A 1,018,907-nucleotide genomic window follows, 5' to 3' on the forward strand; every position below is an offset into this window, starting at 1 on the left:
AGACAGATCGACAGGTAGAAATATAGATACATATGAACAAATGCAACGAACTCAAAGGAAATAATTTCTGAAATCTATAAAGAAACTGAGCTTTCAGTTCCTGGGCATGTAAAGTATGTAACTACAAAATTGATTTCCTTAAAAGCGTGTTTGAATTACCTTTTTCTACAATCTTTCCACACAATAAAGAAAACATGTCATGCCACAAACTACTGCCAAACAATCACAGTGGTCAAATACTCAAAATGCCCCTTCAACAAATTTTATGACCAAAGCTCAAGAGTTTAACGACCAACTCCTTTAGATAACCTGAATATTTTAAAAGATAGTATTAAACGTTTTGTAAAAGTGTCCCTGCATTTATAGAAGTTAACTGCTCTTTTAAGCAAGATTTACTTTTTTCTTTTTACTGCTCATTTAGCTGTTTAGAAAAAAAATATCAGCTCAAAGAGATTTCTGCATAATTGGCCATCTGTTTCAAGGTAATGATCACAGACTGCACCCTGAAAGTGATTCACAGCTTAGATTCATAGTTTCCTTAGCTTCCTCCTTCAGGGACCTTGAAATACGTGAAATCCAAATTAGAATCACCACAGTATTTTTTCTTTTTTTTTCTTTCTTCTTTCTTTTTTTTTTTTTAACCACAGTATTTTTTTGAGGCAATATTTCTGTGGTGGGGTCTGAGGCTTTCATTGAAAAGACCCTGTTTAAAAAAAAAAAAAAGTTTTTCTGGGTTTGTATTTGAAGTTTGAATGCAGTTACCAAGAACCTCTTAGCTGCTATGTAATGGCCATGGAACCAGGAACCCTGTATTCAAATCCTGTCTCTGCCCAATTCCAGCTCAGTGACCCTGAGCAAGCTGCTTAACTTCTCAGAGCCTCACTTAGCTTTATAAAATGAAAAGAACCCTTACCTAAGTGCTCCGGTGAGGCTGGAACACCGCGCTAGATGGACTGACTTACATGCCCAGCACAGCCATGGGCACATTATGAGCTCCCACTAAATCTGCCACACCTGAAATCAGGTCAGGCCAAGTCCTTCCCTCCCCCTCCCCTTAGTAAAGGAAGTTCAACTCTTCATGCTGAGCTATTTATAACCTTTATAGCCACCTCTCTATAAAAAAAAAAAGGCAGGGCTTCTGAGCTAACGATCTATTGAACCTATTAAGGGAGAGGATGGGATTTTTCTTTTGCTCCCACTGACAGCTCACAATTCCCTTTGCTGGGCGAGTGAGACTAGAAATGGGATCTCACCACAGTGCATTTTAATAAGTTACTTGTTTCAAAATTAACTACTGAGATACTCAGGACATACTCTACTATGATGACCAATACTTTATCCTGGATATACTTAACTATTTTTTTTAAAGATTTTATTTATTTATTCATGAGAGACACAGAGGCAGAGACACAGGCAGAGAGAGAAGCAGGCTCCCTGCGGGGAGCCCGATTCGAGACTCGATCCCAGGACCCCGGGGATCACCACCTGAGCTAAAGGCAGCCGCTCAACCACTGAGCCACCCAGGAGTCCCAACTATTCTTAATCCAAAGAGAAAACTCACATTAATGTTGGGTATATGCATAAGTAAACAGATATATATGTTTGGAGTTATAAAAAATACATGAACCTTGATACAGCAGGATTATGTTATCTTGGAATTTCTATCTCCTAATTCAGTGTGTTGGAAACTGAAAACACTGACAATGGCTGCCAAAGGTATCACAGACACCCTGGAAAACTTGGGAAGCAACACAAAATAGAAGTTCATGGAATTTGGAGTCAGGGAAAGCAAAAAAATACATAAATAAATAAACAAATACACCTGGGTTTAAACCAGGCTCTGCTACTCACTATGTAATTTTGAAAAGTTTGTGAACCTCAAAGCCCATTTCCTCTCTGAAGCAGTGATATCAATAATATTTTTTCAGGAATTAAGTGGATTGAATAAAGTCCCACACGCCATGGCTTCAGAATGAGGAAAGCTATTAATGCAAAGCATCTAAATCTGGAGCCGTTGGTTACAGGAGAAACATTTCAAGTTGTCAGTTAAGTATGCTAACAAACTCCCTTAGCTTAGAAACCAGAAGATCCAAGTTTAAATAACATCCCAGATTTTTTCTTGCTAGTTATGTGACCTTGGCCAAGGCCCAATCCCTTTGTGCCTCAGCTCCTCACTTAACTGTTAGATATTAGTAATACAAGTTACAATTTGTGAGGCAGGACCATGTACCATGCAATCTGATAAGTTTATATATGAACTCCAGTCTTCACAACCCTTCAAGGTAGATGTTCTCGTCTGGGTTCGTTTTTGTTTTGTTTTGTTTTGTTTGTTTCTTGAAGATTTGTATTTTCATGGAAAACCCACATCCAATATGGGTCTCGAACTCGCCACCCTGAAATCAAGAGTCACAGGCTCTACCAACTGAGCCAGCCAGGCACCCCCTTTCTTGTCCGTTTTATATTTGTCTGAAAATGAGGGAAGTTAAACTTGTTCAAGACCCCACAGCCAGTGGGTAGAACCTGGACTCCCATCCAGGCTTAAGCGTCTCCAAATGCTTTCCTTAGGTCCCCAATGAACTACACACCACCTGCCTCTCCTAGAGGAAAGGACGTTATTCCTGTGAAAGTGCTTTTTGAATCGAAACGTCCATATGAACGCGAATTATTGTTACTTCTCTAGGTCAATATAAATAATTCACAAAATGCGGTTGTGCTTTGCTCCTCAGTGCCTGGGAACCCTGAAAGAACAAAAGGTTACGCTTCAGGCTCTCGTTCATCTCCCCTTGGAATTTTGCCGTGACCTCAATTTTACTTGAACAGGCCTGAAAAACAACATTAAAGATCAGAAACCCAAAGGCAGCTCTGTGCCCTCCCCGCAGTCCAGGGCAGCATCTCCTGCTTTTCCTTGAAAGGTGGACAAAATATTTCCTCGGGCCAACTTCTCTTAGGCTGGCAGGTCGCGGGGGGAAAGCGTAGATGGAGCAGCCCCATAAACAGCCATAAAACTAGCGCTTTCCAGACCGCACCGCGCAGGCACGCAGGCAGCCAATCTAATGAGAAGTTCAGCCCCTTTTGACAGGAAAGGGGGTAAAACTCAGAGCCGATTTTCCCCCTGAAAGTTTTGTCAGCGAATCCCACGGTGCTAGCTCTACCTCTCTCCAGTCTTAGTCCTGCCCCCGCGGTGTAGACAACTTCCCGGGAACTCAACCAAAGGGATGCTGGAGCTCGGCGCGGACAAGCCACCTGCGGGGCTACGGACTCGGACTCCGCGATCCCGGCCTAAATCCCGGAGATGCTCGCCCCCCACCCCCCCAACCCCCCGCTGAGGAGGGAGAGTAAAGTCCAGGAGAAGTGGCGGCTGCTACGAGCCCCGCCGGGTCCCCACTCCCGGGAGGCGCTCCGGCCCGGAAGGCACACGCGTGTGCAGGAGGAAGAAAGGCCGCCCCCGGCTCCCCGGAGGACAGGCCCAGGGAACGCGGCTCCCGGTCCCGGGCTCAGCCTTCCGCTCCCCCGAGGCCTCCCGCTCCCCCCGGGCGCCGTGGGCGGGCTCCGCGCGCCAGCACCCCTGCGCCTCGGCCCGTGGTAGCGCCGCCCGTGGGAGAGGAGGGGGGCGCGCCAGAGGGGAGGGGAGGAGGGGGGGGAGGGGGGGAGCGGGCACGGAGGGGAGAGGAGGGAGGGGAAAGGAGGGGAGGGGAGACGAGGGAGAGGAGGGGAGGGAGGGGAGGGGAGGCAGGGGAGAGAGAGGAGGGGGGAGGGGAGGGGGCGCCGGGAAGAGGGGGCCGGGAGGGGAGAGGAGGGAAGGGGAGGGAGGGGAGGGGAGGGGGCGCGGGCACGAAGGGGCGCGCGTCGAAGCGAAGGGGAACGGAGGGGTGCGCATGGGGGGAGGGGGCACGGGAACGGAGGGGCGCGAGCCGGAGGGGAGGGGAGGGGAGAGGAGGGGAGGCAGGGGAGGGAGAGGAGGGGGGAGGGGAGGGAGGGAGAGAGGAGGGGAGGGGAGAGGAAAGGAGAGGGGGAGGGGGAGAGTAGGGGAGGGAGGGGAGAGGAAAGGAGAGGGGGAGGGGGGAGAGTAGGGGAGGCAGGGGAGAGAGAGGAGGGGGAGGGGAGGGAGGGGGAGAGGAGGGAAGGAAGAGGAGAGGAGGGAGAGAGGAGGGGAGGGGAGAGGAAAGGAGAGGGGGAGGGGGAGAGTAGGGGAGGGAGGGGAGGCAGGGGAGAGAGAGGAGGGGAGGGGGCGCGGGGTGGGGGTGCCGGGAGGGGAGGAGAGAGGAGGGGAGGGAGAGGAGACGAGCGAGAGGGGAGAGAAGGGGAGGGGAAGGAGAGGAGGGAGGGGAGGGGGGGAGAGGAGGGGAGGGGAGAGGAAGGGAGGAGGGGAGAGGAGGGGGCCCCGGGAGGGGAAGGGAGAAGAGGGGAGAGAGAGGAGGGGAGGGGAGGGAGAGGAGGGGAGAGAGAGGAGGGGAGGGAGGGGAGGGGGTGCGGGGAGGGGGCGCCGGGAGGGGAGAGGAGGGGAGGGGAGGGAGAGGAGGGGAGGGGAGAGAAGGGGAAGGGGCGCGGGCACGGAGGGGAGAGCAGGGGAGTGGAGGGGAGGGAGGGAGGGGGCGCGGGCACGGAGGGGCGCGCGCCGGAGGGGAGGGGAGGGGCGGGAGGGGCGCGCGGGGCTGGGGCGGCGCACCTGGCGCTCACCTCGGCGGCGGCGATGTCGAACACGGCGGCGATCTTGGCGTAGAGCTCCTGGATGTTGGCGAAGTCCTCCACGCGGCCCGTGGGGCTGCCGTGGGCCAGCTGCGTGTGGAAGACCAGCCTGCGCGGGGCGGCCGGGGGCGCCGGGGGGGCGGGGGGGCCGAGGGGCCGCCGCCGCCGCCCGCGCCCACCGGCTCGACCTTCACGAGCCGGGCGGCCTCCTTGGGCTTATTGCCCCGCAGCCTCCGCCGCAGCCCCAGGGGCATCTCGCCGGGCCGAGGGGGCCACCTGCGCGCCCGCCGCCGCCTCTGCCGCTGCCGCCGCGGACTTTGCGCTGGGCCGGGGCTCGGGCAGGTGACAGCCGCCGCTCGGCCAATGGAGAGGTGCCCCCCCCCCCCCCCCCCCCCCCCCCCGGGAGCGGCACCTGCAGCGCCGCGGCCACCTGCCTCCGGGAGCGCGGCGGGGCGGGAGGCTGGGCCCGTTCCAGCCTCCAGCTCCCGGGCTCCCCTCCCCACTTTTTTTTTTTTTTAATGGCCCGATTTCCGTCGGAGCCCTGAGATGCTGAAGCTGCCGAACCACACGTCTTCGAATCCAAGCACCCCGGCCCCTCCGGTGCTTTTCACGCGCCGAGGAAGGCGCCCCGGGGCCGGGCCCTGGGGACGGGATCCAAGGGGAGGCCCGGGGCTCGGCCTCCCCGCGGCGCGCAGGGCCCCGTTGGAAGGGGAAGGGGAAGGGGCTGGTGCGCGCTCAGGCCACAGCCAAACGCTCTAAGCCTCGGGGACCCTGCTTACTTCGTCCCTGGGCACTGTTGGCCCCCGGAGGCTCAGTGCTCTCCCCAAGTCCTGCGCGCCACCCGCGCCCACCTGGGCCCCTGCCGGGGACTCTCCTGCCCCTTAACCTACGGAGCAGATTGAAGCCCTTCTGTGCCAGGTGTCAGTTCCCCCCAATTCCCCGCCCCTCCGAGTAACTCCACTCCCCTCTGGTCTCCAAACTCCTAAGAAATCTCTTCCTTATATTTTTGACCCTTGCACTTGATCTCTGCGCCCTTCTGCGAACTTTTTTTTTTTTTTCCAATTCCAGTATAATTAACGTATAGTGTTATGTGTCAGGTACAACATGGTGATTGAACGACTCTTAGGATCTCTATTTCTAAGCTACTTGCTAAGTCCTGTCCTGCTCTCCATTCTGTGCCACTCACTGGTGGTCGGAAGCCCAAGTCCTTTCCACGGTTTCCAAGGCCTACCTTTGCAGTAGCCTGGAGCTAGCTACATCCTCACAACAAAGCAAAAATAATCTCGACTGCTAGGTTGCTTTTCCTCACTTTCCCCTTAGCTCTTAAGACTGCCCGTGATCAGACTTTGCCCCCACACGCCACTGAAATTGCTTGTACTCTGATCACTTCTTAAACATCAGATATGATTAACTCTTTTCAATCTTTATCTTACTTGACCTTTTAGAGTATCGACTGCACATTGACCATCTTATTCTTAAAACATGCCTCTGTTTTGACTTACCTCTCACGCTCCTTGCTAACTGCTACTTTCCAGGAACTGTTTGCTCTAAGGCTGTTATTTTTCTTGGCCATCTTTTTTTACTCTCCGTGCTTTCCCTGAATGACCACATCTGTTCTCTTGGTTTCATAGATATTGTTGACCTCCAAATTTATATCTGCAGCTCAGTCTACCACAAAGGGAAGCAGGAGCCTCAAAGTGGGATTTTACAAACTCATCCTTTAACTCAAAGCATCTTTTTTTTTAACTCTTGATTTCAGAAAATAGGATAATGTACTCAGTAACACAAACCAGACATCCTTGACTCATCACACCAAACTTTTTTTCCTTTTCCCCCATTCTCACATCAGTTCAGTTCTGAAAATCCATGTTTCTCAAATTAAGGTTAGCAGATGTCCTGAAGGAGAGAGGGGATCTATTAATTCTTTAGGTTAATTTTAATATTTTTGTTTTATGTTTTGTTCTATGGCTGAAAATTTAGTATAAACATATTCCAGTTCATGTGGGCTTTAGAAATTAATATAAACGTAGTCTATTTCATACTCCCTGAAAATGGAATATTGCTACATGATCTCAGGACCTGAATTTGCCTCTGTGTTTATGATTGCTATAGCAACAAATAATATTACTTTCTTTTATGCTGGGAAAAGAGTGGAGAAAACCTAGTGTGTAAGGATGCATTCCCATCAAGTGAAAACCAAATAACTTCGTAATATGTTGTATGAATAGAGAGCTCACGGAAGTTTGATTAAAGAAAAGTAGGAAGAGAAGTGAGTCACCATGGGATATATGGCCAGTCCATTCTCCATATCCAAGCACTGTGTGGGAAAACAAGAGGGTGTGATATTAAGAAAAGCTTCACAGAATGCTTTTAAGCCATTTCAAATAAAATATCAAGCAGAGCAAAAGTGTTGGATAGGAAGGTTGGGTTCTACAGCCTTTGAGTTCCCTTTAATTTCTAAATCCATCTTTGCCTAGAAAGAGGCCTACATTAACTTCACCTTCATGTAGAATCTCACTTAAGGAACCAGCTATATTAGCCAGAGTCCCAGGAGAAAACAGATGGTACACTCAAATTAAGAATATTTGGTGATGGTATGACAAAGGGACTGTGCAGGTGGTGGTCAAGATATACTCATGACACATAGTATTGTATCCCAGGGCCATTTCTATCCCAAAGTCCAAAGTGGTGAGGAATGAAAAAGTTCCATAGACAAAAACATCTTGAGAGGACCTGTGACATTTGTTTGAAGGAAGCCTCTAAACAGAGGCAATCTAGAAGAAAAACAGCTGAGGAAATGAATAGCCCGACCCAGTATCCTTAGATCAGTGCTCCAGCCCTCCTTCAGTTGCACAAAACCATACAAGGTACGGAGTCCACAGAGTCAAGGAGCCATGGCCACCTAGAACTCACCCTGTCCCTTGTGGACCATGCTCTGGATACCCAGGATCCTGGATTTCTCTGCCAAAGTGGCCCCAAGGCTCCTTGCAGGAACTATGTAGGCTTTCCTAGGGTACAGGCAGTCCTCATTGCTGGTGGGCAACAACTCTTGCCTGAGGATAGTCAAGGAGCAGCTCTTTGCTGAGAAAAGTCAGTGGGAGGAGGCAAAACTAGGTAAGAATATAATAGGTAGCCTGCAGGCAGAGACCTGTTTCTCCCCACGTTCCTACTTTCTAGTATAGAACTCTGATGAACGAGGAACTCTAAATTTATACTTCACCTTTCAAATCATTATGAAAATATATTGATTAAAATAGATGGACAATGGGATGCCTGGGTGGTGCAGTCAGTTAAGTGTCCAACTCTTGGTTTCAGCCCAGGTCATGATCTCAGGGTCACGGGATTGAGCCCCACATAGGGCTCCACACTCAGCATGGAGTCTGCTTGAGATTCTCTCTCCCTCTCCCTGCCCTTTCTTATTGTGCTCACTCTCTCTAAAATAAATAAGTAGATCTTTTTTAAAAAATAAAAGGATAGAACATATATTATTTGGCAATTTGTTTTTTAAGCAATTAGTTTTCAATGATTAAGACATAGTATCCTGGCCTCCATTTATACTCTTGCCCTAGGCCCCACATATGTGCCTTCCCTGACCTCATTCTCCTCCTTCCTTCAGATCACCTTTTCAGGGTCAACACTAAACCAGATCCCAGAGGGAAAAAAGACTCTGTTGATAGGCCTAGGCTGCAAATGCCACCAGGAAAAACTAAAAAAGATAAAAGCCAATCTCAAGAGACTGGCACTTCAGCCCACCTAATCCCTCATTTTCCTGAATTCCTAAAGTACAATCTAATGTTCTAGAAATAGTTCTTTACAGGGGAGTTTTATATTTGCATATATGCTTTTTCACATATGGTAAATTGTCTACCTACCACACAGTTCCTTGATGGTAGAAACCATGTTTCATATTCCTCTTTAGTATCCTCTCCAGATTCTTACATATTGTTATGTATATAATAGATATGAGTAAATATGACTGATAAAAGAAATTGACCTTTCTTACTACCTAAAATAAATGAATTAACTTCAATTACTCAATTGTATAAAGTCTGCGCTTTACAGCTAGGCTTACCGTTCAACCCAGGGTATTGATCAAGGTATTTCCACTCAGTAGCACTTGGCATTTCTCACAGCTTGAAAGTATCAACTATAAAATCAAATATGAATGAGTCATTAAAAAATTCTAAGATTAAATTAATGCAACCTTCAATGTCTGCCAAAAGCAATAATATTAATTTGTTTATAAGAAAACACGTAGTCATCAAATGAATCATAAGATAAATTTACTAAATTGTTTTTCTCAGCAAATATAGCTTCTAACTGCAACGTGTACGATTAGGTATGCTGAGGAAATATACGCTGTCCACCCCTCCCCCAACAACTTCCCCTCCCCCATCCTAGTTATCTATGTATCCAGTAAGCAAATACTTGAGAGAAAATAAACATAGGATTTGTTAAGCCATATGCAGTTTTCCCTGGAACTAAAGATAGCATGTTTTATAGTTGCATGGCAACAATGAACAACTGAAGATGACAAATGGGCCAGGAAATAACTCTTATTTAGCTGAAATTCAAGTAAATTTTGTTAGGAATAATTGGAAACAGAGAATTAGAAAGTGGGAAGAGGAAAAAGAGGTAAAGTGATATAGTGGGAAGAATAAAGTTAGTAATCAATAATAAAGTAAGTGTTCACTGAGCACCTACTGTGTGTCTGGCTTAATGCTCTGTATTTTTTTATGAAGGGAAGTTGGTCATATATTTTTCTAGTGATTGTTAGTTGTTTCTCATACATTAACTTGGAACTCACAAACTGGTTAAATAAGTTAATGTCAATTAATACCTTAAGTAAACACCGTGTCCTGAGACCCACAGAATAAGACTCAGAGTTCAAATATACATATATTTCACTTCTCTCAGAGCCACCTCAAAACAATGAGAAGGAAATCAGCGGTCTCAGTGAATTTATGAAAGATAAATACTGGGGCACCTGGTGGCTCAGTCATTTACGCATCTCCCTTGGGCTCAGGTCATGATCTCAGGGTCCTGAGATCAAGCCCCCTACTGGGCTCCTTGCTCAGCTCCTGGAGCCTGCTTCTCCCTCTCCCTCTGCCCCTCCCTCCCACTCATGTGTGCACACTCTCTCTCAAATAAATAAAATCTTTTTAAAAAATTAAATTAATCGGGGATCCCTGGGTAGCTCAGCAGTTCAGTGCCTGCCTTTGGCCCAGGGCATGATCCTGGAGTCCTGGGATTGAGTCCTGCAACAGGCTCCCTGCATGGAGCCTGCTTCTCCCTCTGCCCATCTCTCTGCCTCTCTCTCTCTCTCTCTCTATGTCTATCATGAATAAATAAATAAAATCTTAAAAAAAAATAAATTAAAAGAAAGATAAATGCCTGAGGGATTCACAGGAGGAGTTAATATCCTTAAAGGGGCTTTAAGAATATCAGTAGGACTAACCACAGTGGGTACTTAGTATGCATATGAATTATGAGTGAAGGAGGAGTTATCTAAAATGCAAATGTCCAGGGGGTCCCTGGGTGGCTCAGTGGTTTAGCTCCTGCCTTCGGCCCAGGGTGTGATCATGGAGACCATGGAGACCCCCGGGATCAAGTCCCACGTCGGGCTCCCTGCATGGAGCCTGCTTCTCCCTCTACCTGTGTCTCTGCCTCTCTCTCTCTCTTTGTGTGTTTTCCTCATGAATAAATGGATAAAATCTTTTTAAAAAATAAAAATAAAAAATAAATTAAATAAAATGCAAATGTCCAGCCCCATCCTAAGATATTCTGATTCATCTGGGATAGGCTCTAGCAATCCATATTTTCTTATATCCACCCCCAGGTAATTCTGATACAGGTAATCTGCAGAGCATATTCTATGAGTAGTTGGCAGTAGACATTACACCCTGGACAAACTGGGCAACATAAAGGAGTATAAAGATAAGGCCATTCTAGGTGGGTACGTGATTATAAATTCTTTCAGTATGGTCATGTTTCCTATATGTGATCAAACATAATTCTTTGTTTAGAGGCCTTTATTGATTTTTACTATTTCGCAGTAAGGTTTCCTTACACAAGTACGATGATGAACGAGAATGTGCACTCAGTAGCTCAGTATTTTACATACAGTATCTCACCCAGGGATACTTGGAAGAAGCCCTATGGCATGGAGTCCAAATTACTCTGCATCACCAAGGTTATGATAAATAAAACAGTAAAAAAAAAAAAAAAAGCAAGAACAGATGTGAACGGTAAGCTAACTTAACAAATTCTATAATAACATACATATGGAAGAGCTGCATGGAGCTTAGAAAGCAGCCACATTCAAAAGTCATGTATTTTACTCATTTGAGAACTGTATACAAAACTGAAAATAGTGGGAGTAATTAGCTGACATACAAGCCTCTGATGACTCGGAGTTGGGCAAATAAGTTCCTTCATACAAACCCAAAATAGTAGATAGAGTAAAACATTTTCAGAATGTTTTAGGCAATAACCTAAATAATCTTTTGAAAATTATCACAGTAATTTTAAGGTCGAGAGATAGTAAAGACAAAAGATATAACTTCCCTAAGGAAGAATATCTCACATAAGGGTAGAAATTCTGGAATAATTGTATTACATATCAAAAATATGAATGCTACAATCCATTCGCTGGTGGAAAATGTGAAAGGTTGTCAGCACCTGAGAGTCATTAGCTGATGATGAGATAATTGTCTCCAACTGTTCCATTTTAAACTTACACATGTAAGTGATAGTTTCTCAAACATGGCCAAGCATTTTTCATTTTGTTCTTTGGTTTTATTGGAAAAATTATACTAGTAAGTATTAGCCAAATATTTTGCCGCATTTGTTCGTTAAACTTAGAACAGTGAATTTACCCAGAAAGTTTTTTAAATTAAGAATTTGATCTGTAAACTAATCATTATAACTTCAGTAGTTTAAGATAACATGATTCAGGTTTTGCTATACATTTTAGTAGACACAGGGCTGAATTTTATGTCTGCCACACAGAATGCAGAGAATGTTGATTAGTATAGCATAGATATAACCTGAAAATCCTAGTGGAATGTTTAAGTGGGCATCCTGTTTTCCATTTTCCTTTCAAAAGTCAAGTAAACAAAAATGGTGAGTTTGTGTTTTTAAAATGAACAAGATCAGCCATAAGGGGACATCCTACGGAGATGATATAATGTCCTATACTTTCCACAACTGTTATAAATCAGGGAAGCTGTTCAGAATGCCAATTAAGTGCATGAGTTTTGCATTAAGAGAACTGATTGAAGTCAATGCTATTCTATAATAGTGGTTGACAATCATTTGGGGCAAATCTTTTCATCTCTCGGCTAAATTTTCAAGCTTAAAGATATTATTCCTTAAAAAAAAAAGATATTATTCCTTAAGGTAAATAAGAGGGTTACACGAAATAACATCTATAGATGAAGTAGCATTGTACTCAGCACATAGTAAATAATCAAGAAAGTTATTATTACACGAAAGATATTCATAATGAAAAAGAATGACATACTGTAAGATCTTGTAGTATCTTCTGAATTAAATGTGTTCTGTGTTTGGTAAGTTTTCATATGCCATATTTCATTGCAGTCAGACTTTGAAAATAGGCTATCTGAACATGGTGTATTTAATTTATTCAAAATAATCAGAACATTTCATTCCAAACATTTTGTATTAAAAGTTGCTTGAAATTGTGAAGTTATAAGAGAAACATTTAAAACACTTGCAATTCAGTCATTTTAAAGTGTAATAGGAAATTACACATTTGCTGATCAGTTTTATCTGCTCATTAAATCAAATCCTGAACATTTACTTAGCAAATGAGTATTTCAGATTATAAACTATGCCAGAAAGTAACCAAATGATCTATCTTTGTGATATGTTTAATATTTAATTCAAAATAGTCTGCTTCTGGAGTGCCTGGCTGGCTCAGTTGGAAGAGCGTGGGACTCTTGATCTCAGGGTCATAAGTTCAAGCTCCTCGTTGGGTGTAGAGATTATTTAAATAAATATTTAAAAAAAATAGTCTACTTCTTCCAAATTACTTCTAGAATAAATAAACGTAATTTATCCTGTTTAAAAACATTTTGCATTATTTGCCTTCTTGGGCATCTTTTTAAAATAAAAATATTAATAAATTTTATAAAATGTTTACTATTGAGTCCCACCTCCCTGGGATAGAAACCCCCATGTGGCTCCCTGCTCAGCAGGGGTTGGGGGGGGAGCCTGCTACTTCCTCTCCCCCTGTCTCCCTATCCTTCTGCCTCCTGCTCCCCCTGCTTGTGCTCTCTCTGTCAAGTAAAATCTTTAAGAAAAAAGAAAAGAAAAAGATCGATTCCAGATTATATATGGTCTTGAGTAGGAGGAAGAAGTTGGAATTTTGTGAGCAACTGATAACAAGCAATAATGTGGTTAATGCAGAACACCAGACCAGCAGCAAGGAAACCGAGTCTAAGCTCTACCACTAATTAGTTTGTGGGCATCCCATTTAACAGCTGTGGACACCACTTTCCTCATTGGTGTTTTTGTTTTTAAACAGAACTGAGGGGCACCTGGGTGGCTCAGTTGGTTAAGCATCTGCCTCTGGCTCAGGTCATGAGCTTGGAGTCCTGGGATGAAGCCCCACATTGGGCTCTCTGCTCAGCAGGGAGGGTGCTTTTCCTTCTCCCTTTGCTCCTTCCCTCTCACTCTGTTCCTCCCCAGCTCATGCTCACTCATTCTCTCTCTCAAATAAAGAAATAAAATCTTAAAAATAAAACAGAACTGAGAGTTGGATGGAACCACCTTAGATTCCTTTAAATAAAAAAGTTATATAATTCTAAAAATAAATGATATAATTCTATGATTCAATATAAAACTATGGGACTGCTTTAACTTTTTATCAGTCTGCATCATTTAAAAGGTGAAAATGTATTATTCCTACTTAAACAGAAAATTTGAAAATTTACCATCCTTGTGGTCATTAAAACGATGATTCAGTTTTGTCAATATGTTTCAAGTCTGTAACGGACTTCTTTTCTGGGAATTAAATACATTCCCCCAAAGAAAGTTTATCCCATCCTCTGCCATGATAGCACTTTCTTCTCTGCCAGGATCTCAAATGCTTTGAAAAGGTCCAGCGTGCCATAAGAATTCAAGGCAAAATGTTTAGGCATAGTATCTGGCATTTTTTTAAAATAAGTTTTTGAAATTATTTTCTCCTTCCTTCCCATTTCTATTGCTAACTTTAACTCAAGCCCTCATAATCTCAACACAATTTTTTTGATTTGTCTTCCACCTGGTCTCATTTCTCCTGTGCTGTATCTTTCTTATCCATCTCCCATACCTCTTGATATGCCATGATCTTAGCAAACTTAAATCTGATTGTATTACTTTCCTGCTTAAAACTGTTTCTTTTCTGTTGCTAATAGGAGTAGTTCTCAAAGTGCGGTCTCCAGACCGAGACTATGAGCATCACCTAGGAACTTTTTATACATGCAGATTCTCGGGTCCCTTTCCAAAACCACCATCCATGGTTTAACAAGCTCTCCAGGTGACTCTGATTCACCCTAACTTTGGGAACCACTGACTTACAGGATAAAATACAACTATCTTAGGCCAGTTCCCCCCCACCTATCCCCCTGCCTATCCCAAATCAAAACCTGTATTTTAGGTCTGTTAGAGCACTGGCAGCTTCCTAAATACTACTGCCCTTTGCTCATGGTAGTCTTAGAAAGCTCTTTCCCAACATGACAGCCTGAAAAATTCCCTTTTCAAAATTCAGCTTCAAACTACAATGGAATATTGTAGCAGATATAGAAAGATGGAGCCTCTGATAAATCCCAATAGGAGAATCATAGGCAAAGCCCTATGATTTTAGAGTAAAGGCATGCTCTCTGCTGCCAACAACCATTTTATCTTTGAAAAGCAACTTCTGACCTACTGACAGAAGCTGATAGAGACTCATCACCTGATTGTGGGACACCAGGTGATTATGCAACCTGAGCTACTCCTCATGCATTGAATGTTACTTGGTCAACCAAGTCATAAAGTTGAATCATGTACTTCATTAAGGGAATTAATAGAATGATGCATTCCATTAAGTATAAATGACATGGCAAGACTGGGGCCAAGTAAAGACTAGTTATAAAGCAGGAAAACACACAGGCCTGGATCTGCACAGTACGCTGGCACCAGCCAGAAGTGGAGAGCTACAACATTACAACCTACTCAGGATGGCCCTGAAAGACGTGGTGAAGGGAAATCCACTCCCCACCCCTTCCGTGTGAAGAACTTTGGACAGTTTGGTTGTCCACTTTGTTTTTTTGTGTTTTTTTTTCTTAAAGATTTTATTTATTCATGAGAGACACAGAGAGAGAGAAAGAGAGAGGCTGCATGGAGCCTGATGTGGGACTCGATTCCTGGACTCCAGGATCACGCCCTGGGCCAAAGGCAGGCGCTAAACCGCTGAGCCACCCAGGGATCCCTGGTTGTCCACTTTGAATGGAAAGAAAATTGTCTGGCCTCTATTTACTTTGGCCACATTCCCCTAGTTACTCCAGCTGATAACGTAAATTGACAAAGGGCCTACAACCAGGGCCCCAGTTCAATGAGTTTAAGGACTTGGGAGGAGCCTAAAGGCACAGAACCCTAGGCACTGCGTACATGCTATTATTGATCATTCTGGTTTGCTGCTTATCCATTAGGCAACTCCTTTGTCAGAGTTTTACCTTTAAATTCTTAGTAAGAAGCACATTGGGAGAAGTAATTCACCAGCCCAAAGGCTTTGAAGGGAAGGAGAAAAAGCAATGGCTACCCAAGGACTACCAGTCTACATTTGTTTTCATCAACATCTCTTGACACGAAGGCTTTGCCTTGTCCTGGTAACACTGCAATGATCAGTGTCTGCAACCTGGGCTGTTGCCTCCAATTTTGGGTGTAAAGCTGTGAGTGATGTCTGTTACAGGGTAATGCTGGAGAAAAGCAAGAGCAGACTTGAGAAACTTTCCTCCAATGAGTGCTCTCACTGTTGCCTCACCAGCCTGCCATCTCTTAACCCCGACAAATGAGTTAGTTCAGCACAGCCTAACTAGCTCTAGATTTCCTCTAGGGTTGATTAGCAGCTCTTGCTGCTTTCCTGTCCTGGCCAAGAAATAGAAACCTCTCAAATCCTCGTGAATTTAATGCCTGGCATAGTTTGCTCTTAAATGTTTAATATTGAATGAATAAATCCTGGCACTAAGGCCTGAAATAAGGATTTTAAGTCCACTTTTAAATGAAAAGATGCTATGACTAATAATAGCTAATATTTGCTATTGAGCCAGATAGGTTATTTCTTTAAATGAGGTAATATATGTAATAAATGAAACAATTATGATTTCCTTTTGTGTTGAGTGGGGAAATAAGCATTCCTCTTTACAATAATAACATGTAATTTAAGTGCTCACTATGTGCGATAGTTTTGTGTCAGCAGCTTGACTGGCCTAAGGGGTGCCTACATAGCTAGTAAAACATTTTTCCTGGGTGTGTCTGTGAAGGAATTTTTGAAAGAGATTAGCATTTGATTCAGTCAGCTAAATAGAGATCTGCCCTCACCAGTGTGGGTGGGCATCATCCAATCTGTTCAGGGCAACAATGGAACAAAAGGCAAAGGAAGGGCAAATTGCTGTCTCTCTAAGCTGAGATATCCATCTTTTCCTGCTCTGGGGGTCATCAGAACTCTTGGTTCTAGAGCTTTCAGACTCTAGGACTTATACCAGCAGCCCCCCGGCTGTGTTCTCAGACCTTTGGAGTTAAACTGAATTACATCACTGGCTTTCCTGGTTCTTCAGCTTAATAAATTTATCTATCTATCTATCTACCTATGTAAACATTTTAAAAAATTTATTCATGAGAGACACAGAAAGAGAGACAAAGACATAAGCAGAGGGAGAAGCAGGCTCCCTCTGGGGAGCCCAATGTGGGACTGGATCCCAGGACCCCGGGATCACACCCTGTGCCAAAGGCAGATGGTCAACCACTGAGCCACCCAGACATCCCTATCTCTGTATTCTTGTTGTTCTCTGGAGAGCCCTAACACACTATGTATAAGAATTTACCTAACAAGGCTAATATCTTCCAAATATACTTAATGAGCTAATAAATACTCGTTTTTTTTTTTTCTGGGAAAAGATTTTTGTTTTTCTAAAAATATTTTTTCATGACTTTGGAAATTATATATACACATACACACCACTTAATGCAAATTAATTTTCTGATCATTTCTAATATTTTTAAAGAATGGTTATTAGACAATTTCTTGGCTGCTGCTTTAAAGTTATATGTATGTGGCCCATTTATTTATATCCCAGAAGCACACCCTGAACTGAAATAGCAGTAATAAAGAGGACACTTACCCAAAGGTCTATGAACTCCAACAGCCTACAAGTAAAAACTATGTATAACCTCCTCAAACATCGAGATTACATTTAATGCTTACAAATGAAAACCACTGAATACAACAACTTGGGAAACATTTCCCTACATTATTTTTGTGGTCACTGATGATTATTACCCTAAAATTGTGAAAATAGAATTCAATCAGACACACGTAATGGTATTTTATTTTCTCATATACAGTCCTGAAATGGTTGTGATGCTGGCAAACAGAATGGAATTTTAAATTCGCTTTTAAAGTTTAAAGCAAATTTTAAAAAAATTTAAATAAAATTGTGCTCCATTTATCTTCCTTTAATCAGAGCAAAGCAACACACCAGGATTAAGCTCATTCAAATCTGTTCTGAACTAATATTATAAATATATTCAATGAGAAATTTAAGACATTTCCATTTCTTACTAAAATCTGTTTCTTATACCTGTCTACATGTAAGATTTTTATAATAAAGTCTTCGGTTGGAGTGCCTGGGTGGCTCAGTCAGTTAAGCATGCCTTCAGCTCAGGTCACGATCCTCTAGGGCTCCCTACTTAGGAAGCCTGCTTCTCCTTCTCCCACTCCGCTGCTTGTGCTCTCTCTTTCTCTCTGTGTCAAACAAATAAATCTTTTAAAAAATAAATTAAATAAAGTCTTTGGTTTTTAGATTTAATTTTTTAAAATGTTACGAACTAATAAAATGTATTACCAAAATAATGTATAAGCAGAATTCGAAGGAAATCTGAATGTCGTCATAGCTGATATGGGCCTTTAATATAATAAATTAATAGAAATTACATTGCTATCTGTATAATTATCTTAAGATCTCAGGGAGGGAAGAGAATGAACTCTGTAAGTTAATTAAAATAAGGATGCCTGGGTGGCTCAGCAGTTGAGGGCCTTTAGCTCAGGGTGTGATTCCGGGGTCAGGGATCCAGTCCCACATCAGGCTCCCTGCATGGAGCCTGCTTCTCACTCTGCCTATGTCTCTGTGTCTCTCTCTGTGTCTCTCATGATTAAATAAATAAAATCTTTTTTAAAAATAAGTTAATTAAAATAAATAGTGGTCTTTTATTTTGTCTCATGATCAAGAAAAGACAATATTTACTACTATTTCAACAATTAAGTAATGAGTAAAAACCTTCCAGTCAATAGTTTAAAAGTGAATTTAATAAAAATAGGGGGTCTAGCTGGCTCAGTCAGTAGAGCATAAGACTCTTGATCTCAGGGTCATGAATCTGAGCCCCAAGTTGGATGGGGAGACTACTTATATAAATAAAAAAATAAAATAATTAAATAAATTTAAGTAAAAATAAAAGTGAATTTAAACAATCTGACAAGTTTAAATTTTGGCAATCATTTATACCCTTAGAAGTATACCTAGGAGTGCTTTTCAAACTGTTATTTCACAAATGTAAATAATGAAATAAATGTATTGGGGTACTATAAAAAATTTTAAGGAACTAGAATAAAATAGAAAATCTGGGTCATTCCATCTAGATAGGGTAGATGATGTTTTATGAAACTTTGTATATGTATATGAAATTATTTTTATAGGTCAAAAGTCAGCTGATATATTGCTATTTTTAGAGATCAAAAAATTGAATATAACTTCATATGGTTCAAACTAATACACACAAAAATTCACACCAAATGCAAGCAATGTATATTTGCTGGCAAAGAGTAAAAAATAAAATGATACTATACATTACATAGTTCTAGAAAATAGCCTAGTATTTGAGAATTTTTATTTCCTTTGAATTAGTTTTATTTATGAAATTTTTTATTTATTGTTTTTATTTTTTTAATATTTTATTTATTTATTCATGAGAGACACACAGAGAGAGAGGCAGAGGGACAAGCAGGCTCCATGCAGGGAGCCTGAGGTGGGAATCGATCTTGGGTCTCCAGGATCATGCCCTGGACTGAAGGCAGTGCTAAACCGCTGAGCCACCCAGGCTGCCCTATTTTTTTTTTTTCCTATTCATTTTTTTAAAATTTTTATTTATTTATGATAGTCACAGAGAGAGAGAGAGGGGCAGAGACACAGGCAGAGGGAGAAGCAGGCTCCATGAACCAGGAGCCCGATGTGGGATTCGATCCCAGGTCTCCAGGATCGTGCCCTGGGCCAAAGGCAGGCGCCAAACCGCTGCGCCACCCAGGGATCCCTCCTATTCATTTTTTTAAATATGTTATAATGTGGGTTGATATTTGAAAATGAATTCTAACAAGCTTATTAATAGATATTTTAAAGTTTCTAAACTACTATGATTATTATTCGTAGTAACAACTTTGAGAAAAAAATGGGGTTAAGTGAAGAATAATCAAGAGGTGGGCAAACTAATTTTCTAATTTTGTTCCCTGTGAAATTCTTTAAAACCATATTAATCCTATAAATAGTTTAAATTTTGAGCATAATGAAACAATAAATTACCTAATTTAAATTCTCTGCATCATATACTGTGATTTGTTAAAATTATAAAGGGCATACATTATTCTTTTCCATCCTAACACTCTAACTAGTACTAGTCCTAGGATTAGTACCAGTACTTTATTCTTTTAGGAAACTTGCAGGACCTTCTAAGGTTGTCAACGATACAAATGAACTTCTGTCCCATGAGTTAAAAGAAAAAAATACTAGATTCTAGTGAATTACATCTATGATATAATCACTTAAGGCAGTTTCATCTGCAAGAGGATAGACCTCATCTAGTGTCGTCATCTAACAACAGTCATCAAAATCACAACTTTGATGACTTTTTTAATCTGTGATTTAAAAAAAATCACACATTTTTTCATTTAAAAAATTAAAAAAAAATTTTAAGTCACAATTAATACAATACTTTAAACAAGGGTCACTGTAAACACTTTATGGCTATAAATACAGTATGTGCTCCTTGGAGAAAATATTCTAAATTTGAAAATGAAGATACAAGCAATAGTTACCCTTAACCCTAGTATCTTGAGAACATTGCTTTTAAATGTTTTGGTTTGTTTTCTTCCAGCCTCTTTTCTATAGATACATCATAATGTAAAAAAATTAAATTAAAAAAAAGTATTTCTAATTTTAAAATTTCGACTCCCTGTAAAATAAATAAGCAGTTTTTTAAATTTGTTTCAGAGGTAGAATTTAGTGATTCATCAGTTTCATATAACATCTAGTGCTCATTACATCAAGCGCTCTCCATAAATATGCAACTTTAGGGCAGCCCGAGTGGCTCAGTGTGGTTTAGTGCTACCTTCAGCCCAGGGCCTGATCCTGGAGACCTGGGATTGAGTCCCATGTCAGGCTCCCTGCATGGAGCCTGCTTCTCCCTCTGCCTGTGTCTCTGTGTCTCTATGAATAAATAAATAAAATCTTTAAAAAAATATGCAACTTTAAAATAAAATTTAGAAGTCATCGTTCCTTAATATTCCTTGCTTGGAATACAATATTTTCAAGTTACCTAAGACTTAGAAAGCATTTTGTTTTGTTTTGTTTAAGATTTTTATTCATGAGAGACAGACAGGCAGAGACACAGGCAGAGGGAGAAGCAGGCTCCATGCAGGGAACCCAATGTGGGACTCGATCCCAGGTCTCCAGGATCAGGCCCTGGGCTGAAGGTGGCACTAAACGACTGAGCCACCCTGGCTGCCCCAAACGCATCTTATTATTTTATTTATTTTTAAAATTTTAAGCAGGATCCATGCCCAACATGGGACTTGAACTAATGACTCTCAGAGAATCACATGCTCTACCAGCTGAGCCAGTGAGGCGTCCCTAGAGATCATCTTATTAAACTTTTTAATTTTACCAATAGGAAAAAGCTAAGGCAATAAAGTTAAACCACCTGACCAAGGTCATAAATGTTAGTTATTGGTAAAACCTGATGCCTAGTAGTATTCTTTCCAATCTTACTTTGCCTTCAATCTTAAGTGGGTCATATTTTAAATAGGCCACCCTCTAGTACTGTATTATTATGTACTTTAATTATTTCAGCTTATACTTCAAGAGTGAGCAAAACATTACTCATAAAAAAGGAATGAAGATACATTGATCTTCTTTCTCCAAAATCATTTGTTAAAACACATTGGTAGTAGTTTAGGCATTTTGATAATTGCACAAATATGAACAACTAAAAAATACTAGAAGCAATATATCTATCACCCATGCAAGAAACAATTTTTTTTAATCTGTCAAGGTTTAAACTGTGTGAGGCACAACTATGAGACAGCATGAGAAGTTATGCAGACTACTCCCCAGTGAAACTAATGAAAAAAAAATTAACGCCTATTCAAAGTCTCTGGAAATGATTCTAAAGGCATACAACAAATGAGAAGGATGTATTCAATAAAATCTATTAAATTCTCACAGTGAGAATCTGTGGTGTTTGGCCAAGACGCAATCTATCCTCCTTTCTATCTCAGGGAGATGGAAACTCCACTAGAGATTGCCACAGCCAAAGATATCCCTGTTTCTCCAATCTGAAGAATTACAATCCACTCAAAGGATTATTTTCCTGGGAAGGGCAGGACCTCAGCATTTCTGATCCAGCCCCAGCTACCTGCTGCTAGTCTAAATTCTAGTGAATGTGAAGGAGAGTTGGGGGACTCCCTTCTTCCACCATCATGCCCCCCTTCTTGGGACAGAGGATCTACCTTGTGGACAGCATTACTGAAAATACTGGAGCCCTCAGTGCCCTTAAACTGACTCAAGGGGCAGGGTTTCCATGCTGGGAGAGACAAACTGAAGAGACATGGGGCTACTCCCAAATTGCCCTCCTTCCATTCCAGGACTCAACTTCTAAACCAGAGGTGTCACTCAAAAAAAGCATCATTGTTCCTACCCTTTCCCCAACCCCAGCACAGTTTGCCAGAGAAAGAAGAGGAAAAAGACAAATGGGAGGAGCCCTCCAGGGGTCAGAACATATCTGAAACAAAATTTCAGAACTATCCCTTCAAAGGAGCCCTACTTTGATTTAATCAGTTTGTGGAGCAATATATGACCCAAGGGCATTGTTGAAAACAATAGAATATCAGTCAGCAATTAGTGTAGTTTAACAGCTGGGTGTGGTCAGGGAAAGAGAGCGAACCTTGCCAAAAACACTGTTATCCCAGGGTACTGTGGGCATACCCAAGCCTGCCCTCTGAAGAGCAACATCAGAGGCTTCACTTTATGGAGGAAATCAACTTCGCTGAAATAATTCAGCCAGTGACCAAACAAGTAAATAACAAGTCCTAGAGGAGGGTGGGAACTAATACCCAGAGTTGCTATATTATCTAAAACACGTAATACTCAACAACAAAATCACAAGACATGCAAAGAAATGGAAAGTATGACCCACACATCAAGGAAAAAAGAGGGCAAAAGAAACTGCCTCTGAAGAAACCAGATGTTGGATTAAATAGACAAAAACTTGGAAGTTCAAAGAACAACAACAAAAAAGGAAACCATGATTAAGGGAAAATATGATGACAATGTCTCATCAAATAAAGAGTATCAATAAAGAGAAATTATAAGAAAGAACCAAATGGGAAGTTCTAGAGCTGAAAGGACAATAAGTGAAATGATAGATTGATGAAATTATGCAAATCCAAAGAATTGAGAGAAAAAGAATGAAGAAAAATGAACAGAACCTCAGAGAATAGTGGAACACCAGTAAGCATACCAATATATGCGAAACTGGAGTACCAAAAAGAGGAGAGAGAAAAAAAGCAGCAGAAAAAATATTTGAAGAAATAATGGCTGGAAACTTCCCAAATTAATTGAAAAACATTAAATATCAACAAACTCAATATAGGTAAGTTCAGAGTTCAGAATACAAATGCTAAAAGCCAGGGCAGCCTGGGGTGTGGGCTCAGCATTTTAGCGCCGCCTTCAGCCCAGGGCGTGATCCTGGAGACCTGGGATCAAAGCCCACATCAGGCTCCTACATGGAGCCTGCTTCTCCTTCTGCCTGTGTCTCTGCCTCTCTCTCTCTCTCTCTGTGTCTCTTATGAATAAATAAAATCTTTAAAAAAAAATTGCTAAAAGCCAAAGACAAGGGGATAATTTTGAAAGTAGCAGGAGATAAATGACTAATTATTATTTACAAAGGAACCCCAATAAAACTGGCTAACTTATAACCTGAAATAATGAAGCCAGAGACAGTGGGATAACATATTCAAAGTGCTCAAAGAAAAAAATCTGGCAACCAAGAAACTTGAATCTAGGAAGGCTATCTTTCAAAAATGAAGGCAAAATAAAGATATTCCCAGATAAACAAAATCCAAATGAATTCATTAAGCAGACTCACCTTACAATAAATACTGTTAGAAGTTCTTCAGGCTGTAAGCAAGTAGCCCAGGTTAGTAATTCAAATCCACAAGAGCAAACAAAGAGTGCTGGCAAAGGTAATTATGTAAAAGATAAAAGATATAAAAGATAGTCTAAATGCAGATTTCTTCTTCTTAACTGATTTAAAAAGCAATTGTATAAAACAAGGTATATGTAATGTACTTTGTGACTATCACACATAGAAATACACTATTTGCAAGAACACTACAAAGGAGGTGAGTGAGAATAATGATGTATTAGAGAAATTATAAATACTAAACCAACCTTGCACATCTAGAGTAAATCCCATTTGGTCATTATGTATACTCTTTTCAAATTTCATGAGAATACATTTATATAACCCAACAATTAATCTTTAAATAATACTAAGGCCCCATTATCAGTTCAGGGTTCAAATTTCAACTTCTAAAAGTCTCCTCCAAAACTTACACATTGGATACTCTGGAAAAGATATAGAACTATTCCTTTTTGTTAAGTAGCCCCAACTTGGGGATCAAACTCTCGACCTTGAGATCAAGACCTGAGCTGAGATCAAGAGTCAGACACTTCATGAGTGAGTCACCCAGGTGCCCCTAAACCAATTCCTGCTGTGTAATTAATCCTCTAAAGTTGGCTGTGCCTATTTTCATGATTGCTTTAATAACTAAGGGAGAGTAATTTATAAAAACCACAGTAAAATAGAATTTCTCCTTCTTGAGAGGGTTGTTTCTGAAACCATTGTGGAAGGGAAAGGATTAGCTGAGGAATTTAAGTCGTTGTGGGAAAAAAAATACTTTTACGCACAACCCTAAGAAGGTAGTTCTTAGGTTCACTAAAATTAAGATTGTCTTAAATAAGGAGAAGGGCACCTGGGTCGTTCAGTCAGTTGAGCATCTGACTTTGGCTCAGGTCATGATCTTGGAGTCCTTGGATCCCACCCCAAGTTGGGCTCTGTGCTCAGTGGGGAGTCTGCTTTTCCCTCGCTCTGCCCCTCCTCCCACTTGTGCACACACACACTCTCAAATAAATAAAATCTTTTTTTAAATGAATAAAATAGAGAGTAATAGCCTATATATTTAATGAGCAATAAATATATGGTTTACCATTCCTTGCTCATTAGAAACCTTTCAGAATCTTCCACTTCCATTTTACATTTGTTTTTGCTCTGTTAGACCTACTAGGCACATTAAGAAGACAAGAAGAAAAGAAGCCTAACCTCATTCTAAATGTTTAATACTTTTCACCGTTTTCTGATTCTTAGTTAAATCCCATCTCTTGAACCCAGTCCAAGAGATGTAAAATATATAGTTGGTTTAAAATATTGTGTAACATTTAACTTATTTAAAAATGTAATTAAGTATTTCCCAACCTCTTCTCTAATACAGAACTTCCTATTATGACTTAATACTACTTTCTGTCCAATTTTTTATATTCATCTCAGCATCATCCCTTTAACAGAAACAGGAAAGCAGTTCTTTGTTTCTGGTTTTATTTCTCATCTTTAAGGCTGTATCCAAAATTTCTTACTTTCCTCTGCCCTTTCCTCTCCCTTTTTTTTCTCCAATCTCCAGTTTCTTCTTTTTAAAATTATCTCTATATAAGACAGGAGGCCTGGCTGGGCTTAGTCAGTAAAGCTTGCAACTCTTGATCTTGGGGTCATAAGTTAGAGCCCCATGTATGGCACAGAGTTTACTTAAAATAAGAAAAAACAATTAAAAACCATTCTCCCTATAAGAATAGCTCAAGAACTGCATTCATACAAACCAAAAAGTTCTAAAAGCTACAAAGATGTACCTATCAATGTTTAGTTTGGGAGGGATTACTATATCTGCAAATGATTGTAGAGCTTCTATACATACTGTACTCATTACAAATTTTTCTCAATGAAGTTTTTTTCTTCCTCCCTTCCTCTTCCTCCTTTCAATACCTCTCTCCCCTCTCTCTCTCTTTACAATGACATAATATCACATATAATGGATAGTAATGTTTTTACCTGGAAAAATATTAGTTTAATTTATATTATTTATCTAAAAGCTCAGATGTGGCCTTGAAGTATTTTGAGAATAACACTGGCATGCATTTTTTTAAAAATTAATGATGGATACATTTCAATTCTGAGCTCTGAATTCTCTACTTAAAAAAATAAGTTTTCTTATTTAATCTTTCAAGTTTTCTAATTAACACCATCAAATTATAGGTTTATATTCCATGCTTATAAATGACTCAAAATATTTCAATGTGCTGAATTATACAGACTACACAAAGAAGGAGGTAAATGTATTTTAACAGAATTTGACCTAGCCTTGGAAATTTAAGGACGGGCAACACCATATCACATTGGTAGGAACTGTTACCGAGAATAAGAAACAAGGTATCTCAGAATTCCCTTACAAGCTTGCTTTTTAGCTACAGGCAAGTCACTTAGCATTTCTGGGTTTACTTCCTTATCTAGAAAGTGCGATCTCTAATAAAATTCTTCCAAAAAAAAAAAAAATTCTTTCCAGCTCCAAAACTTCTGTGAATTTTATTAATTAAAAATATCACAGAAAAAAAATGATAAAAAGGTTGAAATATTCAACCTCTAAAACTTGTCTATTCAAATAAATATTGATTAAACTATAATTTAAAAGTAAAACAAATCACATTTCTTTCTATAATTCTCCATAAAAGGGGGAATATATATATATATATATTTTTCATATATACATATATGAAAGCCAGGTAGATAGGCAGTTGTTGGATAAACATTGTGTTATTACATTATGGGTAGATGTTTTTGTTTTGTTTTTTTTGTTTTGTTTGTTTTTTTATGGGTAGAGTTTAACCCTAATTCTGTGAGGTTAAGTGAATAGTCCTTGAAATATGAGGATACAGTAATTCTAAGTCATTTAACTGAATCCAATCATATATTAATTTCATTTTATTCATCATAACTAGTCAAAGTAGAGTTTTTTTCTTAAAAATAATCAAAATATTTTCAGTTCCTTGCCTCCAAGAAAGGCTAATAACAGGCAGGAGTGATGAGCTGAAAGGTAAAGGGTCACAAACTCAGATGCTTTCAGAGGCAGAGAAGCAAATGAATTAAATGTGTGAACTGGCTTTATGCAACACAATTAAGATTGGTAGGTCATGGACAAGAGAAGAGTGCACACCTTACCTAAAAACATCTTGATTATAAAGCATAAGTGATCCGGTTTTTCTTGTAGAAAAGATAAACATCTCTATCAATTAGCTTACTGGCATCTACAGTATTTCAAAAACTATTTCAGGTATCCAAGTACGTGGCTGAATTTGAAGAGAACATTTGAAAATAAAAAGTATAAAATAAATAAAATCAAAAGTACTTCACAATTTACATAAATAAGAAAACTTTAAGTTCTACTTTTACATTAATTCAACACTCAACAAAGAAAAAGTGAGCACTAACTATATGCTAAGGCTTTATCAGTATCCTTTAAAGCAAGAAAGATGCTGGCATACTGTTTCAATCTAGCAATAAAAATTAATTTTACTACTAGAACAACAATTCTGTACTTTCAAGAAAATATTTTTTAATCCAAAGATTATCCATCTACTTAATCTCTCAGTCCTTTCTTTAATTTGAGAGAATATGCTTAATTAAGAAAATTACAATAACTGACAATGGGTTTAATATGGAAATCACGTCCACCACTCTGACATGCTTTTCACCTCTCTCTTTAGACCTGTGAGAAAATTTCTATGATGCTTATACTTCCCTAAGGAGGTTGTTTTGTTTAGTTTAATATTTTATTTATTTATTCATGAGACACAGAGAGAGACAGGCAGAGACACAGGCAGAGGGAAAAGCAGGCTTCCTGTGGGGAGCCAGAAGCAGGACTCCATCCCAGGATCCCGGGGGTCACAACCTGAGCCAAAGGCAGATGTTAAACCACTGAGCCACCCGGTGTCCCTCCCTAAGGAGTTTTAACTGTTGTTCAGAGAGCCAATTATTTATGAATTAGGTGGAATAGTAAGTACGATTAGCTGAATCCTCTGGCACTTTCAACCATTTTTTTTTAAGATTTTATTTTTAAGTAGCCTCTATACCCAACATGGGACTCAAACTCACAAACCCAAGATCAAGACTCATATACTCTACCAACTGAGCCTGCCAGGTTCCATCTGCAACTAAAGCATGTGATTATTCCCAGCAAGATAGACACCAAAGAAAATGGAAGTTATGTACACAAAAACTCGTACAAAACTGTTCCTAGCAGCATTATTCACAATAGCGAAAAAGTGGAAATAACCTAAATGCCCATCAGCTAACAGATAAACAAAATGTGTTATCTCCACAAAATGGAACATTATTTGGGCATAAAAAGGACAAAGTACTGATACATGATGCAACATGGATATATCTTGAAAACATCACACTAAGCTGAAGCAACTAAGTGAAAAAAGCCACATATTCTTTGATCCTATTTGTACCAAATGCCCAGAATAGACAAATCTGTACAGACAGGAAAATTTGTACTCATCAGGCACTGAAGAATAGAAAGTGAGTGCTAGTAGATAAGGAGTTTCTTTTTCAGGTGATGAAAATGTTCTGGACTTAGTGGTTAAACAACTCTGTGAATATACTAACCACTGAACTATATAGATTTTTTTGTTTTAGATTTTTATTTATTTGAGAGAGAGTGAGAGCGAGAGAGATCACAGAGAGAGAGGGAAAAGCAGACTCCTCGCCGAGCAGGAAGCCTGATGCCAGGCTCAATCCCAGGACCCTGGGATCATAACCTGAGCTGAAGGCAGATGCTTAACCAAGTGAGCCACCCAGGCACCCCATGACCTATGTTCTTTTAGAAGGGTAAGCTTTACAGCACGTCAATTACAATGCAGTAAGTGATAAAGTATGTAGTGATTGCAACTTATTCACTGAATTTCTAAAAGAACACTTGTACTCTGCTAAACAGTGATAGGATCCATGTATACCTTGTACATAGATTAATCTTCCTGAAAGCTACTTTTGAACCAAAAACTTTGTTTCAAGACATTACTCTTACTATGGTTAAAAAAAAAAAAAAAAAGAAAACAAAATAATTTTTTAAATGTAAATATATTTAAAAAATTAAAACACCTAAGAAATGCAATCTATACATATGAAAAAGTAAAATATTTATATGCATAACAAGTAGTAGCGTCATTCATAAGCAGCAGTTAGTGTTTATTTTCCCCATATTTTGGTTTAACACCATAATGGTAGTTTATTCTTTATAGGGAAATTGCATAAGATACATATAGCATATGATGAGTAAGTTATAGAAGACTGTGTAATTGGAAAATTAATTCCAAGTAACAATATTTCCTCTAAAAACATATTTATTATTAAACAAATTATTTTAAACTAGTGGACAGTAAAAGTGCCTATAATTTATTAAGTCCAAGATATATAGTCAACTTGCATAAAATTACATATGGCATTTTAAAAACAGCCTATTTCTAAAATATCAGTAATTCAGGCAATTGGGATTTCCACAGGAGATAAATTTGCCATTAATGTCCTTTTTATGATGAAAAGGTCTGCCTTAAGAACATTACAACCGTGTTATCAAGAAATGCTACAGCATACTTTAAAAATCAAAATGGTAAAACATATGCATTAGGATATTTTTTTATGGGTCCCAGCCCTATAGCAGCATTTCAGATGGAGATTTAAATCTAGTTAGCCACATTTCCAAATGACTTGGGTTTTTATTTTCTAGAAATACAGATCACATGTGTAGGTTAGTTAAGAACTTAAATTTCCATTATAAATGAGAACTATTATGCTGACAATGTAAAGATAAGAGAAATAAAGTACTTGGATAGTCTAGTACTTTATTAGGAATATATCCTCTAACTCCACAAAAACAAATTTTACACATAAGCAAAATACTAAAACTTTCTGACTTGGGAGAAATGAAATAAAATACAGTGAATGTTTTTTCTTCATCTCTAACTGTAAAAATCCCTTTTGCCTATTTATTTGACCCGTCTCTATTCATGCAATTTAATGAATCCTCAAAATAATTTACACATCTTTATACAGAATTCACATCTACATCAGTAAACTGCCAGTCCTTTTATATTTTCAGTGCCTTATCAAAATATGGGTAACAAAGTTTTTCATTCTATGAGGCAGGAAGATGTTTCCTAAGTACTTCTTTGGATGATGAGGATATAGTATCTGGGAAGGACACATCAAATTCTATAAGTAGGTCACCACGCTGGTCAGGATTTTTTGGAAATGGCAGCCCATATCCAATAATTCTTCTCCTCATTCCAGGTTTCACAATATCATTTATTGACATAGGTATGGTTCTTCCATCCATTGTTGGCACATTAACTGAGCAGCCACACAATGCCTGAAATAGACCAAGTAAAATTAACAAACTTCAGAACTTCAAACAACAACCACAAAAAAACTGGGTGTGAACGATGAAACCACTAAGGTAAAATTTTGACCTCCAAAAAAATATCAATAACTATAAGACTTTTTCCCTATTAAAAAATTCCTTTAGGACATGCATGATCAAAATACAACAAAAGAAGGAAAAGAAAAGGAAAGAGAAGAAAGGATGTCTTCCATATTGCCTTGAAATGAAATGGAATATTTCAGGTTGCCATTATAACATTCAGGATGCAGGGATGGAGTTGGACAAGAAAAGAGGGAGAAATTTAGGAGTGAGAACAGAAAAAAGAGCAACTACCTACTTCTCTGGAAGAAATAATGTTAGGATAAGAAATACATTTATTAGGTTAGTCAACAAATGTTTACTGAGTGCCTATATATGCCATACCTCCCTGCTAGATGCTGAACTTAGGGACTGTGAACAGAGACACCTCAGGGAATGCACTAGGAACTCAGAAGCAAACCAGTAATAATAAAACATATAACATTAGCACAGAAGTGCAGAAGTCTTTTGTGAGACTAAAATTGTGAGATTTTAGTACCCGGCTTATTAACCCCCTTAGCTTCTGAGAGTATATAGAATGCTTCACCTAAACATTGGACCAGTAGCAGGTTTTGAGGCAGAGTGAGGAGCAACAGTGTTCCATAGATGAAAGCTCAGATGATGACATAAATGTATGTAAGATAATAATAGAGCAAACTTAGGGAAATGCATAAACATTGATGGGTAGAAATCAGATTTAAAATGACCTTTTAAGCTAAAAAGTCTGAAAAAAAAAAAAAAAGTCTGGACCTTTATGGTAGATGCTGTGTGGAATCATTTAAGAATTTTAAGCAGTGAACTGACATGGCTATATCTACAAGATTATAATCCAATTTGAAAAATGGTGTCTAAAAATAGAACAAATAAGGACTCATATTAAAGCAGTACCCTTATAAATTATTTTAAATAAACTCTTTTCTTATAATAATTATTACTCCAAATAACAATTTGGAAAAAAATCGAATACACAGACTATAATTATAATGCATATCTCATAAATCATACCTATAAAAACTGGGTAGAGATAAGCCAGTGTTAGGCTTCATACTACATATCTGGTTAGCACTTAAAGTTGGCATTTAAATAGTTAGTATAGCTAACTAAACTTAGAAAACATTATCTTATCCATAAAAGAGGTATAATAGTAGTACTACCTCTGGAGGGTTCCTTTTTTTTTCTTAGATTTTATTTGAGAAAGAGAGAGAGCACAAGCAGGGGCAGCAGCAGAGGGAGAGGGAGAAGCAGAGCAGACTCCCCGTTGAGTAGGAGCCCAACGTGGGGTTTGATCCCAGGACCCTGAGGATCATGACCTGAGCCAAAGGCAGATGTTTAAACGACTGAGCCACCCAGGTACCCCTCTAGAGGGTTCTTATGAGAATTTAAAAAATAATGTGTAGTAAATATTTAATAAATATTATCTATTAGTTAGATAAGCTCTCTAAGATCAGACACATAATTCTGTTTGGTTTCAGAATTCCAGGTCCTACTAACTTACCTCTCGTAAACTAATTTTAGCAGTGTAAATTATATTTGATCCATCTCTTTTAAATTTTGGGTGATCTTTATCTTTAATGATAAAAACAATGTCTGCTGGAATACTAGTTGGTGTTTCATCTCCTTCCCTTGGAAAAGTAATTTTGGTGCCTTCTTTCCACCCTTTTTTAATCTCGATGGTGAGAATTTTGTCCTCAGATCTGTAACTCCTTCCATCAGGATTCAATCTTTTCCGAGAAATCTTCATCCGTTTGGTACAACCATTATATATTTCTTCAAGTGATACTCTAAGTTCATGAATAACTGGAGGATCTTGTTTGATGCGGGATGGCCCCACAGAATTTCTGTCTCTTGGATATCCATTCATGCTGAATCCAAAGGCACTAAAAGGATCTCCATCTACTTCCATTTCATCAGAATCTCTACCACCACCCATCCGTCTTCCAAAGAAAATTTCAAAGGGGTTGGAACCTCCAAAAAATGCTGCAAATGTGGCATGAGGATCGCCATGAAAGGTGTACCGGAAGGTACCTCCTTGCCCATCAGTGCCTCCTGCTCCTCCTTTCAACCCTAAATGAACAGATAAACATGATTAGAAAAAAGCTTGCAACTCTTGAAAGTTAAACTTGCAAAAATTGTATTATTAATAAGCTTTGGCCAACTTAGGTTACAATCTATTAATATTGGCCAGACATGCTGTTATTACTAAATACAGAACAGCTACCTAACTTTTGACCATTCATTCCAACCTGAGTTAAATTTTTAGCTTTCAAGTTCTTCCTCCAAATCCCCACCTTTATGACAACTTATTCCTGAATTTTTGTTCCATAGATAAATAAGAAAATAAAAGCAGGAACCTCTTACCTCATAAGCTACTGGCTTGACAAACTGAAGCATATAAATGTGAGTTTTCAAAAGAAGTCAATTGAAATAGGTCTTTGGTAATCAGTGCAAAATGCATAAATCTTTAAGTGCCATTTTAACCAGTGAGCATTATCAATAATATAAAATACCATATTCATACTGACTAGCTTTATTTCAGGTCAGCTTTTACTGTTTAAGAATAAATTAAAAAAAAAAAGAATAAATTAAAATACATCTCTTTCTGTGGCAGGAAGCGGAAAAAGAAACAATAGGACCACCTATGAAAAATGTTTTTTTAGACTCTAAAATTATTATCCTTATTATATCTGACAAAATTGCTTATCTAGGCACACCACGTGATAGCATTAATTTCAACAGCATGTAGAAAGAAAACTAAAATCAAGTGCTGTAAACCTTATTGACACGTAAGTTCTTTGGACTGGTTATTTCTGTCTATTATGGACAACCGTTCTGCAAGGTGCACCTAAATATGTAGCTCACCAGCGACCACAAATGTTTGAAGCAGCATTTTCTGTTATATATCAAAGAAAGTTTCTATTAAAAAACAAAAACATTAGATAGTGATCTTTTAAGGGATCAATACTGACAAGGATTTGTATCATTACAATAGTAGCAAAGTTTCTGAATGAGTCTTACGGACATTCCTGACCAAGGAAATAAGCAGGAAGAGAATCTAAAAAATGTTAAAACTGTGATAAATCCATTAGACTAAACTAAGAGATTCTAATACTTTCAAACAGTAATTTGAGGGCAGGAAATACATTTTATTCATTTTTGCATTGCTCATGTATACAGGGCTGAAAATGATAGATGCTAGTGTTTATTGAATACAGAATGAACTAGTTCTTAAAGTCTATTTAAACTTTAAAAGGTATCTTGAGTGTCAGGATAGGCAAAAGCAAGCAATATAAAGTATAGTCATACACATACACACACATATGAGATTTAATAAAAAAAATTATACTCAGCATGCTTTCAGAGATTTAGTTTTGCATGTTTTATTCTATTTGGCTTCCTCCATTAAAAAGCACACATATATCCTATTTCAGCCAACAGTTCAGCTGATGTTTACATATTTTTTTAAGATTTTATTTATTCTTGAGAGACACAGAGAGAGAAAGAGGCAGAGACACAGGCAGAGGGAGAAGCAGGCCCCATGCAGGCAGCTGGAATCGGGACCTGATCCCAGGTCTCCAGGATCACACCCTGGACTGAAGGCAGAGCTAAACCGCTGAGCCACCTGGACTGCCCTGGTGTTTACATTTTTAACTTCATCCATGAATAGAAATCTGGAGAGACCAAGAAAAGTCTAATAACCTGAACACTATCAAAATATGTATTGAATGATATATCCAAAGAGCAGTTAGGATAGGCCTTATAGAGACAGAATGATAAGTATAAGTTGAACAAGGACTTTTAACATGCAGCTCATACAAAACTTCTTTTTTATATGTAAACTTTAGTGGTACAGTCATAACTCCAAATGTTAAAAAAAAAACTAGTGATAGATTTTTATAAATGACAGGTTAAGGATATAACTCAAGGTCATGACCAATGTGACTAAACCAATGCTGAAATTACTTCAACCATTTCATCTCACATCCCACAAATATAATAGAATATAATAGTTTAATAGAGAGTTAATAATATAAATTGAGTAAGTTTGAGTTAATTATATAAATTAAGTAAGTTAGCTTGCCCAATCTAACTCTCTACAAGACAAGATCTAAATGTTTTAGACTCATAGTAAATCCATGAAAAGAAGGAATAACATTTTAAGTTATTACATTATGGGTTTGGCTTTTCCCTAAAACCTCTTCCTCCTCTGCCAAAAATCCTAACTCAATCAGGATTACAGAGTCCCTGAGAAGACTGACACAGTCTGAAGTGACATTTATCAAAGCTGACAAAAAGCCACCAATGAAGCTTTGAGGTCTTCCTTGACATTAAACAGTCAAGTACATAGCTTTGATAAAAGACAAAGCTACTCTAACGACTATGGAAATCCTACCAAAATTCACAACAATATAATATGAATTATTATGCAAGTATCGCTTGCATCGCCCAGCACTTGAATTATAATAGGCGTGTTATCAACTATACAGTCAATGCTCTATTACATACATTTTGACTGCTTATGGAAAACGTTATTATTCAACTGCATTCCCTCTGGTCTCCAAGATACTTTCTAGACACCATCATCACTTTGTGTGATCAAGGAATATGTTCAAGAATCAACATTTGCCTATGCTGTAGCAAGATTACTATTATTTAAAACCAACCAACCCACCAACCAATTTGCAATCCAAAAATAAATATGTGTTCAGTATACTATCTATAACCAGATTTCCACTAGTTGAAAGTTTGTCAAAAGAAGCAGCATTGGAGAAGAATTAGGATTTCAAAGAAAAAATTATAGGACTTTAATAACTCTCACTTTAGAAAGATCTGATATGTAAAAATCTAGATTTAGAGCAAGACTTACAGAATTACTAGCATAATGAGATCCTTTAAGCAGTTTTGACTCACAAAAATCCAACTTATTTTTAAAAATAAAAAGATCCAGTTGATTAAATACATAAACTAAAGAACTGAAGGAACAAGCTGGTATAAAGATTAATATACTAAACACAAGTTTGATCATATAAATACTACCTTTCAGTAGTTAAAGTTATTGAGTAAACTACAAACCAAAAAAGGCTTAAAGAAAAAGAAATCCTAGTTAGAGAACTAGGATACTGTAAGGATGTGTTACTGGAAGTCTTTTTTTTTCCTTTTAGTCTTTTACAGAAACTTCGGTTGACATCCACTGAGCAAATCAGAACTAAACCTAAAACTTTTTGGAGAAGACATGTTCAAAACCCAATTTTAAATTTCTGTAGTTGTGGTTTTTTTGTTTTCAAATGATTCAACTATGGAAAACATGTCTCTATTTAAAAAAATAGGTTTACTTATTATACACTATAAAATTAATCCATTGAAAATATATAATTCAGTGATTTTAGTAAAGTTGTAGAATTGTGCAGCCATCATCACAGTCCAGTTATAGATCATTTCTACTAACCCAACGGGTTCTCTAGTTTCTATCTACAGCTAACTCCTGCTCCCACTTCTAACAGTAGGTAACTCACTGATCTGCTTTCTTTCTCTATAAATGTGCCTTTTCCATGCATTTCATGTAAATGGAACCATAGAATATGTAGCCTTTGACATCTGACTTCTTTTATTTAGCATAGTTTTTGAGGTTCATCCATGTTGTAGAATGTTTCATTAAATCAATCTTTTTAATTGCTAGCAGTATTCATGTGTGTGTGTGTGTACACATACAAATACATATACACCACATTTTGTTTATCCATTCACTTAATGATAGTACTTTTTAATTGTTCCCAGTTTGGGGCCATTACAAATAATGCTGCTATGAACATTCACATACATGTCTTTTTGTGGACCCATGTTTTCATTTCTCTTTTATAGATTCCTATGAGTGGAACTGCTGGGTCATATGGTAAATTTAAAACATCTCTATTTTTATCCAAATATTTTAAAACCCAGCCTTTAAAATTGTGGCTATTAGAGATTTTCAAAACATGAATAAACTGGATCACTGGTTCTCTTAGTTTCTAAATATATAAATTCAGCATGTTCAATTCATACACTTCTCAGTTCATGGTTCCTGTTCCCACTGTCCCAGGCCTTGAAAGAGAGTGTAATAATGGGGGTGGGGGGGGTATGTATATAACATAAATTAACTAACAGCTCCACAGTCCTAAAATTCAGTGTTTTGTTACTACTGGAGAATCACATTAAGGCTACGGAGCCAGGCCTGCAGACACAAACTGACCAGTGAAAGGCAAGAGAAAAAAATGTTTTCCCACATTTAAACAGTATACCCAAAAGGGATTTTGTCAAAGAATAAATGAGTTATTCTGAATAAAGAGCAAGTAAATATAGTGCTTTTCTGTAAAGGAAGAATAATTTCTAAAAAGTAATCAAATAATTTTAACCTAGCTATCTTTTTAAGTAACTAATAACTAGACAATGATATTTCTAAATAAATTTCAATGCTTTAAAAAACTTACTCCCCTATTACCTCTATTGCTTATATCAATTATCTAAATGAAGAAAAGAAAAGATTCATGACACATAGATGATACTGCTTTCATTTTTAAAAAATTCATTAACTGATAATGATCAGTAAAACTGAAACTAGAGAAACAGCATTCCAGAAAAACACTATTGAGAGATAATGTCATGTATCCTTTGATGATGTGAATATTCTGAAGACAAATATCCTTAGAAAACACTAAATCCTATGGCTTAGTAATAAACAAACTGGAGGCTATCGGTGAGATGTGGTGTAAGCAGGGGTATCCGCTTTTTAATGGGAATGTATAGTGTTACTCTACGTTTATAGATTTCTTTACAAAATTACAAATAGCTTCTTTAGAAAGAGTATATTGTAGTATCTCCGAATCCTGCTTCGCTTTTGAGATGAACCAAATCACAGTATTTTGATTACTATGGGCCGTAAGGAATAAGCAGGATTCCACTGGCCACTATTTGCCTTTTTCATTTTTTCAATATTTACTTTGCAGGAACCTGACACTGCAGGTCCTAATCACACCAAAACCAAGAGCAGAAACTGCAATTTTTGGTAACTCGATCAAAAAGAAAAATGAAACAAAAAAGAAAAGAAAAGAAAAGAAAAAACAAAACCCTCTACACAATCACCCTACTTACAAAAATTTAATTTTTTAACTCAAAATAAGTAGTTACTACTTCACTGTATTTTAGGATATATTTCTAATTAGGAAAATTTTATGTGAAATGCAGTAAAGGAGGCAAAGAGATAAAGTTTTCATGACCACAATGATTTAAAAGAGAATATTTTGAGAGAAAAAAATAATAATGAAATAACTTAGCCCTGATTCAAAATGTTGAAAATCCCAGAATCATCTGTAGAGATTAAAGTGTTTTTGTTGTTGCTGTTAATTAGCAATTTAAAATAGTCTTATTTTATATCTACATTTACATGGAGGTGATGGGACAAAATGTAAAATTCAGAATGATAAAAGGATAATCTTAATAACCCCCATTTACTGTATTCAACTAGTTTCTATTTCACAATGCAAGAAACAAAAAGTATGGCAGGGAGAGGAAAGGGAAGTTGTCATGCTTTCCTTTATACCTAGATAGTAAAATTTCAAAAGAAAGAAATAATGTTACCTAAAAGTAAATCAATAATTGTTCTAACTAGGTGGCCATTTTAGGTCAAAAATTGTATTTCTGAGATCTCATTTTCTTGGCACACAATTACTGTTTACAATTAAGCTAAAAACTTGTTCTGGTATTTTATGACATCAGGAAAATTCTTTCCTCTCCAGGCGGAATGCCAAAAACAACTAGAGCTAAATGCCTGGGCCTTCTGCTTCTCAGAGAGACGATTCTATCTTGTTCAATCTAAATTAAATTGCTATCAGAAAGGCAAAAAACTTCCTTTGTTTTTGTGAATAAAACATGAACTACTCAGAATTTGAACTGCCGATCTTAAAATTTTAAATGACAGAAGGACCTTTATTGGTTCTGGCAGAAAATTCATTAGAAAACAAAACAGGTTGCATAAGACTTTTGACACAATTCATTAATGGGTAGGGGAATTTAAGGTTTCTTTTCAAATATACAATGTTAACATTATAAATCTAATGGCAGATTACTACAAGATGTCAAAATAAAAAAAGGCAAACAGGTACATTTCATTCACAGCTGTGTCATAATATTCATTCAGATGATCAAAGGTGAAATCTTGTTTTCATCCATTATTTGTCTTTTTACTTTTGATGTCTGAGAATTTAACTTAACAATAACCAGAAGGCTGAAAAAGAAGGGGGGGGAAGAGAGTGAGACAGCCGGAGAGACCAAAGGAGATACACAGAATACTTACCTTCCTCCCCAAACTGATCATATATTTCTCTCTTTTTAGGATCACTCAATACTTCATAAGCTTCTGCGACCTCTTTAAATTTTTCCTCTGCTTGAGGAGATTTGTTCTTGTCCGGATGAAATTTGAGGGCTTGTTTGCGGTAAGCCTTTTTAATATCTTCATCTGAAGCTCCTTTTTCAATTCCCAAAATGCAATAATAGTCTTTCCCCATTTCGAATGCCTTGAAATGAACTTAGATTTTCCTTTGTGAAAGAAAACAGCGTCCCCAGTCTTAGCAATACAACAATTCCAAGAAAAATAAACCAAGCTGGGTATTTTAAAAGTTAAAGCAAATCAGCAATTCAGCTTCGCTGTCCTAAAGCAGCAAGCAAACAGCGTCTCTGTATTTAATTCCTTCCCCAAAGGCTCACTTACAGATAAATATACACTACACGGGAGACGGCCTCCTTCTAGATCCTCCCATTTTCACTACGTGTCTCTGTACTTTCTAGAACAGCAAATGCTACAGGACGTCACTTCCCCAGCTGCCTCTAGTCAAAGTACTGAGCTAGGTTTTCTCCTCCTCCACGATTAACTATTCATTTTCCTTCTGGCTCTCCTATTTTTATTTCTTTTTTAAGAAGCTAAGTGGATTAAGAAAACAATATTTTAGCATAGAAGGTCATAACTACATATTTATTTACTCTATCGTAGGTGAAAAAAACAACAAAAATAATTATAGCCATTAAGCATCCTATGTTAAAATAAAGGTATTATACAACTAAAGGTACCCTTGAACTTAGTTTACGTATTTTAAGTTATCCAAATGTAAGATATACAATAGTAAAATATGGTTGTTTAAATTAAAATTTTCAGATAATTTGTGTCATTTTTTAGAATTCCTGGGGTCTATCAATCAGAAATGCCAGGAAGTCAATATGCCAATTTCACATTGTAAAAGGTTATATACATATTATAAACATCAAAAGCAATAAGGGGCTTAAATGTTATTCTAGTTAGTGGTTTTAACTAGTTTTTTGTAGTATACAAGAGTTAATAGTTCTGGCAAACTAATTATTTGTGAAAGCTTCATATCTGATTTTAGTTACTTCAGCAAAAACAGAATGAGATCCCACTTTTCCCTCCCTCCCGGCCTCCGCCCAATTCCTAGGGTCACTATTTAAAGAATTTTTGTGCTGCAGGAAAGATAGAAGACAAGTATCAGGTTACAGACAGTAAATACTCATGTTTCTTATAAGACCTTGACTGGATCATCTTAAAATCTGGATAGGCTATTTATGGGGCAGTGATATGAGAATATTTTTTCCTTTTAAATACACATTTCCTAATTACAAATAGCAATACTCGTAGCTGAAGATTTTGGAAAACACAGAAATAAAAAAGAAGAAAAAAATATAAAATAAAAACCTATCATACCACTTTAGGAAATCCCTGCTAAATGTTAGTATATTTCCTTTTAGTCCTTTTTTTCTAATATTTATATTTATTTGTTGTAGTTTTGTATTTTTTTCTTAATAAAGTTTGTCATATCATTTACATACCCTTTTGATGTCTGTGTGTATTATATAATATATAACATATATTATATAATACGCACACACAGGATATAGGATATATAGGATACTTATGAGAAATATTTTCAATATATATTACTCATCTTTTATCTGCTGTATTGTCATCTTTTCAAAAATATTCCCATTACTAATATAATGGAAAGATGGACTAATAAGAAAATGTCAAAAGAATTGCACAGAGCCCTATAAAATACCTTACATCTGTAAACTTAAAAACAGAACATGTAAAGGAAAAGTAAATGTACATATATGTTTAGAGTATGATGAAAAGGTAATGATCACATGTTAACCTTTAAAGATATGGGAACATCTACTCTATATCCCGAGCAGCTTTACATTCATGATTCAGCAATTCTTTCAGAATGTTCATCTTTGTACATTTGACAGCTAGGATTTCCTATTTTTCAAAACTCTCTCCTTTAAAAATACTTTGGTATCAGAAATGTATAGCATCTGTCTAGCCTATTTACCGGTTACAGATGTTTGTCAGTTGGCAATTCAAGCTAATTTTTTAGTCTCACAGATACTCAATGTCAAAAGGTTAACCATTCAAATCCAAAAAAAACTTAGGGAAAATTGATGATATCCAAAGTCATCATAAAACTCCTAGTTAAAAAAAAAAAAAAAAAAGCAAGTTGAAGTCCAGTGCAATGATCAGCATCTAGAGTATAGTAAAAATGTAATAAAAATCACTTTTTCTAGAATTAATTGCTCCTTTAAATATTTACTACCAAAGGAACACTGACATTACTATCTATGAAAAGTTTGAATTGTTCTGGTGGGTAATGCTGGGAGAAAAAAAAAAAGATTCTTATGTGATTCAATCATTTTCAGATAGCTAGAAATATTATCAGGACTTGACATATTAAAGGACTTTAGAACCCAAAGGCTAGGGCAGCCCTAGTGGCACAGCGGTTTAGCGCTGCCTTCAGCCTGGGGTGTGATCCTGGAGACCTGGGATCGAGTCCCACATCAGGCTCCCTGCATGGCGCCTGCTTCTCCCTCTGCCTGTGTCTCTGCCTCTCTCTCCCCCTATGTCTATCATGAATAAATAAATAAAATCTTTAAAAAAAAAAATCTAGAACCCAAAGGCTAGATCTTTCACATTTCCAAGAAATGCATTATAGCTTAACAAATGGAAACAAATCTGACTTTCCACATATAGAGAAGGATGATAAAGGATTTTCATATTTCTTCAAGTATCATACACACAAAAAAGAATCACAGTGCTAAATTTGAAAAGCAAGAATTCACCTCAACTTTGAAATTTCAAGTTAATAAAGAAGCAATTATAATTTGAAGACTTTAAATAATTTAAAAAATCTAGCTAGTTTTTGATCAAATGAGTAAATAATTCTTTCAGACATTTGGAAACAATGCCAACAGACACATGAAAAAATGCAAATCAAAACTACAATGAGATACTACTTCACACCAGTCAGAATGGCTAATATCAAAAAGACAGGAAAAAACAAATGTTGGTGAGGATGTGGAGAAAAGGGAACCCTTGTGCACTATTGGTAGGAATGTATATTGGTGCAGCCACTGTAGAAAACAGTATGGAGCTTCCTCAAAAATTTAAAAATAGAAATGCCACACAACCCAGTAATTCCACTACTGGGTATTTATTCAAAGGAAACAAAACACGAATTCAAAAAGATATATGCACCCACAAGTTCATTACAGCATTATTTTACAATAGCCAAGATATGGAAGCAACCTAGGTGTCCATTCATAGATGAATGGTTAAGGAAGATATTATATGTATGGAATGAATAAATCACAAAGATGAAAGTTAAACACAGAGAATACAGTTGATGGTATTATAATAGCATTGTATAGTAACAGATAATAGCTACACTTGTGGTGAACATAACTATAGAGTTGCTGAATCATCATGTTGTAGACCTGAAACTAATGCAACATTGTATGTCAACTATACTTCAATAAAGAAAATAAATGTAGCAGTATCAGGAGGAGGTTGGGGGCGATCAAGGCCAACTCATACCCAGAGCCCAGTGAACCTGACAACCCCTCCACTGCCCTTCTATGTCAAGTGAACAGAAAAGCAACATGCAGCCCAGGAAACAAGGTAGGCCCAGGAAAAAAGGACAGTACATTCAGGCTACCAAAGGAAAACATTCTTTTTTTTTTTTTTTTTTTTAAGAGCTAAAATTCATTGGGCACCTAGACGGCTCAGTTGGCTATGTATCCAACTTTTTTTTTTTTTTAAGATTTTATTTATTTATTCATGAGACATACACAGAGAGGGGCAGAGACATAGGCAGAGGGAGAAGCAGGCTTCCTGTGGGGAGCCTGATGCAGGACTCAATCCCAGGACTGTGGATCACGACCTGAGTCGAACACAGACTTTCAACCATGGAGCCACCCAGGCACCCCAAGTGTCCAACTCTTAATCTCAGCTCAGATCTTGATCTCAGGGTTGGGAGTTCAGGCCCTAAGTTGGTCTCCATGATGAGTGTGGAGCCTACTTAAAAATTAAAAAATAAAAATAAAATAAAATCCACTACATTTTTATTTTAAAAGGATGAGAGACACTCAAATAAGCAGAAAAGTTATACCTGAAATGTGTAGATCTATATATATTACTCTCCTAGGATTATCTCTCAGAGCCTTTGAAAGGAGCATGGCTCTACCCATATCTTGGTTTAGCTGCCAGAAGTGTGAGAATCAATTTCTGTTGTTTTAAGATGTCTCCTTTGTGACAATTTGTTTTAGCAGCCCTAGGAAACTAATACAGTGAGATATACAGATACACAAAAAAAGTATATGTGATGTAAACTGATAGTTCAAAATGGGTAATAATGAAATAAATACCCATTTATCCATTAAAAATAAATAAATAATAAAATAAACAATATAAATATAAAAAATAATAAAAATAATTTTAAAACTATTTGGGAACATGTTTTCCTCTTTTAAGTAGGCTCCAGTGTAGAGCCAACACCAGGCTTGAACTCATGACCCTGTGCTCAATACCTGAGCTGAGATCAAGAGTCAGACACTTAACCAACGGAGTCATCCAGGAGACCCTGGGAAAAATTATTCAAAATGATTTTAAAATCTCTGTAAATACCATACCTGGAAATATGTCCCTAGAAATAATGCAAAGAAAAAAACTATCAAATATACCATTATACTCCTTGCAATTCGATGCAATAGGGTAGTGGATAGATATAATTACTAAACTACATAGTACTTTAGAGAAATTTTACTCTTACATTTTCTTTTTCAAACTGAGCTGTCTCCTCTACCACTTAGGGGTTAAAAATCCATTACACAATCACTTTACACTAAATTTTTTTCATCTAAGAGTGTAGTGTTATTTTTTTTTAAAGGCTGTTGTTTTTTTTTTAATTTATTTATTCATAGAGACACAGCTAGAGAGAGAGGCAGAGACACAGGCAGAGGGAGAAGCAGGCTCCATGCAGGGGGCCCGATGTAGGATTCGATTCCGGGTCTCCAGGATCACGCCCTGGGCTGCAGGCGGTGCTAAACCGCTGCGCCACGGGGGCTGCCCGTGTTATTTTTTTTTTTTTAATGTGGGTGTCTGATAATTTCATCCCTATAAATAATTATAATGACAAAAATAGAGTATGTAAATGGAAAAAAGTAGCGACAGTTTTTAGGGAAAATGGAGTTGAGATATAAACAAGTCTCATTTAATATTTTTAAAAGTAAAAAAAACAAAAACAAAACAAAACAAAAAAAAACAAAGCCAAGAAGACTACATAATAGTCTATTTGAAATACCGTTTAAAAATCACATAAGTCCTGCTTATATGATTTTATAGGTATAGGTATTTTTTATATATATGGCTGGCTCAGTTGGCACATGTGACTCTTGATCTTGGGGTCATGAGTTTAAGCCCCACATTGAGTGTAGAGCTTACTTTAAAAATAAATAAATAAATAAATAAATAAATAAATAAATAAATAAATAAATAAATAAATAAAAGAAAAGAAAGAGAAATAAAAGAAAGAATTACAAATAGGTTTTTCATCTTAATATTTACAATTTACAAGGTCAAGTTCTCATGCTGGGGTAGGGGTGACTCATCTGTAAATGAAGGTAAGAGATTTTAATTTTTCAACTAAATCAGAAAACTTAAGGACATTTATTATTTTGCTTATCAAAGTTTTTTTTACTTAATAGAGTTTAACAGTTTTTGTGCCCAATAATATATTTGGAGGAAGTGTGTCACTATCTTATGGAGACATGGGCCAGAATTAAGTAAAAATTCTTTTTTTTTTTTTAAATTTATTTATGATAGAGAGAGAGAGAGAGAGAGGCAGACACACAGGCAGAGGGAGAAGCAGGCTCCATGCACCGGGAGCCCGATGTGGGATTCGATCCCGAGTCTCGGATCACGCCCTGGGCCAAAGGCAGGCGCTAAAACGCTGCGCCACCCAGGGATCCCTAGAATTAAGTAAAAATCCTAATGACATATTTTTTCCAATAACTTTAACAAAGCTTCCTTATTTGCAGTATGATGCTTCCACGGTAAGTGTAGATAAGTTATTTTTACAGAAGTATGAGTCCTTTTCAATTGTATAATCACAATTTAAAATATTAAATATGTTTAGAGAATAAGAGCTAAAAATAAGTACTTTATCATACACAAAAAAAATCTTAAAAGTATGTAACTAGTCATTCAACTGATGCCATCCATCTTCACTTTCTACTTTGGCTTTATTAACAGACAATTTCAAAAGGTTTTTTTTCTCCAATTCACAAATCATTTCTCAGTTTATAATACATTAGCACAAAGAAAGACACAGTATGCCTTCCAGAGTCTCAAAAGAAATCACCATTAAAATTCAGATCATCACTTAAATACTTAAAAACAAATGACTTCTAATATTTTACCAATGCTCCTGTTGGAAGCTTTATCTGTCAATATTTAATTCTTTTTTTTTAATTTAATTCTTAAATAGGTACATTTAGTTCAGAAATTTCTCAAGTGATTAATTTTAGTAAGTTGTGACTTCTATTCCCCAATACTTCTTATCCAAGAATAAATAAACTGAGGCTCTTTTACATCTTGTTCTCACAGTGCTTCAGATAGCTGAATAATGGTTATAAAATTTGCTAAGGTGGCACCAGGGAATACTGATAGCAGAGTCGTTAAAAAACACAGGTTTTAGAGCCAGACAGCCTGGGTTAGAGTCCTGACAACATCACTTAATAGCTGTGTGGCCTTGAACTTAACTTTTCTGAGCCTCAGTTTCCTCATATGTCAAATGAGATTAGTGTTAATATATACTTCATAGGGCTGTTGTGAGGATTAAATGAGATACACTTAAATGAGACTGGCACACAGTGAGGGCTATGGAAGTGTTAGCTACTATTGTGATGATGATAATCTCATCATACGAACTAGAATAACTTTTTTCTAGAAAAAAATTTACTTATAAGCATATACGTCCATACACAACAGCGGTCCAACTAAGAATAAATGGCTTTTTCCAATTACTCCAGTTAATATTTGCTACTTACTCATCTTGACTCTGTTAACATTTAAAACCATTAAACTTTCATATAGATAGGATTCATTGCATTTCAAATGCAAATCTCAAATACATGGACTATTTCAAACAAAGTAATCAAGACTGTGATATTGGTTAAAAAACAGTCAAATAGACCAATCGAACAGAATAGAGAACTCAGAAATAGAGACATGTATAAATACAGTCAACTTATCTTTGACAAAAGAGCAAAGGCAATATATTGAAGAAAAAGTAGTCTTTTCAACAAATAGTGCTGGAACAACGGGATATCTACTTGCAAAGAAATGAATCTAGACACAGACCTTAAACCTTTCACAAGAATTAACTCAAAATGGGGACGCCTGGGTGACTCAGGGGTTTGGTGCCTGCCTTTTCCCCCCCGGGGTGTGATCCTGGAGACCCAGGATTCAGTCCCACGTGGGGCACCCTGCATGGAGCCTGCTTCTCTCTCTGCCTCTATGTCTCTCATGAATAAATAAAATCTTTAAGAAAAAAAGAAAGAATTAACTCAAAATGGATCACAGACCTAAGTATAAAATGCAAAACTATAAAAATCTTAGTTCCCATGACCTTGGGTTTGGCAATGATTTTTAAATATACTACCAAAGGAACAGTTCAGGAAAGAGAGAATTGATAAGCTGGGCTGCACTAAAATCACAATTTTCTGCTGAGAAAGGCTTTGTCAAGAGAACGAGAAAACAAGCCACAGATTGGGAGAAAATATTTCAAAAGACATCTGAATTTGCAACAATGTGGATGGAACTAGAGTGTATTATGCTAAGCAAAATAAGTCAATCAGAAAAGACAAATACCATATGATTTCACTTTTCTGAATTTAAGAAACAAAACAGATGAACAAAGGGGAAGGGAAGGAAAAATGAAATAAGATAAAAACAGAGAGGGAAAAAAAAAAAACAGAGAGGGAGGCAAACCATAAGAGACTCTTAAGTCTAGAGAACAAACTGAGGGTTGCTGGAGGAAAGGTGGGTAGAGGGGATGGGCTACATGGGTGACAGGCATTTAAGGAGATCCACTTGCTGGGATGAGCACTGAGTTTTATATATAAGTGTGATGAATCACCAAATCCTACTCCTGAAACCAATACTACACTATATGTCAACTAACCTGTTTAGAGTTTAAGTAAAATCTTGAGAGAGGAAAAAAGGAAGACATATCTGATAAAGGACTATTATCCAAAATACATAAAGAACTCTTAAAACTCAACAATAAGAAAACAAACAATCCAATTTAAAAATGGGCCAAACACCTTAACAGAAACCTCACCAAAAAAGATACAGATGGCACATGAAAAGATGCTCCATATCAAATGTCGTCAGTGAAATGCAAATAAAGACAAAGATACCACAACATAGCTATTAGAATGGCCAAAATCCAGAACACTGGCAACACCAAATGCTAGCAAAGCTGTAGAGCAATAGGAATTCTCACTCACTGTTGATGGGAATGCAAAATGGTACACTTTGGAAGATAATTTGGTGGTTTCTTAGAAAAACTACACTTATCATAGATCCTAAACACAATCATGTTTCTTGGTATTTACTCAAAGGAATTAAAAACCTAGGTCTACACAAAAACTTGCACATGGATGTTTATAGCAGCCTCATTCATAATTGCCCAAACTTGGAAGCTTGGGAGTAACCAAGATGTCTTCTAGTAGGTGAATGAATGTGATAAACTATGGTCTTTCAGACAATAAAGTATTATTCAGTACGAAAAAGAAATGAGTTAGCAAGCCAGGAAAAGACACTGGAGGGACTGTAAATGCATATTACTAAGTGAAAGAAACTAGTCTGAAAAGGCCATATACTGTATGACATTCTGGAAAAGGTAAAACTATGGAGACAGTAAAAAAAAAAAAAAAGTAGGGGTTGTCAGGGGTTACTGGGAAGGGATGGGTAAATAGGTAGAGTACAGAGGATTTTTAGGGGAGTGAAACTAATCTGTATGATACTGAAATTGTGGGTACATGTCATCATACATTTGTCCAAAATAATAAAATGTACAACACCAAAAGTGTACCATAATGTAAATTACAGACTCTGGGTGATAATGATGTATCAATATAAGTTCATTAGTTGTAAATAAATGTTCCATCTAGTGGAAGATATTGATAATGGGGTGGGGTGGATGTTTATGGGAAAACTCTACGTTCTACTCAATTTTTGCTACTTAAAGCTGCTCTAAAAAAATACATCTACTTAAAAATTTAAAAGTAAAAGGGAAAAATGTATTCTCAAAATTTTGTTTTGTTGTTTTTTGAGTAACTTTACACCCAACGAGGAGCTTGAACTTACGACCTGGAGTCGCATCAGGAGTCACATGGTCTACTGACTGAGCCTGTCAGCTGCTCCTTAATATATGTATCTTTGATTTTAGAGTCAGACCTTTCCAGCCTTAGTTCCTGTTGCTGCAGTTTCTGTTGTAAGTTTGGAACTCAAGAGGCTAAATTTTCATTCCTGTGGAAAGATCTCAGACTTTGAGTGTAAGTTACAATACCTAAAAATGTCATCATTTCAAATACAAATTTATCATTAGGTAAATAAAATAGAAAAATATTGAAGAGATTCTTTTCTTACTCGATATCTAGGTTATAAGAGAATAAGTAAACTTAAGGCAAGTGTCTTTAGACATTAAACCCTATTTAAATTGCTCTAGAAATCTTTTTTCTTAACTATAAGGTGTCCTTCAGGTAATTGCAGTTAATTTGGACTCATATTTAGAATAGGCAGTTGTATAGTATTTGGTGAGTACTATAAAACTTGTTTTTTTTTTAAGGTTTTATTTATTTATTCATGAGAGACACACAGGGAGAGGCACAGGCAGAGGGAGAAACAGGCTCCTCACAGGGAGCCGGATGGGACTTGATCCTGGATCCTGGGATCACGCCCTGAGCTGAGGGCAGATGCTCAACCGCTGAGCCACCCAGGCGTCCCTAAAACTTGTTTTAAAGGATGGATGTTATCATAGTGAACATTCCCCATGAATGAAGTGTCTCATTCAGCAAATACTTACTGAGTGCTTACTATGTGCTATAAACTAGATAGATAGCATTCTTACTTTCATTCAACTCATATTCCAGTGGGCGAAGATAATCAAGATCAAGTTAATAGGGCAGACTGGGTGGCTCAGCGGTTTAGTGCCTGCTTTCGGCCCAGGGCATGATCCTGGAGACCTGGAATTGGGTCCCATATCAGGCTCCCTGCATGGAGCCTGCTTCTCCCTCTGCCTGTGTCTCTGCCTCTCTCCCTCTCTGTCTCTCATGAATAAATAAATAAAATCTTTAAAAATTTTTAGAAATGTTTCTAAGAAAATTATTATTTTTTAAAATTTATTTATTTATGATAGACATAGAGAGAGAGAGGCAAAGACACAGGAGGAGGGAGAAGCAGGCTCCATGCCGGGAGCCCAACATGGGACTCGATCCCGGGTCTCCAGGATCGTGCCCTGGGCCAAAGGCAGGCGCCAAACCACTGAGCCATCCAGGGATCCCACTCTAAGAAAATTTTTAAATGTTTCTAAGACAGGGATTTGATGGAGAGGAGTTACTTTAGCCAGGATGGTCAGGGAAGACCTGGATGTTTAGCTTTGCTTTAAGAATTATACTAAAATTTTGGGGACACCTGGGTGGCTCAGTGGTTGAGTATCTGCCTTGGGCCCAGGGGGTGATCCCGGAGTCCTGGGATTGAGTCCTGCATTGGGCTCCCTTCATGGAGTCCACTTCTCTCTCTGCCTATGTCTCTGCCTCTCTGTCTCTCATTAATAAATAAAATAAAATAAAAAAGAATTATACTAAAAATTTGGCACTAAGGTAGAGGAAAAGGAGTAAGTCTAGGTATCAGTTTTAAAAAGGTATCATGCGGGGATCCCTGGGTGGCTCAGCAGTTTAGCGCCTGCCTTTGGCCAAGGGCGCGATCCTGGAGTCCCAGGATCGAGTCCCGCGTCCGGCTCCCTGCATGGAGCCTGCTTCTCCCTCCTCCTGTGTCTCTGCCTCTCTCTTTCTCTCTATGTCTATCATAAATAAATAAATCTTAAAAAAAAAAAAAAGGTACCACGCTTTCAGAAAAGCAAATGGACTGGTAAAGAACTCTTAATGACCTCTTTTATTCTATTATCAAGAAATGTATTCAGCTCTCTTGACCTTTTGCATTTATTCCCTTTCTCATGTACAATCTGTACATATCCCTTTTCAAGCCTGCAGCTAACAATCCAGTTAAATAGTTTGATACAAATAGAGTAAAAAATTAATAGCTTTAAGTAAGGGTGTTATGCAACTGTTACAGGATTTAAAGAACCATTCAGCCACGGAGAAAAGATGGTGAAACTCAGAATAAGAGGAGTTGGTTCTAACATTCTTAGCTTTGCAATTTAGTAATCTCTATGAAGTTCTGGAAAAAGGACTATTTATCTGAGGCTCGGTTCCCTGATTCTATAAAACATCATCTATATCTATAAAGAATGAGAAAATATGCGAAAGCGTTTACAAAAAGAAAATATATAAAAACATTAATTATATGCTCATCTTGAGCTGGAGTAGTGGGTATAGGAAAGTTTTATAAGGGATCCCTGTGTGGCGCAGCGGTTAGCGCCTGCCTTTGGCCCAGGGCGCGATCCTGGAGACCTGGGATCGAATCCCACGTCGGGCTCCCAGTGCATGGAGCCTGCTTCTCCCTCTGCCTATGTCTCTGCCTTTCTCTCTCTGTGTGTGACTATCATAAATTTAAAAAAAAAAAAAAAAGGAAAGTTTTATAAAAGAAAAATATGAGCAGGGTCTTGAAGGATTGATAGAATTTAGAAAGAGAGAGGAGCATGGGGAGGGTTTTCAATCTGGATCAAGACAGAGCCCAGAGGAAAAGAACATAAAATGTATGTGAGATATAAAACAAAAAACAAAACAAAACAAAACAAAACGGGTCAGATTAAAGCATAGGATCTAGGAAGGCTCATATTAGGGAGCTGACAAAAAAACTTACAGTCAGATTGTTAAGTTTTGAATGCCATTTTTTTTAAAGACTTTATTAATTCATTCATAGAGACAGAGAGAGAGAGAGAGAGAGGCAGAGACACAGGCAGAGGGAGAAGCAGGCTCCATGCAGGAAGCCCAATGTGGGACTCGATCCCAGGTTTCCAGGATCACGCCCTGGGCTGAGGGTGGCGCTAAACCGCTGAGCCACCAGGGCTGCCCCTGAATGTCATTTTTTAACTTGATTACTTCTCTTCTTTCATGTTCTTTAAAAAGGGCTAATTCATTAGGTCTTTGAAACAATCTTAATTTTTATTTTTATTTATTTTTATTTATTTATTTATTTATGATAGAGAGAGAGAGAGAGGCAGAGACATAGGCAGAGGGAGAAGCAGGCTCCATGCACCGGGAGCCCGATGTGGGATTCGATTCCGGGTCTCCAGGATCGCGCCCTGGGCCAAAGGCAGGCGCCAAACCGCTGCGCCACCCAGGGATCCCAACAATCTTAATTTTTAAAGTAAACTCTGTCCAATGTGGGGATCAAACTCACAACCCCAAAATCAAGTCACATTCTCTACCAACTAGATTGTCCAGGTGCCCCCCAAACAAACTTTCTTTTAAAATGTATTTGATATTCCTTAAGTGTCAGTTTACTTTGAAGCTAGTGAAATTATTTTCTTGTTTCTAAGGACAGTGTTCTTGACAAAGTTTCATTGGTATTTGTAAGCTTCAAGAGCAACAGTAGAAGATATCAAACTACAATAAAAAGAACAAGAGTTTTTATCAGTCATCATTCTCCTTGGACTATTGTCTGTACCACTGGAATTTCCCAGCACTTTATCACTATAGTTATATTGGTAACTCCCCAAGTTTCAATACTGCATCATTGCTTGATCTTATAATACATTCCCTGCAGAAAGCACTGTAATAGAATATACACATATAATTTTATTGATTTAATAGTCTTTACAAAAGAAAAGGTTTACAACAAAATTTAAAAGTACAGGAGCACCTAGCTGGCTCAGTCTGTGGAGTGTGCAACTCTTGACCTTGGGTTTTTTTTTTTTAAGATTTTATTTATTTATTAATGAGAGACAGAGAGAGAGAGAGAAAGAGAGAGAGAGAGACTGAGAGGCAGAGACACAGGCAGAGGGAGAAGCAGGCTCCATGCAGGGAGCCCGATTTAAGACTTGATCCCGGGACTCCAGGATCATGCCCTGGGCTGAAGGCAGGTACTAAACCGCTGAGCCACCCAGGGATCCCTTAACCTTGGGGTTTTGTGTTCAAAACCCAAGTTGGGTTTAGAGATTACTTAATAAGTAAAAACTTAAAAAATAAATTCTTTTTTGGGGAGTGTAGAACTGATTTTATTCTGTGATGATATTAAAATGCATCTTGGAGCGCCTAGCTGGCTCAGTTGGTAAGCATGTGATTCTTGATCTCAGGGTCAGGAGTTCAAACCCATGTTGTACGCGCATGGGGCCAACTCAAGAAAAAAAACAAGAGAGAGAAAGAGAGAAAAAGAAAAAAAATATTTCCTTCCCACAAGGTTTTCCTTGTTAAAAAAAAAAAAAAGCATCCTAATAAAATAGCCCAGTAACAACTTGCCCTTCTTTCTACCCTCTTTTATAAGAAGTCATTGAAAAGCTTACTAGAGGACTGGTGAACATATAATGAGCTAATCTCATACTTTCCTAGCATTTTGGAATTAGTTAAAATAAAATGTTTTCTACATTACTTTTTGTTTATTTTTTAGGATTTTATTCATTCATAAGAAACACACAGAGAGAGAGGCAGAGACATAGGCAGAGGGAGGAGCAGGCTCCAGGCAGGGAGCCTGATGTGGGACTTGATTCCGTATCCTAGATCATACCCCTAGCCAAAGGCAGATGCTCAACCACTGAGCCACCCAGGAGTCCCTCTACATTACTTTATAATACTGAATAAGAGAGCCAAAAAAATCTATAGAATACTAGGTTATTTTTTTTTTCCTTTTTTGAAGATTTTACTTATTCATTTGAGACAGAGAGATACCAAGAGATAGAACTGTGAGCAAGGGGAGGAGCAGGAGAGGGAGAAGCTGACTCCCAACCAGCAGGGAGCCTGATATGGCTCCATCCCAGGACTCCGGGATCATGACCTGAGCGGAAGGCAGATGCTTAACCATCTGAGCCACCCAGGTGCCCTTCTAGGTCATTTTAAATGGGTCTTATAAACTGATATTTGATTATAACAGTCTACATTGAAAAATCATATAATCTAGAGCAACTTTGTCCAACAGAAATATAAAGTGAGCCACATATGTCATGTAGAGATTTCTAGAATCCACATTTTAATAAAAGTAAAAAGGAAAGTAAAATTAATTTTAATAATGTATTTTATTTAACCCAATAAATCCAAGATATTATCATCACAACATGTAATCAATATAAAGATAAGATCTTTTACACTCTTTTTGGTACTAAGTCTTCAGAATCCAGTGCGAATTTTACACTTACACATCTCAATTCAGATAGCCACATTTCAGGCCCTTAGCTTTCATGTGGCTAGTGGCCACTCTATTAGCCAGTGTAGATATAGAGGTTCCTATTAATCACCAGTGCTATGATCCAATTTTTCAGAAACCTCAACCTATGAACTTTAGTATATCACACATATACATCTCTCACATGTACATTTAGGGGAAATAAAATCTTAACAGATGCACACTAAAGAAAAGTCCATTTTTGCATATAAAATAGCATCCTAGTGTTCACTTCAGCACACTAAAGAAAAGTCCATTTTTGCATATAAAATAGCATCCTAGTGTTCACTTCAGCAACACATATACTATAAATGGAATAACACTAAAATATGAGCAAGGCCCCTGGGCAAGAATGACATGCAAATTCGTGAAGCATTTACTATCTTAAAAAAAAAAAAAGGTAAATATGTGAGGTGATGGATGTGAATTAACTAAAGGGGAGGAATTTTTTTACAATGCATACATATATCAAATTTATCAGTGTGTGATATTTAAATATTTTACAATTTTGTCAATTTTACCTCAATCATGTTGAAAAATAGCATTCCATTTTTTAAGAAAAAGACACTTGTATTTTTTGAAATGATACTTTACATTTAAAGTAGTAGGAATAGCTCCACACAAAATGGCTCCATGTTCACTTAGTATATGTTTTCACAGTGTTAAAAGTAAAAGCAACACTAGGAAATGAGGAATTAAAAAAAAAAAAAAAAAGGAAATGAGGAATTTATGTGGTTTTCTTTATTCTAAAGTTTCTCCTCTCTCCTCTCGTAAGTAGTGAGAGAAGGCATCAGAATCCCTTGGAAGTAGTCTGTGGCTACAGTCAAACCAACAGTTCCTCAGAACAAGACCAGGACTACAAAGAAAAAAAATGTAGCGCAGAGGAGAGGCAGGAAAGAAGAACACAGGCTATTTCACTGAATTGTTAGAATCTTAGCCAAAACTGCAATAAACTGATTATCTAGCAAGTTTAGCTCTCCAACTGTTTTATTTAATTCAAATCAGTACCTTATCCAAACTATCAAATATCTTTATAGTACAATGCGTTCATAAAGTCCTAATAATTAAACCACTGCTACGGTGATTTAACTATGATTCAAAGACTGTATTGCAACCTATCAAACGTTAGGTATTAGGAAATGTATAAAACAAGCCAACATGTTCTTATAGTAATCATCGACTACTATAAAGTAAGGCCATTGACTGCCTAATTCCAAATACAATGAGCCCAAACTACTGTAATTGCTTAAAGGAGGACATTTAAAGATAAGAGAAAAAAAAAAAAAGGATTCAAGAATAATTTAATGTTATTATCTTTTTTAAGATTTACCTATTTATTTGAGAGAGAGGGAGACTGTGAGTGGCAGCAGAGGGAGAGAAATGCTAGCTGACTCCTCAATGAGCAGGGAGCCCCACAGGACTTGGGGCTTGATCCCAGGACCCTGAGATAATGATCTGAGCTGAAATCAAGAGGTGGTGGCTTAACTGACTGAGCCGTCTAGGTGCCCCAAGAATAATTTAATTTTAAATAGGTGGTTTTTAATGTTTGACTTTTAAATATTTTAAAATCTAGCCTTTTTATTCTCTAAGCTAAATCAAGAAGTCAAGGCAACAGTTATCGAGACTCTACTGTGTTATATGCCATAAAAGATAAAACAGTATCAGAGTTTATAATACAAATGTATAAAATAGTACCTAGTATCTATCACCACTTTCACCATACAGTGAAAGAGCAGAGTAGAAGGATTGCAGCATATGGCCCACAAAACCTAAACATTTACTGTCCGGCCTTTAACAAAAATGTTTGCCAACCTTTGTTTTATACAAGCTATTCTTGACTAGAAGGAGAGGGAAATCTAAGCATGCACTATAATAAATTTTATTGTATCTACTTAACTTTTAAAAAACCATAGTTTTCACTATTAAATGCAGCTTTCACCATAAAACATCAGCTCAGAGGCACCAGGTGGGGCTCAGTGGTTGAGCTTCTGCTTTCAGCTCAGGTTGTGATCCCGGGGTCCTAGGATGGAGCCTGCTTCTCCCTCTGCCTAGGTCTCTATGTCTCTCATGAATAAATAAAATAAAAATCTTTTAAATAAAAAATAAAAATATAAATAAATAAATAAATAAATACTTTTAAAAAATAAATAAAACAAAACATCAGCTAGGCTGATGGTAAAATAAAACATGTGCACTAATTTTCAACCTGGGCAGCTCTGCTAAGGGGACTATACTAGAATATTTAGGGTGGTGAGTAAGCTATTTGTTTATTACAAGGGTGGAATATGTTTTATTTATTCATTTATTTAGGAATATGTTTTAAAAGGTTGACAAAGGGGAATATCCCCTGGGTGGCTCAGCGGTTTAGCCTTCAGCCCAGAGCGTGATCCCAGTATCTGGGATCGAGTCCCACATCAGGCTCCCTGCATGGAGCCTGCTTCTCCCTCTGCCTGTGTCTCTGCCTCTCTCTCTCTGTGTGTGTGTGTCTCTCATGAACAAATAAATAAAATCTTTAAAAGAAAAAATAGAAGGTTGACAAAGACTTTAATAATCATACCTCTATATTGTCCAGCTTAACCATTCTCATCTAACCCATCCCTCCTGGCCATTTTTGGCTATTTCCAAAAATCAAATTTATCCACAAAATAGTCGATTCTTATTATTTTCTTTTTTTTTTTTTAATTTTTATTTATTTATGATAGTCACAGAGAGATTGAGAGAGAGGCAGAGACACAGGCAGAGGGAGAAGCAGGCTCCATGCACCGGGAGCCCGACAGTGGGATTCGATCCCGGGTCTCCGGGATCGCGCCCTGGGCCGAAGGCAGGCGCCAAACCGCTGCGCCACCCAGGGATCCCGATTCTTATTATTTTCAATAGTTATGTTCTATGAAGTTGCTGTGGATGATGAATTACCAAATAATTACCAAATAATTCATCATCCCCTAAAGGAACCACTGCCCCTAAGGGAAATGGCAGGGTTAAGTCAAGTCATCAATACATATTCTTGTTTTATGTGTGTTTCTGCTTCAAGACAACTCATTTAACATCGAACAACTCAAGGCGCTAGGAACACTAGACAGCAATTCAGCCCTAAGTTGAATCATTTCTTTGAACATTGAAGTCACCAACAAAAAGCATACAAATGCAAAAATTGTAAAAATGCACTAAATAGATCACAAAGGCTTGTTATGAGAGCTAAAATAAGGAGTCTAAGCACTGCCTTCCTTGTTGGACCTCAGCTGGGAACACTGGATTAGCTTTTTTTTTTTTCAGCTTTGCCTCTTCATTTGCATATGCCTATAAATGACTGAGAAAACACCCCAAATACTGATTTCAGGATTATAAATAAATTTTAGTAGGGCAAAAAAAAAAAAAATTTTTTTAGTAGGGCAAATATGAAAGTACAGAATTGGTGAATGATGAAGGATCAACTAACTGTATAATGATATACTACTACTGGTAATCTTCTAAATTAATGGTGGTCAGTTAAAAAACTGTTTTTGAGCAACAGCGATATTAAGTACAGCCACCCAAAGTAATGTTCCTGAAGTGATATATCATTGGTATGTATAAAGGAAATGGTGGGGGTGTATTCCACTCTTTCCCCTCTGCATGGAGCTTACTACCACTTAGAGACTCAGCCTCTAGTTGGGCAAATCTGAGTGCCAGCTTGGATTAGGTTCCCTTGACCTTGAGTTCCTATATTTTCCCCAGTTCTCCACTCTATCACTTATCACAACTACATAACCATCAATTTGCTTATGTCTTACTCACAGGATTGTACCATCCGTGAGAGATCCAGTTTGGGGGTTTTTTTCTACAATTTTTTTTTTCTAGTACAAAGCCTTATAATACATTGCTATTTAAATGACTTTTACTGAGTAAATAAGTCAATGAAATGAGAAATTACAGGGACCTAAAGTGTGACTATGATATAAAAAGACAAATTGGTAATTAATTTAAGTAATAAAAGAGGCAGAATGTGTAAAACTTGCCAACCAACTGTATCTGGGGATTTTGAAGGATTTTAGATTCCCCTGGTTTCTAGACTGAACAAAGGTGTGCTAAGTTGGGTTACTAATGACAGTATAGAATATAGCATATAGGAAGAGTACATTTGAAGGGCAATAGGAGATCCACCAGAACATGTCTACCACTCTATTAATCACCCATTCATCTATATTACTTCTATACTTGGTAAATGTTATTGCTTGCTAAGATTGCATTCCTACTTACTATCATTTAACAACTCATTTCTCTAATTCCCCAACTATAATGTAAGATCATATATGGCAAAGGTTTATTTGACTCCCAAAAACCTAGTACAACAATAATTAATTGAATTGAATGTGCATAAAGGTGTCCAGGAAAGAGTTGGATATTCTGAATTGGGACTTAGGAAAAAAGTCTTAGATAAAATAAAGCTTTAGAAAATATGGTAACACAAGTGGTGGGTGGCTCAATGGTTGAGCATCTGCCTTTGGCTCAGGTCATGATCCTGGAGTCCCAGGATTGAGTCCCACATTGGGCTCTCCATGGGGAGCCTGCTTCTCCCTCTACCAGTGTGTCTGCCTCTCTCTCTCTCTGTCTGTCATGTATAAATACATAAAAACTAAAAAAAAAAAAAAAAAAGTGAAAAAGTAGAGTGTAAGAGAGGAATAATTTTTGAAAGAATCAAAGACAGAACGTTAGGATGCCCAGCATTTAAGGGACATATCAATCAAGAGAAGACAATGAAAAACACTGAAAAGGAACAGAGACCAAGTGACAATGGAATGGGAGATACTACTGATTATGAACCAAACAACCATTCCTATCTTCTTTCTAGCTTAACAGATATCTAATTTCTTCCAAAATAATGAACTCAAGGAAGGTGGAGCATCCCCAGTCCCTGGGGAATGATTCATGGTTAGTTTAAATCTTTCATAGTAATCACATTTCCTCTTACCAGTGATTGATGTAAGGGATGGTCGATGGGAGGTGAGGGAAATGCTCTGGGGAACTTTAGGCAGACTGTCCTCCCCATAAAGAAATACCTACCCAGGAGAAACCCCAATCCCAGAACTGCCTTTCTGCTTTTGGATAATGAAAACACGATGCCTGTTATCTTACAACCCTGAAGGTAAACATCTGTGACACAGTGAGAATGGTAGAGGGTAGAGAGCAAGAGCTTGGTTTCTCAATAGCATTGTTGCATCTCTCAATCAATCCTGGAACCTCTCATCATTGGACTTCCTGTTTGAGAGATTCTGTTACTTGAAGGTGAAAGCATCCTGATACCACTGGTGTCCCAAAATTAAGAGGAACATTTCATGAAGGAGATAGTAAAGACAAGAAAGATAATAGAAGAGTACTCACAAGGGTGATCTTGGTTTCAAGAGTTACTGGTAATCATGGTAAACACTTAAAAAAACATTAACTATGTGCAAGCACTACTCTAAAAACTTAACACATATAAACTCATTTAATTTCTCACAAAAAAAAAATTTCTCACAACAATCCTACGAAGTAAATGTAACTGTAGGCAATGAAAAGCAAAAGCCAGAATCCAATGAATTGAATAAGAGGGATATGAAAATGCAGTAGTAAATTCAAACATTTCAAGAAAGTCATCTGAAGGAAAGAAGGGAGGGAGGTTTTAAAATGGTCAAGAGAAGAAAACAATGTAGAGGAAGATGAGATATATAAGAATGAGATATAAAAAAAATACTTAAGAAATTATTGCTTAGATAAGGTTCAGAGAAGATTGGATGATTTGGTACCAAGAGTACAAGTAGATAAAATTTGAACAAAATGAGAAGTGGGCTCTGAGATTAACCAATTTAAAATATGAAGGAAAGAGGATGAGCTTGGAAGAACAAGTTCATAGATGCTATCAATGTTCTTTTTTTTTTTTAAGATTTATTGATTTATTTATGATAGACATAGAGAGAGAGAGAGGCAGAGACACAGGCAGAGGGAGAAGCAGGCTCCACGCTGGGAGCCCGACGCAGAACTCGATCCCGGGACACCAGGATCCTGCCCTGGGCCAAAGGCAGGCGCGAAACCACTGAGCCACCCAGGGATCCCCGATGCTATCAATGTTCTTTAAAATTTTTTTTTTCTTTAAAATTTTTTTAAAAAAGAACATCCACTACTAAAGAGCTAAGAATAAATGTAGGGTATCTAACAGGAATGGCGATCGTCTGGCATAGCAGTTATGGGAAACAGGAAGGAGATTCATCAGAAACAAGTAAGATTACTAAATTGGACCCAGCTGAAACCAAAAAATCATGATGAACAGACATTAATTTCTTCACAAACATTTTAAGGACCTTCCCATATGCCATGGCACCTTTCTAGCTACAGGGATACGTATGAACAAAAATTCCTGCCTCATGTACTTTACTTTCTAATGGGGAAGATATAATTTTTTTTTAAAGACCTTTTTATTTGAGGGACAGAGAGAGAAGAGAGAAAACAGGTGTGTATGAGCAGGGGGGGAGGCAGAGGGGGAGGGAGAGGGAAAGAGAGAAACTCTAACAGACTCTGTTGAGCAAGGAGTCTCATGTGGGGCTCCATCCCAGGACCCTGAGATCATGACCTGAGACAAAATCAAGAGTCAGCTGCTTAACCAACTGAGCCATCCAGGCACTCCTATACAAATTTCTTAATAATTAAAAATATTTTAAAAATACTACTATATGGAATGTAAATGAAAATAAGAATGCTGGGATCCCTGGGTGGCGCAGCGGTTTGGCGCCTGCCTTTGGCCCAGGGCGTGATCCTGGAGACCCTGGATCGAATCCCACGTCAGGCTCCCGGTGCATGGAGCCTGCTTCTCCCTCTGCCTGTGTCTCTGCCTCTCTCTCTCTCTCTGTGACTATCATAAATAAATAAAAATTAAAAAAAAAAAAAAAAGAAAATAAGAATGCTAAAGAAAGGGACATCTGGGTGGCTCAGTGGTTGAGCGTCTGCCTCGAGCTCAGGGTGATCCCTCCTGGGAGGAGTCCTGCATTGGGGCTCCCTGCGAGAAGCCTGCTTCTCCCTCTGCCTGTGTCTCTGCCTCTATGTGTCTCTCATGAATAAATAAAATATTTTAAAAATGCTAAGGAAAATTAAAATTAAAATTTTAGATGGGGTGAGAAGTGGCTTCACAGAGAAAATGACATTTGTTCAGTGACTTGAAAGAGGAAAGGGAGAAAACTATGTATATATGTGGGGGTTGATAACAGATAGAGGGAAAAATCAACTATAAAAAGAGGTGAGAGAATATTAGGCAACTTCAAGGTACAGCTGTGTCAGAATGATGGGGTGGGGGACAGTCAGAGAAATAAGTGGCTAGGTGGTGTAGAGTCTTGTAGGCCACTAAAAGGCTTTGACTTGTATTTGGGGGGGGAAGATGAGAAGCCATTGGAGTTTTATTCAGAATGACAGGTTGCTTGGTTTCTATATTAAGAGTAGGAAAGGATGGTAGGCAATGATGGAAGACCAGTAAGAATGTATTGCAATAATTCAGGTGGTTTGGACAATAATGTAGCAGTGGAGATATTAATTCATTTTAAAGGTAGAGTCAATAGGGCTTCCTAATGAATCAGATGTGGAATGTGAGAGAAATCAGTAACTACGAGGTTTTTAAGCTTCAGAAAACTGGAAGAACAAAATTGCTGTTGACTAATATAGGAGCATAGAAGAGCTGAGGGGTGGGGAATTGGGGAGTTCAATATTGGATGTACCGAGTTTAAGATGCTTATTAAACTTACAAATGGTAGTATCTAAAAGGCAGTTGGATATGAGTCTACTATTCATAAGACACAGTCCAGACAGAAGATAAAAAATTAGGAGTAGAGGTGATCTTAAAATCTTGAGGCTAAAGGAGATTATACTAGAGTGAATGTAGATGGGGGGCGGGGGGGGGGGAGGTCCATGGCCAGAGTCCTAAGATTCACAAATGCAGTAGTAATAAAAACTTTCCTAGGAAGGTGGGGGCCTCTCCCTTATCCCCAGGAGATGAATCTTAATTATTCAAAACCAAGTATGTTACTTGCTAGAGTAAGCCTGTGATTCAGCTTTGGTCACCACAAGGTTAGTCCGATTGGCATCCAGGGGAAGAGAGTAGTAGAAAGGTTTCCTTGCTTTAAAAGAAAAACTTTCTTCTTCCACTTTAGTTATGACTGCGTAACACTGGGAACCATGGCAACCCTTATGCAATCATTAGGAGCATTAAGCCACATGCTGAGGATGGCAGAGGACAAAGATGAAAAAAAAATGGGTATCTCATTGCTGAGCTGCTAAATCAACCAGGCCTAGGGCGACCACTCTATGCCTGGATTTTTTAAAATTTATTATTTAATATGGGTTTTCATTACTTATAGGAAATAGCATCTGGTTAAAATATCTCATTTTTAATTTTCATAGCCATGCTTAGGGTATCAAACAACAAATTGAAACTCAGGGGGAGCCTGGATGGCTCAGTCAGTAGAGCATGTGACCCTTGATCTTGGGATTGGGAGTCTGAGCCCCACATTGGGCATAAAATTTAATTTAAAAATAAAACAGATTTAGATACAAATGAACAAACTGAAACTCAAAAAGGTTAAACCTGGCAAGGTTAAATAACCTAGCACTTAAGTAACAAATGGTGAACTGAAGCTCATTTAAATCCAATGTCTATTTTAAGTGATTAAGAGTTGTGGATTTAGAGTAGGCACTATTGAAAGATGGGAATGGGAGTTGGAATTCTTGAAGTGACTAGCGAACTAAGGTCAGGAAGTAATAGAGATTCAAAAAAAGGGAAATGTCAGAAAAATAGAATATATTAATAAATAAGATAAAGTGAAAAAACCTCTTCTTGAGAGAATATTAGAATTGAAGATTTTTATTTTTTGAGTAATTGAAGACTAGATGTAGGTTGTACCGATGTGGGGGAATTAACTGCATTTTGAGTGCTCAGGGACTGATTGCTTAATATTTACTAACAAACACTTACTATGTGGCACATTATTTTATTTACTTGGGATTCAGTGCTAACCAAAATCCACAAGATGCTCTGTGGAGTTCATGCTCTGGTGTGAAGAAGAGACAATAAACAAACAACTAGAACTTTAGTGGATATGGAGTTTCTGGCCAGCATAGTCAGCAGCATTCAGTAGTGTTATGATTTGAGATGAAGTTCCCTGGTTGTGGCTTGGCTGGCAACTGAGGCCTTTACTCAAAAGTTGGAAACAGAACACAAGTGAATGAAAATCAGAATGACAATAAATGGCAACTATGTGACTATTTCAAATATTTCATAACATATGCACACTAGGAAGTAAATGTTTAATTAATGATCTGATCAAGTTTTCTTTTTTCCATTCCAACTCTTCAACCCATTGCTTAATAAACTACAGATTATATTTTAAAGATTTTATTTTTAAGTAATCTCTACACCCAACATGGGGCTCGAACTCATAACTCCTGATTCTTTTTTTTTTTTTTTTAAGATTTAAAAAATTTATTTACTCACAAGAGACACACAGAGAGAGAGAGGCAGAGATACAGGCAGAGGAAGAAGGCTCCATGCAGGGAGCCCAACGTGGGACTTGATCCCAGGAATCTAGGACCACACCCTGGGCCAAAGGCAGGCGCTATACGTCTGAACCACCCAGGGATCCCCCTTGATTATTCTTTTTTAGACTGATGCAAAGATCTGAAAACAAAGGTGGGAGTCTTCACAGTGATTCATGGTTTCATTCAACATTCACTCCCCCGGATAAACTTCATGAGGGTAAGCATATTTGTCTATTTTGTTTATTTATTGTATCTCCAGCATCTGGAACAATGGCCAGTATTTTTGTTGAATTGAATAAATAAGCACCTACTGGATTACAGGTATTATGTTAATCACAAAGGTAAATAAAACAGTTCCTTAAGGAGTTTACCATTTTAAAGGCTCAAAAAAAATCTCTTGGTCTTCACCTACATCAAGTACATCCTTAAAGAACAGGGTTGTTAAGAATCTAATAGTATTATCTGTCCTGGATAAACAAAATTTATTGTAGGCTTCATATGATTTTAAATTTCAAAAATAAATTACCATTCTATCTCGAAAAATTAGTATTTGCATCAGTAGGTACTACAATTAGATGACCTATTATGAACAATGATTATGGTAAATCACAGAAAAATAACAATTTCAGATGTTTCTTTTAAAAATTTTAATTCCTTCTTTTCATTTGCAAGTCCTTTCAAATATATTTTAACAAAAATGAAGTGAGAATATCAGTTAATATGAAGCAACATAAAAGAACAAACAGAATCAGAAGGCAAATTCCAAAGAGATCACTGCTATAAATAGAGACATGGAAATGTCAGGACAGAGAAGCAAAGTTCCACTAAAAAACAACAACAAAACTGTATGCCAAGTGGGCTTTAGATCTCATACCCACCCATCTTCAGTTAAGGATTTCATTGGCAAAAATCCTTTCAGTAATCTATTTCAAAACATAAATGTTAAGTAAAGGTAAATGTCCTGATTACAAAAATCAAGATGTTTTTGGTTCTGCAGATTCTTTTTCCCCTTGTACCTAAGAAGCAAAAAACCTCCAACTGAAACTTAACCCAATCACTGCTGCTTCCGTTCTTTGATGAAATAAAGAGCACTGGATTAGGAGTCTAGTCTTGGCTCTGTAATTAATCTGCATGGCTCTCATGCAATCTGGGTCATAATTAACTCCATCATAAAATGACAAACAGACGAGATGATCTTCAAGGTCTTTCCAAGTCTGCTATTCTAAGAAAAGTTGAGTGAAACTTCTCTTCCATGCTTTATAGTCTCAAAAGTCAATATTCATACATTCACATATTTAATAATTTGAACTCTGCTTTTGCTGGGAAGTGTTAACTATAACAATTCAATTTTATATTAAGACTTTAGGAAAACAACAACAACAAAAGGTTTTACCAACATAAAAGCACTACACCATACTGGGCAAACCAAAGAGTAAGATCCAGTCCTCAACCAGCTCTCTTATACAGAGAGAAAAAAGGGGAGAGAACAAGATCTCTGTTTTCAGAACATGTACTAGTCTGGCTGGACAAACAAAATTTAAGCTAAATTCTGCATTTATTAAACTTTTTTGCAAAAGAGGGCAGTTTTCAAACTGATAAGCCTAAGAATCAACTAAGAAGCCTGTTTTTTTAAAATAAGATTTCCTAAAAACATGTTTCATTCGGTGCAGGTGGGACCCAAGTATCTACATTTTTAAAAAATACCCCAGATAATGCACGGGGTTTCTCAAACATACCCTTAAGAAACACTGCCCTAGCCTAGATAAATTTTTTTTAAAGATTTTTATTTATTTATGAGAGACAGAAAGAGAGGCAGAGACACAGGCAGAGGGAGAAGCAGGCTCCACGCAGGGAGCCCGATGTGGGACTCGGGCCTAGGACTCCAGGATCCCACCCTGGGATGAAGGCAGGCGCTAAACCACTGAGCCACCCAGGGATCCCCTAGATCAAGAGAAAATTGATAGAGTTCAAAAACAGGAAATGCTTCTAGGTCTTGAGTTCTCCAGACTATATGCCCGTAACAACTAGAGAACAAACTATAAGGCATCAAAAATTAGCAAAAGTCTGATGGAGCACGTAGGCTTCAGTTATATTTCAGTGGTTCTCAAATGTGGGTTGAACTTTTAAGTATCAACCTAGGAAGTTGTTACACATACAGATATAGACCAATTAAATCAGTCTCTGGGAAAGGGAATTGAGGCTCAGTTTTAATATCTTAAAAAAGTTCCCTGTAACCAATGCACTGAATTAAGTAAAAGATCAATGGAACTGGTTAGTCAGGTTAAGGTCATCATTAAATCATTAAAAGATGATTTTTAATTTTGACCTTCATTTGGCTAAAAGTTTAATGTAAAAGATAACTGTAACAGAAGTGAAAGGAACTGACATATAAATACATGATTTAAGCACGGAGAGAAAAAATAAACATGTTTTGACTATAAAATAAGGGGAAAATAACAGTAAAAATATAAATTTATTTTAGATATTTTGTTTTATTTATTTTTAAATTTTTATTTATTCATGATAGTCACACACAGAGAGAGAGAGAGAGAGAGAGAGAGAGAGAGGCAGAGAGACAGGCAGAGGGAGAAGCAGGCTCCATGCCGGGAGCCCAATGTGGGACTCGATCCCGAGTCTCCAGGATCGCGCCCTGGGCCAAAGGCAGGCGCCAAACCGCTGCGCCACCCAGGGATCCCTGTGCTTTTTTATTTTTAAATTTTATTTATTTATTCATGAGAGACACACAGAGAGAGGAAGAGGCACAGGCAGAGGGAGAAGCAGGCTCCATCCAGGGAGCCCGACGTGGGACTCAATCCCGGGTCTCCAGGATCAGGCCCTGGGCCGAAGGCGGTGCTAAACCACTGAGCCACCCAGGCTGCCCCCTTGTGTCCTTTTTATAAAAGGACTTTATGGGGATCCCTGGGTGGCTCAGCGGTTTGGCGCCTGCCTTTGGCCCAGGGCGCTATCCTGGAGACCTGGGATCGAGTCCCACATTGGGCTCCTGGCATGGAGCCTGCTTCTCTCTCTGCCTGTGTCTCTGCCTCTCTCTGTCTATCGTAAATAATTAAAAAAAAAAAAAAAAAAAAAAGAAAAGGGACACCTAGGTGGCTCAGCGGTTGAGCGTCTGCCTTTGGCCCAGGGCATGATCCCAGGATCCAGGATCAAGTCCCACATCAGGCTCCTTGTGGAGAGCCTGCTTCTCTCTCCGTGTCTCTGCCTCTCTCTGTGTGTCTGTCAATTTAAAATAAAAAAAAAAAAAAGGATTTTACTTATTTGAGAAAGAGAGAGAAGAGGGAGATAACGAGCATGAGTAAGGAGGAGAGCTCCAGCAGGCTCCCTGCTGAGTAGGGAGCTGGGTCAATGATGTAGGACTCTGGGCTCAATCATGACCTGAGCTGAAGGCAGCCACCCAGAGCAGAATGGGCCACCCAGACACCCCGACATTCTGGTTTTGAGGCAACACACAAAAGGAGTCTTGGAGATAGGTTTGGAAATACATCTAGGGAATAAATACAGGACTAAATCAGAGTAAATTAAGAAAACTTATATAACACTGTATGTTAATATACTGGAATTAAAAATTTTTTGAACTTTCACAGGCCTAAAAAAATGATTATATCAGGGCAGCCGGGTGGCTCCACCGTATAGTGCCACCTTCAGCCCAGGGCGTGATCCTGGAGACCCAGGATTGAGTCCCACGTCAGGCTCCCTGCATGGAGCCTGCTTCTCCCTCTGCCTGTGTCTCTGCTTCTGTCTCTCATGAATAAATAAAATCTTTTTAAAAATTATTAAATCATATATATTACATATATTCTGTAGTTTCATTATATATTATATTCCGCATCATTATATACCACTTTTATTATAAATTATTGGAATGTATGCTATAGAATTAACTGAAATCACTCAGGAAGGAACTGAGAGGTAAAGGCCAGTTTTTTGAGACAGATGCTGTCAAGAATATCATATTTTCAACTTAGCATTATTCCTATAGTAAGGGGAAGCTTGAGAGAGTTATGGCTTATCAGTAAGGGCAGGCAGCTCTAAAATTTTTTCATTAAATACTGATATCCAATTTCCTATATATTCTATGACACTATGCTGTATCTCCCATGATCCTGGTCAAAGGACAGATCCTGCTTATATGCAGGTTGCCAACAAATGTGAGCAACCAGCCAAATGCAATATATATTCAAAGAGGCCTTGTGTACAATACAGTAAGAATGGTCCTTCTCTCATTAAATTTGAAGAATCTAGTAATGTTAGGAATGGCACCTAAGCAAGCCCCTCCCTCTTCCCCCATATATACCTTCTGCCTTCACTGAAGGGCAAAGAAAATTTATTTCACAAAGAACCCTTGTCTGTAAAAAATTTTACTTTTAATTTTCAGAAGACTGATTTAAAAACTCTTGGTATGTTTCTTTTGGGAGGTGGGCTATTTTATAAAGGAAACCAATATGCAACCAGCATAAATACTATAATAGATGTTGTGTGATGATACAGAGGAAAAACAAAAATTAAGCAATCCTATTCTTTTTGTCTTTTTAAAGATTTTATTTATTTATTAGAGACACAGAGAATGACAGAGAGAGAGAGAGACAAAGACACAGGCAGAGGGAGAAGCAGGCTCTATGCAGGGAGCCCAACGTGGGACTCGATCCCAGGTCTCCAGGATCACACCCTGGGCTGAAGGCGGCGCTAAACCGCTAAGCCACCGGGGCTGTCCAATCCTATTCTTTTCTTGAAGAGGCTTACAATTACGTTAGTGATGTGTATTACAAACCCAAAAGCCCCCTGAAAATACATTTGAAAAATAACACTAATCATACCAAATATATTTACCACATTTACGCTCTCTCTCACACACACATCACATCCTATATATACTTTAGTAAGGCATGTTACTAATCCAGCCAATGCAATTAACACAGAAAAACAAACTTCTTTCATATTATACGACACAAGGGTTCTTTAATTTTGTATGTAATATTTTTGTTACCTTACATTAAAAACTGCCTTCTTACGAAGAACTTTGGCATGTATCTTGATAAAAATGCAAGTATTTTAAAATCCAAGTAAGAAATGCTAAGTTGTAAACCACATCACAGATATTACAAAGAGATACATTTCATTACTTGACTTTTTATAGATTCTGCTTGATTCAACTCAGGTTGCTTGGGTTCAGATCACTGACATGGACACATGACCTTGGGCATCGCTTCTCAGCCTTTTGGCTAAGATCAAGTGTGACCTTGGGCATATTAGTTAACTTACCTATATCCCAGAAAATAGAGATTTTAATAGCACCTCTTAGAGCCATTGTAAGAATAAATGAATTAAACACAGGTAAAGCACTTAGGTAATAAAATATAGGCAAAACCCAGTATGGAGCACTAGCCACTATTAGCTATTGCTATGAATGTGCTATGCAGTGAAGACACAGAGAAAGACACAGCCCCTATCGTCACAGACTTTACAATTTGGTGGTTAACTCCAAACAAACAATAAGTGATATTATGCTATTATTGCCATGATGTAGTACATGACAACAAATAGGAATCCCTAAATTTTAGAGTTCTGGACAAGCTTTCTGGAAAAATGGAAATTACCAGGCAACAGTAAAATAAAAGAGGTGGGAAGTGTACCGGACAGAAAGGGAGCTCTGTAGTTATGGATAAAGGACAATGACAAGGATGATAAAAGGCTGGATTTAGGGCAAATCAATGATATTGAGCAATACCCTAGTATTTTTCAGTCTTCTTACAGCCCTTCAACCAGGGTACATTAACAAATTTGGCAACCAAATCAGAGAAATTTCAAACAACTGAAGAGTGAGATGATAGTATTGTAGCTTCCAAAAGGGAAAACAGAAATTACAGTGTAAAAATATTAGACTTTTTATTATCTCTTACTATTGGCTATTTTTCAGAAACAGATTAAAATGCCCTCTCTTTGGTATGCTGGTAACAGGAAGAAGTTGTGTGATTACCAAAGAGCATATTGATTATACTTGAATGCAGGTCCTCTTGGACCAAGTCCAGAATCCTTTCCATATCTAAGGCTGCCTCCAGTTTCAGACACTGGTCAAAATGTCGTCCTCCAAAATACTCCAAAGTTAATTTGTGTTAATAACTTTGTCCTCTAAAATGTTAACATATTCTGCTTCCATTCACACCTTAGTCTGAAATAGAATTCTAGAAACTCAGAAGGGATGTAAAGGTCATTAAACCAATAACCAACCTAATGATCAAATACCCTAACAATATCCTGGACCATTTACTTTAATTTGAAGTGGCCACTTTCCTCCTCAAATCTAACCTGAATCTGTTGTGACTGTGTACTGAGGAAATACTGGCCTGGTTTAAATGACACAGAGTATAGCATGAAGTTATGAGATCCTTTTGGCTAAGACTGGTTAGGAGGTAGGTGATTGGTATAAAGTTGAGCCAGGAAGCCTGTACAATTTTGTCATTCTAAAATGCCTGTTAAGGGGTGCCTGGGTGGCACAGTCAGTTATGCATCCCACTCTTGGTTTCAGCTTAGGTCACGATCTCAAGGTGATGAGATTGAACTTTTTTTTTTTTTTTTTGAGATCGAACCCCTTGTTGGGCTATGCACACACCAGTCTGTTTGGGACTCTCTCTTCTCTCTTCTTTCGCTCACTCTCCTCCCCCCAACCTCTCTCAAATAAATAAATCTTAAAAAAAAAAAAAAAAAAAGCCCGTTAAAAAGCCATAATGGATTAGGAGGAGGAAAAAAAAGCCATAATGGACTATTTTTCTCCAGGTTAAAAATAAGAGTCTATTATATTTCATAGATTTAACACATCCAAAAGTGAAAAGTGCAAAGAAAAAAATCACAGTCATTTGGTAAACAATAAATCAGAAGGTAAATGAAGAAAACTTGCCGGTACATTTAATAACCCCACATTTATTACATTTGCTAATCTTTTCACTCTGTTATTTGGTAAATCTAGATGCTCCCTGCTAGACTTCTGGAAGTTCAAAAACACTGACTTTAGCTTCATCCTCAGGATGCAATATGAAATATTAATTTCTGTGGTAAGAATCTATAAAATATAATCCAGCCAAATATTCAGCCAATCTCTCAAAGCACAATTAGCCAATTTTAGACCATTAGCTATGATACATCCACTTTTAAGAAAATTTATATTGCAAAAGGGAATATAGCCAAGAAAAGCCTGATTTCATCAATTACAATGAAATTATCTACAGTAACCAGCAAAGTACAAATGGCTTTGAGAAGATCAAATGGACTGAGAACTCACATAGCCTAATCAAAAGTCACTGGTTGGTTTTCCCACAATTCAGTTGCTCTTGCAGGATCCTGTTTTTTTTTTTTTTTTAAGGTTTTATTTATTCATTCATGAGAGACACAGAGAGAGGCAGAGACACAGGCAGAGGGAGAAGCAGGCTTCTGAGGGGAGCCTGATGTGGGACTTGATCCGGACCCTGGGATCACACCCTGAGCCCAAGGCAGATACTCAACTGCTGAGCCACTCATGGATCCTGGATTTATCAAACCTAAGATTTGAACATAGCTGCAATCCAAAATATGTACATAGGTTATCCTTTTTTAATTATAAAATGCCAGAAGCCAAATTACACATTTAAAACTAGTTTCCATTTGCACAGTACTTTCTGGTTTCTAAAGAGCTCTCAGATACCTCATTTGAGGAGAGTAAAGCAAGTTATTATCACTAACATAGATGAGAAATCTCAGACAGACACTAAGCTACTTGCCCAAGTTCACAAAACCAACTCAAACGTAGAGGCAGATTTTTTTCAATATGCATCCATTCAACAAACATCTAGAACGCAGATTATGCATTAGGGACTAGTCAATGGTAGGCAGTCCTGGTTCTCCAGTTTATATTCTAAAGGAAAAGAAGCAATAAACAAATACATAGAACATAATTTCAGATAAATGCTATAAACATTTGCAGGTATTGCAGAATGCCACAACTAGAGGTCAGAGATGGCCTAATGAGGTGACATTTGAACTGAGCCTCAAATGATGAGGACACATCTATCATCCGTGTGAAAGTCTTTAAGAGCATCCAGGCCAGAAAGAAGAAAGAGCAAATATAAAATCCCAAAGGCAGAAAGTATCTTGGACAGCAAGGTGAGTGAAGAATGAGAGAGGAGTGTTTAGAGACAGTGGTCCAATCTTAGGGAACCCCTACACCACTTCAGGAGATAGGATTTAGGGGATCCCTGGGTGGCGCAGCGGTTTGGCGCCTGCCTTTGGCCCAGGGCGCGATCCTGGAGACCCGGGATCGAATCCCACATCGGGCTCCCGGTGCATGGAGCCTGCTTCTCCCTCTGCCTGTGTCTCTGCCTCTCTCTCTCTGTAACTATCATAAATAAATAAAAAAAAAAAAAAAAAAAAAATTAAAAAAAAAAAAAAAAAAAAAGGAGATAGGATTTACAGGGCAATACTTGGGGCACCTGGGTGTCTCAGTTGGTTAAGTGGGTTAAGTGTTTGACTCTTGGCTCCAGCTCACATCATGACCTCAGGGTCGTGAGATCCAACCCAGCCTAGTGTTGGGCTCCCCAGTCAGTAGGGAGCCGTCTCTCTCCTTCTCCCTCTGCCCTTATCCCAACCTGCACCATGCGCACACTCTCTCTGAAATAAATAAATCTTAAAAAAAAAAAAGTGCAGTAAGAAGACAAAGGTGAGATGATCTGATTTGTTTTAAATAAATCATTCAAGCTGCTATATGAAAACAATTGTTATACAATCAGGTAGAGGCTTGAGCTTCAAAAGTACTGGTAACAGGTGCTTGTTACTTTTGAGACCTTGCGTGTCTATTACCTATAACTTCATACTTTGAAAAAGCAAATCGTGGAGATTTAAGAGTAGAAGCAGAAAAATCAAGTAGAACACTATTATAATCCAAGATTGAAGTGATGATAACTTGGGCAGAGTTTAAATGGAAATTAATAGAATTTGCAACATTACCACGAAAGTATGGTAAATGGGTCTTTCCAATGGAGAGGAAGGGGCAGGAATGAAAGCTGATGACCAGTGGTTAAGGTGGGATGATTTTGCCTACCAGGGGACATCAGCCAAGTCTGGAGACATTTCCGGCTGTCACAATTGAGCGTGTGGTGGTATGTGGGGGGAGGGGGTGTTATGTTACTGGCATCTAGGTAGAGGCTAAGGATGCTGCTAAACCTATTACAGCACAAAGAATCACCTGGTTAAACGTGTCGATAGTGTTGAAGTCAAGAAATCCTGACCTAAACCAATCCCAACTGGTTCCCACCCTGGTTCCAGGAGAGCCTACAAATAAACTACAGACGAAGATCCTTCCTTTCACTATTTTTTTTTAATTTATTTTTTCCTTTCATTATTTAGAGACAACTAAAGTTGTCTGAAATAAAGCTAATTTGTGTGGAGAAGTAAATTCTATCACTCTGTGGTCAACTCTGCATTGGTCAGGACTGACTGGTAGAGGTCTAATTGATAAAATGCGAAAAACCAATTGATCAACAAGTATCATTTGTTGGACAGACTTTCTCAAAACACAACTGAAAAAATTTTTGTCCAGCAATACGCCCCAACCATGCTTTTAGTCTTTTTTTTCTCTTTTTTTAGCCAGTTCTCTTTCCATCCGTAGTCCAATACATTTACTGCTTTAATACGAATCCGCCCCCCTCCAAATCTAAGGAGATAGATAATGGAAGCTGTAGATGGCTAAGATGGTAGGAAGGGTTTCACTGGTGGACAGTCCACCCCAAAGACCCCGAACACTCGCAATGGGAAACGTGCTATTTTTTTTTTTGACCCGAGTCACCAAACACAAAACTGCCAGAGTTGGTAAAGTTCGTTTTACTCCAGTCTTTGTTACCAAAAAAGAAAGGCATTGGGGGTGGGGGAGGGGGTGGAGCGGCATCACTTCGATCGACGCCTAAAGCATCTCAACGAGTCTGCAACTACTGATTTCTAGTAAAGCAGTAAAGGTCCTGCCACCAAACGCTCCGGACGGTCTCAAACTACTCGGTAACCGAAGTAGGGGAACCGGAAGTACGTACCGGAAGTCAGTCCCGGGAGGACCACCGGGAACGGCGTCCTACGGTAAACAGGGTTCTCCTGGGCCCCGGGGCTGGGGCACACTATTTTTAAAAAGACACAAAGTCGATTTTAGTCCAGAAAACGGATGTTGGGGGAAATAAAAAAGAAAGAAAGAAAAAAAAGAAAAATAAAGAAAACGGATGTTGTTGTTAATCCTACGGTGACCTCCGTTAAACTGGCCCCCGGACACACACAACACTAGGTTACCACGCGTGGTGACGAGATTTTAGGAACAATCACGTTTTTTAAGAAGGGAAACGGCGGTCTCCGTTCCACAGCCTCATCCACACCGCAACGAAGCATCCACATCAGCCCGAGGCATAAGGCGGCCTCCAGCCTGACTTCATGCCCACCTGGCGATAAAACACACCTGTCCACCTAGAAGCAAGGCACAGGGACCCTCGGCTACCCTGAGAGTCAGGTCGAGGTGCCGCCGGGCCGGGAGGGCGGCTTCGCGAGCATCTCCGCGCGGCGTCCCGGGCGCGGCGCTCTCCAGACGCGGCCGCGTCGTCCTTACGCCTGCCGACGTTACCCCCCTTTCCCACGGATACACAGAATGACCCCCGGCGGAAAATTCACCCCCCAGTCCCTCCCCGAGGCCGCAACCAATAAAAAACAGCGACTCTTTTCTTCCGAGCTTCGGAAACTCCGGCAAGCAGGGTCACCGCGCGTGCCTCCCGCGCCACCCCGGAAGTACTAGCCGCACGGCCGCGGCAAGAGAATACGCGTAGAGGAGGCGCCAAAGAAACCCCGTGTCTCGCGAGACCTTAAACACAAGCCTCGCGACATCCCTCTGACTTTCCCTAGGTTTTTTTTTTTTTTTTTTTTTCTTCCAGCCCTACCTTCCCACACACACGCACCCACACCGGTTCGTTGCTTCAAAACATCGCGAGACTTTCTCCTTTCAGTCTCCGCCCCTTTACGGCACGATGGTCGCACAAGAATGTGATACAGCCTCGACGGCCGCCATTTTCTTTCTTTCTTAGCAGTTGGCTGAGGGAAGGTCTCTGCGAGGCAGCGGCAGCGGCCACTGTAGCGTAGACATGGCAGACTACTCAACAGTGCCTCCGCCTTCTTCTGGCTCAGCTGGTGGTGGAGGCGGCGGCGGCGGCGGCGGCGGCGTTAACGATGCGTTCAAAGATGCGCTGCAGAGAGCACGGCAGGTAAGTCCGGTCCGCGCGGCGGGATCGCGACCGCTCGCGGTAATTGGCCGCCGGCTGAGTAGGCCGCTAGTTCTGGGCGCATGAGGAAGAGGGAAGAAGTGCCCTTCCGGCCTCTGAAATGCGACGAGACTCGTGCTTCCCCACGCCGGTGGTAGTTGGGCGCCTGGAACTCGGGTTTTGTGCTCGTTGGGGTTTTAAGCCACTTGGAACCCGCGACGCGCGTTTCGCGCAGATGGCTCTCGGGCTCGCTCGCTCGCTCGCTTCTGCGGCAGTCGCGCCGCCTTCTCAGGAGTTAGCTTGGCGTTTCCTTTTTTTTTTTTTTTTTCTTTCTTTCTTTCTTTCTTTTCCCCCCTCAGAGCGAACGTCGTCCTCCGTGGGATCGAGCGCGCGTAGTTCTCACACAATAACGCGGAAGGTTCTGGCAATGAGTCTGGGAGAGGACTAGGGTCTGCCCTCAGGAGCCATGGCCGGGGGGGATTGTGTCAGGAGAGCCGCCTTGCCAGCTTGCCGCCCGTTGGGGCTCTCGAGGTGAAGCTCACGCCGACCAGGAAGAGGCTTAGTAAGGCGGCGCTGGGATCCCGACGTGGACTCCGTCCTCAGGCAGGGTTTGCGTGTCAGTGGGTTGGCTCCACCGGCCCTTTCGCCCGTTTATTTCTCAAAATGGCTTCGGGCCCATTATACCCGAAGTTTCAATTTGAATCTGCCTCTCACTTCAGAGTCGTAAACTGACCAGACCTCTTTGTATTACGTAGGTTGCGTACATTTGCCCCGAAGGCAGTTCTTCCCTAAACGGAAGCTGTTTTTTTTTTTTTTTTTAAAGAAAGAAAGAAGGAAAAAAAAAAAAGATTTACTTCAGGAAATTCGAAGACTTCTTGATTTGAACTTTTAGATAGTCCTTTACAGTGACTGGGACTTAAAATGTCTGTTGTTGGTATGCCTGGAATTGTATGCAGGGAAAGCGACTTTATTTTCTTCGTTACGACATTTTCTCCTGTTAGGGGCTAGATTTGGAGGACAGTGTTAGGCCCACGGCAGTCAGACTCATTTGGTGGTCTGTTTTCTGTGTGCGTTGGGAGGTAACTTCGTTAACTTTTTTTTTTTTTTCCCACCGTCCAGTTCTATTACAGGATCGTTGGAGTCAAAGCTGCATAAGATCTGTAATAATGTAACAAAAGCGCTGGCTTTTTTTTATCATGGGAACACATTATAAGTAACTTGCCTGTACTTGGTTATAATCAGATGTAGTCAACAAAAAGTCACCATTAATACCGATTGTGCAACTCTTTCGCCTGAATTTGATTACTTCTGAACGCTTTTAGAATAGCGACCGAAACATTTGTATAGTGGTAGAAACCGTTAGCGGGTTTTTAGTAGACTGGGTTGGAAGACTCACCTGAATTATTTTTTGTGCAACCAGTGTATTGAATTAATCTGTGCTACACACTGTACTTAGGTCCTAAGAGATCTTTTTACTGTGTGAATTGTAGTTCTGCCTTCTAGGAAGTGATAATGTAGTCAAGGAACCAAACGCAAACGGATAGTACTATCTGATTAATACTTTCAGAGAGGAGTAGACAAAAGCGGCACCGTTAATTTATCCACTTATTCTGTAAACATTTATAGAGTTCCAGCTGTGAGTCAGGCACTGTATACAACACCAAAGAGTGGGGTGCTTAACTGCCAAAGGACTGATATTTTAAGCAAGGCATTAAAGAATGAGTGAAAGTTTGAGCAGTGGAAAAAGAAGCAGCATGTGCAAAGGTATGGGGTTTTTTGGAATGACAGGAACCCAGGAAATGAAGTCGCTGGAGGATAATGTTGGTTGGGGGAAAGAGGGTGGAAATAGAGGTGAGTACAGTTGGATACAACTTCTGAAAGACTTTGGGTTACCATGCTTTAATTAAAAACTGGACCTCGTTATTTGGCTAAGCTGTAATTTCCCAATTGTGTTAGATGGTTTTTTTAAATATAGAAATTGTCTTCAAGCTGGATTTCTTGTACTCTTTTTATGCCAATAGGTCACTTGCCTCAATGTTTTTGCTGTAATGATAATGATTCTTTACAGATGTCTTGCTGTAATAACTTATTTATTTTTTTCAGAATTGATCTTTAGCCTGAGATGCTTAAATTTAGCTTTTGAGTTGAATTTCCCCTTTTGATTACAGTTGAAGATGCTTATGTCAGTTGTAGCTGCTTGTCTGAGAGATAGAAATGGAATACAGGGAGGAATACTTGGAACAAGAGAACAAGTTAGGTTAATATCCGAACTTTTACCTAAAGTATATTAAAAGCATCAGATTGTATTTCCCAAATCCCCATCTAATCTTAAGTTTCTTTTTTTTGTCCAGCATGTTATGCTGTTCTTGGAAGGAAGAGGTCTAAGAACAGCTTCTTGCCCTCAGAGAACCGAGTACTAAAAGAGATGCTACTGGCTTTTTTAACTGGACAGTTCTTCATTAATGCAGGACAAGTGATTAGGGTCCCTGGTCCCTACCTAGCTCACTTTGCCATCTGGTAATTTAGACCAAATGGCCCAATCATTTTTCCAGAGAATCCCAGTGACTTATTTTTTTAATGTGAAATTTCCAGATTTTTAAATACTCTCTGAGCTAAATTCAGCACCGGGGCACCAGATTGCTACTCTAGTTCAGGGTTTCCAGCCGGTACACTTTAGAGATTTATATTTGTGTATTTCAAGCTGTAACTCAAAAGGATGGGGTTGGGATTCTTTGGTGATCACACTTAAATAACCACTTACCAGTTCTGTCTCCAAAACATTGGAAAATCAAAATGTATGTTTCTACCTTTTTTTTCCCCTTGACATTATGGGAAGATAGAAGTGAATCAAACTAGGAATCCATATTTGGTAGAGCACAAATTAAACAAGAATATCAGGCCTGATTCTTTAGCCTCTAAACAGCTATTAGTTTTTAAATTCTCATGTATTCTTGAAATCTCTTCCTTGATTGTAAAAGTGATTCAGACTGCATTATGTTGTTTGAATGCAATGAAAATTTTATAAAATACAATTGTTGACTTTTCAGTTACCATTAATCTCTGCTGAAAAGTAGTGCTTGAGTAGGGTTTGATTTATTAGAGAATATGGGGGAGGGGAGCAGAGCAGCAGTGAGGGTCAGAGGGAGAGGGACAAGCAGACTCCAGGTTCAGTAGGATGCCCATCTCGGGGCTCTATCCTCAGACCCTGGGACTGACCCTCAGACCTGAGTTGAAAGCAGACGCTTAACGGACTGAGCAACCCAGGTGCCTGTTTATACATTTTGTGACAGGATAGCAAAGCTTGATTGTGATTTTTTTTTAGTTTCTCTATTGTAGGAGAGGACAATATTGTTATAAAAATGGTTAATGTTTTTATTAAGAGCTCTTCTCTAATGTTTTTGTATTGTTTCTGAATTTTTGAAATGGTGTTAATTCTTCTGAGTGAACAAAGTATCAACATTTCATTTTCATTTGAATAGTTCTAGAACTATTCAGTGAATAATAGGGAGGTATAAGTAAGTATCCTTTCTCTAATGCAGAAGTTCCTTGGAGTTCAAGGAGTGCTGCTCTGCAAACTCCTGCAGCATTTGTAAAAGCCAACTGCAGAAGGTATTCACAGCTTAAACCATTTTCCGATCATCAGTAGTTACTATCTTCTCTGGCCTAAAATTCTTTCTAAAGTCAACGCCAGGCAGTGTATTTAAGTTCTAAGGAACAATCCAAATGTTAGGCCTTTTAAAACTTAAGGATGGAAAAGCAGTTGTTTTCAGCTGTGATGAAGAAACCTTTCAGAAAATAAGATTTTAGTTAGATACTCAGACACAAAACAGGCTTTTGAGAAAGTGAAAGGATGATTACGGGAGGTTAGATTGACCAAAGCTTTTTTAAGTTTTTTTCTTTTTTTAAGTAATCTCTACACCCAACTTGGGGCTCGAACTCATGACCCTGAGGTCAAAAGTTGCATGCTCTTCTGAGACAATCAGGTGCCACTCCCAAAGCCTTTTTTAAGTCAAGCATCTTAATATTTACTCCTGATATGCTTTGTAAGAAAGAGAGAAATCTAGAAACCATAAGAAGTACAGTTGGCATATGGGAACTGATATATATACATATATATATGTATATATATTCAATTTTAAGTGATAGATTCGTAAGTGGTTTTTAAGACTCGAGTTGTTGAATATACTTATCCTCTCCAGTTTTGTAATTATAATGAAGCATGGAACAGTTGGTTTAGTTCCATATCAGGATCCCTTTAGGGGAATTCTAGGCACCAGAAGTTTGATTTTTCTGTGTAATTTTTTACCATGGAAAATTTCAGATATAAAATTAACAGAATAATGAACACTAATGAACCTATCACTCACCTTCGGTGACTACTCCCTTGTAGTAATTAGCATTGAGCTATGTAGAAATTGGGACATCATCACTGACTTACTATGTAACCCATGTTAAGTTACCTCTTGAGATTTTTTTCTATTGTAAAATGGATCTCTGTCTTACTAGGATTGTTGTGATGATTCAGTGACAAAATGAGTGTAAAATATATAGTATGAAGTTTAGTCTATTGCTGGCACTCAGCAACATTAGTTCATTTCTCCTTTCATAGAAAAATGGAGAAAACATCCACTGGTTGTGTCCTACCTTGTGACTTGAGGCTACAATTTTTTACGTAATGTTGTTTATAGTTAAGCGCAAGTGATTATTTGCCCTACTCTAAAAAGTCTTTAACCATGATATATGATTTATGGTTTTGTAGCTGAGACTTTTCTTAGAGATATAGCTTCCCAGGCTTTTCCCCCACCACCCTCCCATGTTTCCATAGCACAGGATTGTCTGATAGAAATATAATGCAAGTCCCATATCTTATTTAATGCAACATACCCAAAATATTACCATTTTGACTTGTGTGCAATGTGAAAAAAACTGAGATGCTTTCCATTCATTATGTTTGATTCAAGTTTTCAGTATCCTAATACATACATTTCAATTCGGACTGGCCAGTTTTTAAGTACTCCGTAACCATGTGTGGCTAGCATCCACCTTATTAGAAAACACAGCCTTAGAATCTCATAGGGTGTTTGCATTCTCTTGCAATCAAAACCTACCACACAGTTTTTTGAAGAGTGATGGGAGAGAGCCATGGAAAAGATAGAATTAGGACCCAGATTTTCCTCAAAGCTATTTATTTGGTCAGTTGATTCTGAAGATTCCTGATTGACTACTTTATTTGTTCTTAGAAATCAGAAGCTTAATTCCAAATGATTATTTTAACTCTTTGAAGTTATTAATGGTATTCATGGTAGTAATAACATTGATCTGCAATTTTTGTTTTTCTTTCAAATTCTATTTATAGTATACGTATGTTTAATATATATATGTATGAGGAAATTTAACACTGAATAGTGTATAGCAGTTATGATTTTATCGTTAATGATGGTGTCCCTTTGTTTTTTAAGATTGCAGCAAAAATTGGAGGTGATGCTGGTACATCACTGAATTCAAATGACTATGGTTATGGGGGACAAAAAAGACCTTTGGAAGACGGAGGTAAGTTATAGTCATAAGTATTTTAATTGTTTTATACACAGGTTTAGGTGAAGGTGATTTTTCAGTATTTTTCAAATGTTCTTTTATTGAAGCATTCATTACTTTTATAATAAGGTTTCTAAAATTGTAAGGTTTATATTGGCCTCAGAAGGAAAGGGGGGAAAAAAAGACCTTAGACAAGGTAGGTAAAATTTTGAGTCAATCAGCCAGTTTTGCCTTAGACAACATTTTGTCTCTTTTAGGATTGTGCCAGATTGACAGTTTGCACAGACATCTTGTTAATATACTGAAAAGAACAAAATTATAAAATGTTTAGAAGACATTTCACTGGTTTTTCTCATCATACATGAATTAATCTTTATATACTATGTTTTCATTGTTTTGCTATTTTCAGATTTCACTTTAAAGGTTGATGTTGCTATAGTTTGCTACTCTAGTGTGTTGTAGGTTATACCTTTTTTATGTTACTTTTTTTGTTTTAGTACCTTGTTTTGTGTTTCAGGTTTAACTCAAAATGTGGCTTAAAACAGATTTACAGTGCTTTGTATTTAAAAAAAAAACGTAATTGTTGAAGCTTCTGAACTTAGAAGTCTGCAAGTATTTTTTTGTTTTAGATTTGATGTATGAACTTTGATACTTTTTTTTGACCTATTATTTATTTAATATTTTTTTAAGGAGGATTCTGAATGAGCCTATAGAATGTATTTGTAGCTTTTGACCAGGTGTACTTGGTTTCCTTTTATTTAAGTGTCTTTCACATTAATAGTGAGGTTTTAATATACAAAAAAATGAGCTAATGATGCTTCAGATGTTGTATGTAATGTATTCTTTTTATTTTATGTGTAGATGGCTCTTGGACAAGTCCGAGCAGTACAACACACTGGGAGGGAATGCCCTCTCCTTTTAAAGGCAGGAATTTTTATTTATTACCTGTGTTTAGTATGTAAACGTGAAATAAACCAGTGGATTCTTAAATGGACACAAATATTTCTTGGATTATGTGTCTGAATTTTTGCTGCACAACATTCTGATGTTTAATCATTTAAGTTTGAAGGGGGGAGGAAAATGTAGTACTTTCAGATGTAGGTTGTCTATTCTAAGGTATGCATTGTATTCATCTGTGTAAAGGATGTAGATGAAGGTAGTCATGTAGTTGCTTTGAGTTTTTCTGCTGAAGTGTATGCTGTGAAATGCTTGGTTAGGAACAATAGAATAGTTTAGATTGAGATTGCCTTGTAATGTGATTTTTTTATTTATTTATTTTGCATAGCCTTGTGGTCACTGTCAGATACACTCAACTTTTGATATGTCAAATTTTCACATTTTGATAGGTTCTGTTTTTCTTCCAGTCTTCAGTTTCTACAGTGGGAAGCATCATTAGCCTTTAGCATGTGATATTTTGCTAGTAATGGACCTAAATACTTTGTCTTGTATCATTCTAAAGTGCTTAACATACTTAAAGGTCAGTGATTTGATACAGTGAAAAATAATTTTTAAAAATGTCTGTGCATCTTTTAAACATGAAAAGAATGAAAGAAATGTAATGTTTCTATTGATTACTAAGAGTTTGGGATAAGTTTTGGCACTTTTGGTTCAAATAATAAAGTTATCCTCAGCTATTTTGATTAAGTGTTTACATTGATATTTATTCTTGCTTGGGCACGGGTTAGCTAAGTCTTTTATTTGTACTTATTGGCAAAAAGTTAAAAGGCTCTTAATTTTGCAGATCAACCAGATGCTAAGAAAGTTGCTCCTCAGAATGACTGTAAGTATTTTAAATGAGTTAAAAGCTAAAGTAACTGAATTTTAGTATCAGAGTTTTGTTCCTGGTTTTTGTTGGGTGTCTTTGGAGTTATTTGAAAGCCATGAGTATTTTAGAATGTCTTCGTAATCTCCCACTTCATTTATGGCCAGGTATATATTAATAAGGTTTGTTTACTAAATTATTTTTATATCCAATTTATTTTATAATTCCAAATTTTAACCTAAGCTTGCAAAGAAAGCACAATTTCTTTGTTTCATTGCTAATGATACCTGCCATTTCACTGACTTTCTTGCCCACTGTCAATGTTGATTTAAGTATTCTGCATAAAATTTTACTCTCAAAGGTGGTGTCTGTGTGTTCAGGAAAAATTTTAGTATTGCTTGATATGATTGATTGTTAAATATGTGTGAACTTAAATTTTAATTTTTATTTTTGATTTTTTGGTAGCTTTTGGAACACAGTTACCACCGATGCACCAGCAACAAAGGTATAGTGAAATGCTTTTTAAAGAGTATTTGCAAGTTTTAGTTGAACTGTCCCTAAAAATACAACCAAGTTGGTGTATAGTGAATATGTGTCTTCAGTTTTTTGTTTGTTTTTTTCCGGTATATTTATTTCCCTCCACTTCCTTTGGATATACATTTGTAATTTGGAAGGATGAGTAGAATTAGCTACATATTAGAAGAATTAAAGTGAATGAAAATGATTAAGAAAACAGTTCCTTAACTCCACCCCAAACCCTCTGTAGCTCATTTCTTCAGATTGTTCATCTACCATACCCTCCTCATTTGATATGTGTCCCCTTAATTCAGATTTTGACATGAACTACTCAAGGTATATTTTGACTACGAATATGTGCCTGAAAATCTGGTTTAAGCCATTAGACTTCAATATCTATCAGATTACCTGTTATATGTAAACAAATTCTCTGTATTTGAAGGAAAATGTTAGTTTTTGTTATTTGTTAGCAGGTCTGTAATGACAGAAGAATACAAAGTTCCAGATGGAATGGTTGGATTTAGTAAGTCACCTACTTTCTAAAGTTTTTGAAAACAATCAAAACATACTTTATAGTCTTTTAGCAAATAATTTTTTTCTTTTCTTTCTTTTTTTTTAATTAGTAATTGGCAGAGGTGGTGAACAGATCTCACGCATACAACAGGAATCTGGATGCAAAATACAGATAGCTCCTGGTAATGTTATTCTCTTGCTGTTTTCAAAGTGACTAGAAAACTAGCATAATTTTTTAAGTCACTAGTGAAAATAATGTGTCAGTCTTCTCTTGACCTAAGATTTTTTTTTTTGTTTGTTTGTTTTTTTGTGTGTGTGTTTTTAATTGCAGATAGTGGTGGCCTTCCAGAAAGGTCTTGTATGTTAACTGGAACACCTGAATCTGTCCAGTAAGTACGAAATCCTATGCCTGAAGCCAGCCCCTCTTTCCTGTTGAAGGACATTGCCCTTACAGTTGAACTGATTTTCTCCTGCACTATTAATTTTCCCATTTTTCTAGATCATTTCTAACAACATATAAATATGTTTGAAAATCCTTCCATCTTGACAAAAACTGTCCTTGAACCTCACATTTCTTTTTCTTTGCCTCCTTACATAAGAAAACTCCTTAAAAGAGGTGACCGTTTGTAATATCATTTGCCTGTTTTCATTTTGTCTTGAATTTATATGAATCTGGCTTTTATTCCCATCATTCCACTGAAATCGCTCTTTCCAAGTTCACAATGGCCTTTGCTTTATTCCACTCATCAGCATTGTTTGACACAGTGTGAATGGCTTTCCTAGAGATACCCACCTCCCTGGCTGCTCTTTCTCGGTCAGTCTTGGTGTCCTGCTTTATCTTCCTGACCTTTCAGAATGAAAGTGCTATGAAATTCAATCCTTTTACAGTATTGTCTCCGTGTACTCCTTAGATGACTTCATTTACTATATTAAACTTTATTTAGTATATAGTTTTATATATTGTAAGTTTTATATAGTCCTAAATTTTATCTTCCTCCTTTTTCTAAATTCTAGATTCCTATCAAGCTGCTCACTTAGTGTCTCCACTTGAATGTCTACTAGACATCTCAAACTTTAGATTGTCAATAATTGTTTTCCACCCCATTCTCAGCCTGCTTTGTCTTTTACTCATCTTAGTGTATGGCAACTCTTCTTTTTCTTGGGGCACCTGGATGGTGCAATCGGTTAAGCATTCAACTCTTGGCTCAGGGTCATGAGATAGGGCTCCGTACTCAGAGCAGAGTCAGCTTGAGACTATCCCTCCTTCTGCCATTCCCCCCACCCCTGTGCATGGGTGCTCTCTTCTCTCTGAAATAAAACTTTTTTAGAAATACTTTTATTTTTTTATTCCTCGTTTATTCATAGGCAACTCTTTGGTCATTTTTCTTCATACTTTATTTGGAATCCAGCCTCTTCCTGCTACCTTCTATACTACTACCACCTTGTCTGTGACACAGTTTGTCTATATTTCAACGTGTTTCCATTCTTTTTAGTCTTGTCAGTGGTAGTCTATTGTTAAAATACTATAGCCATGGTGATCTTTTTAAATTGTGAATCATTTCATATTATTACTTTGCTCACATCTTCTAATGCCTCACCACTTAGAGTAAAAGGCCTAACTCACCTGCCACCTTTCTCACTTGTTTTTTTTTTTTTTTTAACCACTCCTCTGAACACACTGTTTAAGCCCCATTTAGTTTTTGTTCTTTCAGCACACCAAGTATACTTCTCACTTGAGTCCTTTGCAATGTCTTTTTCTTCTCTGGAACATTTTCTGTGATACTTTCACTCATATTTTCATAGTTACTCCCCCTCTTCCGTTACATCTTAGTTCGAATGTGGTCTCCTTAACGGTAAGTGGTCTCGTATGTGTGCTTTGCATAAAGTAGCATACCTTTATTCACACACATTCTATCCCCCTTATACTTTTGATTTTGTATATAGCAATTAACCAAATATGCTGTTTTTAGTTATTTAATCAAAGTAAGCTATACCAGCAGGAAACATGTCTGTTTTGTTCAGTGTTACTAGTGTATTATATAGAATAAGTACTTGGTATGTGGTTGACATGTCATAAGTATTTTTGAATTAATTAATTTTAATGTGCAAGTGACTGAAGTGATGTTTTAAAATTGGGAATTCATCAATTATTGGCAAAATAGCTTAATTCTGAAGTAACTTTAGAAGTAGAGTGCTACTTGGGTCACCCAGGTAGCACAGTCAATTGAGCATACAACTCGCATACAACTCTTGATTTCAGCTCAGGTCGTGATCACTGGAATGGTAAGATTGAGCCCTTGCATTAGGCTCCACGCTTAGCAGGGAGTCTGGTTCAGGATTCTTCCTCCCACTGGCCCACCCTCTTGCACGTTCTCTCTCTAAAATATGTAACTCTTGAAAAGGAGGGGTGGCGCTTGATGGCTCAGTCGGTTAAGCATCAACCTGCGGCTCAAGTTATAATCCTGAAGTCTGGGGGTCGAGTCTCACGTTAGGCTCCCAGCTCTTGGGTAGTCTGCTGCTCTATCTACCCCTCACTCCACTCATGCTTTCACTCTCACTCTTTTTCAAATAAATAAAATCTTAATAAAAGACTCCTTCTTCCTCTGCCTTCCCCCCCTCATATACACATGCACACACACACACTCTCTCTAATAAATCCTTTTTTTTTTTTTTTTTTTTTTTTTTTAAGAAAAAAGTGCTACATGGAAATTTAGGGCTATTCTCAAAAATACTGAAAATTTTATCTAGAAAATTTATTGCATAGTTTCATTCTTTCTGTCTGATGGCATTTTCTCTTAATTAAAATTGTTAAATTAGTTTTATTCCCCCTAAACCTGAATTGGGATGGGAGAAGTACCTGATTTTATTGTTTTGTATTCTCTATTTGGATATGCTGTAACTTACTGTTTGACTCCTAATGTGTTGACAGATCAGCAAAACGGTTACTGGACCAGATTGTTGAAAAAGGAAGACCAGCTCCAGGCTTTCACCATGGTGATGGACCGGGAAATGCAGTTCAAGAAATCATGATTCCAGCTAGCAAGGCAGGATTAGTTATTGGAAAGGGAGGAGAAACTATTAAACAACTTCAGGTATTGCTTTGTCTTTTCACCTGTTTTGAAGCCAGTTTCCTTCCACTCCCTTTCAGTTAATAAATTTGATTTTTGTGATTAATAGGAGCGGGCTGGAGTTAAAATGGTTATGATTCAAGATGGGCCTCAGAACACTGGTGCTGACAAACCTCTTAGGATTACAGGAGACCCATACAAAGTTCAGGTAGACTTAAGTTTATATTTTACATAGAAGGATTTGGGGGCAGAATGGGCAAAACATGCACATGTTTTGAGACATGCTTTCTAAATTGGAAGGTTTGTGTTTTTTTTTGTTTGTACTTCAGCAAGCCAAGGAAATGGTGTTAGAGTTAATTCGTGATCAAGGTGGCTTCCGAGAAGTTCGAAATGAGTATGGGTCAAGAATAGGAGGAAATGAAGGGATAGATGTAAGTAAAAATACCCGTTCAGAAATGGTTGTATACTGATTCATAAATATATGTGTTTTTATTGTTCTGTGTTACATAGCCTTTTCTAACATTGTATTCCCTGTCCCTCAGAACACCCCCACAACTTACGCCTTAGAGTACAAAATATATATCTTGTACCCTATTTGATGAAAGCACAGTGCTGTATAAACTTCTGTGACTTGAGATAGATTAACTTTCAGGAAATGGTTTAATACTTAGTCTTCTTTGTGTAAGGTCCCTATTCCAAGATTTGCTGTTGGCATTGTAATAGGAAGAAATGGAGAAATGATTAAAAAAATACAAAATGATGCTGGTGTTCGAATTCAGTTTAAGCCAGGTGAGTACATACATATTTAATTATGTGTTGGTAGGAATTATTTTTTTGACATATTTGGTGCTAATTTCAATTTGTTTGTTTTGAAGATGATGGAACAACACCTGATAGAATAGCACAAATAACAGGACCTCCAGACCGATGTCAACATGCTGCAGAAATTATTACAGACCTTCTTCGAAGTGTTCAGGTTTGACAGATGTTAATATTTTCATTGTTTTCATTTAAAAAATATTTTCCTTCAAGTCTGAAAGTGTCCCACCTCTTTAGTTTTATAACAGAATCTGACAGTACTTTGATAATAGCTAAAAAGTTTAAGTTGTTTAGAATTAGACATCTTGGAGCAGGAAGGCCGCTACATAAGTGCACTGTCTTAATCCCAGTATAAAAAGAACAAATGGTGGGTATTGTTTGGTGATTATTTGGGCCAAGTCCTCTAGCCTCTTTATTTTTTTTTTAGTTTATTTTTTATTGGTGTTCAATTTACTAACATACAGAATAACCCCCAGTGCCCGTCACCCATTCACTCCCACCCCCCGCCCTTCTCCCCTTCCACCACCCCTAGTTCATTTCCCAGAGTTAGCAGTCTTTACGTTCTGTCTCCCTTTCTGATATTTCCCACACATTTCTTCTCCCTTCCCTTATATTCCCTTTCACTATTATTTATATTCCCCAAATGAATGAGAACATATAATGTTTGTCCTTCACCGACTGACTTACTTCACTCAGCATAATACCCTCCAGTTCCATCCACGTTGAAGCAAATGGTGGGTATTTGTCATTTCTAATAGCTGAGTAATATTCCATTGTATACATAAACCACATCTTCTTTATCCATTCATCTTTCGTTGGACACCGAGGCTCCTTCCACAGTTTGGCTATCGTGGCCATTGCTGCTATAAACATCGGGGTGCAGGTGTCCCGGCGTTTCACTGCATCTGTATCTTTGGGGTAAATCCCCAACAGTGCAATTGCTGGGTCGTAGGGCAGGTCTATTTTTAACTGTTTGAGGAACCTCCACACAGTTTCCAGAGTGGCTGCACCAGTTCACATTCCCACCAACAGTGCAAGAGGGTTCCCTTTTCTCCGCATCCTCTCCAACATTTGTGGTTTCCTGCCTTGTTAATTTTCCCCATTCTCACTGGTGTGAGGTGGTATCTCATTGTGGTTTTGATTTGTATTTCCCTGATGGCAAGTGATGCAGAGCATTTTCTCATATGCATGTTGGCCATGTCTATGTCTTCCTCTGTGAGATTTCTTTTCATGTCTTTTGCCCATTTCATGATTGGATTGTTTGTTTCTTTGGTGTTGAGTTTAATAAGTTCTTTATAGATCTTGGAAACTAGCCCTTTATCTGATATGTCATTTGCAAATATCTTCTCCCATTCTGTAGGTTGTCTTTGAGTTTTGTTCACTGTATCCTTTGCTGTGCAAAAGCTTCTTATCTTGATGAAGTCCCAATAGTTCATTTTTGCTTTTGTTTCTTTTGTCCTTCGTGGATGTATCTTGCAAGAAGTTACTATGGCCGAGTTCAAAAAGGGTGTTGCCTGTGTTCTTCCTCTAGGATTTTGATGGAATCTTGTCTCACATTTAGATCTTTCAACCATTTTGAGTATATCTTTGTATGTGGTGAAAGAGAAGTGGTCTAGTTTCATTCTTCTGCATGTGGATGTCCAATTTTCCCAGCACCATTTATTGAAGAGACTGTCTTTCTTCCATGGAGAGTCTTCCTGCCTTTATCGAATATTAGTTGACCATAAAGTTCAGGGTCCACTTCCTGGATTCTCTATTCTGTTCCACTGATCTATGCGTCTGTTTTTGTGCCAGGACCACACTGTCTTGATGACCACAGCTTTGTAGTACAACCTGAAATCTGGCATTGTGATGCCCCCAGATATGGTTTTCTTTTTTAAAATTCCCCTGGCTATTCGGGGTCTTTGCTGATTCCACACAAATCTTAAAATAATTTGTTCTAACTCTCTGAAGAAAGTCCATGGTATTTTGATAGGGATTGCATTAAACGTGTATATTGCCCTGGGTAACATTGACATTTTCACAATATTAATTCTGCCAATCCATGAGCATGGAATATTTTTCCATCTCTTTGGGTCTTCCTCAATTTCTTTCAGAAGTGTTCTATAGTTTTGAGGGTATAGATCCTTTACATCTTTGGTGAGGTTTATTCCTAGGTATCTTATGCTTTTGGGTGCAATTGTAAATGGGATTGACTCCTTAATTTCTCTTTCTTCAGTCTCATTGTTAGTGTATAGAAATGCCATTGATTTCTGGACGTTGATTTTGTATCCTGCCACGCTACCGAATTGCTATATGAGTTCTAGCAATCTTGGGGTGGAGACTTTTGGGTTTTCTATGTAGAGTATCATGTCATCGGCGAAGAGGGAGAGTTTGACTTCTTCTTTGCCAATTTGAATGCCTTTAATGTCTTTTTGTTGTCTGATTGCTGAGGCTAGGACTTCCAGTACTATGTTGAACAGCAGTGGTGAGAGTGGACATCCCTGTCTTGTTCCTGATCTTAGGGGAAAGGCTCCCAGTGCTTCCCCATTGAGAATGATATTTGCTGTGGGCTTTTCATAGATGGCTTTTAAGATGTCGAGGAATGTTCCCTCTATCCCTACACTCTGAAGAGTTTTGATCAGGAATGGATGCTGTATTTTGTCAAATGCTTTCTCTGCATCTAATGAGAGGATCATATGGTTCTTGGTTTTTCTCCTGCTGATATGATGAATCACATTGATTGTTTTACGGGTGTTGAACCAGCCTTGTGTCCCAGGGATAAATCCTACTTGGTCGTGGTGAATAATTTTCTTAATGTACTGTTGGATCCTATTGGCCAGTATCTTGTTGAGAATTTTTGCATCCATGTTCATCAGGGATATTGGTCTGTAATTCTCCTTTTTGGTGGGGTCTTTGTCTGGTTTTGGAATTAAGGTGATGCTGGCCTCATAGAACGAATTTGGAAGTACTCCATCTCTATCTTTCCAAACAGCTTTAGGAGAATAGGTATGGTTTCTTCTTTAAACGTTTGATAAAATTCCCCAGGGAAGCCATCTGGCCCTGGACTCTTGTGTCTTGGGAGGTTTTTGATGACTGCTTCAATTTCCTCCCTGGTTATTGGCCTGTTAAGGTTTTCTATTTCTTCCTGTTCCAGTTTTGGTAGTTTGTGGCTTTCCAGGAATGCATCCATTTCTTCTAGATTGCCTAATTTATTGGCGTATAGCTGTTCATAATATGTTTTTAAAATCGTTTGTATTTTTTGGTGTTGGTAGTGATCTCTCCTTTCTCATTCATGATTTTATTAATTTGAGTCTTCTCTCTCTTCTTTTTAATAAGGCTGGCTAATGGTTTATCTATCTTATTAATTCTTTCAAAGAACCAACTCCTGGTTCTGTTGATCTGTTCCACAGTTCTTCTGGTCTCGATTTCGTTGAGTTCTGCTCGAATCTTTATTAACTCCCTTCTTCTCTTGGGTGTAGGATCTATTTGCTGTTTTTTCTCTAGCTCCTTTATGTGTAAGGTTAGCTTTTGTATTTGAGTTCTTTCCAGTTTTTGAATGGATGCTTGTATTGCGATGTATTTCCCCCTTAGGACTGCTTTTGCTGCATCCCAAAGATTTTGGATGGTTGTATTTTCATTCTCATTAGTTTCCATGAATGTTTTTAATTCTTCCTTAATTTCCTGGTTGACCCTTTCATCTTTTAGCAGGATGGTCCTTAACCTCCACGTGTTTGAGGTCCTTCCAAACTTCTTGTTGTGATTTAGTTCTAATTTCAAGGCATTATGGTCTGAGAATATGCAGGGGATGATCCCAATCTTTTGGTATCGGTTCAGACCCGATTTGTGACCCAATATGTGGTCTGTTCTGGAGAAAGTTCCATGTGCACTTGAGAAGAATGTGTATTCAGTTGAGTTTGGATGTAAAGTTCTGTAGATATCTGTGAAATCCATCTGGTCCAGTGTATCATTTAAAGCTCTCGTTTCTTTGGAGATGTTGTGCTTAGAAGACCTATCGAGTATAGAAAGAGCTAGATTGAAGTCACCAAGTATAAGTGTGTTATTATCTAAGTATTTCTTCACTTTGGTTAATAATTGATTGATATATTTGGCAGCTCCCACATTCGGGGCATATATATTGAGGATTGTTAAGTCCTCTTGTTGAATAGATCCTTTAAGTATGATATAGTGTCCCTCTTCATCTCTCACTACAGTCTTTGGGGTAAATTTTAGTTTATCTGATATAAGGATGGCTACTCCTGCTTTCTTTTGAGGACCATTTGAATGGTAAATGGTTCTCCAACCTTTTATTTTCAGGCTGTAGGTGTCCTTCTGTCTAAAATGAGTCTCTTGTAGACAGCAAATAGATGGGTCCTGCTTTTTTATCCAGTCTGAAACCCTGCGCCTTTTGATGGGGTCATTAAGCCCGTTCACATTCAGAGTTACTATTGAGAGATACGAATTTAGTGTCATCATGATAACTATTCAGTCCTTGTTTTTGTGGAATGTTCCACTGAACTACTTCTTAAAGGGGAATTTTAAGAGTCCCCCTTAAAATTTCTTGCAGAGCTGGTTTAGAGGTCACATATTCTTTTAGTTGCTGCCTGTCTTGGAAGCTCTTTATCTCTCCTTCCATTTTGAATGAGAGCCTTGCTGGATAAAGTATTCTTGGTTGCATGTTCTTCTCATTTAGGACCCTGAATATATCCTGCCAGCCCTTTCTGGCCTGCCAGGTCTCTGTGGAGAGGTCTGCTGTTACCCTAATACTCCTCCCCATAAAAGTCAGGGATTTCTTGTCTCTTGCTGCTTTAAGGATCTTCTCTTTATCTTTGGAATTTGCAAGCTTCACTATTAAATGTCGAGGTGTTGAACGTTTTTTATTGATTTTAGGGGGGGATCTCTCTATTTCCTGGATCTGAATGCCTGTTTCCCTTCCCAGATTAGGAAAGTTTTCAGCTAGAATTTGTTCAAATACATATTCTGGCCCTCTGTCCCTTTCGGCACCCTCGGGAACACCAATTAAACGTAGGTTTTTCTTCCTCAGGCTGTCGTTTATTTCCCTTATTCTATCTTCATGGTCTTTTAATTGTTTGTCTCTTTTTTCCTCAGTTTCCCTCTTTGCTATCAACTTGTCTTCTATGTCACTCACTCGTTCTTCCACCTCGTTCACCCTCGTCGTTAGGACTTCTAGTTTGGATTGCATCTCATTCAATTGATTTTTAATTTCTGCCTGATTAGCTCTAAATTCTGCAGTCATGAAGTCTCTTGAGTCCTTTATGCTTTTTTCTAGAGCCACCAGTAGCTGTATAATAGTGCTTCTGAATTGGCTTTCTGACATTGAATTGTAATCCAGATTTTGTAACTCTGTGGGAGAGAGGACTGTTTCTGATTCTTTCTTTTGAGGTGAGGTTTTCCTTCTAGTCGTTTTGCTCAGTGCAGAGTGGCCAAAAGCAAGTTGTACTGGGAAAAGGAGAAAAAGAGGAGAGAAAGAAGGAAAGAAAAGAGAAAGAGAAAAAAAAGGAAGAAAAAAAACGAAAAAAAAAAGGAAGAAAAAGAGAAAGAAAAAGAAAGGAGAAAAAGGGGTGGGGGAAGGAAACAAATCAAAAAGCAAAACAAAAAAAAAGAAAAGAAAAAAAGAAAGAACCATGGGGGAGTATCTTCTGATTCTGTGTACTTTAAGTCCCTTGGCTTCCCCTGGAAGTTGTCAGTCTAGCTGGTCTTCTGGGGGAGGGGCCTGTTGTGCTGATTTTCAGGTGTGAGCACTTGGGGGAGCTGCTCTGCCCCCTGCCTGGTGCAGGGCTCAGTGGGGGTTGTTTACCCCGTGAGGCCCCAGGAGCAACAGCCCTAGTGGCGGGGCCAGCTCTGGAAACCTGGATTCAGCCCCCGCAGGAACTCTGGAGCTCTCCGTCTGCAGGGCCTGGAGGCTCCGGGGCGGGGCCGCTGATCTGCTCAGCTGGGGCAGGAGCGTCCTTGCTGTCCTGGGCCCTTCCGTCCTCTGCCTGTCCCGGGGGAGGCCGGATCCTGGGCTGTGTCCCGGCGCCCTGTGCTCCGGAGCCTGCGCTGTTGGATTCACGCTCCCGGGCCGCGCAACCCCCTCCACGGAGCCGCCGCCCGAGCCCCCCCGAGCTGCTCCTGGAACTGCGCAGCCCCCTCCGCACGGAGCCTCTTTCTCTGCCCGAGCCCCTCCGAGCTGCTCCCGGGGCCGCGGAGCCACCGCCCGAGCCCCTCCAGCTGCTCCGGGTCCCGCCGTGCGCGCTGCAGCTCTTAGGGAGCTCGGCTCACTCTCCTGGGTGCGCAGTTGCTGTTACTGTCCCGGGGAGCCCGAGGGCATTTCCGCCCGGGAAGGTTGGTGCAGCTCCTGCTTCTCCGGGACGGGGCTCTCCTGTCCTGGGGACTCTCGCCCCGGCCTTAGCCCGGCTCCTCGCGGGGCCCCTCCCCCTTGGAGGCCTTTGTTTCTTTATTTCTTTTTTCCCCGTCTTCCTACCTTGAGAGAAGCGCGAACTCTTCTCACTGTTGCATTCCAGGTGTTTTCTCTTTAATTCTCAGGCCGAATTCATAGATTTTCAGGATAATTTGAAGGTTTTCTAGGTAATTTGGTGGAGACAGGTGATTTGGAGACCCTACTCCTCCGCCATCTTGCCCCTCCCTCCCTCTAGCCTCTTTAAACTTCTGGTTTGAAAAAGTGAAAGTTGAGGAAAATAGACATTTAATGACCTTATTATGGAAAGAAGAGTATACTTCCGTACTGATTTTCTTTCTTTTCTTCTTGTCTTTCCCTTCTTTAGGCTGGTAATCCTGGTGGTCCTGGACCTGGTGGTCGAGGAAGAGGTAGAGGTCAAGGCAACTGGAACATGGGACCACCTGGTGGACTACAGGAATTTAATTTCATTGTACCAACTGGGAAAACTGGACTAATAATTGGAAAAGGCAATGTATTTTAAACTCTTAATGTTTTAATGTATGGGTAAAAAATTAACACATGACCTGATTTTTCTGGATGCTATTTCTGTTGTATTATGAACCAGTAGCAATGATTTTTCTTTGGTATCTTATGATGATTTATAACAAAACCATAAATGAAAGACCTTATATATAAATAAAAATTAGATTTGAATCACATTGGCCTCTAGAGAGGGGGACAACAGCTTAATTATTAGTGTGAGAAACTTTTGTTTGACCCAAAAAGTAGTTTGGATGTTTGTTTTTTCTTGACTCACATCCTCTTAAAATTCAGAATTTTTTAATAAGTGGGTTTATATTACTTGAAAAGCAATTTATTTGAATCAAATATTTTGATAAGTTACTTTTTTGTTATAATTCATTTTAACGTTGGGTACAGACACACTGATGTCTTAAAGCTTGAATGTATTTTAGGAGAATCATGAAATGCTTTATATAATTTAAGTGTAGAATAAATGGAAAATCGTAAAAGAATATTGGCAGGTGGAATATTCCTCAAAACTTTGTAATGGCCCTTTAATCGTGACCATTTTCTTTTGAATATTCCTTTTGTATTCTTTAAATCTTTTTTTTTTAAAGGTTTACTTATTTATTTATGGTAGAGAGAGAGAGAGAGAGAGAGGCAGAGACACAGGAGGAGGGAGAAGCAGGCTCCATGCCGGGAGCCTGACGTGGGACTCGATCCCGGGACTCCAGTATTGCGCCCTGGGCCAAAGGCAGGCGCTAAACCGCTGAGCCACCCAGGGATCCTCTGTATTCTTTAAATCTTTAGAGAAATTACTATGTTTTGATTTTGATTTTAGGAGGTGAAACCATAAAAAGCATAAGCCAACAGTCTGGTGCAAGAATAGAACTTCAGAGAAATCCTCCACCTAATGCAGATCCTAATATGAAATTATTTACAATTCGTGGCACTCCACAGCAAATAGACTATGCGCGGCAACTTATAGAAGAAAAGATTGGTGTGAGTATGCTTTAAACTTGAATTTATAGGGGTGAATGACTGGGTCAGTTAGTAGAGCATGTGACTCTTGATCTCTAGGTTGTGATTTCAAGGTCCACATTAAGCAAAGAGCATGCTTAAAAAATAATTAGATAAATAGATAACTAACCTTGATTTATACATAGATCCTCTTAGTTAAATAAGATACTAATTTACATGTTCCTATAATTGTTACACAGAAAAAATCAATTTCTAGTCTAAGATTATAGATCCATCACATAATGGATACGTATAATACAGAAAAGATAATCCAGCAATGAAAAATAACCCAATTAAATAAACATTTATAAGTGTTCAGACCTTGTATTTGGGTGTAGGTAAGTAAGAAATGAATAGCATTACTTGAAGATATGATGTTCAGGTTGATGGAGGGTTATAAAACATACGTGAAGGAAGTAGTTAACTGGAATTCAGTACTTAATAAGGGCTTACTGTGCTCAACCCTAGTGAGGTAAATATGAATAATACGCATCCTCCTGTTGTAGAGTAGAAATTTACAAATCCAACTCTTATACTGACAATCATTTTGGGAGTTTTAAAATGTACACTACTTAGAATGCTTTCCACTTTACACATAAGACACAGTTCTGATTCAGAATGTCTGGAACAGGGCCCAGCGTCTAATTTTAGAAAGATGTTTCAGGTGATTCTGATTCATGGCCAAATTTGGAAATTTTTCCTTTTAGAACACTTTCCTGGTAGTAGTACAAAAAATGTAGAGTCCTGATTGTGCTTTCTTGTAAATGAGGAACCCGTGCTTTACTGTGTTCTTTTACTATAGACCATAAGGGAGCTTCTTAAATAACTACTACTAATTAGAATTTCTTAGGAAAATTCTCCTCGATGTTTGCCATGCTGTGAATGGGATACAAAAGAAGTTTGACAACTGTTTCTGTCTATGAGGAAAGACAAATAGGAGTATAAAAGATACTTAAGGTCTCATAGGGGTTCCTGGCTGGTTCAGTCAGTAGAGCATGCAACTAGTGCTATTAGGTTGGAGTTCCAGCTCCACATTGGATGTAGAGATTACTTTTAAAAATAAAGTATTATTATAAGAATATATACAAACTTTGTAAGTTCTGTGGTGTGGACATAAGTGTTCAAAAACTTGAAGTAAATAATTGTGGACTCCGTAATTGCAGAGATTAATGCTAGTAAAATGAATACATCTTGGTTTTGGATTTTACTATCCTTAGCATGAATGGATGAAAGATTCTTCTGGATTGATGGGCAAACATATATAAGGTTATTGTAGAGAATCAGGTTTTTGTTTTTGTTTTTTTTTAAGATTTAATTTATTTATTTTTGAGAGACACAGAGAGAGGCAGAGGCACAGGCAGAGGAAAGAAGCAGGCTCCATGCAGGGAGCCCAATGTGGGACTTGATCCCAGGACTCCAGGATCACACCCTGAACCAAAGGCTGGTAGATGCTCATCTGCTGAGCCACCCAAGCGTCCTGAGAATCAGTTTAGTATGGTGGTTATGAGCATGGATCCTGGAGTCCCATTGTTAGGGTTCAGAATAGTCTTGAGTCATTTACTGACTTTGTGACCTTGGAGTGAGCTATTTATATTCTGGTTTACCTCCCATTTCTTTCTCTGTAATTGAGGGTAAAAGTAGCTACTTTACTGCGTTGCCGGGATTAAGCAAAGTGTGTGTGTCACTTAAAAGAGTATCTGGCACATAGCCCTATAAAAATGTTGGTATTTTTTCAGTAATCCTTTTTTTTACTTTCTGGGAAGGACTGGTTATGGATAGTGGAAAGTGAGGGATAATGACATGTTAGAAACTTACAGAGATAAATCATAAAAAAGACTTTAAAATCATGACATTTGGCTTCTTTATAGTGAGAAAATAACTAGATGTCATTTAAGTAATTTCTCTAGAATGTCACGTGATTCGTATTAACTGCACAAATGCTGTGTTTATTTAGGAGAGTTAAACCTGGTCTATTGGTCTTTACAAGTTGGATTATGAAAAGGAAAATCAACTAAGCATTATTAATTATTGATATAAGTGGGGTTTGGTGACACAAAGGTTGTGAAGAGGAGTTTAGTTTTTTGAGTGAGAACTAATTGTTACTTTTTTGGTAAATACCCAGTAGACAATTCATGATATAAGTAAGATCTTAAGTAATATGGAGAATATATCGTCAAGGTGGTTTTCTGATAGGAAAATAGATGTAGGATGGATGCAGAAAAAGAAAAGTTAGAGACAGTATGATATTTGATATGCTTCTGTGATTAAGATGATAAAGAAGTAGTAAAAGTAAGAATTCTAAAAAGGAATGGGAAAGAGTGGAAAAGGGAATTGTCTGAAAGGAATAGAATGGAAGGTAAATGAGATATTTCGATTCTTCGTTGATGCTGTTGATTTTAATGAACTTACTGTATCATTAATATGGTAGAATTAAGCAACATGAATGAGGAAATGAAGGAAAATCTAAAGTATGTTACTTAAGGAAGGTTCAAAGGTTTGACCTTTGAACTGTTCAGCCATTACCATTTTCTGATTTTTTTTTTTTGTACATCTTTCTGCTTTTTTATAGGGCCCAGTAAATCCTTTAGGGCCACCTGTACCCCATGGGCCCCATGGTGTCCCAGGCCCCCATGGGCCTCCTGGGCCTCCAGGGCCTGGAACTCCAATGGGACCATACAACCCTGCACCTTACAATCCAGGACCACCTGGCCCTGCTCCTCAGTAAGTATTGAGTTTGGTTCTGGGGTTTTCCAAAAAAATTCTAGCTTCTGGTAAATTGTATTTTGATTTTGATTTTTATCTTTTCAGTGGTCCTCCGGCTCCTTATGCTCCCCAGGGGTGGGGAAATGCATATCCACACTGGCAGCAACAGGCCCCTCCTGATCCAGGTAAAAGACATTTGTCATTCCTGTTGACACACTTAAATCTTTTGTGTCATTTCTACCTTGTGTGGCTTTTTCTGCTCTTGTTTTACTCTTTCAGCAGGAGTCTTTAGTTTCTGGTTTTACCACAGTGTATAAGACTGGTGTGAATGTGGTCTGTTTTCATGGAGCTGTTTTCTACTCACATTTGGCTTTCTGTCCTTTCAAAGTGATAAAGAGCAGAGTGCTAAAAGCCAAAAGCTGTAAGAAGTAGTACGATGTCTTAGTTTTAAGTATCAGTGCCATCAAATGTATAATGTGTTTTGTTATGATGTTATTCATGAAAGAATAGTGTATGTTTATTTATAGAATTATGTGAGTCTAATGGAGTGTTTAATGCTCGAGTATTAAACTTCCAAGTTCTCAAATAAGATAAGCTGTTTCCATATTCTATTCTTGATATGGTAACTTCACATATTAGTAAAAATCAGGACCGTGTTTAATGTCTGCATGTTAGAATGCAAAAATACATTTAGTTTGTTTTCTCTGTTCAGATCTGGATCTTATATATACATTTTATTCTGTTACTACATCTCCCATCCTCTAGTTTTTTTTCCATGATGGTCAAAGGGGCATTCATTGAAACCAATTAACATTTATTTATGATCCTTCTTTCTCACCTACTACCTATCTTTTAGGCCTCTTTCACTGGAGTAGTTTCAAGGAAGGTACTGAATTATGGATTCCTTTCCACACTAGTGTATTTATTTCTTAAAAGAACCTAAGTAATTGATTTAAATGAAATTGTTTTAGTGAATTTGATTAAATGTTGTTATTTAAATGTGGCCCTATATTACAACATACTTTAATCTCATAGGAAGTGTACTCTTTGGAATAGGATGATACAATATGACTGTAACCAAAAAGCCACAACTTGGACTCATTCAAGAAATAGCTTGAGTATGCTAGGATGTGGGCATGCAAAGATTAGTTTGTTTTATAGCAAAAACGTGCACTCTTTAGTGTTAGCAATGCTGTAATGGACTGAAAGGGTTAAGTATTTAGTGTATAATAGTTTGAACATCCATCTCTTAAGAATGGAAAGATTTATTATCTTTTATAAGCTAATCGGGATGGTATGATTAGGCAGAAAGATCACTTGATTTAAGAGATTAAAGAGTTTGAGCAAGTTAAGGGGTGAATCTATATTGGGAAACTTGGATCTGTAGGATTGCACCTTCTGAGCACTGTTTGGATCAGTAACATGATTAAGAAAAATGTTGGGAATCAGAAGTAGTCTCAGTCTCGTTTTCCCACTAGGAGTAGTAATGAAATCACGTACAAGAATTGGTTGATGAATACGGCTTGCACCATTGCTTTTGGAAAAGAAGCAACACATTTAGCTAAAAGATAGCAGCTCGGATTAGATATTATTTATATTTTAGACTTAATGTTAGGTAAAAAAACAAAATAATTTAGATGAAATTTTTAGTGAATTCTATTAGCATTCTGATATTTAAATGTGGCCCCATGTTGACAAAGTCCATAATCTCTGAACTAAAATCTATTTCTATAAAAACTTCATGGGCTGTTAAGGATTTATGCAGTAATCAAGAACTTCTATTTCAGAGTGAAACAGACCCAGCTATGTCCTAGTCCTACAACTTTTGTAATTGTGGGATAGTAAGCAAGTTTTTTAACCCTTCTATATTTATTTTTCTAACCTATAAAATGATAAATGAAAGATAATTATTTTGAATGAATAATTAGTAAACTCTAAGTATTAGTTATATGTAACTATGAGACTGGTTCTGTTATACCTTCTACACATTCAGGAGTACAAGTATCATTTTCTAAAGTGTTTTATATGATGATGTCAAGTAGGATATTTGTATTTGTATACACGTAGTAACCCAATTAAGACATAAACATCTAACTTAGAAAAGCAATACATTTATTACTTGAAGGTTCGGAGGGTAGATAATGCCTTAAAATTTTATTACCTTAAAAATTGTATCCCTCTAGAAATCTTGTTCCATTTTTCTAAAATTCTATTAAGCATTGAGACTTGCTGCCCATTTGGGATAAAGGCTAAACAGATTTCGTATAGATATAGACTCTGGCTAAGGAAATTGCATTTTTCTTGGTAATAACAAAGTAATAAAGATATGTCTATAGTGTCGTATGATATTGTTGGTATAAGGGACCAGAATCAAGAGGATTTGTTTCTGATGGAGAGGTCTCAAACGCTTACTGCATGACTTGATTTTTATGAAGTTTAAAATGAGGGTGCAAGTGCAGAGGAAGCATAACATGGTGTACAGCCAGATAATGTGTTAACTTCTGAAAAGTATGAGCAATTTACTGTGACCAGAACTTGAGTGTTGGGAAAATACTGACAAATGAGGGAAGATACGGCTAGAATGGAAAAGATAAGCCAAGGGGGTTCAGATCATTAAAGATACTGGGTGATGATGTTGCACTTAAAAGCTTTGATAGCCCTGAAGACTCTCTAGAATAAGTGAAGAATTTCAAGTAGGGCAGTGACTGACATCAAGTATATGTTCTAGGATAATTACTCTGAAATAGGAGATGAAATATGATATAAGATTTTTTTATGTTGTCTCTACATTGAAAATGACAGGATAGAATTCATAGCTGTAAAACAATTATTTCTTGTACAGGTTAGTTTCTAGAAGTCCTTTTCTTTAGTCATCTACCATGGTAGAACTGCTGTGCTTGAGGGAAAACCAGTTTAAGAAAAAACCCAAGGGACAGGATGGTATGAGGCAAAGCATTGGATTTGGAGACAGAATATCTTTATTCCTATCCTAATTCTGCCACTCAGCTAGTTTTCGAGGAACATCATTTAATCTCTGCACCTCACTTTTCTTCATTTAAAGCTAATGATGACAATTAAAATAATAGAATCGAAAACTTCTCATTTACCATTTATTTTTTGAGGTCCAGTTAATTTTGGGGTCTGTTTATTTATTATAGAATCGAAAACTTCTCATTTACCATTTATTTTTGACGTCCAGTTAATTTTGGGGTCTGTTTATTTACCAAAGGATGTCTGTGTGAGAGAGGTTACGGACTTCAGATGCAAACCTTGAACTTGTGTTTATTCTAGCTAAGGCAGGAACGGATCCAAATTCAGCAGCTTGGGCTGCCTATTATGCTCACTATTATCAACAGCAAGCACAGCCACCACCTGCAGCTCCTGCTGGTGCACCAACTACAACCCAAACCAATGGACAAGGTAACTATGGTAATTAAAGAATTTATTTTGTATGTAGAAGTAGAAACTTGTGTTTGGAATTATATATGAAATACATGAATGTATAATGCCTAAAATTTCCAGTATTTATCAGTGAGCAGACTTTCCTTTTGAAATAATTACAGACTTTCATAAAAGTTTGTTATAAGACACATGACAGAACACCCAGAGATCATAGCTGTTAATATTTTATCCCTTACCTCCCATTTGTTCCATTATTTTGTTATACATGTCCATATTCCATTACCAGTAGTCTTTTAGAACCATCTTAAAACCAAGCTGTACACATGATGTCCCAGTAACCTTAAATAATACCCTTTCTGTATTACTCCAAAAATACATTACCATTATTCAGTTCTTTAAAACAGTAAGTCAGCATTGATACATCATTACTGTTCTAGTGTAGAACCCTTCCTTAGATTTCACCAATTGTCCCATCAGCTTCTCTATTCTGATCCAGGATCCCATCTGGCAAAAAAGTACAGACCTTTTGTTGTGTTAGGTGATAATCAAATCAACGTAAATTCCTTCACCTTTTTCTCACAAAGATGAGATCATGATTATGAGGTTCTATTTGGGGTTTGGCAGTACCTTAGAAATAGTGCTCTGCTCTTCTTAAATCATTACATCATGGGGTCATGTAATGTTGACCTACTTCATCCTTGGAGATGGTAACTGTAGTCACTTAGTCATATTAGTGTTCACCAAGTTTCTGTACCATGAAATTGTATTTTTCTCTTTGAAATTAGTAAATGTTTTTTGGAGAATTATACTGAGATTATGTGACTGTTCTGTTCCTCATAGCAGCTTTTTTGGAAACACATGCCAGATTGAGCTATAGCTATCATGATAATTTCTATTTATATCATTAATTTTATATGTATTGGTATTGTGCTGTAAGGAAGAAGTTTTCTTTTCCTCCTATTTGTATCAATATGGACTTCTGTTTTATTCAATTTGTTGTATTTTAAACTGTCTTTGCTATTTTGATTATCAGATTGCCCTAGCTTTGGCCAATCAGGAGTACCTTCAAGATGGCTCCTGTATCCTTTTGATAAGTCATTCTTAAAGCACATCCTTACATTGTTGCACAATAAGATGTTTATTTTGTGGTTTCTGGGCTTAAGCCCTACAATCAGCCATTTTTCCAAGTAGCCCTGATTCCTTTTAGTAGATGTTAGTATTTAAGAAACCAGACTCAGTGTGTTCATTTCTACCAGGGTGTCATTGCTTCTGGATCTTTTCAGCTAGGAAATTTACCTGCATGTTTGTCTGCCTACACATATATGAAACAACACAAGTATCTATATATGTATATATTTCTAAGACTTGTATCAACTGCAATTCCATTGTAACACTTCAGGGTTCTTTTTATAGCTTTTTCACTTTTCATGCTTATTAATGGTGAAAGACCTGTTAACTTCAGTGTGTTTCCTTATTTGACCAGTGAATTTACTTATATGCTCAGTGTGACTTCTCTTCCATGTATATAGACAAATTTTCTCTGTTGACTGCCTCTATATCTCCTGTGTCCTATGTCCTTGGCCCCAGCCAAGGATCCCACTACCACACAGCATCCTCACTCCCTATGGCAGGCCACTCCCAATTTCTCCACTCAAGGAACAGAAGGAAAGGGCTAAGATCATCTTTTCAAATCTTCAATCTTATTTTTTTGTGTTTTTCTTGAACAAGGAGATCAGCAGAATCCAGCTCCAGCTGGACAGGTTGATTATACCAAGGCTTGGGAAGAGTATTACAAGAAAATGGGTATGTTCTACATTTCTTTTTATACATTTAATTAAATTGAAATCGAAGCACTTAGGAAATATCACACTAGAAAGATTAAGGTTGTGATAAAACATGTTTGTATCATGTTTTTGTTACCGGGATTTATTTATTTGTTTGTTTGTTTATTTATTTATTCTTATATTTTTACCTTTTAAAATCTGGAAGTGTAGAATAATTGATTGCATTCTAAAAATCATTGAACTTTAGGCTTATCACAAACACTTAAGTTTATGGTCACATAACAAGGAAGTCTCTTTATTTCTAAATGCATTTGTCAACCACGTAATAATTGAAACTAGAAATTGCCCCATTGGCACATATGACATTGAACATTACTTATGCTTTTGTCAAAGATAGTTGTTTATATTATATATTAGTAGCTTCACTGACATAGGTTAAGTTTCAGTTTTGTGTGGTATTTTCTGCTGCAAAATAAAACTTACAGTGACATAGGACATTAATTACTTAAATAACATTTGCATATATGAAAAGGGAAAAAGTCACCTAGAAAGGCCATTTCCATTCAGTAACTTGTAGAGTACATACTACATGCCAAACCATAGTGTTAAAGCTGAGATTGTGGGCATAATAGCTAGGAGCCCTTGCCCTTCTGGTTATATTCTCATGAAGGATACGACTGTTAATCAGGTATTTTGCCAGTTACATTACTATAAACTGTTATGAATGAAAACTATTTCCACAACAGGTCACATGTATAGCTACTAAGTGGTAAAACCAGAATATGAACTTCCAAGAGGGCATAAATCCCAAACCTCTCTCCCAAACTTGTCTTCCTGGGACCACTTGGAACCTGATATCCTACAGTTGACCTTTGATCAACAGTATAGGTTTGAACTTCATGGGACTACTTACAAGTGGATTTTTTTTTTAGTATTTTTTTCTCTAGCTTTTTTGTAGAATACAATATATAATACACAAGATATGTGTTAATTGACTTATCTAAGACTTCTGGTCAACAGAAGACTATTAGTAGTTAAGTTTTGGGGGAGTCAGTTATATGTGGGTTTTCTTTCTTTTCTTTCTTTTCTTTCTTTCATTTTATTTATTTATTCATGAGAGACAGAGAGAGAAGCAGAAACATAGGCAGAGAGAGAAGCAGGCTCCATGCAGGGAGCCTGATGCAGGACTTGATCCTGGGACCCCAGGATCATGCCCTGGGCTGAAGGCAGGTGCTAAACCACTGAGCCACCCAGGGATTCCCCCCAACTGTACAGGTTGGCGCCCATAACCCCCGAGTTATTCAAAGGTCATCTGTATTTCTGAACAAATGGTTCTTGTTTTTTTAGAAGCTAATGGTATTAGTCATTTAAAATTAACACATGTACACCACAGCCACTGGGCACAAATGAAAGTTAAAAGATAAACTTATTCGTCCTTCACTGACATAGAATCTATAGGTGGTAGAATTTTCTCATAAGATATAGTCTAATTAAAATTCTCTCGATGTAAATTTCAGTGTTTTCTTTGCCCATGGCTGTTTTGTCATCTTGCACAGAAGGAAAAAATTTCCAGAAGGGTAGCTACATTACTCTTTTTTGTGTGAGATACATGTACCTAGTGATAATGTTTTACACAGCTTGATTTCTGTTTAAAGAAAGAAAGAAAGTGTTTTTCTCGAAACAGTATACTCTAATTAGGATGGTCACATAATTGTCCAAATGAGGATAGTTTTGAGACTATAACTGAGGATGCTATTGATCTTTCTGTGATAGCATTAGTAATCAGTACTTATGGTTACTTTAACTTGCATGAAATAGTGTCACCATTTTAAAGATTTGAGCATTTGTAATTAAATTGTTGCAATTAAAAATCATTGGGTGTGGGGATGCCTGGGTGGCTCAGTGGTTGAGCCTCTGCCTATAGCTTAGGTCATGATCCTGGGGTCCTGGTATCCAGTTCCACATCTGCTTTCCACAGGGTGCCTGCTCCTCCCTCTGCCTGTGTCTCTGCCTCTCTCTCTCTGTCTCTCATGAATAAATAAAATCTTAAAAAAACAAAACAAATCTTATTAAAATCATTGAGTCTGACTTACAGTTTCACAGTGGCTGATATACCAGAAATGTACCCTACATTACAATTAAAAATGAATAAAAGCAGGCCTGTTTGTGAACCTAGATAATTATTGGGGAGGAATCAGTGTGACTTATGTTTTATTATATTTTATCATTTGTTTGCAGCTTGGCCAATAATAAATTTACTATTTAGCCTTTTTACATTTTACTTGCCTAAAAGTGAGAAGGTGTATTGAATGGAATCTGTGAGGTCTTAATACCATTCAGATTTTTAAGGGTAGTCTTCACCTTGACATTCTTTTATTTTTTACCTTTACTCTCTTGCCTAAAGTTTTAATTTTAGAGATAGTAGCCTGGACTCCCTTGAATCCTGTGTGGAGAAAAATATTATAGAAATAATTAAATAACACTATGTTTAACTTAATGTCCTCTTTAACCCCACCTTTTCTTTTTCTTCCCAGTTACAAGTTTTTCTGTAGCTTGACAGTGATTAGCTGTTAATTTATTGAGCAAAGGGGATCAGTTGAGTGATTGTCACATCTAAATCTTAAATAATGCTAAATTGTCAGGTCGTGAATGGTAGCTACATAGTCAATCTATTTTTTCTTTTAAAAGTTTTTTTGTTAAATGACTGGTTGCTTAACTACCTTAATTTCTCTTGGGTGTATTACTTAAGATCTTTTTAAACAACCGCGCATAAGCAACCCTAAAGCATAAAACTAATATAGTTAGTTTTCTAGATTGATTTCTGTGTATGTATGTAAAGTAACCTATATACTCAATGTGAGGCTTGAACTCCACCCCAAGATCGAGTCACATGCTTTAGCTTTACTGACTGAGATAGCTTTAAAAAATTTTTACTGTTTAAGATTTATTTATTTTAGAGTGTGCATGAGCAAGGGGAGAGGGAGAGAAGCAGACTCTGCTAAGTGTGGAGCCCAGCTCAGGACTTGATTCCCTTGACCCTGAGATCACAACCAGAGCCGAAATAAAGAGTTGGATGCCTGACTGAGCCATCCAGATGCCCTCAAGATTTTTAAAAAGGAAAAGAAAGTAAAAAAAAAAAAAAAAAAAAAATTAGGTGCAAATGTTTATTTCCAGATACCAACTCCCTTATTTGGAGAGGCCAAGTTTGAACTCTTCCAGGCAGGGCTAGGATTTTTTTTAGGATTCTGGACATCCTAATTCCCAATCCAGTGCCCTCTTTACCAAACTAGGCAGGCTATCCCAGCTTTTGAAGCTAGATGTCAGCTTTTCCCATTAAGAACAGAAAATACCCAATACTAACACTATAAATTTGTTATTTCTGTATAGGTAAATAAACCTCTGGAAATGGAGTATTTATTTATTCATGAGAAACAGAGAGAGAGAGGCAGAGACACAGGCAGAGGAAGAAGCAAGCTCCATGCAGGGAGCCCAATGTGGGACTCGATCCTGGGTCTCCAGGATCACACCCTGGGCTGAAGGTGGTGCTAAACTGCTGAGCCACCCAGGCTGCCTGAAACAGGAGTTTTTAAGTTAGTTTTCTGGGAATAATTTAAAATTTCCTAAGATTAATACCAACAGAATTAATCAATTTAAGGATTTTATTGATTCATGAGAGAGACACACAGAAGGGGGCAGAGACATAGGAAGAAGCAGGCTCCCTGTGGAGAGCCTGATGTGGGACTCCAGCCCAGGACCCCGGGATCATGACCTGAGCCAAAGACAGATGCCCAACCACTGAGCCACCAAGGCTCCCTACCAACGGAATTTAGGAAAGAAATTCATAAAGATGAGACTATAGAGGGTTAATGAAGAAAATTTTAAGTCTTAATAAGGAATGGCAGCACATATGGAAGAGTAGGTACTTTTGAAGCTAGAATGACTTTGTAATAAACATCCTAAAGAGATCAGACAGGATTTCAGAGTAGAGACCAGCAATTGCCCTTTGAAAGAGGGCTAGTGAAGGCATTTTTTGAAAAGTTGGAAGTTGAGAAAGGCCCTTACGATGTTAAGCACTGATATGGTGGGTGGTAGAGAGTAAGTGGTTGTGGGAAAGATAGGTGTTTAGAGAGATAACTTAGAGTGAAATTGATTCAATCAGGTTTGGGTTTTGGGGTGTAATAATAGAATGTTACATATGAACTCTAGAGCAAGTCTTAACTCTTAAATGAAATGAAAGTAAAACCTTACATACTATAAACCTGTATGTAAATACTAAGTAATGTTCTAAAGTATAAACTATCTGACCTCAAAACAGTTTTTGAACCAAGAATAAAGGGAGCAAGCTAATTATGAAAAGGGCAGAGAGGCATAAAAGGCTAGAGGAGAGCCAAGTCTACGTTGATAGGAGTTCCTCCTTCACTTTGAGCAGGGCAAAATGAATCACCTCTGTCCCCCAGGTTGGAGGAATGAGTTGAGTTTTTCTTTGGACACCTCCAACATTGGAGCGTGAGGGGTTTTACACCTGAGTATTTGTTTCTCTTAGAGTCCAACATGTTTACCTTTCACTTCCCCCAGAAATATTTGAGTTAGGGGGGAGGGTGGGGAACATTTGAGTTTGATTAATTTTCTTAACGTGTCTCCTGTTTCTACCATCTTACAATGTCCTTTTGCCTCTGAAATGAATATCTCTTAAAATGATTAGTTCCTTTTTGTCAACCTGAAGTAGAAATTGTTGCTCTCTTAACCAAGTTTGGCTTCAAGTTAGCAGATTTTCAAATGTACAGTTTGTAAGAGACATAGTATGGTTTTATTACAATTGATACCTGGAATATGGCAGTTTGGCAGTTGTCTAAATACTGAAACCTGTTTCAGGTTTGCTTGAATTGTGTCTCAGAAAAAAAAAAATTTGTGTCCCAGGATCAAAATGTTAAACTCAACCTCAACTTTCTCTTTGAAAAGAATTAGGGAAAAAAAATAAGAGAATTTTGTTTATATTACATGGGATTTCTCTGCTGTTGCCTATATTTATAGAAGGGGGGTTTTCTTGGATTTTTAAAGTTACAAATGTTAAAATTTTATTAACTGAATTGGTTTTATTCAACCAATTATGTGATAGTGATAGACACTAATTTCTGCAACTGTATAAAGTTGCCTTGTTAAGGTAACATCCAACAAACATAACAGCTTTCTCTGTGTCTTTGCTTCAGTATTTTTTTAGCTAGCCATAATTCATCAGGTCAGGTAATTACAAGCTAAATAAAATTCTCAAAGGAGCTAAATAAGAAAACACCTGTTCTTTCTGCCCATCTTTTTATTTCAAAAACTTTTATACCTTCAAAAAATTGGAAAAATAGTACAGCAAACACCCATGTATTTATTGTGCCTGACCCTTTACAAAGTAAGTTGCAGACTGTTCTTAAATTATTTCAGTAATATTATCAATTATCAATAATATTCAGTTTCCCTGGTTGTCAAAAAAAGTTGTCTTTTATAGCTGTGTAGGTGGTGGTTTTGTTTGTTTTACTCCAGAGCCCATTTTATTTTTGTGCTTTGTATGTAGGTGGTTATGTCTTTTTATCTCTAAATTCAGAAAAGTTAACACTGTCTAGAAAAATAAAGCTGTTGAGTTTTGTTTTTCATTGGTCTTGTTACTTTGAACCTCTTCAGTAATTGGTTTTTATATCTTTTGTCAGGTTACTTTTAATATAGTTGTACTGTGATTTGAATCTTGTATTAAAACTTTCAACATCTGATAAAGGGTATGTTGAAGATTAGTCTTTGTACTTACAGTTTATAGGTTACTAATCAGGAAACAAAAATCTTGACCAGATCTTAAAATACAAAGTCTTAATAGCTTTAAGGTGAGTTTTGTGTTTCTCAAGAATGTTCTTTCTCTTCATCAAGGATTTATATTTTACTTTAAACCTCTAATGTAACATCCAAATGAATAAGACAAAAAAAAAAAAAAATGGTCTCCCTCCCCCATCCCTGCGCTCAACATCAGTACCAGGGTACCATAGATTGTTTACATGAAATACTTTACAAACTCCATTTAGAGCATTAATATTTACAAATTCTGTAATGAATCAAGATACCGAAATCTTTGCCTTTCTTAGTTAAAACTATATGAATGGTTTCGATTTTGCTTTTTATTAATAGTGATACTCTAGAACTAAAAGCTATGATTAATATAAGGCAAAAAGAAACAGCATTCTGATATTTTTTAATTATAAGAGTAGTTTTCTAATATTTAAAATAAAACAGGGCACTACTGAATATATAAAATAAATAAAACAGGAGCGATTCTGACCTTCTGTGCTTGTCTTTATAACCTGTACTTACAGTGGATATAATTTTGTATTAAAATTTAGGGGGTTTTTTTTAGGTCAACAAGGGCAGACACAAGATTATTCAAAAGCTTGGGAGGAATATTACAAGAAGCAAGGTATTGTTTTTATTAGAAATGAGATTCTTTTGGGCTTTTAGTTGTGGTTACAGCAACAAAGTTGTTCTGTTTTCTCAAAGGTCAAGCAGTTCCTGCTCCTACTGGTGCTCCACCAGGTGGTCAGCCAGATTATAGTGCAGCCTGGGCTGAGTACTATAGACAACAAGCAGCCTACTATGCCCAGACAAGTCCCCAGGGAATGCCACAGCATCCTCCAGCACCTCAGGTATACTAAACTTGCTAATGTATTGATTTCTACTCCAATCATGTTCTGCATGTTTACTGTTTTGTCTGTTTGGGATTATGTTTGCCTTTTTAATTTTTATCTGGCATAGCATAACTAAAGAAGTACTGTGGTGTACTGTTTGGGTTTTTTTGTTTGTTTTTTATAATGCTTTCTGGCATCTGAGTGCTGAATATTTCTACAATGCTTTTGATTTTAAAAATAAATTTTTTTCCCCCAGGGATTTGCAAATCATGCAAGAAGCCACCACCATTTATATTAACCAGTTTTTCTTTCTTAAAGGATTCACTCCTGAGTTAGCTCCATTTAAAGGATTTTCTTTAACTTTTTGTGTATTTCTTATGTATCTCTTCTGCACAGGGCCAATAATAAGAAGTGGACAATACAGTATTTGCTTCATTGTGTGGGGGAAAAAAACCTTTGTTAAATATATGGATGCAGACGACTTGATGAAGATCTTAATTTTGTTTTTGGTTTAAAATAGTGTTTTTTTTTTTTTTTTGAAAATGTACAAAATATCTATCACTACTGATAGGAGGTTAATATTTCTGTGTAGAAATGAAAATTGGTTTGTTTTTAGTATTTAGTGTAGATGTACACATTCCAGCAAATGTATTTGCAACTATTATGTGGTCAATGCTTTGTGATATAAATGTACTTTTTCAATGTATACTTTCACTTTTAAAATGCCTGTTTTGTGCTTTACAATAAATGATATGAAACCTCCTGTGTCGGTAAGTTGGATATGTGGGTATTTAAAGGTTCATAATTTCTTAGCAATGATAAATTAAGATACATATACACAAATATATAAGCTTTCCCCATGAAATATTAATTGAGTTTTTAAACACTGGCATGTTTTTTCCCCCTTGCAGTATAGTAGTAGATTGGAGGATCTTTTCCATTTATTGTATTTGGCTGTTTCAGCACAAGTAATCCTGATATCTTCATTTTTTTCCTTCTGTTTGATTAAAACCTGCATGTTTGTACAGTGATCTTTTGGCATACTTCCATTGCATTAACAGTGAAATTTCCTTTTATACATGACCACTGTTTCAGATCTGTACTGCTGCTATAACAGTTAACCTTTCTGTTCTTAATTTGATGATTACTTGATTTCCAAGACTGTTTCAGCATAACTAATTTTAAACAGTTTTCGGATAGTGAATATGAGTAGTTGAATAAGAAGTTTTTTCATGTAAAGAAACTTTCAATGTATACAATATTAGTGTGTTTCTTTTTAAATTTAGGGTAGAAAAGTAGTATGCAAAAAGTATAGCTACATGCATCTGCCATTGAAACATTATTGGGGTATGGAAATGTTCAAGCTTTTTTCTTTTTTTTTTTCTTTTTGCAGTATAGATAAGCTTTGTTTTGTAAATGCACAAGTCCAATCATTGAATCAACTTAATTTTTATGTACTTGAAATCACTTTATTACTCTATAACACTCATGCTGAAGTTCTGATATTTTGTTGAAATCCATTGTTTACTCTGCATATTTGTTGGCTCTTTGCATATTAATATATTAGACTACATGCAAATACAGTCTGTCTTGCCATTGTCTGTTGAAGTGCAGGTTTGATCCAGCCAGTATAGAACTAGCTCTGTAGGGGTGAGGAGGACTGTGCTGTGTATCATCCTTGATTGTGTTCCTTCAAGGAGCATTGCACTGTAAGTACATCAGAATGACAAATTGATGAACTGCAACAGTATCTTTTTGTCAATGTTCCACATAATGTAAATGCCATACTTTGTGTGAATATTATGTTGGAATACAGTGCTGATATCTTGGAAAACCATAACTGCTTCTTAATTTAATATAGAATAATACATAGATCTGTATTTTTTTTTTAAGTGAGCTTAATGGGTAAGTATTTTTGATATGCTTTAGCTATAGCTAAAGAAAACTGATCATTAAATTGAATAGTATTACTCATTGGTGCTCCTAAAATATATTGCTTTTCAGTGTACAGTATGCATATCTTCTATATTAATATGAAAGACTTGAAATGTATCAGACAGAAGTGGTTTTCAGTTTGCAAATATTAAGCAATGTAGCAGTTTAACACCATTTCATGAATATAGTAGTTCTTTCATTGGTGGGGAGCACCAATTGTTCTGAATATACTATTAAGGGAGATGTACAAGGAACATAAATGTTGAGATTACTTATAGGGTAGAAAATAGTTCAGTTCATTATAGATATTTTGAAATGTTTTTGATTGTTTTTATAGAACCTGGAGTGACTTCCCTTGCCCTTATTTAGATATGGATATATAGTTCTAGTTTGAAGTTTAATAGTTAAGGAGTTAGTTATGTGTTATCTTTAAGAGTAGGGCTATTGACATGAACAATTTCAGTATTTTGCATGATACTGTTTATAGATGACCTTTTAGGAAAGTGGTGCATTTATTAATTAAACTGAAGAAATAGTTCAGTTGGATTCAATATCATAACTCACAAATTGGAGGCTGTTGATTTTGATTCATTTAAGGTTTAAAATCTTTATTAATTGCAAACAGTGCAATTATTTATACTTCACAGTGCCTTCCCAGACCTTCCACCTTAGGTTCTGCTGCAAAAAGCAACAGGTAAGCACAACCTAAGGACATATATAAATAAATATTTCAGTACATTAATGTTGTCCCTGTGAGGTTTTTGTGGTTGTGTAATTCAAAAGCAATCTGCTACTGCTTCCCCAAAATGTATTTTGTTATTTATGCTACCATTTCAGTGGAAAGTCTGTAAGTTGTTCAAACAACTGTTTACATTTCTGGGTAATGGTTTTTGGGGGTTTTTTTTGGTTTTGGTTTTTGTTTTTTTATTAAAACAAAAAAGAAATGATGAGTAGATTGCTGCTGTAATTGAACTACATCCAAACTTTTTGTAATCTTTTCCCAACCATAGAAGGATTGTTCAAATTAAGAAAGGGCAATTACATACTTTTCTAGATTTAGGGTATCGCTTGGTTAGAAACTTTCAACAGCCTTCACAATCTTTTTAAGATTGACAGGACATTTTCTTTGCCCTCCAAAACTATGGAGTCTTTATTTTTTTTCTTGAAGTTTAATAATTCAGTAAGGACATTATGGGTCAGAGTTTTATTATGACTTTTTTTAGACCATTCAGTTTTCATAACTTTTATATACACTGAAAAAGGAAAAATTTATAAGGAATACTGGCAGTATGTTTTGATAAGGCATGTGCATCAGTGAAATGTTAACTGTATAGCAAATAACCTTTCATAATCTGTGTAGCAACCAATATTTTTCTGATTTATAATACTTTAATAACTGACGCTGCATTTTATTTTTGCCAGTTTAAAATGTTTGTGTTCTTATAGATGATTTTAACTGGTACCTATTTTGAGTTAAGATGAATGTATTAAAGCAGCATCATACCAGTTTTGTTTATTCAATTTCTAAAATGTGCTGATCCTTTTAAAAACTTCCTGCTTATCTCTACAACAAAGAAAAATATTCAAAAATACTGCCTTCATTTTCACACACAGTGCTGAAGATGCTGCAAGCACCAAATCATAGCTCATAAAATCAGGTCCTGAGATAGTTACCCATAAAGAGGAATCCTTTGAGTGTATGCCATTGGTGAGCCGATGAGCATGGACCATAGAAGGGCTCAATGTAGAAGGTAAAATTGGCAAATCATAATTGAGAAATATGAAATGTATTCCCATACATAATATGGTATAGGGTGTAATGTACCTGCTTTTGATCACTTTTCATTTTAAAGTGCTATTCGCTTAATCTTAAATGTTCCATGAACTGTTAAATTTTGTAAGTTAAGTAGTTGCTGCACCACATTTATGTGTGTGTATGTGTGTATTGTTTTAATGGTCAATGATAGGTATGTTAAGACTGATAAATATAAAGGAGCTCTTTGAATCTTTTAAGAGCCTGTCAAGTTTTGGTTAGTTGCAGTTTGCATTTTTATAAAATACAGATGAATGCTAATAGATATTGGGGCATTGTTTCTATCTTCAAGAGTTTTTTTATTCATTACCATAAGCCTTCACTGATACTGCATTTTTTTAAATGGCGCTAATTTTAACCTTGAAATAAATGGAAAGCAGAAAAGGTGAGCCAGTTGACTTGAATGCAATGGATGTTAGGAGTGGTAGAAACAATGTTTAGATTGAAATTGATTTATTTTACTTAGCACTTAAAAACTTGACGATGTGTTTTGTTTTTTAAAGATATTATAGTGTGGTCATACGTAGAATTCTTATGGTTTGATGTTTCTTTTAGAAATGAAAAGTATACTTTTATTTTTAATTAATGAAAATGGTTTTAATACTAAAACAAGTGATTTAATACTAGTTGTTTATAAACATTGTAAAATATTTCCTTAGACAAATACCTTGGTAGTTAATTCATAAGGGTGGGGTTTGGGTAGGAGTAGCAGAGTTACCTTAAGAGGGAAATAGGAATATATGCACAAATGATAACATTTGTTTGAATACTCTGCCAGGAAAACCAGTTCTATCTGCAGACATCTGTTGTCTAGAATAAGGATGTAGAAATGATCAATGAGGATGTCTTTTTATTTTCTGAAAATTCTGCCTCATTTAAAATGTATTTTAACAATACCTAAAGATGATTTTCACTCTGAAAATAACCTTATTTTTTGTTTAGTCACTTGAGTTTTCTTGCCACAGTATAAACTTCTGAGGGATTTTTTTAAATTGGTGCTTTTAAGAAGCAGATCCCAAGGTTTTATTTTCTTCAATGATAGCCCTATAGAAACTCTTAAATGTATTTGCGCATATATCTATATATTTTTTCTTATGCATGCTCGATGCATTTTCGTCCTGAGAAAAGTGTTCTCTACAGAAACTACCCGTGTGTAAAAAGAAGATTGGCTTAAAATGGCTACTGTGATGGGAACAGTGTCTTAGGGAGATGCAGCTTGGACTTGAGGTAAATTGAATACTTTACAAACTGTGGTTTAGAGTTTGCTTTAATGACATTGTATGTAAAAGGGCACATGATTGCTGTAATTTTGTATTGATTATGGTTTCTTCAATAAAAAAATAAATGTACATTGACAATTATTATAAAGGAGTGTTTTGTTTCTCAAATACTGAAAGCCTCTTTTTTAATACAGAAGTTATTACTTTATTATGGATTTACATTGTAAAATAAAGTTGTCCTCCAGAAAACTAAAATACAAAACAGCTTGGTAATAGAACAATTATTTATAGACCCAAAGACCAGATTTTAAAATTGAAGATTGTTCCTTTTTTTTTTTTTTTTTTTTTTGCCTCAGATCTTGGGTGTTTTTTCCTACATAAACTACTGATACAAAGTTTTCTCACTAAAATATAATTTGTTCAGGCAAGAGCACAACATAAATTGGCTTCGTAAGCTTGAATATATATTACACACATTTGAAAAGTAATGTTAATATTTTGTTCTTAACACTCAGAACCCTATTAGGTAGGCAGGCAGGCAGTGGTTTCCAGTAAATTTTCCCTAGTAATTGTTTAAGAGTCTTTTGTTCTCCATGCCCCCCCCCCCCTTTCCCCATCTGGTTCAGAAAGACGTATATTCAGGAAAACTCAAGTTGATAGACTACAAATTCATTAAGTCTCTGCTATTTCAGGCTAATTTTAGGTGTAAATAGCTCAAAAAAATGACATTCTTTCATGCAAAATAATGTATTTTATTTGAGTTTTAAAACATAATTGCTGTGAACTTAGAATAATGGAGTAAAATTTCCACATTACCCCCATTAAATACACATTAACTTCTACATAATATGGCGATGAATCTGGTGATCATTTGGAAAGGAAGAAGATATTCTTTAGATGGGCTTGTGTTTTGAAGACTATTATGAAAAGGAATAAAAAGTCAACCCAATGGCACTTCTGGTTTCCATTTTTGGCCCCGCCACAGAAAACATGGATGTAGTAAGAAAGTGGGGGGAGGAGGGGTAGAGAGAGAGAGTTCCAGGGAGAGGGAAGGGGAGCTAGTAGTCGTCAGCTAAAAAAGAGAAGAAGAAAAGTGATTTATTTTAAAAGGAAAAAAATTTTAAATAGAATAAAAGTTCTAGATTAAATGATTAATTCTTACTTTCAATTGTAAGAATACAGGTACTAGCCGCAGAGCCCTTGTTGTTGACTGCTTTACACATATACTCCCCCTCATCTTCTGGGAAGGTTTCTGGTAAATAAAGGCAGTAAGTTTCTCCTCTTTCAATATATTGATAGTCTTCTCCATCCTGCAGTATTTCTCCTTCAAACCACCAGGTGATTTCTGGTTTGGGTTCTCCTGTTACTTTAACAGTAAATCTAACGGGCTCACTGTCTACAACCGATGTGTTTTTTAGAGGCTTCTTGAACCATGGAGCTCCTGATCTCGTTTGCTCCTCATCTTCAGTAGTGGAGCCATTCATGATGCTACCACTGTCCTCCTCTTCTTCCTCTTCTCTTTTCTATATTAAAATAAGTGCATTCAAGTTGGCATTTAAAGTAGCATTTTCAGGACCATTGTTTAGTAATAGAATTTCATAGATAAGTGGGTTTTTGCTTCACAAAGAACATGTAAATATTACTACAACGTGTTCTTTATAAAACATTCCACTAACCTGAAACCTATTAAAATTTTTTTAATCAAAATTTTAAGAGCATATTTAAAAAATTAAAGATACGTAAGCCTGGTACCTTCTGTAGTGCTGCATCAATTTCCTTTTGTTCAAACTGCATCCGTAATAACTTTTGTTCTTCAATTCTTCTTTGTTCTTCTTCTTCTCGTGCCTTAGCCATTTGTTCAAATCTAGCTTTCATATTCACTTTATGAGTAAATGGGGCCTCACTTTTTTTTGCAGGCTTGACATCGACATCTTCTTCCTTTATGAAAGTGGGCCAAGAATAAAAATTGCTTGTTTTCTGGAAACCAACAAGAGCTAAAGCATTAATAGTTATGAAGTTTCATTTATAAGTACAAAAGAATCAACCATGTTTGGTTTAGATATTTGTGCTATACTTGGACATGGAGATTTTCACTATCTCCTAATTTGGGAAAGATGAAAGTTTTGGGAAACATTCTTCTGACAATTAGAACCCTTTTCTCCCAGTGTAAAGGTCATACAATAACACTGGAGTCCCCGTGTATTTGCTCAGCCAACTCTGCTAGCTGACAGTATTGAGTAGCAGAAAAGAGTGGGAATGTTATATATGGTAACAACTGTTAAAATACTCCCTTGTCACAATATTATCCATCACTCTTCACCGTCTATAATGCAGAGAATGGAATTTCTGTTACTTCCTGCTTCATGATTTCCTTCCTCACCCTTCGTAGCTAATAACTGTCCTGGGGATTAATTCCGTCCAGCAAAGTTTACTGATGGTGAAACGGCAGACAAGAATGTTTGCAGGCAGGATACATGGGAAGACAACTGTTGAAAGAGGCAATGGCTGGAGTTGGAAGTAGGTGGTTAGTCATCTATTTTAGGGTGTTGGAAAACATAAGGGGTTGAAGAGCAGAGTTTCAACTGTTAAGTGTTGAGTCTACAAAACTGGTGATGATGAGATCACTGGTGACTTGAGGGCAGTTTTAATAGAGGGGGACTATAGGTACTGTTAATTCAGGGTTTCTAAAGTACTTAAGTTGACTCTGGGTTTCTATACTTAGACTTTTATGGTTCTGTCTGGAAATCTCACCATTTATATTTCATACTACTATGAGGAAACTGCTTCAGGGATACCACATCCAACAAAAGGAAATTCTGAAACAAGCTCTGAAATAATTGCCTATATAAGAAAAATCTTGGTGCATGGATATTTTGTATCAGTTTAAGGTATTGTAGCTCAGTTCCAATGAATGTAGGAGAAGGAGAATAGTTTTTCTTCTCTTGAATCAGATTTTTATTTAAATGTTGGCAATTCCTAAAACATCAGATACAACCAAATACTTAATGGGTAAATTCTACTACTCATGCCATTAACACAAATATTTCAGTTTGAAATGATAAACCTCTAACGCCTGTTGAAAATGCCAGACTACAGTTAATTGCTCACGAATGATGTTGCTATGATTTTTTTTATTACTAAAAAGGTTAAAAGATACTACAGTTTTATTTCATTCTTTCTTTACCAAATGTTCAAAATACAGTGTTTCAGCGGGTAGGATAATTGCTATTGTGACTGGATCCCCTCCCAAGTTAACTTGCTTTCTGGATTTTAGGATAAAAAGTTTGCAAATTCCTGTTACTCCTTGAGCTACTTCAAACCTGCCTTTAGAAAATAGATTCAGTGAGAGAATTCCTCATAAACTGGGAGAAAGTTTACAGTCTTTGAATTATTAAATACGAGTGTTGCTTTTTCTTGAATCCTTGTAAAGGCAGGTTTAAAATGTTTCTGGGAAATGAATCTACCAAGAGTCGTGATAAATGGAATGATTTTTGTTCTCTAGGTGCATTCTTAGGGTATTGATACCTACACCACATGAATATCGAAGCATAGTGAAGTTCCAGCAGTGAACTTGAGATAACACTGAGCATTACAAATGTTTTTGGAGTATGCCTTATTGGAAAACTAGAAAGCCAAACACCATAAGGCAATAAAAGCAATTTAAATTCCAAGTGACGGGACAGCCCAGGGGGCTCAACGGTTTAGTGCTGCCTTCGGCCCAGGGCCTGATTCTGGAGACTCAGAATCAAGTCCCACATCAGGCTCCCTGCATGGAGCCTGCTTCTCCCTCTGCCTGTCTCTGCCTCTCTCCCTCTCTTCACTCATGAATAAATAAATCTTTAAGAAAGAAAAATAAATTTCAAGTGAGGGACACCTGAGTGGCTTACTGGTTGAGCGAGTATCAGCCTTGGGTTCAGGGTGTGATCCCCGGGGTCCTGGGATCGAGTCCCGCATTGGGCTCCCTGCATGGAGCCTGCTTCTCCATCTGCCTGTGTCTCTGCCTCTCTCTCTCTCTCTCTCTCTCTCTGAATAAATAAATAATAAATAAATAAAATCATTTTGAAAAATAACCAAGTGACTGGTATAGATTAAGGGCTACAGATTGCTGGGGTGGAATTCTTTGATCAGGAGAGGCTACGTGGATGAGGTAGACCTTGAAAGATGTCTGGAAGAGAAGAAGATACACTGAACATGGACATTTTTAAAGAAGAAACCAGATAATAACAGATTGCTGAGGGGGGAGGAAGTCCTCCAGAAGCTGATTCCACTCAATGCCCAAACTATGCTAACAAGTTTTGTGTTTTTTTAAAGGATTATTTATTCACGATAGAGACATGGGCAGAGGGAGGAGAAGCAGGCTCCATGCAGAGAGCCCAATGTGGGACTCGATCCCAGGACCCTGGGATCGCACCCCAGGCTAAAGGCAGACACTTAACCACTGAGTCACCCAGGTGTCCCTGTGCTAACAAGGTTTTTTTTTTTTTTTTTTAATTTTTATTTATTTATGATAGTCACACAGAGAGAGGGAGAGAGAGAGGCAGAGACACAGGCAGAGGGAGAAGCAGGCTCCATGCACCAGGAGCCCGACGTGGGATTCGATCCCGGGTCTCTAACAAGGTTTTAAAGGTGATCTCAGTGACCTTTAATCTAAAGAGAGGATAGGAAGGATCACATCCTTCACAGTCTCATGGGTTCCAGGAGATCATGCAGGGAAGCAAGAGCATGCTGACAACTTTTCTTTACCTTTTGTGATATATTTTTCTGAACTGATCTTATGATCCGACCATTAAATGTTGATGTTCTCCAGTTTTATCATTGACCTTCCAACTATTAACTCTTTGATAATTTTTAAGATTGATTTATTTTAGAGAGTGGGGTAGGGGTGGAGGGAGAGAATCTCAAGCAGATTCCCAGCTGAGCACAGACCTCATGACCCTCAGATCATGACCTCAACTGAGCCACCCAGCACCGTAGGCACCTAACTACTTTGATACATTTAAGTTCTATCCATAATAGTTACAATCTATAGTTCGAGCCTCTCACCTGAATTCAGTACCTATGCTCCAGAATGCCTGTATCTTATCCAAATATAGCTCAAACTTTATATGTACAAAACTATTCACCGGCCTCCAGATCTCCTGCATTCTCTGTAGTATCATCCAGTTTCCCTGGTAATCTTGGAAGTAATGTTGGGCTTCTCAGTAAGCACCTACCCATAAGCAGCCTGTTACCCAGTTTAGTTAAAAGTTGGGTCCATTTCTCTCCCTGGACCCTAACTTTATGCCTTATTCCTGTTTTTCAGTTCATTCTCCATGATCCCAGAATTCTTTAAAAATACAAGCTTTTTATTACTCTATCCAAAAACTAATTGTTAGCATTATTCCCAGATCATAGCCCTTGCAAGGTTCAAAACCCCCTATCATCCATTATACTATGAACCATGCCTTTGAGCAAAATTTCCATTCCCCAGATATATTTTTACAACCTTCATACAAAGGTTGTAAAGAGAGTCCCATTCGTTCGACATTATTTCTCCTAAGTTCTATTCAACCTTCACACTTAGCTTACGTCATTTTCTCTGCCCTGTTAAACCTTCCTAGGAATACTGACTCCATCCTATTTTTTAAAGATTTTCTTTATTCATTAGAGACACAAAGCAGCCAAGACGTAGGCAGGAGAAGCAGGTTCTCTGTGGGGAGCCTAATGCCAGTTCACAACCTGAACCAAAGGCAGATGATCAATCACTGAGCCACCCAGGTGCCCCCTGACTCCATCCTATTTGATCCTGTAGCATTAAATATATAACTCCTATTTTAGCACTCAATGCTAAAATTATTTTTCTATATTTCATCAGGCTGAACTTTTTGAGGGCATATTATATCACTTTCATGTACCCAAAACAACACAGGGCCCAACCTGGAAGATGTTAGCAATAGCATTTGCTTTAGGCAGTGACAAAAAAGTTTATTTCCAACCAGTCCAGGCTCTTAAGTCCTCAAGGTTTAGCGTATGTCACACAGAGTTCAAATGCATACCAACTTTGGGGCACCTGGGTGGCGCAGTTGGTTAAGCAACCAATTCTTGGTTTCATCTCAGGTCATGATCTCAGTTGTGGGGTCGAGCCCCACATCGGGCTCTCCGCACTCAGCACTGAGTCTGCTTAGGTTTATCTCCCTCTCCTGCCTCTCCTCCCACCTCTCACTCAAAAATAAATCATTTTTAAAAATGCATATCAACTGCGTTGATGAATATCTGATGTTCCACAGTATCTCCATTTGTCTAAAATACCTATGCTTTCTCTTCCTCCTGAGCTCTTTATTCCCATATTAACTATGTTCATGTATACCCATTTTAATTCCTTTCCCTCCCCTCGTCTCCACCACCATTCCCAAATCTTCTACATATTGGTTTTTTTTTTTTTTCCATTCCTAGTTCAAACCCTCATCAGGCCTTCTCTGACCATCCTGTACAAAATTGTACCCTACATCATTAATCTCCATAGCTTTTACTTACTACCCAATAGTTTTCCATCCTCTCTGTTAGATTCTAAACACTAGTGAACTACTACTATAAACAGAGTGAACTACTTAATGTTCACTATAGGAGCAAGGACTGCAGGTTTATTTACCAATGTATGTAGTCCCAGTGTCCAAAACAGTCCCTGGAACCTAGTAGGCATTCAAATAATTTTTTAATGCTTGAATCTAAAACCAGCTTCAGTATGATCTAGGTATAAAGGTGCCTATTTTATATTATCACTCCATGTTTTAAAAATCTCTTCAATGAGTAGTAGTAAAGCAGAGTTCCTTAACATGGCATTTAAGACCTTCCAGGACCATCTCTTGCTAGCATCTTCATCATTATCTTCTGCTGTTCTTACACGCTGCTTGCTTCAATAATAACGAACTGGTTACAGTTCCAAGAATTTGCATATAATTTCCTATTTCTTTTAACTCACAGCTTCCTCTGGAAGTCTGCCCAACTTCCCACACCTACTTTATTAGTTGAATATTTGATGAAAATTCATTGCTAGAAGAACATACGCTAAATGGTGTTGGGGATTACAAAATGGCAATTCAGGCAGAAAATATTTTCCAGATTCTATTTAAAGCAAGATTCATAATCATGGAACTAGACCTTAGGCTGGAAGGAACATTATAGGTCATCTAGTAATTGCCACCTTTTGAACATTTGGAGGTACTTCAAATTCATGTCATCTGAATTCTAATTTAGGCTCTGCCACTGAATTATTGGCATGACTTTGAGCAGATCATTAAGCTTTTACTGGCCTCATCCTTAAATAAGATAAGTATGAATAATCTCTGGAGTTTATTTTAACCTATAGGTACACTGGTTCTTATGATTCAAACTATTACTTGTGCCAATAAATATTTTTAAACTATATAAACTATTTTTTTCCAGAGTGAACTACTTAATGTTCACTATAGGCTTTAATTCTAATAAAAGCCATTTTGCAACAATGCTGGAGTGAGAAAATCTTTCAAAGTCTCTTAAGATCTTAATGTGCTTTTGCTCTTTGGCTCTCAGATTATTATATATAACATACCTATGGTTAACTAGAAGTACCAAAACTTATTTCACAGTCAATGTTAGGGATCCCTGGGTGGCTCAGTGGTTTGGTGCCTGCCTTTGGCCCAGGGCGTGATCCTGGAGTCCTGGGATCAAGTCCCATATTGGGCTCCCTGCATGGAGCCTGCGTTTCCCTCTGCCTATGTTTCTGCCTGCCCCCCCCTCCCCCGTGTCTCTCATGAATAAATAAATAAAATCTTAAAAAAAAAGTCAATGTTATATTTCTGTTAGATTCATCATAATTACTGTACCATAATTATTACATATAAAATAGTATACCTCATGAAAGTTTTCTGCTTCTCGCTCTTTAATTTCAAGGTCAATTGCTCTCCTTTTTGCTCGTTCTTCTTCTATCTTTTTCTGTATTTCTTTTTCAGACAATTGTCCAATCTTTTCAAACTTGCTTTTTAGATTTTTAGCTTGAATAGAGCCACTTCTTTTCAATTTGATTAATTCTTCATATTCCCTACTCAATTCAAAGGTTTCATGTTCTTCCTCTTCCTTCAAAAAAAGATTTTTATATATTAAATACCAGAAAATTAGTTTGTATAATAAACCATCCAAAAAGTGTTCATTTCTTATTTGAAGCCAAAAATAAAGCTTAAATAATAACCTCTTCCCTAAATACAATGTTGAAATTTACTGATTAAAAGAAAACACTACAAATTTAAGACTTTAGGTAACATCTTATTTTAAAATATTATTTTATCATGAAATATGGCTCAAAACTTCATTAAACATTCCATTAACCTTCTAAAACTAAAATATGCATATCAAATTAGCTTTTACTAGAAAATGTAGGAAAATCTGCGTTGACAGAAAGATGAAGAGCTATACTTGAATGAACACTGGGCTGGGGAGTCAGATACAAGTCTAGTTCTGATTCTGATACCATGTGGCCTTTTGCCTTGTTACTTAGCCCCCCTGGACATGATCTTTTTTTTTCTTTTTTCTTTTTTTTTTTTTTAATCTCTGTGTTGAGCCAGAGTATCCTAAAGTTCCTCCTGCCTTTGTTTTGATGATAGCCTAATGTTAAGTATCACTCTTAATACTCAGGTTAACTGAATGAAACCTTTGTATAATACAGTTTGGCAAAATCCCTACATTTTGATACATATCACTTCTATTCTCAATTTTATTCTTCCAAGAAAGACAGAAAAGGAGGCAACCAAAATTGGTTCCAATTCTTTAAACCATTTTATCTTAAATGTTCTTTATTCTGATTTCCGTTGGCTTTTCACGATTTATTGCTAGTTCTTTGTATACTTCTCATGCTAAACCCTAATCTCACTATATGAAGTGTCAAAAAAAATTTGCAGTTATCCCTGGTACACTTTTCCCGGAGAAGACCTAGAGTTTGGGGAAGGGGGGCTAGAGAGGTGGAATGAAGGTGTGGACGAGTGGGGTCACAGTGGATGACACGACAGGAGGTTAATTTCTTGGTTCAACTGTAGGGAAAACAGAACTTATTCCTTTATTCTGTCTTCACTTTTTAGTCTATGTGGGTGAAAACAGACAACTCCTAAAATAATAGAAACCCAACAAATTTGTTAAGTACCTCATATCACATTGGTTCCCAAATCATTTGGTCAAAATTAATGATTGAACTAATACAAATACAATTTAGAAGTTTTTCTAGACAATTCATTTTCGGGATCCTTTATAAAATAAATGCTATTACATTTAAAAAATTTTAAAGCTAGAGCTTGGAATATTTCCCTACAGCATATTCATTATATTTTGTTATTACCTATATATTTATGTAGTATTTGTAGTCTCTTGGTTGTCTGGGGCAAGGAAGTATAAATATCCCCACAGGCCCATTGCCCTGACCCATAACAAGAGAGGCAACTTGTAGGAGATTGCAACCTCTGCATAGGATCCCACTCGATTCCTAGATCAGGAGTTGGCAAGAAGTCCCCACCAAGTTGCCTGCCAAACATGCTATGTCACTGCCAGTTTGAGTCTGGGACAACCACTGCTCATTTCCCCCAAGTCACGAGGCTATGTGCTGATGATTCCCAACCCTGCTGCCAAGAGCTTCCCCCATCAGAGCTGATGCCCACCTTTCTTTCTCCCCTCTTCCACCTACACAATTGGCCATCCAGATGGAGGGTGGCAGCTGTGGGGAGGAAATGATTGGGGCCTTGGGGCATCAGGAGGTGGTAAAAGGCTTCCGAGAATGCACCATAGAGAGCAGGGGACAGCAGGAGGTTTGAGTGAGCTGGGGCTGTAAAACTCCAGCACATGCTCCATTGTCCAATCAGCTTTCACTTACAACACACAAAGGTAAAATTACAGAAGTTTTAATTAAATTTTGATTTTTAAATTTCACCTTAATTAAAATTTTAAATTAAAAATCAAGATGGCATCAAACCTGATGCACGGCCTGTCTGAGCATGGGTCCCTGTGAGGGCACGAATTGCATGCCCAAGAAGCTGACCTTGTACAATATATTTATGTAGATACATATTTATATATTTAATTCATTTCAATACTAGAGAAATCATAACTAAAATATTTATCATCAGAGTTCTTTTAATTTAGTAAAATAAAATGACTCGAAGACTGGCCAAACTGATGTTTCTATTAGTAGTATCAATGGTATTCTTGTAATTTTATTCTGATTAATCAGTTTATTTGTTTCAAGGAAAATAAATATAACTGGGCATATTAAGCACTCTAGGAAATAGTTCTCCATCACAATGTAACCCCACAATTGTTTACTCTGAGGCACTTAGTAAGTAAATATTTACTTAAGGTGCAACAGTAACATCTCGGTCACATGCAATCATATGTTTTAACCTAGTAAAGAAGGAGCAGACTTATTGCAGGCTTGAAAGTGCACATAACTATGCCACAACTTGGACTAAGTGCCTCGGAGTATACTGAGTGTCCTTTATGTGAATAATAATAATTAGAAAGTTACCATGAGATACTACATGTAAAATACTTACGTTAAGAACTATCTGGAGAATATAAATGAGTATTTCTTAAAATCTCACCTCTCCCATTTCTTGTCTCAGTTGTTCAAATTCCTGTTTTTCCATCTCTAGCTTATGCTTCCTTTCCTCCTCTGTTCGTCGTTTTTCTTCTTCCATTTTTTGTTTTAATAATTCCTCAAAATTAATTTCCAGTTTTCCCGGTGTAAGAGATTCTTGAGAAATTGTTTTATACATCTCTGGGAAGTCATCATCTACTACCTATTTAAAATAATTCTTTCAGTATTTTTTGCCAAAATTACATAAACTAAAAAGATTTTTTTTTTTATAGAAACTGTGATTACTTGAGTAGAAAGTTTTCACTCTGAACTAGATATCTGGAGACCCAAATCTTCAAAAGAATAGAACAATAAACAAGGGGGAGATTACTAGGAAATACAAGACTAAGGAATTTTGTGGTTAGAAAGGAAATGGTGACCATCTGTTCTCCACTCCAATAAACACAAAGAAATCCTCTGAATTTGTATAATGAGTAATTTGAATTAGGTATTAATATTTTTTGAACCTGAGAGCACTTTTAATTGAATTAAAATGAATTTCCATTCTGGTAATTAAAATAGAGCATTTCCGTTAAATCATGGTTTTGTCTGAATGAATTAGATAACCCATCATGATTCCTTCATAATCAGGTAAACATCACTTTTAGTGCTGTAATTTTTTTTTCACTAACTTACTGTCTGGCTAATTAAATAATAACAGTTAATACTTACTTAGAGCTGCCATGTAAAATCCAAGCACTTTACATATATTGACTTATCCAGTCCTATAACCCTATGAAGTAGATATTAACATCCCTCATTTTATAGATGAGAAACTGAGCCACTGAAAAGTACTTTTCCAAAGTCAACACAAATATTAAGAGGCAAAGGTGGGATTCAAAACTTCAAAAGTCTAATAAAATTGTAAATAGTGATTTAGACTATCTTTTTGTAATTTCATGAATTACATGTCTAATTGCCATTAAGTTGTGACCTTGGGCAAGTTACCCAGCCTCTGTGAGTTTCCCTATCTGTGACAAATTTCATATAGTTGTCATGAGAATCAAAGTTTGGAAACACTTAGCAGTGTGCCTGATACCCAATGGGAAGCTCCCAATGGCAGTTTTATTATTACATTATAATTCCCTGTAATAAAGGCAATCCCTAAATCACAAATAGGAACTTTGCTTTTAAATTCCTGATTTGTGGTACACGATACATTTTACTATGAAAACCAGTTACCCAATTCGGTTTTTCTGTCCCCTGAAAGTAGATACATAAACCTCTGGCTTGAATTATGACCCTATGGCTAAAGGAGACATAGGGGAATAAGAAGACAAAGGGTAGTTATTTGTTCCCAGTTTTATATATGATAGGCTTTACCAGAGAGTAAGTTCACCTCAGAAACAATGTTTATATGGTCTTACAATCCAAAGACTGCCAAAAATTTGTATTAATATATGAGTTAACTGAGCTGTAATACAAAATTAAAATATGGCCCTGGTTAAGAAAACATAAATCAAAGAAAAAGTTTCTCTTTCCTGATACAGAAATGCCTCTAGGAAACTAGAGTTTTGGTTTAATACAGTGTTCCTTCCCTGCACTTTTTCTGCTAGTGAATCATGGCAGTTTCAGCTTAAACAACTGCTCCTGGGACTAGCTCTCCTTATCTTCACAGCTACTGCTTGTCTATCACTTATGAACCTGCTTATTCTCCAAAATTTAAGTATAATTAAACTTCACCATTTTTATAGAGTTTCTGTGTAGAAATCATTTGTGAATCAAGGATTACCTAGTAATACACATAAGATAGTTTTAAGGGGCACTTAAAACTTCTGGCTGGCTCTGTCCGAAGAGCATGCAACTCTTGATCTTGGGCTTCTCAGTTCAAGCCCCACGTCAAGGGTAGAGTTTACTTAGCAAGTAAATAAGTCAATTGTTTTTTAAAGAGACAGTTTTAACACATCCCACAAACATTAATTAGGAAATCTGTTATGCTAGAATGCTTTGTGCCGTGTGCCTGACAGTCTCAGCCTCATGAGTGAGAACGACGGTTTGTAGGCAACATTACAGTGTGAGTGCTACGCCACAATAGTTATGAAATGCTATAGGAACTTGTGTTCCAACTGGTTTGGAACTCATGTTCTCAGAAAAGGCTTCCCAGAGGAAACAGAATATATGAATAGGAGACAGCAGAGCATAGGGAAAGGAAAGAGGGGCATGTTTCATTCAGCATTTATGAAAGTTCAGAGATAGACGAGAGCCCAGTATTTTGAAGAAATTGGGAGAAAGTATGTCTGGAACAAAGATGGCAGATTAATGAAGAATTAAGAAATTAAACTAGAAAAATCTACAACTGCAATATTACAAAGAAATTTGTTGGGGCGCCTGGATGGCTCAGTCAGTTAAGTGCCTTAGGCGCAGGTCATGATCCCAGGGATCAAGCCCCACATCGGGCTCCCTGCTCAGGAGAAAGAATGGATTATAGGCAAGAAAGCAAGTTAAATAGGAGCTGGTCTGAGACTAGGGATAACTGTGACCTGGCAAGGAAGGAATATCAATGGCAGTGGAAATGGGGGAAAAACTGATCAATTTTTAGAATGATTTGAAGGTAGAATGGATGAGACTTAGTGAATGATTGGACGTGAGGCATGAATGAGAAGATGGAAGTGTTTAAGGCCCCCAACTTACTTTCTTAAGATTTATTTATTTATCTATTTATTTGACAGAGGGATAGAGATGAGAGACAGCACAAGCAGGGGGATTAGGACGAAAGGGAGATGGAGAAGCAGGCTCCCCGCTGAGCAGAGAGCCTGCCGGGTTCCATCTCAGTACCCCAGGATCATGCCCCAAGCTGAAGGCAGATGCTTAACCAACTCAGCCACCCAGGCGCACCATAAAGCTCCCAACTTTCTGATTTGAGTATCTGGATGAGCCCCATAAACATGTGGATATATGTGCCTGAAGTCCCCCCAGACAGAAGAAGAAAACCAGGTCATAATATCAATGAAGCCAATTAAAATGTTTCAAGAAGGGGGGGAGGGCCTGGCTGGCTCAATCGGTAGAGCCTGCAACTCTAGATCTTCCGGTTGTGATTTGAAAGCCCATGCTGGGAGTAGAGCCTACTTAAACTGTCTCAAGAAGGGGATGCAGCATTTACAGGTCCACTTGCTTAAAAGTAGTGAGAAAATTGTACATTTTACAGACATTAAAATGGTATAAGTCATTTAACTTTGTGATGGAATTAAGTTTGGTAGCAGGGATGCCTGGGTGGCTCAGTGGTTAAGTGTCCGCCTTCGGCCCGGGGTGTGACCCTGGAGTCTCAGGATCGAGTCCCACATCGGGCTCCTCGCGTGGAGCCTGCTTCTCTCTCTGCCTCTCTCTGTGTCTCTCATGAATAAATAAATAAAATCTTCAAAATCAGTTTGGTAGCAATATCCAGAAGTGATGGGTGAGCACTTTAGAGAGTTAAATAATTGTGATTAAATGGCTTTGGTCATTTAATATGTACTAGATGGGATAGAAAGTGAAATGAAAGAAAGAAAAGCAGGAGGGAGGAAGGAAGGGAGGGAAGGAGAAAACGTGGGAAAGAAAAGAAGAATGGAGAGAATGGACGGAAAGACGGAGTAGGAAACTCCCTGCTTAGATACTTCTGGAAAACATGCCTTCCCAGAGAAGGAAGACAATATTCAATCCTCCATGCCAGGCATAGCAACTTAATCAGAATCTTCCCAACATTACACTGAAGCAAACACCTTTAATTGACTGGTGTTAATGCCACAGGAGACTTAAAAGCTTATTTGCTATCTCCACCTTTGACAGATTCTAGAAATAATATTCTCCAAAGTTTAATTATTTTTAACATATTCTATTTTTTATTTTTTTTAAATTAAAAAACCTTTTCTTGAGATTTGAGAGAGAGTGTGGGTGAGTACAGGGGGAAGGGAAAGAGGCAGAGGGAGAGAGTTTCAAGCAGACTCTGTACTGAGTGTGGAGCCTGACATGGGGCTTGATTTCAAGACCCCAAGATCACAATCTGAACTAAAAATTAAGAGTTGGACACTTAACCAACTGCGCCATCCAGGCATCTCAAATTTTAAAAAATTTTAAAAGTAATTGCTACACCCAACATGGGACTAGAACTCACAACTCCAAGAGTTGTGTACTCTACTGACTGAACCAGCCAGGTGCCCCCTCACATACTCTTAGAAAAGCTGAATCTTAAGTGAACTGGCATTCTCCAGTTACACTCTACCTTACCATGCTTCTCCTTGCTTCAGCAAATGCCTTCTTTTCTTCTTCTATTCTCCTCCTGGCTTCCTCTTCTGCTTTCCTTTTTTCATCTTCTCTCCTTTGTCTTTCTATTTCTTCAAAACTGAGTTTGAGTTTACCAGGGCGATATCCTTTTAAAATTTTTTCTGTGTCTTGGTTTTCCTCCTCTTCATTTACCTAACCAAGAAACAGGTCATTACTAAAAATTGAGATTCATCAAAGGCAGGAATGAATTACCAATCAAAAGACAGACACAGAATCAGCCATCTCATACATACATATTCCCTTCCTTTATCATGTCTTATATGGTAAAATGTTCAAATTAGGAAAATTCCTGAATATGTACTCAAGTGAATAAAATTCCCAGAAAGTTTTTATTTTTACTATATTTTAAAGATTTTATTTGAGAGTGAGCAAGCACAAGCAGGGGGAAGGAGCAGAGGGAGAGGGAGAAGCAGACTCCTCGAGGTGGGACTCAGTCCCAGAGTTCTGGGATCATGACCCCTGCGCAAAGGTAGCCTCTTAACTGACTGAATCACCCAAGCACTTGAAAGTCAAATTTTTATTTTTTTTTAGATTTTATTTATTTATTCATGACAGACAGACGGAGAGAGAGGCAGAGACACAGGCAGAGCGAGAAGCAGGCTCCACGCAGGGAGCCCGACGCAGGACTTGATCCTGGGTCTCCAGGATCCGGCTCTGGGCTGAAGACAGCACTAAACCGCTGAGCCACCCGGGCTGCCCAGAAAGTCAAATTTTTATTTTTATTTTTTTAAACTTTATTTATTTATTCATAGAGATACAGAGAGAGAGAGAGGCAGAGACACAGGCAGAGGGAGAAGCAGGTTCCATGCAGAGAGCCTGACTTGGGACTCGATCCAGGGTCTCCAGGATCACGCCCTGGGCTGCAGGTGGCGCTAAACCACTGCGCCACCGGGGCTACCCAAGTCAAATTTTTAAATAGATAAATGGAGTGTTTGAAAAAATTTAAGATGTAATTTAAAAGTTCTATTAAATATCAACTCTCCCAGAACATAAAACATGTATGTGTATACTTACTATATGGTTCAAGTATACCTATACAGAATCTCTTATAGTAAAAGTTCTCCTTTTGTAATTTTCATGGATTTTTTTATTTTTACTATGAACTATGGTACTTTTCTCTATACTAATCAGATAAAAGATTATCCAGAACTATTTTTTTATAAAATTCAAATTATATAAGTTTATAATTTAAATTCTATTTTATTATTTATTGAAGTTTATGATTTGATTAATGATTCTATTTCTTTTCACGAAATTGACCATCACTGATAGCTAAAATGTGTACATATTATGCAATTATAATTACCTAAGGGTAATAACATTTTGAAACAAATGTCTAGAGAATTTAACTTTTATAGATAATGAAAGTTGATCAAGAAATTGCATAACTTTGGGACGCCTGGGTGGCTCAAGGGTTGAGCATCTGCCTTCGGCTCAGGGTGTGATCCCCGGGTCCTGGGATGAAGTCCGGCAATGGCCTCCCCGCAGGGAGCCTGCTTCTCCCTCTGCCTATGTCTCTGCCTCTCTCTGTGTCTCTCATGAGTAAATAAATAAAATCTTTAAAAATTTTTCTTAAATTTAAAATCATAGATATTCCATTGAAATTTCTGAAATTTTTATTTTATTTTTAAAGAATTAATTTGACAGAAAGAGAGGGTACAAGCAGGGGAGCAGCACGCAGAGGGAGAAGGAAAAGCAGACTCTGTGCTGAGCAGGGAGCCTGATGCAGGGCTTGATCCCAGGACCCTGGGTTCACTACCTGAACCAAAGGCAGACACTTAACCGACTGAGCCACCCAGGTGCCCCCAAATTCTTCAAATTTTTATAATGAGATTTGGAATGAGTATTTTAATATTTCAACTTTATTTTTTATCAATATAGTTATTAATATAATAATAGTTAACATTTTTAAAAAAGATTTTATTTATTTATTCATAAGAGACACAGAGAGAGAGGCAGAGACACAGGCAGAGGGAGAAGCAGGCTCCACACAGGGAGCCCAATGCGGGCCTCGATCCCGGGATGTCCTGGATCACACCCTGGGCTAAAGACAGACGCCAAAAAGGCTGAGCCACCCAGGGATCCCAATAGTTAACACTTTTTAAAAAGATTTTTATTTATTTATTTGAGAGAGAGTGAGAATAAGAGATATCACAGAGTTCGAGGAAGAAGCAGACTCACCACTGAGCAGGGAGCTGAGATGCAGGACTCGACCCTAGGACCTTGAGATCACAACCCGAGCCAAAAGCAGACACTCAACAGACTGAGCCACCCAGGTGCCCCAATAATAGTTAACATTTTATAGATGCCAATAATAGTTAACATTTTACATGCCAGACATTACTTTATCTGCATTCTGTATTGACCCACTTAAACAATTTAAGAAGTAGTCACAATTATTTTCACCATTTTACGTATAAGGAAACTAAGACATAGAGCGGTTAAAAAGCTTGTCTCTGGTTACACAGTTGATAAATAGTAGATATGTGAATCCATGAAGTATGGTCCTAGAAGCCATGCTTTTTTAAAAAAAAAATTAAGGTTTTATTTATTTGACAGAGCACACAAGCAAGGGGAGCAGCAGAGGGAAAGGGAGGAGCAGACTCCCTGCTAAGCAGGGAGCCCAATATGGGCTCAATCCCAGGACCCTGGGACCATGACCTGAGCCAAAGGCAGACACTGAGTGAGCCACCCAGGCACCCCCGGAAGCCATACAGCCATATTCTTAACCACTACACTCTATACCCATGTATACACACACATACACACACACACACACCTACATATCTTATATGACAAACTGCATATTCCATAGTAAACTTATTTTGACATGTTCAAATATTTGAAAAACTGGACTAAGTGTACACTTATGATTAAACTTGAAAGTGTGCGTGTGCTGTACCCTGTCATTAAATATGCTGCAGGCTGAACTAACAGATAAAGAGAAAGTAGGTTCGTGGACTAATTATTTTACATATTTACAATAATTTATAACATGAAAATTAAAATTTAAAACATATTAGGTAAAATATCCCACAAAGGGAAACTAGAAAATAATACAGATGGATTTTATATATGAAATATGTACAGTTTCAAAATCAGATCTTTTTATATAGACAATCTCCTTGAATTTATAGGATTGAATTTTATCTAAAGCTAGCTTCCTTCCCTAATATTAAATGTTTTATATATAACATTTATATAATTTATATGTAAAATATAATTTATAGGTTATATATCATTATGTGTTATATATATTATAGGGGTGCCTGGCTGGCTCAGTTGTTGGAGCATGCAACTCCTGATTTCAGGGTGGTGGGTTGGAGCCCCACATTGAGTATAGAGATTACTTAAAAATAAAATCTTTATATATATAATATAAAAACATATAATATATAAATATATATCTAAACATATATATATGTTTGTTTTACCATCTGCCGCCTTGCTTCTTCGAAAGCACGCTTCTCTTCTTCTAAACGTTGTCTTGCTTCCTCTTCAGCCTGCCTCCTTCGGTTTTCTTGTCTTTGTCTTTCCAGTTCTTCAAAAGTTAGTTTCAATTTTCCAGGGGAAAGTGATTCTTTTTTGGTCTCGCTTTCTAGTTCATCATCCTAAAAAACATTGTGAAAACCCATCTGTTAATCATAAAAGGAAATGCTAACTTAACTGCTTTGATTTGTTCCTAAAAAAAAAAAAAATTACCATGACCAATGAAAGACATTTTGCTTCCTTGAGAGATCGACGTTGTTCTTCATATCTTATTCTTTTATCTTCTTCATACTTGACCTTTTCTTTTTCTTCTCGTTCTTTCTCTAGATCCTCAAAATTCTTTTTTATCTTTCCAGAAGCTTTGTATGATTTGACAGGTACCACTGTTACAAGTAGTGAATCGTCTCCTTCCTAATTTATAAAATAGATAATTAGCATATTTCTTCCTGACGAAAATTTAGGTTTCACGGGACTTTACCTCCATTATTGGTGAATTTCATTACATTGCCATGAATGTTATGAAAAACAAAAATTTATTTATATCTCTTACAGACTTCAATAGTTCTTTCAACAATTACAGATTCAATAGTTCTTTCTCTGAATTCATTGTACATGGAGTTAATCTTACTGAAATCCATTGCTGACAAGGTTCAAGGAACAGCTTCTTTCCTAGAAGGTGATGTTAATACAGCTGTTTGGATAAAACCATGTGACATTATCTGAATTTAGCTGTCCATGCACTAATTTCACAAAAGGTGATGTGCATGTGAGTGTACTCTAAATCAATTTGATGGTGGATAGATTCAGTTCACAAAAAGTCTCTCCATAGGACTTTTTTCTCTCTGCAAGTTTTTAAATACTAAACAAAACTATTATTTAGTGAGGAAACCAAACAGTATTTCCAAGTTGTTTATAAAATACTCATCGACAAAACTCACTGGCATTTGGTCCTAATAAAAGATTCCTAAATTTGTTTTTAAAGTTCATTTTAATTAGTTCTATTATGTAATCTATTGTTACCTCTGAACTTTTTTCAAAAATAAAGTGAGTTATAATATGTAACACATGCCCTTAAAATAAAATTGCTTCCAATTTATGTGGCTGTAGTTTTAGGCACACCATCAAATTGACTGATGTTTAACTTTCTGTTAGATAAAAAGGGATTAACTGAAATTTTTGTGGTTGTTGAACATTCCTTCATGGTTCTAGATACTGTACTTCCTACGAGTATGTGATAATCAAAACAAACCTATCAGGAACGCTGGGGAAAGAAGATGACAAATGATGGGGAAAAACCTGCTTTTTAAAAAATGTTAGCTTTCGACAATCTCGACTATTAGTAACAGTTCAAGAAACACAGTCTTGGCAGACTAGCTCAAACTGAGACTTGTGTCTCTAACCATGAAAGCAAAAACATACATTTTTCCTTCTTTCCATACTTTTAAGACACTAAGATATAGTGTTTGAAAGTGCAAAAGTATGATCTTGCTTTGCAAAATATTTTTGTCCTTTTTGTTGTTGCTATAATTATAGTAAAAATAAAAATGCTTTTAATTTTTTAATTAAAAGATTATTTGTGAATCAGATAGTTTTAGGTGAATGTTTCATTAAAGGAAATGTCCATTTACCTCTGATGCTGTTTCAGTTCCCGTATTGCTTATGTCCTCAATCTATTGAATGAGAATTTCATATCATTACATTACATTGAATTTCTGTTTTTTGCTTTTAAACATACAATTGAGAAGTAATTTACTTGTGACTTATGGTAAAATTTTCAAATTTATAATTTTTGAAATAGTTTTATGTTCCTCCAAATTGGCCTATTAGGTCCTTTTAAGTGGAGATTAAACCTTATATTAGTTTTTGTATTTTGACATCAAGTTCAATATCTAGGGAATAACATATTAAATTAAAATAAAGCCTACCTTTATAATTCTGGAATTTGAATAATGGACCAAAGTCTTTTGACCTGCTGTAAGCTTACAAGCAGCAATTATTAATTAAATTAGCAATTTAAACTGAGATACAGAAACATTTCTCCAGTCTGTCTTTGCCCCAGCCAAAGTAAAACCTATCATTAGTAATCCAATAATCATGGCTATATCTTAAAATATAAATTCATGGCAAAAAATAACTGACACAATCACACAGTGCAGTGCACTAGCTTTCGCATGGCTAGTTTAGAAGGGAAAAGAATTCTGGTAGGTATAATTGTTTATATTTTGACCACGTCTAGGAAGGAAGGTCCCTCATTCAATAGAAGGGGTCTCAACTTGAACATTATTCATAAGAAGCACCATCAGGACAACTTGAGGGGCAGGCTTTTACAAGTACCAAACAGAAAGGAGAAGAAGATAGGTGAGTTAAATAAGGCAATGTTTGAGATCTTAGGGAAAGGAAACAGAAGCAATGGGAAAATGGGAGAAGTTAGAAAGTAAACATTCATACTGTTTCTTGTTTTGACATGATTTTTAACATCAGGGAAAGAGTCTGGATGTAGTCTGTTGCTTATGCAGTCTAAGGGAATTCTGTTGTACCTTGGCTCATAGTAGGAACTGGACTGGCTAAGTCCCTGTTCTTCATCATTCCACTTTCCTTTTCTATATTCTCTGTCACGGGAGAATTAATACATTTTATTAAGATACCAATTTTTTTTGAAAAATAAATTATGAATGTGTAATTTTTTTAAAAATCTATTTTATGTTTTAACAATTATTATTAAGTTTTGTTCAGAATCATTTGTCTTGCATAATTATATATTACACTAATTTGCTATGTAAATGGTGATGGTTTTATTGAGTGATGTATTATACTAAGAAAAAATTTAATCTATAATAAAACAATTAGAAAATTATTTTTCTTCAGAGGCACCTGGCTGGCTCTGTTGGAAGAGCACAAGACACTTGATCTTGGGGTTGTGAGTTCATGCCCCACACTGGATGTAGAGAATACTTTAATAAACTTAAAAAAAAAGTATTTCCCTTCAAAAGAATGCTAGGAATTCAACAAATCACATTTGTCTCTCAATAAAAAGTTCTAGGAGATATGGTGAGAAGCCAGACTTTGAGAGTATAGGGAAGATAAATTTTAAATTTCTTAACCCCAAATTTCTTTCAGTTGCTGAAACCTTTTCAGATTTTTATTAGCTTTTGGTAAGATAGTAAATTATATTGGAATGGTTTTTGCTTTGTTGTTGTATGCTTTCTTCTTTGCTCATTTTAAGCCATTATCAAAACTTTAATAGAAAACCTTTTTTTTCCATCGGGTTTCAATAAACAAAAGAAAAGATAAATTTATCCAAGTGGCCATGGTGTCAGTATATTCACAGAGAACTGAGATATTCAGTTTTGTTATAGTGTTAGCTCTCCAAAGCTACCACCGAAGAGCTACTTCCCAGCTACTTCTTTTGATTATGAAAAGGAAACTCCTGTTACTTCTTCCCAAACCAATGTCCTTTTCTCCCCTTTATTTTCGACATCCCAGTCCCCTATCAATAAATTCTTTTTCTAAGTTGATAGATGTCAACCTTGCCCATCAAAGTATCCTCAAAGATAACCAGATTATACTAAATTAAGATTCTCCCTCAAATTCTATTGGTCTTTGATTCTAACATCCAATATACGAAGTACATCCATTTTTAATTCATCATAAAAGCCTAGAATCTGAGTTATCCTCCTGACTCAAGAATTCCTTCTAAAGGATTCTCAAATATGGACTTGTACAGTGGATTTTTCAAATTAACCTTCTTTTTTCAAGCCCCAATGTGGGTCTTGAACTGATGACTCCAAGATCAAGAGTCACATGCTCCACCAACTGAGCCAGGCCCCCCAACATTAAGAATTTTTGATTACCTATGTCATACTTCTTAAATTCAAAGACAGATTCAACTTTATTTGACTTGAGCAGAAGATGTACTTAAATTTTAAAATCGGACTTTCCATATTTATAAGATAAAATTACTATTAGTAGTTTATTTTGCTCTACCTACATATTCTCAAATAACAAAAATTGTCACAGCACCCTGCCATGTAGTTTTCTGGAGTTACTATCATGAAAAAGAAGTGTTTCTTTTTTATGATACTTTATTTCCTTTAGTATCCCATGTCTTCATCATATTTAAATTCACCTCTTGAACACACACTGAGAAACCATTGCTTAAATATTCAGTTCTTGGGGCTGTAGTGGGTCTTAAAGTCTAGTTAGTCTAGTCAGTGCTTTCTGAAAGAGTATATAAGACTTAAAATAAGTAGGGGGTGCCTGAGTGGCTCAGTCAGTTAAGTGCCTTTGGCTCAGGTCATGATGATTCCAGGGTTCTGGGATCGTGCCCGGGATTGGGCTCCCTGCTCATCAAGGAGTCTGCTTGTCCCTCTGTCCCCACCCCTGCTTGTGCTCTCTCTCAAATAAATAAATATTTTTAAAAAGTAATTAAAAAATAAGAAAAAGACTTAAAAAATAAGTAGACTAACTCCATATATATACCCACTATTTGCTGTCAAATACCTTATATTTTAATCATATACTTTTTCTTATTACTTTATAATTTATATCATAAATGTAATTACATATGTTGATATATTTATATTTACAATATATAATCTATAATACTATTATATCTGTACTGCTGGGTGACATTTCATTGCAAAATGAATTCTCATCTTTGATGACGACATGGAAGAGGTTAAGTATATGCCATCCTTTCTTTAATAAATAGGTACAGGGCAGCCTCCGTGGCTCAGTGGTTTAGCGCCACCTTCAGCATGATCCTGGGGACCTGGGATGGAGTCCCATGTCAGGCTCCCTGCATGGAGCCTGCTTCTCCCTCTGCCTGTGTCTCTGCCCCCCTCTCTCTCTGTGTCTCTCATGAATAAATAAATAAATAAATAGGTACAAAGTGATAAAATATAGGAATTCCAATTCTTTTCTATAATTCATCTGGCATATGTCATCATATGCCACTATATAAGTGGCTATTTGTGCCACAGAAAGTGGTTATTTGCAAAGTCAGGGTAAATAAATTTCTTTGACATGCAGGTGTGGCATATACTTTGCCTTCTTTGTCATTTTTCTTTTGGGGAAGGTAGGAAACTAGAAGGAGCATAACAAATAGATTTAAGGCACTTAAACAGTAGGCAAAAAAGAGCCAAGTATATTTTAAAAAAAAAGAACCAAGTACAATTTCACAATAAAAATGGTTTTATACTGTGAAGACTATGTTAATTTGTTACCAATGAAAGATGGAGAGGCTAAAATGGTTTCATGACATTTTATCTCTATGTATGATTATTTAAGTGAAGCATTATTTATAGCCTACTTACTGTGTACCAGGGACTGTTTTAAGTGTTTTGCATTTATTAATATAATCTTTTATTTTTTTAAAATATTTATTTATTTGAGAGAGAGACCATGCCTGAGCAGGATGAGGACACAGGGAGTGAGAGAAGGGAAGCAGACTCCCTGCTGAGTGCAGAGCCCCATGTGGGGCTTGATCCCAAGACCCTGAGATCATGACCAAGGCTAAAACCAAGAGTCAGACACATAACCGACTAAGCCACCCAGGTGCCCCCTCATATGATCTTAACAAGTCTAGGAGATAAGTACCATCTCATTAAGCTCAATACACTGATCATCTCTTGTGATCTTAACAATATAGATGATGTTAAGTACATCAACAATATAACTGTCATCTTTTCAAGTCTATGATTACAGATAATTTATAATGTAAAACATATCAATGCCTTAAAAAATTTTGTGAACTGACCAATTCTTTACTTAGTGAAATTATGACAAAACCTCAAGTTTCTATGTCATTATAATCATTAATCATTTTGAGATTAGCTTTTTCTGGAAATTAGATCAGATTCTTGAGCATTTTAAAAATACTTACCAACTTCTTAGTTCTCACGCTCTAAGCTTATACAGGAATTCTAAATTCATTAAAGAAACTGTATAAAATCATAGTAATTCTTTTCTCCCCTCTAATTTGTCCCTTGTGGCTATGGGCATCAGTAACGGCTATCTGAAGGAAATGACTATCACACATTTCTCCTATCTCCTACCGCACCATCCCCAACTTTAAAAAAAGTTAATGAGCTAGCTAATAATACCATTATTAAATAAACTGTGATTTATTTCAGACTCTTGAGTAGGAAGGGTATCCCAATTATGCTTTAGTGTGTAATAATAACCAACAAGTATTTATTGATTGCTATTGAAAGCCCAGCATACTGTGGATACTTCATGTGAAACTGCCTTACATCTTTGTAAAGCCCTCTAACATGTCAGGAAAAACAGGAAGTGTGGACAGTGTAAGGAATGACACGAGGGTACATAACAAGTTATCTCAGCATTCAACCTTAAAGTAAGCATATTCTGCCCTTCTTCTAGGTATTTGATAATAAGAATTTGTACTTAACATCTTGTTTTTAAGTTAGCTATTTAATAGGTCTATGTTATATTAAACTATTTTAGTTAGGCAATGCACTGATGAGTTTTACTCTGTACAATTAGTTTCTGAAGCAAATACCAATATTTAGTATATACCTGCTCAGCCCTTTTTGCTAATTCACGTTGTATCTTCCTCTTCTCTAACATGTCCTGCTCAATCCTGCGTCTTCGTTCCTCCTCTGTCCTCTTTCTTTGTTCCTCTTGTCTTTGTTTCTCCATTTCAGCAAATCTACCTTTAACAGTTCCTAAGAACATATGAAACATGTCTGATATTTTGCCACATTTCCGTTTTTTGCAATTTCATTTACGATTTACTCCTCAAGCTTCTTACCTGTTAGCTTTGGGACATAAGCCTTTTCTACTTTAGAAGATACCTCTTCCTCATCATCAGAAGCAAGCATTTCTTTAATCTAAGTGGTTAAATAAATTAATATGAGCATGTCCAAAATTTAGACTAAATTATACACAAAGAGATCGAAGTTAACTTATAAATACAGAAAATTATTTCACTTAAGATTAAAATATGGTTAATGTGAATAAAGCTTAAATTAAAAAGACAAAAATGAATTTTGCACAAGAATAAAATAAAATAAGATAACCTCCTGCTTTCTCCTGTTCCATTCTCTCTCTCTAATATATTGTTCTTTTCTTCTTTGTTTTTCATCTCTAGATCTCCTTTGATTTCTTTCTTCCCTGGCTCTCTGCATGGCTTCAAACTTATCCTTTACATCGCCCTTGCCAAGTTTTGGCACATAGGTTTTTGGGACAGGTTTAGATGAAGAAAGCAGAATCTTCGTTAGAAGAAAATAAAGAGAAGACAGTTAAAAAAAAAGTAAGGAAGAAATCAGGTAAAGATAGATTAGAATAAGCAATATAAGAAATATTTATTGAAACAGAAAACAGAAATGAGTTTGAAACATTTGTACAATCATAATCAGATTACTTTCTAAAGTCTAAGTATAAAACTTAGAAAAAACGAATAAAAACTATACTAATATAAAGAAGTTCCATTTTGTACGTGTGTTCCACTGAAGCCAAAGGCTTGTAAAATATAAAAATTGAATATCAGATTCTAATTTAAAACAATATGTTTTCCTACACCATTATTAAAGATTCAGTTTTTACATCTCTAGACTTAAAAGATACCAGGACTAATTTCAATAAGTTAGGTGAAGGTGAAAAAAAAGCAAAAATGTAGGCCTTAAACCTTAAAGCCTAATTTATATACCAATGCTCTTGCTTATTTCCATATCAAATATGAGTAAAACTGAAGGGCAGTCCTTTATTTCCATGTGTGGCTGAGGTGGCCAGGGTCTTTGCATACAAGCAGTGATTTATACGTCGTTACTACTGCTGTACTGCCCATCTAGAACTTCTGTCAACCAACGTTAAAAATGGGTAAAAAGGCTGTATCATCACAAGTAGGCTGAACTCTAAGATGGCAAAAGAGCTTCCCAGGAAAGGAGGAATCTAGTAAAGACGGAGAAAAGATTCCCTCCACTCTAAAACCAGGAAAGCCAATTATTTTCATCATTTTGAAAATAAGGCTGATCCCTAAAATGTTCCAGTAAATAAAATGTCAGTGCCTTCAAAACACCAAACCCTTTTTTCCTAGTGATAATGGCAAATTACTTATTAATCTGTGGCATACCCAACCTCTATTTTATTATCATCTTATGGGGTCACTGGCCATTTAAGGTTTTTTTTTTTTAAACTTCAGTATGCTGGGGTTGTCAGCATGATGAGCTCTTCCTACTACACACAACTCTCAGAAACTACAGCCAAGAACCAGAAAAAAGCCAAGAGAAGTTTTACTGCAGCTGCTGTAAGAAGTAGCTAAGAAGGAGCCTCACCCGAGAGTGAATTACTGCTTTCCCCTAAGGATATATATCAAATCTTTTTTTTTCAAATCTGCTTTTTTAATACTAAAAAAATAACTTCTACGACTTATCAAGGTATTAAAATTCTACTTAAGATGCTAGCCATCACATCCACTTCACAATCATTTACAAATTTAATAATTATGTTTCCAAGATTAGAATCCAAGTGAAAATACTGGGCCCAAAAACAGCCTGTGAATTTTAGCTCTTACGTTTTCTATCCTGACACCATGTCATTATGAACTTCTAGCTATGACCTTTCCACCTAACAGATGCCCATTCAGCAGCTCTATAGTCAATCCTACGTTTCCTCCATTTTTTTTTTATTAAACATTTGAGACTTACCTCTGCTTTTTGGGAAATATCATTCATGTTTGCTATATGTGGTCTCAGGGTGATTTTGGAGCTTTGTAAATTTTTGCACCTGAAAAAAATATATTAGTATTAAGAATTTTTAATGACTTAATTTTTAATAAGCTATGTATTTTTGTAAACATGAACAGCATGTTAATTGCTTCTCAAAAAATATTGGCATAATCCGGGGAAGTAATAAACTGTAATAACTTTCAGCTCCTCTTCCCAAGATTCAGGGTATAGAAGGTATAAGGCACATGGTATTAAAAGATCCTTGTAGGGGCATCTGGATGGTTCAGTTAGTTGAGTGTCTGACTCTTGATTTCAGCTCAGGTCGTGATCTCAGGATCTTTGAGATCAAGCCCTGTGACAGGCTACACATTCAGCACGGAGTCTGCTTGAGTTTCCCTCCCTCTACCCCTCCCCCTGCCATGTTCGCTCCCTCTCTCTCTCTCTCTCTCTCTCAAATAAATAAATCTTTTTAAAAAATCCTTGTAAATTTATGGTTCAGAATAGTTTGGTGAATGTATCAAGTGCACTTGCAAAGGATTTGTATTCTGCAGTTATTGGTTGTAATATTCTATAAATATCAACTAGATCAAGGTAGTTGGTTATTTAGATATTCTGTGTCTTTACTAATTTTTTTTTATGGCCTAGCTCTTCTAAGTTTTCAACTATGTAGAATTGTCTATTTCTTCCTTTAATTCTGTCATCTTTTTCATGTAATTTCTAGCTCTTTTAAGTGCATATGCATTATAATCATGATATCTTCTTTTTTAATTGACTCATCAGTATGAGTCTCATTTTATCTCATTGTCTTGAACTTCTCTGATATTAAAATAGCTGCACCAATTTTCTTTAGTCTGCATGATATATATAATTTTCTAGCCATTTACATTCTTTTTTAAAAAAATTTTTTTAAAGATTTTATTTCCTTATTAGAGAGAGAGAAAGAGAGAAGCAGGCTCCCTGCTGAGCAGAGAACCTGACACAGGGCTCAATCCCAGGGCCCTAGGATCATAACCTGAGCTGAGGGTAGATGCTTAACCGACTGAGCCACCCAGGTGCCCAGCCATTTACTTTCAGCCTACATTTTTATATGTTGAGTACATCTCTTGGACATAGCATAAAATTGGACTTGCCTGTTTGAAAAATCAGTTCTAATAATATCTTTTAATTACAGCATTTAATCCATCAGCATTTAATGTAATTATATATATGAACGGACTTAAGTCTACCATTTCACCATTTGTTTGCCTCTTTTTTTCTTCCTCTATTATCCTTTCCCTGCCTACATCTGAATTGAGTAATTTTTAGAATTTTATCCATTGGTTTAAAAAAAATCAACAGCTTTACTAAGGTATAATTAACATACGATAAACTACACTTTTTAAAAAGTGCTCAATTTGATAAGTTGACATATGTATGTACCTGTGTCACTATCACCACAATCAATATATACATTACCCCCAAAAGTTTTCTCAGACCCCTGAACTCCTTTCTTTTCTTGCTTTTCCTACCCCCATCCTCAGGCAGGTACTCTTTTGATCACTGTAGATTAAATTTTCTATAAATGGAATCAAATAGTATGTACTCTTTTGTCAGGCTTCTTTACCCAGCACAATTATTTTGAGATTCATCCATGTTGTTACATATGTCAACAGTTCATTCCTTTTTAGTACTATTATTCCATTGTATGAATATACCACAATTTGTTACCCATTCATCTGCTGATGGACATTTGGGTTGTTTACAGCTACTATTACATAATGCTGCTGTGAATATTCATGTACAAGTCTTTGTATGAACATATGCTTTTTTAATTTCTCAATAAAGAATAATGGCTAGGCCTTATAGATGTTTAACATTTTAGAAATTGCCAAACTGTTTTCTAAATGGTTGTACCATTTTATCTTCCCACCAAGATACTTTCCACTTGGTATTAATTTTAGACATTCTAAAAGTGTGTAATGATATCACATTATGGTTTCAGTTTACATTTCCCTAATAACTAGTGCTATTGGACATCTTTTCATACATTTCTTTTCTACTGCTAAATATTCTTTGGTGGAAGTATCTGTTCAAATCTTTTGCCCATTTTGTTACTGAATTATTTTCCATTAAGTTTTCTTTTTTTTTTAGAGATCTACTTATTTTTTATTTTAGAGAGAGTGAGGAAGCCCAGGGGTGAGGAGGAGGGAAGGGTAGAGGGAGAGAGACTGAGAGAATCCCAAGCAGACTCCCTGCTGAATACGGGGCTCAATCTTACAACCCTGAGATTATGATCTGAGCTGAAATCGAGTCAGATGCTTCACCAATTGAGCTACCCAGGTGCCCCTATTTCCCATTAAGTTTTGAAAGTATACATTCTGGATACAAAAACCCAGATCAGATGTATAATTTGCAAAGATATTCTCCCAGTCTTTAGTTTCTTTTAATTTTCTTAACAATATCTTTGGAAGAGGAGAAGTTGTGCATTTTGATAAACTCTATTTTATCAATTTTTAAAAAATAATTTGTGTTTTTCTTGTTGTACTGGCCTAACCCACAATCACAAAGAACTTATTCTACATTTACTTCTAAGAGTTTTATAGTTTTAGGTTTTGCATTTCGGTTTTTGATCCATTTGGGGTTCATTTTTTGCATATGGCAAGAATTCACTTTTTTGCATATGGATAACAATTTTCCCAGGACCAGTTATTTAAAAAAATGTATCCTCTCTCCACTGAAATCCTTCTTGCACTTTCGTCAAAAATCCATTGACCATACATGAGTGGGTCTATTCCTGGACTCTGTTCCATCAGCCTGTCTTTCTTGATGTCAAGAAACAGTATTTTTCTTTCATTCTTTTTTTAAACTACAGTCGCTATGCCACATCTTGGTATCTTGATTAGAGTACTAGTTTTTTTTTTTTTAAAGATTTTATTAGATGGGGAGAGACCTTGAGTGGGAGGGAGGGGCAGGAGGAGAGGGAGAAAATCCCAAGCAGATGCCAAGCTGAGTGGAACCTGATGTGGGGCTCAATCCCAGGACCCTGAGATCATGACCTGAGCCGAAATCAAGAGTGAGATGCTTAACCATCTGAGCCACCCAAATAACCAATTAGTATACTTTATAATGAGCCTTGAAAAAGTTAGTGTAACTCTTTGTTCTTTTTTAAGCTTGTTTTGACTATCCTAAGTCCTTTGAACCTCACAAGTTTTAGAATCAAGTTGTCAATTTCTGTAAAAATGCCTGAGGTTTTGATTGGGATTGCACTGAATCTGTTGTGACATCTTGAGTCTTCTGATGCATGAATTCTCCATATTTTTACTCTTATCTATATAAATCCCCACTTACTTACATATTCTATAATTTTTTCTCAGAAATGTTCTGCAGTTTCCAATATGCAGGTCTTCCACATTTTCTGTGAGATTTATCTGTAAATCATTCCATATTTGTTGATGTTATTTTTATGATGTTATTTTTTATATTTAACTTGTTGATCATGTGTTGCTAGTAGACAGAAATATAATTTATTTTTGTATTCTGATCTTACATCATCCTGCCTGGCTAAAGTTCCATTGGTTTTTTTGTACCTTCCATTAGGTTTTCTACATATATGATTATATCTATGTACAGATGCCTGTACTGGCTATAGAACCTTCGATACAAAGTCAAATACAAGTAGGGGGAGTAAACATCTGCCTTGTTCCTGATCCTAGGATGAACATGTTTAGTCTTTTACTATTAAATATGATTTTAGTTACAGATTTTTCTTAGATGTCCTATTTGAGATGAAGTTTCTTTTTATTCCTGTTGTGCAATAGTAATCTCAGGAATGCAGAATTTAATGCTTTTTCTCTATCTATTGAGATAATTTTTATTTATTTTTATTATAGCATATTATTTTATTTTCAAATGTTAAATTGACTTTACATTCCTAGGATAAACTTCATTTGGTCATGATGCATTATCCTTTTAACATACCAATAAATTCAATTTGATAAAATTTTAGGTTTTGCATCCATGTTTATGGGAGATACTGGTCTGTAGTTTTCTTTTTTTGGAACATCTGTTTTTGTTAACAGAGTAATACTGGTCATATAGAATGAGTTGGGAAGTATTTCTTCTTTAATTTTCTGTAAGACCTCATGTAGAATTGATATCAACTTTTTCCTTAAATATTTCCAGTGAAGCCATTTTGGGTTAAAGTTTTCTCTCTGGGAGAAGACAGTATGATGGAGGTAGATGGGGGATTATTCCATGTAATTATTAATAAGGTCCTAACTTCTGCTGTTCAGTGGGCTTGTGGTTGCTTATTACATTATTAGCAATACTTTCCTAATAAAAGCAGGCCATGCGTGACTGTGTGTCATTACCAAGGTTTGTGAGTAATCTAATTCTGTGTGCCTGAAATAAATAAACAGCTCGAGTCCTGAGCTCTTACCTGAGTCATTCCATCATATCTAGAATTTCCTATTAAGTATTTATTATGTAACCAACAAAAACTTACCCTTCATTCTCATAGCTTCTCAAACCTCAGAGCTATTTCTGGTTCATTCTTCTTTTAGATCTCTTACATTATGATAGATTGTCAAGATTTGTGAATGTTTCTTTCAAATTTGTTCACATATATTACTTCACTATTTCCAATGCCTCCATAATAATACAGATGAGCCTTTATCACCTCACACTTTGATTATAACAATTTGATAATCAGACCTACATCCAAATTTAAATTTTGTGCTTCCTAGTTAGGATTAGATAACATATGTGAAAAATTCTAGAATAATACCTAACATTAGTAGCCACCTATAATTTTGATAATTTCATTATTCAAGTAGTCTCTCTCACTACCATTTTTATCCTCTTCAGTAAAAACTTATATTTCCTGGGGCACCAGGGTGGCTCAGTTGGTTAAGTGGCTGCCTTCTGCTCAGGTCCTCAAACAAGTCCTGGGATGCAGCCCCACATCCAATCAGGCTTCCTGCTCAGCGGGGAGTCTACTTCTCCCTCTCTCTCTCCCTCTGCCCCTCCCCACTGCTCATTCTCTTTCTCAAAAAAATAAAATCTAAAACAAAAACAAAACCTACATTTCCTGGCCAGTGAGCACATATTAATATATTTGTGTAATCTAAAATAGTAATACCAAAGGGTATGAGGAAACTTTAAGCAATCTTACATAGGATTATAGGGATTGATAAACTTAGCTGAATTGGCCAGAGGGAAATTCAAGTGCCCCCCCCCCACCTTTTTTTTTTTTTTTTTTTTTTTTTTGGTGATGAAATGAAAGAAAATTGTGTGGTTTGGTGATGGTGAAAAATTAGCCTGTCAAGAGTAGTCCTGGAGAATAAATGAATCAGCTACCTTCATTTAATTTTTAAAAAATCTTCAAATTATATCTTGACTTATTTATAGATTCAGAATAAGTTTAATTTTTAAATTTAGTAAGAGTAAAACCAGTTAAAATGGTTTTTTAAATGTCATTTCAGTATTCTGAGCTCTCATTTTGAAATTCTGAAAATTTGAATAAGTACTAACTTTAACTTTTTTGAATAAAATATAAGCAAGGAATTCTGAGTTTGCTCTGCTCTTCATTTTGAGGATAAAAAAGTTGTAGCAAAATAAGTTTATTGGTTTTTTTGTCTTACAGAACTGTCTTAATTAAGGTGTAGGTTACACACCAAACAGGACTCCTCTTAAATAGTTTTACGTTAGAGAAAAAAATTTCAAAATCAAGCCGGCAAATATCTACAAGATTCCTTTTTTAAAAAATTCTTTTTAAGGATTTTATTTTTTAGAGATAAGAGAGGGAGAGAGGAAGCACAAGCAGGGGTAGAGAGGGAAAAGTAGAATTCGCACTTAGCATAGAGCCCGATGCAGGGCTTGACCTCACAACCCTGAGATCACCACCTGAGCTGAAATCAACGGTCAGATGCTCAACCGACTGAGCCACCAGGCGCTCCAGGACTCCTTTATAATTTTTAAAAGGTGTGACTCTGCCTGGTAGAAACAACATATTCCAATTGCTAACACCAGTGTCTTTCTGTGCTAAAGTTAAAGGTATGAATTTGACAACATTTGGTTCATTAACTTCACATGAAATAATTCTATTCCACAGTCCTTGGTTGTATTGTCTTATCAAAATCACTCATATATCCTTTGATCACATATGAATAAAATGATGATGATAATAATCCAAGCTAACATTTATGGAGCCTTTACTGTGCAGGTAATCTGCCAAGTAGTTAACAAGGATTATTTCATCCATTCCCCTCAACAATCCTTTAAGGTAACTATTATCAAACCCTCTCTCAAAATTTCCAAGCCCCATAATTGTTAAAATTCTTAAAATATGGGCAACCTGGGTGGCTCAGTGGTTTAGTGTTGCCTTCAGCCTAGGGCGTGATCCTGAGGACCCGGGATAGAGTCCCATGTTGGGCTCCCTGCATGGAGCCTGCTTCTCCCTCTGCCTCTCTCTCTGTGTGTCTCTCATGAATAAATAAATAAAATCTTTTTTAAAAAAATTCTTAAAGTATTAAGGCAAGAAGAACGTCTTTGAGTTTATCTAATAGGTTTTAAGTCTGTAAATTGTTAAAGATGGGAAAACTGAGACTTAGAAAGTTAAGGAGCTTGCCCAAGAGGACACAAATAATGACTGGTGGACACGGGATAAAAACAGGCAGTTTGACTATAGAGTCTGCATTCTTACTGTGTTATGCTAATGCCAAAAAAAGCAATACAACTGGTGTGTCAGAGGGAGGGGAACACCAATTAGCTTATAAGGCTTAACCTACCAGTGTAATCAACAGAACCTTTAATCAAATCATTTGAGAACCATAATTCTGAGCAGTAGAAATATAGTGGAAGCTTAAAAGACATGTATTCTCTACATTTAATGAACCTGTAGTCTTTAACTGGCAACTGGCAGTACAACATGGTGCTGGTATTTTGCCCCATGTGAGCACACTTTTTATTTAAGCAAGTTTATTTCCTTTTAAATTGATTTGCACTAGCAGTTACTCTCTTAGAATTATTTGGACTTGGGGTGCTTGCTTGAATGGAGCAGTTGAGTGTCTGCCTTTGGCTCAGGTCATGATCTCACAGCCCTGGGATCAAGCTCCATGTTGAGCTTCCTGCTTAGAAGGGAGTCTGCTTCACCCTCTTCCTTCTCCCTCCCCTCCCCCTGCTCTTGTGCACATGTGTGGTTCTGTCTCTCTCTCTCAAAAAAAAAAAATTACTTGGAGTTAAGGAAATCACCAAGTTAGATTATTAAATGATTCTCAAGGAGTGAATGAAAAGAAGAGAACTCTGCTGGTTGTGGTTTAGAATTCATTTAGTGAATTCATTCACATGTGATTAAGTCAGGTACTGTTTTCTCTGATTTTAAAAGTGTCCAAGTCAGCAACATGCAATGTAGCATTCCTACTGTTGTAATTAATGATAGTGAAGAATCAAGTAACAGTATTCACATGTATGTCATTCTCTTAAGGAATGACCTACCATCATTCTGCTAAATTGCCAAGAGTATAGAAGGCTTCAGGATTATCTAACAGAACATTATTTAACAGTGTACTCCTATTGTAGCCAAATTCACTTTTAATTGTATAATGACAGAATTTTGGTTTTATGAGGGATTTTTAAAGTATATAGGATTCCAACAAAGTCATGACATGGATTCAGAAATGTTCAAAACTCATTTGAGTGTCATACATGTTAGTGAAGCTGAACACTGAACCATAAATTCATCAAAGAAGTTCCTGTGGGAGGGAATCCAACAGTATTGACATTTAGTCAAGGAATGGCTCATTATGCTTTCTAAACTGCAGCAGAAAAGTTTTCAGTTTCTTTAAATCCTCTCCTTTACATCTCCATCTTCACTCCACAATGCCCTGACTACTCAGGCCCTTCCTCCCAGAAAGGCACAATGACATGCAACTCAGCCCAAACTGCCTCACTCTCATATATCAACCAACTTGGGACCATTTTTGGACTAAATAATAGCTGCTTAATATGTAAATGATCATATTTTTTGTGGTGCAATGTGTATTTTGATTTAAAAATTCTAGACCATTAATATACAGAAATTTGTTGCATTTCTATTCACTAATAACAAAGTAGCAGAAAGAGAAATTAACCCCCCCCCCAAAAAAAGAAAACAACCCCATTTTCAACTGCACCAAAAAGAATAAATACCTAGGAATAAATTTAACGCAGGAAGTTAATTTTTGTGTATGCTGAAAACTGTAGGACACTGATAAAAGAAATTGAGGATAACACAAACAAATGGAAAGGTAGATAACGTTCATGGATTGGAAGAATGAATGTCATTAAAACATCCAATACATACTCAAAGCAATCTATAGATTCAATGTAATCTGTATCAAGATAGCAATAGCATTTTTAATAGAACTAGAACAAATAATTCTAAAATGTGTATGGAGCCACAGAAGACCTCAAATAGCCAAAGCTATTTGTTCTATTTCTTGAGAAAGAAGAACAGAGTTGGAGGAATCACAATCCCAGATTTCAAAACATATCACAAAGCTTAGAAATCAAAACAGTATGGTACTGACACAAAAAGAAAAACATATAACGATAGAACAGGATAGAGAGCCCAGGAATAAATCCACACCTATATGGCCCATTAATTTACAACAAAGAAGGCAAGATTATACAAGGGGGAAAATACAGTCTTTTTAATAAATGGTGTTGGGAAAACTGGACAGCTACATGCATAAGAATGAAACTTGTCTTTCTTATACCATACACAAAAGTATACTTGAAATGGATGAAAGACTGAAATGTGAGACCTGAAACTATAAAATTCTGGGAAGAAAACACAAGCAGAAATCTGTTGGAAATGGTCCTTAGCAACACATTTATGGATATGTCTTCTGAGGCAAGGGAAACCAAAACAAAAACAAACGATTGGGACTACACCTCCAGCAAAGGAAACCATCAACAAGACAAAAAGGCAAACTGCTGAATGGGAGAAGATATATGCAAATGATATATGCAATAAGGGGTTAATACGCAAAATATATAGAGTTTCTACAACTCAACACCAAAAAAACCCAAAACAAAACACAATCTGATTGAAAGATACACAGAAGACCCAAATAGACATTTTTTTCAAAGACGTACAGAAATTCAACAGATAGGAAAAGATGCTCAACATTACTAATCATCAGGGAAATGCAAATCAAAACCACAGTGAGATATGATCTCACCCATCAAAATGACTAAGTATCAGAAAGATAAGAAATAACAAGTATTGGTGATGTAGAGAAAACAACCCTAATTCACTGGTGGGAATTCAGTGGTGGGAATGCCACTGTGAAAAATGATATGGAGAGTCCAGTGCTTGTCATTCTAATTGTCATATGTAATTCAAAAAGATATGTGTACCCCTTTGGTTACTGTAGCATTATTTACAATAGTGTCCCTCAATGGGTGGATGGATAAAGAAAATGTGAAGATACACACACACACACACACACACACACTGGAATATTACTCAGACATTAAAAAAAAGAATGAGATCTTGCCATTTGGGACAACATAGATGGGTTTACAGAGCATTATGCTAAGTGAAATAGATAAGAGAAAGACAAATACCATATGATTTCACCTACACGTGGAATCTAAAAAACAAATGAATAAACCAACCCCATAAACTCTTAAAAACAAGAATAGTTGCCAGAGGGGAGATAGGTAGAGGGATGGGCCAAATATATAAAAGGAATCAGAAAGTACAAACTCCAGTTATAAAATAAATAAGTCACAGGAATGAAAAACACTGTATAGGGAACACAGTAAATAATACTGTGTAACATTGTATGGTGACAAATGGCAACTACACTCCTCCTGGTGAGCATCGAGTAATGAACAGAATTGCTGAATCAACATGTTGTTCACCTGAACCTAATAGAACACTGGTAATTACACTTCAATTTTTAAAATTGCATATACAGGTTCAATTCTGTCATAATTTTTCATAAAACCCCCTCTTACACAAAAATTTCCAAACTTACATATTTTTAAATTTGGCAAAAGGTCAATAAAAATATATTTTGAAGTCTTCCAAAATATTCCACTAGAGCTTTTGTTGCTTAAGGACCTTTGTTGCAAATGTTCAGAATTATATCCTGATGACACTTTCTCAGTAAACTGATGGTTTTTTTTTTTAATAAAGATTTTATTTGACAGAGAGCACAAGCAGGAGGAGTGGCAGGCAAAATGAGAGGGAGAAGCAGGGAGCCCAATGCAGAACTTGAATCCAGGACCCTGGGATCATGACCTGAGCTCAAGACAGACACTTAACTGACTGAGCCACCCAGGTGCCACCTGTTGACTTTCTAAACATGTGAAGACAACTGTGATGGTGGAGGAAGCACTGTAGTTAGAGCCAGAAAACTTGTATTAGGGTTTCTGTTTGGGTTATTAGATGCATGGTTTTAGACAAGCCAGTTTACTTCTGTGAACTTCAGTTCTATATATAAAATTAGGAACAATAATGCTTTTCTCATTACATTGCCCAAAAAACGCACAGTTCCCTCCTTCAGAACGTCAATACTGCATCTGACATTCTCAACCACTCCCTTCCTCTGAAATCTCACTCCTTGACTGCTCCCTCCTTGTTCTTCCCCCACCTCTGACCATTCCTTCCATTCTCCCCGAGGGCCCCTCTGGCTTTCTCACTTCTTGGATGTTGCATGCCCACGTTTCAGTCTCTGCCCGTTTCTTCTCACTCCACACTTTTCACTGAGTGATGTGATACATGCTGTAGTTTAAACTGCCTCTTTAGCCCCACACCTTCCTCCCCCTCGATTACCCACAGGGAAACACTGGCACACCTCAAGGACTTTGCACAGCTAGCTCCCTCGGCTTGAAGTTCTGCTCATTCCCTTATCTCTTCGCCGACTCCTACTCGTCCTTTAGGTCTTAGTCATTTTTCTCCAGGAAGTCTTCCTGGACTCCGCAAGACTGGACTATGTGCTTCTCCTGTGTGTCTCCGTAGCATTGCCATGCTTACCCCGACTCTGGCGTTCACCCCAATGTGTGGTAACGAACCACTTTCTTGATGACCTCCTCTATCAGAATGTGAGCTCTTTGAGAGCAGAGACTGTAGCTTTTGCACTACTGTATCTATACAGCCTGTGGCACATGCCTGGCATACAGAAGACACACAGAATAATTGTTTGCTGCATAAGTCAATCCTACCAACTTCAAGGTGAAGCACTTTATAAACAGTTAAGGACTGTCTGAATATAATGTATTACTATCATTATGATCTTCATTATGCAGCAATATGATATAAACAGAATATACCATTTATTACACAAATATTTATTAAGCATCTGCTGTGTGCCAGGCATTCTGCTAAGCATTGAGAAATACAGCATTAAATAGACTCCCTAGCCTCATGCTGTTAGCAGTCTCTTGGCCAAAACTCTCAACAAAAGCCTCAGAACAGGATTTTTAATGGTTCAGTCAGTTTTACTATCTGCAGACACAGGTAAGGTTCTTTTTTTTTCTTTTATTTAAGATTTTAATTTATTTATTCATGAGAAACAGAGACGCAGAGGGAGAAGCAGGCTCCATGCAGGGAGCCCAACACTGAGTCTCCAGGATCATGCCCTGGGCCGAAGGCGGTACTAAACCGCTGAGCCACCCAGGCTGCCCTCTAAGATTCAACTTTCTTTTTTTTTTTTAAATTAAGATTTACTTATTTATTCATGAGAGTCACAGAGAGAGAGAGAGAGAGGAGACACAGGCAGAGGGAGAAGCAGGCTCCGTGCAAGGAGTCCAACATGGGACTCGATCCTGGGACTCCAGGATCACGCCCTGGGCTGAAGGCAGATGCTTAACCACTGAGCCACCCAGGCGTCTTCTTTTTTTTTTTTTTAAAGATTTTATCTATTCATGACAGACACACAGAGAGAAGGAAAGAGACAGTAGAAGGAGAAGCAGGCTCCCTGTGGGGAGCCTGATGTAGAACTTGATCCCAGGACCCTGGGATCACGACCTGAGCCAAAGGCAGATGCTCAACCACTGAGCCCTCTAGCCATCCCTCGTCTCCCAGATTATAGAAAACTGGTTCCTTTCTAGTGCCTACCTCAATGCCTATTAAATAATAAATGATAATTTAAAATAAACCCCAAAAGCCATCATGGAAAGATTTTTAATATCCATGTAGTAATCATCAAAACTGAGATGTCTAAAAAATCTGATTCCTCTGGCCCAGCTTTTATTTCCTTAATGAATTGCCTGTACTTATTTTAAAATCTGCTATTGGACATTTATAGATTTTCAAATTAATCTTTTAGGAATATATTCTCGAAATCCAAAAATGCATTCAATCTTAGGCTAATTTTATCATTGCCTCCCACCTTCATGCTTTTCCATGTTATTAGTCAACATTTCACCTGCTAGTCTATAAACTCCTGTGGAATTTGCTGGTTTATTTGGAGCAGAGACCCCAGGCCTTCCTTCAATTTCATATAATTAGTTACCAGAAATACTCATGCATTTAGTATTCACATGTATTACTGTCATTTTGATTAATAAACCTACAAGATGAGAAGCTATATATAAAATTCAAAATATTCACTTTAACAGTTTTCTCTTCTTCAGAATCCTGATAAAAAGTCTTTGCAATAGGTTTCAGCATCCAAGTGTGGTAAGTACATAAAGCTGCCTCAGTTTCTATACAGAAGCTTTTCTTTTTTTAAGATTTTATTTATTTATTTGACAGCAAGATAAAACCAGCAGGAGGAGCAGCAAAGGGAGAAGGAGAAGCAGAGGGAGAGGGAGAAGCAGGCTCCCCGTTGAGCAGGGAGCCGGGTACAGGGCTCAATCCTAGGACCCTGGGACCACGACCTGAGCTGTAGGCAGACGCTTAACTGACTGAGCCACCCTGGTGCCCAGAAGCTGCTAATGCAGTTTCTTCAAAGTTCTTAACTCACACATATTGTCAGAATAATGATTTTAAATATGCATTATTAGTAAAATAAGGTTTTTAAAAGTTCCCTAGTAGCTTCTAGCCACAATCCCTTTGATTTCTAATAGGGTAACAATTCACTTTTTCTGTCTTCATCAGGTGCCCTTACTCAACTACTGCATCCCCTACCCCTCCATGCTCCCCAACTCTGGTCTCTCACTCCAGCTCTGAGGATATTAACTGCATGGTGCATCACGCATCACAATTAAAATTTTCATCTGGGCTTGTTAGGCCTTCTGCAGGCTCCCTCAGATCTGGTTTCCTTTACCTCTTCCCACTCCTTCAACCTCTCACCTAGCATACACATTCAGTAGCTCATTTCTACCTCCAAGAGGATTGTTTCTTTTTTTATTTCTATTTATTTGAGCAATCTCTATACTCATCATAGGGCTCAAGCTCCAGACTTTGAGATCAAGAGTCACAAGCTTCTCCATCTGAGCCAGGTGGCACCCCCTTCCAAGACATTTCTTAAGCCACTTTCTTATCAATGAAGTATTTTCCCAAACTAAGTTAATAGAAGTGGTGATTTTCTCCACTAAACCCTGAGCATGAATGTTCTCTCTCCTTCAGTCTCTGACATCTCTAAATGTGCTTAGGCCTCTAGGTATACCTGGCATAAACTTTTAAATTTTTTATATGGTTAAACATCCCAGACATATCAGTCTAGTCTATCTTCTTTAGCTTTTTATTATGGAAATTTCAGACATATACAATATTAGAGAGACTAATACAACATACCCTCATATACCAATCAAGAAGCTTCAACAATTACTTGCTTTTTCCATCACCTTCAACATTACAGGCCGTTTCACTTATTTTGTACATCTATTTCAGCATAAGGCCCCAGTACTCCACGGATGCCTTAAGTCCTACACAGCCTAAGTACCATGCAGTACATCCTCCTATTCCCTCGGAAATATGTGCAGAATCAAACTCCGAAATTCTTGCCTTTTATTCTCTCTTGGAAAGAATTTAAAGTAATACTCAAAGAAAATTGCTGAGTTCTCACTTGATGAAATCATTAATAAAATTAAGTTACATATGTAAATAAAATGTAGGGATTTTTTTTTTTTTAAAGCTACAGTACAGGAGGACCCCTGGGTGGCTCGGTGGTTTGGCGCTGGCCTTCCGCCCGGGGCGTGATCCTGGAGTCCCGGGATTGAGTCCCACATTGGGCTCCCTGCATGGAGCCTGCTTCTCCCTCTGCCTGTCTCTCTCTCTCTCTCTGTGCGTGTCTCTCATGAATAAATAAAATCTTTTTAAAAATTTAAAAAATAAAAAATAAAAATAAATAAAGCTACAGTACATCACAGGACAACCTGGAATCTCTATACTGAATAAAGGAGAAGAGTGGAAACTAACAACTGAGTCCCTAAAATGGGCCACACAGTAGGTGGTTTGCATGTTAGTCCACACATTTAGAGGTTAGGAGTATGAAAGAAGTAAAAATAAATGGGAAGAGATGAAATTAGCTAAAATGAATATTTATTCATTTAAGAAACTCACTGAACATCTTTCTACAATGTGCTAGACACAGTACAGTGTAAGGCACTAGCAAGATGACAAGATGAATAAAATCTTGTTTGTTTGTTTTTTTTTTAAGGGAGTATGTGGGAGGGGGAAGGGAGGGAGAAAATCTTAAGCAGGCTTCACGCCCAGCACAGAGGCCAGCACAGGGCTCAATCTCACAACCCTGAGATCATGACCTGAGCTGAAATCAAGAGTTGGATGCTAAACCAGCTGAGCCACCCAGGTGCCGCTAAAATATCTCTTTTTATGGAGCTCAGTCTAGATGGGATAAAAGATAATTACCAATATAATGAGGCTAACATTTTTAGTTAGAAAGTGATTCATTTAAATAACATCTGAAAATGTGAACACATATAAAAATAAGTTCTCTGTTAAAAATGCCTCTAGTAGAAGAAAGGCTATGAATTAGAGGAATGGTTATCAAACTTTATGAGCTCAGGGCTTAATGTCTGGACCATACTGAGAAGCCTTTGAGAACTTTTTAATAGATTATATCTACAGCTATTTGATATATTGTAAATTAAAACACTCTTTCCACTCTTCATCTTTACTTAGTATAGAGACTCCAGGTCTTTCCTGCAAAGCACTGCAGCTTTAAAAAAAAAAAAAAAAAACAACTCTTACATTAAAAAAAAAACCGTACATTTATATGTAATTTAATCTTATTAATGACCTCATCAAATAAGAACTTACTATTTTTTGAGTAGTTACTTTTAAAGTCTTCCGAAGAAGATAGTAACAAACCCATTGTATACTAACAAAAATATTTTATGAAAAATAATTTTCAAAATTAAAAAGAATAAGAGTGGCATTGTTTTATTTTTTTTTTTTGCACATCTCTCTAATTCTGGCTCAATAAAAGGCACATTCTCACACCTGCTTCTGCTTCAAACTATTGTGATATGTTGTTTTGACTGAAGTATTCAAAGATATGGCCTCATAAAGATACGTAATTAGGAAAGGAAGGACTTCATGGGCCCCTGGAGGGTCTTGGAGACTCCCAGGGTTTTGTTTTTTTTTTTATTCATGAGAGACACAAAGAGAGAGGCAGAGACACAGGCAGAGGGAGAAGCAGGCTCCCTGCAGGAGCCCTGATGCGGAACTTGATCCTGGGACCCCAGGATCACGACCTGAGCAGAAGGCAGAGGCTCAACCCCTGAGCCACCCAGGCATCCCAACTCCCAGGGATTCTAAAACCATATTCTGAGATTGGCTGAATTATAGGAAAGAAGATTGTATCAAATGTCAGTTCTCATTCAACAAAGGGAGTCATTGGACTGAGCACTGCCTCACTGTTTTAGAATGCTAAATGAAGTATTTGAATGACTTAATTCCTATAGTCGGTAACCTGAACGCCAAAGGATTTTATATGGGGAGGGAATCTCACAGTCTTTGCCTAAATCTAGTATTAAGTGGATTTCCCATCCGCTGCACAGGCGGGTGTGATGTCCTTGGCCACCTTCAGGGGGCAGCAGCAACACAACAATTGAGCCCCTTCGCACAGTTCCAAGGGTTTAAGACCACAGGAGAGCCAGATGAATTGTTATCAAGAATGAGAAAAAAAAAAAAAAAAAAGGAAAAAAAAAAAAGAAAAAAGAAAGAAAGAATGAGTAGAGAAAAAAATACCAAAGGATAAGGCTAAACACGTAGCTCATCAACAAGAGCTTGGTCATAATAAAGAAGGCTGGGATGATGAAGGGCTTTAACGGTTCCATTCTAACACAGCAATCATTCATGTCAAATGAAGACAACAGAGTACCCATCATAGGTTCCAGAAACTATACTGCAATATTACTATAGCCTATAGCATATTACCGTAGGATTTATTAAAGGTTGTATGTTTTTTCAAATTTGACACATTGGGTCTGTATTACAATACAGCATTTTTGTGAGGAGAACGTAGTTTGTACAGACATCATGCATGTCCACGGAATACAAAATGTATGAAATAGCCTTTGAAATCAAGTAGATTTGTTGGGAGAAAGAGATGGAACCACACATAATTATAACACAAAGTATGAGGCGCTATAATAGCATATATACAGGGCTATAGAAACATGGAAAAGTTGTGGAAAAGACAATGGTGGGGGGATCCCTGGGTGGCGCAGCAGGGTAGCGCCTGCCTTTGGCCCAGGGTGCGATCCTGGAGACCCGGGATCGAATCCCACATCGGGCTCTTGTTGCATGGAGCCTGCTTCTCCCTCTGCCTGTGTCTCTGCCTCTCTCTCTCTCGCTCTCTCTCTCTGACTACCATTAATAAATAAAAATTAAAAAAAAAAGACAATGGTGGGATGAAGGAGAGGGTTGGAGCTAGGAAAAGTTACCCAGAGATGGTGACATTTGATTTAGACCTTGAAAGATAAATAGGATTTAAGAAAAATAGGATTTCACCCATGGAGACAAAAGCAGTAACATGAACAAAAACACCAGTGCCTGATGACCCACTGCCAGTTTAGAGAGCTGTAAGCTGGCCAGCAAACCCCGGGGTAAAACCAGAAAGACAGGCTGGGCACGCAGACTGGGAAGATTCCTAAATGTTCTATTAAGAAAGTTTAGACTTGATCTTACAGGCAATGAGGATGCAGAGAAGGATTTTTTAAAAATAAGAATGTGAATCAGAGATGTATTCTTAGAAAGAAAAAGCACTCTGACAGGCGTACAGAAAACTGAAGTAAACAGGGGAAGATTACAGGCAAGAGGACAAGCAGAGTGCATCACGAATGAAAAGTTGGAAGAGACGTTTTCGAAGTGGAATTGACAGGACATGGCAACCCATTCACCCCCTGATTTAACAAGTGTCTATCAATAAGCCAGACGCTATCCTGGGCTGTGCAGGGATGGAAGTGAACCAAAAGGCAAAGGCCCTGCTTCCAGGGAACCTACCTGGTAGGGGGGTTACTACCGCAAGAGCTCCGGCCAATTAGATTTGGACAGGGAGAGGAGAGAAGAGGAATACCGTGAAGAATTAATTAACTCGACGGTTCTCATTTCAGCGAATAAGTTGGCAGTTACCATTGATTGTCATTAGGCTTGACAATGTGTTTGAAGGGTCAGAAAAGGAGTTTAGTTTTGAACAGGTTTTACTACCTGTCAGAATTACATCTGGGGTCTGTTCAGATGTGGGTAAGAATAGGATTTTGGGAGCTCATTATCTCAGGACCTTAAAGATCACTCAGTCTGGGGCGCCTGGGTGGTAGAGATACTTAAGTGTTGGAGTCTTGGTTTCAGCTCAGACCCATGATCTCATAGGTCTCGGGACTGAGTCCCGGTGTTGAGCTCTGAGCTCAGCAGGGAGTCAGCCTGAAGATTCTCTCCCTCTGCCCCTCCTCCCACAGGCGCGCGCGCGCGCGCGCGCGTGTGCACACACACTCTCTCTCTCAAATAAATCTTTAAAAAAAAGAAAAAAAAAAAAAGGATCATTTAGTCCAACCCCTTTACCATATGAACAGGAGGCACAAAGAGGTTTAGTGATTTATACAGGTTGGAAGCTGTTCAGAGAACAAGGAACTAGACTCCAAGTTTCTTGACTTACTCAACTACTCATTTCACTTTATCATTCACCATTTTTACCTAATTTAAGTACACAAGACATACATATATATATATATATATATACACACACACACACACACACACACAAAATATGCCCAATGATAATATTAATACTGGTATCCATAGGCATAGCAAATAGTAAAATAAGCTTCAAGAAGCTTTTGAGAATGACTTAACAGCCTGATAAAATGTGTTTTAAGAATAGAGTATAATTTGGGGCTGTTATAATCTCCAGGTTGAATATTAAGGTATTAAGCTCAAGCTGTGAGACAATATGTAAGTCTCATAGTAGGAGGTAACATTAAGTACGACAGATCTAAAACTATGCTAGTATTTCTGTTCTAGAATTTCACTGGATCTATTTTGACCTCTATATCTTCTAAATTTATTTTCCTTGACTTTTTAGACATGCAATTAAAATATTTCAAGATAACAACGCAGGCACCAAGAAAAGAATTTTTAAATCATAGCTATCATTTAAAATAGCTGTTTCATTGTGTTAATGTGTTATCTCCTTTCTCAAGGAATAGCACTGTCAAGCCTGACAGCTTTAAATCTGCAGTTCATTAAACTCAAGTAAATTCTTTGTCTCAACTTTTTTTTTTTTTTTTTTTTAAATTTTTATTTATTTATGATAGTCACAGAGAGAAAGAGAGAGGCGCAGAGACATAGGCAGAGGGAGAAGCAGGCTCCATGCACTGGGATCCTGATGTGGGATTCGATCCTGGGTCTCCAGGATCGCGCCCTGGGCCAAAGGCAGGCGCCAAACCGCTGCGCCACCCAGGGATCCCTGTCTCAACTTTTAAGATTTTATATTTTAAGTTTTACTTATTTGAGAGAGAGGGTGCATGAGAGAGCATGAACAGTGGGAGGGGCAGAGGAAGAGGGGAAGCAGACTCCCCACTGAGCAGGGCTTCCTGTGGGGCTCCAACCCAGGACGCCAGAATCATCACCTGAGCCAAAGGCTCAAAGCCACCCAGATGCCCCTTTAAGATTTTAGAACAGTTAACTATATGCTACAAGTAAATGTTAAGACCTATCTCTGGGGCGTCTAGTTGGCTCTGGGGCGCCTGGGTGGCTCACTTGGTTAAGTGTTTGCCTTTGGCTCAGGTCTGATACCCAGGTCCTGGGATCAAGCCCAACATGAAGCCCTGCTCAGCCGGGAGTCTGCTTCTCCTTCTTCCTCTCCCTCTGCTTATATTCTCTCCCACCCTCCCGCCTGCTCTCTTTCTCTCTCTCTCAAATAAATAAAGTCTTAAAAAACATACACCCTATCTCTTTAGTCTTTGGAACAAACACTGTTTTGAGCTTCATAAAATGTGAGCCTAAATTTTTATCACTTTTCACTATAGCAGAAATACACCCTTAAAAACAAAGTAAGTTCATTACATTTAGTTAATGAAAATTATAATCTTATACTTCAAAAATGTTATAAAACCAGTTATAAACTTGTCACAATTCAAAAATATTAAATTAGATCCTATTTCATCTATTTGAAATAGTGAGATGCTTTTTCGCACCAATAAACAACTCCTCACTGATGACCAAGAATCTCATTTTCAACCTGCTTTGCCATTCTCCTGTATTAATAACGTATAACACTTTACACTCGTACAACTGTATGTGACAATCTTCAAAGAACGTTCATCACACTATCAGCCCATTAAAAGAATGCTGCTCTTCTCTGTTCTTTTTTTTTTATTTTTTTAAATTTATTTATGATAAGCACACAGTGAGAGAGAGAGAGAGAGAGAGAGAGACAGAGAGAGACAGAGAGAGGCAGAGACACAGGCAGAAGGGAGAAGCAGGCTCCATGCACTGGGAGCCCGACGTGGGATTCGATCCTGGGTCTCCAGGATCACGCCCTGGGCCAAAGGCAGGCGCCAAACCGCTGCGCCACCCAGGGATCCCTCTTCTCTGTTCTTTATCCTTAGTGTCTCACACAACAAGGACACAGTACAAACTCAATTCATATTTGAGTGAGTGGATAACAATAACCTAACGGGAAAACTGATCCAGAGACAGTCCAAATAAAAGTCATGATTAACATTTCCAGGGACGCCTGGGTGGCTCAGCGATTGAGCATCTGCCTTTGGCTCAGGTCATGATCCCGGGGTCCTGGGATGGAGTTTAGCATCGAGTTCCTGCAGGGAGCCTGCTTCTCCCTCTGCCTGTGTCTCTGCCTCTCCCTGTGTGTCTCTCATGAATAAATAAAATCTTAAAAAAAAATTCTCCAAAAAGAGGGCTGATGATGAGGATGCATAAACGAATGAATAGAAAATAAAATGGAGTGGATTTACATTACACTAGGTCTCCTGAAAACCAGAAGCTGGTTTTCAAAGCACACGGACATGGTAGCATCTGGAGGAGGCTGGGCAAGTGGACACAGCCTTTCCCTGGAGGCCACAGCTGGGAATGGGCAGACCTGAGCCTCCAAACCAAGGACGGCTGTGGAGGCAGACAAGGACCAGGAGTTATTCCTCTTTATGGCCAATGTCTAGGGGTCAAAAAACTCTCCTCAACACTTCTAGGATGCAGAAAGTTGAGGATTATTTTAAGAGTTCCTAGGAAAGATTTCTTTCCCAGAAATACCTACCCAATGCTAAAATCCCAGCAGTCAAAATATTTTAGTTAGCCCTACGCAGTCTCTTCCAGCTCCAACTGACACTAGCAATTAGAGTCAATGAACGTTAACCTCTTCTTCTCATTCCCAGGATATTAAAAAAAAAAAAAAAACTATGTATTTGAGAGACAGTGAGACAGAGCATGAGATGGGGGAGGGTCAGGAGGAGACGCAGACTCTCTGCTGAGTGGGGAGGCCGATGTGGAGCTCGATCTGGGGGCTCAAGGATCATACCTGAGCCAAAGACAGATGCTTAACCGACTGAGGCCCCCAGGAGCCCTCCATGACCTAACTGGAATAGATCTACACCACTTAAAGTCCAGGTTCCAGGGGATCCCTGGGGGGCTCAGCAGTTGAGCTTTGCCTTTGGTTCAGGACATGATCCTGGGGTCCAGGGATCGAGTCCCACATAGGGCTCCCTGCATGGAGCCTGCTCCTCCCCCTGCCTATGTCCCTGCCTCTCTCTCTGTGTCTCTCTCATGAACAAATAAATAAAATCTTGAAGATAGATAGATAGATAGATAGATAGATAAATAAATAAATAAATAAATAAATAAATAAATAAAGTCCAGGTTCCTAATGCCGGGGCCATACTTGCCTCACACTCACACCAAGGGCCTGCATGCTCTAGAGTCCAGGGTCAGGTGAGTTAACGCAAGGTAGTGTCAGTGACAGGTGACAAAGTGAGTCGCAAGATAACGGGGGAGCGGAGACGGTGTCAAAGGGGTGTGTGCACCCTGACGGGGAGGCACCACTTAGTCCCAGGGTACTGTTGCTGTGCAGAAATGACCTAGTTCTTCAAGAGAGGCTGGAAATCCATATTTTTATCATAAAATGTACCAATTTTTAAAGTGGGGCTTTGTGGCTGAAGGTGGCTTTCTGGCCGCCAATCTGTGGCCCCTGATCAAAAGGAACAGGCGGCGCTGAGAAAAACGGAGAGACAAAGAGAGGCCTAGTTTGGCCTGAAAAGAAGGAGGCCACAGTCAAAGGGGAGGAAAGGACATGAAAGAGGCACAGAAAGGAAGATGGAAGTCAAATTTCACCAACTTCAAAATGTGGCCTAGGGAGCCGTAATCTGTCTTCTAATCTGACAGGAGAAGGAGAGAACAAGAAGGAAAAATCAAAGGGGTGGTGGGGGGGAAGAGGAGGTGCTGAGCACTTACTGGATGGCAGACACCGCACCAGGGACTTGTGGCCACGCAGTTCCGCTGAGGTTCGGCAATGCAAGGGACAAGATCCTGTGCCTGGAGGGAAGAAGAGGAACTACATCGAAACACTAACAGTATGCAGTGTTACCTTTTGGAAGCCCCCTTTTCCATTCTCGATCATTTGTGACCATACATTTATTATGGTTATGTTAACTTTAGAACAAAAAAACGTCCATTTTACGGGAAGCTAAATAAGTTGGATTTCAGGATAAAAATGCGCTCATCCTAGAGTGTATGTAGAAAGTATACGGCCCTAAGTCCAGCCAAACCATGCACTGAATATTAAAACAGAAGAGGAAAATACAACATTCCAAGTGTATGTAAATAACACGTAATTTTACAATCACAAAGCCAGAAGAGAACGTGAAAGGAACTCTGCAGGTGATACAGATCACAAGCTGATTAAATAAGAACAGAAATACGTGAAATTGTTAATGTTGTAGGTCGTTCTCCTAAATTATAAAGCTGACTGCCAGGATGTTGCTTGTGTGTAGATGGCCTACATATCATAAAATGTACTGACTCCTCTCGCCCATAAAACTTTTAGACATCTGCCTCTTCCGTACTTTCCAACATTTACTACTTTGTTTTCTTTCTTGCAGGCTTGTGTTTTCATTTAAACAATACCTTTATGTGCCTTTAGGGCAGTTCAAAAATAACAGGGTTTTTTCCCCCCCTCTAAATGAAGTATGTCATTTTAGGTCACTCTAAATCCCCAATTAATCTCTTCCAAATATACATACTCAGTTTTCATTTTGTTCATAAATGAAACCCTAACCTGAATACCTCAAGTGTAATTTCAGGGGAAAAATACTGTTCAAACGCCTAGATAACGCATTCCTTTGTTGATGCTAAATATAGCCACCTCAGGATGACATACATTTTGACAATGATGGGCCTTACATATCAAACTCTCAAAAATAGCACAGGTTCCATTGAAGGTGAGCAAGAAAAATTGCCGTTCACTACAGCTCAGCCTCAAGTGGATTCATAAGTGTGAATATTAACACTAATTACACCCACCCTGTACGGAGGGGAAGCTGGATTTGAAGGAATTGTGTCGGGGTCTCGCTTAGGGCTCCTTACAGGAGTCGTTGCACATAAACACACAGTTCCCCACGTTGCTCTTTGAATTACTCCACTCAAAACAGAAAACATCTTCCAAAACGGGGGGGCGGGGGCGCTAACTGCTGTGAGGAAGCATCTTGTTAACTAACCCGATTAAATAACCCGAGTCCACGAGTCCACGTGCCCTGAGCACCTCGCCCCTCCTTCCGGGTCATCAGGCCTGTCCCTAGCACACCTGCAACCCAGGCCCAGAGTATTTTGAGGTTGGTGGTGGTTTCCTACGCCCGTTGCTTGAGCTGTTCGAGGACTGGGGGGCCCAGGGGTCCCCTCGGCCACGCGTGGCATCACCAGCGCCACCCCATCCCGCCGTGCGTGGATCCGTGGACAAGGCGGGCTGAGCGCGGCGTGGAGCTGGCTCTTCCCGGAGCCCCGGTGCGCCCCCGCCGGACGCCCCCCCCACCCCGCCGGACCCCCCGCCGGGATGCGGCCCGCTCACTCTCCGGCCACCACCCCCCGCCCCCACCCCCACCCCTTGTTCGCGCTACGGTCCCTCCAAACACACACGGGGGCCGGGGGTCGGGGGGGGGGTCAGCGGCGGGGACCCCCTCCCGCGCCCGCACGTGTGCAGCGCTGCGCCACGCGTCGCGCTCCTGGAAAGCAGACGGCCGAGCGAGGTGCCCGGGGGTGACCGCGGTACGCGCTCCAGCTCCCGACCCCCCCCCAGGACAAAACCGCCTCCGGAAAAAGATGCCCTGGAGGTGGAGGGAGGGGCAGGCGCAGCCCCCGCGGGGCGGCCGGGCAGGACGGCTCTGCAGGCGGGGCGGGCCGACGGCACCCACACCTGCGGGCCCCCAGGTCCGCGCGCGCTCGTCCCCGCGGGGCTCGGGGTGGGGGGCGCCGCCGCCGAAGTCGCCCAAACTCGGGGCGCGGGCCGGGAGCGCAGCGCCCCCGCCCCGCCCCAGCCGCGGACACACGGCGGACGCGGGGTCCGGGGGCCGCGTCTCGCCCCGCAGCCCGCGCCCTGCCCCGCGGGGGCCCGACCCCTCCGCGTCCGCCCCCGCTCCCGCCCCACGCTCTCCGCCCCCCGCCCCCGCTCACCCGCCAGGACCCGGCGACCGGCGGGCGTCCTCGTGGCGCCCGGAGGGGCCGTGCGCGTCCTGCGCCCGCGTGTGGGCGGGGGTCCGGGGTGCTCGGGGTGCTGGGGTGCTCGGGGAGGTCCGGGAGCTCGGGGAGCTCGCGCCGCCGCCGCCCCGGCCGCTGGGAGCCCTCTGGCCGCCGCCGCCGCCGCCGCCGCCGCCTCCAGCAGCAAGTTTCCATAAAAGTCCTGGTGCGCAGCCCGCTCCCGCATTCCAGGCGGGCCCAGCGCCGGCTGCAGCTGTTCCAGCGCGCCGGGCCAGCTCCCAGCCCCCAGCCCCCAGCCCCCTCCGCCGTAGCGCCCGCGGGGGGGCCGCGCAGCCCGACTCGGGTCGCCGAGCCCGTCGCGGGGGGTCGGTGCCCGGCGGGGGGCGGGGGGCGGGGGGCGGCGGACTGGGGCCCCCGGGCAGGCCCCCCCAGCCCCCGGCTCCCCAGGCAGCACCCCGAGCCCAGCCGTTCGGCGGGGCCGTGAGGCCGGAGACCCTAGGGCGGCGGCGCGGGCCGCTCGGGCTGTCGGGGCTCGGGGCTCGTCTCTACCGCCAGGGGCCGGCGACTGAGGAGAGTGAGGGGGGGAGGGGGGTGCTACCTTCCTCTGGTGGGAGGCAAAGCCCACGGGGAGCACGGGGCCTGGTGGCGCCCCGACCTTTGCAGCCCCGCCCCCGCCCGTCCCTTGAACCACCTGAACTGACACCTGAACTGCTCATGCAGAGGGGGCACCTGTCCGCGGAGGGGACCCCCGCTCCCTGCACAAAATAAGTAAGACGGAAGAAGAGACCTCTTGGAAACCGCACTAAGCGTCCACACGCGCTTCCCGCCCCGAGGCTGTGCCCCGAGGGGACCCGCGCACGTTCACCAGACGGGCCGGGGGCAACCCCCCCCCCCTCCCCGCGCAGCTCTGGCGGCGCCTAGGCCGGGCCTGACTCCCGTCACGGTCACCCCCCCCCCCCCGTCACGGTCTCTCCACCCCTCCGTCACGGTCACTACCCCCCGTCACGGTCACTCCCCCCCCGTCACGGTCTCTCCCCCCCCGTCACGGTGTCTCCCTCCCCCGTCACGGTCTCTCCCCCCCCGTCACGGTCACTCTCCCCCCCGTCACGGTCTCTCCCCCCCGTCACGGTCTCTCCCCTCCCCGTCACGGTCTCTCCCCTCCCCGTCACGGTCTCTCCCCCCCCGTCACGGTCACCCCCCCCGTCACGGTCTCTCCCCCCCCGTCACGGTCACCCCCCCGTCACGGTCTCTCCCCCCGTAACGGTCTCCCCCCCCCGTCACGGTCTCCCCCCCCGTCACGGTGTCTCCCCCGCCATCACGGTCTGTCACCCCCCCCCCCCGTCACGGTCTGTCCCCTCCCCGTCACGGTCACTCCCCCCCCCCGTCACGGTCTCTTCCCCCCTGTCACGGTCTCTCTCCCCCCCCGTCACGGTCACTCCCCCCCTCCGTCACGGTCCACCGCCCCCCGTCACGGTCACTCCCCCCCCGTCACGGTCTCTCCCCCCCATCACGGTGTCTCCCTCCCCCGTCACGGTCTCTCCCTCCCCCGTCACGGTCACTCTCCCCCCCGTCACGGTCTCCCCCCGTCACGGTCTGTCCCCCCCCCCCCCCGTCACGGTCTGTCCCCTCCCCGTCACGGTCACTCCCCCCCCCGTCACGGTCTCTTCCCCCCTGTCACGGTCTCTCCCCCCCCGTCACGGTGTCTCCCTCCCCCGTCACGGTCTCTCCCCCCCCGTCACGGTCACTCTCCCCCCCGTCACGGTCTCTCCCCCCCGTCACGGTCTCTCCCCTCCCCGTCACGGTCTCTCCCCTCCCCGTCACGGTCTCTCCCCCCCCTCTCACGGTCACCCCCCCGTCACGGTCTCTCCCCCCCCGTCACGGTCACCCCCCCGTCACGGTCTCTCCCCCGTAACGGTCTCCCCCCCCCGTCACGGTCTCCCCCCCGTCACGGTGTCTCCCCGCCATCACGGTCTGTAACCCCCCCCCCGTCACGGTCTGTCCCCTCCCCGTCACGGTCACTCCCCCCCCCCGTCACGGTCTCTTCCCCCCCTGTCACGGTCTCTCTCCCCCCCCGTCACGGTCACTCCCCCCCTCCGTCACGGTCACCGCCCCCCGTCACGGTCACTCCCCCCCCGTCACGGTCTCTCCCCCCATCACGGTGTCTCCCCTCCCCCGTCACGGTCTCTCCCTCCCCCGTCACGGTCACTCTCCCCCCCGTCACGGTCTCCCCCCCGTCACGGTCTGTCCCCCCCCCCCGTCACGGTCTGTCCCCTCCCCGTCACGGTCACTCCCCCCCCCGTCACGGTCTCTTCCCCCCTGTCACGGTCTCTCCCTCCGTCACGGTCTCTCCCCCCACGTCACGGTCTCTCCACCCCCCCGTCACGGTCTCCCCCCCGTCACGGTGTCTCCCCCACCGTCACGGTCTGTCACCCCCCCCCCGTCACGGTCTGTCACCCCCCCCCCGTCACGGTCTGTCCCCCCCCCGTCACGGTCACTCCCCCCCCCCCCCGTCACGGTCTCTTCCCCCCTGTCACGGTCTCTCTCCCCCCCCGTCACGGTCTGTCACCTCCCCGTCACGGTCTCTCCCCCCCCCCCGTCACGGTCTCCCCCCCATCACGGTCTGTCCCCTCCCCGTCACGGTCACTCCCCCCCCCCCCGTCACGGTCTCTTCCCCCCTGTCACGGTCTCTCTCCCTCCGTCACGGTCTCTCCCCCCACGTCACGGTCTCTCCCCCCCACGTCACGGTCTCCCACCCCCGTCACGGTCCTCCCCCCCCCGTCACGGTCTCCCCCCCGTCACGGTCTACGGTCTCCCCCCCGTCACGGTCTCTCCCCCCCGTCACGGTCTCTCCCCCCGTCACGGTCTCTCCCCCCCCGTCACGGTCTCTCCACCCCCCCCGTCACGGTCTCCCACCCCCGTCACGGTCTCCCCCCCCCCGTCACGGTGTCTCCCCCGCCGTCACGGTCTGTCACCCCCCCCCCCGTCACGGTCTGTCACCCCCCCAGTCACGGTCTCTCCCCTCCCCGTCACGGTTTCTCCCCCCCGTCACGGTCTGTCCCCTCCCCGTCACGGTCACTCCCCCCCCCGTCACAGTCTCTCCACCCCCCCGTCACGGTCTCCCCCCCGTCACGGTCTGTCACCCCCCCCCCCCGTCACGGTCTGTCACCCCCCCCCGGTCACGGTCTGTCACCCCCCCCCGTCACGGTCTCTCCCCTCCCCGTCACGGTCTCCCCCCCCGTCACGCTCTGTCCCCTCCCCGTCACGGTCACTCCCCCCCCCCGTCACGGTCTCTTCCCCCCTGTCACGGCCTCTCCCCCCCCGTCACGGTCTCCCCCCCCGTCACGGCCTCTCCCCCCCCGTCACGGTCTCTCCCACCCCCCGTCACGGTCTCTCCCCCCCTGTCACGGTCCCTCCCCCCCGTCACGGTCCCTCCCCGTCACGGTCACTCCCCCGTCACGGTCACCCCCCCCCCAGGCGCGGGCGGGCCAGGCACTGAGGATCCAGGGGACAGCAGGGGGCGACATGGGGGCTCCCGCGGAAGGTGGCAGGTGCGCTCGGTCCACGTCTGCCCAGAACACGAGTCGGGCCCACAGCTGCCAACCTGGGTGCGGGGGGAGGAGGCGTGGCCCGGGGACCTCGGGGCGGCGGCGGCGGCGGCGGCGCGGGGACTTGTGGGGACGCGTGGCCGCGGGGGCCGAGGGGGGCGGGAGCGGCGCGGCAGGACGGAGCCGGACCGGGCGGACCAGGCGGTGCGCGCGAGGCGGGCGCTCGGCGCTTTCTGGCTCTCTTGGCACATTTTACGACGTGGACCCGGTGGTTGTGGCGGGCGAGCGAGCGTGTGCGGCGCGCGGCGCGGCGCGGCGCACGTTCCGGCCACGGGCCTGGGCCGCGGGGCCGCCTGCAGGCGGGGACCGGCCGGGCGCCAGGTCGGGCCCGGAGGCCGCGGCGCCCGTGGAAGCCGCCCCCGCCCCGCCCCGCCCGCTCGGCCCCGCTGTCCCGCGTGACGGGATGGCGGCCGCGGGCCACGGAGTCCTAGTTCTGTGAGCCTGGCGGAGAGCCTCGAGGCCGCGACAGAAGCAGGTTGCGAACATCACCACCGAGGACGAGCGGGGAGACCGAGGTCTAAAATCGAGGACAGAATTCTAAACACCAGGGGCAGCCGGCACTGCCCTCCTTGCCTGTGCATCCTTCCCCCTCGGAAGGAAGAGAAGCCGGAAGTCCCAGACGACGGTTCCCGGCGTGGTTTGTGCAAGGGGGTCCCGGAGCGCCGAGCGGACCCGCATTCCGGCAGGGGCCTGAGCCCACAGCGGCGCTGCCCGAAGGAAAAGGTCTTTTTTTTTTTTTTCTTTCTTTCTTTTTCTTTCTTTCTTTCTTTCTTTCTTTCTTTCTTTCTTTCTTTCTTTCTTTCTTTCTTTCTTTCTTTCTCTTTCTTTCTTCCTTTCTTTCCTTTCTTTCTTTTTTTCTTTTTTTTTTCTTTAAGGTTTTATTTATTTATTCATGAGAGACCCAGAGAGAGAGGCCGAGACGCAGGCAGAGGGAGGAGCAGGCCCCTGCGGGCCTCGACCCGGGGACCCCGGGGTCACGCCCTGGGCCCAAGGCAGGCCAACCGCGGAGCCCCGGGCGTCCCGAGAAAGGTCTGCCTTCACCTCAGGTGACGCGTGGCCCCCCTGCGGTGGTATCCAGCCGCCAAGGTGAGCCCAAGTGATCCCACCTTTTGACGTGCACACCCCGGTGTAAGGTCCCCCCACACTGCGTGAGACCGTCGCGGGACGACAGTGACGTGGCAGGCTGGCACCAGGGGGCGATGGCAGGTCACTCCCAGGCCTAGGCTGTAAAGGCGCTGTGGCTTCGGCCTCCGTACCTCTTGGGTCGCTCGCTTTGGGAGATGCTCGCAGTAGTTTTGAAGGCACTCGGGTGGCCCCGCGAGGCCCCAGGGCGAGGCCCGAACACCCGACGGACGGCAGCCGCGAGTAAGCAGGTCTTAGCAAACCCCCCCCGGCTCTGCTCAAACCTTCAAGTGGCTGCCAACAGACCCTGAGCCACAGTCGCCGGCCACCGCCTTTCCTGGACTCCTGGGCCTCGGAAACTGTGGGGCTGCTTGTCGCTTCAAACTGCTGAACTTGGGGTCACTTGTTAGGCGGCGGCAGGTGACAAACACAGCTGCTGCTCCAACCTACTTTTTCAGATGAGCCATCTCCTAACCAGACTAAAGAGCTAGCCCTTCCTAAAGCCTGTGGGCCTATCCTCTTACAGGGTTGGTAAATCCAAAGAAAAAAGAAAAATCCAAAGAAAAATTTAAAATAGCAGAGTTCATAAAGCAAAACAGAGCAGCAGGGTTCTGGAAATCACCGATGTGCAGCGCTTGCCAACGCCAGAGTGCCCTGGGTGACCGAGGTCTGTGGCCTCCTGTGCCACCAGCGGCTGTTGGAGGCCCCTGGCCGCCTGCATACACCTGTGCCTTGTGAAAGGCTTTCGTGACGCAGAGGCAGCTGAAAGCAAAGGCCTGAGGCGTCGCTGATGTACCAGTTGCTTTGCTGTGGCTTTTAAGTCAAGAGTCAAGTGTCGTAGAGGAAGCGCCGCTGTCCTCCCTGTGCCTGGATTCAGTCCTTCCCTGCACAGCCGAGGGTCAAAGGTTCTCGCTCCTCAGCCGCCGGGGGGGGGGGGGGGGGGGGGGGGGGGGCGGGGGGCGACCCCCCCACCCCCAGCACCTCAGCGGAATGCGCAGGAGAGGGGCCTGCAGGCCCGAGCGGGAAGACCACCGCCCAAGTCCAGTCAAAGGAGGCCGGTGAGGCCCCGAACGAGGTAACGGATGCCAGCAAAGCCCCAGCGCCGCTGTAGCAGGAAGACGCGGAGGCGCTCCCAGGGACAGGCCGGAACCACAGCTAGGAATCCAGCCGTGGTGGAAGCTTGTATTTTTTTCCATTTACTTAAGTAATCCCTCGGCTCAAAGTTCTGACCCGGAGGTCAAGGGTCGCGTGCTCCCCGCCCAGGCCACAGGGATGGGGCGGGGAGGCCCAAGGGGGACGCTGTGGAGGGAGGAGGCCAAGGAGGGAGGAGGTTGAGGAGGCGGCTGAGGAGGGAGGAGGCCGTGGAGGAGGCCGAGGATGGGGCCCAGGAGGGAGGGGGCCGAGGAAGGGGCCCAGGGCCGGTCCCCTCGCTGCGCCGCGTGGCCGTGTGTCGTCCCGGGCGGCCCCGCGGCCCCCAGTAGCCGCTGTACCTGGGCTCCGGCCACGAGCGAGGTGCGTGCGGCACATGGGCCCGACCCGCAAAACGCTTTTCTGGTGACGCCCCGGGGGCCTGGCTTCGCTCAGGACCGACCCCCCTGCTGGCGCTCTGTTATGAGGGAGACCAGGCGCCCCCCTACCGCCCCCCCCCCCCCGCCCCCCAGCCTCGCAGCCCTGCCTGGCTCTGCGACGGCTCGCGGCGTCCGGGGCGCCGGGATCCTGCAGACACGTAGGCGCTGGATAAAACGGCCGGTACATCAGGGACATGTGCCATCACTTTTTTATTTGGCAGCAGTAGAACTACATCCATGTTACAGCTTCTTTAGCTAAAGAGCCAGGGCTACTTGGTTTCTGCTCCGCTAGAGCTTCCCCTTTACAGGAATTAGTAAGTACGATCCTGGCGTTTAGGAAACAGACACACTTCCTAGTATGAGCCCAATCAAGACAATCCACGGTTGTTCCCCAACAAACCAAAACAGTAACATCATGTAATCGTTAACAATGAAGGAACAATGAATGCCCTTATGTCCATGAATCACAGATTATACAAATTCTTAAGTCTCACAGAGAAATTTCTAAATGGAATTAATCTAAGCATAAAACAAAAGATTTGAACTCAGCCTAATTCTTTTAATCACTTTGAAATATATATTCAAATAATTTCCTCATACGTATTCACATTAAAATAAAAGCAAATTATGTCATGAACATAATTTAAAATTTCTGATTATGAAGGGTCACAGAGAAGTATATTAATGTTCCTTTGGCATTCCTATCTCATAGTTTAAATTCTTTCGTGATGCAAATAATCACTCTTTAGGTAATCATTTAAGTAGAAAACATGACATCTTTTTTTTTAATTGAAGTATAGTTGACAATGTTACATCAGTTTCAGGTGTGAAAAGGTTACATCTTAAGGCAAGAAAAAGTTAGAATATTTTTTATAAAGTCAGGTAATTTAACAATAGAATCAAGATAAATCGATGTAAATAAACAGTACTTTTTTATGAGAAAGTTTTTTTGGAGCTGACTAAAACAGTATGAAAAACTTGGCTTCTTTTAAAAAAAAATCTCTAAAAAAATCTCATTTTGATGTTTAATAAACACACTGTAAGTCTTAAATGAAAAAACTAGAGCTTTAGAACAAAACTAAAGAAACCAAAATGGAAAAAAAAAAAAGTAAGTTACCAAACAAATCACCTGAACACAGATTTTTTTTTTTCTTCCAGAAAACAGGAGGAAAAAACCACTTTTTCAGGATGAATTCAAGGCCCTCTTGAATATTATAATGGACACAGGGTAATGGATGGTAGTGGGACTTGGTAGTGGCAATGGCAATTTTCTCATAGTCCTAGCATGATTAAGTGTCAAACAGGGTTTTTTTCCTAAAAGGTTCTAGACTAGTTTATTCATTTTTTATTACTTAAAACATTTCTTTAGTTGTTTAGCCCAATTTCAAGGCAACCTGAAATTGGTACATATGTCTTAAGTACTCTTCTGTGGTCAGAACCATTTTTAAGAGATGTTTCTTTTAAAAAGTTCAAGTTTCTTCCCTTACAATAGAGAGGTTTTTTCTGTACTTATTACCCTGAAGTTCTATTTGGTCACTCCTGTCTCTTTTGTCAAAGGCCACAAAGAAAGCATTTTGCTGAAGCAGCAGTTACATGACCAGAAACGAATCAAACTCAAACACTGAATTTGACAAACCAACCTCTTGAATATGGACTTTTTTTTTTTTTAAAGGTAAAATGTAAAAAAAACCCACTTTCTGGAAAGCCATTCATCTTATCTGATGAAATAAATTCCCCAGAGTTATGTAGTAGCAGCATTATTAAATAGTGCAATTCTTCAAAATAGATTTCAAACAATATCCTCCTCAAATAAAAATGTAATTAAGATTACTTATAGCTTTGTTTATAAAAGCACAGCTTAAAACATTTAGCCTAACCCAACAGGAAGATTAATATAAGCAATACCGGTCTTGCCTACATAATGATGGGAATGTGTGCATGCACACACACACGTGTGTGAATCATTCAAGGCTACTGGTACCTCAACAAGAAGCTAAAAATACAAGATATGAATTAAAAAATAAACACATAATGGAATTTTTTAAGCTTTGATAATTCTAATTTCATTCCTCCATCAATAATAAGAATTATGAACAGCTGATTGTTAAATTAAGAATCTATGTAAGAAACGTGAGGAGCTAAAAATATCAGAGCAACATTTCGTATTGCTTAATGCTATAACCTACACATTATGGGACATAGTACATGCAACAGCATAACGATTCTGAGACTCATATTTTTTTTCTGAGACTCATATTTTAACTAATACTACATAAATGTGGCACAAATGTAAATTTAAAACTTCAAAAGATTATGCTTTTCCTCCTCACTTTTCATTTTCTATTCATTAATCAGAAACTAGGCACTTTAATCTAAAACTTCATTTCTAAAAAATATATTTTAGGTTTTTCTGGGTAACTCCCTCCTAAAATAAATAAAGTCCACCTAGGAGCAAAATCAAGAATCCAATTCATTGATATGCTAAATGAGCCACTTTAAATACGTGGTATATGATTTACAAACAAAATTAACACAGCTCTGAATGTATCTAATACACTCTGAAGAACCAACCTACTCAAATGAACAACCCATTTGTTCATTTATTTATCATAAAGGACATGAAATCTATTTCCATGCCATTAAAAAATATTTTGTCCTATATTCAGGGGGGAAAAAAACCCTTTAAAACCTTATTAAGAGTCAAAGCATGAGTATTTTTAAAATATGGACATAATATGACAAATTCCCAGTGTGCTGTAAGTTCTACAGAAGGAAGGACAAATTACTTTACTATATCCAGATTAATTCCTTCAGATATGAGAAGACAGTTTCAAAACTGCACACAAAAAAATCTTAATTACCTCTCATAGTTAATAAATGTTATATTTTTAATAAATATTCAAGGGAAAACGCTCTAATCTATAAAAAGATGAAAAGAAATTTCTTCAGTTTCGTTATTCTAACTTACAGGACCAACAATAAGATATTCTGGAAACTGCAGTAAATCCAATATAAACTTTTAACTTGTAAACTTCTCAGTGTCAATTCACTTAAATGTTTTATGATGATACTTGACCATTACAATTTCTTTGATTCAAACATGAGCGGATGCACAAGCAATAATTTAAGTAGTATAGATTAAACACCACTACCACCTAAACTTGATTGAACAATAAATAACTTTACAATGAAAAATACATTTTCAGGCAAAGTTAAATTCGTTGACACTAGGAGTAAGATATTCTTACAGAAGGGGACCACAAAGGTCTTGGCTAAAGTGTCTATTTTCAAGGTGCAGAGCATAAAAACAGAGCATTCGAGAATGATACTGGACACCGCAGACAGCTGCGGGATGACAAATCAATGAACTCCCGAGTACTGGTTTCAATTCAAGCAATAGTTCTGTAAAATGCACAACATTTCATGACTTGAATTATTACCTAAAGACTAGAAAGCGCCACTTTGGGTACAGGACACAGGGATTCAATGACAGAACTTCTGCGTAGATACAGTACAATCACTCATTCTTGACCAGATTTGTTTTCCCTCCCTGAGTCCATATCCCCCAGTTCCTTGTGATACATGGTACAAAATCAATAGTTACCTTAAATATTTCATAGCACACTCAAACTATATGGTTTTAACGGTACTTATTGTACTTTGGCTTCCAAGAGGCCACTGGACATTACGTGAGCATGGCTACTTAGACAGCTGCTTGTGTGCCTCAGTGCATCAGCTCCAAGATAGGCCATGAGAAGTTCAGTGCGGCGAATAAGTAACTGCATGAGGTCTTCAGCCAAAGTCTCTATACTGGAATAGCGCACCTTCTCGAAGTCAAAAATGTCTTTGAGAAAGAAAAGAACTTGATTCTGGAAAATGAACAAAACAAATGGGCACTATCAGACCCAAATTATATCGATCTAAATAGTTACTAACATTGTGACAGGTATTGGAATAGTAGTCATTGGAAAAGTGACCTTGGATAAGTGATTAAACCTTTTCTAGGTCTTGTTTTCTTTTTCCTTAAAATATGGGATACTACTACTTATCCTTTTTACTATTCAGGGCTGATGTGATGATGAAAAAAAAAATCTATGGGAAATGTTTGTAAATCCCAAAGCACTGTATAAATGTACACAGCTATTATTATTTTTTTCTCAATGATTGATTTTGTGGTTGTTGCTTTAAAGATTTTATTTATTTATTCATCAGAGACACAGAGAGGCAGAGGGAGAAGTAGGCTCCTCATAGGAAGCCCAATGTGGGACTCCGTCTGGGACTCCGGAACCACGCCCTGAGCTGAAGGCAGACACTTACCTGCTGAGCCACCCAGGCGTCCCAACAATTGATGTTTTCAGTGGTATCTCTGAACACTGGTACTACCTTAAGACAGGAGGGTAAACTATTTCCAATTGTTGTAATTTTTAAGTTTTGTTTTCTAATTTGAGAGAGAGAGAAAGAGCACGAGGAGGGGAAGAAGCAGGTGGAGAGGGAGAGGCAGAGAATCTCAAGCAGACTCTGCACTTGATCCTATGACCCTGAGATCATGACCTGAGCCAAAACCAAGAGTCAGACATTTAACCGACTGAGCCACCCAGGTGCCCCTGTAACTTTTAAGTTTTAAGGGTATACTTTTCCATACCCCCAAAATTTAAGATACATGAAAAATAAAAATTTCAGGTCTCAAATCAGTGGAAGATCATGATGGATATTTCATTTCAGTAAATTAATGCTTGTACTGAAATTCATGTTTTTATTGAAGTACAGTTGAAATACAGTGTGGGGCAGCCCCGGTGGTGCAGTGGTTTAGCGTTGCCGGCAGCCTGGGGTGTGATCCTGGAGATCCGGGATCGAGTCCCACGTCAGGCTTCCTGCATGGAGCCTGCTTCTCCCTCTGCCTGTGTCTCTGCCTCTCTCTCGCTCTCTCTGAATAAATAAATAAATCTTAAAAAAAATAAAGAAATACAGTGTGGTATTAGTTTCAGGTGTACAACACAATGATTCAACAAGTCTATACGTGACTCAGTGCTCACCACGCTAAGTGTAGTTACCACCCCTCACCACACAACACTATTACAATATTATTGACTATATTCCCTATGTTGTACTTTCCATCCTCGTGACTTATAACTGGAAGTCTGTATCTTTTAGTCCTCTTCACCTACTTCGCCCATCCTTCCAATCCCCTCTCCTCTGGCAACCACCAGTTTGTTCTCTGTATTTATGATTCTATTTGGTTTCTTTGTTTGTTCACTTGCTTTGTTTTCTGGTTTCCACATGTAAGTGAAATCATATGGCATTTGCCAGTCTCTGTCTGACTTATTTCACTTAGCATAATACCCTCTAGGTCCATCCATGCTGTTGAAAATGGCAAAATCTTGGGACGCCTGGGTGGCTCAGCGGTTGAGCATCTGCCTTTGGCCCAGGGAGTGATCCTGGGGTCCTGGGATCGAGTCCCGCATCAGGCTTCCTGCAGGGAGCCTGCTTCTCCCTCTGCCTATGTCTCTGTCTCTCTCGCTGTGTCTCTCATGGATAAATAAATAAAATCTTAAAAAAAAAAAAAAAAGGAAAAGAAAATGGCAAAATCTCGTTCTTTATTCCTGAAACTCATTTTAAGCAAGTTGTATACTATTAAGTCACAGGCTGTTATGCCATGATGGAAAAAAAAAAGTAACTCCAAACAACAAAAACCAGAAATATTTCATTTCTCTCCCATGGAAATCAAATGTTTTTTTTTTTTTTTTTTTTTTGGAAATCAAATGTTAAGAAGTACTAAGAAGGCACACTTCATAGAACCACTGAACTCGGTATCTGGATGAGTCTTCAGCTATCAATCTGTCAAGCCTCCTCATTTTATAGATGAAGGAAAGAGGACAGAGCATGATTTGCCGAGAGTCAGGCTGCTCACTGATGACAAACCTAATTCCCAGTACAAATTGTTCCCACTAAGCATACACCTTACATTCTGGGAGGTTTTTTTTTTTTTTTTTTTTTTTTTAAGCCATAAATCGATCAGTTTCCAATGACAGTAAAATAAATATTTACTAGATATTCACAAAATGCTACATTTACAGCACATAAACATAATAATTTAATTTTTTAAATGAGCAGTAGAGTGAAACAACCAAACTGAAACATCAAAAACTTTCAGATTCATACTCGATTGTTTACTTTTATTTGCTCCTTGAAACACAGCCTAAACTCAAGATATGAAATAGTGAGACTTTTCTTGGTACTGTGCCAGGCAGAAAATTCTGCAAGGAGCTGTAATTTCTGTCTTAGCAAACTGCTGACATTGGGATACAACCTTAAACTCCCATGTTCTCTCTCACAACTGGAATTTTATCATTTTTGTTACCTTGAACCAGAACTTCCTTCTAAGTTGCCCACACGTGCAATAAAGACATATTATTTGTTTTATACATTTCAAAAGGGTCCAGAGGTGGAGAACCGTCTGCAGCAACTTGACTGTAACACAGTAATGCTACACAAAAGAGCACATCCATCAGAGAAGGAATGGATAAGGTGAATGGACTTGCTGAAGCTACTCCAGGATAAAGCACCCAATCTATATGATAATGTTCCGCTAGTATTTAAACACTGAATTTAGGTGACTTTTAAAACTTTACCTTTCATTCACGTTCTTTTTTATACAAAAGCAAAATCAAAACAGCTAAAACCTCATCTACTTTTCAATTCAGAAGAAAAAAGATGATTCAATGACTGAACATACCTTAAAGAAGCAACATAAGTCATAGAGAGAATTTCTAGGACCCAAAAAGCCCCAGGCAAGGACAGGGCTGATTTGCTCACAAATGGCATAAAAATGGGCAAAAAATCCATCTGGGATCTGTTGGGAAATGAAGGAGAATCAAGTTATTTTTACCTTCTTGAATTAGCTATCTCTAGTAAATTTAAATTGCTATCCATCATCTGATCAGCTCTTTTTGAGGACACACTAGGGGTTAACGATGAGCAAGCCTACTAAAGACGTGAATAAGCTTACAAGTCACTTTTAGAGTCACAGAATGTTTTACGTAATTTTCATATCCTAGCCAACAGTTTCAAAATGTGCTGAGGAACATTATTTCTTGAAGGCATTTTCACCTCATAAAAATACTTCATGAAAAAGTAATCATATTAGTGTTACAACCAAGCAATAACAAGAATGCTGTGGTGTTCCTGAGCAGTATGATTTTTAGGATGAATGAGATTACCATGGTTTCAGCTACTAAACAGTTCTATTCAATCACTTAATTAAAATATCTGAAGAAGACCTAAATTATTTTTAAATGCCTAAACATAAAAATATGCTTATTAGAATCATTTTAGTTGAGGAACCACGTATTACTGAAATACTTAATTGTATAATTACTACCTCTTCTTGTGCAATAGCAATCCATACAGTTATAATTCAGGAACCTCTCTAAGTTTATTAATAACTTTCCCTTGTTAAATAACATCCTGTGGGATTTGTCATACTGCATCAATTGGGGATAACTATGCCTTAAGATTCTGTCTCCTGGAGGGGTTATTTTCTATTTTATAGACTCCAAAATATCTTCTACTAAACCTCAATTAAAAAAATATATAATCTAGCAGCAATTACCATTTAATGAGTACTCATTATATTCCAGATAATGTGCTAGGTTCTATTTAATCTAATAAAATGTTCCTGAAAAAGTAGGTCATGTTAACATCATTTTAATAATGTAGAAAATGATTAAATGTCAGAGGATTTAAGTTAACCTGTCCTAAGTCGCACACAGCTAACCAGTGAAGACCAAAAATTTATGAAGGATCCACTGAAGTTATTACTTAGTCTGAGAGGTTCTGCATATATTAAAATTCTAAATCCCATAGACTCTAACTGTAGTCAAAGTTCAGACAGGTAAGGACATTAGCACGAGCTGATTCAAGAGACACGCTTCCCCAACTAATAACATAAGCCGAATTCAACCACAGGGAAGACATATTTAAATACAAAGGAAAGAGTATGGCATTCCAGGCATAGAAAATAGTTCCGCAAGAGGTGAGATATAAAGGTATTTGTGGATATGGACAGAAGACTAGCTTAAGGCACAAGATTTATGCTAAAAAGATATAAAGTTATATATGTTATTATTATCATGATTATTATGGAAACTACCACTTATTAAGCTCATTTTTATATTTACTTTTCATTTTATGTAAATGAAGCTGGTTGATAATCTCATTTCATCCTTACACCGACCCTATGAGATAGGCACCAATTCCATTCTGCAAATAGGAGAACTGGAGGTCCACTGATAGCCAGGAACTTGCCTAAGGTCATAATAGCTAGTGTGAGAATCAAGCCCAAATCTACAAAAGTCTGCTCCCTAGCCCCAAAACAGTGGTTCCCAAATGTTAGAATTTATAATCATTTGGAAAGCTTATTTAAAACACAGGGTCTCTGGAATCATTTTAAACGAGAATTATTCACATGCATGGTCCCCAGAATTACTTAAAAAATGCTATCAGAGCCATTTCTAATAACCCTAAACCTTCTCTCACATACTAGAAATACCATGCATGCCTCAGTATTTGCTCTACTGAACTGTATAGAATGTTAAGGAAGAGGAAGAAGGAAGTCAAAACAAGGGAAGCCACCCATCCAGCTTGAGGGACAGTCCCTATGAACTGCCATCCCCATTGGAGAAACAACTCGGCTGTTTATTGGACAGGAGCCTCAAATGACCCAAAAAAGAAGTCCAAGGCATAATGAAGTTTACCTTCATCTGTTGCCTTTTCTGTTTCAGCACTGACCAACAACTTGAAGCCACGGCCTAGATAAATGCAGAGGAGAAAAAGCAAGACTTACATTTATGACTATATAAACTTTGCATTAGGAGTGGTTTTTATTAGAAATTCATAGATTATGGGTTTAAGATGTTCAAAACATTAACCAGGTTCCTTCTATTGTTTGTGAGTAATAATGAAAAGGTATTTTGTTTTTATAAATTTTAAACTTAAATACAAAGCCACTGAAGGAAAAAGGCTAAGCTCTGGTACCAAGAAACTTGATTAGCTCTAATTTAACTCTCAGAGTTCTTCAATTCTATTACAATGGGAAAAGAGTGAAAATATGTGGACACAGATAAAAGTATACAACAGTTGTTTTATGTGTAATAATGACGAAGTAATACTTTTTTTCAAGAGTAGTATACTGCTGGAAATAGGTGTGGGTAGAGCTAACAGTTTTATTCCAATAAGGAACTAAGAAATACAACCTTAATGATAGGGAGTAAAACACCCAAGTAAATCTTACAGAAATCTGGCATGGCTCAACTTTGATCAAGGTCACGTCACCAAATCAGTAACAAAAACGGGAGAACATGCATGTACCTTTTATAGTTAAACAAAGTTTGAGGGAAAAAATAGATTTACTAAAGATGCTTTAAAATTTAGTATCAGGAATTTCCAAAATAATTGTGAAATAGGCAGCTGCAACTTTTTAAAAAGGCATTCTAATTGCAGCATGAATATGCATTCCACCTACTTCCTTCCAGGTACACACTTTAAGCACAACAAAACAATGTCAAATAGAGATCTGAATACAAAAAACAAGAGAAACTGAAAACATTCAAAGTATAGAGTACAGTTTAAAGCTGTTTTATTTTTGCATATGCTTATTTCTTTTATGCCTCTAGCTTCTTAATTTTTAAAAAATTTATTTTTAAGTACTCTCTATACTCAACATGGGGCTTGAGGGGCGCCTGGGTGGCTCAGCAGTTGAACATCTGCCTTTGGCTTAGGGTGTGACCCTGTGGTGGGGGAGGGGATTGGGAGGGATGGGACCAAGTCCCACATGGGGCTCCCCACGGGGAGCCTGCTTCTCCCTCTGCCTTTGTCTCTGCCTTTCTTTGCCTCTCATGAATAAAGAAATAAAGAAATCTTTAAAAAAACAAAAATGAAAACATGGGGTTTGAACTCACAACCTTGATATCAAGAATCACATTCTCTACCAACTGAGCCAGTAAGGGTGCCCTCCTTCCTCATCTAATTTTTCGTAGTATTTGAGAATATGAATCTCCATATTTTCCTTTAAAAAATACATATTGTCTTTTCACAACTGCTAGATTTCAGGTTAGTCACAGAGCCAGTTCAGTTGCGATTTTTGGTTAGGCCTAAAGTAGTCTGAAGCCCGAGTTTAAGATGGGAAGAAACACTTGGTCCTTCAGGTCAGTGCAGGGACAGATAGACGGAGCCAAAGGGGAGTTTCATCTGAAGAAGTTGTGGATCATACATATCTGATCCCAATATCAAAAATTGAGTCCAGTTTCCACACTAGTCATTTTATAGGCAGATATACAAGTAAATCTTATTGATCTTCCCAGCTCTGACCATTTCTCATCAAATCAATATGGTTGAGAAAAAGGTAAACCACCACTTACAGTTTCTTTGAAGGAGGAGTTTAGCCAGCGATTATTTACTACATTCTGTATGGATGTCGGTGGGTTTTCTAAATCTTCAAAGGAATCCATTAATATAAAATCCAGAACAACATCATAAAAATTTAGATTTTTCACCTGCATTAAATTATGAGTTAAAACACAAATTATTATTACACAGAGCTGAAATAAAGTCTGAGCCAGGGCTTCATACTCTATAATAGCAGGGTGTTATAGTTGAATCAGATTGTATCTCTGATGAAAAAAGAGGAAGAAACAAATATGAAAGCAACTCACCACCAGAAACTATAATTCACCTAACAGCTGTTCCTTCCTAGATCCCATCAGATGAAATTAATTTCTCCTTTACTGCATTCTAGGAGGCCTTTACTCATGCTTTTATTGTGGTATCTGCACTGCTCAATCTGCTGTTACTTAGTCCCTAGGATATGTGCCTATCTTCCCCACTGCACGGGGAGCCTCTTGCTCCTCCATTCATTCATGCATAGTGTTGTACTACATGCTGTACCAGGTGCTCAGACTTCGACAGCAACCGAATGAGATGCTTAGAATTTAGTGGGAAAAACAGCAACAAAGAATCCCACAAATACACAATTATAAACTGTGATAAACCCAGTAGAGGAAACAATACATGGTACTATGAGAACTTCTGATGGAGATTCTCATCTAGACTAGATGTCAGGGAGGGCCTTCTTTAGGGAGGGGGCATCCCAGGTACAGGAGGTACCTGTCAAAGTGTTTCAGGTAAGAAGAAAGATGTGATGTGAGCCATGTGTGTCACATCTGATGTGAGCCATGGTTCTCTTGAGCAGAGGGCACAGGGGCAAAGCAGCTGGAGACAGGACAAAGGGCTAGCTCCATGTCCATGATTTTGGATTTTATCCAGTGTTTTGGAGGAGCAGTGGTAGAGGGTAGATGGATGATCAGATTTGCATTTTTTAAAGGCTGTTTGGGACCCAGCATAGAAATTGGGATGCAGACGAGAAAGGGTGACTGCAAGGAGGCAAGGAGCCAGAGGGAATCTCAGAATGCAAAGACTCCAAGGTAGTCCAGGGAGAAGGAATAGTTACTCAGGCACAATGGCATTGGCAGGATTAGAGAGAAGTTGAAGAAACAAAAAAAAAAACCTGACAAAACTTAGATGTAAATATGATATAGTAGGCAAGAACCAGGAGGGGTAAAGGCTGAGTCCTGCACAACTGAATGGATGCCAATCCCTTCAGCAAGTGAGCAAACGCCAGAAAAAGAAAGATCATTTCTCTCTGTTTTCTCTGCCTCAAAAGCCGAAAGCTATTCAGCCCCTTGCAAACTTACTCTTTAAGCTTCTGTTACAACAAAGTGTTCCAGGCTCAACTACTGCCCCAAAGCACAAAGACTGTGGTTGCTGTTGTTTATGATTGCCATAACCACTGCAACATAATTGGTTTTACTGTCATTCAACAAGGACAAGATATCATATGAACATAAGGAAGAGGAATGAATATTACAAAAAATTGAAACTTACTCCTCTAGCAGCAAGTTCCATTTCAGTACTATCCCAGTGATCAGTCTGCTCTAAAAAATAGATCATTTCATCAAAAACATCTTCAAACTTCTTTGGGTTCTGCAGAAAAAAATACACTTTAATCCTAAACTCAACTTTATAACAAGGCTCAAACCTACAAAATAAATGAGTTAAGTCTTCAAGAATGTGTATTAGATCTTTATTCTGTTAAGTAATTGAATTAAAATATATTTTCAAGGTATGTCATATTCACTTGGTTTAATATTTTGTTGTCCCAACATTTGGCAGAACCCCAAAACGTGGTTACAGAAGATGCTATGTGATGCTTTTCATGCAGTTCTATTCCTCTTGGAGGAATTCTAGTTGAAATCACTGGGTTTAATCTATCACAAGAAGGTCAAGAAAGCAATGTAAGACTTAACTGGGAATTGCAAGTAGTTAAGATCACCTTACATTTATTTTGCACTTAAAATTTTTTTCTTTCCCACTTACTCATTTAATTAATTAAGAACCCTCTGACGCAGTATACCATAAATATAATTTTATTATTCAAATGAGGTAATTGCAGTGCAAAAGGATCAGAAAACCAGGTGTTTAAATGGATCAAGGAAGGCCCGTTTTACTTGATTTTTTTTCTCAACATCTGGACACACTGTACATAAAGGGAAGTGGTTCCTTAGAGTCTTAATGATGTTGTGATTGTTCTGCCTCATGCAGTCCCATGAATAAGAGTAACTTGTATTACTCTGCAGATTTCTGAGATCTACACTATTTCCTGGAAGCTCAGTGAACATGATTTGAGGGAGGTAAATGAAGAGGTCTTAGAAATAAAATAGTGGTGGTTGTAGTATCATGTATCATGATCCTCAAAATGACATTCACAACTTCACAGCGAACTGGGAATAATGTATGAGTAACAACTTGATCAAAATAGTGTAGACTTCATACATAGAAACAAATCCACCCAAGTAAAAATCAGGGCTCTTTATATAATTTATTTTTAATATGTGAACCTTTCCAACTATCTACAAAAACTTTTTCTTCTAGTAAAAATTCAATGTACTGGAATCTTCAGTTCAACAGAAACAACAACAGTAAAACACTTGTCAACAAAACAAGTTTACCTTTCGTGCTTTCACAATTAATGCTGATAAAATTTTCCTTCCACTCTCAGCAAGGAATATCCTGTTGGCTGTTTCCGAAAGTATTACCTGAAAAAATATCCAACCCCAAAGAAGAAGGAAACCTATAATTAATATGAATGGACATCTGACTCTATAGCACATCTACACATAAACAACCCTAATACAGTCAATGCATCATATGTGGCACTATTTCTGCAAGTAGACCACACAGAAAGTTGTAATTTACTAACGTAAAAAGAGCTCTTGAAACCTATAATCAAGAAAGTTTAAAGGGAAATAAATATGAATTTAAACTGTGTTCAATTTAATATTAGAAAATCCAAAATAAATGTTATATAGTCTCCAAAATATAGAAAAATAAAGATAATTTGTTATGTGATCTTATTTCATTTTAGGAAATCAATGATTTTACAACTGATTCAAATACAAAACAATCTGAGAAACATACTACTTGATAATGGGAGGATGTTTATTTTCAGCAGCCATCTGCACAGATCTCCAGTATCAGAATACCCTGTTTGACAAAGTGTGGTGGAGCTGGGAAGCCATGGCACAGGACAAAGACAAATGAAAGAGCAGGCAGGAAAAATAAACTTAGTAGATCTTATACTTGCCATTAAAAATAAGGATAACAAAGATCAAAGAGCTGTCCTGTTTATATTCAGCTGGACTCTATAGCATGGGGTGGGGGGCAGGAGAATGAGTGGCTAGGTGAAATCACTTAATGTTAAAAAAAATACCTGAAAAGCCTGCCGAATACAGTGAAGTTTGGCAAGAAAATCACTGTCTCCTAGGCACTCCAACATTTCAGTTCTATGTAATAAACAGGGAAGACAAATGTTAAACTGCATTCAAGATCAAGCCCACTACAAATTTGGATTCAAACAAGCCTTAACCTCAGGACCTTAATATAAAACACATGTCTTTTCAATACTGACAAAACAAGTAAAAAAACATTTTTGAGCCTAAAAAACCTTTCCCCCCATTCTCGTAAACATCCTTAATAAATATTACACAAACATTGCAACAGCACCCTAGTATTTTTCATTAACGAAAGCAAAACTGAAATGGTACCTAAGCACTCTTGAGTAGATTTTCCCTTCTTCAACTAAATGCATGGCTTCTTCATAAAAAGGGCAATGACACAAAGACTCTAGTCTGTAGGTATGCCGTACTTCTCTGTGCTCTGCAAGCTAAGAATGCAGTGGGTTACAACAGGATACACTGATAGAAGAAAAAAATTGTAAAAGATAGAAAATAGGATCTTGCTAAAATATCAAAACATTGATCTGATGAAACCATAAAAAGCATTCAGTAAGATTGTACAGCTAGTGAGCTCTAAATCCACTTTATTTCAAAACTCAGTTGTACAAATGACTGAAACTTTTAACAAGCTTTTGAATTTGTCAACTTAAGCCCATAGGATACATAGAAAGGCAGTATCCTACAGTTCGACAATAAGAATAACTGAGGATGAAATATTGAATAGAAGAGGGGAGGATTTAACACCCAAAGAATGCTTAAAAGTTTTAGAACTCACAAGTGTAAATGAAGTAAAACTTTCTACAAAAACACTGCAATCTCAGTTTGGCTATTCTAAGGAATTTTTTCTCAGAGCCAGCTCCAACTAACCTCTGTATAACTGAAAAACAGTCATGCACCTCTGGCCTCCCTAACAACTCTACATATGAAATTCTAGTCTTCTGACGATTAAACAGCAAACATGACAGAGCAGCCAACTAAGCAAGAAACCTTTGCAGTGATGTTAATTTTTCAGTACCAGGTGATCCATTTAAATAGCATGCTGTAGGGGTTTTTGGTTTTTTTGTTTTGTGAAGATTTTTTAAAAATTTTAAAGTAACCTCTACACTTAATGTCAGGCTTGAACTCACAACCCCGAGACCAAGAGTTGCATGCTGTACTGACTGAGCCAGCCAGGTGGCCCTGGATTTGTTTTTTTAAGTATCCAGAGAGAGAAAGAGTGTCCAGACCCACAGGCATGCTAGCACGCAAGTGGGTGTGCGGGGGTATTTGGGGACAAGCAAGTAGAATCTGTACTGGGCATAAGGCCAATGCAGGTGAACTCAATCTCACGACCCTGAGATCATGACCTGAGCCGAAATCAAGAGTGGGACGCTGAACCAACTGAGCCACCCAGCTGCCTGGTTTTTTAATAACAGCTTTATTAAGATATGATTCACATGCTATAAAATTCATCCTTTTAGTGTACAATTCAGGGGTTTTCAGTGGATTCACTGGATTTTGCAATTAGTGCCACCTTTTAGTTCCAGAATATTTTTACCATCCCAACGGGAATCCCCTTACCTTGGTCATCCCTGTTTCCCCTTCCCTCTAGCCCCTCTACTCTAATCTACTCTCAGTCTCTGGAGTTGCCTACTTTGGAAATTCCATGTAAATGGAACCAAACAATATGTGGCCTTTTGTGTTTCATTTCTTTCACTTAGCAAAATGTTTCCAAGGTTCATCTATGATGTAGCTGTTATCAGTACTTCATTCTTTTTTATGGCTGAATTGTACAGATATACCACTTTCTTTTTTTTATCCACTCCTCAATTGATAGACATTTAGGTCACTTCCACTTTTGGTTATCATGAATAAAGCTGCTTTGAACATTTGTGTAGAAGTTTTTAATGTTTTCAATTCTCCTCAGTACACACCTAAAAGAGGAAGGGTCAGATGGCTACTCTATGTTTAACTTATTTTTTACTTTTTTTTTTTTTTTTTTTTTTTTGAGAGGTAAGGAGGGAGAACGAGAGAATCTTAAGCAGGATCCACACCCAGTGTGGAGCCCAGTGTGGGACTCAATCTCCCAACCTTGAGATCATGATCTGAGCCAAAATCAAGAGTCAGACGCTTAACCAATTAAGCCACCCAAGCACCCAACTCTATGTTTAACTTTTTGAGGAACTGCTAAACTGCTTTGCAAAGAGATGACATCATGTTCCACTCCTACTAATGTACAATGATTTAGATTTTTCCACACCTTCACCAATAATTATTACTATACATTTTTAAAAAGATTATTCATTTATTTGAGAGAAAGAGAGGACATGCAGAAGCAGTGAGGAGGAGCAAAGAGAGAGGGAGAAGCAGACTTTCTGCTAAGCAAGAAGCCCATGAGATCCCAGGACTCTGAGATCATGACCTGAGTCAAAGGCAGATGCTTAACTGACTGAGACACCCAGGTGTCCCTATTATTATCTATCTTTTACATTATAGTCACTTCTGTGGGTGTAAAGTGGTTTAATTTCTCTAATGACAAACAATATTGAACATCTTTTATCTCCTCATTGGCCTTTATATATCTTCTTTGGAGGAATGTTTATTCAAATCCTTTGCCCATTTTTCAATTGGGTTATTTGTCCATCTACTGTTGAGTTGGCACCACTCAGTATATATTCTGGATATGTGTCTTTATAAGACACATGATTTACAAATATTTTTCCCAATCTGCCATTTCTTCACTTTTTTGTTTGTGTCCTGTGAAGCACAAAAGTTTTTACTTTTGATAAATTCCAATTAACGATCCCCCCTCCCTTTTTTTCTGCCTTAACTTTTACTCCCTGCTTATGCAGAACATCAAGGTCAGCCAGAGGTGAGGGGTTAGGGACTTCTAAAGTCTTTCCTGAACATACTCACGATCCTGCACATGCCTGTGGCCTTCTCGATCACCAGGAATATGTTGGAAATTTTCAAAGCCCCCTTTTAAAAATCTCATTGCTCAATTTTTCCTTTTAAGTTTTTTGGTCAGCCTCTTATTAGCCTTGACTGGTATCACCACCTCAGGGAACTATAATGTTAAACAATTGCCACTGATTGTTTTCAATAAAGGCCATAGGGATTGGACTTTCCTACAGAGCGAGCTCTAAGTCAGATCAAATATAGATAAGTCTTGAAGATGGCAGGGAGCTGCCATATAGGTCAAAACAGAATTTTGGGAAGATCCAAAGCCATTAAGTGTCTTTTAGTGGTTGCCAGGCCTGGTTTTTGCAGTTACCACGTTTGTGAAATTGTTGGTTTTCAAGACTATGGAAGAGAAGGGGATGGGAACAGATCAAGTTAAAAATCCACAAAGTTCACTGTTCTTATGGAGATTCATTTTTCTTTTCTTTTTTTTTTAAAAATGCCCCTTAAATTTCTGTAAGTCTTTCATTAATTTTCAGAGTTCTTAAAACTTTGAGTTTGACAATTCTTGCTAGTGTTTTCATTGCTTTGCAAAAGAGATTTTTGGAGATTGTTAATCTATTATTCCAGAAGTATTTCTTCATGCTGTAGTTTTGGCACTTCATATGTACCCAGTACTATGCTAAATGCATTAATTTCATAATCTGATTTCATCTTTATAATAACCCATAAAGTAGGTACTGTTATTTTCCACATTTACAGATAAAGAAACAGAGATTCACATTACCAGAACTTGTTCCAAGTCCCACAATCAAATGGTAGAATTTAAACACAAGCATTACTCTAGAGCTTATACTCTTAATTACCAAATTATATACTTCTATCAGCCTTATCCAAAAAGCCAAGAGGAAAGAAGTTTAAGCTTCAACAATACTTAAGACAGTATAAATATGGCTATTAGAGATCAGAGGCAAAAAAGAAAAGTAAGCAGAAATGACAATATCTCATATTATTTATATATTCTCCACTTTTAATATTTCCCTTCATATTTTAAGGACGATATAATATGCTAAAGGCAAAGTGCTTCTGAGGTTAAAAAACTAATAGGATTTAAAATAACTTAGAAATTCTTTATATATTAAATAGTTTAAAGTTTCGTACCACTATCAAAACAATTAAGATTTATGTTCACCTACCAGTAGATAAAAATCCCAAGGAAGAAAATGGGACTCTAATTAAACTTTCTACATAAAATAATTTATACTAATAAGAATGAATAAATCCAACAATAAGAGATTCCAGAATCAAGCCTTGATTTATTGGTCTACCTTGCTTATTGCTGGTTTCACTGAAGTGATCATTTAAACAAATCTCTCTTTTTTAAAAGACTTAGTTATTGGGCAACCCGGGTGGCTCAGCGGTTTAGTGCTGCCTTCAGCCCAGGTGTGATCCTGGAGACCCAGGATCGAGTCCCACGTCAGGCTCCCTGCATGGAGCCTGCTTCTCCTTCTGCCTGTGTCTCTGCCTCTCTCTCTCTCCTCTCTGTGTATTCTCATGAATAAATAAGATCTTTAAAAAAAATTAAAAAATAAAAGATTTATTTACTTACTTAAAAGACTTATTTAGGGGCACTGGAGTGGTTCAGTTGGTTGAGCATGGGTTGTGGGATTAAGCTCTGTGTAGGGGCTCTGCTCTGTGCTCACTGGAGAATCTGCTTCCGGATTCTTTACATACACATACCCCACACCCACATACAGCATGCATGCTTTCTCTCTCTTTTAAGTAAGTAAATAAATCTTTTATTTTTAAAAATTTTTTAAAAGATTTTATTTATTCATGAGAATACACAGAGAGGAGAGAGAGAGAGAGGCAGAGACACAGGCAGAGGGAGAAGCAGGCTCCATGCAGGGAGCCCGACGTGGGACTCGATCCCGGGTCTCCAGGATCAGGCCAGGGCTGAAGGCGGTGCTAAGCAACCGAGCTATCTGGGCTGCCCTAGGAAGAATTTTTTGACAAAATTACCAAAACCTTTTTTTTTTTTTTTTTTAAAGATTTTATTTATTCATTTGACAGATGGAGACACCACAGCAAGGGGAGCTGCAGGCAGAGGGAGAGGGAGAAACAGACTCCCCATTGAGCAGGGAACCCAATAAAGGACTCGATCCCCGGATCCTGAGATCACAATCCTAGCTGAAGGTAGATGCTTACCCAACTGAGCCACCCAGGGGCCCCGTCAAAAACGTTTTTAAAGTTTTAGAAAAAGATTAACATTTTACAATAGCTGAGGTGTTATTTCTGAGGCAGAAGTCAATAACACAATTTAATACCAGCATTTGGAAACGTGCAATTTACCATGAAAAAGGGTTTTGGGGTGGTTTTTGTTTTGGTTTGGTGTTTTGGCTAGCTGAAACTTGAAATGTCCTTTATTTCTAAATTATTCTTCCCTCAAAGGGCACATGTCAAAAACTTATTTTAATATTTTCAAAAGGAAAAGTAGTATTATATTGGTTTATACAAAGCACTATTCTACTTCATTAGTTATCTCCTATGATTCACAAAAACCATAAAAATGGCCATGTAAGAAATCAAGTAAGTCAATAACAACAGCAGCAACAATAAACAGAGACAAAAAAGACAAAACCCATAAATGAAGTAACATGAAAACAATGTTTTATCAGCTTCAGATTTCTAACATCTTAAAATTCTTTTTCTCTTGTTCTCCGTGAGGTGCAACAGGGACTCGGTTGGGCCTTATCTTCCTTGGCAAGCAATGTTTTTGCTGAATGTGAAGTAATATTTTTAAAAGCTTTAATATTTTTTCAAGGCTCTGAACAACCATGAAAGAAATGTCCAAAGTCCCAAAACTATAAGTTGGGTCATGAAATAGGCTAAGTTCCATTTTAATATGGACTATTTTTTATATGTTTACATTTTCCTTTCAAACCAACCATTTAAAATTACAAATAGGACTTACAGCTAAAGAAGGCAGGCTGACTATATCCCCTTATCTCCCTAAAAGAAAAGAAATTAAAAAGAAAATAAACCCACAATAATCATCCTCCAAAATGGCCCTCAATGACTTTCTCTTTCTGGTACTTATGCCTCATTCCACACTAAATAGGGCCAACCTGTGTAATCAACAGCAAAGTACAGAAATGATGAGTGTGAATTCTAAGGCTAGATCATAAAAGTCACTGCTTTCATCTCATTCTCCTTTTGATCACTTCCTCTGGGGGAGCCAGGTCCCATGCTGTGATGACACTTATGCAGTCTTATAGAGAAGTCTATGTGGTAAGTAACTTAGGTCTTCTGACAAAAGGTAATGGTTGGCTACACCAACATGCTGTAAGTAAACTATCCTGGGAAAAGATTTTCCAGCTCCAGTCAAATCTCCATATGTTTGGGATGCCTGGGTGGCTCAGTGGTTGAGCGTCTGCCTTCAGCTCAGGACGTGATCCTGGAGTTCCAGGATCAAGTCCCACACCGGGCTGCCTGCATGGAGTTTGCTTCTCCCTCTCCCTATGTCTCTGCCTCTGTGTGTGTGTCTCTCATGAATAAATAAATCTTTTAAAAAAAATCTTCATATGACTATAGCCCCAGCCAATGTACTTGACCACAACTTCACAAAAGACCTCAAGCCAGACCACCCAGATAAGTCACTTCCAAATTCCTAAGCCTCAAAAATGATGATGTAATAAATGTTAATTGTTCTTTTTCAATGGGAAAATAATTTTGTTTGGTGGAGTGGGCAGGTGTCCAGTCTCAAAATTCTGGAACTGCTTCCTGGTGCCAGTGGCTTTACTGACTTTGAGCACATTAAAGCATGACATCTTGTTCAAGGGCCAACATATGCCCATTGTAACTACATCACTGATCTCAATGTCTCCAAAGCCGGAAGACAGGTGCACAGACATATTCCTATGGCACTTCTCAAAGCAGCTGTATTCTGGGTACAGTAAAAGTAGTCTTGGCAGATGACAATTGTTCCCTGCATCTTCATCATCTTGGTCACCACAACAAACAGGATCTGCTCCTTTTACCAATAAAGGGGCATTTCTTATCAATATAGATGCCTTCAGTGGCCTCCCTGGCTATCTTGAAGCCCAGACCAACATTCTTAAAATTATTGTATTAAGGGAGCTTCTCCTTACTGATTTCTCCAAGCAGGACTCTTTTATTTTGAAAGATTGTTCAGCTGCTTTTGGTAGGCTTGCTTAGTCCAAAACACACTCCCTTATCTAATATATGCAGGTTCAGAATTAAATACCAAAACAAAAGATTCCCTGGATTAGCCCTTAGGACTCAATTCTCACTTCGAAAAAACCATCCCATAAAACCTGAATTTTAAGAAAAATAATTTCCAAAACACTTGAGCCTTCATTAGATCCCAAGTGTGGAACACCCAGGGTTTAGAAGGCTCTGACTACTAGATTAATGCAAAGATATGTACCCTCTGCCCAACATATTCCCTGGGAAATTAAGGACATCTAGAATTAACCACCAAATTGAGGCACATGCCCCTGAGGCCTGGAGGCGTCCTCATAGCTTCAGCCCTAGTCCTAAGTCCACACACGGAGTTTTATTGTTGTCAATAAATTCCAAGTAATTATTACACAGCAACAGATAACTAATATAATAGTGATAGCAATACTAACAGCAAAGAAAAGACAAATTTCCAAAAACTGAAAAGCAAATGGAAATGTGTGGATAGATGAAAATGATGAGGAACCCATAGTCCAGAATATATTTAACAAGGGATATAGTCAAAGGAGAGACATTTGCTAAGCAGAGCCTCAAAGAGCACCAGGCTTGGAGTAGGCAGGTATGTGACAAGAGTGAGAAGAGGGATTAAAAATGGGAGCTTACTTTTTCCTCTTCCGGGGACGGCGTCAGTAGGCGTTCAGAATGGTTCAGCGTTTGACATACCATCGTAGGCTGTCCTACAATACAGCCTCTAACAAAACTAGGCTGTCCCGAACCCCTGGCAATAGAATCGTTTACCTTTATACCAAGAAGGTTGGGAAAGTGCCAAAGTCTGCATGTGCTGTGTGCCCTGGCCGACTTCGAGGAGTTCGTGCTGTGAGACCTAAAGTCCTTACGAGATTGTCTAAAACGAAAAAACACGTCAGCAGGGCCTATGGTAGTTCCATGTGTGCTAAGTGTGTTCGTGACAGGATCAAGCGTGCTTTCCTTATTGAGGAGCAGAAAATCGTGAAAGTGTTGAAGGCACAAGCACAGAGTCAGAAAGCTAAATAAAAAAATGAGGATTTTTTTGAGTAATAAAAATCAAAGAGCTTGATATGTTAAAAAAAAGGGGGGGGGCTTAAATGAAAGTTTGTGTCTAAACAACTATCATAGTCCCACATGCTCTTTCCCTTTCATCCTTGACGAGGAGAACAGCTTGTAGTAACATTTCCCTTTAAAAATTATCTGAAGATGCCTGGGTAGCTCAGTCAGTTTAGTGACAAGACTCTTAATTTCAGCTCAGGTCATGACCATGACTGGTGGGATCAAGCCCCATGCTGGACTTTGTGCTGGGCATGGAGCCTGCTTGGGATTCTCTCTCTCCCTCTTCCTCTCCCCCGCCCCTCCACTTGCAAACTCTCTCTCTCAAAAAAGAAGAAAAGTATCAAATCTGTCTGGGGAAAGTAAGTCAGCTAGGTGAGAAATGGGCTTCCCTTTTCATTCTGTACGGAGGTGTACCCTGCATCTTCATCATCTTACAAAATCTTTAAGAAAAAAAGAAAGACAAATATTATAAAACACTGCAAATCCACACAATCAACCTATCAATCCTAGTCACCAATTAAGCTTTCAAATTTGAGAAGAAAACCATCAGTATAAGAATGAAAGCCCAAGATAGACAAAATTGACCCCAGAAGAAGACAATTCAAGAAACAGAAATATTAAATGGCAGACATAGCTCTCCCTTTTCAGATTATGATTATTCTAAATAGGGATGCCTCGGTGGCTCAGCGGTTGAGCATCTGCTTTCAGCTCAAGGAGTGATCCCTTGGTCCCAAGATTGAGTCCCACATCAGACTCCCTGCATGGAGCCTGCTTCTCCCTCTCTGCCTCTGTCTCTACCTCTCTCTCTCTGTGTCTCTCATGAATGAATAAATCAAATCTTTAAAAAAATGATTATTCTAAATATTTATCCTTGTCATTTTGTATATTATAGTTAGTGTATTATCTTGGGTTGATACAAGTGCTGTCAAATCAGAGAGGTGGGTACTAAAAAGCTTTCCAACAGATACATGGGTGTCTCAGCTGGTTGAGTGCTGGACTCTTGGTTTCTGATTGGGTCATGAGATCAACCCCTGCATCTGGCTCCAAGCTCAGTGAGGAGTCTGCTTGAGATTCTCTCTCTCCCTCTGCCCCTCCACCACCCCATGCTCTTGTGCTTGTTCACTCTCTCTCTTAAAGAAGATTTTTTTAAAGATTTTATTTATTTATTTATGAGAGACACAGAGAGAGAGAGAGAGGCAGAGACACAGGCAGAGGGAAAAGCAGGCTCCATGCATGGAGCCTGATGTGGGACTCAATCCTGGGACCACAGGATCACGCCCTGGGCCAAAGGCAGACGCTCAGCCACTGAGCTACCCAGGCATCCCAAATTTTTTCTTAAAGTAAAATTTTCAAGTTTCCATTTAGTGTATGAGTAGAGCTATCTGGATTATAAGAAACAAAATTTTCTTTTTCTTTCTTCTTTTTTTTTTTTTTGATATAAAATCTCAAGCAGATTCCCTGCCTAGTGTAGAGGCCAACGGGAACCCAATCTAATGACCTTGAGATCATGACCTGAACCTATAGCAAGAATCCAACACTTAGCCAACTCAGCCAATCAGATACCCCTAAAATTTTTTCTTTAATTAACACCTTATAATTTATATATTAAACACATGAATATGCTGCACAGTGTTACTTCTAAGTAAATCTGAATCCACAGCTGAAAATTACTCTTTGCCATATTAGTTTCTACCTATTAAATGACAATTTCTTTAACATAAGGGAGAGTTAGGACCACTCACTGCAGCAGTATCCTAACGTTAAAAAGACTTTTCAGAACTTGAAAACATTATGCTAAGTAAAAGAACATCAAAACGAAAGGTCACATATTGTATGATTCTATTTATATGAAATGTCCAGAATAGGCAAATCCATAGAGACAGAGGTAGATCAGTACTTGCCAAGGGCGGGGGTAGAAGAGAACAGGGAGTGATTACTAATAGGTGGGGTTTTGAGGGGAGGGGGGTGATAAAAATGTTCTGGAAGTAGGAAGCATTACTGGTAGCACAATTCTGTGAATACACTAAAATCCACTGAAGTGTACACTTTTAAAAAGTGAATTTTATAGTATGTCAGTTATTTCTCAGTAAAGCTATTATTTAAAAAAGACTTTTCAGAGAAAAAAGGCTGTAGTTCCAAACCAAAGTTTGGCAAAGCTTATATAGGAAAATCTTGTTAATCACTTTTACAAATGACTGGCCTAGCTTAGAGAAAAGCCTATGCCAGGATTTCTTTAATCTAAATAGGCATAAAATCTTTCTGGTAATTCTGAGTAAATCTTTCAAATCTTAATAAACTGTTTAAGTTTGTTAAGAGTTCAGATCTTATTTTCTTAATAACATTCTTCATTAAAATAGTTTTCCCTAATTTAAGTATCTGGCATATAATAAATGCAATTAAAAATAATTTAACAAATACTTCTCAGAAAAGAACTTATTTTGGAACATTCACATTCCAAGATCATATATTTATACCCTAGAAGCATTCCTAAGATGTTTCTTATATATGAGTCCTTCTTGTGGTTTTCATGTATTTTGTTTTCCAGAAGGATTCTTCTTATCAAACCTCTGTAACTTAAACAACAAAGTATAATGAACACTTAGCAAAGTATTTTTTAGAGTTGCATATTATAGAGAAACTTTGAAGCAATTAGGTACATCATTACTCACAGCAGAAAAATGCAAAATGAGTAGCAATTCTCCTTATATATTATCTAGGACAGTATCCACAGAACAGAAAGATAAAAAGTACTTGACAACAAAACACAATATCCTTTTATGTTAAAAACTCTCAACAAATTGGGTACAGGAAAAAATATACCTCAACAATATAAAGGCCATACATAACAAGCACAGTTAGTATCATACTCAACAGTAAAAGACTGAAAGCTTTTTCCCTAAGACCAAGATAAGAGTGTTCATTCTCACTACTCCTATTCAACATAGCACTGAAGTTCTAGCCAGAGCAATCAAGAAAGGAAAAGAAAGAAAAGGCATCCAGATTAGAAAGAAAAAAATAAAACTGTATCTGCACATGATATAATTCTATTTATAGAAAATCTTAAAAGACCACCAAAAAACTGTTAGAACTAATAAACAAATTTGATAAAGTTGCAGGATACGAAAGCAATGTATAAAAATTAACTGTATTTCTATACACTCACAACAATCGATCAGAAAGAAAAATTAAGAGGAACATGGCAGAGTAAGATAATGCAAAGATCACTTCGTCCCACAGATACAACTAAATAATACAGCAGTGTAAATAACCCAAAAACTGACTGAAGACTGGCAAACTCTCTGAAGTTAAAGGTAGAGAAGAAGCCACATCACAGTAGGTAGAAGAGCAGAGATGCAGTCAAGAGCTAAATGGACTCAGGGCTATTCATGAGGTAGAGACACCACCAGTACAGAGAGAGAAGATAAAAAGACCCTCATATCAAGCCACCTGAACCTTCAAAATAAGACAACCAGAAGCTCTGACCCAAATTTCACAAGTTCTTATAATTGGCAGAGCCTAACACTCAGAACTCCAAAAATCAGTAGGCTCAGCTCTGTATTAGCTGGAGGAAGACAGGAAACTGAGTCCTCACCCTTAAAGAGACACCACAATAAACAGCGCCACTGAGATACAGCATAGAAGCAGCAATCTGAAAAATACCTGGGCTATATAGGAGGGAGATTTGTTTACTAATCACAGAGCATGTACTGGAGGGCCAGGGATCTTTGGGAGAATTCTCCAGGAACAAAGGAGCTGGTGAACACAATTTCCTTTCCCCATCATCCAGCCTTGATACATGGATACCTGCAGTAACCAGTGAAGCACTAATATTTCACAAATAGCTTGCTAACAGTGCACTGTGCCCTGGTGTTCTCTTATGGGCACAACCGACTAGGCCTTCCTCCAAGTCTCCTCCCATAGCAGACGTGCACAAACGTTGCTAAAAAACACCACCTCTGCCCAATTTCTCTTGTGATCCTATCCCCTTCAATACACACCTGAATGGAGCCCAGCCAAAACAGTGCCGTAAGTCTGGCAGTCTGCAAGCAGCCCTGACAGGAGCCAGCACCACTCCAAAATGACTCCAGCCCTGGGGAGAAGGAAAAATAACTACATACAATAGTCCAAAAGTGGCTCCAGGAGTGGACTGGGGACAGACTCCTGCCCAAAAACGAAAGCTTCTTGAGGACAACATGGGAAAAACACCCTGAAGTTCAGTGCTACTGCATCTCTGACATACATCTGGTCTGACTCAACTCAAGCCCAAAGCAGCCCCAAACTGGCCCACTGTACACAAGGGACCACTCCCTGCCCACAACAGGCAGAGAGCCACTTCAGACAACTGGACTGAAGGCAACATGGTTTAGCCACATTAGCAGGGTACATGCAACACACAGAGGAGACACTCCTCAAACACCACGTTCTGGTGAACAAGGGACACTACACTGCAGGACACTAGACTTTTATTTCATAAGCCCACTACTTTCAAGAGCAGGTGATAGAGCTGACAAACATAGAAATATAGGGAGAGTTAGACAAAATGTGGATATAAAAGAATATGTCCCAAATGAAAGAACAAGACAAAAATCATAGCAAGTGAACTAAATGAAATGAAAATAAGTGATATGCCTAACAGAGAATTTAAAGTAATGGGCAATAAAGATATTCACTGGACTTGAGAAAGAGTGAAGAACCTCACTGAGACCCTCAACAAAGAGAGAGAAAACAAAAAAGAACCAGAATTAAAGAACTCAATAACTGAAAGTAAAAATAGAGTAGAAGGAATAAATATTAGACTAAAGAAAGCAAAAGAACAAATCCGTGATCTGGAAGACAGAATAATGGAAAGCCATCAAGCTGAAGAAGAAAAGAGAGATAATATGAAGAGAACTCAGCAACATCAAGTGTAATAATGTTTGCATTATAAGGATCCCAGAAGGAGAAGAGAGACAAAGGGGGTAAAAAATATATTAAAAGAAATAACAACTGAAAACTTCCTGAATCTAGAGAAGGAAACAGACGTTCAGATCCAAAAGACACAGACAGCTCCCAATAAAATCTTCCCAAGGAGGCCCACACTAAGATACATAGTAATTAAAATGACAAAAAGCAGAGATAAAGAGATTTTTTTTTTAAAGCAGCAAAAGAAAATCAAACAATTACATACAAAGGAAGCCCCATAAGGCTATCAGCTGATATTTCATCAGAAACTCTGCAGGCCATATGGAGTACCATGATATATTCAAAGTGCTAAAAGAAAAAAAACAAACAACCCTGGAACCATGAATACTCTACCCAGTATGGCTATCATTCAGAATAGGAGATAAAGAGTTCCCAGACAACAAAAGTTAAAAGAATTCATAACCACTAATCCAGCCCTGTAAGAACTATTAAAGGAGACTATGAGTAGAAAGACCATATGTAGGAATAGGGGAAGTAGGGAGCACAAAAGCAGTAAAAATAAATATATCTATAAAAATCAGTCAAGGGACTCACAAAATAAAAGGGTATAACCTTTGACTCCATATGCCTAAAATGTTGCGGGGGAGAGGAGTAAAAACTGGGTTCAAATTTTAGTGACCATCAACTAAATATAGACTACTATATGCATCATGTGATTACAAAACTAACAGTAGCCACAAATCAAAACCCAGTAATACATATGAAAAAATAAAGAGAATGGAATCCAAGTATATCACTAAATAAAACCAGCTATCTGTGAGAGAAAAGAAAGGAACAGAGAAGAACTACAAAAACAACCATAAAATAAGTTACAAAATGCCAATAAGTACATACCTACCATGAATTACTTTGAATATAAATGAACTAAACTCTTCACTCAAAAAATACAGGGTGATAGAATGGATAAAAAAGGGATCCCTGGGTGGCACAGCGGTTTGGCGCCTGCGGGATCGAATCCCACATCGGGCTCCCTGCATGGAGCCTGCTTCTCCCTCTGCCTGTGTCTCTGCCTCTCTGTTTCTCTCTGTGTGGCTATCATGAATAAATAAATAAAATCTTTAAAAAAAAAAAAAGAATGGATAAAAAAGCAAGACCCATCTATATGCTGCCTATAAAAGACTCATTTCATACCAAAAAATACATTCAGATTAAAAGTGAATGGATGGAGAAGCATTTATCATGCAAAGAGAAGTGGAAAAAAAAAAAAAAAACAGATGAGCAATACTTCCATTGGACAAAATAGACTTTATTTATTTTTTAAAATAAGTTACATGCCCAAAATGGGGCTTGAACTCATAATCCTGAAGTCAAGAGTCGCATGCTCTAAAGACTGAGAGAAAACATGATCAGAAGGGGCAGAGAGAGAGGGAGAGAAAATCTTAAGCAGACTCTTTGCTGAGTGTGAAGGCTGATGGGGGATTCAATCTCATGACTCTGAGATCACGACCTAAAGTAGAACCAGAGTCAGATGCTTAACCAATCTGCCACCCAGGTGCCCCAACAAAATAGACTTTAAAACAAAGACTGTAAGGAAAAAAAAAGGACACTATATAATCGTAAAGAGAATAATTCAAAAAGAAGATAATAGCAAATTTTTATGCACTCAACATGGAAGCACCCAGATACAAAAGCAGCTAATAACAAACACAAATGAAATGATGGACAGTAATACAATAATAGTAGGGGACTTTAGCACCTCACTTACATTAATGGATGATTATGCAAATTTTTATTATCTCAACATGGGAGCACCCAGATACAAAAGCAGCTAATAACAAACACAAATGAAATGATTGATAGTAATACGATAATAGTAGGAGACTTTAACACCTCACTTACATCAATGGATGGATGATCCAAAAAGAAAAGGAAAGTGCCTTTCAATGACACATTGGAACAGATGGATCTAACAGACATATTTAGAACATTCCATCCTAAAACAGCAGAATATATATTCTTTTCAAGTATACAGGAACATTCTCAGACCACAGATTAGGTCACAAAACAAGCCTCTCAAGAAACTGAAAAAAAAAAAACAAAAAACAAAAAACAAAGTCATACCATGCATCTTTTCCAACCACAAATGTTTTGAAACTAGAAATCAACAATAAGATAAAATCTAGAAACAACACAAAAAACATATGGAGGCTAAGAAACTTACTACTAAAAAAATGAATGGGTCACCAAGAAATCAAAGATAAAATTTTAAAAAATACATGGTAACAAATGAAAATGAAAACAAAAATGGGGGCAGCCCAGGTGGCTCAAGCAGTTTAGCACTGCCTTTGGCCCAGGGCCTGATCCTGGAGACCCAGAATCGAGTCCCACGTCAGGCTCCTTGCATGGCGCCTGCTTCTTCCTCTGCCTGTCTCTGCTTCTTTCTCTCCTCTCTGTGTATTCTCAGAAATAAATAAATAAAATCTTTAAAAAAAAAAAAAAAAAAGAAAAGAAAACACAAATGGTCCAAAATATTTGGGATGAAGCAAAAGCTGTTATGAGAGGGAAATCGATAGCAACATAGGCCTAATCCAAGAAGCAGTAAGATCTCAAATAAACAACCTAACCTTAATACCTAACAGAGCTAGGAAAAGAAGAACAAACAAAACCTAAAACCAGTAGAAGGAAGGAAATAATAAAGATTAGAACAAAAATAAATGAAATAGAAACTAAAAAAAACAACAGAACGGATTACTGAAACCAGGACACAGCTCTTTGAAAAGATCAACAAAATGGTTTAAACCTTCAGCCAGACCCATTAAAAAAGAAAAAGACTCAAACAAAATCAGAAATGAAAGAGGAGAGGGGAAAGTGGGTGGCTCAGTCAGTTATACATCTGCCTTCATCTCAGGTCATAGTCCCAGGGTTCTAGGGTCAAGCCCCACCATGTCAGGCTCTCTGCTCATAGAGGGCCTGCTTCTCCCTCTCCTCCCCACTCATGCTCTCTCTTGCTATCTCTCTCTCTCTCCCAAATAAATAAAATCTTAAAAAAAAAAAGAAAGAAAGGAAAGAGAAATGACAACCAATACCACAGAAATACAAAGGATTATAAGAGAATATTTTGAAAAATTATATGCCAACAAATTGGATAACCTGTAAGATATGGATAAATTCCTAAAAACATATAACCTTCCAAAACTAAATCAGAAAGAAACAGAAAATTTGAACAGATCAATTAACAGCAATGAAACGGAATCACTAATCAAAAAACTCCGAACCAACAGAAGTTTAGGACCAGATGGCTTCACAGGTGAATTCTATTAAGCATTTAAAGAAAAGGTAATGCCCATTTTTCTTAAAATATTCAAAAAAATAGAAGAGGAAGGAAAGTTTCCAAATTCATTTTATGAAGCTCACATTACCCTGATACCCAAACCAGATACTCACTACAAAAAAAGAAAACTACATGTCAATATCTGTAATGAACATAGATGCAAAAATCCCAAATATTTTTATTAGAAAAATGAATCCAACAATACGTTAAATCATTCACCATAATCAAATGGGATGTATTATTCCCAGGATGCAAGGGTAGTCCAATATTCACAAGTCAATCAAAAAAAGAAAGGATAAAACCATACGATCATTTCAGCAGATACAGAAAAAGCTTTTGACAAAGTAGAGTATGCATTCATGATAAAAACCCTCAACAAAGTAACATACTTTTTTATGGGGAACATACCTCAACATAATAAAGACTGTATATGAAAAATCAATAGCTAACATCATACTCAATACCAAAACTGAGAGCTTTTCCCCTAAGATCAAGAACTTTTCTAAGACAAAGGTGTTCACTCTCACCACTTTTACTCAAGAGTACTACTGCAAGTCCTAGCCATAGCAATCAGACAAGAAAAAGAAATAAAAGGCAATCAAGTTGGTAAGGAAAAAGCAAGACTGTCACTTTTTGCAGATGACATTATGCTATATATAAGACTCCACCAAAAAACTAGAACAGATAAGTGAATTCAGTAGGGTCACAGGATACAAAATCAATATACAGAAACCTGTTGCATTTCTATAAACTAATTATGAAGTAGCAGAAAGAGAAATGAACAAAACAGTCCTATTTACAATTGCATCAAAAACTAGCTTAAAGTGGACTAAAGACTTAAACATAAGGGGCACCTGGGTGGTTCAGCTGGTTAAGCCTCCCACTCTTTTTATTATTGATTTTTAAATTATTTATTTATTTATTCAAAGACACAGAGAGAGAGGCAGAGACACAGGCAGAGGGAGAAGCAGGCTCCATGCAGGGAGCCCGATGTGGGACTCGATCCTGGGTCTCCAGGATCACACCCCAGGCTGCAAGCAGTGCCAAACCGCTGCGCCACTGGGGCTGCCCTAAGCCTCCCACTCTTGATCTCAGCTCAGGTCTTGATCTCAGGGTTGTGTGTTCAAGTCCTGCACTGGGCTCCACATTGGGTGTGGAGCCTACTTAAAAAAAAAAAAAAAGATTTAACTTAAACATAAAACCTGAAACCATGTATCTCCTAAAAGACAACACAGGGAAAAAGATCTTTGATAGTGGTCTTAACAATGATATTCTGGATATAACACCAACATCACAAGCAACAAAGACAAAAATAATTAAGTGGGATTCTATCAAACTGAAAACTTTCCGTACAGAAAAAGAAACAACAAAATGAAAAGGTAACTTACTGAATGGGAGAAAATATCTATAAACTATCTGATTAAGGAGTTAATATCCAAAATATACAAGGAATCCATACAACTCAATAGGAGAAAGAAATCCAATTAAAAACTGACAGAAATAGCCAACAGACATATGAAAAGGCCCTCAACATCATTAATCATCAGGAAAATGCAAATCAAAACCACAATGAGATACCACCTCATATCTGTTAGAATGGCTTTGATACAAAAGACAAGAGATAGTGAATACTGGCAAGGGTAAGGATAATAGGGAAGCTCACATTACCCTGCACAGTTGATGGGAATGTAAATTGGTACAGCTACTATGGAAAATAATACAGAAGTTCCTCAAAAAATTAAAATAGAACTACCATATCATCTGAGCAACCCCACTTGTGGATATATATCCAAAGGAAATTAAATCACTATTTTGAGATATCTGCACTGCCGTATTCACTGCAGTATTATTCACAATAGCCAATACATGGAAATAACCTAAATGTCCAATGACACATAAATAAAGAAGATGTAAATGTGTGTATGTGTCTGTGTGTGTAAAGTATATTATTCACCCATGATAAAGAAGGAAATCTTGCCATTTGTGACAATATGGATGGACCTGAAGGCATTAGGCTAAGTGAAATAAGTCAGAGAAAGACAAATACTGTATTCTATCACTTACATGTGGAATCTGAAAAAGCTAAACCCATAGAAACAGAGAGTAGAATGGTGGTTGCCACAGGCTGGGGGGTGAGGGAAATAGGGAAATGGTGGTCAAAGGGTACAAACTTTCAAGGAGAAGATGAAGAAATCCTGGTGATTGACTGCACAGCATGACAACTACAGCTAGCAATGCTGTATTATATACTTGAAAGTTGCTGAGAGTAAATCTTAAACATTCTCAACCCCCCCCCCACACACACACACATAATCCTGTGAGGTGATGGATGTACTGATTAATCTTACTACGGTAATTACCTCACTATATATCTATATATCTATATATCTATATCTATATATCAAATCATCATACTGTATCTCTTAAGTTTATACATTATACATCAATTATATCTCAATAAAGCTGGGAAAAAATTTTTAAAAAAGAACAGGAGATAAGGCTGTCTATATCGAATAGTAAAAGGGAGGGATATATCTTTTCTATAAAGGAAGTAGATATATTTTATCTATTTCAAACTTACAAATATAAAAATATAAGGAAAAAATAATTCAGGAGATGCTACTGTAAGCAATAGCTAAAATACAAATAAATAAAAATCTTGAGAAGATTAAAGATTATGATCAGTACTGCTTTTAAAAAAAAGCAGAGGAGGGATCCCTGGGTGATGCAGTGGTTTAGCGCCTGCCTTTGGCCCACGGCACTATCCTGGAGACCCGGGATCGAATCCCACGTCGGGCTCCCGGTGCATGGAGCCTGCTTCTCCCTCTGCCTATGTCTCTGCCTCTCTCTCTCTCTCTCTCTGTGACTATCATAAATAAATAAAAATAAAATAAAAATAAAATAAAAAATAAAAAAAGCAGAGGAGCATCTGGGTGACTCATCTGGTTGAGCATCGGACTCTTGATTTTGGCTTGGGTCATGAACTCAGGGTCGTGAGATCGAGCCCCACACTGGGCACTGCACTCAGTGCAGAATCTACTTGGGATTCTCTCTCCCTTGGCCCCTCTCCCTGCTAGCTCTCTCTCTTGCTCTTGATCTCTAATAATTTTTTTTTAATCTTAAAAATAAATAAATAAAAATAAATTTAAAAGGCAGAATCAAGGCTTAGAGTACAGAATACTGGAATATCCAAAGCTTTCTACGCTACAGCATGAACTACAGATGTGTGATAATATTTATATGAAAAAAAGAGAGCACTAATATCCAAAATCTATCATTAAAATAAAGTTATTCTAAGATAAAATTGGGCATATGATTTTTAAAGTTGTTTTAAGCAGAAAAAATTATAAATAGACGAACACTCTGTAAGCATTCTCTTTTGATACAAAATTTAAATCTCAGTAGAAAACAAATTACCCATAAATTTATAATTCATTGATCACCACTGTTTACACACTAGTGTATTTATATCTAGACTTTTTTTCTGTACCTACTTATACAATATACTCCATATACATGTTTTTTAGTTTTTTATCACTAAATTACAATCATACTCTCTGTATAAAGTTTTACATACTACTCTTAACGAATGTTCCCATGTCATTTATTAAAAATAAATGGAAACATGTTTCTGGCACTACAATATTTCAAGTTATGTATGCACCATAATGCATTAGACTATTTCCAGTTTTCCATTATTGTTAAAATGCCATAGTGATTATTGTTATATATAAATCTTTGAATCTGATCACCTTCTTGAAAGAAGTATCTAGAATTGCCTAGGTGGCATAGCTGGTTGAGTGACCAACTCTTGGTTTCAGCTCAGCTTTTGATCTCAGGGTCATGAGATCCAGCCCGAAGTGGAGCTCTGCACTCAACCTAGAGTCGGCTTGCATTTCTCTCTCCCTCTCCTTCTGCCCTTCACTTCTGCATGCTCTCCCTCTCAAATAAAAATCTTCAAGAAAAATATCTAGAAGTATGATTTCTAAGCTAAGGAACCTAAACATTTTTAAGAGTCCTAATAGAAGATATTATTTTCCAATGAGAAAATTGTCTTACGTCTAATTATGTCTCACCCATAATCCACAGTATATGACAGTGCCCTTCTAAAGTATGTGTTTACATGTTTACCTCTCTAAAAAGACTATAAACTCTTGTGCAAACTCATGTTCATGTTATATTCATTTCTGTAACCTGGTATCGACCACATAGTAAACGCTACATAAATGGCAACTGAATTACAGCACAGTGGCAAGTGTACTTTTTATGTGAAAAATAATGAGAAATTCTCATTGGAAACATACTGTCCTACCTCTGCTGCTGAAGCAAAGGAATCAGTTGATGCAACGCTCAAGGTGTCTCGCAGGCCAAATTCATCCATATTCCCCTTCATGGTGGTATCTGTATCTTTATCTTAAAAGTAAAAGAAGAAAAGTTACGAAACTGATATTCTATAGTACATCTGTCCGTCTGTCTCTTTTGCTTCTGTCTTTTCGTCTTTCTTTCATCTTTATTTAGACTAGAATTTAAAAGAAAAACAATAAATAGAAACCAGTGGCATATCATCTGATAAGATTCTCAAAGTGTATTCATTATTGAACTAATTATGAAACACTGCCAGAGGAGAAAGTGCAACAAAGCAGACATCGTTACTTTAAAAAAGGATTAAACTTTTTTTTAAGATTTATTTATTCATGAGACACACACACACACACACACACACACACAGAGACAGAGACAGAGAGAGAGAGAGAGGCAGAGACACAGGCAGAGTGAGAAGCAGGCTCCCCATAGGGAGCCTGATGCAGGACTCCATCTAGGACCCCAGGATCACACCCTGAGCCAAAGGCAGAGCTCAACCACTGAGCCACCCAGGTGTCCCAAGGGATTAAACTTAATATCAGATTTTAAAAGCTTCTGAATATGTAATAATTTACACAGGTATATAACTAGAATTGGATTATATACCATACATTGTAAAATCAGCATATGCCAGAGAAGTATGAAACACAGCAAATTAGTTGTAAGTGACTTTGCCCAAATTATGAGAACTGGTAGGTTCATTCAAATTAAATGAATTATTAACATAAAATGTTGTCTGGCCAGTCACTTGTGATAAACTTATCAACTGAAAAACAATTCAAGAAGGTATCTAGGGAAAAAAAAAAAAAAAAGAAGATGAAGGTATCTAGGCCTGGGTGGCTCAGCTGGTTAAGTAGCTGATTGCTGGTTTCAGCTCCAGTCATGATCCTGGGATCCTGGAATCCAGTCCCAAGTCAGGCTTCACACTCGGCAGGGAGTCTGTCTGTAGATTCTCTCTCCCTTTCCCTCTGCACCTCCCCCTGGTCATTCTCTTTCTGATAGATAGATAGAATCTATCAGAATTCTCTTCTGGCTACCTGAAGGTCAAATATAATTGTCCCAATGATTATAAGAGCTGAAAAGTTTAAGTACATTGGCAAATGATTTATCTGGCCATGTCAAGACAGTCTATCTATTAACATATGCAACATTCTGAATGTGAGTTTCAAAATCTTCACATACTATCATCAGGAACCTGGTAACACTGGATTTTCAAATAAATATTAAACTTACTTATAGATGTGTCTACATTGTAGCAAACAAATGATATTAAAGTACAAAAAAGCAAAAAACAAAATATATACTGATTTTTCTTACTGATTCTCAATCTGCTAAATTTGTCAGATACTTTATCTTCTTTAAAAAGGAACCAGAAATCTCTCTGGCTTTCATTCATCCAAATTTCTATTCCATCATTTTTCCCAAAATAAAGTTCATTACCTTTACCAGAAATTTTCCAAGTCCTATTTAAAACCCTCAAATACCAGAAAACATTGACTTTTGTGATTCTGTATAGGAAATGTAGAGTTTTTTAAATGCAAACCATTAATTTAATTTAAACTCAGAAGTTTTACAACCAACTTCTATTCCAAACTGTAAACCAGCAGAAAAAGCAAATAAGCCATTATTGGCACAAGGTTCATTCCTCTTAGGTATTGGTTATTTTACCATACACATAGCATATTCTTTTTCCTACTTTATATTTAGTGAGCCCATATTTGACAATTTAACCTTTATCTTCCAAGTTTAAGGTATAATTGTTTTCAGATGAAGTTTACATCAATCTTTTTAAAGTACCCAACTTCACAGCTTAAAATCCTTCTACTGATAAATGACTATTTACAGAACAAAATCAGAAATTAATTATTTTCAAAAATATACACTCTTTTAGGAATTTAAATTTTACATTGAACTTGAGAACAAAACAACATAATTAGTTTTATGCTTATAAACAGTATAAGATGGGTATTTCTGGACATTCAATTACTCAGAAAAATTCCCATTATTTTCTTTTCAGAGTATATGGGATTTTAAAAAATGCACAAACTTTGGAATAAATCATTTATAAAACTGAACTGGCATTTACAACTTTCAAACCTTTATCTTCTTAGTTATTTTTCCTTTGTTAGTATTAGTGTGCAAAATGAAATCACAGTACAATTTTCATTATGCCAAACCTCTTTTAAAGCAGGATTAAGTTACAAGTCAATTAAGTTAAATCTTGGTTCCATATGACTTTTGCTATTTTCAGAGTGGAACACAGACATTTATCTTATGTCACTTTACCTTTCAGACATTACCCAGGGGCTGTTAAAAGTCTGTTTTACTTCACTCAACAGTAACCAGCTAGTACTTTACTCAAAAAAAAAAAAAAAAAAAAAAATCCTAACAAAGAAAAATGGCTGGAAGGAATTGGAAAGATTTATTCATTAAATCTAATTTCGTAAACCACAGACCATACCTCTCATTTCAGTAATTGTTATGATTCCTGGAATGGCAGCTTAAGTTATGAAGAGAAATAATACATCTGTTTTTTAGATAAGCCAATAAAAAGCATAAAGAAAGAATACTGAACAAGATTTCAAACTACCCACTTTCATGAATCAAGTTAAAATTTAAAATACTCTTTCCAAAAAGTATAAACTCTAGATTGTAGTACTGAAAGACAGGGACAGGATGGAAAACTGAAAACGAATGGCTTCATGTTAGTCAATATTTTCAGAAACATTTTATCAAATTTTTCTTAGCAGAAAAAAGTTGCAAACACCACATTATCATTACACATCTAATAGAATGATATAAATTGGAAAAAATGGCAAATTTGTTTGTTTGTTAAGGGTGTACAGGAATGGAAACTCACATACTCCTGATAGAAATGTCAACTGGTAGAACCACTTTGGAGAGTTTGGCAGCATTTCTGTAAGTTCAAGACTGCATTCTCTGTGGTTAGCAATTCTATCCTTAGGTGTTTTTTTTTTTTTTTTTTTTACACAGAAATCCATGTTTATATGCAAAAGAATGTAACACCACAGCTTATAACAATTCCAAATTAGAAAAAACCCACAATTGTCCATCAACCATAGAATACATGAATTGGGGTATATTCAAACAATGAAATACTGTACAACAATAGAGAATTGCTGCTATATGAAAGAACAAGGATGAATCTCACATGTTGAGTGAAGAATTATACGTACGATTTTATTCACATAAAATTCAAAAACAGCAAAATTAAACTACAGTGCTCAACATTTAGTTGGTCAAACTGTAAGAAAAGCCAGGAGGTAATGAGAATGAGCATCAGGACAGTGGTTAGTTTTAGGTGTATAAGGGAGGGCTGTTGACTGGGACTGGATACAAGGGGACCTTCTAGGGAGTTGTCAATGTTTTACTTTATTATTATTATTATTATTATTATTATTATTATTATTTGAGATTTTATTTTTTTAAAACAATCTCTACACTCAATGTGGGGCTCAAACTCAAACCTGAGATAAAAAGTCACATGCTCCACCAACTGAGCCAGCCAGGTCCCCTGGCAATGTTTTAATTTTTTTTTTTAATTTTTATTTATTTATGATAGTCACACAGAGAGAGAGAGAGAGGCAGAGACACAGGCAGAGGGAGGAGCAGGCTCCATGCACCGGGAACCCGATGTGGGACTCGATCCCGGGTCTCCAGGATCGCGCCCTGGGCCAAAGGCAGGCGCCAAACCGCTGCGCCACCCAGGGATCCCCAATGTTTTAATTTTTAAAGTTTTGTTTGTTTGTTTGTTTGTTTGTTTTAGATTTTATTTATATGAAAGAGAGAGAGATAGTTAGCAGGGGGAGAGGCAAAGGGAAAGGGAGAAAGAGACTCCCACTGAGCGGGAAACCCCATGTGGTGCTTAATCCCAGGCCCCCAAGATCAGACGTTTAACCCACTGAGCCACGCAGGCACCTCTGCAATGTTTTATTTTTTGATCTACATGATAGCTACACAAGAGAGTGGGATAAATCACTATGCTTTTTTGTTTTGTGTATTTTCCCCTAAGTGTTTACATAGAAGGAAGGAAAACAATGCATCTATATATCTTGCCCCCAAATGGCTGAAAGCAGAAAAGACAATGAAGTATTTCAGTGTTGACAGTAAAGCTATAAATTATTTAGACATGAGGGCGCCTGGGTGGCTCAGTAGGTCAACCATCTGATCCTGGGGTCCTGGAATGGAGCCTGCTTCTCACTCTCCCTCTGCCCCTCCCTTCCACTCATGTGCTCTCTCACTCTGGTCTCTCTCTCTCAAATAAATAAAATCTCTAAAAAATTATTAGACATGAGTTTTATTCTCTGATAGAGGAAGCACCTATAGTGATGCTAAGTTCAAAAAGTCAAAGGATCTGATGAGTCTGTAAGTATAATAGCAAATTGAAAATAATTTATCTGAAAAGAAAAAAGGAAAAAGTTTATCTGTATCCCATAGTAGAATACCAGTAGTTGTGGGAGACTCCAATGTCATGCAGGTACTACTTACAGCCTTCTTCCTCCTGGCTTATCAATATTTCTTTGCTATTTAGTAATTGGTGTAGAATTTTAAGCAGGAATGTTTTGGTGGGGATAATCACTATTTGCAGGAAGAAGACATAGAAACTAAGCTATGCTTGCTATTTAATGGCAGTAACAATGTGATGAAACCAATATACATTTATTTTACACTTACTATTTGCCAGAAACCAAGTTACATGCTTTACATACATTATCTCATAATTCTTAAACTAATCCTTTGAGTTAGCTACTATTCTTTTTTTCATTTTATATATCCAGAGGCTACCGTACAGAAATGTTAAGTGTTGATCCATACTCACACAGTTAAGAAATGGAATGGCAGGATTCAAAACAGGTCATCGGACACCAGATTCCATGCTATGAAACTATGGAGCTGTGGTGTCCAACATAATTGAGCACATGAAATGTAGCTAGTCAGAATTGAAATGTCCTTTAAGTGTAATATACACAATTCTGAAAGCTCTGTACCAAAAAAAAAATCTTATTACTATAAATCAGGTTTAAGAAAATGTATTAATTTCACCTCTTTAATTTTACTTTTTCATGTGCCTCCTGGAATATTTAAATTACCTTTGTCTCTTACATTGTATTTCTATTGGAGAGTACTGTTAGAGCATTCCTTTCTCATATCTTATCTCAGTGCAAAGAGTTTACAAGTCCTTTACAGCATTCAGACTCAACTCACATTTTCTGAGTGCCTAATAGTAGTGGCCATGGCATTCTGCTAAATGCTTTCACAGGCTCTTACATTTAGTATGTGTAACTGTTAGACAGGAATAGCCTAATTAGGTACAAGAATGCTTTATTGAAACTAAAACAAAAAAAGCCATTTTCCAATCAACAATCTTCAATGGCTCCTCATCTGGTTTTCAAAGCTTCCCATAATTTCTGCTCACCTTACCTAACCTTGTTCTCTATTAATTACTAAAAGACCTTTCAGCTTTGATTGTACTATATCCTGTACTATTATACTATATTATATACTATCATACTATATATTATATAATGTGTACTATATGCCATTTAGTATACTTTGTATTATACCAAATTATATATGGTACACATAGTACCATATATAATACTATACTAATACTAGTATACTATATTATAATACATAATATAGTAATATACTATAGTATACTATACTAATATTTTATACTATATTATACTAATACTATACTATTCACTATACCTCATAGGTAGAAATAAAATCCTACCTCATAGGATTAAATGAGTTAGTACGCATAAAGTAAGCATTCAATAAATATCAGCTATTCATATTACTGTGTAAAAGATAAGAATATGTACAATTTATTTTTTTAAAAGATTTTATTTATTTATTCATGAGAGAGAGAGAAAGAGGCAGAGACACAGGTAGAGGGAGAAGCAGGCTCCATGCAGGGAGCTCAATGTGGGACTTGATCACACCCTTGAGCCAAAGGCAGATGCTCAAACACTGAACCACCCAAGCATCCCAGTATATGTACAATTTAATACGCTATCTGAATTTTTTTTTTTTTTGAGAGAGAGAGAGAGTGTGGAAGCATGGAAAGTGGTTTAGGGCAGGTGGGGGCAGAGGGAGAAAGAGAATCTTAAGCAGGCTCCATATCCAGTGCAGAACCCAACATGGGGCTTCATCTCACAACCCTGAGATCACAACCGGAGCCAAAACCAAGAGTCAAGCGGTTAACCACTGAGGCACCCAGGCACCCCTCCACTACCTGAATTTTTACTTAACAATTGCCTGAATATATAGCCTGTCTGACCAGCTGAACTGAAACAACTATTTATGGACTTCCTCATCTTTCATCTTTTTTTTTCCTGATGGTTCCTACAGTTCTCAATAGAGCATTCAACAGATTGCAAATACTTCAATATTTGATATAAACTAAATAAAACTTGTTATTTGACCATCCCTAAGAAATGAAAATCCCTATTTTTTTCCTTTTTTTTTTTTTTAATTTTATTTATTTATGATAGTCACACAGAGAGAGAGAGAGAGAGAGAGAGGCAGAGACACAGGCAGAGGGAGAAGCAGGCTCCATGCACCGGGAGCCTGACGTGGGATTCGATCCCGGGCCTCCAGGATCGCGCCCTGGGCCAAAGGCAGGCGCCAAACCGCTGCGCCACCCAGGGATCCCCTATTTTTTTCCTTTTTAAAAAAAGTTATTTATTTATTCATGAGAGACACAGAAAGAGAGAGGCAGAGACACAGGCAGAGGGAGGAGGAGGCTCCCTGCAGGGAGCCCGATGTGGGACTTGATCCCAGGACCCCGGGATCACGCCCTAAGCCAAAGACAGATGCTCAATCACTGAGCCACCCAGGCATCTCTGAAAATCCCTATTTTAAAAAGCCTTTCCTGTATCTCCCCTGAATCATTTTGCCTATTACATTACTCTTACTTCTTTTCAGAGTCCTGTTAAAATTCTTTTCTCAGTACTCAGCTCTAAATTAAACTTATACTTTTTTGGAAACCTAAAATATATGATGTCAAATCTTTAACCTTAGAAGTGCCTAAAATAGTTTCCAAATAATTGGGGGATTGGGATCCCTGGGTGGCGCAGCGGTTTGGCGCCTGCCTTTGGCCCAGGGCGCGATCCTGGAGACCCGGGATCGAATCCCACATCAGGCTCCCGGTGCATGGAGCCTGCTTCTCCCTCTGCCTGTGTCTCTGCTTCTCTCTCTCTCTCTCTCTGTGTGACTATCATAAATAAATTAAAATTAAAAAAAAAAAACCAACAACAAATAATTGGGGGATTAAATATAAAAAATATACTATAAGTTATCACATTTTTATTTTTCTTTCTTCTTCTTCTTCTTCTTTTTTTTTTTTTTTAGTGATCTCTATGCCCAACCTGAGGCTTGAACTCATGTCCCTGAGATTAAGAGTAGCGTACTTTACCAACTGAGCCAGCCAGCCGCCCCAACCCTAAAACTTTTTAAAACATTGCTTTACCTATCTCAATCACTCGAACTTTTAAAACATTCATGCATAGACATATGCTATGTTCTTCTTTGGAAGGACACTAAAAGTATGTTTACTTTTAACTCGACAGTCACACATTTTAGGCCAAAAATCTGACTGGATTCAAGCCTTGTTCCTTCTTTCACAATCTCATAATTCACGTATTACTTAAGCCTTTTTCAAAGCAGAATTTGCTTGAAAGTTAAAAAAAAAAAAAGAGAAAGAAAGAAAAAAACTGAGAAGACACTTCAACCTTGGAACTTAGAACTTCAGGCCTACCTACATGTACTTCTTTAAACCAATCCAAATGGATTTTCTGCATGTCTCACTTTTGCCACCCCTAGGCACATTCTATCTTCTGTCGCTTAAGAAGCCATCAGGTCTATTTTAACCTCAGTAGATTCTAGTGGAGATTCCAAAGATGCCACTCTTTTAAAATCCAGGCTGTCCACTGTGGGTTTTATAACACCAGCAAAAAGAGGAAAGCTGCCAAATGTCTCAATGTCATCTGACTTCTATGTCAGCAGCTATTCCCCAGATGATTTTTAGCGACTTAAATAAGATTTGGAACCTTGTCTTTTCTATCGTTTAAGAAAAGTGGAAAAGTTCCTGCTGCCGACAAGACAAAGTTATTTTCCAGTCTGCTACAATCTGCTAAAATAATTAAGAAATCTTGAAAACTACTGCTGCTCTTTGTCCATCTATATGACTATGACTACCTGCCCCATGTATATACTATGGACAGCTGTTTAGTTAGTTTTAAAATGCTATAGTATTAGTTTTAGAAGGAAAAAAAAAGTTGGAATACAAAAAATTTAAAACAACATAATTTTAGGAAGTAAAAGAACAAAGAGAGCCAGGATATGGTATTTTCTTGATTTTTCCCTCTATGTATCTTAATATTGAAAAGAATAACAATGAAATCCACTGAAACCAAAGAAAAAACTCATCAGTTCTTGATGTGTTACAACTTATAGTTTTGACTATGTGAAATAACACATGTACAAAGCAGCCTGGTACTATTGATCTACCCAAAAGAGATTTCTAAAACAGTTGTCTCTGGCTTTCCCTATTTATCAAAACTTCTTATATGCCATGACTGCCCAATATAACAACTGTGATTCCTAACTGGGAAATACAGCTGCCAATGTAAAATGAGTAATAAAAGGAAAGAAAAAGGAATAACAGCATTTTCACCATTTTTTAGCAGAAAAAGAAAAGACTGGATAACCCAAAGTGGAACAAAGAGTAAGGTAAGGTCTGCAGTTATAGAGACTTGAACAGGGTCACTAGCGAGAGCTGGTCACTTTGTACACTACACAAAAGACACTGGCCAATGAGACAAGTCAGGGCAAAAATCCAGTCCATATCCTGGGCCTGCATCTTCTAGGATGAAGGTGAACCTTTTTCTTATCACAAAAGTGCCCTAAGGGGCTACATTGGCCTTTTTCTAGATCATACAATGGTCTCATGTTAGTCTATGACTTGGAAATCCAGGCTAATAAGATGTAACTTGAATACAAAAGAGGCAAAGGCAAACAGCAGGAATTTCTCTTGTTTCTGGCACCCCAACTATTTTCATTACAGTGTTTTCAGCTCTGACCCATTTTGACTTATATATAACAATAGTCTGTAGTATTATAAACACTTTGATATTAAGATGAACCATAAGACATAGGAGGACATTATTAAGCCAAATTTCTTAAATGTTCTGCAATTTGTACTCTGTATATTTAGAAGTCTGAGTATACAAATTAAGCCTGTAATTCATGTCACTCCCTAAAAATAAACCCTCAGGGAGTTTATGCTCCGACCACAGTGATTCTGCAGGAAAGGAAAAGGACAAGGTCTTGGAGGGTCAACTCTGGGTTGTCTGACATTTGATTCAAGATGATAGGTTGAGTTATTTCCTCTTGCTGCCAAGCTCTTTCAATATTACTAAATGTTCTATCTGGCTACTTATCAAAAGAGAAGAATAACGTCTCTCTAGTGGTCAGGAGGTCCCACTTTATAGTTTTTCTGTTCTCTGCCAGAGAATTTGTGCAGTCAGTACTAGTATGGAAAAACCTCTAATTTTCCCTTATAGGAGGCGTCACTCTCTCAATGAAATCCTTTGCATAAGAGAGCAGAAAGATGGATAAAATATTTAAACTTTACCAGTCAACACTTCCATAATCTCCCATAAACACATAAATTTGATTATGACTTCTTATAATTCTCAGTGGCTCCTTTTGCCTAAAGTTACAAAACAAGGACCTTCATTATGTATCTCCTGCTCACTTTCCTTGATTCACTTCTCACCACTTCCCTACATATTCTATATTCCCAAGAACTAACAGGCTTAACTCATTATTTGCTCTGCTTGAAATGCCCCTTTCTTAATTATCTTTCTGGTGGATGATCTTTCTTCAAGTGTCACACCTGTGAAGACTTCCTTGAGCCCCAAGATGAATAATATATGCTTTTCTTTGCTGTTTTTGTAGCACTTTCTAAAAGCATTATTATAGTACTTAGTCTACTGTGCTATACAATTTTTTAATGCCTACACAGCTCCAAAACTAGACTGTGCTGCTTAAACAAGGATGAAATCTTCATTCTTGTCTATCCAGTGCCCTATAATATAGTTGACATATATTAGGCAATCAAATGTTTGCTAAATAAATACTTGAGACCTAAGATCCTATGACTTCATTCTGTTCAAAAAATAGATTATAATGAGTCCTAAACATGTATCTGAAATATGCAAAGCAATACTGCAAAACTATAAAAATTTCTGGTTTGTTTTTAAGGGCTAAATTTGTTCCTACACATCAGTATGAAAGAATCTCAAAGTTCTTTGCTCAGCCAAAAAAACAATATTTATCAAACTTATGGCTTTGGATTTGCTTGCTAATACAGCTATTACAAATAACTACTCTTCATAGAAAATATAAGCAAACTATGAAGCCCAATTTATTTTAGAAGAAATCTAATTACAGTGTAGATTAACAAACTTGAACTTAATTTCCATAACCCTTATCAACTAGAGGCACTTGAGCAGCTCAATCAGTTAAGCATCTGACTTTGGCTCAGGTCATGATCTTGGGGTTCTAGGACTGAGCCCCACATGAGGCTCCCTGCTCAGCTGGGAGTTTGCATCTCCCTTTCCCTCTGATCCTCACTCCACTGTGCTCTCTTTCTCTCTCTCTCAAATAAATAAAATCTTTAACAAAAACAAAACAAAACAGCCTTTCAACTAAATCATGTCTCCAAGAAAATGCTAGCAAGCTTCATTTGTTGTTAATCAGGTTTATTTCCACACTGGTATTAAATTCAGCAATTTGGTCCAGCCCTAACAGCCTAAGCAAAGTGAGTAAAAAATAAACTTAATCCTGAATGTACTGTTACTGAAATAAACTATCAAACCATGTAATGATGCATACATTGCATGATACAATGATAACAGGAGTTTCCTGAAATATACATTATTTCTTGGTGTTAGGTTTTAACCTCATATTTAACTAATCTCTCACTAGTTATTGTGACCAACTAAAGCCTAATTTTTCCCAAAATAATTAAGATAATTTCTGTTTAACATGAAAGATAAATATTTTATTGTGCAATATTTGATATGTACAAAAATTATATATGTAGCATAGATGTGTATTTTGAATCAAAACAGTATAACAAACAAACATATGTGGGGTTTTTTAAAAGATTTATTTATTTTAGAGAGAGAGCAAGAGGGTGCACATGAATGGGGCAAGGGCAGAGGGAGAGAATCTCCAGCAGACTCTGCCCTGAGCATGGAACCAGATGAAGGGCTGATCCCATGACCTGTGAGATCATGACCTGATCCTAAACCAAGAGTCGGACACTCAACTGACTGAGCCACGCAGGTGCCCCACTACAACAAACATCTGTGACTCTACCATCCATTTACAGCCACTCTTCAAAATTTATAAAATTATTTACTTAAAAGGAAAAATAATATAGTCATGAAGTACTGTACATATCTTACCTGATATTCATGATATGTATACAGGTTTCCAAGTTAATTTAAAAGATATTCAAAATATTTCAGCAAAAAAATAGCAGCAGAGGGCAGCCCTGGTGGCGCAGTGGTTTAGCGCCGCCTAAAGCCCAGGGTGTGATCCTGGAGATCCGGGATCGAGTCTCACGTCAGGCTTCCTGCGTGGAGCCTGCTTCTCCCTCTGCCTGTGTCTCTGCCTCTCTCTCGCTCTCTCTGAATAAATAAATAAATAAATAAATCTTTAAAAAAAAATAGCAGCAGATAACAAAAGATAATCACATGTCCCAAACAAGATCTGGTTACTTTCCAGTTCTTATCTGAGGCTCTTAAACAGGCCGAGGGCATATCAGTTGGAAAGTACGGGAAAGAATGGAGGTAAGAAGGAAAAGTTAAAAGAAGGATCTCATGCTTTGGGGAAGGAGTTCTGAGTCTTATGAAATAGCTCAGTACTGAGGCATATACTAACCTATATGGCTTTCTAACTGCTTAGTAAAATTAAGTCTTAACTGTCCAATCACACTAGAGGCAATCTGAAGACAGGGACTTTAGCCCTTATTTCATCTGACTACCATTATATGTAAGGCAAAGTAAAGTTGAATAAATAGTACCAACTTGATTTTTAAGCAATCATTTGCCTTCACAGTCTTCATGAAACCCTGCCATCAACACTCCTGTACCTCACTGGGAGGTGACAGTAACAGAAACACAGTCTTTGATTCTGTGTGGTGGGACAGCTAACTTGTAGTCTTTCTACACGGCTCTCTTCAGATGTAAAAAGAACCAAAAAATCTACCCAAAGCAGTAAGATGGGGGCAGAATACAAAAGAAAAAGAAAAGAGAAAGCTTAAGTGTGGAAAAGAAAAGTAAAAATAAACATGCTATCATCCACAGGTATATGTTCCAGATAAAAATTCCAAAAGAAACTATAACAAGTTACTGGTGGTAGAAATAGTAAGAGGTCAGAAGGGTTTTGATAATTTTCAACTACAAATACCAGCAACATTTTAGATACTGACAACAAAAAATCAGCAAATATAAATTTAAAAATATATACCATGTACAATGACAACTAAACATAAGGGCCTTAATAAAAATACAGAACACCTTTATGAAGGAAATTATAAAAAGTCATGAAAAACATAAAAGACTTAAAGAAATGAAGAACCATACTATATCTCTAGATGGAAACATTAATATTATGAAGATTAAATTCTTCCACAGACTGACCTATAAATGCAATGTAATCAAAATCCCCAGAGGCTTTCATGAAACTTGACAAGGTGTCCTAAACTTCACACAGAAAAGCAAAGGGCTAAGAATAGCAAAGCAATTCTTAAAAAAGAACACAGTGAATGGACTCACCCTGCCAGGTGTCAAGACTCATAATAAAACTATATAAAGCTACAGTAATGAAGACACTATGAAACCAAGGCAGGAACAAACAGACTAACAGAACAGAGTCCACACATTTAACACAACCCGACACATGACAGGGGCATTTCAAATCAGTGAGAAAAAGATATATTAGACATTGAATGGTGCTGAGGAAACAACTTATTTACATGTTAAAAAAAAATGGCTCCTGGTAGATTAAACACCTAAATATAAAAAGCAAAACTTCAGAGAACCTCTGGAGAATATAGTGGAGTAGAAGGATCCTAGTAAGGATTCCACAAATGGGGATCCCTGGGTGGTGCAGCGGTTTGGCGCCTGCCTTTGGTCCAGGGCGCGATCCTGGAGACGTGGGATCGAATCCCACGTCGGGCTCCCGGTGCATGGAGCCTGCTTCTCCCTCTGCCTGTGTCTCTGCCTCTCTCTCTCTCTCTCTCTCTCTCTCTGACCATCATAAAAAAAATAAATAAATAAAAAGGATTCCACAAATGCCCCTAGATAACAACCACATCAACATAAATAACCCAGAACATGACCGAACACTGACATAATAGACCACAGCTAAATGTAGAGAAAAGGCCACACCAAAGACGGGAGAAGGGCAGAGACATGGTCAGGAACCAAAGAAACCCACAAATTATCCACGGGAGGGACACAGTGGGCACAAATAGGTGAAAGGGGGTAGATCCCCACACCAAGCACTCCAGGCACTAGAAAGACAATCTCAATTATGTTTGGTTTTGAAAACCAGAGGAGGCTAACTTTATGAGTTCTTAAAATCTGTGGGGCTTCACACCTGGAACTGAGGCATAGGAGACTGAGTTCCCACCCTTAAAGAGTTGACAACAAACAACCCCACTAAGATATAGCATAGAAGCAGCAGTGTGAAGAACACCTGGTGTATACGGGAAGAAGCATGTGCTGAAAGGGCAGGGATCTTTGGGAGACTTCTCTAAGAACAAAAAGTTGGCAGGTACCATTTCCCTCCCTTGCTCTACAGCCTAGATACAAGGACGTCCATGGGAACCAACGCAGCTGGAGCAAGCTCTAGCTAGCTTGCTAACAGTGCAACTTTCTCAGCACTCATCTGCAGATCTACTCCTCCAAAGCTGCCAGCCTGAACAGGAGTTTTTTGGGTTTCCTCCCAGGGCAGATCTTCATAAAACTTTCTAACACCCCATCCCCACCCCTATATTCTCTTGAGGACCTACACCCCATAACAGGCCCTTGGCCAGAGTCCATCCAAAGTCCATCCATGCCAAAAGCCTGCCGGTGTGAAAAGAGCCCCAAAAGGGGCCAGCACACCCCAAAGTTACTCCTGCCTTGGGAGAGGGGAAGATAACCATATGTGCCAATCTGACTGCTGCTCCAGACATAGGGTCTGACTGCAGGTCCCACCCAAAAACAAAAGCCTCTCAGAAAACAACACAGGGAAAGCACCCTGCAGTTTGGTGCTACTGCATCTCTGGCAAATGCCTGGTCTGACTCAATTCAAGCCTAAGGTGGCCCTGACCCACTAACAACACAGGGATCAAACCCTGCCCACAAAAGGCAAAGAGAGCTACTTCCGACACTGGATTGAAGGCAAAAGTGGCTCAGCCACAACAGCAGGGTACATGCAACACACATAGGAGATAACCCTGAAGTGCCAGGTTCTGGTGAACAGGGGACACTGCACTATAGAGCATTACAGGGCATCTTCTACATGAGGCCACTAATTTCAACAGCACGAGAAAGAGCTGATTTTCTTAACACACAGAAACAGACACAGAGTGTCAGACAAAATGAGGAGACAGAGGAATATGTCCCAAATCAAAGAACAAGACAAAATCACAGCAAATGAGCTAAATGAAATGGAGATAAGTAATATGCCTGAAAGAGAACTTAAAGTAATGGTCATAAAGATATTCACTGGACTTGAGAGAGAGATGTCACTGAGATCTCTAAGAGAGAGATAGAAAACACAGAAAGTAACCAGTCAGAGATGACGAACTCAATAACCGAAAGCTAAAGTATACTATGTGGAATAAATAGTAGACTAGAAGAGCAGATGAGCAACCGGAAGAACAGAATAATGCAAGGCCATCAAGTTGAAGAGGAGAGAGAAAAAAAAGTAATAAATGACAATAAGGGAACCACCAACCATAATAATATCAGCATTATACAGATCTGAGAAGGAGAATAGAGAAAAAAGGGAGTAGAAAATGTATCTGAAGAAATAATGGCTGAAAACTTCCTGAATCAGAGGGAGGAAACAGATATCCAGACCCAAGAGGTGCAGAGAGCCCCCAACCAGAACAACCCAAGGAGGTCCACACCAAGACACATAGTAACTCAAATGGCAAAAAGTAGACATAAAGAGAATTTTCTCTCTCTCAGCAAGAGAAAATAAAAGTTACATACAGGGAAACCCCATATGGCTATTAGCTGATTTTTCACCAGAAATTCTGTAGGCTAGAAATGGGAGTGCCACATTTTATATACAAAGTGCTAAATGGGAAAAATCTGCAGCCAAGAATACTCTATCCAGCAAGGCTATCATTCAGAATAGAAGGAGAGATAAAGAGTTTCCCAGACAAACAAAAGTTAAAGGAGTTCATGACCACTAAACCAGCCCTATAGGAAATGTTAAAGTGGACTTCTTGGGTGGAAAGGAAAAGCCATGAGTAGGAATAAGATAAGTAGAAAGCACAAAACAGTAAAATTAAGTGTGTCTATAAAAATCAGTCAAGGGACTCACAAAATAAAAGGATGTAAATTATGATACCATATACGCAGAATGTTGGGGAGATAGGAATAAAAAATGTGTTCAAACATAAACAATCATCAACTGAATACAGACTGCTATATGCATAAAATGTTATATATAAACCTAATGGTAACCACAAATAAAATCCAGAAATATATATGCAAAAAAATACAGAGAAAGGAATTCAAGTATGTCACTAAATAAAACCAGCAACCCATGAGAGAAAAGAGCAAGTGAAGAAAGGAACAGAGAAGAACTATTAAAAAAACAAAAGTGACAAAATGGCAATAAGGATATACCTATCAATAATTACTATGAATATAAATGGACAAACCCTCCAATCAAAAGATGTAGGATACAGAATGGATAAAAAGCAAGACCCACCTCTATGTTGCCTACAAGAGACTCATTTCAGACTCATTCAGATATTTCATGCTCATGGATTAGAAGAACAAATACTGTTAAAATGTCCATACTACCTAAAGCAAACTACAGATGTACTGGTGCAATTTCTAGCAAAATAACAATAGCATTTTTCACAGGCTAGAACAAACAATCCTAAAATTTGCATGGAACCACAAAGGACCTTGACTAGCTAAAGCAATCTTAAAAAAAGAACAAACCTGGAGATACACAAACTCAAATTTCAAAATTTACTACAAAGCCATAGTAATCAAAACAGTATGGTACTAGCACCAAAAGAGACCTACAGAACAGAATAGAAAATCCAAAATTAAAACTACAATTATATGGCCAGTTAATCTGTGACAAAGCAGGAAAGAATATCTAATGAAAAAAGACAGTGTCTTCAACAAATGGTGTTCAGAAAACGGGACAGCTATATGCAAAAGAATGAAACTGGACCACTTTCTTATATCATACACAAAAATAAACTCAAATGGATTAAGGACCTAAATGTAAGACATGAAACCATAAAAACCCTAGAAGAGAGTACAGGCAGTAGATTCTCTGACACAAGCCACAGCAACATTTTTCTGGAAATGTCTCCTGAGACAAGGAAAACAATAGCAAAAATAAACCACTGGGACTACATAAAAATAAAAAGCTTCTGCATCACTAAGAGAACAACCAACAAAACCAAAAACTACCTATTGAGTGGAAGAAGATATTTGCAAATGACATATCCAATAAAGGATTAGGATCCACAATATATAAAGAACTTATAGAACTCAACACCAAAATACATATGATCCAATTAAAGATGGGTAGAGATGTGAACAGACCATTCTCCAAAGATGACATCCAGATGGCCAAAAGACACACGAAGAGATGCTCAACATCACTCATTATCAAGGAAATGAAAATGAAAATCAAAATAAGATATCACCTCACACCTTTCAAAATGGCTAAGATCAAAAATACAAGAAACATCAAGTGTTGGCAAGGATGTGTAAAAAAAAGAATCCTTGTGCTCTGCTGGTGGGAATTCAAACTGGTACCACCACTGTGGAAAAACAAATAGAGGTTCCTCAAAAAATTAAAAATAGAACTACCCCATGATCCAGTAATTCTACTATTGGGTATTTACCCAAATAATATGAAAACTCTAATCTGAAAAGATATATACACCCCTATATTTAGTGCATTATTTATAATTGCCAAATTATGGAAGCAGACCAACTGTCCAGATGTGGTGTGTACACACACACACACACACACAGGAATATTACCCAACCATAAAAAGAGAAATCTTGCCATTTGCAACAAAAACATGGATGGATCTAGAGGGTATAATGCTAACTAAGTCAGTGAGAGAAAGACAAATACGTACAATTTCACTCACGTGTGGCATTTAAGAAACATACAAACAAAGAAAAAAAGAGACAAACCAAAAAACAGACTCTTAACTATAGAGAACTGATGGTTACCAAAGAACAAACAGATGGTTACCCAGAGGGGAGGTGGGTGGAGGGATGGATGAAACAGGTGAAGGGGATTAAGAGTACACTTATCATGATGACCACTGAGTCACGTACAGAAATGATTAATCACTATATTATACATCTGAAACTAATATAACACTGTATATGAAAATTTTTAAAATAAAACCTTTAAAACTTCCCAAAGAAAAAACAAAACAATTCTCTTTATATCTTCTGAACAATACACAAAAAAGTATGAACCATAAAGGAAAGACTGATAAATGTAAAATTAAAATTAATGATGTCTACCATTTATGTATTACTTGAAAGACCTCTTAAAGAGAAATGCATATGAGAATCATCTACTGAACTATGAAATATGAATGTATTTCACAATCCCAATCCCAAAGTTTCAAATTCAATAGTTCTGGAGCAAAGCCTAGGAATCCATGCTGTTGAAAAGCTACAGAGGTAATTCTGATAAACATTTTGTTAAGACCCTCAGACCACTGAGTATCTATACTACAGTGAAGCCACAGTATCAGGCATTGAAAAGGATAGAATTAAATACTCTACCTGCCCACAAGATTATGATCTAATCAAAAGCCTGGGATGTCTACATAAATAATTATTTACTGTCAAAAGTATTGAATTCCACAGAGAAAACCATTAAATGCCCCACAATTTTATATTTCATATGGGACTTCCATTCCCATCTTCTTCTGGGAAGCAGCTATACCAGATTAACACTTTAAATTACCCCTTCACCTCTTTATTTGCTCCTCCATATGGCAAGAACCTAAGTGCCATTAAGTAGAAGGAAATGGCACAAAGCCGTTTGTTTATGCATGGCTCTTGGTGTGCACGACCGTTCTCTTTTGAGTCTTCTAGAGAAAGGACTAAGTCTGCAAACCCATCACTTTGGTGCTGGGTCACATTCTCCTGAGCTGGACAGAGTTGGCAGGGATTGTAAGGCAGGAAGAGAATCTATATACAATTAGCTAAGTGTGCTAGGCATTTTCACTGCATTCACATCTTCTCTCCAGAGAATTTTTTTGAGGGGAAAGGAGGACAGTGTAGGAAGCCTTACCGTTATTTTCCAATCCAGACATTACCAAAAAAAGTTCCAAATAAAGTTAAAACTACTGTTTAATCCACATTAGGCTCTCTTTTCTCAATTTATTCAGAAATCAAAGTCAGAGGAGTTTTTAAATGGTACCACTAAGACCAACAAATATTATGGAATAGAGAAAGGTACAAGAGGTTCCCTCTGGCTTAAAAAAAAAAAAAAAAGAAAAGAATGCACAGAGGAAATAGTTTTGAACAGAGATATATTCCATAGGCAGAAAAAAAAAGTGCTTCAGATCATGTTGTGTTATGCAAAGGAACAGTATCAGAAAAAGAATGTAAAAAGAACAAGAAAAATTTACTAAAAACTTAGAGTTGATTATATGACTAAAATCTTAGAAAAGATTTTCAGTTCTGAAAGAGATTTTTTTGCTCAGTTTGGCTGGAGTATATGGGAGAGTAAAACTAATAGGTCAAAAAAGTAATTGAGAACTTGGGAGTGACAAGATGGGAGCTCTGCACCAAGAAGAGAACTCTAAAAACTAGGTATATGTGTACCAATGGGGAGAGAAACCAGAAGAAGGAACCTAATTAGGAGATTACTAAATTCAAGAAAAATTTAATGAGGGTACAGAGAAAAGAGAATGAATGAGAGCTACACTATGGAGGCAGAATCAAGAGAAGTTGCTAAATAATTATACATGATAGGAAAAAGGTATATCCATTATTGTTTTTTGTTTTCCTCCTATGCATATGTCAAGATCAGGAATCAAAGAAAGCCAGTAATCTTAGCTATATCTAAAATAAATACTTTTACAAAGTATTTGTCCTTCAGGATGACATTTTCTTTTCGAACACAAAGAAAAAGTATATTTACAAAGAATATCTTCTTTACTTTCTCAAATATATAACTTCATTTTTTTAAAGTTTACTTATTTAATTTTAGTAATCTCTACATTCAATGTGGGGCTCAAACTCAGAACCCTGAGATCAACAGTCTTGTGCTCTCCTGAGCCAGCCAGATGCCCCTCAAAGAAGTAACTGTATTTTATTTTTTTTAAAGATTTTATTTATTTATTCATGAGAGAGAGAGAGAGAGAGAGAGGCGCACAGACACAGGCAGAGGGAAAAGCAGGCTCCACGCAGGGAGCCCGATGTAGGACTTGATTCCAAGATCCCAGGATCACGCCCTGGGCCAAAGGCAGGCACTAAACCGCTGGACCACCCAGGGATCGCTCAAACAAGTAATTTTAAACAGGACTTAAATACCTTGTTTCAGGAAATACAAATTTAAATTACTGATATAACATGAGAAGGATCAAATTAATTCCCAGACACAATTAATGTTGTCTGGAGAAAATGACTGAACAATATCATTGTAAAACAAGTTATGAACATGTGACACCAATCTACCTGTAACCATGAAACTTTAAAATAACCTTAGAACAGGCCTCATAAAAATGCTAGACTATAACTATAATAGGATAGCAAGTGTTTACCATGTGCCTGTGTTAAAATGATACATGTTAAGAGAGGCAAACCAGAAAAGAGACTTTTAACTATAGAGAACAAACTGAGGGTCACTGAAGGGGAGGTGGGCGAGGGATGGGTTAAATGAATGATGGGGATAAATCACAAAAATTCCACTTGTGATGAGCACTGGGTGTTTGTTGTATGTAAGAAATAAATCACTAAATTCTACACCTGAAACTAATATTACACTGTGTATGAACTAATTGGAATTTAAATAAAAACTTGAAAAAGGAAAAAAATTAAAATAAAATGATACCTATCATCTCACTTAATCTTCACAATTCTATAAAGTTGATCCTAATGCAGTCCTCCATCTTACTTATGAAGAAGCTGAGTCTAAGAACAGTCAAGGTTTGCTTAGATTTCTTAGCTAAAAATCCTAGAGACAGGATCTGAATCCGTTTGCTTAATTCCAGAGCCTATGTTCTTAACCATTAAGCTATATACGTCTATAATTGAAATCATATTGAAATTTTTTGGTTTGAACCTTCAAAAATTATAATAACTAAATTATGACTTAACAATTCTCAGAAAAACTACATATACACAACCATTTACAGATACTGTTACCTAGAAGTTATACACTAATGGAAATTTACACTAATGTTATTTCCAGTCTGTGCATCATCTCCACACTCTCACTCTGAGTTACAGTAGCAGGTGTACACAAAACATGCCAGAAAAAAAATGTGGTGACCTAAATTTAACTTCCAGTGCTAGGAGCATCACAGAATGGCATTTATGAGTCATAGGCTTTTAATATGTAGATATAATGTGCTGCCCTCTAGTGATTTCAATACCTTGCATTTAACACTGAACAGTCTCAATAAGGAAAACATTTTTTTATTATTAGAGAATTCAGATCTTCATCTCATTTTACAGTAGGAGTAATAGAACAAATAATTATTAAGCTCCAAGTAAATTTTTGATATGTAAAAGCAAGTATAGAAATACAGTTGGCCCTTAAACAATGTGAAGGTTAGGGACACTAACCCTCTATGCAGTTGAAAATCTAGATATAACTTTTGACTCCCCCAAAACTTAACTACTTAAAGCCTACTGTTGACCAGAAACCTTACCGGTAATACAGAGTTGATGAACCCATATTTTGTTTTAAAGATTTTATTTATTTGATTAATACATATTTTATATATGTATTATATACTGTACTTTTGCAATAAAATAACCTAGAGAAAAGAAAATGTTAATAAGAAAATCATGAGGAGGGACACCTGGGTGGCTCAGTGGTTGAGCATCTGCCTTCAGCCCAGGATGTGATTCTGGAGACCCAGGATCAAGTCCCACATCGGGCTCCCAGCATGGAGCCTGCCTCTCTCTCTGCCTATGTCTCTGCCTCTCTCTCTGTGTCTCTCGTGAATAAATAAAAAAAAAAAAGAAAAGAAAAAGAAAAAAGAAAATCATAAGGAAGAGAAAATACATTTACAGTACTGTCCCATATTTATCAATACATTTACAGTACTCTCCCATATTTATCACTGTGTATAAGTGAACTTTTGTAGTTCAAACCTGTGTTGTTCAAGGGTCAACTGTACATCCAATAATGATATACTAATTCAGAATGGTTAAGGAAATACCAGTACAGAACACTGCAAAAGATGAATTAGAGAATAAAGAGTGGTTACATTTTATGCAAGGAACTCATGCCTTAAAACGCTGCCTAATTCAGTTATTTTCCTATAGAAAGAAATAGAGAGGTTGAAGTAGATTACAACTACTGTGTTGTATTTCTTTTTTCAAGCATAGTTTTAAAGCACAGTAAATGACTATAATAAAAACATTTTTGAAGAACGCTTTTAAAACGTTTATAGTATTTGTAGGAAATTTTTTTGTATCACTACCCCTTCCCAGATGTTAATAGTATTTCCTATTTTAACACAGATGATAGCTGGCTTAGGAGTACACTAGTGGTTATAATTTTATTTTATTTATTATTTTTTTAAGATTTTATTTTTTAACTTATTTTAGAGAGACAGAAAGCAGGGGGAGGAGCATAGGGAGAGGGAGAGAAAAATCTCAAGCAGACTCCAGGCTGAATGCAAAGCCTGAAGCAGGGTTTGACCCCATGACCCTGAGATCATGACGTGAGCTGAAACCAAGAGTTAGCCAGCTGCTTACCTGACTGAGCCACCAAGTGCCTCAATGGTTGGACTTTAGAACCAGGTTGCCAGTAGTTTTTAATTTTTAAAATAAAAGTGCTCTTGCTTTAATTCTGCTTTTATTTTTTTCAGCATTAGTGCCAGTATTTCCAACATGTGCAGTACTAAACAGCAAGAACATCAGCAGTTATTTGACCTTTTCAATACTTTTAAAATTTAATTTCATAACACTTGGATAACAATATTACAAAATATAAAAAGACTTTAAATTTAACAAAAGAAGTAAAAATAACAGCAGAATCACTAAAACCACCTGCAGAAGTTTCTGAGCATATAAAGGACAATATGGCTCACAGGACATTTATAAAGGATACTAAGTATTTCTAGTTACCAGGTGAAGTAGCACCACCTAAACAGTTTATAATTCACCAGCCCCAATGCTTTGAAACTAAGTGATTCTTGATGAATTTTTAAAAAGTTTTTAGCATTTGCATTATTTAAAATTTTTAGTATAATGTTTTACACTAACTCAAATTTATGAAAACTTGACTAAAATTAGCTTAACAACAATCATACTGTATTTTTTAACAACTCTACTGAAATATAATTTACATAACATAAATCTCCCCCTTTTAAATGTACAATGCAGGGGCACCCAGGTTGCTCAGTCAATTAAGTGCCCAACTCTTGGTTTCAGCTCAGGTCATGATCTCAGGGTCCTGGGATCGGGCCCTGCATTGAGTCTTTGTGCTCAGTGGGGAGTCGGCTTATCCCTCTGCCCCTCCTCCTGCCCCTTGTGCTCATGTGTGCACTCTCTCTCTCTCTCAAATATATAAAATCTTTAAATAAACAAATGTACAATTTAATGAGTCTTAGTAAATATATAGAGTTGTGCAACCATTACCATAATCCAGTGCTAGAATCATACTATCCGTTTTTTCAACTGTTTTTTTTTTTTTAAGAGTATTTATTTATTCATAAGAGACACAGAGAGAGAGGCAGAGACACAGGCAGAGGGAGAAGCAGGCTTCATGCAGGGAGCCTGATGCAGGACTCAATCCCGGGACCACGGGATCACACCCTGAGCCAAAGGCAGGCACTCAACCACTGAGCCACCTAGGTGTCCCTTTTCAACTGTTATTAATTTCACCTACCTAAAGGAACCAAAAAATTCATAATACCAACAACTCAAAAGTGTTTGGATCTGCTATTTAAAAAAAAAAAGAGAATAGATTTAACTTAGTTTAAATAAACACATTGTTATCTAAAAAGAGAAATGCTAAACATACTGAAAGAATCGTGCTGAGGAAGATTTAAACTGTCCTCATAATCCTGTTCAGTGTTAACTTGGCAGACTACTATAGATAGTACAGATGTAAAATTAAGTAGAGTCTCTGTTTATATTTTGAACTCCAAATTAGTGAAATATGTTTTGCTGAGGTTCTGACACGTGTAACTTCTAGATCTAAGATGATTTACAAGTGAGAATAAAACCAACTATGAATACTTGATGGCAAATACTTGCCTACAAAATAACTCAGTATCAGCAATATTTCCCAAAAAATGTGAATTGGTATTAGCCATTTTTTTTAAAGAGGAGTGGGGGCAGGGGTACACGGAGAGAGAAAGAGAATCTTAAGTAGGCTCAATGCTCAGCATGGAGCTCAGTCTCACAACCCTGAGATGACCTGAGCCAAAATCAGAAGCTGGATGTTCTGACCCTCCCCTCCACATGCATGCATGCATACTTGCTCTCTCAAATAAATAGATAAAATCTTTTTAATAAGTAAATAAATACCAGCACAAAAAATGTCTCCTTACTTTAGCATCTATGGGGTTTCCAAGATGCCTGCTTCAAGATTATACTTCCTAAAGGACACTTTGCCAGTAGGCATACTCTACTCAGTTCACAATCACCCATTCAAGGAAGGGGTATCTGTCTTATAAGGTGGTGAGGAAATTTTGCATGGTGTTCGGAATATGAACTCTGAAGTTAGCCTGCCTGAGTCGAAATTTGGGTTCTGTCATTTAATAGCTATGCAACTCTATGGAAGTTACTCACTATCCCCTATTCTCTCTTTCCCCATCTAAAAAATGAGGATGATAACTCTATCTTATAAAAGTTATTGTGAAGATTAAGTGGGATAATTTTCACTCAGTGTAGTACGGGAGGAAGAAAAGAAACAATAATGTATCTAAGTGCTCAGCAAAGGGTCCGACACATGGTAACATGGTAACATGGAAGCAATGGCGGTGTTAGTTATTAAGTACAGGGGTAGAGGGGAAAGGAGATATATCAGATGACTGCTGAGAAATCTTCCAAATTTGAAACCTATCCAATTCTTAAGAAAAAAATTTTAATTTTATCAAATGGGACAAAGAAAATTCCAAAACAGTGAAGTATCCACTCAAATCAGATCATTACTTGGTTTAAATTCACCCTCAAACCTCTGAAGGCATTTATTAACATCTTTATTTATGACTATTAGCTATAAGTTGCCTCCCAATAATATAAATTAAATGTGTAAAATGAATTTGTATTTAAAGAATGAGGAGAGTTAACTTACATCTAAGCAATTTTGATCAATATCAACTAACAGATATAAAGAGGTACTCCCCTACCAGAATTTTGACCACGGATTGAGTTCTTTCATTTCAGAAGTTCAAAAATGAAAACTTGCAATAAGAAAACAATTTCCAAAGAACTCAAGAAGGAACTATAACAGCTTCATGTTAACTGGAATCTCTAGGGTAATAACCAGTCAGCTTAGAAGCCAGTGACAGTGCAGGTTAAGACATGGGTTAGGTTGGGAATTTATTCCAAACCTAAGCTAACCAAATTTATGGATTGATTATGGGTTCCACTCTAGAAATCCTATCCATTTAGGGTTCCAAATTAGCAACAATTTACTCAGAAACAACGTGAAGTCTCCAGAAACGAAACCATGTACCTAGGGGACTTCTTGTCCAGAAGCAATGGAACTCAAAGCAGACCTTTTGGGGCAGCACCTAAGAAATCTTCATAACCTAATAACCTGAAAAAACCTTGAAGACAGACTTTGCGAACCTTTATGGTCAGTAGAAAAAAGAAACTTTGGGCTGCTAAACAGAGCTGAATCTGAGATGTACATTACATGAGTAAGAAGTGTAAGAAGCACACACCTGGGCAGCCCCAGTGGCTCAACGGTTTAGCGCCACCTTCAGCCTGGGGGTGGGATCCTGGAGACCCGGGATCGAGTCCCATGTCGGGCTCCCCGCATGGAGCCTGCTTCTCTCTCTCTCTCTTTCTATGTCTCTCATGCATGAATAAATAAAATTTCTTTAAAAAAATTTTTTTTTTTAAAAGCACACACCTCCATGATGCTCAGCATCACTGAGGCTGGAAAGAAAACTGCAGGTAGACAATTAGAACAGTGAGGGCAAAGCCTCCACTCCTAGAATAAAACATTAAGCCTTGTGGCTCTTTTCCTCTCTCTTCCTTATACTTATCATTTTTTCCTACTCCTTGATCTCTGTGGTTTTCCTTGCCATGTAACTATGTTCCTATCTTTTCTGGTTGTTCCATTCTGTTGTTACACTTGAATTCATTTAAAATTCCTTCTCTTTGTCCTTTCTGTCATTGTAAGAAGTTATGAAAGAAATTGTGTAGAAAGAGCGACGCCTGGGTGGCTCAGTGGTTTGGCGTCTGCCTTTGGCCCAGGGCGTGATCCTGGAGTTCTGGGATCGAGTCCCACATCGGGCTCCCTGCATGTAGCCTGCTTCTCTAGGTCTCTGCCTATGTCTCTACCTCTCTCTCTGAGTCTATCATAAACAAATATATAAAATCTTAAAAAAAAAAGAAAGGAAGAAATTGTGTAGAAAGAAACTGTAAGTATAAAAAAGAAGGCTTTGACAAATTCTATTTGTTGACATGAATATCACCCACTTCTTTTCTGGTCTGTAACCTCCACATGTCAAAACACTCTGCCAAGATAAGAGGAGAGAAACTACTAAAAAATACTCAAGCCTAATAAGTAATTTTGGTGACAATATGAAAAAGCAAAGAGCAAAATTAATACAAAGAGGCATCACATAACCCTAACATATAAACAGCAATTTTTTAAAGTTTATTTATTTTTTTTTAGTAACTTCTACACCCAATGTGAGGCTCGAACTCACAACCCAAGATGAAGAGTCACACATCCCTCCAACTGAGCCAGCTAGGTGCCCCTACATAGTAATTCTTAATTCTAATACGAAAGAAATCTTCACCGAAATTCAAAATACATAGATACATAAGCTTTCCTAAATGTAGACACTTGTAGTTTATATTCAGGAAAAAAAATGTGGAAGAACTTAACACTCCTTAGCTATTTTTATTTCTTATAATAAAATAACAATTCTCCTCAAACTTAAACAAATTTTTTTACCAAAAAGAGGTGCAATGTAATTTTGTATTACTTCATTCTTAGGAGCATTTACAGAATTCAAGGAAGCAATTTTAATCATTCATCCCTTTGAAAACATCACTTAAAATGACTTTTCAGGGACGCCTGGGTGGCGCAGCGGTTGAGCGTCTGCCTTTGGCTCAGGGCGTGATTCCGGGGTCCCTGGATCAAGTCCCACATCAGTCTCTCTCCATGGAGCCTGCTTCTTCTCCCTCTTCCTATGTCTCTGACTCTCTGTGTGTCTCTCATGGATAAATAAATAAAATCTTTAAAAAAAAAAAAATCCTCTTTAAAAAAAAAAAAAAAGACTTTTCAAGGGACGCCTGGGTGGCTCAGCGGTTGAGTGTCTGCCTTTGGCACAGGGCGTGATCCTGGAGTCCCAGGATCGAGTCCCACATCAGGCTCCCTGTGTGGAGCCTGCATCTCCCTCTGTCTCTGCCTCTCTCTGTGTTCCTCATTAATAAATAAATAAAATCTTAAAAAAAAAAAAAAGACTTTTCAAAGTTCTTTTCCCTTTAAAACAGGAAATAAGGGTAATGGTCTATAATAATGCATGTCCTGGCTACTGATATGAAAATCTAGCCTGCAATTAAAATGGGGTCCAAGAAATAAAATTTCTTAATTATTAATTCTTAATTATTCTTAACTATTTGAAGTGTATGCCATGAGCTACATGCACATTTTTGAGGTGTGTCTCTACCCCATTTTTATTTTATTTTCCTCCTCTCTCCAACACGTGGACTGGGATTCTTTCAATTAGAATATAATTTTAAAGTCACGATCCTACCTAGAGTAAGCACTTGACATTATATTTAAGGGCATTAAATTCACTCTAGAAAAATAAAACTGAAAGAAAATAATCAGTAAATATGATAGAACTTTTTTCTCTTGACTATTTTCTAAAAAATATGTAGCCCATATTAATATACTTAAACAAATGATTCCAAGAATATAAAAGAAAAAATTTACTTGTTTCATAAAATCTATATAAAATATCCAACTTACCAATATCATTAACCAGGGAATTAGAATCAGATGCCCCCAGGGTAGCTTCAAACTCCTCTTGGAGACGATATGCTCTTTGCAGCAGAGCTTCAAGTTTATGGATAAATTCAGTACTAATAATATCCTATGAGGAGAAAAAAGTACATACAGCAAATATTAGATTGTAATGTTAAAATCCTCAGTAACTTCCACTTTTTTTTTTAAAGACTTTATTTATTTATTTATTCATGAGACACATAGAAAGAGAGAGGCAGAGACATAGGCAGAGGGAGAACCAGGCTCTCTGTGGGGAGCCCGATGCAGGACTCAATTCCAGGACCCCGGGATCATGCCCTGAGCCAAAGGCAGACACTCAACCACTGAGCCACCAAGGTGTCCCAAGACCTTCCACTCTTAAATGAAAGGCAGAGAAAGTGTGGGATATGAGGAATAACTATTGGGTAGTGACAGCACTGGATTCTAGCTGAGCCTTTGGCAAGGTCACCTCAGTTCTTGGGGATTTAGCTTCTCTACCTGTAAATATAAGGTGTGGGACTAGATCAGGGCTTTTCAAAGTAAGATCCTGGAAGAGCAGCATCAGTATCATCTGAGAATTGCTAGAAATGCAAATTCTCAGGACCTAATCCACATACTGAATTAGAAACCCAAGTCTGTTTTAATAAGCCTTTCAGATGGTTCTGATGCATGCTCAAATTTAAGAATCACTAGCCAACAAGGTGCCTGGGTGGCTCAGTCAGCTAAGCTTAGTCTGCCTTCATCTTGGGTTATGATCCCATATCCTGGGATCTAGTCCCATGTGGGGCTCCCTACTCAGCTAGGAGTCTGCTTCTCCCTTACCCTCTATCCCTCCCCCCATTTGGGCACGTTCTCTCACTCTCTCAAATAAATAATATCTTAAGAAAAAAATCATTAGCCAAAATGATCAATATCAGTCTATTTAAAAGTCTATGTAACTTTTATGAATATAATACCATTTAATTAATCACAAAGTATAAAACAGACTTTTAAAAATCCCCTTAGAAATCTTATTAGCTTAATTCCATATATTCCTGGAAAATCAGGGAACTTGATATGAATTGCAAATTTGGGATTCAACAACTAACTGAACAGAAAAAGCCCAATAAGATAATAACCCTACATAATCCCAAGGGGAGCAAAAAAGCCAGTTTTATTAAATGCCATAAAAAGCAAGTACACTGAATCAACATTAAACATTGTTCAATTCTTCCAATTTTATAAAGGCCACTCTTAGATAAATCACCCTTACATCTACACTTTCTTCAGCAATGGCATCTCCTGCACCCAATTTAATAGAACCACAGGCTTCATCTTCAGCCTGTCTATTTCGAAAAGTGAGAGCTTGCTCCCATCGACGCAGCGCCTCTTCAAACAATTCCATACCTATGAATTAAGAACAGAATAATTGTAAGTAAGAAAAAGCAATAGCAAAATAAAATTATTTTAGGCTGAAGTCTTTTTCATATAGTTATCAACAATGGCACAGTCTGACTGTAACTTTGGCACTAAAGAATAATTTTATGTTCACCTCATTTCATAGCAGAATTTTAATTTCCCAACATATTCTAGGCCTATAATTCTAGTCAACCAAAAATCAGAGAAATGACCGATATATCTTCTTTTTTTAAATGTAACTCAAATTTATATCCTGCTTGGGATTTTTCTAGAACAGCGTCATGAGTTCATCAAAAGTCCAACAATGACTAATTTTTATATTCACACAACTATCTTTCAATATATCCTCCTAAATTAAAAACGTAGGTAAATAGAAGAAACTAGTTGATAAGAAGCTATCAGGTTTATAAGAGGTTGTCACAAGGAGAGAGTAAAGCTGAGAGGAAATAGGATAGTAAGGCTAAATAAAGGTTTTCCCAACTTTTTTTCCCCCACAGAATGTTCCTTAAACTACATGATTTGTAGTTGGATGGATAAATTGCTGGGTCAGTTGTGATTTGGATGGATAAATTGCTGGGTCAGTTGAAAATCTACAAGACTTCTGGAAAACCCATCAAGAGTTACAGTTCAGGTAGAAATTCTATATCTTCCCAGCTAGACAGCTTTATGGGGAAAAAAAGGTGAATATGTGATTCTTTTTCTCCAAGTTAAAAAAAAAAAAAAAAAAAAAAAGTCTTACCAAAATAATTATATACTTCAAACAAAACCAAAATATTCCAACATTCAAGACATATAAAATATTCCAATATTCTAGACATATTAATGAAAAAGATCTTTAAAAGCTACTTAATTTAGGGGTGCCTGGATGGCTCAGTTGGTAGAGCATATGACTCCTGATCTCAGGGTCGTAAGTTCAAGCCCTATGTTGGGCATGGAGCCTACTTAAAATAAAATAGGGGTGCCTGGTTGGCTCAGTTGGTTAGGCATCTGACTCTTGGTTTTGGCTCAGGTCATGATCTTAGGGTTGTGAGATCAAGCCCTGCACTAGGCTCTCTTCACTCAGCTCAGAATTTGCTTGAGATTCTCTCTCCCTATCCCTTTGCCCCTCCCCCTGCTTTCTCTCCCTCTCCCTCTCTCAAATAAATTAATCTTAAAAAAAAATCAACAAATCAGGTTAGATAAGTGTAACAGATTGAATAGTGGCCAAAAAAATGTCAGGTCCTAACCTCTGGAACCTGTAAACATTACTTTACAAAGAAAAGGGGTCTTTGCAGATGTGATTAAATTAAGGAATTTAACATGGGTGATTATCCTAGATTATTTGGTGGACCCTAAATCCAATCACAACTGTCCTAGTAAGAGGGTGAGGGAGATTTGGTGCGCACAGAGGAGGTACTGACTAGAGATTGCAGTCACATGGCCATAAGCCAGAACCTATCAAAAGCTGAGAGGGACAAGAAACAGTTACTCCCCTAAGCCTCCAGAGGAAGCACAGCTCTAATGATATCTTGATTTCAGCCCAGTGATAATGATTTCAGTCTTCTGGCTGCCAAAAGTCTGAAAGAATACATTTCTGCTATTTAAACAACTAAGTTTGTGGTAATTTGTTAGAGTATCCTCCAAAAACTAATATAGTAGGTTATGTTATGTACACTAGATTCAAAAGATATAAGAACATTTCAAAACTATGCTGTTTCCCTTAGAATAATTCATCATTCTTTAGTTTCACATTAAATGAGAGTATAATATCTTAAAACTTTATTATGGTATTCCTACCCATCAAGTATAAGTTCTCAGGAGTGGTCACAGGAATATTCACAAGTTTAATATCATCTTCATCTGCTTTGTCCCAGGAGTTAGAATTGCCGCAAGCACAGCTATGACAAGAATTGACACTCTGGACCTAAAATTAAGATCAACAGAGGTTACTTCAAAATGCCTTTTGTGATAGTATTTTGTAATCTTTTGTACTTACACATTATTTACATAACCTATTCCTGGTAAAACAACGCATATAATTCCTACCTGAAGAAACAAATCTAACTATAGTCAGTCAGGAGTCATACCTTAAATATTTTAAGCCTTTGTTTGTTCAAAAATACACAAATAGGAGAGTATTTCAAACAAAAACTAGTTATTTCTCTAAAAAAAAAAATCAGGTAGTTATTTTTATAGTTTACTGTTTTATTAAGTATTTACTTATTAATTTTATCCACACCTACTTTGGTTAGAGGTAACTAGCTTATTTCCTTTTCAGAATTTATTGGCAATGCTGATTCTCTGCTAAACAATAACTGAAACTGAAAAGCCTTTACCATCATCCCTTCTCTAGCAAGGTGCACTGGGCCAATCATTTCAGTCACCTCTATGCAAATGACTCCTAGTCTCTACTTCCAGTTCTGTCCTTTTAAAATAAACCTAGGGGCGCCTGGATGGTTCAGTCGGTTCAGGATCGGACTTAACGATTTCAGCTCAGGTCATGATCTGATGTGTCGTGAGATCGAGCCCCATGCTGGGCTCTGTGCTCAGCAGGGAGTCTGCTTGAGATTCTGTCTCTGCCCCTTTCCTCATGCACTCTCTCTTTTTCTCTCTCAAAACAAACTTTTTTTTAAAATTAAAAATAAAGAAATTTAGCCCATATTTCCATCTGCCTATTTGATTCTACTCAGCTCTTCTGCTGGCATCTTAAAACTGACTCTATCAAAAAGGAGCTCTGCATCTTCCCACAACAAAAATTTTTCCTTCTCCAGATTCACTAATAATACTTCCATCCCCATAATTTCCCAAACTTGAAAACAGAAAGCCATCTTTAACTTCTCTTCTCACACCTCTCATATGCAATTACCAAGTTTTGTGGACCCTGACCCCTCCTTTCCACATGTGTTGCCTTGTTTGGGCACTCAGTAAAAATGGCAGAAATCTGGGTTCCTAGTCCCAGCAGTGGAATGATGAGGTGAGCTGAAGCAAGTATAGTAAAGGCATTCCAGACTTTCTATCCACATTTATCATGAAACTCCCTTTTTCTACTTAGTAGTTAAGAACAACTGCTTCAACTCAGTTGAAAAATTTCAAAATAGAGGTATTCTCTGACACAGAGTAAATCCAGATTATAGAATGGGCATATATTTCATCATCCTGTTCAGTTTCAAAGAACAAATGAAAGCCTGCAGGCCTTTGATCTAGATGTTCCTACCACAGAATAGCCTTTAAAAATTTAGTATATTTTTAAGCACTTAAGAAAGGGGCAGCTATATATTCCAACAAAATACAGAAGCAGGGTACAGAACACGGTGTTCAATAAATTATTTAAAATAATGAATACAGGGACACCTGGGTGGCTCAACGGTTGAGCATCTGCCTTTGGCTCAGGGCGTGATCCCAGGGTCCCCAGATTGAGTCCCACATTGGGCTCCCTGCACGGAGCCTGCTTCTCCCTCTGCCTGTGTCTCTGCCTCTCTTTCTCTGTGTTTCTCATGAATAAATGAATAAAATCTTTTAAAAATATAAAAATAAAAAATAAAATTAAATAGTGAATATACATGATGGTAGAGGCATACTTTCCCAGAAGTATATATGTAAGAAATTATCAATGCTGTTTGTCTCCAAGGAGGGGAACCAGAAGGATCAGGAACACATTTATCACCATACATTTTCTTGCCTCTTCTTTATTTAGTAAAAAGCCTATTTAACAATCTACCTATTTAACAAATTTTTAAACTTTACTAAATTGCAACAAATACTAACTTTTTTTCTCCCCATCAATCAATACTATATCAATGCTCCAAAGAACAAGGTAAGGGAACTGCACACTTAGCTTCAGCAAGCCACACACTTTAAACCTATGGAGGCTCATTATTTTGTGACCTAGCATGAAGTCTGACTGTATCTTTCCAGCTTCTTTACAGAACATCTAGTTTTGAAACAACACTTCCACATCAACACTGTTCTACAGCCCTCATGTGTCCACATCACTTACTCAAGGAAAGCTGGAATGAAACTGGCTGGTTAGTCAGCAAAAGGAAAAGTTTACTTGCTTAAAGAAAACAGACACAACCAGATGATTTAAGGTTCTTTCCATACTAGGAGTTATCTATATGACATTTAAACAAAGAGATAACAATAGACACAAGGGCAAATCTATAAAACAGTAAGTTTTGTTCTTTACTTACGGAGGCTAAACTCTGTGCAGAACCTGAGTATTTACTGAAAAGTCCTCCATTAGCATAGTTACAAGACTGAGATCCTTTGTCTTTGGCAGAACTTAAAGATAACGTCAAATTCTGTCTACTACTGGAACAACTTGAACCTACCAAATACAATAATATCAATAATATTAGAGATATTATTAACTCCAATGATAAATTTAATGTAAATTTTCAAGGTTTACATTATATTCACTCAGAAAGCTAAGTTTAAAACACATTTCACTCAAATGTGTAAATTATTAAATGTACATCATTAAAATCCACATCTCTTTACAATTGTATTTAACACTGCTAAACTCTTGTTTCTTAAATGAAGAATAAAATATTCATCTAATTACAGCAGTATTTGAATGATCTGTTGTAATCAGTATAAAAAATCCTGACAACTAAGGGTGCCTGGTGAGTGAGCTGGTAGGGTATATAACTCTTGATCTTAAGTTTATAAGTCTGAGTCCCATGTTCGGTACAGAGAATAATTAAAAATAAAATAAAATAAAAACATACTGGTAACTATGAACCTTCAAGTTATAAATTTAACAAAATATAAGCACTTTCTTTCCTGAATTACATCTAAACCATATCATATTATACTATAATTAGTTTTTTATATTTCTGTCTCTCCTAATTATCTATTCATCTATGGCAGATGCTGTATCTTAGTTCATCTTTAATGCAACAGTTAAGACATTCTTCAATTCAATCCCTGGACTTATATGACCCTGTGCAAGTCCCTTAAGTTTTCCTTATCTCATTTTTTTTTCCTTATCTCATTCTTAAGTCTAAACAATAACTCAGGATATAGTCTGAATTCACAGGATTGCTATAAAGGTTAAATAATGCAGTGAATATACATTAGCATTACACCTGAGATCTAATAAAATCTCATTAAGTGAGAGCTACCATTACTGTAATGTTCACTGTACTTGGCACAAAAGTCATTCATTAATTATTTGCTAGACAAGTCAATCACAAAAGCATATGATACTCTAAATAAATTTAAATTAATTTTAAAAAATAAGAAATTCAGCATGCTCAAGAAATTATTGTTATTGATATACTTTGGCAATATGTACCACATCTCTAACTATAGATCCATAGATCTTTTAGAGACCAGCAATTCTATTCTACTTATATATTAAGAAAATAATCAGACAAATAAATGCAAAGCAAGAAAAGCATTCTAAAGGGACAACAAGGGACACCTGGGTGGCTCAGCAGTTAAGCGTCTGCCTTCGGCTCAGGGAGTGATCCCGGAGTTCTGGGATCGAGTCCCACATAGGGCTCCCTGCATGGAGCCTGCTTCTTCCTCTGCCTATGTCTCTGCCTCTCTCTCTGTGTCTCTCATGAATAAATAAAATCTTTAAATAAATAAATAAATAAATAAAGGGACAACAAGAAACTGCTTAAACAAATCAGGGTGTATGTTTACAAACTTAACATTAAGTACATACTAAATATGAAAGCATAGAAGTATATTTTTTGACCTAGAAAAACATTCTTATGTATTGTTAAGTATCTAACAAGCAGTCTACAAAGAGGTAATCATAATTTTCCTTAAACTAGATATATCATTTATATGTACATAATATAAAATGTTATGTTTTAATATATTTAAATGCAACTAGAAATGGATAGATATATGCCAAAGTATTATCAGTCATTACTTCTGGGTAGCACAGTATCAGGTGATTTTAATTTTTTGTTTGCTTATCTGTATGTTCTAATCTTTCTAAAATGAATCTGTAGATCTGTATTATTCTTAAAGGAACTCTGGAGACTAAAACACTGAAATCACTGCACATCAGTTATGATTTATATATAAAATTTCCTTTATAGATTTAATTCAGCTAGCTCCACTTACCTTTGTCTGATGCTGCTCTCTTAGCATATTCAAGTACAAGGTGCTCTGGTTCCCATGGTAATATTTTTCCTTTCTTCTTTCCACGTTTTCTTTTAAAATGATGGGCCAGAAAAATTACAGACACAGCACTCACTGCAGTTACCACAAACAACTTTTTTGCTACTGGTGAAAATTTTATCTGGAAAAGATGCAGGTAGGTTGAAAAAATTTCTTACATTTATTTGTTCACTTAAAATAAAGACATAAGAACAAAACTTATTCTTAAGCTAACCTAGTTCTAAGTAATGCCAAGAGAATATTATTTCACACTCTTTAGTGATAGGTAGCCCAATTTGAATTTTATTTATTTATTCATGAGAGAGACAGACTGAGAGAGAGAGGCAGAGACATAGGCAGAAGGAGAAGTAGGTTCCTCGCAGGGAGCCCAATGGTGGGACCTGATCCTGGGATCACGACCTGAGCCAAAGGCAGGCGCCCAACAACTGAGTCACCCAGGCGTCCCCCAATTTGAATTTTAAAAACAAGCAAACTATACTAATCTATTATTTTAAGTTCCTAGGTAACAAATCTACCAAAAAGTCAAAAGGAACACAAAATAATTCAACGTCATTAAAACCTGTTGAACCAATGATTTTCATGCAACTAAATATCTGAATCACAGCAAGATTTTAAATTATAGGAATGATTAATTCAGTTTCGCTTTGTTTTCTGTTTTTTAAAAGATTTTATTTATCCATTCATGAGAGACAGAGGGGGGCAGGCAGAGACATAGGCAGAGGGAGAAGCAGGCTCCATGCAGGGAGCCTGATGTGGGACTCGATCCCGGGTCTCCAGGATCATGCCCTGGGCTGAAGGCGGCACTAAACCACTGAGCTACCTGGGCTGCCCGATTGTTTTTGTTTAAGTAGGCTCCACACTCAGTGTAGAGCCCAACATGGGGCTTGAACTCACACACCTGAAATCAAGAAGTGAGCTGAGATCAAGAGCCAGACGCTTAACCAACTGAGCCACCCAGGAGCCCCATGTCAGAGTTTTAATTTTTTTTTAATTTGGACAATTTGGAAATTTGGACAAACATGAATTAACTCAATTTTTTTAAAGGTTTATTTGTTTGAGAGAGAGAGAGAGAGAGAGCACATGCACTCGAGGAAGAGGAGAGCAAAGGGAGGAAGAATTTCAAGCAGACTCTGTGCTGAATGTAGAGCCCAATGCATGGCTTGATCTCACGACCCTGAGATCAGGACCTGAGCCAAAACCAAGAGTCAGAAACTTAACTGACTGTGCCACCCAGATGCTCTGAATTAACTCAATTTGTAAATGTTATCTGAATAAGTCCTTTTATGCATGAATTATTCAACAAATATTTACTCAGCATTTTACAATGTACCACACTGTATTATGAAGATTAAAATTCTTACTGTAATTCTATTCAGCAAGCAAATATCAATGCCTTTCAATGATCGAGAAGCCCTGGTTATTGAGGCCACAGATCTTGCCTCCTTCAAGCAGTGTGCTAACAGTAGAGACAAATATATGGTCAGGTAATTACAGTATTGTGTGATAAATACAGTAATATAAGTATACACTATTAATATCAGAGCAAGAGGTAATTAACTTTGTCTTGGGGGACAGACACTATCAATCACCTAAAATACAGGAGATCTATAATATAAAGCCATAGTCTTGAGGTGTAGAGAGGTACAAAGAGTGTCACTTCCAAATTCTTTTTTTTTTTTTAAGATTTTATTTATTTATTCATGAGAGACACAGAGGAAGAGAGAGAGGCAGAGATACAGGCAGAGAGAGAGAAGCAGGCTCCATGCAGGGAGCCTGATGCACTTCCAAATTCTTAACAACAAAAAGCCAAGCAAATGGCAAGTTCTCATTTTTTCTTGAACTCATCACAATGCTGAGGTTGGAGGGCAATCTGCCGGCCCCAAAACTAAAGAGACACAGGCATCTGCACAAAGAGATAACTTATAAACTCTGGCACGCTGAGATAAAACACAAAAGGATATTTATGAGTTCAGCTAGTACGCGAGTAAATTGGTAGAGACAGTGTGCACTGGTGAGAGAGGGTAAAGTACCCCCTGGTAGCAGGGCTGCAAAGATAGGGGTAATCCATATTTTTTGCAGGTTTTATCTTCATGAATCCCACCAGTCACTACTCACATAAAAGAAAGCAAGAATCCTAAGTCTCCCTAATGGTGCAGAAGTGGGAGAGGGAAATAAAAAAAATACTTAGAGATAAATCTAAAAAAAAGAAATCAGTGCTAGTTAATAACAAAATACTGATGAAAAAAACAAAGATGAAAGGAGATACATCATGTTCATGGATTATAAAATGTTGTTTCTCTCCAATCTGATTTACAAAAACCAATAGAATTTTAATCAAAATCCCAGGAAAAAAGATTTTTTTGGACAGCCCCAGTGGCGCAGCGGTTTGGCACTGCCAGCAGCCCGGGGTGTGATCCTGGAAACCAAGGATCGAGTCCCACGTCGGGCTCCCTGCACGGAGCCTGCTTCTCCCTCTGCCTGTCTCTCTCTGAATGAATGAATGAATGAATGAATGAATGAATAAATCAATCTTAAAAAAAAAAAAAGGAAAAAAAAGATTTTTTTAAAGATCTTTATTTATTGGGGGTGGGGTGTACAAACGGGTGTGAAGGATGGAGGGAGAGGGAGAAGCAGACTCCCTGCTGAGTAGGGAGCCTGAAGTAGGGCTTGATCCCAGACCCTGAGATCATGACCTGAGCGAAAGGCAGACATTTAACTGACTGAGCCACCCAAGAGCCCCCAGGCAAAAATTTCTGTAGATTTTGGCAGATTACTAAAAAAAAAAAAAAAAAAGTTGAGGAAAGACAAAGGAACTAGAATAACCAAAGTAACTCTGAAAAAGAACACAGTTGGAGAACCTAATCTAGCCAATTTCAAAACTTAACTATAAAACTAGGATAATTAAAACAGGTGGTGGGATCCCTGGGTGGCGCAGCGGTTTGGCGCCTGCCTTTGGCCCGGGGCACGATCCTGGACACCTGGGATCGAATCCCACGTCGGGCTCCCGGTGCATGGAGCCTGCTTCTCCCTCTGCCTGTGTCTCTGCCTCTCTCTCTCTCTCTCTGTGACTATCATAAATAAATAAAAATTAAAAAAAAAAATTAAAACAGGTGGTACTGCAAAACAACAGACATAGAGATCAATGTAACAGAAATCAGAAATAAACCGTACATATACAGTCAAGCTATTTTTGTCAAAAGTAAAAAGGAAATTCAAGGAAGAAATTTCTAGAAGAAAACAAAATCCAAGACCCACAAACCACCTGCATGTTCCTCCACAGGTAAATGGATAAACTGTACATCCATACAATGGAATACTCAGCAATAAAAAGGGCCAGAATATTCAGACAGACAACAATGGAATGAATCTCAAATGCATTACGTTAAGAAAGATTATATACTGTATAATTTCATAAAATATAATAATTCACTATGGATCATAAACCTAAAACTAAGGAAACATAAAATCTAAAACTATAAAAGTTCTATATAAAATCTAAAACTATAAAACATAAATCTAAAACTATAAAATCTAAAACTATAAAAGTTCTAGAAGCAAGCACAGGAGAAAATCTTTGTGCCCTTTGGCTATACAAATATATCTTAGAGACGACACCAAGAACCTAATCCATTAAAAAAAAAAAAAAAAAAGTTGACAAATGGACTTCAGAATTAAAAATTTCTGGTCTGGGATCCCTGGGTGGCACAGTGGTTTAGCGTCTGCCTTTGGCCCAGAGCGCGATCCTGGAGACCCAGGATCGAATCCCACATTGGGCTCCCGGTGCATGGAGCCTGCTTCTCCCTCTGCCTGTGTCTCTGCCTCTCTCTCTCTCTCTCTCTCTCTCTCTCTCTGTGACTATCATAAATTTAAAAAAAAAAAATCAAAAAAATAAATAAATAAAAATAAAAATAAAAACTTCTGGTCTTTAAAAGGCACTGCTGGGGATCCCTGGGTGGCGCAGTGGTTTGGTGCCTGCCTTTGGCCCAGGGCGCGATCCTGGAGACCTGGGATCGAGTCCCACGTCGGGCTCCTGGTGCATGGAGCCTGCTTCTCCCTCTGCCTGTGTCTCTGCCTCTCTCTCTCTCTCTCTGTGACTATCATAAATAAAAAAATAAAAAAATAAAAAATAAAAAAAAAAGGCACTGCTTAGGTACCTGGGGGGCTTAGCTGGTTAGGCCTCTGGCTCACTTTCAGCTTAGGTCATGATCTCATGGGTTATAGGATCAAGCCTGCATTGGGCTCTGCACTGGAGGGAGGGGGGTTGTCTGAGACTGTCACCCTTCCCTTTGCCCCTCCCTCTGCTCACACATGAGCTCTCCTTCTAAAATAAATAAGTCGTTAAATAATAAATAAATAATAAATAATAATAAATAAATAGCACTTTTCAGAAGTTAAAAAGACAATCTATGGACTAGAAAAAAATTGTCGTAAATGATGTATCTGATAAAGGAATTGTACCCAAGGTACATAAAGAATTCTCAAAACTTAGTAAGAAAAACCAATTAAAGAATGGGCAAAAGGGCAGCCCAGGTGGCTCAGTGGTTTAGCACCGCCTTCAGCACACGGCCTGATCCTGGAGACCCAGTATCTTAGGCACTCCTAAGAGCCTGCTTCTCCCTCTCTCTGTGTCTCCCATGAATAAATAAATAAAATCTTAAAAACACAGAAATAAAAATAAAAAATAAATTAAATATATCCCTATCTTGCTTGTAGCCCGGCAGGGAGTCTGCTTCTCCCTCTCCTCCCCATTTGTTCCCTCTTGCTCTCTCTCTCTCAAATATATAGTCTTTGAAAAAAAAAACCCTTATTTTATGATTCAGCATTCCACTCCCAAGAAAAAGGAAAGCATATGTCCACACAAAGATTTGCATGGGAATGTTCTTAGCAGCTTTGGTTACAACTAAAAAATAAAAACAAGAAACAACCCAATGTCCACCAATAGATGCACAAGCAAACAAACTGTGGTATATCCATATAATGGAATACTACGCAGTGATAAAAAAGAATTACTATTGATATATGCAATGTATATATTTCAAAATCAGACTAAGTAAAAAAAGAGACAAAAGAAAATACATATTATATGATTCTGTCTAATATAAAACAGAAAATGCAAACAAATCTATAGTGACAAAAAGCAGATCAGTGGTTGCCTGGGGGAAAGTGAGGGAGGGGACCTGGAGAGAGAGATGCAAAGGGAGAAATTACAAAGGGGAATAAGAAACTTTTAGGGATCATGGATATGTTCATTACCCTGATTGTGCCAAGAATCTCATAGGTATAATATACACAAGTATACAAGTGTGTCAAAACTTAAATCATATACTTTAAATATGGACAGTGTAATGTGTGTCAATTATACCTTAATAAAGCTATTTTTAATTATTTATTTATTTTTAAGTAAAGCTATTTTTAAAATAACATCTGTGTTCTACACATAAAAATTGCTAATTTTCTGGAATACCAGAAATGATTTACTTCCATTTGTATGTGGCCTCAGTGGCCTCAGTAACTATGATCTAACAAAAAAGTTTAAACCATTCCTACTCTGGGATGTCCAGGTGGCTCAGTGGTTGTCTGCCTTTGGCTCAGGTCATGATCCCAAGGTCCTGGAATCCAGTCCCACATCAGGCTCCCCGCATGGAGCCTGCTTCTCCCTCTGCCTATGTCTCTGACTCTCTCTCTCTCTCTCTCTCTCTTATAAATAAATAAATAAATAAAATCTTAAAAAATATTATTCCTACTCTACTTTTATCCAAGTCTATTTAAATTCCTTCAAAACTACCAAGAAAAATTAGAACATCCCAATACCACCTCAAATTTTTTTCCCTTCACAAACTAAGAATTATTCTCTTGAACACCTGGGTGGCTCAAGTCAGTGGAGCATGGGACTCTTGATCTCAGGGTCATGAATTCAAGCCCCATGTTGGGTATAGAGATTACTTAAAAATAAAACCTTAAAAATTTTTTTGATTAAAAATAAAAATAGGGAGTGGCTCAGCAGTTGAGTGTCTGCCTTCAGCCCAGGACATGATCCTAGGGTCCCAGGACCAGTCCCACTATCAGGCTCTCTGTATGAAGCCTGCTTCTCTGCCTATGTCTCTGTCTCTCTTTCTCTGTCTCTTATGAATAAATAAAATATTTTAAAAAATAAAAATAGCACTATTATTAAGAACATCTTAATTTTCCATATATTTTATAAACTGCCATGACCTCATTATCAAAAAAATATTAATCTTAAAAAGTATTAATCTTATATCAAATGTAAAGACTAGTGTTTACTGCAAGAGTAAATATAAGGTATCAAAATTAAGACCTCCATTAAAGAAAATAATCTATTAATAAAGGCCCAGTCACAGCTAAGTGATCGTGACTGCTTAAATTGTCAGTTCTACTATATCCAAGGGCACTGAAGTAGAGAACTACTAGAAGATATAAATACAAAATTAAAACTACTCCATCAGACATATAATGTTCTTTACTAATATAAATTCAAACATAATAAAAATCGATCCACTTTTATTAAGATCCAAGTTCCGTTTATATGTTATGTATTATTTTTACTTAAAAGATTTATTGAAGTTTACAGTCATGATCTCATGAAAAAAATCTTTTCTATGACAAAAAAGTCACAAATTTCCCGAGAAAATGTTTATCCTAAGTAATCTAGACAGCACAGCATTTGAAAGTCTCTAATATTACTCCTATCACTTCTTGTTTTGTTTCGTTTTCCTCCACAGAGGAAAGTCAATTACTTCCTATAACATTGCCTTGAACCCAGGAAACACAGCATTTCAGAATCCCAAAGCTCAGAGGGGCTTTTTATGGTGATATGGTCCATTTCCTCACCTCCAGACAAATGAAAACTAGACACATGTCCTATTCCTTCAACATGAATTGAATATCCATTTATGGCCCGGACACTGAGAATACAAAGGAAAGGAACACTACTTCTTATGCTCAGATTTCACAATCTTTCCCACTTCATAACCTCAAGCTATTGTTTAAAGCTCTTGTCAAGTTTCCCCTGCTATCTAATATTCTCTGGAGACAGAGAATAGTCACACACAAGTCTCCTACTCCAATAACCTTATTTATTTCCTTTTACTCAGCATAAAGAATTCAGTTGATCTATTCCTCAAACACAGTACTTATAACACCTTTATATGGGGGAAAAGGGGTGGTTTCTACAAAATTGAGGTTCTAAGCTCAGTAAAGGCTGGAACTACGGTCTAGATCTTGCTCATCACTTTATATCTTGACGGAAACACAGGAGGGGCTTAATAGATATACTTTGAATGAATCTGATAACTAGAACACACTACAGACAAACTGTAAACTCTAAATAGGAATAACATCTCTTCCTCACAGAGTTGCTGTGAATAGATAATATACATAAAGTAATATCTGACACATAGCAGGCATTCAAAAATTGTGAGCTATTATTTAATGTTGACTTAATTTTTAAAAATTTTAAGTTTGAAATAATTTTATTGTTTTAAGATTTTATTTATTTATTTGAGAGAGTGCACAAGCAGGGAGAGGGGCAGAAGGAGAAGCAGACTTCTCGGTGAGCAGGGAGCCTGACTCGGAGTTCAATACCAGGAACTTAAGATCATGACCTGAGCCAAAGCCAGACACTTAACCGACTGAACCACTCAGGCATCCTGAAATAATTTTAGATTTACAGAAAACCTGCAAAGATAGTAGAGTCCTACTATACCCATCACTTAGGATCTTCATGATATTAACATTTATATAAACTCTTGTAAAACTAAAAACTTCATATTAAAAAAAACTTAAAAATTAACATTAGTACAATATTATTAACTAAACTATAGACTTCATTCTGATTTCACCAGTTTTTTCACTGATGTTCTTTTTCTATTCCAGGACCAATGCAGGATGCCACACTGCATTTAGACAAATTTTTATTTTTAAGCGCTCAGTTAATTCCTTGTCTTTGTCACTTAACACTGAATTTGGAGAATCAACTGAACTACTTACCTCTTCATGTTGTGGTTGCCAGCTGAAAAACAGAATCTGCTTGTATTAACATGATAAACAGTAATATACCAAAGTAATCCTTAAGAAAACCATACAAGAAAAAAAGACTCGGGGCACCTGGGTGGCTCAGTGGTTGAGCATCTGCCTTTGGCTCAGGTCGTGATCCCGGGGTCCTGGGATCGAGTTCCACATCTCCCTCTACCTATCTCTCTGCCTCTGTCTCTCATGAATAAATAAAATCTTTAAAACGATAAAGAGACAAGTATTTTGTTTAGAGTATGTATTCACTAAATAAAGAACAAATACTTGGAAAATATATTATTCCTTAAATAAACGACACAGGGAAATAAAATATATACAATATAAATATATGTAAACATAACATTTATTAGAGGGCTTGCTTATCTTTATTGTGTCAAACATGATAAATTGCCTTCAGAGAGGTTAAAGATCATACAATTTCTGTGGTGAAATATGAATCAAGATGCATCAGAGAAGGGCAGCCCCGGTGGTGCAGCGGTTTGGCGCCGCCGGCAGCCCAGGGCGTGATCCTGGAGACCCTGGATCGAGTCCCATGTCAGGCTCTCTGCGTGGAGCCTGCTCCTCCCTCTGCCTGTGTCTCTGCCTCTCTCTCTCTCTGCATTTCTATGAATAAATAAATAAATCTTAAAAAAAAAAAGATGCATCAGAGAAGGTATTTAAATCTATGCACGTCTTACATCATGTATTAAAATTACCTCAGTCACACTGATGACATATCTCAATTATGCAATTATATAACTAAATTGCATCCAACACGGCTTCTTAATTTTTAGAGGCTAAACTAATGAACAAAAAAGTCTTTCATGTTTTTTTTTTCATTTTAAAATAATCAATCCAATTCTAAAGTTACAGAACAAGAACTCTGCCCTTTCCTTGTCCTTGGTCCTTTGTGCTATTCAAACTACAACCTGCTGGATCCCTGGGTGGCGCAGCGGTTTAGCGCCTGCCTTTGGCCCAGGGCGCGATCCTGGAGACCCGGGATCGAATCCCACGTCAGGCTCCCGGTGCATGGAGCCTGCTTCTACCTCTGCCTGTGTCTCTGCCTCTCTCTCTCTCTCTCTCTCTGTGTGACTATCATAAATAAATAAAAATTAAAAACAAACTACAACCTGCTCTCTTAGTACAGGAATCAACAAACTTTCAGTATAGGCCAAGTAGTCAATATTTTAGGCTTGTGGAACATATGATCTCTACTGCAACCACTTAACTCTCTTGATGTCCTGCAAAAGCAGTCACAGATAATGCATTAACAAATGAATATGGCTATGTCCCAATAAGACTTTACTTGCAAAAACAAGTGGTAGTCTTGATTTCACTCAGAGGCTGTAGTTTGCTGACCTATCATAGAGCATTAATAGCATGGAATAAGGTTTTTTATTTTGTTTTTTGTTTGTTTGTTTTGTTTTTGTTTTTTGTTTTTGCATGGGATGAGTTTTGAATACTAAGTATCACGGCTGAGAATAGAGAACTTATCTTTAAGTTTACCTGCAATGACTCTATATTTTAAAGATTTTATTTATTTGAGAGAGAGAAACAGGGAGAGAACACAAGCAGGAGTTCGTGCTTCTCCCTCAAGAAGCAGGCTCCTCATTGAGCAGGGAGCCCGATATAGGGCTTGATCCCAGAACCTTGGGATCATGTTCTGAGCCAAAGGCAGATGCTTAACTGAGCCACCCAGGTGCCCCTTTATTATTTTTAAAAATATCTCATGGAACGAGTTGGGTAATACACCTGGCCTCAGAGAATTATTCTTACCATCGAAAAATAGGTGGTATAATAAAATCATATATGCAAAAGGTACAAAAGTAATTCCTAAAGAAGAAATACAAAATGCCAATGAACATTTTTAAAAAGTTAATACTCTGATTTTTAGGCTGTGAAAAAAGACATTATCCAATAATTATGATTAAGACACTGTGTTGGGGGCAGCCCTGGTGGCCCAGCGGTTTAGCACCACCTTTGGCCTGGGGTGTGAACCTGGGGACCTAGGATAGGGTCTCGCGTAGGGCTCCCTGCATGGAGCCTGCTTCTCCCTCTGCCTGTGTTTCTGCCTCTCTCTCTCTGTGTGTCTCTCATGAATAAATGGTAAGATTTAAAAAAAAAAAAAAAGATTTAAAAAAAAAGACACCGTGTTGGTATACTCAATCTTTTTTGGCGGTATACCCAATCTGAAAAGCAACTTTAGAATGACAAACAAAAGCCTTTAAAATGTTCATACTTAATACAAATTCCTCTTAAATCTATGAAAAGACTCTCAACATATAAAAGAGATATAAAATTAAAATCATGATGAAATACCATTCTTGGGGGCACCTGGGTGGCTCAGTGATTGAGCATGCCTTTTTCAGGTTGTGATCCTGGGGTCCTGGGATCAAGTCCCACATCGGACTCCTGAAAGGGAGCCTGCTTCTCCCTCTGCCCTGTCTCTCCCTCTCTCTCTGTGTCTCTCATGAATAAATGAATAAAATCTTAAAAAAAAAAACAAAAAACATTCTCACCTATCAGACTGGCAAAAAAAAAAAAAAAATGGGGGGAGTACAAAATAATACTGTTCCTACAGAAGGCAACTTAACAGTACCTACCAAATTCAAATACATTTATTCTTTGGCCTGGAAATCCAAAGTCTAAATATTTATCCTGTGCCTATACCTGTATCACATGCCTACACCTGTATGCATTGAGATATATCAAACTTACTCATTATAGCATTGTTTGTAACAGCACTAGATCAGAAATAACACAAATGTTCATGTATAGAAATATTATGTAGCAGTAGGAATAAAAAAAAAAGAAAAATATCCATACATATTAATACAGAAAGATCTCCAGGAAATAATCTAAGTGAAAAAACAAGAACATAGGTAGTATGCTCCCTTTTATAAGAAAGACAAGAAAATAAAGAGTATATAAGGGATCCCTGGGTGGCGCAGCGGTTTGGCGTCTGCCTTTGGCCCAGGGCGCGATCCTGGAGACCCGGGATCGAATCCCACGTCAGGCTCCCGGTGCATGGAGCCTGCTTCTCCCTCTGCCTGTGTCTCTGCCTCTCTCTCTCTCTCACTGTGTGCCTATCATAAAAAAAAAAAAAAAAAAAAAAGAGTATATAATTGCTTTTACTGATATCTGATTAAGGAAACTCTGATATTCAAGGAATCCAAATGGTTACCCATAGGGAATGGATGGAGATTGAGATAGCAAAACATCTTCATGTATGTATCTGTATATATGTGTGTGGTTTTGATCTGTGAACCGTATTACCTATTCAAATAATACATTTTTAAAAAGATCATTGTAAGGGCTAAATGAACTTGGAAACGTACCCAACAAAATGTGTAGCACAATGCTTTATACACGTCCTTCTGCTAGTCTTTGAAATGTCATCCAAATGGTATAACATATACAAATAAAAGAATACCAAACATTTAGACTTAATATTTTCACCTCTAGGAATCTACCTTAATAAAAATCTAAAAATTGGACAAAGATATATATAAATAATAAACTGTTGAAACAAACCAGAAACATAAAACCAGAAAAATATTCAATAAACTATAGTACATCTATAGTCATAAGGCATTTTTAATGATAGAAAATGTTCAAAATATAGAACTTTATAATCTCAAATGGGGGGAATAAGGTAGTGGGGGCAGGGAGAGGGGAGTGGAGGGCAGAGAGATATATACAAAAATAAAAGATCTAGAGAAAGTATAGCAAATAAGCTTTTATAGAGGAACTGTTGATTATTTTTATTTTCTCTTTAATTCTTTTCCATATTTGTCAAATTTTCTTTTAAGCATGTAGTCCTGAAAAAGGAAAGAAAGGAAATGAGAGAAAATGGATCTGGGGATCAAGGAGGTACAAGCTAAAATCTTATTATTTGCACTTTTTTTTTAAAGATTTTATTTATTTATCTGAGAGAGAGAGAGACAGAGATAGTGACACACAATACAAGGGAGGGCAGAGAGGGAGAAGTAGGCTCCTCTCTGAGCAGAGGGCCCAATGTGGGGCTCTACCCCAGAACCCTGGGAACATGACCTGAGCTGAAGGCAGACACTTAACCAACTGAGCCACCCAGGTGCCCCTATTACTTGCACTTTTAAAGTAGGCTCCATGCCCAGCTTGAACTCACAACCCTAAGATCAAGGTCTGTCTGATCAAGTGTCAGATGCTTGGGGCACCTGGGTGGTTCAGTCGGTTAAGTGACTGACTCTTGATTTCAGCTTAGGTCATGATCTCAGGGTTCTGAGATCAAGCCCCACATGGGGCTCTGTGCTCAGTGTAGAATCTGCTTATCTGTCTCCCTCCCCCTACTTGCATATTCTCCCTCTCAAATAAATTAATTTAAGAAAAAAATAAGAGTAGGCTCCTTAACCAACTGAGCCACCGAGGCATCTCTATTATTTGCCCTTTTAGACAAGTTACTGAAGCTCTTGAAGCTTCCAGATCTGTCAAATGGAGATGATTTCCAAATTCCAAGGTTACTTTGTAGATTAGACACATTTTATGTATAAAGGACATACATGTCTTAAATGTAGTGAACACTAGGTAGTAATTACTATTTGTATACATCTTATCTGTGCAACATCATTTCCTATGTACATATAAAGTTACACTGTATTTTACTCATCTGAGATACTATTCATTTTAATTGTAAGCAAGTTTTACAAATGTTGAAATGTCAAAAATGATCATCTTGGATTTGATGAAATTTGATGTAACTTTAGTGATAAATGCTACCTACCATAAGTACCTTTCCCTTTAGTACAATGAAGTACAAATTCCATTAGAAGCACTTGTTAAAAATCAAGGGACCATTCGCATGGAAGATATACAAGTGGATAATAAGTGCATGAAGAGATGCTCAACATCATTAGTCACTAGGGAAATGCAAATCACTAGGGAAACCACAATGAGATACCAACTCATACCCATCAGGGTGGCTACTATCAAAAAGCCATAAAATAACAGGTTTGGGTGAGAATGTTGAAAAACCGGAACCTTGGACCACTGCTGACAGAAGTGAAAAGTGGTGGAGCCACTATGGAAAACAACTTGCCAGTTTCTCAACAAATTAAACACAGAATCCTCATATGACCCAACAATTTCACTTCTTGGTAGATATCTGTAAGAACTGAAAGCAGGGACTTGAACAGATATTCATACAGTCATGTTTTATAGTACCATTATCCACAAGAGCCAAAAGATGGAAGTAACCTAAATGAACAGCAATGGATGAATGGATAAGCAAAATGCAGGGAATACATAAAATCAAATGTTATTCAACCTGGAAAAAGAAGGAAATTCTAACATGCTACAAAACGGATGAACCTTGAGGACATGCTAAGTAAAATAAGCCAGTCTCCCAAAAGACAAATATTATATGATTCCATTTATGAGGTATGAGACTCCCTGCTCAGCATGAAGTCTGTTTCTCCCTCTGCTTGTGCTCTCATGCTCTCTCTCTCGCTCTCTCTCAAGTGAATAAATCTTTTTTTTTAAAAGTAGGACTATTTTTTCTAAATTAATTTATTTAAGTAATCTGTACACCCAACATGGGGCTTAAACTCATGACCCTAAGATGATGAGTCACTTGCTCTTCCAACTTAGCCAGCCAGGCACCACAGGTCTATTTTTTAAAGTAATATGATCTCCTTTAAAAAGTTATGAATATAATAACAAAAAAAACATGAAATAAAAACCAAGTATTAAACTACCTTAATAAACATTTTGACTGAGCCATTTAAACCCTCAATTGAGGGGATCCCTGGGCGGCTCAGTGGTTTAGCGCCTGCCTTCAGCCCAGGGCGTGATCCTGGAGACCTGGGATCAAGTCCCACATCATGCCTGCTTCTCCCTCTGCCTTGTCTCTGCCTCTCTCTCTCTCTCTGTGTCTCTCATGAATAAATAAAATATTTTAAAAATAAAAAAATAAAACCTCAACTGAAATTTAAATACTGTAAACAAAATACTACGGTCAGAACAATAAACTTAGTAATTTCACATTTGTTTTTGCTTTTTTACCTGGGAGAGAGAATAGTACCAAGACACAGGAAGATCAAACACTCTTAGTACTGCTGTCTTCAAGGAAAACTGTGATTCCTTTACTGTTTCTTCTGACATGACTCCTCTTCTGATCTTCATTAAATGAAACATAAAAATATATGAGCCACCAAATGAAAGATACAAATTCAAAATTTATCTCTATCAGTTTTTTCTTTTTGCAGTTAATTATTCATGATATTCTTCCCTGAAGAAAATTATGAGCTAAATTTATCTGAACTACAGGTTTATTAATCACCAAAGCACCCAAAAAGAAAATGAGTTAGATTTGAACTATGAGTTCAGATAGCATATTTCCCTTAGAAAATTGCAAGTTCTAGATTCTCTCTTTTCTGGTTAAACATGTCAGCTTTTAAATGGTAATGTAAAATCAATTTCTTCCCACCTATTTCCTACAAGTAAATGGAGAGACAGGTGCTGAAGGGAATCTGATTGGAACCAGGACTCCTGGGGCCAGAAAGTAAGCTCAGTTCACTGAACTTCAGAACTCAGGCACTTATTTTCCAACTAGCACATTTTAAAGATCTTCAAAGAAAGGCCACATACATGCTATAAAATTTTAGTATTTCTTAATGCCTGTTTCTATTGAAACCAGAGAAAGAGAAGTCAGATGTCTACAGAGAAGGCAGCTATCTCTCAGAAGGGCCCTTAAAGATAGCAGAACCGTCACAGAAACACGATGGTTCCGGCTCTGGGTCTATGCTTTTCAAGGGCAGAAACTCCATTTTACCTGTGTACCTAGCTGGACGCATACTAAACAAAGTCACCTAATATTGATGTATAAATTAGCTTACAAATTTACTTATTTATAGTAAATATGCTATCTACTAAAAGAATGCCTATATATGTCATCAAAACATACCCTCCCTGAAATAAAAAACGGTAAGGAGCTAAATTAAAAAAAAAAAAAAAGTTATAAAGGCTCCCTGGTGAGCACAAAATGAATGGGTCCTGAAGAATATTTTATCTAGGCCAATTAAAAGCCTGAACCGGTCTCTGGTACACAAGAGAGTAGGCTTCTCCAGTAACCAGAATCTTTATGTCTACCAAATTTAACATTTCTTTTCCTCCATTAGGGCCACAGGAACATAACTAAAGAGAAAATAAAAATCATTAGCAATCTCTCTATAAAAGCTTATTGACTGGCTATACTTTAAGTCCTTTATTTCTGGGCAGCCTGGGTGGCTCAGTGGTTTAGCGCCGCCTTCAGCCCAGGGCGTGACCCTGGAGACCCTGGATCGAGTCCCACATCGGGCTCCCTGCATGGAGCCTGCTTCTCCTTCTGCCTCTCTCTCTCTCTCTCTGTGTCTCTCATGAATAAATAAATAAAATCTTAAAAAAAAAAAGGTCTTTATTTCTGCATATATTTCTCCTCTTTTTGTAAACTCCAGTAGATATCCATTTCGGTTAATATCCTTTCTTCAGACAAGTATCAAGTCCACTGATTAAGTAGTAGTTTCCTTTCAAATCAAACACAGTTAATACTTCTTAAGGTGGGTTACTGCTACTGACGCTAACCTTACTCCCTACTAGTGACACTCGCAGGGTATACAGTTAATCTCCCCTCAAACATATTCTGATTACAATGTTCAGGCTCAGTATAATTCTAATGGAAGTACATTTATTCCAACCAAAAAACTATGATATAAATATTTAACTGAGAAATACAAAGCAATCCATGAAGAAACAAACAAGAGAAAAATGGTCCTCTGGAGAACAAGGCTGGCATGAAAGAAAGGTTGGGCAAGGAATCATTACTTTTCATTATAAGTCTTCTCAAATATTTGATTTTTTAAGCACCTGTATTATTCTTTTAACGTTATACTAAAAAGAAAAATCTTAAAAAAAAGAAAGCACACTTATCCCCTCCGCCTCCCAAAATCCACGACTTCTTGAGGAGCATTTTTAGTAACTGAAGATTCTGGATCATTAAGCTATCTGTGCTACAGTTTAAAAAAAAAAAAACTGAATAATTCATCTAAAAGGACTTTCTCCATTATAGAGGGTTCCAATTTTTTAAGCAGAGGAGAAAGAAACATTTCAATCTAAGCTGCCGCGGCTTCCTTAAGAATTCTGACAATTTTTTTTTTTTTTTTGCATTCTCATTTACCTCATTCCATTTAAGTTAAAATCACTGAGGGTATGATTCCAAACTTAATAACTGAATAAGGTTAAAAATAAAAAATAACAATAAAAAACCAAGCGTGTCAGTTGTTTTCATAAGTATTAATTAAAATGCACACTAAAACAAATAAAATAAAATAAAATGCACACTAAGGCGGTTTAATTCTTATTCAACTTTGTAGAGTGCGTCTAAAACATCTCCCAAAATACTATATTATGTAATATTACTCGCTCCTCTCCAGCTAACCACTGCAGAGCTAAAAAAAAAAAAAAAGAAGAAGAAGAAGAAGAAAAAAAAATGTGTGATAAATAGTTTGTTTCCTAAATCTCCTAAAATTCTACTCTACACCTTGGACTTTAGAATTTAAGCAAGCAGGAAAGTCTGAACTACACACACACACACACACACACACACACCAAAAAAAAAAAAAAAATGAAGTGAGGCCTAAACCCATGCAACCTGTGAGAAAAACATAGCAAAAACGCTTCGTTGGCAATGCTGCTAAAACAGCAACGACGCAGGTCTGTGCAGAGCTCGGTCTCCGGGAGGCCTCCCTCCGGAACGCAGACGAGGAGCGACGCGGGTTAGAGGGTCCCGAGGCCGCAGTCCGCCGCGGCCGTCTTCACCGAGAGCACCTGCCGAGAAGGCCCCCGCCCCCCGCCCGCGCCCGCGCCCCCGGGTCAAGCCCCGTGCACGCCCCGCTCGCACCGCGGCCCCGCCGCCGCCCAGGCCCCGCGCCGCTCCCCTCGCCCGCCCCGCCCGGCCCCGCCCGGCCCGGCCCGGCCCCCGCCCGGCTCGGGGCAGTCCGGAGCCCAGCGGGACTCTGCGCGGCCCCGGCCCGCCCCCTCCTACCTGCGGCTGCCCCGGCCAGGTGCGGCTGGCCCACGCCCGCTTCCTCGCCGCAGCCCCGCGCTGAGCCGCCGCCTGGCCGCGGGGGCGGAGTCCTTCCGGGGTCAGGAGTGGGAAGGTGGAGAGAAGGTGGCGGGGGCCTTCTAGCCTTTCCGCGTGAGGGGCTACGTGGGAAGCCGCTCCCGCCATTTTTGTTGAGGGCAGAAGGTTTCCGCCTCGCCTGCTGCAGCTAGGGACCGCTTGGGAACAACTGCGGTTTGACGGTGCTGCCAACTGGCAACCGCATTACGTAGCCCTTTTTAGGGGCTCTGGGACTATTCGTTGAATCTAGTGAAAACTAGGAGACTTTACCCCCAGAAAAATGCACCTAGACACACTCATACATTGTTTTATTTTTGTTGTTGTTGTTCATACATTGCTTTTTATTTATTTTATTTTTTTCATATATCGTTTTAAAGGAAAAAATGCATACAGTGCATACAGGTTCAGACGCCCCAAGCCAACCCACGGAGCTCAGGTTGAGAACTTCTACTATAGAGCCGCAGCACTTAAGCGAATGCATGTTAAGAGGTATTCTAACCCTGTATTGAGGTTGGGTTTTTTTTTTTAAGATTTTATTTATTTATTCATGAGATATATATATACATAGAGAGAGAGAGAGAGAGAGATTGAGAGAGAGAGGGGCAGAGACACAGGCAGAGGGAGAAGCAGTCTTCTTGCAGGGAGCCTGATGTGGGACTCGATCCCAGGTCTCCAGGGTCACGCCCTGGGCTGAAGGCAGGGTCTAAACCGCTGAGCCACCCGGGCTGCCCTGTTGGAGGTTATTGATTTCAATTTCTGTTTAGTTTTTCTCCACATTTCCCACTGAATTAGAATATGTAAATGAGGCCATCCCTGAGTCATTAGGCACAGTATACACTGTTCTGAGGTCCTAACACACAGTAAACACATGGGCTGGGAGGGGGGATGTGGAGAACCACCGCACACACAAAAAGATGCTGTTTCTATGTGTAGTCTCAAGGCAAAACATTCCATCAACACTGCACATTTTTAACTTCCAATTGCTGAGCACATTTGTGGTGAAGTGTCAAAATAATTTTGTAAGGATAGCTGAAACATGACAGTAGTTGTTACTATTCCCACCTAAGGAGCAGGAATGAATAATCATTTCTGTTCGTTTCCAAAATTCCTTTTTTTTTTTTTTTTAGATTTTATTTATGTTTTGGAGAGAGAGAGTGAAGGAGTGAGAGAGAACATAAGTAGGGGACAGGCAGAGGGAGAGGGAGAAGCAGCCCCCTGCTGAGCGGGGAGCCCTATGCCTGGGGTGGATCTCAGGACCCCAGGATCACGACCTGACCCCAAGGCAGACGCTTAACTGACCGAGCCACTCAGGTGCCCCTTGTTTTAAAAATTCCCATACAGTCAAATGGGAAATAAGGAGAATGACCATACTGATGTATGACTTTGGTAGGTGAATAGTGACTGAAAGTGCACATAGTTCCATGTGAAAATGTTTTGCACTTGTAAAGTAAATGGTGCCATTGACATTGGAAGAACCTGGAATTTGTAAGGCTGTCTTTTGTTTATTCTCCCAATCTCCTTTCCGCTGCCCCCTCCCTACTTCCCACAATTTCTGAACATTCAGCATAATGGGAAGAGCAGTAGTAATAACTACCACTTAAAGCAACTTTACTGAGAACATTATCTCTTTTAATCTCACAATAAACATTATACTAGTACAAACTCTTTATGGATTTTACTCTTTAGCAAGGGAACGAGGAATGAAATATTTTTGTTACTTTTCTAAATCAATGTAATTTGCTCCAAGCCTCCCTTCTCCTGGGTTGGCAGAGTACATAATTGCTAAAATTAATGAAGGGAAACCTCACTAAAGTGGACTCAGGATGATGTAAGGAGGGGCTGGAAGGGAAAGCTGTACCATTCAATGTCAATTAGGGAAGGAATCGGCAGTCACAGGCTCCAACAGGAAAGCTATACATTGCATCTCCTACAAGAAATCAACTACTCCTGCAACTCAGCCAGTGAGAAACCATCATCATCCCAAACCCTTGCTTTTCTCCAAGGGAATTTTGTTCAAAACAACCCCTCCCATCTTTCTCCTTCTCCATAAAATAAGGTTCTTCTCCTGTGTTTGTTAGACTTGCCTATGGTTTTGCCATACCTTGCTTGTCCCAAATTGCAATTCTCTGTTATTCCCAAATAAACCCATTTTTGCTGGTAAAATAATTGAGTGTTTTATTTCTAAGGTTAACACACAATCTTAGTCATTAGTAGGTGTATCAATTAGGATGCTGTTAGTTACAAGCAAAAGAAAACCAAACAAATAGTGACTTAAACATAGGACAGGGTATTCCACATGGATGCAACATCAGGGAGGCACAGTCTCACATTTGGATATGATGTCTTTTTTTTAAGATTTTTTTTTTAATAATTTCTATACTCAACCAACGTTGGGCTCGAACTCATAACCAAGAGATCAAGAGTTGCATATTACTGGCTGAGCCAGACAGACATCCCTGGATATAATATCTTATGTTATCTTGGCCCAGGAGAAAAATGGGTTTTGGTTAATTCTAGAGGTCTGTCCCTCGCCCTAAGTGAGGAGAATTGTTAAACAACCATCAATGAATTTGGAAGATCCTATATGCATAGTATCAAAACAATGCTGTAGTTTTAGACTGTCCAAGTTCAAATCCTTTTTCTGCCTCTTACTAGGTGTGTGGTCTTGGGTCAAGTACTTAATTTTATTATATCTCCGTTTCCTCTTTGGGGTGTTAGGAAGATAACTGTAATAGTTCTTGAAAAGCATTAATATTCTTATGTAAGTTTTTAACTTGAGAAATAACTCCATTGGATCTGAGGATAAAACTTTATTTCCATATAATTGGTTTCCTTTGTAATCCTATACATTTTGTTTTATGCACATAGAAATGTTTCTTTGAGAAGAGGGTCCCTAAGCTCTACCAGAATGTCAAAGGCGTCCAAGATACCAAAAAATGGTTAAGAACTTAGAACAATTCTGACACACATTTCTGAGATGTAGGTCATATTCTATGGAACTTTTCCATGTCCTTTGGCAGAAGCACCAAAGCTAAAAGAAATAGATACCAGGGCACCTGAGTGGCTCAGTCGGCTAAGTGTCATGATCTCAGGGTACTGGGATCTGGACTGCTTTGGGCTCCTTGTTCATCGGGGAGTCTACTCCCTCTCCCTCTGCCCACTCCCAACTCATGCTCTCTCTTTCTTTCTCTCTCTCTCAAGTAAATAAAATCCTTAAAAAAAGAAAAAGAAATAGATGTCAAGTGCCCTAAGTATTCTTAAAAAGGATGCTAGGCCAACCACACAGGGCATGCTAGAACTAATGTGAAGCCCCTTTAGCAATCCTCGATTCTCACAAAGCTCCAGGGAATGATGCCGTAGAATTGATCAAAGAAGGCTGAAAAATGAAAATGCCTAAGAGACAGTTTTCTGGAGTGCTGTGTGTGAGGAGTAGGGAGAGTAGAGTTCATATTCCATCCTACCACTACCTCAAGCCAAGTGAAGGAACTTTTAGAAACTCAGACAATCTGACTTCTGTGCCCTATAATTTATGTTGCCTGAAAAATCTAAAGACAACAGACCATCCAAAGAGGCCTCTGATGGCAGAGCAAAGAAAGAGGGCTGTAGTGAAAGTGGCCTGTACTTGCAATTTTGCAAGAAACATTATCCTGTGGGCCATATGAATGCCACAGAAGGTAGCCAGGCTTGAACCAGGAACTTAGTGGAATATCCAAATGGTTAACCACAGATTCCCCTCCACCCCCAATGTTAGGAAATGATACAATGAGAAATCCCCAGCAAGAGGGGCAGTCATTGAGGAGCCCACAATAATAAGAAAAGAGCCCAGCATTTCGGAATGAGCCACACGCAGAAGGCACCCAAATCAGATTTAATGCACTGGTTGTGTGTAGCTGACATTTCATTTAGGATATTGAGGACCACTGCTCACTCTACCTGACACATTAACATATGGCCAATGAACTTCCTGAAATATTGGTGGAAACAGCACTTATCAAGTGAAAACATTAAGCCTGACCAAATTCTAGCAATTTAGTTAAAAACAATTACATCTCCTAAATAGATTAATTCTTTTAGGTAAATCATATATCCAATTACTTTTTCCATTAACTGCCAAAACCTAGCAGAGTCCCCTAAAATAATTTAGGCCCTCCTTTTTAATCTATATGATGCCAAAAAGCATATACTGGCCATTAAATCTTTGTTCTCATGACCCACCCAGAAGTGTTTGGCAGACTCCTGCACAAGTCAGAACCAAGCCAACAAAGGCATTCAGAACTCAGACTATGGCTCTACATGCTAATTTAGAATATGCATTCCTTCTACATCCAAATACTACAGATTCATTCAAGTTCCTCAAAATGTTAAACACAGTGATACCATGTGACCCAGCAAATTCGATTCCTAGATAATACACAAGAGAAAGTAGAAGATACATTTACATAAAAACTTTACATAAATGTGCATAGCAACATTATTCATAGTACCTAAAAAGTGACAACAACCCAAATATCCATCAACTAATGAGTGCATAAATAAAACCTAGTATGTCCACATGGTGGAGTATTATTTGACTACCAAAAAGCAATGGTGTACATGCTACAAAGTAAAAACATGCCAAAAAGCCTGTCATAAAAAAATACATTTTACGTGTTTCTCTTTATACAAAATGTCCAGTATAGGCATATCTCTAGAGACCAGAGGTAAATCAGTGCTTGATTGGGGCTGGAAAAAATGTGGGAAAATGAAGGTTGCTGTTAAAGAGTATGGAACTGCTCTTTTGGGGCAGTGAAATACTTTTACTTTTTAAAGATTTTATCTATCTATGTATCTATCTATCTATCTATCTATCTATCTATCATCTATCTATCTATCATCTATTTGAAGAGGGGGGATAGAGAGAGAGGGACAAGCCGACTCTACACCAAGCACAGAGTCCAATGCGACGCTCAATCTCATGACCCTGAGATCATGACTTGAGCTGAAATCAAGAGTCTGGTGCTTCACTAACTGAGCCACCCAGGCACCTATGGCAATGAAATGTTCTAAACTTAGATTGTGCTGGTTGTGCAAATCTGCGAATATACTAAAAACCTTTGAATTGTATATTTCAAATGTGTGAATTACATCTTAACAAAGCTATTAGCCTCAAAAAATTATTATTGTCATTTCTTAGATCAAAAACACTGAGGCTTAAAGAGATTATGTAAATGGTAAAAGCTAGAGATCTGATGTCAGAGAATAATTTAGAGCATGACTTCCCTGGACTGCCTTAGTATTTGTTAAAATGCCATGCTGCTCTAATAAGAATTATGTATTCTATGGAGGTATTTACATCAAACCATAAAATAGTAGAAAATACAGAGTCACCTAAGTAAGGGCTTAGGTAAATAAGTTTATTCCAGAGTTACTTTAAAACCAAAAACAGAAAAATTAAAATTAAACCCAAATGGAGGGCAGCCCAGTTTGCTCAGCGATTTAGTGCTGCCTTTGGCCCAGGGTGTGATTCTGGAGGCCTGGATCAAGCCCGGTGTTGGGCTCCCTGCTTGGGGCCTGCTTCTCCCTCTGCCTGTGTCTCTGCCTCTCTCTCTCTCTCTCTCTCTCTCTCTCTCTGTCTCTCATGAATAAATAAATAAAATCTTTAAAAAATAATAAATTAAAAAAATAAATAAACCTACATGGAAACAAGAGTTCCTATTTTGCACATTTAGAAACCTGGTAATATTTTAAAAGTCTAGAAAACCCTATATTATCTTTAAAATTCATAAAATTAAGAGCTGCATCTGTTATCTATATATTTAAACGATGACCATTTTGAAAAGCATAAGAAAATTACTATCTCCCCAGGTTAGAAAATATATTTTATGTTTCTTTCATATTTTCATAGTCACTCATCTTCAATAGTAGGTTTATTGATTTGTCCATTTCCTACATTGTACAATGTACTGTGCTGAATGCCAGATATACTAGGATAAGGGGCCGACAGTTTGGTTCAGGATATGGAAAAGTGAACAAATCATTGCAATGTATAATAATGACATTATAATGTATAGTTTATAACTAGTAGTATACTCATCACTAAAGAATATTCCATAAAAGGAAGGGTCCAAACAGCCTGAAGAAGTTGAAGATGACTTCTCCTAGGAGACAACTCTTGAAGGATGAGTGGAGTTCCCTTTTATTGTTTTTTAAAGATTTATTTATTTATTCATCCTGGCAGGGGAGGGGCAGGGAAAGGGGGAGAGAGAATCCCAAACAGATTCCCTGCTGAGCACAGACACACACACACACACACACACACACACACCGTAACATGGGGCTCAATCCCATAATCCTAAAATCATGAGGTGAGCTGAAATCAAGAGTTGGATGCCTAACCAACTGAGCCACCCAGGCACCCCAGGCAGAGTTCACGTCTAAGGAAAGGAGTAAAAGACAGAATAGGATTCTATACTTAGGTTTAAAGTTAGGGCTAAAGAAATCAGGATTAAATAAAAGAGGCATGAGCAAATGTTTTCCCCTTCAAAAGAATGAAATGTAGATTAGAAAAGCTTGAGGAGGTACCTGGATGGCTCAGTTGGTTAGGCATCCAACTCTTGATCTCAGCTCAGGTCTTGATCTCAGGGTCCTGAATTCAAGCCCTGCCTTGGGCATGGAGCCTATTTAAAACAAAACAAAACAAAACTACCTTAGAAGAGCTTGAGACCTACATGTTTGGTTGGGTGTAACAAAAGATGAGATAAAAGGAGTAAGTCTGGGTAAAACTGACTCCATGAAGGGACTAGAATGAGGCAAGCCAAGTGCTAAAGTACACAGATACTGTTTCAGACAAGTGCAAGGTTTTTAGGTGTTGCACCTTAGGCACCTTGGTTATATGTTAGGCCCTTGATGAGAAAAATAAAAAACCCTCTGGGGTGACAAAGTATCATTGAAGAGTTATGACTAGATTTATGTTTTAGAAAGGCTCGTGTTCAGAATAATGGCAACAGATTCGAGGAGAGACTAGAGTCAGAAAGACATAGAACTATCAAAATAATCTAGGCAAGAATGAAGAGAATCTGCACAGAGGAATCTTCCTAGGTTCCATCCCTCATGGAGTCAGTTGAACATCTATTGATTTTTATCTCCTTGGTGGCTCTCATGGCCATCTCCACTGCTAGGTCCTTACCCTCCCTGGTCTGTGTTCTACAAAATTCAGCCCCCATTTATGCCATTCACTGCTATCCAAGTAATCAATGTATAAATCTCATGATGTTACTTCCTTTCTTAAAGTTCTTCATGGATATCTAGAGGAAAAACTTTATTTAGCAGACAAGATCACTCATGATCTGCCTTCTCTGTCTAGCCTGTCCCTGATTCCTTGCCCTCAATCTCTGCTCTAGTAATACTGACCCCTAGGAGGTTCCCGCATCTGGCATACTATCTCTTGCTGATGTCCTTTTGCCTGTTTTGTTCCCTCTGTCTAAAAAAATCCTTCCTACACTGGCCTATAAGAAATCTTTTTGCTCAGCCTTTAAGCCAATATCAATTTTTTAAATAATATTTGGTTGACCTGGCTCCTTATTTTCTTTCTTGGAAATTTCCATTCCATCCATCCACATAATTGTCATTGGAGCTGCTGTTTTCTTCCATGACCCTGAACCTCCCTGGCTGAATGCTTCTAAGCAGCACTTAACCAAGGTGAAGACAATAATCTATTTTTTTAAACTAGGAATTCTGTTCTTGGGGAAAACTGTAAGATGGCAAATTCAAGAAATGACTAATGAAGAGATCATGGGGAATCCCAGTAATGTTCGAGTTCCCAGTTCAACTTAGCCTTCCTTGGATTTAAAGAGCCAATAAACCCTTTATTTTGCCTAAGAGCATCTCAAATGGTATACCCCAGCTCACTGATGTGCTTCAAGTGGCTTACAGATATGCCCACATAGTAATCCCTGCTGGAAGCCTCTAATTGTGAGCATTCCTGTCTACTGACCTAATTTTCTGAATGATCTGATTTGATTATCTGAAAAAAGTTTAAGAAGCACCAACCTAAATTAAAGCAGTAATTCCCAAGTGGGGGTGACTCTGTCACCAATGGGAGGAGGTGCTATTGGCATCTAGTGGATACTACAGATGCTGCTAGACCTCATACAATGCACCAGAACCATACCCCACAACAAATAATTATTCAGTCCAAGATGTCAGTGTTGTCTTTGAGAATCCCTGGGCTAGAGTAACTTGAACCCTTACCCTATTTATGAATAAACAAAACTTGATTTTCTTGGCAGAGGCCTCAAAAGTTAACGCCAAATATCTTCCCATCCAATTCAAGGTACTATACTGGGAGTAGAGAGGTAGATGCTTCCCTCTCATCTCAAGCTAGGTCTGAAGGGCTTTAAGAGGATCATTTTTTAAAGAGATTTTATTTCTTTATTCATGAAACACACACACACACACACACACATACACACACACAGGCAGAGACACAGGAAGAGGGAGAGGCAGGCTCTGTGGAGGGATCCTGATGCGGGACTCGATCCTAGGTCTCCAGGATCATACTCTGGGCCAAAGGCGGCGCTAAACCACCGACCCACCAGGGCTGCCCAAGAGGACCATTTTGGAAAGATGTGTCCTTTGGCATATTAGACAGGCAAGACTTGGTAACTGATTTTCATTTGAAAAGTCGTAAGTCAATTGGCTAAGACTGCCTCCAAGAAGATGAACACAGGCTGATGGGAATGGCCCACACTTCTGTGCAAGATATACATGTGCTTTTTTGTGGACCAAGTGAAGGATCCATGTAAGAGAACTGGATTGGATCATCTTGAAAGATGTTGTCCAATAGGACTGCCTGCATGAGAGGGATGATCCTAACCTTTGGATGAATCCCTGGAAACTAGAGCACTGAGGTATATGTCATAAGGTACACCAGAAGGTACACCACTGAGCCAAGAGATTGTAGATAAGTGATAATTCCAGAAGAGAAAGACCAGCCTCAGACCTCTGCTGTACCCAGAGAGCAATGACACCAGGCTAAAGCTGTTTTAGTTAGGAAAGAATCTTTCTGTACCTGTCTTTTTCAACCCAGGAGGGGACCAAAATGAAAAACCAGTTGGGGGAAGAATGGGGAGGGAATGGCAGATAATTTTTTGCCTGTATGGTTCTGGAATTTTTGACATTGCACTGGACAGAACTTTTTAATACCAGGGAAAAAAGATCATTTGTTTCTTACTAGAACATGACTGGAGGACTTTTTAATTACCTGGGAGTCACTGGAAAAGCAAAAGGCTTTGCCTAAGGTTTTGTCTTAGGAACAGAGAGGGTTGGATCTTCAGAGATTTTCGGAGACAATGATGAGAAACAATAAAATCAGTATCTGCCTGTCCCCCACCAAATCCATCTTGTTCATCACATTAGGAGCAACAGTTTAATTGGGTTTCTATTACTTATAACCAAAAACATATTATAAGGACTGTTTAAATTGGGATTTCTCAATAGTGTCACTAATGATGTTTTGGACTTTCCTGTCATGTCAATGCAAAGGAATGTAGCTAATTTCTCTTCCTCCCATCTTCTTCAGGAATACTGCCACATATCCACTATCCACCATGGGACCAAATACCCTCCACCCCCAGTTGAGAATCAATAAATATTTGAGTCTTTCAATGCTGGACTATGAGAATAATTATTTTTTTTAACATTTTAAAGATTTTACTTACTTATTCATGAGAGGCACACGGAGAGAGGCAGAGACATAGGCAGGGAGAGAAGCAGGCTCCCTGCGGGGAGCCCGATGTCGGACTTGATCCTAGGACCCCAGGATCATGACCTGAGGTGAAGGCAAACGCTAAAACACTGAGCCACCCAGGTGGACTATGAGTCCCGTGGACTATGAGAATATTATGAGCAAGATTAAAATCCTCGCTGCTCTCCCTGAGGTTTACAGTTCTGAAGATATAGGCAAAAAATTAAATATACACAAAAATCTTAACATAATTAAAATTTATAATAAATTCTCTGAAGGAAACAAAGGATGCAGAAATGAGGAATAACAGGGTAAAGAGTGCTGCTTTAAACAAGGAATATCCAAGGATGCCTGGGTAGCTTAGCTCAGTCAGTTAAGCCTCTGACTCCTTGATTTTGGCTTAGGATGTGATCTTGGGGTTGTGAGACCTGGCCCCATGTTGGGCTCTGTGTTCAGACCAGAAGCTGCTTGAGATTCTCTCTCTCTCCCTCTCTCTGCTCACACCTCTATTTTTATCACTCTCTCTAAAAAAAATAATAAAATCTTTAAGCAAGGAATTTCGGGGATAGAGTTAGCCAGATGAATGAAGAAGTTTGGAATATCTAGTGTAAGTGTATCTGATTAGAGAAATAGCATTTGCAAAAGCTTATTCAGTCCCAGGTATATGAACATCAAATATATGTTTTGTGCCATTTTCACTCGCCATTACTTAATCGCAAAAATAAGAAGGCAATTGTTTTTTTTTTTTTAAGATTTTATTTATTTATTCATGAGAGACACACACAGAGAGAGAAGCAAAGACACAGGCAGAGGGAGTCACAGGCTCCACGCAGGGAGCCCATCGTGGGACTCAATCCCTGGACTCCAGGATCACGCCCTGAGCCAAAGGCAGATGCTCAACCCTTGAGCCACCCAGGCGTCCCAAGATGGTAATTGTTTTGATGCGACTATTCAATTGTCTTCCTATCCCTATTTCTTTTCCTCTTTCTTCTTTTCATTTTTTCTCCCTACCATTTTTACTTTGATTAAATATTAAATGTACACTTAAAAATTTTTTTGCAAGTGGCATATTGATGAGAACCTCTTGCTACCACAACACTGTTAGAAAATTTAAAACACTGTCTTTTTTTCAAATAGATCTATGCAACTCTCCTTTACCTCCGGTATCAGAGAACAAGACATCTGAGAGCAAATGTTTTTCACGATCACTCTTATCTCTTAACAAAGAGGTAATATTTAAAACATTTAGATATTTGATTTTTTAAAATAAAATTAACCACATTGCTGACATCCTGTAGTATGTAAGCTGCAATATTGAAATATGTTGGAAAAAACAAAGGGAGGAGTGATAGTGCCATGGGCATCCTCCAAATTGTAACTTCCATTCTCTCTCGGTGAACCCCGGTAGGTGACCATTTGTGATGCAAACTGAGGCATTGGTGTTAATCTCTATACAGCTAGCAAAGGTTCATTGCCCCCCCCCCCACTTTTATCATAAAAATAGAAGTAGAAGCTCCCATATATTCTACTTGGTTCTGATGGAGATTGAGCACCTTGCATAGTCCTTGGCTACATGCTCCCATTTTGGAGACTGCAGAGTTAGAGATAATCAGATAGATTGAAACTGGCCATTTTAACAATAATTTTCATTAACTGAATTGCTTTTTTTTATTGTTTGCGTAGCAATTATCTGAACGAATTTTAAGTTGCATACGTTAGAGAAGGCCGGTCTCTTTTAGTGCTCAAGGCACTAAGCAGATACTAAGGTTTCAATAAATATTTCATTTGATCTTGATTTTGGCCTAGGGGAAAACGGCAGAGATGAATTCCTCCCTTGCAGATGTGGAAAAGGAAACGCAATTACTTTCAGAGACTCTAAGCCCTAAGAAGTTGGGAGAACAAAGAAGAGAGAGGAGTAAATTAAATGGTCTATTATTTCTTTGCATATAAGGTTAGAAACGCGAGGCCCTTCAGGGTCCAGCCTGAATGCAAGTTCTCTGATGCGCTGAGACGAGACCTGCTAGAGGTCGCGGAGTGTGAGTGTACAAGAGGGGCGGAACTCGTGTAGAAACGACGCGAGCCTCACGCCTAAAAGCGCTGCGCAAGCGCCGGGCGCCGGAGCGGGAGCGGGAGCGGGTCTCTAAGTCCCGGCGCCGAGGGCGGGCCGGGGTCTGCGCACCTGGGGCCGCGGCGGCCCCGCCCCCGCCCGCCTCGGCCCCGCCCCCGCGGCCCTCGGCCCCGCCCCCCGCCCCGCGGCCCCGCCCCCTCCCCGCCCGCCCGCCCGCGGCTCCGCCGAGACACCGGAAGGAGCTGCAGCCGCTGCGGGAAGTGGCCGGGGCGGGAGGCGGGGACCCCGCGGGCAGCGCTGCGGAGCGGCTTCCCGGCCCCCCGGACGCGGCGCCCGCCCTCTCGGAGCCCCGGGGAGGGAGAGAGCGCTGGGCGGCGGGGCGGCCGCGGGCCCCCGGCGGGCCGTGGAGGTGAGCGCGGCGCCCCGGGGCGGGGTGCGGGGCGCGGGGCGCGGGGTGCGGGGCGCGGGGTGCGGGGCCGGGCGCGGGGCCGGGCGCGGTTCCCGCGGGCGCGCTGGCCTGGGGGCGGGGGCGGGGGCGGGGGGCGCGCGGGCGAGCCGAGGCCTAGGTCTGCGCCCGCCTTACGGGGACACCCGCTGGCCGCCCCCGCGCGGATCCCGAGGGCGCGAGCCAGTCGGGGGCTTGAGGCACGGGCCCCGGGGGCGCTCCCCGGGGAAGCCACAGGCCGGGGGGTGGGGCGGATCGCTGACACGCGCGGGGTCCCCTCCGGGATGCCAGCCCCCCGCCCGTCTCCCCTTCCCCCTCCCCCGAGCCCCCTCCGGGCTGCCAGCCACGCTCGCCTCTTCTCCCCCTCCGCCCTCCCCCTGCCCCCTCCCGCGAGTGCTGTCTCTCCCTTTCCCCTCCTCCCTCCTCTCCCCCTCCCCCCCTCCCCCGGTCCCCTCGGGGTTGCCAGCCTCCCCTCCCCCCCCTCCCCGAGTCCCCTCGGGGTTGCCCGCCCCCCGCGGTGGGCGCAGCGCTTGGAAGCCCCGCGGCGCGCCGGCTCCTGGCTCCTGGCTTCGCCCTGCAGCGCCGTTGAGGTGATGGAACCTCTTCGTGCAGCCCCAAAGCCCCGTTATTCATTGTTACTAACGGGAAAATCCTAGGGTGTCCTCGTCCCAGGGATATTTCTTCGGCCTGTATGGGGTCCGTACTGCTGGAGAGGTTATCCCGTACCAGCCCGTCTGTCCTTTTTGCAGCTTTTGTTTGTGTCGGATTTCCATAGTGTGTGGTTTCCCAGACCTGTACTCAGATATACTTACCGGGTACAAAATGTTCTTCATTTAAATGGTCACAGGGTGCATGTTGGGCTATCATTTGAGCATCTGTTAGGTGTTTTGCACTCAACGTAAACATTTTTAGGGTTTACGTTTTCATGTAATTAGTGTTAGGCCTGGAAAATTGGGCCAGAGGGTAAAATCCTAGCAGGAGCATGCATAGGCTCTAAATAGAGGATGGATTTTACCACAAGGATCTCTAGACTCATTTTGCTTAATAGATGTGTAGAATTATGTAATTTTTAAGGTTTAATTAGATTATTTTTTTCTTTAAGGAAAAAACCTGTTTAAAAAAATAACGAGCCTGTCTTTGAACCATTTCTAGTTGAGGCTATTTTACTATTTGGGAAGGTCTGACCAAATTAGATAATATGCTTTCTGACTTGAACCTAATACAACTGTTGTTAATGAATTCATGCTGCTAATATAAATAAGGGGAACAGTAGGAATCTTATTGACAAACAATGCTAATTTTAAAAGAGGGTGATAGTTACATTAGGCTGCTGGGTTTGTGTTGTTTCATTTACTTTGGCGGGGTTGGAAGAAAAAGACCATACAAAAAATATTCCAGGAATAAAATATTTGACCTGCTGAATGCAAGAGGGTTTAGTCTACTTAAAATTGCATCTTATTTTTGATCTCATTTATTGCCAACTTTCACTTTTTTGTCTTTCATGAACTACCAATAACCAAGTAACAATGTAGTTTAATGGCATTAGATTGCAGTAAGTTCATTTTAAATATTTGAAATTCTGAGTTAAGGAGATAATTTTTAATTTTTGTGTATTGCTGTTAGAATTTTCAGTGACCTTTTACATGTGCAATCTTAGTTGAACCTCATGTCGGGTCTCTAAGTTAGGAATGCCAAGAAGTGAAGTCTTTTCCCATGACAGAAGCATTTGAAGATTGTGTAAGGATCAGAATTTCCTTAAAGCCTGAAATAATCTTACTGAAATAACCTTTGATAAAAATTAGAATTTGGATAGATATTAGGGCGCTGTGAATTATAAAATATGATAAACTGTGGACTCTGCTAGAAAATGAAGTACATAAATGGTGAAAGATTTTTGGTGAGAAATGTGAAATATAAACATCTTTTAAGGGCAGCCTGGGTGGCTCAGCAGTTTAGCGCCACTTTCAGCCCAGGGCATGATCCTGGAGTCCAGGGATCGAGTCCAATGTCAGGCTCCCTACATGGAGCCTGCTTCTCCCTCTGCCTGTGTCTCTGCCTCTCTCTCTCTCTCTCTGTCACTCATGAATAAATAAATAGAATCTTTAAAAAACAACAACAAAAAAGTCTTTTAAAAAGAAAGGAGTAACTGCTTTTTTTTTTTAAGTTTTAATTATTTAAATAATCTGTACACCCAACGTGGGGCTTGAACTCAACCCCCAGATCAAGACTGACCCAGTACACTCCAACTGGGCCAGCCTGGCGCCCCAGTAACAGCTCCTTCTTTAGTATAGTTTTTACACTTTTTTTTTCACATCTGCCTGTGATGGCAAGAGCATTTTGATAAATAAGACAGCGCCAAAGAGTCCAAGATAAATACAGCAGAATAGTCATCTATAAAAGATGAATTTTGAATAATGCATATATATGTATAGTGTGTGTATATATATATATATGTATATTTTTAAAGATTTTATTTATTCATGAGAGACACAGAGAGAGAGGCAGAGACACAGGCACGGGGAGAAGAACCAGGCTCCATGCAGGGAGCCCAATGTGGGACTTGATCCCTGGTCTCCAGGATCATGCCCTGGGCTGAAGGTGGCGCTAAACTAAACCGCTGAGCTACCCAGGCTACCGGTATAGTGTATATGTTAAGAGAACTTTATTATTATATTTTTAAAGTGAGCTCTGTACCCATCAGGGGGCTTGAACTCCTGGCTCTGAGATTGAGTTGTATGTGCTACTGGAGAACTCATATTTTAAAAAATTGTGCATGTATCAAAATAAAGTTATTTTAGAAGGTAAGTAAGTAAATATCTGTGAGTTTACCAGGGAAAACGAATTGCAAAATAAAAAGAATGAAACATGGTTTCTGCTTTCAAAGAACTTACAGTCAAACTTCTAGTCAAGTAGAATAGTTTTTTTTTCACTACTGTAAGTGCCTTATGAGTATTATAATCAGGAATTTAGATAAGGGAGACATTACTTGTGATTGTGTCATGGTAGAGATGGTGTGTGAAATGAGTGAGGTTTGGAAGGTTTTCAACATGAGGCTATTGTAGGACATTTCTAAAATAAAAAGATAGTTGGGTTCCTGGAAAGGTACAAGTTATAATTAAAAAAGGATCGTTCAGAACAATTTGGCTGATAGTAAGCCTGGGTTATGTAAGTGAATATAGGAGAGGAAAAAGACGAAATATGAAAGACTTCTTTAAAGGTGTTTGATAAAAAAAAAAAATAAAGGTGTTTGATTAAAAAAAAAAAAAAGGTGTTTGATCAGAAGAGGTATGTATTCCACGTGAATGAAGAATGAGCTGTAATTGGGAGAAGACAGACCAGGAGATTCCTTGGGCAGCTTTAGGTTAAGCTAGACGTCCATAGCACTACTTTTGTGCTCCTTGTGGTTTCTCAGAAGTGCTATCTTGAAAGCAGGCCTCGAGATAAAAACATGGGTGCAGGGGCGCCTGGCTGGCTCAGTGGGTAGAACATGTGAATCTTGATCTTGGAGTCATAAATTTGAGCCCCATGTTGGGCAGTAGAGCTTACATAAATTAAAAAGAAACCCCAAAAGGACATGGGTGCAGATGAGATTCTGAAAGCAGCAGTAAGGGAGCGGGTAAAGAGTTAGGGAAGGGAAAAAAAGCCAACGGATGGACATCTGGTTGGGGGGCGGTTTAATTCTGTGGAGATTTTTGTAGAACTGCCTCAGAATTGTCCTATCAAATGAAGGGAAGTTGAGTTTTTCCACCTGCTTCTGGATCTCTAATAGCTCAAATCATTGAAAATCTTCATCATTGATTGGGTTTAGTATTTCCTTCTCCATTACATAAAAAAAGAAAGGAACTGTCATATTTAAAAGAAAGGATCTTTATGTCCAAATAATTGGGAACACATATATCAAGTCCTCAACCTTTGTCTTCTGTCTAAACATTCATACTTTGAATTGTTTCCATAGTAGTTAGTATTTATGTATTGTTTACTATCTCACTCTGTTCAAAGCACTTTATTTTTTTATTTATTTATTTTTTTTATTTATGATAGTCACACAGAGAGAGAGAGAGAGGCAGAGACACAGGCAGAGGGAGAAGCAGGCTCCATGCACCGGGAGCCTGATGTGGGATTCGATCCCGGGTCTCCAGGATCGCACCCTGGGCCAAAGGCAGGCGCCAAACCGCTGCGCCACCCAGGGATCCCTTCAAAGCACTTTATATGTATTTTTTTTTAAAAGATGGATTTGAAAGAGTGTGTGCACAACCATGTGTGGAGAGGAGGGGAAGAGGGAGAGAATCTTCAAGCAGATTTCCTGCTGAGTGCAGAGCCCAAGGTGGCTAGATCTTATGACCTATGAGATTATGACCTGAGACGAAACCAACAGTCAGGTGCTTAACTGACTGCACCACCCAGGGGCCCCAGCACTTTATATGTACTTTATATATACGCCAGAACTCCATGAGGTACATATTTATGGTTATTTATCTGAGTTTTATAGATGACAGAATTGAGGCACAGAGAAATAACCTTGTTCACAAACCTAGGACATAATGGAACTTGTATTTGAACCCAAGTAACCTTGTAACCTTGCTCCAGAAACTATCCTTTTTTTTTTTTTTTTTTTTTAAGATTTTATTTACTTATATGAAAGAGCAAGCAAGAGAGAGAGAAAGAGCATGAGCACGAGCACGAGTGGGGTTAAGGACCAGAGGGAGAAGCAGACTTCCCATTTAGCAGGGAGCCTTATGCGAGGCCTGACCCTGGAACTCTGGGATCATGACCTGAGCTGAAAGCAGACACTTAACCAACTGAGTCACCCAGGTGCCATCCAGAAACTACTCTTAGCCACAATGTTGTCTTATAAATAGTTTTCAAAATATGTATTTCTAAGGATTTCTATGGAAAGTATTCTTTTTTTTTTTTTTTTATGGAAAGTATTCTTATTCAGTAGCTTTTAGTACTCTTTCTTTATAAGTAAAATATTCCACGCGTAATCTAGCTTATGAACATGATAAAACCAATTACTCTTTTTATTCTGAAACGTATTGATAAATTGAGTAAGAATTGAGTAAGAATTGCACTATTGTTGCATGCATCTCCTAGAGTCTAGATTCTAAATACTTGAAACCCTCTTTTTTAGTGTCATGTTAGACAGGTTCTTTGAACCCTCGTATAGAATATGGCATGACCATGACCATCTTTGTCAATTTTAGCTCATTTTTCTGAATAGTTTGTTTTTTCTTTAAAGACTATTATTTTCAGTTTAATTTATTTTTATTAAGTTTTAAATTTTAATTTCAGTATAGTTAACATACAATGGTATAGTAGTTTTGGGTGTACAATGTAGCGATTCAACACTTCTATACAGCAAACACTTTAATCTCTGTCACCTGTAAAAAACATATGTACAAGTTACATATAAATTTTTAATTTATTTTTTAAGTTTTATCTTTTTTTTTTTTTTTAAGTAAACTGCCCAATGTGGGTCTCAAACCCTGAAGTCAGGAGTCGCACACTCTACTGACTGAACCAGCCAGGCACCCCTAAAAAAACTTAACTTTTTATAATTTTATAACTAGATTTCACAAGCCTGCCTTCTGTGCCTTTATCCAGATTTTTGTTAAAAATACGAACAGTTCTGCCACCTGCTAGAAAAGACTTTCTGTATTCATATCAGTCTTCTCTATAACTGTTAAATTATTTACCAGTTTCCCTGACATAGATTTTTTTCCCTCATAGTTGCTTGAATCTGACTCTATAAATAGCTTTACCTTTTGAAATAGACTAGACAATGTTAATGCAGACAGTTTCTCAATATTAAAAGGTTCTTATTAGGTCACTATATTGTAGTGTATAACAAATATTAATAATACGGGTCCTTATGCTTTTCCAAAAATTTGTATATGTGCTCTTCTGTTATTTGGATGGTGAGGCTAGAATTTTGGGTATGAAACATAAAAGTATTCCTTCTTTCTCCCTGGTTAAAAGTTTCTTCAGAAACCATTTTGAATCTTCAGATGGACAATTGAGCTGTACATCATAGAGCATGAATTCAACCAGGAATATTTTTCATTTGGGGTTATTGCCAGAAGGTTATTGCTATCAGAAAATTTGGGGCTCCTGGGTGGCTCAGTCAGTTAAGCATCTGCCTTCAGCTCAGGTTGAAGGGTCCTGAGCCTTCAGCTCATGATCTCGGGGTCCTGAAGTCAAGCCCTGTGACAGGTTCTCTGGTCAGTGGGGAGTCTACTTCTCCCTCTCACTCTGCTTCTGTGCTCTCCCTCTCTCTCTGTAATAAAATCTTAAAAAAAAAAACTCAGAAAATTTCAAATTGTCTTGCTAGGGTAGATAGAGGAAAAGATGTAAGATCGCAAAGGTAAGGATAAACTGAGGTCAGTTGTTGAAAGCCTGAATTTCCATGCAGAATTTGGATTTTCTTGTGCTCCTTAGAGATTGCCATCCTGTGAATCACAAGCTTCTAGAGGAATCTCAGAGTTTTGTGGGATCTACATCTATATCTGAACAAATGGCATTTTCATATACATTTATTTTCCTTCTTCATGTTATGTATCTTTTCTAATGCCTAGTGACTTTCTTCCCTGGACAAACTGTCAGACCAGAGTGAAAGCATACATCTTCTTTTGGGGGGGGGGTATACACTGGAAAAGAGACTGAAGTAGCTTAGAATGCATGTTGTCTTACCCTCTTGTATCTAAATATCTTACTCTCAGTAAATCATTATCAAAAGAAGGAATAAAAGAATGATTTTGTTACCACAGTGAATTAAATAAAACTAGATAACTAGAATATTAAGGGCCTTCTATTTTGGCAGATGATTATTTTGTTATGATTAATTGTAAGGAATACTAAATTGTCTTGGTAGAAATTATTAGCTTTTGTTTACATGCACTAGTTCTCACTAATTGTTTAGTTACCAAAAAATTAATACCGGAAACCAGAATGAAGAGTACTTAATCTTCCCCAGTCCCCATTTGTTCGCTCTGAGCAAAAGAACACATAACCTTCAATAACTATATATTTTTATAGGATGTCTACATCCAGGTATAGTGTGCTGTAATGCAGGTTTAAAATTTTTACTTTGGTGGTTTCGTACAGTATGTATCATTCTGTATCTTCCTTTTTCCCAATCCAACATTATGTACTTTAGATCTATCCCTGTTGATAAACTTATCCTTCTGTTTCAATTGGTTAAACTGTTACGTAGCATTCAGTATGAATGTACCTTTTATGTATTCATTCTTCTAATGAACATAAAATATTGTAAAATCAAAAGTGAGATTAAGACTATCTAGAAAGCAATGAGAATATTTTCATTTAATTGGCAAACATTGGTATTTAGAGGAAAATGCATACTAATTAAATATTTTTATTAAATAAAAAAGAGAAGTTAGTACTCATATTTAAGGATTAAGAAAATAAAACTCAAACCAAGTAGGACATGGAAATTAAAGATAAAACTGTAATTAATGGAATTGAAAAAAACAGAACAAAAATAGTAGAAATGATAAATTGCTGAACTGGTTCTTTGCAAAGACCAATGAACTAGATAAAGCTGTTATAGAAGAAAAAAATTAAAGAAAAATTAAGAAAAAAGTAGAGATGCACAAGATTAGGAATGAAAAAGGAAAAAATATAGGAGAGATAATGGAATGTTATGCAAATTTTCTTGAGATTACTATATGCATGCTGTGATGCAAAATTGAAAATTGACGGGGCATGCATGATTTAATAGCAAAATATAAATTAGTAAATTTGATCTAAGAAGTGAAAAACTTTAATTGTCCCATTCCCACTAAAGGGTCAAAAGATGATTGAAGATATGTCCTGCAAAGAGGCAGCATAGCAGATAGTTTCATAGCTGAGTTTCATTTAATTTATAAAGAGTATACAATAATAATAATGATAATAATAAAACCTTTTCTACGGTATAGAAGATGCAGAGTTACTGAATGGATTCTGTGAAGCACATGTACTTTAAAATTTAAAAAAAAATTTTTTTTAGATTTTATTTATTAATGTGAGACACACACGGAGCGGGAGAGAGAGACAGAGACAGAGACACAGGCAGAGGGAGAAGCAGGCTCCATGCAGGGAGCCTGATGTGGGACTCGATCCCGGGTCTCCAGGACCATGCCCCAGGCTGCAGGTGGCACTAAACTGCTGCGCCACCAGGGCTGCCCTAAAATTTTTTTTTAAATTTAAATTCAGTTTGCCAACATACAACACCCAGTGCTCATTCCGTCAAGTGCCCTCCTTAGTGCCCATCACCCAGTCACCCCATCCCCCCACTTTCTTCCCCTTCTACTACCCTTTGTTTCCCAGAGTCCGGAGTCTCTCATGGTTTGTCTTCCTCTCTAATTTTTCCCCACTCAGTTCCCCTCCTTTCCCTTATAATCCCTTTCACTATTTCTTCTATTCCACATATGAGTGAAACCATATGATGATTATCTTTCTCTGATTGACTTATTTCACTCAGCATAATATCCTCCAGTTCCATCCATGTCGAAGCGAATGACAGATATTCATCCTGATGGCCAAGAAATATTCTATTATGTATATATATACACACATGCACCATGTCTTCTTTTATCCATTCATCTGTGGCTTCTTCTGTGGTTTGGCTATTATGGATGTTGCTGCTATGGGCATTGGGGTGTAGGTGTCCTGTCATTTCACTACATCTATATCTTTGGGGTAAATACCCAGTAGTGCAATTGCTGGGTCATAGGGTGGCTCTATTTTTAACTTCTTGAGGACCCTCCACACTGTTTTCCGGAGTGGCTGTACCAGTTTGCATTCCTACCAACAGTGCAGGAGGGTTCCCCTTTCTCCACATCCTCTCCAACATTTGTTGTTTCCTGTCTTGTTAATTTTAGCCATTCTCACTGGTGTGAGGTGGTAGCTCATTGTGGTTTTGATTTGTATTTCCCTGATGGCAAGTGATGTGGAGCATCATTTTCTCATGTGCTTGTTGGCCATGTGTATGTCTTCTTTGGAGAAATGTTTGTTCATGTCTTCTGCCCATTTCATGACTGGATTGTTTGTTTCTTGGGTGTTGAGTTTGATAAGTTCTTTTTTTTTTTTTTTTAAGATTTTTATTTATTTATTCATGAGAGACACAGAAAGAGGCAGAGACACAGGCAGAGGGAGGAGAAGCAGGCTCCATGCAAGGAGCCTGATGTGGGACTCAATGCTGGGAATCCAGGATCATGCCCTGAGCCAAAGGCAGATGCTCAATCGCTGAGCCACCCAGGCATCCCGAGTTTGATAAGTTCTTAATAAGTCTTGGATACTAGCCCTTTATCTGATAGGTTATTTGTGAATATCTGCTCCCATTCTGTAGATTGTCTTTTAGTTTTGTTGGTTGTTTCCTTTGCTGAAGCACATGTACTTTTATCCCTGATAAAAACGTTACCCAAAAGTTAATTTCACTTGCAAAATTTCTAAATGCAATATTAGCCAATAGAATCTAGATATAGGGGATCCCTGGGTGGCTCAGTGGTTTAGTGCCTGCCTTTGGCCCAGGACGTGATCCTGGAGTCCCGGGGTCAAGTCCCACATTGGGCTCCCTGCTTGGAGCCTGCTTCTCCCTCTGCCTGTGTCTCTGCTTCTCTCTCCCTCTCTGTATCTCTCATGAATAAATAAATAAAATCTTAAAAAAAAAAAGGATCTAGATACAAAGCAACAGACTAATACTACATTTAGACCCATAGAGTATATCAACGCAAGGATCATTTGTATCAAATCTGTTAATTGATTATATCAATGTTTGAAGTAAGGAATATCGTAAATCATCAATAGCTGCTAAGAAGACATTTAATAAAGTTCATTAAGTCTGTTTCTAATTAGGGGCTCCTTACTGGCTCAGTCACTAGAGCATATGACTCTTGATCTCAAGGTTGTGGGCCCAAGTCCTATGTTGGGCTTAGAGCTTTAAAAAAAAAATTCTAATTTAAAAAATCAAAGTAAATTAAGAATAGGAGTAAATTCTAGCAATATCCTAAGTGGCTAACCCATTAGGACCCAGACATGGATGCTTAAAACCACTTTTTTAAACATATTTAAGATTGCCTTAGAGATTCTAGTAAATGCATTAAAACAGTAAAGTTATTAGTTTTAATTTTGGAGAATGAGGTAAAACTATCATGTTTTCCAGTATATTCAGGGAATAGTCAGAGAAACTGAAAAGGAATAGTGAAGGAGGAATGTCTTAGAGCTATCAAAATTCTACATTCTGTGTATTCAGATTATATATGGTATTGGGGGATGCCTGGGTGGCTCAGTGGCTGCCTTCAGTTCAGGACCTGATCCTGGAGTTCTGGGATTGAGTCCCACATTGGGCTCCTTGCATGGATCCTGCTTCTCCCTCTGTCTCTGTCTCTGCCTCTCTGTGTCTCTCATGAATAAATAGATAAAATCTTTAAAAATATATAAATGAATAAATACATTAATATGGTATTGGCATAAGTAGCTTATTGGAACAAAATGGAGGATCCAGAAATATGTGCAAGTGTAATAAAGATAGTATTACAGTTCAGTGGGTAATGGGTAGATTGTGTAGTAAGTGGTGCTGGTACAACTGTCTGCCTGTCTGAAAGAAAATAAAATTGGGTTCTTGTCTTAAAATAAACCCCAGATGGATTAAAGCCTTGTTTAAAAAAATATTTAAGGTTATTTTACAGCTTTAGCTATATAGACTAGGGTGAGGGAATTTTAAGATTAGAAACTCAGAAGCTATTATAAGAGACATGTTTGGTTCTATAAAAATTAAAGCTTTTAATGATAAAGGAAACCATGAGTAAGTTACCAGTAACTATATTAAGACAGACATAACTAGTAGAATATGTAGAGCCCGTAAATAACCTTCGTATATGTGATCAGATGTTTTTTGACAAGAGTGTCAAGACTGTTCAAAGGGGAAAAAAGTCTTTTCAATGAAGAAATTGGGCAAATTATATACTCACATGCAAACCTATGCAGTTGGATGCTTATGTCACATAGAAAAATTGACTTGAATGGGTGAAAGGCCTAAGCATAAGAACTAAAACTCTTAGAAGAAAATGTTTGTGACATTGGATTTGGCAGTAATTCTTTGAATATGACACAAGTATAGACAAAAAAGGTAAATAGATAAATTTGACAATTTCACATTAAAAGCTGTGCATCAGAGGGCACAGTCAAGAGAGTGAAAAGGCAACCTATGGAATGGTTATAAATATATTGCAAATCATATGTCTGATAAGGGGGTAAATGCCCAAAATATGCAAAGGACTCCTACAACTCAACAAAAAGAAGTGAACAACCCAATTAAAAAACAGCAATTGAATAGACATTTCTCTAAAAAAGATATATAAATAAATGACTAATGAATACATGAAAAGATGTTCAAAATTACTAATCACTAGGGAAATGCAAATCAAAACCACAGTGAGATCACCTCATACCCATTAGGATAGCTACTATCAAAAAACCAGGGGGAAAACCCCCCAGAAAAGTAAGTGTTGGTGTGGATGTGGAGAAATTGGAACCCTTGGGCATGCAACTGGGAATGTAAAATGGTATAGCCACTATGGCTGGTGTTATATGTATGTGTAAGAATAGCATGGTGATTCCTCAGGAACTTAAAAATAGGATCACCATATGATCTAGCAATTTCTCCCCCCTCCCCCCGTTTAGTTATTTATTTAAATAACTGCACCGAACATGGGGCTCAAACTTACAACCCCAAGATCGAGTTGCATGCTCTACTAACTGAGCCAGCCAGGCACCCCTGATACAGCAATTTCACTTTTGGATATATACCCAAAAGAAGTAAAAACAAGGACTTGAAGAGATAGTTGTACAGCTGTATTCATGGCAGCATTATTCACAATAGCCAAAAAATGGAAGCAACCCAAGTGTCCAGTGATGGATTAACAAAATATGATATATACACACAACTGAATGTTACTCAGCCTGGAAAAGGAAGGAAATTCTGACATGCTTACAAAATGGATGAATCTTTAGGATAATATGCTAAATGAAATAATGCCATCAAAGACATACTTTATAATTCCACTGAAAACCTCTTTGGACCCCCAGACTAGTCAGGTTCATAGAGATAAAGTAGAATGGTGGTTTCCAGGGGCTGGCTGGTGGGAGGATGAACGGAGAGCTCCTATTGAATGGCTGTGGGGTTTCAGTTTTGCAAGATGAAAAGAATTTGGGAGATTGGTTGCACAACAATGTGAATGTACATAATGTTGCTGAGCTATATACTTAGAAATGGCTAAGATGATAAATTTATGTGTATTTCACCAAAATTAAAAATTTAATAAACAAATAGTTTGAAAAAATATTTGCTGTATAGGAGTTCTATTTGAATCCAGAAGACAGGATTAATTTTACAAGAGAGATTATGGTTCTACTAGTTAAAAAAAAAAAAAGACAAAAGATGTAAAGAAGCAGTTAAAAGAGCAAATCTAGAAGGCTGTAAAGCTAATGAAAAGACAAACTCACTGGTTGTCAAGTAATACAAATTAAAGTACTATTGAAATATAACAACGTGGGCAGCCCAGGTGGCTCAGCGATTTAGCACCACATTCAGCCCAGGACGTGATCCTGGAGACCCGGGATCGAATCCCACGTCAGGCTCCCTGCATGGAGCCTGCTTCTCCCTCTGCCTGTGTCTCTGCCTCTCTCTCTCTCTCTCTCTCTATCAGGAATAAATAAATAAAATTTTAAAAAAGGTAAAGATTAAAAAAAAACAATGTGCCTATTAAATGGTAAAAGTAAAAAAAAAAGTGATGTTTATTGCTAATAGAGAAAATGGTATTGCTGTGCAGAAAATAGTGTATTTCCTTAGACTGTTGAAATGTAAGTTGTATAATTTTTGGATTGTGATCTTGCAAAATCTGTTTTTTAAAGATTTTATTTATTTATTCATGAGAGAGGGAAAAGCAGGCTCCAGCCGGATGCAGGACTCAAGCCCAGGCCCCTGGTATCATGACCTGAGCCAAAGGCAGATGCTCAACCACTGCCCAGGTACCTCTCAAAATCTGTTTTTACATACCGGCCCATAGTAAGATTGTATGGATTCTTTTTTAAAGATTTATTTTTTTAAAAGTAATCTTTACATCTAGGTTAGGGCTCGAACTCACAGCCAGGATCAAGAGTCAAACCCTTTGCTGACTGAGCCAGCCAAGCATCCCAAGATTATTTGGATATTTTTAATGGCAGAATATGGAAACAAAGTGAATATTCATCAATAGAAGAACTAATTGAATATGCAGTGTATGATCATGACATATGTGTATGCAAGAAAAAGTTGAGAGAGAGAGGTATCTGTATTGTTGGGCAAGAAAGGCCATATAAATTTCTATTTCTTTTTTTTTTTTAAAGATTTTATTTATTTATTCATAGAAACACAGAGAGAGAATGAGAGGCAGAGACACAGGCAGAGGGAGAAGCAGGCTCCATGCAGAGAGCCTGACGGACTTGATCCAGGGTCTCCAGGATCATGCCCTGGGCTGCAGGCGGCGCTAAACCGCTGAGCCACCAGGGCTGCCCTAAATCTCTATTTCTATGTTTGATTATATGAGCCTGAAAAAAGTATTGAAGCATATATATAGATTTTATAGTACAGGTATGCTGATAATAAATTCTTTCAGTGTTTTTATAAGAGATGTTTAATTTGCCTTTGTTTTGAAAGCTGTTTTCCTAGGTATGGAATTCTAGGTTGACAGTGATCTTTCAGTACTCTACAGTTGTTGCTCCACTCTCTTCTGGCTTGCATTGTTTTCGGTATACATTATTCACCTTTCTTGGCTAAGGTGTTCTCTTTATTACTGTTTTTAAGCAACTTGTTTGTTTGTTTTAGCCATGCCTAACCTGCAAGGCAGCCCTATGGAGAGCATGGTAGGGAAACGAGGGGCCTGCACTGAACCCATTAAGCAACTTGTTTTTCATGTGCCATGGTGTAATTTGTTCATATGTTTTTCTCTTTCTTTCTTTCTTTCTTTCTTTCTTTCTTTCTTTCTTTCTTTCTTTCTTTCTTTCTTTTTTTTCTTTTTTTTCTTTTTTGCTTTGAGTTCATTGTGTTGCTTTAATTTGTAGGATTTTAGTTTTCATCAAATTTGGACTTTTCACCTAGCTAAGTGATAACTCTAATTTTCTCAATTTTTTTTTTTTTTTGTATTTCAATTTGGATAGTTTCTTTTACTACATCTTTAAGTTCATTATTCTTTAGAATTGTCTAATCTGCTATTCAGCTCATACACTGTATTTTCACCTCTGTTTTTTTTTTTTAAGACATTTACAGGGATCCCTGGGTGGCGCAGTGGTTTGGCGCCTGCCTTTGGCCCAGGGCGCGATCCTGGAGACCCAGGATCGAATCCCATGTCAGGCTCCCGGTGCATGGAGCCTGCTTCTCTCTCTGCCTGTGTCTCTGCCTCTCTTTCTCTCTCTCTGTGTGTGACTATCATAAAAAAAAAAAAAAAAGACATTTACAAACTTGATTTAGGTCTCTTTCCTCTATCTTTCATGTTTATCTTTAAAATGTGTATACTTGGGACACCTGGGTGGCTCAGGAGGTTGTGTGTCTTTGGCTCAGGGCATGATCCCGGGGTCCCAGGATTGAGTCCTACATCGGGCTCCCTGCTAGGAGCCTGCTTCTCTCTCTGCCTATGTCTCTGCCCCTCTCTCTGTCTCTAATAAATGAATGAATAAAGTCTTTAAAAAAATTAAATAAAATGTATATGTTTGGGAGTGTCTGAGTGGCTCAGTCGGTTGAGTGTTGACTCATGATCTCAGCTCAGGTCTTGATCTCAGGGTTGTGAGTTCAAGCCCTGTGTTGGGCTCCAGGTCCAGCGTGGAGCCCACTTAAAACAAATAATAAATAACAAAATGTATATCCTTTATTTTGCCAACTGTGTTATCTCTGGATCTCTTTTTTTCCCTTGCTGTGGATCTGATTTTTCTTCTTTGTATATGTCTTGTAATTTTGGATTGGATGCCAGGCATTGCCATTTAAAAGATCTTTTTTGGTGCTTTTTTTTTTTTTTTTTTTTTTCATTAAATATCTTTAGCTTTGTTCTGGGACACAGTTAAGTGCCTTGGGAATAGTTTGGCTCTGTAATACTTGTTTTGAGCTTTTTAAACGTAGAACAAAAGTAGTTTTCACTCTAGGAATACTTTTCTTCCTACTACTGAGGGAATACCCTCTGAGTACTTTATTCACTCCGTATTACGAAGGCTTTAAACTCTTGCTGATGGGAACACAGACCTGTGTTGGCTGTGAGGATTATTTACCTACTCCTTTCCAGTAGTTTTTTCCCTTGCTTAGGGTAATCATATGCACATGCTCATCAGTACTTGGCTGAAAACCGAATGGTAGAGCTCTACAAATCTCATGAGTTTATTTGCCCTGTGTTTAATTCTTTCCTCTCTGTTACTCTGCCTTGTGAATTATAGCCACCCTAGCCTCTCTGCATTTTCAGTTCTACATCTTCAACCCAAGGAGACTGCTAGACTCTGTTTGGGTTTTCTCCCAAGTATACTATGGCCTAAAAGTTCTTTCTAGGTAGTGAGGTAGGTAGTTATTGCCTATTGTCCGATGTCTGATAACCATTGTTTTATATTTTTTGTCTGGCTTTTTATTTATATAAAATGAGAGGATAAATCTGCTTCCTGTTTCTCCATCATGGCTGGCAGTAGAGGTAATTGGATGAGAGGGAAGAAATATCTAAGCACAAAGGGAAGTCAGAGGTGGGAAAAATTGCTAGACTCTTCCTAATACATAAATGAGAAATGGAAAATAGTAACAGTTACTTTAAGCTTAATTTCATGCATCTGAAAGTCTGGAACATGGCTGTTTAATCTTATGTAATAATGTAATGTTTAACAATATATTTATTATTTTAGAGGGAGAGAGAGCACATGTGTACATACACAAGCACAGGGAGGGATGGAGGGAAAGAATCTCAAGCTGACTTCCTTTTGAGTGCAGAGCCCAAAGCAGGGCTCAATCTTATAACCCTGAGATCATGACCTTAGCTGAAATCAAGTGTTGGTCACTTATGACTGTGCCACCCAGGCGTCCCTAATATTATGTTAATAAGGTAATGTTTAGGAATTACTATTTATTCACTATTAATCCCCAGGGTGATTTCCATTGGATTTTGTAGGTTGCAAGATAATATTGGACTCCTTTGAATTCACTGAAACTTTTTATTTAATGTTTTTACTAATGTGTTAATATTTTAGTACATTTATAAGTATTTATTCTTTCTTAGTGAGTTTCTTAATTTTTTTCCCCAAATAGTGTTCTCAAACCCCAAAAATAAACTAAGGGCATGAAAATCTTGTTATTAAGGATGTACATCCAAAGAAAATCTAGAAGTACTGAATTATACTTAAGATTTTTACTTGGAAATCACTCATTTTACTTGAACCTATTGTAAGATTTCTATGCATTGAATGCTGTATATCAATTAGTGCTATCATAAGATTTGCAATGGAGATAAATAAAATTTAGTGACATTATAGTATTCCTATCATTCTTTTTCTCATAAATTATATTTATAATATTGTGATATTTTGGAGGAAGTTAAGTGTATTGGGATTGCAAAACACTTTACCTTCTGTTTATTTTAATGGAATTGAGGAAAGTCCTGAAGAATATTAGGAAAATTGTAATTGATATGGGAAACTACCTGAGTCCTAAACTTGTGATCTCACAGGGAGCAGAGAGGTATGAAACCTTACTGGTCATATAAAAAATTATATATATATATTATGTATAATTTTTATATAATATATATAATTATATATTTAAGTACATATATAAATATATATATACATATTTATTGGATGCTGCAGAGTGCTAATAAAATTTTATATGCATGTGTATGTGTAGTATTATATGTGTGCATGTACACACTTGACATGTACTACCTCATTTAATCCTTAAAATAGTCCCATAAGTTAGTTAGGCCATTCTGCTCTTATAGGTATCCTTAATTCTGTGTGACTTCAGAATCTTGCTCTTATTGTAGGTAGATTGAAATCCTCATTCTGCCAAATGCTAATAATAGGAAGTCAGTCAGACTTGCCTCTTTTAACTTTATATGCAATGAAGCTAATAATGGTGCTCTGCCTCAGGGTTGTTGAAAGGATCTTGTGATAATGTGGTTTTCAACCTGGGATGATTTTGTCCCTTTTAGGACATAATTTTAAACTGTAGTTGTTAAAGTTCAGAACGGTGAGGGTGTTCTGGCATCTAATGGGTAGAAGCAAGAATGTTACTAATCACCTTACAATGCACAGGACAAACCCCCACAACAAAAATCTGGCCTCAAAGTGTCAGTGGTGCCAACGTTGAGAAATTCTGATCTGTGACCATCTTGATATTAATATACAAGACCATTTCATTTATATATCATCACTAGGGACTGCTGCTAGTGTGAAAAAATGTTTCCATTTGACTATTCTTTCCTTTTCATTGCTATTCCAGCCTATGGGTTAATCTTAAAAAAAAAAAAAAAAAGGATAAAAGTACTTAAATTGAATAACTTAAAATTTTCATTTTATTTATATTCTAAAACGTGAAAGGGGAAAGATAGCAAATAATACAGAAACAAATTTATGTTGATATATAGATGTCAATTTTATTTTATTTTGTAAAGATTTATTTATTTATTATTTATGATAGACACAGAGAGAGAGAGAGAGAGAGACAGAGACAGAGACAGAGACACAGACACAGGAGGAGGGAGAAGCAGACTCCATGCTGGGAGCCCAACTTGGGACTCGATCCCGGGACTCCAGGATCATGCCCTGAGACAAAGGCAGGTGCCAAAGCTACCCAGGGATCCCCTATAGGTGTCAATTTTATTTTATTTTATTTTTTTTAAGTTGTATTTATTTATGCAGGAGGAACACAGATAGGCAGAGACACAGGCAGAGGGAGGAGCAGGCTCCATGCAGGGAGCCCGATGTGGGACTCGATCCCAGGACCCCAGGATCACACCCCGGGCCAAAGGCAGGCGCTAAACTGTTGAGCCACCCAGGGATCCCTTAAGTGTCAATTTTAATGAAATGTTAATTTTGTAGAGAAATTGTCAAAGTGAATATTAAATTATTAAAGTAATCTAGGTATATTTGAATAACATTCTACTAAGATAGACTTGTAAATGCATATGCTTTTTCTTTTAGCCTTTATTTTATTTTTTAAGATTTTATTTATTAGAGTGTGCACACAAGTGGTGGGGGCGCAGAGGGGAGCCCATTGCAGGACTCAATCCCAGGACCTCAAGATCATGACCTGAGCGGAAGAGTTAACCAACTGAGCCACCCAGGCACCTAAAAAGTTAGCATTTTTTAATTAACATTTTTGGTTATTTGTCCTGTAGGTACTACCTCATTTGGAAATACTTGGGAGACAGGAAAAAATTTTAAACAGAATGTCAGCTTTTCGAAATCATTGTCCACATTTGGATTCAGTTGGTGAAATAACGAAAGAAGACTTAATACAAAAATCTCATGTAAGATACAGAGTTTTTCCTTCCTTAAAGAATTATTCATTTTTCTCCCAAATATGTATTTTTAAATAAATTACTCTCATAGTCTGTTCATGAGCTCCAGTTTTTTAATATAATATTACTAGTCAGTTGTATGTGTTTGGCTGTGTCAATATAATGATAATGTTATCTATATGTGATTTTTGTTTCATAGGGTACTTGTCAGGATTGTAAAGTCAGAGGACCAAATCTTTGGGCATGCCTCGAAGTATGTATATGTTTCTTTTCAAAAGTTTAGTATTATAAAAATTTATACCTGAATAAGGGTAAATCTAAGATTTTTTTTACACTTAAAGGATTTTACAAATGAATATACTTGAAAAAGATCATTACTGATAACACAAATTAAATTGTAAACTTTGATTTCTAACTTGCAGTGCTTTTGCAGAGTTTTAGTTTCTTAAAATATTTTATGCTTTCCTTTTATTAGAGGTGACATAACTTATAGCTTTGAAATATTCTCATTATTCTTCTGTTTTAACCTTTTGGTTAAGATAACAGACTATGGATAATCAGTCATTAAGTTAAAATGTGTGATCAGAACTTAATTATAAATGTAATTGCAATGTTATTGTACATTTACACATATTATAAATGCCTTCGCCTTATTTTTCTTTTTGTATAATTCTTTATAGAATAGATGTTCATATGTTGGTTGTGGTGAGTCACAAGTAGATCACAGCACTATACACTCTCAGGTATGATATTGAAATTTTTTTCTATTTATGTATTTATTTCCTTGCTTGCTTTTTTGAGTTTTTATTTTAATTCCAGTTAGTTAACATACAGTGTTATATTAGTTTCAGGTGTATAGTATAGTGATTCAACAATTCCATATATCACCCAGCGTGCAGAAAATTTTCATGCAATAAATATATATATATATCTAAAGATTTTATTTCTTTATTCATGAGAGACAGAGAGAGAGAGGCAGAGACATAGGCAGAGGGAGAAGCAGGCTCCCTGCAGGTAGTCTGATGTGAGGACTCCATCCCAGGACCCTGGGATCACGCCCTGAGCCAAAGGCAGACGCTCAACCGCTGTGCCACCCAGGTGTCCGTTCATGCAGTATATTTTTTTTTTAAGATTTTTTATTTATTTATTTATTCATAGACACAGAGAGAGAGAGGCAGAGACACAGGGAGAGGGAGAAGCAGGCTCCATGCAGGGAGCTCGATGCGGGACTTGATCCCGGGTCTCCAGGATCACACCCCAGGCTGCAGACGGCGCCAAACCACTGCGCCACCGGGGCTGCCCCCATGCAGTATATTTTTTAAAGAGAGTCTGAAGGAAGGGGAAAGCAAATACGACATTATTAATTCAAGTTTTAATTCAAAATTTTGCCCTTTTTCATATAAGAGGAGTTACATCTTAGCTTATACTTTCTAGAAGGTCGGGAGGGGAATTGCTAAAATCAATTATTAGATTGGGGTTGTAATTAACAGAGTAATGATATAAGAAGTGTGCCTCCACGGGGATCCCTGGGTGGCTCAGCGGTTTAGCGCCTGCCTTTGGCCCGGGGTGCGATCCTGGAGTCCCGGGATTGAGTTCCACGTCAGGCTCCCGGCATGGAGCCTGCTTCTCCCTCCTCCTGTGTCTCTGCCTCTCTCTTGCTCTCTATGTCTATCATGAATAAATAAATAAATAAATCTTTAAAAAAAAAAAAAGTGTGCCTCCTGATTTATGCAGATGATAGCCGGAATTTTAGGAGATGTGAAGATTGAAGTTAAGAGTGGATGCCTCTGCTTATGATAGGGCCTGGCTAACTTCAGGTCTCAACCCATAATACCTTCTGCACATTCTCTTAACCGGACTTCGCCTACTTTACTTTCATTGTTTGGTGCATGTGTGTACTTCTGGCATGGTTCTTTTATAGTATTAGTTAGAACTCCCATTCTAAACTAAGTTTCTTGAGAATGAACTGTCTTTTTCACATTGATACTTCTCTAGCATCAGTTGTTCTCAGTCAGGGTTCCTCAAGAGAATTAATTAAGCCTGAATATCCCCAAGGCCCCCAGGTATCATTGTGCATAATTTACTTGTCTTTTGTGCATCTAAAAGGCGATGCTATGTACCATTTTTAGGGGAATTGAGAAAATAGTTAATAAAATAATTTTCTGTAGGCCATAAATGATCTGAAAGAACCCTAGTTGAGAAAGGTTGGAGTTTTACATATCCAAGATCATACATTCACTATTACTTAAGCTGTATTTCGCTTTGATTCATGTGATTGATTGGGCTCATTGCTCTGCCACTCTGATCTTCTAGAGTAGTTACTGTGCCTTTGTCAATTATTTTCTTATATTTATTTGCTAACTTCAAAGTCGAGTCTTACCTCGTGTTTCTCTTCATGCTGAACAGTGGTAAGAAAATGACAATAGAATAATTTCTAGGTTAGTTTTAGATATTGTTACTATTCATTGTATTTTAGCAGTTTATCTGAAGAATGTGTTTTTAGTGTTCCAGTTTTAACTCTTCTCTTTTGAGTATATTGTTATTCAAAGGCCAGCGTCTTGTCTTACATTTTTTTTTATCAGCACTTTATTATTGTCACTCCATTTCCTTCCAGATTGCTTAGGTTTATATTTTGTTTGTATTTTTAAAGACTTTGAATAATCTCTACACCCAGCATAGGGCTTGAACCTACAACCCAAGGTCAAGAGTCGCACATTCCACCTACTGAGTAACCAGGTGCTCCCAGACTGTATATATATTTTTTTCTTTTAAAGTTTTTTTTTAATAAATTTATTTTTTATTGGTGTTCAATTTACCAACATACAGAATAACACCCAGTGCTCATCCCGTCAAGTGTCTCCCTCAGTGCCTGTCACCCATTCACCTCCACCCCCCGCCCTCCTCCCCTTCTACCACCCCTAGTTCGTTCCCCAGAGTTAGGAGTCTTTATGTTCTGTCTCCCTTTCTGATATTTCCCACACATTTCTTCTCCCTTCCCTTATATTCCCTTTCACTATTATTTATATTCCCCAAATGAATGAGAACATACACTGTTTGTCCTTCTCCGATTGACTTCCTTCACTCAGCATAATACCCTCCAGTTCCATCCACGTCAAAGCAAATGGTGGGTATTTGTCATTTCTAATGGCTGAGTAATATTCCATTGTATACATAAACCACATCTTCTTTATCCATTCATCTTTCGATGGACACCGAGGCTCCTTCCACAGTTTGGCTATTGTGGACATTGCTGCTCTAAACATCAGGGTGCAGGTGTCCCGGCGTTTCATTGCATCTGTATCTTTGGGGTAAATCCCCAACAGTGCAATTGCTGGGTCGTAGGGCAGGTCTATTTTTAACTCTTTGAGGAACCTCCACACAGTTTTCCAGAGTGGCTGCACCATTTCACATTCCCACCAACAGTGCAAGAGGGTTCCCTTTTCTCCACATCCTCTCCAACATTTGTGGTTTCCTGCCTTGTTAATTTTCCCCATTCTCACTGGTGTGAGGTGGTATCTCATTGTGGTTTTGATTTGTATTTCCCTGATGGCAAGTGATGCAGAGGATTTTCTCATGTGCATGTTGGCCATGTCTATCTTACATTATTTTTTAAAAAAATTTTTAAAGATTTTATTTATAACAGAGAACATAAGCAGGAGGAGTGGCAGAAAGAGGAAGAAGCAGGCTCCTTGCTGAGTAGGGAGCCCGATGCGGGGCTCAGTCTTATGACCCTGGGATCATGACCCAACCTACTGAGCTACCCAGGCGCCCCCTTATTTGAGTTTTTAAAAAGATTTATTTATTTATTAGCACTCAAGAGAGAGAGGAGGGGCAGACAGAGAGGGAGAGAAGCAGATTCCACTTAGCATAGAGCCCCATTTGGGGCTTGATCTCATGACCCCGAAATCATGACCTGAGCTGAAATCAAGAGTTGGAAGCTTAACCAACTGAGCTACCCAGGCACCCCTCTTACGTGATTTTTAAAAATTGATTTATTTTTTAAAAAATAATCTCTACACTCAACTTGGGGGTTGAACTCATGACCCCAAGATCAAGAGTCCCATGCTCTTCCAACTGAGCCAGTTAGGTGCCCCCATATATGATCTTTCAAAATGTTTTCAACTATATCTAATTTTGGTTCCTCTTCTCCCCATCCTGTGAAATTATATAGGAGACAAAGCATTATCTAACTGTGAACCTTACTACTCTCCGAGTATGGTGTTACGCTTGCAGCAAAGAAGTATTTTTGGATAGGAAATTAGGAACTCAGCCACCTTTGCCTCATGTAAGACCACTTCACCAAACACAAGAAAACAGTGTCCAGGTAATAATCTAACTTTATTTAATTAAAAGATACATTTTCAAGTAGTGATTTCAGAATTTGCTGTCTAGTTGAAATTTAAAACATACGTACCTACTTTGTACTTTTAATAATTTCTATAATGTACCCTTTTTTTCTTGGTTGAAACACTGAGGCTGGCCATTGTTCTTTTGTAGATTGATAGGTTGTGGTAAGATTGAAGCCCACTTGTCTGAAGCTGGAAAAGCACCTGTTGTGTTTTTAAAACATAAAAAACGGGTTTAAAAAGTATATCTTTAGCTTTCTAATTCTAGGAGAAGTGGCAGGCCTTCTTTGATAGGGTATCACAGATACTAAATCAGCCCCTTTTTCTTCCATTTCTCTCCCCTCTCCACTCGGATTTCTATTACTAAGAACATTTTACTAATTTATCAAAAACCAAATAGGATATATTAAAGCTTAGCATTAATCTTTGGTTCCAAAATATGTCTGGGGTTGCAAAAATTGATCATTTAATTTTGAGAATTTTCCAGTCATAAGAAATAGGAAAAAGGAAATGAAAAAATTAGAACCAATTTCTAACTTCCCCTACTCATTTCCTCTGTATGGTTTAATTAATACATTAGTGATCTTTTTCCTCGTGTGTCATAAAAATCACATTGTATTTCTATACTTTTCCTTGATACCAACTCTTCTATTTTTCTTTTGTGTTCGTATCACGTTTTAAGCTAATAAATTTGCTTGCCATATACATGATGTAACTAAACTATGTTTTAGATCAGGTGTAACTTCGTGCATTTCTAGTTTCACTGTTGAATGGCTCTCGTGAGTAAATCACATTACCATTACTGTTTATCTCATTGATATTTATTTATCATTCAGAAATTTTTGTCTTTTTTGAATGCCTTCATAGTTTGAAAGTAGATTTTTGTGAACATTTGCATTATTAACAGAAATCTGGTAAAGTTTAATCACATAAGGAGCTGCTAACAATTTATAAGGGTAATACTCAAAGATGGTTGAAAGAATAAGCGCAGATAGTTCACAAAAAAGAAATATAAATTAAAATACGTTGACAAAATAATCATCACTGACTAAAGAAAAGTTAGTTAAAACAGTTGTCTGTTGCCATTTCTGTCAGATTGCATTTTTTAAAAAGATTTCTTTTTTTATCTCAGAGAGAGGGAAAGAGAATCTGAAGCAGATTCTGTGCTGACTGCAGAGTCTGACTTGGGGCGCAGTCTCATGACCATGATGAGATCATGACCTGAGCTGAAACCAAGAGTTGGAAGGTCAACCTACTGTGCCACCCAGGCACCTCCAGATTTCATATTCTTAATGAATGCTGAATCTGGCTGAATAAATATACTGGTATTTTTCTGATGGCTTATAAATAGACTTTTCTAGTGAGTTATATATTTATAGCACATAGAAGGAATGAATTTAATTTCATGCAACTTCCTGATCCCATTGTTGAAGAAATTACTCAGAAGAAAAAAAGTTATTTATACAGGTATTTTTAGTATAAAATTTATATGCTATTTGAACCCAATTCATTTGAACATTAATTATAAAAATAAGAATATTGGAAACCATTCAAACGTCATTAATAAGATTTTTAAATAGAAATTTTTTCTGGGAGGTAAAATTTTAAATGATTTTTTAAAGTTTCTTTATACTTAAATGTAACTGAGAATATGGGGCTAACTCAAATGTTCAGTATCTACAGATACCAGGAAAGTAAAATAAATGTATAAGGTGCGTTGGTATAAAACTGCATGTGCATGCATTGTAGAGGTGGAATAAGGCTGTAATAAGTTGGAGAACCAGAGCACGTGCTAAGTGCATGCTGCTATGTAGTTTCCTCCTTTAACTGATTGTTGCTAAATGAGTTCACTGTAGTTCTATCTTCTGTTACAAGAGAACTTGCATAATCTGAGTTTTACATGAGCTCTCCCAATTTTAAAAATATTACATCAAAGTTTTTCTTTTGTTAGGTTTTGTCTTTTTTTTTTTTTAAGTATGGTCTAGCATTTGACCAACAGATTACCAGTTGTAAACTTTGAGTTAAGCCAATACTTAGAAATTAATTTTGGAATAATTTATTACTATTTCAAACAAGTCAGCTCTATCATATGCACAAAAGGATGCAAAGTAAGTATGGTAATAAGTATCAGGAGGATTGTAGAAGTCTACAGATAAGTCGATGTGTTTAGTATTTTTTTTCCTGTGAAAAGTTAGAAAAATCTGAAAAGACAGTGTAAAATATGTGCACTGAGATTTTTTTAGCTGTAATGTGATCTCACTGAATTGGATTAGAATTCACTGAATTGAGTTAATTGTGTTTAAATTCAGAAAAGTCACAAGTGGCTTTGTTATTCAAGTATGTATTTTAATATAGAGTGACATGGTCTTACCTAGTATAGATCCTTATTATTTTCAAGATATAATTAAATTTTATTCAGATTTGTGATATCAGAGTTTGTTCTTAATAGTTTTAAAATAACATCTCTTAATTTTTAGACTGTAGATATATAGGAGATACATAAAAAAACTTTTTTTAATGTAAAGGATTTTTTTTCAAGTCTGCTGTCTTTTCTGTTATCAAGGATTTTAAAATACCTAGTAATACAACATTAAAAACTCCTCTGGTTGCTGTATTTGATGATTTGGACATAGAAGTAGAAGAAGATGATGAACTTAAGGCAAGAGGTAAAATAATTCTCCTGTGTAAGGCTTCTTTGTATGGCACTGCCCATTTCTTTAGGAAACTGTATAATGTGAAAATTTTAAACTCGAGAAAATTTTAAAGGGACCTCTATAGATGTTGATGACCAAAAAAAGAAAAATCTAAAATTTGGCCTAATAAAATTGTATTTGCAAGGAAAGCAGATGGACAGCTTTGATGCTTGGTTTTTCTGACATCACTTTTCTGACACCGCAATTCTTTGTATAAACTATCTGTATATAATATAGTAGAAATTTTGTGTTTTGTAATTGATACAAGGGAATTTTAATGTTTTAAATGTATATTTAAATAATTACCTGAAAATTAACAGTGCAGTATAAGCCTGACCTCTGAGTTGTTATTTTGTATTTCCATAATGTTTTTAAAAAAATTTTTGAGTAATCTCTACATCCATTTTGGGGATCAAACTCACAACCCCAAGATCAAGAGTTGCACATTCTACTGATTAAGCCAGCCAGGCACTATTTTGTATTTTCTTAACATAGTTTGGGAACCATAATAAGTACCATATATTCAGTAAATGTTTATAAAATTAGGTCATTGGATTATTGAATGATGACATAATTTATGATTTTTCTTAATAGGCCTTACAGGTTTGAAAAATATTGGAAATACTTGTTATATGAATGCAGCTTTGCAGGCTCTTTCTAACTGGTAAGTATTAGAGAAATTAATTTTGTTTTGTATAGCTTTGTAAAGTCACTTTTTGAGGAAAAAAAAAAAGGAAGTCACTCTTAGCAGATGACCATGCTGCTAGTAGTTGGCCGTACCATCCTGAATGTGCCTGACCTCATCTGATCTCAGAAGCTAAAGCAGTTTGGGCCTGGTTAGTACTTGAATGGGAGGAAACCATGTGGCTATAGTGTGCTTAAAAAAAAAAAAAAAAAAAAAAAAAAAAAGATGAGTCAGAGGAGAAAAGAAAGAAATATACATTAATATAAATATGAAAAAGAGTTAGCAATTCTCTTTGATTTCCCTAGCCAACAGGATCCCATAAATCCTTGGCTGTACTTACTCCTTCACCCTACTTAATGCATTCCTCTCCTTCCCTCTTACTTTCTGAAATGATCCCATTTAGAAAATTATGTGGATTAACTAAAGTTGTGTAAATGTCCTGAAAAAGTTATTTTTTCTTTCTTATTAAGTAATCCTCAAAGTAGAGTAGGCAGGAATCTGGATTGGGACATAATCTATTGTTGTCCGAGTGGGGTTACTCTGTTCATGCCTGTAGTTTCCTGAGACCACTGGTTCTGGCTTAGACCCTAGGTAGTTGTATGTCTTTGAGCAAGTTATTTGTTTTTATATCTAAAAAATGAACTTGTACTAGTTTCTTGAATCACTTTTTGTTTAGAGATGCTATGAAAATATGCTTTTCTGTAGGTGGAAGAGTCTGTAATAAAGTATTCAGATTTTCTTTTTTACTTTTTTTTTTTTTTAAGATTTCATTTATTTGAGAGAGAGAACGAGTGATAGGGAGGGGCAGAGGGGAGAAAGAGGGAGAGAGTGAAGCAGACTCCCTGCTGAGCAGGAAGCCTGATGTGGGACTCAGTCCTAGGACCTGGAGATCATGACCTGAGCTGAAAGCAGACACTTAACTGAGCCAACCGAGGTGCCCCTCTTTTTTTCAGAAAGAACGAGAGAGGGATCCCTGGGTGGCGCAGCGGTTTGGTGCCTGCCTTTGGCCCAGGGCGCGATCCTGGAGACCCAGGATCAAATCCCACGTCGGGCTCCCGGTGCATGGAGCCTGCTTCTCCCTCTGCCTGTGTCTCTGCCTCTCTCTCTCTCTCTGTATGACTATCATAAAAAAAAAAAAAAAACGAGAGAGCACCCAAGTGGGAGTGGGGTTAAGGTGGGGGAGTGGCTGAGGGGGAGAGAGAGAATCTCAAGCAGCTCCATGCCCCAGCAGAACCTGGACACAGGGCTCAATCTCAGGGCCTTGAAATGGTGACCTGAGTGGAAATCAAGCTTAACCTACTAAGCCACCCAAGTGCGCCAGATTTTCTTTTTTCCTAATCATAGTTTTATAAAGTAGGTAGGGGCAGCATGGAATGCTCTGTAGACATCTGTTAAGTCCATTTGGTCTAACATGTAGTTTAAGTCCAGTGTTTCTTGATTTTCTGTCTGGAAGATCTATCCATGATTGAAGATCGGTATTGAAGTCCCCTACTGTTCCTGTATTGGTGTTTATTTCTCCCTTCAGATCTGTTAATACTTGCTATATATATTTAGCTGCCCCTGTGTTGGGTGCATAAATATTTAAAAATGTTATCCTCTTGATGAATTGATCCCTTTATCATTGTATAATGCTCTTCTTTATATCTTGTTACAGTTTTTTGAGTTAAAGTCTGCTTAGTGTAATATAAGTATAGCTACCCGTTCTCTTCATCTCCACTCACGTGGAGTATCTTTTTAGGATAGCTAGTTTGTTGCAGGTCAGGGCTTGGTCCTTTGTCCAGTCCATTTCCTGTAACAGTTTGAATAGATTCACTGAGGTTCCTTCCAGGTAAACATGCTCATAAAAGACAGTATTGCCTTTTAAATTGCTAACTTGAGCCACCAGATGGATAGTAGTATCACTTACAGAGATGTAGAAGCTTGGAGGAAGAATAGATTCATTCGAAAGTTAAATTTTTATCATGTTAAATTTGAGATGCTCATGACAGCCATCAGTTTGGGTATTTGATACAAATCTGGAGTTTAGATGAGACATTTGACTTTCATAAATTTGACTGACATGAGCATGAAAATTTAAGATCATCTCAGGAAAAGAGTATATAGAGAAGATAGGAAAAGTCATAGGATCAAGTGCTGAGGAACCTTAATATTTATGTGTCTGGTAAGAGCAGAAAGAACAATAAAGATGGAAAACAGTTGCCAGAGATGAAGAAAAGTAGAAAAGTTCATCGTTCAAGAGAAGGGTTGCTCAAGAATGAGGAGTGGGTTACCTGTAATAAATGCTGCTAAGGAGGAAGTGAGAGGTGTTGCCTGGACCTGGCAGCATGGAGGAGTCGGAGACGGTGGGGTCAGATTTGATTTGAATGGGTTGAACAAGATATATGAAGAAGTGAGTTGAAGCTATAAAAGGAAGCAGAATACTAATAGATATGGGGCTCTGTGTGCTGCCGGTTTGTTGACTGCCTGCAAGTCAGTATTGAGCTTTGAGTCCATTTTAACATTTTTCTTTCTTTTTTAAAATTAGCCCACCTTTGACACAGTTTTTTCTTGATTGTGGAGGACTAGCTCGAACAGATAAGAAACCAGCCATTTGTAAAAGTTATCTCAAACTGATGACAGAACTATGGCATAAAAGCAGGTGTGTGCTTAATGTATTGATTCTCTTTATTATGTTTTTAAATATCAAATACTAAAAGGATGCAGGTACACATATATAGTTGAGTTGTAGAAATTCTTTATATATTTTGTATATTAACCCCTTATTTGAGATATCATTTGCAATATCTTCTCACATTTACTAGGTTGCTTTTTTGTTTTGCTGATGGTTTCCCTTGCTGTGTGCAAGCTTTTTATTTTTGGGTATTCAGTAGTTTATTTCTGCTTTGGTTTCCTTTGCCTGAGGAGTCATATCCCTAAATACATTGCTAAGGGCAATGTCTAAGAGATTATTGGCTGTTTTGTTTTAGGTGTTTCATGGATTCAGGTCTCACATTTAGGTCTTTAATCCATTTTGAGTTTATTTTTTTGTAAAAAATAGAGGATGATTTTAATGAGTTCTTTTGAGATATGAAGTAGATGTCATTTATCTCTCTAATGTTGAAGAGCCAGGATTTTCCATTGTCATTTATCCCCATTGGGTGTTATGCAGTGCTTCTACAGCCTCGACTGTTTCTAAGTTCCTTTCTGCATAGCTAGAACTACCCCTTAACTGTGTGCTTTAAGCTTCTTTTGCTGAATCATTAAGGTATTCCTGAAAATTTACCAAACTTCAGAAGTGTCAGTATGGAATTCTAAAAGTGGTTAAATCTCATTATTTGGTTGACTTTCATTAAGGTATTCCTGAAAATTTACCAAACTTCAGAAGTGTCAGTATGGAATTCTAAAAGTGGTTAAATCTCATTATTTGGTTGGCTTTTCATTTTTTGTTTTCATCGTTACGTGATGCCTGGTTCTAAAATCTTACATCAACTATACTCAAAAAAATATAATTCGGAAAAATCTTATTTAATGTATAATAATGTACTAGGTACATTTATCTTAATTATCCTAGGAATTTTACATAATTAAAATTTTGTTTTAAGTAATTATAAATATTTTTGAAAAAAAAATAGAGCATTAGGGTGGAGAGCAATTAAATATATCTTGAGTATCATTAGTAAGCTGTTCTGATGAGCCTATAAAACATAATACTGGGCAATTTTTAATGATTTTTTTTAAATACTTTTAATTTGACAGCTTGAATTCTTGATTGCTGATTTCTAAAATAAAAAGTAAAAATCACAAATTTCTTATTAAAAATTTTTTTACTCAGGCCAGGATCTGTTGTGCCTACTACTCTGTTTCAAGGAATTAAAACAGTAAATCCAACATTTAGGGGCTATTCTCAGCAGGTAAGTCTTCATTCTTTTATTCTTTCTCATTCATAACATTATCTATTATTATATTATATTATTATAGTTTGCAAATTGCTATTATGCATTGTTGTTTTTGTGTAATCATTTGCATTTTTTCATTTATAGTTTATTTCTCCATTGTTTTAGGATATCACTTCTTGTGTATTTACCAAGAATAATGACCTATTATCATATTTTTAGTTTATATTTTTCCACCATGTAATTTTATATTTTTCTTGAAATTATTAAGTTTTGTGGTGAATAAATATTTCTCTTCTAGTGCTTTTAGCTTCAAAAAAGTTACACATCTAAAGATAAATTTTCACCTGTTTTATTTTCAAAATATTTAATTCTCTACATCTGTCATTTGTTTTGTTTTACAATCTAAATTTCATTTTTCACAAACAGCTAGCTAATTGTACCAAACTATAAATTTAAGAATTTTCTTATATGATTTTTAAAATTTCTTCTTTATTAGTTTTTATGCTTACATTAATATTTTATGGTATCTATTTCTGGGCTTTCTTTCTTTTTTTTTTTTTAAGATTTTATTTATTTATTCATCAGAGAGAGGCAGAGACACAGGCAGAGGGAGAAGCAGGCTCCATGCGGGGAGCCTGACGTGGGACTGGATTCCGGGTCTCCAGGATCACACCCTGGGCTGAAGGTGGCGCTAAACCGCTGAGCCACCGGGGCTTCCCTATTTCTGGGCTTTCTAATTCATTTCATTGACTTGTGTTTTTTTTTGGAGTAGTACCAATGGCAGCTTCAATTATTGTAACTTTATATATTTTCCTTTAATGTTAACACCTGGCTCTCACATATTTTTCCTTTTCAAAACAATACCTGTTCTGGTGCACTTTTTTTTTTTTTTTTTTTTTTTTCTGGTGCTCATTCCTGGATCACCAGACATTGATTTAGTAGATGCAAGTTGGGTCTACAAATTTGTATTTTTCTTTTTTTTAAATTGAAGTATAGTTAACACACAATGTTGCATTTGTTTTAGGTGTACAGCATAGTGATTCGACAGTTTTACTTGTCGTAATATGCTCATCCATCACCAATACAGCTACCATTTATCACCCTACAGCACTGTTATGATGCCATTGACTATATTCCCTGTGCTGTACATTTTATCCCTATGATTTATCCATTACATAAATGGAAGCCTATACCTTCCACTCCTCCTCACCCAATTTGCCTATCCCTGTACCCACAAATTTGTATTTTTAAGAAGCAAAGTTGATCAAGAATTTTTCTTTTAGATATAGTACAAGATTGGATGAAACTTTATTTTAAGCCAGAATTATAAATTATTTGAATTTAGGACGTCTCTGAATTCTGATTGTCCTATGAGGCAAATCCATGTTTTCTTTATGCTTTCTCCATTTTCTAAAAATAGCAATACCAAAAGCTGACCTCTAGATCATCTTCAGTTTTTAAATTATTTCTGTTTTATTTACATAATTTTTTAGAACTCACTGCTTCCCATCCCTTCAATGCCTGGTGTTTTTTTTTTTTTTTTTTTTTTTTAATTTTTTTTTTTAATTTATTTATGATAGTCACAGAGAGAGAGAGAGAGAGGCAGAGGGAGAAGCAGGCTCCATGCACCGGGAGCCCGATGTGGGATTCGATCCCGGGTCTCCAGGATCGCGCCCTGGGCCAAAGGCAGGCGCCAAACCGCTGCGCCACCCAGGGATCCCCAATGCCTGGTGTTTTAATGCTACACATTTAGAAATCAGTTGATAAGCACATTTTGTATATTTTTTCTTAAGTTTCTACAAGCATATATTTTTAATGAAATGGTAATACCTATGTTGCTTATGTATTAGGATGCTCAAGAATTCCTTCGATGTTTAATGGATCTGCTTCATGAAGAATTAAAAGAACAGGTCATGGAAGTTGAGGAAGATCCTCAAACTATAACAACTGAGGAAACCATGGAAGAAGACAAGAGCCAGTCAGATGTAGATTTTCAATCCTGTGAATCTTGTAGCAGCAGTGATAAAGCAGAAAATGAAAATGGCTCTAGAACCTTTTCTGAAGATAATAACGAAACAACAATGTTGATTCAGGATGATGAGAACAATTCCGAAATGTCAAAAGATTGGCAAAAAGAGAAGATGTGCAATAAAATTAATAAAGTAAATTCTGAAGGAGAATTAGATAAAGATAGAGACTCTTTGTCTGAAGCAGTCGACTTGAACAACCAGGAAACTGTCAAAGTACAGATACACAGCAGAGCTTCAGGTGACAATTTAATACCTTGAAAATGGTAGCGTTTCATCCGTAGACAATGTGTGCAAGTTAGCATAATTGTCTTTAAGATTATATTTGTAATTTCACATTTTCTGATTTTTTTTGGGGGAAAATTAGCATGGCATATGAGTAAAATAGAACACATTTCTAATTTACATGTTAATGTTCACAATCTGTAATTAGCATAATAAAAACAAAATAGACTAATGAATAACTTTAGCTTAATATTTTGTGTGCAGTATGTCACATATAAATCGCTTTTGAAGAAAGAAGGAATTAAATAGTTGTCACTTTTGGGCTTCAAGCTAGTAGAGTTAGCAATATTTGCATGTGAGTATTAATGTCATTTTATGCAGATGTCTCTTGAGATCCTGGGGAAAAAGGAAAATAACTCAAATTGCAATTTTGTAATCTTACATACTTTTCGATTTAGATTGCTGTCATTGGAATGATACCAGCTAAGAAATATTTGGCATATGTTTTGATGTAGGAATTTAACTATAATGAACTGTGTTGATAGATTATACCATAATACTAGTCAGTGTTTTGAAAAGAGCAAGTGGCCAGATTAAAGATAATTGAGTTAGATTGCTTTGCATTTTACTTTCATTTCTTCAAGACTTAATTTATCTGGCTTAATATGATATCTAGTTTTCTAAAGCACATAAAAAAAAAATGCCAGAAGTTTAAATTATCTGATCTTAAAGTAAGTGGCAGACAAGTAACAAAAAAATTTATCTTCTGTAATTTCTAAAGAATGAAACAACTAAACAATTTATTTAGGTATTTAATAAACCAAAAATCCTTGAGGAAAAGATATTTCCTTGAGTATGGGAATACTAGTGGTTCACCTGTGTACAGTGCATAAATGAGTTCTAATCAGGAAAACATGTTAGATTCCTTAATTATGGTAGCCTTATGTTTAGAAGTTTAGATGTGTTTAGAACTTGGTTAGTCAATAAGTATATGAAATGTCAGTATTGAAAGCATCAGCCTCAGCTGCTGTAGACTGCTGTTCAGGCCTTGCTTGTCAAAAGCCTGATTAAGGGACATAGTTCTTTATTTTTCCAAAGCAGGCTTGTTTTTATACATAGTGACTAAGTGATGACCTAGATCAGGGATCTAAGCTTTTACATGTTACAAAGACCTGATTTAAAAGTGTGACCAAGACCATCTATGGCATAAAAAACTTAAAATCACAGTCCCTTGCTCTGGAATCTCTTATATCCTAGGACTCTAACAGCAAACTCTCAAGATAGCTGTCATGAAGCTTTTATTTTCCTGATTCATAATTACCTTCTTAAAAAGGTCCTTTCCTGATAAAGAACTGTATTTCCTTTTATCACAGTAAGAATAAAATAATTTGTGATTACTTTATGCCTAAATTACTTCTTAGATTTTGATTATAATGTTAGTTTGAGAGAATAACCTTTTATTTTCTCCTACATGGTTTTAAAGTTTTTTAAAAAACTATTATAAATATTAAAAAATACTAAAATAGAACAAAAACAATCCTCTTTGGTTTTATGTTTTCCATGGCTCACTTCCTGAATTGCCTAGGGCAGTAATGTGTTACAGCATTATTCAGATTCCTAGGTGGAAAAATCACTGTTATTTTGCTTAGCAAGGACTTTGTCTATCAGATATTTCACTTGACAGTTATTAATGTGAATTGTGTTCGAAATCTCAAATGAAAAAAACCTTTAAATTAATATTATTTGATAAATGGGATCATTTTAATATTTAAGATAATAATACGAATTTTAAATATTACAGAATATATTACTGATGTCCATTTGAATGACCTGTCTACATCACAGATCTTACCATCAAATGAAGGTGTTAATCCACGATTATCAGCAAGCCCTCCTAAATCAGGCAATTTGTGGCCAGGATTGGCATCCACACACAAAAAAGGTAGAAGTTTCAGTTACTCAGGTTCCTTTGCTTTGATAATTTAAAGTGTTAATTATGAAATATTATTTAGTACTTTAAAATTGACAACATCATTTTATACAACCATGATTTGAAATTTTTGTGTGTGTTGCACAAATTTACATACAGTAGAATTCACTCTTTTGGTGTAGAGTTCTGAATTTTAATACATGCATAGACTATTGTTACCACCACCACAAACAGAATATAGAACAGTTTTTAACATCCCAAGAATTCCCTTATATTACCCTTTTGTAACCTCTCCCTAAACCTTAATTAACCCTTTTGATCTGTTCTCTATTACTATTGTTTTGCCTTTTCTAGAATGTCATATAAATGAAATTATATAGTCTTTTGGAAACAGGCCTTTTTCACTTAGTGTGATGCATTTAAGGTATAGTCATGTTGCACATCTGAATAGTTCCTTATTATTACGTAGTAGTATTTTATTATATGACTACTGTTTATTCATTCACTCTGAAGAACATTTGAATTGTTTCTAGTTTTTGGCAATTATGAATAATGCTGCCATAAACATTTTTGTACAGGTTTCTGTGTGAATATAAGTTTGTCTAGAGTAAACACCTAAAAATGGGGTTATTGGGTTTTACATTGGTTTATGTTTAAAGTTATGGAATTGTTTTCCAGAATAGCTACATAATTTCGCATTCCCACTTGGCTGTGAATGAGAATTCCAGTATTATAAAATGTAAAACTCTAAAACTCTTAGGAAAAAAACATAGGAAGGAGGAAATGTGTTGCTGACCTTGTGTTAGAAAGTTTTTTAAAGACAGTAAAAGCAATATTCTTAAAAGAGAAAATTAATTTCTTTGGCAAAAGATACTATTAAGAGATTGAAAAGACAAGATTGGGAGAAAATACTTGTAAATCGCATATCTGACAAAGGATTTATATCTAGAATATATAAAAAACTCTCAAAACTTAATTATAGAATCCATTCTTCAAATAAAACCTTACTTGGATCCAAAAACAAGTAAAAGCAAAATTAATCAGATTTAAGTCAAGCTAACAAGACTGAACACACCTATTTCATCTTGGTTTCTCTTAGGGATTTTTTTTTTTTAAAGTAATTCTCTGGAATGGTACTTGGACAAATTTTCATTAGCATAGTAAATTATATTGTTAAGGATTCCAGAGAAAAATGCTAAAGGAACTACCTTGATATTTGAAAAAAATGTTTTACACTTGTTTTTCAATCCTAGCTCAATCTGCATCATCTCCAAAGAGAAAAAAACAGCATAAGAAATACCGAAGTGTTATTTCAGACATTTTTGATGGAACAATTATTAGTTCAGTGCAGTGTCTGACTTGTGACAGGGTGAGTATGAGGGAGTTATAATACATAGGGAATTTCTGTCAAATAATCTTTTAAAACAAAAAAACCTGACGAATGGAATGAAAAGTTTAATATTTTCTCCTTGCTGCTGATGGTTATACATGTATTTCTTGTGTTTACATTAGTATAAATTAATTCTAGGAGTAAAATTTGTTTTTTTGGAGGCAATAGGCAATATCATTTTGAAAGGATGGATCTTGGCCTGTCATTAGACAGGCATGCATCTACAGCAAGAAATAACTCAGTTCTTCATCTCTGGTCAGATATAAAGGTGATGTGTTGCTCAGCAACAGTAAGTGATAACACATGCATATTCTCTCAAGGCTGGCAAAATTAATATGCTGGGAAACTGTTGCTATTCACAGCCATAAGGCTGTGAATGTATCTTCTACATTTGGTGGTATGGCTTATAAATATTTTCTTATGTTAAGATTAGTGCTCAGATAATGAAGGTAATGTCAGATTCATACACATGAGCATAAATTAAAACATGAGTTCTTTTATCATATCTCTAAATCTCAGAATTAAGGAATATACAATGACTTCTCTCAAAAAAACCCTCAAAAACAAGTTTTCAATTATTGTATTAGGTTCTTAAGTCGAATCACAGGGCTTTCAATAGGATCACTTTCATGTACGCTCTTTGGGTACCAAATATTTAAATGGGATCATCCTAAAATGTTTTCAGCTATTTAAAAATTACATGATAGGTTTTACATCTTTTTTGAAAAAATTTTAAAAACTATCATGAGAGATCATTTCCAAAAATAAATGCAGTAGTAGTGCTTAAGAGTCTGATACTGAGTCTATAGTGTCTGGATATATATCTCTATGCCACAGTGTCCTTGACTGATGGGGATGTTGGTAGTCACCTCATAAGGCTTCTGCAAAGATTAAATTTAGAACAGCACCTGGTACAGAGCAAGTACTTTTGCTATTGCCATTACTATGTTAATGAGTTTTTCATTTTTTGCCTATGAATTGCTTTGCACAGTCTAAGATTTGTTCTCATAAATGTTTGTGTTGAAGTATTTTCATTCCACTTTAAATATGAAACAATTTTAGGTATCTGTAACCCTCGAGACCTTTCAAGATCTGTCCTTGCCGATTCCTGGCAAGGAAGACCTTGCTAAGCTGCATTCATCCAGTCACCCAACTTCTATAGTCAAAGCAGGATCATGTGGCGAAGCATATGCTCCCCAAGGGTGGATAGCTTTTTTCATGGAATATGTGAAGAGGTACGTATGCATTTTCTTTGTATTAATCAATTGTTAAAACTGCTGTTTCTGCTCTACTGGCAGAACACTTGCTTTTTTTTTTTTCTGTCAATAATGTTTCAGGTTTGTTGTCTCATGTGTTCCTAGCTGGTTTTGGGGTCCAATAGTAACCTTGCAAGATTGTCTTGCTGCCTTCTTCGCCAGAGATGAACTAAAAGGTAAGAAATATGAAACAGTTTTCATCTATGGCTAAATTCTTGTGAGTGATCTAAAATACTAGTGGGACTAAATAGAAGACGTATTTATAAAAGCCAAGGTTTAAGGTGGCTTACACAGTACCTGCCTGTAACAGCATAGTTACCAGTATCTCCCATGGTAACGTAAGGAACATAAATCATATCCTGAAATAGTTTATACAGATTTCTGGAGTATAAGACAATATGGTAAGTGAGGTGCCTTAAAACTGCTCTGGGATTCAAAGAAGGGAAAATTCGACCCTTATAAAAGAATTGTATATGTGGAGTACTCTGCATTCCTCTATAATATTTAAGATATGCCAGTGTTTTTGTGTGTTCATCATCTTGCTAGGATATATAACAGTCAGTAAAGTTTGTTGAGTGAATAAATGCAAAGGATGGAATTTGAGGGGATCCCTGGGTGGCTCAGCGGTTTGGCACCTGCCTTTGGCCCAGGGCGCGATCCTGGAGACCCGGGATCGAGGTCCGCGTCGGGTTCCCGGCATGGAGCCTGCATCTCTCTCTGCCTGTATCTCTGCCTCTCTCTCTCTCTCTATCATGAATAAATAAATAAAATCTTAAAAAAAAAAAAAAGGATGGAATTTGAGATAGGCCTTCAAGACTGAAAAGAGAAAGAGGTGAGGATATTTTAGGCAAGGTAAACATCACGAGCTGACTCTTGAGCAGAAACTAAAAATGTGAGCCTTGTATTACTGTGCTGCAAAATCAGCATGTGGCAAACCCCAAGAATTGCAGAACCAAAAGAAAATAACTTACTTTTACTTGAGAGGAATGACTGGGTCTGTTCTATTTCCAGGTGACAATATGTACAGTTGTGAAAAATGCAAAAAGTAAGTGTCATTGACCATGTTTTGAATCATACATTTTGTATCATAAATGGTATTTTTCTCGGTTGTTTGAATTGGGTATGTGAAGCTAATTTTGCACCTTATTTAAAAAAATGAAGGCTAGTAAACTTTGTCCCTAGTAAAAATAGGTCGTCGTATAAAACAAATTTTAGGTAAAAGTTTGACAAATTTAACAGGCTTATCTAAGAAGTGAAAGTTTATATATGTATTTTGAGATATAAAATAACTGTAATTCTACATAAACATTTTCTAAATATGGTATAAAAGATATACTAGGGTGTATAACATATATTTTCATTATATAAGTTTTGCCATCATATAAGGTAGTGTTCTCTTCTGAATTACCGTGTTAACAGACTAGACCAGGAAGTCAAAGTGACCATAAAGGTACATAGTTTCAACTCTGTATAAAATTCAGAAAGGTTATAGCAACTTTGATGTTACCTGTTGTATGATGGGAGAATAGGTTAAGAAGAGGATAGTATTATTTCTTTGCATCTGCTAGATGCCTTTTAAATGTCTTATAATAAATTCAAGCTTTTAAGGCCTCTTGGTGGTAAGTTAGAAAAGAAAAATAGCTGGAGAATTGAAGGCAGATATGTTTGTGTGAACTGGGAAATTTTTCTGAATCTCTCTAGTAGAAAAATAATGGTGTCCTAATAACTAGAACCTTCATAATAACAAACATCTGTCTGGTTAGCAATAACTCCAGGAAAGGTTGATCTGTAACTATTGGTTCTCATAACAAAGAGGAATGGTATATTGTTTGGTCCATGAGGATGAAAAGTTATTTTGTACAAGAAAAAAACACCTCTAATAAATTGAGAAGTATTTATTTGTCCTGAGAGCTGTAGCTAATAGCTGAAGAGGGAGTTGGCCTGGAGGGGGAACTTTCCTTGAAAAGCAATATTAACTAGGAAAAAGATAATAGTGAAGATGGAAAAGAACCTTGCATCTGCCCCAAATCCACAGTATATATCTGTCAACTGTACATTAATACTGATCATTAAAAATAGCCATTCTTGAACTCAAGTTACGTGTTTCCACATACAAGAATAAGGGTTATTTTGCCAGAGTGGGAGTGAGGAGAGGGCGGAAGGGGTGAAGAGGGTCAAAAGGTACAGATTTCTAAGGTTGATGGAAAATAAACAGTTTCTAAAAAAAAAAAAAAAAAAGGGTACAGATTTCAGTTACAATCTAAGTCATGGAGATGTAATGTGCACCATAGTGACTATAGTTAATAATACTGTATTTCATATTTGAAAATTTTTAAGAGGGTAGATCTTAAAAGTTTTCATTCATTATAAGAAAAAAAATTTGTGGCTATGTATGGTGGTGATAACTAAAATTATTGTAGTGATCATTTTACAATGTATACAAATACTGAATCCTATTGTACACTTGAAAGTAATACAGTGTTACATGTTAATTATACCTCAATTAAAAATAATACTAAAATTTAAAGAATAAAGGTTATATATTTTTTAAAAAGAATAAAAGTTACAGGGGCACTCCGCTGGCTCAGTTGGTGGAGCATGCAACTCTTGACCTTGAGGTTGTGAATTCAGCCCCATGCTGGGTATAGAGATTACATAAAAACAACAACAACAACAAAATCTAAAAAAAAAGAAAAAGAAAAGAATAAATGTTATAATACACTGACCAGGACGGCCCACGTGGCTCAGTGGTTTAACACTGCCTTTAGCCCAGGGCCTGATCCTTGAGATCCAGGATCGAGTCCCACATCGGGCTCCCTACATGGAGCCTGCTTCTCCCTCTGCCTGTGTCTCTGCCTGTGTCTCTCTCTCTGTGTCTTTCATACATAAATAAAATCTTTAAAAAATATAATAATAATACACTGACCTGACCAAACAATTTATAAAATTGAGATTTTATTTTACCCAGTTTTACTTGATATCTGAATGTTATAAAGACACAGTCAGACCATAACAGCATTTTTTTTTAAGATTTTATTTATTTATTCATGAGAGACACAGAAAGAGGCAGAGACACAGGCAGAGGGAGAAGCAGCCTCCATGCAAGGATCCTGATGTGAGATCCAATCCCGGATCCTGGGATCACGCCCTGAGCCAAAGGCTGATGCTCAACCGCTGAGCCACCCAGGTGTCCCAGCATATTTGTTTAAAAAAAAGATTAAAAAAAATAATAATTTTTATCAAATAATTAACAACTCCCTAAATTTTTATTACTGATATCTTAGTTTAAATATATCTTTTTTAAAGTAAGGGGTTCCACTGTTTCATTAGTATATATTTTTAAATGGTAGCATATCATTTAGCAGTGAGCATTTTTTGTCCTTGTGTTTTCTAGAAGATTCTGCTACATACTTAAAAATACCAGGGGTGCCTGGGTGTCTCAAGTCGGTTGAGCATCTGGATCTTGAGGTCAGGGTCATGAGTTCAAGTCCTGCGTGGGGCTCCACACTGGGCATGGAGCCTACTTAAAAAAAAAAAAACTAAACTAAACTAAAACCTTTGTGGATTCATATGGGAAACGGGTTTACTTAAATTTGTTTTTTCTCTTTCTCCTCAGGTTAAGGAATGGAGTAAAGTTTTGTAAAGTACAAAAATTTCCTGAGGTATGGACTTTATTATTAATTGGGTTTATTTTGTGTTGTAGGAACAGGAAACAGTAACATAATACCTTGTTAGCATAGTTTTTTTTTTTTTTTCTTGTTAGCATAGTTGAAGAATGGAGTGATTCCATTGACCAGGGTCTGTGTTTATACCCTATTAGAATTATCCATTTTTAAGATACTAGGTTACATACCAACTAGGTACACTTATCTGTAAAACTGTTGAACACAGTTTAATCAGACATTGTAGGATCTTGAAGGTATAAAATATAAAATTAGAAAAGCTAGGAGTTGTGAACGTAGGAAGAATCAGGTTTTACCGTTTCTACACTTTAATGTCTCTGGAATCAGGTTATAATAATTGCATGGAATGTTTAACCTTGACACTTAATTCAATATCTAGATTTAATAGACTCCTTTATCTAGCATACAAAACAACAGAATTTTAAATTCTCTTTTAGATTTTATGCATACATCTTAAAAGATTCAGACATGAACTGATGTTTTCCACCAAAATCAGTACCCATGTTTCATTTCCGCTGGAAGGTCTGGATCTTCAGCCATTTCTTGCTAAAGATAGTCCAGCTCAAATTGTTACTTATGACCTTCTGTCAGTCATTTGTCATCATGGAACTGCAAGTAGTAAGTATATAGGTCTCACATATGTCTAGATGAAAAAAAAAAAGTAACTATCTGAATTGATTTCTTAAATAAAATTTGATTAAATAAAAATATAAAAATAGACATATTTAATTTTGGTTGTTAAAAACAGAAAATTTCGGGAAATTGAGTAATTTTGCTACAAAGTTGAAATATTGGAAATTATATTTTGTATAAAATTTAATAAGGATTTTAACACATTTTTTGCACTTTTAAAAAATTATATTTTTGTCCTTATTTTCATTTCAAGTGGTGGTGAGGATATACACTGGAAAAAAATATGAGCATAGTTCTCTGCTAGGAACTGAGGATTCAAAAAGTACTTTAATTCTTGGAGCACCTGGGTGGCTTATTCGTTTAGGCATCTGACTTTGGCTCAGGTCATGATCTCAGGGTCCTGAGATCGAGCCCCTTGTCAGGCTCCCCACTCAGTGGGAACTCTGCCCCTTCTCTGCTTGTGCTCTTTCTCTCCACCCTCTCTCCCAAATAAATAAATAAATAAAATCTTTAAAAATAAAGAAGTACTCTAATTCTTGTGTTTAACTTTGTGTTACTGAAATTATTTAAATTTTTTCAATTCAAATTCAGGTGGACACTATATTGCCTACTGCCGAAATAATTTAAATAATCTCTGGTATGAATTCGATGATCAAAGTGTTACTGAAGTTTCAGAATCTACTGTACAAAATGCAGAAGCTTATGTTCTTTTTTATAGGTAAGGAAGTAATTCTCACAGGCTAGTTTGACAAATACGGAAGAACATCTCAGTTTCGGGGTTATAACTTTTAAGACTTAAAAATGTATTGCTGAGTAAAGATTAGAAACTGTTTTACTCTCATTTTATTTTGTGAGTAAAGTGCAAGGTTGCATGCAGAATGATCTTTTCTTAGGAAAATGTTAAATCATTGAGTTGAAGGGCAAAGGAATAGATCTTGCTTTAGAAAAAAGATTGGTTTTGATAAATTAGGTGCTGGCAGTAGGAGTAAAGTGCCAGATTTTCTCCTAAAATAGCTAATAAAGAAGGTATTACTATACAAATGGATGTTTGATATTTTTCAGTATCTTGTAAAAGATTAAATACTAGCTACTGAAAGAAGAAAACATTATTTAGATCTTACTAGCAAATATTTGAGTGCCTACTGTGTACCCGTAGTTAGGTGGATACCAGTAGTTACCATACACGGTTGCTCTTTAGGGGTATATAATGTAATTAAGGGGTGATACAGCATTTATTTCTCTTAAATAATTCCCAGGCCTAATAAGATTCATAATGTTACATAGTCTGATGGAGTAAAATGCATATTAAGCTTAATGAATTGTTGTCCTTAACAGGAAAAGCAGTGAAGAGGCACAAAAAGAGAGACGAAGGATATCCAATTTATTGAACATAATGGAACCAAGTCTCCTTCAGTTTTATATTTCTCGACAGTGGCTAAATAAATTTAAGACCTTTGCTGAACCTGGCCCTATTTCAAATAATGATTTTCTCTGTATTCATGGAGGTAAGAAATTTTGTAATGGAAAGTAGTGGTAGGGGTTTGCTGTTAAAATAACTTCCACATTAGGAAGAGCCCAGAGTTTTTCTCTTCCCCTTATTTCTCTTTTCTTCATCTACAACAGTCTAACTAAATGTGTTTAATTTTATAGTTCCAGAAATTGGCTTTGTTTTGATTTATAGGCAGTCTGTAGCCTCTTCATAGAAGAGATATTCGTTGAGTACTTATTCCAAACCCTGTGCTAGGCCCCAAAAATACCAAAGATACTATTTCTGTTCTCTTAACTCTTAATTTCATAGTAAGACAGATATATACACAGCCAGTTATGGTACAGTGAGCACTTCTATAATGGATTATTTTTCTTGGCTGAGAGGCATTCAGCTGCCAACTATATCCATGATTCTTATCCGTTTGTCTAAATTAATAGGTGGCGCTTTCCCTAAGTAAGTAAATATACTTGGAATTTAACAAAAAAAAGCCTCATAGAGTTACTTGCTATATTTAACTTAAGCCTTTGGTGATCAGCTATGTCCATGTTTGTACACATGATAAATAACACCTTAGTGTAACACCTTGATTAAATTTCATGATTGAATACTCAGTATTCTTATAATGAACTATTTTTGTAGTGAAACCATATAAATAGTAGGAATATCCTGTAGTAGAGAAACCTAAACCTTGAAATGTTTCTGTAAGTGAATTTCTCTGTTTGCCCACTTGAACTACTAAAATAAGGCTCTTCCAGTTCTGAATCTCCCCATGAACTTTTAATGGTATTTATCTTGACTGCCTTTTATTATTGGTAGGTATATAAGTGCCTTATTTCTTTTGCTAGCTCAAGCTTCATGAAGGAAAGATTCTCTTATTTTTCTTTGATTTCTCTCACTACATAGTCAAACTTTAGTAAAGATTTACATAAGTTATTTGAAGATCTTGGTTAGGTGATTTTTCTCTGTTTCAAGAAATATGTTCATTTTTAGTAATGTAATCACCAGGGATGCCTGGGTGGCTCAGCGGTTGGGCATCTGCCTTCAGCTCAGGCTGTGATCCTGGAGTCCCAGGATCGAGTCCCACATCGGGCTCTCTGCATGGAGCCTGCTTCTCCCTCTGCCTGTGTCTCTGCCTCTCTCTCCCTGTCTCTGTGTCTCATGAATGAATATATAAAATCTTTAAAAAAAAAAAAAAAGAATGTAATCACCAGAAATGCTAATACTTAATTTTTAAGACTAATGATTTAAAAATGCCAGTGATTAATTAGTTTAAAAATGAGTTGAACCTTTGAAAGTTGTATAAGGCAGTTTAAGACTGAGACACACCCATCTGAACTTTTTTAGGTGTTCCTCCACGAAAAGCTGGTTATATTGAAGATCTGGTTTTGATGCTGCCTCAGAACATTTGGGATAACCTATATAGCAGGTTTGTTTTTTTAAATTAGACAATGTGGTATTGTGAAAATCAGTTGGTGAAACTCGTTAAAAAGGAATTGTATCATTTTATATATGTTCCTTGTGCTTTATGTTGCTTATGTAGAAAATCCTGTTTTCCATCGTGAAATTTGAAGAGGAAGACTTTGTAGTTAATGTGGCTCTAGTTTGGATAATGTAATTCTAACTTTTATGTTTCAGTTATCTGTATCTGGAAAAGCATATGGTGATATTTAACTCTGAAATTTTATAGTTTTAAATTTTATTTTAAAACATTTCATTTATAATTTCATTTATAATTACTCTGTTTTCTTAGTTAAATATTGAAAATAATTCATTCCATGAATTCTTGAGAGGCCAGGGAAAGCCTCTTTCTGATTAAAACTTATAATGACTATGGCTCCACTGAACTAAGATTTATATGTTGTACTGTACTTTTTGAAAGCCACTTCCTTTACTTTGTGTTGTTGCCTTTAACATATTTAGTAGCAGAAATAGCTGTAAGGGAAAGTTTAAATATAAAGCAAGTTAGTCAATAAATTGAGTCATTGACTCTGATAAACATAAATCAAGTTATAATCCTGCGATTTTTTTACATTAGTTTAATTATGACAGATTTTTTTGTGGGGATTTATTATTTACTAGCTATTTAGACATTGACTAAAAGTTGGAGACAAATTTCCTAGAACATCAGCTTTCTTCAACATTATCATAATTATTAAATTCTTCATGCTTTAGGTATGGAGGAGGACCAGCTGTCAACCATCTGTACATTTGTCACACTTGCCAAATTGAGGCGGAGAAAATTGAAAAAAGAAGAAAAACTGAATTGGAAATTTTTATTCGGGTAAAAGTGATGCTTTTTGAATTGTAAATATGATCTAGGATAAAGAACTTACAATTAGCAGAACTATTATTATGTTAACTCTATTAAGGAACTGGTTAGATGAAAGAGTTGTAATAGATTTTTTAAGTGTTCTGGATGTATAACAGGTCACAAATTCTAGTGAGTTAAGTTCTCCTTTTGTGGGGTTTTATTTTCATGGTTGGTAATAAATTTTGTTTTATGGATTGGCACTGGAAAGAAATCTCCTATTGAAATGGTAAAGTATAGGTTTCCTTTAGTTAGTGTTTTTCTTAAAGCATCTACCCAGACTGCATTCTGTACTTCCATCTTTTTGTGAAATATAATACTGTTTTGTGAGACTGTCTATACTTACAAATATACCCCTCAAAATGAGTATCTTGCATTCCTTGATTGCAAGCAATAGGCTGAAAGTGGTCACACAGTCAATAGGAAGAGCTAATAAACAACTAGGCTTTTCTTGTTTCTTTGCTGTTTTTTTGTTGTTTTTTTCTTTTTTTTTTTTTTTTTTTTAGAAATAAATCTATTTGATCTTTTTAAGGAAGGGTAAATTATATCTCTGCAGTTATCACATTAGTTACCAATACAACAGAATTAGCCTTTGACAGCTTTAAAATACATCAGATTATCTACTTTTTGAAGAGGATCAACATGCAAGTAAATTAAAAATCATTTAAATGTGGGGGAGTAGGAGATACAGGCTCTGGTTATGGAATGAGTAATTCGCAAGAATGAGAGGCACAGCATAAGGAATATAGACAATGATACTGTAATAGTGATGGATCAAGACAGATGGCAGCCACACTTGAGGTGAACACAGAATGATGTATAAATTCACAGAATTACTGTGTCCTACGCTTGAAGCTATGATATAATATTGTGTGCCAGTTCTACTCAGAATCATTTAAATGTGTATATGTTGACCAAATGACCTTCCATATATACAAATTCGTGGTTTTTCTTTGGGCTCAGAACTATTTGACGGTGTTAGGCTCTGATGTGTTTTTTTTTTAAATATTTTATTTATTTATTCATGAGAGACACACAGAGAGAGAGGCAGAGACACAGGCATAGGGAGAAGCAGGCTCCATGCAGGGAGCCCGACGTGGGATTCGATCCCGGGTCTCCAGGATCGCGCCCTGGGCCAAAGGCAGGCACTAAACCGCTGCGCCACCCAGGGATCCCCAATCCTGAGTGTTTACTCCAGAGAAATGAAAACTTACATTTATAAAACCTGTACACAGGGGGCACCTGGCTGGCTCAGTAAGTAGAACATTTGACTCTTGATCTTGGGGTCATGAGTTCAAGCCCCATGTTGGGCATAAAGCTTACTTTAAAAAAAAAAAAAAGTAAACGAGAAAAAAACCTTACACACAGATGTTCATAGCAGTATTGCTTATAACTGATCAAAACTGGAAACAATTGAAATGTTATCAGCTGGCAAATAGATGAACAAAATATGATAGCTCTGTAATGGAAAAGTACTGGCAATAAAAAAGATGAGACTATTGATGCGTGCAGCAACGTTGAACCTCAGAAACATTATGCCAAGTGAAAGAAGACAGATGTGAAGAGGCTATGTGATGTCAAATTCCATTTATGTGAAACATCTGAAAAATAGGAAACAATGAAGGCAATGTAAATCAGTGGTTTCCTGGGGCTAAGAGCAAGAGATGGGACCACAGAAACTGTAGAGTGGTGCAGGGGAACAATCTGGGGTGTCAGAAGTATTCTAAGCTGGCTTGTGGTGGTAGTTGCAAGACTATAAATTTACCCCCCTCTCCCCCTTTAACAACAAAACAATGTGTTAGTTATAAAACTTAACACTGGAGTACAAATATAGGTGCCCTTGGTAGACCGGGACTTAGGTAGAGTTTCTGAAAAATTGAAAAAGTAGATAGGATCAGACTGAAGAAACAAACCAAAGGCCACAGGAAATGACCTCACAGGTTTCAAGCTTGAAAGTGGCAAATACCAATAATAGCCTCAGCATTCTGCCCTTTGCACTGAACAAGGCAGCAAGCGTAAAGGTTTCTGCTTGGATAGAGCAGTAAATATGGAGACTTAGGTCAGTTGAAGAAGGAATTATCTTAGCTCCTAATACAGAGAATTGTAATATCTTAAATTATGCTTTAAAATACATAAATTAATCCTCAGGGAAATACATAAGGATATTACACCATAAAAACAAAACAGAACTCCATAGATGGATTGATTGGAAAGCAACATAAATATTGTTGGAGCGCAAATGAAAATGAAGTACATTTCCTAAAATGAAGCACAAAGAAAACAGATGGAAAGTTTTGAATATTGGGTAGACCTAGAATCCAGTGTTTTCCTAATAGGTATTTTAGAAGAGAATGGCAGGGGAGGGGAAGGGGCACAACTTTTAGGAAACCGGTGTAGAGAAATTTCCCAGAGCTAGGGAAAAACATGTATCTTTAAATTGATGAGGGGGATTGTAGTTAACTAAATATTTAAAAAGCCCCACCTAGACACTTAGGAAATATCCTGATGTCAGAGATGAAGTCCTAAAAATGTCCAAACCTGGTAATGCTATAAATTAAATGGATTCGTCTGGTAGGATCAGTCTGACACTACATTTCAAAAATCTCAGTTTTCTAGGGATAAGTTGTGCATCATGGAAAGTCCTAACTCTTAATTCTCTATTTTGAGACATACATGCTTTGATTTCTGTGTTAACCATCAAACAGCCACAGCATTTTTCATTGCCTTTCATTGTTCTACGGAAGCAACTACTGTGTATCCCAGAAGTATCCTTGCCCTCAAATAACTTACATTTAATAAATAAATAATATATATTAAAAGGTAATGAGTTCTTTGGAAAAGGAAAGAAAAACAAAAGAGGGATGACGAGTACAGTGATAAAGAGAGGTATCAGGTGTATTTTTAAATAGGGTGGTCAAGATAGGCCTTAGTGAGAAGGTGACATTTAAGTAAAGACTTGAAGGAGGCAAGGGAACTATTTAGATGTGTGAAAGGAAAGGATAGTCATGCAAAAGCTTTAAGAGGTAGGAAAGTAACTGCTTGGTTCTGGGAATAACAGGTCTGTATGACCGTGAGTGAATAAATGAGGAAAGTCTTAGAAGATGAAGTCAAATCATGGAGCCAGATCATGGAGGTACTTCTGTGCTATTATGAGGATCTTTGGTGACAACGGCAGGGTTTTATAAAATTTGATTATAAGAGAGACATGATCTGAACTTGGTTGTCTTTGTCCTCAGATAATATGTATTATAGGCATTTAGTTAGCCCCATAATGAAATATTTTTAGGAGTCTCACTGTCTTTCCACATTAGTACAGTGAGGTAGATTTCAGATACCCTTCATTTTCCTTAGGCTCCACCTTTCTTTCTGTATCAGTTATTCTATCCTTTGGGCTTCTTTAATCGAAAGCAGTAGAAACCACATTGGCTAACTTAAGCAAAAAAGAAATTTATCAAAAGGAAAAACTGAATAACCAGTTCTCCAGAATTTCAGGAACCACGCTGGCCCTGGGTATGTAGCTAACAAAGTTGACATTGGAGTGACTTCATTCTCACCATTAGATCACTCCTGAATATTTCCATTTCTGGTAGAGTATTGCCTCGTTGAGTCACATACCCATTTCTTTAGGCCTTAGAAGAGGAAGTGGAACATCTTTAGGGGCCTTAGTCTCGCCACATTAAGAATTTGTCCTGTACATATATGTATATTGCTTGTGAAACAACATGTACAAGATTATTCATTGCAGCATTGTGTTTGTGATAGCAACATGTCCACCAGTATCTTCAGTGAACAGAAGTAAAGGGTAGACCGTGGATATGGTATATTTAAATAAAATTTACACATTTGATTGTTAATAAGTATGTGGAGTATTTATTGTTTTGAAGACTTGCCTTGACCCATTTCGACTTATCCAGTGTCTTATTCTTCTTTTGTGTGTGCTTGTTTTGAGACATAACCTAGACTTACTTGTTCATTAATATGTATTACAGTGGTACTAAGATAACTTAGCATCAGTGTACATCTCATTCTTTAGGAGGAATTGGCCTTAGCAAATGCTAAAGTAGAATGGTTGTATTGTTCTGCTATAAGTTCTACATATTAGGTGACTGATTTTTTTCCTCCTTGTAGCTCAACAGAGCATTCCAAGAGGAGGATTCTCCAGCTACTTTTTATTGTATCAGTATGCAGTGGTTTAGAGAATGGGAAAGCTTTGTAAAGGGTAAAGATGGAGGTAAGTAGTTAACTGAAAAATGAAATTCTTTGCTGATTTTTTATTTGACAAATATTTTTTGAATATCTATATGCACTTGGGATTGTACCAGTGAAAAAAAGAGAAAAAGATCCCTGAGGGCAGGGCTTGTATTCTAGTTTGTTGTTTTAAACCTATTTCATGACTTACAGCATATTCATAGCAGGACTAAAGGAACTGAACAAAATTAGTCTGTAATTTTAATATTGAAAAGTCAAAAAAATCCACCCAACAGTAAGATTGGTTACATAATGGTTTAATTGTTACTGTGACATACTATGTGGACTTTAAAAATAATTTTTGTGACAGTGTGTAATAATTACAGAGATGTTGATATGTTGAAAAAGTTTGCAATACTGCATTCATAGTTTCAATTTTTTATGTTTAAAAAAATGGGAAACATATGCAAAAGAAAAAGACCACAAAGATACTGAAATTGCTTATCTTTCTGTAATGGGATGACAATATTTTTCTTTCTTATGCCTTTTTTTTTGCAGCTTTTTTTTTTTTTTTTTTTTTACAGCTTTTGATAATGAACATGCACTGTACTTTTGTATTCAAGGGGAAGCAGGTTTTTTTTTTTTTTTTCTTAAAAAAGGGATGTATTTTAACATTTCATTTTATGCTTTATTGTCTTCAGTTTAATGACAATTGGAAATAAATGAACAATTACATAATTTCTTTTTTAAATTATAAAAGAATTGTTCTTTTATAGCATTAAAAGTGCATCTTAACCTGTGATCTTTAAATGGATAATTAAGAGTGAGAATTTGGATGGTAGTGAGAGCCTTTCTCCCTTCTTTCTTGGTTCTGTTTTGGGGGGAACTAAGACCCAAAAAGAAAGACACTCAGAAGATAGTTAAAAATTGACTATAATAATCTGACAAAAAAAATCAATTTGATTATATTGTTACATCTCTCAATTATTTTAGGCACAGAAATACATTTCTTTGGTGCATTTCTTTGAAAAGTATGCATTTTAGTCATTTGTTTTTCCTTTTGACTTAGATCCTCCAGGTCCTATTGATAACACTAAAATTGCAGTCACTAAATGTGGCAGTGTGATACTCAGGCAAGGTAAGTTGACTGATATTTAAGCCATTTGACCCTGTTAATAATACATCTTTATTAGCCATCATTGCTAGTTTTTTACCCAGCTCAGTGGTAAAATTCATTCATGAAGTCAGACAAATAGTCGAAAAGCTGCCAGTGTTTGTTATCTGAGGAAAGGTTTTAAAGCTGTTGATAGGAGCTAGGAAAAAGTACTTCTTAAGAAACACTATAATGTTGCATAATGTTGCATTATAACAATATGGGCTGTTAGTTTGGAAATACATGTTCCCAAAGTTCTCGGTTATCCCTGGAGGATTCATGCTGGGGCAGGGGCTATGTAATGAAGGTTTTGCAATATGAATATGTAGGTTTGTAAATATTATTCTTTCTATTTGCACTTAATTCTAGGAGCAGATTCTGGTCAGATTTCTGAAGAAACATGGAATTTTCTACAGTCTATATATGGTGGAGGGCCTGAAGTTATCTTTCGACCTCCAGTTGTTCATGTTGACCCTGATATACTACAGTCAGAAGAAAAAATTGAAGTAGAAACTCGGTCTTTGTAATTTTGGGGGTGTAGAGAGTTCTAATGAGAAATCATTTTTATTTCCTCTCATATACACATGCAAAAACATTCCTAAAAGCATGTTTATTTTCTTGATTTTTAATATTTTATTCCTTCTTACTGGGCATTATGGAAGAATGTGTTAAAATGTGTCATATACTACAGGTTGGTATATTTAATGCTAGATAACTTACCATAAAGTCTTTCAGTGTAATATTTTTGAAAGAGAAGGGATAATAGTGATCATTTGGTAATCAGTAGGTTATCTTTGATCTTTATACTACATGCACATCCATAATCTCCTTTGTAGTTTTGTAAATACTTTTGCTTTGGAAACTTTTTCATTACCTTAAAACACCATAACTGTGACCAATCTTTTCAGTTCTCCAAAAACCTAATTTAATTGTATAGTTTTGACATGGCTTCATATAATAAAGAGCCTATTTTAAATTGAGAGTTGTAGTCAGAAAAATGTTAATTTCCTAAAGCTCAGGAAACATTAGGGTGTCACTTCTTTTGCACTGCAGCATATAAACTAGCATATTAATATTTACAATATGTCTTTTTGAATGTATCAAGGATGTATTTAGTTTGAGTGGAATTTGTGTCAGCAGATATCCGTAACTTATTGCCTCTTATATTGTAAAATGTTAAACTTTAATTCCTATAATCCTGGATAGTATTCATTAATATCAGTAAAAAACTTAGAGTTAGTTTTAGGGCACTTTTTATTTTGGGAGCATGAAGTATGGAATGTGTTGATGAGATTGTTGATAAAGCTGAAGCCACTTGCAAAATGATTTTTTTAATGAAATGCATAAAGTCTTTTTGGATAATATAGTATGCACCGCTGTTTGCTTGATTATGTGATGTCAAAAGTTTAACTATATTCCAAGTACAAAAAAAAAACAAACTGGATTACTTTGAGGATGTTCACTAGCATTCACAATGGGTTTGTTTTGGTGTGGGGCAGCTGCCACCAGCTAAAACAGTATTGTTAATAGTAATTCAATAAAAATGATTTTAAATGTATAACTTGGATGTTGAATTTATTTGATGGATATTAAGGGCGAAAGGTATAAAGTCTGTTAATATTATAATATCTTCCTGTTATTTCTTAATTAGAGGCATGCAAACTAAGTCACTTGGCATAGTATTTCAAGTTTTGATGTTTAATGAAATGATGAGCTTAATCAGCCATTAAGATGTGTTTCAATTTTTAAAAAATATATATAGTTTTTAGTTTTCTTCTGCCTCACAATTACAGTATGCTCCTCTTCATGGATTGAGTGATATTCCTGATCTATTTCTGAATCACCAGCGTTTACTGTAATTTTGGCATTAGGAGATATTCAAAAGTTTGTTTTTATTTTTTATTTATTTTTATATTTTATTTTATTTTATTTATTTTATTTTATTTTATTTTTTAAAAGTTTGTTTTTAATACTCCTTGCCATTTATTGGATATTTATGATGTTTCAGTCACCCTACTAAAGTGCTTTACTTATATTTAATCCTTATTACAACCTTATGTTAGGCCAAGTGGCTTGCCCCAAATCACACAGCAAAGAAATAGCAACTAGAGTCAATGTAACTTCATACCAGCGCTATTAATTAATCACCATTATATAATGTCTCCCAATGAATTCTTTTGAAACAGATTATAGGATTAGTCATATTTGGTAGCAGCATTACTATTAGAACAAACTTTGGAATATTATGTGTGGTTAACTGGATCAGAAAGAGGCAATTTCCCTGTATTTTGAAGCTATTCCCCTCTCTGAGAAGTTTGAGTATACTTGTTACCATTTTGAAGGGTTGCAGGTGAGGAGGATTAGGTAAAAAACTATTTCTTTAGGGGAAAAAAACTCAGGCTATTCAAGACTATTTTAATAACACAACTACTACTAATCACTAATGCTGAATTCTTAGCAAATGTTAGGCACTAGGCTAACCATATTTATAGATTCATATGCCCAAGCACACAAAACTAAGTGTCAGAATTCAAACTCAGATGTGTCTGATTCCAAAATCTGTGCTTCTCTCAGAAGTCACAAGTAAATTTCCAATTAGAAAATCCAATTACTGGGCAGCCCAGGTGGCTCAGCAGTTTAGCACTGAGCCCAGGGCCTGGTCCTGGTCCTGGAGACCTGGGATCGAGTCCCATGTCGGGCTCCCTGTGTGGAGCCTGCTTCTCCCTTTGCCTGTGTCTCTGCCTCTCTCTCTCTCTCTCTCTGTGTCTCTCATGAATAAATGAATAAAACCTTTAAAAAATCCAATTACTGTTTCTCAGTGACTGCTGTACCAGAAACTTCCCTCTTTATTTTTTTTTAAGATTTTATTTATTTATTCATGAGAGAGAAAGGCAGAGACAGGCAGAAGCAGGGTCCATGCAGGGAGCCCGACGTGGGAATCGATCCTGGGTCTCCAGGATCGCACCCTGGGCTGAAGGCAGCGCTAAACCGCTGAGCCACCAGGGCTGCCCAAAACTTCCCTCCTTAAACTTGTATGGTACTATTTTATCCATTTTTTTCCCTCTGCATATCTGCTTGTTTAGGGAGTTCATTCACTCCCTTGCTTCTAGATATCACTTTATTTTAAAAGTAATCTTTAGATACAATGTGGGGCTCGAACTTAAAACCCCAAGATCAAAAGTCACATGCTCCACTGACTGAGCCAGCCCGGTGCCCCTCAGCTGTCACTTTTTTTTTTTTTTTAAAGATTTTATTTATTTATTTGAGAAGGAGAAAGCAAGCGATCCCTGGACCCTGGGATCATGACCTGAGTGGAAGGCAGATGCTTAACTGACTGAGCCACCCAAGTGCCCCTAGCTGTCATCTGTAAAAATGATTCTCAAGTTTGTTTCACTACTTAATAATATCTCTTCTAAACTCTAGTCCCACATTAAGGAGAGCACTTTGATGTAATGAGCACTGGGTATTATATAATACTGATGAATCACTGCTCTCTACCTCTGAAACTAATACATTATATGTTAATTAATTGAATTTAAATTAGACCCAAAACCCTCTAGTCCCAAATTTCTAACTCCATGCCAAATATATCTGCTCATGTCAGTCACCTGAAACTCAACAATTTGGAAGAGCAGTATAGCTATTAATCCAGAGCCCAGTGTATTGGTTACTTTTGCTGCAATAATGCTATGTAACAACCACAAAAACTCAGTGGTATACAAAAACATTTATTTTCCAAGTTTGTGGAGTTCAGCCACTCAGGCCTTGGGTAATCTTGGCTGAGCTCACTCATGTATTTGCAGTCAGTTGGGAGTTGGCTAGGCAGGTCTTGTGACTTTGGCTGAGCTCACTCATTTGAGTGATCAAATGTATTTGACTGACTGTTGGCTGAGCCACATTTATCTCCATCAATCATTGTTGGGCTGTTTCTTGTGTCCTTCACCAGGCTAACCCAGGCATGTTCTCTTGGTCATAGCAGAGGAACAAGTTGTTTTCAAGCCTCTGTGTCCTACCTACTAATATCTCATTGGCCAAACCAAGTTATATGGTGCAACCTAGAAACAAGGGAGGCTGGAATAAAATCTACTTTTTAAAAAATTTTTGTTTATTCATGAGAGGGAGAGAGGCAGAGACATGGGCAGAGAGAAGCAGGCTCCTCGCAGGGAGCCCGATGCGGGGCTTGATCCCGGGACTCTGGGATCACACCCTGAGCCAAGGCCGATGCTCAACCGCTGAGCCACTCAGGCGTCCCTAAAATCTACTTTTAGTGAGAGGAACTGCAAAGTCACTTGGCAAAGGGTGTGGATGCAGAGAGATACGAACAATTAAAGCTACTAATGCAATCTACTGTAGTTAAGTTGCTCACGTTTGAATACCACTCTGCCACTTACTCGCTGTATAACCTTGACAAGTTCCCTGACCTTGGTCTCCTCCTCTGCAAGGCAGTTATCTGCCTTCTTTGGTTGTTGTGAAACAAAATGCTTTAAAACATACAAAGTACATAGTAAATGTCCCTCCCCAATTTTGGGGGCACGTAGTGTGGCTGACAGCACAGTCCACAGGGCTTTTTACCTGTCCCCAATGGCAGAAAGTCCAGGATCCCAGTCCACCCCCCTACGTGGCTTTAATCGCTAAGTGGATAATGACTTCAGTAACTCATGCTTGAAGTGTGTACATTTGGCAAAATTATGAAGGCATAATTTGGATAGCAACTATTTAGGTGTAGATTTATCAGATAGGTCCTTTGGGTTTAAGTTCATTCAATTTTCTTTCTCCGCTATGTGAACTGCTGCTGCGGGACCTGTGGACAATGAAGGGGGCACTGTTCATGAATATAGCAGCACGTGTAGTTCTCTAGCAGTAGTTCTGATGCTACTCAGGTTGAAGGCTATCTTTTGTAGGATAACAAAGCCCCCCAAACTTGCTTAAAACAAGGGTATATTATTTTTCGTGACTCTGTGGGTTGTCTGGAGTCTCTCATTGAGTTGGCAGATATGCTGCTGGACGGTCCCAAAGGTCCTGAACATAACTGGGGCCTCGGTGCTGACTGTCGGCTGAGCCACAACATTTATGTCCATCAAGGCCTCTCTATAGGACCTTGTCCTTGAGGACCTCTGCATGTGGCTTCTCCCTAGGATGGCCGGATTTTCCTTGATGAGACTTTAACCTACTTTCCTTGATCCACTATTTGATGGCAGTGGATTCCAAAAGGGTGAAAGAAAATGCTGCAGGCTTCTAAAAGGTTAGGACTGGAACTGACATTCCAGTGTCATTTCTGCTATCTCTGTTGGGAGAGAACTATGTGAGGGCCTGAATACCAGGAGGCAGTTTATTGGGAGACACCAATATAACCATCTAATACATTTCATCAGCTTGGTAAAGCAAGGGGAAGAAAGCAGGAGCGGGCCACACAGTATTTGGTTGTTTCACTTTTAATGATTACAAGGATTGAGCTGGGTTCAGATGGTTCCATTATAAACTTCTTCCATTATAAAGTTACTGATCAATTTTTCCACTAGTAGTTTTATCTACTGATGAGTACTATACCTCAATCCATGGTTTCATTACAAGTTGCAAAATGACGATTTTCTCATTCTTGGATTCCTTTTGAGGGACTTTCCCCAAAATCTTCACTCTGTAAGCGAATCGTAGAAAAAGGAAGGAAAGTGGTTCAGGATCTGTGATGTAACGAACGTTGAAACCAGTAAAAACTTGGTGCTCCTGGGGTTAGTTGGGATCCCATACTATCTATGGACTGTATCATTGATGGAGGATAAATGGAGGATCATCTGAAGACTCAATAATTCATTCATCATCCTTTTAAATATTTTCAAATCTTTCCTTGTGCTAAACAAAGAGTTTCATCCTGGGCTATGCTGTTTACCTCTTCCAAGTTTATAGAATAGCCTTCAGTCTAGGTGGAGAGATGTCATAAAGAGCCCCATAAAATTAGTTGTTGGATTTACTATAAAGATGCTGTTGAAGATGCAGTTCACTATATGACACAGTATTGTTTTGAGAAATTGTGGGACAAATTTATCTTTGGTCTTAGTACTGGGAATAGTACTCCTGAGCAATAGGTTTATTATCCTAGGGATACTGAGACTATCATAATTGATCTTGTTTTTCCTTGTTATAACGTCTACCAGAATTAAAGCAAGTGTTCAAGACCCTAGAATATGTATTTTTGTGCATTATTCTTCTGTTTTCTCGTTGCCCAAATTTTTCCATTTTAATTATTTTAAATTTTATTTTGCTTATTGCATTAGTTTTTTTGTAAGCCACATAAGTCTTTTTAGAAATAAGGTATTATTTTTAAAAATATGCCAAATATATTGGTCTTTTGGGTGGTGTACAACATCTTCCCCAATAGACAGTAAGCATCAAAAGGATTTGTCTTGTTCACTCCCAGTGCTTACCAGTGTGTGGCACAAAATAGGTGGTTGGTAAATTTCTCTAATAAATTAATGTTGACGACTCTTTTTCAAATTACCTCCTCCCCGGTTTGGGGGGGGACCATTCTATCCCAGTTTTTCTTTAACTGTTCTGATCCCTTGTTTCTCTTCTATAGTTGTCTCTTTTTTTTTTTTTCAGTGCTTCCGAATACTTGAATTTCTCTAGATTTTGTTCTACATTTTCGATTCTTCTCACTCTTTGTGCTCTCCCTGGATAACCTCATCTAAACCAAGGTTCCAGTTACTATTTGTAGGTTAAAGTCTCACAAATCTATACTTCCAGTTCTGACCTATGGCTTGCATCCCGGACACATAAATTCTGCTGACTCCTGGGCCTTCATTTGGCTGTATGAGCTACTCCAAATTCAGCATTCCATTGTCCCTAATGGCAGATATCATTTCCTCCCCTAAACCTGCTCCTACTTCATAGTATTTCCTATGGGCCTCAATGACGTTGCCATCTCCCTAGTCACACAACCCAGGAATCCTAGGCTTGCTTTTTAACATACCAACACATTCAATCAGCTACCCAAATCTTGGGAGATTTAGCCCCCCAAATATCTAGATACATATTTGAATATAAGGGCATTCATCAAACCAGTCATTTATGATAGCATAAAAGTAGGATAGCTTGAATACCCCCAAAGAGAAAAATGGTTAAATAAATTACATAATCATCTCTTGGGGTATCTGAACAATATGACATGGAAAACACGATCTAACAAAAGCAATTAGGATACATTATTTCATATCAGACTTCATATATATATCCGTAGAAAAAGCAGCTTATATTTGGTGGTAGTAGTAGTATTGGTAGTAAACAAGTAGTGGTAAGTTCCATTTTCATAAGGGCCTTTGCATCATCTCTCCTCTGTGTACTGTTTTTCCTACCCTCTGTCTGCCTAATTCCTAATGCACATTCTTACTTTAGGTCTCATTCAGCCTAAATGTTACTTCCTCAGGAAGTCCTCCCTTTTTCTTCTACCTAAAGACCTTAGAACATGTACTTTGGGGTATATGGACATATTCTCATAGTGACCTGTACTTTTCATTCATGCTGCTTACCAGTTTGAACTTATGTACAGTAGTTGTGTGATTATTTCTCGAATGTCAACCTCTCTCCCTAGACTATAGGATCTGTAAGAGTAGAGTCTATGCTTGCTTTGTTTAGTACTGTTTCTCCGGCACCTTGTATGGCTCCTAGCATGTTTATTAAAAAAGAAAAGAAAAAGAATGAACTACATCAATGGTTTTCTAAGCATGTTTTGAGGCAGTGCCCTTAAAGGCCACAATGAAGTGGTCTTTCCCCCTTACCTCTTCAGTGCGTGTTCCAAAGACCCCAAAACCCAGGCTCTTGGGGCTACTTGTAGTTTCCCTCTCACATCCCTTTGCAATCTCATTCACACAGTTCCCTCAGTTGACAAGTCTTTTTTCTCTGCTTTGCAAACTCATGCTGTAACTCGAATGCCAACCCTTGTAAAAAGCCTTTCCCAAACCTCCTCTGTTCCCACAATATTTATATCTTTACATAGAACCCCTGCAGTTCAAATTTGGGCAAATTACATAACCTCTCTAAGCCTGGGATCCCTGGGTGGCGCAGCGGTTTAGCGCCTGCCTTTGGCCCAGGGCGCGATCCTGGAGACCCGGGATCGAATCCCACATCGGGCTCTCGGTGCATGGAGCCTGCTTCTCCCTCTGCCTATGTCTCTGCCTCTCTCTCTCTCTGTGTGTTACCATCATAAATAAATAAAAATTAAAAAAAAAACAAAACAAAACAAAAAAAAAAACCTCTCTAAGCCTATTTTCTCATCAGGAAAATGTGAAGAAAGTCACAGGTTGGGTTCTCCAGGAAGCACTTGCATGAATAGTGTGCAGATTAATTAGGAAATACTCTTAGGATCATCATTTATGAGGTTAGGGGAGAACAGGGCAGAGGAAGAAGTCAGGCTGCAATGTAGTCTTAATGGGATGCATCAGCTGATGCAAGTTGTTCTGTAGCTAGGATGATGCACCAGAAGTGTCCCAAGTTGAGGTGAGAGGGCTAGTCCTCCCGACAATCCTGATACCACGAGTGGCCTTACACTGATCAGTCGTTGGATGTAGCCTCCTCAGGAAAAGGTGTGACACTGAACACCACCAGGAGGCTGACAGCTCATGGCTGTCTGTGGGCAACACTCCTGGCTGCTGGGATGGTAAGTCCTTCATTTCTGAAGGTTATCTGGCAAGTACCTTTTCGTGCCCAACATTAACACCATCTCAGGATTGTTGGAAGATTTAAAACAGAAGTGGTAAAAAGTACATAGCATATTGCCTGCCACATAGGACTCCAGAAGAGAGGACTGTTGGGGTTATTACACATAGAACGTGGCTCTGTAAGTGTCTTGTAAGAGCAAGATAGGGAAACCTTATTTATTTCTGTGACTCCAGTCCTAGAACAGGGCCTGGAGCCCATCAGTGAAGGCTTGTTGATGTGTTAATATCAACACAACAATATACCTGTCACTTTTTGTCTAGAAGCAGATGTTATTTTGAGTTGAACTCTCAACTAAAACAAAAAGTCAATGCAAACATTTAATAACTTAACATGAAAAAGAAAAGGAGGCACACATATATCCACTTGCCAAAAATAAATAAACAAATAATCCAAAGACAAGGAAACAAAAGCAGTGGAGCAGTACTTGACATAGGCAGAAGAGCTCCAGTTGAGATGCCTTCTATCAGTGGATTCTGTACTTTTGGAAGATAATTTTCTAGATAATTCTAGATAATTTTCTAATTTTGGGCAGGGAAGGAGATCTAGCGCACCTTTTCCACCGCTCATAAATGGGGAGACTGTCGGTGTAACCGCCAACCCAAAGGAGGTACCTATGTCCATCAGTGTTTATTGGGCTTTAATTCTCCAGCATGCCTAATAGTTTGTTGACATGTTTGCTTTTTTTGAAAAAGACTTTTTATTTATTCATGAGAGACACAGAGAGAGAGAGAGAGAGAGAGAGAGAGCGCGGCAGAGACAGGCAGAGGGAGCAGCAGGCTCCACGCAGGGAGCCCGGTGGGGGACTCGATCCCAGACCCCAGGGTCACGCCCGGGGCTGAAGGCGGCGCTAAACCGCTGCGCCACCCGGGCTGCCCCGTTGAACGTGTTTTATTACTAATTTAATTTTTAAAAGTTTATTTATCCAAGTCACGTCTATACGCCAACCCGGGCTTATACTCCACCTCAACCGCAGTACCAAGAGTTGCCTGCTCTTCCGACTCGGGCCAGCCACAAGCCCCTGCCGGCCTGTTTTATTTTATTTCATCGAATATTTTACTTATTTATTCTTTTCTTTTAAACATTTTTAAATTTTTTATTTATTTATGATAGTCACAGAGAGAGAGAGAGAGAGAGAGGCAGAGGGAGAAGCAGGCTCCATGCACCGGGAGCCCGACGTGGGATTCGATCCCGGGTCTCCAGGATCGCGCCCTGGGCCAAAGGCAGGCGCCAACCCGCTGCGCCACCCAGGGGTCCCTTATTTATTGATTCTTGAGAGACCCACATGCAGCGAGAGAGGCAGAGACCCAGGCCGAGGGCCGACGCGGGGCTCGATCCCGCATCCCGGGTCCCCGGGGCCGCCGCCGGCCTGCGGTAGACACTGGACCCCTCGGGCCGCCCCGCTGGGTGCCTGACACGGGCCCGGGGCCGCAGCAACGAGCAGGAGCCACGGAGTCCCCGCGTGGACGGAGCCCCCGTTCCTGGCGGCGGGGCGGGCGGGCGGGCGGGGGGGGGCACCGCCAGGGCCAGCCCGGGGGCCACGGCCGCGGGAGCCGGGGAGGGCGGGGCTGCGAGCGCGGCCTCCCGGGCACGGTGTCCGCGGAGCCGCAGCCCCGCGCCCTCCGGTCCGGCCCGAGCAGCGGCGACTCGGAGCCGCAGGAGCCCTCGGGCAGACGCAGCAGCGCGCGTGGACGGACGAGCCCGGGCGCCGCGGGAGCAGCCGCAAGGACAGGGCGGGGGCCGGCGCGGGGCAGCGGCCGGCCCCGCGCACCTGCGGGCGTGTGCGCCCCCGCCCCACCCCCGGCCCCGCCGCCCCCGCCGCCCCCGCCGCGCGCTGCACGGGCCGCGGCCGCCAGCAGGCGGTGCAGTGAGCGCGCCCGCCCGCCTTCGCCGCCCGCCGGCCCCAGCGCGGAGAGAGGAGGGGACCGGAAGGAGCCGCCGCGGCTGCGGGAAGTGGCAGGAGCGGGAGGCGGGGACCCACCTGGAAGCGCCGCGGCGCCGCGGCCGAGCTTCCTGCGGCGGCCCCCGAGCGACGGCCGTGGCGGCGGCGGCGGCGCCTCTGCGAGCGGCCCGCGGCGCCCGGCCCCGCGCGGAAGGTGAGCAGGCGCTCGGGGCACGTGGCGGCGGCGGCGGCGGCGGCGCGGGGCGGGGGGGGCGGACGCGGGGAAGGGAGGGCGCAGGAGGACGGAGCCCCGGGCGCCCTCGGCTCGGGGACCCGGATCGGCCGCCGAGCGCCGGGAGGGGGTGGGCTGGCGGCGGCGGCGGCGGCGGCGGCGGCAAAGCCCCCACGTGGGGCGGGGGTGCGCGCGCACGTGTGCGCGGGCGATAGGGGGGCGGGGAGGGCTCTCGGGAGGACGACCGGCGCGCGCTCGGCCAGCGGCGGCCCACGTGACGCGCACGCCGGGGGCCGCGTGCACGTGACCGGCCGGGAGGCAGGTCGAGGCGGCGGCGTGTGGTCGTCTCTGTGTGGCCCAACCGTAGTCAGTGGAGGCGTTAGGGCTCCGCTACCGCTCTCCTCCTCTGCTCGGGGGTGTAAGGAGGACACACAAAAGGCGGAAAAGGCTTTCTGGCATTTGCCCTGTTCTACACGTTCTCCAGTCCGCTGACGAAGCCCTTTTCCAGGTTCCGAAATGCCGATTTCCTCGTCCCGCCATGTTGGTTCTAGAGGGAACTCGCGAGAGGCTAGTGGGTTTGTATCGCGAGATCTGTCGATTCTCGCGGGACCTCGTTGGCAGAGCAGTTGTCCTGGATGGCGAAGCCCTGGGTTCCGGGGGCCTGGGACCCGCAACTCTTTCTGCAAGGCAAGTTGTCAGGGAGGGGCCGGGGGCGAGTGCCTCTTGGTGCCGGGAGACGCGCTAGGTCAGCCCCCCTGAGTCCTGAAGGGAGGACCGGGGCCCCGGTGGGGGCAGCGCCGTCCTCCCCATCCCCCTGCGGGCGCTCCGCCACCTGCCGAAGCGTCTGCGCCCCCAGCCCCGGCCCCCCCGGCCCCCTCGGCCCCCCCGCCCCCCGCCGCGCGCGGTGGTGGTTCCGCCTCCGTCCCGCTCCCGGGAAGCCCGGGGCCGTCGTCGCGCGGTCGGGACGACTCCCTGGGATCCCGCGGCTCCCACTTTGAAACGTTCATGTCAGTTTTTCCCCTCTTGTTGCCATTTTTTGCAAAGAATTCCAGACCTGTTAGCCGTTCTGTCGCTTGCTGCCGCCGCAGCGCCTTTCTCCGCGGGCCCTTCCCCGACGCTCGAAAACTCAGCAGCTTTGCCTTCTGGTTTTTTTTGTTGTTGTTTGTTTGTTTGTTTGGTTTTTTCCTCCCCCGCTCTCCGGGCATCGTTCGCTCCCGCTTCCTTGATCCCCGAGAACTTTCTCTTGACTCTTCCTCTGTATTTACGGTCACTTTTGACAGTATTTGGAAGGAGCCCTGCTGCCTCTGACAGCCCCTGACGTCAGAACTGACACCGTTCTTTTCTCCTCTTTCTGCGCGTGGCTGCTGACTCCTGATCCTCATCGATCGGGTCCCGGTCGCGGCCCCGGTTAGGGGGTTGCCATCTTTGATGCCCAGAGGCCGGGGGCTTGGGGTCGCGGGGTTTAGGGTGATCGTGGAATGTCTCAAGCCGAAATTTTGGTGGGAACCAAGCTTCTCTTCGTAAACTTCACCGAAAGTTTGCTCTTGGTTTTTCCTTTAAATGAGTTTGACATAAAATTAATTTTTCTCCAACCTTCAGTATCTTAACAATGAATGTACAGTGTACCCCCCCCCCCCCCCGTATTCTTGAGCAGTCTGGGGATTTATTCAGCGTTTGTAGTGTGGAGTTAATCACAAAAGGCATCAGATAATTGGGTCGTCCACTCATTAATTTCTCTCCAACTACAGAAGTGTTTAATTGTCTTCACACTACCACAGAGAAGTGTATATTCAGAATAAAAAGCTCCCTGTCATCTGCCAAGTTGCCTTACTCCGTCTTAAATCTCTGTGACCATTCTTAGCAATAGCTGTGTATTATTCCATGTGTTTTGTGGGTTTTTTTTTTTGTTTTTTTTTTTTGTTTTTTTTTTTTAAGGAAGACGAAGAAACGGAGTGGTGTTTTAAGTAATGCTGTCACAACATTAGTAACCAAAATTTTCTACCCAGCTAAATTTTCATTTAGTGATAATATGCGTATTGTCTTGACAAATATCTGCATATTTGCTTTTATTTATTTAACTTATTATTTTTTTCATATTTGGTTTTAAAAAAATTTGCCCACTTTTTTTTTTTTTTTTTTTTGGTGGTTCGGTTTTGTGAAAATATCTTGAGGGATAGCATTATTTCCGTCTTAGAGATTCAGTGTGCTGGTGATTTTGCACCAAAATGAAATCCATGTAAAATAGGATTTAAAAAGAAATATGTTATCGGTTGAGCTTTATATTTTTATGTTTAGTATCCTGTGTTATATATTTGAGCTTCCTTGTATTGATGCTTATGTTTTGCGATAATTACATATCCTGAGTTCTCACCCAAATATGTGTGTAGGAGTTTTTCAGAAGTTTTGAAAGTTATCAGAATTGTTCTGACTGCAATGTAATGAGCTCAGAAGGAGAGTGCTAGGTAGATCAGTAGTTAATACAAACAAACGTGCATACCCTCGGAAGTTGCTAAGCAGCACTTTGTGATTGTTTTTTGTATTTTTTTTCCCCAAAACTTACCAGCAGTATTATTTATCAGTCCCATCAGAGTGACTCCACTCTTCTTGGACAGTGTGGTTTTCTGCTGTAACAGTTCAAGTAGGAAAGTTGAGAAATGAAAGTGAGTGTTGAGAAGGGTGTGATGTGGGAAAGAGGAGGAGACATGGGGCTTTGTAGTTGGATATGGAGATGGAATTGGAGAGGTTGCACAGAAAAGACAGGATGGTGGAAGTTTGACAGAGCCAGGTCTAGACAGGTTCATGATGGTTGGAGGGCCAACTGAGTTGACCAGGATTTGGAATCTGTAATTTCAGGCAATTTTTTCCTCTTAAAAAGCTTTTTAAAAGGTTTTTAGTTAATCTCAGCAATTGGTTAATATCACTTGTCATAAAAAGTCAGCAGCTGAATTTAATTGAAATTTTGTGACTTCTTTAGGTAATGCTCTCTTGTTAAGTAATGTTGAGGACATTTTATTAATTTTAGAAGTTGGAAATTGTGAAAATGACAATGGACTCAAAGGTCACAGTTCTATAATGGCCTTTGCAAAGGTATCTACCAAGTTTTACTTGGTAGTTAGGCCTTAGGTAGTTTCCATGTGCATCTGATCCCTGTGATAGTTTCTTGCACCTTTGTTTTATAGTCTGTTTTTGGTAGTGGATTTTGGGGATTACCAGTTTTTTAGAGATTGGTACTTATCTTGAGGTGCTGGATGGAAATGTACTGAGAAAAATCTAAGAAGAGGCATGTATCTTAACATGATTTGAATTTGCTTGAGTAGAACTTAAATAACCAAGAAATTTTATTTTCCCTTTTCTCAATTATTAACTGTCGTAAAAGTGATCTGTGAGGGGATCCCTGGGTGGCGCAGCGGTTTAGCTTCTGCCTTTGGCCCAGGGCGCGATCCTGGAGATCCAGGATCGAATCCCACGTCAGGCTCCCGATGCATGGAGCCTGCTTCTCTCTCTCTCTCTCTCTCTCTCTCTCTCTGTGTGACTATCATAAATAAATAAAAAATTAAAAAAAAAAGTGATCTGTGAGAGCCGATGAACTTCAGTGATCAGAGGAAAATAACAGTGATAATTACAGTACTGATCTGTTCTCACTTGGATTTTTTCTTGGGATCTGACACAAAGCTAATTTCCAGTCCTATAATTTTGTAAAGTATATGGTGTGATACTTATGTTACGTTAGTGATATCAAGAATATAAATTTTGTTTCTCACCTTTTGAATCAGTGTCCAAGAGAGATTACAGGAAATTACTTGACTTAAAATATCAGTGAAAATATGTTGCAGGTGCGTTTTAAAAAGATCTAATTTCATGTGAAAATTCAGTCTATTTAACTGCAAGGAATATTTGCTGGAAGACTTTTTGATTTTTAAAGTAGTATTTAATATAAATGTGGTATACATTGTGGTACAAATTTCTGTAGCTAATACTCTGATAACCACTGTAATTATACTTTAAAAACACTGATCAGTATTTCCTACAGCCTGTAAGTGTTGACTTCTAACACCGTAGAAGTATAGACTTTGCTATTTTAACTTGTCTTTCTCACCTCTTTGTTTTTTTTTCTTTTCAGCTGTTCTCATTTAGGTAGGTAATTTTTGTCTTGTCAGAGACAATTGAGTTCAGTAACTTTCCCTGAGGAGATTATCACACTATTCAGTTACTATTATTTATAATATTATTAGGAACTCCATTATAAGTTATATTCGGTAATTCAACGGATATTTTTTGAGTGTAAATGATCTCAGCCATTTGAAACAGCAGGAAATCTGAGCCTTCACAATAACTGTAATCAAGTACCATAAGCCTATGCTCTTTCTTCAGAAACTCCTAAGTGGAGTAAATGCATTTTGCAGTGCCAACAGGGTTAGTTATCTGATTTTTTTAGCTCACAGATGATAATCCACAGGATTGGCCATTGAAGTTAGGCACACTGACGGCTGAAGTGTCATTTTTATTTCAAGGGGAAAGGAAGAAAAGCTTTTTAAAAATAGATGGAACTATAGAAGAATTGTGTTTTAAGGCCATTGCATAGAGACATACAGTCCTATTATTAACTTCTGAGGGAATCACAATATTGCAGAGCAGTATGGTACACGGTGTGTTTCACGATGACCTTAATCACAAATAGACTTTTATTCTATGTACTGTGTTTAAGGAAGTAAGGAATTGGTGTCTTTTTAAAAGATTGCTGTCTTTTTAAAAGATTGCTATGAGTAAATGTTTTCAAAGCTTTGTAAATTAATGCTTTTCAGTTTTCTGGAAAATTGACTTACAGAACTCATCTCGTAATACCAAATAAAAATGATGCTATTGTGTATGGCATTTCCTTTGTTTAATTTTATTGCTTTTCTCAATTTCCTTATTTATTATTCAAGGGATTACCTCCCAAATAAGGCTCTGTTATATTTAATATTTGATACCAGTGATAAGCAGTTGTGTAAAGACTAGCACCTTTATTAATAAAGGAATTTTCAAGCAAATCGTTAGAATTAGTCAATGACCTGTTTGTGTAATTCCATAATGAGTCTCCATCTTTAGCACTGATGAGTGTCCTGAGGTGAGAAATGTTTCATATTGTAGTGAATTTTCTTTATTGCTTTGCTTGCTTTTTGTCTTTTAATATGTTAATTTAAGCCATTTTCTCTATTCCTGGTAGAGTAATGGTAGATAGTATTTGATTTAAGTATAAACTATGTTGTGTGTGTTTTAATGACTTTAACGGCTGGCTTGAGGATTTTAAATCTAGGAATTACTATAACCATATTAACATTTTGATATATTTCTTACATTATTTAAAAGATACACCTTTTATATACTTGCAAATAAAACATTTAATACCATGTTCTACTTTGTAACCTAAGGTAACATTTTTCCATTCTCACAGTAAGTCTTCATAACCAAAATAACAAATGGTTGTGTGATGCTTATGTGTAGATATATCATTCCCCTTGCTAATTTTTTGCATATATAAATAACAGCATGAAGAATGTTTTTATACATAAGATATTATCTTGCATATAGTATTATCTTCTCATATATTGCCAACACCACAAATTCTTAGGTGTGTTTTTAAAGGCTTTTAGAACATATTTGTCACACTATTTACCAAAAGGATCAATTTATGTTCATGTTGAAGTGGCTGTTGCTCTATATCTCTTTAGTAAGTATTATTTATAAAAACTTCATAGGGTATAACTTATGCCACTTCTTTTTTTTAGATTACTCCTGAGGTGAAACATTATGTTTAATAGATGTATTTTGTTTGTGAATTTAGATAAACAATTTTGAAATTAATGTAATCAAATCTTTTGACCTAATTTTGTTCTATTGAACTTCTGAAATTCCTCCTCTGGAAATGTAATGAATAAACAATACTGATTTAATACTGTCTCCTTTAGTTTTTCTAAATTAGACCTAAATAAATTTAACTGTTTACCTCATCTGGTATTGGTGTGAAGTGAGAATATGAATGTTTTCCTCCAAATTGGTAATTGTCTCAACTATGTTAAGTAATCTTTTATTTTCTCATTGTTTTGTGTTTCATTTTTATATTTTAAATACTTTTTACTTTATTTTTATTACAATCTTTAAAATAATATTAGTATTGTTTTTTTTCGATTATTCCCTGCAGCACATCTGTCTTTTGACCTGGTGTCTTTTTATTGTGATACTTGTTTTGGTATTGATTTTTAAGAACACTACAAATTGAGGATAATAAAGCTCATTCTGTACAAAACACTGTTTTATAATTTGTTTTCTTGTCAGCCAAAATTCTAAATTCTTTTCCCATACCACAGAATTTAGTAGGATTAAATGAAGTAATTTCTCCTTTCTTTTTTTTCAAGATTTTATTTTTAAGCAATCTCCACATCCAGTGTGGGGCTTGAACTCTCAACCCTGACATCAAGAGTTGCATGCTCCTTAGACTGAGCCAGCCAGGTCCCCCTCTCCTTTCCTGAGTGGACAAAATAGAGTACAGTATTAGAGGCTACTTAAAGAGAAAAACTACTTCAGTAGATTTTTGTGTTATTAGAAACAAACTGCCAGGATCAACAGGTTAGGATGGTGTTTCGTTTATTAAATAGTGATGTATAGTTTAACATCATATCTCTCTAATCTATTTAATGAAGAAGTGCTGATTGGCAGTGCTAAGACTCTACTTACAGAATCACAATATCTTTCTTCAGCTGTTAAGAACAGTAGCGTCGTGCATGTACTGACATTTAATGATGAATAATTGAAGGAATTCCAGGTGAGCATTAGTGAGGCCATCCATGCCAAGAGCATTTTTAATATCAGAAGTTGGTATTGTTTATGGGAGTGTTTTTCTTCTTTGCGAAATAATTATTGAAGATCTTAAAATAATTTTTAAAAAACCATATTTTTACTTATTTACAGTTTAAAACTGTGAAAGTCCCAGAGGTATTTGCTAAATAATGACTAACATGTTCTGTTGTTTACAGATGTGTATGATTACATTAATGCTAGGAAGAAAAACCAGATTAACTTTGTGACTGTGAAATCATAATAAATATTTGAAAAAAATGTGTGTCTGTGCTTGGGGATCACATAAAGAGAATTGCAGGCGAAGAGCTTGATGGGATGGATTTCTTTCTACCTTGGATTAGAATGAGATTTAAAGGATTGGAACAAAATTTATACCTTTTATCACTACTGGAATTCTGCTTACTTCCTGAGGGATGAGTTGATCTTGGAAAATGGCATGAAGTGGTCCAGGAGATCATAATTGCTAATTGTATTCTGGCAGTTATTTATGCCTTTCTTACTAGTTTTTTTCTTTTTTAAAATTGATCAAAAGCTTAAGGAAAACATCCTGCAGTTCTTATACATGTCCCCATTAGAAAGCAGATCTATTGTGTTTCAGAAATAAGGTGAAATAGTCCTTTTTTTTAATTTGTTAGCTTGGCAGTTTTATAGAGGGCGGTGCCAAGATTTTTTTCTCCTGAGAAAGGTGTGTGTGTTTGTGAGATATATCTACTGATAGCCCTTGAGGAACTTTGCAATACTTCTATATCTTAACTGTACTCACACCAAACCTGTAATTCTTAATTTGAGCTGTCTACACTAAATATAAATTTTTAGTGTTTGTTTTTACACTAATGTTTCATTTTCTGAGGGAGAAATGTCCCTTAATTGCTCCCTGCTTTAAAAAAAAAGCAAATATGATTACAGTATAATACAGGAAGTTCTCATAAGTGTACAATTCAGTGAATTTTGCGATGTAAATATACCTGTGTAATCATTACTAAGAAGGAGAACAGTATCAAAATCTCAGAAACTGTTCTTGTGTCCTGTTGCCATTAACATTACCCCCCATCCCATGGGAAACCACTGTTCTGATGTCTAGTACCATAGAATAATTTTGTCTGCTTTTGAACCTTAGTTTTGTTTATCAGCATTACTGCATTTTTATCCTGCTTTAGAAATCCTAGAACTCAATGTAATTTATACCTGGAGATTTTAGCACTTTGACTTAGACATTTTTCCCATTGCATTCATGATTTTGAGAACTCTTGGAAGGGGACATCAAAGAAATTGTGTGGTAGACTCTGTGTTTTAGTGTTTTTTGGTCAAATGGGATACTTTTAATTTCTATCATTGATTGGCCTACAACAGTACTTCAGCCTCCCCCCCCTCCCCCACACACACTTAATAATTTTGTTTTGTACACTTTGGTACAGCATTCCTGACCAGCTAATGGCTTTTTGGACTTTTATCCTATGACTTGGCAGCTTTCTTTTCATTCTTTGAATTCCTTTCAAGCAGTGATTCCTATTCTAATTTTTATGACAGAAACCCTGTGGTATCCTCCTCTGTTATTTTAAAGAATATTGTGAGCATTCCTACCTCAAGGAAAAAGTCCCAGTTTGTTGAAACCATTTTACTTTTAAGGTGTTTATTTTATATTTATGAACAGTGTAACATTGTGGTGTGCATTTTATAAAATCAAGTTACAGGCTACAAAACAATGGAAAATCAGGTAAAAGCCTTACCTAGTTTATATACCCTTTCAGGCTGGCTTCAAATGAGTGCAACTTTCTTTTTTTTTTTTTTTTTTTTAAGATATTTTAAAAATTTATTTATTCATGAGAGACACAGAGAAAGAGAGAGAGGCAGAGACACAGGCAGAAGGAGAAGCAGGCTCCATGCAGGGAGCCTGATGTGGAACTCTATCCCGGGTCTCCAGGATCAGGCCCTGGGCTGAAGGCGGCGCTAAACCGCTGAGCAAATTCACCCCTTCTATTCTCTACCCCTCCATTTACTCTTTTACTTTTAAAGAAAGGCGTAATGAAAGATTTATTGTTGTGGTCCTTCACATAATTTTTCTTTCCATATATTGTTCATTTTATTTTTTTTATTTTATTTATTCATAGAGACACAGCTAGAGAGAGAGACGCAGAGACACAGTTAGAGGGAGAAGCAGGCTTCATGCAGGGAGCCTGACGTGGGACTCGATCCCAGGTCTCCAGGATCACACCCTGGACTGCAGGCGGCGCTTAACCGCTGCGCCACCGGGGCTGCCCGTCCATATATTGTTCAAGAATAAGAATAACATGCACCTATATTTTTGACTCCAGTGATTTTTTTTATTTGTTGAGCTTTTGTAGAAATTAAGTGTTACACAAAGTTTTAGCCTAATTTCTTAAGTTATCTTTTTTGCCCTGAGATTTAAAATGCCTGACTTCAAGGGAACATCATGATAACAGGAAAACATTATCTCATGAAGAATGAAGGAGAGAGTAACTGACTTTTATAACTGTTAAAGAGTTACCACTAAATTTGAATAAATGCTGTTCTTACTTGGCAAAGGAGTCAGGACATTTTCCAGTTTGACTTAAGCCACATATATAGGTAGATACTTTTCTTTCTTTTTAAAGATTTTATTTATTTGATAGAGCACAAGAAGGGGGAGTGGCAGGCAGAGGGAGAGCGAGAAGCAGGCTCCCTAGCTGAGCAGAGAGCCTGACGTAGGGCTCGATCCCAGGACCATGACCTGAGCAGAAGGCAGGCACGTGCTTAACTGACTGAGCCACCCAGGCGGGTCTTAGTCTTAGGGTTGTGGATCCCGAGTTCAAGCCCCACCTTGTGCTCCCCATAGAGCCCAGTTAAAAAATAGTTGGGGTGCCTGGCTGGCTCAAATGTAGATCTCAGGGTTGTTAAGTTCAAGGCCCACCTTGGGCATAGAGCTTACTTTCAAAAAAAAAAAAGTAATATAGGTTAAGAGTTACTGAACATTTTCTGTGTGCTAGATACATTAATATTCTGTATTCACTATTATTTAGTCTTTTCAACCACCTGATAAGGATAGTTTCTGTTACCCTCAATCCACAATGAGCAGGTTGAAGTAGAGGCTATATATCTTGACTGCCACAGGATGCCGGATGCCGTGATAAGAACCTGAGCATTCAAATTCTGCTTTTGGAGTGAAGTGTTATAGGACCATTTATGTGGGTTTATGTTTTCTTTCCTTGATCCAGTATCACAGTATGTATTATTTTATTTATTTGAGAAAGAGAGAGAAAGAGTGCGTGCAAGAGAGCACATGGCCAGGGTGGAGAGGGAGAAGCAGGCTCCCTGTAAGCAGGGGCATGGGGCTCGATCCCAGGGTTCTGGGATCATGATCTGAGCTGAAGGCAGCCACTTAAGCGACTGAGCCACCCAGGTGCCCCTAAAAATACAAGTCTCTTAAATTTATTCACCAGGGTGTTATTTATCCAAATTGTCCCCTTATACATTTTGTCCTTACGTATACTTTTAATAAGGCAGCTTTTTAAAAAATTTTTTAAAGATTATTTTATTCATGAGAGACAGAGGCAGAGGGAGAAGCAGGCTCCATGCAGGGAGCCTGACTTGGGATTCGATCCCAGGCTTCCAGGATCACGCCCTGGGACCGAAGGTGGTGCTAAACCTCTGAGCCACCGAAGCTGCTCATAATAAGGCAGTTTTTAGTGGTTTGTGTGTCAGGTGAAATTTTGCACAGTGACAAGTGTCCTACATTCAACAACCGTATTTATTAAAGAGGACCACAATGTATTTCAGAACCTAGAGGCCCCATTGTGTTAAAATTGAACTTTTTAGTTCAATTTCAAGTAAGAAATGAAGATTTGCAGAATACATCTAAATGGTGGTGTTAATTTCAAGGTAGTATAAGGAACATGCTGGTCTTCTTATAAATTATAGAGGATTTCTGAGTCATTGTTTTGAGTGTACGGTTCAGTAACTTTTAGTAAATTTACAGTGGTTTGCAATTAACTCCATAGTCCAGTTATAGGATATTTTCTTCAAAAGATTTATTTTGCCTATTTTAAGTCATTCTCACCTTTAGCCTATTATAGATTTTTTTAAAAATCAGCTGGTATATTTTATTTTTAAGTGTTTTTTAAAAATTTTTTTATTATTCATGAGAGACCAAGAAAGAGGGGCGGGGGGCGTGCAGAGAGGCAGAGACAGAAGCAGGCTTCGTGCAGGGAGCCTGATGTGGGACTCGATCCCAGGCCTCCAGGATCACACTCTGGGGTGAAGGCAGGTGCTAAACCGCTGAGCCACCCAGGCATCCCCAGCTGGTATATTTTAGCAGTCCTTCATTATAATACCAAACTACAGCATGGTAGTAAAAACCTGCTTATAGGGGCAGCCCAGGTGGCTCAGAGGTTTAGCGCCACCTTCGGTCCAGGGCCTGATCCTGGACATCTGGGATCGAGTCCCACGTCAGACTCCCTGCATGGAGCCTGCTTCTCCCTCTGCCTGTGTCTCTGCCTCTCCCTCTCTGTCTCTCTTGAATAAATAAATAAATAAAATCTTAAAAAAAAACCAACAAACCTGCTTATAAACCCTAATGCATAAGCCTTTCTTTTTTAACTTTTAAGAACCCCCCCAAAAATAAAATATTAAATATTTATTTAATAAATAAATAAATTTTTTCTATTTAAATAGAAATATTAGTATTTCTAACTGAATAGATTAAATCTCTTTTCCTGTAATACTTTTCTCATATATTTGCGTGGCTTGCTCCCATACTTAGAATCACATGTCATCTGGTGTAGAGAGGGTTTTTTCTGAAGAGGGAGTTTCCAAGAGGTATCATTTACATAGTCTTGTGTGGATGGTGCTGATGTTACCTTCATTATGCCGTATAACATAGCACCTCTTGCCTACAAATTCCCTGGTTTTATTTTTCTTTATAGTAATTATCATAACTGATATTTCTTATTAAAATATAAGATCCATGAAGATTGGAATTATGTTCACTGGTTTAGTTCTCAGAGTCTGGAATGATGCCTTGTTCATGGTGTATGCTCACGTGACTGTTGAATGAATGAATTTATACTGTAAAGTACTTGGAACAATGTTGGGCACTAGGAGAATGTTCTTTGAAAAAAAGTACTCTGAATTTTATCTGTTAGTACTACTGCTGCTTCATTATATTCTTCACATGTTTAACATACTGGATTTTATGTTTTAGCACTTCATATGCCTTATGGATTACTATAAAATTTCAACAAGCAGGACTTTCTCAAATACCTGAAACTTTTAAAGTTAATGAATACAACTTGTAAATATAGTGAGTCACAGGTTCTCTTAAAACATTCCAGTATTGCTTATTAACCAAACCAAATATACTCACACCTTTAAATTTGTTAGTTACCATTTTATTTATATGTTTTAGGGAGCAGGAGAGAGAGAGAGAGAGTGTGTGTGAGTCTGGGGAGGGCCAAAGGGAGAGGGAGAGAAAAAATCTCAGACCAGCTGAGCACAGAGCCCGACTTGGGGCTCGATCTCACAACCCTGAGATCATGACTGAGCTGAAACCAAAAGCCGATGATTAATTAGCCACTCAGGTGCCCTAGTCAGTTACCATTTTTGAAAAAAATTTATTTTTCATGAGAGACACAGAGAGAGACACAGGCAGAGGGAGAAGCAGGCTCCCTGTGGGGAGTCTGATGAAGGACTTGATCCCAGGACTCCAGGATCCTGACCTGAGACCAGGGCAGACGCTCAACCACTGAGCTATCTAGGTGCCCCCTGTCAGTTACCATTTTAAATTTAGAATCATAAGGCTATCAGATTCTATAGGGTTAAAATTCCTTAAACATTACAAAAATGTCAAAAAATATGTAGGATAGCTTTAAAACCTAACAGACATTAATATCGTGGGATTGACATACTTAATTTCAATATTTAGTTCTAGTTCATCTTGGAGGTTGGATAGTCATTTAGGGAAACAGTTTTGTTGTCTCAAGCAAGTTGAAATTTCTGTGACACAGTGTATGACCACAGATCAGTTACCATCTCTTGACAGGCTAATAATCAGCCCTGCATTGGCCTGTGGAGCTGCCTTTGTCCAGGTGGTTTTTCTTAAGCCACAGAGGGGTATATGGAACCTTTAACACTCGTCCCAAGTGATAACTGAGGCACTCCAAGACAGTGCCCTTTTGATTTCTTCTGAATTCTAAGGTTAAGGCCTTCTGTAAATTTTTTTGTGACTGCTTTTAACTGCATTGCCTGAACAAGTTCTGTAAACCCCATCCACGTTGCTTCACCACTTGATTAGATTCCAAGAATCTTCTACCTATCTGGCTGATGCTGCATAGATTTTAGATGATCTAAGTGACACAAGGAACTGAGAGGTGGTGATAGCTTTTGTTAATTTGTGGTGACTCAAAGTATGTGACAAGACTAGAAACAGACTTAAGATCTTATTTTTACAAAAGAAAATAGTGGTGGGACGCCTGGTGGGGATCCAACTCTTGGTTTTGGCTCAGGTCCTGATTTTCAGGGACCTGAGATTGAGCCCCACCTAGGGCTCCAAGTTCTACAGAGTCCGCTTGAGACTCTTCCTCTGCCCCTCCCTGCTGTGTGTGGATAAGTGCGTGCACTCTCTCTCTCTCTCTAAATAAATCTTGTAAAAGAACAAGAAAATAGTGGTTTTACAAATCACTTTCCATCCTTGGAGGTGAGGTAGAAAGATAGAGGCTTATCAGCCTCAGGAATACTACATTAAGAGGCATAAAATAACCTTTCTCAAAAAGGGGAGCGCCTGACTGGCTCGTTGGTGAGCATGTGGCATGATCTTGAGGTTGTAAATCCAAGCCCCACATTCGATGTGGAGATTGCTTAAAAAAACAACAACAATAACCAAAAAACCTTTAAATGTGTTAAAAAGGGATCAGTGTCAAATTTAGAGATATATCTAAGAAAAAGACTTTCTGTTCTTGTTCTTTTTAATATTTTATGCTTTGGATAAATACGCAGTTGTGTTATAAAATTTCAGAACAACTCACAAGGATAGATATAACTAAAGCAACTTTAAAAATTTTGCCTGAGGGATCCCTGGGTGGCGCAGCGGTTTGGCGCCTGCCTTTGGCCCAGGGCGCGATCCTGGAGACCCAGGATCGAATCCCACATCAGGCTCCCGGTGCATGGAGCCTGCTTCTCCCTCTGCCTGTGTCTCTGCCTCTCTCTCTCTCTCTCTGTGACTATCATAAATAAATAAAAATTTAAAAAAAAAAAAAAAAAAAAAAAAAATTTTGCCTGAAACTACAGGCAGGAACTTCCGGTGTAAGTTGCTTAAAAGTGAAGAATTTGCAAAAAAATACGGAATTCAGATTTTAAAAAATTGTATAAGCAGAATTCTCTCTTCAGTTCACCAATTTTAAGGCACTGTACCACGAGAATAAAAAATGAATTGCACTGCTTCTTTAAGGAGCCTATAATCAAGTAGGGAATATAGACATACAAAACTGCATTATAAATTCTGTGCTAGAAGAATTAAGCCTTACAGGAGCAAAAAAGAAGTTAGTTAATTCTGATGGGTCATGAATTGGGCTTTGAGGAAGAGTTTTCCATTGAAGATGGGGGGAAATCATTATCTTTTAAAGTTTTTTTAATTGGGAGACTGAAAAAATCAGAATGAGGGCTGGGTTTATTAAAACAGTTATATTGTGAACAGATAAAAGGATAGATGTAGGGGCACCTGGGTGGCTCAGTCAGGCATTTGCCTTTGGCTCTGGTCATGATCCAAGGGTCCTGTCCCCAACCACCCTGCTCAGCAGGGAGCCTGCTTCTTCTTCTTCCTCTCCCTCTACCTGCTGCTCCCTCTGCTTGTGCTCTCTCTAAATAAATAAATAAATAAATAAATAAATAAATCTTGAAATTAAAAAAAAAAGAATAGATTGTAATCACAGACTAATTAGACTGTTATTAAGATAGGGTGACAATGACCTGAACTGGAGCAGTAACAATGGGACAGAAAGAAAAGTTAGTTCTTTTCATGACATTTTAGAAGAATAATTTGTTGATCATATATTGTTGGGGAAAGAAAAGAGTTAAAATGTCTGAAAGCTTTTTGGCTTCAGTGATTAGATATTTTTTATTGAGATTCTTGAGTTAGAGAGGAGATAATATTTTGGGGGTAGGAAGAAAACGATTGAAGATTTGTACTTTTTGAACAAAGGGTACTTTTGGAACCTCTAGATTGGGAGCACAGGAAATGGTAGATTGAAGTTTGGGGTGGAGATTGGGTCTAGAGATATAAAAGTTTATAGGTTATTATAACTCAAATTATTTTAATGACTTTACCTGTGGAGAGGGGCTAAAAAAACGGATATCCACATTTTGGGGAGTGCAGAGGAGTCACAATGCCTGTGGAAATGGAGGGGAGAAAACTTGGAAAATTAATCTCAGAGATAGGAGGAAAACTAGAAGAAAATGGAAGTCAAAGATGGGAGATCCAAAGTAAGGAGGGAAGTGATGACTTGGTTAAAAGCTTCGAAGGGATTTAAATGGTATAGGGACTTTCCCCCAAACTTTTGTGTTGGGGGAATAACTAGTTGGATTTGGTAGAGACTTTTAGAGGAGTTGGATTTTGTATGATCTCAGAGATCAATGGTTTGTTGCTTTTTGAAGAAAAAAAAAAACAAAGGAATACCAGCTGTGTTGATTGGTCTCGATTGGTGTACCTCTGCTGTAAATGTAGTTTTCTGGCTTCTTGCTTGTACTACTCTTAGTTTCAGAATGTAATTAACTTTTAAAAACTTTTTTATTGACCTATAACACGTACATATGTAAACCATTATCATTATTAAATGTATAGCCCAGTGAGTTTTCAGAACCTTGAACGCTCCCCAGGTAGCCAGCATCAAGAGCAAGAAAGAACATGAGCAGCACCTTCTTCACTTTCTACTCCTCACCCTAGGGTGATCTTCATCCTGATTTTTGACAGCATAGTTTCTTTGACTTCAAACTTTATGGAAATGGTGTCATGTGTTAATTATTGAGAGATTTTAAACCTTAATATTTTTACTATTATGAAATTATAGAGTCCTAAAATTTTTATCATCAAAATTTAGATCATCTTGCTTGTGTGATTATTTTAATATGTGAGTCTGTACTGACTTTTTCATTGATTTGTAGAAAGTTCCATAGCTCTGTATGAAGAAATTGATGCAGAAATTACATTAATTCAGTGCTCACTTTGGTAGCACATATACTTAAAAAAACTGAACTGAAATTATATTTATTCTGGAAAAGAATAAAACCTTTTTTAGTGAAAAAATTTTAAAAAATCAAAAGTGTCTTAGAAAGGATTTAATTTAGAATATCCAATTTACATATCTTCTATAAGATTTTGGTGTTTTTATTTTCTGATGAATATACTGATTGGGAAAAGGGGTCTCGTAGAATGAAAGATCTAATGAGAGAAAGGACTCTAGTGGTATTTGGTATTAAAACCAGGGCAGCCCGGGTGGCTCAGCAGTTTAGCGCCGCCTTCGGCCCAGGGTGTGATCCTGGAGTCCTGGGATTGAGTCTCACATGGGGCTCCCTGCATGGAGCCTGCTTCTCCTTCTGCCTGTGTCTCTGCCTCTCTCTCATGAATAAAATTAAAAAAAAAAAAAAATCTCTTTCCCTGATAAGGGAAGAGAACAAAGAACTCTTACAGTAGGGAGGCTTGATGACACTTAGCATCTTTTTATGTCCTGTGTTCCTTGGTAAATAATGTTTTCCACTATGAGTTTTCTTACCATGGAAAGTTGGGCCATGCACTTAAAACAGTGGAATGAAGTGGCATTTTTGGCAATGTTTCCTAAGAGAGATGTTTAATCTGAAGTTCTTATAATCAGGTTTTGGAATTTGGCATCTGTGTATTTCTCTGCAAATAAATTTGGCATCTGTGTATTTCTCTGTATAATCAGGTTTTGGAATTTGGCATCTGTGTATTTCTCTGATTACTACGTCAAATATAAAATTACACTTTTTTTGATACAAAAATTTTCCTTAGGTGGAATTTTTTTCCTTAGATAAATTGAAATATCGGAGAATCCGCATTTATAACCCTTCTATAGCCTTGAGCGGAATATCTAAATTTACGTTGTTAGAGTTTCTAGAAAATGTCCCTTTTAACCTTTATTGATTTCTGCTATATTAATGATTTATGACTTACTGTCTTCAGGTTTAATTTTTTTTAAGGTCTAGCTTATTTTTAAAGATTTTATTTGGGATCCCTGGGTGGCGCAGCGGTTTGGCGCCTGCCTTTGGCCCAGGGCTCGATCCTGGAGACCCCGGATCGAATCCCACGTCAGGCTCCCGGTGCATGGAGCCTGCTTCTCCCTCTGCCTATGTCTCTGCCTCTCTCTCTCTCTCTCTCTATGTGACTATCATAAATAAATAAAATAAAAAAAATAAAGATTTTATTTATTTATTTGAGGGGGGGGTGGTAAGGGGAGGAGGAGTAGAGGGAGAGTGACAGGCTGACTCAGTGCTGGGGCATGGGGCATGATCTCACAACCCTGAGATCATGACCTGAGCCGAAATCAAGAGTCGGATGCTTAGCCAACTGAGGCACTCAGGTGCCTCAAATACAGCTTTATTTTAAAAGCAACCTGATGGTCTCCTACTAACTGAAATAACTAACATGCCTACCCAGGGTTCCCTCATTACTTGTTGATTCCATATTTATGAACTCACCCACTTTCTAAAATGTATTTGTTACTCCGGTGAATATTATTGGACCTTTTATGGTCAGTCATTCACAGACATGTTCAGAGTGATGAAAAGAGTCATCCAGGGAGCACACATTCCCAACTGAGATTGAACAGAGTTATGTTGTCTTCTTTTACTTTTCATACTATAAATTTTTTTCGCACGCTCTATTTAGTGCCGTATCTTTCACATTTTTGTGTGTGTTTTTTGGGGGGTGGGGGGGATGTGATTTTGCTGTTTAAAATGACCTACAAGGGGCAGCCCCGGTGGTGCAGCGGTTTAGCGCCGCCTGCAGCCCAGGGCGTGATCCTGGAGACCCTGGATCGGGTCCCACATCAGGCTCTCGGTATGATGCCTGCTTCTCCCTCTGCCTGTGTCTCTGCCTCTCTCTCTCTCTCTCTCTCTGACTCTATGAATAAATAAAATCTTAAAAAAAAAAAAAAGACCTACAGGGCTACTGGCTGGCTCAGTCAGTAGAGCATATGACTCTTGATCTTGGAGTTGTGAATTCAAGCTGCATGTTGGGCACAGAGTTTACATAAAATGACCTCCAAGGGTAGTACTGGAAGTGCTGTCTGGTTTTCCCAAGTGCAGTAATGTGATGAATCTTACGGAGAAAATACATGTGTTAGATAAGCTTTATTCAAGTATGAAGTACATTACTGTTGGCAGTGAATTCAGTGTTAATGAATTAACAATATATATTAAATAAGGTGTCTTTAAACCAAAACACAGGTAAAACATGATTACGTATTGATTGGTTGATAAAAATGTGACCAGAGGCTTACAGGAACTTAACTCTTAAGTTAAGTTAACTTAACTTACAGGAACTTAACTCTTAAGGAGAAATGGTTCAGTATTGGCTAATTCAGCATTTGTGGCAACTTTATAGAACATAACTACTGTGAATATCAAGAAGCAACTACTGTATAAGAGATTTGTTATGCCAGTTAAAGATATTTGAAATACTGAGACTAGCTGGGAACTCCTACTAATCTTCTCTATAGATTGCTTCTCCTTTTTTTTTTTTTTTTTTTTTTTTAAAGACTTTATTTGAGAAAGAGCAAGATAGTCTGAGGGGGTGCAGAGGGAGAGGGAGAAGCAGACTCCCCGCTGAGCAGGGAGCCTGACGTGGGGCTCCGTCCCAGGACCCTGGGATCATGACCTGGGCTGAAGGTAAAATGTCCTGAGTCATCTTGAATCTTTACCTTGGTTTGTCTCATCTTGATAATTTTCTCTTGAGACTTACTAGTCCATTTTTCTTGAATTTTTTTTTTTTTTTTTTTTTTTTTTTTTTTTTGGTGGTTGTTGTTGTTGACCAAGACCATTGAGAATTCTTAGGACAGGTGGAGCATGGCTTTTAGAGAGGGTTATGTGATAATTTATCACCTGTGACTGGGTTTTAAAGAAACTGACATTAAATTGAACTGATATTAAGTTAAACATCCTTAAAGATAAAAATCATTGAATAAAACGAATGGGAATTTAGGTTATTCCTCTAAATTTAACTAATTGACAAACTTATAACCACTCTAAATACAGCATTGCAAAATTTGAATTTAAAATTATTATAATTGTGGTACACTTAGGTGGCTCAGTCAGTTAAACATCTACCTTCAGCTCAGGTCATGATCCCAGGGTCCTGGGATCAAGGCCTATGTCAGGCTCCCTGGTTAGTAGAGAGTCTGCTACTGCTTCTGCTCCTCCCCTCCACTTGAGCTCTCTCTGGCTCTCTCTTTCTCTCTCTCTCTCAAATAAATAAAATCTTTAAAAAAATTATTATAATAAATGCAAGACTTGTCTTTAATATTTTAAAGCAAGCACTTAATCATAATTATTTATGCACATTTCCAAAATGTTATATATAATCAGCTATGAAAGGTAGCTTTAGTGAGGAAAACTACAAGTTGGTAAAATGAAACATTTTAAAAGTTGAAGATAATAGGGGCAGCTGGGTAGCTTAGTTGGTTAGGCATCTGCCTTTGGCTTGGGGCATGATCCCAGGGTCCTGGGACTGAGCCGAGTCGGGCTCCCTGCTCAGCAGTCTGCTTCTCTTTTTCCCTCTGCCTCTCTCCCTGCTCATGTGTACTCACTTGTACTTTATCTCACTCACTCACTCACTCTCAAAGTCTTAAAAAAATGAAGATAATAGAGGGATCTTTACATCAGATATTTCACATAGGCCTTGCTGAATTATTAATACATACTTAGATTACAAATGTCCATTAAAGATGAATGATCTTGCAGAGATGAGACTGTGTCTTAATAATGGTAAGTGCATACTATATAACATGTGCGCAGTTAATGTATATTGAAATGAATCAGCCCTTCTGGTCTAAGGCTCATTGCCAAGCTTTCAATTCTAAGAATAACCAGGCTCCTTGGCACCTCAGAATGATATATAGATACTTTTCTCATCTCATTGCTTCTAAGTCATCAGTCAACAAAAGGAATTTTTTTTTTGACTCGTAAAATTAAAAAGTTCAGGTTGTTATTCTCTGGCTTCAGGCAGAATTAAATCAGAGTATTTCAATGATGTCTTTTTAGGGCTACTGTTACCTTCTGTTGCTTGGCCACTGAGATTTCAGCCTTAAATTTTGCTGAAATTTGGGTTTGGCTGTCTGCTCATTAGCCATAGACCAGATCTTATGGAGGAGCTTGATTGTTGCTGCTTATGTCATACACTATGGGTATGATGTGTGTACACGTAGGTGGCCTCAGCCGTGCTTAAATTAACTGCATCATCACAAATTTATTCCATCATTCTCAAGTTGCATCTAAAGGTGATACAGGGCAGCCCCGGTGGCTCAGCAGTTTAGTGCCGGGGTGGGATCCTGGAGACCTGGGATCGAGTCCCACGTTGGGCTCCCTGCATGGAGCCCGCTTCTCCCTCTGCCTGTGTCTCTGCCTCTCTCTCTCTCTATGTCTCTCAGGAATAAATAAATAAAATCTTAAAAAAAAATAAAGGTGATACAGTATGCATTGCTTTGTGTCTCTTTGGCGAAACAGTATGCTTGTAGGCTTTATACTGTGGCATGAACTTTCAGCTTGTTTATTTCATGGCTGTGTATATACAGACTATCTATTGATGAACATTTGGGTAGTCACAATCGGTACTGCTATGAACATCCTTGTACATGTCTTTAGATGTACCTATGCATGGATTTTTTTTCCACATGTGTATATATTTCTATTGAGTATATACCTTGGATTGAAATGGTTGGGTTGGACAGTATGTTTCTATTAAACTGTAGATATTGACAAATACTTTCCCAAGGTGGTTGTATTAATTTATAATAGTGTATCAGAGTTCTGGTTGTTCACATTCTTGTCAATACTTGGTTTTATTTTTATTTTTTTTTAAAGATTTTATTCATTTATTCATGAGAGACACAGAGAAAGAGAGAGGCAGAGACGCAGGCTAGGGAGAAGCAGGCTCCATGCAGGGAGCCCAATGTGGGACTCGATCCCGGGACTCCAGGATCACGCCCTGGGCCAAAGGCAGGCGCTAAACCACTGAGCCACCCAGGGATCCCCTGGTCTTATCTTTTTTTAAAAAAGTCTTAGTCACTTTGATTTTGATTTCTGTTTCCTTCCCTGATGAGCAATAAAAGAGAGCATCATTTCATGTGTTTTTTTTTAAAATATTTATTTATTTATTTATGATAGACATAGAGAGAGAGAGAGAGAGAGAGGCAGAGACACAAGAGGAGGGAGAAGCAGGCTCCATGCTGGGAGCCCGATGTGGGACTCGATCCCGGGACTCCAGGATCGCGCCCTGGGCCAAAGGCAGGCGCTAAACCGCTGAGCCACCCAGGGATCCCCGCATTATTTCATGTTGATTGGCTAATTTAATCTTTTTTTGTGTGTGAAGTGTGTCTGGTCATTACCATTTAAAAAATACTAAGTTGTCTAGTTCTTACTGGTATATAAGAATTTTTAGAATATATTTTGGTCATGAGTCCTTTCTTTGATCAGAATATGCATTGCAAATATTTTTTTATCATTCCAGGTTACCTTCATATTCTCTTAATGGTGTTGCTGAACAAGGTTCTAAATTTTAATATCCAGTTGATCCATTTTTTTTTCGAGTAATGTTTGTGAATGGTTTAAGAAAATTTTTGCCTACTCCAAGATTATGAAGATGTTCTCTTGTCTCTAAAAAGTAATTCTTTACACTTCACATTTAGATCCTTTGCCTATGTAAGTTGATTTTTTGGTGTGTGACATGAGGTAATAGTCAAAACATTTTATTCCATATGGATATCCAGTTGACTCAGTATAATCTATTAAAGAAACCTTTCTTTTCCCACTGTACTGTATTTTAGCTTTGTCTTAAATCAAATTACTGTATTTGTTCATACTTCTGTTGGTTAAAAAAGAATGGACTTGTTCCTTTTAAACATTAAAAAATATTGTGATGACTAAAACTCAAAGGTAATTTTCTAATTTTGATCTTTAAAATGCTTTGCTTACATTGTATCCATATTATTTAATAACTATTTAAATGACTTGCTTTTCTTAAGTTTTCTAGGAGATAAGTCAAAAATAAATACAATGATGAGTACTTTCAGTATCAGACTTTTTGCACTGCCTTGGGTTTAGGCCTCACACCTCTCCATAGATGAATATCCTTTTCCTCTAAATGAATACAGAGAGGGAATGACTTCGTAGGAGAGATTGAATGATTTACAAAGAAATATTAAACTCTGTGTTAGATGTCATTCGTTCAACAAGAAACATACTACAGAAAACAATTAATAGACCTGTCAAAATATCTTCTGCTTTTGATCAGTAGTGGGCTATTCTCACAGATTTTGTATAAGTATTATAAAGTTGTTATGGATATCTTCTTTTTTTTGTTTGTTATGGATATTTTCAGGTAAATCTTTATCTTCTGGAAAACATGACTGTTGACTGCTATTCGAAGTATTAGCTTAAGATCATGTTACCTGTTTTTTTAGACATAACCCTGTTTTCTCCTGGAAAAAGTTTTTTATTCACAGTTTTGTAGAATTATTATCATAATGCAGAGAGCTACAGTCTCATGGATTGAATCCTAGTTTAGGCAGTAAGATCTAGGTTCAAGTTCTGACTCCATTAATTGTGTGATCATATGTATTCCTTGAATTTGTTGCCATATATAGAAATGAAGATGATGCCTAGCCTGTCTATCTTTGAGGTTTTTATGAAGGTATAATGAGAAAGTTCACAGAGTATCAATAAAGTGGTTTAGACTCTATGTCCTGCCACTTAGCTTTGTGATGTTTGGTATTTAACTTTTTTAAGCCTCAGTTTTCTTGTCTGTAAAATGGGAATGATAATAGTACCTACCTCCATAGGATTTTGAGAGTTCTTAGGATTTATTTTGGGGGTGGGGGTGGGAGAGGGAGGGAGAAAGCAGTTTCTTTGGTGAGCATGGAGCCCAATTCAAGACTCAATCCCAGGACCTTGAGATCATGACCTGAGCCGAAATCAAGAGTCTGATGTTTAATCAGGCATCCCAGGATTTTGAGAGTTTTAAGTGAGATAATGCAAATAAAGTATAGTGCCTGGCAAAATGGACATAATTAATGTTAACATTCATAATTCTATACATCTGTTGATGATGCACTATATATTAGGGATACTTTGTATAAATTATTTAATTCTCAGGACAAGTTGGAACACTTTTTCCCCCATTTCACAGAAGAGGACTGAGATTCAGAGGTTATTCACTCAAGGTCACATAATTATTAAGTTTAGTTTGGATGAAAATGTAAAACTTGTTTTTTCCCCCAATATACTCAGATGTGTTTCACATATATGCTATAGGTATGTCAACACTATAGACAGACAAATCACCTTTGATTCGTGTTTGCAGAATTTTTCCAAGACTGTTTTGTAGATATCCACTGTTTTCAAATATCTTCTATTCCAGTCTTCCTAGGTTTCTTTAATTTACTCAATAGGCCAGAACTTCTACTACAGAAATAAACATGCTTTGTGGATATATAATTAAGAACAGTTAATGGTTTGTTTACAAACCACTAGACTCTTGAGTGGCTCAGTTAGCTATTACAGAGTGACTTTAGATTTCACCTCTCGAAAGGGAAAAGTACTCTGAATTTATTCTTTATTTGTAAGAAGCTTTTCAAGGTGAAGTGCAAAACTCTAATGACTTTATAGCCAAGGGAAAAAGATCAGAAGATCCAGAAATGAACAAGTACCTCGCTTAAGTATTACTTTTTTTTTTTTTTAAAGATTTTATTTATTTATTCATTCATGATAGACAGAGAGAGAGGAGGCAGAGACATAGAGGGAGAAGCAGGCTCCGTGCCGGGAGCCCGATGCGGGACTCGATCCCGGGACTCCAGGATCACACCCTGGGCCAAAGGCAGGCGCTAAACCGCTGAGCCATGAGCCACCCAGGGATTCCCCCTCGCTTAAGTATTTCTGAGTGAAGCTTTGTTTTGTTTTAAGATTTTACTTATTAGAGAGAATGAGAGAGCATGAGCAGGGGAAGGGGCAGAAGGAGAAGCAGGCCCCCAAACCCCCATTGAGGGAGTACTCTGTGATCATGACCTGAGCCACCCAGGTGTCCCTGGGTGAAATTTCTTGACGCTGAGTCTGGGCAAATAAGAAATAGTCTTTATATTCAAAGGAAATTTGGAGATCTATTTTGAGGTTTTCTTTTCTTTTCTTTTTTTTTCTTTTTTTTTAAAATGAAGTCCATTTGAATTTGGAAAAATTAGTAGAGACCTTTAAAGTGTTCTTAGTCAAAATAACTCTTATATGATCTCCTTTCATAGTTCACTTTATTGTAAAATGGGCACCATTGAAATGAACTCTCTCTCTTATTGCTATATATTTATTTAAAATCCATTTTTAAAAGACCGTTTTCATGGAAACATTTGGGGCCAAAAGATTTTCTATTGACAGTTCATCTGTGAAGTTTAATTTATAAGTCAATGGGAAAATAAGATAGCATTTATGAATTTTATCAACCCTTTGGAATTTATCTTCTATATGGAGTTAGACATATATGAAAAATAATTTATATGTTTATAGTTTATAATACTGTCTTTCAAACTTGAATGCTTCTAACTTTATTGTATTTGTTGTATCTGGATATAATCCATATAATTCTTTAGACTTCTCTTTGACTTAACTTTTGCCTAGCCTCAATTAAAATATTTAATAAAATCATTGATGTCTTGCCTTTTTTCCTAATATTCCTTAAAATAAACAGTACCTTAATAAAATAAAAGTTTTTTTTTAACTGCCTGAAATTACTAGCATAGGAATAAATAATATATTTTGAGAAGTGTGGAATAAACTGAATTATCACATATAAATCAGCATATGACACTGAGATTCATAGGGGAAAAAAGTGGGAAATACTCTCATGGTTAATGAGTCTGTAGCTTATAGGAAAATTGTTTCTGATTGGGTTTTTATTTTTACTTATTTAAAAAACTTTTCTGAGTGGGTCTTTAGAATTCCTGTTTTTCTCCTTGGATTCACTTGTTTTTATATTTTTACTTTATTTAGTACTCTTTTAATCTAATATAAATAGGATCATTGATTAATATTTAGAAATGGATAATTCTTTTTAATATTTACCTTTTATATGATATAATATCAATGTAATTACAGCCTCAGTGATTCCAAGTTATTGTATTTAATTAACAAAAATTTAAAAAATTTATAGACCAGTACAGTATAATTTCCAGAAAATCTTTTGGGATCAATGTGGGGTGACCAACTTTTAATTTTGTTAAAAAATGACATTAGATAATTTACAGAAGAGTCCTTTCACACCAAAAAGGTAGAGTGGCATAGATTCAGAATAAAGGAATTCTTTAAATTGAGTAGATCTGGCTTTAATAGAAAATGAGGTATGTTTTCTCTATTTTACTCATTTCATTGAAGAGAAGTTTTTGGTACTTAGGGACACAAACATAGAGTTTGATTCTTTGTTACTCTTTTCAGGTTTTTGTCTTATCTCTCTGATGGTTTGTAAGTTTCTTAAATTATCTCTTCTTTTATACCGGACACATGGACATTGTTGCCTTCTGAGCTTTTGTCTGAAAACCTCTCCTATTTTTACCTGCCTTTGTTGACTTATGTTTCTTTCACAACTTCAGATGTGATTTATAAATTGTGCTTCTGTGGACTTTTCACGTTCTGAGAAAGCTTAAGGTTTTGTTTTCCTTCTAGAAAGAATACAGTCTTTGGCTGATGATTTTTATTCCCTTAGATTATTTTTGAACAAATATTAGAGCATTTACAAATCTGCTAAATTCTGTCAGAGAAAGCAAATTTAAATTCCTTACCCTTGTGCTGTGACATCATTAAAATCACATCCTGTCCAGCCCCCCTCCCCCCATATGATGAATGATTGAGTAATGCATATGGGTAGGTGTAGATTGGATGATTAGAGGAAATGGGAATTTAAAAGGTTACTCCTAGGGTTTCAGTTGGGTCAGTATATCTTGTAGTGTCATTCACTGAGTAAGTAATTCTGATGGAGGAACCAGGTATTGGTATTGGGGCTGGGAGAAAGATGATGAAGTCAGTTTTGAACAAGTAGAATTTGAGGTTTTTGTAGAGTCTAGCGGGCAGTTGGATATATGGAACTGAACCTCTGAAGGGAAATGCAGAAGCTGCCGTACAAATTTAAGAGTTATCAGCATTAATGAAGTTACTATGGAAGGATGAAAGAAGGCAGTAACAAAAGAGGGACTGGGACAACATTTTCAGGAGTACTCCCTGAGCAGAGGAATAACAGTTTAAGATTCTTTGACTTTTTCTTGACGCTGCACATCTATTGTATTAAAGAATTCTGTTGGACCTGCCTTCAAAAGCTGTATTGAAGTAGATAAATTCTTAACACTTTGACTGATAACTGCACCATTATTCCTCTAATAGCAGTAATAGTCTCCCAAACCATCCTCTATGTTTCTACTCTTGCTGTCTATAGTTTGTTCTGACATAGCTCTTCAAACGATCCTTTTAAATAAAAGTCAGATCATGTTCCTCCCTTGATCAAAATTCTCCAGTGGCTTTCATCTTATTCAGAATAAAATTCAAAGTTCTTAACTGTGGCCTACCAGGCCCTACTACCTACATGATTGGTATTTAAATGTTAGGTCATTAGACAATTCTTTCCTGACCACTCCACATCATTTTTCACTGTCTTACCTTGCTTTTTTTTTTGCCTTTTTTTTTTTTTTTTTTTTTGTAGTTTTGTCACCTGAAACAATTTATCTGTTGACCTGTTGATACAAAATATAAACTGTGAAAGCTGGTACTCTCCTTTACATCCCCAGTGTCCAGAACTAGGACTACAGTTGGTCTCAATGTTTGTTGAATGAATGAAAATTAGTGACAGCATTTGATGTTGTCACTTTTCTACTTAAACTTTGATTTATTCTTTTATTCCCTTTGATCACATTTATTGTTATACTCCTGGTCCGTTTCCATTATGCTCTTAAGTTCACATTCACTCAGCAGCCAGGATGATCTTTTAAAAATGTACATCAGATTATGTCAGTCCCCTCTTTAAAAATTTTCAATAGGGTAAATAATCCAAATTAAATTAAAAATAAAATTTAAAAAGTAAAAAAAAAAAAAAAAAGGATCAAATCTCTACTATGGCTTCCAAAGCCCTTCACAGTCTAGTGCTGTCTGCTTTAAAGCTTATTTCATGATGCTTACTAGCCAACTAGGGTCCAGCCTCATTGGCCTCATTCTAATTCCTCTGATATGCCTAGTCTTTTTCTATTTCAGTGCTGCTATAGGTGCAGTTCCCCTTTCCTCAAACCTTTTTCCCCCTTTCTTGACTTAGCCTCCATATTTACTCTGTTTGAATAATGTCCCAATAATAATGTTAAATGAAAGTTTTTTGGGTACCAGAGAAATGGAGAATAAGAGAGGCCTTCCTTGCTGTAAAATAGTTTGGGTGAATGAAACAGAACAAAGTAGATGGGTGTAACAAACTGTAATTTTTAATCTAGGGGGATAGTTCAAAGGGGGGTAGACAAGCTTTCTATTCTATCAATTTACTTGCTTTTAACTAGAGTAGTTTTACTTTGTTCTTTTTCTCTAGCATATAACTTAAGAGTTCTTGCCTTAAAAAACTTTGGATAGTGGGATGCCTGGGTGGCTCAAGGCGTGATCCTGGAGTTCTGGGATCGAGTCTCACATCGAGTTCCCTGTGAGGAGCCTGCTTCTCCCCCTGCCTATGTCTCTGCCTCTCTCTCTGTGTCTCTCATGAATAAATAAATAAAATCTTAAAAAAAAAAAACTTTGGAAAATATCCCATATGTTCAGTGGTATGAGCTTTGTACAGGGTTCCCTGAGAACACATAGCTTCTTGAAGGGAGGAGTTGGTTGCATTTGATCTGTGACTTGAAGGACCAGATAAATGTTAATTGAACAAAAAGGAAGATAAAAAGATGCTTGAGGTAGAGGTAGTAGTTTTAATCCTTTGCTGTTCATCAAGATAATCCTTGGAACTCTTTTTTTTTTTTTTTTTTTTTAAGATTTTATTTATTTATGAGAGACACAGGCAGAGGGAGAAGCAGGCTCCATGCAGGGAGCCCAACGTGGGACTCGATCCCGGGACTCCAGGATCACACCCTGGGCCGAAGGCAGGCGCCAAACCACTGAGCCACCCAGGGATCCCCCCATCCTTGGAATTCTTAAAAAAGTATATACCTCTTGGGATGTAACTGGCTTAGGTGGAGGAGCATGTGACTCTTGATCTTGGGGTCTTGAACCTCATGGTGGGTGTAGAGACTACTTAAAAATAAACTTTAAAAATATATACCTTTAAGCTTTGTAGTAATTTTTCAAGCTGTACATTTATAATTTGTGCCCTTCCTCTGTGTGTGTATGGTATTTCAATAGAAAAGTTAAAAATAGTAAAAATAAACTTTTTAAAAATTACCAAAAAATAGATTATAACTGGACTGAATTTCAGACCTACAGAATCAGAAACTCCTTTTTTTTCTTAAGTGCCACAGATGATTTTGTTTCCTAACCATGGTTGGAAACCTTTGTGACCAGAGATTGCAACTTAGATCAGGTTGGCAATTAGGGAAGTTTTAGAGTAGAGTTAGGTAGGGATGGAATAATCCAGATACAATTTGCATCTCCATTAAGAAACTAAGATTTTAACCTGTGTTCCTGGAAAGGTGTTTTACTTTGGGGACTTATTTTGGAATAGCTTTATTGAAGAATAATTTGCTGCACAATAATTTAAAATAGGCAATTTGATATGTTTTCATACATGTATACACTGTACAGCTGTTACTACAGTCAAGGTAATAAACATAGCCATCACCACTCAAAGTTTCTTCATGCCCTTTTGTAATTTGTAATCTCTTCCTGTTGTTTCTCCTTTTCCTCCCTTACTGTACCCTGGCAACCACTGATCCATCAGTATAGATAGGGATATGGATTGTTATCAAATGTCTTTTCTGTATTTGCATAGAAGATCTCATGGTTTTCTTTTTCAGTCTGTTAATATAGAATGAATTATATTGACCCAACTTACATACATGTAAATCACTTTTACATTTTGGGAGTAAACATCATTTGGTGTTTATACAGGCATACCTTGGCGATATTGCTGATTTGGTTCCAGAACACTATAATAAAGCAAATATCTCAATAAAGCTAGTCAAGTGAGTTTTTTTTTGTTTCCTAGTGCATATAAAAGTTATATTTACATTAATATATATTAATGTAATTAATTAATTAAATGTGTAATTAATTAAATGTGCAAAAGCATGAAGTCTACAAAAACAATGTATGTATGTATCTTAATTTAAAAATGCACAATTGATACTTACCTGGCAGGGGAGATACCATGATCACGAAGGTGGTTTTCCCAGGGCGAGGCTTATCCATTGCACTCCGGATGTGCTGACCCCTGCGATTTCCCCAGATGTGGGAAACTCGACTGCATAATTTGTGGTAGTGAGGGACTGCATTTGTGCTTTCCCCTAAAAAAAAAAAAAAAAGCACAATTGTTGGGACGCCTGGGTGGCTCAGCAGTTGAGCGTCTGCCTTCGGCTCAGGTCATGATCCTGGGATCGAGTTCCGCATTGGGCTCCCTTTAGGGAGCTTGCTTCTCCCTCTGCCTGTGTCTCTGCTTCTGTCTGTGTCTATCATGAATAAATAAAATCTTTAAAAAAAAATGCATTATTGCTAAAAGCTGCCCATCACCTTGCTTTCACCAAGTTATAATCACTTATTACAGATCATAACAAATAGAATAATAATGAAAAAGTTTGAAATATTAGAATTACCAAAATATGACACAGAGACAGAAAGTGAGCAAATGCTGTTGGAAAAATGGCACCAATAGATTTGCTTGAGGCAGGGTTGCTATACACCTTCAATTTGTGAAGTAAAGTATAATTATATGAAATATGCCTTTATATTGTTGGAATCAGTTAAAAAGTTGTTTACAGGGATCCCTGGGTGGCGCAGCGGTTTGGCGCCTGCCTTTGGCCCAGGGCGCGATCCTGGAGACCCGGGATCGAATCCCACGTCGGGCTCCCGGTGCATGGAGCCTGCTTCTCCCTCTGCCTGTGTCTCTGCCTCTCTCTCTCTCTCTGTGACTATCATAAATAAATAAAAATTAAAAAAAAAATTAAAAAAAAAAGTTGTTTACAATTTTGCATGTATGTTCATGAAGAATATGGGTTTATAGTTTTGTTTTCATACAATATCTGTGTCTAGTTTTGGTATCAGAGTAATGCTGGCCTCATTGAATGAGTCGAGAAAGTATTGCTCTTCTGGTTTTCTTAAAGAGTTTGAGTAGATCTTTCTTTAAATGTGTAATATATAGTGTAGTCAGAATTCACCAGGGAAGCCTTCAAGGCCTGGAGTCTACTTGTCAGTACTACAATTTCTTTAGGTATGTTTGATGTGTCCATTTCTCCTTGGGTGAGCTTTGGAAATTTTCGATCTTTCAAGGAATTTGTCTATTTCATCTGACTTATTTACTTTATTCACCTGAAATGATTTATAATAATTTATCTTTTAAAAATTTAGATATAGTATAAAAATTGAGATAGATTAGAATCCACCCTTTTAAAGTATACAATTTAATGATTTTTAATATATTCACAAAGTCATACAACCTTCACCAGTACCTAGTTGCAGAATACTTTCATCATTCTTAAAAGGAAACCCTCATATCCATTAGCAGTCATTTTCAACCATCTCCTCCCCACTTCTCTCCAGTCTCTGCAACCACTAATTTTTTGTCCCTATGAATTTGTTCTAGACCTTTTATATCAATGAGATCATACAATATGTGACCTTTTGTTAGTGGCTTTTTTTTAATTTAGCATAATGTTTTTAAGGTTCATCCATGTTGTAATATGTCTCAGCACCTCACTCCTTTTTATGGCTGAAGAATATTCCATTGTGTATATACTTACATTTTGCTTTATCATGCGACAGTTATGGGCATTTTGGTTATTCCACTGTTTGCTTATTATGAATAGTGTTACTATGGATTTTTGTGAACCTGTTTCCTTTTTCTTGTATATGTATTTGCAAGTGGAATTCCTGCGTCATAGGGTAATTTTACATTTAACTTAGGGAGGAACTGCCAAACTTTCCAAAGTAGCTGTACCATTTTATATTCCTCTCACCCATGTATGAGAGAAACAGTTTCACCAAATTCTTGCCGACACTTGCTATTGTCCATCTTTTTATTATATTTATCCTAGTGGGTATGAAGTGGTATCTCTATGTGGTCCTTATTTGTATTTTCCTGATGACTACTGATGTTGAGCATCTTTTCACGTGCTTATTGGCTATTTGTACATCTTCTTTGTAGAAATATGTTAAATTACTTTGTTTTTTAAATTAGATTGTCTTTGCATTACATTGTAAAGGTAGAAATTTATAGACAAATGATCAAATATTTTGTCTGATTTTTTGGCTTTTCTTTTCATGATCTTGGAGTTCTTAGCACCAAATGTTTTGATTTTGATGATTCTAGTTTATCTGCATTTTTCTTTGGTTACTTGTTCTTTTTTTATTTTTTAATTTTAAAATCCTTTAAAGATTTTATTTATTTGACAGAGAAGTAGGAGAGAGTGGGGGTGGTGGGCAGAGAGGGAGAAACAGACTCCCCACTGAGCAGGGATTCCAATTTGGGGCTTGATCCCAGGACTCTGAGAACATGACTTGAGCTGAAAGCAGGCATTTAACCCACTGAGCCTCCCAGGCACTTCTGATTTTAAATTTTTTATTGTTGTAGAATATATGTAACATAAAATCAACCATTTTAACCTCTTTCTATTTTTTTAAAATAGAACATGGATGAGTGGACAGTAAGGGGTGGGTAGAAGGAGAAGGAGAGAGAGAGACTTTTAAGCAGGCTCCATGCTAAGTCAGCAGCCCGCTGGTCTCAGGACTCAATCTGAGATCATGACCTGAGCCAAAATCAAGAGTCAGATGATTTAACCAGCTGAACCGATTTAACCAGCTGAACCACCCCAGCTCCCCTTTCCTACTTTGAGTACTCTACTTACCCATATCCTGGGATGCTTGGTGTTGCCCTACAGCACAAGTAAGTGCTTTTTTTCTTCAGTCTAGTGTCTATTGCTATGTCTTCATGTTCACTGACATATTTTCTTTGCAGTCTTATCTCCTATTAATCCCAACCACCGGTTTTTATTATTAAAACATCAAAAATTTAAAAAGTCTTTCAAATCTCTACCTAATATGCTTAATCTTTCCATCTACCTTTTTGAGCATATGAGCTACATTTATAATAACTGATTTAATGTTCTTATCTAGTAGACCTATCATGTATAGATCAATTTCTGTTTATTTTTCTCATTCTGAGTGGTATTTTCCTCTTTTCCATGTCTGTTAATATTTGATTGGATGCCAGGCATTGTCACTTTTACCTTGTTTGGTACTGAACTTTTTGTATTATTATGAATGTTCTTGAGCTTTGTTTGGGATGCAATTAAGTTCCTTGGAAATGGCTTTATTTAATTTAATTTAATTTTATTTTATTTTTTAAAGGCATGGTTTTAGTCTGCTAGGTGGAATTAGAGTAGTTTTTAGAGCTCATTTTGTCTCACTACTAAGGTGTTGCCCCTCTGAGCATTGTATTTGATGTCCCGTGAATTAGAAGCTTTTCTACTCTGGCTGGAAGGTGTACAGCCTATTGCTGACTTTGGGCGAACTGTGGACAGTGTGAGCCATGGGCAGTGGTGTGCTGGAGCTTGTGAGAGCTATTTGTTAAAATGCTAGGAAGTTTTTCAGCTGGTTTAATTCTTTTTTTTTTTTTTTTTTAAGATTTTTTTTAAAGCTATCTCTACATCCAACTTGGGGCCAAACCCAGAACACCAAGATCAAGAGTCACATGTTTCACTGACTGAGCCAGCCAGGAGCTCCTGAATTGGTTTAATTCTTAATAGAATTAAATTGTATAAGCTTATGATTAAATCAGTTATATTAAGAGCAAAGGTGATTCCTCAAATCTTATTACCTTTTATTATATTATTATATATTCTGATTTTTGTACACAGGTGGTAATTTACACCTATTGTATCTCTATGGGAGAAATACTATATAATGTTTGCTGTGGTACTATGTATCTCTAACATAGCACTCAGTGATGGTTAATAGCTTGAAATTGTCTGTGGGTAGGAATATACATACCCATTGGTAACCCTATAAACCAGGAACTACAAAACACTGATGGCCCCTGGTTGTTATACATTTTCCAGCATACTCCTGACTATGGATATCATTCTCTCTACTCCTTATAGATGGTGTTCCAGGCCTTGGACATGCACACTGATCAGTACTCAGCTCAAGACTTGAGGGGGATTTTTGTATATCTTCTGATGATCTGGGGACACTAGTTACTTAGGCCTCCCCACACTACTCAGTTCAACTTTTTAACTCAGGGAGACTGTTAAACTTTGCCTGGGATCAATCCCCCTCCACTCTCTGTAGGCTGGAAACTCCCATCAGTAAGCTGGGCAATTAAAAGCTTTGCCTCATTTGTTTCTTCTCTTTGATCATTGTCCTTTATTACATTGTCTGATTTCCAGTGTCTGGAAAACAAAAACAAAAATGTTTTCCAGAGATTTAGTTGGTTTGGTGGCAGCATAAATCTCCTTCCTGGGACGCCTGGGTGGCTCAGTGGTTGAGCATCTGCCTTCGGCTCAGGGCGTGATCCTAGAGTCCTGGAATCGAGTCCCACATCGGGCTCCCCCACATGGAGCCTGCTTCTCCCTCTGCCTGTGTCTCTGCCTGTCTCTCTCTCTGTGTCTCATGGATGAATAAATAAAATCTTTAAAAAAAAAAATCTCATTCCTGTTACTTTGTCTTGACTAAAAGTGGAAGTCCCTTGGAAGCATTTTAGGTAGGAGAGGGACATGGGTGTGTATTTTAGATCGCTCTGTAGAATATACACTTATAAGGGAAAAGACTTAAAGTAGAAACACTGATTACAAGACAAATGAGTTAGTTTAAGTGAATGATGAAAACCTAAGGTTGGTTTTGGTTGTTGATTGCAGAGGTGGGGTACAATATGGGAAATATGTAGGAGAAAGAATCTAGTGCAGGGTTTCTAAAAGGATGGATAAAGAGCTATTTGCATCTAATCACTTGTGGTATTTGATAAAATGAAGATTCTGTGTCCTGCTCCAAGTTCATTGAATCTGAATTTCTAAGGATGAGGCTTAGAAATTTGCATTTTATTTTTTTTTAAGATTTTATTTTTTAAATCAGACATTTATTTGTTTTAGAGAGAGAGAGCACATGTGTGTGTGCAGTGGGGAGGGAGAGAAAGGAGAGAGAAAATCTCTAGACTCCCTGCTGAGTACAGAACTTGACATAGGGCTCACCTCCACAGCCTTGAGATTATGACCTGAGCTGTAAATTGAGAGCTGGATGCTTAACCGCCAAAGTTACCCAATGCCCTTCAATATTTTATTTTTAAGTAGTCTCTACACCCAGTGTGGGGGCTTGAACCCACCACTCCAAGATTGAGAGTCACTTGCTCCACTGATTGAGCTAATCAAGCATTCCTAGAAGTTTGCATTTTAAACAGGTACTTAGGGTAATGCTTATGAACCCTTAAGCTTCAGAAGAAACAGCTTTAACTTTTTTCAAAGTATGATCCATATATTTGGGCAGCCCCTACATTGGAATGACCTGAAGTACCTAATGAAAGTTGTAGATTTATGCATGCATATCCAGAACTACTGAATCTGAATTTCTGGGGTGGTTGAGTTCAGGAATTCCTGAACACTAGTGTTTGAAGGCATACTAGTGTTTGAAAACCAATAAGCTAAAGTACTTTGCAGACATAATCTCTTCTGAACTCTTCAGAGTAACCCTGGGGAAATGAAGCATAAAAGAGCAAAGTGGCTTACCCAGGGTCAGACAGTGGTTAGTTATTTTTGATAGTAGAGAATATTTCTTCTATCAAACCTAATACTTCTGCTACCTTTCTGTTGACTGTGAGATAGGCTTATCTCTAAAATCTTATGAAAGCATCATAAGACACTGAAACTGTGGTTCCAAACAACTTAGGGCGCCAGGAAACTGTGCTCTTCTTTGGTTATACTTTTGCACCAAATATTCAGTTTAGCTCTCAATAGCAAGTGAGTGTAATAAGTCTTAGTGTCTAGCAAAGGTGTTTGTCTCTGCATTATCTTAATACTTTTTACAGCTGCCGTTGAGTGTCCTTGTCTTTTTCTTTTAAAATAATTTAAAAACATGGTATAGTGCACAATTCAGTATTTTCATTTACACAACTGAAGTGGGTACTAATGAATCTATAGTATAATTTTTGTTTTGAATTTTTCCAAGGTTCTATAAAACTGAAAAGATTTAGTGTCTTATAATTTAGGTTGTATTTAGTTTAGACTTCAGTTTTACTTTAATAAGTTATGTAGCTTGTAGCTTATAACTTTGTTTTATCAGTAGAAATGGTAATATTTTCTAGTGGGATTTTCTGTAGTCTTTTGAAGTGATTTCATATGTGCCATGAATCTTAGATCCTGTAATCTGTTTAGCACAGTAGCACCAGTGTTAGCTGCAAATAGTAGGAAAAGTAATTCTTTTCAGTCAAGATTGGTTTTGGATTTGCCTTTGGAATTCTTGAATAGTCCGTTGATTTTATTAGTATGTGAAAACAAGCAAAGCTTTATAGCAAGAAATAAATACAGAGGCCTTAGGAATAGGATTTAAATGGTTTGTTTTCCTTTTTTGTATGCTTTTAAAAGACAAAATAGCTAAGTTTTTTAAATTTCTAGAGGTTACTATAGTTAAATAAAAAAATTACTGTAGCTGTCACAAATCAGTCTATCTGCTCCATTTGAAATGTATAGTGAAGGAACAGAATGAAATTTAGAGAATATAAGAATTTTGGCTACTTTAATTTGCTTGTTACAAGAGAATTTATAGCAACTTCTAAATTTAGAAATACTTAAGGTGTTTGTGTTATCACTAATGCTTAGTGTTAAGTTTTATGGCATTGTTTAACATTTGTAAAACCAATGAATAGACTTAAGTGCTTGATGGTAGAGATCAGTGTTTCTTAAACACTATTTACTCTTTTTTTTAATTGAAACATAATTGACATAACATTATATTAGTTTCTACTCTATTAATAATAAAACTTTTCACTAGTTAGATCTGGCAGGTTGACAACCCCAGTATCAAATTTTATACACAAACAGGTGTAAGGCAATCAATATTCTTTTTACCTTCCTTCTTACCTTCCTTCTTCCTTCTTTCCTTCCTTCATTTCTTTCAAGAGACAGTGCAAATAGGGGGAGAGGAGAAGAAGAATCCCAAGCAGGCTCCATGCCCAGCTTGAGTCCCAGTTTGGGACTTGATCTCATGACTCTAAGGTCATGACCCGATCCAAAATCAAGAGTTGGACACCTAACCAGCTGAGCCACCCAGGCGAACTGGCTATCTGCATTTTCTGTGTAGATTTTTGCCTTTTCTTTTTATTATGTAGGAATTTGGAATGGCATGCAGTGATAAATCATTTTAAAATGCCATTCGTAGCTTTCTGTGATACAGATGAATGAGGTTTTTTGTAGCTCATGGTTTTCTAGTAAGTTGGTTGAAATTACTTAAAAGTTTTAGATCATGTGCTTTTTTGTCATGATATTAAGCACATTGATGTTTCTCAGAGTTGTAATTTATAACCACATCATTCATGTTTTTTCACCTTACTTTTAGGGAACATTTGGATAACTATCTCTTGATTTATTACATCACATTTATTTTCTATTTACTTCCAAAATAATATTCACAAATTATTCTAGAGGGATAATCTAAACAAGACAAAATTATTACTTTAAAAGACCTGGCATATTTTAAAGTCACATTTAAGGAGAAAGTTGTGATCTGTTTTACTGCATTTTTAACCATTATAGATTTATTCCCTAGTATTGTAAAACACACACAAAATACTTTTCTATTAATGCATGAGTAATTATAGGCTTCTGGAAAATGAGTTATATCTACATTGGTAGTCAGAAAACGTATCTAAGGAGCTGTCAAATTTGTAAGAATCTTAATTTAGAATGAAACATTAAAATATGTGGATACTCTGAGAAGCATTTGTAAGAGTGTTAGCAAATTATCTTAGTCTATTGAAGATTGCACTTATTTTGCAGCCTAATATAAGGAATTATTTGTACAGTTTAGAAAATACAGTGTGAAAAAAAAATACAGTGTGTTATCAAAGTGTTTAGAAATAGCACTTTTGTCCACAAGTCTGTAAACAGTAACACATCTATAGTGACTATATTGTGGTTTCCCTTCACAGATATCAAGTTGTGCTAGTACATCCATATAAATAATTAATACCTGAAGTCTCAATGTAACATGGACATTAACAGTGATGACAGATAAATACAGACGCTTGGGAATCAAATACTAGGCGAAAAACACTTTTAAAAAGGTAAGAAAAATGTAATCTTAATTAAGGCCAAGCGGGCTTTAGTTAGTAGAAGTAATTGACTAAAGTTTCTTTTTCAGTGTATCAGGCTTTTTAAGAAACATCTGGGTGATCCTGTCTTTCTTAATACTGGTAGAACTCAGCTGTAAGTATCAGTTCTTCTGTGAAAATGACAGTTGCAGATAGACTTGCCTTGTAACTATCATAATGAGTGAGGTTCCTATAGTAAACCCAATCCACAATGGGTAGAAGGTGGACTGGAACTGGAATTAAGTGCTAGAATGGAATGTCCATGTATACTCAGAGACATATCTTAAACTGTAGATCCTCTGCCTCTGATGTTTGCCACTCCCACCACACACTGTGGAATGTAATGTTTTGCCATGAAAGGCTTTCAAGGTTGGGTATAGAGGAGTTGGCACTTGTTGGAGTTTTTGTTGTAAGAGGAGTGCATTTTCAAGTTAAGGGTTACTTTTTATAGGATCATGTTTTCACTGTACACACTCCTCATGTTAATTTAGAATATTTCTTAATGTATTAAATGATTTTATTTAGACAATTTTCCTACCTTGTGGTTTTCAAGAGTTTACAGGCCATATTTGGGAGAGGTTGCATCTGTAGATACTAGATATTAGTACTGATCTCCTAGCTGACTAAAACTGTAATCTGTTTACTTTTACTAGGCAGTAACTCTAGTTTACAAGGTTTGTTAACTGTATCATTTTTAAAATTGTAATCCTTCACTGTGACAATAGTGTCACTTTTAAAATACCTTCTTTCATTTTTATAGTAAAGTGACAATATGCATCATATAAACACATCACTCGTCTTTTTCTGGTGTTCCTCCTTGTTTCCAAATGGGCAGTCATAATAACCATTTAGCCAGATTCTCTGAAAAGGATATCATAATGCATTGTTATAAAATAAAACTCTTAATTAACCAGACTGTCCAAGAAATGGGAGTATAATTAGATTAATTAAAATACCTGGCCAACTGAGTCTTAAAGCTAAAAATCCTTATTCCTTTTGTCCTAGTTGAAAATCCATACACCAAAAATAATAGAAATTTCTCTTTGTAATAAAATCTTAATGCTAGTAGTCATCAAAGTTATCATATAGATATTTGAAGACTTAGTTGATTCTTTGGTGTGCATGACTTAAATTATTTTTGTTGGTCAGTCCCTAGTTTTGAATACTTGAAGGCCAAAGTTTGGGTAGGGCTCTAGAATATAAGAGTAAGAGATAATAAATTCTATATGAGAAATTTTATTAAAGGCAGTCTTTGGGTCACCGCAAAAGAATATTGCCCACAGACTCTAGAGAAGAATGGAGTGACATTTGGATGCAAACTAATAATGAGTTGTTATGAGGATTCAGTATATTTCAAGCTCTTTTTGCTTTGTTTTTGTTGGTTTTTAAAAATCTGTTTCCAGTTTCTTGGTATCTCTGAGGCTACAGAGTTGCTAAGAAATATCAAAGATGTTACTATGAATAGATATTCTGTTATCTGCTGTTTCCTCTTATAGAAGGGGTAAGTCTATTAGCATAAGTTAATTTGTTTCTTTAATTTTTTTTTATTATTTTATTTTAAAGAAAGGAATTTTGGGAGGTTCTAGTATTCTCCGTGGCTGAAGCTGAGAGTCTGAAACCCTGATGCTTAAGCTCTATTCTAGATCATAGCTCCAACTCCTTCAGGATATAAGGAAAAGAGATAATATTTCCACAATGATAGATCTTTGGTTGTACAGGTAAGTTATTTAGTTTTGCAGTAGTGAAGACAACTGTAGTTTGATATTTTTTTGTGGGTGGGGGGTAACTTGTATTTATATTCTTTATTCTGCATGGTATATTGTGCAGTCTGCCTGGCAATTCATATGAGTATGGAGCAATAGGGAATGGGTTAGCAATGATATATTTTCCCACTCTTCCCAACAGGGGTATAAATGAAATGATTAATGATTAAGTATGTTGGAATCTCTAGAGCATTATACCTATCTTTGACATTTTAGGTATTTTTGATTGAAGGGGGCATTATGAAATTCCTCGACTTTTGTTTCTCCTCAGTTTTGTTTTTTTTTTTAAGTATGTATTCATTCAGCTTTCTGTCTTTGTATCTATGTTAATCTATCATATATCTGTTTCTCTTAATGGGGAAGAAAGAAGAGATCCCTTTAAGGCAGTATGTATTAGAATTTAGCGTCAAAACACAAATATTAAGAATTGCATAAGTGGGTCCCCATGTTTCACTCTCCTACTTTTAACCTTATAGTGGTAATTGCTCAACTGAGGAAATTTGTCTTAAAAGGATTGTGTGACAAGGATAGTCTGAACCATTACTAAGCAACTCATGTTTATGTTCTAGACAGAAGAAACATATTGGTAACACTTTCAGTTGCTCTTGCTCTTTTTTTTGCCTTTTACTTTGGTTTGATATGGTATCATGACCAGTTTCCTAAAAATTGTTCAATTAATAAAACTAAATATTATGATAATAAATATCAACTAGAATGTTGATGTTAATGGAGGATTGCCAGTCTCTCAATTCCCAAAATAAACCATACTCCTTTGGTAATTATAGTGGAGCAAAAAGTTATAGGCATTATCTTTGAAAAATCTTTCTGATTTTTGAGGTGATAGCTAAGAGTAGTTATTCATTAGATGGACCATTTTTAGTTTAATGCTTATTATTCTTTTTTAGTTTATATTGATGTAGTTCTACAGATGTGATCACAAAGGCTGGATATTTATGATCTGAAATACAGCTGATAGTGTTTCAGAATCCTAGAGTTAGATTTGAGGTAAAAGTAGATTCAGATTTGGGGGAGGGTAGTTCAACAGCAAATAAATGGGTGAGATGTTAGACTTACAGGTGGTATGTGGGGTTTAATATGAATAGAAAGGCTGAAATTTGGTTGACGGTCCTTAATGTACTCTCCAATAGGATGAAGCTTATGAGGGTGAGGAAGAAAGGGAATCTATTTAATTCTAGTGATCGATCATATTCTCTTCTGTTCTAGGAAGTGCCATATTCATTAGTTGGTAGATAACATATAGGAAAAACTTCATTCTAGTTTCTAGACTGCATTTTGCCATATGAATATGTTAACAGTTTCCCTTAATTTTGAAACTAGAATGATTGCATTTCTAGTTCTAGTTGGGTGCTGGCTAAGGTTTTCATCATATGCCTCCTATTTAGTTAACTAACAAGAGTATTTTCTGAGGTAGTTTGTAAATAAGTTCCTTTCTGTTCCCTTAGTAGTTTAATTTTTGGCAGGAATATAATTTTGTGCTCTTCACTGAATTTCTTTAGTCATTGTATTATGCAGCTAAAATGAGGAAATCTACTTTAGTCTATAATGCTTTGCTAAACATGGCAAAACAATGTTGAGACTTGGTTGAGATAATCAGGACAGTTTTAGTCCCTTTTGGTAATTGAAGTTTGTGTTCAGTTTATTAGATAACTACAGAAAGTATGTGCCTTTACTATTTAAAATAGAGAAGATGAAGAAAAAGGTTAGAACAGAAGAAAAAAAATCAGCGTGAAGAGTGTTCAAATTTCATTTAATTTTCAGAATTTTTAATAATTTATTACCTTAGGTACATGCAATATGTTAATGTCAGGCAAGAGATTGGGTCCTCTATATGGTATTTCTTTAGCCAAAGTAATCATGGCTTTATTTATACATTTTTATTACTAGAGTCAAATAAGGAATTAAAGAATATATGATAAATGGGTCTAATTTAGTTTGAACCTGATGAAAATCACCTGGGAATCGGATTAATTGGTAGGTCTGGGGCAGGGCCTGATAATTCCGCATTTCCAGCAGGCTTCCAAGAGATGCCATGATGCTGGTTCTCAGGACACAGTTGCGAGAGTTTGAGGTACCAGAAGCGTCCTTGTATAAAACAGGTTCACTTTAAATGCGGTGCAATAGCATAGGGATTTGAGAACTGTAACTAAAACGGACTTTATTGTGGTTGATGAATGGGATAAAAATGCTTTTTAGGAATCAGAAGAAAAAAAGAGATTTAATCTTTCATAGTAATCTGTTTTGATCACTGGTATAGTGAAGAAATAGGCCCTTATTATAGATGGTGTTTTATAAGTATATATGATATATACATATATAATCTTAGTACTATGTAATATATATATGTTCCTTATAAGTAACTCTGAGTAATATTAAGAATAGGTTTATTTTATTAATAATGACAAGGCAGAGATTTTTGCTTTCATTTAGATTGATATGGAAAGAAAAGAAGAGCTAGGAATGTCTGTTACTGGAGTCGTTTGAGGTTTATATGCCCTTAATTGGCATCACATTTTAAAAAGTAAAGATTAAGAGATTCTTAATAAAAATTAAATTACATTTCCCTTGTGTATTTACATAGGTAATTAATAGTTGTCAGTAACCTTCAAATTTGAGAGCTCCAGATCTGGGTATTTGAAATAAATAAATTGGCTTTCATATTATTTAGTTTGTGCTTTGTTGAAACATCATTTGAAATTTAACTGAAATTTTTGGTAATTAAAAGTGGATATTTATGGGACATTCAGTATTATCTGTGATTTAAAATAGACTGTAATCTTCATGACAAGATTTAAGCAAAAGAGAATTGCATGTCATGTCCCTCTAATGAACCCAAAATAGTAAAAGTTTACTGTGTGAAATGTATTTCTAAGTTCTGATTGGTGTCCTATAGTTCTTGTTCATGAGATGGCTATAGAATTCTATAGAACAAATTATCATACTCTGATCCCAGGGCTTGTTTTGTCAGTCTTTTAAGATCTTCAAAAATTGTTAATTAAAAATTGAAAAAGTATGCCTCACTCTGAAATAAAACCAAATCAACTTATATATGTTTTAGGAAACTTAAATTCATTTGTCAACAAGCAGAAACAGGAAGACAATTCCCTTTAGTTTTTTTTTTCTTGTATGTGGTAACATATTGCTATTGCTTCTGTAGTTCTTCATAGCCTTTCTATTGTTAGACACTTTTGGTTGAGGCAAAGGAGAGATGATAGTTGATTTGCAGGGGGAGGGTTAGAATGGCATTTGAAAGGTAGGAGAAGGAGACTATGGGAAGCATGACCAAAGAGGGGGGTGGGAGGGTGCTATGAAACTACCTACTACAGTCATTGGCCTCTTTCTCTATCCATCCTATACCCCATTTGGAAGTTAAGCAGTGAAATGGAAAATTATCTTGCGAAAGCTAAACAGAAGAGGAGCAGAAGAATGGATGCTTGAAATGTTAATAGCTCCTTTATTCTGCTTTATGAGAGAACCTTTGGAAAAAAATAACCACTCACAGTTTATCCAGATGGATCAGTCAGGGCGTTTTTCAATTTCCCTTGCATTTCTGTCTTAGAAACACCAAACATCTACATCAGAAAACCAGCTCATCTCCCAAAATGCATTAAAACTGTGGCTTATACATATATACAGGAGTTCAAAGGAGAGGATGGGGTTATTTATGTGATCCTGATTTCTTAGATGTAATATTTGCTTTGGGGACTGCTTTTCCTTTTTCTTCTGTCCTCTTCAGCATACTTGCTTTCACTTGCTATAATTTATAGCTCTACTTCTAGAGACTAGGGAGATTTGGCTTTGCTCTCTGTTTTGCTTTTAGCTATTGTAAGCCAAGGTTGTGAAATCTGTTCATCTGCTTGATTAGAAAAATCCTACCGCAACTGAAATATTTCGGATGTCACATAGTTTGTTATCGAAGGATTTGATCTAAAACTCATTTTATTAAAAGTGAATTAAGAAGAGCAGAGCCTACCACTTTACCTCCCAGGAATGTTTTGAGAAAACATAAGAAATGATTGGGATAGTTTTCTGATAGCTGCTATATAAATTCAAGGGTATTATTTTAATAACCAAGATGAAATCCTGTCTTTCAGGGAAATCTTTTCTGGGCCTTTTGTGCCTGTGATCTGAATGGCAGATACACAGCAAGGCGAGTTAAAGGCATGGTCTCTAGAGCCCTGCCCTGCCACTTAAGTGTGTGGCTTTGGACAGATTACTTAAATGATACACATACTCACCCTTTTCATTTGTAAAGTATGGATGATAATAGCACCTTTCTTAATTGTTGTGACTTAAGTGAGTTAATGTACGTAAAGCATATAGGACAATTCCTGGAACATATTAAGTGCCATGTAATTGTTAGCTATTACTGGTATCATTTTTGGAACTGTTAATAAAATAAATTATATCACTTTATTAATATAGGCTATACTTGGATTTTAAAGTTAATAGCTTTATGCTTTTGTTTTAGGTGTATTAACTATTACCTTTTCTCATTATTTTGTTTACATTTTTGAAGGTTTCCCAATGAGTGGATCATGATGACCGTATTGTAGGGACTTGCCATAGTATGGCTGCTTCCCGATCTACTCGTGTTACAAGATCAACAGTGGGGTTAAACGGCTTGGATGAATCTTTTTGTGGTAGAACTTTAAGGAATCGTAGCATTGCTCACCCTGAAGAAATCTCTTCTCATTCTCAAGTACGATCAAGATCACCAAAGAAGAGACCAGAGCCTGTGCAGATTCAGAAAGGAAATAATAATGGAAGAACTACTGATTTAAAACAGCAAAATACTCGAGAATCATGGGTAAGCCCTAGGAAAAGAGGACTTTCTTCTTCAGAAAAAGATAACATAGAAAGGCAGGCTGTAGAAAATTGTGAGAGAAGGCAAACAGAACCTGTTTCACCAGTTTTAAAAAGAATTAAGCGTTGCCTTAGATCTGAAGCACCAAACAGTTCAGAAGAAGATTCACCTATAAAATCAGACAAGGAGTCAGTAGAACAGAGGAATACAGTAGTGGACAATGATGCAGATTTTCAAGGGACTAAACGAGCTTGTCGATGTCTTATACTGGATGATTGTGAGAAAAGGGAAATTAAAAAGGTGAATGTCAGTGAGGAAGGGCCACTTAATTCTGCAGTAGTTGAAGAAATCACAGGCTATTTGGCTGTCAATGGTGTTGATGACAGTGATTCAGCTGTTATAAACTGTGATGACTGTCAGCCTGATGGGAACACTAAACAAAATAGCACTGGTTCATATGTGTTGCAGGAAAAGTCAGTAGCTGAAAATGGGGATTCGGATACCCACACTTCAATGTTCCTTGATAGTAGGAAGGAGGACAGTTATATAGACCATAACGTGCCTTGCACCAATTCAGAAGTGCAGGTCAAGTTGGAGGACCACAAAGTAGTAACTGCCTGCCTGCCTGTGGAACATGTTAATCAGCTGACTACTGAGCCAGCTACAGGCCCCTTTTCTGAAATTCAGTCATCCTTAAGGGATTCTGAGGAGGAAGTAGATGTGGTGGGAGATAGCAGTGCCTCAAAAGAGCAGTGTAATGAAAACACCAATAACGCCCTGGACACAAGTCTTGAGAGTATGCCAGTCTCTGGAGAACCAGAATCATCATCTGTTCTAGACTGTGTTTCAGCTCAAATGATGTCTTTATCAGAACCTCAAGAACATCGATATACTCTGAGAACGTCACCACGAAGGGCGGCCCCCACCAGAGGTAGTCCCACTAAAAGCAGTTCTCCTTGCAGAGAAAATGGACAATTTGAGGAGAATAATCTTAGTCCCAATGAAACAAATGCAACTGTTAGTGATAACATAAGTGAATCTCCCACAAATCCTGATGAGATTTCTCAGAATGAAAAAGGAATATTTTGTGACTCTGAAAATTATGGGAGTGAAGGACTAAGTAAGCCACCCTCAGAGGCAAGACTTAATATTGGACATTTGCCATCTGCCAAAGAGAGTGCCAATCCGCACAATACAGAAGAAGAAGATGATGATCCTGATGTTTATTACTTTGAATCAGATCATGTGGCACTGAAACACAACAAAGAGTATGTGTAAATATGGTAACCATGAATTCTGCTTTGTTTATTATTCCCCACGTTTTCAGTATCTATTCATAAATGTCTGTTCATAGCATTTTTATTATAGCTAAAATTAATGCTTTAGCTGAAATTTTAGGTTTGATGTAATGGTTATCTCAACTCTTAAACTCCAAAAAAAGAAAGACTTTAAAATTCAACTATTACTCTTCTCAATGGCAGTATGGTTTTCTAGTTTTGATATTTCACACATCTCAATTAGGAAAGACATGTGGAAACATGGTTGATATTTTTGTTTACTAATGTTTTATACCATTTCAGTTAATTTGTAAAATGGAAACATCTTTAGTTATCATAATACATTCTGATTTATAGTTGTGGAGCTTTATCTTGAAGTATCTATGCCTTCCAGACAGTATAGAACAATTAATGAGTGCTTAGACTTACAGAAAAGGTAAATCCTGCAGGCTATAAATCTACTTTTATCTTAGTTACTTCTATCTAATTTCCAATGAAAACTTTTGATTTAAAAAAATGTACTTTATGCATTATCTTTGACTTGTGATTTGCAGAGGTAGATATTACTGCTAATATTGTGATGGGTAATTGTATATTATAATTAGCATTAATTAGAAAATTAGTCTGTTGTATAGTTTACATAAAGCATTTGAGACAACTTTCTCCTGATTCTAAATTATAAGAGAGACTATCTTAAAATACGATCATTTTTTTAACCTTTGTAATGAAGGCACTTTCTAAAATAAAGAATTGAGTGTCCAAGTTTATCACAATTTTGCTTAGATTTGCTTTAAAGTATTCTGAGTAGTAACACAAATGAATTGGAGTTAACTCTGAATAATCCTGAAAGGAATGTTAATGAACGGTGAACAGTGCTTATAAATACCATGATCAACAACAGTAAAGGACATATATAAGTTAATCACCTTTACTCCTACAAAGTAAGCTTTTGAATTACTAGCACAGATTTTATAGGCTGTGTAAAAACACTGATTTGAGGAAACTTTGTGATGTTCTTATGGTGACAATTGCCAGATTGTGGTATGTATCAGATCAAAGTATTAAATACTTGTGGACCGTAATCATTTTTTGCCATATATTACAGATAGTTCACATTTGTATATGATAATATGGAGGCCTTTTAGCGTATGTTTCTTTTCTGAAAATTTTCCTTTTTTTTTTTATAAGTAGTATTTTAATGTTTAGTTTAGTAGAAGTCCTTTTATCTGAGCATTTTATTTATTTTGTAGAATGGTTAGCATTTTTGTGTGTTTGAAATATTTGAAGTCCAATTTGAGGTAGAAAACTCAAGAAGTGAGTAAGTGAAGCTTTTTTCAATTTCAGATAGAGTTCTTATCATTAGTATTATGCATCAGTTTTTAAAAACAGTTGTTTATCTGCAGGCATAGGAAGCAGAGTATTATGTAATAGAAAAGCCAAGAACTCAAGAAGTGTGCATTTTTATAATATGATACTCATTATTTCTCTTCCTTTTTATTGTTTCTTTGGCAAAGAGATTCTCTCTTAAGGCTTAGCTGGTATGTTGATGGAAAATATTTTTCTATTCATTATGTTACTTTTTTGTTAGAGCTCTTGGTGATAATTCTCAAGGATGATAAACCTATAAAACAATTGTCTAAAGTAAAGAGTGATGTTTTATATCCCTAAGCCTTTGAAAATGAGAGCTATTAGGTTCCTCAGGATATACAAAGTCCTTTGGAATTTGGATAGTAGTTGCTTTTTATAGGATAGTATTTTCAAATTAATGTCTCATTTGGTGACTTTGGGCAAAAGAAATCTCTCCTTCTTGCTTTGAAGGTAATACTTTTTGACACTTCCACTTTTAACTTTTTATCCCCCAAAGGAAGCATATTGGGAGGAGGGAAATGGGGAGTGAGAGTATCTTCGTTAGAGATAATTTAAAGAAAATTGAGAGAAGATGCTTGATCAAGTTAGATGTAATCTCTTTAAAGTTCTTATTCCTTTGCTTTTTGTTTAGAGCCAAGAGATGGTTGGATATAATGTTGGCTTTTTTTACCCAAATTGTCATTGCAAAAAATAGCATCCTGATACTTGTCTTTGAAGTCTCAAGTTATTTTCTGGCTGTTTGAAAATGCACTTGGGGTAAAGAAAAAAAAAGATAAATGGGTAGTTGGAATGTTATTCTCCTGTACACACAGATGTACACATGTACCCCATCAAGTATATTTTTTTCTTTCTTATTCACTTCATGCTAGTAAATTTCTCCAGATAATTGTGAAACTGGGAATTGGGCATTACCCAGATTACGCATGAATATCTTTACCAGTAGGGAATGAGTAGAGTACATCCTGATGGCCAGATTAAAAAATACGTTACTGATAGAAAACACTGAGTATGGCATTGTTCTTTGTCCAGGGCCAGGAGAACATAGCTCTTCTTTATTCCAGTTGCAGCTCTTTTCTAAACTAACATTATTTAATTAGCAGCTGTATATCCTACCATTTAGCCGATAATTTATCTGTCTTGTTTGCAGGGGTGTTACATATAGGGTCATCTAATGACTTGTAAATGTTTGAAAAGATACTATGCTATAGAAACCTAGCCTTAGATCTGTTTCATGGTAATTAGACCATAGGCCAGAGAAATGAATTTGTGAGCATTCGGGATACTTAACCCTGTTTCCTCTCTAAATGCCATCCCTCTTATTCACATAAACCCACAGTGTGCTTTTATGTATGTATTTTTCCAAATGGAGAACTCTCCTAGGCACAGGGGAGACTGAAGATTTTTTTTTTCTGGCAAGATTCCAGGTGTGGATTATTTCACTAGATGTGATTTCTCAAAGAGTAGTGAGTGGGGAATCAGAAGAAGTATATTTTATTTCAAAACTCTGGTCTTTAAGATGAAAGATTCTGTTAAAGTGGTAGATGATACCTAATGACTCCCTTTTTGGCCTAAATAGCCAGACTGAGATCACGTACTTAACATTTGCCTTTCTCTTTGGGAATTGACCTTTTGTGGATTTTGAATGGGAAGCATCGAATCAGATCTCTAGATTTGAAGTTCTGGCTCTAGGGAGAGCAGGTATGGAAGTTTTTAGGTCCTGGGTTTTTATTTATTTATTTTTAAAAGATTTTATTTATTTATTCATGAGAGACACGGAGAGTCAGAGACATAGGCAGAGGGAGAAGCAGGCTCTATGCAGGGAGCTCAATGTGGGACTCGATCCCAGGACTCCGCCATCACACCCTGAGCCCAAGGCAGATGCTCAACTGCTGACTTACCCAGGAGTCCCTGATCCTGAGTTTTAATATTCGGAGCTTTTTTCCCAATTCACAGGGCAATGACTGGAAAATAGATACTCAAAAAGAAAATGTGATTTGGTCAATCTTCTCTGAATTCTCATTGTATGACTACTTAAGTAAATTATTTGAAGGGACTTGGATAACTTCATTTAAAGATCTTATAACTTCATGAACAAGCAGAGGATGAAAAGTCCGATTAAGACTTTGTGGATTCTTGAGTTCTTCTGATGGGTTAACTCACTGATAAGATCATTAATGTTTATACCAAATTATCAAGTTTCTAGATAATGAAGTATAAGAGTAAGCTGGTTGCTTATCAAAGAGTATTGCTCATGTAGTCTCTAGGTAAGAAGTTTTTAAGCCATATTAAAGGATATTTATAGGAAGTGTATTTTTAAACTTGGTTCTCTGAAAATAATGTACTTTAAATAATTTATGATACATTCTTTTACACTATGCTTATGTGAATCATTTGATATCTTCATCAGTTTCAGAGGCTACATAGAGAAAATCCTCATCAGGTCTTGCAGATTCACTTCCCATGAGACTACTTTCATTGTTTAAGTTTCTTTCAAGGGACCAGAAGACTCCAAGACTAGAGATGGATTTTGCTTAGAAAGTAATAGAGGAGTCATCCTGCCCTAGATAAAATAATGTTACATTTGTACTGTGCTTCATAAGGTGCAAAGTGATTTCCTCTAGTTTCTCATTTGACACTCCCTATAATTCAGAAGTAGCATAGGTGGTGTTACACAGTCCTCATTTCCTAACTCATAATTAATGTTTTAATGTTATTTATTGAAAGTATGATGAACTACTGGTAGATATAGGATTAGAACTCCCATATTCTAACTCCTAGTCTGAATTACTCCTGGTTATCTCATCCAATAAAGACTTATTCCATGGATTTTCAGGTTTCTAGGTTTAAAACTCATAAGGAGCAGATACTAGTTACTCAGTTTTCAAAATTCTTTAGTCCGAGTTTAAGCTCTGTAATTTTAATTATGATTATCTGGTTTTATCTGTCAGAGAATCCGCATTATAGGTAAGTAGTAACCTGTTTATTGAATGAAATGCTTTCATGTTCATCGTTTTTAAAGAACATTCTATTAGTGTGTCTGTGAAGAATAATTGCCCTGTACGAATGGAGGATATAAAACTATGGCTACAGCTTGGCTTTAAATAGATAATTTGGATAATTTGCAAAAAATACTTTGGGGGATGTTTACAATGAATTGAATTAAAGTCAGAGGTTATTAGGGAAAACTCATGCATGGTGTACTTTCTCAACTAATTGGAAAAGACCATGGAATATAACAGCCAGATTGGCCCTAGTAGTTTGGCACACATTTTAATGAGAGGAGGGAAATAACTGTCCTTAGTATGAAGTTTTTGGTTGTAAGAGGAGTGTGCCATTGACTAATCAAAATAATCAGTGCACAGTGAACTCTTGTTTTTTTCCTTTGAATGTCCCCATCTTTTATTTCAAGTGATGTGAATAGTTTCGAAAAGTAGTTCTCTATTGTAATCCCAGTATATTTATACCCAAGTATAATTTAACTTTTTCTTCTGCATTTAGAGTCGTTTTTGCAAACAGAGGTTATGTAGTGAAATTTTTCTGCCATCACCACCAGAGTATCTCTGCTTTTGCTTATGCTAAATGATTTGGGCTTCTCAGCTTTTTTATGTTCTTATAATTTAGCTTCTTTTCTATATTCTTTTAGAAGTTCTGTGACTTCTTAGAATTTTCTTCAGTTTTGTTGACTTTCATTTTATTGTCACTAATGCTATCATGCTACCTTCCTCTGATAATTCAGCCTTCCCTTCTGAGTGCTTTTAGTTCTCTTTACACTTGGAAGTCAGAATAACCAGGCTTGTTAGAATTATGTGTTAGGATTCTTGAGTGATGCACTGAAGAATCTCTCTTTTGAATGCACAGATAAGCTTTAGTGTGCAAGGAGATGTTTGTTTTAATTGTATGTTTTTTTGTGTGCTTGCTTTCTGGTTTGGAGGCTGTGTCTTACATAAGTTACCAGATGTAGAGAAATAACAGTTGTTTCTTTATATATGGCAATAAATACTCATTAGCAAATAGTAAATAGTAAAACCTATTTAAAACAATTATTATTTATTTGAGACTAATTGAGGCTTAGCCTTTGTTGTAGGAGCTTTAGCAGTTTTTTTGTAGGCTTTAAAATGTTTTTACATATTGGTAAGCAGGCTCCTATTTAAATATTTCTGTGATGACTCATGCCATCAGATTATAATGTTTAGTAATAAATGAGAAAATCTGTTTTGTGACTTTTCTGCTTCTCTTCAGTGATTTCGTATCTTCAGTGAGGTCTGTGTACTACTATTTCCTTTACGTTATCATTTCTCTTTAACGTATAGATTTTAACTTACAGAAATTTGTGAAGTGGTGAGAAGAGACTGAGCAGTTTAGGACACTCTTAGGATTCTCTATAGTATGTTATGATTTAATTTTCACTTACCTAGTAATATTTGTATGGTAGACATTTGAAATGTGTTGAGGGTCTGGATTTTGTTCTTTTTTCTTTAAAAAGTATTGAAATTTGTTCTGACAGGCAGTTGATTTACTTGATAATAAGCTTGATTCTATTAAGCTTTATGTTTTAGCTCTGTTAGGGGGAAATCCAGAGTAGCCTGTATTCTAGATTTAGTTTAGCCTTAGTCCTTGGCATGGCCTTCCTGGTGTCGTTTAAAAAGGTCTTTAGCTGGTTGAAACCTGAAAGACTCGAGCCTCATGGAAACATTGATAATTGTTCTCGGTACAACTCCTTGATAGTTGTTTTTTGCTTGGTCCTGTGGAATCTCATGTTTTACACATGCAGCTTTGTATGTGTAAGACTTAAAGAGACTCCTGTGCAGATACTCGGTGTTTCCTTTTTCTGTTTTGCTTCTTCCTCTTCAGTGCTCTGTCCCACAAATTCCAGCTGCCTCACTTCCCCAAACTCTGTTTTCTCTCTCTCTGCTCAGCAAGACTGCTTCCTGTTCCACACTACTGATGGTACTCCACATAAAGGATGATCATAGTGTGCCGGATTTCATTTGTTTGTTCTCTCTCACAGATGAGAGTCCTGTACTGCATGTGTCTGTTGTCCAGCAATAATTGTTTCTGTATTTTCTCCATTTGTGTAGTTGTGGATGGCAGAAGGATGGATATCCAGTGTTAGTTACTCTGTCATTACTGAATGTGGAACTTTATCTGACTTAATTTCAGTATGCACTAGGTATGTTTTCTTCTTATGACACTCCCAGCCTAAAGTTTGACCATTTGGAAGTTATTTATTTATTTTTGTGACATTCCTGTGACAGTGAGGCCTAGTTTTTACTTATACCTTAAAAATTAGTTTAAGCAATTTCTAAGAAGCTGAAGTCAGAGAAATTGGAATAATACCAATTTGAATTGAAGTATGAGGGTAAAAGAGACTTGACATTGTTTTAGTTGTGTTGATGAAGTGTTGCTATGGTTTGAGCAGAAGTAAAAATTGGGTTACTGGTTCAGATACAGTTCATGAGGATCGGTAAAAGAGAAAGTGGCACACAAGAAGATACGAAACAACGTCTACTAGGTTTAAAGTGGTAGCCATAAGAGATAAAGGAGTAAGGTAGCTAGGTTTTAGTTATTTTCTTAGACCCTTCAGGTTTTTTGGGTAGGCTATATTTGACGTACTGTATTTCAGAAAGCTAGGGTGAATGTGCCCTTTTTATGCCTGTCAGTTTAATCTAGTTCCTTATAAATGTTGAGTATTTTGCAGAAGTTTTATTTTCTCTGATAATATTTTTACCATTTATGTTAAGTTGGAGAACTCTTTCAGCTTTTGTTGTTGTGTCTTTTTACTTATCCTAAATTATCCTTCCTCTTTATTTTATTTTATTTTATTTTATTTTTTTTAAAGATTTTATTTATTTATTCATGATAGTCACAGAGAGAGAGAGAGGCAGAGACACAGGCAGAGGGAGAAGCAGGCTCCATGCACCGGGAGCCCAACGTGGGATTCGATCCCGGGTCTCCAGGATCGCGCCCTGGGCCAAAGGCAGGCGCCAAACCGCTGCGCCACCCAGGGATCCCCTCCTTCCTCTTAATTTTAAATGTATTTTTCATATTTTAATGGTCCTCAGAATATAAAAGCGTGAAATTATTTCATTATGTTTAAACTTTTAGTTGGAGAGAAAGGGTCATGCTAATAATTTATTGGCAATGAGCGTAGAAAGTGCCATTGAACACTAGTTAACACCTAAAGTATATTCTTAATAAACATTTCAAAATACATGTATGAATATAAAGAGTGAAGTTAAATGAACCAAGTGTAATATTTTAAAGTACCTTTTTTTAAGGCACCAGTCATGACTAGATAATGTTTTTATTTTTAAAATGATATCCCATTGGGTACCTGGTGGCTCAGTGGTTGAGCATCTGCTTTTGGCTCAGGTTGTGATTCTGGGGTACCAGGATTGAGTCCCGCATCAGGTTCCCTACATGAATCCTGCTTCTCCCTCTACCCGTGTCTGCCTCTCTGTGTGTCTCTCATGAATAAATACAATCTTTAAAAAAAAAAATGCTATCCCATTTAAATCTAGAATCTTAATATTTTTAAAAGTTTTATTTGTAAATTACTTTAAAAAAGTTGGACTAGGTTTGAGGAGCACTCCCAATCCCCTTCTATTACAATTTTTAACTGGCAGTATTCTGCTGGGTAAATGTCTGTAATTTCTGTGATTGTCATGATTTGCATGATTTGATTTCTGTAGTTCAAATTAATAGATATATCTTTCTCTACCCTTCCCCTTGCTTTTGGTACTGCTTAGGCTTTCGTTATTGACTTCTTATTTTGTATGCTCTCTTTTGATATTTTCACACACTGCTGTGGCTGAAGTTACCGTCTCTATATTGATGGATTTCCAGATGTATATATCTCTAGTCAGATTATTCTTGAGCTTCAAACTGCTTACAAGATATATCCATTTGCCTTTCAATTTTAGACATGTTCTCAATGGAACATATACACATTTAACCAGTGCGTCCTTCACGTACATCCAATATTCAACACTGTCTTTTCACTAAATTGGTAGTGTCTTTCACTTGCCCAGTCTAGAAGAATGGAAGTAAATCTCAATTACTCCTTCACCATAGTTCCTCTCCCACCAGTGTTATTGATTCAACTTTCTTTATTCTCAGTGCCACTTTTTTTTTTTTAAGTAGACTCTAGTGTAGGGCCTGAACCCACTACCCTGAGATCAGGACCTGATCTGAAATCAGTAGTCACGTGCTTAACATACTGAGCCACCCAGGTGCCCTGAGTTGCCACTTTTTAAATTTAGGTCACTTTCATCTCTTCTTGATTACTGGAAATGCTTCCTTAATTGCTTTCTGCAGTGCTAGTATATTATTTCTTCAATGGACTGTAGCTGGAGTAAATGTTTTTAGAATAAAATCTACTCTTTAAAATCAATTATTGCATGATTTTTAGACATTCTTTTACTGTTTGCTTCTCTGTATTCTAAACAGATTAAACCTTTAATTCTTTGATTATTACGTCCTTTTACTTGAGGCTTTCACATATGCCTGAGTGCTTATTCTAGCCCACCCTTACCCCCATCTCCCTGATTATCTTCCTTTCTCTGTCTGCAAAGGGAGAAAGATGTTGGATGTTTACATTTCCTATCTCCCCAAGAATGACTGTCTTCCCAAGATTGACTAATTGCGCCTTGTGTGCTCTGCGATAGCAACATGTACACTAGACCTCAAGCTCTTTGAAGGAGCTATGTCTTTCTAGTTGGTTGATATATCACTGGAGAAATGTCAAGCTTATCCTGCTTTGAAAATGTCAGAAAAGAATTATTATGCTTTGCATAGTAGAGATTTTTTTTTTTATGCCATTAGTTTGACTTCTAATACTCTGGATTTATGAAATTTATTACTGGTAATGATTTCCTTTTTTTACTTAAAGTCTAGATCATAAGTTTTTGAAAGAAATAAGCTATGTAATCATTCACATCGTTAACTCAGGAATTGTAAAGAGATAATTGGGATGGTGGGAGATGTGGAAAAGAAGGGTGTGTCTCATGATTAGTTTGGTTGTCTGAACACATTATCAGGTGTGAGTATATGTTCTTATATGACTGTATGAAAAATGTAAGCTCGGTTGTTAATACCAGACCCCAAATTCAAGTTTGAATTATAAAACAAACTTACAAATTTGGTATGATCAGAATGTTTTGTATAGTTTGAGATATATATTTACAACCTAAAGTTTTGCCAGGAGGCTTTAGAAAGCAATACAGAATGATAAGAATTTGGTTGGGGTTATCTTTATTGAATTGAAGGACTTGAAAGAAAGTGTGTGTCCCTGTCTAATTTATGTGTCTGTCCTAGTTAAAGATTTTCAGTAGAGGATGTCACTCAGCTTTCTCTGTATAACCTCGTAATTTTGAGCAGAAGCTAGAAATAATTAAAAATACAAGATACATCCTGTGTCTTTGAAGTTATTGTAAGATGACTGCATACAGATGGCTTAAGAGATACATAGTTTGGGGACGCCTGGGGGGCTCAGTGGCTGAGCATCTGCCTTTGGCCCAGGGCATGATCCTGGGATCTGGGATCGAGTCCCACATCAGGCTGCTTTCGGGGAGGGGAGCCTGCTTCTTCCTCTGCCTATGTCTCTGCCTCTCTCTGTGTGTCTCTCATGAATAAATAAACAAAATCTTTAAAAAAGAGAGAGATACGTAGTTGGGCTATATTTGAGGTATGTTGTCTGGCCGACTATGAGTTTATAACTAGTGATTACTAGCTTGTCTCTATTATGTGAAATTATTATGTATTTGCAATTCCAGAGTAGAATGGGTGATCTAAAACTCTAGGGGAAATGTGTAAATCTGGATGTGACTGGTGGTCAGGATTTTTTTCTAGATGATTATGCAGCTTCTATAATATTGACCACAATACAGCTAGTTGCATTCAGTTTCCTGAATTCTTGAGAAAACTGAGGATTTTCTTATTTATTTAATGGGCAGCAGAGCATAGTTCATTGAGTGATAGTAAAGTGATAGTAGCAAGCTCCCGAAGAGGGAAGGGACCCAAAATGGTTGCCAGAAATTTAATAATTTTATTGAAAAGATGTAGAAAAACACGTCCTAGGAACCAGTTGAAAAGACCTCTTTCAGGGTTCCTTACCACAAGAAACCTAGAGTCTTTGGGCGGGGGGAGCCCACAATTTTTTGAAGGCTATAAATATGTGGACTTAAAAAATACTGACATACTCTTTTAAACAGTTCCCTGCAAAAACTTTTGTGTGGTACTTCAAATAGTATTCAATTTGAATGCAAGGTTGTTAAAATCTAGTAAGTAGTAAGGAGCTGTAGGTTATTTTTAACTGGCAAGGGGAACAAACAAAGTCAAGGTAATTAGAGCTGGTTTTAGTAACAGCTGGTTGATTGCAGAACTCTGAAAACCCACTCAAAAGTATATCAAATATAAAAAAAGGTTTATTTTAAATAGTAGGCAGTCTTATGAATATTCAAGGTCAGGAAATAGAGCCTGGCTAGGCCTCATGTAATTGTAACCTTTTGGTATTTAAGATGATACTCTCTTACCTATGCTTCTCTTTGTGCAGTACAGACTCGTTTTTCTCTTTTCACTGATGCTTTTTGCTCACTTTCCCTGCATAATTTTGGTTTGCAAACAGCAATGACTTTTCACCATGCTTGCCCTGGTCCCAACTTTCTACTTGACCTTTCTTCTCAGATCCTCTTCACATTCTGTAACAAAAGGTTATTGACTGTACAGTAGATTGACTTCTCTGGGTCAGGTTTTCATTCCTGGCAAATTATCATTGGTCCAGGGTAGAGTTAATGGTTGGCGGTGGGGAAACAAAGTCTGCCTTGGCCTATGCTTTCTGGAAGGAAATCTTTCAGAAAAGATGTTATTGGGTAATGTATAGGCTGTCAGAAGATGATCATCATAGACCATTTGGTGTTTCAGGTACAATTGTATTCTTGACCAATTTTCTATAAAATGAATAGAAGTGGCACAACTACTATACTAATCATCCATGATATTTAATTTCTGCGTAGTATTCCATTTTATGGATGTGTCATCGTTTGTTTATCTATTGAAGGACATCTTGATTGTTTCCAGATTTTGGTGATTATGAATAAGATTGCTACAAACATTTGCGTGCAGGTTTTGTGTGGACATAGGTTTTATTTTTATTTTTTTAAGATTTTATTTATTTATTCATGAGAGAAGCAGAGACATAGGCAGAGGGAGAAGCAGGCTCCATGCAGGGAGCCTGATGTGGGACTCGTTCCGGGGTCTCCAGGATCAGGCCCTGGGCCAAAGGCAGTGCTAAACAGCTGAGCCACTGGGGCTGCCCTTTTTTTTTTTTCTTTTAAAGATTTTATTTATTCATGAGACAGAGAGAGAGGCAGAGACATAGGCTGAGAGAGAAGCAGGCTCCATACAGAAGCCCAGTGTGGGACCCAATCCCAGGACTACAGGATCATGCCCTGGGCTGAAGGCAGGCGCTAAACCGCTGAGCCACCCAGGACGTCCCCTGGACATAGGTTTTCAAATCAGTTTGGAATGTACCTAGATTTGTACTTGCTAGATCTTATGGTAAGAGTATGTTTAGTCTTCTGAGAAACTGCTAAACTGTCTTCCAGAGTAGCTGTACCATTTCGTATTCCCATTAGTAATGAATGAGAGTTCTGTTGCTCTGTATCTATCCTCAGCAGAATTTGGTATTGCCAGGGTTTTGGATTTTAACCCATCTAATTGGAGTGTGGTGGCTGGCCCTGCTGTATTTTTAATGCATACATAAGCAGAGACCTTTTTGATGAATGTAAATGTAAGTGAAATAATTTTAAAAGTTTTGACTTTTAAAAGGTTTCTTAAGGATAATGTTGATAATTATTAAAACAAAGATTTTTTGCATAATTAATTCCCTTTTTATAGATCTTTTCAAAGCTCTTTCAGAAGTGAAGCTTTCATTAGAAGAATAGTGAGGTGTTTTATCATGGAATAAGAAATTTCTCAGTAATCTATTCACCTGCTTTTTTTAGTTACAGTATATAATACACCTTATTAAAATTTATTTGACCTAAAAGATTAAAAAAAGTGATAACTATTTTTTTGATGTTAGAATTACAGGGACTTCATTTTTTTCATGATTTATATTTTCTGTTATATAACTAGAAAATATTAAAAAGTCAAACATATGAAATTTATTCTTATAAAGATAAATTAAGGGATTTAAAAACCTCCCCACCTCCACATTAAGGAATTTAAAAAGAACCTCCCCACCTCCAAATCTTCATTTTCTGTTGTGCTAAGGAGGGAAGAGCAAAAGCATCATGCAATCTGTACATTAGAGAGAACACTGCAGAGACTTTTTTAAAAGTCTCTTTACTATTCTCTCTTCATACTGAACAGTAACACTAGAGATAAACCACAGTGGTTCCTCAATCTCAGCCCACTCATATATATACTAAGAAAAAGTAATTCTACATAGCTGAGAAGCAGGATTTAAAGATAGGTATCTGGTTTTTTTTTTTCTTTTTAAAGGTGTAGAATAGGAGTGGAGAATAAGTTTTATTTCTCTTGATTCTAATAAAATTTAAGTATTTATTATATTAGTTAAGATTTGGTTGTCACAAATTCATTCTGTGGTTGCTATTTGAAAGTATACTCCTCTAGGGGCTCCTGGGTGGTTCAGTTGGTTAAGCATCTGCCTTTAGCTCATGTTGTGGTCCCGGGATCCTGGGATTGAGCCCCATGTTAGGCTCTCTGCTCAGTGGGGAGTCTGCTTCTCCCTCTCCCTCTGCCTGCTGCTCCCCGTGCTTGTGCTCTTTCTCTCAAATAAATCAAATCTATTTTTAAAAAAAGTATAACTACTCTAAATGCAAGTGAAAATGAGCTTCTAGTTTAAGAGAGATGTCAGTTATACCAACATTTCTCTGGAGATGGAAGAGTTATTTCTCCATGCTATTATGTTAGGGATTTTGTGTTTAGTACTAAAGTCCAGTAAGCTAACAATAGCTAGATGATGTTTTAATGATTTACTGAAGGCAAAATGTGCCAGTTATAACCCAAAGAAGTGATAAAATTAAAGATCATCAAACACTTTAAATAGTTTATATAAGGGCACAGTCTGTAAATACTGATTTTCTTGGCAGGGAAAATTTTTCTCTTAGCTATGAAAAATAAATGATGTTTCTATTTTTAATATGCAAGCTAATTTTTTCTAACCAGATTGTACTTTGCCTTTAGAATTTTTTCAGTCAAAGCCATGTAAGTAAAAATTTCTCTCTTAAAGTTTATAGTTCAAATAAATTGTGTATACAATTTAAACAGAGGCAAAGACATTGTTAATTTTTTTTTTTAAACCAGAAAACAACATAGGGATGTGTTTACGTTTGAAGAGAGTAAGGGCTCATACTATCAAATACTCACCGAAATTTTTTGAGATGTTCCTAGACCTCAGAGCATTTACATTCAAAAGCAAACAGATAGTCAGCAAAGTTAGTGATCCAGGGAAGGGGTGTAGAACATAAGAGGATGTTGAGTTGCCTGTTCTCACATAACTTTACTAGAAATATTACTTCTGGTACATGGGGCATACTGTTTGTTCTCTTGATTTATGAAGATTTAAACATTCAGCTCGCAATTTTTTTGAATTGTATTGCAGTTATACATTATTTTTGCCCCTCAGTTAATAGTTAATTTCATTCAGCTTAACTGTGAGTAGCAATTTCTTTTCTAATATTGGTAATTCCTAGTGAATCTTTTAGTTCCTTGTAGGATTGATATAGCATAATGATTCTCAAATGTGACTGCGCTTCAGAATCACTTAGAATGTTTTAAAAATATATGAATGCCTAGCTTTCCCCTAGAGATTCTGATTTAAATAGTCTGTGGAGCCTCATTTATCTATCTCTATTTTAAACCTAAGTTATTTTAATATTCAGTCAGGTTTGGAAACCATTACTGTATATAGAATAGTTTTTTAGAATGCATCCAAAGCATCTATCTAATGCTAAGACTAAATTTTTTTTAAATGATTCCACTTAAAGGAAATTTCAGATTGGTTTTCGTTAAAACATTTTTGTAATAAACTAATTAGGGAAAAACTTCTTAACTTTCTCTTTCTGCCTCTTTAAAGTGAGCACTAATCCTTAATTTGAAATCTGATAGCCTGTATTCTGATTAGTAAGCAGAACTCCCATTATAAATCTATAGCAATAATAAAAGATGCTTATATTGTTTATAGGCCATTAGATGGCCCAGACTTTTGTTTTATTTATTTTATTTTTTAATATATTTTTTATTTTTTATTTTTTTATTTTATTATTTTTTTTATTTATGATAGGCACACAGTGAGAGAGAGGCAGAGACACAGGCAGAGGGAGAAGCAGGCTCCATGCACCGGGAGCCCGATGTGGGATTCGATCCCGGGTCTCCAGGATCGCGCCCTGGGCCAAAGGCAGGCGCCAAACCGCTGCGCCACCCAGGGATCCCCTTATTTTTTAATATATTTTTTAAAGATTTTATTTATTCATGAGAGACACACAGAGATAGGCAGAGACAGAGAAAGAGGGAGAAGCAGGCTCCCTGCAGGGAGCCTGATGCGGGACTCCATCCTGAGACCCCAGGATCACGCCCTGAGCCAAAGGCAGATGCTCAACCACTGAGCCACCCAGGCCCCTCAGATGACCCAAAATTTTATTTTATTTATTTTTAATTTTAATTTAGTTTTATTTATTTGTTATTTTATTTATTTTTTAATTTAATTTAATTTTTATTTATTTATTTTTAATTTTAATTTACTTTTATTTATTTTTAAGATTTTATTTATTTATTCATGAGAGACCAGAGAGTAAGAGAGGCAGAGACACAGGCAGAGGGAGAGGGAGAAGCAGGCTCCATGCAGGCAGCCCGACGTGGGACTCGATCCCCAGTCTCCAGGTTCACGCCCTGAGTTGAAGGCGGCACCAAACCACTGAGCCACCCGGGCTGCCCTGATGACCCAAAATTTTAAAGGGCGAATTCAAATAGCAGATGTGAGAAGTGGTTTTATAGAAATACATTGTACTTTAATCATATTTTTATTAATTTGGTCACATATTTTGAAGAATAATAAGGATTTGGAAATAATCAGATAACAGTTTTCTTCATATATGTAAATCTTTAGTGAAAGCTAACAAATACATTTCGTAATAGCAATTTAAGTTTTTTGATTAATGATTTTTAACTTTATTAAAGATAACATGTAGAATAATTCTTAGTTTAGAATCAGTTAAAACATTTTTTAAAAAACTGTTTCTAAGAATTTTAAGTGATCTAATTCATCTTTGAGATTTGTGTGAGTTGATGTTTATTAATTTAGCAAGTGTCTGTTGAGTCTTTCATGCTAGTGGAATGCTGGTTGCTGGAGATATATGAACAGATAGGTCACCTACTTTAAATGTGGTGTGATATATGTAATTATTGCAAAGTCATCGATTTTTTTTGTGTCCAATATTCTCAGATTTATTTATTTTTCTAGAAGATTTCCTTTTGCCAGAAGAGAGAAATATGAAATGTTAGTTGTCATTACCACTTGAAGGTAAAAGTGAAATGATAAGTGATAAACACTTATGAAATATTAATTAAGCTGGTAAGAAAAAGTGTTTACCACGATCATCAAGGTTGTGTGTCATCGTTTGTCACTGACCCCCCCTCTCCCCCATTCAGAGTCTAATGGAAAAACAAAAGTCTCAAATCTTATATAAACTAGCATTTTGGTTAAATTCATTGTGAGAGTTTTGAGAAAAACAATTTACAGTGTCAGATACTTTATTGATGAATAAATTTTCATTAGTTTTGAATGTGATCCTTTAAAGCTTTTTATGTTTTGTAGTTTATTATAGACTCAATATTCTGCCTCCATAGTGTAAACTATAACAGGAGGCTAAAAATGTAAATGACTGTTTTATTTTTTTAAGATTTTATTTATTTATTCATTAGAGACCGAGACAGAGAGGAAGAGAGAGGCAGAGACATAGGCAGAGGGAGAAGCAGACTCCATGCAGGGAACCCAATGTGAGACTCAGTCCCCGGACTCCAGGATCACGACCTGGGCCAAAGGCAGAAGCTTAACTGCCGAGCCACCCAGGCGTCCCATGACTGGTTCTTTTTGAAAATCTTGGATAGTTTACATTTTGTTCAGATATTTTATAGGTGTTTTTGCAGTTTTATTAAGATTTTATTTATGGGGATCCCTGGGTGGCTCAGTGGTTTAGCGCCTGCCTTTGGCCCAGGGCGTGATCCTTGAGTCCCAGGATCGATTTCCACATCGGGCTTCCTGCAGTAATTTGTACCTATGTTCAGAGTCCCAGGTTTAACTAAGTAATTTAAAACTACCTTAAAGGGATCCCTGGGTGGCGCAGCGGTTTGGCGCCTGCCTTTGGCCCAGGGCGCGATCCTGGAGACCCGGGATCGAATCCCACGTCGGGCTCCTGGTGCATGGAGCCTGCTTCTCCCTCTGCCTGTGTCTCTGCCTCTCTCTCTCTCTTTCTCTCTGTGACTATCATGAATAAATAAATAAAATCTTTAAAATAAAATAAAATAAAACTACCTTAAAGATAGAGTGAAAAAATTACAATAGCTTGTTAATCATGCTCGTAATCATGTAAAGAAAATAATGATGTGTAAGACCTGCATCTATTTCAACTTACTAAGGTTTTTTTGTTTTGTTTTGGTGCGAAATGGTTTCATTAACGCAAGGGACAGGACCCATCGGCAGAAGGGGCTACTGCTCCCTGCTGGTGTCTTGTTAAGTGTTCTTTAGGGTAGGTGAAATTCTAGTTGGTCACTGGCACAGTAATTTAGGGTTCCTAAGTATTTTAGTGCTAAAGTAGTTACCTTTGCTTAAAGCTGGTGCTTCAGTACTAATGATGATCCTTTAAAATAATTTTAATCAGCCGACTTGCAGTCTGGGCTCCTGTTCCTTTGCTCTGACTTAATTCAGTTCAGCAAACATCTATTGAATACTTATTATAAGCTTGGCCTAATCTTAGACACCATATATTATAGAGATGAGTAAGATTTGGTTTGGTGCCTTTCCCTGGGGTGTTCAGGGAAACACATTTTAAACTACTATTCCATTTCCATCCCTGTTTGTATTTTAGTTATACAAGTCTTGCTTTGGGTTCTCTGAACTATTTTGCTCCTTTTCAGCATCAGACTTTTTTCTTATGTCTACAGTGTCTCATTTATTTAATATCTTGAGGACGTTTATAAAGCTGTTATTTTTCTGTAAAACTTGATGTGGTTACAGTGTTTTTGCATCTTTCCTTTTGTTTCCTGCCCTAGTAGTTGGTACAGAATAGATAGGCAATTGGTAATTAGAAAATAAATACACAAAAGAATGCACAGTGTTTTATTCCCTTAACAGCTCTAATTTTTCTATGTTTGCCCTCATCTCTCCTTGTCTCCTTTTTTTTTTAAAGACTTATTTATTTTAGAGAAGGAGAGAGAGCTTGTGTGTATGAGCAGGAGAGGAAGAAAGAGTCCCAAGCAGATTCCACACTGACATGGGGTACAGTCTCACAACCCGGAGCTCAAAACCTGAGCTGAAACCAAGAGTTGACCTCCCAGCCAACTGTGCCACTGTCTCCTTTTCTTATCTGGCTTAGATTCCCTGATCTTTAAGGGCGTAGCTTTCTTGCCAGCATTTTTTAATGCCAGCTCTCCCATTGCTTTTCCTTTGTTCCTACTGAAGAGAAATCACATACTTCTGCATATTGGTACTACTATAAATTCATGATTTCTAGTTAGAGAGTGGGGCCTCTCAAGTGGCCTGTACCTGCAATATTTCCCTAATCAGTTTTTCTTTGTGACTATTTAAAATCTTTTTAACTCTCATTAAACCACCAAGCCCTCACTCCTCAGGTATGACCTTGCTTTCTGCTGCACAAGAAAATAAAAGGCAGTTAAGGAGAACTACCTCTGTCAACTTCTTGCCCCACATATTTATCTGCATCCATACTCCTACTGTGTAAGTGGAAGTGTAGCCTATGATTATGCTCTTGGGACTTAGAGAGGCTTAGTTGGGTTTAGATTTACCACTTGAAACCTTGGGCAAGGTTACTTAACCTCCTCGAAGTTTTGTTTCCTCATTTATAAAAAGAGAATAATATTTATAGTCTGCTACCAGTTAAAAAGAGCTTAGCATAATATAAGTAGCAAATTTTCTATTCAAAATGATGATGGTGATGGTGATAAACAATCCGAAATGGAGGGATCTCTTTTTCCTACCTGAGGCTAAGCCTTCCACCACTGAGTTGAGCCCCATCCCCTCTTAACTTTCTTTTAGGAACCTTGCTCTATTTGTTATTACTCTTATTTTTCAGAATCAACCTGTCTAGTGGGTCCTTTCCCATCAACATTTAAACATGTTTCATTCTTTACTGATTTAAAAGCCATCTTCTCATACCCTATACTTTTTTCAACTGTTGTTCTATTTACTTTCTCCCCTTCATAGCTAAACTTTTTGAATAAGTTGCCAGGCTCCAGGTACCTGAATAGACTCTGAAAAGAGAAAACTGGTAATTTCTGTTATAGAAGCCTGACTGTATTTTCAGGATTATTGGTTAAACCATTATGCAAAAGAAAATACCCTTTAGAACACATTAGAAATTACACTTTGGGGTGCCAGGGTAGCTTAGTTGGTTAAGCATCTGCCTTCAGCTCAGGCTGTATGATCCTGGGGTCCTGGGATCAAGCCCCGTGTTAGGCTCCCTGCTCCATGGGAGGTCTGCTTCTCTCTCTCCCTTTGCCCCTCCCTCCCCCCTTTCGTGCTTTCTCTCTCAAATAAATAGATAAAATCTTGGGGAAAAAAAAAGAAATTGCACTTTCAGGAGGTTAAATATACATTGAGAAAATACACAGTGAAGACTTTTTGGAAAGGGGCAGATGTTTTTGTACAATTGTTTGAGGCTATCAGAATTCCTTTTAAATATGAATGATACATATTTTAGTTAAAATATTGTATACTCTGTTTATGGTTCATTCAAGAAAAAAATTTTTTTTCTCTTCTGTTACATTCTGTTGCTGAATTTGTATTTGTACTAGTAGGTGAATAGGAAGAGTTGTTAAATAGGCTAATTTTATTACTCTTCTGCTATTTAAAAATAAGGCAAGAAATTAAGGCTTCAGTTAAGTTTTGGGTCATTTCTGAATTTTAGATACAGGCTAATTTTCCCAGTATGTACAGTCTAAGCTCAATGTTATACATAAATTAGGATATGTAAATAAACTATTATGGAAGGAAATATGGCAAGAATCTACCAGTACTTCACCTTTCCAAGTTTTGATTATGTCATCTATAATGTGGTACTAATACCACTATTTCAGAGGGTTTTTGATCAAGAATAAATATAATCATATTTGTGAACATAATTTATACTCTAAATATTTGTAGAAAGAGTAACAAGGTAACAATAGCTGTACAAAGACTCAAGTCAATAGAAATACAAGTATAATGAGATTATAAGGTAGTACTGTTAATATAAGAAGTACAAATATTTTTATTCTAGATTTTAAAATTGTCTATAAATCCAATTGTTAGCAGATGCTTATACACCTAAAAAACAACTTTTACGGGCAGCCCCGGTGGCCCAGCAGTTTAGCACCGCCTTCAGCCAGGGGTGTGATCCTGGAGACCCAGGATCGAGTCCCACGTCGGGCTCCCTGCATGGAGCCTGCTTCTCCCTCTGCCTGTGTCTCTGCCCCCACCCCCCTCTCTCTCTCTCACACACACACACACACACACACACACACACACACAAAATTACTTTAACAATTATATAACAATATTTATTAGACCAAAGTATTTACAGCACATTGTACTTAAATAAGTGGTAAAAGTTTTTTTTTTTTTTTTTTAAGATTTTATTTATTCATGACAGATACAGAGAGAGAGGGAGGGAGAGAGAGAGAGAGAGAGAACACACACATGCTGAAGGAACTACTGTCCTTAACCTTTTCCTCCCCCAGCCTCCTCCTCAGAATATATTTTGGGGGGGAGTATATAGCTATGCCAGGCATAATGGTATGTATTTTAATGTTACTTCCATGCTGAAGCAGTAAAGTTAAAAGACTAGAATTGTGCTTACTTAATGACTTAAGATGGGTAACCATAGTAGGTCTGGAGAATTACATTTATTTGACAAAGATTTTACATTTGAAATGCTCTGGCAGTTACCATTTTTAAGCAGAATAGAGGTAATATCTAAAAAGATATTTTGAACAGATGTTCATATTGAACAGAGGTAGCAGCTGAGAATTATTTATAAATCAGTGAGTTCTAGAACCATTAGAGTGATTGTTCAATGTGATAAAGTTTAGCCAAGAGTAAATGACAGTAACTTTGCTAACGTAAAATTTTTTTTTAATGTAATTAGATGGGATCTCTTAATTCTTATATTTCAACTTACATACATACCTCAGCTACTTTCCCTTTTGCTACTCCAAGACGGGAAAGCAATAGTGGCTACAGGGAAGATTGCAAGATTGATTGATTAATTTAAAATTTTATTTATTTATTTTAAATAGGTAGGGGACGGGGAGAGAGCCTGAAGGGGCAGGAGGAGCAGAGGGAGAGAGGGAAAGAGTGCCTCAAGAAGACCAGCGTGGATCAAAATGCAGGGTTTGATCTCATGACCCTGAGATCACCACCAGAGCCAAAACCAAGAGTCAGACACTTACCCGACTGTGCATGCCATCCTGGTACCCCTGAAAGACTTATTTTAATTTTTATTTTATTTTAGACCCTTGATTTTGGTTCAGGTCATCATCTCAGGATCCTGAGATGGAGCTTGTGGAGCCGATTCTTTAACCACTGTCCTTTTCCCCCCTCCCACCACACCTGCTCATTCACAGGTACAAGCTCTCTCTCTCAAAGTCGTGGGGCACCTGGGTGGCTCAGTGGTTGAGTGTCTGCCTTTGGCACAGGTTGTGATCCTGGGGTCTTGGAATCGAGTCCCACATGGGGCTCCCCAAGGGGAGCCTACTTCTGTCTCTGCCTGTGTCTCTGCCACTCTCTCTGTTTCATGGATAATTTTTTTTTTTTAGAAAATAATATTTTAAAGAACAGTTTTAGATTTACAGAAAAATCAAGAATATGTTGCAGAATTTCCTTATACCCCCTACCCCATTTCCCCTGTTTTTAATATATTATGATATATTTATTACAATTAATGAATCAATACATTATTATTATCTAAAATCTACACTTTAGTTTTTACCCAGTGTCTTTTTTTCTGTCCTGAAATCCCATCTAGCATACCAATTAGATTTAATTTTCATGTCGTCTTAGGCTTCTCTTGCCTATGGCAGTTTCTCAGACTTTCCTTGTTGATGACCTGGGCAGTTTTGAGCGGTACTGGTCACACATTAATAGATTTTTCTTTATTGGAATTTGTCTGATGTTTTCCTCATAATTAGGCTGGGGTTGAAGGTTTGGGGAAGACACACACAGAGGTAAAATGTCATTTTTATCACATCATACCACAGGTATATCCTATTAATATGATTTAGTGCTATTGATGTTGATGGGATCACTTGGCTGAGGTAGTATTTGTCAGGTTTCTCCACTGTATTCTTTTTCCTCATCCTTTCCGTACTGTTTTTTTGAAGTCCCTCTGCATAGCACAAAATTAAAGGAGTGTGGGAGTTAGGTTCTCTCTCCTTGAGGGCAAAGTATCTACATAAATAATTTTGAATTCTACTTGGGCGATTTTTCTTTCATCATCAATTATTTTTATCAGTATGGACTCAAATATTTTTATACTTTGGGTTATAATTTAGTACTACTTTATTTTGTTGCTCAAATTGTTCTAGCTTTGGCCTTTGGGAACCTTTCTTTTGGCTCCTACGTCCCATCAAGGCGGTATATTTTGAGGAGGAAGGTGTGTGTATGTGTGTGCGCCATGTGTATGTTTGTGTTTGAGCACTTTCTTTACTTTCTGGTACTTCAAAATATTGCAGACTCTTCTTACATATTTCCTACCTCAGTCCTAGAATTATTACTGGAGAATGCCGTTAGAAACCATCAGTAGGTAGGTGCCATGTGTATTCGTTGCTGCTGGGGTGTGTTAATGCTTTTATTTAACTGTCTCAGCTGATAGAATAAGAAAATATATACGTGTATACTAACCTGTGTATATACACGTATCCATAAGTAATATTTCTATGTATAATCATCTGCACCTTTACTAAGCTAAACATGAATTCATATTTTGACTCTACCTCTAATCCCTTATATTACCACTGGATCATTCGAGTTCCTCCCCTTGCTTATCTGTAAATTCCCAGTCCAGCACTGGCAAACTTGGCCATCCGTCACCCATTTATTTAATTGTTTAATTCCAATATAAATATATAACAGTATTAGACTTGTTAACTCTCACCTCCATGGGAAATAGCTACATCAATTAGAATATAGTGCTTCTGTGCAATTCCTTTTGCCTTTAATCTTAAGAGATGCCACTCACTTCCAAAGTTACCTAGGTTGAGACCTTTTCCTTCTTACCCTTCAGTGAGATTTATAATACAGTTAGATCTTGTGTTTGTGTTCCTTACTAGGATCCTCTGACCTTTTAAATGATTTTTTAAAGTTTACATACCTTAAAGATCACTTTTTGTCCTTTAAAATTTTACGGGTTTTGAGACATGAATAATGTATGGATCCAAGATTACAGGATCATAAAGAATAATTTCATTGGTATAAAAAAATCACCTTTGTGTCATGTTCAACCCTCCTCCCTTCCCCCGAACTTCTGATCTTTTTACTGCCTTTATAGTTTTATCTTTTAAAAAATGTCATATAATTGGGATCATAATATATAGCCTCTTCAGACTGAAGAGATTTAATTATTAAACACTCTTTTCTAGTATCCATAGAAACTTTGTCTTGGAATGACCTTGATGGAAGTCTCATTCAGATTTCCACCTGTATAATACCTCTACAGTATCCTTTGATGGTGGTTATTCAGTAGCTATCTGAACTTAACTAGTGACCAAGAACTCACTACTTTATGAAGTCTTTGCTTGTATTGAGGCTTAGATTCTTCCCTAGAACTTCTGATCAGTGATGTGAGTTTGACTTTGAAATTCGTCTCTTCCCTTTTCTAAATAGGATGAAGACAGTTTTAATGTGTTCTCTTGGATCATCTACATTTCTTTAACTTTCCTGCTTTTCAGAACCCTAGCTGGTTAACAATTTCTGAGTAGACTTCAGTGTTCAGAATGTAATCTTGTACATCAGCTTTCTCTGTGGTTTCTTTTGCCATTTTCTCAAGTTTATCTTACACATTGCAGCCATATTAGCCTTCCAAATGCAAAGGTTTCCTTATATCATTATTCAAAACTTGCAGCTGCTCCCTATTGCATTAGAGTAGTATTTCTTTACGAAGGCATGTTTCAGAATTATCTGTGTAGTTTTGTTTTTAAATATAGATCATCAAGCTGTATCTCCCAGGAATTCTGGAAACGGAAAGTGATTTTAGAGACTCTGTTTTGTAGAAGAGGAGATTAAAGGCCTAATAGGCTAATCTGTTTGATCTTGGTCACAGCTTGTCTGAACAGGACTAGAACCCATATTTCTTAGCCCTTAGTTGGATCTACAGTTCTTTCATTTAAAAATTTTTAAATTTAATTTTATTTATTCATGAGAGACAGAGAGAGAGAGAGAGAGAGAGAGAGAGGCAGAGACACAGGCAGAGGGAGAAGCAGGCTCCATGCCGGGAGCCCGATGCAGGACTCAATCCCGGGACTCTAGGATCACGCCCTGGGCCGAAGGCAGGTGCCAAACCGCTGAGCCACCCAGGGATCCCCACATTTAAAAATTTTTATTTTGTGTTCTCAATTTGCCCTTGTATATTTTCTCTAGATTATCACTGTTATCTTGACGTGCGTCACACTTAACCTGCCTTTGTGCTTTTCATTGCACTGTTTATTCTATCTGGAATATTTTAATCTTTTTTTCTATTGAAATACACAAATTTTCAGTGTTTACTTGATTTTTACATCTTCTATCAAATATAGTTTGAGTCTCCTGGGAATGATCATTTTGTTTATAACATACTTAGGCATTTATCATGGTTGGTCAAATTTAACGTATGTTTTTCTCTTGTATATTAATCATTATAATTTTTGTCAAGTTTAGGAATTAGCTTGGAATCTTATAAGCTTTCTTGTTTTTCAGTATTTAAGCAACTACCAATATACACATGCACACTGTATTACTTAAATTGTAATGATCAAGATGTAGGATTGCACGTTGATTTTACTTGTATCCTTCAGAATGGCTGACATAGTGCTATATATACAGTGAGCATACTTGGTAAGTGTTTGAATGAATTCCTACAAGTTTAAGCTAATATTGCATATTTTTGAGCAGCCGCTTCACACAACATCATAACTGAACCTTAGGATCGGTTGGGAGGCTCACAATTTTCTGCCTGTTAAGGCAAGTTCATGCTATCCTGTACTTATTTGGCTGTTTCATAGTTTAATACCATATTTTTTGTTTATGTGGTTAAATTTCATCTTGTCTGGTATTCTAGCTTGCTTGTTATTTTTTACCCTGATTTTTTTCATCTACAGTATTTGCTATCCTTCTCAACTTCATGTCATCCACAAACTTGATAAGTATGCCTTTCATCTGTCCCTCTAAGTCTTTACGTGTGGAAAAGCACCAAGGCTGTATGTATCTTTAGCATACCTAAAAAACTCACAAGAACACACATACTATTATAGCATTGTTTTTATACAGTTGTTTAATTGCTGAAAAGTCATCCAAATAATTATTCAGTTATTCATATTTTCTTTTGTGTTTTTTTTTCATCTTTATGAGCACTTTCTGTGTCTCTTGAATCTTAATATGCTATGGGACAGTACAAGAAATAGAAAAATGGCCTTCCTCTCAAGGATCTCACAATATAATAAATGAGATAAGGTATACTTAAAAACTAGAAGTATAGGTGCACCTAAGAATTCTTGCCTTCAGGAAATACACTATTTATTCTGACCTACAGCCAGAACGGCCAGTTTCTTCATAAACCATAGCTATTATATTTCACGGAATTTCATTTTGGAAGTAACATCTGTGAGGGAAAAGCCATTAATGTATCATGAGTAGATGTTGTGAGGTACGGAGAACTTATCTCTTAGATCTTTTTAAATAACCTTCTTCTCTGAGAGCACTTTGCATACTTGTTGCTATGGGCAGAGCTGATAAACCCAGGTCTCAGGATTCTCTATGAAGAAAACAATGAATTATATTATGTATATAATAGTAAGTGAGTCCATTTCTAACTCAGAAAGAATGTGAAATAATGAGTGACCAGAATTTATTTTTGTATTTTTATTTTATTTTAATTCCAGTGTAGTTAACATAAAGTGTTATATTAGTTTCAGGTGATTCAACAATTCTGTACATTATTCTGTGCTCATCACAAGTGCCCTCCTTAATCCCTATTTCATGCATCTACCCACCACCCACCTCCCCTCTGGTAACCATCAGTTCATTCTCTATAATTATGAGTCTGTTTCTTGGTTTGTCTGTCTCTTTTTATTCCTTTGCTCGTTTGTTTTGTTTCTTAAATTCCACATGATTGAAATCATATGGTATTTGTCTTTCTCTGACTGACTTATTTCACTCAGCATTATACAGTGAGAGGCCAAAATTGAACAAATGTCTTCTAATTCTAGAATGTTTCTTTTGAAAAAAGCTTTTGCAATTACTTACGTGGTCCATTCTTCTCATTTTGTAGCTGAGGGAGCCCAGGCCCAAGGTTTAATGACTTGAATAAGGTCCCACACGTCATTGCTGATAGAGCTGGGACTTGAACCAGGACTCCTCTGTGAATCTTAAATACAGTTCTAAAATTAGAAGTGTTCTCTCTGTAACATTTTCTTCCTAGGAAACTTTTCCCTTTTTAAAAAAATGTGCAGTATCTCATGCATATAGTAGTAATGAAATATTTACATGCAGATATGGAGTCACTATGAAATCAAAAAGGCAGTAATTGTTTAACCACAATCCAGGTTAAGATATACATCATGGATAGTACTCCAGAAGTCCTCTGTAAATAGTTCCTTAGTTACAGTCCCTTATTTTTCTTGGAGATAACCACTATCTAATTTTTGTGAAAAATTTGCCATTTTAAAAAAAAATTTTATTTATTTATGATAGTCACACACAGAGAGAGAGAGAGAGGCAGAGACACAGGCAGAGGGAGAAGCAGGCTCCATGCACCGGGAGCCCGATGTGGGATTCGATCCCGGGTCTCCCGGATCGCGCCCTGGGCCAAAGGCAGGCGCCAAACCGCTGCACCACCCAGGGATCCCTTCTTTGCCATTTAAAGAAAATTGTATTCATTTATTCATGAGAGACACACAGAGAGAGAGAGAGACAGAGAGGCAGAGACACAGGCAGAGGGAGAAGCAGGCTCCATGCAGGGAGCCTGACGTGGGACTCAATCCCGGGTCTCCAGGATCAGGCCCTAGACTGAAGGTGGTGCTAAACTGCTGAGCCACTCGGGCCGCCCTTCTTTGCCATTTTAAAAAGTTTTACCACTTATGTGTGTGTCCCTAAATAATAAAGTTTAGTTTTGGAACCACAGTGCATATCCTCTTTTGTGATATATTATATTTGTGATTCATCTGTGTTGGTACACATAGATGTACTTTGTTCATTTTCATTGCTGTGTAATATTCCATGGTGTGTGTGTGTGTGTGTGTGTGTGTGTGTGTGTGTGTGTGTGTATACACACACACACACACACCATAGTTATCTATTTTGCTTAGATGGTTTTGGATTATCATAAGTAAGTCTGTTATAAGAAGTTACCCCTGTGTACATTCAAGTTTCTTGTGGTTACATACCTGCCTATGGGATGTCTGGGTCTTGGGGTTTGTGCACCTTCAGCCTTACTAGTTAATTATGAACTGCTGAGATATACTAGTCGGTTCTAAGAGGGCTCTCTACTTCCTTTTCACCCTTACTCCTAGGATGTAGCCCTTCAGGATCCAAGACCAAAGCTTAAGGCTTGTTTCCCAGAGCCTCTACCTTCAGTAGGCTTAGACTCCCAATTTTGATCTTATATCATTTTAAGCTATCAGGAACACTGCTCAGCTTCCTCTTCTGGATCAATAAATGGCTCCAGGGCAAAAGTGCCCCCAGACAGGTTTTGACTTTCTAGTTTTTGTCTCATGGATCTTAATTGGTACCACCTCATGATTCTGTTAGCTCTTTGTGACTCTTAAGAGCTTTTAAATATTATTTTTTCCAGTTTGTCTTCAATGAAGAGGTTTCTTCTGAATTTGCCCAGTCTGCATTTTCTGAAAGAGGAAATTTGTCCCCATAGAGCTTTAGCTTTAATTATTTAAAATTTTTGAATTTGCTTACTTTTTGAAGCAGCTTAATCATTTATTGTAGTTTCTCTTCCCTGTAGCTGTTTTCAAGCTTGTCTTTTATTCTATGTCTTGCTTTCTTGTGTGCTTGGTAAGTTTTAAATGTGAGCTTTTTACTTTTTTTGGAGAATTCTTTATGGGTTATCTTTGAGGCCTAGGATGAATATGTATTCTTTCAGAGAAAATTGCATTTGCTTTTGTTGGTAACTTGGGGAATAGGTGTGGGTGCATCAGTCCAGAAGCACTGCTTTAAACTGTAGCCATGGTTTTGGTTCTTTAAGGCTACCCAGATAACATGATTTGGACTGTCTTGTGTTAACAGCTTTTTATAGTTGAAATTTTTATCTGCTCTTTTTCTTAGTCCCACAGCAACTCTTCTATGGGATAGGAGGGGGAAAGGTAGAGAAGTGTAAGGAAAGAGCATCTCCTGTTTGACTACATACTTCAGTGGCTTTCTCTTCTGTTTCCAAGGGAAGTACAGAAAATTGAGCCCAGACTGACTTGGTCCAGTACCTGCCATCAAGGCAAAAGCAGTTTTGTGCTCCATTTGACTCTCACAGTTTATGACTTCACTTAGATTTTATCCTATTAATAAAAAGTCTCAGTATCTTACCAGTTTTTCCATGATTTTTTCTTAACTTGCCTTGGTTCAATATTCTTAGTTATTTTCAATACAGGATTGATATACCTGGAAAGATATATTATCAGAAGCTGAGGTACTAGTTTCTGTCTTAACACAGAATATCATAAAAGGCTTTTTGATAATCTTCTAATGACTTTTAGATTTTCATAGTAAGTGAGAGGTCATTTATGAATTACTGAAGTTTTGCTGTTCTATAGTTTCAGTGTTTGAAACCCTGAGTCATGACGGAAGAAAAAATATCATACTGCTTTTGTTTTACTAAATTGATAATTTAAAAATATGTATGTTTGCTCATCAAAGTAATTTCTGTTCAATCATGTATATATTGAGCTCAATATTTTACAGAAGAGTAGAAATACCATACATAATTGAAATGATGGTATAGAGTAAATTGAAGCATTTTCCCCCAAAGTGTTTTACACGGTAAATTGTTAGGATGGGATTTTTGTTTGTAATTGCCTTATTGTTACTCCTGAGAACTGATTCACTTTATATAATTATCATGTTGAAAATGATACCCAACATATGTCTTGCTCTTTTTTCTTACTCCTGCTCTCCAGTGCATGCATGTGTGCATTTGTACATGTGTGCACACATGTGAAAACGTATTGGTTAGCATATAGGTTTTCCCATACTCCTTTCCCTTTTCTTTTTACAGAATATTAAATGGATACATCTGTTTTTTTATTTTTAAATCTTTTTGTTTATTTTTAATTTATTTATTTATTTATTTGAGAGAGGAAGAAGAGTGGGAGGAGAGGCACAGAGAAAGGAAAAGGGAGGATCCATGCTGAGCATGGAGCGTGACACAGGGCTCAATCTCATGACCCTGCGATCATGACCTGAGCCAAATCAAGAATGGATGCTTACCTGAGTGATCCACCAGGTGCCCCCCCAGTACATTTTTGTGTCACCTTACTTCCTGTAGTTTTTTTCAGCATTGTTTAAATTCAGGGTTCATGGGGATAATCAAGCTATTCTTTTTCAGTAGCAAAGTGTAATGCATTGCTTTTTCATTACTCAGTTTTTATTTAGGAAATTATAAAAGTTAAAAAAGCTAGAAGAATAGTGTGGTAAACTTCTGTATCCCCTTCAGCTAAATTCATCATTTGTTAACATTTCATAATATTCTCCCTCTCTCCCTTTGCCCTCATCTTTCCCATCCCATATACGTTTTTCTTTTTGCTGAGACATTTAAAAGTATATTGTATATTAAAGACATCGCCCGTATACTTTAGTATATGTCTCTTATTTTATTTTTTAAGATTTATTTATTTATGAGAGAGAGAGAGAGAGAGAGAGGCAGAGACACAGGAGGAGGGAGAAGCAGGCTCCATGCTGGGAGCCTGACGTGGGACTCGATCCCAGGACTCCAGGATCATGCCCTGGGCCAAAGGCAGGCGCTAAACCACTGAGCCACCCAGGGATCCCCAATATATGTCTCTTAAAAACAAGAATATTCTCTTGCATAACCTTCAGTACCTTTATTATATCCCAGTAGTCTAGCATTGATACAGTAAAATGGTGTAATCCACAATCTGTATTTACATTTTTCCATCTATACCCAGAAATGTCCCCCAAAATGTTCATTTCTCCCCCGTGGGACCTAATTCATGATTATATGTTATGCTTGGTTGTCATGTCTCTGTATCTTTAATCTAGAGCAAGGTCTAACAGTTTTTTTCTTAAGGGATCAGATGGTAAATATTTTCAGCTTGGGGGAATCAGCTGCACTTTGCAACTACTCCACTTTGTCATTGTAGTTAGAAAGCAGCCATAGACATTATGTAAATAGATGGGTACAGCTATGTTCTAATAACGCTTTATTTATAGAGGAGTGCCTGGGTGGCTCAAGTTAGTTGTGTCTGCTGACTTTTGATTTTGGCTCATGTCATGGTCTCAGAGTTGTGAAATTGAGCTCCACACTGGGTGTGGAGCCTGCTTAAGATTCTTTCCTTCTTCCTCACTTCCATCTCAAAAAAAATCAAGAAACAAAAACCACTTTCTTTATAGAAACTGACTAAAGGTTGTTAGACCTTCGATCTAGAATAGTTTGTTCTGTTTTTTAATTTTTATTTTTTAGTAGGCCCAGTGTGGAGCCCATGGTGGGTCCTGAACCCATGACTCCCCAGATCAAGACCTTAGCTGAGATGGAGTTGGATGCTCAACCAACTGGGCCACCTGGGTGCTGCTAGAATAGTTGTGTTTTTGTTTTAAGATTGATTGATTTATTTTAGAGAAAGAGAGCAGGAGGTAGGGGCAGAGGGAAAGAGGGAGAGAGTCTTAAACAGACTCTGCACAGCATAGGGCATAATCTCACGACCCAGAGATCATGACCTGAGCTGAAATCAAGAGTTAGATGCTTAATTGACTGGCCACCCAGAAGCCCCTATAGGAATATTTTACATTCACAGATGTGAACAAAGAATTCAAGAGGTCTTAGACAATGAAAGGTTGTGAAAATAACTTAGATGTAGAATTGAAGAGTATTTATATCTTAGTCAAATATGATTTCATAATATAAATCTAAACGAGTCTTATTGTTGAAGACATGAGACCATGAAATTAACAATTCTTTGCCACAGGTAAGCCTACTATTTGTAGCCATAGATTTAACATTAGAAATAGATAACAAATAATTTTTGATAGATTTAATACAGAGTTGTCCTTGTGGGAATGCTGTAAATATACTTGCATCCACATAAAATTATATACATTTAAGAAAATCATTCTACAGATTACTTGGTTGAGTGAGTAGCAAAAGTGTGAAAGTAGCATGTTTTGCTGGAATTAAAGAGTTGCAGTATTTTTAGTGCTTGAATTTCCTTAAATATCTGTATGAACATCTGTGGTGATTGGGTGCTGTACTGCCATCTTTTATTGGTTTGCCTGAGACCGCTATTTTTTCATATTGTGCCTTTACCACGATTCTGGTTTGACCCTTTATAGCCTGTAAAAGTCTATTTCCTTTTCTGTATAGCTTGTATATTAAATAAAAATTGAAACAATATCCTATTGGAGGTTTTAATTTCTTGGGTAAATATTCTCAGAGTCTTAATCATTCCTCACATCATATCTCTACAGTAAATGGCTGGTATGATCTTGACAAATTACTTAATCTGTGCCTTGGTTTCCTTATTTGTAAAATAGTGATAATGGTACCTATCTTGTAAATTTATGTGTTGTTATACTTAAAATACAATGTCTGGCTTATAGTATACATTCAGTAAATATTAGATACTATTGTTATTTCTGCTTACATACTTTGTCGTCCGCCTTATCTCTTCATGAACCCGTTTGTCTCTCTCAAAGCAGAGCTGAACACAGTAGCAGGTGTGATCTGACCAGCCTAGGAAGAGTAGAGTTGTTATTTCCTCCATTAATTTGAATTAAAGTTGAAATTTTCTTTTTTTAATTCATCGTGGAGAATTTCAAACATACAAAAAAGTAGACACACTGCTATGATGGACCTCACATACTTAATCTCTATCCCCAGTAACATGGCCAATCCTGTCCATTTGCTTCCATACAGTTTTCTCCTTCTCTGGTGTAATTGTAACTCCCCTGTTATACATAAGGTCCATGCCTGATTGGCTTTGGTAATTATTAGAGCTTTTAGGATCATACCTTGTTCTCTTGTAAAACAGTTACCAAATTAATGAACAAATGAATCTTGCCTTGACTGATGTTTGGATCAGTTTCTAGTAGTTTGCTTTTGGAGGTGAAGTGGATGGGTAGGTAGGATCGAAAATAGATGTTTGTATTGTACTGCTTTTTTTTAGGTGTCACCTAGTTTTTTATTATTCCTTCCATTTCTGCATAGGAATATATGTGGTAATCTAACTGGTAAAATCTCTGAGTACTCTAGAAAATAATTCAAATTAGCTAGTCGAGAAGACTTGAGTTTACTATTTTCTTATAGTGTTTTCACTTATTCTGGACTTACTAGTTTTACTAGTATTTATTTTAGGACTTTAATTTAGTAATCATTTTATTTTGATTAAAGAGAAGCAAATAGAGTTTGAAGAGTTATACTTTGTCATCTCTGTTGGAATAATTTAAGTACAAATTGTAAAAATTGTTACAAGGTATTGGTTTCAGAGAGAGGCCCTTCTTCCCAGCGTCAGTAATTGACTATAGCACTTTTTTCAAGCTTGTGTTTACTTTTTCCAAAACTCTGTTCTTGTTCATTGTTACTGTGCTTTCAGCACTTTGCTGAAAGTTTAATAGACTCATAGTCATTTTATATTGATGATACAGAAGTATTTAACTCTTGCTTAAAACAGAGATCAGTCATAGTATGGAGACACCATGACAAGTCTTTGGTTATTCACTAGTGGGGAAGAGGTTCTGGAGGTAAAGTATGGCAGTTAAGAGTACTGTAGAGAGTTTGGATAGGTTCTAGTACTCGGCTCACTACCATCACACTAAGGCTGAGCCTCGGGTAGCCTGCCTCACGAAAACAGCCAGTATGGGCAGGGTTTGTACGCTCCATACACTTAACAGCAAATGGGGGCCTCACGGAAGTGAGTTTAGACTTAACCTCTGTAACTTAATCCAGGAGTGACTTAGTTTGGTTCTTGCTTTCCGATTCAGTTCTGACTTTGAAATGAAGTATCTCTAGCTTGAGAGGAGTCTTACCCCCTTCAGTGTTATTAGTTCTTACTTTAATGTTTATCATAAACATTTCAAGAACAAGAGTAAGTATGTTTTAGGCAGGGGGCTAGAGAAGTATCCTGATAAAGAATGCTGCGTTGCAATTATGCCATGGCTGTGAACCTCAAAATTGCGTTGTCTTACCTTTGAGATTTCTGCTGGTTTGCTGACTTTTGAACTTAAAAGATTCACTATACTTTTTGATTGTGCAAGACATCGATCTATTCATTTGTTCATTCAGAAATATTTATTGATCATCTCTATTCTGGGAAGTGTGCTGCACACGGGATGAACAAAACAATGATGTGTTTGTGTTTGCCTTTATGGCGTTTACAGTCTAATTGGAAATGGAGTGAAATTTATTTGAAGCCATAAAGAAAAAATTTTGTTTTACTTATACGACCTAACCACTTATTTTGAAGCCAACTTGGAATGAGTTGTTTTTTACTCTTTTTGCAAAGTGTATTTGAACAGTCAGGACTTTGGAGCTAACATATTCTCATATGTGTATTGGTATTTGAAAATAGACATTAGGCAGGACAATCTGAACAAAAAAGAGAGAAGAGATAGGAAGAGAATTAACTAGTATACATGTACCCTAGTGAGATTTCAGGATAATGACAGATAGTAGGTTTGTGTGGGTAAAAGTATTATGTTGTGCTAAACAGACCTTTGCAGGTAGGGAGTAAGTATGGCCTTTCTTCTTTAAGGATGTTCAATACTTAAGAATTGCTTGGAAAGTAAGCTTCCTGTAGAATGGAAGTATAATAGAGAATGAGAACCATGACACCTAAAATCATGTCTTAATTATTTGACAGTTTGCTGTAACTCTGAGCAAGAAAATGTACCTCGGATTCCTTATTCCAACAGAATACAACAGAGGGACTGAATTTGCTGATCCCTCCTAGTGCTAAAACCTTACAATTTTGTTTTATTTTTTTATTTAGCAGTTTCTTAATGACTTTGTTGGAAAGTCAAGATGCCTTCTTATTTTCTGTACTTGTTCAGGTTCAAGAATTAAAAACTTAAGATGGGGAAATAAGGCTTTGCTTTCTCTAACTGATATTTTCTGACTAGGTACTTCGTAACTCAGGAAGACCTCATTTATTCCCAGTAATATGTTTTACTAAACTCTTTCAGGTAACTTTATAAAGACTGTGTGGCTTAATAGTAGATCATGGCTTGAACTCAGTTTTTATTTATTGTTGTTACTAGAAAATTTTAGTGAGGTATTTTTCTTTGTCTCTGTAGTTATCAGAGACTGTTACAGACGATTGCTGTACTCGAGGCTCAACGTTCTCAAGCAGTCCAGGACCTTGAAAGTTTAGGCAAACACCAGAAAGAAGCACTAAAAAATCCCATTGGATTTGTGGAGAAACTCCAGAAGAAGGTATATATTGAGTACTTTTTAAGATTTATTGAGATAATATTTGGTAATAACTTGATTTATTCTTTTAATATGGATATATACTTTTTTAAGTCTTTAATTTTTTTCCACTTCTACAACTATCATGCCCCTACCCCCACCTCAACACACAAAATATACTCCAATGAAAATAGGTGGGAGCTCTAATTGTATATTTATTTTAGGAATTTGATGTTCTATTCACTAGCCATTTTTAGGATCTTTTCCTGTTACCTTTCCATCTTAGGTTAAAAGGAAAAGAGGGTTTTCCTTCTTTGACAAGTTCAGGATTAGTAAAGCAAAAAAGAAAAAGTACTTCAGGATTTATTAACTAGTTTAGTTTTGAGGTACTTTTGTAACTCTCCACATAGTGCGATAAAAAGTATTGGTGATAAAAACAAACTGTTTTAAATGTCTTTAAGGCTATGGTTGCCAAGTCCATGAGGAGGAAGTATAAATTTTACTTAATTTTGTAATGACCTTTACTTTGGTGTAAAAACTCCTTTTGATTTTCTCTTTTCCTTAAAGCAGAACTTGCATATTTAACAATTAATGATTTGAAATTCATTCACATTTTTATAACTTTCTTGTATGTAAGTTGGATAATCTATATGTGCATTTATATTGTATATATCTTGAACCAGGGACTCAGTAATTGTTTAATAAATTTGAGAGGCACAATATTAATTAGCATTGTGTGAAAACATTAACACTGAAAAACTATGAAAAAAGGATCTTCTTATTCACCTTAAAAAAAAACCAAAAAATTAGCTTGTAGAGTATACCAACTTTAGTATAGTTATTAGTTACCAGTTTTTAATGAGTCACAAAAGTGTTCTACCAACGTTGAGTGAACAGCCCTGCAGACTTTTTTCATTTAGTTGTATTATTATTTGGGTTTTTCTAGCCATATTATTTACTTGGCAGTTATTACTTTTCTCTCCATGCTTTAGAACATTGAATATCATAATGAATATAGAACTTATATATTAATTTTTTAAAACTCCTAAACTTTATGGATCCTATTCTTTGTACAGTGAGTTCACGTAGGTGTTTATTGATTCTGCATTGCCATTATTAATCATTTCTCATTTTTTTGTATATTTTTTTATTGGAGTTTGATTTGCCAGCATGTAGAATAACACCCAGTGCTCATCCCGTCAAGTGCCCCCTCAGTGCCTGTCACCCAGTCACCCCATCCCCCCGGCCCACCTCCCCTTATTAAACATTTCTATTGCAAAAAGATATAGTACTTATAGTAGTTACTTAGAACTGATTCAACTAAAACAGATGGCTATAGAAAAGTAAATATTAGTAAAAAAAATTATTAACCTTGATCTTGCTTTATTCATGTTCCCTAGTAGTCAGAAAGATGCAGTGAGGCTTATTTACTAGATTTGTATGTAGTTGGTTATTTGCCAGTTTTCCATTTCCAGGTTTAGTTTAGAACTGAATTTCTTTTCACTTTATCTCAGTAATAGAGATGTGATATTGACCATCTTAACAATTTTTAATCAAAATGCACAAAATTACATTAAATCCAGATACTTAGTAATCATGAAAGATTTACATTCCTTGGAAAGAAATTTTTCTCCTGGATTTAATTTAGAAGTTTGAGTTTTCTGTGTGGTGTCTGTGTGTGTGTGTGTGTGTATGTGTATGTGTGTGTTATGTATACAGATATTTTGACTTAGCGATGGAGTTGTGTTCTGATAAACGCATTTTAAGTTGAAAATATCATAAGTCAAAATTTATTTAACATACCTAACCTACTGAACATCATAGCTTAACCTAATCTGAGGTTTCATAAAGGTTCTCAGAACACTTACATTAGCCTACAGTTGGGCAAAATCATCTAACACAAAGCCTATTTTATAATAAAGTATTGGATATCTCATGTAATTTACTAAATATGACATTGAAAGTTAAAAGGGGTTGGTTGTATGGGTACAGAATAGCAGTCAGTGTATAGATTTTTTAGCCTTGTGATCCCATGGCTAACTGGGACCTATGGTTCGCTGCTATTGCCCAGCAGCATGATATTGGATTACATATCACTGCCTTGGGAAAAATTCAAAATTTGAAGTTGAATAGTTGTAAATTGGGTGCCATCTGTACTTAATTTACCTATTTCTTTAGGTTTACTGTACTAGTTAAGTTGTTAACTTGTGATCTGTTTTAGTGGATATTTAAAAACTCCCAATTGAAATTAAGGAAACTTGTGGTATATATTGGTATATAGAATGCAAGGAACATTTATGGCTTGTAAGCTTCCTTTGATATTACTGTCATTATTTTTAAAGACACTCTATGTGAAAATGAGCCTTAGATTAATTTGTATTATGATGATGATGGTGATAATGTAATATATCATAAGCAAAATAAAAATTAAGAATTCTCTGTAAACAGTCAAACTGGATTTTGCTTGCCAGTTTGACAGTTTATGACCTGATGTTTTTCTCAACATTTTACTATGGAAAATGTCAAGTACACAGAAGAATTGGAAGTATTGTATAGTTAACACACTCATATTCCTTCTTAGATTCTACAATTAAAATTTTGCTATATTTGCTTTATCATGTGTGAATCAATCCTTCATCATTCCATCTTATTTCAAGAATGAATTTTAAAGTTGCAGACATGAACACATTACACCAGAACACTTCAGAATGCATATTACTAACTAAAATTCTTTTTTAAAACATTTTTAAGGTGAGATTTCCCATACAGTGAAATTTACACGTTCTATTTGTACCATTCTGTGAGTTCTGACAAAAAACATACACCTCTGTAACCCAAATCCCTATCAAAAGATATTGATTATAATGATCTGGTTTTAATAATTATAACAACTAATGACTTCTCTAAAAGGGGTTGGTTAAGTAACTGAATTCCAAGTAGATTAAACATGTGGTTTTGATTCTCAGGGTGTCATAATTTTTTGCGTATGTGCTAAAAATTATATTGTGAAAATAATTCATTGTTTTATGAGTAAGTCATGAACATGGGGGTACACTTAAAATGAATTCTATGTGTCAAGCCTCATCTTTTGCAATCGAACACCTTTCATACACTGTTGTTAAAGATAGAAACCTTTCTTTGCTATTTATATTTAAAGTGTATTAGTGATAAAGCTCAGCTTTAGAGTTCTATCTAAAAATAATGCTTGTCTTATTAAATTCATTCTTCCTCTACTTTGCTATCACTTTACTACTTAATGTTTAGACTGTATTATCTTAAGTTTATTGGCTGTTGGATTCAAACAGTGATTAGAAATGTCCATTTGATGATAACTTGGTTTTGGAGTCCTCTGAAAATTTGGCTTAGTAGATAATTTTTTGAATTAAATTTAGACTGTCACTTTGTTTTATTTTCTCTTAGGCTGATATAGGACTTCCGTATCCACAGAGAGTTGTTCAGTTACCCGAGATTGTATGGGACCAATATACTAATAGCCTTGGGAACTTTGAAAGAGAATTTAAAAATCGTAAAAGACATACTAGGAGAGTTAAGTTAGTTTTCGATAAAGGTAAGAAATTAGATGGTAAAAATTTAAATAGAGAAGTATCTGGCAGTCTTGCTTTAATAATCCTATACATGGTCTTCTTTTTAGTAGGTTTACCTGCTAGACCAAAAAGTCCTTTAGATCCTAAGAAGGATGGAGAGTCCCTTTCATATTCTATGTTGCCTTTGAGTGATGGTCCTGAAGGCTCAAACAGTCGTCCTCAGGTAAACAATATAAAGCTTTGGAGCAGGAAAATTTGAACTGTAGACAAAATATTTTAACATTTCCTGGTTTGTATTCTTAAAATTTAAGCAGTATTTTACTGATGATAGTGGGGGACATGAACTTTAGAGTTAAGAGAAACCTGGATTGGAATCCCAGCTCTGTCGCTTACTAGCTGTGGAATGTCAGGTGTCATTTATATTAAAGCCTCCAAGGGAAGCCTGGGTGGCTCAGTGATTGAGCGTCTGCCTTTGGCTCAGGTTGTGATCCTGGGGTCCAGGGATCGAGTCCTGCATCAGGCTCCCTGTAGGGAGCTTATCTCTCCCTCTGCCTATGTTTCTGTCTCTCTCTCTGTGTGTCTCTCATGAATAAATAAATAAAGTCTTTAAAAAAAAGCCTCCGAGCTGAAGTTTCCTTTTATATGAAATATTAATATTACCTGTGTTGTAGAGTTGTGTGAGGATTAAATGAGTAGTACATGTAACATGTCCAGTACTGTGTATGACATGTACCCTTTATTCTAAAAATACCAGATTCGTGCAGTGTAATTTAACCAGGATTTGACTCTTGGCCTTGCCAGTAGTAGTTAGATGAACCTTAATAGACATGTGGGTTCAGAATGGAAAAGTAACATTTCCTTTTCTTTCAAATGAGGTTGCTGTCATCTGTATTACAGGGTTGCTAGGAGTATAAAACCAAATGGAATAAAGGAATGTGAAAACTTGTTGTGAACAATAAAATTATACATTAAATAAGTTTACTTCAATATTTTGAAATTAATAAAAAATTCCACAATATGTATATTACTTAGCTATATCAAATGGTAGTCTTTATTATTTTTGACAAAAGCACTGTTTTATATGCAGATGATAAGAGGACGCCTTTGTGATGATACCAAACCTGAAACATTCAATCAGCTGTGGACTGTGGAAGAACAGGTAATATTTCTAAATTGTGTGTTAAAAAAAAGGCTCAGATTAGAGTCAGTATTAGACAGTCTCTATTAATTATGTATCATTTATACAATATAAAATGTATATTGTTGTATATGATCCCTCTTAACCACGAATTTAAAATACTAACTTATTTCTGTATACTTCTTTTTGCACTCTTAAGAATTTTGGATTTTGAGAATATATGAAATCTAGTTTGGGGATGATTTTTAGAGAAGGAATCTGGGTTATGGGAAGGGGATTGAAAAAGGTAGTGAAATGGGTGGAATAAAGTGTTTGTAATGCAGCTTTGGGAGAGAAAAACCTAGGGCCAAGTAAAGCAGTGCCTCAAAGTGAATTCTTGTTTTTGTTACGGAGGGGAGCTGACAAAGCCATGCCAGAGTATTCTGTTACGATTTGGCATATGGCTAGGATTGTTCTTAGGTAAGTTTTGAGACAAATCTCTATTTGATATGAGAATTAACCCCATAGCTATAATGAAAAGCTTTAGGAAATCTTCATTTCCAGCATCCAGATTATTCTGCATCTTTACTGTGAGACAGGGACACCTGGATGGCTCAGTGGTTGAGTGTCTGCCTTCAGGTCAGGACATGATCCTGGGATCTGGGATTATCCCACATTGGGCTCCCCACGGGTAGCCTGCTCCTCTTTCTGCCTATGACTCTGCCTCTCTCTCTATGTCCCTCATGAATAAATAAATCTTAAAAAACAAAACAAAAAAAAAAAAACTGTGGGACAGTTTTAGGGTATAGATAAGAATTTGGAAGACCACCCAAAGAAAGGAAAAGTCTCTTTTATGTATTCTATCTGAATCCAAATGACATTTTTGTCAAATCTATAGGGGCAAACCCAACCATAGTCTACCAAGAAAAAATGGTCAGTGGAAATCATTAAGATGTGTAAAGCATAATTAATTAATTAAAAAATTTTTGGTGCTGTATTTTTACTTAAGTGAATAGAAAATCTTTATAAGGTTTTCCATAGGTTTATTCTCTAATCTCGTTTTTCCTGTAAAGTCTTGAGTTCCTTAGGAGAATTTTTCCTACCATGAGGATTGTTAGTGACCTAACCTCCAAAGTTGGAAGGGAATATTATAGTTTAAAAGGAGGTGCAAATGTATTTATTCATTTATGTAAGTGCATCTGTTTATGAAAGTCAATATTAAACTTTTTTAAATTTGGTTTTCGGTTTGTCTTAGAAAAAGCTTGAACAGCTACTCCTGAAATACCCTCCTGAAGAAGTAGAATCTCGACGCTGGCAGAAGATAGCAGATGAATTGGGCAATAGGACAGCAAAACAGGTGATTGAGGAGACAGCCCTGTATTGCTGGCATGTTTTTTTTAATAGTTTTTTAATGAAAGATAATGGCAGCTGACATCAGCAAATCTGTTACATCATATTTACCTACGCAGTGCTATAGTATGTGGGTTTTTGTTTTGTTTTTAACATAGTATATTTTATGTTGAGTTCAGAAACGACTTGACATAATTAATTCTGCTTCAGATCATTACTAAAAAATAAGGATGTTGGGATCCCTGGGTGGCGCAGCGGTTTGGCGCCTGCCTTTGGCCCAGGGCGCGATCCTGGAGACCCGGGATCGAGTCCCACGTCGGGCTCCCGGTGCATGGAGCCTGCTTCTCCCTCTGCCTGTGTCTCTGCCTCTCTCTCTCTCTCTGTAACTATCATAAATAAATAAAAAAATAAAAATAAAAAAAAAAATAAAAATAAAAAATAAAAAATAAGGATGTAATGTATTTATTTTGGTGTCTTTTTGAATGTCTAGTGAGTGCGCCAAGTTGTGTACTTTTCGGTTAGACTATGCTAATAGATTTGTGACCTACTTAAGTATTCTCTGGTTGTCTTTTTTTATTAAAAAAAAAAAACTAGCAGTTTTCTTCTTCAGATTATCGTTGATATTAATAGATATGTTTTTAATGCTATAAGCATGAGCATTCACTAGTTGAAAATATGTGTTTAGCTTTGGAGTCAAACACATTTCCTTTATTTTAACAATTTTTTTTTTGTCCAGGTTTTATTTTTTTATTTTTTATTTTTATTTTATTTTTATTTTTATTTTTCCAGGTTTTAAAATATAAGTGTGCTTGTTGGCAGTTTAAAATTGCTTCTAGGTTTTCTGATAAATTTTAAATTGTTAGCATCCGTTAAGATACACAGGTATATTTTAATTTTTAAAAAACCATTCAAAAAATAAAAAAACCATTCAAGTATTGCATGTCTTGTAATAACGTTAAATGGCTTTTGTGTTTCCTTAGGTTGCCAGCCGAGTGCAGAAATATTTCATAAAACTAACTAAAGCTGGCATTCCAGTCCCAGGAAGAACACCAAACTTATATATATACTCCAAAAAGGTAAAAAGAAAATGGAGAAAGTAAACTTTAGATCTTAAACTTATCAAAGTCAGAATTTGTATATGTAAAAATGCATACATTTATCGGAACAAAATTGTCTTATTTTTAAAATCCAACTTACTATAAGCATTTTGTTATAACGATAGGATTCCGTTGTTGCTATTCAGTGAAATTGAATGATCCTTATGTTTGCTATTTTCTTAGGAGAAGGTTAGCTTCTGTGAATGGGTGCTACTTGAAAGATTTAGATTGAATGTACATCAGAAAGGCCTTTGTGATATTAAAAGTTTTAGAGTGAGTCTTCAATAGACACAATCAGTTTCTGTTTTTAGATATGCTACATAAACCCGAAAATAGGAATGTTTATTAAAATATATTATTTAAGCCTCACCACAATTCTAGAAGTGTAGTTTAGTATTATCATTTTTACTTTACTGGTAATAATATTGATAGCTAACTTTTATTCTTCTTATTAAATGCTCTAGATCAATGCAGCCTTTTTTTGTTCAGGCAGAGAGGGATAAAGAGTGGGTAGGGCAGAGGGAGAGAGGATCCCAAGCAGGCTCTATGCCTGGAACAGAGCCCAATACAGGGCTCGATCCCACGACCCTGAGATCACGACCTGAGCTGAAAGCAAGAGTCGGACACTTAACTGACTGAGCCACCTAGGCGTCCCTGCAGCATTTTTTATAGATGAGAAAACTAGGCCTTGGGAGACCTGACTGGTTTAGTAGATAGAGCATGTGACTTGATCTCAGGATTGTGAGTTGGAGCCCCATGTTAGTGTAGAGATTACTTAAAAATACAGTCTTAAAAATAAAAAGCTAAGCCTTAAGGTAAATGGAGTCAGTTGTCCCGTCATAAGTCTGAGAACCATTGACCTCTTGATTCTAATCCCAAGCCTTTTCGACTGTTCTTTGCTGCTCTCTACAGTGAAAAAGCTGTTACCTCTTTCCTATATAAACCACTGCATCATATTGTAGCCATTTTTTTGCTTTAATTGCAAAAAATAAAGCACAAAATTGGCCTCTTTCATTTCCTTTGTAAATCATCCTGACATTTCCTCTCCACCATCACTGCCATTCTTCAGATAAGAAGCTAAGAGTATGTATCTGATGCTGTTACCCTTCCTTATTGAAGCTTCCTTATTGTTTTACATAATTTTACATTAAGAATATTATTTGGGGATCCCTGGGTGGCTCAATGGTTTAGTGCCTACCTTTGGCCAGGGGGCATGATCCTGGAGTCCCAGGATCGAGTCCCACATCGGGCTCCCTGCGTGGAGCCTGCCTCTCCGTCTGCTTGTGTCTCTGCCTCTCTCTCTCTCTCTGTGTCTCTCATGAATAAATAAATAAAATCTTTAAAAAATATATTATTTGTAAAGCTCTATGTCTTACAAGTTTTATTTTTAGTCATTTTACCATGCTTTGGAAGCTTGTTTTGTCAGTTGATTTGAATATTTTGAATATCCTCCACCCCTACTCCTAAATATAGCATTACTTATATCAAATATATGGAGTTCATCCTATAACTTTGGAATGTTGGTACCTTGATACTTAATTTAACAGTTCTAATTTTCATGGTTAATTTCCAAGTTAACTTTAGGTGTATTGGGTACCTTATATCTAATTTTCATGGTTAATTTCCAAGTTAACTTTAGGTGTATTGGGTACCTTATATTTTCATAGTTAAGACTAGTAATGATAACAGGAATCCTAAAGAAACCTAAATGTGTTCCCTCCTTTATGTGCACTGAATTTTAAGTTAGCATTTTGACTCTAGAGATGTAGCCTAGCCACAGATACAGAGTGATTCCTTGCCACTGTTACCTTGAATCTTTTTTTTTTTTTAAAGATTTTATTTATTTATTCATGAGAGAGAGAGGGAGAGAGAGAGAGAGGCAGAGACACAGGCCGAGGGAGAAGCAGGCTCCATGCTGGGAGCCTGATGCGGGACTCGACCCCAGGACTCCAGGATCGCGCCCTGGACCAAAGGCAGGCACCAAACCGCTGAGCCACCCAGGGATCCCCCGTTGCCTTGAATCTTAAAACAGATGAAATGATGGTTCTGCTTGTAGCTGAGATTATCCTTTGTGGCTCTACTGTCTATGAAGAGAGGCGATCTCTACAGGTGGTTTGAGAGTTAAGGCTTTAGTCCCACACAGGCTTAGTGTGTAATCTTGGTCTTACCACTATCTAGCTGCAGCACCCTGAACAAGAAACTTAACCTCCATCTTTAAATGAGAAGTGATAGTAACTACTTTGTAGGAATGTTGTAGGAATTAAATGACACTGACATACAGTAAGCAGTCCACCAGTGTTAGATAGTATTTTTAGACATTCATCATGTTGTGGAAGTTTGTTTTGTTTGTTTTTACTTGGTTTATATCTGGCTTACGCTACTTCATCCTCCCTGATGAACTTCTATGAGAGGACTGTAAGAGGAGTGTTTAGCATTTGAAAAGAGTGTGGTCATTGTGGGGGATCCAAATACAATCTAGATAGCGTGTGATCCATGGTACTGGTGTTGGGGTATTCCCCCTACATTTTTTTTTTAATCTAGTTGTGCTTTAAAAATCTAGATAATATAGAAAAAACAAACACATAAGACTATGCTGAAGGGTAGAGCCGAAATCCTTTTAATAGATAGAGCTAGAGGAAACAATTGTTATATTTGATTATCTTTGATTCTTTTAATGGTTTTCCATTGTCCCAATTAAAAATTTGTTTTCTCACTTAGTCTTCAACAAGCAGACGACAGCATCCCCTTAATAAGCATCTCTTTAAACCTTCCACTTTCATGACTTCCCATGAACCACCAGTATATATGGATGAAGATGATGACCGATCCTGTTTTCATAGCCACATGAACACTGCTATTGAAGAGGCATCAGTAAGTTATCTATTTATATAAAAATGTATATACCTATATATTTATCTATGTATTATACAGATCAGGATACAGAATGAGAGCATCAGAAGTTTTATATTATTCTCTTCAGAGAATGTTGGTTTCTCTTAATTAACCAGTCAAATTTATGGGCTTTTTAAAAACAATATATTGTTAAAGCAAAAACAATATATTGTTAAATTGTTGTTTATTCAAAAAAATTTTTGTATATTCATAATATATATCATTATGTACATTAACATGTAAAAAAGAAATTTTAAAACATGCAAAAATAGAATAGTATAATGCATTCTATAGATACTATATTAATAAAATAAAATTTTAAAACATGCAAAAATAGAGTGGTATAATGAACCCACAGGTACCTATCACCCAACTTCAGTAATTATCAGCTTGTTGCAATCTTATTTTCACCTGTACTTCTTACCCACCTCAGCTCCATCCTGGATTATTTTGGAGCAAGTCCCAGACATTACAGAGTATTATTATCATGTTACAAAAAGATAATTCTCTATGCAAATATGCACTCAGTTCACATTCCCCCAGTCAAGAATTGAAATATATTTCCTCCTTCCCTCTCCACCCCCTTTTCTCCTCTTAGAACTTTTTTGTTGAAAAACTGGATTAGAATTTAATGTCAATTATTCTATCTTTCTGTTCCCTGAATTTTCTGTAAATTGATAAGAGGTCTAGATAATTGACCAGATTCATACTTATTTCTGTTTTGTTTTGTTTTTTTTTTTAAGATTTATTTATTTGAGAGAGAGTGCAACACAGGGTATAGGGACAGAGGGGGAATGAGAGCGAGTCTTAAGCAGACTCCACCCTGGGCATGGAGCCTGACTTTAGGGCTCAGTCTTACAACCCTGAGATCACGACCTGAGCCAAAACCAAGAGTCAGACACTTGACGGACTGCACCACCCAGATTTGTTTGTTAGGGTGGGCAGGTCTAGTTCATGTGTACTTATATATCAGTGTGATTGTCCTTTTTTTGTTGGTTGGGTAGTTTTTTGTTTTTTTGTTTTTTTTTTGTTTTGTTTTTTTTTTGACATAGTAGCCGTTGATTGTTACTGGGATTCATTAATTCATTAGATGTTACAAAATAGTGATTTTTTTCATTTTTTAAATTTATTTGATAGACTATTCTGTAAAATAACCCCCTCTCCTTCAACTGTTTGATTACCCTAAGGTATATATGAAAAAGGCAGTATAACTGCTTAATTGTTCGTTTTTTTTGTTTTTTTGTTTTAAGATTTTATTTATTTGAGAGAGAGAGAGCACAAGCAGGGGGGCAAGCATCCTTAGAGGGAGACAGTGAGGCAGATTCTCTGCTAAGCAGGGAGCCTGATGCAGGGCTTGATCTGAGAACCGGTTCTGGGACCATGACCGAAGCCGAAGGTAGACACCCAACTCAGCAACCCAGGCACCCTGATTTTTCTTATTTTTTAAATGATTGGGGGGCACCTTGGTGATGCAGTTGATTAAGCATCAGACTCTTGATCTTAGCTCAGGTTGTAAGCTCAGGGTTGTGAGTTCAAGTCCCATGTAGGCCCAGTGTGGTGCCTACTTAAAAAGAAGACGTACTGTATTTTGATTTGGAGTTTAAGTGGAAGAACTCTAAAGAAGTGGTAGTCGAGTTGGCAATTGAAGGATGAACAAAATTTAGCCAGATGAGAAGTAGATGAATATATGTAGTAGATTGAATTTAACTTTTGGTTTGGTTGATTTATTTTTAAATGAGCACCAGTTTAAATCATTCTGATTATTTTAAAATAGTTATTCAAATGTATATTTATGAAGCCACTAGTGGTAAAATGTATAGATTTCAATTTCTCTTTTCAAAAGAGCAATATCTAGAGAGAATATGACTTCATGTATGTACTTCCATACAGTTTTAAAATCTGTACACCATTTTAGTCTCTTTCGAAATTAGTCATAGTATTTCCCCTTTAAACTTAAAAAAATGATTATAACAAGTAACTCTGTTTATGGGTGTTTTGTAAAAATTTTTAATTGTGATAAATACATAAAGTTTACCATTTTAATTAGTTTTAAGTGTATAGTTCAGTAGTGTTAAGTGTATTCACATTTTTGTGCAGCCAGTCTCCAGAACTCTTTACTTCTTGGGAAACAAACTCAGAACCATTTAACAGCATCTCCCCATTGCCTCCTCCTTCCAGCCCCTGGCAACTACCAGTTTAACTTTGTCTCTGTGAATTTGGCTACTCCTGTACCTCATATAAGTAGAATCATGAAGGTTTTGTCCTTTCTTGACTGACTTCTAGCACTTAACATATTCAGGTTTCATCCATCTTGTAACATGTGTCACTATTTCCTTCCTTTTTAAGGCTGAATGATATTTCATGGTAGGTATATACTACTTTTTGTTTATTCGTTCATCTGTCAGTGGACACTTGGTTGTTGTGAATAATGCCATGAACATAGGTGTACAAGCATCTCTTCGAGTCCCTGCATTCAGTTCTTTTGGGTATAAACCCAGAAGTGGAATTGCTGGGTCCATGTGTTAATTTCACGTTTAAGTTTTGAGGAAACACCATACTATTTTCTGTAGTGTGCACAACATTTAACATATTTACCAACAGTGCACAAGGGTTTCAGTTTCTCTGTATCCTTGCCAAGACTCGTTATTTTGTTTGTTTGTTTTCTCTTTTGATAGTAGCCATCATGATGGTTGAGGTGATTTAACTTTTCTTAAGTCTTATTGACCAAAGTTAGTAGTATCCTTAGCCCTAAAATGAAAATTAAAAGGTTTGGCAGAGTTTTTACTCTGTATTTGCTTAAAAATCTGAACTAAATAAATTTCATCATAAAATTTCTTACTCCATTATTTAGGTCACATATTTATTAGTGTTAACATATTTACTACATTACTTACATTATCATCCTCCGTGCTAACATAGGAAGGCAATGGCTATAATTTAACATTTCTAGTTGACAAGAATTAGAAATGGGTGAAAGAGAGTGTGAGATAAGGTAGGTGAAGTATGAGATTGTAAGGACACTTTTGTTAGTTGAAGACTTTGAACTTCACTCTGTAGACAGTCAAGAAGCCATTTGGAGATTTTAAGTCCTGGTGGGGGCCTGAGGAAGGAGTGGATACTATAGAGAGGACTGATTCGAACGATTTTAGAAAGTATTAAATACTGACAGATTTGGTTGGATTAGATATAAGATAGTGAAAAATTATGAAAAACTCTTAAATTTAGGCCTTAGGTTGCTGAGTGTGTAAGGAGTTAAATATTTAGAAAACTCTGGGTTCAAATCAGGACTTTGCAACTAATTGTGAGACCTTGGGTAAATGTTACAATATCTGTAAACAGCAGTTTCCTTGACATAAAAGCAACATTGTAGTTAATAGTACCTAACATGAGGAACAGGAGGAATGGAAGGAATTGTCTGCACCGTAATTGATAGAATGTGGATGGGGTCCATGAATTGTAGATGCTTTTAGGAACACTGGAAATTAGTGACCATGGGATCAGTCATGAGGTAGCTAAGGGAAGAAATAGATCAATGATGGCAGAGCACAAATAAATTGGGAGAATAAGTCTGAGGCAGTTAGTGATTTATGTAGCAATTTCATATATTTATGTAGTTTTTAGTATTCATTTTTTGTACTCTCTTCTAAATAATTGTGATTTACTTTATCCTCTTGGGTAAGACAGGAATGTACTGCCTTGGTCATTGAGACTACAGAGCAGAGGTTGGGGTTTGCTCATGGTTAAGAAAATGTTATATTTACTTGAGGAAGTATAAAAATCTTTCAGAGAAGAGAAGCTTCCTGCAGATCAGTAGAAATAGATTGTAAAGAGTATCTCAAGTAGCCATGAATGTGTTGGGATGGGGTTGAGCCTGCATTCATGTACAGCAGAGGTGGGAGTCATCCCCTGGTACTTTGTTAGATGGTCTACTGTAACTCAGTATTACTACTGAATTCAGAAGTCCTCCAGGGTGCATTGGTGGCACAGTCAACTAAGTGGCCAACTCTTGGTTTCAGCTCAGGTCGTGATCTCAGGTTTGTGAGATCGAGCCCCGCGGCAGCCTCTGTGCTGTGTGCAGTCTGCTTGAGACTGTCTTTCCCTCTCTCTGTGCCCCTCTACCTCCTCAAATACATACATACATACATACATACATACATACGTACATCTTAAAAAAAAAAAAAAAGCAGAAGCCCTCCAAAAGTATTAGTCTAAAATATTCGTAAAAGCAGCACTTATTTTCTATGAGCCCTATAAGGTGAGGTATCTTACAAGAGAAAAATATTTTGTTAATAGGAAAATATTCTGTCAGTATTTCTTATACTTAGTTCATTTTAATTATCAAACATTTTCGTTTTCTCTTTTTTATTAGGACGAAGAAAGTATTCCTATCATGTATAGGAATTTACCTGAATATAAGGAACTATTACAGTTTAAAAAGTTAAAGAAGCAGAAACTCCAGCAGATGCAAGCTGAAAGTGGATTTGTACAACATGTGGGCTTCAAGGTAAATTCTATCATTTATTCAGTTTTTGAAAGGGTGATAAAAGATTTAAGGTAGTTTCTGAAGCTTTAAAATCCAGACTTCCAGCACACAGATAAAAGTAAGTTTAGCTCTAGTACTGTTCATTTAACTGTAGTGTGCTGTAGATACTATGTTAATAGGTTTATGATTCAGTGGAAAGAATACAAACATACAGATATTTTGAGGTAAAATATGAGATTTTTTTGTCTATTTCCTTTTCTTACTCCCATCTTTACGGATATATAACTGACAAAAATTATATATATTTAAGGTGTACAAAATTTTCAGGTGCAAAAACAGCACTTCACATAGTTAGGTTTTTTGTATGTGTGTGGTGAGAACACTTAGGTACTTTTTCAGCAAATTCCAAGTCTACCGTACTATATTACTAATCCCAGGCTGTACATTAGATCTCCAGAACTTACTTGTTTTATAATTGAAAATTTGTATCATTTGACTGACCTCTTTCCATTTCTCCCACCTGTCAACCCCTGGCAACCACCACTCTACTCTCTGCTTCTATGAGTTTGAGTTTTTTGTTTTCATATATAAGTGAGATCGTATAGCACTTGTTCCTTTCTGTTGTTTATTTTACTCCACATAATGTCCTCTACTTTCTCATCCATGTTGTCACAAATAGCAGGATTTCTTTCTCTTTTGTGGCTGAATAATACTTCATTGTGTGCATGACTTTTTTATTTTATCCTTTCATCCATTGGACCTATTTCTCTCTTTGTTGCTGTTCATAGATCAGAAATTTCTTTTCCCCTTCCAGGCTAGTAGAAGTATGTCCATTCATTTCACAAAATTTTGAAATACCCATTATTATGTTCCAGGCACTTTGCTTAAGTGCTAAAGATTCACTAGTAAGCAAGATGGACTTAGTTTCTGTCCTTATTCTGTTTTCATCTCATAAGGAATTTAGAGAAGTTAAATTAGTAAAATAGCTGAGTATGACTAGAGAACTGGAGAGTAGTAAGGCTATTCAGATGCCTTGGAGATTTGCTGAGGAGTTTAAACTTTCCTTGAAGTGTTGAAGAACCAAAGAAGAAGTTTAATCAGAGAGTAACATGAAATTTGCATTTCATAAAAATCATTCCTAATACTTAAACTATTAGTATTAATAGTCTTTGAGTTTAGAGTGGATAATCTCTCACTACTATATTGTTAAATTTTGTAAACAGTAATGTATTCATGTATTATGTATGTAACTGAAAAAAATTAAGTGAAGGAGAAGATCATTCTGGACTTAGTATGGAGAATGAATAAGAAGGTGGGGCTGGAGGCAGGAAGACTGGTTAGACATTCTTTTGGTAATTTAGACAAAAGTTAAGAATGCCCTGGGCTTGATTGGTGGCTGTGGAAATTGAGAGATCAGATTGACACGTTTGAGAATACTTGGGCCTTTAGAATTGACTGTACTTGGTGAGATTGGAGGAAGTAAAAATGAGACCAGGAACTATGTAAGAGTTGCTGGTAGCGGTATACATATAAACATACTGATATGTGCTGTAACCGATACACGGAAACTTAAAATTATTATACCGCTGAACCTCTTATATGGCCATTAGTTAGACTATATTAAATGATTTTTTTTTCCTCTTGGTCTTTCCATAACCCTGCTTCTCCAATAGAAATTTTCCTAATTGGTATCTCTGGCCTTTCAAGAGGAAACTCTCCACTTCTCAAAATTTTGTTGTAAAACCCAGCTGTGGCTTGTTTACTCATCTGTCAGCCACTCTGGTCGGCCTGATGATCAAAGCAACTAGAAATGAGATTGATTTTCAGAATTGCCCAGGAGAGGCTACGGGCTACCACGATGCCACCACACTGGGAAGGAGCTAGATCTGCCTTTTCTTTGTGTGATAGGCATTGGTATTAGGGTTCTTCAGGCTTTGAAGAGTAATTTGATAAAAGTTTAGAGAGGACTTTGTGTTTACCTGGGTTCACTAACAATAGCTTGTTCAGTAGTTCTGTAATGTATTTGTGTAGTTTTAACTATGGCTTTCAGTCACAGTCATTATACCCTGGTCTGAAGTCCGTTTAAAGTAAACAGTTATTAATAATCAATCCAGATTTGCAGGGGATTTACTTAAAATTTTAAAAAGTAAAGAGTATGCTTCTCAGGGACCCCTGGGTGGCTCGACGGTTGAGCCTCTGCCTTGCTCAGGGCGTGATCCCAGGATCTGGGATCGAGTCCCACAGTGGGCTTCTTGTAGGGAGCCTGCTTCTCCCTCTGCCTACATCTCTGTGTCTCAAATAAATAAATAAATAGTCTTTAAAAAAATAATCAACTTAAAAAAAAGTATACCTCTCAGGATGAGCACTGAGTCATGTATAGAATTGTTGCATCACTATATTATATGTCTGAAACTAATAGAATAGTGTGTGTTAACTGTACTGGAATTAAAATAAAAACTTTAAGAATTTAAAAAAAAATTTTAAACTTTAAGAATTTAAAAAATAAATTAAAGCATATTGAAGGTTATCCCTCAGTTATTAGAATGTCTCTCTCACCCACCTGTACTTGTATCTTGAATGGATGGAATTTCTGCTAGGTTGCTAGAAATTGTGTTTAACTGACAAGTTTTTATGTTCTGCTGTCTAGTGCATGGGGAGGGAGGAGAGGATGTTTCTGTGCACATTTTGTGTTTGTGTTTCCCAGCAGGAAAAAAAGGTTTTGTAACAATGTTGTTTAATATTTTTTCTCTCTGAAACTTCCATAGTGTGATAACTGTGGCATAGAACCTATCCAGGGCGTTCGGTGGCACTGCCAGGATTGTCCTCCAGAAATGTCTTTGGATTTCTGTGATTCTTGTTCAGACTGGTAAGTGTTTTCTTCACTGTAGGTGCCACATTTTAACCAGTAAAGAGCTTCTCAGCCACTGGTGAATTTGATTTCTAAACTACTTAGAAAAGGATCACGTTTGGTGGATTAAACTGTGTTGTTCGAGGCAATTAAGAAATTTTCTTTAATTATATCACATCTTGAATAACTTTCCATTAGAGATTTTGCTAGATTAATGGATTTAAATAGGTAGAGCTATGAGGAAGTTTTGTAATGTCTAGACAAAAATGCATCCAGTGTCATGTAATGATGTGTGTGTGTGTGTTTTCTCTGCAGCCTACATGAAACAGATATTCACAAGGAAGATCACCAATTAGAACCTGTTTATAGGTCAGAGACATTCTTAGACAGAGACTACTGTGTGTCCCAGGGCACCAGTTATAATTACCTTGACCCAAACTACTTTCCAGCAAACAGATGACATGGAAGAGAACATCATATACTAGTCCTCTTCAACACATAGCAATGGTATCATTGTGAATTATGTGCACAGTTTGGAAAGATTCTCTGCTTTCCCTGAATGACACTCACAGCATGACAGCTTCCTGAGTGTTCTCGTCAAGTCCAGCTCTGCACCGTTGTGACTCTAGATCACTGTTCAGCAGCTGAACATTCCTGGTGAGCAAAGGGTTTCCCTGGTGAATTTCTCATCACCACCCTAAAGCCTTTCAGGTGGTGATCTTAAATGGGTGAGATGGAAACGAGAGCACACATTAAAGAGAGAGTAAATTCCAAAGGTTTCAAAGAACTCGGTCATAAATAGGATAATGAGAAGACAAAGTATTTATATTAAAACAGTTTAGTAGCTTTCAGTTTTGTGAAAATAGTTTTCGGCACAGAAGCTGACTTCTTAGACAAAGTTTTAACCAATGATGGTATTTGCTTCTAGGATATACACTTTAAAAGAACTCACTGTCCCAGTGGTGGCCGCTGATGGCCTTTAGTAAATCGGAGCTGCTTAACCATATTGATGTCTAATTTCTTTTAACCACAATGAACTGTCCTTATTACCAACAGCGAAGCACTACAGGAGGCAACTGTGGCATTGCTTCCTTAACCAGCTCATGGTGTGTGAATGTTATAAAATTGTCACTCAGATATATTTTTTAAATGTAATGTTATATAAGATGATCATGTGATGTGTACAAACTATGGTGAAAAGTGCCAGTGGTAGTAACTGTGTAAAGTCTCTAATTCACAACATTAATTCCTTTAAAATACACAGCCTTCTGCCTCTGTATTTGGAGTTGTCAGTGCAACTCATCAAAGAAAACTGCCTAATATAAAAATCATATATATGGTAATAATTTCCCTCTTTTGTAGTCTGCACAAGATCCATAAAAGATTGTATTTTTATTACTATTTAAACAAGTGATTAAATTTAGTCTGCGCAGTGAGCAAGAGTTCACATGCATTCTTTTATACTGCTGGATTTTGTTGTGCATCATTTAAAACATTTTGTATGTTTCTTCTTATCTGTGTATACAGTATGTTCTTGAATAATGTTCATTTGTCAGGAGAACTGTGAGAAATAAACTATGTGGATACTGTCTGTTTATATTATAGAATGCTTGTTGTGACTTCCTTTTGGTTAGATTTTGGATTTTTTTTACTAGTGTTAAAACCAAAAAAAAATTTTTTTTTAAGGGGTTGCTTTACCTTTCTGTCCTTTAAAAAGAGTAAGGACTAGTATTATGGAAATGGGTTGAATGTGAGAAGCTCTCTGAAAAGATGGTTATATTTTTACTCAGTGTGTGCTGAGACACTAAATTAAGTTAGGTTACAAGAAGAACACACACCATGGTTAAAGAGGCCACTGTTAATGTCCGGATGGGAAAACTTAAGGTTGAAAAATTTTACTCTTACTCTTTTTTTTTTTTTTTTTTTTTTTTTACTCTTATTCTTTTTTGATGAAAGTAAGCCCCCCTCCACGTGTTAATTAAGCAGATGGTTTTTGAAGATCACTGTATTCACTGGCAATCATTAACTGTTGAAAGAGATGATATAAATATTCTAAGATTAATATTAATACTCAGCTAATTTTTAGAGTTTTTTCCAATTTTAAATCAAGGGAACATTATTTACTAGTTCTTCAGTATGTTGTGAGGTACTAAAATCATACCTTGAATTTTTTTAATTGAAAAAAGTAATATAATTTTAAATATAGAAATATGAAGATTTTAAAGTAATATATTGATTAAAGATTACTGATGATGTTGATAAAATATATTACATCAGGAATAACAGGAAATGGACTTGAGCTTAACCTCTCACCCTGGAATTAATTAGTTGGGAGAAGAGGGAATCATTAACATTTGGGCATTTTGATATTAAATGTTAAGTGACTATGCCAGGAAATCTACCTTCAACTTGTAGCAAGACAGCTACTATGAGCAAGACAGAGATAATACTATGATTAGTTTTGGAGAACCGTTCAGGTCCATTAAAAAAATCCCATAAAGTATAATAAGCTTTGGAAGCTTGGAAGCTTTGGAAGAGGACTGTGTGTGATACAATTCTGATGTAAACAATACACTAAATAAATCCACTTAAATATATTTTTCAAGGGCAGAGATTTTGAGAAACTTAAGTGGCAAAGAAGATTATTTTCTGCTTGAGTAAAGATGTGTTTATTTTGCATTTTTCAGCTCCAAGCATATAGTCTTGGCTTTAAAAGGCTCTAGAGTTAGTAATAGTAGTAGTAGTAGTAATAGTAGTAGTAGTAGTAACGTGTTGTCGTTCTAATTTGCAGACTGCAGGAAGGGGCAAGGCTGTCTTTTGCAAGTAGTCCTTGCATCTCCTACAAAGAAGTATTGGCTTTAAGAGACAACACAGACAGACTTGTTAAAGCATTGTGTATTGAGTGGTATTCAGTAGGTCAACTGTATTTCCTGAGATGTGTTCAAGTTATTTGCTAAGAACTGAAGGAACTTTGAATGACACCTAAAACCACTGCTCTAAGGTTTAGGCAGAGGAAGTTTTGATTGGTGTCATGTGCACTAATAATAATAGCAAATACTAATTAAGTGCTTACTATGTGCCAAGCAAGCATATAGTAGCAGATTTAATTCTCCCAGCCTTAGGAGAAAGGTGCGTTGATTATCCTGTTTTCATATGAGGAGATCTAGCCAGACAGGTTAAATGACTTGCTTAATAAGGTCATAGAGTTAGTAAAGTTTAACCTAGACAGACTGCTCCAGAGTCACTACTCACTTTCTGGAGCAAGAATATTCCCCTTTGTGTCAGGCGTCACTAAGGTGGTGGAGGCGGAAGTGTGCAGGGTTGCTTTTCAGTCTTGTTTTTCTGGTGTGGTGTGGTTCCTGGAGTTACAAACCTTCGTACAGGCCCGGGTTCACAGCACAGAATATAGAGGCAGATCTGCAGATGGGGAAATAGTCTGCCTCGGGAGTTACAAAACCACAAGTGCATAGAATTTACATATTCTAATTTGATTTGACGTGTAATCATGAGGCTTTAGGCAAAGCCTCCTGCCTGAGACAGAGTTTCCTTGCTTGCTTGGTGCCTCTCACTTAACAGTATGCCTTATCCAGTCTTCTCCCTTTTTCCCTTTTGTTTAAATTACATTACAGAACACAATTATATACTGAGATATGAAGAACTTTTTTTTCTTTTTTAAAGAAAATAGTATTTCACAGGTAGTAAGGATAAATACTCTTTTGTGAAATTCCCTTTTTAGTTGTAACTGTGGCATGCTATATAAACTATTTCTTAATGTGAATAACAGTTTGAAAGCTGTTGTTCTAGGTGTAGTGGGTAGAATTGGAAGTCCCCAAATAACAAGTAGGTTTTTTTTTTCTCACGACGATTATGGAGGTATTGTCTTTTTTAGGCTATGAAATGTTTTTATTTCCTAACCTTATGAAAATACACTTCTGTTGATATGATCCCTCCCCCAAAATATGAATTTTTTTTTTTTAACTTTTCATGTAGCCGATTAAATGGATTTTTGAGAGTAGTATCACATTTAGCACCATGAGGACAGAGACCATCCATGTCGACCTGTATCCCTATGGCCTGCTTGGCTCTTAGTAGATTTTCAAGTAGATATTTATTGGTAGTATGATCCATGTTTTGATGAGTTATATTTTTTTCTCCAGGAAAGTAGGAGACACCACTTAATGTCTGAATGTGTCTGTAAGTGCCTATGGGGGCCCTTAGAGGCCTGCCTCAGATCTTTCCAGGGCCCTGAGAGGACTGAAGAATTCATCCTATTTTATCTGGAAGATGTAGTTCAACCCTGGGTGGCTGAGAAGATTAGGCTTCTCTCTGGGTCCCCAGCTAGGCCATGTATCTTGGTTCTCTGCCATGTTTTTAGAGTGAAAGGGCACTAGAGTAGAAATTCTGGGTCCCAGTCCCAATTGTCAGTGAGGCACTCAGTAAATAAATGTTGACTAAAAACCACGTTTTATTGAACTTTAGGAACTAGTTAATGATTCAGATGTATTATTAACTGATTTAATTCTCACCACACCTCTATGAGGGTGCTTATTATGGTGATCTCTACCGTACAGGTGAAGTAACTAAGGTTCAGAGGATTTAAACGTTAGCTCTCAATAATAATGCCATGTGTGGAACTGAGGATATAACGCTTTGGCCTTATAGAGCTTATCGTCTAATGTAGAAGAATAGCCGTGAACAAGTACATATAAAATATGTTGTAAAGTTAGGCAGAGATAAATGCCATGAAGAAAAAATAGCGCCTGAAGAAAAATGATAGAGGAGTGGGGACCTGTCTGTCATTTCAGATGGAATAATAAAAGAATGTCTTGATGACAAGTGTAAATTTGAACAGAGACCTGGACAGAATGAAGGAATTAGCTTGTGAATAACCTGGAGGAAGAGGCAAAAGGAGAGCAAGTGAAGAGCGTGGCTTGTTTAGGCAGCAGTAAGAGGCCAGTGTAGCTTGAGCCAAATGAGCAAGAGGAGAGTGTAGTTGATGGGGTGATACGGGGTGCGGGGCCAGAGCAGGTGAATGTGGACCATTGTGAAGGAGTTTAGATCCTGTTCTGATGTCTTATTTACATTCACACAAGGGCTTTTGTTAGGCAGATCCCTCTAAGATCCTTTCCTGGTTTTAAAATCTTGTGACTTTTAAGGTAGCGATGTCATTTCACGCTACCCACATCAGTAACGAGTTTTAGCAGTCTGTTGCATCTCTGGATACTCTTTAGGGGCAAAGCCATCTACTCCCAGCTGGTTTTTCTTTTTCTTTTTTTCCTTCCCCTGTGGGCTGCCCTACTATCTCATTTCCCTTACTCAAGCTGTTAGAGCTGTGGTAGGCCTGGACTGTGTTTGCCAATATGTGGTATGTGTTTAAAGAATGTTAATCCCTACAAAGAGTCATTTTGTGTTTTTGGCATAACTGGTAATTTTCATCTTCTAAGTCTCTTTAATTTGCTGAAATGCTCCTTGTCCCTCCCCCGCCCCACATAGAGAGTGTGACAACTGGGGTGGTAATGAAGTATTTTGACAACTGTGTGAGTTGTAGGAACATGCCCCTTTTTGGTACTAGAGGCATAATTGTAACCAAAGAAGTTTAATTTCTTCTTTAGCAAACACTGACATTTCTGTTTAAGAATGACTGCTAGAGCAAAAGGAAATACAAAAATTACCATGTATCATGAGTACACTGAGAATTCTCTCTGTAATAGCTCAAAACTGATCTCTGGCCAAGATTAAAACCATATGAGCATATCCTAAATCTCAACTATTACTGTGTTTGCTTCTAATTCTGTTTGGAATAAGGCTTCAAGTGCTTTCCAGAATGATGTGAGTTACAAATAAATAGAAAAAGAGTTATGTTGTGTTCCATTTATTTTATTTGTACATATCCATTTCAAAAAAAAATGACTTTAAAAATAACAATTCTGTCCCAGAATTGGATCCTTATCAACACAACCATTGAAGGGGGGGGGGGGGGGAGAAAGTCATGCAAACTGAAACTATGGGCTTTTGTAGTGACTGAATGGAAGATGCAGTTATTCCAGTAGAATATATAAGAAGCTCTGTTTTGGCAACTGATAGCACAAAAGAGAACCCAGACTTCACTGGTTTGAAGCAAGGAAAATACAGTTTTACATACAGACAAGGTTTGCACGACCCCATTAAAGGCCTGGGATCTGTTCAACGCCAGGGACTGACCTGCCTCTCCTACCCTCATTAGTTCGGTTACTGTTGCTTTATGTCTTACTTGCTCGACAGTAATAATAAGTAAATGGGTGATCATGTCAAATCAAAACTAAGTTGACATTAGTCTGGTGGATGCAGTAAGAAATCACCTCATGCTTTCAGTTACTTTTGGTCCTTAGTGTTCAAGTGCAGTTGCTGAAATGCACCACCAGGTACTGAAGGGATTAGGTTAGACAGTTTATCCAATTTGTTTTCTTAGCCATTATGACAGTATTCCAAGTAGCCAGCTTCCTAAAAATGAATGGACAAGTGTCATTGGCGACTAGTGTGAGTTTTACTGTCTTGGAAAAAGCTATACAACTTCACATTGTATTATTTCTTACCAAGTTTTCACATTTAAGCAAGTTTATCAACAGTTCTCAACCCAGTCTCTGGCTCCGAGCTACTGCTAGTGGATGAGACTTGAGGACATAGCCACTAGTTGCGATGCCCAGGCCTGCCCCTCCTATTAAGGCCCTTCAGGCAACAGCATGTAAATCTCGGGGTGAGAAAGGAGAATGTGATGGGGAATTGGGTGCTCACCCCCTGTTTGCTAGAAACCAAACGGTCAGACTCCCAAGTCCTGCGGTCACAGCTGACACAGACTGGCACTGCACTGCTGTTCACATACTAGCAGCTCTGAGGCGCAACCTATAGGATAGATAAGTGTGCGTGCTGGGGGCGGACAGCTGTCTGAATTAGGGAGAAAAGGTTGGAGAATACCAAATATTCATGCATGGTTTCCAGACACCTCTCAGGTCAAGTTGGGAAGCAAACAGCAACGTCAGGATTGGGCCTTGGGGAGGGGGAGGGGGCGCAGAAACGACACAAAAGGGTTAACTTGAAACATATTGTGTTAAGGGATGAACCTTTTCGTATTTTTTCCTGTCTCCACTCTCCTTAACGTACATGCTTTTTTGTCTTCAGAAAATAGAGTCAATAGCTGTGCAGAGTTGAAGAAAAACTTCCTCTGGCGTCCCCTCTGCATTTACCTATATTTAAGAGGGGGAAAAAAAAGTTAGCCTTTTTTTTTTTTTTTAAGATATCTATTTATTTAGAGAGTGATCGCTAGCATAGGGAGGCGAGGGAGAGGAAGAGGGAATCTGAAACCAACTCTGCGCTGAGCACAGAGCCCTACCCTGGCCTTGATCCCACGACCCTGAGATCATGACCTGAGCTGAAATCAAGAGTCAGAGCCTTTAACCAACTGAGCCACCCCAGGTGCCCCTACAAAATTAGTCTTAAGAAATGTTTGTAAGTATTTGTAAATAAGACTAATTTAAAAAAAAAAAATCACCTGCCTCATAACTTGCTGTGCAAATTTTTAAAATATGAGACCCCAAAACCACAGAGAAAAAAGTGAGTAGTTGTTTGTTTGCCTAAATTACAACCTCAATGAGATACCGCTACACATCTTTTAGAATGGCCAGAATCCAAAACATGCCACCGAATGCTGGTGAAGTTGTGATGCAGAGGGAGTGCTCATTTTTTGCTGACGGGAATACAGCCACTTTGGAAGACAGTTTGGCACCTTCTTACAAAATTAAACATTCTCAGCCATATAGTCCAGGAGTTGCACGTCTTGGTTTATGTCCACGCAAACACTTGCACACGGGTGTTTATAGGGGCTTTATTCATCATCGCCAAACTTAGGAGCAACTAAGATTTCATTACGTGAGTGGATGAACTGTGGTGTCCAGACAATGGAATATTACTTACCACTCAAAGGAAATGAGTTACGAAGCCATGAAAAGACTTGAGGGGAAACTTCAAATTCATATTACTAAGTGAAAGAAGCCCATCTGAGAAGGCTACATACCACATGACACGATGGAAAAAGCAAAACTATGGAGACCATAAAAAGACAAGAGTTGAGGAGGGGAGAGCAGAATGAATGGGTGACGAAAAGGATTTTTATGGTAGTGAAAATGGTGCCTACATGTCACGTATTTGTCAAAATCCATCGAGTGTGGACACCGAGTGAACCCTAATCTAACTGGACTTGTGGTGAGAACGATGTGTTGATGTAGGTTCATCGACTGTGATGAACTGTGCTCGTGTGGGACGTTGAGTGTGGGGATAAGGGCATGAGAATTCTACTTTATGTTCAATTCTGTGAATTTTTAGATCTCTTAAAAAAACAAAAACTAGGTGCCTTGTTGAGGTAAAGCTGAGGCTCGTGGAAAGACGATACAGTTCAAAGGAGACTTCTGAGTGTTCTGGAGCATTTGGAGCAGGACAGGAATAGGGCCCAGGGGGTGGACTGTAGAGAAGCAAGCGTCAGTAGGGCCCCCCCACAGCAGAGGCAGGCCGGAAGGGAGGGGGTGGGCCTCCTGGGGACAAAGGCACCCTACCCAGTCCTCTCAAAATATCCTAACGTTTTACTGGCTTTCGAGGTGTGTCCCACCACCCCTGGGACAGACAGCCCCAGGACTCCTGGGAGGGGTGGGCCGCCAGCCAGCCGGCTGCAACCTGTTCAGGCGTCATCTCCGCGCTCTCCTTTGCTAGAGTCCAGCTGGGCCTTCTAACCTGCATCTTTCACACGCTGTCCAGGTGATTTGGGGCCACACTCGGAAAAACACGGATTTCTTCCACTCTCGGCTACCTCCGTGCAAACTAGTTTCGATTTCACAACACTAGGGACTTCACAGACCCTGAAGGCAGAATGATTCTCAACCTCCCTCCACCTGGCTGCCCAGGCCTCCAAACCCACCACATTTAAACATCCCACAAGGCAGAGCAACAATGTTTCTAGAAGCATTTTGTTTGTAACAGCCCCAAACTGGAAAACTCACTAAAGTCCATCAGCAGTAGATGGATGAGTAAATTGGTGGCCTCGTCGCATGATGGGAGAAACACTCAGCAACGAGGGTTCATGTCCCAAAGCTGGGGGTGGGGGGAGGAAGCAAGTCTCCAAAGGACACACACCCAGGGTGATTCACGTCCTACAAAATCCAAGAATGCGCAAAGCTAAACCGTCGGTTAGGGATGCAGACACGAATGGTAAACTCTAAGGAGAAGCGAGAAGATTATCATAAACGTCAAGATAGTGGCCACTTGGAGGGAGGAGGGAAGAGGTGAGAGCCTGGAAGCTTCTGTCCACCTCTCCTGCTTCTGGCCTGGGGGGTGGTCACACGGTGTTCGTTTTAGAGTTCTCCAAACTGTGCACACTGCTCCTGCATCCCTGTGTGTGACCTACCTCGCGACACGGAAAACCCCGAAATGGAAAAGGATTTAAGTGGCCCTTCCCCCGTGAATGGGTGGCATCCGGTCCCTCCGGGAGAGTCAGGCTCCCCATCTGGAGGCTTTGCGGTGCGTGGGTCCCTCACAGCACCTTGCTCTATTTACCTCTCCTCTCCCCGCCCCCTCCACTTTTTTTTTTTTATTTTTTTAAGATTTTATTTGTTCATGAGAGACAGAGAGGCAGAGACCCAGGCAGAGGGAGAAGCAGGGAGCCCGACGCGGGAACCCGGGGTCACGCCCTGAGCCCCCAAGGCGGCCCTCTCCTTCCTTTTCCTTTCAATCAACAAACCTCTCCGGGCTGCTAACAGCGCCTCGTGTGCTGGGGACAGCAAGCTGAACAGGACGAAGGCACCCCATCTCGGGAGCTCCAGCCCCGCGACGACGGGGGAGACGCAGAATGAACGGGCATCCGCGCTGGCCTGCGGGAAGTACAGGAGCACCTTCCCCACGTCGGGAGGGCGGGGAAGCTTCCCCAGGAAACTCCTCGTCGGCGTCATCACCACCATCTAACATGATAGACTTTACCACTCATGAAGCGTGCTTTTATTTATTTTAAATTATTTTTTAAAATATTTATTTATTCATGATAGAGAGAAAGGCAGAGACACAGGCAGAGGGAGAAGCAGGGTCCATGCAGGGAGCCCGACGTGGGACTCGATCCCGGGACGCCAGGATCAGGCCCTGGGCCAAAGACGGTGCTAACCCGCTGAGCCACCCAGAGAAAAATAATTATTTTTCAATTAATAAATGTATCTTTAATGAAACGTTTTCAGGCCTGCCCTGGCTTCCCATAGGCCTTTGCTTGCTGGCCCCTTCTTCTCTCCCATCCTGTCCCCAAGGCCTCCAGCCCCTCCCGGACACCTGCTCCCCCAACCCCAGCATCAGTGCCTGTGAACCAGCAGGTAACTGACGCCGCCCTCGGAGCCCCCTGCTGCCATCCCCCTTCCCTGCGACTAACGGAGGCCCCGCGGGAGCAGTTGGATTCCCAGGGTCGCCCTGGCTGAGTGCCCGGGGCTGCCCAGAACCCGGCTCCCTGACCCCGCGGTCCCCGCACTTGCCCACGACGTGACATTCCGTCCCCAGGGTGAGGCCACAAATGCTGAGCCCTTGTGGATCGTGGAGAGGCTGTTAGTGACGATAACCGGGGATTACCTAGGGGGTGTTCTTTATTTTTTTTTTTAAGATTTTATTTATTCATGAGAGAGAGGGAGAAGCAGGCTCCTGCGGGGGGAGCCCGATGCGGACCCCGGGATCACGCCCTGAGCTAAAGCCCCCGGGGAGCCCCACCTAAGGGTCTTTAAATTTTTTTTTAATTTTTTTATTTTTTTTTTTATTTATGATAGTCACAGAGAGAGAGAGAGAGAGAGAGGCAGAGACACAGGCAGAGGGAGAATAGGCTCCATGCACCGGGAGCCCGACGTGGGATTCGATCCAGGGTCTCCAGGATCGCGCCCCGGGCCAAAGGCAGGCGCCAAACCGCTGCGCCACCCAGGGATCCCTACCTAAGGGTCTTTAAAGTAGGGCTCCAACCCCAGGTGACGTAAAAGTCAAAGTCGTTGATCAGACAACTGCCAGGGGGGTGAAGGTAAGGCAAAGAGCACTGTGTGACGAGCCACGCTACCTGATGCCACCTCGGGGGGAGCTTCATTCGTCCCCTGGGGGCCTCAGTTTCCCCCTCTATAAAGGGGCTGATGTCACGCGGGCCATGACCGGGCTCGAGCTCCCGCGCTCTCTGCCTTCCCAGAGCCGGGCACGTCCCGTGGGGATGCGGTGCCCGCCAGGGGCATGGGGCAGCTCCGGTGTCGCCAGGCCAGCGGGGGGCTGCGGATCCTGAGGCCCGAGAGCCTCTCTGGGGAGAGACCCGCGTGTGCAAAGGGCGAGATGGGAAAGCAGGCGGGGTTGTCCGGGACGCCGCTTGGGGAGCACGTGCTGCTCGGGCTGCGGAAGGAGGCCCGGGGCTGGAAACCAGGCGGGCTGGGGTCGGCCTGCCGCGGGCATCTCCCATAAATGGGATCGCACAGTAAAGGTAGTTTTTGGTGCCTCCCCCCCACCCCAAGCACTGTATTTTCCAGGCTCGCCCATGGTTTAGTGGGTCCTGTACCTCCTCCCTTCGCCTTTGTGGCCCAGGGTGACTTGTGACTTTGAACCTGAGCGTCCAAGATGACCCTTGGAGGGCATGCCCGTCCTCCCTTCCACCCCTTTTCAGCAAGCCTGCCACTGCCCTCTGCCCTCTGCCCTCTGCCCCGCGGAACCTGCCCTTGCCCTTGGTGATCAAACCCTGGAAGGAGGGAAAGGGTGTTTAACGCAGGTCCCTACCTCGGCCCCGGTTCCCTCCCCGGCTGGGGGCGAGGGAGGGAGAAGGTAAGAGATCACGGCCGCTCGGCTGCTCCGCTGCCGTTCACACTGTCCTTGACCTCGGCAGTGGCGGACACGCAGGTCTCGGGTCCCCCGTGCTCGGCACATTCCCACACGGAGAATATTTTAAGGGAACGTTGAGTGACTTTTGTATTTTCGTGTATCAGTGCGTGACTCAGAGGACATGGGGAAGAGCCAACTTGCCGAGTGCCTCTGGAGCCGCGGACCACGCGGGCGCACAGAGCAGCAACAGGGCGCTGGCGTTGACCCCCTAGGGACCCGATCCTAGGGAGCCGGGCCGGGCCCAGGGGCCGCTTGTCCTGCGTGAGGGGGACTTCCTCGGTGGTCGTGCAAAGCCTGGAATCAGACGTCCTCGAGCTTTCGCTCCGTGGGCAGCGCTCGTGCACTCTCCGTGCCCGGGGCGGTTGGCACAAGCTCCCCGCCGTCCCTCCCCCAGCGCCGCCAGCCCTGGGCCAGCCAAGTCGGAAGGGACCAGGTCATCTTAGTGCATTTAACTGAAAGCTAGCTCAGTGGGTTTGCTTCTGACTTTACGAGCCTATCTTTCGGGGATCCCTGGGGGGCTGAGCAGTTTGGCGCCTGCCTTCGGCCCAGGATGGGACCCTGGAGTCCTGGGGTCCCAAGATCGAGTCCCACATCAGGCTCCCTGCCGGGAGCCTGCTTCTCCCTCTGCCTGGGTCTCTTCCTCTCTCTCTGTGTCTCTCATGAATAAATGAGTAAAATCTCAAAAAAAAAAAAAAAAACCTATCTTTTTTTGGTCTGAGACTTGATCTAAAATCTTGCAGTAAGTGATCCATATAGAAAAAATATCTTTTTTTTCCCCTCAAAAAGCTAAGGGCAAGTGAACAGGAAATACCACTGAATCTCGGGTTTGCACCTGCGTCTCAGGGGAGGGCAGCCGGCGGGTCACACGCTGCATCAGGGCGGTGCTCGCCCTGCCCTGGGAAGTGCGCGCCGCGTCTGTACCTCCTCTGGCTTCTGCGGATCTGCAGACCTAAGCAGGGCATCGTGTTCCCCGATGCCCGCGGGGCTGTTCCTCCTGCGCCCCCCGCCGTGAGAAACCGGCTTGACTTAGTTCAGTCTCTCGGGCTCCACGTCCTGGGGCTCCTGCGACTCCCCCTGAGCGGCCACGGGGCGGGGGAGGCAGGGCCGCCCCTTCCTCTGAGAGCCCCGCAGAGTCTCCCTGCCGGGCCGCGCCACTGCCCTCACCTGCAGAACCTGCGGCACCTGTGGCACCTGCGGGCCGCTGTCCTCAGAAGTCAGGGTCATGCAAACGACGCCTCCGGGGAGCCCTCCGCTCAGGCCACAGAGTCCTCCTCTCTGTCAAGGCCGCGGGGGGCAGGGGCCAGGCCCCCCTTTACCCTGTACAGCTTTAAAGACCCGCTGCCGTGGCGACAATTTTAGGGTGAGGCACCATCTGCATGTTGACCACCTCCCTGCACGCAGAATTTTCCAAAGTGCAGACTGTCTATTTACAAAGTCACATTGAAAACTTTGCCTTCCTCAGTGGTTTGGCGCCTGCCTTTGCCCCAGGGTGTGATCCTGGGGACCCGGGATCGAGTTCCACGTCGGGCTCCCTGCATGGAGCCTGCTCCTCCCTCTGCCTGTGTCTCTGCCTCCCTCTCTCTCTATCATAAATAAATAAATAAATAAATAAATAAATAAATAAATAAATAAGTCTTTAAAAAAATAAAAAAATAAAACTTTGCCTTCTGGGGACACCTGGGTGGCCCGGTGGGTTCGGCGTCTGCCTTGGGCTCAGATTCGTGGTCTCAGGGTCCTGGGATCAAGTCCCGCATCGGGCTCTGTGCTCACTGGGGAGTCTGCTTCTCCCTCTGCCCCTCCCACTGCTGCCTCTCAAATGAATAAATACAATCTTTTAAAAAATGATAAAATTGGGACACCTGGGTGGCTCAGTGTGGTTGAGCCTCTGCCTTCAGCTCGGGGTGTGATCCTAGGGTCCTGGGATCGAATTCCGCATCGGGCTCCCTGCGAGGAGCCTGCTTCTCCCTCTGCCTGTGTCTCTGCCTCCTCCTCTCTCTGTGTCTCTCATGAATAAACAAAATCTTAAAAATAAAATAAAATAAAAAATGATAAAGTCTTTACTCCTTTTTTCTCTTCCTCCAAATTTCGTCTGAAGTGTAACATGAGACAGCTTTTCTAGGTATCAAAAAAATTCTAAGACACATCTGATCATTTTCCTTGTTTACTTGGAACTTTCTAGGATAGTCGAGAACTGTTTCATCCAGTGCAGGAGCCACAGGGGCCTTCCGAACACCTGAAAAGTGGCTAGCACTGAGGAACTGAATCTTTAAAGTTATGTAATTAAAATCAATCCAACTTTTAAAACAGGTACTTGACTCAGTTATTGGAAAATTGAAAAATAGAACGGAACAACCTGGGTCTGTGAAATCTACGTTTTAACCAGAAATTTTACTAAATACAATCGCTTATTTCCTTTTAAAGATTTTGTTTATTCATGATAAACACACAGAGAGAGGCAGAGACACCCAGGCAGAGGGAGAAGCAGGCTCCATGCAGGGAGCCCGACGCAGGACTCGATCCTGGGACCCCGGGGTCATGCCCTGAGCCAAAGGCAGATGCTCAACACTGAGCCACCCAGACGTCCCCAATGTCCTATTTCTGATGAAAATTTACCATCTGAATTGAGTTAGGCTTATGTACCAGATATTGAAGACATATCAAAAATATACTTCCAAGTATCTCATGATTTTTATATTGATGACATGTTGACATCCTAACACTTAGGACACATTGGGTTCAAGAAAATATAGTATTAAATTCATTTGTTTCTTTTTGCTTTTTTCTTGTTAATGCAACTCCTAGGACATATTTAATTATATGTGCGTGGCCCACGTTCCATTTCTGTCGGAGCACGCTGCTCCAGCAGGTTTGCTGACGAGGGGAGGGATGAACGAGCGGACTCGGTCCTGCAGTCTTGCCTCCACCTTGCTCTTGGCTCTAGCCGCCGCGGCTTGGCACCGTGTGTTACGTGACTGGGCACTTCCACGTGTCATGCCCTTGTCCCCCTCTCTTCCACCTGCCATGAACCATACCCCCCCCTTTAGGACCCGCTCCAATACCCTCTTTTTCTCTGAAGCCTTTACCTCCCTTTCCAGGGCCCCGGCTCCGGGAGGCCAGAACAGTCTGTGCGCTTACTACTGTGTTTACCGCCTTGCGTGCTGCAGTCCATGGGTCTCCCGCCTCTTGGGGTTCCTGCCATTGAAAGCACCACGCTGGGATGCCTGAGCGGCTCAGCGGTTGAGCATCTGCCTTTGGCTCAGGGCGTGATCCCGGGGTCCTGGGATCGAGTCCCACATCGGGCTCCCTGCGTGGAGCCTGCTTCTCCCTCTGCCTGTGTCTCTGCCTCCCTCTGTGTCTCTCATGAATAAATAAATAAAACCTTAAAAAAAAAAAAAAAAGAAAGCACCATGCTTGGACCTTACAGGTGCCCCATAAATCTGCCGCGTCGAGGGCCTCAGTGGACAGAGCGCCACTTCGTTGCCACCAGGTCCCCGCGGTGAGTGAGGCGCGGCGAAGCCCTGGGGCCCTGAGCGGCGCAGGGGCGACCCGGGAGGGAGCAGAGCAGCCAGAGCAGCCGCTAGGACCAGCCCCAGGGCCCGAGTCCTCCCGGCCTGCTGCTCTGGGACAGCACCCCCGCAGTGAGCTCGACTCCTCGCGACAGGCCCACGGGGGAGCAAGACTGTCCTCCGGGATCTGGAGCTCCTGGCGGGAATCTGGGGGCAGGCCTGACCGCCAGGAAGGGCGCGGTGCTGGCGGCAAGACCCCTCGCGCGAGGCATAAAGAAGGGGGTCCTTGAAGCCTCTCCAAGGCAGATGGAAGACTCACCCCTCATTTGTCAAGTGAGAGGCCCAAAGCCGAGGGCGCCTTATGTGCCCTGCCCCTTCAGGCACCTTGCTTCTTCCTGCGCTGCAGCGGGGAGGACGGACTCCAGGTCCCTCCAGGCCCCTCCAGGCCCCTCCAGGCCCCTCCAGTCCCCTCCAGGCCCCTCCAGTCCCCTCCAGGTCCCTCCTGGCCCCTCCAGGCAACTCCAGTCACCTCCAGGTCCCTTCAGGCCCCTCCAGGTCCCTCCTGGCCCCTCCAGTCCCCTCCAGGCCCCTCCAGGTCCCTCCAGGTCCCCTCCAGGCCCCTCCAGGCCCCTCCAGGCCCCTCTAGGTCCCTCCAGGCCCCTCCAGGTCCCTCCTGGCCCCTCCAGTCCCCTCCAGGCCCCTCCAGGTCCTCTCCAGGCCCCTCCAGGTCCTCTCCAGGCCCCTCCAGGCCCCTCCAGGCCCCTCCAGGCCCCTCCAGGCCCAGGCAGCTCGGGCTGAGTCTGGGGAGGCTTCACCCGCCCACTGAGGAGCGAGACCCGCCGGCGAGGGGCAGTGACAGGCGAGGCCCAGCAGCCAGGAACTGGGAAATCCCCGAGCTCTTCTGAATTTGAAAGACTTCTGGGCGCCTGGGTGGCTCAGTGGTTGAGCGGCTGGCTTCGGCCCAGGGCGTGACCCCGAGTCCTGGGATCGAATCCCACATCAGGCTCCTTGTGAGAGGCCTGCTTCTCCTTCTGCCTGTGTCTCTGCCTCTCTCTCTCTCTGTGTGTGTCTCTCATTAGTAAATAAATAAAATATATTTTTTTAAATAAAGAGAAAGGGAAAAGGAAAGCATCACTGTGATGTGTACTGACGGCCAGAGAACTGTGTATAGGATAGTAGGATCTTCACGGAGTCAGAACCTTCCTTCTGTGTGTGTTTATACAGGGTGGACTGGTCAAGAGGAAGAGCGAGAGCAAGAGAAGGTGCGAGAAAGGAGGGGAAGAGACAGGAGAGGGAAGAGGGTGGGGGGAGGAGGTAGAAAGATACACAATAAACTGTTCACACTGGTTATTGGAGGGAAGCGAGGCTGGAGGTGAGCACTGCTAATAGTTTTATACACACACATACATATAGATACATTTACTCTTTGCTTATTAGAATGGGCACATTACTAACAACAACAACAACAAAAAACAAAAAAAAACTTTGAAATAAATCTAATCCCAGCCACCAACATGACTACTTGACAGTTTTTACACAGCTAAGATCACGGAATCACCCACTAATGCATTTTACTCCTTTGCCCATCTGATCTCCAGAGCATCTGGAGAGACACTGTCCCCCCTGCCGCCCCTGACCCCTGGGGCTGGGACCTGGCCAGGATCTGAGGTCCCTTCATAAGGTCTCACCCAGCCTCCCACCAAAATACCCATGGAGACCCAGAAAAAGGTGAATGGTCACAGGAATTCTGAAAAATTGGATTGCTACCTATTGGCAGGGGGATTAGATTCCATAATCTACTCCTGATTTAGAAAAGGACCAGGAAGGGCAGCCCGGGGGGGCTCAGTGGTTGGGCATCTGCCTTTGGCTCAGGGTGTGATCCTGAGACCCAGGATTGACTCCCGCATCGGGCTCCCTGCAAGGATCCTGCTTCTCCCTCCTCCTGTGTGTCTCTACCTCTCTCTGTTTCTCATGAATAAATAAATAAAATCTTAAAAAAGAAAGAAAAGAAAAAAGAAAAGAAAAGAAAAGAAAAGAAAAGAAAAGAAAAGAAAAGAAAAGAAAGGAAAAGAACCAGGAAAGCTAGCAGCGATCCTGCTGGCTCGTCTCTAAGCCCCACTAGGCCATCCTTTTCTAACTCTAAGTAAAGACCTTATACCAAATGAACGACTTGGGAGGTGGGGGGCGGGGGGGCAACACATCCCAACCTGGAAGGACTGATCCTGGCACAGGAGGGGAAGCAGAAAAAGCCACGGGAGCAAGTGCCTCTCAGGGGTCCCTGCTCAGCTCGCCTCAGTCCTGAGCCCCCACATTGGGCAGGAGCCTCCCAGATGCACCCCAGCAGGCCTTCCAGTGCCAGAAAAGGCCCAGTCCTGGGCGCCACCAGTGCTCGAGCACACAAAGTGGGGATAAAGATCACCTGCCCGTCCTGGGGGTCGGCGGATTCCCTTCCACTTCACCCTAAATCCAAGGATGTAGCAGGTTACAGTTTCCAAAGAGAGATGAAGCAGCATCTCCCACCCCACATCCTCTTCTGAATATGGCCTTGCTACTCACGCATCAAGAGGCGAAATACACTCTCCTTCTCCTTGACCCTGGGCTGCCCAAGGGACAGTTGTGGCCCCAGCAGCAGGTGACAGGAGGGATGCCCTGTGGTTTCCTGGCTCCGCCAGAAGACGCCTTGGGGCGCCTGCCCTGGTGACCGGGAACAGTGGCTCCCTGGAGGCTCCCGTTGGGGCACTACCTCTGAACCCAGGAACTAAGCAGGAGAAGGCGCAGGCCAACCTGGAGAGGCTGCCCTGGGTGCTCTGCTTGGGAGGTGCAGCCAAGCCAGCCCGGCTCAGGCACCAGACGTGTGGCTGGGGACCGCCTCTGTGGACACCGCGGCCCTGGCCGGGTGACCCCGGCGCTCTGAGTCACGCCAGCAGAGGCCCCAGATCCTCCAACCCCACCATGATCTCTCCAAGCCCCTGGAGCACAGGAGCCACGACCACCAAGTCACAGCTGTCGATTTATGCCACTAAGTGTTGGAGGAGTTCGTCACACAGCAGTAGGCAACCAGAACAGAGGATGCGTCAACTTAAGAGAACAGGCTTCTGGGGAAAACACAACTACAGAAACAGGCAAAGGCCAGGGCACCGCCACAGGGATTCAGAAGGCAAGAAGATCTCTGATGCTCATACCACACAGAAACTAGAAAAATTTTAAATATAATTTTTTGACTACTCAACAAAAAATATTTATTGAGCACTTTTTTTTTCTTGTGCCAGGCATTGTGTTACATGCTGGGGATGGGCTGTGAACAAGACGGACATAATTCTTTCCACTACAGAATTCACTTTCCCAGGGATGCCGGGGTGGCTCAGGTTGGGCTCCCCTAGGGAGCCTGCTTCTCCCCCTGCCTAAGTCTCTGCCTCTCTCTGTGTCTTTCATGAGTAAATAAATAAAAAATCTTAAAACAACAACAAAAAAGAATTTCCTTCTCTTGGTAGCCACAGAAATGTGCAGAAGTCATTTTAATAAAGCACGACAAATAGAAAGATGGAGAATGAAACGGTGCTCTAAAAGCACACGGGAGGGACGACTAATGTCTGCTATGGCTAGTTTAAGCCGTACGTATGTAAGAAGACGTGGTTGCTGTGAAGCAAGAACAGGCAGTCATGACATGAGAGCAGGCCTGCTAAAAAGGCAACAGCGTGCGAAGGAAAGAATGAACTGGGGCCAACAGAAAATACACAGGAGAGTTCAAGATCGGTGCTGGTAGCTAGGGAGCAGGAGCAACAGTGTAAAGACTGAACCAGAAAGGTGCAAATTTGGGGATTTTTCCTAGAAAGTCAAGAGCACAGAAGTGAAAATCATGGAGTGGGTGACAGATACAGAACTGTGCCCTCCAGTGCAGACCTCGCTGCCACATGTTGCTCTTGAGCTGAGATGTGCTGTTGGCATGAAAAATGCCCCGGATTTCAAAGACTTGGGAAAATCAGTGTTACCCATTTCTTTCGACTTTTTAAAAATGTGGCTACTAGAAAACTTAAAATTACATATTGGGTTGCATTTATATCTCTTCTGTACAGAGGCAGTATAGAAGGAACAGGGTGAGGGGCGCCTGGGTGGCTTAGTCAGTTACGCATAAGCCTTTGGCTCAGGTCACGATCTCGGGGTCCTGGGATCGAGCCCTGGTTGGCTGGGCTCCCTGCTCAGTGGGGAGCCTGCTTCTCCCTCTCCCTCTGCTCCTTCCCCCTGCTTGTGCTCTCTCTCTCTCTCAAATAAATAAAATCTTAAAAATAAAAAAAACAAGGAACAGAGTGAGATCTAAGAATTTTATGTTTTTTGAGGAATTCTGAAGAGAAACAGGAAGAGAAGTACTTAAAAAAACAATCAAAGAACAATTACAGAAAACGCTCCTGAGTTAAAAAAATAAAAAAAAAAAAAGGTGCAAGTCAGTGAAAGCAGACTAATACCTGGACACAAGTTTTGAAGGACATGAAAACATTGGGGGGAAAAAAAACAACCAAAAAACCAAAAACAAACCCCAAATCTTTAAAGATACCAGCTGAAAAAAGTGGGCTTCCCAATGTGTCTCTGTCTTTTCCAACACTAAATGTTTCAAAGCAGCGGAGCAATGTCTTCTGAATGCTGATCGAAAACCGTTATGACCTAAATGTGATACCCAGTGAAGCTGTCACTTGCGTGTAAAGCAACGATAGCAGCATTTTCAGAAACTCACAGAAGAACCCAACTAAAAGTTAGTTGGAGTTATTTTAGTCAACTGAAAGAAGAGTCAAAGTCAAGAATCCAGAATGGATCATTCAAGGTATAACGGCAATCTGAGCTTCTCCCTCACTTGTGTTAGACTCCAGCCCACCAAGGGGGGTCAAGGGGTGAGGTCTGTCCCTCTGGGGCCTTCTGCTTCCACTCCCTTCCTGGCAGTGCCCGCGGCTGCCTTTCTCCTTCCTTCGCCCTCAGTTCACAGGAAGTCTCCTGCCAGGTTGGATGACTACCCAGAACAACAATGAGTGTTGCTCTATTTCAGAACTTACTAAAAATGGCTAAACTATTTATGAAGTTGGGACACTGCAGCGGAAGAATGGCCGAACAAAACCGCCTTCTCCTCTGCAACAGCAAACAGAGTTGCCCCAGAACTTGACTTCCTGCATCTGTGAAATGCGAGTTTACTGAGTCAATGGCCTCTCTCTCTCTCTCTTAAATTAATTAAGACTAATAAATAACCCAGGGAGAGTTTACCATCTGTCACCAGGCCCCCTTCATCTATGGCCTGGGGCATTTCTGGGCTGATTACACCATGAATAAAGAAGTGTATGACAGGTGGAAAAAACAAACGTAAGAAAATATAACAAAGATGTTCATTAGTAATTTGGGTGGAAGATTCTTATCTTTATACTCATAAATTTTCTAGTTTGTGTCTTTTTCTTAACTTTTATACCTGGCAAAGAGTGAAGCTTGAATTATTAATTTATACAATTCTCTATACACCACTTGAGGTAGCTATTTCTGGGGTTTCTCCCACGGAACAAATGAAAAAGTCCCATGGGACCCCACGTGCCCCGCCAGAGTTGACAGAACCAGCGACAAGATCCTGAGCAAAAAGCAAGGCCAGTCAGAACATTTCTGTCTGGAATTTGGAGCTGTTCTAAATTCCATGTGGATGTGGAATTTGCAAAGTGGCCATCTTCTGGCTTCTGGGCCAGAGAAAGAAAATTCTGGATGAGAAAAGAAGGCATGTGTGCAAAGCAAGAGGGACCTGGTGGGCCTGCTGGCCTTCCTGGGCCTGCTGTGGGTCGCACAGCCGTATAATTAGGTTTTGTGTTTCGCGTTAGGTCAGCTGGAGTTGATGCCTCTTACCTATATTGATTAGGGCTCTGGAGGAAATACCCCAGAACGTGTGTCTCTGAGTGGTAATGAGACCTCATAAGAGCCTAGCTTTCTGTATTTTCTAAAATAATGTTACTTTTATGATTAGAAAATAATATACATTTTTTTTTCCCCAAGAATCATAGTTACATGGGGCACCTGGGTGGCTCAGTCAGTTAAGCATCTACCTTGGGCTCAGCTCACGATTCTGGGGTCCTGGGACAGAGCCCCCCGCATCAGACTCCCTGCTCAGCAGAGTGTCTACTTCTCCCCCTCCCTCTGCCCCTCCTCCCTGCTCATGTTCTCTGTCTCTCAAATAAATAAAATCTGTAAAAAAAAAAAAAAAAAAAAACAATCATAGCGATGACCTGGAGGATTCCAGGAGATCTTTGTCCACCCATCTTGGTTTAGGATGATGAAGGGAGAGGTCACACAGTGAAGTCACCCACCCAGATTCATAAAGCTCCTTCACACCACTATGCCTCAGGTGTCCTGGTCCCCACGACAGTGTTTTCTCTGCCAGGGGTCTTTGGCCAGTTACTATGCTTTTTACCCTGAAACACTACATTTCAGTAAAAAAAAAAAAAAAAAATTCTCTCACTCAAGATGCAAAAAAGCTTCCTTCTAGGGGTGGATGGTAGTGAGCTGGGTGTGGGTATCACACTGCCACGTTGGGAAAGTTTCCGAGGCAGCTGTCCAGACGGGGTAGGAGAGCAGGGCCACGGTTGATTAATGATGTCTGCCCTGAGCACAGGGCGGGAAGAGAGTGGAATGAAGAAGAGTTCTGTCCTAGCGCTTTCTCAGATGCAGAGCAAAGCTGCCTTTATGAGGGAGGGAAGACAGTAGGAAAGTCAGGGGATCCATTTGTATCACATACGCCTCTCTCCCATGGTTTATAAGAGGTTCTGTTTTGTATAATGATGGCATAATTAGGGCACAAAGATTAAGGTGGGGGCTGTATCCATTCCGCTTTGCTCTTCTGTTACCTTGTTTGAAGTTTCATTGCACAGTTTTGGCTAGCTGGCGGCCAGAAGGGCTGCCTGTCACTAGGCAGGGGTGTTAGCTGACTGGGCAGCCCTGAGGCCTGAAGGAAGCGCTTGTGCAGGGTGCTCTCTTCTGGGCTGGGCCATGATGTGGCTCTAACTCCTACCTAAATCATCTTGCTGAGTTATGGATTTGTCTTGCTTGCATCTTGGGAGTGCACTCACCACCCCGACCTCGTTGTAAGAAAACTCCTTGAACGCTCCAGGGGCCCACCTGGATGGCACACAGGCCTGCCTTGGGCTCAGTAAGCCAACCAGACGGGGAGGAGGTGCTAACAACCCAAAAAGCATCGCAGGGACAAGCCACAGACTGTCACTTAGAATCCAGGGGGGAGATTAAGCTGTTGCAGGAAGATGGGGCAGGAGCCCAGAGGCCAGGGAGCGGAAAGGGACAGAGCCTTTCCCCTTCCCCAGTGGAAAAAACCCAACCTGTCGCCTTCCCCTGCTCCTCCTGCAGTCCCCACCTCTGTAGCCCAGCTGCTGGCAAACCCTGCCGGGCACCTGCAAGCGGGTCTCACCGCCCTGCACCCAGTCCTCAGAGGGCCCTTGCTGTCTGCAGCAGGGCTGGGGAGGGAGCTCGTCCATCCCGTCCATCCTGTAGGGGCAGAGGCACTTCCCCCTGGGAGTCCTGGGGGCTGGAGCCACCCTGCTCCAGAGTCAGGGCCAGGGCCCTCTTGCATACTTGCTCAGCAGATCCTAAATACTCCCTCACACGGCCCCAGCTGCCAGCATCTCCGACACGCAGGGAGAGCTGACAAGAGGAGTCGAATGGAACTGGAAACTTCATCTTCCACTCATTCAGGAATCTCTAAGGAGGATTCCAGAACTCAGATTGATCTGAGGACTCCATCAGTCCTGTGTCCACATGAGTATGGGGAACTTCGGCTGGAATGACACCCGACGGAGAGGAAAGGGATTTTTCTGACTCTCCAAGTGGTTAAACTCTGAATTACTCAGGGACTTTTTCACCTCTAGGAGTCGAAAGTGGAAGGGATCCTTCCTAGCGGGGTGGTTTTCCTATGCGGTCTGGGCTGCACAGAGGGTGGAAATCGCTAATCTTGTATAGGCTTTTGCTGCCCTGGAGTCTTAAGACCCTGCTCTTACATCATGTCCTTTTTTCTTTTTTCTTTTTTTTTTTTTGCCTTGTCTTGAATGTAAGTTTTTGTTTTATGTGGCAACCGGACGTGACACAAGGCGCAGCACATGGGTTTCCTCTTGCAGGCCAAGTCCTGTCATTTGCTCAGAGGCCGCAGGACAGAGCGGATCCGCGACGCCTGCCCTGGGCAGGGAGACTGTGGCTCTCGGGCCATGACCTTGATGGCCCTGTGTTAAGTCAAGGGGCACCTTTCAGACTCCAACTCCCAGGGCTAAGTTCTTGGGATTCTGGGAAAATGGACCACTAACAGGTGTAGAAGCAGAGCATTCATCATCCGTGGCCTCTGCCAAGGAATGGATGATGTAGCTGCCCGGAGAAAGTTTGTTATGTACTGATCGAGGCCTTGTCTCCACTGCCTGGGACCCGCAGACAGGAGGGGCTAATGCTCTCCCCTGCGCTTTGGGGCCCAGCCCCCAGGGAGTGCTCTCCCAGCCTAGCCTTCTGGGGTCCATTCCCCAAAGGCTGATGGCCTGAGCACTCCTCCTTCACCCCTGACTGCCTGCCCCTCTCCCCTCCCGCCCATCAACCTTGCTTCTGCATCAGGTCCATCTCGATCTGGTCTGTGCCTCCCCCTCCATCCCCAGCCCTTGTCCCTCTTTTCCTGGGCACCTGGCGTCCTAGCCGAGCTGAGTTCCTTGTTCCTCCTGACTCTTTCCATCAATTCCCTCTGAGGCTCAGCTTGGTTGTCGACCAGTGGCCTTCCCAATGCTTTTCCTCCCCACCTCAGACTGGCTAAAGGGCCCCTGGAGCTCACTCTCTGCTTGCTTGGACCCCACACAGCCATCAGAGCTTTGTCTACCTCCCCGCCCCAAACCTGAAGTTCCAGGAGGCAAGAACCGCATCTAGGATCCGCATCTACACTACTAGGGCAGGGGATGGCCCACCGGAGGGGCTTCATTCATGTTGATTAGATGAATGGTTGGGCGGGACTGGGACATGGGCTCCCCAAATCCATGAAATTAATGGTGATTCATCAGGGAATCTCACGGGTGATCCTTAGGTTGACGCCGCCTGTTTCCCCACAGCCTCTTCACTGCTGCACCGACCAACCTGCGCTCCTGGCCCTGCGTGCTGCTCTTCCCACTAACAGTTACTGTCAGAAATCCAAGTGCCCGTTACGAACTACGTAAAAAATCTAGAAGTTCAAGTCACTGAACCTCAAATCTAGCAGGGGCTTCTGAGTCATCCTGTTCAGCAAAGGCCTAGAAGGCAGAACTTCAGCCTTATCCGTGCCTCCCTCTTTCCCTCCCCCCGCCCCCCGCCGTCTCTATTTTGGCAAAAGGAATTGTTTTAAGCAACTATATCAGACTCTGTGAAAATTCTGTGACCAACTTTCTATGGTCTATATGATGACGGGTATTTAATTTTGATTTATACAAAGGTGAAACTGTGCAGCTGTATGCAGCTCTAATTCCCAGATCCCTTGACCCAAAATTCCCATTTTTCCCTCCCTCTTTTCTGGGAAAATAAAAGGGTAACTGTCTCATTTTGGAGGAGGGAAATGAAAAGTTTCACCTTATGTAGCTGTGTTTTCGTCTCGTAATAGGCAATCACAGGGATGGACGCTCGGTAGTAGGTTTCAAGGCGCTTGGCGATGGTGGTGGTGTCTTCCACAGAAGGGCTGCCCTGGCTCCTCTGGAGAAGGCGGTTGGTCATGGTGTCTGCTGAGCAGTCCATACAGATCACCAAGTGCGGGTCTCCAATCTAGGGGTGCGGAGGAGTACAATATGGTCAGAAATTCCACCCCATGATGGTCTGGAGAAACCTGGGACCCCTAGTTCTCTCCTTTCCTGGCCTTCTGGTTCCTCTCAAGGTCCTCAAACTACACTGTGGCAGGGTCGAGACTGGATTTCACGGCTCCTGTTTTCCACATCAGTGGCTTTCCACGTGCTGCCTCAGCTTTGGTCACCTCACAATGTGTAGGGATCACAGAGTATGCTACCCAGGGCAGTCACAATCTGTCCTCCATACTAAGGGGACATAGCTGTGTGTACGCGTAGGTGTGTCTCCTCTGGGAAACCTCCCCTACCTACTGAGGCAGAGCTGATCACTTCCTTCTTTGTACCGGTTCTATCCTGCACAACCACTAGGAGCCCGGGGTGACCGTGTCTGTGTGATGTGGGGTCAGTGAAGCATAAGGGTTGAATGCTCAGGGCTCGGAGTCAGGCTGCTTAAGGTGTGGTGACTTCTCTCTAAGGTGGTCTCCATCAATTCCTGCCCTTGGTGGACTTCAAGGTCTTGCCCCGCTGAGACACAGGGCCCATAGCTCCACCTCCTGGAACCTGAGCTGACCTGTAACCACTTGGGTACAAAGAATATAATGGAAACGATGCCGTATGCTTTTAGAAGCAAGATCGTAAGAAATTTTGCAGTTTGGGCCTGGTCGACTGTCATCGAAGATGTCCGACTCTTCTGACCATGGAGCCAAGAGGAAGAAGCCCAAGCCACGCGGAGAGGCCTCGCAAACAGAGATGCCGGGCCAGCTCTTGACTGTTTTAGACACCCCAACCCCGGGCTCTGGATACGTGCACTAGCCTGAGCCACTCTCTGACTGTATAAAGGCAACTATACAACGGACTTCAAGCGAGAACCAGCCAGCCAAGCCCATCAGACCCCAGAGCCTTATCAGAGAAAATAACAAATTGTAATTTTAAGCTACCTGATGCCACCATTAACGGAAAGTATCACTCAATTTCTCTGCAGCCCAATTTTCTTTCTTTCTTTTTTTTTTTTTAAAGTAGTCTTCGTGCCCAATGTGGGGCTTGAGCTCACACCCCTGAGGCTGTGTCTCATGCTCTACCAGCTGAGCCAGTCAGGTGTCCCTAATTTTCTCATTTGTACAATGAGGATGATCACAGATCGCTGTAAGGATTAAATAAAATGAAATAAAACAATGTAAGGACGTTGCTCGGCACATGGTACTCAGTCGGTATTAACTCCTAGGCCTATTTCTCCTAGGAGGCCTGCAATTCGTGCAGGGTTCGGGGGGTACAGGATTCCTGGCCCCAAGTCTTGCATGTAGTAGGCCACACAGGACAGTAAGTTGCTAGGAAGTGTGGATCAAACATCCATCTACCCCCTTTACGGGATGTACTTGAAGGCACACGGTGGAAACAATTCCCCAGGGACGCCCGGGTGGCTCAGTGGTTGAGCGCCTCCCTTCGGCCCAGGGCGTGACCCCGGGGTCCCCGGATCGAGTCCCTCGTCAGGCTCCCTGCATGGAGCCTGCTTCTCCCTCTGCCTGTGTCTCTGCCTCCCTCTCTCTCTCTCTCTCTCTCTCTCTGTGTCTCTCATGAATAGATGAATAAAATCTTAAAAAAAGAAAAAGAGAAGATTCTCCAAAATCTGTTAGCGTGAGCTAAACCTCTGGAGTCAGAAGGCTCCCGGCAGGCCGGGTCTGGAGGAGGCTGACCGGCGCCCGCCAGCAGAGGGCGGGCTCGGGAGCGGCTGGCTCCGGGGAGCGGGCCTGCGCCGCGACTCCAGCCACCTCCCTCCTCCCGGGAGTCCTGAGGCCACTGTGGGGGCCTGAAGGGACGCCTTCAGGTACAGACGGAGGGGACGGTCCCGAGCAGGAGCAGGTCAGGAGCCCCGGCCCGACGTAAGGGCAGGCCCGGCGCCTCCGGAGGCTGAGGTGCCCAGAGGTGCCGAAGGCCGCTTCAGGCCCGGGCCTGGCCCGCCCGGAAGAAGCCCCCGGGCACTTATTCACGGGCTCAGAGTTTGAACAGCTGCTCTGTGCAGCCACTTCCCACACGAGGGGGTTTGGCCTCCTGCCTCGCCCGCTCCCTCGCGCCTAAACTGTGACCAGCCGCCAGGCAGTCCCGCCGGAAGTGGCCTGCACCGTGCTCCTAGTCCCCAAGATTCTTTGAGCTCTCTGAATGAAATACTATTTGATCGTTTTCCAGAAACACCTTGGTCTAGATTTCCGGCCTTAGGAAGTCCTCTGGAGGGGCGCCCTGGGGCTGCCTTCGACTCAGGTCATGACCTCCGGGTCCTGGGATCGAGCCCCACACGGGGCTCCTGGCCCAGGGAGACCCGCCTTCTCCCTCTGTCCCTCTGCCTGCTTGTGCTGTCTCTCCCTTAAGTAAATAAATAAAAAATCTTAAAAAAAAGAAAAGAAAAGAAAATAGGAAGTCCTAGGAGTGGCTCTCCGTGCCAGCTCTGCCGCTTTTTCGTTAGACTGTGGTTAACCTTCAACACCACGTGACCCGAAGGGCACCCTGCCCTCATCTGAGTGAATCAGAGACCTGGGCGCCACCCCTTGCCCCCAGCATCACCCTGCCGGTGTCCCTGGCATTCTCCCACTGGGAGCTGGGGTCTTCATAGCCTTCGGGCACAAGGGCCCCGTAGGGGTGGCTGGTTCCGCAAGCAAACAACATTTCAGGAGGCCACCCCTTTAACCCTTTGAGCCCTCTGCGGGGGTGGGGTATTAAGTCTCCTCTGGGTAGGAGGAAGTGGAGGCTCAGGGAGGTTAACCCGCCCAAAGCCACGGAGGACTAGTTAATGACAGTCCTGAGCCAGCTGTGTGTGGCTCCAAAGCCCGGTGACTTCACCCTCGTGGACTTCTCCCTCAGAATGGGGCTCAGGCCAGATGCCTGCTGGGCCAAACGGGGCCAGGAGGGGAGGGCAAGACCATGGGTGGGGTCAGAGGCCATTGCATTTCGAGGAGGCTGGCCCTTGCCACCTGTTGGGCTCTAACTGGGAGGAGCACTCAGCCCAACACCACCTGTTGGGCTCTAACTGGGAGGAACACTCAGCCCAGCGCCACCTGTTGGGCTCTAACTGGGAGGAGCACTCAGCCCAACACCACCTGTTGGGCTCTAACTGGGAGGAGCACTCAGCCCAACACCACCTGTTGGGCTCTAACTGGGAGGAGCACTCAGCCCAACGCCACCTGTTGGGCTCTAACTGGGAGGAACACTCAGCCCAGCGCCACCTGTTGGGCTCTAACTGGGAGGAACACTCAGCCCAACGCCACCTGTTGGGCTCTAACTGGGAGGAGCACTCAGCCCAACGCCACCTGTTGGGCTCTAACTGGGAGGAGCACTCAGCCCAACGCCACCTGTTGGGCTCTAACTGGGAGGAGCACTCAGCCCAGCGCCACCTGTTGGGCTCTAACTGGGAGGAACACTCAGCCCAACACCACCTGTTGGGCTCTAACTGGGAGGAGCACTCAGCCCAACACCACCTGTTGGGCTCTAACTGGGAGGAGCACTCAGCCCAGCGGAGAGGGAATGTGGTAAGGGCTCTGCTTAGTGGTTTTAGCAGGTGGAGCGGGAGGAGGAGCTTGCCCTGCTCACCTCTGACCTCCACCTTAGTTTTCTTCTGGTTAAGACCGGTTAGGCCCTGTTTACCAGTGGGCAGGGGCATGCCACCCAGAAACTCTATTTTGTTGAGAAGAGCTATCTTGTTCTTCCTGCGTGCCTCATTCCCCTCATTTCAAAATGAGGCTAACAATAGTTTCTACCTCAATAGGACGATTGCCAGGATAAAATGAGTTAATAGATGTCAAGTGCCTGGCCCCTTTTAAGCACTACATAGATGTGAGCCTGGCAATCTGCTCATCCCTTTGAATTGTAAAAGCCTCTGTTGGTCAGATTGGGGTTTAGGAAGAGCCAGAGGCCCCACCCAGGCTTTTAGCCTAGGACACACGCTCCAGCTGTTTCCTGGTTCCCCTGCACTGGGAGCTAAGGGGTCCTGGTCGACAATACAGAGGCTTGCCTAGTTCCCATTTGCTCTCACCCTGGAGATATATCCCCTCAGGGCACCTCACTAGAGGAGGGGTATCGGGGTCATCCCCGCATTCTTGAACATACAGCCCTAATCATACTATGACCACCCCGCTGCCACCGTAACTTTTGCCCCCATGCTGACATGACACGGCTCGAAGCTCTACAACAAACTGGATGTCAGATGAAGAGGGCAGAAGATGTCAAGAGGAGAATCCCAAGGTGGTCCCCAAGGCTCCTCACGATTCCAGGCAACTGGATCACACCCACGAGGAAGTCCTCTGGTCAGATTCATAACTTATTATTATTATTTTTTTTTGCTAAGAGCTCATTCTGAAAAATCAGAATCACTTATTCTGTAGATGGAGGTGTTGCGAGGTAGGTAAGAGTAGGCCGAGGGACGGAATGGCACCATTCACACGGCCAGGAAAATTATCTGCATAATCAGGCTAAGGGCACAATTTCAGCTAAGAGCCTCCTGAGAGGGCAAAGCCAAGAGCAAGCGCATGCATTTTGTTTCTGTTAATATCTGTTTAGTTTGGCTGTTGTGGGAGCAAAAGGTTGGGTTAAAACAGGAAAGCACTTCAGTTTCACACTAGAGAGCGAGGCTGGGCACGCAGCCCTCCTGGAGATGATGATAACCCTACGAAAGGGAAACAACAGTACCTACTGAATAGGATTATGAAGATTAATAAAATGACATAGGTAAGGCATCGAGTTCAACTCCCGGCATATTTTAAGGGCTCAAAAAATAACAGTGATTATTCTGTTACTTATGTATTCCGTATGATATTATCTGTATAAAAGAGGGTGGAGCAAAGACTGGAAGGATATACAGCACAATGTTAATACGGGCTACCTCCGGGTGATTAGTCTTTGTTTTATACTTTCCTGTATTTTTTTAAAAAGATTTTATTTATTTATTTATGAAAGACAGAGAGAGGCAGAGATACAGGCAGAGGGAGAAGCAGGCTCCATGCAGGGAGCCCGATGCAAGACTTGATCCTGGGGCCATGAGGATCACGCCCTGAGCCAATGGCAGACGCTCAACCACTGAGTCACCCAGGTGCCCCTATACTTTTCTGTATTGTCTCATAGCTATATAATTTTTATTTCTATAGTCAGAATAAAGGAATAATTTTGGAAAAGACTGTAACAATTTATTGAACATCATATATATATATATATAGGCTTGTAAATGTGTCAGGTTCTCTTCAAGGACCCCATCCAGTCTTCCCAAGAGGCACTGCTGTAGACATTTTCAATCTCGGTTTTGTAGAGGAAGAAGCTGACATATGTAAAGTTAAATGACTTGCCAGTGAGTTGTGCAGCAGAGCTTTGACTACAGGCCTGCTAACACCCAGTCACTGTGCCCAGTGGTTCACATCTGGAGTGAGAAATGGAGATGATGGTCAGAATCCTCAACTCAGGGGCACCTGAGGGGCTCAGTGGTTGAGCATCTGCCTTTGGCTGAGGCCACGATCCCGGAGTCCCAGCATCAAGTCCCCCATCGGGCTCCCCTCAGGGAGCCTGCTTCTCCCTCTGCCTATGTCTCTGCCTCCCTGTGTCTCTCATGAATAAATAAATAAAATCTTAACAAAAAAAGAAACTCCAACTGCATCTTCATATTCCACACACCAACACACGAGCGTGCGTGCATACACACAGACACACACACCCTTCCATCCTCCCAATATACCACGTTGGATTTGAAGGCACAGATCATGAATTCTATGAGGCCTAAACCAGCACTGGGAATAGAAGATAGGATGGCAACGGAGAAATTGCACACAGACATACTCTTAAGCTGTGGACACTAGTTTGAGTGTGGTCTTTGGTGACGTCATGCACAGGAGTCAAGCAAATCCTTACAGACCCTGCATCTCAGAGGACTCAACCAGAGGTATGCAGGAAAGTCAGCCTCAGGAACTGAACTGAGTTTTTCTGCAGCAGATGGTCCCGTGCCTCAGGCACTTTGGTCTCTGTGACACAGAAAGGCCGGTTAAAACCATTCTCAGGCCTGAATGGGCTTCAAACAGTTGTGGGCCTGATTAGTGTACGAGAAATACTCGCTATGCTTCCAACCTGGCTGGTGGCTCTACATCTCTGGAGAAAATCGGATGTCTGTATTTGTCTTGGCCAAATTTGAAATTAATTACTCGCCTGTAATTTGGAAGGGGCTCTACAAACGATGGGGTCCCTGCAGGGGCATAAATGAATCAAGAGTGGCTCATTCTGTGTACTTGTAGCATCTTTGTTCTTCTGGTCAGTTTTAAAGCAAGTGCTTGCTTTGGAAGGTGAGATGTGTTTCCTTGCATAAGGCCTAAGTAAGGGACATTAGCATCCTCCAAGGTCACAGAAATAGAGATGCCCTTCCTGAATTTCACATGGAATCTCAAAGATCCTGAAGAGGTAAAACAAAGTCAGAGGTCTCACACTTCCTCATTTAAAAACTTATTACAAAGTCGCAGTGATAGAAACAGTGTGGTACTGGCATAAAGACAGACATACAGACCAACGGAATAGAATACAGAGCCCGAAATAAACTCATATATGTAGTCAAATGATTTTTGACAAGGATGTGAAGACCATACAACTGGGAAAAAACATCTTTTCAACAAATGGGTGTTGGGAAAACCAGATATCCACATGCAAAAGGATGAAACTGGACCCTAACTTTGCACCATATGCAAAAATTGGCCAAGATGAATTAAAGACATAAATGTAAGAACTAAAACGATAAAATCCTTAAAGAAAACGTACGAGAAAAGCTTCACGATATTGGATTTGGCAATGGCTTTTTGGACATGATGTTAAAACACAGGGAACAAAAGCAAAAACAGATAAATCAGACTATATCACAATAAAAAACTTCTGTGCATCGGAGTGCCTGTCTGGCTCAGTCGGTGGAGCATGCGACTCTTGATTTCACGGTATGAGTTCAAGCCCTATGGTGAGTGTGGAGATCACTAAAAAATAAAATCTTTTTATTTAAAAGACCTTAAAAAAGATCTTTTAGACAAAAGATTGCACTAGGTTGGATCCATGTATTCAAATTTGTTCACCGGTTGTGTGACTTTCTCCATCTCTTGGATTCCAGGCTTATACTTCACCATGTAAGTGATCTCACAGAAAGTGTTTCTCTTTTCCAACAGGGTTAGCAAAAGACCCAGGGTTGTGTTTCATTATCCTGGATTAGGTCATGAGCCCACCGCTGAACCAATCACTGTGGCCGAGGGGAAGATGGGAGGGCATTTAAGATCTTTTATTTAAAAGATCTTAAAAAAATTTTTTTTTTATTTTTTAAAGATTTTATTTATTTATTCACAAGAGACACAGAGAGGGAGAGGCAGAGACACAGGCAGAGGGAGAAGTGGGCTCCATGCAGGGAGCCCGATGTGAGACTCGGTCCCAGGACCCCAGGATCACACCCTGAGCCAAAGGCAGACGCTCAACCACTGAGCCACCCAGGCATCCCTAAAAAATAAAATCGTAAAAAAAATTCTCTGCATCAAAGGACACAATCGACAGAATGAGAAGGCAACATATAGAAAGGGAGAAAATATTAGCAAATCATATATCTGATAAGGGTTTAATATCCAGAATATATAAATAACTTCTACAGCTCAACAGGAAACCAAACAACCTCATTCAAAAATGGGCAAGGGATGTGAATAGACATCTCTTCTTAAAAGAAGATATATAAATGCCCAACAACAGTTGCTCCACATCATTTATCTTTGGGAGAATGCAAACCAAAACCACCATGAAAAGTCACCTCATGCCCATTAGGGTGGTTACTGTCAACCCCTCCCCCCCCAAATAGCAGGTGAAGATGTAGAGAAACTGGAACCCTTGTGCACTGCTGGTGGGAATGTACAATGGCGCAGTGGCTATGGTAGGTGGTGTGTGATAGAATTACCAGATGCTCCAGGAATTTCACGTCTGTACATACGCCCGAAGGAGTCGAAAGCAGAGTCCTGAGGAGATATTTGTACAACCACGTTCACAGCATTATTTACAATAGCCGAAGAGTGGAAGCAACCCAAGTAAGTGTTCATGGATGAATGGATAAACAAAATATTATTTAACCTCAAAAGGGAAGGAAATTGTAACACATGCTACAACACGAATGATCCTTGAGGACATGATGCTAAGTGGAGTAGGCCAGCCACAAAAGGACAAATCCATCTAAATCCACATATAAGAGGTGCCTAGAGTAGTCAAACTCAAAGGGACATAAAGTAGAATGGTGTTTGCTGAGGGCCGAGGGCCGAGGGGAGAGAGAGACAGGGAGTTGTTTAACGGGAGTCGAGTTTCAGTTTTGCAGGAAGAAGACTTCTTCAGACTGGTTGCACCACAATGTGAACACACTTAACCCTCTTGAACTGAGCACTTAAAAGTGGTTAAGATGTTAGCTTTTATGTTACATGTATTTTATTTATCATGATATTTTTTTCAAAAAAGTGTAACAATCTTCCGAATTCCATTTTTTGAAAACAGTCGTTGATTTATATCAAACTCAAGTCTGAGCTCTTAAAGTGGTTTGTTTTGTGGGAGAAAGCTCATTAGAATACTGGCTGTCCGTGCCCCCCTCCCCCCCAGAACTGCCTGGAACCACCAGTCACAGGCTCTGCCCCTCCCACCTTGCTGATGGAGGCTCTGGGGCTGAGGAAGCGCCCCGTGGGCTCATCCCACTCTTGCCAACTAGGCCAGGCTTTCTTTTCTCTGACTCTGGTTGCTAGTGGGAAATGCAGGGGAAGGTGAGCAATCGGCCTTTGGGTGGTCAGGTACTAGCTTAAGGAAGTTCAGTCGAACAGGCTCTGAAGGTCAGACTAACCCCCAGGAGACACACAAGTCCCACTCACTTTGATCAACACTGCCGTGTTAGAGTCGGATGGAGTCGGGACCCCAAATCTTCGTCCTACCAGCAGTTGTCACTTTCCAGCCCCGCGACTGTGGGCAAGTCATGTAATTTCTGTGGGCTGAATCCACCGGCTCTAACAGGAGGAAGAAAATACCTCCTCTCTCTGTCTAAAAAGGTTATTAAATATATATGAAATGAAATACAAAAATGTTTTAGAACTAAAGAGACAGCTAGGTAAATTTTAATTCTTGTAAGCTCTGGAGTCTTTGTTTAGTAAGTGGGGACAGTCGTCTCCCGCTTGCTTGGACTTGGGAGATAAATGCGTGTACATCGTGTAGCCCAGGCAGGAGTGAGCCCAGAGCAGGTTCGATCAAGGACAGTTCTGGGGCAGCCCGGGTGGCGTAGCGGTTTAGCGCCGCCTTTGGCCCAGGGTGTGATCCTGGAGACCCGGGATCGAGTCCCACGTCGGGCTCCCTGCATGGAGCCTGCTTCTCCCTCTGCCTGTGTCTCTGACTCTGACTCTCTCTCTTTCTGTGTCTCTTATGAATAAATAAATAAAATCTTAAAAAAAAAAAAAAGGACAGTTCTGAGGCATTTTACTTACCACAGTTCCCCTGGGAGTGGCCCTGCCCCACCTGCTTCACTGGGAGACCAGGGCCTCGGGGAGGCGGGACGGTGGGAGGTTGGAGCTGGGCGCACATTTGCCTCTGCCTGTCCAGCATCAGTTCCCTTGCCGGCTTCCAAGAGCTCCCCTATTCTTTCTTGGGTCATTTCCCTTCCCTTCCTCGGCCTGTGTGCATCCGGTACGGTGCTCCCTCCTGCCTCCTCATCTCCAGCCTGGTCTTCCTGGATATGCCATTAAACGCCCTCCCATCTTCCCCTTGGCCACACTGATTGGTTCAGCGGTGCGCTCACGACCTAATCCAGGGTAACGAAACACAACCCTGGGTCTTCTGCTATCCCCGTTGGAAAAGAGAAACCCTTTCTGTGAGATCACTTACATGGTGAAATATAAGCCTGGAATCCAAGAGATGGAGAAAGTCGCACAACTGGTGAACAAATTTGAATACATGGATCCAACCGAGTGCAAACCCCTCCTGGACATTTTAGTTACTTGAGCCAATAAATCCACCACCATCACCGACCCATCCTCCTCTTTTTTTTGGGTCAGTTTGTGTTGAGTTCTTGCTATTTGTGACTGACAGTCTGATTCATGTCTTTAGGAAAGGGATAGAATTTGAATTTATCCCCCAAACTCAACAATGTCCCTCATTTTCCTTCTGGGGAGATCCCCTTGACAACAGCTCACCCTGCGGCCGAACTCTTCCCCTTGCTTCACTTCCTGGGGATAGCCGTCAATCAGGAAGCCCTTGGTGTCACTGAGGCTGGCCCCCATGGCCTCCTTCAGCAGCTCCAGAATGATGCCCTGGAGCAGAGAGAGGGAGTGGTCAGGATCCTCCTGTGCTGAGCTCTTCATAGGACAGCACTAGCACATCCCCCGTCTCCTCTAGACGTCCCATTGTGGGAGCAAGAAAGGTTTGGGTGAGATTAACAGCCCACAGCAATATGTCATATTTCATCCATTCATACTCTCACCTTCCCCCACGTTTTATCAGCTGCGAAACTGGTCAAGTATTTTGCGATCAATCATAGTTTAACAGTGTTTTTGTTTGTGCTGCTATCGTGACATATGGGCTAGTTTATCAGTGATATTTTACTGGGGTGTCTGAAAATAGCATCTTAGAATAGATGAAATACAGAGGCTGTATTTCATATGGTAACACTCCATAAATTAGGCATAATGGTAGCTTAAAAGCAGGCAATGCATGGTCTAAAATGTGCTTCTCTGTTGATTTTTTTTTTCCAGGAAATATTTTATCAAATTTGACATCCACTGACTTGAGAAGACTCTCCGTAAATATGAAGTAGCATTTTTCTAGCAATGTCACTCTCTCTGCTAAACATTTTGATTTAACCTGTGCTTATGAGAAATAGGAGAGAAGAGATACATGGGATCTTGGGAGTGGATGTAGGAAAAGTGCAACCAGCTGCCAGAATGGGAGGAATCGCCCTGTTTGTTCTCTGACCCTCTGGCATCCTCTAATTTTTGGCATGGGCTTGGGGAATACAGCCATCACCAGGGCGGGTAAGAAATTATGCCCAGATAAATAGTGAATTCACTCCTCGTGAAGTTTATGCTCTCGTGAGAAAGATAGATAGTATGCGAACAATGAAATAAAGAATAAATAATCAGCTAGAGAGAATTGCTAGGGACGACATTCAAGCAAGACAAAGAGAGAATTCTGGAGGTGCTATTTAGATAAGGTGGCCAGGGAGGGCCTCTTTGATAAACTGTGATATTTAAGTAGATATCTGGATGAAGTAAAGGAGCAAACTACGTGAATATATGAAGGAAGAGCACTCAGGCTGCAGAAACAGCAAGTGCAAAGGCCCTAAGCAGGAACAGCCGGGCCTATGGGACGACTAGGCCAGGGGCAGGTGTAAATGGTGTTGGAGAGGTGGCTGGCGTCCAGAGCCACGGGAAGGACTCTGGATTTCATTCGAAGCCACTGGAATACATGACATATATGCAGCTATTGTCTTTGGGGGCTTCTTATTTTTTTTCCCAGTAGCTTAGATTAATGCAACACTCCCAACCATCTTCCCCCCACCATCTTCCACCCGCTGTTGCTTACTGAGGGCACCGGGTCTCCACGGTCCATGATGTCTCTGATCAACTTGCTTCTTTCAGATTCTGATGACAGCTCATTACGCAGGAGCTCGCCAGTTGAAAGGTGTGTAAATCCATATTTTTCCACCAGCTTTTCACACTGTGTGCCTTTGCCGGAGCCCGGGCCACCTAGAAAAGAAGTCATGTATCAGACACCTGTCCCAAGTCGCTGCAGTGAGCAAGCCTAAGCACTTCATTCACCAAGCACGGACTGATTAAGTACTCATCCTTTACAGGGAGCTCTGTTAGGAGCTGTGGATAGAGTGGAGAAGGGGGTACAGTCCTTGCCCTCAAAGAGCCTGCGGGGGAGCGGGGTGGGCAGTGACTGTAGGTAACTAGTGGGGAGAGTTCACGCTGCTGCAGGGGCACAGGGCAGAGACGAAAGACAAGTTTCCTGGGGAATTGAACACACTCCTGTGCAAAGCAACTGACCACGGTGCCTGGTGCACAGTGGGTGCCCAACAAATGCTAGCTGTTAATTTTTAAGGTACGTTGTTTTCATTTTCAAACAGCTCCAAATGTACACAAGAGTTACCAGGACAGAATAAAGAACTTTCTGAAACATCTGGGAATAAGTTGTCAACTCCGGGTCTCGTCACTACAGAGCACTTCGGTTTTATGGCCTCCAGACAAGGAGCCACGTGTATCCTTCTACATAATTACATCTTCAGGACCCACTCAGATTTCAAGGGGTTTTGTCCCCGTCATGGTCTTTGACTCTTTCCCTTGCCTTCCCTCCACCCTAAGTTCAACCAGTTGCTAAACTGTAAGATTTTGCATCTGAAAACAACAGCTAACCTTTGTCAGGAGCTTACTCTACCACTCACTGTTGTAAACATTATATATGTATTAATTTAAAATAATCGGGACACCTGGGTACCTCAGCGGTTGAGCATCTGCCTTCGGCTCAGGTCTTAATCCTGGAGTCCCAGGATCGAGTCCCACATCGGGCTCCCTGCAAGGAGCCTGCTTCTCCCTCTGCCTGTGTTTCTGCCTCTCTCTCTCTCTCTGTTTCTCTCATGAATAAATAAATAAAATCTTAAAAAAATGTTTAAATGACCTTAAGAGGCAGGCCCTATTACCCCCATGTTACAGATGGGGAAGCAGGATGACCTCACCTGCCATGGCTGCATGGCTAGTGGGAAGCAGGCCAAGGTTGTGAAGCCTGGGCTGTGGCTCTCAGATGCATTTCCTCGTCACTTCCCTGCTAGCCAGGTGCCCCTGTAGTAGGAGCAGGTCCTCCTGCCCTTGGCCTGTGGCCGTCACTCTGCCTCTGCAGGAGCCAGGGGACCAGGCTTTGGGGTCCAGCAGCTCTGCTAGCAGGATGATCTGCCTGAAAAGCACTGACACTTCCCAGCTCCACAGCCTTCAGCGGCTTCCCGCTCCCCACAGGATAAGATCCAAACTCCTCGGAGTGGCACTTCAACCTTCCAGAATCTGGTTTAACCTTTTCTGTCTGTTTCTTATCCTCGTCCAACACTGTCACGTCTGGCCACCTACCATCCCTGCCGCACGGCATACTTCTCCAGGCCACTGTGCTTTACCTCCCCTAGGTCTTCCTCACCCTGGGAGGCTCTTCCTTCCTCCTCTAACAGCTGAGATCCTCTTCATCTCCTAGGCCTCCAGCAAATGCTTGGCCCTCCACCAGGGATCAGACCTCTTACCCTCACGTCTGTGGGAGTGAGTGGTTTCAACAGCACGTGGGCGCCCGCGGCCTGTCTACCCCTTGGCCTCCAGGTCCCTCACTAGTATAGCACCCTGCATACAGGAGGTGCTCCATAAGTGCCTGATGAACCGAAGTTTTTCCTGTTAGAGGGAATATTAAATTTTTTTTAAATTTTTATTTATTTATGATAGTCACACAGAGAGAGAGAGAGAGAGAGGCAGAGACACAGGCAGAGGGAGAAGCAGGCTCCATGCACCGGGAGCCCGACGTGGGATTCGATCCCGGGTCTCCAGGATCGCGCCCTGGGCCAAAGGCAGGCGCCAAACCGCTGAGCCACCCAGGGATCCCTAGAGGGAATATTAAAGGTTAAAATGCAAAACGTGGAATCCCTGGGTGGCTCAGTGGTTTAGCGCCTGCCTTCGACCCAGGGCCTAATCCTGGAGACCCGGGATCGAGTCCCACATCGGGCTCCCTGGATGGAGCCTGCTTCTCCCTCTGCCTGTGTCTCTGACTCTCAATCTCTCTCTCTCTGTGTCCCTCATGAATACATAAATGAAATCTTAAAAAAAAAAATGCAAAACGTGATTGAGATGTCAACATGGTAGTGAGGATTGATGACAAATCCTGCAATTGCACTGGTTTGCCTCTCTGCATATCCAAAACCCCTTTCTCAGGAGAACTAGCAACTTCTTCTTGAGGGAAACGTAGCTGCTGTTCCTTGTTAGCAGAAGGGTCTTGCCTTCGCTGTCCTTTGCCTTGGCAGAGAATAAAGGAAAGGTCCACGGTTTCTCACTTCTCACCCCCACGGCTGCTGACACCTCAGGGTATTGTCACGGATGGGTGAGATGTAACAGGAAAACCCAATTACAGAGGCTCACAGGAAGAATGCAGAGCACTCAGGGGGCTGCACTTGCTCTGAGGGACTCATCCCCTAAGATGACAGAAACGGATGGAAAGTATGGGAGCGAGAGAAGGCCACTCAGGCAAGAAGTGCTTCCAGATAAGAAGAGCAAGGACAACAAGGGGCTGAGCTCCTGCAGGAGCCTCCAGGGCTCCCATGGCCGGATTTACCTGGAAACCCTCTTCTTGGGGTGGCTGGCAGCCAGTCATGTGGAAAAGGTATTTTCAGACTCGGCTTACAACGCAAAACCGCTGCGTTCCAGTGACTTTCTTCCTTCAGCATCCCACTAATACGACTATTACAGTTTTTGTTCCTCCAAAATGTTATTTAATAAATTTTGACACAAAAGCAATTAGAAAGCCTCAGCTCAAATTAACAACAGCTGCGTGTTCAACGGCAGCCAGTGCCCCAGTTAGGAACCTTTTGCAGAGCAACAGCTGCAAATTCTCAGCATTCTTTGGCCAAATGGTGCAGGCACAGTGGAATTTTAAGTAATCTACACAATGCCTTGATTCTTCCCAAGGCTCCAAACTGGAGAACAAAACGATTTTTATCACTGCCGTGAAGGCACAAAAACTGCTAGTAGAGATAATGAATTTTCATATAATGTCACCTGCATGTCTTTGAGGCCTTATGACTTTTACATTAAAAAACAAAAAACAAAAAACAAAAAACAAAAAACAACGGGGCCCTAATACCCCTCCGGGATAATTTGTTGTAACAGAAAAAAACAATCTTTTGAGGTGCCGCATGTCGGAGTGAGTGGGCTGTGTTCCCTGGTGACAGGATGATCATAGCAGACGAGGAGCTGTAACATTTGCTGTCATCCCACCGACTTGTTGGTAGATCATCCCTCAAGGCTCCAACCCCCGGGTCCAACCTATCCACAAAAGCGCGTGGGGCCCTTCACGGGGAGTGTGCAATGCGAGATTCCACCTCGAAGGGGTCGTCGACAATTCAAAAGAAAAAAAGAGCTGAACTTGATGCGATGAGCACTGGGTGTTACACTATATGTTGGCAAATCGAACGTCAAAAAAATAATAATAAAAAATTGAAAATTAAAGAAAAGAGAAAAAAAGAGTTGAGAAAGCTTTATTCTCAACCTTCAATACGATTTAAAAACCCTTCCATGTGAAGCCTCAGGTGTGATATTGTGCAAGTGGAAGTGCTGGGAACTCTCCCTTCACAGCCCAGGGCTTGTCTGCCCTACGGAGGGAGGCCCTGCGGGACTGGTCATGGGGGGGTGGGGGGTGGGAGTTGTTCTTTGAGGTGGAAACGAAATCAGCTGCGGGGCCTCCACATGCCCGCCTGGACCTCCTCTTCCAGCATGTTCTTTATTTCCCAGGGCATGCTCTCCCAGGAGGCCGCTCCTGGATTCACGGGCCGGGCCTGCAAGGGAAGACCTGCCCCCAAAGCCACTGTTGCTGGGGGGCCTGGCGTCAGGACGGGTGGCAAAGCTGGGTGGGGCGCCTCCCATGCTCAGAAAGAAGAGACCAAACAAGGCACCCTGTCAGGTACCTAAGGAGCTGAACCCCCAATCCAAACAAATACAAGTATGTTAAATTTCTAGCACCTTCTCATGTTTAAATATTTCAAACAGTAATGGCACGGGGCGGGTTATGATGGCCTTTGTCCACATCTTCCTGTGCCTTGTTCCCTGGAGGGTGCCACCTGGAATTAAGCCTATTAATCCAGCTCCCCACCTGACTAACGTCTGCTGGGCCCGTCTGCTGGGCCCCTCGTTGAGCTCCGATGGCTGCTAAGCACGGAGAATAAAAGGACTCGGAGGCCTGGTCCTCCCCATAGGGGGTTCACAGGTCATGGGGGGCCGGCAGGTGAGCCCAGCATTGCAGCAGCGAGGCAGGCGAGCGAGCTGGGTCTGTAAGCACGATTCCACCAACACGGGGGGGATTTCGTGAGGCAGCACCCCGGCCTTCACTGACCAGGGAAGTGTGGGAAAGGAGAGCATTAAGGGTGAGCCTGGTGTCTTTAGTAGGGTGCTTTGAGTGGGAGCGAGCATGGCAGGAAGGGGAGGAGGGCAGGACGGGTGCAGGGCAGGTGGACGTGGCAATGAGACCCGGCTCTGTCGTTTCTGAGTTGTGTGGCCACAGGGGAGGGCACATTTCTCTGAGCCTTAGTTTCCCCATCTGTAAAATGAGGAGACATGAGAACCAACTGTCCGCCTCATTCCACCTGGGACTCGCCCTCCTCCTTGTCTCCCACACCTGACCGGTTGTTGAGCAGCTTTGCAAAGAGTCTATGTTTGAAAAGTCTCTGAAATCTGTCCCTTTTTCCCAAATCTCATTAAAACCTTCCCTTGTCCCATCTCTCTGCCCCCACCTCCCCCCATATCTGATTTAGAAAACTCATGAAGTTTATTTTCTGCGAGGCACAGCAGAGGGGACAGCATTCTCTGGGTTCTAATTGTCACGGGCAGAGTTTTCCAGGCCTGCATTCCCATCCCACCCCAGCCTCGGCATTCCTTAAGCCTCTTCAGCACCAACGACCTGTACCACTGACCCACTTTTAGCTCCCTACTGATCCAGCAGCAACTGAGAGTTCCTTAAGGTGTGGGTCTATCCTTGCACTCTGCTCGTGTTTTTCTCCCCCTTTTTCCCATCCCCTGACCTCACTTCTCAACTTCTTCTCTGTGCTCTTGGTGACCTCCTTGAGTTGATCCATTCCCTTTGGACCACTTACCTCCCTAGCCAGCTGCACACCAGGCCCTTTCCAATAACTGTGAATCCTTTGCTCCCTTTGCATCCTGTTGTGGCTGCCATGAGAACCACCGACTGCTCTCTGCCCAGCCTATTTACTTTATGCGCATCCACTCTGGGTTGCTAAGGATTCCTTGAGGAAGTCAGAAAACCAAGCCAACTGGGTCATGCTATCTTTTTTTTTTTTTTTTTTAAGATTTTACTTATTTATTCATGAGTGACACAAAGAGAGGCAGGGACATAAACAGAGGGAGAAGCAGGCTCCCCACGGGGAGCCCGATGTGGGACTTGATCCCAGGACTCCGGGATCAGGCCCTGAGCCAAAGGCAGAGGCTCAACCTCTGAGCCCCCCAGGCATCCCTGGGGTCATGCTATCTAACTTCATAATAGCTTTTAATGCTTCTGGGTAAATATATTCCTCTTTTGCTGTTACCAAATTGGATGTCCATGGATGGATTCTAATGTTTCCTCATTGTCCTCAAATCTTCCAACATATTCTTCCAACACATTCAAACATATTCTTACTCTTACAAGTATTTTTAATCCTCCTCTTCATTAGGAAGGTGAAGATTCTCTTTTTTCCTCAACATTTTCAAATCACACGGGTCTTCATCTTTTGTCTTCCATCCTTCCTTTCTTTAGTTTGCCAGACTATTTTATACAACTCTTCAGCTGAAGGCTAATTTCTCTGCTTTGGCGCTCACTTTAGCACCGTGGCATTTTCCTTGACAGCACTTTTCACAGTACAATGACCCTCTCTCCCTTGTCTCTCTACTATCTACTTAAGGTCTGTCTTCCACATTAGACTCTGTGGTTCATGAGCAAAGGCTATGGGTGTGCTTTGCTCCCTCTGGTGCCCACACGCACCTGAAACACACAGTCACTTCATAATCGTAGCTGAAATAAATTATTTTTACTTTATTATTTTGATTCCAGTGTAATTAGCACAGAGTGTTATGTTGGTTTCAGGTGTACAATATAGTGACTCAACACTTCCACACAGGACCCAGTGCTTGTCACTATAAGAGCACTCCTTAGTCCCCATCACCTATCCCACCATCCTCCCCAAGAATAAATTCCTAATGACAAAGGGATCCTCTCCTCCTTCCTGCCAAAAAAACGTGCTCTGCTTTCTTGTCCACATTACATGTACTCCCCTCAGCTGGCACCATCTCATCGCTCTTCTGTGTAACAATAGGCCGGTTTCTTCCTAACTCAAAAGAAAATATCTCTACCACTGTCTTCATCCTCTAGTTATTCTTATAGTCTTTCCTATTTTTTCAGTACCCTCAAACTGTCTTGTTTCCATTTCCCTCTCTTTTATTGAGTCCCTGTCGCCTTGCCAGCCTGTCCTCTCATCACTCTCTGAGGCTGATCTTTTCTAGTTGAAGAGTGATTGCGTAATTGTCATCTAATTTAATGATCTTCTTCCAGTCTTTACCATTTTTGACCTTTTAGTGGCATTTAACAACCATCGATGAACATCTTGGAGTTCTCTCTTCCCTGGACACATAATTTGCCCACATTCTCTTCCTTCTTTTGGCAGGCTGAAGCTCACGGAGAGTAGAAGCTGCTTTACTTGTGTTGTTATCCCCACAGAACCTTGCATGGTGTCACAGGCAACTGTTAAATAGGGTCAATGTCTAGGAATCTTGTGGCCCCACAACACTGACAACTCTTTCCTTTCATGTCAGAGGAACATTGGACCAAAGGACTCAAGTTCCATAACCTATATCTAGTTAGAGGACTCTGGTCAAGCCACTTATCCTCTTTGAGCTTCAATCTCTTTAATTACAAATTAGGGAACAGCACTTTTATATTGTGATACTATTTTAACATCATTAAAGATGGCTAGTCTTCACAGTTACAGCTTGTGGAGGTACCAAATATCTTTTGGAAATCACACTATCTTATTTTTATAAAGCCATCAGAGTTGTTTAAAAATCTATTCGATTTCTACCTCTTGAAATATTTTTTTCTCCCTAAATGAAAATGTGCTCTAAGGTTGGGTTTAGGTTTCTGTGTCTGAATGATTCCTTTCAGAGAAAAGCTATTATTCCATCAGATCATGAACTGACCATGCCCTAGGAATGATCCCCAACCACTGTAGGCCTGTGAGTCATTTTCAACATTCTGTATCTGGGATGAGCTATAGCACCATGCTGAGTTTCAGAAGCTGTTGCTGAGAACTGACTGTCTGACCGGAAACAACTAAGAAAAATAGATCTTTATCCTCAAAGACATCTCTATTAGTTCTGACATGCACTGCTGCTTCAGGTTATTTGGTGAACAGGGTAAAATATGCCAGTGGCAGGGTCAGCTGCAGCTTATGTGGAAAAACTTCACATGTGACCATGAACTTTGATGGCAGGCTCTGTGCCTTATGTATCAGTGTCTGGGGCACTCAATAGTTGTTAGATCAGTGAATGAATGAATAAATGGATGGTAAACAACCGGGAGCTTCAGAGAGAGGGAGGTAGCCCGGTACCTGACATTGCAAGTTAGCAGACTTTGGTTCTAGGCCATTCCTGCATTGAAGTAGCTGAGTGATCCTGGGAGAGCTTGGACAATCTCAAAAGAGATTTTGCCTTCCTTGTCTGTGAATTGAAGAATCTGGATTGAATTAGTGGTTTTCTCTTTCTCCTTCTCTCTCTCTGTGTTTATGTGTGTGTGTTTTATTACTCTTCCTAAATATTCGAGCTTCCCTTCCATACAGCTCCTCCCTGAGGAAGGATTATTTGTCCCTATTTTTTTTTTTTTTAACTTAAGAGTTCCCAAGAGCTTTGGTCAATAAAATGTGGGCAGAAGTGGATGTGTGTCACATTTAGGCAGAGGTTTTTATAACGAATGTCTCTTGTCCCTTCACCATGAAACTAGCAATGTTTCAGATAGTAGGGGCTCCATCAGCATGGTTACCAGCATGAAGCCTAGTCAACTGTTGATGAACATGTAGCATTAGTCCAGAACAAGAACAAAAAAAGGAAGAGGAGAAAGAAGAAGAAACATCTTTGTTGTTTTACACTACAGAGATTTTTAGGTGAGTTTGTTACTACAGCATAACCTAGCTTCTTCTGACCGATACTTTCCCCAACGTGACTGTGTAGCAGAATCACCTAGGGTATTGAAAACATTCCTGAATCAGTAGATCTGTGAACCACTGGGGTTGAAGCCTGGCAAAGTACAGGTTTAGAGAGCTCCCTAGGGAAAGTATACAGATATCTGCATTTTGCTTTGACATGTGTAAGGAAAAAAAAAAAGAATTATTGATGGCTGGATAAAGGGATGGATAGAAGGACAGATGTGGTAAGACAAGTTTTAGCAAAATGTTAATGGTAGAAATTAGGTGATGGCTTTCAAGTGTTCACTGTAAAATTCTTTCAGCTTTGCTGAATGCTTGAAATATTTTCATAATAAAAAAAGACGATCAGATGATCTTTAAAAAAATTCCCCAGATGATTCTGATAATTAACCCAATTTGGAACTTCTAGATGAGATAATTTTAAAGAATGCAATGTGCTGTGAACTCCCCAGTGTTCACTGCAGGGAGTCTCTGTTGATCTTTCCTTTAATATTTATGGTATAATAATGCTGAGATAATGGTTCTATTGTGAATGAATACTTGTTTTAATCGTTAACAAAAAATCCTCATCCGTATCAATAGCAGGGCTACCCTCTCTCTTGCAGATGAGGAGGCCTTTTTGTTTTCTCAGCATCAAGCCTGAGAGAATAGAAGGGGGACTGTGGCCTATTTGGTACCAATGAAATGGTTCAGAGACAGACATGTTTGGGAAGTCATTTCAAGCCTTTCAGATAAAGGTGTCTGGTTCAGAGTGCTTTGGCTTGATATTTGATTTAATTAAGTTTCCGTTTTATCAGGTTTTTTTTTTTTTTTTTAATGGATCACTGCCTTGGTGCATTGTCATGTCCTTTCACTCAAGACCTGAACCTTCCTGGTCTTATCTCTATGCAAGAGCTAGAGCCATTTAATCCTTACAGTAACTATTTAAATAAAGTAAGTGCTATTTGGAACCCTACTGTGCAGGTTAAAGATCTGTGTCCAAGGGCCACCTATGCCCTGGTAACTGCTGAGCTCTTTAGGCTCCCACAGTAAGGCCATTCTGGAAATTAGGTATACGTGCCATTCAGAAATGCACTGCACAGCCGTCAATCAACCAGAAGCCAGGCTTTCATGATGGCCTCCTAGGGCTGCCAGTTGACATCCAATTAATTAATAACGCTTACACTAAACCCCATCACTGTTTATCTGAAATTTGAATTTAACTAGCTGTCTTGCATTTTTATTTGTTAACACTAGCAACCCTATCGGCCCCACTGCATCCTAACCTGGGGACTTTAGGGACATGATTCCATCTCTGTTGTGACAATGATTTCTGCCATTTACAGAATCTATCATGGGCACAGAAAGACATGTGAAACGTCTAATTAAGACAAGACTCTGGAATTGGATTCCATGACTTCAGCTCTGACACAGAGACCAGACAAAGAAGGTTCAGGTCTTGGGTGAGAGGAAATGTCATGCACCAAGGCAGTGATTCCTAAACGTTTCTACCACATGATGCTGTGAACTCCTATAGCTCTCAGTACAAACTACTCTCCATCCTAAATCCACTTCCATTCCAATCCCATCTCCATCCCAACCATATCCCCATCTAATCCCATCTCCAAGGGCAGCCTGGGTGGCTCAGTGGTTTAGCGCTGCCTTCAGCCCAGGGCCTGATCCTGGAGACCCAGGACTGAGTCCCACGTTGGGCTCCCTGCATGGAGCCGGCTTCTCTCTCTGCCTGTGTCTCTGCCTCTATGTCTCTGTCTCTCTCTTTCTCTCTCTGTGTCTCTCATGAATAGATAAATAAATAAAATCCTTAAAAAAAAAAATCTCCATCCCATATCCATCTCTAAACCAAACCCAAATCCATCTCTTTTCTGACCCCATCTCCATTCCATCCCACCCTCATTCTACCCCATATCTGTCTCATCCCATCTCCATCTCAATGCTAGTCCCATCTCCATCTCAGCCCCACCTCTCTCCCATCCCTCTTCCATCCCACCCCATCTCCATCTCATCTCAGCCCCATCTATCTTCCATCATATCCCATTTCCATTTCAGCCCCATCTCCCTGCTAGCCCCATCTCCATCCTAAATCATAATTCATTATTCTAGAGTTTTCTACCTCTTCCAAATTCATCTTATCAAGCCACCTTTTTTCTTATTTTGTAGCCCACTTTATATTATGATCTTAGGTGTGCATTAAATAAATATAGTAGATAATTTACAAACTTAGCCTCTCCTTTCTATGTTTTCCTTCTTGTAAAGAAAATAGTTTTCTCTCGAGTGTCAAAGAAATATATGCTCCTTACTGAAGACTTAAGTAAATCAGAAAAGTAAACAGAAGAAAAACTTCCCATAATCCTACTTCCCAAAGGTAATTGCCAGAAATACATTTTGTTTTACTTCTTTGCAACTTTTTTTTAACACATGGTCTGGTTTGGTTTTCACTGGGAATCTGTGCTGACATTTATCCTCTTTGGGCTTATGTATTCTTGTCTGAAAATAAGCTTGTCGGACTAGATAAATTTCAAGGTCATTTCCAGCACTACCAACTCTATATTTTTGTCTTTGTCAGAGAACTTAGAGAATATTTGTACTTGCAGTCTATTTATGTACTGTAAAAGGAAGTGAGGATATTTAAGACCGGTAGGGACATTTGTGGTGGATGTTAGTTGGATTACATCTGGGGTTTTGTGTTCAATTTTGGGTCATACCACAGAAATTAGAAGTCTTATATGCTATGATGGGAATATAAAATTGGTACAATCTTTCAGAAGGGCACTCTGGTACATGTCAAAAGTCTTAAAAGTTTTTTTTATGTCAGTGGATTTATCATAAGGAAAAAAATCACTGTTTAGTTACATAGATATTCATTACAGATTTTTTAATGAAAGCAAAAAATTGGTGAAAAATGCATGACAATAGGAATAAACTGAATAAAATATAGCAATTCAAAGAAATAGTGTGCAGTCATTAAAATGACATATTGAAAGAGAACAGATGCCAACAAATACATATAGTATGATTCCATTTATATAAAGTTAAAAAATATCAATGGTATTCCTTGCTGGGAGGAGTGAATAGGAGGGGGCACAAGGAACCTTCTGGGATGTTGGTCATGTTCAATTTCTTGATCTGCATGTTGGTAAGATGAATGTGTCCGGTTAAGGAAAATTTATCAAGCTAAACACTCATGATTTGAGTGTTTTTCTGTTTTTCTATTTCAGTTTAATTGCAAGAAAACCTCAAAGATATGACATAGTATATTCAGGGTTACAATCTTGGAAAGGCCTCTAAGATATTTTGTTAAGTATAATAAGTGGGATTTAAAGTTGCATGATCTCATTTTGAGGAAAAATGTATATTTAAAAATATATACATAGAAAAATTAAGAGAGCTATAAATCAAGATCTTAATAGTATTCATCTCTAAGCTTTGGGATTTTGGGTGATTTGTTATTGCTGGTACCTGTTTTCTAGGATAAAGATGTATTATTTTTAAAAAGAAAAACGTCCTTAAATTAAAAAAAGAATCTTATAGTCTGTTTTAGGAGAGACTTTGGCTGCATTTGGACACATGTCTAAAGAGAAATGAGGGAATGGGAAATGATAAAAGTAGAGCAAATTCATCAAGGGCAGTTTTTCCGTTCTGGTGCTTCCTTGCCTGTTCACCAGCCCTGGACTCACCCTTGATCAACATCACATTATTTCTCAGCATCCAGGGTTTCCATGATTTGGTCCATCTCCTGTTCCTGGGCCATGAAGGGCATATTCCTATTCCTCTAATTTGTTCCTTACTTAAAATCTCCCTTTTTGGGAAGTCTTTTCTCCTCAGCCATCTCTCAAGTGTAGGGGATCCTTTCCATTCTCTGAGGCTCCCCTTTTGGCTCTCAGCCTCCCCAGGAAGGGGCTCCCAACCATGGAGCCACTGTGCTTTCTTTGTTCCCATCCCTGCTAATGCTCACTAAATAGTTTCTGTTAGTTAACTCTACACTGTCCTGTATTAGTTCTAAAGTTTTTTTTCCTTTTTAAGATTTTATTCATCTACTCATGAGAGACACAGAGAGAGAGAGAGAGAGAGAGAGAGAGAGAATGAGAAACAGGCAGAGGGAGAAGCAGGCTCCACGCAGGGAGCCCGACGCGGGACTTGATCCTGGGACTCGATCCCAGGACTCTAGGATCAGGCCCTGGGCCGAAGGCAGGCGCCAAACCGCTGAGTCACCTAGGGATCCCCTAGTTCTAAAGTTTTCATAAACATCCATTCTTGCTTCATCAAATAGATTATAAGCTCCTTGAGGGATGGGAACATTAAAAACAATTAGGAGAGCCTAGGTGGCTCAGTCAGTTAAGTGTCTGCCTTCAGCCTCAGGTAACGAGCCCCACGTCAGGCTCCCTGCTCAGGGGAGAGCCTGCTTCTCCCTCTCCCTCTGCCACTCTCCCTGCTTGTGCTCTCTCTCCCTCTCTACCAAATAAGTAAATCAAATCTTTCAAAAAATTAAAAAAAAATTCTCCTTTTCTTGCTCTCCTATCTTCAATGACAGTTTAACATTATATCAACTCTAGTCTACATTCCCTTCTTTGAATGATGGAATCAGTACCATCAAGGTCAATATTTTGCAGATATTTGTTCTGTATTTTGCTTCCTGGCATCTATGCCAGTTACATAGTGCTGGATTGGAACTTGATTCCGTTAAAGAAACCACATGCAACTTCACTCGGCAAAATTCACCAAAGGCATGAACTTTTTGATTTTCTCTGGGAAGGGGCCAGGAAGACATTATAAAGATTCCATATTGATCTTTCGGATCCCATCCAGAGGAAAAGTCTTAGTTACGGTTGGTTCTTAAGAATGACCAACCCCTGTAGTTTTACTTGAGACCTCTGCTCGTGTCATTATGACTGACTCTGAGAAGGTTATCGATAGAAAACAAATTAATATATTTACTTCTGTCAATGAAGTCTTTATATCTTCCATTCCATTTTAATTCATTATTTGTAAAGATATGTATTAAATGCCTACTAAGTGGCAGATATCCTGATACATGCTGCCGAAAGGATGGGGGAAAAGAAAAAGAAAGAGTATGGTCTTTGTTTTCTAGGAGATTTAGTAAAAACCACTCTCTAATCAATGGCCATCATTGCCTTCAAGCAAGCAGTCAGTGGAAGGAGGCTCCCAGAGTAGAGTCTAGGTTGGGCCCAGCCAGGTTTGTCACTACTTAATATTCTCCTTTCTCAACAAATGTTGGAATGAGGGGCCATCTCAGAGCCTGTCTCAGCAGCTCCACCCAGACCAAGTTGAGGACTTCCAAGAAAAATAAGACTGTGTTCTGCTTGCTGCTCTGTCCGTGCCAACTCTCCACGCACTTACTATAAGAGTTAGTGTGTGCAGGAAAATAAGTAAGGGACCAAAGAAGTTCCTTCCACTTTAAATTGAGGTCATTTGGCTGCTGTGGATGGGCAGGTGTGTGGTACTGACACGGTGATCCACTTTCCTCAAAGCATCGTAGAACCACGAGGAACACAACCTTCAGAGTCAGTGCCCCAGACAATATGGCAAAATAAATCAACTGGGTCACAGGACTATGTCCTGTTAACACAAAATAACTGCACTCACAAGAGGAGAGAGTCTTTCATTGCCTTGACTACCTGAGGGTTGGTTTAAATATGTTTCATTTACAATTAAAAAGATGCTCTGAGACTCTTGGTTCTGGAGTCTGGAGCAAAATGAGAGGGAAATACTTTGGGAATGTTACATTTGGGGAGGCCAAAATAGTTAGTGGCCCCTTAATCACTGGCTTGTTACTCTGCTTTAGTCCTCAAGGCTAAACACGGCCTCCTACAATAAAATCTGTGTCGTGTTGTAAACAACTGCAGTAATGTGTCTACGAGGGGGAAATGGCAGCCAAAAGGCAGGTATAAACCCAGGGCTTAAGAAGATACTTTCCCACTTCAACTTCCATGATCCCAGGGACCCCAGATGCTCCAGGTAAAACACCATGGAACAGATCAGTCCCATACAGAGTACTTACTTTTCACAAATGACACCAGAAACAGATGAACTTACCCAACCTTTTAACCTGTCAGGGCTCCCCCATCCTGTAGGTGTCCTTACCTCTTTCCAATTCACTCCCGATCTCGTCCTATCCTCCCCTTTCTCAGGATCCTCTTCTTCTCATTGGCTGTCCCCCTTCACTCACCATATAATAGTTGTAATAATAGTTAATGGTTTTGAATATATATTGGGAGCGCTGTGACATGTGTTATCTCATTTCATCTTCATATCAACGCTATGACCCAGATAAAATCATTACAGGTGAGAAAAATGAGGAAGAGTGGGTATAAGGATGTTGCCCAAGGTCAACTGGCCAGGACAGAGGAGAGCTGGCATGTGAACTCAAGTAGGTCATGCTCTTAACTAGATTTCGTGCTTCTTCTCTCTCTCTCTCTCTCATTTTTTTTTTTAAGATTATTTATTTTAGAGAGAGAGAGAGAGATTGAGAGAGCACAGGGGGTAGGGATAGAGGCAGAGGGAGCTGGTGAGAGAGAATCTCAAGCAGGCTCCATGCGCAACGAGGAGCACGATGTGGGGCTGGATCCCACCGCTCTGAGATCATGACCTGAGCCGAAATCAAGAGTTGGATGAATAACTGACTGAGCCACCCAGCTGCCCCTGCACTACCTCTCTCTTTGTACAAATGTGCTTGACTCTCATTTCCACTTTTGACCTTCTTTCCCTTTAGATCCTGCCCCTAAGTCGGCCTCTCCCAGAGCCGAGTGTAGTCTGTACGCATCCTCATTTCCTTTCCTACCAAGCGCCCCTCAGCCAGCTGGCTCTACTCCTTTCTGTCCCACTGGTACTACTCTCACCAAAGGCATCAGTAATTCTGCGGTTGCCAAACCCAACAGACAATTCTCATTATGTTTTATTTAACCTTGCCCACATGGAAACTCTCTCCTCCCTGGCCTTTGAGGACACCATTTGCTCTTGATATTCTGCTTTCCTCTCGGTCTTCTCCTCGGGCTCTGGCATGGGTGTTTCCTAGACTCTAGGTCTCAGGCTTCCTCCAGCCCACTGTCCCTAAGCTCCCTGGGTGACCCCCGCACACGTGGGGTTTCATCGCCATTGATATCCTGGTGAATTCCGTGTCCGTGACTACAGCCAGGACTTGTTATTCTGGATCCTGGATTTCAAAAACCTCTTGTTTAGTGGATATTACCTGATGGATGTCCCACAAACATCTCAGTCTTTAAATGCTGAAAACTAAACTCGGGGGGAATCCCTGGGTGGCTCAGCAGTTTAGCACCAGCCTTCAGCCCAGGGCATGATCCTGGGGTCCCAGGATGGAGTCCCACGTCGGGCTTCCTGCATGGAGCCTGCTTCTCCCTCTGCCTGTGTCTCTGCCTCTCTCTCTCTCTCATAAATAAATAAATAGCATCTTAAAAAAATAAAACTAAACTCTTCATCACTCTCTCAAAACCCATTTTTTCGCCACATGCCTTATCTCCTCGAATGACATCTCTGTTCACCTGGTCATCCAAACTGGCCACTTGTGAGTCATGCTCATTCCTCTCATTCACCCAAACACAGTGGATCTTTATGTCCTATTGATTCCTGAAATCTTTTGGATCCGTTTCCCCTTTTCCACTTCAATTGCCTTCTTGTTCCTCACCTGTATGACCGTCCAACCATCTGACTTCCTGGCTGGCCTCCTGCTGCAGCCTAGGCTCCCTCTCACTGCTTCCAGAGTCCGCTTTCTGAAACCCAAATCTGGCGACACGTGACAGAGTAAAAGCCTTGGCAGCTCCCCGTTGCTGCAGGCTGAAGTGTATATTTGTTAGCCTGGTGTTCTCAGCCTTTCATGCCCTGGACCCTGCGTCTGTCTCCAGCTTTGCCTCTCACCACTTCCCACCCCCTCACCCGCGAGGCTCTCACATGCTTGTTCCCTCTCCTTCCCATGGACCCACGCCAACTTTCTTCCCACTTAAAACACGACCAATTCCTTTTCTTTCTCAGGCCTCAGCTGACTCCCCCCTCCACCCCCGCATGCCCACTTCAGTCTTTCTATTACCCACGCCACTGCCATTAAATGTGCCAAGCTGTGTGAGTTATTTGCTCTCTCCCTACACCATGAGCTCCTTGAGCCCTTTCATCTTTGTAAGATTAGGCCTATCACTTTGCTGATACATGGTAGAAATTCAAGAAATGTATCAAATGAATTGATGAAAGTCACCCAAAGGAACATACAGGGAGAATTTAACAGCAGTGAGAAAATATTTTTATCCTTAGGGAGTTACACAGCCCGCCTGAAGTCTGTATATCCCCTGGCCTAGGCTATTTTTTTCCGTCCACCTCGAAACTAAGCCATTGTTTGAAATCAATATGTGGTCAAAGTACCCTATCCAACCCACAAAGAAAATCTCAGAAGCGCCAGGTTCCTTCAGATGTACCCAGCATCACATTCTCAAACACTTGCTCATTGTTGCCCTTGGCTCTTTGAAATACTTTAGGTATTTTTTTTAAAAAAGATACCTGTGATATGCCTTCCTACTAATAGATGCAGAATGTGTATTCCAAAATCAATGAGTTTTGAGTGGGTTGGGGGTATGGTGGGGTGGGGTTTGGGACAGTTCAGATTCATTTATGGCTTCAAATTGTTTCCTGTTTTGAAGTTATTATGGAATTCCAAAGAACTGGCAAAAACGTGGCTGAGGCAGAGGTCTATTTCACTTATATTCATTTGTTGTCTTATTATTTTGTCTTTGCTTTCAGACATCAATAGCTAGGGATATAGGAATAAAGTCAAATAGAAAATTGGGTTATTTATTCACATAGTTACAGCAAACTCTTCGCCCACTCACTTCATCCCATAATCTCTCCTTACGACATATCTATAGACAGTTTTAAAGCATGGCTTTGAAGTCTGGGAAGGTGGGATATAAGTCCCAGTTCTGTCACTTATTAACTATAGAACCTTGGGAAAGCTCCTTAACCTGAGCCTGTATTTCTTCATCTGTAAAGTGGGAAAGAACATCAGTACTGATGATTGGTGTGAGAGATAAATAAGATAATATGTAAAAGGGGAGCACAGTATCTAGAACATAAGTCATCGGCATATGTTAGTTTTAATAGTATTATTAGGTAATTAAAATAAATACTTGGGAGGCAGAAGATGAGGACTTTGACTTATTCAATTGCCTTTACATTTTACTTCCTTGGGGCTGTGTCTGTGTTGCCCATGTTTCCGATTAAGACAATAGTTAGCACTGTGTCAACTCATTGGCTGCCCAAATTTGGAGTGGACAGAAAACAAATATTATTTTGCCATTTTAAAAGAAATCCAGAGAGGCTAAGGGATTGGCCGAAGGACACACAGAGGTTAGATATAAACATAAGATTTTGAGTGTTCTCTTATTTTCAGTGCTGGGTCCTTCTGGAGGTTGATCATTCTTAATGGGTCTCAGAACAAGCTAAAGAAGCTTTCAGAGACGTGGCCTTGGCTGAGTGAACAGACTAACTAAATCTTCACCAGGTGACTCTCTTGGTAAGTTAATGGTGCTTCCAAAAAGATTTTAAGACATGAACAGGGGGACAATGAGTATGATGGCGTGAGGTCCCCAAACCCTTTAACTTGGTTAAACTCATTCACTTGTGTGCTTTACTTTTTAGCAGTGGTTTGCCCTCCTGGATGACTCAATTGACTCAGCAACCTTCCTTTCTTGAGGAAATAACTTAAAAAAAATATGGAAAAAACCCTGTGCTTCTGCCAAATCATGCAGTGTTCCAAGGACTATTTAATGTCTTTTCGAACCTCAGAGTTCTCTAAGCATAGTAAGCCCTTGATAACATTTTATTAATTTGGTCTGATAAATGGAGAAAGCGTTTTGTTCTAGTTCGATGTGACTTGAGCCTTTTTGCACCGAAAAGGTTTATGTAAATTAAGTAGGTTCAGTGTCAGCACACAATGCCTGCATTTCCCCAACATTAGAAAGATGTCCTGGTGGTGGGTAAATGCATTTGAAGCTCTCATGGAAAGTGAGCCAATGTCTCTCTTCCTTTACTCTCCCATCCTGAATGGCTTCGACTTTGAAAATACAGATGTCGGGCTGGGAGAGTGCCAAGAGGGTCCTTCATAACTGACTGCCTTCATGGAGAAGGAGCAGAGGCAGTCGTGTGTCTGTGTCCAGGGCAGAGGTGATGTTTCAGGTAGGGCAGGCCACAGGTTTGGCAGTAAGATGGAAACACATTCCTTTATGTGAACCCAGTCTAGCTGATGAGCTACTGGTTTTCATTTTAGAGTAGAAACTCAGTCAAGTCTAGTCTGAGTTTTCTTAGTCTAATCCAATAATTTCTGATAACCATGATAGTCCATTTTCTGCTATAAACTAAATTTTGGCACCTCCTCCAAATCCATATGTTAACTCCAAAAGCCCAATGTGATGGTATTAGGGTGTGGGGCTTTGGAAGGTGATTAGGTCATGAGTGTGGAGCCCAGTGATTAATGATTAGGAGGCCTCAAAGAGCTTTTTAAAAGAGGCCTCAGAGAGCTCTTTCATCCCTTCCACCACGTAAGGTTACAGGGAAAAGATAGCTGTCTCTGAATCAGGTGGTAGGTCTCCCTCAGCCATCAAACCCTCCAGTGTCTTGATCTTGGACTTCCCAGCCTCCAGAACGGTGAGAAATGAGTTTTTGCTGTTTATAAGCCACCCAGGCTATGGCATTTTGTTATAGCAGCCTGATGGGACTAATTCAAGCTCAAAGTTCAGTCTCCACGACAGGGCTATGCTCCCACCTGGATGGTTTTCTTCACCCTTACTCCAGTCCTGGTTTTTCCAGCGCTATTCATCCCTGAGGTCTGTCCCCTCCACCTCCATCTAGCCCCCCACCACTGCCCCCACTCCCTCCATCTCCTGTGGGTCCTCCTGATGCAGTTCTCTTTGCCCACCTCTGACTGGTACCCAGGCTTTCCTTTCAGGCTTCCCTCTTGCCAGTGAGTACAAGAAACATTCAGAACTTTTCCAGGCCTACAGCAGCCCAGAAAAATGCACTCTTTAGCCCTGATACCTTGCTCACATTTGTGAGGCTATTTGCTTTCTTTTTTAAAATTTATTCATGAGACACACACACACAGAGAAAGAGAGAGGCGAGGAAGAAGCAGGCTCCATGCAGGGAACCCAACGTGGGACTTGATCCTGCATCTCCAGGATCATACCCTGGACTGAAGGCTGGCGCTAAACTGCTGAGCCACCAGGGCTGCCCAAGGCTATTTGCTTTTGAAAGGACAAGTGAAAATAAGGCACAGGGGACTATTTTATCCAAGATTTCCCAAATGCTAAGTATAGGGTTTTATACACTTGCTTAACATACCCCTACCTCAATTAATCCTAGAGTGGTGGTTCTCAACGTGTGGCCCACAGACACTGGAGATGGGGTGGGTTCCTCTATCTTTTTCTTTCTTCTTAAAAAAATTTAATTCCAGAATAGTTAGCATACCATGTTATATTAGTTTCAGGTGAACAATATAGTGATTCAACGCTTCCATACATCACCCAGGGCTCATCACAGCAAGTACCCTCTTTAATCGCCATCACCTAGTTCATCCAGAGGGTGGATGACCCTCTGGTAACTATCAGTTTGTTCTCTATAGTTAAAGAGTCTGTTTCCTGGTTTGCCTGTCTCTTTTTTTCCCCTTTGATAGTTTGTTTTGTTTCTTAAATTCCACACATGAGTGAAATCATATGGCATTTGTTTTTCTCTGACTTATATTGCTCAGCATGATACTCTCTAGCTCCATTCATGTTGTAGTAAATGGCAAGATTTCATTCTTTTGTGCGGCTGAATAATATTCTATGGTGTGTGTGTGTGTGTGTACATGTGTATATATACACACTACATCTTCTTTATCCATTCATCTATTGATGGAGACTTGGGCTGCTTCCATAATTTGGCCACTATACATAATGCTGTAATAAACATAGGGGTGCACGTAACTCTTTGACTTAGTGTTGAAAGATTTATTTAGGGACCTCTGGGTGGCCCAGAAGTTGGGCCCAGAAGTTGGTCCCTAAATAAATCTTTCAACACTTTGAACCGCCTTTGGTTCTTGGCGTGATCCCGGAGTTCTGGGATTGAGTCCCGCATTGGGCTTCCTGCATGGAGCCTGCTTCTCCCTCTGCCTATGTCTCTGCCTCTCTCTCTGTGTGTCTCTCATGAATAAATAAATAAAATCTTTAACAACAAAAAATGATTTATTTTTTTGAGAAAGAAAGAGAGAGAGAAGGAGTGGGGAAGGCAGAGAAAGAGAATCTCAAGCAGACTTAGTGCTGAGTATGGATCCCAAAGTGAGAGGCTTGATCTCAAGACCCCAAGATCACGACCTGAACTGAAACCAAGAGGCAGGTGCTCAACCAACTGTGTCACTTGGGTGCCCTGTGTTTTTGTATTTTTGGTCGGGCCCCTATTTTCATTACAACACTTAGAGGTTATTGCCTTTCACTAATAGTACAGAAGCAATTGTCATAAAACCACAGTGTGAATCAAGACAGCTGCATCCAATTCTACTTGATGTATTCATCACCATGAAGTCATAGTAAAACAAAAAGAAGAAAAATGGCAGTGTTACTTATGAATGCCCTTGCTGAAGCAGTATAAAAGATTAATTTTATTTAATTTCAGCCCTGAAGCATACATCATTTTAAAATTTTTGTGTGAAGTATGCACAAGGAGCTTTAGCACACCTAGGTTAATGGTTTTCTCGAGGAAAAATGCTTTTTAACAGTTGCTTTTTCTACCTAACACCATTTGTACCTTCTGAAAGATGGACTAACAGATAAACTATGGATTTTCAGACTTGAATATCTAGCATTTTCTTAAAAAAGAAATAAAGTAAGCCCATCACTTCAAAGACAACTGGCAGCATTTGTTGCCAGTGATAAAATCCAAGCTTTCAAGCCCCAGATCCATCACCTATTAGCAAATTGTTTAACTCTCTAACATCTGACCTGAAAAGTCAGGATGGGGATGGTCCTTACCGCAGAGGGTGGATACAAGTATTAAATAAAATAACATTATTTATGCAGTGTTTAGTGTGTGTTACATGCTCCATGAATGCTGGTTTCTATTACAACTACCTCAAATTAAAACAGCCATCTTTGTTTTTCATTTTTAATTTAATCAAGTATGTGCATCAGTGAAAAATGTTTAATCTGGGCCCCAAGCAAATATTCCCTAAAATCAAATTAATTCATAGTTCTTTGATAACAGGGCAGCAATGAAATGACATCAAGGCTATAGTGAAACAATAGCAGGCATTAAAATACTGAGTTTTAGGGGTACCTGGGTGGCTCAGTCGATTAAGAGTCTGCCTTGGGCTCAGGTCTTGATCCCAGGGTCCCGGTATAGGGCTCCATGTCACACTCCTGGGTCAGTGAGGAGTCTGTTTCTCCCTCTGTCTCTCCCTGTGCCCCTCCTCCTTGTGCTCTCTCTCTCTCAAATAAATAAAATCTTTAAAAAAAAAATCTTGAGCTTTAAGCAAAAATTCTCATTTCTACAGTTTTCTCCAAGGAAATAAATTAAGGACTAGTTTGCACTGGGTTAAAAATACACAGAATAACACAGAATATTGCAAATGTGCCTCTCGAAGCTTACTACTTAAAAGCAGTTTATCAGTACTAATGCTGAGATATACAAAGCCATCTGTGTCCCTGACATCCTGAAAGTTACAGTCACAGAATGATGTCCTGACCATAATGCCATTAGTATCACACCTCATCTGTAAAGTCAGATGATTTTCCAAATTGAAGCACTTCTATCAAGGCTCTGGATAGGAATTAATGGGAATTCAGGTTATGCCGCACTTTGGGCATAGGCAGGCTATGAAAAGCACAGAAGGGAAAAAGAAGCCAAAATAGGTTGGGTAATAGCAAGATAACGATCAAGAGATTTAAAAGAGAGAGGAGAGAGAGAGAGAGAGAGAGAAGGGAAAGAAATGTACCAGAAAAGGTTGTGAAAACTGTAGGAGCCTGTTAGTGGGACATAATGAGGCTCTTTAAAGGACATTTTTACACTATCCAAATAATTTTCCATTTTCGCAATGAGTGAGCCCCAGTCTTGGATATTAGCACAGTCCTTATATCTGGTGTGTGAACTACCAAAGGCCAGAGAACCCTTTTCAATCCTTTTGATCCCTGGCCCGATCCTGTGAGATCCCTTCTCTGTCCCATATCTATGCCGTGGAAAGTATTTCTCTATGAACAGCTACTGAGCTGCCTTATTCATGAACAAAGACGTAATATTCACACCACATCCAAAGGGCTAACGAGATCCCATCCTTGCCACTTTTCCTTTCGGTCCAGACACTACACTTCCTGGAACATGTTTTCCACTCAGATGGTGGTCAGTGCTATTAACCGCGAATTAAGACTACCTTGCCAATGAGCAAGAAATTGCACTGGCTTTGGGGGAGTGGGGTAAGCTGGTGTTGCTGTTCTTGGGGCGAGGGGAGCAGCGACAATGGAGTCGGGAGGCTGTGATTAGGCTCATAATTAATCTGAAAACAGTCCTGCCAGAAGCAGCTAGAAGCAGCAGCAACCTGCCTGTCAGTTCCAGTCCAAGGATTCCACTTGCTATTTCAGTTGTTATGGAAACTGACCACACTGCTTCCTAAAGAATTCATTATCCCAACAAATATTTGTTTTTCTAAGTCATAATGGGGTATCTAAGTGGGTGATGCAGACACCAGCGATGGAGGAGCACACAGGAGAAGGCTAGCGATTAGAGAAGACTCACGGGGAGCTAGACCTTCCACCTGACTTGGGGGCCTCATTAACCAGAGGGGAAGACATTTCAAGTGACAGGACTGGTGAAAGTGAGGGGAATTCAAGAGATAATGACAATGCAGGTGGGGCCGGAGTGGGAAATGGGAAGGCCCATGGAGGCCAGTGGGGAGAACCCTTTGAGGGTTGGTCTAAGGGCTTTGCAACTTTGTGCAGACAAAATGGAACTCGGATACTTTAAAGCACACGGACAGTGCTTTAGGAATATTGATTTTTAGCTTCAGGCTCACGACCAAGGATGGCAACCTGGTTTCTGGCGGATGCCACAACGCCATGTGCCTTGGTAGAGGTCAAGACAGTAATTTGAAAAGTGAAAAGTTCAACCATCATCTTATACAGGCAACATCACACTTGTTCCACTGAAATCAATGGGCTCCTGTTTATTAGGACTCATCAAAACTGCTGTGGGTGTGTCTATGACACGCCAAGTATTTTTACGAGCTTCAAATTGACCTGCAATAATACAGCCCCCAAATACCCCTCTGCCATCTGTCAAGGAAGTGTTTAGAACTAAGGCCTTAATATTCAAGCAGAGTCCAGTAAGCACCCTAGAAGAACAATCCTTTTTCCTCATATCGCACTGGTTTTGTACCTTCTACTGCCCAAACAGTAAGCGGAGATCTTTACTAGAATAGTTACTGGCCAATAAGTTAAAATACAGGAGAGTTTGGTTAATATAAGAAAAATCTTTATTGGGAGCTTCTTGGAGTGTAGTGTGTGGACCTTTGCGGGGAGTGGGGGGTCTCAAGCTTTGTCTGATGCCAAAGATTTTATATCATGTTATTTGACTTTGTGAAGGGCACAGGTTTTAGTCACCGACGAGCCAAGGTCTTCAGTTTTACGGAGACAGAAGTGATATTTGAAACCACATTTCAAAATTTAACTGTGAGCGCTAAACGGCTAAATCTGAAATAATATTATTGTTAGAGAAAATAACTGCCACAAAACATGCTGTACTATTTTTAGAAGCTTTTTTGTTTTGGAATCACATTATTAAAAACACAGATTTCCATACGATAATAAAGGCTCATTCTTTGGATCCTGAACCTCAGGTTTAAAAAGTCTCTCCTCTTCCTAATTTGGCCCTTGAGATAAAAGCTGAACAGAAAGCGTAATCCATTGCGCGTGGCCCGGATGCCAAGGAGAGTGATTCAAGTTCATGTGGAAAGGGGACTTTCCTTTGCTATTTCGGCGAGGATTTTCTTTTCAGTTAAGGAGTAGAAATAACTTATTTAACTTTCTAAAAAGAATGTAGAAAGTAGCGCAAGACTTCAGTCATTTCCATAGTTAAGGTCAACAAGAGGCAAGCAGGTCAGAAGCAAGACTCGGGTTGGGCTCCAGAACTCTCCCTGTTGTCTTTGGTGGGAACCCTTCCTCCTCTCCCCTCTGTTAATCCCTCTGGTGCCCCAGCACCCCCCACCTCCGTCCCCCTCTGTCACTTCTCTGTCTAAACATCACTTCTGTAGGGAGTTGTTCTGTTTTAGCTCTTTGTTTCCTTCCTAAATGTGTGATAATAATTCGATGATTTCTTCTTTCCACCGAGGACGGAAGCTCTGTGTTCCCTGCTCATGGCCCAGCATGGGTCCAGTACTCAGCAGGTACTGGTGGATGACTGAGTGTGGGAAACAGTCTGGGGGAAACTACCCCCACAACGGGGTGGTGCAGTGGAGAGAGCCCTGGGGTGGGGAAGTGCAGCCCTGGTCTGCTCTCTGCCACCACTTGGATGAATGACCTTCATCACACCTCTTAAATTCTCTGGGGCTCAGTTTCCTCATCGGACGAGGGAAATTTAGTGAGACATTTCCAAGGCAACATCCCGACTTTAGGGTACAGATTCTCAGTTTATCCAATTATATTTCCTGGGTGCTGATAACCCTTCTTTTTTTCCTACTCATTGAGGATGTGTGTGCCTTTTCATTATTCCTGACATTTTTCGAAAAGCGCACAGGTAGGTGTATTAGCTTTTCTACAGACTTGAATAATTAGAGGGAAAAGTATTAAGTTTTGGGAGATGCTCTGGCAATATTTTGTGCTATTCTGTGCAATGATAACTGTTGCTCAAATAGTTCCGCTGGTTTCCATAGGGAAAACTGGCCATCCGGCTCTCACACTCATTAGCTATGTGACCCTGGACCAGTTCCTCAACCTTCTTGAGTCTCAGTTTCCTTATCTGTGTAATAGATATGTAATAGGGATAAATCACCAACCTATAGGATCGTGGAAGGATTAAATGAGATGATCTGAAACACAGTAGGTGCTAAGAAAATGCTGGTGAACTCCAAGTGAACTTCATCCCATACTTTACCAGTGACTCTCATAGTAGGAGGCATCAAATAAGGGAAATTGTTTTTGTCATTAGCTAAAAGGAATGCAGGGTATGGTTACCGAAGTACATTTGCATATGTGGTTGCTGATGCATTTAGTGTAGGGAGCAGGGGCTCATTGCTCAAACAGAAAATGTGTGCTAGATTCTGATGTCCGAGGTCGTCATACTCATGGGATTATAATGTATTTTATTATGGTAGAGCTAACCTGAGGCGTCTGACACTCCTTAGAGGCCTACTTTGTCTATGCTGTACGGATACAAAGACATATAAAACTGCATAAACAAAGGCAACAATCCAGAAGCCTTGGGGGTATTATCCTAACCAATAAAGGGGACAAGACCTCAAAGCAAAGGGAGAAATGAACTGTCTTTTTTCACTACCAAGTTGTTTATTATTAGCAGTTGCATTAGAAAACTTGAGGGCTGTTACTCACCAATCATGAAAATAATTTTACACTTTCTCAAATCTTCCATGAAACCTTTAAAGTAAGAATAATTTAAGTTACTGGCAAGGAAAACTGTTTTAAAACCCTGATAATTACTCATGTTGTATAAAAACCAAAATCTTGTAGTTTTATTTGGGAACAAGCTCAAGTTGAGTAAATGTGATAATAGGTCATAATTAATAGGCACCAATGACCATTTCACCCTTATTTCCAGACCCAGGTAACATATTTTCATTTTAACGCAAATGATCAATTTTAGGTGGTAAAACTGATGAAGCCATTAACCAGCATGGATTACAAAGAAAGATAATTTTTAAAATTATTTTAAAATGTTCTTAAGTATCTTGGTTTTGCATTACTTTACATTTTGTTTTCCCTTAACATTTGGTGATCTCTTACTAAAGAGGGGTTAAAGCACAAATGGGGAGTCTGGAAGACAAAATTTTAAATACAGTTCCTATTTACAGAAAATAATACTATTTTCCACTTAAGGTAGTGATATAAAGTTCCTTCTAAAATAAATGTATATGTAAATAATAACAGTGAGCCAATGTAGAGAAAAATATTAATAATACCTAGTATAGGTTGTATATGTATAGAGATGAAGCAAACATCACAAAGATGGTGAGAGTGAGGACTGGATTTTGGGAACCGCTACTTTATTTTTTATTTTCTCAAGTTTTTAATTTAAATTCCAGTTAGTTAACATGCAGTGTAATATTCGTTTCAGGTGTAGAATTTAGTGATTCATCACTTACATACAATGTCCCGTGCTCATCATCTAATAAGTGGCCTCCTTAATCCCCATCACCCGTTTCACTCATCTCCCCCCACCTCCCTTCTGGTAGCCATCAGTTTGTTCTCTATAGTGAAGAGTCTGTTTCTGGGTGTGTCTCTCTTTTTCTATCCCCCCATGTTTGTTTTGTTTCTTAAATTCCACATATGAGTGAAGTCATTTGGTATTTGTCTTTCTCTGACTTATTTCATTTAGCATTATACTCTCTAGCTCCATCCATGTCATTGCAAATGGCAAGATTTCATTCTTTTTGATGGCTGAGGAATATTCCATTGTGTGTGTGTGTGTGTGTGTGTGTGTGTGTATCTTCCTCAATCCATTCACCAGTCACTGGACATTTGAGTTTTTTCCATAATCTGGCTATAGTTGATAATTCTGCTATAAACATTGGGGTGCATGTAGCCCTTTGAATTTGTATTTCTGTATCCTTTGGGTGAATATCTAGTAGTGCAATTGCTGGGTCATAGGGTAGCTCTATTTTTAAGTTTCTGATGAACCTCCTTACTATTTTCCAGAGTGCTGCACCAGTTTGCATTACCACCAGCAGTGTAAGAGGGGGAACTACTATTTCAAAGCGAGGGAATGATTAGGAATTTTTGGCAAAGTGCAAAACCCTCCAGAGTTTATGGAGCTCTGAAAGATTTCCTATTGTCATGGGTAGTAGGTGGCCATGAAGGATGGGTAGACAATAGCTATACTTTTGGTCCTGTTCTCACTGATTAGACCTAGGCCAGTGAGTTTCTCTTCTTGGGGTTCAGTTTCTCCATCCGTAAAGGTGTTGGACCCAGTGACCTTATTGTCTCTTTTGATTCAAATACCTGTGATTTTGTGGTTCCTGCAAATGAATGGACCACAGGAGGAAATAGTCCCATTTGTCTCTTGACCAAAATTATGATGCAATTATTGTTGCATGTTTAAGGCTTTTTTTTTTTCTTTTAAGAGAGTGGGGAAGGGCAGAGAGAGAGAGGGAGTGAGAGAATCTTAAGCAAGCTCCACTCCCAGTGTGGAGCCCAACAGTGGGCTCCATCTCACAGCCCAGAGATCATGACCTAGGCGGAAATCAAGAGTCCAACATTTAATCGACTGAGCCACCCAGGTGCCCTCCATGTTTAAGATCTCTAAAAACCAAAATTCTAAGAGACCTTGGGTAAGAGGAAGTTTACTTGAGAAGATGACCACGCCCCAAGCTTGTATTGGGAATGACTCTGTGAGCCCAGGGTCTCTGGCCTCAGAAAGTGCCCATGGTTACTGCTTGAGCCTGGAAGCAGGGGATCCTCAAACTAAAATAAAAAAAGTGGTTAGAGTGAGGGCCTGAGAGGACAGAAGAAACAGCAGTCCTACCCAAGAATGTTTCAGAGAAGAGCAGGAACAAAAATTCTCCCTGGCTTTAAGGCCACAGGGCTTTAGTCGAGGACATTAGGCTACCTATGCAGCTGTGCCAGGGCAGGGTCACAGAGTTTGGGGGCAGGCCACCAGCACAGGAGTAGGTTAGTTCAGGATGCTCTCAAGTTCCTAGAGGGAATCTGCACAAGCCAGTAACCTAGAGGCCATCCCGAGCAAATGGTGAAAAACTGAAGCAGCAGGCTCTGGGAGGCTCAGAGGATGTCCCCAGGTTCAAGTCCATCCTTGGACTGGCTAATTTCTGAGAAGCTCAGTTTAATACCCACAGAGGTGGGGGTAGGGATGGGGGTGGTGGGCTGAGTCCACAAAGAACTTCAGGAGAGTTTTTCTGATGTGCTTAGGCAAAGGCCAGGCAAAGAGTTTCAACCAGGGGAGGTGGATGGGCCTGCAGCGCTGTGAACTGTGGCTAACAAGAACTAACACTTGAAGTCAAGTTTTTAGAGCACCGTACGGGGACCAACAAAATAGATCTGAGACTAGATGCTTCCCGCATCTGGACGGATCTGACTGCAGGTGGAGTAACTGAAGATAATTTTGAATGCTGTATTATTCTTGCTAACCCCCATGCTAAGGGACGTGCTTCTCAAACTGCAATGTACACTGAATGGACAATAATGTATTAGGATGTGGGATACCAGGACTTTTCACTTCAAGAAAATATGCATGAGGTTTTAAAGTAAAGATTCTAGAGTTTGAAAGTGTTTGGTGCTTTTGTTAGGCCCCTGGGCCCCTGAGCATTTCCACCCCTGGGCTGTGGAGCAGCCCCCTTAGTGGTGAGACCTGGGGCCGGAGGGGGGCAGACTGGATGGAGCCAGCCCTGAGTTCTCAGGCTAGCTGGAGCTCTGGGCTCTTTTCCTGGTTCTGGAAGCAGCTGCTTTTGCTCATCCTATGGGTGTGAGTTGACTAAAATGACAGATGGAACGCGATTTACCGGGAGAGATAGTACAAGGTTTTTATTTCCCATCTTGGTGACAAAATTGCAGTTTTTACACTTAAAAAGAACTGCTAGGACTCTGACTTCCACTTCATGTTTTATGTAGATGGTAAGTACTTTTGGAAGCTAGCTCACTCCTCTGACAGTAATCACACTTGCTTTTCAGTAGAATTGGGATGCCTCATTGATACACACAATGCCACCTTCTTGCTGGGAATCCACTCTTAGCTGAGGGAAAGACCCAATTCCAGAGAGAGAATGGGGCATGAGGAATTGGATTGGGAGCAAGAAGGGAAGGAGACAGGGAAGCTATAATCAGAGGAAATATTTGAATTTGGGGTTTTTGGAAACATCTGGTTTTCAGAATGAGGAATGACATCTTTTGTTCTTTCTAATCAAAGAGATGCTGCAGTCTCTTTATGGAATAGCCCAGAGTGACTGGAAAAATCCTATGTTATCTGGAACTTTCTATTAAAAGCATATACATTGGTGCTTATTACTTGTGGACCAGATGGCCATTTCATGTTCTGTAGACTTCCAGCTTCCTTTTTTGAAGCTGAGCAATGATTTTTTTTTTTTTAATTCCCATATACTAGTTTGTTTCCCATATGTCAGTTTCAGGTGTACCATGTAGTGACTCAAGAATTCTATATGGAGCTGAGCAACTTTTAATGTATTTGCAATCTAGGAAAGTGTCTGTGGTTATTATTAGGTACTGTTGTACCTACGATGAAACATTTATAGGGTGTAAGCTAAGGTTATAGAGAGTTTGTAATGACATGGCAACGTGCTTGTGTTACGGTACACATAAAGAATGGAGATAATATTTACATATACACACGTATTCTCAACTGTGTAAAAATAGGTATATAGCAAACACATGAAATAAAATACCCTAGAATGTTAACCATGATTATTTAGAGGTCGTAAGGTTTTAGATGGCTCTTATTTCCTACCTCAAAAAAATTTCCACAATGAACACATGTTAATCTTATAACCAGGAAAGAGGGAAACTTTATTAGACAATCAGTCAATCCCTACCCAGTTGGGACCGGGTTGATTATTTGCACTTGGCTCATGTTTATGTGCCTTTCCCCATGAATCACCATGATGTCATTTGGCGACTGAGATTTTCATATACTGCTATAGCCATTATCATCAGATGGCACTTTATCTATCACCTCAGGCTCATGGATCAGCGTAGGATTAGAGGGTTATTTGGAAAGCCAGATCACTTACGTGTATGTGCTCACAGTCAATACGAACATATTTTCATGAACCATAATTACAGCAACATTTATTACCGAGTGGAAACGTTAGAAGGTACTTTACTTGGGCAATCATGAACCTTATCTCTTTTGGGCCATCTCAAATTCACATAATTTTATCTATTTTCAGTTCTACGTGTAGCTAGTTAAGGCTGGATGTTTTAGTTGTTGCAAGGCTTTTAACATGACAACAGTTACAAAGCAGGATAATTTGGGTGTTTCTTAGGTTGCAGCCCAACAGCACGCGGCAGATTAGGAACTACTATACAGGTAACAGATTTTTGAATTCCGATAAATTTGAAGAATGTTAAAGTTAGCCAGCTGCCTGTCCTGCAGGACTGGTGGGAGTCTTGCTATGCTGTTACGTGTGCCTCTTCCAAAGGGGATTGGGTGTTCAGTGTTCCTCAAACTTATTTTACCAGAACATTCTATTTTCGCTGAGCACATCGAGGGTCATGTTCTCTGGGTAGTCAGGATAGGTATCTCTAAGTAAAGTGTTCCTTTGGTTCTTTGTGTGGACCAAGGGTGGGAAAGACCCAAAGAGCTCCAGCTGAACCATGTAGCCTGGCTAAGGGAAAAGTGCATGCTATCGGGAGTTTATGTCTCTTCAGTTGGTGTTTAATAAAAAAGACATGCTCGAAGGTACTAAAACACAACTTTGGTCTGATCAGTAAAGGAAACTCACCTCCCATGGTGTCCTCTCCAAATACATTTAACTGGTCATCACCCTGTACATAAAAAATCAAAATATTAGATAACAGGACCAACAGGTATTGTGCTAAGTTTCTCGCCAACGTACATTGACATACCTAACCTGCCTAACAACCCTCTGAAGGAAGCACTATTACTATCCGCCATTAAGAGATGAAGAAATTGGGGATCCCTGGGTTGCTCAGTGGTTTGGCGCCTGCCTTTGGCCCAGGGCATGATCCTGGAGTCCCGGGATCCAGTCCCGCGTCAGGCTCCTGGCATGAAGCCTGCTTCTCCCTCTGCCTGTGTCTCTGCCTCTCTCTCTCTCTATTTCTATCATGAATAAATAAATAAAACCTTAAAAAAAAAAGGGAGATGAAGAAACTGAGAGTTTGAGAAGTTGCCCAAGATCACGTAGCAGTGAGGGACAAAGCTCAGATCCTGCTGTTGTTGCTGTACCACTTGGTACCATATTGTACCTCGACTTCCTGGTGCATGACCTCTCTGTGATCAGAAAGGTGGATCTGAAGAAGACAACACTCTTCCATACCCAAAGCTCACTGATGGGTGTAGTCACAGCGGTTTTACCAACAACTCCAGGGTTTAAAGCTGGATGTGGCACCCTTTCTGTAGAGGGCCAGATAGGAAGTATTTGCAGCATTGGGAGTCCCATGGTTAATCACTGGCCAATCCCGAGAACTAAAGTATGGAACAAGGGAAGTCGGAATGACCAGCTTTGGCTGATGCCTGCATTTAAATTCTTTTTATTTTATTTTTTTAATCAAGCAGTTGCTGCATTTTCCTTACAGAAGAACCAGTGGTAGTTTTTTTGGGGGGGGGGGGAATCTAGGATGAAAATGTATAAAAAGACATCTGGTGAGAGTTCTACTTTCTACTTAGGTCTCCATCCATCTCATTTTCCCACTCCCTCATTCCTTATGGGTAACCAGTCATAGAAGTTTTCTTCGCATCTTTTCCCAGATACACAAAAAGCAACTTCCAGATACCTCTGGATACATCTGAATATAAATATTTAATCTTGTTACCTCCATTTCATGCACAGAAAGAAGCGCACTTCTATTACATGTGCACGTGTGCTCATAATACTCATAGTGATCTGTAATGATATTGTTCTTCCTCTTGCTTTTTCACTTATCGATGTACCCTGGAGGACTTCCCACGACCCATACAGAATGCAGAATGTTCTCGGTTGTACAGTATTCTATCGTAGGGAAGGTTCCACAGTTGTTTTTAACTCATCTTTTATTGACAGACCGCTGAGTTGTTTCCAATCTTGGATTATTTTGGAAAAGGTAGCAGAGCGATTAAGCTCGGGGAAAGGTCATTTCATACACATACACCTGCAGGATAAATTCTCGGAGAAGGGGCTGTGTCGTGTGGTCTTGGAGGAAATGTATTTATGACTGATAGATTTTGCCCAACTGCTCTCGGTGGAGGTTGTGCCATTTTGTGGGGACAGCCTGTGGCTCACGCTTCACTCCAGCCTCTTGCTTCTGATTTGCTTTGATGTAGGAGTCCGTCAAATGAGGTTGCCAGGCTGCATTAATGTTCCCTTGAGGTAACTGCTGTGAGAGGAGTTGTTTGAAAACAGAGCCTTGCCATCCCTTTTCAGAACATACGGCTTCAGGGCAGCCTTACTGCTTGTCTTCTTAGATTTGCCTGTGTATCCAGAGCTATTCCAGGTGAGAGAAGAGTTTTTAATGGAGTGGTCATTCAGGGACACATTTACATTAATTAACTTCCTTCCATGAATAGGAAAAATGTCAATTATGCCTCAGTGAGCCTACCCTTACTTCTGTTTCTGGCCTAACTGCATTTCGGAGCTGGGAGTTATAGAGAGCATCTTATCCAACCCTGCCATCCCCCTCTCCCATTTTACGGATGAGGAAATTGATGGTCACAGAGGTCATTTGAGGGGCCCGTGGCCATGTCATCATGTCTTTAGTGAAGTCAGAGTTAGGATGAGAACTGCATCTCCTACCACACAGCATGGCTCCTAGAGCTTTACTCCCATTCAGCTCAGCGGCCACCACTACCTGGCTGGTGCACCCATCCCTCCGCCGTTGCTAAGGGCTCACGGAAGTCTGGCTCTGCCCTCAAAGTGGGAGGACTCTTTGTCAAGTTGTGCCCTAGTATTCCCCTCGAGATTAGCCTGAAGCAAATATCCAGCTGGGATCCCACCCTTGCTCACAAGGACCCCTGTGCCCTACCCTGCATCTCTCCCCCTCTCCTAAGAGCACTCCCTAATACCCCACTTGCAGAGAGCCCCTCTTTCAGGTTTTGCTTCTAGGGAAGCCCACCTGGGACAGGGATCTTGTGAAGCAGTTATATGTTTGCCTAAGATGCAGCTACATAGAGGCTCAGTAGCCTTTGCGGGAAAAGCACTGTTGGAATCAGATTCTGCTTGTTGCTTGTCAAAGAGCCACGGAACATATCCAGGTAGCGTTAGGCAGTTCTCTCCCTCGATTTTTAATATTACTATTGAATTATCAGACTTAGACCCGTCTTGTAGGCTAAACTGCATCAGATGCTTATTTTTTTTTAATTTATTTATTCATTCATTCATTCATTCATGAGAGACACACACAGAGAGAGAGGCACAGACACAGGGAGACGCAGGCTCCATGGAGAGAGCCTGACGTGGGACTCGATCCCGGGTCTCTAGGATCACACCCTAGGCTGAAAGCAGCGCTGAACCCCTGAGCCACCTGGGCTGCCCCATCAGATACTTCTTATATTTGGCTGTCATGATTTAGGAGACTGATGAAGGGTAATCTGAATTCATAGAACAACACACCGTGTTATAAAGGGGCCTATCTTACCTCTATTTGGCTTCTTGAGTCTGACTTCTTCTTACCCCAATTCTTATTTATAGCCTACGTCTAGTCTGTTTGTCCAAATGCTTCAAATGAGCCCCAGATTCTTGCTATGAAAACACTGATAGTGAACAGATTTTTGGAGCCGAGTGCAGCCAGGAATGGGGCACACTGCATTCACTGGCATGATAGCCCAGGTAAATGGGAGGTTTGACTGGGGCGTGTTATCTTCCAGTGATGTTCCATAAACCTCACGATTCCTCTGTGACTCTTTTTTTTTTTAAAGAGTTTATTTGTTTATTCATGAGAGACAGAGAGAAACAGAGAGAGTCACAGGCAGAGGGAGAAGCAGGCTCCATACAGGGAGCCCAATGCCGGACTAGATCCCGGGACCCTGGGATCATGACCTGAGCTGAAGGCAGATGCTCAGCCACTTAGCCACCCAGGCGCCCCTCCTATGTGACTGTTTTGCAAATAAACTTCATCTGGCATCTTAAACGTGCACACACACACACACACACACACACACACACACAACACCAACCACTAATGAAAGGCAAACACTTCTGGTTTTGGTGAAAAAGATGCCACACAGACCCTGGAGGCCCTACGTCTTCTCTTTCTTTTCAAAATCCTAGGTGTGTTCTGCTTGAAAGGCATTGCTTCAGGATGTCAGTTCTATAAGAAGCAAAATGCTCTATAAGCTTATTTGAGAAATACCTGTAAGGTGCTTCTCTGCCCGGGCACTGGAGCCGCCTCTTGGGGGAGGCACACCTGGAGACACACACCCCGTTAACTACCAAGCTCCGGCCCGGGGCCCACACGCTTCCTTCTGTTACACAAGCCTCTCGCCGTGTGCGCTCCGTCTAGGCCTCCTCCTGTCACCTGCGGGTCTGAATGGGGAGGCTGGGCTTTGTGGGTACAAAGGTGACTCTCCCAGTATTACACTAAGTTTTGGGGCGCACAGCGCGGAATGCCAAATCTGAACAAATGGACAGAAATAGTGCTAATCTTGGCACAGATTTTTATGTAAGTGTCAATTATGACTCACACCCGTGGAGCCAAGGCGCAGCCTTGCGATGATGCGATTACTGTTGGGGAAGATGGGGAGAGCTGCAGCAGAACCACTCACTCGCGGAAACAAGTTCAGGGGTGCCTGGGGGGCTCTGCGGCTGAGCGTCTGCCTTGGGCTCAGGCCGTGATCCTGGAGTCCCGAGATCGAGTCCTGCATCGGGCTCCCTGCATGGAGCCTGTTTCTCCCTCTGCCTGTGTTTCTGCCCCCCACCCCCTCTCATAAAAAAATAAAATCTAAAAAAAAGAAGGAAAGAAAAGTTCAGGTCGCCACCTCTTCTAGTGCTGTATCTATGATAGCACCTTGCTAACTGAAGGGGAGAAGTCAAGCACCTGTTGGAGGCACACAGCTAGGACCTCTCAAGACAGGATCTGTGGCTTTATGGGAAACTGAGTTTGGACTATGGATTCGTTTTGGTCTAGATCTCTCATTCTCCACTCAAGCCCCAAAGCGATTTGCATTCAACTTAATTTCCCTGCGTGGATGTGTAGGTAAGGAGCCCCTTTTGCAAGCCTAAGGTCCTGGGATTATTGGTTGGAAGAGCAGCTAGTTGGTGTGTGTATGTGTTTTCCTTTAGGGTCAGAGCTCCTATTATCACCGCCTCGGGATACGGATGTCTGTCACCCTCAATAGAGCAACACAGCCTCCCAAGTGGGGTCACCTGTCCTAACAAATTACATCCTTCAGTCTGCTTTGATCGCAGCACGCTGCGTGCTCCTGGGTGCAGGACCAGTTCTGGGGGGCATTGTCACAAGCAGATCAGGTCGTACCAGGAAGCTGACACTGAAAGAGGGCCTTCCAGCTCTGGAAGGGTTTCTGCAGATACCATCTCGCCGGATCCTTGCTGCGACCCCGTGCGTGAGGCATGATGTAACTGAGGTTCTGTGTGCCCTGGATGGGGATGTGCTTGAGCCTCCACTCCTCCCTCAGTGCCCTGACACCAGCCGGGGTTTCCTTATCAGCATCCTCTGTCTGGTGTCAGACGGGAGATCACATAGTCAGATATTCTTACAGCCCCTCTTTAGGTCGATAGTGTTGATGTTGAAAAATCCTTTTGGGGGGTGCGCCTGGATGGCTCAGTTGGTTAAGCATCTGACTTCGGTTTGGGTCGTGGTCTTGAGGTCCTGGGACTGAGCCCCACATGGGGCTCCCCACTCAGCGGGGAGTCTGCTTCAGCCTCTGCCCCTCCCCTGTTCATTCTTTCTCTCTCTCTCTCTTTCTCTTAAATAAATAAACTCTTTAAAAAAAAATCCTTGTAGGGATCATGAAATTAAAGCTCTCCAGGGAAGGAAGGAGAAGTAGTAGGTCATTTTGGGGTTATCTTCCTAGTTCTCGTTTGTATTAAATAGTGTGTGTGTGTGTGTGTGTGTGTGTGTGTGTGTGTGTGTTTCATGGTATAAAAATGTATATAGCTTCAAATGGGATTATGAGAGAGAGGCTTTATTTAACAACAACAGAATGTCACAGCTACGATGAATTTCTTGCCCTAAAATTCACAAAAGCTGCAAAGCAAAGACTCTTTTCTTCCTCTGACACTGTGCACAAATATCAACTTCAAGACTCAAAAAAACAGATTTTGAAGAGATCCTCTAGTTTCTGAAACAAATGCAGGGAGCAGTCTTTTCTAATTTTTTCTTACTTCAACTAGTATTAAGCAGATGACCCAAATTCTGGAAGACTCATGGACCAGGAAACACCAGCAATATTAGGATTTTCCTAGGTTTCTTTTTAAACTGATCTAAGGCCTCCACCACTGATTCCAAGAGACACCAGCAGGAAGGTGGGGATGGGGTTGAGGCACAAAATGTTCTGCAGTTCGCAGAAGGGCTCATCTTCACTGAGAAGCAGACTCTTAACAGGAAGAAATAATAATTAAAACAAGAACAACCCAAACAATACCAGGCTATTTCCCTGACTTGCAACCTGGAAATGAAAAAAATTTGGAATCTTTCTTGTTAGAAGACAAAAACAAAAACACCTCGTGAGAAAACCATTTTAAGAACGGTTATTGGACTTGCTCCTTGGTAGTATCTGCAGTGTAGATCCTGCTCCCTGGTAGTATCTGCAGTGTAGATCCTGCTCCGTGGTAGTATCTGCAGTGTAGATCCTGCTCCTTGGTAGTATCTGCAGTGTAGATCCTGCTCCTTGGTAGTATCTGCAGTGTAGATCCTGCTCCTTGGTAGTATCTGCAGTGTAGATCCTGCTCCTTGGTAGTATCTGCAGTGTTCTTAATGTGCGTGATCTCATGGATTCTCAGAAAAACACCAGGAGGTGGGCACGTCTGAAAGCTCCCAGGGTTCAGATGAGGGAATTCAGGCTCAGCGAACATCTGTGACTGCGAGGGCTGCCCCGCGAGTGGGGTTTCCTGGTTCTCGAGCCTGTCCTGCTGCCCCCAGAGAGCATGGTGCCCGGCCGCGCACAAAGTGCAGGAGCACGGAGTGACACGACACGGGGGATGGGAGCCCTCGTGGTGGCACCCGAGTAGGAAGGAGGAGGGATTCATCTGCTAAAGGAGGGACTGAAGCTGGATCGTGCTCACCAAGGGATTTGAAAGTGACATTGTCTACTTCCCTGGGCAGCCGTGAGTGACGTTTTCAAAATTCCTTGGACTCCTTGGCCCGGGAATATTGGCGAATAGACCCATAGCTGCATTTTATCAGCAGGAAGAAGGGAGACTGGCCCTTTAGCAATGTTTGGAGTGTTTACAGTTCTTTTCTAAAGCATGTTTTCATTTAAAGTAATGGGCAATTTGGGAGGAAAAAAAAAAGTATGGGAAGTGGTGTGTAATTTAGTTACACCCAAGAATTTATTTTACGGCGAGTCTCATTTCTCTTTCACCGAAGTATACACAATTAGAGGTCTGCTTGCTGTGGAAGTACTTGTATAATTGAGTAAACAGGGATAAAAAAAAATATAGGGGATGCTAGGCTAACCTTTTTTCCAGTCTTATTAAATTGCTGGTTCTCTACATGAACTACTTTAAATAGTGGTTTACAGATCTATTCTCTAGGAGGAATGGTGTTTTTTCTTCTTTTATGTATAAGTTGAAATGTCGGTGTCTCTAATAAAAATTTTAAGGGAAAAGGCTTTCTGACAACTTCCTGTTTTCACCTCACCGCTAGAAGACCGTGTAGGGCACACTTGGATCGTGTCTTCACATGCCAAATGGAGCACCGTTGTCAAGCAGGGCTTGGTCAGGCGTTAAGGGAGGAGCAAAGTTCCCATTCTGATTTCCTCTCATTCAAAGTTAATGTTGGCCATAAGTCACATCTGACTCGAGCCATACCGAGGTGAGTTATTTGGCCTTTACCTCTTTGCTTTCTTATTCTTTATAAAAATGGAGGTGAAATGGCAAAGCTTAGCTTCAGCTGCTGGGAACCCAAAGCACGTTGGCTTGTCTCGAGCCCTCTGTTAGGTGCTTTTGAGAACTCGCCTTATGAGTTACTCTCAGCAAAATGGAAAATCAGGTTAACTATTAGAATTACACCTATTATATATGTGTTCATGTGTTTTCCAGGGAGAAAAATGTTGTCCAGAGGAGTCATCCTTTGTCCCTCCCACCATCTTTCTTTAAAAAGGAAGGAAGACTAGGAGGAGGCAGGTGGGATGAAGTGAGTAAGTGGAGGGTTCAAAGGACTCCTTGACAACTCCTCCCTGATCCCTCTGCCTTCTGAGCTCTTCGCCTATCACTGGAGAACCCCCAATACCTTCTCTGCATTCTTTTTTTTTCCTTCTCTGCATTCTGAAGCACTTCTTGATTATCGCCATGACAGATGCAACAAACGGCTTCCCAAGGACCACCCCTAAATCTAAAGTCTAGCTCCAACCTTGCCCTACATCTTTCATTTTCTTGATTCCCCAAACTGAATGTCCGTGTCCAACTCCCTGAGGTTCTAGAAGGTACAAACTGGATGGGGAGTGGAAAAGGGTTAGCTGGTGACTGTGGGACATACAGCAAGGAGGAACGAACGACGACATCCAGGTTGGAGCTGTGAATCAGAGGCAGGTCAAAAAACGTGTTCTTCCCACTAGAAACAATGTGTAGACCTGAGTCGATGGGGAATGAGATCTTGCCGGAACACTGATTTGAGTTGAGTGAAATCCATTTTGGATTTCTGACCTCCAGAACTGTGAGATCATCAATTCGTGGCATTTTTATCCACCATATTTGTGGTCATCTGTTAGAGCAGCAACAGGGAATTAACACAAGCTCTTACTATATGCTAGGAATGGTTCTGGATGCTGGGAACGTAACAGTGAGCAAACAGTTTTGACTCACGGAGTGTATGAAGTATTTGAGCATGTGCTAAAACACAAGGTTGTAAATGATTTTTATCATGGAAGCTTTCATTCAGACAAAATCTCATATGGAAGCCCAATATTGCCAACAGAGAAGAATGGAGCTCCTGTGGGTGGAGATGGAATAGGTGATTCCAGAACCTTTCCAGGGCCAGCCCCCTGCCCTCTTCCCTAACCCTCACTGGCAGACACTCTTAGGTGCCTACTCAACAGCCCACCTTCCTGCAGGCAGAGCCACCTCCGTCTTGGAGGTGGCTGAAGATGCCAGACCCTTGCTTTTCCACTCTGCATTATAGGCATAGGCCTGTGACCAAATCTGGGCTAACAGGATGTGAAAGACAAGGAAAGGACAGATTTCCTCCCTACTAAAAAGAGAGAGGGACCAACATGGGGATCAGCCTCACTCATCCATTCTATTTTTGCAAACGGTAATGTGAGGACAAGATGTTTGGAGCGGCCCTTGCCACCTTGAGACTTGAAAGGAGGCAATGCTCACACACCAGGAAGGGCAGATGGGGAAGGGGGAACAGCCTGGCCCCATGTGACTACTGCTGGTCCAACCCTGGAATTATCCACCTCTAGGCTGAGGTGAAGGGAGAAAACAACATTCTAAATTGTTAAAACCAGTTTCAGTTAGGTTACTAGCCGGTGCAAGCAACTCACTGAATCCTACCACAGTTGCAAAACCCTTTCTTGAATAAATAATGGCTCCAGTATATAGAATTTCATATTTTTTTTAGCTCATACTTGAAGGCACTTACTAGTATTCCAGCAAATGAATTATTAAAGGTTAAGAGTATTTGGAATCCAAACCTAAAATCAGTGTGTTGTGAGAGCTCTCGGAGGACTAGAGTTGAGTTTTCTAAGAATCTGGCTGCTGTACAAGGGCCCTGGAATGGTGCTCCCACAGAGTGTGGCACGTGCTAAAACTGGCAATCCTAAGAGTTTTCAGGAAGGATGCTTTCTTGCTGTTCTTATTTTTCATTATAAACTATGATCACTTTATCTTCATTATTACTGATTTAATTTGCTGTGGTTATTTCACTTAATGCTCACCTGTGTGGTGATACTTATTTGCACTGACGGTCTCTGGGGATAGACTATTAGATGTACAAGTTTGACAGTTCACAGAGGAGCCTCTGGGCCACTCCAGCGTCAGAAGGTAAGTCTCTCCACACCCCACTGAGCTGGTGCAATGAGGGTTGGCGCTGTCCTAGTCATTTTTGGGGGTTGGGGGGGAAAGTGTTAACAGGTGAAGTAAGCAGGCAGCTGAGAGAATTAAAAAAAAGGCATTTCAGGTCATTCTAAGCCCTGAAACTATTTCTATCACTTATTATATTGGCCATCACAATAACAACTACATTTATTGGGTATCATCTCACTTAATTTGTTCACTAGCAGCCTACTGAAGGAGATGCTATCATCCCCATTACACGTATTTAAGGCTCTGTGTTAGGGATTATGGAAATCTGCCTGAGTATCGGAGCTAAAGAATGTGTGCGAGCTGGGATTCGAATTCAGGTCTGTTTGATTCCAAAACCTGAGCATCGACTTAAAAAAACATAGCTTGAAAATCTGCCATTAAATACGAAAATTCAAAATCATGAGAAGTTATGGGGATTGGATTGTGTTTGTATCCACGAGGTGGTTCTTGCTGCTGCAAACCCAAGAACCATTTTTGAATTACCACATAGGGACTAAGACATTTGTCAAGTAATTATTTTGTGTTGAGAATAATTTTTGCCTATGCGCATTGACCCTACAAAAAGAGTTGAATTAAATTTCCAGTCCTGTGCTTCAAATATGCGTTGCCTTCTTTCTCTTGTATGCAGCTGGTGCTCAAGGGTTGCTGGCAGAGGGAAGGATCATTTGCTGAGCTCCTTCCAAGCACTACAACCACTGCTTTCACAGACATCTCATTATTCTCATGCAAACTCCAGGAGGGAGGTTTTATAGTCGCCCGCTTATAAGAATATGAAGAGCTCTGAATGTTTTATGGTTTTACCTGCTGGAAAGGGGGGGGCTGGGGGGGAAGGCACACTGGTGGTTAGAAAAAAAGGCTTGATGTTTGTCCTTTTCTGCACTATTGTCTCAAATAGTCTGTAAGAGATTAATGGCGACTCTGGCCTGAAATTTTCACTCTTCTTTGCATTCATGCCTCTTGCAAGGTCACTTTATAGATGTCTTCATCAAGAGGTGGCTTTTCTCCCACCTTTGAAGCTGGGTCAGTTTCATGGCTTGCTTTAGCCATGGGAATGAGGAGGAGGAAACGGGATGTCAGCTCTCAGGTTATGCTTCAAGGAGCTTGCAAGCTGCCATGGCCTCCCTTGGTCCCCTGCTACTGCCATGAGGACAAACCCAGGCCAGCCGCTTAAGGATGAGACACCATGTGGAGCAGAGTTCCACTCATCCCTGCGAGGCCTTCCTACACTGACCAGGCTCTGGCCGACTCAGCAGCTGAGTCAGACCCAGGCAGAGTTGGGCCAAAGAAACAGAACCAGAAAGATCTACCTCTATCTACATATCTCTATCTCTAGGAGAGATTCATTGCAAGGAATTGGCTTACAGGAGCGTGGGGGCTGGTTGGGCAAGTCCGAAATCCATAAGGTAGACTGGCAGGCTAGAAACCCTAGGACCGGAGGTAACACTGCAGACCACAGGCAGGATTTCTTCTTCCTCTGGGAAACCTCAGTTTTGTTCTCCAGGCCCTTGAGCTGATTGGATGAGTCCCTCCGTGTTATCCAGGATTATCTCACTGTTGGTGGGAATGTAAACTGGTGCAACCACTATAGAAAAAGCGGTGTAGAGGTTTTCAAAAAAATTAAAAATAGAACTCTTCTATGGCCTAGCAATTCCACTTAGGGGTACTCCTGCAGAGCAAAAGGAACTACCGTCTCACGAAGATACCCACACTCCCACATTCACTGCAGGATGTTCACGATAGCCCAGGTGTGGAGAGACCTAAGTGTCCACTGACAGATGAATGGATAAAGAAAATGTCACACACAGGCACACTGGAATATTATCTCACCATAAGAAAGGGAAACCCTGGGACGCCTGGGTGGCTCAGTGTGGTTAAGCGTCTGCCTTCAGCTCAGGTCCTGGGATCGAGTCCCACATCGGGCTCCCTGCATGGAGCCTGCTTCTCCCTCCTCCTGTGTCTCTGCCTCTCTCTGTGTCTCTCATGAATAAATAAATAAAATCTTTAAAAAAAGGGAGGAACTCCTGCTATTTGCAATAACATGGGTGGACCTTCAGGGCTTTATGCTAAGCGAAATAAATCAGACGGAGAAACATAAATACTATATGACATCACTTATATGTGGAATCTAAAATTTTAAAAAATCCAAACACATAGATACAGAGAGCAGATTGGTGGTTGACAGAGGCAGGGGGTGGGGGCCGGGCACAGGGGGTGAAGGCAGCCAAGGGTACACACTTCCAGTTCTAAGATAAATAAGTCCTAGGGATGTGATGTAGGGCATGGTAACTATAGTCAACAATACTGAATTGTATCTTTACCAGAGGCTGAGAGAGAAAATCTTAAAAGTTATCAGGCACATGTAGTATCTGTAACTGTGTGGGGATAGATGTCAGCTAGACTTATTGTGGTGATCATTCTGCAATATATACACATATTGAACTGTTATTTTGTACACCTCCAATGAGTACAGAGTTACATGTCAATCATCTCTCAATAAAAAAAAAAAAGATATTTTTGGGACACCTGGGTGGCTCTGTGGTTGAGCATCCGCCTTTGCCCTGGATGTGGCCCCAGAATTCCGAGATTGAGCCCCACGTCGGGCTCCTGCAGGGAGCCTGCTTCTCCCTCTGCCTGTGTCTCTGCCTCTCTCTGTGTGTTTCATGAATAAAGAAATCAAATCTTAAAAAAAAAATAAATAAAATTTAAAAAGATATTCTCCTTGACTTGAGGGCAACTGACTGTGGATGTTAACCCTATTATCTACAATATACTTTCACAGCAACACCAGGATTGGTTTAAGTTAACTGGGACCCATAGCGTAGCCAAGGTAATACGCAAAAGGGACGTTAGCCTGTGGGGGTGTGAGTGAGCCCAGCTTCTCTCAGTGGACCTGCTTAGCCAAGCCCAGGATCTCAAGAGAAATAATAAGTCGATGTGGTTCTAAGCCACTAAGTTCTTTTTTTTTTTTTTAAAGATTTTATTTATTTATTCATGAGAGACACAGAGAGAGGCAGAGACACAGCAGAGGGTGAAGCAGGCTCCCTGCAGGGAGCCCCACTGGGGGCTCGATCCCAGGACCCCAGGATCACGCCCTGAGCCAAAGCCAGATACTCAACCACTGAGCACCCCCAGGCGCCCCTTAAGCCACTGAGTTCTACACAGTTTTGCTGCAATAGTTACCTGATACCCAGCACCTCTTATCCTGAAACAATATTTGAAAATCCTTTCCCCCAGGGACTGCCCTTTCCCTCTTGGCTGTCTCCTATAATTTTGCCAAGACCATGCTGTCTTAGCTAACGGGCTGTTTCCTAGCATGACCTAGCTGTGCGCCTCCTGCAATACGTTGTACTCAAAGGCCAGCCTTTCTCTTTTCTTTTTTTAATCTCCTCTTTGTTTTAAAATCTTAGGACAACATTCCCCGGGAGGTAGAAGAGAATTACTTTACTATCTTTTGAAGAGCCTTTGGCAAAGAATATTTGGGGAATATTTAAAAGGCACGATGACATCATATGGGAAAGACACACATTCAACCCACTACCAAGAAACACACAGATGCAGCAACCAAGGAAACCAGCCTGCTCTTTTCTACTCCTCAAAGTCTCCATACAGAATGCCATGCAGAAAAAGAGGAACGACTGCCAAAAGCAGAAATAAAAGAAGCTCAGGAAAGACGAACCTAGATGAGAAGTGAACTCTTAAAAGCTGGGACATTCTCGATGGAGGGCTGGACTCCTGCTTCTGAGAGAAGGAGCCCTTTCCCTGCTGCTGGAATCTGGAGGCAGCCTGCCTCTGAGGCATGGCTTCACGCACAGTTGTGCAGTTGTGCACTGTGCAAATCGTCTTGGTTGGGGAGCTGAGTAGAAACTGAATCTACTCACCAACCTGTGTGTCCCTAAGGATGTGTGTGCCTAGAGGAGGCTCTTTTTTTTCTATTTGCACAAAGGCCATCCATGGGCTAGTAGTTGCTTGCCTTGAGGGGAAGCTTGATCATTTTTTTCTCCATTACATATTCAGAATAGAAAAAAAAAAGACAGAGTTACAGGGGGAAAAGGAAATGAGAGTTTTGTGGTTCTTGCAAATGCCACCTTCCATGCTAGCAATCCGATTTCCCTCAGCTCCTCCCCCCGAGCTACTCATCCAAGTCAACATACACTCTGCTTCTAAGTCTGGCACTTGTTGCGCCAACTTGGCCTTGGCCTGGTCCTCCAGCCCCACTGACACAATCCCAGGAACCACCACTCCCTTCCTCTTTCACAATGCTGCCGTTTGGAGAAATGGATGAGGTCTGAAGAGAAAAGGCAGGGTATTTTTTTTTAATTTTTATTTATTTATGATAGTCAGAGAGAGAGAGAGAGAGAGAGAGAGAGAGAGAGAGAGGGGGCAGAGGCACAGGCAGAGGGAGAAGCAGGCTCCATGCACCGGGAGCCTGACGTGGGATTCGATCCCGGGTCTCCAGGATCAGACCCTGGACTGAAGGCGGCGCTAAACCACTGAGCCACCCGGGCTGCCCTAAAATTAAAGAATTAGACATGGTCCCTGAGCTCCTGAGATTTGCGTCTACTTGGAAAGACCGATATTAATTGAATAATCGCATAAGTAAATGTATATTAAATATGAATGTATATAAAATACAAGATTCCGGGAGCTCTGTTGTGGATCAGGGTTGGAGAATGGGCCCTAAGTTGGCCAAATGGGGGAAGGGAGGGGAAGGGAGGTGGGGAGAGAGAACCTGTCTCAGGAAGAGCCCTCAGCTGATGCAAAGGCCCAAAGGGGGAGCAGCCTGTGCCCCAGCCAGTGAGGCTGGGTGAAGACAGCCAGGGGGGCTGGTGGCAAGGCCCCAGGGAGTCCCAGAGAGAGTTCAGGTTTTATCTCGTGAGCAAGGAGAGGAAAGGCATTGAAAGCTGTACACTGGAAAGTGACAAGATTACTTCAGCATTTTTTATAAAGATCACTCTGTCCCAAGAGGGAAGAACGGTGGCCCCCCGAGAGTGGGGGCCAAGAGAGAATGAGACTGTTGAAAGTATTTCATCAACAGCCAATTGGTGTGTGTTAGATGTTATAATTATTGTATTCTTTGTTTCTTAGTATTATCAAAGCAAGGGTAATTTTTCATGTCTTCAGAAAAGTCCCATCTCTTACGTAAGGCCATAAAATAAATCTGGGTTCAGACCTGGTGCTAGAACCCACCCATGATTCCCACCTACTCTTCCAATATAGGCCCTACTCTATGACCCTTAAAAACAGAAATCTATCCCAGCGGCCTTTGGTGGAAGCTGGATGTGAGCAAATGTCACCACAGAACATCCAGAGGTGAAATCTGAGGCTCATGTGTTGCTAACCACGGATGACAGCAAGCCTGGCATCTAGCTTGGCGTGGAGGGGTGAACAGGACGTGCTGGTGGGAAGGCAAAGCAAAAAATGCAGTCTTAGGAAAGCCTTGGGGAAAATAATACCACACATATTACTTTCCTTTTTTTCCTTTTTTTTTTAAAGAATGCTGAGCTCAAGAGCAACTACAGTACATTGGTTTTTTTCTTTTTTCTCCCCTTAATTGAGCAGTTGCCATGGCAACTCAAGAACAGACTACTCATTGCCTTCAATGAATTGCAGATACACATTTTTCATCTACTGAAAGTTGCAGCGAGCTTTAAAAAAAATAAAAAAAGGTAATGTGGAGCTGTCGCTCTTTCTTCCTGGCCTGCTATCAGTATTCTCTCTCCACAGGACCTGGAGTGGGAGCCTCTTCGCTTTCATGAATGAGAAAACTATGTCACGGGGAGGGAGGATTTAGAAATTTCACACGAATTCAGGCTTGCCAGCCCAGTCAACCCTCAAACATCGATCATCACGGTGTGTGTAGAGTGGGGGGGGGGCAAACAGAAGAGGCGGCTCCCTCTTTCCAGGAGCACACTGCAAAACAAGCTTCCCCACTTCTTGGCAAAGAGCTCCCAGGCCCAATTTTCACAGCTGAGACCCAGAATTGGATGAAAGGTCCTGCAGATCCTCCCTCCCTCGACCTAGATCTCATTCCCTTTGCTTCTGCTCTGACCCCAGCCCCTCATCTCTCTTTGCCTGAATTATTAAAACACCCTCCTAATAGCCTGTCTGCAAACAGTCTCTCCACTTAGTCCCTATTTCCTCTCAGTCCATAGAATATTTCTAAAATGCAGATCTGATGGTGTGTCTTCCTGGTCCAAGGATGACAAGGAGTTTGGACCACTGCAGCCCTGAAAAAGCCCCCTCCTGGCCAAGGCCAGCCCTCCAGCGTTCCCGCCTGTTCCCACAAGCCCCCCCAGGCTGGCCCCCCATGTGCACTGCCTTTCCCAGCCTCTATATTCAGCCCATAATCTTTCCTTCAGCGACCTGCTTAGCTCCCTAGACTCCTCTTATTAAAAGACCTGTTTTAAGGTAGGACTCAAGGGTCTCCCTCCCACCCCCCGCACCCAGAATCCTCTCCCTCTGCAGTGTGCTCACTGCACGCTGGGTCTCTGGTGGTGCCCACCGCTTCACACTCCGGCCTGTGCTCCAGTTGGTGGTGGATCGTGTTCATCTCTTCATCTTCCACCGTGCTTGCAGCCTAGGAGACGCAGCAGGTGACGCCCGCCTCACCAACCCGTAACACTTGGAGAATTTCTCAACATAGTCAGCATCTGTTGCACTCACTACCCAGCACCCATCCCGCCCCTAGAATGTACTGGTGGCCAAAGGGGATCGGATCAGGACTGCACCTACACGGAGCTCCGACAATCAGTATCCTTTACTGGGAATGTACGCTGAGGAACAGTGGCCTCTCTGTTGGCTGGCCCAGTTGGTGAACACTCTACCGCCATGTAAAGGAGACCAGCAGAAGATGCAGACAGGGGTACAGACATAAAATGAAGGGAGCTTCTTTTAAAAAAAATTTTTTTTTAAAGATTTTATTTATTTTTTCATGAAAGACACAGAGAGAGAGAGAGAGGCAGAGACACAGGCAGGCTCCATGCAGGGAGCCCGACATGGGACTCGATCCCAGGTCTCCAGCATCAGGCCCTGGGCTGAAGGCGGCGCTAAACCACTGTGCCACCCAGGCTGCCCGAGATTCCTTTATTTATTTATTTTTTTAATTTAAATTTAAATTTCTAAAAAGATTTTATTTATCTATTAATAAGAGACACATATTGAGAGAGAGGCAGAGACACAGGCAGAGGGAGAAGCGGGCTCCCTGCAGGGAGCCCGATGTGGGACTTGATCCTGGGACTCCAGGATCACACCCTTGGCTGAAGGCAGACGCTCGACTGCTGAGCCCCCCAGGAGATTCCTAATACTCTATCAGCTCCTAGTTCTGCAGTGTTCCTAATGGTCAGGTACATTCTTCCTTGGATTTGTGAGAGGTCCCCAAAGTTTAAGAAGCAATTTCCCTTTTCGTGGAAGCTAGATTAAACAGGTTCCTGTGACTTGCAACCACACAATCTTTAAGTAAGACACACAGTGAGGCTTTGTTTTTGTAACATGCTTGTCTTTCCCAAGAGACTGAGATCTCTGAAGGCAAGCACTAAGTGAATCTTAATTAAGTTTTGTCACCCCAGAATCTGGCATCTTGCCTGACATTTAGTACACAGTTATTCAATATGTAGTTGTTGAATTGACATATTGACATTTTCTTGCCTCAGAGGAGATGATGGATGAAACTCCAAAAGCACTAAACCAATGTGAACCTCACTTATTATTATCAGACTCGCTGTGTTGAGCTCTGTTCCCTTACTGTCCAGAGGAAAAAGGGGACTGTTTGGGGACTTCTCAATTATTATTTAAAAGTTAGGTAGAAAGAGGGAGTGCTAGTTATTGGGCCCCCTCAATGCTCAACAGGTAGTCTTTAAACAGGTAGTCTTTACACATCAGGAGCAAAGAAGGTTCCTCCCTCCAATATTCTCCTATAACTTATTTGAAATGCTTCACTAATCCATACCCAACTAATCCATATTTATCACAATCCTATTAGGATCTGAATTCTTTGCGTGCCATAGAAACAAGATTTGATACTAAACTGCAAGTAAGACAGCAGGACCACAATTAGATTAGTCAAAATAATACATTTTTTAAGATAACCTTAAGCATTGCAGAGCTTTTAGTTTGCTGAAAATTGATACAAATTACTTTTCTCCATTAAAACAGAGTTCAGGTTATCAATAATAATCTTCCTAGCCTATCTGAAGAATACTTTCAACAAACCCAGTTTTATTATTTTAAGGCATAGAGAAAAATGCCACTTATTTATTGAATATGATTCTGAAATTCAGACTAGTCAAATCTGCAAAATTCCCAAATTATTGTGCTTTTTCTGCTTTTCTGCAGCTATTTAAAATATGGTGAGGAAGCATATTTATTAATATTGAAAGAAACTAACAACACATTATTGTTAATAGGTAACTAAATAGTAGGTATACTGTGATCCCTGTTTTCATAAATATGTATATATGTTCATGCAAAAATTTATAATAAAAATTAAAGTATTAACATGTTAAACACCTTAAATTTGAATGTATGTTTACAGGTGCTTTTCCTTTTAAATATCTATATTTTATAACTTCTATGAAATAAACAAGTATTGCTCAAGAATTTTTTTAAACAGAAACTTCAGGACTCATATATAACTCATCCATTCATTTGTCTGTCTGTCCATCTGTCCATCCACCCATCCAGTTATTCAGCAATTATTTGTTAAGCACCTACAATGGGCCAGACCAAGGCAGTGAAAGGGATCCTTGGCTTGTTCATTTTCTTGTGCTAAAGCTGTAATGGTAAAGTTTATGATGTGGGTCATACAGACCATTCGCTTTCTTGTCCTTATGAATAGCATAAGAGCTTGTGGGCCTTGGAAAAGCAGAAAATAGTCTTAGAAAGTAGAGAGTTAGAAATGCTTTTCCAAAGACTACTGTTTGTCCCCCTATAAAGAAAACTTTCTATTAATCAAATAATGTTTCTAGAATATTTTGATGGCCTCTCTGGATCATTTTAAACCAAGCTGAAATGTAGAGCAATTTTAAGATGGGCAATTTAATTTACAGATAACACTGGGTATTTTCTTTCTTTCTTTCTTTCTTTCTTTCTTTCTTTCTTTCTTTCTTTCTTTCTTCTTCTTTCTTTCTTTCTTTCTTTCTTTCTTTCTTTCTTTCTTTCTTTAAGATTTTATTCATGAGAGACACACTGAGAGAAGCAGAGATACAGGCAGAGGGAGAAGCAGGCTCCATGCAGGGAGCCTGATGTGGGACTCGATCCCGGGACTCCAGGATCATGCCCTGGGCTGAAGGTGGTGCTAAACCACTGGGCCACCGGGGCTGCCCAACAAATTCTAATCTTTATCTGAGTTTGGCAACAAATCCGTGTTGAAAGGGCAGAGTGGGTCTATGTATACAAATATTCATTCTTTGACTTGCTTTGTATATTTCTTGTGACATTTGCTACTATTTTTAAATGCTTCTCATTGGATTCCTCTTTTGAAATGTAACTAGCGATGATATAATCCCTTGTCTACACCTTTGGTTATTTTGTCTGTACAGTGACCCATTCTATAAGGTCTTTTTTAAAAATCAGGGTTAATCAGTTTATCAGCATGCATTGGACACAGTCACTACATTTGAAAATGTTCTTCGTTTTTGTCTTAATGATTCTTTTACTAATGAAATTTATATTCTTGGTCAAGATCTAGAATTCTGTCATAATTCTGAGATATGAGATGTCCCTTAAGCCTAAAGTGATCACTCTGCTGATAGTAAGCACATAAAATTTAGAGCCTGCACGGATTTCTTTAAATGTCAGTGTTTTCTCTTGGTACTTGGACCAGATGAAAGATTGTTAAGTTCTATGTCTTTGTTTATTTATTTTTAAAGACTTATTTATTTATGATAGACATAGAGAGAGAGAGAGGCAGAGACATAGGAGGAGGGAGAAGCAGGCTCCATGTCAGGAGCCCGACGTGGGACTCGATCCCGGGACTCCAGGATCACACCCTGGGCCAAAGTCAGACGCTAAACCACTGAGCCATCCAGGGATCCCCAAGCTCTATGTCTTTAAAATAGTATAAAATGTATTTTAATGATTCAGAAGTCACAGATATTTAATAATAATTAAATAATTGTTCTAGTCCTAGTTCAAGATACTCGAGATAAATTTCCTTTTCCAATTGCTTCCATCAGTAATGATAATAACAATAGCTACCACTTATTAAGGCCCTACCTTATGCCAAATACTATGCTAGCTTGTGGGGATGTAGAGGTGAACAAGACAATGCTCAACAGGTAGCCTTTAAATCTGTAGTTCTCCAAGTGTGGTCGCTGGACCAGAAGCATCACCATTACCTGGGAACTTGTAAGAAATGCAGATTCTCAGACTTTCCCTCAGACCTACTAAATCAGAAACTGTAGGAGTGGGGCATGGCAACTGTGTTTTAACTAGTGCTCCAGATGATTCTCATTCTCCTTAAAGTGTGAGAGCCATTTGGTCAAATCAATGAAGAGAGACAGTTTCGGTGTCTGTCTCTGTGGCTCATCCAGGCTCCTGGGGTGGTGGGGGCCACTCAGGAATCAATAGGCAATGACATACTCCCAAACTTGCCGTGACAGGGCAAGGATAGGATACTTGGAGAACTTTTACTGGCTAGAGAAGCAAGCAGAAGTCTAACCATTTATGAACTTGACATCCATGAAAGGAGTTCGAAATTAATCTTGAGAATAGTGAGATGCATTAAGAAGTTTTTAAGGACAGTGATAAAATTAGATCAGTTTTGATAAGATGACTTGGGTTCTTTGGAGAAAAGAGATAGGGTAAGTGTTAAAGACAAAGGACCTAGGTCCTGGGACCCAGAAAAGAGGCCAGAGGCTGAAAATGAGATGGGACATCTGGACTACTAAGTCCCCTCTCAGTGAGTAAACTAACAGCCAGGATCCTGTTCCCTGGCAAGACACCAGTAGTTACTTGTTTGGAAAACGATAGCAAAATTTCCATATTCTGGCATTGGAGGTCCACAGAAAAATGCCCAGTCCTTGCCTCTAATAGGTAATGTTCCAAACTCCTACCCCAAATCAACCATGTCCTAATCCTCAGATCCCACCCATGGTAAACGGGATTTTGCAGAGGTGATTACGTTTAGACATCTCGGGATAGGGAGATTTTCCTGATGAACAGGTGAGGGTGGGGCCTTGTAATCACAAGAATTCTTAGAGGTTGGAGGTCAGAGTCAGAATGCGAGGCACAAAAAGCAGTAGTCAGAGCGAGGGAGGACACAGGGGACTGGATGGCCAGGAAGAGGCCAGCTCCTGGCCTTGAGGATGCGTGAAGGGACCACAAGCTAAGGAATGTGGGCAGCTTCTAGAAGCCAGAAAAGCAAGGAAACAGATTCTCCCCTAGAGCCTCTCCCAGAGAAGGAAGGCAGCTCTGCTGATGTCTTAAGGACTTTTAACCTCTAGAACTTAAGATGATAAGTTTGTGCTGTTTTAACTAAGTTTGTAGTAATTTTTTACAGCAGCAACAGGAAACTAATACATTGCCTCATTATGCTAGCCTGCCTCATGCTTTTTTTTTTTTAGATTTATTTATTTGTTTTAGAGACAGAGCATGTGTGTGTGCATGTGTGTGTAGTGTTGGGTGGGGGAGAGGGACAGAGAGAGAGAGAGAGAGAGAGAGAGAGAATCTTGAGCTGACTCCCCGCTGAGCATGGAGTGCAAGGCCACCCACTGGGCTCAATCTCCTGACCCTGAGTTCATGACCTGAGCTGAAATTGAGAGTCAGATGCTCAGCTCATTGAGCCACCCCGGCACCACCGGCCTCATTTTCATAGAAATCAATGCCAAGGATTTCAAAACTTAGGAGGAAACTTTTAAATATGAAAGAAAGAGGTACAAACAAATACATCCAAAGGAAATAAAAATAATGTAAGAAGCAAAGAGAATTCAGACACCAATCTAAATGTTATAGAACGCTATGAGATGATATTACGACCATAAAAGTAAGAAAGGAACGGTAGAGAAAACGAAAAAGCTCCTGAAAATTAGAAACATGAGAGCTGAAATCAATCAGTAGAACAGTTGGAAGGTGACGTTAAGGAATTTCTCAGAAAGCAGAACATACTAGAAAAGCTAAGAGGCAGAAAATGAGAGAAAAGAATGAGAAGTTCAATTTAGGAAATCTAACAGCTGAATCTAAAAAGCAGAAACAAATAGCAGAAGGTAGAAAAAGAGTAAAGAAAAACAAATAATAGAAACTGTCCCAGGGTTGGAGGGCCTGAGTCGCCGTATTGGAAGGTCACACACCAAATGCTCAGCTCTGGGAAGGACACGAAGATTCACACCAAGGCACATCACAGTGACACTTCAGAAAATGAGGCATAAATGGAGGATCCTTAAAATTTTTCCAGGGATCTGAGCACTGCGGGGAGGGCACGTGTCACAATAAGAGAGGATGAAAAATCAGAATGACAGCAGACTGCAATATGGCAAAGTAGAAGGCAGTGTGCTCGGAAGGGGTGCCTTCCAGATTTCGAGGAAAACTGCTCACCGCCCTTAGGTAAATCCTTGTGTTAACCCATCAGAAAATGAGGAAAGAATAACACCATTCAGTAAAGGAAGACTTAAAAATATTTCTCTTCCACCGACTATTTTTTAGGACACTACTCCAGGATGTGCTCTAGCAAAAGGAAGTGATACATTGAGAGGAAGATACGGAGGCAGCGGACTGGCCTTCGGGAACGCGGCCCAGGGCAGGGGCCAAGCAGCTCTTGGGACCAGGTGCCAACGATCCATCTCTGCTGGCCCAGAACTTAGGGGCCTCCAGCATGCGGGTCTTTGGGCTTTAAAAGCAGGACAGCTCTAGGCCAGCCGGGACACTTGGTCATCCTACTTGGCACGGTGGCTGCTGCGTGCTCCTTCATGTCGGTGCCTTTGCCTTGTTCTCTTTCTGACACACACGTTCCCTACTCGGTCACCTGCTCCTCGCCCTCCAAGCCCCGGTTTCAGTTTGGAGATGGAGAAGTACACCCATGTCCAGGTGGCTCTCTTCTCTGGCACCAGAATGCGGTCTTTTAACCTCTTTAGGAGTCTCTGTTGGGCAGCCCCGGTGGCGCAGCGGTTTAGCGCCACCTGCAGCTCAGGGCGTGATCCTGGAGACCCAGGATCGAATCCCACATCAGGCTCCCTGCATGGGGCCTGCTCCTCCCTCTGCCTGTGTCTCTGCCTCTCTCTCTCTCTAGCTGTGTCTCTATGAATAAATAAATAAAATCTTAAAAAAAAAAAGGAGTCTCTGTTGGAGCCAATGCTGAATGAGACCCCTCCCTGCATGGTTGTGTGGGGGGGCTACTTCTATTTTCCTGCAAGATCAGAGGGGAGAGTCTTCTCTTCACTGTTCTCTAAAGAACTGTTCAATCTCACACTTCCTTCCTCACTCACTGAGGAATTCTTTGCTGAGTTGGGGTCTTCCCCTGGTGCTTGTCTCCACCTGACAAATCCTGCCACTGTGGGGAAAGAACAATCTGGAACTTGAAAAATCCCAGGCACCTCAGTTACATTTACTCTGACTTAGGGTCACCATCATGGATTGGCATGTTTTCTTCAGATTTAAGCTAATCTGAGAAGATCCTGTTTTCTTACATCTAGTGCTTTTGATCTGCTCTCCTAGTTTTGCACACTTGATCCCTTTTAGCCATCAGCCTTCTTAGCTAAGGGCAGTGGCTCTCAGGCCAGCTGCACATTAGAATCACCTGAGAGTTTTTATTTTATTTATTTATTTATTTATTTATTTATTTATTTATTTATTTATTTATTATTATTTTTAAATAAATTTATTTTTTATTGGTGTTCAATTTGCCAACATATAGAATAACACCCAGTGCTCATCCCATCAAGTGCCCCCCTACAAGCACATGAGAAAATGCTCCGCAACACTTGCCATCAGGGAAATACCCGAGTTTTTTTTTAATAGTTACATAATTTTTTATTTTTATTTTTTTTGTTTTTATTTATTTATTTTTTTGTTTTTTTTTAGTTACATAATTTTTAAAAAGATTTTATTTATTTATTCATGAGAGTCACAGATAGAGAGAGAGAGAGAGAGAGAGAGAGAGGCAAAGACATAGGCAGAAGAAGCAGGCTCCATGCAGGAAGCCTGATGTGGGACTTGATCCCAGGACTCCAGGATCACACCCTGGGCCAAAGGCAGTCACTAAACCATTGAGCCACCCAGGGATTCCCCAAACCCAAGAGTTTTTAAAACATAGTTTTGCCCAGGTTTCTCTCTCAGATTAAAAAAAAAAATCAGAATCTTTGGGGCTGGGGCAGATTTACCAACTCACCAGGTGATTCTAACGTCCAGCAAGGGCAATGGCTACTGGATTCAGAGCACTGGTTTGGGATCAAAGAGGCTTGGTTCAAGTCCTACTCCAGCAACACACTAGGTATTTTACCTTGCAAAGTCACGTAACAGTCATGTAACACTCAGTCTCGGTTTCCTATCTCTGAAGTGGGCTTGATAATGCTGACCAGATGGGGTTAAGGTATGGATAAAATATGCAAAACACTTAACTTAAAGCCTGACTCCTACTGAGCGCTCAGCAAGAGGGAGCTGGTCATCACTGCTTGGACAGTAGAAAAAGCTTTCTACCGAAGAGCTAAAGAAAGGACATGATTAACCAACTTGTTCAAGATCTTTGTCCAGAGAAAAGATGAAACTTGAGATCTTAACCCTTCGTAAAGATTGTAGTCTGTAAATTAAATTCCTCAAAAGGAAAAAAAAAAGCTTGAGAAAGAACATCTCCATTTAAATAGTAGCCTAGACCTACTCAAGCAAGTGTGTAAAATTAATGTTGTTCAATTAGTTGTGTGCCAGATTGAATTAGTTAAAACTTGCCCCAGTGAAGAGCTGCAGGTACAACTGCTATTCATTCAACTTGACTTTGCCTGACAATGATTTTTTTTTCTTGGTGATAAATATTAATTTTTGCTTTTAGCAAATCTGTTAAATCCCTTTGGAAAACATAAAGTCAACAAGATAGCTACTGTCTGGTCTTCAGAATTTAAATACATTATTTGAATGCAGTCATCTTCAGAGTAAATAAAAGCTGATAAAAATAAAAGTGATTAAAATTTCTAGAAATAAAGCTAGCCGGATATGTGATGAAAAAGTAACCACATCTTATTTTCTGCTGTTGGTTCCTTTCACACACACACACACACACACACACAGTGATAAAGAGAGAGAGAGAATGCAAATGTCTAGCCTCTTAGGGCAGATGGAGCAATGCTGCACAAGGTGATCTGAAGAGAGGAGAGTGGACCAATACTGCCTTCCCCAACCAGGGGATTGGGATTACCCAGCACAGAGAGGGGCTTGGTAGTGTGTGGATGGACGAGAGCTGAGCCCCACTCTCATGCCAGTAGTTCTAGGAAACTCCGAGGCCTGTGGGAGAGTTTGGTAGGTGGATGGCTGGGTCTCCACTGCCTTGTGGTCCCAGCCAACCCAGCAGCATGGATTCTATGCGTGGAGCAGCCCACTTTTGAGTGGATCACAAAGCCTCAAACAATATGAACCTCATGGTGACTATAAATATTTGAAGACCAGAAACCCCTTCTTCAAACTTTTTGGACCGGGTAAGTCTTCCCAGACTCTAGTAAGACTCCAGAGGAGCAGAAGAAGGGGCTCCCTATGCCGTAACTGAGAATGGAACTTCCATTGCCTACAAGGATAGGGTGTTGGAAGCAAGCTGATTTAGAAAAACATAGTAGTGTTACATGGAGGCAGTCTGTAGTCCTTACCTAACTACTGTAAGGTTGTTCTAAATGTTTCTAATTTGGAGTTGACACATATTTCAAATATAGTATGACTGTACTTATACATGTTTTTACTGATGGAATTGCGTAAAGTTCTGGAATTGCATGAAATGATAGGGCTGCATAAATCCAATTACCTTGGGTATACAATTATTACGTTTAAACATTTAGGATCAGTTCATCGAGAGCAATTTGGAAATGCGTAATTAAGCTGAAGATACCCAAACCCAGTGAGAGACTGCGTGGCCAACTGGCCTCATTTTCCTTGTGAAGAAGCTGATGGCCAGAGGGCTGAACTGATTTCTCGACTTCCCATTCACCCTAGTGGAGATTTAGAAGAGGGTGAGAGATAGCAGAGCCAAGGGCCAGACCCTGTGCACCTTCTCCCCTGCTCTTTGTTATAGACAAACCCCATGTAATTGAAACGGAGGTCGTTCCCAGATGTTCACTGTGCCAAATTTACAATATTAAAAATTGGAAACAACCTAAATGCTGATTGCTAGAACAGATGACAAAATTGTGCTGTAGTCTTTTCTGGGAATGCTACACGGCAGTAAAAATGAGCGAGGCAGGGTTGAATTACCAGCACGGACTTAGAAGGATGTGTACATTATGGGACAGTTTATTAGGGGTTAAAAACATGAAAAACTCCTACTCTGCTTAGGAATACATTATCTATATTCCCTACAATAGCTGCTGACTACCGTATGTCAGACGCTGTCCGAGGTGCCACGATGCAGCAGTGAAACAAAGTGCCTGCTTTCCCAGAACCTACATTCTAGTGACACAGCCACACATAGAGTAGAAATAAAAAGAAAGACGTTGGGATGATAAACACTGAATGCAGAGCCGTGGACACCTGTGGGGAGGGTCAGGGGAAGGTGACGGGGAGGTGGTGCACAGAGGGCTTCAATTATTTGCAATGTTTCATTTCTTAAGCTGGGAAGTGGATAAAGGGTGTTCATCGTATCATTCTCTATGGCTTCTAGTCTGTGTGATATTTCTTAGGAGAATCGATCTACTTTTGTTTCTGGTTTTGCCTCTACAAATGTCTTTTCTTCCTGTAGAAACACGTTTTCCTCCGTAGGTAACAGGAAGGTCAAATGAGACATAAGGAAATTCATGGAGATGTTCTGGGAACTAGCTGCAAGTATTTAAGGGATCCTGTGAGTTTGGAAAGAGCAGGAACTCTTGGCTGTTTTGAAGGGTACTGTTTCCAGGGAAAGGGAGAAGGCATGGAAGCACCAGCACACAGCTGGGCCCAAGGAAGCTCGGTAGCTGCCTGCTGAAATAAAGGACTGGATTTAGCTTGTTTCCAAGGAAAAGAACGTCTCAAGTGGCTCTGCCTCAAGTCCCAGAGTCCTAAGCTAGCCTGGCCCCCTGGGTGACAGGCATCATGGGCGACTACCTTATTGATCAATGGACTGCAGATATTTTCAACATTTAATGTGCACTCCTGCATCCAGAGTCATGTGGGACTAAATCGGACCCAATTTGACAGCTCCTATTTCAAATAATTAATTTAGCTCCGATGAATGAAATTGGACCCAATTTGACAGCTCCTATTTCAAATAATTTAGATGAACGAAATTTAGATTTAGGTGATAATTTTTTATCTAAAAATCTTCCTTTTTAGAATCCTTATGTCCCGTCAAGAATCCTCACTTTATCACTGAAGTATACCCGATTAGAAAGAAGTAGAAATATAGCAATACTACGTTTTGGACCCTGCGGGCTAATAATCTCATTATTAGGAATCTTTCCTAGGTAATAATCAGAAATGTGGGCAAAGTTTATGTGCAATGACATCCAGGGCAGCATTATTTATAATAGGGAAAAGATGAAAAATAAATGCCTGGAGTAAGGGAATGATGAAAATAAATCTAGTATACGTGCAAAATTATATTTTACACTGTCATTGAGGAAGTGTTTACAGAAGTTATTTGATGACATGAGAAATGCTATATTATTAAATGAAAACATTGATCATAACTTTATTATATATCTGTATATCTATTAACCAATCTGTCTATATATCAATTAATCTTTGTATCTATTAATCTGTATATCTATTAATCTATTATATATCTGTATATCTATTAAAATACTCCAAGATGTTAATGTTAGCTTTCTTTTTCATACTTATCATAGTTTTCTAAAATTTCTGCAGCATTTAGTTTTGCTTTTATAAATGAGAAGTTATTAAATTTAAGTAAATGATAAGGAAATGAGAGATTATTATGCATCGAAAGAGAAGCAATCACAGACTTGACATTTCTTAGAAGCTTAAACATCTGCTTATATGGCTTGCTCATTTTATAAGCCTGTGAAGAGATGAACTCCTATGACTGTAAATACTGGGATAAAATACAAGCTAGGTTTTTGATTGTTTGTTTTTGTGGGGTTTTTTTTGGAAGACAGTTGCTGCTGGGGTCATTATTATAGATTCTAGGGCAGCAGCACTGCTTACTGAGAAGAGATGAACCTGGAGTGGAGACATTATTAGTTTTGTGACCTTGGGGATAATGATACCTTCTTCCCAGGGTTGAGTGAGGATTAAACCAATCTCCAGAGCTCTTGGCAGTGGGCAGGCACTTAATAAAAGCTGCTGGCTCTGAATTTTCTTCAAGGTTATGAATATATGCAGTAAAAAAAAAAAACCTGGAAGTTTCATGTTGGGTTCTCTGCGGTTTCCCCTAAATAAGATTAATTAAAAAGCAAAGTGATTTTAAAAAGGGTGTTGTTAGGTGACGAGGTGGCCGAGTGGTTAAGGCGATGGACTACTAAGAAGGGTGTTGTTGCATTTATCCAAGTGTGTTCCTCCTGAGTCATCAAGCTTCTAAATTAAAGACAAGTAAACCAAAAGCCCCATACCTACCACCACATGGTGTGCCTCAAAAGTCCATCCCATCTGTTTGTCTCTGGGCCCATTCCCATTCCCAACGTTGGGGGAAGCTCTAGCAAAATCACCAAAAAGGTAAATGGGTTCCAACTGTCTCTGTCTCTTTTTCACCTCAACAGCTGTCTTCTTTTGGATCATGGAGCTGCTATGGTTTCCTGGTGTCCCCAAGTCCCCTGCCCCGCCCCGCTGAGGGCTATCCTAAAGCAGAATCATAGTGTGGTGGTTAAGACTTAGTCTCAGTGACGGCCGACTGTCTGGGTGAATTTTTGCCATGTTACTTAACCTCTCTGGTCCTCAGTTCTAGATCTGTAAAATGGCAATAATTACAGAACTTTGTAAGGCTGTGATGAGGCTTACTGTATGTGAAGTGCTTTGCATAGTGCCTGAAACATAGAAAGCACTCCAGAAATTTTAGCTATTATTATTTTTATTATTATTATTACTCTTCCTCTAGGTTCTTACCCTGAAAACCCCTCACAAATGCAAGGCTAGAAAGCAACATTTTCAGCAAGGAGGCTGAGGAGGTCAGGGGCACAGGTTTTGGCCCTGGACAGAGTGGGGCTGCGTTGCAGCTCTCCCACTCTCTAGCTGGATGACCTGGGCTAGGTGACGTAACACCTCTGTCTTGACTGAAACTTGGGGCCAGATGGAGGGTTGTTAAGGTAACTGAATAATGCTTAGCATTATGTCTGATTCGGAGTAGGTACTTACTACGTTTTAGGTATTATTATTGGTTTTTATTAAAGATTTTATTTATTTATTCAGGAGAGACACACAGAGAGAGAGAGAGAGAGAGAGAGAGAGAGAGAGGCAGAGACACAGGCAGAGCGAGAAGCCTGCCTATGGGGAGCCTGATGTGAGACTCGATCCCAGGACCCCGGGATCACGCCCTGAGCTGAACACAGATGCTCAACCACTGAGCCTCTAGGTGCCCCTGTTATTGTTCTGGGTGCATTGTTATATTATCTCTGCAAGTGAGGAAACTTTACATAAAGAAGTTCAAGGCCACATGGTTAGTAATTGGCAGAAACAGAACTCAAAGCTAGGCAGTCTGACCCCTCAGCCTATGCTTGTAAGCACTGCGCATCACTGGTTGTAACACTGGACCGCAACACCTCTGGTTAACGTGAGGAATTCATCCCCACCTTCAGGGTCTGTGACTGACAGTGGCTTCGTATGCTTCTACTCCTAACAGGGTTGCCTTTCTAGAGAACACTCCTATGATCTTTGATATTTGAGAATACCATGACTTTTACTGGTCTGAATTTAAAGCTGAAAGGGATTGCACAATTGACAATGTTCTAAAATGATGACAATTTTATTCAGTGCGGCTGGTTACATTTGATTAAATAAGTTCATGATGGAAAATTGAGTGAGACCTTCTAGTGGCAAAGTATCAAGTTTCTCCTCTCCCTTAAACTCCCTGGTGATGAGACTTCAGGCATTGAAGCAGGCTAGTGGGGACAATATTTAGATATTTCTGGGATGCACGTGTGTGAACACACACACACACACAAACACACACACACTGGCTTGTTTGTATACAAATAGACTCAGAGATGAAAAGGACCCTAGGAGGCACGCAATCCCCCTCCCCATCACTAATACAGATCATTTTTGAAAAAAGGTCCATGAGGAATGGTCATTTAGAATTTGAATATCTTCAATGAGATAGCCAACTGGCCCCGAACACTAGTTAGAAAACTCCTTCTACACTGATCTGAATTCCGCCTCTTTGTCGTTTCTATTTCTAGGGCTCAGTTCTCTCTCATAAGGTAAAGTCTAACTCCCTCTTCTAAAATGACATAGTCTCTTATAGATAATGGAATTTCTTCACTGGACAGTTAGTTATTGAGCATCACTCAGGTGCGGTGCAAGGCTTCAGGGACAGAGATGTGAACAAGACCACAAACCCTGCCCACCATGGATTGAACAGGCCAGCAAGAGCTTGCTCAGCCATCGTGCTTTTAGGAGGAGGTAATTCTTCACTTAGATATTTCCAGAGCTTCCAACCGCTTCTTGCATGATAGTTGGACCTCTCAACATCCTTGCTACCCTCCTTCAAAAACACAAATTAAAACAATGTTTTCATCATCACCATTTGCAATCGCATCGCATCATCGTGCATTTGTTTGACTCCCTGGTCCCCTGGTCTCTCTGTTCACAGTGTAAGAATGTCAGGTTTCCTCCTCACACTTCCCTTTGAAATTCTTCTTTCTGCTTATGGAGAAAATATTTCTGAATTGCCCTCCTATGTTGTGTCAAGAGTTACGCAAAGAATTAAGACATTATAGTAAAGTAGACATTGTGCCCTGGGTATAGTCTACTGGAGGAGAAAGACATGTATACAAATAGCCACATTCCGTGTGACAAGGGCTATGCTACAAATAGGAACGAGCGCTGGTCCAAGTTAGGAAAGTCCGCCTGAAACTTCTAGGATGGATACTGGAGTTCCGAGTAAATTCTTTGTTTTCACTATTTCATTATTTTCTTGGGGTCCTTTAAAAATTCTAAGTGGTTAAAACGACCGTTCCCTAACATGTTTTCTATCCACATTCGAAAGAGGACATGAGAAACTTAAAGGAAATAATCATGTTAAGACTCTATGTCTGTCGAACTGTGTAGATAGCGTCTTACATTTGGCAGGATGGCTCGATAGAATCCAGCTCTTTCATCTTTACATGATTTTCTTTATTTTATAGGTCTGGAAACAGGCTCGGAGCAGTTAAGTGGATGTGCCAACATCACAAAGCCAGGAAATGGCAGAACCAGAATTCAGAGCCATTCAGGACAGTAAGTAGGCCTGGGGTCCTCCCTGGCTGTAGCCACAACCGCCATCCCTCATAAAAATATGGATTCCATAGGAAAATTGAAATGAGGATATACACTGTGACCCGACATCCCACAGGAAGAGGAAGATCGTCAGCAGGTGGATGATGGTAATGCTGCTCCTTGGTAACCAACGCCAAAGAGCAAAGGGCACCGTCATCACATCCCTCCCCTGCCGCTCACCCTGAGGTCTGGGCAAGCCTCTGTTTGCTTTTAGATCAGGCTCTCAGCGTTTCGCACTCTCTCCCCACCCTCACTTCTGTAAATACATCACAATCCCAGAAGCTTATTTGGTTTCCCATTAACAACAGTTTCCTGTTTTTGAGGCTCCGAGGCACATCAGGTGACAGGTCACACGTAGTTCTATTTCCTTCCCTCTATTAGGCAGTGATACTATTGTGTTATCACACATATTTTCATTTTGCCTTCAAAGTGACAAGGCATTCAAGATCACGCTAGTTAATAGGATGGCGCAGGAGCCCATGAGATTAATTACAGAACCCGTCTGACAAGAATAATAGGGTTTTTGAAAGGAGGAAAACAACTGGTCTCTACTGATCGGCCCTTCATGGGTTTTTACCCCTGGAGTCTATCCCACCGCTCGGAAATGAAGAATTCTATTCCTTCTCATTTACCTTCCGCAGAGATTTGTCCTATATTCCTGTGCTGGAGCTTGTTAGACGTGCATAGCGATGAGGCATTTTACATATTCAGAGTGTGGAAATATACTGAACTCTGCCCCAAACCGGCAACCTCAGTGATCTAACATTGCTGTTTAATATTTAATATCTATACTTAAAACACGAAGGACGTCCCTGACTTTGCAGGCAAGAATAGTGGAAATACACCCTGATTAACTTCTGACATTTAAAAATGGGACTTGTTTTCCTTCTTACAGCACCACTTAGTTCCAACTCCCCACGGCCGATGAAGCCAGCCAGGGAGAGCTGGCCGCCTCAACCCGCAGCAGGTGTTTTTGCGTCAGTGTTTGGGAAAAGCTTGATTTACAAGTTTCTCGGATTTTGGTCCCTCTCCAATGTCCCTGCTTTTATCATTCCATTGGGCCACCAACAGTTTTCACTACCAAGAAGGAGCGCTTCCTGCAGAGCTGAGAGGTAAACCTGGCCATCCTATTTTCCCAGCCTCAGCTAGGCCTTGTGGGACCTGCCAGAGAAACCCCATTTGCCCATTAGAGCAGGACGCAGCATGTGGGCTACAAGTCAGTAAGTGCCCAAATTATGATCAGTGCCGTGTTACTCAAATATACTGCTTTGGGAATGGCCGTGTTTGAGTCAGCCTTACAAATACAACCCAACACATGCTTTGGCTAGATGTAGTTTTTCTTGATTTGGAAGGTAAATATCACTACGGAAATTCAGTTAACACACACACACGTAAACTCTGTTATCTGCTCTGGCAAAGGCATGTGGCATTATGATTTTATTTATTAAGTCTATTCGAATTGTGACGGTGTCCCCTGTCCCGGTGTAGTGGACGCCAAACAAGTACATCATAGGGTCCTCTTTTCTGAGAAACAAAGAATGAAGAGGAAATATTTACTGGATGGTCTACGTGGCAGACACCTTTACATAGATACTCAGTTAATCTGTGTTTTTTTTTTTTTTTAAGATTTTATTTATTTTAGGGAGAGAGCACAAGAGTGGGGAAAAGAGCACAGAGGGAGGAAGAGGGAAGGGGAAAGAATTCTAAGCAGAGAGTGAAGCCTGACACGGGGCTCCATCCCTTGACCATTATAGGGAGATGGTGACCTGAGCTGAAATCAAGAGTTGGACCCTTAGGGCAGCCTGGGTAGCTCAGCAGTTTAGCGCCGCCTTCAGCCCAGGGCGTGATCCTGGAAACCCGGGATCGAGTCCCATGTCCGGCTCCCTGCATGGAGCCCTCTGCCCATGTCTCTGCCTCTCTCTCTCTCTCTCTGTGTCTCTCATGAATAAATAAATAAAAATGTTAAAAAAAAAAAGAGTCGGACCCTTAGCCAACTAAGCCAACCAGGTGCCCCCTGTCCTTGCAAGGAGCAAGGAATTACATCCATTTTTACAGGTGAAGAAACTCAGCCTTGCAGAGGTGCAGTAACTTGGAACTCATAAGCGTGACACCAGCTCTAAATCAAATAAGTCTCTCTGGCTCCACAGTCTATGCCCTTTTTCATGATGGATACGTGTAGGAGACAATGATGCAGTGATAGGAGTCAGTATATAATGAACTACAAGATTAAATATAATCAAGTGCTAAACCTCAGGGTATAAACCTCAAGGGTTCTGCGTGTTCAGTGGGGCAGGAAAGAAATGAATGTTTACTCTGATCATTAGAGAAGATCTCAAGGAAGAAGAAGGAGGATTTGAGATCCTTGCAGGATTGCCGGGACTGCAGGATCAAATATTCTTTTTAATAAAGAGTTTGAGCTCATATTTGTGACACAGAGTTGTATTTTTAAAGAAGTCAAATGTGCTTCTGGCTCTGCTGGACTTTCCCCCTAACTGTCCTCTGTCCACTTTCCTTCCTGTTCTGGGCCCACCATCACTCACTCTGCTGACGCTCTGCTCTGTTTGCACCTTGTATTGATCAAACTCCATCACTGCGTGAAGGGAACTACCAACCGTCTCTGTGCCCCATGGGAAATTCCACAGCACTCTGTGTCATTACTGTCTAGAAGAGTGTCTGGCACCTATGAGGTAGCCAATAAAACATTTGCTAATTGAATGGAAAAAAAACAAAAAGGAGATGGATAGATTGGTCAAAATAAATTTCTAGACATTAACATCAAATGGACTCCCTGACTGCCTGCCAGTCCTCCTGGGTCTCCTTAGTTCTCTCTCCCCCCACCCCCCCCCCGGATCCACAAATCAGTCCTGTACCTGCTTCAAATCTCAGACTCTCAACAGATGGCTCTGCCCCTGGAAGTCATCTGACGGGAACATATTAACTTCCCACATTGCACACCTGACCTTAGAACCCAGGCCTCCTGCATTCAGAGGAACCTTCCTCTGTCTTGTATACTCTCCTTCTTCCTAATGAGTGGATCCTTCCTGTGAGTTTTTAAACATGCTCAATTGTCTTCCATTACAAACTAATCAAACCACTTCCCCAGTAGCCCTTTGTAAGGTCAACAATTTCCTCCGTGTTTCTATACACGGTGGCCAATTTCCGTTCTCCCTCTTCATCTTCTCGTCAGCATTTGACCCTCTCTGCTTCTCGAAATACTGTTTTCTTTGGTTTCTGGGACGTCACGTTCTGCTCATTTCCCTCCTGTCTCTCTAACGGCTCCTTCTGCATCTTTTTTCCTGCGCTATCTTCCTCTCCCTGGTCTTTAAATTTATTTCCTCATTGCTCAGTGGCAGACTCTTCTCAAATCTGTTCTCTTTAAGTATCATCTCCACACGCAGCTTCATGTTCTACCTATATTCAGAAGCTCACAAATATCTATTTCCAGCCCAGATTTTTCCTCTGAGCACCAGATTTGTATATTCAATTGTTCACTTGAATTCTCTACTTGGATACAGTAAGGCATTTTGAACTCACAGGTCTAAAATTACACTCATGCTCTTTTCCTTTCAGAACTGGTGTTTTCTTAGTGTTCTTTCTCAGTGAATGCCACTACCATCTACCCAGCTGTACAAGTTAAAAACCCAAGCATTTGTTTTTCCAAAGTTCACTCCCCTTTGGTTCTCATATCCATTTTAACATGAAGTCCTATTGACTTTGCCTCACAAGTACCTCTTAAATATATCCCTTTCTGTCCACCTCCTTCATCACTCCAGCGCTAGGTACCATCATCCGTCATCTCTTTTCAGGACCACTGAAGTCTCTCTACACCCATTCTTGCCTTCCTCGAATGTGTTCTCCACACTGCAGCAAGAGCAATCTTTTTTTTAAACATAAATATAACTGTTATGTCCTGCCCCTTCATATACTCATGCCATAAACAAAACACAACTCTTTAAGGCTTCCCACTGCTCTTAGAATAAAGTTAAAACACCAAACCTGCTCTACAAAGCACGCTCTCCAGGCTCCTCTCATATCACAGACCATAATGCGGGGTGGGGGGGGGGGCGGAGGAGATAAAGAAATGAGGCCATAGAGGTGGCATAAGCCAAGGACCCAAGAGCTCTAAGGGAGCAGAAAGTGTGATCAGTGTGCTGGACCCCATACATTGGAAATGTCTTCCTGACTTGGCAGGTATGAGATGGTTTTTAGTAGTCTCTTAGAGAAACCAGGTAAGGCAGAGGCTGGTTTATGGGGGAGACTGGGAGGTGAAGTCATGGAAGCTGGGGAGCTGACTCCTCTTTCACCAAATTTGGTGTTGAAAGGAAGGGGAGAAGACAATATCCCACTTGGCCTTCCTGGGACACTTGGTGCTGCTGACCATGTTCTTCAAAGTCAGGATGTTGGGTTGTTAGAGAAAAAGAAAGCCACTTTGAGGATGAGAGCCTTGAGAAGGGTGAAGCAACACCAGTTAATGGAACAAGGTCCTAAGGAGAGGAAAGGGGTGGGATCAAGGACGTGGGGTGGACAGTGAGCCTGGACCCACTCTGTTGTTAGGTACATATCCAATAAGGGTTGTGATATTTTTCTTGGAATATCGACATAATATTATCATTATGTAATGCCCTTCTTCATCCCTGATAAATTTCTTTGCTCTTAAGTTTACTCTGTCTGAAGTTAACAGAGCTGCTCTTGTTTTCTTTTGGTTAGTGGTAGCACAGTATATCTTTCTCCACCTGGTTACATTAATTTACATGTGTCTTTGTATTTAAAGTAGGTTTCTCATAGACAACATATATTTGGGTCTTGCTTTTTGATTCCACTCTGAAAATCCCTGTCTTTCACTTGATATATTTAGATTGCTGACATTTTTTTTTGTTTGTTCATTTATTTTTTTAGTAATCTCTACACTCAACGTGGGGCTCGAGCTCATGACCAAGATGATCAAGAGTTGCATGCTCTTCTAACTGAGCCAGTCAGGCGCCCCCAGATCACTGACATTTAAAGTGTTTGTTGATACAGTTGGATTAATATCTACTATATTTATTACTGTTTCCTATTTGTTGCCCATTTTCTTTGTTCCTATTTTTGGCTTCCAACCCTTTTTATGCCTGCATGGTTTTAACTGAGTTTTAAATCATTTAATGGAGGTTTTAAATGATTCTATTTTTTCTCCTTTTTTCAGCATATCAATTATACTTCTTTTTAAACTTTTTTTTTTTTTAGTGGCTACTCTAGAGTTTGCAATATATATTGAAAAGAATCCAAGTCTATTTTCAAGTAAGTGGGCAGTGAGAATGGCTTATAATAACAAAATATTCCTAATTTTTCCTCCCATCTCTTGTATCATTGCTGTCACTTATTTCACTTACACATATGCCTGCATAATTGAATACATCATTGCTATTGTTTTGAACAAATGATTATCTGTTAGATCAATTAAAATTAAGAAAAATAAAATTTTTCATTTTACCTTCATTTATTCATTCTCTATTAGTCTTCCTTTCTATATTATGTAGATACCAATTCCTAATCTATCACTTCCCTTCTTTTTAGAGAACTCCTTTCAACATTTCTTGCAAGGCAGGCCTATTGGCAACACATTCCCTCAACTTTTGTTTGAGAAAGTCTTTTGCTCCTTCATTTTTGAAGCATAATTTTGTAGGATACAGAATTCCAGGTTAAAAATATGTTTTCCTTCACCCATTAGGTATTTCACTCCACTCTCTTTTTGCTTGTGTGTTTTTTGAGAAGTTGAATGTCTTTCTTATCTTTGCTTTTCTATAAGTAAGGCATATTTTTTCTCATGCTCTTTTCAAAATTTTTTGCAGTTTGAACATATTTGCATATTTCATCTTTTGTAATCATCTCATAGATCTGGAATGTTCTCTTTTTGTTTTTGTTTTTGTTTTGTTTTCTGTCTTCTATCTCTTTGCCTTTCAGTTTTGGAAGTTCTTGTTGTCATATTCTCAAGATCAGATATTTTGTCCTCAGCCATGTCCAGTTTACTAATAGCTTACCTATCAAGGGCATTCTTCATTTCTGTTATAGTATTTTTGATCTCTGGGATTTCTTTTTGTTTTTTCTTAGGATTTCCATCTCTCTGCTTATATTACTATGCATGTTATCTGTTTTTGCATGTTGTCTACTTAAGCTCTTAACATATTAATCATATATATATATTTTTAAAATCCTGTTCTGAAAAAAAAAATAAAAAAAATAAAATCCTGTTCTGGGGGATCCCTGGATGGCTCAGCGGTTTAGCACCTGCCTTCCACCCAGGGCGTGACCCTGGAGACCAGGGATCAAATCCCGCATCGGGCTCCCTGCAAAGAACCTGCTTCTCCCTCTTCCTGTGTCTTTGCCTCTCTCTCTGTCTCTCTCTCTCTGTCTCTCATGAATAAATAAATAAAATCTTAAAAAAAAAATCCTGTTCTGTTAAGTCCAGTAATCCTGCCTTATATGTATTACTCTTATTTTCATGCTTTTCAAATGTGTTTTTGCCTTTTAGTATGCCTTATAATTTTTTGTTGAAAAGTGGACACGATGTACTAGGTAAAAGAACTGTGATAAATAAACTTTTAGTAATGTAGTGGTAAGGAAGCATTCTATGAAACACATATAATCCTATGATTACATCTTAGTCTTCTGGTTAGCCCCTGGACTGTGAACTTCAGCAGTGTATCTTAGCCCCCCTCCCCTTTTAGGTGGGACAGGATAGCTGGGCAGGGGCAGTGGGAGGGCTGGAGTTGGGTATTTCCATTCTCCCACGTAGGGTAGGCTCTGATAAAATCCCAGCAAGTTAGGTTCTGATAAAATAGTTTCTCCTGAGAGTGGGCCTTGTCAAAAACAGAAGACTGTGGTGTATATATGTCAAAATGGTTCCTTTTCTCCTCCCCCTCGCCAGAAGCACTAAATGATTTTTCTCTGATATTCACTGTGAGGACCCGATAGAACTCCTGGAGTTAAAACTCACAAAAGTTTGGGGACCCCTTGGACTGGCTCCCCCTAGAGCTTTTAACTCTCATGCTTGCCCTACTGAGCCTCCTGCGATTTGCCAGTTACCATCTAGGTTTTCCTACCCTGACTGGTTCCTGGTGAGGTTCTTACTTGTGGGTTTCTACTCTGGTAAACTCTGATTTTTTGAATTTGCCCCCCCCCCCCCAATTTTGGTGCAGTGGTTTGCCCTGTGACCTCACTTCTCTGAGAGAAATGAGAACTGCTGAATTTCAGTTCGTTCAGCTTCTTACTTGTGTTAGGAAACACTGGTTACAAAGAAGCTCCTACATTCCAGACTGAAACCCAGAAGCGCTCAATTAGCATCCCCTTAGCTGAGGAAATGGGGGCCTCTGTCAGATAGAGACAGGCAGCGATTTCTGAAAAGTTCAGTCTAAGTTGGGTCTGGGGGAGGGAAGAGAAGGGTTTACGTTCACAGAGTGTTTGTTCTGGACAGTGATCCCTGCACTGTGTACCTCTCCCAACAGTACTTCCAGTGAGGTTATCATCATCATTTTTTAGAAGAGGAAACCCAAGCCAAAAGAGTTAGCAAGAGTTAACAAATTATGGAAAATTACATTTGAAGAAGAACTGAAGTCATTTTATGGGCTTTCAAAAGTGGGCTTTTATTGAGCCTATGCTGCACGCCAGGCTGTGTGGCAGGCATTGAGGACAACTAGAACAGAACACAATCCCTGCAATGCCAGGATATTACAACTTAGGGTCTCCTGGGCCACCCCCGAGAAGGTGAACTGAACATGTAACAATACAAAGGCTTCCTTGAGAAGAAGCGTGGTCCTGATGGCACAGGAGTAGGGTTATCTGGGATGAGCATGACAGGTTTGTGGAAGCTTCCATATAGAGGGAAGGGACTGTGCAAATCACAAGCCACTTGAAACTGAATTGAATTGAAATGGAATTGAAATAGTTTGGTACAGCTGGAGCATTGAGTATTCTTTGGTGATTGGCAAGGGATGAGTTTGGGCGGGAGGTAGGGGGTCAGATTCTGATTTGAAGGTTTTGCACATATTATAAGAAGAGGTTCCTGTTCCATTCTGATATCAATGAGAATGCCACGACTGGCTTTGCTTTTCAACAAGATAATTACGATAGGAAAGGAGGCTAGGGCAGGGAGCCTGGTTAGGAGACTGTCTCTGTGATCCCAGGGAGGAAGACAGAGGGTGCCAACCAGGGCTGTGGCTGTGGAACCAGAGTGAGAAGGAGCAATTTCTGCACAGGACAACCGACTGGCTTCTTGAACCAAACTGATGTAAGGAGGGACAGAAAGGAAGGAGGCTATGAAGATGTCTCGTCTCTGGCTTGGGCAGCTGGCAGGCTGGAGGTATCATTAACAGAAATAGGGAAAACAGAAGGACGAGCAGATTTTGTGGGGGAAGATGGTGATTTTGGTTCTGGATGTGTTGAGTTTGAGATGCATATGGGAAATCCAACCAGCACTATTGGGCAGGCAGACATATGTAACAGGAGCTCACCTGGGAGCTCTGAGCAAAGCGGAAGTCATGGCTGTGGATGAGTTTTTTAAGGGGAATGTGTGCAGTGAGGATTGAAGAAGCCACAGAAGCTCCGAAACATTCACATTTGAATAAGGAACCAACAGAGAGCAGCTCAGCCAGGACCCCAAGAACGAGTGGAATGATAAGTAGGAGGAGCACCAAGGGAGTGAACACAGAGCAGGCCAAGAGATCTGTGGCTAAGGCTGGCTCAGTGGTCACCAAACTCATCCCCCCGCATTCCTGGATGCATGAGCAAGCTCCATTTCCCAGCCTTTCTGCATGGTGGGGGGGGGGGGGGGGGGGGGAGGGGGAGGGGAGGACAGACCAGTGACCAGGGCTGCCAAATGAATGCGGGAGGAGGTAACGTGCAAGTCCATCTTTAAGAGCCAGTCCATCTTCCTCAGGCTCTTTGCCTTCCCATTTATGACCCCTTTGGAGGTTGCATGTAAAAGAAACCTCTGGAAGGAAAGCACTCCGATTTTGAGTTTTATTTGTTACTACAGCAGAGCCTCGCCCACCTTTCTTGACCCTGGCTCTGGAGTCAGATGGCTGTGTTTGAATTTTATCTACAGCTCTTGCTAGCTGTGTAACCTTGAATGAATTGCTTAATTTCTCCGTACTTCAGTTTCCTTATTGGAATAATATAATAATAATAATAATAATAATAATATACATAATAATAGAATAAATAGCAATAAAATATGTTAAGTAAAAGATATTTTAATAAAATATAACAATAATGTGTTAATAATATCTATCTCATATAATTGAAGGTAAAATGAGGAAACAAGTGTGAAGTATTTAGGACAGAATAAATAATTTAGAAATGTTAGACTCTATGGGAGAGGAGAATGTCAAGAATGGGAGGATAGTTTATAGCTGGAGTCAGCCAACTACAGCTGCAGCCTACAGCCAGCAAACCGCACTGCTGTTTGTGGACAGCTTTTCAGTTTAAGAGGGGTTCTAGATTTTTAAATAGTTGAACTAAATCACATGAGAATTATACAGAATTCAGTTTCAGGATCAATAAATAAAGCTGCACTGGAACACAGCCAGACTCATTTGTTCGTGTATTGTTATGGCTGCTTTTGCACAACAATTGTCACAGAGACCATATGGCTCACAGAGCCTGAGGTAGTCACCACATGACCCTTTATAGTAAAAATGTGTTGAATAAAATGCGCAGAGGTCAAGAAGGATAACTAAAAAGTGTTAACTGGAATTGGCAATAGATCCCCAGTGACCTGGATAATGGCTTTTTTTGGAATGGTAAATTAGAAACTAGATTTTGGTTGCCAGGTTCATCAAAGTGTTTTTTCCTGACTCCGCAGCTTGCTAGCAGTGCAGTCTTGGGAAGTGTCTTAACTTCCATGAGCTTCAATGTCGTCTGCTGTCAACTGGGGTAAACGGAGCTACCTTCTTAAGTTTCTGTAAGGATTAGCAATAATGCACGTAAACCATAAAACACAGTGTCTGGTTTATAACAGGTGCTCAATAAATGCAAGCTCCTGCGGCATCTAATCTGCTGTCCCCAAAATTATTGTTCCTTTATGGATAGTGCCTTTTTACTTTTAATATTTTTGCCTTCCGTGCTCTGATGTTTTACATTATGTGCCAAATCTCTGCCAGAGACAGACACAAACCTGTTTCCAACCCCAGCACTCTAACCCTCTCACCTTATTCTACTTTTCCTTTTCTCATAGAACTTACCATCTCTCACATCTAGAGAATTCATTAATTTACCATGTTGATTGTTTAGTGTCTATCTTCTCTACTAGAATGTAAGCTTCTTGGCTACTTTTTTTTTTTTTAACATATTTTCAGTACCTAAACAGTACCTGGCATACAGTAGGGGCTCAATTAGTAGTTGCTGAATGACTAAATGAAAAAAAAAGAATAAGTGAAGAATTTTGTTTTTGTTGTTGTTTTTATCCTGCTCAGGACTGGATGTGCTCCTTCCAATGGGGGATTTGTGTTATTTCTCATCTCTGTAAAATTCTCAACTATTATCTGTTGAAATAATAAAATAAATCAAGTAATAAATCAAAGGGAGCCTCTGCTCTATCCCCCTATTTTCTCCCGGAACTTTTTTTTTTTAAAGATTTTATTTATTTATTCATGAGACACACACAGAGAGAGGCAGAGACACACAGGCAGAGGGAGAAGGAGCTCCCTGTTAGGAGCCCGATGTGGGACTCGATCCCAGGACCTTGGGATCATGACCTGAGCCAAAGGCAGATGCTCAACTGCTGAGCCACCCAGGTGCCCCTCTCCCGGAACTCTTTTTTGAATTTTTTTGAATATGTCAGCCCAGTCAACCTATCCTCAGTGACTCCCGAGTTATTTCTTACATTTGACAACTGTTTAAGCTTTCTGGTTTATTCTAAGGCAATTTCCTCAGCTCTGTCATTTTAGTCTCTTTTCAGCTGTGTCTAGCCTACTGTTCAAACTGTTAATGGAATTTCTATTTCAATGACAATATTTTTTGTGCCTAGAATTTCTATGTCTTTCCTTTTCCTTCCTGCCTCTTCCTTCCCATTCTTTCCTGTGCTTGTTTCATGGTTTCTTCTTATCTTCACTTTATCTTCTTGAATATTTTAAGTATTCCTATACTGAAATTTCTTTCAGGCTTTCCTGTTCTCTCTAGTTCTTGGGGTGTGAAACCTTCCATTTTTAAATTAGCTGGATATCTAGTAATGGTTCATTTCTTCATGCAGTCTGTAATTTTGGATCATGAGCTCCCCTTCAACTGAAAGTGTTTGGAATTTGCCTTTTCTAGGGTCTTGGGAGTTAGCAACTGAAAAGGCTCCTAAAATGTATCACTGAATGGCCCGTCTTTGGAGGCTGAGTTAGGAGGCAGTATGGTGCAGATGTGAGGAAATGTGCCTTAAGTTCTCCTCCCCACTGTGAACTTATTTTTGCAACTGTGGGCAAATTACTCTTTGTGTCTTTATATTCTTATCTATAAAATAAAGATCACAATTCTTATTTCCTAGAGATGTTGTAAGGAATTAGCGAGAGAATAAAACTAAGGAACTTGGCACAATGTTCAGTATGTATTAAGTGTTAATAAATGCTAAAAATATTATAAATACATAGGACCTATTATATCACTTGTCAATATTTTCTCCTTGCTTTTTAAAAAAATTTTTTTTTAAAGATTTTATTTATTTATTCATGAGAGACACAGGGAGAGAGACAGAGACACAGGCAGAGGGAGAAGCAGGCTCCCCATGGGGAGCCTGATGCGGGCCTCGATTCCGGGACCCCAGGATCGACACATCCTGAGCCCAAGGCAGATGCCCAACCACTGAACCACACAGGCTTGTTTTTTAATATAAAAGAAGAAACTTAATGCTCAGGAAAATAGCTTCCTTATTGTTTTACACGATTTTATTTATTTATTTATTTGAGAGAGAGAGCATGAGAGAGCTTGCATGTAAGAGAGAATCAGCAGTGTGGAGGGGCAGAGGGGGAGGGAGAAGCAGGTTCCTCACTGGGTGCAGAGCCCCACTTGGAGCTCGATCCCAGGATCCTGGGATCATGACCTGAGCCCAAGGCAGACGCTTAACTGACTGAGCCATCCAGGTACCCCTGGAAAATAGCTTCTGAATATGACTATGAAATGGATAGCCAGCCATTACATTTGGACATTGGTTAGATCTCTCGGCTTTATTTGTGGCATATGTTAGTTGAAGATGGGGGGACAAAACCCTCAAGAACACGCTGACTTGGCTTTCAGCACTCACAGAGGAGCACTGATGAGCAGTAGAAGGAAGTTTCAGACATTATCCTCTTTTTCGACAAAAAGCCTAATTAGAAGTTGGATCATTTGCCAACTACTTTGGATTATTAAAATACAGCAGGAGGGAGAGTTCTTCTGCTGACAGGAAAATGGCCTAGATAAATTTCCCTAGTTTTATTAAAATAGAAAATATATTTGACTTCTTGACTGTGTTGTCATTGGCCATTAGTCCTTTTCAGAAATAGAAAAGCAGAATTCTGGATCTGTAACTGGTACTCTGTAAATACTGTTGATTCATTTTCAGAAAGGGATAGAGAGACGCAGGCAAATTCTCGGACAAGAGAACCTCATATTACTCCATTTCCTTCTCATGTAACTTAAATCACAAACCTTTCTTTAATTAATTGCTGTTTTGGAACTGTGGGGAAGATGGGGCTGAAGGGCAAAAGTCAGTGAATAAAGGCTATAGGCCAATGTGATCTATCAGGGAATATGCTGTTACCTGTAAATGCCTCAAAAATGATTTATAATTCTAATTTTCATACAACATTTACAAAGGCTAAAATGAAAAGCATTTAAATAGAGAGACATTTCTAGATTTTAGTTACCTGATCTTCATAATCAGAGCCTGTATCAATGGTCTCTCCAGTATCCAACATCATTGAAGGATCAAGGTCACTGGAACCTAAGATTAGAAAAGAAAAGATTACCTGGGGAAGGTGGTGTGTATATGTTTCTAAAGCAAACTACCTCCCATTAGATTCCCGTATTGTTCTGAGGGTTACATTTAATTCACAAATGTCTTTAGATTCTTCTCTTCTGCTGGGCACCATGTTTGGGCTCCCAGATAGAAAACACAGATACTCTAGACAGTGTCCGGCCTTAAGAAGAAGACAGCCTTGTGGAGGAGACTGATTTGTCAACAGCAAGTTTCAGAAACCAAAATAAAGAGCTACTAATTCTGACTAGTAGTGGGAGTGATGATGGCATTAAGAATTAAGCACAAGGGATGCATCGATGAGCCTGAGTTTGAGGGTGAGTAAGGATGGATGGTCCAGGAGGAGCAGTGGTTTAGGGGTGTAGTAGTAAATGAGATAGAAGGAACACTGTGAGCTAAGTATGGAGTAGTAGGAGAGGAGCAAGGAAGTTCCAGAAATAAGTGGAGCCGAGTTTGCTCACTCCATGAAAACTGACAATTTTTTCCTCCAGCCTTTGGGCCACTTTAGTCCCTGATGATATGAAGAATCTGGTTAACTTAATGTATTAATAGAGAGCTCACCCCCCCAACCACCCTCCCCTCGTACTACAGGTTACATTAATTTGCTTATCCATTAATCCTCCAGGTTCAAACTTAAACCGGTAATTTTCATAATGGGGCTCCTGCAGCACACCTGATGTATCACCCTTGTTTAATGACTCTTTCCTCCTGGGAAATACATACCACCTAACTAGCCAGAAAGACAATTCAGTGCTGCTCATAAAATGCCATACATCCCTGTGAAGAAACAAACCACTCGGCGTTTCATTGTACGTAGACTTGTCTCTGCCAAAGAATTCTTGGTCAGAAGACACAATGAGTAATGTTTAATGAAGGCGGATTTTTTAAAAAAGATTTTATTTATTCATGAGAGAGACAGAGAGAGAGGCAGAGACATAGGCGGAGGGAGAAGCAGGCTCCCTGTGGGGAGCCTGATGTGGGACTCAATCCCAGGGCCCTGGGATCATGCCCTGAGCCAAAGGCAGATGCTCAACCACTGAGCCACCCAGGTGTCCCACTGAAGGCAGATTTTTACAAAAATGTCAAGCATCTCACATGCTTCTCAGATACAGACCTCCCCCAGAGAGGCTGCTTTCAGACTTTCTTTCAAAGAGAGATTCAAGGTGTGTCCTCACACAGTCTTTTCTCATCTCTTCTCTTCTTTTTTTTTCTACTCATCATTACCCCTACTGTATATCAAATCAACTAAGGACTAGCCCACTGTCATACTAAGTACTAAGCAGTGACACCCTTGTTTTTGTGTATCTTTATAATTTTTGTAAAGGATGATAAAATTTTTCAGAATGGAGACACTTGACCCATCAAAGAAACTTGGAAAAGTAACTAACTGTGCAGTTGCCACATATGGTTGCATAGGTGTGCAGAGTACAACTGGGTGATGCCATCATGTCACGAGAGCAGCAGCGCTTGCCAAGTCCATTGTCAATAAGGTAGTTGGCAGAAAGCAGTGGGGAAGACAGTGCACCACATGCTATCAACAAGGTGAGACTAGAGGGGTCACTTGCAAACTTAAATTTTATATATAATTTAAAAAAGTAGTGGCACCATATGCAATTTTTCTATCTTTGTGCTTTTTCTGTTTTTCAAATAAGAAATTGTATAAGGTTTATGGGAGGGCCAAAATATTTGATTGTCTTGAAGCTCATTTTGGGATCAGTTTGCACTTAGGGCAGTCCAGATGTCAGAAGTAAACATGTATTTTTCCATTATAGGCCCATGGAGGTTTTAGAACCCGTATTTCACAGAATACCGCCTCCTCATTTTAGAAAAGAAGAAAATGAGTTTTGCAGAAGTCAAACAACCTGGGCTAGATCCTACAGGAAGTAAGTGAGATCAAAGACAGAAGTCATAACTCCCATTTCTCCCAACACATCCTAATCCTGCCCACTCCAAATTCGAAACGAGAGCAACCCAAACAGCTTTATGAATATGATTGTTCATTACAATACCCTACAGGACAGGAGTTGGAGGAATTTGCCATCTCGTCCACATTCTGAGAAAGTGAGTAACAGTGGATGATGAGGCGTGTCACCAGGTGGCTGCGGGAATGGAAGAACCAGATGTGGAATCAAGGAGTGTCAATCGATGCTCCTTTCTGGGTGGTTGCTATTGACAGCATCAGTAAAGGTAATGCAAATTTTATTGAGCTTTCATTATTTCCCTAATATGGATATTACCCACCACTGACTTGTAAAAATGGTGCAGGTACTTGGATTCAAACGATACAGCTGTGCTTGGAGTGATTCATGTGGAATGAGCAATGTGATCTGAACACAAACGCTTATTAAACCTACGGCCACTTTTATAGTTCCTGTGTCCTACTTACTTTGTTCAATTAGAAACCGTTTTTAAAAAAGTACAAATTTTGAAGGGCTCTCAACCTGGTTAACAGATATTATGCATTAATATTTGAAACTGGAGCAAGATGGCTAGAAAACTATCTATCAGCAATGGTAGAAATAAGAGATCTTTGTTTAAGGAAGAAGAAAAAAAAGACCTCTTAAAAAAAACAACTCCTGCTTACAGAGAAGAAGAGACTGGCTTTCCTAATAAAATACTTTTAACAGAAATTTTATTGTATCATTAAAGGATGGAATTTCTTGACATGTTGTTGCTCTTGGCAACAGTACTAATAAATCAGAGGAAGCCACAGACAATGGATATCATTATCAGCTCAGAGAGTGATTGAATGGCTTTCATTTTCTTTTAGCATCGGTTGCTTGGTTTGCTGAAAATGGGGCCGTTAATAACCATCTAAGGTTTGACATACAAAAGAGGGAGGTAAATATAGATATATGTACACATTTTTGCCTTCTTTCATTGAACAATTTAACACATAAAACACCTGGGATGATCTCTTTACTCAAAAAGGACAGCAAATTTAGGGCATTCTGGAAAAGTGATAGTATGGCTTTCACTTCCCCCTATTTTGAATTTCTCAATTTCTTTCAGATTTAAAAATATTCCTTCTATAGATACAGAGCTGAAATAGAATCCCCCAGGGAGCACTCAGTGTCACCAGTTTCAGATGTAGAATGGTCTTCAGAAAGATTATTTTCAGGTTGTCTCCTCAAGTTTAAGTGGGAAGATGGGACGCCTGGGTGGCTCAGTGGTTGAGCGTCTGCCTTCAGCCCAGGGCGTGATCCTAGAGACCCAGGATTGACCCACGTCGGGCTCCCTGCATGGGGCCTGCTTCTCTCTCTGCCTGTGTCTCTGCCTCTCTCTCAGTGTCTCTCATGAATAAATAAATAAAATCTTTAAAAAAAAAGTTTAAGTGGGAAGATGGTACAAATTCACTCTCGAGGTACTGGGAGGCTAACCATGTTGCCTTCTGGGACAACGTTACAGACTTTTGTCCTCCTAGTGGCTCTTCAATCGGAAAGTTTAGGAAGGTCCTCCTTGCACTTCGAGTCCCAGATAAAGAAGCACACCTGCAAGGCAGGGCTTCCTGGGCAGGGAAGGGTCTGCAGATAAAGCTCCTCTAAGGCATCACCTGCCCCCCTGAGGAAAGCAGTCTCTCCCTCGTCCTGTCCCTTCTGCTAAACTGTGAGCAGCTTTAGGTGGCATATTGTATTTCATCTCTACATACAAGAGCAAAGCTTAGAAGTTTAATCCATTTGCTACACATATGCTGAATAACTGAAAGACGCATTAAAGGGACATTGACATTTTGCTTTTGCACATCTTGACCTTCTCCATTCTCTTCGCAAACATCACATCCCTCCTAAGTGCCTCTGCTGTGAGGCGCAGAGAACCCCGCTCCCATTCCGGGAGGCAGGAAAAGTCTTAGTAACAGTCTGCATTGGAATTCCTTTGGAAAGAGCATTGTGTTTCTTCGGGAAAATATCTGGACGGTAGTTGGGCCTAGAAGGTGAGCTCCTTAAGGGAGCTGGTGTTGGGACAGTTCTGGGAGAGATGAGCAGGAGTGATTTTGCAGTTACTCCATGGCAGGGGAGGGGCAGGAAGGAAAAGAGAGAAGGCAAAGAGAGAGGAAGAGAGGAGGAGAGGCTGTGAGGCCACGTGCTCAGACAAGTGGCCCAGCTGAGGTGACCAGCTGGGTGGAGAGGGCTTCGGCGGTGTCTCCTACGAGATTCACACTGTGTCTCAAACACCCACACATACCCCCCATCCTCGTGAAGTCCTGCACGCTGATAAAGGCCAGAGATTTTTAACAAACAGCCCTCTACCTGGTGATATCATCACAACTGTGATCCATACCCGGAGGAAAAGTACAGGGGACTCTGCTGGGGTCTGATCTCTTCTGGGCTGGGGGCTGCGCACGCCTCCTGGGGCAAATCACATTCAAACTGAGATACAAAATGGGATCCGGTGAAGGAGGGGTTGGGGGTGAGACTGTCGAGGGGATGCCTGGTTGTATTTTGCTGGGGAGGCAGGGTGGTCAGAGCTGCATTTGGTGAGGTTCCCCACCGCAGCAACAGGATTGAGCAGATGGGAGAGGCCAGGGGGGAAGGAAGAGGCTGGCAAAGAATGACAGAGCCCTGGCAGGTGCAGCGGGGATAAAGAACAGGACTCCCAAGGTGTCCCTGAGGAATGATGATTGGTGTGGGCTGTGAGACCGTGGGACATTTCTTTGCCTGACTCCCTTCTTCATAGAGAGAAGCTGCATGATCTCACTCGTATGTGGAATCTAAAACAAGTACACTGAAGCAGAGAGTAGGGCGGTGGTTGCCATGGCATGTGGGTGGGGAAAATGGGGAGCTGTTGGCCAAACGGTGCAAGGTTACGGTCCCGTAGGATGAATAAGTCTAGGGATGCAATACACAGCCTGGTGATGATAGTTAATAACACCGTATTAAGTACTGGAAAGTTGCTGAAAGCATAGATTTCGGGGGCTCTCATCACACACAGAAAAATGGTGACTATGAGAAGAGATGCCAGTCAGTAGTCATTTCTCCATGTACGTGCATGCCAAGTCACCATGGTGCACCTCTTAGATATATGGAAATTTTATTTAAAAAACTTAATAGAAAGCCATTCCCATGGAGGTGATATGGGAGCTGTGGGGCAGCTGAGATTCTGCAAAGACAGTGTCCAGAGAGAAGAGAAGGGAAGACTAGAGGGACAAAGCCCCAGGGGCTGACAATCCACGGAGCAGTGGCCATAGACATGGCCCGTTTAACTGGGTGAGTCAGCAGCATTTACAAGCCTGGAGAGTTCCCCTACAGATGCAGGCTTCTGTTTTCTCTTGAAAGAGAGAAACACCCATCAACAACTGGCCCATTCCTTAATGGCAACCATACCATAAGGCTTCGGAGTGGCTGCCTCCTGTAGGGGAGACATCGTGAGTTTCCAGTTTACCACATCCCCCCCTCGCTCACTGCATCACCAAGGGCTGCTATACATAGAACAGGCTTATTTTAAGGCTGGAGAGGACTCAGCTTGTAGGGGAACTTGTGGGAGTTGAGGCTGTGAGCAGACTCCTCTGTTCAGAAGTCTTGGAATATAGAGAGGAAAGATGAGGTCCCTGGAAACTTCTGCTATGGGGCAGGTGCTGTGCACTCTGAGGACACAGCACCTGCTCTCAGGCTGTTTACTGCTAGCACGGAAGCTGGCACAGCTCAGCCCTACAGGCTGAGGCCACTTTGGAGAAATGCCCCTAGAGAGCCACAAAGTGTCAGGTATTCTAAAGAAGGCAGCTTAGAGGACGTGGAGAAAAAGAAACACTCACATTATTGGTGGGAAAGCAAAGTGGTGCAGCCACTGTGGAAAACAGCATGGAAGTTCCTCAAAAAATTAAGAAAAGGGACCTACTATATCATCCAGTAATTCTCTTACTGGGTATTTACCCAAAGAATACAAAAATGCTCATTTTAAAAGTCATATGCACCCCTGTGTTTATTGCAGCATTATGTACAATAACCAAATTAGGTAAGCAGCCCCGGGCCCACTGAGAGACGAATGAATAAAGAAGACATGGTATATATGTGCCATGGAACATTATGCAGCCACAAAAAAGAATGAAATCTTGCCATTTGCAACAACATGGGTGGGTCTAAAGAGTAAAATGCTACCTGAAATCAGTCAGAGGAAAGACAAATATACAATTTCACTCACATGTGGAATTTAAGAAACAAAAAATAGGGTCTTAGCTATAATAAGCTCATGGTTACCGAGGGGGAGTGGGTGGGGAAATGGATGAAAGAGGTGAAGGATGGGGAGAGTACACCCACCGTGATCCGCACTGAGTAGGGTACAGAACTGTTGAATCACTCTATCATACACTGATGCTAATATAACACTGTATCTTAACTATACTGGAACTAAAATTAAAATAAATAAATTAAAAAAAAATCAGCTCCTTCACTCCACTGTCTTAGCAAACCGAGGATACCGAGCAGTTAGATATTTGTTGTTAGAGATCTAAGTAAATGTTCTAAATAAAAGATGGACTTACAAGCACAGATAACACAGCAGTTTCCAGAGCAGCACACACTGGTCTATATGCTCCTACATGCTTCTCAGTGTCCCATCTTTCCCTGCAATAGGCCACCTTATTGTAGCTGTGGTTGGAAAACCAGCCAGGTGGGGTTACATTGTTCCCCGTGCTCGGTGGAGCTGCCCAGAGAGACCACTGCTTTGCCTTTCTTTTCATTCTGCCTTTCTTTGAAGCTACCCTTAAGGTGCTTCAAATCAAATATGGTCAAGTGTTTTAAGTGTTTAGCCTTTTCTTTTCTTTTTTTTTTTTTTTTTTTTTTTTTTGCCTTTATCCACTGAGGTCATTACCAAGAAGAAAGGTCAGGACTGGGACAAAGATTTGAGAGTCATTGGACACCTGAGAGGCTCGGAGGTTGAGCGTCTGCCTTTGGCTCAGGGTCTGATCCTGGGATCCCGGACAGAGTCCCACATTGGGCTCCCTGCAGGGAGCCTGCTTTTCTCTCTGCCTGTGTCTCTGCCTCTCTGTGTGTCTCTCATGAAAAAGTAAATAAATCTTAAAAAAAAAAAAAAAAAAAGAGAAAGAGAGTCATCCACATGGAATGGAGAGTTGAGACCGTGAGGGACAATGGGTTGATCAGAGTCAGAGAGCAAAAGAGAGTGAGAGAAGGGTCAGGGACTGCCTAGATAGGGAGTGTGATGGCCCTGCGCTGCTCCCCAGCATCAAATTTCTAGGTGTGAGTTCTTAGGAAGGGAAGGCACAAAGACAAAACGGGAGCTGTGGGTTGGGATGGGAGTAGCTACCAGGCAGAAGGGGAGACTTTTCCAATGGGGTGCAGCAAAGACAAGTATGAGTTAGGGGGTCCTGGAGGGACTGTAACTTTTCATTGCTGCACAAAGAATGAGCTAGATTAGATTTTTTCAATTATAGTAACATAGGTCCTGTGCGACATTGACGCCTGCTAATCTACTTGTGCAGGGACTGGAAGAAAAGCATTAACTCTAAAGGCCAGATGGATATTCTTTCTTTTCTGTTTTGTATCTTTATTTGTAAACCAGAAAGTGTAAAGCTCGGACGGTGTCATCCTTAAAACCTTATAGCAGACAGTCGAGCTCCAGACACTTGGCAGGTGGTCAGGCCATACTGTTGCCTGAAGGACACAGTGACTTACCTGCTGCAGCTTCTTTGTTTGGGAATAACTTGCTGTCAACTGCCATGCTGATGTCATAGAACACCTCATCTTCGTCTCGGTCAGCGTCAAACTGGGTGAAATCAGGACAAACAAGTTGGGAACAAGAGAAGACAGAAATTAGTTCATTCCCAAATATAAAGAGCATGCATCACACCATTGTATTGCTAATGAAGCAGGTCAACAGGAATTAAAGCCCTTGAATCTTCAACAGACACTTAGAGAGTTTTTCAGCCTAGATCACGTATCAGAGAAGGATATTGGGGAATAAGTGTACAGTCAATCACTTATGCTTAAGAAAAATGGGTAGAATTCTCTTACTTTATAAAGCAAGCTTTAGAAAAAAATGATAATTGAAATTTACCTTGTGCCTTCTGGCTCTTAGAGTTTTGCTTTTAATTAAAAGAACCATGAAAATACATAGTTCTAAACAATAGGAGGGGATTTTCTAATGTACTGTTAAAAAGAGAAGGAGCCCCCAAACCAAATTTTAGTTGCTTCACTAGATACTATAAATACTATATGATAGATGTAGTCTGTAGACATTAGAGACTTGATGTAAATTATAGATTTAAACATTTTACCATTCTTTAAAATTTACAAAAATTTAAATATTAAACAAAGTGGTTATATTTGTAAGTCCTGTATGTCCCAGGTTGTGCAGTGGTTTTTAAAAAATACATGTTTATCTCTTTAGTTTTTAAAAAGAGCTTTGCTGAATTATAATAAACATATAATAAATTGTATATACTTAAAGTGTACAAGTTGGTACGTTTTGACGTCTTCATCTGTATACCCGTGAAATCATCATAAAAATCAAAATAGTGAACGTAACTATCACCCTCAAAAGTTTCCTTGTGCCCCCTGAGAATGAATCCCTTTCTCCTGCCCCTCTACCTGGTAATCATTGATCCTACATTTCTCTAACTATAGATTATTTTGCATTCTCTAGAATTTCAGATGCAAGGATTTATATAGCATTAAATTTTTTAGTCTGGATTCTTTCACCCAGCTCAGTTATTCTGAGAGTCATCAATGTTGTATCCATCATTCATCCCTTTTCATTGCTGAGTAGTATTCTCCTGTATGCATATACTGTTAAATTCATCCTGAGTTTATAATGTCTGTCTTTCAGCTCAGACATTATAATTTTCATCTCTAGATGTCTGATTTGAGTCTTTAAAAAAAAATCTATGTCTCTATTTAAGGTTTTGAATATCTGAAATACAATTATAACTTTTAATGTCCTTTGCTAATTCTAACATCTGGTGTTTCTTTGCATGTTCGGTAGTTTTTATTGGATGCCAGGCATCATCATTTTGACTGTGTTGGGTGTTAGATATTTTTGTAGCCCTATAAATATTCTTGCTTTGTTCTAGAATGCAGTTCAGTTACTTGGAAACAACTCGATCCTTTCAGATTTTGGTTTTAAGACTTGTTGGGCTGACCAAAAAATTGCTAGAACTGATACACAAATTCAGTAAAGTTGCAGGATGCAAAATAAACATGCAGAAATCTGTTGCATTTCTATACATCAATATACATCTGTTGCAATTTCTATACATCAAGGAAGAAAAATCAAGGAATCAATCCCATTTACAACTGCATAAAGAACCACAAGATACCTAGGAATAAACCTAACCAAATAGGTAAAAGATCTGTACTCTGAAAACTGTAAAATACTGATGAAAGAAATGTCATCATTAGAGATGACACAAAGAAGTGAAAAAAACATTCCATGCTCATGGATTGGAAGAACAAATATTATTAAAATGTTTATATTATCCAAAGCACTCAATACATTTAATGCAATCCCTATCAAAATATCAGCATTTTTCACAGAGCTAGAATAATCCTAAAGTTTGTATGGAACCACAAAAGACTCTGAATAGCCAAAGCAATCTTGAAAAAAGCAAAGCAAAGTTGGAGGCATCATGATTCCAGAGTTCACTATTACAAAGCCATAGTGACCAAGATGGTAATGGTACTGGCACAAATACAGACACATAGATCAATGGAATAGAATAGGAAATCCAGAAATGAACCCACAAGTATATGGGTAATTAATCTTCAACAAAGTAGGAAAGAGTATCTAATGGATAAAAGCCTCTTCAACAAATGGTGTTGGGAAAATTGTTGAGTGACATGCAGAAGAATAAAACTGGACCACTTTCTTACACCATTAATAAGAATAAATTCAAAATGTATGAAAGACCTAAATGTAAGACGAAACCATCAAAATCCTAGGGGGCAACACAGGCAGTAACCTCTTTGACATCAACTGTAGCAACTTCTTACTAGTTGGGTCTCCGGAGGCAAGGAGAACAAAAGCAAAAATAAACTATTGGGACTTCATCAAAGTAAAAACTTCTGCACAGTGAGGGAAGCAATCAATACAACTAAAAGGCAACCTACAGAATGGGAGAAGATATTTACAAATGACATATATGATATAGGATTAGCACCCCAAATATATAAAGAACATCAAACTCAATACCCACAAAACAAATAATCCAGTTAAGAATTGGGCAGAAGAGATGAATAGACATTTTTTCCAAGGACATTCAGATGACTAACAGACCTACTCAAAGATGCTCATCATCACTCATCATCAGGGAAATAGAAATCAAAACTACAGTGAGATATTACACCAGTCAGAATGACTAAAATTAACAACACAGAAGGCCACAGGTGTTGGCAAGGATGCGGAGAAAGAGAATCCTATTACACTGTTGGTGGCAATGCAAACTGGTGCAGTTCTCTTTGGAGAACAGTATGGAGGGTCCTCAAAAAAGTTAAAAATAGATCTACCCTATGATCCAGCAATTGTACTACTAGCTATTCAGCTGAAAGATACAAAAATACAGATTTGAAGGGGTATATGCACCTCAATGTTTATAGCAGCATTATCAACAATAGCCAAATTATGGAAAGAGCCCAAGTGTCCATCAACTGATGAATGGATAACAAAGATGTGGTACTGGGGTGCTTGGGTGGCTCAGTCAGTTAAACATCTGCCTTCAACTCAGGTCATGATCTCAAAGCCCTAGGATTGAGCCCTGCATTGGGGCTCCCTGCTTCTCCCTCTCCCTCTGCTCCTCTCCTTGCTCATATTCTCTCTCTCTCTCAAATAAATAAAATCTTTAAAAAAAGATGTGGTGTGCGTATATAGACATATATATATAATGGAATATTACTCAGCCATAAAAAAGAATGCAATCTTGCCATTTGCAACGGCATGGTTAGAACTAGAGGGTATCATGCCAAGCGGAGTAAGTCAGTAAGAGAAAGACAAATACCACTTGATTTCACTCCTCTGAGGAATTTAAGAAACAAAACAAATGAACACGTGGGGGGTGGGATAAAAAGAATCAGACTCTTAACTATAGAGAACAAACTGATGATTACCAGAGGGGAGGTGGAGGGGGATGGGGGAGATAAGGGATGGGTGCGCTCCTTAATGGGGTGCAGGCTTGTTGTGATGAGCACCGAGTGATGTATGTGAGTGATGAGTCACTAACTTCTCCACCTGAAACTAGTGTTGCACTGTACGTTAACTAACTGGAATTTAAATAAAAAACTTGAAAAAAAAAAAAAAGACTTGTTGAGTTGGACCAGAGCATTGTTAAGTATACAGCCAATCATTCCCCACAGTGGAGGCAAGACTCTTCAAAGTACTGTACCTAGTACCTGGTGAATTAAGTAGTTTTCTAGTTCGGTTGGTAGAAAAAAAAAAGCACTATTTCAAGCCTGGTGTAGCACTAGCTAATCTTTTCGGGTGGTTTCCTCTCAGATTTGGGTAGTTTGCTTACATGCATGCATTGCTTAGCACCGGGCTGACTATTGGAGGGGAGCCCACATCTCTGCTCTGTCCTCTGCCCTCCAGTCACCTTGGGATCTTAGACTCTCAGCTGTGTCTGCTCAACCCAGGGGGTCCCCAAATTTCCACGAGGCTTCCTTCTTTTTGCTCCATACCTGGGAACTCCCCAGGCACGCTGCATTTGTTTCTTAGGGAATCACCTTATTGCTTGAGGGAAGGTGTCTGGAAAATTGTTTTTTAAAATATTTTCTTTGGGGGGCACTTGGGTGGCCCAGTGGGTTAAGCATCTGCCTTCAGCTCAGGTCATGATCTCAAAGGATTGAGCCCCGCATTGGGGGTCCCTGCTTCTCCCTCTTCCTCTGCTCCTCTCCTTGCTCATATTCTCTCTCTCTCTCAAATAAATAAAATCTTTAAAAAAAGACGTGGTGTGCGTATATAGACACACACACACACATATATATGTATATATATTTATATATATAATGGAATATTACTCAGCCATAAAAAAGAATGCAATCTTGCCATTTGCAACGGCATGGTTAGAACTAGAGGGTATCATGCCAAGTGGAGTAAGTCAGTAAGAGACAAATACCACTTGATTTCACTCCTCTGAGGAATTTAAGAAACAAAACAAATGAACACGTGGGGGGTGGGATAAAAAGAATCAGACTCTTAACTATAGAGAACAAACTGATGATTACCAGAGGGGAGGGGGAGGGGGATGGGGGAGATAAGGGACAGGTGCGCTCCTTAATGGAGTGCACGCTTGTTGTGATGAGAACCGAGTGATGTATGTGAGTGATGAGTCACTAAATTCTCCACCTGAAACTAGTGTTGCACTGTACGTTAACTAACTGGAATTTAAATAAAAAAATTGAAAAAAAAAAAAAAAAAGACTTGTTGAGTTGGACCAGAGCATTGTTAAGTATACAGCCAATCATTCCCCACAGTGGAGGCAAGACTCTTCAAAGTACTGTACCTAGTACCTGGTGAATTAAGTAGTTTTCTAGTTCGGTTGGTAGAAAAAAAAAAAGCACTATTTCAAGCCTGGTGTAGCACTAGCTAATCTTTTCGGGTGGTTTCCTCTCAGATTTGGGTAGTTTGCTTACATGCATGCATTGCTTAGCACCGGGCTGACTACTGGAGGGGAGCCCACATCTCTGCTCTGTCCTCTGCCCTCCAGTCACCTTGGGATCTTAGACTCTCAGCTGTGTCTGCTCAACACAGGGGGTCCCCAAATTTCCACGAGGCTTCCTTCTTTTTGCTCCATACCTGGGAACTCCCCAGGCACGCTGCATTTGTTTCTTAGGGAATCACCTTATTGCTTGAGGGAAGGTGTCTGGAAAATTGTTTTTTAAAATATTTTCTTTGGGGGGCACTTGGGTGGCCCAGTGGGTTAAGCATCTGCCTTCGGCTCAGGTCATGATCCCGCCCCTGCATTGGGCTTCCTGCTCAAGGGGGGAGCCTGCTTCTCCCCCTGAACCTCCTCTCTGCTTATGATCTCTCTCTCACACTCTCTTTGTCTCTCTTTCAAATAAATAAATAAAATCTTTAAAAATATGTCTCTTTTCTTTTTCTTTTGTTTGTTTCCCATGGGAGGGGAAGAAAATCCAGTCTCCTTTATTCCATCTGGGTCAGAAGTCTCAATTCTTTAGCTTTGAATCTTAATTACTATCTTGAAGGTATTTAAGAAGATTTACACGATTTATTCCTTCATATTCTCCTACTGAAGCATTTCACCCTTCTTGGTGAGGGAAATCGTGGAAGCCTAAATTAGAAAGTTATTTCTTTAGCTCCTCTTAGCGCTAAAGCACATCTGAACTGTGCTTCAAAGTGCTTTCACCGTGTCACCGGCCCATGGGAAGGAAAGGTGAGGCAGACAGTTTTCTTCTATTTCACAGGTGAGGAAGGATCTACTTAGCGATGTCATGACTTTCTCGAGTCAAACAGCTAGTAAGCAGCGCTGGGATTTGAACTTAGGGTGACTGACACTTTGCATCCTGCAGATACCATCACAGTAAGACCAATATAGCCCTTCTGCTCAAATGGGTGTAAACACAGCCCTTTGCATCTAAAAGCAAGACGAGACTTAGGGCCGCTACAAGGAGACCAAGAAGGCCACGGAGTCATCTCGGTGCGCTGTTCCTCACACCCACGTATACTGTGGCTGGGCTTTTTTTCTCTCAAAATATTTATTAGCTGTCATCTTCATTTTTTTCTTGCACTTTGGGATATGGGTGGCAGCCCTGTCATTTCATAAATAAAAGAGCACAAGTGTATGTTTTAGCTTGGGATCCCTAGAAAACAGAGCCTGAGGCAAAAGCATAGGTTAGCAGTTTACTGGAGTGTGTGTGTGTGTGTGTGTGTGTGTGTGTGTGTAATCCCAGGGCAGTAAATGTGAGGAAAAAAGAAAAGGCAAAGAATAAAGAAAAACAAATGCAAGGTAGTAATTCCTGGATTGGCTGCAGTGTCACAAGAAAATACAGCTGGTAGCTTGGTCTCTAGAAAGGCTAAATATGGGCAGCCCGGGTGGCTCAGCAGTTTAATGCTGCCTTTGGCCCAGGGCATGACCCTGGAGACCCGGGATTGAGACCCACATCGGGCTCCCTGCATGGAGCCTGCTTCTCCCTCTGCCTGTGTCTCTGCCTCTCTCTCTCTCTCTGTGTCTCTCATGAATAAATAAATAAAATCTTAAAAAAAAAAGAAAGACTAAATGGACACTCTACATCTCAGAACAGTCTGATGGGGGAGGACAGGAGAGGTATTTATATTCCGGTTCCTTTCAGTTTCCTTCTTTCCTTCCTTCCTTCCTTCCTTCCTTCCTTCCTTCCTTCCTTCCTTCCTTCCTTCCTTTCTTAGAGAGAGAGAGTGCAAACGAGAATGTAGGAGCATGAGAAGGGGGAGGGGACGAGGCAGAGGGAGAAGCCGACTCTCTGCTGAGCGTGGAGCCGGACTTGGGGCTTGATTCCAGGGCCCTGGGGTCATGACCTGAGCTAAAGGCAGATGTTTAACCTACTGAGCCACCCAGGCTGCTTCCTGTCTTTCACTGGCCCAGGCTTTACCTTGGAGGAGTTAAATACCCTCTAATTCTGGGTTGTGCTGTCTAGCCCTTGGAGAGGACATGGAGAAGCCTAAGCACCCCCTCACCCTCCTCATCCCCCCTACCATGGGGAGCAGCACAGTATCTGAATCTAGAAGTGCTGAAAGGAGCCAGAGCAGCTGTAGGCCTGGTCTGGTTGGGCCTGGGTGCTGTCTCTGTGGAGACCTCCACTGTGGTGGGGATGATGAAGCCCAGCCTTCAGCCCTGAAGGGGCTGCTCGGCTGTCAGCAATGTTGGACCTCCAGGGCAGTGGTGGACAGGGCTCTCTGTTTGATAAGCAGCCAAGGCCTGGCACATATATGAGTCCAGGAGGCTTAAAACTGGGCTCAGCTTAAAACGCCACTGGAACTTGGTTTGAGCTTCTGCTTCCCTGTGTAGTCGCTGTCTGGCTTTGAGCAACTTATTCCCCCCGTCTTAGCACCTACACAACACTATTGCTGCACGGACTGAGGAGATGGTATATATTTAACACACAGCACAGAGCCCAGCATAAAGTACAGTCCTTCTTTTTTCTCCCTCTGTGACTACCTAGGTCTGAGGGAGTATAACTCCTAGATCTTTGATTGCTTCTGTATTTTGGAGACACACACACATACACAGACACATGCTTTTTTTTTAACTTGGGGATTGTGGAATAAGGAATACAAGAGATTTTGAGGCTTTCTAGGAGATACTCTATCGTCTGATTTGAACAAGGTATGTTTGGTTCCAGCACAGACTTAAAGGACCTGATTGTCCAAGCCAGAAGGCAAACTGCAAAACGTAAAACACCACTCACAAAAACATTCAACAAATACTTGCTGAGTAAATACGACACGCTGGGCGGACCCCATCTGCTAAGGGTTTGGATGATGAACACGGACTGTGAGTGAGGAAGGAAGATGACACCCACATAACCAGCTCTGCTCTGGATTTTGCAGATGCTGCTGAAGCCCATTTACTCCTGCATTAGCATCACAAAATTGAACCCAGACTGCTTTATTTTCTGTAACCCTGCACTTGTACGATGCCGGGACCAGCCTGAGACCCGCCTCTACATTCTTTGAGCCAACAATGCAGCATAAAGACCTTGGAGGGCATTGTGATTTGGTCCCATCAGAACAATCCAACCTAATTGGCCAAGATTTCTGCAAAATGGTAACAGTCAGTGTTGGAGAGGTTGTGGGTGTGGGAAGAGGAGAGCCGACTTTTAAATCATCAAATCTTTTACTTACTTGATTTTGCACAGACATTAATGGTTCTCAACCAGAAGAAATTTTGTCCCATCCCCTCCGTCCCCCACCCCAACAAGAGGCAACGTTGGGAGATGTTTTTGGTTGTCGCAACAGGCAGGGGAGACACAGCTGGCCAGGGAGGCCAGGACAGCCCCTTCTCAACACAGCACTATCCAGTCCGAATGTCGGTAGTGCCAAAGCTGAGAAACCATAACTTCACCTGGCTATTCTCAGCTTTTGGGTTTCTAAACAAGTATTCTGAAACTCAGGTAGTGATGATTTTTCTTTTTTTTTTTTCTCCTCCTTTTTAAGGAAAAAGGTTTTGAGCTGCAAGAACCCGGGCTGTTAACTTCAAAATGCAAAGCATAGCAGAAGTGACGATGCTGCAGGGGCAGTAGTGAGAGGGCGATGGAAGCTCTAGGAAGGAAAGTTCATTTCCATCCCCCAGGTCAGACACAAGCATCCCTGGGCAGCTGGAGTCACGCAGCTCTAGAGCAGGTGCTGTCCAAGGTTGCTCCTGGCTCTGCAAGTCTGTGATGAGATGGGCAACTTTATCTTTCCTGTGACTGATACCCGGTCTGGCAATCTTAACAAAACTCTGTTCTTAATCTGAGGGAAAGGACTTACCCGGGACATGGTCTGCATCATCTGTTTAAGGTCACTTAATGTCAGAGGGCTGGGAAGGTCAACTGGAGGCTTCAAAATGAAATGCTTACCAAATTGCCCAGTTCACTCGCAACGCATGTTTTAATTTGAATAACGACTGTTGGAACCACTTTGAAAATTGTGCAAAACCTCTCATAAATAAATAAATAAAGTATTAAAAAAAAAAAAAGGGCAGCCTGGGTGGCTCAGCGGTTTAGCGCTGCCGTCAGCTCAGGGCCTGATCCTGGAGACCTGGGATCGAGTCTCACATCAGGCTCCCTGCATGGAGCCTGCTTTTCCCTCTGCCTGTGTCTCTGCCTCTCTCTCTCTCTCTGTGTCTCTCATAAATAAATAAATAAAATCTTAAAAAAAAAAAAAGAAAGAAAATTGTATAAAACCTAGCCGAATTAGGAGAGGAAGTTATGGCAGGGGAAGGAGAAGCAGTGCCGTGTGAGGAGAAAGTGGCAGTGATGGTTTGCCCTTTTGATGGCAGACGTGAGTTTTTGGTTTTGTTTCCTTTGGGCTCTGATTTCCAGGCTGCAACGGGCTGCCCAAATCTTCTCCATGGAGACAGGGCCTTCCTCATTTCTCCGCTCTGCTAGGTAGGAATGTTATGTTTACAAAATGTCTCTAAATGGACTCAACGGGAGAACACCAGCTCAATTTCTCTTTCCCAGTTGCACCTTTATTAAGTTTAGATCCATCTCCTACTCTTTCTCTGCTTAAGTTTGAGGAGGAAATAAATGGGGTCTGTTATTAGTATTATCTCGGTTTTATATATCCCATAAGTGTCATTCTCTGTGCATCAAGCTGGCTTCCCGAATTATTCACTTCTCCTTGGTTTCCTGCAAGGGATTTCAATTAAGCATGGTCTTCACCAATGGTTTTTGTCATTTGCTGCTGGAGATCCCCCAACATGCAGATAACTGGCCCTTCACATCTTCTCTTGTATTGTGTTTTGAGACTTCCTTCTACATGATTGATTGGGTGGCGTCCTCCTCACAGTGATTGTGTTTTTCTCCAACAAAAATGGGATATTGCATTAAAATAATAATAATTTAAAGACCTGTGGTAACTGGAGTGAAATCTGTAGTTATCAGTGATGGAGTGATGACAGTTTATATTACTCTGCAGAACTGTGTTGCTAAAGCTTCATAATTAATCACAGAATCTGAAAGAAAGTACCCTACATTGTGTGGGGGTGGGGGGGTGCGGGTAGGACAATATTCTGTCTGAGAAAGCCAGATCAGTCCCATTTTGATGACCAGAAAGAACTCGGTGGTATGGCCCTGCTGAACCGGGATGTGTAGAACCTATTTCTTAACAGAATGAAATAAGGGGGGAAACGTGAGAAGATAGATCTAAAAACGGACATGATTGGTATGCAAAGTGATGAGTGTAGAATACTGGAAAGCTGTGGATATCTGAGAAAAAGACTCTTCTCAGCTTTTTGTATAGAATCTTCAATTCACTGGATATTCAGATCATAGGCAGCATCTGGAAAATTTTGATGGGAATAAGTCAACACAATAAAGAGATTCCAGAGAAGACTGTTGCAATATTTATGAAGTGTTTTAAAAAGAAGCTTCTTCCCAAACTTGAAATCTTAATGAAATAATGACTGACTTGTCCTGCTATAATAGAGACTTAGAAAAGGAGACTAAGAATTTTGATTACTCTTATTACACTTGAAGCTCAGGGATTATTTTTAGAATCTGCATCAGCACTCAACAACCAATCTACAAAGGCCCAGGTACAGTTACCATTTTTTGAGCATTTACTATGTGCCATTCACTGTTAGAGCTTTTTAAGTACATGTTTGTCATTCAGTCCCTACAGTATTATTATAAAAGGGCTATCATTTTTTATTTATATTCAATTAATGAACATGCAGTATATGATTAGTTTCAGAGGGAGAGGTCAGTGATTCATCAGTCTTTTTTTTTTTTGAAAGATTTTATTTATTTATTCGTGAGAGACACACAGAGTCAGAGACATAGGCAGAGGGAGAAGCAGGCTCCCACCGGGGAGCTTGATGCGGGACTTGATCCCAGGACCATGGGATCACGCCCTGAGCCGAGGGCGGATGCTCAACCACTGAGCCACCCAGGTGCCCCCCCTCATCAGTCTTCCATAATACCCAGCGCTCATTATATCATGTGGCCTCCTTAATGTCCATCACCCAGTTACCTAAAGGGGTATCATTATCTCCATATTCGAAAACTAGGTCTCAGGGAGATTAAACAACTTGTCCAAGGTCACGCAGGTGGTAGAGCCAGGCTCTGAATCCACATCTGTCTATATCAAACTATGAGCCCCACCACACACCAAGGCTGTGAGGATCAGCTCTCTGCTCCGTGGGCAGACTTAACCTTAGCTGGGCATTTGCAGAACAAATCAAAGCCTTTAGAGGGATTCTTAGGACAGGCCTCTAGGAATCTGCAGAAGCCAAGCCAAGCCAGGTCCAGAGCCAATATACTCAAGCATTCTTGATCTTATTCCCTATTTTCAGACCATTCTTGGTGGTTTTACTTGTCTGAATGATGGGTCTACCCTACCAGGTGGCTGTAGCTGTTGGCAGGAGGACATGCAGGCTGGCCAGGAGCACTGGAAGGAGCAAGGACAGCCAGAGTTGACTGCAACAGATAGATGCCTATCCAGCTCCTAAAAGAGCTCTCCTGGGGGACCCTTAACTTCCACCTAACAATTTCACAGAGAAACCGGCTACTGCTCCACAGTCCTCTTTGTCTACTGTTGACTCCAACTGCATCCTCTATAGCAGCCTTCTAAAAAAAATTTTTTTTAATTTTTTTATTTATTTATGATAGTCACAGAGAGAGAGAGAGAGAGAGAGAGAGGCAGAGATACAGGCAGAGAGAGAAGCAGGCTCCATGCACCGAGAGCCCGATGTGGGATTCGATCCCGGGTCTCCAGGATCGCGCCCTGGGCCAAAGGCAGGCGCCAAACCACTGCGCCACCCAGGGATCCCTATAGCAGCCTTCTAAAATGTCTTTCTGCAAACAGCCCTGCCTTAACTCATCTAGCATGTATTCTGTGTCTCTTTTCATCCCAACTCAAGTCCTCCCTAAAGAGTATGCCTACCCTTCTTCTAAGAGCCTCTTTGGGGTTGGAGAGATTTCTGACATGGGTCCATGTCTGGTCTGGTGTGTTGGGAGAAGACACTCTACTTCTGCTCCAGGGCTCCATTGACCAGTACCCCGGGCCTGGCCTGGCTCAGCCCCTCCTCCCCACATCCCATCCAGGGCTTCAGCTCTGCCTCTGACTGACAGGCAGCTTTCCAGACTACTTTCCTAGAGCTCCTTGCTCTGGCTGTCTTATCAGGGGATGATGGACAAGTCCATATCACTCATAATAAGAGGGGAGAGGCTAAGCCTTCAGTCATGCAGGAGGTTGCTGATGAGAGAGGACGCCCAAGCATGAGGAATCCAAGTCAGTGGTGGGAACTGGGTCTGGAACAATTTTTGAGCTAAAGGGTGTGTGGCTGTAGTAGCTAATTATTAAATTTTGTAGGCTCAGATAGAACTCAGAGCAGACTGACCAATGTCCAAATCATAAATAGACTAACAAATGCCAAGATCCTCCTCATTGACCTATACATACTATGATGGGACACTTTTAAAATTAAGTTGCTGCATGTGGCATCTAAAAAAAAAAAAGCCGAACTCATAGAAACAGAGAGGAGAATTGTGGTTGCCAGGGCCTGAGGGGCAGGGGCAATGGGGGGATGTCAGTCAAAGGGTACAGACTCCCAGGTAGAAGATGAATGAGTTCTGGGGATCTAATATTCAGGATGGTGATCACAGTTAACAATACTGTGTTATATACATGAAAGTTGTTAAGAGTAGATCTTTGGCGTTCTCACTACACACACATGCACAGATGGTAATTATGTGAAATGATGGATGTGTTAACTAATCTGATCGTGGAAATTATTTCACAACATACACATGTATCAAATCATCACATTATATTCTTGAAACTTACACAATGTTATATGTCAATGACAGCTCAAGCTAGAAAAAAAAGTAAAATAAAATTGAGTTGCTGACGAAAGCACATAACAGCTATTTACAACAAATCCATTGTTTGTTCACAAAGAAACCGGCTCCTGCTCCACAGTCCTCTTTGTCTACTGCACATAGCTGCACGATATGAGTCTGGTCTACAATGAGTGTGTCTTGTCTATTTTCCATTGTATTCATCTTTCTACAACAGGTTTTTCTCATAGGATTTTGCTCCTTATTGGTGCAAATATATTGTTTGCTGTATATACAATAAAACACTGTTTCTCACTCAAAACCTAAGATACAGATCTACAGCCCCGAAAATAGGTTGATTTAAGGGATTTTGTCACATAAGCAAAGCTTTAGAGCATATATTGGAATGAATAGGGATCCTGTCCAATCTCTTACACTGCACACATGATGTAATTCAATTCAATAAAGATCTATTGAGTACCTACTTCGTGCCAGGTATGTGCTGGGCACTGAAGATGCATGGAGGGAAAAAATAGATCATGTTAGCTTTCCTGTAATTATTAAGGCACCAATAAGGAGCAAAATCCTATGAGAAAAACCTGTTATAGAAAGATGAATACAATGGAAAATAGACAAGACACACTCATTGTAGACCAGACTCCTATCGTGCAGCTGCTAATTTTTCTCCACTGCGCCTTGCGAGGCTCTGAGCCCGGCAGTTAGGCAGCAAATACTCGTCAAACTGAATTATCCAGAAAATTCAATGATTAAAATACCCTTTCCCTTCCTGTTCTCTCTTCTTTCTCTCTCCTCCCAACATTCCAGCAATCCGAGATTTTATCAAACTACAAGGTGGTGGGATAGAGATTTAAACCTCTGCCAAGAAAGCTTCCAAACTAAAGAAGCCGGTTAGGAGTCTCAGAAGTCAAGTTTCAGCCTCCTGTAACATTTGGTACCTTTCCTAATTACAGACTCCATTCTCCCCAGAGCTCAAGTGTCTCCTGCTACCGAGTCCTAAGTGGTACCCTGGGAGCCTGAAAAAACCACTGTGCTCATGCCTGAGCGCCAGATGTGTGACTAGGAGCTAATTTGGGCCCTGGGAAGATCAGACTCACTCTGATTTCTTATATTTACTTATTTTTCTTTCCTTCCTTTCTTCTTCTTGAGATTCTTCGTTCTTTTATTTTTCCAAATTTTCTCTCTAGTAGTGTTGACCTTAACTTCCAAGGCCAAATATGATCAGTTCATAATGGTGTGGGACACACAGGAGGAGGCCAAATGGCATCAAATTGGTTCAGCTTAGAAAATGAAAAGCGGAGGGAAATGCATCTTGTGTCATAAGCACAGGACATTATGATGAAACACATCGCTTACAAGTAGGAAAGAAGTTAAAATTTTATATCAAGTTCTTTTGATATAAACATGTGGTAACACATGTTCTATGTTACCAATATGGAGAGACTGTCTTTCTCTTTACAAATTTCTTTGGAATTACACTTAACATTTACAGAAACATATTTTGGGGGAATAGTCAACAGTCATCGTGGACCATCACATAGCTCTTAGAAGAATCCTGCTAACATTACCCCTTGCTGGAGATGTGCGCATGAAGTAAGTGTGACTTGGGGAAAATAATTAAATTCAGTCAAATATGGCAGTCTCTGCCCTCATGGAGAGCAAGGTCTACGTTGAGAATATGATAAGTAAATAATTAATGACAGTTCCATTTGGGAAGGGCTGTGATGGGGGCGCACGCAGGGTGCCCTGGGCAAGTGGGCAGTGTGGGGGTTGAGGAGCCTGAGTCAGGAGTCAAGGTCTGAACAGGTGAGCCTAGGTAAAATGAAGAGAGGAAGGGAATGGCATTCCAAGGACAGGGAACAGCAGTGGAAAAGGATTAAAGGCATAATTTCTTTGAAGAAAATGAGGGTGACATCAGTCTTGAGATCTTGGGATGCACCTTCTGAGAGGGTTTCTTTTTTGTTTCCTGAAGTTATTTGGAGGCCCTCTTGTGTTCTGGGGTCTGGTAGCTGTTTCCTCGACCAGAAATCCCTGGACATGGACATGTGGTAAGTGTGTGGGGTGCTGTGTACCCAGGAACGTGATGGCTGAGCTCATGTTCAGGACAGTCCTTACCATCTATTGAGCCCTTGCTCTCTGCTACACAACAGGCAAAGCACTTTGCAAACATCTCAATTAACCCCCCGAGCTACCCTGGGGATCACTCTCCCAAGGAAAGAGCTGCTGGGAAAGGCAAGTACTTACTTATGGCCATATAACTGGTGAAGACCAGGACTGAGGCATGATCTCAGGTCAGTCTTAACCACAATGCCTGTGCCCTTAAAAACTAAGCTATTTTGGCTCTGGGAAGAACAAACTCTACGTTCTTAGTTATCCCACTCTCGTTTCTTTTGTCCTATTTTTAGCTTTAAGGTCATTTCCAAATTCAGAGCCATTTAAACAACTCTCATTTTTCCCTTTACTCACTAACCCCCGGTCTACTATTTTGTGATAATATTGTGTGTACCAAGTTCCCAAAAAAACCTCAAACTGGTCTTTGTTTCAGAATAATTAACTTATTAGCAAGATGGCTGGGACAGTCTTGATAATAAAAAGTAACTAAAGAGGGGAAACAAATGGAGGGTTGTTTAACAACTTAATAGCCATTGGACCCTTTGGATAATTCAGCAGTTTTGCTCCAAGTTTTAGGGAAAAAAAAGTAAATCAGGCAAGAGAGAAAAAGAAAATTATGAGAATGGAAATCAGATTTGTAATAATGGGATTTATATTTAGGTCCACGGACAGAGGAGGAAAATTAATATGCCAATGGATAAAACATCCCTATAGATGCTTCTGATGCTAAGACCTTATGTGCATTTAGCTGACTCAACTAAAAGGACAGTTACTCTTATTTCTCTGCTAAAATGATTAACTCCTGACTAGAAGCAATCTGTAGAAAAAAAAGATTGCATGTCATAAGCAATATCTAGATTTTATTAGTTGAATTTTGAAGTGGATCATCTAGAAAAAGAATTCTATTGGTCACATACCGCTCAACCAACTGTGCACTCAGCAAATTCGATTCCTGGGTAGTGCTGGGTTGATTCTTTTGAGTAAATGTGGTATTTAGGTCCTTCAGGAAGTAGTTGATGAAGAAGTTAGAGGGGAGGAAGATGAATAAGTCAAGGGTACGGCTATAGAATATGGCTCTATCTCATCCCATCCCAGCTCTACCTTCTTCGTCACTGTTTTGTTTTGTCTGTTAAGGGTATTTTTATTTAACTATTCCTCTATCATTTTCTTTTCAAACATGCCTGAGACCCAAGAGGAAATCCTTCTTAGATTCCCAAAGACACCAGCAATGAGAGATTCTGTTCTACAAAGACTGACTTCATTCAAAGACAAAGTAAATACAGCATCTGAAAAGCCAATCAACCTGCATGCTGCCTCAAGCTGAGTCTGCTTCTTTTTATTTTTATCTCTACCTCCTAGACATGGTGAATTTCCTCCTAAGGGGGTTTGGGATTGGTAACCTCACATAAGGTATAAAGGGTGCATAGTATTTGCAGTGTAACAGGCTCCTTCAAGGTTTTATAGACAACTTTCCACTTGGTACACATGGGACATGTCAGTGGATACCAAAGCCAATGAGAATCTGTTAGGAGTCTCAGGGTACAAAGCTGAGCCTAAGAAAAAAAAATTAATGGCAATTTCAAATGCAACCTCCAGGCTCACAGGATGAGGCAGCTTTGATTACACAAAAGCAAAAGCAGTAGGTCAACTTTTATAAAATGACAAAGTGACTTTGTGGGACATCTGGAAAATTTATCACATCCCACAGGGCCCCTTGCAAGTTCACTGGAAAGTTCTTATGGTTGGTTTTCATTTACTCAACAAATATTTATTGAGTACCTAATGTTTGTTGTGGGTATAGAATGCAAAGATCTTTGGCTCCTTGTGTCAAACAGAATAGAGAGGATTCTGTTTTCAGCGCCTATGAATGTCCTCTCCATTAAAGGTACGTGAAAAAGCGACACTATTGAATTTGTGGAAACCTTTAATAATGCATTCATTTAAAAAACCCCACTTACTGTGCACCTAATTGCCATGAACTGGAGGTTCGGTGTTCAGTAAGTAGGACACCTCACGAGTTCACAGTCTAGTGAGGAGGCATTCACTTGAACCCTAACATTCATACAGAGTAGGGGCTGTCACAAACCTATACGGAAATGTGCAGTGGGAGATCAGAGGGGAAAGGAGAATTAATTGGTCTCAGAGAGAGAAGGGGCGTTAAGAAGGGTGTGTAGCATGGGTGGAATTAAGGATCATAGGAGAGAGGGCATTTGACCCTCAAATATTCAGGACCCATAAATGTCCTTGTCTGGATTTATGGCTGCCCCATCAGGTCTAATGAAAATAGTCTCCTTTATCTGACAACAAGTTATGAATCAGAAAACACACAGCCGGATCTGCATTTTTTTTTGTCTGATTAGAGAATTAAGTTTCTCAATAACGTCAATAATAATTCATTGTTTTGCTTTGACTGCAGATAACAAGGGAAGTGATAAGGTATAGAGACTTTCAGGCTAGACCATCTGGATTCACATGCTAGCGGTACCATTATTCATTGTGTAATTGTGGAGGAGTTACTGATCCTCCAAGCCTCTTTCCTCATCCATAAAAAGGTGATAAGCATTGTGCCTCTGCCATGTGGTTGTGGATCACCGAAAGGTTAAGTAAGACAATCCATTATTATCGTAGAGCTTGGCACACAGATCTCAAAAAAGTGTCCAGTGTTCCTGTATTAGGGGAGTGGCAAATGGTTGTCTGATAGAATCACATTTTCTGGAAGCATTTAAAGTGGGTTAAATTGGGGTGCCTGGGTGGCCCAGTTGGTTAAGCATCTGCCTTCAGCTCAGGTCATGATCCCAAGGTCCTAGGACCGAGCCCCACATGGGGCTCTCTGCTAAGTGGGGAGCCTGCCTCTCCCTCTCCCTCTCCTTCTCCCCCTGCTTGTGCTTGCTTGCTCTCTCCCCGCCCCCGTCAAATAAATAAATAAAAATCCTAAAAAAAAAGTGGAATAAATTCTTTCAAGTCCAAAGTGATTTACATATCTGACAACTTTGTAGGTCTTATCATTGCTTCTGCTTTAAAAAAAAAAACAAACCCCTGGTTTAAATTATCTTATAAATACCATCATAAGTTGATAGAGGAAATATAAGGCACAACAGCAACAAATCACTCCAATTTTGCCTCACCCTTACCTTCCTGCAATCTCATTTGTACCAAGCACTGTTGCTAACCTAGAGGAGGTGCTCTGCAAGTGACTAAATGGATAAATAAATGAATCACTTCAACGGTTCTGTCTCAAAAACAAGCATAAGGTATTACAAAATTCATGCTCTAAGAAGTAAGCTAGATTTCTGTGCTTACCCTGAAAGCTGGTCATAACTGTGGTATCATAAAATGCCTTCCTGAACTTTAAAATATTTAAAAAGAAATCCCACCACAATTTCCTGGCTGGAAAGGCAGGTTGGGAGATGGTGGGCAAAGTGAAGAACCTGGCAGGAGAAACGACAGTGATGACGCTAATACTAGATCACCATAACAGGTTTCCAAGGAGTATTAAAAAAAAAAAAAAAAAAAAACAGTCCTTTGGCCACCAAAAGGCCATTTCCTTTTGGCATAAAATCATGACCTACTTAGCTGTCTTGTCAGGGGAGGCAGGATTTCTATTATAAATGTGCAGATTCTGGTTCTGCATATGCTCGGTCACAAGGAACACAGCTGGGAGATGGGCGAGGGGGTTAAGCATAATCTCATGAGCGCACATGGAAAAGAAACCCATGTAGGCTCTCTTTTTAAAATTCAGATGCATAATTTTAAAAGATTTGCAAGTAGCCAGATGCTTACCTCGTTTTATGGAAATATTAGTATTCATTTAAAATGTGTTATTGTAATTTTTTCCCTCTAATATATCAAGCGAATTACAGAGGGAAATGGCTTAAACTTTAAGTCCCTCATCTCATATGTGGCACAGAGCAAACCAATAATCACACCGAGGAGCGAAGCAACTCGTTAGAAAGGCCCTACATGTGTTAAAGGCTTTTCCCCAAAAGATTCATGAGATTTTGAGTCTGAAAACTTGCGCCTTGGGGGAATGGTGAAAAATAATTAACATCCATTTTAATCTCATGCCTTCCAATAATATTTGTAGCATATTTTGAACTACAGCCAGGTCTACATATAAATAACCAAATTTAAAAGCATAATGATATATGTGCACATTCAATGGTTAACCTATCACTCAGCAGAGACAAAAAGACTGAGAATCTTGCAGGTATTTCAACCACTCTGCATGATCCAAGGATTCTAGAATTTCTGATTTTTATTCTAGGATTACCTTGAAGTCAACATTCCTGGCCTTTTAGAAGGAGAGAGATGAAGCTATTAATTCCATTTTTTTTAAAAAAGGGAGGAAAAACCCCTCCAGAAAGCTACAGATGACCCCAGAGGTTTTCAGTATTTATTTATTTCACTTTTCTCATTTCTGAGCATTTGGTAGAATGAGTTTAAGAGTGTGGGCTCTCATATCACACCAGCTATGTGGCCCTGGAAAACACATCCATTTCAGTTTCTGCAGGTATAAAAACAGGGGTAATAAAAATTCCTGCCTGATAAAAATAATCCATGCATAGATTTGACACATGGCAAATGTTTTATAATTGCTAGTTGTTATTATTATTATTATTATTGCTGTCTTATGACCTAGTTCCCCAGTATCTTTTCTGTAGCATTTATCCATTTGTTTATTCAACCATGAGCTATTAACTGAACACCTGCTATGCACAGACACTGCAACGTCAATAGCCTGAGGTTGTTTTTACACGAAGAAGGGACTGAGGGAGAAAATACCTACATACCTACATGCCGTGTTGGTACACCCATCCGTGTTGTGAGTGTTGGGGGCTAACAGGACATTCCTGGAATGCTCTGGTGAGAGCCGCTCCCCTGGGCTGTCTCTACGCAATTCACCCTCCAGAGCTGCTGATGAGGGGAGGCTGAGGCTTGACTGCTCTTGAAACCATTTATTTGTTTCTGCTTTCTTTCCCTGCTCTCTTCTGCTCCCCTTACTCAATGACAGGTGTCTCTGAGAGCGCTCCTTCAACGAGCCCTTGGAGGCTCTGTTGCTACAGAATCCAACCCAAGACAAAATGTGCCCATGCATCGTTCCGGTAAAAATGTTAACGTAGCTTTCAAGTAAATACATCAATAATAATAACTAATCACAAATTTCTCTAACATACAGAATACATAAATAAAAATAGTCTATTGTTTTTCTAAAGTGATTAAATGTATACTTTTAAAATGTTCTTATTAAGACTTCACTCTGGAGTTTATTATGCTGTTTCTTTAGAATTTCCTCACCTCTAAAGCTAAGAAATCATGCTACATAATGGATGTAAAGTAAGTAGAACAGAAATCTTATTTAAGAACTTTAAAAAGCCCTTTTGGGATTTATTTTTAGTTTCTATGTTCTTTCAAAACTGAAATAAGAACCTTCGTTTTTGGATGGATTGGTGATTTTGATCATCTCCCTGGCCCTGTGTTTCTTGCTTTTTTTTCCTTTACACATTAAAAGTGGTCTGGGTTTGTCATTCTGAATAGCAGTAGGCTGTTGGTTTCACACACGGAGCTGAAATGGGTTTCTACACCTGCACCTGAGTGCCCAGTATTACATTTTCATCAACCATTTTCTGATACTGGTAATGAGCCCATCCAAGACAGCAATCTAGCATAATAGAGGGTTCACGTAATGAAAATATCTTCTCGGGCAAAACCTCACATATTTGTTTCATAAACTATGACAAATAATGCAATTATGAATAGTTACTGATGAGTGTTTGGTATAGGCATTTCACGCCATTAGAGCTCATGCTACGTCAACGTAGCTTTTTAAATGAAACTAAGCATAACTATAACTGAGTATGATAGTCTGACAAAAACAGAATGAACTTCTTTTTTAAGATTTATTTATTTGTTCATGAGAGACACAGAGAGAGGCAGAGACACAGGCAGAAGGAGAAGCAGGCTCCTCATGGGGAGCCCGATATGGGGCTTGATCCCAGAACCCCGGGATCAGGACCTTCGGCCCTGAGCCAAAGGCAGATGCTCAACCACTGAGCCACCCAGGTGCCCCCAGAAGGAACTTCTTAATACTCTGTGTGACCTATCAGATGGCTAATTATCCTTCATTGCTGTGATCTTTCCCTAAACCACAGAATCACAGGATTAAATTGGACCTCACTCGTCCAGCTGAGGCCCTCTTCTCACTCCTGAATTCACAAAGACCAAGGGTTGAGGTCCACCTGCCATGTGGGCCACACTCTTTTAAAAAAGAATTTTAGAAAACTGTGGTTGCAAAGTAATAATACAATTTGTTTAAATAGTAATAATTTGTGATTATTTTACCTCCCCAGTTCCACAAATTCCTTAGTAATCAGCTGTCATCTTCTTTAAAGAGCTAAAACTGTATTCACTTTGTCTATCTTTTGTTCTGCAGTCTTCTCCCTTTGCAGGACTTTGTCCTGTCACCTTTCTGTACTTAAGTAATTCAGCAATTCGGCTGTGCTAGGCCACCTTTGTGCCCCCGGACAACACCACTTTTCTCCTTTCTTCTTTCCTACCAACGGGGCCCAGAAACTCTTCCTGTGGTAGCCAAAGATTCATCCACTTTCTTTCCTGGCATTCGGAACCAGAATTTGTGAAGGTCTTTTCTATATGTTGTAGAAGTGAATGCTACACTTCCCTCTCCAAGTTTTCTTCTCTCAGGCAGATGCGGTCTTGACTTTCACCAATGGTGTTTCACTTCAAAGTAATTCCACAATGTCCTTCTGGGAACATCAGAAAATCGACTGTGGGCTATCTAGTTTGAATATTTCAGGGCCTCCAAATAGATCCTTATTTATGCTATTTGGTTATCCCTAAGCCTCCTATTTTCTAGATGGGATAGTTCTCATTCCATGAGCAAGCTCATCTTCCATCCAGCTTCCAGCTCGTCTCTTCTAGTTCTCCCTCAGTCCCTGATATTCTTTTTTTTTTTTTTTAAATAGTCCCTGATATTCTGTATTTGCTTCCTTAATTTGTGGTCTGTGACAGCCGGCCCACTGGAATAGCAGTTCCTAAGAGCTGCCCTGCCAAAAAGGCCTCTTCACTTTACATTCTCCTTGTGGCCAAGGGGAGAAAGTTCTGGGTTGTAATCAATCTTCTTCTTCTTCTTTTTTTCTAAATAGATCTCATCCTTCCCACACTTTGTTTTCAGTAGTGCATAACAGTTCTCTTCACTGTCAGGTTTCATGCAGCTGACAAGATTTTAAAAGTATTTCTCCCACATTTCATTCTCAATTATCCTCGTTTCCCATACATGAGGAATGCTTAATGTGAAAAAGGAAAGATAAGATCCAGAATATTTTACATGGATTTTGGGTTACTGAGATGCTAAAGATTTGGCAGGAGAGGCTCTACCTGAATGCTGAGAACAGCTTACTGACAGGGCATGCATGACTGGAGTGATAATTCAGAAGAGAATACGAAGATTAATTTGCTCCCTCCATGTCGCATTAACAGGGGCAGAACTGTGACTGCTGTTTTACTTTTCCTTCCCTCGAACGACAACCATCTGCAACTTGACTTACACCATTCAGTATGGATGTCACTATGGAGACTCTTGTGGTTGGTCTGAGTAAGCAATTAACATGCCCAACACTTGTGATATTCTGTTTGCAGAGTTATGGGAGAAAAAAAATGAGGTCATGGAGTGGAATAAGTGGAATTCAAGCCTTGAGTTAAGGCCCCATTTATTTGTGTATATGACAATGGAACTTTTAAACAATGTGATTGTTAATGTGCCATTATGTCAGAGTGTATCAAGAAACAGTAAACTTGCTCGTGTTTAAAATGGCAGGATAACAGGCAATTAAGGCCCTGAGAAATCAATGTTAGAAAAAGTATCCAGGTGGTGCTTTTACCAGCCAATTTTAACCCAGAAATAATGGCTTATCTTGCTTTCAGCAAGCCTTTAATAATGGAAAATCCAGTCCTATGCACAAGATAAATGAGGGGATCATTATTTGCTTTTTAAGTGACTTAGTTTTTCCCTCAAAGTGCTACTAGTCAGACAGCAGGTCCTGTTAATTCTCAGCAGAACAAAACGAAGTTTGAACAAGGTGCAGGAAGCCCAAAAAGCGATTTGGGATGTGTCTAAGTTTCTTCACCTATAAATGGAGACTTTCTGGGTTCAGTTAGTGGTTTCCAGCTTGGGAGTCTCCCTGGGATTTCAGAAAGCGGTGATAAGCATCCATAAGTCTTTTCTAAGTATTGTGAGTTTCAGAATGCTTAATGGAAATTGTACTTTTAGTCACAAGGATGCTCTGAAAACCAACTAGCACCTGAGTGCTTGCCTTTGTCCACTTGATACAGTAACAGTGATTAGCTCATGCTAATCAAAGGTTCTGATTCCAGAAATTTCCAATGACAATTAGGATAAAATAATTTTTTAAGTTCCTTGGTGGTGAAAATATTGTGAGTCCGGAGTTTTCCCATCTGTAATGTTCTCATATCCTTCCTCTGCATTGCCACTGCCATTGTTACAGTTAGAATCATTCTCCTCTCCCGGCTGGAATATTGCGGTAACTGCTTGACTCTTTGCCAACCCCTGGCCTGGTCTCCCGATCGCAACATCCCACATACTACCTTCCACCAGGCTGATCTTGTCTATGTCTTAGTCGAAAATGTGCAGGGATTGTTATTTCCTATGAGATAAAGTCCACACTGGCATGGCCCCTCTAGACTGCCGTTTTGTAATTATTTCCACTCCACCCCACCATTTTCAATGTAAATCTGCTGCTGCAGAAGACGGTTTACTACCTGGTAAGGGCTGAATTGTGTCTCCTCTCCACCCCCCCACCTGCAATTCATTTGTTCAAGCCCTAGCACCCAATACCTTAGAATGGGACTATATGGGGAGATAGGGCCTTTCAAGAGGTTATTAAGCAAAAATGGGGTCATGAGGGCAGGCTCTAATCCAAAATAACTGATGTCCTTATAAGAAAGGAGATTAAAACACTGACAAGACAGGCAGAGGGAAGACCATGTGAGAGCAAAGGAAGAAGGTGGCCATCTGCAAGCTGAGAGAGAGAGAGAGAGGTCTCAGGAGAAACCAAACCTGCTGACATCGTGATGTTGGACTTCTGGCCTCCAGAATTGTGAGAAAATATATTTCTGTTTAAGCTTCCCAGTCTGTGTTAGTTTGTTTTGGCAGCCCGAGCAAATTAATATACTATCCGTCTTGTAATCACGTCTGAGCTGCTTACCTTTGCTCCCTTGTGCTTCCTGCTATCTCTGCGGGAAAGTCTTCTCCAGCCCTCCACTTAACCACGCACTTCTTCTCAATGTGCAATATCTCTTCTCTGCGAACTGAAACCCATGTCACATCATCACCTCTCTGAAGTCCTGAGACATCCCAGGAGGTTGCCCTTACTAGGACTTGGAATACGCTGCCTTATAACACCGTTTTCCCAAATAAACTATAGACTCATGGAAGGGATGGACCGTCTTGCAATTCTTTATATTCCTTCACAGAGCTTAAAATAATTATTGAGCTTACTAAAAGGGCTCAGAGATAATTAATATTGATTGATTTATAATACTTAATCTAAGCATATTGCCAGGAGCACAGCTATTACATTAAGCAAGGTTATGACTATTCCAAGTCTTTTTTTTAAATCCAAAAATAATTAAATCAAAGCAATACAACCACAGAGTTGGAAAGAAAAAAGAGTATGTTATTGAAAGGCTTAATGAAAAATAACAGTCTAAAAAAAAAAAAAGAAAGAAAAATAACAGTCTTTCTCTTGCAGGCAAAACACATTTTTATGTGAGCTGTTTCTTCTGGAAGTTATTCTGATTATAAATGATATACTTTCACTGCTATTTCTTCAGCTCCCAATTTTAGAATCTATCACTTACACCCCCTTCTACCTCCTATTGCTATGATCCGCCAATAATATGATACCACAATTTTCTGTTAAATAATTAATGCTCTTTCGCATCTTGCCCCTGTTCTCTGCTGCCACTGTTTTCTCCTACTGCTCAGAAGATGTAACTAGAATGGTATTAATGTTTTCTCTCATCTCCATTTATTTCAGGTTCATTGTTTTCTGTTGTTTGTACTGTATCCTCTTTCACTGAAAGCTTCCCTTAAAAGTCTTTTTGGCCAACCGGGCATATTTATGAATGAGGCCATTTTGCCAGGAGACCTCTCAAATGTCAGAATGTACTTCGCTGGGGCCCGTCAGCTTCTCCAGAGAGACCCATTTAGTAACTGCCTGTGTGAGCATCTGTCTCAGCCTCCCGTGCATGACTTCTTTGAAAGCAGAGTCCAAAGGTTTGCTCCTCACAACCTTTGGTGCCAAGCATGGCGTCTTCTACAAAGTTGCTCAGAATTAAATACTTGTTGAAGAAATGAATGGATGACTGGAGTCTAGGCTAACCTGCATCTTTTGCTTAAGACACAGAGAGCTTCTTTTATTAATGTTCTTGAGAGAACCTTAAAGCATTAACAGGACTCAGTCAAAAAGTGGAGTTAAGGTTTATAAGTCTCATCTCTTCCATGTCCCTTCCTCAGTCTAAACACCAGCCATGATAAATCTGTTGTTTCCTGGCCATGCCAAGTTTTTACCTCCATGCTCTCTCTGGCTAGAGCCTCTTGGTCTCCACACTTCCTCCAGCTAATTCCTGTTTTTCCTTTATAACTTGATTCAAGGCCACCTGCTCCTGGAGACTTTCCCTGACCTACTTCGATGAGCCTCTCTCTGCAGCACACCTCTACCTTGACAGCACTGGGTGCTTGGTACTGTTATCTTTTCATCCACACCACCAGTGGGTACTTTTCTTGAAGGTGATCTTTTTAAAAAAAAGATTTAATTTATTTATTGGGGTGGGGGAGACAGAGAATGCACAAGCACAGGTAGGGGGATAGGCAGAGGGAGAGGGAGAAGCAGGCTCCCCAGGGAGCAGGAAGCCTGACACAGGGCTCGATCCCAGAACCCTGAGACCATGACCTGAGCTGAAGGCAGACGCTTAACTGACTGAGCCCCCCAGGGACCCCTTGAAGGTGGTCTTAACCATGTTCGTGCCCATGTACTCAGCATCATGCCTGGTACAGTGGAGGTGCTCAGGAAATGCTTGTTGCTGACACCAAGTGAAGAAGTACACTCACAATTTTTCACTGGGGCTTCCCACCATGTTTTGTGCATAGCAAATACATGAAGAGCTGAGGAACATCCTCCAGATATAGGCATATGGGAGGTGGCACAGTACAACGGGCTGGAAATGCAGGCTCCAGAGCCGGTCACTGATCTCCAGCCCTGGCTCTACCACCTACTGGTTGTGTAACCTTGAGTAGGTAATGTACCCCCATCCCCCCCACATCTAGTCTGTAAAAACGGGATAGCAGTAGTGCCAACAGTGACACGGTGGCTTGGGAGAGCTGGCTAGAAAGTGTTTGGCATGATTTCTACTTCTCTGCAAGTGTTTTTATTTTTTATTATTTTAAAAAGATATTTTACTTATTTATTCATGAGAGACCCAGAGAGAGAGGCAGAGACATAGGCAGAGGGAGATGCAAGCTCCCTGCAGGGAGCCCGATGTGGAATTCGATCCTGGGACCCCAGGATCAGGACCTGAGCCAAAGGCAGATGCTCAACCACTGAGCCACCCAAGTGGCCTGCAAGTGCTTTTAAATGTGAGCTCTTATTATCACAAAGTGAAGCACTGAGCGTGCGAGGCTTCGGTTGTGCCTGTTACTGCACTCGCCTTCCTGCCTCCAGGGCTGCGGGGTGGTGTACTGAGCAGCCCCCTCTCGGCCATCCCAGCCCTGAGAGGGAGGGTGCCAAACAGGGGCCGTACCTGCAGCCATCACGGTTCAGCTGGCTTGTGCAGTGTGCGCCTTTCTCAGCAGTCTCAAACACTCTTTACTCTGTGGGCTCAATAGGAAACTTCAGGATGCTGTCATCAATAATTATTAGTTCCTTGGAACCCTGCAAGCTGTTGACATGCTACAGAAACAGAGAGGAAAAACCCAGTCTTCCCACAGGAATAGTCAAAAATGTTTGAGCCTCAAAAAAAAAAAAAAAAAAAAAGTTTGAGCCTCCATTGGCTTTCAAGGCCTGTGTGAAATGCATACTTTAACCACTGACCCAGATCAGTTATTCATGGTTTTTAGGTGCATGACGTATACAAATTACAATCTGAGAAATGTCATGCAATGCAAACCCGGAGATCAAACAGCTCTAAGAAGGTCGACTTGTATTTTTTGTTTCTATCTTCCACAGTTATTTTGTTTTCAAATTTCAACATGGACACCTTGTCTATGCACCTTGCACATTCAGAGAGATATGTCCCGTTTAAACCCCAAAATCTTAGTTTAATTAAAAGGCATTAATCAAATAATAAATTCATGACACAGAACACACTCCTCCATCCTCAAGTACACTACATTTTTAGGGTCTCCTACTGCCATCACAAAGATTACTTGGATCACTAGGAACAAAGGACCTAAATGTGACACTCGGTGGTCCTTTGAGTCTATGTCCCTTGGGGGACTCTCTGATGCTAATCTTTAAGGCCCCTAAATACAAACAAATAATTCTGCTGTCACCTGTTGTCAGCAGAGAAAGGAAGCAAGAAACCTGGAGCCTCACCATTTGGGGGCTTGTGATAATAAGGACGATTAAGGCCCTCTGCAAACCACAATGGTCAAGTGTCCAGAAGGGGCGTTGAAGATGCCAACTGCATCCATAGCAAGGGGGCCCTTATCCGTGTTGGAGGTAGGTAGCCATCTGGAGCTTTCTGCAAGGGCTCGCCCAGAGCTAGGGATCTCTGCAACATACTATTCTTACCTATTTGATCACTAGTCCTTCTCCTCCTGGATCATCCTAGACAGGTCAAGTTCAAGGGGCACGTGATACATTCAGAACACAAGACTTGGGGGTAATGGTGCCCTGGTGGCTGGGATTGGAGAGTAAAAGTAAGAAACACGGTTTCTGCAAAGTAGGAACATGGTATATTCTCTCCTCTGCCTGCTGGGCTGTGTTCTTGGCCAGACCTCCCAAGACTGGGAAAGCACGTCCTTTCAGAGCATCTAGAACAATAATGCACCTCCAATACCGTTTACTGTACCTCTTCTCTGTTCAAATCTATGGCAGTGTGCTGTCGCAGGGCGCCTGAACTCGCCTCAGCCTACAGATTCCACTCACTTCTTACACTTCAATTGCATCAACCCTCATCCATGTTGCCTCCATAATGCCACCACTTTCCCTGGAGAGCTTCCTCGGATTTCTAGGCTTTTTCCACCACCCTCCGTGCAGTTCAAGCGAGGAATTCTCTCCAGCTGCATCAATATGTCTTCAACTAATCCGGCTCTCCCTTCAAACAGTACACTCCTTCTCCTGTGGGGTAAGGACCTCACAACGGTATGTTCCCACATCGTGCCTCTCTTCCTTTGTGCTCATGCACTGTATATTTTATTTTATTTTATTTTATTTTACTTATTTATTTTTATTATTTTTATTTTTTATTTTTTTGCACTGTATATTTTAAAAAATTTTACAGTTTATATTGTCATACATTTTACTTTTACATATGCTATAAACACAAAATACTTGCCTATTGATTGTGCTTTAGACAGTTTTCTTTCTTTTTAAAAAAGTAATTAATTCTTTTTGAAGGTTTTATTTATTTGAGAGAGAGAAAGAGAGCATGAGCAGAGGGAGAGGTATTTGGGGGACGTAGAGGAAGCGGGAGAAGCAGACTCCCCAACAAACAGGGAATCTGACAAGGGGCTTGATCCCAGGACCTGTAGATCACGACCTGAGCCAAAGGCAGATGCTTAACCAACTGAGCCACCCACAGTCTCCTTTAGACAGTTTTCTTTTTGAGCAATTAAAAATAAGAAAAAATAAGTTTTCTTTTCTTTTTTTTTTTTTTTTTTAAAGATTCTATTTATTTACTCATGAGAGACACAGAGAGAGGCAGAGACATAGGCAGAGGGAGATGCAAGCTCCCTGCAGGGAACCTGATGTGGGACTCCATCCCAGGACCTGGGATCATGATCTGAGCCAAAGGCAGACACTCAACCACTAGCCACCCAGTAGCCCCCAAAATGAGTTTTTCTTTAATATTTCTTGAATTGTAGGTCTGCTGGCACTGAATTTTCTTGGTTTTTATCTGTCTGAGGAAGTCTTGATTTCTTCGTTTTTGAAAGGCATTTTCTTGGGGTGCAAGATTCCTTGTTGACTCTCTTCATGTCCGCACCTTACTGTCTTCTGGCTTGCGAGTCTTCGGATGAGAAGTGTTCTATGATTCTTATCTTTCTTCCTCTGCATATAATGTGTTTGTTTCCCCTCTGACTTCAAGATTTTTTTCTTTGTCTCCCATTTGTAGAAGCTTGGTTATTTTTTTTTTTTTTGAAGCTTGGTTATTATAATGCTTACATGTTTTGTTTGTTTTTGAACTTACTCTTTGGTATTCTCTGAGCTTCTTATATCTGAGGTTCGGTGTCCATCATTAATTTTTGGAAATTGTTTCTTAAATTTAAATTTAAATTAAAATTAAATTCTTCTGCCATTTTCTCTCTCCTTCCATTCCAGGATTTAGTTATTTTTTAAAATTAATTAATTAATTAATTAATTAATTTACATATTTTTTTAAATTGGAGTTCAACTTGCCAACATATAGCATAACACCCAGTGTTCATCCCATCAAGTGCCCCCCTCAGTGCCCGTCATCCAGTACCATTCCAGGATTTAAATAACATGTATGTTAGATCATTTAGCATGCTCAATATATATATATATTTTTCTATTTCATTCCCCCATCCCTGCCCCCATGTTTCAGCTTGGGCACTTAAAAAAAAAAGGTTTATTTATTTATAAGTAATCTCTACGCTCAACATGGGGGTAAAATTCACGACCCCAAAATCAAGAATCTCATGTTCTTCTGGCTGAACCAGCCAAGTGCCTCAGTTTGAGTCATTTCTATTGACCTGTCTTGAAATTCTCTGATTCTTTGGTGGTGTTGAATAAAACTATTTCATGATTTTTAGAAAAAGAACATCATAAAACAGCATGGTAAATGCTATCAAGGAGGTATTTACAAGTTGCTATAGGAACACAAGGAGGAAGATTTCATAAACATTGTGACATTCAAGTTAAGTCTTAAAAGCTGCCAAGGGCAAAAGGTATGCAAAGTAACATCTTTACCAAAGAACAAAGGTATGAAATCACTCTGTGTCTGTATCTCTCACTTAACTACCACTGGTATTTCAGTAGAGTCAGAAAAAAATATGTAGAATAACCCTACGTTTATGCTAAGAAATTCTCACATTATTCAAGAGGTAACAGGGAAGCAACGAAGGACTTTAAGCATTTGAGTGATGTGCTCACACATCTTACCCATGAAGGATGCAGATATTTCTGGAAGGAACTAGACTGGAGGAAAGGAAAGCAGTGAGTTATCGTAGCAATGCCAGTAAAGAAATGACAGGGCGGACAGGTTAGGTGAAAATTGTAGCAGCAGGAGGGCCCAACCTGAGGAGATCTCTAAAAGTTAGGAAGACAAGAACTTGAGCCCTGATTGGACATGAGGGTATGCAGAGAGGTTGGTCAAGAATAACTGAGGTTTTTGACACTGAGCTCCTTAGAGGTGGTGTGCCATTTAGTGAGGTGAGGAATCTTTAATGAGGTTTAAGAAAGGGTAGAAATTGTGAATTCAGTCTTGGACAGGTTGTGTTCAACTGTCTGTGGGACACCCGAGTAGAAAGGATCCCACTCTCAGAGAGTCTGATTTATCGATTTTGAGCTCCCACAGAGAGTATGAGAAGAGAGGTGGGTGAAGAGAGAAACCAAGAATGACAACACAAAATCTGAGAGGAGAAACAGAGCCCACAAAAGATGAGGAGAGGACATCCTTCATACTTTTGGAGCAAGTGATTGTCACATTACCCTGAACGCTCAAGTTGAGAGATGTAATTGTTTATTTCATCTTTACTACAGAACAACATTCTTTAATGTGTCACTTAATGAAAGTGAAACTTCTGTGTATTTCTCATTTTATCCATATCCCTTTTACTGTACAACCTCTCCAGCAACTACAACACCAAAATGCCAATGGTTCTTTCTGAAAATCAAAGAGAAAAAAAAAATCAAAGAGAAAACCCATAGAAATAGCTACATGCACCACTGATCAAGTGAGTAATAATAATAATAAAAAAAAAGACAAGATTTTTTCTGGCATTGAATGCTCTGAAGTTTCCACGTTTTATATTGGTTTTGCATTGGTTGTAGACGCCGTAGGCTCCCCCAGTCACTAGTAAATGAGCACCATCAGAGCCTGCCTCCAACTACTCCTTTGCCCTCCCTCTTGATTTGTGCTGAGTATGAAGAGAGAAGGATGGAGCCTGAACCATGTGCCTATAGACTCTAAATCAAATTATTGCCATGTTCCCTAATTATTGTTTAGTAACTGGAGTCTCAAGTGACATAAAGCAGTGGTGCTCTCTTTGAGTTTTTATGCAGCATCAGAAATCTGAGGCCACAGTGAATGCATTCAACACTGAAGCATGACCTTTACTGCTGTTTTTTTAATAAGAAACTGTGAAACATTTAATAAAATGGACCATTAGCTATTATACATGCCTGTGATAACTAAAACACACAGCTCTTAGGTGTTTACATTTGTGCTATGTTCTCTCATTGGAGCATCACAGCAAACTAGTGAAATGGGTATGAATGATTTCTCTATTTCCAAAGATGAGAAATCAGAGGTGCAAAAGCTAAGACATTAGGTCACACATGCAGCAAGTGGCAGAGTGAGAGTCAATCCCAGGATTGCAAATTCCTAACTGTGATCTTTTTCTTACATGACACCATCTCCCTTATGGAACCAACACTTTGGATCTGTTTAATTACTGCAGCCTCACTAAATAGTTGTGTTCTAGCGTGTGGGCAGGGGGAAAAAGTGGCTAGTGCAGCAGTAAGATGACCCAGTGGGACCCAGTCTACCAGCTGTATAGATGATACGCTGCATGATACCCCCAGACAGAAACCCAAGAGGCAGCCCTAAAGAACAGCTGAAAATTCAGTCCATCAAAAATACTGGGACCCACAGAGATTGTAGGAAAAAAAATTCTTCTCACATTGAACAAAACGTGAGGAGAATGTGGATAGAGCATAGAGCACCAACACTCCAGGGAAGTACAGCTCTAATGCTGTTAGCTCCTATTTCCACTTGTTCCTCTATTATTTCTTTTAGGTCTCAGATGGCAGATCCCCAGCATGCAAGCTGTCACCTCTCTTTCCTGCATCGACACAGACATTAGCAGTTGACCAAAACACTCTTTCTGGGGGCGCCTGAGTGGCTCAGTGGGTTAAGCGTCCAACTCTCTATTTCGGCTCAGGTCATGATCTCAGGGTCCTGAGATTGAGTCCCACATTGGGCTGCACACTCAGCGTGGAATCTGCTTGTTTCTCTTCCTCTCCCTGCTCTCTCACTCTCTCATTAATAAACAAAATCTTAAAAAAAAAAAAAAAACCACCTCTACTCTTTCTGATAGAGCTCAAACTGCTCTCCTGCCTTGGCACAGCATTTAGGTTGACTACTGATCAAGTTTCACATGGCAGATGAAATCTGTTGGCATTCCTACTTGAGGTCGATGATCTTAACTGCTGTGCTCCATTGCAGCACCACAAGTACACGGTTCTGACCTGGCTTGAAGCACGCTGCCCTTGCTCTTTAGCTGCATGACCTTGGCCATGGACTTTCAAGTTTCTATAGCCTTGGTTTCCTCATCTGTGAAATGAGGCTAACAATACCTCAAAGTACAGTGTGACTGGGAGGACTAAATGAGATAATAAGTAGGAGTCCCTTAGCTCACTGTTTGGCACACGATAAGCACAGAGTAAGTAGTGACCTTGTTACTGATATAGAAGACCCATGTCAAGAGGAAGAGTCACTGATTTTTGAGTTTGAGAAGGATGCATTTGCTAATATAAAACTGAGGAATCAGATAAATTTACTGAACATTAAAATAATATTTTAACTGCTTTTTCAATGATAGCTTTTAGGTATTGGTTATATATCAGCTCCTTAAAACAAAGCTGCCCTTATGGAAAATGAGTCTCAGGAATAAATATATGTGGAAGGGATATTGCTAAAACTGACCTTTGGGCTTCCTTCACTCGATTCTTAAACACACACAAATACACTGCCTTAACTGGCATAAAGGAACTGAACTGAAATGTGACAGAAAGCTTTAACCCAAAAGAAAATTCTTATTTGGGAGGATTTTATGGTAACTACTTGGAGAATTGATTGGCTCACTTTATTATCAAGCAAAGAGAAAGAGAAAGAATAAAAGTAAGCCAAAAGCCATTCTGTTTGGCTCGGAAAACAAAGCTGGGAGCTGTGCAAGGACAAGCTCCCACAGCTTTCCTGGAGTGGTCTGGGTTTTAAAAGAGATTTGCATAATTTGCATACCCACTTTGAATTATTATGAAATAGTACTGAGAATGGTAGACAGACAAGAGGCTTAAACTAAATTCCATATTTTAGTCTCCTGCTTTGATAAAGAAACTGAAATACCAATCTAATTGCGGGTGTTTACAGACTCTAAGTTAGAATTCATTCAGTTGGAAAATGACAGTGTTCTCAATGGAAATCTCAGGAATGACACATTTACCCAATATATGTTTTTAATGGTCTGAGACACATATTTTTTCTTGGGCAATTTTTAAAAAGATTTTATTTATTTTAGAGAGAGAGAGTGTGTGCACACAAGCACGAGGGGCAGAAGGAAAAAGAGAGAGAATGTGAAGCAGACTCCAACTCAGGACTCGATCTCACAACCCTGACTGTGATCATGACCTGAGCTGAAACCAAGACTCAGACACTTAATCAACTGCACCACTCAGGTGCCCCACTTTGGCAATTATTGATGTTATTTAGAATAATATTTTTAAATAGACTTTTCTGATTTTCCCATTATAGTATAATGTTTAAGATCCACAAATTACTTTTAAAGATTTATTTATTTATTCATTGGAGACACAGAGAGAGAGGCAGAAAGAGACATAGGCAGAGAGGGAAGAGCCTGATGCGGGACTCGATCCCAGGACCCCAGGATCACGATCTGAGCCAAAGGCGGATGCTCAACCACTGAGCCACCCAGGTGTCCCTGGAAGTTACTTTTAAAATAAAGAATATATTTGCTTCACTAAAAGCATTTGGTTTACTTCAAAGAGTATACAAATCATGAATAATGATCTAAGAGATGTCTAATCAAATCGTATGTTTATTCATTTACTTTTTAACTCAACAAATATTATCTGTCACTGTACGTTAGGTGGACATCATAACTGACCAGTAAAATAGAAGTCTTCTGAAGGAAGAACCAGAAATTTTACTTCTTGGAATCAATTCTGAAAAAATAATTAAAGGTGTGGGCATGAGTGAAGAAAAAGGGCTTGTTATATCTTTATGAAGGTAAAAACGTAGAAATCTAAAATCAAAGAATTAAAAAAAACGGCAGCAAATTATATCTCTATAATAGAGGACAAGGCAACCTTAAAATAGTATTTATGTGGCATTTTCAATTGGTAGGTGCTCACGCTGAAGTTCTAAGAATGAAAATTGGGCAATCATATATAAATGCTTTCATCTTGAAGGTATACACACACTATATTTAACTACTTACATTTTATTTACAAAAAAAGAATGTAAGCATGTTTAAAAACTCAGGCCAAGGATTTTTATGTAGGTGGCATTCTGGTGGCAAGGAGCCTTCCCAACGTTCCTTCTACCCTTCTTGCGTTAGTAAATCTGATTCCTTATATATCCAAAGAGATTTGGTAGATACATCTTTTTTTTTCTTTTTAATCAGAGAGAGAATGGGGTTCAGAAACTCATTCTAAAACATTGGCGTTTTGACATCCGTAAGTTAAATGTACTAAGGATGTCATACTTCTGTTTTAGAATATTAAGTGTAGAGAGTTTATCACAAGCCCAGTTTTGCTAAAGATTCCCTTTTATCTTTATTCCCCAGTGTGCTGAAATTTAACAATTTTTTTTTTCCATGAAGAAGATAGGAGAAAAGAAGAAGTCCTTCGATGTCTACGTTTTGGTGTTTAATTTTATGTTTTTATTTATTTATTTATTTATTTATTTATTTATTTATTTATTTTTAAAAAGATTTTATTTATTTATTCATGAGAAACACACACAGAGAGAGGCAGAGACACAGGCGGAGGGAGAAGCAGGCTCCATGCAGGGAGCCCGATGTGGGACTCGATTCTGGGTCTCCAGGATCATGCTCTGGGCCGAAGGCAGGTGCTAAACCACCAAGGCAACCACACATCCCTATGTTTTTATTTATTTTCAGTTAAATTCTGGTGTTCAAGTGCTCCTAACAGAAGCATTTCTGTGCTTGATCGGGCTAAGTCCCTGCATTTTCACCACCATTACTGCGAAGGAGGAAATGGCATACATTTCTCTCTGCGTTGTGCCATTTTTGTTCTTAGAATTTTTGAAAGCACTTTTCTAAATTTCACTGCACAATTTCAAAGGAAACATCTTTTTTTTTTTTTTTTAAATCTACTGGTAGAATTCAAGATCTGGTAAGTGTCAGTTGCTAAAAATGTATGAAGAGAGTGGGTTATTATTTGTGATTTATCAAAGACAAGCAAATGCTAACAGTGCATGCTGCATTGGTAAGGATTAGGAATAGGAACAATAAAATACATCGAAAGCAGATGCGAGAGACCCAAAGGTTCAGATGAGGGCATGCTTTCTTGGAGGAGTGCATGTGTCCCTCCCCCAGGTCCTTTCTGAGAGGGTCAAGCAGCCTGGATGTGACTAATCCAGTCACCTGTCACTTTGGTCCCTCTTCCTTCTCCCAGGATAGATCTCCCCAAAGCGTCTAATAAGTATCAGAACTTGATAACTAAGAAATGTTCTCCTTTCCTTCCATTATCCTCTACTTTGTACACTAACTATAGAGCAGTGAAATAACGGGGGCTTTCACGTAGTGAACATTTATTAAACGCAGCGCTCCTTACACTAGGTATCTTTTAAAATCTTCCTAACAACCCTGTGGAAGAGTTATTATTTCTATTTCATAGAAAAGCAAACTGACCCCAAAGGAAAACGAGGTGCTCCAATGTCATGTGAGTGGGACAGAGCCACCATCAGAACACAGCACTGCCTGGCGTAGAGGCCCATATTCTTTGCACCCAAGCTTCAGAGTAGATTCTTAAATGCTTGAAGGATAGGCAACAGTGGGAATAAAAATAAACCAGATCAGGGGACCCCAGGCAGCGAGGGACTTACTAGCAGGCCTAAAAGTGCCCTACATGGGACTCGATCCCAGGTCTCCCAAACTTACCGCTCATGCTACCTCCTTTGAAATCCCCTTTCCAAATACCACTCCAGGGCTCTAAAATATTCTTTCCATCTAGAAGGTCTCTGGGTTCAGGGATTACCACGAGGTTGGGCCCCTGCTCCATCTCGCCTATCTAGACAGACTAGAGAGCCAGCTCCTGGTTAACAAAGACCGTTCCTTCAAGGTAATTCATGTAAAGATGTTCTTGGAAGGTTCTAAATAATGCCAAGAAGGGCTCTGGGTCATGAGAACTATAGTTAGGAGTAAAAGCCCACGATCACAAATCAGAGCGTAAGCAGTATTCCGACAGCAAGAGGGAAGCCACGCGACTGTGTGAAGACATGTGAATGGGAGAGTGTGCAGATGTGTCTGACCTCTCCATGCCTGCACCCCCTCTTGCTGAGCGCAGGATGGAAATTAGCGCGCAAAGTGACATCCAGCCACACAGAGGTGACTACGGAAAAGAAAGGATACAAAGCAGAACTGACAAAGGAAGACTTGAGAAAGGAGTCGTAGAACAAAGCGCAGCAGTCGCTGTTACCTGTGGGCCAGTGGCTGACAGCTGAATGACCCCCAGAGCATGGGCGGGGTTGGGGGGGCACTGGGCTGCTCCCCAGCAGTGCCCAGCTGGGAGGGAAAGGCCTGGGGCCCAGAGCGGCCCACCTGCTGCAGCGGCCCACGGGCCGGGGCTGGAGTCCGGTGTCTCACCCCTCGCACAAGGGGGGGTGGTGAAAGGCTCCTGTCCCTCCACCTGTCCCCCAACGGCCCACGCCACTTGGCACAGGAAACGACCCTCAACGGGAGGATGGCCAGGAGGAGGACCGTCGCCCGGTACCCCGTTCTGTTGTCCCTCCTGCCAATCTCGATCCATCACTGAGGTTTTAAAATCCCAACTGCTAAGACATACTCGACCTATTTACAGCGAACATACATTGTCATCCAAACCCCCCCGTGGTCTGTCCGCGATTTCCTCCGCGTGGTGTGACAGCGAGTGCGGCCGAGCCTGCGGGGCGCGAGGCAGCAGGGGGCGTGTGAGAGACGAGTGGGGACCATCTGCTTCCTTTCGGCTTTGAGATTTGGGGCCTAAGCACTCTCAGGGTCTCCTGGGGCAAGGGTCAGCAGCCAAGCTCCCTGCTGGAATTCTCCGCAGGGCTGAGGCGAGGCGTGGAGGCGAGAGCGGGGGACCCGGCGCTGGGGACGGGGGCGAGCAGGTGAGGACCGCAGGTGGGACCAGAGCCCGTGGCCCCGCTCGCCAGCCTCAGCCTGGGAGGGCCAAGGCGGGGAAGCCCCCCCCGCCCCCCCGGGTATGGGATGCGGTTTGGGAAGACAAGGAAAGTGGGGGGCATGTGGCCTATCGCAGCAGATAGAACCGCTATCTGGCAGCGACAGTAAATAGCGCGCTGCGAATGGCATGGGCTGGCCGTGGCTTTAAGGGCTGGCTCTGCTCTCGTCTTTGGGACAGCATGGCTGTACTCTAAACTCCAAAACCTGTCTCTTTTCCTGCAATAATTATTGCTGAATTTATCCTGAATGCTACTTAAATGTTAAGGACTTTCTGCAAGTAACGATTACTTCTGAAGTGAAGTATTATTTTCTTGCTGTACGAGTAATTCTGATATTATAGATTCTTATTTTAACCAATTCACATTTACTATTTTCTTTTTTTAAAAAGATTTTATTTATTTATTCATGACAGACACACATACACACACACACACAGAGGCAGAGACACAGGCTGAGGGAGAAGCAGGCTCCATGCAGGGAGCCCTACGTGGGACTCGATCCCGGGTCTCCAGGATCAGGCCCTGGGCTGAAGGTGGCACTAAACCGCTGGGCCACCAGGGCTGCCCACATTTACTATTTTCATATACTGCATAGTATACGAAAGGCAGTGTGGTGCCATTTTGTCCTCAGATCATATAGATGGAGCAAAACTGATATGATCCTCTCTCTCTCTCTTTTTGATTCTCCAGTTTAACTGATACAGGAGATACGACGATGATACGTGGGGCCACTGACTCAGATAATAACGGTAGATTGCATTAACTTCAATAATTTGAAAAAGGCTATGACACTAAAGGAGAGATGTATATATATTACTTATTTGAAGAAGAAAATTACAGAAAATGAAAGTAGCATCTGTTTTCATTGAAAAAAAAAACAGTATGCTAATAAAATACTCGCTCCAAAATTTAGATTGCTTTTTTAAAATAGATCTGGCTAAAATGCATATTTTGAATAAATCTAGCGCTGTGTACCAGCAAAACATGTTTTAGAATTAGATCTTGGTTTGAAATCCAGTTTTATTATGTACAGATGTGATTTGAGAAAGGCTATTTAACTGAGCCTCCGCTTTCTCATCTGTAAGTTGGATAACAGGACCACCTTTGGATAAGGATGAATATGGGCATCACTTCAATGAAACAAATAGGGGCATCTGGCTGGCTCAGTCGGAGCATGTGACTCTTGATCTTGGGGTTGTGAGTTCAGGCCCCACATTGGGCAGAGAGAGTACTTTATTGATTTTTTTTAGGATTTTATTTATTCATGAGAGACACACAGAGAGTGAGGCAGAGACACAGGCAGAGGCAGAAGCAGGCTCCTTGCAGGGAGCCCGATGCAGGACTCCACCCTGGGACCCTGGGATCACGCCTTGAGACAAAGGCAGATGCTCAACCACTGAGCCACCCAGGTGTCCCCAGAGAGATTACTTTAAAAAAACAAACATTTGGTACCCTGATATGACAGGAAATAGTATAGGTTGATGGAGTGAAGCAGGACACTTTTGATTATTAAATGGAACTGAATTTTGAAATTAAGATTACATATATTTGTCTTTGACTCAGTACAACTATTCAGGTATCATCACAATTCAGTTGGAAGAAAAAGAGCCCTCTACAATATACCTCACAAGTTCTCTTGAGAATCTTTAATTTTGGAACCACGGACCAACAAAAAGTAACCGCAGAGTCTTGGCATTTCTCATGATGCTGCTCATAGACAGATCATTGACATTTAACAATGATGGTAAAGATTAATATGCATTGATTACAATTATTCAAGAAGTTTTAAAGAACACCACGTTTTCTGGTGAGAGAATATATAAGCTAAAAGCCAATTTAAAATCACTGAGTAATTTACCAGCGTTTTAGTCCAGTGACAGTTCCTTGTCATTATGACTTGACCTCACTGAAGAGTAGAGAGATTTTATTTTGTTTTGTTTATTATTTATTTATTTATTTATTTATTTATTTATTTATTTATTTTGAGTAGAGAGATTTTAAACCCAAAATTGTCCACAACTTAAAATCACACATTCTTCCTCGATAATTTAACTCTAAGATGTATTGTTTATGTTCACACATTCATCCGGAACAGCGTCAAAAACAAAGCAGCTGAGTACAGATTACGTGATACCATGCTTTTGGGCACTCGCAGTGAAAATAGAAGTTGGTAATCTTTCTGGGGTAGAGGTAGAATTAGGGGGGAGAAAGAGCATGGGCTTTGCAGACAGGCAGACAGAGCGGGAATTTTGGCTCCGCCATTCACTTGCTACGTGAACTTGGGCAAACTCCTACCCTCTATTAAGGTAATTTGTCTTATCTTATCCATATTGCAGTTAGAGGTTGTTAAACAGATGAGGGAAAATAATGACAACCAAAACAAAAATAGCCGTAGTATCTTCAAATTATTGAGGGCTTACACTGGTCTAGGTACTGGGCCATATGTTTTACATACATTTAATCTGTAGAAAAATTCTCTGGAGATATTGTCACCCTAGTTTATGGGGAAACAAAAGGAGACTAAGTAGGATCTGAGCCTGTCTGACTCCAAAACTGGGTTATGTGGTCTCCTTCCAAAGAGAAAAGACTCAGCACCTGTACATATAGCCTCTGACACCCTTGAAGAATAGTAGCTATGATGGTAGTGATCATATTTCCATTACATGGTTTTTATAGAAGACTTTATAAAAGTAATGTTTCTACGCAATATTTGGCAATAAAAGAGAGTGACGTAAAAGATGAAAGAAATATCTTGTACTATTATCACCTAGAAATAACCAGAATTAAGATTTTGCTATATTTCCTTCCAGATTAAAAATAAAGTTAAAGTTATGATAGGTTTTAATTTTGAACATGTGTCTAGTATTAAATCATAACTCAATGTTTATAAACATCTCACTGTTTAAATTTACATAATGTAGTTAATAGTTTTCCTATTGTGAGACTTTCTTTTTCTTTTTTTTTTTGTTTTTTGTTTTTTTTGCTCTTGTGAGTTTATTGATTCACTCATATTTCACACATATTTACTGAATGCTTACCATGTACCATTCCAGGCGTTGGGATTAGGCATATGAACAAAACAGACCAAAAAAACAAAAAAATCCATCCCTGTCTTCATGGAGCTTACTATCTAATGGGGAGAAGTAGACAATGATAAAATAATTTAATAAATTATAAATAAGAATTTAAAAATAAACTAAGTGGTATAGTAAAAGGTAATACATGTAAAAGGTCCTGGAGAAAAGCAACACAGGTAAAAGGGAGAGAGGGTGCAGTGAAAGGGAGTTGCAATTTTGAACAGTGAGTCAAGTAAGATCTCAATGAGAAGATAACATCTGGGGATGCCAAGGGGGCTCAGCGGTTGAGCGTCTGACTTCGGCTCAGGGCCTGATCCCCGGGTATTGGGATCAAGTCCCATATCGGGCTCCCTGCATGGAGCCTGCTTCTCCCTCTGTCTTATGTCTCTGCCTCTCTCTCTCTGTGTCTCTCATGAATAAATAAACAAAATATTTTTTTTAATTTTTTTTTTTTATTTATTTATGATAGGCACACAGTGAGAGAGAGAGAGGCAGAGACACAGGCAGAGGGAGAAGCAGGCTCCATGCACCGGGAGCCCGATGTGGGATTCGATCCCGGGTCTCCAGGATCGCGCCCTGGGCCAAAGGCAGGCGCCAAACCGCTGCGCCACCCAGGGATCCCCCATAAACAAAATATTTTTTAAAAAAGAGAGAAAGAGAAGGTAACATCTGAGCAAAGACTCGAAGGGGACAAGAAGCAAAGCATGTGGTTATCAGGGAGGCGCATGCCAGGAATGGCCAAAGCAAGGCCCTGTGGTAGGAGCTGTGCGTGGAGGAGGGATGAGGGCAGAGAGATGACAGGACACCACAGCAGACACAGGGCTTGTGGGGCAAGGTGAAGACTCTGGGAGATATTATTGAATGACGAACAGGGAACGACCTAATCTATTAACTTTTAAAAATGTTTCCTTGGGGGCATCTGGGTGGTTCAGTTGGTGGTTAAGCCCAGGTCATGATCTCAGGGTCATGAGATCAAGACCTGCTTCAGGCCCCATGCTCAGCAGAGAGTCTGCTTCTCCCTCTCCCTCTGCCCCTCTCTCCACTCACTCATTTTCTCTCTCTCTCTCTAAAATAAATAAATAAATCTTAAAAAAAACAAACAACAAAAACAAAGATTCCTTGTGTTGCTCTGTGATTTGTCTGTAGGGGACAAGTTTGGAAACAAGGGGGCCAGTTAGGAGGCTACTGTGATCATCCAGGAGAGAGATGATGTGGCTTGAACTAGGGTGGCAGAGGTTCTGAGAAGCAGGAGGCTTTTGATATATTTTGAAGGAAGAGCCAATAGGATTTGTTGTCAGGCTGGGTGTGCAGTGCGAGACTCGAGAGGAGTCAAAGATCGCAAAGTTTCTGACTTGGACAGATAGAGATGGAGAGATAGAGACACCATCAGCCGAAATGGAGAAGGCTGGCGTAGAGCAAGGTTAAGGATGTGTTCGTGGTGCAGAATCAGGAAGCAGGAGCCTGTACACGTTAAATCTGAGATGCCTTTCAGACACCCAAATGGAGATGTCAAGTGGGCAGTCAGGGTTTTGGAGTCCAGAGTTCAAGGAAGAGGTTGAATTTGGAGATATAAATCTGGGAGTCATCAGTGCACAGAGAATTTATAGACATGAGGCTGGATGACATCACCAAGTAAGTGTATATATCTTTGATGAATATTCTTATTCATAAACACTTATCCTTATCTATGCTCTTTTCATCAGGAAAGATTTCTAGGAGTAAAGTATTGGGTCAGAAGGCACGCACATTGCCAAGGCTCTCAATACATATTGCCAAATTGCTTTTCAAGGTGGCAACAATTTATATACCAGCCAACACTGAATATTACACATTAAATAATCTCTTTTAATTTGACATATAAAAATGGACTCTTATTATTGATTGGATTTTTCTGATAACTAATGAAGTAAAAATGTTTTATAATGCAGTTTGTGGATGATTTTTTTTTTCCTGTGCATTGGCTGTTAACAACCCGCCTACATAAGTTTTCTGTTGGAGTGCTTTTAAGAAAATTCATAATTTTCATAATTTACAGTTTTATTATTTCAATCATTTATCATCCTTTTTGTAATGTATAAGATAAAGAAGTACAAGCTAAGAGGAGGAATCAGATTGATGCCATAGTGATCTTTCAGCAACTCATGAGCTGTGATATTCTAGGTCATTTTATATGCAGGGGCAGTTTTTGGCACCTGTGGTATTATAACTTATGATAAGAAATACATATGTGGGGGCGCCTGGGTGGCTCAGTTGGTTAAGCATTCCCACTCCTGATCTCACTCAGGTCTTGATCTCAGGGTTTTGAGGTCAAGCCCTGAGTATGGCTCATGGAATCTACTGAAAAAGAAAAAGAAAAAGAAAAAGAAAAAGAAAAAGAAAAAGAAAAAGAAATACACATGTGGTTGTCATCTGTTCTGGAACAGCGCTCCTAAAACCCTTGGAATTTCCTAAGTGATGGGAAGGATATGGTATGTCAATGAGGTGGCTCCTGGACCACCAGGGGAACCAACCACGTGGCCAGAGGATTGGAACTTCCATTCCCACCCACCAACCTCCAGGGAGGGGGACAGGGAGGGGAGAGGGGCTGGATATTAAGTTCAATCATCAATGGCCAATGATTTAATCAATTATACCTAGGTTACGAAGCCTTCATCAAAACCCAAAAGGAGAAGGTTTGGAAAGCTTCTAGTTTGGTGAATACATGGAGATTTGGGGAGAATGGTGAGCTCAGAGAGGGCACTGAGGCACTGCATCCTTTGCCCATACCTTGGCTCTCGCATTTCTTCCATCTGGCTGTTCCTGAGTTATATCCTTTTATAAGAAGCCAGGAGTCTAGTGGGTAAAATGTTTCTCTGAGTTCTGTGACCCTTTCTAGCAAATTAATCAAACTGAAGGTGGAGGACGTTGAAACCTCCAATTTGAGCCAGTGGGTTAGAATCACAGGTGGGTGTGCCCGTGGGGCTCATTGGGTTAAAGCCTCTGCCTTTGGCTACCAGGTCATGATCCCACATCAGGCTCCCTGCTAGGCGGGGACCCTGCTTCTTCCTCTCCCTCTGCCTGCCCCCTCCCCCTGCTTGTGCTTTCTCTCTCTCTCTCTGTCAAAAACAAAAACAAAAACAAAAACAAAAACCAAAAATCTTTTTAAAAAAACAGCAGCACAGGTGGGTTTGGGACTAGCGTCTGAAGTGGAGGGTTCAATGAACAGTCTTGTGAGGCTGAACCCCTAATCTGAGGAATCTGATGCTACCTCCGGGTAGACAGTGTCAAAATTGAGTTGAATTATAGGACACCCAGCTGGTATCAGAGCACTGCCTATCGCTGTGGGAAACTCCCGTCCCACTCCCTGCATGTTGGAATCGGATCCAGAGCTTTTAGCAGCTTTAAATATTTAAAGTATTGAACTACAAAGGGGGAAGCATACAGAATTCCATCCATTTTTAAGAACACGTAATGAAAAAAAAAATCAAAACAATGCAAAAGAAGTTTCAAAAAATTAAAACGCTGTGCTCGCTGAAGGAGAATTATCTGCAAACCAGAAATATTGTTGAATTGCTAGAGGGTACATAGCCAACAGTTTAGGCAAACTATTTTTTTTACTCTAATAATACACGACAGCAAAGAAAATAATAGTAATGATAAACATTTACACAGTACTTACTACATGCCTGGTGCTGTTTTAACGCTTTCCCTGAGAAGCACGTACCAGTTAGGGGCAACTTTCTCTAGAAGAGGATCCTGCTCCACAGATAGGGTAAGTAACTCTGCCCCGATGGTACAGCCAAACCCAGAGTCAAACATAGGGTCTGGATCAACAGCCCAAAACTCGGTCTCAGTTTCTTTACACACATTACTTCACTTGCTCTCGATAGCAACCTTCGGAGGCAGATGTATTTCTGGAGAGGGCCAAACAAGATCCAGGACTTGCTCAGGTCCTACGGGAAGTGACAGACATGGGATCTGACCCAGGTCCCTTTGAAACCAAAGTCGTTTCCTTCCCCTCCCACCGCATCACCTCCCCCTGGGAAAGAGTTGAGAGGGGAAACGTGTGGTACAAGTGTTGGGTTTTAGGAGCGAAGGAATTCAGAAACAGAGGAGAGGGATACAGGTGGGATAGTGTGGGGAAAGAGGTGAGCTGATGATGGACAACAGGGAGGACCTGGAAGGAAGACTGGAAGACGCAGGGCAGGGTCAGCGTGAGGAGCAGAGCTGGAGGGGTGAGCTGGAATGGAACGTCCGGGACCATGAAGGAGGAGCCCGGGCTACCAGAGAGTTCTGCTGGCTTGTGGGCTCACATGGCTCTTCCTTATTTTTCTGCTAATTTTCTTCTGGACTTTGTTTTGACAGATAGTAATTACACGGCCTCCTGTTTCTTGCCCTGAACACCCTTCCTCTGAGTGAGTTTCTATCAAACTCAAAAGAGAATTTATCTTGCTCATTTTCAATCTCTGGCCTCTAAGGACTTAACATACCCTTGTAGAAATCAGTTGAATTGCTGGTTTTGATCCATTCTAGACTTCTAGATCAGGCTCTTTCTACCCAGATTCAGAGCCTGTCTTGCTTTCAAGTGCGTCCCTTCCACGGGCACGGGAGCACGCTCGCCTCCCCTCCCTAAAACAAAAGTGGTGTGACATAAAACCAGAGGCCAGCAAACACACAAACAAACCAAAAATTCCTTCCTCACCTACTTGCTTTCTCTGTTCCTTTTTTTTCTTTCCTTCACAGTCAAATGTCTTGAGTTTTCAACACCCGCCCACCCAGCTCCACTTTTTCACCTCCCACGAACGCCTCTGCCAATCTGGTGTCTCTCCCTCTCTGTCAATCCACCTAACCAGCAACAGACGGTGCCATTCATGAATACCTTCGACTGTTACAACAAACAGTCCTTTTCCAGTCCCCATCTTGCTTGACTTCTCATAGAAGCCACATTGGACAGTTGGCTCCTCTCTCCCTGGAGCACTATTACTTTAGCATCTGTGACACCCGATTCCCCTTTAACCCACACCTTTGGCAACTTTGCCTTCCCTCCCCTGCTTCATTGTCCTCTACCAGCTTTAAGATGTTGTTCTTACTCGACTCTACTGCTCTTCACGCAGTATTATTCAATCACAATCTATTCACCGGTGGCAATGTATACTTTCTAAATTAGTGACCGGACAAGGAGCTGGGCCGGACACTGGGCCAGGACAAGGAGCTCCCAGGAGCTGGGCCCTAAGAAAATTCATTTCTTGCATCTTCACTGGACCCTTTTCCAATGCTATTCTTGCATCTTCCTCTAAATCTGGCTACACTCTGCACTTGGTCCTATTACCTATTTCTCCCTGAACCTTAGCTAACCCAAGATCCACCCCGTGGTCAGTTAATTCAATTCCTGGTTCTGAAGGCTATTTAGTTTGGACAACTTTTGATCCATTAATTCCCGGCAGACTTCATGGAGGGAGAAAAAAACACTGCCACTATATTTGACAGTTGTTTGACATACTATGAAACCAAATAAATAATGTGAAGCGAAGCTAGTGGATCATCTGGGGAGGTTTTACACAGAGTTCAAGTAAGCTCAGTATGTACTTTTCCAATGGAAAATATTTCATTGGTTTCCTGTAAGTATCCTGTTGCCGTTTTGTTTATTTTAGCTGATTTCTCCCACTTCTTATTTATTTGAACTTGCTGACTTACTGTTATTTTAAATCATCAAGCATATGAAGTTTTTAATAATTTTTTTGGTTATCGACAGAGTATACATTATAGTAGGGAAATTTGTAGTAAAAGAGAAAAATAGTTAAAAATTATTTAATTCCACCTTTCAGACATAACCAAACACATACGAATTTTCCATGGCAACATGATAATTATGCAAAAAATATCCCTTCTATGCTTGTGGCAAAAGAAATAGTTTAAATTTTTTTCTATAACATAAATTAACAGAATCTTTAGGAGCCCTCTGATTTTATGATTCTTCCTTTTAAACTTTCTTTTCTTGAGTCCAGGGTATTTTCTTCTTCCATAAAAATAATGGTTTTAATTTAAACCAATCATTATAAATGATCTGAGTTTATAAAAATAGGCTTTTTCTCTCCTTTATTTTTTTAAGGGGGGTTGCAAATTTACTATTCAACTGGCAAATTACATTATTATGAGTAAAATTATAATTATGTCTGAGGTAAGAAAAAATAATTCTCTGAAGCATGACTCATTTTAAAATGGAAAGAGCCAAGGATAGAAGATATTCAAGATCTGAGAACCCTTTTTAAATAATTAAGACAAAGTTCCACTTTTAGTCAAAAGGAGAGTTTCCCTCTCTGCTTTTCTCTAAAAGCATGGTTTTGCTTCATCTCTGAGAACAGAATATAAACTATCCAAGATCAGGAGTTGTCTTGGGTCTTTTCTGGATCCTCATAGTGATCTACAAGGTGCTCTGTAGATTTTACTAAAAATGTGCCTTTTGACTCCTCAGTAGCTAGATGAGAACAAATAATTTCACTTGTGTGCTCTAGAAGTAACTTACAAAGGACACTCACATCTTTTCTAATTTGAGCTTCATGTCAATTCTGTAAAGTAGAAACACTAGTCGTTACTAGTAGGTTCTGAGAGGGTAAACTGCTCAACAAATGTCTTGCAAACATGCTTATGATATAATTTCAAGTTAAAAACATTTTAAAAGCAGGCTGCAATATGATTTTAGCTAGCACACTGTCAAAATATCATAGAAATACACTACATGGAAAAGACCCAAAATGTTAACAGTGGTTATTTCTGGGTTTCAGAATAATGGATGACTTTTATTTTCTTCTTATAGTTGTTTGCATCCCTCACCCCAACACTCTCCCACGCCTAGGGGCGCATGCAAACACACACACACAGATACGTACACATAATCTCTCCATAAATATTACTTGTTTCAAAAAGGAAACATAAGATTTTTACATAAAAAGAATGAAAAACAAAAGTAAATAGACTCCATTTCTCTTCCTCTTGATAAAACTTAAAAGCGGCCCATCCTTCAGACAGCTCTGCTTGCCAATGTTGAGAAGTAAAATGATAGAAAATAACACAGCATGCATCTGCCAAGACAGATTTGTGGTTGACATTTCTTCTGAAAAAATGTCTCCATTAAGATAAGTAGCTGTTGGTGTTGTCTCCTAGTTTAGTCATTTTGAAAAGTAATGAGTAGCTTTCAGAAGTGGATTTTAGCTTTCCCATGGAACCCATCACTTTGAATGAGTATACCTTAGACATGATTGAGCATGTGATATAAGAGAAGTCATCACTGGGCACACGTCATCTTCCAAATATTTGCATGATGTTCGGCATAATGAAATGCTCAACAAATGTAAGCTATGATTCATTATTATTACTTAGCACATATTTTGGCTAGATATGTCTCTAAGGGTTTTGGGACAAGGACTATAGATTATATTAATGACTATACTTATTTAACCAGCCATGTGATAAGAGGGCTTTATTCATTTTATTTCTCATCCCTAATTAATCTTACAAGTCCGTTAACCCCATCCACATTTTATAAATGAAGATACTTTGGCTTAGAGAGGTTAAGAAACTTGCCAGGATTCAAACCCTGGTCTTTGTGACTTCAAAGCCAGCCTTTGACCCACCACACCACACTATGTTTTGCTTGATGTTTTATTTATCATTGAGTCCCTTGCATCTCTTCCCTAGCATGGGGTATCTTTAAATATATTTAGAAACTCAATGACACAGATGTGAACAAATGTATGATAGTGGCAGCCCCACCCAATGTTCTTGGTGTCTACTGAGACTATCCTCAGAGAGGGGAAAGGGGGAGAAATCAATGAAGACAATGAAAGCGAAATTGGAAGATCAAAAGAGAAGAGAGAAAATTCAACACCAAGAACCTATAAAATAGCTTCTGAAGGCCTTTTATAGCTGGTGACAGGTTTGGCAAGGCTTCATTTAGACTGTTAAACTGTGTTCAATTTTTTGTTCATCATTTCACAAGAACTGCTGCAGCCACATTCCTGAGACTTTAAACACACCACAGGAATATAGGGATTTCTCTCCTGTCACAAATCCAATATAATAAAAGAATCAGGATGAGAAAGTAGCATGGCACATATGGTTGCATTAGGACTAATAATACTTCTGGTCAGTTCAGAAGGCAACATCATCAAAATAATAATAACAATAGTGTTGTCTGAGTAGTACTTCCTCTGTTCTGGGCATTTTGTTCAATGTCTCAGTTTCCTTTTCTCATTCTATTTCCACAACCTATCTAAGAGGTAGGTATTAGGAGATTTAGTTTTCAAATGTCATAGGTAGGCCCTGAGAGTTTCAGTAACTTGTGCAAGGTCAAGAGCTAATCCATGGTCAGTTTGCCTCACTTAGGTTTTTTTTTATTTTTATTTTTTACCTTGCTTAGTTTTTAAATACTGGCCCTGTTTTTCTCCTTTGATAAATAGTGCTGCTTTCAATTATCTGGCCATGTAACTTCCTCTTTAAGTCTCCAAATCCAGGATGTGATTAGGGTGTTGGTTTAAATCTATGTTTCTTTAAGTAAATATTTACTGAGCACCTACTATATGCCAGACAGTGTTTTGAGAGTTTGGGAGACAGTAGTAAAGATATCAGTAAAATACTTTCTTCCACAGAGTTTTTTGCTTCAATAAGATGCACATTATTTCTGAAATTTCCATTCTTTGAAGAATATTGATTTGCCTTATGAAAGTGTGGAAAGAGAATAAAAATTTGATGTTTAGTTTTATAACTTAAACAGAAATCTAACATTTAAAAGGAAAACAAAGCATTTCAACAAACTCAAAAAGATGGAAGTCATCTCATGCATCTTTTCTGACCGCAATACTATGAACTCAGAAGTCAACCACATAAAAAAAAAACCTGGAAAGAACACAAATACATGGAGGTTAAATAACATGCTACTAAACAATGAATGGGTCAAGCAAGAAAATAAAGTGGAAATAAAAAATACATAGAGACAAATGAAAATGAAAACACAAGAGTCCTAAACTTTTGGGATGCAGCAAAAGCTATTCTAAGAGGAAAGTTTACATCAATACAGGCCTAATTCAAGAAGCAAGAAAAGTTTCAAACAAACAACCTAAACTTACACTTACAGGAGCTAGAAGAAAATACAAACAAAACCCAAAATAGAAGGAAGGAAATCATAAAGATCCGAACAGAAATAAACAAAACAGAAACTACCAAACAACAACAACAACACAATCCAATAGAACAGATCACTGAAACCAAGAGCTGGTTCTTTGAGAAGATCCATAAAGTTGGTAAACCTTTAGCCAGACTCATTAAAAAAAAAAAAAAAAGGAAAGGGCTCAAATAAACAAAATCAGAAAGAAGAGAAATAACAACTGACACCAAGGAACTACAAAGGATTATAAGAAAATATTATGAAAAATTATATGCCAACAAATTGGACAATCTAGAAAAAAATGGATAAGTTCCTAGAAACATATAATCTTCCAAAACTGTATCTGGAAGGCACAGAAAATTTAAACAGACTGATTACCAGCAATGGAAATGAATCAAAAAACTCCCAACAGACAAAAGTCGAGGACCAGATGGCTTTACAGGTGAATTCAACCAAACATTTAAAGAAGAGTTAATACTTAACCTTCTCAAACTATTCCAAAAAATAGAAAAGGAAGGAAAACTTCCAAGTTCATTCTCTGAGGCCACCGTTACCCTGAAATCAAAACCAGATAAAGACACTACAAAAAAAGAACACTACAGTCCATTATCTTTGATGAACGTAGATGCAAAAGTCCTCAACAAAATATTAGCAAACTGAATCCCATAATACATTTAAAAAATCATTCAAGACAGTCAAGTGGGATTTATTTCTGGGTTGCACGCGTGGTTCAACATTCACAAATCAATCAATGTGATACATGAAATTAACAAATTAACAGGAGAAAGGATAAAAAATATATGATCATCTCAGTATATGCAGAAAAAAATTTTGACAAAGTATGACATCCATTCATGGTAAAAATCTTCAACAAAGTAAGTTTAGCGTGAACATACCTCAACACATATGTAAAACCCATATTAACATCATACTCAATAGGGGAGAACTGAGAGCTCTTTCTCTAAGATCAGGAACAAGACAAGGATGTTCATTCTCATTATCTTTACTCAATATCACAATAGAAATCCTACCTGCAGCAACCAAAGAAAAGAAATAAAAGGCATCCAAATTGGTAAGGAAAAGGAAAGCTTTCACTATTTACAGATGATGTGATACTATATATAGAAATCCTAAAGACTGCACTGAAAACCTACTAGAGCTTATAAATAAATTTAGTAAAGTTGCAGGATACAAAATTAACATACAGAAATCCATTGCATTTCTATACCCTAATGATGAAATAGCAGAAAGGGAAATTAAGAAAACAGTCCCATTTACCATTGCACCAAGAAGAATAAAATACCTCAGGATAAACCTAATCAAGGAAGTAAAAGATCTATTCTCCGAAAACTACAAAACACTGATGAAAGAGATTGAAGACGACACAAATGGAAAGGTATTCCACACTTATGTACTGAAGGAATCAATATTGTTAAAACCTCCATTCTACCCAAAGCAATCTACAGATTTACTGCAACCCCTATCAAGCTACCAACAGCATTTTTCACAGAACTAGAACAAATAATTCTAAAATTTGTTTGGAACCACAAGAGACTCCAAATAGCCAAATAAATCTTGAAAAAGAGGACTAGAACTAGAAGTGTCACAATCTCAGATTTCAAGATACACTACAAAGCTTTAGTAATCAAAACAGTATGGTACTGGCACCAAAATAGACACATGGATCAATGGAACAGAATATAGAGCCCAGAAGTAAACCCATGATAATAAGGCCAATTAATCTATGACAAAGGAGGCAAGAATATGCAAGGAAAAAAGACAGTGTCTTCAACAATTGGTGTTAGGAAAACTGGACAGCTACATGCAAAAGAATGAAACCAGACCACTTTCCTACACCATATACAAAAATAAACTGAAAATAGATTAAAGATCTAAATATCAGACCCGAAGCCATAAAATTTCTAGAAGAAAACAAAGACAGTAATTTCTCTGACATCAGCTGTAGCAACATTTTTCTAGATAAATCTCCTCTGGCAAGAGAATCAAAAGCAAAATTAAACTATTAGAACTACACCAAAATAAAAAGCTTTTTAATAGTGAAGGAAATCATCAGAAAGACAAAAAGGCAACCTACTGAATGGGAGAAGATATTTGCAAATAATATATCCAAAAAGAGGTTAATATCGAAAATATACAAAAAAGAAAACCCTTATACAACTCAACACCAAAAAGGCAAATAATTCAATTTAAAAAATGGGCAGAAAAAAAATAAAATAAAATAAAATAAAAAATGGGCAGACAACATGAACAGTTTTTCCAAAGAACATGTATAGATGGCCAGCGGACACATGAACAGATGCTCAGCATCGCTAATCATCAGGGAAGTGCAAACCAAAACAGCAATGAGCTATTGCCTCACACCTGTCAGGACAGCTAGAATGAAAAACACAAGAAATAACAAGTGTTGGTAAAGATGTGAGAAAAGGGAATCCCCTTGACCTGTTGGTGGGAATGCAAACTGGTGCAGCCACACTGGAAAACAGTATTGGAGATTCCTCAAAAAATTTAATAATAGGACTACCATATGATGCACTAACATCACTCCTGGGTATTTACCCAAAGAAAATGAAAACACGAATTTGAAAAGATAGATGTACCCCTATGTTTACTGCAGTGTTATTTATAATAGCCAAGACAGGAAGCATCCCAGGTGTCTATCGATAGATAAATAAAGAAGAAATTACACACACACACACACACACACACACAAGAATATTATTCAACCATAAAAAGAATGAAATCTTGCCATTTGCAACAACATGGATGGATCAAGCAGGTATAATGCAAGTAAAATAAGTCAGTCAGGAAGATAAATGCCAGGATGCCTGGGTGGCTCAGTGGTTTAGTGCCTGCCTTTGGCTCAGGGCATGATCCTGGATTCCTGGGTTCAAGTCCCACATTGGGCTCCTTGCATGGAGCCTGCTTCTCCCTCTGCCTCTGTCTCTGCTTCTCTCTCTGTGTGTCTCTCAGGAATAAACAAACAAAATATTAAAAAAAAAGATAAATGCCATATAATTTCACTCATATATGAAATTTTTAAAAAATGAAGAAAAAAGGAGACAAACAAAAAAACCCAGACTCTTAACTCTAGAGAACTGACAGTTTCCAGAGGGGAGGTGGGTGGGGGAGATGAGTAAAATAGGTGAAGGGGATTAAGAGCATACTTAACATGATGAGCTCTGAGTCATGTACAGAATTGCTGAGTCACTATATTGTATACCTGAAGCTAATATAACATTGTACATTAATTACACTTTGGGGGGGGGATTTTTGGGCAACAGCCCCTTGCTGAAGAGAAGGCTGTCTGTGAGCAACACAAGTAATAGGAGATGATGTGAGCCAGTTGAAGTTTCCCAAGTTTCTTCTCTTCCAATTGTAAAGTAGAACTATCAATGTACAGACCATGGAGAAGAGCGGTGCCATTATGGAATTGCCGGCCCATGCAGTTTTAGGACATTAATGAATTGATATTGTCTATGTCAGATTTCAGCGTTTTAGGAATTCAGATAGAATTGATGAAATGGACAGGCACCCAAAAGTTAGCCGCAGTCACCCAACACTGCTAACGGAGCCAAAAGGGTTTCACCTGAGACTTTAAGATCTTCTGAGATAGACAGGGTTTCACTGGAGTTCCTGCTGAATTCAGTTGTGGGAACCAAGCCATCTGTTTGGACTTCTGTCAGAATTAGTTTGTCATGAACACATGAACTCCAAAAGCCTTGGAAGAAAAGCTAAAAATAAACATATCAAGTATATGTCAAGTGATGGTGTCAGTACTCAGATCTTTAAGCAGAAGTTAAGGAATAGAGAAGAAACCATATCTCACATTGCACAACAGTCTTGATATTTTCAGATAAAAATTTCAGGTAAGAAACAAGATTCTTTAAAAAAATATATATATATATATATATATATCCATTGTTTCTTTTTTTCTTCCTTGGTCCCAAATTTGACAGCAATTGTAGAAACCGTTTGAAGTGCACTCTGTGGTATTTTCTGAGAAATCTCTCATGGTTGTTGACACCTTCAAATAACCTGTGAGTTGGCAATGGTTAGAGGCCAGATCATGGGGGAAGGAATGAATTTTTGAAAGCCTGAGTCTAAAACACTACTGAAAAGTACCTATCCAACCCAAATAAATGAAGTTCAACCAGGTCTTATTCATGCTTAACTTATTAGAACTAATTCATTCTAGTCCAACTAATTCATATAGTCCAACTCATTGGTCTATACATTAATTAAACATATATAAATACATTTTTCAAGTAGGCGCCATGCCCAATGCCGGGCTTGAACTCACGACCTTGAGATCAAGACCTGAGCTGAGACCAAGAGTCAGATGTTTAACCAAATGAGCCACTCAGGAGCCCCTAATTAAACAAATATTCTTAAATATTCTCTATGGGGCGGGGCACCTGGGTGGCTCAGCGGTTGAGCATCTGCCTTTGGCTCAGGGCGTCCTGGGGTCCCGGGATCGAGTCCCGCATCGGGCCCCCCGCCGCAGGGAGCTTGCTTCTCCTTCTGCCTGTGTCTCTGCCTCTCTCTGATGAATAAATAAATAAAATCTTTAAAAAAATATTCTCTATGGGTCTGGTACTGTTCTCGCTGCACAGTCCCCGCCAAGTTTGTTACTGAAGACAGCCTACGTGGTGCTACGACTTACACACATCCAGATTTCTCTTCTACAGATATCCTTTGACATTTAGGGTTGTTTTGTTACTTCCTGTAGGAGATTGGAAAGCCAAAAACCAATGTGTTCCTTAAGTACCTCGTATTAGCTAGAAATCTCAAAATAGTTGCCTAAAAGGTAACTGATGAGCAAGTGCACCCAAGTTTCTTTTATACTGCGCTCCACGAAAGCTCTAAATTCGGGAGGCGGGGCTCAGCAAGAAGTGAGGATGGCCGCAGTAACATTCCCGTATCTTCCCACTCCGTCTTTCCTGCCCACCTGTTCCTGCTTCCAGTCCCGAAGCCGGGGATGCTCAGGGCCCCCTTGGGTAATCTCCAGCAGCGGGCGACCCCTCTGGATGCGCCGAGTGACCTCCCCGGACCCGCACGTTGAGCACGGGGAAGGCCGAGGGAATTTGCTCCGTCTTGTCGCCCTTTGCACCTGGAGGCTACTCATTTGTCGCCTTCCCTCCCCTCGGCACGCGGCCTCCTTCCAACCAGGGCAGGTCAGCGTCACGCCGCACCTGCTGGGTCCGGGTAGACGGGACGCAGCAAGCGTGGGGCGGGCCCGGGTGGGGGCCCTGGGAGGGCGGCGGGTGGCGGGCAGGACGACAGGCGGGAGAGACACACGGCGGGCACCGGGCCCCAAGGGCAAGGGGGCGGACAGAGGAGGGGCGGTGGCCCTGGGACGCAGAGCGGGAGGCCAGGCTGCGGGGCGAGGCTTTATGTGAGAGGACAGCGGACCCCCGGCCCTCCCTGAGCGAGACGGTTTAGGTGAGACGGCCGGCCCGTGGCAGGCCCCCCGGACCCCAGCACGGCCGAGCGCGGAGCGGCGGGCCAGCCGGGGCCTACCTGTGCTTCTCGGTCCCCCTCTCGGTCCCCCTCTCGGTCCAGAACATCCGGGGGGCGCGCCCCGACGGCACTGCCCGGGGCCCTCACGGCTGTGCTGGGAGGCGCCTAACTCCCCGCCAGGCGCTAAGTGTGGCTCAGACCTTGCTCCTGACCCAGGGGACTCCGCGACACACAACCGATTTCAAACCCCCTTATTCAGCGGCTCCGGCGCTTACAGGTGTTCCTCTCTGGGGCTGTGTCCCTCGTCAAACTTTAAGGACCGTTGTGAGGATTAGACGTGGAGTGAATGGAGGCCTGGAACGTGAGAGAGCTTGCTGAGGACACCACTGACACCAGACGGACACCTGCTACCTCAACCATTTTGAATAGAATCACTAGCAAATGTATTTCCCCGTATCTTTTCTTCTCTTCTTTCTTTTCTTTTCTTTTCTTTTCTTTTTTTTTTTTTTTTTTTTTTTTTTTTTTTTTCTTTTTCTTTTCTTTTCTTTCTTTCTTTCTTTTCTTTCTTTCCTTTTCTTCTTTTTTTCTTTTCTTTTTAAATTTGGGGCAAGGACACTTAGACACTCCTCTGTCCCCCTATCTTTTTATTTCATTTTTTTATTTTTGATTTTAAAGATTTTGTTTATTTATTCATGAGAGACACAGAGAGAGATAGAGAGAGGCAGAGACACAGGCAGAGGGAGAAGCAGGCTCCATGCAGCGAGCCCGACGTGGGGCTCGATCCCGGGTCTCCAAGGTCACTACCTGAGCTGAAGGTGGTGCCAAACCACTGAGCCACCCGGGCTGCCCCTTCCCTTATCTTTTTAAACCGGAGAAAATGGAATTCTTCTTACTATTTTACCTTGTAGTGGTTATTGTATGTGGGCTCACTCAGTCTTTGTTCAAATCCCTTTTTGCTTTGCTTTCCTCCATGTCAGAGGCTGGGAAGTTAAATGATTCATTCCTCAACTTCCCTTGAGGGCAATAGACTGAGTTCTGAGCCATGGCACCTAAGTGCAAGTCAGTGAGGGAGGGAGAGGGGTTTATGGGAAAGCTTTTCTTTCCTAAGGAAGTATACCAGATGAGTGAGGTTGCCAGCTCTTGCTCTAAATCCTTGGTCCTATTTGGAATATGGATTTGATGACTAGAGCAGCAGCAGCCATTTTGTCATAATGAGGAAATATATTAAAGAGGGTGGAACAGAAAGACAGAAGAAGTGTGGTTCCTTGGTGACACCATTAAGTCACTGTACTGGCCCTGGATCATCCCTCTCTACTTATTTTTACACATATCAAGTAAACCTGTTTGTTTAAGCCATAGCTATTCACCCATTCCAGTTCTTGTAATCACACACATCCTAACAGACATAAACTCTAAAAAATATATATATACATATAACATATATACATATATATATAATTATGTATTAGAGGGGTGTGTGGGTGGGGGAGGGACAGAAGGAAAATGGACAGAATCTTATGACGACTCCCTGCTGAGTGTGGAGCCCAATATGGAGCTGGATCTCACAACCCTGAGATCATGACCTGAGCCATAACCGAGAGTCGGATGTTTAACCGAGTGAGCCACCCAGGTGCCTTCAAACTTTTTTAAAAAGATTCATTAGAGAGAGAGAGAGAGAAAGAGAGAGAGCATGAGTGGGAGGAGTAGAGGGAGAGGAGTGAGAATCTCAAGCAGACTCTGCACCGAGCAGGGAGCCTAACACGGGGCTGGATCTTACCTTTCAGCTCGTGACCTGAGCTGAAACCAAGAGTCGGACACCTACGAACTGTGCCACCCAGGCATCCCCATCCCTAAACTTTTGATTTCTGATAATAACCCATTACTGTGAAGCACTTTAATGGTACTATGTCCTCATATCTATGAGATCCGTAGGGCTGTCTGCCATGAAAATAAATGGTTCCAGGTATACCTGTAACTTTTTATTTAATTCATTAACTTATTCACTCAGTGAGTTATGTTGAAATAATTATTTGTGGGAAGACCAATTGGTGATTCAAGTGACCTCGTTGTCTCTTTGCTTGGATTTTAAGGTCGCTTCACAGCCCTTTAGCAAATCAGTCGTTAATACGCAACCTTTCCTTCCCTATCCCATTTCCTTTCTGCCGTGAACGCTACCCAAATGGGAGATCAACACAGTTACACCTCGTGTGCTAGTGGTTGATGCGTGCTCATTTTCTTCAAGCACTTTTTCCCTTACCCCGATGTTTGCAGCCAGCTCCAGTTGCTTGTAGGTCCTGCCCTAAGGAGGAGTAAACCCTTGGGTCACACACAGCCACCATCCCTGTGTAGACCCTTGTCGGATCCCTTTCGAACGCTTCCTCTGTTCAGTGTTTTGCACACAACCGCCAGCTTCTATTTCTCCTTAGGTCATTCCTGGGCTCGGGGCCTGTACAGCCCAGCCCGCCCACCAAGCAGCCTGTCCTCCTTAGCCTGGCACTGCAGTCCCTCAGTTCGACCCGGCACACCTGTCCCCCACACCCTCCTAATTCTCACAACTCCACTGTATCCCCTACAGGCCTCATGGGCACATCTGTCCGCTGAGAATGCCCTTCCTTCCTATTTCTGGGGTCCAACTCTCACCCGCTCCTCAAGGGCCCACGTTTCTAGTAAAGCTTTTCCTAATCTTTCCAGGAGGAAATCACCCCCCATCCCTGACTCCTTCCAGCTTATTATACCTCTGTGAGTGGCACTTACCCCTTCCTGGGGTGTTATCAGGTTATTTATGTTTACATCGCAGCCTGCACAACCAACTCCATGAAGGCAGACTTATCTCCACATCACCTTTGGAGTCCCCAAAGTGTGCTACATGGGCCCTTATACTTGGGAAAGTGCTAACATCTGGCATGCGACAGGCCCCGGACAGAAATGTCTGAATGGATGACTATAAAAGAACGGTCATAATGGATAAGATGAATAATAAGGCTCTAAGGAGATAAGGACAGGGTTTTCCTGCAGCAAAACTGCAGCCATGTCTTTACATTTCATCTTGCAGCTTCTCAGCAATCTAAGAAGATGATGCGTAGTGGAGAGAAAAACAAAAGTACCATCAACAACTGGCCGTTCGTGGTAAAAATTCCTTTTGTATATGTGCTCCGATGGATCACTTTTATGAATTATCTTAATTATTTTACATCTGTTACCTAGTAAAATTACAGGTTTTTTTTTTTTACAACCTTTCCATGTAACGCACCATCAGAGTTCATTTTCTTACTCTTTTCTGAGAAGCAGAAATGAAGAGATTACAGCAGAATAGAGGTGCTTATAAAATAATAAATACCTGGAGAAAGCAGTAGCGGACTTTGTCTTCAGCATCTAGAATGCACGTGTCCTGGTTTAATGAAGGGACAAGACAGTCATCCCAAATGCTTCCTCTGGGGCCGCTGTCCTGGCTTTGGGCTAAAGCTGCACTGCTCTTGCAGGATCCTGGGCCAGCGACACTTTTCATGTGTTTCTGTTTTCTCATTTACAAACTGGACGTGACAATAACGTAGGCATAGCTCGGAGATACTGCAGGTTTGACTCCAGACCGCCACAAGAAAGCAAATGTTGCACATCAAGTCCATCAGATGGGTTTATTTGGTTTCCCAGTGCATATAATAGTCATGTTTACACTGACAGTAGTCTATTAAGTGGGCAAGAGCATTATGTCTAAAAAAGGCTATAGACCTTCATTGAACACACTTTCTTGCTAAAAAATTTTAAGCATCATATAAGCTTTCAGTGAGTCCTGATCACTGATCGCCCATCACCATCGTAAGTAATAAAGAAAACACCTGTGATACTGTGAGAATCCCCAAAATGTGACACAGAGACGCAACGTAAGCAAATGCTGTTGGGAGACCGGCCCCGACAGCTTTGCCTGATGCACGGCTGCCACACACCTTCACTTTGTAGAAAACGCGCTGTGAAGCGCAATAAAACAGGTGGTCTGTGCCTGCCTCCTGGGGGCTTAGTGAAGATCAATGACCTCAAACACGTGAAGGACTTTGAGGAGCACCCAGCATATACTTAGCACTCAGCAATTACTAGCCATAGTTTTGAAGACACCATCTATTCATAGTATTTTCTTGTATTTTTTTAAAAGATGTTATTTATTTATTCATGAGAGACCCAGAGAGAGGAAGAGACACAGGCAGAGGGAGAAGCAGGCTCCATGCTGGGAGCCCAATGCGGGACTTGATCCCAGGACCCCGGGATCACGCCCAGAGCTGAAGGCAGACGCTCAACCGCTGAACCACCCAGGCGTCCCTTGTTGTATTTTCTTGACCGGCAAGTTTCTCACACCTGTCCTTTCTCTTTTGTCATCCTTCCCTCCTTCTCTTTTCTCCCCCTCCTCTTCCTTCCTCTTCCTCATGCCTTCCTCCTCCCTCCCTCCTCCTCCTTCTCCTCCCTCCTCCTCCCTCCTCCGTCCTCCTCCTCCTCCTCCCTCTGCCTTCTTCTTCCTCTTCGTCCTTTTCAGTCACTTAATTTAACTACACTGCCATCTCTCTTTAAAGATATTGATCAATTCCAACTAGTATGGTCTTAAACACACAAAAAATTTAGTCCAGAACCTAACCAAAACCATGATTTTCTTACCCAGTGTCCCAGTAAGTCTCAATATAACATATTAAAGTAAATTAAGACCTAATTCTAGAAGTGTGGAACGTTCACTGACACTTGTCAAAAGTATTTTTCTGACCCCAGTGTCTCCTGGAAACATGACCAGCTGAAAATGTGTATGTGTGTGTTGTATATTTTCCTGTCATGAACTATAGGGTTGAAGCAAGAGTTTATAGGAAGCTGTTAGTATGACACGGAATGTAGCTACCAACTATCTCTTAGTTTCATTTTACTTTAAAAAAATGACAAAGGGATGCCTGGGTGGCTCAGCGGTTGAGTGTCTGCCTTTGGCTCAGGGAGTGATCCCTGGGTTCTGGGATCGAGTCCCACATCGGGCTCCCTGCATGTGGCCTGCTTCTCCCTCTGCCTGTGTCTCTTCCTCTCTCTCTGAGTCTCTCATGAATAAATAAATAAAATGTTTAAAAAATAAATAAAATAAATTTAAAAATTTTTTAAATTTAAAAATGACAAAGCTGTCGTGAAAGCCCATCCCATAAAAGCAGCACAAGCCTTAACTAAAATAATCTTAGATAGAAGTGCCCATCGTGGTTCTTGGAATTGGAATTTTCTTCGTGTGAATCTTTCAGATGTGTTCCCTCGATTATTATCTCGATTTTGCCCGCATCACTCAGTTCCCGGTTATCATGTCAGGCCCTACTTGAGATGATTTAAAAGTCGTGCAGTGGGGGTTTCTGGACTCTCTTTCGTGGTGTCTGAAGCAATACACTCACCAGAAAAATATTTTATATTCTTTTGGAGGAGGAAGCACGTTCATCCTCATTTTCCCCGTAAACACCCGCATGAAGCAGCACAGCGAGCATAGTGCCCGGAGCGGTGTGAGCACTCCCTGTCGCCAGGCGCTGACACTGGACTTGTCGCATAATTGGCCTCATTTCCCACTTTGCGAGGAGACGCGGCCACTGAGCCCCTGTGGTCTGCTCTCTGTGTGCAGCGTGTGAACGACACTGGCCCTGAGCAAGCTTCGGGAGCGGAGAAGGGCCGAGCTGCTGCTGGCCTGTTGGGGGGCCGGAGCCCCAGAAGCCGCTGCAGATCCGGAGCCGCCTGCCCCCCCCCCCCCCCCCAGCATCCTGAGGCCAGTCCCAAAGCAGCCTGATTTGCTCCCAGGACGGCGGATGCTGCTTTGCTACGTGCGGCCTGCACGTCGTGAGCAGATAGTTTTCTCTCTCAGGGCTGCTATTTTCCTTTCTATGCCAAAGATCAGAGAAGGAAACTGGAATCACAGCACGTGTTTTCGTTTTGAGAGGCCGCAGTAATGAAAGGAATCGGGGGGCGCCCGGGTGGCTCAGTAGGTTAAGCGTCCGACTGGTGACAGCGGCTCAGGTCATGATCTCAGGGTCGTGGGGCCGAGCCCCGTGTCATCTCCGTGCTCACGGGGAGGGGCTGCGACTGGCCTCGGCCTCTGTCCTTCCCCACCGCTTAGGCTCCCCCGCTCCCCAAATGAATAGATAAATCATTAAAAAAAATAATAATGCAAGTAATCAGATTCACTTTTTAATTTAGTTTTGGGTAGTTTCAACCCAGGATTACAAATATCTATGTTAACAGGTAAATGGCACGTGTCCCGTGAATCCACCGATGCTACTGTCCGAAAGGAAGCAGCAGGACTTTCTCCGGGGCAGCGCTCCTGCCGCTTCCGCACACAGTAGGCTTCTCTAAGTGCCCGATGCCCACACAGTGTGATTCCTCACCCGCTGCCCTTTATTCAATTTCTCATGTTTCCTCTGGGCTCTTTCCACTGAGGTTCTATCAGTATCAGGCGTCATACCAGACGGCTCTGTTTAGTTTTTTTTTTTTTTTAATTGAATTTAAAACAATTCAGAGAGGGACACCTGGGTGGCTTAGCGGTTGAGCGTCTGACTTTGGTTCAGGTCGTGACCCGGGGATCCTGAGATCGAGTCCCACATCAGGCTCCCCGCATGGAGCCTGCTTCTCCTTCTGCCTGTGTCTCTGCCTGTCTCTCTCCACGTCTCTCATAAATAAATAAATAAAATCTTAAAAAAATTAAAACAATTCAGAAGGCCATGTATCCAGCACATATATACACCACTGTCACCCAAGTATTTGCCAAAACACCTTCATAGCCTTTATTAACCTTTGAAAACTTCTCCTTGACCATATTCTTAGTTGCTAAGCCCACCAAACAGGAATTAATGGGCCTTTTGGTTATATGACAATGAATATTTAAACAGGATACAGTAAGTGCTGGTATTTGAAGGAAATACAGCTTCACTGGGTTACCTATTTACAAATTCATCAACCTCAAGTATTGAAAAGCAGTGATAGAATTTTCCTCTTAGTGATTTTAGGAGAACGGATTTGTCTGGGAGAACCGTCATGAAGTATCTTCAGTGCCTTTCTCATATTTAGGTGAATCTGCTGAGGGTTGTGCTGTTCAGATTTCTTTTCTATCACCCGGTGCAGCAGTGCTAGTGGAGATGATGATAATTAACCAAGGGCTATGCTCAGGGCAGTCAGGGATATAAGTGCATGTGTGTTTAAATGCTAGTGTTGAGTCCTAGGAGACTAATTTACTTAACAAATAATTATTCAGCAGTTCTGTCTAAATTAACTTTTACTATTCCTGTTTACTTTCCCTTTGGCTACAAGTGTCTGGTGGGATGGGAATTACATAGTGTCAAGGTGAATTTAAAATATAGAGGGATTCTCTAATTTGAAGATAGTAATAGGGGGCAAATGGGGTTACCCGGGGGCTCAGGGACAATATCTGGTGAATAAACAACACTGTGGGATTTTTTCGTTTTAAGATTTTATTTATTCATTTGAGAGAGAGAGAGATCACAAGCAATGGGGAGGAGCAGAGGGAGAAGCAGACTCCCTACTGGGTAGGGAGCTGGACACAATGCTTGGTACTCAACCCCAGGGCCCTGGGATCAGACCTGAGCTGACGGCAAACACTTAACCAAATGAGCCACCCCAGGCGTCCCAACAGTGTGGTTTTGATGAGCATGTGTTCTCTTCGCCAGTGGTTCCCCACTTTGCGATGAAGTATTCCCTAATCCATAGCAAAATGAGAAAAGCAAGGCAAATTTCGAGAGCTTTCCTTAAAGCCAAATGGATTTAGAGACTTTATTTGTAATCACGTGATTCCTGATTTGTCGTGCATGTGCCCAAAAAATGCCTTTCAAACAACTGTAATAATATTCCCTCCCCCCACCCCCCACTCCCCCCAACAATGTCCTCACTTGTAAAATAAAAAAGCTACTCAGGAAATGCAAATTGAAACAAGATACCACTCATACACCCATAAAAATGGCCCAAATCCGGGACACCGATGATACTAAATGCAAATGCTGGTGAAGACGTGGAGCAACAAGAAGGCCAAGTCATAGCTGGTGGGAATGCGAAATAGTGCAGCCACTTTGGAAGACAGTTTGGCGGTTTCTTGCAAAACTAAACATACTCTTACCACCCGACCTGGCAATCATGTTCCTTGGCATTGATCCAAACTGAAAACTTGTGCCCACAAAAAACCCTGCACGTATTTATAGTAAATCGACTCATAATTCCCCAAACTTGGAAGCAACCATGATGCCGGTCAGGCGAATGGCTAAACTGTGGTATTTTCAGGTAATGGGATATTATTATGGCAACGCTACAGCCCGAGCAGAAAGCTCACCGGTGTCCAGCAGCCAGGTGGGGGGGCTGCGGAGAAGGGGGAGGACTGGAATACACACAGAATACACACTCCCCGGGTCACCTGGCCCCACCAGCTCACCTGGACAACTTTGAAACCATCCTGAACACCTGCGAACTAGACCTGAGATTTAAAAAGAGAATAGCTGGCAGGCTACAGAGGGAAGGGTTTCGCGTCTGACAAGGTAGGAAGGCGGAAAAGAAATAAAATAAAAAAGAATCCAGTGGGGGCGGGGGTCCCCACGAGGAGCCGGGCTAAGGGGTCAGAAGCCCCAGGACAGGAGAGCCCCGGAGAAGCAGGAACCTTAAAGATCCACCCGATTCTTCCTGGAGGGAAAGGCGCTCAGCAGGGAAACCAGGCAGGACTGGGGGGGGGCAGTGGGGCCCCCAGGTGGGGGGTAAGGAGGAGTGAGGGAGGGTGGGGGGGAGGGCACAAGTTGGCAGGGACTCTCCTGCTGCTGGGCGCCCCTGGGTCGGGGAGGAGGCGGGGAGGGCCCAGGACAGCGGGGACACTCCTGCTGCTGGGCGCCCCTGTGCTGTGCAGGTCAGCGCCCCCACCCCCTGGAGCATCCAGGCCAGCGTGGACTGGGAGACTGCGGTAGTTACCGGGGGAGCTGACTCCGGGGCTGGAGAGCAGGCCACCGCCAGTGGGGTTGGTCTTCCTGGTGTCATCCTGTGCCTGGGACAGAGTGGGGCCCCCAGGGCACAGGGGCCTCAAGGGTAAAAAGCTCCCGCTAAGCCGTGCACCTGGCAGGGGGCTGGGTAGTTCCCCCAGGTGCACACACCTGAGAGCACATCAGCGCCTCCCCCAGAAGACCAGCTGGAAGGACAGGGGAAGAGCAAGTTCTTGGCCAAGCAGCGCTGGAAAGCTCCAGGGGAAGTCATGGGATCTACAGTATATAGAACCAGGGGATACCCTTCCTTTTTCTTTTCTTTCTTCCTTTTTCCAGTACAACTCATTTTTAGCCACTCTGCACTGAGCAAAATGACTAGAAAGAAGAACTCACCACAAAAGAAAGAATCAGAAACAGTACTCTCTGCCACAGAGTTACAGAACTTGCATTACAAATCGATGTCAGAAAGCCAATTCAGAAGCACAATTATAAAGCTACTGGTGGCTCTGGAAAAAAGTAAAAAAGATTCAAGAGACTTCATGCCTGCAGAATTTAGATCTAATCAGGCTGAAATTAAAAATCAATTAAATGACATGCAATCCAAACCGGAGGTCCTAATGATGAGGGTTAAGGAGGTAGAAGAAAGACTGAGTGACATAGAAGACAAATTGATGGCAAGGAAGGAAACTGAGGAAAAAAGAGAAAAACAATGAAAAGACCACGAGGAAAGATTAAGGAAAATAAATAGCCTCAGAAGGAAAAATCTACATATAATTGGAGTTCCAGAGGATGCTGATAGGGACGGAGGACCAGAAAGCATAGTTGAAAAAAATCATAGCTGAGAACTTCCCTAATTTGGAGAGGGAAACAGGCATTCAGATCCAGGAGATAGAGAGGTCCCCCTAAAATCAATAAAAACCATTCAACACCTCTACATTTAATACTGAAACTGCAAATTCCAAAGATAAAGAGAAAATCCTTAAAGCAGCAAGAGACAAGAGATTCCTAACTTTTATGGGGAGAAGTATTAGGATAACAGCAGACCTCTCCACAGAGACCTGGCAGGCCAGAAAGGGCTGGCAGGATATATTCAGGGTCCTAAATGAGAAGAACATGCAGCCAAGAATACTCTATCCAGCAAGGCTCTCATTCAGAATAGAAGGAGAGATAAAGAGCTTCCAAGATAGGCAGAAACTGAAAGAATATGTGACCATCCAAACCAGCTCTGCAAGAAATATTAAGGGGGACCCTGTAAAAGAAAGAGGAAGCCCAAAGAAATAATCCACAAAAACAGGGGTTGAATAGGTATTATGATGACACTAAATTCATATCTTTCAATAGTAACTCTGAACATGAATGGGCTTAATTATCCCATCAAAAGGTGCAGGGTTTCAGACCATATAAAAAAGCAAGACCCGTCTATTTGCTGTCTACAAGAGAATCATTTTAGACCTAAGGACACCTCCAGCCTGAAAATGAAAGGTTGGAGAACCATTTACCATTCAAATGGTCCTCAAAAGAAAGCTAGGGTAGCAATTCTCATATCAGATAAATTAAAGTTTATCCCAAAGACTGTAGTAAGAGATGAAGAGGGGCACTATATCATACTTAACAGATCTATCCAACAAGAAGACCTAACAATCATGAATATTTATGCCCCTAATGTGGGAGCTGCCAAGTATATCAATTAATAACCAAACTAAAGACATACTTAGATAGTAATAATTAATAGTAAGAGACTTCAACACAGCACTTTCTGCAAATGACAGATATTCTAAGCACAACATCACCAAAGAAACAAGGGCTTTAAACGATACACTGGACCAGACGGATTTCACAGATATATATAGAACTTTCCATCCAAACGCAACTGAATACACATTCTTCTCAAGTGCACATGGAACTTTCTCCAGAATAGACCACATACTGGGTCACAAATCAGGTCTCAACCAATACCAAAAGACTGGAATTGTCCCCTGCATATTTTCAGACCATAATGCTTTGAAACTTGAACTCAATCACAAGAAGAAATTTGGAAGAAATTCAAACACATGGAGGTTAAAGAGCATCCTGCTAAAAGATGAAAGGGTCAACCAGGAAACTAGAGAAGAATTAAAAAGAGTAATGGAAACTAATGAAAATGAAGATACAACCGTTCAAAATCTTTGGGATACAGCAAAAGCAGTTCTAAGAGGGAAATACATCGCAATAAAGGCCTCCCTCAAAAAATTGGAAAAAAACTCAAATACACAAGCTAACCTTGCACCTAAAGGAACTGGAGAAAGAACAGCAAGTAAAACCTACACCAAACAGAAGAAGAGAGATAATAAAGATTCGAGCATAACTCAATGAAATAGAGACCAGAAGAACTGTAGAACAGATCAACAAAATCAGGAGTTGGTTCTTTGAAAGAATTAATAAGATAGATAAACCATTAGCCAGCCTTATTAAAAAGAAGAGAGAAAAGACTCAAATTAATCACGAATGAAAAAGGAGAGATCACAACCAATACCAAGGAAATATGAACGATTTTAAAAACATATTATGAGCAGCTATACACCAATAAATTAGGCAATCTAGAAGAAATGGACACATTTCTGGAAAACCACAAACTACCAAAACTGGAACAGGAAGAATTAGAAAACCTGAACAGGCCAATAACCAGGGAGGAAATTGAAGCAGTCATCCAAAACCTCCCAAGACACAAAAGTCCAGAGCCAGATGGCTTCCCAGGGGATTTTTATCAAACATTTAAAGAAGAAACAATACCTATTCTACTAAAGCTGTTCTGAAAGATAGAAAGGATGGAATACTTCCAAACTTGTTTTATGAGGCCAGCATCACCTTAATTCCAAAACCAGACAAAGACCCCACCAAAAAAGGAGAATTTAGACCAATATCCCTGATGAACACTGATGCAAAAATTCTCAACAAGATACTAGCCAATAGGATCCAATAGTACATTAAGAAGATTATTCACCATGACCAAGTGGGATTTATCCCCGGGACACAAGGCTGGTTCAACACTCGTAAAACAATCAATGTGATTGATCATATCAACAAGAGAAAAAATAAGAACCATATGATCCTCTCAATAGATGCAGAGAAAGCATTTGACAAAATACAGCATCCATTCCTGATCAAAACTCTTCAGAGTATAAGGATAGAGGGAACATTCCTCAGCATCTTAAAAGCCATCTACGAAAAGCCCACAGCAAATATCATTCTCAATGGGGAAACACTGAGAGCCTTTCCCCTAAGATCAGGAACACGACAGGGATGTCCACTCTCACCACTGCTATTCAACACAGTACTAGAAGTCCTAGCCTCAGCAATCAGGCAACAAAAAGTAATAAAAGGCATGCAAATTGGCAAAGAAGAATTCAAACTCTCCCTCTTTGCAGATGACATGATACTGTACATAAAAAAACCAAAAGACTCCACCCCAAGATTGCTAGAACTCATAAAGCAATTTGGCCGTGTGGCAGGATACAAAATCAATGCCCAGAAGTCAGTGGCATTTCTATACACTAACAATGAGACTGAATAAAGGGAAATTAAGGAGTCAATCCCATTTATAATTACACCCAAAAGCACCTAGGAATAAACCTAACCAAAGAGGTAAAGGATCTATACCCTAAAAACTACAGAACACTTCTGAAAGAAATTGAGGAAGACACAAAGAGATGGAAAAATATTCCATGCTCATGGATTAGAAGAATCAGTACTGTGAAAGTGTCAATGTTACCCAGGGCAATTTACACATTGAATGCAATCCGTATCAAAATACCATGGACTTTCTTCAGAGAGTTGAAACAAATCATCTTAAGATTTCTGTGGAATCAGAAAAGACCCCGAATAGCTAGGGGAATATTGAAAAAGAAAACCAGCAGCCAGGGGCATCACAATGCCGGATTTCAGGTTGTACTACAAAGCTGTGATCATCAGGAGAGTGTGGTACTGGCACAAAAACAGACACATAGATCCATGGAACAGAATAGAGAACCCAGAAATGGGCCCTCAACTCTATGGTCAACTAATATTCAACAAAATAGGAAAGAATATCCACTGGAAAAAGGACGGTCTCTTCAATAAATGGTGCTGGGAAAATTGGACAGCCACGTGCAGAAGAATGAAACTAGACCATTCTCTGACACCAGACACAAAGATAAACTCAAAATGGATGAAAGATCTAAATGTGAGACAAGATTCCATCAAAATCCTAGAGGAGAACACAGGCAACACCCTTTTTGAACTTGGCCACAGCAACTTCTTGCAAGATACATCTATGAAGGCAAGGGAAACAAAAACAAAAATGAACTATTGGGACTTCATCAAGATAAAAACCTTCTGCCCAGCAAAAGAAACAGTCAACAAAACTAAAAGACAACCTACAGAATGGGAGAAGATATTTGCAAATGACCTATCAGATAAAGAGCTAGGATCCAAGATCTATGAAGAACTGATCAAACTCAACACCCAAGAAACAAACAATCCTGTCATGAAATGGGCAGGAGATATGAACAGACATTTCTCCAAGGAAGACATACACTTGGCCACCACCACATGAGAAAATGCTCCGCATCACTTGCCGTCAGGGAAATACAAATCAAAACCACAATGAGATCCCACCTCACACCAGTGAGAATGGGGAAAATTAACAAGACAGGAAACCACAAATGTTGGAGAGGATGTGGAGAAAGGGGAACCCTCTTGCACTGTTGGTGGGAATGTGAACTGGTGCAGCCACTCCGGAAAACTGTGTGGAGGTTCCTCAAAGAGTTAAAAATAGATCTGCCCTATGACCCAGCAATTGCACTGTTGGAGATTTACCCTAAAGATACAGATGCAGTGAAATGCCAGGACACCTGCACCCCGATGTTTATTTATTTATTTATTTATTTTTTTTTTTATTTTTTTTTCACCCCGATGTTTATAGCAGCAATGTCCACAATAGCCAAATTATGGAAGAAGCCACAATATCCTTTGACAGATGAATGGATAAAGAAGATGTGGTTTATGTATACAATGGAATATTCCTCAGCCATTAGAAACGACAAATACCCACCATTTGCTTCAACCTGGATGGAACTGGAGGGCATTACACTGAGTGAAGTAAGTCAATCGGAGAAGGACAAACACTATATGGTCTCATTCATTTGGGGAATATAAAAAATAGTGAAAGGGATAAAGGGGAAAGGAGAGAAAATGAGTGGAAAATATCAGTGAGGGAGACAGAACATGAGAGACTCCTAACTCTGGGAAATGAACAAGGGGTGGTGGAAAGGGAGGTGGGTGGGGGGTGGGGGTGACTGGGTGATGGGCACTGAGGGGGGCACTTGGCGGGAAGAGCACTGGGTGTTATACTATATGTTGGCAAATCGAACTCCAATAAAAAATATACAAAAAAACCCCCCAGATATTTCTCCAAAGAAGACATACAGATGGCCAACAGACATATGAAAAGATGCTCATCATCAGGGAAATACAAATCAAAACCACAATGAGGTACCACCCATCAGGATAGCTAAAATAAAAAAGGCAAGAAATAAGAAGTGTTGGTAAGGATGTGGAAAAAAGGAACCTTCATGCACTAATGATGGAAATGTAAATTGGTACAGCCATTATGGAAAACAGTGTGGAGATTCCCCCAAAAGATGAAAAATAGAAATACCATATGACCCAAAAATTCCACTACTGGGTATTTACCAAAAGAAAATAAAAGCATCAATCAAAAAAAAAAAAAAAAAAAGGAATACACACAATACACACAAGTGTGTAACTCTTTCCCTGGCTGCAAAGAATATGGACAGCACAGTGCCTTCTGGAAAATAAACAACATAAACGTTTACATCTTACCCTATTATTTTTCAACCATCTTAGAAGACCCTTAAAACAATGAACGAAACCGTGGATATTTTTTAAAGAGTTCATCAAACTTACAGAGACTTGACCTGTCTTCACTAATACTATTTCTTCAATAAGTTTCATCCAACTTAGCGAGGATGATTAAAATAGACTAGGGTTCTTTTAAGCTTTAAAAATTAAGATAAAAAAATGATCATGACACATACATGCTATTGAGACCTGAAAAACCTAAAGAAGGGAAATTTTTGTTCAAGAGTTACATAGCTGCATCCAGTCCAAATGCTTCTAAATGTCGTGAAACAGAGCTTACTCAGTAAGAATACAGATGCAGCTTTCTTGGTCCCAGTAATACTCAGACTTCAGAACAAAACTCTTAACACACTTGGGGGAACTCATGGCACCTAACTTAGAAGCATCAAGCTGTAAAAGACATGATGAGCATTACATCCAACTCTACAGTAAGTTAAAAAGCAACATATAAATTTGAGAAGATTCTATGAAGTCCCGAATATCCGAGCCTTGTGATTCCATAGCACAGTGGCTGTATATGGGCAAGTATAACGAAAGAATAAAAACTGGGGTACCCGGGTGGCTCAGTTGATTAGCAGCTGCCTTTGGCTCAGTTCATGATCTCGGGGTCCTGGGATTGAGCCCCACATTGGGCTCCCTGCTCAGCAGGGTCTGCTTCTCCCTCTGCCCCTTCCCTGCTTGAGGGCTCACTCGCTCTCTCACTTTCTCTCACTTTCATAAATAAATACGTCTTTTTAAAAAAGAATAAAAATGAAAAGACCCATGTAATGTGAACCCTGTCAATAAGATACAGTACTCAGATAACAGCATATTTTCCTGTTTTGATTAGGTTTTCTCTTCAGTCACACTGGGTTTGTTTTTTAGTCAAATCTGCCAATAGGTATAGTCAATGATGAAGTAAAAAAGAAAAAGCAATGAGCTGATGCTTGCCACAACCCAACTGCACTACTCAGACACAGCCATTATATGGTTTGATTAGACAGACAATATAGAAGTTTAAAAAAAAAACACTGGGACAATTTAAAAACTGATAACAGATATTTTTAAGGAAAAAAATGAATTTGGCATGAAAATTTTAAAACCTAGATTCTTTATTTTGGATTTCTTCAATACTATCTATGGGAGAAAGGGCAACAGAGGGTCCTCAAAGAGCAGAGCATTGTTAGTGGTAATTGTAGGTTCCGAAAGATGGGATGAGAAGGGGAAGGATGAGAGAGGAAGAAACACAAGAATAACAGAACAGTATTAATCACTTAAACTGTCCTTACAACGTTCCAGGCAGTTCTAAACACTTGATATCCATCCATTTACTCCCTAACAATTACGCTGAGATAGGATGGATGATTATACCCATTTCACAGGTCGGGCATCTGAGTCGTAGAGATTCACCCAAAGAACATTACATGGTGGGTGATGTCATCTCCAATTTACGGATGTAGACCAAGTCCTGGAGCATCATGAATTTATTACATGGCATTGGAGCATAAGATTTCAAGTGAGAGTTTCAGAAACCAAAGAACAAGGGAAGAGAAGCACCAAAATTAAGTTTCTCAGATGGACTGAGGGACGTGGCCTTTAAGAACTTCACACCCAGACCAATGATTAATCTGACTTGTGGGTAGGACTCAATTCCTAACACAGTACGTGACACACATGAGGATGCCTTCCTTGTACACTTTCCTTTGCGACAGTCATCACATTAAATAATTCATTGTTTAGTAATCTCTTTCCCCATAGATTGTACGCTTTGTTCATTTACTGAGAGCACATTATGAACCAGGTAGGTGGTACTGTTCTAGGAATTTGCAGTACGTCAGGGAATAAAAAAAAAAGATCCTTACCTTTTGCTTATTTAGCTTTGCATCCCTAGCACCTAGCAGAGTGTCTGGCACCCCATGGTTCTCAATAAATATTTACTAAATGAATAAATGAATCAATTAAGAGGGTCAGGGAGGAGCAACAGAAAAAAACTACAGAGAAAAGGAAATATTTGGGTTTGATCTATTAACTCCCGGTTTTTAAAATTAAAATCTTAATATGGTTGTGATTAATAAAGATGATCTTTTTTTTATTACTTAACTCACTGTTAAAAGCAGAAATGCTATGAAATATATTTTAATTCCAAAACCAAACTATGATCCACGTTCTGAAGGAGGACATGTGACTCAGGATGCCGTACTTGCTCCTTTGACAGACAAAATTTTCTAATTCGATTCCCCAGAGCCTCGCCTGTGTTTGTGTTCACCACTTTTCCAAAGGTGACTTTCCAAGGCAAGTCTCTCAGTAATTAGAGGCATTTATCCTAAAGCTTATTTGGTTTTAGCAGTGAGGTTACAGGCTGTCATCCACATTGTTATTGACTCCCTCAATTACAGGCAATGGCATTTCACCTCCATGCAAAATATTAGTAAATTAACAATCTCCACTCTGCATTCATTTGGGAAATCTGCTCTGCTTGTGATGACGAATGTGACAGGCAGGGAGTAATCAGAGACATTCTGGTAATACCTTTTAGCCTTGCAAACATCAATTAAAACTCTGGCTCTGCACTTGCAGTTGGGGGTTTGGTCTGGAGGGTAAATTTCTTTTTTCATGACACAATGCCGAAGTCAGCATTGGTAATTTGCAAGAGAAACAGAGAACAATCTCAACAAAAATAGCCAGAGAAACATCCGCTCTGATTTTCTTGAATCTTTCCTATTTTCAATGTCTCTTGAAGACCATGAAGTGAACTCTAGCACTGTGAACAATTTTCAGATCAGATTTACAATTCCCTGACATGACAACTTTGACTCAAATAAATATTTCTTTATAGTGCTAGAAAGACTGCAAAGAGATTATTATTCAAGTGTTGTGACTGTCTCAGATCTAAGGGCATCTTAGTCTAATGAGATTTTTGTATCCAGTAATTGCTAGGTCATAGGGGCCCTGTGGATGAGCTTCAGTAGATTTACCTAAAATTTGTAAAAAACAAAAAACAAAAAACAACAACAAAAAAACCTTACATGCATTTTATTAAGAAAGGCATGCATTATTTTCATTAGATTGTCTACCAGGCATTGTAATCTCCCTAGACAAGAATCTCTGGTCTGGTAAGAAAAACTCAAGGGTTGTGGGGAGGGTTCTGTTGAGCTCTGCCACCATCCAACTATCATGGAGCTGCCCTGAGGTTAGGGTCCTCTTCCATAAAAAGTTTTCTTCAGATGGCCAATGATTCCTTTGTCTCCTCTGTTTTACTACTTGAATTTCTGATGTTATGGGATCATAATTTAGCTGAATCTTCACCTCTAACTTCTCGTATTCTAATAACTGCATGAAATAATGATTTAGCCTCATCTTTCATTGGTACATTGAGTATCATTAACCACAAAACAAACTAATTATAAAAACATTAATATTAGCATTGCGTTAATGGAACAGAAAGATCAATGCCTTCCATTTTCAGATAGAAATACTTCTTTAAAGCAAGTCAAACATTTAGGCGACTTTTTTGTGCCATCAGGATCTCACTTTCTTAGGTGGTACATCGTGATAAAACCTGACTTAACAACTTAAGTCTAGTAACACTATATCAAGTATGTGTTTTTAAGTCTATCAATATTATTAGGTTTCCAAAGACATAAGAGTTGAGAAATTGGGTAAATACTACTTTAAATCATCCAAATAATTATTTAAACATCGTTTCTTTTTTTTTCTTTGGGGGCTACAGAATTCTAGCCAAGGTTAAAATTTATCTTTTTTTGTGAAATCAAACTCAAGTGAAAGTATTTTTTATCATACTGACTTAATAAAGGCAAAGCAGGTAAAAATTATCATTTTTTCCCATTGTATCTAAAACCCATGAAAAGCCACTTTTTTTTTTTTAAGGTAAAGAGGGTTTCCAAATGCGAACAGGTTAATTAGAAACCTAAAAGATGGTTCTTACAACGGACATGTAAAAATCTAGCTAACTTACTGTCATGATGAGCCCCTTCTCCTGGAAGTATTTGACCAATGGAGCAGCGTTCTGCTTGAAGTTCATTAGTCTCCTTTGGGTAGCTTTCAGATTGTCATCAGGCCGCCCCTGTTGCTCTGCGCGCTTCAGTAATCTTTCTTTGAGCCTCTGATTGGCACAAGCCAAGAACACCACCAAGTCGGGAGTACAGATCTGCGAAGAACACCAAACAAGTAGACAAGCATTCAACACACCAGCCAATGCAAGTGTGGGCAGTGGCATTCAGCTCTTTTAGTTCTGTTGAGGATGCTATATCTTTGGCCCCCTGGGTCTTTGCCAGCACATTTCTAGGGCTATTGCTCCATACAGGAACAGGAGGAGTCATTGCTATTATAAAGGTACACCTTGAAGTTCTTGAAAGAAATTAAAAGTGCTACTCCAGTGAACACAGAAATGATAAGGAAGTGGAAGTGATACAGGCTTATTGCTGATATGGAGAGAGTCATGGATAGAAGATCAAAAGAGCACAGCATTCCCTTAAGCTAAAGCCAAAGCCTAATCCAGAGCAAGGCCCTAACTCTCTTCAATTCTGTGAAGGCTGTGAGGTGAGGAAGCTGCAGAAGGAAAGCCTGAAGCTAGCAGAGAGGGGTTCGTGGGGCTTAAGGAAAGAAGCCTTCTCCATATTGTAGAAATGCAAGGTGAAGTAGCAGGTGCTGAGAGAGAAGCTACAGCAAGTTATCTAGCAAGTTATTTAGCTAAGATAATTCATGCAGGTTGCTCACACGGAACAGCAGATTTTCAGTCTTATCCTGGAAGAAGATGCCATGTAGGTCTTAGCTACAGAGGAAATCAAGGCCTGGCTTCAAAGCTTCAAAGGACAAGCTGACTCTATTGTTAGGAGCTAATGCACCTGGTGACTTCTAAGTTGAAGCCAATGCTCATTTACTGTACTGAAAATTCTAGGGCCCTTGAGAATTATGCTAAATCTACTCTGTCTGTGTTCTATAAATGGAACAACAAAGCCTGGATGATGGCACATCTGTTTAAAACATGGTTTATGGAGTATTTTAAGCCTACTGTTGAGACCCATCGCTCAGAAAAAAAGATGGCTTTCAAAATATTATCGCTCATTAACAATGCACCTGATTACCCAAGAGCTCGGATAGAAATGTACAATGATATTAACATTGCTTTCATTCCTGCTACAGAACAACACTGGTTCTGCAGCCCACGGACCAGGGAGTAATCTCAACTTTCAAGTCTTATTATTTAAGAAACACATTTTGTGTTAATACATATTATTCAAGAAATACATAGCTGCCATAGGTAGTGATTCCTTAAGTGGATCTGGGCAAAGTCAACTGAGAAACCTTTTGGAAAGGATTCACCATTCTAGCTGCCATTAAGAACGTTTGTGATTCACGATAAGAGCTCAAAATATCAAAATTAATAGGAATTTGGAAGCTGATTCCAACCCTTATGGGGGACTTCAAGGGGTTCAAAACTTCAGTGGAGGAAGTAGCTGCGGATGTGAGAGGACTAGCAAGAGAACGAGAATTGGAAGTAGAGCCTGAAGATGTGATTGAATTGCTGCATCTCGTGATAAAACTTTATGTAGTCGCTTCTTATGGATGAGCAAAGCAAGTGGTTTCTTGAGATGGAATCTGCTCCTGGTGAAGATGTTGTGGAGATTGTTGAAATGAAAACAGAGGATTCAGAATGTTACATAAACTTGGTTGATAAAGCACAGGAGAGCTTCAGAAGATTAACTCCAATTCTGAAAGAAGTTCTACTGTGGGTAAAGTGCTATCAGACAGCACAGAGAAATTATCTATGAAAAGGAGAGTTGACTAGGGGGGCAAACTTCATTGTCTTATTTTAAGAAATTGCTGCAGCCTCCCCAAGCTTCAGCAACCACCGCCCTGATCAGTCAACAGCCATCAACATCAAGGCAAGACCCTCCACCAGCAAAAAGATTAAACCTCGCTAAAAGCTCAGATGATGGTTAGACCTTTTTTTTTTAACAATAGAATATTTTTAAACTAATAAGGTATGTATGCTGAGTTTTTTAGGCGTAATGCCATTGCACACTTAATAGACTACAGTATAGTATAAGCATAACTTTTATATGCACCGGGAAACAAAAAACTTCATCTGACTTACTCTATCGTGATATTCACTATTGCACCTGAACCACAAAATCTATAAGGTCTGCCTGTAGCTCATGTAAATGGCATTCCCCAACCTGCACAGCTACATGCAGTGCCTTCTATATTTCTGGAAAATACTTTTTGTTCATGTTCAAACAAGTTTCCAGGTTGAATTAAGAACAGTAGAAACAAAACTTTTTCAAAGCTATATGTGACCAGATTTTAGAGAGGACTTGATGAGCGGACTATAACTAATCTCTGCAGTAAACAAGTACTGCTCCTATTATTACTTTTTGCTGTCCTTTAAAAACTGTCAGTTATAGGGGGACCTGGATAGTTCTGTCCGCTAAGTGTTCAACTCTTGATTTAGGCTCAGGTCATGATCTCAGGGTCATGAGATGGAGCCCTGCATGGGGCTGAGTAGTGCAGAGCCTGCTTAGGATGCTCTTTCTTCCTCTCTCACTGCCCTTCCTTTCCTTCCCCCACCAGATGAAACCCTCTCTCTCTCAAATAAATAAGTAAATAAGTAATTAAGTAAGTAAATAAATAAATAAATAAATAAATAAATAAATAAATGTATCTACTATATGCCAGGCCCAGTGCTAAGTTATTTTCTTATGATATTGGTAAAATTTGCAATACTCTACAAGGTACATATTATCTCCAGATGAATAAACTGAGGCTCTGAGAAATGAGGTACTTGTCTGAGGTTGGATGGTCAAACATCAAAGCTGATATTAGAACCTAGGTCTGTCTGGTCTAAGGCCTGTGTTCCTTTTACTATTACAAAGAACCAATTAACCCAAAAGCTTTCACAAATGTCTGAAAATAACAAGGAATGACTTGAAAAGAACAGATGAAATAAACTTTCTTAGCTCAATTAGAACTAATACTGCATTTCAAAGACATCATGGTCATAGAAAGTAAATGTAGTCTCTTGTTGAAGATGGGACAAGATAAAAAGGCAGTTTTGTATAGCAGTTTAAAGAAATGATTCCCAATTTTTTTACATCCAAAATAATTTACGCTAGTAAATTATTTGAGCATATACCCCAATAAATAGGTACCTATTAATTTAGGAAATATGCACGCAATTAGGATGCATGTTGTAAAATATACACACAAAATGCTATTTAAAAAAGAAGAGAAGGGGATCCCTGGGTGGCGCAGCGGTTTAGCGCCTGCCTTTGGCCCAGGGTGCGATCCTGGAGACCCGGGATTGAATCCCACGTCGGGCTCCCGGTGCATGGAGCCTGCTTCTCCCTCTGCCTATGTCTCTGCCTCTCTTTCTCTCTCTCTCTGTGACTATCATAAAAAAAAAAGAAGAAGAAGAAGAAGAAGAGAGGGACACCTGGGTGGCTCAGTGGTTGAGCATATGCCTTTGGCTCAGGGTGCGAACCTGAGTCCTGGGGTCCCAGGATCGATTCCCACATTGGGCTCACTGCATGGAACCTGCTTCTCCCTCTGTCTGTGTCTCTGCCTCTCTGTGTCTCTCATCAATAAATAAATAAAATCTTTTAAAAATGAAAATAAAAAGGAAGAGATAAAATAATTGCAATTTTAACATATTCTTCCAATACCACAGCGGTTTGTCTTGTACACTCTAGAGACCATGGTTAGAAAATGAACCCTGGAACATACATTCCAGTTTTTTCCCTAGGACTTGCCAGCTGAGTGACAGGCATATGGCTTAATTTTGCAAAGCCTTGTGCCTTCATCTATAAATAAAGATATACAGACCTACCTACTTGAGTTACTATAAAGATTAAATAAGTTAATGTATGTGAAATACATAGCACAAATTTGATCCAAGGTAAGTGCTCAAAAAATTTTAGTCATGTTTATTATTTCTTGATTTTCATGATTCTAGATTGTCTTGGTCCTCCTTTAACTTTATGTTATTTGTTTATTTATTTACTTTCTTGGCTCACATTTTTTCCTCCTTAAGCTCACAAGTGGGGGCTTTCCTTTAGGCTTAGATCATGTTACTGTTTTTAGGTCATTTCTCCAGGTTCTCATTCTCTTCTCATTGTTTTTTTACTGTTCTGGTTTCAACCACTACCCTTAGTCAACAGATCTCAAATCTGCATTTTCAGCGCTAACTTTCTACAGAATCTAAGTCCTGTATTTTCAAATGCTTTATATAACATCTCTACCTGTTAGTCTTAATGTTACTTGTGACTTAGCAAGGCCAAAATCAAACTCCACACCTTTTTCCCTAAGTGAAATTCTTTTCTTGCTTAATTTTTTCTACTTTTATGGTATTTTATGGTACCAACACTACTTTCCTAAATCTCCCAGCGAGAATAGATGTAAAAGACTCTTTAGAAAAGCAGTTTTAGGGGGAGCCCGGGTGGTTCAGCGGTTTAGTGCCGCCTTCGGCCCAGGGCCTGATCCTAGAGACCCCGGATCGAGTCCCACATAGACTCCCTGCATGGAGCCTGCTTCTTCCTCTGCCTGCGTCTCTGCCTCTCTCTCTCTCTGTGTCTCTCATGAATAAATAAATAAAATCTTTAAAAACAAACAAAAACAAAACAAAAAGTAGTTTTAGGTTTACAGAAAACTTAAGTGAAATATTTAAGAATTTTGATCATCGAGTGCAACTTTAGGTTTCATAAAGATGACTCTGAAGTAAGTGAATCTGAAAAGTTATTTAATTTCATAATTGTAATTAACTTGCTATCTTTCTTTGGCATAAATTACACACGATATAATTAGAAATAGAAAAAAGATTAAAATACAGAACAGGTGAGGATTGTGGCAGCTAGGGATAACAGGCTGACTGTTCAGCAAAGTGCTCACAGCCACTAGTATGCTCGTCTGATTCCTGGTAGCCCCTACATATGTCTGCTCTTTAGGGCCTCATCTTCTCCAACAGTATTCCATTTTAAAAGAAAAAATATTTGAATTGTTTATGTTTTTCCCCCAAAATAGAAACAGACACCATTCCATTCTAAAAGATATTAAGTCCCTAGAAAGTTTTCAGAAAATTAATTGTGAAATGTCGAGAAGTATCACCAAACAAAGTAGATCCTTGACATACCTTTTCTTACTCTAGGTTCTCAAAATATATTTGCTGATTCAATGAATGAGTGAAAACATAAATGAGAACAAATTTTAGATACCACTTTTGTCTACAAGGAAGTAAGTGTCTCAACTGCTGATATCATTTCTCCTAATGACTCAACTATGTCAATTTTTTTTCTGTCATTATACAGACATGTCAATCTTCCTGTGTCCATTGACTTAAAGTCTCTTACCTGAATGATTACTCTGTTGGAAAGAACCCATGACTGCCTTTGATAAGCAAAGACGTATTCACCATGTCAGACTGCCAAGTGAGCTTGTTTTAATACTCCCTGTTCCTAACTGTCAGTACTTTTGACTGGCCTATTCTTTATGAAGATGTGTCACAAGGCCTACACTCCATAATTCAGATCACACTGTCAGAAACCAGGAAGCAAAGAGAGAAAGAAGACTAAATTGGAACAAAAACTGAAATCCCAGAAACTAAAGGCTGGAAAAAACTTGAGAGGTTATCTGACCCAAATTAATGCCAAACCTGTAATTATCTCCACAGTCTCTTGACAAGTGATTTTTAAAGCTGAACATATGAACTTGAATGTTCTGGTAATCATTCCTTGGGATGGGTACCTATTACTTACAAAGCAGGCCCCTTTTGTTACTGGAAGACTCTAATAACTGGGAAGTTCTTTCTAATATTGGGCTTAAATTTGCTTTCCTATTCTGTCCACAGTGAAAATGTAAACTAAATTATTTCTTTCATCCATTAAACATTTATTGAACATACACCATTACCACAGAAGCTAGATTAGATCATAAAAGGAAAAAAAGGATAATTATACTTTACTATCATTTAACATGGAATAACTTCTGGGCAGAATTCCGCCCCCCCCCCCAGTCTTTAATTTTTAGTTAATTCAGACACTGGCAGACATGCAATAGCAGCTATACTTGACAAATGTCTTGATTTATAGAGCTCAGTTTCTGTAGTTATTTATTAATGGGTTCTAAAGTTTTGCTGATGAAGCAAAACATTGGAAGTTTAATTTCCATATATTTTAAGCAGATTCAGAAAGATCTCAAATATCTTTGTGTGTATTTTTTTTTTTAAAGGAGAAGGTCATTTGGTGTCAGAAGATTCTATTTTTTTTTTTTAATTTATTTATGATAGTCACAGAGAGAGAAAGAGGGAGAGGCAGAGACATAGGCAGAGGGAGAAGCAGGCTCCATGCACCGAGAGCCCGATGTGGGATTCGATCCCGGGTCTCCAGGATCGCGCCCTGGGCCAAAGGCAGGCGCCAAACCGCTGCGCCACCCAGGGATCCCAGAAGATTCTAGTAAAATAAAAGATTTCTCATTTATGGCTTATAGTACAACTCAGGCATGGAGTACAAGTACTAGTGATCTAGCTAAAATAATTTCTTCCTACAACTGGCACATATGTTACATAACAAAATATAGCAGACTTTAAACAGCTATGGGACTAGGAGATAAAAACTAGGAGAAGGAGCTCTAGAAACTACTACTGCTGCCCCCTTTTGGTTGGATGCTACAAGGCTACACACCATCAGAGTATGTGAACCAACCTCACAGGACTAAGTCCCTTTAGAATCACCCCAAATTCTCATTATGTTAGGTGATTAAATGTATTTAACAGCCAATCAGGAATATCTGAAAAGAGAACTACTGAACTAAAAGAGCAGAACAAAATATTCAGAATGAAACAAGGAGGAGCCAGGGATAGGAAAACTACAGAAAACAGCAAAAGAGACCAATGAGAGAATGCTTAGAAAGTTCTAGAAAAAAGGACAGAAAATGAAGCAGTATTAGACAATATGGTAGCTAAGAATTTTCTAAACTCACAAAGAATATCAAGTCTCAGATTCAAGAAGCAATCTAAAAACCAAAAAGAATAAACAGAAAACCTCGGATCTAAGTGTATCATAATAAAACTGCTAAAAGTTTAGACAGACAAAAAGACCAAAACAAAACAAATCTTTAAAGCTGCCAGAAGAAAAGAAATGAAAGATTACTTTCAGAATAGCAACAATAAATAGCTGTATTTTCAAAAGTGACAATGAAAGCCAGAAAACAATGAAATGGTATCTTTAAAGGGCCAATAAAAATAATTGCCAACCTAGGTTTTCTATATGCAGTAAAAATATCTTTCAAAAATTAAGAATAAATACAGATGTATTCAAACAAACAAAAACTGAGAGTATCTGTCATCAGAAATTCTACACTAGTGGAAACATTAAAAAATATTCTTTAGGTAGAAGAAAAATGATCCAAAATAGAAAATTGGCCCAGAGGAGCTAATGAACAGCAATGAAATGGTAAATATGTGGGTAAACCTAAATGAATATTGACCATATAAAAGAACACTAAAAGGACTTTGTGGTATTTAAAAATAGAGATTAGTCATGAGGCAAGTGCGAGAAGTTCAACTGTTTTAAGGACTTGTTCAGGAAGTGGCAGAAATACCGAATTCTATGAGACATTAAGTTAATGATGCATGTTGTCGTCCCTAGAACAGGAGTCAGCAATTTTTTTCTGTAAAGGGCCAGATGATAAATAGTTTAGGCTTTTCAGGCCATATGGTCTTGTAGCATGAAAGCATCCATAAACAAGAAAGCTGGTGGTGGGGAATGGGGGAAGGCAAGCCAATGTAAAGGTGGTGTCCAGCTGGTCACCGTGACTGGGGATTGGTACCTCCATGCTGCTGGACATTCTGAGGGGCATATGTAAGGAGCCTCCATCCACCAGATCCTGTCCCTACTGGTCAAGAGTTACCTCCACACATTTCATTCCCCATTCTTTCACACTGTGTATGGGTATTTCCTTGGGTAGGAAGCCAAATATACCCAATGAGTGGCCACACATTACAATGGCACGAAGCTAGTCACAGCAGCAATGGCCAAGTAAATAGCGCGCTGTGAGAATATAAGATAGGGCACCAGAGGTGCTTAATATAGCTGTACACTTGAAATAGAAAGATGAGAAATGCTAAAAGTAAAAAGATGGAAAAAATATACAATGGAAACATTAGCCAATAGAAAAGTGATAAAACTACATGAATATCAGACCTGGTTTGATATTTGATGGGCTAAGGAGAAAAAAATAAAGTAACTAGAAGGGTGGATTTTGAAAGTTCTCATTATAAGAAAAACAATTTTTGTAACTATGTATGGTGATGGTATCAACTGGAATTCTTGTGATCATTTTGGATATGCAAATATGGAATCATTATGCCGTACACCTGAAACGAACTAATGATATGTCAATTATATCTCAATTTTAAACACTGAGAAAATAAATTCCTAATAATCCACTTTCTACCAAAAAAATGGGCAAAATGTACAGATATTTCTTAAAAGAATACAGACAAATGGCCAGTAGGTACATAAAAAGGTATTTAGCATCACTAATCATCAGGGAAATGCATATCAAAACCACCAAGAGATACCACCTCACACCTGTTAGAGTGGCTATTATCGAAAGACAAAAGATAGCAAGCATTGGAAAGGATGTGGAGAAAAGGGAACACTTGCGCACTGTTGGTGGGAATATAAATTGGTACAGCCACTATGGAATATGGTATAGATAGTCCTCAAAAACATTAAAAATAGAACTCCTTTTAATCCAGAAATATCACTTCTAGGTATATAGTCAAAGGAAACAAAATCAATATCTCAAGGAGATATCCACACTCCCGTAATCATTGCAGCATTATTCTCAACAGCCAAGATATGGAAACAACCTAAATGTTTGTCGGCAGAATGGATAAAGAAAATGTGGAATATTGGTACAATGGGATATTATTTAGCCTTTTAAAAGTGGGAGATCCTGCCATTGTGACAACATGGATGAATCTGGAGGACCATTATGTTAAGTGTAATGAGCGAGACACAGAAAGACAAATACTGCATGATCTCACTTATATGAGGAATCTAAAATAGTCAAACTCACAAAAACAAAGAGTAGAACTGTGGTTGTCAGGGGCGCAGAGAGGGAAACGAGGAGATGTTGGTCAAAGGGCATTATTTTTTTGTTGCTGTTGTTGAGAAGTTGTGATTTACTCTCATACATTATGAGATTTCTAGGTGTCTTTTAACGATTCTAAGAATAATGATATGTTGTGAAATTTGTTAATATATACAATACTTAAAAACATATGAGCATGAAAAACTATGCACCTATAAATATTAACTATGAAAGTTTACTGTTTTATGTGTTTTATTAGTCTGTGTTTATATATAAATGATGAAAATTAAAATGCTATCTCACTGAAAAAAATAAAAATACTACTGAACCAAAAATTCATTTAATCACCTAGTGGAAAAATCTAATGAAAAATGATATAAGAATACTACACAGACCTTGGCAGAAACAAAATGAAGTATGTGCATATTCATGAATGGAACACTTAATATCCTAAAATAAGTCAATGCTTCCCAATTGATCTACAGATTTAATGTATTCTCTAAATATCAGCAGCTTTGCTAAAATTTTGTATGTCATGGGGACTGAAATTTATTTAAAAATGCAGAGGGCCAAGAATAGCCAAGGCAATCTTCAAGAAAATCTTAAAGAAAAAGAATAAATTGATAGAATTAATTGACAGATAATATGATTCATTACAAATCACAGTAATTACGACAGTGAGGTACTGAGTTTTAAGGAAGACCAGTGAACCATTGCAACAGAGACAGGACTCAGAAACAGATCCACCGCCCAAATATATGGGCATATGATTTATGACAAAGGTGGCTCTGCAATGCGGTGGGAAAAGCAGTCTTTTCAACGAGTGGAACTTTGACAATTGGAACTTTGACAATTGGACTATAGAAACCGATGACTCTTGACTCTCTATATGATATGATATGCAAAACTCATTCAAATGGATGTTCAGATCTAAATGTGAAAAGCAAAATGATAAAGATTTTAGGAGATAACATATAAGAAAATAGCTTCTAGACCTTAGGATCGACAAGAATTTCTTAAATAGGACCTAAAATTCCCTAACCATAAAGAAGTTTTATGACTGAATGGGTTTAACATAAAAAAATTATTTATTAAATACATTATGAGGAGAATGAAAATGTCAGTTGGAGAAGATATTTACAACACATACAATCCACAAAGGGCTTGTTTTGAAAATATAAAAATTATTCTTACAAATCAATAAGAAAAATTTAAAAATGAGTAAAAGACTTAAATTGGCATTTTTACAAAAGAGGATACCCAAATGACAAATGAAGTAAAGAGGTGCCCACATCTTAATAATCCAGAGAATGCAAATGGAAACAACACATCCACCAGAATGGCTAAAATAAAAAAGACCAACAATATCAAGTATTAACAAGAACATACACAACTGGAGTAAGTTTGTGATAACTCATAGAATAGTACACTCATGTTCTGTGAATCTACCCCATGCTAGAGTCTATGCTATGCACCACGGACCAACAGTCAGGTATGTTCTTGCCCTGATTGAGCTTGTGGCCAAATGGCAGAGATAAATTGTAATAATAATAAAAAAATACAACTCACAAACAAATATAAAACTGTGACTATAACCACGACACAGAAGTGGAACCATTATTACTATCAGGACATACACTAGGGGAATCCAATCCTATCATGGAGGTCAGGGAAGGCTCCTATGAGGAAATGAGAATTAAGCCAAGACATGAAGATGAGGAAGGAATAACCAGAGAAAAATAGAGGAAGAGTGGTCTTTCCAAGACAACAAATTCACAGAGAGGAGCAGGCACATGGCTTAAGAGGAACGTGACACCAAAATTTTATGCGAAGTCTGCAGCTCACAAGATGAGAATCTTTTAGACATCATCTTCCTACATAGAAGATCACCTAAACAGGTAGGCATTTTTTCCCCAGGAGAGGGAAAGCAACCAATGTCTTGCTGGGAATTTCTCCAATTAAGTTTAACATTTACAGATAGAAGATTCTAAACACTGGAAGAGATGAAGTGGGACCCTGGCAACGGATGAGCTCTGTCATGTTTTGTCCACTCTCTTTTACCAACTAATATGCATGGGCTGTGCATGGCTCTATGGTTATAAACTCTATGACCTGAGCTACTAAGAACCTTGGGTTTATAGAAAGGGACAAAAAAAAAAAAAAATTGGAAAATGTTAATACCTTAAAAAAAAAAAAGTGAGTTCAAGACTCCTCTTCCATTTTTTTCCCATCCCCCTCTCTTCACTTTTGAGGAGAAAAAGTATGGCCAAAGTTGGTCAGATCAAGACTTTTCACTAAGCTACAGTACTAGGTACTATATAGTACCTTCTGTACAGTACCTAATACTGTTGTCCTAGGTAGGGGTGTGGTTTCTCTCACCTACGATCCTCTCTTTTATTTCCAAGAAGCTGGAGAAATAATACCCATCTCTCTTTTTGCTGTTCACCTTTCTCTTTGAACTTGCTTCTTTCTATGTAGCTAGAGAGACCTGCTGGACTTAATTATCAGAAGGCCTGCATTGGGCTGCTCTAAGCGCCAGCCCAATTTATGCTTTTCTGGCTCTACTTCCTGTCCCTCTCTGGATTTACATTTCTGTGACAGTGATGGGACAATCTGAGCCTTGGGGGCTGATGGAGTGGAATTAGGGTTGGAAGAGGTGTTCTGGCTTGTTTTGGTCCCGAGCACTAGGCTACCAGCAGCCAACACCCAAGGAACTCTCCATGGAGTTCGGATGGTACTCTTGGGTCCCACTGAATTTAGAGACAAAATTTCATAATAAAAGAATTCTTTTCTTGCTGTCAATTTCTGTCCCTGGATGTTTCTGATTTAGAGATCATGCTGGAGGACTGACAGACTGGGGACAGTCTGTTGCTCCCCAAAAATCATTTTAATCTCTCATATTTCCAATGATCAGTGTAAGTTTTAGCCCCTGATCAGATAGAGGAGTAAGACATTTTTCCTGATCTTAAGGAGCTCGTAGTCTAATAGTTGAGTGAAGAGAGAACTATAACACGATATGATTAGCACGGTGTTTAAACAAATATGAGAATAAAGAAGAGGGCCACTTCCATTGGGCAATTCTTATAAGAGCTGATGTGAGTCAACATACTTTCCCTAGTCCTCTTTTCTGCAAGAGAAATTCCATCCCTTTTCACAAGGTTGTTACAATGACATGAAATTACATGAGTTACATGAAATGTATTTCACCAAGGCAAACTCTGATAACAATGTGATGGAGACTTTACAGTCTGAGGACTGAAAGAGCAACCCTTGCACTGGGTGTCCTTGCAAGGGCATCTTCTAGAAGGCTGCCAGAAATGCAAGTCAAGGAGCTCCACTCTGTTCTACTAAATCAGGATCTCTGGACACAGGACCCTGGAAGCTGTGGTTTAACCTCTGCTTTGTAAGAAACCCTATTTAGAAATGCATGCTCAGGATGGGAGCTTATTCAACTTATAGGAGTCTTTAAAATATAAATAAAAATCTGAAGTAATTAATGTGATTAAATCAAAAGAGAAAGAAACTAACTTAGGGAGACAACTAGTATGGGAAATCTTACTTTTTACAGTTTGGGCATGTCTTGTTGAAAAGCTATAGTCTTAAAAAAAAAAAAGAAAAGAAAAGAAAAGCTATAGTCTACCCTTTCCCACGATCCTATGGCATCTCTCACAATGTGTTCATTTCTATGACTTTCATTAAGTAGTAATCTAGGTTACCCTTTTTTCCCCCAACTTGTCACAAACCAAATCAATCACATCTGCTGAACAGAGTATATTATGAATGCTTTAAGAAGATATCATTAGTTCATGAAAAATACCTTTCAGTGGTTTGGTTTTTATGGTACAAATCTTCATTTTGATAAAGCAATTGGGATACATTTTGTTGCTGAGATGTAGGAATTTAATGAAGAGGAAAGGATTACGGTTTTATTTAATATCTACCAGGTTGACAATATGGAAATGAATGTAGATTTATAGCACTATTCTTTCCAAGATGTCTTTTCCACGCCACTAATTTTATTATGTAGGTATCTACTTCTTCATTTGTTTAATTCATTCATCTACTAGGTATTAAGATTCTTTCACGAGCGTAAGTTGAAGTTCTGGAAAGGTAGGCTGAGACTAGATGGGCTGGCATTGTCTTCCATGCTTAAGCACTTAGGGTTTTATCTTATGAACATAGAAATATTATATTTTATTTCAGGCCTTAGAATGAATGCCAATGGTAGTGCAGGGGCAGACTGGATGGGGAGAGAGACTGGAGGCAATTAGATCATCTGGAAGAGCTAATGAACCTGCACTGTCTACAATGAAGTGCCCCTTACAAATAAAGAGGTCAAATAAATATAATGTAAAACATGATTGTTATTCTTAACATTCTCTTTATTGATGTGCTCAGTATTAATGATCATTTAGAAAATAGGGGGAGCTATTAGTGCCAGCATTAGGCAAATAGCCTGAAATAAAACAAAAAGACTTTGATATTGGAAGGGAGAGAGGGATGAAGTTTAATGGATGGAGTTCAAAAATACATTAGCTATTTACACACCTGGGGGATGAGCCTGCCTGATTCATAGGGTCAGTTTCTGGACTCTTCATGACTAGTACATGTGATGCATGACTGACTAGACCACAGAAAACAGTGTCTATTAAGAAGCAAATGATTAGGTGATGTTTCCAGACCCAGCCAAGAAAATCACAGGGACAGACGTTGAAGAAGTGAAAGATCTCAGCATACGAGTTAGCCAACTTCCAAACTGTCCTCTCGCTGAACCTTGCTTCTTCACAAATATTTAACATTTAAGTCCTCATTATTGAGAATGGGAAGCATTACCCATGAAATCCTGTCATTGATATGCAGGCATAAACCTGACATAGTGCCTACCATGTTCTGAATTCAAAGAAGATAGAGATGAGCTAAATATGCGGTCCAAATCCCTATTTGATCTGCTGCAGAGCAATCAGTTTTCTAAAAAAAATTACTGAAGCTAAATATAATATATATTTCTATTTGCATCAAATAAGATAAGATATATCTTAAAAAAGCAAGAACAGTACAGTTTTTCCCTGACCTACCTATTTTAGACAACTTGATTTTCTGCTATGCTTAGCAACCAAAGGAAGTATTAGAAAAGCGGTTTAGAAATTCTAATAGGAAGAAGTACATTTCCAAATCTTTTAAAAGCATTTCTTGTAGGAAAATGAAATTCAAAGGTATATTAAATGCTAACTGGTATATGAGAATATAAAATAGGCAAGAAATTACCCAATAGTTCCATTAATACTCCATGCACAGACTTACTGAACGGAAAATAGGCTGATAATTCACCATGAAATGCCATTATTTGAGATTTCCATTTGAAGTTTAGACGGAAATTCTTTTTTACCAAAACTTCAGTGTCATTCTAAAAAAAAACTGATATCATTTTCTTAGGTGTAAGTTATTTTGATTTGTGTGGCTCAAAGAAGCTAACACTTCAAAAGAAGACACATGCCTAATACAGTTCTATTTCACACTTATCTACATTGATTGCTAAGTATTCATTCAAACACAAAGACTGTCTCCAAGGAAATTCAGAAAAGACTATTATGCTATTAATGGCTGGAGAAGAGATAGTAATCCACTTTATTCATTGGATATTACTATATCTCTCTGCCTAGCTTATCTTAGAATAACTCTTCTCATTCGCATTGATAATGAAGAAAAATACTTTAAACTCATATTCTCAGACATTTGAGAAACTAAGTAAGAACCAAACAAATTCCAGCCAGAATTTGAGAACATATCTTTAGAGTACTTTGTTCTCAAGATTTTCTTGAACATTCTAAGAACCGCTAAGGAACATCCCTTCATTCTTCTCACAAGCATTTATTATGTTAGTACGTGCCTACAGGTGGTTAAACTAGGTCACTCTTCATTCCTTCTTTTAGAATTTTCTGAATAACAGAGTTCTAAAAATACTGGAAGTGCATTTACAGGTGTCCAGTTCAACATACATTAATTAAGCATCTACTATGAGCCAACTTCCATACTAAAGAGAGGTAAAATGGACAAGACATGGTCCCTATCCACAAGGATATCCTGACCTAAAGTGGAAGTAGGCACATAAAATGTTATTTCAACACAGTGAAATTGTATGGAAATTCTAGCATATTGGAATACACTTCCAAAATGGAAGCCACAGCAGGGTACAACCTCAAGTCCTGGAAACGTGTGGCTCATGTGAATGAATACTCCATGAATACAAGGGATGTTTTCTTTCCCTTGAAACTTTCCAGGGCTCCTACTGGCAAAAGCACTTAGGGAGAGGAAGGAATGAAGAAGTTATGTCCAAGTCTATGGTCTGGTAAGCAAAAATGGATCTATGGCAAAAATGGATCTTTTCTATTATTTCTAATTTTAATATAATAAAATTATTCTTCTATCACTCACTCATTCACTTAGGTGAGTGCTACCAAGCACCAGAAACATAATAGTTGCATGTTGTATTTAAAAAAGTAGCTCATAATCTGGCCTCCAGTTACAAAGCACTCAGGTATAACAATGTGATGAATTCAAGGTTCATTTTATAAGTTGATCACCTGATAGCCATCATCATATCCAGAGTAGCAAATTAGGTTCAGAGACTATCTAATGAAGTAGTCAGCAGAAAATGTGAAATTGGACTTTTTCTGACCATCTCTGTGGGTAACTCCACCCATGCCATGCTCCTTTAAATATAACTCCACTTCTATGAGGAGGGTAAAGGTTTTGTGGTTCTTTCCTGTAAAGATCTAATAAATGGCTTGGTAGATCCAGGGTTCTAGAAAATCCTGAATCGGAATTCAAAGACTTAAAGACTTCAGTCTGTGCATAGGTATGGCCCATCCTGGCGGCTTTCCATCGGGGATATACAGAGAATCATCATTGCTAAGGGTCACAGGACCCTGGACTCAGCTCCAAAATCCCTTTCAACATACTAGGCCAGGGAGTCATTACCTTTGAATAAAATACACAATTGAAGTCTTTTTGTCATGAGAAAATTTAGTTTCAGTTTCATTCTACAGCCATAACACACACACACACACACACACACACACACGCACACACACACACAGACTCAACTGGATTTTCAGTGGTAAGTAGTGTTGGACAGAAGAGGGATTTTTAAAAATTAAAACCAATGAAGTTACTTCCCAAAATTGCTGACATCCACTTTTAAAGTTCTACTCAGTGTTTTAAGTGTCAAATGGGTAATTAGTAAATGGGTAATCTTCCAACGCTGTAGAAGACAATAGCTATTGTAAGATTGGGTCTTTTCAAATTGTGCTGGTGCCATTGAGTTGAAGCCAGACTTTCGAGTCTCCTTTGGCCACAATATCAGCTGCCTTCACCTTGGCCTTTCTGCTTGAACAGGGAGCCAGAGCACTGAAGTATAATCATTCTAATAGGATATTTTTAGATTATTAATTTAGTGCTTTGAAATGTATGACTGATTTGGGCAGAAACAAATCTGAGCTGGAAAACCTTTCCAAATATTTCTCTCCTATGTGTATGTGTATGTATGTGTGTAAGCATTTCTTTCTATGTTTTCCTATCTATAACTGTGTATATAGTAACATACATATACATAAATGCATAAGCACTGCCTAAAAAACAGTATTTATTAGAATATTTGGTAGCTCAAATAAAACATACTGGAATGAATTTTCAGTAGGTTCATTATAAATTTTTTTCATTGTTAAATTTTAAAAATATATTTTATTTATTCATGAGACACACAGAGAGAGGCAGAGACACAGGCAGAGGGAGAAGCAGGCAGAGGGAGAAGCAAGCTCCATGCAGGGAGCCCGACATAGGACTCGATCCTGGGTCTCCAGGATCACGCCCTGGGCTGAAGACGGTGCTAACCCGCTGACCCACTCAGGCTGCCCTCACTATTAAATTCTATAGAAAGCAAAGAACCATGGATATGGAAAGGCTCACCAGAGATTTCAAAACATTATCCATTTTATTATTTCCTCATTCATTCAGTAAATACTGAGTGTTTGGGATCCCTGGGTGGCGCAGCGGTTTGGCGCCTGCCTTTGGCCCAGGGCGCGATCCTGGAGACCCGGGATCGAATCCCACATCGGGCTCTCGGTGCATGGAGCCTGCTTCTCTCTCTGCCTGTGTCTTTGCCTCTCTCTCTCTCTCTGTGTGTGACTATCATAAATAAATAAAAATTTGTTTAAAAAAAATACTGAGTGTTTAATGTACACAAAAATTATATTAAAGAATTCCTGGGGGGATCCCTGGGTGGCGCAGCGGTTTAGCGCCTGCCTTTGGCCCAGGGCGTGATCCTGGAGACCTGGGATCGAATCCCGTATCGGGCTCCCGGTGCATGGAGCCTGCTTCTCCCTCTGCCTGTATCTCTGCCTCTCTCTCTCTCTCTCTCTCTCTCTCTCTCTGTGACTATCATAAATAAATAAAAAAATTAAAAAAAAAAAAAGAATTCCTGGGAAACCTGGGTGGCTCAATGGGTTAAGTATCTAACCTCAGCTCAAGTCACGACTTTGGGGTCCTGAGAACAAGCCCCGCAGTGGGCTCCCCACTCAGCAGATACTCTGCTTCTTTCTCTGCTCCTCCCCCAACTCTCATCCTCTCTCTCTCTCACTCTCTCTCTCTAATAAATAAAATCTTTTTTTTTTTTTTTAAGAATTCCTAAAAATTTCTAGACAAGAAAAATCAATGGTTGGCTCTAATAATTTGTTCTAACGCTTAACAGTTGGCACTTCTAAGGAGGTTTTCCTCATATATAACTCAAAATTATCATTTTCTTTTTTCTTAAGATTTTATTTATTTATTAGAGAGAGAGACAGAGCAAGAGGGTGAGTGTACCAGTAGGGGGTGGGGTACAGAGAGAGGATCAAGCAGGCTGTGTGCTGAGTATAGAGCCCAATGTGGGGTTTGATTTCACAATCCTGAGGTCATGACCTGAGCTGAATCCAACAGTTGGACACTCAACTGACTGAGCCATCCAGGCGCCCCCAAAATTATTTTCTTAAATACAAATACATTTACTCAGTAGAGAAGAACCAAATAGTATACTATTTATAAAATTCTTAGATGTGCCTATAGAACAGTTATGAAGACAAACAGTGATTTGAAGTAAGCATATCAGAGCTTGTAAAACTAGATGTGCTTTCTCTTAAAAATGGACCATTTGGGAAACTAAAATTTCATTTTTATATGCTGTCTACTGTTCAAATGCCTTTTGGATCTAACTACAGAAAGATTTGTTTAAATGGTCCGTCTCAGTTCTTTGGGACTAGATTCATCCATTTTTAGTACTCAGGAAGACAATACAGTTGGGTGGAAAGAGCACTGGACACAGGATAATGGGCTGCTTATGCTAGCTCAGGGGTTTGAGTTACTTAATCCTCCTCTCACATTAACTAGATTTGTGAAATCCGGCCAGTCACTTACCTCCTCCCCTGGCTTCCATTTTGAGATCAGTAGCTACCAAACTTTTTTGATTCAAAGATTGTTTTTAAAGGTTTTTCAAAACAAATCCTAAGAAATTTTCCACATAGTAAAAGCTGTACTTTCACTGTCAGTTGAGTGAGAAAATGCTAATTTTGCCTGGTTTTATTTGTCTCTGTAATGACTCAGCCACCCCAAAGGCAGGGACCATCAGTTATGATATTTAGGATAAAGTACCCTCCCAAATTTGTGCTTCTATGAATCTATGTCCTCATGAAGGACATTATTTCAAGCATGAATGGGAAGCTATTTTTTGGTCATGACTCATGGCAGAAAAAAAAAGAACTGAGGTCTACACCAGATTAAATACAATAATAGTCAGGGGCTACTTATCACATTAGAACATTAGTCACTACCACTTTTCTGATGCAAACATAAGCACATTACCATGTATCCCATCCTCATATATAGACAAGTACTAATGGCTATGTATTCAAATAATGCTATTTTAAAAGATGCTACCCTTCTAAGGCAATATTTTAATAAGGAATTATCATGGAAAGTGAAATTAAACAATAAGCCAGAGGTGGCTCACCCTATATTTTCATAATGCATAGAAATTTGTTGCTAATATATAGGACTAAAATTGATTTGAACATTGACCATATATTCTGTGACCCTGCTAGATTTATTAGTTTGGGTAGTCATTTTGTAGAGTCCTCAGGATTTTTTTTTTTTTTTTTGTAAATAATCATGATATCCACAAGAACAGACAGCATTACTTCTTCCTTGCCATATTTATGCCTTTTTATTTACTTTTCTTATCTTAATATGTTATTTAGACCATCCAGTACAGTTTTCAATAGAAGTCATAAGAATAGACACCTTTGCAGTTCCCAATCTTAGGTAGAAAGCACTCAATGATTAATCTTTAAGAATGATATTAGCTATAGGTTTTTCATATCAGATTAAAAGAATTCCCTTTATATTCTCAACTTGCTGAGTTTTTTAAATGAATTGATGTTGACAGTTGTCAAACACCCTTTTGGCTATTGTTGTTAAAGAACGAACTCCATCACATTTTAAGCTTTTAGAATTTATTAAGACTTGCGTTATGCCCTAATATATGGTTTGTCTTAATGAAATTTCCAAGTGCACTTGAAAACAATGTGTACTGTGCAGTTTTTGGATACTATGTTCTAGATATGCTTATTGTTCCTCAAATCTAGGTCCTTACTGATATTTTGTCTAGTTTTTATATCAAAGACAGGGAAAGGATTGTTAACATTTCCAATTATAAGTATGGATTTGTCTATTTCTCCCTTTATTTCTGTTAATTACGTCAATTGTGCATTTTGAAAATTTATTAGGTATATACACATCCAAAAGTTTTATGTCATTCTGATGAATTGATTTTTTTATCACTAGGAAATGTTCTTATTTATCTTTGGTAATATTTGTTGTCTTGAAGTCTATTTTATGTAATAACAATCAAGTAACTTCAGCTTTCTTATGTTCAGTATTTGCATGGTATGGCTTTATCTGTTCTTTATTTTCAACCTATGTCATTATTTTTAGAAAGCATCTCTCATAAAAATAAAATATGTTTGTTTCTATCCAAATAATGGAAATCCCAGCTGAATCTTTCTGAAAAGGTAGGAATCCTTTTCAGTGTAAATAATTATCCTGTTTATTCATTTTAGAAATCCAGAATCTCTGACATTATTTTCACATAACACAGGGCACCCTTGTGCACATATTTACTCTTCACAGAATGTAATGTGCTTATAGTCAGTGAGGCTAAATTGGTAGGATCTGAGAATAGTATCTTGGGCTTCCAAAATATATGACAGCTAGCTTAATTTGAATTTATATTTTTGGTAATTACTTAGGAGACTCAAATTATAACTGTATCTGCATTTTCTCAAGGAACTGGCCTTTTCTATTAAAGAGATTAAGAGACTTGGGCCTGGAAATGAAGGAAATACAGTAGTTTATGTTTGAGTGAATCACTGTGCAAAAAAATGCAAAATGTTAACATTGGGAAAGCCTTTTGTCACTCATCCTTATCAAGCATTCCAGGGAAATGAAACCAATGCATGCTGGCAAAAAAGAATGAGGCCATAGTTACTTAACTACTATATGCACCACATCATAGGGCTGTAAGAAAGACAAAAGTAGTTTGTAAGACTCTCCACCTCAAAAAATCTTTATCTGTGCTGTATATTTTCTTTAGTCCTCTGTAGCTCCAACTTCCACCATTCTCTCCCCAACTCTGTTCCCTGGATGGTTGCTGTTCTGGAACAAGTCAGTGGGGTCCTCTGCCCTCTAGCTTTCAGTTGGTTGTGGTCAATGGTGAACATCAGCAGAAGATCAGATGAAGGGAGGAGAGGAAAGTCTGGATATTTACTCCCCTAGCTCTCATCCTGTGGGGCTCATCAGAGACTGGCTACCTCTCTTCAATGAAGGTCAAGGCTCTTAGGAAGGAGCTTTTTTCATGTATCTGTTTCTTTTTTTGGGTTCAAGTAACTGCTCCCCCTTTTTGGAATCTGTAGGCCTAGGGAGGGTAACAGATCCCACTTTTACCAGCCTCATGATATTGAACTATCCTTTGTAGTCCCAGGTCCTTTGCACACCATTTCAGTAGTTCCTTTATCAAGCACTCTTCTGGGTAGCCTATCTGAATGTGCCACATCTTTCCTGTTGGAATCTGACCGACGCAGTAATCTGATGAACCATTAACGATTTAAGGTACTATATGATAAGTGCCACATAAATCTTATAGACAGTTACATATTTTGCTGAACAAGCTGAGAGTAAAGAGAAATCTCCAAGGCTTTGGGATCCTCAGGGAAATTGTCCAGAAGAAGGTAGATTTGACGAGCAGTAAAAAATGACTATCATCAAGGAGATACAAATAGCAAGGGAACAAGGACAAAATGTATTCAAGGGATGGTGGTAACACAAACCAAGTCCAGCTCAGATCAGACTGCATGGACATCTGAACAAAGACACAAGAACCTTATGACGTTAATATTGAGAAAACATCTTATGTGAAACTGCTCCCATTCTGAGGAATTTCTCTCCCACTCAAGAAAATAAGGGTGAAGACTAGTGAAGATGACATTATTAGGGTAACTGTGGATGTGCGCCAACATCAGTACTTAATATTAGCAACAGCCTGCTTGCTCCATAACTATGGCAGCATGTTATGGCTGAGAGCCTTGGCTGTGTGCAACTGAACACTAAGTTGAAGTTTGCACTTTAGTATGCTTAAGAATCAGCTTTGATAGAGGGTTTTAACTTGTTAAACTGTGCATTCTTGGGTCCTACATAAAAGAAATTTTAATTCAGTAATTCTGTGAAGGGATCTGACCAATCCACACTTTTTTAACAAGGCATGTACCTGACTCTGATAGAAATCTTCTAGGGAGAAACATGCTTGTGGACAATAATTGGCATTAAAAACTTTCAACCCAAAGAAAAAATTAATGACAGTGGTCTTTTAGGAAGGTTAATCTGGCCACAGGATACAAGATAGACTGGGTGTGGGGAGAATCAGGACAAGGAAGGTGGAAGAGTGTGGATTCTAAAAGTCCAAATAAGTGGACATGAGTACCTGGCATGAAAAGGCTAGGAAGAAAGGAAATGAAGAGAAGAGACAGATATGAACAAAGCGAAGAATGAGCAGGACTCTTATTCCCCTCTCCTATTTTCTATAAAAAAACAGAAAGTGGTTGAAGTGATGTATGGGTTTTGAAGCTGGATTAGAAAAGGCAATCAGGGGGCACTTGGGTGGCTCAGTGCTTGAGTGTCTGCCTTTGGCTCAGGGTGTGATCCTGGGGTCCTGGGATCAAGTCCCACATCGGGCTCTCTGAGGGGAGCCTGCTTCTCTCCTCTGCCTGTGTCTCTGCCTCTCTCTGTGTCTCTTATGAATAAGTAAATAAAATCTTAAAAAAGAAAAGAAAAGGCAATTGGGTTTCCTTCTGGCTCTCTTGGGTGACGTGTCTATGGAGCTCTGAGCTGCTGGGAAACCCAGTCACCCTGAGACCTTCAGATGGTGACACAGGAAGAGATGCCTGAGGAACTCCAGCTGTTCCCATCCCAGCTGTTTTTGAATCTTCCCAAACCAAGCATCGGACAAGTGAGTAAAGAAGTCTACCTCCAACCACTATTTAAATACAATGTCATGAGCGATCTTGAGTCAAAACCAGCCAGCTGAGCAGTTCTTGATTTCCCGATCCATGGAAAGCATATGAAACTAAAAATACTGTTGTTTTAAGCCAATAAGTACATTTTGGATGATTTGTTATATAGCAACAGTATCTAGTTTACAGGGCAAAGTCAAAGATGACTCTGATTTTATCTTTCTGTGAAATTTGGAACTTGTCTTTTCTCTTTATAGAGGGTGGTTATAAAAACCTCAGCAGCCTTCTTATCTAGATGGGTCTTGTAGTCACCGCTCATCAAAATAAAAATAAGTAATCATCTAGTAATATATTCTCCATTTCAAATCTAATTATTAAATAATTAGAAGCAAACTTCTAAGTCATTAGTTCCAGGGGAAAACAACATTTCCTTTAATATTTTGCACAAAAGTGCCAATGCTTAGAAAAAATTTGTGTAATTAAAATTAAATCGCTCCCCCTTAGGAGCAAATCAAATTTGTCCCCCTTAGGAACAGCAAATCAAATTATGTCTGTCAAATCAATTCACTATGCAAGGAGGATGACAGTCCTCTGAGGATGTGTTTTCTTTTATCTCTAAGTGTTTTGTTTTGTTTTTTAAACCTCTATTTATCTGGTTGAGAATGTTTCATATATCCAGTTTCATTCATTCTACCTCAGAACTTAACTATTTTTAGGCTCATTTTAGATGGCAAAGTTGAGGTTAAATTATAGATCCTAGAGGAAATCACCACCAGAAAAGAAAAAAATGCAAATAGTTATATATACCTGCGCTCCAGCAGGTCTCACTCTCTTTGATCTCACAATGCATGACTTCAAAAGGGCTGTGTGCACTCATGGGCCCTAACCCTCAGAAGCACAAAATTCCCACACTCAAGAAGCCTGAAGCAGAGTACTTGGGTGGTTCAGTGGTTGAGCGTCTGCCTTTGGCTCAGGTCATGATCCCAAGGTCCTGGGATTGAGTCCTGTATCGAGCTCCCTGCATGGAGCCTGCTTTTCCCTCTGCCCAGATCTCTGCCTCTCTCTGTGTCTTTCATGAATAAATACATAAATTCTTTAAAAATTTAAAAAATTTTAAAAGCCTGAAGGAATGCAAATGAGTAAGAGTGGCGTGACTAAAGGGATAATCTTGGGTCCATTGCTTCATTTAAAATAAACACTACCAAGCATGGTAAGGTGCCTTGCATTGGGGGAATTTTAAAGTCCCTTTTCCATTACCTCCCCGACCTGACCACTCTACTACAACCTGAGTAAAAATGCTTAGTGCCCACTCTCACTAAGCATCAGTACACCAACCATGATGGTCATACTTCAAAACCACAAATAACACACCCCAGAAAACAAACCATGGTAGACTGCTGATTTAAACAAGTTTAAATTTGCGTTGAACGATTACTTAACTTACTCCCCAGATGACCTCTGAGTGTTACAAATCAAGACATATTTCATCCCCTCAAGGATGATTCTTTTAGTAGGCTGTGGGCACTCAAGCAGGATGGCTCAAGATGATGTACTGAAGTGCAGGAAGAAATACTAGCTCTTCTGTTTAATTTTTTTTTTTAATTTGAGAAGTAAGGGAAACAAGCTTCATAAATAATTTTTTTTTAATTTTTTAATTTATTTATGACAGTCACAGAGAGAGAGAGAGAGAGAGAGAGAGAGAGAGAGGCAGAGACATAGGCAGAGGGAGAAGCAGGCTCCATGCACCAGGAGCCCGATGTGGGATTCGATCCCGGGTCTCCAGGATCGTGCCCTGAGCCAAAGGCAGGCGCCAAACCGCTGCGCCACCCAGGGATCCCAATAGTTAATATTTAGACTGACAGGGTGGCCCTACTGTGTCAGGCAGTCATGTCACCTATAGGATAGGGTGTACATATCTTTGTGAGGTTTTTTTGTCTGTGTGATAAACCAATAATTAAAATCAGACACGGCTGAGACAAGGGGAGGACAAGTGGGACTGTACAGTAGGGACTCCGGCACCCGGTAAGGTCCAGGCTGGTGCTGAGACAGTGAGAGACCAGCAGTGGTGGGAGTGGGGGATGGCCATGAACCAGTCACCACCTACACTGTCTAATGGCAGCAGTGCCACTCAGGTGTGTCTGCATGAACTGGGAGCTGCTAAATCACTACTGTTGGAAAACAAGGCAGAAATTTGCTTTTTTCACATGAAATCTCCTAATTTTAGAATTTAGTACATTTAAAAAAAAATTGTCTGGGGATGCCTGGGTGGCTTAGCAGTTGAGCGTCTGTGTTCAGCTGAGGGCGTGATCCCAGGGTTCTGGGATTGAGTCCCACATCGGGTTTCCTGCATGGAACTTGCTTCTCCCTCTGCCTGTGTCTCTGCCTCTCTCTCTGCGTCTCTCATGAATAAATAAATAAAATCTTAAAAAAAATTGTCTGATGCCCACAGTCAGTTTGCGTTTGTGACCTCAAGGTTACAGAGAGCTCGTGATCTAGAATATCTGTATTCCTCCTTGGGAATCCTAGCTCTGTCTGCCTGCTGGTGGCCTTAGGCAAGTTACTTAACTTGTCAGAGCTTCAGTTTCCTAATGTGTAAAGTGGAAATAACAACAGCTAAGGTTGGGGAATAAAGGGATAACACTATAAAAATAAATTATAAAATATGTATATTCAAGTACACATTTCTAGGAACAATATACTTTGCTTGCACCGAAAGCAAAATAAAAAATATAGGAACAATGGAAAAATCAGGGTGACTGAACACCAAATGGTATCAATAAATACAATAGAAAGCAAATGTCTCGATCTTTGGGACATTTGGGTCACAGAAGCATATATACATGCTCCTGTGCATATATTCTTGGAAGAAAACCAACCAGCACTTTCATCGAAGAAATTCTGCACAGCTGCATGGGTCCCCAACAAATCACTCCCCACGTGGGAGGAATTTTGCTGAAACACATGAAGTCAAGATGTGTGCTGAGAACACCACTACTAATCAGTGCACTTCCCAGTGCTTCTGCCCCACAGTGTGAACGTCCCAGGACTCTAGCTGACAGCTAGCTTTCCAAAGTGGTTCTAGCCATTTTTAGCAGGAGAAAAATTTCTTTCAACAGAGTTTTACCTGGAACCTCAGAACAGGAAATAAAAGGAGAGCTGTTCTGGGCTGCCTTAACCCCTCAAGGTGGCCTCTGAGGGCTCTATCAATCAATTTGAGGGTCCTTTTACCTTCAGAGCTTCTGGCAAACAGGAAAAGAGAGCTAGTGAGGGCCCTTCCGCTCCACACATCTATGGAATATTTATCCTCAACAAGTCTAAAAATAATAACCGCTTCCTTTCGTTAAGCGGTCACTATGAGCCACGCATGGTGCTGAGAACTATAGGTACATAACCATATTTAATCTTCACAGTGATTCCGTGTGGTCTTATTATCCTCATTCTTCAAAGGAAAACACTGAGGCCTCAAGAGGGTTGGTAAATCAGCCAAAAGCACATAATAAGTGAGAGTCAAACCCCACTGTGGTGTGTTGACATTATAACCAACTCCACTGATTTAGATGAGGATCTGAGAGAGTGAACTCAAGATCCCTTTTGAAGCAGTCACTTTTAAGTCTTTCCCTTTTCTGGGTATTCATGATGCTAATATTTGTTTTCCACTTCAAATCAACAAACTCTTACTAGCACCCAATGTAGTAAAGAATGCTGTGAAGGTGGCAGGGCAGGTGCGGGGGTCATGAGAGTGGGGGTGGTGGGAAAGTATCAAGAATGGAAGTACGTTTACAGCATGAGCCAGACAGCTCTGCCCTAAGGACAGAACAGAAGCCTCTAGAGGGGGAAACAGGCAGACACACTTACTAACACAAGTAAAAATTCCACAAAGATCACTTGAGAATTGGTTAGAAAAAAAGTAGCTTATTTGTAATAGCAGCAACCCAGGATCAAAACCAACAAAAGCGTACAAGACTTTTTCATGGAAAACTATAAACCTTGACTTACTGAAGAAAATAAACCAGGACCTGAGTAAATGAAATGATAGGGCAATGTTCATGGATGGTAAGATGTAAGTTCTCTGAAGATTAATCTATATATAATATGATCTATATTGAAATTTAAATAAAATCTCAACAGTTTTTTTATGTGTCTGACAAACTGATTCTAAAATTCATAAAGAAGAGTAAATATATAGGCATAGCCAATTTAGAAAAGAAGAAGGAGAAGAGATTGTTTTTCAGGCATCAGGATAGAACTTAGAGTTCTTTGACTGGAACCATGATATTGATGCAGAAAAATATAAACAGACAAAGCAGACTCATGTCTATTTAGGAATAAGGCATTTCAATGAGGAACATATGTACTAGGCAACAAATAATCTTTGGACCACTGGATACATTTTTCATTTCCACTTAAAACATACCATAACATTTCTATCACTATCTTATAGTATGCACAACAATTAATGCAGACAGAAAAAAATAACTGAACCCTCAAAATAAAATTAAAAATACATAGAAAAATATAGAATATTTTCATGAGACTGCAGGGAATATTTTCTTTAGATCTAAGTAAAAGTAAGTAAAAGATCTAAAAGTAAAAAAAAAAAACAACTGATAATTTACCATGTTAAAATTTAAAACTTCTGTAAGACAAAAGACAGGACATGATCCTGTATATTTCTGTCTTAATTTAGAAAAATATAAATGGAAATAAATATAATCAAAATACATAGCAAAAAATTAATCCCTAGAATGTCCAAATCAATAATAAAACTCAATCCACTAGAAAAAAAGGTGCCAAGGTTATATTTGGCAATTCTCAAAAAAGAAGATACAAATAGCCAATAAACACATTTAAGAAACATTTCAGTTTACTAGGGATTTAGAGAATATAAAATAAAATTGCAATGCCAAAACATTTCTAATTCATCAGATAACTAAAATAAAAAGATTTGAAATCGATTTAGTAGTATTAGTAGAAATATTGGTGAGTTGTGGAGAAATGGGAAAAAAGTAATCATGAATTTATGGGACCACTTTTTAATATTATATTTTTAAAAATCTAAAATATAGACTTAAAACCACACACACACACACACACACACACACACACACTCCTTGCATGTTAGAAAATTCATTTCTAGAAATATTCCTGAGAGATCTTCTTGACATATGCAACCGGAGATGTGTTCAAGGATGTTAGTCATAGTATTGTTAGTTAAAACAGAAATTTTAAAACAACTTGATCTCCTGCTAATATGTTATATTTATAGAATGTAACATTATGAAGCAGTTATAAGAATGAGTTAAGTTTATTTGTATGAACACAGAGCTCAAAAACAGAATGCACAGTGGAAAGAAAAAACAACTTAAGGGATGATATAAATAGCTCTGAGGAAATAGCTGGAGCAGGTCACTGTGAGAAATAGGAAGTAGTCCAGCATGTAGAATGCAGAGGTAGATACACAAAATTGGAAAATTAGCTGGAGCCTGATAGTTGAATATACTGTTAATTACTGTCAGATTTTTTATTTAAATAGATTTTGTGTAGACTTTCCTTCTCCATTTTCAAAAATAGCACCTTTGAGTTCTTACTGGTTTCAACTTTACTGTTTGCAATAAATCCTCAGTACAGAAATCTAGTACAGAGGTCATCCCATGACCAATGAAATTCTACAACCTTTAAAAAACACTTTGCTTAGGTTTTCACCTTCGACTCTGGGCTATCTAGCAAAATCTTGGCCATGCAGTACATTTGCTTGGAGGTGGAAAGATCTTAGACTTCCCAGTTTTACCCATCTTGATTCCTTTGCCCTCACTAATCTGTTATTTTTCAACAATCAGGTGGAAGGTGAGAAGAAATTTTTTGGATGGTAAAGAACTACTACCAAAGGAGGAGACCCCGGCAATGGCAGGCGGAGGGCTGGGAGAGCTCAGCTGTTAGGCTGAGAAGTAAGGGCGGGAAAGAAAGCATGCTGCTCCTGGTGGAAAGTGCTGGTTGTCTCTCAAAATCTGTTTTCCCAACTTCAATAATAACAGTTCTGTAGCCAGGTCCATGCCTGAACACGTGACTCCATTGTCCAATGGCCCTTGAAGTTAGGATGTAGCTAGGGGACTTCAGTTCTCATCAATGGACTGTGAAGACTAATGTGTGCACCTTGGGGTCTGCGACTAAAGGTGAGCATGTGCCTTCTGCACTTTTGTCCCTTTCCAACCAGCTGGAAGCTGGCCACAGGGCACGGCATGGCTGACCTCGCTTTCACTGTGCAAATGTCAAACATGTCCCAGGGCTTGGTTCTCCAACTGTGCTCTTGAGACCCCTGGAGATTGCAGAGACCCTTTCAGGGGGGCTGCAGGTCAAAACTATTTTTATACTAACAGATTGCATGCCTTATTCACTCATCCTCTCACAAGTGCACGATGGAGTTTTCTAGTGGCTACATGAAGTGTGATCTCACAGCAGCTGGAATGCAAGAACAGACATAAGAATCCAGCTGTTTTTTTACTAAGTTAGAAATTAAGGGGCTTTGCAAAATGTAATGTTTCTCTTACCACCATTTCTGTTGTTATTGTTCTGGAAAATATGGTTACTTTTCACAAAACTGTGTTATGTTAACCTGCATGGATTGATTGTTTTTATTTTATTTTATTTTATTTTATTTTATTTTATTTTATTTTATTTTATTTATTATGACTTAATAAGTATTTTTATATTTCTGTTTCAATTTCTCATACAATGAGTATCAATAGATATAGCCCATGTAATAAAAGTTTTTTGAGGTCTTTAATAATGTTTAAAAGTGTAAAAGGGTCTTGGGACCAAAAAAACTTGAGAACCATTGCCCTAGGAGCTAGAGGAACAATGACCTGTATCTCTGAAGGATGGTGAGGGATGAAGGTTCTCTGCTCTCATTCACCGTGCAGCTGTTACATACGAGAGAAATAACCTGTGTTATGTCACAGCATCCTGGATTTACTCTAAATAATACAGACAATAGTCATATAAGTGGGGCACTACTATATCAAACAGTAAAGTGTGTGGCATTGGTTTGCTTGGGCAGTAAAAGCAAGAAATTTTAGGCTGAAAAATTAATGACACTTGATATACCATTGCAAAATATTTGGTACAGCTATTACCTGTGATAACTTGGAATGTAGACTGTGTTCCCATGGGGCCCACAGGTAGAGAAGAAATGACCAGAAAGGGCTAGAGTGATCACATATGTTGTTCTCTATTGCCTTGAGTAACATACAAAAAGAAATAGATAAACCTTTGGAAGAATTGGCCAAATTGCAAACAGATAAAGAGAAAAGAAGTGTCCAGTAACTTTAGACTTATCCAGCAGAAAAATCAATTGCCTCTATATCTCCAAAGAGAAGGCAAGGCTATTGTTGCTCCAAGGACTCCTGTTAATTAACACCCTCCCCAGCTTTAAAAAAAAAAAAAAGGGACTTGGCCCTGAGGCGAAACCCAGATTAAGGATGTTACCTACTGTTTTCTATGGCTTCAAGGTAACTACCATCAAAATGAGAAAACAAAGAAACAAAGTAGCTTAATAACTATATTTAGAAAAGAACTTTGGGTGTAGTTACCGCACATGGAACTAACTGGAAGCAAAGAGAGCAGATGCTTACCAAATTTTTGTGGAAATAGTACCAAAGTAACCAAAAACCCAGCCAGAAAAAGCTTGTTTTTGTTTTCGTTTTTTTTCAAATTAAGAATAGCTCCCAAAGAAGGCATAGTCTCCAACACAACACTTCGATGTGGTCATGCAGGATAATGGACAAGAAGAACTTTTCAGAAGGTCAAGGGCTTCAGAAGACAATAAAGAACCAGGAGTTGAACGGACTGACCCAGGAAATCACTCTACTGCTGGGAAAAGGATTTGTTATTTGTTATGGTTCAGTGACCACCACATACATTGCCCAAATTCCCTTTTTCGAATAAGAGCCTTTATTTCCCTTGTCTGGGTCTTGTTCCTCCACTGTGTATTGGTGGCAGGGAGGGAAGACAACCTGATGTTCAGTTTGTAGGTGGCTGAAGAGTCTAATCTGGATTTAATTATACATCAAGTAGAGACTCTTGACTTTTGATCTAGATGACTGGACTCCAGTTGTTTTCCTTGGGGAGTGAATGAGTACAATCTCCGTGAGGGAAGAAGGGAGCATGCCGACATTTGGATGGCCAGGGAGGCAAACTAGGGTAGAAACTGCGAGTTAGTTCTCTGATGCTTCCATAGTAACAGGACTGTAGGCAGGCACGTGGCCACCTCGCTGGATTATACTTCCCAGCCTGCCTCACAATTTTGACATGACTAAAATCCTTAACAATGCCATGTGAGCAGAAATGACAGCTGCCACTATCCAGATCTGGGACGTCAGACCTTCAGATGTTCATGTTCTGTTTCCCTTACATGCCACCTGGAAACATACGTGTTGGAAGCTCTGCTTCAACCATACAGATGATGAGAGTGTCCCAGGAAATGGCAAAACAACAATCTGGAAAAAATCAGGGCCCCTAAATGACCTCAGGGAGAAAAGCTGTCTCATCAATCACCCCGGTCACATTGATCCTATTCCCTAATAGAAAAAAAAAACAACAACAACTTCATTGTCCTATAAGACACTTGACTGTTAGGTCTTTTTGTTACAATGACAAGACCATCACTAGTACATGGCCGATAGCAGAAATCCGTCTCTTCTTACACCCTGGACCTGTGTGGACGTCCTGGGGAAAATTTCTGCATGCAGGTATATATGTATCCACAGGACACACAAAAAGACTGGTTAAAGAAAAAACCTTGAGGAGTTGTGGTATAGTGAAAAAATATATTTAGTCATTGTCTCTGACTCCTGGCGCAGAGCTCCTAAAACCTTCAGAATTTCCTGAGTCATAGGAGTGTCTTTTGTTGTTCATAATGAACACCTTCTGACCATACCTGAGTCAAAGCTAATGAAATAACTCATGCAGGGCCCCAAATAGTGTCAGGATGGGAGTTTGTATTTGCTCTCTCAGAGAGAGATTAGAAGGTGGGAACTTCTGGCCCTACCCCCTGGTCTGCAGGACGATGGTAGATGGTTACAGATTGAGTTAGAAAAACTCAGCAGAAAAAAAAAAAAAAAAAGAAAGAAAGAAAAACTCAGCAGTGAAGTTTGGGGAGCTTTTGGGTCGGTGAACATGCCAAAGTGCTGGGAGGGTGGTGCACCCAGAGAGAACATGGAAGTTCTGTATCCCCACCCCCACACCATGCCTTACACATCTCCTCTATTTGGCTGTCCCTGAGTAGCACCTTTGTAATAATCCCCTAAATGTAAGTAAAGCATTTTCCTGAGTTCTGTGGGTCATTCTAGCAAATTATCAAAACTGATAAGGGTGTCTTGGGAACCCTAGAATTTATGGGTGATTGGACAGAAGCATAAGGGGCCCCTGGAACTCGTGACTGACCGCTCAAGTGGGGATGGTCTTGTGGGACTGAGCCCTTAACCTGTAGGGTCCATACTAACTTTGCTATTCAGTGTCAGAGTTGAATTCAATGATCAGATTTCTTGTTTGCATTGAGGATCAGAGAACTGGAATGGAAAACCCTCATGCATCTGGTGTCAGAAATGGTACCAGAAAAATAGATACATGAGAGCATAAGCCTACGTAGGGTCTGGAGTTATCAGGGCTGACCTTACCACTTTGCTTTAAATAGACACTTCAGCTGTGCCTCTGCACCCTCTGACCTCTGGTGGCTCGGCAATGGTGACATCAACCTCAGCACAACTGTTCTGCTCGAAGTGGCCAAGAATCTCTAAGCTGTTACAATACCAACCTAAGATGTTAAACCAGGACTTTTCTAGCCTCAGAAAAATGGCTAAGAACAGAAAATGCAAAAAACTGCATAATCTACACAGAGATACTAGAGCATCATATACAGAACTTGCTAACAGGTGTCCCCAGCCGGTATTATGACCCTTGGCCCATCACTCGTGTCCAGGTTATATAAGAGAAGGTGGAAATGGGTCAGGTATCCAGAGAGTTGCTGGAGAGTTATACGTTTCCCGCCCCACCATAAGCCACCTGAGAAGAATTTCAGGAGTCTGAGACATCACTTCGGGTTTCTGCAGCTGAACCAGGTCCAAGCAGACTATATGTGAAACTGAATGAAAAACTGAAGTTTTTATTTTATATTGGACTTTTTTTTTAATTAAAAAAATTTCTCCCAGCTTTATTGAGATACAATTGCGGACTAAGCTTTTAATACTGGGAAGTGAGACTATCTGTTAATATTTTAAAGATTTGTTTATTTCTTATTTTGGAGAGGGGGGAAGTGGGAGAGGGAGAGAGAAAGAATCTCAAGCAGACTCTCCGCTAAGCACCGAGCATTACACGGGGCTCCATTCCACGACCCTGAGATCATGACCTGAGCTCAGGTCAAGAGCCAGATGCTTAAGTGACCGAGACACTGGACGCCCCTAGCTGTTGATATTTTAAAGTGACCAGGAAAGCCATGAGATCTGCCTGAGTTATTATTCAGGGGAGAAGAGGGAGACTCACAGTACGTTGGAAAGGCAACAGAGAAAAAAATCAAGAAGCTCATGCAGCGTGCGCCCACCAAATGCATGTCACTCAGTACACAGTGTGGACTGGGTTTGAGTGGGAATGCCTGCGCTGGCTATCAGGCTTCTGCCAATAGCCAAGAATCACATAGCACGGCTGCGATAGCACCCACTTTCAATAGCGACCCAGATGACACAATAGCAACAACAAAAAATTGATTTTTCTAGTTTTTCTCTCATCAAGGCCAGAGCAATTAGAACCAAGCCCTCGAGCTGAGAAAGCACCGGAGGTTCTGGATTACTGTGGGAGAGGAAGACCTGAGGGGAGGAGACAGACACCCCAGCACAACAGGTGCACCCAGAGAGTCAATCTGAACAAAGAGAGGCTTTCAGAAGCCGTCTTCTGGCCTTGAACCGCCTAACTCCAGACTTCTTTTACACGACACATAAATTTACCTCTTATTTGACTTTGTTCTCTCTGATATAATATCTGTAATATGCTAAAAGCTTATTTAAATAAGAAAAAGATAAACAGGTCCATAGAAATATAAGCAAAGGAAAGCAGGTAATTCACATAAGAAATACAAATAGCAGGGATCCCTGGTTGGCGCAGCGGTTTGGCGCCTGCCTTTGGCCCAGGGCGCGATCCTGGAGACCCGGGATCGAATCCCACATCGGGCTCCCGGTGCATGGAGCCTGCTTGTGTCTCTGCCTCTCTCTCTCTCTCTCTCTGTGACTATCATAAATAAATAAAAATTAAAAAAAAAAAGAAATACAAATAGCAAAGTATCTGAAGGCATATCTAACTTAGTTTCTTGTTAAATGCACATTTAAGAGATGAAATACTGTTTTTTACTGCTCAGGTTGGCAAAAATCTTAAATATGAATTATATCCATTTGGAAAGAATCTGGATAAATACACTCATTCAGTATTGATGGGACTATAACTTGGACAAGTCTTTCTGGGGGACCATTTGGAAATAGCTATGAAAATTAAAAAGGCACTTGCATATAAGCATGCAGACGTGTGCATGCGTGGCTGTGTGTGTGTTCAATGTATAGAAAATGGCCCAGAAGGATGTATAACAAGCTTAACAGTGTTTCTGTTTCTCAGAAGAAGAGGGCAGTGGAACGGAATAAGGGTATTTGCAGACTTTCATTTTTTACACTGGATTAAAATTTTTATGACCACATTGCTGTTTTTGTAATTAAAATTTTTACAGGAAAAACCACTCACCCTGATTTTCAAAGATTAAATAGATATACAAAATATTTTAATTGATTCATTTTCCCTTAAAAATATATGTATTAGGTGCTGAGCATACAGAGCCTACTGAAATTTGAGTGAAGTTTGGCAACCTGAACCCTACTTTGTTATAGGTTTGTTTGTTAGTATTTTACACCCCAGTTAAGGGGGCTTCCTAATTTGGTTACAATATAAGTGCAGGGTGATGTTTTCTATGGCTGGGCAGTATAGAGCAGGCTTGTTTTAAGTAATTAAAGATGAAAAACATAATCTTAAAGTGTTTTGAAATAAAATTTAGAGAGGTTTGCCTTTTTAAGTAAAAATAACAAATTCTCTTATTAGTCCTTTTTTTTTCTATTTTGACAGAGACATTCTCCAATTTTTAGGCACACAGGCCAAGGAAATGACCTTTTGACAACCCATACTGATGTACTTTCCTGCTTTCAGACCAGAATTTTTTCAGAATAACAGTAAGTCTTCCAAGAAACCTTTTTTTTTTTTTTAATCTCAAAGTTTTAAGCAAAAACAGGTCATTTAAAATATAGAGACATTCTTACTTGGTCCTCAAAAGATAGAGCCTGGGCAACATCTCTTGGGAAGCCATCAATAACAATGCCCTCTTCATCAGGTATTTGCATCAATTTCTGTTTTATCTCTGTAATTGTTGTTTCCTTTTGTAAAGAAAAAAAAGAAAGTCGAGAAACCACAGTTAGACTGACACAATTGGCATAAGAATCTTTTGCAGACTAGAAGCAAATAACACAGCAGTACCTGTGGGGCCAATTCTCCAGTTGTAATTATTTTGGCAATAAGACTCCATTTCCTATTGCTGCTGGTACTGTGGATCTTCTTTCTTAATAATTCTCCCACCGAAATGTATTGGAATCCATAACGTTCTGCAATTTTCAAACTTTGAGTACCCTTTCCACTTCCTGGACCACCTGTCATTTAAAACAGGCAAAATTGTGACCTTCCGATAACAACAAGAAACCCCTTTTTACACAGCTACTACCTCTAGCTTGAGATACAGTCTAGATCGCCACTGTCAGGGAAGCCAACTTTACACCTGTGCCATTCTCGGCTCTACCTCTGAATGCAGAGCAAGTACAGACTTAGCCAAGGAAAAGATAGAATTACGATCAATTTTATTAGATGAAAGAGACATTTTTTCCTTTACCTATTTTAGTAAATAACTAACTTAGAAAATTGGAAGAAAAAAAAAAGAAAATTGGACAATGCAGTTGAAAGAAACTGTGTCTTGTTCTTCTGTGTAAAACCTAATTGCGTTTTCCCTGTGATCAAAGAAAAATCTATGGGCCACAAGAGACAATGATCAAAATAATAGAAATGTGTTCCATGCCAACAAAGAGCTACCGTGCAATTTGGTGAAATGCAACAATTATTCTTAAACTCAGAGGGACATCAATATTGACACAGGTTATTTAAATCTTTTTTTTTTTTTAACTCCGTTCACAGGTCTACTTGCCTCATCTCCTTTCAATTTCAAAGAAGTTTTATGCCACGAATACAGAGTGAATGGAATAGGTGCTTAAAGCAGAACAAATTCATAGAGCTCAAGATAATTTCAATTTTGTGATACATTCGTATGAAGTAATCAACATTTCGCAACCTTACTCAACACTAATCGTTGGTAATTACCATTTATTTTTTAGAAGCTTATGTCCTAAAATAATTATAAAATCTATGCCTCAGATTTTATTTCCAATCATATTAGATTTAATTTATATTTCTAAACAACCTAGACTAATTTGAATCTAAAGTCTGAACAAATTTCTAAATAAAGCAATAGCAATCAGCCCTGTCTGATTTTGATTTGTTACTCCTTATTTTTTCTTTTTAAAGACTCTATTCATATGAGAGAGACCATGAGCAGGAGCAGGGGGAAGGGGAGGGTCAAAGGGAGAGAGAGAGGGACCAGCCGACTCCCCGCAGGGCAGGGAACCCAATGATTCAGGGCTCGAACCCAGGACCCCAAGGCTCATGACTCAAGCTGAAGTCAGATGCTTAACCAACTGAGAGACCCAGGAGCCCTGATTTGTGACTTCTTAGTAATTACCAAGATGAAATTTATGCTTAAGCATAAATTATTGACTGTAGACAAAATATTTTTAAAGGTTGATGTCTAATAAGTAATGAAATGTTTTGGTAATATTCACTGAAAATATTTATGATTTATTAAGCAATATTGAAAATAAAAATTCAATAGAAAAGTGAGTTGGTGTTCTCCCTACTATTTCAATATATCAGATATGGGAGGGAGTACAATTCAGTTTTATATATAATTATCAATTATTTTTTGCAAATAATATAAGTAAAAAAGACAGGTGTTTTGCTTATTTTTTCTAAAAAGAGTTCTGAATGGGTAGACTTAGTTGGCCATGCCTTATTTCCTTTTTAAAAATGTTCAAATGCAGGGGTGCTGGGGTGGCTGAGTCAGTTAAGTGTACTGTTGATTTTGACTCAGGTCATGATCTCAGGGTCCTGCGATCAAGTCCCATGTCAGGCGCGCTGCTCAGCGAGGAGTCTGCTTCTCCCTCTCCCTCTGCTCACTCTGCTGTGTGTGTGTGTGTGTGTGTGTGTGTGCTTGTGTGTCTTAAATAGATAAGCAAATCTTTAAAAAATAAATAAAATATAAAAATTTCAAAGTTCAGAATTCTAAGATCAACTAATGAGAATCACTTCTTAACCCCAATACCAAATAATAAACCTGATAACATGTGGCTTTCACCTTTTTTACTGCTTTATTAAACTTAGGATAGGAATTTGTTTACATTTTTAACCATTTTCTTTCTAAGAAACTCTAAATCCTATCCTATTAGATTTAACATTATCAACTACTACTTGATTAAATTCATTACTTTGCAAATCAAAAGTAAGTTTTGGCTCTAAATAGCTGCTTCTGGCTTATTAACCTATAATGCAGTTCATGGGTTGGCTTGAAGTAAAAAATTACATGAATATCCCCATCAAATTTAAGAAGATTTGATCCTTGAAGAATGAAAGTTATCTTTCATAAACTATATTGACACATTTTATCTCACAAACTATCAAACTTCATTTATAAGAGATTATAAATCCCACTGAATTAAAAAAAATCAAGCATGCTAAGAAAGTTATAGCACACAAATTTTTTTTGTCAACTAATAGAAGCAAATAGCAGACAACACAAACATATGATTAGCACAATTAAGGAGGAATAGTATTAATTTATTACATGGGTTTGATGAACAAATTGGTTTCACATTTTCTCTCTGAAACCAAAGTGAGCTTAATTTGGTTCCATTTATTTATCTCTAATACTTAAAAATATTAGGATCCATCTAACTCTTAGATTTTATAATTATATTAATATAAGAGATATTCATGTCTGTGACAAGATGCCTAGCTTTAAAAAAATTCTGCATCGCCACAAAGGAAATTTTATTTGAATGTAATACCATGTGGGTATCTGTACCTCTTCCATTCCTTTTTTACCTGATACCAATAAACATTTGTAAGGTTCGGGTACAATTATAATTCCTCAAAAGTCATTAAATTGCCCCAATTCTCTCAGATAACCTAAGGTTCGGTTTTTCCTTTCTTCTCATATCTCAATGCTCTAAAATCTAAAAGTTATTTACACTCATTGGTTCTGCATTATTCTTGGAATACATACAATTTTATAGTGTGTAAGTCTAAAACCAGAATCACACTCTTGGGAAGCCAACTGATTTTACTGAGTAAGAAAGAACTGTGGAGTTCTTTTTTGAAGCATTTGTATTTTCTCCAAAGACCTTAGTTTATTGAAATATTTTAGACATTTTCATATAAAATTCACAATGCACAAAAAATTCATATATGTGTTTTACAGAAGAGCATTTTGGTATTCCGCCTTTTTCATGGACAATCACACCTCCATTTGTTCATCCTATTAATAATTACCAACATTTGAGAACAGAAATATGAAAGAATATTTCATCCCAAAACGGCGAAATAATTTCTTCACCTGTAGCTCTATGTTTTAATAAAGCATTTCTTCATCTTCTAAGTAATAATCTCTAACTTTAAAAACATTTTAAGATTTTGTTTATTCACAAGAGACACAGAGGGAGAGGCAGACATAGGCAGAGGGAGAGGCAGGCTCCCTGTGGGCACCCTGATGCGGGATTTGATCCCAGGACCCTGGGATCATGACCTGAGCCGAAGGCAGATGCTCAAACACTGAGCCACCCAGGTGCCCCGAATCTCAAACTTTTAAGTGTGCACACACACACACACACACTTTTCAAGAACAGAGATTTACGGCATAATGGTGGCTACCATATGCCATAAGAATAATGACTTTTAGAAAGCCAGTTGTTATATTTTCTACCTACGATACTACCTTAATTCAGTGCCAAATATCTTTGCAATTTCATTTTCATTACACTGAGAGATGGACCAATGTCACTTCTTCTAGTCTGGTGAACTTAAATTCTTGTTACAGCTTGGTGTGTTGATTTGCCTGCCTTTCTGCCAGTTGCCGTCATCAGTGCATCTCCCAGAAACAGTACTTCTTTGCATGGGGGCTGCATGCAATCTGCCCTCTGTTAACATTACTGACGAGAAGAGCCCTGAACACGTCACACTCGATTTTCACTTTTGGTTATCTCTGTGAAAGCTGAGTCAAACTGGAACGTGAGACAATGACAACATACTGCATGTTCACAGGTCTCCTCATTGATTTTTACAGATTTTGAGGAAGTTGGAAGTTGCGAGAATGGTCAACAATGCGTTTTGCCAAAAGACTTCCAACATTTTCCATATCCATTCCTCGTGAATTGAAATCAGACTGGTATTTCATACACATTCATAGTAAGCAATGTTAAAGATCAACTGTTATTCTTATTTTGACTAATACTCAGATGTTATGTGATGTATAAAACACTATTCTATGGGATTTGCTTGTCTTAAACACCAAACTTTTAGATTTTAAGTGCCAGTTTGCCATACAGAAGACTCATTTATGAGTCTTTACCAACATATTATCATAATTATTATTCTTACCCTCTAAAGTTAATAGTGAATAAAAATTCATTTTGTTGAATTAGAAAGGAAAAAGACACATCATGTTTAGAAAACTTCAAATGGGAGGCAGCTGGGTGGCTCAGTGGTTAAGTATCTGCCTTTGGCTCAGGTCATGATCCTAGAATCCTGGGAGAGAGCCCCACACACATCAGGCTCCCTCTCCCTCTGCCTGCTGCTCCCCCTGCTTGGTCTCGCACGCTCTCTCTCTGTGTGTCAAATAAATAATAAAATCTTAAAAAAAAAAAAAGAAAGAAAGAAAACTTCTAATGGATTCAGTTTCTATGTTAAAAATTAAACAGATAAAACCAGAGGACAATAAATCTTGAAGAAATTAATACTTTCAATTCATGATAGAGAATTTCTAGGACATTGTAATGAGATTCTATAAAAGTGCAATAGGCATTATATAATTATAACAATTCTGTTTTATTGAAAATTATGCTAAAATATTTATATCTACTGTCTCTTGAGCTTTTGTTTCTATTGTTTGTCTTTACCCAACTTAGTATTTGCAAATACACATAATTAACATAATTTCTTGAAATGTAAATATACAAGCAAAGATAGCAAGACTATAAGAATTTTGCTTTCTGTCCTCATACCTATGACAAGAATGATTTTTGGTCGAGGTCTAGTGGGATCAAAAACCTCATACTCCTCAATTAACTCTGCAGTCTCAGAGAGGTCCGTATCACTTTCTATGGAGAATTGATGGATTGGAGGAGCCGATCATACCGCCGATATGGAAAGTTGGAATTTTCAGGCATTACTGCAAAAGAGTAAGATAACTTTGAAACGGGAAAAAAAAAAGCATAATAAAACATTTTTTGTACTTAGCCAATTAGTGGAGGGAATTTTTCAAACTAAATGAGTTTGATTTTTTTCAAGTGGAAGGAGACTCCATCCTGTAAGTGATCTGCAAACTTTTCCTTAATGGGCCATTTAGTATTTTGAACTTTGCACAGTCTCATACCCAACTTGGTCATGTAGCAGGAAAGTGGTCAGAGACAACATATAAACAATGGATGAGTTTGTGTTCTAACAAAACTTTATAAAAACAGATAAGGAGCCAGACTCAGTAGGTGGGTTATAATTTGCCAAACCCTGTTCTGAAGGAACCCGCTTAAGTACTGCTTAATCTTGTTTGGTAGTTTTTATATACCCTGATCTCTGCAAACAGTGCTCGCTGGAGTTGTATAATATACAACCTCACAATTCTCCCAACCTTACACAGCTGCTAATTCCCATGTTGTTCGAGGCTCAGCCTTGGTTCTTGTAGTTCATGGCTCCTTCTGTCCTCAACCCATGTGTCAGTATCCCAGGAGACAAAGAGAAGCCCTAACTACCCAACAGGCACTGCATAAAAGAAACAGGAGGCCACTTGGCTTTCCATGAGTGACTTGGCTATGGGGACTACTGGATTTTAGCATGTCATTGTGCTCATATCTCTTTCTGGGATATTGATAGGTAGAACTTCTCATGCTCTGTTGACACAATAGATGAGGTCATTGACTACTGACCCACTGGACTCGCTTCAGTTCCAAGAAAGGAGTAGAGTCGTCTGCAATAATAGTGGATATTCTTTAGAAAACTATGGGAAGGGTTTATGATAGGAAAGGCACTGACAACAGTATCCTGGTCTGCCTTGAAATCAAATGGCTTCCCCTAACACAGGGCAAAACTCAAGGCATTATCCTCAATTATTTTCTTCCCTTAGTCTTCACATTTATTGCCATAGATTTTATATCCAAAACATATCCCAAATACCCAAACTTTTCTCCAACTGCACTATCACTACTCTTGCCCAAGTCACCAGCATTTACCTGGACAACTTTAACAGACTCTTTACTGATCTGCCTGCTTCCAATCTTGTCCCCACAATCCACTGCCCGAAATGCTCTGCTTGTCTTTCACACTTCAGCTCACATGAAACCTCCTATAAGAGGACTTCACTGACTTTTTAATCTCGAGTAGTCACCTAATTTCAAGGATATCACTCTAAGTCACTCTACAAAGCATCTACTACTTCACAATTTGAAAGGTCTCCATTCACTGTCCTCTCCCATTAGAATGTTCAGTTCCATGAAGCAGGGACCTTACTTATCTGGAACTGTATCCTTGGGATTTAGAACTATGGTTGGCACGTAGTGTCCAATAAATATTTGTTGAATTGGTAACAGAGAACAGATGGTTTCCCATAGAGAAAAACCAGAAGATGGGTAGGCAGGTGTGGCTATAGGGTGGAGGGACTTAACCACCAGAGTAAAGGGTTTAGCATTAACCTGGTAGAAAGTCAGCAGAGAAGTTTTTTGGCGGGGAGAGGGGTAAAGTAGGAACATAATTAAATATGAAATATGTTTTTTAGGAAGATAAATCTGGTGGTGGTTAGAAGGGATTTGATTTGGGAGATGGGGGGGCAGAAAGAATAGCGGCTAGGAGTCAGGTACTGTAATGCACAGGTGAGAAATGAGGGCTTCAGTTAAGAGGGGTAGCACAGGAAATGGACATGAGTGGTGAGATACGAAGAACACTGGTTAGGATTGGGATCTGTGATATGAAAGGAGGTGACATTACAAAAACAATTACCAGGTTTCAAGTTTAAATAAATAAGGAACACACTGCATTTCATATAGTTTCCTGCCTTCTCTCTTCTGCTCCAGAAATGGTGGGCTTCTGTTATTACTATCTATACCATAGCCTCTTCCTCAATGTCAGGAACCCCTGTTCTCTATTCCCTGGTATATACTCAAACTCTTCCATCCTTCTCTAGCTAACACCCACTTAGCTTTCTGTCTCCAAGCACTAGCATATCACTTCTTCCAGGAAGCCTACCTTGAACCCCAGCCTACCTTGGTTCCACTCCCCTGTTTATATGGTTGATCCTATAGCATACGGTATTTCCTAGAGCACCAACTGGGCTTTTAATTATATATATATATTTTTTTTTTCACGACCAATGTTTTTTATTCTATCATCAAAATGATTGCCAATTTCATTATTTTTGTTTCAACAATTATTCCTGATTAACATCATCTTACACAAATTCTTTAAAAATAACCTCAGCATTATAGTCTATACCAAACTGTTATGTATATATATGTATCATATATATATATATGATACATATATTTTGTACCTGTATAGGGTGTCCACTCTCTACACTCCTATAGTATTTCCAAAGCATTTCTTTTAATATTTTATTTTTAACTGAAGTATAATTAACATAGTGTTATATTAATTTCAGGTGTACAATGTAATGACTCAATAATTCTATACACTTCTCAGTGCCCAACAAGGTAACTTATGCTTAATCTCCTTTGTCTACTTCACTCGTTCCTCCCCCCTCCCAATCTCCCCTCTGGCAACCCTCAGTTTATTTTCTGTATTTAGGATTCTGGTTTTTTGTTTGTTTGCTCATTTGCTTTGTTTTAAATCCGACATGTGAATGAGATCATATAGTATTTGTCTTTCTCTAACTGACTTATTTTATTTAGCATAATATTCTCTACAGCACTCCATGAAGGCAGGTACCATGTTTGTTCTTTGTCACTGGCTATATCCTCAGTCTTAAAAGAATGACAAATAGCAGTGTTCAATAAATTGTTATTATAATGCTCAACTGACTCATAGACTGACTTCATCAAAATAAGGAAAGAAAGGAGTGCTGGTTTTGAAGCAAATATGCTATGATTGCTTTTTAAACATGTTGAGTATACGATGACAGAACAGAAGCTTTATGGACATTTGGAGCTATGGGATTAGACCCCTTATCTGCAACTATTTGTTCAATTGTATACATATGACAGAAAAATATGGATGCTTATCTCACATTGATAGTAAAATCCTTTCAGTCAATAATTTATCCTTGCTTTTTATCATATTTTTATGTATGAAATGATGTATAAAAGTAATTTGCCTAAATGATTAAAATGTTTTAATTCACAGAATAATTTTTCATGATAATTACATATTAGCATAGCTATGCCAGTATTTCAGCAAAATATGTATGAATCACTTTTTATTTCTAAAAATAATCATGATGCTTTAAGTTACTGGGAAGTTATCAGTTTTCTTTAATTTAATAATCTATTCCATAAATTATAGCTAAAAGTTACAAAGCACAAGTAAAGCATATCATAAAATGTTATTTTTACAGAAAAGTCAATTTAAAAACCATTTTCCATCTTTCAGCATGTAATAAGACAGTCATCATTGTATATTGAATGGTTCTATTCGTACATAGATTAATTAGAAGACCTCTGAGAAGGAATTCTGGTAAAGTATTAGTAGACATGGAATGGAGATTCTAAAATTAACAAACAGTTTTAATTCTAATGACAGTTAGACCTACATTTTCCATTCCTGTTTTAGCTTATCCTGCTAAATCAGGAGTTCCAAACTGGTCATTTGTAGGCCCAATATAGCCCCAGAGATGTGTTTTGTTCAGCTCAGTGTGTTTCTAAAATTTGTACATGACTGCCTTTAGACAATGACTGTTCTCTCTAATTTGACCGCAGTCCCCACTGTTGTCTATTATATACTTGGCCTGCCTGGCTTCTGTGTATAATCAAGCCAAGTAATAGTATGAAATGGAAGCATTTGGATTTTATTTTGTTGCAAAAGTCACTTTTCATACCCACTCTGACAGCAGCTTTTGGGCTAAGGTAATATCATATCCTCTTAGATTTAAACTTAAAAATGTAAAAATATTTTAGACGAGATTCATTAATACCTAAGGTTTGTTAGTGCCTTAAGGTCTAGAAAGTATTCCCCATACTAATCTCACTTGATTTAACAAGGGCATGGTATTTGTATTTAACCCCGAGCCAGATTCTAACGGTATGACAACACCCAGGGAAGTAAGTTAGCCATTTGGGGAAGGTACATGAACTCTTCAAGCCCATGAAGACATCATTTGGTTCACCAAAGCAGAAATTGACTGAGTCTCAGAGGTAACTGGCACTTGAGCATTCAGGCCTGTATCAACTAGTGATGATTCCCACATGGATAGGGAAGGATTCTACTCTCCAGAGATGCTTCTGAGAAAATGTTGGTTCTGCTTATCCTTTCTGCTTGTGTTTCTTAAAAATTAACACACCATGACTTTTCTCCATGCTGCATTCAAAAAAAATCTAAGTGGGGCATACTAATTAAACTGAAGTTTATGTCTCTCTTTATTTGGTACAAATACTTGTAATACTTGTATTATAAATACTTCAAATTCTGTCTGTATAGCTAAAACTTTTCATAGTACTATTTTTGAAAGTGATGTGAATTTTGAAAATATAATGATCTTGCCCACTGGGAAAAAATAAATATAGTTTCCCCTGACTGAAAATGATTCCATTTTGCACATACTATTGTTCTTGTCAATTTCAACCAGAGCCTAAAAGGCTTTGGCTGATGTTGAACCACTAATTTGGATAAGCATGTAATTCAGAAAGCTATCAGAATATACCACGAATCTCCTCTACTGAACTCTAATTCTTAGTTCCAAACTATTCTTAAAATTGCTAGGCAAGTTCATGTCTTCTACTTCTATAGCATCTAAACGCCCAATCTAATATGTTGCATTCCGCATTAATAAATGCTCGTTGGATAAGCTAGTATAAACTTTACATGCATTTATGCAGAGGCATTAATATGGACTTTGAGTTTGTAAATATATTATACCACACTCTTCCCAGCTAATAAAAAAAATGGTGAATTGTTACATAACAGCTATTTGGTCTATCCATTTATTTGGGAGATTCTTATTTGCAATTTTAAGAAAAATTCATAGTTTGCTAATGCAATTCATTTTGTAAAATAATGAAGTCAGAAATACAAAATTTCATTAAGCCTTTATGGAAATGCTGGACAGCGGCATGTGATTTTGTTTGTCTTATCACAAAGGTGATTAGAATTCAGAGCAGAGAGATTAATCATGTTCCAGGGCCAATGTCTTTCTAGGCTTTTGGAAACCTAATAAATTAAAGAACTGCCTATAGTCTACATGGTGTGTTTTAAAGAAAACCATTATAACTATAAACCATTATTCTACATATACATTACCATTTCTTAGAAAGGATCTCCTCGACTGCCCTCCATTGAGTGGAGGTAGGGTCTTCTTTTCCTGGCTGACAAATGTGTCCCATTTCACCTTGTCACAGCCGCCTAATTCCTTGACTTTCTGTAAACAACTTTCCAAGTACTCCACTGGGTCTTCAGGCTTAGAACACATCAGTCCATTCAAAAGGCTCTGAAATACACAACAAAATACACCCATATAAAATAACCTTTAAAACCACCTTTGTTAAAATGGTTGTATGTCCTATCTTTAAATTCTGGGTTGTTTCTGTTCTTTGCATTTGTTTTTTAAATAAACAACTGAAATTATGACCTGCTGAGTAATTAAGATAACCCCTGACTTCTTGACCATAAGTTTCCAGCTCACTGCCTTTTAAACAAGTCAGATTACATAGCTTAAAACGGAGGAGCCCTATCAAAGTGGGATAAAGTGTAGCGTGTAAATATGCTCCAGTCATTATTTATCTTATTCCTACCCATTTTTATGGGCTCTATACCTCAATTTCTTCATTGGCAAAATGAAGTTTTACCTTCCTCATAGAGTTTTTTAAGGATTAAAAATGTAATATTTGTAAAGTGCATATCGAGGGCCTGACACATAGTAAATATGCAATAGATGTTGGTGGGTTTTGGTAACATTATTATTATCAGGAGGCCTCCCCTAAGCTCCCAGGATAGGTTTGTGGACCTCTTCCTTTGCATTCCACATTACCCAGAAAAAAACCATCTTGCCTGTCATTTTAACTGAAACCATCAGTTTATGTATTGGCCTCATGTTCTAAACTGTAAACTCTTCAACAACACAGATTGGGTCTTTTTTATTTTTCAGTCTCTAGCTCCTGACATTGTCCCTGGCACATTGGAGGTTGCATATTGGACTATTTTCTAATTAGGAAAAATTTTTTACTCAAAACATAGTCTGAGACTTTAAAAAAAATGCTATTTGATATATAATGTCCACAATATCCATTGAGGTTACAGAGGAAAGTCTGGTGTCCAATGTGTCACATGTACTAATTTCTAAAAATGCTACAAATTTGGAAATGGTGACTCCTGGGAACTGGAGTGATGTACAGAATATTTTCCTTTACAGTATTTCATGGAAAAAGCATAGAGGATTATTATCTCCAACATACATTATCAATGTACAACACACACACACACACACCCTTTAAAGGCTGACATCTTTGTCAAATACAGTATTTTATTTTCAAATTATTCTTGTGCAATTTGCTCTTTCTAGGTGCATTTGTTCTCTCAAATCCCAAATAGCGTGGGCTGGAGTGCTCAGAGGAGTTCAACAGCAGAGCGAGAGGAAAAAACCAATCTGGGCATCCACATTCAGTTTGTGTGTCAAGACCTGTGTTACATACACACACAGACACACACACACATTGTGTTTAACTCCTCACATTCCTATATTAATAACAGTGGCAGTGCTTACTCTGTGCCTTAGCTCACCCAATGCACTCTTCAGTCCTATGTGGTATTATTACCCCCATTTTATAGATTAGGAAACCATGGCTCGGAGATGTTAATGAGTTGATCAAGGTTATTGAGCTGGAAACTTGGAGGCCCAGGATTTCAACTCAATGTTTTTTTATTCCAAAACTCACATATTCCTCTCTACATATCTTGCAAAAGTATGATATGGAATAAAAATAAAATGCCAGATTATCTGTGCCCATACATAATCCAACTACAATATGAATCAGTCAAGTTTTCTCTTTTTAAATTCCTATTATTAACTAAAATGAGTGATCATATTCAATGAATTTTTTTTTTAACTGGAAAATACACATTTCCAGCTTCCTTAAAGAAATCTGGCTCCCCAAAGTGTACTGATTTTAGAAGGAATGAGTTCCACTCCTTCATGGATAATTTTAACCCTTCAAATAGTCAGCCACCATCAGGGATCCAAGATAGCCAACCAGCTGATGTTATTATTCAGTCTGAGTTAATCCTTTGAGAACCTGAATAATCTAATTTGACTTTCACCAGAATTCAAATTAATTGCTAAATCTCTACTCTAAGGTACAGTAATGTAAGATCAATACATACCCCCCGAGGTTAGAGTCAAGAAATCATGACAATATCAGGGGAAAGTAGTTTTTATTTTAAACATTTAATCTAAAAATGGAAACATGTTTCAAACTTGAACCTACCAGAGGTATCCCATTTAATGCATATGATGATGTCTCAAGTCAGGAGAAAATCTGAAAAGGTCAGTTAGATACATCTAGTTGTTTGACAATATGTAGATTCAATAATCAATTACTTGGCCCACCGTGGTGTCTGAAATCTACAGCGAGGACAATATTTTTGGTTTGATAGATACCTGATTGATAAATTCCATATACTTAGAAACTTGGCCTACCATTATTATGGTTTGACAGAAAGAAATTCAGTTTGGAAGCAAAGTATTTGGTTTTACTGTCTATATTTATCCCATGGAGAACTGGCAGGTCTTAATTCTGTCTTGTTCTGGATAAAGCCTAGATTCTCACTGGTAGGATGGAGCCTTTGGAGGTCACCAGCAGTCTTTTTCCATCTTCTAATTGTCCAGGATTGCATTTAAGTACATTGTATTATTGCATTTTACCTAAGGGAGTGGACTTCCTTTACTGGGTGCCACTATTTTAAAACGTTCCATTCATATGCAGAAAAACAAAACAAAACAAAATGCATACTACCTGAACAATGCCTGCCATCATCTATTTGCATACACAGTATAGATTTTCGTGAACAAACTAAAAAACAAATCTCTGTGGTTACCAAGGAGGAAAAACAGCGCCCACATTTATAAAGAAAACAGTCATACTATTAAGAAGCACTTTGTAATCAGGTGACACTCCTGCAGATGTTTCTAATTGTTCTTCCAGAAGTATAGAAATGAAATTGATCACAGCAGTAGTTTTTATGTCATAACCTTCAGCTCTTCAGCTCCATATTCACTTTTTGAAAATTAAAAAAAAAAAAAAAAAACTCTTTAAGAATCCTACCTATCCGGGATCCCTGGGTGGCGCAGTGGTTTGGCGCCTGCCTTTGGCCCAGGGCGCAATCCTGGAGACCCGGGATTGAATCCCACATCGGGCTCCTGGTGCATGGAGCCTGCTTCTCCCTCTGCCTGTGTCTCTGTCTCTCTCTCTCTCTAACTATCATAAATGAATAAAAATTAAAAAAAAAAAAAAAAGAATCCTACCTATCCCAAGACCTGTCCTTACGCAACACCTCTCCCATTTTTTTCAAGCATGAGTAACACACTTGCTAGATTTGGGTTTCACAAACCAGGCTTGTGCTCAGTGTGGTTTACCTGGAAATCTTGGCTTCAGACCAACCCGAAACCAGTGGCTTACAGAGGTGAGAGAAAATGAAGATCTGCAATGATGATGGCCCATTTTAAAGATAATTTGGGAAAAGAGGCATCAAATTCTTTTCCCAGATGGTGTCTTAAAATTCCTTTTAGCAGAACACGAGAAAGAACAATTCATGATCCCTGGTTTTACTGGATCAGTCTACAGTCTACTATCTTTCAGAAACGGGGGGGGGGGGCAGGTTTGCAGTGAATGGAATTCACCTTTCAGGGCTCCATCGATGAAGCTTGGCTCGCTTCCCTGTTTTGTTTTGTTTCTAACCCAAAGCACATAGAATTCAGTAATTTTTCGAAATTCAAATAGAAAGAGAAGGAAAAGAGGCAAAAGGCTCCGCGACGTCGGCTCTGGTCTAGAACAGGGTTCCCCCCAGTTCATGGCTCAAGCCGCCTCTCCCACGTCCCCGAAGTGCTTCCCATCCCCCGGGTCCCCGGTGTAGACGCTGCCGCGCTGCGGTCCGAGGATCCGAGGACGGAGCAACAGGAGTCACGCCCGCCTCGCCGCTCCCTCCCCGACTCGCGCTGTCCAGGTGGGTCGGGGGCGGCAGGCAAAGCTGCAGCCGGGGGGCGACGAGGGAGGACGGTCCCTGCCAAGGCCGCGGGAAACGTGCTCAGGAGTTGGTTCACCGAGAGCGCAGCGCGGCGCGGGGGACCTCCCTCCCGGGCGACCCGCTGCGCTCGACGGGTCTGGATTTGGTTTTTGCATCTTCATCCCTCATCCCTGTGCCCCGAGCTGTCCCCGCTCCGGCTGCTTCCGTCCCCACGTCCCCTCCCCGCGGGGTCCTCACCCTCGGCGCGCGGAGGGGCCCGGGCTCCCGACCCCAGGGCTTCGAGTCCCCGGGGGGCCTGAGCGCCCGCGCACCCACCTGGCCCGCCTGCAGCCCCCCGCCCCCACGCGCGAGGGGTTCGCCGGGGGGCAACCTGCTTCCTGCCCGAGCCCTGCTGGAGGCTCAAACTTGATCTGCGAGATGCGGCTTCGGAGCCCACCTTCGGACGGGGACCCGCACCAACGGGCAGGGCGGGCTTCTGCACGCGCCTCCGCCTCCGCGCCCGGGGCGCCGAGGTGGGCCCCGCCGCGCCCCGGGGTGCCTCCCCCCCCCCCAGCCGTCGGCCAGCCCCGGCCCCCTACCTCGAAAAGCTGAGGGATTTCCCTCCGGGCCAGGTACTCCTTGGCATCGTTGGTGTTCATGGCTGCGCCGCGCGTGCCGCGGGGCCCCGGCGGGGAGGCTCCCGGGCTGCGGCCCCCGGGCTGCGGCTGGCGGGGTCCGCCGAGCTCGGTGCAGCGCCGGAGCTCACGCGCACACGCTCCCCCGCGCGGCTCTGCGCGCCCAGGCCACCGCCCCCTCCGCCGCTCCCGGGCCTGTGCGCTCCGCGCTGCCGCCGCCCCCGCCTGGCGGAGCTGCGGGCTCGGAGCGGCGGCTCCCGGGGGGCTCCCGGGGGGCTCCCGGGCAGCGCGGCGGCGCAGCGGGGACGGTGGAGGCTCGGCGGCGGCGGAGGCGGCGGAGGCGGCGGAGGTGGAGGCTCGGCGGCGGTGGAGGCTCGGCGGCGGCGGTGGAGGTGGAGGCTCGGCGGCGGCGGAGGCGGTGGTGGAGGCGCGGCGGCCGCCAGGCAGCAGCCCCGGAGCCTCTCCCGCTCTGCGCCTCCCGGAGCCGGGTCTGCGGCGGCGGCCAGTCACGCTGCGCGGGGGCGGGGGGGGGGGGTCGGGGGGGCGGGGGGCTCGCCGTCACACCCTGCGGGTCACACCACCGCCGGGGGCGCGGCCACCTGCCAGCAGGTGCCCTGAGCGAGAGTCGGGGGCTCTAGGAACGTGCCCCCTCCCTCCACGCCTCCCCCCAACCCCAGACTTACTCCCGCGTCCCCCCCTCCCCCGGGGGGCAGAAACCTAAATGTTACAGCATCTGTCATTCATTCCTAAGGTTACCGATGTTTCATCACGGGGAGCTGGAGGTAAGGAGAAAAGGAAGGGGATTCACGGTGTGCAATCCACCCTTTTAAGAGAATTTTTCAGATCTCGGGTATGGGTATGTCTATCCTTCAGGAAACTTTTGCTAGCTGCTTTCTAATTGTTTCCTTGTCAGGGTCACAGATCCCTACGGATTTCAGGATAAGGCTTTAGAGGGAGACTGAAATCTTCGTTAATAGAAGGATTAGTAAATAGTCAACTAGTTAACTAGCCGCTGCCCCCACCCCACCCCCCAGAGAGGAAAGGGAAGGTGGAGGGGACAAGTGGGTGGTGGTGGAGAGCAGGAGACGGAGTATTGGAAATGAGCTTGGTAGGAGGTGTGGGTGCCATCATTAATTCCACCTAAAGGGTGTGCAGTCAGTGGGCCCTGAGCCATGGGAGCACCCAGGGGCTGCATGGTGCGCCAAGGCAGCCCTGAGAGTAAAGAATCTTCCTGTGAAGCAGGCCATCATCAAGGTGTACCCATCCTCCTCCTGGCTCCCAAGATGACTCATTTCCCCCATTAAGATGTCTTTCCCTGCCTGTTTGAAAGATGGTCCATGCCACCCTGAGAATATAACCTCTAACTGTGCAAGGCCTGACACTGTGGGAGGGTGTGTGAGAGAAAAGGTGGCCCTGATGGCCACTGACATCGGCCGAGGGGAGAAACAGCACTGCAACGGTTTCCCAAAAACCAGTGTCTGAATGTCCATCTCATGTTCATCTTTCCAGATCTTTCCTTGATTCTATTTCTTGTCACACAAGCAACTGCTACTGAAGCCCTAACTATAGCTACAGCTTTGTATTACCCAAGGGAGGGGACTGTAGATTTAATCGAGTCTTGTAAAGTAAATAAAGTTTTCTGAACACTTGTGAAACCAGGTGTCATATGGTAGCATTAAATGAGGCAGGTGTTCCAGTTCTATAGAAATTGATTTCTGCCTTCAAAACATGCCACATAACTTAAAATCGCAGCTTTTGACATTCTTTACCTTGTTTGAGAGCAGGTTATGGCCATAGTTAAGCATTATCCCTTCCCTGTGCAACAATAGTTGAAAAGTGCTGGGGTCTCTGTGGTGTGAAGCCTGCTTTGTGAGGAAGCACAGCTGAAGTGAAGCAAGAGGCCACTTCCTGCAGGACCTTTCAAGGTCACCCTTTACAGCAGACAAGAATCTGACAGAGCACAGCTCACATCTCTCCTGGAAAGGAATGTAACCTAAATGGATATGTAATTCTAAATGCGCTTTAGTGTATCCAGGCAAGGGTGGCAACTTACACAAAGATGAGTGGATAAGAAACACTACATTGCACTAAGTAGTCTAGAAAGTCTGAAAAACCTAGTCCAGGCATACCTCAGAGATATTGCTGGTTTGGTTCTAGACTGACTCAATAAAGTGAATATTGCAATAAAGCAAGTCAAATGAACTTTTTGCTTTCCTAGTGCATTTAAAGTTATATTTATGCATATTAAAGTGTGCAACGGGGGCACCTGGGTGGCTCAACGGTTGAGCGGCTGCCTTCGGCTCTGCCTTCGGCTCAGGTCATGATCCCGGGGTCCTGGGATCCAGTTCCTCATCAGGCTCTCCACGGGGAGTCTGCTTCTCCCTCTGCCTGTGTCTCTGACTCTCTGTCTCTCATGAATAAATAAATAAATAAAATCTCTAAAAAAAAGGTGTGCAACAGCATGATGCCTAAAAAATAACCTATGTACCTTAATTAAAAAATACTTTATTGCTAAAAATACTAACCATCATCTGAGCTTTCAGTGAGTTGTAATCACCGATCACAGATCACCATGACAAATATAATAATAATAAAGCTTGAAATATTGCAAGAATTTCCAAAATATGACACAGAGACAAGAAGTGAGCAAGTGCTGTTGGAAAATGGCACCAATAGACTTGCTCGACACAGGGTTGTCATTAAACTTTCAATTTGTAAAAAAGCACAAGATATGCAAAGCACAAGAAAGCAAGGTATGCCTATAACTGGAAATATGGCAGGTTTTCAAGTAGACTTATGCATTGGCAATCAGTGCTTTTCAGCGTGTTTCAGATGTATGAAAGGCAGGATATCCAGAATTACTTTTGCAGAGGAAGTTGTGGCCAGGTAGAGAAAGGCTGTATGAGGGAAGTACAGTGCTCATGGTTTGGAAGGGGGGAAAGAGAAAGGACAGGGATCAACAAATACATGATTGCCATGGGAAAGCTTTCATGTCATTGCCTGGTATGAAATTCTAGGGATGAGTATATGAAAGGTTCATGGCTCTTTACTCCTTGTTTCCTTGGGGATGCATTCCTGCAAGCTCTTACCAATCAAGATGATTAGTGCATGCCTGGTGTCACCAGATAGCATCTCTTCTGTTCCCACAGTGGGAGAGTGTGCTAGATTTTCGGATACAGCAGGGAAGAAGACAGACATGATTACGGCTGTCCAGGAACTTCCATTCCACTGGAGAGTGCCTGTAAGAAGTACAGATGGACAGTAAGCAACTGGGCCATGTGTGTATCCTGGGCCATTTGTAAATATTTCACTTACCCAGAAAAAAATCCCCTAAATATTTAAGACCTACTATATGTGTGTGTATTGTCCCAGGAAATGTGCCTCTTGTTTACATGGATTCTTCTTAGAAGGTCTTTCTGAGGCTTTTGCTTTTTTTGTAAATGTGGCTCATACATACTGATCTGGGAAATCTGGGGTAAATGCAGGCTGAAGTCATGGTGTGTAACACAATTCTTTAGCCAAAGCAGAATTTCCCTATGCTCTACTTCTTTTCCCTACACTGGCTCAGCAACCGAGCTAGACATTTGGATTCTGGATCTCGAAGGTGGCTAGGAACCCCCAAGTTAGAGGAGGTTAGAGGTAAGTGATTGAAAAACTCTTCCATGATGTCTGAAAGCAGTAGGAAAATTTTAAGCATATAAATATAGAAACAGAATAGCTAAGATTTGGGAAAAAATACTTTTTATTTATCTATTCATCAAGTAATGCATTCATGCGTCAAACATTACAAAATAACCTTTTATGTTCCAGACCTGTGATTGGAGCTGGGAATACAAAGAACAAGATTCAGGGGGTTCACTGTCCTAGTAGACAGAGATGGGCTGGTAATAATTAAGTAGAGATAAATGTAATACTTTGTTTTAGCAACGTGATAGAAGTAGACATGTGGAGGAAGATTGTTATGATGGGGACACAAAGGTACATGACTCATAGAAACATGTATTGGTAAAAAGCACTTAGAAAGTTTTAAAAATAGGCTTTCTTTCAATGTTTCTTCACCACCCTTAAAAAATGTTTTTAAGCTGTGTTCTCTTCCATTTTTTCCAGATACATAGCTTTTCGGAAGCATTGTCATCACTGTAATTAGATACATGTCCATGCTCCATATAGTGATCTTTTAAAATGGCTTTATAAGAGTTGAGGATCTTTGACATAAGTAACCTATGTTAATTATGTTAAAAAATTTATGTTATTAAAACAATGAATTACGAATCACACTACATCAAGAGTAAGAAAGTCTGTTCCTCAAAGACACCATTATGAAAACAAAAGGCACTTTATTGAATAGGAAGATATATTTACGTGCATATATTCAGTAAAGGACTCAAACATATAAAGAACTTTTACAAATCAAGAAAAAGACAATCCAATAGAAAAATGGACAGAAGACTTGAGCAGACATATCACAAAAGAGGCTCTCCAAATCCAACTTCAAATGACCAATAAATATATGAAAAGTAATAATTTCATTAGTCATCAAAAATACGCAAATTAGGGATGCCTGGGTGGCTCAGTGGAGCATCTGCCTTCAGCCCGGGGCCTGATCCTGGAGACCGGGGAACGAGTTCTGCATTGGGTTCCCTGTGTGGAGCCTGCTTCTCCCTCTGCCTGTGTCTCTGCCTCTCTCTCTCTCTGTCTCTCATGAATAGTTAAATAAAATCTTAAAAAATACTTATATGCAAATTGAACTATGTGGTATCATCATATACCCACAAGGATGGTTAAATTGAAAAAAAAAATGACTGTAAATATCAGCGGTAATGAGGCTGTAGGGTAATGTGAACTCACACTGTTGGAGAGATGTAAATTTGGAAAATTGTTAGAAAATTACTAGAGCTGAACATATGTATTTGTGCATTCACCAAAAGTTATGTATTAGAATCTTCAAGAAGCATTATTCTAAATAGCCCCAAACTGGAAACTATTCCATTGTTAATGAACAGTAAAACATAAATTATATTCACAAAATGGAATACAATGAGCAATGAGAATCAACAGTCTATAGCAACATGTAACAATATGGGCAGATCTCACCAACAGAATGTTGAATAAGCACCAGACAGAGAAGATAACAAACTATACGGTTTTATTCATATAAAGTAGAAAGACAGACAAAACTAACCTAGCCATTAGCAACCAGGGCTGTGCTTCCCCAGGTGGGAGTGAAGTGAGAGGGGAGAGAGCTCAACGAGGGCCCAGGGGATTTTGCTCATGTGCTGCTCCTTGATTTGCTTACGTGGGTATGCTCATCTTGTGAAAACTCATGCACCTGCACAAATAGACATGCACTTTCCTATATGTATATTAAACTTCAATAAAGAGACATTTAAAAAAGTGTAAGATGATGAAGTATGGGATTCAGATCCCAGATCACCTCATTCTTAAATGCCATGCCTTTCTAAATGTTCCATGCTATTTTGTCACATAATAGCAGATCAAAAGTAAATTTGTGACCCATGGCCCTTTGCTTGGGCCTTTAAGATTGCATTCAAATCCAATTGCTGCTATAAACTCTATGTTGTTTGTAAGTGATGATTTGTAGCCTCGTCTCTCCCACTGTGAAGTTCTGGGCTCCTCATAAGCAGGGACCATGTCCTAGAAATCTTTATTTTCACAGTGCTTTGGACAATGCCTGGCCTAAAATAGATATACATGAATGCAGGGATGAACCATCTATATCCATATCTACAGATTGCATAAAACTCAGCCAAAGAAATCTCAGAAGATACCCTATCAGGAAAAAGTAAACTTTAGAAATATATAATATATATTATTTAAATACATATATATTTAAAACAAACATGTTGAAGCCTTTTAAAGTTACATCATGATGACTTGAAAGAGTTAATGTCATTTTTGGGATTCCTCACTTATCACGTGGGAGTATCTTTAGGTGCAGAGAAAATCAAGCTCAAGCAATGTCTTTGTAATATCTAGAAATATAATGGCTTATAAATATACAATTAGGCTGTACACATTACAATGAAAATATTCTTTTATGATAATTCAGTCAATTGTTTCTTGCATACCTAGTATATGCCAGGCATTGCTGACACTGCTTTGCCATCAGGCACTTACATGAATAAAACAAATGCACGGAACATACATCGATGAGGGAGAAACAATAAGCAACATATGTCATAAATAAAATAGAGGGTGATAAACGCCATGGGAAAAGAAAAGTAGGGAAGAATAAGGAGGACCAGAGGCTGGTTACAATTCTAAATAGAGAGCGACAAAGGTGTCATGCAGAAGGTGACATTCCAGCAAAGATTTGAGAAAGTGAAGGAATTAACCCTGCCAATTTCTGGGGGAGCATCCAGTTCAAATGTCCTAGGGAGGGAGGATGCCTGACAAGTTTGGCAACAGCAAGAGAGCTGGTGTGGCTGGAGCAGGGTGACGGACAAGAGGGGTAGAGGGGAAGGAGGTCAAAACACATGGGACCTTGTAAACTGTGTTAAGTTCTTGGATTTTTTCTCTGAATGAAACTGGAAATTCGTGAAAGGTTTTAAGCCAAGACTAATGTGATCTGACCTACATAGTATTTTTTTTTAAAAGACTTTATTTGAGAGATAGAGAGAGAGAGAGAGAACAAGTGCGAGCATGGAGGGAGCAGAGGGAGGGGAAGAGAGAATCCTCAAGCAGACTCTCTGCTGAGGGCAGAGCCCTATGTGAGGCTCAGTCTCAGGACCCTGAAATCATGACCCCAGCTGAAATCAGGAGTCGGATGCTTAACTGACTGAGCCACCCAGGCCCCCCCACCCCTTACATTTTAAAAGGAACGTCTTCTCTTTGATGACGTGGAAAGGAGCAAAGGCAGGAACAGGGCCTACAGTGGGAGGCTATGTGATTCAGATGAGAGCTGAAGTCAGTAAAGGCGATGAGGACTGGTTCTAGATCTATTTTGAAGACAGAGCAAGCAGGATTTCTTGACAGATTGACTGTGGTGCGTGAGAGAAAGAAAATATCAAGGATGACTGCATGATTTCCGGCCGGAGGAGAGGAGGGGGCTATTAACTAGTTGGCCACAAGTAGTTTACTAAGGTACAAAAGCAGATACAGAGAAAGGAAGTCAGACTGGCTGCGAAGGGGTCTGGCATAGGGTGACTTCTCCCTACTGCTTATTGACCACCTGTCTGTTTTCACCCAGTACCTTTGGCCTATGACGGCCTTCTTAGCTCCAAAGATGACCTACACATTACGGTAACACGCATGTTGCACAAAGTTAACTTCTTGTGCAAGTAAAAGAGAGGGATTTCCACTCATATCAGAGATGTACTTGGAACTCAATGCTTTAGAATTTCAATGTTCATTCATCTGCATAAATATTTTACCTACAAATAGGAAATCTGTAATTCCATTAGACCTCGTCTTTAGCACTCAACCTAACTTGGCTACAACAACTATAAATAAGTTCCTTGAATACCAAGGAAACTCTAATTTTTTTTGAGTATAGTTGACACACCATGTTACATTTGTTTCAGGCATAGCACTTAGTGATTTGACAAATTTACACATTATGTTATTTTCCCCACGAGTGTAGCTACCATTAGTCCAGTTATACCACTATTGACTATATTCCTTATGCTATGCCTTTGATTCCCGTGATTTATTTATTTCATAACTGAAAGTTAATATTTCCCAGTCCCCTTCACCAATTTTGTCCACTCTCCTTCCCCTCTTGCCTCTGGCAAACATCAGTTTGTTTTCTGTATTTAAAGTTCTGATTCTGCTTTTTGTTTGTTTATTCATTTTTGTTTTTTTTCCTTTTTTTAGATTCCACTTATGAATGGAATCATATGGTATTTGTCTTTCTCAGTCTGACTTATTTTTCTAAATTTAATTTCTAAATTTTCTTAATTTAATTCCCAAGTTTTCTAAATTTAAAAGCTATAGCTAAAATACATAGAGAAGTATTTTCGTTTTGGTTTAAATAAATACTCTGACATATGCTTTTGAAGTAAAAACTTTTTTAAGTCTCGTATAAGTCCCAGAGAAAAAGAAACATATGACATCAATTAATTTTTTTGTTCTCACAGAATGCAGATAACACATCTGAGTTTTTGTTATTCTTTTTTACCATTATTGACAGACAAATGGCAATTCTGTGAGCCTACAGGCCTAAAATTTCTTGATCGCACATATGTGTCAGAACCAGTATGCCCTTATGAGTGTCTATATTGCTTATTCTTGTGTTTCTACTATATGTCTCATGAGCAAACTATTAGTAATACATACATTAATCAGCTTAGGATGAGTAAGATATAATCTTTCCACCCAAGGAATGAAATGTGTTATTTCTCCACAGTCACAAGGCATTCATGTTGGTGTGCTAGAAATTTTTAAAACTTACCAGAATTTACCATCTGCTAGTGTTTTTTTTTTAATCTATTCCTTTTACCCATGTTTCCTCTATTAATTGTTCTTCTGCAACAGAATTAATGAACACTCACACTGTTTTTCTAATTAGGTGAAATCATAAAACAAAAGATGTAGCGGAGATTACATGGGCAGCGATGAATTTAAAGAAGTCCCTTCCCCAAATAAATTAACATTTTGGATTGTGCAAAAGAAAACTAACACTGCAGCATTTCTCCAATCGTGTCACTCTCTTGCACAATAATTTTAGTGGGTACATTGTCTGCACTGTCCAGTGTGGTACACTAGCCACAAGGAGCTATTTAAATTTGATATATTGTTTAATATTAACCTGAACACAATAGAATTAAAACTTCAGTTTCTCAGTTGAACTTGCTACATTTTAAGTACTAAATAGCCATGTGTGCAGCTATATAACATTGCTATCATTACATAAAAATCTGTGGAAAGTGCTGGTATAGAGAATAAATTGCTGTGTGTGTGTTTTTTTTTTTTTAGCATAGAGTTCTAAGCTCTCAGTAATTTCATTCCAGTTTACCTTACTAGTTATATCTTCCACTCTACTGATCATATGTAACCCTATCCTTTTTTTATTTCTAAGCCCTTACTTGTTTGATTTTTTCAGCTCATAATGAACTTTCTCTGTTTTTTCACTTCTTGAAAAATTCCCTTATTTGTAAGGATTCGCTTGACGCACCTTCTTCACAAAAGCCATCTCTATTCAGCCCTAATGGATTTAAGTAATTTCTTCCTTTGTGCTTTCTAAAATAGTTCTTGTATCTCTGTCATACCTTGTACCTTATTTATGTACATTTGTTTCTATCTGTTCCAGACTCCAAAATATATCTTCACAGTTGTACCTACCCCCGTGCAGCTTATCACTGTGCCATGTATAAAATGAATATTCTAAAATGATGATTTGAGTAATTCATAATAAATTTAAATGTTACTTCTGCTTTGTGAGTGTTTGCAGGCACATTGTTTGATATGCTTTGAATTTGTAAATTTATTTGCTCTATTATTTTTTAGGATTATCATTTTCAAAACCCATTGACATGGACTAGCCTAAATGGGGGGGGGGGCATGCAGAGGGCAGGGGACTAATTAAATCAAGTTATAGACCCAAGTTTCTCTTCTTATGACTGTAATTTGGTGCTTGAGCATTTCAATCACTTTCGCTATTATCTCCCATGCCTGTAGTTTAGAAAACAGGATGGAATTTAAATCAATCCAACAAATAAGAGAGTGCCTTCTAATCCCTGGTAATTGGTGCTAGGTGTCTTTTTATTCAGCTGTCTCTGGTCTTTAGTTTTGCAGAATCACAATCAACAGGACAGGAAGAGGTTGCTATGACCTTGTTCGTGCCTTTCTAAAAAAACTGTTGTTATTGCTACACTTCCATTATTTAAAGCAAAGCAGTGTCACATCAGTTAATCTGTTTACAAATTATAAGCTCCAGATGGATTCCCAGAGGTCCTCGCTTCTTCTCATCTCCAGAAAATACCGCAGAAGACCGCAGCATGTTCTTTTTAAGGAAATTTTGAATTGTCTTCCACAGCATTCTCATTTGTAATTTTCAGAAATTGGCAGGTGTGATTTGTGAAAATTTCATGCTAATGAAGTGTTGGAAGCTCCAACATTGGAACTGCCTTTGTGAAAGGAGCAGAGGAAGTATTTGTCTATCTCTGTCATCCTGACTACCCGCTTGCAAAAGATGTTTCTTAAACATGGCATTGGTGGCTTCTTAGAGACAGTCATCTTGATATCTTTGGACTTGGTAGCTACCAAGTTTGAATAAGAGTGGAAAGAGAAAGTCTTCTGATGCTCACTCTATTTATTAAAGTCAGTGTATTTATTAAATGGTTTTTGAATTTATTATAAATACCTTCAACTCATTTTTTAAAGATTTTATTTACTGATTCATGAGATACAGGGAGAGAGGCAGAGACACAGGCAGAGGGAGAAGCAGGCTCCCTGCAGGGAGCCTGACATGGGACTGGATCCCAGGACCCCGGGATCATGACCTGAGCCAAAGGCAGAGGCTCAACCACTGAGCCACCCAGGTGCCCCTCAACTCATCTATATCATATGGCTACAGCAATAACTCTTCAGCAGATGACTTCCTATATCTAGATATCTCCAGTCTGGGGCGTTCTCCTGTGCTGCCACTAAAACGAGTTGCTAGATATTCATCCTTTCATTCAGCTGACATCTATTGATCACATATTATATGCCAAGCACCGTGCTGGGTTTTTAGGAAACAAAGACATGGACAGTGTGGCAAAATGCTCGTGGTCCCTGCAGAGGAAAAGGCTAAACCAAAGATAGCAGTGCAGCAGGGGACAATATAGCAGAGGGGAAAGAGTCCTGATTTCTAGTCTTAGGTCCTTCTTACTCAGATGTCTGGAATCCACAAGGTATTAACCTGTCTAAGCTTCAGTTTTCTCTTTTATACAAATGGGAATATTAACCTTTACCTCACTGAGTTATTGGGAGGGTTAGCTGAGCTGGTAAATGGAAAATTGAAACAACCTAATTCTTTGCCTCCAGATTCTAGTTCATTGCTTACTGAATTCTTCATTCTATTATTTGAGACCCTGATCCTAACTATCCACTGTTTTCTCTCTCACAATGTAAGTGCAAATTAAACTGATTTGCTTCTTGTTCCTTGGATACATTTAATGTGTGATCCCTCCTTGCTGGGGTTCTTCTTTCTGCTTGGAATACCTCTAATTCTGCACATCTAAATGCGTCTTGCTTCAGGGTCTCTTGATGCAATACAATCTCTTTCATGAAGCTTTCCCAGGTTCCCACAGCATGAAACAACCGCTTGCCATAAAAATTGTACAGCATTTTGTTCAAACTTTTTCAATGATGCTTTTATAAGGCAAGTCATATCAAGTACTGGGGTGAGAAGGATAATTAATACCCATGCACTTAAAGGTTGTTACTGTGACAACAGTTTGTCATTGCAGCTCGTGGAAAAGCTGGTGGAACAATCTTAACTCTGAAATGAAAAGCAACTAATGGACTTTAGAACAGGAATGCCCAGGGCACCTAGGTGGCTCTGTCTGTTAAACATCAGACTTCAGCTTAAGTCATGATGTCAGGGTCCTGGGATCGAGTCCTGCATCAGGCTCCCCACTCCATGGGGAGTCTGCTTTCCTCTCCCCCACATGTGCACTTGTGCCAGTGCTCTCTCTCTCTTAAATAAATAAAATCTAAAAAAAAAGGGGGGGGCAAGGATGCCTACTTTCCCCCATATCCAACCTTCAGCCCTTCCTCTTCCCACTCCACAAGTTTCACTTTCTTCTTACTGTCTTCAGGAACCTGTTTCTATGTCTTGGAGTAAAATAGAGATAGTGATAATGAACCCAACATAAAAAACAGCTGATATAAACCCTTATGAACAACTTTGAAGTGAGCATTTTTAAGCTTTGGTTGTTATGCTGGTTCTTGGTAAATATGCGTTTGTTGGCTGATTTTTCCTTGAACCGTCTCCCAAAGTGCTTGAAAAAATGTGAATCTCTGGAGCTTCAAAGTTTTAATTATGAAAGAAAGAATGGACACCACTGATAATTTCATTTGCTTCCTATGCCATTGGAGCACTCAACCAATAAATATGTTGAATCTTCTTAAGTAAGAAAAATTTTCCATAGCAGTAGTTTGGTACCCGCTGTTCTAAAGTTTGAGAATCCATAATGAATTTTTCTTTGACAAAGGGACTTCACCTTCTGTGTTTGTGCAAATATTGGTAAAGTTCATGGATGTTTACCAAATTCTGAGCCTCTCTGACAAGTGCATATGACTTGAAGGTGAATTATCACCACTTTCGTAGCAGTCATCAACCAGGCAAGGACCAGAAGATGCTGGAACCAAACCAGGGAACAACCCTGGGTAGTTTTAGAAGTCTCCCGATGCTGCCAGTTGTACCTTCTTTTGCAGGAATGGTCATCATCTTCACTTTCCCATTACTATGAATATGTATGAATTATGATGTACGTATGAATATGTGCAAATGACTTCAAAGAGCTCTGTGAGCAACTCTACCCTATTAATCTTGATTTGCAGATACACTTTTACACTCCATGAAATGAAGCCAATGAGCTCTTTCTGTTTGCCTTCATTATATTGTTTCTTCCTTGGTTGTTGCTAGAAATTTTTTTTAAGATTTTATTTATTTATTCATGAGAGACACAGAAAGAGGCAGAGACACAGGCAGAGGGAGAAGCAGGCTCCATACAGGGAGTCCGATATGGGACTCAATCCCAGGACGCTGGGATCACGACCTAAGTCAAAGGCAGACACTCAACCACCGAGCCACCCAGGCGTCCCTGTTGCTAGAAATTTTTAAATATTGTTGATTTAGCATCTCTATACATTAAGTTTCAAAATCTTGATCATTTTATCTGTCTCTGTCAGCTGGGCTGAAGACTGCATACTATAAATATTCCCTCTTTCTGTTTTCTTGAAGCTGCCACAGACTTTATTCTTTACTTTCCAAGTTCTCTAGAATTTTTTTCTTTGTTAATAACAAATATTTTCGTATTGAATATCTCTGCTACATGTTTCTCACGTTCTTTAAGATTTGACTGTTTTTTTTTTGTCGTCGTTGTTGTTTATCTGATCTCTTTACTTAACCAGAATTCCAAATTATTTTACTCTATGTGGAAGTCCTATATTATTCAAATGACCCATGGTTAATGAATGGTCCACTGATGGCCGCTGACCACTGCTGAATGTCTAGATGAGACATTTCATCTTGAAATATTTGATCCATGATAGTGTTGGTGACTGGTGATATCATTATGTAAGTTTGTCTTCTCTTTTAACCATTTACATCTAGCAGTGGAATCCTCACTTCTACCTCGGCCATCTGGTATAGCTTCCAGCCTGGACACCCTTTTGAAGGAGAGAAGGTAGATGTAATGGAAGGGTACAACCAATGCTACTTAGAAGAGTGTTCAGCCTTCTTTAGTGGAACTTACCATCTTTTCACTAGTGGTTAGGAGAACAAACGCCACTAGTAATTTGTTGAGTGGCTTATATAAACTAAATGCATTTCCTTTTTTATGGCCTCTGACCTTCCCATGACTGAAAATTTAAACATGAGGACTGGGAGAAGGAATCTCATCTTTCTCCCATGATACTTTCCTTGATGGAAAAGAAAAGAATTCAATCTGACAATTGCATAGCCTCTCTATGACTGCAACAGTATATGGCAACATCAAGGGATCCTAAAGAGACTGGGAAATCATTTCTATACCTATTTGTGCACCACATACAGAATAGATTCCACCGGTGTCTTCACTGAACTAGGCAGTCTACTGCCCTGAGTTATTCTGGAACTAATAAGTTCATAGCTGACTTATAATCATTTCCCTTCATGTGATTTGAACGGTGAGTCACCTGTTCTGCTGAAATTATGGACACACTGGTGTATTTTTAACATACTATGAGCCACTCTTCTAGAATAAAACAGAACAAAAATGTAATATGCAATTGTCTGGAGCATAATAGTGTGCGAGTTCTTGAGTACAGGTCTATGTCCTGGATCTTGCAGGAGCTAATGAAGGGCTCCAGGGCTGAGACTCTCAGCCCATATTCCCCAGGGCTGCCTTCTCCATCCAGGAGAAGAAGAAACACAGTTTCCTACAGTGAGTTATTCTTTGGGACTCCCATAGCCTTTGGTTTCTGTATCTGCCTCTTTCTGGATCTTGTCCTATTCATCTTTGTAGTTTCTAAACCAAGCATAGTAAAATCTGTATACATATCTTTTGAATCCATCCATCCATCCATTCATTCCTTTATTTAATGGATATTTGTCGAGTACCTATTATGTACATTAGCTTGCGCTAAGCATTAGGAATGCAAGAGAATAAAGCAGACAGTTGCTGCTCTGAAAGAGCTTAATTTAGTATGATGAGGTTGAGAGAAGTCAGACTATGAAAAATTACACAGATAATTCCAACTTCAATATTTTTAAGTGCTTTAAAGGACTAGCAAGTCCTGACAAAACTCTGCTAATGAGCTAGCAATATAACACAAGCCAAATTACTTAACCATTCTGAGTTCCAGTTTTCTCGTTTGTAAAATAAGAGATTCATATGAGTTAATGTCTAAAATCCCTTTTAGGCCTGAACTTTATGATTCTGTTTTTGCTTAATGAGAAAATATATTATGTACAAAGAGTAGCTGATCAATATCATCCATTAAATAATAACACTAGTAATGATTACCAGGAGTTCGTTTGGTAAGTGTTCAAAGCCTCTGTGACTATAATGGGAATCTCACCACATGGAGAGAAATAAAGTAGGGAATTTGCTAACCACCACCACCACCACCACCACCAACAACAACAACAACAAAAACAACACAAAACAAAAACACAGTTACATTAAGAATTAGAGTGAAATACGTGAAATGTCTTTAATCCTAAATATTTGGCGTCCTTTTGAATGAGTAACAAGGCAGTGTGAAGTAGTAACGGAAATCTTTTCTGGCTCCAGAAGATTACATATAGTGCATGGGGTTACAAAAGAGATAACATATTTTTGAGATTAAATTACTCATTTGTCTAATGCTGAGTTTAAAAAAGGCCTGGTTCTTGGCAGGAGACTTCTGGTTTGTTTTCATGTGAAAGGGAAAAACTTTACCAGTGAGACAGATAAGAGGAGGTTGGGAGACAGAGTTATCTCCTCCTCTCCCCACAGAGGAAGGAAGGGAGGTAGGTGCTCAGATAGTTCTTTCCTCAAAGCTGAGGGAAGGAAGCTCAAGGGAATCCCCCCTAAAATTTGTGGCATAGCTAGTAGACAGACTGACGTCTCAAAGCCTTGTGGTTGTCTGCTGATTCATGGCTTGCTGACCCGCCCTGGGACTATTGGAAGAAGGAGAATACAGGGAAGACGTGATGTGACTACAGTGAGCCAGGTGGCCTGGGAGCAGGAACTTTTCCAAGAGATACAGCAGGTGCCTGTGAGTAGGTGGGCCTCACCTGTGCCACAGAGCGTCCGTGCAGGGGGCAGAGCTAGCTGGGGACTGCTTTAGCAGGAGGCAAGGAGGCACGCACATAGAAGGGATGCGGCGGGATGCTACACTAATAGACCCCTCCAACGAATAGGCCAGTGTCCAAGGGGAGTTCTAGGGATCGAGTTTCTCATTGAAGGTCCACTGTGTCCCTCAGTCATTCCAAACTGAGACAGTGGATCGGAAGTCAGATCAGTGGTGATAACCACAGCAAGGGGACAACCACTCTGCCGCGCTAAGGTGGAAGTCTTCCTGAAAGGAAAGAAGGGTTACACATCCGAGGAAGGGGAAATCAGTCAAGTAGCCCTGGGTCGTCAAAGAAGGAAACATTTGTCTGACTCTCTTGCCTGAGATGAGGCTTAGGGAGAAGGACTGGCCTCTGACCAAGCCAACAGGTTTCGGATCACGATTATACCTTCAGAAGGCTTTGGGTTCTAGCGGCTCAAAGTCAAGCAGCAGCTGAACAAAGGATATCACCCAGGGACCAGAGGAAGCAGAGGGACCTGGTGTCTGAAGACTCCAGCCCTTCCTTGGCCCCTCCCTACCTAGGCCACACCCTGTCCTCATCGCATGAAGGCCATTTTAGGAGAGAAGCAGGGAAAAGCTCTCTGAGATACTATATATGTTTATCTAAGAAGAGATACTGAAGGGCTCCCCGGCTGGCTCAGTCAGTAGAGCATGGGACTCTTCATCTCTGGGTTGTAAGTTCAAGCAGGCCCTACACTGGGTGTAGAGTTTACTTAAAAATAAAATCTTAAAAAAAAAAAAAAAAAAAGAGAGAGAGAGAGAGATACTGAATTCTTCCCAAATTGGTTTCTAAAATGTTTGTGTGATACTAAGCTTTAAAATATGTTGGACTGGGTCGCCTGGGTGGCTCAGAGGTTGAGCATCTGCCTTCGGCCCAAGGCATGACCCTGGAGTCCCGGGATGGAGTCCCACATCGGGCTCCCTGCATGGGGCCTGCTTCTCCCTCTGCCTGTGTCTCTGCCTCTCTCTCTCATGAGTAAATAAATAGAATCTTAAAAAAATAAAATAAAAAATGTTGGACTTTTGTTCCTACTTACTAGTGGATGAGGGGGCCAAGGGAAAAGCTAAAATAACTAGCCAAAATAAAGAATTAACATTTACTTTGTACATCTTAGTTTTCAAGTCTAGATTCCTGACCCTCCTATATACTATTATTGGCTTAAATAAATAATTGGATGACCAAAAGTCTAAAAAATTAGGTTCTCTTGTAAAAGTAATGTATCATAAAAGAAATGTAATACAGAAAAAAAAATCTATGACCAAGGTTTAGTTCAAAGTTTTTTTTAAACCTTTTTTTTTTTTTTTAATTTTAGGATTTCATTTATTTATTTGACAGGGAGAGAGAGAGAACACAAGCAGGGGCAGCAGGAGAAGGAGAAGCAAGCTCCCTGCTGAGCAGGGAGCCTGATTAAACCTATTTTGATATGAGTTAGAACAGCTTCATGTCCCAGCTATGCCACTTATTAGGTGTGTCCTAGGCACATTGCTTAATCTCCCTGCTCAGTTTCTCCATCTTTATAAAATATAAAATAGTAGCTATCTTGTTGGATTATTATAAGGTTTACGAATAACACATATAGAGTTCAAATACAGTCTTTGGCATACAAGTGATGCAAAACATTGGGGCTTACCATTCATATGATTACTGTATGTCGTGACTTTATTTTTTTTAGAACAGGGAAGTCAGAATCACTGCCCTTCTTCGTTTCTTCAGATGAATAAAGCTTAATAAATCCCTTCACCATAGCCAATTCTCCAACTACATATTGCAGTCAGCCTATGTTTACCAAAAACCACGCTGGAAATAAAAATCTATTTGTTGTTGACATTACTTGGTAGAGTCTCTTAGATTAAAATATATTTCCTCAATGAACTAGGAAAAAATGAAACTAAAGTGTGAAAATTAACGTTAAAAGATAATGAATGAAACCCTTGAGACTTGTTTCTTAGACAATGGAAATGGAGAGCTAAGAAATTTTTATTTGATCTTCAAAGGCAACCAAGTAGGCTGTTTTTTGGCCACGAGTTCTTCCTCTTTCAAACTGGTAGGAACCATTTTGTCCCGAAATATCAAAAAATTACTTTAATTCCCTTTAAAGAACTAAATAGTCACCTGTCATGATGAAGAAGGTATGGAGAAAACAGCATGGTTTACTTGTTCTGTAAATACTTGAATGGCAAAAGGTATCGAGCTTTTCTGTCTGGTTGTGTATTTTTCTTATTTATCCATAGCATTTCTGTGTGCTGAAAAGATGTTTAACAATGTACATTGAAAACAAATCAGGAACAAAAACATCTCTCAAGCTACCTAATTCAAAATGACACAGAGTATGTAATAACATGACTATAACCATTGAGATGAAAACAGAAAAGAGGTAGTGCATCCAGATACTTTCACAATCTCGGTATCTTTTATTGTAAATAAAATGTTTTTGCTTTGGGTTGAATTCCTTTGTTCTTATCTCTGTGATGAATCATCATTAATTCACAATCAATCATAATCGAACTCTACATGTATCATTTCTAAGCCTTATAATAACCCAATAACCACAATTTCAATATTGTGCCCATGTTTCTGCTCCCTGTGATTACTGATTCCCCTCGACTCTATTTCAGCACGATACAGCTACAACAGTCGGACTACTCCCGGATGTTCTGAGACAATATTTGCAATATTGCAAGAATATTTGCAAATTCAAATATTCTGTACCATTGGTCCCTCACCCTCACTGATCCATGAGCCCCAAAATACCTCCTGCCTCTGGGCAGCTGTCTCACCTCATCTTTGTGCCATCCTTGCAAAGGATGATTTTACAAACCCTCAAAGGCAGACAGAAAAACAATCAGATGGAAGTCCAGAATTAGTTGTTGATTCATATTATCCACATATGAATCATATAAAGGTCTGATATTAAAATTAGCCTGAGCTCAGAGGTAGCAGAACAACACATCCCAGCTTAACTCCTACCTTATTAACTACTCTTTGTTGTTGTTGTTGTTGTTATTTCCATTGATTCCATCTTTTATCTTCCTAACTCTGGATTGTAGAGGTACAATCTACAGAGAACTGCAGAGAGGATTCAGTGCTGGAACCCTTCTTCTCTCTGCGGACCCTTTCCAAGCTCATCCAGTCTTGTGGTTTTCCAAGCCATCTGTGAGCTTGGTCTGCCCAAATTGACATCCTCAGCCTAGATAGTTCCTTGAATTACAGGAATTCTTGCCTACCATTGCCTTTTGATGGATTCCATTCTAAATTCTAACTGACACCTCAAATTTGATATTCTAAAACCAACTTTCTGGTCACCTCCACTTTGGCCTGCCCTCTCAGAGTCCTCTCAACTTCAGTTCATGGCCATTTTAATCCTAGTTGCTCAAGTCAGAAACCGTGGGGCCCTCTTGACTCTTCTCTTCCTTTCATCTCCTACATCCTGTTGCTGTAGCTTTACAATGTATCGAGAATCCAACCACTTCTCTACATTTTCATCACAACCAATCTGGTCCAAGTGTCATCATTTCTCACCCACATTATTGCGGTAGCCTGCTGATGGTCTCTGCTTCCATGCCATGGGGCCCTCTTCTGTTCCCAACACGGAAGCTAAAGCGATCCTACTATAAATTAAGTCGAATTATGCCATTGCTTGCTCTAGTGGCTTCCCATCACACTCAGAAAAAAAACCAAAATTTTATAGTGGTTAAATTGTTCTACAAAATCTTCCTTTGTATATATATATATATATATATATATATATATATATATACACACACCACCTCCAACCCTTTTCTCCGACTTCATGACTCCTTCTACTATACCCACCCTGATCTGCCTTGTTCATTCTGCCTCCTTTGGATTCCCAGACCCTGCCACATATGTTTTTCCTCATGGTCTTTGACTTTATGCTACTTCTGATGGATGGCTCTTCCCTCAATTATCCATGTGAATTGTTCCCTCACTTCTTTCATACTTTTGCTCCACCATCTTCTTAATCATGCATCTCCTGACAATCTTATTTAGAACTCTAAAACCTCCTTCCCTTACTGTTCCCTATACCACATGACTTTCTTTTTTTTTTTTTCCACATGACTTTCTATTGCTTCTCTCCTCTTATTTTTTTCTATATACCAGTTAGTTTTTCATATTTTCTATTTGATGGTCTTTCTCCAATTAGAAAGTATGTTCCATGAATGAGACATAATTTTGTTCTTCTTTTTCTTGCATCTCCAGTACCTGGTACATAGTACTGATCAATATTTATGAAATAAATAATAGTGGCCTCATGTTGAACTTTATGTGTATTAATTTAAATCTCACAACCACCCTATCAGAGAGATCCTGTCATCGTCCTAATTTTACAGATAAGGAAATTGAACCACAAAGTGTTTAAGTATCTGACTCAAAGTCACACAGCTAGGATACAGTGGAGACAAGTTTCCAGTACCCCTATTCTAGCTCTCCAGTCTGAGATCTTAACTACTTTGTTGTATCATTTCTCAGAAAATTTTACCTTACTGTTGGATAACTTTAAATAACCAGACATTTGTATAATGGTTTTACTTCATCCTTTTCCTTTGATTTATTATTTTAGAAGATTTTTTTGAAACAATCATGCTTCAAGAAGAGTGGAATTCAAATTTGTAAGTGGACCAAATAAAGAATGTTTCTTTCTTCTTGGTATACACAGTTAGGATTGAGAGGTTTGTTTTTAGCCCAAGGGCATCAAGGTGTTCATAGCCATTTGCAATATTAAAAGACTGGATCAGACTTCTCAGGTCAAAGGACCAGAACTTGTGCCTGTCAGACCTTGCAGTCTGATTTTCAGTGTGGGGAATATTGTCAAGTAGTCCTGATGAAAACAGAATAGCCTTGTTGGGTTTGACGGTCAACTCTGCAATTTGCAAATATTGTGACACCATGGGAAGAAAACTAATTTCCTCATCTGCAAAATGAGGCTCATTACACACATCTTGCCTATGACATTGTTGTACAGTGTGATTCAATGTAAATCATTATTACCAATGGATAATACATGAGTCAAATTGTTTTCTGGCTGCTGAAAAGATTAGAAATGAAATGGAAATAGACAAAAAGTATAGGCTGAATTCTCTCCATCAAGAAGTGATTTGTTTCTTTTAACGTTTCTATACACTCCCAACGACCTATCAGAGAGAAAACTTAAGGGTGCCTGAATGGCTCAGTCAGTTAAGCATCTGACTCTTGATTCTGCTCAGGTCATGATCTCAGGGTTGTGGGATCTAGCCCCATGTTGGACTTTGGGCTCAACAGGGAATCTGCTTGAGATTCTCCCTCTCCCTCCGACCTCTCTCCCTGTTCTGTCTCTCTCTCTCTCAAATAAATAAATAAATAAATAAATCTTGGAGGAAAGAGAAATTAAGAAAGCAAATCCTATTTACTATAACATTGAAAACAATAAAATACTTAATAATAAATTTAACCAAGGAGGTAAAAGATCTATACACTAAAAACTCTAAGATATTGATATGAGAAATTGAGGAAGACAAAACAAATGAGAAAGTACTGTATTTTCATGGATTGAAATAACTAATATTGTTATAAAGTCCATCTATACTACCCAAAGCCATCTGGAGATTCAATGTAATATTTATCAAAATTGCAATGGCATTCTCCCACAGAAATGGAAAGAAAGAATTCCAGAATTTGTATGGAACGACAAAAGACCCTGAACAGCCAAAGCAATCTTGAGAAAGAAGAACAAAGCTGGAGGCTCACTATTCCTGATTTCAAACTATATTACAAAGCTATAATAATCCAAATAATATAGTACTGGCATAAAAATATATACTCTACAGGCTAATGGAAAAGAATCAAGAGTCCAGAAATAAACCCACACGTATAAGATAACTAATATTTGACAAGGGATCCAAGAATAATGGGGAAAAGATGGTCTCTTCAATAAATAGTGTTAGTAAAGCTGGATATTCACAATCAGAAGAATGAAACTGGACCTCTGTCTTACACCATCACAAAAATTAACTTGAAATACATTAAAGATTCAAATGTAAAACCTGAAATCATAAGTCTATCCTAGAAGAATACATTAAGAAAAACTTGGCACTGGTCTTAGCAATGGTTTTTTGGATATGAGACCAAAAGAATAGGCAACAAAAGCAAAAATCAGCAAGTGGAACTACATCAAACTAAAGAGTTTCTGTACAATGAAAGAAACAGTCGACAACATTTGAGAAGAAACCTACAGAATGGGAGAAAATATTTGGAAACCACAAATCAACATAATCACAAAACAATAAATAATCTGATTAAGAAATGAGCAGAAGACCTGAATAGACATTTTTCTAAAGAAGATCTGCAGGTGGCCAATAGGTACATAAAAAGATGCTCACCATCACTCATCATCAGGGAAATCCAAATCAAAAGCACAATGAGATATTGCATCACACCTCTCGGAATGGTTGTCCTCGGAAAGATAAGAGGTAACAAGTGTTGTCAAGGATGTGGAGAACGCTTGTGCACTGTTGGCAGGCAGGTAAATTGGTGCAGCCACTGTGGAAAATAGTATGGAGGTTCCCCAAAATATGAAAAATAGAACTATGATATGATTCAGCAAGTCGCCTTCTCCGTATATATCCAAAGGAAATAAAATCAGGATCTTGTAGAAGTATCTGCATATTCATTGTGGGATTACTCATAGTATTCAATACATGGGAACAACCTTAAGTGTCCATAGACAGATGAATGGATAAAGCAAATGTGGTAAATATGGAATATTATTCAGCCATAAAACAAAGAAGGAAATCCTGCCATGTGTGACAACATGGATGAAGCTTAAGGGCATTTGCTAAGTGACCTAAGTCAGACAGAGAGAAACACATACCGTACGATCTCACTTGCACATGCAATCTGAAAAAGACAAACTTACAGAAACAGAGAGTAGATTGGTGGTTTCCAGGAGCTGGAAGATGGGAGAAATGGGTATAAGTGGTCAAAGGGTACAAACTTACAGTTAAGATGAATAAGTTCTGGGATCTAATGTGCAGGGCAGTGCCTATAGTTAATAGTATTGTATTGTATACTTGAAAGTTGCTAAAAGTGTACATCTTACCACACACCCATAAAAGGTAATAATGTGAGGGGATGGATGTGTTAACTCGCCTTATTGTGGTAATCATTTTCAAATACATGCATGTATCAAATCATCACATTGTACACATTGAACTTACATATTGTATGTCAGTTATCCAGTTACATCTCAATAGAGCTAGATGAAAAAAAGCTAAAGCCTCAACTAAAACCTGGCAAGTTATTTATTTAATTACAAAACTGCTTGAATCTTTTTCTTAATATAGTAACCTCAATAATTATTTTTAAACTAATAATGTTACCTGTTAATATCTTTGCACTTTGATTTAGAAATTTCCTTAGAATGGATGTTTTTTTCTCTACATTTTGCTACTAACTCAATGTTTTCAGATGTAGCGAATGATGACATATTTCCTTTATTTTAAGTAATATGGGTTTTTTTTTTTTTTTAGAATTTCCAGCATTAAAAAAAGTATTTGATCCATTTAAATTACTAATCATGTATGTTATATGTATCGTTCACTTAAGATATTTTAAGTCCTGGTAGGAAAAAGCTCAAGCATTTCTAACTTTAATATCCCATTTTATCACTGAATTCTCTTATCCTTTCTTCCTACCCTTGTCTTTCTGCTTTAACTCCCACCCCCAACCCCACCCTCAGCCTCCTAGCACTGGATTGATATTTCTTTTTTTTTTTCTTTTAGAGTGGGGAGGAGGAAAGAGGGAAAGAATCTTAAGCAGGCTCTCCACCCAGCACCTCAACCCAAAGTGGGGCTCAATCTTAACAACCTGACCCAAAATCAAGAGTTGGACGCTGAATCAACTGAGCCATCCAGGTGCCCCTCCCCATGATATGTCTACATGTGTGGAAAAGGCAGTCTCCTGCACACAGTCTTTCAATCTCCTCTCAGCTGCATAAGAATGGCCCTTATCATACTTCCTTATCAAGTGATAAAGAGCACTCACAGATCATGCTGGCCTTATCACCTCATGCAAGAATATCTCTCCCTGTTTCACACTCCATGCGTACTCCTTTTTTGCATGTGCGTCAAATGGCACCTGGCCAGCCCCACTACTGGATCTGTCCTGGTGGGAGGGAGAGGAGGTCCTTCTGTGGTAGCGCACAAGGGGTGCATGCAGGCCAACCACCCTGCGGTGGCTGCTGAGAGCTGATCCTGCCTGTCTCTTCCCTATGTGAGTAAAGCACATGGGGGGGGGGGCGGGGGGAGTCATTGCTGACTGCTGATTCTTGTAAATCGCATTTAAAACTCTCATCTGAAAAAAAAAAAACCTCTCATCTGTAGGGTTGGCACTGTGGGAGGGGGGGTGGTTGGGATCCCGCTCATTCACTCCCCCCGCCCCACGAGTCCATCCTTGGCACTGTGGGAGGGGGGTGGTTGGGATCCAGCTCATTCACTTTTTTCTACCCCCCCCCCATCCACTCCCCCCCCCAGTCCATCCTTCTCCCCCGCCCCCCCAGGAGAATGCCCCCTCCCCAAGCCTTTAGTGTGTGCCGACAGGGGAGGGTGGGTACTGGGATGGTGAGTGAGTTCCATATATCAAACCCTTCAGTGGGCACAAGATTGAGTGCTTGGTTTTAGGTTTTATTTTTTTATGAATGTCCAAATCTGTGTTTCCCCCTGCCTTCCCAGACTTGTGTGGCCAGTTAGAAATGTCTGGTTTGTGTCCATCTCTCCCTCATTTCTGGAGCAGGGGCTCAGACCCCACCATATCTCCTATGCTCTGCATCCATGCCTCTTTTGGACATTAAAGGTCGATTGATGAAAAAAAAAAAAAGCACTGTTCCATCCAGTGCTTGACTGTGCTATGTTTTCCTTGGTGACTCTGAGAGTAAAATGCACTGGACAGAAGTGTTTGGGCTTCTACTTCTGGTGATAGGCAACAGATGCCACTTGCTTGACGCCAGATCTTTAGAAAAATTACTGCTTCTTTGTTTTGCTTTATTTTGTTTTCATGGAAAGTATTGGTAGGCTGGAACTTTGTGTCCAAGTGCAGGAATCTGAGTAGAGACAGAGGAAGGATATAGAGAGGGCCTGTACTCACATAAGCCTTGAAATTAGGACATCAAGCCAAGTTTCCAGAAATCCCCAAGGGAAAGACAAAGCCTCAAATGATATTGAGTTACAACAATCTTATTGTAATCTCAAAAGAACAGTGAGAATATGCACTTACAGAGGGACTGCTATAACATCTTCGTAGTATTATGGCTAGCACCATCTTTTTGCAATCCAAAAAAGGGGAACTATGCCCTAGCCTGCAGTCCCCAGTCCTATCAGATTGCAGTTTGTATACACACTTCCCCAAACTAAAAATAACTCCCCAAGTATAATATAAAGCAAAAAAGGGAAAGCAATTCATAACAAGCTAGCATGTGGAATAGAATTTATCTAGCCAAAAGTTTACTTTGAAAAACTTAGGAGGAACTAGGTAAAAGTCATCTATTCATTTCTTTATTTTTAATTCACAGAAATGTATTTTAAATTTTTGCATGAAAAGAGAGGTAGCATAGCCTACTGGTGAGGAGGTGTGGTTCTGGAGTCTGAGGGCCAGGGTTTGAAGTCTCATTCTGCTCTTTCCATCAGGTTACTTAAATTCTCTGGCAAGTTACTCGAGCTCTCAGTGAAATGGCTTGAATGAGACTATTAGATATAACAACGAAGTAACAAAGTACTTCTACAAAGATTTATGCTGTTTTACCCCTAATTAAGCTATTTTCAAAGTATATAATTGACCCTTCTTCCCAAATTGAAGACAGCTTTAGGCCAGGGCTCTGGATGGAGAAAGAGAGGAGCTCAGATCACAAGGACATGCAGGCTAGGAAGCAGAAGTGACCACTAAGCCTGACTAGGAGGGACAATTTTGAGCTCATAAACTCAGAGTCAATGATTTAAAACTTCAAAAGGTGTAAACATGAATAGAAAAAACCTGCTTTTTTGCCTTCTATGCCAACATGCTATACCATCACCAACATGCTATACCAAGGATTACTACTATTAATCATGTCTTATTTTTCCTTCCAGAAAGTACCTATAAACACAAAAGCATATATAGTTTTATTTTACATAAATAACATGAAGTTTCTGCCTCTTTGTTACTGTAGTGTGCAATAACACTGGGATGAGATTCCAACGTGTCTGAGAGGAATTCATTTAGGATGGCTCGACATAAAATACAGACTTCATGACAGAGGCTCACTTTGGAGAGCCTTTGGGTCATCCCAAGAAGCCAGGTAGTATCCTCAAAGCAACTGACACTGAAGTGCAGGAAGCTTGTGTGCTGCCACCTGGGATAAGAAGTGCCATAGAGATGAAAAGCTCAAGGACTGAAAAACCAAACTGGGGATTCAGACATGGATCCCAAGTAGAAATTCACAGAAGGAAGCACTCCAAATTGCAGGTGTTGATTTTTGAGGAAGCTCTTTATTGTGTGATAGTTTTTTGTGGTATCCTTTAGGGTAAGTAGCAGTGGGGATTTATCTATTTAGTATCAGTTAATAAATACATTTCTCAAGCCACCCTGGGCAGGTTCACTAACTCTATATGGATCCTTTCCTCCCTCACATATGGTATTTTGCGGTGTACACAACAAATACAAATGTATTTGTACTCTATACAGGCATCATATTAAGTGATAAGGTTATAAAAACAACCAACACTTTGTCCTTGACCTCACAGAGTTCAAGTCAAATTAAGAAAAAATTTCCACCAATGGTCTGGAGAATATGTCAGGCATATTCCACTCTGAGCCTGAAGCTCTTAACTTTGTAGGGAAGAGAGCATAGAAAGGGCATCTTTGGATGCTATGGATACATTTTTAGAATAGTTTTTTATTGGTAGATATTCACTTATTTTAGAATTGTTGTTCCTCCAATTGTTGTTCCTCCAACAAATAATTACTTAGTACAAATATTTGGTTGATAGGCCCTGGTAGGTCATTTTGAGGACTTTGGCTTTTACTCTGGTAAGAGATTAGAGTTTTGTGAGCAGAGGTGTGACATCATCTGACTTACATGGTAGCAGGTTGCTGTACGGAGAAGAGTCTAGGGAGCAAGAGCAGAGGAACTTGGTAGGAGGCTATTCCAATAATCTCGAGAGAGGTGATGATGGCTTGGACCAGGGTAGTGATGGTATAAGGGATAAACATCATTTGTATTCAGGATATATTCTGAAGACAGGTTTGGTGATGGATTAGAGGTGGGGGTTAAGCATATTGTCGATGGAGAGCTGGATTTATCGGGGTTAGGCTTTAGGCAGGCAGATATGCTGTACCCTGGAATAGGATGAAGTGAAGATGAACACAGGCGAATTGATTGTAATGATTGAATATGGAGTATGGATAAAGGGGGCTGTGAGCACCTGAGATGAGGTGAAGGAAAGTGAAAAGGGGATAGAATCCACAGATCGTTGGTTTTGATATGGTCAGAGATCTTTGGAGACAGGGTTCTAAGAGAGTGAGCTAGGAAAGCGGGTGGTGGTGGAGAGATGGATGCTGGAAATGTAGATGACAGAGGGTTGCATGTTTGGTAATAATGAGGTCTAAGATCTACCAAAGGACTGAGTCACTGATGTAAGGTGATAGGCAAGGAGGAGAAGGAGTGGAGGAATATAGAGGCTAGACTATTAGAAGATCATCTACCTGGATTTTGAAGTTCTCAAGAATGAAGGCAGTAGTAGCGTTCAAGAGAGTGACAGTGGGCCGGGAATTAAGATCTGGCGAATGACTGCAACACAAAGAAGTACTGGGTGGTACAGTCAGGTGTTAGGAGATTCAAAGGCAGAGGCTTTCAGGGAGAGCAAAAGAGAATGACCTGGAGGTGAAGCAAGGGGACCCGTCCCACATCCTGTTTTAGCCGCAGGCCCATTATTTCCAGGAACATGGAGGGAAAACTGCCGCCATATGAGAGGATCTCAGGGGATAACCAGGTTTACAATAAGGCAAGAAGGTGAAGGAAAGGGGCACCTGGGTGGCTCAGTGGTTGAGCCTCTGCCTTGGGCCCCGGTTATGATCCCAGGGTCCTGGATCCAGTCCCACATCAGGCTCCCCAGAGGGAGCCTGCTTCCCCTCTGCCTGTGTCTATGCCTCTCTCTCTGTGTGTCTCATGAAAAAGTAAATAAAATCTTAAAAGAGAGAGAGAGAGAGAGAAGAAGGTGAAGGAAATGTTGAAAGAAGAGATTGGGGAAATAAGAAAGGTTGCTGATGATAATCCATGTGAACCCCAGCAGGCACAGGACCCTCCTCACTTTGGCCACTGAAAAGCAGAGCCTGGGAGCATGGTGGTCTTATTCCAGGAGGCCCTCCGGTGGGCATAAGCTTTCTAGGCTTTGGTAAATCATGAATCCGTGTTAGTGGAATATCTAATACTGTGGATTTTTGAAGTAGAAATGCCTTTTGCATTTTAGAATTAATACTCTGTGCTCCCAGGAGGCCCTAGATGGTGAACCAGTCCACGGGCCCACTGCAGATTTTCTGTAATGGGCACCTGAAGGGACTCATTAGGCACAGAGAAGGGACCCATTTGGGTTGATTAGCCCCCTAGGACTAAGAATATTAAGCAATTATCAGGGAACAGAGACTACCTGAAAAACTCAGTAAGAGCTCGGTTTGGTAAGGAAATTAACCCTAAGGTAGAAGGAGTTGTGGTTCCTGGAACATTCTGTGGTGCAACACTGATAGATCTCAGCAATTCTGCTAAGTAAAGTGCAGATCCAAAGACTGCATTCATTACCTAGTCTTTGCATGCTAACTCCCCCTTGATTTCTGCGATCTGGCTGGGGTGCCTGGAATGCCAGGACTGCATTCTTAAATTTGTCAAATCCAGCAAAACCTGACACTAAAGCAACTCACTGCTCTCTCTCTCTCTCTCTCTCTCTTTCTCTCTCTCTCTTTTAATGGAGTTAGGTTTTCTTTATAAAGCTTTTGTTTTTTTGGTATTAAAATAAAACATCACTATACTTCACTCACAATCCTCAGCTAGAATGATGTAATGGGTTTTTAAAAGCATTTTCTTTCCTGATACACAATTTTGGGGTAAAAATTGATCCTTTGTCCAAGTAATTTCAAAAACATTTAATTGACTTGTTTCTGGAAGATTCCTGCATTCTTAGAATAGAAATTAAATGGTATTCAACACACTTAAACTGTACAGATGATATTTATTATCCTTTATAGCTATTGTTAGGAGAGCAGTAATAAAAGTTGAGTGGATGTGTCACTTAATTATATACAACAGAATAAAAAACTTTATTTTTCTCTGACACCCAGATCTTTATATATAATTCTCGTGGCATTATTACATTATTGCTTAGGTAGAATTTTACTTTTAAGTTTTAGCCTTTTTGTGCTTTTTGGGTCTGTATCGAAAGTAGGATATTGTAATTATTTAAGGAGCAAAATAGTTGTTAGGCTTGTATGTCCACAGGTGTCACAGACAAACTAATGTGTGCAAAAGATAACTCACTTTTTTTACCCCATAACTAAATTTAATTTCCACTTCTAGTACTTGGTTCTATCTGATGACAGAAAGCTTTATCCTGTAATTTGAGGTTAACTCTGGCAAGTACAGTAATTTCTCAGTCATTTAGGTTTTTAATTTTATTTATTTATTTGAGAAACTGAGAGAGAGAGAGAGAGAGCATGCAAGAGAGATTGGGGGAAGACCAGAGGGAGAGGGATTAGCAGACTCCATGCTGAGCACAGAGCCCAACCTAGGACTCAGTTATGACCTGAGCTGAAACCAAGAGTTGGACGCTCAACCAACTGAGCCACCCAGCCACTCCCATGTAGGTTTAACATAATCCAGTTTAGAGTGCTGTCTCATCTTCAACTTCCCCAGGATGGCATCTCAACTGAGCATGGACAGAAAGGAAGCGGCTGCTGGAAGGTCATATATAGTATCGTGGCATCGAAGAAGCAGAGAATTCTGCTCTGGATTTCTCTAAGGTGGCTGGTAATTGCTCGTGCTGACACGTACCAGGTCCACATCTGGTTCCCTGTTTGTTCGGTCCACACTGATGTCTGCAGATGGGATCTCTCTTCAGGACTCTAAGACTCTTTGGGCCTCTGGCTGTGTGCTTGGTATACTTTATTCTCTGAAGCAAGGAGAAGGTATGGCCATTGCCCCTGTCTTCTCCAGGGCTGATGAATGACCCAGAGCTGTCACTGGGCCTTTCTGTGCTATTGCCTTCACCCAGTTGTGGCTCAGGGCACTGCTTTGGGATCCTTTGTGTTTCATTTCTAGAGCTTTGATGTGAAGCAGACATAAGTCTCCTCTACCGAACCCCCTCAAAGTTTATGTGGCAAGTTTTTATCTGCCACCTTTCTCCAAGACCAGCTATCAGAAGGGGCAAAAGCTCTGTTGATTCTACTTTCAAAATGCCTCTTGAATACAACAAGGGAAAAGACCTTTTGGGAGGACTCACCAGAGTCTAAGCTTTTTCCTTCCCCTCTTGGAACTCTCCTCCCCGAGGACTGTGAATGGGTGTTATTCTGGCTCTTTTTTATTTTTTGGGAAAAATCTTAGGCCCCAATTCTTCTAGAGCTCAGACTTTTAAAATACAAAACCTACAATTTTAAAGAACCTACTTTGGAATTAAACATATGAGCGTTGACTACTTCTTTTTATAACCCTACTATCCTCTGAAGCAATGGGTGCCCTGATCATCCATCTTTAGCCTTCCTTCCTCCTGCCATGTCTATGCCTTTGCATATCTTGGTTACTTTTATCCTGTTTTGACTCTACACTTTGGCTCTTACAATTGATCTTGCTTCTTAGGTGGGTGAATAGATTTGGGATGTTCTAGTGGGCTCTGATCCTGAATGTCTTGCCGAGTATTTTTTCTTCAGTTTGTGTCCCAATGCTGCAGGCTGTCTTATTGGTGAGGATTCCAACAGACAGAGCCTCATCCCCACCTGACCCCTTTCTAACTGGAAAAGGGTTTCAAATGAACACATCTTGCTGCCTGCAGTTGGCCAAACACCATCCTTAGATTAATGGTAGTCTTATCTTGGCTCTTCCTTCTTTCCTAGTCCTCAGAGCTTCTTCATACCTACAGGAGAAGACTCAAACATACTGAATCTTGCATTTAAACTCCTCCATATTCTATCCCAACCAGCTTTCTAGCTTTATTGTTAATGACTGTCATAATAGGAATCCTTAGTCAGCACCACTAAATTGGCCCAATTACTGTATCTCCAGCATTTTGCGTTTAGACATCTGTAATTTTCTTTGTCTTTTCAGATATCTCATGACCCTCCCCCACCCCATTCCACCTGTAGAAAACATAGTCTTGTTTCCAATTTTGGCTTAAATTCCTTCCTACAGCTTTCCTACCAGCTTCCTGTATCTGTCCCAATGAAAACACAAAAACAGTCACAGGAACTGAAACAGTGAATCACTATAATCCTATAAGCAGAAACATGAAATATAAAGATATCCATACATAATAATTGCATGCAAATAATTTTACCTGTTGTTGCAGCAATTGGATCAGCAAGGCCCTGGATAGGTTTCCATGGAAAATGAGAGATGATTTTTCAGTTGCTCTAGCAAAGGTTATAATGACCTCTGAATCCCCAAATCCAACCCTTCTTCCCAGATCTCTTCCTTCAGGATGTTTTTTGCATTGTTCTCCCCAACCCTCTGCCCATCCTTCCCATTTCCTCCCTATTGATCCTTCTTCTTCCTCACTGACTGCCCCTTCTCACTAGTTTTCCACCTTTCTTTGCATTAAACCATGATCTGAAGATACTCCCTGGGTAATAGTACTATTGATTTCAAGGACCAGCTTATGACTCATACATAAGGAAGTCTATCCTTGACTCTTCTACTAGTAAGCACAGTTGAGATCTTTCTAGCTTGGAAGTTCTGCCAGTAATTCAAGCTCTTAGTATCCCAAACTGAACTTACTGTTAGCCCCCACATCGCCAGATTGCCCCTCCTTCTGTATTTGCCATCTGTGATGGAAACAGCATCATCTTCTCAGTCACTCATTCTGAAAGAATCCTCAACCACTCATCTGCTCTTCTTCCCCCAACACCAATTCACTCCTTTTCTTGAAATTTTTAGGAGCATCTCATTACACTCACACATTACATTTTGTTACCTTGGGCCAAGTTTCACCATGGCCTTCAACATCCTACACAAACTGGTCTCTGCCTTTCTCCAGCATCATCTTGAGCCATTCTTCTCTGTTTGCCAAACACTAATAATTTAGATGGTTAACCTCGGCTGGGGCTGGCTCGTTAGGATTCTTCACATCTTCATTTAAAGGCTATCTTCTGGGAGTCACAGTTAACTTAATTAAAGAGGTTCCCCTTCTATTTACTTTCTATTACCTATTATTCTGTTTCATTCTTTTCTTTGTTCTTGCTATCAACCACATATTGTCTGCTCTTCAACAGGCAAACAAGCTTCATGAGAACAGTGTCTTGTCTTTTTTTTCTTATTGTTTAGGCTTCAGGTGCTTGCCATAGGGTAGGAACTCTATCCATCTTTGTTAAATTAAAATTAGTTATCAAAAGCTCTGTTGATTCTACTTTCAAAATGCCTCTTGAATACAACTTCCCTTTCCGCTCCTTTGCTTTTTCACTAGCTTGATTCTTATTACCTGAAAAGCAGTGAAGGGTAATTGTCAAATATGCAGATTCAAGAGTAAGACTTTCTGGGTTTGAATCTTAATCTCAACATGTACTAGCCATGGAAAATTATTGAACAACTGTATACCTAAGTTTACACATCTGTGAAATGGAGCTAATAATAGCATCTGCCTTATATGGCTGTTATAAGCATTAACGCACATAACTAGGTAGGCAATTAGCATATGTGCGTAATAAGCAGTACGTCTTAGGTATTACTTCTTTTATCATAAACTATTATTGTAGCCTCCTAACTATCTCTAGTATCTTTACTGCTGTCTTTCTTTTTTTTTTATTTATATATATATATATTTTTTTATTTTTTTATTTTTTAAATTTTTATTTTTTTAAATTTATTTTTTATTGGTGTTCAATTTACTAACATACAGAATAACCCCCAGTGCCCGTCACCCATTCACTCCCACCCCCCGCCCTCCTCCCCTTCTACCACCCCTAGTTCGTTTCCCAGAGTTAGCAGTCTTTACGTTCTGTCTCCCTTTCTGATATTTCCCACACATTTCTTCTCCCTTCCCTTATATTCCCTTTCACTATTATTTATATTCCCCAAATGAATGAGAACATATAATGTTTGTCCTTCTCCGACTGACTTACTTCACTCAGCATAATACCCTCCAGTTCCATCCACGTTGAAGCAAATGGTGGGTATTTGTCATTTCTAATGGCTGAGTAATATTCCATTGTATACATAAACCACATCTTCTTTATCCACTCATCTTTCGTTGGACACCGAGGCTCCTTCCACAGTTTGGCTATCGTGGCCATTGCTGCTATAAACATCGGGGTGCAGGTGTCCCGGCGTTTCATTGCATTTGTATCTTTGGGGTAAATCCCCAACAGTGCAATTGCTGGGTCGTAGGGCAGGTATATTTTTAACTCTTTGAGGAACCTCCACATAGTTTTCCAGAGTGGCTGCACCAGTTCACATTCTGCTGTCTTTCTAAAACAAATTTGATCATATTACTTTGGGACTTAAAAAATTGTAATGGCTATAAACTGTTCATGCGGCGAAGTTGAGCACTCAGCATTGAGTACAAGGTTCTTCACAATATAATACCATTTCCCACCACTCAGAAACATACTCTTATGTTCCAGCTGCTTGGGCTACTCATCCTTCCTCAAAAGCCTTTCACTTATTCTGTACATTGGCTCATGTCCTTACCTCTGCCTGGAATGCCCCTTGCCCCTTCCAGACAGCCAAGTTCTTATCCTTCCTCCCATCTCTGAACATCCTGTTCCAATGTTGCCAGCCATAGCCATAACCTTGCATGGCTCTTCCTAGTGATTGTAGCAATACCAAAAGTGACGACAGTTAAAGTTAAACTTGAATACTTACCATATGCCAGACACAGTGATAACCACTTCATATTTATTATCTCATTTAATCTTTTTAATGACTCTAGAAGACAGAGATAATGTACTTTCCATATACACATTGAAAACCTCGGGTTAGCAAAGTTACCCAGAATTAGCAATTTCTCTGTATTTCAGTAGGACTTTAAAGATTTTTAAAATTTATGAGAGAGAGAGAGAGAGAATAAAAAAAGCAAGCACAAGCTGGGCAAGTGAGAAGGATAAGCAAGCTCCACACTAAGCATGGAGCCTGATGTTGGGCCTGATCTCATGACCCTGAGATCATGACCTGAGATCTTAATTGACTGAACCACCCAGACTCCCCCAGTAGGACATTAGATACACCTCTGTGATAGCTCCAGAACCCTGTCACACAAGTATTTATTCAAGCAGCTGCTCCCTGTCTCCTTTCCTGCAGAATGAGCCCCTTACAACTAAGAATTGTGTTATTCAATTCTTCATCCTTTAGGTTCACTGTGATGCCTGGCACATAGTAGTTGGTCAGAAAGCACTTTCTTTTGCTAGAATTGAGTCCTTCATTAAGGTGTCCTAAATCAGTTTTCGACAACTTTCTCTAATTATTTCTAAGGTTTCCTTTAAGTCCTCGAACCTGGCTTAAAATGATCTCATTAGCTTTTTCTGAGATAAATAATTATAAACCTCTTAAAGAAGGGATGGAGGGGCACCTAGGTGGTTCAATCAATTAAACATCTGCCTTTGGCTTAGGTCATGATCCCAGGGTCCTGGGATAGAGCCCTACGTCGAGCCCCACATCAAGCTCCACAGTGGGGTCCCAGCTCAGTGGGGAGCCTGCTTTTCCCTCTCCCCTCTCACTCATGCTCTCTCTCTCTCTCTCTCACTATCTCTCTCTCAAATAAATGAATAAAAATTTAAAAATCTCTTTAAAAAAAGAGATAAAGCAAGAGAGAGTCACATGAGGACATTAAAGTTTTACTGATTTGAAAATCAACTTAGATCTCAAATGATGAAAAGCCCCAACTATAAAAAGAGATAAATGTAAACAGAGCATTCATATTCATTTTCTGGTACTGACACAAAAGGAGTAAAAGTGCCTTTTATTTTGATTAAATTTGTTTAGGGACCTCTTTACCTAATGATGTCCTTAAGATAAAGTAATTTTTGTCTTGTATTTTCTTTAAACAGTAAGATGCAGCTATACAAGTTTACTGACATCATAACGCTACGTATCTTTCACTAATGGTTACTTCTCTATTCAAAACAATTTATGTCTTGTTTACAAAGAAGCTTTTGAAGTCACATGTGAAAAGATTAGGATTTTTCAGCAGAACTAACAGATAAAATTAGAAAAGTTGTGATCTATTTATGTGAAAATTTTAGTTAGTTTTTTTTATTTCAGAATAAGCCACTGTATAGAAAGAGATGTCTGGCAATGTGAATTATCACTTTATTTATTTGACTTTCCCCATGGACAGAAGCATTAGAAATTTTAATTTTGCAGAGATTTTCTTGAAGTTATGGAAAGAAACAAGAACATTGAAAATAAATTATTTTATTAATTAAGTGAAACTCGGGAAAGTAGCGGAAGTTTGCAGTGCAGTTACCAATCAGGCTACCAGAATAATTTCTCCCCCGTAGTCCTGCAATTTGGTTTTTTACTGGGGCAGAGAGAGAACATGCTAGAGAACTTGCTGGATCCCAGGAATAAGGCTAGTCCTAGGGGCTGGGAAGAAGGACATGTTAATAACTAACATTACTTGAGTACTCATTACGTATCACATGCTGAGCTGAGGGCTGTAGCACACACGTATATGCAGTGTCTCATTTGGTGGGCATTATTATTACCTCCACCTTATATTTGAGAAAACCAAAGCTCATAAGAATTTTGTAACTCGCCCAAGGAGACACAGCTAGTGATGGATGTCTAGCTGAGACCAAAACCCATGCAGCCCTGACTCCATTGCATTTTTAACCACTGTGCTGTAAATAGACTCAAGAGGCTAAAAGGTAGGCTCCAGAAGTTCTGTGTTCAGCTTTAGGATCCACAAATAGTAATTTGTGGTGATTATGTGTAAGATTGTTAGGTTCGACCTAAGAAACTGAACAAATAGAAAGTCGAGAAATGCATTTCTAATCAAGACTGATCCTCTTGGTCTTGGGGACCTTGCAAGGGCTACACATTAGGTAAGTTCCTTAGACAATAAGCAAAATTAATGTAATTAGAAAGAGTAAGTTGTACATATAGAATCACATGATTTTTGATGACAACTGAAGAAGTCTTACCGCCAAAACCATTAGGAAGATACAGTCTTTACAATATTCTCAAACATCTCCGGGGGAGGTAGTTCACAGCCTCCTGAAAAAACATTACAGTTATGAAATTCTTTCTGACGTATAACCTACATCTATCAAATTGAGACTTAAACCCTAATTTCCTTAAATGTAAATGATGAACAGTTGTTCATCTATATACACTCAAGGAAACTATACAAAATGCTGAGTATAACTCTGCAGGGCCATGATAACGGTAGGGCAAATTCAGAGTCACTACTGGGAAGAATTTTTAGGCTGGCGAGATATTCGATAGGTCTGAAAGAATTTGTTGTTGATGAATCTGTTAAGTGTTGCTGTATCAAAGGTCTAGGTAATGATTATGCACTTATGGATTACCCGTGTCTCTTTTCTCCTTCTCTCCTTGGCTGGCTGCCCCATATAATTACTCTGCTTATTTGTAATTAAAATCTACCATCTTGCTATTTGTTAGCTGCTGTGGTTAAAAATATTTGCTAGTAGTTGAAACAACCCTTAGTCAAAAGAAAAGTATATATCATACATAGAATCATCTTTTCAAAATAGTCACTCTTTTTCTTACAAATAATGGACTAATTTTGCTTTTTTTGACAGATTAATTCACTGAATTTGGCCCTCACCATTTGTCTTTTCTCATTTTGTGACAATGTCTTTTTACTGATGTCTTCTCTTCTTAATGGACTTTATTTCTTCAAAAAGCTTTAGGTTCAGAGCAAAACTGAGTGAGAAGTACAGAGTTCTCATATATTCTGTGCCCCTCATCCCCTTATGTACAACCTTCCTCTCTACTGGCATTCCACACCATAGTGGTACATTTATTAAAATTGATGAACCTGTATTGGCACATCCTTATCACCCAAAGACCATAGTTTACACTAGGGGCCACTCTTGGTGTTGGGCATTGTACAGGTTTTGGCATGTATAATGACATATATCTACCACCAGTATCATGTAGAATAGTTTTATTCTCCTAAAAATCCCATTTTTCCTGTTCATCCCCCTCTCTCCCTAATCCCCAGCAACTACTATATTTTTATAGTCTTCATAGTTTTTTCTTTTTCAGAATGTTGTGTAGTTGGAATCATATATTGATTTTACATAGTCTTTTCAGATTGACTTTTTTTTCACTTAGTAATACACATTTAGGATTCCTCTGTGTCTTTCCACAGTTTGAAAGCGCATTTATTTTCAGCAGTGAATAATAATATTTCATTGTCTGGATGTAACCACAGTTTATTTATCCATTCACCTACTGAAGGACATCTTAGTTGCTTCCAAGTTTTGGCAGTTATGAAAAGCTGCTATAAATATTCATGTACACATTTTTGTGTGAACATAATCTCTCAATCCATTTGGGTAAATACAAAGGAGCTCAACTGCTGTGTTGTATGGTAGGAATATATTTAATTTCGTAAGAAACCACCAAATTGTCTTCCAAAGTAACTGTACCATTTTGCATTCCCACTGGCAATGTATGAGAGTTCCTGTTGCTTCACATCCTTGTAAGCATTTGCTGTTGTCAGTGTTTGGATTTTGACCATCCTAATACATGTGTGATGGTATCTCATATTGGTATTTTTTTAATGATATTTTTGTTTATTTGGGAGAGAGAGGGAGCATGAGCAGAGGGGAGGAGCAGAGGAATAGGGAAAAGCAGACTCACCGCTGAGCAGACAGCCCAATGCTGAGCTCCACCCCAGGACCCTGAGATTACGACTTGAGCCAAAAGCAGAAGCTCAACCCACTAAGCCACCCAGACATCCCTCTCATTATTGTTTTAATTTGCATTTCCTTAATGATACATGATGTTGAACATCTTTTTATATACTATTTATCATCTTTGTATCTTTTATTGGTGAGGTGTCTGCCCAGGTGTTTTGCCTAACATTTTCTTCTGTAAAAAAAAAATTTAAGATTTTATCTATTTGAGAGAGAGAGGGAAAGAGAGAGAGAGAATGAGTGGGGGAGGGAAAGGAAGAAGCAGATTCTGTACTGAAAGCAGAGACCGACATGGGGCTTGATCCCAGGACTCTGAAATCATAACCTGAGCTGAAGGCAGATGCTTAACCAACTAAGTCACCTAAGCATCCCATTAGTTTTGATTATTCAAATGTCTTTGAAGTCTTATTTATTTATATATTTGTTCAAATACATTTATTGATCACATTTTAGTGGGTCCTATGAATAGGGCCAGGTTTTTGGCCTCAGAGAGCAAACTGTCCACCATGAGAGACAATCTAGCAATGGCTACCAGAGGTACATGTAGGGCGTTAAGGTAGCCAAAGATACTTAGGAGTCCTTCTGCAGTACAGAGGGTCAAATAAGTAGCTACAGCAAAAGCAATAATAATACCTAACATTTATTTATTAAGCTCTTATTTTGTACCTGGCACTATAGCCAAGAGTTTTATATACATTACCTTTTTATTTATGAGCAAGAGCATGAGAGTGCACAAACATGCTAGTGGGGGAGGGGAAGGGGCAAAGGGAGAGAGAAATTCCCAAACAGACTCCTCCTGAGCACAGAGTGCGTCACAGGGCCAGATCTCAGGACCCTGAGGTCATGACCTGGGCCAAAATAGAGAGTCTGATGCTCAAACGACAGCCACCCAGGCTCCCCAAATACATTATCAAATTTAAAGTTCACAATAATTCTGTGAGGTATGTCTACTTTAATCTCATTAAATTAAGGACTTCTGGGGGTGCCTGGGGAGCTCAGTGGTTGAGCATCTGCCTTAGGCTCAGGGCGTGATCCCGGGGTCCTGGGATTGAGTCCCGCATCGGGTTCCCCGTGGGGAACCTGCTTCTCCCTCTGCCTGAGTCTCTGCCTCTCTGTGTGTCTCATGAATAATTAATGAAATCTTTTAAAAAATTAAGGATTTCTGTTCAGTGAGGGACCAATAGACAAAGTTGAAAGACCAATAAGAGGAAGGGGAGAACTTATCTGAAATGTCTAAAACCAGTGAAGGATTAAATACCTCTACTTTGTAAGGAACTCCTGCAAATAAACAAGGAAGAGATAGAAAAATCCACCTTTAAAATGGGCAAAGAAAATGAGGAGGCAGTTTACAAAAGATGAAATTCAAGAGGCTAAAAAATGTCTGAAGACACATTCAAAAGTACTAGTAGTCAGAGAAATGCATATTAATAGATTAAGCTATCACTTTCCTCCTATAAGAATCGGGGGAAAAGTCAAGTGTGTTTGGAGGGATAGGAAGCCTCATGCACTACTGGTGGTAGTTTAGATGGAACATCTATTTGGGGGAGAAACCTGGCCCCACCTCACCAACTTAAATATGCAGATACTTTGCCCAAGTGATTTTGCTTCTTCTTTGCTCACAGAATCTTAGCTCTTTTTCTGGAAGCAATGTTACTAGCCATTAGGCACGAGTAATGATTGATCTTTGCCAGTCCTATCAATCCTGTACTTTTTTGCTGGGTCTGGAAATGGACATGTATTCAAGTCCTGTAAAGCATTCTTAAGGGAAAGCCTCCTGGAACAGCTACTAAGATGCTTTCCTTGGGATGCCTGGGTGGCTCTGTAGTTGAGCATCTGCCTTGGGCTTAGAACGTGATCCCGGGGTCCTGGGATCAAGTCTTGCATCAGGTTCCCGGTAGAGAGCCTGCTTGTCCCTCTGCCTGTGTCTCTGCCTTTCTCTGTGTGTCTCTCTGAATAAATAAATAACATTTTTTTTAAAAAAGTAACGGAAATAATGAATGTAGATAGCATAATACTAAAAAAAATATTGGCTATGAAAATAGGTACGTCAGATCCTGTTTAGGACTGCCATGACAAGTTACCACAAACTAGGTGGCTTAAAGCAACAGAATTTACTATCACAGTCCTGGAGGCTGAAAATTTGAAATCACTGTTGGTAGGGCTATGCTCTCTCTTCCTGAAGTCTCTTGGGAAGAGTCTACCCTTGCCTCTTCCAGCTTCTGGTGGTGCCTAGCAGTCCTTGGTGTCCCGCAGGTTGTAGTCACATTAACCCACCATCTTCTGTGACTCTGATCTCTGTGTAAGTCTCACTTCTTCTTATAAGGACACAGTTATTGGATTTCTTTTTTTAAAGATTTTATTTATTTAGTCATGCAAGACACACAGACAGAGACAGAGACATAGGCAGAGGGAGAAGCAGGCTCCCTATAGAGAGCAAGATGCAGGACTCGATCCCAGGACCCCAGGATCATGACCTCAGCTGAAGGCAGACAGGCAACAGCTGAGTTACCCAGGTGTCCCTAGTTATTGGATTCTGAGGCCCACTCTAATGCAGCATGATTTGTCATTTTCTTTCTTTCTTTTTTTTTTTTTTTTAGATATTATTTATTTATCCCTGCAGGAGCCCAATGTGTGACTCGATCCCAGGACTCCAGGATCATGCCGTGGGCCGAAGGCTAACGTTCAACCATTGAGCCCCCAGGCATCCCTGTCATTTTGATTCTTATCTTGATTAGATCTGCAAAGATCCTCTTTCCAAATAAGGTCACATTTTTTTTTAAAGATTTTATTTACTTATTGAGAGAGAGAGTGAACGAGAGAGAAAGAGAGCATGAACAGGGGCAGGGGCAGGGGCAGAGAAAGAAGTGGACTCCCTGCTGAGCAGGGAGCCCAATGCAGGGCTTGATCCCAGGACCCTGGGATCAGCCAAGGGAGAAGCTCAACCCACTGAGGCACCCAGGAGCCCCGTAATGTCACATTCTGAGGTTCCAAGCATTCATAAATTTTGGGGGGACACTATTCAACCCATTACAGATCCTAGATGTTTTATTTATTTCATCAATAGCAGGAATATCTGAACTCAATTTTATATAACATTCTCATTAATAGCTTTATTTATAGTCTCTTATTTGCATTTTAGCTGATATAAATCGGTTGCAAATAACATCATTTCTCATTATCTCATTTTTTTTAAAGATTGTATTTATTTATGATAGACATAGAGAAAGAGAGGCAGAGACACAGGAGGAGGGAGAAGCAGGCTCCATGCCAGGAGCCCGACACGGGACTCAATCCCAGGACTCCAGGATCATGCCCTGGGCCATAGGCAGGCGCTAAACCACTGAGACACACAGGGATCCCCTCATTATCTCATTATTCTAAGTCAGTTCTAAGCTATGATACATTATTTGTTGAAAATAGGTCCCTTTATGCTGATTCTCATTAAAGGACGTTACCACTCAAAATGTTACAGACACCTCAGTGTACTGAGAAACAAATAAGCAGACAAAAATGATCACTTAAATAAAATTGGCAGTATTTTACTTATTTAGCGATTATGATGACATGGTATTTATTAATAGATTTGCCCTATTTTTCTTCCTTTTGGTTTTTCTAGAAATGTTAATCCTTAACAACCATCATTACAGCATATTTATTATAGATGTTATTCTCTCCTCTCGCCTTCCAAAGCTATCTCAAATTATAGTTTGGAAAATACTTGTGGAAATTGTAACAGAAGACTCTTATTTTGAGCAACTTGAAATTCCAATTTTTAATATCAAGTTATTTCATTTATGAAATTCCTTTGAGAAAAATTCCTTTAGTGATATATTGTGTGTTGATTTCAAAATAACTTCTGCCCTTTGTTCTTTCACTTGTGTTCCTTAATTTTGATCTGCTCAAAATAGAACTTTAACTAGCAAAGAAACTGGATCTTCTTTCCGTCAAGGTCAATGTTAAGTGCATTTCACAAACTCTCCTTGGTAGATCGACTATCAAAATTAATAAATTTAAGTTTTCTAATACAAGCTTTAGACAAGGAGGCTATTTAATCATTGTTTTATTTAAATTTTTTGTCTAGTAGGCTTTAATTTATTAACTTAAATATTTTATTTGAACGAAGTATTTGAGAGAAAGAAAGAGAGAGAATGTCTGATCATTAAACTAAATTTGGCTAAATCAATCAGTGAGCAGAGCATTTCCAGAACTGAGCAGCTGTTGTTACCAGATATAAAGAGAAGGAGAGATGTTAGTTATTCCTTTAAAAAACACTAAAAGTATTTATTTTTTATGAAAATAAAAGTGATATTTGCTCTTTGTAGAAAATTAAGAAAAGCGGCACCTGAGTGGCTCAGTGGTTGAGCATCTGCCTTTGGCTCAGGACATGGTCCTGGAGTCCCGGAATTGAGTCCCACATGGTGCTCCCCTTGAGGAGCCTGCATCTCTCTCTGCCTATGTCTCTGCCTCTCTCTCTGTCTCTAATGAATAAATAAATAAAATCTTAAAAAAAAGAAAATTAAGAAAAATTGTATTTTCCATTTCTTCCTGGAAAATTTCCACTTATCCTTGAGCTCTCAGCTGAAATTCCTCAGGAAAGCATCCTCTGACTAGGTTAGGCTGCCCTCCTACATGATGTCACCTGTACTTCTCCTTTATTGAACTTACCACAGTATAATTATTTAATAATTTGTGTAATTGTCTGTTTAATATCTGCCCTCCCTGCTATGTCTAAATTCCATGCGGGTGGAAATTGTGTCTATCTTGTTCCCATCTACATCCTCAGTTCTTAGCATATTCTCTAGCACAGAGTAGATGCTCAATGAATAACTGTTGAGTAAATGAATAGATAAATAGAAATAGAACATCCACAGTCTCAATACCCAGAACTAGAAACTGATAACATTATAGTAAGCTACCTTCTTATTTTTGTCTTTTCTTAAAGATGGTTAAGAAATTATTCCATATACAATTTTCTATATTCTTTTCACCTAATAGTATCCAGTTTTTCTTTTAATGATTATTTTTATTTAAGATGCTGTGTAAAGCCATGATAAAATAGAGAAATTCAACTAATACTGAGGAATAGAGAGTAAAAGCCCTCAAAGACCCCAATCTTCCTTCCTTCTCAGGTCTCCAGGGGATAATCACAGTTGATAGTTTAAGCACTAGTAGCAGTCCTCTTACTGCTATAACAAAATACCACAAATTCAATGACTTAAAACTAACAAATTTATTACCTTATAGTTTTGGAAGTCAGAAGTCCAAAATGGGTCAATAAAGCTGAGTTTCTTTTTCTTTCAATATCCATTTTATTGCCTTCTCCACTTCCTAGAAGCTGCTCTCATCCTTGGCTGGTGGCTTTTCATCACTCTGACCACTGCTTCCATCACCACATCTTTTCCTCTCTGACATTCTTGCCCTCCTCTTATAAGTACCCCTGTGATTACACTGGGCCCACCCAGAAAACTCAATATAATCTCCCTTACTCAAGAATGTAGTCACATTTGGAAAGCCCCCTTTGTCCTGTTAGGTAACATATTCACAGGTTCTAAAGATTAAGACGTGGACATCTTTAAGGAGCCTTTATTCCTCTTATCATAGTATGTTTCTAGCAAGTTTCTGTAAACACACAACTCCTTCCTGCTCCTCCTCATCACCCCTATGTCTTCCTTAGAGAGGCCTTCCAGGATGTCCCACACATTATTAAAGAGTATATTTCAAATATTTATTAAATCTTTCTGGGACTTCAGAGAATTTCACAAGATGCCTATTGAATAAAAGCAATAGACAATTGAATAAAAACCAATTGAACAAAAGCGATTGCACTTATAGGAAATTTTCAGCTCTTGTAAAGTTGAACTCTATCAGTTAGTGTGGTACCCACAGAACCAGTGACTTCTTGATTGACAAGAGATAATTGCACTACTGATGAGATACCAAGTTTTACATCACTAAAGCATTCAACATGACTTTCTGTCCAGGTCATTATGGCATTTTAATGACAACACAGAATTTCCAAAAATGAGACTCTGAAGGGCAATTGCTCTTACATTGAAGCAATGTTATTATGAGTTAGTTCTGAAGCTAATGAGAAGGTCATGAGATGGAAATTGATTACAACAGGACGACACGCTATTATTAAATGCCTTACTGGAAGGAGAGAGGGAAAGTATTTGAAGCCAAACTGAAATGGAATTGAGGGTGGTCCAATGTCAAAATCAGTACCAGGAAATGATACAAATACACTGGAAATAAAGCCCTTTTGCTTTATTTTAATTGATTTTTTCTATTTATCTTTTATTATATATCTCATTTCCTTTCTGAAGTTTATATTGCCCAAAGAGACATTTTGACTGTCAAATATGAAATGTACACATCAAATCCTTGTGGTGCTGATTGTTGTAGCAAACAGTTTTGCCTGAAGCAATTAAACTATATATAGTAAAAACCACATTGCAAAATCTCTTTCTGGGGCTGTGTTCTGATCTTGATTACATGTATCCTTTCCACCCATTTTATTTTGTGACATTTATTTAGTTGCCACAAAAGTATTTAAGTTTATGGAAGTTCATCTTCCAAATTGTTTTGGGTAAATATTTAAACCAGATCTCGCTTGTCTAGTCATCCTAAACCCAGTTCACTTCCTGTGATCCTTATGTTAAACAACAACAACAACATGGCACTCTTAAACATTTCGGTGTACAATTTTGATATCCAAAAGTCATCCTTAAAATTGTCCTGTCTCCTGCTTTCCAAATATCATTCATCAACATGTTCTGTTGGTTGTGATCTGAAAATTCTAATTGGTCCTCTCCATTTCCATCATTTCCATCCTTCTTACCCTGGTCCAAACTCCCTTTGCCTGGACTGTAGCCAAGGCCTCCCAAATGTTCTACTTGCAGCCATTCTTACTGAAGCCAGCATGATTTTTGCTATTCCAAAGCTTTCCTTCACGTAACCCCCAAGGCTTTGAAGGGACATGACACCTGCTTAGCAATGCAGTTTCATCTTGAAGCATGCTCTCTTTCATTTGAATTGCATGCGTGAGGTCATTTAAAAACTTCCTCTAATAACCCAAGCTTCCTTTGGTAGGTTCTTTTTTTTTTTTTAAGATTCTATTTATTTATTCATGAGAGACACAGAGACATAGGCAGAGGCAGAAGCAGAGGGAGAAGCAGGCTCCATACAGGAAGCCCGATGTGGGACTCGATCCCGAGACTCCAGGATCATGCCCTGGGCCAAAGGCCAGGGCTAAACCACTGAGCCACCCAGGGATTCTTTCAGTAGGCTCTTTGTAAGAGCTGGCTCCCATCTTTATTTTATTTATTTATTTATTTATTTATTTATTTATTTATTTATTGGCTCCCATCTTTAAAGCTCTTCTCGACATCTTTACCTCATTAACTCATTAATTTCAGCTTGATCCATTTCCTCAGGGAAGCCTACGCTGGTTTTTCTTACAAGGCTGGGTTCCTTACTAGGAACTCCCTTGTTAGACTTTTACATTTATTTAAGTGCTTCCACTATTGATATCTGTTTCCCCTAGACTGTAAGCTCCAATGAGGGCAGCAACTTGCTAAGTTTTGGCTCTTTCTCCTCTTGCCTATGACTAGCACTGTGCCCGGTACAGAACTGGTGCTTAATAAATATTCGCTCAGTGAATGAATAACACAATGGCGTTCTTGATGCAGATAGGAGGAGAGAGAAAAAGGTAACAAAAAAGTAGATATAGTAGGGGCATTAGTTAATAAAAGAGCAAGAATAAACACTGATATAACTCTAGACTCAATTGAATCAATTTGAGTAATAGCATGGATAGACTTTGTGGTAAACTCCCTGTGAGAGTCCTGCATAAAACATTTTATTAGAGATGCCATGAATGTGTGTGATTTTGATGTGATAATCAAATGCTTGTTTTCTCTTTTGGTTGCTAAGTACTTATTCACTAAATGAGTAATGTAATTGAATTCTAGTCTAAATGCAAACTCTGGTTAACATTTATTTTTTTAATTGAGATATAATTGACATAATGTTGCTATAGTTTTAGGTGTACAGTTTTTTCCTTGTGATGAAAATTTTTTTTACATGTTTTTAAATTTAAATTAAATTAATTAATGTTTAATGTACTAGTGGTTTCAGAGGTAGAGGTCAGTGATTCATCAGTCTTATATAACACCCAGTGCTCATGACATCACGTGCCCTCCTTAATGTCCATCATCCAGTTACCCTATCCCCCATGCACCCCCCTCCAGTGACCCTCAGTTTGTTTCCTAGGATTAACAGTCTCTATGGTTTGTCTCCCTCTATGATTTTACCCTGTTTTATTTTTTCCTCTTTTCCCCTATAATTTTTTGTTTTGTTTCTTAAATTCCACCTATGAGTGAGATAATATGATAAATGTCTTTCTCTGACTGACTTATTTCACTTAACATAATACGTGCTAGTTCCATGCACATCATTGCAAATGGTAAGATTTCTTTTTTGATGGCTGAGTAGTATTCCATTGTGTGTGTGTGTGTGTGTGTGTGTGTGTGTGTGTATCTCATATTTGTTGAAGAGACGACTGTCTTTTTTCCATTGGATATTCCTTCCTGCTTTGTTGAAGATTAGTTGACCATTGAGTTGAGGGCTCATTTCTGGGTTTTCTGTTCTGTTCCATTGACCTACACGTCTATTTCTGTGCCAGCACCAGATTGTTTTGATGATTACAACTTTGTAATAGAGCTTGAAGTCTAGGATTGGGATGCCACCAGTTTTGGTTTTCTTTTTCAACATTCCTTTGGCTATTCGGGGGCTTTTCTGGTTTCATACAAATTTTAGGATTTGTTCCAGCTCTGTGAAAAATGTCGATGGTATTTTGATAAGGATTGCATTGAATTTTAGTTTGCTCTAGGTAGCATAGACATTTTAACAATATTTGTTCTTCCAACCCATGAGCACAGAATGTTTTTCCATTTCTGTGTGTCTTTCTCAATTTCTTTCATGAGTGTTCTATAGTTTTCTGAGTATAGATCCTTTGCCTCTTTGGTTAGGTTTATTCCTAGGTATCTTATGGTTTTGGATGCAATTATAAATGTGATTGACTCCTTAATTTCTCTTTCTTCTCTCTCATTGCTAGTGCATAAAAATGTAACGAGATTTCTGTGCATTGATTTTATATCCTGCTATGTTGCTGAATTCCTGTATGAGTTCTAGCAATCTTGGGGTGGAGTCTTTTGGGTTTCCATGTAGAGTATCATGTCATCTGTGAAGAGTAAGAGTTTGACTTATTCTTTGCTGATTCAGATGCCTTTTACTTCCTTTTTGTTGTCTGATTGCTGAGGCTAGGACTTCTGGTACTATGTTGAACAACAGTAGTGAGAGTTGACACCCCTGCAGTGTTCCTGACCTTAGGGGAAAAGCTCTGAGTTTTCCCCCATTGAGAATGATATTCGCTGTGGACTTTTCATATAAAACTTTTAAGATCTACTCTCTTAGCAGCTTTCAAATACACAATACAGTATTGTAGCCAAGAAACAAGGACTTTTTGTGTTTGCTTGAATTATCAGTCACTGCATATAACTCTCTTCCACACCTCCTCTCAGAAAATGTTGTCTAACAAATCCTGTGCAAAGAAACACAGGAAAGGGAAAATGGGAAAATGGAACTCATCTAGCATTCTGATGAAGGTGGATTATCCAATTTCTCTTCTATAAACTGCTCCATCAACATGGTCTACTCTGGATTATTTTAATACCATGACCATCTTCCCTGATTTTCATGCACAGAGTACACTCATTGGGATAAGTGGACATGTTGTTTCCAAACACAGGGCTAAAGTCTGTCTATAGGGCATCCTGGTAATTTATACTGATCGCAGTTTGGTGTTTTGTATTCTTAAGGCAGGCCAAATGGAAGAGTTCCGAGTCCAAAGAGGCTGCCCAGTACCTGGCCAGGATGCCAAGAGCACCATGCTCCCCCTGTGGCTGGCTGTCAGGTTGCTGTCTACTTCAGTGCCAGTGGGACATGCAGTGTGACCCAAGGTTGGACAGGTGACAGGCTGGGGTGGGAATAGGGCTTGGTATTGTTTTTTTTTTTTAATTTTTTTAATTTTTATTTATTTATGATAGTCACAGAGAGAGAGAGAGACAGAGACAGAGACAGGCAGAGAGAGAAGCAGGCTCCATGCACCGGGAGCCCGATGTGGGATTCGATCCCGGGTCTCCAGGATCGTGCCCTGGGCCAAAGGCAGGCGCCAAACCGCTGCGCCACCCAGGGATCCCCAGGGCTTGGTATTGTTAACTATAGTCACCATGCTAAACATCATATTCCCAGGATCTACTTATCTTATACAGTAAATAGAAGTTTGTACCTTTTGAGTGCCTTTGCTCCTTTTTTGTCTACCTTGCCCCTCACCTCTGGCAACCACCAACCTGTTCTCTGTATCCATGAATTAACAGTTCTAACCAAATTTTAAACAATGCAATTTCACATACTAACAGATAAAAAAAATTATTTCCTGTGTTGAGTGGTGTTTAAAACTGCTCGTGTGTCCTACACTTGGGTATGAAGCTGGCTCTTTTCCACACTTGAAAATCAGTGGTTCAATGAAAAGACAAAGAGAAATAGAAATCTACTTCTTTAACATGACAATGAGTATTTATTCTAAGAGCTAATGATAGACTTAATGGAAAAATGCTAAAGCCATCCTTTTAAAAACAAAATGAAACAAGAAAATCTTCTTGCTATCAACATTAATTCTTCTTGCTATCCAGACATAATATAAGCTAGAAAAAGAAATACAAGAAATAATATTGGAAAGGAAGAGACAAAAAGGTAAATTGAGGATAACATTACTTAAAAACTAGAAAAACCAAAACAATTTGTCAAACAAAAATCTTAAGTAATTATTAATTAATTCTTATCAAAATAGTGAAAAAGTACTTGGACAGAAAATACTATTTGAATATCAGCAATAACCGATCAGAATACATAGTATTATGGATATTACCTATTTATAATGATATATATGTATATATTTCCTATACAGTGAAAAAAGATCCATTAAGAATAACAACAAATGTTAACAATGCTTAGGAAGTTGCTTAATTTAAGTACCTCTGGCTTAAAGTTCTACCGAAAAATTAAAAAGAGGAACCGCAAATAGAGAGTTCCATATTCTAGGGTGAAGGACTAAATATGATAAAGATGCAGCTTTTCTCAAATTTATCAATAGATTCTGTAATAATCTCATTAAAAGTCAAAATAGTATTATTTTCTTATAACTTGGAAAATTATTATAAAATTCACTTGGAAAATGACCAGGCAAAAATCATAAAAATCAAAGAATTTTTGTGAAAAATTAAGTATACTGGGCAGCCCCAGTGGCTCAGGGGTTTAGCGCCACCTTCAGCCCGGGGTGTGATCCTGGAGACCCAGGATCGAGTCCTGCGTCCGGCTCCCTGCATGGAGCCTGCTTCTCCCTCTGCCTGTGTCTCTGCCTCTCACTCTCTGTGTGTTTCTCATGAATAAATAAATAAAATCTTAAAAAAAAAGAAAAATTAAGTTTACTAAAACGGTTAGCCCTAATGGCCAAATAACAAAGCATATTAAAGCAACAGTGATTAAAATAACACAGTACTGGCCCCAAAGAAAGACATATATTTTAACTGAAGTGGACAGAAAGCCCAGAAATACTGTATTTATGACAAGTGTTTAATAACAGAATTATTATGAGTCACTAGGTAAGGTAAGCATTGCCTGTCAGATGATGGAATACCAATTTTGATAAAAGTAGTAGATTGCTAAAGCAACGGCTCCCTAGAATCATGTCTCCATTTCTGCACCCTTGTGTCTCTTGCTATGGACACACTATAAAGTTTTGGGTGCTTTGTTATGCAGCAATAGATATCTCTTATAACATCTCATGGCATATACCAAAATATAGTCTAGATAGTTGAATAGTTAAATAAAAAATCAAAAGAAAATAAAACTTGATCTGAGACTTGCATGAACTTGTGACATTTCAGGTGTAAGACATTCTGGTAGTGTGCTCTCTTTACAAGGGAAAGCCTAAAAATTGAGCACCTAACATTAAATACCTCACGAGATACAGTAGCAAAGGAAACAAAATGGAAAGAGAGACAAGAAACTGGGAAAAGCAGTAGCATAAAATATGAAGGCTTAATGTCACTTCTTCATAAATGTATTCAAATTCATGTGTATAACAAAGCTATGAGCAGAATAGTTACATCAGAGTACATAAGACAGTTTATACACACAGGGAAAGACGTCAGATCTTGAGAGCAATCAAGGAAGTAGAAGTAGAACAACCCTGAGGTAACATTTTTGTAGCAAGAAATTTAGAGGGAAAAAAAGGTATAATTTGGTGTTAGGTTGTATTTTGATAGCACCACGAGTGTACATTTTGGAAAGCAATATATTGAAAGGCACTAACATTTTTCTACCTTTTGACTTAAGATTCCTGTTCTAGGAAATTATCCAAAGAGTATAATTCGACAAGTGTAAAAGGCCAAATGCACAAAGGTACGCTTTACAATATGGTTTTTATAGTAAAACTCGGAAACTTTGTATTGTCCAGTAAAGGGGCGATTACCTAGAGGCATTATGATTATATTATATTATTATTATTGTTTGAGGAATTATGATGATGATGACGATGATGATGGATATCCAAGTTACCATTCAAATACAAAATCATGAAGATCACAAAGTAGCATAAACATGTTTATGTCATGCTAGATACAGATAATTTAAAATTGAATGCTTATAATGAACATAATGGAACGAATCCACATGATCTTATCAAATTCTCAGACTCTCTTCGAAGTAAATTTTAGCTCCACAATTACAGAAGATACAAAAATTTAAACAATTTCTCTATGTTCAAGCTTTTAATGATAAGACCCCATGCCTGTTAACTGCAGCATCCACCCATGTTTCCAAGTAACTCAATCCATCATCTTTGTGTGGCCAAAGGCTTGATCTTCCCACTATATCCCACTTTATCACTTCACATAATTCAAGGAATTGGCCACACTATGCAAACTAGGAAATAGCTTCTTAAGATTTATGGGGGGGAGGGTCACAGGTTTTTCTCCCCCACTTTTCAAATAGCCATTTAAGCGTTCTATTTTACAATACAAACACTGAAAATGCGGTTAAAGATCAAGGATCAAAGAAAAAAATTAAAAAAAACAATAAAAATAAGTAAAACTCAGTTACATGGGACCTACTCTGTACTGGGCACCGTACCAAGTGCTTCATTAATCATTTAATGCTCACAATCATCCTAGGGGTAGGAAACAAAGGTAGAGGAAAAATCAATAAATTTCCTTACTGCCTACAGCCCATTGACAGGTCCTTGAGATAGGCAGGGAGACCTTTCTCTAGGGACTCAACTGCCTCCGTGTTGATACTTTGCCAAGGGCAAAAAGAAATCTTAGCTCAACCCCCAGGACCCTGTAAGTCTACTTCAACATATAAAAGTTCTTTTGAAGACTTCTTTTATCTCTGCTCCTCCAAGGTATATGTTGGAAATCATCCCCCAAACATATGACCCACCAATATTCATTCGAAGGGTGTCATGACTCAGGTTTTATTAGACAGTAATAAATGAGATTTCCCCTAGAATAGCTAGCCCCCTCAAGGTCCTGGAAACCTTGCTTGCAAATTTCCTTAGAAACTTAATGCTGGGGCAGCCCGGGTGGCTCAGTGGTTTAGCACCTGCCTTGGGCCCAGGGTGTGACCCTGGAGACCCGGGATGGAGTCCTGCATCCGGCTTCCTGCATGGGACCTGCTTCTCCCTCTGCCTGTCTCTCTGCCTCTCTCTCTCTCTATGTCTCTCATGAAAAAATAAAATCTTTTCAAAAAAATCAAATTAAAAGAAAGATAAATGCCTGAGGGATTCAGAGGAGGAGTTAATACCCGTAAAGGGGTTTCTCCAATATCAGTAGGACTAACCACAGTGGGTACTTAGTATGCATATGAATCGTGAGTGAAGGAGGTATTATCTAAAATGCAAATGTCCAGGGATCCCTGGGTGGCTCAGCGGTCAAGCACCTGCCTTCAGCCCAGGGCGTGACCTTGGAGACCCTGGATCCAGTCCCCATAGTGCTCCCTGCATGGAGCCTGCTTCTCCCTCTGCCTGTGCCTCTGCCTCTCTCTCTCTCTCTGTGTCTCTCATTAATAAATAAATAAAATCTTTTAAAAGCCTAGGGGAGGTGGGTGGGGGGTGGGGGTGACCGGGTGACAGGCACTGAGGTGGGCACTTGATGGGATGAGCACTGGGTGTTATTCTATATGTTGACAAATTGGACAGCAATAAAAAATAAATTTATTTTTAAAAAAAAATTTAAAAATTAGGCTCTCGGAGCTTGCAAAAAAAAAAAAAAAAAAAAGAAACTTAATGCTATCTCTAACCATCTCCCAACTTGAAGGTACATAATGGGTCACTCCTCATGACTCTAGCGCAGCTCTTTCTGCCCATGAGTCCTGTCCCTGTGCTTTAATAAAACCACCTTTTTGCATTAAAAAAAAAAAAAAAGAAAAAAAACGTCCCATCCACCCTGGCCCCGCGACCCGGGGAATCTTGAACTCAGAGCAAGCACCTGTTCACTGAAGGCCGGCTTCAAGGAGGTGCGGGTGGCGTCGCAAAAAAAAAAAAAAAAAGCGACGCAAAACCGCGCCGCGCTGCTTTCCGGCACTGGCTCCGCCCCCTCCGGGAGCGGGAAGCGGCGCCGGGATCATGGTGGCCGCCTGCCTTCCCCGCGAGCGCCTGAGGCCCCTGGCCGGGTGGTTGTTGCTTTTGTCCGTCGGCAGCGTGGCCGCTGGTCGGATCGAGGTAGGCGGAGGCCCCGCAGAGCCGATGCGCGAGCCCCGGCCGCCGCGGGAGCATCCTCGGGGCGCCGGGGACGGCGTCAGGCGGGGCGGGGCGGGGCCGCGGGGCTGTGCCTTCGCCCTTGACCCGCGACGAGGGGGCGGGGCGCGGGTGAGGGGGCGGGGCGTGGAGTGAGGGGCGGGGCGTGGAGTGAGGGGCGGGGCGCGCGGGGGCGGGGCGGGGCGCGGGGCGAAGCGCCTGCTCCTGGTTCTGCGTCGCGGGAGGTCGGGGTCCCTGCGCGCCTTTCCTCCCCCAGGACTCGGGGTCGGGCCTGCGCCTCCCGGGACCAGGCGGGATCATCTTCCAGTTCGAGAACCGTCTTCCGCCGGAGCCCACGTCCTCCGGGGTTGCTACTGAGTCACACACCTGTTTTGAAACTATTATTTTTTGCAAATAAATTTTTTTTTTTTTTAATCGCACTTGGTGATCATGGCTAGATTGTGTTCTCAACTTCAAAAATTGCTTTCACGGAGTCACACACCTGTTTTGAAATTATTATTATTATTATTTTTGCAAATTTTTTTTTTTTTTTATGATAGGCACACAGTGAGAGAGAGAGAGAGGCAGAGACACAGGCAGAGGGAGAAGCAGGCTCCATGCACCGGGAGCCCGACGTGGGATTCGATCCCGGGTCTCCAGGATCGCGCCCTGGGCCAAAGGCAGGCGTCAAACCGCTGCACCACCCAGGGATCCCTATTTTTGCAAATTTTTTTTAATCGCACATGGTGATCATGGCTAGATTGTGTTCTCAACTTCAAAAATTGCTTTCACTGTGTCACCTGTTTTGAAATTACTATTATTATTTTGCAAATAAACTTTTTTTTTAAATCGCACATGTTGATCATGGCTAGATTCTGTGTTTTGAACTTTAAAAATTGCTTTCAGGGAGGATCCCTGGGTGGCTCAGTGGTTTAGCACCTGCCTTCGGCCCAGGGCGTGACCCTGGAGTCCCAGGATCGAGTCCCACGTCGGGCTCCCAGCATGGAGCCTGCTTCTCTCTCCTCCTGTGTCTCTGCCTCTCTCTCTCTTTGTCTATCATAAGTAAATAAATAAATCTTAAAAAAAAATTGTTTTCAGTGCGGTGGGGCTCAGTGGTTGAGCACCTGCGTTTGACCCCAGGGCAAGACCCTGGAGTCCCGGGATCAAGTCCCACGTCGGGCTCCCTGCATGGAGCCTGCTTCTCCCTCTGCCTGTGTCTCTGCCTCTCTCTCTCTGTGTCTCTCATGAATAAATAAATTAAATCTTTGATAAATAAATAAAATAAAATAAATTGCTTTCGCTTTCCCAGTTCCACTGGCTTCATGGGAGCCTTGGTCATTTCTTGCCTAGACTGTTTGCAAGAACTATCTCGTCTCCCTCCCTCCCCCCCCCCCCCCCCCCCCCAGGCTTCTAGAGTCACTCACTTGTATGTTACATTAGGCTTCATAAAAGGCAAACCCACTCAGGTCATTCTTAACCATTTAATCCTTTCAGTGTTTTCCTGGTTGCTCACAGAAGAAGGTCTAAACACATCATAATCTGGTCTCTGCCCACGTTTTGATCTTTTTTTTTTTTTAATTTGATTTATTTATTCATGAAAGACAGAGAGAAAGAGGGGCAGAGACACAGGCAGAGGGAGAAGTAGGTTCCTCGCAGGGAGCCGGATGGGGGACTGGATCCCAGGATCACGACCTGAGCCAAAGGCAGGCGCCCAACCCCTGAGCCACCCAGGCATCCCCCAATTTGAATTTCAAAAACAAGCAAACTATACTAATGTATTACTCTCTTAAGTTCTTAGGTAACGAATCTACCAAAAAGTCAAAAGGAACACAAAATAATTCAACGTCATTAAAACCTGTTGAACAACCAATGATTTTCATGCAGCTAAATATCCAAAACACAGCAAGATTCTAAATTATAGGAATAATTAATTCAGTTTCGCTTTGTTTTTTGTTTTTTTAAGATTTTATTTATTCATTCATGAGAGACACACAGAGAGAGAGAGAGGCAGAGACACACAGGCAGAGGGAGAAGCAGGCTCCATGCAGGGAGCCTGATGTGGGACTTGATTCGGGGTTTCCAGGATCAAACCGCTGGGCCACCCGGGCTACCCTATAAGGTATATTTTTAATATAATACAAGTATGAATAGAAGTTAGCTATTTTCCTCCTTTATTTTAGTGAATTATCTTGTATCCTTCATTTTGGATACCATTTTTTTTGTAGTTACGTTGTTGCTGTGGTTTTTCACATTAACCATTAACCATGTTTTTTTTTTTTTAATGCCTTTTGTTCTTCCCTTTTTTTTTTTTTTTACTAAGATGCAGTAAAAGCATAACCTCTGTAGAGCCTTTCCTTATCCCTTGCCTTTGCTTATACTGTTGTTAATTTGTACACTTAGCTAGTATAGCACTCATCTGCTATAATCCATACATTATAGTACCTGTTATTCCATCATCGTTCACTTAAGAATGGAAAGGCTAGGAGCACCTGGGTGGTTCAGTCAGTTAGGCCTCTGCTTTCAGCCCCGGTCAGGATCGCAGGGTTGTGGGATGGAGTCCCGCATAGGGTGGGCTACCTTTGGGGAGCCTGCTTCTCCCTCTCTTTCTGCTGCTCCCCCTGCTTGTGCTCTCTTTCTCTCTGTGTCAAATAAATACATTAAAATCTTTAAAAAATAAAAAGAGTGTAGTAGCTCCCTAACTGGTCTGCCTCAAGTTTCTCTTCCTTCCAGTCTATTTTTCAAGCTGCAGCCAGAATAACTTTTAAAAATGCAAATCAGATCGTGTCACTCATAAACATCTTAAAGCTTCCTTAAGGATCAAGAACAGAATCTTCAGTATGACCCATGAACAAGGCCCTGCATACTTTGGCCCCTGCCTTGCCTGCACTTCCAGTTTCTCTCTCTCTCTCTCTCTCTCTCTCTCGATTTCTTTGACTTCTAGTTACTCTAATCTTTCAGTTTCTCAAAACCTTTTAAGTTCCTTTCTGCCACTAGGGTGGATTTCCTTTTGTCTGAAATTATCTTCCCTATTCTCTTTATCTTTTGGATCCTAACCTAAATGTCACTTCTCGAAGGAAAACTTCCCTGATGCCTTCCCACTTCCCACTGCCAGAATCAGGTCAAGTCAGGTCTCTCTAGGAGTCTGTTATACTCTTTCATGATACTGTGTATCTTTTCCCTATAGGATTTATAGTTTGCCCTCATCTGCTTAATGTGTGTCTATCAAATTGGATAGTAACCTCTGGAGGCAAGTACTATGACTGTTTTGCCCATCATTGTATTCTGAGCACTCAGGACAGCAGCTGGCACATGACAGCCAATAAATGGGATGAATGAATGCTACATTGGCGTGGACATGTTTGCATGCTTCTTTATTGAACTCTGGGGTTCTTGAGAGGAAGCAGCATGCTTTTTAGTGATTTTTGTATCACCGTACTTTACGTGTACCTGGCACGTAATGGGCCCTCCATTCATGAGATGGAGAATGAGTGAGTAACTTTGCAGTGCCTGTATTGTTTTGTTTAAACAATCACAAAAGAGTTTTGCCATATCGAATTCTTCACTGAAGTCTTGATGTAAGAATTTCCAGCTAGAAGGGACATTTGAGACTATTTGAGACTATTGAGTCAGATCTTACCTTCTGCATGAGGGAAGTCAAGTGACTTAACCCCAGTCTCACAGCCGTGTGTGCAATAGGATTGGGGCTGAAGTCCAGATCTTCAGATTTTTAAACTAATGCTTTATCTATTGTAGTGCATTGTTTTCTTTTGCATCTAGGTATCTGTTGAAAAAGGTTAAAAAATACATGTATATGTGTATATGATCCACAGATTTGAGGGAATTTTTAATTTTTTTCTCCCTAAAATTTTCTTGCCAGCTGAAAATTAAAACAGCTAATGTTTGTTATGCGATTATTATGTTCCCATCACCATTCCTACCTTCTATGTGTTGGGTAATATTACTATTTTATAGATGGGAAAATGGAGGCTCAGAGCTTTCCTAAGCTTTTAACGCTAGTAAATAATAGGGCCCAGATTGGAATCCAGGCAGGATAACTTCTCATAATTAATACTGTTTGGTAGCAGATCTGGGGTCATTAAGGCTTATATCCACTATTATTTTAATATATAATATCATGCTCATTAGGTATTTGGATGTTGGCTTTTGAGGTTTTGTAATACTCCACGATGGCAAATATGGTTCAGACTTTAACAGATTAGCCAAAGGATACATAACAATGTGCTAGAGAATGTGGTTAATCAAATATTTTGATGTGTTCAAATAAAGTAACTGGAACCATCTAGCACAGAGTAGGAAGAAGTAATGAATGAGACTTCAGTAAGAAGGGTGTTAATTTTTATGTGTAGCATCAAGGCATGAAAATAAGATGTTCGCGGTTTGAAGACTGAATGGAAAACTAGAAGCATATGAGGAAGAGCTGGTTGTGTTCGAGATAAAATGTATAAAAACAAGCAGTGCCCTAAGACCCCACTCCAACAAAAAATAAAACTTGGGTTCTTTATAAGATCAAAACACTAGAACCTTTATAAATGTGCATAGTGATAACTTACTCTCATTATATTATTACTGAAGACTCCATGAATCTTAACTGTTCTTTTTCAGTCTTTATTCTCAGAAATGTGGTTTTTCTAATGTTTTTGTTCTTATTTGACTTGTAGGATCAAACAGAACAATTCTTTAGAAGTGGCCATACAAATAACTGGGCTGTTTTGGTAAGTATGTTCTGTAAAGGTATATGTTGCTGTTCACATTAGATAGGTGAGAAAATTTTGTGTGAATCAAATTTCTGAAAAAAAAGTTTCTCATCTTACACGCCTTATTTGATTTGGCTGTATTTTAAGTTGTATGAACTAGTATTCTGTGCCTTCAGTATGCTGTGTGGTGATATGTAAATGAATATAAGAATAAATAGGGATGCTATTGTTAAAGGAATCATTTTATAAAATGTACAATTCATGATGGAAACTAATAATTGTATTATCTGTAATGTTTGTAAATACTCTCTACTTGGACTGTTTTTTAATTGTTTTCTTTTCTGGCTATAAAAATAAATGATCGTCATAGAAAATTCAAATTATACAGAAAAGTTTAGAAGAGGACAGATTAATTTTATATTGGGTGACTATCACCTCAATTTAAAAAAACGGAAGACAGAGAAAATATGTTCAAGTCCCACGCATGCCAGAATTAACATTTTGATTCCTCTAGCCTTCTTTCCCTCCACATATAAGCACAAAGATAAATGATTTTATGTAACTAGGGTCATCTTATACCTGTTTTTTTGCACCCCATAGCAGTATATCTTGGAGGTCTTTCCCTGTCAATGTAGAGATGCATAATCTACTTCCAAAGGCTGCGATATTTTCCATTTTATCAATGTACCATAATCTGTAGTTCATGGGTATTTAGATTCTAAATCTTTAATCATTTTAAACAAGGCTATGTTGGACAGCCTTATACCTATGCCTTTGTGAACCTGACTGATATGCTCTTTAGGATAAATTCCTAAGGCATTAATTTGGGAAGTTATGGAGCATAATTGCTCTCCAGAAGCACTGTACCTACCTCTTTTCTCTAATCCCAAAACAGCTATGTATTATGACTCTCTGCCTTTTCTTTTTGACTGCTAGGTAACAAATTAAGTTTTGTTTTAATATCATTTGTTTTGATTCTTACTAAAGTTTACTTATTGGCCTATTTTTTTCTTCTGCCCTTTTTTTTCTTGGTGTGAATTACCATCTTAATTTATCTGGATTTATAAATTCATATTTTTAATTTCCCTAATAGAATAGAATACACGTCATCAATTCTGTTTTTCTTGCACTTGGAAAGTATTTGGATGATAGTTCCAGTCCCTGCTGGGGACTTTTTCATGGCATTTATATGATTAGAAGATATAATAAATTTGACTTAATGAAAGAAAATATATGAAAGGGTTGACTAGAAGAAAGAATGAGGAAATAAGGAGGCAAGAAAGAAAGTGAATTTTTGTGAAAAAGGAAGGGGGAGTAGATGACGCACTGCATGTCAAAGCCAGTAACTCATGTTGGAAAAGGAGAAAAACCGGATAATGAATTGTAGGACTACAGTGGGAGCGTAAAGGAGGTGGGTGGGTGGGTAGAGGACTTAGACTAAGAGCGTAGAACAACCGCATAAGAGTATAATTACCTTTACTAAGGCTAAAGGATGACTGCATGTTTGGGGCCTTGTAGTTTTATTGAGAATAGTTTCATTAAAGTATGTAATTATCTCTAGGTTGCTAAAAGTAAATAGTGATTACATTCGCCATATATATCTGTATTACATACAATTTTATTGTGATTAAATAGAATACCCTAACGTGAGTATATGGATCGTTTTATTGTTCTTCAACAAACAACACCTCTGTGCTACTCCTCCAGAGAGATTTTATGAAGAAATTGAACAAAAGCTGCTCAAGATAAGGAGACAGGTTTTTGGTGACCACTTAAAAGAGGAGGTAACTTACCAAGAGGCAGGCCACACTCCACCATTCCAGAGGATAACTTGCTCTCCAGGAAACTAAGAGTTCTTTAATGACTAATCTCTCTATGGGAATTCTTAAAAAAGGGTGTACCTGTCTACCTTTCAGACAACTAATTGCCAAAGGGCTCATCCTATGGAGTAAGAGCCTATTACCTATTAGCTTATACAGCATAAACACTGAAGCTTTTTTAGGCTGGGAAACCTCTAACTGAGCCCCTCTTTGGTCTCAGTAACTTGGGTCTCAGATAAGAAATTAAATGAGGATGAGAAAGAATTACTACGGAGCATTTCACAACAATTGCAGTTTTGTATTGTGTGTAATATTTTACTCATGGACTCAGACTTCGTAAAGTGAGACTTTAGTGAATTGTGCTTTCTTAAATGGAAAATTCTTAAATTTGACCAGGCCCAAGTTGGAAATACTAAGCATGCATTTTTTTTTTCAGTGTTATATAATTCACATTTAAAAAACATGTGTTTTTATTCTCTACCAATTTGAATTACTTTGTTTTTAGTCTTGACTAAATGATCAAACATAAATGAATGCCCTTTTGCCATTGTACTATGACTGAGAAACTTTGCCACCATAGGGAGATAGAAGGAAAATTGAATTTCATTTTAGTTTCAAGATCTGCTTTCAGTAAATCATTTTTGCTGCTGTTTGTTTATTTATTTTTAAAAGATTTTATTTATTTATTCATGAGAGAGAGAGAGAGAGAGAGAGGCAGAGACACAGGCAGAGGGAGAAGCAGGCTCCATTGCAGGGAGCCTGATGGGGGACTCGATCCCGGGTCTCTAGGATCACAACCTGGGCTGAAGGTAGTGCTAAACTGCTGAGCCACCGGGGCTGCCCTTTGCTCCTGTTTAATAAAAAAAAAAAAAAAAAAAAGCTATAATGCTAATCCTTACTCATGGTTAAAAAAAGGTACAGTGATGAAGGGTGTAAACTGAAAAATCACAATATCCCTCTTTGACTCCCATTTTTAATCTCTGTGATCACTATTATTATTTTCTTGTGCATCCTTTCAGAAATTTCCAGTGCATATAATTGCATTCCTATGTACCCCTCCCTCCTTTTAAAAAGGTTAATGGATCATATCACATGCTCTTTTACAACTGGCTTTTTTTTTTTTTTTTTGTATTTCATTTTGAGAATATGAATAATTTATATTAAGTTGGTATGTCCTGGTCCTTCTCTTTTGCCACCTTCATTTCATGTCTAGTAAGTTGCTGGTAAAAATGAAGGCAGTCTCTCAGGTTTATGCTTAAATAATAGCTGAGAAAAGGCTTTTGGGTATGATAAAGTGCACTGAATATACTGGTTTTTATTATGACTAATTCAGATGTAAATTAAGCTATTTCTGCTCAAGTTATGGAATCAGTAGATTTCTAGCTTTATTTCAATTTTTCCTAGTATAGGCAGTGTTATAGTGAAGATTCTTGAATATGTATTTTTGCATACTTATCTAAGATAAATCAAAAGATAAATATATATTCAAATTTGATGTATGTTGCAAATTACCTTCTTAGAAGGTTTATATTAGTTTAAATTCCCAACAGTAGAATATGGGTTATTCATTTTCCCACATGATTGCCAATACTATGAATTGTCATGAACTTTTGAATACTTATCAATTCGATTTGTGTTTTTTAAGTTATGACAAAAGTTGAGCATCATTAAGAGTTTTATTGTCCATTTTGAATACCTTTATTATGAAATGATTGCTCTCATCTTTTTCCCATTTTTGAAAATTGGATTGCTCATTTTTTTCTCATGGAGCTACAATTATTTCCAGTTTTTCATTTCATTTAGGACTTTATGGTATTTTTGACACATGGAATTCTACATTTTAATGTAGTCAAAAATTATAATCTTTTCCTTATTGGATTCCAGGTTGAAAATTCATCTTAATAAAACCTTGTGTTCTTTTCTGTTTGCAAGGACAGGAGTATTTATGCAATTCTCAAAGCTGTCATTATACCTACTACAAGCAGAGGCATGTTGTAGGAGGTAGGGAGGGTCTTTGGGTTATTTATTTATTTATTTATTTATTTATTTATTTATTTAAAGATTTTTACTTATTCATGAGAGAGAGAGAGAGAGAGGCACAGAGACATAGGTAGAGCGAGAAGCAGGCTCCATGCAGGGAGCCTGACATGGGACTTGATCCCGGGACTCCAGGATGACGCCCTGGGCTGAAGGTGGCACTAAAGTGCCGAGCCACTCAGGCTGCCCTCTTTGGGGCTTTTAGAATGGATTTTCCAGAGGGCTGATTTTTGAGGCATGGCCTTAGATTTGCCCGGTACCTTTGATATAATTTTTAGGGATCATTTTTTTTTTTTAATGTAAAACTTATTTAAATTGTTTCTAGTTTTCTATCAGTTCAATAGTTTCTTTATGATGCATTCTCTTACGTTCATGTGAAAGTGGTATATTACCTGTCTCATATTTTTCATAACTAGAATTAGAAAGCAATTCAGAGTGAAAGGAATATTATATAACCCAAGGTAGTTAGTTTTCTATTTTATAAAGAGATTATGGGCTTGCTTTTGATTCTAAAGAATTTAATCTTTTTAAATTTAGGAACGTTATAGAATCATATAAATTGAGAGTAACTAAGTTGGTTAAGTACTTGATTAAATTCTTCCCAAATTTGGTTTCTCTTGAGCTGAATGGTCTTTTTAATTTAATAGCAGTTATGAAAGACTTCTTTCTAGAGAGATTAGTTTTATTGACAATTGTTCGTATGCTTTCCTGTTTGTAAGTCTGAATTATGATGTACTCTTTTTTAAGGGATCTGTAAATCCTACTTAAAGGGAAATAATTCTGTAACTTGGTGGCTTATTTTGATTCATAACAATAATATATTTGTTTTAATACTTCAGGTATGTACATCCCGGTTCTGGTTTAATTATCGACATGTTGCAAATACTCTTTCTGTTTACAGAAGTGTCAAGAGGCTAGGTATTCCTGACAGGTAAGAATTCTTAATAAAGCTTAACTCTGAACCTCAGTGAAAATTACTGTTAGACAGTTGTTATTATTTTTGCATGTTTATGTTGCTTTCAGAGATAAAGTGATTTGAAATTTTATTGTTGTTAGAGTATACCATCATGTATATAAAGTGGCTGTTACTTAAGACTGTTTGGCAAATTACATAAAACAACAATTAATACCTTAGAAGGTAAAAAGATTTAAGTATAATTGTTTAATGTCATTTATTTATTTATTAAATTCTTCAGTCTGGGTTTCTAATTGTAGGCAACAGAAAACAATTTTGACTGATTCAAGTAGAAAAGTAATTTATTGAAAGTATATTGTTAGTTCACCAAATTGCTGGGAAGGCTGTATACAGTCTTAAGTCAGGAACGTGTTAGACTAGGTAACAGGAAAGACATCTGAAAATCATGACATAAAACCAGCCAGTGACAATGATACTGCCACAAATTGCTGCCTAGACTCAACTACTGCATAGCTGCCACCATCACCTTTAAAAACTTAATGCTGCTGCTGCCTGAATGCAGCCCTTGTTGTCCTAGCTTCTTACTCTCTCTAGCTCTTAATTTAGAGTTCTTGGTGGGAAAGACATATTGGCATTAAAGTGCCTGTGCTCATGCTGAAGGGGTGACGGGAAGAATGACTATGGCATTTTTAGCTTCTATAAATGGAGGTAGGCTCTGCCTTCTAACGAGACTCATGAAGTGGGATATTTCCTATTTACATGAGGGAGTTCAGGTACTAAGCAAAACCCCTATGCCTCTGCCTGGATACATATTCTCTACCTTTGGTTTGTCAGATATGATCGGGCTAGTTTTGCTACTTCCAGTGTAGTTACAGAAGAAACTGTGTTCAATTTAGTGATTTAGGTTTGATTTATTTAGTCCTATGTTCCCCTCTTCCTTTGAGGCAATATGGAAAGAGCTTTGCAACCAGATAGATGGAAATTTGAAATCTGAGTTAGTAAGTGATTTTCGTTAAGTCACTTTATCATAGCCTGTTTCCTTGGTGATGTGGTCATAACAGTACCTTCTTTGCAGGACTCGGGTCCTTGCAATAAAAAGCAAATAGAGATATGTATAAAGTGCTGTAGGAGTACAAAGGAAGCAGTGAATAACTCAGGAAACAGAGACATTACATTCTATGTAAATAGATCATGTTAGCCTGAGAAGCTGATGAGAACTGTAATTTAATTCCTGTATTTCATCTGGAAATTAAGGCAACTTGGTAATATTACCATTTTAAAAGGTATATTAAATTAAGTGTGAGAAAGAATGGTTTGCTATATCAAGTTTACAGGTATTATTCTTGCAATTAGCCAATTACTATAATTTGTCAATTGGTTCTCCTCTAATAGGGCTGTGTGGTTAGTCCTTTGGCTTTTAACTGCTGTTGCTTCTATACACTGTTTGCTCCTCCAGGGAGTTAGTATGCATACTTTGGCAATAGTTTTGACTTTAGTAAATGAATCTTTGTCTGGTCTGTAGGTTATTATGGTATGTTTAAATGCTCTAAGTAAGATTTAGAGAGACATTTTATTTTTTATTTTATTTTTTATTTTTTAGAGAGACTTTTTAAAAACAGAATATAACCATAGGCTGTATTTTATATATTATAATTGGTAGGTTTGCTCCAAGGTTTCTGAAGCATGTTCTTTAAAAGCTTATTATTTCGTGGGATTGCCTGTTTACCTCTCTGTGACATCTTTTATGGGGAATGAATTGGGGATTTAAACCCATTTGTTATTTTACAAACAGAGATCAATATAAAAGATTCGATTTGGCTTTTAGCCTATTTACAGTGAATATTCCTCTTACTAGTGATTTGTCTTAGCTTTACTCCTACCTGGAATTAAGTATAAAGATATTTCTAACTAAATTCTTAGGAAGTGACAAATTGTTATAAAATAACAGTTTGGAAACTTAAACCATTAAGAACAGTTTGTAGTTTTATTTTTATTTATTTATTTATTTTTAAAAAATATTTTATTTATTCACTCATGAAAGAGAGAGAGGCAGAGACATAAGCAGAGGGAGAAGCAGGCTCCCCACAAGGAGCCCCATGTGGGACTTGATCCCAGGACTCCGGTCGATCCCAGGACTCCAGGATCACTGCCCTGAGCTAAAGGCAGATGCTCAACCGCTGAGCCACCCAGTGTCCCAACAGTTTGTAGTTTTAAAGCTTGAATTTCAAAATGCAGTTTGAATTTGTTTTTATATATTATGGAACATTTTTAAGTTAAAAAATATAATAACTTTTGTTCATATTTTAGGTACATATGTCAAGAAAAATGACTGTTCATTTAGTAAAAATTATGAGTAGGGCTTAGTTTTGTTTTTGTTTTTCAATTTGTTTCTTTTTCAAGGGAGTATTTCACCTTTGTCTTGAAATGCAAGGATTTGCATATAATTTTCTCATATACCTCAATAAGGAATTAGTTCATGTCACAAATCATTCATTGTAATACATGATACAAGTGATTGCTATTTATTTTGGAAGTTCACTTCAATTCCATAGGTTCTGTTTGAAATGTCACATTAGTCATGTCACTACCCTGGTTCTAACTTCTCTGATCTGTCTGTAATTTCCCACGTTCTGACCATATTGATCCATTCCCTGTGCCTGGAATGCTTGTCTGTACTTCTGGCTCATTTCTACCAAAACCTGGCCATGAATCCAAATCTCTTATGGTTAAAAATACAGATTTCTTGGCTCCACCTCTGGTGATTCTAATTCACTAACTCTTAAGTGAGGCCTAGACAGCAGCTCTAGATATGGTTCTGATGCACAGTCAAGTTTAGGAAGCACAGCTTTAACTTATACCTGACCTTCCAAATTTACCCTAATACTTTAAGAACATCTTTCCCTGCTCCCTTTCTCTGTTTATGTGGTATCCTTTTTTTTTCTTTTTTTAAGATTTTATTTACTTATTCATAGAGACACAGAGAGAGAGAGAGAGAGAGAGGCAGAGGCACAGGCAGAGGGAGAAGCAGGCTCCATGCAGGGAGCCTGATGTGGGACTCGATCCAGGGTCCCCAGGATCAAACCCCGGGCTGTAGGCGGCGCTAAACCGCTGCGCCACTGGGGCTGCCCTGTTTATGTGGTATCCTGTGTATACTTTGATTATGTCTCCCTCAGTAGATTATAAATTCTTTGAAAGGAATACAGATTATATTTTACTTCATTTTGTACTTGTAGCAGTAGCACAGTGCCTGACCTATATTAGGTTCTCAGTAAATATTGGGTGAATAAACAAGTGACTTGGAAATATTTTATCAGGTAGGCAAAGCAAACACAAGTTCATACTTTAAAAATAAAAACATTTCTCATTCCTAAATTGTGTTATTTTAGTTCTTAGCAAATGTTAATATGATATAAAAGACATTTTAATAAATAGTTTGTCAGAATTTTATAATACCATTTCAAAATGTTGACTCAGGGGAAAGGGGTTTTAATGGTTATGGGAGAAAATAAAGAGACATACTATTTTTATATTTATACCTAAGTTCCATGGAGGACAGGCATTTTTTACTTTGTGTCCATGCTTTCTGTAACCTTACCCACTCTCAGATACTTTGTTTTTATTTGCCTGGTTTTAATTCCATAAACATTTCACTTTTTCAGGAATTTTTCTGCCCTCAAATAATTCTTTTGGACTAAATCTCTGTTTTGCTACTTCCAATGTGCTTAATATGCTTAGGAGGGAAAGAAAAGGCATTAAGCAGAGGTCAGGCCCTAATATTGGTATATGAAACAAAACTTGAGCCAAAAGTCTTCTTTTTTTAAAAAAGATTTTATTTATTTATTCATGAGAGACATAGGCAGAGGGAGGAGGCTCCCTACAGGTAGTCTCAGCAAATTAAAAAAGATTGAAATAATATCATGTGTCTTTTCCATCCTCAGTGGTATAAAACTAGAAATCAATCACACACACACACACACACACACACACAATCTGGAAAGAAGACAAATGCATGGAGACTAAATAGCTTGCTACTTAACAATGAATGTGTCAATCGAGGAATCAAAGAGGAAATTTAAAAATATGTGGAAACAAATGAAAATGAAAACATAGTAGTTCAAAATCTTTGGGATGCAGCAAAAGCTGGTCTAAGAGGGAAGTTTGTAGTAATGTAGGCCCATATCAACAAGCAAGAAAAATCTCAAACAACCTAACATTACACCTAAAGGAGCTAGAAAAAGAAGACACAAAGCCCTAAACTAGTAGTAGGAAGAAAATAATAAAGATTAGAGCAGAAATAAATAGATACTAAAAACAAAACAAAGCAACAATAGAACAGATCAGTGAAACCAGGAGCTGGTTCTATGGAAAGATCAAAGATCAACCAAATTGATAAACTTTTAGACTCATAAAAATAAAAAGAGAGGGGAACTCAAAATCAGAAATGAAAAAGGAGAAATAACAGAACCACAAGGGGCACCTGGCTGTCTCAGTCAGTAGAGCATGTGACTCTTGGTCTCAAGGTTGTGAGTTTGAGCCCCATATTGATTATAACGATTACTTAAAAAAACAAAAAAAATATCAATCAGAGAAAGACAATTATCCTATGATCATACTCATGTGGAATTTAAGAAACAAGACAGAAAATGATAAGGGAAGAGAAGAAAAAATAAGACGAAATCAGAGAGGGAGAAAAACTATAAGAGACTCAATCATAGAAAACAAAAACTGAGGTCACTGGAGGGGAGGAGGATAAAGGGTTGGGACAACTGGGTGATGTGATGTAATAGAAGTACTGGCATTATGTAAGACTGATGAATCACTGACCTCTACCTCTGAAACCATTAATACTTTATAGGTTAATTAATTGAATTTAAATAAAATTAAACATTTTAATAATAAAATAAAATATAGAAGATCAAGAAAAAACCATCATGAAGTTTTCTCAAAAAATTAGGAATAGAACTGTTATGTGATCCAGCCATTCCACTTCTGGTTGTGTATCCCAAGGAAATAAAATCAAGATCTCAAAGATCTATCTGCACTAAAATTAAAAGAAAAACCCAAAACAAAAAGCAACAACAGAAAAAAAAAATAAACAACCAACACCACGGAAGTACAAAGAATTATAAGAGAATATTATGAAAAACTATACCAACAAATTGGACATCCTAGAAGAAACAGATAAATTCCTAGAAATATGCCTTCCAAAACTGAATCAGGAAGAAATAGAAATATTGAATAAATTACTAGCAGTGAAATCAAATCAGTAATTAAAAAAATTACCAACAAACAAAAGTCCAGGACTAGTTGGTTTCACAGGTGGGTTCTACCAAACATTTTAAAGAAAAATTAAGGGGCACCTGGCTGGCTCAGTTGAAGTGTGCAGCTCTTGATCTTGGGGAATCCAAGCCCCATGTTAGATGTAGAGGTTTCTTAAAAATAAAGTCTTTAAAAAAAGAGTTCATGCCTATTCTCCTTAAGGTTTTACAAAAATTGGAAGAGAAAGGAAAACTTTCAAATTCATTCTGTGAAACTAGCATTACCCTGATACCAAAACCAGATAAAGACACTACAAGAAAAGAAAACTATAGGCCACTCTCTCTGATGCAAAAATTTTTAACAAAATGTTAGCAAACTGAATCCAACAACAATACATTAAAAAATCATTCACCATGGTCAGGTGGGATTTATTCCAAAGATGCAAGAGTGGTTCAATATTCACAAATCAATCAATGTTATACATCATATTAACAGAAAGAATAAAAACCATACAATCATCTCAGTAGGTGCAGAAAAAGCATTGACAAAGTACAACATTCATTCATGGTAAAAACTGTCAACAAAGTAGGTTTAGAAGGAACATATCTCAACATAATAAAGACCATATATGAAAAACCAATGGCTAATGTCATACTCAGTGGTAGAAAACAGAGCTTTTCCTTCAATATCAGGGACAAGACAACTATATCCACTCTCACTGTTTATTCAACATAGTATTAGAAGGAAGACCCAGCCACAGGAATCATTTAAGAAAAAGGAATAAAAGGCATCCAGATTGGTAAGGAAGAAATAAAACTTTCACTATTTGCAGATGACATGATACTATATATACAAACCTTAACAATGCCACCAGAAAACTGCTAACACTGGTAAATTAATTTAGTAAAATTGCAGGATGCAAAATCAACGTGCAGAAACCTTGCTATTCTATACACTAGTAGTGAAGTAGCAGAAAGAGAAATTAAGAAAACAATCCCCCCCCAAAAGAAAACAATCCCATTTACAGTTGCACCAAAAAGAATAAAATACCTAGGAACCAACTTAACCAAGGATGTGAAAGACCTGTTCTCTGAAAATTACAAAATGTTGATGAAAGAAATTGAAAGCGATACAAACAAATGGAAAGATACTCCATGCTCATGGATTTGGAGAATCAATATTGTTAAATGTCCATACTACCCAAAGCAATCTGCAAATAATGCAGCCCCTATCAAAATTCTGTTGGTGCTTTTTTTTTCACAGAAATAATGAAATAATCCCAAAATTTATATGGAACAACGAAAAGATGCTGAGTCACCAAGGCAGGCAGACTTGAACAAGAACAAAATTGGAGTTCTCACAATTTTAGATTTTGAGATATACTACAAAGCTGTAGTATGTATACTATCAAAATAGTCTGGTTCTAGCACAAAATAGACACATAGATCAATGGAACAGCATAGACAGCCCATAAATAAACCCATGGTTATATGGTCAATTAATCTGTGACAAAGGAGGTAAGAATACGCAATTGGAAAAAGAGAGTCTGTTCAACAAATTGTGTTGGGAGAACTGGACAGCTACGTGCAAAAGAATGAACTTACATTACTTTCTTATGCCATACATAAAAACAAATTCAAAATGGGTTAGAGACCTAGATGTAAGACCTGAAACTATAAAATTTGTAGAAGAAAACAGGTAATGATCTCTTTGGCATCAACCATGGGGACATTTTTGTATTTATGCTTCCTTTGGCAAGGGAAACAAAAGCAAAATTAAGCTATTGAAACTACACCAAAATAAAAAGCTTTTGTACAGTGAAGGAAACCACCAACAAAACCAAAAGGCAACCTACTGAATGGGAGAAGATATTTGCAAATGATATATCTGACAAGGGGTTAATATCCAAAGTATATAAAGAAAGTACAATTCAACACAAAAAAACCCCAAATAATCCAAATAATCCAATTTAAAAATGGGCAGAGGACACGAACAGATTTTATTCCCAAGAAGACATACAGATGGACAACAGACACATGACAAGATGCTCAGCTTCACTAATCATCAAGGAAATGCAAATCAAGACAATAATGAGATATCACTTGGTAGTTATAACAGTGTCTAAAATTAAAAAAAAAGTGGCTACAATTTAAAAAATGAGAAATAACAAATGTTGGCAAGGATGTTGGAGAAAAGCTTCATGCACTGTTGGTGGGAAGGCAACGTGGTGCAACCACTGTGGAAAACAGTATGGAGGTTCCTTGGAAAATTAAAAATAGAATTAATATAAGATCTAGTAATTTCACTACTGGGTATTTACCCAAAGTAAATGAAAGCACTAATTTGAAAAGATAGATGCACCCTGACGTTTACTGGAGAATTATTTACAATAGCCAGGATATAGCAGCAGTCCATGTGTCCATCTGTAGATGAATGGATAAAGAAGTGTGTGTGTGGTGTGTGTGTGTGCACGCACACAGTGGAATGTTTCTCAGCAAACAAAAAGAATGAAATTTTGCCATTTACAGGAACATGGAAAGATCTTGAGGATATAATGCTAAGCAAAATGAGTCAGAGAAAGAGAAATGCCATATGATTTCACTCATACGTGGAATTTAAGAAACAAATGAACTAATAAAAAAAGAATAAACCAGCATAGAGAACAAACTGAGCATAGAAAACAAACTAGTGTTTGGTTACCAGAGGGGAGAGGGTGTGGGGGCAGTGGGTAAAATAGGCGAAGGGGATTAAGAGCACACTTACCGTGATGAGCACTGAGTAGTGTATAGAATTGTTGAATCACTGTATTGTATAACTGAAACTAAAAAACACTGTATGTTAATTATACTTGAATAAAAAAGAAGAGAAAAAAGTAATAGTTACTCAGAATGGTTAAATGACTTGCTTAAGGTCCACTAAAGTTACCATTAAATAATAGAGCCAGAATTCGAATTCCGACTTTATGGCTGGAGCATTTCCATTATATCACAACTATCTCTTGCCTAAGAAATTGCAACAGATAATGTTTATGTGACATTTACAATTAGAAAATCCTTTTAATAACATCTAATTCCATTCTTAGGCCAGTCCTATAGAGGTTGATATGCACACTAATCATTTAATACCATATTAAAAAAAAATCTGTATCTACATGTTAAATGTAGTACCAAGATGTTATGAAAATAATTTAATAAATATAAGGATTGCCTCTTCTATTTCCTCGTTTACTTTTTCCCCCTGTAGTTTTTACCTTGTCTTAGTCTTCATTTGATGTGTCATGTACTTCATGCTTCTGTACGCCATCATGCTTTGTAGGTATAATACATGCTTTTGTACTTCAGCAGCTTTGTAGCTGTTTATTCCCTGTCTCTAGTCTCTTTCTCCCTCCAACTCATCCTACACACAGCTGTTAGAATTCTTTCTCAGACAGTGCTTTCATGTTTTCACTCCCACGATCAAGAACCTGCAGTGACTTTCTGTTGCCTTTATGAAAAATTAAAAAAATTTCACCCAGCTTTCAGTCTTTACTGCTTGTTAATTCCAATTTACTATGTTCATTTATAGATTCATTATGATATCTACTACATAATAGTCACTCTCATTTCTCTCTCTATATTATATTTATGTATATAGTTTTACCATTTATCCCACCTAAAACACTTTAATGTCCTCTGTTCCCCCTTTCCTACCCATATATCTTTCTTTCCGTTGTGTCACTGTGTAGAACATTGCAGAGTACTCTGTACGGGGAGATTACTGAATACTTAAAAAAAAAAAATTGCAATTTATACAGTTTTCTAAATAACTCTATATTGAAAATTTTATTGTTACTGTGTTTTATTTTATGATTTTTGTCTAATTTTTTATGAATAAAAGGACTGGAGCTATAGTTAATGTGCTTTGTAAATAATTTGCAATATATTGTAGTAATTATTGTCAAGGTAATATTAACTCATGCCTTTGATTGTTCTACTTCTTGTCTCTTATCACTTCCCAATGGTTTTTTCTCATATACTCTGTAAAAATATAAATAATAGTGCTTAAATATAGATACTTTGTGTTCTTAACAATCTGTCACTTTATTCTCATGTTGGCAGCCGTTCTGTCTGCCACTCCACATGATGTTCTGATGAAGTGTATAATATCTTAAATAGGGAAACATTTAGAATAGTTAAGTTGAAATGTGCTCTGAGGAGAATAGTGACAGGTATAAAGGAACATTTTGCCCCTGCCATCATGCTCTTGTCTTTAATAATTAAAAACCATTTGAAAGACTAAGAAGACTGTGAAGGATTTTATGGAGCAAAGGGGTAATTTCTTTATTGATTTGTTGTAAATACATAGGAAGGTTTTGGGATGTTGAAGAAGCAAGAGATTTATTTCTTTATCAATGCCACAGTGTTTTTATTACTGACATTAGCTACTTGATTTCCTTGACTTTGTTCTTTTTTAGAATTGTTTTGGCAATTTTTGGGTCTTGTTTCTTCCATATTGAGTTTAGAATCAGCTCGCCAAATTCTTAAAACTCTGTTGGGATTTTGATTTGCACTGCAGTAAATTTTAGATTAATTCAGAATGGGCTTCTTTATGGCATTAAATCTTTATTTATGTATAAGGTATATCTCCATTTAATTATGACTATAGTACAAAGCTACTCAAAACATTATGATATTGGCATAAGAATAAATACAGCCCAATAGAACAAAATAGAGAGCCCAGCCAGGAATAAATCTATACATATGTGGTCAATTTACAACAAAGGAGTGAAAAAAATATAAAACTGAAAGGACATTCTCTTCAATACATGATGTTGAGAAAACTGGACAGCCACATCCAAAAGAACAAAACTGGACCACTAACTTAACCTTGTACATAGTCATCAGCTCTAAATGGATGAAAGACTTGAATGTATCTGATAAGGGTTTAATACCCAAAATATATAAAGAACCCATGTAACTCAATAACAATAACAACAACAACAAAAAGAAATAGTCCAATTAAAAAATGGCCAGAGGATCTAAATAGACATTTTCCAAAGAAGACATGCTGATGGAAAGTAGATATGTGAAAACGTTCTTAATATTACTAGTCAGGGAAATGCAAATCAAAACTACAGTATCATCTCCCATCTGTTAGAATGACTATTATCAAAAAGACAGGAAATAGCAAGTGTTGGTAAGGATATGGAGAAAAAAGCCTCATGCTCTGTTAATAGGATTGTAAATTGTTATAGCTACTATGGAAAACAATAAGTAGGTTCCTCAGAAAGTTAAAAGTAAAACTAACATAAGATCCAGCAATCCTATTTCTGGGTATTTATCCAAAGGAAATGAAAACACTAACTCAAAAAGATACCTGCACTTCCATGTTCATTGTAGTATTATTTACAGTAGCTGAGACATGGAAACAATTTAAGTGTCTATGGATGAATGGATAGATAAAGAAGATGTGGTATGTATATACAATGGAGTGGTATTGAGCTATAAAAGAGGGAAATTCTGCTAATTGTGACAACATGGACAAACCTTTGAAGGCATTATGCTACGTGAGATAAATCAGAAGAAAACAAATACTGTATGATCTCACTTACATGTGGAATCTAAAAAAACTGAACTCATAGATACAAGGAACAGATTGGTGGTTGCCAGAGGCAGGGGATAGTAGGTGGGCAAAATAGGTAAAAGGAGTCAAAAAGTGCAACTTCCAGGGACAACCTGGGTGGCTCAGTTGGTTAAGCATCTGACTCTTGATCTCAGCTCAGCTCTTGATCTCAGAGTTGGGAGTTCAGACTCCATATTGCGCTCCACTCTGGGCATGGAACCTACTTAAAGCAAACAAACAAAAAGATACAAACTTCCAGTTATAAAATTAATAAGTTCTGGAGATATAATGCATAGCATGAAAAAAAAAAAAGGTACACACTTGAGTCAGGCCAGACCACAAAGTCTAATCTAACTTTAGAAATGGGGAGGAATGATGACTTATGTTGCTTTTGCTTCAGATTCCCACCAAACCAACAAAGCAGCAATGCAAAGTATATATAAGAATATGAGTAAGTGGCTGCAGTTCTCCTCTACTTGTTTGTTACCATGATGATCCTGAATTCGGTAGTTCATGCAGCCTGCAAAACTTGAGAAACCAGCCAGATCAGAGGGATCTAGAATAGTCATCAGTGGAAGGGCCACATTGTCATTCAGAAGTTCTGCTTGCTATCCCATAAGGCAATTTCTTGCTGTGCCTGAAATTTTGCCTACATGTTTTCTTTCCTACTATATCATCAGGCCTTCAGTAAACCTGGAAGGGGCCTGTAAAAGTCTCTACTAGTTTGTTCATCTTGGATTAAATAGTTCAGCCGTAGTGCCCTTGTCTGTAAGATGGGGAGAGGAGACCTATATGGATGATTTTTGTTGGCTCATCAATCTGGTTGGGAGTAATTCCCAGCTCCCTTTTCCCTTGGATCATTCCACAATTTCATGAATTAGCCTACATTTTTTCTGATAATTGCATTGGCTTAGCATAAACTGACTTGGCATTAATTTAATGATCCTAAATACTAGTTTTACTGTGACAGTCTTAATTACCACAAAAAAGGTCATAAAAAGGTACAGGTTTGTAAGTTGAGCCATTTTGAGTTATGAGTTACCTGTATAGACCAGGAGTAACATGCCTCTTAGTAAAAACAAAACAAAAAAAAAAAAGAGGTACACAGAAGCAGATGCTTGCAGAAGACCCAAATCACATTAGTGGCAAAACACAGGCATCCATAACATTTCACAGGTTTTTATTGTTAATATATCAAACTGCTTTCTGGTCTCTGTAAGTCTTTATTCTTGAATTTTCCTTGAACTGTGTGCCGTGCTATAATTTGTCTTCCTTCTTTGAACTAGCTTTAGTGATTCCTTCCCATTAAGTGAATCTAACATTTTAGGGTGTGAATTAAGGGATGACAAAGTTCTTCTGAAAAAAAAAAGGGGGGCTTTTATTTGCTTTGTAACTCTCTTCTTTTGGATATCTGATAAAGGTGGTGGGCAATATTACTTAGGTAAAATTGTTCCCTTACTGATTCGATGACCGCAAGTGGACCAGGACAAGTAGATCATAAGTACTTGAGGAGAAAGCCATACCTTTGGACTTTTCTGAATGGGAGGATTCTCATAATTGAGTTTGTTCCTTGGAGGGATCTTGAAAAAGTATATCTGTGGAATTACTGCATAAGCTATTGTCTCTAGTTGGACACGAGGTTTCTGCCCACCCATATAAGTTTCATACCTCATCCTTGAGGTCTCTGAAGCACTGAAGAGAATCGCTTGGGAGGAGCACATACACGTATATACACTTATGCCATGCTATCAGCTACAGCTTCTTAGACTGGAAAGAGAAAGTCTTGGGCAACTGTGTATATTGCTAGAGACTGTTGTGAGGGTACTCCTGCGGAAGAGGAATGTCTAACACTTTTTATATTTTTGCTGCTGTAACAAATTCCCACAAATTTAGTGGCTTAAAATAATGCACACTAGTTTTGGATGTTAGAAGTCCAAAATGTGTCATCAGATCTGTGTTCCTCCTGAAAGTTCTGGGGAAAAATCTGTTTCCTTGTTTTTTTCCAGCTTCTAGAGGCTGCCTGCTTTCCTTGGCTCATGGCCCTGTTCTCCATTTTGAAAGTCATCAGCATAGCATCTTCAGTACCTCTTCTTCTATTGTCATATTTCCTTCTTCCTCTTTGTTTCTGCTGTTACATTACCTTCTGTAACTCTGATGCTCTTGCTTCTCTCTCTACCCTAGTGATTACAGTGGATTAACCCAGGTAATTCAGGATAACCTCCCCATCTTAAGATCCCTAATTTAATCATATCTGCAAAGTCCCTTTTATCTTTAAAGGCAGTACATATTCACAGTTTCTGGGGATTAGGACATAGGCATCTTTTGGGGCCATCTATGGGTCATTTAAGCCTACCTGTTTTATTGGCAAACATTGTTTCCTGTTCTGTATCCTCCTAACTGAATTTGATGCCAATAATGGTCATCTTGAATGTTTAATGGATCCTATCAGTGGATCCTAGTGTGTGTGTGACAGACAGGAGTGTTTGGAATACTGGAAAAGTGAGGAATCATGGAACCCAAGAAAAGTTTAACGAAGGAATAGTGCATAGTGTTAAATATAGAAATGCCATATAAGAGGTGCACTCAATTCGTTATGAATTAGAGGAATAGAGATCCCTGGGTGGCGCAGCGGTTTGGTGCCTGCCTTTGGCCCAGGGCGCGATCCTGGAGACCCGGGATCGAATCCCACGTCAGGCTCCCAGTGCATGGAGCCTGCTTCTGTCTCTGCCTCTCTCTCTCTCTCTCTCTCTCTCTCTTTGTGACTATCATAAATAATAAATTTTAAAAAATGAATTAGAGGAATAGAAAATATGATTATAATAGTTTGAAGACTTAATGGGAAGCAAAGAAGTAGAAAAAGTGACTGAAGGATGTTGACTGAGAATGAAGGAGAAAGGGAGCATAGACTGAGGGCACTCAGAACTGAAACAGATTTTTGATTTTCGAGACAGAAGGAATTTGTAGGGGTTAGGGGAAGATGCCAAAAGAAGGGAAATGTAAAAGCTGGAAGAGAGGGAATAAAATTAAATTGGGGGTTTTAGTATCTGCGCTGACTCTTCCATTTATTACACTGATTCTTTCTAAAGTATATTGAAAAGTTGAGGGAATCAATAAAATGCCTGATGCATTTGAGGTCATATGACTGAAGTTGGTCTGAGAAATAGGAAGAAAGACAACTAGAGGGAGGGTGGGGTAGAGTATACACTAATTTCATTTACTTCTTTTCTCCTCTCTTACCCTTTCTCAACCGATAAGTCTATGTTGAGAGCCTATGGTATTTAAAATACACTTGCCAATTTGTATAATTTAAGCTGAAGTGAGGACACAGGGAAGATAAAAGAGCAGAAGAATAAACTGTAGCCTTTGAGAAAAAACATAAGTGTTTGGGTGGTGGCAATGAGAGTGACCTCAAAATAAGTCAGACTCAACTTGACATTTCACCATGGAAAGTGGTGGTAATAATAACTATTTCTAAGAGAGTTCTGAGGATTCTGAAGGAGAATTGATAAAAAACAATGTAATTCTCTGTCACTTATATCTGACTCTTTCTGAGTGTTGAAAGGGTAAGTGAAATTAACATTTGTGGACATAATTTGATTTCTTTGGGGAAAAGATACCTCACAGACTTTTATATTAATGATTTCCAAGAATTTGACCTGAACATAAGTGGGAGGTTACTTAATTCAGTAAAAGATATCCTGACATTAAATCCTTATGCCCTCCCCTTAACTTTTATTTAACATCATATCCATGCCCAAGGCTTCCTTCCAATCTTGAAATTCAGATGTGTTGTGTTATTTTAGAAAGTAAAACTCTTATTAATCAGAACTTAATTTACCTAAAATGTCAGTTTTTCTCCACCATATTAGAAGCAAAGGAAATCAAGTAAGACTTTAATAGGGAGTTTGTTCTAACAACTATATTTTAGGTTTTATCCAGGCCATATAAAATCTAACTTAATTTCCTACATTTCACCAAATTCTGTTTATATTGTTATATTTAATAAAATAAATATTCAAATGTTAGCTTTCATATACTAATAAAGATTTTTGTTTAGTACATTGTTCTTATTTAGGAAAGTAGTTTAGGTGTTGTCTTTTTTTTGCGTTTCATTATTTATTTGGATGTTTAGCTCTCACAATACATTTTTACAAGCTGGTGAATCCTGATAAATTATTTCTCCCATGGAATTGTAACTACCCATTACAAGACAATATAAATATATGGTTGAACTAACATTAATACACATCGCTGTTTGATCAGTTATATAATAAATTATCAAGCATCTAAATACTGCGTTATGCAGCTCGAAAGGCGTATAAAAATTAAATGTCTGCTCAGTTCACTGGCAGAAACCCACTTCTTTTTTTTTTTTGCAAGGGAGATTGGGAAGAGAAGGAAAAAGGCATACTTCAACAAAAATATAGTAGGTAAACAGCTTCCAATAGGTATGGAAAAATAATAATTTTATGATCAAGGATTGTTGTAGCAACAATAATAAAGCATCTTTGCCTTTAAAAAATATTTACTAGGGCAGCCCCGGTGGCACAGCGGTTTAGCGCCGCCTGCAGCCCAGGGCATAATCCTGGAGACCCAGGATTGAGTCCCATGTTGGGCTCCCTGCATGGAGCCCGCTTCTCCTTCTGCCTGTGTCTCTGCCTGTGTGTGTGTCTCTCTCTCTCTGAATGAATAAATAAATAAATCTTAAAAAATATATATTTACTAAATTAAAGAACATGTTCTACGTACTCTGCATAAGACAAAGATAGTATCATACTAGAAATACTGAATAGCCTTCTCTCATTCTTTTTTAGGTTTTATTTGTTAAGTTATACCCAAAAGTGCAACCGTTAAATTAACCATAAGGCTTTTTTTTTTTTTTTTTTGCCTGGAGACATTAAAGATGTGCTTCTTTGCAATGTAGATTTTCAAGATAGAGACGTTTTCTATGACAGCACAAAATGAGATCTATAAAAAGGCATTAAATAATCACTATACGTCTTGATAACAAAAATCTAAAAAAAAAATCAATGATAACATAGATCTGATATATACTAGTATGAATGTGGGTGATGTAAACATAAAGCGAGCAAATAACCGTATAGTCTTTGATTCCAGTGTTTGAAATGACTAAAGGAATGAACCATCTAAGCTTTTGCATGTTCATAGTTACTGGATTTTAGTTCTATACAATACTAAAGATAATATATGAGTGTTATGTTGGATATTTTGGTACCTAATCTGTCTATATTTTTTATGTATTGATAAGATTCTGGCATGGGGATAGATTTAAAGACTTAAAGCTCAGTACCACATGATTTCAGGAAAGGTCAGCTGGTCAAATGATAAGCAAATTTTAACTACTGAACTGCTAAGTGTCCAGAAAGGTTGGCCGTCACCCAAGCATAGAGGTGTGGTGAAGCATATAACATGGTAAAACTGCTTTTCAGTATTTCCGTAAAAGTTTCATTAGCTTCTTGGCTATTATGCCCAACAAATTAGGTCCTGTCTAAAGTTCCACTTCCAAGACAGTAGTGTCAGGCACCCCAGTTTTATTAGCCATTGACATCTTTTGCAGTATAGACACATTCCATAGTGATACTTCTCTAAATATAAACGCTTGATGTTGAAAGCTCCATGGCTGCTTTTGCCTACAATCTGCTGGATCTTTCTGGTTCATTCTTAAGCACGCAAGCACTGGCCCTCTCCCATGGCCTGCAACACAGTGAACTGGCAGCACAACAACCAGGTTCTTCACAAAACTTGATTTTTGCAAGACTTAACGTGTTATCAGTAATCTAGTTAAATGGTGATAGCTCATCAAAAGGCTGCTCAAGAACTAGGATGCCTTCCTTTTCCATAAGAGCAGTGTCATACATTGCTTCATATATTCTTACATTGTGGTATGGCCATGCTGCTCAAGTTTCTCGGTAAACTTTGTTTAAGGTCTTATTAGTTGGATTGGGTATAATAAGAAATATATTCTTGTATGATTGACCTCCATGGGAGTTGAGCAGTTCATTCAAGCCATGGGAGTTGAGCAGTTCATTCAAGCTATGTTAATTTAGTTTAAAATACTCATTAAGGTCATGAACTTATTTTAAAAATTGAATACAGAAATAATGTAAAGAAACTTCAACATCCTCCACTTGAAATTCTCAGTGCTGTGAGTATAAAGTTGGGAGTAGAAAAGAGCCTCCTAATGAGAAGGAGGAAATCTTCAGTTCAGTGATATTGAGCAGTGGAAAGAAGTGCACGGAGGCTTACCCCATCTAGGTCAGAACTGGAAAATGCTTTGTGGATTTCAATTCAACACTTCTGTGGTCAGGGTAACTGCTCTTCTGTGGCTTCTTGGAGTGCTAATGAATTTCCATCGTTCTCTTGCCCCCATAAAAGTCATGCCATGCTTGGCAGTAATCTTTACTGTCTTTTAGGAATTTCATTAAAAAAAAAGGAATTTCATAAATATGTGATGATGGAAAAGATTGTACTTACTGAAGATTGTAGCTTAATCATACAGTGGGTACTAAGGTAGCAGCAGTACACCTCAGAGCAGGGTGTATGAGATGTCATTTGTAGGGTGGAGGTAGTACAAGGGTTGATGGGGGTACTGGGCTGGTATTGGGTTTTGAATAAGTTGAAATCAGATCATCCCAGTCCCCAGATTTTTTTAGTTGGATTTTATTGTAATTTTTAAAAAGGTTTTGGGGAATATTTCTTTTAGTTTTTTTTAAAGGTGAAAACAGACTAAAATCTATAACTCTGTAATTAAATGATTTATTAAAAAATTTTAAAATGTTGGTAATGAAGTTTAAAGCATAAATTTCATTGAGCCATGAAAAATAGAAATACTAAGGTGAGGCTCTTATGAGGAAAAGTGATGTCCCTTTAATATTTGTTGATGTGAGTATAGAAATTACTAAAGGTTTGTTGTTGTTTGGTTCTGCTTATTACTTGGGAGTGGAGTAAAATCCAGTGTATCCCATTGTGCCAAAGAATGCAGTAATGGATGGAAAGTTGTAGGCTTGGAAATAAAAAAATCTCAACTCCTCTGCTTACCAGCCTTGAAACTTTGGGCAAGTGGTTTCACCTCACTGAATTTCCTTATCTTTAGAATGAAGACAATAATAATCTTCAGGATTGTTGTGGTTTAGTGAGAATGCAGAATCTGACAGGACTGCAGCACAGTGCCTGTGACACAGTGAACTCCGCACATACTTGTTGCCACTGTCCTGTCTCTACCCCATTACCTCTAGCATATTGTGGCTACATTTTACATACTAGTAATCATTACTTCTGTGTTAGAACTGGAAGAAATTTTAGAAGTTCCATACTCAGAACTCTACCTTCCCCTTTTATTTTTAATATGCTTGTCTACTAAAATTCTGTGTTGAAATTTGTTTTTGGGATCAGTTTTCTCTTTTACTCTCAAGAAATGAAGTACTGTAGTTCATTCTGTAATCTTACTCTGTTTCCATTTTTCTATAACTTCTAATCTTATTTTTTGATAATCTTATTGAAATGTGAATCTAGAGATGCCTGGGTGACTCAGTGGTTGAGCGTCTGCCTTTGGCTCAGGTTGTGATCCTGGGGTCCTGGGATCAAGTTCCGCATCAGGCTCCCCACAGGGAGCCTGCCCCTCCCTCTGCCTATGTCTCTGCCTCTCTGTGTGTCTCATGAATTAAAAAAAAGTGTAAATCTAAAAAAACAAAACAAAACAAAAAAAAAACCAGTGTAAATCTATATTTGATAATTTGAATAAAATATAGTAGTGGGTACTTGCACAATTAAATATGGAATGGTTAAATCAAATTCACCTCAATGAACACCATTTTACTACTTTTAAAAAACAAATGTTGAATTACAATTGATTGAGATTTTTATTATATTCCAGTTAATTACTCTTTTTATATGTGATAGTCTCCATTTTGTATTTTTCTTTAGTTTTTGTCCTAGTTGATTCCTATGATCAAATTGAAGAGCAAAGTGTGGCAAAATACTCTTCACTAGTGTTTGGTCTCTCTAGCTTATCCTTTGCCAAATAGATTTTTTTAAGAAAATGATGAAACTGGGGATCCCTGGGTTGCTCAGCAGTTTGGCGCCTGCCTTTGGTCCAGGGCGTGATCCTGGAGACAAGTCCCGCGTTGGGCTCCCTGCATGGAGCCTGCTTCTCCCTCTGCCTGTGTCTCTGCCCCCCACCCTCTCTCTATGTCTGTCATGAATAAATAAATAACATATTTTAAAAAAAGAAAAAGAAAATGATGAAACTGATACCTCAGAAGACACATAGCCATTCAAGTCCTCTTTTTTTAAAAAAAAATTTTTTTTTATTTATTCATGACAGACACAGAGAGAGAGGCAGAGAGAGGCACAGGCAGAGGTAGAAGCAGGCTCCATGCAGGGAGCCCGACGTGGGACTCGATCTCGGGTCTCCAGGATCAGGACCTGGGCTGAAGGCGGCGCTAAACTGCTGAGCCACCCGGGCTGCCCGCCATTCAAGTCCTCTTGATGAAAAGAATATCTAAACTTTTGCTTAATGCCCCGAGAAAGTTAAGAGGACCTTTGGTTTTCTTGTTATATGAGAATAGACATGTACTAGAGAAGACATATTATGGATGTTTGCCGGTATTTTTCAGTCAAAATATGCAGTTCAGGGATTGTGGTCAAGTATTAGGAGAGTGCTTCTAGCATTCTAAAATTTTTACTTGTAACTGTTAAAATCTATTGGTGCTAAGCAAGATTCCAAGATACTTGATGTAAAGTGATTGAACTGGGGAGACCTGAAAAAAGTAAGTACAAATCATTACTAGAAAAATAACAGGAGTAAAATTTCTGTTAAACATGAGGATATGTGAAAGATTGAACGTATTAATTCCCATTATGATGGACTGTGTGTGGCATATCAAGATTTAAAAATTTTTATTGTATGTATTTTGACAAATTATGCTTGATCAATGGCCTTTGTTAATGCAACATTCTTTATTTGACTTTTGACTATTTCTGTGACCCATCTATAATGGTTGAGAAATACAGTAACTTGTAATTTGGGTAATACACAGATTTGAATTCCAAGCCTTGAGGCTGGTGTGCTTGAGTAAATCAGTAAACTGGTTAGTGGGAAGCTGAGCAATAGAAAACGGGAAGAAAGATTTAAAAGAAAAGAACAAAAAAGCCACACACCTACAGGAAAGGGAAAGGGCATGGGTTAGGCATCTCTGGGGCTTGCCCCCTCCCCTGTTATAGGAAGAATGGTTAATATTGGGGAGTTTTTGGAAGCAGAGATGCAGCAGTGAAGACTTAGGTATAGGCCACAGGTGCAGGTGCAGATGGTTGAGAGTGAAATGTCAGGCATGGTGGCTGAAGGGACCTGGTGAGGGAAGGGCCAGCAGCAGAATGTAATCCCATTGCTTTCTGTAGAAAAGAGTCAGGCTTTGGAGAATTGATTGGAAACTGTGTAGAACATTAACCTCTATATCTCTTTGAAGTTCTGTTCTCCAATTTTTAATTTTAAGTGGGCACTTAAAATTTTAAGTTATACCTTACTGCATTCAAAGGAGAAGGTATATGCTCTAGTGCTATTCTTTAATTTGAAAGTTTGCTAAAGGGCAGCCCCAGCTCAGCGGTTTAGCACCGCCTTCAGCCCAAGACCCAGGATCGAGTCCCACCTCAGGCTCCCTGCATGGAGCCTGCTTCTCCCTCTGCCTGTGTCTCTGCCTCTCTCTCTCTCTCTCTCTCTCTCTCTGTCTCTCATGCATAAATAAAATCTTAAAAAAAAAAAAAAGGAAGTTTGCTAAAGTCTCTGGAAGGTTCCATTTAGAATTTCAAGGGCCTATTTTATGTCAGTTTTGTGCTATAAATATTGAACAACAATGAGTTCAGGCATTTACCTTAATCATCTTGAGTTGATTAAATTATCAATAAAAAACAAAGCATATCGTTATATCCTTCCAAATCCTAGTTCATGTAATTTAAGGGTAATATAGGATTAAGAGCAAATAAATGATCATGTCAAACAAACTTGCATGGAATCTAAACTCTATTATTTAATAGTTCTGTGACCTGGGACGTGTTACTTAACTTCTATGTGCCTCAGTTTCATAACCTGTAAAGTAGGGATGATGTTAATAATACATATCTTGGAAATTATCTGTGAGATCATTCTTATAATGTGCTTATCTTATTATTGCAGTGCTTGAGATATACCAAGTGCTCAGTAAATGTTCTATTATACTAAACCACACCTGACTTTAAATATATGAGCCCACAACTAACTAGCTCTACCTTCATGTGACATGTCTGCTAATGATTTCCCATCTAGCAATGCAGTTTTTGAGTTTTATTTCTAATAATATAATTATAAAATACTTGGCATTCTATATGGCATTCTATAGCCTAGTAATGCCAGTTGTTTGACATTTGGCAAACTGAAACTAATTCTAATGTTCTAGCACCTGTGGCTAACAGATTTCTTATGATTAGTTTCATAGTGCATTGGTGATGAGATTTATTAACTTGGAGATTCCTCAAGACAGAAAAGGAGAAAAACCTAAAAGTAGATTATTCTGGCATCGAGCTAATGATTATACAACAAAGTTTGTTGAATTTACTTGGCCCAACAATCACTGCATTGCTACAGAAGCAGTGATCTACGGAGTATCCAGCATAATTTATGTCAGGGGTAAACAAAACAAAACAAAACAAAACAAAACCAAAAAAATGACGAAGACTAAAGCAAAAACAAAACAACACCTAGGAGCAGAAATGCAGAGATTTAAGAGAGCATCAAAGATCCCTGTGATTCTCAGATTTCCTGCTGCCTTAATTTCAGCTACTGTTTTACATTGGATGTTGATATTGCTGAAGATAAGCCTGGTGATCCTAACTCTGGGAGCTAAAGATGCTCTCAGGCCGAATTATCTGATTAGTAACATGGCTATAGGGTATATAGCGATTTTTAGGTGAACATTAAAAAAAAAAAAATTCTTACCAACACAGTAATTTATTTAAATTTAATTCAGTGAAAACTTTTTATTAAGGTAATACAGCCTATTAATAAATGAAGAGTTAGGCTTTTTGAAATGTCACACTCTAATGGTGTAGGACAGTGAAAAATTACTCATCTATTTAAAATGGTTTTTTTTCTTTAACCCGTTGGTTCCTAGTTCCTGATTGGGGGTCAAGGAAGAACATTAGGGAAGTGAGTAGAAGAATGGCCCAGCAGCCTGGTTGCAGGGTTTACCTGTTCCTTTAATGTTTGTCAAACACAATGGAATGTACTTATTTTAGACACCCACCCCCCCATATTTCTCAAATTGTTTCATGCCTTCTTTTTTTGACAAGGTTTAAAATTTCATTTTTATTTTAGTTGTCCTTAAAATCTATGTAAGCATGATCAAGATATTCTTTTTAAATCATATACCAAAGAGTGGTAAGGGAAGAAAATATTAGTAGTTTTTTAATCTATAAAAGGAAAGAAATTATGCTCCACTAATACTTGTTATATATATTTAAAGTAGCAAATACATATGACATACAAATTAGTAGATATATATAGATATGTACTCATATTTTTTTAACAGGAATGCTTGATTTAAAATACATGGAGGGGGGCCTGGATAGCTCAGTCGGTTAAGTATCAAATGCTTGTTTTTGGCTCAGGTCATGATTTCAGGGTGGTGAGATCAAATCCCCCTCATTGGGCTTTGTACTGAGTGGAACCTGCTTAAAATAATCTCTCTGCCCCTCCCCCCTTCTCTCTTATGCACATGCACATAAAATAAAGTAGAATTAATAAACAGTGGAAACTATTATGTAAACAACCAATATATTGTTTGGATTCAAACTCAGTTTGAACTCTGTACAATTTCAGTGTTCACTTTTTCTTTTGGTTTTGTGTTGAGAGAATGCCATATTGCCATATGCTTTGTTGTGTGATGTAGGTTTTGCAGGCCCTTGAATAGAGTGTGAGATTTGAGTCATCACACATGGTAGTATAGAATTGCCAGACTGTAAGAATATCATATTCTTATATCAATTGGATGTATTTGAGGGATTTTTCTCTTAATTTTAATAAGATACAAAGCAAGTTGCTGTCATTATTTATAGGAATGTAGTAGTATGTCTTTAGCGTAGATTTATTTTCCTTGGTTTTAATTCCAGCAGTGATTGATTTGATACCCACTCAGTGAAGACTTAAATAACTGCTGGGGGCCACCTGGTGACTCAGTCGGTTAAGCATCTGCCTTCAGCTCAGGCCATGATCTCAGGGTCCTGGGATCAAGCCCCGCATTGGGCTCTCTGCTCGGCAGGGAGTCTGCTTCTTTCTGCCACTACCCTCCTGCTCATTCTCTCTCTTTCTCTCTCTGTCAAATAAATAAATAAAATCTTAAAAAGAAAAAAAAACTGCTGGGATGCTAACTGGGATTTTGAGTTAAAAAGATACTTTAAGGAGTCAACCAGTTAGATCTCATGTAACTGATGTTTGAAGAATGTTTATTGGCAAAGTCTTCGTTAAATATAAAATCTGATCCCTGGGGATCCCTGGGTAGCTCAGTGGTTTAGCACCTGCCTTCAGCTTAGGGCATGATCCTAGAGTCCTGGGATCAAGTCCCACGTCGGGCTCCCTGCATGGAGCCTGCTTCTCCCTCAACCTATGTCTCTGCCTCTCTGTCTCTCTGTCTCTCTGTCTCTCTGTGTGTCTCTCATGAGTAAATAAATAAAATCTTAAAAAAAAAAAAGCTGATCCCTGAACAGTCAAGTAACATAACAAGAATTCATGAATTGCATTTTGTGCAGTGTAACTTTTGTGAAGATTTTCTGTATTATTGAGTTATATTGTAGTGTAGATATCAAAATATAGGGAAAAAATTGAAGTGTAGAACCAGGCCTGATGTAATCTCTTTCTCCTGTTAAATATAATAGCAGTCACTGTTAGCAAAATGACATCCTCCTTCAAATGGAGTTAATGTTTTTAGAATATTATTAGTTTGATAATTTTTTTAAAATGTGATTTATAATTTTGTACTTATTTATAGTTTTATAAGAACTATAAGCCTAAGGAGTTAACTTTCATTTATATATGTAAATATCATACAAATAATTTAATACCTGGACCAAGAGAAATATTTATTCCTCCAGGAAGGAGTACTGAACATTTCTTAAGTTTTAGAAATAATGAATGAGAATATGTGGTTGGATTTATAAACTTTGAAATCCAGTCTGTTTCCAGTCCTATTTTTTAAATTTATTATCTGCAAGTAAAATGGTTTTTTAAAAATGGTATGTTAAATGAGGATTATTGTACTTATATTGAGGCTAAAATTACCTGCAGGAAAAATGTTGGTTGAATTTATGATTTTTTTAAAAAGATTTATTTATTTATTTTAGAGAGCACCAGGAGGGGCAGAAGGAGAGGGAGCGGGGAGAACATCACAAGCAGACTCCCCACTGAGCACAGAGCCCAAGATGGGGCTTAATTCCCTAACACTGAAATCATGACCTGAGCCAAAACTTAGATTGAGTCACACAGGCACCCCTGAATTTATAATTTTAAGCTGAAATTACTACTTTTTAAAAAAATATTTGCTTTATTTTTTTTAAGATTATATTTATTTATTCATGAGAGACACACAGAGAGAGAGGTAGAGACACAAGCAGACTCCATGCAAGGCCAATGCGGTACTCGATCCCAGGTCCCCAGGATCACACCCCGGGGCTGCAGGCGGCACTAAACTGCTGCGCCACCGGGGCTGCCTAAATTACTACTTCTTTATGACATTGACATTGTATAGATATTTAATGATCATTTGATTTCATAGAGTAAAATTAACTATATGTCAAATAAATGACCTAAAGAATACTCTTACATTGAGATTTGGAGGTCAGTTCAGTCTTATTTAATAGTGACTTGTAACGAAAAAGATGATTGATAATAACCTAATGTAAGTTCGTCATCTTAAGTCATAAAAAAAGGAAAGATATTTTTTCCATTTTAAGAGGAATAACTGTCACCATTCTGTGAGCATGAATCAGTAACAGCTGAAGATCTGATCTTTGAATTTGGCAGGGTTGGAACCCTTTCAAATAGAAATCTAGCCAATTTTCAAGAAAAATCACAATGTTTCAGTTTTGAACTTTAATGTATTTGGAACATATGCAGCAGAACACTTTCTTCTTGCAATCTCCTGCCAAACTAATTATGTATACCACATTAGTTTTTCCCTTATGTTTGGGTAGCTCAAGTATATGGTAGAATGAAGAATTGCCTGATTCATGTTCATCACTTTTAATGGTAAGATCAAGATGAGACGTATTTAAGATGAATTTTATAATTTTCTCTCGAAGAAAATATATGCAGAAATGAGAACATTTCATTCACTCAACATATATTTATTGAATACTTACTATATGCCAGCATCTTTTACTAAGCCCAAGTGTGAGTGATGCAGTGGTGAACAGGATAGAGAAAGCCCCTGTCCTCAGAGAGCTTATATTCCAGTAGGAGTGGTGGTAGGAGATGATGGGGATCTCCAATTCATAAATGACCTGTAGAAAATTAAACATGTAATGAGAATGGAGTAGCTTAACTGACACTGGAATGACAGGAAGATTTCGGAGAAGTCTGAATTTATTTGGTCAGTAGTCCCTAAAGCAGGAAAGGTGTGGCATATTCCTGGAACAGAAAGGCCAATGTGGAAGGAGCACAGTGAACGTGGATGGTAGGAGCTACAGTTAGGGAGGTAGACAGAAGCCACAATAAGGAAGCCTTTCAGACCATGAAAGGAGTTTCCGTTTTCCACTAATTTGTAATGGGGTGTCTTTGGAGGATTTTAAGTGAGAAAGTTTACTAACTTGCTTAAGAAAGATCATTCTGGTAGTTATAGGGAAAGTGACCTGAAAGAGGGCAGGAGTGGAAGCTAGACGCCAGGCAAGCAACCATTTCAGTATCTAGTCAAGAGATGGCGGCTGGTATTAGGGAGATGGAGTGGAGCCAGTGAAGAGTGATTGGACTGGGGATGTGTTCCTCTGGTGCCCCAGTTACACTTGCATGGTTTCATACTTAAGCATTTGGGATTCTGAAAGTTAAATTCACGGTTTAATGTGGACTCTGTAAGTCTTAAATGTCAGATAGTCCTAAAATTGAGAAAAAAATATTTAAGGAAGGTGGTGGAGCTCTTTCAGCTCTCCTTTGCTGTATGGGATGAAATATATACTATGTTGGGAAAAAAATTAAGGTAGTAGCTTCAGGTTCTACAGATAAATTCATGCCATATTACTCTAATTTCTTTGCTTTAAAGCTTATACTGCATCAGGATATGAAAACAATTAAAAAGCTCTTTTAAAATATGTACTCAATAATTATTTTAAGTTATTTTTAATGAAAAGAATGAACATAATTGCCTCATATAAATAAAATGTGTCTGCTTTGAACTTTTGTGGTTTTATTTAAGTAGCATATTTACTGGATTTTTTTTTTTTTTTAAGTCACATTGTTCTGATGCTTGCAGACGATATGGCATGCAACCCTAGAAATCCCAAACCAGCTACAGTGTTTAGTCACAAGAATATGGAACTAAATGTGTATGGAGATGATGTGGAAGTGGATTATAGAAGTTATGAGGTAATATTGTTTGATTTAGCAACATTTTTGAAATTTATCATGACTTTTAAATTCTAGAATAGTGGTAGAATGAAATAGTTTTCTTTTTCTTTCAACTTTGTATATAGTTGTCACTGAAGCTTTGATATAATAATTCTGTCTCTGGAGTTCATATTAAAACAATACATGAGTGAGGCTAACACAGCATGAACATTTCATATATGTATCTTGGATAGGACAACTTTGTCTTGGCTTTTATGTTAGAGTATTTTAGTGAGGTTTCATATATCAACTTTTTTTTTTTTACAGTAAATGCATTGTTCATTTTTCATAGTTTGACCTAAAATTTCAAGTTTGTATTTTTAGTAAATATATTAATTGGGGAAAAGTTAATATGATTAACAAAAAAACTTACCCATATTTCCACTACTTAGAGGTAATCACTTTTAGTATGCTTCCAGTGTTTTTATGCATATATAGTAAAAACTTAAAATGTAAATCTGAAAAATGGCATTATACTATATTTTTCCCTTTGAAAATTCATTTTAAATTTAATAGGTAGTGAGGATGTTTAAAATTTGAAGTCTTCCTTGGTTAAGTCTTCCTCAATAGTCCTTCACCTTTTACCAAGCCTACCAAAAGGAAGACACAATTTTCTGTGTGCCTAGACCGTTTTGAAACAATTAAAAAAAAAAGATTTTATTTCATTCATTCATTCATTCATTCATTCATTCATTCATTAGAGACACAGAGAGAGAGAGAGAGTCACAGACACAGGCAGAGGAAGAAGCAGGCCCCATGCAGGGACCCTGATGTGGGACTCGATCCCGGGTCTGCAGGATCACACCCTGGGCTGAAGGCGGCGCTAAACCACTGAGCCACCCGGGCTGCCCTGTTTTGAAACAATTTTAAAATCATATCTGTTTCCTCCTAGCCTCTATGCTCCCTGAGGACATAACCTATATCTTATGTATTTTATACCTAGCAATTTCCTTATAGGCCTTTGAAGGCACTCAGAAATGTTTGTTCAGTAATTAAATGTGTATGAATGTTGGACTTTCTACTTGTTGATTTAGCCACCATAAAATAATTACCCAAAAAGAAATCCTATTAAAACTTTCAGCATTTTGCTGTTTTCTGGGGAAAATATAAACCAAACATTATGCACACTTACACAGAAACATATACATATACATATATATTTATATACTCGTGATCTAGGGAAGTGTTAAATAAGAAAGCTAGATAAATTTTCTATTTTTAAAATTTATCTGTGTAATACAACTTTAAATATGCTTTCAAAGAATCCTACAGGTCCACAAATTCCAGGTTGGGAAATCTGGTTTAAAGTGTGATGAATTTTTTACATGTTGAAAATATCCCTAACAAAATTTAAATAACAAAATACATTAAAAATTAAAGATACATAATTTGGGGATTATTAATGGAATTATCCTTATGGTTTTATTTTTATGATTCATTATGGACCTGTCTTTCAATGTTTATCTAGAATTCACTGGGTAGTTGTACAGATTAACTGTAATAGTTATAATGTTGCTGAATTTATTTACACGTTTCTATATTTTGTATCTTTCCAAAGAATTGCCTATGAAGACAATAATTTTTAAATTTTGGGCAATACTTTGCATAACATTTCAAGTTTTAAATTTAATTAACTGATTTTTTTCCCCCAGGGTAGTTTTGTCAGCTGTTAGTATTTAATGGAAGCAAGTTAATGCTGAGGTGTATATATTTAAATAAATATATTTTAATTGAGTTATATTTCACTTTGCGATTTATTTTCAGCTTATGCTGAGTAATGCATAAAGAAGAAGGAATGTTTTTGAAAATTCCCCTGGTTCTATTTCATTTTATTTCTTCTTTTTTTCCCAGGTAACTGTGGAGAATTTTTTACGGGTATTAACTGGCAGGATCCCATCTAGTACTCCTCGGTCAAAACGTCTTCTTTCTGATGATAGGAGCAATATTCTTATTTATATGACAGGTAATTTGAGAATTTAGATATTTAGAAATAGAATATATTGTGACTCTCCTCAAAAAGGAATCTTCGTGGAAAGAAATTTAAACACCTTAAATGAATTTTGTTGAAAATAGTTTGTTTTGGAGTTCTCTTTTCTTCTATGACAACTTGAAATGGTAACATTTATACAGCCCCTTGGTATATTATCTTTGTTTTTAATGTTTTTTTTTACTATGACTGGTAAAGCTTCTTACCTTTTACTTAGTATCCCTGCTATAGCCTTATTGCCTTCAGTTCTGTCTCCTGTTGAACATTCTACTAAACTAGTTAAAAACTGCAAATCTGTCCTTCCTCTGTGTAAAACCTTTACAGGGGTTTTCTGTTGATGGAGTCTCGAATTTTAGCGAATATAGGGATTATTTGAATGCAGATACTCGGGTCTTTAAAATTACTGATTTAGTTTTGGTCCAGAATGGGGCTTAAGAAACTGCATTTTAAATATACTCCCCACATACAAGCTGAAATAATAGTCTTTTGTCTATACTTTGAGGAATATTAGATATAAAGTCTTAATAATATGCTTTAGTTTTATTATTTATTTAGTCATATAATATAAAAAATAATAATATATTATTATTTAGTGATATTATTTATTTCATTTTAGTTTTTGCACTTTCTCTACTTCTAGGGCTGTTTTCTGTCCTCTAACTGTTTGCTTAAGCTATCACCCTTACTTATTGATGTCTTCTCAGTTCACTTTGCCTCCCTGATTATTCCTTATCTTGTTAGTCTTAGCTCAGGGGTCACTTCCTTTGGTGATTTTCCTCTGTAAGTCTAGGGTGACGCATGTCTCCACTTGCCTGAGACAGTCCTAGTTTACACCTGTTATCCTAACGTAATTAGTAATTACAACATTTTTCCCCCAGAAGTGTCCTGATATATATTTTATAATTGCCCAGAGAGGCTTCTTATCTCCTTGGCTGGTGTAGGCTCCCCTCTTTATACTCCCGTGTTATCTGTAGTTTTTTTTTTTTAAAGATCTTATTTATTTATTTATTTATTTATTTATTTATTTATTTATTTATTTATTTAGGAGAGAGAGAATGAGAGCAAGCATGAGTGGGGTGAGAGGCAAAGGGAGAAGCAGACTCCCCACTGATCAGGGAGTCCAATGGAGGCTTGATCCTGGGACTCTGGGATCATTACCTGAGCCGAAGGCAGATGCTTAACCAACTAAGCCATTGAAGTGTCCCAAATCTGTAGTTACTGTATGAGCATTCAGCTTACTGTTTTCTTGTTTGGATATTTATTGCCTTCATTAGATTTTGAAATCCAAGTTGTTGTTGATAATGGGGTTTTCATCTTTTCATTACCAGTGCTCTGTTTTATGGTGTATTCAGTATATATGAATGTTGACCAAATTATATTTAAAAATGTTTCAACTGATGATAAAACATGTGCAGAATGGTTTTTAGATGTCACACAGCAGGAAGGTAGCTGACCTCTACTTGGTGGTTTACTTTTCTTTTTCTATCATGTTGCATTTACTTACAGCTTTTCAAATTTGATCAATTTATAAGCTTTATAAGTTAGCAGAGCTAAGTTAGGAAAATTTTCATTTTAGTTAATGTGAAGTTATAAGAAATTTTCAAGCTTTTGTGGTAAATATTATAAAGTACAGTCTTAGAGCTTAGCTTTATCGAATATAATAAACTAAAGGTTTTAGAACTTTTTTTCTAAATCTATGGAAACTCTTTCAGGAGGACTCCAGATATGGAAGAAATTCCAGTAGTCAAAGATAGGATTTGATAAAGTATGGCCCATGGAAAGATTGCTTGTTTTAGAAATAAAGTTGTATAAGAGCCAGTTGTATCCATTTCTTTTACATATTATCTATGGCCACTTTATACAACAATGACAAGAGTCCAGTAGTTGCAAGAGAGCATATGGCCTGTAAGTCTAAAACATTTACTACCTGGGCCTTTACAGAAAATTTGCCAACCCATGTAAGAGAGTAGGAGGGCTGACAATTACAATATAATAAAATGATAATAGCTAATATTTAATGAGGCTTACTGTGCCTCAGGCAATATTGTAAATCAGTGTGTGTATGAATTCATTTCATCCTTATAGCAATCCAGAGATTTAGGTACTGGTATTTGGGGCTGTGTTTATAGTTGTGTGGGTTATGCACTGCCTAAGTGTTTGGCTAGGGGGTTGAGTGGGAGTAGCATTCTACGATATGTTTACACATAGTAAGGTGTATGCCCTGCTATAGAGTTTTCTAATGGGAGGAAGAAGTATCATATTTCCCCCACAACGACATAACTACTAACCAATTTTGAGCTCACAGGACTGCATATATTCAGAGGGCCACTGAAATAGACAGATTTTCCTACTTTGATGCCCCAGGGGAAGTACCTTTTAAAATCCACACAAAGGACCTTTATAGGCGTGCTAGTGATGGTGCTGATATATTTCTTACTTCACAGCTAGGGAAACTGAGGCATAGAAAGATCAAGATATTTGCCTAAGTTAACACAGTCACAGTTAAGTGGCAAAACTAGCATTTGAATCCAGACAGCCTGGGCTCTATCCATGCATTCTAAATGTCACAGTCTTCTGGTCAGCTCTTCGGACAGTGGTTGATAGTAGTAGACACCTAAGTTTGAAAAAGTATAATTGTTTAGGAAAACAGGTTTTATTTTTTATGTGAGAACAACACTTCCTAGTAGGGTAGCATTCCAGGTGTACACCGTGAATAGTACTAACATACTATGGGACCAGCTAGTGTTTGTAACCCCTTTCTCACCCAAATGTTTGCCTGGTATTTATATTTGAGAAATTATCTATAGAAACTCACTTCTGACATAATAATGGAGCCAGTGCAAAAGTATAAATGAGCTTTTTTAGAATGGAACAATAGAACTTGTAGAGAAATCTGCTATTTTTTGCAGTCTTTCATTATTTTTAATTGGTGTAATGGAAAATCAAATTTTTTTTTGTTTTCATAGTACTTTTCATTTTAGAGTATAAAATAACAAATAATATTAAAATATTGCCATGAATGAAGTAAATGTTTATATCTGGATGTGTGCAGTTTGCATTTAAAAAGTGCATGTTTTTGATCTTTTTAACTCCTACAAGGACATGGTGGAAATGGTTTTTTGAAATTTCAAGATTCCGAAGAAATTACCAACATAGAACTTGCAGATGCTTTTGAGCAAATGTGGCAAAAACGACGGTAATTAGCAAATAACTACTTTTCATAAGATAAATTAGTACCTAATTTTCTATGGTTAGTAGACTTGCAGAACTTATTTTATGAGATTTTAACTTACTTTAATAATTTCTTCTACTCACTTAGACTTATGTTTGTTATTTCTACTGACTATTTTTAAAAGAAACTTAAGTGTTATTAAAGAGCATAAAAAAAGTTAACTTTTTAAGGTAATCTCTGTTATTTAGCAATGTTTGTTTGTTTATTTATTTATTTAGCAGTGCTTTTGGAGGAAATAAGAGTCCCATCAATCAAGGTCCCTATTATGTAGGTGGATTGTGCACATATATTTTTTTTCCAACTTTAGCCTATTGTTAACTTTTTGTACATTTCTCTGACTCTCCACATGATAGCAATACATTATTTCTTCTTTAGAAAAAATGCTGAAATTATTATTAATATAATATTTGTAACTTATGTTAAGGATGATATATTGTTAGTAAGCCATGGGTAAGCACCCCTCTAGTTGAAAGTTGTCATATGAATGTAAGTGAATATAAAGCAGCAGAAGTGCTTTTAACTTGATTATCTTCAATAAGCACTTATGGGTTTACCTTCTAAACACATGGCACAGAAAGAAATATGTTTATTCTGCCTTCAGTGTTTAAAATCTATTGGAAAAAAGAAATATGTATACAGCTATGCTACAAATTAAATGTAAATATTGAATTATATGCATAAGCAGGATGAATGGAAGTGTTGAAGGGAAAGCTTTTGCTAGGTACTAGTTTTATCTTATTCATAGTTTACCTTTATTGAATGTGTACTAGGTGCTAGGCACTGTGTTTTATGCATACTATCTCATTTAATTTCAATAACAACTCCATGAAGTAGATACTATTATTATTATTTTCACACATGAATAAATTGAGGCATAAATTGATTCAGTAACTTGCCAGATTTTGCACAACTAGTAAGTCCAGCACTGGGATTTCATTCCTAAGTGCTCTAGTCGTAGAGCTCTCTGAATTGTTTTACTGTACTGCCCCTCATAACCTTAGATGTTTCTGATCCTCAGGGGCCTCCACAGAATTTTGTCTCAGGACGAATATGTCATATGAATTGTTCCTTCTATCACCTGCTTAGATACTGTGGGCAAGATTGCTTGCTTGCTTTTCTAGGTGCAATGTTAGTTGTTTACCTAGATCAGGTGTCTGAAAGAAACTTTTGAAAAATATATCTGTTCCCTACTTTCTCCAGCTAGGCAGCCCATTCAAAAATAGAGAGCTGATTATGTTATTTTCAAGTAACAAAAGCCCTGGTTGGCTTCTCTAGACTTAGAGGATAAGATCCATACTTCATGTGGGGTACAATATAGATTGGCTCTATGTTACCTTTTAGAAACTAATTTCTTCCATTTCCCCAAATTTACTGTAAATCCTAACTACATAGTACTGTTCCCCTTTTCCCAAACAATTCATTCTTTTTCAAATTTGGGTGCCTTCGTACAGCCTTTATCCTACCCTGTAATGTGCTGTTCCTTCCTTTGCTTGTTAAAATAACATCACCTTTCATTGCCCAAGCCAGACATCACCTTTCACTTACCTGCCTTTCTTTACAGTTTTTTTTTTTTAATTGAGTATTTTTATTGGGTCTTCAAGTTTGGGTCCCACAGTCTTCATCTGATGTCACTCTTAGCCCTGCACTAATTTCTCCCCTGACGTGCACATAGGGCTTGCCCAGGTAGCCTACTGCAGCCGTCCAAAGCTACCTCTCTAAGGTCTAAGGTTTCTATGGTAGAGTTTTATACAAGAGTTTTCTTTAAATTAAACAATTCTACAATTTGTTATTCCCAAACAAAGTAAGATTATGCTCCACACAGAGAAATTGGTTAGTCATTCTGAAGATGTCTAAAAACTATATCACTGCCAAAGAATAACATTTCTCAGTTCATATTCTTTCCTTCAGTTTTCGTTTGTACATCCACACTGTGGTTCACAAGTCATCTGTTTTCCATTATCTTATAATCAAATCAAGAGGACTTCCTTTCTCAGTGCTCTTAGAGAGCACTTTGACTTTGTTAGACTCTAAGCTCTATGAAGACAGGGACTGTCGTATCCCCAGCTTAGGGTCAGGCATACTATAGGCTCTAATAACTATTTGTAACTCTTAGCACATTCCATTTCGTTAAATGTTTATGTGTCTCTCTTCTAGTAGATATTAAGCTTTTTGAGGATGGTGACTAAATCATATATGTTTTTTCCTGAATCTGGCTCATATTCTAGGATAGCCTGAATCATGTGGCCAAGATAAGTTGGGGCAGCACTTTGTGGTACAACCTGTTGAGGTAGTTTCCTTGGACAGGATTATAATTTTAATATTTCTAATATCAGTTTTGTATTGGGAATTCTACCGAAAAGTCACAAATTTTTAACTAATGAAATGACTAAGATAGGACTTTAACATCTTATATTATGCAAGCAAGTATTGTAAAAATATTAATCAGTGTATGATTAACAGCATGATTCGTGTTAAATATATTACCACTTTCTTTCAGCTACAACGAGTTGCTGTTTATTATTGATACTTGTCAAGGAGCATCCATGTATGAACGATTCTATTCTCCTAACATAATGGCTTTAGCTAGTAGCCAAGTGGGAGAAGATTCACTCTCGGTAGGTACCTACTTCCTATTTGTAAACTGCATTGTCTTTGGAATATGTAGCTGTTTTGTAAATCACTTATATGCTTAATGAATATATCTGGGGTTTTTTATTCTTGGACTTTTTAATACCTTAGAAGGAAATTTTGATTGCATTTAAAACATATACTTCTTTTTTTTGGCTTTGCTTTTAAAAGAAATTTATTGAAGTATAATTGACTACAATATTATGTTTAGGTAAACAACATAATGATTCAATATTTGCATATATTGCAAAATAATCACAATAAGTCTAGAAGTCTAGTTAACATATATCACTAGACCTGCCCCCCTACCAAAGACAGTCACGATACATAGTTACAGAATTTTTTTCTTGTGATGAGAACTTTTAAGATGTACTTTCATAGTAACATAGTAATTTAGAGTTTTGTGGGTTTTTTTTTTTTCCTGTAATTCAAGCTAGTTAACAATAGTGTATTATTAGTTTCAGGGTGAGGATAATTTAGAGTTTTGCCTTAAATCTGCCCTCCATCTACCCTCCATCTCTCATCTCTGGCAACCACCAGTCTGTTCTCTGTATCTATAAGGTTGGTTTTTTTTTTTTTTTTTTTTTTTTTTTTTTTTAGTTTTTATTTATTTATGATAGTCACGAGAGAGAGAGAGAGAGAGAGAGAGAGAGAGAGGCAGAGACACAGGCAGAGGGAGAAGCAGGCTCCATGCACCGGGAGCCCGACGTGGGATTCGATCCTGGGTCTCCAGGATCACGCCCTGGGCCAAAGGCAGGCGCTAAACCGCTGCGCCACCCAGGGATCCCTATAAGGTTGGTTTTTGTTCTTGTTGTTGTTGTTTTTAGATTACACATATAGGTGAGATCATACAGTATTTGTCTTTCTCTGACCTATTTCTTTTAGTACAATGTCCTCAAGATCCATCCATGTTGCTGCAAAATGGCAAGATCTCTCTTTTGTTGTCTTTTTTTTTTTTAAACGGCTGAATAATATGCCCATTGTATATGCTTTGTTTTTTCATAGCATCAACCTGATCCTGCAATTGGAGTCCACCTTATGGATAGATACACATTTTATGTCTTGGAATTTTTGGAAGAAATTAATCCAGCCAGCCAAACCAATATGAATGACCTTGTAAGTCTTTGCTTGGTTTGATCATAGCGCATAGGTATGCTTCCTGTGGCAAGTGAAGTCCTTTACCCGCCGTACTGCCACGGTACTGTTTCCCATGTTGAACCCTTTGAATTGTTTTGAATCTCCCTTTACAGTAATCTCTCTCTCTTTACTACCGGAAGCCTAAAGTCTAGCCCAGTTACCTTGTCTTTCCTTCATTTGCTCATGCTCTTTTCTCTACCAGAAGTGTACTTTTTTAGATCCACTTACTGAAATTCTACTTATTCTTTGGGAGTCAAATCGGATCCTCCCACCTCCTGGAATAACCCCATACCTCTTCCCTGTTGGAATTTAAGTAAGATTAAAAAGGTTTTTTGGAGCTTTATTTCTCTCTCGTGCCGTCTATAGTAGTCGCCTCTTTGAACTTACTGAATGTGACAGTAGGCATAATAGAAAGCTTGAAGCAACAGTTGTAGATTGGGTAATACTGTGCATTGATGACTTTCACTCTTTATTTCATTAACTTATGCCCTGTTCTTTTATTCATAAACATTTTTTTTTGAGTTTTGACTAAGTGCCAGCCACTGACTATCCTATTGAAAGAGGCAGGCACTGTCTGCCTTCACAGAGCTTCAGAATGAGAGGGAGATCGAGTAGACTGGGCTTGGGGCTCTCGTACATCAGCCAAACAGCTTTGCATTGATGTCTTTTATCATTTAGATACATTTCAGGTAATTTTTTTCTTTTTAATTAAAGAAGTTTTGCAAAATTCTAAAAACCACTGTTAGAAGCTATCATATTTGATAACACAGAACTACTTGCTATATTTTGAAGGTTATATATTTTGATGCCTGTTAAATCTTAATATCAATTTAGATGTTAAAACAAAATTTGTTATAATGCTACTTTGTAAGAAAACTGTAGTCACCTAAATTCCAGTTACTTTAGTTTTTAAGTTTATTCCCATTTTTAATTATATATTATATTTTATTTAATATGCGACAGACACACTGTCTCAAAAGTTTACAACATATGTACTTCACACTTCAAATGTCTAATGGATTTTTTAAAAAAATAACTTCCATTGAAATCATACTGGAAAGACTGAAGAAACTTATGTTTTGTTTGATTATGTGTTTGTTTTTTCCCACAGGTGCTGTATGGTTTTTAATAAACATTCCTCACTAGTATACTTTTTTTTAATTGAATGATGATTATTTTAATCTTGTTCAGTAGGAATGATCCCTTTCCTTGAAGTTAAATATTCTAGTGATTTGATATAACTTAAGATGTTGTGGAATAATACCTATTTTGTTATATGTATGTGTATTGGAAAATTTGTTGGGTATCAGAGTATAATATTAGAAGCTTCAGGAGCAGCAAAATTAGAAGACAATGGCACCTGGCCTCTTAAAAACTTATAGTATCATTGGTAATAGCTAAAAAGCACATTTATACAGTATTACCTATTAAATGAAGTCTTCAGATCCTCCAGATAAAGTTCTTTCCTCTGTGAAAATAAAACTCTTGCTATGTACCTTTGAGATGCTTTTAATATTGCTCAGTCATGGTTTATATTGGTGGTGTTCCCTCGAGGCTTTGAGGTTCTTAAATAAGAAGTATAAGAACCATGCTTTATTCATCTTACTACCCACATAACTTAATTATATAGCACCTCGTGTATTTGTAGATTCTCAGTGAATATTTTGAATGAATGAAAGGATATGACAACAATACACTTTTATATGATTCCTTTAAATACAGTGGGATCAGTGATTAAAATTTTCTTAGAAGAGGTAGATTTTCAGGTTTGGAAGAAGAGAAGTATAACATATTCTAGGAAAACGGAGTACCTGCAGAGGCACAGAAATTGGAATTCTTCTCTTCAATAGTAAGCATATAATCAATCCTTGGCTAGAGTATGAAGATTCTGTAAGTGAAGGAGATTATTAAAAATTAATGTTGCTAAAGCCAAGGAAGTCAGATTGATAAGATAAAATATTCTTGAAGGAAGGAATAATTTCATAGAAAGTAGAAGTATGATCATTTTAGCAGCAAAGAGGTAATATTTTTTATCTTGTTGCCCAAGCTCATTCTCTTTGCTTTTCCTGCTTTCTTCTCTTGGTGCCTAATAAAGCCCACCACGTTGCTTGCTCATACAGGAATGCCTTTAGTATACATAGGACTTCAATCTTATCTTTGTGTATTTTATCTTTTATTGTGTTTCTTCAGCCATCCATCTGCATTGTCTTTCCTGTTTGGCATATTACTTACTTGTAAGTAAGTAAGTTTGGCATTTTACTTTCTCCACCCTTTTTGCCTTCACTGCTTCTTAATTTATTTTCTGATTCTTCTTTGTATTTCCTTTTACTGTTTTCCTGAACCAGGATGGCATTGTGATATTAGGCAAATTATTAATCTTTTTGAGCTTTAGTTTGAAGTAGAGATAGTAATCTTTATTTACCTCAAAGTTATTGGTAGGTTTCAATCAGAATATCTACAAATTGCATTTGGGTCACTATGTTTCATAAATTGCTTGGGTCACTATGTTTCATAAATCCTGGCTGCTCTGCTCTTCCCCACTCACCTCCCGTCATATTGGTGATTATGTATACATATGGTCTTGTCTCCATCGGTGGGTAGGTGCTGTGGGCCCTAGGCCCTTGCTAGCAGGCCTGTTGTGGTTTTCTTCACATATCCTGTGCTTCTGCCAAACTAGGTTATTGGCCTGATACATCTTTGCTTCTTTATTAAGAATGTTATTTCCCATCCGTAATCTCCCTTTTCCTTCAGAAAGTAGCTTAAATCCTACTCCTTCTCTTTTCTTATCCTCAAACTATGAAAAGTTTATCCTTTTCTGAAGTAGAACCTGTCACCTTTCTTTCTGTCTTGTTATGTTTGTTTCTAACATAAAGCCTTGAGGATAGGACCATGTCCTATCAACTTTTGTGTCCTCTGTGGAAGATAACAGTATGAAATGTATGTAGATATTTTTTCTGCTTTGCTGAGTGAATGAGCACATATCTATCCTTGGCAATTCACTGATGTGGAATATCAATGATAGGATTAACAGAAATTATCATGAGATCTGGGTGAGATGAAGTTGTGGTTTTCAGGCTGTATTCTTTCAGCACTGGAGCATCTGGAGATGCCTTGCTTTTTTTTCCATTATGGATAAACTAAGAAAGTTACTTAATTTATAGAATGGTTTTACATAGGTTCACAGCAGGAGAACAAGGGGTGTATCCAGTGAGGGAGGGTGTCAAGTGCCTCAGCTTTCTATCTTTCAGAGTAGCTCTGTTTTTAATCTTTTTTATATTTTGGGCTTCTGTATAATATTTAATTTGAATTTAAAATTTGAATGAAGGGTCATGATTATAAAATGTTTAAAAACCATTCTGATAGAGCACCCCACTGAGATGAGTATAGATGTAGAAAAAAAATCAGTTCTTTTCATAGTGTTACATGTAAGTTCTCAGTAAATTTAAAGTTCAAAATATATTTTGTAATGTATGATTAAAAGAAGTGAATGTTTTTTTCCCTTCTTGGACAGCTCTCCTTTTTATTACCTGTTCTAATGTCTGTATAGCTTTCTTAGAATGTCAAGTACTACCATAGCAATGAAACTTGAATCTTTAGAATCAGTTGCTTCTTTAAGTTGGGAAAGCTTTAAAAATATACGACAATTGGAGTGCCTGGTGGCTCAGTCAGTTGAGTGTCTGACTCTTGGTTTTGGCTTGGGTCATGATCTCAGGGTAATGGGATTGAGCCCCGAGTCAGGCTCTGTGCTTGGTGGGGAGTCTGCTTGGCATTCTGTTCCTCTTCCTCTGCCTCCCTCCCCATTGATAAATCTTTAAAAAAAATACTGTAGTCTACTATTACTGATTTGATAAAAGTTTTATGTATATGTGTGTATTTGTTATTGTTATATATGTGTTTTTCAGTTTCAGGTATGTCCTAGAAGCCTCTGTGTGTCTACCCCTGGACATCGCACTGATCTTTTTCAGAGGGATCCTAAAAATGTCCTGATAACGGACTTTTTTGGAAGTGTACGGAAAGTGGAAATTACAACAGACACTATTAGTTTGCAGCCGGATTTAGAAATCACGGAAAGCAGGTATTCTTCTTGAATTATTATTTTATTAAAATGTTTTTATGTAACATGATGTTACATAATACTAAGAGATGAAAGTTAGTGTTTGTAAATAAAACTACATATTTCTACTCAATCCTCACTTTATGTAGGCTCTAAACTTTTCGGGTTTATGGGCAAAAGCCTTAAATATTAGGGGGAAGCTAAGATTATGAGCAGGATTATGTTGTAGCTGCAAAATACAGGGTTCATAGTAGTGATTTGAGGCTTGCTCAAAAGGACTAAAAAACTTTCCTTGTAACTGGTTTAAAGCCATACTTTTCATTAGTGGAGGTGTATATAATGGTTCAGAAGAACTTCATGAAAGAGTAGGTATGTGAATGTTTCAAACATTAATACTCTAATGAACATGTATGCTTTCACCTATTGCAGTAGAAGGCATTACCTGAAATGACACCTGGGCATTTAGAGTGTAATAAGGGCCCTAGGAATCTGGCAGATGTAAGACAGATAAACATAAAAAGGGGAAGCGAGTGCCAAAAGAATATAAGTGCCAAATACATACTTCCAACTATAATGCAGTGCTTCCATGTTCAGAATTTCTTTGGGTTTCACCAATCTGGTTACATCTCTGACTGCCATATATTTTGGTTCTTAGAGTTTGGGTGGTTTGTGAGCCTGGTTCAGTGGTATCTCTGGCTTTTCTCAAGTATTATATTCTATTAATCTGGAACAATTTATCTGGACCTGTTGTAAACTTGGAGTGACCCTCTCATCAACAGGTGCCAGTTACGGATTTATTTGGGGGCTCTTGGTAATTCATTAGGGAAAGGAAGAGAGGTATTCACCAGATAAGTCTCTCTTGGGAAGTAGATGTTATGTGAGTGTGCATGCATGCACACATGTGTAGGTGTGTGTATATATGTGTGTAAGCGAGTGCACAAGCAGGAGAGAAAGGGAAAGAGATTGGTTGATTTGGACTATGCGAATTTTAGAAGTATTTATGTTTCATTTGTTTCTTTCCCTAAACATTTTATTTTTTTTTAAGTTTTTTTTAATTTATTTTTTATTGGTGTTCAATTTACTAACATACAGAATAACCCCCAGTGCCCGTCACCCATTCACTCCCACCCCCCGCCCTCCTCCCCTTCTACCACCCCTAGTTCGTTTCCCAGAGTTAGCAGTCTTTACGTTCTGTCTCCCTTTCTGATATTTCCCACACATTTAAAATACTTTATTAGGATTAAATAGTATCTCAATTAATAGTCACTTTTCTTGAAATACATAGATGATTTATTCTACTAACATTAAACTTTGTTATTTGTGATTATCTAATGCTATCTATTGGAAACTCATACTCCTGGGAACTTTTCTGTACTGCTAACTGGCAACATAAATTACTCTCAATTTTGAAAATTCCATAGACTTGTAATTGAGCTTAACAAATGTTTCAGGAATAATTTAGAAACTAGCACAAAATACATCTTTTTTGAAGATTTAAATTTGACATTATTATTTCCTATTCTGAATATTCAAAGCCTTGGATCTTTTCCAGTTTCTCATACCTATTGGCTTAAAAATATTTTTTAAGGTATCAGATGATATTCCACAGCAGTGTCAGTTTTGTTATCTTGAATACTGAATTTCAGATTACTCTTGTAAAATAGCTAAATCATACCTTAATACTTAGCAACTAAAATTGAAATATGTCTTTTAACAAATTTATTTTGTAGTTTTCCTTTAATTTAATAAGCCTATGAAATGATAAGATACACCTTCTCTTAACCATCTGACTATTGCATTAATTTACTTTAAAGGCAAGGACCATCTTTATACTCTTCTGAACTTATTTTCTATTTTGTCCATTTAACACAATATTAAATATGCAGTAAGTATAAAATAAAAATGATTTCAGTGGAATCTACTGAGTTTCATTATATATCCTGGAAGAAAGGAATTCTGTCTCATAAAGTATCTCCATTTATTTGTTCAAGAGCAAAAATTGTTGGTGCTGAAAATTATCTTAATTTATCTTTAATTGAGGAAAAAATTTTGAGCATCAGAGCGACACCAGGCACTGTTGAATTACAGCACCCTCTAGTGTTTATAAATAAATTTTATTTATAATATTGTGTACAGATGGTTTCATGATCACTGGTATATGTTATCCCGTTAATTTAGGAAAATTAAGCTTCCAACATGCTTCAGGAATTTTTAAATGGATGCTACAAATATTATCTCATTGTGTGTAGGTGGTACTTATATGCAAATATGAATGGCAATCAGATATTAGAGAAAATCAGATTCATGAGAGGTCAGATATCACAAAAATTTTTTTATTAAGAAAATTATGGGTTAGGATATATATGTATTTTTTCAGATCTTAGGTTAAAAATATCAGGGTAGTCATGGTTAAGATTGGCAGTTTTGCTTTTAAAAATATTACTATCTACATATGTTAAGGAAACAATGGAATCGATCCATTCGGACTATTCATATTTCATATTTTACACACAATAGTGTACTAGACTACACTCAGATATGGAGAACCTTAGTACATAAAATTGATATTGTTACGCTATGATATTGTTTTGTCTCCTGAAACAGATACTAAGGTTACAGTCATTAAGTTAGTAACAACACTTTGTTTCTGCATGTATCTTAGCAGTTGTGTGATTAATTTGTTTGCAAGAACAAGTGGCATAAAATAGGACTTGACTGCAGTCAGTTTGGCTTATATAACTTGATTGTACACTGCTTCATCTGAGTATACATAGGTTGACTCTGGATAACTATGTAGACAACAGCCTTCACTCCTGAAGGAGGTGGGCTTTTTAGAATCTAGTGATAAGTTCATGTTGGCATTACTCAGGTTACCAGTTTGGTATCTTTACTGTATGGGGAAAATAGCCTCTGGCTTGTGGATGTCAAAAGACAGGTACATCTTAGTGTTAAAAAACGTAGAAGTCTAAATTTAGTAGGCATTGCCCAAGAAAAGAAGGGAGTTCAGGACAGTTTTAACTGTAAAGATTCCGCTTTTATCTTGGTTGGTTAGGCGAAAACTTACAGAGTCTGATTTTTGCTTTAGGCTCTAAACTTAGGCATTTGATTCTGTTTATGAATGTTTCATTGTTGTAATTTGATTGTTATTCTAGAATTTCTTTCTCTTTTGAGCTATCTTTAGCAATTGGAATTTTTTTGGATCTAGCAGGAAACTTGAGACCGGACTGTTTTCTTACAGATTTCTTACAGACCTCCAACAGAAGGGTAGACTATGGCCTCCTTGAGGTCAGTCTGTGTTTTGAACACCAGCGTAGGCCTCTTTCAAGAGTTTGTTAAGGAAGTCTCCACTTCATGCAGATTAAAGATCAGACAGCTGCTGCCACTGTCATATTTTGAGCCCTTTCTATGTGCTTCATGCTTTATATAACACATTGGGTAGGATGGTTGAGTTATAAATAATGGGATCCAACCTGGACTACATGATTTTCATAAGGACATTTGTTATACATAGATATTCTTGTGTTTTATGGAACCTAAGGACTGACCCCAGGAAGGGACTGGAAACAGGAACCAGATGTCAGTGAGAAGCAGAGGCAGCACTCACTCCATTTCCCTGTTGTTTTAGTCTTTTCTTTCTCTGTGGTTGTGGCCATGTAGGGGGTAGAATGTGTGCGTACCACTGCTCTGGAGATTCATGTCTCTTCTGTTGATGATAAAGCCCTGACAGAGTGTGAACTTGCTCATTCCCAATTCTGAGCTCCCTGGAGGGCATTGTGATTAGCCTAGCTTGGGCCAGGTGTCCACCTTTGGTCGAGCTGGGCAATATTGGGGTTGTAAAACACAAAAGTATAGCTGCTACTGAGCCCACCCCACGTGTTTAAAACCCCCAAAAAGGTCTTGAGAGCTAGGTAGATATCCTAAAGGGTGTTTATATAATCTCACGTAATTCACATGATAACTTGATGAGGCAGATATAATTTCATTTTGTAGATGAGTAAAGTGATGCTGAAAAAGGTAAGAAATGTGCCCAAAGTCACACATCTAATGAATGGTGGAGCCAAGATATGAATCTAGGAATGCCTTATACTTGTAAGAAATATATATTCTTATTCTCTTATAATTGACCTTGAGCTATTTGGCTTGCTTTCTTTTTAAAGGATATAAAATATAAATGATAGCTCAATGAATTATCACAAAACAACTACTCATGTAACCACCAGAAAAAAAGAATCCTGGAAAAACGAATAAAATGCTGGAAGTTCCCCAACCCCTGTGTCCTTCCTAATCTCTGCCGCCTTACTCCCCATCAAAGTCAATTACTATCCTTTTATGGAATTCTTGCTTCTTATTTTATACTGCCTTTTGCTAATATTATGTCTTTGGAATTCATTTGTGTTGTGTGCAGCTGTAGTCTATTCAGTTGTTTTGAGTTTTTAAAAATTGAGGTGTAATTTATTTACAGTAAAATCACCCTTTTTAATGTATTGTTCTGAGTTTTGACAGATGCATACAACTGGATAATCACCATGCTAATCCACCACCACAAGAAGTTTCCTTATGCCCTTTTCTATCCAATCCCTTAACCATATTCCTGGAAACTACAGATCTGTTTTCCAGTCCCATGGTTTTACCTTTTCCAAAATGTCATGTAGATAGAATTATATTCTATACCCTTTTGAGTCTGGCTTCTTTTATGGATTTCAGATTCATCTCTGTTGCTAAATGCTGCTCAGCAATAAAAAGGAACACCAACTACAGATACATGGGATGCAGGTTGGCCATTCACCAATTAAAGGACATTTGCTTTTGCCCACCAGTTTTTGGCAATTATAAATAAAGCCACTATAAACAATTACATACAAACCTAAGTTTTCATTTTACTTGACTGAAATACCCATCAGTAGGTTTGCTGGGTCATTGGTAGTGTATGTTTAACTTTGTAAGAAACTCTTGGGACACCTGGGTGGCTCAGCGGTTGAGCGTCTGCCTTTGGCTCAAGGAGTGATCCCCACAGTCCTGGGATCGAGTCCCACATTGGGCTCCCTGCATGGAGCCTGCTTCTCCCTCTCTCTCTGTGTCTCTCATGAATAAATAAATAAAATCTTAAAAAAAAAAAAAAGAAACTTTCAAACTATTTTTCCATTAGTCACGGTACCATTTTGCATTCCCACAAATAGTTGTTCATCATTCTTAATTATACTTGGTATTGTCTTTTTAATTTTAGCTCTTCTAGTAGGTATGTAGAAATATCATTATGATTTTAATTTGCATATCCCTGATGACTGAGGATGTTGAGCATCATTTCATGTGCTTATTAGTAATTCATTTTTCATGAAGTGTCTATTCACGTCTTCTCGTTTTTGAAAAATAGGGTTGTTTACTTCTTAATTATAAGATTTCTTTATACATTTTTGGATACAAGTTCTTTTTCAGATATATGTGTTGCAAATATTTTTCTTAGTCTTTGGCTTTCCTTTTCTATCCTTTATATCTTTTGAAGAATAGGAGATTTAATGTTAATGGAGTTCATTATTCAATAATATTTTCTTTCATGCTTAATGTCCTTTGTGCAATGATTCTTAACCTAATTCAAGATCACAAAAGCTTTCTTTCATTTTCTTCTAGAAGTTGTATAGTTTTAACCTTTATGTTTAGGCTATGCTTTAAGTTTGAAGTGTAGTGTTAAGTAAGGGTTGAAATTTATTTTTCCATGTGGGTATCTAGTTATTCCAGCACCATGTGTTGAAAAGATTGGATTCCTCATTGGATTATATAGGCACCTTTGTAAAAACTCATCCGACCACCGTGTATGTGAGTCTATTTTACGCTCTCTTCTGTTGTATTGAGCTGTATATCAGTTTACACCAGTATTATACTATCTTGATTATTGTGGCTTTACACTAAGTTCTGACATCAGTTTATATACACCCTACAAATGTTTTTTAAGGTTCTTTTGAGTGTTCTAGATCCTTTGTGTTTCCACGTAAATTTTAGAATTTCTTTTTCTTTCTTTCTTTTTTTTTTTTTGTCAATTTCATTTCTTTTCTTCTTTTTTTAGGAGGGTTGGGGGAGGGACAGAAGGAGAGAGAGAAACTTAAACGGGCCCATATGCAGCACAGAGCCTGATGCAGGGCTCAGTCTCACAACCCTGAAATCATGACCTGAGCCAAAATCAAGAGTTGGATGTTTAACTGACTGAGCCACCCAGGTGCCCCACCAGTTTGTCAATTAAAAAAAAAAAAAAAAAAAATCCTGCTGATCTTTTGACTGGATTTGGATTGACTCTATAGTAATTTAATGAGTATGGATACCTTAACAATATTGAATCCTCTGACCCTTGACCATACCTCTACATTTATTAGGAATTCCTATAATTTCTCTCTGTATTATTTAATTATTTCCTGTGTAGATGTTTTCTGTACTTTTCATTAAATTTATTCCTAACTATCTTTGTTTTTGATGCTGGTTTAAGTGATATTTTAAAAATTTATTTTTCATTTGTTGCTCAACTATAAAAGTGCAATTAATTTTTATATCGACTGTATCTTGGATCTCATTGAATCTGGGTGTTGATCAAATCATACCCAGTCAAAATCCCAGCAGTCTTTTTTGTAGAGATTGACAAAATGATTCCAAAATTTATATGTAAGTAAGAACCTATTTTAGTATCTCTTATATTATATTAATTCTAGTCTCTACTTATAGTGTTTACTAGGAAATCAAATCAAAATTTAAATACACATATGCAGTAGAATCCTCTGTTGTGGAGTTGGGTAAAACAGACTGAGGATTATGAAACTTTGTGATTAAATAGTTCACTGACTATTGCTCATAGAAATTATAAAATGACTATGAAGCTTTATGAATCAGAGAGTCACCCAGATGGTTCAAGGAGTGGTTGACAGGGTTTCTCCCCACTATTCTGCATACTGGCATATTTTTTCAAAGTGATTATTTTAGTCATCAGTGTAATTCTATATTAAGTATCTTATTTGCCCACTTATTTTATATTGCTATTTATAATTGTTAGTCATTATAGTCATTCAGAAACTCATTAAATTAGAATTCGAGAGCATAAATTAGATGTGATTATTAGATTTATAAAGACAAAACTGATAATTTAATTATCCTGCTCATCAATTTGCATACATTAAAGTTTTATTGTTGCAGTTTGTTATTGTTTCAAATAATGTGTTGATCATTTCATGGACAGATTTTTTTAAGCAATTTATTTCACTACCTACAATTAAACAAAAACATCCATTGAATTGGTTTATGACTTTTAAGAAATCAATGTATGTGAATAGTATATAGCAGAATATAGTATTGTATCCTTTTGTGTAAGTAATACTTCTCTGAATATAAATTACTAAATATTATGTTTCCTAGGGATACTAATTTCCAACTAATATTTATTAATATTCAAAACTGATCAAAGCAAAGTTAATTCAAACTCTAAACATATAGGACCCAAAAAATGAAAATTGAAAAAACTCTAAAAATGTTATGGTATTATTTATAAAATAGAACATTAGAACTTAATCTATTGGATGTTTAAGGAATAAATTTTTGAATTATATGGGAAAGTAGATTGTGGGACCTTTAAGGTTTAACTCCTTGATTCTATGTTCTGTAACTCTCTTGGTCTCCTTATGAATTGTAATATTGTTGCTTTGTTCCACTAAATTAAGCTGTAGTGTCTTGAATGAGTTAAATCAACTCATTGTCTATTATCTGAATAGAGGATATTATAGCATAATAATCAAAGGCAGAGTCATTGGAATCAGCCAGTTCCTGAATTTAGAGTGTCTGCCCTTTACTAGCTATGTACTATGGACAAACCATATGACTTCTTGGATTCTCAGTTTCCTTATCTGTTAATGGGAATAATAATTTCACTACATAAGGTTATTAAGATAGTTAATTTTTATTTTCCTAAAAAAAATTTTTTATTTTCCTTATAAGGTCTTAGTTCTATGCTCAAATACAATAAAGTGCCTAATAAGTTCAACTTAGTGAGAAAGCATATTATATATACTAATAAAAACTATTGTTAGAATTCTATTTTTAATGTATTTTTGGCCATTTGCAAAAATTATCTATTCTACTTTTAGTAATCTGGTACTAGAAAGTACTTATTTTATATCTGGTAGTTTCTTATTTGGAGTACTACAAGGAATTGGGAAATTGTATTTAACCAGAAGATGGCAGTAGAATCACATGTTTGTACATATGGAACAATTTTTTTTTTTTTTTTTTTTTTTTTTTTAATGCTGAAGGTTGAAGTAGTTTGTATCTTCAAATAAATTATATTTGTTTCTTCAGACCAGTGTCAGGAGAAAAGGCTCTTGATGTTGAATTTTTAGTTTAAAAAAGAATGATAAAAATTTTTCACTATATGTGGGTTGCCTTGCTTTAATAAATGTGATAATATGGAATTAAAAAAAAAAACAAGTAAATATAGGATCTTTTTGAACTGCTGCTCTTCTGGCATATATTTAGAATATTACTAAATGCTTAATCAAGAAATTGAAGGGTCCTAAGAAATCTTAAGGTGTTTGTGAAGAGTATTTATGATTAATTAGTAATACAGATAGAGCAGTTTTCATTTATAATTTATCAGTGGGGAAAACTGAATTCAATATTTTAAAATCTGATTTATATATAACACTTTCAGGACTTTATGGTTATTTCATTGTGTTTTTATTTTACCAATAATTATCTTGTAAATATTAACTCATTGTTTAGAACTCACTCTGATAAAATAATATTAGTGTTAAACTATACAGATTTTACTGTGGGGGAAAAAAATGAACCTGGTAGGGAACCATGGCCTGAATTCTTTGCCAGCAGTATCCTTCATGACCGATATCAATTTTGGGGTATGGTTGTTAAATTTATTAGAATATTATTATTTTCTCAAGGCTCATTAATTGATAATTAGAAATTTTGTGATAATTTTTTAATAGAGCCTAACCATACCTAAAAATTGCAAGTAAAGTCATTTATGTGAGTTTTCATTTAATCAATATAATATTATTTAAAATATGGAGTTTTTTTTTTTCTTTCTTTCTTTTTCTTAGAGAGGCGTGAGTAGAGGGAATGGGAGAGAGAGACTTTTAAGCAGACTCCATGCCCAGTGTGGAGCCCAGCATGGGGCATGATCTCACAATCTGGAGATCATGACCTGAGATGAAATCAAGAGTCGGATGCTTAACTGAGCCACCCAGATGCCCCTAAAGTACCTATATATGTATATATTTTTTCCTGTATATGTAATAGATAAATTCTTATAAGGTAGCAGGTAATTAAAAAGGTTTATTTCAAAATTAATTTTCTCATAAAAATAAAGAAAAAACAAGAAATTGATAACATTTGATTTTAACTATGTCTTAGTAATATAAATAGTAATTAAGAATTTATATGAAAAAGGGAACATTGTTTCTTCATGAAACAAACATAATTTTCATTTGAGCTACAGATGATATTAATTTATCTAACATTGACTAGTTCTGTTATTTCTCCATGTTTGTTTGAGATTCTGGTATACAAACTTCTTGTCATACTCAGTGATATTCCGGACTTTGTCCCTTCTTTAATTCTATGAAATTGTCACATATTATTCTGAAAGTACTTACACTAAAAAAACCCCACATATTGTTATGGAATGCTTTTTTTCAGTAAGATTGATCAACCTCATTTTAACTTCAATATTAAGGGTCTTTCTCCCTCATCTCATGGGATCAGCTTCTAATGTTAATTGATGTTTTCTAGTATGATTTCTCAAAAGTGAAAAGCAAATGAAAATTAATGAAATAGGGGATTTTGAGGGATTTGATCCTAGAATATGTAAATTTGTCACCTGCAAGTAAGTGTGGATGCTGGCTGAGAATTAGTTTGCATCATACTGAGCTGTAGTGGACCTAGCTTAATGGATCTGAACAGTCAGAGATTCAGATACTTGGTAAGCAGTTAAAACTGGGTTGTTTTAAATTAGTATATTAATCTTTTAAATGTTTATTCTTATACCAAATATATGTATATTAAGCATATGTATGTTGAGAAATGGAGTAAGAGCATCGTATTTTACATTTCTGTTAGGTGATTTAAGGACTACGTGCTGTAGGACGATGTTTTGCACTTTTGCTCTAAGATACTGAGACAGGTAATAGTGAGCTCTATGTTGAGACATAAATTATGAATATATGCATTCTGTGGCCTAGAAATACTACCTTCAGTGTCTGTTGCTTGCAATACAAGGAGTTATAACTGCTCTAATTACTTTGCATAAACATGATGTAGACATTTAAATCTTGTATCTAATGATAGGGAAAGCTCTAACTTACCCTTAAAAAATAGTTTAAAAAATAACTAATGTTCATAATGATTTCTCTTTAGTATGCTAAAACACTGTAGTATGTCTTCTAAGTCATAGAAAATGATTAAAATATATCTCGTATCATTTTAGGTTATGGGTGGGGTTTTTTGTATCTAGTTTGTTGAAAATTAGACATAATACAACTGAGTATTGCCCAAAATAGGTAACTTCTAGTAGTAAAGAGTACATCAAAGTTGCCAAAGAGTTGGCTCTGAATATGAGAAATCCCATTTTTACCTTAGATGTAAAAACACAACTTGAATTTAATGGCCTTTGGCATTCATAGTTTGAAATTTCATCAGAAGGAAACATTTCTCAATAAAAGAATACCCTGTAATATTCAGAATTAGATACATTTCACTTTCCCCAGAATAAGAAATGAATATAAATGAGTTAGAGAGGTGGTTTGAAGTTAATAATAAAGAACAATCAATTGACTTGAGTTGCAGAATTGTTGCTGACTAGTTTTTTTTAAAAAAACTCTTCTGTTATAAAATATCAAGATGCTTGGGGAAATTACAAAAAAAAAAAAAAAAGACACTTTTAAATACATATCTGAGCTGCAAAGAAAGTAGTTGCATGGAAACAATACCAAGGTGTGATGGATGGCATTTCTGGCTTTTCCCAGATTGAGCTAGAACCGGTGGCATCCTCTTATTGAGTAAAGTGCTCTACTGGTTTAGTTTTATATATAATGTTTCTAGGTAGTTGCAGTTGGTATTCCAAGCATGCACCTTCCCTAGGCATTTGGCAACAAGTTCAGCGGATTGTCTAGGCCTACTTGACTTATTATAAATAGTATCAATGAGTTGGGTCCCGGTCCATGATGTGTCCAAGACACCTTAATCCATACATGCCTTTACCAGGAACCATGCTTTATCTTGCTTGCAGCCCCTTTTATCTCTGAGGCAGAAAGTATTTCTAGGAACCCATTGCTGAACAGTGGCTCCCAATAGCTCCACTTTCCTCAGTGATAGGAAAGTCTGTAGGAGGAATACATTTAAGGAGCTAAAACACAAGGGGTAAGTAAACGTGGAAGATGAGGCTCCCGGAAATGATAACTCCTGATATGGAAATCTAGAGTTTTGAGTTAGAATGGGTTTCTGTGAAGGTCAGGACAAAAAGCTGTGGGTCCATTTGTGGGTAGTTAGGCTTAAGAAAATAACTCAGCTTAAAGTTGATTACCCAGCTAAACTGTGGTTAAAGAATGAAAAAAAATAACATTTTCAAACATACAAAAGCTGAGAGTATATTGAATCAATACACCTTACTTAAACAACATCTAAAGTCGATGTACTTCTTGAAGAGGGTAAGGGAGCTGGAAAAGAGGTCTGAGTGGAAGGAAGGATGCTGAGCTCTTTAATTAGTAAAAATGGTAGGAAATTTAACAAAAATCGAGTATGTTTTATAATTATGATGGTAATGATGATGATAATTGCGGAAGTTAAAGCACTAATATATTTAATGACAATAATATATAAGAAGGAGAGGAGGAGGGCAGCCCGGGTAGCTCAGCAGTTTAGCGCCACCTTCAGCCCAGGACGTGATCCTGGAGATCCGGGATCGAGTCCCACTTCGGGCTCCCTGCATGGAGCCTGCTTCTCCCTCTGCCTGTGTCTCTGCCTCCCTCTCTCTCTCTGTGTCTGTCATAAATAAATAAAATATTAAAAAAAAAAGAAGAAGAAGAAGAGGAAATGTTGGGCTTTAAAGTATTCTGAGATTTTTTTGAGGGGGGAAGAGTAGTAAGTTTTAATAGTTTTAGACAGTAAAGTATGTATGCATTTTACTTTGAGATTGACAAATTAAAAGAGATTGACAAATTAATAGAAATAGAGGAAATAGAAATATTACAGGAGAAAAATGGAATTAAAAAAATGAGGCTGCAAAGAAGTGAAGGTGAAGCAAGAAAAGACAATAGAAGTTATGAAGTAAGGGGACAATTATAATTATGTTGCTTGTAAGAATACATTTAAATAAATTTTATTTAAAGACAGAGATCATCAATATTTAGGATAAAAAGAAATCTAACTGCAGACATAACACATAATGAATGACATTAAATAGCTGAGAATAAAAGGATCACCAGGCAACTGCTAACCAAAAAAAGTTTATAGGGGCTGTATTGGTATCAGACAAATAGACTTAAGGAAAGGCATTAGCAAGCATGAAGAAGGTTAAAAGTCTGGCTCGTTAGGAAGTCTAGAGGCATGAAAACTTTCAATTACCTAGTAGCAGAACTACAATATATTTTAATTTACATCCTTAAGAGTTTGATCAATTCACCATTGTAGAGGAAGATTTCAACATCATAGTATCAGAAACTGTTAAAAGATCTTCCCAAATGTTTTTAAAGATACAAACAACATGATTAATAAGCTTGATCTATAGATTCAGCAATTAGAGAGTAAACATTCTTCACAAGCCCAAATGTAATATTTTTAAAAAATGACCCATAGTAGGCCAAAAAAAGCACATCTTAAAAACAGTAAAGTGTTAGAATTCTTATGGGATATTTTTTTTTGGATCACCATATCATTGTTAGAAAAAATACAAAAAATAAAAAATGTTTAAAAAATAGTATCTGTGGGAGTTCTAAAACACACTTTGAGTAATTCTTAGAGTAAATATATCAATGGAAATTTTAAAAACACTTAGAAATGAGTATAGGGCACCTGGGTGGCTCAGTGGTTGAGCATCTGCCTTTGGCTTGGGGCGTGATCCTGGGGTCCTGGGATCGAGTCCCACATCAGGCTCCCTACAGGGAGCCTGCTTCTCCCCCTGCCTATGTCTCTGCCTCTCTCTGTGTCTTCATGAATAAATAAATAAAAATTTAAAAAAATAAATGAATAATTATGAAAACATTAAACATGAAGAGTAGTAGGATACAGTTTCTGATTCTGGTTAGGATAAAATAATTTAATTTACAACAGGCATATGTGATCTCACCAAGAACAATTAGAAAAACTAGACAAAAATAATATTTTTAAAGACATCAGAGAAGTGCAGAAGCAATGAGGACCACGAAACCAAAAATCCAGATTTGGGAAAACTTCTCAGAGGTGAGCTAAAAATCCATAGCCACTTTGCAGTGGGTTAATTTACTGATTCTGGGAGTAGCAAAGTTGGAAATCTGAGTTTGATCCAGGAAGTAGGTCATTGCTTGTGGGTAGAGAGAAATCAGCAAAATTTTTGGTAATTGTGTGAGGTGGAGTAACACAGTTGTCACTCAATCACAAAACCAGTTTCCCTTTCAAAATATTTGCCAAATTCTGAAACTAAAGGAAGGCTAACTGCTAAGCAGGAAACCTCTGAAAACCAGAGCTCAATTTACTAGTCTTGTAATTCTGAGGAGATAAAGGTGGACCAAGAAGTGATCTAGAACTTGGAGTTAGTAAATGAGAACCTTACAAGTTCCCGTTAAACCATGTTTTTATTTTTATTTTATTTTTTCCATGTTTTTAATATTTTTAATATGTTCAAGGAAAAGGAAAAAATTCTTGAAAACAAATGAAAAGATAGGGAAATACCAGAGAATATGAATATATCTAAAACAGTGAAATGAACATTCTCAAATTGAAAATGTAGTATTTGAACTAAAGAACTCAATGAATGGCTTGATATCAAATTGGATGGTCACAAAACAGGATTAGTGTACTTGAGGACAATTCAATAGAAAATCTCCAAACTGAAGCAGAGAAAGAAACAAACAGAAAAGAATAAGAAACAGTAGATTCAGTAAAACAGTTTAACATGTATAAAGTATCTTAAACTAGACTAAAGATTGAAAATAGAGAAGAACCAATAGTTAAAGAGATAATGAGCAAAACTAAGGAAATACATCAAAATACATAGAGTTAACTCTGCTGACCCTAAGCTAGGTGAACCACAACTTGGCACGTCATAGAATGCTGAAAAAATATAGAGAAAAATCTTTAAAGTCCACCAGAGAAGAAAAGACATGTTACCTTTAATACTAACCTAAACAGTGGAAACCAAAAACAATAAAATAACATGTTTAAAGTGCTGGAAGGAAGAAAACTTGTAATCTATAATTCCATACACAACAAAAATATCTTCTCAAAATGAAGGTGAAATAAGATGTTTTCAGACAGATAAAACAGGATTTGTTGCCAATGCACCTGCACTAAAATAAAAATAAGTGGAGTTCTTCAAGCCAGAAATAAAATGATCTTAAAGGGAAACACAGAAATTCAGTAAGGAGTAAAGAGAAACGGAATAGGTAAGTATATCATTTAATATAATCACATATTGATGAGACCCCTCCCCAAAAAGATCTCATTCAGTTTAAAAAAAATGTTTGTAGAATTAAAATATATAACGACAATAATGTAGAAGACAAATGGATAAATAGAAATGTAAAATACTATTCTCCTTGGAGAAATGGTAAACATAATCAGTTTGATTAGACTAACAAGTCAAAGTTAGGTGTTCTAATGTCCAAAGTAACCACTATAACGGTAAATATATGTATCACTACCATGTTAAAAGAGGAAAAAAGGATTAATATGATATTTGGTTACCTCAGAAGGAGAAAAGGAAGGAAAAAGGAACATCAAATAGATGGGAAATAGAAAATAGATAATAGTTCTAAATCCAGGTATATCAGTTATATTAAATATAATTAGACCAAATACCTCATTTTAAAAAATAGGTGGTCATACTAAGTTATGACCTAGCAAATCCATCTTCTTTTTTTTCTTTTTTTTTTTTTTTTTTATTTATTTATGATAGTCACAGAGAGAGAGAGAGAGGCGCAGAGACATAGGCAGAGGGAGAAGCAGGCTCCATGCACCGGGAGCCTGATGTGGGACTCGATCCCGGGTCTCCAGGATCACGCCCCGGGCCAAAGGCAGGTGCCAAACCGCTGCGCCATCCAGGGATCCCGCAAATCCATCTTCTAAATAATTATTCTAGAACAAGAGTTGACAAACTTCTCCTAAAGGACCAGATAGTAAGTATATTAACCTTCGTAGGTCATATAGTCTTGTTTGCAAATGCTCTGCTGTTACAGTGCAAAAGCAGTCACAGATAATGCATTATCAGATGAATGTCTATGTCCAAATAAAAATTTGTGTATACTAAAGCCTGAATTTTATGTTTCATTTGTCATGAAATATTTTTTTATTAATTTTTGCAACTATTAAAATATGTACAAACCATTCTTTGCTCATAGGACATACAGGAACAAGTAACATGCCAGATTTGGCCTGTGGGCTATAGTTTGCTCCTGTTACAGAACATCTCTTGCACATGTTGACGAGAGAGTCTGAAATAATATTTATTGTAACTTTTTTTTTTTTTTTTTTTAGATTTTATTTATTTGAGAGCCAGAGAGTATGTGTGAGAGAGAGAGAGAGAGCAAGCAAGCACTACTAGGGGGGAGGGGTAGGAGGAGCAGACTCCTTGCTGATCAGGGAGAGTCCCATGTGAGACTGGATCCCAGGACCCTAGGATCATGACCTGAGCTGAAGGCAGTCGCTTAACCAACTAAGCCACCCAGGCACCCTGCAACATTATTTCTAATAATAAATAATTGGAAGCAGATGTCCATTAGTATTGAAATATACAAATAAAGTGGAGCATTTTCGTATTATACCATACAGGTTTTAACAGAAACAAACTAGGTTGGTAATCATGTTGATGTACTTGGATCTCAAAAACATAATATTAAGTGAAAAAAGCAAGTGGCTCAATTATACGTGGAGTATAATTTATTAATGAAACTATAGAATTTCTACATACTTCTCATGTATACATAGATATGTATCTAGTAGCAAAATAAAATGGCTAGAATAATACACATAAAATTGTAGTTGTATGTACCTAATAGAGTGCCTATTGCAGGGTAAGTGCTTAATAATTTTGACAGGTTTTCCTCTGACCACCTCCACCACTACTATTTTATAATTGCTTTTGACTCTACAAAGGTAATTTCTTATATATACAAGCTAGCTGATTTTGTGAACTTTTGGTAAGCCTGCCTACAACTACTAGACAGGAGGTTACTCCTGAAGTCCCTCAGTGAAAGCTAAAGCTTGGTTTTCAGAAATTTTGTTAGAACCGCTTGACTGAGTTTGCACAGGAGGTATTCTTTCTAACGGGCGTGTGCATTTTTATACTGTACTGCAAGCTGACAGAAAGTAAGGTGCATTTCAGCCACTGGGCCATAAGTTAATATAACTTCATCCTCTTGGGAGTTAACTCTCTGTTTTGTATCTCACATTATATCTCTTTCCCCTGGTTCATCTTCTTCCTTGTGCTATTTCAAAGTAAGTAGTAGTCAAGGTTCTGTTTTAATATCTTCTTTCACAAGTTTTTAGTTTGATAATTATAAGAATGATGATGCTGCAAGTTTGGAGGGGATCTCATTTCAAGGAAAAGGATGCATTAGACAGTCACCTCGTATAACCAGTATTCACAAAAATAAATTGCAGTGACTCTTGGGACCTTTCTGGAGTTGTAATAGCACTTTGTGTTTGTCGAGTACGTTTGAGCTTTTCTCCCTTAGAGTGTCTTTAAACTCTCATAATGTCGTAAGGCCCAGGTTTGTCATGTGTATCTTGTACAACAATACGTGTTGTCAATTACATGAATGCTTGGGCATTTTGAAAAATACAATTTATGAGTAGAAATTTTTCCATCTTTTTTTAAAAAAACAAGATTGTATTAAGAATTAATTTGCGGGATGTCTGAGTGGCTCAGTTGGTTAAGTGTCTACCTTCGGCTCAGGTCATGATCCCAGGGCCCTGATTTTAAGTTCCTCATTGGGCTCCCTGCTCAGCAGTGAGTCTGTTTTTCCCTCTCCATCCCTGCTGCTCGTGCTTGCACTCTCTTTCTCTCTCTTACCCTCTAAGATAAATAAAATCTTTTAAAAAAAGAAATTGATTTAGTTTTTCTATATACTTCAGTTTCAAGTAATGACTTTGAGTTATCATGTTCAAGAGGCAACACAAACTTTGGCTAGCTTCCTGTTTTTGATACATTTTGAGAATTTCTTCTTAGTTTTCTTTTTTTGGATTACCCAAGGTGATGTGTCTTGAATTATTTATTGATCTTCTTAATTTAAAAAAAATTATTTATTTATTTGAGAGACAGAGCATGCACAAGCAAGAAGGAGAGAGGGAGAAGCAGTCTTCCCACTGAGCAGGGAGCCAGATGGCTCAATCCCAGAACCTTGGATCATGACCTGAGGCCAAAGGCAGATGCTTTAACCTACTGAGCCATCCAGACACCCCTTGATCTTCTTAATTTTTAGTTTGACTTGACATAGCACGGTGTCTCTGCTTTCTTCTTTGTTCTTGGCCGTATTTCTAGTGTTTGAAAAGGTGCCTTGGTGTTCTGCTCACAGTAAACTTTGTCATTTTATGCACAAATAATCTAATCTCAATATGGTGATAAAGAATTAAAATCAGAGATGGTCTCGTATTAGGACACAGTAAGTAATTTTACAGTGCTATTTCAGGAGTGCTTGGATAGCACAGAAAGATTTTTGAGGGCATCAGTGACAGAATAAAAGAACACAAGAGATGAGGGTTGTAAAGACTTTGTAGGTGTTGGAATTTTACCAGTAGTATTTTATTTAGTATGCAGAGGATTTGCATAATATTTCAATTTGAGAAGGTAGCATCACTATATTGGACCCAAAACCCTTTTATAATATAAACAAATTCCATTTACTATGGTTTTCTACAAAAGCACAGTTAAAAAAAAATAGTTAAGTAAAAAAAGGAATATACAGCTTTTTCCATGCAGAAATTATTCCCTTGTTATTTAGTTAAATTTTAGTGAAGGATCTTGGAAAAAGATAATAGATATTATAGATACCATCTATAAATAACATCTTTTAGGAGGGACTCAAAGTATTAAATAAAAGAAATATTAGGATGGCTTTAAGAAAGACAACCTTACCCTTTTGCAAGAGAAAATTTCCCAGTTTCCTTAGGATGGCAGCCATATAAATTAGCATTTGTAGTTTTCTTACTTTCTGAATTAGACTAATGGCATGAACTACTTGATCAACAGCCTGATTTGGGAGATGAGGCTTAGAAAGTGGGGAAAGCACTCATTCTGCAAGAATGGAAATACCTTACAAGAAGTGGGGGGGGAGGTGTCCTTTGGAGGCTTGGTGGTGAAAGGAAAGAAAGAAGCAGCTGAAGATTAGAGTCCAAAGGAAATAAGATAAATTTTTTAAAAAGATAAATTCTGTTTGCACCACCTGTACCACAAAAAGTATCATTTATTAGTCTATACTTCACCATTGCCACAGAGGAGGGTGCTCTTGAACTGAGAATCCTTAATAAAGCCAAATTATCTCTCTTTTCCTCATCACAGGGTAACTTGCTATTGCTGATTCTGGAGCAACCCAATACAAATAATCTTTAACGTAAAAAGAAGCCAGGATCTGCATAAAGTTGCTGCTATAAGAAAACAAAATTTAAATAACACCTTCTTCACACACACACACACTTCATAATGCAATTGCATTATGAAGGATGCTATGAATCAGAGTTCCAAAACTCAACAATTGAAATGGACAAACAAAAAGATGTATGAAACAGGAGCTGATTGAAGTCTGGAAGGAAATTGACAGAAAAAGACAAAAATCATTTCAGAAATGAAAACTAAATTACAAGGTACCCAAGGGAAGATAGATATTACCAAAAGTTCAATAAGACACATAAAGAATAGAAATGAAAAAGTCAAGAAAATGAAACTGAAATAAGAGAGCTGAAAGGATCAGAGAAAGAGTGATGGAGAAAATCCAATATATTTAGTTCAAGAACTCAAACTAGAAAAACAGGGGATCCCTGGGTGGCGCAGCGGTTTGGCGCCTGCCTTTGGCCCAGGGCACGATCCTGGAGACCCGGGATCGAGTCCCACGTCAGGCTCCCGGTGCATGGAGCCTGCTTCTCCCTCTGCCTATGTCTCTACCTCTCTCTCTCTCTGTGACTATCATAAATAAATAAATAAAAAAATTTAAAATAAAAAAAAAAAAAAAAAAAAAAAACAAACTAGAAAAACAAATGGAAAATGGACAGATATAACGTTTAAAATTATAAAACTTTTCTGAAATAAAAGGAGATCTTCATCTCCATATTGAAAGGAGTCCTGTATGCCTGGGAGAATTAATCTAGAACAACTAACTTACCTATCTATATCTGAGTATTAGAAGTTAAAAGGATAAAGAGACCACCCAAGCCTCCAAGCCAAAACATAAAAATAAGTATAAAATTTAAAATATATTAAAAATGAAAATAATTAAATGGAAAGGAAGTCAGCTTTGATACTTCTAGCAACATATAAAGTAAGAATGACAGACATTTTTAAGAAATTCAAAATGAGAAATAATTGTAATTGATTGTGAAAACACTGAATAAGTAAAAACTTCTAAGTCCATAGTGATAAGTCATACAAAGATTACTTGTGAATTGTACTTTGAGTGACTTTTAAAAAATGTCCTGCAGTTATTAAAATTTTCATACCTACCCTTGGTTGATACATGCTAAACTGTTAAGATGTGAACTGTTGTGATATCTGCAACTTACTTTTCAAGTGTTTCAGAAAAAAATAAAACAACAACAAAAAGAAACTATAGAGATGTGTCTGGAATTTTCATACTAACTATTTGATACTTTTAAAAAGTCACTCAAGGGGTGCCTGCCTGGGTGGCTTAGTTGGTTAAGCATCCATCCAACTCTTTGTTTCAGTTCAGGTCTTGATCTCAGGGTTGTGAGATGGAGCTCCGCTTCACGCTTCACACTGGGTATAGAGCCTACTTTAAAAAACCATCTGTTCTCCCCACATTTGTCCTTGACAACCATAATTCTGCTTTCTGGCCCTATAAAGCAATGTTTTGAGTCGACTTTTTTTCATCATGAGTGAATCTTCAAAATTCCCCCAAATTAATTAATTTTATACTAATTCTGCAAGACCTACACAAGCTTTTACCTAGTTAAGAGGCTGTTTAAGCTCTTAACTAATTGTGTCCTTGTTTATCTGCCTTTTTCTCGAGAGAGATTCCACATTTCTCATCAAATTCCTTAACCGCAGCCCTAAAGACTCAGACCAGTCTGGTTTGTTTATTTTTCAAGACAAATCAAGGTTTCAATTTTTAAAATCTAATTTTTGTTGGTAGGTTGCTGTGTAGTTTACAGAAAAAATGGGTAAAGGAGGCTTAAATATGTTTAGGTCTTACTGTTTTGAAATATAATGATTTCTTATTTCAAATAGGGTCAATAATTTTTTTAAAACATTTTTTCTAATTCTCATTTGGGGAGATTTTATTCTTTTGTCTATTTTAAACTCTATTAAGTCTGTATTATGTCAACTCTGCATCTCGTTAATGTAGATATTAAAATATTTTTTATATAAAATAGTCTCTCAGTTACTGTTGTCTTCATTTTATTCATATATTCATTTAGCAAACATTTATTGAGTATTATATAGTAAACATTGCATATACAAGAAAGAATAAGACATGGTTTTTGTCTTGAGGGAGGTGAAAAATATATCTAGACAGGTCTAAATAATTATATTTGAAAGAAGAGTGAATAAAGAAGATTGGTGGTTGGTCCAAACAGGAAACAGAATGGGGAGCATCAGAGAGGCACAGAGCTGCAAGGCACACTGGCAGGTGGCCAGTAGTTGGATGTGGCTGAAACAGTAGACTGGTACCCAGAGAAGAAGTTGCTAGAGATGGAGGTTGAATGTGGTTGGAGCCAGGTTTTGAAGACCTTTAAATACTATGTTGAAAAGTACACCCTATAAACAGGGAATTCTTAAATATTTTTAAGTCTCAGAGTGAAAGAATCTGAGAATATCAGATGATATTAGCCAATCTTATTACATCGTAATTAAATGCATTCTGAATGTACTTATAGCTGTGTCATTTAAAATGATCACTAGGTCGTTTTCCATAGATTTTACTAAATACTGATTATTTCAGAAACATTAAATATAGATTTTTAATAGTTTTAATGTTTGGCATATTTAAATATTGGCCATATTTTAAAATAGCATTTACTTTAGCTGTGTGTTTTTTAATTCCTTTTTTTTTCAGCTATAAGAAAGACCGGATGGATGAGGAACTAATGGAACCTCTGAAATATGCTGAACAACTTCCTGTAGCTCAGATAATACACCAGGTTTGCTTTCCATTTTATTCTTTTGAAAGAAACAAGATATTTAATCTTTGGGAAGTAATTGCCTTTGTAAGGTTTTTCAAAATCAATGTGGTATAGCTGAAAGGCATTCCAAGCCATCTATCCATATTTAGACTCCACCTATTACTGCTGGAAGTCTCATTCAAAGCACAATATTAAAAGGCTACTTGCTGTGTATAGTGGAATTCTTACTTATATAAAATACAGGGTAAAATCAGAATTATCTTTTGTTCATTACTTAACAACAAGACTTAATTTCAGAAAACTTTGATTTGAACCGCTGTAGCACTTGTTAGTGACAAGGAAAAGAGCTGAGAAATTGTCATTTGGTATAATTTTTTTGAGTAGCTAAAATAAGAAAACAATCTTTCCTTACTTCCTTCATCCTACTCCATTATCAACCCTTATAAAGTGTAATTCTAAATGTCATGTGGGCAGGGTTTTTTGTTTTTTCCATTTCCAATTATAATGATTCTATCATCCCTTCTGCATAACTGTAGTATTAGAGAAGACAGGAAGACAGTGTGGTAGGTATTTCAACTAAGATTTTATAGTGTGATTTTGAAGAATATAAAGTCTGGCTCTGCCCTGGCCAGAATCTGAGAATTTTAAATGGTCTGCTGATAAAAGAGTCATGGCCTTCAGAACTACTAGATTTTTTCAAAATCTGTAGATTATAGAAAATATAAAAAGCCCTTAAATATCAAAATACGTCAGAATCTTAGTGACTGTTAATTATTATTATGAGTCTTTCCTTACGTCTTTGTCAACCAAAAGAATTTTCGTTTCGCTAATTTGGTTAGAAGAAGTTCTGGTTTGAGAGCTTATTAAAAGAAACAGGCTTTTTAAATTTAAAATGTTGGCTATCTAGATCTTTTCATTGACATTAAAATCTAATATGAAATCCTATGAGAAATTACATATATATGTATATTATATATATATATATGTATATATATTTCATTCATTCATTCATTCATTCATTCAACCAGAAATTTGCTGCTTTGGGAAGCCTATCTGTGTTTGGTAATCAGGTCCGGTCTGTATGTCAGGAATTCCCTGGTGTTGTCAGAGCTTAAATGACCTAACAGCCTGCAAATGTCACATTTAAAATTCTGTCTTCATGCCTGGCTCTCAGCATAAATGAATTAAACAGCAGAGCTGGCAGCAAGTCAATATGTTCTTAACAGTAAGAGTGAGCAACGAAACAGTTTGTGGTTTGTTCAGAATAGGTAAATAGAATCTGCCCGGAGCAGTTCACCTGGAATAAAATCTGAAACAGGAAACAAGAATTAACCTTTAGGATGGTTGACCAGACGAAATGTCAGTCATATTTTTGTAGCATGAAGGAACCAGTAAACTACGCTTTACGGAACAGCCGCATTTCACTATTATACACTGTATGAATTCACAGATGAAAACTTTTGACCCGGGAAAAAGTTTATTTTGATATCTTTGGCAGCATAAGAAGCTGTATTGATTTTAACACTGAATTATAACATTATAACGAAAATTGTATAGTACCTGAAGTTACAAAATCCCAATTTTTAAGAAATTTGCAGGGTGCAGATGTATTTTCTTTTATTTTTCTTGAATAAAATTAATTCTGTTCTCAAGAGGTAATCAGGAAAGGGCATTTTTAAACCAGGCTTATTTATTCTTCTTGTTATTTCCTTTTACTGACAGTCCTACAACTTTGGGACTGTTACTATTACCTGTCCAAGTGGTCGTTAAGAAATATAGGAGTTATGTTGCTAGAAGTTCACTTATAAGTGAATTACTTGAAAACAGTTTTTTCCTCTAAGAAAATAGTAATACATGTGATAATTAGGCTCAGCCAATGTCTCAAAAGCTTTTTAATCTGTAATATCCAAATTATAGCATAATTGTCATATATATGTAACCTCCACCTGTTACTGTTTCTATACTATACTAAAATAACCATTTTCCCATAGAAAATAGTTGATACAGTATATATGACTTTTTAGAAGCCGTAATTCAGTAGAACAAATATATTTTTTCTATATTTTCTTAAAATTGGATTGATTTTCTCATCAACCAACCTCTTTCCTTTACTCTTGACTAATGATAGAAAGTTTAATCTAGGCACTTACACTCTAGATTTTTTCCCTCTTCTACTCCTTCTTGGGATGATGGAATCACAGTTTAGGTAACAGGGTTGGTTGATATGGCTTCACTGGGAGATTCAAAGTGTACCTATTGAGATATACTGTTATATTGTGTTGTTTGGGATCAGCATCAGTCTTTTCTAGTAATCACTGAGATGGTTAGTGTCCACAGCACACCTGTAATACTTAATATACAACCTCTGCACATGGCTAGAGCACTAGCAAATTTAGAGAAAGAAATCAGGGTTGACAGTGGCAAAGACCAGCTCTTTATTTGTTGTCATTCCTTATCTATCTTTTTTTTATCCCTCTTGCTGTCTTTCTCACTTTCCTTTCTTACTCTTTCCCCTATATTTCCTTCTGTTTGAGTCCTGTAAGCTAGAATTATATAAGCTCTTCCCAAATGTTGGTGAATTTTGTTAGTATTTTCATTGGAAAGTGCATTTATTTATTTATTTTAAGATTTGATTTATTTATTCATGAGAGACAAAGAGATAGGGGCAGAGACAGATGCAAAGGAGAGAAGCAGACCCATGCAGGGTGCCCGATATGGGATTTGATCCCAGGACTGTGGGATTACTACCCGAGCGGAAGGCAGATAGATACTCAACCACTGAACCACCCAGGGATCCCTGGAAAAGTACATTTAAATGCAGTATCTGTTACATAGTGGATACTGGACAAGTATGATGATTATTGATTGTTGACCTTAAGGATCTTTAACATGCTAAACAGCTAAGAGAGTTAAAGGATCTCCAAAGATCATCCAGAGATTGTTGACAACTATTCATGATTTTCACATTCCTTTCATAGCCAACAATGGTAGTATTAATTAAACATTTTTGAGTACATATGCAAATTGTAGCATTCATTATATTAACAATTTAGGCAATCTAGTGTCCTACAACAAAATTTAAAAAGTACAAATCATAGGAAAGTGTAAATTGGAATTACTGATATAAGGAACATTACTATATAGGAAACTACAACTATCTTTTTAAGGATTTATGAAGTTTTTTAGGACTTAAAATATTATGAAGAAATAGAAAAACACATACAAAGAAAGTAGTTTGGTTAACTTTGTATGCTTATATTGGTAATTTCTCTTTAAAGGTGATTATTTGGGGAAAAAATTAAGTTGATTTATTTGGGGCACCTGGATGGCTCAGTCAGTTAAGCATCTGCCTTTGGCTCAGGTTGTGATCCCAGGGTCATGAGATAGAGCCCTATGCCCTCTCCCTTTACCCCTCCCCTTGCACTAAATATACAGAAAGAAATAATAAAATAAAATATCTAAGCCTGTACATTTAGATATACAAAATGACACTAATAGAAAAATGTAGGTAAGTCTCATGTACAGAATACACAGATCATCTTGTTACCCTAGAAACCTCAGAATGTATATGGATTATACAAATGATAAAGGTCATATCACAGACCAGTGGCAAAATAAAGAACTATTTAATAAATGATGCTAGGACAATTGATTATTTTTTGGGAGGACTAGATTCTTGCTTTATTACACATGGAAAAAGTAAATTCTAATTGGATTATTTATCAATACAAAAAAATTGAAAACATCAAAATAATGAGAAAGTATGTTGGTAAATATTTGTAAGTAAGGACTTTCTAAGCATGGAAAACTGAAGGAAAATGGACATATTTGACTTAGTAAAATGTAAAAGTTAAGACTATCACAATGAAAAGACAAATATCAAGGTGGAAAAATTTTTCCTCACAGAATTAACATCTTTAAATATCACTTTAATAAAGTAATGAAAAAATCTAACCCTCTGATACAAAAGAAGCAAAGAGCTTATACAGACATGCTTCAGAAGTTTATTTCAACTTCAAAATAGCTAGTAAACTGATGAAAACATGTTAATATTTAATATTCATCAATACTCTAAGAATTGTTCATTTCAACCATAAAGTACCACTTTTAAAAAAATCCCTTAGGTCAGCAAAGATGTGAAGAGTAGTAATACTCAGTAATGACAAAGCATACACACTACTGTAGAGGAGTGTACATTAGCACAGATCAAGGACAATATGGTAATTTGTACCAAAATTTGTAAATATGTTTATGACTTATGTTTAAATCATCACATGGTCAGTTGAATACACATGGTTTATTCTTCTTCCTGAAAAACTCTACTAAAGTGATAGTAAAGACATAAAAATATATAAACTCCAAAAGACAAAATGTGAGAGGAGAGAATAACAGACAAGAGGCAGTAAAAATTGAAAGAAGAAATGTAGTTGAACAAATGGTGACCAACTTAGCAGAGTGGAAAAGCTGAGCCCTAACTTCCATCATGGGGAAGACCTGTAAGAGCAAGGCAGTTTGTCCTGTAGAACCCTGGAAAGGCAGGCACCAGGTTGTGTGCAAAGAGGAACTCCCAGTGTCCTCTTCCAATTTAGTTCTCAGAACACTGAGAACTCATTGCCATTAAAATTTCATATGCCATCAGATTGAAGGTTGGAGAATTCCTTCCTGAATATACTAGCCTAATAGAAAAATAATGTACATTTTAACTTCATGGGACCCTAAGTTCTTCATACTCAAGTCGTGCTGGTTTATCCCCCTGGTAGTCTCTGTGGTTGATAGGTGCTGCTAATGCGTGATTGCTGTTTTATTTTTTAACTCTGAATATACAACTAAGAATTACCAGACTGTTGAAGAATTTCCTTATTTTGAACAGAAGAAGAAAATTTTTTTTAAAGATTTATTTATTTATTCATGATAGACACAGACTGAGAGAGAGAGAGGTAGAGACATAGGCAGAGGGAGGAGCAGGCTCCTCACAGGGAGTCTGATGCGGGACTCGATCCTGCATCCTGGGATCACACCTGAACTGAAGGCAGGCGCCCAACCACTGAGCCACCCAGGCGTCCTGAACAGAAGAAAATTTAATAACACTACCAGCACCTTAGAAGGAAATGAGAAGATGTTTTATTTATGAAATAGGATACTATATAGAAAAGGAATATTCCAAAAACAAGGAAGAGCTCTTGGAAATTAAAAGTATGAGAGTAAAAATAATTTCAGTTGAAAGTTTTGAGGGCAAAATTGAAGAACTCTCTCGAAAGGTAGGACCACAAGACAATAAGGAAAATTGGAGGAAGGGTAAGAAAATTGGAGAAACAACTGTTGATAGTTCTGTATAAGTTTCTCATATTTCTTTACATCTTGTGAGCAGAGACACTGATAGGCTTTTGTTCTGGATTATGTTGTCAATGTTTGTATAGTGAACAGACTTGGGAAACAGAGATAGTGACTCCTTTAGGAACAAAGGGCAGATTTGTTTGCTCTGCAGTATGATAAAGATAAAGGTAAAGATGGGACAGATTTGTTGCAGCTTCTTTTTTTTTTTCTTAAGATTTTATTTATTTATTCATGAGAGACACACAGAGAGGCAGAGACATAGGTAGAGGGAGCCCAATGTGGGACTCGATCCCAGGACCCCGGGATCACGTCCTGAGCCAAAGGCAGACACTCAATCACTGAGCCACCCAGGGGTCCCTGTTGCAGCTTCTTATACAAAAAATTTAAGATTTCCTCATCTGAGGATTTCCTGATTTGTTGCATAAACTTACTAATTACACAGCATCTGCATAGGCCTGCCACTGCATTGTCCCTGTGGGACTTGGGATGCAAGGAGAACTGGCACAAACATGAAGAATTTCATGCTGCCATGACTAATAAAGTTCCTTGTCTCTGACCCAGGAGTTCTATGTCTTCTGCCATTTAATTGCTCCAGGCCTACCTGTTGCTCTGGAAGCAGGGTAAAATTTAACACCCTTTACAACTTTACAATAACTAGTGAAGTCCCACATCTGAGTAATCCAAGTACTAAAAAAAGAGGACAGAAAAAATGGAGAGGAGGATATATTAAAGAAATAATATAAGAAAACTTTTCCAGAACTCAGTGGCTTACTAACTGATGAGTACTATGAAACAAATAGACCTCATATCAAGGAACATCATTTTGAAATTTTAAAACAGTAAAAAGTAAAAAGGAGACTCTAAAAATTTCCAGAATGGGAGGGGGGGAAAGGCTACCATCAAAAGAACAAGAATCAGAGCATGATTACACTTCTTGATAGTAACACTGAAGTGAGAAAGCAGTGGAGTAATGTCTTTGAATTATGTGAGAAAATATTTCCAACTTAAGATTCTATTCACTGCTAAATTATACTTCAAATATGTAGAAGAGGTATTCAGAGTTAGAAAAATATTTTTTTCATCCCTTCTCAAGAAGTTACTGAGTGACTTATTGAATGAATGAATGAATAAACCAAAAAACCTGAAAACATACCATCTAGGATACAAGAGACTGACTCATCAATGGAGATGCTAGTGAAACTCCCAGATTGATGGTGAAGGAAGTTTCAGGTGACAGCCATATAGAACAGAAGCTGTAGTCTTTAAATACAGACTCTTCAATCATATGTAAGTAAAACTTGCGGGGGTTGGGGGGAAGCTGGGGAAGGGGAGAGTATGAACTGAAACAGGATGATGGAGTGCTCCGAGATGATTGTCTGTGGGACCAGTAGAATGATGACAAATTATCTGATGTGTTTAGCCATACTAAGAGAAGGTTTAGTATTATCTTAAGAGTAGATTTAGTAATAGCTACACAGAAAATTAAGCCAACAGGGAGTTGAAGTAAATATTAACTTCAGGAAAAAAAGTCGTGTAAAAAAAGAGAATCAGAGTGTATTTTGTGGCTCAACTCAAACAATAGTTACATAGTTATAAAATGAAACAATTGACTGTTTTACCAGAAATTTTAATGTAAATATATGTGGAAGATAGGAAGAGGAGAACTGGTAAGGAGAGGGGATGAATAGGGAGCATGATGATATCAAGAAACAAACTTACTCGGCATAGGAAATTAGTAGTTACAGTGTCTAAGATTGCAAAACAAGTCAAATAATGGTATAAGCGTATTATCTAGAAAAGTTGGAGGTAAATATCAGAAGAAACAGATAACTCTGAGATGGTTAACTGAGGCAGGAGAATTGGCGATGAAGTAGTAATAGAACTATTAGTTTTTGTTATGAAGCTCTAGTTAGCTTCTAGAACAATATTCAGGCAATACTTTACTAAATACAAAATTTACTAAAAATAAAACTTAAAAAACAATAAAGACAAGTCAATGAAGCCTTATGTTATTTCTTTGAAAAGATAAAATTCATAGTACATTTAGCTAGCCTGAGTAAGAAAATAGAAGTTCCAAAATCAAGAATTAAAGAGGGAGGATCACCACAATCCCTTTAGAAATCAAAAGGATTATAAGTAAATTTTATGAAGACCCTTATCCCAACAAATTAGATGACTTAGGTGAAATGGACAAATTCCTAGAAAAATACAAATATTAAAAAATGTGTCTCTGCCTCTCTCTCTCTCTCTCTGTGACTATCATAAATAAATAAAAAAAAAAAATTTAAAAATGACTTGAAACAGAAAAGCTGGGCAGCCCCGGTGGCTTAGCGGTTTGGCGCCACCTTCGGCTCAGGGTGTGATCCTGGAGACCGGGGATGGAGTCCCACATCGGGCTGCCTGCATGGAGCCTGCTTCTCCCTCTGCCTGTGTCTCTGCCTCTCTCTCTGTCTCTGTGTCTCTCATGAATAAATAAATTTAAAAAAAAAAGAAACAGAAAAGCTAAATAGACCTTTTTCAAGTCAAGCAATAAGTTTGTAAATTAAAATCTTACCACAAAGAAAAGTCTAGACAGTGATGGCATTAATGGTGAATTCTATGAAACATTTAAGTAAAAAATAATACACCATCTCAGACAAGTGAAGAGGAGAGAATGCTTCCCAACTCATTTTGTGAGACCAGTATACCCTGATATCAAAGACATCATAAGAGAAGAAAACCAGGGATCAATATCCCTCATGAGCATACACACAAAACTATAACAAAGTATTAGCACAGGAATAAGAGACCACTTGTGTCAGGTCAAACAGCTAGTCTGTGGTAAAGCCAAGAGTTGAACATGGTCAGTTTGCACCAGAGCTTGTATTGTACTCTTACACACTGATACATTGTGCTGTGAAGACAACAAAGATATGGTGTGAATTCAGTAAATACTGACTGAATGTAAACCTCCAATGAGTCTGTCTGGTTTTGGTCCTGATGATTATTGTCCCCATGTAGGAAATTAAATTTATCTTACTATCTCAGCCTATTTCTGATAAGCATATATATGCATGACTTAAACATTTTGATTAGAAACCTTTCAGTAGATGCTTTCCTGGAATTTAAGATGCAGGAGAAATCTAATTTTGGGACTCAATAGCATGAAACAATTTTATTTTCTTCATTAATTCCAGACCCTCCACTAAGGCAAAGGCTCTGTGTAAACAAAGGTACAAGCCATGTATGCTTTAAAAAACTTCAATTTACTCAAATGTTTTGTGTCAGTGAATACTTTGCCTTAATAGAGATGTATTATCCACTACCCCCCGACTGTGTTCTTTTTTTTTTTTTTTTTTTTTAAGATTTTTATTTATTTATGACAGACACAGAGAGAGAGAGGCAGAGACACAGGCAGAGGGAGAAGCAGGCTCCATGCAGGGAGCCCAATGTGGGACTCAATCCCAGGACTCGAGGATCACACCCCAGGCTGAAAGCGGCGCTAAACCGCTGGGCCACTGGGGCTGCCCCCCACTATGTTCTTATTCATGTGCCAACCTTTCTCTGAATCCCCCAATTTCAATTATAAGGCTCCTTAGAATCCTTTAATATTTTTAAAGATTAGTTGGGCAGCCCCAGTGACCCAGCAGTTATATATATATAACCGGTTAATATCTATAAAAAAAAAATATATATATATATATATTAAAGATTAGTGGATTGCAAGGTCTCTATTTTTTAATGCATCTCTGCACAGTGTACATGATGATGATGCAGTTTAACCCTTGCTATTCTCTTTCATTCACACAAGCTGCTCAAAAAATTACCATAGAACTCTGTATCCATTAAGGATTAAGTTTACTACAGAGAGGTATTGGAGAGTGGCCTATTAGGCCACGGTTTAAAACATAGAAGGTTATTGTGCAAATGTTTCATCTGTGCTTTTTTTTTTTTTAAGATTTTATTTATTTATTAGAGACACAGAGAGAGAGAGGGAGAGGGAGGGAGGCAGAGATACAGGCAGAGGGAGAAGCAGACTCCGTGCAGGGAGCCCGACATGAGACTTGATCCCAGGACTCCAGGATCACGCCCTGGGCTAAAGGCGGCACTAAACCACTAAGCCACCGGTGCTACCCTCATCTGTGCTTTCTTAATTCCTTTTTAGTCCTAGATAAAAATGTTTCCAGTATAACCAGTTTATATAGTGTCCTGGTATTATATCCATTGGTTTTCTTTGGGAGTGCTCTTGGCATTTGAGTGGAACAGTTCTTTCACTGTGCAAGACTGGCCTGGGCATCACAGAATATTTGGCATTCCTGGTGCCATTAGTGCTTCTCAGTCATTTGATACCAAACAATGCTCTCACCTTTTCTGAACTCCTCCCCTTGTAGAGGGCAAGACTTCAGGTTGAGGATGACTATAGGTAATTATTTGCAATAATGCCCATAGAACCTTTTATTTGTCTAATCTAGTCTCTTAATCCTCTAATTATGATATTTAAAGATAAATATAATTAGGATCTCTGCTCACTTGTCTAAATTCTGAGATACTGTCTTAGACTCTGCAATTCTAGCTCTGTCACTATATGAAACGGATTTGTATCATTTTTCGTTCTTCTGTCCTTGTTTATGATTACTCTTCTTCATCTTGTTTTACTGTAGCTATTTCAGCATTTTAAGGTTTCTCTATTCCAATAATACCTACCTCATTAAAGCTAAACTTTACTAAAGTTTGACTGAAATGTCTATCAAGTGGAAAATCTGACACCTTTATAGAAATGTGCCTATTGAATTATCGATATCTGGAAACTCATCAAAAGGTTGCTGAATCCATATCACTCTCTCTGCCTAGGGACTGACTAAGATTGCTTTCAAATCTTATAGAGCTTTCCCTAATGATTGCAAATTTAAAGCAGAAGCCTAATGGAAAATAATATACTGTTCATTTATTTTCATTCAAATTATAAGGCAAGTAATAAAAATTAAACTACTTGAAGGTCATGTGCTGTTCTTTTAATATCAACTGGGATATGATTTTAAATTTATATAAATTAACCTCTGCTTTCATATTATAACTTATGACAGTCACTTCCAGAATGTCACTTTTCAAGGGAGAAATGAAATGGTAAAGCTGTTTGAAAATAGTGATCAATATTTCAATACTGGTATTTCATCAACTTTATATAAGTTTGAAAAATTTGGTGCATCTATAAATTTGTCATAGTTTTTGATATATTAAATTTCTGTATTAGAAATGAAAAATGTGAGGGGCTCCTGGTTGACTCCGTTGGAGGAGCATGCAACTCTTGATCTCAGGATTGTGAGTTCAAGTCCCATACTGGGTGTAGAGGTTACTTAAATAAATAAATATTTTTTTAAAAAAGAAAAATGTGAGCCTCACTAGTCATTAAGTATTCCAAAATAATAATAATAAAAAATACCCATTTTCACTGAATTTGTAAAAGTTTTTTTAAATGAGAATAGTCGATTAGTGACAGTGTGATGGGTGATGAGCATGCTCATAAATTGCTGATGGGATTGTTAAATTAATACAGCCCTTCTCAAAAGTAGTTTGTTAGTGTGTAATTCTAAATAGTAATTCTACCTCTAGGATTTTATTCCAGAAGAAGGAATTAGATTAGGACAGAAAGATTTATGTTTAAAACTGTTACGTTTCTTATAGCATTTCTTAGGAAATAACATAATGTAATAGAGTGAACTGGAATTGAATCCAAGTTTCACCATTTAGTAACTGCCCAGTTTCTGGCAAGTCTCTGTCTTTTGTTGAAAGAGAGAGAGAGAGAGAGAGAGTGCACGCATATGCGAGTAAGCGGGGAGGGGCAGAGAGAAAGGAAGAGAGAGAATCTTAAGCAGGCTTCATGTTCAGCATTGACCCTAGTGCAGGCTGAAATCTGAGCTGAAATCAAGAGTTGGACACTTACCATCTGAGCCACGCAGGCACTCCTTGGGCAAATCTTTTTTTTTTTTTTTTAAGATTTATTTGTTTGTTTGTTTGTTTATTTATTTATTTATTTATTTATTTATTTATTTATGAGAGAGAGAGAGAGAGAGGCAGAGACACAGGAGGAGGGAGAAGCAGGCTCCATGCCGGGAGCCTGAGTGGGACTCGATCCCGGGACTCCAGGCTCGGGCCCTGGGCCAAAGGCAGGCGCCAAACCGCTGAGCCACCCAGGGATCCCCTGGGCAAGTCTTTTAATCATTCTTTTGCAGATCATCCTTTGGAAATTTGAAAATGATGACAATGACAACAATAATGTCTTGACAGTGTCTTGGTGATAGCAAGACAGCAGACCACTTCATCTGAATAAAATGCTGCTGAATATACCTAGTTAGGTCTTGTTCAATTTCTCATACCATATGTTACAAATATTTGCTGTAGTCTTTATGCCTCTACTTCACTTTTATCCCTTTTAATGTTCAGCTTATGACTTAGTCTTCTACGTCTGGAGAAAAATGAGGTAATTAGGCAAACACACTGTCGGTGTACCTTTCCTGTACCTTCAGACTCATTCGTGTCTTCATGAGTCTTTATCTTTTCTGTTCATCTCAAAGGAAGAAGTGTATGAGTTGTGTTAGATACCTTGCTTACACAGTCAGGAACCTTGTTCTATCAGTTATGTCTCTCTTGTCTTTATACTCTCCACTGTTGACTTAGGTGTCTTTAGTCCTTAAAACAGTCTTCTTCTGTTCTGCTTTCCCTTCAAGCTTTACCTTTTTCTCTTTTCTCTCTTTTGATATTTTAAAAATAAACTAGCTCTCAACAGCAGAAAAACAATTGATCCCATTAAAAAATAAACAAAGGACTTCAGTAGACATTCCTCCAAAGAAGGTATACAGATGGCCAATATGCACATGAAAAGGTGCTCAGCATCATTAATCAGAGGGAAAATGCAAATCAGAACTGCAATTAGTTACCTCTTCATACCCATTAGGATGGCTGTTATGAAATAAAATAAAATACAGAAAATAACAAGTGTTAGGATGTGGAGAAATTGGAACCCCTGTGCACTGCTAGTGGAAATGTAAAATGGTGCAGCCACCAGGGAACATAGTATGATGGTTCCTCAAAAAATTTTAACGGAATTACCATATGAACCAGCAATTCTACTTCTGAGTCCATAACCAAAAGAATTAAAAGCAGGAAATAAACAGGTGTTTGTACCCCAAGATTTAAAGCAGCATTACTCATAATAGCCAAAAGGTTGGAACACCCCCAAGTGTCCATCAGTGAATAAACAGATAAAATGTGGCATATACATGTAATGGAATATTATTTAATGTTAAAAAGGAAGTAAATTCTGACACGTGCTTGAACTTTGAAAATGTTATGCTAAATAGAATAAACCAGACACAAAACTACAAATGTTGTATGATTCCATTTATATGAAGTACCTAGAATAGTCAGATTCAGATAAAGAAAATAGAATGGTGGTTGCCAGGAGCTGAGGGAGGAAGGATGGGGGAGTTCTTGTTTAATGAGTAGAGAGTTTCATTTTGAGAAGATGAAAAGTTCTGGAGAGGGATGGCGGTGATGGTTGTACAACAGTGTGAATATTCTTACTGCCACTGAAGTGTACACCTAAAAATGGATAAATTGGCAAATTTTATGTTATGTTTAGTTCACCACAATAAAAAAAAGAACATTTCTTCATTCCTGTTTCTTTTTCAGTTTATTCAAGCTTGTACTTCAGCAGCTGCACTGTAACTATTCTTGCAAAGTTTACTACAATTCCTTAATTTTCACATCATCTTAATCTTTCACTTCTTTGTGGTATTTGCTTCTGTTAATTAATCTCTCTGAAACCTTTTTTCTTTCCTCCTAAACCATCACTGTATACTGGTTTTCCTCCATTGTCTGATCACATCTTTCGAAAATCTTTTCAGATCTCTTCCTACCTAGACCTACCTCTAGGATTCTGTTCCTTTTACAAATTCCTACTGGACATATGCTCCCTACTGTTTGATCTACCCTACTGGCTTTTACATAGCCTTTATATGCCAGTGATCCCCCACATATCCTCATCTCCTTCTTGAGTTGCAGAATAATATTTTATTATTTGTATGATAGCTCCACCAAGATCTTCAACACATTGTCTAACAGAATTCACCCATTTCCTAAAGGGTTCTTCTATTATGTTTAGTATCTCAATGCCATGTATTCTCAGTAATGTTGCTTCAGAATCTTGGGCTTTTTTTTTTCCTCTGTCTCTCCTCCTCCTTTGCTCCCTTCCTCTCCCCATCCTCTCTTTCTCTCCATTTATCTCTTGTCCCTCTCACAGTATTCATATACATTAGTCTTTAATTCCTACTTATTCTGTCCCTTAAATGTCTCTTAAATTCATCTGCTTCTTTTCATATTCATCTGCAAGTAGGTACACAGCATATTTTATGGTTAATCATAATTATCATCAGAAAATAATTAGTACCATTACAAAATTTATCACTCCCATTTCATGCATGAGTGAACTGAGGGATAGAATAGTTTTAAGTAATTTGCGTAAGGTCTTCCATCGTATAAGTGATAGAGCCAGAATTTGAACATAGGTCTGACTTCAAAACCCATCCCCTTAACTACTGTGCTGTAGTACCTCCTGTGAACATTGCAAAGTTCTTGCAAAGGAACTTTGTCCCCAGGAAATGTGATGAATGAGGTGTCAACAGATGTAATGTATGTCACAGTTAGTTGCAACCATATTTTGGAAGACATAAATATCAACAGTTAGTTCAATATTTAGTACATGAATATCCACTTATTTAGAAACTGTCCTAAAGAGAATTACTCACTTTCTTCACAGTTCTATTCCTGATTTCCTTCTCCAGCCCCGTTGTCCACCCCTTGTCTCCTCAGTGAGACCTTGAAACAAGGTAGAAATCGAAAAGGATATGGGTGCAAGAAGTGGTAGGAGAAGGTGCTAAAGGTTAGCTTGACTAATTTAAAATTTACCTGTCATTGACTCTTGAATCAAGAAAAGTCTCTCCTATGCGGCCACCCAGTCCAAGGGTCCATGTTTAGTTCTGATAGTTCATCAACATTAAGAATTTGATAGCCTTCTGTGACCTGTCCTGATCATCTAGTAACCATTTATAACAGTTTTAAAAACACCTTTTGTGGTCTCCATAAAACTGATTATAAGGATGTTTGTAATATAATTCATTCACTGTTAGCCTGTACTAATGCTTCATCACTTCCCCACCCCTAAGGGAGGCCTAACATATCATCGTCTCTGCAAACTATAAGAAAAATGAGTGCCACGGAGCCCAGATCTCTAACTTTTACGACTGGACCTTGAGAACTTGAGAATTTCCTAAATATGACTAAAATAAACAATCAGTGATTAAAAACAAGTACACATTTCTTTTATAAATTGAAGTAATTTTAGAGTTTGTCACATTTAGAAAGCGAATATCCCTAATGAATATTAGACATTTGACCTTATGTATTGCTTTAAGTATTAAGAATTCAGTAATAGTTAACTTTACTCCCTTTGCAGTACAGCTTTATCATCTTCATTACTAAGACAAAAGGCTTTCAGAAAACTTTTTGGTGTTTCTTCATAGAAAATACAAAATTTTAATTCTTCTTTTAAAATATTTTGTTGTTAAAATATATTTTATAATGAATTTTCATCTTATTAAGATGCCATGATATAATTGTAATGGTGGTTCTGCAGTCAAATGCTCTACCCCTGAGCTATACCCCCAGTATTGGTGGTTCTGGATGGAGTTTTTGTCTTTTAAAATTCATTGTAATTTTGTAAATATGCCAAATAAAAGAATATTTTCATTTTCTATATTCCATTATATCAAAATGTATCACATAGCTCCTGATATCCTCTTAGATTTTTCTGTTTGTCTTAAAGATTAAGTGTAGACCATAATATTTGGGGCATAAAGTGTGCTTTGGTGGAGGATTGTGGGTGAATGAATAATACTGGCTTTCTGGGGATTGAGGCAAACAGTACTAGAAGAGAGGAGATGTACCCTTTTTAAGCTCCAGGAAATGGAAAAGTAATGTGCTTCTTGGCTAGTTGCCTAGCTATATATTTGTACCAAATTTTAAGATAGAGGATCTGTACAAGGAAGAAAAAGTCTATTATACAGTGAAGCAAGTAGAACCAGATCACTCATGCCCAGTGCATCCTATGCTTCTGATAGAAAGGTTTTAATTTAGGGTGTAATAGATAAGTTAACATTTTAATTTTTAAAAAAGTAAGGGAAATACATCGTTGCTTGTATCAGTTGCTGTCATTGTTATATGCCTATCCTAATGAACTTGACAGCAGTTAAACCCAGAGATCCACTAAATCAGAAATAACATGGACTAAAAAGAAAATGAAACCCAAGAGGATCTCTTCCCATATAGATCCAGAAACTGGCTGTTTGGATATAGACGTGGTGAGATACAGTACCCTTCAGCTCATGCTACATACTTGGTGGTCGTTAGATACTGACTAGCAACAGATCAAAATAGTGTAAGAAGGAGTCATTTAATCTGTCATCCAAATTGACCTGAAATCACCTTGATGTGCTTCCCGATAGGAGTTTAGATTATCATTCTTTAAACTTTAAAACTGATATATACTGGTCAGAAAAGTCATTTTTTATATTAGAGGAATCAATATCTTTAGTTGCAGGCTTTTAACATTCGGGATTAACTTTCATTTCATTGTACCAGTCATACTTGGTGGGTAATTCATGTAGTATATTTCAATTATAATTTCTGATAACTTTTAGATAAGCATAGATTTCTTTCTTTTTTTTTTTTTTTTAAAGATTTTATTTATTCATGAGAGATACACAGAAAGAGAGAGGCAGAGAGAGACACAGGCAGAGAGAGAAGCAGGCTCCATGCAGGGACCCCGATGCGGGACTCGATCCCGGGTCTCCAGGATCACACCCTGGGCCAAAGGCAGGCACTAAACCGCTGAGCCACCCAGGTTGCCCATAAGCATAGATTTCTTTCAAAGATTGTTTTTACTTTGGTCTACATTCAGATGTATTTATCAATACCTGATCAAGATATTTAATTGTTTTATTTTGCTTGTGTATCTTTTTTATTTGCCAGTTCTGTCTCCAGGGTTATTATTAATACCTTGTAAAAACAGTAATACCATGTTACCTACCTAATTTTGATTAAGAGATATCTAGTTTAAAATGTGCCAATACGGGATGCCTGGGTGGCTTAGCAGTTGAGTGTCTGCCTTTAGCTCAGGGCGTGATCCCAGGTCCGAGGATCGAGTCCCACATCGGGCTCCCTGCATGGAGCCTGCTTCTCCCTCTGCCTGTGTCTCTGCCTCTCTCTCTCTCTCTTTCTGTCTCTCATGAATAAATAAATAAACAAATCTTTAAGAAAAAAGAATGTACCAATAGACAAACATCTTAATCTTGTGAAATAAGCATGTTTACATTTAGGTAGTTTACTAAATCTATAACATTGTTAGAGATCTAATCATTATAAACGGATATGTTAGGTGCTAATTAAGATTTTTATTCTGGTAAGTAGCTCTTTACTATACCTAAAAATTGTTAAAGTCTGTGACAGAGTAGATTTAACTGACATGTTAACAACTGATTTTAAAAGTTTTCATACATCTTATTTTACTTCTTTCTTTCCTTGGCACATCTCAGTTGGCTGTTTCTTCCAAAAATAAATTAGTAATTGTAATAGACTATAAACCTTAGCCTGCTGTTTTCAACTAGTATAGAAGTAGAAAAGGGCTGTTTGAGAGTATGGTCATTGATTAAACCATATACAGGGCCTTTCCATGGGCAAGATCATTACTAGTAGAGTATGGGAAAAACAATTCTAAGATTTTTGTTGTGCAAATACGTTAAACAATTTTATAGTGACCACCATGACTAAAAGTGACTACTTTTGTTAAGTACTTTTTCAAACTTTATATCATTTATTTTAAAAGAAGTTTAACTTATAATCTTTTTAGGCACAAGTAAATGGTATTGCAAAAACATTAACTGAAATTAATTTTTGTCTCTGAAGAGTGACTTCACTTAAGCACAGAGGAGGCTTCCTGATTTGTTCTTTAGACTGTATATTTCAAAAGAGAAGATACCAATCCTCACACTTAAAAGCATTTTGATGATCCTCTTGGGAGACTCACAGAAGTTATGAAAATTCTGCCTAAAACCAAAGAGTTGGAATTTAAGTGTTTCTTAAACATAAAATAATGTCAGAATACCTGATTTCCCAGTGCTTTCATAGAATCATATTACCTCAATGTTAGAAGATCTAGACTTTTAAAAATCCATCCAATTCTTGAATCTCTTAGATGACATCCCTCCAAAAGATTGTCAAGTAAAGGACAGATTCAGACAACTCTAAAAGAAAATCACTATACAGTTAGGGAAGGAAAATCTTTCTTCTACTCTTAAGTTTTGTGGCTGGGCCTGAGAATTGAATAGAAATAAGACAGATAAACAGGAGAAAAACATACAGATTCTTACTTAGGATTTTTATGTGCACGTGAGGGTCTTCATAAGGAAAATGAATACCCAAAGAGCAATTGGGACTAGGAGCTTTATATTTTAATAAAGAAATGAAGCTTTTGTGGAGAAGTGATAAGACAAAGGGGCTTGAAATAGGGGCAGTACATTGAGGGAAAATGAGTAGGAAATTTAGGAGGGAAACTATTGTAAGATAAGGGCTATTTTAGTAGGTTAGTTTGTACAGATTGATTTTAGTGTTGACTGCCAGTATCCAGTGATAAAAATGTCTTCCTGGAACAAAGAGAGCACCTTTTTCATGGGAAAATTTTTGATGTGCTTTTAGGTAGAAAAGTGGAGATTAGAGAGCCCTTTCCTGCATCTGCTGTTTCTCAGGTGCCTTCAGTTCAAAATAATCAGTATGCCAAAGTGGCTGATTTTGAGGTGGCATGCTCTGAATCCATTAACAACCATTCTCTAGAGCATGGGTTGGCAACCCACAGATAAAATCTGGCCTGCCACTTGTTTTTGTAAATAAAGTTTTATTGGAACATACCTAAATCCATTTGCTAACTATCGTCTACAGTTAATTTTGTACTACGAAGCAGAGTTGAGTACTTGCAACAGATCCTATGGCTGGAAAAGCCTGAAATATTTACTATCTGGCCTTTTGCAGAGAAAGGAAGACCCCGCCTCCAAAATGTTTTCCTCATCTGTAAAACGGGGTAATGATATTATCTATCTTAAAGGCTGTGCTTTTAACATTCTTAAACTAATGCATGGCGTATGATAAACATTTAAAACGTGTTAGGCTTTATTACCTGCAATTTCTACTCCACTCTCGGGTTCTTCCCTTAGCATGCTTAGTGGTACAGATCCCTTTTGTTTTACGCTCTGACTGAAAAATCCCTTTCTTCGTTCTAGACTGAGGCTTTCCTCCTTTGCACATCCATTAGGAACGTGGAAATCTGTGTAGACTTTACAGAAACACATGTCTTTTTTACTCTCTGGCTTAAAACTAGATAAGATGGTAGTTTGTATCTTTTGAGGCATAGCACTGTCAAATTTATTGCCATAAAGTTATTTTTATATCCTCTTACTGTCTTTTGAATGTCTGCATAATCAATAATCATTTACCCTCTTTGATTCTTCTCTTTTTCTTTTAATCAGTTTTGCCAGAAGTTTTATCAATTTTACTGAACTTTCAAAGAAGCACTTTTTGGTTATTGATATTTTTCTGTATTTTTGTTTTGTTTTGTTTCACTCTTATTGAATTCCATTTTTTTCTTTTTTTCTGCTTACTAAGGGTTTCATTTGCTCTTTTTCTAGTTTCTTTGGGCAGAATCTTAGATTACTGATTTTAGAAATTTCTTTTTAATATGAACATATAAAGCTATACATATCTCTGTAGGCATATTTTATGTGCCTTGTACACATTTTGAAATGTATTTTCATTTTCATTCAGTTCAAAATAGTTTCTAATTTCCCTTGTGATTTCTTTTGGGTTATTTAGAAATGTATTTAATTTCCAAGTATTTTGGGATTTTCTGAATATCTTTTCTGTTAATGATTTTTTTTTAAGATTTTACTTATTTATTTATTCATAAGAGACAGAGAGAGAGAGGCAGAGACACAGGCAGAGAGAGAAGCAGACTCCATGCAGAGAGCCCGATGTGGGACTCGATCCTGGGACTCCAGGATCAGGTCCTAGGCCCAAGGCAGGCACTAAACTGCTCAGCCACCCAGGGATCCCCTATTAATGATTTCTAATTTAAGTTTACAGTGTAGAATACTTTGTATGATTTAAATTCTTTAAAATTTATTTAAACTTCTGTTATAGATCAGGATTTGGTTTGCATGGTAAATGTTCCATGTGTACTTGTAAAGAATTTGTATTCTGTTGTTACTGCATAGAGTGAAATAATATCAACTATATCAGATTGGGTGATAACAATTAAGTTTTCTGTATTCTTACTGATTTTTTAAACTTACTAATTCTGGGGCACCTCGGTGGCTCCGTTGGTTTAGCATCTGATTCTTGAATTCACCTCAGGTCATGATCTCAGGGCTGTGAGATGGAGCACCAGGTCAGACTCTGTGCTGGGTGTGGAGCCTGCTTAGGCATCTCTCTCTCCTTCTCCTTCTCCTGCCCCTCCCCCCATACATTCATACATACATAACTACTTATTAATTCTGAGATTGTGCTGAAATGTATAATTATAATTTTTCCTTTTCTGTCAGTTTTGCTTTGTGTATTGATGTTCTGTTGAAGTACATACACATTTAGAATTCATCTGTCTTTTTGACTAATCAGTCTATTTATCAGTATGAGAAAGTCCTTTTTATCCCTGTAATATCCCTTGTTCTAAAGTCTACTCTGGGGACACCTGGGTGGCTCAGCGGTTGAGCATCTGCCTTCGGCTCAGGGCATGATCCTGGAGACCCGGGATCGAGTCCCACATCAGGCTCCCTGCATGGAGCCTGCTTCTTCCTCTGCCTGTGTCTCTGTCTCTCTCTCGCTCTCTCTGTGTGTGTCTCTCATGAATAAATAAATAAAAAAAAACTTTAAAAAATAAAAAAACAATGAAGTAAAAAAAATAACAATAAAGTCTCTTCTGTTCTAACGTCAATATAGCCTGCCCAACTTTCTTTTCCATGATATCTCTTTTTCCATTTGTTTACTTTTAATCTATCTGTGTCTTAAATTTAAAGTAAGTTTCTTTTAGGCAAAATATCTTTGAGTTTTATATTTTTAGTCAACGTACGATCTCTTCCTTTTAATTGGAGTGTTAAGATCCTTCCACTTAATGTAATTATCAGTACTTAAATTGCGTTTAAATCTGGTTGGATTTAAATCTACCATATTGCTGTTTGTTCTCTCTTTGCTCCATCTGTTTTTAGTTCCTTTTCCCTGCTCTTCCTGCCTTCTCTTGCATTGAGTATTTCGTATGATCCCATTTCAAACCACTTTTGGTTTGTCAATGAATCTACTTTGTTGCTATTGTTGCCCTAAGATTTATAATATATACATCTTTATTAGTTTCTTCAAGTAATATCACACTATTTCATGTACAACATAAGAACTTTATAATGATATATTCTTAATCCCTCCCTTCCATCCTTTGTGCCACTGTTGTTGTATGTTTTGATTCTATATGTTATGATCCCGATACTACATTAATACCATTATTGCTTTAAACAATTATCTTTTTTAAAAACAATTATCTTTTTAAAAAAACATGAAAATGAGAAAAAAATTTTATATTTATCCACCTTTTTACCAGTTCTGTCCCTCCTCATTCCCTTGTGTAAGTGTGCATTTTTGTCTGATACAATTTTCCTTCTGCCTGAGGAATTTCTCTTAACATTCCTCCTTGTCCACATCCATGACAGGCATACATACCTTTTATGGTATTCGGTATATACTACTATAGAGTATAGGCCTGCTGAATTCTCAAAGCCTTTGTTTTACTGAATAATGCTTTATTTCACCTTCATCTTTGAAAGTTATTTTTTTTTCACTGGTACATTTTCCTTGGAATTCTAGGTTAACAGCTCTTTTCTCTTAGCACTTTAAGATGTCTTTCCACAGTCTTCTGGCCTCCTTCAATCATTTCTTTGTTCCTCTGTACCTTTTTCTTAAAAGGCCAGGTAGTAAATATTTTAGGCTTTGGGTCATCTAGCCCTTATTGCAACTGCTCAGGTTTGGCATAGTACAAAAGCAGCAATAGATAATATGAAAGTGAATGAGTGTGGTTGTATTCCAGTAAAACTTTATTTATAAATCACATGGCTGGCCCATGGGCTGTGGTTTGCTGAACCTTGCTCTCTAAGAACAAATCTCCTTTTATCTGACTGCTTTTAAAGATGTTCTCTTTATCATTGTTTTTTGGCATTTTGATTATGATGGTCCTTTGCGTGGTTTTCTCCATGTTTCTTATGCTTGGTGTTGAGCTTTGTGGGTTTGGTGGTTTATAGTTTTTAGAAAATTTGGAAACACTTCAGTAATTATTTGTTTTAGATATTTTTCTCTCTCCCCACTTGGGACTCCAGTTGCCCAAATGTGATTCTGCTTGATATGGTGTTTATTCTTTTTCCTGCTCTTTTTCTTTCTATGCTTCATTTTGAATAATGTCTGTTGCTATCTTAATAGTTCTCTGCTAATCCTCCTGTAGTGTCTAACCCGTTAATTCCATTCAGTATATTTTTTCATTTCATATATCATATTTTTCATCTCTGGAAATCCTATATAGGCCTTATTTATGTATTCTCTTTCTCTCTTCATAGGTTCATGTTTTTCCTTACATCCAATTTATAATAGCTATCTTAAAAGCCCTGTCGACTAAATCCATCATCTCTTTCATTTATGACTCTATTTAGTTGATTGATTTTTCCCCTGGCTATGGGTCATATTTTTCTCCTTTCCATGCCTTTTTTTCCCCCAATGGATCCTAGATATTTTAATTTTTGTTGTTGTTGGATTTTGGATTTTTGTTTTATTCATGTAGCAGTGCTAGATTTTGTTCCAGTATCCGTTTGATCCCTTTAAGGACTGCTTTTGAGTTATCTGAGGAAGATCCAGAGCAGATCCTTCTTTGGGAGGTAGGGTGGGGAGATAGCCCCAATATTTCTGATTTATTCTAATTTAGACCCAGTATGAGCTGTGACCTAATGCTCTGCATATTATGAAGTTTAAGAAAGTGTTTGGCCTGTTGCTTTTGGTGTTTTGTGTTGTTTTCCTCTACTAGCTTCTTGTTTTACATGGAGAGATAAACATTGGGCAGAAGACTCCAGAAGGCTCTCTGCAAATCTCTGGAGCTCTGTCTCTCTGCTACCCTCTCCTCTCCAGTAGTCTCTGCCCTGCAAATTCTAGCTACCCAAACCTCCCTGAATTTGAATCTGTATCTCAGCAAGACTACCAGGTTCTGTTTGGGTCCCCCTCCTTGTACTGCAGCTTGGAAGCTTTCTTCAGGCAATAAGCTTGGGCACTCAAAACATTCATCTTATTTGTTTCCATTCTTTCAGGGGTAGAAAATGCTGCAGATTGTACAATATCTGAAAACCATTGTTTCTTACCTTCTGTATGATTTTCTAGTTGTTTGGAATGGACCAATAGTTCCCGTAGCATTTAACCCTACATGGGCAGAAGCAGAATTCTGATTACCCCTTAACAGACACAGATAAATAACTATTGATAAATGTACCTTTATTATCTATTTGTGGGAACAGTGGGTTTTAATTTAAGAACTGAAAAAGAGATTCATTCATTTCAAACTTCAAATTGTTTTCACATTTTTAAAATAATTTCTTAAAATTTCTAACCAGGTATTCTTAAGATAGATTGTACTGTTATTTTATTAATGTAATTCTTAATTTTTTCCATAAATAATAAAGCCAAGAGTATAAACTAGTAAATCAGAATTTAATATTTGAATGTTTGTATTTCTTATTTTCAAGCAGAAAATAGTATGTAACTAAGACAAATCAATTGCTCTATTATATTTAAAGCTTAGGAGACCTTGATAAGGTACAGAAACAGATACCCCAGACATCACGGTGTGGTGGAATCACACCCACCAATTGACTATGCTATAAGATAGGAGCCAATTACTGGGGACTAGAGAAAAAGTAAAGAAATGAATTCTTCCTGGGATATGAGAACAGGATTCCCCTGGAGATGACGTTTGAGCAGGGTCTTAGAGAATGAATAGATATGGAAGAGTAGGAGGAATTAGACTAGAATATTTCATTCTCTTCACTTCTGTTTTTTAAACGTATACAGTTAATATCTTAATCAGTTATTCACCCAGGGAACAGTTACCAGATGTGATGAATGGTTTCATTTCAAGTCTCTTTTGTAATTAGTTTTCTGTTGCTGTGTAACAAAGTCAGTGATTTAAAAGCATTATTATCTCAGTTTCTATGCTTTCTGCGTCTGGGCGGAGCTTACCCTAGCCCCGTGCTCAGGGTCTAACATCAGAGGTCCGACATCTTTGATGAAGGTGTCAACTAGGAAGGCAGTGGCATCTGAGGCTCACGGCCCTCTTCCAAGTTTACTGGTTATTGACAGAATTCAGTTTCCCGTGGTTGTAGGGCTGACTGAGGCCCTCAGCTCCCAGAGGCTGCTTGCTTTCCCTGCCTGTCCTGCTCTTCACAACACAGCTGTTTGATTCTTCATGAGCCGCAGGAGCATCTCAGTGGGTTCTAATATATCTCTGTCTTTGACTTCTGTCTCTGATATATAAGAGTCTCTTTTAAAGGGCTTACCTAATCAGGTCAAGCCTCCCCCCCGCCCCCAGAATAATCTCATTTTTGATCAGCTGAAAGTCAAATGATAAGGGACCCCAATTATATCGTCAGAATCCCTACATCTTTTCTATGTAATGCAACCTAATCGCAGAAGAGAGACCCCATCAGATTTACAAGTTCTGTCCACACTCAAGGGGAAGGGGCTAGACAGGGAGTGTACACTAGAGAGAGGGAATCTGGAGGCTGACTTAGAATTCTGCTGACCAGAGTTTGATTTATACTATTAATATAATTTGAAGAGTACAAATTATATTTATAGAGATACAGATGGACTGGAAGTACTAATAAACCACCACATATCAAACAGTTGAAAACAGCTATTTTCTAAAATAATTAGAATTATAGCTTCAGTGTACTGTATTTTTTTCCCTTTATTTAAAATATAGTTTAACTGAACTGATTGATCATTATATTTTAAGAAAAGAATCTCATTGAAACCTCATTGGAAGTTTTTTATTTGCTTCCCAGTGAACATGTACAATTTTGAAAATCCTCAGTTTCCTCTTTTTACATAATTTTAGTGCTTAGATCTATGCTCTGAACTATTTTGCAATTCTACGGTAATGTTCTCCTAGCAACATGAAAGGGGAGACTGAATATTGTGCACAATTGGCAGTGCAGTGTTGCTTAGCTACCTATCTTTTTAATTTGAAATATTAGGCATTTCAATAATAGGTAGCCCATAAGCTCTTAAGTGTTTGCTCATGACACGTTTGCAGTGTTTTATGTGTGCTTTTCACCTTTGTATTGTAGCTGTTACTGTGAAAGGCTAAAAAAAATAAGAATGTACTTAATAGCAGTCAGTAGACTACTTTAACTACATAAAATCAGTCATTTTATGAGAAGTTCTAATATGGACACAAGTGAAATTATAAGCTATACTTTAATATGAACCTACCTCAAATGCAGCTGTACTACCAAATGCAATAATTATACCAATCTGTCATTTGATTGCAAGGAAAATCATTGTAGAATGTCTAAAATATTACCTATAGTTGTTTTAAAAATAGCAATCTTGTTACACTCCAGAAGTATCATTAAATAGTCCTGGAAAAGCACTTTATTATATTATGTTGCTGTCATGCTATTCATGTTATTTTTCCTTAAAGTAGGATATCAAGTACTAAACAGTATTATTGTAGTGCATCTTCTAATTTGGAAAAGATGAATATATGAAGATTCTCCTAAGTGGATTCTTTTAATAGAAGTTTTTCCTATATGTTCCTCTTCCGCCCCCCCCCACACACAAAATAATTTTAAAAAATACATATCCATTGTAGAAAATGTATTTTCAAAAGTATGGGTAAGTTTAGAGAAGACATTAAAACTACCTAATTCCAGTTTCTCCAAAGAAACACTATTAAGATCTTAATATGGTCCTTTTCTTTGAATATGTGGAGTTTTTAAAATATTTTATTTATTTATTCATGAGAGACAGAGAGGCAGAGACATAGGCAGAGGGAGAAGCAGGCTCCATGCAAGAAGCCCAATGTGGGATTCGATCCCAGGACCGAATTCCAGATCACACCCTGATCCAAAGGCAGACAGTCAACCTCTGAGCCACCCAGGCGTCCCAACTTTGAATATTGTTATAGAAGATCATACTTCATACTTAATTTGAATTTTGCTTTTACTTTCTTATTATTATAAGTGTGTTTCCAAATCATTAAAATTGTTTGAAAACATTTTTTGATTATTATTTATGTGGATGTACCATATTTCCTGCATTGTTATTTAATATGGATTGTTTTCTGTTTTTTATTATGTAAATAACAGAGAAGAAAATCTTTGTGCATAACCTTTTATCAGCATTTTTTTTTTAAGTTTTTCAAAAATTTATTCATGAGAGACACAGAGACAGAGACACAGGCAGAGGGAGAAGCAGGCTCCATGCAGGGAGCCTGATGTGGGACTCAATCCCAGGACCTGGGATAACACCCTGAGCCAAAGGCAGATGCTCAACCGCTGAGCCACCCAGGTGTCCCTGTCAGCATTTCTTAATACAGATCCTAGCTCAGAGTATAACAGTTCCTATGAGTGAAAAAATATGAACATTTTGAAGACCTCTAAACATGTTAATAGATTATTTTTCTGAAAAGTTGACCATCCTCATTAACATTTACTAGTTAAAGTTTTAAAAGAGGAAGAAATAGTGAACATATTGTTTTTAATTTGTTTTTATGATCAAGCAGATTAAATTTTTTCAGTGTTAATTAGCCATTTGTAATTATTCTATGAAAATTTTCATTTTCCTGCTCCATTTATTGATAAATCTTTGTGTCATTGATTTTGAGAGATCTTCATGTACTAAACTTATCCCCCTTTGTGTCCGATTTTCCCATTTATTCACCTTTTGATTTTGTACACTTTGCAAAACGGAGCTTTCAAATGGTTCTTTTAAACATCTCTTCACATTTTTAATTTTCATTTATTGCTTTTAGATTTATAAATCCCTTTACAGTGCAAATTCTCCTACATTTTAACTCCTTTTACTCCATTCACCACCAGTGGGTGGGCACTGACTCAAGCTAGTAGAAACTTCTTGTCTCAAATCCCAACTCACAACTGAACATTTACAGAATGGATCTTTCTGGCCCTTGATGCTTACTTGCTGTGCCCAAAGGGCATCCATCCTTTCAACAGTATTTCCCAATTGCTACTGTCCTAGGGGACCAGCAGCAAATGAACAGATGTAAACCTCCACCATTGTGGATCTTCCACTGCATTCCTTCTGCCTTTCCCCAATGCCCGACTTTTCTCATCACCATGACTTCGCTTTGCTCTCCACCAACCCAACTGTAACACGTTGCTCAAGGGCCAGCTCTCCTAAGAAGTCCTTTCTGAGTCAGGTTGCTGGCTCTTAGACTCCTCTGTTCTGCTCCCCACAATGAGTTTTCTCTGCCACTGCTTTCCACTGGTACTTTTAACATAGCTGCCATTAGGATGTGTCCCTAGGTGCAACTTCACAAAGAAAATTTAAAAAAATTTTTTCTACATCTAATATTTCTACATCTAATTCTAAGCCATGTAAAGGGTATTTTTGGTTTATAGTGTTGGGCTAGAAACAAAACTGACTTTTTTCAAATGTTAATCCAAAGCATCAGTAAGAATGTTTTCTTGCCCACTGATCTTTGATAGCTTTTATCATGTACTAAATTCTTGGCTACTGGGCTTGATTGCCTGCTTTCTATTCTGTTGCATTGATCTTTCTATTTTGCATGAGAACAACATTATAGATTAGCTTTATCATATCCTTTTTTGTATTCAGGACTGTTTACTTGTTTTTATAGCATTATTTGGATTGTCTACCTTACATCTCATGCTATGGCTATTTCTATTACTTTGTTTTTTATTGCTGTTATGAATGGAATTTTTTTTTCTGTTCTGCTTTTTGACTCATTTTTGCTAACATTGAAAGATTTTTTTTCATATTTATCTCAAATCTGAGCTCTTTATTCTTCATAATTATTGAGTTGATTTTGTAGAGTTTGTTGATATCTAATCACAGTATTTGCATATGAAAATTTACTTTTCCTTACTAGAAGTTATGTCTAGGTTGGCTGAAAATTCCAGAGCATTATTAAGTAAAAATCTTAACTGTGGATATTCTTGTCACAGGGAAACTAAAATCATAGTTAAGGAAAAACTGTGGTCACTTTTATATTTAACAAATTAGAATTAAAAAATAAAGCATCTTTAAATATCCTATATTACACTAATTGCTTTGCAAATTTGCCATGAGTAAGTTGCATGAAAATCCTGGGTGAAGTTTATTTTCCCAGCAGAGGGGCCACATTTGGGTAACATTAATTACTAACTTCGAAAGTAAAGGAACTAGACTTCCCATCTAGGTTGCAGGTGGGAGGAGGAAGCTTGGTAAATCAGTCTCTGGCTTCCCCTACTTCATTTCCTGGAGCAATTCCTGGCATGGTGGTGATGAAGTTTTGGGATATAGGTGAGGTCCGGTGCCGACAACCAAGAAAGAATTCTTGAGATGTCTTTGGTATTAAATGGTTGTTTTATTGAAGCACCAGGACAGGACCCATGGGCAGGACGAGCGGCTGCCCCGGGCCTGTGAGGAGTGGCTGATTATATAACCAGGAGTTGGGGGAGGTAAGCAAAAGGGAGATTCCAAAAGGATTTTCGTGTGCTGAGGAGGACCTACAAGATCCTTGGAGGCCTTGCCCATTGTCAAGTTAAAAATTGGTTTTCCCTCTAGCAAGACAGTAACATTAAGACAACTGAAGGTTTCTGAAGAATGTCACAGATATCCGACCTTGGGTGGGGGTAGCTTTGTCCTCAGCTAGCCCTGTACCCTCATCAGTGGCAAGTGAAGTCAGTCTCTCTCCAGGAAGACCATAAGAGAGAGCTGAAAGAGCATCAATATAGTTCCTTTAATGGGAAGGGTGTGCAAAGGACATTCATGAAATTTGCCTTTAGAAGACATGTAGCAGGTATTTTTTCCTGGATGGCTTCCTCAGAGGAGTCTGGCTCTAGAGAACTGTTCAGGTGTGACAGACGCTGGTTGAAGTCCTTTGTGAAAGTTAGATGAGTTAATGGGCCTGGATTTCTCAGTCAGAAGAGATTATCTTGACAGACCTCCCCCACCTCAACAAAGTTCATGGTGGACAAGAGGTTGATTAGTTGCCCTTATGCTGTTCTTATTTATACCGTTTTTGCAGAAATCTGAAGCCACAGTATGCAGATGGGAACTTTATTTTCTTATGATAATAAAGGATCAAGGTATTTCCTTCCACATTAATTATCACCTCAGTGGATATATCCCATAAGTTTTGATGCATAATAAACCACTTTAAAACTTAGTGGCGGGATCCCTGGGTGGCGCAGCGGTTTGGCACCTGCCTTTGGCCCAGGGCGCGATCCCGGAGACCCGGGATCGAATCCCACGTCGGGCTCCCTGCATGGAGCCTGCTTCTCCCTCTGCCTGTGTCTCTGCCTCTCTCTCTCTCTGTCTCTCTCTCTGTGACTATCATAAATAAATAAATAAATAATTAAAAAAAAATAAAACTTAGTGGCTTACAATAACAACCATTTACCTTAGCTCATAATTCTGCAGGTTGACAGTTTAGGTCGAATTTAGCTGGGCAGTTCTGTTTTTTGGCTGAGTTCCCTCATGAGTCTGATAGTCCTGGGTTGGTTAGATGGGTCTGCTTCTGGGAGTTGGCTCTTGTCATCTGGGGGACCTGAGTTCTTCTCCACATGGTGTCTTTTCCTCCAGAAGCCTTGCCTAGATTTTTTCTCATGGTGATAGCAGAGGTCTGAGAAAGCAGAAGCAAGCAAAGCCTCTTGAGGCTAGCCTTGGAATTAGGACACTGTTGCTTATGTTGGATTTTGTTGACCAAAAGATGTCACAAGGCCAGCTGATTCAAGGAGCAAGAATATAAAATCCATTTTTTTTTTTTTTTTTTTTTTTTGGTGAGAGTTGCTGTAATGGCACATTTACAAAGGACATGGATACAAGGGAAGTTGGGAGAATTGTGCCCTTTTTTTTGTCACCAATCTGCCACAATTAGGTGAGTGAAGGACTCAAAGATATGCTTAGGACACTATTTTCCTCATCAACGTAAGATTTTAATTTTGCTCCCTTTTTATCTCAGCCTGTTGTCCTTGTATAATTTTTCACTTTGTACCATTCTTTAATTTTTGATTTCTTATGCATCTTTATTTAAGTCAATGCCAAATAAAATTTTTTCTAAAATTATCTTTGGTTCCTTATTAAATCTTATTCCAAGATATGTTCTCTGCGTCTTCAGGATATTTCTTTCTCATGTGTAGGAGTGTTTTTACGCATAGACCTCATCGTGTTTTTTCCTTTTTCTTAGAACGCTATTGGTATGTGCCAACAGACTGTGAGGATGCTTCTCACGATCTACTTAGGTTTGAATGCCTTCTTAGATCTGCATCTGAAAAATAATTTTGTTAGACATTTCCCATGATTGGCAGGCAGTCATCAAATGTGGTTTTGCTAAACTAAACCAGGATCATCTGCTCCTGTGCTACCTATGCCTGGTTTGGGGGCATTTTAAAAGGATAAAGTATATGGAAAAACCTATTTCTTAAAATGCACTACTAAAAGGGTTTTTCCTGTATTTTCCCTTCTCTTCAGAGCTTTTCAGGTAGATATTGAAACTTCTTAGATGCAGTAAACCATGGTCAGTGCCTCTCTACCTTCTGACTTTTTCTTTACTGGGAATTGTGTTTAAATGGACAAAGAGGGGATTTGCCTCAATTTGCCATTGAGGGGATAGGAATGAGTTACACTACTTGGGCTACCTCATAAAGCTACCCTTCTACTCTTGTAAATCCTATTTCTCTTTAACAGCAGGCAGAAAAAGGAAGAGAGCTAAAGTCCTTTTCTCAGTTGATAGAATTATTGTGTTTCACAGAGCAGGGCAATCCTTTGCATTGTGTGGACTAATCAGAAAACTTGCCCACTGTTAATTTGTTCATAAACCTGATTTCTGGGACTTTCAGATAGTAAATTATCTGAGGTTTCTCATCCAGAGGTTAAATTCATTTTAGTAAGATGTACTCTTGTCTTTCCGTGCCTTTATATGTATTTTCCTGAAAAGATGGGCAAGGCTGCAGTGGATGATTCTACGTAAATGGCATGTTAAGCTAAGAGTCCAAGTTGTATTTAATTAATAATTCATTTGCCATTCTTTGTTAATCAGAAATATGTAATGAATATACAGTAAAATATGGCAACTGCAAATAGCCATTTTGAAAGCTGAGATTTGCTGCTTTTGTTAGCCTGTACAGTGTTATAATGTAAGTAAATACAAAATTCCATTATAATTTTGGAGTGATTACATACATTTCTTTTTTTTTTTTTTTTTTTATGATAGTCACAGAGAGAGAGAGAGAGAGGCAGAGACATAGGCAGAGGGAGAAGCAGGCTCCACGCACCGGGAGCCCGACGTGGGATTCGATCCCGGGTCTCCAGGATCGCGCCCTGGGCCAAAGGCAGGCGCCAAACCGCTGCGCCACCCAGGGATCCCTTACATACATTTCTTAGTCCTCCATTATTACATTCAAAGCTCTAGCACTTTGCTCTTCTCACTGGTCCTTTCCTGGGCATCAATAGTCTAAATATGGGACACATCTCATTGAAGGACCAGGAAGCAGTGCCTCCAGAATTCTCTGAGTCAGTCTTTGGAATAATAGATTAAAATAGCTGCCAGGACCAATCTTAGAAGAAATAATAGTGACTTCCAAAGAAGCTGTAGTTACCTTCTTTCTTTCTTCTTTTTTTTAAAGATTTTATTTATTCATTCATTCATGAGAGACACAGAGTAAGAGAGGCAGAGACATAGGCAAAGGGAGAAGCGGGCTCCATGCAGGGAGCCTGACTTGGGACTTGATTCCGGAACTCTAGGAACACACCCTGGGCCAAAGGCAGGTGCTCAACTGCTAAGCCACCCAGAGATCCCAAAGTTATCTTCTTTCTGACAACTGTTCTAAGTTTAAGATCTAATGATACAACTGTGGTCTCAAGGAATCCATCTCATTGGAAAGTGACTAGAGTTTCTAAAGCTGCAGAACTAAGATTGCTATTAACTACTTGATTATTATTTCAGTAATCTCTAATGAATCAGAGAGCTTAAATTATGTTCACCTTTTTTTTTTAAAGCATGAGCTAGTTTAAGTACTACCTGAAAGTTACAATATTTTTAAACTCTGAAAGTTCACATCACTTGAAATCTTTTATTTTATTTTATTTTATTTTTCACTTTAAATCTTTTAGCACTGAAATTCATTAAATTGGTTTATGGAACAATGATCTGTATTATATATTATAGCCTGTTTTTTAAGGCCAGATTTTGACAACATTTATTTAAAATTTTAAAAATTAACCTCTGTGTGTGTGTGTGTGTTTAAATACCATATAAACCAGAGACTCCTGGTTATTGGGGAAAATGTGAATCTCCTTGATAAGGTCAGTATTCTTAAACTGAATTTCCAAGGAACATCCGCAAACTATTGTATAAAGGTGTGCTTTCACTAATAATAATGATAATCTTTTCCCTGTTTATGGAAAAGTAATTTTTGATTTTGCTTTTTCAACCCTTTGGTATGGATTACAAATTGTTTGACTAATAGAAAATAAACATGACAAAAAACAAACAGTAGTCAATCATGGATAGTTCAGCCACTTGCCTTTCATTGTCACATGCTTGTGATATTTACCTTACCTATCTTTAATAGAACTATGCTTTATATTAATCTAGATTTTGTACTGGAATTAAACTAAGATTTTTTATAGTGTTTCACAAAGAACATTGAGACTTCCAAAAGCTCTGCCATCTGAAATGCCACCGGACTTACCATCTTGTAAGATACTAGAGGGAAACAACTGCGTCATCATCATCATTTCACATATGATCACAGCCATTGTAGAGTTTTGAATAGAAGGTAATATGAGGGTGGGACGCCTTGGTGGCTCAGCGGTTGAGCATCTGCCTTCAGCCCAGGGCGTGATCCTGGAGACCCAGGATTGAGTCCCACATTGGGCTCCCTGCATGGAGCCTGCTTCTCCCCCTGCCTGTGGCTCTGCCTCTCTCTCTCTCTCTCTCTGTCTCTCATGAATAAATAAATAAAATTAAAAATTAAAAAAAAGGGGGGGGGTAAATAGGCCTCATAACAAAGGATGAGGTGGTCTCAAAAAAAAAAAAGATAACGTGAGGAAGAATTGGTGTTTGAGGAGATTTCTGGAAGGAGGTGAGAATAGACTTAGAGTGAGAGTGGCATGTAACCACTGTAAACAGTATCGTCAGTTGTGTCTATATTATGTAGTTGATTAAAACTCCAATTTTTATCATCCAGATGAAAATGGTAAGGTGGACTTCTTTCCTGTTAGGTTGACAAGTTAATTTTGAATTGAGATGTATACAAATTAAAATAACAAAACTCGGATTGTTTAAAACATTGTTCCTTATAACTAACAAACACAAAAGAAAGTTACCTAAAAAGTACTTTGCATTTCATATCATCACTTCTCTAGGTAGGAACAGGTAGTTTATAGACTACTTTTTTAACAAATACATCATTGCTAGAGTTGTGCCTTCATTTCATTCCGAGGAGGTTTATGTTACTATGCCCATTTTATAGATTGAGAAATTCAGCCTGGCAAGGTGGCTTGACAGGTAACATGGGCTTTAAGTGTTAAAACTAAACATGGGAGCCAAAGCAGCTGATTCTAAGTCCCATGCTCTTTGAACCATACCACACCGAGCCCTCATTTTTTAATTATTTATTTAGTTTTTTAAATTACAAAAGTAATGTGTGCTTAAAACCCAACAATACCTACATTCATACATATGAGGCTTATATACATATATATACACACATTATACAAATATATATTTGTATTTTAGGGAAATATGTCTAGCAGCAATATGATTGACAGATGGAAAAGAGAGGGCATCTTGGAAGAAGAGAAACTAGTTAGGACACTATTTCAGTAATCCTGACAAGAAATGATAAGAGCTGGAACTAGGGTAGTGGCAAAGGCAGGAGAAAACTTAGAAAGGACAGGCATGATGGGGGAGAAAAACCTGTAAGAATTAGTAACCCATGGAATTGGGAAGGTCTGAGAGATGAAGGAGCTAAGAATGACTTCCATCTTTATCACTTGGGCAACATGAAGATGGCCCTCATGTGGATGGAGAGATGGAAAACAGAAAAGAAAGAACAGAATCAGGTGGAGGACTCAGGAATGAATTTGCTCTTGGCTCTAGTAAAGTTTGTGATCCTTTAGAATATCCAATAGAGATGTCTGTTAATTGTACATAACCCTAGGGATTAGTATAGAGTTCCATGTTAGTGATAAAGATTTGGGAATCCTAAGCCGGCTGACAGAGGTCAAAACCAGGTTACAGGTGTCACCCAGAGAGATTATATAAAGGGAGAGAGTCCATGTCTGAGGGCAGAGCTCTAGACAACACTAGCATGTAAGGAGCAAAGAAGACTGAAAAGGAATAGAGAAGTGGAGGAAAAACCTGGGGAGAGTATCACTGAAGCTAAGAGAGGAGAACTTCAGAAGAGAAGGAAGAAGTTGCAGAAGGATCACCTAATTGAAAACCAGGCATTTCCATAGGTAACGTCTCCATTTATAAAATTAAAAGAAAAATTGAATTCCATTGTATCAAAATATGCTTTTGAATTCTTTTAGTGGGTTTATAATGTTGTGTACATTCGGCAACCATCAGATATTTTACAGCATAGATAATAAACATTAAGTAACTACAGAAATGTGACAGGGTATTACTAGCATGGCCCTTACTGATGAACTCTGGTTGATTTGACTTGATTTGTTTAATATTTAAGCTTGCCTGCCTGCCTTGCTTCCTCCCTGCCTGTCTCCTTTCCCTTTGTAATGTGATGAGTTTAGGATTAAGATCAGGGGGAAGCCTTGGTGGCTCATCTCCGCGTGTGATCCCTGGGGTCCTGGGATCAAGTCCCACATCGGGCTCCCTGCAGGGAGCCTGCTTCTCCCTCTGCTTGTGTCTCTGCCTCTCTCTGTGTGTCTCACATGAATAAATAAATAAAATCTTAAAAAAGAAAAAGAAGAACATTAGGTATCCTGGTTATGTATGGAAAACCAAAGTATAAGATACAGATCCCTTTAAGAGATTTATGAACCTTTCTTGGCTAGTTTACATGTGACTAAAGCAAATTTCAGATTACAGTTCCTCTTCACTTTATTCTACTCCAAAGTATGATTCTAGGGGTGCCTGGGTGGCACAGTCAGTGAAGCCACCAACTCATGTGTTCAGCTTGGGTCATGATCTTGGGGTTGTGGGATGGAGCTCCATGTAGGGCTCTGTACTCTCCTCAGTCTGTTTGGGTTTCTCTCTCTCTCTCTCTCTCTCTGTCCCCCCCACCCCACCCCCACTCTTTCTCTCTCTCAATAAATGAATCTTTAAAAAAAATATGATTCTCATATCATAACTAACCTTACAATATTGGCCAGCAGTTTATGAGTTTTTATGAGTCCAACTCTTAAAAAGATCATAGTCCTCGGCCTCCAATTTCAGGGACATAATGTAGCTGTTGCAATGACAACTAAATGGAGAGGACTGGTCTGTCTTTCCTCGCTGGACAAAGAAATATACAAGACACTTGGCTGGGTGTTGAGAGGTAGGGAGTAGACAAGGGGATGTAAAATGGACTCAGCCAGACTTTGCCCCCTGGAAGCTTGCAGGGAGATAAATGACATAGATAATTATATTACTAGAGAGATGTAAGAGTAGAAGGAGCTATACATTCAAAGAAAAGAATATATCAGGTCAGAAATTCTGGAGGAGTTGGCATTTCAATTTGTGAGTTTTAAATAGGGAGAATGGAGTAAGGAACATACTGTCTCAAGGGCTTAATATGACCAAAGGTATGGGTGCCCAAGCAATTATTTGTTGAATATTAGAACAAATGGAATTGAGGGCATTTGTTTTCCCACTGACTTCATCATATATATATTTGTCTCTTGTGTGCCAGGCACTGTGGCAGGTGGGTGCTAGGAGGGGGTCCTCCGACCCTCATGGAGCTACAGTCTAATAGGAGAGACAGACAAAACCAACAAACTAATGAATATATAAATTCAAAGCAAGAAGGATTGTTAGGCTACTGAATCACTCGGGTGAAGAGAGCGATCGGTTGGCTAGATAGGCAGGGAAGCCTCTTTGAAGGAACATAACGGCATCTGAAACTGATTTTTGTAAGAACCACATTGAAATATTTACCCAGTTAGAAGTTTTTTTTGTCATTGTTGCTATCCTAATACATTTAATTTGGCTAAATTACTTCCCCGTCAAATATAGACTGAAATTTTTGTGTTCCATCAGTATCTGATCCATTGTTCACTTTACCATGTCCTCTTTGTTTTGCAGAAACCAAAACTGAAAGACTGGCATCCTCCTGGGGGTTTTATTCTGGGATTGTGGGCACTCATTATAATGGTTTTCTTCAAAACGTACGGAATCAAGCATATGAAGTTCATTTTCTAGACATGATGTGTGAAGAAGACTACATGGAAGACTACCACCTTGGATAAAATTTAATGTCATTATACTTTTTAAAAAAATACATTGTTCTTGTTGAATTGGGCACAAAGTATAGGAAACCAAATTTGAGTGAACTATTGATTTTATAACTTAAAGAAAAATAATTGTTAATGCAAATGCTAAGTGGCACTGATTATACTTGTTTTTTGTTGTGTGTGTTATTAAAAAGATGGGACAAAGATCAGTGTATATTTAATGGCTATTTTTGAAAATAAAAATTTCCCCCCATCTTAACTTCTTTCCATTCAGAAAAGAAAAAAAACGTGAACACATTAAATGCTCACTAGCCGAGGTAACTTCTTTCAGTGTTTTTGTGTGTGTTCTCCTAGTCTTTTTTTCTATATTTTTTCCCCAAATAGAGATCATATAGAATATTTCATTCTGTAACTTTGCTTTTCATTTTACAATATGTTATCAACCCTTTCCCTCTCCTTGGACATTTTTCAGAACACATTGTGAACGGTTGCACAGTATCCATTTTATGAATGTACAGTAAGTTATTTAATACTCTTCTGTTGTTGGACCTACTTACCTTGTTCTCAGTCTTCCTTTGGTTTGATCTTTAATGTGTTAATATTTTACCATCAGCCATTCATGAAATTATGCAGCTTTAATCATAAGTAAATATGAAAGAATTGGTTCCTTAACTTACAGTACTGATAGTCTTTGGGACCTTACCTGCTGTCAGTTTATCTGGAAAATGTAAGGCCTTTGAAAATTTCATGTTACTGACTGCTCAAGAGAAACAAACTCTCATTTTTCATTTCTAAGCATTCTGTGATCATTAAGAATTGATTATGTCCTCTTCAGTTTCCATATCGAAAAAGATAGTTTCACGGCAGCCCAGGTGGCTCAGCAGTTTAGCGCCACCCTCAGCCTGGGGCCGGATCCTGGAGACACAGGATCGAGTCCCATGTTGGGCTCCCTGCATGGAGCCTGCTTCTCCCTCTGCCTGTGTCTGCCTCTGTGTCTCTTGTGAATAAATAAATAGAATCTTAAAAAAAAAAAAGAAAAAGAAAAATATTGTTTCATTCTGTTTAGGGTAAACCTGGTTGGTTTATATACCGGCTGGATCTGTCTTTCTGAGATAATCCGTAGAGTGGATGGACTGTATGGAAATTACACGCTTATGCTCCTGCCTTCATGTTTGACTGATGCACCACATAAGGCAGAAAAGACCCTTCTGGTCTATGAGACGGTGCAAGAGCTTCTATCTTCATCACTGATGTTTTTATCTTATCAGCCATGTTCCTGTCTTTCTCATAACTGGAAATAGTATTGAGATTGTGTTTTGCCATCAGCCCCAGGTTTTTTTTTTTTTTTTTTTTTTTGCACACAAGGGGGAAAAAGATGCAAGTTAAGTGTGTCCCACAGGATACCTTTTTATATCTTATCTGGTTTTGTTCCAGAACTTATGTGTTAATAAATCTTTATTCATTACAAAGATCTCATTTATAATCATAGGCAACATTAAGAAGACAACTCTTCCTCCACAATAAAACCTCCTAAAATTAGTATTCCTGAGGACTTGTTTGCCTTTTAACACTTAAAATATTACTCTTTAATTACATGCAAAATGGTCATGCTTTTCACAGGCAAAGGATTAACTGCTGTCTCTTAGGTTAGAACAAATGATGTTAAGGCTTTTTGGCAGCTATGAATCTTCATTTTAATTGATCTTATTGGTGTGCTAGAGAAATTCAGGTATTTTATCTGAAAAATGGAGAGGGATTCTTTTGTACACAGAAAGAGGGAAAAGCAAACTTACTCCCGACTAGCCAGGTCATAGCAGCACTAAGAGACAAGAAAAGGTTGACCATAGCACGCTGCAGACACTGCCACAAGGTCAGGGACACTGTGGTGGGGCGGAGCTACTTAGCGTCAGAAGGAAATATGATTGATCTGAGCCAAAGTAATTTAGCTTGAATGTAATGAAACGTACCCTGATGGTAAAGACTGCTGGAAAGTAAAAGGCTTCCTCTTCAGAGGCTGCAGAAGGTGCCCTTCTTAGTTAAAACCAAACTGGGAAAAGTAATACTGGATGTAATATACAGGATTAATTTTGCCCAGGCAGGGTTTCAAAGGGCAGTTATTTCTCTTTCTGTTCCATTATTGAATTTTCAGAATACAGTTAAAGCAGAAAGCTTAAACTATGCTAAATGTTCAGCTCGTAACCATAATCTTTTTGCATAAAGTATATTCTGCTTTCAATAATAAGTAAATCCTCTGCATGTGGTAAGTGGGTAATATTGTAAGTGCAATTAAATAGTCCAGACTTTAAGTTATACCATAAAAGCGCATCCTTAAATATATTCTGGAATCACAAAGAGCTGAACACGGTTAAGAGGTTTTCTTTTTTGTCTTTCTCAGTGTTGTTGTGAGGATCAGATGAGATAATGTTACGACGAAACACTCTGGAAATTATAAATATATGGCGGTGCTATTCTCCTTATTTTGGCCTAGGAAGCCGCCAACTGAGAAGTTAACGACGCCGCCATCCCTCTTCCTGGTGCACGCACTCACCTGTGTAAGCTACTTACTGTGGGTCTTGTTCTCTTCGGTCTTCTTCGCCCCTTGCCAGGGTGTCCTTCAGGGAGACAAGGAAAATAGATAAATGGGTCCTGGCAGACATGGCCTGACCTTTTCGGGGAGGGACAGGATATAATGAGGCTGTTCAGCAAAGGCAGCCCGCAGGAGAAAAAGAAACCAAATGATGTGGATTTTGAAATTATGAAAGACATTCATTTGCAGTTTATGAAAGGGAAATGTAGTTTGGATGCAAAGCTGATTAAGTTGGATCAAGAAAAATTGGAATTAAATACATAAAATAATGCATGCATTTATGGTTTCAATTTTTATATATCCTCAGCTAGTTGAAAATGATGATTCCCACAACAAGCATAACTCAGCTTGTTTCTGCTTACTGAGTATTTTCTACTATGGTATATGTTGATAACATTCCTTCCATTATGTATGTTGTATAGCAGAGTTACAGTTACTGTGGGAATCATAATTTGAAATTTTGACTCGCGTGTTTCTGGAAATCTCTACAACAAATGTTGCATTAACATAGAACTTTTTCCATTGATTTTTACCAGAATTAAAACCATCTGTAGCAGTTTCTGTTTTAACTTGTGAAAGAAATATTTTATAAACATACCACAAGGTATGGCTATAAAATAATGAGATCAGCGTCCATTTTGGCTTAATGAAATCAGCCTCATGACCTCCTTGTCACATCTTGTACCCGGGGGCACGTACCCCAAAGGAAATGTTCTCCAGTATTGCCATCCTGTTGCCTGCCCTATCTGCACTTGCACTTGCTATGTAAATATGAAAGGCTTGCAATTCACGGACAGTACACCTGGGCAGTACCCAGTTGTTGTTTTCTCTCAGTCAGTGCAAAAATGTTTTGGAAATGTGCTATAAAACATTTGGTTTATTTTAACTGTGTGGACCCTTGGATATGGATGGGATTGATGCAGTTGAAGGTGTAGACCAAGAAGACACTGGTTATGAAAAATCCACGTACTTCAAACATAGAAAAGTGGTAACTGTCATTAAAAGGTGCTTACTGTTTCATCCAGGCTGTTTGCAGCCTCAGAGACTTCAGAGGACTTCCAGATTTGCCCACGGAATACCCAGTCATAGGGTCTCCCGGGTGAGGCTCATGGGATGTGTCTCATGTTCTCAAGATCTGACCTTTTCTGGCTAGAAGTGCCAGCTGCCAACTGCTAGAATTTCAGGGACAGCTGGCAGGAGCAATGTAGGACACTTTCGTAGGGGTCACTGAATAAGGTCATAAATGTAAAGCACATCGTACAGTGTCTAACGCAGGAAATTTTCACCCTTTTGTTCTTTGCTGGGCAGGACTCTATCTAGCTCCTGTCTTGACCTCCACTCTGGCCCAGGGGTCACTCTAAAGAACATCAGCCGTGGTGCTCCTAGACTCTCCGGTTCCCTTCTCTTCCCCAAGACTTAGTTTTTTAATGTGTTTAACTCCCTCTGTGGTCTGTCCATTTTGTTAGAAACACACCTTTAGCGTGAGTTAATGGACAGGCTCTCCTCAGCCCAGGCCCCAGATGTCTGGATACTAATCCAGTCTGAAGTTTTCCATTGTTCCTCCATCACAGCAGGTACTGCATTCCCAGGAGACACCTGCCCCCCGACCCCCCACCCCATGTTAGTTAGGACTTTGTAAGTTTCAAGTGATAGGAACCCAACTGGAACAAATTTAGACTGAGAAGGGAATTTAACAGGGGGAACAGTAGAATATCTCACATAATTTAGAAGGGGGTCTGGCCTGAGCCTCACCGGGGACTGGATTGGCGCCGGGATCATCTCTGCATTTCTCCTGGAGCCCGGCTTTCTCACATGGCTGGTAACACCGGAGCCTGTGTCCTGTACTTCGCCACAAAGAGAGGAGTATTACTGTCTTCCTTTATTTCTATTCTAAAAGTCTTGCAGAAGAGCAGGCTAACCTTGCCAGAGTCAAGGATCCACTTGGCCAGGAGGTCAGGGTCCTGTGAGCATACCCCTGGCTGTTAGGGCCTCTCCCAGGGAAGGGAGGGACCGCGGAGCGCAGGAGCCGCGCAGTCACCCTTACTCCCTCCTTCTAGCTTGCTGATCCCGTATGGTCCGCGGAGCTCTCATAGCATCCGGGAGCTTGCGTAGAATTGCAGAACGTCAGGCCCCACCCCTTAGACCCACCGAACCAGAATCTGCATTTTAACAAAATCCCTGAGGAAATTCTCAAGCACATGAAAGTAGAAGCACTGATCTACTTTATCTTCGTAGACTAAACAACCCGAGTTTATCCTACAAGGAGACTGTAAAAGCAAGTTCTTGTAAAACAAACAGCCATAGGTAGCATATTTTACAGGTTAATTGGCTTCTCAGCATTATTATTGAGTTCTAGTCAGACCTTTTAAGGCTGCACCACTCTCATTCTCTGTTTTTTTTTCTTCTGAGCCCTTTGCAAAATGTTTAATGGTTAAACAGGCATCTAATTAGCACTTACTGGGATCCCTGGGTGGCGCAGCGGTTTGGCGCCTGCCTTTGGCCCAGGGCGCGATCCCGGAGACCCGGGATCGAATCCCATATCAGGCTCCCGGTGCATGGAGCCTGCTTCTCCCTCTGCCTGTGTCTCTGCCTCTCTCTCTCTCTCTCTCTCTGTGTGTGTGACTATCATAAATAAATAAAAATTAAAGAAAAAATAATAATTAGCACTTACTGTATGTAGTACCTGCAAATCCTTTGGCACAATTCTCATCAAGTGGTCCAGATGGCCCTCCCCCTGAATGTGGGCTGGCCTTAGTGACTTAATTCGAATAAATAGTTTGACAGAACAGTACTGTGTGACTTACCAAGCTAGATCGTGAAAGGTGATCTAGCAACTGCCTATTTTTCTCAGGACTCTCGCTCACTGTTGGAACCCGGCCACCATCCCCTGAGGAAGGCCAGGCCACATGGAGAAGCCACGTATGTGTTTTCTGGCCAACAGCCCCTGGTAGGTCACAGCAAGTGGCCCACAGCAAGCTCCAGAGGCATGAGGGAGAGAGCCTGCAGGTATTTCCTGACTGCAACTCCTGGAGACACTGACCCCCAAGTGAGAATCACCACGTTGATCACCAGAACTGTGAGGTAAATAATTTGGGGAAAAATTACTTTATCCCACTAAGTTTAATATGGTTTGTTGTACAGGGATTGTTGCTGAAACACTGTTAATGTTACCCACTCTGGCCGATGCTTTGAGGGATACGGAAAAACAGAGTTCTCATCTTAAGAGTTACAAGTTAATTCTTGAAAGACTCACAGGAAGAAATGAAGTAACGGCACAGCAGCAGATGACAAGTGCCATGTAAGAGCTACCCTATATGGGTTTCAGGAAAAAGCCTTCTATTGCTAATTGAGATAGGCCTATGTTACTAATATTGTTAACTTCCAGGGGAGGGAACAGAGAAGACTCCAAGATGGAAGTGAAATGAGTAGATTTCTCTATTTCTTCCCCGCTCCGTTCACCACTACTGCTCTTTCAAAACTATAGATTTTCTTCGGTCCTGTCTCGCTGACTCAGACTTTCCAGTCATTGGAATAGTTTGCTCTGTAATCTGAAAGGGACATCGAAGGAAGGTAACCAGCTTACCTTCCTTCTTTACTTCCTGCAAATTGACCTCCATTTGCCCCCCCATCTCCACTCCTTTGGTCTTGGTGATTGAGTCACTGACTCCATCTCTTCTGGGATTTTGCTTACTCATAAACGCACCTCTCTATCCATCCTGCAGTCTTCCTTTGCATGGATGTGATTTCCCTTGTTTTATAAGATGTTCAAGCTTCCTCATCCTAACAACTCAAAATTCTATATTCCCTTTTAAATGCAAATATAGAAGTGCTACATAGAGTTCTTTTCCTCTTCATTTCATAACCTATTATTTTGAGTGAATGGGTGGCATTCGCTGCCTTGACTTCCCTGCCCTCTATTTGTGTGGGAACCTTTCCCCTAATCCAGCTTCTGCTTCCACCACTGCCCCAAAACATTTTTTTTTTTTTTCTGGTATCAGTGATCTTGTAATTTGCCATATCTGGTGGAATTTTTCTGCCTGTATTTTTCTTCTCTCTCCTGTATATATACAATGGTCGATTACTTCCACTTTTCTTTATTTATTTTGGATTTTATTTATGTATTCATGAGAGACACACAGAGAGAAGCAGGCTCCCTGCGGGGAACCCGATGCGGGACTCGATCCTGAGACCTCAGGAACCTGAGCCGAAGGCAGAGCAACCCAGGTGTCCCTGATTATTTCCACTTTTAAGAACTTTCCTCTGCCTCCGTGATGCTGCACCCTCCCCAAGTTTTCATCACTCAGCCTCTCCTTTTTGATCTTCTCCTCCTCCGGGTCCTTCTCTTTGACATCACACTGCAGCTGTTCTGCAGAGTTCTGTCCCCAACCTCTTCAGGTTCAGCACCGTCCCTGAGTACTTGCATCCCCATCTGTGGGTTCCACGACTGCCCCTCTGTCACTGTCAGCCAAATTTCTCCATCTCAGAATCTCTCTTGAGTTCCAGAAAGGCCCTTTTATACTCGAAATCCCCTCAGGAATCTCAACTCCGCGTAGCCCAACCTGAATTTATAATCTCTCGTTATTGTCCCACTACCCAGCTCTTCTCGATTTCCTCGTGCTCAGTTAAGATCCTGAATCCTCTCTGAATAGGCACAGATTATAAAGATACCTGTCCCGTGTAAGGGCTCACCGTAAGCCCTTACTGCAGAGGAGGCTCTTAGTAATCGGGTGGGCTAAAGAACATACTGTGTAGATATTGGTTAGCCTTTTTGCCCAGCACTTGCTCAGTGGGCCCATGGGGGAATAAGTGGTTATGGGGGCCAGGATGGGGACCACGGGCTCAACAGGTCCTGTTTCTCCTCACTAAGGCTGATCTGGCTAATGCTACCTCTGAGTAGTGCTTAGTCTATCAACAGCAGAGACCGACGTTGAAACCCAGCCACGAATTGGTGCTTCCCTTCCCCAGCTGACTGGTAATAGGTTGATTATGTTGCCCATCACAGAGTGGGAGAAACCACCCACACAGAAGCAGGCACATATATTGGGTATGGATTTGTATTCTCTACTCTTAAAGCTTTGGCCTGCATCACCATCAATAAACTCACCGAAATCTTTATCTACCATCATGGCCTTCTGCCTGAGCAAGGAACTCAGGTCACAGCAAAGGAAGTGCATCCATGAGTATATGTGCATGGAATTATTTGAACGTACCACATGCCCCATGACCTGAGAGTGGCTGGCCTAATTAAAGACGGAATGGCTCACTGAAGATTCAGGTATGACACCATCTGGAGACAACACTCTGAAAGAAGGGAGTTCTCTTCGACAGGGTACAGGCAGGCTTCGAGTCAGAGACCACTACGTGGCATTATTTTGCCCATAGCCAGAATCCACAGTTCTGGGAACAAGGAGTGGAAATGGGAGCAGCTCTTCTCACTGTTGCATCTAATAATCCATTCAGGAATCTCTGCTTCCTGTCCCACCAGCTTTGTGCTTTGCTAGTATGGAGGTCTTAGTTCTGAAGAGAGGAATGCTTTCATCCAGGGGACACACAGCGGTTCCATTAAACTTGAAGAGAAGACCACCACCTGGCCATTTTGGGTCCTGATAGCACTGAACATGCCAACGATAAGGGGTTACCCTACTGACTGGAGCGATGGAGGCCAATTACCAAAGGGAAATTGAGTAGGTGCTACTCCACCTGAAGGCAAGGGGAGGCCGTATGGCAAAGGGATCTCTTTGGGGGTGCTCCTTGCTAGTTCCATGACCAATAGCAAACATTCATGGAAAGCTATAACAGTTGCCCCCCACCCAAAAAAAAGCAGGATGATTGAAGACTCAGTCATCTGAATGAAGGTTTGGGTCACTCCACCAGATAAAGTAACTGACCAATTTGGCTTCTGGCTGAGAGCAAGGGAAATAAACAATGGGTAGAGGAACATAGGAAGCCGCAGATCTAGAATACCCCATGGCCAACTACTGGAATGAGATTGTAATAGCCCCACATATCTCCTCTTTGTCCGTTACATGTTTATGTGTGCATGCTACTTCTCTCTTTCCCCACTTTTCTATTATGCTAGTTGGTGGTACTTAACCTTATTAATGTAGCATTTAGGGAAGAAACTATTCAATGGGGGACGCCTGGGTGGCTCAGTGATTGAGAGTCTGCCTTTGGGTCAGGGCATGATCCTGGGGTCCTGGGTCAAGTCCCACGTTGGGGTCCCTGCATGGAGCCTTCTTCTCCCTCTGCCTGTGTCTCTGCCTCTCTCTCTGTGTCCCTCATAAATAAGTAAATAAAATCTTTAAAAAAGAAAAGAAAATATTCAATGGGACAGATGGAATTCAGGGAGTAATTAATAGAGGAGCCAATAGTGAATATGGTACCAGTTGTGGCTGCGTGTCTCCTTATTTTGTGAAGCGTGAGAATTTCTTCAGTTGTATAAATAGCAGCATCTTGTGAGATGGAAATATAAAGTTGCATCATTGTTGTATAGTGTCAGCTGTGTGTACAAGAGTGAATGCAGAAGCTAAATAGCCAAAGGGATATACTGGGCCCATGATCAATTCATTGTCCCCTAGCTCCAAACCCACTCATTATGCATCTGGGATAATGGAGCTGAACCCTTTAAGAATTTCTTTTGTAGTTAACATGATGCGAAGCTTTGTCAAGAGAGGGTGCGGGGGGAACATGGCAGGAAGAAGGAGCTTCTCTTCCTGTTTCTGGTGTGCTCCTCCCTGCTGTCTGTGTCTCTGTGTGAGAGCATCCGTGTGTGTGTGTGTGTGTGTGTGCGCGTGCGTGCGTGTGTACGTGTTTTCTGCAGCACCTAGTGGCTGGCAGCACAGAGCACCTTTGTGTGGGCAGCTTCATAGCAAAGTTGCTAACAAAGCACCTTCTTATGAATGGCCACCCCAGGCAACCTGCCCCCAGCAGCTTTGCAGTGGGTACAAATACAGGGCACCTTCCCCCAGCACACACCCTTGGGCACCTCCATCACGGGGTGCTGCTGGCAGGGCACCTCTCTTGGACAACTTTCCCTACACCTCTCAGGTGGCTTTTCAGAGTTCTTAGGTATGCCTTCTTTCAGAGGATAGCTTTGCCTAGCAGTCCAGAGAATAGCTTTCTAGCAAGTTCCACCGAGATGGCCTCTTTGCCATCCAATGAGCCCCACTGCACCCTCTCTAACAATGTCTGGACCTCAGCCCTCTGGGGACTGGGGGGTTCCTTCTCTCTTGGGTCTCCTATCTCAACCTGGGGGTGGTGGCCACCTCTGACGCCTGCTGTTTTTCTATTCTCTTTCTCTCTCAGCAGCCAACTTCCCCTTATTCTTAATTCCTTGTTCAAATGGTTACATAATCTCTGTCTTCTCTTTGGACTTTGACACACCTCCTCACTGAACCTGATGGCATTAAATGGTGAGATGCTTGGCCACAGTCATTTAAATTGTTCAAATTACGCCTCTGGCGGAGTCAAAGAAAAAGTCCTCTTTCCTCCCTGAGAGCTGGACAAAGGATTGGAGCCCCTTCTTACCACCTCTGCCTAATTCTGAAGGCTTCCCTGGGAAACTTGCACTGAAGGTTAAAAGATGGAAGAAGTACTTCCTTGTGACACAGTCGGGCAGCTGGAGCCAGCCCAGGAGATGCACAGACTTATCATACATGTGGAAACCATCCCATAAGGGTCACATCGACTCTGTTTTTAAAACTCTGGATCCTTTTGGCTCTAGGCAGCTTCCTCTTGCTCTTCGTAATAAGTACATGGAAATGAAAAGATCTAGGCAACAGGATTTCTTGTAGCCCTGCCAGGAAAGAAGATGGATCGAAGGGGGAAAATATGTTAGAGGCACACTGGTGTGGGAAATATTCTAGTTTGCTTAGTTTAGGAACGTGCTTACGGAGTAAGAAGGCTGAATAGTATAGTGGTTAAGAGCCCGAGTTTTGCATTTCTGTAGCTTGCCAATCTCATTAATGCACATTATACAAGGAAAAGAATAATTAAACATTACGAATAAGAAAATACACTTACAAACCAATAAAAACCAAAGGTGAGGGAGAGAAATTGAGGCTGAAATAAGAGAGACCAAATAAAAGGAGTAAAAACAGTACACTACAGAAGTTAAACAACAAAACCAGAAGCTCAGTTACAAAGTATAACCAGGGAAAATGAGACAAAAAAATTAAACCTTTAGTTGTTAAAATCAGAAGCTTAGAATTTCAAGGATGTGTTTGTGAATAAAGCAAAAGCAGGAAAAGGAAACAAAAATGTTTTAAAGTGGCAACAATGGAGGCAAAATTTAAATGGAATACAAAGAGCAAGCGAAGTAGCTGGAATTATTCATTTTAAAGGAAGATTTAAATAAAACTGAAACTAGTCAAAGGAATCTAACATTCTCTAAGTGCTAAACATTTAGAGAATGAAACAAACTAAAAATAAATATGGAAAACAAGGGATGAACAATTTAAAACATGAGAAGAGCAACATTTTTTTTTTTTAAAGCAATTTGCCTGCTTTTTAAGAGACACCTGGCTTTTGTTACTTTTATCCCCTAGGTAACTCCAGCATCCTGGAATTCTAGTAGATTGTCTCTGTAACTTTCATCCCCAAGGTCAGGTTTTTTGCAGAGCACACACCTTTGGGGCTCCTTTAGGCCAAAAGCCAAAGGTAACAATCAATTCAAAATGCTTAGCCTTTTTCTCCAAAGGCTCCTGGCTCCTGTGTCTACAAGGCTTTTACCTCATACCCTGAAGGGTTGGGCGTGGACACAGGCCAGCAGGTGCCTGTCACAGATCCTCCAGCAGCCCAGCGGGTGTTCTGCAAACATGCTGCCTGCCCCGTAGCTAGCTCTCGGGGCGCTTATGAAGCCTCCTTCCTTCTCTTCACTTTGGGGCTGTAGCTCCCACAATCCTGCTGTTTGGTAGTGTTTCTGGCCTTAGAGGAGAAGCAGGTAAGTGGTCTCCAAATTCTTCGGCGACCACCCACAATAAGACATGTACCTCTCACTGTGACTCCTGCAGGATGTAGGGAAGGTGTTAGGGTTCGGCCAGAAAGAATTCTTGAGACCTCTTTGGTGCAAAAAGGTGATTTTATTTTATTTTTTTAAAGATTTATTCATTTATTTATGAGAGACAGAGAAACAGACACCGACAGAGAGGAAGAAGCAGGCTCCATGCAGGGAGCCTGACGTGGGACTCGATCCCAGGCCTCCAGGATCAGGCCCTGGGCTGAAGGTGGCGCTAAGCCGCTGAGCCACCCGGGCTGCCCGGCTGCCCTAAAGGTGATTTTACTAAAGCACCACAACAGGCCCCATGGGCAGAAAGAGCCAAACTGGGGTCATGAGAAGTGGTCCTTTAGCTACTTTCAATTTGGGGGCGGGGGTTAGGGAGAGTGTGAGTCTCTAAGGAATTTTGGAAGCAAGGTTTCCAGGACCCTGAGGGGCCTAGCTGTTGTTGGGGAAAGGTCATTTATTACCGTCTAATAAAACCTGAGTCAGGAGACCCTTCAGATGTATATCGGTGGGCCATAAGCTTGGGGGATGATTGCCAACACGTATCTTGGGGGTTTAGAGATAAAGGAAGTTTCCAAGGGAATTTTTGTATGTTAAAGTAGACCTGCAGGATCCTGGGGGTCGGGCTAAGGTTGCCTTTTGCCTTTAGCAAGGTATGAACATGGAGGCAGCTGATGACCTTCCTAGAAGAAGGTCATGCTACCTGTTTCAAGGACTTGCCTATGGGCTGTAAGTAGTAAGGAACTTTAATTTTTCCTCTGCCTTGGTTCCCCATATCACTACATATGTACGTGCATCTATCTATACAACTAAAAAAGAAGTTATACAAAAATAAATAAATACAAATAAAAAATAAAAAAGTTATACAAAGTAAGTACCCTCTCTAACATCATACACTGTTGTCTTCAGCCCCTTTATATTATAGGATTGTCTCAGGTGGGAGCCAGCTCAATGGTTTTCAAAAATCCTTTGCTTCCATCTGCAATAAGAAATGCATTTTACACTGTGACCTAATGCACAGACATGTATGTAATCCACGTGACAAAGTTTTACAGACAGTACCGACATCCTTCCTGAAATGCACCTTTTAATTTTCTGTCCTGTTACAGTTTTATTGATGGCTTCCTCGTACTATCTGGCTATACTTGCACCACCAAACTTCTACCGAGAAGACGTAATGAAAGCCTGGAGAACCATGGCCACAAATAACCCCCAACAGGATGGTAGATCATTACAAACATCCTTGTACTGATAATGCACTTCATGGCTCCCTGGTGCTGCTCTGGGTCCCTACACTGTGTTGTTCTTCCTCCAACACTGCCGAGTATGAATACCTTCTGTGTGAGTGGCACAGCCTCTGTCCCTAAGGCATTTATAGGAGGGGAACCAGAACACTGGTGCAGAGCGCGGCCGGAGAGACTCTAGAAGGTGTCATTCAATTGAGAGTAATGACACAATTTTTTGGAAAGAGACAGAAACCCATATTGCTTAAATATGCTTAGAAATAAGCAGAAAATACGAATGAATAATAATTTTTAAAGCATTTTTGACCTACCTGAATGTTCATGAGAGGTCTGTCTTTAGGCTAGCCTGATCCAGGGCTAATGACCTTGTAGACTCTGTTACATCTGCTTCCCCTGGGACGGCTCCATGCACAAGGTGATTCCTCTTGTGGCAGTAAATTTGGGTTTGGCGTCTCACACCCTACAGCACCATGATCTGGGTGGGGGAAGAGTTTGTATCCCTGAATATTAGGGTCATGTTCCCAACCATGAACCAATTATTGGGTTGGGGAGACTAGGTATGCCAGTGGGTTTAAGCCAATTGGAGCCTATTCCTGGAGCTCCATTCAGAGTTAGTCCCTCGTTATCTACATAGTTAAAAGCGGAAGGATTGATTTTTCCAAAGAAAATATGGGGACCTATGGCCTGAAAGGTGACATGGAATATAGGCTACCAGGGGCAGTAGGTGTTTGAGCCAGGGAAGGCTTGTCCGTAGGTGAGAACACAGGGGAGGGGCGGCAGTCCAGGTGCAGGAGCAGCATGAGCAAACCTAGGGGCCCCCCTGAAATCACCTGCAATCACCTGGAGCTTCGGGACAGTCATGCAGGAGCCGTGGGAGAGGAGACAAGCCATGGGCTCAGCGTCCGGGCTCTGACAGAGACTAAATCTAGCAGCTAGTCAGAATTCAGAGAAAGGGTCAGAGTGAAATTTATATTTTATGATACTCCTTTGGCCTTGGGGAATGCACGCATGGGAGAAAGACAGTCCTGGAAGGCCAAGGTCGTCCAGGCAAGAGTTGGTTAGATGAGTAGGAAACGGGAGCAGGGCGGTGAATGGGGAGGGAGGGGACGGACTGACGCAAAAGCTCTGTGCTCCTTTTCTCTGAACCCTGTGAAATGAACCCTCAATTCTGTGGGCTCATGCAAAGGAGGGAGAGATCCTTTAATATTTAATTGACTTCAAATAAAGATCAAATAATTCCTGAAAGCTTTACTTTTCCAAAGGGAAGAAACTACTTGTTGGGGAAAAAAGCCACTTGTGATGTAAGTCTCCATATGAGCCTATCCCATCAAAGAGTTAAATGACTTTGTGATAAATGAGGTGGAATAAAGACACTTCAAACTCAGCAGACAGGCTCCGAGGCCTCCCCCGGGCCCTCGGGGCAGGATTCATCTCCTCCCTTCCCATTGAGCCTTGGGTTCAACCGTCTTGTTACCAGCTCTCCCCGTGTGCATCTTTATCAGCCACTAGATTATGAGGGGAGGACAGAAACCTTTTTCTGTTGACAGAAACAATTTCGCTTTTCCTCTCTCCCTGCCCTTTCCCAAGCACCTGTACTGGGATCAAGGCATCCCAACAGGTGCTGGAGCCATAGCATTGAATCCCAGCTGGACCTGAACCTCAACTCCTTGGGTTCCAGCGTGGGAAGTGAGTGAGACGTTTAATGAACGCTGGGAGAGACACTGATACAGAATAGCATGGGAGGAGGGGTCAGCTCCACGGGCTGAGAGCAGGAAAGGCTTCATCAGAGGCCACAAGCCACCTGAGGCTTAGGGCTAGTGGCCAGAGAAGGTGGGCAGGAGAAGGGAAGGGCATCGTGTGGGAAGCACTTAGCAGGGAGGCAATATTTGAACATGGGGAAGCCATAATGACGTTGACCTCATGGGTGCCTACAGACATATGTAGCCATTTCTTTCTTTTTCTTTTTTAAAGATGGTATTTATTCATTCATGAGACACAGAGAGAGGCAGAGACACTGGCAGAGGGAAGCAGGCTGATGTGGCACTCGATCCCAGGACCCCGTGATCATGACCTGAGTCCAAGGTAGATGCTCAACCACGGAACCACCCAGTGCCCCAGGTGCCCCTGGTGCCCCCATGTAGCAGTTTCTTTTAGGCACTTTTAGAGCACCTCTCTGCCCACGCTGGGACTGGGCCATCATGGACATGAGCCCTTCCTATATTCTTATTTAATTCTTACTACAACGGAAACAATTAGAGGGACCCCAATTTTATAGAAAATAGAGGTTTAGCTGAGAGGCACACAGCCGCTACCCTAAACTCTGTGAGCCACGACTGCTCCCTGGAGCCCAGTCACATGGACACCGAGGGCTCACTTTTCTGTCCTCACCTGTATCATTTCTCTATTTTATTTGCCACAATCAGGCCATCAGTTTTGAGACCCGCTTAAGGAAGCAGCCCGTGTAGACACAGGATTGACCGTATACGGGGACACACATACACATGGACACACATACAGCCACATCTGGCCATAACGATGGTTACAGGTTTGTTATTACTAAAATAAACCAAACCTGATTTTTTTTCTCTACATTAGACCCACTTACAATTAAATAGAGAAAGAAGAATAATCCTTTAGAAATTGAAACACTGATCCTTTAAAGTTATTTTTATGTTTTCCTTTAAAACATGATTCTTAGCAGAAGAAAAGTTTTCAGCATTCCCAGAAACCCATGAAACATTGCTTTATTCATATGACTTCCATGCTTAACAAGCTTCAGCGATACACGGCTGACATCACCAAGTCCACATCTTCATCTTGGAATTCAAGGTCGGCAACAATAATAAAACCGAAAGGACACTGAGGTAGCTATTTTAATGGCAGAAAAATAGAGACTTTAAGGAAAAGGCTAGAGTGGGGGCGGGGGGGAGTGGTTAATACCAAGTGATAGGTAACTTAACCAGGAAGATAAAATAATTGTAAACGTGTCTGCATCTCACAATAGCTAATGCAAAGTGTGTGTAAGACTACTGGAAGAAAACTCAGTGTCATCCTGGAGGACTTTAAAATGCTCCTCTATTGTTATTTGAGCAGACTAAAATTAGTAACAGTATAAAAAATTTAAACAACCCAACCGGCAAACTTGATTTAATGGACAAATACAGAAATCTGGACCACCAAAATTTTAAAAATACACAGTCTTCACAAGGACTCATGGAATACTTACACAACTCAGCAAATGTATTATATAAAACAAATACTGAACATTTCAAAGAATTAGCATCATGATTACATTCTCTAACTTAAAGCACTTAAGTTAGATATCACCACGCAAAAATTAATAAAAACTTGTATATTTGGAAATTTTTTTTAATTTGTATTTTATTTTACTTTGCTATTTTTTTTTGTTTTATTTTGCTTTGAAGTGGAGATGGGTCCACCTTAAACTTCTTTAAACTGAAGTGTAATTGACACACAGTATTGTATTGGATTCAGGTGTACAACATAGTGATTCGATATTTACACACGTTGCAAAACCATCACCATGATAAGTCTAGTTACCATCTATCACCAGACAAAAAAAGTTTTTACAGTATTATTGACTATAGCCCCTATGCTGTATATCCCCACGTCTTATGTCTAACTGGAAGATTGTACCTCTTCTTCACCCTCACCTATTCGTCCATCCTTCCCCACCCCTCCCCCTCCTGGCAACTATCAATTTGTTCTCTGTATCTGAATGTTTTTTTTGTTCATTTGTTTTGCTTTTCAGATTCCACATATAAGCGAAATTACATGGCATATGTTTCCTCTGTCTGATTTATTTCACTTAGCATTATAACCTCTAGATCCATCCATGGTGTCACAAATGGCAAGATTTCATACTTTTTATGGCTGAGTCATATTCCTTTGTATATACATGCTGCTGCTTCTTTATCCGTGGACACTAAACTTCCTTCCATATCTTGGCCTTTGTAAATAATTCTGCAATGCGTATGTATTTCTCAATTCATGTTTTTGTTTTACAAATACATAGCCAGAAGTGGCATTACTGGACCATGAGATACTTCTATTTTTATTTGTTAAAGGAATCTCCTTATTGCTTTCCATAGTGGCTGCAGCTATCTACATCCCCATCAACAGTGCATTACTTTTCCTTTTTCTTCATATCCTCCTCAACATTTTTTATTTCTTGCCTTTCCCCCCTTCTTTTTAATAATAGCCATTCTGACAGGTGTGAGGTGATGTTTCATTGTGGTTTTGATTTGCATTTCCCTGATGATGAGTGATACTAAGCACCTTTTCACATGCCTGTTGGCCATCTGTATGTTTTCTTTGGAAAAATGTCTACTCAGGTCTTCTGCTCATTTTTTAAGATTTTATGTTCTTCTGGTGTTGAATTGTGGGAGTTCTTTGTATATTTTGTTGTTGACCGCTTATTGGATAGATCATTTGCAAACATTTTCTCCCATTCAGTAGGCTGCCTTTTCATTTTGTTGGTTTCCTTTGCTGTGCAAAACCTTTTTAGTTTGATGTAGTCCTATTGGTTTCTTCTTGCTTTTGTCGTTATTGCTGAGACCAGTGTCAAAGAGCTTACTGCCTATGTTTTCTTCTAGAAGGTTTATGGTTTTATTTCTGACATTTAAGTCTTTAATTCATTTTAAGTCTTTTTTTTTTAAATTTTTATTTATTTATGATAGTCACACACACAGAGAGAGAGGCAGAGACATAGGCAGAGGGAGAAGCAGGCTCCATGCACCGGGAGCCCGACGTGGGATTCGATCCCGGGTCTCCAGGATCGCGCCCTGGGCCAAAGGCAGGCGCCAAACCGCTGTGCCACCCAGGGATCCCAAGTCTTTTTTTTTTAAAATAGAGTATAAGAAAGTGGTCCAGTTCATTCTTTTGCATGTAGTTAGCCAGTTTTACCAGCACCATTTATTGAAGAGATTGTCTTTTTTTCATTGGATATTCTTGCCTCCTTAGTTATAGATTAATTTTATAAATGTGAGTTTCTTTGGGGGCTCTATTCTGTTCTGTTTTTCTGTGTGTCTGTTTTTGTGCCAATGCCATTCTGTTTTGATGACTAGAGTTTTGTAGTTTAGTTTGAAATCTGGAATGTGATACTTTCAGCCTTGTTCTTTCTCAAGATTGGTTTGGCTAATTAGACTGTTTGTGGTTCCATACAAATTTTAGCATTATTTGTTGTAGTTCTCTGAAAAATACCACTGGTGTTTTGATAGGGATTGCATTGAATCTGTGGATTGCTTTGGGTTGAATGGACATTTTATCAATATTAATTCTTCTACTCCATGATCATGGTATGTCTTTCCTTTATTTGTCCACAGTATTGTATTTACATTTATTAATTTCTTTCATCAATGTTTTATAGTTTTCAAGGTATAGGTCTTTTACCTCCTTGGTTAAATTTATTCCTAGGTATTCTTTCTGACACAACTGTAAATGGGATTGTTTTCTCAATTTAAAAAATCTGAATAAATGGGGAAAATGGTTGGCTTTTTCCTATAGTACAATTCCTAATCTCAGGCAAGATAAATATAGAATAAGTGATGAAAACAGAAAAAAAAAAAAAACCACCAGCATTTGTCAAGTACCAAAGAAACAATTATTATACAAGAATCATCTGTGGATGCTAAAATTAGTGCTTATGTTGAGAAACAGGAAATTCACATATTTAAAAATATCTTCCTGCAAGATTCCTAATAATTATAAAGGGGGAAATAGTAACTTTATAGTGAAGAAACCTGAGACATCACTTGTATGAGTCAGGCTTTTCCAGAGAAACAAAACCAATAGGATACATCTATATCTCTATATCTATCTATAGAGAGCTTATTTTTAAATATTTGGCTCACGTGATTGTAGAGGCTACTAAGCCTGAAATCTTGGGTAAGCTGGAAGGCTAGAAATTTAGATAGGAGTTGATGTTACAGTCCTGAATCTGAAATTTGCAGGACAGGTTAGCAAGTGGGAAACTCAGGCAGGGTTTCTATGTTGCAATCTTGGGAGAAACTTACTTCTTTTTCAGGAAATCTCATTCTTTGTTCTTATGGCCTTCAAATGATTGGACGAATGCCATCCATTGCCATCCATCTAATTCATCCTTCAAATGATTGGATGAATGCCCCCCCCCCCCCCCCACATACCATGGAGAGTAATCTCTTTTACTCAAAGTCTACTTTGTCAGTGTTATCAAGTCTGAAAAATATCTTCACAGCAATAGCTAGACTGGTGTTTCCCCCAAACAATTAGGCATCACAGCCTAGCCAAGTTGACACATGAAATTAGCCACGACACTACCTTAATATAATGATCAAATTTAGCGTCACTGTTAATGAGGCATTGACATCTTGTACCTCCTCATACTATGCACTTAAAAAAGTACATCACTACTACATGGCCTTCATTTAAACTTGACAATTGCTGAGTTCACTTAGCTCTAATGCTGAATATAAGATCAATATACAAAAATCAATTGTATTTTTCTATATACTTACACAAACAGATAGAAAATTAAATTTAAAAAATTTATAATAGTACCAGACCTTTCAAACACCTAGAAACAGATATAAGGAAAGATGTGTAAGATCTCTCCATGGCAAACATATGTTCATGATCTGAAATACTTGATATTATTAAAATGTCAGTTCTCCCCAAAGTGATCCGTAGAATCAATCCAATCACAATGGAAATCTCAGCAGGTTTTATTAAATATGGAAAATGACACTCTGATTCTAAAAATCTATGTGTATGTGGAAATACAAAAATGCCAAAAATAGTCAAAGCCATATTGAAGGTGAATAAACTGGATACTTTCAACTTCTAGATATTGAGATTTATGAAGTTATAATAATTAAGATAATGTGTTAATAGTATAAGAGTTTAAAAATGATACAGAACTCAAAGTTAAGAGACAATCCCACATATACATGGTAGCAGCCTATTTATTACCAAAGCAACAGCATCAGTGGAGAAAGGGGGTATATACAATAAATGGTGCTGTATCACTGGATTTCCTTAAAAGGGGTAGGGGGGAAACCCTTTGACTGTTACCTTATATCATATCCCCAAATTAATTTGGGATGGATCACAGATCCAAACACAAAAGGAAAAAAATATAAAGCTTTTAGAAGAAAACATAAGAGATGGCCATGGGCCAGGTAAGAATTCTTAAATAGGACACAAATTATATTATACATGAAATCCAGATAAGTTAGAATTAAAATTATTAGAATTAAGAACTTTCAGTCATTAAAATAGACCATTAAGACATAAACTGCAATATATATAACAAAGGAGTTGAATCTAGATTATATAAAGAATTCCCAAAAATAAATAAGAAAAAGCATGACAACCCAACTAAAAGAATGGTCAAAAGCATTGGTAAATATATGGAGCAAACGGATCTCTCAGTTATTGTTGATATAGGGCAACTAATTTGGAAAACTGACAATATCTAGTAAGACCAAGCACAGGTATATCTGTAACTTGGCAATTCCACTCCTTATTATATATCCAATAGAAGCAAGCTCTCTGTCCATCAAAATGCATGTACAAGAATGTTCATAACAACTGTATTCATGGAAGCCCTAAACTGGAAATAACCCCAAGATCACCTATATTAGAGTTGTTAGTTCTAATGCAACGTGATACTATCTAGTCCCAAAAAAGAACCACTGCTATATGTATCAACAGAGATGAATCTTACAAACATGCCTTTTTTGACTGAAAGAAGCCAGGGACAAAAAAAAACACTACAAAACATATAATTCTATTTATGTGAAATTAAAAACACAGGCAAAACACATCTACATTGGTAGAGGTAAGAAAGTGCTCACCCTTGACAGGGAGATTGACTACAAGAGTTGAAGGAGCCTTCTGGGGTGCTGGAAAGGTACTATGTTGTCATCTTAATAACGGTGACATGGGTATACAGATTATAAAACTTCATCAATCTCTATACATAAAGTTTATGTACATTATTGGACAAAAATACTTTGGCAAAAATTAGTCATTAAAAAAAAGAATCAACAAGACATTCTTCAACATTCAATAGGGTGAGGGAAACATTGCCCTACAAGATACCAAGACTTATTATAAAGCTATAATAATTAAGACTGTATGGTATTAATACAGAGATAGACAATTTGGGTAGAATGAAACAATATAAAGGACAGAAATAAATCCTCACGTATATGGAAATTTGATTGCTGATCACTGGAGAAAAACTGATTCTTCTCCATAAACGGTGCTAGGACAGTTGGCATTTATATAAAACAAAAGGGATTTCTAGCTTGCTTTTATGCAAAAGTATAAATCCTTTACTGCCACAGAAGAGACAAAAACTTTGAAGTTTTTAAGAATAAAATATAAGAAAATAACTATTGATCAGGAGATGGAAGATTTAGTAAAGAGGGTATAAGAAGCTCTAATCATATAAGAAGATGGAAAACATAACTACATTGATATTAAAAACTGTTCACTGAAAGTCACCATAGAGAAATAGAAAAGACAAGGCACAAACTGCAAGAAGATATTTGCAAACAGTCGACAAAAATTACTATCTATTCTTATATTAAGAATTCTTTAAGAGAAAAAAAGGAAAAGTTAACTATCCCGGCAGGAAGGTGGACGAAAGTGGGACAGGCATTTTACAGACGAGGTAATGCTAATAGAAGAGAAAACATGCTAAACCTGATAAGAAATGAGGGGAAATACAAGTCAAAATCACAATGAGATACAATTTACAGGTGCCAGGAGGGCAAGGTTTCACAGTCCGAAAAAACCAAGCCAAGTGTTAGCAAAGATGTGGACAGCCACCGATAGGAGTATAAAGTGTCCAGCCACTTTGGAAAACAATCTAGCGATACCGAGCACATGTGTACAATTTTACGCTATCGCTCTGTGATTTTATTCCTTAGGTGTAACTCTCCGTATAAAACTTCCTGCACACGTGTCCTAAAAGACTTTTCGAGGAATGAGCATAAAAACATTGTACATACTCTCAGCAAACCGAAAACCCGAATGTTCCCTGAAAGAAGGGATAAAAATAAGTTAGGGTATCGCCACACACTGGCATTCTGCAATCATGAAAATAAATTAGAGGAGCAGGCAGAGAAAATGGATAGAAAAAAGATACAGCAAGCTTGGAATGTCCTAAGTCTTTTTTTGTTTGTTTGTTTGTTTTGTTTTTTTTGTTTTTTTTTTTGGAATGTCCTAAGTCTTATGATATTTACTACTATGTGAAACTAATACATTGTTTATTGATATATCTGTAGGTGATAAAACTATTTAGAAAGTAAGTAAATTGAAAATCCAAGACAACGGAAGGAACACTAAGGTGGGCTTCAAGGTTGGTGGTGATATTCTCCTAACGTTTGCCTCATAATTTATTATAATTGCCATTTATTTTATATGTATCAAATGTAACACACCCTGTGAATATGCTGAAATAGAGTATTTCAATATTCTAATAGAAATTGCTATCTATAGGCTAAATTTCTGCCAGCAAATACATGGTGACTGAAGGTAGAGGCTCCAGAGACAGACCCTGTGGCTTCTAACCTAACTTTCCTACTGATGTGCCTCAGTTTTCACATCTGTAAAAGGGGAATGATAAAAGAACCCATTTATTAGGGTTATTGTGAGGATTAGTTGCACTTACAAAGCTTTCAGAGGATGCCTGGGACATGGCAAGCCACCTGTTGACTCTCATCTTCATTGCCCAGGCGGCTGGATGAGCTTCTCTTACTCTCAGTTTACTTATCTGCACAACAGGATAATCAGATTATTGTGAAAAAGTATATACAAAGCACATGACACTATGCAGACCACTCAGTAGGTATTTAATGATAAAATGGAATCTTAAAGATTTTGGTTCAGTCTCATGAAAAACAAAACCTACATTTGGTTTTAAAATTAAAGAACTAGTTTCCCTGGTACAGAAGTAAAGCTGTTACGCTTGAGATGATTTACGTACACAGCAAAGACATTCTTTTATGTGTAGTTGGACATGGCATTTACCAGGTTTTTCCCAATCTCCCAGTTGGGATTCTGTTTGAAATCCTATTATTAATGTCTTTTGTAATATTTTATGAAATAATGTTTTGCAGTTACAATAAAAATTTTGAAAATGTGGGAAGATCTGTCCATTCAGAAAGAAGCATTCTCTCAGTTTAATGTAGTGTCCTAGCCCTTTGCCTACACTTTTACAAATGAAACTGAGATCACGCAAATACGTGGAAGAACAGGCAATGAAAGAAGAAGGATTCCAAGGGGTCCACACGTTCAAGAAGGTAATGGTCATGGTTCCTTGAGGAGGCCCCCACTGGCAGCTGACTCACCTTGACTGACTGGCTTCCGTCTTGCCCTCTCTTGTAACCGGGAGGTAATTGGGCACCAGATGGCATCCAGGTGGGGACTCAAGATGGTGACTGGGATGCTCCACCTGAGGGCAGCTTCTCCTAAGAGCTCTCCTTTCCCCTCCTGTTCTGGAAGGGATACAAGCATTTGGGATCTGCCTCATGGAAGCAAAAGGGTTTGGGGCTTCTTGTCGGTTTCATTTTGATTTTAAGAAAAATGTGCCCTTAATTGACACAGACCCTCAGAAATCACCAGCGGATTCGCAGCAGATTTGGGAAGCTGTCACGTTGACGGCAGGCTACAACTCATCTCGTTACAGCCTCCCTTTTGTAGTTGAACCAGAGGAGTCAGAGCCCGGGCTGCCTCTACATATGGTATAGCATTTGTCAATATTAAATTTAATTTGTGCTACGAGCGGCCTGCTGACGGCGAGAACACAAGCCTGCTGAACTTCGCTTTGTGTGTTCAGCACAGCCAACATTAACAAACCTAATGAATTCAGCTACATTATCCTGCCCAATCTAGGCCAGTTCTGTTGATTAAAATCGTTACAGGTTTGAGGGCTGACCCTGGAAAATCCCACTTAAAATTTAACTACTTCATCACCAATCCTGTCTCCTGTACTTCTCCAATGGAAGGATACACCCCGCTTACAAAGCCAGTGGACCACCATGAAGAGGTCGTCATCAACAACAGACATTTATTGAGCGCCTATTGTGTGCAAGGCACTGTGCTAGGGACGAGGCTACAAAGACAAAGGAGAAACGGTCCCTGCTCGCAAAGAGCTTACAATCTAATTAGGCTAATAGGACACATACATAAAGAGACAAGAACAATCCAAGGTAGCATTTAATATTAGGGCACGGAGTAAAAACAAACAGGATTGCAGCCTTTTTTTTTTTTTTTTTTGCTTTTCTATGGTGGCTCAATACCCTGAGTAGGTGAGGATGAGTGAGCTACAATAGAGGGTTTACTCCTGCTCGTTTTTGAAGCCTACAGACCCTCTCTCACCTCACTCCACTCCAGTGTCTTCTGGCAGGTGCTAGAACCTAGGCAGTGGATTCACTCTCCCCCCAAGGCCTTAGTATTCTGGTTCTCTTTGAGGTGGCCTTTTGATAGATAGGGGGACGCATTGTCCCAGTTTGTCTGGGACTTGTCCTAGTTTAAGCACTAGAAATCTGTCTTGAAGTCCCCACCCCCACCCCCACCCTCCACCCCAAGCCTGGGGGAAACAAGGACAGTACTTGTGAAGTACCTACTCCTGTAGCCAGATGGAGTCCTCCCACCTACTAGGGTCACTGCATCGCAGGGCCTACCCCAAATCTGTTCCCCAGGTAGGTCTCTAGTTTAAAAACCTACCAGACTAACTTAAGCCTCCAAAGACGGACGGCTGGTTCAAGAGCCCAGTGTATACAAAAGACAGGAGAGCATGAAGGTGGAAAGATGGGATTGAGGTTTCAGAGAGAAGCAGTGAGGATGGAAGGAATGATTGGATTGGATCAAGGTATGGAATGTGGAGGAGTGTTACCCTCCCCTCCTAACACCGCAGACAGAAGAGGAATCTCGGAGTAAGTCTGAATTAACAACCTGAATCACCCCCCACCCCAAGTGGGATTCAAGGTGTATTTCCATGAGGTCAACTCCTACACAAGGGCAAATACTAGGGTGGCTACTGAATAGGTGCGGATATGTTCCAACAACTCTGTATTAATCCTGACAAAATTCCGACGTGTTCCTTTCACTTCCACTTCACATTCCTTTCAGCTTCCTAATCGATAATTCTAACCTTCGAGGTGAGTTTTTGTTCCCGAATGAGGTTATATCCTTCAATTTTAATGTAACCAAAATGGATCAGGAATGCAAAGTATTTCAGGACACAAGGGTAATCTGTCCGGAGAGGTGGTGGCGGTGGCTGGAATCTAAAGCACATACTTGGCAGCAATTTAGGGATTCCGAGAGACCACACACAAATTTCTCTTCCAGGTACAGTATTTTGCGGTTTGCTTTCATTTCTTTCTTTCTTTTATTTTTTTTTTTTAAGATTTTATTTACTTATTCATGAGAGGCACAGAGAGAGAGAGAGATAGAGAGAGAGAGAGAGAGAGGCAGAGACACGGGCAGAGGGAGAAGCAGGCTCCATGCAGGGAGCCCGACGTGGGACTCGATCCCGGGTCTCCAGGATCAGGCCCTAGGCTGGAGGCGGCGCTAAACTGCTGAGCAACCGGAGCTGCCCTCTTTCTTTCCTTCTTTCTTTTTCTTTTCTTTTCTTTTCTCTTTTCTTTTCTTTTCTTTTCTTTTCTTTTCTTTTCTTTCTTCTTTCTTTCAAGTATAGCTCTCACTCTGAAATCTCAGGACCTTGGAAGTTCCTGAATCACCCTGGTTTTATGTCTAGCCCTTAGGAGCACATACCAGGGTCAGTGAAGCACAGGGACTTAGTTACCAAACACCCATTAACCATAATGGAAATCACACAGCAAAGTCCCCACGCAGCACACTGAATATTTACCTCCTAATGTTCTTTTAATGTACGCTTTCTTGGGTGAATATTTACCGTACAATAATAAATGTAAGATTCCTCTTTTTATGGGCCATTTGAAGTGATTGATTTTGTTTGTGAATTCCTGTATCTTTGCCCATAATGGCTATCTATTGTAATGGCCTCTGCCAAATGTTCTTGCGTTGAAATAACAGACGCCATGGATCGGCCAGCTGTGGCTTTGTATTACTGTGGTCTTAAAAGCCAGGCGGTAGCTGATGACACAGCTGGGAAAGAAGAAAAGGTGTATAACATAACGAGTCCGACTAAGACGTCCAACACAATGGGATATTGAAATCACTGAGGTCTGTAAACATGCTTCTGTAGTCATCTTTTATATCAGGGTTGATGTGTAATGGTGTTGAAGGGTGTTGAGACCGAGAGTCACAAAATGATAGCAGCAAGATAAGAATTCAATTGCCCACAGCCAGGTCCATCAGCATAATCTATCAGAATTCTAGGCTTTTTTTTTTTTTTTTGCAATGGTATAATAAAAACCACTGCCCAAGTGATAACTCTGACACCTATTTATACCGTATTTTTAAAAATATAAATTCCCACATTCACATATCTTAGCTACGCTTAGACTGAAGCTATTTCCCAGTGAAGCCAGGGATTTCAGAATTTGGTTGCTTTGAGCTCTTCTGAGTATTTAGGAGGGAGGAAGAAGTTACAAAAAAGATGGAGTTATCATATGGTCTTTTTAAAAAAAAACCCACAAAAAACCGAATCCTAAAACCTAAAGATAACACAGGCATTTGAGATATTATTAGATTAGGTAATTTAGCTACATTTTTGCATGTCCCAAATATGCCTTTCCAAATTTCCATAAAAATAAAACTTGTTAAAGGAGCTACTTACATCTGAACAACATCACGTCTTCAAGTGATGGTAAAGGTAGCCAGTAAATCAATCATATGAAATTCATACTCTTTTTCATATGTTCATAAAGTATTGTGTGTTCAGAGTCCATGCTGCAGAAGAGATTGTGCTGGAATAAAATGCTACAGTCTCTTTTAAAACTAGGAGAAAATTTAAAAAACACATACATTTGAATTGTACTGGCTTTTAACAGCTCAAGCTACACCACAATAATCCCAACTTTGTTCCTGCCATATAAATATCCGGACTGTGTTTGCATCCAACCACAGTACTCCCTAAAATTAGTAGTACTAGTTAGTGCAAGGGAATGGAATCTTAGGACTAATTAAGGAAAGGCAAAGGAAGTGGCAATGTGAGAAATCTTTAATCCCAGGTCAGGTCACATTCTGTAAAACAACGTTGGTCTCCATATGTAATACGTGCTGGTGCCTTTGCATCAGAAAAACCACATGCCTTCTAAGTCATGTGTAAAAAAAAAAAAAAAAAAAAAAAGACACACTGGTATATTTTTAAAAAGACTATTTTTGAAGAATATCACTTGCTTAAATGAATGTCCTATTTCATACTGGTATCTTGGCTCTGAATAGAAGGAGTCCTTCTTACTCCTCCAGACCAGGGAATGGCTAGGACTGCCATGTAAGACTTGCACCGAGGGAATCTGAATAGTTCACGGGACACATGAGTCGTATGATAGGGACTTGCGTTCTCTTCTCACAGACTCTCAGAAGGGCTGTTCCTTGCTCCTGTAGCCAGGAACCAACACCACAGAGGCACGCTCTCTCTCTCTCTCTCTCTCTCTCAGGTTTTTTTTTTTTTTTTCAACCCTCGTTCCCCCTTTGGGTGCAAGAAATACCAGAAATGCAGGGGGTAGACTAGTAGCCAATGGGGACCAGTTGAGGAAGTTAGCTGTTTAACCACAGAGGGAGATAGATAGTAGGGGAATAAAAAGACCCCCCAAAATCAGGCTTTTGCTGCTGCGGAAACCCCATCATTCCAAGTGCAATGCCCTCAAACGGGTCGAGAGGCTTACAGAATGTTAGATTTGGAAGGAAACTTAACGCAGTCATCTGGTACAGGGGCATGATTCTCAGACAAGGAAACTAGGGTTTACGCCAAGGAGCCTACACCAACTATTACTGAAGATGTATCTTTTTGTTGTAATAACACCGTTTTTGGTTATCAGTTTTGTCATCTGGAGCATTTTACGTTAGAAAATGTCACAGCTATTCTTGAAGCCTAAGGGTTCAAAAAATGCAATGCCACATTTCCAAGCCAACCACATGCTAACAATGAGCATCGTGAGCGTAGTCACTCATCAGCCCCATCACTAGGTGTTTTCCAACCATCATTCAGGGTTAAAGAGCTAAGAAGGAAAGATTAGCACATAATCAACATCTATAAAAATACTGGCCTAGAGTACACTAAAAAACTCTTAATAAATAAATAGTGGGCATTTGCTTTATGAAAGTCAGTGGAGATGTGCTCTTCAGAAATCATGTCCAGACGTTCGGACTGCTTTTTACAAATCACACATACAGAGCCCAACGGATGACAAAGATTATAGATCAGGTTAGGATACAACTTGATAGAAAACTGTCTTTCGATGTGGTATTTCTATAAAGGAACACAACTAACGTTGAGTTGCTCGTGTTTCGGTTTTGAAGGCAATACTTAAAGAGATCCAGAATGTTCTTTTAGCCATGGCAGCAGCATTGAAATGAGTGTTTAGCTCCGAAGGTCCCTTTTGAGAGGAATGACACTCATGGGGACATACTAATTCTTGAATTTTCTCCTTACACACCAACCGCACTGCTTTGTAGTCACGCCTCAGAGGCATCTGTACATGTTGCTTACTGAGGAGTTTCCTGCTTCCAGTCTGGTCCCTCTTTTGTGTCTGGTGGCTCAGGACGTCCAGTGCCCTGGCGTCTGATACAGTAGGTACGTGGGATTTCGGTCTGGCACACGCATTGCTCAGAAGACAGGTTTATTCTCAGGATGCTTTATAGCAAGTGACTCTGGTTTCCAGTCTGGTTGAAAAAAGTGAATGTTGAATGTCCGTGCCCAGTTCTTAAAGACGCGTTTCTCCGTGATGAAGCGGTGATGACTGCCCTTCCGTCCTCGCTCGTGGGAGAGGTACATTGTACATTCATCAGGTCCGAAAGGTTCATAATAGTGATAAGGTACTGAAGGGTGATTGGGGTCCCTGTAGGAGGAAAACGAGATGACTGAGTAATGGGGGAAAAAAATCCCTTTGACTGATTAAGCTGATGAACACAATGCAATATTTCCAAGTTAAATAAATTTCAACAAATGGTTTTTCTGATGGGTACACTTAAGCAAGGGGAAAGCTTTTGAGGTTCTGAAGTAAACGCACTGAGCATCATTATCAAAGAGATTATAGGGTGTTATATGAATTTGTTCTCTGTGGAAACTTCTCCTAAGCCAGCCCTGCCCACTGTGCTCCAGCCATACTGGCCTTTCTGGTCATCAGCTCTGCCAAGCTTGACCTTGAGGCCTTGGCACGTGAAGGCGTCCCCTGGTTGTAACCCACTCCTCACCAGTTCACTCCTCACCCCTGGGCATTGACTTAAATCTGTCCTCTTCAGAGAGGCTTTACCTGACACCCGTCCCTTTGCTCTCAGTCAGATTTATTTTCCTTACAGCATTAATCCCTCTCCAGAGTTGTTTACCTGTTTATTGTCTGTTTATGAGGGCAGGCCTTGGTCCTGTTCCTAGTAGGTGCTCAATAAATAATTTTTGAATTCCTGTTGTTGAGAGAAACTTATATGGAGTTAGCAGCTAAACAGCAAACCTCTAAAGAAAATTTCTCCTCCAGCACGGTAGGTTGACGATCCTGGTTTGATCCCATGGAACAAGCACAGCAAGCACGATGCCACCATTTTCTTCTTGTTGCTCTAGGTAAACAATGGACTCAAATCCACAGTCTCTGAATCCAGAAATTCCAAATCCTCAAATCCTTGCATTGTAGCCTGATAGCCCCAACATTTTTTTTTTTCTGTTTCTCTATCCCTATTTCACCTCAAATGAGAAACACTGGCTCATTTCTTCAAGGTAGCGTGCAAAGGATTAACGTGTTGAGGAGGTTGGGTGCTCTGTTGTGCGGTTACTAAGATATCTGACCCCCAAAGAGCCCCGGTCCAGGCTCGTTTCCATTCTAGTCCAATCCACTCCACTTCTTCAGTCTTCAAGTCTAGATGATAAATTTAGTCAAGGTATCCCAGCAGGTCAACCTTCCTAATCTTGAACTACACTCACCAACCGGCTTTCACGAAGGGTTTAGTTCTTCTCTTAAAAGACCCAGGCAAACCACCTTTCCGTGCCTGGTCCCCTGGGGTCCCCACTCCGGTCACTCGGGCTCTATTCTAAGTACCAGTAACTTTGTTTCCCAGAGATGTTCATCCTGCGAGACACCTATTCGTCTCCTTCAGAGGAGATCAATACGCAGATAGCTTCTAGAGTAGCAACTTTACTGAGGTCAGGGATCGAAGTCTTTTATCAAGAGGGGTGTCAAGTTTGTGGCTCTGACAACAATAAACCTTTTGAGCTGCCTGTCCTCTGAGGTTAAAGTTCCTCCAGGAAGAGAGATTTATGATTTATTTTCGTCATGCAGCATTTAAGCGTTCCTCATCCTGGGTTGGATGCTATGCTGAATTAATCCTTTGCATCTCTATGACATCTCAGAGGAACCTCTGTTCCACGGTGAAACTTCAGATCCGGGCCTGTCTGGTTAATAAAGATTTCACTCACTTACTTCAGAAATAGGAATCCCCTTAGAATTTTAATAGAGGGTATTTTCGAGTCAGAAAATGCATTCTAGGAAGAAGTCAGGTTGGAACTGGCCACCATGGAGAAAAGAATAAACAAGAAAAGATAGTTTGTGAGACAAATGGCCCCAGAGTCATACGGCGTAATTTGGGGGAACCAAGCCAAATTCACTGTGCCACGGTCTACTTGGGGTTAAGCTTTTATTCCAACATGCATCAGGTGTTAAATCTGATTTATCTACACTTTGAACATATTACTGGCATCAATCTGATTAAAGAAACAATTAGGCTTCTAAAAATAGCATGAGATTGAGTTGGCACCTAGGAATACAGAGAAATTGGAAACCAGCGAAAGGATGCCCTAAGATCGATTTCCTGATTCAAGAAGACCTTCTCTTTGAATGAAAACTTACCTGGCTCCCTATTGATCACCTAAATGGAGGATTAAATTTATGCATTTGATTGTTATGATTTCCAAAGGGTCCAAATAAGGGATTGTTTCCACACTTTTAAAAATCTCTGTCCAAGCGGCAGAGGAGTGCTTTGTGGGCCTTGCGAGGTCAGAGCCAAGGCAACTGCAGGGACAGGCCCCCCGGGGAAGGCCTGCCACCAGCCATAATCCATAATCCACTGTTCGGGCAGGAAGGCCTTCCCAGTGCAAGGCCAGGACTCCCTGGGTCTGTTCTCAAACCCGACTCTGACTTCCCGAAGGCTGCCGTGGCTTTTTCTTCCACCACCTGACCCAACAGCAATTAAGGGCGGCAGGACTCCCACGCCAGGAGGCCACCCTGGTAGGGAGGTAGTGGCCCCAAGTGCCTGTCTGGGGACCCGGGGACGCTGAGGGAGTGACGATGTGGGGCCAGGGGCGGGGAGAAGCACACGGCTCCGTTTCCCAAGCGGCGGTGGCCTGTCATCAGCACTCCAAGGGCCACCTCGGGAATAAATCCTGCAAAAATAATGTACAGAAGGATTTATATTTCTTTAGAGAGGAAGCAGAGTGGAGCAGGGGCTGGGGGTGGGGGTGGGGGCAGTGAAAGCACAAACATTCAGCGCAGCAGGGAGCTTTGGGACAAACCATTGCCTGCGTTCCACCTCCACCGACCTGGCTTAATTGATCTGGGGAGGGTCCCAGGCAAGGCGATTTGAAAAGGGGCCTTAGGTTCGAGCGTCAGAATAAATCATGGTAGTATCGCATTATAAGACCCGTAAAATAAAAGAAGGATCCATGAGTCCATGATGATTTCAATAAATAATTGAATCTGGAAATAAGTGAGGAAGGAGAAAGAGCATTTCCTGGCAGAAGAAGAGTTCAACCCGGAGAGAAGGGGGGAACAGAGAAATCGCCACCAGAACAGCCCCGTGGTTGTCCGGGCAAGGGGCGCCGACGGATGGAACCCTAGTGGGGGGAGGACGCCGAAGGGAAACAGGGTATTGGCACGAAGGGTCTCCCCGAGACCTTTATTAATGACAAAGGGAAAAGGAAAACCCTGGAGGCTCAGCAGTGGAGCATCTGCCTTCAGCCCAGGGCGTGACCCTGGAGCCCCGGGATCGAGTCCCGCGTCGGGCTCCCGGCCTGGAGCCTGCTTCTCCCTCTGCCTGTGTGTGTCTCTCTCTCTGTGTCATGAATAAATAAATAAAATCTTAAAAAAAAAAAAAAAAAAAAAAAGCAACCAAAGGGAAAAGTAATACCTTCACGGTGGATAGCACTTGGCTGGCGATCAAGGTCACCACCGCGGGTGACAAGACGATCGCTGGCAGGTGCCTCCTGCCGCGGGGTCTGGGGGTGCTGGGGGTGCGGGGGGGGGAGTCTCTGTGAGGATGGAGGGGAGGCCCTGTGAGGAGGGAGGAGGCGGTGAAGGCAGACGGGGAGGCCAGGTCCCGGAGGCCCGTGTGCCTCGGGAGCCGGCGTGACCTCGGGAGCAGGGGAGGGAGGCCAGGGTGGGGCCGCGGCCGGGAGGTTAGGGCAGCACCGGCGAGGAAGGACTGTGCCCTGGGGCCGTCGTGCCTCCCGAGGCGCCCATGTGCACGATCGGGCCACCCGAAGTCTTCTGGCCCAAGGGGGACCCCCGGAAGTCACCCGGGCCCCGTGGGACAGGTCCAGGGGAGCTGGATGGAAGACGGGAGCTCGAGGCTTGTGGGGCGCCCGATCCACCCGTGTCTTGGGAACCGGTCACTCATGATGGCCTGGCTGTACCACGGTCCCCTCCTCGGGCCCCTCTGGGTCTGTCTGTGCCTTGGTTTCCCCAGCAATCAGAGGCAATGATTAGACGCTCCCGGAACGCGTGTGCCAGTCGGGTGTAGACGGGGAGGCGGCAGGACTGGGTGTAGACGGGGAGGCGGCAGGACTGTAGCTCAGGCCAGAGGAGGTCGGAGGTCTTGCGAGGCCGAGGGTAAAGCAGAGAAGCGGGGGGCTCTGGATGGAGCGGGGACGGGGGGCCCAACAGTCTTTTGACTGAATTGCGTCCAGGTGACCCTCAGGAGACCGAAGCCAGAGGCCCTCTGTCGCCTCCCACCATGTCCTCCGCACCCAACACGACTCGGTGGGGCGAAGGACGTCTCTGTGGTTACTTCGGCAAATAACCCCTTTTGAGGATACTCGTTGTGTCCTACGGTCTGAAAAAGTTAATTGACCAAAAATGAGCATTTGGCTCTTCCTTGCTTGCTGATCTGGCCCCAGGAGCCTAACTCTTCAGTCCAGGGAGCAACTGGGCAGCGTAAGGAAGCAGCGGGAGGGGCAGGTGCACCTGAGCTGGGGGCCCGCGAAGCCCACCCCCAGGGGGGCAGGGAAGCGGCGTCCAGTTGGTAGAGGAGGCCTTCGGCCGCGTCCTTCCCTTTCTGGCAGCCGGGCTCTCCTCACCACCTGGGCACCATCTGTAGAGCTCGCGGGACACCCCCTTAAAACGTGCTACCAGGTACCCTCACTCGCAGGTTAGCGAGTCCCGACACCCGGTGCACTCACGCACGCGGGTATACCCGGGGGGGGGGGGGGGCAAGGCTTCCTCGCCTAGTGCCTTGCGTGTCACGTAGACTCAGGCTCAGCACTGCTGTCTCCACCACCTACAGACACGGAAGCCGAAGCTTCGGAGAGAGTAAGGAGCCTGCCCCGATCGCTAAGGTCAATACGGTCAAAGAACCTTCTCCAAGTCACGCAGTTTCTAGAAGCAGAGATGGCTATTTTCTCACCCACGTGAACACCCCTCTCCAGAGCGCTAAGGACGGAGTAGGGGACAGGGCCTTCGTTCACGTGGGATTTAGGGAGCCCCCGCTACGGGCCGGGATGGTCCACGTCTGTGGTCCTGCGGGCCAGGGCTCCCGTCGGGAGCCGCACACACACACCCCTGCCCCTGGAGAGTCTACACTCGCAGGTTCCACCAGCTTGAGCTTTGTCACCTCACAGAACCTTCCCTACGGATTTTGGGGCCCTTGGTGGTATCTCACCCTCACGACCCACCAACCCTGCTTGGCCCGCGTAGTTCTCCACTTCTTTCCAAGTAAAAACGAAAGAGGGGAATGGGTGGACGAGCAGCAGGACCGAGAAGTCGCTTTGTCATCCTCGGGTGCTAGGTACTGTCCGCAAGAGTCATGCGACCCCAAGGGGCTGCGCTGTGCCCATCACAGTTTCGGGTGGATCGAGCTTACTCTGAGTTTCTGGGAGGCAAGAGCTGTGCCCTATTCTTTGAACCACCCCTCGGCCCCCCAAGTTCTTGGTACCTTTTGGGGCAACTCTCAGAGTACGGAGGAAAACTGATAATTATTATTATTTTTTTATTTTATTTATTTTATTTTATTTTATTTATTTATTTTATTTTATTTATTTTATTTTATTTATTTATTTTATTTTATTTATTTATTTATTTTATTTTATTTATTTTATTTTATTTTATTTATTTTATTTATTTTATTTATTTATTTTATTTATTTTATTTTATTTTATTTTATTTTATTTTATTTTATTTATTTAGATAATTATTTTATACCTTACAACACGATGTGATGTATGAGTCACAGTCCTCCCGCTAAGAGCCCTCCCTGAGCGCCGCCCGTGTGCTGGGCGCGGTGTCGGACACTGTCCATCCCTGATCTCGGCCCTATCCCCGTGACCCGCTCGCTCTTATCACCGTCTTCTTAGTCCCATCCTGCAGATGAGGGAAGCGAGGCTCAAGGTGACCCGGTTTCTCCCCGGGGCGGGGGGGCAACTAATGGGGAAGGTTAAAGGAACTGGGGGGTCAGGTTGTGCCGCTCCTGGTTCTCCCCCCTCTGCCTCCCTCAACAGGAGTTGGGACCGACCAGGACGCGCTCTCTCCGCGGCTCTGACGGGACGCAGTGTGCAGGGAGCCCCTGGGGAGGTCTTGGGGAAAGCTCCCGGGGGAGCGGCCACGGAGCCTTTGGGACGGTGGCTGGGGAGCAGCGTCTCGACTCCCTTGCTGGCGCCGTCATGATGAACTAACTCAGAGTAAGAGAAGTGACAGGTTAACTTGCCTTTCATTTGTTTTCCGTAATAAATGGAATATTTCCTTGAACACTCGGAGCCATTAACATTTCAATGCATTCATGCTCTTTCTCTCTGGCGTCCTAATGGCAATATTACATAATTACACCTGCCATGGGGCTATCAACGCCGCCGCTGTCTGCGTGGCCACGAGCGCCGCTCCCGCCCTCGTCAGCCTGGTGGGTGGAGGAGGCAGTTGGCTTCAATTTTTCTTTTTTTCTACGCTCTCCTACCTTCTTTTTGCACGTGGATTGCTCAATAGGGAAACAAGGCCAGTGAGTGAGTGGTGAGGGACTGGGTGGTATCCCACCCCCCTAAGTCCTAGAGCTCGTGACCCACCAACCCCGCTTGGCCCGCGTATTCTCCACTTCTTTCCAAGTAAGAGCAAAAGGGGGGAATGGGTGGACGAGCAGCAGGACCGAGAAGTCGCTTTGTCATCCTCGGGTGCTAGGTACCGTCCACAAGTCACGCGACCCCAAGGGGCTGCGCCGCGTCCATCACAGTTTCGGGTGGATCTGCAGCCACGGGAGCCAACCGTTGTGGCGTCCGAGGCGCTGTTCCAAGCGCTTACGTGTATTAGCTCCTTTGACCACCTACGACCCCGGGGGCTGAGTCCTACTGGCATCATCACGTCCACTTCTGACGAGGAGGAGCCTGAGCCCCAGGGACACTGCACAACTCGCTCGAGGGTCACACTCAGGAGGCAGCCGGGTGCAGCGCTGACCCTGGGCCGTCCAACTCCACGACGCACAGCCCTCCGCACTGCATCACGTCGCTCCCGGGGACGAGTGGGCCCAGGCAGCTAGCCGAGGACGCTCCTGCCCAACCGGACCCTCGCCTAGAAACTGGTGCGGCTGCTGTGTTGGGCCCTTGGGTGAAGGGGAGCGCGGGAAGAGCGGCGCAGGGTAACAGCATGACCCAGTCCCCTCGTCCTGGCATCCAACCTCCAAATTGCCGACTTCGGTAAAGGTCCACGTGGCCTTCAAGAGCTGTTAGGTTTCGAACACACGAAGGTCTAAGCACGCATGGATTTTAACGAGCAAGTTTAATGCCCTCACCCTCGCTGTTGCCGTTTGAAGGTCAGGACCGAGGCCTTGTGCGGGTCATCAGGCGTTCCTGAAAAGCAGGACACTTTCTGAAGTGTCTTTTTTGCTGGCATCGCTGCTTTACGTCACAGGTGGATTTTCAATCAGGCTTCCACAAATGAGGCCCTGAGTATTTCTCAGTGCGTGTGTTAGCACACACCAAACCCCGGCCGGGCACACGCCACGAGGGGACGTAAGGCAGCAGCAGAGATGTGCGTATGCTCCCTCGGAAGTGGTACATCAAAATAATTATGCCGGTGCTTTTGGCCTTAGAAGCCCAAACCGGAGCTACTGATGTGGGGAGGAAAAGAGGCTCAGAGCAATATTTTAACTGAGAAAACAGGCCTTACCGTCAAAGAAATTGCCCTCTTTAATTCATTAAAAATTACCACATCCCTTTCAAAGGAGGATAAAACTAATATTCCTTAATGCTTGCTCATCATTAATATTATGCCAATTATTGCATTACATTTGGGTGATAAATATTCAGAGGATAAATGAAGCCCACAAGATGGATTAATTCTCCAGCAGTACAAACAAAAACTTTCAATATTTTATATCACATAATTAAATGCTGTTTGTTGTTTCTAGAACCAGAACTTGGGACGTGTTAATTAATTGCTTCAAGAAGACAGTTAGACATGTCTCAGGGTTGATATTTGGAATCAGATATTTATAAACCCCGCACAAGCCCTGCTGACGAATTACACTTGCAGGATAAATCCTACCTGCAGAAGTCGGGGGGCACCATGCCATAAACATTGATCCTGTCACACAGCTCCAGTGCAATTGTCATGGTGAACCAGCCAGTGCTGAGCCAAGTGTTAGAGATCTTCCTGGAAGGAACAACAAGTCCGCAAGCTGGTAAAGTGATCATTACAACCATTATCGTCTTAAATCCTTTGGGGAGCGAGGCTGGCGTTTGACACACACCTCCTGTGTCTATCCAGCTGGCAAGTAGCTGGAACTTTACCAGGTAGGAGTCTCTTACCAACAGCCTCCTATTCCATGGTACGGTGACAAATGATATTCCGGTTCTATCACGGTGGATTCTGACACGAAAGGATGCTCAACGACTTCCACATCATCAAAGATGATGACCGGCGTGTCAGGATTTAAGTGCATGTGCCCGCAGCCCAATTTCTTGTAAGATGACAATCCCCATGTGTCAACTCTTTCTTTATTAACTAGAATACTCGACTCATTGGAAATAGTCCTTGTTCCCCAGGCAGGCTACAGAGGGAAGAGCTTATTAAATATGTAAAAACACACACATGTGTCTGTCTGTTGATTGATATCTACTGATCGATCAAACAATCTTAGGATAAAAGCTTGCCTTCAATGAGACTCATTAACACGGACACCCTGATTTTTTTTTTTTTCCGGACAACCTGATTCCTGATTGAACGTCTTTCCGTAGGAAGCGTACATTCATTTGGGGAGGGGCAGGTTACCAGAGGAAAAAGAGCACAGCGATGGCGTGTGCTTAACTGAGAATTTGCTTTACTTTACCTCGGAATATCCGGAGCCCTCGAAAAGTTCTTTTCATTAGAAGACCAAATTGACCAAGTTTAAGGAATGAACCTGTGTGTTCCTAAATTCATTCATTTGCCCACTCAAACACCTGTCCTCCGCTCCAGCCCGTGCCAGGCCTAAGGATGACTGTACGGTCTGATTTGACCCTCTGAGGATAACTCGGTCTACCATGCTTTGCTGCTGTGGATATTAATTTCAATTCTTCGGGGGCTGCCGCTTTTGCTTTTTTTCCCCCAGTGCTTATGGCATGCCTCATTAGCCAGTTTCAAACACCTTATCCCCAAGGTCAGACTGTCTGACTTTGCCCGGCCACAGCACCATATGTGACGTGCATAACAGAGGTGCTGAGGAGCTTGCCCAGTTGCACTGTGCAGCGCCCCACTTTGAGGGGGAAGACTTTTTGTTAATCAGTTTGCATGATTTCCAAATCACACATGGACCAAAAAAACCCCACAAGAACCCAAAAAACCCAGAGAGGCATATTAAAGAGTCCTTTGTCTTGTCAAGTATCTGACACGAATGGGTGATAGAGTTACTCCTGGGTTCATGGCCTCCCCTCTGTTGTTGTTGAGCCATGTTGTTACTCATTTCAGCTTTCCATTCCATGGTACCCCACCTCATATGAACCCAGGAAGGGGATTTTAAAAGCTTCTAAAGATGGAAGTAGCATGAGTTTGTGTGTTGGCTGTTCCATCACTGGCCAGCAGCATGACCCGTGAGGCAGGTTATTGCTAATCTCTGAGCCCAGATTTCCCTGGCCTGGGGAGCTCTACTTCCCGGGCTACTCGGAGGACTAAATGGGAGAACCCTATAAGAAGTATCTAGCATGGTGTGTTGATACACCGACACCCCTTCCTCCTCTCTCGGTTGCCAGATTGGAGAAAATGAAGCAAATAATTCAGCCATTACTTTCAGTGTGGGATTTTTTTTTTTTCTTTTTTTTTTTTTAGCATCCAATACTCTGTTATTAGCTCTGGTGTAGGATCCATCCTCAATCATCAGGGCAGTACGTATGAACTTCTGGAGCCTCTAGCCTAGATAGCTATTAGCAACCCTCTTCTTCCTCACTAGGGCTGAGTATTCATAAGAACCCTGGGACTTGGGGCGCCTGGGTGGCTCAGTCAGTTGAGCATCCGACTGTTGATTTTGGCTCAGGTCATGATCTCAGGGTCGTGAGATGGAACCCTGTGATGTGCTCTGTGCTGGCCATGGAGCCTGCTTGGGATGATTCTCTCTCTTTCTTCCTCCTTGCCCCTCTCACTCTCTATAAAAATAAAAAAAGGGGGAAAAAAGGACTCTGGGCCTGAAGGAGGGGGCGCAGAGCAGAGCTAGCTGGAAGAAAAAGAGGAAGGAGAAGGGGAGAAAGTCTCTTGCCTCAAGTTAGATTCTTCACCTGTGTGGCTGTGACAGTGCAACGGCCAGTTGTTCCAGACTCACACTGGGTCGGCGAATAACTGGGAGCTCCTGAGGCCCAGGAAGAGGCTACGTCCCTATGCTTTTAGAGTTGTCGGAAGCCTCAAGAGGGCTCTCCCTGTGGTAGAAACTCCCCGTTCCTTTGGCTTTCTTTTGTGGGATACGGTAAGGTAAGATCGTTAAGGCACAGCCAGAGATACAGAAAAAAGGTTTCAAGGGTAAAATGGGGGAGGATACAAAGTGAAGGACGAAAGAAACTCAAGTGAAGAGTTCTTTAAAGTGCCACTTACAATTCCCCAGACTTCTTAAATAATAGCCTGTTGGGATCACGTGCTATCGAAATGCAACCGCTTTGTGCTGTCTTTCTAAAAAGATTTGAACTCTTTTTCCAACAAAGGAATATCTACTGTTTTTACACTTAATCAGCTATAATGAAGGAATATGAAGAGCTGTCATGTGCTTATTAGGGAAAATTATCAGATATTCTTTTATATGATGAAGTAACACACTGAGCTGATAATTCTATAGTGCACACTAAATTACAATTAAAGGCCTTTCTGCTCCACCAGAATCTCATTTATAATCTCTATGGAAATATTCTTCCTGCAGTTATTTCATTTATGCTTCCTTTATCTAATTACTATAATATTGGTTCTGAATCATATTTTCCTAATATACCCTTATTCAATTATAAAGTTATTTTCAAGTACAGTTACTTTCTAATATCAAAGAATACCACTTGGCCATCTTCTGTCATTTGTCATGCTTCTTAATTGCAGATTTTTCCTGAGCCATTTTCCCCTCTCCACTTTTAACGGTGAAACTTCTATAAATCAAAATCTATTGAATTATCCTGGGCTTTCTTTTTTTTTTTTTTCCCAAAATAATAGCCCGAAATGAATGTCCTGATAATGAGATGTACAAAATTAGACCTTCCACATTTTGTGTACCTGTAATACATCTTCCTGTTTGACTGGGTTTCAAGAAAAGCAGAGAGAGAAGAAATACTCTTAGACCCCCAAATGTTTTGTGTTTTAATTTTCAGAAACATGTTTGTCCTGAAGGGCTATTTCTCACTTGGTTCTTTTAGCTTGGAGCAGCCAGGTTAAGAATGTGGACACATGAGAATATTGAGTCAGTACAACATTAGCGTCTTTAAGGCAGTCTCCTGAAGGGAAGAGGCATAAAGACTCCAGAAGTTTGGCACCCTGCAAATCCAGACGTGTGATCCCCCTGAAGAGGGAATGTATGGATCCTAGTAGATGGGTGTATGCCCGTGAGAGGCCCAGCAGCCAATCCACAAAGACAGACTCACTGAACAAAGTTTTCAGTGGTCAGAATTTAATAAGCTTAGTCAATGGGGTATGTCTCCACGTGAGTGTGTTTCCTACAGATCTAAGTGACCACAGGGTAGAATGATGGTCTGCAAGTTATCAACTTAAAAAAATCCCTTAAGAAGATCCAGAGCAATGTGTAGTTATCTTAAATAGCTTAGACTGCAGCAGTGTTTCAGGAATTCTTAAATTTAGCAAACAACCATTAAGCTGAAAAGAGGGAAAGTGTTTTCTATTGAAGAGTGTTGCTACTTATTTCACATTTTCCAACCAGCAAAAATGAAACTGTAAATAACTCCTCTCATTCTTCTTCCCTTATAAAATGCTCTGCTGGTTAAATAACTCATTCAAGTGAGTGACAGTCTCTCTTATTTGCGGTTTTTAAAGGGCAATAAGTAACTGGATTTCATAATGACCAGGATCCCCTGTGTGATCTACTGGCGAGGCTAACCATGGAGTCCCCTGGGCCTCTAGGGAAGGAGGTCACAGGGTCAGCAGCCAGCCCTCCCCACTCTTCTGTCCACCAGATGCCATGCTTACCCTTGCCTAGATCTGCTCTCAAATGGTCACAAGGCTTCCAGGATTCAAAAAGAAAGGTCTTCCACACAAAGAAGTTGGGGTGAAGGTTTGGTCCTCCTCTAAGACCCTGTTCACTGACAAGGAGCTGCCCAACCTAGCCTATCCATAGATTCAGTACTTCATGATCTTCATTTCGTTTATCATGTGCCTTTAGTTTTAAGAAATCAACTCAGCAACAGTTTTTGTAAGGGAAGGGGGTAAATTACATCACTGAATGTATATTAACTATAAAATTACATAGTTTAGGATGAAGAACACAAATTTAATCATCAGACCAGTCCTATGAGCCTCGTTGGTCATTATGCCCTTTTCACATGTCAGGTCCCTGCAAGGTTGGATAACTGGTCCAAGGCCACACAACTAGTGAAGGATAGAGTCAGAATTCCAGCCTTGGGCTGTGTATTTGGACTACACTGCACTACCCCTTGGGATACCTAGCTGTTCTTTCTTTTTCACCTAGATCGGGCCAGCTCATGTCCCTTCATCTTGGCCTCGTCAAGGGCCCTTCCTTGCAGCCCTCCCAGCTGTAGCCACACAAGATTTTTCTCCAACCCCCTCCATGTTCTCTCACCTCAAGCCCTTGTGCCCATAAGGAGGCTTCTCTCCCCTTCCAGCTCCTTGTTTACCTGGATAAATACTTATTGGTCCTGGTCTCAGCCTAACTACATCCTTTTGAGAAAGCCCTTTCCTCATGCCCCCATCTCCTAGACCAGTGCTTTTCAAAATATTTTGATACATAATGAGAAATACATTTTACCTCATGATTGAGCATATGTGTGTGTGTGTGTGTGTGTGTGTGTATGTGTGCATGTATGGTCTTCATTTCACTTTATTTTTTAAGGTGTGTAATTCAGGGGCACCTGGCTAGCTAAGTTGGGAGAGCGTGACACTCTTGATCTGGAGGTAGTAAGTTCGAGCCCCACGTGGGGCGTAGAGATTACTTAAATAAATAGAGCTTAAAAAAATAAATAGGAGTACCTGGGTGGCTCAGTCGGTTGAGCGACCAACTCTTGGTTTCAGCTCAAGTCATGATCTCATGGGCCTGAGGATGAACCCCTGTGTCGGGCTCCACACTCAGCGAGGAGTCTCCTTGAGATTCTCTCCCTTTCCCTCCTCCCTGTCCCTCCCCTGGTCATGCACACATGTGCTCTTTCTCGCTCTCAAATAAAGAATGAATGAATGAATGAATGAATAAATAAATAAATAAATAAATAAATAAATAAATGAAAGAAAATCTTTAAAAAAATTAAAGTGTGTAATTCAGTGTCTGTATATTCACAGGGTTGTGCAATCATCACTACTACCTAATTCCAGAACATCTTCTTATTTCCCAAAACCCCTAGATGTGTATCTTTATAGGTGCAAACAGTTACTTCATTTAACAATGGTTTGCCCTACTTATTATGGGTGATGAACGCTGATATTGTCTGTTCTATTCCATTCCATTTCATCCCATTCTATTCCACTACGGGAAAAAAAAAAATCTTACAGTGATTCATTACATTGGTGTCATGTGCCATTACCGCGCTATGCCTGATAGTTGGGAAAACAGCCCTAGACTACGGCGGATCCCTCTGTTCTACATGTCACGGCACCATTTCCTTTCCCTTGCATGACCTTTAGCACGTGGGCCACTACCTGGTGACTGCCCACCTGGTAGCACTTTATATCTCAGGAAGGCAGAGCCTACATCTGTCTTGTTTTCGACTATATCCCCAGTGCCTGGTCCAGTGGAAGGGTAGCTACTCAGTAAACATCAGTGCACTGGAGAGATGGTTGCTTCGAAAGGGAAAAATAAATCCGTCCCCTCCTTTTGGTTCGTGTTCACACAGTACAAGGAAGTGCAATAAAGCGATTATCTTGCACTTACTACCAGGGGAAGCCAGCAGCTGTGTAGCCTGCTCCTCCAAAATAGGGACTTGGCCTTGAATGATCCAGACAGTGTCTCAGTGCTCCATTCATGTCGTCTTATAAATTGAGCAGCCGGGTGGCCGGGACCCTCCAGATGAGCTCTATCAGTGGCCCGAGCAGGGGGGCCCAACAGAAAGCCCCAGCAAAAGCTTTGCCTGCAGGGAACCGGCCAGCAGCGCTGGGTCCTCGCCCTCCCCAGGGGCCCTACAACCCCCTCCCTCCGCCCGGCCCTTTACCTGTCTTTTCCCGTCTCCTGCTTGAAGAGCTCGTCGAAGTGCAGCATCTTGTGGCGCGTGGTCATAAAGGCCTTCAGCCGGGGCAGCACCTGGCTCAGGAGCTGCAGGTTGTTGTAGACCTGGCCCTTGCCGTCGCGCCGCATGTAGCTGCTGGGGCCCCAGAAGATGAACACGGTGCCCTGGCTCACATTGAGCAGGTCGTGGCGGTTGCGGAGGATCCTCTGGATGCTGGAATGCGCGATGACCCGCAGGCTGGTGCGGTTGCCCACGTCGCGCCCGTAGCCACGGGTCGGGGCGTCATTCATGCGGATGACGCACTCGGTCTGGTCTATCTGGGGGCCTTGCCGGCTGCGCAGCAGGTGCCCCGAGCTGGTCACCAGGGCACAGTCCCTGCAGTGCATTTTCAGGGGCTAGAAGACAGAGGGAGAAGGACACCGTCAGCAGACCGCCCTCGCTTGGCACCAATTCTCTCCCAAACTGGGGACAAGGAGCACATAACAAGAGGGACAGAGGGCTTGTGTTGACCTGTCAAACACTGGGCTCTGGGCTTTACTGATATCGAGAAACCAAATCCCCACGTCAACCCGCAAGCTTGCTGTCACCGCCAATCTACAGGTGGGAGTTCTCAGGCCTGCAGATGCGGAGAAATCGGCCCAAGGACGCAGAGCCAGCAAGTAATGAAGTCAGGCTCCAAACCCAGGTCTTTCTGAATCCAAAGTGACTCCACATGAAGTAAAGCCTGTGCGACAATTCGCTGTGACACTAGCTTGGAAGCTCTTAACTCACCGTATTGAAAGTTAAGCGAGTATCAATATTCTCGGATGCTGTACAAATATGTTTATCCTAAATAAACATCGTCTAAGAATCACACGGGGAAAGACATGCAAATCGTAATCCCTCGGATGCTGTAATTTTGAAATGACAACTAGGAGAGTTGCTCCCATTCTAAGAGGAAAATGGGGGGAGCCTGACTTGGTCCATCTTCAAAAATAATGTGTAAAAAAAAAAAAAAAAAAAAAGGCAAGCCTCAAGCTCAGAGCTGCAGACTCCAGCCAGCAAACGCAGGCCCCGTGGAAGCCCTGGCCGGGTGGGGCCCACCGGGGACAGCCACGGTGACAGTGCGCATCTCGGCACCTTGAACCGATGCTTTGCTTTCTGAATGTTCCCACAAATTAAACATTCCCAGTCCATGTTGAGCGAGAAAGATCTCCGAGTTGCTGTTTGAAGATGGTGTAATTAGGGCCTGAGGCCAACGCCGGCAAGTGCACAAGAAAATGACGATCAAGAATGGTCTGAAATGGGCTGAAGGAAAGTTGCACGGGAGGTCTGCCCCGAGCCCCTGCCCTTCCTCCCTGTCCCCTGGCTGCCTGGGGTGGTGTCAGGAGCTAGAGCCAGTTTCGTGCTTCTAGTTACTCTGAGCTTCCTGAGCCAGAGCTCTGCCCCCGGAACCAGACCAGGGCACCTGGGGACAGCCACCTCCCCCACTGCACAGTGGCCGAGGGCACCGGCTCTGGGGCCGACAGGACAGGTCCAGCCTTGCCTCCGCTCCCTGCTAGCTGTGGGGCTTCGGCAAGCCACTGCCCCGCTCGAACCCCAGGTTTCTCATCTCCAGATGAGGAGAGTCAATGCCCCGTCCGACCTTGGTAGGGTTAAAATACAGTCGTAGACCGGGCCATTTGAAATTGCCAATATTTGACCTGCAAAACCAGCAATCGAGGGGCCTTGAGCCCAGTCCTCGCCATAGGAGCCGCACGGTGGTCATTCGGGAATGACGACTGGGGTCACCTGTCGGGGCGAAGTGGTTGCAGGCCCTCACGACGTCAGGACGCAGTACTTCGGGTTGATCGTTGACATATAAGCTTACGAAATGGGGATTCAATCATTGCAAATTCTCATCATTCACGTGACCCCCAGTTGCTCTTAGGTGACAGGCTCTATGATGGGCAGCAAGATGGCCAATGGGATGAAAACACGGAGCCCTTCCCAGGTTACGCTCTAGCGAGGGACGGTGGCTCAGTAAGGACGTGCAGTAGAGTGCGACAGGACGGGGAGGGGGACCGCGTGGAAGTGTTAGTAAGGGGGCTGTTAAGAGGGGCCAGTTTTGGTGATGAGAAGCCTCCAGGCGCTGTTCCTGAGCTTTTTGTACAATTGCATTAAATCTTCAAAGAACCCTGTAAGGACGATACTACGCTATCATGCCGATTTTTCTAATGAGGATATTGAGGGATAGAAGAGCAGGGAACTTGCTCAAGGCCCTACAGTTAGGAAGTGGTAGAGCTGGAATCCAAGCCCTGGAAATCAGACCGCAGGGCCCATGGGATTAACCCTCATGGAACCACATTCGAATAAACAGAACAAGTGCCATGAGTTGGCGTCTTAACTCATGGCCTTCTTCCTTTCCTCTCTCAACCCTGCTCAGTGATGCTATTAAAGATTCTATTTATTTATTCATGACAGACACACACAGAGAGGCACAGGCACAGGCAGAGGGAGAAGCAGGCTCCATGCAGGGAGCCCTACGTGGGACTCGATCCCGGATCTCCAGGATCACATCATGGGCCGAAGGCAGATGCTCAACCGCTGAGCCACCCGGGCATCCCGAGTGACGCTATTTCTTAACCAGTGCTGTTGCTGTTGCTTTTAGGGCATTGAGCTGACTGGATGCAGTGAAGTGACAAAAGTCTTGTTTTTTTTTTTTTAATAAATTTATTTTTTATTGGTGTTCAAGTCTTGTATCCATATCTCCATTCCTTTGGAGCCCTGTTGACAACAGACCCATCCATCTGGAGCCTTCAGTTAACAAGAGTAAAACGCGCTCAAGACCAAAGCTTCCTTTTGAGGAATAGCCCCGTGACAGATGTGTAGGAAGTGGCCACTAGTCCCCTCGGGAACTGCTGGAACCTGGACTGGAAGTCTTTCTGAATCCCCTGAATGAACTGCTGGGGGTGGGGGTGGGCCATTTCATGGGTCCGAAGGATGGAGCAAATCCTTAATTTTCCTTTTTTCGTATTTTTACCTGCACATCCCACACAGAAAGGATGAAGAGGGAAAATGAAACAAATCTGTTCAACCACGGGGTTCCCCTCATGTCTCAGGCACTGAACGTGCTGATGGAGATGTCCTTCCTCGCAAGGGCGCACACAAGCCACGGTGACGGTGCCCCCAGAGAAGCAATCCCAGGACCGTGGAGTAAGTGCTATGACACAATTAGGCAGGGGACGGGTGCGGGTCATGGGAGCAAAGGTGAGGGGACAGGGGAGCCCGTCTGGAGGGGCCAGAGAGACGGGAGGACAGCCCGGAAGGTTCGGTGTGGCGCGAGGGAAACCAACAGGTGAGATAACCTTAACAGAAAAGGAGGCAGTGGCCGATGGGGTCACGAGGCACGAGAGGACAAGCGAAACCAGACTTGGAAAGCGTTCCCTGGATTCGGTGGCGATGGCCACAGTCCCCTCGGCTGGACCCGAGAGGCGGAGCCTGGGCCCGGCCTGCGCCAGGACGCAGAGGCGGGAGCTGGGCTGCCAAGGCCCAGGGAGGGCTGAGGGCAGAGCAATGGGTGGCGGGGCTGGCCCGGCCTCTCAGGGTCCTTAGGGGTCACCTGGGTATCGCAGGGAACGTCCCGCCTCCTGGGCAACCTCTACTCGTGGGGAAGCCCAGGAGCAAAGTCCTGCAAGACAGACGGGAGTGTCTGCAAATAGCACGTTACTCCGTGAGGGAGTCAGGAGACCCGGGGTGTGACCTTTGTAAGTCAGGCCCAGACAGCAAAGAGGAGATCAACCGGATCCCGGTGGCCCCGTGACATTCAAAGACACTCCCTGAGCCCTCAACACACGCGGGAGGAACCGTGTGACTCAGTACCCTGGTTTCATAATGTCACGTCGTAGGATCTCATTCCGCTGGACCCTAAGGCCGTTGGAATCTGCTTTTTCTCATCAGACTCACCTAGAACGATCCTCTTGAATTCTTCCAGCGTGACTGATCATTGCAAGACTCTGTGCTGACCTTGACTGGGGCGAGCCCTCGGAAGAAGAGTCCCCGCATCTCCCTCCCCATAAGTAACGGTTCCGCGGCGATTCTCAGAGCACAGGCTGGTGGACAGGTGAGCCCTGTGTCCCCCGTGGAAATCCCAGTGCCTCGCGTCTCTCTCCTCGGCGCCACAAGGTCAGCGAAAGACCCTTCCAGGGAAGGCCAAGGCCGAGGCCAAGGCCCGCGCTGCGCCACTCCGAGCTGTGACTGCCGGGCCCCCCCCAGTCCGCGGCCGCCCCGTCCAGGAGGCCCTCCCTCAGGATCCCTGCCCTCTGCCTCGGCCACACCGCCCCGCCCTCCCCGAGTTGTGCAGATGCACCCAACAGCGCGACAAAGGCTTCAAGTCTGAATTAGGCCTCGCGTGTCTGGGGAAGTGGTGCCGGGGAACCCACAAGAGCTGCTCTAAACAGACTGTCGCACTTCCCGCAGCGGCGGAGCGTGCCCAGGGCTGAACCGCTTCCAAGGGAGGAAGCCACGTCTGTTTCTCTGCGTTGGCAAGGGCTGACGATGTCTTGGGAGGCAGGACTGGAAATCACGCAAACCCCGTGACCCTGTTTCTCAGGATGCGTGGCGGCCCTTGGAGACAGCCACGCTCCTCCGCACCTCGGGCCTGCAGTCCTCAGGGTCGTAATGACATGGGGGGAAAGGGGCACCCCTCGGTGGGTTAGGACTCCTGAGGCAGCCTTCCCACGTTCCCCGGAGCACTCGGATGCTGGGTTGATGAACCACCGCACCGAGCTGAGACTGAGACGGGAAGGGAACTCATGGCCCTGCTAGGGGCCCAGGGGAGGGGGGGGTCAAACTCCATGGAGGGCCTAAGAGCGGAGGCGACCCCCAGGGAACTCACTGGCTAGCAAGGCCTTCTCTCTGCCTTCCTCCTCACAGGGCTCAGTCTCCCTGATTCTGGGGGGACCTTTTCCTCAAAGCCCCATTTGGCGAGGTGGTCCATCCTTTTGGCACCCACATTAGGTGACTCCAATCTTGGTAACCTCTCTTGCTTCCTGGCCCGTAAGAGGCACTCAGTCAACACTGCATGGATGGATGCATGGATGGACACATGGATGGATGGATGGAGGGATGGATGGGCAACGGAGTGCATGACACCCAACCACCTGCCTTGTCTGTTCCTGAGCAGGCCGGCCTCCCGGCGCATGCAGAGAAGACATCACGTGGTGCCCTCACCAATCACCTGCCCGAAGGCCTCAGCCCTCTGCACCGATGGCACCGAGAGACAAAGGGGGGGTGTAATGTGGAAGCCTCTGTCTGCTGAGAAGCAGGCTGCGGCCCTTTGCCTCCGGACAGCCTCTCCGTCCAGGGAGCCATCGCGGCCAGAGCCCAGGACGCCACTTGGAATGAATGGCTCGCTAGGAAAATGGCCCAGGACACAGTGAGGGCCATTAAGCCCAGCCAGTTATTAATCCCCAGTAAGAGCTTGAAGCCAAGGTCATTAGAGCTGCTGTGAAGTAAAAACATGCCCAGGAAAACCTCCAGTGCACGAGGCCCCCGTGCTCAGAGCTGCAGCCTCCTGAGGCCCCGGCCGCGTGGCGTCCAGGAGCTGGGGGGCGGGGGGGGGGGCGGCTGGCCCTCCCCAGGGTGCACCCAGCACCGGCCGCTCTATTTTTGCCATCACTTCTGTTCTTTGCTCACGTATGAGCGTCCGTCATCATCCCAGTACCTAGGGCGGTGTCTGCACCTTCGTAGGGGCTCGGGGACGTTTTATAATAATTCAGGTGTGAATGCGTCTCCCCTTTCCCCCTCCCCTCCCCAGAGCAGAGAGCAGGGGAGCATGACGACTTGCACCCCAACCTACTCCTCTGGGCTCAGGCGACAGGAGCAGCCCTTGCTTGAGAAGGCCCGCTCGGGGAATCGAGGTCGGATTCCTGCCACAGCCCGGAGAGCAAGAGCAGAAGGAGTTGTCCCCGTGACCCCGCGGATGCCTCCAGAGCCTTTCTTAAGAGAATAGACCAGGCCAAGTCAAATTAAACCTGACACCGAAAACGCTCAGTGATGTCCTTGCAAACATTTGCAGCATGGCAATCTCGGGCTTCACTTTTTAAAATTCTGATTTATTTGGCAGAGGGAAAGGTACCTCAGAGCATAATGTCCATTAGCTCGGTAATGAGACCAGTCTTGCTCTGGGAGCTGCTTGTTGGTCTGGAGCAAACAGAAGATATATTAAATGGCTTCAGGTGGTTCAAGAATCTCTGCACCTTTCAATCTGATGTTTTCCTGTAATTACTGGGCTTTTATTAGCTGTCAATCTCAGTTCAGCCTGACATGGGTATAAGCCACTCTGATTATTTAATGTGATTCCCTAGAAAAATGTTACTCTTTCAAGCTGCTCCTGTCTCTCGGTGACAAGCCCACCCACCAGCCTTCCCTGTGGAGAAGTCCTCTATTCTCCCCCAACGCCAATTCTCAGGATTTCCATCTCCCGGCTGCCTTAGGATGAGGGCTCGGCGGGCAGGGGCGGTACTGAGCGGAGTCACATGAAGGCCTTTGGAGTCACCAGCTGGAACCTGCTTCTTCCTCTCCTTAGGTGGATGATTTGGGGCAAAATGGCTTAGTTTTTCCAAGTCTCTGGAGTGTTATTACAGCAACGCCAATCTCAGAGGGAAGGCTTGCCATCCCAGTTAAAGGCGTACCTTCCATCCGGTTTCCCAAGACAAAATCCAAAGCTCACGCTCGATACCTTTCTCCCCACCTATTATGACTCTTGTTGCCCTACTGGGTCTAGCCTCGTCCACATATCCCAAACCCACCACTTACTTCTCCCTGCATAGTCGCAGAAACCTCAGAGAGAGCTCAGGCTAACACTTTTCAAGGTGTGGTTCCCAGACTGGCAGTGGACCACAGAGGCTCGGAACTTTCTAGAAATGCAAATTCTCAGACCCCATCCTAGACCTACTGAATCAGATGCTCCGAGGTGGGCCCCAACAATCTGTGTTTTAACACGCCCTCCAGGTGACTTCTGATGCATCCTTGAGGTTGAGAACCCCCAGACCAAGCCAGGATCCTCATTTTACAGGGGAAGAAACTGAAAGACAGGAGGTTCTGTGATTTGCTCAAGGTCACGCCCTAAAAGAAGCCCCTGGGACGAACCCCAGGTCTCTTCACTCCTAAAAAAAAATCTAAGAAAAATCTACCTGTATCTGTAGACTGTTCGAAGACACTGGGGACTCACTGGAAAGGAATCATGAGTTAGCAGTGCCCTAAAGACGGAACCTACAAATGGAAGTGGTTTTGTGGAGACAGAGGAGTAAGAATGATCATTCTTTATGTGACAGGCTGCCCTCAGCAGGGCTCCCTGCCTCTGCACCACCTGCCTGCTCCTTTGGAGTAAGCAACCAGGAATAGCTTCCTAGCATGCAAACCAGGGAAAATGCATGTGCAAGGCTGGAGGCTGCCCCTGCCCCGGAAGGCGGGCCACGGCGGTTCTCTCCAGCCAGCGCAGAGCCTCAGAGGGGTGGCCAGACTCAGAGATCTGTTGTGGGTGGTGCTGTGCTCATTAAACAGCCCCGCTCCACGCACACGCAAAGCTCTGCTGAAGGCCCACCTGTGGGCCTGACCTTACTTGGACAAAGCATTTCTGCCAACATGATTAAGATGTAAGTCAAGAGCAAGTCACGCCAGCTGAGGGCAGTCCTGGCGTCCTCGTAAGAAGAAACTCAGAGCCGCAGGGACACACAGGAGAACACCCTGTGGTGAAGGAGGCAGAGGCGGTGAGGCGCGCACCGGCCGGTGGACACTGAGGAGGCCGGAAGGTGCAAGGTGGGATCCTGCCTCGGAGCTTGCAGGAAGAGCCTGGCTCTGCCAAGACCTTGGTCTCACGACTTCCAGCTGCAGGAACCGTGGAAGGATAAATCTCAGTTGTTTCAGGACAGCCAGGTCATGGTCATTGGTCCTGGCAGCTCTGGAAATAAATACGCTGCTCCCTATGCGGGCTTCACCCGTCCCACCGGCACCCCCACCCCCTGGTGCTGCTTCTGGGTCTGGAACTTCTCACCCTCACAGTTCACGCCTCACACAGCGGCAAGGCTGTGAATTTTAATGCACAGAGCACGCCACTCCCCTGCCCCGCTTGAAGAGTAAATTCCAGATTCTTTCCCTGGTCAGAGCCGTGCCCACTTTGTGGCCCTCAGCTCCATTCCCTGGCCATTCTCAGCCCCATAGGTGGCCGGCCTCCATTCTGCTGCTGGGGCAGAGATCAGGTGTTCCTTCTCTGTCTCTGGTCCTTGTGTCCCCAGTTCTTCACATGCCCCGCTCCTTCTCATCTCTCACGGCTCAGCTCGAAAGCCGTCTCCTCCAGGAAGCCCTCCCTGACCGCCTTCACTGGAAGGGGCCTCCCCCACTTACCACAGAACAAAGATATTAGCCACTAATAACATGGACCAAACATTGGGCTGATGTGCCAGGCACGGTCCTAAACACGACACATACATCATCTCACTTACCTCCGAGAGCAGCCTTGAAAGGCAGGCTCCACCATGGTCCTCATTTTTATCAGAGGAGGAAGTAGAGCTACAAGTTCGTCACGATCCTCTTATGCACGATCCTGTGTGGCACTTACCACGGTCTCTAATGAGTCACATTTTTAATTTTTCTATTGTCTGTCCCTGCCACTAAAACACGAGATCGGGACGTGTGCATGGCCCACCGCAGCCACTCAAGACATGGTTAAGGACATACCTGACCGCCTTACTCTCTCGGCACGCGGTGGATGATTTTTCCCTGTCCAAAAAAAGGTGTGGAGGAGCTTTGTCAGAAACACAAACCGGGTTCTAGAGCCTGAGTCGGACAAGGGTTGACTGTTATAGGATGGCTCACCTCACAGCCTTTCAAATAAGCCCCTGCTGTGCCTACCCTTGAAGGGCACTCAGAGGCAATTCCTTCCTCTAGGAGGAGAGTGGCTATAAAGACCCCCTGGGCTCATTAAAACCAACAAAAAGCTCCATTTTTATTAGGGTCGGGTGATCTTTAAGGCTTCCCGACAATCCAGATTCCACAAAACCAGCTTCTTGGGGCCCTGCTGCATTGGAAAGGGCCTTCGGGTAAGCACAGCACGGTCCAAATCCCATAACTGACCATGGATGGTTAAAAACAAAGGGATTCTAAGAATTTGGGAGTTCCACGTAGAGCTGAATTAAATGGAGGGAGAAAAAAAGCTATGGCTTCAGTTGACCAAATGAGAAAAAAACAAAAAAAAAAATCTAACCATACAGAACATGAAATCTGTAGAGGTGGACCAGAAAGAGCACACCAGCGCGGGAATCAGACCTGGGTTCAAATCTCAGTTCAGTCATTTACTGGTAGGTAACGTCCCTACTCTGAGCCTCAACTTCCTTATCTGTAAAATGGCACAGGAGACACCGGGTGAGGTGTAACGAGTACGACGATCACGGCAAAATTGTTACAGACACAAAAAGGGCCGACCGGAGGAACCTGCTACCTGCCTCCCCTTATGTGCAGTCACTCACGGAACGTGCAAACTCAATCTGGAGTATCTCTGTGCACTCTGATCTCACCGAGCCACCTGTACTTTGCTTCCCACCGCCTTCACTGGATTGCCGCCAGGCCCCCCCCCCACGCTTCCAGCATCCACATATGCCAGGGTGGCCTTTCTAAAATGCGTATCTAATTAGGACCTGCTTGTGCCTAGCATCCCTCAATCCTAAAATCCCCGACTAGCCTCCTGTTGCTTTGAGGATGAGGTCCGTCCAGTGGCCTATGAGGCCCTCATCCCTCACCCAGCCCTTCTGTAACCCCCATTGTCTCGTGGCTCTCCACATCCAGGTGTGCTGACTTTGACTTTGGAGCTCCAAGACGCACTACTCATTAGGCTTTGCTTTAGGGCCTGTGCACATGCTGTCTCTGGAGGTCGAGCTGGCTCCGTTATGAGGCGGAACAATAATACCTACGTCGCAGTGTGGTTTTGTGGCTGAACTGAGATAATCGGAACATTCAAAGTCTCCCTCCCCTGCCTCCTCTCTCCTGACTTTTGTAACTTCTTCATCAGTCGTTCAAAGCCTCACATCCTCAGAGAACCTTCCCTAGACTCTAAGACTAGACTTCCCTGGACTCCAAGACTAGCCTAGCACTGTTTCTCCCTTTCTAATTCTCACCACGTCTGGAATCTTCAAGTCAGTGCCGCTTTTGCCCACAGAATGGCAAGGTTCTTAACAACTGGGTTCACGTCGGTGTTGGGTTTAGGTCACCATAACATCCCCGGGACCTAATACATAGTGGCTGCTCACTAAATATTTGCTGTACAAGTAGCTAAGTTAGTTCATGCAGGTGAGAAGAGCCTTCTAGAACCACGGCCTCACCCAGGCCCTCTCTTTGGTTTTCATTTCCATTTGGTATACTAAGTGTAGACCAAGAGACAAAAATCAACCAAAACTGAATATTTAATTTGGTGCAAATACTTAATCTTCTCCTAGAAGACTGAGTAGTACAAAGTAAGCTGATTACACTATAACCTTACTTCTATCCACTTTATTACCTAAGCATAAGGGAGTTTTCGAAACGAGTCATTATTGGGGCTTTGGACACTGACTATTGCCAAGTAGCAAATAACCAGATTGTGTCAGTGTTGACACTTTGGTTCTCGAGCTGATGGTTTGTTTATTGAACTGCCTACTTTAGGGGCTCTGAGAGTGGAAGAATGGTCATCAGCAGCCTGAATAACAACTCAGCACCCCAGCTGGAAACACATGAGTAAACAAAATCATAATTTTTAACTTTGCCAAGCTCAGTAAACACCATCATGATGCGCTACCAGTAAGGCAGCCATTAGTTAAATAAATAAAGCACGAGGCTAAGAACAGGATTATTGATGTTGGCACAGTATACTCATTTGCTGACCACTGATGGACATCAGCTGTGATGTACACACTAGGGAGGTACTTTGCCACCTGCTTTAATTTGCTAAACATCGAGCATCCTCTGGGCCACAGAATTACTTACTTTGTATTAGTGAAAAATCACCTTTTCTTCTTTTCCCTTTTCATTGGCTCAATACATAGTTATTAAGTAGCTACTCTCTGTGTAATGGAACCTCTTGGGCATGCTGCCCGGTACACGACTGCCTTTGCTCCCTGGCTGGACCTCCACTTGGAGGGGCTGTAAACTACAGGGATGCTGTTCCTGGCAAGAGAGACAAAGGCATCCCAGCTTTTTCAAGAAATCTGGGAGTGGATGAAGGCAGATCCGATTGATAGCTTAAGAGACTTGCAGCTCTATTTTTTGAGAGAGGTGGCTTTTTGGTCAAAACAAAGCGAAACCAAACAAAACCAGGGAAGATGTTTACCCAGTCTCCTTTTCTTGATGCTCCTCTTTCGGCTTCATCCATATATGTTAGATCTCTTTTCAGATTACACACCAGAATATTAGCACATCCGTAACTCCTTGGAGACGTTCAGGACCCTGACTGATTGCTTCAGTATGAGACGTCATACTCGGTGGAGTATGTTCAGGGGAGACGTCTCCGATATTCCAGTTCTTGGAGTCCAAATCCTTGGAGTCCGGTGGACTGTTTTTACTTCTATTGATATGACAGTGCCACTAAAAACCAGGTCCCATAAATGCTAGAATAACAACAATAATGGCTACCAATTGTTACAAGGAAATAATAATAATAATAATATAATAATAATAATAATATATTAATCTCAGTTAATTCTAATGTAAACCAGCAAGATATGTATTACCATCGTGGTCTATATTTGAGGGAATAGAGGTTTGAGGTTAAATCACTCAAGGTCATAGCGTTTCTAAGGCACAGGCTGTATTGGCACCTGGGTCAATCCCACTGCCAAGTGTGTGCATGCTCTGTCCACCGTAACAGGCTAAATAGAGTCAAGTGGAAGGTTTGCCAAGAAAAGAAGATTGAAGAGTCTCAAGAGAAGGAAAAAGAAAATCTACAGAGGGGGCGAACTAGTAGATAACAAGAATGGCAGGAGACTGTAGAAAGCATTGGAAAACAGACATTAGAGGCACTTGGATGACACAGTGACTGTAAAACTTCTTAAGGGGACAGAAAGATTAAAGAGAACATTTAGCAGAATGGCCTAGAATTCTGGAAGCATTCGGTGCAGGAACAAATATTTCCACCATTCAAAAGCCATCTGTATACAACACAGTCCATTATAATAAGTGACATTCATAACGGGGACCCTAAGTCATCAAGAAAAGCTTAAATTAAGTTAAGCTCTGTTCACTTAAGTAGGAAAGTATAAAATCAATTTGGAACCTTCAAGAATAATTTAGACAAATATGATTTGGTGCTAAAAGGGACTATGCTTATGTTATTTTATTTTAAGCCTCATTTGTTCTTAAGACTCATTCCTCAACCATGCTTCAAAATGGGGGGCTAGACTGCTCAGAAAAGTTATTGCTGACGGGGAAATCAACTTTTCTTTCTCCATTCAAGGGTGATAGATTTTCCAACAGAAGTCATGCTTCCTTCCCCTAGGGCAGTCTTAGATGGAAGTGGCTGCTCCGTCAGGGACCACGGTCCTCGTGCCCACGCCTCTGGTGGTGGTTGGGGGACACAGGACGTGCCTCCCAGTGAAATCAGAGGAGAGGTCACTGGAGAACTTGAGAAGCAGGTGCCTTCCCCACGGTCTCACTCTTTCTCATGTCCTGATATACTTGGAACCTATAAGCCACCTGTCAAAAATGGCAAGGCCAAAGACTAAAAGGAGACCAAGCTCTTGCATCATTGTCTAAATCAGAACTATCAGAAACTCTCACTTTTTTTGACTATATGAGCAGGAATGAAGAAACTATACATTTTATAAAGCAGGCAGCATCACTAGGATTGTTCTATCAGACAGCCAGGGATTATTTTATTTTATTTTATTTTATTTTATTTTATTTTATTTTGGTTTACTTATTTTACGAAGTGGCTAGAGTACAGGAACCACATTTTCTTTTTTAAAGTACGGCTCTGATCATATCACTCCAGCTCAAAGACCTTCCATAACCCCCTATCACCTGTAGAGGGAAGTCTGCATTCCTAAAAGTGACCCTTCATATCTCATTTTTTACTGATCCATCTCGAGAACTCTAAACCCCCCCAAATGGGACCACCATTCATTTATCCAAACATGCCATGCCTTTGTCTTTGCCCACAGAGTAGCTTCCTTCTGGAATGACCCTAGTCACTGAAAGCTAACCCACCACTCCTAGTCCTACGTCAAGGCCATGTGACCCACAAAGTGTCCTTCATTCTAAATGCTTGGCTTCAGATCCCATCTCTTATCAACTGCTGACTTTGGCAAATTTCTCAACTTGCCTGTGACTTAATTTCCTCATCTATAAAATAATGGTGCTGATAGAAACCACCATAGGAGGCTGTGAGGGCTCAGTGCGTAGTCCACAAAGGGCCTTCAATTGCTGTCTGCCATCAGTGGAACCCACTTCATTTTTTTTTAAGATTGTATTTATTTATTCATGATAGACAGAGAGAGAGAGAGAGAGGCAGAGACACAGGCAGAGGGAGAAGCAGGCTCCATGCAGGGAGCCTGACGTGGGACTTGATCCCAGGACCCCAGGATCGCGCCCTGGGCCAAAGGCAGGCGCCAAACCGCTGAGCCACCCAGGGATCCCCTGGAACCCACTTCATACTGCAAATTACTTCCTCATCAATCTTTTTTCTTAAATAAAGATTTTATTTATTTATTCATGAGAGACACAGAGAGAGGCAGAAGCAGGCTCCACACAGGGAGCCCGATGTGGGACTCGATCCAAGGTCTCCAGAATCAGGCCCTGGACTGAAGGTGGCACTAAACCGCTGAGCCATCGGGGCTGCCCTTCCTCATCAATCTTGACCAGTCGCGTGTCACCTCCCTGGGAGGCAGAGGAACTTCCCATTGTTGTGTCCCATACTGTCCTACAAAGTGGCTTAAATATAGAAGATGCCTAGTAAGTGTTGGTTGAATGAATGGATGTCTGAGTTTCTAAAGCTGCAAGAATTGGGTTTCTTTTTTCCATTTACTCATGGTTTGCTCAGAAGACTGTGATATTTTCCTCCAGCTTGAATTCTACTCAGAGAAGGATAAATTTTTTTTTCTTTAACATAGATCTTTCTTGACTTATGAAGGGATTACCTACCAATAAACCCCTTGTAAGTTGAAAATACCATAAGCCAAAAATGCTTTTCCCCCCAAAAAAGCATGTATTACACCTAACCTATCAGACACCATAACTTGGTCTAACCTAGCTAAATGTGCTCAGAACACTTATATTAGCCTGTAGTTGGGCAAAATCAGCTCATACAAAGGCTGTTTTATTTTTTTTTATTTTTATTTTATTTTATTTTATTTTATTTTATATTATTATTTTTTTAATTTTTATTTATTTATGATAGTCACAGAGAGAGAGAGAGAGGCGCAGAGACACAGGCAGAGGGAGAAGCAGGCTCCATGCACCGGGAGCCCAATGTGGGATTCGATCCCGGGTCTCCAGGATCGCGCCCTGGGCCAAAGGCAGGCGCCAAACCGCTGCACCACCCAGGGATCCCCAAAGGCTGTTTTATAATGAAGTGTTGAATATCTCATTTATTGAATGCTGTACGGACAGTGAAAAACGATAGTTGTCTGGGTACAGAACGGTCGTAAGCGTGTTCTCATGGTCATGTGGGTGACTGGAAGCCGCCAGCGCCCAGCATCACCAGGGGGCATCGTACCACATACAGCTGGCCTGGGAAAAGACCAAAACTCAGAGTTCCAAGCAAGGCTTCTACTGACTGTGTATTGCTCTCCCACCACTATAAAGTAAAAAAAAAAAACCAAAAAAAAAAACGATTGAGTCGAACCATCTGAAGTGGGGGACCATCTGTATCCTGCAGTTCTGCAGAGGCTCTGATCATTTTTCTGACCACTCATGAAAACGTACACCCCTTGAGCATGGGGACCTGTTTTACCAGGAAGTTTTATTTCAGCTTGGAAAGCAGGAGACATCGAGAGACACGCCGGCCAGGCTGAGCAGAGGCAGACACTCTCACCTTCCGTGCTTATTCGTGGACATGCCTGAGGTGTCCAAGAGGCCCAGGATTTGTTGTGAAAGGGCCGTAGGAGGGCTAAATGATTTGAGGCTGGAAGGACGAGCTATCCTTCGGAGCTGAGAGCGCAGAGGCCAGAGCAGGGGTCACTGAGGACAGGCGCTGGCAAATACACAGCCAGACGAGGCCCTACTCCCCACTGCCCTGGCTCAGCTCATTTTCGGTTGTACTCAGGGCTGATGTGATGTTTGTTTCAAAGATAAGACCTCGGAGGGACGCCGGGACTATCAATCAGTCTTCCAAGGAGGAGGGGTCTCTTTAGAACATTACTGGTGTTTATAAATATTAAAACAGTGGCGCTCTCCCATTCCGTAAATGATAACTGGTATTAAATGAGGTCCCTTCCCGATGGACCTTCCCCCCTGGAGGCCACATAGGAGCCTCACCCTCCCTCCATCTAAAGTGGAACTCTTCCATCTCCCCCAACCTCCCATTCTTCCTCTCCGGCGGTCAAGGTCCCAGCCCCACCCAGCTGCCCAAGCCCCAAACTTGGGAGTCACACTAACCCCGGCTCTCCTCCCCCACCTCAACCAATCACTACTCATTAAGTCTTGTTATCCTTCGCCTCAAGTTCTTCCAACTCTGTCACTTTGCTCCATTTCTTCCTGGGAACGCCCCCATTCAGGTCTCCACCATCTCTCACCTGACTTCCTGCACCCCTGTCACCACCTTGGTTTCTGTGTCAGAACCCCCTGCTGGCCCACAAATGCCATGGGGATGCTGTGTTAGCCACAGAGCTCACTCTGCGTCCAGCCTACGGTAGATGCTCAATAAATGGTCACTCATCTCAAGCATACGCTTCCGGCCTTTGGAAGAGGCCAAGGGAAACTGAAGCAGACCTTCACCCCCTGTCCCCAGAGGCGGGTCCTCTGAGGCTAGGCCATAAGTGCCACACCCAAGTAGAGAGGAAACGGAACACAATGCAACCCACCTCCAGTATAAAAGAGAACACTGGTTTCTGTTGTAAATGATGAGAGGCCGGGGAATGGATCTGCTGGGATTAGTTACATTATGGCACCGTAGAGACCCACAACCACCGTGCGGTGGGAGCCGGCACCTTTTTGCTCTCCTTTAGGTCATGAACATTTATTATTTTCTGTTTTGGGGTGGAGGGGAAGGAACTCTGTCAGCATCACTCCTTCCTCGGCTCCTTCCATCACCTGGGGGGACATTCAGTGGACAAATGATTACCCAAACTACTGTGCCTGCCTTGCTCTTGGTCAATGTAGGGGACGCCTGTGGGGCAAGAGTCAGACTCCCAAGAGTAGTATGATCTGCAGCACAGCACTTGTACCAGACACGTTCTCATTCATTCACTCGTTCATTCAAAATAGATTTCGTGGTAGTTTACTATGGTGCAGGGCCATCCTACATGCTAAGGGTACACGAGCGAGCTAACCAGCTGTGCCTTACCCTCATAGAGGCTATGTACAAGCTGGGGAGGCAGACAGTACGTGGATAAATAGGTAAAATGTGCACAGGGGTGGACACCTGCTGTGCTGTGCCCTTTCTGCGGACTTTGGGGAGCCCTGGACATCATGCTGCTCCTCGGGCACACAGAGCCCACCCTGGAGAGTCACTAATGTCAGCCCTCCCAAGCCCTCCCAATGCCACCTCTGCAAGCCGGTGCCAAGGCCGGAATTAGGCGTCTGAGACAAAGCAGTCCCAGCCCTACACAAAGGCAGCCCAGCCAGGATGCATGTGTGCACCTTTTAGAAAGCAATTTTATATGCAATCTGCCGTGCTGTGCCCTTACACGGAGACGGCGGGATTGCTGAGAAGAAGGTGGAAATTAAGACGAGAGGGGCTGATCCAAAGAGCTCGCAGGGTCTGAGCATGAAAGTCCCCTCCTCTGGCTAAGAGGCCTGGAGCCTCTCCTTAATCGCATTTCCCAGGGCGCTTTGCTCCCGCAAAAATCGCAGCAAACAAGTCCAAGGTGGCACGACATTGACATGAAAGAAAGAGCCTCTCCAGGACGCGAGGGAGCGTGCCCAAGGTCGCACAGCGAGTCAGTGGCCATGTGGGGAAGAAAATCTTCCAGCCCGCCTTCCTGCCCATTACGCAATGGCATCTCTTAACCGAAAATCTGGGGGGGATAATCGTCTTTCCTGGAAATAGTTTGGACAAGTGCCGGCCTCTTAACAGAAAACCTTGGAGGATAATATCCTTTCCTGAAAATGGCCTGAACAGGTGCCCTCCGCCCCCTGGAAGGGAGCTCCACGATCCAAGACTGAGTCCCTCTACCTGTATTTACGTGTTTACCATTAACCGTCTGCTGAGGCCAGTTAGGCCTCTGGGCCAACGGTGTTGGCAGCAGGGGCTCTGCAGTCGGAGGGGAGGCTGCTTGCCTGGAGTGGAGGGCGGCACGAGGGGGCGGCCGGTGGTCTTGACGCAGTGCACGCAGCTGTGAACTGGCTGGCCTCGGTCTCCCTTTTGGCTTTTCCTACCACTTATCTTGCTCGCATCATCACCTCCAGGAACCGCTCCCCCCCCATTCCCACCCTACCATGCAGCCAGCACCCTCAAGCTGTCTGCCTCCTGGCCACCCAAGGAGGTCATGTTCCAGACCCTCTTCGCCACATTTCCTGGTCAAAAATCCATCTGGCCCACGACCCATTTTTTTCCAAGTATTCCAGGTGCTCAGAGAAAGCTGGTTCACCAAGTAAATGATGCCCAGATATAAGGAAGTTCGGTCGTAATCTCTTTAATCCCTTCAGGCAAAGGAGTGAGTGTGTTGGACGGTCAGGCATTTTAGCATCCTTGGGGTGTGGTGTGTCTGGGTGTGCGTGCACGTGTGTGTGCACGAGAGAGAGGGAGACATTTCGGAATCCATGGGGCTTTTTCAGTAATTTTCAATGCCTATGACGTTTATGCCAAGGACAGAGAGAATCCACAACGAGCCGGGGACCAGAGGCAGGGTACAGGAGCAGAAAGGGCAGAGGGGCCTGAGCGATGGCTTGCCAGTGCTCCGGTGACATGAAAGGTGTCACAGCAGATGGAGCGTGAGGATAGGAAGGGGCTCTGAATCCTGCGCCAGGCAGCTGGGGGGCTGGTGCTCTGCAGACTGGGGTGGTCTTTGCTCCAGGACGGCAGGTTTACAGTCCGCTGAACAGCCATGTGGGCCCCTCCTCCTGACTGGGGGGATCGTGGACTTTCTGGACAAAACTACCTTCTGGCCCGGTCTCCACGGCTCCTCGTCTCTTTGCCGAGTTTTGGGTTCTCACATGTCAAAGTCTTTTCTGAAATCACCAGAATCAGCCACTGAGCTCTTCCCCGGCCTTCCAGGGGGAGACGCTCTCCCGATCCACACCGGGGCCCCCGTCGTCCCAGGCCCTGAGGCCACCTGAGGGCACAGGCTTCTCAGCTCACCCTGCGGAGGAGGCGACTTCCTGACCTTGACCTTCCATGCACCCCCCCAGGGTTCCATAGCAGAAGTGAGGCTTGGGGGCATTCACATGCACCAACCCACTCTTCATTCGTTCATTCATTCATTCATTCATTCATTCATTCATTCAACAAGTATGTCTTGAACACCAGCTGCTGCACGTTAGGGCCACATGAGGTATCTCGAAGTCAATGGGAGGCGAAATAGCCATCGTTTCTGCCCTCATAAACCATATGGTTTAGTGGGGGAAACAGGTGTCAGATAATTGCACAAGTACCTAATTACAGACGGTAATAAATGCTACGGAAGAAAAGCACAGGGCGCGAGGAGAGTATTTTCTGGGGAAACTGATCCAGGCCGGTGTCGGGGTGTCCGCATGCGATGCGTCCCTGGCTCGTGGGGCGCTCCCAAGCTCCCAGCCCAGCCGCCGTGCGCTCCTGCAGTGCGGGGGCACGGGCTGCATCCGGGCCCTGGCTCCCTTCAACCTCCTGCCCTGGCTGGGACCCCTCGGCCCACGGGCTGTGTTGGGGTCAGCACATGCCACCGCCTCAGGGACCCAAATTACTTCTGTTTTTTAAAAACCTTCCCCTCTGCCTTGTGGCCGACGCTTGTCCCGTGGCCTCCCTGCCGGGCTGTGTACTCGCCAACACCATGCAGCGGGGCGGCGGGGGGGGGGGGGACACCCCAGATTCCACCCTTGAAGGCTCCCGCCCCCCTGGGCCTGACCTGGGTCTCAGGCCTGCGTTTGCGGGGCGCCCTCCCGGCCAGACGGTGTGGTCCCCGGTTGGGAAGGGCTCGCTGCGGTGTCAGCACAGCCCCCGGCCGCGGTCCCTGCCTCTGCGGGGCCTCTGTGCCCGCGGGCCCCCGGGCCTTCTCCCTCCCCCGGGCCTGGCAGCCTTGGCCCCTCGGGGCGAACAGGTGCCGACGGCTTCCAACAGCTCAGGCGCCCTGTGACGCTCCGAGAACCCAAGGCCGCCAAGACAATTTCCTGTCTGCTGGGCGACGCGGGAGGGGCCCTATCTCTCTCCCCGCGCGGCGTGGGAGCCTAACTTCCTTAACCCCCCACCTGGGTGCCACCCGCCGGCTCCGCCTTCCTGACTTTGGCAGCTTTCCACTTCCCCGACTGCACGGAGGCCGCGCACAGCCATCCCGGTGTCCTTCCCCTGCCTTTACAATGCCCTGTTGGGGCAGCGGGGGGCTCAGCGGTTGGGCACCTGCCTTCGGCCCAGGGACCCGGGATCGAGTCCTGCATCAGGCTCCCTGCATGGGGCCTGCTTCTCCCTCTGCCTGAGTCCCTGCCTCTCTCTCTCTCTCTCTCTGTGTCTCTATGAATAAATAAATAAAATCTTCAAAAATAAAATAAAATAAAATAAAATGCCCTGTCATCTCTGTACAGATCCACGGGGAGTCGGGCTCGTGTGGGGACGCTTTCTCTGTTGTTGCCCTATTTAACCGGCGTCCTTATCATTGTAACCATGGCCCAGCTTTGTGCATCCTTGGCACCGTGAAAGCAAGGACTGCCACGGCCTGAGCTCTAAATCAGGAGCCCGGGCCACTGCCACCTTGCCTGGAGCTGTACCTGCACATGTGCAAGGCACTTTGAGTCAGTTACCCGGAAAAATGAGTGTCCGCTACATGCAGGAGAAGCTCCATGGGTTTGTTGGCTAGGACTGCCATGACAGGACACCAAAGGCTGGAGGGCTTCAACAGCAGTCATTTATTTTCTCACAATTTTGGAGGCAGGAGGCCCCAAGGTCAAAGTGTCTGCAGGTTTGGTTTCTTCTGAGGCCTCCCTCCCTGGCTTGCAGAGGGCCTCCTTCTCACTGTTTCCTCACGTGGTTGTCTCTCGTTCTACGTTGTCTGAGTCCTAATCTCCTCTTCTAAGACTGTGGGTCAGATTGATTGAGGGGCCGCTCTGAAGACCTCATTCTAACTTAATTACTTCTTTAAAGGCTCTATTTCCAGATAGTCGTTCTGAGGTCCTGGGGGTGAAGACTTCAACATGCAGATTTGGAGCAAGGAGGAACACAGGTCAGCCCATAACACTCCATTTGCACAGAAATATTTTAATTCAGAGAGAGCACAGATGTAGGAGGAAGGAACCAGAAGGGCTGTGAGACATCCTAAAGGGGTCAATCCGGAGGAGTGGCGTTATCAGATGTGAGAACAAGATTGGCGGTGAGATCCAACTACTTGGAAGAACAACATTTTCATATCTTTATTTTCTCCTTAGGTATAATTATGTCTGAATTTTTTTTAGATGTATTTATTTATTTGAGAGAGAGACATGTGCATGTGAGCCGGAGGAGGGGCAGAGGAAGAGAGAATCAAGCAGACTCTGTGCTGAGCACGGAGCCCTGATGTGGGGCTCGACTCCATGACCCTGAGATTGTGACCTGTGCCAAAACCAAGAGTTGGACGCTTAACTGACTGAGCCACCCAGACACCCCGAGTCTGAGGTTTTGGGTTATAATAGAAAACAAACCCAATTTTCATAATGATTAGTTCTACTGGTCCGTAGGGTGACTATATTGAAGTTTCAGAGACAGAAGCGTCCTTCCTTGAGTTTCACGTAAACTAATGAACGAATCATGAATCAGCTTGGGTTGCTTAAGCTCTGAGTCCAGAGGTACCTCTCGTTTTCTGGATGCAGGTGTTCATTTGAAGAGCACACGGAACCTAATACCGTTGCAAGCAAATTCTGCACTACATTGACTTCCTTGGCTTGCACACTTTAGGGGTACCAAGTTCACATGAGGAATCAACACTTTTTACAGAGCATTTTTTTTGGGGTGTGCAAAAATAGTTTCAGCTCAAGCATGGGTCAAGGAGAGAGGGCAACATGCTGTGTCTGTAAATCAGGAGTTCAGTTTTCCTCGGAGAGGTACAGTTACGTTATGTAGCAAGGCTTCTCTTCAGTGAGGTGTTTGCAACCACCCTAATTTTCTGCTTTTATGGGATTGATGGCAAGTGAAAGCTTTTATTAGCATAATTAAAATACCACTCTCCTCGGGAGAAACGATGCATGCTGAGTTTCTAGGAACTGGACTACGTCCCAAATAGCACTAGATGTGCATCTTGTTGGCTAGAGGAAAAACAATTAAAAAAAAAAAAAAAAGACAAAGAGGGGCATAGCACAGACTGCTGAATGGCATGACAATGTCTGTGTATGAAAGGCATTTCTGTTCTTATTAGGAGGTCTGATTACACGGTTCTCAAATTTCCCCTTCAGCTTCCCAAGACGAGTGTGAGGTGCAACCCCGTAAATTGTCAGCACATATAAAGCTAAGATTTAGAGAGTGGTTTCCACTGTGCATCCTATAAAATGTGTCCCGTGAGGAAGATTAGTATCAATCACAGGCTTATTGGAGAGGGAGATGGGATCCAATGATAACCTGGCGCTATCAAGTAGAGTAATGGTCTAAGAAGAAAAAGCAATCAGGGAGGAGAAAGGAATATCCAGAAAGAAAGACAGAAGTAGAAAATCAGAGTGCAATGTATCATATTGATGAACAGGAGCTGTTATCCAGGACAAAGGCTCATGCGAGCAGTGCCGCTTCTCAGACAATGGATGGCACCGAATGCTTGGCTTCGAGAAGGCTCGAGGAGCCTCCCCCGGCACACGCAGCGGCCTGACGCCGGGCACGGCAGCACCAAAGGGTAATGAAGTCATTACCCCGCGGGGGTCTTACCTGTCCTGCTTCAGAGTCATTTGCTTATTTCAGAAGCTTCTGAACGATCTCTCGGAAAAGATCAAAGCGACATCCTCCAGAATCCGGTGGTTGGACTCCGGCAGACGTCGCTGAGTTGCTACTCCTCAGGACGCGAGCGGATGAGCAAAGGATGGAGGAAAAATGTGACACCTTTTCAAAAGGGAAGCTGGTATGACTAGTTGTTTTTTTTGTTTGTTTGTTTTTTAAAACACTGACCAGCAGGTCTTCATATCCTGGAATTTGCTGACACGCCTCCTATCAAGAGGCACACTCTGCTTCTCTTTCATCAGCCTGACCCGAGTGCCTCACCTCCCCTGAACGGAATGTACTGGAAAGTGTCACCCTGAGACTCCTGGAGCGAGGTTAGAAATGGTGATACGCCTTCTGCTCTGTCTTGGGATGCGTGACGCTGGAGCACAGACGCCCAGGCAACAGGAAGAGGCTGTTGGTAGGTGCTCTGGTCAACAGCTCCACGTGAGGCCCCCGCCAACAGCCAGCATCAGCCCTCAGGGCTTGAGACAGCGGTAGAGATTCCAGCCCCAGCCTCTCTCTGACCGCAACCATACGAATCATAGAAGTCACTTTGAGGGAGACCAGCCTTGCTCCCTCTAGTCAACCCTCAAGCCTGAGAGGTAATGGTTGTAAGTGATTCTTGTGGCTTTACGTCAACCCTCGAGCAGGTGGTTACTGAGACATCCCATAAGAGGCATGACACCACTGCCCGCTGCCTCCTAAACTACAGGCCTCTGACGAGGAGGAGGCTGCAAATATGGGGGAAGTGGCCTCATGAGTGCAAGACCAGTCTCGGATGCCTCTCAGAACCCCACTGCAGGCACATTGTACGTATTGGTTCAACTTGAGAATCCCCTCTAAGGCACAGCTGTCAACCTGTCCCACAAGAATCCCCTCTAAGGCACACCTGTCAACTTCAAATGGCTCACGAGGAGAGCTCACATTTGAAAAAGCATCCCAGTCTATACAGTTCAGAGCTCAGAGGCCACTGCTTAATGGTTTCCATGAAAGTCTTCTTCATCATCAAAATAACCCGGATACTTAGCTCCATTTTTTTGCACCGTTTTGAGAGCATAGCGCAACCCGAGGGGTTTTCACGTAGAATATGGTCTGGGCCTTTTTGTTACAGGATCGTGTTGGAGACGTGGCCTGACGCCTGCGGTCTGACTCCACGACCTTTTAGCTTTCAGGCCTGTTTAAAGGAAAAGACAGGCATGTGGAGGAGGAAGAGGAAACACGACCCACGCCCGCATTGCCGAAACTGCACAAAATGTCAGGTTCTTGGTGTGCTGAACACATTATTTTTGTGTTTTCTTACTCGTGTCCAGGGACTGCCCGCACAGCCCAGGTGGGGTTTCCAGCAGAAGGAACCAGCCCCCCAAGCACCATGGCTGCAACTGGGCAAGGACTTGCGGGAGGCCTCCTGCGACTCCGATGGGGGCCAGTGAAGTGTCCAGGCGGGACGTTCCCATCGGGCCAGCTACGCATGCGGTCTGGCCGAAGATCCTGCAGGCGCGGCCCCGGAGATCCCAGGACGTGGGAACAGAATAGGTGCTTCCCGTCCTCCCGTCCCCTTGGCTATGAAGGCGCAGATTCCCCGGCGAGAAGTCGGGGCTCTGGGCGCCCGCACCCCAGCAGGATGAGTCAGGCAAGGGCCTGTCCTCCCTGCAGCGAAGGGCTCCCTCCTCCTCACCTGGGTCACCTGTGCCCCAAGGCACTGCTGCAGTGACACCACGCCCAGCTGCAGGAGGAAGAAGGCCTCCTTCTCCTTCCTCGAATTTTATCTAGAGAAGGGACACGTCCTTCACCGTCCCCGCCACCGCCACCGCCACCGCCACGGAGCCGCGGGGGAGCACTTGCTGCTTCTGCCCGGAGTGAATCACGTTCGGGGAGATGCAGGTGTCGTCTTCGGCTCCCCGTCTTCAGAAGGTGTGATTCCTTTACCATGGAACCATTTAAGCAGAGGGAGCGTTGTTTCTCTTTCCAGAAGCTCGAGGGAATTTAGGAGGTTTCCCTGCCTCGCCAGAGCTTCTGGGCGCCCACAAGCCCGGTGGGCAGGGCCGCGGGGCAGCCAGGGGGGTGGGCGGCCCTCGAGTTCTTCTCTGGCCCCTGTCTCTGGCTCCCCGGGGGTGGGGGGTACACGTCACAGTCACCTGCTCTGTGCTGTCCTCGCTCTTCACCTTGACCGGATGGTTTCGCAGCCTCTTCGGACTGTTCGGTGGGAAAGAAGACAATAGAGCATAATAATGGACCGATCGCAAGGACCGCCCGCGTTTATTGAATGCTTACGAGGCCCTGGGACGCCTCGCCGAGCTCACTCGACCCTCCGAACCTGCGCAGGTGCTCTAACTCCTCCCCATCGCAGGTGAGAGACGCGAGGCTGGGAAGAAATCAAGCGACGTTTCTGCAGGACAGGGCCGGACTCCCAGAGCACGAGGGGCAGCGCAGGCCCTGGCCCCCGGCGGCGTGACGCGGGTCTGGGCCTCTGGACTCCGAGCCCCCGCTGGGCTGCTTCCTCCTCACCGTGTTCTGCACAAATGGCTTTTCCCCGTCTAGCCTCGTTCTCCCATCTGCAGGGGAGCCCAGCACCAGTTTCTAGAAACCTAGAGCTTGGGGGGCTCGGAGGAACAGGAGCCTTTGCAGCCGGGCTGCTCACTTCTGCTCCAGGGTTCTCGGTCCCTAACTGTGGTCAGGACTCCTCACCGTTGAGCGGGGCCTAGCTATCATCCGCAAAATGACCAGATCGCGCAGGGCAGGCTGGATAAAATCCTGAGGTCAGAGAATGAGCGTGCAGCACCGAGGGGCGCTCTTTCTGGGACTCTCCTTCTGCCCTTTGCAGAAGTTCCTAATATTCTCCGCACCCCTGGCGTCAGAGACTCTTCTGATTCTTTCTTCCATCATCAGTACGTCCGAGAAGGGAACACGAAATCAGAGCGACACAAATGCTCAGACGGGGGGCATCTCTGACGAGGTGCCGCACAGATTTCCCTGGAAGGGGGTGGTGGGAGGTCGGGGTCACGGCGAGATGAGCGTTCAGGTAGGAACGGGATCCACTCTTTGGCTTTAGAGACGGAGACACCGAGGAGGGTCTACCGAAGAGCCCCGGCCGTGGACACACGGAGACTCAGGTCCTCACTGCAGATCACGCTCCTCCCGCCCTACTTGTGTCTCCGCGACGCAGCTTCCACGTCTTGAACAAGCCTGGCTTTTAGTATTTAATGCAAGGGCCTTGCGGCACGCCTACCTCTTCTCATGCTGTTGACATGTAGGGACACTACACAGCCCTACGGAGGGACATGTGCGGCCACGAGGCCTCTTCCCCGACCAGCTGGGGATAGAGCCGACGGTCGGCAGCGCTTCGGAATCCAGAGCTTTCCAATTTAAGGACATAAAGGAAACACGCAAAACACGGAATTTTAGCTTTCCCTGAGAACGCACAGGACCTGGGGCACCGGGTCCCCCATTCCCTGGCGGTCCCAGCCAGGCAGAGAGCTAGCAGCCCCGTCGTGTGAGTGTTGGGGGGCGCGGGCCCCTCGTGCCCTTGGCTCTCACGAGGCCAGTCTCACAGGTACGAGCTCCTTCCCGGGGCCTCGAGATGTCTCTACCTGCCCCCCCACCCCCCGTGCCAACTGCACAGCTCAGTGGGCCAGTGAGGAGAGAATGAGACTCTCACTTCATAGCTTGTGGGAACACCCCCAGTTCTACTTCACTGACGTCGTGATGCTGAAGGACATAGAAACGGACAGTCATGCACGTCAAGGGCAGCCTGGGGACGAGCACCTGCAGGGAGACCCCCTGGGGGATGCGCGTGGGGGTACCTGCCTCCGTCGCCTCCGCTCCTTTGGGCCTCTTCCCGGTTCCGGAGTCCGCAGCGCACGGCCAGGACCGGGTTGGCTCCCTCTGGGCTCCCCCACTCGCACACAAGAAGGCCCGGTGTCCCTCCTTCTGGATGACCTACTCAGACTTGTAGCACCGAATGTCCCATTCATGTCATCGCCCGTTTTCCTTCTTTCCGATTACTCGCGGGAGCCAGAAGTAACGGAGTCGTGACCATGAGGCTTAGCACGGGGTTTTGGAATCAGTTATGAGCATGTCACTCGCACGCAATTAAAAAGGAAACATTTACGAAGGTGCTGAGGCTCCCGATTTCAGGGCAAGACCCCAGCCCCCTTTTGTGCACGTTCAAAGGCCTGAGAAGGGCACCCTCTGCTCCAGGATGCAACAGTCGGAAAAAGAAAATAATACAATCAGGAGAGCGTGCATCCCGGCGGGCCTGTGAGCCGAACGACGGACAAAGAGGCCAGAGGGAGTGTTTAGGGGCCCCTCGGGGCGCAGCTGGCACAGGAGGGCTGGCCGGCCACCTCGGCCCCTCCCTCGACTAGCACCAAGGGACCTTCATCAGATGCCTGAGCCTACAGAGACTTTGTGCAGAGGGGGATGGGGATGTTTGAGGGAGTGGTCGCCACCGTGCACTTGGAGACAGAGGCATTACCTGCGCGGTGGCCACTCCAGAAATGCTTGTCGATGACGAAAAGTCAATTGTCTTTCTTCCTGGAGAGAAGGACGAGGAGGCCCCAAGGAGCCAGGGACTTGGCTGGGGCTGAAGTGGAGCCCCTGCCTTCAGGGACGCTGGTCCCGGAAGCCTGGCTCTGTGGGAACAGCCACTTACAAGCTGACCAGTTCCTCTGCGAATAGGCTGGAAGCCTCTCCAGCCCACCCCTCCTCTTCCCCAACTTGCGTCCTAAGCTCCAACCACCTGCCTGGTAAGCTCTGTCTTGCCTCTGGGGCTTTGCGGATGCTGTTCCCTCTGCCAAAAAGTCCTTTCCACCTGGGGCCTCATACCATGTTGTGTCTTTGAGGCTTTACACCATTTCTTCAGGAGAAACTGGGCTAGGCCACCCGCCCCCCCCCCGGGATTGAAACAGGCACCCCCTTCTTGCGTCCTCCCAAAGCACCCACGCGTCAAGCACTTCAGTACTGGCCGCCCCGGGTCATTGTGCTTGCTCGCTGCTCTCCCTCCTCAGACCGTGAGCTCCTGAGGGTCCTCCAGGCACACAGCACACCTGGAGCTCTCCGTACGTACGTGTTGACTGGACAAGAGAATAAAGAGCGTGTATGTGTATGAGGACATTAGTAAATGGAAATCTATGGACTGAGAAAATATTCTGTAGAGAAAAAGGTATCTTGCCCTAGAGATTTGGGCTCTAGGGATGCCCGGGTGACTCAGTAGTTGACCTTCGTCCCAGGGCCTGATCCTGGAGACCTGGGATCGAGTCCTGCATCGGGCTCCCTGCATGGAGCCTGCTCCTCCCTCTGCCTGTGTCTCTGCCTCTCTCTCTCTCATTCTCTGCGTCTCTCATGAATAAATAAAGTCTTTTAAAAAAAGAGAGAGAGATCTGGGGTCCAAACCCAGCTCTGTCATGAAGTAGCCACATGTGAAGGAGGGTCACTCAGGTTTCTAAACCTTAGTTTTCAACCCTGTAAAATCGAGATTTAAAAACTCCCACCCTGGGATGCCTGGGTGGCTCAGCGGCTGAGCACCTGCCTTGGGCTCAGGTCATGATCCCAGGGTCCCGGGATCGAGTCCCAGATCGGGCTCCCTACAGGGAGCCTGCTTCTCCCTCTGCCTGTGCCTCTGCCTCTCTCTGTGTCTCTCATGAATAAATAAATAAAATCTTAAAAAAAACAAAAAACAAAAAAAAAAACCTCCCACCCTTTGTACTTCGCAAATCATTGTAAGAAACACATGACAACTTTTGCACACGGCCATGCTTCTCAGGAAATTCCATTCCGGTGGTTTTCTGGCGGCTGACCTGCAAGGTCCCAGAGGCCTTCTCTGCCTGAGGAGGGTCCATCAGGTCCCACAGCACAAGGACGGAGGTGGGTGGTTTGGGGACAGGGGCTGGGACACATGCAGATCTGAGTGTGTGGCCCTGCTCTCTTGGTGATCCCCCAGCCCGCCCGGTGAAGCTCTACCCAGATGGGCCCTGGGCGGCTTCTGGAAGCAGCCCGTCACCTAAGACAAGAGCACATTCCATTTTTATAACATCTTCTGAGAGGGCAGTGGCTAAAGTCACAAAATTCACTGCTTGGATCATTCCAAGCCTTTAAGGGGGTGGTAATCTGCTTCCTCATATCCCTCATTCCTAACTTTCAGAAAAGCTCCACTAAATCTGCCACTGCCTTCCGCTAATTGCCTGTAAATCACCCATGTGTGAAGTTCCACAGGCCCTTCCATACGCCTAACAGTGAAGGGCCCCACGCATTCGGAGGTCCTGATGGGGGATCCTGTCATTTGGCCGACGGAGCAGTAATAGATGTGGAAGCAAGTGATGCATAATGGATCATGGGATTTAAAATCCAACCTCCACAGCCAAGCCGCCTGACAAGGTTAGGGGATTATATGGCTGCAGCCGCATCAATTATGAAATAGCAAATCCTCTCCCCTCCTCTCGCATCTCAGAAGGCGGTAAACATTTTATACCGGGTCCCTCTGTAAGAGCAAGATACTTGCTTTTATTGATCAGCCTGGGGTCTAAGTAAGTGGAAGGGATAGGGACACATGGTCCCAGGAATAGCAGGCAATGATGCCTTACTTATGACTTCATCCACAATTTGGCTTGACAATTGATGGGAAATGAAGTGTGATCGGTTTCAGCCGACTGTACATCGTTTCCCATTGACTGACCTGCCAAATCGTTGATTGAATAATTAGCTAAGGTTTGGTCTGAGCAGCCATTTTGCACAACCCTGTCTACCTCAAGTCCTCCTGGTGTCCCAGGAAGGCCAACCTGCTGCCACAAGCTGGGACATTAATTGTTTATCCTTTCCCTTAAGGTGGTGAGCCACCATGTCGGTGTAAATAAATGCTAATAGTCCCTAAGGGATGAGTGGCAGCTGGGAAATACGATTTAGAGGTGCTTCTCCTAGAGGGAGGCGGTGTGTCTAAATGCAAATAGAACCCCGGGGAAAACGAGTCTTGACTCCTCTCTGGTTAAAAAAAGAGGATGCTTCTCGGTGATTCTTAAGGCCAGCTGCTACAGTTTGGTGAACAAGTTGATGGTAAAGACAGTAAAAATACCAGCCCCTGCCCCTAAAACCAAACCAAACCAAACCCAACAACCCAAAAGGCACCTAGCCTGGTGCCTGGAACAGACACTGCCCAACATTAGCTTCTTTCCTCCTTAGCGATTCTAGTTTTGCAAAAGGAGCTGAATGGCTTTTAGTATCACCCACTGGCCAGGTGGTATTAGTATGAAATTACAGATTCACGGGAGCCTCTAGAGCCAGGGACTCTGACTTCGTACTGACACGTAGACCCGGCTTGGGGTTCTTTAAGGCTCTAGGTCCGGTTTGAGTACTCCATCAAAGATCTCCTAAGAGTCCGGCAACCTGTTGGCTAGTTCTGGTTGTTCGCAAGGCACCTAAGGAATGTGGGGTGTACCCTATGTTCTGTTACACACAGCTCCCTTTGCCTGGGAGACTCTCCACATTAGCCAGGACAACTGCTAATCTTCCACGACGTCGTGCAAGGTCCCCTTAGGGGATTTTCTTGGACTTGACTTCCCCATCCCTAAGAGGTTTTAAGTGCCTTGGCTTCACTGATAACTCTCAAGTAACTCTCAAATAGGTCTACGGAATCTCTCAAATAGGTCTATGGGAAATGACATGAAGAAGTTTCTTGTCTATCTCTACTCCTCAAATTGTGAGATTCTTGAGGGAAAAGAACCGTTTTTTCTTCATTTCTACATCCCCTCTCATTATATATCCCTGTCTGTATCCCCTGGAGCACTGCCTGGTTCATCTAAAGCACTTAATAGATGTTTGTGAATGAATAAATGAATCCTAAGATGTATTAGAAAACCTCTTCTAATTAACCCATGATCTTCTGGAAGCACCTAGACTAGACTATTGTAAAAGCCCTTCCAATGGCTCGCAGTGTCCACGGGCTCCACGACCAAATGAAAGTCCATTCAATTCAATTAGGACTTGTCTTCCTTCCTCTCGGTATAGGAGGGTTTTCATAAAACAGAAACCTAACAAGCCTTTTAATCGGAACTTTAGTTTGGCACATTTTGTACGTCTTCCTCTACTGTCCCTAGTTTTAACTGGCATCAGAAGCAACACCTCCTCCTGTTCCTAAGCTGGGTGAGGCCCAAGAGCTGCTTCGTATTATGCTGTTCCTTTCTCACCTCCAGAGCTAGCACTCATCTGGGGTTGCTGTGACTTCCACGTCCTCCTCGAACTGGTTGCTGAGGTTCTGCAAAGTCTGTATTTCTACGCACTTGGACGTCAATTTACTAAGCATGCTCCTGGCCACAGACAGATGGTCTATGTGTATCTAAGGCTCAAAACACTCCTAACCATCACCTCTGCAGAGAAGGCCTTTCTCTTCCAGACTCTTACACCTCTCTGCTGCCTAGGGCTGATGCAATTCTCTCCAATTGAATTTCCAAAAGCTTTTGGTCACTTTGATCAGTGCAGTGTGGTAGTTAAAAGTTGTCAAATCACTAAGTTGAACACCTGAATCTAATGTAATTGTGTGTCAATTATATTAAAAAAAAAAAAAAAGTCTCAGACACCAGAATTAGCAGGTCAGAGGTAACTCCCAGCCCACTACTTGCTAGCCATAAGACCTCGGGTAAATCTCTTAGCTTTTTTGTGCCTCTTTTTTCTGATCTATAAAATGGTGATGGGGCACATGACTGGCTCCGTCGGTCAGTAGAACATGCATCTCTAGCTCTCCAGGTTGGGAGTTTAAGCCCAACATTTGGCCCAGAGTCTTGTTTAAAAAAAAAATTTTTGAATCACACATTTTACGTGGGCCAACCGTATGATATGTGAATTATATCTCATTAAAGATGTTATTAAAAATAAAATAATGGGCAGCCCGGGTGGCTCAGCGGTTTAGCGCCGCCTTCAGCCCAGGGTGTGATCCTGGAGACCTGGGATCGAGTCCCACGTCGGGCTCCCTGCATGGAGCCTGCTTTCTGCCTGTGTCTCTGCCTCTCTTTCTGTGTGTGTGTGTGTGTGTGTGTGTGTCTCATGAATGAATAAATAAAATCTTTAAAAAAATAAATAAATAAAAATAAAAATAAAATACTGATAATAATATCACCTCCTTCAAATAATAATTGGGAGAATTAATGGTGATAATGTATTTAAAGCACTTGGAACAATATCTTGTATATGATAAGCAGTCCTTATACACAGCTAATCTGTTATCATTACCATATCACAAAATAAAAATACAATAGAAAGATACTATATACAAAATAATTATCTTGTATTATTTACTACATATACACAATATAAAAATTAAAAATAAAACATGCTTCTATAGGACATAAAAATAAAACAAGTGGTCTGAGGTACAACCATGTAAACTACACATGGGAGGTTGCTCTCAGAAACAGTTATTTCCAAACTGTTGTGCTTTAGAATCATTTGGGGTATCTCTTAAAAAACAAAAATAACTGGGCCATGTCCCTGGAGACTATTTCTCATGTTTTTTCTGCCTCCTGACAGTGAACCTGTGCCCTGTCACTCCAGGGGTTGCCTCTGCTAATGACACCGCAATGTCCCTAAGACTCCACTTCTGTTTGGACATGTGGGTGACCTTGTACAGGCCAGAGACGCTGACACGTAAAACAAAAATGTGGGACGCCTGGATAGCTCAGTGGCTGAGCATCTGCCTTCAGTTCAGGGTGTGATCCCAGGGTCCTGGGATCGAGTCCCTCATCGGGCTCCTTGCGGCGAGCCTGCTTCCCCCTCGCCTGTGTCTCTGCCTCTCTCTTTCTGTGTATCTCTCATGAATAAATAAAATCTTTAAAAAAATAATAAAATAAAATGAAACAAAAATGTTTCTCCATCTCTTAATTCTGCTTGGGGCGTCGATGCTCCCCACAGTAAAAGCTCTCATTGTTCTAATCACTGTCGTTCTACTGAGAGTTACTCCGAATGTACTGCTCCAGTCATGTCTCACCCTTAAAAAAAAGGCAGAGCTGGGGCACCCAGTTAGCTCAGTCCGTGGAGCGTGTGACTCTTGATCTTGGGGTTGTGAGTTCAAGCCCCACGTTGGGTGTAGAGATTGCTTAAAAATATAATATTAAAACAACAACAACAACAACAACAAAAACAAAAAACAAAGCTTATTCCCAGCAAGGGATCACTTACCAGCCAGAAAATGCTAGGGCATTCTGTTCCCTGCTTTACAGAGGCCAACAGCAGTAGCTTTAGACTTCAAGGAAAATGATCAAAGTTTCTTATTTGCACTGAACCATCAGGGGATGAAGAAATTTTTGCCTGTTGAGGGTCTTCAACATCTGAATGACATGCATATTTCTTGGGGCAAGATAGAGGCATCTCAACATGCCTTTCAAGCATCATTTTTAGGAGAACTGGTGAACTAAATCAATTCGTCCCCAGGTTGCAGTTGCTTTTAGAAACAGTCTGAGAATTTCCATTTCCAAACTAATTAGAGTGTGATCTTTGACATATTTAAGGAGAAACTGGCCAGGTGTTCAGTCTAGAATGCCCAGGTGTCCTGGAGCCGTAGGTTCAGATGACTGTCACACTTGGGAGTCTTCAGGCTACTGAGGGTGGAAACCATGAGCCACATGTGCTCCCAATGGTTTCAACTGTATCTGGCATGGTTATTATTTACATCATAGATAATCTCTCTAATCAATGAATAAACATTTACTGAGCACTGATTATATACCAAGCTCTATGCTTGTGCTTGAACAAAACAGCCATAATAAAGCTCCATGTCTAGCGAACTGTCACTTCATGGATGGTCACTGGTAGAAATGCTCAAGGACTTTGCTTCAAGGACTCTGAGAGCAAACATTTTGAGCTCTCTATGTAGCTATTGCCACCAGGCTGACAGCCCCTTCAATTCAACTTTTTCTAGTTCCTGTCTAGAAATTAGAAAGAACAGCAAATGGGAAAGGATCGAGGTCACCCTATTAAAAAAAAAAAAAGTATTTTAGTATTTTCCATAAAAGAGGAGATTGGCAATTTGTCCTAAGAAAATACTCTAAGACTAGTAAGAAACTTGGAGCCACCTCAATTTCCACAGTGATAGAATTATGATGTTCACAGGGGGAAAAAGATCACCTATAACAAGGTAGGAGGTGAGACAAAAGTGAGGAGTGAAATATAGCCATAGAAGGAAATAAATCTAGGCAGGCAGATCAGCTTCCCGTCCCATGGGGGAGGCCGAGGAGATGGTATTTCTCCTTACTGCATTACAGTTAATGTTGCTCATAGAACTCAGTCTAAAAATTTGCCTTTTACCCTCATTCATTTCCTCTCTGGATCCCTCCTCTACTCCTGATTTCTGAGTTCCCCTGCTCTCCCCAGAACCAACTCCTTGCAATCCCCCCACCCCGGCTACCTACAGGTAGCATCTTTTCCCTAGTATCTCTTATGTTTATGGTGAAGTCATGTTGTTTCAGAAAATGCAGATTGCATTGTTCCTCTACCCACAATCCAAAATTCTTTCTTCTTTCTCTTACTTCAGAAAACTCCATTCCCATCCATCAAAGTCTACTCTCGACCAAACTCCCACTGGGTCCAGCTGCTACTTTCATCTAAGCCCAAAGTGGAAAACATGAGATTGAATAAATTCACATTTTCATAGTGGGCTCTTCCAGAAAGTCTGGGGAAAGCTGCCCAGGAGATGTTTGGGGATTTCTTTCTAGCAACCCTAAAACCATTCCAGGCAAGGTGCTACCATTTGAAGTGCTGGGTTTTGTTTTTTTGTTTTTTGTTTTTTTTTTTGCCGTTGTTGGGGGAAGATTGATTTGGGACTGCATCTATGGCAACTCCAAGTCACTGAAAAATTGCTCAAATAATGGGCAATAGCCCAGGAAGGAATCCCTGACTGGCTGTGAATAAACAGCAAGCTTCGATTCCATAAATATCCTTGTCTCCACTTGAAATGGTGCTGGGATGGTTCAAAGAGCACTCCCCCTGCAGCTTAATTTCTGGCACCGAGAGCCAGGTCAAAGGCACTTCTCTGTCATGATGAAAGCGTAGATCATAACAGCATTTATTAAGATAACAGCCCTTAGCTAGTAGTTTTATCAAGTGCCTACTACAGCTGCTGTGCTAAGAGGTCCACATGCATTCTCTTGACGTTTCCAAATTTCATGAGGTAGGTAGAATTATTGTCCCATCTTACAGACAAACAAGCTGAGACTCAAAGAGGTTAAATCTTTTGCCCAAGGTCAATGCTAATAAACTGACACATCTGTCTGTCTGGCTCTGAAGCGCAGGCTTTGAACCCTTCCACAGGCGATCTTCTGGTTCTCTCCCACTGTGAGGTCTGCTTACACGAAGAAACTCGAAGCTTGGCTCTACTCACAAAAAGCTCTTGTGCATAAAGTGAGGTTTCTTTAGCGACATTACTTAGAACTGTCTCTGCACCTCCCAACCACTGGCTGGACATTAGGCGGATGTCACTTTTAGACTATAAAAAAATCAACCTTTCCAACAAAGTAGTGCTGCTCAAAAACTACTAAATTCCATTCTACTCCCACAGGACCAAACACACACAATAATAAAAAAGAAAGAAGTGTCCAAAGAAAATGTCTGTCCTAGACATTCATCGCTATTCAGCTGTATGTGACCCTTCAGTGCCCTTTGAGCTGTGAAGATCAGGTGTTCTCCCCTGGGCAGCCGGAGGGCCAAAAGTTTTAGCCACAAAACCTTGCAGAAAGCATTTTATGAAGTGAGAGACAAACCCGCCTGTCTTATATCAAGATTGCAGGGTGAAAGTCAATTCTCAGGTCCTACAGAGCTTTACATCTGCCTTCTGGTAATCAAATATCTGGAAATTTTAATTAACCAAATTATTTTCCTATGTTCAAATACTCATGAAAGCACAAAGGGTGGAGAATGGGAAATAAAGCATATTCTCCACGCTTCTTTTTTTTTTAAAAAACAAAAACAAAAAACAAACAATATCCTGGATATGTGTGGGGGAATCCAAACACATTTATTCTCACTCCTAAAACTTTCCACCTACAGTAGAATGTAAGTTCTATGAGAATAGGAACCTGGACTATTTGTTGATGGCTTTGTATCCAAGGCCTAGAAGAGTCCGAGACACAAGTAGATGCACAATAAGTATGGATGGATGTATTTTTTAAGTAAACTCTACCCTCAACATGGGCCTTGAACTCATGATCTGGAAATTAAGAACGCCATGCTCTACTGACTGAGCCAACCAGGTGCTCCCACAATACGTATTTATTAAATGAATGAATGAACACACAAATGGAGCGCATTTTGGAGCAGTTGAGACATGTAGTTCTGAGACCTGTGTGCAACCTCAGAGGCTATTATGTTCCTTTCACTGATCTCCAATAGCAAGAGAAAGTTTTTGGATAACTCAGAGTTTATCAGACTATTGAATTAAGCAGGTAAGTTGTGGTGAATGATAATAATAATGGTCTCAGTGATTTTTCTGCCTCGTGAGATCCACACGCATTGATAGTGTCCTCCATACTGTCTCTGGATGTGGCCAGGTGATGTACTTGGGCCAATGGGACAGGCAAAGTAATGCAAGACAACGCTTTAAAAGAGCTTGTGCATTGGGGCTGGCTGTCTTACTGTTCCTGGAAGCTTCCACTATGTGAACAAGCCTGGACTAGCCTGCTAGATAGTGAGAGATTCTAGGTCCAGTCACTTCATTGCTCCCACCAATAGCTGAACAACCAACCACTACTATTCACATGACCAAGGGTAAATGGGACGAGGTGACACCCAGCTGACCAGCCACGTGACCACAAAAGCTTGAGCTAGATCCTAAGAGGTCAGATAAGCCCATCCCAGCTCAGAAGAGCCACCCAGTAGAATTGTGAGCATGAATGAATATGATTTTAAGCTATTAATTTTGGGGGGTGGCTTGTTTTGTAGCAATATGTAACCAATAAACTAGTGTTTCCCAAATTATCCAATCATGGGACCATCTGGCATATTGGTTAAAAACTAGACATTCCTACATTATGGTGGTTCCTCAAACAAAACAAAACAAAACATAGAATTAACATATGACCCAGCAATTCCATGGCCAGATATATCCCAAAAGAACAGAAAGCAGAGACTTGACCAGGTCTCTGTTGACAGATATCCCAATGTCAATGGCAGCATTATTCTCAATAGCCAAAACACCCAAATGTCTATTGATGGAAGAATGGATAAACAAAGTGTGGTACATATTTACAATGGAATATATTCAGCGTTCAAAAGGAAGGAAATTCTGTTGTGCTACAACTTGAATGAGCCTTGAAATCATGCTATGTGAGATAATCCAGATACAAAAGGACAAATATTTGTATGATAACACAAGTTCACTCATATGAGGTATCTAGAATAGTCAAATTCACAGAGATAGAAAGTACAGCTGGGGGAAGGAGAAATCGGGAGTTTTTATCTAATAGGTACAGAGTTCCAGTTTGGGATCATGATGGAGTTCTCGATAAGGACAGTAGCGTTGGTTGCACAACAACATGAATGTACTTAATGCCACTGAATTGTACACTAAAAAATAGTTAAGATGGTAAATCGTATGTTACATAAATTCTACCAAAATAAAGGGAAAGCCCCCCTATGCATTCCTGAAGCCCACCTTAGGCCTACTAAGCACCATATCTCCAGGGAAGGTACAGGTTTGTGCTAGATCATTCCATCTCCCAAATTATTTTAGTGTATGATTCCAAAGAACATACTTACACACTAGATCAGAATTAAAGTTTAAGTCTCTTCCTCTTTATGACCAGGGCAATATCTGAAAAAGTCACAAAACATTGGGTTTGTTTGAAGGATTAAGCTCAGTATCTAAATCCCTCATTATGGGGATCCCTGGGTGGCTCAGCGGTTTAGCGCCTGCCTTCGACCCAGAGCATGATCCTGGAGTCCCAGCATTGAGTCCCACGTTGGGCTCCATACATGGAGCCTGCTTCTCCCTCTGCCTGTGTCTCTGCCTCTCTCTCTCTATGTCTATCATGATTAAATAAATAAGATCTCTTAAAAAAAAACTTAAAAAATAATAAATCCCTCATTATTATGGAAAAGCACCAGATTTCAGATAGCACAGACTACAAGGGAAATGGCTTACTGTCCTAGAGTCTAGGGCTGGCAAAGCTGCTTGTCTTCCATTTGTTTAGGCATCAAGGGGAAATACCACACCGACTCCAAAAGGTGATTCTAACCTTTTTATTTTCCTACAGTATTGGAACAAAAATAAATTGAATCACTCTGTCTGAAAAGAGCCAGCTGTGTGAGTTTACTTCCCTTCCATAGTCACTAGATCTAAATAATAATGAAAAAAATGTTGCATGGAAATGATTCTAAAATAATTTCCATTCCAGGTATGAAAACACCACCACACTTTTATAAGAGGCTGACTGTTATTTACGCAAGATAGAACTTTCAAATGGTATCCTCAGGTAGGTAATTCACACGAAAGAAACTATTCCATATTCTGCAGTGTATAATTACAAAAGGGAGTTTCATCTTCAAACATTTCACACATATTAGTCACAGAACTTTTAATGCCTCTGGATTTTTGATGGATTACTCAATGATGGCACAAAGTCTCTGGAGAATTTTAAAACTCTAAACTTTAAAAATTTAACTTCTCATCATGAGGAGAAAAAAATAAAACCCAGTAGGCAAGTGGTATGTGAAGGAAACTAGATTTTCTTTTCTTGTGGATAATGCCCTTCATTCTGCTCAGCACAGAACGTGATTCATCTCCTTGTCCATACTCCTTGTGGATAGTCCCTGGATCTGAAATAAAAATACACTTGGTCCAATTACACAATATAATTGTCCTAAACATTTTTTTCCTTTAAAATGTGATTTTTAGAATGTTTCTATGCCAGATACAACCCAAAATGGTTAGTTTCAAATGCAACCTATATTATAGCTATCTGATTTTATTTCTTTAGTACAAAATGAACGAAAAGACTGAATCTTGACATGATATTCACTCTAGTATTCAGAGTGGTGATTTAGTTGCCTGGATCCTGTTGAAGAGGGATTAACTAATAAAAATCCTTAAAAAAGTTTCAATCCATGTGGCAGGGGTTTCTATGACCAAGTCCTGTTTGGTTGAAAACTTTGTATTGAAGATTTTCAGGTTTTGAACCAAAGCTGGCCTAATCTGTTGCTGCCATGCTTCATGTTTCATATCAAACTACTCCCTCTAGACCCCTGGCAACCTTGTCAGGTTCCTTCATGCTCTGGACCACTGCTCTTAATGGTCTCCTCCCTGACTATTCTTCTCCTCTGTCTTGAAGCTAGAAATTATTGCCTCCACAAACCCATACACACCGTGTACCTCTTACATGTGAAAACAAATCCTTTATCACTGACTATTTCCCGAATTTCTACTCACTTACACGGTGGTATTTCTCTTTTCGTTTCCAAGTCATCAAAAACAATGGATTTATTTTGTAATTTGTACCACGCAGAACCTCACTTCTCCTGGCTCTGCTTCACCCAGCGCACTCCCTCCGAGTGTGACAGCCCAACAACCATCTATCTTCTCCAGGGGCTCAAGTGACATTCCTGAAACTGACCCTTCTGGGAACTCTTCTTGTTAAAATATAACATATCCTGGTACAAATCCTAGAAGATTACTCTCCTGCGTTCAAGTGCCATTTCCTTCCCCATCATCTCTGAGGATCTCACCAGCTCGAATGTGATAATATGATTTCCACCTCACACCTTTGCGGGTTCTTTTCTTACATGGAATTCAATGGAACTCTTAACACTGGAGTAAGGACAAAAAAAGACAAAATGCGCTGGCTGACAGGATTTTCCAATGCAACTAACTCGTTGACGATCCCATCCCAGCTCTAACTGTACGTGCTGCAAAAGGTCCACAGTCATTTCATAAATTTAAGCCTTCTGGCCCCAGCTCTGCAAATAAGACTATCATGAGGATGGCAATCATATGTGCAGAATGGTTAAAATCTTGTTTCAAACCTGAAGCAATAGTTGTTAATATATGTGCAAGCCACCAAATCTTGCTTTTCCTCCCATTTAACCTGCATATTATTGTACCTGCCGGCAGGGTAGGATTTCAACCACACACACACACACAAAAACACACACAAACACAAATTCAGCAACGTAAGTTGAAAGTTGACATGTTCAAAAAACTATGCTGGTGTGAGATGGTGAGTATTTTTGAGGGCAAGGACAAAAATCTCATGGACATTTGCCACCTGAAAGCTCTGCGCACTGTAGAGTGGCCTGGCTTGGGCTCAGGAGACAGATTCAGAGTCTGTTTCTGCCATGAGTTAGCCACGCATCTTCATGCCAATTGCTTAACCTCTCCAATCTCTCAAGCTCTTCCGCAGGTGGGGTAGGGGTACTCATGCTTGTCATCTTTGCAATAAGAACATGTTTGTGAAAGTTTCTTGTTGATAAAAGCGCCTACAGCACTGCAACACGATCGGGCCACATTTACTAAGAGCAGAACTTCTAAAGACAGTGAAACCTTCTATTTATCTCTTCTATTTATCGATTCATTTAATATATACTCATTCTGCTCTTCCTGGGCTCTCTGCCAGTTGCTGGGATGAAACAGCAAGCCAAAAGAGACATGGTCCCTTCCCTCATAGGACAAGCTTGTAGATGACACAGAAATAGGTTTAATAAACACAAATGTAAATGTCAATTAGCAATGGTGGCAAGAACTCCAAACAGGAATTTACAAAAGAGAAGAAGGGGAGAAGAGAGGAGAAATACTAATTTGAAAAGCACAGGTACCTTGGCGGTGGCTGAGGTAGGGTCCATGAGTCTGCTCTTTCCTTGTTCTGTCCCAGTTACCCTGCCTCTCAAAGCCATGTTGAGATTTCACGTAACCTACTGATTTCATGGAACAGGCCCAGCTGCAAGCTGACTCATCTGGTGCTCAATCTGAGAGCATTGATCTGTACTAGTGGTGGGGGATTTACCAATTGGTGGCTAATTCTGACCACAGGCAATTTTCTCTTTAAAGTAGACTTTAGAATCAGTTTCAGTTTTGAGGTACACTAAAAAATTTGGGAGTTGAGCTAGGGTGGACAGGAAAGGAGTCTTCTGAGGCTTCTCCTTTGGGCAAAAGCCCTCAGCCCTGCAGGGGGCAAGACTACCTTTCTAATAATCTCTTCTGGAGTTTGAGCCAAAAGTCTAGCAAAAAATAAAGCAGGACTTTCTTGCCTTTGGCTGATTATTGTCCCGTGTGTGTTTTTCTCTTGACAATTATAAGAAATGACTGGAGTGGCCTGGAACAGTATGGGGACATTCCCAAGTCCTCTCCTAGTTGGTAGTCCATAAACAGCATCTCAGAGTCATTCCGATTTCTGAAATTTCATGTACAAGTTACCTAAAATGGAGGTTCTAGGTGTGTGCTCGTGCTTTTTTTTTTTTTTAATAGACGTCATTTGCATTCTTTTTCTCTTTCACTGAAATGAAATTTAAGAAAAGGTGTACAGCTTATTCGACAGAAGGCCACCACACAAACAGCTCTGAGGAACTTTGAAAAATCTGTTTCCCACCCCAGGCCATGTCATTCTGAATTTAGTTGTGAATGTTTTAGTTACAGAAAAATTCTCACCTTACTGAGTAAAACAAAGTCATTTTGTAAAGAGAGCCAATGACCAAATTAATTCTTTTATGGAGCTGTCTGATTTGATTAAGTTGTTGTACCACATTTAAAAACTCATTAACAGGAGCTATCAAGCTATTTTGTAAGTGATTTTTTTTCCTAATGTCTTCACATTTACTGTCCTGGAAGGCTTTTGGTGTCAATCAAAATAGATGACAATGCTAAATCACTGGCTTCATAACATAATTCAACAGTGGGTGAATTCAGCTGTCTCTATGAAATATGACCTTGCCAAGGTGGCTGATGTGCCTGTTGCCTCCTCTGATAAGAAAATATATTTATAACAACATTGTGGTGGCACATACATTTTACAGTGTATGTTATTTTATAAAAACTTTGTTTAATCTTTTTTTTTTAACTTTGTTTAATCGTAAAGAAATTTCTTCCAATTAGGTGAAAAGAGGGAACCTTAAAAAACAAAGTTCTTTTCCTCTTTCTCTTTTCAGCTAAAGTTTCTTCAAATAGATTCTATGTCAGAAAGCTCTAGAGAAGAGAAATTCACAATTGAAACAGAAGGAACACGGCTTGACTAAGAGTTTCACGAAAGAAAGAGGAGGCAGTTGGATAAATCTGCACAAAAGAGGTGAACAATGAGCATTTTCTAGAGCTGAAAGCTAAACATAACGCAGTAGAGAATTAATTGCTCAGATACATGGAATAGAGCCTGGCAGAGTCAGGCTTGGCACATTTTTCTAACTGTAACAATTTCCTGAAACATAAATCTCGGAGATTTGCCCTTGTAGGGAAAGTCATTATTTCTAGTAATACAAGAAAAATATAAACAGGAATTAAAGTCCCATATGATCACAGGATACTGTAACAAGAGTCCATATTTCTCACAAAATTCATTAGAGAAAGCTTCAGTGAAACATAACACTGAGACATTAGAGAGATGGTTCTGTTTATTTATTTATTTTATTAAAGACTATTTACCTGGTTGGTGTACTTTTTTTTCCTTCAAGATTTTATTTATTTAATCATGAGAGAGACACACACACACAGGGCAGAGACACAGGCAGAGGGAAAAGCCGGCTCCACGCAGGGAGCCCAATGTGGGACTCGATCCCGGGATTCCGGGGTCATGCCCTGGGCTGAAGGCCGACCCTCAACCACTGAGCCACCCAGGTGTCCCAAGATGTTTTGTTTAATAAGGTACTAAGACTGCTCAATAAATTAGGTTAGTAAAGTATTCTTTAATTTCACAAACATTGATGAAGCCCTTGCTTATTTATTTATTTTAAAAGATTTTATTTATTTATTCATGAGAGGCACACAGAGAGAGGCAGAGACACAGGCAGAGGGAGAAGCAGGCTCCATCCAGGGAGGCCGATGTGGGACTCGATCCTGGAACTCCAGGATCACTCCCTGGGCCGAAGGCAGGCACTAAACCGCTGAGCCACCCAGGTGTCCCTGAAGCCCTTGTTTATCGTCCAAATTTGGCATTGAGAGGAGGAATGACAAAGAAAAACTATTATACAGTCCAGGCCTTTCAGGCTCATAAAGTAGCTGAATAGACAGAGACGTCAGGATGTATTTACTGTGCATCTCAGAGATAGAGCACCATAAAGTCACAGAGGGAGCAGTAGCTAATGTCAGAGAGTTCTCGAAGGCCATGGTGGTGGGGGTGATACTTGAGGCACTTCTTCTTCAAGTATGAGTTGGAACTCCTCGGGGAGACAAGAGAGTGCATGGCACCCAGAAAACATTTTAGGGAACCATGAAAGGTTAAGGTATCCAACTTCTAAGGCAGGGGACAGGTTGGGAGGGAGATGAGGCTAGAAAGGTAAGTTGATTTCCATGCTAAGGAGCTGGGTCTTTATTCTTAGAAACAAGAGGAAGTGAACTGGAAGGTAGCTCATGGGCCAGTGAGTAACTAGAGAGGACCCACCTTGCCTGAAAAGCCTGCAAATCCAAATGTACAGTACGCTGCCAGGCCCACACATGCGAATCATTCGTGCGCCCAGCAAACAAGGAAGAGCTAGCTAGTGGCAGTCTTTATTTCATTTTACTATTTAAAAAGGAGGATGGTGGGACCAGAATTGCATTTCAGAAAGGTAATCGGTTGCAGTGAAGACAAAGGATTGGCAGGGGTGATTCCTGGGAGGCAGGAAGAACCAGGGAAGGCTTGTCAGTGTTCTAGGAAAAAGATGAGGATCTATGTCAGGATGGTAGCAGCAGGGAGGGAAGTGGAGAAACTTAGGACCATCTGGGTATGGGTAACGGAGGAGAAGGTGTTGAGAATTCCCTTTGGGATGTGCTTTTGGGAAACTGACTCCTACATAGACTATAGACATTTCTGACTTCTGCTTCATTTTAGTAGGCACCAGTGAAAAGATTTTGAAAATGTACTTATTTCTCTGCTAAAAAAAAGAAATCCCTTCCATATACTTATCTATTTTTGTTAGAAAACAAACATTATAGAGAGCATGCCACGTTACGTAAGTTTGAGAATGCAGAAAGAGGCACAAGAGTGTATGTCGAAGGGAGGGGTGTTGGGAGGACTTAAGATAATGAGTCGGGTTTTCAGCATATATATTAAAAGCATCCAAGTGAAAATGTCCAGGAGGCAGCTAGATCTGTGGGCTTGGAGCTCCTGAGACAGAGCTGTGCTCCAGAAATAGTTCAGCATCTCATTTGAGAAGTTGTAGCAACTGATATCAAAGATCTGGAAAAGCCCACCCAGGAGATAGAGTAGAACCGGTGGAGAAGATAGCCAAGGAAGGAAATCCAGGCATGAAAATTAGGGTGGGAAGAGGTGGACTGTTTACGGAGAATGAATGAGCAGTGGTTGGAAGATTCAGGATAAAATGGTGATAAAAAGTTGATGATTTTCAGATAATGCTCAGTGGGCGTGTGTTTGAACATTTCCATGCTTTAGCTTTTAAACCTAGAGATTTGTTCCTTTGTTCATAATGAGGCATAATTGTGTTGAACCCTAAAACTCATCTTCTAATTGACATGTGGCCTCAGATTTGAATTTTCCTTAGAATAATTTTGTATTTGCTTTCTGCAAGCCAACGATCTCTGCTACAGAATAAAGTCCCTTTCGAATTTTGTTTGATCAACTGGTGGATCCATGGAGTGCTGTTTGTCTTCTCTCTGCCCCTCCAGATCCACTGTCCACTCTCTTGCCCTCTGCCGTGGGAGGCTGATCTTTACAGATTGATTGATGGGCTCTATTTGCCATCTGGCTTTTAATTGGGTTTGACCTATGAGAGCAACGCAGGGGCTGAGATGGTGAGAGAAGAGAGGCCAGGATTATTCCCTCTGCTTCCCTCCTTACGTGGTCTGCCTCCCTCGACTGAAGGCCACCGTTCCCTCCAGGAAGCCCTCTCCGGATAATACCCTGAAGGGCTCCCATAGCACTCCCACTCTTCAGGATGTCGCACTACCCCTTGACTACTTTCCCCAAGCCCCAGTGGACGGTTCACAGTTCCAGGAGGTTAAGTAATAGTCCCTTTATTAAATCCTCAAATCACCCACTCTGAGTGTGCTCTCTGGTTCCTGCTGCCAGGAGAGGTTAGTTCATAATCAATTTGTCAATTGTCAGTGATCCATTTTCCCACTGGCTCCTGGCGTAAATGGGGAGCGTGCGTGAGGTTCGGTGGGAGAGAGGGCAGGAGGGAATCGGGGAAGGCACAGGTTGCCCCCTTTCGGAGTCTGGCCGGCTGTATAGAGCCGTAAAGCCAGCACCAGGATTATTCCTCGGCGCATTTCTACGCACCCACTTTGAAATGAGCAACAGAGACAGCAGAAGGCTGAGAAGGCCCACATTTCACCCTGACAGAACTGACAGATTGGGGGGATGAAACCTCATGTGTCTGGGTTTTCAGGTAACTGCTGTTTGAGTTTATGCTCAGAACCATCAATTCTGTGGTAGAGAAGTACCATAAATCAGGTTGCCATACAATGAGCAATGCCTGCAGTTGCAAAGAAGATGTTCTAAAAGTAGTTTTGGCTACTGTTCAAGAAACTCAAGTGGCAGGAGAAAGAATCTTCAAAAGAATAAAAGAATATCCTTTAGGTGGAGGTTGGGGATGGGGGTAGACACTCAGCGTATACCCCACCTGGCTGTGTAAACCTGCCTTATACCTTCTCTATCCAGAAGCCGCCCCAAAGCAAATGAAAAATGGAAAGGCAAGACAAAAATAGTTTTTAACGAAACTTTGAGAGAGATTCAAACATATTTTAAGTATTTTCTGAAAGCAACTGAATTCTCTCGTGAGGAAGTGGAGAGAGGCTGAGGAGAGGTCTTAAGATCTCAGTGGTCGGAGCCCAGGCTTGACAGATCTCAGGAAATGCCTCAAAAAAAATTCCCTTCTTGAAAGTGTGAGATGCTCCTTATGAAGGAGAAGAAGAAAGAAAAAAAAAGAAGAAGTTGGACCTCTTCCTGGCCAATGTCCGTGCGGAAACAAAATGTCATTTTCTCCCCCAACAGAACCATAGTGAGTTCAATGAAAAGGAGGACGCAAGGCCAAGAGAAGTTCCCGACAGACAAGGCGCACTTTCAGGAGGCACTCTGTGGTTGTGGAGGCCCTGGGAGGAGAAGCCTTATGGAGCTGTGCTAGAAAGGAATGCCAACCTGGACTCGGGCAAACGCTGAATGAATGCCTGGTCGAGGAAAAGGAAAATCATTCAGTGATGAATGAAATAAAAAATAAAACCACAAAAATGATCACGCCGTCTACACAAAGGTTGTGTAAGACAAAAGGCAAGAAGCAAACTCTTCCAACATTCTTTTGTACGTCTTTTTGTAATTTCTTACCTAGGGAAGATGGAATTTGTGAACAATGTTTTGCCATGAATTTGGAGGGGGAACACCCTCCTAGATAAAGGGGTCACCTGGATGAAAGAAGAGACATAATAATTCAGAAATGGCCAAATTCAGAGAAAATATGGTGGGAGTATAGGAGGAAAGAAGATACAGACGGGCAGCACTTAGGAAAGGTACGTAAGGGAAAAAAGATGGAATTTAAGAAATAACAGCAACAAGAAGCAAAAGAGTGAAGAGATGCCATGAAAACAAAGTAGATTCACAGAGAATAGAAATGAGAAACTTACTGAAATGAAATAGAGATAAAGGAAGACCCAGAATGATCAATGAGACACAGCCCAGGAAAGCTACCGTTCTTAGAGGATGAACAAATCTTTCAGGCAGACAGGTGAAAAATCAAGCCAATTTAATTAGGGGGAAAAAAAAATCAAGCCAGTTTCAAAATTTTATACAGAATAGCTGAATACGAGATACAACACCTACAAAGAGTCTCAAGAAAAGAAAGTTTGCGGGAAGTACCGTATCTCCGTGCAAACTGTTCTTTAAGTACAAAGATTACACACGATCACTTTAAGATGCAAAAACTAGAGAAATATCATTTTGCTGATCTCTTTTTGTGGAAATGAGTAAAGGACAAAATTCAGTCAATCAAGAAGTTTGGGGGAAGAGACTGGAGGAGCCTGAATATATTAAACAATACCACTAAAATCAGAAGAAATGTGGGTTGGAGAGGCCAATGTAGTATTGCACAACGGAATGACTGGGGGGGAATGAGAGAAAGGAATCAGAAGGAAGAATAAATATGTTGTTGTCTCGTGCAAGAACTGGAAGTCAAAGGATTTCATTTAAAATCGACAAATCAAGGGAAACCTGGGTGGCTCAGTTGTTTAAGCATCTGCCTTCAGCTCAGGTCATGATCCCAGAGTCCTGGGACGGAGTCCTTAGTCAGGCGTCCTGCTCAGCCGGGAGTCCGCTTCCCCTTCTGTCCCTCCCCCTGCTCATGTATTCACTCTCTCTCGCTCTCTCTCTCTCAAATAAATAAAATCTTAAAAAAAATTAAGTTGACAAATCAAGAAATAAAGACTTAAACATGCCTAACTGTTTCAAGGCAAATACCAAGAAAAATAATACTGACTAAAATCAATATGGTTCAGGAGAGATGACGGGGAGAAGAGGAGGAAATGCATTAAATGTTAACTATTCACAGTTATAACTAGTAAAAACAGACAACCACTGAACAGAGGGCTAAGAGGAATTCATAATTAAAAATAACTATAGAAAAACTATAAACCTTTCAAGAAGAGCACACACAAAAAACTTCACAAAGAAAACAAAGTGAAGAAAATTGATCATAGAGTGACCACTTTAATTTTTTAAAAAGATTTTATTCATTTATTCATATGAGAGACACAGAGAGAGAGAGAGGCAGAGGCACAGGCAGAGGGAGAAGCAGGCTCCATGCAGGGAGCCTCCCTCACACAGGATTCGATCCCAGGACCCTGGGGTCACGCCCTGGGCCAAAGGCAGATGCTCAACCGCTGAGCCACTAAGGTGTCCCAAACACTTTAATTTTTAAAGTTCTATTTATTTAAGTAATCTCCACAGACCGTGGGGCTAGAACTCATGATCCTGAGACCCAGAGTCAAGCACGCTTCTGACTGAGTCAGCCAGATCCCCCTGTGAACACTTTAAAAGAAAAAAGCAAGACTATATTATGTAAGATAAAGTGATAGGACTAATACAAAATATATCTAACTTTGCCAAAATTACCTACTAAATGAAAATGAATTTCAGGTGTGATATACAGCATACAAGATATACATCTAAAATGAAGTGATTCAGAAAAGTAAGAAACACAAACCAAAAATGGACAGAAGTATATGAGCCAAATGCAAACTAAAAGAAAGCACCGAGCTTACCAGCACACGATGTTTAACCTGATATTTATACAGCACCTACTGGATGCCAGGTATTTTTTTTTTTTTTTTAAGATTTTATTTATTTGAGAGAGAGAGCACAATCCAGGAAGAGGCAGAGGGAGAGGGAGAAGCAGACTCCCTGTTGAGCAGGGAACCCAACAAGAGACTCAATCCCAACATCATGACCTGAGCCGAAGGTAGATGCGCAACCGACTGAGCCACCACGTGCCCCCAATCCAGGTATTGTTTTAAGTGCTTTACATTTATTAACTTATGCAATCCTCCCCCCCCCCCAAAAAAAAGCAATGAGATAGCTGCCATCACTATGTCCACGTTGTAGATGAAGAAAGTGGGGCACAAAGCTAGTAAGTGTGAAAGTCAGAATGTAAACCTAGCCAATCCAGAATCTGTGATCTCAGTGACAAGACGTTGTCTAGCTGGGCAAAGATGCATTCAAGGAGAAAAAAGAATATTGAAGGATATGATTCACAATGCAGAGTATAAGTCACAAACTGCAAAGGCACCCAAAAAAGTAGGAAAAAACCTTTAAAAGGGATATTTACATGCAGGAACGCCGTAGGAGAGGGGACTTTAGTTTTTTTTTTTTTGTTTTTAATTTTTTTAAATTTATTTATGATAGTCACACAGAGAGAGAGACAGAGGCAGAGACACAAGCAGAGGGAGAAGCAGGCTCCATGCACCGGGAGCCCGACGTGGGATTCGATCCCGGGTCTCCAGGATCGCACCCTGGGCCAAAGGCAGGCACCAAACCGCTGCGCTACCCAGGGATCCCGGGACTTTAGTTTTTAACAGCTATATTGAGTAGTAATTGGCATACCATACTTTTCACCCATTTAAAGTGTACAACTCAATGGCTTTTAGTATATTGACAGAGTTGTGCATCCACCACCACAATCAATTTTAGAACATTTTCATTACCCCATAAGGAAGCTCTGCACCCATTAGCTATTACCACTGAGATCCACCTATGGTTTTTTTCCTTTTAAAAACTGTTTTATTTTTTCAATAAAAATTGGATGTATTTATGGTATACAACATGATTTGATGCACATACACAATGCGAAATGATTACGATCGTCAAGCTAATTAATTAACAAATCATCTCTTCACAGAGTTACCATTTTATGTTTGATGAGAGCATCTGAAACCCTATTCTCTTAGCATGTTTTCAGTATTCAACACAGTATCATTAACTATGGTCACAGTGTTGCATGTTAGATCATTAGCCTTACTCATCCTATGTAACTACAACTTTGTACTCTTTGATCAACATCTCCCTATTTGCCCCACTCCCTTACCCCCAGGTTACCATCATTCTACCCTCTGCTTCTGAGTTTGACTTTTTTTTTTTTTTTGAGATTCTACTAACAGTGACATCATGTAGTATTCGTTTTGTGTCTGGTTTATTTCACTTAGCACAATATCTTCCGGTTTCACCCATGCTTTTGCAAATGACAAGACTTCTTTCTTTTTTTTTTTAAAGACTAAGTAATATTCCAATATATATCTTAAAAATAACACAAAAGCAAGAGAAAACATCTGACTTCGCAATAGTGATGCAAAAATCATAAATCAACTATTAGCAAGTAATTTAAAAACCTTTTCATTATCCAATATACACATATTGGAAAAACTGCATTATATATAAAGGTAAAGCTCCATAAATTATAAAACACATGCATGCTATGCAAATACTACCTAGATCAAGAAATCAAACATCACCAGATCCTTAGAAACCTCACTGGTAACTGCACCCAACTACCTTTCTCTTTTAAAGGTAACCACTATCAAAACTTTTGTGATACCTGTTTTATCTGTTTGTCACCTACGTATGCACTCCTAAACACTATAGTTTGATTTCCCCCATTTGAACTTCATATATGTGAAATCATGACATATATTATATATTAATATATATTAATATTTATTACATATATGTATACATATATATTATATATATCTTTCATATCTCGCTTTTTTGGGGGAGTGAGAAACTCAAAGTTGTGTTTGTGAGATTTGTTTGCCTTAATGCACGTGTTTGTGATGTTTTAATTTCCATTAAATATTTTGTGTATGAAAGTACTCCAATCTGTCGGTTATTCTGTTGATGAACTCGTAGATTATTTCCAGTTTTTGAACATTATAAATAATGCTGCTCTAAATATTCTTGCCCTGAATAATTGAAAATCATTATGACCAGGTGGAATTTAGCCCAGGAATGCAAAGATGGTTCAATATTGGGAAATACATAAAAATAATTACCATTTTAATGGGCCAAAAAGGAAAATGATATGAAAATCTTCATAGATATGAAAATATTTGAAAGACCCAAATCCATTCTTGATGAACACTCAATAAGATCGTAATTAGAAGTGGGTGGCTTAACAGGAGATAATGGGTTACCTCTGTGCCAAAGTCAGTGTTATTGTTTTTATTTATTTATTTTTTTTTGAGAGAGAGACTGAGAGAGAGAGACAGAGTTGGGCAGAGGCAGTGGGAGAGGGAGAGAGAGAATCGTAAGCAGGCTCCATGCCCAGCTCAGAGACTGATGCAGAGCTTGATCTCACAATCCTAATATCATGACCGTGGCCAAAATTAAGTCAGGCACTTATCTGACTGAGCCACCAGATGCCCCATCAGTGTCGTTCTTAATAAAGAAACACTGGAAGTGTTCTCACAGGTAAAGAATACCAGGTATTAACATTACTATTTAACAATTTTCCAGATCTACACTCTCATAAAATTATCATGAGAAAAAAATGAGAGGTATAAAGATTGGAAAGGAGAAGGAATGGTAAGATTTTATATCTAAAAACCTATACTAGCAATAAAAAAAATGTAGTGATGTATCAGCTTATAAAACTAACACATAGATATCAATAGCTTTCATACAAAACTCCATTTACAACAGCAACAAAAATAATAAAACACCTATGAATAAATTTGCCAAGAAAACTTGCAGGCTTTTATTGGGGGGAAAAAGCCTCTGAAACAGGCATAAAGAATATAAAAGAACAAATGAAAAGGCATACTACCTGTTTTGATATGAAGATTCAAAATCATAAAGGTGTCAATCTTCCCTAACTAATAATTTTAATTCAAATCTAATAAAAACACCAACATTGTTTTTTCCTGTAACCAGATAAGTTGATTTTTCAATTTTATAAGCTAGAATTGTGAGGAAAACAAGGAAGGAGAAATTATTTTAATAGAAAGTTAAATATATTGTAATATTGTAAGTCTTTAGTAATTAAAGCGAGTGCATACGAATAAATGAATAAATCCAATCAGGACATAATCTCACTCATGACCATAGTTGTAAAAATCCTGAAGAAAATATTAGCAAACTGAATCCAGCAGCACATGCGCATAAGTGTGCGCGCGCACACACACACACACACAAATCATGATCAGATGGGATTTAATCCAGGAATAGAAAGTTGGTGTAATATTCCAAAAATTAGTTAATATAATTTACCTTATTAACAATATAAAAGAGAAAAGTCATTGCCATGATCACCTCAGCAGATCAACATTTCTCCATGTCTAAAACGTGTAGCAAATGAGATAGAGGTAGGGGACAAGTTCTTTAACCTCATGGATACTATCTACAAAAACAAGACAGCTTTCAAACACTTCATACCTAATACGAGGCAACCTTGTCAAGCCCTTTCTGAAGGAAAAATGAGACAAGAATGGCTGCTGTTGGGGACACCTGGGTGGCTCAGCGGTTGAGCATCTGCCTTCGGCTCAGGGCGTGATCCTGGGTCTGGGGATCAAGTCCTACATCGGGCTCCCTGCAAGGAGCCTTCTTCTCCCTCTGCCTGTGTCTCTGCCTCTCAGTCTCTCTCTCTCTCTCTGTCTCTCATGAATAAATAAATAATTTTTTTTTTTTAAAAAGGAATGACTGCTGTTGCTATTTTAATTTGACATTTTTCCAGAGGTCCGTCCTTCCTTCCTTCCTTCCTTCCTTCCTTCCTTCCTTCCTTCCTTCCTTCTTCTCCTTCTTTCTTTCTTTCTCTTTCTTCTTTCTTTCTTTCTTTCTTTCTTTCTTTCTTTCTTTCTTTCTTTCTTTCTTTCTTTCTTTCTTTCTTTCTTTCTTTCTTTCTCTTTTTTTAAAAGTAGGCTCTGTGTCCAATGTGGTGCTTGGACTCACAACCTAGAGATCAAGAGTTGCATGCTCTATGGACTGAGCCATCCAGGCACCATGACATTACCAGAGGTCTTAAATAGTGCAATAGAGAAAGAGTAAGAAGTAAAAGTGATTTTGGAAGGGAATAAAATGTTCTTTGTTTATACAGCAAATCCAAAAGAATTCAGAAATGGATTATTAAAATGAAAATGAACAAACTCCAGGGGTCCCTGGATGGCTCAGTTGGTTAAGCATCTGCCTTTGGCTCAGGTTGTGATCCTGGGGTCCTGGGATGGAGCCCCACGTAGGGTTCCCTGCTCAGCAGGGGAGTCTGCTTCTCTCTTCCCCTCCCACCTGCTTGCACTCTCTCTCTCTCTCTCTCTCTCTCTCTCTCTCTCTCGCTTACTCTCTCTCAAATAAATAACATCTTAAAAAAAAAAAAAGAAAAAAAGAAAATGAATAACTCCGGTTACCCGCAACACGTGATATTCAAACATAACACTGAGTGAAAGCCACCCGAAGGAATATTTACCATATTATTCTATTTATATGATGTTCAGAAACTGACACATTAAATTATATAATTCAGTATCATACACATAGGTGACTAAATTATGAATAAGATCAAAGAAGCAATTATTATAAAAGTCAGAAAAGTCACCTCTGAGGGGGAACTTCTGTGTCCATTGGGCGTGGGGGAAAAGCAGTATGATATGAGGTTTCCAGAGTGGCCATTAAGATTTATGGGTTTTATTTTAAGGGCAATCGAGTCATTGAACCGTTTTGGGCTACAAAATCCCCTTGATCTGGTATTTTTCAAGAGGACAACTCTGAACTATTGTGGGTTGTAGAAGGACAGAATTGGAAGCAGGGGACCAGTTAGTTAGGAGGGGACTGCTGTAGTTCAGCTGAGGGCTGTCAGGGGCACAGGTTAGGCGATTGTATTAGTGTCCTCCTGCTGCTGAAACAAAGTACCATAAACAGAGGGGCTTAAAAAACACATTTTATTATTTTTCATTCTGTATGGCACAAGTCCAAAGCAGGTTTCACTGGGCTAACATCAAGGTTGTTGGCAGGGCAGTGGGTCTGCCTGGATGCTCTAAAAAGAATTCGTTTCTTTGTCTTTTCCAGCTTCTAGAGACCACATCCATTCTTCGGTTCCTGGCTTCCAACTTCCACCATCAAAAGCAGCCATCTGGCATCTCTCTCAGCATTCTTTTGTAGTCACGTCTCCCTTTGACTCTGACTTCAGCTGGAAACGCTTCTCTCTTTGAAGAATTCATATGATTAGGTTGGGTTCACCTGCGTAATACAGAATAATCTCCCCATCTCAAAGTCCATTGCCTTGATCACATCTGCAAGGTCCCTTCTGGTGAGGTAAGGGAAGGAATTCTAAGGTAACATATTCACAGGTTCTTAGGGAATAGGATATCTTTTAGAACCTATTAGGTTCTTTCTTTTTACTAGAACATCTTTGTGGATTTTCATCACAGAAGTAGATGGGGGAAATGGAGAGAAAAGGACATACTCAAAGTAATCACTTGCCTTTGAGAAGCAGTCTCGTTGCTTCTGGTAACCTCTATCTATCTATTGAATTAGACTTCTAACCTACTCTCTCTTTTTTTTTTTTAATATTTTATTTATTTATGACAGATACAGAGAGAGAGAGAGGCAGAGACACAGGCAGAGGGAGAAGCAGGCTCCATGCACCGGGAGCCCGATGTGGGATTCGATCCCGGGTCTCCAGGATCACGCCCTGGGGCAAAGGCAGGCGCCAAACCGCTGCGCCACCCAGGGATCCCTAACCTACTCTCTCTATGATGATCACCTAAATTAAGCCATCCTATAATTAAGACTCCCCACTCTTCAGTTCAGGCCTGTCCTGAATTTGTTCCTTGGTCCCATTTATTCACAAGGTCAAAGACATTCCCACCAACTGAAGTCTTTGGTTGTGCACAATTCCATAGAGGCAGAATTGTATCAGTTCTAATAGGAATGGTTGTAAATGCACAGCAGTCCAATTGGCCAGAGCACTCACTGCGGGATCTTGGCCTATTATCAATAAAGCATTGGATGGTCACGTTAAATCTGATCTATTTTCTAGGTAAAAAAAAAAAAGTAGGGCTATGTAAGCCTTTCGCCACATAGAGACTACACTGGGCAATATCTCTCCACTATCACAATCCTCCTAGTCCCTCCTCAGTGCTGCCTGTTCCTAGTCTCCTACTAACTCCCCTCTCTACTCTCACCAGATCTCCCATGAATGTCCCAAATAATTCTATGTACAAATTTTCACAGGATGGGAGGGGTATGTATCAAGAACTATGCTTTGAGAAGTCAACTCCTTCTCTATGCCCATTTGAAGTGTAACAACTCTATATAAAAAAAAGTCAGGGGAGCCTGGTTGCCATAATCGGTTAAGTGTCTGGCTCTTGGTTTTGGCTCAGGTCATGATCGTAGGATCCTGGGATCGAAACTGCAATGGGTTCTGCACTCAGCCTGGAGTCTGTTGGGGATGTTTTCTCCTTATGCTCTCTCTCTATCTCTGTAAAATAAAATATAAATCTTTTTTTTTTTTAATCAATGTTCAGCTATCCCCTTCAAAGCCCTTGGTAAACAGTGAGGAATTACAAATCTCCATTTCGGAATCAGCGGAATCCACTAACGAATGAAAATAGTCATATTTCTGTTTCTTTTAGACAAAAAAGAGGCTGATTAAAATGCAAGAGGAGTATATAATATTTTGGTTTAAGAGATCAAATCAACGCCATCTCTGTGTTATACCCTTTATTTTTTATACTTTTCTTGAAATGAACGTGTATGTGTGCGTGTGTGTGTGAGAGAGAGGGAGAGGGAGAGAATTCATTCACAGGTACAGGAGTGCTTTATCCTTAGATATCAATTTCAGTACTCAACACTTTCCTACGCCTTTAGATCCTTTAGTCGTTACTGATAATAAAAAATACCTCATAAATTTGCCTTGCATTTTCTGGACCTCCACGCTATGGTCTGCATTGTATAAACAGGTCTTTGTTAAAATGAAAGGAGGCAACATTATCACACACAGCGAGTGAGCTTTGGATCTATAATTACATCTCCTTCAAGTCCTCTTGACTTTCCACTGTAAGTCTCTAAACTTTCCGTGAGCTGCTTGACATTTGATCTGGGATCACCCGGGCTGCCCGGCCCAAGCTCTTCTCTTCACTCTATCTTTAAACTCCTTGCAGCAGTGATGTGACTAGAAATGAACACTGTGCTTTCAGACACAACCAGCAAGTAGCTCTGAATTTTTTATCATGTTTTCTTCAACCTTCTTCCTCAATTTTCTCTTAGTTCATCCATCTGTCTCTCAGGCTACATATGTGTTCAGCTGTTTCAGCCTCTTTTTCAGAGATTACTAAATACTAGGTTTTTAAAAAAAATCAGCCTACTTTCCAGCTGATTAAATGATTGTTTGATATTTGTTTCATTTTGGACAGTGAGTTGCTTTACATTGATCAATTAATTCACGCATCCAACAAAAATTTTACCCAGCACTTTCTGTGGCCTAGTCTTTGTTCTAAACATGGCGGATTCAATGGTTGGCAAAAATCACCTCTGTTCCTACACTGGAGGAGGTTATGGTCTGGAAGAGGAGACGAACATCGTTAATGAAATGACCTTGCAAAAATATAAAATCCTAACTGCGAGAAATACTTGGAAGTACAAAGTTACTGTGGGAATGTATGATGGGACATTCAGGAAGATTCCTCTGAAGAAGTGATATTGGGGGGGTGGTCAGGCGCCTCGATTAAGCGTCTGCCTTCTGTTCAGGTCATGATCTGGGAGTCCTGAGATCGAGTTCTGCTTCTGACTCCTCCCTGCTAGGCAGGAAACCTGTTTCTCCCACTCCTTCTGCCTGCCACCACCCTGCTTGTGCATGTGTACTCTCTCTCTCTCTCCTTCTGTGTGTGTCAAATAAATAAGTGAAATCTTAAAAGACAAAGAAGTGACACTTGACCTGAGATCTGAAAGATATACAAGTATTAGTAAAGGAAGAGCTAGTAGTAAGTACCTTCAAGGGAGTAGGGGCAGTCAGAGAGTGTGAACAACATATGCAAACATCCTCTGGTGGCAAAAGGCATGGGCTGTTTGAGAAACTGAAAGGAGGGCAGAAAGCAAGGACTTCAGGATGGCAGATGATGCTGGAGAAGCAGGCATGGGGCAGACAATGGAGGATCTTATAGGTTCTAAGAATTTGTTTCTTATCCCCAAACAAGGAAAACTATTGAAGGGCTTTTCCAAGGGAGGGTGACATCATTCAATTTTAGTGTCCCCGTCTTTATTTAGTTTATTTATTTAGCATCCCTTGTCTTTATTTATTTATATCCCAAGGACATGTGTGTGCTATGAATAACAACTATAAACAGGATAACTCACAAAGCTTCACAGAGGTCTAATGACTTTTTGAATTTGTAATACAATACAGATTCTTCTTTTAAAAAGATTTATTTATTTGGGGGGAAGGTGCACATGTGGGGCAGGGGCAGAGAGAGAGTCTCAAGAGGGAAAGAGAGAGTCATGCAGACTCTGTACTGGGCAGCCTGACGTGGGGCTCAATCTCACAATCTTGAGATCATGACCGGAGCCAAAACCAAGAGTCAGTCGCTCAACTGACAGCATCACCCAGGTGCACCCTGACTTTTTTTGGTATAGAGTTGTTTGTTATGCTTCAAATGGGCATAGAGATGGAATCGGCTCCTCAAAGAATAGTTCTTGAAGTGTATCACTTCTATCCCGTGGAAATATGTGCATAGAATTCCACAAAGTTGGACGCTTAACTGACGCACCACCCGGGTGCCCCACAATGCAGATTCTCAACCGAATTTATGACCTGGTCCCTTCAACAGTGCTTTCAGGCTATGCTCAGGCAGCTACGTGGAGGGTCATTGTTGGATATATGCCTATGAGATAGATACATGTACATAAAAGGGGGGCCTGGATGGCCTCCCTCTTTCTCCACTTCTTGAGCAGAATATACCAAAAAAACCACTTAGCCTGTTGCAGAGTTGGCCTCGGAGGTGCCTGCACAGCACCTAGTGCTGCTAAACTCCTTTCTACTCAGGTGTCTTTCTTTCCTTATCAGCCTCTAAAGAAAAATAAGCTCTTTCGATGTAACAGCACTCATGATCTCAAGGCAGATGCGGGCTTTCAAAGGTGTTAGAATAGTCCCCGAGAACCTGCTTTGCACAAGACTCCTTCTGAGTGCCCTGGGAGAGGAGAAAGTTATAGTTGCTCATGAAAAGATGAAACCTAAATGGAGAATTTGGGACATAAGAAAGTGACTAAGAATGTGACAATCCACACAGCTATTCTGAGAAATCTGATGAGCAGCCAGCTTTGAAGGGCAGTTGGTCCTCAAAAAACTCAGCAGAAACGAGAGCCTCAAGTGCCAAGAGGCTGGCACTCAACTTCTGTAAGAAATTTACAATCAAGTCCTTGTCCATTTGGTGCTTCAGAAAGCATCGACAACATTTGGGCAAGGCTCTAGTTTACACTTTGTTTCTCTAAGCATCTTCCATTTCTAAGCAAATTAGGCCAAAATTCCTTATGTTCTACTGTGCCCATAGGCCAGAAGAGAAGCAAGCCAAAAGCAAGGTATACTTCCAGAAGAGCTGCAGAGTTAAATGTAAAAAGCAAACCATACACAAAAAAAGAGAAAACTATAGATATAATTCTGCTACCATGACAGTTTTAAAAAAAATAGAAAGTATACAATCATATTTACATTGAAACGCCAAGAAAGTAAGGGTAAATATATGCAGGCTTTGAGTTTCTGGACATGAACTAAATATGGATCTCTCCACACATGTCCTTCCAAACCTTCCAAACCTACAGAGATCAATAAGGAGAGCAAATAAAATCACCCCATAACCCCTGTCTACAGCATTAGTAGGAGACAGAGCCACAAATCTCAATTTACACAGAGATAGGGTAAGAAAAATCTGGAGTCCGCAGAGCGAGCACTGAAACCTTGCTGGAGCTCAGTGGGCTGGAGAATGCTCGGCGCAGAAGAGAGAGCACGTGGAGCACAGATTAAATCCTTCCCGACAGGAAAATGTCACGCTCTGAGAAGATAGACACTGACAAAGGTCTATAACCTGCCGGATCAGGGCACTGCTCCTGGAGACACAGAAGGAGAACCTACCAGTGCACAGGTCTAGAGGTGGCAGCCTTGAAAAGGCATCCTCTTTGGGTGGCAGTGCGGGGGTGTCCTTGGGGCCTACGTGGTGGAGTCAAAGAAGGAAGCAAGTGTTTGAGATTAAGGGTCCATCACAAAAGACGCAGACATCCCCTTACACCCAACGAAGGTGCAATCTATTTTAAGATTGATGTATTTATTTGAGAGAGTGCGGGCACACACCCATGTGCGGGTGGGGGAAGGGGGCAGATGGAGAGGGAGAGGGAGAGAATCTTAAGCTAGCTGCCTGCTGAGCACGGAACCAATGTAGGGCTCGTCCCACCACTCTGAGATCATGACCTGAACCCAAATCAGGAGTTGGGGCTTTAGCCAACTGAATCACCCAGGCACCCGAAATTTTAGAAGACAATATGAAACAAGAATTAAATGAACCAGGAATCATCAAGAACCTCATGACAATGAAGAGAAGTGGCTCTCAGCACCTTAGTCAAGCAATCGTATTTAGCATCCCCGGTAATAGAACAAACGGACAGTCTGAACCTCCTGAGTGTGATATAATAGGAGTGTACGATGTCGCCTACGTAGTATTCTTTCCAAAAATATTTAGCCTGTGTCGAATCATGAAGAAGTAATCAGACAAATCTAGAACATGGGACGTTTTCAAAGACCACTGATTTGGACTTCTCAAAAAATGTCAGTGACATGAAAAGAAAAGGGTGTGTTTTTTCCTTGTGAAAGGAGACTAAAGAGACATAATAAATAAATGCAATGTCTGGTCCTTTAATTCAATCCAGATTTGGAAAAAAAAGGCATTAGCTGTAAAGAATATTTTTGGAATAAATAGGAAATTTAAATATTGTCTGAATCTCAGATAAATTATGATATCGAGTATTAAATTTATTATATTGTCATAATTATTTTGTGATTATAAAGGACAATGTCTTTTTTTCTTAGTAGGTACCAGCTGGCTGAAATATTTAAGGGGTGAAATGTCCTGTCTAGTGCTAACTTTCAAATGGATCAACAAAATCTGTGTGTGTGGATGGATGGATGCACGCATGCATAAAGCTAAAGATAAATGTCTAAAAATGTTAATAATTAATGAATGTAGGTATACTGGGTTAAATAGCACCCCCCAAATTCACATCTACCCAGAGCCCAGAATGTGACCCTATTTAGAAATAGAGTCTTTGCAGATATCATCAGTTAAATTAAAATGAGGCCATATTGGAATAGGAGGGGCCCCTAATCCCATGTAATTGGGGTCTATATCAAAAGGAGAAAATTTGGATACAGATGTGCACACAGCAATAACACCATGTGGACCTTAAATCCAATATGACTGATGTCCTCGTAAGAAGAGGAGAGACACACAGAGACACCCTCAGGGAGAAGGCTGTGACAAGGGAGGCAGAGTGATACAAGCCCAGGAGTCTCAAGGACTGCAAACAATCACCAGAAGTTACGAAGAGGAACCGAAGAATCTTCCCTAGAGCCTTCAGAGGGAGCATAGCCCTTCTGACACCTCGATTTCGGAGTCCTAGCCTCCAGACCTACGAGAGAATACATTTCTGCTGTTTAAGTCACTCAACTTTTAATAATATTTATGGTAGTCCTGGGCAACTAGGTAGGTAAGGGTAAAGATAAAAATTGTTTAATGAGGGACACCTGGCTGGCTCAGTCAGTAGAGCATGTGACTCTTGACACTGAGGCTATAAGTTCGAGTCCCACACTGGGTGTAGAGATCACTTAAAAAGTAAAATCTTTACAAAAATTGTTCGGTGAAAATGTTTTCAGTTTTCCCATAGGTTTGAAATATTTCAAGATCTCAAGTTGGGAAAAAAAATAAAAATAAACAAACTTTAAAAATCATGTACACAGACAAAAAACAAAGGAATTGCTGTCTTCCTTATAGTGATAAGGGGTTGCTGGCCCCCATGACCTCAGGAAACTGTCCACCTCCATGTTAACAGGTGTGCTTAAGCACCGCACCCACACCCCCCCCACCCCATGTATGCTCAGTTTTGCAGTTTTGTGGCTTTGGCTCTTAGGTAAAACTGCCAGGTGTTCAGGACTGGGGAGGGCGTTAGAAGTTACATTCCACGTGATGGCAATGCACTTGGCTTTCAGTAGACATAGTGAAAGGAAGGTTCAAAGAAGATCAAAACAGATTCTCCATTCACAGGAGTGATAGGCTATACGTAACAAGGCAAAGTATGAACAAAGTCGATATTGGGCTTAGATCGAGACAAACAAAGAAAGGAATGTGCTGGGGAAGATGGAGCAGGTCTGCTTTCTTCAGTCTAAGAAAGTCAGTTAGCCTGTGGACCTCGAACTAGTCATCCTGAGTCAGAATTCAGGTTATGTGTCCCACTGCCTCTGTGACTCTAGAAAAATGGGAGTGATTGTAGGACTCTTACAGGATTTTTGTAAGAAATGAATCCGCAAAGTGCTTAGACGCTTTCCCGCAACAGGGCATCATCCCTGTGTAGGCTGTACCTGTTTCTGGGATCAGGATCTGGTTTAGGTGCCTGGCTTCTCCCATTAGTCGCAAACTGTGGTAGACACAGAAGCACTTGACTTTGTCAAGAGTCAAACTCTGAAATTTTGGAATTATGGTGCCTGGTATTTCAAGGTCTAGGGCAAGAATTTTGCTAAACAGTAGAATCACTGATAATTTTTCTTTACTCCTCTGTAGTTTTTGTTATTCTCCAAATTTTCTACAATAAGGCTGCACTAATTTGTCAATCAGGCAAACTTAAAGAAGGGAAACAAAAAAGTAACTAACCATGTCCCTATTAGTCCTCCATCTTCCTACTGAAAAGTGGAGATAATGCATCTAGTGGTAGAGAGGAAAGATGAATCTATTCATTCATTCATTCATTCATTCATTCACGAGAGACAGAGAGAGAGGCAGAGACACAGGCAGAGGGAAAAGCAGGCTTCCTGCAGGGAGCCTGATGTGGAACTCGATCCCAGGACCCTAGGCTCATGACCTGAGCCAAAGGCAGATGTTCAACCACTGAGCCACCGAGGCGTCCCTGAATCCTCTCGTTCTAAAGAATAAGAGCACCGGCTGAAGAGCAGAAGCACTCAGATGTCTCCACAGCCCCTGGCCTCCTCTTCGCCTGCCCAGGCAGCTGACACCAGGGCTGGCTGCTCAGTGAGTCAGAGGAGGCTTTGTGGACAACCAGGAAAAACCAAAGAAACCAAAAAGACTCCAATTCTGCTGAAAACACACAAATTCAAGCAGGAAAGCAAAAGCACATCAACAAGTTTGAATGTTTACTTACTGTGGATTTATGGACTTCATTACAAAAAAACATTGATTAACAATAGCGGACTTCCAAACACAATCCGATGTGTATAATACTTGAAAATAAAATTGGTAAGCACTTCAGCAGTCACCTCTTCGACCCAGGGTTCCAGATTCTAGCTCCCCAAGTACTTTTTCATAATTTAGTCCATTTGTAAAAGGGCACTGTGACTAGGGAGTGTGCCAGAAAAATATTATTTAAAACATAAATATATATTTGCAGCAGACCTAATGACTACCTATTGACTGAATTTATCTGTGCCCTTAATGTAAACAAATGAAATAAATCCCTGCTTGACACAGAGCTGGTCACTGATTCTTAGAGGAGAAGCTGGCCCTTTTACGTACCTCCAATTCAGCTGTACAAGCAAAGTGAGCATTATAAAACTCAGCAAAAATGAGAGTAGTCCGGCCCTCAAATGAGGTCTCCAAACCTCTGTCTGTGCCACCCTGAAATTCACCCAAATCTAATTTAAAAATAGCTAACACTTAGCAACCTGTTACTGGAACTGTTGGTATTTTTTGTTGTGTTTGAATCATAGCACTTGCTTTTTTTTTTTCTTTATGACACTTATCATCATTGTAATACAATTTTATTTACTAGTGTGTTTATTTTTCATTGTCCACCTTCCCACTGGACCATCAGTTCTTTGAGGGCAAAAATCATGACGACGTTGCCCATTGCTATATCCTGCTATATCCTTGAGCCCTTCTACGTAGCCTAGAGCTCATCTGCTGTGCAATAAATTAATTAACACAGTTTTTGATCTTCCTCCCATTTTAACACTATGGGAGAATCAAGGTCAATGAAATGCTTCCTTAAGGCTGGGAAATGTCAGGGCCAAGACTGAGACCCAGCTTCGTTTGACCACAGAGGCCATGAGTGTCTCACCAAGCTTCCTGGCTATGTAATTAGTATGAAAGAAACCCACTAATTTAGCAATTACAAATTAATAGTATGAATTACATTCAATTCCTGCTCCCCCTCCCCAAAGCTAATAAAGTGTGAGTTTCAAACCTGAGTTTTAATTTTCTGCAAGATGGTACTAATGTCACCACTGGGCCTTGATGCTTTGATAACATTTTATGTTATATATTGCAGTGTTTGCACATGCTCACCGTTCCTAATCATCTCTATGACTGCACCTCACCCCTCTCCCCCAAATCAAAACCATGCAACACAGTATAAATCAACAGTGTGCTGGAGCCAGCCTGTCCTGGCTCCCAGAACCCATCGTCAAATGGTCAGGGAGTTTGCGAGCTGGATGTCAAACCACAGCCATTATTAACAATTAAACTTACAAGAGGATAAATTATATGTAGAACAAAGGAAATTTCAGTGGAGAAAGGTTAATCTTTTAAGCAAATGGTGTTGGAACAGTTGGGCATCCATGGGCAAAATAATGAACCTTGACTTAATAGCCTCACACCATATAAAATTAATTCAAAATGGATCATGGATTTAAATATAAAATGTAAAGCTTTAAAACTTTTATAAGAAGACAGGAGAAAATCTTCAGAATCTCAACCTATGTGAGGAGTTCTTAGACACGATACTAAAGGCATGATCCGTAAAAGACAATATTGATAAGCTGGGTTTCATCAAAATTTAAATTTTTTGTGCTGCAAAAACCCTTGACGAGAATGAAAAGACAGGTTACAGACTGGAAAGAAAAACTTGCAAAACACATATCCGACAAAGTTCTTATATGCAGAATATGTACCATATAAGGTCTGCTATTACGCCTCTCTTCCTTACTCTGCACCCAGTGATATCTCATCGGTAGCTGGAAACCAGCCATATGGGAGGATTTATGTCACAGAAATAGGCAAACATTATGAGTTAGGACTTGGTTTATTATACTGTTGATTGTTAAGAAAGTGATGGAGAACATGTTAATGTTACAGATTAAACTTAAAAGTGTGTGTTGTCTGTAGTCATTATACAATGAATAGCATAAAATTGAAAAACTGAGGCTTCTATTATTATTTGAAAACTACTCTTTGATTCAGCCAAGAAGTCCCTTGTGTTACTGAGGCGTGAATAAAGTTCCAACATAGGTATTTTTTGTTTCATTTAAATCTTACTCATTAAGTAGCAAAAAATATCAACCCCATTCACGTTGGAACCGCACTCCTTCAACTAATTGCAACCACGGGTTGGCTACAGACCCGAGAATTTTGTGAAAACCCACGAAAGCATCCTGCATGAACTAATTGGCTACACAGGATTTACAATAAAGAATTCTGTATATTTAATCCTTGCTTGTACATTGTGTGCTTGCCTTTATATTAGTAAAATTCATAATACACTTAAGTATGTACACAGGCACATTTTTAAAAAGAACTAAGTGTTTAAACGTTTATCGGCACAACGCTGGTTTCAGCCCAATCTTCTCTTCTGTTCTCACTTCCGTGGGGACAAATCACCACTCCTCTTTAAAGTGGTGATGTATGAACACCAATAAAAAATAAATTAAATTAAAAAAAAAAATAAAGTGGTGATGTAGGGCATCCCTGGGTGGCCCAGCGGTTTAGCACCTGCCTTCGGCCTAGGGCATGATCCTGGGGTCCCGGGATCGAGTTCCATGTCAGGCTCCCTGCATGGAGCCTGCTTCTCCCTCTGCCTGTGTCTCTGCTTTTCTCTCTCTCTCTCTCTCATGAATAAATGAATAAAATCTTAAAAAAATAATAAAGTGGTGATGTAGATTAATTGTGTTGCATCAGGCTTTCCTCTTTTGCAGATGGTCTGTTTCTGGGAAGCTGATTTGAGGCCTCCGGTATGTTCAGATTTCTGTAATGAGAATCAACGACCTATTACAACTATGCATCCCGTGGACTCCAAAGGAAAATGTTGTAGTTTCACCCATAGAGAGTCCCTCGTGGTGTCAGGGTCAGTTCCACTTTGCTTTTAGTTTAGATACTAAGTTTACAAGTTTTCCCCATTTCTTTTGGTATAATAAAGTCTCAAAGCAAGATTTCTTTATAGCAAGTGATTCATGAGATTAGCCACACTGGGTCTTTATTTACTAAAGGTCCCTTTATTTACATTCACCGCCCCTTTGTTGTAGCCAGTACTGGTCAGAGATCAAGACTTCCTGACTGGTTTGCCGTTTGGTTCCAGGCATAGTTCGCTTTTTCAGGCTCTGTGCCTCTGTCTATTCTGGAAGGCTTCCTACCCCAATTCCAGGGCCCAGGACCTACCCTACTTTTGAGGTTCAGTTCAGCTACTTCCTGACCCTTGCCTTTCCTTCCTTAAGAGGAACGAGGAATAATCCACTCATTATGAAAAAAAATACATCCCGATTCTCTGAATTCCCCTGAAATGTAGCCAGATCTTGCTTCTGACATCAGTTCTATTTCGCCCTTATATTGCTGTAACATATGGCTAGGGCTTATGTCAGACGTCACTATTATTTCTTTGAAGGCAGAGCTCCTTCCTCATCTATCTCTAAATTCCACCACAGTGACTAGTTTAATGCCTGTACATAGTAAGGACTTAAAAAACAAAAAAAATGGTTCGATGGATGAGGGGCTGTATGTCACCAATGGATGAATCGGTTCTTCTCTCTAAGCCTCAGTTTTCTTACCTAGAAGTTGGGAACAATAATAAAGGGATTATATCTTATAGAGTTATGGCACAACACAGAGCTAGGAATATAAAATAATTAGCACAGTGCCCGGCTGATGGTGGCTACTCAGTCATCGGTGTAGGTGTACGTGAGCGTGTATGCGTAACACATATGATGTGCATAACGTATGAACACATGGTATGCATAATTACCCTTATTGGCACTGTCATCATAGCACTATTCTCGATACCAGATTCAGGTTTCAGCGAATTCTCTAGCACAGCCCGGGATAAGGGGATGGGCCTCGGAGCCAGGAGTCCGAAGATACAAGTTTCATCTCAGTTCTACCCATCGTTCACCATCTTGAGTTAGTCAACCTCTCTGGGCTTCCGTTCTCTTGTCCGCAAAATGTGTGTACAGGCAGGGAGGAGGCTGAGCCTCTGAAACTCTAAGATCTAAAACTCCACAATATTGTGTGGTAAGTCCCCGTGGGCTGACCCGTGCTCCCAGTGACAGGCAGCCCTCTGCCTTTGATGACTTTCTCTCTATGAACCCATGAACTCTCCCCTAGCCATGGGCTAAGTGTCCTTTGGCAAGGCTGTCCGGTGATGTATTTGTGGGTACAAAGATACCCAGCCATTCCACTGGTTGACGTTACGGGCTGGAGGATTATTTCCTTCTTCAGTCTGTAACCACAGTGAGCATCTAGAAGTTGTGGGAGAAAAAAAAAACCACCAATGCCAGAGCTCTGGAGGTGATGTGTCTAATGGCTTTTCTCTTGGCAAGTCACTGTGGAGCGAATGCCTTTTGAGGTGATCAGCCTGGTGACACGGCTCCAATACGTCCTCCCTGCAGACCCTGTATGACACAGGGCTGCTGACCTCAATTACAGAGGCAGGAAAACAGAAGCCCAGAACCAAAGGGTGGCACAGCTGGGAGAGCCCGGTCGAGTCCAAACGTTCGATTTTACACACGAGAGAACCGGAGCTCAGAGGGCCAAAGGACTGCACCAAAGTCCCGGAGCTAATTCTTTTTTTTTTTTTTTTTTTTTTTTAGGGGGTAAGGATGGGGGGGGGGTTGGAGCTGAGGGAATAGGTGGAAGGGAGGGAGAGGCGCCCACGCCAAAAGGACCTCCCGGAGCTAATTAGTGGAGGAGCTGGGTCGAGGGAGCACACCTCCCAGAGTCTGGTCTTATAGCTTCTGTCCCACTCCACGTCCACCCACGATGGGCCAGCATCAGGGGCAGCAAGGAGCATCTCTGCTGGTAAAAGTGAGCCCCAGACGGGCACGAAGAGGCAATGTTCAGATCACTGTTCTCTCCCCTGTCCCCCAATGATCAAATAAAGTCTGACAGATATTTGGAAAGAGTTGAAGTTTGCTTTGGGAAAAACTAATCCCAGTTCTTAACTTCTATGAGAATAGCAAATATATTGCGCTTATTGTACGTGGCATCCCATCCCGGATATGATTATTTGGGATCAGTAACTAAGCAATGGGTACCTCAGAGGGTCTTCTTTCTATGGCTTAGCACAGACCCAGCAGCACACCTTTGGGGCATGGGTTACAAGAAACAGTGGTTATGTTTCCTGTAGCGTATCTGTCCAGACTCAGATGGCAGCTGCTAGACCAGAGCTCCTGGAGAGGAGAGCAGCCTCAGGAACAATCTGGCACAAGGCCTGGCACTTGGAAGACATTCAAAATGTTGGTTGGATGAGTCCAGAAAGTGTCACTCATGCTGATGACCGCCATGTCACCGAATATTCAGGAGAATATGAAACAGCTCAGTAGTACCTACCCTTTAAGAAATGAAAACAAGGTTGATAACCAAGTAGCTTAAGATTAAGGAAGGTTAGGGTTTTTGATGTGTTTTTAGAATAAGGAAACCAGACGTACACTTTATCATACTGACTACAGTGGGAATAACTGCACGGGAGGGAGGGAAGTAGAGTGAGAAGTATATTCTTATTTATATTCTTATTCGTAGTGTAAGCACATATTCTCATTTCGATAGCGCTCTCTCTCTCTCTCTCTCTCTCTCTCTCTCTCCTTGTTTTGCTCTTTAAGAAATGATGTGCAGGAGCACTTGGGTGGCTTAGTCGGTTAAGCATATGCCTTGGGCACAGGTCAAGATCCCGGAGTTCTGGGATTGAACCCGTTGCGCTCCCTGCTCAGTGGGGAGTCAGCTTCTCCTCCTCTGCCCCTCACCTTGCTCATGCTCTCTCTGGGGAAAAGAAAAAAAAAGAGATGTGCAAGATGACCTGGAGTCTATAATGTTGAAATATGGTACCATTCTGAATTTTATGCTCCTGGGCTTGGTATGAAGGCTAGTGCTCTCACATTTCATCTCTCCTTGTCTCTCTCTCATTGGAAAGTTTTCTTTGTCTGGAGCATTTTGGTTCAGAGGAGAGAAAACAGGGAGCTGACTGCTAAGGCGGGATGCACCTAAGGGAGTTTGCAAGTCTCCGGTGGCAGAGACTCTAAGTCCCACTTCATGTCTTCTCGCTGGCCCCACCCTGCTCCACATCCCTTCCATTGGGTTGAGATAATGTGGCAAATTATGATAAATGGAATGGAGGAGGAGGTATCATGAGGCACTTCCAAGCCTGGTCCTTACAAACACTTGGAGCAAACTTTCAGCTCTCTTTTTCGACACAGTAACCTTGCAAGTTACAAGGTGGAGGAGGGCCACCTGGTTCATTTTTGGATTTTGAGTGAATGCAGATAAACCCACATGTGTGTTGATCAATTCACTCTTTAGGGCTTATTTGTTCCTGAAGCAGAGCCTGAACCTACCTCTGATCAAGCCCATCTTATCCGAGGATGCAAAGGGGGCCAAGAAAGTGGAAGAGGCTAAGAGTAACCCTGTTCCATTTTACCGTAAATACAATTAATCGAGAGATGAGTTCTTAGTGTAATGATTGATTTGAATTTAAATGAGTTAATATTCAGAATTAACAGTTTTGCCTTTGTCTCGAGATCCTCTCCTGTTCCTTCACAATATGAATGTATCAGTCCAGGAGAGAGGGAATTGAGGGCAATTTACACACACACCCAAATGTTCTCTTCTGTTTTAACATTTTTCCCAAGCCCTAGTTTTCCCTGTTCCTTTTTCCATTTTAATGTGTACTAAGAAAAAACTTTTAAGACAAAAGGTGAAACTCTAAAGGTGAAGTGAACTTTCAATATTGGTTTGAACTATAAACTTTCAATATTTTTGCCACTTTTTAATAAACGTGATCTAATTTAAACTTTTAATGATCCAGCACTTAAAGTCACTTTTTTTAGTTTAAAGAACCATTCAAATGAATTTCTAGGCACGAGATAGAGCCTGGTGGAGCCACGCCAGCAAATGGGAACCTTGATAACTTTCATGTCCCTTGTAGTTGCCGTGCTGACCAAAAACATGGCACATCCAGTCAGCCAATCTTCAACACCAAGCTAGGCTCTGTGTTTATTTCCTTTTTCCTAATCCACTTAAGTTTTCCCCTTCTTGTTCCTTATTCTTTATCATATAAAAGCTTCCTGCCTTCCACCCCATTTTGCAGTTCTCTGGACCCTTGAAAATGGACCCTGCCCACTCCCTGAAATAGTTAAATAGTTTGTATCACTGAAATTTTCTTCTTTAATCAGTTTAACCCAGTTTAATATCCACTTACCTCCTGCTATATGTTAGAGGGAAATTTTTTTAAAAAATGTTATTGATTTATTTGAGAGAAAGAACACACCTGAGGGGGGAGAGGGGGAGAGGGGGAGAAGAAGAGGGAGAAGCAGACCCCCCAGTGGACAGGGAACCAATGTGGGGCTGGATCCCCGGACCTCTGGACCACGACCTGAGCAGATGTCCAAACGACTGAGCTACCCAGGAGCCCCTGATCGAGAACAGTTTTTAAAAAGCTACAAGACATAGCTCTTAGTCCACAATTATTTACATTATGATCAACTTAGGTGTATAAAATATTCATTCTAAACTTCGGTTAATGTCTAATGAAAAAAAAAGCAAATTCATGAATCCTGGATCTGGTTGCATTTTTGTTCCCAAAGTTAAATTGTTGCTAATAAGTAAATTCTTGTTATGAATTTGAATTGTGGCCCATGCAGATGAGAATCATGGATGCCTGAGTCAATAAAAAATGAGTTTGAGTTTGGATAAGTATGTTTTATAAGCCTATTATTTCACAAGAGGAAACTGACTCAGCTAATATTGCCACCTACGAAAACTGTATAATTTATATCTACTTAAATTAATTTTGTCATCTGGTAGGAGGCCAACCTACCCATTTGAAATAGGAGCACCCATTCGAAATATATAGTTAAATTTTGCGTACAGAGAATAGTTGTGCGCTTATCGTAGGTGCAGAGAACGCATCATTAAAATTAGATCCCAAAGCATAAATCCAAAATCATTAAAATTCCTGGGTGAAGCCATTTAAAGTATTAAAACTAAACAACTGCAACTTTTTATCAGCTACAAACCATTCTGGCCCACTCTTGCAAAAAAAGCTCACAAGGCAATTTGGGTTGGAGGCATTTTTCTCCTTTAACTTTTCCAAATACAGCTTTGTATTAGCATGTTCAATAAGGCAACTAACACTTCCACTTGATTGCTTGAAAGCATTCTTGACCCTCATTTCATTCTAGTTGGAGGTAATTACTTGCTTCTAATGCAAAGTGCTAAAGACAGCCTTAAATTCTGTTGAATTATTATGTAGATTGGGAATCAGGCCTCCCCAGTTCCTCTCTTAAAACAGCACCAGCACTCCAATCTCTATTTTGTCAAATTCAAAAGTCAACCTATTTTTCCGGAGTGAAAAATTCTCACTTAAAGTAAGACACTGGTCCTGGAACGGTGGAAAGCAATGGGTGAACTGCTTTGGGAATGAGGTCAGGAATGAATAAATCAATAATGGTGGAGGGGAAGCATGTACAATCAGGATCTCATGTACCACAGGACTGGGGAGTGGAGCTCTCACTCCTTCTTCCTATCTGGTGCACTGAAAGTACAAGCTTTTGTTCAGGCAATCTAAGCAGAAGCTCTACAATTTAGCCACAGTCACTGGATAATTTTGTTGTTTTTACCTGAGTCTAGATGGAGATTCTGAATATTAACTCATTTAAATTCAAATCAATCATTTCTCTACACTAAGAACTCATCTCTCCATTAATAGTATTTACGGTAAAATGGAGCAGGGTTACTCTTTGCCTCATTCCTGGAATCAATAAAAAAACAACAGTAAAAGGCTATTTTTTCTGTGAATACCTAAATGACTTCATAACCATTACTCCACTCAGAGGAAAAATTATTCTTATATCACAGCGAGGGAGAGAGAATGCATGGCTTCTATTAAGACTAATGGAGGTTGGGACGCAAAGTTCAGTTGTCAGGAAGGAAGTTAGTTGCCACAGCCTGGAGAACTGGAGGGAAACTGGGTAATCAGTTCCTCCGAAACCAAGGAGCTTATTGTTTTATTCTCCCTCCTTCCTGAGAAAGTAAAGCACAGGATCATATATGTTCCTAAGAAGGGTAAATGAAATATCTTCCAAAAATTAAAAAAGATGGCAAATATAACAATAGGAGCTCAACTGCAAGGGATCGTGCATTAGCTGTTTATTTCACAGTGTAGAAAATTTAAGTCTAGAAAATGTAGAAAAAAAACATCACACTCGAACAACGGGGGACAGAGGGGATGATTTACGACCTCGGTTCATCCCGGGAGGGTAGCCCCCAAGCTCATTTTCTGCTACATTTCTACTACTTTCCATTTTCTAAAATTATGCTTCTGGTCTAATCAAAACACTATTTTGACACAGCCTTTTTAATCTTCCTTTTTTTTTTTTTCTCCCACAAAATCACCTCAGGCATCACAAATCCATTTTATTGGAAACCATAATCTTGTACTTAAAGAACAACTCAGCGTTAACCCTGGGCCCTCTGGACACCTTTTATGGGGTTTAGACAGTCCTAGAGTCTTTAGAATGCCAGATGGGGGGGTGAGACAGCGAGGAGGGTTTCACAGCCCCCCTGCCACAGCCCCAGGGCCCTTTTACCCAGCCGCTCCGGCAGGGCCTAGCACTTTCCCCGAGCCAGCAGAGGACCACTCAGTCCTCATTTCCAGGAAAGCCACGCTGCCCAGCGTCCTCCCCAGCAGCAGTGGCACCTTCTGTCTTGAGCTTCCAGCCCATCAAAAGACGGCCAGGAGTTCGCCCGAGTTGGTTTTACTCAGTTTGCTAAGTAAGCTTCCAGTGTGAGAGAAACACAATGTCTCCTCAGGTCAATTTGGGCTGAAAAGGCTGTAACTACAGATGATCCAACACGAAGGCCCGGGAAGAAATCCCGGTGGAGGGAGGCAGAGAGCAGCTTCCATGGAAGAGCAGTGCCACTGGGCCGGGTGCTAGAATCCCAGCCTTCCCTCGAGGACGGAGGCCGCCTTCTGGGCAACGCACCAGCTTACGCTAACAGATGAATTCTTTGGGAAGCGTTGCTCTCTCATTCGTCCGCTTACCAGTGAGTAGACATTGCAGAACTCTGGGCCGGGCTCTGTGCAAGGCACCTGGCTTTTACCACAGAATAAGCAAATGGAAGAAAATCCCTGCCTTCATGAGGCTTACATCCTTGGGGTGAGTAGGGGGTGCAGCATAATTAGGGACATAAGAAACGAAGACAGATGGGGACAATCTAATTTTCTTCTTGCTAAAGACCTTTTTATATTCATCCCTCCTGGGCCTGTGATTACATGATTTTTTTTTTTTTAATCCAAACAAAACCCTCTTTTCCATGCTGTGTCATAATGAATATTACATTTCCTAGCTCCAGATCATCTTGGCCTCTAAACTGTTGGCTGGGGCAGCCCCAGTGGCGCAGCGGTTTAGCGCCGCCTGCATCCCAGGGCAGTGATCCTGGAGGACCCTGGATGGGGTCCCACATCAGGCTCTCTGCATGATGCCTGCTTCTCCCTCTGCCTGTGTCTCTGCCTCTCTCTCTCCCTGTGTCTCTCATGAATAAATAAATAAAATCTTTGAAAAAAAAAAAAAGAAGTAAACTGTTGGCTGTGGAAGTGACACAATAGTCATCTATTTCCCTCGTTTAAAAAAATGAAAGTCATGCCACAGGAATTGTTAACCAGTGTTCCAGACAGAGCCAGGACACGTCTACCTCTGGATTTCCAGCACCCTACATCAGGGAAGCGCTTCTGTGTCCTGCCGGGATGAAAACTATTGCCTCGGGCAGCCTTGGGGTAAGAGGAGCAGCACCCAGGGCACACAGGCCTCTCTTTTGATCCGCCTACACTTGGGCCCTTGAGCTCCTCAGCCGATGACCAGTAAATAAGTCCCCTGCTGGGCCCCCACAACCCTCCTGCACCCTGTATGTGCAAACCACACCCCACATTTGTTAAAGAATGCAGTATCCGGGTGTGGTGTACTCCAAAGGAATCTCACATGATTTCCCACGTGTACGAACCACGTTTTGGGTCTTAACTCACCTTCACGTTTTAGAAGCGACTAGTCCCATGAATCAGATGTGGTATCTTGTCACAATCATGAACCCGAAGCATGAATGTTGCGCTGAGACTCTGGGGGGAAAGGACTCTAGGGGACCCGTGGCGCCTCTGGAGATGCCTCAGGCCTGCACGCTCAGGGGGGGAGGCCGCGTGGCGGGGTGTCCCCCCGCAGGGGGTGGAAGGGCGCTCTGCACAAGGGTGCTGTCTGACAGGGAGCTCTTGCACTTTAACCTCCAGTCTCTCTCTTCTCTACAATAGTTTTTATCTATGTCCCAGAGCACAGGGATCAGCCTGTGCAGTCAAACACCCAGCGTCAGCCGCACACGGGCTCACAGGCCTGACGCCCCGGCCCTGTAATGGCCCGACCACCAACCCCCTTCTGCCACTTTGAAAACTGAGAAGTCACTTAACCTCTCTTTACCTCAGTTTCTTCATTTGGAGAATGGGAGTCATAGCATCTACCTCAGGTCATTAGGAGAAGCAAATGAATGAATACTTCTAAATATGCTTAGAGCAGCACAGGGCAGGTCTCTATCTCAATAAACCTGAGCTGTGCGGGCACCTGGGTGGCTCAGCGGTGGAGCATCTGCCTTCCGCTCAGGGTGTCATCCTGGGGTTCTGGAATCGAGTCCCGCATCGAGCTCCCCGCATGGAACCTGCTATTCCCTCTGCCTGTGTGTCTGCCTCTCTCTGTGTCTCTCATAAATAAGTAAATACTTAAAAAAAAACCCCAAAACCAAAAACCTAAGCTGTGGCTAGAGGGAAGGAAAAGCAGAGGGCATTTGTGAAAAACAAGCAAAACTGGCCAGTCAAGCTCTCCATAAGCAACAATTCCACTCTTAAAGTTGTTCTCACTTTAGGGCAAAAATAAGAGAGTTGCTCTTTATAGGATTTATGATGGCTCGAATTCGCCTTGGAGAGGGGTAATTCCTTAGATTGCGGTGCAGCGGTGACAAAACCAGTGCAAATCAGCTGTTTGTGGATTTTGAATCAGATTCTTTTGTAAGTGGGTTGGGAAAGGTACTCCAGAGGTCTGTGGAGGTGGAGGGTGAGGTGGGAGGGCATGTTCCCAGAAGCTCTATGGATGCCCTCATCAATATCAAAACTCTCTTTTGGGGAGTCCAGGTTGCTTTGATTCAGGCTGAGAGAAGGAAGGGTTTGAGAGAAAATCAGTGACGTTAGATCCCAAAAGGATCTCAGACAACACCAATCCGGACCTGTCAAGATCCAGATGCGTTTCTGTGCCCGGAGCCCCAGAAGGGCAGCATCGCGTCTGTCCTGTGCACCTGAGCACTCTGCGCCCAAATACAGCGCCTAGCACACACAGACATCTCCACAGACCGAAGGAAGGAGGGTGCAAATGTGTGAATGTTAGTAGGCATTTCTCCAGGTGCCCCCCAACTCTGGCGTTGGAAATACCAACTGCTCCAATTATTTTGGAAAGTAATCTGTTGGGTGCAGCTTGACTGGTTCATCAACCAGAGGTGAACTTACCAATCATAAGAGGACGTTGTCCTGTCATGTGATAGATGCATGAGGAATGAATGGTAAAGGGAAAACGAATGCTAAGCTAAGTAAGCAATAGAAATAGATAAAAAAACAAAACAAAACAATTTAAGAACTACTGTTTGCTAACGTGGTGGACTCTGAGGTCCAAATTGTCCTTAGACTACAGGTGAGACGAAAAAGGCAAATTCTGGGCAGCTTTTCATCACTCAAGGAAGACTGGAAGAAAGGAAGACTGGAAGCGTGTGTGAGAAAACAAGCCAGTGAGCAGTCCCTTTAGAGGTAAAGCCCCCTGGCAGGGGCTATGGAAACACCTCCTCCAGAATCTCAGGGCCAGGCCTCTCCCTACGTCCTCTGGCTCTAGCAGGTAGGGCCCCTCCTACCTCACTGGCCTGCCCAGCTCTCCGCCCACCCAACCAGCATTCTTCAGAACTGCCTGAGTCCCAGCGCTCCCTCCCTCCGACACTTCTCATTCAGGGAGCCCTGGACTTGCAGTTGGCAAGTGTCTTGCTTTCCTGGGGCTGCTGTAATAAATCACTGCAAACATGGTGGCTTAAAACAGGAGAAATTTATTCTCTTACAGTTCTGGAGACTAGAAGCCCGAAATCAAGTTGTCAGCAGGGCCACATTTCCTCCAAAGACTCTGAGGGGAGGACTGTTTGCTGCCTCTTCCGGCTTTAGGTGGCTCTAGGAACTCCTGGCTTGTGGGTGTAGCACTCCCATCTCTGCCCGTCTTCACGTCATCTTCCTCCTCTCGGTCTTAGTAGGACACTTGAAATTGGATTTGGGGCTCACCCATGTAACCCAGAATGATCTCAAGACTCTTAATTACATCTGCAATGACCCTTTTCCCAAATAAAGGCACATTGACAGGTTCTGGGGATTAGGAAGTGGACACACATATATATTTTTTTGGTCATATCTTTTTGGGAGCTACTTACTATTTGATTGACCACCGAAAGTGAGGTCAGCAACCAGTTCTCTTAATTCGATTTGTGGGGTTCAAGCAGAGCTCGGTGCATTACCTCACAGGAAAAGTCAATGATGCCAGTGCCTATTATAGTGACAGTAATGTGAACTCCTCAGGATGGGAAATTGTATGAAACAAAGACAAACCCAGGTCCAATTTAGAAGAAGCTGTCTACTAACATAACGTTCCTGAGCGTTATGTGTTCCATGTTCAGTGCCAACAGCTGAGCACAGTGCTCGCTATTTAAGAATGAACAAAGGTAGTATCTAAGAGGCCTGCGTAATAAGCAAATAAAATCCTTAAAAAAAATAATAAGAGGCCTGTGTACTAACAGAGTGTCTGACCCACAGACTTGTCATTCCTGACATTTGGTCACCACAGCCCCATCTTCCATATTTCGTCTCCCAACTGCTACTTAGCTAGAGCTGTGTCCAGTAATGACAATTTATACTTGATACCCTCAATTAAATGCTCATTTTTGTAGGGCTCCCAGCAAAAGTTTTCAGTGACTCTATACCAGCACACCTAAGCCATAGCCATCCAGTGAGACCAGCTGTGTTTGTCAGTCTTACACTTTTTGTGTGTGGGCTTTATTTTCATTCTGAACCCAAAGAGGTGGCAGGAAGGTGAGGACCCAGGAAAAGGCAAAATCGCTGCCCTCCAAAACTTGGAACTAAGTTTGGTGTAAGAGGAGGGCAAGGTGTTTGCAGTCTGCCCTGTGGGGTGGATGTCACTCATGTCATCGCTGGATGGAAGATGAAGCGGTGAGAAGAGAGGCAGTGTGGGTACAGCAGACCTTTTCCAGCTGGAGCAAAAGGGCAGATTTTAGTTTAGCTTCCCAGGTGACTACTCACTATGAGACTTGGGCAAGTTATTTTACTTCTCTGGAGGCCAAGTTCCATCATCCTGAGGGAGCCAGATTACATCATTCCTAAGGTCCTTTCCGCTTCAGACGTGCTTGGAAGAGCCTGCCATAAAGATGCAGACTAATGAGTGTGTTCGTGAGTGTGGGTGAGCCAACGTTTATTAATTATTTAATACATATAAGCACCACACTTGTGCTCCATAAAGTCAGTCTTATTTACTTATGAAGGGTTCAGAGCCCAATAATCATAATAACACTAACAACAACTAGCATTTCCTGAGCACTTATTTCATGCCGGGTGTCGTACTAATGTGTCTGATCCATTACCCAAACTCACAAATCCGTCTTCTCTAACATCTGGTCACTGGAGCCACATCCTCTGTATCTTGCCTCCAACTGCTACTTAAACTAGAACTGTGCCCAGTAATGATAATTTTAATTTAATACTCATAATTAAAATGCTAATGTTGTTAAATGCCTCAAATACAAGTCTTTAGCGAAACCCTCCATGCATAACTAAGCTACAACAACCCAGTGAAGCCAGCCGGAGGTGTTGGTCTTAATATGTCTGAGTTTTACATGCATTTGCCTGTAAATAATTAAATACTCATCACAGCTACCCTATGAAGGAGGTACTCTGATTTTTCTCAATTAACAGGTAGGAAATTAAGGCCTAGAGAGGTTAATTAACGTATTCAAAGTCAATTCAGTTAGTAGGTGGCAGTCATGACTCAAATTCCAGAGTCTTCTATTCACTCTAAGTTCCATGAGGGTGGCAACCACATCTGTCTTGTTTGCTTATCCCTTTGGTGCCTAGCACAGTGCCTGGCCCAGAGCAGGTGATAAGGAAATACTTGGGGATGAATGTCTAATTCACATCCCTCACTCTTAACCCCCATACTGTTCACATCACATAATCAACCCTCTCTGTGATCTTTATAAGTGGTAACAAGGGGGACCTCACTAGTCAACATAGGTAGATTAGCATAATTCCTTCTATCTCCAGTCCTGGAAAACCAACTGAAGCAAGGGCACGTTTTTTCCAACTATTAATTAATTAATTAATCAATCAATCAATCAATTTATTTATTTATTTAAAAAGATTTATTTATTTATTCATGAGAGACAGAGAGAGAGAGTGAGAGAGAGAGAGAGGCAGGGACACAGGCAGCAGGAGAAGCAGGCTCCATGCAGGGAGCCTGATGCAGGGACTAGATTCCAGGACTCCAGGACCACGGCCTGGGCCAAAGGCAGGTGCTAAACCACTGAACCACCAAGGGATCCCTTTTCCAACCTTTTAGACACAGGGATGATGGACTTAAGAGGTATATTTGCATCAAGGATGCTAAAGTGGATAAGCCTGTTTCCCTTGGCCTTGGTTCTGAAAATGACACTCCTACAGACCATGGGTCCGGATTTTGCCATGGAAACACTGCCTGGCTAATCGGCTGTGTGACCGACCACCTCTTGGGAGAGCTCTGATGAGTTTTCATCGTGCCTCTGCCTTTTGACCACAAATAAAGTTGTTTCACTTTTCTATCACCAGAACTGGCTCCTTGTTAATGCGTCTCCAGCCCTAACAGAAGAGAAATGAGAAGGGAGATGGCGTGAGTGTCCCAGTGGCATTCAACCTGCTACCACGAACGCGGAGCAGGGCAATCCATCCCATTAGAGTTGACAGGGTCCCTGAGACAGAAGGGATGCTGCAGCTGAAGCCGTCAGCGCCCCGGGTGCAGCCACCTCCAGAACACGAGTGTGCAAAGGAGGCCTCCTGGAAAGGTTTGCTGCAAATTGAAAACATTCAGCTCCGTGGAATCCAAGAGGGTTGATTGTTTAGTAAATATTTCATCGAGAACATTAGCTGTGGAATTTGGATGCTTAAGTAAAGCAGATAATTAAATGTAAATAATTAAAAATTAATAATGTTTGAAATGTTAAGCATAATGAGACAGGCGATATTTCAGCAATAAAGGCAGCCCACTCATCCCGAATATCTGCTGAGCACCTTCAGGGCTGTGTCCCAGCAGGTGCAGCCTGCGTCCTACTGTCACCAGGCGTCTTCTGTGGTGGAAGCCACCACAGCACAGGTATCTTTACAAAGGAACTCCACGGAGCAGGGTGAGGGGGCTGGCGGTGAGAAGGGGAGGTGTAGATAGATTGCCAGAAATCACACTTCCAATCAGAAGGAGCTCCAAATGAAACAAAGAGGAGTCCACACGTGTCTCGTGAACCAAGTCATGGAACAGAGGCCTGGAGAGTTGCTCCACTGAGTCTCATCCTTGCTTCCTCACCTTCCAGTATTTCCCCTTCCCTCCCCAGCAGCTACTTCTCCTCAGTCTAAAAATAATATGTTCAAGAGTTCCTGTTCGTACAAAGAGAATTCTCTGTGTGTCCTCCTGCACACACAGTGCTCCTCTCTCCTTTCTTTCCTCATCAAGCCTGTTGAGACAGTGGAACACAGTCGCTCGCTCCCTCCCTCCCTCCCTCCCTCTCTGCAGCCCCCTGCCCTACCCTCCAAACCATGCGAGAAATACTCTTATCAGAGCTACCAACGCTATACTCCTCCATGCATCCACGGATCTCTCAGAACCGCCCCACAGCATCTTAAAATCGTAACCATTTTTCTGAAATCCTCTCCTCCTCTGGTTTTAGACCTGACATTTTCTACTCATGTTCCATCTACCTCTCTGATGATCAGTTTTTAGTTCCTGGGCTGCCCTTCCATGGGAGCCTAACTCTTAAGTTCTTTTCTTCTCCACAAAGGGGCCTGCAAATAAAAATGCAGCAGAGGAGCACCCGAGTGGCTCAGTCGGGTTGAGTGGCCAAGTCTTGATTTCGGCTCAGGTCATGATCTTGGGGTTCTGGGATCGGGCTCCAAACTCGGTGGGGAGTCTGCTTGAGGATTTTCTCTCTCCCTCTGCTCCCCACTCCACCCTCACCCCCCACCGCTTACATGCTCTCTCTCTCTCAAATGAATAAATAAATCTTCTTTAAAAAATGCAGCAGAGACAAGGCAGGAAACTTAAATGCCTGAAATGGATGGGAGATGATGAATGGGTATAAGGCAACAGGGAGTGGTGGAGCCTGTGGCAAATGGATATTGACTACCTTAGTCCTAAAGGCAATCAAATTGAAACACAGTCAGTTTTGATCTCTTCAGGGGCCTCACTGAGAACAAGGACTTATACACAGAAGTATAATTAGCTCCATAAGGTCAGAGGAAAACAAAATCCTGTTTATGTGCTTCTCTGGTAATGGGGGCTGACATCAGTATCAGGTACAGGTTCATGGTGGTTTTACATTGGCTTTTCTCATCACCTCACACCAGTAACACTAGCTGGGCACAAAGTGTGTACTTACCAGCTGAACTCATTCATTCCCTGTTCTTCCTTTAAGTTTGTGCTTACTCTGGTCTTAGAAATGCCTACTGGGTATTTGCCTTCATTAGTGCATTTGCTTTCTCTTCTACAACTCAGCAGCCTCAACTCTTCCTTATACCATCTGCCATCAAACTATCAATCATTTTTTTTTTAATTTTTATTTATTTATGATAGTCACAGAGAGAGAAAGAGAGGCAGAGACACAGGCAGAGAGAAGCAGGCTCCATGCACCGGGAGCCTGACGTGGGAATCGATCCTGGGTCTCCAGGATCGTGCCCTAGGCCAAAGGCAGGTGCCAAACCGCTGCGCCACCCAGGGATCCCTCAATCATTTTCTTTTAAAAAAAATTACTGCGGATTTAACATGGTTTGAAGTCATGAGTGGAAAATGTCTGTGCATCCTATAGCTGAGAAGGGGCTAACATCCAATACATAAGGAACTCAAACAATCCAATAGCAAAACCCCAAACAACCCAATTAAAAAATGAGCAGAGGAACTGAATAAACATTTTTTCCAAAGAAGACATACATCCAGATAGCCAACAGCGACATGAAGAGGTGCTCAACGTCACTCATCAGGGAAATGCGAATCAAACCACAGGTTATCACCTCACACCTGTTAGAATGGCTTTCATCAAAAAGACAAGACCTAACAAGTATTGGTGAAGATGTGGAGAAATGGGTATCCGTGGTGCACTGTTGCTGAGAATGTAAACTGGTGCAGCCATTAAGAAAATCAGTATGGAGATTCCACCCAAAAATTAAAAAGAGAACTACCACATGATCCAGCAATCCTACTTCTGAGTATATCATTTTTCAAAAGAAGTCAAAAAAAGGACATCAAAGAGATATCTGCATTCCCATGTTCAATGCAGCATTATTTACAATAGCCAAGTTATTTAATTTAAGTGTTCATCAACAGATGAAAAAGAAGGAAGTTCTGCTATTTGTGACAATGGGGATTTTGAAGGTATTATTAAGTGAAAGAAAAACATAAATATTGCATGGTATCACAATACATAGAAACTTAAAAAAAAAAAGTCAAACTCATGAGGCGCCTGGGTGGCTCAGTGGTGGAGTGTCTGCCTTTGGCTCAGGGTGTGATTCTGGGGTCCTGGGAGCAAGTCCCACATCAGGCTCCCTGTGAGGAGCCTGCTTCTCCCTCTGCCTGTGTCTCTGTCTCTCTCCGTGGGTCTCTCATGAATAAATAAATAAAACCTTTAAAAATAAATAAAAATTTTAAAAGTTAAACTCAGAAACAGAGGTAGAAAAGTAGTTGCTCCAGAGTGAGGGTATCGGGGAAAATAGGGAAAGGTTGGTAAAAGGGTATAAACTTTCATCTATAAGATCAGTAAGGTTTACAAAAATATAAAAAAATATATAAAATAGTGACAGTAGTTAGTATCATCCTATTATATATTTGAAATTTGCTAAGAGTAGAACTTAAATGTTCTCAACCCCCCCAATTGTGAATTTAACATGATTATTTTTAAAGATCTGGGTATCTCAAGACCCCAGAATCACGCCTTGAGCCAAAGGCAGACGCACCACCACTGAGCAACCCAGGCATCCCAATTTAACCTGATTTTTAACTATACTGGTAATTTAATGAGATTATTGTTGTTTTTTTAATGTTCTGGTTATAAAATTCTGGGTTTTGAGTTCTCTGACTTATCTTTACTTCCCCCATAAGTCCTATTATTTTTTAGTGTTTTATTTGCAAAACTTTGGTTTCTCAGAAAAGCTTGTACCATCAAACATCAAAAACGACAATCAAAAAGAAATGACCAGCCAAAACCCCAAAACCACTTTCAAGGCCAGCATAGGACCTCTGTTGTGATCTTATCTTTCCTTTTGGTTTCTATTAATCACTCCTATGGAGGCTTATATTCTCCAGCCCGGACCGTTCTCTGAAGAGGTAGGGGATATTCAATTATCTACAAAAAAAAATCTCAACATGGCATCTTCAATGAATGTATCCAGAATAAGCCTTTTACAGCACCCCTTTCTATCCTCCCTGCTACTGCCACAGGCTCTGCTTCTCTTCCTGTCCTAGTTTGGATTGTGGCCTCTGAGTTCATTTTGAATTTTTATTCTCTTTAGGTCCTACCTTCAGTGGGTTGCAAAGTCCTATTGATTCTCCCTCTGAAATAGCTTTACATCCGACCGTTCAGTATCTAATTCTGCTGTCACTCCCTCATCGAGGAGCTCATCTTTGGCCTGAAGAAATCCACCAACGTTGAACCGTTTCTCTGTCTCCATCCCTTCTCTGCACACTGACATTTCAGACAGACTGACAGATAGACAGTAAGGGGAACTGATGAGAGACGAAATAGGCTGTTAACCTTCCACTCAGGTCAGAAGCCGCCTTGGCTCTTCATGGGCTTACTTAAAGGCAATGAATTATGTGGACAGGTGCTACCGTTCAGGTAAATCAGAGGAGGAAAAAAAAAATCAGATGATCCTGAGAACCATCTAAATTTGTTCCATCTGTTGGCTGTCAACAGGGGAAGAGGCTGATTTTCTGAGTGCCTGGCACTTAGAAGATGGTTGAGAGATATTTGTTGAATGAAGGCTGGAACACTGGTTGGGGTCTTAGGAACCTGAGAACTCCCTGCCCTGTTCTCCTACCCAACTCAGATTTCGCATTCTGTCTTAAAATCCTTCCATCAATAAAGAGAAAGGAGAAGCTGGTTGGTGTTCAGTCAGAGGATGTGTGTTCTCTTCCTGGAAGAACAGGCACTGGATTGAATTTGGGGGATTTCCTGATTCTTGGACATGCCAGGGAACTGAGGATGGAGTACGGGAATGATCTTGTAAACGATGGGATACTTTCCTGACTAGTCTTGGGTTTTTTCTTCTACTCACGTCTCTGCTTCTAACCAAAGGAAGCTCTGAGTCTCAGTGTGTTCAAGTGTTACTTCATTATGCTTAATAAATAAGTTTGAAATTATTTGTCTATTTCTAGTATATTGATGTATTTATTTATTTCTGTATTTCTGTGATTTTTAAAACTTCCATTTAAAATGGTTATCTAGGGGCACTTGGGTAGCTCACCTGGTTAAGCATCTCCCTTCGGCTCAGGTCATGATCTCTGGGTCCTGGGATCGAGCCCCACATCAGGTTCCCTGCTCAGCGGGGAGCCTGCTTCTCCCTCTCCCTCTGCCTGCCATCCTGCCTACTTGTGCTGATCACTCTTTCTCTCAAATAAATGAATAAATAAAATCTTTAAAAAAATAAAATGGTTATCTAGAACCAATTTCTCTATTTCAAATTCATTCCATAACTTCTAGTCACCTGACTGGTTATGAATAAGTTCCTCAAATGGCATTTAAGGCTCTTCATAATAGGACCCTACCTACCTGTCTCTCTTCAGCCTTCAATCCACTTATGTAAGACTGGCTATAGCCTGCTCAGCCCTATGATGCTTTCTGAACATATCCTATTTATGCCCTCTTCCTACTTTGGCTTAGTTTTTTCTGTTATCTAGAATTATCCTTCTTAGCCCAGATTAATTATTTCCTCTTTCATGAAGAACTTTCTGATCCCCTTTCCTTTTTTCCCCCCTCCTTCTCTTTACAAGTGGATAAGAGGCCTCTTTCTTCAAAATCCTAAATTACATAGGAATGCAAACAATAATTCTATCAATAAGGTATACTATGTAGACCTTCCAATACATCATTTATTATATCATTTTAGGCTACACTTCCTTGTGATTTTGATTTATCTGTGCTAATTTTTTAAAATTTTTATTTATTTATGATAGTCCCAGGGGGAGAGAGAGAGAGAGAGAGAGAGAGAGGCAGAGACATAGGCAGAGGGAGAAGCAGGCTCCATGCACCGGGAGCCCGACGTGGGATTCGATCCCGGGTCTCCAGGATCGCGCCCTGGGCCAAAGTCAGGCGCCAATCCGCTGCGCCACCCAGGGATCCCCTATCTGTGCTAATTTCTTGACACTAACCATGTCTTAGTTCTGCATCTAATGGAACTACTAAATGGCATCTTTAATTCTTGGACATGGTTTCCTGTCTCCTTTGCCAATTCCTCTTCTATAGAACCATTATATTGGATCTTTCCAGTTTCATCCCGAATTCTTCTGGTATCATGTATTTCTCATGTTGTCTATTTCCATGGCTTTGGATAATATTTGCCTGCTAACAACTTCCAAATGTGCCTCTTCATTTTTAATTTTTCATTTGGATTTCAAATCCATACAGCTAGGAGCCAACTCAGATATCTAAGACTCAACATGTACAACTGGATTCTTGACCTTCTCTAAACCTAAAAAGGAGGAGGAGAAAAAAGAGGAAAATAACTTCTATTAAAAACCGGGAAGACTTTTCTGATGGTCCTAGAATCGCACATTCCCAAAAGGACCTTGGAATCATCTAGTCCATGTCCTCATTTGGAGGTGAAAGCCCACATTTTCTGGTACAAAATCCAATGTTCCTTCCACCAAATAACCCCAGCTATGGGCCTGAGAAAAATCTCTACTATCTATAATTCATTATCAGAAGTGGAACAATTAATGCAATTTCTAAAGCTAAGTGATTATAAAACTGAAAATAAATCTCCCAGATTTACTCCATTTGGGCAACCTCACAAATACTATTTAATTACCATGTAATAATGTTTTCTAAATTAAGAGTTGACCCCACAAGGGGAACGACTCCATAGAAAAGATTCTTTCCTCTCAAATTCCAATAACACACATGTACAAAATGTCTCAAGAAAGAATATCCTTCAACGAAACTTGCTGGTGAACTTTTGTCCAAGGGGAAAGGCTCATTTATAAGAAGAAAAATACCACTATTTTTGGTGTGTATCTTTTCTACTGTATTTTACCGTATGAACAACCAAATAAACTGCAAGTTTGGTTCTTAAGAGAAGATCTGTTGCTTCAAATTAAAGACAAAAAAACAGATACTTGGGACACCTGGGTGGCTCAGGGGTTGAGCATCTGCCTTTGGCTCAGGGCGTAATCCCGGGGTCGTGGGATCGAGTCCCATATCGGGCTCCCTGCATGGAGCCTGCTTCTCCCTCTGCCTGTGTCTCTGCTTCTCTCTCTCTCTCTCTCTCTCTGTCTCTCATGAATAAATAAATAAAATCTTAAAAAACAACAACAACAACAACCAGACATTTGCTTTAAAGAGCTATATACCAACAAAATAAAGTGATAGATGGGCACACTATTCGTAGCATATATGACAAAGAGATAATATCTTAATTATATAATGAGCTTCCAAAGTCAGGAACCAATTCCTGGTTCTTTCTGAAACCATGCCCCTTAGGGTCAATGAGGTGAAGACTAGGAGAAAATCTAAAGCCTTTTTTCAGAGAATTGTTTCTCCTTAATTGTCTATAACTTCTTTTCAGATTCCACTAACACACGTGCTAGCTGTCTCTGCGGAATTCTGGACTCCGCGTCAACTGATATGGTGCTGGCCTATCAACAGGCAAGGCCTTGCGTTCCTTAGCCTGAATGGTCTTAGAGCACATTTAGAGCACAGAAAACCCTAGACTGGCCCACCAAGAACTAGCCAGCCTAAGCCAGTTTAAACTAGCTTGAGCTCATTCAATGCCTACACAGATGAGCCAAGGTGTTCAGCAGTGACCTCTGCATCATTATAACGTTAAAGTCTCCATCACAGGAAGAGCACAAGTGTCATTAACATAACATAGGAAGCCTGCACAGGCATGTTTTCTAAGTATGCTGCGCAACCTCATGCCCACCTTTATTTGGGATGACAAAGCTCCCCTTTCTAAATAAACATTTATCCTAAGCCCCAAATAAAAAGAACCTGCTCACTCCTGCTCAGGAGTCATGGCTGCAGAATTCATTCCCTGTGATTGCCTTATTTGCTGCAATTAAAGATTACTTTGTGCCTCAACTCCACTTGGTGTCATCTCTAGCGGAACTCCCCCAAGGGGAGGAGTCACATTAGTTGGCTTACGCGTCCTGTGCTAACAAATGACCGCTCAGAGTCTCTACTTCTGGTGAGAAGTTGGTACAATACTTCAATGAATCGTCCTCAATTACACCTGAGATGTTCTAAAAGGTCTAGCACAGAAACCATACCTCGTAAGGACAAGCTCATGAGAGTAGAACTTAATTTTGTTCACAGCTGTATTCCTAGGCTCTAGAAAGCTCGTGGGAGTTGTCCTTAATTTTGCTCATGGCTATATTCTGAACTTTTCAGGTATTTAATAATAATAATAATTCTTGAATTAAATTGCATCAAAATGATTTGAATTAGCACCTTGCCATAGGTCTGTCTATACAAATCCCAAATGTTTTGCTATAAAATGCTAAGGCCAAAGGTCTTTAGTTTTGTGCTAACTTTACAATTCAATTTTTTGACATCTGGGTAATTTCCCCTTTCCAAAAAAAAAAAAAAAAAAAAAAAGAAAAGAAAGAAAGAAAAAGAAAGAAAGAAATCATAATAACCAATTAATAGAACACCAATGTTATTCCCAAATTATTACCATTTCTTCTAGTTATTTCTCATTTCACAGCATAATTAACTTGCCAGCCCACACCTTTACATATACATATTTATTCAATTCAACCCAAGTATATAATGCCACATTCACTGAATATATTGCCACCAGTGATGATTTGTGCCTAGATAATAACTCCTGACTAGAGCTCACTGTTTTATTGGTCTTTGGTGGGATTTTTAAAAAACGAATTCTGCACAAGAGAGGACATTAAAAAAAAGAAAAACCCATAATCTGATTTTCCCCCCCATCTGGTCATTGTATGAGTTTCCTTTTATTAATCTAAACAATAGTCACTTTGACATACTATTGCTATTTGTTATTTATTTCCCACATATTTCCAAAAAAGGATTTAAAGTAGTCCATTTTAACATGCAAGTGGCGTCTTCCGTATTTGGCTCCCTGGAAGCAGCCATAAAATTGAATATATACAGCTTGCTCAGGATAACATACTACGGAACTGATTTTTCCCTATGACCAATAAATAAAAGCGTTTATTATATACCTACCTACATATATACATATTATGCTGAAGTAATTTCTATTAAATCAGCAATTAAGCAAAGTAAAATCTGACTTACGAAACAATCAATAGCAGAATGAAATGAAAGTAATTATAGTCTAATTTGTGAATACCATATATAGCCTTAAAAATATTAAGTACAAATTCTATGATACGATTGATTAGCTCCAAATTTCCAAATTTTGACTGAAGACTCCACAGAGGCTTTCTAAAAGGGGGCTGTCTTTCATTCCTTTTTTTTTTCCCCCTTCAGCATTGCTTCAGAAGAACTGACTAGCAAAGGCTTTCCTTTTAGCCTGTTAATAACTACCAAAATATTCACAGTATTCCCTGGGCTTTCTCCACTTCTCACATCGTCAGGTTTTAACATGCAGGCCTTATTCTCAACCCAATTACCTGGATATGAAGCAGGAACTTCGCAGCTGTCACAAAACACCTATACCATTTTAGAAAGGCATTGCTATCAATAACCAAAAACGGGGATTTTATCGCAGACAATATGTGAAATTGCACCTCACTGACAAAACCATTGCAGAACCCGGGTGATAATATTATTATAGTAATTACCATATGTCTTACATCAAATGCAACTCCAGTTTTATTATCATTCAGGCTTTAGAGAAGGAGATAGGAGGGAGCTGTCAGAGTTAGACATAGTTTGTCCTCTATTCAACTGCCAGCTCCCCTCGGAAACACAGGCTTTCTATTCCACCCAAGAAAATATGATTATAACTCCATTTGCATGGAGAACAAGAGAGGCCCTGGGTTAATTACAGGTAAGGGTCTATTTACGTTCCCTGGGGCTAGCCACAGCCAGATTCCATTTCTCAGGTGGGGAAAAAGCTGCCAGAGTTTGAACTAAATCCATATTTTTTATTCTCCTCTTGCAGTTCTGTGTGGCCAAAGGGAGCCTGTCAGTCAAAGACCTTTCAAACGTGACCTCAGAAACCTCCATTTGCCAGAGTCTGAATGTAGTTAAAGTAAGTTCAGAACCCGAAGCCTAAACAAAAGAAAAGAAAGATGGAGAGGTCTGAGCCCCCCCCCCCATGTGAAGTTGGGGAGTGAGGGTGGCACCATGTGTGGTATTGCTGTTACGTAATCAACCGTTTAAAAATGTAAGACAAAGGAGTAGTGACAACTGACAGCAACACCAATATGCTAATGGGACCATTAATTTTCAAAAGACTGGCTATCTAAAAAAATAATTTTTTTTCCCCTGCAAGGCTTTTCTGGCTTTTAGGGCATTTTTTTTTTTTTTTTTCCTGAAGGAAGCATGGACAGCTGATGTTAGAGATGGACCTCTGGGTTCCTTTCTCCTGATTTAGATTAAGCTCTCCAAAAATATATACACAGCAGGCCTTACGCCACTTAGTTCTTGCCACGGTTTAGCTGTCTGCTTACAATCTGATATATTCTAGAGGTCTAAAGCCAGTCTCTTCCCAGTCATTATCATACCCATAACATATGAAACATCTCTGTTATTTTGCTTATACTCACCACTTCTCACTCTCTGATAGCTCTTTTGAAAACATATTTGTTCAACTGTTTATTTTCAGCTGCATCACATGCATATGAGAATGCTAGATCCCCGAAAGCAGGGGGTCCTTACTTGGAACCTAGAACAGCACCAGACACATAGCAGTACTCACTCATTATGTTAAATCAAAGAACAAACTGCCATAATAATTTCAGATGATCTGAATATTCACTCTGGCAGTAGCTAGTGCCAGAGCTCCATCTATTCATAGATGATGTAGATATGGAGGATGCTTTCTTGATAGGCCATTTCTCCAGGAGCCAAAATTTAGGATTCCATTTAAGAAATGAAATGGAAAACAATTCCCGTTTTATGGCTTTAGATTCTTCTGAAGAAAAAACAAGTTACCTCTGAAGGGTTGTAATGCATTCACGCACTGTTTCCAGAAGAACCAGCCAGGGAGAAAAATGAAGGATGAGTCTGACCTCATTTCACTGAAATCAGATGAAGAAAGAGGTAGGGGCTGAAAATAGTACCAACGGGAAGAAGAAAAAGCAATAGCCCTTCTAGTGAGGAAGGTGTGCACGTCACCCCACTGTAAGGAGTATGCCCTACAAATAGAATTCTTTACTTGCAAACTGAAGACCTATATTTTTCTTTTGTTATGGTCAAAATTAAAAACAAAACAAAAGCCTAGTTTGTCAGTCAAGAGGTGTGAGGATAGTTTATAGGAATGCAAGAGGGATGGTCTTGGTAGCAGTCTTGGAAACTGGGCTATGAGGTTATTTCCCAAGTTTAGGTTTCTCATGTCAATGGACAAACCCAAATCCATTCACCTTCAACTCCAAGGGAGATTTCATAGCGGGACAGCTTTCAGCTTCCGTGAGAGTCTTAACGCCTCTCAGAAACTCTGCTCTACTCTGCAAGACTCTCATTTGTGTATGACCAGCTTCTAACCTAATTCCCATCAGCGGCTCTACCCATTTACCCACTTTCCTAAAGCCCCTACCCAGCCCTGCCCCACTTGCTCAAGGCAGGTGGGAAAATGCAGTCCTATAAATTCCCTGACTTCGCACACCCATACCTATGAATGTATTTACTTCCCCATGGAGCCTCATTTCTTTCCTTCTAGTCCTTTCCTTCTAGAAAGGCATTCTCCCCCCACCCGAGGCTAATTCTTCATGCTGTCCACACCAATTACCTCTCACCAAATCCCAGACAGTAACCCCCTTCCTCTCCCACACTGACGACCTCTCTTCTAGTAACTCTTCAGGGCAACAAACGTCAAAGTCTCTTCTGTGTTAAGAAAACTCTTGCTTTGATTCAACGTTCCCCTTTAGCTACTACCTAAGTATTTACCTCTAATTCCTCATTCCTAAGCTATTTAGTGACTCATTGAAATCCAACTTCCATCCCATTTCACTAAGGTTAACAATGACTTCCCAATTCCTAAATCCAATTAATTCAGGTTTCATTTTCTTTTCTTTTCTTCCTTTCTTCCTTTCTTTTTTACTCTCTATATCTTGAAACTCTTGGCATCCCTGACAATCATTCTCTCTTAAACCTTTGCTTACCTTCCTGACTTGGTTTCCCTTTCGCTGATTCTTCTGTATGCCCCTTAAATGTTGTCGCTTTCCTGAGCTTTGTTGTTAGTCTTATCTTCTATGGATGATCAAGTGATTTAATCCATTTTAACAGCTCTAATTACCATCTGGAAGATGCTAATGATTTGAACAAAATATCTGATCTAGGCCACCGGAGTGGGGGTGCTCAGGTCCAAAGTACCTAGGACCAAGTACTGTGGCGGGCTCTGCAGGGAGTCTGCTTCTCCCCCTTCATCTACCCTTTCCCCCTTCTTGTGCCCTTTCTCTTCCTCTCTCTCTTAAAATAAATTTTAAAAAAAATATCTTTGGAGCCCTAGATGTATGTGTCAGACACATTCTGAACTACAGAATCATGTCAAACCAAATTATGGGAAACTGAATTATCATTTACCAATCAAGTCTATTACATGTAAATTTTAAAATGCTATAAAATACTATAAATATAACGGATTTATTATTAAATACACACCTATGTCCCTCAGCCAGGCTTCATAAGGTGGCAGAGGTTACTAAATCATAGAAAAGGAACAATGAATTCCAGTAATTTCAGGGCAGATGTATTACTTAAAATATGCTTAATGGTTACAATTTGGGGAAGTCAAAGCATCAGTGTGTTAGTTAACTATTGCCGAATAACAATATTACCACAAATCTGTAGCTTAAAATAACACATATTTATTGCTCAGGTTTTAGAGGTCAGGAGTCTGGGCATGACTTTGCTGGACCCTCTGCTTAGGGTCACAGGGCTACAGTCAAGGTGTTGGCAGGGGTTATGATTTCTTCCGAGGTCTGACTGGGAAAGGGTACAGTTTCAAATTCATTCTGGCTGTTGGCAGAATTTAGTTCTTTGCAGTTTTTTGCTGGCTGTTAGCCGAGGCTGGTCTCAGCTTCTAGAAGCTTTCAGCAGTCCCTCTTTCTTTTTTCTTTCTTTCTTTCTTTCTTTCTTTCTTTCTTTCTTTCTTTCTTTCTTTCTTTCTTCTTTCTTTCTTTCTAACTTTATTTATTTACTCATGGGAGACAGAGAGAGAGGCAGAGACATGGGCAGAGGGAGAAGCAGGCTCCCTGCAAGGAGCCCGATGTAGGACTCGATCCCAGGACCCGGGATCATGCCCTGGGCCAAAGGCAGGTGCTCAACCGCTGAGCCACCCAGGTGTCCCCAGCAGTCTCTTTCCATATGGCATCCCTCAACAGGAACACTTGACTTCCTCAAAGCCATTAAGGGAAAGAGAAACTCCAGTAAGATGGGAGCTACTAACTCATGTCATGTTATCACATACATATAATCATAAACATCCCATCACTTTTGTCTTGTTACATTGCTTGGAAGCAAGTCACAGGTCCTACTCACCTCAGAAGGCAGAGTCTATATATATTTTTCCTCTATTTATAGGTGTCATAAATACCTTAATTTTTAAATTTTTGTCTGACTTCCCAGTGTCTGCTCTGCATTTGGTTCGCAAGTACACAGAGATTGAAGAGCGGCTGCTAACAATGCTCTTTAGTGGTCTTTTTGCCAAGAATCCATTCTCTAATTTAGAACTTGGATTCTCATATTTTGACTTCCTTCTAAGAACCCACACAAAGCAACAGGGGCCTGCAATTCTGCGAAAAGAAAACCTTGTAGATTTGCCATTCACTTCAGCATCTTTTTCCCAAATAGCTTGCTGGAGAGAACGGTAATTAATTCCTTTTGAATTTTACTTGTTTCCCTCCATCTGTTCTGGGGGGAAGAGGAGGGTGGAGAGAAGGGAATTAAGCTAATAAACGATCAAAATGTTCCCCGTGTCAGTCTACAATCACTACTCCTGCCCTAGGAAAATGACAGATTATTTACAACACTACTATTTTTAATTTAATTTATCTTTATTTAAATTTCAGTTGTTAACATATAGTGCAATATTGGTCTCAGGAGCAGAATTCAGTGATTCATCACTGACATACAACACTCAGTGCCCAATCACAAGTGCCCTCCTCAACACCCATCACCCATCAAGCCCATCCCCTGCCAGCAACTATATCCATATCCCGGCCAGCAACCCTCAGCTTGTTCTCCATTGTTAAGAGTCTTTTATGGCCTGTTTTCCTCTCTCCTTTTTTCTTTCCCTCCTTCCCTTACATACATCTGTCTTCTGTCTTAAATTCCACGAATGGTATCATATGGTACTTGCCTTTCTCTGACTGACTTACTTCACTTGGCATAATACATACACTTGAGTGTTATCGATGGCATTGTGGATGGCAAGATTTCATTCTTTCTGATGGCTGAGTAATATTCCATTGTTTAGATATACCACATTTTCTTTATGTATTCATCAGTTGTGGACATTTGGGGTTCTCTCCCTAGTATAGCTACTGTTGATAATGCTGCTATAAACATTGGGGTGTTCAGAATCTGTATTTTTGTATCCTTGGGCAAATACCTAGTAGTGCAATTGCTGAATTATACAGTAGTTCTATTTTTAACTTTTTGAGAACCTCTCCAGAGTGGCTGCACCATTTGCATGCTCACCAACAATGCAAGGGGGTTCCCTTTTTTCTGCATCCTCGCCAACACTTGTTGTTTCTTGTACAACACTGCTATTTAAAAACAATATTACCTCTTTGGTAATTCTACGCACTGGGGTAGATGTGGCAGTGACCAGTAGATTTATTTACTTATTTAATAAATACATAAAGAATGTATACTATGTGCCAGATACCATTTGTATGCACCTAATTTATTTTCATAGCAATGGTATGAGTTGGGTACTACTGATATCTCGATTTTACAAGATGTTAAGACAGAAGAACTAAAGACAGATCTACTACTACGTTGCCAAAGCCAGTTAGGGGGACATGATCAAAACTGATAGTGGAGCATTCTCCAACCTATGCTGTACTACTTTCTACTCACAATATCCAATAGCAATATAATGCAAGCCACAGATGCAAACTGCATCTGTAATTTTAAATTATCTAGTAGTCACATAAAATTTTTTCAAAAATGAGGTGAAATTAATTTTAGTATATGTGCTGCCAAAGCAAGCACAAGGTAAAATTAATTTTAATAACATTTTACTAAGCCAAAAAGATAGAAAATATTATTTTAACACATAATCAATATGAAATTATTAATGAGATATTTTCATTCTTTTCCATACTCAATCTTCAAAACCTGCTGTGTATTTTATAGTTTTATTACTACATTTGAATTCAGACTAGCACACTGTATGTGTTCATAGCCACCTGTGGCAAGTGGCTACTACAACAGATTGATTACACAACTCTTTGTCTTTCTCTGCTATATTGCGCTGCGGATAGCAAAGCCCCAGATGCAGTTTTTTAATTTACTTTTTTACTATGAGAGGATACTTGATTTGTTTATCCAACCTGAAATTGAAAAACATGTGAATTGGACAAAGACGACTATTGAGTTATTTCATTAGATTTTTAACTCCCTGAAGGCAGGGTTCTTTTTCTCTAATTTTCACCCCTATATTCTTTGTGCCAAGTACAATGTTCACAATATAAGGAAGCACTTAGTAAATATTTTTGAAAGGAAGAACGAAAGGTTTAAAGGAAGCCGGACTCTGTTTTTCATCATCAGTTGCACGTATTAATTATCCAATACATTAAGATGGCAAGATTGGGTTCACTCAATTGAACCTGAAGGCTTGGGAGTGATTAACTGACCCTGGACAGAGGTGAGGGTTAGGGATGGCAAGAGGCCACATCCCCAAGAGCAAAGATGACATATACTGAGGCTAGGCAAGAGGCATCTTTTCACTTATATCTATCCAATTATGCACCTGACCCTTACTAACTGGGGTAGACTCACCCGTTTGATTTAGGTTAAACGCCATGGAAACTACAAGCAAAACCCATTGTTCAAAACAACTCTAAAACTTAGGTAAGGCAATGGAACCGATGTGCTGCACTTATTGCTGTGAAATTGGGGAAAACGCCCCACTTGAATTACAGTATATTAAGGACTTGATGTGACACAGTTGATATGGCACAAATAATCAGAAACATTTTCTTTTATTAATGTCACCCTCCTAAAGCATAATTTTGGTGCTGCACACAATACTGAATATGGCTATAATACATCACATCATGTTAAAGATCAATGAAGGATGAAAATACAAGTACAATATTCAAAACAATTCAGATTAGGATAAAGCTGTCGACCTTTATGTTCTATTCCCTGGTCTTGGTGAAGAGAGAGAGAAACAACAAGAGTCGGTAGTAAAATGTGAGACTATATTTCACCCTGGTTGGTACTAGAAGTCCCATAATATAAATTGCTAAATGACAGCAAAGTAATATAAGGTCTGTGTGGGGGCTCCCTCCCAATAGTGTGCTCCCAGATTGTCCCCATCAAGCTTCGTTTTCTTCCAATAAATCACATGTTGAAAAGATCACCACTTTCTACTTTGAACCCCAAATTAGGCCCTACAACATATGGTTAATCTTCTGGAAAGCAGCATTAATACTGGCATACACAATTATACCGGAATCAGAAATAAATGACTTTAACAGATTTACAAACAACCTTTATGGATAAACTCATCAATCAAATTTAAATGCTTGAATAATGCAATAATGCCACTTATTAGACAAACCTAAAGAGACTGGATATATTTGATCGTTGCCAAGAGTAACAAAATGTGATCAAAAGGGTACTCTACAGTTAAGGAATAAAAGACTTCATATCCCATTAAAACAAATGGGTCAAATGCAAAACAAGCAAACAAACCAGCCTTGAAAGTTTGTTTGAAACCATAAGTTACTAAAACACACAGGTTTAGTGTGTTACTGTCCTGTTTATTTATGTATCTTCCCCCAGGGCTATTTTTTCTTTTTTAAAAAAAGATTTATGTATTTATTTGAGAAACAGCATGCATGCACAGAGGTGTAAGGGCAAAGGGAGAGAATCCTCAAGCCGACTTCCCACTGTGCATGGAGCCCCACATGGGGTTTGATCTCAGGACCCATAACATCATGACCTCAACTGAAACTAAGAGTCAGATGCTTGGGACACCTGAGTGGCTCAGTCACTTAAGTTGCTGACTTTAGCTCAGGTTATCATCCCAGGGTCCTGGGATCCAAAAATGCATTGGGCTCCCCGCTCAGTGGGAAGTCTGCTTCTCCCTCTCCTGTTGTGCCTCCCTAGCTCATGCTGGCTCTCTCTCTCTCCCAAATAAATAAATAAAATCTTAAAAAAAAAAAAAAAGTCAGATGCTTAACTAACTGAGACATCCAGGCGCCCCAGGCCTATTTTTTCTTAATATGCATCTCATCTTTTTTTTTTTTTTTAAGATATTACAATTGGGCCTTTGTTAAGTCTCTGTCTCTTTAGCAAGAGTGATAAAAAAGTCTCACATCACTTTCAATTTCTCTTGTTACTAAAATTTTGAGGAGCCCAGCTACTTTACTTTTTCTGTCTGCTTATCATTTTGTTATCCTCTAATCCAGCATTGTTTATGGTGGTAAGAAACACACAGTATCAACATAACCGGCAGGAGGGAAAAAAAAAATCACTGGGAAATTACATTACAGTATGATAAATAATGGTACAATCCTAAAACATATTTTATAGACTCATTAAAATTTTTTACTTGAATTTTTAATGAGGGAAAGTAAAAGCAATACAATGTTAAAAAGATAAAAGCTGGATATAAAAATTATGCATTAGGTGTTATACGAAGGTATTAAAATTCATACATAATTTAAAAACATCCAAAACAAGTCAAAAGACAAATGACAAATTGGGAAAATATTTGCAATACATAATAGACATGAAGTATGTATTTATAAGATAAGATAAATCTTTAAGAAGCAATTTTAGACAAGACAAAAATCCCAATTTAGAGATGGGCAGTTCAAAGAATAAAGAGGTCAATAAATATATAAAAATATGTTTGACTGCACCACTGATGAAAAACTACTAGTAAAAATGACCTATCATTTCTACCTAACGAATGCAGAAAGTATTTCATTTCTCCTAGTAAATTGGGAAAATATTAGTAATACGGGTATGAGGGATCTACCTTTCTTATACATTACTAGTGAAAGCCTAAGTGCTCCATCTTCTTTTGGCAGTCTTGAAATAGATATCAAAATTCACCCAGTAATTCCTCTTCTAGAAATTTACCTAGAGCTATTAAATATAGGATACATGTACAAAGAGCTTCAGTGAAGCATTAAATCAGAGAACAGAAAGCTAGAAACAGTCTACCTACTTATAAATAAGGGACTGGCTGCACAATTTCTAAAACATCCATCCATCCGTTTAATATGATTATCTGCTTCCATTTAAAAGGAATGTTTTCTTTTTAATTTCCCATATGGAAAGATCTCCACAAAGTTCAGTTGAGTAAAAAAATCCAGATGCAGGGTATGATATAGAGAACGACCCTTATTTTTTTTTTTTTTAATTTTTTTTTTTTTTGAGAACGACCCTTATATAAATGATGGGGATAATTGTGTGTAGGTATGAACAGAGAGATGACTGGGTGATGGATTTGCATTTGTTTTCTATATGCTTGAATTTTCTAAATCAGCCTGCTGCTTTAATTTCAGAAAAATATTTATATGCAGTGATTATCACTTAGTAGCAAGATTAGGTAATTTTTCCCTTTTTTTAGAGCTTTTGGTATTTTGTTTTTTCACTATCACCTTGCTTTATTTCCATAACAAGAAAAAACCAAAATAAAATAAAATTAAATTAAATTAAAATAAAATAAAATAAGATAAAATAAAATAAATAAAAAGAAAGGAAGAAAGAAAACCATAATGGAATTACTGGTGCCTATTACCTCGATCCTGCCAGGTAGATTTATTTGCTCCGTTTCCCACCATTGTGGCAGGGGCAAGGGAGGCATGGAGCTATCTCTTCCCCTGACCCATCAGGTTTCAGGAACCAGGAAGCTCACGAAAGCTGCCCATGGGTTGAAAGCCCTGGTTTCAGTGTTGCTGGCTTATGGATGAAAATGTGTCTGCCTAAGTCCCAGCCTTCTCTTCTAGACGGTTTTGCCTCTTGTTATCTTTAAAAATCCTATCTCTAAAGTTGACAAACGTAAAACACTCCCAGTTTTTTGAAATGGCAACCTGTATCTTCCACAGGTTTAAGGTATTGAAGAAATGTTTACATTTGTTAATGGAACTTTTGGGGAAAAATTAGAATCTAGGTTTTTACTTATAGATTTGTTTTCAAAACACCTAAGTAATGATGGAAGGTATCAGTCAGGACACACAGACCTCTTTATTGTTTTTTTTCTTTAGATGTCGAATATTTGGCTTGGGTGGACTCCCCATAATGATGAGAGTTTACAACTCCTGAATGCATTTTCATGAGAGACTATGCTTTGAAATTTTAAAGCAAAGGACAGGCTGCTCTTATTCTGAATTAATTTGAGTAGAGTATTGACTAAAGACAGAAAAATGGACTCTGCTGTGGTCTCTTTACCCTGTGATCTTCCAGTATAAGTCACTCTGATGGCAAAGATAAATATGTCTTTGGCGTTGAATTGGCAAATTCAAATAGATTGCTGGAATCTTTAAGGAAACCAGGCCAGCTATAATTATTCTTTTTAGTTTCAAAAAAGAAAAAAAAATCTCATTATTGCTCATGGGTCCCTACTGGTCAGGAATGTTTGGACCCAAAGACTACCTATTTCTTAACCTTTCAAGGTCTCTTGGAGCCTCTTGGTTCCATTAGTCGGAACTGCCCTTGGTCTGAAACCCTGGATATTTAAGCTAATAGAACTGTTGGTGTTCCAGTCCAGTGCAAGAAGAGTGGCGAGGAAATGTGACAGCATATGAGTTTCTCACTTAAGAAGCAGGTTTAAACTAGTCCATCAGGAAGGTGACTTTGTGAATAGAAGGAGACATTAAAATCCTGGTTATAAACATTTTAGGGAAAGGATGGTGTATTAAATATTTTGGTATCCTGCCTGACGTCCAATAAACTGGTAGAAATAAAGTTTAAGTTCAATAATATGTGTGGATTCATCCAACCGCTCAACAAATATTGGTGTCCCTCCACAAAAGGAACTGGTTGGGATATTAAGATGCATGAGATGGGCCTGTCATCAAGAAACGTGATCTGAATGCACCTTCTCAAATAGAAACATTGTCTCTAGATACTGAGGTAGTGGAGCCCCTCTTCCATGTCTGCCTTTCATTCCTCACAGCTGGAACTGGAGTAGATGGGCTTAGTGAAATGCAAAAGCAATGCCACTCAACAGACCTTGGTTTGTGGGCTTGAAGATAGGAGTAGTATTTCTTTTATCTGAAAAAAAAAAAAAAGTCTTTAACTCACTCACACTGCACGATTGCACACACACGCACAGAGTTTAAGATAACCCAGCAGAAATCTGTCTTTCCCACTCTTTGGTATCACAGCAGTGCTGATTTCCCCCACTGCCTGTCTCTAAGGCACATTTTAGTACCATCATGCTGTGTTTATTTGACCAGGTTTTCATCAGGATGTCATTTGGTGCATTTTCAAAAGCCCAGGAGTACAGCATGCAGTACCTTTTCATTGGAATGGAACATGAATATGTCAAGTGTTGGCTGATGCATTATAGTTTCTGTGAATATCTGTATGGTGTTTACTAACTGTGATGCGGGCTGGTCATATGTTGGGATCACACTTTTCCAAATATACGTCATCACGTCAATTGCTCTGCTCTAAATCTATGAAATCTAACCTCAGCAAGACTAGTGATGGAACTGAGTGATTCTTTGGTTGGCAAACAAGCATTTTTTATACCCAAATCGACCACGCTTCCCCTCCTTCCTAACTTCCTGGAAGCCACTAATCTGTTCTCTAATTTGGTAGTTTTAAAAATATGTAAGTGGTACTAACCAGTAAGTTACCTTTTCAGATTGACTTTCTTCACTCAGCATAATTCCCTAGAGATACATACAAGTTGTTGCATCAACAATTTGTCCCCTTTATTACTGAATAGAATTCCCTGACATGGGTATAACACAGTTTGTTTAACAATTCGCTCATTGAAGGACATCTGGTTTATTCCCAATACTTGGCTATTATGAATAAAGCTATGAGCATTTCTCTAGGACAAACTACCAAGAGTGTTACTGATGGAATCACCAGTTTTATGAGCAACTGCTAAACTGTTAGCTATGGTGAACACAGAACAATGGCTGTATTATACCCCTACTGGCAACGTGTGAGTGATTGTTTCTCTGCATCCTTGACAGCATTTGCTTCTGTCCCTAAATTTTACGAAGCCATTCTGATAGGTGTACAGTGATACCTCATTGTGTTTTTTTTAAGATTTTAATTAATTAATTAATTTATTTATTCATGAGAGATACAGAGACACAGAGAGAGAGAGAGAGAGAGAGAGAGAGGCAGAGACACAGGCAGAGGGAGAAGCAGGCTCCATGCAGGGAGCCCGACATGGGACTCGATCCCGGGACTCCAGGATCACGCCCTCGGCCAAAGGCAGGCGCTAAACCACTGCGCCACCCAGGGATCCCCCCTCATTGTGACTTTAATTGCATTTAACTACTGACTGATAATGCTGAACATATTTTCATGTGCTTATTTGCCATGCGCACATCTTTGCTTCAGTGAAATGTCTGTTCGTATCTCTGTCCATTGCCTGAGTGGATAGTTTGTTTTCTTACTGCAGAATTTTGAGAGTTCTTTGTATATTCCAGATACTGATCCTTTGTTGGAAACTTGGTTTGCAAATATTTTCTACCAAATTGTATCTTATTTTTTCTCTTAACAGGGTCTTTGCAGTGCAAAATCTTTCCATTTTGATGAGATACAATTTATCAATTTTTCCTTTTATGGATGTGCTTTCAGTGTCAAGTCTAAGAACTCTGTCCAGTCCTAGATCCTGAAGATTTTCTCTTAATGTCTTTTCTAGAAGCTTTATATTTTTTACATTTTTCCTTAAAGTGCATGATGCATTTTGGGTTACCGATTTATAAGGTGTGAAGTTAAGTCAAGGTTCCCTTCCTTTGTCTATGAATGCCTGATTGCTCCAGCACCATTTGTACAAAATGCTATTTTTCCTCCATTAAATAGCTTTTTGCACCTTTGTGGAAAATCAGACATATTTGTGTGGGTCTATTTCTGGGTTCTCTATCCTATTCCAATGATCTATGTACCTATTCCTCCAGCAATATCACACTATCTTGATTACTATAGCTATCTAGTTGGCAGCAATACCAGGTAGGGTGATAACTCTCATTTTCTTCTCTTTTTAAGATCATTTCAGCTATTCTAGGGCCTGTGCCTTTCCACAGAAATTTTAGAATGGTCTTGTCTGGTTACAGAAAAACCTTACTTGGATTTTGACAGGAATTGCATTAAATCTACAGATTAGTTTTGGGGAAAATGGACATCTTTGCGATGTTGAGTCTTCTAATCCATGAATACAGTATGTCTCTCCTTTTATTTAGGTCTCCTTTGATTTCTTTTGTTGATAGTTTGTGTTTTTCAGCATACAGATTCTGTAGTGTTTTTATTTTTATTTTTTAAATTTTTTATTTATTTATGATAGTCACAGAGAGAGAGAGAGAGAGAGGCAGAGACACAGGCAGAGGGAGAAGCAGGCTCCATGCACCGGGAGCCCGACGCAGGATTCGATCCTGGGTCTCCAGGATCGCGCCCTGGGCCAAAGGCAGGCGCCAAACCGCTGCGCCACCCAGGGATCCCTGTAGTGTTTTTATTAAGTCTATATTAAGTATTTCATTTATTTTGGAGTGAGTTTTTAATTTTTACTTCCACATGTTCATTGTGAATATACAGAAATGCAACTGATTTGTGCATGTAGATCTTTTTATCCTGTGACCATAGTGAAATCGCTTATTGGTTCTAGGAACTTCTTTTTTTTTTATAGATTCTTTGGAATTTCCTATGCAGATAATCATATCATTTGCAAACAGAGACAATTTTAAAACTATTTTTCTTCCTTTTCAATATATATGCTTTTAAAATTTCTTTTTCTTTCCTTATTTCAGTGGCTGGAACTTCCGGTACTATGATTAAGAAGAATGGTGACAAATATCTTTTCCTTATTCTCCATCTTACAGGGAAAGCATTAAGTCTTTCACTGTTACATAAGATATTAGCTGTAGTTTTTTTGTAGATATTCTTTATCAACTTGAGTAAGCTCCCCTCCATTCTTAGTTTTGCTGAGAGTCTTGATTGTGAATGGTCGTAGGATTTTGTCAAATGCTTTTCTGTGTCAATTGATATGATCATATGTTTTTCTCCGTTAGCCTACTGATATGGCAAATTACATTGATTGATTTTCAAATGGCGAATTAGTTTTACACATCCCAGTTTCCTTTACTGGCATTTTTAAATGACAAAATCAATTTCATTAATGGTTATGGACTTGGTAGTCTGTGGTTTTCAAAAGATTGTTCTGTTTCTTCTAAGTTGTCAAATTTATAACTGTTAAGCTGCTCATGTGTTATTTTAACAAATAACAGTGTTATTTGTATCCCAGTGTTATTTTAACAAATGCAGAATTTGTAGTGATATCCCTGCTTTATCTTGATATTGGTGATTTGTGTTTTCTCTCTTTGTACTTTTGTCAGTCTTGCTAAAGGTTTATCAATTTTATTGATTTTTTTTTTCAAGAACCAGCTTTTTGTTTCACTAATTTTCTCTGTCTTCTTGTTTTCAATTTCTTCCTCTTTTTTATACTGAAAATCAACAAGACAGGAAAAGAAGAGCTTTTTTGCTCTCATTTTCTTTCAAGTTCTTGGTATCCTCCTCTATCTTTTCTTCATTCTTTCTGTGTCCAAGAAAGGCTCCTTCTTCCTCTTTTCAAAAGCTAAGTCCTTTCTCCTGAGTTTTGCTTCAGTTTTCTCCTCTAGGGTCATGCCAAATTTGGTAACTTTGCTTTTTCATAGGCGAGCTTCTCCTTAGCTTATAAGTTTGTTCCCACCTCCATTCTGTCCTAAATAAAGTCCTGTAGGCATAATTACCACTAAACTATTGCTTCCATTCACCATCAAATTTCTCAAGTAGGTACCTACATTCACTGACACCAACATTTTATATTCTATTCATTTTGGCTATCCCCTATTATTGTGACTTCACCCTAATCACATCTCAATTTATTTGATTCTGTTTGTTGCTCCTACTTCTACTGACAGTAATCTCTCAATAAATGATGGCTTCCCCTGCTCTGCTCAGTTCTGACCCTCTATTCTTTTCTTTGTCTTAGGTCTTCTGTTTTCTTGTGGCCTCTGCATTACCTGTGTGTCTGTGGGTTTTGGTGTCACTCTATTATTTGTGCTCTTGCATCCAAACCCTTCAAGAGAATATCTGACTAGTTGGTCAGATACTCTCCAGTATAAACTGGAGATGTTGGTCACTCTTCAGTATAAACTGCTGGATTGGCCACAACCATTTTGTAAGATTACCCCGTAGGTTGACTTTGGGTTGGCTGCTGTTATCTGATCCAACTGGCTGGGGTTAGCACAGCAGGGTAGTGTGCATAAAAAGCATGGTAACTATATATAAAAAGTTTGCCAGAAGGAAGCAGGGGACAGGGTCTCTGAGCACTCAGAGTAAACTACAATTTAAAATTCCAGATATGGGGATGCCTGGGTGGCTCAGTCAGTTAAGCAGCTGCTTCGGCTCAGGTCATGATCCTGGGGTCCTGAGATTGGGCCCACATTGGGCTCCCTGCTCAGTGGGGAGTCTGCTTGAGATTCTCTCCCTCTCCCTCTGCCCTTCCTCCTACACTTGTGCTCTCTATCAAATAAATAAATAAAACCTTTTAAAGAAATAAAATTGTAGATTATGTATAGTTACAGTGTTAGTTTGGGATTTGGGTCATTTTTAATAAAGGAGATCAGTAGATTATTTAGTGACAAACATTATGGCCAAACTGGCAGTTTTTTTTAAAGACCTAAAAATCAGTATTTTAGTTTAAATTTCTTTATAGTTTCTATAGCACATGATTTTGACATTCATCAGTTATCAGTCATATGGTTGTTTTCCTTTCAGATCTGTAAAAATAACGGGATCCTCATTAAAAATGGAGTTGAAAAGCCCTAAAGTGGGGATCCCTGGGTGGCGCAGCGGTTTGGCGCCTGCCTTTGGCCCAGGGCATGATCCTGGAGACCCGGGATCGAATCCCACGTCGGGCTCCCGGTGCATGGAGCCTGCTTCTCCCTCTGCCTATGTCTCTGCCTCTCTCTCTCTCTCTGTGTGACTATCATAAATAAATAAATAAATAAATAAAAAATAAAAGCCCTAAAGGAAGAGCTCTCATACACTATTGCACAGACCCCAAACAGCAGGAAGTTTACTTCATATACCCCAGCAGGAGGAAGGAAGAATTTCTTCTTGCCCAGCAACAGCTCCGCCAATGAGAAACTGCCACACTCAGCCAGTAAGAAATCATCACCATCCAGAATGCTTCAAAACAGCCCCTCCCAACTTCCTTCTTTCCTCCATAAAAGCAAGACTCCCCCTCTGTTTCCTGGACCTGCATGTGGTTTGCCATAGTTTGATTACCCCAAATTGCATTTCTCTGCTATTCTTGAATAAACTCATTTTTTGGGTAAAATAGCTGGCTTTTTTTTTTTTTTTTTTAAGGTTGATGCATGTTAAAATATAATGAGATTGATTCACGGAAAATCACGGAATTTTTAATAGCTGAGATTTTTAAATTTCTAAGTTTTGTTATTTCTCTGTAGAAGGCAAGATTTAAAAATTCACCAGTACTTCAAAAGACCAGAATATATAGAGAGAGCTGACTAGAGAAGGTATCCTAAGATACTTGACTCTCCTTTCCTGGACGTGACATGAAAACACTTTCCTCCCCCACCCCTTTTTTCTAATTTACATGTGAAATATAGTCATCACCAGAAAGATGAATATAACATGTCAAAACATCATCCAGGACATTATTTCTCATCACCTTATTTTTCCACAAATATTTCTATCTTCAAGCTTCAGCACAGCTTTCCACCTTATTTAACGCCATATTTATGGTGTTTTCTCTGATTTTTATTAGCAGTCTTCAGTGAAACTGGTTATGGCTCTTTTCTATTATTTCTTACACACTGCTAAAAAATTCATTCTTTAATACGTAGTTCTCATTTTCACTCAAGCTTCAACTCTCTGATTATAAAGTTATTTTAGGGTAAAGGTAGTCTGAATTTGCCAAGATTATAATGAAAAAAGGTCAGAAGTTTATAATTTTTTTTTTTTTTGTAAAGAAACTAAGAACTCTTGACTTCATTTTTGGGAATTTAGCTTAGGTTCAGCCTACATTTACTCAGCACTTATAGTGTTAGGCACTGGAGATGTTAAAATGAATTAATACAAGTTCTAAAATCAAAGACCTTACAGTCCAGCAGAGGAGACGGCTGGATATAAGGTTCATTTACGCCCAGTGAGACCACTGGTAAATTTCTTGTGGACAACAGGGGAAAGGCACCTTGTCTTTTTGAGACAGAGAGAGGGAGACAGAGAAAAGTTTTCAGTTAAGAAGATGAGCTGAGCCATGTTTTACAAAATGAATAGAAATTCCTAAAGGGAAGAAGGTTAAGGGATTTGTGAGGTGTGGGGGCAATGCAGGAGTGGGAATAGTATGAACAACTGGGGGTGGGGAAAATGATAAGCTCATTAGTACCCCAGAATAACAAAGCTGCCTAGAATAGAGGAACAGAGAGCCAAGCAGGGCAGATGGGATGGCCTGTCCAAGCTGTGCTTAGGAGCTTTTTGCTCAATCCACAGGGCACCCAGGAAGCTCAGGAGCCATTTAAATTGGGAGTGTTGAGGTCACATTTGTTCTTTAGATGGATCGCTCAGTTGCATGAGCAATGAATTTAAAGGCATAAAACCAGAGGCAAGCAAACAGGTTCAGAAAATTCTGTACTTGTGATTAAACGGAAAGATAATGAAGATCTGAGAACCAAGGTATTAGCAGAAGGAGCAGAGTAGTTCCCTGAAGAAATTGAAAGATAGCATTTTAATACTATTTTCAGGATCTTAAAGTACTAACTCTAGGAAATCTAGCCTATAAATACAAAGACATAGAGAAGAAAACAAGTGGGAAGAATGGAATCCTTATGATTCTTCAGTTAGAGAAGGAGGCCACTTTACATCAATAAACCTCATTTTAAATCTCTGCGTGTGTGCATAATAGAGAACAGTCCACTTAACAGTCGTTTGTGTTGCCGTCCAGCTAAAGAGAGTGTTCATTAGGGTCCAAAGTATCCAAATTTCACAAACCCTCAAGCAGTGAGAAGGACAGGAGTGTCTAGTGCTCAGCATGGGACCTCATTCTTCTGACTTTCTAACACTGATGTGACGGTAAAAATGACCTCCATATTTAGAAAAATTTTAGAGTGCTCTTCTTTTCCTCATCTTCAAACTGTATTAGAAGCCAGAAAAGAGATTTCAGCATGTGATCAACTTGCTCTTGGGTATCTTTGAAAGAAGATAATTTCTTAAAAAATAAATTTTAGTATGTTACTTAAATAATAAATCACCTACTAAAAATAAGAAAGAAAAAGTTTAAATTATTTATAACTGCATTACACTGAGGCAATAGGAGTATGTATGTGTGTTTATCAGTTGGCATTTTAATTTTTCCAAGTGATTTAAACACATTTTACATAATTGTTAGTGATCCTAACTTAATAATAGATCAGGAGTAAATAAAGGACATTTTGACCCTGCTGTCAATATTTAGTCTAAATTTTCCTAGCATGATTTTTTGCAATGTTCGATGTTAGGAACAAGTCAGTTTTTTGTCTATTACAAATTTTACTCTATGTTTTTAAGGTTCTTTTTGCATTATTTTGTGTTGGCTATTTATACCAGTAACTTATAAGCTGAAGGAAAAAACCTCTTTGCTTTCATGTATATGCAGAGAGAAATAGTGAGGCACATACACAAGATCTTGGCTTTAGGCAGCGTCAAATAATGAAGTCAATATTTCCTTTTCCAAATCAAAATTTGTGTAGTTGGATAAAGCAGCACTCAGATCCTTGTCCACCTGACTTTCCACTCACCCTGAGGGATTCTTGGGAACACTCCACAATTAATCTAGGAGGAATTAATTATGGAGAAGTATAGAGATTCTACTCAGGATTGGTACATTTTTTTTAAAGTGTGTTCATTATATAATTATTTATCAACATATTTTGATAATTTCTATACTAAATTTTTAGCAGCATGGAACACAATAAAGCTTAACTTATAGGGAAACCATGGTAACATTTCATTTAACCAAACATAAGGAAAAATTTCTTTCCTTGTTTGGATCATAAAGCTGCAGTCAAGGTAACATTAAGGAACACCCTAACTGCAAGAATACCTAAAAGGACAGCAAAAGTCTCAAATTTTGCATTGACAAACATATCCTATTTGTTTCAAAGCCAATGACACACCAGCTGCATTTTAAGTGGCACGTTAAAAGAGAAATATGGAAAAGTTTATTCAAGCTTTGTGTTTTCTCCTTCCTGAGCACTGAAGATGGCTTCAAAATCCCATCCTTTAATTACTTCATTTACTTTCCAGTGGATACCCAAATCTTGATGTTTAAGGAAACTTTACTTTTTCCATGCACTGAAAAATAAACTTCATTTTTAAAGATTTTATTTATTTATTCATGAGAGGCAGAGAGAGAGGCAGAGACATAGGCAGACTGAGAGGGAGGATCCCTGCGGGAGCCTGATGCGGGACTTGATCCCAGGATCCTGGGATCACAGCCTGAGCCAAAGGCAGATGCTCAACCACTGAGCCACCCAGGCGTCCCTGCAAAATAAACTTTAGACCAAGATCACAAGGGGAAGAGAAAATTTCTGGATCATGAAGTTTTCAGCTCCAGACCCTAAGACCAATGTATGAAATCTGAATAGGGCATAAAGAGTTTCTTATTTTGAAAAGAATAAAAGAGAAAACAGAAGATTGACAGTCTCTCTGGCAACACAACTATTCTTAAGATGCTAAACAAAGGATGGGTTGCTAGAGATAGTGCAAAGCAACTGTGTGAGGTGGCTGAGTCATTTCTCTCCTTGACACGTCATCTGTCCCAGCCTGGCATCTGCAACTTCTGTCTCAGAAACAGCTTTGCAGAGCACAGATATAGGAAATTTTGTGTTTTGTCAAAATTTGGAGTCTCTTTGTTCAAAGGCAAAAGCTCCTTTCCTTCTAAAGACTAGGAATGCAGTCATTCAGTGGGAGATATACTCTACATAGATGCTTCGGGGAATTTTTTTTTTTTTAATGCTGATAACTAGAGCAATCTTGCTTTCTTTTATAGAAAGCATGTTTTCTCTTCACCTTCCAAATTCTCAAATACACAAAATGATTTTTATGACCACCAAGGTATTTTTTAAACATGTTACAATCCTAACAAAGATCTATACCCGTCTCAAGCCCGCCCTGAGTGAGCAGATGTGCTTACTTGCATGTCTCTCATCTTCTAAAAACAAGTGCGGTTTTTAAATTAAAGATGAATGTAGCTCAGTAGATGCTCTCTTGGTGCAAAGAGAACCCTAGAGCTAATGGGGTTAGCTTTATTAAAGTCTGGTTTAATCATCTAGGATTCTAGTGGGTGCTGAATTAGAATTATGCTTTTTTTTTTATTTTGGTCTTACTACTTTCTAAATATATTATTTACCTACTGCATGATCAGAGAAACAAATTTTGTAGTCACAGGGATTCTGAAAGGCATATAAATCACTATCTATATCCTTATCTATATCAACACAAACATTTGTATTTTCATATAGAGATGTCAATATTGGTAATAAACGTCCAGTTCAAGGAATTAATAAATATGTCTTCAAGCTTGGATCGACACAAATTTAAAGGCTTTAAAGTTAACATTGAAACTTTTTAAAAAGTGTTTCACCAGCGATCAAACTGGTTATTTAAAACTAAGATGTCCAAATCTCTCAGTTGTAAATACCAAAAACAAACCTCTGATCCACATCTCAATAAAAATGTTTGGTTAACTTCTTTGGGCAATCAATTCAGACAGCTAAAATGATCTCCCCTGAAATTACTATATTTACTTATCTTTTTTCTCCCCCAAAGATTAAAAAAAATTATACATCTTTAACCACTGCAATTGTGACATTGCATATCACCACCCACATGTTCTAATTCCATGATTGCATGTATTTACACAAATTATATAATAAGATGCAATTACAATAATTACAGAGGAATAGGCAACAATTGAAAAAAATTACAAATTCCCACTAAAATAACACTACATGATATGAAAATCATCAGACAAACTAATACAAGGAAAGAAACAGTGTGAAGATGAATAAAACAATACAGTGCCAAACAATCCAGCAAAACACCCCAGTCTGAGCAAACGGAAGCATGTTACGCTGGGAAATTTGAGGCTTTTGGTTTAAGACCGAAGCTCTTTTTCCTTTAAATTTGCTTCCCAGTCCTATAACGTGAACGTTTACCATCTTGACTTTCCTAAACACATTATGACTAGAGAACCTTTTTTCCTGATTTCTTATCATTTAAAAGAAAAGAGGAAGAATCATTACTAAAACAATAAAACATGAACACACTATAGACAACTCTGTGGAATTTTGTTAGGATACAGGAGGTCCTGCCATGATTTTCTTGTCCTTTTTTCTAGAAGTTGTCTCTAAGTGTGCATCTCATTTTCAAGGCATTTACAGTCTGAGAACATTGTCCAATTTCATTCTCCTTTTTGAAAAGAATATTCATAAGACAAATAATGCAACTGATACATTTGATCTCTCTATAAATTGTCCTATAGTGTATCTTATTTGCATTGCAACACCCCATTTTGCTTCCTATTTCAGACAAATATCCCTAATATAAAAATTGGGAAGTTTGCCTCTTTGGTTTCTCTTGCAAAGATTTTAAAAGATCTGAGACTATGTCTTGCCAGCCTATGACAAAGAAATTTCATATTCTGACATAACCAGAATTCTTCACAAAGAAGCTTAGATTTATTTTTTTTATTGTTTTTAATTTATTTATTTGAGAGACAGTGAGGGCATCTGAGCAGCAGGGAGGGGCAGACGGAGAGGGAGGACCAGACTCTTCATTGAGCCCGGGCGGGGGGCCTGGGGCCAGATGCAAGACTTGATTCCAGAACCTCGAGATCATGACCTGAGCCAAAGGCAGACACTTATACTGCCTAAGCCACCCACATGCCCCCCAAAGGAGCTTAGATTTATCTTTCAATCTAGCTTATTCATAATTTCTATATGTTCCACACATTCGTATTATGGTTTATGTAATATTTCCTAACAACTCCACAAGATGACCTTTTTATATAAGTCAAGTCCTCATTTTACAGATGAACAAACTGAGGCTTTGAGAGCTTAAGTATGGAGATTGGTGTTAAACGTAGAAAATAGTTCAGCCAAGACCTGAATTCTGGGCTTATCTTTAGCCTTTATATAAACACATGCTGACTGCTGACACTGCACCAGATATGAGGTTGTAAGGGTACAAAGATGAATATGACATGGTCACTGCCCTTGAGGCACTTAATGTCTTACAGGTTACACACACACAAACACGAGCAATTTCAATATAAAATAGAAAGGGCAGAGAGATTGGTCTGAAGAGTTTTTAGTATGAAACAGGTTTCTTAAGGCAATATCAGATGCCTCTTGCACTCTGCCATATGGCAACAGGGCTTAATAAACACGGCAGTATGATATGATTTAAAGGAGGGATAAATTAGATTCTTTAACAAATGAAACTGATATATAATTTTAGAAATTAAAACTTCTATTTCTGAGAGCATCAGAGACTTGTTTAAAATTGTAAGTGCATTGACTCACTGATTAAATGATTAATGGAGTGATTTATTTATTCATTCATTAAGAAATGGTCATTAAATGCTTGCTGTGGGCCAGGTACTGCAACAGGCTTTGAGGATACAAGGAAGAACAAGACAAGAATTCGGCTGTGGTGGAGCTTACAGATGTTCAAAGCAACCAGACAGAGTGTGTCAGGTACCACATGAAGGGAAAGGGAAGGTGACGTGGAAGTACATAGGAAAAGCTCTAACCCAGATCTCCTGGAGGAAGTGAAGTCTAAGCCAAGATTACAGAGGAGATAAGCAAAAAGGAGGGGTAAAAAAAACTAGTGGTCTGGAGGCAATCTGGTCTAGTAATGTAAAAGCCTTGAGAAGAAAAAGAGCATGGCAAAAATAGAATCTGAGAGAAATTTAGCCTGCTTGGAGTCATGGGTAGGAAATGAAAATGATGAGAATAGGTAGTATCATCAGAAAGGAAATCTATTGCATTAAAATTGGATTTTAGGCTAATGGTACATATATGGGAAATGAACCCTTCCATAGGCTCTGCAGGTGGTCTTGCATGCTGGGAATATCTCCTGTTACCTTAATAGAAATATAATGCACTAAAGAAATGTTTTTAGTATTAATGAGGTAAGTGAAAATAATGACAAAATATAAAGGAGGGAGATTGGGACCATTTTAGGATTAAAACTAAGGTGAGCTAAGGATATCCACTTAGTTGGAATCCAGAAAGTGAAGCAGAGTCAAAGGCTAAGTTCAAACATCTGTTCTGATGGTCCCAATTACGAGATCCCTCTTCCCATGCTTAATAAGGAGCAAAACCTCATGTAAATGAAGCACACAGTAACCAAGAATAGGGTAATGTGGGGTAGACCCCTTGGGGATGTTGGAAGACTTTCAATTCAGGACAAAGAGAGGGATCATGTGAGGAAGAACTTACGTGGTAAATGGAAGGGGCCACCCAGAGCCTGGCAACAATAAGAAATTGTATAGATGGATTTTCTCTTACCAGTGCAGCTGAAGCTGGCAAAAATCAACTAAATGTATTGTTACCATTACCCCACCGAAAGGACCTTTGTCTTAGACTTGGCAGCTTTTGTGGGTTGGTTTGGGCCATTTGCAAATGTGATACATGGCTGACTCAATTATTCTGTCTTTTGCTGCAACCAAAGGTCACTGGGCATCTTCAGAGACAACAGAAACAGGGGATCACAGAGACTAGAGTAGGAAGATAGTAAGGAAGAAAATCATAATAGAATCTCAGCCATGACAGGGATTTTAGCTTAAGAGCAAACATAAATCCAACCGATAGGTAGATAAATGATGTGAGAGTTGAGTTTTAGAAAGATTCTTCCGGGAGTAATGGATTGAAGAGGGCAAAAGAATGGATGGCTACAGGGGAGGCTGGTTAGGAAAATGTTGAAGGAATCAGTGGAGGAACGATGGTGGCCTCCTCTAAATGGGCGAGAGTAAGGATGCAGAAAATGGGTGGCTTCAGGAGGTGTATGGGAGATGAAAGGTTGGTGTGTGTAGCACAGAAGATGACAGAGTGCAAGTAGGATACCTGGCTGTGTCATTCTGAAAACTGGTTTTAACAATGATTTGTAAAAATAAATAAATAAATAAAATAAAATTAAAAGAAATGGGAAACCCTAGTCAAGGCCCAATTTTGGGGGACAGGAGAAGGCTGAGATGATTAGTTGCATTTTGAACACGTTGAATTAGGGTACCTGTGGGGCAATTCAAGGGGATGTGTCTAGTAAAGCAGTTGGATATGCAGATCTGCAGCTTAGGAGAGAGACCTGGGGTGAAGACACAGGTGTTTTGCATTAATTATGCACATTTCTAAGCAAAAAGAGACAAGTTCAAGTTCCAAACAGACACACCTTCCTACTTAAAAGCACTTTCTGTTTACACTCGATCTTATCAATCAAAAGTGTCTTCATAAAATTCTTGTCATGCCTGTACTCAACAATCAAAAAATTATGGGAGACATACTATATTTAATGATAGTATTCCTCTAAAATTCAACACTTTAAGTGGCATTAATTCTCTTTTCCCATCTTGTAAAGACTTTCAAGAATAATTATCTGATGAGGAAGTTCAAAAGTTCAGATATTATTTTAACTGCCTTTCTCAATTTAAATTCTTCACCTTTTGCAACTGTCAGGAACGACTCTGCTACTTTATTTCCTTCATGGAGGAAATGATTCCTGAGAAGTGCTGCCAACAAAAACCAGTGTGAGAAACCTTAATGAGAGTGGCTTTATTCTAGAAGCTCTTGGAAAGCCCACTTTGGTGGGGGTGTGTGTCACTTTTCTTGTCATATTCTCCATCTCAAAAGGGCTTTTAACTCAGCTATATCACTGTGCCATAGAAAGGAATTTTGGCAGGCATTTTTTTTTCACATTGGCTTGGAATTTTTTTGTTGCTAGATAATAGGTTAAATATCATTTGCTGCTGTTCAGATAAGAAAAAGAGAAAGAAAGGACTCATTGTGGCTTTTCCTCCCACAAAATGATGAATACATTTAAGACCAGAGCATTCTGCTTTCTTTCAAGCAGTTAAGTCATGCTAATTTTTTGTATGCTTATAAAAAAGGTAGTTCTGCAACAACACCACAGAAGGTACCCTTCTCGATCTTACCACCAGCTAAAAATCACTCTGTTGTAAGGAAGATTGCAGCAAATGAAAGAGATGAATGTATCTCTCACTTCCACCAAAGCTCTCCAGTACATCAAACTAACTGACACATGCCCTAGCACATTTACTGGGAAGATTCTCTCGATAATCCATACGTGAGCCTCCATCTGAAAAAAAAAGACTGATTTAAGAAAGTTAGGTTTTATTCTAGGAAAATAACTTTTTGATACAGAATAGTAGTTTTGTCTTTAAAACTGGAAAAATTACTTTTATTCGTCATCAAAGCGCAGAATTTTTAGTTTTTCACTTAAAGAGAGATTCCCCTCTCCAGGTCAGAGCTTGAAGAAACATGCCCGGACAGTTACTAATGACATTTCTTCATGAAAGACTGAGCATATATTCCTGATTTTGGACATAAACACACTGTAGTGAAATACACTGTCCTCCACTCCCTGTGCGCTCCCTTCTACACCTGCTGTCTCTGTATAAATCTGGTAGGGAGGAGGTCCGAGCGGCCTTACCAGTGTGGCAGAGGATGGGCACCACCATCATTAACCTGACATTTAGAAGAACTGCTGGGCAGTTTGGTTCCAAGATAATAAAAATGAAATGGCTAAGCTGACAAGGGTCTGTTCTTTCCATGCTCAGGAAATACCTCATAACTCTGATTCCTTCAACTGCATCCTTGGGCAAAATCTCTATCCCTGTATGAGAGAGAAACATGATTTACTACTGCCTAACTCTACGGAAAATAAACAAAGCTCTTGATTTCCACCCACCCCCATCCCCCCACACACACTTTTAGCAAAGTATAACTTGCATAAAGAAAGAGGCATAAAGAAAGATGTTACGGCTCAATGAATTTTCACAAAGTAAACATACTCATGTCAACAGCACTCAAATCAAGAAATAGGACACTGTCAGCACCTCGGCAGTCCTTCCTCTGCTTTCATTCACAGCTTCCCACAAAGATAAACACTGGTCTGTCTTCTTACATCATAGACCCATTTAGTCTATTTTTGAACTTTATTTAAAGGGATCATATAGCTGTAAACTTTGTCAATGGCTCTTTTCATTCAACATCAGGCTTGTGAGACTTCATCCATATTCTGTGCTGTTGTGGTTTACTCGTTCGTGCTGCCATATGGTAGTCCACTTTGAACATACCACAATTTATCTGTTTGGATACTGATGGATATTTGGGGCTATTTAGTTTTGCTACAAACATCCTTGGACATGTGTTTTAAGGAATCTACTGATGCTCGTCACATAACTCAATAACTAAATTTAAATCCCTCCCCTTTGCTCTTCCAACTGAGTCTCTAACATCCCCCCCGCCTCCCCTCCTTCTGAAAAGACCAGATTTCTTTAGGACCTCAAGGACATGTATGGCAGACTTTTGCTCTTTTTACCATCTGGCATTTATTCGTCCTTCTTCCAGGAAAATTACAACTCATGGATGCAGGTGGAACTTCTCCCCCAAAACAGGCAAGGAGCATGTGGCCTGGGCCTAAGCCAACAGAGAGTCACATTCCTATTTTGCTTTATCTTTATAACAGATTTTTTGAGATATAATTCATATACCATACAGTTCACTCGTCTCAAGTGCACATTCAGTGCACTTTTTTAGAGATACGCAAAACCGTCACCACAGTCAATTTTAAAACATTTTTATCACCTCAAAAAGAAACCCCGTGACCTTTAGCTGGAACTCTCCTATCTACTAATCCCTCCCCACAAACCCCCAGTCTGAAGATATCATGAATCTACTTTGTGTCTATGGATTTTTCTATTCTGGACATTTAATGTCTAAAATTTTCAGAAGAACATGGAATGTCCAGAATTCTATAATACATGGCTCTTTATGGCTGGATTCTTTAACTTAGCATAATGGTTTCATGGTTTCGCAGTTCAGCCACGCTGTGGCAGGATAAGTACTTCATTCTTTCTATGGGTGAATAATATTCACTTGTATGGATATGCCACATGTTGTTTATCCACTCATCAGTTGATTGACATTTAGATAGTTTCCACCTTTTGGCTACTATGAATAATACTGCTATAAACATTTGTGCATAAGTGTCTTTGTAGCTCGACATTATCATTTATATTGGTATATATACCTAAGAATGGAATTGTGGGGACATATGGTAACTCTGTGTGTAACCATTTGAGCAGCCGCCAGACTGTTTTCCAAAATATTACATTCCTACCAGCAGTGTGCGAGGGTTCTAATTTCTTTACGTTCTTGCCAACACTTATTATCTGTCTTTTTGAATATAAGCATCCCAGTGGGTGTGAAATGGTATCTCATTGTGGTTTTGATTTACATTTTGCTGACTAATGATGTGGGGACTCTTTCCACATGTTTGTTCTCCATTTGCATATCTTCTTTGGCAACATGTGTATCCTTTGCTTTTTTAAAAAAATTGGGATATTTTTCCTTTTTTATTGAGATGTAAGTGTTCTTTATGTATTCTGGATAGAAGTCTTTTATCAGAAATATGAGTTGCAAATATTTTCTCCTATATCATGGGGTGCCTTTTCACTTTCTTGATAGTATCCTCAGAAGCATACAAAATTTTAATTTGGATGAAGAACAACTGTTTTCTTTTGTTGCTCATGCTTTTGGTGTCATTCCTAAAAATTCATTGTCAAATCCAAGGTCATGCAGATTTAAGTTTTCATCTAAAAGTTCTATAGACTTGTATTCACAGGTATTTTACATTTAGGTCCTTGATCCATTTTTGAGTTAATTTTTTTATGTGGTGTGAGGTTAGGGACCAATTTCATTCTTTCAACAAATAAATATCCAGTCATCCCAGCATTTTTTTGTTGAAAAGATGACATAATTCTATTTCACTAACATATAGGTCTATCCATATGCCAGTAACTCACTGTCTTGATTATCGTTACTTTATGGTAAGTTTTGAAATAGGAAAGTTTTAAAATTTGAAAGCCTCTAACTTCTTCTTCTTTTTCAAAATCGTTTTGGCTTTTTGGGTCCTTTGCAATTACATACATTTTAGAATCATCTTGTCAATTTGTACAGAGAAGCCAGCGGGATTCCAATAGATACGGAGTTGAATCAGAAGATCAATTTGGGGAGTACTGTCCTCCTAATAATATAAAATATTTTGATTCATATACTTAGGATGTTTTTCCATTTATTTAGAGTTTTAATTTTTTTCACCAATGTTTTACCATTCTCAGAATATAAGTTTTGCATTTCGGGATCCCTGGGTGGCGCAGTGGTTTGTCGCCTGCCTTTGGCCCAGGGCGCGATACTGGAGACCCGGGATCGAATCCCACGTCGGGCTCCTGGTGCATGGAGCCTGCTTCTCCCTCTGCCTGTGTCTCTGCCTCTCTCTCTCTCTCTCTGTGTGTGACTATCATAAAAAAAAAAAAAAGTTTTGCATTTCTTTTGTCAAACGTATTCCTAAGTATTTTTCTAAGTATTTAGAGAGACAGAAAGTGCAACGGGAGGTAAGGTAGAGGGAGAGAGAGAATCTCAAGCCGACTCTGGACTAAGCACAGAGTTTGGCAAAGGCTTGACCTCACAACCCTGAGATCATGACCTGAGCCAAAATCAAGCATCAGATGCTCAACACACAGAGCCACCCAGGCTCCCCTATTCCTATGTATTTTTGATGCTATTGTAAATGGTTTCTTTCATTTCATCTTTATATTGTTCATTGCAGATGCATAGAAATAGAATTGATTTTGTATACTGATCTTGTATCTTGCAACCTTGCTGAACTCATTTATTAGTTCTAACAGATTTTAATGTATTCCTTAAAATTCTCCTTATATAAGATCACGAGCTGTTTTTTTTGTTGTTGTTGTTATCGTTGTTTGTAAAGAAACATAATCACAATCACAAGAGAGAACCAGTTAATTTCAGTGTATCATCTTCTAACAATTTTTTGGAGATGAGAGAATAAAAGAACACCCTCTGACCCTGAGAGAAATTCTGTAAAGAAATTCAAGGGAAAAGTGATGTACTACTCTATTTTCTCAATTTATTGTAAAATAGGGCTGGAAAAAAATTCAAGTGCAACATCTTGCAATTATAGGTTATTCTAATTTATTTAATTTTTTAAAACTTGGTTATTTACTTGAGAGAGAGTGAGAAAAAGAGAAAGAACAAGCAAGGGGAAATGGAGAAGCAGACTCCCCACAGAACAGGGAGCCTGATGTGGGGCTTGATCCCAGGACTCTGAGATTATGACCTGAGCTGAAGGCAGACACTTAATCAACTGAGCCACCCAGGTGCCCTGGTTATTCTATTTTAAATGGCCATCTAATAAGCATATTGAAGAGAAATTAATAATCAACTGTATAACAAGGTAAGAAAGCAAAGTTCAAATTAATAAAGACACTCTAGAAAAAAAGAAAATAAGATTTTATTTTCTGCACGAGGCAAAAGATCAGGAAAACGTTATCCAGTTCAGAAAACCAATGGAATGGAATTTCTCTGCAAGTAGCAAATCCATAGCCGGAACAAAACATTTCTCATTCAGTAGGTCTTATATTCCCAAAGTACCCTGTTCTGGTGTTTCTTGTTATTTCTCAGCAGTTTCTGAATGTACCATAATTTATCCTCATGTTTCCCAGATACAGTGTTTGATGACTTGTAATAAAAGGACTAAAATGATACTATAGTAGACCAGAAGAATATATATCACCACAGGCTGGTCTGAATTCTTTCACACAAAAACCTAGGTTTTAACCATACTCACAATGGAGAGTACCGCCTCACTGTAAAGAGAGGCAAATCCAACCCTGGGCTGAGGTAATCTCAGTGCCGCAGCCTCATAGCAGGTGCCGAGAAAGCATGGGTATGTATTAGCAGCCAGACCAACCAGGCAGGCCCTTTTCAACTCTTGAAAAGAGGACCCTCTTTTCAAACCCTTTGCAAGGTCCCAAAAGGATAACCAGTATGCTGATGTACAGTAGGGCCTTTAAGTCTACCAAAAGGACATTAAGGACTAAGGAAGGAAGATATAACAAATGAATACACAATTTTTTAGGTTCTTGAAATACTGTGTAGCCCTGTTGTTGACAGATATGGATAAATATACCAATTATTTATTTTCATCAGAAGAAAATGTTGGAGTTAATGAACCACAAATACTTATTGCAAGTATTCCATTTCCTCAACCTCTATGTTATAAAGCAAAACGTCTCATTCAAGGGTACTGAGGAACTTTAGAAAATATTTATCCGAAAACCACATTGACATCTAATGAAGCTAATAATGTGCTGACTGTAAACATCATCATGTTCTTCCCTAAAACGCTGGTGTTCTGAACAAATATTAATCCATAAATCTGTTCACAATTCATTATCTGAATTAATTATATATTCAGATAATTCTCAACATGCTAGTATTATTAAGCTACGGAAGATTTTCATTAGTGATGGATGTAACTAAATGTGATTTTTAAAATCACTGAGGAAATAAACATTTAAGAAAAGTTATTCCCACTTGCAAAGCATAAAAATAAAATATTTGAAATGATTATTTTTATCAGTTTGTTCAATTCTAAAATTAGGCTGGCCATTTTTCTTACTTTCATTTTGTTCAATACCATGTTCAACTGCTTTAAGCAGGTATCAAGGGAATTTGTTAAAATCCTAGGAAAAAAACTAAAAATATTTAGCTCTGCCTTATAGCAGATTTGATAAACATTTTCTTTTGTAAAAGTATGTTTTAGGGATCCCTGGGTGGCGCAGCGGTTTGGTGCCTGCCTTTGGCCCAGGGCGGGATCCTGGAGACCCGGGATCGAATCCCACATCGGGCTCCCGGTGCATGGAGCCTGCTTCTCCCTCTGCCTATGTCTCTGCCTCTCTCTCTCTCTCTCTGTGACTATCATAAATAAATAAAAATTTAAAAAAAAAAAAAAAAAGTATGTTTTAATTCTGGGCAAACACCAAACATTTCTTTGAGTATGGAATATTTCTACTATATCGTAATCTATACAACTACAACTTTTAATAACAAGTTGGAATATAAGCCTTTGGGTATTACTTATTGTGGAAGAAACACTAAACTATAATCATGTAACTTCACATCTCAAACAAATTTCAGTATTTATCCCATCCCAACCCACTTTTATCACAGATATACCACTTGTGAAGTACTTAGTAGCATTCTATCTTTTATTAATTATTAGTTTATTTATTTACTTTGGATGACAAGGTTTTTTTTTAATTGAGGTAAAATGGGTATAATAGATACATAATAATATATATAATTGAAATATAGCGGATATATAATTGATATTTAATATTGTGCAAATTTAAGATATACTACCTGTTGATTTGATATATATCTTGCTATTACATATACATAATATACTGCAATATATTTATGGACATATATTTATGTATCTATATATATTACACATATATACGTATGTATATATATTATTACATATATATTACATATATATGCAGGATTATATGTATGTTATCATATAATATATAAATAAAATTTTAAGTATATAGTATTATATAAATACATATATACACTGCAGTAGAATTACCACCCAACACTTCCATCATGTCACATAGTTATCATTTCTTTCTTGTGGTGAGAACATCTAAGATGTACTCTCTTAGTAACTTTGTAGTATAAAACACAGCACTGCTGACTATAATCTAGGTGTTGTGCATTAGATCTTCAGAACTTACTCCAACTGCAGGTTCAATCTCTTTGACCAACTTCTCCCCAGTTTCCTCACCCCGCCCCCAGTCCCTGATAACCACCATTCTACTCTGTTTCTAGAAATTTGGCTTTTTTAGATTCTTCCATACAGAACTTTCTTTGTTCGACTTGTCTCACTTAGCATCATAGCCTGAAGGTCCATCCATGTTTTCACAAATGACAAGATTTCCTTCTCTCTCATGGCTAACTCAGATTCCATTTTGTGCGTATGCTATATACACACACCCACATACATACACACACATACATATACATACATATACGCACACCACACACACATATACATACCACGTCTTCTTTATCCATTCATCCACTGGCAGATAGGCTGTTTCCATATCTTTGTTATTGTGAATTCTGCTGCAATGAACATAGAAGCACAGATATTTTTTGATATCCTGTTGTCATTTCCTTTGTATATAGGAGTTTATATATCCCTATATAAGTGGGATTGCTGGATCTTATGGTAATTCAATTTTTTTATTTTAGAACAGTGCCCAAGTGCTCCCTTTCCTCCACATCCTTACCCACACTTGTTATTTCTTGTCTTTTTAATAATAGCCCTTATAACAGATGTCAAGTGATAGCTCACTGTGGTTTTGATTAGAATTTCCCCGATGATGAGTGATGCCGAACATTTTCTCATGTACTTGTTGTGGATTTGCAGCTCTTCTTTAGAAAAATGTCCGTGCAGTTGCTCTGCCCATTGTTTAATTGGGTTGTTTGTTGTTGTTGTTGTTACTGAGTTGCATGAGTTGTTTCTATATATTGAATAGTAATCCCTCATCAGATAAATGGTTTGAAAATATGTTCTCCTATTCTGTAGGCTGCCTTGACATTTTGTGGATTGTTTTTCTTGCTTTGAAGAAGCTTTTAGTTTGATATAGTCCCACTTGTCGATTTTTGCTTTTGTTGCGTGTGCTCCAAGAACTTGCTGCCAAGATGAATGTCAAGAGGCTTTTTCTCTATGTTTTATTTTAAGTCTTTAATCTATTTTGAGTGAATTTTCCTGAGTGGTGTAAGACAGCGGTCCAATTTCGTTTTTCTGCAATGTGGTCATGCAGTTTTCCTGACACTGCTTATTGAATATACTGTCCTTTCCCCACTGGATATTCTTGGCACCCTTGTCAAATATTTGCTGACTGTATGTGTGTGGGGGGTGGTATTTCTGGGCTCTCTATTCCATTCCATTGGAATAGAGAGTATTTATTTTTATTTTTATGCCAGTACCATGCTGTTTTGATTACAAGAGCTTTGGAGTATAGTTTGAAATTAGGAAGCATGATGCCTCCAGTTTTCTTCTTCTTTCTCAGGATTGCTTGGCATTCAGAATCTTTTGTAGTTCCAAATTCATGGTTAATCTCTTCTATTTCTATGACAAATGCCATTGGGATTTTGATAGGGACTGTATTGAATCCATAGATGTCTTTGGGTAGTATGGACATTTTAACAATATTAATTCTAACCTATGCATGCAGAATATGTTCCTATTTCTTTAGGTCTTCTTCAGTTTCTCTCATGAAAGTTTTGTTAGTTTTCTTTGTACAGATCCTCCACTTCCTTGGTTAAATTTATACCTACGTATTTTATTTCCGATTCTGTCGAGAATGGGATGGTCTTCTTGGTTCCTTTTTTCAGATGTTTCCTTGTTAGAGTGTAGAAACATGGCTGATTTCTGTATGTTGACTTTATATCGCAAACTTTTCTTAATTTCTTGATTAAGTTCTCACATTGTAAGGAGTTTGAATGAACTGTGGGGACATCACCACCTTCACTCATGAAGTAGCATGCTGCGAGAGAACACCGTGAGAGGGAAGAATTTTTTTCATTTTAAGTGTGGCCTCCATCACCAAGTGACAAGTGACAATGGGAGTGCCTATAAAGTCCACAGGGAAGGTCGTTGGGCACAGCTGGATACAACGTTTCCTTGCTTAAATTTCTCCCCTGCCTTTTGTGTGCTCCAAACCTCTTCGTCACATGGTATCGTTAACTATACTTGGTTGATTTTTGTCATAACTCTGCACAGAAAACTCCTTAACATCCTGAATACTGCTGACCCACGGGCCATGGCCAGGCGGGGGGTATACTCTCTGTGCCCCGGGATGGGCTCTTCGGGTTGGCAGAAGGTCAGTTACCAAGAGACCTCATTCATGGAGCTCCAAAGTAAGTAGAGTCAAAGCTAACTTTAAAACAGTTTAATGATGATTTAATTTGTTTCAGTTTCCAGGTAGGTCAAGTGGGAAACTTTGGGGATTTAATGGTACAAAAAACGATGGTTTCTGATACAGACACTTTTCATGACAACATTGTCTTGAACCTCTTTCAAAGGTAAAGAAAAACTTAGGATGCCTGAGTGGCTCAGGGGTTGAGTGTCTGCCTTTGGCTCAGGTCATCTTCTCGGGATCCTGGGATCGAGTCCCAAGTCGAGCTCCCAGCAGGGAGCCTGCTTCTCCCTCTGCCTGTGTCTCTGCCTCTCCTGTGTCTCTTGTGAATAGTTAAATAAAATCTTTAAAAACATTTTTTTTAAAAAAAGAGAAAAATTTAAAAGCCATGACTGATTTGAAAATGTTTACATTTTTGTGCCATGGCCATACTTCAAGGTTAAAGAAAATAGGAATATAACTAGTATCTTCCATTAATGGCTAACATTTCCTAAGCACTTCTTATGTTCCAGGTATTGTACTACAGGAGTAACACTTATTATCTTATTAAATCCTTCCAATAATCTGTGTGGTAGATACTGTTACTCCTTATATATTCTAGATGGAATTGAGGCTCAAAAATAATTAAGTGATCGCCCCAATCACAATCAATGAATGGCAGATCTAGGATTGAAAGCTGGCCTCTGCCTCCAAAGATGGTAGCCTTAAGCATTATTGTATAATTTTCCTTTTCTGATGCTTCTGCCTTCCTTAACTCACCTCTTCTCTCATTTTACCACTTGGCCTCAATGTGTCATCACATGATTTCATCTTTCTCTGGTATGAGGGCCGGAATCCAAGTTTGTCTGTCTACCCAACCCCCCTCTTTTCCTTCTTCTTTCCTTCTTTATCAACCAACTTCTACTGAACACTCTATGCCAAGCTATTTTCTGAGGGCTAGGTCTTCAAAGCTCATACAATCCTTAATGGCGGGACCTACATTTTGTCATCGTGCTATTCCTTCCGCTTGGTACCACTACAGATATAAATTAAGTAGGGCATATGTGGATAATGTTTAGACAAACCCCGCTCTCTAGTAACCTCATGTGCTTGAGGCTATAGCAATGAATCTGGATATACTAGCAAATGATAATTGTGGTGAGAGTGAAAAAAAGTTACGGTAGACGACAGACACGTGTTGATTCATTTTCAGGAAAGTCTATTTAGCAAGTAGAGACATCCACTACTCCACTGCATATTTAATCCTCCTCCCTCCCTCTGTACAATTTAAAATGAGAGGTGCAAAAACTTAAAATGAGAGGTTTTATCATGTGCACTTCGTGTTGATTCATTTGTTGCTTAAAGGACTCCAGGTATGGAAATGCTGACTTTTTTTCTTTTTTCATAAATTTCCTCTGTATCAGCTACAAGTGACCCCTCTACTTTAAAAACATGCAACTGTGGGGTGCTGCTTAAGGATCTTCTGTCCTCCCACCTCAGACATTTGTTGTTTTATTTAAGAATGAGATTAATTGGGGATCCCTGGGTGGCACAGCGGTTTGGCACCTGCCTTTGGCCCAGGGCGTGATCCTGGAGACCCAGGATCGAATCCCACATCGGGCTCCCGGTGCATGGAGCCTGCTTCTCCCTCTGCCTGTGTCTCTGCCTCTCTCTTTCTCTCTCTGTGACTATCATAAATTAAAAAAAAAAAGAATGAGATTAATTTAAATGGAATATTTAATAGACATTCAGACGCTTCTAGAACTGAAGGGAAAATGTGAGATACTGCTTTTGCTCTATTCATAAAGATCTGTATCAGAAACTACATTTGTCTTCACTGTTTATAAGTAATGATGACTGCCTTCCAGGATAAATAGAAAATCATTATGAATAAAGAAAACAGAATCCTAAACATGGCTCTCTCTATTTAGGATCTACCTTATGGTTTCACTTGCTTAATGCAAAATGCAATCTTTTGAAACAACAGCAACAAACAAGAAGCCCTAAATAACAATAGCAGCAATAAGTGAGACACAGTCTTTTTCTCCGTCTGTAGTAACACTCTCAAGGGAGTACTTTCATTTGAGACTGTCATGTACAAGTTGTGAAATCAAGCTTCTTGCAAGTGTGAGCTTTCAGAGACCTGAGAAATTTTACAACCTTTTAACTACTTATTCAATAGCGTACAAAGCAGACCTATTCTTGGTCCATATTAACCAAACAAATTCTCAGTTGCAGGGGCATTTTCACAGGACCTTTTGAAATAATAGACTGTGATTCTTTTCTATGACCATTGATAATCATTGTCCATGTTAGTCTTAAGCACGTTAAGAGCTAGTGACTGTATACATACAATTATTGATGCAATAAAATTGAGAGTCCACAAATAAACCCTTATATCTGTGGTCAAATTATGTTTGACAAAGGTGTTAAGGCAATTGGATGGGGGAAAGAATAATCTTTTCAACAAATGGTGCTGGGATAACCGGATAACATGCAAGAGATGAAGTCGGACCCCTACGTCATGTCACACATACAACGAATTCAAATTGGATTATGAACATAAATATAAGAGCTAACACTATAAAACTCTTAGAATAAAGCACAGTAGCAAATCTTCAGGTCTTGGATTAGGTCATGGTTTCTTAAATATGGCACCAAAACCACAAATGGTGAGAGAAAACAACAGATAAGCTAGTGTCATCAAAATTAAAAATTATGTCTCATTAGGTTAATGTAAATAAAAACCACAAGACACTACTTCCCACTCACTAGCAGAGAATAAAAAAAAGACAGGTAATGACAAGCACGGGCAAGGATATGGATACATTTGAACCCTCATACATTGCTGGTGAGATTGTAAAACCGTGCAGCCTCTTTGAAAAGCTGTTTGGCAGTTCCTCAAAAGGTCAAACCCTGGATTCCCACAGCAATTCCCCTACTTGGGTATATTTCCAGGAAAAATGGAAACATGTTCACACAAAAAATTGTACTTGAATATTCATTATTCATTACTTTAAATAGCCAAAAAGTGGAAAAACCCAATGTCAAACTGATGAATATATAAATAAAATGTGGTATGCTCATATAAGGGAATATTATTCAACAATAAAGAAGGAAGAGGTTCTAATACATGAATAAAGTTCTAAAACCTGGGTTAAGTGAAAGAAGTCAATCACAAAGGGCCAAATATTGAATGATTTAATTTATATGAAATGTCCAGAACAGGTTACCCATAGAGAGTAGTCAGGGGTTGCAATGGACTAGGGGCCAAGAATGGGGAGTGACTGCTAATGAGCATGGAGTTTCTCTCAGGAGTGATGAAATGTTCTCAAATTAGATTGCAGTGATGAATGCACAACTCCAAATATACTAACAACCAATGAATTCTGTACTTTAAAATGTGAATTATATATGAATAAAACTATTACTAAACATCTAATCAGACCAAAGAACATTTATTGAGCATTTGCATAATTGTCTGCTTTTTAAAAATATATCCAGAGCTCCAAGTTAGAGTTCTAACGCATCCCTCAAAGCACCTAGCTGACAGTCCAGAAGTAAAAAATTTTCACACAAGAACTTTTTTGACAGTCAAACTGAAAGTTTTTAAGAATGTCAGCTAGGTAAGACATCAGAAATTCCATCCACCCATTTATTCCTACTGAAAAAAGTGATTTATATGTATTTTCCAGTCAAATAAGATAAAGAAAAATTAACACAATGATTTGTTTGAGGCAAAAAAAGACAGGAGAGTCTTTCCTTATCTGATTTAAATCCAATTATGGATTATATTTTCTTGTGGGTTTTTTGATTTGGGGGTAAGGTTGGCCTTAGAGTTCTTCTTCAATTGTTGCATTTAAGATTTTTACTCCATTCATGGAACTAGATCCTTTAAAAAAAAAAACAACAAAAAAAAAACCATGCTTTAAATGAAATCTCTTGCATGTTTGATGACCCTTTAACTCAATAACTGATACTGTTCTGTTCCAACATTTGCTAAATATGGCTATTTTTTAAAATATCGTTGGGGCAGGTGCCTGGGTGGCTTAGTTGGTTAAGCATCTGCCTACGGCTCAGGTCCTGGGATGGAGCTTCACATAGGGCTTCCTGCTCAGTGGGGAATCTGTTCCTCCCACTACCTCTCTCCCCTGCCCATGCACTCTCTCACTCTCAAATAAATAAATAAATACAATGTTTAAAAATTTTTGCTTGAGACATGGTGCTAAAGGAATTACTAAATAAAAATTTTTGCCTTCCACAAGTAGAAGTCTACATAATGGAGAGTTTTATTTTTTAAAATCTGCATGATGAATTATTCTATTTTTAAGATTTAATATTGGATGACATGAAAATTGAGATTTTGATTTGGAAAGACTTGATATTATTTGCTGCCAATCTCTCCATATTATCCTTCACTATCCCACCTGTGAATGAATATCTTTTAATTATGCTTAAGTAGATACATATAGTATAATTTCATCTATGTAAAAATAATGTACATAGAAAACAGACCTTAAGAAAGAATATAAATCTTTTTACAATGGTAATGTTTAAAAATTTCTGGAAATTTTGGTTTTATTCTTCTGATTTTCTATATTTCTAGATTAACTATAATCATCTTATAACAATTAAAGAATAACATTTCTAAATTTGCCGTTGAAAAAAAATAAATAAATTTGCAGTTGATACAAGCACTCAGATAAAATTTCTTGAAAGGTTGGGTTAAAACATTTTAAAATCTTTTTCATTAAGTGAATTAACAATAAGGGAAATATACAGAGGTTGAAAATGAAGCCAAATGAAACCAAATAATTTTTACAATGAAGTAAAAATCAGAGTACAAATCTAGACTGTTGACTGGGCACTGAAGGCAGCTGCTGCTCTAAGGGTAAGTGCTGATCCTTGTACCTAGAGCCCTGGGTTTCAACAGTCCTGTAGAGGAGCAAGAGGTACAACCTTGAACCTGTACAAGGAAGGGAGATCCTAGAAGGCAAAAACAGCTCAAGGACAGAGTGAACTTAAAAAAGAAAATCTTGTAGCACAGGGAAAGTATTGGTCTATTCCATCCTTGACCCTATGTGAAGGTGGTAAAAAAAAAATCTTCCTCACCTAACCATAAAATTCATGTAGATTTGTAGTTCATATTCACTCTATTGGCAAGTATGAAGAAGGTCAGGCTTATTTTAAAGTCGTAGTTCTGAGCACCAGGGTGGCTCAGCTGGGTGAATGTGTGCCTTCGGCTTGGGTCATGATCCCAGGGTCCTGGGATTGAGCCCCACGTTGGGCTTCCTGCTCCGTGGAGAGTCTGCTTCTCCCTCTCCCTCTGCCTCTCCTCCAGTTTGTGCTCTCTCCCCCTCAAATAAATAAATAAACAAAATCTTAAAAAATATATAAAGTGATGGTCCTTAGGTTGGTAGGGCCCCAGGAGTTTGGCAGAGACAAATGCCACGCTTTCTATGGAGGAACACATTTTCAACATAGGTTACTAAGGATTTCTGCAAACAGTCTAGATGAACATGGAGTCGTGCATACAGACCCACACAAGCACAGATAAAATACATAAATAAAGTTCCTTTGAATAAAACCATAACAAAAAGTGTTTGGATCCCCAAAGATTTAAGATACTGGAGTTATCAGACACATAAATAAAATCAATGTAAGAAAGAATGCACTATGAAGAAAGACCAGGATGATTTCAGAGAAAAAAATCTAGAAATGATTTGGGAAAAAAATTCTTAGTGGATGCATTAAGTAACAGGTTAGACACAGAAGAATACAGAATTAGCAAACTGAAAAATCAGAAAAAAATCCAGAATGCACTACAGTGAGACAAGTAAATAAAATATAATGAAAAGACAGAATAAAGAGGAGACAATGCATTTAAAGAGATAATAGTTTAGATTGCCTAAAATGTCATGACAATTAGCCTGATGACAAAGAGCTCAATATCAACTCTGAGAGGGAAAGAAACCACGGGAATTAGGCCTTCAAAATATTGTAAGCAAAAATAATTGATGATTTAGAATTGTATTCTCTTTAAAGAATGTGGAAAAAAATAAAGATATTTTCAGATTAAATAAAACTGAATTTACCACCAACAGATCTTCATCAGCCAAACTTCCATAAAAATTATTGCAAAAAGGATAATGGAAATTTAAGCTGCAAGATGAAATGATGCAAAGAAATTAGTATTATGCAGATAAATCTATATAAACATTGATCACCTAAAACAAAAACAATAAAAATGCTGGGGTGCCTGGGTGGCACAGTCAGTTGAGCATCTGACTCTTAGTTTTGGTTCAGGTTGTGATCTTAGGGTTGTGAAATGAAGCCTATGCATGTAGGGCAGAGTCGGCTTGAGATTCTCTCCCCTCTTCCTGCCCCTCCTACTTGTGCTCTCTCCGTCTCTCAAATAAATGAATAAATCTTAAAAAATAATAATACTAATACCCAATTTGTTAGGCTTAAAAAAGAGAACTAAACTACTTCAAAAAAATAGTATAGATTAATAGAATAATAGATTAATATTCTAGTTGACCAGGGTTCAAGTATTCTAAGGTCTTTGAATTAACTGGAAAGAGGATAAAGATATTAACTTAAGACTTTGGTAGTATGCATGTTAAAATTTCAAGAATGACAGTAAGAAAATAAATATCAAGACTATAATTTCCAAATCAGTATAGGTTAAAAATAGAATAAGAGGATAAGGTGGGGACAGGGACAACCTCCCACCTACCTCCCAAATCCACCAATCCAGAGGAAGAGGAAAAAGTAGAGGGAGAATAAAGCATAGAGAAAGAGACAAATACAAAGCCATTTGAGACTAAAAGAAAAATATATGAGTAATATATACCAAAAATCACAGTAAATGTAAATAAGCTAAGTTGTTAAAAGACAGTGATTGTAAGTTTATTTAAAATTTTTAAAAATTTGGGCAGCCTCGGTGGCTCAGCGGTTTAGCTCCACCTTCAGCCCAGGGCGTGATCCTGGAGACCCGAGATCGAGTCCCAGGTTGGGCTCCCTGCATGGAGCCTGCTTCTCCCTCTGCCTGTGTCTCTGCCTCTCTCTCTCTCTCTCTCTCTCTCTGTGTCTCTCATGAATAAATAAATAAAATATTAAAGATAAATAAATAAAATTTAAAAAAATTTTTTCTAAATATTTTCTTTAATCATTGGAGACAGAGACGGGGTGCATGAGCATGGTGGGAGAGGCAGAGGAAGAGGGAGAAGCAGACTCCTTATTGAGCAGGGAGCCCGATGTGGGGCTTGATCCCAGGACTCTGTGACCATGACCTGAGCTGAAGGCAGATGCTTAACTGACTGAGCCATCCAGGAGCCCCTGATTGTTAAGATTAAAAAATAAATTCCAGTTATATGCTACTCATATAGGACATACATAGCATTATTCTTAATATCAAATGAATGGGGCCCTTGATCTAGGCCCTGTGCTTTAGAGTTTTGCTACTCAAAATGTGGTTCCTGGATCAACAGCAGCAGCATCACAGGGTGCCTGTTACAAATGCAGATTCTTAGCTCCCAAGTCAGATCTAAAGCTTCAGAATCTGGATTCTAAGACCCACAGCCGATTCATATGCACATTAATGTTTGAGATGCACTGCTTAAAGGACACAGCATATCACAAACAATGCACAAATTACATTAAAACCCACTCACCTCACCTCTGTCATTCTCTCATAGCATTATCCATAATCATAAACATCCACTCTGTAGTCTAACACCATTCAGACCCCCCAAAAAAGTGCTTCTCCACATTTTTTTTACCCTATCTATGAAACAAAAGTCCACTGTTTTCAAATGCCATTAAGATTTGTGGGCTGTACTGCTGCTAAGGTGGAACTGATCACTGCTGCAGTTTGTATATGGGGGAAGGAGAGTAAAATAAGAATTTGAAATTCTGATAAAATAGAATATATGAAAAGAAACTTTGTAGGGGGATGAAGTTGAAAAAGAAATAGAAAATCTTCAAGGAGGTAGTCTGCTTACATTTTTAAAAATTAGAAATAATGTGAGTGGGTGGACTTCTACTAAGCATTACCCACATAAAATTCTCAAGCGTGATATTACACATATTTTATTTAATGAAAATTTCATTTTGATTAAACAATAACATGACCAAAAGAATGATTCTGATCAAACCCATAATTGCAATAGGTCAAATGAACCTCTGAACTTGAAAATCTTTCCTAAATGAAGACACAATCATTGTCAATTAGGATGTCTGTGGGTCTCCATTTTTACTCTTGCCTCAGGCTCTGCAGATACTGGGGGCAGGTCTGGACATACATAAAATGTAAGTACACGGAAAGATTGAAAATTTTAGGGTGGGAAAAAGATATAAGAGGCAAATGCTAACCAAAGGAAATCGTAATGTCTACTTTAATATCAGTAAATGGAAACAAAACAGACAAAAAATCACATGCACTTTTTAAAAAACCACATAGCAGGCTCACATTTAGGTTAAAAAAAAAAAGAGAATGCAACGCAAAACATCGGCAGAAGTAAACCAAAATTATATCATTATTTACACCAAAGTGTTAGGAATATGGAAACATTTCCCCTTTACTTCTGTTTTTCAAAACGTTTACATTATTTTTAGGTAAAGAAATATAATCAATGCAATTAATGGCTTTTCCTCCATTTTCATTTGTTTGTTTATACAGAGGTGTTAACAGCTAGAAGGTGGTCTGCACAAGCGTGGAGGGATGGGAACTAGAGACTCAGGCATTTTCCATGGGGATGGAAAAAGAAAAATGAGGGAGATAACTTCAAAAAATGAATGAGAATGCCAATGTTCATTGCAGCATTATAATTCCCAATGGCCGACAGGTGAAAATAATCTAGGCGTTCATCAGAAGATAAGTGGATAAACATATTGCAGTATATTCATACAAAATCCTGGAGACCCGGGATCCAATCCCACATCAGGCTCCCGGTGCATGGAGCCTGCTTCTCCCTCTGCCTGTGTCTCTGCCTCTCTCTCTCTCTCTCTCTCTCTCTCTGTGACTATCATAAATAAAAATTAAAAAAAAACAATAGAATATTATTTAGTCATAAAAAGGAACAAAGTTCTTTTGTTGTTGTTGTTTCAAGTTTTTATTTAAATTCTAGTTAGTTAACATATAGTGTAATGGTTTCAAAAGTAGAATTTAGTGATTCATCACTTACATGTAACACCCAGTGCTCATCACAAATGCTCTCCTTAACCCCTGTCACCTATATACATCCCCCCACCCCCTTCCCCTCCAGCAATCCTCAGTTTGTTCTCTATAGTTAATAGTCTCTTATGGTTTACCTCCCTTTCCTTTTTCCCTTGCTTCCCCTATATTCATCTGTTTTGTTTCTTAAATTCCACGTACGAGGGGAATCATGTGGTATTTGTCTTTCTCTGGCTTATTTCACTTAGCATAATACATTCTAACCACACCATTGCAAATGGCAAGATTTCATTCTTTCTTATGGCTCAGTAATATTCCTGTGTGTGTGTGTGTGTGTGTGTGTGTGTGTGTGTGTGTGACATTATCCATTCATCAGTCAATGGACATTTGGGCTCTTTCCATAATGTGGCTATTGTTTTTTTAAAAGGTTTTAATTTTTAAGTAACCTCTACACCCAACAGTCTCTACATTCACACAACTACAGGATCAAGAGTTGCATACTTTACCAACTGGGGTGGCTATTGTTAATAACGCTGCTATAAACATGGACATGCATGTGTCCCTTCAAAACAGTATTTCTTGTATCCTTTGGGTAAATACCTAGTAGTGCAATTGCTGGGTGGTAGGGTAGCTCTATTTTTAATTTTCTGAGGAACCTCCATACTGTTCTCCAGAGTGACTGCACCAGCTTGCATTCCCACCAGCAGTGTAAGAGGGCTCCCGTTTCTCCACATCCTCGCCAACATCTGTTATTTCCTGTATTGTTAATTTTAGCCATTCTGACTAGTGTGAGGTGGTATTTCATTGTGGTTTTGATTTGTATTAAAAGGAATAAAGTTTTCATGCATGCTATGGCATAGGTGAACTTCGAAAGCATTCTAAATGAAATAAGTCAGACATAAAGTGACAAATACTGAGTTACTCCACTTACACGCAATATCTAGAATTTGCCTAAATTCTTAAAGACAGAAAATAGAATAGACGTTACTCTTAAAGACAGAAAATAGAATAGACGTTACCAGGGGCTGGAGGGAAGGGAATGAGGAGTTCTTACTAAACAGTTACTGAGTCTCTGTTTGGGGTGATGAAAATTTTTGGAAAATAGGTAGTGTTGAGGGCTGACTACACCATGTATGTAGTGTAGTATAGTAGGTAGTGTAGTATGGCCACTGAGCTGTACACTTATAAATGGTTAAAATGTCAAATTTTGTTATGTATTTGTCACCAAAATAAAAATGTTTTTAAAAATGGATGGGAAGGATTCAGCGATGCCTCAATCTAGAAGATAAAGAAGACAACTCAGGCAAAACAAAACAAAACAAACAAACAAACAAAACCCAAAAAAGCCCCCAAGCACTGGTTTGATAAAGAGCTTGTTGCAAAGATCTCCTGTTCTCAGACTTGAGAAGCCACCAACCAAGATACATAAAATGTATCTCCCGCCAGTTAGCCGTCAGAATAGAGGCAGGCCCTGATGTCTCCAACGACAGAATTATTCTACCTGTAGAATAATAACTCTGGAAGAATAACAGGAGAGCTGAGATTATGCCAGAATCAAGAAATAACAGCTAGCACATAGTTGACAAATGTGAGAACTACAGAGTATTTCAGAGACATCTTTGAGTTAAAAAAAAAAAAAAAAGGAAAGAAAAAAACCAACAAAAAACCAACCAAACAAAACCAGTCAAGAAGAAGAGTCACGGAATTCAGTAAATTGGTTAAAATAAGATATGGGAACTAAGATGTTTTATAAAACCTGAAGATTCAAAATACAGAAAAATTGCTAATTAAGAAGAAGGCGATAATTACAATTATTTGTGCTATAAAATTTCTTTGTAGGAAAGATGATTATGCCCAAGTAAATCTGTACCGTATACGGACAAGGAATTAGATTTGTATTAATTTTTTTTTTTTTTAGATTTGTATTATATATGGACAGAGAACCAAATCACAGAGTGAAGCACGGAAAATAAAGGCAAACTTGAGGCGCCTATCTGGACAGGAACCACCTGGTGACCATGAAGATAGCCATCATCTCCATCCCTGCCCTAGAAGCCTATACGAGATTGCCACAGGCTATCCCCCTGAAACAGCTATTGATAGGCTGGAGGGAATTTAGAGAAAAGTGACCAGAAGGATTACGGGACTACTGGGAACAATTCATAAAATTTAAAAATCTGGCACACAAACTGTCACTGAGCAAACAGGTGGGAGATGAAAGGTAGGGAAGGAGGCATCACCATAATTTAAAAGTGCTTTCGGGTTGTAAACAACAGGGAAAGAACAGAGATGTTAAGCTAGTAGAGGGCCGTATACACCTTCAGGATTAATGAGTGGAGGATTTAGCACAATTATCAAGACATATTCCTGACTATTCCAACTTGAACTGGAATATACTTTGGTTTTAAGTTATTAAACACGATAAGGATCTAATAGCATAGTTCATGCCTCCCTTTACACCACTGATGACATCATATCGATAAAATAATACACATACAGACCCCCACATACCCAACATAAAGGAATAAAAAATGGGAAGGAATAACATTAAAACATCACACATGCGCACATCTGATATATATGAAAAATATCTCTAAGGAAATACATCCAATTATTAACAGTAGTTATGTCTTGGTGGTAGAAAATAATTGTTATTTTCTTTTTACTTTCTGCCATTTTGAGAAGACAATGAATATAAATGCATCTGCAACTGGGTAGGAGGTTAAGTTTGTTTTTCAGAACTAGCACTCTGACTCTTCTTCCTTCTTATTTCTTTTTCAACCTGCGACAGTAGGGTTGATGCAGAAGAAGCTTTCCCCAGATCAAAAGCTTTCCAATGCTCTCAAAAATGGTCTCTGGGCAAAATCTGCAGAAATGCTACTGAGTTTTGGTGCTCACAGGTTGGCAATACCCTGAAGGATACATCAATTAAGGTCTGGTCTCTCTCCGTCCTTCAAATCTCCTAGTGGCTGAGACACCACCAGGATGCCCCATGGGCTCAGTAAAAAGGGCCCTTCACCTGGCATACTCATCAGTATTGAGATTCGTAACTCCGTCGAGGACATGAGCTTACTCATCTTAGAGTGATCCTATGGTGCTCATTCCGGAAAAAAGCCTGGTTGCCACTCCCCAGTTCTCGTGCATCCTGGTCATAGGAACTTATTTTTGACAAAGTGATTCATTTGCCCTCTGATGTTCTGTTCTGTTATCAAAGCACATCAAATCACATCCAAATCTAATAATGTCAAGTACCTGGGATCTCATTGTAGAGTCTGTATGGCCAGAAAGAGGGCCCCCTCTGTCAAGAGTGAAGAAGCAATGTGGTGCTATTTCCTGCTATCTGCTCCTTATTCTTGGTCCTGGTCCTGTTATTTCACCTTAACTACTACTGCAGTCAGGATACCCTGTTCTCCAGGACAGCTCTCTCTTAACTTTATTTTTTAATTTTTTTTAATAATAAATTTATTTTTTTATTGGTATTCATCTTAACTTTAAACTTCTGAATTTTTGAGTTAAAAACTCATCACATTTCAAACCGAGCCCAAACCGCACAGAGCTGTTAATAATAATGCACACAATTCTTCAAGGGATTAGTGACGGCTCGAGCATCAGAGAAAAGCTTTATTCAGTCTGGCTGGGGCATCGGTAGTGAACACACACAGAATTCCTACAATCCCCTTCTCTGTTTTCCATGTTCTGGAATACAGGCAGGATGTCATCACTTCCTACACTTTGTTCAAAACTTGAAACAAGTGATGTAAAAATGAAATGAACCAGCTTTATAATGGAAACACTATGGGTAATGGGTAATGAGAGACAACTTGGAAATCCCTGACAGCAGCCTGGCAGGTGCGACATTCCCAAGTCACCCCACATATGGGCCCCATAAAAACAGAGATATACATTTTTTGCTCCCAGTCAAATGTTTTTTTAATGAATTGGGAATCAAGACTCCCTCTTGACAAATTTTATACCAATTTATGGCCAATTTCCTTCTGATGCAAGTGAAATAGAAACTTGACTTTTCCTAGAAGTTGTTAACAAGTGATTAAAAGAAAGACAACTGCTCTCTCTGTAAGTCTGTGGGTAAGGCAGGAGGAAATCACTTTCTACCCCATACTTCCAGCAGATCTATACCTGGTAAGATTTATCGTGCAACAACTCGACAAGGTTATTCTAGAAACAAGTCTCTCTTGAGTAGAACTGTTACATAATAGTCTCTCGCAGCTCATTTATTCCACACCCCACTGCCCATGCTGCGATGGAAGCTTTAATTCCTGTTGCGGCCAGGGTGCATTATGGAGTCTCCATAAATGGCTTGCGTTGACCTTAACGATAACACCACAGTTTTGCTCAAGTCAGTGTGTGGTATTAAGATACACAGTGAGGTTCAAAAGCAGATAAAGTTGGAGTGCCATCTGGGATCATCCTCCAACTCTCTTCCCTAACTCCTGAGGGGCGATCTTGAACCACTCACCTGCCCTTTGAGACCTGCCAATGACACGGTGGGGTGGGCAGCCACACAAACCGAAGGAGGGGCAGGCACCTGGGGTCTCTTTATCCTCTGACCACCAGCATCATTCTCTCAGATTACAGCACCAGTCTGATCACTGGTCCCTCTTCCCTTCACCCAGAACTGCTCTGACCTGTGCTGAATAAAACACTGAAGCTTTGGTAATCCATTGGAAGACACATCTGATTGGAGTCACTCCTAGAACTTACCCTTTAAAGACATCCTCAAAATGTTTAGAATAAAACCTAACCTCCATAGCATGTAAATATTGAATCCGCACTGTGATTTCCGCACTGTGATTTCATGTCTGTTCATCTGCCTTCCAATAGATGTTAAGTTTCATGGTGTCAGAGGTCACACCTATACGTTGTTGCCTCCTGGGTCTTGAACACAATGTCAAGTATATGGTAGGTCCACAACATTATTTGATAAAGTAATTACTGAACTTAGTTTAATTCTTCCTCTTCCACACACTAGCTCAGGCCTAAAAGCTACATGACTTGCCAGAGAGCTTACAACAAGTAAAAAGCTTGGATATGTCTTCCTGCCTCCCGAAATACCACACTGTCCTCAAACACGGGCATTCCTACGTCTCAACACCTGGTCTACCACCCTGAAGGGTCAGCAGATGCTGCTCTGTATTTAAAGGGGATCCAGAAATTAAAGATGTGGATGTCACATATGTGAAGCCCCTTCTGGCCCTACTTATTATCCCTTCTATCCATTCCTGTCATTAGTCTGTGAGCCACACTTGTTCAAATCTCTTCCTACTATAAATAGTTACAATAGGACACTGCTCATCTGACATTCTACTGAGATTTATTGAGTTTTGACATATATGGGATACAGTTGTAGGTACTGGAGATACCATGATGGATTAAGTTATGTTCCTTGGCTTCAAAATGCTACACTCTAGTCAGGGAGAGAAGCATGTGGACAAATAACCACAATATTGTGGGATTAGAGGCATATACAAGATCCAGACACTATTTTAACACTCAGCAACATATAGTAATTGTAGTGTTTCCTCCAGTGTGATTTTCCTGTGGTCAGAACTAGGTCCTTCCTCTCATTCCCTCCCCTGAGCCTAACACATCACAGGTGCTCAGTCAGTATGTGATTATTACTGATGCAAGGCTGGCGTAAGAGAATGCGTGCTCTACTCTGCACGGAGATTATGTGTGGGAAAACTCTCGAAAGGAGATGCTTGAGCTGGATCTTAATGAATGATTAGTTCTTTACTTGGCAGATAAAAGGAGAAAAGGCATTCCATGATGGAGGAGAAACAGGGAAGCAGGAGACAGCAAGATGTATTCCCATGGTGTGTGGAGTTGGGTAGAGGCGATGTGAGGTTGGAGAACTAAGTTAGACCGACCCTATTGGGCCCTGTGAGTCTTCCCATGGAGTCTGAACTCGATCCTCTAGGCAATGGGAGGCCATTGGAGGCATGCAAGGAACATGAGCAGATCTCTAAATTCAAAATGCAATAATGCAGTTCAGTCAGTGGAGAGGTCCCATATGTGCAATTAATTTCCAGAATATGCTTTCTAATTTAAAAAAATTGTTTAACTCTGCCTTTCAGTCTGCTAGAGTGTTCTCAGACTCTGTGAGGTTCCCAGGAAGACTACAGACACCTTCTTGCCACTAAAAGAAAATATAATAAAAAGTTCTGTTTTCAAACCGAGCTACAATGACTCTCAAGGTTACTTTTCCCTACTAGGGGTAAAATGGTTTCTTATTTGCCTGAAGTAATTCTATCTCAGGATACGTATTACAACTCAGAACTTAGGAGGAGTCAGTGGTTACTTGCAGAATGGCAGTGCTTCAAACCCTTGCTTCACTGAGTCTCCCGGTGATGTTTTCTCTCCCACTCTGGAGGGGGTAATTCAGCGAAATGAGTGGTCTGTTCATGATGCTTTTCCTCAAATAATAACATGGCGCTCCTGTTGGCCTGGTTTACTCTCTAAAGGCAAAACCCACTCTGATTTGCAAATTGTTCCAATCACATGGGTACCATACCATGCATTTTATGAAGCCTTTAAAGTCCCCACTGCCAAGCCAGTGGTTAGTAGAAGCTCTTTTGAACCATCCAGAACTATATTCATTTCAGAATAATAAGATATTTAAATATTTATTTCTTTCCAATAACCGGGTAGGCCTAGGCTCTTCATTTTAATAAATGCTGTTCAAATAATGTCGAGTCACTGCCTAGAATATATTGGCACTGAATTTTCCTTATGGTAATGACATTCGTGTCAGAGACCCGCGTTACAGACCCAGCTTTGCCACTCATGGGAGGCAAATCACACAAGCACTTCCGAATTCCTTTTGGTAACTGTCAAGTTTTCCTTCCAGCTCAAAATTCTGAGCATGTTTTAAGAGATCCGATTAGTACAAGAACACAGAAATGCTATAGTTGCAGAACTACAAATGGTGGCAGGAGAAACTGATATTTATGACGTAGTGCCAAATGGTCGGAAAATTTTCAGATGGGTTCGGTTTACAAGAAATTAAAATCTTTGTATAGACATACTCATTTATGCCACAAATACTCACTGAAGACCCATTCTATATCAGACATTGTATTAAAGGCTGAGAATACAATGACAAGAAAGAAAAAAAGAAAAAAGCCCCAGCCTCCAAGAGCTGATTGTAGAGCAGGGAAAGCAGACACTCTTAGACAAAAAAAACAACAATAAGCGGGAATAAGTATTATCATGGGATCCTGGCTATGAAGACAAAACATACAGCTCAGATCTAACCTGGGCTACAAGGCAGGGAAGGCTTCCCTGTGGATATGCTGTCTAAACTGAAAGAATATGCATGCCTATGACTTTTATTTGGGAGACCTTATTGAATAGAGCATGCAATAAAAATATTTATTTGTCCCAAGCCTAGACTAAGAGTTTAGGACTAAAAGAGCTCGTGAAGAAGAATCTGAGTGCATTTCATAAATATCCTCCACCCTCAAGTTTTTATCAGTCTTTTGATCATAAACTCACTCCTAAGGGATTTCTCTCTTGAATCAGGTTCACAAGGTATGGATAATAATATTATTTAAGAAATAGTAATTCCTTGTCTTTCGATGCTTACGATCCTTCACAGCTGCTCTGAGAGTATATAGTAGATGTGCAGGAGGTTTCAATGATTTGTTGATTAGTGATGGGTTTTGGGTTTTCACAGTGTTTTCTCCTCTCCGATCTTCCCTTATCTCGGCCTTCACAGGATGGGCATTAGATTGCACTGCCACCTGACCCTAAAGGTCATGGGAAGTCCCCTCTGTAGTACATGTCATGTTTCCAGGACAGATCTAATGGCAAACGTTCTGTCTGGTGGCCCACACAAATTTATCGTACCACGAGTTATGAGAGTTGGTTTGGAAAACATGGTTAACATGTGACAGAAACAGTTGAACAGGGCAACAGGGTTAGCTCCCTGCAAGAGTCCGGAAGACCCTCATAAAGAGACTGCATATTTTGAATTTAAAATCTACCCACTTTGAAGTTGCTTTGCCATTCAAGTTGTTTACTAAGTATTCATTGCATGTCACATATTATATATATATATAGACAAATGCACACATATATACTAAAAAAGGGCTAAAAACGCAATTTTAGTTTGAAAGTTTTATAGCTTCTAAACTAATAATAGTATTTAACTTATTTTATAGAGAGAAAGATCACAGAAATTGCCTCCCTTTTAGTGTCAGTGCCTTGATTTATTGTTTCCTGGCTTCATATTATTATTCAGCACTTGCTTTATTATTTAACCTCTCTTGCTTCTTTGTCTTTTCTCTCCAATTAGATCAAAGATTCTTTGATGGTAGGCACCATGTTCTTCCTCCAGAATACCTAATTTTGCAACTATTAGGCCTTCAATGAATATTTACTTAGGGCTATGAGTAGTTCAAAAACCCAGAAACAAATTAGCTACAGAACTACACATATGATGATTAAAAAACACTTCAAATGATGATTCTCAAACTTTAATGTGCACACGAGTTGTAAGGGAAACCGGTTAAAATGGAAACTCCTAAATCTCATTCCCAAGGAGTCCTCTTTTAAACCATTTCTTCATCTTCCTTCCATTATTATTACTAGTAGTGCAGTAGTAGTAAACCAAATTAGGAAAGATGAGACATACCAGGGCCTTGGGACTGCACGGGTGGGTCTTATAGGCAAAGGACTTCACATAAGGTGAGGCAGCTTTATCCCTCTCCACAACCCCCTCTCCCCATATACTCTGCTTTCTTCTTTCCTTCAATAAATCTGTGCTATGTGCTAAGTGTCAGGTATTATTCTAAGGCCTGGAGTTAAACTGGTCAATGTACAAATACTTTGCTATCACAGCACTTAGAATCTACCTGGGGGAGGGGGGGGAGAAAACAATAGAAAAGTAAACTTTAAGATCCTTTCAGATATTGTTAACTAGTATAAGGAAAATGAAACAGGCTAATATGATAGAGAATGACGATGAAGGAGAGAGTTATTTAGAGAGTGTGGTCCAGAAGCAGATGACAGGTGATGTGAGGACTGAATGACCAGAAGGAACTAACCATGTACAAAATCTTCAGCGAGATCCTTCCAGGGAGACGGAACAGCAAGTGCAAAGGCCCTGAGGCACAATGAGTTTCCAAGGATCAGCAAGGAGGCCAGAATGCCCAGAAGTGGAGAGGAAGCCAGCTCAGACTCATTTTCCAGATGTGGTCTGGATTTTGGGCATGAGGGTATCTTGGCATTTACTCCTCGGGAAGCTGGAGAAATACTCCCAGCTCTCAGAATTAAGAGAGGTTATTAGTATAATAAATGCTATACGAACATCTCTCCTGTTAGAAGCAACCACATTATTGCAACTCCTCACCCATGAAAAATAGTTCATTTTATAATTCCTTTTGGTTGACGATGTGTGATAACAGGGTCTCATCACCATTGGCAGATTACATTTCGTAGCACTTGAGCGCTGAAAATTAGCTCACTTTGAATTTGAGATCCAAATTATCTATCGTTGATTGGATGCCTCAAATATTGTAAAACAGGGTTTAATAAATGGTGTGAAGTTATATCTGAGAGCTTATATGCTTTTTAAAAGGAAGAATACTTATGCTACACTTCCAAAGTAAGTTTTATGGCGTGTGCCCCTTTCTCTGGTTTTGAATGGTTTTTCAACTCTTGCATTGACTTGTCCTATCAGTCCAGCTGGACACCTGCGAATTAATAGCATCACATGCTGTTACCTCCAAGCAGTTCCATTTGGTCTGAATAACTGAGCGCGTAAGGAAGGAAAGAACCAAGGACAAGCGTGTAAAATCCATTCCTGGGAGCTACTACTGAAGCAAGGAGATAGCGGCTCAGCTTCAGATCCCATTGATCACTGCTCTTTCATAAGCCATCTTAGAAAAGGGCAGTCCAGGTGACAAGTGGGCCTTCTGTGATAAGGGCTCCTGTCCACTGCAAATGGGAATCAGCTCGTAGTTGCATTTCACAGGGTCCACCAGATGGCAAATGACTTTATCTACCCAGACCAGATCCAGGCTGGAAACAGACTACACTCCATGCCCCCTTCTGCTCTGCTGGGAGAATTGGAGCTTTTCTCCGAAGGGTGCTAGATTTAGTGTGTGTGCCCGTGTGTGTGTGTGTGTGTGTGTGTGTGTGTGTGTGCGTGTGGGTATGCACACACACATGTTTTAGTTTAGCTATCCATGATGCTGTAGTTCCAAATACAGAAGGTTTCCAGAGCCATGAAAATTGGCTTCTGTGCTTGTGTCTCCTGATCTGGTTAGAAATCAGTGGCTTCCAAAACTGGGGACCAGAACAGAAAGGGCAGGATATAGACACAGCAGCTGCAGCGGCAGACATGAGCACGATTGAAACGAGTTGGTGAAACGTTTGTGGGAAAAGGGCTGGGGAAAGGGCTGGAAATGAAGAGAAAGAATCCATCTAACAGAAAAGGAAATGTCTTCATTATCACAAGAAACTCCAAGTAGCCTTCACTTAGTCACACTGGAATTATAATTTCAGCTCACATCGTTTGTGAACGAGGAAGTAGAGAATATGACCACGGAAAGTGATATTTTAAGCTTCAACACACATTGCTCATCACTGGCTTGACTTGCAGCATGTCTTTCAACAAAAGCACATAGTGATTTAATCTCAACAGTAATTTAGTCTGCAGCCGTATGAGACAAGACTATCATTGCAGACAGGCTGTAATTTGAGAAATTCAGGTGCTGGGGATTAGGACCACCTGTTGAATTTAATCTTAGAGTTATAATGTTAATACCATCATGTAACTGAACATAAACACTACATATTTATCAGACTTTGGGACCTCCAGCCACGGAGATGTGCACATTTTCCTGAATGGTATCGGAACTCTCTCCAGATTCTGTAAATCAACAGCAAATAAAAAGTCTGTTGGAATTCTGCTCCAATACGCAGTAGCATATGGCTTGGTGGTCATCACATTCAGCACATCCTATAATTTTTCTGAGGCCTGATATGAGAGTGAAAAATAAAGCAGTATCATCTAGCAACATAATCAGAACAGAAAGTCTTTGATTTCTTACCCTCCCCTGTTAATCCAGAAAAAAAAAATCCTAGCAATATTCTAACAAATTGCCACCTCTGCCTAAACAACACTTTAAGAAGATTCCAAGTAAACCTAAGTAAACAGCAACTTTTGAAGAGTACATAAACCCCACAGGCACCTCCCTCTAAGTCATCAGAAATGAAAACTTCACCCAATTTCCAGCCGGTTAAATAGTAGCAGGGAAGTGATGGCAGCTTGAGTGGAAGTTCACATGTAACTCAGTGGGACAATCGGGATAATGTCTAGAGAGAAGGCATAGATTCTGAGATTTGCATTTGTTCTTTTGCTTGGGATGGGCAAACTGTTGAATCATTTGAGTATGGAATCTGATGACACTTCGGTTTTCTAAGAAAGAATTCCGCTGGTATTAATTAGATGCAAAAACCTACCTGGTCACATTTATAAATCCCTGCGAAGAATTCCAAGGGCTTTCACACATATTTATCATCCATATTAACACTTCACAGTTTATAAAACCCTTTACTATAGATTATCTTGATTCTCATACAGATTTTGACATTCCTTTCAAAAAAGGCTGTTTTTCATTTTAATGAAATAACGCTCTGATACATTGACAATGGAATCCAATATATTTGTGTGAATAAACACTGTTCTGAAATCAAACATGAGGGCATCGTATTGTGCCTTATGCTGTCAATATTCTTAGCTGCTGCCTGTCCAGCAGGAGAACACAGGAAGGAAAATATTAGAATACCTTCCCAAAGGCAGATCCAAACTTTCAGCAAATTTCCCTTTTGACGCTCCATTAATCAAGCCTCACAAGTGCTATTTGGCCATTTCCACTAAACATCAGCCATGAAAATCCACCAAGTCCAATATATTCATCATATACCAGTTACACATAAACATCACAGTCGGAAGCAGATGGTCTAAACTTTTCTGGAACTCCAGCCCATATAGGTTGCTCGCACAGAGAGATACAAAGAAGGTCATCGATCGACATCTTAAGGAGAAAAGTGAAGCTTTTACTGTAAAGCTGATGATCCTCTCTACTTTTGATTTTAACCAGCCCCCTCCCCACTCCCTGAATCACTTCCTAATGAAATCCCTTCCTCTTTTCTGCTTTCCCCAAGTTGTCCCCAGGGCAAAGTCTACCTTTTCAGAGACAGAATTTCCTTAAACCTTCCAGGGCAGTGATCCTTCTCATTTCTGCCCTGTTTTATGCCTTGTATTTCTTGTATATTATACCTATTGGTCTATCTCTCCTTCCACCCACCCACATTTCATGGTATGGTTTTCTTCCACAAGCATTCAAGGACCCTGAGCAGCTGAGGCCTCCCTTAAATTCCTTTTTTTTTTTTTTTTACCTTCCCCAGATCCTTTCTGCCATATGCATGACACACACGAGTGGAAATCTTTTGATCGCCACTTCAAAAAAAAGTTGGGACTTTTCCATGCAAGGGAAGGCCCATCTTTTCCCGCAGAAGGACCACCTGCTTAATGTTACTTTGGTCCACAAGCATAACATCCGGTCATATAAAAGGCAAGACAGCTAGGTAGTTTCAAGAAATCCCCTAACCTTCATAGAGCAGATACAGAGTGGAAGTGGGTTTTAATAAAAGCATATTAGCAGCTTCAGATAATGGGAAATATATATATATATATATAAATGGGGAATATATTTAAACTGTATTACAATTGGGGAATATATTTAAACTGTATTACAATCATCATTATTATTATTATCATTTCCAGAATCAGGAGACTTGATTAGAATTCTCCCGGAGCTTAGCACCCTGAAACCTGAGATTTGCTATTGGGGGGGGGGGGAGGGAGGAGGGAAGAGGCTTTATTTTTTTTTTAAAATTCATCTAATTAATTATTAGCCAAGCCATGCAACGGCTTCTCGGAAGGCAGAGAAAGACAGGCCCTGAGCGGTGAGTTTCGAGGCAGTGCAAGCCCTGGGGGGCGCCTGCAGGGCCCCGCTCCCCGAGGCTGGGGGCGCCCGGGGCCATCCGAGGCCGGGAGGGGAGCGGAAGCTTCCAGCAGCTCCAGCCCTCGGCGGGGCCCGGCTGCGCCCTCCCCGCGCCCTCCCCGCGCCCTCCCCGCCCGCGCGCGCCTCGGCGGCCCAGCCCCGCGCTGCAAGGAGCCTGCACCCGCCTCCCCGCCGCCCTGCGCCCCCCGCCGCTGCAATTGTGGGGACCGGCGGGCTCCACTTGCACGTTCCAGTTAGCAAATGGGGGCGCTGGGTGCACGCATCTCACCCCCGATGCCCCGAAAAACTTTATACCTCCGCCTCCCAACGGGGATTCCCAGCCAGCAGGCCCCACGCCCGCCCCCCGGAGGGTGCGCACCCGCGCGGTCCAGCCTCCGCAGGGGGCACCTACTCACGGCGCCGCCCAGCCCCGGGAAAGGGGCAGGCTCAGGTGCGCGGGATCCCCGGGCGGGGTGGCGTGCGCGCCGGCGAGCGAGCTGTCACCTTGCGGTCCCTCACGCCGAGGTATCCGTCCAGCGGCCGCGGCGCGGCGGGGGCCGGGGCCCGGGGGGGGGGGCTGCTGTCCGCCGCCGGGGGCGCGCTGCCGGCTGCCTCCTGCTGCTGCTGCTGCTGCTGCTGCTGCTGCTGCTGCCGCCGCTGCGGGGGCCGCTCCCTCTGGCCGCCGAGGCTGCTGTACACGAGCAACAAGCTGGTGCACATGGTGGTGAGCGCCAAGCACACAGCCAGACCGTGGCGCTGCGGGCGGGCGAGAGCACGGGAGAGCCGCTCAGGGCCCGCCGGCGGGGACACGCGCGACCCGGCCGCGGCCCGGAGGGAGGGTCCCGCGCCCACGCCAGGGGCCGCCCCCGAGCGCCCACCCCGCGGCGGAGCGCAGGCTCTAGAGGGCGCCCCCGGGCTCGGCTGCCGGAACCCCCGGCCCCCGCGCCCTGCCCTTGCGGCGCTCCGTGCAAGTTTGCGACCCAGGAAAGCCCGGAAAGTCTGCCAAGGTGTCCCCCCGCCCCCAGCCCCTGCGTCCCCGCCCCTCTTAGTTGTTGCCACGCTGTTGCTCGCTTTGGGGGTACCCGCCGCGCTCCCCGCTGCATCCCCAGCCCCCGCAGGCTCCCGCAGGCTCCCCAGACCTCCCCGACATCCAGGAGCACCGGCAGCCCGAGTTCGAGCCAGGCGGCGCCCGAGGACCCCGCGGGGGGGGGGGGGGGGACGCGGAGCAGGTGGAAAGTTGTCCCTTTGCAACCAGGCGCGCCGGCTGCGCGGGGCGAGGCACCCCCGGGGCTCTCCGGTGCGCCCCCCCCCCGCCGCCGCCGCCCCGGGGCCGCGCGTCCCGGGGTCCCCGCCTCTGCCCCGAGGAGTTGCCACAAATGCCTCACCATCAGGGTCTTCATGGTGGGCACCTCCTGCGTGGGGGGTCCTCAGGCGCGCGCGTCCAGAGCCACTTTTTCTTGGAGGGCGTCCATGGCGCGCGGGGGCGCGGGCGGGGGCGCGGGCGGGGCGGGGGCGCGGCGGCGGGACCCGAGCAGGCGGCGCTCGCGGAGACCAGAGACCGAATTAAAACTGAACCGGACCCTCGTAGTGTCTCCGCGATCTACACAACTGCCGCCTGCCGCCGCCTGCTGGGTCCTAGAGACCTCTGCAGCTCCCCCCACCCCGCCCCCCTCCTCGCCCCCAAATAAGCATCTTCTCAGCCCGGTGGAATTTCTGGGAGAGTGAACCGCGCCTCCGTACCCACCGATCGGGCCGAGGGCTTATTGATCCTCCGTGAAGTCATCAAGTGGAAAGGAAGGAGAGCCCTGGGGAGGTTTGCAAACTCCATCCTCTTTTTGTAATTCTGATAAAAACAGCGAGTCCACCGCCCCCGGGTCGTCGGTGACCCTCCCCAGGCGTCGGTTTTGCATTTGTATTCGCAGCCCGGGGAGATGTGTCGGGAGATGATGTTTCCAAAACGTTATGGTTTCGGATGTCCAGAGTGTAGGCTTTCTGAAATCCTCCTCTTTTTTTTTTTTTTTTTTTTACTTTTTTAGATCCGCTTACTCGCGTGCAACCCTGATAATCCACATTTCCGTCCACACGATTTCATTCACTGACTCGTTTGGAACACCACGATTTAGGTTTCTGTCGGGACTCTGAGGTTCCTGGCATTCCCCTAAATGATTTTCAAGTGTTAGGAACATTCAGCACGTCATAGCCACACGATCCACCGGACCTGTAGAT

General features: G+C 39.7%; 11 protein-coding genes, 2 long non-coding RNA genes, 3 other non-coding genes and 1 pseudogene across 74 annotated transcripts in view; 10 read left to right on the top strand and 7 right to left on the bottom strand.

The window, feature by feature from the left end:
* GIPC2 (GIPC PDZ domain containing family member 2) overlaps positions 1–4,955 on the bottom strand; it is an 87,306-nt gene extending 82,351 nt beyond the window's left edge. Inside the window, 2 exon segments of the mRNA XM_025417892.3 lie at positions 4,678–4,836; positions 4,839–4,955. Coding sequence (XP_025273677.3) covers positions 4,678–4,836; positions 4,839–4,940 — 261 coding nt within the window. The 5' untranslated portion in view covers positions 4,941–4,955.
* A 23,593-nt stretch (positions 4,956–28,548) lies between these two features.
* Positions 28,549–73,392, bottom strand: DNAJB4 (DnaJ heat shock protein family (Hsp40) member B4). Of its 11 annotated transcripts, none has more exons than XM_025417927.3 (4): positions 72,775–72,964; positions 72,365–72,445; positions 31,335–31,903; positions 28,549–29,749 (listed from the first exon to the last, which is right to left on the bottom strand). In XM_025417927.3, the coding sequence occupies exons 3-4, from the start codon at positions 31,767–31,769 to the stop codon at positions 29,516–29,518; spliced, it is 669 nt and encodes a 222-aa protein (XP_025273712.1). In that variant the 5' UTR covers positions 31,770–31,903; positions 72,365–72,445; positions 72,775–72,964; the 3' UTR covers positions 28,549–29,515. The 11 variants fall into 11 exon arrangements, with proteins under 11 accessions (XP_025273712.1, XP_048967728.1, XP_048967727.1 ...); XM_049111771.1 differs by lacking the exon at positions 72,365–72,445 and adding an exon at positions 38,163–38,404 and having other exon boundaries at positions 72,775–72,909; XM_049111770.1 differs by lacking the exon at positions 72,775–72,964 and adding an exon at positions 38,163–38,404 and having other exon boundaries at positions 72,365–72,451.
* On the top strand, positions 53,054–53,159 carry LOC112641154 (U6 spliceosomal RNA). The gene has a single exon (XR_003124540.1). It is a non-coding gene; the product is annotated as a U6 spliceosomal RNA (small nuclear RNA).
* On the top strand, positions 60,960–69,022 carry LOC112641019 (uncharacterized). Of its 2 annotated transcripts, none has more exons than XR_003124429.3 (3): positions 60,960–61,023; positions 62,429–62,520; positions 66,854–69,022. It is a non-coding gene; the product is annotated as an uncharacterized LOC112641019 (long non-coding RNA). The 2 variants fall into 2 exon arrangements; XR_007411577.1 differs by having other exon boundaries at positions 60,961–61,023; positions 62,237–62,520.
* A 35-nt stretch (positions 73,393–73,427) lies between the features above and the next one.
* On the top strand, positions 73,428–113,557 carry FUBP1 (far upstream element binding protein 1). 28 transcript variants are annotated; one of them, XR_003124427.3, is made up of 24 exons: positions 73,428–73,567; positions 79,024–79,114; positions 79,961–80,023; positions 80,841–80,879; positions 81,327–81,366; positions 81,848–81,900; positions 82,001–82,072; positions 82,222–82,279; positions 84,820–84,982; positions 85,068–85,166; positions 85,288–85,389; positions 85,645–85,747; positions 85,834–85,934; positions 92,542–92,683; positions 93,520–93,680; positions 96,268–96,419; positions 96,507–96,586; positions 99,693–99,830; positions 101,532–101,606; positions 107,973–108,032; positions 108,113–108,258; positions 109,850–109,949; positions 110,823–110,869; positions 113,129–113,557. XR_003124427.3 is itself a non-coding variant. In XM_025417895.3 (23 exons), exons 1-23 carry the CDS (start codon positions 73,448–73,450, stop codon positions 111,818–111,820), a joined length of 2,136 nt encoding a protein of 711 aa, XP_025273680.1. In that variant the 5' UTR covers positions 73,428–73,447; the 3' UTR covers positions 111,821–113,557. The 28 variants fall into 28 exon arrangements, 23 of the variants coding, with proteins under 23 accessions (XP_025273680.1, XP_025273679.1, XP_025273682.1 ...); XR_003124423.3 differs by lacking the exon at positions 109,850–109,949 and adding an exon at positions 111,790–111,926; XR_003124424.3 differs by having other exon boundaries at positions 110,823–113,557.
* A 379-nt stretch (positions 113,558–113,936) lies between these two features.
* On the bottom strand, positions 113,937–164,533 carry NEXN (nexilin F-actin binding protein). Of its 12 annotated transcripts, none has more exons than XM_025417911.3 (15): positions 164,330–164,510; positions 162,119–162,199; positions 140,254–140,332; positions 138,628–138,819; positions 138,360–138,438; positions 138,125–138,273; positions 133,213–133,254; positions 131,798–131,995; positions 131,530–131,706; positions 128,039–128,227; positions 123,804–124,001; positions 121,078–121,299; positions 114,961–115,146; positions 114,371–114,731; positions 113,937–114,280 (listed from the first exon to the last, which is right to left on the bottom strand). In XM_025417911.3, the coding sequence occupies exons 3-15, from the start codon at positions 140,278–140,280 to the stop codon at positions 114,267–114,269; spliced, it is 2,034 nt and encodes a 677-aa protein (XP_025273696.1). In that variant the 5' UTR covers positions 140,281–140,332; positions 162,119–162,199; positions 164,330–164,510; the 3' UTR covers positions 113,937–114,266. The 12 variants fall into 12 exon arrangements, with proteins under 12 accessions (XP_025273696.1, XP_048967721.1, XP_048967722.1 ...); XM_049111764.1 differs by lacking the exon at positions 164,330–164,510 and adding an exon at positions 163,381–163,554; XM_049111765.1 differs by having other exon boundaries at positions 113,937–114,731.
* Positions 164,534–170,841: 6,308 nt separating this feature from the next.
* On the bottom strand, positions 170,842–257,729 carry MIGA1 (mitoguardin 1). Of its 3 annotated transcripts, none has more exons than XM_025417932.3 (16): positions 257,572–257,729; positions 254,556–254,669; positions 240,432–240,609; positions 238,535–238,671; positions 236,142–236,268; positions 234,220–234,353; positions 232,953–233,076; positions 205,210–205,310; positions 184,805–184,923; positions 184,471–184,543; positions 183,710–183,796; positions 182,586–182,684; positions 181,064–181,198; positions 179,402–179,455; positions 177,382–177,498; positions 170,842–174,517 (listed from the first exon to the last, which is right to left on the bottom strand). In XM_025417932.3, exons 2-16 carry the CDS (start codon positions 254,652–254,654, stop codon positions 174,299–174,301), a joined length of 1,803 nt encoding a protein of 600 aa, XP_025273717.3. In that variant the 5' UTR covers positions 254,655–254,669; positions 257,572–257,729; the 3' UTR covers positions 170,842–174,298. The 3 variants fall into 3 exon arrangements, with proteins under 3 accessions (XP_025273717.3, XP_025273718.1, XP_025273719.3); XM_025417933.3 differs by lacking the exon at positions 257,572–257,729 and adding an exon at positions 257,179–257,372; XM_025417934.3 differs by lacking the exons at positions 184,471–184,543; positions 184,805–184,923.
* Positions 192,242–192,674, top strand: LOC112641022 (60S ribosomal protein L34-like). The gene has a single exon (XM_035717857.2). The coding sequence runs from the start codon at positions 192,281–192,283 to the stop codon at positions 192,629–192,631; it is 351 nt and encodes a 116-aa protein (XP_035573750.1). The 5' UTR covers positions 192,242–192,280; the 3' UTR covers positions 192,632–192,674.
* TRNAR-CCU (transfer RNA arginine (anticodon CCU)) lies at positions 235,225–235,297 on the top strand. Its single transcript has one exon. It is a non-coding gene; the product is annotated as a tRNA-Arg (tRNA).
* Positions 257,730–269,675: 11,946 nt separating the features above from the next.
* Positions 269,676–321,849, top strand: USP33 (ubiquitin specific peptidase 33). Of its 4 annotated transcripts, none has more exons than XM_025417936.3 (24): positions 269,676–269,850; positions 288,285–288,416; positions 288,607–288,660; positions 289,088–289,150; positions 292,579–292,731; positions 295,317–295,419; positions 296,041–296,110; positions 298,656–298,769; positions 299,943–300,021; positions 301,857–302,274; positions 304,060–304,200; positions 305,442–305,557; positions 306,641–306,813; positions 306,916–307,010; positions 307,846–307,879; positions 310,451–310,496; positions 310,955–311,135; positions 311,742–311,868; positions 312,486–312,655; positions 313,984–314,065; positions 314,812–314,920; positions 319,076–319,178; positions 320,205–320,273; positions 320,658–321,849. In XM_025417936.3, the coding sequence occupies exons 2-24, from the start codon at positions 288,336–288,338 to the stop codon at positions 320,813–320,815; spliced, it is 2,739 nt and encodes a 912-aa protein (XP_025273721.3). In that variant the 5' UTR covers positions 269,676–269,850; positions 288,285–288,335; the 3' UTR covers positions 320,816–321,849. The 4 variants fall into 4 exon arrangements, with proteins under 4 accessions (XP_025273721.3, XP_025273722.3, XP_048967729.1 ...); XM_025417937.3 differs by having other exon boundaries at positions 269,718–269,850; positions 306,940–307,010; XM_049111772.1 differs by lacking the exon at positions 269,676–269,850 and adding an exon at positions 287,585–287,720.
* A 9,113-nt stretch (positions 321,850–330,962) lies between these two features.
* Positions 330,963–434,146, top strand: ZZZ3 (zinc finger ZZ-type containing 3). 5 transcript variants are annotated; one of them, XM_025417939.3, is made up of 15 exons: positions 330,963–331,090; positions 368,496–368,630; positions 368,708–368,772; positions 370,221–370,375; positions 374,958–376,513; positions 410,841–410,979; positions 414,376–414,523; positions 414,608–414,723; positions 415,588–415,659; positions 416,873–416,974; positions 417,948–418,043; positions 420,783–420,935; positions 425,326–425,460; positions 428,205–428,305; positions 428,603–434,146. In XM_025417939.3, the coding sequence occupies exons 5-15, from the start codon at positions 375,009–375,011 to the stop codon at positions 428,745–428,747; spliced, it is 2,712 nt and encodes a 903-aa protein (XP_025273724.1). In that variant the 5' UTR covers positions 330,963–331,090; positions 368,496–368,630; positions 368,708–368,772; positions 370,221–370,375; positions 374,958–375,008; the 3' UTR covers positions 428,748–434,146. The 5 variants fall into 5 exon arrangements, with proteins under 5 accessions (XP_025273724.1, XP_048967732.1, XP_025273727.1 ...); XM_049111774.1 differs by lacking the exon at positions 330,963–331,090 and having other exon boundaries at positions 414,611–414,723; XM_035717860.2 differs by lacking the exons at positions 330,963–331,090; positions 368,708–368,772; positions 374,958–376,513.
* Positions 360,494–360,657, top strand: LOC112641109 (U1 spliceosomal RNA). Its single transcript, XR_003124509.1, has one exon. It is a non-coding gene; the product is annotated as a U1 spliceosomal RNA (small nuclear RNA).
* On the bottom strand, positions 434,144–672,032 carry AK5 (adenylate kinase 5). The gene is given in 15 exon segments (XM_025417943.3): positions 434,144–435,507; positions 453,268–453,456; positions 463,655–463,771; positions 465,042–465,205; positions 491,019–491,063; positions 496,115–496,157; positions 539,917–539,993; positions 547,652–547,742; positions 621,722–621,913; positions 656,789–656,902; positions 657,003–657,172; positions 661,901–662,023; positions 662,026–662,067; positions 667,353–667,539; positions 671,867–672,032. Coding segments are annotated over 15 exon segments (1,683 nt in total). The 5' UTR covers positions 671,927–672,032; the 3' UTR covers positions 434,144–435,438.
* On the top strand, positions 502,238–510,188 carry LOC118355017 (uncharacterized). Its single transcript, XR_004816608.2, has 4 exons — positions 502,238–502,609; positions 503,151–503,318; positions 503,546–503,639; positions 508,939–510,188. It is a non-coding gene; the product is annotated as an uncharacterized LOC118355017 (long non-coding RNA).
* Positions 672,033–719,206: 47,174 nt separating the features above from the next.
* On the bottom strand, positions 719,207–722,107 carry LOC112679185 (serine protease inhibitor Kazal-type 2-like; annotated as a pseudogene).
* Positions 722,108–724,186: 2,079 nt separating this feature from the next.
* On the top strand, positions 724,187–831,372 carry PIGK (phosphatidylinositol glycan anchor biosynthesis class K). Its single transcript, XM_025417946.3, has 11 exons — positions 724,187–724,344; positions 729,039–729,092; positions 733,771–733,862; positions 760,191–760,326; positions 762,199–762,310; positions 765,434–765,530; positions 768,064–768,181; positions 769,200–769,310; positions 773,234–773,406; positions 794,844–794,928; positions 830,903–831,372. Exons 1-11 carry the CDS (start codon positions 724,249–724,251, stop codon positions 831,017–831,019), a joined length of 1,191 nt encoding a protein of 396 aa, XP_025273731.1. The 5' UTR covers positions 724,187–724,248; the 3' UTR covers positions 831,020–831,372.
* A 15,237-nt stretch (positions 831,373–846,609) lies between these two features.
* On the bottom strand, positions 846,610–1,018,194 carry ST6GALNAC5 (ST6 N-acetylgalactosaminide alpha-2,6-sialyltransferase 5). Its single transcript, XM_025417947.3, has 5 exons — positions 1,018,067–1,018,194; positions 1,017,186–1,017,437; positions 874,050–874,459; positions 867,769–867,876; positions 846,610–859,884 (listed from the first exon to the last, which is right to left on the bottom strand). Exons 1-5 carry the CDS (start codon positions 1,018,079–1,018,081, stop codon positions 859,653–859,655), a joined length of 1,017 nt encoding a protein of 338 aa, XP_025273732.2. The 5' UTR covers positions 1,018,082–1,018,194; the 3' UTR covers positions 846,610–859,652.
* Between the last annotated feature and the right edge of the window lie 713 nt (positions 1,018,195–1,018,907).

Source organism: Canis lupus, chromosome 6 (assembly GCF_003254725.2).
Source record: "Canis lupus dingo isolate Sandy chromosome 6, ASM325472v2, whole genome shotgun sequence".
NCBI lineage: Eukaryota > Metazoa > Chordata > Mammalia > Carnivora > Canidae > Canis > Canis lupus.

Excerpts from the sequence above, each read along its gene's own strand:
- NEXN (XM_025417911.3), bottom strand. The coding sequence starts at position 140,280 with ATGAATGATATTTCCCAAAAAGCAGAG. Across the intron at positions 138,274-138,359 it reads TTATGTCCCAAAGCTAACAG|GAACTGTTAAAGGTAGATTT; the intron begins GTAAGAAGCTTG and ends ATATGTTCTTAG. Across the intron at positions 121,300-123,803 it reads TGAGACAAGAAATGGGAGAG|GAAGAGGAAGAACATGAAAC; the intron begins GTGAGATTTTAA and ends CTTTTTTTGAAG.
- MIGA1 (XM_025417933.3), bottom strand. Across the intron at positions 236,269-238,534 it reads CTGCACAGAGTTTAGCCTCC|GTCCAGAGTGTCAATTCTTG; the intron begins GTAAGTAAAGAA and ends TCTTAATTTTAG. Across the intron at positions 177,499-179,401 it reads AGAAAAGGCAACAGATGAAG|ATCCCAGATGGATTTTTTGC; the intron begins GTAAACTTCATT and ends ATTTCCCAACAG.
- ST6GALNAC5 (XM_025417947.3), bottom strand. Across the intron at positions 874,460-1,017,185 it reads TCGGCGTGAGGGACCGCAAG|CCCCTGAAAATGCACTGCAG; the intron begins GTGACAGCTCGC and ends TCTGTCTTCTAG. Across the intron at positions 867,877-874,049 it reads CAGGAGACGGGAAAAGACAG|GAAGATCTCTAACACTTGGC; the intron begins GTAAAGGGCCGG and ends TGTTCCTTCCAG.
- ZZZ3 (XM_025417939.3), top strand. The coding sequence starts at position 375,009 with ATGGCTGCTTCCCGATCTACTCGTGTTACAAGATCAACAGTGGGGTTA. Across the intron at positions 425,461-428,204 it reads TACAACATGTGGGCTTCAAG|TGTGATAACTGTGGCATAGA; the intron begins GTAAATTCTATC and ends AAACTTCCATAG. Across the intron at positions 428,306-428,602 it reads TGTGATTCTTGTTCAGACTG|CCTACATGAAACAGATATTC; the intron begins GTAAGTGTTTTC and ends TTTTCTCTGCAG.
- DNAJB4 (XM_049111771.1), bottom strand. The coding sequence starts at position 38,373 with ATGGGGAAAGACTATTATTGCATTTTGGGAATTGAAAAAGGAGCTTCA. Across the intron at positions 31,904-38,162 it reads TGATCAGTTTGGGGAGGAAG|GGTTGAAAGGAGGAGCAGGA; the intron begins GTAAGTATTCTG and ends CTGTTCATTTAG. Across the intron at positions 29,750-31,334 it reads CTAAAATTAGTTTACGAGAG|GCATTGTGTGGCTGCTCAGT; the intron begins GTAAGTTAGTAG and ends GGTCTATTTCAG.
- USP33 (XM_025417936.3), top strand. The coding sequence starts at position 288,336 with ATGTCAGCTTTTCGAAATCATTGTCCACATTTGGATTCAGTTGGTGAA. Across the intron at positions 311,869-312,485 it reads GCTTATGTTCTTTTTTATAG|GAAAAGCAGTGAAGAGGCAC; the intron begins GTAAGGAAGTAA and ends TGTCCTTAACAG. Across the intron at positions 320,274-320,657 it reads CAGTGTGATACTCAGGCAAG|GAGCAGATTCTGGTCAGATT; the intron begins GTAAGTTGACTG and ends ACTTAATTCTAG.
- LOC112641022 (XM_035717857.2), top strand. The coding sequence starts at position 192,281 with ATGGTTCAGCGTTTGACATACCATCGTAGGCTGTCCTACAATACAGCC.
- FUBP1 (XM_025417894.3), top strand. The coding sequence starts at position 73,448 with ATGGCAGACTACTCAACAGTGCCTCCGCCTTCTTCTGGCTCAGCTGGT. Across the intron at positions 80,024-80,840 it reads AATGCCCTCTCCTTTTAAAG|ATCAACCAGATGCTAAGAAA; the intron begins GCAGGAATTTTT and ends TTAATTTTGCAG. Across the intron at positions 96,587-99,692 it reads ACAGGCCCCTCCTGATCCAG|CTAAGGCAGGAACGGATCCA; the intron begins GTAAAAGACATT and ends TGTTTATTCTAG.
- PIGK (XM_025417946.3), top strand. The coding sequence starts at position 724,249 with ATGGTGGCCGCCTGCCTTCCCCGCGAGCGCCTGAGGCCCCTGGCCGGG. Across the intron at positions 762,311-765,433 it reads TATTCTTATTTATATGACAG|GACATGGTGGAAATGGTTTT; the intron begins GTAATTTGAGAA and ends AACTCCTACAAG. Across the intron at positions 794,929-830,902 it reads TAGCTCAGATAATACACCAG|AAACCAAAACTGAAAGACTG; the intron begins GTTTGCTTTCCA and ends TTTGTTTTGCAG.